This window comes from Aythya ferina (genome assembly GCF_964211825.1).
Source record: "Aythya ferina genome assembly, chromosome: 15".
In the NCBI taxonomy this organism is placed as follows: Eukaryota; Metazoa; Chordata; class Aves; order Anseriformes; family Anatidae; genus Aythya; species Aythya ferina.
The window spans coordinates 9,541,597-10,673,971 of NC_140314.1; the positions used below are offsets into that span (position 1 = coordinate 9,541,597).

General features: G+C 38.4%; 21 protein-coding genes and 7 long non-coding RNA genes across 81 annotated transcripts; 13 read left to right on the forward strand and 15 right to left on the reverse strand.

Annotated features, from left to right (window-relative positions):
• Positions 1 to 706: 706 nt before the first annotated feature.
• Positions 707 to 28,725, reverse strand: LOC311445068 (BOS complex subunit NOMO1). The gene is made up of 31 exons (XM_084536758.1): positions 27,944 to 28,725; positions 27,504 to 27,593; positions 26,239 to 26,284; positions 25,706 to 25,806; positions 25,476 to 25,582; positions 25,202 to 25,274; positions 24,509 to 24,661; positions 23,560 to 23,697; positions 22,695 to 22,784; positions 21,975 to 22,080; positions 21,388 to 21,538; positions 20,660 to 20,837; positions 19,753 to 19,894; positions 18,752 to 18,883; positions 17,799 to 17,935; positions 17,433 to 17,520; positions 16,477 to 16,540; positions 15,275 to 15,370; positions 12,586 to 12,795; positions 12,208 to 12,290; positions 11,097 to 11,256; positions 10,849 to 10,975; positions 10,129 to 10,242; positions 9,360 to 9,487; positions 8,617 to 8,758; positions 7,749 to 7,832; positions 6,189 to 6,299; positions 4,332 to 4,433; positions 3,991 to 4,110; positions 2,975 to 3,067; positions 707 to 2,559 (listed from the first exon to the last, which is right to left on the reverse strand). The coding sequence occupies exons 1-31, from the start codon at positions 28,376 to 28,378 to the stop codon at positions 2,428 to 2,430; spliced, it is 3,933 nt and encodes a 1,310-aa protein (XP_084392884.1). The 5' UTR covers positions 28,379 to 28,725; the 3' UTR covers positions 707 to 2,427.
• A 1,422-nt stretch (positions 28,726 to 30,147) lies between these two features.
• On the forward strand, positions 30,148 to 56,894 carry ABCC6 (ATP binding cassette subfamily C member 6). Its single transcript, XM_084536757.1, has 30 exons — positions 30,148 to 30,614; positions 31,241 to 31,378; positions 31,602 to 31,727; positions 32,305 to 32,366; positions 33,143 to 33,274; positions 33,836 to 34,048; positions 34,434 to 34,611; positions 35,036 to 35,197; positions 36,290 to 36,382; positions 36,964 to 37,167; positions 37,760 to 37,906; positions 38,749 to 38,836; positions 39,123 to 39,192; positions 39,608 to 39,734; positions 40,209 to 40,385; positions 40,837 to 41,004; positions 41,667 to 41,684; positions 42,048 to 42,231; positions 42,699 to 42,762; positions 43,431 to 43,548; positions 44,271 to 44,478; positions 45,516 to 45,826; positions 46,564 to 46,763; positions 47,441 to 47,567; positions 48,146 to 48,247; positions 48,973 to 49,119; positions 49,683 to 49,841; positions 50,079 to 50,245; positions 50,724 to 50,918; positions 51,339 to 56,894. The coding sequence occupies exons 1-30, from the start codon at positions 30,333 to 30,335 to the stop codon at positions 51,445 to 51,447; spliced, it is 4,476 nt and encodes a 1,491-aa protein (XP_084392883.1). The 5' UTR covers positions 30,148 to 30,332; the 3' UTR covers positions 51,448 to 56,894.
• On the reverse strand, positions 55,372 to 113,079 carry LOC311445065 (multidrug resistance-associated protein 1). 4 transcript variants are annotated; one of them, XM_084536756.1, is made up of 32 exons: positions 112,930 to 113,079; positions 111,718 to 111,885; positions 96,774 to 96,950; positions 95,847 to 95,972; positions 94,545 to 94,682; positions 93,254 to 93,379; positions 90,138 to 90,199; positions 89,167 to 89,298; positions 87,671 to 87,895; positions 86,937 to 87,114; positions 86,070 to 86,231; positions 85,272 to 85,364; positions 83,729 to 83,932; positions 81,059 to 81,205; positions 80,601 to 80,688; positions 79,058 to 79,127; positions 78,024 to 78,150; positions 76,821 to 76,997; positions 75,532 to 75,699; positions 74,966 to 75,143; positions 68,930 to 69,014; positions 67,000 to 67,138; positions 65,836 to 66,043; positions 64,893 to 65,203; positions 64,013 to 64,212; positions 63,399 to 63,525; positions 62,917 to 63,018; positions 61,696 to 61,842; positions 60,308 to 60,466; positions 59,214 to 59,380; positions 58,214 to 58,408; positions 55,789 to 56,921 (listed from the first exon to the last, which is right to left on the reverse strand). In XM_084536756.1, the coding sequence occupies exons 3-32, from the start codon at positions 96,798 to 96,800 to the stop codon at positions 56,813 to 56,815; spliced, it is 4,377 nt and encodes a 1,458-aa protein (XP_084392882.1). In that variant the 5' UTR covers positions 96,801 to 96,950; positions 111,718 to 111,885; positions 112,930 to 113,079; the 3' UTR covers positions 55,789 to 56,812. The 4 variants fall into 4 exon arrangements, with proteins under 4 accessions (XP_084392880.1, XP_084392879.1, XP_084392882.1 ...); XM_084536754.1 differs by lacking the exons at positions 111,718 to 111,885; positions 112,930 to 113,079 and adding an exon at positions 97,854 to 98,665 and having other exon boundaries at positions 55,372 to 56,921; positions 79,058 to 79,124; XM_084536753.1 differs by lacking the exons at positions 111,718 to 111,885; positions 112,930 to 113,079 and adding an exon at positions 97,854 to 98,664 and having other exon boundaries at positions 55,372 to 56,921.
• LOC311445190 lies at positions 98,785 to 103,310 on the forward strand. The gene is made up of 2 exons (XR_014698269.1): positions 98,785 to 100,083; positions 102,861 to 103,310. It is a non-coding gene; the product is annotated as an uncharacterized lncRNA (long non-coding RNA).
• A 203-nt stretch (positions 113,080 to 113,282) lies between the features above and the next one.
• Positions 113,283 to 119,002, forward strand: CEP20 (centrosomal protein 20). Its single transcript, XM_084536763.1, has 5 exons — positions 113,283 to 113,461; positions 113,704 to 113,901; positions 115,077 to 115,161; positions 116,008 to 116,144; positions 118,434 to 119,002. The coding sequence occupies exons 1-5, from the start codon at positions 113,434 to 113,436 to the stop codon at positions 118,508 to 118,510; spliced, it is 525 nt and encodes a 174-aa protein (XP_084392889.1). The 5' UTR covers positions 113,283 to 113,433; the 3' UTR covers positions 118,511 to 119,002.
• A 5,551-nt stretch (positions 119,003 to 124,553) lies between these two features.
• MYH11 (myosin heavy chain 11) lies at positions 124,554 to 184,586 on the forward strand. Of its 4 annotated transcripts, none has more exons than XM_084536747.1 (43): positions 124,554 to 124,666; positions 130,743 to 131,101; positions 135,772 to 135,928; positions 143,624 to 143,651; positions 150,711 to 150,813; positions 152,535 to 152,555; positions 154,619 to 154,711; positions 155,633 to 155,696; positions 157,653 to 157,751; positions 158,726 to 158,869; positions 161,080 to 161,175; positions 161,550 to 161,668; positions 161,846 to 161,998; positions 162,454 to 162,627; positions 162,823 to 162,996; positions 163,476 to 163,590; positions 164,441 to 164,634; positions 164,802 to 164,923; positions 165,039 to 165,108; positions 165,242 to 165,402; positions 166,256 to 166,364; positions 167,272 to 167,403; positions 167,695 to 167,901; positions 168,283 to 168,420; positions 169,072 to 169,195; positions 169,422 to 169,593; positions 170,408 to 170,620; positions 171,328 to 171,472; positions 171,558 to 171,764; positions 172,931 to 173,035; positions 173,136 to 173,288; positions 173,684 to 173,932; positions 174,205 to 174,417; positions 175,091 to 175,303; positions 176,038 to 176,199; positions 176,954 to 177,082; positions 177,614 to 177,702; positions 177,930 to 178,053; positions 178,207 to 178,415; positions 178,953 to 179,061; positions 179,657 to 179,829; positions 180,975 to 181,006; positions 183,897 to 184,586. In XM_084536747.1, the coding sequence occupies exons 2-42, from the start codon at positions 130,760 to 130,762 to the stop codon at positions 181,000 to 181,002; spliced, it is 5,832 nt and encodes a 1,943-aa protein (XP_084392873.1). In that variant the 5' UTR covers positions 124,554 to 124,666; positions 130,743 to 130,759; the 3' UTR covers positions 181,003 to 181,006; positions 183,897 to 184,586. The 4 variants fall into 4 exon arrangements, with proteins under 4 accessions (XP_084392873.1, XP_084392874.1, XP_084392871.1 ...); XM_084536748.1 differs by having other exon boundaries at positions 180,975 to 181,002; positions 183,897 to 183,988; XM_084536745.1 differs by lacking the exon at positions 180,975 to 181,006.
• Positions 132,058 to 155,722, reverse strand: LOC311445071. Of its 2 annotated transcripts, XR_014698184.1 has the most exons (9): positions 155,592 to 155,722; positions 153,807 to 153,869; positions 151,454 to 151,533; positions 145,697 to 145,766; positions 143,747 to 143,786; positions 139,385 to 139,724; positions 134,944 to 135,025; positions 134,293 to 134,396; positions 132,058 to 133,037 (listed from the first exon to the last, which is right to left on the reverse strand). It is a non-coding gene; the product is annotated as an uncharacterized lncRNA (long non-coding RNA). The 2 variants fall into 2 exon arrangements; XR_014698185.1 differs by lacking the exons at positions 139,385 to 139,724; positions 143,747 to 143,786; positions 145,697 to 145,766; ... (1 more) ...; positions 153,807 to 153,869; positions 155,592 to 155,722 and adding an exon at positions 137,604 to 138,034.
• A 2,640-nt stretch (positions 184,587 to 187,226) lies between the features above and the next one.
• On the reverse strand, positions 187,227 to 206,202 carry NDE1 (nudE neurodevelopment protein 1). 4 transcript variants are annotated; one of them, XM_084536761.1, is made up of 10 exons: positions 202,595 to 202,693; positions 202,277 to 202,315; positions 198,250 to 198,380; positions 197,084 to 197,237; positions 193,364 to 193,512; positions 192,909 to 193,045; positions 191,664 to 191,843; positions 190,620 to 190,711; positions 189,661 to 189,797; positions 187,227 to 188,548 (listed from the first exon to the last, which is right to left on the reverse strand). In XM_084536761.1, exons 3-10 carry the CDS (start codon positions 198,333 to 198,335, stop codon positions 188,455 to 188,457), a joined length of 1,029 nt encoding a protein of 342 aa, XP_084392887.1. In that variant the 5' UTR covers positions 198,336 to 198,380; positions 202,277 to 202,315; positions 202,595 to 202,693; the 3' UTR covers positions 187,227 to 188,454. The 4 variants fall into 4 exon arrangements, with proteins under 4 accessions (XP_084392887.1, XP_084392888.1, XP_084392885.1 ...); XM_084536762.1 differs by lacking the exons at positions 202,277 to 202,315; positions 202,595 to 202,693 and adding an exon at positions 205,992 to 206,202 and having other exon boundaries at positions 198,250 to 198,409; XM_084536759.1 differs by lacking the exon at positions 202,277 to 202,315 and having other exon boundaries at positions 202,595 to 202,745.
• A 1,433-nt stretch (positions 206,203 to 207,635) lies between these two features.
• MARF1 (meiosis regulator and mRNA stability factor 1) lies at positions 207,636 to 231,995 on the forward strand. Of its 4 annotated transcripts, none has more exons than XM_084536749.1 (26): positions 207,638 to 208,818; positions 210,323 to 210,988; positions 211,965 to 212,139; positions 212,772 to 212,998; positions 213,908 to 214,025; positions 214,736 to 214,908; positions 215,671 to 216,105; positions 216,568 to 216,734; positions 216,832 to 216,993; positions 217,666 to 217,855; positions 218,566 to 218,744; positions 219,695 to 219,775; positions 220,077 to 220,313; positions 220,807 to 220,926; positions 221,261 to 221,436; positions 221,628 to 221,848; positions 222,590 to 222,732; positions 224,109 to 224,242; positions 224,758 to 224,960; positions 225,400 to 225,627; positions 226,321 to 226,551; positions 226,653 to 226,865; positions 227,620 to 227,680; positions 227,776 to 227,916; positions 228,871 to 229,041; positions 229,565 to 231,995. In XM_084536749.1, the coding sequence occupies exons 1-26, from the start codon at positions 208,672 to 208,674 to the stop codon at positions 229,795 to 229,797; spliced, it is 5,232 nt and encodes a 1,743-aa protein (XP_084392875.1). In that variant the 5' UTR covers positions 207,638 to 208,671; the 3' UTR covers positions 229,798 to 231,995. The 4 variants fall into 4 exon arrangements, with proteins under 4 accessions (XP_084392876.1, XP_084392875.1, XP_084392878.1 ...); XM_084536752.1 differs by having other exon boundaries at positions 210,323 to 210,469; XM_084536751.1 differs by having other exon boundaries at positions 208,681 to 208,818; positions 210,309 to 210,988.
• Positions 231,996 to 234,195: 2,200 nt separating this feature from the next.
• LOC311445198 lies at positions 234,196 to 240,166 on the forward strand. Its single transcript, XR_014698271.1, has 2 exons — positions 234,196 to 234,710; positions 236,445 to 240,166. It is a non-coding gene; the product is annotated as an uncharacterized lncRNA (long non-coding RNA).
• On the reverse strand, positions 237,750 to 288,773 carry BMERB1 (bMERB domain containing 1). Its single transcript, XM_084537032.1, has 6 exons — positions 288,572 to 288,773; positions 263,589 to 263,712; positions 245,893 to 245,966; positions 242,902 to 243,016; positions 241,729 to 241,811; positions 237,750 to 241,115 (listed from the first exon to the last, which is right to left on the reverse strand). The coding sequence occupies exons 1-6, from the start codon at positions 288,693 to 288,695 to the stop codon at positions 241,003 to 241,005; spliced, it is 633 nt and encodes a 210-aa protein (XP_084393158.1). The 5' UTR covers positions 288,696 to 288,773; the 3' UTR covers positions 237,750 to 241,002.
• Positions 258,593 to 334,969, forward strand: PDXDC1 (pyridoxal dependent decarboxylase domain containing 1). 5 transcript variants are annotated; one of them, XM_084537025.1, is made up of 24 exons: positions 258,593 to 258,770; positions 258,851 to 258,904; positions 312,001 to 312,074; positions 312,433 to 312,498; positions 313,201 to 313,284; positions 314,186 to 314,332; positions 316,396 to 316,585; positions 319,055 to 319,123; positions 319,622 to 319,700; positions 320,492 to 320,576; positions 321,444 to 321,492; positions 321,600 to 321,701; positions 321,940 to 322,065; positions 323,332 to 323,382; positions 324,539 to 324,602; positions 325,969 to 326,057; positions 326,760 to 326,865; positions 327,898 to 328,069; positions 328,742 to 328,860; positions 329,716 to 329,837; positions 331,286 to 331,378; positions 331,476 to 331,572; positions 332,779 to 332,883; positions 333,131 to 334,969. In XM_084537025.1, the coding sequence occupies exons 1-24, from the start codon at positions 258,759 to 258,761 to the stop codon at positions 333,379 to 333,381; spliced, it is 2,406 nt and encodes an 801-aa protein (XP_084393151.1). In that variant the 5' UTR covers positions 258,593 to 258,758; the 3' UTR covers positions 333,382 to 334,969. The 5 variants fall into 5 exon arrangements, with proteins under 5 accessions (XP_084393151.1, XP_084393155.1, XP_084393152.1 ...); XM_084537029.1 differs by lacking the exons at positions 258,593 to 258,770; positions 258,851 to 258,904 and adding an exon at positions 303,614 to 303,633; XM_084537026.1 differs by lacking the exons at positions 258,593 to 258,770; positions 258,851 to 258,904 and adding an exon at positions 303,793 to 303,952.
• On the reverse strand, positions 296,625 to 303,924 carry MPV17L (MPV17 mitochondrial inner membrane protein like). The gene is made up of 4 exons (XM_084537033.1): positions 303,494 to 303,924; positions 301,903 to 301,973; positions 300,627 to 300,656; positions 296,625 to 300,465 (listed from the first exon to the last, which is right to left on the reverse strand). Exons 1-4 carry the CDS (start codon positions 303,765 to 303,767, stop codon positions 300,286 to 300,288), a joined length of 555 nt encoding a protein of 184 aa, XP_084393159.1. The 5' UTR covers positions 303,768 to 303,924; the 3' UTR covers positions 296,625 to 300,285.
• Positions 329,898 to 333,203, reverse strand: LOC311445199. Its single transcript, XR_014698272.1, has 3 exons — positions 333,066 to 333,203; positions 331,447 to 331,632; positions 329,898 to 330,964 (listed from the first exon to the last, which is right to left on the reverse strand). It is a non-coding gene; the product is annotated as an uncharacterized lncRNA (long non-coding RNA).
• Positions 334,970 to 335,235: 266 nt separating the features above from the next.
• NTAN1 (N-terminal asparagine amidase) lies at positions 335,236 to 342,523 on the reverse strand. Its single transcript, XM_084537031.1, has 10 exons — positions 342,173 to 342,523; positions 341,085 to 341,187; positions 340,938 to 341,003; positions 340,187 to 340,295; positions 339,027 to 339,100; positions 337,680 to 337,733; positions 336,842 to 336,895; positions 336,422 to 336,519; positions 335,721 to 335,834; positions 335,236 to 335,526 (listed from the first exon to the last, which is right to left on the reverse strand). The coding sequence occupies exons 1-10, from the start codon at positions 342,506 to 342,508 to the stop codon at positions 335,347 to 335,349; spliced, it is 1,188 nt and encodes a 395-aa protein (XP_084393157.1). The 5' UTR covers positions 342,509 to 342,523; the 3' UTR covers positions 335,236 to 335,346.
• A 947-nt stretch (positions 342,524 to 343,470) lies between these two features.
• Positions 343,471 to 357,953, reverse strand: RRN3 (RRN3 homolog, RNA polymerase I transcription factor). The gene is made up of 17 exons (XM_084537030.1): positions 357,733 to 357,953; positions 357,427 to 357,483; positions 356,282 to 356,371; positions 356,069 to 356,198; positions 355,554 to 355,613; positions 354,561 to 354,624; positions 354,003 to 354,072; positions 352,307 to 352,405; positions 351,689 to 351,784; positions 351,140 to 351,275; positions 350,294 to 350,424; positions 349,013 to 349,143; positions 347,980 to 348,164; positions 347,324 to 347,432; positions 346,720 to 346,872; positions 345,202 to 345,289; positions 343,471 to 344,700 (listed from the first exon to the last, which is right to left on the reverse strand). The coding sequence occupies exons 1-17, from the start codon at positions 357,823 to 357,825 to the stop codon at positions 344,542 to 344,544; spliced, it is 1,851 nt and encodes a 616-aa protein (XP_084393156.1). The 5' UTR covers positions 357,826 to 357,953; the 3' UTR covers positions 343,471 to 344,541.
• Positions 357,954 to 360,131: 2,178 nt separating this feature from the next.
• Positions 360,132 to 364,231, reverse strand: LOC311444939 (transmembrane protein 238-like). Of its 2 annotated transcripts, none has more exons than XM_084536432.1 (2): positions 363,708 to 364,231; positions 360,132 to 361,013 (listed from the first exon to the last, which is right to left on the reverse strand). In XM_084536432.1, exons 1-2 carry the CDS (start codon positions 364,100 to 364,102, stop codon positions 361,004 to 361,006), a joined length of 405 nt encoding a protein of 134 aa, XP_084392558.1. In that variant the 5' UTR covers positions 364,103 to 364,231; the 3' UTR covers positions 360,132 to 361,003. The 2 variants fall into 2 exon arrangements, with proteins under 2 accessions (XP_084392558.1, XP_084392557.1); XM_084536431.1 differs by having other exon boundaries at positions 363,657 to 364,225.
• Positions 364,101 to 372,487, forward strand: LOC311445171 (uncharacterized protein; the record flags this gene model as incomplete). The annotated part of the gene is made up of 5 exons (XM_084537000.1): positions 364,101 to 364,116; positions 364,149 to 364,439; positions 368,347 to 368,448; positions 371,027 to 371,105; positions 371,668 to 372,487. 4 exons carry the CDS (start codon positions 364,101 to 364,103, stop codon positions 371,083 to 371,085), a joined length of 468 nt encoding a protein of 155 aa, XP_084393126.1. The 3' UTR covers positions 371,086 to 371,105; positions 371,668 to 372,487.
• RSL1D1 (ribosomal L1 domain containing 1) lies at positions 370,999 to 377,058 on the reverse strand. Its single transcript, XM_084536430.1, has 9 exons — positions 376,912 to 377,058; positions 376,694 to 376,833; positions 376,247 to 376,385; positions 375,497 to 375,645; positions 375,253 to 375,354; positions 374,560 to 374,653; positions 374,341 to 374,469; positions 373,338 to 373,556; positions 370,999 to 371,517 (listed from the first exon to the last, which is right to left on the reverse strand). The coding sequence occupies exons 1-9, from the start codon at positions 376,945 to 376,947 to the stop codon at positions 371,185 to 371,187; spliced, it is 1,341 nt and encodes a 446-aa protein (XP_084392556.1). The 5' UTR covers positions 376,948 to 377,058; the 3' UTR covers positions 370,999 to 371,184.
• A 6,220-nt stretch (positions 377,059 to 383,278) lies between these two features.
• GSPT1 (G1 to S phase transition 1) lies at positions 383,279 to 407,609 on the reverse strand. The gene is made up of 15 exons (XM_084536433.1): positions 407,182 to 407,609; positions 396,029 to 396,076; positions 395,589 to 395,630; positions 394,629 to 394,856; positions 393,580 to 393,613; positions 392,065 to 392,142; positions 390,697 to 390,877; positions 390,201 to 390,355; positions 388,802 to 388,942; positions 387,936 to 388,029; positions 387,515 to 387,595; positions 386,535 to 386,708; positions 386,021 to 386,110; positions 385,579 to 385,747; positions 383,279 to 385,001 (listed from the first exon to the last, which is right to left on the reverse strand). The coding sequence occupies exons 1-15, from the start codon at positions 407,471 to 407,473 to the stop codon at positions 384,949 to 384,951; spliced, it is 1,860 nt and encodes a 619-aa protein (XP_084392559.1). The 5' UTR covers positions 407,474 to 407,609; the 3' UTR covers positions 383,279 to 384,948.
• A 423-nt stretch (positions 407,610 to 408,032) lies between these two features.
• TNFRSF17 (TNF receptor superfamily member 17) lies at positions 408,033 to 423,452 on the forward strand. 2 transcript variants are annotated; one of them, XM_084536438.1, is made up of 5 exons: positions 408,033 to 408,476; positions 412,128 to 412,245; positions 421,127 to 421,261; positions 421,632 to 421,763; positions 422,881 to 423,452. In XM_084536438.1, exons 3-5 carry the CDS (start codon positions 421,147 to 421,149, stop codon positions 423,141 to 423,143), a joined length of 510 nt encoding a protein of 169 aa, XP_084392564.1. In that variant the 5' UTR covers positions 408,033 to 408,476; positions 412,128 to 412,245; positions 421,127 to 421,146; the 3' UTR covers positions 423,144 to 423,452. The 2 variants fall into 2 exon arrangements, with proteins under 2 accessions (XP_084392564.1, XP_084392563.1); XM_084536437.1 differs by lacking the exons at positions 408,033 to 408,476; positions 412,128 to 412,245 and having other exon boundaries at positions 420,921 to 421,261.
• A 1,376-nt stretch (positions 423,453 to 424,828) lies between these two features.
• On the forward strand, positions 424,829 to 564,025 carry SNX29 (sorting nexin 29). 3 transcript variants are annotated; one of them, XM_084536436.1, is made up of 22 exons: positions 424,829 to 425,027; positions 430,034 to 430,098; positions 430,862 to 430,914; positions 434,842 to 434,966; positions 440,817 to 440,997; positions 442,484 to 442,554; positions 443,424 to 443,672; positions 445,521 to 445,890; positions 446,830 to 446,948; positions 449,224 to 449,305; positions 449,838 to 449,920; positions 457,243 to 457,306; positions 458,626 to 458,754; positions 467,986 to 468,068; positions 476,895 to 477,001; positions 487,011 to 487,127; positions 495,574 to 495,629; positions 496,570 to 496,651; positions 514,277 to 514,417; positions 530,366 to 530,505; positions 543,922 to 543,976; positions 558,811 to 558,940. In XM_084536436.1, the coding sequence occupies exons 1-21, from the start codon at positions 425,021 to 425,023 to the stop codon at positions 543,932 to 543,934; spliced, it is 2,337 nt and encodes a 778-aa protein (XP_084392562.1). In that variant the 5' UTR covers positions 424,829 to 425,020; the 3' UTR covers positions 543,935 to 543,976; positions 558,811 to 558,940. The 3 variants fall into 3 exon arrangements, with proteins under 3 accessions (XP_084392562.1, XP_084392560.1, XP_084392561.1); XM_084536434.1 differs by lacking the exon at positions 543,922 to 543,976 and having other exon boundaries at positions 558,811 to 564,025; XM_084536435.1 differs by lacking the exon at positions 558,811 to 558,940 and having other exon boundaries at positions 543,922 to 544,780.
• A 16,169-nt stretch (positions 564,026 to 580,194) lies between these two features.
• LOC311445205 lies at positions 580,195 to 609,606 on the forward strand. The gene is made up of 2 exons (XR_014698301.1): positions 580,195 to 580,262; positions 605,381 to 609,606. It is a non-coding gene; the product is annotated as an uncharacterized lncRNA (long non-coding RNA).
• Positions 609,047 to 660,083, reverse strand: CPPED1 (calcineurin like phosphoesterase domain containing 1). 5 transcript variants are annotated; one of them, XM_084537042.1, is made up of 5 exons: positions 659,920 to 660,083; positions 658,137 to 658,191; positions 649,367 to 649,585; positions 629,593 to 630,015; positions 609,047 to 611,561 (listed from the first exon to the last, which is right to left on the reverse strand). In XM_084537042.1, the coding sequence occupies exons 2-5, from the start codon at positions 658,189 to 658,191 to the stop codon at positions 611,329 to 611,331; spliced, it is 930 nt and encodes a 309-aa protein (XP_084393168.1). In that variant the 5' UTR covers positions 659,920 to 660,083; the 3' UTR covers positions 609,047 to 611,328. The 5 variants fall into 5 exon arrangements, with proteins under 5 accessions (XP_084393168.1, XP_084393165.1, XP_084393164.1 ...); XM_084537039.1 differs by lacking the exon at positions 659,920 to 660,083 and adding an exon at positions 659,314 to 659,407; XM_084537038.1 differs by lacking the exon at positions 658,137 to 658,191 and having other exon boundaries at positions 659,920 to 660,066.
• Positions 660,084 to 660,242: 159 nt separating this feature from the next.
• LOC311445207 lies at positions 660,243 to 662,048 on the forward strand. The gene is made up of 3 exons (XR_014698303.1): positions 660,243 to 660,353; positions 661,764 to 661,817; positions 661,962 to 662,048. It is a non-coding gene; the product is annotated as an uncharacterized lncRNA (long non-coding RNA).
• On the reverse strand, positions 660,339 to 920,306 carry LOC311445203 (uncharacterized protein). Of its 25 annotated transcripts, XR_014698275.1 has the most exons (11): positions 919,960 to 920,292; positions 917,084 to 917,190; positions 911,103 to 911,200; positions 826,510 to 826,599; positions 742,831 to 742,997; positions 738,767 to 739,168; positions 734,474 to 734,524; positions 732,546 to 732,617; positions 723,534 to 723,618; positions 677,857 to 677,948; positions 660,339 to 660,887 (listed from the first exon to the last, which is right to left on the reverse strand). XR_014698275.1 is itself a non-coding variant. In XM_084537043.1 (7 exons), exons 4-7 carry the CDS (start codon positions 869,705 to 869,707, stop codon positions 741,372 to 741,374), a joined length of 282 nt encoding a protein of 93 aa, XP_084393169.1. In that variant the 5' UTR covers positions 869,708 to 869,770; positions 911,103 to 911,200; positions 917,084 to 917,190; positions 919,960 to 920,269; the 3' UTR covers positions 741,296 to 741,371. The 25 variants fall into 25 exon arrangements, 1 of the variants encoding a protein (XP_084393169.1); XR_014698273.1 differs by lacking the exon at positions 826,510 to 826,599 and having other exon boundaries at positions 917,080 to 917,190; positions 919,960 to 920,306; XR_014698274.1 differs by lacking the exon at positions 826,510 to 826,599 and having other exon boundaries at positions 919,960 to 920,294.
• On the forward strand, positions 680,459 to 860,750 carry SHISA9 (shisa family member 9). Of its 2 annotated transcripts, none has more exons than XM_084537036.1 (4): positions 680,459 to 681,151; positions 688,328 to 688,455; positions 840,252 to 840,407; positions 858,036 to 860,750. In XM_084537036.1, the coding sequence occupies exons 1-4, from the start codon at positions 680,529 to 680,531 to the stop codon at positions 858,404 to 858,406; spliced, it is 1,278 nt and encodes a 425-aa protein (XP_084393162.1). In that variant the 5' UTR covers positions 680,459 to 680,528; the 3' UTR covers positions 858,407 to 860,750. The 2 variants fall into 2 exon arrangements, with proteins under 2 accessions (XP_084393162.1, XP_084393163.1); XM_084537037.1 differs by having other exon boundaries at positions 858,039 to 860,750.
• Positions 920,307 to 930,531: 10,225 nt separating the features above from the next.
• Positions 930,532 to 1,091,954, reverse strand: LOC311445204. Of its 4 annotated transcripts, XR_014698298.1 has the most exons (12): positions 1,091,857 to 1,091,937; positions 1,008,479 to 1,008,567; positions 975,565 to 975,692; positions 946,235 to 946,353; positions 945,726 to 945,848; positions 945,549 to 945,644; positions 944,448 to 944,552; positions 939,845 to 939,893; positions 938,841 to 938,924; positions 935,077 to 935,196; positions 933,798 to 933,924; positions 930,532 to 930,686 (listed from the first exon to the last, which is right to left on the reverse strand). It is a non-coding gene; the product is annotated as an uncharacterized lncRNA (long non-coding RNA). The 4 variants fall into 4 exon arrangements; XR_014698297.1 differs by lacking the exon at positions 1,008,479 to 1,008,567 and having other exon boundaries at positions 1,091,857 to 1,091,954; XR_014698299.1 differs by lacking the exons at positions 975,565 to 975,692; positions 1,008,479 to 1,008,567; positions 1,091,857 to 1,091,937 and adding an exon at positions 948,001 to 948,128 and having other exon boundaries at positions 930,538 to 930,686.
• Between the last annotated feature and the right edge of the window lie 40,421 nt (positions 1,091,955 to 1,132,375).

Here is a 1,132,375-nt window from a genome sequence, read left to right on the forward strand (position 1 = left end):
TTTCTCCTTGGCTCTGTATATCTGACTATTGGTTTCTAAATATAATTGGAGATATTGATTTCTTGACATTTAGTACACAAGTTCTGCTTTAGAAAATTACCCCATGCATCAGTTTTCACTGTGTTCTCAAATAGCACCCTAACTTCTCTGCCAAGTGAGAAAGAACAAGCTATAGTTTTTGCGAGGAACAAACATTTCAACAAACATGGGGCTGGAAGCAAGCAGGCCACCCTTGTGTTGCAGAAGTGAAAGAACAAAATTTGAGCAAGGCACCAGGCAAATCCTAAAGGCAAAGCTGTCCACACAGGAGAGGCGTGGGCTCATGGTGACTATTCCCCTTTTAGGCTGCTCTCTGCCTCAGCCCCACCACTGCAAGCCCATCTCTGCTCTGCCACCTCAAGTCCCAGAGGCTGTTCTGTGCACCAACACAGCACAGCCCCAGCTGTCCTTACCCTTTCAGGCTCACACATCTCATCAGCATATACAATTTTTCTGGACAAATCAGTATTGGGATAAAATTACTACAAAATGCTTGCAAAAGTCTGGCACAAACCCATTTTCTGTACTCACACACTCAGACATTTTGTCTCTCCCAACTCACTACTGCTGTCAGAGGCTGCAAGAACTATTTACAAAAGCTGATCCTGAGATCTTCAGTTAGCAAGGGAAAATGGATGTCACAAACCAAATTGATTCTGTCAACAAATTAGCAAGCATTAATGCCTTTTTATTAACAGCATTCCCAGTGTTTAATGTCAATCATCAGCAAGTCCCACAGTTCAGAGGTCAGAATATCCCGTAGTCCCTCAAGTCATATGAAATCTTCATTTCCTCCTCATGCATTTCCCCCAAATAGCAATTCCTTTATCAACATTCACCAACCTAAAATAAAAGTGTATTAAAAGGGTACAATTTATTACAAGTCCTCCAGCAGTTTTTCCCCATGTGTTTCATCACAGCAAATTATAAATTTCTAGGTCATTAAGTTGAGAGCATGATAGTTTATTAGCTTCATCTCAAACTGTATATATACATGCTTTTTTGACATCCTTCATTTTTATTATGATCTTGGTAAAAGTTCCCTCAGATTGTGTTGTACAGATATGAGTTCAAGAAGAATGATTACCAATTGAAGTTTTAATTATTTAGGTCCAAACTAGTGCAAAATACCAACAAAAATATCAAAAAGCATTTTGCATCCCGTTGTCTAAGGTAGGGTTTATAAGCTTTAATATTTAAATGTAAAGGGACTTTATGTCAAGTACAATAGAAGAGAAACATTGCCACTTACTGGCAGTACCAATGTCTTCACAATAGTTGTAGGCATTTATATGCATCTTTCAAAAGCTCTATTAACCTTTATATTATTTGTCAATAAAAAGCCCCATTAACATTTAAACTGTGTATGTCTGTCTGTTTCAAACAAGAATCAAAAGATAACCTGTTAAGAAACAGGCTATTATTTATTACAGTCTACATTATCGGAACTGCACATGTTGGAGATTTCCAAAAGCTAACATTTCTTCAAGTAGTTTAAAAAAACTCCGTCAGCAGTTGGCAAAAAGGCTCATGGCCTGAGCAGGAGATTAGACAGATACACAGATAAATGGGTATCACAGACAGCATGGTACAACTTTGGAAAGAACAGTACAACCAGCTTGAGCTACTTCAGAAATGCTGGAGGTCTAAAGAGATCGCACTGCACATGAACTTGAAATTTAAACACTGCTTTTGCAGTAGGATCAACAGAACTTACCTGACATTAACAACTAATCTTACCTGACATTAACAATTTGTCTTTATTGATTAAAATCATGTATTTGTCCAAAGAAAACATATTCACTGGGTAAGAACTGAAATCACAGCTATGCAAGTAACGGACTCTTCAAGCTGATGAACTGGAAGTGCCAAGGACGTAACTTATCAGTTCATGCATGTTCCCTAGAACTTTGTTGTTTCAAGTACCACTGATTTAGTAAAATACCTGTGTGCTGCTTCTCTAGAGCAAAGTGGGTATTTTGAAAGGTAAGGGAAAATGTTCCCAAAATACAGAGACCGAAAGAGAATTCAAGCAGTTTTGTTGTTTGTTTTTTTTTTTTGTAAAAAGTGTAAAGCCACTGCTTTTACAAATCATTAATGGAAACAGCATGACTCATTCCACTGAAGAGAAAAAGAATTCACTGATCGTCTTCAAGTATGGGAGATATACTCACAGTAACAACAGAGGCATTCCTTACTTTATAAAGAAACTTATAGACTCCATAGAAAATTTACAACCAAAATGGAGCTAGTGTGACAAATAGTGCTCAGGTAGCAACAAAAAAAAATACAAAGTTCACAAATTTATCAAAAAATGCATTTCAGTGGCTTCGCTTCCCCAGGATCCAATTTGATGGAGCGTCACTTCATGTAATCATCCCTTTCACCTCACGTCCGTCTTGTCTTCTGTTTTTTCGTTTGTCTTTTTGCTTCCTCTTGGCCACCTGTGTCAGAACCCGTCTGTCCAAGCGCACGTACTCCTTGCAGCCGGGTCGTCAGTTGCAGCAATAAGGGAATAAGCTAGGACAAAAAAAAAATAAAAGGGAATTAGCTTGTGATTTCAGTGACGTGTAAGGTCTGAATTTTAATGTTATTCAGTCACATGCATCCCCAAATAAATAGAGCCTATTGCATAAATAGCATGTCTATGTGTTTTGTTTTGGTTTTGTTTTGTTTGTTTTTTCCAAGAAACATCAAATGAGAAATTCAAAAATGCGAAGGAACTCAAACTTTACACTATGGTTTTCTAAAGGAAGGTAATTCCTCAAAAACTTGGCTACACTCTGTCTTTTCTTGAAATGTGTCACAAAAGGTGATCACTAACTCCATCTCTGAATATCCATCACAACCAACCTTCCCTTAACACAGTACACGAAGAATTCATGGATATTCCTCAAAAATATTATTTGAGTAAAGACAGAAACATGTGACCTACCTTATCATGATTGTACCCAGCCAACAACAGAAGCAGGGTCAGTGGCAATGCAATATAAGATCCTTGGGCAATATCTTGCTCTGGGAGCTTTCTCTGAAAACAGTGGAGACCACGGATTTTTTTTATTTATTTTTTAAACAGTAATCTGTGACACATTCAGCCCTTCCCATCTGACTTCCTTCCAAGCACCCCTAAGATTTACTTTACTTTTAATTTCAAAGCAGATCATTCATCTGTTATCTTGATTAGACCCGTTCATCTGCTACCTTCTTGGGGTCTGTTGTTTTTTAAAGCTAATTCACCAACAGTCAGTCTCCACAGTTAACCTGTGGTTCTTTGATTTACCTGTCACATGCCACCCAAATCTCACCAACCTCAATGATAACACTACAGCAGCCACACTAGCACAAAATCTTCCAGGCGCATCTGCATCCTTCATTCGTAACTGCCATTTCATGTTCATGCCCCCACATTTCACTGAACATGCAGTGATGTAGAAAAGAAATAGGTAAATATTACTGAATGAATACTTCCCTAAACTGACCACACTGCTCAACTCTGGAATGCACAAAGACATTTCTCTCTCTTACAGGAGATTTCCCCTGACATTAGTTTGAAGACCCTTCTGCTTCACCTGCAAAAACTGAAAACTCTCTTTTGGGCCTGGTGACACTTGCTTCCTTTACAGAGAAGTCTTTCAAGGAATTCCTACAACGATCCTGTCTTTCTCCTTCAGACCCCAGTTACTACATCCTTTTAGTTACTGTAATGTCTACAACTCCTTTGCAAACTCCCTACGTGCTTCCCACAATACATCATGCTATTACATCACTGCCTGATGCCTTAAATGTGGCCAAAACCAAATTTACTGTCCCTTTAATGTCTCTCATAAACTGCTTATATTTACATTAACAGCAAGTTAAACCAAGACCACAAGATACATGCAAGCTAAACTACTCAGTCAATTGCTCTCAAGGTGAGCACTCAAAATAAATGTTTATCTATTTTGTACTTACAGTGGGACTAAAGACCAACGTAATGTGCTTATGATATCCAATGGCAGTGAACGAAACTTGAGGCAGGGTGTAGTCATACTGTGATTTAGTTAATGTAGAATCCAGGAGCACCACATAATTCTGTGGGTATAAAATTAATTCAGTCTACAGCACCTGCAGCAGTCTGAGGCAAAATTAGATTCAAAGGCAAAACTCAGTGTAATAAGCTTCAAATCTTCTGAGACACTGGTTACTCCAGCATGAATACACTACTGCAGGCATACCAAAAATAACACTTCAGCATGCTCACGGAAGAAAAATAAATAAAACAAGCTAAGCTAACTGTTCAGCAATATTCTTACCTCTCCATCTCGGAGCAGTGGTGGGAAATGGAAGAAGAGTGATTGGCCTAAGTTGACTGTATGAATTGGGTTGTCAAGGTTTTCACTTTTGTAGAGCTTCACCTGTGAAGGAAAGAAGAAATCACAAAACAGATATTTCTGAGTCTGCACCAGAATAGCTATTTTAGATAGCCTGTATCTTTCAGGATAAAAGCATTTAAAAATTTATCATGGGTTTTATAAACAGAAAGGTGTCAAGTAAGAACACCTGGATTTGTTCTAACCTACGATGTGAGAAATAACAGAAACATGCTAAAATAACTGCAGGGACAACCGGTATCTGCTATTTTCACATATCTAGATGTATTAGAAATAGTCCATGCTTTGCATCAAACAGAATTAAGTAATTATTTTAAATAATCCAAACAGTTTCATAAGAATTTGCAGTTGGGGATTGTTTTTATTACTCTATTAGGCTCATTTTGCTTGGTTTCAATTCCCCTGAACTTATTTAACAAACTAGACACCCTCAAGCTACAGAATAGGCCCGAAATACTGAGCAAATAGTTTGCTTAGAAATGAGCATAATTAAAAGAGGATTGCATCATACTCAGTAAGGCTGGTGGGGGGCAGCAGTAACTCCTTTTATGAGATTGCATACTGGGTCTGGCTGGGATGGAGTTAATTCTCTTTATAGCAGCTTGTATGGTGCTATGTTTTGGATTTGTGGCCAAGTGTTGATAACACAGCCATGTTTTAGCTATAAAACATGTGTCCTCCAGAGGACACATTAAGCAAACTTTGGGGTTTTGTGGACTACTCTGCAGCAGCCTTCTGGCATCCAAATTTGAGCACATCTTTCAAAGACAAAAATCTCTGCACTGGAAGCAAGAGCTATGATATGCACACTTGCATTACATCCAGTGCAATGCCCAACCTAACATGAAACAGGTACAGGCTTGAATAACTTCCATATATTTATATCCTGATGTCAATTTCCTATATGCTTAGGCAGAATTGAAAGGGCCTAAATTTCCTGAGAAAGATGGAAAGCACGCTCAGGTGCTCCCCACTGAAGTAAGTTGTTTTCCTTTCACACCTGCTCTGAGTGTTGGATGCTTTGGACAGCTCCCAAAATAACCAACAGCTTAGCAATGAGATCTTGTCAGGTAAGATGCATAATGGACTAATATAAAAGAAATCCAGGCATTGTGTTTGTATTTGTAGACAACATTTCCAAAGAAAAAGCTTTTAAACTTGAAAAATTGTATGGTAACTCCTATCACAATAAGAACTCTTGCAGATACTTCCAGCAGTTACACCATAAGCCAAAGGATCACACGCATGTAGCAATTTTTTTTCAGATTACAGTACAGTTTTTTGAATTTTGAAAATTTCAGCTTTACTATGTTTGTACTTTCTTCTATAACTGTACTTTTATATTAATGTACCCTATGGTATAGCTGCATTCACATGGCATCTTCTTGCTAGCTGACGTGCACGTCAAAAATTCCAAGTATTTCAGGAATTAATGCAAGTTCTCTGATGCAAAACACTCATTTCACCTCTGGTGTCTTCCTCTCCCTATGGACAGGCCATCTCAAAGCAGGGGAACAGACCAAGAAATGGGCAGGCCAACCTGACAAAATACTTCTTGCACATATTCCAATAAAATATTTGAGACACTAAAACAAAGCAGTGAGGAACACTGGAATCTGAATTCTATATGAAATTCAGATTCATCTTCATTAAACAATTAGTTGTAACTCGAATTAAATGTGTGCTTCTGGCTACTGAATGATTTCCAGTGATCCGACAAAAGAACATTGGGAAACCAAAAGCAAATACACTTGACAAAGATCGAAGGTTTGAACTTACACATAATGTGGACAGATATTCAGAAGATGTGATTACATTTCCACTTAAATCAAATTGATTAATTTGCCGAAATGCTATAATATTAATATCACCAATGTCGCTGTTCCCAACCTGCAACAGACAACAGAGTCATATTTACAGACAGACAAAGAACAGAACACAAATACTGCTCAATTAAAAAAAAAAATACGGATTTTGTTCTCTAACAGCCACATGGAAACTTAAGGTCTTTCCAATTGCAGTTTTCCTCCAAAGAGTATAGCTCACAATTACAGACTTGTACAGCACAGGACTAATGGCATTAATTTATTTAAACTAAAAATGGAGGAAGTATCAAAAGCATGCATCAATGTGAAAGGCTGAGTTGCATCCACGCAACAGCTTGAAGTCTGAACACTGGTTGCAGTATTTTATTTCTGTGCTGAGATGCATATTACTATGCTAGGATGTGTACGCAGTTGATAGATGATACATATATCACAATATAACCTGCTGCAAAAATATGTAACTTCATTGCCTTCAAAATTGTTTAAAATATGTAACACTTGTGTTTGTAAATCTCAGCTCTGATCAGAGTATGAAAAAACATTTGTCTAATAATAAGTACAGTAAGAGGTAGGTTGCAGTCAGGCCAGGTATCATATAAACAGTCTGGCACCACTGGGGCAGTGTATTTTTTCCTGCTGGTGTCCTTCAAATGCTTTTCCATCCTGAAGAAAATGGCACCCAGTTAGGATACAACCTGCTGCACACAGCTCTCACTTGCAGTATGTAAGCTTCATGTGATTTGCTGGAATTTGGGTTGCCATTCCCTTCCCTTTCCCAAGCAGCAAACAGTCTTAGCAAGACGCTAAGGACTTGAAAGAATTCAGCCTGTTTTGCTGCAAAGGAGGGTATCCTGGTCAGGCATGCATCTGAGCTCAAATAATGACTATCTCCCACTGAAAAGTTCTAGACAATAATGAAGGCTAATTAACCTTTGCTGAATGTCAAGAGATAAGTGAGAAGCAGCTAATTTGAATCTGCAAGGATGGAGGAGTATTTAACAAGATTTCATCAGTTTTGAATTTGAAGTTATTATTATATTTTATAAAGATTTACCAGTCTGAATGACAATTTCATCTACATCAAGACTGAAGGATTTGTACCAACTAAAGTACAATAAGGTATATTTATCAATCAATAAGTGAATATGAGGATAGGATAATATGACAAATTATGACAATCTCAAATCACTAATACTCTGTTCCACATCATAAAGAATGCTAGAAGATAATGCTGCATATTTATTCCCTCATTTCTTGACGTATACTTTTTATGACTGTAAAAGAATCCTTTTCACTTGTTTACTGTTTGGGCTTTATTTTATTTAAATTTTAAGTTATGATGCTGACACACAATAGGAGACCTGCATTTATGGAGCTAACTTGCTGAAAGCCACTTGTCGAAACAGAATGCATTCAAATATATTACTGCTGATAGAAGAGATGTAATGCCTAGACAGATGCATTTCATATTTAAGTGATACCACACAAAAAAAAAGAAAAAAAAAGTAATTACCTCAATTGCCCGGTGCTGTGGTAAAGCTCTTTCAATATGATCATTGCCTTCAGCTTTGAGTTGGACATGATACACACAACCAGGCTAAAAGCAACATTCAGACAGTAAGTCTCAATGCTGAATAACATGCACTTTAATTTTAGAAGATATTAATTGAATTTTCTAACATTCCATTAGTTTTCCTTATCCTAAATAGATAATTTAGCCCACTAAAACCATTAAGGATGTTTACTTCCAGTAAATACAACAGGACTATCAGAGCTTTCTCTAGTTTATTACATTATTAAAAGAAGTCACCTGCTGTGAAGTTTTAGCTAGAAAGAAAACACATTAATCAGGATTAAAACCAGATGAAATACTCCTTTCTACCTCAGCATAATTGCTTACTCTACACAGCAGTCCCAGAAATACAGGGTTTCCTGAAGAACAGCCTACTTCACATCCATGCTGCAAAACCCAGCAGACCACTAGAATACACTGTCACAGTACTTCCACTAGAAAAACTTGAGAACAAAAGAGAATTCCCTGTTATACCACCTATATTTTTACTTGAACACCTGTGAGACACATTCTTGTGTCACAATGTGGGAACTGTTCAGTGTTTATGTGAAGGCTGTCAGCATATGCTGGCAGAAAGATGGACAGACACTACAGGAAAAACATTCTGTTTTACTAGAATGAACGATCACTACATGACAGTGCCTCCTAACAAAGACAGACTCAAGGGAATTTGAGCTAGCAAGTGTGATGGGAAAACAGAAATCTGTAGCTAATTCATAATTATTATTTTTTTTCATAAAAAAAATCATATTGTTCCATTATCACACTAACATAAAAGTAAATGTTTGAGGAGCATTCTAATCCTTACCAGAAGGCCACGTAGCCTGAATTTGCCTTCTTCATCAGTTATTGTGTCTTCTCCATAGATGCTACACTTTTCCTGCCCCACAGCTTCTACTGAAACTCCCTGCTCAGGCTCTCCATTTAATGAAGAAACTGTGCCATAACAGCTAGAGGGAGAAAGAGAAACAATTGCTACAGATGTGCAAATGCTGGTTTACTGCTTGTTTTTAAGACGTGCTATTGTTATAACTCATGGGAAAAGTACTTGATATAATTAGCATAGCATGCAGAAGGGGATTTTGTAATGTATATATAAAAAACTGCTTTAAAACATTTAAATCAGCTGCAGTTCAGAGTACAGCTTTAGGGATCCAAGTTCCAAGAACCCTCCAAAACAGCATCACTTACCCCTGAGGGCAGGGAAAAGGAGGAAGTCAGGTGCCTGAACTAGCATACAGTCCCTAAAATACACCTCACCTCTCCCACTGGGCAAAGCACAAGACATTTCCAGTGCCACTGACACAGTACTTTCATAGCAGTGTTTTTGCTTACAGCCACGTCATCTGGGCCTAGCTATATATTCAAATGCATGAGAAGATGTTTAAAAAAAAAAAAAAGTACTTATAAACAACATAATGAATTTATATTGTGCCTTCAAAAGTACCCTCCAAACCTTCAAAACAGTGTTTTTTCAGGAGAAAAAATATTTTCCATAATGCATCCTTACACAACATGCAGCATTTCGCACAGATTTTCAGCTCTACTGACCTGTACGCTGTTCTGTAACCAGTTATCCGAATTTTAAGATTCTGTCCTTCTTGCACTTCAATCATTTGTGATGATGGTTCAAAGCGAAACTCTTTCATCATGGGTTTAAAATAATACTGCCCTGGGCTCTGCAAAGATAAATGAAGCAAATTTACTGATACTGACACAAAAATTCACCAGCTCCAAACAATTGTTTCTGCAAGAGCTCCCTAAAGTTCTCTCTCCCAGCCATCAGCTAAACTGGTTGGAATATATGAGCACTGCAAAACAGGGAACACGTTGGCAAATGAACCAATGGAGCTCTACGAGAAAAAGCCTGAAAAAGGAAAAGAAACCATGACGCTAATACTTCATCACAAGACCACAAGGACAGGAAAGTGACCAGGAGAGAAGGATGTTTGCAAGGAAACTATTCATGCATGTCTACACAGATGTACAGATCAATAATCTAATTACATTTCTTTCCTCTAAAGACTACAATGATCACCAACCAACTGGCCTGTTTCACGTTTATAGACTGCAAGCTTGTAACCGAGATCAATCAACATCATCTGTTGCCCATGGGGGAGATTTTCCAGGTGAGATTTCACATCTTCCACTCTAAGATTTTAAGTGCTGTCCACTCTGAGGGACCTACACCTCTCACAGTGAGTTATGATTTCACCGGAGACCATACATCCCCCGCCACTGCTAACGTCCCTATTTTAGAGGGTAAAGTTACACGGCATCACATATACAACCACTGTGAGATGAACCAATTTCAACTTACCAGATTGGAGAAAGTCAACATGCCATTATCCTGTGTAAGGAGGTTGGATCGGAACATCCCTCCACTAAGAGACAAGAGAACTCCAGCAAGAGCCTGATCATCCTCAGATTTGATCTGTTTTTGAAAATGCAGCAGTTATAAGGAAAGATAGGATTGCCTCATGAAGAGGGGTTCAATTTGAAAGCCCCGTGGAAAAAGCCTAGTCATGCTGGTTCTGAGCACTCAGTTTTGAATAGAACTATCAGCATCTGTAGTGTGACACTGCAGGGCTAGTCTTGTGCTCTCAACATCTGGGCAGTCAGAGACACACACATCATGTGCCACCAGAAAAGTCATTCTCAGTCACCTCACAGGACACGGTGGGGGCCAGAACAAAGTATTCATGAAACTAAAGCCAGGCACTAGTTTCACCAGACTGTCTATACCTGAGAAATAGAAGCAATTAAGAGAAGGTGGTCAAACTCTGCCAAAGCAAGTAAATCCAGTCTTTTGAATTGCAGACCCTTATTTTCACTCTATAAACCACGCAAAATATCATCTGTATGGCAAGTCACAATTATATCATTTTGCTGAGGTTTGTTTCCACTATGATGAAATTACCCGATCCCGACATCCCACACCCATTTGCATTTGCCTGGAACACACAGTTTAATTTTTTTGCCTGTCTACCTCTAACTGCACACACTATTCATTCAGAACCCAAAGTGTTTAGAGCATTACCTCAAACGTCACCCCAGCAAGGGCAAAAGCTTTGAAGTCTCCAACTGTTCCTTCTACTGCAGTCAAAACAAAGCCTTCTTTCTGAGCAGTAACTGTATATTCCATGTCACTGTGGAGTGGCCCAACACTTCAAATATAAGGAAATAAGAGCTCATTTTAAAAGAAGCATTTGGATATTACATGTGTTGTCAAGTCACCATGGCACTTAAGCCAAGAATCCAAAAGATCAAAATAAATCTGCTCATTACCTGTAAGCACCTTTGTCGTCAGTGAAAACTGTGATGAGAGGGGACGTTGCTCCCTTTTCACCAATGACAATCTCAACGCCTTCCAACTCAGGATGAATCCGCCCTTCCATAAATAAGCCTGCTTTTCCATGAATCTCTATCAGCTTTCCAGGACAACTCTCTTGGTCATTGCAATGGGGATTTAAAACAAACAAGAAAGTCAAGGATACACTCATCATTGCATCTTACAGCAAGACTTTAACTACTTCCAAAGAGATGAGTTCTTTTGCCTTGGACTACAACATCAATCCACATAATTGTATGGGCTCTTAACATATGTTAAAAAGTCTGAACGCTCAGTAATTTCAGTAACTGAGTACCAAAGCTATAAGCATGTGGCCAGCACAACCATTTTGGATTTGCTAAGTACTTCACAGATTCATAAAGTTCCATATACTGCAGCCACGTGGCAAGTATTCTAACAGTAACAAAATTTTGTGAGATCAAGTTGAAGTCAGTGTATGCTATGTTTAATGACATACGTTAATTTAGTTTTGTTTACTTGATGTATTTAGAACGTGCACAACAGAAAGGCACGTAAAGAGAGGTACCTAATTTTCTAGCCATTTCAAACCAAGCATGTTCATTTAGAAACCTTAGAGCAAGATGGACACTGACTCAACAGGTAGCATAGGTGACTGCTGATAGTTTTCACATTTTTTTTGTGATTGTTTATATTATTGTAACTTAATACAGAAGAAAACTTGACAGAAACTTCAACTGGCTATCATATTTTAAATATAAACAATGCTTTTGCACAACCATTTTTCTAGATCAGTGTAATATGAGTAGTTCTGAGAATCTGCTGTTATATACAGAAATCTAGTCCTTCCTCCTGTGCCAGGTGGTCTGTCAGCACTTGAAAGCATATTTTACTGATGAAAACTGTATTTGCACCCTCTGCCAAAACCCCATGATTCCAAATACCATAGAGTGAAACTGTCTTACAAAGAAACTGTGCAATTGAAACTGCTTTCCTAGTATTTCCTTTGAAGAGCTATTCATATGTTGATCTGTAGGGATGCATTTCTGTCTTAAAAATCTATTTCTTTCAAACTAGATTTAGATTTACCTCCACTAACAACTGTTTCCACATAAGGTGGGTAGAAAAGCAACTCTTTTGAAGACGGCGTCACAGTAATTTTCTCTCCAGACCTACAGAGCACACATAAGACAGTATTAGGAGAAAACAGAATCAGCATCTCTCATGTAGTACTGCGTATTGACTTCAGAACCCATCTGAATACCCCAAGGGAAAAATACCAACAATAACCTATGCAATATTCATATTATGTGGTATTAGCTTCTATTTAGCTAGCAGTCAACCAGAACAGACACAAGCATCCACAGAGCAGCTCTTCCCTATGTGGAATATATCAGTATTCTTTTTTGTGGAAAGGCCAGGCAACAGAGCAAAGAAAATACCCTGTCCATTGGAGCTTGGTAGTACCTTGCCCAGTAAGAAAATTCATATAAGAATGGTCCTTGGAGTTCCTCCACCATTTCTTGCACTGGTGGCTTTGTTCCTTCCTCTTCTTGACCCTTCTTTTCTCTCTCTTGTCGGCGGGCCTCAATTTCTGCCAGCTGCTGCTCCCTGCGTAACTCCTGTACAGATTTCAAGGGCCCTAAAACTAAGTCAGGTTCACTGTCAATAGAAGATCTGAAAACAAGGAAGAGAAAACAAAATAAGCTCCTTTCATACAAAGGGAAGAGAGCTTGTTGTATCAATTACAACCTTTATACCACAGCAAATCCCAGAATTTTTCTTTTAAATCTATTCCTTTTTAATTTTTCTGTTTATTCCAAGCATAGGTAAAACTTCTATGCCCATAACACCATCCATCAGTTACTACTTGAAAGGCTTGTTCACAGGGACCACTGGTAACCCACTAGGTCTTGCAGGAAAGGACCTATTCACAACACTCACAAATTCTGCCTCATCATGCTATAACCATTCAAGAAGTTAGGGTCCTACTGTCTTCAAACATCCAAATACAGAGCAAACATTTCAAAAAAAAAAAAAAAAAAGCCACAATTGTCTCAACCACTTTGCATCTTAGCTGAGGGTTCCTTTTTGATTGGTTAGTTTTATTTTTTTTTTTTACGTACAGTCTTGTTTTTGCACCAAGTAGCACATGGCAGCTCTGTTGCAGGGACAATAACCCCCCTGGAAGCAGTGATAAGACCACATGGGTGGTAAATTCTTAAGCCAAAGCAACAGTTTACAAGAGTACCTTTAACAAAGCCATAATCTAAAAGAGAAAGGCCTAAATTTCAAAACAGCGAACACGCTTGATACAGAAAGAACGTTATACAAAATAAACAAGAAGACTTGTATCTCCTTTTTTTTCAGTACTATAAACTTTCCCTCAGAACCCACCTCTCAGGTTTAGAGTATACAAGAAGAAAATAATCTGTCACAAACAGATGCTTCCAATAGCTGGCAATTCCCAGGAAAAGTGCCAAGTTGTGACCTATTGGCCCTACACCTTTGAACCATCCAGCTGTCCTGTCACCATCTACTGAACAGATTGCTAGGTAAGTTTAGCTACCTTCCCTAAATCAGCTCAGAACAATAGATCTCGTTTCACCTTCCCTGATCTTACATCCTCTCTTTCCTACCAATTTCTTCTAGTCTCCAACCATCCTTTGTATCTTATCTCCTGTCCTGTCTACAACAGACTGAAAAAATGACGCAGAACACTGCAAAATCCTCTAAAAAGGAATGAACTGAAATGATCACCATTATTTTTCCTACAACCACTTTAGATTATCAGGATAGTTCTGTCTCCTGCTTCAGTCCTCATCTATCTCTATATAGACAGAGTTGTTTTTTTGTGTGTGTTTTTTTTTTTTTAAAGATAAACATACTATTGCTCTTTCATACTATGTTTCATCAAGCCTTTAAACTTTCTCTGCAGTCCAGAGACAATCCAGAAACTTACTAAAAAATTTTTGCCTTAAAACCTATTAAAAATCTGTACAGACACAGTCTCATGATATTGCTTATACACTACTCCAGTCTCATTTTTGAAACATAACAATTCATGTTCAAAAACTGCTAAGAATTAGCTTTGATTTTTGGATAACTTAAAGTTAACATGTCTCTGTTCTGAATCTTGTACACAAGCACAGACTTTAAAAAACAAGCATTTTGCTTTTAAATCCAGAGCTGTTTCCCTTATGTTGACAGTCAACAAATTGGATTTTGTCTGAAAAGCTTCACGCAGGCTTGAACAGAGACAGTCTGTGGCAACTGAGCTGCCTCCAGAGCACTTGCCAATAGTCTCAAAAATCAACAACAACGAAAAACTCAGCCTGGAATGCTGGTACAGTATTTGCTTCTATGCTAAATTGGTTTTGAAATCCTAATGTCTCTCTACTGTCTCGCTGCTTCTTTTCCGGCTGCTGTTGTTGCCCAGTAGTTGCAGTTGTAGATTCATTAAACTCAGGGACTCAAGGAAGAGCTCTGCAGGAAATTTGTTTCTCCACAAAGATGCTTCATACACTCAAAGTCTGAGAGCCCCTAGTCTAGAACAAGTGGACATCAGGAAAGCATTAAAGCACTCATCATTATCAGCCACTTTCAGGCAGAGCTGGCACCTCATACTATTAAAGCTGTTCACAAATCAGCGCTCCCCAGTGAGCTGTCTGTTCAGCTAAACATAAACTGGCACATTAGTGTGTAATCACTCTGCACGGTTTTCCTCTTATAGCCCTCTTCACACCAGTAACAATGCTCAAAAGAAGCAGATTCTCCTTCTGAGGTAACAAAAAAAACAATCCCAGTGCTAAAGAGCTCAGAGCAAGCTACAACAGTATTCTCTGAATTCTGAAATTTCAGATCATTAAAATATGTAATCACTCAGAAAATCATTCCTTTTTATCATGACACACAAGTAGAAAAGAGTTATATTGAAATCAAGTAACAGCATTCAAAATGAGGGCTCAGAATTATTTATCCATCTACAAAGAAGTCAAAGCACAGCTTAGCATAAAAACCTCCTGCAGTCTAGAGTAGGATGCCATTCCCTTAGAAAGCAGCCACTGTGGTATTAAAATCAGAATAAAACTTCATGAGAGAAACGTCTTTCTTCCCTTTTTTTTTTTTTACAGCCCCAAGATTTCTTTGTTCTTACTTAATGGTAATAGTCACATCCATCAGTTTATCTGTTACAATCGAGCCAAGGACATGGTGTCGAACAGCAGTGAGCGTCAGTATACTAGGAGAGGACCTGTAAATCAAATTAACAAAGAGATGAACTCAAGGTCTCCCTCCTAAAGAAAATAACCAAATCTTATTTAGCTGAGTTCGTGTTCCCATTCCCAAGTTTATAGTGCTTTATAAACCATGACATACAAATTAGATAGCAAAGTTGTAGTGCTAACATGATAGCATATTGAAAAGAGCACATTTTCCAGCTGCGAAACCCAAACTACTACATGACATTGGCCAAATAACTCCCTTGCTTTGTGCCTTGCACTTCCTCTCAAGCTGATGTTGATTTGATTGATTTCATATGTATGATCTCTTTACACACAGCAGAGGGACACTCACGAGTTACCAATATTGGACATGGCTCACCATGATACCCAAGTCTAATGGTACTTTGCTGCCAAAAGGGGTTCCTGTTCCAATTCATCTACTCAGTTTTTCCTGTCTCTAATGTTTAGTACGTCTCTTTCTGAAGTACTTTTAATTCACCAAGCAGAAATGAATCAGATTTTAATGCTGAATTTGTTTTCTGCCATGTTAATGAATAAGTAGTAGTCAGGTAGCAGAAACCCTCTTTTTGCAAGCAAACAACTGTCAAGCACTTTGCCAAACCTTAACTAGAAAAAAAATAATCAAACATAGCTGACTTTGAAAGTTCAGCACTGCCCACTCGTGATTAGAATGAGTACTCACTCAGCCTGCAAAACTGGGGTGAGCAGAATCAAATCACCACAGGCAGTTATGGCAGGGACACACAAGTAGTGTGCACCTCCTAGTAAACTTAATACCCTATCTTGCATTTCAACCCTCACAAATCATCAACAGTTTCCACTGAAATTTCTCTGCTTTGTTACAAAGCAAAAAAGCATTAAACACAGACACAGAGCAGACAGAAACATCAATTTGAAGTAGCAAAAGCATCTTTAAAGCCTATCCTTGGTCACATTTTTCTTTTTTAAAGGGCAAGAGGACACATCTCATACACTTTGCTAAAGCTTCCCTCTATTGGTTAGAACCAGCTATAGCAACAGATCCTGAATTAATCAAAGAAAGCAGCTGCAGCAGAAGGAAGCTTTGTGAAAGGATACTGATAGGTGTAAGTTTAAAAACAGATTTTGCTCTTACGTGTCGTAAGTGTAATACTCATGTTCAAATTGGTGGCAGGAACGCGGGGTTACTTCATAGACACCTGTAAACATTAAATAAAGGAATAATCCACTGGCAAAAAAAAAAAAAAAAATCAAGCTTGCTGTGTTGGCTGAATTCTCAAGAGCACATGAGACCTGAGGTATAGAAACAATTACTAAATTTGATTGTAAATTAATTCACCTCTCTTCAGTCACAGATCACTACTGGTAGCTGCACAGAGTTTCTCGTATACACTGATACAAAACACAATTAGTATCACAGCAGAGTGGCACATAAAAACATAATTACAAGTAGAACACACTAAACAAGGTCAGAAGTAATCTATTATAGCTGGTCTCAAAGCTGATTTCCTTTGATTACAGAACTACAGTTGAAACTGTGTTACTGTATTGTGAATGAGGCCACTGACTCTAAGGATGAACCATGCAAAGATGAAAACTGAATCAAAACCAAATTCATTTCTTAACTGTTTCGTTAATGGACATTAACAAGGAATTAGCTCTGAGACATTAAAAGTGAAAAAAAGAACTAATTTTAAAACATTCTCTTTTTTTTTTTTATTGTTTTTATAGATAAACTTCTGGTACCTTTAACAGCTAACCTTCAAGAATCCTGTATTGAAATGAACCATCTATTTATCAGTCACATTCCAGTCACAGAATCCATATGAACAAGATTATTTTAACATGCTCTTGATTAGTCCAAGGTTAACACCCTTCACCTAGTCAAAAAAATATTTTGCTCCTGAAACTGAACTTAGGTAAGTGACTAAACAGTAAGAAAATGTTAAAATATTAGAACAGAGAATTTATATTCAGATGTAATAATGCCTCTCAGAAACCTCAGAATCCACAACAGATTATTTTTAATTCCCAGTAGTATTAGTTGACTGGTTCTTTTTCTTTTTTCAACTAACATTTTAGAGCTGTTACCTGGCTTTGAAAGACAGAATCTATTAACTCCTTTAGACAGGTTATAAACACCAACATTCTCCGGTCCATTTCCGTCCTGGTAAAATTCCTGTGAAGCCGCAACACAATTCACTATTAGTAACTACCAAGCATCAAAATGAGAATAGTGTTTGCCTAAACGTACATTAATTCTTCTGTTTTATAGCAATTAACAACAACAGAAAGCCATTTTACTAAATCTAAGGGACAAACTTAAAAGTGTTTTAAGCATCAGTGCTCCTGTGCTGCAAGACACCCTAAAGAGAGAGCCTTGATTTCAAGAATAACACAAGCTACCTACACAAGTTCATTAAAAAGAGAATTGAGGATGTTTGTTTACCTACGTACCAGTGTAATCGCATGAGAAAGGGAACATCTCAGCATATATCCAGTCTGTCTGAATTCTACACCTGAAACATCCTCCTCCATAACTTCCAGCTCCAAAGATTTATTCTTCCAGCACCAGTCTTCATGTACAATGCTTACTAGAACACACATCACAAAAAGGTTTTAGTAATGTAAAACTGTGTGAATAAAGACAGATTTTGTGGCGTTAAAAGCCTGTACCACACTAACTTCCCCTGACAATAATCTTCAAAGCCAGGTATACATGTACAATAAACGTAAGCACAGAAAAGAACTGTAGCAACACACCTGGCTCACAGCACTGCTGTATCACCAGGAATCCAGCATATCTCATTAATGTAAAAGCTATTCTAATAAGGAATAATGAAGTCTGGTAACCCTACAAAATTCTGCATTCTGCGCTACCACTGTGGTAGTCAAAGATATCTAGAGGACAGCAGAACCTAACTCCAATTTCACATGCTGAAATGATGTTCTGACTCATATAAAAAGAGCAATATATATGTAGCCCTTCTACACCTTTCCTAGGAAAAGAATTTCTTTTCATAGTAGGCCAAGACAGGCTGGCAAAAACACTTTTTGCTCTTTGGAGAGGCTAGTTACTGTGGAAACAGAAGACCTGTGATGTTCTTCTGCTCTCAGGTTTGGGACAAATCAGTTCACGACAAAGGCCTTTAACTTGACACCATGCAAGTGTATCCTAAAACATATGGAATCAGTTACCTGGACACTGAAAAAGTGGTTAAGCAGACAAGATGAAGAAAGCCCGATACACTGGTGTATAGCATTTTCCCAGATCTTAAATTTGAGAACTAGTTCCACATTGGGCATGTCACATAGAACATGAACAGTATCCATGATAAAAGAATTAATACAGACTAAGTCACTAATTTAGCTAATAAGTTAACACTTCCAGCAAATCCCCATATTCCTACTTTTGTATTTGCCAGGTGGCACGTTTTCAAATGTGAAGGCCACTGAGTCCGTATTTCCAGAGAGCTGAAGGTTACGTTTTTCACCCTGGCGGCTCACAGACTGTAACGTCACCATCAAATCACCGCAAGCATCTGTGCAGAAAAGAAAGAAGAAAATGAGGCTGCATACTGTCTTGTCAGCTTTCTCCCAAAACCCCAACTCCAAGGAAACTTCTCGTGTACTAAGATTAAACCAACTGCTCTTTTCTAGTAGAGAATATTTCCAATTAAAACAATTAATCTGATTTCCTAAGCATCTGTTTACTAACGTTTTGTTGCACTTGTAAGTTTAAGCTTAATCATATTCTTGTATCTAAGGACAAGAAACTTCCAGAGGTCAACACTGAATTCCTGGGGTCCACCTTATACTGCAGAGACTACAGGGGTCCAGAAAACACATGAGATGAATCAGAGAGAAAATGTAAGGAGCAAAAATGACAAAACTCAAACTCTAATAATCACCTGCTAAAATTAGTGGGTACTCAAGGACAGCAGAAGATAGAAACCTTTGACTAAAATTAAGTGAAAACACTGAGAAAGAGAATAGACTGCACGCTTCTGGCAACAGCCTGAGCTTCTATCCTACAGGTTTATACATGCACTGTATTTTATTTTTTTTAACGTTTTTTTCAGTATTTCTGACATTGTTGTAAAATGTCCCAACCATCAGGCAGGATTGTTTGCTCCCACAACTTAAGTGTCTTTGAAAATAAACAGGTCAGAACTTATTCCTAGCAAGTATTAAAAATAGGTAGGTAACTTCACTCCAAACTTCATTAAGGTGCTAACTAGGCTGTAAGGTCTCTTGAAAAAAATAACTGTTTCATTTATGCGCTGGAAATTAATTTACTTAACTGTTGATGGGGCTGACCACAGCAAGTGGCTTGATCAAAACTGTGTTCATACACACAGTGCTGAAGTTCTCCATTCTCTTTTCCACTTGACTTTCCAAACTGGCTTACCTAAACAAGAGATCTTCCCAGAGACTGATGCCAAAAACTGAGAGAAAGTCACATCCATGACTGGTCTGTCTGTAACAGTAACAGGGAACACTTTGGGTTTCAAAGCCAATCCTGCTCTGGTCTCAGCTTCTGGAATAATTACCTGTGGAGTACAGGACATCAACATATCTCCTGCTTTTAAATACCAGTCCAAATTCACCCACTCTCCTGACTTTAACTCACCAGAAATTAGAAAATGGATATTTACTGTAAGTCTCAGGCAAAGCAAAACCAGCCTCTCAAATATAATGTTCAAAATTCTTCACTAAAAATCCTCCAAACAACTGCAAAAGGCCTGAGCTAAAAATTCTCCAAATATCATGGTTTCAAAAGTCTGAGTGAGTTTCCACTTTGAGATCTATCTACTCCTGCTTCCACATTGGGCTGTTTCATTACCTGTAAGGACAGCCAGAGGCCTTATAACCCTGCACTTCCTTATCTCCCAGCCTGCAATTTTCCCCCACAAGGGGGGGATTCAACACAATTTTTAGTGTTTGTGCTACAGGTTCTGCTATGACCTGTTAGCTCCAGAACCACTGAGACACCTGAAAAAGCTACACATTACATGTGTCATTCACAGGAAAATATATGAAGATAGTAAGTGAACTAAGGGACATTACAAATAGAGGAGAGAGAGATAAAACCCTTCAATCTCAATGGCCTGAACACCTTTTAACAAGTGTGAAGGAGCATGAGAATTTCAGCTTATAAAGAAAAAAAAGTAACCATCATTGTTTATATAGTACAAACAGGAGAAGAGGGTCATGAAAATCTACATTCAACTTCTCAATTTTTAAAAATCAAATGTTTTAAATTTTCTAAAATCTCTTGGCAGTCCTACAAGGAAGAAATGGAAGTTAACTCTTACCTGAATGTTGTATATACCCGATTTTGCCTTAAAACAAAATGCTCCATGAGGGTCTGTTTCTGTTGTAACCAATGATCCTTTGTCCTTGTCTAGAGGCATCATGGTTACCTTATATTTATTCATCTGTTTGACTGTGTCAGGTAAACGAGTTACTGAGATCCGGCCACACACACTGAATCTGTAAAAATATTCCAGTCAGAGATATACTGGTTTGACAAAACTCAGAAAATACTTGTTTTAAAGTTTCCTCAAGATTTTAACTGGTTTGATACGTTTTGTGTCAAATATTGCAAATCTGATATATAATGCACTGGAACAAAACCCTACCACACTATACCTGTGAAAATATAAGAAAAGTTTACAGATTACAAGCTGTTAAGTTTCACTTCTCACCTTAAATAATGCACTATATTTAGTCACTGATAAAAACTGTAATTGATCATTTAGCACAATTTTTTTTAAATTGGCTAACAGATTCTGCACAAGCTAGTTGTGATTTGTCTCAGGAAATTCCTAGTTATCACTTCTCTTGAAGGTTGCCATTACTTCCTCCTCAAGAGAAGCTCTTGGGCACAGAAACTATGCCCTTTTTGCCTTTCTCAGCTCACACTGTATCTCCCAACACTGCACGGCCTTACAGCGCACTGTATTTAGTCACTGATAAAAACTGTAAGTGATCATTTAACACATTTTTTTTTTTCTAATTGGCTAACAACACTGGTACTTACCCTGTTGCAATGATGTTTGCCAGCTGAGGGGTATTTGGTGCGATCTTCACTGTAATAGTATCAAAGAAGAGATGCTCTTTCCTGGCATGAATTGTGTATGTACCTGTTGTTATGTTCTCAAGGCGGAAAGATCCATCGGCTTTTGTTTTTACTGGAATAAATAAAGTGAAGAGTTAAAAAGCAGAACATTTTTTCCAGTGTCTATCTTCATGTATCTAAAGAGCCAGACGGTATGTATTGCTTTAGGCTATTTTAATTTAGATTGCACAACAAAGAAACAGTATTATGTTCCTTATTAGATCAACCTTCAATTCTGTATTATAAAGCAACATTTCTAGTTTGGCATATGTTTGAAGGGAATTATAATAATTTTTCTACTGCAAAACAAATGAGCAGCTAATACTCTCATCTAAGCCAGAAAATGAAGAATTACTCAACTGTATGCAAATCAGTGTAATATTGCAAATAAATTACAAAAAAATAGTAGTGTATTATCCTGAAGGTCCAATTCCATCGCATACCCTGCTCCTGTATTTGAGATTATCAAAGATTTACCTGTAGCAATACAGACCAAGACCATTGCATACCTTTAATCTGATTGTTTAGGGTCACAGTGGCATCAGCAACTCCTTCCCCTTCGGGACCATTCAATACCCTGCCCGTGACAGAGAAACCCATCACATGGAAAATAGGCTGAAATGGAAAAATAAAGTTATCATTAATCTTCTCCCAGTAAAAGCATTCACACATCTACAGCAATCAATACGTATTGGTTTTTGTCCCATACACATGCAGTAAATTTACTTCCAGATTTAGGAAGAAAATTCAACAGGATAATCACAATAAAGTATGCATCAAGCTCAAGGCATATTGTCCTGCTAAGAAGTACAGGAACCAATTCTTAAGTTACCTGCATTAGCACACTTGAGAAGACTCTCACCGTACATCATAAGACCATTACTCAAGAAACTCTGCAAATTAGAGTTTTATTTACAGGCCCTTCTCAAGAGATTTGACACTGCGAATGAGTAAACTTAATCAACCCAAAGGATTACTGCCTGTTTGCCACACAGACATGAAAGTGAAAGGGACAGCTTCTCCTTATTTTGTTTCTTACTAGTAAAACGGACTGAAGTATAGAAATACAGAATAGATATTGTCATCTACCTGCTAGGCAAGAAGGTACATGTAACAAATCTCTAAGCTTCTTACAAAGACAAGTTTCCACAGCACAACTGCCTTCTGCAAGATCAGTTATACTTCCACAGGAATTGGTACAAACAAGATGATTTCTCTACATGCCTTACCTCAATTTGTAAACTGTCATGTTCTACAAAGAAGTCCAACCTTGATGGTGCAACATCAAAGGTAATTCTCTCTCCCCTGTAGAACGGTATCTGAAAGGAGAACACATCACTTTGATTCCTAAGAAGCTGTGACATCAGAAGTATTTTCCTTTACCATTTTTCAGGTCTTTTTCACTAAGACACCTCCACAAATGGCCAAATGGGCAGCAAACTTGCTGGAAGAATAACTCAGATTGATGGCGACACAAATAAAAGCAGGATTTTCAAGAACGTTTGATAGAAACCATATGAGATAATATGAAGAAACAGAAAAGTAACCTTCTAATGAGAATAGAGCAATGGTATTCAATACAGAGAGTTTACATAAGAGAATATATGATCACTAAAGGATTAAGGGAATAAGAGAAGTTTGGATCCCACTTCTAGATCATGCAGTCTGAGACTGCAAGACCGTCATTATAGGCCGTGCAAAGACATCCATGCTCCAACACTGCCTGGGCATAACAAAGAGAATGGTATTAAAAGAAAAAATGGTATAAAGAGAACTTCAGGGGTTTGAGGTGGCTGTAGCCCATTGAAACTTTCAGCTTCCCATCAGCCTCTAGAAGTGGTTCTGTGACTGGCCAATGTATTCAGGAGATCTGTAAACAAATACTTCCTCAGAAATCACACCAGAGTCCTACTACAGCAACTCACTTCACTGTCAAATGCTTTATGTTGGAGTCTCCTCCATTTTTTTCACCCATCTCAAAATATTTCAACTGGCTTTGTCTTTAACAGCTGCAAAATTATGCACAACCTTGCTTAGAGAGCAAAAGTTAGTATCTCAATGGATAAACAAGAAACAAACTTGCTAGCTACTTACCACAGTGTATTTCCCACTTGGTAGGGAAAGAAAGCTGAAAGATCCATCTTCTTTTGATACAACATTGCACAAATAGGTTAGAGACTCATCTCTTGACTGGAATCCATCCACAGGAGAAATATTGCAGCCCACAACATCCTGTGTCAATAAATGCATTAATTATTTTTTTTCTCGTGGATGAACATGGAAAACAATTTGGGGGGATGCTGGATGATTCAAAATACTATACCATGATGAATGAGAAGTACAAAAAACAATTTAGATGCAAAGTTTGATAGCATAGTTTACAATTCTTATACAGGTAAAAAAAAAATAAAATAACCAATAACAGACTTTATGTTAACAAGGACAGAAAACTGAAAAATTAAACATCCTTTAGATGACAGACAGAACTGCATTGCATATCTTAACATAAACTGTCTCTAGCTCTGAGGATGAAGTTAACATTACAGAACAGAGCTCTACTCTACATACCAAATTACAGTACACAAATGGAAGTTCCATGCTCGTTTTATAAATAACACATTTTTAAGGTGGCAACAGAAGCTGCTGAACTTTGATTTCATGTAAAAAGGGCACAAAGCAATTAAGGCTTTATGTTAAAGACAAATTACAGCTACTATCTAGTGAAACTTAGGGTTTGTCTGGCACTGTCTTGAGATTTTTTTGCACTATTTTTACAGAAGCTGATATTACACAATGGAGGACTGTCATACTAAAAAGGGAACATTGTTACTAACCAACATTTAACATGCAAAAAGGTGTAAATGGAAAAATATTGTCTTAAAACTGTAATCCTTAAACCTGCTGACTCACAAGGAACGTAAAGAGCAAAAACATGCAGTGAACCATTTTACATTTTGCACTTGTTGCCTGCTTCACCTCAAGTTTTAGTTTTCTATGCCCCTGAACAACTTGAGTGTTGGGAAAAGTTCTGAGACACCATTACCTCTTTGGTGACTGAAGAAGAGAATAGAAGAAACATGACTCCTTTCATTGGTTCTCCATCACTCCTTACTGACCCAGAAACGTTGTAGCCAGCAACAATCAGAGGGCTAGCAGCATAAGCATTAGAACTCGTTACCCGTACCACCGTGTTTGCCTGAACACGGAAACACATACATTTGCATCACAAGTAGACATTAAATCTCATTTACAGCACTAAATTACAATCAGAGGCTGAATAATCAACATCAGAAACAGAAGCCAGAGCAGCAGTTCTCAAAGACAGCCCAAATGCTCTTCAGAACAGAAAGATGCTAAGGCAAAGATACTACTGTAAAATAGTGTTTTTACTGTTTCACTGGTTTAGGAATTGGTCAGGATTTCAAAGCTCGTTAGAAAGTAAGCAGTCTGAGAGGAAAGGTTTAAAGCATCTGTTATGTTCTCCAGGTTCCTGCAAAATGCATAGCATTAGAAGTCCTAAAACAAGAGCTCATCTGACAGTCTTTCCCCAGCTGGCTCCATTATCTCCAAACTAGGCCTGCACAAGACAGTTTCTTGCCTGCCTCATTAAACTTAAGGAAAACCGCATTAACCTCATCCACTCACACAAACCCTTGTTCATACTAGCTGATCAAGGTAAGGTCTAGCCAATGCACTCTCCCTAAGCATGCAGAACAGAACTTTTGTAGGCTCTAACCTCTTTCAACATCCAGGTGGGATGAGATGCAAAGATTTCATATTCACCAGGAAGCACTTTAAAGAAAGCAAACCTGTAAAGCAAGAAAAGGATTGCTTAATGACTATTGCTTAAGAAACAGTCATTAACATTTGCTTACAAAAAGCAATTCATAGTCTCCACGCATTACAAAATGTATTTCAGAACTTCTATAATCCCAACCAATATGGCAGAATTGAAAGAGTTTCATGTAAATGAACACATGAGGTATGCCCATGCCTATTCCCACACTCACTTTCCTCCAGGCTGGGTAACAGTTGCTTGTATGTTTACATCACTGCCAGCATTTCTCAGTACAACCTGGACTCCAGCAGGACCTAAAGCCTGACCTTTGCTGAGGACCTGTCAAAATGAAGAGAAACCAGTGTACAAGTGGATAAAAGTAACATGCAGAGGTGAATTAGGACATTTTTATGAAGGTACAATTAACATGGGATGGAATAAATAAATATAAAAAATTCTAACCTTTCCATTCACAGAAAATCCCGTAAATACAAAGTTAATATCGCCTCCCTTTGTGCAAATGTCATTAATGCCATCTACATGGATATCTACACTGGTTGGTTCTAGAGGGGAAGAACAAGAAAACATGGTAGTTAGTGACAGAGGAATAACAGCACAACTCTACTTTAGCTTTACAAAACTCTCACAGAAATGCACTAGCTCAAGTGCACTATTTATGCCCTAGAAGCCTTGTCTTATCCAAGTTAACCACCCACAAATCCTAATGTTGAAAATCCTTCCCCCTCCTATTACATACATTTTTATAAAAAATACACATTCATTTGTATCAATTCATGGGCTGCTTTGTCAGCGTCTACCTTACAGCTTTACTTTTCTCCTGTACAGTAAGTACATTTTAGTTATTAAAACCATGCAGTAGGGCTTATGTCTTTTGAACAGCAGTGGATTTTCCCTGCCAAATGCAAGCTAGTGATAATTGAAGTCCCACATTGCAAATACACTGTCCTATCAGAAGAAGAGATATGAGCACTTACCAAAACTCCACCCTAGGGGAGGCTCAATTTTAAGAATGAAATCCCCCTAAAAGTAAAATAAAAAATAAAAATATTTAAAAAAAAGAAAACAATAACAGTCTTCAATGATCTGAATTCAGTTTAGCTGAAGAATGGAAAAAAAAAAGTCAGAATACAAGCAGCATGCTGCAGAGAGTAACACAAGACTCAAGCGTCCCATTCCCTTCTTATTCTACCTAGTGTTCAAAGCAGCAGCAGTATCTACCCAGACAAACCAGGATTCTGGGCTTGTGTCCAGACAGCTAAGAGTAAGAATTAAGCAGCATCACGTTTATACCACTTCCACACCAACCTGGCTCATGGACAAGCAGCTCAGTGTTAGAAGGTGTTCAAATCTCTCACCTGACCCAACAGATTTGCTCTAAATCTGCCTCTAGTGTTTCTACTAGGTGATCCTACTCAATTGTTCTGCCCAAACATGAGATAACAAAATTCCAAACCTATTAATATTTCTGCACCAAAAGGCCATTAGACAGATATCCTCTTTAAATCTGAAGGCACCACATATGTGCTGAAGTTCATCCATTAAAAGGCTCAAAGACCAAAGAACAAACCCACCAAGGTTAAAAAAAAAAAAAAAAGTCTTAAGTCCTCAGATTTGGAAATTAATTTATTTCTGAACCATAAGTTAACTGGTTCTTTAAGAGCAAAACACTTTGACCACCTGAGAAGAGCTTGTAAAAATTTGAATGTCAACATTTTTCCAGCCAAAAAAGACATCAAACTTCTGCTACATTCTGAGCTTATACCATTTTTCATATTTAAGAAAACTCTAATATCTGCAATTACTTATTCAAGATATTTTCAACTCAGACATATCAACACACATTTTTATACAGATTATTTATTTTCATTTCCATCGATAGATGACTTAAAGCTTTATCTCTATTCAGATTGCAAGAACCTGTACTTTTTACTCATTCTTTGTACAACTGCTAGCACATCACAGTTGTCGTCAGTAACTATGGCTCCTAATGCTGCAGTGACACAAATAAAATAGCACAAACACAATGCTGCAGCTAAAGTTAACTGGCTTTTCTCTTGATAACACTTACCACAGACAAACAGAATAGCTGCATTGCAAAAAGAAACTGTGGAAAGCTTTATTGTTATTTTATTTGTTATGTGTACTGTTCAGACATTTCATCTGCCTGCAGATGTGAACGTGGAAGCAGCTTGTGCCCCCAGTGCAGGGGAGAAGCAGCAGCACTGTGTCAGTTCCTTACCTTATCATAGAGGGGAATCATGAAATACCCATTGTTTGGAGCACAATCTGTTTGGTATTTCAGAGTACCATGCTTTGTATACAACTTAATCTATAAGAAACAAACAAAAAAAGGAGAAAAGTGTGAACGGGGGTGGAATCAGGTGCTCTCTACTCAAGTGTTTGTACACGTTAGGGGCTGCACGATCCCCTCGGGTAACAGAGGTGGCAGGGGAGAGGTTTACTGCAAGAAGGCTACGCTCTGCCAAGGGAAAACCAGCAGAGACCTGGCCTCAGGAGAGCCCGAGGAACACTCCAGGAACCCCACTTCACACAGCAACCCCCCAGAGCACCTGCCAGCTCGGGGCGCACTCAGGGCACGGGGGCAAAGCCTCGCCCAGCCGCTAACCCCGCAGGCCGGCCTGCCAAGGGGCCGGGGGGAAGAGGGCCGGCGGCGCCCACCTCGATGAGGGAGTAGTTGATCTCCACGTCGGACTTGACGAAGCCTCCGCAGCCCACCACGATGTCCTCGGAGCCCCGCACCAGGGCGCAGCACAGGGCGCAGCCCAGCGCCGCCACCCAGCCCCGCATGGCGCTGCCGCCACCCTGCCTCAGCGCCGCCGGAAAGGCCGGCACCGGCAGCGGGGCCAAGCCGCGGTCGGTGCCGCCCTCTGCCGGCCCGGCGGGCCCGCAGCCCTCCGGACTTTGCTCGGCGTCCCCAGCCGGGACGGGTCGGGGCCCCTCGGGTGCGGGACGGGGGCCCGGCTGTGTGAGGAAAGGCTCTGCCCGCCCCGGGCGCCATGGCGGCGGGCGGCTGGCTCTGCGGCTCCCCGGAGGGCTCCGGAGGGCTCGGGGTGAGTGAGCTTGGCTCTGGGCTGAGGCGCTGCAGATGTACATGGGCGACGTGTGGGTAACGGCGGGCTCTCAGTGAGGAAGCTGTCACTGTGGGTGAAGGCAGCTGGCGTTATGAAATCTTCCTCTCCGAGGGATATCTGCACCCACATGCAGAATGATCTGGTGATCTGGTTCTCTGTGCGGTTGGAGTAAGTTTGGTGAGAGGTGTGCGGGCGTGAGGTCCGACTACGCTGCTGGAAGGGTGTACAAGTAGCCTGTGGTCCGTGTATTGTCCTCAGGAAGTGTCTGCTGAGCAAACCAGTACAGCGACAGCTTTAAAAGGGCACCGATGAGTTGATCAGTCCAGGATCACACAGATTTCCATTGTCAGGATTAATAAACTCCTATAATAACTCGTGAGCCGTTATCTTCCTAATTTCATCTAGTGATTCCTTTCACCAAGCCTTGCTTGGCATCACATTCTTTACATAAAGGATTTGGGCCACCTCTGCAAGCTGCTGCAGAAAAAATACACTATTTTACTCAAAGCTGGAACAATCATGTCCCAACCAGCCCCACCTTCTTCTCCAGCAAAAATTGAGGGTCAAGGTTTTCCCACTTGGCTGCTTAAACTTTGGCTTCAGATTGCTTTAGGAGCACCTAGTAAAATACACTTCTCGGACACAGAGTAGCTGCAGGTTCCTTGGGAATCAGGGTGAGCTGTAGATGTGTTGAGTACCTCTGAAAAAACAGGTCATTGTTCCTTCTGTGCTAATAGGTCATGTAGGAATGCTCCTTTTGCCACACAGTTTTGGAACATGTTACTCAGTGGCTCTTTTGTCTCTTATGTGCACAAGTACCAGAATCTCTGAGGCTTACTTGGCAAGTAAACCAAAGCCTGCTTAAAATACCTGAGTGACCCTGACTCATCTGAACCATGTTCTTGTACAGGTCCCTGATGTTCCTGGCAATTACCTGGTCCCCTAGATCTGTCTGGATGGAGTCTTTGCTGTAAATTTAAACCAAGTGCTTTGAGTCTTCCTTCTCACATGTCCATCTGCAGTTGCTGCATTGTTAGTTTTATTATGTTAACAGATGAGATTCAACTATTTATTCAGTCAGAAAAAATATTAATGGATTATAAATACAGCTGGGGAAATGCAATTGTGATGCAGTTAATGCTCTGGGACACTTCTTTCCTCCTTATCTCTACTTCACCAGGCATTCTATACTGACCACTCTTATGGTTCCCAAATGCTGATAATCTTTTTGATTCCAAAATTATTTTTTCTCATTTCACATTCAGTAACTTAAATTTCCTCCTTTTTTTTTTCCTTCTTCAGTTCTGACGCATGATGTCTTTTCTTTGGCATCTTTCACTTTTCAAACCTTTTTTTTTCCTTTTTCCACCTTCACTCCCTCCAAAATGCTACTGCTGATCTCTCCCTCCTTCTTTCACCTGTGGCACCTTACGGTTCTCCCGCAGCTCCTCGCTTGCCAAATGTTTTTTACATTTGAAACCCAACGTTAAGTTCCTCTAACATTAGGCTGAGTTGGAGCATTAGCAACTTGCATTAGCTGGTGAAATTCTGCATACATTAGCATTACTGTTTCAATTCTGTGTTGCTTTTGTGACAGGACTGGAACCAGACATGGCACGCAAAGACCCCAAGATTTACCTGGTGCTTTGAGAAGACAGTCATTGCTTGGATCCCCTGTGCCTATCTTTGGATCAGTTTTCCCTTCTACTACATGTATCTTCGATACAAAAACAAAGGCTATATCAGGATGTCCCACATCTTCAAAACTAAAATGGTAAAGGAGGAGGATGGGGTTTGATCCTAGCATTATTACAACTTCGATGCAGAACTTAATTTTTCTAAATCATTAACTCTTTTCTGATGACCCACCTCTGTGTTTTCTTTGACATTTACCCAGTCAGGTAAAGTCATATCAGCACAAATCAAGTAAATCTTTAGGAGTAACTGTCACACGATCTTTCCTTTTATACCCTCATATGTTTTCTTACTGCTTCCCATCATGTTCTCTATCCCATATCTGCTCTTTCACCTCTCCAGTCTTACAGCCCAGGGTGCTTGGAACAGTCAGTTCAGTGGATCATCCCATCATCATTTCACTCTATTTCAACATGTGTTTGCTGTCTCTGCCTCAGGTCCTTGGATTCCTCCTGGTAATGCTGTGTTTTTCTAATGTCTTCTTTGTACTATGGGAAATAAGCCAAGGAATTCCACGGACTCCAGCATTCTTCATTAGCCCTGCAGTGCTGGGGATCACAATGGTAATTCTTCTTCTGTCTGTGTGTGGCCCGGCTTAGCCCTCCTGGGGCAGATCTCTTATTTCCCATATTTCTCAGTGTCTTTGAGCACAAAGATAGCTGATGGGGAATAGAAGGCTGGAGCCATGCTTTATGAACTTGGGCTGTATGAAGCAGCAGGGGACTGGAGCTAGAGCAGTGGATCTACAGCTACATTACATAGTCCTGTGGGTTGAATATGCCTCAGAAGAGCTGAAGCAGCAGTAATGCCTAGATAGCGGTCTCAGAGCAAGATCCAGTTTCCGACAACCACAGTATGTGATTTAGTATGGCTGGTATCATGATGGGATTTCTATTCAACTAAATGCCTGCCTTCCCTTCTGTCATTGCATCTTCATAGTCTAGAGTCTTCTAGCTTGTTGGCCCAGTTGTGGTTTTACTACTTGCTCTTTCAATAGTGACATTCCGCAGTGCAAAATTGTGCATAATTCCTTCACAGTTTTAGCCGTTTAGGAACAATACTTCAGCTCTGAGCATCTTGAAATATTTGGACTAGAAACTAGTTGATTTTGCTTTATTGTGTTCATTAATTTGATAATAATGTTTGGCATTCCACTACCAGCTATTTATATATTTCTACTTCCTCACAGATCCTTGCCATGTTCCTTACCCAGGCGGAAAGAATGATGGGCATCCAGTCCTCAGGCATCTTGTTGATATACTGGCTGCTCTCATTCTTGTCTGCAGTTGTGATGTTTAGTTCCAAAATCCAACATGGCCTGGAAAGAGTAAGTGAAATCATGTGGCTTTAATACGCAAGGGTATGAAGTCTCTCAAAAATACAGCTCTTTTTGCCTCATTGATTGTGAGGCAAAGAACCAAATTCCTTTCTTAAGATCTGTGCTGAGAAAACTGATGGATGACTCTTTGTCATCTCTGCTTATGTTTTCCCTTTCGATGTAGTGTGGTGAAGAGTTTTTATGTCATTCTCAAGAGCATTCTGTTTCTTAGGGCTTCTTGGAAGACCCTTTCCACCATGTTGCAACTTACCTTTATGTTAGCCTGGTGTTTGGTGAACTTGTGTTATTCTGCTTAGTTGATCACCCTCCCTTCTTCTCAAAAGCTGTCAACAATCCAGTAAGTATAATGTAGCTTTTCATAATGCTTTGTATCATTGCTCAAATAGGAATTTAGACTTTGGGGGATATGCAGAAACATGATTATCTGGAAGATGCAAAATGCATCATTCCATATAAAGGCCAATGGTTTTAAAAGGTAACCAGCTGAATTTGGGATAACCACTTTGCCTCTCTATGTATCTTTTGAAAAAATAACGACCTTTTCGATCCACACTCATGTTTGTTTTCACTTAAACTAGTATAGGGCTCATTTTGCTTCTCCATGGTCTTCTGTGCAGCAGTACATTCCTCTGCCTGACATATGAGTATGGCAGAGCTCTGTGCTTCAGAAAGTAAGTGTCTGAGTAAGAAAAATAATATTCTTCCTTCCTCCATCTGAGAAGTTATTCAAAGCCTATTTCTCCAAAGTCTCCTGATCCCATTGATCCTCCTCAATACATTTACACTGTCAGAGGCAGTGAATGGGGGCTGGGTAACTTTTTAATAGTTTTTTCCTTGGGGAGTACAGAAGAGACATCATTGGAAGCACACTCTCTTCTCTATATAAATATCATCCATGTTTTTCTTTCCGTCAGAATCAGTGTCCAGAAGCCAACAGCTCTTTTCTGTCCAAAATCACATACTGGTGGTTGTCTGGGTAAGAAAACATAGAAGACATGGTTTTGCTAGAACATGAGTTAAAACAGCAGCATAAGAGGGTGTACATGAGAACCAGTCAGAAGCATCTCAGCCCCCAAGTTAACTTATGTAGTGAGGATTTAACTTCCTTCTCTGGGGACTTGAGCTATTCTCATGAAATAAAATTATAAAAATTTAGCTTACTATTTTAAAGCACCATTTGAGATTCTGGATAATACTCTCCCTGCTTACAGCAGGCTTCCAGTGCCTTCTTAATCTTTAAATAGGCTTCAGCAATCTCAAAAAATCACTGTACACCAACCACGCTCCTATCTGCCTGCCAGACCTTCTGTAACAAATGCTGGTCAGAGAGAAAATACTGGATGAGGATATTGGTCTAACCTGCTGCTTAGTTTTCAGAAGTAAAATGATGACATACCTTCACCTAATGTCAACTCTGGTAATGCTTCCTCTGTTTCACTGAGCCACAGAGTAAGTTAAGCTGAACTTTGTCCCCACTGTCCAAGACCCAACTGTCAGTATTGACTAAAATAGAATTAGGGCTTACTTGGAAATCACAATTCTGTTGACAGAAGATAGCATAGGGATTTAAAGCAAAACTGCTGCTCCTAAATGCTCATATTTATTCAGGGAAAGGATATTCCTAAGTAGCGTTTATGGAAGTCCGTATGTACTCACTGTGGAGCACTAACTTAAAGCCCACCTGTTTTGAAAACATTACACCTGCAACAAATCCTTCTGCACTTACCTTACAGCTGTCTGTGTGTTCTCCAGGCTTGTCTGGAAAGGCTATCAGCGGTCCTTGGGGGTGGATGACCTGTGGTCAGTGAGGAAAGAGGACTCCTCTGAAGAAATTGTTACCTGGGCTGAAAAAGAGTGGAAGAAGTATCATAGCAGAACCAAGCAGTGAGTACTTGATCTAGAGTGTGTGTCATGGATTCAGCTGAGCAGTTTCTTTCTCCTCTAAATGATGTAAACAAATACGCTCACAGAGGCTGACATGTCATCTCAGAAGAAGCTTAAAGCCCTCCCGTTTCCCACAATGTGCTAGACAGACTGCTTCAGTACATTCTCAGGTTCTGAATGTAAGCTTTGTTGGTGTTTCTGATCTGAACAAGGTAGAAATCCCACTGAGTTATTTTTCTGTTAAATTCAAAGGGTATTCTACATAAAATCTGAGTAACTCTCTGCTATGAAAACTTAGTTCACTTCTTCACTCTTTGATGAGTGAGCACTTAGTGAGTTCCTTTGTGCAAAATCACATTTTAAATGTTGAAATCTACTGGAGAACACCTTTAGTTCCTGGAAGCTTGGAGCTATAAGATTCTTTTGAGAGGGGACGTTTTTCAATGTGCATTTATACTGGACATGGCATGAGATGCACTTTAGGATATTTAATGATTTTTTGAAAACACAAGATCCTTAATCTTGTTCCAGTTACAGCTAGCTTTTCCATTGTTTCTTTAGAAACAAGGAGTCTGCTACTTTTAAAAAGGGTCAGAAGAGTGAAACTGGTACAACAGAAGCTGAAGAAACAGAGCTTCTACTGCAGTCAGAGCACAATCAGAGCAGGCCCTTACTGAAAGCATTTTGGAGCATGTTTGGAATCTATTTCCTTCTCGGCACCCTCTGCTTAGTTATCTGTGATGTCTTCTTGTTTTCCATCCCAAAGATACTGAGGTATGTGAGTATTTAGAATTTATTTCCCAAAGGAGACAACATATGTACAAGATTGCTGCATACATGAGCACACAGAGATGTATATGCCAGCACTCACAGAGCTGGATACACAGACACTTTTGAAGTCTCTGATTACTGTTGAAAGGAGCTGGATTATCATTGGTGCTAAACTCACAGTCAATTCAGTGAAAAAGACATCACTGTCTAAAGCAGTGCACACCCTCTCCATTGCTGTAGAAGATACTTAGCCCTCTGTGCATCTATTCTACTATTTTACTGACAAAGATCAGCTATAGAGAATACAGAAAAATCCCTGGTACTTCTGCATTTCTGATATTTCATCAGTTAGACATGGATTCATCAACATTTTGCTCCTGTCTTGCAGCCTTTTCCTGAAGTTCATTGAAGATCAAGAAGCCCCTAGCTGGCATGGTTATTTCTATGCCTTCATTATGGTCCTGCTAGCTTGCCTCCAGACTCTGTTTGAACAACGATATATGTACATGTGTCTTGTTCTGGGACTGAAACTGAAAACTGTAGTAACAGGGCTTGTGTACAGGAAGGTGAGTCTGTAGGTTCATTTTCAAATCTTTTTTCCTAGCCCTACATTAGTAATTATGACATTGTTCTTAATATCAAGGAAGATATTACTAGAGAACTACTTCTAGCATGTAGTTCTGTGCTATATTCATCTCTGAACAGTGTGTGGGAGGTATTTTACTATTTGTTTTTCAATCTTACCTCTAAAGGGAAAGCCAAGAAAAGGAAGCAACATAAGATTTCTTACATTGTAGATTATGGTTGGGGAAGGGAGTAAATTTTTCACCCTGAAGTGAAGTCACATATCCCAGGCAACAGTACATTTTCATTATGTAGGATTTGACCTTTTTCTTTTTTTCCTTTCTTTATAAGGGAAAGAAAGTTGTTTGATTTTTAGATCAAAGCTGTTGTTGACTCTGCCTTTCCTTTATTCTCTACCCTATCTAGATCCTAATAATGTCAAACGCATCAAGGAAAGCAGTAACAGTAGGTGAAATCGTTAACCTGATATCTGTTGATGTCCAAAAGCTAATGGATCTTATTATCTATTTTAACGGGACCTGGCTTGCTCCAATTCGGATTATCATCTGCTTTGTCTTCTTGTGGCAGGTAAAATATGATGACGGTACCTATCGAACCCCTTCTGTTTTAGGTGTCAGAGGAAAAAGGAGCTTTCAAAATTCTTATTAGAGCTTTTCTGGCCTGAACAACCTGAAATTGCCACATTTTTCTTAGCTGCTTAGCATGGGGCATTCACTTGCATTGTTAGAAGTTATTTTTATTGGAATAGAATCCTTACCTGATTCTTCAATTCATCTTCTTACCTGTGTATTCAGCATTCAGTCTCTTTCAGGGAAAACACTGGGAGTGTGACTGTTCTGAGCTGCCTGTTAATATTCTGCCTGAGATTCTCCTTTATCAGTGCTCTTTTCAACCAAAATATAGTTGCCCACTGCAGGCTCCAGTTGCAGCTCCTCTGCATGGTTACTAGTTACAAATAGCAAACTATTTGCTATTTATATAATGCTATATAAAATATAAAAAGTATATAAAATGCTATAAAGCATTTTATGTACAGAGTACATACCAACACTCACCTTTCTAGTAAACGTAAGCCTTCTGCAGACAGATGCAACTAAACCATGATAAATAAGCTCTCTGTTTTGGCACGCAAGTTATTACAAACCCAGATATCCAAGAGCTGTCCAAGAATATGTGGCATAATATAGTGCTGCCATTTCATTTCTCTAGTTGATGTAAATTCACACGATGAATTCAAAAGATTGGTTATTTATGTCACAATAATATTTTGCTTTCTAAACAAAAACTGGTTTGGTTTTGTGTCACTTATGCCAGCCACAAGATGTCCTCCTTAACACATCCAAGAGCAGCCAGGAAGCAATAGATATTATTTAAATTGCAAAGCATGCTTCTGGATCTCTTTCAACACTAATCTAGTTCCTAAAAGGGAAGCAAATAAATTCAGCAGAGCATGATGACAGGAGTTACTCTGCTTGGAGAGTTAACAATCCACAGTGCTTAGGCAGCCCAACTACCAAGAAAGGCAAAAGCTGGACTAGAGGAAAGCCTTAGACTTGGGGGATGTTAGGCACCAATTTCAAATCAGAAGGAAGGTAAGCAAGGAGGAGTGGAAGACTTGTTTCTGTAATACCATAAGTTCTTCCTCTTCTCTCCTGACAGCTTCTTGGGCCATCTGCCTTGACTTCAATTGCTGTATTCCTTTTTCTCTTGCCTCTGAATTTTATGATCACCAAGAAGAGGAGTCATTTTCAGGTACATTTTGCTTCATAAAAATGAAGTATTTTATTGACACGAATTATGCTAGGATTCAACTTTTAAATCTCAGTTAAAGGCTGCCATGCTCTCCCAAGGAAGGATGACATGAAACCCACAGCTACAGAACAAATCAAAGGCTGAGGATTACAGTAGGCATGTTGTTTAAAAAACAACAAAAATCATTGCATTGATTAGAGTCACTAACATGTGACTCTAAGAGATGGCTTAGTATGTTATGATGACCATGACTCTCTGAAGGACCACAGGAGGATTTAAAGCCTACAAAGTTTCTTCAAGATTAAACTCTTCTGCATGTTCAGTCTTTTACTCTGTGTCTCCCCACCTTTTCTGTTCTTGTTCGTACTGTCAATAAAAACAAAGCTCTGAAGAGAAAATGCAAGATATTTCCCATCCTAAAAGATGTATAAGCTAAAGAGTAAACACAGCTCAACTGCAGGGAAATTTCTTCAGAATTCATTGGCAGTGTTAAGGTGTGTTAGTTGTGTTTTATTTTCCAGAATAATTGTGCAGTTAAATATGCAACCTGCTAAGTGATAAAACTCAAACATTTATTACAGGAGGCCCAGATGAAACATAAAGATGAGCGGGCCAAACTTACCAATGCCATTCTTAGCGACATTAAAGTAATCAAGCTGTATGGCTGGGAGAAAACCTTCATGGAGAAGGTGCTTGGTATCCGGAAGCAAGAACTTAAGGCCCTAAAAAGATCTCAGATTCTCTTTTCAGCATCTCTAGCTTCTTTCAATTCATCAACTTTCCTGGTGAGTGACTCACCTTCCTACATAAAATGTGCTATTACTTCCATTTCTCTTTGTGGTCCTGTCTGGACAGATTTTTCCTGTTGGAAAGCTAGAGATAATGTCTGCCTGGAGGAGTTGGTGGTCTCACAGGAGGAGTTGAGCCCCAGTGGGATCGGCTGCAGACATTTACACTGTCCTAGCAGTTCCATGGACAAGTTACGTGGTCTGATGACATGTTCCAAGCAGATGGAGCCTGCTTTGTAGGAATCACCTGGAAATCTTCAGCTACACAGAGTTCACAGCACAGTCAGTATCTGCATGAGCCACTTCTGTATATGCTGTTGCAGGTCAGCCATATGTGTTTTAAATGGAGAATGGCTGTGTTTTCACCTTACTGCGACTGCAGCACAAAAACTTCCTTAAAGGAGAACAAACATCAAATGGTCAGAATTGGTTTTGTCACCTTCACCTATGATATTTGCAGGCCAGTGGTATCATGTATATGGATGATAGCCTGGGTTCCAGGGTATGTAGGAAGGGACCTGCCACCTTTGAATCATTCTCTTTTCCCTGTCTGAAGTAAATGGTTTGCTTTTTCTTTGCTCCTTTCCAGATTGCATTTGTCATGTTTGCTGTCTACACCCTGGTGGATAACACACACATCCTGGATGCTCAGAAGGCCTTTGTATCTTTAACACTGATCAACATCCTCAACACTGCACACTCCTTCCTGCCATTCTCCATAAATGCTGTTGTCCAGGTTAATTGCAGGATACGTTTTCTTTTTTTTTTTTTTTTGGCCACAACTGTTTTTTAGATACCACCATTGAAAGGTAAAGGGAGGGATTTCTTATGGCTTTGAATTTCAGGCCAGCTATTTAATTGCTATTGTAAAAAAGCAAAGTGCAAGGAGTTTCAGCTAAAGGTACTTTAGAAGTACTGTTTTTCAGAAAGATTGATATATTGACAAAATAGTCACCAAGAATAATTCTTAAGTCTTTTAGGGCCATATAAACGTCATATGGTATAAGGCAGAGACTAATACTTTTTTGGTGGGCAGTATCTGGGATTAAGCTCTCTTTTAGAAGCATTAATTACCTGTTAGTCCTGTATCACAAGCACCATTAAATCTCAGACATGTTTCCAGTTCTATTTTTAATCACAGAGATCAGAACAGATGGGGCAAAATCTCCATGGGAGATCAGAGGAACCTTGCTAGCCCAGGCCAGAGAGAAAAGCAAGTCGTTGTTAGTGAGAAATTGGAAAATTTTGCTTCTCTCGCACCACAAGAAGACTGTCATGATTCTTCATATACAGGAGCAATCACTGGGAAAATTGCAGGATGAATTTGGGAAAAAAAGCAGCAATTTCAAGCATTTGAACAGAAAATACATGGAAGAACATGGCTTTTTTTTTGTTTAAGTGGAAATAAATACAATTAACTTAGGGAAGAGCTGCATTTGTCCATCTAAGCCTACATAGCATCTGCAACATAGCACCTAATTAACAGTCTTCAGTGGGTTTTCAGGTTGAGTCTTACCTTCTAGTTGTCCTCCCTTTCTATTCTAAATCTTACCGTTTTATGTGCTTCTTCATTTTCAGGCCAAAGTTTCTTTAAACCGCTTAGCAGCTTTTCTGAATCTGGAAGAACTGAATCCCGAGAGTTCAAACAGAAACACTTCTGACTGTGGTGAGCTTCTGTCTTAGTGTTGTCTTACAAGAGGAGTAGCTTCCATTGTTTAGCTTCCACAATGGTGCCTACCACAGTCAAGAGAGAAAAATGTTTGCCTTTTACCATCACTTTCTCTCTCAGGCCTATTCATTTCTAACAGTGAAATCTAGTCTGGTAATTAACCCTTCTTTTGATAATTGAAGTTCATTTTATATAAATAAAAGCACATACTGAAACATAAACAGGGATGTTTCTATACTTACTTTTGAATTTCACAAGTGTTCTTTTTCTCCTTATATCTTAGTACAGGCAAGTATCACCATAAGAAACGGAACATTCTGCTGGAGCAAAGAAACGTCTCCTTGTCTTAGAAGGTACAGCCGTAACCTTAGTCATCTCAGTTCTGTAGGTTAGGGTGGGTGCTAAATGAAAGAATTCTTCACAGCCCAAAGTGAAGTCAGTGTGGAATATGTACAAGTGTCTGAGTTTGCTTCATATTTAACATTGAATTCTGAAAACTAAAAAGTCAGACAAAATGTATTATTGCTTTTACACCTGTCTTAATGTGAACACAGAAATAGGAAGGTCTCTGTATCTGAATGTTGCCTTCATATGCAGAGACTGTTTTCCTTACACAATTTGTTGAAACATGGAATTACACTAATGTAAGTGTAAAAAAAAAAAAAAGTCAGCATAACTACAGCAAGAACGTTGCTTGTTTTCTTTTCAGAAAATGTATCTAAAAGGTGGTCAAAGACTGATTGAGGTGGGGTGCTCTTTTCTCTATAGGATAGATCTTACTGTGCCCCAAGGCTCCTTGATTGCTATAGTTGGCCAGGTGGGTGCTGGAAAATCTTCCTTGCTGTCAGCATTACTTGGTGAGCTGGAACAGATGGATGGCTGCGTGACTATGAAGGTAAATTTTTCCCTTAGCATTTGCTTCTAATTAGGCTATCTTCAGGAACAGTAAGGTATCAATGAAGTCATCAGATATATGATGAAAACCTACTTAGTGCTGAACTTTTAACAAAATTTATAGTGTAGCAGCCTGCATTTAGTCATCAAGAGGTGCTTAAGACCTGCCAGATGAGCTTGACCTGTGGGAATGGGAATCGGAACAGGATTTTGGAGAGCCGGTTCCATTTCCCACTCTAGCAGCGAGCTGAAGTGACATTATAGTAAGTAACATCACTTGAAATTCTGTTTCCTCCTCTGTAAGACAGTGAGGGTGCGATCCTTTTATTTTGAAAAGGGCTCAGACCATTAAATGGTGATGATCATTCCATATTTTTATAAAGCTAATTGGGGAGGGGTTTTCTTCAAAGACCGGTTCCCACCTGTCCACGTTGTGCTTATGATTGGTAATATTCTTCCATTTCCATTTTAATAGGGCACAGCAGCTTATGTTCCTCAGCAAGCCTGGATACAGAATGCTTCAGTGGAAGATAATATTCTCTTTGGCAATGAGATGGATAAAGCATGGTTTAATAGCGTGGTTGATGCTTGTGCATTGCAGCCTGATTTGGAGAGCTTCCCAGCAGGGCAGAAGAGTGAAATAGGCGAGAAGGTACTGGCCCAGTTCTATGAAAAAGTTTGTCAAAATATGAGTAATGACAACTTCGGATGTCCCACTTAAAACAATGAGAAATGGATTAAACTTGCAAGAGGCAGGTGCTCAGGAATTTCTGAAAAATTGGGCTACAGCTTACTGGGGTCTGAAGCCCACCTCCTGACAGTTAAGTTAAAGAGAGATATAAGAGACGCTTAACAAGAGTAAACAAATCCAGGTCATTCTTGGGTCCCTGTTTGCAGGAGAGCAGAGTTGCTCAGGAGAAGATACCTCTGTCTCAGCATCTCAAGAGCCTCATTTCTTGGGGGGTGGGGGGCTAGGAGGGAAGACGGGAAAGACAAAGGCACTGACTTAAAAGTAAGTCATAAACCATCAGTGTAAAATGGAGTTATGAGCTTATAAATATGCTGTAGCTTAGGAATAAACAGTGTCAATGCATTTTTTACAGGGAATAAATATATCTGGAGGCCAGAAACAAAGAGTGAACCTTGCTCGTGCCGTGTACCAGAAGGCTTCAATTTACTTACTAGATGACCCCCTCTCGGCTGTTGATGCCCATGTTAGACAGCACATTTTTGAACACGTTCTTGGACCTAATGGCTTACTGAAGAACAAGGTGTGTTATAAATCCTGAACTTTAAGAGACATCAAAATCTATATAGTCATAAGGGCACCCCAGATGTTTCCAGTAAGGTAGGTTACTTTATCAAAGGCTCCCAAATTCTTTTTTGCTAGTCCCAGGTAGGTACTGCTGTTAGCAGCAATGGAAGGGGAGTGGGTAACCTCTGCAGCCCACACAGCACACTTAAGTCCTCCAGTGAATCTCACCTAGGTTGAATTCTCCTGAAAGACTACCTCCATCCTCACTCAGCATGCCTAGTTCCAGCCTTACTTCTACAGCAAGTCTGTAGTTCTTTTGGTCTTCTGTCAGCATTATGCTGGTGCCTCTTTGGATTTATTTCTAGTATAGTTTGGAAGAACTGTATTTCACTTCCAGTTCATCACATTTTACCACAATTTCTCATTCCATCACTTTTGAATACTTCAGTACCAACTTTACAGTTCTCATCACCCAACTGTTCATCGCTTCAGTCTCAGGATTCACCTTAACCTCTTCTCTTCCTTTCTTCTTTGCATTGGATGCATTTTGGTATTCCTTGTTTTTTCTCTGTTGTCAGGCAATAGAGATGATAAATGCGGGTGCATGAGAAGGTCTGGTGGGGCACCTCTATTTGTTTAATGATATAAATTAACTACAATTATTTTATTTGAGTTCAGGTTGTAGAAGAAAAAGAGGTATTTATTTTCATCAGAAAGTCCAACTAAAACAGACGCGTCTGTGATTACAAATACCTTTTTTCATGAGTAGATTGGTTGCAGGTATCAGAATATAATTATTATGCTCAAACATAGAAAGACTGGCAAAGAAAGCAGGTATCAGATTTAAAATATACTCAAAGGGCTTGATTGTATATTAGAAACGTAGAACACACCAATTTCTTATTTAGGGAAAAAGTGACAGGAATAAACAACAAAAATATCCCCATGTTAGCAAAAATTACAGGTTCACACTGAGCACGTCTTCTTACAAGATAGCTAACTGCACCAGCCCAAGTGAGCAGGGGAACACTGGAACAATTTAACTCTTTCTTCAAGCAGACTCGTGTTCTGGTGACTCACACGATCAGCATTTTGCACCAAGTGGACAACATTGTTGTGCTGGTGGATGGAATGATCTCAGAAATTGGTTCCTACCAAGAACTTTTACAGAGAAACGGGGCTTTTGCAGAATTTCTTCATTCGCACAGTACTGCAGAAGAAAAGGCATGCTCTGGCTTTCCAGGTAACCTAGACAAATTGGAATTGTTTTTCCCAGACCTATCAGTCACTTGTTTCCTTAATGTTATATTTAACTAACTGGGGGTCTGCTGCTGTTAACAGCTGGGAAGAGGGAAAAGAGAATAAAACAGGAAAAGCCAGCTGTAGATTTTTCTTTGAAGGACACTTAGAGCAGGGATCTCATCACAGGAATCTGTCGCTTTATGTGGGAAAATATGCCAGTTAAATGAGCTGTGTCATCACCTCAAAACTGGTTCTTGAATTAAGTTTCATCTTAGTAGGCAACAGTCATGCATTTAACATAATTACCCACTATATGTGCTGTTCTTCAACCTTGACTTTGATATTTCTACCCTTAGAAAGAATTCTTTGTAATGGATCTTTCCTCTATGTTACAAGTGTCTCAAAGGCTATACAAGACAAAATGGTATTTGTAAAGCACTTGGAGAAAACAGTGCATTTATTTCACAGCTATAGGAGACACCAGCAGCACTGTCACCTCTAGAAACTGTCCATCACAGGAGAAGTTCTTTAGGTAAGCTTCAAGCTGTCTCACACACCAAAGAACTTGCTCTAAGAGTCCATTAAGAGCCGACACAGAGTCTCTTAATGAATACAATGCAGGCTTGGGTTTGATCTTTAATAATGACGAACGAGCAAAACTCAAGACCGGCTAAAGAACTGCTTTTGAATATGGATGTTGTTCATATTAACATATTTCCCAAGGAGACAGAACTTGTCCTAGAGGTCAGTATGAGGCATATGGATACACTTACCTGCTGTTCAATTCCTAGGGGGGCTGTAAGGTCTGACTCGTTTCACACCAGCCACAGCTAGTGTATGCTCAAAGCCTCTGTTAATGGCTTCACCTGACAGAGCCCAGTGCCTGTGATATGTATGGACACCTCTTGGGGTCACTCTGGAGGATCACAAAAACTGCAGCCTTTGAAATAAGCATGAACAATGGGGAGATGGGTGAGGACAAGTAAGCTTCCTGAATTCCCATACCTTATTTGACTCCGGGAAAATGGCATTGCCATTGTAGGAATCATTTTAATGTGATCTAGGGAAGAAGGAAGGGCAGTTCAGGTTTACACTCCACCATAAACATACACGATGGTGGGATTCCCTGGATCTAAATAGGCTTTAAAATACTAATTGCCCTAGCTAAAATTTGAAAGAATTTTTGTTTTCCTTATGAAGCGACAATTCAGTCAAATCTGCTACGGGAAGGGAGACCACTCATGCAAGTCAAGACACTACTGCTGCTGCAGCCACTGAAGGAGTATTAACCACAGGAGAGAAAGCTCGGCATGGCAGGGTAAGCTCCACACTTTCCTTTCAAGACAAAGATAAGTACCGTGGGTTTATTACTGACCCGCTAACCCCCATCATAGGTGGGTCAGCTCACTGCCTAAATTAAGCTAGTGCAGCTTCAGAACAGTCAGCAGAGTTGTCCAAATTTGCCTTGTAATGGAGACAAAGTTACTTCCAAACTATTTTATGTAACACCGCCTATGTAAACTGTATCTCCCAACACGTGCCCTGATCTAAGCAGTGGTTTGAAAATAGGAATAACGTTGCAGAAAATACGTGATGGGAATGAGAGAGGAAAGAGTAATTTATGACCACTTGAGAAGAGAGAGCCTGATTCAAGAATTATTAGAACGGAGAGGGCATCCTGAGGCAGTCAGGGTGAGGCGGTAACAAAAAAACATAAGAGTACACATTACAAGGCACTTGTAATCTTGGATCTGGCTATAGGTTCTTGAGGCTGATGGGAAGGGGTGAAGAGGCACATCACTCTTCTCGTCTTTCCCAAGAGGTACACTTCAAAAGGCCAAGGCAAGGAATAATGGCTTCATTATTCATCCACCAGGAAAATAAGGAAAGAATTAACGTTTGCTGTAGCCCGTGACATACTCAGCAGATATGCCCTCATAAATCATTGTGTTTCAGAGCTGTTTTTCATTGCTAACATACTTAATCCTTCCAACCTCTCCTTCCATCTCCTTTTCTTTTTTCCTAATTGTTTCACTCTAGGTTAATACTTCGATTTATGCAGCCTACCTGAAGGCGACAGGCATACCGCTGTGTGTGTACATCGTTCTGTTGTTCATGTGTCAGCAAGCGTTATCATTTTTTCGCGGTTACTGGCTCAGCATGTGGACAAATGACCCTGTATACAATGGTACACAACAACACACAGAGCTACGAGTTGGAGTCTTTGGTGCACTAGGAATCATTCAAGGTTCGTTTAACTTGCTCACCTAATTCTTCTCTGTGTTTCCCATATCCAGGATGTTTTCTAATATAAACAAGTGTATGCCCACGGGCTCTTCACCTCCCAGGCTCTTGGCACCAGCCCTAAAAGTTTGGTATGGGACCTAAGGCTACAGGCTCTGACGCACAGAGAGGATTTCTAAGGGATCTGAACATTTTGAATGTTACTACTTGAAATTCCACCTCATGATGTACTAGAAGTGTTCTGTGCCTTTCAGCAGACCACAACCAATAGTTTTCCTCTGTAGTTCCTGCTGGAACTGTGTTTATCTGGACCAAAAACAAAACAAAAGAAAAAATCATCAACAAAAGAACTACGCTATCCTTATTTTTCCATCCCACCCCCTTATATCCAACATTTTCTACATTTTTCTTCCTCTCATCTCTTTCCATTCCTCCACTATAAGTGAATTATAACCAAGTGCCATGGTGGATCTTTTTTCATGTTGAATTAAGTCTTGGTTTAGGCTTTTTAACTGTAAAGAAAGAAAAAAAGAGAAACTTGGAAGACTTTATATTCCTTTAAACCATAAAAAAAATTGCCACAACTATTTTGATCACTCTTAAAACTTGCCTGTTTTAGAGCAGAAATCAAATCTGAAAAGACAGCAAGCTAAGTAGCAGAAATTTGAGAGAGCTTTTTAGAAGTTCAAAAGAGCAGGAAGGGTTGGGAACCTTTCTGTGCCAACAGCAAATCTGTAGTCCAAAAGCCTAAAACTTCCGTGTAATTCAAAGTAGTTCCAGTCCAGCTCATTTTGTGAAGAACAGTTTCTGTGCGTTTATGTTGCTGAACTCCTCCGCAATCCCAACTACCCTAGAGAAAGGCTAGTTTACCTTGCAGCTCTGAGGCTTGGCTTAATTGCTACCAAAGATAAAGGCAGCTCCTTTCACCACTATTGCATTCACGCTACGAAGTGAAAGTCATGATCTTGCAAAGGGAAACTCCAAGGTGATTGTTCAGACCCAGTAACACTGATTTATTTTTAATTTTTTTTAATATTGCAGCCATTTGCAGATTTGTCTCCACAGCAGCAGTCCTTCTAGGTGGTGTGATAGCTTCACATAAGCTGTTTCTGCAGTTGCTGAGGAACGTTGGTAGATCCCCGATGGTCTTCTTTGAGCAGACACCCATTGGAAACTTACTGAACCGCTTCTCCAAAGAGATGGATGCCATCGATTCCATTATCCCTGACAAACTGAAATCCTTGCTGGGATTTTTGTTCAGCTTGGTGGAGATCTACCTTGTGATCATTGTGGCTACACCAAAGGCAGCGATGGCCATAGTGCCTTTGACTGTTTTTTATGCTGTGTTCCAGGTAGGATCTCATAGAAATGTATAGACAGAAGAGTAGCATCTCCATGACCTTGCAGAAAGCCTGCTCCCATTTCTTAGGAGCAGAGCCATGCAGAAACTATTTTCATCATCTCCAGTTGCATTTGAGTAACAATAACATCAGCAACATTTCCCATGTCACCTCAACCTTCCAAAGCACCTCTGAGATGCTTTTATTTTTCTATTGTCCAAATCAAATCCCACCTAGAGCTATATTCCTAGTCTCCATTAGTGTAAATAAAATCATATTAAAACCAAAGGCACTTTTCCTTTTCTCCAGCATTGCTATGCTTTTTTTTTTTTTTAAATACAACCATGTATATGAGGCCACTGCCCCATTGGACTCAAATGCTTAGCAAGGTAAGGCTAAACAGAAGAAAAAAGGAAGTAAGCGTGTATGCATGGCTCCATTCTCCATCAAGCAAATGGCAGGTCTACAGGAGAAAGTAAACATGAGTTTTGAGGCTTTGTGAGTTCAGAGTACCTCAGCTTCTTTACATTAACCAGCTATGGGGTTACTCTCCGTGGCAACAGAAGATAACACAGGCAAAAATGCTACTGCACCTTTTAAGGGCATCGCCTGCCTGCACATTAGATTTTATAACGGTAGGATAGTACGTACTGTTGCACTCACTGAGCCATTTCTCAATTTTCTGTGGAGCATCTCTACAAAGGCATTAACCTTCTGGTCACTTCTCTTTCCATTTCCTTTTGTACCAGCACTTCTACGTCATCACCTCCTGCCAGCTGCGACGCATGGAGGCTGCCAGCAGGTCACCCATCTACTCCCACATTTCAGAAACTTTTCACGGGAGTAGTGTGATCCGTGCTTACAAAGACCAGGAGAGGTTTATTTTGAAGAGCAATTTCCTAGTGGATGAGAGTCAGAGAGTATGCTTCGCTGGAGCAGTTGCTGACAGGTACAGATCTGGAGTGGAGAAGAAATGACAGTTTACTCCCATGGCCCTTGTGAGTAGAGGTAGCTGCTCTTGGGGTGTGGGTGGAGGTACTCAAAAGATGAGGTGCACAGTTGTTGAGGAGTTAAGGTAGTTTTTCACTTCATCACTCATATTACACCTCTCTGGCAACATTACTCCTCATCCAACTGATATACTCCATCTCTGTTGTACGGTGAGGCAGACGTACTGACACACAGCTAGAGGTATAATCTGATGTCCAAAATGCACAGCTCTAGCACGTGCCTGATGCAGCCCATCATTATGTGGCAGAATGCTTGAGGCCTGTGGGATATGCAGAACCCATCATACAACAGATCCATCAGCCATGAACAGGTGAGGAGCAGCAGTGAGAAAGGTTAGACCAATTAACCCGACAAGCTATGTGCTAGCTGTGCTCACCCAACAGCCTTTGGATAGAAAATCCTAGCAGAGGTGATAGGTCAACCAGTTTGGACAGCCTGGAGTCATTCATGAGCTACAAAGGGGCTGGTTAGGAGCATCACAGCCACAACAAGAGCTTTGTTGTGCACCCTGTACCCTCAGCAGTCCCACAGCTGTTTTGCAAAGTAATCACAGGTGCTATGGGGAGAAAGTAGGAGGGTGCTCAGCAACAGTTCTGTACTGTCCTTCTCTTGCAGGTGGCTTGCCACAAACCTGGAGTTTCTAGGCAATAGCATTGTATTGTTTGCAGCACTATTTGCAACAGTTGGCAGAAATCACCTTAGTCCAGGAACTGCTGGCTTCTCCATTTCATATGCTCTTCAGGTAACTTAGCGGTGAAGTAATACCATGCTTGCCTTGCAAAATCAGTTGACATTTTAATTTCTGTTACCATTTCAATTTTCAGTCATGAATTCTTTCTGTAGCTTTCTAGACACCTTCTCTTACCAAACCCTGCTGTTAATGCTGCAGCCTAGAGCGTCCAGGGCACATGGCCCCTTAGAGATAATGAACCCATTAAACATATGCAGCAGCCATCTTTTTCCTTCTGCATCTGAATTCGTATTTAATTCACAGCATGTTTCAAGCAACTGAGGCATGTTCTTCAGTGTCTGTTTTATTTGCTTTTAGACTAGCTACAGAACAGCCTAAGAAAGTCACACTACCTTTAACGCCCAATCAGTACCATTTCAGAGGAAGCAGGCCAGGCTCTTTAACACAGTTTTATAACCATGGGGGCCTTATGAAAGTTTGGTTTTTAGTCTTTTAAGGGATGATTTCTCAAGTAACTAGCTGATGAGGATGTCCTTGTAAATAAACACTATAAGAAAGTTAACAGGTACCTTGTGAGCACAGGTCCAAGGTCTTTTATCTACCCTAACATTTGTGCTTCTTCCTGCTAGATAACTGGTGTTCTAAACTGGATGGTGCGCTCCTGGACAGAAATTGAAAACAACATTGTTTCTGTGGAGAGAGTGAAAGAATACTCAAGGACTCCTAAAGAGGTAGATAGCCAACTACTGACTCGACTAGCACAGGAAAAATCTCTGCAAATCAGATTTGTAACTTTTCTGTTCCATATGGAGAACCCCTCCTGTTTTTGCCCCTTTGAAAGACCAGTTATATTTCCTTTAAAAATCTGTAGCATTTTGATCCAAGTGACAGGTTGTTTTGTAACCTCTGATTATCGTATTTCCATGAGACTGTTAAGAATTAGATTGTCGTTAAAATAGCTTCACTTGGTAACACTCATGGAATGAGGCATATTTTCTGCCCATATTTGGAGCATGTATTTATTGTGCGTGTTCAGATCTAACTGTGTGATAACTGATGGCTGCTAAATAGCCTTTGAGCAATTAAGAATCTCCAGTGCAATCATTTCTGTTCTGTAATAGTTATTTCTCCATATGCTGACCTGAGATCCTACTAAAGGAGACTTTCTGTACATTCCATGCACATGAATCTTTTTATTGAAACACTCAGTATCAGAACTCTGACATGCAAATAAATGCTTATCCCTATTTTCAGTTACGATGACTGGGATCTTTGCATGAAGTAAAAAGCCAACGTGCCATATAAAAGTCAGCAGCCTTTTTCTCTTTTGTAAACAGTAAACAGATCAGTGCAAATTTAGCACAGATGCCTTCATAAGCTTCCTGTTTCAGTATGGCCAGCTCATTTGGTAATTTAAATCAACTTTATACACTGTTGATTGTGGTCATCTGTCTAGGCACCCTGGACTCTAAATGGCAAACTTCAAGGTCAAGTCTGGCTTACTGAAGGAAGAATTGAATTCAGAAACTATAGTTTGAGATACCGACCAAACTTGGAGTTAGCTCTGAAGTGTATCAATCTAACCATCAACGGGAAAGAGAAGGTAAGCCTGAGCTTCCAGAAGAGCTACAAGTGTGAGCAGTGCTTTGCAGTGATGAGATCTGGGCAGATATAGTCCCTGTGTTACACCAAGGTATAACAGCATGTAAACAAGAATGCTGTGGTAAGGTATGAGCCCTTTTCCATCAATCACATAGCACACTTCTAGTGAAAAATAGTGCTTCAAGAATTGCTGCATGAACTAGACATTCTTCTGAGTGAAATTCCATTTCACAGAGTATTAGCAGAGTTACAGCTAAGGAATTTTACTTTGTAAATCTGGTGCCATATCAAGGCCCTGATCCAGCTTGTGAGTCTTGTAGCTATTCTTCCCATTAAAGGCTTTCAAGATTCACTTTCATACAAAACAAGTACAAATTCTAAATAATTCCTTTAAGAATGTAACCCTAGACTATGTGGGTCTTGAATAGCCCTAAAAATTTGATCTGTGTAGGGCTGTCTCTTTTCAAAGGCTATACACCAGCCAAGAAGAACGACATGACAGGTCTTTCCAACTATGGGAAATGATCAACATAAAAACCAAAAGGTTTCCACTGCACTTTACAGATCGGCATAACTGGAAGAACAGGAGCTGGGAAATCTACTCTTGCTCTGGGATTGCTGCGATTAGTAGAAGCTGCAGAAGGAGCAATCCTAATTGATGGACAAGATATTGCTCAACTAGGTCTCCATGACCTTAGAACCAAGATAACTGTAATTCCCCAGGTATGAAATTAATTTCTAGAATGCTTCAGCAGAGCTGAAAGTCGTAACACATAGTAAAGGTTCAGAGAAATTCTACGAGGGAGGGACATTGAAAGATTTCAAAGTTGGAACTAACCTCTATGCCAAGCTAGTCTCCCATCCAATATAACATTAGCAACAGATTTGCACCCAGCAGAGAAAACCAGAGAGCTCGTTTTTATAATTAATTTCAGGAGTTGTTTGTGTCTCTGTGCTCAGGATCCCGTTTTGTTTTCTGGCACTCTAAGAATGAATCTTGACCCATTAAACCAATACACTGATGCAGACATCTGGACAGCTTTGGAATTGACTCAGCTCAAGAACTTTGTTGCAGATTTGCCAGATCAGTTGGAATATAAGTGCACTGACAGAGGGGAAAACCTAAGGTACCTTATCTTCAAAAAGACAGTGGTAGGGTAGTGCCAGCTGGTGGGCTAAGAGGATGTCCTAGACAAGGAGTCTAATTTGCAATGAATAAATTAAATGGGAAGGGGGTGAGAGGAAACAATGGTCAGACAGCAAATTGCCTCATAATTGGCCTAATCAATAGCGTGAAATCAAATTATTAAGATGCCGAGTAGAAAACTTTTGAGACTTAATCACTGTGTTGGCTTATGTTTGTGCAGTGCTTCGTGCACTGAAATCCTACTCCAAGTAGGGATCTTGTGGGTGCTGCAGTAATACACACCTTTCATTTCCTTAGCTTGTTTCATGCTGTTATCAGCAGTGCCACCAGCCTCAATCAGCCTTTCAGGGAAAGGGAACAATGACCCTTTCATTACTGTTTTCAAATTAATCATGTAGTCTGACCCCAAGGAAAAGTGACTGCTGCTCTTCATTTACCATCTTCCTTCTTACTTGCAGTGCTGGTCAGAAGCAGCTGGTTTGTCTGGCCAGAGCACTTCTTCAGAAAGCCAAAATCCTCATTCTAGATGAGGCCACAGCCGCAGTAGACTTAGAAACTGATCTTCAGATTCAGTCTGCCCTGAGGACTCAGTTCAAGGAGAGCACAGTGTTAACAATAGCTCACCGGATAAACACCATCATGGACTGTGACAGGTAATACCTTCAGCCACTTTCCTAACGAGGAAGGAAAACTCGGGCAACCTGTATGAACTAGACAAATAACTCAGTATTAGTGAACAACAATTCCATGTCTGTCCTTTTCTTGCTTAACGCTCAAAGCTTTGCTTTTGATCTTAGGTGTTTTTACATCAACTAGGCACCAGCAGTAGGTTAATCAAAGATTTCATGCCATATCATAACTTGTGTTTTTTTTAATGCACCGACAGCTAAACAATGGCTATAGCTCTTGGTTTCCTCTTAAAATCATACAGGTAAAATACACGTTCACCTGTAAAACTTGGTTGAATACCAAGCTAGTGCTGAAATTTATTTTAGAAATAAGTAGAAATCACTTAAGTTTATTGCTGTTGTTGGTGTTCCCCCAGGCTTACATGTCTGTTTTAATGTTCACAGGATTTTAGTCTTGGATAATGGCCAGATATCTGAATTCGATACTCCGGAACAATTAATAGCTCAGAAGGGACTGTTTTACAGACTAATGGAAGGATCTGGTCTTGCCTGACTGACTCATGGAATACACCGTAATGCCATCACCATCAGGAATAATTGATCTCTTAATTGAGTTATTACCTTGGTTTCATTCTAAAATGACAGGCGTGCCACCACATCTTGTTTGAACTATAACTGCAATGGGTAGATGAAAAAGGATGACTTGGGATACACGTTGTTTCCTTAGGAAACTTAGCAATTCCATTTTCATTATGTTTCCAGATACCCAAACCTCACTCTTCTGTTGAGGGTGAGAGCCAGAAAGCAAACAACTTATTGCTGTTACGGTATAAAACCAAACAAACTAAAAGAAAAAGACCACAGCATTTCCCATTTGTGCTATAAATGGAGCCCAAATACACTGCCATATTTCAGGATTGCACAGGTTATTTTTAAAAGCAACTACATTTCATAAAGAACAAGAATTTAACTGGTAGCAAGCAAACAACATTTACAACTTGTCCTAAGTTTCAGACAGGACAAATTCAACCTTTTGCAAATGTTTTAGGACTGCTCACACAAGCACTGTTCTCACAGGTGTGGTGGCCTCCAAGGCAGCAGCTGGATCTAGTTATCCAAAGTGCAGAAACACTGGGGGAGTAGGGGAGAGAACGTGGGATGCCACTAAGTACAAGAGCATATGGCTGCCTCTTGTCACAGCTGGTGATTAGATTTGCTCTATCTCCTTCCACGTCCGCTTTGGATGGTACCTGCATTAATCGTGCTGGGTGGAAGGCTGACAGCTTAGACACAAGCTTGCTGACACAGGAAAGAGCAACTGAGCTGGTGGGTGGGCAGCAGAATATCATTCATTGCATTTGGAGGCTTGGAGCAGCCCTGTAGTGTCCCTGCTGACAAAACTGTGGTTGGTCACAGTGGAGTGTGTCTGAGCTCTTGGTACCTCTATTTCCTAATTGAATTTGGTCATGAGGAACTTATGTGGCAGCCTCCTTCTCCAACCCATGGTTCATTCCTAGCTATTTCTGTAAGTTTACCTGCTGCGCATGTCACCCTGACACTGCAGAACCTCTGGCACGGTGAATCTTTCAGATGTTACTTTAACAAACCAGAACAGCATCCAGAAGGAAAACCTTTCCAAGCTTCTCACAGTGCTGGGGGCTGCTGTCAGAGCTGCTCCCAAGTCTCTCCTCTGGGATTGCAACAAGAAAATGTGACGAACAAATCACACAGCAAGTTACTGCTGTTTACCATGACTTCTGCAAGCATTTCATTTTCTAGAAAGCTGAAATAAAAATTGAATCGAGTATTAAAGTGGCTCAAATGAGGAGTAATGGTGGAGGGGGTGGGAGAACTCAAACCAGCAAGGGTTAACCCAGACCAGCAAAACCCAGAAGTTTCTTTTCCAACAGCTGTTCAGTAGCCACTTCACCCACATTAGGAGCAGCTAACAATTTCTAGTGGACAAGTACTTAAGATAAGCCTAATGCCCGCTGCCATATAGGTGTTAAAATACTAGGAAAGAAGCGTTTTGTTTTTTTTTTTGTACTTTCTCCAAACCAGTATCTGTGGTTAAACAGAGTACCTTACTCAAGGGCAGAGCCAGAAAGATTCAAACAGGTAAGTCACGAGTACCCTAAAGGCTGATCACAGGATCTAAAACCAGAAGTATTTAAAACTAGTGAGATGCAAGTTACATGGTTTAACTGTGGTCAAAAAGAAATAGAAGTGCTGGTGTTGCTGGGCAGTTCTGAAACAGACATCTTTTAACATACTGTAATCTCTGGTGTAAACATCTTTTAAATACTCACTTTCCGTTCCTAAGTTGGTAATGAAGGAAAAAGTCAACAGGAGAAAATAATCAAAACATACTTTCACACTGGTAACCTTTGAACAGGCACTGTTTAGCTGTTGGCTTGCACAACCGAACAGCAAGCAAAAATACCAGCAGCTTTCACACATAAAGCTGTGCGGTAAGGGCAAAAGAAAAAGGATTGCCAAGATCACATGGCACCAGAGAAAGACCAACCTGTTTCAGACGAGTAGGAGTCCCCCAACTTTATATCCAAGCATTACTGTAAGTGACAAATAAGCAACTCAAATCTCACAAAAAAAAAAGTGTTGTTTTTTTTTTTCTTTTGAATGGAATGAGCTCTTCTAGGATGTAGGGCACATTCCACATTGCAGCAAACAATGTCAGCCAGGATGTATCAACATGCATCAAAATCTGATGCAGTAAATTCAGATGAGATGTTTTTACACTTCTATATTAACATATTTATTGCAAACATATATGTTAATAACAGCAACAGTAGCTTCACAGGCACTGCAGTGGCACACACATTAAAGCTGTAAACTGGAAGATAGACCACTGCAGGAGCTAGATGATTTCAAGTGAAGGTACTGAGCTGTAATATCAGCAGTCCCTGCTGGATGGCGCCAAACTCTTGTATTCGATGTCATGTGCGATCATGCCAGATATCACTTACCAAGTCTTGAAAGTGCCCCAAGTACTCAATGAACATTAGGTATGCGCACAGCAATGAAGTGGTGTGCAAGCACAATGGTATGCAAGCACAATGAAAACAGATTAAATAAGGAAAACGTTCTGACTTCATTGCCAGTTTCTAAGACCTTACCTTGCAGCAAGTTACATCATTTTCTGCAATTGTTCCCAATAGCAACGCCTGCAGGGCTCAGCACATGGGCCTCTCCTAGCTGAAACTCCATCTCTCACTGCTGTGCTGTTCCTACCTCAAGGCACCCCAAAGACTACACAACACTGCTTGCACACACAGGTTCTGGGGGAAGAAAGCTGTATTCATTATCTTTGTGTGCAGTAAAGGTCAATTTACACTGATCTTCATAATGTATAATGCAATTTTGCTCAAGTCACATTCAGACAACATAGTCACGTGTAATCAGGATCATGAATCAATGCAGCAATAGCACAAAGCACTGGTGGGCGTTTAGGGCGAACAGAAAGGTGTGTCTGCTCCAGAGCTGGGGCAGAACAATTTGTGCCAGCAAGCGTATGAATATATAAAACTGGGAGAACAATGACACATATTAATAACTACAGCATTGAAAAAGAACAAGACAAACATACAACAAGCAGTCTTCTGGCCCCTTGTTGCACTATTTATATGGTTATCTGCAAAATACAGACAGCCTTTTGGACACACGGTGCCCTGAATGTCGCATGCAGCCCATGAATAGGACTGAGAATACACAGTGACATCTTCGTGTACCCAGCTGGATACAGCAAGTGCAGTTTAAGTCATTTTTACTTGCACAACTTCACTGCAAACACTTAACGCAGCAGAAGCTTAGCTCTACAAGTTCTGTATTTCAAACAGATCTTGCTCCCAAGCACTTTCATTGCTTTCACAGGACTTACTTGTACAAATAGGTTAAGGTTTTTAAACCTCAGTTAATCAGCATACATTTAGACACCTTTAGGAACCACTTGCTGTGCATTAGGAATTCCATTTGCTCTGGTCTTTTCACCCTTTCATCCATCACAAGGCTGCAAAAACCTTAGGTGATTTGAAAAGCCAAAACCTACCACTCCTCCCCAAACTCCCAAACTACTCCTTCCACATTCCACTCCCATGAAGGAAGTTAACAGCAAGCCACCACTCAGGACATGTGGCAGACAAAGGACATGGACAGCACGGACAAAGGATCTTCTCCACAGCATCAATAAATCCTCCTGCACTGATCTATTGTTATTACTTGTCTGCTCAGCAAACTGCAGCGTTCAAATTACAAAACAAAGTATGAGATGTGATCCACCCTACCACATCAGTTATTCGCACTCAAGGTTTCTTAGGCACTTCAACAATCCCCAAGCATCAGTCCTTGCAAGCCTTACTTACCAGTATTCACGTCCCAGTAATTTCTGTTGTCAAGGAAAAGAGAAAAAAAACTGCCAGAGTTGACCCTGTCAACTACAATGCAAGAAATGACATGCCACTTTATCTTTCAAACTTTTTTTTACTGCAAGTTCTTTGCAAATATTTGTATAGTCATTACAAAAAAATACCAAAGAAAATTTCAGTCTACTCAATTTCAGAATCATAATTTACAAAAAAATAAATAGCTTTACTCTAAAGAAGACAACTGTCTAGCATTAATATCAGCAACATCAAGTCCACATTCCCAGAGTACTGAACAGTTGGGTCCATCTGGCTTAGTTTGCCTTCTTCCAGCATTTTCCTTTAATATAAGACTAATTATAACATAAGAAACGCAACTTTTTTCCTTTCCACAAAAAACTGAACATTCAAGCAAAGATCTTGCAAATCAGACTCCACTGCTGATTGAATTCTTAGACCCCTCTAACACACAACGTAAAAACAGTAACACAGTTCTTTGCTTTTTGTTTTGGGGGTTTTTGTGTGTGTTTTTTTTTTTTTTTTTTTTTTTAAATCTACTGTAACAGAACAGTTTCTCAGAAAATTTAAGAGTCAACAGCAGCAGCATGAAGGGCATGTATCTTTGATATAAGGCTAATGGTCCTTGATGTGGTAGAGCTTTTATTAAAGCACAGAACTCCTAAAGCCAAGGGTATTACAATCAGTATAATGCTGAGCCTGCAACCTCTGCTCAAACAAATCCTGACTTCTCAGTCTAGTGCCCCCAGGCGTAACCAGGACTTTCCACCCAAGTCAGAATTCCTGAGTGAACCAGGTGTAAAACCAGGTACTGCACACTGCAACATACTAACTGCTGCAAGAGTTTGGTTTTGGAGTGATTGTCATTCCAAACATGCTTAAATACTGTTTTGAAGCTGACTGTGCTTCTTCACATCAGCACTACTGACAGAGTCTGGTGAACTTGCTGCTGTACACTGTAAACACATGTGAAACCTTTAGGAGAATGCATAAAAGCATTAACCATGTACAGTAAATGCCATAATGAGAAAATCTGGCACACATTATTTCACAAGAAAAAATCTTTGGACTATAGGACTATATGCCACAAAATGTTCCGAGTGCATCCCACAATAGATGGCTCATCAAATGAGGAATCAGCAAACAAGCAAATAGCTAGCGTTTGCAGAAATACTTTAAACAAAAAAGGGGCTTCAGAACATAAGGGCAGATGAAAAGAAAAAGCTTCTCTGAACTTCTCTGGTGAATCACTCCACCTTATATTTGAGCATATAATGACAGATGTCAGGCAAGAAGAACTAAAAGTCTTTGAAGTGCTTTTGCACAATGTATGCACTTATAAAGCTGGCTAAAATCAATAGAAAGGAGAAGAAAAAAATATTGCATTTTTACGTTACTTCCATTGCTGTGCTCTGGCTGACTTCATTAGGTCTGAAACTGAACTGTGCAATTCATAACAGCCCAGGGGAAGTCATAGTTCTTTGAATGTATCATCTCCTTTTTCCCCATCATTTTCAAATCCTACACCAATCCCGAATCTTTGGCCATGCTATAGAAAATGCCTTTTTCCTGAAGGAGGCTGTCTGGGCTACCACACTCCACCACTTCGCCTCTGTCCAGGACTAAAACTCTGTAAAACAAGGATAAAACAAAAGAAATGGTCACAAGCAGGTCAGTCCAGAATACCAAAGAGAACAGATGTATGTGTACACACAGAAATTGACTGTAGCACAGCCTCTACATGCAAGGAAAGACAGTCCAGACTGTATGAGTGAATGGAGGCTTTCACCTCTGTCCTTCCAGATGGCTTTCCTGGTCTACTTCTTACATAGCATACACTTACCTGGTCATTTGCCAGCCGACATAGACTTTTGAGTATGCTTTGAGCCAACCAGAAACTAGGTGGCAGCACTTTCTCTCAAAATAAGAGAGCCCCTGAGACCTTCCAAATCTGGAACACTATTGCCCTAACACTGTACCACATCCGCTGCTGTTAGATTCTGCTGATAAATTACCAACATAGACATAGCTTGTGCAAAGCAAAGGTACAGCTTTAATTTGGAAATTCACTATGCAAGTCACTGTAGTCAAAGTTAGTTTTCAGTACAAGTGCTGCCCTTCGGCTACCTCCACCAACTGGCTCGGAACTGCACAGATGCTGCCCAGGCCCTTAAGCAGGTGCTGCTGCCTGGGGTTTCTGGCTGCAGTGACTGAATTGGGTGTTAATCTGGTGGCAGTGCTGCTGGTGCTGTGCCTGGCGCAGGCAAAGCTCTTGTCTCTTATCTTTCACTATTGACAGTGCAAAGAAAGGTCTACGAAAGTACACAATCTTATCAGTGGTCACTTCGCTCTCTGCCACAATGTGATAAAAAGGACAAGAGAGCTTAAGACTGAAGTTATAAGACAAAAACTCTGCCCTCAATCACACCGCTGCAAGGCTGCCGAGGATGAGGGAGGTCACATGAACTAAAACCAAAACTGAAGGAAAGAGAAATGTCAAATAAACTTTGGACAAAGGCAGGATCTGCCCCTCTGACTCCTTACACTGGCTGTGCCTAGTTTAGGGTATGTGCTCCTGAAAGCTCTGCTGCCTCTTTCAACTGTGCCTAAATTAGGGCAAGACCCAGGAATAGACTCCTGTTGTCCTCCTTGCCTCCCTTCCCTTCCTGGTTTGCCTGGGCAGGCATAGCATGATAGCAGTGCAGCACAGGGATCTGAGCAGCTCCCCAGGCCAAGCACAACCTCTGTAAGCCAGAACAAATACACACAACCCATCCAAACCGCAATTTGAGCAGCTCTGGGGAGAAACAGCTAAAAACAATACACTGGGCAGCATTTATCTAGCACAATGATCCTCTTCTAAGTAGAGCACAACACCGGTCACACATGCCATTCTTCAAGACAGAAACACTATTACTTTACCTTGTGTAGTCCATGATTGTGTTCAGACGATGTGCTATAGTTAAAACAGTACACTCCTCAAATTGAGACTTGATCGTTGACTGTATGAGGTTATCTGTCTCGAGATCAACAGCAGCTGTGGCTTCATCCAGAACAAGGATTTTGGACTTCCTGAGCAGAGCTCTTGCCAGGCACACCAGCTGGCGCTGTCCCACACTACATAGATGGGATGGGAGGGTGGAGGAAAAGAAGTCAGAACAAGTTTGCAATATTCGTGTCGAAGCCCAGCAATTCCTGTAAGAACTCCTCTGTACTATATGTGCCAAGAATGCAGCAAAATAGACAAGGTTCTTACTGCTTCACTACAAGGCATGTAACAGCATCTTAACTACAACAGCTCCCTCATAATGAAGTCTAGAGAATGTAATAAAAGAGTACGTTACAAATGGTTTCAGCATAACTGCATTCCTGAATCAATGCAATGTTGAGGACTGGACTTCAAATGGTTTCTGCAGATTGATCACATAATCCTGTTACAGTGCAAAAAGCAAGCTAACAACTCCCACGGAAAAGTTGCATCTATTGGGCACGAGCCATCCTAAGTTCAGAGCATCTGCTATAAATAGCAGGCTGCTGCTACTAAAATCCATTCCATGACTGTCCAAGCTGGGAAGTCCAACATCACAGCATTTTCTGAGTATTTCTTAAATTAAATTCTCAAACTTGAGAGCTTAAAGCCTGTTCAATAAAGCCTAATTGTTTGGTTGCCTGGTCACACATTAAGAATTTCCCAGCTCCTCCCCAAATTCTCATACACGGAAAAAATAAACAATAACCAAACACCACCAAAAAAATAAATAAAAAGACTGTTATTGGTAGCATCTAGCTACATATTGATAAAGCAAACTGTAAGCTTTCTAGAAGTAGAAAGTCTAACTGCAGAAGGGAGGGCGCACACACACCTCTCAACTCCTGTTTAGCTCATAAGGCAATTTTCACAAGCACTGTTTCTTTGACGTACCTGAGGTTCTCTCCACCTTCAGCACATTCATGATTAAGTTTATCAGGCAGGGCTGATACAAAATTTTTCAGGTGAGCCAATTCCAAAGACCTCCAAATGTCTTCGTCAGAGTGTTGGTCAAAAGGATCAAGGTTCATACGCAGTGAGCCAGAAAATAATATTGGATCCTGGTCATAAAAAGAGGTAATCGACAATCCACACAGATCATGGCAAGTGCTCCAAAAATACTTCTTAGATAGTGAAAGGAAAACAACATGTACAGCTGCAGTTGCACATAAGCCCATCTACTGAATTTAGAAGACAGACCTCATTTTTTCCAGAAACAGCAATATATTCATCCTCATCCTTATTCCTTGTGTCTGTTAGGGGTCTGACCTGTGCATCCTGCAGATTCTGGCAAACTAAGTTAGTAATTCACAAATCCAGAAGAAAAAAAAAAAATCAGCCAATTTTTTTTTCTTTAAACTGGTCTGCTGATTTAAAGCCTGAGCACTCCCTGTCCAGTCTTCTGTCAGCAGGGACAGTTACATCAACTTTACACCTCCTACGGAATTACACCATCTGTAAATATTTCAAGAAGTCTTTAGCTGCAGTATTAACAAAACGAATTCATTTCTTTCTTGGATATGGACAAGTACTACTTCAGAAACACTTTTGGTCTAGTAGTGCCTGACTAATGCAGAGTAATCAAATGGAGCTTTGCAAAAACACAAAGTTCCCCCACAGATTTCCAAAAGCAGCAGTATGAGAAGTCTTTTGCAGTGCGTTCACTTGTTTTTGTTGGAATGCTGCAAATGTGATTTATATAACCACATTATGGTCCTGTTTTGAATCTGAACAGGAATGTAATAAATGCTATACAGTAATAATAAGAAGACTGGAGTCTGAATGCCCAGTTCTTGTAAAGCCACATGCCCAGATGTTTTGGACTATCAAACCCACAGTTGCTGGACTAGACAGGGATGGTTACATGCACATTTCTGTGAGTGAAAAGTACTGCATACCTCACAAGGTAAATATATTCCCCCCTAGTACACTGCAGAAAGTGAACTTTTACAAAATGAGCTCTGGCAATGGCAGGATTTCACACCTACCTGAGGAATGATGGTGATCTTGAACCGCAAGTCATGGAGTCCTATCTTTGCAATGTTAATTCCATCAATAATAATTTCTCCTTCAGCTGCTTCATTGATCCGAAACAAGCCTAAAGTAAGAGAGGATTTTCCAGCTCCTGTTCTTCCTACTATTCCTATCTGTTGGAAAGAAATAGGAGAACAACTTACTCTAAGGCAGGGTTAAAGCACTTGCAAGAATCTATTTGAAAGAGACATTGTCAAAAGGTTGTTATATAAGTTGGGCTATCAATACCCCAGAATAGTGCAATTAACAGGGGTTGATGAAATGGGAGGGAAAAAAATATCAGTGGATATGCAAAAAAAAAAAAAAAAAAAAAAAAAAAAAAGGCAATCTCAAAATAGCAATCTACTTGCAGAAGTTTTCGATTTTTGCAGAAAGGCAGATGGAACCAGGTAGAGCGGGCCAAAGATTTCCTAACCTTTTTCTTTTTTCATTCGTGTTTCACAGCTATAATTTCTGATATGACCTTTATTTTCTCTTCTTTGGATTTATAGAAAATATACAGCAAAAGCACTCAATTATTTAAATTTTGCTTCCCAAGTAGTCTAAAGTCTTCATCAATTGTTTTCTTTTTTTTATTAAAAAAAATTTTTAAATTGGTACTTTGGTTGGTTCTTTCTTGTCGTCTACATTTTCTATCCGGTCTTGGGGTAGCATGCTGCCCATATTTGTATGTAGAAAACATGCACTCAGAAAAACAAATATCAAGTTGGATACCACAACTAAGCTAGCCTGCTAAGTATAAGTGTCTCTCGACTACTTTTTATACTGTCATGCAAGTTCACACTAGTAGTGTAAGTCAGAGAGTGCACTCAGGACTGAGGTGCGTGCGGGCACACACACACATCTACCACAATCAGTCTGGCCAAATCCATAGGATCTACTCAAGTTCCATTTTTTTCTTGCAGTCTCACCTTACAGCTTCTCCCTCACCAGAGCAGAGCTCCCCATTTTTACTTAGTAGTTTGTTTCCTTGAGGCTAGTAGAAACTTAACCACTCTGCAAGGCGTCAACCTCTTTGCCTATGGCAAACAGATTAGCAAAGCAGTTCAGAAGTTTCTGGGATGGGAACAACAGGTAGCACAGCCTCCTTTCCTTATGAAATGAGACCAAAAGACACTTCATGAACCCACAAAATAAGTATGTTTATCACACGATGTAGGATGTCCCTTAAAAAGAGTAAGAGCCTGCTGCAGCCACCAGTTACAGTGATACTGATTTTAGAGAAACTCTTCTTGCTCTCAAGGACCTAAGAGTGTCCTACAGGAGAGGGTTGGACCCCCCTTTGGCTTATGCATACATACTTCTCAACAGCAGTCATCTGCTACTAATTGAGATTCATTACCTTCTCACCCCCATTTATGGTGACATTTATGTTTTTCAGAACCAAATCCAAGTCTTCCCGGTAGCGTAAACCATAGCCTCGAAACTCAACCTTGCCCTCTTCAGGCCAGGTGCTTGCTGGGGCAGTTTGTTCAATGCTCCACTCAGCCTGAAAAAACAACACAAGCATACCTGATCATTTCCTCCCTCAGCAGGGCATAGGCTCAGAGGACGTAAGGAAAGCAATTAAGAAAAATCCTTTTAGTGTATAACTTGCAAGAGGAACTGTGATAATGATGGGACAAAAAAGGAGAAGGGCTGCCCCAAGGCAGATGAAATGGTGAATGTAGCCACAGGCTTTGCTATCACAAGTGCCACTTGCTAGATAAAGCTGCTTCTTACAAACAGCAGAATCACAGAGGCAGCATGTATTGAGATAACCTGCTTATGCAATACCACCACCACAATAAGGAAAGCATCGGGAAGCCAGGCATGCAACTAGAAGCATTTCAACTGAGACAAAAGGTTTACAGGGTGGTAAAATAAACAGCTGCTGCCTCAGCCTCCCACAAGGGTGGGAGAGAAGAGAGCACACTCCACCGTATTTACTGCCAGTACCAAACAAAGAGGCTTTTAATGACACAAACTACAGTCTACTACCAGACCCTGTTCTAAGAAGGGTCCTCTTAAGGTCTGGCTACAAAAACAGCGATGTAAGTCAGATTCTCTGGAGGCAAGCATGTCAAAGAAGACCAATAGGGAATTGTGTTCTGTAGCCAAAAGGTGCACAACTGCAGATGTAATGACTTGTTAGGTGATTTGAATTAAAACAGAAAATTAAATCCTCTTTACTCCTCCCATTGAGAGCAAAAAGAGAAACACAGAAAAAATTGGTTAATCACTGAAGAAAACAAAACCAGATTTGCACAACTCCACTGCTCAACACGGGGCAGAACAGCAGATTCACTTCCTAAATAACAAGCTGTAAATATCTGGAGTATAAGAGCACCCCCAGTACACCCTTAAGACACAGCCTATCTCTAGAGATCAATGAGAGCACGAAGTTCTATCAAACCCCTCAGCTCAGAGGACAAGCTTTTACAAGCATTAAGGCAACCATTGCTTTCTTACAGACTTGGTCGTAACACCCAGGTAGGCTGCATGCAACCTCATGTCGAATGATACAGCCACATGTCCTAGAAACATCCACCAAGTGCCAGCTGTGGTGGACAACCCACCGTACCTCCTTCTCCATTTCAGCATATTCTTTGACTCTTTCTACAGCAACAATGTTGGTTTCCAGTTCTGATGACATACGAACTAGCCAGTTTAAGTATGCTGTAATCTGCAAGAGAAGAAGTTTAAAAGCAGTTTACACTGAGCATGTTACCTGCAATTAAAAAAAGAATCAAACAAAAAACTCGCACAACCAAAGGACTGCAAGTTCATGGAATGTACAAACACAGATATGATTTTGGTTAATTAGTGCTGGAGAGAAGTCCAAATGCCTTTAACATGCATAGGATGAGTTGTCTTAGTCACACCTCCTCACACATGCAGGGCACAGAAGGAACCTCCCCCATTTTTCCAGATGTTTTTTATTTGTAGGGTTTATTCTCTTTCTGTATTCCTTACGTTAGTTTTCCCTCCGAAGCTTGACCAAGAACTTGGCTTTCTGATGCAGTCTGACAATTCAGAGCTTTTTTTGTTTAACAGTAAAATTACCTGCAGCGAATAGGACACTGAAAGGCCAACCAATCCTGGACTGAGCTTGTTGCGTGCAATCACTGCAAACAATGCTGCAAAGAGAACAATACAGTTCCCCACGTACTCCAGTCGGACAGCCAACCACCTGCAAGACAGAGAAGACATCATGCATCTTACCAGTAACTCATCCACAGAGAATTAGGAATGCAGTCAACCAATGTTGTCACACATCTTGCTTTTTAGTAATATGGCATCTGAGTACTGCCAGTGACATCGCAACTGTAAGGTATTTGGGGTCCTACTCCAGCAGCATGCAAACCTAGAGGCATCCAAAATGAATAAATTCTTTAGGGACATTAATTCCTGTTTTAGTTCAGAAAGCAGATGTGGTTACGTTGGGATCAGTGAGTAAGAGTTTTTATAAATCCTACCCAGAAGGCAGGAACTCTTAGAAAGAACAGAAATTCAGAATCACCCTTAATTCTATCACACAAGTTTAAGCAAAAAGAAACATCCACAACGGCTTCCCTACCCTGGACAAATACACTGACAGCTGATTGGTAAGGCAGACAGGCAATAGCACCATACCCTCGCTTTGTAACTTCCTTTCAATATTTCAACTCCACTATTACCTGTTTGCCACGATGCTTGGATAATAAGCTTTCTGATTTTCATCCACTTTCATGTCATTCTGCTTTATGAAACGTTTCTGCTCCTCAAAGGCTCGAATTACACTGACTCCCAGGAGGGTCTCATTGAAGTGAGAATACACAGGAGAACGACTGACAGACTCAAGGCGTTTGAGCTGGCGAGAAGTAGCCACATAAAATCTCTGCAAGTCAGAATACGAAAATCACGGTTATAGCCACTTTCTTTTTGGAAACTTAAACAGTACAAAACTGAGTCTCTGAATTGTGCCTCATTGCCTTTATGACTTACTAGTGGAGCTTTACAGATTCGCTAATTCAAGAATCAAAGCCATAAATCAGCTCCTTCTCTCACATTTGTACTCCCTCTGCCAGATTCCTAGCAGTAAAGCAGAGTGAAGCAAGCACATCCTGCCTGCATAAGACAGGAGTGAAAAGCTGCCTTTGCTTCTCTTGATTAGTAAACAAGTTTCTGACAAAACAGGCATGAGCAGGAAAGTATATATCATTTTCTGAAGGTCTTCCCAACCCTTTCATTTGGGAGAAAGCTTTAGAAAAGTTCACAGATTTTTCATAAATGGGCTCAAAGCAACAAGATATATGCAGTTTGCCTCAAAATCTAATGGCATTTTATAAAGCCTGCTTAGGTATTAAAGTATTACCTCTTGCACACAGAAGTCATTCTACACTTGACAACAAAAGGAAATGCTCTGCTGCAGTTAATCAGTAAGCCATGCAAAACACCGTCAGTCAAGCATGACAAGTCAAACATACTGAAACCAGACCTATTCCAGAGTGAGAACACAACTGTCTTAAGTAGAGGACATGTAACTGCTGGTCCAGATGACCTTGGCCAAGCCCCTACCTGCACAAACAAGTAGACAAGTCCCAGAGGTGGAATAATGACAGCAGCTATAGGTGTGGCCAGCAAAATGATGATGCAAGCCCCAATGACATTAAACGTTGAGCCCATGAACATCTTGATGATTGGTGGAATAGTGGAGTCAATGGTATCTATCTCCTTAGAGAAACGGTTCACCAGATTTCCACTGGGTGTACGTTCAAAGAAACTCATTGGAGACCTGAGGACATTGTGCAGCAGGTTAAGGTGCAGATGTCGTGAAGCAAATATTCCCCCTATTGACACAACCATCGAGTAGCCAAATACAGCAATACCTGGAACAGAAGACTTGTTTTTAACTGCTCTCATCTATCACACAAAACATTTTCCTTCATTTTGTCATCACGCAGAATTAGCACATATCTAGTACAATAATCCCGAGAATTGGAGTTCACTACCATTAGACTTGGCAATTACTTAAAGTAATTTAAAAACTTTTTCAGTGAAAACAGCACATTTCTCTCATGGAAGTATTTTTCTCCATAAAAAAAAAAAAAGTGGTGTGTAATACAATCAGAGAAAATGCCGGCCTATGCAGCTCAGCAAGACCACAGCAGCATAGCTAAGGCCTCCTGTGATATACTGTCCCTGCAAGCCAGGCAAGCACACTTTTTTGACAGGCCAAAGGGCCATTTCTCAGATCAGATGTTTTGTCGCGTGGCTTATCAGTCTACTTGCAACCACTTTTGTTCTTGTTTTGTATGAATGAAAGAAGAACAAATTCAATAACTAAACAGACTGAATAGTTTTATATGTCAGTTTACCTGTTGTTGGTTTTAACAAGTTATCTGTCTTTCTATGAAATAAAAACTCAGGACTTAGAAAACTGCTGCTGCAGTTCTGGGGATACAAGAGCATTAGAAACGTTCTGAACCAGCTAATAGTACAATAGGTAAACCAGGCAAACCTTGAGAAATTCCCAGTGCTCCATACACTCCCAGTCTGACATTTGTATACTGCTGTGTTCCATTGATAACAGGATCATCTGTCCATAAACTCAGCCAGTAGTTGGAAGCCAGGGAGGCTACATGGTTACACATGAAGAGGAAAATGCTCAAAAAAGAGATAAAGAGTCCAATAGCTTTCATGTAGTCCCAATATACTGTTGCCTTTACCTGAAGACAGAAGGGAGGAAAAATGTGTTTATATATTTATTTATTTACATATTCATTTTGCAGATTAAGTTTCAAAGCCAGCAAGTTCCCTTTTCTTCAACAACTATTTAAAGTTAGCATTCCTGCATCAAGCCAGACAAACATGACAATTACATGCTAGAAAGCCACTGACCTGGAACACAAGTTGCAAGATGTTCTGTGGATATGTGCCAAACCCAGTATCCCTCCAGGGCAGGCACACATCATCTTTCCCTTGTCTTCCAAGGGAAGGAAAGGGAGAGCGCTGCTTGAAGTAACACAGAGCATCTGTGGCAGAGCCAAGAACTTCACTGGGGAGGTTCCAGATTTTGTCTCTCTCTTTTTACCACAAGATTATATATCCTTTAATTAAACCCTTGCTTCATATAGCTTGTATTCTATGATCTATTGTAAAACAGGACTCCAGCAACATTGCTAGGAGGTATAACTACCATTTTCCCAGGAACCACACTCTCCAGTTTCTCAGAAAGCCCTGGGTTACCCTTGGATTAGATACTTGTGTCTACAGTGGAAAATTGGCTTAAATTCAGCTGAGTCAATTCCAGCTCCTTACACTGAAGGATAAATTTCACCAGGTCACCTAATTTGTTACAACTTTGCAACCTCTTTCTAAAAAAGAGCAAACTGCAAGTTTGCCATTTCTTTCAAGCTTTGATGTGGTTAGACTCATCATCTTAAGCTGAGGTTTTGATGTCAACATTCTTTCTGCAAGCAAACCTGGGGCTCTGCTCTGGGACCAGAGACCATAGCAACACTTTCATGAAGTGCTGCACAACAAGCAGAGAGCCCCACAATCCTCTCAGCTCTTTCTCACCCCAACTACATGCTCTTCAGAAGCTTTTTTTTTTTTTTTTCTCCTCACGTGGAGTTTTCTGAAACTGAAAGAGAATGCAGGAAGTGGGAACAGGAGACCTTACCCTCCCGGTCTTTGCTGTGTCAGCCTCCGTCAATTTCCAGGAATTCTTTTCTGCAAGTGGCTTCTGCAGCTCTGCTGTGCTGCTCTGGTGCTGTGACTTCCCAGTCTCTCTGCTATATGTTGAAGAGTTGCTGAGCTGCCTGTTAAAAATACTTATTTTTAGTCTTGGAAAATACAGGCCAAGCGTCTGCTTCACAAATAGACCTCGATAGCCTATGGCTACAAGTCACTAGCTTGCATTAGTCTGGTGATAATCTATCTCCTAATAGCCATCATCTGGAAAGTGATGACCACTGCTTCTGTCCTCCCCCCCCCTCACTGCACGCTCCTAATCCTCCTGGCACTCACTTCTCAAGTACTCATTTCCAGATACAAGCTAACTGGCTAGGCACACAAATAGATCTTGGTTGAACGATCAAACTCCAGAAAGAAAAATGCCATGGTGAACATCAACATCATCATAAACAGTACTGCTGTTAAAATGCTAAAATTTTACCACCACAGGCAACAAAAAAGGCAATTTTACTCCCGGGCACTCATTACCTTCCAGAAATACAGTATTCCTAGAGTGCCAGAAGAATAAGGCATTGGCTGTAAAATGATTTTGGGAAGGTACTGTCCGTGATTGCCTTGGGACTCTCTCAAGCGTAACAGCAGCTGTATTATGTCAGGGTAAAGGCCCACATAGCACTGCTTGCTACCTGTCAGTGGTCAAACCCTTGCAAAGACTACTAAAAGCAGTGTAGACAATACAGTACTCGCCACTTTATGTGAGCCAAATCCATGGTATCTCATAACAATGCAATGGTTTCTGTGCATGGAAAGCTGAGAAGCCTGAGAGTAAGTCACCATGATAAGAGAAAGGAGTGTATTTGTCTTTAGATTAGCTTTATATACCTGGTAAAACCATGCCAAGGTGTTCCGCTCCAGGCTGCGTTAACTGAGTTGCCTTCCACACCAAACCGTGCAAATTCCATGCATATCTAACAAATGCGCTTACAGTGCTCTGAGGTCAGAACACCCAAGACTGGAAGACTTCTTCAACAGCAATTGTCAGTGCCACACTGTGCAGGGGCTGGCATACGAAGCTGCACACAGCAATTGGCTGAGACTAGAAACTTCAAGGTCAGCCAAGAATCACAAGTGTAAACTCTGAAGTACTAAAATGGAGCACGTGTATATTGCAGCTGTAGGTAAATATTTCTTCCAATAAATTAATACTGCTAGGTCATATGGTAGGTGCTCCTCTGCACACCCACAAAGGAGCTCAGGAAGACAATGGCAGGAAAGCAACCTTCTGAATGACTCCCAGGGCCACCACAGGAACCATTGGCCCATCAAAGGCCCATTTACACAAGCTCAGAGGAGCAAAAACGGGTCAGCTATGGGACCATGGACATCCTAGCCATCCCTGTATGCACATATGCAAGACAGCCTGTACCAGCAGCAGGAGCAGGGCTGCAGCCTCAGGGGCTTAGCAAATGGATGGATGGCTGGGATCCAGCAGCAGCTGCTAAGCAAACTGTTTGAGCTCAGCTACTGGAGGGATCCACCTTGTACATATATGTAATACAGTCTGACTTGTGAACCTGCATCCTGCTCAGCCAGAGAGGGGAACTGGATGAGGTCACTGGTGCACTTTCCTTTGTGTGGTTGCTCTAAATGTTTGAGCCGCGTGGCCTGTCATGCATATCCATGCTATGTGTGTGCGTATGCTTGCTAGGAAGGCATCTTCAGCCACACTACTGGCTGCACCTTGAGCCATGGATCAGCACCAACCTCACCCTTTTCAGGCTGCTGTGCGTGGCGTGATAGATTTTCCTCCCACAAATAATATAAATACCAAGTTACTGTTTGTCCATGTCTGAGTAAAAGGACAGAAAATTAAAACAAAACACACACAAAAAAAAAAAAAAAAAGAGAGTGCACACCTATGCATCAACTTTCCAGGGGCTTCATTCACAATCACTCCATTTTCTACAGGCTTTCCTTCCTTTCCAGATGGACTATTTGCATCTAGGGGGGGAAACAAAACAGAAAGTAAATTAAATATGAAAATGGTAGGAAGAGACATAAAGGTTTAATTACAATTGAAAATGGCAGGTGCAGCCCCAGTGTGCAAACAAAGGGGAGAACACAACTGAGTATTTACATATGCTAACAGATAATTGATTAGATGAGCAAATCAGCATAGTTCCACCCCCAACAGGATTAGTTGACAAGACAAGGAATATTTATTTTTCTATTTTGCTACCAAATGTAGGTCAGCAATAACAACTTAACATAATTATGAGAACATACTTGATGTTAAAGCACACAATACCAAGTCACGCTATGACTCATGGTGAAAAAAACACTCCAACCATCTTCTGTTTTGCAAACCACATTGTTAATACTGTTAATTATTTTCATTTCACAAAACAGTAAGACGACACTCTAGCAAATGGAGTGCAGCTATATGAACAGATGGCAGGTGACATTAACTTCGAGCCTTCCTGCAAAACAAGGCAGGAAGCAAGGTACAGAAGTCCCCTGTTTTTAAGCAACCATAGGAATCAGATTCATTTAGGCAGAGATGTTTCTATGAATGTCACTGAAGAAAAACAAGTTTTTTTACCCCATTTGTAACAAGATGTAGAACACACATCAAATTGCTTAACACTTCACAAAACCTGTCACCCTGAATTATTAAGCTTTCTCTTACAAATTCAGTTCAGTGTAATACATTGTCACGAACAAAATTCCTAGGTTTGAGTTATGTCATCACTTCCTAACACTAACAATGACAAAAAGGGAAAGCTTCAATGACTTAGTTCTTATTTTTAATTATATGAATAAGACCAAACAAATACGAGACTGTTATTTGAAGCACTTGATACATTTTCTTCTGAAGGGCTCTCATATGGGAACAGCAAGGATTCCAGCGTCACTGAAGCTCTAAACCCACATGAACAAAAGCAAAACCACAAGTAAACTTTCCTCCTTTAACAGTTCTTACATTTGATTCCTTCTTGCAGGCTACAAAGGTTTCACGCTTATACTGCATTTACCTCTTTTGAGAGAAAGGTACTAAAGATTGCCATAGTAAATCTGGTGCATGCACCTAAGGTGTAACAGGTGCATAGGGAACAGTGATAGTGTGTGAATACCCATACAAGAACAAAAGGAACCTCCAGGGATCGATCCTGAGTGCTCCCTCTCGGGGTACACTCACTACACTCCTAAATCCAGAGGGGGAGATGCACCTTTAAAGGTTATTCAAAGCTTGCTCGTGAAAGTAACATAAAGATACACTGCTAGCATCAGTTATCGACAAATTGACGCTCCAGTTATTGTAGTAGCATAGAAATGAGCAACATGCAACCCAAGCCAATGCCTTATGTTATGTAGCTCAAGTTCTAATGACGACTCAATCTCTTCTGTAAAGTTCAGCTACTTGCATTGCTCCACTACAAGCACTAGTAAAAACCCAAGGCAAAAAAGTAGTTACCTGTCTCCAGAGGTTGAATCGTTCCTTCTAACGAAGGATCTGAGTCTAAAAGCATAATAATTAACTTTTTCCAGAACACACACAACCAGTTTTCAACCTTTACAAGCACAAATGCATAAAAGTAGCATGGCCTAAACCACAAAGACATACAGAAGCACAAGGCAGGATCAAATTTACTGAAATGGATCTCCTTTTAATCCCACCTCTTGCATTAAACCATAAAAAGGCAACTTTGAGGAAAAAAAATCACCATGTGGCTGCAAGTGACAGATCACAAAACTTCCTTCAAGACACGCATTAATGGGGGGTTAGAAAGTGTTCTGCTACTGTCTTGCTTTAGGTACAGAACTGCTGTGAGAGGAGACCTGTGGCAGCAAAGACTTCCTTAGTCCCACCTACTGTGTAGTTACCAATCGCCACCCCACAAGGGCAGATTAGTAAGGACCAGGGGGATACTCCCCTCTTCCAAGCTTCTACTAGCACTCATCTTCAATCAGCATTTTCTTCTGCCATCTGGAGACTGCAAAGCTTTTACCTTATGAAAGAGAAGAGCTGCATTTTGCTAGCAGATGAATTAAGAGGAAGGGAGGTTATTTCCTGAGCCAGGCAGGTGCTTCCCAAATGACCACTGGGGTCGACTCCCCAGCATTTGGAACTTCTCACTATTTAACTCTTGCCTTGCATGGAGTTAAAATGTAGAGAAGCGGTCAAAAAGGAGAGAAGCACCTAGCCCTACCTAAGGGCACTGGAAGAAGCTATCCTAACTACCAATTGTAGTGCTGTTGAGCCCAACTCAGCTTTACGCTGTTATAAAGAGGCTCAGCCCCAAAATACAGGTGTGCTGGGCTTTACTGGGAGACAGTACTGATCACGAAGGTGTAACGCTTTCCTTTGCTGATGCGAAACCCCAGCCCATAATGCAAAAGTGGCCATGTTTATTATGAAACACACACTACTACCTCGTTTATAATACAAAAATAATGAACAAGGAAGCTATCTTCTTTTCAAACTTAGCACTTTTTACATTATTTCTCAATTGCAGCTGTAAGGGGGAAAACAGACAATTTTACAGAAGCCAAACAAGGCTCTGTCAATCAGATTCATGTTTTCCACTGCTCAGATTTCAACTTTGCGCTAGGCAACAGCTGGAACTCGGGGAATCAAGTCCACAAAATGTAAGGGGAAAAAAAAAAAAAAAAAAAAGACTTTCAAATTGAATGCCTACAAGTGACAGATCAAAAAAGTTCCTTTCGAAATATACAAGACCTAAGCCCTACAGGCCAGACCCTTAACAGTTCTCAGAGTACTTTTACTCCCCTTTCTCTCCACACTGAAGCCAAGTCAGCCTGTTGTACTGACAATCCTAATATAAAAACTGAGCTGAGAGTCACAGAGCCAAATGCTGGGGAGACAGCCTAAACCCACATTGCTCTCTATCAAGTACAACCTACAGATTGCAATGCAGATTTAGATTTAATTGTGCTGTACACTTCATCTTTCAGGCACTGTAGTTAAGACCAAAGGTAAACCACAGTTCAAATATTTCAACCATAGTTCAAATACATAGTTTCAAATATTTCAACCTTGTGGGCTGGTTCTGCTAAGTTTTATCACTTTTACTCCCCACAAACATGTTAAAAATAACTCCAGGCTTTGCAAGAACAAACTGAAGTTTATGGTGAAGCCATCTGGAAAAAACAGCAAAATCCCTATCCCTGTGCTCCTTAAAACAAAAGGCTGCATCCAGTACTTCAGTTCCTATGGGAGCTGAGGGATGGATGGTCATAAGACAGGTAGTCCTAAAGCACCCATTTGCTTTTCCTGTTTTGCAGGAAGAGCTGTCAGCCTGGAAGGGGCAGGCGTGCTCACAGCAGGCAGGGGCAGGCTACAACTCCACACAACCCACACTGCCAAGAATAGCACTGGCATCACCAAGTCAGCCACACTAAATCCAGAGAATGGAACAACTGCTAAAAGCAAGATGAATTTACGTGCTTTTTTGTGCAAATACACTTACAGATAGTTCCAGTTGCTTTGGAGAAGATTACACTCTGTAGACACAGCAAGGCATCTATTTCTTTTATTCACAGGTGAATGCAGCAGTGCTCCACGCTGCATCCCCTGTTGCTGCCATTGCCTTCTGCATCAAGGGGGAAGAAGGGGCAGCTCACCTCCCCAATCATCCTGCAGACTCGGGTGGGGCAACTTTCCAGAATGAGCGTTCTCCCATGCACAGAAAAAACACTGAGTCTGAGGATGGGAGAGAAGCAGGTAATCCTCAGGAATCCCCAAGGGAGAAAAGAGCTGGGAGGTAACAGGGAGAGGGCTCACAGCCCGAACTCAGAGGCCTGGGAGAACAAAAGGTTTTCCCCAGCCTTGCAGAAAGCAGGATGTATTCCTGCCAGAAAGCACCAACCCATAGTTTTCTGTTTAGCTCCAGCAGTGTTTGTAGGCTGCCAAGATGTAGCGTCAGAGACAGCCTCCTGTGTTCTTGTGGTCCCCCCCTCTTTAAAACGGGCATGCAGCTCCTCTCCAGCTAGCTCTGACTGGCTCCCATCACAGCTTGTTCTGCATTTATCCAACAAACTGTGTTTTTAAATAATATTTAGCAGTCTTTTATATATCTGATAAATATTATGCCTGTGAGCCAGACAAATAACACCCTATTTTTCACTTTTTACCATTGGCAGAAGATCACTCAACCAAAACTGAGAAATAAGTTTGCTGTGATATGACAATTCTTTCTGAATCACCAGGGTCATATTGAAGTGCCTTGTGTTAGACAACTGCAGACAAGTGTAGCAGAAGATAAAGCGCTGGCTCGCTTTCCAAGAGAAGATTTGGTAAAGCAATGGGAAAGGAAAATAACTTCATTGAATGCGAAGACTTCAACAAGTAGCATGTACTTGGAAAGAGGAGTAAAAGAGGCTACAAGAACAAGGCTATTAAAGGAGGGAAATGGTTGTGGCTTAACCGGCAGGCAGCTAAGCACCACAGGTTGCTCACTCCACACCTCTGCAGTGGGATGGAAGAGAGAATTGGCAAAAAGAGAAGGAAAAAAAAAAAAAAAAGTAAAATTACAAGAACTCGGGGGTTGAGATAAAAACAATTTAGTAAGAAAGAAATGAAGTGGACAAAACAAGTGATGCACAATGCAATTGCTCACCACCAGCAAACTGATGCCGAGCCAGTCCCTGAGCAGCAGCAGCCGGATTTTGCTTCCAAAATCTCTTCCCATAATACTCCTCACAGTGGGAGACCTCAGCCATAGAGCAATAATTGCTGCTCACAGACAATGCCCACCCAAACCAGCATCCCAACTTGTGAAGTGACATCTGACACATACCAAGTGACCTTTCCGAGATGAAGGCTAGCCTACAGCAGGGCATCCTGACCTTGAGCTCAACACCACCCTCACATCAAACCCCCTGTTGGGGAGCAGCATGTGTGCAAGGAAGCCCTGCACATCCAGGAGAGACTGCTCATTCACGGCCTCCAAGTGCAGTCTCTGTTGCCAGCCTGGATAGAAGAGGACAGCCTCAGAGAATAAAGCAGACCATCACAGCCCTCACACCGTGCACTTTTACACCACGATCTAGAGCAGCTCCTTGCCGAAGGCAGCCATCCATCACCTCTTTAGTGCTTCACAGCTCAATTTGGCACTACTTCTGTTGTCTCCTGTGGCAAGCATTTGAGGAGTACAATTAAAAATTGCCACTGCTTTCCCCTCTAGAGAATGGGTAGGAACCAAGGGTTTTCCAAAAGGAAGGAGAAGGTGAAAAGTGGGTTCAGTCTCTTTCTGGAAAGCCTGCTCTTCAGCATCCAGCAACAGGTATTTGCTAGCAAACTGGCCTCAAGCACATACCAACAACTACACCCCAGCCAGCACTATACAAACACCCTTGCAAACACCCTTCACACTTCCGCATTCACATGTGGAAGATATCAGAAAACCACAACAGGCAAGCCACTGAAGAGAACAAGCTGAAGGCAGCTAAGTTCCTCTATTAAAATCCACATCTATCCGCAGGAGGAAAAAAAAAATCCTACCCCAGTACAGCCTTACAGCTGTTTGAAAAGCAGAAGCAAGAGTCAGGGGTGTCAGCAAAAAAAAAAAAAAAAAAAAAAAGAGCTGCTTCATCCTCTTCCCCATCCCCAAAGCAATTATCTGTATAAAAAATCAGAGGGAAATGTGTATAAACCCCTGCTTGACCTCACAACCACTTAATTTTGCTACAACATGAATTTCACTACAGAACTGCTCCACATTTAAGAAAGAATGTGCATTCACCTCGCAACCTTCAATGCCCTCTAAAAACACCTAAATCTATAGGTTTCTAGAGGTTTATCACAAGAAATAGCAGCTTCCTTTAACCTTCCTTCCATGACCAGTACAATCAGTGTTTTCCCTTTACCATGACTCCCTTAACATGCCACTTATCAGCTTATCCAAAAGAGGATCTATTTGCAAGCTTACCGCTGTTCTCCATGCTTTGTTCAGCATTAGCGTACGTACGAAGAAACTCCGCAAAAGCTCCATCTTGCTTCAGCAGCTCCTGGTAAGAACCCATCTCAGAGATTTCTCCATCACTCATTACCAGAATTGTATCCATTTGGGGCAGATAGTTGACTGCATGGGTTACCAAAACCCGTGTCTAAATAGTAAAAGAAAAAAAAAAAAAAAGTTATTCTAGTATCTCAAACTGGTAAATAAAATGGTTAAACTTCTGTCCTCGCAGCTTGAATGCTGGGCACAATACAGTAATAACTATGGACTCACTTGGAGCATTTTTAAGAAAAATGACTGCTCTTGTCTTTTGACTTATCTTTCATTCAGTTTTGATTAAAGAAACCAAATTATATTATACAATAACACTGTTTTCATAATAAAAGTCCTTAAAAAAAAAGTCAGGAGAATCTTTTAATTTTTCTGATTTTTAATACCGAAGTCTGAAGATTGAACTTGACAAAGTTGGAATCATTTCAATTCAGCAAAGAAAAACAAATCATTCCCCAGAGACTAGGTGTTATATTATTACGTACTTTATTTTTCAGGATTCCTTTTGGTCCAATAACTTTTTCAAAAATATGTTTCCCAACATGCGCATCAACAGCTGATAGAGGATCATCAAATAAATAGACATCTGCGTTACAGTAAACTGCCCGAGCAAGACTGACTCTCTGTTTCTGTCCTCCAGACAAATTGACACCCTGGGGAAACAAGACAATAAGATCCTTTATTTACAGCTAAAAAGAGATGCCTTACTGTAGTTTGTGAAAGAAAAAAAGTCATGGGAGATTTATGCAAATCAGAAAAATTTCACCATTGTCTGAAACAGATCTGTATCACAAACTATTTACTAATGTAGCATGAACAATCACAGTTAAAATTCCCTCTTACAAAGGAGCACATCTCTAAGTTATTGCTGTCAATGAGGGTGTAGAAAAAAAAAAAAAAAAAGTATTGTTTACTAGTCTTGCAAGGAATTAACCCAGACCAGACACCTAATTCTGTACATTCTGAGGCTACTTTTCTTCTTGGTCATATTTCTGCAGGGCTGCCTCTGATCTTACGAAAAAAAAAAAAAAAAAAAAAAAAAAAAAAACTATAAAACACCACACTCTAAGAGCAGCCTACAATTTGGTTGGCCTGCTGACCGCCCAAGTTTCCTGTAAGGAAAATAAAAGCTGCTCTCTTGCCTCACTCTGGACCTGGGGCTGTCGGTAGGCAGCTATACCCCATGGAGAACCAGTCAGCAGGCACAGCACATGTCCCTGCATATCCCTTCCTATCCTCTGCAGAGCATCAGCTTAGCAGAATGCCAAGCAGGTTACATACACATACAGGCTGCTGGCCACGTGTTTAGGGGACACCAGGTCCTGCTTGCACACCAGAGCACTGAATCATTTAGCAAGTTTCTAAATCCCACACTGCGCATTTGTGCAACCAAGGGCCACCTTGGGTATTGCTTCATTTAAAACGATGACACAAAACAAACAAAAACAAACAAAAAGCCACCCCACTCGAAGTGTTAAGAAGATTCTTCTCTTCCTGCTTACGTATATTTTTATGCTCTATGACCATGACAACTCAGAGCTTTTTAAAAACAAGCATTGTAAGATGCTTTTACTTTTCTAATTAAGAAAAAGTTTCCTCCCCTTGGAGTATTAAAGACAAAAAAAACAGACTGTTCAAGTTTTCCTGTTACTCTAGAGGATTTCTATTCTGTATGCTTTCAATTCAACACAACTTTAAGAGAAAGTAGGACAGAAGTCACAAGGCCTTATCTACAGGCAATAACACTGTTGTGGTAGAGCAGGTACTTAAATACCTTTTCTCCGATTTCTGTTCTGTCTCCTGTAGGAAGAATCTCTATATCAGGCAGGAGTGCACAAGCCTCAATCACACGCTTGTACCGGCTCTCATTCATCTCTCTCCCAAAAATAATATTATCTTTCAGAGTCGCATTTTGGACCCAGGCTTGCTGAGGAACATAGGCTACTGAGCCCTGCAAGGAAAAAAAAAAAAATCCTTATTCAGTACTTCAGACTAAAAGCCTGCATGAAGTCAAAGCACAGCAGGGCTTTGTGAGGCTGGCAGTCCTCATTAATTCACAAATTGCCTGTGGTCATTATGGAGCCACACAGGCAAAGTGTGTGCTCTTGGGGTGGTGCCTCCTCCAACATATTTTTGTAATCCCCTCTACATGTGAACGTAACAAAGTGCATTGGTGGAAAATAAAAGACTTCAAATAAAACATGATTCTCTAACAGACTTAGAGGAAATGTTTGTTTAGACAATATTCACACAATTATTGAATGTCAGAAATTATTATGGCTTTGTTCTTTCATACAGTTATAAATTCTGTTCACTGTGAAACAATTTAATCTGGAATGCAGAAGAGATTAACAATGGCGTCCCTGCCAAGAGATTTCTACTGAAAGCAGGGAAAGATGTTCTTATACAAAAAGTCACTTCAAAGGAAGAGACTCAGCTGCTGCGAAGTATTTTGCTTTGAAGAATGGTTTGGCCTTCTGTCTGTACTGATAAACAGTGATTCATTTCTCGCTTTAGTTTTTCCAGAGCAATTTTGGAGATGACCAAATGTGCATTTTTTTTTTAATGTAACATTTATTTGTTTTGCTCTCAAAAAACATCTCTACCCATGTTTGTAACCTTATCCAACAACTCTCTGATGTCTAAGAAGGTATGAATTAATACTGCTCCTCCTCATGCTGGAGTATGTGTAATAGTCTCCCTCCCATACCTGGCTGCCAGCAAGACTCAACAGAATAATCATCTTTGAGACTTCTATCACTGTACATATTTGGCTAAATCTGAAACTGCCAGATTTAGAGGCTGTTGGATCAACTCTTAACAGAGAGAATGTAGGGTAAGGCATAAACATAGTGGCTAGGAAATCAGGCTATAAGTGCATTCCTTTGAAAGGCTCTCTTCCCCTCTTCACATCATTTGCAAGTCTAGAATCCTTTTGGCAATACCCACAAGTAGCAGAATTATTCAGACATCACACCTTAACAACCACATGGCCTTCCTTTTTGTCCATCTCCCCCAGTAATGCAGACAGCAATGAAGACTTTCCACAGCCAACTTGGCCAACAACAGCTATCAGGGAGCCTTCAGGAACAGTGAAGTTGATGCTGAAATTAAAGTGTACATAATTCAGCCTTGCTTGCTGGCACACCCCAGTAGTTAAACAATCATTGAACAGCCCATATAAAGCCAGATGCAATGCAAAAACCCACTGCAAATGCTGACACAGCACATGAACTTAAACTACTTGAAAATGCAAACCTTTCTTTCAGAACGCACATAGCTCTTCTTATACTTAGGACATAGCATCTTGATATGTGATAGTCAACAAGAAAAAAAAATAGTCACTTCAAATATTTCTCTTAAATTTTCCGTAAGCAGAAATGTAAATACAAATGGATGTTCCCCAAATAGCACCCTTGCCTGAAAGGACATGCAATTTAAAACCCAAGATCAGCCAAAATGAAGGAAGTGGGTGGAACACTGGGAAGACAGGGCTGGTAGCTCTATCACTCCTGTTACTTTGGTGGTCACACTACGTACAATGTTCTTCACTGGTTTTCTCCAGCAAAGGAATCAAGGATTGCTACAGTTCAGAGAGGACAGGATTTTTAAAGGTAGGCTCTGAGGACATAGTGCAGATGTAAGGGAGTAGGGATAATTAAGAGGGGACAATCTAATTGCATCCTCTAGATGGAGCTCATCCCATCTGCAGCCTCTAGCAAGAGCTTGAAATCTCTAAAGCTTTCTCTCCTCCCATTATACCTCTTGCTAGCCCCCTTTGCATTTCAAACTCAACATTGCCAACTCCTCTAGTTCATGAAGTCCCTGCTTAAAATACAGTATATTACATATATATAAAAACACACATATATAACATTAAATATAGATGTTATTTGTTTTCCTGTTCCTTTAAGGAAAAAAACTCTTCTGCATATAGACTTTCTAATTTAAATACAGATAGCCTATGATTCAGCACAAATACAGAGTAAAACAAAGAGTACCAATTCTTACCTATTCAGTGAAGGAGGATCATTTCTGGACCAGCTAAATGTTGCATTCTTTACAATAATACTTCCTTCTGCTGATGAACAGAAAAAGTGTATTTACACAAGTGTCAAAGCAAGCAACTAAACTGTACACTCTGAATCATGCCACAGAAGTAAATCTAAGTACACAGAAGCAGAGGTATAAAGCTACCTTTGTAGCAGAAAAATAACCTGCTGCTTACCAGAAGCTTGTGTTCTATCAGTCAAAGCAGAAAAGTAAGCATGGTAAGAATGGTAAGTCTAACCTCAGCAGAGAGTCTGAAGTTACACATCTTTAGTAACCAGGAAGTACATGAATGCCAGCTGTAAGATCCTGATTAATTCAGCCATCTCCTTTACCTAGCAACTCTGCTGCAGTACTTCAAAGTCAGTTCAAGAAAACAAAGCAGCCTCAACCTGACTTGTGCTTCAAGGGGAAGATCAGCTCAACTGATGCTTCTATGCAGAAAGCAGAATTACCACGATATAGGGGAAAAGAAGTCAAACTACCAAATAAAATAACTTTGACCAAAACCACTGTTGAGGGAGTTAGAACAATTTAGGTTCGAATAGACTTTTTAAGATCATCTAGTTCCAGCCACCCTGCCAACGGACAGGGATACATTCTGCTAGATCAGGTTGTTCAAAGTCCCATCCAGCCTGGCCTTGAACACTTCCAGGGAGTGTTCATCCACTACCTCTCTGGGCAATTTTTTTTTCCCCACTTAGAGCAAGTCCAGAGGGTCCAGAAGGCAAGAAATACTTACGCTAGACATAAGTTTGAGTCAATACAAATACAACCCATCATGGATAGAATTTATTTTAAAAATCCATTAAACCCTATCTAAAGATTTGTGAGTGAGGTATAGTACTGGTTATCACCTGAGAAAGGGGAGGAGATATTCCCAGAAGGAAGATGAGAAAAAAAATACATCAGATGACTGCTTACAGGAAAACCAAGCGTCTGAAGTCATAGGTCAGCTAACCACGAGAGGAAGGACTGGGGATTTCACTATCTTTGTAATAAGGAAGGAAAAAAAAACGTTTAGAAGTGACTGACATCGTTAAATCAAGGTTTGTCTTGCAAGACAAAAGAGTGTTGGCTTTTCAGTAGGCCTGCCTTTACACTCATCTCTGTCCAACAGCCCTACATAACCACAGCAGCAGTACTAGATGTAGTACAGCTCGGAGTAATGCTCTCTGCACAAAATAAAGTGGAGGCATTTGCCAGAACTGGAACTTATCCTTTCTCTTTCAAAGGTGCTGAAGTGGCATACAATTGCTTTATCTCAAGAATGGTGGGTTTGGGGACAGTGTTAATTCTCATCCTCTTAACTTTCAAATGGGTATATTTGAAACTGTCCAACAAGTCATTTATTCAATTTTACAGCCCCCCCCTCCCGTTTTGCTTTCTGGCTGAAATCAGTGAAATCCAGCAAGATACAGTACATTTGTTACAGAAAAGCAGAAGAAATACTGCAGAGCCACCCAAAATCTGCACAAATTTTTCCAACAGTACTGAAACTCACCGTCTGTGGTGGGACGCCTGATTATGCTGTCTGGATCTAACTCTTCATGTGACAGAAACACCCTAAGGCGCTTCAAGGACACACTGGCCTACATGGAAAAGAGATGCAAAACTCTCTTATATTCTGTTCATTATAGTTAAGAGTGGTGTTTTACACCATGTATACATTTCATCATTTTTACACATCCCTCCTTAAAACCACTGTATTTTTTCTTGGTCAGGCAATAAGCTTGCATTTCCCAGACCACAAGAAATATGACTGATATCAGGAACACTCGCTACTACTGTACCTCAGATTGAGGATTTTGCTTTTATAGCATTCACTACACAAGAAATGCAAAGCTCCTTTACTGTGGTTACTGAATTTCACCAGAGGACTTTCTCTAAGCACAGAAACGTAATCTTTCCAACCAATGACTATTTCTGCACAGAAAAACTTGTTAATAACTGAAATCTTACTTCTACTATGCTGCTGATAACCATAGGAAGCATGTTCAGTGGAAACCTGAGGATGTTGAATAAAGCTAGGGATACAAATGCCTTCTGAGCATCCAAGACGTTGTTCTTGTCTATTTTGACATACACAGCAAACGTGGACAAGGCAACCTGAAACACAAAGTGTAATGGTTACAGCAAGGGTTACTTTTTTTTAAGCCACTAACTCAAGAAACATACAGTGACAACCAGAATCAGAGATCTGCAAATCAAGGAAAGAGCAATGCTTTGATAAATTTCTTGTTCCTGGTAACGCTTTTTGCTAAACAAACATTTGATTTCAATGTATTGTTGTAAAAGAAGTTGATGGTGCCTCTTGGAAAACTTCTGAGAAGGTGCCAAGCGTTCACTTTCTTCACACAGCAAAGGTGAAGCCACAAATGACCTAGTGCTTGTGGTCACCCTGCAGAAGGGAAGGAAAGGAACTATTGCTAGCCTTTGTTTCATTTCATTCAGAAAGAAGTCACTCCCCTTTGTACCAGACACTAGGACCGATCACACCTGTATACTGAAAAATAACCCAATGCTAGCTCATTTTATATTTTGTAGGGACTACCACAACCCTAGATTGCAAAGTACAGCCCTCTTTATCCTGGATATTCTAAGAAACTTTAAATATTACTGCATTATAAAGGGTAAGCCTTACAGTACCCAGACAGTTCACAACAGAAAAGTTTAAGATCCCTGCTGAACAAAAAAATGACATTGAACCCCTGCTATCATCAATCATAAGGTATAAAAATAATTTTATACAGTTATTTACATTCTTTAAAAGTATGTTGATTAAGTTGCAATAAAACTAAAGTAAACTAAGTTAAGCCAAATAAAAACAACACAACAACTCCCTATCTCACGGAATTTTCACTTGCAGATCAATTCCCTTCACAGCCGTTTCTTCCATGGTAAGAACACTCATGCTTCAGTAGATAATAACTCTTTCACACACATTGACAGAAGAAGAAAACAAGGCAAGAAAAAAAATGGTTGTCTAACTACTGGTGACCCTCTCCATCAAGACTTGAGGCCATTAGCTCAAATGCCTCCAGAGGAGTCTCCTCTAAGCACAGCATCCACTTAAGACATTTGTATTTATGTTTAAAATCTAACTGCTGTGAAGCCATGTATTGTTCTTACGGCGGCTGACTCAGCTGTGTCTGGTACAGTAGCTTGTTTGTACAATCCTCAGTTCGGACACACATATCCCAGGGAGAAAGCCCTCCCAGAGAGATCGAAAACAAGACAGGCTCCAAAGAATAACTTCAGAAGCAGCATGCCTGCACTCTTGTGTTATCAACAATTAGTCTGAAATACACCCTTATCAGCACAGACAGCAGCACCGGAGGTACTGCACAGCGAATAGCTCCCTGACACCATTACTAAACAATGCGTTCTGCCATTGAAACAGGAGAAGGAGTAGAAAAAAGTATTATGCACATCAAAAGTGCTTTCTAATAGACACCTGCATAATTCTTTAATCAGAAGCTTAGAGGAATATTTACTGAAGAATAAAAATCTGGAAAACTGCGTGTTAAACAGCAGTCTTATACTTTGGGCTGTACTGATTCTATCCCAGTGGCAAACCCTCTAAGGTTCAGGACCTTCGCAACATACACAATGTGCACTGAAACAGAGCTACTCATTAAGGGAACTCATCTCAGACTCTGAATAACAGCATTAAGGAGTCCACATGCATGGTTTTATTTAGAAACTTCATTTAATAATGTATTTATATTAAAATCATCTCAGACTTCTTTTAGAAAAGCATTCGCTTAAGAATGCTGCTGATATTTCCTATCCAGGGCACTGCTTCTTCTGCCTTTCATCATGCCCAGAACATAATGTAAACACTACATAATATTTGCAGGGAAGGAATCTGAGACTGGAAAGTACACTTAAACACCTTCAACTGGAACAGCACATATTTTATCCTAATGTAGTCATGGCCTCTATTTGCTTCTGCGTACAAGAGCCCTGGCCCATTGTTCTAATAGGGTCTGAAGCAACTTTGATGTGATCTCACCCTTCTCTCTCTTTTATTAGTTTGAATGTAAGCTAGCCACAAACACAGTGGAGATGTTTCACATATCAAGAATATTTTTTTTAAATAGGAATTTAAAGCAATCGCAGGCTATGCAATGGCTTTACTTCTCCATATTGTTCTTAAATAGATGTGGGGAGAACCCAGGCCAGAGGCACATTTGGCATGCAATGTTCCATTAGATCTAGAACTCTTATCCAAGGATCTGCTGCTTTCAGAAACATACTGAAACAAGGGAACTTTTTCTTTGTTGTTGAGCACAACTACCACCAGTATGGCAATGCGCACTTCAGTAATTTCTTCTTCATCTGACAGTGCTTTTAATCTTAGGTCCCTCGAGAATACCAGAGAAAATAGAAGGAGCAGGGAAAAAATAGTTTTTATTTTTAAATAATTCAGTCATTAACTCTTAAGATACATTCAACATGGATCTCACTAATATCCAAAGAAAACAGAAGAGCCTTTTCATAGAGGGCTGTGGAAGTTTTCCTACTTTTCCATTCATTACAAAACAAAACAAGAACAAGTTATCAAGTACTGCTTTGGAAAGCATGATCCCAAACAGGAGAACAGACCTGCAGATTTGTTTCACTTACCAAAAAAGGAGCACAAACCCAAGTGAAGGTAGCCATCGCAGCAAGGTAAGCAGATTTTTTTAGGACTTTGAGCTCTTTCTGCCTGATCTCCAATACCTTCTCTCTGAAGGCTAATTCCCAAGCATAAAGTTTCAGAACTTTAATCCCGTTGAGAATTTCATTCATCAGCTTAATTCTGTTGTCTTTGCTCTTCATCTGCGCCTTCTAAAAACAACATTGCAATAAATAATTAGCAGAGCACAATACTTGGCAGATCCACAGAGTTCTCAGCTTTTATTTTGCAACGGCAAAATTTACCTCATAAGCATCAAAAGCTTACTAGATTCCCAAGCAGGAAATCTGAAACACTGTCTGAACAAACAAATACACAGAATTAACACAACATTTTAAACCAATTAAAAGAATGCTTCATACAACTAAAAACCTGAACCAAGATCAAAACAATTGTGGTACTGGTTTAAGTGTGATTAATTCTGCACCAGAGAACCTCAGGGCTCAGGTTCCTCTAAGTACAACACACAGTTAAAAATATGCCACTCTAACCAAGCTTTGGTGATACGCAGCTCACATCTGACCTTACACAAAACCTGGTTTTGCTTCATTTTCAATGCTATCAATCACTTCCTGATGGTGTACTAAGGCAAAAAGCTTTCTATTCAGCAGAAGGAATACAGACCATTAGGAAGAGGGAAACCTTTGAAGAAAGTATTTTAATGAGGGCTGAGCAAAGCTGAAACGATGTTCTGACTCAGCACCCAGCAGAGTTAGCAGACTGCACCAGGACAGCAATCTCAGACAGCTGTTACCAGGGGCAGCGTGGCTGTGACAGACTACCTATTCCTGCTCCACCTCATGTAGGAAACAAATGCTGTGGTACATTCTGATGAACATCTGGAGATAAAATGTTTCATTCAAATAAATTAGCAAATGTCAGGGGAAATGTGTTGAACTTAGCTAGTAGTGAAGTTTTTACCAGAAAGCACAGAGCTGTTGGAGGTTGTTTTTGCAATAGAACAAACAAGAGTTTGAGCCTAGATTTGCCCACGTGCACCCTCTGCAACAAACTGACCCTCTCTAATTGAAATCTACTATGACCAAAGAAGAGCCAACCACTGACACTCCTTCCTCCTCATCCCACCTGGAAGAAGTAAGAAACAGCAAGAAACGATACACCAACACTGCAACCACCATCCTGGAAATGTAAATATTTCACTCATTTTAACGTTCATTAGGCAAACAGTAGCACAAGTTTCCTCTTAGGCAGCAAGTTAAAAACTAATTTCAATCTAAACATCTGGCATTTCTTGAAGCTGGCTAATCTTCAAACCTTGCTGTTAACTTCTGAAAATTTTTTTGACGATTACGTATAGATGTAAGGCTGAAAAATACATTAATTTGCATTTATTTTGCATACACATCGTTTCTGACTCTTCCATCCTTTCTCTTTTTTAAGCTGTAAATAGGTAGGGGGCACAACTCCGAAACAAGTCACAGAACAGTACACATTTCTTAAAAGCCCTGTCACATACATAGAGCTTCTTACCTGATAGGTTTTGGTCTTCATTGCCATCACAGCATTTATGGGAACCAGAAGGATCATAACAGCCACACCTGCCAGTACAGAAGGACCTAAATTCTGAAGAGAAAAATACACAACTGTAAACATTTATTCAAAACCATTTTTTAAGATCCAGGGTCAAACCACTGCATGTGGTGCAGAAAAGCATTCTGAAATACCTTTTCAGCATCTTCTTCCCTTTTCAAGAGCAGCTAAGGGGAAGAAGATGATGATCCAATATGGACTTAAACTTATGTTTACATGCTTTCATGTTTGAATCTTAGACATACACCAGTAGCTTGAATACAGAAGTATATTTCACTCAAGGGAGATTTTAACATTTGTCTTTTGTTCTGACGAAGAGAACCATGCAGAGAATGACCAACTTCTTGATCAATTTCATTACCCTTCAGACTGACAGTAAGAACTGGCAAGAGACAGCCTGGCGACTGGACTAGAAACATGCTTCTCATACGGTGACTCTGAGTGTAGAACCAGGACCACTTTTCTTTAAATCACATGATAAATGAGATACTGTAGGTGTTGCAGTCCCTCCAAAATTAATAGCTCCGATCTACATCCTACCCATATACACTAGGTTATACAAATCCAAAGCCTTCCTTCTTGGTAACTGAAAAGAAGTAGCTCTGAAAGAATTCTGAACAGCGTTTGTTGCATGCTGCTGTAAACACTCCAGTGGTCTGAACAGCTCTCTGCAGTCATGACGATAAGAAACAGCACATTACCAAATTCAAAACAGCATACAACACATACAATACTCACCTGCCACAGTAAGTACAGTGCTAGTATCACCTGGAGGGGTGCAGACCAAATCATGTTTATATAGGTAGCCAAGTCCATGAATCTCTGAGCATCCACAGACATTAGATTTACAATTTCACCCACAGTAGAAGTCTTTCTGGCAGAATTTGTGATAACGAGTGCCTAGGTGGATTTAAAAAAAAAAAAAAAAAAAAAGAAAACAACATGAAAAGACTTACTCATTTCCTTTTTCTCCACGGAATTGAAATTGCTTTACCAAACTTCATCTTTAAGCATCTTTTTCATGCTTCATGTTCTGTTTACCCTGCACATCTTAAAAAAAATGTAAGGTGTGTTGATGGAAGAAGCACTCGGGTTAAATTAAAAATAGCAACAGGTATTTGCAAATAGGGTTGGTTGGTGTTTTTATTGCTTGTGGGGGCATAGGGTTGCTTTTCTCTTTTAAGTGTAAAAAGTAGAATCTTCGCTTCTTGTCACATATTTTTCTCACATACAGCAAATAATCCTAAGCTTTCTAAAATGTTCCAGATTACTCCAGGAAAAGGTGGTACTGCCCATTAAGTCACTAAGTAAGCTGTAAATGTAGATACATCTTAATTTTTGCACAAATTTAAGTAGTTTTACCTGCTGTCTAAATGAGAAAAGGTTTCTTGTTTACCCGTGGGAAGGAAGAGTTGTCAGAAACCAGTAATTCTGAAAATGTTTTCATCTCAAAGCTTTTTATTTATAAATCAGATACTCTCTTATTTCTATTAAGAGTTAAGAGACTGCTGGGCTGATTCCTAACAACTTTAATTATTCAGATCTAAGCAGCGTGTTCTCACAGCCACTGAGTGGCATCATCATATATTTAGAAGAATCACTTACCTTTCGATAAATTACACCAACAATAGCTGTTTTGAGTCTCATTCCAGTTACAAAGCAGATATGAAAATACTGGTGAAGAATCAGTGTCTGAAGACAGGCACAGACAAACAGCAACCCGGTATAAAAGTAGCCCTGCCAGTCTGGGGCATGTTTGTCATTTACAAAGTTGATTAGCAATCTGTGGAGAGAGGAATCAGCAATCCTGCTATATAATGAAATCAAAAGGAAATTTCGCAGTTACAGACTTTGATTATTCTAAACATTTCATGGGTCATGCAAGCACCCAAAATGCCAGACTCAAATGCAGCTACTTCTAGTTGTTTTACTACTTCTCACCTTAAAGCATACAATCTCTCTTACTGCCTTAGCTCGGTGCTGCTTTACATACTGTGACTTGTGGTTATATTAACCTTTAGATTTCTGAGTAGTCCCACGATCATCACAGGTTACAAGTATACATTAATTGTCCTGATATTGCTGAGTATGCTCTTGCGTGGCCTTCCTAGTGTCGGAAAGGAAGCTATGATGTCAAAAATTTAGCGTATGATGTTATAATTTTAAAACCAATGGGCCAAAGTCATCTGCACACATGAAAACTTGCATGATAGCTATACTCCATTGATCTAGCTAGAAGCAAAGCACATGGTGACTGGTATACTTAAAAGCATGACTTAAGCATACTTAAAAATCTGTCCACATATTTTTAATTTAATAATAAAGTAAATAGATCTTACTTCAAAATTTCTGGGCCTGTAAACATCAAGAGATCGTGTGCTGCTTTAAACAGGAAACTCATGAGAAAATACGGTCCAAAAGTTTTATATAACACCTTGAATAAAGATGCCTCGTAGTTCTTCTGAGATGGTTTTATAATCAAAGCTTCAGCCTCTTCTGTCACATCACCATTTGAGTCACTTTTTTGCTGCTTTTTGGATGAGTATAAGATGTTTAATGGTTGCCTGAAATAAGAGTTAAAATATATTGAAGGCATACAAGGTAGCCTTTACTCAAGCATAAAACCAAATGGAAAAATGTGCAGTATACCATCAGACGTTTACTTCAACTAGGCTGATAACAATTTCTGATATCAGTCAACTCAATGGCCTGTCTTACATCATTCTTTTAGAAACAGCAAGTGTCCCAGGAACAGGGATAGCTGTTCACTGCAATTCTTTATAGATTAACTGAGTTTTACTGTGAATCTCTCCTATAGCAGTCCAGGGGAATGAGGGTTGTAATCTGTGTTAAACTCAAATAAAAAAGGATGTTATTATTCTAAAATTCAGTATGCTGAACCTTCATCAAAATGGAAGCCTCACTGTATTACAGGAGTTAAAAGTTTGCAGTCAGATTTATGCCCAGTCATCCCCAATGAGCTGAACACATCTATTTCACGCAGCTGGCTTCCATCAAGCTACGTACTTCCGAACTTCTGAGGACAAGCTGTACGTAAAAATACACTGCAAGAAAGCAAGCACTCCTCCTTCAATGAAAAGATACTTCTATTTAGGTGCAGTAAAAGATGATGAAAGGAGAACAGAAACTGCAGGCATGCAGTCTTTCTAATTTTAGCCATCTTGCTTAGGTGTTCAGGCTCCCTATATAGGGAAAGGAAAGAAATAAGCTTCTCACTTCTACATCCTGAACCACCCTCCTGAGAACTCCACTAACTATAGAGGGAGCCCAAGCTCCTAAATTGCATGGCTAAAGTTTGATTGTGTGAAAATATTCCCTCCTAAGGAGCAGGGTATGTATGGAGGAGAATTCCTACACAAGGAAAATTACAGTAATTGCCTTTAGATCATGAAAGACTAAGCAAAACTTGATGCAACTCATCAAACAAAAAAACACCATTTTGTTCCTTTTCTATATGCGGTTAAGGACAAATCCAGAGCTAGCACTTGAATAACTTGAGCTTTTGAACTTCTGCATCTCAGAGGAGCCACTAGCCAAGTGAGACCACCACACCCCTTACAACATTGCCCTGTCCCAAGCTCCCAAAGGTGCCTCCATCAGAGCAATACAGAGAAACCATGCTGGTGGGATCAAAGCGCATTCAGCTGCATCTTCCCCAGTATTCTCCAGCATGTACTTCCACACAGTTATTTCCTCCTTCTCAGCATTTTAGAAACACACACAAAATCCATAAATATTTCAACAAAATGGTTCTTGACTAATCAATTTTCATTTGTTAGTGAAAATTTTATCACTGATAGGATAGCTAACTTACCTCTTGGTCTTTGCCCACTCTTTTGCCCAGTTTCTAGCCAAACCTGGCACTATCTCTTCTGATGTGTCCTCTTTATTTAATGACCACAAATCCTTAGCTTCCAAAGGTCTCCGATAACCCTGAATCATCAACCTGTATTAGAAAGAATTAACATAATGTATTTGAGAATACTAGAGATATACATGCTATAAGACAGTGAGTGACATCCAGCCCCAAAACAAAACCAGCTCTTCATGAAAATTCATGCAAGAATTAGTACCTGTAGCAACACAAGTTCAGACACTAAAATGGTGTTTAGCAATGGATATCCTCCTGTCGTTTACTGTGAGAATTAGAAACCAAAAGATCTAAGGATCCAAGATATGCCACTGAATTCAAATTTCAGGAGAATAAAAGAAAGGATAAAGTGATCTCATTTGAAAATCAGCCAGGTGACTAACATTCCCATGCCTACTAAGTTGCAAAATCTTTATTAGCCTTTAATTTTATAAAGCCATTCCTTTCATCTAGCTTTCTATTTAAACTCTAGCCAAGCACCAACCACAAATATACACTAATAATATATTTCCATGTTTCTATGTTTAAACACATAAGAACATGTGTTGCAATCAAGTCATACAGCTAACAAAAAAAGAATGGATTGGATAAAGAACTATCAATTCTGAATGCCCTAATTTCTAAACACAGCAGATAATTTCTACCTTTTTATATTTCCCAAATTAAAAAATCTGATCAAATTGTTTTGACAAACAATAAAAACATTTATTAAGCAACATTCAAATCAAAGACCCTTGATTAGGAAGTAAAAAAAGACCAATTGTTTTGTTTTCATTATCAATTTAATCTGTTTACAAAACTACCAACCAAAACAAAGTTAGTATTGCATGATTATTGCTAATTGATCTCAGAATGCAGGATCCTGAAATGCCGTCTAACTTTAACTGGTGCTTTATGTATCATGCGGGTCTTACCCAGTGATCCACCAGAACGTGATTCTGGACAGGAAAGAAGCACTGAACTCTGGACATGGTTTCTAAAGGAGAGAAAAAAGAAATCAATCCACGTAACAGAATGGCTGACACAAGGACATAAGAAACAAACCAAACAGAAAAAATGCCTTTGAATTATTGTTTTCCTTCCCTAACTATTCAATTTTCATTTATGCTTTTGAGAAATTCTTTAGAAAACACAGGCAAAAATCCAGCTTCACAGCTGCCAGCAGACCAGCCTACTGGGACAGAGAAAGCAGTGCTCTGTATCTACAAGGCAACAAACAGTTGATGGAATTTTATAAGACAGCACAGGCCAGACTATTCACAATCAATGCCTAACTGTATCAATGTAAGGAATGCTATCATGAGAGCATAAGTATGTTATTTGGGTAGAGTTAGAGTCACTAATGAAGTTCAGGGGTACTGTTATGGTAGCTAAGTGCTACGATTCCATCAAAAATGACACACAAATAATAGTGAAAAAAAATCAAGCTCAGTCAAAGCATCCCAAAAAGATCCTGAAAAGCCCTGTATCTCATTCATCAACAAGCATGGGAAATTTAAGCATCCTACAATTGCACACAGCTAGCTCATATTCTACATCCAGAACAACATATCTTTTTTTAATCTTTTCTTTTGGTTAATATCCTCTCCTAATCTGGTTGGATTAAAATAATACAAAAGGAGGCTGGAAGAATTTCAAAAGGTGCCAAAGGTGATTTACTTGCAAAATTCCAGTGGAGATTTCTCTTCCCTCTTTCAGTGCTCTGAACAACATTTAAAGAATGCTAAAACAAGCCACTCCTTTAGCACACAAACCACTATGGTTTTTATCAACTATAATTGGAGCTACACAGGTATTTCCATCTACAAAACTCAAACATCATTACAGTACTGCAATTAAAACAGTCAGAGCCATGTTTTTCCCAAGATTTACATTTTTCAACTCATGTTTGTACAATGTGGCTTCTCCATTAAGCTATGGTTTGAAGTGTGTTGCAGTCAAGCTACACAAAACAGACTTGTGTATTTCCTCTCCTCCCCACAGAAGATTTTTTTTTCTTTTTAAACTTTGTATGGAAAAACGATAGTATGAGACAGCTAATTGTTGTTGAACAGGGAAAAAGGGATAAGAATTCAACATTTCTATCATACTTAAATACTTGCAACAGAATGATTGCAAGCAAATCCAACAGCCTGACTTAACAAATAAATTTAAAAAATTTAACTCAAAGAAAGCTCAAAAAAAGAAGAGGGAGGTACTTACAGCCTTTAGCTACCTCAACATTCTTGCCAGATAAACTTCTACTTCAGCAAACATTTCCTATTTCATAAAAATTTCAAAATATTCTGAACTTTACAGAAAATACTGTATTGTATTTTTCCTTTGTAGTTTTTAAATATATTTTTGAATGGAAACTGGAATTTAAAGAGCCAACTAGATATTGTAACTACCTAGATAGGACTTCTAAAGGCAAGTGTTTAAAATATTAAAATGTTTGTATTACATTGGATTGTAACCATTTCATTTTATTAAAAATAGCATTATGTTAAGACCCTGAAATACTGCTAATCCTACTGACATTCACGCCAGAAAAGAATAATGATGAGCTGTAAGAAGTCTGGACCTACATAACATAAACAAAGCAAAAACAAGATGCAAAATGTATTGTTTCATTTCTATAGACATCACATCTACATCTCTGAAATTTCACCATAACCTTTTGGTTTAACTAAACTTGTAGTAAAATTTTACTGAAGACTAACAAACATTTCTCTTGTGGAAAAGCTTGGCAAAGGGAAATAAAACATTTTAAGAATGAGTGACATGATTTGTTTTGTTTTTCCTCCTATCATAATATTTAACAAACAACACTCATCAAAAAGTTAAAATGGAATGTCTGCCTTATTTCCTAGAGACACTCCTAGAAGCACTTAGGACACAAGAACAAATGACTGTTTTCAGAGCACCCTGCAATTATTGTAATCAAAGCAAAAAAAAAAGATTTTCATAAATCCACGGTATACTGTCAAATACTTTTCATCCTTGAATAAGATGAAAAGAACCCAAGAATGAAGAGAATCCAAAGACTCAGCAATACACTGTTCTCCAGGCACACACATGCAGACCGTCTGGCAGTGGCAACGCAGCGCATCACAGACAGGCATACTGGATACTGAAGAAGGTAGAAACTGCAATTCATTGACTGCTACAACCAGTTGTCCTTTTCCATAGTTAAAAAGGCAACATTCATCACACACACATGCATTTCAAACTTTCCTTCATCAGTCAGTGCCAGCTAACATCCATCAACCCAGAATGAGCCTTTATAAAAGAAATAAAGAACTGGGGTTTCTGAACTTGGCACATCCACCAAGCCCAGGCAGCGACAGCCATCATTCCACTGGGATTCAGAAGATAAAGCTCAGGGCTGAGCAAGCAGAATAATAATCCAGCATCCTGTGGGTCATTTAGATGTGTGCCATATAACTGGCACATACAACTATGAATATGTGTGAAAAAAGATAATGTCTACAGAAAATGAAAGTTCTACATGCAGACCACCCTCTAACCTTAACTGCCATTTCTGCGGTTGACAGAGTTCTTGCAATCAAACTAGTTCAACTGTTGCTTGACACAACAGGTTCCTACAAAATTGAATACAGCTATTCAAAGTCTCAAGTTTTACAGGTGTAAATTGTTTCCTCACCTTCAATTGAAAGGGAATGCACGCTCTTATGAGTTCAATGATTACTGAACGGTATCAGATGAACAGGAAGACAGCATTTCAAATCAAACTTTCCCACTCACTGCCAGAAGCACTAATGAATGTAAGTAACATTGACTTTACCTTTAAGAACACTATTCAGAAATGACCGAGACTGGTTTTGCTCTCTTTCTTAACTACAGCCCACCCTGTTTTACATGTTACAGGCTTCATCTTCTGCTCTACCAACTAAGGAGCATAAAGAACATTCTACTGCAAATTCAAGTCAAGAAAGTTTCAATGATTTAGCATTTACGAGAATATGTCCCTATAACTCATTGAATAAAACATACCAGTTATAATACTCAGTGTAGACTGAACACTTACAGGATCATTTACTGTTTCAGAAAACAAAGGTGGTTGCTCTGGAAAACAACACAGTATGAGTTGTACAAGTAACAGGATGAAGTATGTGCAGAAGGTGACATAACGAAATGCATCCACTTCAGCACCCTACAAAGGAAGGTAATATTGCAATTAAAAGGCTTGAGAAATTTCTTTAAAACAGCATGTTACTATTTACAAAAAACAGATCCTTACTGTAAATTCTGCAAACTACATCGATACTACACTACACATACCACCACCACCCACCAACCACCCTGGAAATTAAAGTCAATGACTATTTTGGTGAAGGGAAGGTAAAGACAGCAGGGAGGAGATGGAGGATATCACATATGGAATCTCCCTTCTTTGTTTTCATTCTATCAGTGCCATAAATACACAAGTATAAACTTCTTCTGTAGAGATGTGCTCCTTAAGACATGCTCTGTACCAACACAGCCTGCCCCAATTAAGAATCAAAGTACAAAGCATTTGTGCTCTGGATAGAAAGGATTTTCCAAAGCAAATTTACTGGCATGTACAGAAAAAAGACAAGAATCAGAGAAGCAGAATTTTGATTACAATTTGTTGTGCTCAAACTCCAGAGGTTCTTCCATTTTTTCTATTGGGACTGACACATAACACACAGTTCACAGAAATTAAAGCACAAGGATGAACGTAGTTAAAGACAAAAATATTACATATTAGCACATAGTTAAAGACAAAAACCACCCTCAAAAGCTAAAAACAAACGGCTGAAAGCTCTCAAATGTCACAAAATGTCTTTTCTTTAAAGAAAGGAAAGTGATATGTCATTTCCAGGCACATTAAGCTGTTACTTGAGGTGTTACTATAAAGCAAACTGACATAAAAAATGTTTTACTTCTGTACTTTCATTTTGTCTCATCAGATATGAGACCACATCACCATCAAACCAAGTGTTTCAGGAAGTCTGCTGTGTAATCAACAGGAAGATGTAAACTCCCAAAAGAGTTTCATATCAAACACTACAGACATTTATTTTATTCAAGCAGGCGAATCCCCTTTCTCAAACAGCCAGAGGAACTTTCTTGGCAACTGTTGCTACAGTACGATCACTATGAATTTCACTAGCATTTCAAAACCTGAAAAACAAGAGCCATTAAGTCACACTCATTTTGCTTTTGTAACATAGGGAATGAAGGTACACTGAATGGATCATTAACTAACCTGACCAACATAATCAGCAAGCAAGTACTTTATTATAGCAGTATTGGGGATTACTTTCAGCTGAATGAGGCTAGCAATCACTTACCGTATTTAAGGCAAATATTATTTTGGATCTAAAAATTACTGTGGCACATAGCAATGAGATGAGCCAGAAAATCGTCATTACACCTGAAGACTGGACTCCTTTCATTCTTTCATATTGTATTAAAAACGTGGCAAGCAACTGTGGATAAACAAGATGGAAATATATTCACAAGCTAGGTTTTACAACAACAGATTATATACATATACAATGTACCATGTTAAATTGTGACTATTAAACATTTCAAATCCCCTATCTCCCAAGTATTCTAATAGCTAGAGATTTCAAATGTAATGCAAAAATATGTTTAAGTTAAAAAAAAAAAATAGAATTAATCTCTGGAGCAGTAAAGACAGGTAGTGGACAATGGGAAAGGGATATGTACGACAGAAGCAAACTACCACATACACAAACACACTGTCAAAAGCTGCCAGTCTTTATTTTTTCACTTTTCTAGTTTTACATTGCAAATCAACATGTAATTATAGTGACTCTATGTACTTTTCAAGTATTTCCTGACTAGTTCTTTTCAAAACAAAGATTTCTTTCCACACAAGAAGTCTGACAAAAGTTTGGTATCTACCCAATAAACCATCACAAACTATTTAACAGGTCTTGCATCTGTCAGTTTGCTTCAGGGCTGCTGGGGTTTTTGCTTTGTTTTTTGTTTGCTTTTGTTCTTCCCCCCCAACCATCATGTTTAACACCTCTATTCCAAGTCGGTGATAAATGTAAGACAACTGTTTAATCAATAACAGGACATTTTACTTGAAAAAATTGCAGAGATACTGCTGTGAAAAACAACAATACTTATGCACCAGGGTAGAAAGCAGCTCGATGGGGACCCCTAGGTGCATTGTGGGGCTCCAAACATAAAGAAAACATGCTCTGAAGAATGGTACATGTAAGAAAGTTTGTAACACCTTCATTGAACTTCATAAAAAACTGTTGAAATTTTTATCATCTAATTTCATCAGTCCTCCCAGCTTGATTCTTTCTCCCTATGCTTGAATCAAGTTATTAAATGTAAGCTAGCTCAAGCCTACCAAAAAAAAAAAGCAAGATAACGAGCACTGGCTTGCGTGCTGACATGCAACAGACACACTGAGCAAAGCTGAGCTTTTTTTTTTTTCCTTTATCAAAAGAAAGCAGACACTCCAGAGTCACCATTTCACAGTTCAGCTACAAATAGAGTCTCTAACGTAAGGACTGTAGCTTAAGGAATGAAAACACTGTGCCTAAGAATAAGGTGTATACTATTGCTTAAGGCCTTGGAACACCACAGGCCATAACAGAAGAACTTACCATTGTTATACCCAATACTGTAGGGCTAATGAGAAAAAATGGAGCTCGAAAAATATTTTGACTTCTTTCCCAGAAAGAGTAGAAAAGGTCTGCCCAGCAGACTATCCACAGTATTAAGCCCAAAGCCTGCAATACAAAAGTGTATTTTATACATCAGTTCACACAGATCACACAGTGCAATACTTCCATGAACACTACATACAGTGGGTTAATGTAAGAGTCACAATCAGATCACTTATTTTAGACAATCCTACTTAACAACTTGCATGGAAGAAATGTAATTTGGTTTTATCTACCAAATCCCACAAACAAGAACAAAGTTTAACTTTTAGTACTATATAATTCAGTGTCTTATGAAACAGAAAGCTGGGGAATCCCATGTGTGAATAACAGACTGCAGAGACAAGAAACTACCCTTGTTATTATAGCCCTTTTTAAAATTTTTCATTTGTTCTACAGAAAAATATTAAGAAAATACTAAGAACTAATTTCACAATAAAAGTAGAGCAGAACTTCTAGAAACATATGTTGTATACCTTAAAAAGCTGATGGGATTATTAAGGTTTCAAGATTGAGTTGCCTCAAAATAGACTTCTCCAAGTGGTCTTACAAATGATTTGCATGCTTTTTTGATATGACAGTTTCAGAAAGCCTACTGATAACAGGGCAAAAGAAAAACACTAGACTTGGAAATCAAACAAATGTAGAACAAGTAGATTACAGCTAGATATTGTGTGCATGGACAGAGACTGATGTTCAACAAAAATAGTTGTGCTGAAACATAGCTGAAAACAAAATCGGGATAAACTTAGAATCACAGAATGGTTACGGCTAGAAGGGACCTCCAAAAGTCATCAGGTCCAACCCCCTAGCTCAGGTAGGCAAACAGATAAGCTTACTAAGTTATGATTTTAAGAAGTCACGTACCGTTTTGGCTTTGTTGAGGTTTGACATTTGGATGTACCCCCTGTCATGGCAGCGAAGGTATAGGAAGTACACTGGGAAGCAGGCCCACAGGTAAATGCAAGGAATCCAGACCAGAATTGTGTTCTGAAAGCACTGGGTGAAGTCTGGATTTTCTGTGTGCCATGTCAGATTCCAATCCTGGGGAGAAAAAGTAGGTTGTGTTAAAGAAAGCACAGAACTTTGTTATATAAAAAGCAAACAAAACAAGCAAACAAAAAAACCAGCAGCTGCTATCTGCCTTATTCTGTAACTTATTGTATATTGTGCATCTAATACTGTAAATGATGCATCTAATTTTATTGTACGTTTCACAGCTAAGAAATTTTTAGCCTTCACGAGAAGCCATTAGAGTCACTTTTGTTGGCTACCCACAGCTCCCATAACAGGTAACTCATTCAAATATAAAAATTGAGATCTTTAACAGCCTTCATCAGCACTTTCATATTATCATTGCAGAAAAATAAGGTGCCAATGCTAGCCATCTCCCACTACCCATGTACACATAAACAGCCAGATATACTCCATTCCAATATTTAAGCGTGGAAGTGTTATCTGGCACACAGTAAGAGTGAATACCATGAGATAACATCACTATTCGTAGAAGTCTGATGACTCTGAAGCTGTCTGCAGCAAACCCAGTTGAGACTTAGTGGTAATTCACACAAACAGCAGTAAGTAGAACAGGCTCACCCTATTTCCCACTGAACAAAAGGAAAATATACATCAATATAACTGCTTCCCTATTTTTTTCAACGTAATTGTTTAAAATGAGAAAAAACACCGTATGCTCAAACCAGAACTGACACAGTAATGAAAATGTGATCATCATTTCCATTCCTGGTACAAGGGCTAATTATGAACATAGAACCATTCAGGTTGGAAAAGACCTCCAAGATCTGCTGGTCCAACCGTCCCTCAGTATTACCCACTAAACCACATCCCAATCCAACCTTTCCTTCTCCAGAATCTGTAGTAACATTAACTTTCATACCCTATTTATCATTGGCTGGCATTAGAGAAATCCCTTCCAGTAAATTTTACCTTAGCATTACTGTCTTCGCTGTAAAATTTATTACAAGGGACATTTCCTCTGAAGTGCTGTGCAGTTCTGACTCGCCACCAAAATGATGCAATACAAACATACTGCTCCTGCACACAGACTGCAGCATTCATCAGCCAAAGCAGAACTTACAGGTTTCGGTTTAAAAGCCGCACAGCCAAGACAAGCAGTCACATGCCCAAAGGCTTGTCAACCACAGTGCCATTTCAGCTGCAAAGCATTTTTTTGGACTGTTGTATAGCCTGCAACTGCACCCAACACCAGTACCACAACTGGGACATAGTGGCAGTAAACTTTCTCAGCTATAAAACCGCACAGGAACACGACATCTGTATCCTTAATTGCTCTCAGCTTCCACTGGTTAAACAAAGTATCATACACAATTATAGAGATAAACAGACCTCAAAAGAAAGGAAAGATACAACTTGCAAAAACTGCTGACCAGATACTATTATAATCACAGAGCAGGAGGTTTCCCCTTAAATTTGACCATTTTGCATAAAGATGGTAATTTTGACCTTTTCTCTCCAAAAGGTTATTTTGAAGAAAAAATATATATAAACAAATATACTTTCATGCCCCACTCTGCTCCCATTTTCTGTCCGAATCTAGGACTTGACTTGTTGAGATACAACAGAATATGCACAGCTGTTATTTCTCCCCTGTAACTCCACAGCATTCTAAAATTTCTTTTCACTTTTTTTTCCAGTTAAAAAATAAAAGAACCATCTCAAAACCTAACGCAGCTGAATCAAATAAATTAATAGTGGTAGAACACAAAAATGCCTAAATGTGTTTTAGCCTGTCCACATGGGGATCACATAAGTTTTTCGTGACAAGGCAGCAGCTCTGCAAGGCTGTGGGTGAGCCACATGCTTTTAAGTTCCCCAGCTGCATAACATCATCAGAAATTTCAGCTGAGTCATCCTTACTTTTAGCCACCACGCAAGTGTTTTTCAGCCTTCTAAATCCCAGCTGCTCTGCTCCAGCACAACAGCCAAGAAAAAAAGTCTCATGACTCTGCAAGAACAGTTTACAATTGACAAATTAAGATGGTTAATATGATTACACAAGTGAACGGACAAGATTTAAGCCGCTTTACCAAAAAGAAAAAGAAATAAACATGAGATTTGATGCTTTATTTATTTTAGACACTGCTTAAGGAAGTTAACTACCTTCTTTTCTGGTGTTGTTTTAAACTGCTTGCAATAAAATATATCAGGCGCCTACCTGAAAGGGCAGGACAGCTATTGCAGGTGTCACTGCCACGTGGCAAAGTGGAAGGAAGCAGTGCTGCATGCATGACTGCTGGGCACATTGGCCAGAGGATATTCTAAAAAAAACATGTGCAATCTGTAGTTCATTGGACCTTCATATTTGCAATTGATGTGTTTCTGTGCAAAAGACAAGAGGGTGCGACGCAACAGTACTTCAGGGTTAAGAGCAGAAAGTCAGGACAAGCGGGCAGGCTGGGGTAAGATTACTGCTAGAATTTAACAGCTACAGCAACATCGGTGTATCTTCTTTCACGCTCTTCCAGGATTTGATCCAGAGGCTGTCCAGAAGCCAAGCAAGCTATTTGTAAAACACACTGTACTTTGTGCAAAGGAAATGGCTGCACGCAGGTGAGGTACAGAACCCCTTCATCTTCACATCCATTTCAGGTGACAATAGGTAAGGAAACCATGCACAAAGAGACACACGTGGCAGCATTTTCCCTGCTGATTTCCTAGGTGCAATTAATTCTCTTTAGCTACGTCTACACAAGGCAGCAGCACAAATAGGAAACGAGCTACATGCTGCTGAGGACCTAATGTCCATACCAAGTGTTTTTCACACAGGTACACCCAAGGGGAGCTGCAGGCCCCCCTGCAGACTGACTGCAGTGCCCAGCAGCCCCTGGAGCACGTTCCGCAGTCAGTGCCTGTCTGAGGGGTGCTCAGCCCGCTCCAGCGTGAACCACAGTGCAGGGCTGGGGATTGTCAGGAGACTGCCTCTGAAGCAGGATCCCAGACTGAACCTCAGTTCTGACATTAAGCAGGCAAAGTCAAGGGGGACTCACATCTGAGGATCCACGTGGCAAGGTTTTGGCAGCAGGGGGGGCTGCAGGGGTGGCCCCTGTGAGCAGAGCCCAGCAGCTGCTCCATGTCAGATCAGAGACAGCTCCAAAGGGAGCTGCCACTGGCCGGACCAGAGCCATGTGCAATACAGGTGGGGCCTCTGTGGGAGCATAATTAAAGGAAAAAATCTGCTGTGCTACAGCAGCTGGGAGAGAGGGGAGAGAGAGTGAGAAAACTTGAGAGAAGCAGCCCTGCAGCCCCCAAGGTCAGGGCAGGAGTTGCTCCAGGCAGGCAGCAGCAGTTCCCCTGCGGCCTGCGGAGAGGCCCCTGGTGGAGCAGGCTGTCCCCCTGCAGCCCACATGTCCCACATGGAGCAGATCTCCACGCTGCAGCCCGCGGAGGAGCCCCCGGTGGAGCAGGTGGATGTGGCCTGGAGGAGGCTGCGGCCCATGGAGAGCCCCCACAGGAGCAGCCCGTGGAGAGGAACCCATGCAGGAACAGGGGTATGGGGGGAGCTGCCGCCCACCCATGGGGAACCCGTGCTGGAGCAGTTTGCTCCTGGGGGATGGATCCCGTGGGACGGAGCTGTGGGGGAGCAGTTCCTGGAGAGCTGCTGCCTGTGGGCAGCCCCCACAGGATCAGTTTGGGAAGGACCCCACACGGAACAGGGGCAGAGTGACCGCAAAGGAGCAGTGGAGAGGAGATGAAGTGTTAGGGACTGACCGCAGCCCCCATTCCTCCCAGTTGAGGGAGAAAGACGTAGAAGGTGGATGGGGGGAAGGTGGTTTTAGTTTGCTTTTAGCTCTCTCTACTCTAGTGTGTTAGCAATAGGCAATAAATTATATTAATCTCCTTTATGCTAAGTCTGTTTTGCCCACGACAGTGATTAGTGAGTGATCTCCCTGTCCTCATCTCAACCCAAGAGGGTTTTTTTTTTTCCCCCCATTGTATTTTTTCCTCTTGTTCCCTTGAGGACAGGAAGTGAGAGAGCAGTGTGGTGGAACTTAGATACCTCCCCATGTTAAATCACACCATCCCAAGGAAGGCATACCCAGAAGTCTGCACGGAAGATACCACAGTTTTATGATGTTCAACCCCAGCTGGAAGACGCATCAATCTCATCATGAAACCAACATGTATTCATACTCAAATTACAGTGTTCAGTTACAGAAGTCTAGACTAGTCCTGCCACTTTCAGGTAGATGTTTCTCCTTTGGTTTACATAAACCCAGTTTCAGATTTGTTTTGTATCAGCAGAAGCAAAAGTCCGTAAAGATCAGTGCAGAAGCATTCACTAAAGCAGACCTTTGTATTTAATAGACCTTAATTAGCAAAACGAATTATTTTCTCCCCTGAATAAAGCATTAGAATGATTTTTGCAAGTTCTGTTAAAGCAGTATGTTGTCCCATTTTCACATCTCAAAACTTAGTAACAATATTCACTCTGGTGGATCACCTAACACTTCTATTTTGAAGAGCACATCAAATGACAGAGATCCAAGTACTCATTAAAAGGTTACACAAGCTAGCAGCCTCCTGCAATGCAGGAGGAGGAAGAGACAAAGTGGGTTAGTTTTACAATTAGCATAATTTGGTAGCAGCCTTTAGATTGAACCATGACTGCAGGTACCCACAGGAAAAGATTTGCAGAGTGATTGATCTCTGTTCCTTTCTTGGTGGATGTTTGGATGATCTGCTTACTTTTAATCTAGTCCAGGAAATGCACGTATCCCAGGTTTTAGGTTTTTTTCCCCTTGCTTTTTAATTCCCTTGGCAACTTTAAAGTTTCCCAGAATAGCAAATGGGTATTTTTAAAATTGTCTGACCCGTTTCTCAGTTTTCATTCTAAAAAAATGAAATTTTCATTTCTATCTCCAGCACAGTAGTTGAAAAAATACCACAGGTTTTGCGCCAAATAGCTTGTTGGCACAAGTAGTCTTCATATCATATTTGAAGCAAAACCCTCTAAGATAAACACAAAAAATGCTTGGTGTTCCCTGGAATCACATGGATCTATTCAGAGGTAAACTGCGTATTTAACAGCACCTGAACCCTAGGAAAAAAAGTAAGGACAAGTTATGTTAATTCCTGTCTAAAATTTCAGGAACAGGCGAGATAAAAACATTGGCAGTGGTCCTGTAAGACAAAATGGCAACACAAAGGATTGGTTATTCTGCTGCTGTTGAGGGAAGGAAGACTACAGGCAAGCTGCATACCTCCAGTGTGTCTACTCTAAGGAGTAACAGTATTTGACACTTGCCAGGACCTTGTGCCTGGCTGCCTCTCTCCTGGCAGCCGGGAGAGGCTGCTAAGTGAACAGCCACTGGCCGCCTGTTCTCACATCAATAATCCTACTTGACCCACAGCACATTTCAAAATTCTCACTGGCAGAAACAGAGAGACCAAAATCGCTCAGTTTCATGCCTGCTGTGCGCAAGTGTGCTAGAGATGTGGGCTGACAGCCACACTGTTAAACCCACCTGTACGAACCAGCTGTGACTGAAAAGTGACTTAAACATTACTATGCACCTACATAAAAAAAATGATATTAAGATTCCAGGGTAGTTTTGTAATTTCAAGGTCAACATTCCTTCAAAGGGAGCTGATACTGATATCAGTGTGTACTCCCTTCTTAAATATCACCCACAGAAGAACCACCTTTGAGAAACCATAGGTTGGTATTACAAGCTTATTTTCTTAGCAGCAATATTTTTTTTTGTTTAATTCAATGCTTACATTTAGTAGAACGCACGTAATTAGGTCTCTCTGGCACCAACACTGTTATTTCTACTGACAACTTTCATTATAACAGTATCACCACTTTCTTATCCAAATAGGAAGTCTCACAATCTAACAGATATCACACAAAAAAATTCCCCAGTATAACACTCAAACAATCCACGAGCTGACTCAATCTTTTTCCTTCAGCCTGCCGCAAGGACATCAGCCTTAACCCTACGTTATTTACAACAGAAAATTTCCCATCTGCCTCTCCCCAGATTGAAGATTTTCCTGACCTGGCCAAGCATAAAACCTCAGAAGAACTAGCATCAGTGTACAACATGGGGTGGAGAAAAGGACCTCTCCGTTTAAGGCTGCTTTGAAGAACTCTGAACTTGCTTTGGAGGTATCTGATACCACCATTCTCCATCAAAACCAGTAAGAATGGTTACACTGTTGTCTGCATTAAAAACGAAGAAAAATAGAGAACTCCAAAGTGATCCAGATTTTGTAATGGGTTGGAAAAAGTTTTCAAGTCCTGTCTGTTTTCAAGTCATGAACTTGAAAGAACTCTTCAAAGCTATTCAGCTTAGCAAGCAAACTTTATTAAATTCATCCCTAGAAGTTTTGAATAAAGACCAAAATCATGTTCTCAAAGTACTGCAAATACATCATCTTTATTCCCTCATTCACATTCCACTGTCAGATAATGAAGCACGGACTGAGGCTCAGCATTTCTCTAAGACAGCATATTGAGACTAGAGCCTACAAGCATAAACACACACCTTCACCAGCGTAACATTTGCCATATTGTGTTAACTATTCAGACTGAACCACAAGGGGTGACAAGTTGATAAAAAAACAGGCAACAGATACACACAAAAAAAAATTTACTCCAGAACTCCCACAAAAAAGCAGTAGAAATACCCACACCTGCCAACGAAATTACAGCCACAGCTCTCCTGTATCCTCAGTTATATTCACAGGAATTAGAAGCAGACAATCACTATAGCCCTAAGTGCAGCTAACGAAACACTAAGTTAGATATATGACACTACAAGCAACCACCATAAGCTTCCTTCTATTTACATGTTTATAAATCCTTTGAAAACACTACATGCATTACAGCAGAAGTATTTGAAAAAAGCACTGCTTACATTAGAGGATCCAATGGCTCTAAAACCAATTCCAGATGAAGTTGTGTAACATACAAAGACATGTATTTTTTCACCTTCATTGGTATTTATTTCCTCTGGTGTTGTTTTTTTTTTTTTTTTTTTTTTCTTAATAAGCATAAAATTAACCAAAATGCATTGATCTCTGCTGAGAAGTAAAATTCTACTTTGCTGCAATGCATGAAAAGTAAGTTTATGTTGTATTTAATGAAAGCTTTCAATATGCTGCCTATTCCTATGAAGACATCCACTAACTGTAAGAAATAAATGGCTTACTGCTTTATTGCATAATCTAAGGGTATAGTCTGCAAGTAGGGAGTAGCAGAAAAAAATATTTTTTTGTACAGATTTTATGATAATGTCTGTCCAGCAGCTACTTCCTACATTCAGTGAAAGCCCCATGGTTTTTTGTTAAAAAGAAAAAAAAAGAAAGGATTCTACTAAAAAGTAAAGTCCATACAACCAGATACTTGATCTCATTCCCAGACCTCCAGAGACTGAAAACACCACTTCTTCAAGGAGAAACAGAACAATTATGTCCCTACACAGAACTACACCATTTATCTTAAGCAGTAGAATAAATGAACATGCCGTGTGGTTAATCACTGATTTGAGAAGAGAACTCAAGACTTGCCTTTGTGGTCACACGTGAGGATAGGTGCTAACACCCTCACAATACAGACCAGTAACAGCCTGGTTAGATCAACACTTTTCTGCCGTTTTGTTCTTCTGCTGCCACAAAGCTCAAGTGAGAAAAATCAAAGGTAATTACTAAATTGGGATGTAGGAATTAATATTTGGATCACAAACTCTCATGGGGATCACATCTTCACCCACAGAAATATGCTTTTACTAATACCACAGGAGAATTAAACTTACCGGGCAACTGAGCATCTTCTCTTACTTGATACCAGGTTGTTGGTTTGTGTTTTTTTGTTTGTTTGTTTTTTCCTTGACCAAACAGTAAGAACCAAATATTTCTCCTTGTAGAATCATTAATGAAACAACACCAAAAAGCTATAAAGCTAACAGTTTGTTGGTTAATGCCAAAGAGTAGTTATGAGAGCAAGAAACAAATAATACAGCTTAATAAGAAGAAAGTAACAGGTCTCCCATTTAAGATTTTGCCATGTAAGAAGTTCCGTCTAAATAAAAGGCTTTGAATCATTCACAAACAAACCTTCCAGCTCAACCTCCCACAATATTATACTCAGATCCAGACTTCAGATGTAGAAAGAGACCCTTCTTCCTCCTTCATTTCACAATAATTCCGAAATCTAAGCATTATTCTTACAGTCTCTTAATGTTGTTACAGGACCAGACTGCCAGTGCAAAAGAAGAAATAAATAAATCATGTAACAACATAAACAAGGATCCTAAAAAAAAAAATCTATATCATTTATATAAAGAAGATGGAATTTTCTCATTGCATTGTCTATTAGAAATATCTTAGCAAGTCTAAGTTCTCAACAGTAATAACTTCCATAAGGCAGATTTGATTTATTAACACACCCTAGAAAAAGCCTCTACCTTTCAGCCCTAGTCCTAAAGTTAAGTCAGGTGTCTGCACCTCCTTGTCCAAATGCAAAACATTGGTATTTCCTATGTTAGCAAAGAGTTGAAATCCTTTGTAATAGCTTCAGCTGTGCAGTGCTGTCTGTGTGCAGAATGGCAAGAAGCAGCATGTTTTGATTGTGTTTCCCTTTAGCCTAAAAGAACCAGCTAGTGCCAAAACTTTGCCAGAAAAGGAGCACCTGCAGCTGTGGAGTTTAACAGAGCTGATCTTTGTAATCCAAAGAAGCCAAAAAAAACTCTGAAATACGGCATTATTTCTTTTTGCCGGGTAAACATATGGCAGATAGCATCAGCACATTTCAAGCGTTTCTGACTCTGTAATATTTCTGTACCCTGCCCTGCCTGCAAGTACCATGAGACAACATTTGGCCCCATGACAACAAATATTGTTTACCATTAACAGTTTCATAATTAAGGGTACAACATTTATCCTTCTGTAAAGTTCTGAACTAAAAACATTATTTAAAATGACACAGGAAAAATATTCCTTTTCTCATCTCCTTTTTGCACTAAAAATGGTATTTTCGTTTAATAACTCAACAGCCTGTATATCAAACTCAAGTCACCATGAGAAGTTTGAACACACCTGTACACAAAGCTTACAAAAGGACTAAGATAACAGCTCAAGTTGTAATAAGCTGTGTCTGAACCTATCACAGATGCAAACAGTGAGAAAAAAGTAATGCAAGGAATTCTGACTCTATTAAAAGTAAGTAAAAGGTCAGTACCCTGCAATAGGCTTTTTAGAGATGTGACCCAGAATGACTTCAGTGCAACCCCGCTTAACCTCCACGTAGGCTGAGTATAGCAGTGTTTCAATGTAAACTGCATTGCAGCTGCAGGAAGGGCACAGCTTATTGGGGTGCTCAATTCTTCTGAGCAACCTTGGAACATTTATCTTGCACCGACAGCTGTAAAATGACAGATCAGCTGTTAAGAAAATCCTCATCAACTCACAGTAATCAGGCTTCATTTTCCTGTATTTTCCCTGAACTAACCTATCCTGAACCAACAGAGACCATTTTAATGTTTATGAAAAAGGACCACAGACAAAACTCTTTTACAGGTTTAAATGAGAAGGAGATGACAAATTGCTCTGGCTTTCCTCCTCAGATGAAAACTCAACCAAGCAGTGACAGTAAAGCAATTAGCTGCTAATTATAATAAATGCACCATCTTGTGTAAAGGTTTTCCTGTTTAACTCTCTGCTCCTCCTCTGTTCTAATTCCTGTCCACGTGTGACCTTCCTAGGTCAGTAAATACAAGCAATTTTATTATCTGCATATTCATTGGAATTCTTAATACCAGGGTTGTAACAAATACACTCATAAACTCTGTACCTTTATAACTAAAGAACCTAAACTCACAGATTTACCACCACTCTCACAGAACCTGAGGCTATCTACCTTGCTCTGCCACAAACACACTGACAAAGTACTATCAAACTACAGGGAAAAGCAGGCAATAATTACTAAAAGATGCAATCTGTCTTCAAACATCGCTAAGAAAACCCATATTGAAATTGCCACTGTGAAGATAAAGGTGTAAAACACAACAGTCTTATTACTACCTAAACTAGGCAAAACTTTGAAACACCATTTTGCAGGAGCTGCCTCCAGTTAAATTAAACACCACCTTGTCTTCTAGTTTTCTGTAAATTAAGACTACAGAACATTACTTCCCCCTTCCCTCCCCCCCCCTTTTTTTTCTTCCTAATTTATGCAGTCACTGATCTCCTTTGTGAAGGACTTTTAGACTTGTGTGTGTAATAAGTATCTGTTATACTGGTTTATTTTAAATATTCTTTGTATTAAACTTCTTTATCCTTCTGTAAGTGTCTTTTGTTTGCCACTACGACATTACTGACCTCCCAGTCATACCTGAGCCTTTGAAAGGAGGAAATACACACAAAAATTAAAAGCAAATGGAACTCACTAGGTACAAACCACACACTGCATTTAAGCTTCCAAGACTGTCTGCCTGCTTGCCCAAGCTGCATCCACATGATAGCTTGAATCCAGAGATCTCACATTTGATAGTGTCACATCAGTAACTGTGTTATGGGCTATCAGTGCTTATAAAAGTATATTATTGATACGTTAAAAAAAATCTTAATTGCCACAAGTTATTTTGTAAGTCATTTTATGACTAAGTAAATGCACTAAAGACATTTCACAGTGCAAAAAGCTCCAAGATTCCAAGATATGTACTAATTTACTACTTATCTAATACATGACAGCACGAGCCACAGAACTTGAGAACATGAAATTACTCCTTCCATAAAAAAAATGTGGTTTTCCTTCAGAACTCTCTTTCAGGAAGATTATCAGCAAGCATAAGCAAGAACCTCAAAGTTTCAGGTTGTACTTGACTTATAAACACCTAATGAATAACTAAGACACCGTGTAAAACCTGGCAGAACAGCTGGGGACAGACTGTAAAGAACTGCTTAGTTTGAATCGGCGTTTTTGTACCTCCTACTTCTTTTTCATATAAGCCCTGCTGCACCTTAGCTATGAGAACTCATCAGCATCACAAAGTTACCAACTTCTTCCTTCAGGAACTGCAGACATAAACAGACTTTAGACGTGATACCACATAGCTTACAAGCTGTGAAAAACTGAAGCTACCTCAAAACTGTATTCAGAGGAAAACCAGCAGACTATTTCAGAATGTAACTGCACTGAGACCATAGATCATGCAAGTGTGCATAAATATATACACACACTGCTAGGTCAGCGAGCAAAAATATACATTAAGTTCAAGGCCTCCCTTAACTACCATCCTGGATCTAAAATGATAGCTTTCTTCAACCCTTCATTTTTTTTTATTTTTTTTTTGCACATTAGTACTGAAGCAAGGCAGACTGCACTCATATATACTTTTGATACTCTAGATGAAGCTATCCCAGCACTTCAGGACACAAGTTTTCCAGTTTAAACAGGCCCTTAAAGTCACTGAACTGAAACGCAAGTACTGCAAAATGTTACCCCTAACTCACAGGTTCTTCGGTGGTTTGTTTTTTTGTGTTGTTTTTTGTTTTGTTTTTTAAAGCTTTTGGTATCCTCAACATCTTACACAGCAGTAATTTTGTATTACAAATGAAATCCTTGCAGTGAGATATTCAACAACACTAGGGGAGACAGCAAGGATGAAACAGCATGCTTCCAAAAAGGGAGCCTGGTTCAAAGAATAGCAAGGAACAGCGAAGTTCTGTACACAAATCTGGTTGCGGTAAAAGTTAAGATGCTGGGTACCAAAGATGGGTTAAACAGCAAGAGGAAAACAAGGGCTGAAGAAGACAGCAGACTGGGCTGTGGACCTTTCAGAGTGAGTATTAAATAAAAAGTCTGTTTAATTCAGACAAGAATTTCCAACAGTAACATTCCTTAGGTGTGCAAACAAGAAAAATCCTGGGCAGCGAGGCTTAAGAAGATTAGCGTAACGGTTTTTAAAGGCGCGTTAGGTCCTTTCTACCTGTGAAGTGTCCCCCACAATTTGGAACTGAGCTGTTCCAAACTCAACACCACAATTAAGAGAAGCTGCATCTCCTTCACTGAAACAAACTGGGTTTGCCAGTGCTAGGAAATCCCGCTCCTCCAAGTAGCGGGGCCTCAGCCCAGCTGATGTGACCATAGCTCACCACAAGAATGCAAATATCTGTGTCACCAGCTATTATAAATGTGGCCCAGCCCTGAAAAGCGGAAGCGTGCAGCACCCCTCAAGACAGGAAAGACAGTAGCACAGGCATAGGTGGTACCTGGAAGTCCCATAAAACACAGCGTACGCACAGGCATTTTCTGGAAATCCACTACAACTTCAACATCAACAAATCATAGCAACAATGGAAATACCATAAACTGTAGTCAGAGTACCCATAAATACCACTACTAGCATTTCCACCCTTCCCACCACTTGGAACAATGCATCTGCTTTGTTGCTGCATCGAGATGTTAACAGGCAAAGTTCAGCAAAGGAGAATACTTTTCCAGACACATCTTGCACCAACTGGAATCCACAATCACTTTTTTGCAGGATTAGAAGAATCCATAAATCAAACAACCACACCCACAGGATCTTTTGCTCAAGAAATGAAAGGCAGACTCCACGTGGTTTGGAGAAGGATGACAAATCACAAAGACATCTATATTCTTGGAAACCAAAGCAGCTAGTAAAAAAGCTCTGCAGAAATTACAACATACCAAAACCATCAAAAATGGCTGTATTACATACAAGTATTTTAATTGTTTTTATAACAATCAGTAAATCAGAAGTCCTAGGCAAACTAGACATTTCGAACACAGTAAGTCTAGTTGTTGCTCCTACCTGATGCTTCAATTCCACAATTCAATGCAGCTAACTCTTTTTCACAATACTACTCTCAACTAAATTTATCCATAAAGAGAATTCTGAAACCTGTACTGTCTTAGACACTTCAAATAAAAAGGTCTTGTTCTATGAGTGAGAGGAAGGAAAATCTGATAGCAGCTCATAATTTAGACAGTTTTGAGAAACCTGGAAACTAGCTGAGATAACATAAGCAACATAGAAGTTGGTTAACAAGGTGACTTCTGGTGGGCTGGAAAAGCTAAACACCTTGAGGTGCAAACGATCTTCCTAATATTTGCTGAGTAATATTTTAACGGTTCTTGAGATAAATAATGCAATGCTATCTTCTGAGATATCTTATCTTTTTCTGAACCAGTAAAGTATCCCATTAGCCCAATACACTTGGCAAATACCCGATAAAAACATTAAAAGTTTTTTTTGAACAGTCTACAAAAGACCACGTGTTTTTCTCTTACCCCACATCACCTTCTGCAGCTCCCCCCCCCCCAAGTTTTGTGCGTGTATTTTGCTTTCTACATTCTGAGGGGTGTCGTTTAAGAAATAAGTCTATGTTTTTCCCCTCCTCTGCACAACCTGTTTGTCCACACACCTTGTTTCCTCCAGAGCAGGGTTTCCAGCACCCCTCTGCCCTCTCAGGGGCCGCACTGCTGCCAGCACTGGGTGCCTCGGCAGGAGCAAGACCTGCACTGCAACATCCGCACACCGCTCACCGCTGTTTCTTAAGAAAAACTGAAAACATCGCTCTGCAAGCGGGCTACAACTGCACCTCCACGGAAAGCGTATGTTTGGCCTCCTTCACAACCCCGCATGCCGCTCCAGCCGGCTGTGAGCGTCCATGCGGGCGGTTATTGCCACTGCACGTCCAGCCGGGGGTGGCCGGAGCCAGGGGCTGCTCCCCTGCGAGCCCCGGGCACCACCGGAGTCCCCCCGAGCTCCCCGAGCCCCACAGTCGGCCCCACACCGGCGGCCCCCGGCCCTGCCGCCTTCCCCCGGCCCGCGGCTCCCGGCGGCTCCGCCCGGTACCGGGCAGCCCAGCGGAGCCGAGCCGAGCCGGTCCCATCCCATCCCCGCGGCTCACCCAGAAGGGCTCGGAGGCATCGGCGCTGCACAAGCTCTCGATCCCCATGGAGCCCGCAGCGCTGCGCTTTCCTCCTCCACACCTCGCCGTGCCCGGCCGGCGGCACCCCAGCAGCACGGCCCGGCACGGCTCGGCTCAGCACGGCTCAGCTCGGCCCGGCACCACCACGATTGGGCTCCGCGGTCACGGGGATGCCGAGCCCCGGCGGCGCCGCCCGGCCGCGCTGCGCAGCCCCGCCTCGGCCGAGGGCGGGCGGCGGGAAGGGAGGGAAGGGGAGGGGAAGGGCGGGGAAGGCAGAGAAACCTTTTCAGTAAATAAATTTCCCCTAAAATCCAACCCAAAGCTCGCCTGGCGCAACTTGAGGCGTCTCATCACTTGATGCTTGGGAGAAAAGCCTGCCCCGACCTACAACCTCCTTTAAGGTCACTGTAAAGTGTAACGTGGTCTCCCTTGAGCCTTCTTTTCTCCAGGTTAAACATCCCCAGCTCCCTCAAACAGTCCTCATGGGAGCTGGTTCCCTCCACACTCCTTATATCTGATTTAAAACCCATCGGTTAAACATGTATTCGCGGCATCAATGCTCAGCTGACAGGCTAGTGTACCAGAACAGACCTGCTGGAGCATGGATGGCCCATGCGTAGGAATGGCATCATACACTGATGTATGAAAAAAAGGGGCACCAACATTTGAAGTTTCCTTATGCAAGTTACATAAAGAACCTCAATTTAAAATGCTCTTTTGTGTCCACAGCAACTGCGGTAGTGGAGAAGTTATTCACACAGAGACAGGTCTCACTGGGCTAGTGTAAAAATCAGGCATCACACACACACACCCCAAAACAAACAAACAAACAAAAAAAACTATCACAGGTTGATTCTGTACTCACCTGCACACTTTCATGGAACAAAGCTGTGCTCACTCATCATCAGCCCTGGCCAGACTGCCCGTCCACCTGCAGCATTTCTGGTCTGTCTCTTCAGCTCTCTCACTCCCAGGATGCCAGGCCAAGAAGCAGAAGCAGCAGCGTTCAACTCACACCGAGGTCACATATCCCCTTATGAAGAGAATTACCACAGAAAGATCAAAACCAAGAAATGGTTTTCAGAAAGAAAAACCAATAAATGGGTGTCAGAAGCTATACTCAATGCGCCAGTTTAACCCATGCCTTAGTTCATACCATGTTCAAATCTTTACAGTACTGCAAGAGAACAGATAAATGTTCATTCCCCTAATTTTAATTAAGAATTTCTGTCCTGTTTTGTACATTCTCTAAATTCATCTCAAAATCCTATTAACTACATTGGTGGGTTGTTGTTTTGATGCATTGATGCTCACTACATCTTCCGTTCAAAAAGTTAAGTCATAGTTCCCCCTGTGTGTTATCCTCTTGCCCCTGGGCTGTAAGGAACAGTTTTTCTCTGGTGTGATCGCAGCACATATAAACATTAATAGCTCTGACAGTCAATACAGGGTAGGAGCTCCAGTGGTTAAGCTGGAAGAACCTTTTTAATAGCACTATTAATAGCACACTAAGCTAGAAAAAAAAAAATCTAAATGGATAACACAGCCTGTAAGAGCTTACACTTTTACACATACTCTGTGTACGATAACAGAATATAAGCTTATAGCTGAAGTGGTACAGCAGAAAATTATCTGTCCTTGAAGGGGCCGCATAGCAGCCCTGTTGTGGAGGCACTCCTGCAGGTGGCTGCTGTGTGAAAAGAGCAGGTTAACTTCAGCATTAACTCAGAAATCTTTTTTCTCTGAGTTGTATTTCGTGCTTCCTTTCAGATATTCCTTGGAAACTCTGAATATAAATGTTTGCTTTAAGAGGAAACATTGGTAAAAGAAAAAAAAAAAAAAAAAAAGCTGGCACTCCTTAAAGGCCGTAGGGGCTTGCTGCTTGAGACGACTCATATTTTCCCCCAAGCCCGGCAGGCTCTGCTCCATCTAGACCATGACAAACCCAGGGAGCTCGCCCACACTGACAGCATTTCCCTGGGGAATATTTCATTCGCTTGCAAAATAAACAGCCACCTCCTCACAGCAACACGAGGCACGCATGCACGCCTCCGCACAAAGCAGGCACACGAGAGACCTTGTGCGTGCAAAACCCACAGCGTCCAGCGGCGTTTTGGCAAAAGCCTTCAGTTAAAAGCTCGGCCTTGATGAGCCCTTTAACGAAAGATTCATCTCTGAGACACGCAGCGTAAAACTTATCAGGGAGAAACTTTCTCCATTTATTTTTTTTTCTCCCTGTTAATAAAGGGAGAAAGCATTGACAACCTTCGAAATTAAAAGATTCTTTTCAATAAAAGGATTATTTAAAAAAAAAAAAAACAGCCCCCACACAGGACACCTGCCAGTACCCCCGCTCCCTCAGAGGCGGGCAGCACCCATGCCCCCCTCAGCCGCCACGTTCCCACCCTTCTCCGCCAGCGCCTCAGGCAGCATCGCCCCGCCGCCATTCGCCACCCTAAGGCCCCGCCCCGCCCACCGCGCAGCCCAATTGGCTGACGGGCGCCATGAGGCAGGACCACCAGGCTGCTGTCCCCTGCTGCCGCGCTGCGCATGCGCACTGGGGGGTGTTACGGTGGGGGCCATGGCGACGGTGGTGGAGCTGAAACAAGGTGGGGGCGGGGCGGGTACCGTGAGGGCTGTGAGGGCGCCCTGAGGGCTTTAGCGGGGGCTGTGGTGTGTTTGGGGGCTCTGCTTTTATCTGTAACGATCCCCGTGTTGGTAGGAGCGGTATAGCCGCGGGTACGGGTATCTTCTGTTAATTTCCTTGCGTGCTGGAACTGTGGTGGTGGGGTGGGAGTGGGTGTCCCGGGACGCGCCTGGCTTTATGTCCGCTGTTTTTTTGTGGTAACAGCCCTAAAGGAGGCGCTGGAAAAAAGAGGTGTCCTCGGGCAAATAAGAGCAAACATCAGAGCTGAAGTTTTTCACGCGCTGGATGACCAAAGCGAGCCCCGGCCGCCGCTGTCCCGTGAAAATCTCCTCATCAACGAGCTGGTCCGGGAGTACCTGGAGTACAACAAGTACAAGTACACGGCGTCGGTGCTCACCGCAGGTAGGGGGCCGGGCGTCGGCTTTGTCACCGCTGTGCTGGGGTGTCACTGTGATGTACTGAGTAATTGCACTATGGAATTAAGAGGTGGGAACGAAGTGCACAATCTCTTCTTTCCCTGGAAGTAAGTAACCCGTGAACGCTTTCTCCACCACCTTATTTGCAGCAGTAAGCCAAGTCATCCCATTAGTTTTCAAGAAAACATGTTCTTTGCAGCTTATCCTTGAGGTAAATAGTATTTACATTGACCAAACAGTTGATGCAAGAGCAAGAAAGTTTGCTAGCAGCCTCCAAAACCAAAATAGCTTGCTTTTGTACTGGAGAATGGCTAACTATTTTTAAAGTGGGTATCACAATTTTCTCATTGGCATTTGGATGAAATAAAAATATCAAATCCTGCAATTAAAAAATAATCTTTAAAGAATAATTTAAACTAATCTATTAAAGTAGTTGATAGTCTGGATTACAGCAGTTCCTGTGTATAAACTGTGAGAAATGTGATTAGATGTCCTTACATCTAATCGTCATTGTCTTTACAATCTAATCCTTACATACAAAAAAAGATATGAAGAAGGACCCTATTTTTGAACAACAGCAGTTAGTTGTTACTGGCTGTGCTAAAATACTAATAATTGAGAGCTACAATGTTTAAATGGTAGCTATAATTTAGGTGGTACAGCATGTAGTTATGCTTGTACCTATTGCTAATTTGTATTTGAAATTTGCAGTTTTGTAATTGGGCTTAGATGTGGTAATTGCATTTGCTATATAAGAATTTGACGTTTTCATACTATGAAAATTACAGACACAAAGGTTCATCTCAGTGAGAAGAGGGAATGGAGACAGTATGTGTTAATGGATGGAATCAGTTTAACAACAGTACTTCTTTAGAGGAAGTTGTTTGCCTGATTAATTCATCTTTATACTGTAAACTTTAATACTTTTCAGATCTACCTTTAGAGTGAAGACTAAACCGGTAGTATGCCACTTTAAATTATATTAGTATGAAACAGTAATACTTGTGTTCCCTGAAATTACTGTATAGGGTCTAAAAACTGAGGTGAGTGGTCTGATGTAAGTCTCATGAGTAGTGTCGAAAAGTTAACTGGTGATGCTTTTTTTTTTTTTTTTTTTTTTTTTTACCAGTCTTAAGAATTGTGGGGAAATTTCTTTTCCAGAAGCTGGCCAGCCTGAAGTGCCCTTGGATAGACAGTTTCTTGTCAAAGAGCTGAACATCGTTGAAGACGCAAATGCAAAATCAGTGTAAGGATTGATTTTGGAATGCACAGTGTATTTTTTCTGCGTATATTTCCCCTTAGTGTTTGTGTGAATCGCATATAAATGTTCTCACCAACTGAAATGTGACTATATCACGTGCCTATATGCAGCTAATATGCTGGGTTCAAACTCACAGTGTCAAACAGAGGGCCATTTTCAAACATACTCCAAACTACGACTAATTCTACAAGTGCTATAGAATGCATTCTACAGCTAGTGTACTTGCATACCAAACAACAAGTCTCTTAGCGCTATAGTCTTTCCTTCAGTCAGAAGCAGAAAACATGTTCTGTGCATATCAGCAAGTTGATTTGTAGAGCAATAAAAAGATAGCACACGCTGAGATCAGATATAAATTCACAGTGTTCTGATACAACTATTTCATGAGATAGTGTGTTAAGCAGGTATAAACATGTCCAGTGGGTCTCTTTAGTTTGGTCTCAAAGAATCTGCCTCAGGCTTTTAGTAAAAGTCAAGTTTGGGGTATGCAGTGGTGTTGTGGGCTCCGGTGCAATCCTCTGTATTGCATCAGTGAGAATGTGGCTCTGCGTTCATGTGCTAAGCGTGCTCTGGTTCACCCTACAGGAGCAATCTGGAGTTTAGTTGAGAGTGTCTCTTAATGCAAACTTTTTGGGAGAGCGGTGGTCTTCAGAGGGAGCTTAGATCTGTGCTTCTTTATATAATTACACCTGGCATAATGTATTTAAATAATTAGAGGCATCTGAACATACATTAAGAGTGAACATTAAGGTCTAAGAACTTAGGAGGAAAGGGTGGTTTTATTAGTGCTCGGTATTTCATTGGCTGCTTTTACTTTTCTGTCTTGAGCAGACCTCTCTTGTATGGAATTATATCTCATTTCTTACGTGGTGGTAAAGAAGAAAGTACCCAGAGTATCCTGAAAGGGTCTTCGCTGAGTTATCCAAGGCAGAACCTCGGCAAACCACCTACTGAGCAAAATCAAAAAGGTAGGTGTGGGAATGCAGTCATTTTTGCAGAAGTTTGGTTTGCGACTAGATTTTGTATGAGATACTTGTGCTTATAACTACATAATCATGCAGATGGACGCAGGGTACATCCTTCTCCGTGCAAGGAATGTTTTGAACTGACACCTTTTTTATAAAAATAAAAAATAAAAATCTTCAGTAGAACAGTGTTTACACCTCAAAATACCATTGAACTCTGTGACCTGACCTTAAATGTTGCTCATATATTTGTTTAAGAAAAGTCCTACTATATCCAATTAATTGATTTCTAAAACTAGCTCTGTATGTTCCTTTGAATAAGCATCCAACTTAAACAAGCTTTTAGGCCTGCTTCTCTTCTGCTGGTAAGCTAATGAGACAGCTTGTACAGAATACAAATCTGATTGCCCTCAGAAATGCTCGACTGGCATTCAAATGTGTCAGCAGTTGAACTTTCATTCTAATATGGAAAGATACGTTACTTAAAAAGGCATTTTTAAAAATTGGAGATGGCAAAACCTGTATAAATTTTCAGCAGTGCAAGATACTGTGAAGCTCCTGTTACCTTGCAGTAGCTGTAGCTATTTGTTAGCTACTAAAGGGAAGGGGAATTATTTAGCTTTATTCTGTTAAGTCTTTTGGACTCTTAAAGACTGAAAACTCCTTTAAATTGAACAGTTGTGCTAACTAATACATGGTAGAATATCTGATATGCCATTTATGCTTTTAGAAACTGAGATTTACTGCTGCAGTTGCTGGTAAAGTCCAGAATATATCGATAACCTGATTCTCAGTATCACAAAACTCATCTACCAATTTGTTTTCCCATTTTCTTAAAAGTTAAACTGGCAAGATTGTACTTCTTACACTGTTGCAAATTTGGAAAGGGTAAGGTAGAGATAGTCTTATCACGTTGGGAATTTAATATAGGAATTTAACCCAAATTCTCAGTAAAATATATTAAATAGTGGGCATATCTCTTTGTTTCCCATCTGTTCTAACTTGATTTCTATAGAACATTCTTAATTCTTTAGCTGTCAATTCTGCATTTGGGCATGAATGTTTTCTACGCATGTAATTCACTTTGACTTCACTTCTCAACAGTAGAACACTGATAGATTTTTTTCCCTTTCTGGTCTGCTCTTTGCTGGTTTAGTATTAATACTGCCTATGTTATAGAATGAAAGGGATCAGTAGTTAATTTTTATTCCTTAAAAGAATCTGCTTGGCATATTACTTCACTTTCTACTCTGTGAGAATTTGGGCCATTGAGTACTATCATGTTACTAGTAATAGTAATATCATCTATTACTTTTGTGTTTAAAAAAAAACAAAAACTGAGGTCTGAGATATTATTACAACATCTAAGAAGCATGAGAAAAGTACGAAATAAGCACCTTTTCTTAATTCATGGATACAATATTGTTACCCTTCTGCCAGAAGGGGGGGCTGAAGAAGTAAAATTTCAATGTCAAAACTGCTGTAACTGTAATTTTCTTGTTAGAAAATTCTTATTCCTATTTTTTTTAAATAAATTCAGTACTATAGAGAAGTCTTAGACAAGATTTTTGAATAAAACTTTGTGCCTCAGTTTCAAAATTGAACTTGTGCATAGTCATCTTGTCCTGTTGACTCCAATACAATTTCACATAGGGATAAATTGCTTAGAGTTGGTTACAAGACAGGATTAATCATAAGGCATGACAGCACATTGCACTTTGAACTAAACAAACATATAAAAGTAGACTTGTAATATTTTTAACCTTTAAGTTACTATAGTCTGAAATCACTTTTTGCATGTGTTTATGGAATGTTAGTAGAGACACAAAAGCTGAAGTGGGTTTAATATACTCCCTGAAATGTGTTTAAAATACTAACTACCTAGCTGTTTTAACTAGGGTGCATACTAAGGTATTCAAGTCCGTTCATCTGCACAACGTTCACAATCTTGTATCTAACATCTATCTTGCTTTTTATATTAAAAATTGTCTTGCTTATGTTGCTGAATAATTATTCCAATAAACTGGTGCAAAGACTGGGGGATCCTGATACAGATTGTGCAATTTCATGTTTCTGTTCATTGATTTACTAAAGCAGATTTGAAGCTGTCTACAATCTAATCTTTTGTCATGCAAAGCTCTTATCTCATACAGTTGTATGGAAAAAATATATTTATAAAGTTGCTTGGGCTTCCTATGATGATATTCTATATCAAAGTTCATAATTTAGAAAGTAACATATATGTTTGGTTCTCCAGATGTGTGAAAACATTTTTGTCTGTTTCATTTTTAGATAGAATTCCAGAACCAGGAAGGATGGCCGGCACCAGCATTGAAGAGCCCCTTGTTTTACAAAATATAAATAGATGATATCTTTCATATATTAATTTCTCGTGTAAAGCTCTTTGAGAGTTAATTTAAGAAATTCTTCTTTAAATTTCTCCATTATTTCCAGTGGGACCATTTCATTTTGTTAGAGCTACCCATAAGACATAAAGATGGGGTCTTTCTTGCTGCCAATGAAAAAATATTAACCAAGGCCCTTTTCCTCCAGTGCTAATAGAAGGAAAACTGTATATGAAGTCAGATTAATTGAGCCTGTGTCTAGAATTGGGCCTAAAAATATTCATTTTATAAAAATAAAAACTTACTAGATATTGTATAATTTTCACACTTTTATTACTATTTTATGTCTTAATGTGTCTTTCCTGGTTTTCTTAGTTTTATTGTGTTTGGTATTTTGAAAGAATTCAAACTAAGTATTTTAATGATTCCTCATCATTAAGAAGCAGAAGAAGCTGCTACTTTCAGACAAGTATGGGAAAATGAATTTGAAAATAAAATTAAAGTGTTTTGGAGGAATAGTTGTTTTTATTTCTCCGGAAATGGGGACTATATTTATCTTTATGCCAGCAAACAAGTGAGGGTAAGCCTTTTCCATCTGGAGTTGCTATAAATTGTATGGTGTAACACTAAATATACAGGAGGGAGGGGAACTTTGTTTGTTTATTTCCCCAAATGACATGAAAGTCAAAGCCAGGCAAAGTTAAAAATAAAAATAAAGTTGATAATAGATTACTGATTCCCATAACTTTTTTAGCTGAGGTATTTTTATGTTTTGAGATGGCAGAAGCAGACTTTATACATCAAAAAGATCAGGTTATCTATTTTTCTTTTTTTTTAAATAAAATGTATAGATGTTAATTTTTCAGTGATACTAAGAGGAGTTTTGTGTAAATAAAATTTTAGGGTTGAGTTCTCCAAAATCCTTAAATTGTTAAATAAACAGTACAGTAAGTGTTTGGGGAAAAAGAGAGGAAGAGAACACACAGTTTGCAAATGTTAGTGAAAGGACCCTGAGTTTTACAGACTCTACAAAGTTTTGCCTTAGTCATCATTTGAACCAATTAGCATTATAGGTGTTGTGGTTTTGTTATTTTTTTTGATTTTTTTATAAGCAGCCAAGGCACTAGTCTAATGTGAAAGTGCAGAGAACCATTATGGCTTTAAAGGAAGCTACATTTATCCATTTCAAGCCTTAGGAGTGAGCTCATCACCTTTGACTGGCAATGCTGCCAGCTCCCCATTTGCTTATTTATAAGTACCTCAGGACTGTTTCCAAAAGGAGAGGACTTATGTTTGCAAATTTATCTTAATCAAATCCATCTTTAAGTCTTTTGTTGCTTTGCATCAATTATTATTGACTACTGGGTCAAGCAAGCAAATTTATCTCTGTGTGCCCTCAATGTTTGCTGTGTTAACACCACTATCACTTCAACTACTTAGCTGAAGAGCCGTCTCTGTAAAAGCCCAACCGTCATGGGAATCTGCCTCAATACAAAGACTCTTTCCTGACAATCTAGTGCAAATTACCATTCTATCTCTTAATTTCTCTATCTAAAAATACAGTAAAAAAAAATAGTCTGTAAGCTATTATTTACAAATCACCTTCATTTTGGAATGAGCTGAAAGTGCATCTGCGAAATTGCAAAAATTAACCTTTACAGAATGCTGGTAGGGTTGTTCAGGCCACAGAAATCCCTGAATTTTTAACTTTGGTTTTCCAGAGGTTAAATGATTCTCCATAACCTAGTGGGTCAAATTATTATCCATGTTTGGAATGCGAATTGTCTTTTCAAGGGCAAGGAAAATGCTCTACTGGAAAACACAGAAGCTACAACCTTCTATGCTATGCAAATCTTCCAGTGTAACCAAAGCCATTGCGTCTGCTTTCTATCTTCCTACCATAGATCATACAAAAGCTGCTTAGGTGTCATGGAGCTCCTTGGGAAAAGGACTTGTAATAGCTGAAATTAAAAATAGTTTTTGTTATGGTGGGAGAGGACAAAGGGAAGCTTGGTACCTGACCTTCCCAAGAACACAGCTCAGTATGCTCATGGTCTCCACAGCCATGAAAGCAGAGGTGTGCTTCATTGAGCTTTGAGGCAAAGGTGTGTATTTGGTGTGTCTGAAATCAGAGCAAAAATTTGTTTAAGAGAGAAATCTCAGAACTAGTTTCTTTGGGAAGTACAGCTTCTGTCCACTTCTCAAGATTCTGTGCTAGTATGGGAGCAGGAGTTGGTGTGTCTGCTCTCTTATGCAACATGTGTTTCACCTAATTTTGTGATACCTTCACAGTAGAAATTTAGAGTTTTGGAACAATCTCTTGTTCTAAAGTCCAGTCATTGTATGAGCAAATTAAATTGAAGTGTATTTCCCGTGGTATTTATTTGTACAATGAAGCTTTGAAACATGCCTGAAAATATGCTAGTCTAATCACATTATTAATGGTCTAGCATTTATCCTGACTACACAAAATATGAGAGCATCTTTCAAGATGTGGACATGTAGTGAGTCCTATGAATGCCAGACTGCCTTTACTTGCTTGAGTAAGAAGAGGATGTGCAAATCCTGTACATTATGGATGCACTTGCAAAAAATCATTCCTTAGAAGTTTAGGCCAGGTCAGCCAGTATTTAGATTAAAGTAATTCAAAAACCTTGAGAGGCATGTTCAGATTTTAGATGAAACTTCCACCTAGATGAACACATGCAAAAATATTTTCTCAAATAATTTAAATTCTGTATAGCTTAATTACAGTCTGTAATGTATTAACTGCCTTTATTCTTTCTACTGATATCAGAACATGAGAAAAAGATGTAAGGATTTAGAAGTTCAGCATTTTTAGTGAGTTAGAGCACTGTGAGTGTTCTTTTTTGGAGTTCGAACACTGTAAGACTGTTAGGCAGGGGAATTATGTTAAGAGAGGCTGTTCTTCGTCTGAGTGTGATATCAAAAGTGAAGGTGGCAAGGAGCCAGGGCAGTTTGGTGTGGATATCAGATCTGGAAAGCAGTTTGGAAGAACTTGACCCACAAGTTTATTAAAAAAAAAAAAAAACAAAAAAAAAACTTTAAAACCAAATTTTTGCTTTCCCCTAAAATCAGAGGAAAGTCTGTGTGTATGCTCGACAGCATCAGTGTTGTTGCAGAGGTATTAGTTTCTGTCACGCACGGGGAAATTTTTTTCTAGGTTTTATCAACATGCCCCATGGAGTCAGTTACACTTTCCTTCCTGAGCACCCTTTCAAATCAAGCTGAATCTTGGTGTCAGTTGATCTGCTTTCCGGAGGAGTGATTACCATTTGGTGATTATGTTTAGGAAGAGAAAACCAAAAATACTTGTTCACGCTCTTAGAGACACCCTTTCAGTAGCAGCTGGAGTCCAAACTGATCTAGAATCGACCTCTCTGCCTCACGTACTTCACTTAACCTGGATCCAGCATCAAGCACAAAGCTTAGCGTTAAGCAGTTCCTGACTACTCTGCCTGGTCAGACTACTCCTGTGGTTAACTGTTCTAGTTTGGGTGCAGGCTGTCCCTCCTATTGCAAAAGTACATCTTCACATACCGCTATTACATTTCCTAGTTCTAATTATGTCAACTTAGAGAAATATGGTTGATAAATTTGATAAAATAATTTTTAAACAAAAATGCTTACCTGACTCATTATTTAAGAAACTAACGCATCATCACATGGGCTTTTCTTTTTTTCCTCCGTTGTACTCAGTTTACACAGTGTTGACGTAGCTGAAAAACTCATTTCCTCTTGAGTCCCCTTTTTTTCTGAGTATAATACTGTGCGAATTCAGCACAGAGATATTTAAGAGCTTTATTAAGGCTTTATTTTTTTTTCTAGAAAAGCAATTAAAATAAATAAATTAGGAGGAGGAGTTAAATAAAGCTTATTTTGCTGTCACAAAAGCATCATCCACTGGAACTGCACAGCTTTCATTCTGATGCAATTTTTAAAAGGTTTAAAAACTACTGCAGCACTTGGGAAACTCCAAGCAGGCTATTTCATTACTATATTCTTATGCTGACTTTTAAATGAAGGATGGAGGCCAGGCCTATGCTTATCAGTTCCTACCCCACCTGGCTTGAAACTGCAACTGTTTCAGTCCCAGCAGTAATATTTTTTTAGTTTGCAGCTCAGTTTAATGTCACATCATATATCATCCTCCACCACTGCCTCTGCTAAACATACTACTCAGGCAGCGAGCCTGCGTGTGCACATGCAGTGGTTTGCACAGCAGCAGGAATAATTTCCACTCCTTTTTAAGCTACTATTAAAATGCATCTGGTTTTGTGAAACAGCTGCGTGGGTTTAGAAGGAGCTTCTTAGGATAACTTTGACGAATGCTGAAATGATCATACTTTTCAGGGGATCCCCTTGCATTTCAGTATTTTCTATTCATTATACTCCTGTTTAAAAGCTAAGCTTGCAACACAGAAACTGCAAATAGAACAGGGCCAACTCTGCAGTGAGGAGCTTTCTGCTAACAAGGGTGAGTTTCTTGGATTGACATCCTGGATATCATTTCCCCTGGCTTCCTTCCAACACAGTCACATATGCCTCAGTCTGATAGGACCCTGCTGCCTTTCCAAACCTGTCAGGGCTTTGCCAGGCTGTGGGGCAGCCCCACGCCTCACAAGGCAGTGGACGCTGCCCCTCCACTTGAGCACAACTGCTGGAAACACAACTGGGTTAGCAAACTGAGTCTTCTCCAGCTGAGGCTTCTCATGATGTCCATAGCTGGTACTTCTGCAACGTAGTGGGGAAGGAGCACCGATGCACTTCCCCTCTCTCCTGTTTAATCAGTTTTGTTCACCACTGGCCAGTGCTAGAAGCAGGGTCTGTTGTTCCGTCACACCTGCAAGCACTGGGACTTCCACGAGTGACACCCGAGGTTTTCAGCTCAGCCTCCCCTCAGAGGTATTTTCCTAGGATGCCAAGGCCAATATGATTCTCATCCATCTTCCTCAGGAGGGCTTATTTTTCAGAGAAGACTGGATTGTTGATGTCAAGAGAAATTATTTCACCCAGGACTGTGCTCTGATCCTTTGGGTATACACCATATTTAGCCTGGTGCTGAGAGGGGGTTGTTTCGGTATTTTGTGTTTGGCACGTTGATGGGAATTCCTAGAGGATCCTAGCTTTCCCTTTTTGGGATGTCTCCATCCACAGGTCTTACTGCACAAGGCTGTTGGCTACTCGCAGCGGGAGGAGGGGGGACAGCTGGCGACTGAAGGTTTCGGGGGTGTGAGGGAGATTTGATGAGGACCAGATCCCTCCCTAGCCCTGGCAGGTCTGGCTCCATGCACCCTGTCCTCCTCTCCCCCCCGGCACGCAGTGCCTGCTGCCTGCTCTTTCCACTGCATCCCAGCGACTGCTCCCCCTCAGCTATTTATCACTTCTCTTCTTCCTTTTATGGACAGAGGGAGGTATTTCTTATATATGAAAAAGTATTTACAGTGCTTTCTCGGGAACTGAGCTGAGCACAGGCTGGCAAGACAAACTTTGGCAAATGTGCTGGGGAGCTGGGAAACATCCCTCTTTTTCCCTAGGGGCAAAGGAGGCTGACACCAGCCCCAAGCTCTGAATGTCACACAAACACCCAGAGACCCTGCTGTGTTAGGAATAACTCCCCTCCGCCAAGCAGCTCCTCAACTCAGGAACACATCTTAGTTCCAAGAAAAGGCACTGACGGTGGGTGGGAAACCTCCTGTGCCCCATGGAACCGGGATCTGCCCTTTGCACGTGGGAGGGGGGCACAAGGGGCAAGGATGCTGCCTAGGCAGGAAGGAATTAAAAGGTCTGTCTGGCCAAAGAGTTGCACCCCCAGAAACAAGCAGAAGCTCCAAACTTGAGGGTTAGGGGTACCCCCAATGCCTTCTGGAAAGCCAGGGATGCCAGACCCAGCTTTGCTGAAGGGCAGCTGGGGACAGGGTCAGCAGCCCTGGGGTAGGCCCCGCTGGGAATGAGCTCCTTGGCTGAGGCTGGGTTTTTTAACCCAGGTACTGGGAGGATTTTCCAGCAGGACGTGGTTTACAGGGCCCCTCCCCACTGACAAGATTCTCCTCCTCTATATAGGGAGGTTGAGAAGGCGGCGAGGACTTGGACTGTCCCGGCTGGTGGCTGTACAGGTTCCTGACTCTCCAGTTCCCTCCCTGCCTTAATCGGACACCTGTGAGTACTGGGGGGGGGCCAGCACATCCCTGCTGGGAATGGGGCTGGGGGCTCACCATGCTGGGATGGAGTAGGGCAGCAAGGATGGTGCTACTCTGCAAAGCCCTTCAGTGAGTGAACCTGCAGAGAGCATACAAATCAGAAATAGATCTACCAGACATGCTCAAATGGTTTATCCTGTATATTACTAATGGGGTTCTATTTAAAATGTGCAAGAGGCAGTGCATGTTGATGATCCAGCTTGGTCCTTAGTCACTTCTAAGACTGCTGTGGCTGAATTGAGCCTTGAAGGTGCTGGCTGGGGAGCAGTGGTCACGCTCTGAGCCAGCAGCGAGGCAGCCCGCAAGGTGCCACGTGCTGCCGGGCTGCAGCAGGTACGTGCTGCAAGGATGCATCATAGGGAGCATTCGGTATGGAAAAAACCTGCTAGCCTGAGCAGCTGATCTTCTTTAAGCATTTCTGCTTTTACAGTGCATTTCCTGAGCAGCTTAATGAAAGTAAACCAAATAATGTAATTAGCCTTCCAGTTTTCTGGTCTTTAAACAGGAAAAACACTTAAAAACTAGGAGAAGAAATGGAAACATTTTTACAAAAATACCTATTATATTTGTGCATTTTAATATGCTGGAAATAATTTTTAAGCGAATTAATCTGATTAATTCACTGACCTAGACTAATTTAAGTGATTTCAAATGCAACTTATGCCCTTTTTAAAGGGAAAATACAGAAGCGAACTTCTAACTTGAACAAAATGTTGTGAGTAAAGTAAGACGACAGTAGATGGCAGTATAGAAAACAGCTTCAGTGTCATCCCAGAAGTTCACTGGCTACTCTCAGGTACATATTTATATATGTGTATGCACACACACGTGGATATGTACGTGAGAGGTGTACATATATGCTTATAATGAAGACAAAAATTGAGATATTTTAAATACAAGGGAAATCAGAAGTTTCATCATTATTATATAACATATACATCTCAATGAAATATTTTCTGAAATACACTTGTTTAAAAGCAAGCCCACCTTCTCTTTCTATTAAAGTTTTGTCCTGGCAGGCAGCTTGCAAGAAGATGCTGTGCCCGGTCCCACTTTCCAAACCCCCAAGGCTCTCCGTTCCCATAAACCACTAACAGAGGCTAACAGGATGAAACCCCGGAGGGCAAAGCACTTAACTAAGAAGTCCCTTCAATTACTGCATGATACTCCTCTGACTGCATTCGCTTAGATGTAAACAATGATTTTTATTATCTCATTTGCAATTGACACACTAGTCCCTAAAAGGTATTTGTTTTGAATTTGTTATCATTACATTTTTGCGGAACAGCGAGTATTGAGGAGAACATGGCCATATATGGAAGCATGCATAGATGTACGCAGGGCATCCAGGCTCTTTATAACTCACTGAGAATTACTAGTTGCAAATCTCTTGGCTTTTCTTTCAAGTATGTTAATTTTAGAAGAAGCAAAGAGCAAAAGGTAGCTTTCCAACTTGTGCGTAGTCCAGCTAAAATATAGATTATTTATGAATTCTAATTGCAGAATCTGATTTACTTCATAGAATGACATTTGAGGCTATTCAAAATAGCTAGTATCTTCCAGAGGGAGGAATCTATCCCCACAGAATGCAGTTCAAGTCTTTTTTTTTTTTTTTTTTTTTTTTCATTTTTTTCTTTCATTTTATAACATAATAATATGGACCAATTTCTCTGGATGTATCAAGTGTCTTATCATAGTTCTGTATTGATTTGCATTAACAGAGATGAGCACACCTGATAGGAGGCCAAGTCACTTGCAGACAAGTTGATTAAAGTGCATAGAGAATGTATTAAAAACCAGCCCTGTGAAATTACTAAAAATGTTCTCTCTTAAAATACAGACTTTCCCTCTTCCCTGGCTGAACAGCATTAATAAAATAGTACTGACAACAACTTCATGTTCAGATCAAATTGTCTGTGATGACAGAAAGAATTTGAGGGGTGGTCCCAGTAGCCAGCAAGAAGAAGCAAGAGGCTATAAGGGATTTCTAACAGTGCTCGTAACAAAACTAACTGTGCTGGGGAGCCAGGTCCCAAAGAAAGGTCAAAAGATCAGGATTCATGCCTAGAATTTATTTATTTATTTATTCCCTTTCCCCACAATAATTCCTGAAAATAATTCACATGCTTGGTTATATGTTCCTCTGTTCTAATAACCCTTCCCTGCACAGCTGTGATAAGCTTTTATACTGACATTCACATCCTGCAGAGGAAGGGAGAAGTGTCCTTTATATTCTCATTAGGGCAAAAGCATTCCCTTTGAGCTCTGACCCAGGAGGCAATTCTGCTTGGCCAATAACCTTTTAATTAAAGTGCACTTCCTGGAGATATTTATACTTTGTCCTTGGAATAATATACTCAGGAAAAACTAATTGTAAAGACGGCATTCAACTTCTGTTACTGACATTATAGGGGAAAGGACAGTGAAAATCAGCAGGATATATCTGCAGCAGGGCAGTAGAAAGTGGAATAGAAAATAACCTATGGAAGTATGCATGGCCCTGCATATGTGCACGTTTGGAATTTAGGCAAGTATAGCAAATGCATCCAGCACTTGGCGTAATGTGTCATATTTCTGAGGCAAGAAACTTCATGTCAGTATTATTTTTGCCATTGCTTTTCTTCCTCCCTTCTTCAGGACAGCTCAGCTTTGAGTACAGAACAGGCTTTGCTCTTACTCAGATGATTTGGGCTAAGATTTACCTGAAGTAATGGATGAGAACCTCTAATCACAGCTTTCCACTGGTATTAGCCTCCATTTCTCTTAGCCAGCCCTATGGATGAAACCCAGGGTCTGGCTAAGGGCTCAGTTTTGCCACCTCAGGGAATATTCCCAATGGACAGTCATGAGTCTTTCCCCTTGGACCACGTCTCCAGCATCAGCCATGTGCTGGAGTGCAGTGCAGCCTAGATCAGAGATGGTCCAGCAGGTTTACTTCTGATTTTGATTCAGAAACTTCAGCAGCCCATTAGCTAAATGCCCAGCACCTCTCTAGGACAAATCCAGTCAAGTCTTTGGGGCCCATCTTCTACCCCTTCTATCTAGAAACCCTTTATAACTGAATTTCCTTTGTTACTACAGCTGTACTCAGCTACTACTCAAATGCCATCCTCAGATTCCAGGTGATCATTCATGAAAACTTTTTAGAAAAATCCATGTTTTCTCCTCATTATGTTTCAGAGGAGTTACGTGGCTCAGACTAGATAGATATTCCTTGTTTCTTGTAGAAGGTCTGTTCTTACCATGTTTAAACTGGTATCCACAGGATCGTATTGTACTATGAAAAAATATAGTGCTTAGATCTAGGAATAAAGACTCTTTTCCAAGCTTCTCAGTTTGTTCCACCTCTTAGGCACTACAACCTCACCTCATTTTCAAAAAGACCAAATTTAACCACAACAAGATGCAAAAATTTCTACTCACAGGAAGAAGTAGAACCTAACAGAATACAGGCAGACCAGCTCTCGGTATCATGCTGGGACCTGCAGAGGATGATTGTAAAGCTTTGTGTTGGATATAGGATGTAACAAGAAACAGAACTCTCTTTTGGTCCCTGGGCAACAAAACAGCAAAGAACTGTTGGGTTGTCCCACTGGTGATGTGCTTTGTAGCAGGTTTCATCTTCAGTTGGGTTTTTAAGGTAAGCATTCAGAATGATTTCCACCACCATCATTTTTGGGCAGCCTCAAAGTAGCAAGATTAGGCTCCGTGAAACCCAGCTCTGCAGTTCGGTCTAGGTTTTGGTGGCAGCAATACCAAATTCCAATCAGTTTGGATGCGCTGCCACTTGGCACTTAGCCAAAGGCAGCAGGCTCCAGCCTTTCAGGATGACTACATAGCTCTCTCTTCTGGCCCTACGGCAACCCAAAATCCTCCCACCCCTTCGCAGCAGTTCCTTATGTGCTGCTGTGGCATGGGGCAGAGAACATGCCTTGCCCACTGCTACTGCAGCAGGAGCAGAGAGGCCATGGCAGGCTCCTGCTGCTCCCCAAAGCCTGCTCTTGGAGCTGCAGCTATGTCCAGCCAGCTTCACCCTGCAGCCGCCAGCTGGAAAGCTCTGTAGAAGAGAATACCATCTCCATTATTGGAACTGTGCGACTCTACCAGCCCTCTTGGCAAGGAGGGAACATTTTCTGCCTTAATCCACACAGAGGTCAAATAGTTTCCTCTTGGAGCTCTCTTCCAAGAATCCCCTGGGAGCCTGCAAAGGGCCACATCTTGCAGAGCTCCCTCACAGGGACTTGACAGCAGAGAACGCCGTGCATGGGCAAGTGGTGATGCACAGAACCAAGCTGTTAGGATCTGCCTTCCATTTACCCACCTCACCACCTACATCATGTGCCCATCAATGACCTGAGTAAAATTTCCTCTTGGAGTTTTTCTGACTAGATGGCTCTAGAGAAATCATATTTAAAGGAAAGATGGATTTTTTTACATGAGAGCATTGTCAAGGGAGTTTAAAGAGTCAGGGCTTCTGATTTCCACGGGGATATCAGCTAACCCTCTCAGGCGCCTCTAAAATCCTAGTTTTGTTTTTAAGCTTCAGGTCACCTTCTGCATGATCCATGATTCTCTCTCAGACCTCCTCACACAGCCTGGCCTTGCAAAAAATATGAATCTGTGGAAAGGCTCTGGGGACAAATACTTGGAAATCACTCTCTGATACTCCCAGAGTACAGGGTGTCCATTTGTCCACATACACATACTTTACAAATATCATTCTGCTTATGGGTTGATTGCAGACATCTTTAGCATTTTCTCCAAAGTCCCTCAAGATTTGTGTTTGTCTGAATACTGTAAATATTAAATTCACTCTCAATAAGGAAATGAAACAGCCTCTGTCTCCTGGTGATGTTTTTCTCAGCCATACTCTTCCCCACTTTCCACAGCTGCCCTCTGCTCTGCTGCACAGCAGGTTTCCTGACTAGCACCATGCTTTTCCTGCCCTGTAGCAAACCACAAGACCTCTGTTTTCCCCTTTTCTCATTGAGGGCTGTGTGTCCCACATGTAGGAACACTCCAGTGTTATCAGCCCAGCTGCTGCAGCTGCATCATGACTTCCAATGGCCAGTGCAGGAAAGAAGCTGTCTCCTCCCTCCCAACACAGCACAAAGCAGCCAAAACCCTCCTGTTACTCTCACCTGCAGAGTGGATACATCCAGCAATTTTATCCAAGTCCATACATCTAATAACTTGTATTTCTTTTCCCCGTCTCTCACATGGTGGACATTACTCCTTCAAAAATGATCAGCTCTCATCGTCTTGCGCTACAGAAAGAAAATAATTCTAAATTACTTCTTCTTCATGAGCACTACTGATAGCAATGGTTGGTTTTATTTTGGTTGGGTTTTGTTTTGTTTCCTCTGAGTTTGCTTTCAAACATTAAGTTTTTTACTTTGATTTTCTCTTAATCTTTTTCTTCTCCAAGTGAAATGATATTAGAGAGACTAGAAATAGTCCTTCACAGGAAAAGTTCATTTCTGTTCTTTCTGGAACACAGCCTGGGAACTATTCTTCTACTAATTATTTCATTATACTGATATTGTGGTACACACCCAACAGTATTTGGGCAATTATAAATTTTGAATATATCTGAATTCAATTAACTTAGTGAATATATATGAATTCAATTAGCTTAGTGATGGGCAAGAGATGAGGCTGCAGGGAACTGTTCAGATGGTAGCCTTGGTGCAATCCTGACAGTCTAATTACATAGATGCTAATTATGCCTTACTTTTCTCTCTGATCTTCAGTACCATACAAACAAAACAAAGATAATAAGCTCAGGAGTCCTCATTTGTTTTAGTGCTCTGAAGGTTTTGATTTCAGACATGGTAACAAAAGAGTGGGACTCATGTATCTAAGCACAGATTCTCTAAGGTATCTAATCTGGCACCCCAAAGTATCTGCATGGAAATGTAGGATATGACACAGGACCTACAGGGCTTTGGCACAGATTTGACAAATACCAAATTGCCTGGACCACCTCCATATTTACCTCCCTTTTAAAGCAGAATATTTTGCTTCCTCAACAGGTGACTACTGAGTCAAAATGGCTCAAAAACCTCTCAGCGATGATGAGAAATTCCTCTTTGTGGACAAAAACTTCATTAATAACCCACTTGCCCAGGCTGACTGGTCAGCGAAGAGATTGGTTTGGGTTCCATCAGAGAAACATGGATTTGAAGCAGCAAGTATCAAGGAAGAGAAAGGGGATGAGGTGACAGTTGAACTGACGGAAAATGGAAAGAAAGTGACACTGAGCAAAGATGACATCCAGAAGATGAACCCGCCAAAGTTCTCCAAAGTGGAGGACATGGCAGAGCTGACCTGCCTCAATGAAGCTTCAGTGCTGCACAATCTAAGGGAGAGATACTTCTCAGGTTTAATTTATGTAAGTAGAGACAAATGCACATATTTCTTATTGCATGCTACCACGTCCTGTCACAAACAAGGTAGATCCCAGCTGCTGTCAGGGATACAGTACTGGTGTAACATGGCCATGCAAGTACACCTGCCTCAGCAACAGGACCCCAAACCAAAAATGTATCTCATTGACTTTATTCCCCATTACTATTCTGCCTCTTTAATAATTGCTTCTTTATTCAACTAAATTAAAACACATGAAGGTTTCTTCCCCAGAGCTTGCTAGTTGTGAAATTATGATGTCAGCTTGGAGAGTACCTACTGATAGTTAAACACCACCTCAGTCCTCGTGCTCTGAAGATCAGTAGGGGCTTTTCAATGACTTGAATGGAAACCTCAGAAGTTTCCAGTTCATATGCTCCAGCAGTAACTTACAATTAGAACATGCAGAAAAGCCATGCCACATACTCTTTTCTCAGCCAAAACTCCCACTAAAAGATAGCTGAAAAGTTCTGGTTTGGTGAGTTCTTGAGTAAAACCTCATGTTCGAGTGAGTAATCCCACCAGAATCCAGTTGGGTACTCCTATCCTTCAATGCAATACTGAATGAAAGACACATCTGCTACAACAAAAATTTTTTTTTCTCCTTGTTGGTCAACTTACAGATCAGACAAGCCTGGTCAAATTGCAATCTCCTCTCCTTAATGGGATTTAGGGCCAAGATTCTTCTGTCTTCCAATCCAGACAAGCGTGTTAACACCAGCGTATTTTACTATTAACAACCCTGTAGCCCAGCTGTGCCAATAGTTACAAACTGCACAGTAAGAGAGCCCAGAAGTTTCCATGGAACTTAGCTGTTACCTTTGACTTTTGAATCCCTGTGCTACGTTGTAGAGAAAGTAATCAATAGTTTCAAATCTATGGAAATTTTACTTGCATGACAGACCACTGGTGAATGAAAGAAAACACAGAGCTTAAGTAATGTGGTTTTGGAGGCAGGAGTAGAGCTCTCTTTAATATGAGGAATGCTAACTTGGAAGGTAGGAAATGAAGCAGAAAATAAGATAGTTATATATAGTACAACAATGAAACCATTTGTAATGCACAACTTAAAAGACCTAGAGCTCAAAATCTTTCCTGCAGGAATGTACTAAAATGCACATCATCAAGATGCCTGAAAGAAGCTAGACTTTCCACACTTTCAGATCTGAGTTTATTGGATTCTATGTTTGCAGGTGAACAGAGGGAGCTCTATATTATTATTATATTAGAGCACAAGGCATTAATTACTAAAATGGAATTTGTCTGTAAATACTTTGTGCTGTTTCAAGATTTAAAAATAATTACTAGCTGTTTAGAGTGATAAAAGGTGGGGGATGGTATTTGTTTGTATTAAACAACACTGACTAGATATTTCCAGACTTGCAGTCAGTTCACTTTGTAGGGTTTTGTGGAGCTTCCACTTTCTGCATGAAGAGGGAGTTAATTTAATTGCACCATCCACTGTTTTAAAATTTGTTTTCATTGAGTCCAAACTTGAAGTGTACCTGAAATTAGTCTCTCTCTCCAGAGACCACATTTTAAGATGGTGGTTAATTAACAGTTATAAAGAAATTACTTTCACTCTATTACAAATTCTTAGTATTTTCAGGAAACCTAAAGCTGCTTTAAAAATGTTCAGCCTTACACAGAACTGCGCTGCTAGACACTGTTATATGTCATATCTTTTGAGTTTTTTTTTTTTTTTTAAAAAAAGCCCTAAAACCAAATAGAAGTTTTGGCTCTGTTATCCATTTGCAAAACTAACTGTAAACCACCATTTCCTCCCTTTGCCAAGCACTGCCAATCTTGCTTGCCTTGGAGTCCCACACATACAAGGAAAACATGACCTTAATATTCTTCCCTTCAGAGCATCACTGATGCAAGCAAGGATTCCCCATTACACTACAGGAAAAAAAGCCAACCTAGATGGAAAAAATAAATAAATAAATTATATACTTGGAAAAAAAAAATAAATTATATACTCTTGCATTTAAACATTACTAAATAGAAAAGACTGAGTACAGTACTTCAGAGTGACCATAGACTGGAAGAACACTGGCCTTTTTCTTCATCAGAGTTGCTTAAAGAAAGGCAAACTCATGTTTCACATTGTTTAAAACAAACACAATCTGCCTTGTCCATGCAGAAATTAGACTAAAAATGATGGTATAAACATAAATAAAATAGAATCTTAGCTTCAATGGATTTGCATGAAGAATCAAGTTTCTTGTACCTGCATTCATAGGCACTACTCATTCAGTCTTTGCTCAACAGTGCAGAATAGTTTCTTGCCTACAGAAAATTATATACGTATGTTGGAGCCAGTGGCAGGATTCTTCTGCCCAAATTTAGACATTTACAACATAGATGTGTATTTGCATCAATCTCCCTTAAATACCAATCAGTGGTGGCTGTCCAAGAGACAGCACTCCTGTGCAGACACTATCCCTAAAATACTTCAAACCAGGTCCTGCCTTCAGATCCTCCAGGAGGGACATGATGGCATGCCCCCCTCCCAGGAAGGACCGTACCCCAGAAGAATAATCCAAAGCACAGAAACTTCAAATTCACCACTTTAAAGCCCATGCTTAGCCAACCGGTTTCCTTGCCTTCAAAATACTGCATACATTAATCTGTTTCCCCAAATCTTTCCAAAGTAGATACCTAGAACTATGAGTAGTGAAACCACAAAGTCTTGGTTAACTTCCCTCAGGTGAGGTATCAGTCACAGGCCAGTCAGAAACGGGGATTCCTGAACTTTGTCAGCTCAGGCTATTTCCCTTTAGTAATCTGATTCTTGTGCCTCCAAATTAGCTCTTACAAGTGCAAATAAATAGCTATGCAGGGGCATTTGGACTCTGCATGATGAAAGTCAGGAAAATGTCTATAAATATCAGGGAAGTGAGGCCTAAGTGATTTTCTGAATCAGAAATTTACTCTCATTATTTTACTTACTTTGGAATTATTAGCTGAGCATATACAGTAAATCTATTACTACTGAATAAAAAAGGCATTATTATCCTTCCCTTTAGGGCCTTTTGGTTATTCTGATAGAAAGAGTATAGCCCTTTTCAACCATGTCATTCCTGCAGCAATGAAGTTAATTTCAACATGATTAGCACAGAGTTTCATCCTAAGCTCTGGTGTTAATGAAAAGCCAGCACAGTAATGATTTACCTTCCGTAGCAAAGTTTTTAGCTTGGGGATATCAAGAGCTGAAGGAGATCTTGAACTCCATTTTCTAGTTATCTCACTTGAGCAGATGGATATGAAATCACAACCTGTAAAAGGCATGAGAAGCCCTCATCAACAGCCAGAGCACACCAGACTTTCTCCTGCTCAGCAAGGAGCACCCAACCTGCTCCTCACTGCTAGGAGCTGATGGATGCTCTCGCCCTGTTTGCTGAATACCATATAAAGTGCTCAGGCTGTGCCGAGACTGTGTTGTGCCATTTCCTAATATGGTCAGGAAAGGGAAATCCCTGTGCCCGGATCCAAGCCTCCGAGATGGCATTTTACAGTCCTGCACTGCCCTGGTTCCTAATGGGGGAGCCAAGGTGGCTTGATCCATCCTTTGACACAGCCCCAAGGTTAGGGCAAGGCAGCAGCTGGGCACCACGAAGCACTCACTCATGCAGCGGGGGAATACCAACAACTTATGTCTAAGTTATAAAGAACACTTTTTTCACTATTTTTTTTTTTCTTTTCCCAGGCTGGCATGGTTTTAAAATTAATAGCTGGCTTAAAGGCTGCAGCTATAATATCACTTTTTATTTTTATTATTAATATTTTTTGTGTTTATTTATTAAACCCTTGAAAATGACTTACTTTTGGTAACTGTTTGTGATGTGGGTCGTCATCTATTATCAGGCGCTATTACTTCTGTTCCCAGTTCAATAGCTGGAGCTTCCTGAAATAAAGGAAAATTTTAAAAAATTAACAGGATGAACAGCTGGATGAACAGCTATCAACTGGTAGCTATTGTTCTTGCTTGTTTACATACATATTTTTATATGAATACCTTCAGTAAACCTTAAATATAAAACATTTTTCCTTGAATCTCTTACAGAAATAGTTACATAGTGAAAGCATAGGACAATTCTAATAAAACGTCTATTAGGAACTTGAGTAATTTTTTTCAAGGACTCACTTCAATCATCACTGCTATATGGTGGTCACATCATCTTTTTAAAAATGACTCCGTAACATCAAACCAAGTTTATTATTTAAGACTTAGAAAAGTTGACACCTGCCTGAGTAAAGAATAAATTCCAGTATGCAATGCACATATAAAAATATTATGAAACATTAGAGTTATGTCATCACAAATAAGGGTGATTCGCTATGTACTGGAAGTAACTAAAGTAAAAAGAAACCTGCAACATGAAATTAAAGCACGGTGTTTCTACAGGCAGCTAAATTCACATGCTTTCTGACCATTTGCTTATTAGAAATAATTATTTGTGCACTTGGAAATTACATCCATACACATACATCCAAAAATTACTGCCTCATTTGTCACACTAAAAGTGATATACAAAAGAAAGTGTTATTTGCTAAAATGCTGTTATAGCTCAATTCAGCTGATGCCTGTGTTTCCCAAGATAGAGGTGGTATGCAATATTGATTTCCATTTTTATTTGATTTTTCTTACAGACTTATTCAGGTCTCTTCTGTGTCGTGATAAATCCATACAAACAGCTGCCCATTTATTCAGAGAAGATTATTGACATGTACAAGGGAAAGAAGAGGCACGAAATGCCACCCCACATCTATGCTATTGCGGACACAGCCTACAGGAGCATGCTGCAAGGTAGGCGATTTTAATGCTGCTGTTCTTAGAAATCACTATACCATAATGTGGGAGAAAACAGCTGAGAGTTCCACATGTGCTCCTGCAAGAAGCACAGACAGAAAAGGTCTGCTTCAGAGGGAGACACAGCCTTTCGAGAAGCTTCGGAGAAATTCTTTGGCAGGAATGGCAGTCCACAAACACTGTGACTCAAAAAGGAAAAACAATCCTTTTACCCATCTGTGTCGAGGCATGTGGGAAGGTTTCAAAGTCGAGCAAATAGTTTTGGCAAATACGGGCATGGAAAAAGCTCCCTTTCCACCAGTGGAGACTATTCCAAAGTTAGCTGCTAACGCTGCTGCATCTGTCGGCGTTGCTTCTCTCTCTCCTAGCAATCAAATTCAAATAACATTTCGGGGCTACTTTCATTACTGCCTGATGCTTTGGAGTCCTAAGTTTTCATGTGCTCTGTTTCCTAACAGAGAAGGAAAGGAGACTACAAAGTGTACAAATGAAACCTTAGAAATTCACAGGGAATTTCCACAGTCAGTGTTGACAGGCCAAGGGGATTTTGTTCTAGGGAAAGATCACATAGGGACGAAAAAGCTACAGAGGTGAGCATACAGGCTACAACACCTACAGGCTTCAGGGACTTGACTGGTTGCCATCCTGCTGCAACCTTGGGTTCTCCAGAGAACCAGGAGGATGCAGAATTCTTTCAGATTTAAATGTCCTCATTAGGGGCCTGATCCTGCAGGTGACTATGGCTTGGCAAGCTCAGCCCCAAGGTTTAGGGCTGCCTGATCTGGAGCTTAATGCTTTAAGGTTTATCAGTTTCAGGTCTGACTGGGGAAAAACAATAAACAGCACCTTTTCTCCTCCCAGCAGTCTTGAGTACTTATTTGTACTAACAGTAATGCTATCAAAATAGTCCAGATAACAAAAAACTTAACATTCCTGAAGATCATTTACTTAAATTTAATTTGAGCAGCTAAGTGTAACTTTGGTTCCTAACTTCAGGATCTTACATTTTCAGACATAAAAGTGCTCGAATTAATTCAACTCTGAATGCAGAGAACTAGGTATCCGCCTTACAATAGCAACCGTTTTCTTCCTATTGTTTATGTAACATTTCTTTTCTGGAACTATGTCAGCTTATTTTATGAAGGCATCCCAGAAGGCAGAATTACAGTGCAGCAAAAGAGGATCAATAACATGCCAATACCAGACACACTGAAAACAGACTTCCTTCCTTTCTTAATGTAACAGCAGTTATTCATGAAGACAAGCACATGAAATGTTTAGGGCTAAGTGGGCAGGTGCAAGCTTTTAGAATAACGTGATGCAGTAAATCTCATTTCTGGTGGAGCCACAGCTAAAAGAAACTTACTTGGCATAAGCAGATCCCTGTAAGTTACAGTCACTTATTTGTCTTTTAGGTCATCTCTCAAGCTCAGTGCTCTGCATACAGCATTGCACAGGGCTCTGAACAGCCCCTGAAGTCAGAACAGTCTACTTTCCCCAAATCCTTTAAGCAGCAAGCCTCATGTGGAAGCTCTGCAAGAAGCTTAGCAGTATTCTCCCCATTCAGCAGTGCAGAACTCTGCTGTTTGTCCCCTAAAAATGTGACGGGAGAAAAAAACACCTAGGGAGGGCCTCAAACTACCTGCAGAAAAGAACATAATGCTATACCTACACCAAAAAATAAGAATTGTTTCACCATAGCAGTATGCACAATTTTTCTGCTTAAGATGAAAGCAGTATCAGTTCTCTGCCTGATCCCAGCAGCAAAAGGACCTCTTTCACTCTTCTTCTCTCCTGTTCTTCCTAACATGCCCTGGTGAAGCCACCTGAGCTTCATTGTCCTTCACTGTGGCCATTATCTGCACCTAGAACAGCAGGGATTCAGCTGTGCCTGTCAGGCTGGCTGCTGGGAGGAGGAGGCAGCACAAGTGTATGCTTTTCCTTCATTCTCTTCACTTTTTTGGTGCTTGGAATAATGTCCCAGCCCCACCGACTCTTGGGGAAGCTTCACGCCTCAGGATTTATGTGTCCTTTTTGCAAGGAAAACTTCCTGACAGCAAAGAAGAGGGGGAGAACAAATAGGAAGGAAGGGAAAAAAAAAAAAAAAAAAAAAAAAAAAAAAAAAAAAGGAGGCGGGAACAGATCATAAGTTGAACATTTAAGAGGGAGCTCTTCTGCTGTCTCCCATCCCAACCAGGCACAGCTGGCACGGCAGCTGGGGAGCCTTCCCACAACAGCTTGCATCCCAAGCCCAGGACACCTACGCTTTTCTTGCTTATTTACTTGCACATGCCATTTTGGAGTCTCTCCAGCTCTGAGGAGGGCCCCAGCTGCTTTTAAAGCTGTGCTTTTGTTTGGAAAAACAGACTCATGTTTTGAGCATAAAACTAAACCAAACCTCAGAATAACTCTAGTTATTCAGCCAAATTGTATTCACACTGGAATGGTGAAAGTAGGCATCAATGTGATTGTGTGCGTGTGTGCACACAATACATATAGGCACAGAATGCTCTGTAGGTCTCTGTAAGCATGTTTACAAACAGAGTATAAACAGAAATTCATACTCATAAACATGGATCAGGGCACTGAATGTTTTCCTTGTGAAATTTCAGTATTGCTCCTTATCTGGGAAACTTGCATAGTTTCTTCTTGACAAAGCAAAATATATCTTAGGTTCATGAGGCTGAAGAACTACGTTCTAGTACTCCTTGATCAGGGCTGCTTGGCCAAGAGCAGTCAGCTTGTTCAGATGCCCTAAGGAACTTCTGTCTCTCAGTGAACCAAGTCATAGCGTTTGCAGATTGTCCTGTTGCAGGTTCATCAGCTGAAAATTACAACCCTTCATATTCCCAGCCTCTCTATTGGCACAAATATCCAGCAAAAGGCATAAGCCAGGCACTCTGTGCCCCTCCTCTGCTTTTGAGACTTACTTGGTTAACGTGTTCTTTAGGGATGATGCTTAAGCCCTATCAAAGTTGTTCTGGTAATAACAGTCATGGTTAACAGGAATCAAATAATTGGACTTCCAAATATGCAGAAAAGCTGACTTCTCACAGGACATGGAAATTAATGGAGATGTTGGCTGGACAGAGATAAAATGGCCACATGCAGCAGGTTGTTATGAGCACTTTTCCAAATCACAGCCATGCTCTTCCATGCTCAAACTGGGGTGCTAAATGTCTTGTTGAATCTGCAGGTTACCACATGTCACTAATGCAGTACAATTAGGGCCCAAGCACAGTCATTCTTTCATGCTCATTTCAAGGCAGAATAAGAATTTTTCTTTAATCTAAATATCCAGGAGAATATAATATTCCAGGAGAACATTTTGTGTGTGAATCTGGCCCCAGGAGCTACCTCACTGAACTAACTGCCTTTACAGACCAGCTAGCTTACTACTACTACACTTAGAGACTGTGATCATAAAAAAACACCCTATGCTTCTATACTCACCTCTCTCTCCTGTGTTATGGAGGCAGTAGCTTTCCAGGAGCGCAGCTGCTATACAACCCCCTCATTCCAACACTGTCAGCATTATTCTTCATGCAGTCATCACACAGAACTGTTCCAGGTTACCACCACCCCTTGCTTTTTGCTGGGATAGTTTTAAAGTGCATGCTAGCCTTGCTGCTGCATCATGCCTTCATGCAAGAGAGAGCAGTGCAGGGCAGGGAAGAGGAGCCAGAGGTGGGTGGATGAATGGCTTCCTGCACCACTGCCAGCGTCAGTGGTGGCTGAGTTCAGACACTGGTCCAGTAAGGATGAGTAACTCTGCTGCCTTCTGCCATCTCCCCTGCAGGTGGCAAACAGCAAATGAGCAGTAAACAGCAAAAATGCAAAAGGTCAGGTTATGTAGCAGTAATAATAGATATAAAATGTTAATGTGGAAGATTAGGTTTTTATTAAGTGCTCTGGCAGTAAATGATATAGAGAAGACATACTGAGGCTTCCTGCAACTCAAAGAAACTTATCTATTTTCTGCAAAGCCATTTTTATGCAATGACTTTGTAAGCAAGCTAGAGTAAAAGATGGAAAAACAAACAACCTGGTAGTTACTGGGAGGTATGGGAGGGGAGCACAGTTCCCAAGGTCCTAGAAAAGGAGGCTGCTGTGAAAAGCCAGCTGTTTACTGTGTCCTTAGCAGGACTGTACAGAAATGTCCCCTTTAGGCAGTGTGGTTATTAACAAATGTAAAGAAGCAGTAAGCGAGTGTTGGAGCATGGCTTCAGTCTGTTTTTCCCTTTTATGGTAAAGCTGCCAACTTGCTGCTTCATTGTGATAAACCATCTGATTTTGTTTGTGATTAAGCAGAACTAGCTGGTCTATTGAGAACAGAGGGGCATATGATTCTTACAAGCAGACTGGAGGTGTTTGCTGAAAAAGTGAAGCAGAATCCAGAAAAAAAAAATTCAGTTGCAGGGTTAGGAAAGCTGGTGGCTTTTAGACTGTGAAGTATGTCTGTATACTGTTAGAGTTGAGGAGAAAACACAAAAATATCCAAAATGTCTAATATGGACATAGAGGGAGTATAGAAATACAGGATAGGATAGTCTTCCAGGTAGTATCAATCTTTCAAAAAAGAATTAACCAAAGAGATTTTGGAAGATAGCAAATATATTTTGATAGTTCGTAAACCCCAGAAATTATGCTTAAGCACCTTTATTTTGTGAGTCATTTTCTCCTGATAAATCTACCCACATAAAGTTGCAGGCTCCCAAAACCAGCTACAATCCTTCCTACATAGAATAAAATATCCCAGAACAGAAATAGAAGCAATCAATCTGGAGAGTCCTGGAAAGTAAATGAGGCAGGTATTTGCAGATCATGACATAACAAATTAGGATCAGGTTTCCTGATATGTTCCATCCTTACCTTTGCAATTCGTTAAAACTTCTGAAGGCAATATAGCAATTTTGGGCATTCTCCCTCCATGAATGTGCATAGGTCAGTTGATTGGTGTGAGGTTTGATGCACAGCTCAGCAACATAGGGCTTAAAACTTCAGAATTTCGTATGGCTGCCAAGTATACAAGATGTTTAAAAGGGCCAGTAACCAAGAAAGGAGCCTTTTCTCACTGCTCCCCCACAGAATTCTGCAAGAATGCCATGGGGCTGCTCACCTACAGGGAATGATCAAATCACACAGGTATGATCCCGGAAGCCATTTGGGATTACAAGAGGAAGCTGAAAACAAGCAAATAGTTTTCCTTTTCCCTCCAAGAATCCCAGTAGCCCTCAGGTTGCATATCTGATTTACACAGTGCTGCTTCACCAGAGGCATCCTTTCCTTCTTGGGCAGCAAGTAGACCTTGCCTCTGGCAGCACACCAAAGACTCACCCTTCTCTCCTTTTTCTTCTTATTCTGATTTGTTTCCACTACCTGAAAAAGGGCTGGGCTGTCTGAGTTTGAAGAAATTCAGTAACTCCTGCTTGGCTTGTATGGTCTGTTCACTGGCCCAGAGGGCACTTGGTGCAACTCCTGACCTTCCCATTCCTTTTTTCTTATATTTCAGCCAAGCTGCCCACATACACGCACTTGTGTGAGCTCCTGTGGTGGGCCAGTTTATGAGACACCTTCAAGAGGGGTCTGTCACTTCCTAGGGATGAAAAGAGGGGCAGCAATGGGCAGTGAAGAGAAGTGAGAAAACACTTGGCTTGGAGGAAACTGATTTTTTCAAATGTTCCCTGAGCTCAGAATTTCCACTGGCAACTCTGTATCAAGGAGTCAATTTTGTTTTCTCTATGGTATTTATGAGTTTGTGATGTAATATCAATATATGCCCATGGTTTCTATTTACACAACAGTGTATTTTTAGCAAAATTCAACTGTGTTCTCACTTTTTTTTAACCTAAGAGAAAGCCTAGCTCGGTATCTTGCAGCAAAAGGTAAACATGGATCACAGTTCTTCTTCTCCAAAATGTGTACGTGGAAGAGTCCTGCAATGTTGACTGCTGCCAAATACCTCCAACAGCAATGAAATGATTCATTTTCCACCAATTTACTGACTAAAGTGGTAAAGTGGTACCATTTGCTGTGGGAGCGATCAATAAAGCAGTTAATGTTATAGCATCTGCTCAAACGTTACTGAAGAACTGGGACTAAATACAGTTGTTTAATACCAATCCAAACCAGAGCAGAAACCACTACTGCTTTTTCTAGGCTGGCTCTGGTCCAGGCAGCAATTACAACTTGAAAGCTTAATAGGTTGAATTTATCTCCATTATCTTTACACAATACAGAAAGCTTGTTTATCTTATGGCATTAATTACATACAGGGTCAGTGACAGGGGCAAGCAACCAGATAGGTAGCCATGCAGGTCATCCAACATGCTGAATAAAAAGAGGAAGGGGTTTGGGTCTTAACCTTTGCCCAGAGGCTTCCCTGGTCAAATGTGTGCTCTCCATCTGGTAAATATTACCCTCTGTACATGGCAGATTGAGGCAGCCTCACTCAAAGAAGGGCCAGCTTTCATGCCAGGACAGGTTGCTCAGAGCCTTGATCAAGTCTATCTGTAGCTATGTCCAAGGGTGGAGTTACCACACCTCTCTGGGCAACCTGTACCAGAGTTTGACCATTCCCATGCTGAAAAAAAAGAGTTCTGCTTCAGAAGTGATCACAGTAGATGTGCTAGACACGCATCTTTCCGCAGAGGCAAACTGTAAAGCCTCCCCTTAACACAGACTTTTCAGTAGAGCTTTGGGAAATACTTTAGTGTTGTGGAGCACATTATGAAACTTCAGTGTGTTTTCACTGTCTATTACAGCCTAAGTTTAGCCTGATATCAGCCTTTTGGTAGAAAATTATGTGTAAAAGTTCTGAAGGTAAAAAGAAACTCTGACTCCAAATGCATGAACAGGGAGGTACATGGCAAGATTATGGAGCTATGATGTAATGCTAAAATGTGCTGCAGCATTGCAGCATATTGGTCTCTGCCACACAGAAACCTCTTAAATGTAATACACAGGAGAAATGGAAATTCTGGTTCACCTTTTTATAATTTTCTATCCAATATGTGTTTGATAATCCTCTTCATGGTAAAATATGAAGAATACTTATGTTCTTGCTGATAGGCTTTTGTAAAATATGTGAAGTATCTCATTTTGTCTCAGTCTTTGGAGGATACCTTACAGAAATTATCTGTCCTCTTGATAAAAAATTATCTCTAAATATGAAATAAAATACGTTGAGTACATCATTCAGTTATTTGGACTGGTCTGCCTTCAAAATCTAAAGTTTTCCATAGCCACCTTCAAATATTTTAGTTTTTGATGCCTTATCTATCCAGACTTTGTCTGAAGTGGGCTGCTAGCCATACTTCATAAGCATAGTAAAAACTTGAGTTTCAGGCTTGAAATCATCAATTATAATCTTCTTATAGAGAGCCTGATCCTCTTGCTGTGCTCATTATAGATCATCTCTAATGGAATTTGCAAAAAATATTTTTGAACTATTAACCTTTTGTTCTTTTTTTTTTTTTTTTTTTTATTTTGTACAAAATATTTCCATTAGAGATGCTGATTTAAATATGAGGGCAAATTATGTAAGATCTGAACCCTGTACTTTTGACTAATCATGAATTGCCAGATTTTGGAAGGTCTAGACTGCTCAATGTAAGTCCTTATAAATATAACAGCTTCTGTCAGGACTTAGCCATTTTCCCTAGTTAATGGATTTTTTTTCTTTATTCACAGATCGAGAAGACCAGTCTATCCTGTGCACGTAAGTAAACTCAGCCATTTTAGTATACCTCAGTATTATCATGTCTTTCTATATTCAAAATCAATTCCTATTTTGATAGAACTATATATTCTCACCTTCAATGAGCTTGAACTCCAGTCTCAGTATAAAATTTACCTGTTGATGAAATAAGAAGCAGGTATCAATGTCATAGGAAGTTTCAGAGATTTAGAGCTTACAGCAACCAGTTGGAGACTGTAGTTGTAAAACTGTCTAGGGAGAACAGATCTTTAAGAGTTCCCTAAAGGAAACTGAGAAAACTGAGGAACACGGAGCATCCTGGGTATTTACTGAGCAGTTTTTAATTTTTAAGTGTTGGTAGCTTACCAACATATCCTAAATCAGTTGTTATAAAAAATGTGATCCTTAAGTTCATGTCGTTTTGTACTGTTTGCATGTAGTGCAACTAGAACAACCATGACCTGGCATCTCCCTGCTGGCACAGCCCATCTGTGTGCAAGGCCATGGCGCACTGGCTAAGTGCACACAGCATGGGTTCAACCTTTCTGCAGTCTTGATACAATCACTTTAGGCAATAGTGAAATAGCAGCTAAGCCAGCCCTGTTCTGAAAGCCCTTATTTTTCTGAGTCCTGGATTGCCGAAGGCCTCCTCTTTGAGTTCTGGCCTGCCAGCACTCAGACGGTGCCACATTGTGGGAGCAGCTGTTGTACCATGGGTCAGGCAAAGATTTTAATGTAATAAGGCTTGCTGTGCACAACTTACTGCTCCTCAAAATCCCCTCCTAGGTTTATCATTCATAGCCACTTCTACAAAACACTCAGGCTGTTTAATTGGATGGGGATCTTCTATCTGACCTGCAATTTTGACCATGTCTGCATTTCTCTATGGCTAGTCAGTTGGCTTTGTTACTTAAATGCCATCGAGAATGCTTTTGACTTAATTTTGTGTTTGTTGTATTAGGCATCTTCCAGTTCTGCCAATCAAAGGTAGGAGTTGATTCATGTGAAAACAAATTCTTGTTTGCAGAAGATGGCATGCACATTGTTTATAGCAGGATCATGCTGTGATGCTGTAGTCTGCCCTATATTTCAAATACACATCATAACCCCAAACTGAATTTGTTTTGGGAGGTCATCCCTAAAAGTGTGGCTACTGACTGACTGAATATTTATACTACAGTTTTTAAAAAGTAGTGCTACTGATCACCAGCCATACAGGTATTTGTGAGTGCCACTGATAACTTGAACAAATTAATCATTTAGGAAGTAGAAATCACATACTGTACAGAGTACATAAAGGCTAGCATAGCTCTGACCTCACTTGTGACCAGATTTCATTACATGACAGTATATCAGTCAAGAATCTGCCCAAAAATACATGAAAACCAATACCAAATCTAAAATTGATGCAAAGATAAAATAAAAATTCCCATCACACTTTTCCCAGGATGAAACATGTCATGGTAATGAAGACTAATTTGCGATATGCATTTCCTCCTTCTATTTCTGTACTTTAGTTTATTTTTCCATTAGTAACTCTTCAGATCTTCTTTTAACCTCGGAATATAATTTTTTTTAAGAAACAACTTTCTTCGGCAAACCCATGTCTTTTTGTTAATGAAAATCCTTTAAAGATTCTAATTCTGACAGCTACCATATGTAGTGAATACAAGAATACCTTTTATTTCCTTCTAGAAGCTGGAAACATTACGTGTTTCACCCCACTAAGGCATAGAGAGAGTGAAATGTCTTTCCCATTTTGAAAACAGCCACATTTGGAATAACTGCTGTATATTGGATGGGCACCATGACCCATAGATTGAAACATTGCTGTCACTGGTCTTTTAGATCAAGATTAGTCAAGCTAAAATCATCGTATATAGCTTTAACGACTACTTGTTTATCATCCTTTTTGGCCTTATTTGGCTGTACAGAAACAAGAAAGTTCACTTGGATTTCAGCTGGGCAGTGTTCAAGCACAAACAATTCACATTACTTTATAATTGCTAAAAATTCTAAGAAATTATCTTTTCCCCTAAAAAATAAAACAACAGCTGAAGACCTACCTCATGGCACTGATCAGCTGGGATCTTTTCTTTAAATAGCTGTAGACTCAAGCTTTCCAAAGCCTGCTACCTAAATTGTTAAAAATGTAGCTATAAGGATTATCATATAATTATCATAACATAACGTAGCGTATGCTTCTGCACTAAGGGTATGAAATCTCATTATTCTGTATGTCTGGAAATCCAGGTAGTTAATGCTTGTCCATCTTTGTGTTTCAGTCCCCACACTGCTTTGGGCAGCCTCCCCTCCTCTGCCTGCCTCTTGGGATTCCGTGAAATCCCCTGCTGTAGTCTCTCCTCTTTGATATCTGACTTGGCCATGAAGTATTCTGAACTTACTCTTGCAAAGACCATGCTGAGGGCCTGGATGCTGTGGACCAGAACATTAGGTGTTGCTGAAGGGAAAAAAAAAAATAGGAATAACTATCCAGTCACTCGGGGACCTGAGCAGCCTTAGTGCATCAGCAACTAAACAATGGCCAGTGAAGAGGCTTGTGACTTTTCAAATTTCTTCCAACTTAAGGCACCAGCTCTCAAAGGAGAGCTCTGGCCTTTATGTTTTGATTTCTAAAGATACAAGTGGATGCTGATGGAACTTTTAGAAGTTTTTTTTTTTTTTTTTTCTCTAAAAATGCCACAGGTGCTCATTTGCATAGCTAAGCACATAAATGCTTTAAAGATCTGCTCTTACACCTGTCTGATCTTGGAGTTACCATATTTTAACTACTTCCTGAAAAGAGAGGGTAGAATATTGTTTTCTGGAAAGCAGATGTGGCTAAAAGTATCAGGGTATGAGCCTTAATTAAACAAAAATTGGCCTTGAATGAATGAGGAAAAAAATCTGATCAAAACTTTAAGCGTAGGGGATATGTGAAGACTAAGAAAACAAATGTTTGTTAAACACTAGATTTGTACATGTAATCAAATAGTTTTTCATTAGCTTTTACTTTTTTTTTTTTTATGCACTCACTTTATTTGATTAGCCTGTATCAAAACATATGGTAGCAAGGTACTGATTCCACTTAATTTGGCATAGTAACATCCAAAATACTGAGTAAGGCAGAGACCATCCTGCCATTTCGTCCTTCCTCTTTCTTTATGGGCAAACTGTCCAGAGCCTTGCCTGGCCCTGTGACCCCCACCTGCTTTCTCCCCTGGCACGTGCCAGGAAGCAGAGCCACCCAGGACATCCTCCAGACTGCAAAGTCCTGTAAGGCAAAGCCTCCTCCACAAAAGAGTTAAACGCTTCTTTCCCAGCCCACTAAATCTCAAAGGCTGGAGCTGGCACGCATTGCTGCCTGGCCCTTCTCCCACATGGTTATCTTGTGTAGCTTTAGACCCGAGGTGGAGCTCAGTGCCAAAACAGCTTGGCCTCCTTTGGGAATTTTTTTATAAGCAAACTAGGAGGATCAGTGGGTTGGCTTCTGAGCGAGGTCTCTGGGGGGATTCAGCTGGTTTAGGACAAAGATTTTCGTTATCTTTGCACATCTCATACCACAGCCTGCCAAGCCCTAATGTGATTTGGAGCACCTCATTGACTGCTCTGTGCACAGAGGCTTCCTGCAGTGCCAGGGTAGCCAGATTAAGGGATGTGTGAATGGTCAATTTTGTGGTTCATTGCTTGATGAAACAAATGCTGAAAATAAATCCTGCTGTAACTTTTTAGATGTTTCCAAAAGCAGAATTAAACTAAGTCTTATATCATAATATTAATATAGAAAGCTCTCAAGTTTTCAACAAAATATCCACTTCTGAAAATATTTTTTCCCTGTTATGCCCAAACATTCAGTAGTCCTAGCTACACACCAGGCTCACCCCACACCAGTGGGGCCAGCTTCCCACTCTCAGCTTGTACTAATTTGGAAACCTATTTGAACTATGATAATTTTCATGTAAGGCGAAGGCAATGGAGTCATGGAGGATTTAGTAGCTTGTATAGCACAAAAAACTGTTATGGCTGAGCACTATATGGGGGATTATGTACTTTAAATCCTTTACAGAGTTCCGAAAACAATGCCTGGCAAGAAACAAAGGGGGAATAAATTTAAGCTATGCCACACAATTGGAGTTTTTTTGTTTGTTTGTTTGTTTTTTATCTGAGCAAGCCTGTAAGCCTAGTGAACTTTTTTACTCTGGGGAAGGAAGGCAGTTTCTTGGAAGGAAAATAGGCATTGGAAGCAGATTAAATACTGCTATTGAACTGATCACAACTGAGCAATAGGAACTGCTTTTGCTGTTACTTTTTGTTTATTTGTTAGATTGCATTGCCCACCTGAGCTGGTTGCAAAGAACTGCTCTGGCAATAAATGTGCTGCCTCTGTATGGCAGGCAACAAGAATGACTTTAGATATTTCCGTTAAACAAATGATAGGTCTGCTTCCAAAAGATGATGATTAGGACAGTGGTTAACAGAGATTGCATGGTGAACTTCCCATTCGGAATATGATTCGGGATAAAAGACTGAGGAAAATACGCACTCAGAAGATGCCTCCTGGGAGGAACCCCACTGTTTATGGTTCATGCCAAAATCACTGCTTGCAAGAAAAAGGCCAGTCTTTAACAATTGAATCACTGAGAATGAAGAGAGCATGCCAATTTTTAAACAGGTGGGATTCTGCATGCCATTTCACAATAAAAGTTGCTTCTGCCATCCCAGAAATTATGGTACTGCAAGAAAGATGCAGAGGAAAAAACAGCATGACTGATTCTGCTACAGCTCAATAGTTCTAGGAAGTTTCATTCGCCTATGAAGGGAGCTGAGAGTCACATGCTCTCCTTCTCCTGGGTCTTTTCCCTTGTAAGCTTCTTGATTTGAATCATTGAACCTGATTTAGCTATTCCTCCTCATTACTTAGTTTTCAAACACATGGTATTTTATCACTGAGATGAAGTCTAGACCTTGTCATACAGCTCTGATGCATCCTTCAGAGTAATGTTGTTTAATTAATACTTGCTTATCAAACCTGTGTGTTGCCAAGGACATTTAAAAATGATCTGATGTGCTGAAAAATTAGAAGTGTTCATCAACTATGGCCGTGATTCTTCATTACTTAATGACCTTAGAGATTTTTTTCTTCCTTGCAGCTGTTGAGATCCTGTCTGTTTTCCATTTTGTTTTGAAGCATTTCCATTTCACGTTGAAGAATTGTTTACTGTCCACCTCAAAAGGAAGTTAAAGCCTCAAAGAGTAGTTGCAGAAAATAGGAAAACCCTCAGCTCATGCAGGAGCAGAGAGTTAAGGAAAGCAAGCACAGAACAAAATGTTAAGCAACTTTAACATTGCAGTATGGTAGGATAATTACAAGTGAAATGATGCCTTATATGGTAATACTCACAGGGATTCAGGGAAAGCCAAATGATGGGCACTGTTGCCCTGGGAATGCAAAGGAAATGCAATGCATGTAGTGATGAACTACAAATAACCTTTAATAAAATAGAATAGTTCAAAGTCTAGGGTTTGTTTGAAGAAAGTTTTTACTTTTATTCCAGAGTACCAAAGTTGCAAGGTAAATTTATTTGAAAACTTAGTATGCCTGTGTTTTCAAATTGGTGTGCTTAGTTTGGAATAGTTCCCAGGACACTTAATTTTTATCAATAAAACATGGAAATGTTTTAGCACTGAAGTCCAGGCAGGGATGAATCCAACCTCTAAACTGCACAAATTACCCCAGGTCTGGTGATAAGGAACATATTTGTCTCAATTAGTTCTGGTTAAAACTATAAAAGCCAGAAGAAACACTTCTCATCATGTGTACCTTGGGCAGGAATTGTTTCTGGTTTCCTAATGTTTACATCAATGTCATCCTGTCTTTAAAGTCCTGCCTTGCACTTACTCATATTTTTTACGTCCATTTTTCACTGGTCCCTTGGTAGGGAAAATTAACTCCTCTATTTCCTAATTAGGAAAAGAAGCAGAACTGCAATGGATCTGGCTAAATAGTTTCAGCTTCAAAAGAGTTGACAAATATCCATAGGACTTTTATATGTATTGTTCCTTTTATTTTTTAAATCCACTTAGATTCAAACCCAAAGAAAGAGATGTCCAACTTACATGTAGACTCACAGCACTAGCTTGATAGAGCTGAAAGAACTTACTACATCCACACCCACTGTAACGCCCTTTCTGACTGCTGAGGCAGAACAAGATAAAAACATTTTAGTCCATATAATTATCAAAGCCAAAGATATCTAGAAGAAGTGCAAAGATGAAATGTGAACGAGAGAGACAAGTAGGCTGGAAATGGTTTTACTTCTGAGAAAATACTGTAAATTTGGTCCTTGTACTTAGAAAACTAGCATTTTACTGTAAGAGAGGGCTTAAGAGTTGTAAATAAACTTAACTCCAGAAATCCTCTGGGAGGTAGAAAGTTAATACCACCTTCCTGCTTCCCAAGAGATACTGCACAGAGCACAGCCACGATGACGCTTCTGCTGGTCAGAAATGTCCCCACATTAAGTTCCCTGCTACCTGGTTAGTTGGGAGAACTCCAGCAGTGTCAACTCTGGTATTACAGAGGTCAAGGAAAGTCTGAAGATCATGGAGATCAGATAAGGCAGTATAATTCCCTTATTCTACAGCATTGATGTAACTGTTTGCTTTAATGCCTGTGTTTCTGATGAGAAAACTGTTGGATTACTGTTGATGGTTTTTCTTATTCTTGTACCACATTATACTTAATGTTGCATTTTTTTGGGGTCTTAAAATATGAACAGACTCCCTGCCAGCCCCAGTTCTCATAAATGTTTAGATACTGCCAAAGCAAAATGAAGCGCTGTAAAGAAGTGCTTTAGAATTGCCTTACGTGGCCCAATGTCCAGTCAAAATACTAATGGGACAGAGATAGAGCTCTGATACCATGTTCAGTGCATGCTGAAATCAAGTGGGTTTGGAGAGACCATGTTCAGGGATAAATACTGAGCCACGCAGTTTCCAGTCTTGTTTTTATACAACAAACTCATCAAATGGCGGGAGTCCACCAGTTACCTTCTTTTGTTTTATTTTCTTTTCCCTCAGAGGTGAATCTGGTGCCGGCAAGACAGAAAATACCAAAAAGGTCATTCAGTACCTGGCTGTTGTTGCTTCATCACATAAGGGCAAAAAGGACACCAGCATCACTGTAAGTGAGCTTTTCTGTATTCAACTCTCCTTTGAGCCTGTTAGGACTGTACCAAGCTGATTGCTAACAGCAAGTCAACGTCTGTGGCTTGCCAAGTAGTTGACATATTAAGAGTACACAATTATGTCACAGCTCTATGTTTATGGAAAAAAAAAACTTTTGTTTGACACCCTGTTAGGCATCAAATCAGAATGTACTTTCCTAGAAGAGAAATATTCATAGCTTTCTATATGCATAGTACTTATTTATATCCTAACATGAAGGCCTTGAAGTCTGCAAGGTCCTTATTTTACCCTTGGCCACTGGCAAATAAGAACTTTAGGAAAACCTTTAACTAAAACATCATCCATCTGCATTACAAAAATGTATATAAACTTTTAGACTTCTGAAGTGTTGATTGGATTTGTTAGCACACAATTTTTTTATGAACTAGCAAAAAGTTTCAATATAAAAACTATCGTTTCTTTTTAGGGTGTTGACACAGAACAATTTTGAAAGGCACATTTTCTATAAAGTACTTTGTTGCTTCAAAATTTGTAATAATTTTGCCTTAGTGATTAAAGTTCAACGTTTGCTCTGAACCATAAGAGCTTATGTCTACCCAGTTCCCTGAAATCATTGGTGTGGCTGAGGCTCTCACCTTTACTGCAACATTAATGCAACTCGAGGTCCTATGTCATTTCAGTCATTTCCAGCCCTTTTTATGTTACTCAAAAATTTCTGGGGAAAAAACAAAAAAAAAAGGTATCAATCAATTTTTATGACAAAACAGGCTTAATTCAGGAAGACATTCCAGTGCATCCCAAAGGCAAGACTGGATCCAAAATAAGGAATTAATAGAGTAGTGAAAAACAAAGTAAAAATCTTATGACCACACCTGTGCTGGGACTTGCCTATCCTGTATGCCTGAGGATAGAGGACTCCAGAGCACACAGCCTGGCCTTTTCTACCATGAGTAATTGTTGTTTACATACAGCGTATTCTGTTTCAGGGCAAGGGAGGGAATAGATGTCCCTTAGGGCAGTATTTTCTAGAAATCTGTGATTCAAGTTGGTGGAAACAGTCCAAGACCAAGGGCATAGTTTTCCTTTGTTGAATGTTTATGAAAAAAAACTTATTTCATCCTGCCGAGTCCTTCTCAGTGGCTGGGGGAAATGAACTTGTGGTTTCAGGGCCATTCCTAATGGGCATGTAACTGTAGTTGCTGCTGACTCCCCTGGGGAACTACATGAGTCTCAGGATCAAACTGGCTCTGAGAGAGACCTGAAGGCAAATATCCACCAGATGGGGGCTGAGAGAAAGTCTAAATTATTCTATAACATGTTGACAAATAGTAATTCAGTGACTGGGACTACTAACATGGTAATTTCAGTCATTAAAAAAATAATGAAGAGCAAGATGCCTCCATTGCACCAGAAAAGAACTGGGGATTTACCCTAAAAATAACTGTCCTTATCTGGTCCTGGGAGACTGACCTGGGACTGGATCCATATCCCATCCCTTCGCTTCAGGTTGTTTTTTTTCTTCAGTTAAAATACTCTATACATGTTACTTGCATTTGTACTCTTGGTATGTCTGCAATAGATTTTTGTTTGTTTGTTTTTCTGGTTTATTTGCATGGAAACTGTGTATTGGTTATTTTAATACAGGAAAAACAATAAAAATGTCTGTGTAATGGAAATGATACTGACACTTGTTTTATACCACATTATTCAATACAGCAAGGTCCATCTTTTTCTTACGTGAGTAACTTAGACTGTTTGATGTGTGTTTAAGGCACTGAGTGTAGATCTGCATGCTATTGTTGCACCTCAAAAATTCAAGAGAGATTTTGTTGAAATATGTTGTATGATAAGATGAAAGCAACAATAGCGCCAAATGCTCTCACAAATCAACCCTAACTGTGTCAGGCTCCATGGTAAAGAATGAGGTCTGACACAGGCAGGGTCATCTCTCAAATATCACTCTCTCCTATACGTGTGTGTTCAAATTACCGTAGTTCGAATGAAATTTCCCACGTTCCTGAAAGAGCCACTCAGCCTGAAATTGAGCAATCTGATTTCTGAATGAAAATACCTAAATGCTTTCCATGCTTCAGGTTGAACTTTCTAGGACTGTTGTGAAATAATTCCTAAACCTCACCATGTTTGATTGATTTGTTTGGCTGCATGCTTTCCATTTGATATTGCTTTCAATGACATTTTCATGTAACTGTAAAGAATTGTTCACATCTGCAAAAGTTAGCATGCTCCTAGCTTGCTGCTATGATGTATAACAGAGCAATTCCCACTGCAGTGTGTAACTGCAGGTATGTTATGCAGTTTCTTACAGGCCCCTGGGGCCTCCTATGTTGTGGTGTGACATAGAGCATACCAGTGCTTTAGGAATACAGGCAGGTTTGCTGGCTTCTTTTTGTTTGTATGCCAGGTATATGGATTTTTTTTTTATTACCCCTTTTTCCCCTTATTCTGACTGCTGTTTCAAATTTTTACTACAACAAAGTTTTGCCCCTTAGTTAATTTATTACTTCATTTGACAAGCTCTCTGTAAAAGTAAAAAAATAAGACTTAATTGCTGGCCCAGGCAACTCTGTGTAGTTCAGTGGACTTGCTTTATGCCTTAGTTCTTAAAAGAACTATGCTTGGGAGGGTGCTCATTCTCCCATTCTCCCATCTCCCATCTCCCATGACCATGCAGGTAACCTTAGCCATTTGTTAACAAACTATTGTTTTCTTTTTTTTTTACTACATTTTTGAGGTAGTCCCATCATTCCCACGTAAGTTATAAGCATTCGGAAATGGCATTTAGAAGGTTACCAGTTTTGCGCACTGACTGGGAAAGAGCTGTCATTTTCCAAATTATTGCCTCTATATTCAACCTAAACATTGATTATTTTTTTTTCATTAGAATGATTTAAATGCTATCATATTATCTATCAAGGAGTTTTTCTGGATGTTATTTAGCTTGAGTTATTTAAAATGAGATAATCTTACTGCAGAGTAGTACTCAAACAGGATGACAAGAAGCAAACGTGTAAGTAACTTCATAGTCCAGACCTGAATGAAAAATTAAAAAAATAAAGTCATAAGCAAAGTATTTTTTCAACTTCACTGGTTTGTTTAGAAATAGGAGTATTAAATGCATGCTCATTTCATTGCATGTTTTGTTTCATTAGCAATTACCAAGCACAATTAACAACATAATACAAGTTTTGTGTGTTTGCATGAGAATTCATTATCCTAGTTTGAAATAAATCAGTGCATTTCCATATTTAACCTAAATAGCCTTGCATGGATCATTATTAATAGACTTGGTGAAATCTGCTTTGTAGCTTTGTGCCGCATTACATTAAAATGATTCTCGGCAAGTTATTCTAATTATGTTGTCATTTGCTAGCAAAGGATCTCAATAAACTAACTTGAAGAAGATGTGCTAGAGGTTCCTTTAAGAATATCCCTTTAAAAAACGACATTGAACTGAAAAAAAATATATACATATATTTGACACCGAATGACCCTTTTTTTAAAGAAAGGCCTGTCATGATGCTAAACAGATTAATAGACTTTGATCTGTCAGAGGCAACAGGACTGGAAATGGGTCATGTATACAGGACAGCAATCAACTGCACAAATATATAAACACAAAGATTAACAGAGAATGAAAACAAATCCACATGAAGTGGAGTATTCAGCAAAAATTTAGAGACTTAAATTATCTTTCTCCACATTTTTCTCCAGTGTACATGTGCTGTTTTTAATTAAGTAATTATGAAGTTTAGGGTTAACTGAGTCTGAATGAATTTTAGGGTGAGCTGGAAAAACAGCTTCTACAGGCAAACCCTATTCTTGAAGCTTTTGGAAATGCCAAAACCGTGAAGAATGACAACTCCTCCAGATTCGTAAGTAGGAGAAATCCAGTTGGGTCTACGTTGTGGGGAGCTACAGCATCTTTTAAAACAGAATGGACAAACAGTGGCCCTCTTGTCATCAATGTTTCTGTCTAAAGAGCTTCTCCAAACTAATCCCTAACAAACACTGTTTAGAATTCCTCTCTGAAATGGGAATTTGGCCTTATACAAGACTAAAAATCAAGCTCAGACTTGACGGTGCCATTGTACTTTCACAATTTAGTGGTCTATAAGTGGGTCATGCAGAGTCAACTCCTGCTCCAGGACATATCCTCCTCCAGAAATCTGTAAATGAAACCTGTACTTTGTTTTCCTTTGCACCACTGTTGAGCATGCATCTTTTTGGAAGGTGTGACTGTCATTGAACAAGAGCTAATGTGTTAAATGAAAGACTACAAGGGAAAACAAGAAAGCAGTCATACAGATTGAAGTTGGAATAATAGTAGCTGGGGACTGCCACTATTTGATGCCCCTTTTAGCTGGGAGTGTTGGCAGATGCCTGTTTTCCCTTCAGGTATTCTGCTCCTACTGCTGCTGATTCCCTGCAGAGTCTGGGGATCCCTCAGCAGAGGGAGTTAGACAGACCTAATGCTATTCCCTAATTGCCCTAATGGAAATCAAAGTATAAAATAGACACTGGCATAGTCAGCTTCCACAGCCTGTTCCACTAGGGAGAATTTCATTCCCTCTAAGTACATGAACAAAACATGGGAGCAAATCTCCACAGTGAGAATGTCTGAGAAGGTCACTTCATTTCAGTCTTTTCCATAGGTTGTCCTAGTAGGTGGGAATTGAGCATGTTATTCTTAAGAAGATAACATATATGTACCACTAAACAGGCTAAATGCTACTGTTGTAAAATCCAACATACCTGAAAAAACAGCCCAACCTAGGTCTTCTTTTCCTTCACAGGGCAAATTCATCCGCATCAACTTTGATGTGACAGGCTACATTGTCGGAGCAAACATAGAGACTTGTATCCTTTTCCATGAGCTGCACTGAAAGCTAACTAGGGTTAGCAGAAGGAAGAAAGATAAACAAGCTCCATTGCATGTCTAAGAAAGGCAAATATCACCGAGGCTGTTATAAACAAAGATGGAGGGAAGTGGCTCCATTTACGCTGCTACTAGCTTCTCAGTTTGTCTTACTCTCATGTTTACATTTTCAGGTCTGTTTTCTCAGCTATAGGAAAGTATGCTATTCCCCATATACAGCTTCAGAAAATTGAGGCAACATACCTGCGTAAAGCAATGGGAGGGGACTTAAGAGCAGATTTTCAGTAACACAACAGGGCAAGAAGATTGATTTGTGGTTGAGGTTGTATGTGATTTTGAGAGCTATGCAGTCTTTTTGTTTCACATTGGTGTGATCCTACATGGGTCTCTCTGGTTCCCTGTCATCTGGGCTTCCAGCTGTATAAAAAGATTTGAAACTTTCCTGTTTCTCAGCAGTGCTGTTACACTTTGAAAAAACACTGAATGCTTGGCATTATCACTACAGCATACCCAGGATGTCCTGGAATGTATCCCAGTTCTCAAGTTCAGGTTTAGCACTCCGGCAAAGGAAAGGTTATGTATGTTGTGCTGGGATAGATGGATTCCAAGAAAAAGCATTGAGAATAACCTGCTAAGGGAGAATTCCATGTGATACCTGGTAAAACAGCTTTACAGTCTACATGTATGTCTGGAGGATTGAAAGATCACCTTAATAAAAGTAATATACCTTTATCTTCCATCCCTCTAGGGCCTTCATAATAATAAAGACAAAAGAAACAGAAAAAGCCAAAGAACCTTTGGATGCCCTACAGTTCTTCTTCCTTTGTCAAGCTAAGGGAGAGTTTACCCTGAATCTGCTTCAATCTTTACAGATTTTGTTAAATCACCATAGTAATAAATTACTTTTCTGGGAACTCGCACTACTTTAGTGAAACTAATAATTTGCTGGTGCTGATGCCCCAGATAGCATCAAGAACTTGATATTTTCAGAGCACTTGTCTTCTCTGGGTACTAAATACTGTCCTGCTGTTTCAAGTGATGCACTCAGAGCAGTGTTCTACATGTAAATAACTTCGGTGATTTTATTTTTTCAGGACCATAGTAAAAACATTTCAGATAATTTCAACTGAGCCTGACTTTGCTTGCCAAGAACTGTTGCCTCTTTCCTTGGTTATGTTTATGAGATGGCATGTTTTAATGAATGGGTATGTAGCTAGATTCCTCAGTGCTGCATTGCTCATATTTGCATAGAGGAGCTGCTTGCTGCAAAAAATGAAGATAAAGAAAATTGCAGTTATAAGGAAGTACCCTATCTCTTAGGTGGCACAGCAAACAGTTTATCTTTCTGCTCTTATTTTGACAACTGATCTTCAGAAAAAAAGGGGTTTTAATTTTTCCAGTCTTAACTGAAGTTTTATCTATAGCAATATAGCATTTAAAGAATGAATCATTGATTGATGTCAAAATACTTACGCTATCGTCAACTTAATTTTTAATATTTTAGATAGTCATAAAAATGGACAATAAATAAAGTTTACTTTCTTTGCTTTGATACCTACAACAATGGCCCCAAGAACTTTTTTCTAGCAGCCCTACCTTATGGTGATTCATATTTGTACTTCATTCTAAAAGTCATGTGAACGGTACTATCAATACCATTTTTATATGTTTAATTTCAGAATGCATTTATGACAATTGTAGTGCTTACAATCATGATTATCAGCATTTACTGTACAACAAGAGGTGGGAAATTGATTTACTCCTTGTGGTGTGAATTATACCAGTATTAGTGCCACAGAATTAGGCTCAAATTCATGTTAGACAAGCTCGTGGCAAATATTTCAACAATGCTATTGATGGTTCTAAGGCTGATGACACAATTAAGGAAGGACTGGAATATGTTATTGATTTTTTTTTTTAACATACTTGACAAACAGATTTGCTTGAAAAATCCCGTGCTATTCGTCAGGCTAAAGATGAGCGAACATTTCATATCTTTTACTATTTGATTGCTGGAGCTTCTGAACAAATGAGAAGTAAGTTACCTGATAACAATTCTTACATCTCATTAAACCACCTAAAAAAAAGGCTTACTTAAGTAATCTATCTTAATTTCTTTAATCGAATGTCATTCAGTACTTTTGATAAACAGCCATAGAAATAATTCTCTCAAGTAAACTGTAAAAAAGCTTCAGTTGGTGTATATCTGTTTGAGTCAGGTGGTTTGCAGTTTATAAGATGTTTCAACTTACAGGAAATGAAAACTCATTGAAAGCCAATCTTGAACGTTATCAAAATGAACAAGGAAGAGCTGTTCACTATTTTTTTTACACAAAAGAAATTGGGGTTCCCAGTAAAATTATTGGCTAGCAGTTTTACAGTCGATTAAGAGAATGTCTTTCTCACAGCACATGATTTTAAAAAAGGGGATTCAATGTAATGTGTTGGAACACCATGGTTTAAATACAGCATCTTTCCCTCCATTACTGGTTGCCAAATTATGCATAAAGCAATGCATAATTTTGTATTTTCCCTGGTATTTACGCTCCTTACCTAAGAATCTGTTGCTGGCCACGGTACGGGCTGAAAACATTTTTGATTTGCACCCCTGTGGTTGTAACCTGGTTCCATTCTTGTTATTAGCTAGTATGAATCTCCAGGTCTAGAATACAAAGTGAGGTGTAATTCTGACTAGGTTACACACAGAATTAAATTAAAAATTTATGGGAAGAATTGCTCTGATTTTTTGCATGGGGTGCAAAATTCCACTGAGGGACAGAGACATTCCCTCATTACTAATAAAAATTTGAAACTTAAAGCAATCAAACTTGCTAAATGATGTGTTATTTTGAAAATATTTGTCCGCCATAAAATCCTAAGATGCTCATACAAGCAGAATCTTCCTTTGGTGAAAACATCATTTTTTTTGTTGTTGTTCTTTGGGAGAACCCATGAACTAACAGCATTAGGCTGACATACTTAACTCATGCTTTTCTTCTTTGTCTTTTAGATGATCTGTTGCTGGAAGGCTTCAACAACTATACCTTTCTCTCTAATGGTCACGTGCCTATTCCTGCTCAACAAGATGATGAAATGTTCCAGGAGACCTTGGAAGCCATGAAAATTATGGGCTTTACTGAGGAGGAACAGACAGGTGAGAACTGTTAGCAAGATTGCATTGAAGGTATACATCTGTAAGTGACACAATATACAGATGCAAATTCACACCAGTTAATTTTGTCTAGAGTAACCACCTTGCAAAATATGCACATAAAGTAAGGTTTGTGATCTTGCACGAAACACAAAGTGGAGGATTCTGAATCTACTCATGTTGTTTAACCTCTTTGCCTCTTATTTCCCCTGAGTAAAACTAGTACCAATCAACTGTTAACCTAGCTACTGTTTCTAGGAAGTCCGCTGTGAATTAGAGCACCAAGATTTTCCTCTTTCTCCCCTTCCCAGGATGTATTAGATGCATTAAACCATAGATGTCTCATGGAAAGGAAAGCCATCTCAACCATGGATCTGTTTCTTCCTCACATGAAGCTTTAGATTGGAACTCAGTTCTGTGTGTTCAGGAGTTTGTAAACCTTTGTTTAAACAGGGTGATGCTTTGAGAAGTCTTGTATGAGGAGATATTCACAAGGAGACCTTGCAAGGAGATCTAATTATGATCTCACTGCTTTTAGGTTGTTGTTAGAAAAGATCTCTTAAAAAATATCACAACAGTGCCATACCTTTTCCCATTGCTGCAGTAGGTACTGTTAAGAACCAAAGAAACCAATAGTGAAAACCCTTTGCATACTGCCTCCTTCAGACATTTATACTGGCAGCACTTGCTCTGAACAAAGTTAAAAAAATATTGAAGTTACCATCTATATTGGAAAATAAAGAGTATACATCATCAAAAAGTAGTTATCTCTGTGATGCACAGAACAACTGGTGATGTGCAGGGCGACTATATGTAGTAATGTAGTGGGGAATTAAAATAATTATCACAATATTTTGCTTATTCTTTTTGTTTGTTTGTTTGTTTGTTTTTCTTATTCTTTTAAGTCTTATAAATTCAGCAGACCTACTTGTAGAAGGAACATGACATGCACTAACCATTCTAATGACTGTTTTTTTCAGAACTTTTCAATGAGTTAAATGAAAAAGTTACAAAATATTACAAATTTTTTTTGAAATACGTGGATCAGGCTCAAATAGCTCATATTCACTGTTTGGGAGAAAAGGGACATAAAAACAGACAGCAAGAACAAACAACTAAACTACCTTGACAATGTGGGCTTGCCAGAGACATCAAATATTTACCCCTCACAGTTACTAGGAGTCTGCAGGATTTTGTATCATGCTCATCAGCCTGAATGACCCATGGTTGCAGTTGCCATGCCCCAAGTGACACCTGGTGGCAGAAACATTGTCATCCTATCTCTTGAGCCTTGGACCAGCTGCTGCAGCAGGAGCTAATCATCATCTCTCAGCCCTGCATCAGTGACTAAGGGTACCAAGAAAAAAATGTCTTTCCTTTCCGGACAGCCATGATAATCCCACTCCTTGTAAATTCTGATCATAGTACTGATGAAGACTGGTTCATTCTCCAGCCAGGGCATGTGCATTGGCATTGACAGCAGCATTTTCCAAAATATCAAAACGAGTATTACTGATTGAACCCCTTTCATTTCATGCTTTAAAATATAAGCCCATTAGGGCAGTATTATTCTCCCGTGTAAGTCTATCAAATGAACAAATTGATTAGATTAATATGGTCTCATCTATAACATAGCAGTAGATTTTACTACCTGAAGTAAGGCATCATCACACTTATACACATTTTAGTAAGCAAACATCAATTAGTTTTTTGTACTCCAGCGCTAATCCTGCAAAGACTTGTATGCATTTAGCTGTAGTTACATGAGTGAAAAACCACGTGTTCCTGCATAACTTGAGCTTCACAAGTGCCACACATTTTTGAAGCTGTTGGCAATTCATAGATATGTTTCATTTTAAAGACAGAGATACAGATTCTCCAGTGACCAAGTGGGAAAGATGTTACAGGCCACTCTAAGTAGAAGATGAATTCCTGAGACCTGGGGGTCTGCCTGGAGAACCAGCACAGCTTAACTTGGAGGGGCTGGTGTTCCCAGACTGTCCTGTTTACTCCACTGCATGAATTATCTGAGTGGCTCCTCAGTCAGCTCTCAAACTCTTGAAGTTTATAGAAGTCTTTTAAAGCAAACCTACATCTTTCCATAGAGATATAGACTACCACAGGAAATACAATGAACTTTTGTTATTGCAGAGAATAGAGCTTTCAAAATGCGTCATTCCATTCCTCATTTATTTTATCTGCTTATCTTACAGCTATATTGAGAGTTGTTTCATCTGTCCTACAGCTGGGTAATATTGTCTTCAAGAAGGAGAGAAACACTGATCAAGCTTCTATGCCTGACAATACTGGTATGATTTGTCATTTTAAAAATTGAGTAAAAAATAATAATAAAAAAAAAAAAACCAGCAGCTGAGTAAGCACTCTATCTGTATCTTTAATTTAATTGTAATTGCCTATATGCTTCACAGGTCTTTAAAGATATATTATGCCTGCGATTCATTCAATTATCACTAACTTTTCTGGTAACCCTGAATCCATAAACTGACAAACAGTGAATTTCTTGCTTGTATCATGAATAATATTTTTACTCTTGTGTGTACAACAGAGGAGCTTTTAAGGAAGATAAATTGCTTTGTATACTTGTTGGACTGCTTGTATTCACACTTACTGACCCACTAAGAGAAAATTTAATCTAAAATATAGTATCACTCTTTTATTCTAGCTGCGCAAAAAGTGTGTCACCTGATGGGAATTAATGTGACAGATTTCACAAGATCTATTCTAACCCCAAGAATCAAAGTAGGACGAGATGTTGTTCAGAAAGCTCAGACCAAAGAGCAGGTATCTACTTGCAGTCTTCTCAGCAATCTTTAAGATATTTTTCCTTTCTTCTTTTCTTTCTTACATCTTGTCTAAAGGGAAATGTCTGCTTCTTGTCTCCCTATTCATTATTCTTACTTAAATTAGCTGTTAATTGCATTTCATCTTTTATTTACACTTTGTTCTTCTTTTTTTCAGGCTGACTTTGCCATAGAGGCTTTGGCCAAGGCAAAATTCGAACGTCTTTTCCGTTGGATTCTAACGCGTGTAAACAAAGCTCTTGATAAAACAAAAAGACAAGGTGCTTCTTTCTTGGGCATTCTTGATATTGCTGGATTTGAGATTTTTGAGGTATGTGCTGTGAGATACAAGTTGGTTCAACTCCTTATCATCACACTGTAGTTTGGAATGCAAGATGACAAAAAAAATAAATTCAGAGCCACAAAAACAATATGTTTCTTTCAAGCTGGCTAGCTGCCCATGGCCAAGACAATCCTCACAACTACTCCACCTGGAAAGGTGCAGGGCTGGCAGCATTATCCTGCTGGGTGACTGTGGGACTCTCTGTTTAGAACCAAAGTCTGGTCTTTGTGGTTTATTAAACAGGTTCAATGCTGAGATTGACCACTTGTGAACTTACTGTAAATTTTTGAGACCTTAAATTAGAAAAATACAGATTCCTTGGTTTTAATTTCAGTAATCTTTAAAAAGAAATAGAAGGTAGAAAATTTCATCTTGTCATGTAAGTTCCCTCTTGCAGGTGTCTCTCTAACACTAGGAATTCAATTATTTTGTCTTCCTCACAGATCAATTCCTTTGAGCAGCTGTGCATCAATTACACTAATGAAAAACTTCAGCAGCTTTTCAACCACACTATGTTTATATTGGAGCAAGAGGAATATCAGCGTGAGGGCATCGAATGGAATTTCATTGACTTTGGCCTTGACCTGCAACCTTGCATTGAGCTAATTGAAAGACCGGTAAGATTATATCTCTATAGATGGGACACTTTGTAGGTTTCTTTGGGGTATTATCTGTCAGTACAATATGACGGCCATTTAAGATATTTCAGATTCTTGATGTCTGGCAGGATTAGTTACAAAGTAAAAAGAAGGTGGTGTTCTTTCTTTGTCTGTAGCTATGATGATATTGATTTGGTGTTGCTCACTTTGCAGACCAATCCTCCAGGTGTCCTGGCTCTGCTGGATGAAGAGTGCTGGTTCCCCAAAGCTACTGACACATCCTTTGTGGAAAAACTCATTACAGAGCAAGGCAACCATCCCAAATTCCAGAAGCCCAAGCAACTCAAGGATAAAACAGAATTCTGTATAATGCACTATGCAGGAAAGGTACTGGAGAGATTGAGCTATTTTGAATTATAGAACTTTGATACAGTGATGCTCAAACAGTAAAAACAGTCCAGTTCCCCTGTTGATAAGGCAGAGCTTTAGTAATATAATGTATGCATTAAGAGCTTTAATTACAACACATGTGGAGTAGAATTTGCAAAACATTCATGTTTCTTCTAAGATCACATGGAAACAAAAATAACCAGTACTGGGGTTTTTGAAAATCGTAATACTTTGGATTCCTTTCTAGCAAGCAGATTTTTAAAGGCAGGGTAGGTCCCCTGCCATGGGTATGTCTGCAAAAAAAAGCCCTTTAGATCTAAGTACATGCAAGAATAAATATTCAACTCAGCTCTTAACTATAAGCGTGCTTTTCACATTTTATTGTTTTGTGTCAGTCATTTTATTATTTTGTGTTCTTGGCCACTCCAGATTTCTGTATCAAAAACAGATTTTTGACCTGGTGTTGTTTCCTGCAGGTTACCTACAATGCAACTGCCTGGCTAACAAAGAACATGGATCCACTAAATGACAACGTGACTTCTCTGCTAAACCAGTCTTCAGACAAATTTGTGGCAGACCTTTGGAAAGATGGTATGAATTGCAACTCTAAATCAGTAATGTGGTTTAAAGGGAGAAAATTCTACCAGAACTATTCTGACAGCTATCCCTTACAAGCAGGAAACGAGTTTGAAACTAAGAATAGAAGAGATTGAACTAAGAAGCAAGAATAGCCTTTTTTTAAAGAAATATTTATGGAAAACATCACTAGATAGATTTAAGCACAACTAAAATAATTTCCTTACCTGACTTAATACAGCTGACTTAATACAGGTTATTGCTGTTTATGCTGTTTATTATTAATGACTGTGAGCAGTCCTTACCTTTGACACTCCTTTCCCAAAAGTCCCGCAGCAGTTCTCTTCAGCAACGTATAATCTCAGATTCCACCAGAAAAATGTCTGTGTACATATGAAAAATTTCTTTTTTAAAAAATTTCTATGGATCTGTAAGACATATATACTACACTATACATACGTAACATCTGCAAATAAGCATGCATGCAAACTCCAGGAAGGTGGTTTGAAACCTTCAAGCTAGGCTCACTGATGTTTTTTTCTGGTTGGTAGGACACAAACCTACCAATGGGGATATTTTGCAGAACTGTCCTTTGTAGAGCAAACATAAAACAAAACATAAAATCTGTGTATTCCATTTTCCCATTCTATCACTAGTTTACAAAGCTCCTCATTTCAAGTTTGACAGAAGCGGACTATTTACCTAGAAGGATCTTCTAGTGCTTTTGTTAGGATGCTTCTGTTGCATCAAAAATAATTTGGTCCTCTTTTGCAAGTTGCACTTTAGCAATGGCAGTGACAGCTGTAATGCATGGTGAGGATAGTTTATATAAGCAATCCCGTTCACACTTCCTTTTATATTGCAGTGGACCGTATAGTTGGGCTGGACCAGATGGCCAAGATGACTGAAAGTTCACTGCCTAGTGCTTCAAAAACCAAGAAAGGCATGTTCCGTACTGTAGGCCAACTCTATAAGGAGCAGCTGACCAAACTGATGACCACCTTAAGGAATACCAATCCCAACTTTGTTCGCTGTATCATTCCAAATCATGAAAAAAGGGTAAATTTCAAATGCTCAGTTTTCAGAACCCTGGCACATTATGCATGCTGAGGTGCTCACTTTGTCAGCACATTACAGAAATTAATGATATCTTAAAACGTAGATGTTTGAAGTAACATCTTTGTATATTTCAACTGTGCTAAGAATACTTCTCATTCCCTTTTCAGGCTGGCAAACTTGATGCCCATTTAGTGCTGGAGCAGTTGCGCTGTAATGGTGTCTTGGAAGGTATTCGTATCTGCCGACAGGGATTCCCCAACAGGATCGTCTTCCAGGAGTTCCGTCAGCGGTAGGAATCCCTTGTTCAGTCCTAACTCAGTGTTTAAAAGTGCTGTAATACACGTTTGTCTATACAAAATAATCTGATGTTTTTCCACCTCCTTAACATCTGTGTCTTTTGGCAGATACGAAATTCTTGCTGCAAATGCTATTCCTAAAGGATTCATGGACGGAAAGCAGGCGTGCATACTGATGGTGAGGAAAGCATCTTTAATCCTATTGATAATCAGGTCTATACCTCTTATATAAAAGCTGCTGCAAATGAACAGAAATAAGTAATTTTAAGTACTCAGCACCGGAATTAACAAATATCTCTGTTTTCCTCCAGATCAAAGCACTGGAACTTGATCCCAACTTGTACAGAATTGGGCAGAGTAAGATCTTCTTCAGAACTGGTGTTCTGGCTCACCTGGAAGAAGAGAGAGACCTGAAGATCACAGATGTCATTATTGCCTTCCAGGCTCAGTGCCGAGGCTACCTGGCAAGAAAGTAAGAATACGTACTAACAGAAAGAATATCTTTGGCAGTGGGGTATCTACAGTAGCCTTTTGTTCTTTGTATAAAAAGCTGAAGATACCAAGATACTTCATTGTTACATATTAGTTGTATTGCATTAGAATTCAACTTGTGTCTAATACTGACCTAAAAGGACTCACTTCCTGCCCAGAAGCAGCTCACTAGTATAATTACTATGGGAGCAATTATATTGTGAGGCTTCTTAAGCCTTCTGTACAGCAAACCCTCTGAAGCAAAGACCCATTTTTTAAACACGTTTGTACTAACAGGACAAGGTACATCCTCACCCATACCTGGAGTCACACACGCTATTACAGTACAAATAGCAGCACCACTGGCATTTCTAAAACATTAAATAATTTCTTACACAGTGTGGGAATGAAACACTGGAGTCATCTAGCACGATCTCAGTTAATGTACATCACTAAACTATTAACAGCAATGCCCTTTTCCCTGCATACTCCCAAGGGTTTCAAATTGATGAGCAAACAAATTTAAACATAATAGGTTTCAATAATAATAATCAATGTCTGTTCTGAGTGCCCACGTACTCTGAATATATCCAGAATTATACAATTACTTTCTGTTTCATTCCTATCTACTGAGCACAAACAGTCAAAAAAAAGACTAAATAAAACACTGGTAGTCTAAACAGAGGTATTACCTTATCTCAAGAAAGCACAGGCACTGTTTAAGTGATAGAAGAATTATTGCAGAATCCTCAAATCAGCAGACCCTCATGTTACAGTTTCTACACTCAACGTTTGTATCTTACAGACACTGCTTTCTCAGACTGAACCAATTTGTTTTGTGTTTTTAATCACAGAGCCTTTGCCAAGAGACAGCAACAGCTGACTGCAATGAAAGTTATCCAAAGAAACTGTGCTGCTTATCTAAAGCTGAGGAACTGGCAATGGTGGAGACTGTTCACTAAAGTAAGTGACTACTCTCAGTGAATCTCTCCCTCAGCTTTCCAAAAGAAACAGACTGCACAAGACACCAACTCCAACTTGTGTCATGTCAGGCACCCTTCCTGCTCCAGTTCAACACAGCTGACTGCAAGAGCTTCATTAGCTTTGCAAAATTTTGGATTAAGAGATACACTGGATTCATATAATGCCATTAACATTAAAGTTAGTTTTAGCTTGGGATGAAAACAAACTAATTAAGCAGAGATTCATATAAGATTTTTCATGTGTTCTTTTTTAATTGCCAAAAAGGAAATATTTTCACATTGGTGGTTAATGAGAAGAGAGCCTAAAACAGAATCTCATGAACATGCAGTTATGCATCTAGTGATAGAGTAGCTTAGGAACTCCCTAATTGGGATATTAAACATCTTTTTGCTAGGCAGTCAAGCAAATTAAGTCTATTTTCCTACTAAAGAGGCTTTTTTTGTGTGTTGTTTTGTTTTGCTTTTCCAAAAATTGCCTTCAGTTTGGATTCAGAAAATTGTTGCTACCTGCATTGATAGCAAGTCACTAACACACACATGCGTGTGCATGTGTGCCTTTCTGTGCAGCAGTTGTGGTCCATGGGCATTCTCAACACATGAAACCAGGCTTGGAATCCTTCAAGAAGCAATACTGTTCAAGGTAGAGGTGCTCACAAGGCTTCAAGAATTAACACAAAGCCAGTTAATAACACTGCAGGGGTTTGCTGCTTTAAAGATGTTTACGCTGAGTTTGGTTAGACAGTATTTCTGTCTCAAGTAGTTTCACTACTTGAGGAACAACAGATAGTGCTGCCTTCAGTACCCATCAGCCTGGCACCATTAAGTGCTGCATTTAGTAACATAAGCACTGGTAGGAAACATTCTTTAAAATACCTTTTTATTTCCAGGTGAAACCACTGCTACAAGTCACCCGCCAAGAGGAAGAAATGCAGGCCAAGGATGAAGAACTGCAAAGAACTAAGGAAAGACAGCAGAAAGCAGAGGCTGAATTGAAGGAGCTAGAACAGAAACACACCCAGGTGATTTACAGCTCTGAATCTCTCTGAAATGCTAGCTACTCTCACCATTTCTAGAAGCTGTTGTAGTAAAGGTCTCTTCTTCCTTTGGAGTTACAATTGTATTCATAGCAGTCAATGGTCCAGAACAAAAGCTCAGTGCAAACTCCCAGTTCCTTCAGTGGAGGCCTAGTGCCTGCACAAAAAGTGTGTGGTGCAGCTGCCTACCTGTATACTAGGCCTATCTAGTATAAAGACACCGGGGGGGCAATTTGCAATCTAAAATTTACCTGCCTATCCATTTTATCTGTGTAGCTTTGTGAAGAGAAGAACCTCCTTCAGGAACAGCTTCAGGCAGAAACTGAACTCTATGCTGAAGCTGAAGAGATGAGAGTCCGTTTAGCTGCTAAGAAACAAGAGCTGGAAGAGATTCTGCATGAGATGGAGGCCAGAATTGAGGAAGAGGAGGAGCGCAGCCAACAGTTGCAAGCAGAAAAGAAAAAGATGCAGCAACAAATGCTGGTAAGAAGGTGTAAGCAACAACTAGAGACAATAACATGCATCTCAGAGAAAAAAAAGGACATAGGATCTGAGGTTTGCTGATCAAAGAGCTTGCTATACAGCCCTCAACAGTATGTGCCTACTCTACTGAAGTAAGAACAATCAATATTTGTTCTTTCCTCCAGAATTCTTTATACATCTTCTTTCCATACCCCAATTTTAAATTTTCTCTAAAGAATTAACAAATCTTTTCTTTCAAATCACCAAGCGTTACAGATTATCTATTTCTTAGTAAAACTGAAGTCTAGAACATACCCACATAGACTGACAAGCATTAGGCATTTCCTGTTATCTAAGTGGTATTTTATTTCCAGAATTCATTATTTCTTTTTCCCTACAAAGGACCTGGAAGAACAGCTTGAAGAAGAAGAAGCTGCAAGACAGAAACTGCAGCTTGAAAAAGTAACAGCAGATGGCAAGATAAAGAAAATGGAAGATGATATTCTCATAATGGAAGATCAGAATAACAAGCTAACAAAGGTAAGTGTTGTGGGTCCATTTTTTACTTTGTGCAAGATAAGAGAAAATCTCTTCAGCTAGAAGAACAATAGGAATGCTTTAGGAAAACTACAGAGTTTCATGGGTGTACATATGTACCAGATGATCAGTTCAGCCTGTAGTCAGCAAATTTCTGATGAATTTCCTGTGCTTATTTAAATAATTCAAAATTATGTAAAAATACCAGTTTTGAGGTCCGTTGTGGTGACAGTATCTTCAAGCAAAATCACCACAGAAGCCAAGCACAATCAGTGGAACAGATTTTCTTGGCCTCAAGAGGAGTAAATAAGTCTCTTGGTTTTCAACCAATTTAAACCAATCTTCATGATTAGAATGAGAAGTAAACATGTATTCCAGTATATGGAGAGGGGATGCTCCTCTCAACTAGGCCCTATACTTACCAGCCACTAGAGTGAGTATAAGATTCTAATAACAGCAGATTAGAGAGGATGGAAACTTTAGGTACCACTTTTTAGCCCCTCTATAATAGAGGAATAGTAATATATCACTACAATCTCAGGAAAAACAGCATTGAAAGACAGTATCTTGGACATTTTTCATTTGGTGTGGAGATGCTTCATAATCACCAATGGAAGACACTTCTGTTAACAAAATTATTTTATTCTTCTTAAGGAAAGAAAACTTCTTGAAGAAAGAATAAGCGATCTAACAACAAATCTTGCAGAAGAGGAAGAAAAAGCCAAAAATCTTACAAAGCTAAAAAACAAACATGAATCTATGATTTCAGAACTGGAAGGTAACATGAACAATGTTTTATGTCAGATTTTTGTCATAGTTCATGTCAAACAAACAAACAGAATCTGAAGCAAACTAAAAATTCTGCATGGTGTTTTCCAACTTTCGTATGCTGAAGCCATTTGTATGGCCTCACTGATGGCCAAAATAGTTTTGTCTGAATTTAAGATTAGGTTAAGAATTCCTTGTACTAACCAGTCCCATGAACAAAATCCTTACTTTTTCAGTGCGGCTGAAGAAAGAGGAGAAGAGCAGACAAGAACTGGAGAAAACAAAGAGGAAGTTGGAAGGGGAGTCAAGTGATCTACATGAGCAAATTGCAGAGCTTCAGGCACAAATTGCTGAGCTGAAGGCACAACTAGCCAAGAAAGAGGAAGAGCTGCAGGCTGCTCTAGCCAGGTATTCACTCTTGAATCTGCACACAGGTTGAAAATGCCAGGCTGTAACATGTCCCTTCCCTCCCTAGACACCCAGATGCTGCAGCTCTGAATCTCATCTCAGAACATTCTGTCAGCATGCTTTCCCAACTTCCAAATTCCTTTGCAACTAAAAAAAAATAAATGACAGTATGCTCATAAACAACCTAACATTATGTCCAGATAGCAATGAAAACTCCTCTTCCCAAAGACCTTGGCAGTGCTGCCAAGTAAAGAATGAAAAGTAACAACATAGTTTATAGGCAAAAGGCAAAAATGTAAGTCTAACTTCAATCCATTCTAGTCTGTGGATTTTCTGTATAAATTTAAGAGGGAGAACACTCAACCAAAACTGAATCAGTTGATTCAGCATCTCCAGTTATCATGTCCTGATAAAACAGAGCTGTCAGATCCCCTTTACATCAGTTCCCTCTCTTTCTCTGGTACTTTCTTGCACAGTTTTCAGGTAGGTTCATATAAATATAAAGCAGGGCTTTCAAAACTTACTGGCATGACTTACTGCTCACAATTACATTGTTAAATACCACTCTAGAACTCTAGAACACCAGAACACCAAATAAAAGTATAAATATATGGTATCACATGTTATCTTAAATACAAGTAGATATAACTTCATATAGACAAACCATGCTTCCTTCTGAAGTGATAATGGTAAAACTAAATATTTCCAGTTTGTTAAAATTACACCCTGGTGATAAACTTTTAATCTCTGTATACCAATTTCCTGAAAGTGAAATCATATTTTTAATACAGAAAATGAAATGTGTTCTTTTCAGGCTTGAGGATGAAACTAGTCAGAAGAACAATGCCCTCAAGAAGATCCGTGAATTGGAATCTCTCATCTCTGATCTCCAGGAAGACTTGGAGTCTGAGAAAGCTGCAAGAAACAAAGCAGAAAAACAGAAGAGAGACCTAGGTGAAGAGCTGGAGGCTCTTAAAACAGAGCTTGAAGATACTTTGGATACTACAGCCACCCAGCAAGAACTCAGGTAGGGAGACTTCGCACGTGGACCAAATAAAAGCTGTCACCAAGCTCAGTACAACACTGTCTGGTGTTTCATATGGCCCTGTGGTGGGTTAACCCAGATGACATAATTGTAAATGGCACATTTGGAAGAGAGCAGTCAGTGGAAAGATTAGTCTCTCACAGTGATGGTCTCCAAGATCTAGACAATCTAATTCAGATTATCTAAATTATTTTTTTCTGGAGCTAGGTATCTCATTTTCTGTCTTAGGCACCTAAATAATTCAGTCTTGTACTTAATTACATAAAAATCTAAACCTTTTATTTTTCCCCTGATGTTTCATGCTTCAGGGACCACAGTTCTTTGGACCATAATTCTTTTAACTGATCTCAATGCAACTTCCTCTGATCCTGTCTGTTATATCCTGTGATAGTCACCTCATGGCATTTCTGTAAATTCATTTTTGCATTATCTCTCAACATGAACTATAACTAGACTGACTTTCAGTTTGCTTTCATTCTGCCTTGCCATAACTTAGTACTGCAACTCCTATGGCTTTCATTGTGTTGGAGCCTTCCAACTCCTAAAGATCCAAAAACCATACACTAGAATTGAATGTGAGTTTTGGTAGCTGCAGCACCTTCTACACCTGTGCAGGACGTTCAGTCATTTTCCCAGCGACTGAAACACTCTTATCTACTGTTGCTTCATTTACATGTGTTACCTTGCAGAGCAAAGCGTGAACAGGAAGTCACAGTGCTGAAGAGAGCTCTGGAGGAGGAGACTCGAACTCATGAAGCCCAAGTCCAGGAGATGAGGCAAAAACACACTCAAGCTGTAGAAGAGCTAACAGAGCAGCTGGAACAATTTAAAAGGGTAAGCAGAAGTTCATCTTATTGAAAACTATCCACTAAATACGACTTCATTTTATAAAAATTCTTTCTTCGCTTCACGCTTTTAGGCTAAAGCAAACTTGGATAAGACCAAACAGACACTGGAGAAAGAAAATTCTGAGCTGGCTAATGAAGTCAGGAGCCTGAATCAGGCCAAACAAGATGTGGAGCACAAAAAGAAGAAGCTGGAAGTACAACTGCAAGAGTTACAGTCCAAGTACACAGATGGAGAGCGTGTTCGGACAGAACTCAATGAAAGAGTTCATAAACTACAGGTAAGGGGGAGTCTGACCTTTCACTGTGACACCTTGGACTTGAGTAGACCAGTTAAGCCAAGTTCATTTAGAGTACACCTGGAGGAATCCTGGCTCTCTTGACTTCAGCTGGAATGCTCCTTGTCATCTGTAGGGCTCCTACCTCAGCTATCATGCTGTTAAACAGTTAGAACGCTGTTTCATGGAAGTGACAGCTCTTAGTCTCACGGTCTCCCTGTACACGTCTGTAATGCCACCACTGTTCCAGAGACAGCACTGCACGTTTTTAAAAGATTCTTTCTGTTCATTTGTTGTAGGGTGGTGGGGAACACCAATAGGAATGTGGCTTCTGGAAATGGATCAAACAACTATTAATCTTATAAGATGTACTCAGAGAAATGACAGGGAAAGGAGAATGCTTACTTATTTACAATTTAGTTCCTAATAACAAATTAACTAAAGATAATTTAAGATGACTCTTTGGTAGATTTGCAGTGCCTAGCAATACTGACCAAGCATGTTCTTACAACTTTTTTCAGAGTAGCAGTAAGCTTTTCTTTTTTATTTTAAGTTAATGGATAATGAAGAAAATATAATCAAAATGCATCAGCTTCTCTCAAACTTAAGAGAAAGGAAAATACAGGAAAATCCCCATTCATCTTTGCAAGTCACTGGAAAGTGAATGAAAAACGGGAGCTGTATTTTCAGCATCTGTGTCGTTCATGTAAACAACGATATTTCTCACAACTGAATTCCTGAAAATACTGCCTGTTGTTGTGGTATATACAATATATTAGTATTGTCTTATGATTAGGAACAGGCTATGATATTTGATAGTAATATGATACTAAGGTATACTCTAGACAAAACCAGCATTACAACTTGGGGTCTTAATGTACAGGTCACAAAGATGACGTTCAGACACTGCAGATTTTGTATGTAGGATTTAGTTCTATGGGACTTAAATCCCATATACTGTCCAGAAAAATTGTGGCAAAGTTTATGGCTCTCCTATGAATTCCAGTTGAGCTAGAAACACCTTTAGTGCTTGAGGTGACCCAAGAAGCATAGAAGCAGATTCAGAATCCAATCAAACATTAAGACTTCAACGTATTCCTTTAACTTTAGTTTGCTCTAGATTGAAGTTGTGCAAAAAAACTGAGCGTTGTCACTTTGGTCTCCCATAGATTGAGGTTGAAAATGTTACTGGTTTGCTCAACGAAGCAGAAAGCAAGACAATCAAATTGACCAAAGATGTTGCAACCTTAGGATCTCAGCTACAAGACACACAGGTAAAACTATATCCAGTAAAAGCTCACCTACAGTAATTATAAATACACTATAAATGACCTAAACTAATGACCAACTTGTTGGTTGATGTGGTAACTACAGGAGCTGCTTCAGGAAGAAACACGGCAGAAGCTAAATGTGTCTACCAAGCTTCGTCAGTTGGAAGATGAAAAGAACAGCTTGCAGGAGCAATTGGATGAAGAAGTAGAAGCAAAACAAAATCTGGAGAGACATATTTCAACGCTTACGATACAGGTATCAGTGCTATATAAATCACTAGCTCCATCACTGAGTTTTGTAATTCCACAGGTTTCAGGTTTGTAGAACTATCCTGATAAAGCATATGGACCTTCAGTGAGTAGTGCTGATAGCCCAGATGGCATCAGTGAGGCTCTACAATGGAGCCAGCACTCTTCCTCTAGGTATATATGCAACACAGGTCCCAAGAGAGTCTTGCACAGTAGGCCTGAATGTGCATACTAGGCCTGTAGTCTGCCTCATTTTATAAAGGATGAGTAATGGGTAACTGTAAGTAGCCTCACATGGGTCAAATGATAGATTTCTTGATCTTGGTTGTCTCTTAGTCACCTTCTCTGCCAAGCTTTTTTGTCGCTTGCTATAAAGATTTGTTCTCTAAATTCAAATTTCAGCTCTCCGACTCTAAGAAGAAGCTACAGGAATTTTCTGCCACAGTAGAAACTATGGAAGAAGGTAAAAAGAAACTTCAGCGAGAAATCGAAAGTCTCACGCAACAGTTTGAAGAAAAGGCTGCTTCTTATGACAAACTGGAAAAAACCAAGAACAGACTCCAGCAGGAGCTGGATGACCTGGTGGTGGACTTAGATAACCAACGTCAGCTGGTCTCCAACCTTGAGAAGAAGCAGAAGAAGTTTGATCAGGTGTGAATTTAAAATTCTCCCTTGCTATGTTATCACCTAACTTTTCTGGGACTCAGAAGGAATCCACTGGCACAAAGAAAGATCAAAAATCTTTTGACCCTCATCTAAAAGATCAGGGTCAAAAAATAAAGTAGGATTGAACTAAACATACCATATAGTGGTTAATTAGCATTTATATACATTGATCAAAATGCGGGTTTCTCTCTGTCATTAACAACTGATAAGACCGTTTCAATAGAAAATACATTCTACTAATGAATTCCTTTTTATAGATGCTGGCTGAAGAGAAAAACATCTCTTCAAAATATGCAGACGAAAGGGACAGGGCAGAAGCTGAAGCAAGAGAAAAGGAAACAAAGGCTCTGTCATTGGCGCGGGCGCTTGAAGAGGCTTTGGAAGCCAAAGAAGAACTGGAGAGAACAAACAAAATGTTGAAAGCTGAAATGGAAGATCTTGTTAGCTCCAAAGATGATGTCGGCAAGAATGTAAGTTTTGGGCTCAGAACAATATCCACGGTAACTTAAAATAGCAGCTAACAAACAGATAGTTGTTTTCAGTGTGGGGAGTTCTCTGTAGCACACAAAACCTTTCAACAAGATCAGATATTTTGTGCAAAATTCAAATTTTATTCTATTTGTACCCAAACCTTCAAGAGACTTGGCAAAGTAACTGTAAGTGACTTTTATTCTTAATATGGCTTCAAGTTTGAAGATTCTTCTAAGATTGGAAAAAGGGATTCTAAATCATTTATTTATTAAGCAACTTTAAAGTTGTAAACTCTGCAATCTCATAATCACATTTGAGTTTGCCACCAGCCTAACATGTACTTGTACAGCTGCAGCAAATTTCCACTGATACATTGCCAATCGTTTATTTTATTACAGTGAGATGACAGTATCACTTTTAATACTGACTAAACTCAGTGATGATACTTGACTGATTAAAAATGAAAGTTTGAGATTCAAGGTCTCCCAGTTTATTTTAAGACAGATTTTCAAGTGTACAGAAAACGCTGGTTTACTACTTACACTGCAATTTACCTCATTCATTGTCCATAGCTGATGTTTTCAAATGGCCTATAATGCAAATAAGCTGTGTTTAAGTGAAATTATTTTTATTTCTTATAACAAATCTATGAATTTCTCATTGCTTAAAAAGGTCCACGAATTGGAGAAGTCTAAACGGACCCTTGAACAGCAAGTAGAAGAGATGAAGACACAATTAGAAGAGCTAGAGGATGAGCTACAGGCTGCTGAAGATGCCAAACTCAGGTTGGAAGTTAACATGCAAGCCATGAAAAGCCAGTTTGAAAGAGATCTACAGGCCAGAGATGAACAGAATGAGGAGAAGAGAAGACAACTCCTTAAACAGGTATCATTCTTTGTTATTGCATTTGTAAATATCTCAACAAAACAGATGAAAGTCCCCAGCCTTGTGCCTATACTAAAGCACTTTACTGTAATAATAAGGAAACATTATATTTCCTTGTGCTTGGCAAATAAAAACTACATGTTGGCTATTGCACTAAAAAAAGCACAAAATTGCATAGCAGTATTACATTTTTCCTGTTTCAGTAGCAGATGCACAATGTCCAACAGAAAACAGATGTAGCAATTCAACCCTACAATCAATATAGTATAAAACATGAATTATTTCTAGCACAGTAAGGAGAATTTTCCCTGTGTTCTCAGTGCAAGTGAAAAAAGACACCAACTAATATATCCATTTGCCTTCTCAATGTATCTATTCTTCTGTACATTTATTTGCCTTCTCAAGGTATGCTGAGTGGATACAAAAGCACTGGAAATGAACACAGACAGGACAGAACCTATTATGTAGATATGTAGAATATAGATATATACTAGTATGTATAGTAGTGTGACAGCAAGGACAAATACTGTAGCTGTCAGATTTTCACAAGTACAGAACCTATATTGCTGACTCCTTTGAACAGCCTTCAATTTTTGAACAAAATGTAAATATTTTAATGGCTAGTGATACCACAATTAACAGTGATATAGAGGACTGTATAGATTACCCAGAATTATACAGAGTGTTTAAAAGCTCTTGAGGACTTTTCTAATCTTGTCTTCTTTAATGATCAGCTCCATGAATATGAAACGGAACTGGAAGACGAGCGAAAGCAACGTGCCCTGGCAGCTGCAGCCAAAAAGAAGTTGGAGATTGATGTCAAAGATCTAGAAAGCCAAGCTGATTCTGCTAACAAAGCTCGGGAAGAAGCCATCAAGCAACTTCGCAAATTACAAGTATGTACAACGCACAAATACAGTTGTCTTTTCTGCTGCTGTCTTTTGTACTGACACAACATGAAAGTTTGGTGACATCTGTGAACATGATACTTGTTACAGGTGATAGGTTAGACAGGGACTTTTAACTAACCTACCAGAACCAAGTATCTGTACTGTAATGTTCAATATGAATGAAAAAGAAAACTTTACAAGGCAAACCATGAAAACCTTAAATGTCATCATTACAGAGAGCTTCCAACATTCTCTAACCAACACCCATCTGCTATTAACTTACTGATTTGAAGAAAAACATATTCCAATGTAGAGAAAGGGCCACGGGATAAAGCCTACTATAAGAATTCAATCCTGGTTCTAAGAGTCAGTACAAAAGATTCTTCAGAAATCATGCAATTTCTGAATATCTTCATATTTATACTGTGCATCTCCATATCTACTGTTCTGTCATATGCTGACAACTAAACAATGAAAGCAGACGTATTTGCAAAGATTAAAATCACACACATACTCAAACATTCCAGGGAAATGAGGACAACAGGCATTACAAAAGTCACAGTGTGCAAGAGGAAGCATCACTCTTCTTGGAATAGCATTTCAGACCCTTCCAACACGTGCTAGCTGATCTCTCCAAAAAACATCATTTAATCAGGCATTATGACTACGTAAATGTGTGTCTTCTAGTCTGTGTAAATTTCTTTCTACTGAAATTGTAATAAAGCCAGACAAAAATAAATCTGTTTTTCTTTTCAAAAAGGCTCAGATGAAAGACTACCAACGAGAGCTGGATGATGCACGGGCTGCCAGAGAAGAAATATTTGCTACAGCCAGAGAGAATGAGAAGAAAGCAAAGAGCCTGGAAGCAGAACTCATCCAGCTTCAAGAGGTAAAGTAAAAAACTTCTAAAGCAATATAAAGCAGAGTACACAGGATGTTCAGTAGCAAAACAGAACTGTAGTGAAACAATGTAAGTGCTACAATAGTTACAGATGGAAAGCTATAAGCAGAACTTGCTACAAGTTACGTGTGTTCCATGCACTCCAACAGTTGTCAAATATACATCTGAACATAACCAGACTAAACTGAAAAAAACACCTTGGAAAAAAGCACAGTTCATCAGATCTAAAGGAAAATTATCTGTATGATTCAACACAAATTGTTCTCAGTATCTATAAGTTCCTGAATGAATTAATTATTCCTGTATATATTAAATGGAAATCTTTTTGTCTAAAATTAATAGAAAGCAGGCTGACAGTCTGGGGAAAGTGTATTTTGTCATACTTCCCTAGGATTTATGATATAATAATTTATTCCATTAACTGGACAACCCAGCATACACTAGTTTCAGAAAATTCATGGTTGTCTAACTGAACACTTGCTCATTTCTTTATTATGCTTCCTTTTCCTTTACTCCTAGGACCTGGCTGCTGCAGAAAGAGCTCGCAAACAAGCAGATCTGGAGAAAGAAGAGATGGCAGAGGAACTTGCAAGTGCTTCTTCTGGAAGGTAGGAATAGTCTGGATGACTCACAAAGCTATAAACATGCTGCTGAACATTGCCCGGCTGCCAGGTAGGCCTGTCCCAACAGCCAACCAGGCTTGACAACACAACATGCATGTCTGACCAGTTTCATGATCTGCTTTTCTTTTCTTTGTGAATTATAGGCAGTTCCTAATAGTTTCAAACACATTCAACTCATCAGAGCCATAACAACATACTTCTTAAACTTACAGGACAAGCCTTCAGGATGAGAAACGGCGCCTAGAGGCAAGAATTGCCCAACTGGAGGAAGAGCTAGAAGAGGAGCACAGCAACATAGAGGCAATGGGTGATCGCATGAGGAAAGCAGTACAGCAGGTAGAGTTCATTTCAGCATGTGTGTCCCTGTTTGCATTTGTGAAAGCTATTTGTGGTTCTGAATAAATATTTGGAGAACTGCCACCATGAATCACCACCTGTCATTTCCCTGAAAGTACACATTTTTGACAGCATCCATTTTCACCCTTTCAGGCTGAGCAGCTGAACAACGAGCTGGCAACAGAGCGTTCAACTGCACAGAAGAATGAAAATGCCAGGCAGCAACTGGAGAGGCAGAACAAAGAGCTAAAGAGTAAACTGCAAGAGATGGAGGGAGCTGTGAAGTCCAAATTCAAGAGCACAATTGCTGCTCTGGAGGCCAAAATTGCATCTCTTGAAGAGCAGTTGGAACAGGAAGCCAGGTACATGGAATTCCAGATGGTACAGCTATCCATTTATTGTTCCAGTTAATCAGTCAAATTAAACAAAAGCATATAGGATTTATATCATTGGGCTCTCAGTGCCATTAATATTTGGTGAAGTCTCTCATCCACTTAACATTTCTTAGAGACACAGCCATTAATTGGAGTTATTCCAGATTCTGAGTAGAACCATTTTATTGCTGAAAAGTTCTACTGGTATCAAAGGCAAGGATCTGTTCCCCTGCCTTGCCGTATGCCCCTGCCAGATTCTCTGTTATATACTGTGCCATTTGTAGGACTGTTTCTTGAGGAAATCAACTCATGCTTGAGCACATCTCCATATCCCTGGAGCACCTTAGCATATAGCAAAGATGCATACTTGATTTGAACAGAAGAACACAACCTTTAAGTTTTGCTTAGAATTCATCTATGAAATTCAGTAAGGCCTTTAACACACTGTTCCTTGGTGCCACATTCCCGAGGCAGGTGAGAACTACAGAACTTCTACATCATCAAATGTTGCATTGTCATTTGCAGAGAGAAGCAGGCTGCAGCCAAGACATTGCGCCAGAAGGACAAGAAGCTCAAGGATGCATTGCTGCAGGTGGAGGACGAGAGAAAGCAAGCAGAGCAGTACAAAGATCAGGTATCAGAATATGGCATAAGGGTCTTAGCCTGGGGCACAGGGATTTTCAGGTTTTACCCCAAGAAAAGAATATTCCACGTTCCACCTTGAAGAATATTCTGTGCTGGGAGAGCTATACAGCACTCTGCTAAAGGACTTGACAATCTGATTCTTCTTTCATGCTGAGACAAGTGTTAAAGTCCTTGCCCATCAACCAGCTGCAACAGTCTGACTTCACACAGTGATACATAGGACTCTGCACAACATCCCTTTTGGTACACAAATGGAGACCATGATCAAATTTTGTCCCACACTGAAAAGTTTAACTTCACATAAAACACACCAACTTGAAAATCAGAAATGCAGAGGTAGGACTGTGCAGTAAAAGGAACAAGTAGTTTCCAAATACAGTGTCCATTAGCAAAATGAACTCCCATAAAGTAACATTATTTTTACATTTTTAGATTTTAAGCTTTCACCTTTGATTCAGGTCAGGTCATGTTTCTGTAAAACTGAATTCAGGTCATTATTTCTGTAAAATATGAAATTAAAATGAGGAATCTAAAGCTATCAGACCTGTTTTGACTTAAAGAATTATTCTAAATTTTTCACGTAGGCCGAGAAGGGCAACCTACGACTCAAGCAACTGAAAAGGCAGCTGGAGGAGGCTGAGGAAGAGTCTCAGCGTATCAACGCAAACCGCAGGAAGCTGCAGAGAGAGCTGGATGAAGCTACTGAGAGTAACGAAGCCCTGGGCCGGGAGGTTGCAGCACTGAAGAGCAAGCTAAGGTAGAGTGCCTTTGTTTGGAATAGCTGTTCCCACTCAGTGACAACCTTGAAATTTAGAACTAAATTAGAAATGTAGAAAAAAGATCTACTTGAGTAACAAACAGACACTGATTATACTGCAAAATTACTCCTTGTATTAGCTTGGCAGATGCAACAAAAGGCCAAAATCAGAAGGTGAAATGCATTTCATAAACTGAAGCAGTCTCAGGATTTCAGCTGTGAGATGAACAACTGTGATAACATGGCACAGACTTACCTCTTTTTCTAACTGAAACTCCTATTGGCTTAAATAGGAACAGAATTAGACTTGGTTGCTTTAGAAAATACCCTTATTGCTGTATATATTTATTCTTACAGTTACAAATACAGTTAGAAATGCTCGTGCTTTTCACACTCTCATACCTGCACAACTCACGCACAATGACTGTAATCAGTCTTGCACAACTCCACGGGCAGCAAAAGGCAAAGCACATTATGTGACTCTTATCCAAAAGTCTCTTTGGACTTCACCCTTCCTTATTCAGTGTCATTAGACCAAGGAAAGATCAAAATGTCCCTCCGTATTTTCTTATTAAGCTAAACTAAGTTAGTTAAAACTAACTGGGAATAAGATAAAGCTGTGATCAGCCCGCTACATACCTGAGTTTTCCTGCACTTGTTGGGTCTGAAAGCTCCAAGTCACTGAAATACAGGATGACTTAAATTATAGGAAGGTGCTGAATCTGCATCATCATGCTGTGAAATTTTGTTTTCTACCGAAAACCAAAGGTATTTCAGATGAAACTAACGCACCTGCCTAGTTGTGTTCTTGAAGCTGTTGTTCAGGTTTGCCAGTAACATGCGTGAACCTCCAGATATGAATACTTCCTTCAAAGTGAAGGATTAGGGATGTGGTGGCCTTTTCCATTAGCACCATCTTGGGTGGTGCATGCTCCTGGCTGCTTAACAAAGGAGCAGCTGCATCCAGTCCCTTTTACACAGAAAAGCGTTTTTACATAGAATAGCACAGTTGATCTTTGTCTGATCCAAATGTAATGTCATTGGCTGTAATGTACTTTGTTTAATTATTTAAAAGTAATCTACCTACCTCTGATCATGACCATGTGCTTAGTATAACTGCCCGGGACTCTTTATCTCTGTTTCAGAGGGACACAGGAACCTTCGCATGACTAAGCAGGTACCATGCCTTCAACTTTGCAGCTAGCTTGTGTTGCACAAATTTCCATTTTCTTTGGCCCAAGTAAAAATTATGTGAGGTTTCTGCAAACTGTGAAGGCTTGGATATCTTGGCATTAATAATTTTTTTTCAAAAGAGACAAATATTACAATAAGCTAGCTACCGTCAGCTGTTCATCAGTGATACATCTTTCTTACAAGTAGGTTATGTACTGTTGTAGACTTACCAATGTTGCATTCTCACCTCTTATAAACTCTACCAACAGAGTACCTAATAAAGTACTCTGACATTTTCTGCATGAAAATTGTCTTTTTTGCACCTATTTACAGCCAAAAAAAGAAAATCTGCAAATCAAATACACCATTAATTAGTAAAATTGATTAAAAGCACTAATGAATATGAATCATCACAGCATGTTAAGTGTTTCACAGTATTTCTTATGCATACTGTAATGTTGATTTTAAGGTAAGACCCTATCTAATTCACATGAGATTTGCAAAGGTCTTATTTGCATGTGATTTATTACACATTGGTGGCATCCAATCACAGAGAGAAGAGGAAATCTTGCCATTCGTTATGTAGCATTCTGTGCCTGTGTCGCTTACAAATAGCTATTACTAAGGCTTTTAGAGCTGTTTTGCAGCCATTACTTGCTTGTCTACTGTATGTTGCTTGTCTACTATTACTGAAATGTAAAGCACAGACATCAGAATTAATATGAACACTGTAACGTAGCACAGCATTATGTTATACTTCATCACATTCTCTAGAGATAGGAATAACACCTGCTGTTGCAAAAATTGAAGAGCTACTGCCTTGTAATATTTGTATATCTCTTATTTTAAATATGCTGGATTTCGCTGTGAATACACAAATATTTAAAGAAGATGTCTTGTCCTTGCATGTGCCTTTTAGTCAGGCTGATCTTCCCAATCAGGCTGTTATTCAAGCACCACTCCATTAGCACTTGTTCAAAGATAGACAAAATAGATGCTAAGCAAAACACTAATGCTTAGGGCTTGCCTCAGCTGTACACATTACTCTAAAGGCATTGATGCAAATGACCACAAGAACATTATCAAAGACATGAACCTGTTTTAGATTAACAGATTTAAACAAAAAGTATCTATAAACAGGTCCAATACTAGTTTGAAGGGTGTTCACTTTTCTGTAGCCAAGACTTACTACAAGAAGTGGGTAGACTTCCTATTACTCTCTACCAGTCCCATGTTCTTTTATAGCACTTCAGTGAACTACCACAGCATAAAAACGTCATTTGACAAATGATTCATAATTAAGTTCAGATAGCAAGAGTCCAAGAGGGGTAAAGAGCTCTTCCTCGTGAAGACTGAGACCTTCAGTGATAAGAACTAACAAATTTACTGACCTAAACTACTGAACTAAAACGTAGGGACAAATACTTGGCATCATAAAGTAGTAGACTCTGCTGTTTTACTCTGTCAGCCATGGCAGGGTAGAAATTAATTACCCTTCTGTTCAATACATGCCATTGGCACCAGAAGTAGTTCTAAGAGCAGAACTTCAATGAAGCATTATTTACAGCTAGTTGCTTGTTCACATCACAATTAGTCTACCTTAAATGGTAGAACTGATTAAACACACACACACAAAAAAAAAGGCAACAGACTACACGTCTCAAGGAGTTCCACCTTGGAAATACAGGTTTGTACCTCTGAAATAACTTAGTCCAGCCAATGCTCTTACCTACTTCCCTAGTATGCAACAGTGAATTTGGGGCTTGAATAGCTGCTTCAGAAAGGATGACAGTGGCTTAGTCTTTTGCAAGGACAAGACAAGCCTTTAAATATTTCTGCATGATTGCTGTACCCAAAAGCGCAGAGTTGGATGTATTTTAACACCAAATTAGTAATTTTGGCCAAACATTCAGTGATCATGAAAATATTTTGTCGCTTATGTCTGTGGTCTCAAGCCTTGACAAAGGTTTGCTTAATGAGGAGCAAGTGAGAGGCCATGTTACAAAACTCCACTGTTTTGTAACACACTAGCAATGGAGGCCAAGAAGAGACAAACATCTTCTGGCTCACTTGCTCACACCTCCCAGAAAATTAACCTTGAGGACCAAAGTGCTCCTAGCTTGGGCTGTGTCTATGGAATACATGGGAAGGGGAGGGAAGGGAAAGGAAGAGGGGATAGGAGGAAAAAAAGCATTTTCTCCAAGCTCTTCTGTAAAACACTCTGCTGAGTGTCAGCATGTGAGTTAAGACAGTTTGAAAGCACACTGATGGCTTCCTCTCCCCATTGTGGAAAAGGTTGGAGCTACTCCCAGCCTAGGATGCCATACATGTCACAGCACCTGTGGTGCTCTAAGCAACACAGCCTTTGCAGAGAGGGACTGTGGGCTCAAAAATGCCTCCTGTCATCCACAGCACTACAGTCCCTGGCTTTCAGTACCTGTTGAGTTTATTCAGACTGCAGGTCAGAAATTCGGTATGAGATTTCTGTATCTCCTTGATCTTCTAAAAGCATTGGCAATGCTCCCCTGATGATGCAGGGACAAGCAACCCACTTTCCAATCCCTTCTAAGCACAATCAGTTGCAGTCCCTACAGGGGAAAACAGTAAAATGAAAGGAAGAGTAGGAGATCTGTGGCAGATAAGACAATTCAGAGTGGAGCTTTAAGCACAAGAACAGGAATCCCAGCACAGTTCAAAGGAACTGGGAGTCTGAACCTGTCTATAAACTAGCCTTAGATGGTACAGAACAGAAAGCTTTATTAGGTGCCCACAGCTCTTGGCTGTTTTGCATTTAAAAACTCAGGCCCACAGGTACTGTTACAAAACTCTACACTTATTTGTGAGAACTGCAAATGACCTAACATCTAATTTTATTTTTTATTTACTTACTACAGGAGGGGAAATGAGCCAACATCTTTTGCCCCACCCCGCCGATCTGGAGGCAGAAGAGTAATTGAGAATGCAACAGATGGAGGTGAAGAAGAAATTGATGGAAGAGATGGAGATTTCAATGGAAAAGCCAGTGAATAAACACGCTTAAAAATTGCACTGCAGTAAGGGGAAGGAGGATGATATTTAGCACTGTTTAAGTCTACTCTTAGTGTCAAGGTCACACACACCCACTCCTCTGATGATGATAAAAAGCACAACTGCCTTGTCTCTAATGTATAGATTGATGTTGAAAGTACTCCAAAACTTTTACCATGAAGTGTGTTTGAAAAGTTTTGTTTTAAATTCAGAGTATTTCACCAAGAATCGTCCAGAAAGAAAGTTCCAATAGCTCAGACAATTTAAGTCCCAGTGAACTAAAGTTTACAAAGGATTTGTAAGACTGTTGCAGGGGAAAAAAAGGCATTGGTCAGTTAATCTTTCCTTAAACTTTCATTTTGTCTTAAGTATTCAATATAACTTTTTTTTTCCTGGTTACTACACCCCTGATGCACCATTCACAAGGTGAAAGTGCCTTTTTAATCACTTACTGAAAAATAAAATATCATTTGTTCAAATTAAGTCAAATGTTACAGTTTTATATGCACCATGGATGTGCTTACACACTAATAAAAGTCTATAAAAAAACACTCCAATATTCTTGTGTGCAGGTGTCACTTGGGTGCAACACAACATGCTGGAAGGGAATGGGATACAATGGAACATGTTTACTACTCATACTTTTTAGGAAAGGTCAACTATTATCAGTTTTTCATTCTGGTTATTTTCTAAGTAACTGCTTTTGAAGGAATAAAATAATATGTACACATCTAGCTGAACGAAAAATGACATGAAGCACTTGGGACAGGTTTGGCTACCACATGGAGACATGGTGCTAAGAAACCCTAGGATGGATCTAAGGACATACAGGATCTTCAAGAGACTTGCACTGTTCTGGCACAGGAGCTAGAAAGCAAACAAGGCCCTAAATACCTACATTTAGGTAACTGCATCCACACTCCAAGTCTGTATGCAGAGGGACAGTCATAACCTCTAAAGCAGGCTGGAAACAATTAGACACAGCAGCCCTCATTGAATGCAGTGATCCAAGCCAAGCTACTCTGTATAAAGGGATCAGCACACAGTTACTTTTATTTTTGGAGTACTCCAACAGGACTGCAGCCCACTTTTGGAAACTACCAGAACCTACCACAGCTCTATGCAGCTCTAATACTTCCAGATAGCAGCTGGCTTTGTGGTCATAGTGGGACAGCAGAGAACCATGTACAGCAAAGCCAGGTATAGTATTGCTCTGAACTGAGAACAGAGAGCTTCCTCCATGTCTTAGGTTGTAATGCAGGTGAAGCTTAAACAGTATGACTACAGGGAGAAGATCATGGAAAAGTATCCATCTTAACTGCTAATGTGATCACCTACCAAAACTGAATTTTGTACCAGAAGGCACAGAGACTATGAACTCAAGAACTTCAGACCAGGCACCATTTAGCCAGCAGAAGTAGATCCCATAGACTTCTCTTAGCTCATAAAAGAGTAAAGGAAGAGTTCAAATAAGAATCTATTTAGAGTGACTAAGATGATAAACTGGTGATGGGCAGTTAGTAGGTGTCAGCTGAAAGCTTTTCATTGCATCGTCAGGCAAGCAGCTCAGCTCTGTAACTGTGTCCAATAGCCAGCTATTATGCTGGTGAGCCTACACATATGCAAACACGGAGACCAAGGAAGTCAGACTTCAAACAGAACGGTCTTAAGCACCAATACTCAGATCAGAGCTGGGCGATTGAACATTGTGACCTTCTAAAAGGATTTCTTCTGAAAAATGCATATGTGTAACAGTAAGTGTTGGCCCAATGGTTAGAGTACTGCCATAGCACTTCAGAAACTTGGGTTCTAGTCCCTATTCCACAAACTTTATTTCAAAATAAGAAGCCTAAGAGTGTTTATTTAGTAACACTACAAGAAGAAGCCACCTGCAACAGTGGCCAAATAACAGTGGTTTTGGCTGGATACACTATGCTTTGGATTTGTAATGAATAGTATTGACGAAATACTGTTGTTTTAGCTTTTAATGAATAGTGCTTACAGCCAGTCAAGGCCTCATGTTTTTCCTGTTGCCCTCTCAGCAAGATGGCTGAGGGTGGACAAAAGGCTGGGGAGGAACACTAAGCTGACCAAAGGGATATTCTATACCGTATTTCACGTCACACCCAGCAATAAAAGCTAGGGGCAAAGAGGAGCAATGTGGCATGAGGAGCAGGGGCATGTGTTCAGAGTTATAATGTGTCTTCCCAAGTAATTGTTAAGCATGATTAATCTTTGCTTTCTTAGAAGTGGCTGAGCATATGCCTGCCAAGGAGAAACACTGAATGAATTTCTTATTTTACTTTGCTTACACACACAGCTTTTCCTTTAGCCATTAAACTATCTTTATTTCAACCCATGAGTTCTTTGCATTTTTACGTTTCTAGTTCTTTCCCTGACCCCGCTGAGCAGGGCAAACAAGCATGTGACTGTGTGGTGCTTACCTGGTTGCCAGGGTTAATCCCCAATACCACACTAGTTTCACTCCCAGCAGATACAATATTACAGAGGTGACTGTTCTGCACTAAAGTATTCTGACAATTCTCAACAGCATACCCATACCCCCCAATGATCTGACGACAGTCATAGTTGCATAAAAATATGCATCTGTATAACATACCATCTTAAAATACCTGCAGTCACTTTAACTTCAAATCCGTGTCTCTAGCACATCCCTGACTTTATCTCTACCTTATTTCAGCGCTGACTTTCAACTTGAATGCAAGCCAACCTGCTCACCAAGCAGGCAAATTCTGGCAAGATCATACAGAAAATGCAACTTGTCTTGAGTGATCCCTCCAGGCTACATAGTTCAGTGATCCAGAGTCCATGTGACAGCAAAACTAACAGAGTAGCCCACATGCTTCAGCTCTTCATGGGTAAGAAAAAGTGTGAACTCCCTGTGTGAGAGGACAAAAATCACATTAAAATGGATTAAAACCAGAGTTCAAAGTTTTTAGAGAGCAATGCCAACTGTAGCCATTGCATAAATCCCAAAGGCATCGTTAATTATGGCAACAATTACATTCCTTAGGGTAGGAAAGCATGAGAACAAGAAAAATGTAGGAAAAAATCTTTGCATACGATTCAGCAAACAATGTCTCTTCAGGCTCCATTGGTAAGCTGAGAAGATGGTAGCAAGCATTCCTGCAAGAGCTACAATGACAATTCACAGAGACAAAATCAAAACGAATACCTAACATTCGAAATAAGCTTTATTCTGCTTCCAAGTTGAGCCAACTTTGTAGATGGCTTCAATAATTTGAATGATCTGTAGTTATTTCCTAATCCAGAGAAACAGATGTATCAGTTGTTGCTTTCACATCATTGAAAGAAAAAACACAATTTATGCATTTTGTCATGTAAGCTCCCTCCAATAATACAGAAATATTTAGCCATAATTATTTTGCAAGTACAAGCTTCTGTAATGTATATTAATACTGTGAATATATATTAATACTGTGAATGAACCTGTTACATTTTAAAAAGATGCAGTGTTATTCTGTAGGGGAAAAACTCCAATTTCAAGAATAATTCAGTATTCTGACATACTTGGACATTTCAAGTTAAAAACATTGCTAAATTAGTAACAGCTGAAGGCATATTCTCAAAAACAAAAAAACTCATAAAAACCCAAGGCACATTAATAAAGACAGGTTTGCAAAGTAGTAAACCCCAGCTAGTAAGATGTTAGAACCAGGAACTTAATCAGGTCTCTTGCTTCCTACAACAGCTAGGCTTTATGAGCCCCATATGGTAAAACAATATCTATAGGCTAGAAGTCCCCTACCTTGCAGATAGTTCTGTGATCTCCCGAGTATTCTAAGCATTAGGCATTCCTCACCTTTAACCAACAACTGTTCTTAGTGGCAAAGAACTGCTTATAAAACCTTACCATTCTAGAGACAGGGTTTCGTGTAGCATGATTCTGACCAAACATCTCACAAAGAACTGAGCAGCTTCCCCATAGAAATACACCTCTCATTACCTAAAACCACTCCCCTAACTCAGGTGACTGCAGCACACAACACCCATGATGAAAACTTGACACAATCAGAATTCAGTATCAAAAGCCGAAGCCTGAGGAGCTGCATAGGAAATACTGCCTGTTGGAGGCAAAAGGACAATAGCTTTGACTGACTGTGCCAAAGAAACAATTCTCAAGGAGTTGTTTTTGGTTTTTTATTCCCACAGCTGATATAAGAAGCAATTTGAAGTCATGTGCTGCTAGGCAGCATTGCTTCATCACACTGCCCACCAAACTCAGAGAAGCCAGATGGGTAAGGCCATGAGAGGCCCTTGTCAATTGCAGCTTCTTACTCAGTCCTCACCTACCCTTATGCTGCTAACTGATTGCTCATTGATCTCTCTTTAAAACTAAAGTTTTATACATTTTTTTCCCTTTTCCAAAACCACGCAGTCTTTTCATAGCAGCATCTTGACAACACTTTGTGAAGGATGGCTTATTGGTCCTGGAATATTTGAAGGTCGCGTCCCAAAATCCAGACGTTTCACTAACCTACAAATACAAAACACAAGTTAGTACATTTCTTGCTCAGTTTTACTGATTTTATCAGAACAACTGGTTGCTACAAGAGTACACCACTCAGCCTGAGAAGCCAGCAGATTAAAAACCACTTTGCACACTAAGTGAGCCCTTTACTTAACCAGGCTGAATTTCCACCGTAAAACAGGGTTCTATTTCCCTCTGAATAGTGAAAAGTTATCTTTTACAGGTGCTGGAATTTCAGTTCTAGCATTACAGCAGTAGAGGTATAGTCAGCATGTATGTAATAACGCAAATGTATGGCCCTTGAGGCTTTCTTGTAGGAGCTTTAATGAGGTTTCTCTAGCAATAGCAGGTACAATACAGAATATTCCTTTCATCTGCAAACTTTGGGCATTGGGTAGCAGAACCACCCACTACTCCCAGAGCAAGGGTCCAGTTGAATAGTTCCAACTAGAACCGTATTATAAACACTTAGTTTACAGATAATCTAAAGAATACGCAGTACAAGACTGGCAGGGCTTAAGCAGGCACTGAACTTGTTACGTCCTTGCTGATTTTTCTTCATGCATTTAAAACAAAAAGACAACCAGTTCAAGTGCTTGGAAAAATTTGCAAGTTGCCTCAGATAACTACTTTTGTCAGCTGCTCCCTGGAAACACATTTTAGCAAGCATAAAGCATTCTGATTGAGGTGATTCATTATTTGCTTTTCCCCTCCCCAGTTCTTCCATGAATGAGAATCTCAACTTTGACAAGGGAAGTCCCCACATGCCACAACATTCCTGAGGAATCACCACACAAGAACATGAAACATAAACAAAACTGAGACAATAAGCAGGAGCTCCCTCTGTTGTACTTTCCTACACTTAAAACTGGATTTATAATAGGTGTATTAAGTTTGCTTGGAATTTGTTTTTCAAAACTTGCTCACAGTTTTCAGATTTTAACAGCTGTTGATTACAAATTTTAAACTGATCCAAAACATTCAAATCAATCTTAAATAAATAAATTTCCTACCTTTTGGAAACAAAACTGATTCCACAAAACCAAAGATTCAGTAAGAAATACAACAGTACCTGTCAGAGTTCTCACTACGACACAACAGTGGAGAACAGCACTAACCCTGTATCACACAGAGGCTGGTGAGGACTCAGGCGCGTTTCAAGGACATCTCTGTTCATGTACATGGACACTGTGGTTCTGTTTGGAGACTGGTCATACACAAAGTTTCGGCAAGAGGCAAGTTTGGACTCCAAAGCCTGATGCAAACACAGGTAATGTGTCAGATATCTTTCAGCAGATCGACTGTGTTGGTTTTGTTTTTAAAAGTTTGCTTTAAAAATGAGTTGGGGTAAAAAAAAAAATTTTTTTTTAACTAGACAAAGCCATGAGTTCTGAATTCTTGAGGAGGTAAAGCCAGTCATCTCAAATATCCCAGGAAAACTGTATCTTTTTGTAGGGGAGGTCAAGGATTATAAAGGATTATAAAGTAACTCGTGCTGGGTTATTTTTCAGCTATATCATTTCTGCAGGTCAGACCATCAAAAGGCATATGAATGCTTGTGCCAACACAGCACTAGGGCACAAGGGAAAAGACAAATGGAAGTCATGGGATAACTTTCCCAGCATCAGTACTACCTGACATGTCAAACTACAACTCAACATGGCATTAGGCCCTGCTCAAAACACTACTGGAGCCCTAATGAAAACTTTACCGGAAGCCCTCTGGACAGCAGGCACCAGCCTGCTTTCTTCTCTGCCCTTCATGGGAGTAGATGATCTCTTAATTTACTCACGTCAGATTGTTCTTTCTGCACATACTCTTCCAGAAGTTTGGAGAGGAAGAAAGGTCAGGACTCCACATGGGCGCAAGATCTCAGAAAAGCAGGGATGGGCCCTATTTTTGTATGGGGTTACTCAGAAATATACAGAGTCCAGACAACTTCAAGGCCTTTCTCAGCTGTCAGGTTAGCTAAGCTAGTCTTTCCAGTCTCTTCTGAGCAGTGCAGATACTTGCTGCTGGCTGCAGTTTCCAACAACTCTGTTCTTCCAAGAATATTTGCTAACAACTAATCACTCACCCCTACTTTCCTCAGCAAGTCTCCCACGATGTTAAGTGCAGATATTCTGGCAGCAGGTGTGAGAGGGGTTGCACTGTAACTGTCCTCAAAACCTGCAGGGCAGGATAAAGAACAATACATTACCTGATATTAAAAAAAAAAAAAGTTCTGGCATAGTCATACATAGGAAATGAAACATCAGTATCTTCCTTTCACCTTTTCATATCTGACCTCCAGATACTTCATGTGCATTAGAAATACGAAGCACTGCCTCCCTGAGACAGCTCCAGTTACACAGGCCTAAGCTGAAGTCTCCACATATGTCATGGCTTAGATTTCTAGAGACCTGTTCTACATCTTTATTGCTGCTGTAGGACCGGAGGATGCGTTCTCAGAGAGAACCATAATCTCATTTCACTGAAAACTTCTGAATCCTCTTTTACACAAATGCTATTTCTCTTGCACAAAAGACAGTTTCAGGTTAAGAGTACCAACAGCTACAATCAAACTTGATTAACACTCAGAGCTGTAATATCAGGACACCAGCACATGACCCTGCAACTCCTTGCATTTACGCACACAAACACAATTACATCAATTTATCACTTTTTAAGTAAGCAGAATGAAAGCTAATGTTGGAGGATTAGGATATTAATATAATCAGCACTCATAAAAGATAAGTAACTGATTCTATTGGCACAAAAGCAGAGATGATCATCTAGTACAGCCATCTAGGATGACTTTCCAGTGTCCTACTGTTCCAGAGGAGGAAGAAAACCCGTCCCAAAGAAAACCTACGCTCATGGAGAAGCCAGTTCAAGAAACAGGAGCGTGGCATTAAAGATCATGATGAAGTTTTTAAAATCCTTTCCCTAAATTAGCCCTGAATACAAATAAACCCCCAGAACTGGGGTCAGTGAATGCTGAAATCACAGTAACTAGATTTAGGTGGATTTCACTGAGACACTCAACTGTAATTCTGTTCTCTCACTTCCTCCTGCAGCCAGAAGCTATAGTGAAAACAAGGGTATCACATGACATGTCTGTACCGGTTTCATCACGCACCTCTCCTAAATGTCGCAGGGGTGGCCATGTTGATGCCAGGTGCCCGGTGCACGGAGGGAGTTGAAGGCACAGATAAGGATGCTTGAACTGCAGTGTCTGTTCGTTCTGTTTCCAGTGCAGTTCGCATTGGTGTTTTGGGTTTCTCCTGTTTCTGCTGCACTGCAAGCTCTTGTCGTAGATCTATGACGCAAGCAACACAAACAAAATCTTGGGAATTAGTATTCACCAAGATAAAAAGCAGATAAGAGCTGTACTTCACACCTTCACCAGGGGAACAAAATCCTTTATCCTTGTAATGATTACTACAGGCACATACTCAAACTCTGGATGAACGCTAAGGCTTATCTAGCATTACAGCTCAAGTTGTTTTTGTTGTGTTAGTTCAAGTTGCTATTTGGCTTTAAGTTCTATACCATTTCACAATGAAATTCCCTTAGGCAGGGAATTAACATGCATCCAAACGTTACAGACCAGTACATGAAGGCACATCAAGACTGAGGCTCTGCAACTTGGAATATCCTGGCTATATCCCAGCTCCCTACTGGGATGAGATCCAGGTATTCCTACCTAGTGCACTGTCTTCCCTCCCACTTGGGTTTCCACATCAAGAAATCCCGAGCCGAGGTAGAGTGGAAACCACACCATTATCTAACCCAGGGACAGAGCACTCCTGTCTGACAGCCTGGCTGTAGCTTATAGAAACCACCCAAGGGCACAGAATCTGAGCAGAGCTGGAAGTGTTTTTTCTAGCTCCACAGCTACATGGTCTCTCTTATCTTCCTACCCAGTCACACTGACAAACCAAGAAGCTAGTTCCTGAGACTATTCAAAGGTAACTGGAAGCCAGCCACAGCCCTCCTGTTTTCCAGTCCCATTAGTGTTTCATTAACTCCACTTTTCACAGGCCAGGGAATAACAGACACTACTGGTTACTAAAAGCTGACCTTCACAGGTTACAGGAAGTTGAACAGCACACCTCATCACAGACCCATCACCACAGATTAGGAGAAGGTTGAGAAAGTTAAAACAGACTTGTGCTCCTACAAGCTACTCAGGAACAAGATCAACAGTTCAACAAGGGGGGTAGACAGTCTTGAAGCTTCATCACTTCATATTGCAGATTTAGAAGATACCATTTTCTTTATTTTCTTTAGTAGAAGCCAAACTCTAAGGCACATGAAGAGACTGAACAGGTAGAAGTCAGGAGGGGAGAAACGCAGAGGTACAAGTGAACTGCTGTCTAACCTCTAGCTTCATCTTTCAGGCGTTGCACAGACTCCAGAAGGTTTTCTTTCTCATCCAGCTCGCTCTCCAGAAAAGCGTTTCTTTCGATAGCCTGGTTTAAACGCTGTTCAAAGTCTTCCAGAGACATTATAGTTGCTCTGAAAGAGAGTACACATGTCAGACCCTTCAAGCACATATAGTAACTCCCTCTCCCAGGAGGAAAGAAAGAATCTTTTGGGTTAGGATTATTTTTGTTTGTTTTAATTTTAGCTTGTAAGATATGAAATAGCATAGCTATGGGATTGGACAGTGAAAAAAATAATCCTATTTCCCATCTGCAACAAACATCTTCATCACAACTATCACCGAATGGTTAGTTCAGAATGGCAATGCTAACAAGCTCAACATAAATTACTCAGGGCCACCATAATCACAGGACAGAACTGAGGTGGAAGAAAACACAGAAGACTGCTCACCTTTTTGCTCTTTCCAAGTCGTCATTCGCTTGCTCAAGTTCTCGAATGTATTTCTGAAGTTGATCTTTAATAGCTTTTGTTTGTGCCAGGTCATCTTCCAGTGCAGAGATTTGCCTGTACCCTTCTGAATGCTGTATTTCAATCTTTTCCTGTACAAGGACAAATCAAACAGTGCATCAGAGACTTAGCATTGTCTTAAAGCCTTTAAAGACAGACATAAATCCTGTGAAATTTTCTGAGAAACATCAGCTTACATACAGTAAAATGCCAACAAAGCCAATTGCTTACATACTTCTGGGCTGCCAGCAGACAAGAGCTCTTCCTGTAACTCCTTATCAAGTTACTGTGCTGGAGAGCAAGCAGCTCCACCGCCCAGAGCTGTTCCCTGCTCTACCAGACAGTTCTCACACGTGCTCCTGACCTGCCCCCATTCACAAAGATGAAAGAAAGAAACATATACTCCTACACACAGACAGCTTTTACCCTTTTTCTGAGAAAAAGGGCTTCAACAGCAGCTGGTTTGTTCACATGTGCAGTGCCCCGCTCAAAGACAAGACAAAGCAGTGTTCCTGGGTTCTGCCCAATGCAGGTGGGTGGCTCAACAGGCAACGGCACAGAGCTCCTGAGCTCCCCTACCACAAGGCAGCAGCTGGAAAAGCAAGTCTTAGCCTCACTGTTTTAAGGTGCAGGTGACAACCACAAAGCAGAGGCCCAAGAGACAGCATCCACTTTAACAACAGCACCCAGTAATGCCACAGAGAGACAGTGCACTTGCTTGCCAGGCAAATGCACTGGCTAGAGTGAGACTGTCTGCAGAAAGACTATAAGCCTGCCACCCCCTCTACGATCTGCTTTGGTAGAATGGGAAGAATATGTATGACATCCTGGAGCCAAGTGGATCTGTGTGCAACTCTGAACAAGACAGCAATTTCTGAGCCCCCAAGAGCTTTAGCAATGCACAAAGGAAGATGCAAAAGGAGCTGAAAGAAGCCACTTATTTTTAAGCCTAAGCTAGAGTCAAGCAGTACTTATGACCCTAAATGGCAATGAAAAAAGTGTTAGTACATTTATATACTAACATAAATGGAACCAGCAGGATTCTCCACCACCTCTGTGGTTTTATTAGCCCAAAACACGTTCAGAGCTCTTGTTTATAAACATTACAGGTACAGTTATGCAACACACTTCAGACATGACCCTAAAACAAACTCTGTCCTTTACAGCAGGTACACAAGGATACATTTAAAAAGAGGCACCAGTGGGGAGGAAGGCTCAGCTTTGCCAGCATACATCTCTCTCCTGCTATCGCCTCCATATGCAGTAAACATCATGTGACAGCAAAAGCTTCACAGCCACCATCTACTGCAACACTTCACACTCCACCACCTTGCTATCAGATCACTTTGACATGCCAGAGAGTTTTTTTCTGTGAAGCTACAATATTACTGTATAAGTAGCATTCCTGAAGTGCTTCTGTCTAAAATTTAACACACTTGAAGTCACTGAAAACAAATTCACATGAGGCAATTTGAAAACCATGGCAAGTAGCCTAACGCAGCTGACAACGTAAATAGAGCTGTTTTAGCGCATGTAATGCACAGACAAGGAGGAAGGGAAGAGATACCCATGCTGAATTAATAAATTCCTGTTTGATTACAGTGTAATGACACATTGCCATAATTCCTGATCTCTGAAGCATACATGCATGCTGACTTTAAGAGCCTTCAAGCTCTAAGAGGCAGAGTACTTTCAGTTAGCTTTTCAAGCCTCTCCAAACAAGTCCTCCAAAGCATTATTTCAATTTATGTTTAGGTAACATGAACGCTGGCTTCTGAGGGGATAGCAAGCATGCTCATTACACTGGCAAACTCAAAGCGACAGGCTGTGTGGGCCTCACAAAGTTCACTCCTGTTAGGCAGGATGCAGATAGCAAGCCTTGATGGGCTTGGTTAACACTACTATTCAATAGCTTCCCAAGTTTAATGCTTTGCTCTTCAATTGATGCAGATAAAAGACCAGGATTGCAAGGTTTGAGGCTTTGTTTCCAGCCAATTGTAATAAAATATCAGCTGATCTGACCATCAATGGAGCCTCTGTTCCTTCAGTGCAAGCTGTTACTGCAGTCTTCAAGGCTGCATGAATAGCCAATTGTTAAAAGGGTTTGTTTGAAACAGAATGTTTATCTACTATCTAACAGAGTAAGTTATCTACTATGAAGATTAGTTTTCCAAGATACATATACTCTCCACTTTGAAGTTCTATGTCAGTTTCTGCTATTTTCATTCTCAACTGCTTCAGCTCGTTTTTTGTTCCCTTCTCTCAGTTCTTGCAGCAAAAGAAAAGTCCATGATCTTCTTAGTCAAATGCACTGCCTTTTTTTTTTTTTTGAACTGCTATGGCTTCTCCCCAGACTCATCAGCTCCCATGAGTTTATGTAGCTACACGGAACAGAGTAGACCAACACTCCATACTACAAGCAGCATCTAATACTGCTAAGGTACTAATAAACAACAAAGATCACTGTAAAAGAGCAAATGCAATGAACCACAGCATGGAATTTCTGCTGCCCAAAAGAGTGATTTTTTCCTCCCTAAGTTGAGGCTGGGAGACCAGACATTTATCTGGAGCTAAAGAATATTTACTTAAGACAGTAATTTACACAACAGCTGAGACACAAAGCTCTATACACCCAGATTACTTACTTACACAAATATCTTCACTCCCATTAGCTCATTATTGCATACAATTGAGAAGTATAATTAAATAAATCTTTGCTTCCACAGATACTGACCTAGACCTAAAAAGAGTGGAATGTTTCCTAGGTGACTATACCATCTTTAAAGTAAAATGCTAACAAGATTAAGCTTTAGAAATGCACACCAATTTCAACAACAATTTTTCTTCAAGTTTAGTTTAGTAGTATTTCCTAAACCTGTCAGTGAGGACAGGGAACTAGCAGCATCTTTGAAGAGATGTGTCTGCCTCCTTTCAGTCTCCTACTTCAGGTAACTGTATCTCTTACCTTTCTCTGTCAGGAGGTTCCATCTCAGTAAGTTTGTATCCCTTATGTTTGATATTTATGGAAATTAATGTTTGCCAGCTATTTCACCCACACACCCCCCAGACTAACCAAGTGTAAGGAGGATAAGCTGTGTTCCTGTCCTCCCCTGATTATAGGAAGAATCAGCAACAAAAATCAAGAGTGCAACTTTCATTCCTCTCAGTTCTGCGTTACTTATTAGCTGCTACTTCCAAGTTTATCTGGAACACTGGATAATAACTACACACAACTACATCAAAAGGCTTTAAAACAACTAAGTTTTATGTAACAGAACACCAAAGATGAAATGTTTGTGTTTTCATTCTTCTGCAGTATCATGTTTGCACAACGCAGACAGCATTACTCTTCACTCCATTGTAAACACTTCTCCTGTCTCAAATCTATCCCTGAAACATAAACACAACCTGCAAACAGGGACTCAGGAACATCATGGAGGTATCCAGTAAGGTATCCAGTACTCTCAAAGCAGACAACAGATTGATGTTTCTTCATTTTCCAAGATTTTTTTTTTTTTTTTTTTTTTTTTTTACTATTTCCCATTCAATCACTTTATAACGCCAAACACCTCTGCCCACAAGGCAAGTGGAATCAGCATACACCTGTCTTGTTCATCTTCATGCCTCAGACGCATGTCTACTGGAAGCATCAACCACTCTTACCTTAACTGACTCCAGCTCCATTCGCAGGCGATTGTTTTCTGACAGAAGGTCTCTGTTTCTGGACTCTGTTTGCTGCAGCTGAGTCTCCAGTTCAGCTTCATACTCTCGACTCCCTTCCTGGAATTCACGCAGCTCCTCCTGTGTGTTCTCAGCACTAAAAGGCAATTCCAGCAGCAGAACTCATAATGAAACAGAACAAACTCTTGTACACTTGAGGATGAAAAGATACTGCCATCTAACACAGAAAGCTCTATGTCCCTCTCCAACACACACTCAACAGGAAAACCCAGCCATTTGCAAACACGCCTCCCCAAACTTGGAAAACCACCCCATAGCAAACCAGTAAATGGACAAACAGGAAAAGAAATCCTATCTGTCTTTACACTAGCAGCAAACAGGACACATGTAGTCTCTTTAAGATGTCCAATGTCCACTCCATCTTCATATTTAACCTATTATTCAGTCCCAATTTCCAAATAAGAAATTGAACAGTGCCATTTTTGATCATCAATAAAAGGGGAGAAAACATAAGAGACAGAAAAGAAAGCCTGTTCTTACATTCAAGAAAATTCTATTGAAATAATTCTACAAAAAGCCAAATCAGCAGTACTGAAAGGTCTAGACGTCTGGTCTGAGAAAGGATCCACCAATACCAGCATCAAAAAGGCTGAATTATTCCACCCTTTACTGTGTTTACAGCAACACAGTGAGCTAAAGGAATGAGCAAAGCATGCCCGTTCTCAGACATGGATCTTCTCCCATCCACATGCTGCCAAACTAGTTTTGATCCACATATAAAAGTTAAACAGCAGAATCTTTCTGCAGTGGCCTGGATCATCCCAACAAGGTCTTGCAGTGACTTAAATTCACCTGTGCTTCCCACAGGCTGCAGTCAGAAACCGTGCAGCACACACATTCCCATTCAAACCAGAGCAGGGGACACAAGCAGTGGTCCCTCAGCAGCACAAATTCACTGCTCAAATAAGCACAAAACACTCTGGGCTGGTGTAGCTCATGCAGAAGCACGTGTCACTGCTTTGCTCCTGCTGCCACTTGAGACAACTGAGCTACCTTGAGTTCACCTCCCTGTGTGGAGCTATTTCTATCTTTGCATGCAGTGCTTTTGCATCATATCAAACAACTGAGGAACAAAGCCATTGCCTTACCACTCCTTGTATTTCATAGCCAGCTCTTTCCAGTATCTGGTTTCCTCTTCTGCTGAGCTGAAGTGATGGCCTTCTGAGTCTTCCATGGTGAATGAGCCCTCAAAGTTAAGACTCCTGTTTCATTTTGTGCCCTGGAAAATTAAAGGATCAAGCATAAGAGCTAATGCAGTGAGCTAACTTGGTACGCTGCTCCTCACAGGAACTCAGCGCGTGCCTGAAGATGAGCCTTGACAGTGGTCTGTTGGATGTAACAAAAAAAAAAAAAAAAGCGAAAATCTCTACTGAATAATGAAGTTCTTCTCCCCAGTTCTCCCAAGGTTGCTGCATGCCACAATCCCAGCAGCAAGCATCTTCCCCCACCCTCTGACTACACAGAACAGAACCTCAAACTTGAGCTACAGCTGTGCAGATGCATACACAACACAGAAGAAAGACATCTTAGACACCTTCAACTCCAAAGACAGTGCAATTAAGTTGGAGTTAACAGCCCTAAAGACACCCCGAAATTAAAGAGACTTCAAAGAGACACAGAGAAAGTACTCAAGGTTGAGGTTTCCTGTGTTAACACTTCCAGGAGTGCCTAAGCTTCTTATGGACATAACCACTGGATACAAAAAAACTTCTCCCTAAATTGAGATAGACAAAACTACCCCATTTTAAACCTGAAATATCAGAACCCAGATACAGCTGAGGGTCACAATGTATCTGCATGCCTCAGAGAGCCATGGGAGAAGGGAACTCCAGAAAATCCCAGGGAAGAGGCAGTAAGAGCTCCACAAAGGCTCTAATGGGAAAGCACATGGTTGGACTAAGCGTGCAGACAAATTGCAGCAAACCCAGCCAGCAATCCAGACTGTCCAGCAGTCCCTATGCCACAGTACCAAACAGGAATGGCACATGAGAAAGCCACATGGAAATCAAGAACCTTAAGTTGGTGACTCCAGCTTGAAGACTTAAGCAGATGCTACAATTAAATAAATGCCCTCTGAGCTGCATGATGCACACTAATAGGCAGGTTGCTAGCAAATATCACTTTATAGGAGTTAGTATTGACACTGGAGAAACGTCAGTCCCAAAGCCCCAGATAACCGGCCACACGCTGCCCTGGGCAAGGCAAGGATTCCACACAGCCATTATCAAGTTAATAAAACCCCTCAATAGAGCAAGGGCAGTAAATAAAGGTGGAGTCAAACAGCCCACGGCAACAGTGTTGTCAAAACTTCTTAAATTCTTGGGGCTGAGGAAACACAGCCCTTCTATCAAGCCTCAGCTCTACATGTATTAAGAACACTTTTTTGAGGTAATTCTGATAGCATCAAGGGGGAATGGGGGAAAATAGCCAAATACTTCAGAGATCATTTAGATATCAATCCTGTTGTCTGCTCTTATTTATGACACTCAGGAAATGCTGGAGCAGACCTTCTGAGCAGCATGTCATAGCTGAAGAAAATGTACATCCACTCCACATCTACAGAACTGAAAAAAGTTATTATCATAAATCATCACACTCTGCTGTGCAAAACCACCTGGTTTAACCAGGATTAACAACCAAACTTCAGTTCTTACCTCTACTATGGGGGACAGTGGCAAATACTCAAAGTTTAGGGATCTAAAATCCAATTCCTACAAATCCAAGCAGTGCTGGAAAGCACAAGTCATTTTCACAGATCAGATGATTTTCAGAAGGTTATTGAGCAAAAACCAAGCAGCTGTCACAGCTAAGTGGCCTGTGCACAAACACAGTAACACACAGTATCAGCACCACACTCATGGAATTTACATTGTTATTTAGAATGGGAGTTAGAAGGTGCAGGAAAGTTACTAACTCGAGTTTTACAACTCAGTTTCTTGACACAAAATATTGATTAGACAAAGCTAAAATCTCTTCTAAGAAAGAAAACTTTCCAACACAAATTCTCAAGGCTGCTGCTATCTGTGCTGTAGATGTTTTTAGAAGTACGCCATGGAGGTGGGGATGATTAAGGAGTGATTTTCTAAATAGTAGCCTTGCCTTTTAAAAAGAAAAGCGAGACCAAGCACAATTAACATTCTTTACCTAGGATAGTTCACTACACATTTATATCATTTTTAAGTGAACTGAAAGTGCCTTTGAAGTTAATGAGCACGTCTTATGTTCAAGGCACTGCAGACGCTCACCAACCCTTGCAGAACACTTGCAAAGAAGAAAATTGTGTTTTTCACAGACAAGGGACAGGACAGAAACTCAGACAAAGAAGCAATACAGATGCAAGAAGAAACCCAGAAGAACCAGCAACCATTACTGCGGCCGAACCACCATCTAGAAGAGAACACCAGAGATCCTTCTGAGTGGTTAATTCTCACCACTCATACAACAGGAAACTTCTGTATTTCTTTAAAAACAGAAATACCACCTAGGATATGCCTGACTTTGTTACACAAATCAAGACATACTTCAGAAGTCTCCAAAGAGGATTTCTTCTGACCAGTGCATGCATACTAATGAATACCATACCTGCGTTCAGACTGTCAACAGAAAGAAATCCAACATGAAGAACTGCAAGATTTGTACCTGAAAGCTCTCAAATAATCCCTTGGAACCAAAAGCTTTGTAACCAACAGACAGCTTCTGTTGGCCTGAAAGGCTTGGATATGCTTATACCTGGCCCTCACTTACCTTTTTACATTTCACCTTAGAAGAACTAAAAGAATGTGCTACTTCACATTTTGTAAGATTGCATGGGTCACAGACAAAAGGACTTCCACTGAGTCATAAATTTTATAAAAGGTCCACAGAACCTTGATAACTTTCAGAGAAACAAAGATGCTGCCCACAACAGCTGCTAACCCTGTCTGTACAATCAAGGGATTAGGGACCCTCAGGATGTCAGCCATTAAGAACACACTGCTTCACAGTTACTATCACTAAAGAGCACTTAGTGGTTAAAGTTGACTGCTGAACTGTGAATGCCTGGAAGACTGGGGGACCTGTATTTATTCCAGAGACAACCTAGCATAGCAGAGATCCTTTCACTACCATCCCATGCCACAGGCATATGTTTTTTTGTCTTCAACATCCAAGGAAGACATATTAGGCTCCCTGTACACCTGCACTGTATTTTACCTCACGGGGATTTTCAAACCTATCAAAGATACAAAATACAAATTGAAACTAGAAAGTCAAAGTTTCAGACAGAGTTAAAGACCATTAAAAAAAATTAAATCATAAAACCAAAACACAAATTTTTCCGAAGTGACAGTAGAAAGAGTAAGGTTTGATTTCCCTCCACACACAACTACTTTCTCTACTTGATTTTTAACAACTTGGAGCCAGCATGCAAAATACCTTGAAAATAATTAATAAAACCAGTTAGAAACTTTTCATTATTTAGGCTCACTGTAATATGGGAAGGGTGCGTGTCTGTGCAGAAGAGATTTTAGCAATATTTTGTTAAACACAGGCAAACGTGGAAAAAACAAGTGGAAGTCACAGGCTACAGAATGCACACACTGGCTGTCTCTTACTCATTTTCACACACAAAGCCAGAAAAAAACATCTGGCCAGACTTCCTGCTTACAAGCACCACAAGAGCTGGTCACAGACATTACAAAATCTCTACAGCATGCAGGAAGTGAAGCATTCATGGGTGGGGAAGGGACTTCTGCAAGGAGATAAACACCTCTGCATAATTGTTGCAGGAAATTATTTCATACAAGTGACAGCAAAATTGCAAGTTTCCTCAGTGAAAATAAAAGGGAAAAAAAAAAGAAAGGAAAGTCATACAAGTAACACTACTGAAGGAACTTCAGCTTGGGAATCAGAGTCCCAGTTCATCAAGTTCACAAAGACCCCAACTTAGAAGCTGGTTTAGTCCTAGAATAAAGGATGCAGAACAACCTCTGCATACCAAATGCATTTGCTACAAAGGAGCACTTGAATAGCACTGACCCATCTTTAAAGCTGTGGCTGGAGCCTGAGCACGTCCTACCTGAACAAAAAATAGAAAAGAGAAGATAGGAAAGAGACTAGGTAAAGGTGAAAGACTACCATGGCAGGGACGAAGCTCTTCTTTGCCACTTCTGCCAACTGTAAGAACAAACAAAAAAGCTCGTTGCTCCCAAGAAGCAGCTTTCCCATCGCACGAAAAACCAAATCTTAAAACACCCCCGGCAAGGCTCTCCCCACAGCGCGCCGCCCTCCCTCTGCTGAAGCAGCACAAAAGCAAACCGAGGGCAGAGGCCCCCAGAGCCCAGCTCACCGCAGGCACTGGCTCGGCGGGGGGCCCTCCCCCTCAGCCCTGCTGCGGGATTTCTGAGAGCAGTTGTAGGGCTCCCCGTTCCCCCGGACACCCCGAGCGGTACGAACCCAGCCGTGGAGCCCTGGGCGTGAGAGGCGGCCGAGAGCAGGCAGCGCCCCGCCTCAGGAGCCCCTCACCGCCGCCTCACAGAGCTCCCCCAGGGACGCCACTCGCTCCTCAGCGCGGCCCCCCCTCGCTCCCGGGCTCCCATTGGCTGAAGATCACGTGCCCCGCAGGGCTCCGCCAATCGGCGGCGCCAGAGCGCGGCCCGCGGAGCGTTCGGGAACTTTTCGTTACTTTCAAACAGGGACGGGGCGGGGCCGTGGCCCTTCAGGGGCGGCCCCTCAGCCCCAGCCCCTCAGCCAGGGGTGACGGGGTGGTAGCAGCGCGTAGCTGTTTTCCCTTGAAATGCTCTAAAAAAGGGAAAGTTGTACTTTTAAAAATTATTTATTGTTATTGTTATTGTTGTTGTTGTTGTTATTATTATTATTATTATTATTATTATTATTATTATTATTATTATTATTATTATTATTTCAAAGACTCCCCTGAACGAGCCAGCAGCGAGGTGGTTATATAAACATCTAACACAAGCTCAAGGTTTTTACATCGAACCCCTTTGTACGGCTGACTAACAAAGCCAACTGTCGTTGCAGCCAGCACGACTTTTATGACTGATGAGCAGTCACCACGATGAGGACAAAGTGTGCTACCGAACAGTAGCTGCCTGCACTCACCTGTCACCTTGCTGTGGCGTCACCATCCCAGAAAGCACCCTCACAAACCTCGCACCCACAGTGGGAACTGGGCACCCACAAACAATGAGGCCGCGTTAAACCTCAGGCCACCCACAAACAATAGGGCCGAGTTAAACCTTGGTGCAGCTGATAAATGGTTTGTCATGCCCTTGCTGCCCAGGGTCACTGTGAAGGGGCCTGAGGTATGCCCCAGGTGCGTTCCTACCCAACAGCATGCACAAACACTTGGTCATGAGGCGTGCCTGGTATTTGCTTCCTGAGTCAAAACAAAAGCACAAATTATCGCGTGCACCTAGATACACCAGCCCACATACATCTGCCCACATGTCACTGAGTATCGCTTGACACACATGCAGCACGTTTTACAAACTGCTGGATGACAGGCACCCACGCACTGTGGCCCTGAGCCCATCCCGCTTACCTCAGAGATGCACCACCCAGCCTGGAGCAGAGCCCAACCCCACAAAGACTTAATTGGGTGGGCTGCAAGCAGGTAAGCCTTTCCCAGCAACTCTGCAGAAAAAGGCTGGGACTGTAACAGAGTATTTGTGCTTTTCTATCAGAATATTCTTATAAGAGAAATCCAGCCATAGCTATGATGACTTCAGTTGAATAGGGTGAGCGAAATAATCATGCTCTCATGTCAGATATTCAGCAAAATAACTGCATTTTGAGATCATTTGTTCAGAAGTAAATACTGACAAACTATTATAGACTTATTAATAGAAAAATAAATTATGTGCTTAAAATTGGTTAATAGCAATTTGCAGTTCTTTTGTTGCTCAATAAAGTTTTAAGTGGGCAAGTTACAGAAAATAAACCACGTCATCACAGTACATCCCTAGTAATTTGAAAATTCAGTGTACCTGAACATTTGTAATAGTTCTCATCTCATACACTTGTAAAGTACAGCAAAATCTCTGATATGTTAGAGGAAGCTGTTTAGCCTCTCATCCAATTCCAAAACAGTGTAACAGCAGCCTGACAGGTGCCAAAGGCTCAGAGGCACTGCTGTACGGGTGCAATAAATATTAATAAAAATGTTTCTCTAATTACTATCCACTGTCTTGTTTGCAAGAAGCATGAGAACATTTGCCTGTTTCAAAATTAGCAGAGAAGAAAAAAAAAATGATTTTATGCATTTATTTTTATTCTGCTGATGAATAATTAATAACAGGCAGTTTTTGCAGTGCTAGATTTGTTGCTGGTTATTTTGATGAGAATGCTACACTGAGACTTCCATGAGAGCAAACTGAGCAAAAATGTACACGTTGTAAGTTCTGGCAACATTGCATAATGTTATCTTTTGGCAATAGGCTTCTTATGGAAAAACTAGTATTTCAGAGCAGTTTGGTGTGAGCGATCTGGAGCAAGGAAGTCAGAGTAACATGATGTTTTCTTATTTTGGCAAATACATTTGAAAAAATATCCTTTTTAAAAGTGATTTGACATAAAAATAATGAAATACTGTCCATATTTGTTTCACCTTTATTTCAACCTTTCAATATTGCTTTATGTTCTGTTAATTAAAACAATACAAAATTAATTATGCAAGTCATTCTCAGGATATATCCTGCTCATCTTACAGCTAAAGACAAAGACACCTATCTGACCCTATAGCCTAGCAACTGAAGCTTATCAGTGATCTTTAATATTTCCAAAATTTAACCCTCTTATACACAATTTTAACTGATAAAATTCAGTGATGTTAAATCCAACATCTACAACATAAAAATAACGTTAGACATCCATAGCTACCAAAGTAGAACACAAGCATTAAAAAGGCAACCTAAATAGTTAAACCACAACAGACTGACAAAGGATATCGTGGTGATGTTGGCAGCTGTTCTGCAGCTGCTGCTTAAAAAAATGGTTAATTATGATAAATATGAATCCTGGTTGTTAAAAGGAAAAGAGGGGCTAAGGAAATCAAATGGATAATGAACATAGGAGACCACAGATCTAATTACAGCACCTTCAGCTAATAGTGTAGCTTATCACTATGTACAGTTCACAATATATACAAAAAGAAGTAGCTTATTGGCTGGAACATTCATTAGTAAAAGTCAGAGGAAAGAGCTTGGCTTTGCAGTAAAAATTAAGTCATTGACCACAGAACGATGTGCTCTATGGATGGCGCAGGAACTAACCCCCAGCTGTCATTACAAATTAATTATGTTTTTGAGGATTACTGATACTCATAACAAGATATGACAAACATAGGTACTAGAACGCCATATACAAATTCAAATAGTTCTGTCACAGCAGAGTAAGCATTTAACACCAGTGAAACTTATTTCCCTGCATTTAAAGATGTTACATAATTTTCTGCAGTCTGTAGAATTGGATTTGCGTATCACTGCTTTAAAACCCTTTAGATACCTTGAAGCTATCAAATGCTCATTAATAGCACTGCCTTGCTCAGCAAAGCAAAATATAACGCCACTCAAGACCTTGATACCAGCATTCACTCAGCATTACATCCTGAATGAATGATGGTAGCAGGGACAAGATGGGATTTGGATACAAGCGTTGTCCCTAAGACTCTTAACCCTGGTGGTGACTGCAGCCCATTAGGCAAAGGTGAAGATAAAATGATGACCTAGCCAAATACGATGATGTCACTTATGATTAAAAGATACTGGGCCATCAGAGAGAGGCCCCTCACCCTGCTCTTTACCTACCCCACCTTGAGAAGCTCAGCTACCTGCATGCCAAGAAGCAAGGCCCAGCCTGGATGGTACGGATCTGCAGCATGACTTTGTCCTGGCCTTCTGAGGGAATGCTAAGTTGTGAGGGAACTGCTACACTGTGAGATAGGGCTGTGTCTGTGGAGAGAAAATAAAAGTAAAATTACAAATAAAGTAGGATTGTTGAGACAAAGACTGCTGGTAGCTCAAGGAGTGGCCAGCAGACTTCAGGTGTTTTAGCAGGGGGAGGGGAACACACAAATGCCTATCTAGTGGCTTGTTAGCAGCTTGCTGTAGTTTTTGTTAGCTGGTACTTGCTTTACATTTTAAAAACATATATATTCTGCTTGGGAAGTTTCTTTAGATGCAGCTAAAGATGCCCAAAGTGACCCCAAGAAGGACAGTACAGAAGGTTCAGATACTTGGGTTACAATAAACAAATTGACACCTAACTGCTGTCCGCAGGGTTTGGACTATACTTTCTAATCGACTAAAACTATCTGTCCTTTGCAGCCTACCGATATTTTTTTGCATCTGCATGAAAAAGATGTAAGTGAATGCCAAAATTTGGCACAAAGTGTTAAAAAATGGTTATCTCTAAGCATGCAGCTTGACTCTTGTACTTCCTCACGTGCTGCCAGCAGGGCGAGGCTCTCCCAGGGCTGCGGGCACCTCGGTACAAGAACATCGAGGCCCTGGAACAAGTCCAGAGCAGGGCTACGAAGCTGGTGAAGGGCCTGGAGCACAAGTCCTGTGAGGAGCGGCTGAGGGAGCTGGGGGGGGTTGGTCTGGAGAAGAGGCGGCTCAGGGCAGACCTCATTGCTCTCTGCAACTGCTTGGAAGGAAGGTGTGGGGATCTGGGGGTCGGCCTCTTCTCACGGGTAACCAGTGATAGGACCAGAGGGAATGGCCTCAAGTTGCGCCAGGGGAGGTTCAGGCTGGAAATGAGGAGACATTGCTGCTCAGAAGAGCAGTCAGGCGTTGGGACGGGCTGCCCGGGGATGTGGTGGAGTCACTGTCCCTGGGGGTGTTCAAGGAAAGGTTGGACGTGGTGCTTGGGGCCATGGTTTAGTGGGTGACGTCGGTGGTAGGGTGATGGTTGCACCAGACGATCTCGCAGCTCTTTTCCGACTCTAACGACTCTCGGATTCTGTCAGGGGCAGCCCCTGGGGCCCGCCCCGCCCCGTTTAAAGCCCGCCCCGGCCTAGCGCGGCCCGGCGGGAGGGGAGGGGGGAGCGGTGCGTCACGACACGACAGTGGCGCTGTGCGGCAGGGCGCTGCTTTCCGGCGCTCGGCGGCGGCGGGGTGGGGGGCGGCCAACAAAGGGGCGGGCGGCGGCGCCATGTGAGGGCCGGGCGGCGGCGCCATGTGAGGGCCGGGGGCGGCTCAGGTGAGGCCGGGCGGGGGAAAAGGGGACGGGGAGGAACGGCCCCGCCGCTCCCGTGCGCTGGGGGCTGCCCGCGGCGGTGGGGAGGCCTCGGCGGAACGGCGCGGCCCGGTGGGGACGGGAACGGGGCCCTGGCGGGCGGCAGCCGCCCCCGCTCCGTGTGGGGCCGCCCAACGGCCTGGGGGTGCTGAGGGGACGGCGGCCGTTTGCCCGCGGGGCGTTCGGGCCGGGGGCGGGCATGGCAAGCTGACATAAAGCCTGGGTTTTGGGGTGTTTTTGTTTCCTTGTTGTCGCTTTATTTTGTAAACAGAACGGCTCGGCTGCGTGTCACAAGGCGTTTTTGGAAGTAGCCTCCTCTAGGCTCGTGGAGTCTTTTGACTTAATATTTTATACAACATAATGTACAAAATAACTTGAAGCATAACTTACACTTCGTGTGAATAAACACGTCTACTTTATAAAAACGTCAAACTTGTTTTTCTGCTTAAAAACAACGTTAGAGGCAAACTTGGTCTTAGAGATGACTTTAATGTTATGGAATGTATTCCCCGGCTGTTGTGTTCAACAGTAAATGCAAAGAACTGCATGAATGTAGTTTAATCAATGCAGCACATAGCTGGAGGGCGAGAAGGCTTCATTGCTAATCCTGATTTTTATGGTGGAGTGTGGCTGGGCCTTGAACAAATGGTTTTGGTTGTTTGTGGTTCCATAAAGGGAAATTGATGTGGTGTGCCATGGAACAGGTTGAGGATTAGAAGAAGTGTTTGTAAATAATTCTAATGATTTTAAAACTGTGTAAATACTAAATGCTATGTGCTTAATATAGGTGTAGGTAGTTTTGTAAGCCTATTGAAAAACAATAAATATACACACCAGTTTCTATAGCTGGGTTCAGTTATGCCTATTTTATATTCACTGATAAGCTGTTCTTGAAAACTCACCCTAGCTCCTCTTTCTAGGAGAGTGCAATGAAGGTTTCTAGGAATGATTTCCGGGACTTGGTAGATAATGCCATGGGCACAAACAGCAGTCGTTTCAGACAGCTTTACCTGTATTGCAGAGCACAAGGAGTATTTCTGCAGTAAACAGGAAGGCTGATGTAGCCAGTCACAGCTGTGTCTGTTACATAATTAAATTTGACATAAATAATGTAGGATTAGTGATCTAGTAGCAGTGGAATTTGTAAGACCACCATGGTTTTGTCTTTCTTACCTTAAAATTATTTTAAAGCGTACATTTTTTTCTTTAGCAGGTGGAAAGAATGAAAGGAAGGGGGGATGAAAGAATGTTGAACTATTTAGTGTGGCTGTATGATGGAAGGAAACAGGACGGAGAACCTCTGCAATAAATCTTTTGGATGGCTTCAGCGACAAGAGAATGATGTTAAACCATGGCTCTGGAAACTTTCTAATTGTTTTTCTGCTGCCGAGAAGACTTTGCCTTGCAGTGAGAAAACGGTAGGTAATTGTTTGCTTTGCCAAAAGTCTAGCTGGTACCTGGTTACAGAGCAGTATACCTAATGGCAATGCTATTGTTGGCTGAGGGGAGAGGGAGGAGACAGCACTTACTGTGCAAAGTACAAAGTCTGCCTGGGAATTTAAGGTCTCTAGTTGTGTTGAGAGTGCTCTCATCAATATCAGTGACAGTATGAATGCTGTTTTGCTTGCCAGGCTCTGCTCTGCACCTGTGTGTTTGGAGTAATTCAACTGATTGCTTTAGAAAGTGTATAGGACAGCTTTTTGAAAGTGCTCTGAAGCTGTTGCTGAAGAGTAGAGTAGGAAGCTACTCTCCATGCTTCCAGGTTTTCTCAATAGTTGGGAGATAACTTGTTTTCTGAATTGAGTATGTATTAGTTACAGTAATGGTAGATATGCCCTTAATAAAGGTCCAATTATTCCTTGTTTGTTTTCTTCTAATGTTTCAGTTCTGTAGCTATGTATGACTGTGTACGTTTAAGATGTAGAGTGCTAAGGAATAGAAGAAATGGTGAACACAGTGACTTGCTTGAGCAAGCAAGCTCCAACAGTTAATTAGTTTTCATTCATCTGCGTTCAATCTTCTGGTTAAAAGATACAGGGGAAGCTGTGAACATATACCTTGGGTTGGTCTTTTTGTGCCTAGGGAGTTAGGAGGGGAGCTGCTGTAAGTTCTGGAGCTCAGTGTGTAAGGCAGTTCCAGATGGGTTTTTGGCTGTGTCTTGTTGCATAAGATAAAGCATCAGGTAAAGAGTAATGGTTTTGAACTTGGGTAATCAATTATTCATTGCTGTGTAGTAGGCAATGCATTAAGTTCAATTTGGAAAGCGAAGTAGTGGTCTGAAGCTTTGGAACAGAGCTGTGTGCAGGTTTGCTATACTGACCTCGGTGTTCTGGTGCTTCTCATAACCTTGCTGCTTGGTTGTCACTGCTGCTTTTCTGTCTGTACCTCTTGATATCTTGAGGTAGGCAAAAGAACTTAAATAGCCATTGTGATAATTCAGTCTTCTGTCTTCTTAGCTTACCTTTCTCAAATAACTTCTAATTTTCTGAAATCTTAATCTTTTAAAGCATAACTTTCAAATCTTTAATACTGTTCTCTAGTCTTTATTCAAAGGAAAAGATGTTTACTTACATATCTCCGCATGGCTTTTTCTTGCTTTATATTTCACCCATTTGGGTTTGCTTTATTTGCTTTGCAGTTGAAGGGAATCTCTTAGACTTAGCCTAACACTTTCTTCCTTTTCAAATTCTGTTTTTACAGATTTTAATTGGTTTGTTGTTTCTGAAACCCATTAGTACCAGTATATCTCAGGCTGGCATGTATTAAAGGAAACATGCCAATTGTTCATGCTTAGCCAGTGAGGCAGAGATAACACTTTTCAAAATGGTATTGTCGAATTGCATGTTTAAAAATATACATATGATAGTGTAAAATTGTTAGCTTATTAATGTTTCTGAATGTAACGTAGCCTTCATTTTCCAGAAAGATTACATGGAGAACAAGAAAGCTGCTGTAGAATTGAAGGATGCTTCATCTCATAATGCTGGCTCTAAGCTGTTTCCAGCAGTACCGCTTCCTGATGTCCATCCTCTTCAGCAACAGCAAATACAGCTTTCACCTGGCCCGAAAGTAAGCTGCTGTGCTCATGGCTCTGACTCTCCTTGTACTCCACAGATGCATTGTGGTGGTGGTGGTGGTAATGTCATTCACCCTGGCACGATATTAGACTCAAAAAGCACTGGGACGATTACCTGTCAAGTAGGGTCAGGATTTGCTTTCCAGCCTGCATCTTCACTGAAGAACCCTCCAGCTAGAAGCAATTTGGCAGGCATTGCCAGCGAGTTCCCTGGCATGTGCATAGAAAACAATGTATCCTCCTGTCAACATCTGCCCTGTTGTGGAAAACTTCATTTCCAGTCCTGTCATGGTAACATGCACAAACTCCATCAGTTCCCAGCCCTTCAGAGCTGCACATCTTCAGGCTACTTTCCTTGTTCTGAATTCACAAGTGGGGCTACAGGCCACTTGGACGAGCATATTGCACAGTCGGAGCTAACATCACGTGTGTGTGCCAACCCTTTGCACCTAAATGTGGCACCTTCAGTTTGTTTAAAGGGCTCTCACTACTGCAGTGACTGCTTGAACCAGGTTTGTATGCATCGCGTTTCTTGCTCATTAAGTGTGCTATATGGTAAATGTTGAAGGAGTAAGTGTTAACTTGAGCAAAACACCAGCTTCTGTTGGTTTGTCTGCATTCACCTAGTTCGTGACGCGTAGGCCAAACGTAGCAGATTGCTCAGAGGTGCTTTCTTCTGAGGCAATGTTCAGCTTAACAGCAAGACAAGACTACCAGTGGTTAGCTTACAGTGGATCTTTAATGTACTCAAACAGGATTTTGACGGGATTTTAAAGACAATTCTCTCCTTGACAGCTCAGAATAAAATGTTCTGTAGCAGTGAATCAAAAAAGGCTAGGTAATGTTTAACATGTACATTTGTGTACTGATCAGTAAATGATCAGTAAAGGTCCATTTGAAACTCAGGTGAAATGTCTGAAGCTACAATGGTATTCTTGTTTTGGTTGAATCTTAGTTCTATCTTCCTAACTTGTTATTTGTACTCCAGTACTGTCTTGGTACACCTTAGAACTTGAATTTTAATAGGAAATTGAAGTGAAATAATACACTGGGCTTTGGAAGATTCATTACTTCCAAGCATGAGTTTCCAATACAGAAATGTTTTCAGTAAACTAAGTGGTGAAGTCAGTATGTTTTGAAGCATAAATGCTGTTTTTGGTGGGAGGGTGAGAATTCAGCCTTGTACTCTTAAATGTGCTGATGTCACGTGGTAGGTGTTCTTAATATATGTCAGGACTTTCTGAAGATGGCATATCTTCATGTGCAGAGTTAAATAAGGGTCCTTCTTTCTATTTGGGACTATAGAGCTAAGTATACTAGAAAGGACTTAAATCTAGGAGAATATTTTGTACAGCTGTTAATTAACTTTCTAGAGTACATTTGAACTTGCGTTCATTGCAGATGGGAAATTGAGTGTTTCAAGCCTGGTATAGTATGTGTTCATATTGTATACTAAATGAACATGTATTTTAAAAATTGTCCCGACAGCCAAACAGAAACAGCCTAGTTGATGCTGCTAAAATCTGGCCAAATATTCCTCCTCCAAGTACACAGACAGCACCTGTTTCTATCCCAATATGTAATGGCTGTGGAACCAAAGGAACAGGAACTGAGAGGAGTTTGCTACTGGCAAGCAGCCTTGGCACATCACCACAGAAATATGGTAAAACACATTTGTTAGAAACTTGCACTTAGTGAATGTCCTCCTTAAGTACTGTTGCATATCAAGTTCTCTTAAACTGCACTGTTCTCTGGAAACTTCTATAAAGTCGCAGAAGACTAAACAGTTTAACCTCTGTGTCCATTTCTATAGGACACCTCTGTTACATACTACCTTAATTTTTCTGTACTCACTGACACTACTAGTCATCTCAGCTGGTTTTGTTTAGATTCTTTTTCTAATGCACACTGTACACTTGAACAGCTTTAATGTTTCATTTTTTTATTGATATAGCCCTCAGTCTTCATTGCACATGCCACCTCAGTATATGATACCTTTTCTAAACATGTTACTTAGTTACTTCAGAGTTAAAAGTAAAGTTGCGGTTGCCTTGCATCTTTATTCTAACTTAACACTGATTAAATTCATGTTTAATATGGATTTGAGCTATAAGGTCTCTCCTTTGAAGTGAAACTGGAAAGATGCACAACTATATAAGAAGAATGAATTTGCATTCCTAGGCATGCTGTTCTCTAAAACATGGAGCTTCTAATTTTTATTATAAGTTCATAGTATGCAAACTAGAATACTTCTGGTATTTGGGGATTAAAATGAGCTGTGTTACACCTGTACAGGGTCTCCAGAAGTTGCAGTAACAGGACAAGTTCTGGAAAACTTGCCCCCTATTGGAGTCTTCTGGGATATTGAAAACTGTTCAGTTCCCACTGGCCGTTCGGCTGTAGCGGTTGTACAGAGAATTCGGGAAAAGTTTTTTAAAGGTCACAGAGAGGCAGAATTCATTTGTGTGTGTGACATAAGCAAAGAAAATAAAGAAGTTATTCAGGAGCTGAACAACTGCCAGGTATGAAAACAGCATTTACCTAGCGTGCTTGCTTGAGGATAAGTACTCTACAGATTGTGACTTCTGTTTACTAAAAGCTTTTATTTTGACTTTTTGTAAATGCATAGTCTTATAATTACCTTGTAGGTGCTGTTTAATGCTAAACTTTCTTGGTATGCTACTTAAAATTGAAACTGCATTCTGTTATATGTAGATTACCCTTTTAGCTTAGCTCTCAGATAATTTTGATTTCATTCAGTAATAAGCAGATGCTTCTAGTAGTATCCTTGAAATAAGTGATTACAGCATTAACTTAGAGAACATGATGCTTTACCTCTTGTTTGTGAATGTTTTGCTCACTAGTGTTTTTGCAAAGTAGTGGTATTGTGACACCTTCAACAACTTGTTTTTTCCATCAATACTATTTCTTGGTATCTTTGACTTTTTTGTGTGCAGGTTCTCACACAATTTCCCTTCCTGCTCCTGAACTTGTAGATATGCTAGCAAATTATTTGTTATTGGATAGTTAGTCTGAAGCTATAAGAAACTGCCAGCCCGTTGTTTGTAATTACCTGCTTACATGAAGCTTAAAATGAAGTAATGACAGTTCTTGCTATGTTTGTCACATCTGTATTTCAAATGATGGCTTGTAGAATGTTTTCACAGTAGTGGCTTATACTCTTAAAGAATGCAAAACTTGGAAATTGTGATCTCTACACAGAATGCTGTCATCCATAAGACACTGAGCAATTAGCTGTCCAGTTCATTGCTCTTTAGAGTGGTTTGGTATCCACATGCTGTACTTCATGCATGTGTGCATTGTATTGTCTGAATAGAAACTGCAAGGGATAGCTTGTATCTGTTATTCTTGAACAACATTTAAGCTAGGATGTTTGAACAATTGTGTAGAATCTCTCTACATTTCTGTAGGTGACTGTTGCGCACATCAATGCTACAGCAAAGAATGCTGCTGATGACAAACTCAGACAGAGTCTTAGGAGGTTTGCTGATACACACACAGCACCTGCCACTGTGGTTCTTGTGTCAAGTAAGTGGTCCTTCTGTGGTACAGAACACTTCTTCTCTTCAGTAGTACTTCTGCATGTAAATACTTCCATATTTTGCTTTTTAAGAATTATGTTTAGAATCAGCTTTAACTGACCTGTTTAATTAAGAAATCATAATTTTGTTGACAGCTAGAGAAAAGTAGGCACAGAAAGATGAGACTTTTTAGTTAAATCATTGCAATCTGTTGGCCTGTTAAGTGTTACTAGCTATGCTTATTATGCTGTCTGTTAGACAGCTTCAACAGGAACCTTAATAAAGTAACTGAGTCTTCCTTATGGATATCTTTCAGGAATGAGTTTTGAGACAAATATTAAATATTTGTCTTCTTGTAGCAGCATACTACACAGGTAAACATGTAAAGCACTCAACTACTAAATTGCTGTGTGCAGTTGCCTTGGGTTTCTCGCTAAAGCTGTAATCCCTGTTAAGCTAAATGTTTTCTTGTTACAAAAGTATACAGTAGCAGTCAAATGCCTTGCAGGCTGCTCCAAGTTGCTATTAAAAGGAAGTACCTTTCTGAGACCAAGTGGTAACTACTGATTTAAATCTGTTGAAGTCTTGTTGCTGTTAGTGCTATTTCATTGAAAACTTTCAGTAATAAATAAAATCTGACAAGTGAGCTCTGGAGCATTGCATGTTTAATCCATGGTTTTTACTTTTTCCCCATGTGTTCATTCTGCCTTACTGCAGCGGATGTAAATTTTGCTTTGGAACTCAGTGACCTGAGACATCGACATGGTTTTCGGATAATTTTGGTACATAAAAACCAAGCCTCAGAAGCACTCTTACATCATGCTCATGAACTTATTTGTTTTGAAGAATTTATTTCAGATTTGCCCCCAAGGTTACCACTGAAAATGCCGGTAAGGTTTCAAATTCTTAATTCAGTGAACGTTTCCAAGTGTCAAAGCCCTCTTTTTCTGATTTTTGGGGAAAGCAGTGCTATTTTTATGGTGGGACATAAAGTCCGCTACAGATTTGGCCATGGTCTGTATTCTAGTTACTGCTGTGTGAATATGTGCTTTTTGCATGAAGACAAAGAATGAAATAAAGAACCAAGTAGTTTACTAAAAAAAGTACAACAGCAAAGTCACATTCACTAAATATTTGATGAGGTAATGTATATTACATGAGTTTCTTTCACTGGCAGAAAGTAGGATAAGAACTTAGCTGTGCATTAAGACAGCTTTGTCATGCTCTCCTAACAAAGAAGCTGGTTTTAAGTAACAGCCTACCATGTTTTAACTCTGGATGGTGCTCTCTGGATTTGCTGTGCTGTCTCTGCACAGCACTGAGCCTTTTCTTCAGAAGAACTTCCTTAACTATGTGTTCACATGCATCTGCGTGATACATAGAATTCTTGGGCTGCAAACTGTGAGGCTTTCTAATCTGGAGAAGTAGTCGGGTATTGATCCATTGATCAGAGTGTTTGTAGTCTTTTCTGTCTTTATTTTGGAGATGGAAGTTTCAGAGCCAACCTTGGCATTAGTTTTCCCAACAAATTGAACATTGTAAAGAGAAGACTTTTGCAGGGGAGAGCTTGTTACCAGAATCAACATAAGTATTTTTCTTGAACAGCACACGGGTGTTCTGACATAAAACTAAAATCTTATTCCCTTTAACAGGCATGCCATACATTGTTGTATGTTTACAATCTGCCTACAAACAGAGACAGTAAAAGTGTCAGTAATAGACTCCGGCGCTTGTCAGACAACTGTGGAGGGAAGGTGCTGAGCATTTCTGGAAGCAGTGCAATTCTCCGTTTTTTAAATCAAGATAGTGCTGAACGTGCTCGGAAACGAATGGAAAATGAAGATGTTTTTGGCAACAGGATCATAGTGTCTTTTACTCCCAAAAACAAAGAACTTAATGAAACAAAAACCTCCAGCTTTGTTGGAACTGAAAAGGTGAAGTCTCCCAAAAAAGTTAACAAGAACACAAAGCTGTGTCTCTTCAACAAAGATGCAAGTGATCAGGCTTCTGGTACCAAAGGCGCTGCTGGGAGAGGGGTACAGATACACGGATCAATTATCAAGCCCACAAATGTTAAGAGTTTACAGGTATTGTTGTGTTCTGCCTTGTTTTGTAGTTTTGCTGTTAGTCATGTTCTGAAGATGGCTTGCTAGAGCTGTAGTTTTAACTGGTCAGTCCTAGTTAATGTATAACTGTAATGTGTAGTGTGTTCATGAGTGAGTTGTATGCTCATCTGCTTGGAAAGCATGTGTTGAGTTTGAAAGTGTTTTTGCTTTCACCACCCTTCTTACTCAGTTTGGAAATATTGTTGGTGCTTACAGAGTCTTGGATCCTAGGTCAGTTGTAGTTTTTAAATTGGTGTTGAATTAGATTTACACAGTATAGCAAAAATACTAATAAAAATCATTGACCATTTACTGCTTTGTCACAAAAAATCAAGTATTCCTGGTTTTGAAGTGCCAATGAAAATCTAACTAAAGAAAACTTTGACTTTCTGTCATAAGGAATGTCTAGTGCTCTTTTGCTGACCTTTTTGCTGTTTTGTATAGGAGCTATGTCGGCTTGAATCAAAGACTATCAGTAGAAATACTGAAAACCAGCAAGAACACTTAAGAGAACAAATTCCATCTCAGAATAACTCTAATGCAGTGATTCCTGTGTCTCTGGCAACCAAAAAAACTGGAACAGGAGAATCGTCTTGTAAAAGTAGTCATAAGTATGTTTAAGAATTTAGATGCTAATGTTAACTGCACTTCTTTATATGAATTCTGCAACGTAACGTGTTTTTTTCTTTTTTGTGTACTTCTAAATAGAAAAGAGACCGCTGCTTCCAGGAGTATTACCAATTCCCCTGTAGATAAAAAAGATAAAGATGAAACTGTATTTCAGGTCAGCTATCCATCTGCTTTCAGTAAGTTGACAGCCTCAAGACAACTCAGTCCTTTGCTCATGTCTCAGAGTTGCTGGTCATCTCGGTAAGTGTCTGGGTCTTGTTTGGGAGGTGGAGCAGGACTGGCCAGTGTTAGGCCTTTATCTATTTTGATTCCTGATATTTTCATGTGGAGTTGCATACAGTAGACATAGTAGACATTACCAATTCATGTGCATGTGAAAAGAAGTTGTGATGGTGTTACATAATAGCTGACAGGGTGGATAGAAACGTAAGTTGAACTTTTATCAGAAACTTACTGTGTGGCAGTTGTTTCATGTAGACTTTGACTCTAATACTTCTGAAAAATCAGAGGTATTAGACATCTTACTCCTCTTAATTTCTGTCTTTGTTCCTTGTAGCAATTCTTCCAAGCCCTTCAAATTCTCTTAGAGGCTTAAATATCTGGCACCTGTCAACTATTAAAATAAATTGAATGAGTTTAACTTGTGTTATTAGGATGGTAGAGGAAGACCTGGGGTCACATATGTTAAGTTGGATGACTTAGAAGGTTATTCATATTATTCATCAGCCTTCTCAAAGGACGTGCTTGTCTTGCTTTGGTGTTTTGCACGTGTGAAACTTGTTTTACATGCATATATATAGCAGGAAAATGCTTTCAAAGTTCTGTATTTGTGTACTTGATCTGTGTCTTTTAATGGATTTCAACATATCAGAACTGTGCAATAACTACTTCATAAATGTTTGTTTTACCCAGGAGTATGTCTCCAAACCTTTCAAATAGATCATCTCCGCTCACGTTTAATGTAGTAAATCATACCAGCAGTACAGAATGCCCTGATCCTTTTGCAAATGGTGCAGACATTCAGATCAGCAATATAGATTACAGATTGTCCAGAAAAGAGCTGCAGCAAACTTTACAAGAAACTTTCTCAAGGCATGGCAAGGTAAAGGGTAAAACCCCTTCACTAAATCTGTCTCTTTAAATACTTCTTGTCTATGTCTTTATGGGTGCGTTTGTGGTCTAGCTTCGAGTAGGAATAGAAAGCTATCCAAATGCAACTCTTACATAATACTGCCTTGTAGAAAAGTTTTTTCCTTGGGGGGGAAAAACTCAGAAGGTCACTTGCGCTAGCTTTGTAATTTGCTTGTGGTCTCTGTAGATCTGTCAATTTGAAGCTTGTTATACATCTCATTTTTAAGTGCTTCCCTCTGCATGAAGGGAAGAGAGATGCTCTTTGGCTACATAATCATTTTAAGCTGTAAGGCTGAATTCTTACTGTCAGATTAAAAAAGTAAAAACTGAGTTTGTTTTGAGTCTTAAGTGATCAAAACCAGGGAGAGTGACAATTGTTCTAAATAATTATACTGGGGGAGATCATTCTTATAGTGATACTATGTGTGATCTGTAGATAACATTCTTTTGGCATCTTCTGCATGGGAAGGAGATAACTGAGTACTGTGGCCTTGCCTTGTCTACAGCTCATTACACTGGATCATTGTTTGCATTGTCCTCTTGGCTGTAGCTCATCATACTCAGTTCCCTTTTGCCTCATGTTTGTCTGCAGGCCACAGACTAATATTCTTCTGTCAGCTTGATTTGGGTTAACATTTTGTGGTAAATGCATAAGGTGGTGTGGCTCTGTTTGACTTTCAGGTAAAAAGTGTCGAGCTTAGCCCTCATACAGACTACCAATTGAAGGCTACAGTTCAGATGGAAAATCTGCAAGAAGCAATCAGTGCTGTCAACAGTCTTCACAGATACAAAATTGGCAGTAAAAGGATCCAGGTCTCACTAGCAACGGGAGCTACTAATAAATCGCTCTCTCTCCTAAGGTGATAAATTTTGTCTCAACTGCTATAGCATGTATTTAGTAGTTGAGAGATAATTTAAAATACTGAGTAAATGAATGATAGGAAGGTAAAGTAAAAATCCATCTAATCTGATAACTGTGTTAAATGCAATTAGGCTGACAATTTTCAGTTCAGCATTTTTACATTGCTTACATTAAAGTTACCTTTAAAGAGGTTAGATCTGCTTAATGGTGTCCTTGTGTTGGACTTCCATCACCGCTTTTGTAATACTGATGATCTTCAATAACGTACTTGTAGCAGTTGAGTTGAGATTATACTTTGCATCTTTTATTTCTTCAAGAAAATGCCAACAAATGATCTCCTTAAAGAGGACGCACAGTTCAAATGCTTTTGCTCTCTTTATCTCAGTTTTCTGAAAGGAAAGTGGTAGAAGAACTAGAGTGCTAATGCTAGTGGGAATACAAATGTTTTGTTTTTCATCCCTCCTGAAAGAAAGCATTAGAAAAAAATCATCTTGTCTCAAAGCTCCCTTTGAAAATAGTGTTTGTATATATTGTATTCATCAATTCTCTTGCTACTACATGACTTGCAACTTCATTTCCTTCTTGTGTTTCAGTTTATAGCAGTTCAAATTTCTTTTTAATGTAATGACTAGGTAACTGGTAACATTAAAACTGTAGCGCTAAAGTTAGAACTTATAGATGCTGAAAAACTTACGACCTACAAAAGATGGAACTTCTCTAAAGATGTTACTTATGTGAGTTAGCAGGAATATATTACTAACTGCACTCCACTGATCTGAAGCATCAACTTCCATAGTGCTAGGACAAAAGGGAATAGTTAGTCATGTTGTCATATTTAGGTGCATTTTATGAACTATAAACATGTCCCAAAGTAGTCCGGAGAATACATAGCTATTTCTAATACTAACAGATTAATCTTGTGCTAACATTATAAAGCTTCTCTTCTAGCTCAGAAGCAATCTCCATTCTGCAGGATGCACCTGCTTGTTGTCTGCCTGTATTCAAGTTCACAGAAATCTATGAGAAGAAGTAAGTTCTGAGTTCTTGTTCAGTGCCTCTAAGAAGAATTCAGTTTTGTGATTACTTACAGTATGTTATATAAACTAACAGGTGCTGTGCTTTGCTGTTAGATGTTGCAGTATCTTTATCCAGAACAGTGACTGTAATACTGGCCTTTGGTTAAGGGAATATGCTATTTTACTGACTTTTTTTCTTCTGTTTAGGTGAACAGATTTGTGGTTGCCTGAACAATTTGCATAGCATAGTTTCTCCAATATTCCTCTGTTATAAATATAAAATTAAGATTTATATATTTTACTTTTTCTTTTAGATTTGGGCACAAGTTAATTGTATCAGACTTGTACAAACTAACGGATACTGTGGCAATCCGTGACCAAGGAAGTGGGCGGCTGGTGTGTCTTTTGCCCAGCAGTCAAGCCCGTCAAAGCCCATTGGGATCTTCACAGTCACATGATGGTTCATCAGCAAACTGTAGTCCTATAATATTTGAAGAGTTGGAATATCACGAGCCTGTTTGTAAGCAGCATTGCCTGAATAAAGACTTTATGTAAGCTGTGCATAAAATATTACAAAATATTATAAAGTATTTGAACAGCAGTTAACACTAATAAGTGGATTGAAGCTAGAAAAAGTTCATAGCATGTTTAGTAAATTGTTCTTACTGGGTTGAAGATTTCCTGAAGCCACATACTACATTTTTTCATCTTGTTCAACAACAGCCAGGGTATGCTAGTACTGTTGTTACTAGGTGTTCACTGGTAACTGGCTAGTATGTGTTGCTGTACTGCTACCCATTTGCTACACATCATAAGCTAATGGTAATAAAAGCATGGCCTTCTGACTTATCTTCTGAAAACTTGCTTTAGACCCCTTTTTTGAAGAATAAAAGATGGAAAATGCTTGTGACTGTATGTAGTGGCCTGGTCAGATAGGGTCTGTGAATCATAGTATGTTTATTATGGGTGTGTAGGTGAGCACACGTGTCATGTTAAAACTGAGTGTAGGAGGAGTGTATTGATTTTAACCTGTTGTTATTACAGTGAGCATGAATTTGATCCAGATTCTTACAGAATTCCCTTTGTGATTTTGTCTCTGAAGACGTTTGCTCCTCAAGTTCACAGTCTTTTACAGACCCATGAGGGTACTGTGCCTTTACTAAGGTAAAGTAGTTTAAGTTAGTCTTTTAGTATAAAGGCTGAAATCTCAAGTTTTAAAACTTTATGACTGTTGTAACAATCTGAAACTACCTGCTATATTAAAAATTCCACTCCTCATACATGCTTATCAAATAACTTTATCAAATTATTGCTTTTACATCTTGCTGAGCACAAAATGATGTTTTTATTTAAAATGCACACTTTATTAAGACTTCTGTAGTCTGTTAGTAAGCTATTAAAGCCTTTTGCTCAGGAACTGGCTCAAAATAATTGTTTTAGGATCATTGTTGTAGTAGTACTTTAGTGTATAATAGAAACTCTTTTCTTTCTTCCAAAGTTTTCCTGATTGTTATATGTCAGAGTTCAATGATCTTCAAGTGGTGCCAGAAGGCCAGGGTGGTGTGCCTTTAGAACACCTGATTACCTGTGTTCCTGGAGTTAATATTGCTACTGCCCAAAATGGCATTAAAGTTATTAAGTGGATACATAACAAACCACCACCTCCTACCACAGGTAAATATTTCATCTTTTTTTCTGAACTAATATGTTTCTGTGGAAATGTTTCAAAAAATACCAGAGAACGTCTTGTATAATTGATAAACTTAATAAAGGAAACTGTTTAACCTTTGTCACAAATAATATGCAGTGATTAGTGGAAGAATACTAGTGCAAGGTTCAGTAACACCATCTATTTTTTTCTGTAGATCCTTGGCTTCTGCGTTCTAAGAGCCCTGTAGGTAATCCACAGCTTATTCAGTTCAGTAGAGAAGTTATAGATCTACTTAAAAGCCAACCGTCCTGCATCATACCTGTCAGTAAATTCATCCCGACATACCATCATCACTTCGCAAAACAATGCCGTGTGTCTGACTACGGGTATTCCAAGTTAATGGAGCTGCTAGAAGCAGTACCTCATGTACTGCAGGTGAGTTACCTGGCACTTCTCCTTTTACTTTGGAGAACTGTATTTGTATCTTGAACTATCTGAATTATGAGCCTGTTGCTGGTTGGTATTATATAGTAGATGCCATGGAATTACCTTGTTGACCTCGAAAGAGATATTACAATCCAAGGTTCAATTAAGTTACTTCCTGCTTTGGTTTAATGAAGTGAATTCCTCCTTGTCTTGAGTTGTTACTTCTCTGCTGTTTATTTACCCCACCTTCCTAAAATAACTTCTTTGGAAGTTAACACTTTATTTAATCTATGCCTCCAGTGGCAAGTTTGAAGGATTTTTTAGCCTATCGTCAATGCTTGGATAAATGATTTTAGGTAAAAGAAACACAGTAAACATCTGAATGCCAGTAAGTTATTCTGTGTAGCTTGTTACTTGAAGGATTGTTCTGTGAAATAACAAATAGCATGGCCTTATCTTACAAAAAAAGATAGTGTGGTCACATTAGCTTACTGCTTTGAATGCTAGTTGTTGTAGAGGTTTAAAACAACCAATACAAACATATGCAACAATTGCAGTACTCCTGGAGGAAATATTTCTTGATGGCATATGCCTTATTACTGAAAGTATATGGCTTTACAAGGCTGTCTGTGAACAGTTGTCTGTATCCTTTATCTATAGTGTACCGATACTAGAACTAGCTTATAACCACCTTGTAAATATAATTAGCTGAGGATGCTAAGGATGAGTGACCAAATAACTTTCTTTCAGATTCTTGGCATGGGTTCCAAACGCTTATTAACTCTAACGCACAGAGCTCAAGTGAAACGCTTTACTCAGGACTTATTGAAGCTTCTGAAATCCCAGGCCAGCAAGCAAGTTATTGTAAGGGAATTCTTACAGGCTTATCATTGGTAAGTTAACTTCGAATGAAACAGGAAGAGCTGTCTATCCAGCTGTGGCTTTTAAACCTAGTGCAAGAGGGGTCAGCGCTTTCAATTTTAGTACAAAACTTGTAGCAACTGTATTTCATGACTTGCGATTTCCAGCTTCTAATGAAAATTAAGAATTCTGTCAGGCTGTACTGCTTTACTTCAGTACTAGGCTCATGTAAATTTCCTGAAGTGGAAAAGAGGTTGTTTTATTTCATTAGCCTATTTGAAGCTGGCTAACGAAGCTGACTACTTGTGAAGATGGCTAATATATCTAAGCAGCTTGTAGCATGTTTATAATATGAACTGTTATGGGAGAAGTGTTACTTTTTTTTTTTTTTAGAAGGAAACACAAAATAGACTGAATGTCAGTAAATGTTCCTAATTTCAATCAAATTTAAGTGACATAATAATGGGGAAAACAATAATACTGAGGATGAATAATAGCTGTTTTGCTATTACTAGGAGTTATTCTGTTCTGGTTTTAAAAAGAAGTAATTCATTGTTTCTTTTTTAAAATATGTTTTCCTTTACCGTGAAGATAGGAAGTAGTACCTCAGCTGCTTTGAGGAAACTATTGTATGTTAGTGCTACATATGCTCTACTTCAAAAAATGATTTTGCTACATGTGCCAATGCATTCTTTGTGGAAATGCACACTTATTTCTGCTATTGGCAAAAATACATTACTGGTTGTTTCTTAATCTACTAAATGTGTATCTCCCTTAAAATTGGTTACTTTTGGCAATTCCTTGAATAAAAATGTGAAACGTTCCTGCATCTGGGAAGTGCTCATCAGTCTGGAGGGAAAGGAATAAGGGGAGCAAAATACCTTTTACTACTCTGCATAATATTGTGAACCTTAATATCCTGTCTTCCAGGATATGCCTATAAGGTCTATAATAGGTCTATATCTTCTATCAAGTCCTTACTTTGTTTAAGAACAGTACACATCTTTATTATGCAAATAGAAACGGTTGAAAGCGTGGCAGCATGTGGGGCATACGTGTTTTTTAGTCTCTTGCTAAAATAACACTATTCAAGTTCAGGTTTTCTATCGTTACTTGCCACTACTACTGAGTGTAGGGCTGGTGAGGCTTTCTTCCAGTGGCGTGTGAGTCATTAGTATAACCCTTATTTTTCTGGTTAGAACAGATAATTCGATTTAAGTACTTTTTCCTTTGTTTCATATGCTAACATTGGTCATATGAAAATTATGCTTACCTGGTTAGAATCTGAGGCTTATTCTAATAGCATTCTATGTTAACTCAAAACTTTGACATATGTATTGAATTATCTTATAAAGTAAGGTTATTATGTTATAATCTTATAAAACATGCAATTTTATAAAACGTGCAGGTGTTTCTCCAAGGATTGGGATGTTACTGAGTACGGAGTTTGTGAACTGGCAGATATAATATCAGAAATTCCAGATACAACCATCTGTTTGTCACAGCAAGATAATGAAATGGTGATCTGTATTCCCAAAAGAGGTAAGTACCTTATCTTTTACTGTTAAAGAAATTGTTCTTTGAATATGTTAAAAACCAGGCTACATAAAAAATGCAGAAGTAATGTGGGTTATATGTTGTTGATGATAGCTCTTTCTACCTCTATAACCACCTTTAACTGTAAAGTAGTTAGGAAGTTGTAACAAACCCTGTATTTGTTATATTAGGAATAATTTTGTAATGGAACAGACGGGAAAGCAGGTGGCAAAACACAACATCATGCTGCTACTACTGCATATAGCAAGCTTTCTGTGATATGGTTAGAGAACAGGTTATTTCTACGCAACACATACTTAAATATTTGACTATTAAAGATGTTGTAAAGTACTGATCACATGCTTATTTTGGACTATGCCTGTCTTATTTTAAGATGGGTCTTCAATATTAGAAGAAAGTGGTGTAATGTGACAAACCTGAAAATCACTATTCTCATGTTCTGCTGTATGTCAAAATAGTTCTGTTGGTACACAGCTATAGCTTTCTTTTTTTAATTTTAGAACGCACGCAAGAAGAAATTGAAAGAACCAAACAATTTTCTAAAGAGGTGGTAGACTTACTACGCCACCAACCCCACTTTCGAATGCCCTTTAATAAATTTATTCCATCTTACCACCACCATTTTGGTCGTCAGTGCAAACTTGCTTACTACGGTTTTACAAAACTACTTGAACTCTTTGAAGCCATACCAGATGTGTTACAAGTAAGTCCTAAAATCTGTTTGTTTCAGCATGAGTTCAAAAGTAAAATGTTTAGAACTCATGCTAAAGTTATGTATGCATTTAAAACTTCGATATAGCCATGTTAGTAAATTGTTGAAGGTTTATAGTATGTTCAGGGTAGTTAAACATATTCAAATTGGATTACATTTACAAAATGAAGTGCATCAAAATCAGGGCTAAATTTCATTTAAGTTATGTTAAACTTGGTTAAAGAAAGCGAGCTATTTTTATTGCCTACTTTGTCACTTCATAAACTGTTTTTTGCTTGCCATGTAAATATCTTGCTATGTAAATATCTTGTGAGATAGCCCTGCTGTATACCTAATGATTGCTTGCAAGCACTCAATTTTAGTTGCAGATTAATTTTCTTCACTCAAACTAGGTAACTTGCATTAACGAAGTGTAATTTTGGTTTTGTAGGTATTGGAATGTGGAGAAGAGAAAATTCTCACACTCACGGAGGTGGAGCAAGTTAAAGCAGTTGCTGCCCAGTTTGTTAAACTGCTGCGGTCTCAGAAAGACAACTGCCTAATGATGACTGATTTACTGACAGAGTACAGCAAAACATTTGGATATACACTGCGTCTTCACGACTATGATGTTAGCTCAGTTTCAGCTTTAATGCAAAAACTTTGTCATGTTGTAAAGGTAATGCTCTTTGTAATTTATCCACCGAAAAGGTATGTAATGTGTTGAGGTTTTCCTATCTCAAATTACTGTTCTGTGTGTTTAATAATGTAAAACTTTTGATTTTTATCTTTTTCTAGGAAAATTCATGCACACTTACTTGTTTTTTAAAGTATTGTATTAGAATGCTTTTTATTTTTTTAACAGTAATGCGGTTTTCTTCCCAACTGACTATAGTCATTTCCTTTTAGCTCTAGTAGGTCTCACTCTCTCATGATGTTTTATATTCTTGACTTTATTTTAATCTGATTTGAGGCTTTGACTCGGATTGGAAATATCTAATGATCTTGTATGCCAGTAGAAAAGAAGGCATACATACTCCGATGTAGATACAGATGTAGTCTTTTAGTTTCTCCCATGCTGTTACTTCAGCAGCTGGTGTTCAGGCTGGAGCTTAGTCGCATCCAATTGTCTTGGAACAAAGAATAAAATTGTCTACTGCATAGACAAACTGCTACACAGATCTTGTATTTAAAGTAAATATTTTATGTTGTAATTTGTTGTAAGCTTCATCTTTTAGGCTTTTGACTGGGGTAGTACCAGATGCTGATACGTAACACAAGATACAGCTGTGCTGAAACCCCAGCTACACACTTCATTTATAGATCAATTTCCTTCCTTGTCCCTAACTACTTTCGAAATTCATTTTTGTAGGTTGTTGATACAGAGGCTGGCAAGCAGATTCAGCTGATAAACAGAAAATCTCTGCGGACTCTGACTGCCCAATTACTAGTGTTGTTGATGTCTTGGGATGGAGCATCCTTTCTCTCAGTTGAACAGCTTAAACAACATTATGAAACAATCCATAGTACTTCTCTTAATCCGTGTGAATATGGTTTTATGACCTTAACTGAGCTCTTGAAGAGTCTGCCTTATTTGGTTGAGGTATGGAGTTCTCTTCTGGTCTTTCATACTTTGAAAGAGACATCATAACTAGAGGATACATAAGCTTGCACTCTAATTCTTTTTTTTTTTTTTCCTAATAGGTTTTTACCAATGGTGCCACAGAAGAATATGTGAAACTTACAAATCTGTATATGTTTGCAAAGAATGTGAGGTCCTTACTTCACACCTACCATTACCAGCAGATTTTTCTTCATGAGTTCCCACTAGCATATAGCAAATATACAGGAGAAGTGCTGCAACCTAAAGCATATGGATGCAATAATTTAGAAGAGCTCTTGGGAGCAATTCCACAGGTGTGAAAAATTGTTTTGCACAATCACATTGAGACTTCTGAATGAACTAAAAAACAGTTACACAATTGAAGCTCCTGACGTTTGGTTTGAGTTATTTGTATGACTACATTTTTTGAGGAGGCTTGTACCGGTTGTATTTAGCTTTTGGGAAGTCGGGGCTTTGTAATGAGAATTTCTTTTTTCAAATGAACTTTGCTTAAGAACTGTTCCTGGTGAGGCCACAAAGTTGCTTGCTTTCTTGGCATCTTCATCAAGTGAGAATTCTTTTTTCTTTTCACTGTAAAGTACTACAGTATTCAAGTTCAGTTTTGCTTACGGTAGGCTTCCTGGAGTAAAGAGCTGTGTCACCTTGTCAGAAGCATCATAGTGGCGTTTTGCTGTGCCATCTTGTCATCCACATGCATTTAAGTGCTCTAGGATAACTTTGTGACCTGGTTTATGGCTGTTATCTTCTGAGTAGACTAATTTTTGTGGAGAGTAACAAAATAGAATTTCATGCTTAAATGTAATTTAGTTAGTATTTAATATACTTTCTAGCCCTATTGATTCCCTTTGTCTTGAAATTGATGCCAAACACTGCTTTTACTTAGGCAAAGTAGAGCAAATTAGCAGTATGATTCAGTTGACTTAAAAATAACTTCAGTGTAAGACGTGAAGGCACTGAAGTAAACGAGTCAGTGAAGGCACTGAGTAAACTGCTTTAGGCTTTGAGGCTGGCATGTACTGCTGTTTAATTCCGCATTTTTCTCTATAGGTGGTCTGGATCAAAGGGCATGGCCATAAGAGAATTGTGGTACTGAAAAATGACATGAAAAGTAAGCATTTTCAATTTTGAACCATACTTTCCATCTTTCTTTCTTTCTAAGAGGTCACTTTAGCAAATGAACCAAATGAACTTGCCTTTTTGTAGCTCGTTTTAGCTCACCTAGTTTTCCCCCTGCTGATCATGTGGATGATCATGGAAATCAACTTGCTGACCATAATGGACATATTATGGAGACCACAGGATCCACTTCATCAATGGAATTAAGTCTAGGAACACCTAGCAATGGTAATGCTAAGTTGATTTGTATAAGAAATTTGTTATCTCTGGGGAAATAAGCCAAGTAAGCAAAGCAGCATGGGGAAAGCTGTGTGAGTTAGATCTAACTTCTGTAAAAATGCTTTGGGGTTTGAACGCTGATTCTGTGATCTTCTCGGTGTGTAGTCAAGCATGTGTCCTTTCAACAAGGGCGTCTGTTCTCAGCTCTGTGCGTATAATCACTGCAATACTTTCTCCTGTTTTTTAGTGGAAACTTAAGTCTGCATGGATAAGGCTAATGAGAAAGGATGGTCAGTAATAGCTTCTGGTAGGGCTGTCTCCTACCTTCTGATAGGGCGTAGTACTCCTTTTTGGGTTATCTTTGTGTTTTTGTATTGGCAAATAATGACAGTCCTACTTGCATAAGTCTGTCTGCGAATAAAAATAACTGGGAAATGTTGAGCTTACAGGTCATGTCTTGCTGTGGTCTCCAATTCTTCTATTGCTTCTAGTTGGGAGAACTTGAGAAATGATTTTTGAGCTATTACCTAAGAAGTCTAGGCTTACTCCATTTAGTAAGGGCATGTTACTTTATTTTGAAACTTAATTTTCACATCTAAGTGTTAGTTGTTGCGTAAATAACTGATATGATGTCAGTATATCTGCAGGGAAGTTGTCTGGGAAGTGGCCCTTCTCTGTTAAAAGACTGTTCCTCATCTCTCTGTTTATTAGTTAAGTTTGGCAAATAAGATTTTACTCTAGGGGTATACCTGCTTGGGCAAGCACCAGATTCAACAGTTTTTGCTTGTCTGCTGTGTTGTAATTTGATTAGATGCTTTTTGTCCCACCATGGTAACTGAGGCTGGTATATGGCATAGCTTGTAAATCCTCAGAATCACATCTGAAGGCTTTGCATTTAACAGTGCTGAAATAATACCTTTGTAGCGTACAGATGCTTTGAAAGATGTTGTCTTATCTTTGTAGCTTCTAATCAAACTGAGCAAGAACTTCTTTGCCTCACAAATACGTCTCCTGTTGACCTCTTGTGTGAGCCAGTTCCTTCCTGCTTACCATCCCCGCAACTGAGACCTGATCCAGTGGTTCTTGAGTCTGCTGACCTAATTCAGTTTGAGGAACGTCCTGTACCTCTCTCGGGTAAGAGTTTGGTTGCCTGTTGTGTCTAATGTAGTGATGACGACTCATGATCTCAAACAGAACATCAAACAAACAGTTGTTTACCAAGTTTTTACCATGTAAAAAGAAAAAAACTATACATTGCCCAATAGGATGTGTTGGAAATGCAGGTGGCTTCTATCAGATGTCTGAGTGCTGACAATAAGTACCCTACAGTGGCTCTCAGGGGGGTGAATTTTATAGGTACCTTATCTCCCCACCATTAAAATTGCATTTTGTCAACCTGTAGCAGTATTTTCACCAGAGTAATTTCATTGTGCTTTTTGAGCACTGACAGACTTGATTTATGAGAACTAATTTAAACAGTCTAAATATTATAAAACAAAAAGAGCCAAAACATCATGTCAGCTGCAGAGGTGAATGTGACATATCTCTTGGCTTCAAATCAGGCTGACAAGCTTTTTAAGCGATTTATTTTCTATTACTAGAGAAGTATTATTTTTTGAAGAACACAGCATTAATAGAGTTGTCTTGCTTACTTTAGAGATGATGATTTTAACAGAAGAAGAAAAACAAAGAATTGTTACTACAGCTCATGAAGAATTGACCTCTGCTTCGGTGGTATCTAACGCCACAGAGAATACTTCAGTGCCTCCCTGTCAGTCCTCTGAAACCCAACTAAACAAGGAAGCAATGGACAGCCCAGCCAAAAAGCAACACAAAAACAAGGTGAAATTGGCAGCAAACTTTTCACTTGCACCTGTAACCAAGCTTTAACTGTTTCTTTTAGTGTGAAAGACAAATACCTATGGACTCTGCACAAAATGAAGCTATTTGCTAGCCCTTATGTATTTTAATGAAAGGCCTAGAATTAATTTGTATTTAAATGTGTTCTGTGAATATTTTGTTCCTTTTACACTGAACACAGCTATTAGCAGAGCAGAATTTTTTCTGTTATTTTGAAAAAATCCAGCGTTCATTAAATTATTCTTAAATTTTACAGTTTTTCATAAATGTGTTCAGTAAAAGCAAATTATAAATTCAACTAAAATGGAACAGATTTTATTTTCCTTAAGCCTCGTTGGTGGTGTAATCATACATGTAGCATATTATACTCTATAGGCTGTTGCTTACTGGTATTGTTTCAGACAGTATTAATAAAATGCATGATCTGTCTTTCAAAAGCCTGTTAAGAAGTTTTAACGTGCTGACCTAAAGTGACAAGAGTGAGGGAGTTGATTGTACTCCAGAGGAGAAACTTGTTCTCTGCCCTTTCAGATGACTTGTAGCTGCATTGTAAATTTTCTGTGTAAAGATGTCTGTAGAAGATTATGTGGATTTCTGTAGAACTTGTTTTAAATGTTTTCTGTACTTTTCAGTTCCATTTAGGAGCTTTATAGGACATCGATGTTTTAAGCTTCCCTTTTATGTTTAGTTCCAGTCTGGCATGGATTTGGTTAAGGAAAAGACTGTCCTGGTGTTATGAGTTTGAGATAGAGACACACGCGTTTTATTGTGTCTAGAAATGAAGTTAGGAAGATTCTGATATTTCTAAAATATGCATGTAATGCATAAATGACAGATAATGGAGCAGGTCTTATTAAAATGTTTTGTGATGGGAGAAGTCGATGCTATTTCCACCTGTAAGGCAAGTTCCAACTACATGTGGAAATGCTAAGGTTGTTCTGCTTAACCTTGTTTTCTATTTTTAAGCATCTTTGGTAAATGGGAAGCTTATTCTTTGATGTGCTGTCTTTTAGCTGTGTCTGTTTTTATTCTAAAACTTACTCCTAGTGTTGGAAGCTGTTTGTTTTCAAATTGTGGTGTCTTGTGTTGGCTTTTGAAAGGGCCAGCTTTGGAAGAGAAGATAAGTCAGTGGATGACCTCAACTCTAGTTAGCAGAAGCGTCCAGTGTATGAGACTTTATACCCATTCTGGGTAACCATGGCATTTACAATGGGTTGTATTTGCCAGGCAGCAAATAAATTGCTTGTTGTACTGAAAGAACCTATACCAGAGGTTTTCCACTGTCCAACTGGATTTTTTAGGTGGATTCTATTGTAATATGCAAGAGATGGAACATGGGCTCTAATTTCTCAGCCAGCAACAGGAAATGCCACTGAATAATGGCTATAGACAGAATTTTACTAGTCAGATTTTGTTATAAAATCTTTTAAATTTAGACTTTACCTGTAGTAAACATATAGCCATTGTGAATGCAAAGAAACACTTGGAAGTTTTTCTGAGCATTATGGCACAGTATCTGAGTCCTTAGTAAGCCTCTACAGACATCCTGCGATTTAGAATAAGCTTTCTTGGAATGCTTTTAATAAGTTAAATGCAAGAACATCTGCTTTCACCTTACCTTTGAGAAGTTAACACTGATCACTTAGATCTTTGTTTCAGAAGAGCATGCATTAGAGGAAAGGCAAATCTGGAGTTCTATTTTCATAAGGTGCAGCTGCAAGTCATCTAGAGTACTGAAGAAAGCCAGTTTTTGATGCTTTAGAGGAAAGTATGGTATTTGTCAAAGTGAATGTGGTTATACCATTTCTGGAGGTCAGCATACCTTTTCTGGATTCATGTGTGATTCTGATGAAATTGCTGTTTGAAAGTAATAGAATAATACTTTTGAGAAGTTGTGTTTATAGTGTAACAAAATAGCTATTTGAATTGCAATATATTTTTTTATCCAAAGGGTTAAATGAATGATGTGGCTTACAGATTTAAAAGCATTACAACCATGAAATTCTTTAATTTAACAATTAATGTACTATTTCAGATTCATGTCTGTTTAAAAAAAAAATGTCACTGAAGCCCTCAGTTTATGCACTATCTTTTTCTTGGAGTGGGAGGGAGGAGCAATTCTTTTATTAGCTGTCTACTTTGTTTGGACACTTTCTTTTGTGGCTCAAGTGCTGTTTTGTGTGTTGGGACCAAACAGTTGTGTCAATAAAATTTTCAAGCAAGCATAACTCTTGTCTTTTTCTGAAGAAATGTAGGTTAAAAAAAAAATGTTCCAGAATCCTTAACTTGCTGTGTCACTCACACTAAGCTGAATTATCCAGACAGAGCAGATAGCTAAATATTGGGGCTTAATGAAAATTCCATGAATCCATAACCTGCTACTCTGGAGAATGTGGGTTTTTTCAACTTTTGCAATTCTACTATTAACAGAGATGCACTCAGCAGTTTCCTTCTAAAAACAAGTCATAAAGCTGTTGTACAAAGAGCAGTAAGAATTATTAACTACTCTAAAGAGAAAAATGGAGAAAAGTATAAATGGAACAGGTAGAAATAAGGTTCTCTTGAGTTTTAATCTCAATTACAGAAGTTAAAATGTGAGATTATTGCACAGCATGACTCCATATGACATTAAAGTTAACCAGTCACTCGTGGTAAGGTAAAATAGCCTTGTTTTTTAAGTTCAAAGATGGTAAATATTCAGGTGCTACAAGTTTGGCACAGAAGCTACTTTGCAACTTCACTAGAGAGCTTTGAACTTTACTTCAGAATCTTAATTAAAATACTGCAAGTAAATTGTTCTGTTATGTCATCTCAGGTTTGTGTGCAAAAGTAAAGAGCTGGATGAGCTTACTCCTGACTTTTTTCATTCAGTTGTCTTATTGCATTCTCTTTAACGGAACTATCAAGGGGAGCAGGCTGCAAGAGCAAATCTCAGGGCAACCACACATAAATGGTTGCTTGACCCTGTAGAATACTTGGTCAGTCCAAAGTGTTTAATTAGTTACAAAAACTAAATCAGCATTGCATATTAGTGCAATAGATACTCCTTCCGAAAAGGAGGGGCAGGCAATTGGTAAAAGCTTTCTAAAGCATAAGAAAAATGTGAAATCAGTACTCCAACTTTACTCTTTTGGTAGTTGTGAATGCTTTTAAGTATGTGAGTACAATGCCTCATGCTACCTGGTATGCAATTTAACTGCAAAAGGTGAGTTTGATTTTAATTGTTTTATTGTTATCTTGCTGTGGACATTCTCATTTTTTTCATTCTTATGTTAAGTAATTTGTTTAAGTCAATTAAAGTTATGATTAAAGTATTTTTTTTCAGGATATGATTCATTTTGTCTGTTTTAATGTAACAGGATGGTGTAGTTGCATGGTAAACTGTGGTTTAACTTATATTTCTATTAAAAAAAAACAACAAACAAAACAAGACAGGCATAATGGCAGAGTTGCAAGTAGAGGGGGGTATAAGACATAGCTGATGTTTCAGGTAAAATGTGCAATAACGCTGGTAGGAAGTATGACAACATCATGCTGCTCCTTAGGCTTTCAAGTTTCTGAGTGGAGAAGCTGACAAAAGGGTTTGTGTTTGGACAAAGCAAAACTTCTGGGTGTGAAAGACAGAAAGCAATTTTTATGTACAACACACTGAGGTTCTAGCCACAGACAAATTACATTGTCTAGACAGTTCCAGGGCTTTGGTGAGGGGTGAGCCCATGGGAACTGAGTTATGTGGCCTTGCTTTGATAGCCGTTTACAGAAAGGTGAATGAGTGAAGACTGAGTAGCATCAGTGAAACCTGCTTATATCTGCTTATCAGTCTGGGGGAATAATGCTGTGGGTTTCCTTTTAATCTTGTCCCTTCATTTTTTATTCTTCCACTTGAAATACATTGTCTTTGTAGCTTACCTTTCTGCAGTTTGAATACTTCATTCCACTTCATTCCTTTTACCTTTTTTTCCAAAGAGTTCAGCCTTTATTTTAAGTGACTTGTTCAAAGCTTAACCTAGATACCTGTTCAGTCTTTTTGCCTCCAGGAAGGTGCTGATATCCTTTAAAGTTGATATTTTTGAAGATAAAATGTATTATGTGGTATCCTATAGTGGATGTGCACTATGGAACAATTGAGATTTGTAGAGATTCTACTGATACTCTTCCACAGTTTAGCTGGTGTTTGTTCAGAGGACAACGTGATAAAATGTCTCGACCCTTCCGATGTCTCTACCCTTCCAGTGTGCATTACTTCTAAAGTAGTGTTCCTCCCTGTATGGACTGGTTTTATGTTTAACATTATATAGATGGAGGAAATTTGAAAAAGAAAATAAAATCTGACTAACAAATAACTATTAAAAAGCTTTGTAGCTGTGTATGTTACAGGGAGCAGATGCTGGTACTGTGGTATAAATATAGTAAATAGAGAATGCCAATTAATAAATGCCACTTAATAAACTTCAAGGGAAGTTGCCACTTCATTGGTAAGACGCCACTTCAAGATATTATTTCTGAGCCCTCTTTTGTAGGGTAAGAAATGATTCTGTAACAAAACACTTAAAGCCTTTTTTAGATGTTCTACTAGTCCTGCTATATTCTTAGCTCCCTGCTTTCTAGAATACTCATCTAAGGAAAAGATTGTTTTTCTGTTGGTTAATTGCCGCTAACAATGTTGCATTTATTTTCCCCAAGCATTTGTGCAGTTTGTCTTCAAGCAGTCACAAGCCTGACAGAAGCAGCCTGACAATGACAAGGCAATGACAATGCTGGTTGTACTTAGAGGGACAGTTGGTTGAAGTACAGATTGCATCAGATTGTGTATTTGAAGATCCCCTAAATTTAAGCTCAAGCATTAGGATAGGAATCTCAGTGGAGGACAGAAGGTTGTTGCCAACACACTTGGGATAAAGAGATGATTATGCAGTGAGACCTAGTGCCTTACTGGATTGCAGGTAAGTAACTTACCTGAAGAGTAGGATAAACATCTAATGTGTGAAGGAAATTCAGGAAAAAAACAAAAACAAACAAAAAAAAAAAAAAAAAAAAAAAAAAAAAAACAATTAAGTTACACAGAAACAATTCACATGGAATTTCTTATATATTCTGTTACTTTTTAAAGTGCAGAGATGAGAATGCAAGAGTGGGATAGGACAACTGTGCAAATTTCCAGGATGCTCTCACCAAGTTACTATGAAATAATCAGAAATGGATTGGGAGAGGGACATAAATTTTTCAGGAAGTTTTCCTAAGCTTATTGCCATTATATTGAAGGATCCATGTACTGCAGGACTTGCAGGATATCCAGGACTTTGTTCAAAGCATTGGTAACGTCTCTAAAAAAGAATAGCAAGATAGCAAATACAGAAGATCCTTACCCTCATTAAGGTAGTTTGCTTCCTGAAAAGTTGAGTGAGATCTTCTTGTACCACAGGACTTTTTACTCTTACGGGTTGTGTAGTATGGACCAAGTATAAAAGCAGCTGTTTTGTGCTTCTGGTCCTTATATTTTGTGTTATTAGGGACTGCTTAGTCCTTAGACAAATGATAGCAATTCTAGGGCGCTAGTCTTGCTCATTAGGACCCAGGTGTTGAAATGAGGTCCTTTTGGAAATGAACTCTAATGCTTTGAGCTGGACAGTCCACAGGCAACAAGCCTTCAAAAAAGCTTCCTTTAAAATGTATTTGTACCAGGCAGGGTTTTTGGAGTGACTCTAACCTAACCTTGCATGCTTCTTCGGGAGGCTGTAGAACTGCCTTTGCTAACTCAAAAGCAATGCAATTTGTGAACTGTGATCTTGTGCTAGAAATAAGTTCATAGTAATTCAGGAAGAAAGAAGGTGACACGTAGGAGCTGTTGCAGACACTTTGAGCTGATGCTTGTTCGTTTCACCTTACTTCAGCTTGAACTTTGTAACATGTATTAACTGCTGTATACTACCCCACCTACCCCGGTTAGTTTATGGCACATCCAGTAATGCTGTGCTGATTTCCTCCATCCTTGCTCAGTGACACTGGGGTATAGGAGATGTTAAAGCCGCAGGTGTTAGAGTATTTCAGAACAGTGTTTTGGGAGCCATGCACTCATAAGCTAAGCTGTGGGTCCAAAAGTGTCAAGTTAGCCTCTTAGTTATTGGATTCAAAAGCTATGGAAAGGGAATTTTGCCAGAATACCTATTTTGCACGATGAAATCTGCTGGTAAAAAAATATATATATATCTCTCTCTATATATATTAGTGTGGATGGGATGAGGTAATTGCCTCATGAGAGCTTTAGGATTAGCTGCAGTCATCTCTACTGGTTTTGAGCATTCTTAAACTGCTCTACAATTTACCTGAAGAAGAACTTTTGGTAGAAGCCCACAGAACAATTTGATACTCTTTAGGTTGTTGACTGGCATTTAGAAATGAGTCTGTGGTTGTGTTGTTACTGGAGGAGGCTCCTTAGATATGCTTATTGAAAAATCTGAACTCAGTTTCATCAAATTCTTCTCTAATAAAATATGTGTGACAAAAAATATTTTCTGATAACTGCTTGCTGGTGAGTTTAAATTTCAGTCTCTGTTCATTCTCAGCTGAAATTGTGATTCTTACCCACTGTGAAGTCTGAAATCGTCTGCTTTTTGCAGCAGTTGAACTCTGGCTATTCATTAACTGCCTCTGAAGCAATGTTGTCACTTGCATTTCAGATCCAGCAAGCAGGTCTCCAGGGTTATGATTCTACATCTTGTATAGAATGAGCTCAAACTCCTTATTTTCCATCACACTGAAATCTATTACCTCACTGTTTTAGTTCGAAGTGGCATGATTTGAGATCAAGCTGAACAGAGTATTGGGAAAACCGCTCTCCTTAACCATCTGCTTAGTTGCAAGTGAAACTCTTATGCCTGTGTAGGAGGATGAAGTGTGACAAAGACTGACTCACGCAGGAACTTATGATCACCAGCTGCAAAGACGAAGGCATGCCCAAGTACCTTTTGCAGCCCTGCATTTCAGCCTGCAGTCAAATGGCACTTGATACTGGTATTTGAACTGTCTCTGGGGAAAAAAAAACAGTAAAATATTTTAGGGGGATATATTCCTGAAAGCACTTGTTAACTCATTAAGTGTCTTGGACAACAAGACAGTAACCTGTTGTCACCAGGGTACAATCAGGCAGAGTCCGGATGATGCAGTCACTTTCCTGTGTGTTGCTGATTTTTGAACTGTCATTTCTTGGTTGGGCTGCAGGGTTATGTTAGAGCTTTCTGTTGAGTTTAATTATTTGAGACAGAGGTGGGGAGGAAAACTCGTCTTCCACATACCTTGTTCAGGCAATGTAAAACTGCTGCTGTTAGGTATTAGTTGCCCAAAAACTTCTTCAGGACAAACACTGATAATACAAACTTTGATTTCACTGCATGCTGGCCTCCTGCAGCAGGATGCTTGGGGTAGTATGAGCAAAGATGAACTCAATTGCATCTCATCCCCTCTATCTGGTCACGTAGACTCTGCTCCCTGAGACTGCTCAGAGCCCTGCAGCATGAGGAACATCTGTAAAACTCCACTCCAGGGAAACCAGGCAGTACTGAATTTCCTTACTGTTGCTAAACCACTCTGGCTTGGCCGTATTTTTATCCAGAACCTGAAGATGGTCAGCAGTGCCAGGATTTTTCTGTCAGGCGGAATTAGAATGGTCCTGATATTAACTCAAAAAAAAAAAGTCTTTCTGGAATGATATTTGGGTATGCCAAGACCTTTATCTTCCCTATGCAGGGCTAGGAACGGTCTTCTGCTCTGGGCTGTAGTGAGGTTTCAATGTCAGGAGAGTCACAAGATTGACTATTGCTTTTTTTTTCCACTATGGGGGTCCCCCTGGAGAATTTTTTTGCCGAGAGGAAATACTAATTTTTTTAGTAGCATCATTAACTTAAAAAATCCTTTCCTCCAGAATACTAATCCTCATTTGGTAAAGTATAGCTGCACCACTTCAATAATAAGGAAGAAACACATGCTTAATGTAACACAGCAGCTTAGTTTATTTAGAAATACGTTTAACTTTGCTGAAGAGAGTCAGTAGGCCTAGGGGAAGGTGCAAGAGCCATTTGCTGGTAGAATTGGTCATCAGTACAAAGAGCACTGCTTACTACAGAGAAGTGTCACATCCACCTCAAACTTTCTTCTGTCTCTGCTGCCTTGCCTTTTTTGTCTGGATGAACAGCCAGGACTTCCTTGAGAAGAGAGTCCAGGTGCTTCAGTCAACCACCCTCCCTCTTTGCAGACAGTAACAGACATCTGAGAGTTGGCTCTGAAATGATGGCAGATGGTCCGTGTAGCCCCCTAAACATCCTTGTCAAAGATTTTCTGCTGATTTAAAATATGAGGGGGTGCACACTGTACTGTGTTCATAGGGTCATGGAAGCTACAGAGACAGTCTTTGCAAATACTGTTTCAGTCTGAATTTTCTTTTTAACCCAAGGACTGAGAAGTTCATGCACTTAACGTGGTTCAAAATACAGAGCTTAATTTGTTGAGTTACAGCCATTAAAGTAAACTATTAAGGCTTTGCTGTGTTCTGGGTGGACAATGCTGTAAGCCAGTGTTGACCATGGTTGACAATCAGACCTCAGTCTTTTAAAAAATAAATAAAACAAACACTTTATTGCTAAGCAGCATCACTAACTCCACTTCCAAAGGAACCACTGGTGCACTGCAGACAAGTGAAAACAGAACTAAGGCATTTGCTAATTAAAAACAAAATAAATGCACATAAAGAAAACCTTTCAGCCAAGCCTCTGGAAATAAAGTTCGCTCTCATTAATACTGCTGTAGATCAAGTCCCTCTGGGGCACTGGCTAGCAATGCTAACTGCCTATGAATGTTTCTTCTATATTTGCTGTGCTTTCTATTCATTGTAATTAGAGGGGGGGCTCTGTAGCCTAGTCATGCGTCCTGAATCCTAGAGACGTTTAGCTCAATTTTTAATGCAAACCTCCGTTCTTTTGATCTTATTTTCCTTCCCAAGGGACTGTAGGCAGCTGTGGCACACAGGAATTAGCCCAGCTATCAGCACATTTAATGCTATAATGTGCCTAAGTCACCTCTGCTCTTCCAACAACTAAGTCCTTCACGCTCCTTCACTTACTGGCATTTGTAGTGCTTGGTTGTTACAGCTGACCCTCCAAAGGCTTTAAGCTGGCTGCTTCACTACAGATTGCTTTTCCTAACTTCCCTTTGCATTTTGTTAGAAATATCAAACACCTGTACCTTAAAGACATCAGGAATTATCAGTGTCTTATTTGGGCACCAGCAAATGAAAGAGGCTGTTGAATTCTCCAGAAGTCAGTGGGAATTCGTTTCCCTCCCATGTATTTTCTCTTAAAGGCTAGGCAGTCCCCCCTCACAGTTCTCCCAATGTGTGCAGGTGCTACACAGAGTCCAACCCATACCAGAGTAGATGTGAACAACTACAGAGCTTAATATGATGTGTATCCATAAGGATGTCTAACTATATATGACTATTCAGCCTTGAATACGTTTTCTTTCTGCATCTTTGTTCAAAGTATTTCAGGTGCTTCATGTCTTAGTGGAAACCTTGGTATTTTTTCCTCCTTGATTCTTAAACCTTAAGGAAATGGTGGTGACAAATCACTTGTCTAATGTGAGTCTGCAGTACTGAAACTTTCTGGAAATGCAAACTTTCTTCAATAAACCAGTCCAATACTAGGGATGTGGTTTTTTTTTTATACAAGAATAGTCTGATTTACTTTATAGTGTCTATTTCCTTGAGTCTTGGTAAGATACTTTCTAAGAATATCAGTGCCTGTCCTTTTTGGGTAGCTCTGCTGTTAATTTTAATCTCCTTTCCTATAACTGTGGTTCCTTTGTATACAAGTGCACATTTCACTTAGCTGGCTTTGCAAAATAGAAGTTCCTCTTAAAAACCTTTTTATTTTAGGAACTTTTTGCTATTTGTTTGTTACTTCTAAGCCTGAGATTGTTTTCACTTTTCACATTAGATAGATCATGTACATTTATTTTACTATTGATACCTATCACAATACATTTATATGGAATACTGTCACACATACCAGCTACTGACAGCTAATATAAAGATTAGATTCCACAAAATTTAATCTGCATAGAGACCAGAAATGCATTAAATGCTGTAACGCAGGTAAGTCTGATTTCCCTTAATTTTAAATCCATTTTGTGTAGAATGTGGTATACTTGCCACAGATACCTACTTCTCTATTTTTGTTTGTCTTGTAGTCAATTTGTCTTGAGTAGCTCATGTCTTCCAATGCTCAATAGCTTACATTTCTCATGTTCATTAGAGATGTGGTTAATAGTTGTTTATAAGCACTATTAGTTAATTTTTGTTTGTGCCCATGTCTTTAACTCTTCTCCCAGTAACCTACCACTGGTAGGTGATCTCATACTGCGTGTAACTTTTAATAGTGAACAGAACGTGGAGTGATCACCCCTCTGACTCCATGTGAGGTGGAGATCTGTGAGATAAATGATAGAGCTTTGGACTAATCATTCGTTTGCAGATTAGTGTATCTGTGCCTGCCAGAACTTTACCAGATATTTATTTTTTCTGGTGCAAGCAATGTTTGACTTGAGTAATTCAGAAATCATATGGTATTAAAACCTGTATCTACTTGTAGTGTCCTTGTCACTGATATTCAGTGTTTAGGAAGTGAAGTGATACTCAACAGCAAAGTATTTAAACATCCCACTAGCTTGATAAATATTTTGTATGCAACGTCAGTTATCCTATAATTGCTTCAGCTATCAGTTGCACTATATAGAGCATTACTATTTATGGCTTTCATTTTGAAAAGTAGCCAAAATAGAATATTCCAGCAAATGGTTGAGTGCCATTTGTTGGGGGGGAGCGTACAAAAAATTCTTGAAGTGATGACCTCTTAAAATTGTTTTTTTTCTTTTTTTTTTTTTAACACATTACTTGATGAAATATATCCTCTTTCACTTTTATGACTTGGATATTTTTGTTAACTCTATTACAGATCTTTTCTGGTCACTGGACAGCCACTATATGGATTTCTTTTGTTTTTTTAGGCATGCGTGTTGAGTGATCCATGCAACAGTGAAGAACCTGCCATTGTACATTCCATGTATTACTGTTGTACCATAGTTGCTCTTGATTCAGTTTAGCAGGATGCTGTTAATCCCTTCACCCTACAGTTTCTTTCAATGAAAACACTTGAAAAGACGAGAAACATGGTAGAGAGCCCAGAGCTACATGATGCTGCACTGTGTGGCTCCACAGCAATCTTTAATAATAGCCAATCCTGCCTTGGCGATGGTGGGCTTGCTTGGAGGAGGTTCTGCCTTCTTTTCTGCTGGGCTGCCTGCAGTGTTCAAAAAGAGGATACCATTAAAACCAAGAGTTGGTTAAGCTATTTCTTTGTACTTATGGCTTAAAGGACATAAACCCCTCCTCCCCCTGCCCCCTTCCTGAACCTTTTTAACTTTTATTTCAATGATACATATATCAGTTTGGTAGAAACCAAGCTGCTCTGTGGATTCAAACTGCTCAAGATGGCTTATCCCTTTAGGGTTTAAAGAATCCAGACATCTAAGGGTAAGCTTGTTCAATTCGGGTGCCCCTCTTCACAGCCACAGAGTCAGATAACAGATCCCTCTGTAGAAAGGCACTTACTGTGTGGAACCCCACCAACTACAGAGCTGAAGAACAAGAATATTGCTAAAGCTTGTTCTTTGGACTTGGATGTCCAAACCAGGACAGCAAGAAAAAGGCAGACATATATTTAAAATAAAAAAGCAATTTTTTACAAAGATGATTTGGATTCAGTGTTAAGGGGTAATTGGGCATCTAAGTGGCTGTAGCCTATCTTTTGGCAGTGGTTGGCCCAGCACAGCCTTTGAAAATGCCCTTCTTTCATCCTGCTGTCTGGAGTTTTTCCTGTTGTTGTTTTTCTTAATTATTGTTTGGAAACTCACTGGTAGGAGACTGTGTTGCTTTGTCTAAGGGTTTTAACTTGGTCCGTAGGAATTCAGCCATCTCCTTGTCTTCCTCTTTTTCTCTGGTGGGGGAAAAAAGAATCTGTTACAGAAATAATGTTTTCTCAGCAAATTGGGACAGTAAAAGGATACTGATTTAACACTTCAGTGAAAAAGACTTTGTCAAGAGTTTTAAAGAAAAGCATCAGGCTTTACTACACAAGTAAATTGACACTAATGTATTCACATCTGTATAGTGCACAGCTATACATTTTCAGTAGCCTATGATTAGGCTTCCGTATTGTCTGGCTGCCACTGAAGCTGTTGCAATTTGCACATTGAACTAGCAGATGAGAGCTCTGGATTACATTAGTAGCTCAGGCTTTTGTCAGCTGCTACCTTTGGCCAGCCTCTCTTTGATCAACTGCTAGACTCTGGCAAACATTCTTCTCTCTCCTGTCCTTTGCCTGTTTAGAATTTAAACATCTTGGAACAGATACTGTCATTTAGGATAAATGGTCTGTTGGAGCCTTGAAACATTACTGTTGAAAAAAGATGGGAAGTAATAGACAAAACCCTATTTCCACAGCATTGGATTTCAGTGCAACAGCTGGAAATCAGCTGTCTAGGAAACCACAGGTTTTTTGTTATGCAAATCTGAGCTAAAATATTGAGATTCTGAACTTATACGTCAGGTTAGGTAGACCTGTAGCAATTCCATTCTCATCTTTCCAGACAATGGCATAGACAGAATAGTGATAATAAATGACTAAAGTATTCATTTTTATTTAAAAAAAAAAAAAAGATTCTATATGTCTACAAATATGCCCCTTGTAGAATTCTATTTCACATCTTCTACGTGTGCCAAGAAGATTCTCTGGCAGCACCAGAAATCCTTCCCTTTGTAATAGTAAATGCCCAGTCACCCTCTGGGAAAGAAAGAAACCAAATCCCTCTGCCATCATTAGATGATGACCGAGCTATTTACGGGGTAAAGAGCAACAGGAGTGCAATAATGTAGTTTTATATATTTCTGTGGAACCAGATAGAGACTTGTAACTTGTCTTTAAAGAATCAATTCTCTCCCATTAATGTAAATGTTGGCAGTTGCTCCAGCATAGAATTAAGACTCATGAAATGTTGGGCATAAATTTCGTTGCTTTTAGTTCTTACCGTAATCTCTCTACCTCTGCATCATCTACAAGAAAATCTCTTTTTTGTACCAGTCTATGGATCTTCTGAATCAGTTCATCTTCTCTTTGTTTCTCCATCTTTGTTTTTTCTTTTTCTGGTCAAAAACAGGGGAGGGAAAATAAAAGAAAAAAAAAAAAAAGACTTCAGATTCCAGGGAGCTGGACAGGAGAAACTGCAGATGTCTAAGAATGATTTGCTGATGGAAGTCAGTGGTTTTGCAGACCTGAGTCACCAAAATCCAGCAAATTCTGGCTGCTTTTTCTTTTCTCTTCTACTTGTTTTCTCCTGTCTAATCTGAGGGGTTTGTCAAGATTATTTTTAATATTAAATTACTATACAAGACAATACTTTGCTTTCCTAACTTTTTGAAAGCATTTTGGTATTTAAAGAAGTTCAATCATTAAAAAAAATCCACAGTACAAAATCCCCTTGGCTGTGCAGAAAATGAGACCATGCCAAAAGAAACTCTTTCTTTCTATTTTATAACAGCTCTGGCTGTTGGCTGCAACAGTTTTTCAAGCCTGTTAAGGCAGGCGAGCTGCAAATCCTGAAGTAATAGCATCAATGAATTGTATAATGTGGAAAAATAAACAAAGGTGTTTTTGTGCTTCAAAAGTCTGAGTAATTAATATGAACTTGTTAATTAGACAGTCTCGTGACTAGGTTGTCTATAAACAATGATTTTTGTGACACGAATCATGGGACTGTCACAAGCTAAAATCATCATAAATACTAGGGATTACACAACTGTAGTTCAATGTTATAAAGCCACATGTAGTTAAGACAGACATCTTCAAACCTAGTAAGAAGGGCAGAGATGAGAAAGCCAGAGGCAAATCCCAGCCCACGTTTCCTCAGTAAGTTTAAAATTTTGATTAGTTGAGTAGATACTTTGCATTAAATCAAAGATTTTGGTTCTGAGGATTAGAACTGCATTTAGGGAACCATAAAACTAATATAAGAATTTTGAGAAGGGCAAACTCCTGCAGTCTGATGCATCTGAGCAGCATTTGTTGTGTCTGCTGGTTGACCTTATACGTTCAATAATTTGAAACAGCTAAATAAATCGGACATTTGAAAATGATTGCTTATTACAGATTAATTCTGAATCATGGGTTTCGTACTTCCTACTGGGAATTTCTGCAGTAAATCCACTCCTTAGTAATTGAGACAAAAGCACCTTAAGTGTAATATTTGAGACATTGTCATTCTGTAAGTCTCAGTCTAGAAGTTGTATTCCTTGAGAATTTCAGATTATGGTTTGTTAGTTGCAGAGTAAATGATTTATAATATCAGGCTGCTTTGCTTTGTCAGAAGTATTTTCTGTGTTTTATAAACAATGCAGGAATGTGGTTGAATTCTACAAAGATATTAAGACCTGTATTTTTACCTATGGAAAGTGTTCATGGTTGTGAGTAATGCTGAATCTGCAGCGGGGAATACTTAAAAACATTTAGATTTGCTTTGCCTCTTAAGCTTATGGAATGTGGGATTTTCTCTGCCTGCTACTGATAGTAGGAGCTAACTTTTGCTTTTTTTTTTTTTTATCCTCTTCCTGAATCTCCCATCCCATTCTTCAGGAAACTGACTGCCAAATTATAAATGTATGCACATTAAATTGTGGTGTACTCTAGATGCTGTGTTCTAAAAGCCTGATCCCATGATGACTGCAATCCATGTCCACTGAAACCAAAGAGTAGGGATCTGCTCATCAGCTGGTGAATACTGATCTGGATGTTATGAATGAACCCATTTCTGTGAAGTGTTTTTCTATGTTAGGCACATAAGCACTCAGTTGTGTGTGAGTGCCAGTGATGCCTTTGTTAAGGTAAAAGTAGTCTTACTGTGTCTGCCAAAAGGTGGTGCTGCTGGAACTGTGTATACTCAAATTCTGAAGTTTTGCTGAGATTTGTGGAGTGCTAAGGAGAAAGCTGTCTGATTCAGACAGAAGGCTGTCTGATCTCTGCTTAAGAAATGGACTAGAAAATAATTTTGAAAAGGTTAGAAAACAAAAACAAAAAACTGATTAACCCTATCTGTGAGACAAATGTAAACTTCTCTATTTCATGAATGACCTGCTCTGTTCTTTCTGGGGAGAAAGGTTTTCAAAGTTGCACAACAAAATATGGGAGGAAAAATAAGGATAACAGAAGGAGCATCAAAACCTGTCCTGAGTAGCTGGGCTGTAGCAACTTATCTGTGAAAGGTGCTAGAGTCAAATAATAATATCTAATGTAGGTAGCCTACTGAGGTACTGAGTGTTTTGCAGGATCTGTTTCTAATTTTTCTTGAATAGAGTAGGGCTGTTATGAATGATCTAAAACAGCAAAGCTGTAGTGAAGCAAAATTCCTCATTGATTTCAGCTAGAGTTTAGATTTAAGAATTGCAAACACACACACAACTGTCTCTCCTTAGAGCAGTGAATTTGCAGCAAATTAAAGGCAAAACGCAAAGCACACCTTTTATCTCTCGCTTTTTGCGGAAGGCTTTCTTCTGAAAGGTAGCTATAACTGCAGCTGTGACAATGAATTGGTGTATCTAGGAAATAACAATCTTATTCACCATGATGGTTTTAAATCCTTCTCCATTCTCCCTTTATCTCAGGTATCTCAGCATTCTGTCTTTACTTGACAATCTCTGTGCCAGTTGGCTCCCTTGATATTTCCAAGGGGGTGTAAGAGGGAGTGAATATGCACCTTGTCTGAGTGATAGTTGCAGGTTTGCTGTCAAGGGAGCAGTGAAGCATAGCATGAAAAGAAATTCAGAGACTGGGAGATTAAAGAGGGGAAGGAAGTAAAATGGGAATAAAAAATAAGGACTGGAGGGAATATATGAAGACAGGAGACATGAAACTCAACCTTGTGGGGACATTTCTGATTGTGTTAGGAGCAGAGGCGTGCTTCTGACACCAGCCCCACCCCTGCATCACCCAAGCATTATCCTAAAATTGAGCTGGAAACAGCCCGTACCTGGGATTGCTACCAAACTCTGCAGCTCTTTCTTAAGGTTCATAATGTCTTTGCACAGCTGGATGTCATCCATCCTGCAGAAACAGAAAAAATAACGTCAGAGGCATGCAAACTCCATCCTGCATTGCTGGAATCACAGATCTCATCTGAGTATGTGGTGCTGTCCCTTGCCTGAGACCTATGCATCAGCTTGAAATGCAGGGTTTTAACCTTGGGCTTCTGATGCTACTCATTCACTAATCCTGACAGTTGGCAAAAGCTGTACCATTCTGTATGTGTACCATTCTGTATGCACTGAATAGCTGCAGAAAAGACAGGTGCACCACACTGCCCATACTGCAGCAACAGCTTTCACTGGGAAAAGAGCAACGGTGAGAATAGCAGGGAGCCCGGGAAGGGTGGCAGAAGCTGATCCATTATTTGGCACAGACAAGACAAGTTTACCTTGCACTACCAACTTCCTTTGTGACATTACTAATGATTTAGCCTTGGCACAAAATCTGGAAGCTGTCATTAACTAGGCATGTAACTATTCTGAGGTCTTGAGCCTTAGGTGAATGTCTTCCATGGCTGATGTAAGTATTTCAAACCTTTGGTGGGTGCAGAAAACCCATTAATGCTGAGACACAGAAGATAATTAAAGATAAATAAGTCTGTAACATTAGCAGAAGCTGATGCACACCTTCAATTCTTATTGAAACTGCTACCTATCCTGGGAGCTGCAGTACTCAAATATTCCCCTGTAAGTTTGCAAATTTCAGTGTTAGCTTTCTGGCAAATGTATTTTAGTGCCTCTGTCATACTGACAGCCACACCTCAGGTGTTTCTCTGAAGGCTCCAACACAGGCTTCCATTCTGAAACCACCCCATAAAGAGCACAAAACCCAGCCCAACTGGTTAGTTTTACATTCTTCACCTCAGATGTCACCAGTGCTGTCCTTGTCCATGGATCTGTTAGTCTTTGTTGCATGATGCTGTGCCTGAACTGCTTGTTTAAGCACCTGAAGGTAACTAGTGCTGTCAGAGCCTGGGCTGTCACAGTGATGTTTCAGGATAGGAAAGCTGAGAGATTAAGCATGTGTGTGAGAGTGAGCAAGCGTACAAAGAATAATGCAGTCAAATTATAGAATTAAGTGAAGAGTGGAAAAAGTAGGTGTTTCTGGCACAAATAAGACTTTAATCACAATCCAAGAGCTTTTACTCTCCCTGCCGCCTCTGCATGCAACGCGGGTCCCTGCGGGGAGCTGTCCCTCAGCTGCCTTGCTCATGTTATTAAAGCATGTTGATCCTTTCATTATTTGCTGCTTTGGTTAACTCCATCTTGCCTGTTCTCCTACATCCGCTGTGCTATGACAGCCCTTCCTGCTATCTTTGTACTTCTTTCTTCCCCAGCTGTGACAGTGAAATACCTTTCATAATATTCTTCACTGCTAACCTCTTCTCCTTGTTTAGGAACTGCTGTCCCCCCAGCTGGGGGCCTGCTCCCCTGCTGTACAGCTGGCTTTCGAGGGGACGGTCAGCAGGCCAGCCGCAGGGCTCCCCCAGGCTGGCTGCTGAGCGCACCTGCAGGCAGAGACCGTCACACGGTGACTTTTCTGACGTGGCCTCCCCATGTTACTCACGCTTATCACAAGCAAAGCTCTTTTTACTCTTGAGACCCATCATGTTAAATGGTACTGAAGTTACTTTTATCAATTAACGATCTTAAGCACCATTCCTGCAGGAGAATCAATATTCAAAATGGGCTGGGATGTGAGCAAGCGCCAAAGCTCTTTATCCATTCAACGTTCAGGCAGTTTGGGTGTCATCTTAATAGAAGGAGCATTAATGTGCTCGAGGAAAATCACCATGGTTAACAGAAAGAAGACAGTTTCTTGGCAGAACTGTTCACTATCGTACTACTGTATACAAATGATATCTAGGGGGCAGACCCTCAACTAGTGAAGAGAGCAGGGAGTTTCTACAGCAGGAGATCTCCATGACGTGTGAAGAGAGGGCAGTCTTTTTCCTGTGTGAGGTAGATTGGGCTTCATCCTGGGGTGATCTGAAAGATACTAACTAAAATAGTTCACTTTGAATTTTCAGGAGTTTAAATTATCATTGGCAGTATGTTCCAAGTGAGCAAGATCACTTATATCTGGTAATCCCTACAGCCCCTATGCTCAATATTACCTACTGGGGGGAAAGTACTGTGCTTTTACCCCAGCTGCAGATGCAATTGCCCCTATTTTTTTTGTTTGTTTTTACCTGACTGCAGAGCATATAGCTTGCACTCTCCTTATTTATTCTATACATTTCTTTTTCCTGACACCCAAACTTTGCTCCTGCTTCTAACCCCCAGAAGAGAAGTGAAGATGTGGCCAAGCACTTAAAGGCTCTAACAGCTCTGTGACACCCTGACTTCCAAACGTCACGCTCCAGGTGCTCGCTCTATAGAGTCCGAGCTCTGTAGGCCAGTGTGTTACGATGATGAACAAAGATTAAACTGACCATCTGTACCAATCCCTTAGGCACATGGAACATCTTTCCTCCCATCTGTGTCAAATCGCCTTTGCTTCTCATCCAATCCACGGTGCTGACTGGGGGCAGGGGGGGAGATGTGGTTAAATGAGTAAAGGAGGGCTCTGGGATATATTCATAGAAACCCCATGAAAGCAGGAGGTATAGTTGCTTATAACTATTAAAAAAAAAAAAAAATCACATGTGCTAGCAATTAATACTGAACATAGGGCAACATTTGCTGTCCTGGGCAAGGGTCACCTCATTGCTTTCAAGGAAAAGAGGAAGAACTGGATAAGAAAGCCCTTGGAAGGCCATTTAATCTAAACCATTACAATGGACCTCCCTATCTCCCTCTCTTTTCTTCCATGTTCTCTGGTTCTTGGATGTGAGCAGTTAAAGCTTAAGAGAAGTTACTGCTACTTCTGGGGGGAAAAAGAGGCAAATTCCAGTGGATTTTTCATTTGAAAAATGGATAGTCAGCAAGACTGAGAGCATATTTGTAGCACTGTCAGACCTCTTAAGGAAGTAAAAAAGAGGTTTGGGGAATAAGAGTACAGGAAGATGCATAATAGAGAAAAATAAAACTCCTTTGGGTCTCAACCTTCTACAGAGAAGCTGGAGAAATATGGTGAGACTAATTCTGTAGCACTTTCAGTTGCATGTTCTAGGTGAAATCTGTCAGATTATAAGAGGAAAAGCTACACAGACTGTTGTCCAGCATATTTAAGAGCACTGTTATGCTTCCTGTGCACCTGCAGCACAATCAGGTTGTTGTTCTGTGCTGAATGCAATAGGATCCCTATAGATACAGCATGGCATGGGGTACTGAAATAATATCCTCCAGGCCTGTTTCAGCAATCTGCTGCTCAACATATATGTATAAAATTTGCAATATAAACACAACCTTTGCTGAACTCTCAGTCCTCCGGAATAGACAACACATCCTTTCCAGTCCCTGCAAAACCATTTTTGATGTAGAAAAACCACCAGTAAACCAAACAGCAGTTATAATATTTCAGTTCCCCCCAAAGCTAAGCTTTAAATGTCTGCTCAGCAACCCTAAACACATGAGTTACAAGGATGATAAAACATTTCACAAAGGGTACAAAAACATTTCTATTTCTTATTAAGAGCCCAAATCCATTCCTGGAGTCGTTGCAATAGTATTGGAGTAGAGCTGAATTCTTAGTGTGTTTCCATGTATTCTTGATGAACTGTTTGATTTTCTCCTTTTCTCATTCTTGATGGCTTACTGCAAGGAACCTTCTGTAGGCTTGGCGATATCACAGAAGGATGCATTATTCTTTTTTCCTCTTGTTTTTTCTAGCTGTATTATCAAAACCTAAAAGCAGACTCTCGGTTTGCCCAAAAAAAAAAAAGATAAAATACTCATAACGAATAAACAGCGCGAGCAGAAGATTTTCTAAACATGTCACAAAATGACAGGAAAATAAGTGGGTCGGAAGAGCCTGCAATAATCGGGCACGGTGACTCAGCCCTGATGCATGTTTCTTTGGTCCACTTCCCAGGAGCAGAGCGCTCCGAGCGCTGTCATTGCCACAGGAGCCCCAGGTGAGGTGCCAGCGTGAGTCACCTCTGCCCGGCACCATCTGGGCCGAGGGGAGCAGGGCAAGGAAACAGAAAGAGGAGACCTCTCACTCAGCTGCACCCTGGCAGGTCTCAAAGGCCGGGGAAGATTAACAGCAGGCAGGGAGGGATTAAAAAAGAAACGTTCTGTGCTGGACGTGGCAGGAGTGTTTTGTTTTGTTTCAACTGAAATTATTCCAGGACAGCTAAATTCTTCATTCTTTATTTCCACCTGGGGACGAAAACCTGACTCCAATAGTATAAAACTCAGGTACCATCTATAGCCATGCTTTCTTCAAGAAGAAAAGCAAAAATGATAGTAAAAAGCAATAGGAAAACCACTAAATGCTCACCATAATGGTCAGCCAGAAAGAAAAAGAGGTGGCCAACCAGTCTGTCAAATGCTTAAAATTGTAAGAGCTATTAATAACAGCTGCAAAACCACCAAATATATTTTCCATTTATTTTAGGAGAAGCAGAGCAGTTCAGCTTGTCTAGACAGCTGCTACCTTTGCTGAATGAATTTTGAAGATAGAAAAAGGTCTGTGCTCCCTCTGACATGTCTTGGGGAGTGGGGGGTGAGATTATGTTTTCTGTTGATTTTGTTGATTTCTTTCCCTCTCTTTCAAGAGGCTTTGCAAGCACTTAGATTATTTTTAGTTCTGTTTTAATGTACCCCCATCCCAGAAGGAAAATACTCAGAGAAATGTTAGAGTTCTTGAAGACTTTGATAGTGCATGCCCAAGAGATGGCACAAGAATCAGCTGTCATGCTGAATCACACGTTTACATGAGTACATGTATCTGGAGAAGGTCTTATAGGGATAAGACGCTCATCTCCTTGGTGGTGTCACCAATGAACGTGTTGAACACCAGCCAAGCACAGCCAGAAGTGATGGAGGGATCTGGCTGAAGTAAAGAGCTGTGCAGAAATAGAAGCAACTTGCTACAGACAGAGATGGCAAAGTGTAGTCAAGCTGCAGATTTGTTAAAGTGAGGACTGAGGTGTCAGGGAGGATGCCTTTGGAGACTTCAGGTATTTAAGGCCTTCATGAAGCTGCGGGGAAACAGAAATGGTGAAAGTATTCTGTGAATAGACGGAAAGGAGAAGTTTAAGTATGCCCGCTCTTCTATGTTTGACTTCATTTTGTCCCTGTCAACTTATCTTAGTTTCTTAAAGCTCCTAATTATAAAGCTGTGAAATCACAGGCGACATTTAATGAATATACCACACGTTTTCTGAGTCATTATGGTATGTGTTTATCACCTTGTTATTTAGCTCAGCACCTGGTGCTGCTCATGCTGGAAGACAGAGCTGACAATTAAGATAACAGATTGCTGACCATCCTGCTTGGCAGGTCAGGTTACAAATCAAAACCCTATGATTAACTTTAACTATTAAAATAAGGGACTCCACCTTTTCTAGTTAAAAACACTCTCCAATGGATAGAAGCCCTGGACTGCCACATCGTAAAGTTACGTTGTAATTCAGCTGTCTTTTCATTCAACTGAAGATGGCACGACTTGAAAATCCTAGTCCCTGGAGGTCACATTTAAGGCATATTTCAGAGAAATTCAGAACAGTGTCTAAAGAAGCTGTCTGTATTTCATTCTTACTGACATTGTTAAATTCTCTTGAGCTTGGCCATCGCTGCCAGTTATGAAGTTTTACAGCCAGCTTCAGTAGTAATAAGAGAAGGAGCTTTCCTCGAAATGCTGCACTATAGAAGGAAATATTTCTCTCTGTGACAAAAATTGTCTAATCTAATTTATCTAAAAACATAAAATACAGTCGTTGGATTTAAATTCAGAAGTATCTAAGCGCCATCACAGTAGCATACAGAAGATTGAATGTTAAAAGCACAGGGCCAACTTATGTATGCAGTTCATTTAAACTGGTCTGGTAATTTTATTTTTTGTTATTAGGCAGTAGAAGTAGGAACCTCTAGTTTTGGCCATGTATCATTTTTAGCAGAATCAGCGATAACTTTTCTTCTTAATTTGCCTCCATATTTGACTTTTCTTATTTTTAAAACCAGAAGAGCAACTATTTTCTACCAAAGCTGAAAAGAATATGAAAGTATCTGGCATAAAATTAAACACTGGCAGCCAGTCTATCTCAGGAGTTTCCAATTCACTGCCGAATCACAGCTGATCTGTACTCTTCTATTTATAGCTGAAGACAAGTGAGAGAGACCACAGTGAGATCACACAGCAAGAGTTGTATGTTATTACAGAGCATCTTCAACAAGTGGAAGATCAACTGTGCAAAAGGGGGGGGCCACAATATTGCTGTGAGTACTGTATATGCACGATGTGTTAAGCATACATTATCTTATAACACATTATCTATTAACAGAGGTCACTCCATTCTCTAATCATGCAAACCAGACCATGGGTAGCTGAGAACTGAAGTCAAAAACAGTTTGCTATGAACAGTTACATTTGGAAATGCAGTGTTAAATTACTGACCTAAGAATGACTAATTCAAAAGATTAAAGATGGACAGAGCTGCTTCCTCTTCTGTTAACAGCAATTTGTGACAACCACAGCATCTACTCAGTGTAGAAAATGTTATTTAAAGAAAAGTTGCTATGACATAATTATTTTCCTAGCTGCCCAATAGAGATAGTAATGAGAATTTCCCCCTTTTGCATTTTTTTCTAAGATGCAAATATCTTAACTAACAGGTACCAAGCCTACAATTCATTAAATACTTTTCTAATTATGTTTATCATTATACAACAATATAAAAATATATTTATTTTCTGAGTCTTTTAGCATAGTACTTTCACTGCCACATGGTTGAAATTGTAATGCCAAATTTTCCTCCGCAATTGATTCCAATCAAACAGGGCAAAGGAGATGGGTCTGCAGAGAGATCAATGTGAACAAAGGGATTTTTCTTGCCTCTCTGAGAGCTAACTTGTATTTACACTTCCATCTTAACGTGCACGATATCGAGCTTTGCAATTCTATCCTGAAGTTGCGTTCCTGAGGCTTCCAGGCTCCCATCTGTAGAGCTGGGGATTCTCACTAGAGCTGAACTTTTCAGGAGTTCCCAGTCCTACAATGGACACACCGACCTCCCTGGGGCTTCCAAGTCCATGGCTGTCCCCTAGAAATGCTTTCCCTAATCTCAGAAGCCTTAGGCTTGGCGCCTGGCAACTTCCCTTACAGGTACTAGTTTGGGCCACTTCCCAGCTTACAGTTTCCTTGTTATTCCCTCAAAGAGGCTGGGTATTTACAGATGAAACACCACTGGAATGTGCTTGGGATGGGAAAGGTGAATGGAAAATAGAGTCACAGCCACAAATTAACCCTATCTTGCAGAACAGCGTGTACCACACCAGGCTATGCCAATGGGACATCCCTCATAAAGCTGGGCTTGGTATTTTCCTTTATGGGATTTGCCCACATCCTGACACGTATATTTATTGAAATATATGCATCATCATACAACTGCCTCATTCTCTCTAGGATCCCAGAGTGCACTGTATGTTCCTAGAGCAAGACATAATCTGAAAAGAGAAAAAAAAACAAACAAAAAAAAAAAACACCACAGGAAGGAATTCATAGCAAGTTATATTGCATAGCTAAGATTATAGTACTGTGAAGGACAGATGTATTACTCCTTTCCATTAAAAGAGATTTTATCAGAAACACAGACAACAGCTACAACTCTATTCATAACAACAACAACAACAAAAAAAGTTGGTGGTGTTTCTTTGCACTATAGTAACAGCTAGATGCCAAAATCAGAGAAAAGTACTGGGTGTTATACATAGAAGTAGTCTTAAGAGAATTCCATGCTTAACAGAGGAGAGAAAACAGAAAATACACAGAGCAAAGAAAAAGTAGCAGGGAAAGAATCAAAACTAGCCAAAAAAGCAAAAGCTGGAACATCTGCTCAGCAATACATAGCCAGCAAGTGATTACCACTACCCACACCTTTGACATTTGGTGCATGTTTTTACACCTCTCCCTCCTTCTTACACTCACCCAGTGTGATGCTCATTGTGTGTCACTCTTGCCACATGTGCCATTAAGCCACTGAAAATTAACAGCTGATGCTACATTCACGAGTCACTAGAAACAAAGCATTTGGTCGAAGATTTAACTAAAATTTAAAATGATCTTCATTCATACAAAGGCAACAATCACTGCAGCATTTTCTCACTTCAGAATAGAAATATTCTGCTTACGCAGGCTCCTTTGCACAGCAGTACTTTTCAAATTTAGCCAGTAAGGAGAGAAAGACTGTTTAATTTTCCCACTTTGTGTGAGTCTAGGATATTTACTGTACCCATTCTAAATTTGAACACAGGCTTTCTAATTCATTTTATTGAAGGTAATCATAACCAAATGAATTAACCTCTCATTTCTGCAGTTCTTGTATAGCTTCACTTTACAGTGACCGCATAAAGCCAGGCAATCAGCAGACATACCTTCAGAGAATCACAGAATGGTTTGGGTTGGAAGGGCCTTAAATCCCATTCAGTTCCAATCCCCCTGCCATGGGCAGGGACACCTCCCACTACATCAGGGTGCCCAGGGCTTGTCCAACCTGGCCTTGAACACCTCCAGGGATGGGGCATCCACAGCTTCTCTGGGCAGCCTTTTCCATTGCCTCACTACCCTCTGAACGAAGAATTTCCTCCTAACATCTAATCTAAACCTCCCCTGTTTTAGTTTAAAACCATTTCCCCTAGTACTATCAGTATCTGCCCATGTAAAAAGTCATTCTCCATCTTCAAGTATCTTTAAGCTCCCTTTAAGTACTGAAAGGCTACAATGATGTCCACACGGAATCTTCTCTACTTCAGGCTGAACATCCCCAGCTCTCTCATAGAAGAGATGCTCCAGCCCTCTAATCAATTTCATGGCCTCCTCTGGACCTGCTCTAAGAGCTCCACATCCTTCTTGTGCTGGGGGCCCCACACCTGGATGCGGGACTCCAGGTGAGGCCTCATGAGGGCAGAGCAGAGGGGGCCCCTCCTGGCCCTCCCTGCTGGTCACACCTCTGTTGATGCAGCCGGCCTTCTGGGTTGCAGGCACACACTGCTGGCTCACATTGAGCTTTGCAGCCCCCAGAACCCCCAAGGCCTTCTCCACAGTACAACAAACCTTGCTGTACTTCAAAATACCGATAAGCTGTAATAATCCAAAAGACATAAAGGTAAGAATCCTATCTGACCTTTGTTGTGTGTTACTATCCTTAAAAAGAACTTTCGCTGTTATTTTTTCTCCATGATGAATTTACCCTAAGTTTAAAAATCCACCTTAATGTCCAATAAATATGATATAGACTAACAACCATTAGTTACTATCCCACCTGTACTACTACTGGCAATAGGTACATCAATGTCATAGCAGCAAAAGAGAGATTTCTTGTTGGTTTTGTTTGTTTGTTTTTGTGAAGTGGGAAAAGGATAAAGATTAAAAAGGCAAAGTAAGCCTAATTGGAAGAAAAAAACAAAAACAAAAACAACAACAACAACAAAAAAACTCCAAGGATTAATTATTTATGCTGGCCTGCTAATGAAGCTGTGGGGCTGCTATCAGGAGTTTATTACCAGGGCAATGTTTAGTTGCAGCATATGTATAAATGTATCTATGTAAAAGGTAATTGTTCCTGAGATTATAAGTAAGCAAACGTAATAGTGTAAAATGGTCTGAAAAACAGAATGGATCTACGGAGAATTTGGATGATGTAGATGTTATGAGCACTCTGGAGATGAGGGAGTGATCTAAAGTGTGTATGGAGAGCGTACAAAGACAATGACCGATTTTAATTCTAAGTCATTGTGGAGGTAAATCTGGGTTTTTCAGTGTTAGTTTAGCACTGTAACAACCACACAGACATTAAGCAAATATTGTGTGTATTATATTGGTAATATTTTTACCAATAAAACAAGGTTAATGAGGTAAGTAAAGCTATTTTCAATAATCACCTAGAGCAAACTAACAGGGCTTACTATTTAATATCCTATATGCTCTGTACATTAAAAAATTGCCATTCAATATTGCCCACGTGGCAGAAATAACCACTCCCAAGATAGCTATCACAGGCAGAAGCAGCTTCCACAGTTTTAGTTCAAGGTCATCCAATATAGCTGGCTTCAAGTTTTGCTCTCCATCTGGAAGGCCAGCAGTATCAGGCACTGGCAGATTTCCCAAGGAGCATGTTTCATGATGACAGGGAATGCTATTTTATAAGAACTCAGTGCCTTTTCTGTTCACAGCCATAGGCAGTAACTGTGGATGATAAAATCTCACCTATGCTATTAATATTTACTGGGTCAGAATATGCTAATATATTTTTAAATGCACAGATTCTGCACAACAAATGCTCCTGAACTTCAGTTTTTTATCTGTTCCTGTCTCACAGAGTAGTCTGAGGTTTTGCTGCCTGACCATCCATCAGCTGAATGGAGCCAACACGTGCATTATCCATTTTTACAATCATGTTTTTCAGGGTGGTAGATTTCCATGCTCTGCAGTGATATGAATCCTAACTGCTTCTGAAGCCAAACACAAGTATCCATAGCAGTAACACATTAAATGCACAAGGTGGAGGACGCTGCATGAGCAGCTCCCTTGGCTTCTGGGTCTGTTATCTCACCAGAAAAGAAAAGGGGGAAAAAAAAAAAAAAGTGGAACAGGAGAATTTCAAAGGCAGACAGCGTGTGCAATTTCTGAAGTGGTATGTTTGCTTTCCTTAGCAGCAAAGACAGATTGGAAATTTACAGTTTGACCCAAAACTCATATTACAGAGAACATTTTAGGAAATGAGCTGAGAGAAGCATGAGAAGAGAATGAGAGGGAATGCCATCTAACTATAAATGGATGCTTTTATGTACATACTGTCTACTTCGTATCAATATGGCCTGAGTCCTCAGCTTTTCTGAAAATAAACTCAGAAGAGCTGGAGATAGTAGATGATGGTTTTAAGCTGTGTTTTCATCTCATGGGCAGGTCAGAGGTGGTCACAACAATTCCTAGCATAATTGTGAAAGTTCTTTAAATATCAGCAGATATTGTGCATAGATATTTGTCTCAGCTAAAATATGATTGTATAATGTAAATTGGGGCATTATCTAATCGAGGAAAGCTTGCTTTTATAATCTGAAAATTTGTGCCACTTCGGGTAATTATCCATAGCAAGAAGGTACTCAGCTGGAAATAATGTGGAAAACCTGTATATGAAGAGTACAGCTGTCTTCAGCTGCCCTTCTTTTACTTAAAGTATGAAACAATAGAAGGGACTAAGCAAAGGACAGGTTGACAAAGGCTAATATCTTACTTGCAGTTTGCACCAAGCTCTGAGAAACATCATGACCCATTAAGTGATTGTTTCAGCTGATTTTGCTTCCTGTATTTCTTTGTATTGTTAAAAAAGAAAAATACAAATAATCAGAAAGCTGGCCTCTTTTGTACATGCTACCAATATGAAATATTCCTGTGGTATAAAGTGTGTAATCTGTTTAATTGATAGAAGAGTTCAGCTACTTCAATTGCCTTTCAAGTCACAACTTATTAGGGTTCAGGTTTCAGGCTAAGAATATAATCATTCTGCCATCATACTTTGAATTTTATTGAACTTCACTAAGCAAATTAAAACCCCACATTTTACAATATTTTTGTCAATAAAAAAGCATCACAAATTTCAAAGTTTGACAAAGTCACACTGTTTACATGTATTTTGTTTTTCAATTATTTTATTTTTTTATTACTGAGACTTGTCTCACATTATGTTTAGCACACTAGCAAGATTTTTCTACTTCTGTCTGGAAGGCAGACACATAAGAGTAGAAAGAAGTTTAAAAGCAGTACAAAAGAGAGAACAACCACGTGTATCGAAACTGTATTTGTGGTCTTCACTTAAAAATCGCTGCTATTTCATTTTAAGACAGGAGAAATCATCTCTTTCCACTGTTTTCAATGAGTTCCATGTATTTTGGGAAGTTTTTCTTTAGCACAGTGATAGGCAGACCACGTAAGTATCTATATTTGTCTTTGAGAAAACAGCAAATTTTTGGCCTGGCACTGTAAACTCATAAATATTGCTCTGTGGAGCTGTGGCCTTTACATGATTTGTGGGCCTGGTACAGGTAAAACTGCAACACCTTAAGGATGTCTCCTGAATTTTAAGGTAATGTTGACAGATATAAGTCTATACCTGAATTATCCACTGGTCAGGGAAGATGCAATTTCTGGAACCTGTCAGTAGTAGTTGTAGTCATCAGAGGCGGTCACTGGAAAAACATAGTTTTTTGAGAGCCTTAGCTGGCAGCCCACAGCCCTCTGTGCCCCACAGCCCAAGACACAGTAAAAGGTGTGCAGGTAGCTTGTGAGGAAGGAAAAAAAATCCTCAGAACTATTGGAAGAGGAAGGTGGGTACCAGGAGATCAGTCTGCGCAATCCCTACAGGCTAGGCAGCCATTTTGTGTTGTGTGGCTGAGTGCCCACCAACTGGGCAGCCATTTTGTGTTGTGTTGTTGAGCACCCACCAACTGGGCAGCCATTTTGTGTTGTGTGGTTGAGCACCCACCAACTGGCAGCCATTTTGTGCTGTGTGGTTGAGTTCCCACAGACTGGGCAGCCATTTTGTCTCATAGAAAGACACGGTGTTTATTTGGCCTGTGAGATCCAGTAGGCAGGTAGTATTGCCTCCTGTGGCTTCACAGTGGAAGGATTCCTTCTAAACTTGAAAAATAAAAGTGTGTCTCTCATTAAAGGAAGTTTTGATGCCCTTTCCCTTCTTTAACCCAAATCATGAACCTGCAGGTAGGTGAAGTCTTTTGTGATTGATTTCAGTATCATGTGAGTGACTGCTGCTGACTGGGTACCCAAATCTCTTTCAAAAGGTGGAAACCTTCTTCCTGAAGAGACAAATCTTTCAGTGGCCCAGAGCAGAAACTGTAAGTAATTTTAATTTCCAATAGAGCATAAAGTAACTTGCTTATTTAGTGCCACCACTGCAAAGAAGTGGAGCAAAAAGGGGGGAAATTCGTTAAAAATAAATAAATAAATAAAGTTTTGATATTTTAACTCAATACTTGGTTACAGAAATCCATATGATTTTTTTTTTTTTTTTTTTTGTCCAAATATAATTGTAAGTTTCTTCACTTTAATTTGAGAAAACTGAAAATCTGGGTCTGTTGAATTACTGATATGTTTGATAGACATAGGCTAACAGATCAGGTACTGAATAGAACCTGCTTAGATTTATATTAGAAAAAAGATAAATATATAGTATTAGATGACTTTGGAACACTACTGAGTATCACCGTTAAAGTCTGATATTATCAAGTCCATTTATTTTTAAACTAAATCCCACTGCCTGATTCTCTTCCTCTGATACTTTAGGTCTTGCTTTGACTTAATAATGATGATTAAGTATCTGTCTTTTCTTTCTTCACCATCCCACTCTTTCTTTCACCCCTACTGAGTGACCCTTTTAAAGCTTTTAAGAGGAACTATCTAGTAAAGATTTCTAGCTACTGAAGTGATACCAACCGTGAGTACCGTGATGTAACATTTGTGTAGTGATGGAAGAACAACATATTTTATCCTTTTTGTTGTCCTACAGACTCCATTAGTCATTGGTGTTATTTTCTTCTGTGGGGGAAGGTAATATGTGCCTCAAAATATTAACACCAACTAAAATAAGGTCTCCCTGCCTTAACTTTAAAAGCGAGCAAAGTTATCTGTATGTCTTGCTAAATATTCCCTCACTGGAGTTCACGTTGCTTTGAACAGAAAAAGATCTTCGAAAATTTGAGAGATACAATATGTAGATCACAGCTGAGAAACGGCCTTGAAGAATATTACATTATATTAATGATCTTGCATAGCAGCAGGAAAATTTAGCTGGTTCATGCACAGAAGACTGAGAAAATGCAAACTGACACCAGGCCTGCTGAGCATCCACACACTGCTAGGTTTTGTTTGTTTGTTTTTGTACTGTCTGTTATGCTAACCTGGAGCATTTCTCTGCCAAATGCCCTTATTTTATGGCTACTGCATTTGTTTGGGCAAAATGTTGACATAACTGTTAGAACATAACAAGTCTTGTTGCAAAGCTGTTTCATACATCAGTGAAGGTGAGTTTTATTATTGCACCTTGGTCTGCTTTGTGCATCTTCTTCAAGGTAAACAGTAATTTCAGTTAGCTGCCAGAGCAAGGTACTTCCATAGATTAAACCTCCATGGCTCTGACAGGGGAAAGGCTTGCTCTAATTTCTGTCAACAACGGGTCTGGCTTGGGGTGTTTTGTTTCCTTATTCTTAAGTGTAAACATTGTTAAAATACAGAATCTGTGTAGTGAAAAAAGAACTGTGGTAGTTGCTGGTGTGTGTAAGTAAAGCTGACAGGCTGCAATGCCTCCAACAGGGGAGAGCCACAGCCACCATTTGGGCTTGTGATACACTCAGAGCATAAACCCTCTAGCTTATTCCTTTTTTTTTTTTTTTTCCTCTCCTTTAAATAACAGCTACAATATACTTTGTCCTAGCTTTAGGATCTGGCTACATGTGAATGCAAAAAATAAGTAATACAGAGAAACAGTGAGAAGAATGAACCATTATTTTTTAAAAAGCAGATACAGATGTAATCCGTGGCTGGATGTGTAACTGATACGGAATTAGTGCATCATATTGTTCATGCTTTTGTAAGAACTAAATAACACCCAGTTTAAATGAAGAGAATTTCTATTCTGTTGCTAACAGCATGAGAGAAAGAACAGCAGGAATACAAACATACCACACATTGTCTCTGTTACTATATGTATGTCTTATCCTTTGTTATAATAGAACAAAAGGCTAAAGTGGGCATACAAACTAAAGCGATCTTGTTCTCATTAATGCTATCTTCAATTCTATGGTCTGGGCACAGGTGTAGCAGTACTAGTTGGCAGCCACATGTTCAAAGCCAAGTGAGTTTTAAACCTTTCTGACACAGTGCAGTTTCATGTAGTTGGTTTTATAGGTCATTCATTGGAGAATCTAGTCCTGTCAAGAGAAACTAATTACTAAAATTCATGACCTACATACAGACTTCTTGTCTTGGTATACTGGCAATCCACTACTTCAGGAAATAACTGAAAAGCAGTAAATATGGCCACATATAAAGTCTTCCACAGTATGTCTGTGAATGAGAGTTTATGTAATTTGCCTAAACAGGTACAAAACTTGGACCACTGAGGTAACTGTGATTTGTGCTGTTAATCTCAGCAGGAGGTTAATGTATTCAGGTTAATATATGTTGTTAAAAGACAAATACAGCCGGGCCCCTGTCATTGTAAACTACTCAGAATGAAAGGCAGTAAAGAACAGCTGCTGACACACTAGTTGGGCACCACTAGCAACATCCTTACCATTCACTGTTTTTGTCAGGAATAAAATGTAAAAAACATTTTTACAAATTAGACAAAAGTCAAATAGATAATTTGCTGGACTCCAAAAGGGTATTAAGGGAAGCATGTTCTAATTCTGGAGGTCTTTGTGTGAGAGGGACTGCTTTTTGTTTCACATATAGTGCAGCCAATATAAAGAATTTGCTTGTTATAAATGGGCTTAGAAAGATAGGAAACCTACAGGGGGCTTTAAAAATCATGATCAGTGCAGTCTTGGGTTGCAAGCAGAGTGCCAGTACAGACAGAGATGTATCTCACCGTTTTACCCTGTGGTGTTAACAAACTGAATTTTACTTCCTGAACAATTAATGAGCAGAGCCAGGACATTGTGCTACAGAGAAGGGAGGAGTCAGGCTAGAAACATGGGTGAACATCCCTGGAACAGTTGGTGTGCTGCTGCTGAAGGAATGAGAGGGGCTGTGGCACAGACCTCAGTCTGAAGGCAGTGGCAGCAGCAACCAGCTTAGCTTTCCAGGACTTAGGAAATACAAAGTAGTAGAGCCATCTCTGACAGTTGCTGCCTCTGTCACCTGCCTGCTTTGCTAATACCTAGGACCAGCTTTAGTGGAGACTTTGATACAGCTGCTCAGAAAAGCTTTGCTCACTGAGACAGTGGACAGCTGGGGAGTCCTCCTGGGTAGCTCTAGGCAGGGCATGTTTGGATATCTAAGGCAGGAAAAGCACTGTGCACAGAACGAATGTCAGTTATATTCCCTTTTCAATAACCAAGCTCCTCTGTGTTCAGTTCATTACTGCAATACCTGCCAAGCAATACAGAGGGGTGAGTGTGATGAGTGTGAGCACAGGGGAAATGAAAAGAACAGACTGGATACAAGAACAAATAGAACAAGGGGAGAACATGCAGAAATATGACAAGCTGGTGTCTACCATGGCTTTCATTCACTGGGACAGTTTATTTCTGTCCCAGTGAATGAACATGGGACAGAAATAAACTGTCCCAGTGAATGAAAGCCATGGTAGTTTATTTCTGTCCCAGTGCTTTGTTTGATATAGAAAACGTTAAGAGAACTGTAGGGTTCAATTATGTGGCTTTTTTCAGATTAAATTTATGTACAAGCCAATTATCAAGTACTAACTTGATTACCAGGAGCAAATATGACAAAACTGGGTTTGTTTACTGTATTTGTAGCACTACAGCACTGTTAAAGGTCAGAGTAACTGTAACGAGTCATTATTTCCAAAAATCTCTAAGCAGTGACTGTATATATGCTCTGTGCTGTTTGCAGGTAAAGCTTCCTACGTCTGGCAGCACAAGTAAGTCAGGGCCCTGAAATTAACCTCCAGTAATAATAGTTAAAGTGCCAGTCTTATCTTTTTACCTTACAAGCAGAAGAGATGATCTCTGGAGGTCCCTTCCAACTGAAACCATTCTGTGATTCTGCGAGATTTTTTTTCCTGGTAATGTAGCTTCATTATTGCCAAGAAATGGTGTTCAGCAGGTTTTTAGACCTACTGGAGTCGGCCTGTCAGCAAAGGCGCTAGTTTCTGATCTCCAATAGTCAAAGAGAGATGGGACTTCAAAATAATATACTCCCTATTAATAAGTCCTTATCTTCTAAATTTAGTGATAAAGGAATATAAACCGTACTGACTTCATCATCAGAATGGGATTAATATTCATTAACCTTTAGTGGGGCTCCTATGCCTGACCCTTTTGGCAGTTTTGAAAATCTCTCATGGAATCTTACTATTTAATTTGATGCATCAAAATGTGTTTTGTGTTCAAAACTTAATAGCTTCCATTTAACAAATGTCAAACCTTGGCTGCTTTTAGTCCAGAACACAGTGTGCTCTCTTGTGACATGAACTAAGACCACTAATGAAGTGAGGAGCAAAGCCTGAATTAGCTTCAGACAAATATCATTCCCACAACGGACTGAAGTCAGGTATAAAAATATGCTCTGTAGACACACACTTCACTAAAGTTTCCTTTTGTAAGTAATAGATCCATTTTATACAGTCTGCAAATCATGCTGAATAGAAAAGGTAATTTCCTCTGCAACTACAAAAATCATTTCCCAGCGGCATTTTGCAAGCATTCACCTAGCTGGAATGCTCTTTATCTTTCTTCCTTTTAAAATGTCAAGCAGATTAAAGTCTTCTAAATAGCATCCTTTCCTATTTTGATTAATTTTGCATAGTATTTTCCCAGAAGAATTGATACTTACATAAACCTGAGTTCTGATTCTCTTCTGACTAAGACTTCCCGAAGTCTCTGGATCTTTGCCATCTCTAGCTCAATTTCCTCAGGCATCATTGTTGTTTCAGCCATTGAAATTATGTCAAGTTGATCTGTGTGTGAAAGAAGAGAGAAAATGAATGAAGCTAGTCCAATTGTCTTAACAGGGCTTTTTAGGAATGTGGATTTAATCACGGAGCTGTCTGGCTGTGGAGTAATTAATGCAAGTAGTGGAGAATAGCTGAGTGCTACATTGACTGCTTTCTCTATTGTTTTGCTTATTACTTTTGATGTAATCATTTTGCAGTCAAAGAATCCCTAAGCCAAAATGACTTAATTTCTAGTCAGAATCCATCACACCTCTGGGGAATCCTAACCCAGTGCATAACCAGCTACTCTTCCTTAACTGGTATCACTACAAACTCTGCAAGTATAGCCATAGCTACAAAACTCATTCAAAGCAATTACTTTCAACTCTGGAGTCTTGTCTTGGCCCAAGTACAGGCCATGTAAAAAGATGCAGGTTTCTTGTTTTTAATTATTGGAACTCTCTGTGTCATTCCACTATCTCAGTGTGAGCAACAGCCCAGACCCACTATAGAAGAGCCAAAGATAGGGATAGAAATGACACAAGGCCTAATTCTTCATAGAGCTGAGTGTTCCCACTGAGGGCACTGATTTGTTTCAAACAAAATTTAATCAGGATTTGAGACACTAACATGTTGAGTGCCTGCATATTTTGGTACCCAAATGCAGACATACCCCTGAAAGCAGGCCTGTTTCAGCCCTATTGGTTTGAAAAATAAAAAATGGAGAGGTCAAAATGTATCATCCATGACTAAGCAGAAAACAGGAGACAAAAAGCTGCTTGATTATTATGAGACAAAATCCAAAGTTTCTCATGACAGACTAAGCTGAGAGGAATTTCTGACAGAAACTTGGAGTAGGAACAGAACTACAAAGTCTCAGCAAATACAAGCTCTGCATCAGCGTAGTTCACAAACAGCTGTTCTCTCAAAATGGAAGCAAATTAAAGAAATTCTGGAGGATATAAGGAAAATAAATTTGACCCTAATGTTTTTGTTTGCTTGTTTGTTGTTGGTTGTTTTTTTTGTTTTTTTTTTTTTAAATTATATTGTCTACTTTTTTTGGCTTCTGTTCATAATGAAGAAAGTGGATAAATAAATATTAAGAAGCGACACAATCTCTCTCATGAGAGAACAGCCATTTCTCCGCAGTTGTTTTTAAAACTCAGATTGCAAAATTGTTGGTAAAGTAAGGCTATCTTGTGTGTCTGAACACACAACTACTGCCTGTAGAAGATGGAATTTCCTATCAGAAATCACTGTTTGTTGGAGCATATTTACTGTAGGTATAGCCTAGATGTCCTAAGAAGCCTTGTTCCAGCTCTGTCATTGATGGCTAGCTCCACAGCGTAAAGCTCATGTGTCTTTTGAAATCCCAGCCATTAACTTAGGTGGTGAAATAGAAGCTTAAAAACGTGGAGCCTCTAGACATGTTTCAGGAAGGGTGAGCCCCAGGGACAACACCCTCAGGGACTGTATCCAGACTCCTCCCTTCACACCCTCAACCACGTTTGGGAATGAGGAGCTATAGCAAAGTCTGGAACTTAACAGCACTTAAGTGCTGTCCTACCACTAACAGGTGGTCACAATTATAATACAATACTTGAGATGTTTTATCAGACAGCATTTAAAAGAAACTAGGACAAAGATTCTGTAAGTGTAGTACTGCCCCTTGTTGCTTTTCAGTGTTGTGGAGTTATTTTAACTGCCTGCAGCAAAGTTAGCTTTGATGCAAATAATTTTTCCAAAAATATTAAGCAGGATATAGAAAGTTATTCTGATGCTACCATGAAATAAAGCCAATAATACCAGTTATTAGAAGGATAAGCCATGAGTATCACACACACACAGATAAACGCATATACATTTTAAAATTAGTTCTCAAGAACTCAGGAAATAGGGAAAAAGAAGAAAAAAGGAACTAATTTATTTCCACTCTGCAACTGTAGCTTAAGTGCCACAGTATTACCCCTTGGATCAGATCAGGTATCATAATGTGATTTCAGTAGTTCAGGAGGGAAATCATGGACAAACCTTATGCCGTATGTGTTTAGAGACAAGGCAAGAATTATTGTGACAGCAGTAGCTTAGTCTGACCTCTTGCAGAACAGTCACAGATTCTCCTTCACATCCCACTCAACGTGTGTTTGAACCAGATAAAATAGTCTTGAAAGCTATCCAAAATTATGCAATGATTTCAAAATAATCCAAAATATAAGCAAGGCACCACAGGTTTGAAAGTAGAGGGAAATAAATATAGAAACCATAAGATCTTAGTTCACAACCTGTCTCTGAACTTAGAGATGCAGCTAGAACAATACAGACATAGAAGGAGTAGTGGAGTTTATCTCCATAGCAGCATGTGTGCTGTGAGCATTACTGTAAAGAACTTAATTCTCACAGAGATTTCAGACTGGAAGGAGTATTAGGAAGAAGATGGATGAAGGCAACTTTGAGACAAAAAACCAGGGCAGTTGACATAGGAAAGTATATGAAGGTGAGAATGCAGAGAACTAAGCATGGTATTCTGTGGTGCTAGAAGAGATTAACAGACAATTCTAGATGGGTATGCATGGTCTTCCAAGGAGATGGGACTGAAGGATATTGGCCCTGCTTTATGCATGTTCACTTGTACGCTGATAAGGAACGAAGTCATTTTGCATCTCCAGCTTTATGTAGACCTCCATTCCTAACACATAAAGAGTAAGTAAGCTCCTTTGGCAGCTGCTAATTTACTTTATATAGGTGAGTCCCTAGGTCTGATAAACCCAACAATGCTGCAGTATGCCACCCGCTTTGGCCCTCTCTATAGAGTACACATTAAGGCAGGCAGTATTTCCTGAAAATCCTGAAACAGTGCAGCACAAGTGTGCAGATACTCTGGAAATACAAGCCTCTGAAGAAATCAGGATTCCCACCTCACACCTTTACCTGTTTGCATATGAATTTCTCTTCTAACTTTGTGGATAACTGGCCTACCTGGCAGCAGCAATCCTAATGGATAATTATTGTTCAGAAAATGATTTGTGCTCCTGTGATGAAAGCTCTTGGGAAAGAATATGTTAACATTGTTAAGGCTTCGAGTAAAGTTCTAGCTCTGCCGACACCTTTAGTGCTCTGAGACATGATTCGGAACAGCTTCACACAGAAGCCTCTTGCCTTTTCATAACAGAAAGGAGAAACCTTTCATTTTGTTTAGAGTTGGCATGCATTAGTCAACTATTTTTTCACATATATTGTTATTACAGAAATCAAAGCTCTGTCTCCGATAATGAGACAAAATTCATAACGTGAAAGTGGGGGCAACACAGATTAGTCACAGCTAGTGACAGGACTGAACTATTCTCTGAGCTCTACAATCTCCAGGATAATTTTCAGTGACAAAGAAACAAGTAAAATATTATTACTGTATGCACAAAAGGATATTAACATGAAAATAATTGCTACATAGAAATGAAATTATCAAGCTATTACATATAATGAGCAGGACTGAAGAGGAAGCTACTTATGCATATTTTTGCTTCAATTTAAATGTAGACTGGTATAGTTAAACTGGGCATTAACTTAATGATCACACTGCATCCTCAGTGTGCCAGTGAGAAATGGAACATTAGCCACCTGTGATGAGAAGCAACAAAAAATAAAATGCTTATTGAGTTGATAAGTACAAAGAAAACTTTAAAAGAAGCCTGAAACAACAGAAGGAGAAATGGGAGAACACATTGTACCTGGTGTCAATAGTTTCAGACAAATTGGTAAGAAATGCTGTATGGAAAAATTAACCATCAGCAGAAATCCTACTGCTGTCACTTGATGCAAGCACCCTGTTGTCTACTGAGCAGCTCCCTGTGCTCTAGAACCATTAGCTGGTTTAATTATAATTTCAGGGTTTTGTTATCATCATCTTTGTCAAAGTCAGGAACGTGGAGAATGTGAGGTGTATCAGTAATGCAAATGGTCCTGAACCCAAAACTATGTCATTGTTATTCTGATAGCATCATAGATTGTTGGTCATATTGACCAACAATCAGAACTCTGCCTGTAACAGTGCCCACTTCGCAGTACAGGCAGTAAGAGCTGAGTTGCTTATGGATACACGGCAAGTCTGTGTCAGAGCCAAGGTCTGCTGAATCTCAGCATCTCTTCAGGACATCGCTTATCCTTTCCCTTGCTCATGAGTTTGCTGCACTTGGAAGCCATCAATCACTCACTCAGTCTTGAAGAATCATCCCAGTCATTTAGCAGCAGAGGAGCTCCAGCAAAGGTAAGGGTAATGACCCAGCTTCCCTGCCACTCTTCTTCATCTTTGATATGAAGGAAGTATCTTCAGTGAGATTGTGTTTAGTCAATCCATGACTTCTGAGAGCTCTTGAAAGGATTGAAGTGCAAACCAGTTGCATGGCTTCTCAAACATAAACACCACTGAGCAACAAACCTGCTCCTCAGCCCACCCAGCTACCGTGCTTCAGCTGACAATGATTTTAAGTCACTGCCAGTCCAGACTGGACTTAAACTGAGCAATTTGAGGCCTATTTCCACTCCCATAAATTGTCCAATAATAAAATAATCTTTGTTAAAATACCATTAATGGCTAAATTCTGTTCCAAATTTGGGTCAGCACTGCTCTTTCTCAAGAACTGAATGAAATTCTTAAACTGATCTGTTTTCACTGAAGTATATTAAATGCTAATTGAGCAACTCCCAGTGCTGTGTCAGGTATCAAAATCAAGACTTTCAAGACCGCTATTAGTTGAAGAGCCAGAGCAGAAGTAAGCAGGAGGCGCAGGTTAGAGACAGATGAAAAGAGAACCAGATGGTACAACTTAAAAAAAAAGAATGCTAGGTGGAAACAAATAGTTGCATAATGCAGAAAAATAAACTGGTATAGTACAAAATATTCCAGATAAAAAACGTTCATGTGAAAAGAATCAGATTATCAGATTGTTCATGCAGCTTGTCACTAGCTTGTCACCTGGAGGCATGATTGAGTAGTCTTGTAGCCAGGCCTTTTACTATACCATTTACTTTTGTCTCAAGTGTATTCAGAGGCTCACATACCATGGTGTTTGTTGTTTTCTTTTGTTTGTTTGTTTTTTTTCCCCCTTCTTTTTAATTTAACTCATCTAGGGCAGGATGCAGTGGCAAATAACTAACACATGCAGAAAAAGCTACATCTAATTACTCATTCCTAATCTAGCCTGCTGCAGCATTCTATTACTGTGAATCCTATCAATGATTAAATTTGGCATGTCTGTGGAATGGTGTTTTTCAGTGTTTTATGCTGGAATTACCATATAAATATAGCCAATAGCTAAACACGGCACAAGCAGCTGCAATGTATTTTGTTCCTGGCTTCCCTGACAGGCAGGCATTTTAAAATGGGGAGACTGAGGGAAGGGTGAAGGTAGTACAGGACAGTTCCAGTGTGGAAGTGACCTAACTGTCACGACTCTGAGCACATCCCGCCGCTCTGGGCTCATGGCTGGTTTGGACATGGGGCAGGCGTCTGACCTTGAGAGGCCTCAGCAAAGGTTCCCCGTCCTTCTCCCCTCCTTCTGCTCAGCAGCAGATTTCAAGCTGAGACTTCCCTGCCCACTCCCTCCCTCCAAGACCTGGACTTGACTTCCCACTTGGAGCTGCCTTGTCACTGGAGGTTTTGTCTGGAGATCTGGACTGTGGCTGGCCCTGGGCATTGTCACCAGACCTGCTCTGTCCCCTTGCTCAGACACCACTGGAGTGCACCCTTGCCAGTGAGGATGCTGCCCCTGCCTGCCTTGTCATGACTCTCAGCACAAGGCTCACCTCGTCTTTAGAGCTGCCAGCCTTTGTTGTACCCAGTGCTGATCCTCCCCCTACAGTTAGAAATGGAAGTAGTTCTCTCACTGCAGCAAACCTTGGAAAAAGGCTCATTTCATCAGGGTTTCTCTTTCTTTTGACGATTGCTGGAAACATTCCAATGGAATCTACATATATAACTATAGAATATAGTAACCTGTGCCAGATCACTGCACATCTGTTTCAAACAGCAGTGCAGCCATATTGACTGCTACTATATGCATTACATAAACTCGGTGCTTCACGTTTTCTCCTTCCATGAACAGTGTTATGAAAAGTTCTGTACTGTCTGAGTCCCAATGCCTCTGAGATGAAGGCCCCCCTACACACATCCCAGGAGCCAGTCCTCCTCCTGCAGAGTACAGAATACAGACCAGTTCAGTGGGTTAGCCTAGGAAATGCTGCAGGCTTCTCCCTCAGGGCAGTCTCTTCCCTCTACTTGTCACCTGGCCCTCCTGTTTCAGCTCTTGCACTGGAGACAGACTGGTGATGACAGCCAATTTAGTAAACATTGGAATCACGCTGCTGGTTGTATCAGGCCTCAGTAACCAGCTAATAGGCTACATCAAGGCAACAGGAGTGCACGTACCCTATGAGTTTTAACACTGGGAAATATTTATCTCTGAAGAGGGCAGTTAGTGTGCAGAGACCGTTACTGGAAGAACAAAAATGGAATGTTCTACTGCCCTTATACATGCTAAAGTTCTCAGAATCACTTTGCCTCCATCGATAGCACAGAATACTGGAGATGACAGAGTTGAATTTTACTTCTAGCAGGAAGCTGAAGTCTTTTCTTTCTCAATGTGGCTGTTACAGCTTTGGAATCCATTTTAAATACTTCTTCATGGGCTGAGCAACACCGTTACTCATTTTGGAATCAGTGGCACATAGGCGCCATGACATGCACTTGGAGTTTACACAGTCTGAGCAGATATCCTTCTCAGGTGGCTGGATGTGCTTTGTTCTTGCAAGTAATGGTGGCCAGAAACGTTCTGACAAAACTGAGTGTGCCAGTGAAGTGGAGTTCAGAGTATTCGGGGGATATATTTTGGATTCAGTACGTTTACTATCAACTCAAAGGGAATTAACTATCTGTGCAAAGAGCCTGTTTTTCTGTCAGAGAATGGGGAATCAGAGCAGCCTTGCCATTCTGGAGCTGTTGAATTCTCTGCTGCAGAGCCAGAAAGCCCTGGAAGCAAAAGTTGTGACTGCAGTCCAGCTCCTAGGTGCACAGGAGGTAATCCTGGAGCCCTGAAATACTGGCTTGGACCAAGCATGAAAGCTTCCAACATCTTTGCCAGACAGCAGGGCACCTGGAAATTCCAAGGCTGTTTTTTCTCGTGCTCCATGTCTCAGGGCAGACTTCTGGGCTGGTTGATTGGCCTTACAGCCTGGCTTTACAACAGGCAGCTGTGAAATCTGGCAGCCCTAAGGAACCCCTTTGGCAGGAAGGTGCCAGAGATGCATACTGAAGGCTGATTAAATGCCAGGATGTTAGGGAATGTCACGGTCACCAAATATCCCTGTTCCTGAACAGTCATTTGGGGAAGGAGAAAAAGAAAATGGGTGATACTCATGGGGAACAGTGGTGTGGCTGTTTTCAGTAAACCTGATGTCAGAGTACTGGCCAACTCAGCTCTCTGGTGCTCTGCCTCAAGATCATTTATGTTCTGAGATAAAGAGCTAGACCAGAGCAGTCTTTTCATGTCTGTAGTCCATTCAGCAATTCCACAACCAAGAGATAACAAATTCCTGTCTGTAGAGAGACTCTGCTACAACCTGCAGAGAAGCATGACACCTCTCTGAGATGAGGCAAATGAATTATCACACATTTAAATTTGCCATTTGTGGGACGAAAGGAAAACTTGCTTTTATAGTAATGCTTAGACTCAGTGGGAAAAGCACTATTGCAGCATTAGCTGCGGTGAAAATATTTTTATTTTGCAACCAGAGAGAATAAAAAACACTTGTCGTCCCTTAGGATAATAGCTGCTTTTGCACAGATTTCTTATGGAAATAGCTATTTTTTATAATTAAAATGACAATATGTGATTGTAGGACATATTAGCAGCATTAGTAAAGACTAGGAAAGGCACAAGAAACCTAAAAAGACATTTACCGTATGCCCAATATGGGCACTGTGGAAGGTTTGTTTTGTTTTTTTCTGAATTAAATATCAGAACCATTGGAAGAAGTCATGAGTTGATAATAAGATTATTATTTTTGCTCTATTAATCTCTCTTCTCATTCAATATTTGACCACCTCTCAGTCTTATTTAATATTCAACGCTGAATATCAAAGATGATCTGTTGTCATAATATATGAATTACTACCTCCTGTTTTCTACTAATCGGCTACCATGACTTAGTATGTGCAGTTTTATGCAAAGCTTGAATATGTTGCAATTTATATGTATTTTCTGCCATCTTTGACTACTCTGCTCCGCATTCACTAAGCATATGTAAATAACTTCAAAATGATAAACAAAACAAAACCGTAGTTTCCTTCTATGCAGAAATAAGAGCGGTAAGCCCTACACCATATATGCTCTGTAGGGAAAAAAGAGCTGGGTCAAGGGGACAGGAAAGCATGAATTTGTCTTGTGGAGATGATCAGCCCTGCAGGTCCCTTCTCCTAAGACAACACTCACCGAAGTCAACAAGAGTCTTTCACTTCAGCTTCTTTTTTTTCCTTCCTTTTGCATGTGTCATATTTAAATTGCCTTTCTAGGCATGCAACTATTTTGCCTTTGAAGAAGAGTAAGCATGAAAAAGTGCTGGAAGTTCAGGCTCAACTTTTCAGAAATCTGTAGAAATCGGTTGGTATTTTGCGCCTAAAACTAACAACCTGATGAATTTTGTAGAACTGGGATGTGATGTGCTAACCTTTGGTGAAAGCAGAGGGAAGGAAGAACGTCAGAAAAAAAGCAAAATCCCAGGACAGAACTGACATTCACCATCTTGTTGAATTCAACAGAATTTGAGTCAGTCTTTAAATTACCATGTGGTGACCAGAAAACAAACCAACTAATGGTAGAGAACACCAGAGATCATGCTGTTTGCCATATTAATTCCTTCCAAGGCATATTAAATTCATCTGATGTGACTGGAAATGGATCTGTTCAAACAGTAATCTGTGGTCTGAGTGCAACAGCACAACTAAAATGTTGGGATTTATTTTGTCCAGGCCATTAATTTTATTTTTTTTTAAATCATTACAGTTAGATCTACAGTCTAGACATACTACAACCTGACTTTCCACTTCAAAAGTCTCATTCTCTATTGTATGACCCAATTTTAAAATTAGATAAGCAGAGAATATAAAAAGCACTGTGTGTGATTGCCCACTGCACTTCCAGAATCACTGCCCTCTGTTCCATATCAAAGAGCCTCTTGTTATCAGAAGATTCTCTTTGAGTAGCATATCCTGTACTTTCTTGTTCTTATCTTTAAGCTTTGACCTTTTATTTTTCATTATTTACCTTTGCAAAAAGCATGTCGGCAGCAGTCTATTCTTTCCTATTTCAGGCTTTTGTGCACTGTGGTCTCACTGAGACTTCTCTTGAAATGTGAACTCCAGATTCACAGTGTTGAATATTAACTCCTTCCTTTAACTCTCAAAGTCTTTTCGGTTTCTATGGTATCATACTTGGAAATACTGCACACAGTGACTCCCTTCATGTCTGATGTGTAAGAAAGTGCCTGTACCTGCCCAATGCCCGAATGAAATTCTTTGTTGCTCTGCATCTTTTATGCTGTATTTCTACATTACAACATATTATTCTATATTACAGTAGTGTTGCAGTGAAGAAAGGCTGTTTTAAAAACTGAACCTGAAATAAATTCTGCTTTGAGTTTTCTAATCCAACATATTTCCAAACAGAAGTAGACATTCAGGCAGTAAAAGTGATGATTAATTAAGCATGGTCTACAGTACTTTACTAACTCTGAGTTTTATAGTTAAACGATGGTCCCAACTTTCTACTTTAGGGACCATTTTCTGACCATGTTCCCTATTTAAAGATGCCAGCACAAGTCCATAATGGTAAATCTATAAAGATCTTGCCTCTAAAAAAAACATCAATTAAATTGTCTTGTTTGTTATCGTGAGAAATTTACAAGCCGTAATTATTCTTGGCTTTGTCTTTTGTCAATTTATGACAGTTCCAATTTCCTAAGTGGGTTCCTAATTATACAACCCTTTAATCTTACACTTCCCCCAGGAAAAAGCTCTCTGTAGTCTAAGAAGCTACTCTATGCATAGAAGACATCATTTTGGTAGTAAAGGTATCTGGAGAAAACAGCTCCTCTCTCAGTAGTTGTTCATCCTTTTTTGACAGTGAAGATCCTGTAAATCTGTATCAGTCTTGAGGGCTTGTAGGAAATTTGATGTGATGCTTAGGACTTAATGTGATATTCAGGTTCACCCTTAATATAACTTAAAATCTCTACTGCCGTCCTGTATTTGGATGATAAATTCTATTTGTTCTATCTTGTACTTAAGCTTTCAATTTTCAGCATTCTCGTGACTTCTGATGCTGTCAAAATTGTGGAACTTGTCTGCTTGTGATGATGGATGTTTTGTTGGCTAAGAAGAGAGGATCAGGGCAGTGGAAAGCATTACTTATGTTAAATGATAATGGCTGCTGTAAGCCATTACGTAAAGAATATATTTAGAATGAAGACTAGTAACTATCCAAAGCAATGACACTCTGAAGCAGTCTTTGGATGAATGGACCAAAGGTATTTTAAAATAAGATCAGAGCATTTGGGTCTTTTAAGGGACTGTCCTCCTTTCATGGCAACAAAGCAAACAGCAGAAGTCCTGCGAATAAGCTCAGGTATTGTGTGATTGCCTGCAGTTGCAGGAGGGTGGACTCAGGAAGCAGAAAAAAATAATTTGACCATTATCTGGGGCTTTACTCTTTCAGCATTAAGGTAGAATTTAGCTTTTTGAGGTCCAGTGTTTCTGCAGTCAGACACTGTCCACACAGACTCCAGACTCTTTCTCCATTTAAGAAGTTGTAAGTGTGCATCTTGTCAAATCAAACTATCGCATTGAGACAGCACCATCCCTGCTTTCACATTCTTCTACCTGGATCTAAGGGTGTTCGATTATGCAAGGAACTGATTCAGTATGATGGGACAGTTTGCTACCTAATAATCTGTAACTAGAATAATTTCTTTCTAGTTGTAAATCTGTGTATGATCTGATGCTATTTTATAGTGTTATCATTACTATCTACATGTAATTTTTTTCTACCACTGAGACTTCTACTAGCTTTCTGTATTTTTATATCATGTCTTTGATCTGTGACTCACAATGCTGTGGACAGTCCCCTAAACAGACAGTTTTAGGGGGACAGAGAGGATTTTTCCTCAGTAGCACACCCTCTGGCAGCAGCTTAAAGCCGATACAAAACATATTTACAGATCAGAAACCAGCATTTCAGCGTTTACCACAACAAATGCCTAAGGAATCCAAGATTAATATTGAATTGTTTCCTTGAAAATATACGATAAATCTAACTTCCTATGAAAGTCTTCCCATAAACAAAGAAATGAAAGCCCCAGGCGTGATTTGATAGTGTCTTACTATTAAGACAGAAATAAAGAATTTTTTAACGTGATTGAAGTTTGCAGGGAGTGCTTCTGATATAAATAAATTCAGGGTATGCAGAATTAATGCCCACTACCATAAATTACCATAATGAGACTTACAGATTGGGTCTTGAAAACCCATAGGGCCTTTGACATTGCAATTACAGGGCTCAACCTTGCTACTTTGAAGCTGATTCCAAGACTGTCTAGGCAATTTGCATGCCTCAGCCAATTGCCATTACAGTCAATGATAACAAAGCTGCACACATCTCTTCAGCCTCTTAGAGGGCAGATGCATATAAATTAGGAAAACAGAATCATGAAAACAGCAAAGGCAGTTTGGAATTAATGTCTTCTTCTAAAATCCTTTTTAAACTCAAGTCCCACTGAATTAAGAAACCCTAGAGACATTATTTGTGGATTCAGATGTGATTCTCCACTCAGCTGAAACTGAATCCTCTGTTTTAATATAAATTGCATTTCTGAGTTGAGGCAGTTGTCAAGATCCAGATTCTAAATGCGGCAGGTCTCATTTTTCCCCTTATGGTGACTGGGATGAGGTCATTACAGATGACCTGCACGCCTTCACACTTGCTGGTCTGCAAGTGACTGCTCAATATCCTGCTTAATATTATTGCAGTACAGTTCCTACCACACATCAGACTTAAAAATCTAGCACCACAGAGCTTTGTTAGTGCCTCAGATATACTGTCAGAGAGGAAACAGGACTTGCTCAGAGACAGAATGTTTTCGGAGCAGTTACAGCACCCTGGAGGGGCATCTGCAGTATCAGTGCGAGCATTTCAGACTGATTTCCAACATCCACAGGGCGTGAACTGAGCTACAAACTCTCTTCAAGACTACTGCAGTCCATTTGTGAAACAGCCTGTGGTGTATCAGCTGGCCGTTCTTGTTGTGCGTAAAGAAGGATCAAGTGCTTTGGAGTGGGATTTGAAGAAGAGCTGTCCATATAATGAGGTCTGCAGAGAATTATGACAGACTTAACAGAGTACTGTAATTGAATTGTGCAAGAATGTTTTCCAGACTTCCTACTGTTATTTCCAATTCTAAATGAACTCTAGTTTGGGTATCAGTGCTGCAGTCAAGCCAGATGCTCTGCCAACAGGATTTTTCACGTTTGGCTACTGGCTTTAGATGAGGTGTGAAAGGCATCTCCCCCAGACCACGTTACACGTCAGCTTGAAACTAAGCAACCTAATTTGTTTTGTTATAACTGAAGTAAGTGGCATTTTTCCTCCTCTTTCTGTGCTGTACCACAGAGTATTTCAGATCAGTGCTTCCTTTATTGACCCAACCTGACAGAAGGGTGCCTTCAATATCCCAGCAAGCTTCTAATATTCTGTTCCGGTTTCTCTCTTGTCTCTCCCCATACCCACAGATAAATAAATAAGTCTCTGCAGATGAAGCAAATTAGCTGATGTTGCATGAAGTTGTCTCGGCACTTAACTGCTGCATGCAGAGCCCTGCAGCAATTGAGCTCAGGAAGGGCAGGATGCTTTGGTGCAGGGGCTGGTTTTTCCTGACATGGGAAGAAGGGCACCAGCCAAAGGGCTCTGCGTCCAGCTGTGCTCTCTGTTTCCTCCTGGCTCAGGAGGAAGTGCAGAGGAAATTCCCATACTTCTTTCCATTTCAATGTGCACTTGACAAATCTTTCCAGCAGTCAAGAAGAGTGACAAAGCAATGTCCATGCCCATTCCCCACCTGCCTGTTTTGGGGAAGATAGAGGCCCCTGACTTGCTGTACATAAGCAGCTTAGAGCCAAGATTTGAACAGTTTTGGTATGGAAAGGGAGTTGCTGACTTTCTTGAACAGTTGTTTCTTCTCAGAACAACAGCTACCTCATGTATCACAGCATTGGAAAAGATTTTCTTAATTATATATCCAACCCAGGAGTATGTCCCATTTAAAATACTTCCTGGAGAAATTCTCAGTACCAAAGTAATAGGTGACCTCACCCCCTCACAAAAGAAAATGAAAAATTTCTCCTTGCTTTGCAAAAGTCATGACTGTGTGTGTGTTAGAAGTACTCAGTACAAAGTCAGGGATCTCTTATGTAGGAAGCCAACTTATGAGGGAGGTCTTGGAAAAACAATTAGCTTTTTCAGTTGCATCCAGAATCTGATCTCAGTACATCTCCAGATTACAAAGACTGAGGTTTAGGTCTTTGACATATGCCGGACATACACATCTCTGGGAATCTGCCACCACAAAAATGACAGACCAGACTCCTCCTCTGTTTCCTAGGGGTAGAAATTCCCTGTGTGAATTAAACATAAGCTCAAGAAGAGTTGTAAACAGATCTGTCATTCAGTAAAATATTGGGATGCCACCAGGATGAAGTCTGTCGTTTTTTAAAAATGAATTAAGCTGAATTGCTTCCTTCACTTTTTTCCTCTTTCCCCCTCGGGTAATCTTTCCTATTCAATTCTTTGGCCTTACAATCAGATTTTCCTATTTCATTAGGTGTTTATATCTCCCCTGGTTTTGTATGAAAACTTCGCACAACCAGCAGAGAACAAAAAAAAACTCTTATCAGATAGATAAAAGCCACTGTAACCTGTTTCAGCCTACTGCCCATATATGTTGCTATCAGCAGGTTAATAATGGATCATACAGAAGTTTAAGAAAAACATATAGCATTAAATAATGAATTTACCTCTTGTTCTCATTTTTAAATTGCTTACATAATATTTTTTCATAGAAATGTATTCGTAAAGAAAGGATACCTTTCTTTTAACCGTTTCCTCAGAAATCACTATGCAAAGTTGATCACCTCCTAGATTAAGTAGGGCTTTGTGGTGAGTGCCATTTTTTCTGACCTTTCTCCCAATCGATTATCTCTGACCTAATTTGTGTTGATGCAGAGCAAGATATAAAGTAATACTTGAGTATTGCTGTAAACATTTCACGCTGTTTTATTTGAATCTGGTTTCAGCTCATTTGCAGTATGGATTTGGTTAGAAAGATAAACAGCTCAGAGTGACCGTCTCCCATGCTGCCTGGTTCTTGGGCTCACCAGCGAACACCAGCCAACGCCTGATTTTGCCCACAGACGTGTTGTTGCTCTCCAGTCTCCTTGAAACTCTCCCTGCTGTTTGTAGAGGAGTACCCAGAAACTGAGAACTCTGATCATCTGTTCTAGTAGATCTAAAATGGCTTCTAGCTGGGACTTTTTTCCTTCCTACAGAATAAGGAGGCCTGGGGAAATTACTAAGGGGATATTCTGTGAGGAGGAGCTCTGTTTCCTGCTTCTTGTCTTACTCCCATGGAAGGCAGTGGGGTGGCCTTCTCATTTAAACATAGAATGGGAAAAACATGACCGGACATCTGAAAGACATCTCTTCTGCCTTGTGCAGAGCGAACAAAAACATGCTACGAGGACAGGGTTCTTTGTGTAGAGGCCCATATGTGTGGAGAACTTAAAGGAGACAGATTTTTTTTGCTTGCAACATGAGGGTGAAACAGCTTTCCAGAGGGAAATAGTCACCTTAGATTAACTCTGTTGTGAGCTAGACACAATTTTTAAAAAATGAAATTAAGTGCTGTGATTTTCTTCACTGTAAGAGATTATCACCAAGGTACTTTATATCCAGAGTGTTCTACATAAAACGTAAACACAATAGAATTTGTTACCAGTTACTGAGAAAATAACTTACATCAGCAGTTATGAGATCAGTGTAACAAAACGAACTAGGAAGATGCTTGAAAAATTGCTTTGCCTGTCTTCCTGTAGCAACAGCTCTCATACATTCCTTTCACGTTCGATAGGGAATTAACCTGAAGTTTATGCACTGTTGCATTATGCTTCTGCTGCAGAGACTCAACTTGGACTATACAAGCTCAGAGTGCTTTATATTCACTGGGTGTAGCCTGTCCAGCCCTCAAATCACTGTAGTTTTGCCTATACAAACCCTAGGGTACTCAGAACCCTGGAGTCAGGTACTCACTGCGAAATAAAATCTAGGAATGTGTACAAACAATATTGTGTAAGTCAGAGTGTGACTCCTCTGTGTGTAAGCTTCCTGCCTAACTTAACGTATTATTAGGAGTTGGACCTGATGATCCTTCGGGTCCGTTCCAACTTGGGATGTTCCATGATTCTAGGGTAGGAGTGCTGTATTTTGAGTTATAGGGTTTTTTGTAGTTGATGGGTTTTTTTTGTTTGTTTGTTTTGTTTTGTTTTCCTTTGAAAGAACGTACTTAGAGGATTAGGCAAAGGGAGACAAAGTAAAGAGAGAAGGAATTAAGGAGAACAGATGAATAAAGCCCAGTCATTCACCGTAGCACACACCATGTCTGTGAATCAAGGGCAAGACTTGAATGTAGTGGGAATCGCAGCTGAAGCCAGTACAAGAGCTCTGGCACTCGCCTTGATCAGAACCCCATCGTAGTATATGGAAATAATTCCATATACTGTAGCCAAGCTTTGAAATAGGTCTTAATATTCCCCTCCTCCCCAATTATAGTCCTGTATCACTGTTACACCTCTGTTCTTCAATCACCTTAGGAATAAAAAAAAAAAAAAAGGACCATGCTAGTCACAGCCTCCAGATGCCTCCGTGCTTCACCTTCCACCACAACCACCAGTCAGTCCCTCTCTAGTGGCCTCCAGTGCCTCAAAAATGCAGAAATAAAAAAAAGTCCAGAAATCAAACTGCATTAGTTACCTGTTTTTAGAGGCCAGATGTGTGAGAACAAGGGACTATCTTTTTAGCATTTCTTCAATTATCTTAAAGGCAGTGCATTACTTAAAGCTCCTGGTAGCTGTTCTTTAGTGCAGGGCACTTCATGCAGGGTAGGGGCATGCTGACTACTTAAAATAGTATTTTCCTTCTCAAAATAAATCTGTGAGATGAAAACTCACTTTACATTCAAATAAATCATGATACTGATGATGTAGTTGTCATTGCTTTTTGCATATTCCTTTCCTCTTTTCCCATCATGTTATGAATTGAAAATGCTGCCTTGTGCACTTCACACAGCAGCGTGTCCCTCAGAGAATGGGGAGAATATTCAGCTGTGTGCAGCCTGGTGGGAAAGTTTGCAAAGTGTATATGATCTGACAGCCGTTTCTATGAGAAAATGGATTGAAAATGAGACACAAAAAATGAGGGAAAATTGCCTTTGAAGGTCTGACCTGAAAGCCCTCATTGTCAGTTTTTTTCAGTGGCACTGGGTTGGACCTTCATCTGCAAGGAGCTATTTTAGTCTGGCTCAGGAAGAGAGCCAGGAATCAGGAAGGCTCAGGAAGAGGTTTCCGTGCCCAACCCTGCCACAGCCCTGCGTGAGATTCGGTGCTATCAGAGAGCTGTAAATAGCAACCGGTACAGTAAGTTACTGTGGTAGGTACCTTCCCTGGTGCAGAGCTCCCAAAGAAACCAAGGCACATTCCCATCTGGGATAATGTGTGTTCAGGAGCAAGACTGTATTTAAGGCGCATTCCAATGAAACAACTCATGCTCTACTCTTATGTAACAGAGAATTAAAAGGGAGCATTAAACAAAAATGACTCGTTCATTTCCTACTGTCATTTTTGTCAGTGGTCAAAGGAAACAGCCCTGACTTTCCATTTTATTCCTTGCTGGAGTCATTTTCTGATCCTGTAATCCTAACACAAAGCTTCAGTGTTTTGATGCTGTGATAGTGGCAGCTTCAGCTTATGTTCAGTTTTTTAAAGCTTACTGAGTTTCATATTTAAAAAAAATACTTATTTATCTACGTTATTTTTTTTTCATTTCATAAAAAAAGAAAAATCACCAAAATGTTCAATTTTAAGTCTTGCAAAACCTCTTCAGGAATATATGGCTTTATGCAAGATATCCCATAAGCATTAATTGATAAACAGCTGCATATGTTGCAAGTGAATTTGGAGCAAAATGGCCAGTGACATTTCTAAATTTCACATCTTTACAATATTCTCCTTTGAAATTATACAATTATGTACTAGAAAGTGTGTTTCTCTCTTTCTCTGTTCTCTGTGATGTGATTCTCTAATAACACAGTTGTCTAACAGTGCTCTAAACATCTTCCCAGTAGCTGGTAGATAATTTTAGGCACCCTTAAAACCATTCGATAAATATTATAAACATCTGAGTCTAATCCAGTAAAGGCCAAAGTGATACTGGTATGGAGAATTGCTTTAGACACTAAATAAATTGCTTCACATAACAGATTCCCACTCCAGCAAGTAATTAAATATTGAGAAGATGCTCCTCAGAAGCCCAGAGAGGAGTTTCACATTTCATAGGAGAAAAGGCTGGTAATTTCTCAGGGGGCTGGATGTTGATATTGCCAAGCCCCCTGGCGTACAAGGTGCACAGTCCGGTAGCAAAGCAGAAGGCCAGGCTGAGGAGAATCATACCAGGGCCTTGCTCTCTAACATACAGGGCAGAGCACTTCCAGGGAGCCAGGTAAAAGCTGGGCCCTTTAAAGGTGGGAACCACCAGAGCCCATGGAGCCAGCAGATCCCAAACCAGCTGGTTCTTCCTCAGCATGTGCTCCTGTAGAGCAGCGCAGGCCCCATCTCTTCACCTCACAAAAAACAATGACGACAGTTGGCACACAAATCTGTTTTGCATTTGCCTTTCATCTGCAGAAGTGGAGTCATTCTCTAGGCACCTCTGTTTTCACCAAGTTAACTGCTTTGGCATCCTTCATTTTCATTTAGTTTTCTTTAAATATACTAATACATTCTTCCTCACAGCTCGCACTGGGCTGACGTGAGGCTGAGCTGACTGCCTCCCTGGAGGTCTCTGAGGTGAGGACCCAAAGGCCACGCAGCAGTCTTTATCTCTGCCACTGACACAAATGGACAGCTGGCTGTCACCTTCTCTTTGTGTAGGAAATCACTGCTAGAAATGTTGTAATTGCAACAAATTTCAGCAACTTACCAAAAGACAGAGGCAAATGGATCTTGATTTTCTTGGCTGTGTCCTTTGCTATAATATTCCACATACTTTGTCTGTGCTACAGACAAGTACCAGCCTGAAGGAAAATGTCTCTGCCTTGTTTCTTAGAGTCTGCCAAACTGCAATAATTTCAGTCCCCTCCCAGACACAATGCCCAGAGGAAACACTCATAGTAGAAGATGAGAGAAGGCAGAAACTAGAGTTTGGATGAGGGGAGAGAGGGCACAAATGCGTAACTGAATTAATTTCTTTGGCTTCCTCTTCTGTGAAACACAGTTTGAGGGCCAGCCTTTCACCACAGGGACTCCAATCTATTAGCTAATCACTCACTGCTCAGAGACAAGATTGAAATGGCATTGCCCCTGCTGGTGCAAATGCTCACCACTGCCTGCCGAGACTGCAGGAGTTGCCCAGCCAGAGGTGAGGGCTGGGCGGCTCAACTCAGAGCAGCCGGACACCAGTCCCCAGGGGAATCCTTGTGGAACTGATGCAGCCCCCAGACTCCCCCTCAGAGCTTTCTAAAGAGAATCAAGGTGAACAGGACTCCAGGAGACAAACACACAGAGCCCAGTTTTTCTTTCACTGAAATCACTGGGGAAATTTCCACTGATGTCAATGAAGTCACGACTGCATTTTGTTTGTATTTAAGAAAACGTTAGTCAAACTTCTCTGTCATTTTGCAGGGAGGCCAGGTCACTGTCTTGCTCATTTGGCTTCAGTAACATTACTCTAAAATTTACTTTGGCTTTGTGTACTGAAAGGACTTAAATGGTAGAATGAGCTGTTAATGCCTCTTCTGGTTTTGGAAGTTTTTTTCTTCAAAAAATAACAAAACCATTAAATCACTTTATAATGAGAATCTTTTATGCCAGTTTTATCAGTATATAAAAACCAAATGTGCCTGTAGAAAAACTCTTAAATCCCTAATCAGTAAAGGCTTCTTGGGTAGGGGGGAAGGTTCAGGGCAGCAAAAAGATCCTTAAACCACTGCTGTTCTTACAGTAACAAATTACCTCTTACATTTTGGTAGTTTGCAATCATTAGACTTTAGCAATGAGCCACCTGTCTCATTGAAAATCATTCATCCTCATTTAATGATGAATTCTCTTGAGATTATTTTCTCAAACATTTTGCCCTTTATGAGCTGACAAAATGTTGATAATTAATGTTTCAATGCTGATCCTGAAGGGCAACTAATAATTATCCAACAGTGCTCCTGGTGATTTCATATAGTTTGCCCTCCAAGCATGCATTTTTCATCTTTGGATTGTGAATGCATTTGTACTGTATCATTTATGTAGTTAGATAACAGAATGCGTTTCATGGAAACGAATTGGCATTATTTACTCGTTGAGTCTCTGGGACTATTGTATTAAGGAAGGCTTTTATGAAAAAGGAACGTATTCAGATACAGAGGAGAAGCACTTTGGGATTCAGGATTGCTGAGTTCCAACCTTTACAGTGCTCAATAACTACAAGAAAATTCCGAAAACTTCATGCACGATACACAGTACTTTGCAGCGCATGCCCAATCCCAAATGCAAATTTTAATCCTATTTTATAAAGCACCCTTGAGACACACACATACGTTCTAAAAAGTGGTTACTCTGATGAAAACATGCTATGCAACTAAGGGATCAATTACTGAACATAATCAGAAAAATTACAGAGACTGAATCCATAATCCCACAGGCTACCAGCAGCATAGATGATGTGTGCGGTTCAAAGTGTCCTACTTTCCAGGTCTAATGCATTTTCTCTGTAAAATATCTTTAAAGGAAATACAAAAAATCATGAGCAACAGTGCCAAATATGGCACTTGAGCCTCATCATTTCCAGAAATTATTGATGGGCACTGGTTTGGATATAAACACTGCATTACACACTTAAGTGTTCATTTCCTACTTGGTACACACAGTTGGGCACAGAGACTTTGGGAGTCATTAACCCTCTGATTTACGAGCATCACAGCAGAGAGAAATGCCTTTGCTGATGTGCAACTAGATGGCAGAGCAGTAAGATCCTGACTATTTTGCATTAGCAACCAACATCTCTTTTTTGCCGGGTTGCCCCTGATAGCATCCAGAATTAGCCAGATTTCTGCTACAACTAGCCCCTTTGACTTCGATGAGATTGGAGTAGTTGTTTGTTTGTGTTTTGTAGGTCAGGCTGGACTGTGTAGGATACAAAGGTATCATCAGGATACAATTATGTTCGGAACCATGGAGCAAGTTAGGGAGTAAATTTGTTGCCCTTTTTGTTGAGAAGCCTTGGAAATGCATAGCCCATAGCTAGGTAGAAAAGCAAAGGAAGCACAAAACTCATGTGATAGGGAGACTCACCAGATAGGAAAGTGCATCTCCAAGGGGATCTGCTCTGGAGACCAACATGAAGTAGCACATGGAAGAAGCTGCTCTAAGAGTCACGGTTCATCCTGTTACTAACCAATATTTCATCAGTAATGCACCCAGAGGTACTGAAATACACAGTTTGTGTGGTCTGCGGGGCATCACAGGAGAAGGTGTAGAGGTATGTGTTTGAATACTTAACTGCAAGATGGCAGAAACAGCTGTGACTGATACAGGTTTGGATTTAACTGGGAGGGTGGGTAGTAACTTCAGCCCCTTCGTCCCTCATGCTAACACTCTTGAATGCCCAGCATTGTTCTGCAGTTTCTGTCTTGACAGCCCAGAGCACCACTGCATCTTTCTAACCACATTTCTCAGGGCCTTCTCTGTGTAATGGGACAATGCATGTCACCCCTCACTCTCATGAGGCAGGACAGAAAGAATGAGGACATCCAGTTGTCACCCCACCAAGTATCAAGACTGCGGCCACCTTTGTTAAGAGTCAAACAAATTTGCTTTTCTACAGTCACGTGGGACAGATACAGCATGAAGGTGCAGGAGTCCGTTTGAAGTCACAAGAACCAACACGCTATCCAATATGTCCACACTAGATATACAGAGCTATTAAATCTCCAAATGCCGTCAAGCTGACACAAAAATTCAAGAACAAATTGACATTTACCTGCTTTCTGACAAATACCTACAGGCACTTGATTAATACAAATCCATCCTAATTACTCTTTGGTGATTAGAATGACAAGTAGATGTCACAGGACTCTATCTGTGCAATCTTTGCTGTGCAAGACAAATGTATTTCTCTGTTGCCACTTGATTATTTGTAATGTTGCAACAGACATTCTTCAAATGATTATAAAGTGTTAAGAAGCAACATTGAAACATCACAAGCTAGATCCTGTCTTAGGAGGTAGTCATCCTGTTCTGATAAGAAAATCAGGCCTTAATGATGACACAAGTAGTTCCCAGTAGATAAAGCAAGTGCCAGAACCCAGGGCATTCACAGATGCCTTTTCTTCACCCTTTCCTCACCAAAGAGAAAAGACCTGGCTACAAGACCACTGTCTGTGCTACTGCAATCTTCAGTGCTGGTCTGAGGCCCCCTTCCCCCTAATTGCCACTTCATACTCAAAAACAATTGAAAAGGGGGATCTTTGCAATAGGGGTGGCAGCTCATAGCCAGTTACCATTCAAATGAAAATAATTTCATGGTGTACTAAATTGCATCAAAAATAATCTTTTGCATTTTTCTGGTTTTTCTGCTTCTTTATACTGACTGAAGCTGAGACATTCACCTTGCATTTTGAATTTATTTCTATACCTCATACTAACTGAAAGAGGAAGAAAAGCTAAGCAGAAATGCAATGTTTAAAAGGCTGGTGGATAAACTGCTTCATTTCTTTGTGGCAATTTTCCTGGCACGGCATGCAGTTATTTAATCAGGGCATTTACGAGTCCCTGCCGACGGCAAGACAGATGATTCTAAATGAAGCTGTGCACTTGATAATAAGGACTGACCAAAATGCTTGAGTGCTCTGCTTCACAGCAGACTCCCTGAGACTATATCGTAAAGATCACTTACTGAGAAGGCTCAGCCACGTTATCACAGTCATTCAATGTATGAGCCTGACTGTATTGAACATGTATGCACTAGAAAACATATGAGTTGCTCAGTACATGGTAAGCAGTATGTAAAGAAGGCGGCTCCAGTGTCTTGTTAAAGAACAAACTTCAAACAACCTACTTTGTATTTGTGCATGCAAACCCAATGGAGATCCCTCTTGGGATGTAAGGGCATCAGATCTTCATTTATGGTAGAACAGAAGCAGCACTGATAATCTGGCTGAAAGAGAGCACTGTACAATAGAAATGTGCCTGATACTATGCTTCACAGCTGTGAAGTAACTCGTCTATGTTAAAGCCAATAACCAGCAATGCTTTCTATGCCACAGTTAGAGATGTTAAAACAGAGCTCCCCTCTCCATTTAACAGGTGAAGTAGAAACTAACAACTACCAAAACTTGATGTAATCAAGATGTGCATTTCCTTGTGAGACAACAACACTTGCATGCAAAGGCACCAACCAGGAAACAGCATTGTATTGTGCAGACTGTTGTACAGGTACCTAACAAGTTCTGCCTCCACAGAGATTCTGGTTTAAGACAACACAAATCGTCAGAGTAAAGAGGGCAAACCTTTGTGCACTAATGGACTCCTGCTTTCATTAATAATACCACTTAGCATTTCATATTTAGACTGATATGCAAATACCAAAGGCTAACTGATGACATTACTGAAAATCGGATGATGTTTTTTCAGCTTCTTTCCAGACCTTCCGGAGATTACTGTCGTGGTGCCATGCAATTTAGGACCTATGCTGTAAGGAAGCAATAAAGCAAATAGTAAGATCTCTTTATTTTTAATCAATGAAGACGTTTGACCAGAAGTCAGTTTTAGCATTAAAATAGGAAAGAGACATGAGATCATATAAAACAGCTACCATAAAAAGCATTTCTACAGTATTTGGTTGAAGCCTACAAACAAACAAAGCAATTACTCCTGTAGCAAACTCTAAATATAATAATTTTCTACTTCTCAAAGAGCAGACAGCCTCTAGATTACTTCTTATTCTACATCTACATTGTTATACACGTACAGAAATATTCTCACTAAACCCAATCTAGTGTGTAGAAGGGCAGCTCAGCAGCAGAGCCAGGGTGCGGACACCTGGACACTTGGTTCCAGTCCTGCCAACAGCCCACTCTGGTACCAGGTCAAGCTGTGAGTTGGGTGGAAGCTCAATGCTGAGCACACATTTTTGAGCAGATCAGTCCTCCCCCTCAGCCTCCGCACTCCCCTCTGCCAAACAGATGATCCAAAGCTTGCAAGATGTAACCTTCCTGTCACTTCCAGGTACCAGTTATTATTATTACAGGCACTGCACTGCACTCAGTTTGTGAGCTGACTCTGCAACAAAACCAGACTTATTTATGAGAATAAGACAAGCACAAGTCTGTATCATGTCAGAGGACCTCCAAAACTGTTGCACGCAGCTGAGTCAACCAGCTCAGGCAACAGCAATTTCAGTCTTTGATTCCATTTTAGCAAGTGGGGAGTTATTCAGTGCTGAATGTATGCCAGGCACTGCAACAAAACCAACACTGCAACTGAAGCACTGGAGTGGGAAAGTTACACCTCTGTCATCAGCATATGGCAGACAGCAACATATTCTTGAAAAACCAAACCCAAAGGTAAAATACGATTCCAGAACAGAGCCTGACAAACACAGCAGTAGCTGAGAAGCCTGAACATAGCAGAAGTGCTGGCGAAAATTTGCTACTGGGATGCTGCAAAGCTCCAGGATGTTAAAAGGCATCCAGGTGAGTCTTCATGATGCACATCAGATAGATCGTGAAACAAGAGTATCGGCAAGCCCGGTATCAGCAAAGATTACGATATCCCAGCACGTGCACAGAAAGCTTTTCTTCCCGTGACCTAACCAAACACTTGCTGTAACTTAGAAAATATTTTTCGTTATAGTAGCACAGAGCTTTTTGTGATCGTTAGTAAGATTTCTTGCCTCAGTGGTTACCTTGCCAATGAGAGGGGTTTACTGGGTTGTACAGAAGATAGTCCTGCCAACAGAATAACCCCCGTGCCTCAGGGAAGACAAGGTCCTGAGGATAACTCAGATTGGCAACTGTTTATCTTTTAACTTAATCTTTCCACCAGCACTTTGGACAGGTTATGTCACTTGTTGTTTGCTGGAAAATTACGATTTCAGCAAAGCTGCTCCACCAAAGAGCATGAGTGGAGCTCCTAAATACATCGCGCCGCATCGCTGTACCCTCCGTAGCGCTGTACCCTCTGCCGGAGATAACGAGGGCGAATAACGCGGTTGCCATCCGCGCCTTTCAGAGCTGGTGTATTACAGGCTACCCATTTATGAAAAGCCAGGTATGAAACCCCACCTAGCAAGCAGCGAGGGAGACCTAACGTGCGGCCACCCTTCCCTTTCACCAGGGAACACCACAGCACCGCGGCCCCGGCCGGGGGCAGCCCCCCACACCCCGCCGCCTGCCCCTGCTCTCGGAGCCCGGGGGTGCACTCGGAGCCGGGCAGGACCCCCCGCAGCGCCCCCGGGCAGGCCCCACTCACTTCTCCCCAGCGCCTCCGCCTTCCACTCCGTCTCCTCCAGCGCCCCGTAGCGCCTCACGGCTCTCTCGGCTTCCGTGCCGGCCGAGATGGCCCTCCGCAGCTCCACGGCCCTCCGCAGCTCCATGGTCCCCGCCGCTCTCCCGAGCCCCGCCACCCCCCGGAGCCCCCCGCAGGCGCAGGGCCGGGCGGCGATGCGATGCTGCCGAGCCCTCCGATCCTTCCAACCCCTCCCCGGGGGCCGGCGGGGGCAGGCAGCGGCGCCGTGCACATGCTCAGTGCGGGGCTGGGCCGGGGGAGGCGGGCGGGCAAAGGTAGAGGCACCCCCTGCATCCTCCCCGCCTGCATCCTCCCCGCCTGCATCCTCCTCCCCTGCTCCCACAGCCCCTGCATCCTCCCCCCCTGCATCCTCCCCCTCTGCATCCTCACCCCCTGCTCCCACCCCACGCCTTGCCCCACGGACCTGCCCCCAGAGGCATGTCCCTCATCCCACCCTCACCCAAGCAAAAGCCCCAGGACAGCAGCCCAGCAAGCGGTGAGGTTTTGTGTTTCTCCTAAACACGGAGCTTTGCTGCTTATGCAGCGTCCTGCATAGAAGAGAAGGAAAGGACTGTGCAGGAAGCACTAATGCAGTGATAATTATTGTTGTTGTTGTTGTTGTTATTTGTTTTATTGGAGGGGAGATCTTATGGATCAAATCCCTCAACAGCATTTTGCAGTTACAGAGTACTTTTCCTGGTGAAATCCCATTGCATTTTATCATGTGTGGTATCGTTATGTCTTATGCAGAGATGATGAAGCAGGAGTTGAGACAGGTTGCCCAGTGCCCCTCAGTAAATCAGGGTTTGTAGCACTCCGTGCCTGGTTTATGAGTGGTGGTGTACTGGTAATGCTGAATACATACTGGGTGCATGAAAGTTCGTCTGTCACATACCTTTGCCTACAAACTTTGCCTTGCCCTTCAACCCTCAGTGCTACAAAAGCACTACTGCTATACTCAGTGACGTACTTACTAGTTGGACCGATGCATGTTGTTGCTATACTCATGAACAGTTGTGTTTAGGGGTCATGCTTTACATGTTAGAGGAGAGAGAACCTCCGCATGTTTTAAAACTGTAACAATGAAATTGTATTTAATTTTGTTCTCCTGAGAGCTGTTAACAAATTGCTACCAAATTAAAATGAGCTAGACAATATTTTGGAAGATGTGCAGGGCACAGTGATTTTTCCTTGTCAGCTGTGCTCCGCAGGGATTTGCCACGGTTTGTGCACCAGACCTGCTTGGAGAGCTCTTGTTGACTGTGCAGTGCTCCATCCGCGATGGTTTTGGCCTTTGGAGATGAAGCCCAAACAAAGCTGTGAGTCAAGCAGGAAAGCTGGTGGCAGCACTCTGCACAGCTGATTTTGGGTGACAGTGCAGCTGCCTGCTGGGGTGGGCTGGACTGACTCAGTAGTAGAAGTGAGGAACACAAGTGTGGGAGGAAGACAAGAGCCCATCTGGGATCTGGATGAGACTTGGACTAAGGGAAACAGGCTGATTAGGGAGAAAGGGCCAATTTTTTTGGTGGATCTGAGAACTGTTTAGCTTAAATTCATCCCTTCAAGGTTTTAGATTATTGTAATCTAAGTGCTTTGTTTAAGAGATGGAGGAATTATCCTAGAAATAAGCAAGTATTTAAAGCTCTGAATTTGATAGCATGGGAGAAAAACACCCACTAATTAGTAAATGGGATGCACCAAGTTTAATTACGTAAAACAAAGAATGTATAAGGTGATTTATTGTAACTAGAAAGTTTTCACCTGCCCCCTTTGAAAAAGTCACAAAATCCAGTAAGAGCATAGTCTTTTAGGCTGTTAGACTTCAGAGCAGGCATGTGGAAGCTCACATGGGTCCATTTGACCCAAAATGTTTGCAAGTCTGGGGCCTAAATGCACTGCAGTTATTTTGCTGATGCTCTAAAGTCAGCATTTTTGCTGTTGCAACTTTAGAGCATTTTCACTGCTGCATTCACAAGTGGAATTAAATTTCTCCCCTACTGATGGGGACGATCCCCTACTGATGATGCCTTTCAGTTCACTCAGCAGTACATATGCATTCCTCCACTTGGAAAGGTTGGTTTTCTTCTGCTGAAAGACTGCTAAGAAAGAAAACGTAAAAACTGAGATCTCTTCTCGCTACTCAGTAGATAATGCGTGGCAGAAAAACAGAGGCGCACTTTGCTCTTGCTGTCATTTCCTCTGATTGCTTTCATTCCCTTCCCATTTCTCATCTGAGTCCTGCCATCAGGAGCTGTAGCTGGTCAGCAGCAGCTGGCAAAGCCACGCTCCTATCTAGTGCTCTTTTGGCCTCCCCTGTACATCACTGACGCCCCACAGAGACACAATGCTATATAAAACAGGCACACTTTACTCAGGCAAAATTCTTAACAGCGGTACGACTTCTAAATCATATGGGGGAAAATGCTTTCTTTGCTTTCCAGGAGCCTTTCAAGCACCTAAGATTGCTCAGCCTGAAGTTCTCAGAGCTCTCCTGCCTTTATGGGCACACCTTGTAAACCAAGTGGGTTCTGAAGAGCTGCTTTGAGAGTCTGAGGCTACAGCAAAGGCAGAAGTCAGGGGTGTTGTTCTTTGTCAGATCGGACAGTCATTCTAACACAGAAATAACAGAAGTGTTACATTTCTGCCCAGGGTTTTCATTTATTTATCATTATAATAAAAAGCTGCAGCTCAGCTGATGAAACGAAATTAAGTGGATTATGCATATTTATTCCATTTTTGTAGGCATAAATACCCAGATCCATAATAACCATGACAGAACAGGCACTGTGCCCATGTGATTTGATTACTTGCATAGTGCAGGTTGTGGGACTCCTATGAATCTGTCCTATAACTTTTTTTTTTAAACACCAAGACTTGTTTAAGAACATCTCTGTGTTGGAGGAGTTATCAAAATTCTTTGATATCTGATGTCATGGTTAATCCTGTTTCCCTGTGAAAATACCTCCTCTTCAATCTTCATCCCTCAGCTCTTAGGATTCTCTGTAGTTCCACATCTTTAGCATTTCCCCAGTTATTCCTGGTACCCTGCACAGCCCTGACCCCACATCCCACAGACTGTTCCAGCAACGTGTAGGAGCCCTGGGGGGCTGTAAGCCTGCACACATTCACACTGCCATGCTACAGCCTCTCTGCCACCTCCAGATCTTGCTTGCCAGGCATATGCATAGCACAAAAATGTCCTGGCACAGGTGAAAGGCTGTGAGCATTACAGGAAAATGCTTACCTGTTGGAAAACCTGATAATCAAACAGATTTAGGAAGGCACTCACTTACCTTCCCTGATGCTTCCTCCCTTGCGTGATCCTATGCAGCAGACAGGCTGTGGGATGAAGACAAAGAGGGCCACAACTGCACTAAAGAACCTATACAAGCCCATAACACAATAGGGTTGTTGTAGGGCACTATCCCTATAAAAGTAAGAATGAATATTATCTGCTTGAAATTCAGCCAAATCAGGGCTCTTTCAAGGACCCAGTTGTGTCCTATGGCATGCAACTGTGGCTATGTCATGAGATGTAGTGTGTTGGAGTGCGCTGTCCTGGGAGCTGTAGCGGTAAATCTGTCCTTTACATAACACCTTTTCCCAAGTCATTACGGCCAGTCTACACAGACAGCTTTACAGAGTGGGGAAAAAGGGTTTGTTTGTGAGCGTCCCCAGCCTGTGTCACAGCACAGTGTGGGCTCATCTGAGTCAGTGGGACCCTGTTGTATCACAGACTCGTTATCACAGGGCAACAATCAGGTCTGTGTCATTCTTAGTCTATGTCTTAGACATTTGTATTACCAGTCTCCTTAAGAGATCTGTATTAGGCCAAAGTAGACCTCATTTGCTTTTCAAAGAGTTATAATTAAATACCATCCTAATTAAAAAGAGAGAGGAATGGGATAGCTAAAAATCACAGCAGTGTCCTTGATACAGAAAATACATTCTTAGTGTAGTTTCCACCTTTGATTTCATGGGAGCATGAAGGACTTCTTGGAAGCCCTGGCCATGCCATTCTGTACTTGAAAGAGGATCTGCTGCAGTACAGCTTTGGCTGAATGAGGGCCTGGCCTCAAAATCCAGTGCAAGTTCTTATTATGTCATTCCCTTTTTTCTGAATCCTAGCTCGTGTTTAGTTAGCACCGTTTGTATGCTTATTTATTTATTTGGAATTACAGCCTTTCCATACATGAACCATTCCTTTAAAAATAATTTTTAGGCTAAAGTAACTTCATAAATAATTCACCATAGCTGCAGCTAAGTAACCAGGATTCTGATCTCTTTCCATAGCTATCCTACATCTCTGTCAGGATAGAAAGGTGCATCTCTAGCCTAAAAGTGCTGTGTATTGCAGACAAGCAAAGCATTCTAATGAGCTTGTTAGAAGGCAACCAAGGTGTTTTGAATTAATTTTGTGAGTCTGGGGCAAGGTGGTGATCCAAATATTTGTTTGTAAGTATTTCTACCTAAACACTATTAAATGTCATCCATTTTAATTAATGTATCCCTGTGAAATATTGTATGAATGTAATACTCTTTTTTGTGTGTCTCTAACTGTTTTATCAAACATGCACACCGAAAAAATGGACTATATATTTAATGTCTTACTGTCTCTCCATAGCTGAATTTCTAGCAGAGCTATGGAAGCAAAGGACAAGCAATTAATGGCAAATTTTAGTGAACAGTGTGGCACTAATTCTGGGTTAGATGTGACAGGCTTCCCAATGTCTGGGTCAAACTAAATGAAAGTACTTTGTGTCCTAGACACTGTTTTTCTAGGAAAAAAAATGCTATCTTTTTAAATCTCTGTATGCTGATGCTTATGATTTGACTTGTGTGCAGTAGATGTTGGCTGGTGGCACTGGAGCTACAGCATCTGACTGCCTATCTTTTATGCAGATTTGGAGATCTATCCTCTAAAGCTGGGTCTGACCAAGGAAGTATTTAGGTTACTTTAGGTAGGAGTGGTACGTACTCGTTTTTCTATCTGAAAACAGGCTAATGCTTAAAAAGCAGTCTATAAACTCATAGCACATGTTAAATGTCTGCAAAGTCCTCTCAGTTCTCTCGTTATGCTGCCAGGATCCACAGTGATGTGCAGAAGAGTGGGAGCTTTACCCTCAGGCTGTTAGTGCTCATGATCAGTACTTGGTATCATGGGCTTGAGGCTGCACTGAATATTGAGACAGACCTTGCAGGATTGAGCTCCCAAAACACAGTCCAGGTTGGTTACCTCCTGTTAAATATTTGGCTCGTTTAAGGTATATTTCAGGTGAGGCTGTGGTAAGTTTTTAGGTCTGTTTAACAATTGTATCTGTACATGTGCAGAGTCTATTTGCAACAGTTCCTGGGAGGTGAATAATGGAGACTATTAAAGCTGCCACAGAGCTTTCCACTTCTGTAGATTTATCTCGGCTATTTTTGGTATACAAGGTGAGAAAACACAGCACAAATTCAGGAGATGCACTGGCAGATGAGACAGGGCAAATATTTCTTGCAGAAAAAATGGACACGATCTGCACAGACCAATGGCTGTAGTTGCGACCATAACACAGACTTCAGGAACTTACTTCTCTAAACTCTTTTCCTTCACGCTTTATTTTTGTCTTAGTGGATTCTTTCTACATTCACTCTCCTTTTAAGGTACAAATTTTACAGCAAAAGCTGTTACAGCATCTGTCAGATGTTACTAATACCATGGGTGGTGAAGTCTTCCATGTAACAGTCTTATTTTTGGTGTTTGGAATCAGTCCATATGACTGGACTGACTGTTGTGCAGGTGAGTCATTACTGTGCAGGTGGCTTTTGTATCTGTGATGAGTGGCCATAGCTACATAGAAAAACAGATGTTTGACCAGCAAATTTAGATGGTGAGATAAATTAGTGTGGGACATTTTAGGAGACTTGCAAACACTGTGGAATTCAGTAATACTGAAGTGGATTTGTGGGCAGGACCATTTTAAAGTAGTAACTATACTGTGTAAAATTTGCAAACGCTGCACATGCTCCCCCAAACAGGGTTCTTGTAGGTTCTGAGCCTCTCATTTCTCTTAGTCCAAAGTTTAAAGGTGACTTTCTGTAAGCCTCTTGTTTTACCCACACAAATCTGGGTCTTACACACACAGCTCAGAACTGCTTGCAAGCTGCAGTGCACACACAGACTGTGTCAGTGCCTTGCTGATTCATGTTCCCATGAAGCGTATATGCTGCACTACACTTGTGTCATAACAGGCATGTCCATTTCTTCTTTGGAACATTTTGCTACCACCTTCACTGGAACTGGAAGCTCAGCCCTGAATTCTGAAAGGGTTTCCTTGTGGCTTGAACTTCTCTCCAAACGTGGCCTTCAGTGATGGAGGGCCTGTATTGCATTGATATTTCAACTTCTGCTCAAAAACAGTAAGCAAAACACCACATAGGTAATTGCCATATCCTATCGTGCAGTTACTAGGAGCACATAATAATTCAGTACTGTATGATGGCCACTCTGAGCTAAGCATAGAACTAATGTAAAATCCTTCAATGTCATTGGTGTATCATGGGAAATCAGGTACAGCTAACAATCTTGTTATATTTTGGATGTAAAATATGTGATGCATGAGATGGAAGTAGCTGAACACCCTTAGCGATTAAATAAAGGTGGTATTGACCTCAGAGAGGTATGAGCAATGGTAAGGTAAGGATACCACAGGCAGCAGGTTTACAGAGTTGGATGTCTCAAGGTCAGCATAGAGCAAGAGGAAGTAAAAGACTAGAGATGGAGAACTTCAGTTCCTAGCTTTATTTTCTTTTCTAAATCTTGTTGCAATGAGAGGAAGGCTGCTTTCCTGACAAATGAAAGCAGTAATAGTGTGGGGGTTTATTCCTGTGTATACACACCCTAAGCATACATCTTACTTATAGTAAGATACGTATATACTGATTCCAGGCAAGAATCTTGTACCTTATTTTACCCAGCTGCCAAATTATACCCTATAAAAGGAGACACAACTCAGAACAAAGCTGACACTTCCTCCACAGATAAAGGATCCCATGTGGCACAGAACTCGGTGTGCATGCTTTGTGAGTCCATATGGGCCAGGCACTGAATTTATCACAGCCATCTGAGTGCTTATGCATTTCATTTCTGTTGTAACTGGATGAAGTAGAGTAACAGAGCTGGGAACTGCATATCTTCTCTCTATATATCGCTGGTGACTGAACTACCTACTAGGTTATATATTCATAATCCCTCTTGTTTTTTCTTTGATTTAATCTGTTGTAGTCTAAAATGGAGAAGAGTGACTGCATCAAGATCCTGTATTTAAGGTCTTCTTCTCCTGGCAGAGGGAAGCATTTGCATGGGTGTACCACATCACATTGGATTACAAAGAACATGAATGTAAACAGACTCCAACTTGCTGTCCTTTTCCCCTTGTTGCTTTACAGCACCACTTCCCAACTGTCTTTCCCTGAACTCGCAGGGGAAATGATGCATTTTACCATTCTCTTTGGATGTCTGTTTTTCTATCTGGATATATGGTGCAAGCATTTTGGGTACTGCCACATTACATTAATAAACTAAATTAACTAATAAATTAATAATAAAAAAAAGGAAGGTGGGGTTTGTTAGGTCAAATGCTGTTGAAGAGCGTATGCAATGACCATACAGATATGCAATCTGCATTCTTTGTTCTTGTTTATACTGGATTACAGTAACTTTGATCATAGTGGAATGGCAATTGAATGTGAGTTCACAATGCAACTTTGAAATTAAGGCAGCGCACAGTCTTTGGGTGCTTGAGATTTTATAGATGGAAATTCTGTTCTGAATTTGTTCAAAAGTGGCAGATGACTTGGAGCATATAACTAACCTTTAAGTGAGGTGAATAATCCTTGCTTTCCTTTCACCCTGCTTGTGTTAACGTCTATGACATCAAATTGAGCTTTTCACTGCATGTGGTCCGTGAAGATCCCACAGAACTTTGCACAAGACCTGGCTTTTGTACACACACTAGTTAAAGACAGACAGAGCCAAAGAACAACATTCAAAGTTTATTAAACCTTTTCAAAAACACTGACATTTTTCAGTCAACTTGAAATTCATTATTTTAGACAGATTCAAGTATTTCTTGCACATCTCACTGGACTGGCACTAGTAGTAGCAGAAAGCACTAGCGGCACAACAGATGGCAAAAGCTGTATAGATCTCAGAGCCTGTGCTATACAGAGAAGTTACCTATCAGATACAGTACCAAACTACAGGCTGTTTCACCTTCACTACAGTATAAAACTGGTTATTTTATGCTGTGTCACTGGATGGTTGTTTCTGGTGTGAAGAAGACAGGAGCCTTCTGGTGAATTTCACATACCAGTAAGCACAGGAGGTTCATTTGCATGAAAGATTTGCAACAGAAAAATACATTTTCAAATTTTAATTTTGTCAAATTCAGATTTTAAGTCTCCACAGCTATCCAGAATAACATGAAGCTAGAACTGCACCTGATCTAAATTTGTATTCTCAACACATTTGCTCTTAGACAGAATCCATGAAATGGAAATGTCATCTGAATGCATGGCTAGTAGCTGTTGGCAGCATGTTCCCTCTTTCCTGAGCACCTATGTGACGTCTAATTCTATTCCTATCTTTCTGGTTACTGAAATCTGCATGTTCAGCTGGCATTAAGAGCAGTATAATCCCTTGAAATAGTCATAAAACCTAACTCTCTTATGACAGTTTTTGAAAGGGTGGTGGAACAAAAAGAGGACAATTCTCACACAGCTCATTTTATTATTTTTTTTTTTTTAAGAAATAACTTGTGTTTGATTCTCCTAGTAATTCAGTAATGTATGTGTCAAATGGAGTTGCACTAGATGACCTGGTCTGGACCTCCAGAAGTCCCTTCTAACTTCAACCATTCTGTGAAATTAATCTTCTAAGTCAAAATTTTATCAAGAAATAATAGTCTTTAATAACTAATAGGGTTGGTCCTCCAACAGACTGAGTTGACAGAGGTGGGAAATCTTTAGGAAGTGCATCAATTTATGCACACTGAGAAATTGACCCTCCCCCCCCCCCGACACACACACACTTCATTTTATTGTATTATGTGGGTCTGGAATGTGTATTAGTACAAACAGTGCTGGTATTTACAAAAATATAAAAACATATGTGAAATGAGATTTGTAGTCTCATCAAGTAGTTTATCAAGAAAAAGAGAGAAAGTGAAAGAGAAATATGCACAATCTTAAGTTTACTAAAATATAAGAGCTGCAGGCTCTCATTACATGAAAGAACCATGCTTCACGTAATAAAAATACAGAAGAAAACCCTGAAGCCCACAGTCAGATAAATTTGAAGACAAAGCAGGATTTAGCTCAAATTCCCAAGAAAAAGCTGGCATCACAAAAGCCTAGAGCAATAAAGCACAGCTTATGTAAGCTTTGAAGCTATTTAAAATAAAAGATGGATGTTCCCATTCATTAAATGCTCTTGCTGAAGAAAAGCATCAGCATTACAAAGATCATGAGACGAGTTTCAAGTTCTTGGTTCACCTAGGGATTAAGCTTTACTAACTATACACATGCAGAAATAATTCTCTGCACCACAGAGTTGCAGCTGACTATGGCATACTGCTACAGCATGCAGCAGAACACCACCATACCCCTACTTCATGCTCCTTGTAATGTCATTATTTTCCAGTTCCATTCTCCAAATGAATTCTATTAATCCTTAACACTTAAGGCACAAGCAAAAATAAAAAGTATCTGTAAAAATAAAGTCAAATACTCAATTATCATACATCATCTGAAAATTTTAAGTCTCATTGACAGAACAGACTAAAATACTGTTCTGATCCTAAAAATATATTAACAGCAAAACACTACTAGAATTGCTTCTTTATTTTGAGGACTTTAAATATATACACACAATAACAATTTAACAGCTATAGCAGCCTGAAATGTCTATTCTTTCAAACTTCCTTTTTTAAGTAGACAGATAAAATGCAGTTAGTTCCTCTGTGGATTTCTATTCCTACTGGGATGTCCTACTTCAGGACTGCCCAATATACGCTGCGGAATCTGTGCAACACCCACTGAACTATTCCCATAGAGACATGTAAGACAGACATTAAGAAGAGGAATTCATCCCACCACATATGAACACATACAATGAAATTATCTACATAGGAGCAAGTCACCTTGGACTGTTAGTGATGGTAAGAAACAGACACAGTGCACAATTCATCCTACCCTAAGACAGATATCCCAAACTACCTGTTTCCCCCCAATGACTATAAGTTGAGCTTAAAGTATTTAGCCAAGTTGCAGATGTCCATGCTACAGATGTCTAAAGTTGATTAAAATTAATTATTTATGGCAGGTGCAGGTGCCCTCTTCCAGGTCTGCCTGTGCCAGGTGATGATGGAATTGCACTGACTTCTCTGTTGAGAAGGAAGCTACCTCCTTCACCTGTCTGCCACCAAAACGGACTGTATAAAGAGCACCCCCCCCCCCACCTCCTCCAATATACTGTAGTTCTGTAAAGGCCACACAGGTACTTTGCACCACTCTTGACTAACGGGTCCTGCTAAACTTGGTTTTACCTGGAATAGATTGGGCAGCGCTTGTGTGATCCCTTTCCCTGTCTGACCTAAGTAGCACTGGGCTCCTGCAGTGACAAACCATTGTAACCAACACATTAAGTAGTACAGCTGCTGGCCAAAGGAGTGTACATTTATAGCCTAAGCAGGCATTGGTTTACTGTTTAGATAAGACTGAGGAACTTAGATGTTCCTCAGAGTGGTTATTATCATCACAACAAAGAGGGCTAAGTCTTGTCCTTGCAATCATCATAAAGATAGGTTAAATCAGATACTGTTTCAAGCTTAAATTTTAAGGCGTAAAATGTTGTTCTAATAAACTAAGAGCTCCCTTATTATCCCTACCTACATCCAGACCTGGTCCTCAGTTGACAAAATAAGTCTATAATTGATTTTCACCATTTCCTAGCTTCCTATGTATAGTTACTATATGACAGTGTCTCCTATGAACAGAATCATAGAATATCCTGAGTTGAAGGGACCCACAAGGATCATTGAGTCCAACTTCTGAGTCTGCACCAGGTCACCAAAAAATCAGACGATGTGGCTGAGAGCATTGTCCAAACACAATTGTTCTCCCGGTTAAGAGAAAAGGAACACAAATATATTTCTACAAATAGAGTCTTTTTTTTTTCCCTCTAAATAAAATAGAGTTGGTGCCACTGTTAAGATAAGAAATTATTAAATTTTGTTCTGCAAAAGCAATCTTGCACTGATAACAATTGTCAAATACAACAATTGAGGATTTAATGTTCTATTCCCCTTTTTCTAGAGACTACAAGTTGCTTGAAAATTAAATTACAGTTAATATTTCTCCCCAGCGAGACAGTCTGACATGATGTGCAAATGCTTATGCTGCCCTGTAAGTCAGTTGTTCCCAGAAGAGATGGGCTGGCAGCATGAAAATAATTAAGTGCCAATATACAATAGGCCTATTTTATAAAAAAATAAACAGGCAAAAAGACACACAGTTCCTACTAACCAAAAAATGTTGAGATAATTATTCTAAACACAGCAATGAGGCTGCAGTGCGGTTTACTGACTTTCATAAGCTCACTTTAACAATTTAGCATGGTTTCAGAACTGAAGTTCTTATTTCTCTGATGGTTCTTCATCTGCATTGACCTTCCCTCTTTGGAGCCACATAAATGCTGACTTTACTGTGCCATCTCCACTCTCTTGGGAAAAACAAATGAAGGCAGCCCAGACAAAGCCACAAAGCCCAGTGTAAGCTGTGCGCAGGTAAACGGGAACAAAAACGAAGTTTGACAGCTGTGTTGGAAGGAGAGAGAGCTCAGTTAGTGCTCCAGTCAGTGTTAGGTCTTGTACTTAAACACCCCAAAACTCCACTGACTTCTCATTAGGTTAGATATCCTCTAAATGCATAGCATAAGGTTTTACAGAAAGGCTCACTGAGTTACCCTGAAACTCACCTGCACAAAAGGCCAGTACATCAGTCCTGTCTGAAATGAAAATGAATCATGTTAATCTTGTAGACTTCAACCACAAAGATTCAGTTTTTCCTACCACATTTAGCAAAGACTAAAATATATTTTATTAAAGTTAATAGAAGATGGTCAAATATAAATTAAGCTGGTTAACTTTGAGGTTGCAATATTAAACTACTAATCATCTTTATGAGCTGCCATGCAAGGAATTTCTCCAAGAGATTATTCTGACTCATTTTAAATACAAAACTCTAATTACAGTGAAGTCTTCAAAGTCACCTGACACCAAATACATAAGCACATTTACCAGATGGGTGAACAAATGTTTAAATATGTGAACATTTGTTTCAGCCATGAATGAAAAATACCACTGAACACTATTTATTTCACATGTTCAATGCTCCCTCTAGTTACTCATACACGTAAGACTTTCTTGCAAAAATCAACGGAGAATTTACTCATAGAACATCAGGTCAATAGAAACCTTATGTTTTGATAGCATAGAGTGGGCACTGTTTTTAGAGTCATCTTCTCCAGCAGTAAAAATAATCCTTTTCTATCCTACCTACATCCTACCAGTGTAAAGAGAAATGCACGTTGTACATCACAGTTTCTCCTTCTATTATACTTTTATTGTAATCTATCTTTCTTCCCGTGCCTGAGAAATCTTTAAAATTCTTAAGTTGCTCAGCTCTGAAATAGCACACATTTTTTTCCTCTGTATAGAGAAATGCTAACCAAAACCAGCTATTTATATCCAAGCCTTCTTAGAACAAGGGATTGCATTTCTGAAAGTGAGAAGACTGTCAGTGAAAAGTACAGGCTCAAAATGATTCCTAAAAAAGATGTCTCTATAACTAATGTTTTTAACAGGTGTTCACGTACGTATTGTCAACAGTATTGCTAACTAGACACTGGAGCATGCGTACTTCTTAAGAGGAAAAGTAGTACAATCTTAGCGTATAACATTCGGTGTTGTACTGTAGGGCTCTCACTCAAACAGAGCTGGGTGCAAGTGTTTTATATATATATATAAATATTGTGCAATTTTGGAATGGGAATATTTCATCCATCTGGCAGTCCTGCCTTCCCCAAATTACCTGGACTTCAGATGACTGCTGGTACTTAAAAGTTTCCTACACATAATCAAATAATGAAGTAAGATGGAGGCTGTTAGAGGCAGACATAATATTTAAAGTATTTTATGCAATAATGTTATTTTTGTTGTGTAGCTGGGTGATGAGTTAATCGCTTGTCTTACCTTATACGTATTCCAAAATTTATTTTTACAGTCTGAAAAGATGTCCTCTTTCCTCTGAAGGATGCTCATACCTGGTGGTAAAATATTTAAGACAATCAGAAAAAAATAATAAAACGTTCACTTTTTTTCAATAATATCCCAAACTGTTCTCAAAATACATTTTGAAAGAAAAGCTGATAAATATTACAAAGAAAAAATACCATTCCTACAACCTAAAATTGCTACATCGTATATCCTCATCTATTGACTTGGCTCTCCAGGTTATGTGGCTCTCAGTTATGTGGTCTCTGCCCACGTAACTCTGCAGTGGCAGTAGAAGCAGATACAACACAAGCACATCTTACACCCAGGAGACAGAATGAGGCACCGTGCATATTGTTGAATTGCCAGAAGTGGCCCAGGTCCTCAACAGAGTTTAGGTGCCCCAGCCCACTGAAGTCAGTGGAAAAGGGCACCTTTTTTTTTTTTTTTTAATTTATTTTGGCCGTAATCAGCCTGCTATTTTTATCTTCATAAATATCTACCTTATATCCTAATCCTAGAATAGACAAGTAGAACAATTTCAAAACCTACTTGTTGAACTCTCCACAGGCAGCATTTCAAAATTGTAAATAAATTCTAGTTGGTCCAAGCTCCTCTCAATTCTAGGCAAACACAACCTTGCAGCAGGCTCCCAACATTAAACCCAAGAGAAGAGAAAAGCAGCATGATTTGAAATTATGGATTCGACCATACAAACTGGAGATAAAATGCAAAATAGTCAAAATAACGAACCCTTTAAACTACTCCCTGTGATGGGAACCTTCACATGTCAAACCAGGGGTCTTTCTAAAAGCTGTAGCAGCCCTTCAGAGATCACCCACCGTGACTGGAAGATGTAACCTACATTAAGTGAAGTTGGTGGGTGTTGAAGGAAAGGTTGGACGTGGTGCTTAGGGACATGGTGTAGCAGGTGACATTGGCAGTAGGGTGATGGACCAAATAAAGGTCTTTTCCAACCCTGATGATTCTATGAACTTCTATGTCAACATGCTTGTAGCAAATTGATCTAAAATCTAAAGCTACACGTTTGCACATAGCAGAGACCCGAAGTCACTTAGCCCACCGCAGGTATCTTTCTAGATACTTGCATGCCACGAGGTTGTCAGTATCTCTCAGCTGACACGTTACAGGCTCCTGCTGCCACCTGATTTAGGTATTTTTACCCTCCCTTCCTTCTTCGGTCCTTCACATCCTCCTGGTCCTTGGGCAAGCCTCTGCTCGCATTCTGACATGAGCAGAAAGTAAAAATGTCACGTTTGACTTCTTCCTTGGCTTCCTTTCTCTCCAGTCATAAACTGAGCGAATTCCTGGCAGGGTCATAAAGCGCAGACCTCCCGCTACCATGCAGACAGTCTCTTCAGAGTCTAAAGTTTCTTCTTATTTCTTGGCTGTCACGGTTATCCCTTACCACTGACGGCAGCGCGCTGTGCTTCTACACACCCGTGAGGCAGAGCCGGGCACAGCCCGCTGAGCCGCCCCGCTTCCCTCACAGCCGCGCTCGGCTGCCTTTCGGCAACGGGACGGCCGGGGGCGCAGCAGAGCCACTCACCCGTGTAGAAGGCACCAACGGCGACCGGGGCGGCGAGCAGCTGGTCGCACAGCACCTTGCCCAGCACGGCGGCCGGCCGGCGGCCGGGCAGCGCCCTCTCCAGCGCCCGCAGCCACACGTAGTTGAGGTTGCCGTGGAAGGTGAGGGCCAGCAGCGCCACCCGCCGCGTCTGCGCCCAGTCCGGGGGCTGCCCGCGGCCCCGCCGCTGCGCCGCGTCCCCGGCCGCCGTGAGCCCGGCGTAGAGCAGCACGCTGCCCGCCCACCCCGCCGCCATCGCGGCCGGGCCGCCCTCACAGCCCCCGCCCTCCGCAGCGCGGGGAGCCGCCGCCGTGCCCTCAGTGAGCGCTGCCGGCTCCGCCCGCCGCCGCCTCGTCAGCGCTGCCAGCGTGGAGCCGCCCGGGCCTGGCGGAAGCGGCGAGCCGCGGGGCGGCCCCGGCCATGGACGCCTCTCTGGAGAAGGTGTGCGGGGGGACGGGAGGGCCCTGAGGGGCGAGGGGGCCGCCGGGGGGAGGGGGCCGCCGACCGGGGCCGAACGCGCACGGCCCCGGGGCTCCCGGGCCGCCCCGCCGGGCCTGAGGCACGGGGCCGGCGCCTGGCTGAGGTGTGAGCACGGCTCCTCCTGCACAGCCCGGCTCCTGACCGTTCCTGGGGGCTCCCTGACGGTTCCTGGGGGCTCCCTGGCGGTTTCGTTTCCTGGGCAGCAGCAGGGCACTGGGGAAATAGCGCTGTTTGCTCTTTTCTGTTCCGTGCCCTGTACAAAGCAAACAGCAATTGTGTAATGATGTCAGTCACTAAGAAACTTGATTTTGCCGTTGTCACTGAGGGTCAGAATCTGGAGGAGTTTTCTGGGACCCGTCACGCTTCTGGCTCTCATTGCACCTGCGGTGTTTCGGGAGACCTGTCCTGAAAGCGAGGAGGGGCCGGCTGCTCGGATGTGGTTTATCACCCTTGTTCGTATATGGCTTATCACCATTACTTGTATATGGCTTATCTCCGTTGTTGTATGCCTTTCAGAACAGTATGCATTTGCAGCAGCATATGCTCTGTGTGCTGAAGAGATGTTACTGCTTCCTTCCACTTTGCATCATTTCCTGTACTCAGCATGTTCGTTTTTTTGTAGTCTTTGGAATCAGCTAGACAAGTGTGAATGGGATATGCTGCAGTAAAATGAATGAGAAGGAAATTCAGAAGGACTCTTTCTGACGTGGTTAGTAAGTAGACAGCAAAACAATTAGCTGTATTAGAATCCAAATGAAGAATGCAATGTTCAGGAGTATTTTGTTGGCTTTAAATGCTTCAGGTCTTTACTAGCACTATCAGAAGTCATGGTGACTGCTCATTGTTCTGAAAAGTTTTCATAAGCAAAACGTAACTGACTACTAGTTTGGAATATGGTCTTTAGTGTGCTTGAGTCCAGCAGACTTTAAAGAAGGCACGCTAATACAGGGAAACTTACTGCTCAATATTGTTGACAGACTGCTTATAAACTGTGTGCAACTAGGTCATCACAAGCAAGGAAAACACCCTGCAAGAATTAATGCTTAAATTTTGTGATGGAGTAGAAGTCTGTGTTTTGGTTATTTGAATTCTTGATGTCAGTAGTAGTCTGTCAGGGCGAGGGCCCTGTGAAAACTTGTGTGTCTCATTTTCAGTGTACACAAATAGATATGTGTAAAGAGTTACCATTTGTTTTACTTTCTCTCTCTTTTTTTTTAAATCATGGCTCTTTTCGCCTTGGATGATAAAAAGCTGTAGCACCCTGTGTCATGTCATAACCCAATTACCGTCTTCCATGCACTTAGCAGTTAGTGCCCTCTTGAAGTAGCCAAGATTGCTGTGAATCAGTAAAATCTGCACTTTATTTGGTCTTGTGTGTGATATAAAAGAACTGTTCTTCATGAATCAAATTGAAATTCATCCAAGCTGGGATATTTTTATCCTCTGAGAATGTGCATCCACTTACCTTGTGCTTATTAAGCATTATCATAATGCATCTGAATGTCTTATTTGTACCATGTCTCCTTTTTATGTATTTATGCATACAGCTTATTGGGATATAAGTGATAAGTGCTTGTATAAAAGTTCGTCAAAACTTTTTATTTTTCATAATGAAGAAGGCCTTTTATTGGAATCACCTCACTGTGGGGTGACAGTGAATGACTACACTCATTAGTTGCATGCAAATGAAATGATTGAAGTGTGTGAGAAACTTATTGAGAGTTGAAAACATTGCATGATAGGCTTGCGAGGAGAACTTGTAGAATCTGATACGCGGTTATGCACACCAACAATCTCATGGCTTAGTTTTGCAAGTGATCTTTGTCTTATCAGATACAGCTTTCTGTTTTTTAATTTATGAACATTGTGTGTCTTCAGTGGTATAATTAGAATGCTTTTTTTTTTTTTTCCTCCAGAAAATTTGGTGTGAATTTTAGATTTAATTTCTTCTGGAAGCCTATGTTCAACTCGAGAAGTTTGGGTAGCAGATCTATGATTTTTTTTTTTTTTGCTTTCTTTATATTGTGGTATGTGACCACTCTTGAAGGATTTTAACATTTTAAGTTTCAAGTCAGGTGATTGTCACTGGTAAAATAGGACAGATTCTTTCTTTGCATCTCCATGCTGTCTCCGCAGCACTGTTTCCCCTAAACATTGAATAAACTGGGCATTTCTCTCAGCCTGTGACTTTTTTTCCTTTGTTCCTGCATTAATTACCACAACATCCTGGTAACTTCAAGGAGTGCTTGTGACAGCAGATGTGCGTGCCAGTCCTGCTGCATGACAAGGAAGTGATAAAGTTTAAAAGAGCAAATGCCTGTAAGCAGAAGCCTTGTGGTAATATTAGCCTTTTGCATTCAAGACTAACAGTCAGGAAAGTGCTGCTTTTTTATTTGTCATCTAAGGCATTTCTTAGCCTGCAGAATAAACACAGTATTATTTTGGCTTGAAGAATACTGATCATTGTTTGAGATTAATTTATTGTTGAGAACAGTTTTTTTTTCTTGGCTGGTAAAACTTTTTTTTTTTTCTAGGCAAATATAATAACATAGGGGGGAAATAAGGCATACTTTTGGTTAAGTGCTGTGCTGCGCCTGTGAGTCTCTTTGCACGCAGAATAGTTTATGCAGACTGTTTGAACTCATCCCTTTCTGGCATTAGGAGTACAGCCAGCAGAAGTGCAAAGTAAAGATTGTAAAACGTTGATATGAAGCAGCATTCTCACTTTTGAATTTGTAATTGGTGTTCGGTCTTATCAAAACCGGAGATGACCCCTTATCTTTCCCCTGTTGCCAGGTGACCCCGAGGTGTGACATGCTGCCTGCATTTTACAGTTCAAAGTGCTTAAAGAATAATAGATTAGTTACAAAATGCAAAAGTAAACACAAATTGTGCCTCTTAAAACATTAACCTTACTGAATTTAATTAGTGCATCTCGAAGGCAACAACAGCTAAGAATGAGATAAGTGAGTGAGTGTCAGGGTTCTGGATGAACCGGAGGGGGCAGGAGGTGTTGGGATGCAGAATGAAGGACTAAGTGGTGGCTGGTGCCTCCTTGGAGCTTGAAAGGACGTGGCATGTTGTGGAAGCTACCTGGGTAAAGGATCAGCTAACTGTGGCCAGTCATCCAGTGATCCCAGGGAAGGGCTGAGGGCAGAAACTGAGGCTATTATGAGCAGTTTCAGTTTCTGCATCTGCAAGTAACGAATGTCCCGGTTTTTAGAGTTGTTTCCTTGTTTGCATTTTTCCCTAAGTGCCTTTTCAGCAAAGGAAAAGCATACTGAAAAGAAAATCTATAGAGGATGTTGATAGTGAGCCTGGATCCACTTGCTAATATTAGAGGTGGGAGCTACTGCAGGTACGGGGAGGCTGACAAGCATCAGAGCCAACAGAGCTGGCTTGTGCTGCAGGAGACTTAGTCCCCTGCTTCACTGGTTTGCTGCTGGACACAATCTAAAAGAAGCAACCACACCACTCCCCTGTCCTTCAGTTCTGCAGGAAGTGTAGGCCTGAGCAACCTCATGAATCATCTCAGGCTTAAACAGGGAAAAAAAAGGTAAAAATAATTAAAGCGTGTTTAATGCAAGTGAGCTCACAAGATAGAGAAGAATTTAGAAGCATGAACGTTCCATTGTGCTGGATGGAGGACAGAAGTGCCTGCAGCTTTCCCACAAGCTCTCCTAGTACTTGGCAGAAAGAACTGCAGAGCTGAAAACAAATTTATTGGGATAGTGTGCGTAAAGGATGCAAACCCTGGAGGAGGTCAAACAAATTGGTTTGGAGGAACTCGAGGATGAAGCCTGTTGGTGAAAGTGAGCTCAGGTGGGGTGTCAGTGCACCCTGCTTTAATGTTGTATTTGCTTTGTCCTGTGAAGGTTTTACTTCTCATTTACTTCTTCTTCAAGATGGGTTGTAAATATACTCATATGGAGATTGTAGGCACTCAATGACCAGACAAGCAGCTTGTTTTGAAGGCAAATTTCTAACAGTTGTAATCAAGAAGCAAGGAAGAAGAAATCCACCTTTGCTGGCCTACCCACTCATAAACAAGCAAGCAAAGAAGAGTCCCTGAAACTTAGTCTTTTTATCAGGCCAGTAAATAGCTAGAAGTCCTACATAAACTAAAGCACTGAAATGAAATGTGAGATTTTAAGCACAGTGCATTGAAGATTGACAAGCAGTGCAATGAAAGACATTCAGGCTTCTGAAAATACATTCGCATGAAAGTGAATTACGCAGCAAACATTTCAAAATGCTTTTGAGAGTTGAAACAGTCTGCAGTTTTGCTATGTGAAGGTTCTCAGGTAGGAAGACAAAAGGCTCTTTCAGGTGCCCACGGAGGAAGGCTCTGAATGAGTTTGATGGCCTGGCAGTGATGACCATGCAAACCAAGTGTAGAATTTCAGGTTGCATAGATGGGTACTTAAATTCAGATTAACACCTTCCAAGTTCTGTCTCCCATGTTTGTTTTTGTGGGTTGCTTTTATAGGATCTTGAAATTATGGTTCCACAGTTTGCTGGGAAGGGCCGGGCAGTTTGTGCAGCAGGGCCACCTCAGGTTGCACCAGGCCAGTAATGTTTCTGGCATGCAGGTTTCTCTTACCTTCATGAGAAGGATGGGCCTTTGATGCACTTCCCTTACACATATGTAAGTTCATCTTATGCTGTTCTCTAAGTGTTATGGCTAGTGGTTCTACAGTTGTGTTTGTAGATCTTACTATGTTGGAAAAGTCTTTTTCTGGTGCAGGCAGGATGCCTTTTACATCTGTGCAGCTGTTTAGCACCCTCATCACCTCCCCCAAATGGATGTGGACCTGTGGTCAAAATGTAGTATTCCGCTTGTCTGCTAGTCTTAGTTCAAGAGCAGGAAAAAACCCTCTGTTATTGCTGCTTGGGGTCTATCCACACATGACCTTGTTTACAGACTGAACTGAACAACGTACCACATGATCATGGCATGTCATTAAAGTGTGTCCAGAATTTCCCTAACTGAGTGGCTTGCTGTTGCAACTTCACCACACCTGTTTTTCTTGCTGTTTAAATTCTGCAGATAGTCTGCTGCTTCCCACCTCCATGACGTGAGCAGAGGAGGGAGCATGTATAAAATTCAGTGCGCAGCAACAAAAGGATTCTTTTGCATCCTGTAGTTCAAAGGAGAAAATGAGTTGCTGTGCATCCACCTAGCAGTTGGAAAAATGCAGAAGGGGTTCATCTTCCATTTAAATCCATATCAGAGCTGGAGGACTTGCTGGATGTCATAGCATTTTATGTTGCTTGGCGTAACTTCTCGTGAGTTTGTCTCATGACAGAAAACTGTATTTTATGTCTTTGTTCTGCTAGCTTATTGACACAAGGGTTTTATACATGGGTAATTGCCACTGAGACTCAGTGAGTCACAAGGTAAGCATATGCAGGCTTTAACATCTGCTGTCATTCCAGCAGGTGAATTAATTGTGTTAGTAACAACCAAAAGCAACACAGAGGCTTTTTTGTAATGGTTCTACATCTTGTGTCAGCATCTCCAACAGATCTGTTAGAATATTTGCATCTAACTCTAAGCAAAGTTCAAGCAAATAACTGCCTTAGCATTGCTTGTGTTTTATGGCAACTTGTAGCAAAGTATATGAGATTGACTGGTCATGTCAGGAAATTATGTCTATTACTCCCTTAAAAATCAGTTGTGCTCCAGGGAGTCTCTAAGCCCTTTTTCTCTGGACGCTTTGAAAATGTATGGAAATACTGCCAATGATTGTATTTAGGATTTTTGCCTAGCTGTGTATGTTGTGTTCTGAGTACCAAATGCTTGCAGCATACATGTAGGTATTTTTTATCTCTGCGGTGAGGTCACAAATTTTGCAAGCTTGTACTGCTGTAACACGGCATGTGAAGAAGTCCTGGGCCTCACCACCACTGGATGTTATAGAAGCCAGAAGTGTAAAAAGCAAACAAACAAACATTTGTTGTTAGCTGCTGGGGGTTACTGTGGGAAAACATTATGGGATGCACTGTTCTTTATTCTGCCCCAAAGCATTAGTTGCTGGCCACTCCTAAAAGGACAGAGTGCGGAGAGCTGTCAGCCTTGGTTTGAGCCAGTGAGACCGTGCCTGGCTACTGATTCTTCCAGCCACCTACCACTTGCTATGATATGAGTTAAATCTCTAAATATTTTGGTAAAAATAGTCTTTGAACATATGGTAACTCTCATTTTTTTTCCTCCTTGATCAATCCTCCGGATGAAAGTAGTGTAAAATCCTCATGCAAATTAATCCCACTTCCTTCTGCGGTTAAATTTGCTTGTGTCTGCCTCTGCGTGAGCAAACATACTGGCCTGTGTCACACCACGGATGCAGCACAATTACATGCTTTTCCATCAGTGGTAATGGAAAGCATGTGCAGGCCTTGAGGACTACTGGTGCTCAAACACTGTGCAGACAAGGAATTATGGCCCTGCCCTATGGGTAGGGTAAGCTTAAATATTAAACTTGGTTAAGATATTTTTTAAAAGCAACAACCACCAATTCCACACACATACAAAGAAAAAGAAAGAAAAAAGCAACAAAAACACTGAAGTAGCAGTTGAAGTGGTTTACTACTGGAGGCTTTGGAATAAGGATGAGTCTCTTGAAAAATGGTTGTTACTGAATTTGCAGACGCTATGCTTACAGTGCGTTTGGGAGCAGGGGAAGGGAGAAGAGAGACCGATGAAAGGGTCACCTGAGTATCTTAGAGTATTTTGCTGTCAGATCTGACGAGTCGTATCAGTGGTTTTACCTTCTACCTTCATAATGGGCTACATTTAATACTCAAATATTGTTTAATATCAACCACTCTAGGTAAACCAAGCCCTGAGATGATACCTTTCACATCCTCTGGAAGCTTCTAGGTCCTCCAATCAGATATCCAAACAGATAAATATTCCTGGTCAGATCTCTTGTGTCAGTGTAGCCAGGCATCTTGGGTTCAACTTCTTAAAGAGACTTCTTCAAAGTCAAAGTAGTTCTTTAGAAAATAATACTTGCTTGTCTTTGAACTTGTTACCTAGTTTGTTGCAGGAAGCACGGCTGAAAGCACGACAGACACCAGTAGAGTCAGATTATGCTCCATTTTATTGCCCGAATAGCCTAACTTTTATAGTGAACTTAAGAGGGGCGGACAGTGTTTCACACAAGATTATTGGTCAAAAGCACTCAGACAAACAACTACAAGAAAACAACCCCACCTGCAAGAAAACCAACCCCCTTGTGATTAGCAGTCACATAGACCTTGTCCTTGAAGCCAGCTACTGGTAACAATATTTTTCTGAATTCCTCAATTGGGTGATGTGGGAACACTGTTACGGGAACTTCTCATAGTTGCCCTGGTAGCTTGGTTTGCTTAGCTACAGCAAGCCATGGGATTTTTGCTGTTTCAAAAAATCCCTCAACACTGGTTCATGGGAAATAGGTTCAACTTTTTTTTTTTTTTAAAGTTCTTCCACCCCGACAGTCTCTTTAACAGGGATCTGTTGCTACCTGGTCTCAGGAGTGAATTTATTTTTAACCTGTTTTGTGCAGCTAGAGGATGCAACTCAGTGACCTAAAACCTGCCTTGGTCACACTAGTCAGTTTTCAGCTTTCCAAACAGCTTCTTTTTCTAGAAGGTAACTTTCTTGTAAGAAATAATAGTGTTGGGTTTATCCACTGATCGTGGTCTGTTTGTTTTGTTTTTCATGGCTTTTTCCTGTTACTGTTATGGCAGAGGGGCTAGAGGATTTTTTTTAATGAGAATCTTGGATCTATCAATAGTAAAATCCACATCATAACTGTGTTCTGTTTTGGGTTAGTTATTTTAGGTTAATAATATGTTTTCATTTTTGTCTATTTCGGATTCAGGTTATACAGCATATTATTTTAAATTGAGTACACGTGCATGTCTGATGCATGAATTTGTACTAAGTGTCTTGTGGGGACAGTAGTAAGATAAATGATGTTCTGGTCTTTCATAGAAGTTATCTTTTATTTTCCTGACAGATGGTTGACCCTACTCTAGCTGAAATGGGAAAGAATCTGAATGAAGCAATGAAGATGCTAGAAGACAATCAAAGGTATATACAAAGAATAACAACCATAAAACAATACCTATTTGTGCTCAGGGTATGATTATTAATGCCATTGTCATTAAGTGGGATAGAACACATTTTCCTGGTAGCTGAAGGTCATACTGTCCTTCTGAAGCTTATACCTAAACGAACTGCTGTTTCTCAAGTAATAGGATTTTTAAAATATCTACACACGTTTTTATGCATGTTCTCTAATATATTCAGAGCAAGTCCATTTTTTTCAGAGTTGTTAGATCTTTTCCTATTGCTGTGCAAGTAGCTTTTAATATTTTTGTAAGACAGCTACATTGATGCTGTAAAACACAAACTAAATACATAATTTGTTCTTGTGTCTTTAACATAGAAAAGCAGAGGAGGAAAATGAAAAGAAGTATGCACGGAAGGATATTCCTGGACCACTGCAAGGCAGGTGGGCAACAACAGTTTTTGGATAATGCTCTATACTGTTTAGAATATGTAAAATACAAGTAACACTTCTGTGTTAAGGCAAACAGGAGCATTTACCAGGTCTGGCATTGTAACAACTTCTGTGACTTTTTCCATATTCATGCAGGGAAAAAGAGATTACTTGTCCTTATTGACTGAAATTTTGAACTATTGGAAACAATTGGTGCATTGGTACATATTGTTGTCATTAAGACTTACAATAAATATAGATACACCTGTGCTATAGAATTGAAATTCATTAAAACACCAAGACAATAAATTAATAACTGACACTGGCAAGGCAGAAAACCTTAAAAAAAAAATAAATGAAAATAAGAACTTAAAAATCCAGTTTTATCTAAAAGTTTTATGGAGCTTTTGTGCATATGGCAGATAAAATCATTGCATCTGAAAACTAAGACTTAAAATTTGTTGTAACTTCTGCTCTGGAAGAGGAAATCTTTTCTTCAGAAAACATGGCAAAATCTATTTAAGTCTTCTATGTACATAAATTATCCTTGTTTTGGAGTGGAGACACTGAATTAGCTTTTTCTAAGAATAAAAAGCATTTCCAAATGTCATTATGTCCTAAATGGCCTCTTGGCTAGGCAGTGGTGCTTAATTTGTTGTTTGTTTGTTTTTTTGATGTGTTTTTTTTTGTTGTTTCCTCTCACTGGTAACACAGTGGCCAGGACATGGTGAGCATACTTCAGTTAGTTCAGAACCTAATGCATGGTGAGGAGGAGGAGGAGTCTTCACAGGCCTACCGGTAAAGTCAATATGAATTGTTGCATGTGAAAGATACCTGATTTATTCTACCCTGTGATATTAAAGAGCTTACACTTCAAAAATGCTTAAATGTAAAAAGATATTATGCAACTATGTGACTTTTAAAGGTTACTTAATTACATTATATAGCAAAGCAGAGTAATGCATTAGGCTTGGCTTTCTTAAAATTATCAAGCTTTCATCAAGTTAGGGCTATTAGTAAATGGAGTTGTACAAAGGAATTCTCTCTGATATGACAACTCATTTCGTTTTTTACTTTCTTAAAGTTGGTTCAAGTCTGAAAGTCTTACGTCTTTGAATACCAACAAAAAATATTTATTACCTCACCCTGTAAAGTTTAAAGGACATTTCCATTTTCCTACGAAATGGAAATAATACTAACTTATCTGTAGAAGTGTAGTGAAAACTAATATTTGAAAAAAAGTTTGGAGATGGGGAAGAAAAACAAACAGGAAAAAAAATCAACTAATGAATGCTATGCTGTAATAACGGTCCCCTGAGTTTTGTCAGCATGAAGAGGAGAAGGTATATGTTTAATGTACATTAAAGTCACAATGCAGATAAGGAGCCTAGTTCCAACTCATGCTTGCTGATTACAGTAAACCTTTCGTTATCAGTAGGATTTACCTTGGATGGCTAAAAAGAAGCTGAGATGTTGCTGTAAGCAGCTAGGCCAAGTGAAGTGCAATGTCTACACTGGCATTTTAGTATGGTAACATACAACAGCAAGATGGTGACTGGTATACTGTATTTTCCTCTGATAAATATTTAAAATTACATGTCAACAAATTCTACTGCTGTAGTAAAAACACGCAAACCTAAATTTACTGAAATGTTTGTGACTTGTATTTAGTTGGCAGTTTCTCTGTTCTGGCCTGCAGACTTCAAAATGTTGGTGAACAGGGTCACATGGCTCTACTGGGGCATAGTTTGGCTGCTTATATATCAGTGCTGGACAGGGAAAGACTGAGAAAGCTTACAACAAGGATCCTTTCTGACACTACCCTCTGGCTCTGCAGGCTTTTCAGGTGAGTCGCTCCGAATAACATAAGTAAAACTGGGCAGTAATAATCGTTTCAAAATACGTGTGATATCAACAAAAGAAACTGCTATCATGAAATTACAGGTATTCTTTGAAAGATCTTTAACACATCACATTATTTTTCTTTTTTTTTTAAAGACATTGAATGGCAGAACTTGTTAGGAATATGGTTGCCATAAAAATAGTACTATAATGGCCATATGGTGGAGCTAAGGACCAAAGTGCAGTTCCAACTTATAGCTGGTTGATCATTTAACTTTTTGTTTTTGAGGTATATGTTGTGTTGCTGTGGTTTGAGGTGCTTCATATTTTTGAAAGTAGTATTCAGTTAATTTGTCCTTTGCGCTTCCTGGGTCTAGCTCACTTTTCTAGGTAGGGAGGGATTCACTGATTAGAAATTCCTTTTCCCTTCCTGAAACAACAAAAAAAAACATTTTATCACTCTCATGATACTGCGTCTTTCGGAAGATGTTCCCAGTGCTACTGAGAAGTGTTGGCTTTATTTGTGTGTAGTACAAGATTAAATAGTTAATATAACTAAATATGTAAAGCTAACACAAATTTGTTTGAATTGTAGATCGTAAAGGATTTTATTGTTAGGCTTATCTTCATCAGGATTATTTTATAAATTCAATGATAATGACTATCTGTCTGACTTAAATATGTTGAAACTTTGTGTGATGATGAAATGTGAGAAGTTGCAGGTAACCCAGGTATTTTGCCAAATGTTTATTTATATGTAGGAGAGATGTGATTTTGTAATTAATGAGGACTATCTTTTGGAATGTGGTCCCCAAAGTTTTGTGACTCATAGGCAACAGCATTTAACAAATACCATCCTGTAAACTGTTTCATATCTTTTGACATTTTCTGTGGCTATGAGCAACACTAGAGGGATTTTCTTGTGCCCACGTTAGGTTACAGAAATGTTGCATAAAGGTGAAGTAAATGTTTACATGTGGGTCATTTTGGAATTAAACCATGGAATATTCGGCAGGATTTGTGCATCAGATGATCTACAGCAATATGTTTCAGTGCTTTTACATATACTTGCGGATAAATGCTGTTCTGAAATGTCACAAGACTGTTGATTTACTTGTTGCACAAAAAATGCTAAAAGAAGTATCTACCATGCAAGTTGCTTTATAAATTGACGTATCTGCTATTTCTGCTGTTGCTGTTTTCTGTAGTTACAACAGTTAATGGATTGCCCTCAATGCAGAACACTTACCCCTTATCTATTCATTTTGCTCCTATTTCTTGACTGTAAGTTTTAATGTACTAATTTGAGTTCAATGCTTAGAAGGGGAGGAGCAGGAACACACTCCCACACTCATAAGCCCCAAAGAAATGTTCTTAATAAATCAGCTTGAAGGCAAAATAGCTATAAAATCATTAAAATATTTGCAGGGAAGAAAAATATTTTATTTATGTACCCCATCTAAAACATCCGGAAAATTGCTTTGCAGTGTACTGAATAAATTGTGGTATTACTCTCAAACTTTGTAAATTACAAATGGCATCAGTAACTTTTGGCTATTATGAAATATTTATTTGTGACTTCATAATAAAGTTTGCCCATTTCTGCCCATTTATCCTATTTCATGTATCTTATTCCTATTTTTACTAACATAACTTGAAGGATGTCATGTTGCATTCTCTTTAAAATTAGTAGTCTAGAATTTACATATAATAAACTCAGATGAACCCACCCCAGCTCTTACTAAGTAAGGCTTTGAACTCTGTAAAGGAATTTTTTTAGGACTGCAGATGGTTTTTTTTCTTTTTTACTTTGTCTCCGAGTTTAAATCAATATATATATACAAGGCTTCTCTCATCATCTCAGCCTGTTTGAGTAAAGCTTCCTTCTGCTGAATTTTTCCTGTTAAGGTAGTTTTTTGCTCTTTCTTTGTCCTCCTATAACACTAACCAGTGCAGGAGCTCATTTTAGTTGCTAAACTAGCTGTTGGTTTGGGTGTTGTTTTTTTTTTTGTTGTTGTTTTGGTTTGTTTTGGTTTTTTGATCATATTTACTCAGATTTTCTTACAGGTATGAAAATGGGTCAGCTTATTATCATGAAGATGATCGTGAAGGTCTCCTAAAAATCTGTCGACTTGTTATTCACACACGCTATGAAGATTATACAGTGGAAGGATTTAACGTGCTATATACTAAGCAGCCCATTATATACATTAGTTCTGCAGCTAGAACAGGCTTGGGCCAAGCTCTCTGCAATCAGGTAAAGTGAATCAGTTGGGGTTTCAGCTGTCAGTAGAACCTGGCTGGCTTCATATTGCCTATTAGAAATTTACATTTTAAAAATATATTCAGACTTTTCCTGCAAGACACTGATACTTCCTATTGGCAGCACTCTTGTAAATCAGTTGGGACCAGTTGAGAAGTTTCCTCTAAAACTAATTGTCTGCCTTCAACTTATGCTTTTAAAAATTCTTCCAAAGTTTTCTCAGTGCTACTGTGTTGACTGAATACATGTACTGTCAGGCAAGCTGGGCAGTCTCTCTGCAGCTCTCCTGTTCCTTCCACATGTTTGCTTGTCATTGTCAGATTAGTGTTCCTTACAAGCAGATTCTTCTCAACCTCTTCTCTACTTTGCCTTTCTATGGACATAACAGATTTTTGTACCTTATAAAATTATGTTTCTGAGACTTAGGATGATTCCTATGCCTGTTAAATGAAAGCATGAAAAGGGCTATTTTGAACAAGGAAGCTTGGGCCTCAAAAAAGTTCAGTTCTGATTTTAGGAATAGGTTATCTTTGGTGATTTTGAGAACTTGGTTTTCCCTGGTGGTAAAAAAAAAAAAAAAAAAAAAAAAAGCAACGTGACAAAAAAAAAAAAAAGCAACACATTACAGGGGAGAGGGAAAGAGAATCTTAGGTGAAACCATACTTTGATGCTTTGATGCCAATGCAATATCTATAAGTTAGAAATACAAAAATACTATGTAGTATGTTGGTATTGTTTATTAACCGCACTTTCCAAAATTATAAAACATAGGCAAAGGAAGTGAAGTTCATACTGGGAGTAACCTTGGTAGCTGTAGTGGACTGTATATTTAAATTAAAAACACGTGACTGGGAAAAAGTAGTTGCAGGTTGCATATTTGGTCTGTGTTTTGCAGCAACGATACAGTGGGAGGGAGAGAAATTTTCTGAATATTTTCAGTGAAACAACCCACATGCTAACTCCTTGTTTATTTATTAAAAAAGACGAGCAATTGTTTCTAGATTGCTTTGCACTTTTCATAAGCCACTGGTCAGGGTGAAAAAGACCCAAACACACTGGATTCTGACCTCTTCTTCTCAACAAATGTTACCATTTTTGAAATGAATACAATTCAGGGAGAAGCGTGGTTCCATTTCAGAAAGTTTTGTTTGGAATTGGAAACAAATTACCCCAAAAAGCAGTGTTTTAATGAAATCCAGTTTTTCTTAATTATGTTCAGAACCTGTTTTGCCAAGCATTTATTTGTATGAATTTTCATATACCTATATGAGCTGATTGAGACCATACGCAGATTTTCTTGTTGCATACCTAATGTTCAGTGATATTTTTAAACTTAACATATACTAAAATGAAGGGTCAAGTTCTTGGGACTTATATTTTCTCAAGTCTTTGGAGAAGGTGAGTAGGGGTACAACTAAGAAATTAAAAACGTAGACAGCAAAGAAATAAAATTGTTAGCGTAGAAGGAACTGGTCTGGGCCAAAATGACTTAGGTAATAAGTGGTAAAAGTTCATTGCAGTAAGTTGGTGTCTTTTGCAGGCAAAATGTTGCATGTAGTTATTGATTGAACCTTTTTGATTAAAAAAAAAAAAAATGCTGCTAATAATTGGTGTTTTGGGAGCCTTTTGCTTCTGAGTACAAACAAAAGATAAGACACTACTGTTAACTTGTCCTTATCAGGTAATCAATGAATTTAAGTGATGCTGTTTTAGATTAGATTTTGAGAAATAGTGTATGTTGTAGAGCACAAATCGTAACTGAGTAACTGGACAATCAGTCATTAATTCAACTTCTGTCAAATAAAAGTATACACACAAACTGGTCTATAACTAGTTCTCTTAATTTGATGAACTTCCTGTTCAAAGTGATGAGCATGATCAACTATATTTCAATTGCCTAGTGATCTTCCAGGTTAAAGATTAAAATGGGTAAGAGACCTTCATCCAATCCCCATGCTAATTATGCAGAACTGTCTGAAATTTACCTCTATAGCAAAGGAAGAACGTGAACATAGTGATGTGAATTAAGCAGTATGCTCAAAGTTGACAGATTGCTCTCTACTCGGTAGTAAAGTGACTGTGAACTTCCAGTGGAGTAGGGTCCATGCAAAAAGCACATTTGCTTATAGGCTACATGTATATTCATTCAAAGGGCAGCCAAGAAAGAAAGGCTTGAGTTTAGGCTGTTGTACATTGCATAGATATTTCAGTAGAAATGCTGTATGAAGTTAATGTACTAATCAAACCTATTTTTTTTTCTGAGTTTCTCCTCTGCTTTCTTTTCTCTGCTAATAATTTGATTATAAGTTTTGGCAAGAAACTTACTTCATAATGTACTAGCCAGCTTTTTATTGACATGTTTACTACTTTTTGTGCCACTTAATATGTGTGTTTCTGTGAATGCTTGAAGTGACTATTCTGAACCATGTCTCAGTTGTTCAAATTCCATCATTTTTATTGCAGCTAGGGTTACCCCTCTCTTGCATGTGCCGTGTGCCTTGTAACACCATGTTTGGATCTCAACATCAAATGGTAAGTTTGTCTTCCTTAAGAGCTCTTTTTTTGTTCCGTTAATAAACTTTTTCCTAACAACATTATTGACATTTACTTGCTGTACTTAATTTTTCAGCCGTTAAGTCTGCCATATTATAGCTGTAATAATCAGACTGAAATCTTCTGGAATGTCAGCAGCTTGTGTCTTGTCTTGTTATTTGCAAGGTACTTCTAATGTCATATGGTAATGTGCTTTTTAGTCCAAGATTTCTAGAATATGTGTAGTAGAAGGTATGTTTATAAACTCCACTATGTATTTCCATTGTATTTTTCACAAAGGTTTTTTTTGACCTTTGGCTTATTTTACCTTTTTGAGAAGAAGAAACTGCAAGCCACAAAGACATTAAGAATATCTTTCAGAACTCTAACATGCTGTTCCCTTTCACTCTTAATGCACTTTTCCAGTTCAACAGAAACAAATCTCTATTGTTTGATACACATATTTATAAACACATATCTTTTTCTTATTGATAACAGGATGTTGCTTTGTTGGACAGATTGATTAAAGATGATGTTGAGTCTGGAAAACTGCCTTTGTTGCTTGTGGCTAATGCTGGTAAGTGCTATGGACAAATAATTAAAAAAAAAGGCACTATTTCATGAATATATATATATAAAAAATAAAATAATATTTTTTCTTAAACAGCTTAGTGTTTGCATGCCAAAAAATGTCATAACATATCTTAATGACCAGACAATTGTCTGTCTAGAGGGGTTTTTATTTAATTGATTCAGAGGTGGATTGTACTATTAGAGTTCTGCTTGTGTCAAATGGTGCATTAATGTAACTAAAGTTTTTTTTTAGTGAACACATCTCTTATTGAAAGTCAGTTTCATGTTAATGCTTCAGAATGTTTGATGGATGTGCCATCAACTTTAGCTCTAAAAATTGCGTTTTTCTTTTAGTTAATTGAACAAAATTGTTCATTAACAAAGTTAAGTTTGAATAAAGGAGGTGGCTTACCTGCTTTGGACTTAAATATATACGTCTGAGATGTTAATCTTGGTTTCCATTCTTTTAGCTGAAGTAATACTTTGAAAATATTAAAAACCTTTTCATTTCTTTTTTTGAGGCTGCTGAGCCCTTGAGTGCCTAGGACATCTAATTTTCTGAGTATTTTTAACGTACATTGGCAAGCAAAACAAGCATCTTTAATTTTATCTAGAATACCAATTGTCCATATGTCACAATGAACCAGGTATGAATATTGTGTAGCTGACTCTTTACATATCCTCCTTCCAACTCTTGCTTGTGACTTTTTTGACAACAGGATAAGAGGTCCTCTTTCATAGAGTCCTGGTTTGCAGGACCTTTGTGATAGCTTTGTTTTTCCTGTTTCAACAAAGGTACACCAGGTGCTGGGCACACAGATAAACTCGGGCGGCTGAAGGAACTTTGTGAGCAGTATAATATGTGGCTCCATGTAGAAGGGTATGGAACTTAAGATTTCTTTCTGTATAAACCGTATTTATTAAGAAGTCTGAATAATAGACAGCACGTAGCTTTACAGCTAACCAGCTAGGGGAGGACAGTAGGACAATCTTGATTTTTGCCACATTAAGCAATTTGTATGGCTATAATTCTTTCCATGTATGAGACACAGATTGTTTTACATATACAGGAATAATTGGAGTAATTATTTCAGCATAGGATACTGGTTACTTTTACTCAGAATGTAATCTTATCTGTCCATTCTTTGAAGAGCTGGAATACAAAGAAAAGAGGGCTTTATAGTTCAATTCAGGGGAGACATGGGACAATTCAGGGGAGACATTATACGGTGATTATTGAGAATGAGAAAGGAGGATGAAGCGTGACAACTTCAATGAAAGTTGTCAAGAAGGCTGCCATAAGAGCAGAATGCAGTGTAACTGGGAGGAAGATTAAACCAAAAGGAAAATAAATTGGAAGAACTTAGACAATGTTATTGAAGACTCCGGTGCTCTTAGATTTTTTTTGAACCTGGAGTAGAGACTCTTTCTTTTGATGTTTCATTGTATGGTGTTATATTTGTATGCTATTTATTTCTGATACTAGATTGTTGCTGAATTATGGGTAGGAGTTCAGGGGGATGATTTCCCTAAAGGTTGGTCATGTTTTTAGATTGAAATGGATTTTTAGTTTTGGTCTTAGCATCTTGGAATTCCATGTAGCGACATCTACTGCATAGTTCATTTAAAAAAAAATGCATGAACAAAAATGACCTCCCTTTGCACGTCAACAAGCAATATTAAACTGAAGATTAAAATGCTATCTTAATACACACTTAATATTTGCTGATATCATTTATTTTTATAGAGTGAATTTGGCAACTTTGGCTTTGGGTTATGTCTCCTCTTCTGTACTGGTATGTTATACTATATCTAGAAATCTTATAATGTGCTTTAGGCTTTAAGGTCATGATCTAATCAAAATACATATGGTTTATGTTCTGCTTATTGTAATAAACTTCAGGCTGCTACAAAATGTGACAGCATGACTCTTACTCTGGGTTCCTGGCTGGGTCTCCCAGCTGTACCTGCAGTGACACTCTACAGACATGAGGATCCTTCTTTGGTACGTTCAGCTTTTCAGTCTTTATTCTCAAGACATTGAAACTTTAATTATGATTGTAGTCTTCTTCTCTAATAAGCATCATTATTAAACTTACTAGCTTAATAAGCATCATAAGCATCTAAATTATAATTTGCACAAGACCCCCTATTTAAACTGTGGTGCATTCTGTAATCTGGCAAAAATGAAATAATGGAAAAATGTTAATAGAAGATTTTTGTTTGTTTGTTTTCCTCTTTAGTCCTTAGCAGCGGGGCTAACATCAAGTCAGCCTGTAGAGAAACTTCGTGCCCTGCCCCTGTGGCTCTCCTTGCAGTACTTGGGCCATGATGGAATTGTGGAAAGGATAAAGCATGCTTCACAACTAGTAAGCCGCACTTGGTTGGTTGGTTGGTTGGTTGAACAACATAGCCTTGATAATGGCTACATTGCTTCTCTGAGTATGGGCTGGGGGCTGTACTTGAGAATCATTATCAGAATTAACAGTCTGAATCTCCAAGCAGAGAAGAAGTTCAGTTAGCAGCACAGTACAAGTGATACCCAGATGGCTGTCACAGAACACTGTTACACTTAGGATTGTTTTTATAATAACTGTTAATACATCTTTTTGATCATGATGTGTTGTAGAGGAATCAGCTAGAAATATAGTAGTTATTGACAACATAGCATTAGTTCATACTGTTATGAACAAATAATGAAAGAAGAATAGTAATATCAGGGGGAACAATGTTTCCAGAATGTATATTTTATTAGCTTTAATGTGAAATACTTCATTTTTGTTCATTCTAACTATAAAAATCCACAATCTTTTTTTTTTTCAATCACTTCTATATTAACTGTTTTGCTTGAAAACTGCTAAAAGACTTATTTTTGTACTCTTCTTGGCATTACACTGATTCAAGCAATAGTAAATTACAAAGCTTGACAAAAAGGATTTCAACACATTTCTTCAAATGCAGTAGCAAGTGTACTATTTTTGAATTAAGATCCTTCAGTAAAACTTACCGTCCGATATAACATGTATGTTAGAAAATGCCTTGTTTATGTACAAAGCATTTGTATTAAAAGTATAGCGCTTTCTCAAAATTCAGAGAAGAGCAAAGGGAAATGGAAGGCTTCTGTAAAGGTTAATGAAGAAACTATTGGCACGAAAGACCTAAAAGAGTGACAAAATAATGTTAGTCATTAAGATTTTTGTGGCGTTGAAGAGTGATCTTAGCTTTTATAATAGTCTATTAATAGTCTTTAACCACACAAGAATGTCTTCTCTAATGAAAATAATTTAAAAAGCTATCATAACCAGTTGCTATGGTAGCTTTGGGAAAATTAACTGTTCTGCTACACACTGTGCTTTAGTTAGTCAACGGAGCTGTATTATCTCTGCTACTTTGTCAACAAATACACTTAAGACTTGAAGAAAAACACTGTACACAGTGTTTTACGAGTAATGGAAAAATAATTTGTTTTGTATTACATTTATAAACAAGAACTAAATGGATCTCCAGCACCTCGTAGGGGTTTGTTAACAAATGGAGATTATGGTGGTGAGTGTTTAAAGTTTATCAGAATAAGTTTCAGCTTCTAAAACTGTTTTTGTCCTGTTCTTCTTTTCCTTTCTGCTGTGGTCTTCTAGAGTCAAAGGTTGCTGGAAAACTTGAAAAACCTGGATTTCATTAAAACTTCGGTACGATCTGTATTTAATACTTCGGTTGTATAGCTTAGTCTTTACTATATTAAATGATAAAACTAATTTTTGTTCAAAGGAAATTATCTAAAAATATTTAAAACACAGTAATTAAAAATGTTTGGTATCCTTTTTAGTTAAGTTCAGGTATTCAGTGAAATTGTGTGGCTTGGTTGTGTATGGCCTCTAGATTGTACTTGTTCCATTGCTATGAACTCCTGCACTCATTGGAGCTGACAATAACATGCAGAAATTGTCTCCAGAGCTTGATTTAAGTCCCATTTAAAATGTCCATTTGTTCAGTAATACATTTATGAAACAGATAATACATTTATGACAGCAATTTCCATAAGCCTCTCAAATACATTCTGCCTCCATCTTGCCCTTGAGATGGTGCTGTGAACCCTATGAAATTCTATGCAAAAATATCCACGCTGAGGGTTTTACTCCAGAATCTGTTTCAGAAATTGTACCTGATGTGCTCATTTAAAGTTCTATTTCAGTGAAATGCCCTGTTCAACTGTTTTGTTTGTTTTGTTTGTTTTTTAGTGCTATTCTGAAAGACAGTTTTTTTTAAATTGTTTTTTCAAGAGTATTAGTAGCTTTGGGAGTTGGAATTACTGTAGCACTTGCCCCTTCTACCTAAATAAACCTTGCATTTTTAGGATTCTTAGGACTCAGATTGCCTCCAGAGATTGCCCAGTCCATTTCTCCTATCCCCAAGGCAGAATCAATTATCTTACGGCTGGAACTTTCTTGACATCCCCCAGTGATTCTTGGCAGATCTTGAAGAATGTTTTCTTTAATCATTAATGCCTGAAAATATATAAAGCTAAATTGAGTTCTGTCAGTACAGTCTATTTGCTAGTGAATGTGCTTAGGTTTCTCGTTTTATGGTGTTCAAAGTTCAGTTATGCATACCTTAAATCAATACAGTTCTGCTTTAACTGAATAATGATTTATTTTCCACTGTTTACAGATACGCTTACTCAGACTCCTACAGAGTTAACATCTAATACTGAGATAGTGTGAACATTGTTACTGCCATCAAAATGAAATGATCTGCTTTACTCAGCAGTCTAAAAAAATTTGTATAGTGTTAAATCTTTAAAAAGTATGAAAATATGTTTATAAAATTATTTCACTTCTTGTTAAGGTTGAAGATGAACTGAGTTCACCAGTGGTGGTTTTTAAGTTCTACCAGAAGTATTTAAATAGAGGTATGTGACTTATTTAAAAACAAACAAACAAACCACAACAAACCAACTCTCTGTATCTTCATTTTAAAAAACAAACAAACAAAAAACACCTGCAAATTCTAAAATTAATTTGATTTAAGTAAATTATTATTAGGTACGTTATATGTGGTACACTTCTCTTGTGTAACGTGCCTTTGAAAAGGTTGTGAACACTGGTCGTAATGTAGTGATAGCTTTTTTTAGATAGACTGCAGCGTTCTAAATATGCACAGCAAGTCATTTCTCCTGTCTTGACTGGAGGAAATTTGCATATGATTTTGATCGAGAGAGCAGATGATGATAATCCCCCATAAGCTGCAAACTGCATTTGAGGGTACTGTTGAGGGAAAATCTTCCATTGCTTTTGTTCAGACTTTGTTTCTTTCAAACATTTAGTGGCTAGTTGTCAGAACCATGTTTCTCTGCTTTATTGCCGTTCTCTGTTGCAATAGTTTTGGAAATAGCAGAGCATGTGATGACCAGCTCTGTAAATCGTGTCAATAGGTATGGTAGCCACACCAAACGTGGCTCAGGGCAGAACATCCCTACTTGGACGTCCTCTCACAGGAAGAGGAATCCTGTCCTTTTGATTACAGCAGAGGACTTTCTTTATGCTGCTCAAATGCGCACATTATGAATGTGGGGACCATGTCCACCTGGGTGAAGCAAATTATTGATAGAAAATTTTGTAGTTTTATTATGAGTGTTGATTTTAATTTTCTGTGGATTTTTTTTTTTTGTTTGTTTGGCATGGAGGAAGGTTCTTAATCTAATTAGTGGTCACATTTATGAAGTAAGCCTCTTCATCATGGTCCAGTGAAATGACTTATTGGATAGCTTTATCCATTAATGCATTTGTCTGAACAGCTTTACTAGGGAGAAGTCACCCACCTGAATTCTAAGGATATAAAATCTTTGGCCCACTTCTGCATAACCTGTGCATAGAGTGGGCTTTTAAGTCCTTACTATTATTTGTGTGCAGTAAAAAGTTATCATTCAATCTCAATTTAAAAATGTAGCCAAATGCATCAAAGTAAATACTGCAGCCTGCTGTGACAGGATCCTGTTTTGCAAAAGCCCTGTTTTTATTTAGGGGGGACTTGAACCTCAGCAATGTGAGAAATATTTTATGGATTGTTTTTAAAGCTAGTACATTCAACTCTTTGACTCCTAATATTTTTCTTGTTCAACATAGCTTAAAAAATTCCTTGTTAGTCTGCTTGACATAGCGTAGATGTGTCACATTACCTAAGAAATGTACTTATCTTTTATCTGAACTTTAGGTTGCCGTTTGTTTAATTAAGTAAATACAAATCTCTGTCTGTGATTCTTGTATTTTTGAATTCAGATCAAACCCCAAGTGCTGCACAGGCTTCAACTATTCCGCACCCCATAATAAGCAATGAAGGACACATTTATGACACTTTCAATCAGTGGGTAAGAATGGATGTTTTCCTCTTTAGGAGAAAAGGAAATGAGGGTTGAGTGCTTCCAGGAGTTCCTTGGTAACTATAAAGGTTTTAGTAGACAAGCTTGGTAATTACTCCTGATCTGGTATCCTTTGCAAAATCTACTGGGCATTTGGGATTACAAAGATGAACTTGAAGTACAGTTGATTTCTCACTCCTGATTGTTTTGCTTGTTACTAACATTATTACTTCATCTTAAACTTTTGGTAGTTCTGTGTTTTTTTCCCTTGGGCTTGTGGCAATATGCAAAATCTTTCAGAACTCTTTTTAATTGGCTGGATACTTCATTGATGATGCTTGTTTAATCACGAGAAGACAGACTTTCTTTTCCAGCTCTTAACAGAATTCTGGAAACTTGTGCTCACAGAGAGCTGAGCACATCACTCTTTTGTATTAATTGCATAGTAATCATAGCATACTTAACAACAATTTTATAGAAACTTCAGATTAAAATACTTGCAGCTTATTCTGAATTTTCATGATTTAACTATGTGTCCAGCTTTTGTCCTGTCACCATCAAGCTAAGGTACTTTGTTACCAGAGGCGATTTTGAGAAATACAGGGAACTGTGCTGAGCAAGTGCTTCTCCTTAGCTGTGGGAGGAGTCTGACCTGAGCCAGTGGCTGCAAGACCAAGTTTGAATTTCTTTAACTGGACGTTGTCTCTTCAGTTAGGAGAGCAGTTGGCGCAGCTGGTTCCTGCCAGTGGGGTTGATGTGGTAGAACTGGAAGATGAAGGCACGTGTGTGCGATTCAGCCCCTTAATGACTTCTGCAGGTAACATTCACTTTACTCAACCACTTGTAAAAACTGAAATTTGCCATAAAAGTGTACATCAATCTCCTGGTGTAAAAGCAGATATACTCAAGAAAGTCTTTACTGTGGTGAGGGTTTTCTTCCCCAATAAATCTATATTGACTTTATCGTTCCTTTGTGCCTTGGTAGCAGGTGCATTAGAGGTAGCTCAGTTACTGTATGTGACATTACCTCGTTACATCTGCAGAGATAGATGCTTATTGATTATTTTTTAAAATTCATTAGCAACAGGAGAAGCTCTTGGCTTCTGAGAGTTATAAAAGAAGTATGAAGGATAAGTCATCCCCCTCTTTCCTTCTCTCAGATGCTTAACGCAAGGAGAAGATGCTTGACCTTTCTACACAGGTGTTTCAACACTGAAACACTGCTTATGTTCAAACTACAATTAATTAACCAGAAGAATTATTTACTAAACCCAAGGTTTTTCTGTAATTACTGATGTAGGAGGAAAAAAAGTCTGTATTTTGGAAAACATTGTAAATTTGATGTTTAAGCTAGCACCATATGCATACTTTGTTTAGACCCAGCAGATGCATAGAACAACTTTCAGAGGCTCAGGCGATGAATGGTGGCTCCTTTTAGCTTGCGTGGGTTGAGTGGTTTAGGCTGGCAAAACATGTGATGCTGATGTGAGAGGATCCTAGTGTATATGGGAAGGTGCACTTCAGAATAAAATTACTTGGTGATGCTGTTATTTTGATTTTTTTAAACGGTGTAGAAGCAAATTCACTGTATTTAACTATGGGAAGAGAGTTCTGATGCTAGCTACTGATGCAATGAAAAGGGTATTGTCCTTGTCAGTTTATAAACCCACCATTTTTCACTGCAGATGAAGAAAATGGCTGGTATATAGATCAAGATACACTGATGCTATCTTGAATTATATTTACAGTTAACTTGCAAGGTGGTTTCTTTACAGATTACTTGTTTAATTCAGACATCTATGTGTATGTCCATTCACTTCCTTTACATGCTAATACATCAGCTCTTCAGTTTTAGGGACAGAAATACAAGATGTTGATCAGTTGGTAGACTGCTTAAAGATGAAGATACCAGTATTGACAAGTACACTGCAACTGAGAGAGGAGTTTGAGCAAGAAGTGAGAAGAACAGTAGGCCTCTTGTATATTGAAGATCTCAACTGGCCAGGATTAGGTGTCGTAAGGTACATTTTTCAGTATTTTCTTCTTTATGTTTGGATAGACAGTGCAGTAGCACAAATGAATACAGAGTCTCTTTATTAGCAATTTGGATGCGTTGCTTGAAGATTAGTCTCAGTCTTTGCCCTCACTTGACATTGTGGAGTGGTTTTATTTTAAATAAAACAACTTCTTAATTTTTTTTATTATTTAGAAAAGCTGATTTGCTGTTTCTGGAAAATTAGAGTAGTGGTCTAATATTGGAGGCAGTATGTTGATCTGTTAAACAGAAATGTAATATGCAGTGTTGCTTTATTTAACTAAGCATAGCGTACATTTTTGTCTAGTATGATATTCACCTTATATACTGAATAAAACCCTTTAAATGTGTATTCTGATCATCTGACACAGTCTGCTGGGTGGGATTCTGTACAATCAAAGCAATTGAAGTATGATCAGTGGTATTACCTAGAAATCTGTTGTGTTCAGTTAAGTTTGCATTGGCCAGTCTTCACCTCATGTTCAGCCAAAAAGCTTATTACAAATGCCATTAAACTGGTTGATTTAGAATGTCACTTGAAGCTTTTGGTTTGTAAAATATAGGGATTTGTAGAAACATGCTAGATGTGCAGATCTGTGTTTTGTTTTGTTTTTAAATGTACTGTAAAGTGAACTGACTCTTCTGGTTTGGTTTGAAGGTACAGCTATCACAGTGATGGGAAGAATGATGACAAGCAAGAAAAAGAATTAGAAAAAATTAACACAGAACTTCTGAAAAAATTAAATGAACTGGAGTCGGATCTCACTTTCTCTTTGGGTAACTGCATTATTTAAAACAAACAAACAAACAAACAACCTTCCATTCAAGCTAACAGTTACTTTACTGTTGTGCTATAACCTTTCAAGAGGTCAGTTATACATAGGTCATTATAATGGAAAATTACACTGCTGTGTATGTAGTTCCTTTAGAAACAACATCTGTAACTCTGTCCTCCTCATCACTTATTTGAGTTGGTAAATGTTCAGCAGGGTGAGCTGCTTGCACTGTTTGCAGAAATACTTGTGAAAACTGACCTATGAGCACCCAGACCTGAAAGGGTTTCCTTGTCAGAGGGAATGAAAGCCGCAAGTGTTCCTCTTTGTAAACTGAGCCTTCTCGGGAAGTTTGGTATCTAGTGAAAAGCAGGTCTCTTTAAAAAAAAAAAAAATATTGACCAATTCACTGCTTTCTCTGGCTAGATTAAAGCTTCAAATGACTTGTGGTAATTAGCAGCACTTTCGAGCATATACAGTGCTACATTACAGATGTAATAATACTAATTTGTTTACTTGACACTCTAAGTCCGCCTTTAAAAACTAAGTACCCTGGAACTGTGGAACCAAGCAGTTGGTAGATGGCAAAAAGTAGCAAGTCTGAAGCATATTCAACACTGCTATTTATTATATGATTATATGGCTGTATGAAATATCCACTGTTCATCTTGTTTAGATGTTTTGTAGTCTGCATAATTTATACCTATGCAGATATTGTACTTAATTAATGAAGTGTGTGTGTGTTTGTCTTTATACGTGTGTGTATTAGGATTTCCAGATTAATAAGCAAGGGCATGGTATGTATTCTGAGAATACGTTTTTATATATCACAAACACTCGATTCTCCCTATGTTCACAGGCCCAGAATTTGGAGGACAGAAGAACTGTGTTTATATTGGCATGGTAACTGAGGATCTTGATGTGTCGGAATTGGTTGAAACTATTGCAGCAACAGGCAGAGAAATTGAAGAAAATTCAAGAGTATGTGTTAATGAATCAAAGGGCATCTCAGCATCTCTTATTTTTCCATATTAACTTCAGGACAGTTTTGTTCTTTGTGAAAATACTTCGTACTTGCCTGCAACAAACTGTATTAATTACTATGGAAGTTGTCCACATAATCCATACTCATATTACAGGATTATAATATTCTGAGGATGTCTTTATTTATGTTCACAGTCCTGTCTTTGATGGTTCTATAAAAAAACTAGTATTGAAATAGGCTCATTTTATCACTAAAATTTAAGCTGTCAAAAAAAAAAAAAAAGAGGGAGCTTATGGTGAGCTGGTTGCTTTGAGGAGCTAAATGTAGGGAGATTTAAAGCTGGTATAAAAAGTCTCAGATAACTGCCCTAATACGTGTGGAAAACTTTTAAATCAGTGGCATAATAACTAAAGTTACAAATTATCTATTAAATTACTAATGCTAATGTAAGTCCTTTTTGTAAAAGCATTTACATGACTAGAGTTCTCCCTTGCTATTAGGATCAAGCATAGCAGAATACCCAAATGACCTTCATCACAAATGAATGTCTGTCCTTTCACTCCTAAAGCACTAGGCATTTAACTTTGTCAACATTTAAAAAAAAAAAAAAAAAAAAAAAAAATTAAGACATCCCACAGGCCTATTTCTGCCCCTGGGAATATTGGTTTTGCAATTACATTTTTCTGGCAGTATTTTCTGGAGCCTCTTTACCCATTCTTGACATGCTGTGCTGTTTTGAAGGTGAGGTTATAGAAGATTGGCTGTAGAGTTCCTTCATTTTTTTCTTCTTTTGCAGCTGAGAGATTAGGAACTGAATTTTGGAATATTTTGATTTTTATCCTCCCAGAAAGCTGCTTGTGCTTTGCAATACAACACATCACTGACGCTGGCATAGGCTGCCACAAGGGTCATAGTGGCAGTCATACACTGAATTTGCAAGCCGTAGTTGAGCCTTATCTGGGCTGCCACACACCTGCTTAGGCTTGCTGTGAGTCTTAGTTTGGGGCACTTCTGGAAACCAAACCACACTTCATAAGCTTAAAAATTCTCTGTCAGATTTAGCTTCTGAGGAACACTTCTGTGCTAAGCAGACGTTTGATGAATTTGGGTCACAAGCTGATCTCTAAGTAAAAGAGAAGTAATGTACCATTTTTGCTTAAAATGATGTTCTGCCCTCTGGGCATATATATATTTTAAGTCCTATACATTCTTTAATTTACAGTAGCAATGAAATAGGGCTTGTCAAATGCAAATTTAAATTAGAAAAAGATATCTGACTACTCGATTTACATTCTCAAAGCCTGAATTAAAAAATACAATTTCAATAAATACTGTATGTAATAATACAGTAAATATAGTAAATATAATACAATATAGTATAGTAAATCCTACTAAATACATATAATAATTTCATATAGTATATAATAATTTCTCTTTTTATTAGCTGTTAGAAAACATGACTGAAGTTGTTAGAAAAGGGATACAGGAAGCACAACTTCAGCTTCAGAAAGCAAATGAAGAACGACTTCTGGAAGAGGTAAGACTAAAAAACAGCTATCTTAGGTAACTTGTAATAACTTGTCACAACGCAGGTAGCGTGCTCACCAGCCAGTGTTTGCTTGTGTCCTTCACAGGGGCTGCTACGACAAATACCTGTAGTAGGCTCTGTGCTGAACTGGTTTTCTCCATTCCAAGCTTCACCAAAGGGAAGAACATTCAATTTAACAGCAGGTAGGACTCAGTGCATATGCAGCCATGTTAAGCTGTGTTCTAGATGTTTCCGGTTTTATACTGAAATTGCAACGCACTTTCTTGTGATGATTTGATTGTGAACGACATAATCCACCCTCAAGATGTAAAGGAACATGCTCTTTACTTCTGTAATACTCAGTAAGAAAATCTCCTACCTTCTTGTTTAGTTTGCATTTGGTTCTTGCATGCTGAGTCATTCTAAAAAAGCTGTATTAGACGTTGGCATTTGTTAATGCAGGAATAATTGTTGGCCACATGCTCTGCAAAAGTTTGTAGCATTTAAGTTTATTCTGAATGTCAAAATACGTAAGGTAGTGGGGTCTTCTACTATTGCTCCCATGTATGTGCATGGGTGTATTTTCCTTCTGTTGTGATACTTGACCTTGATTTCTGTCTGAAATCCTGGTTTCAGATGTCATGTAGCTATGGCGCAGTGATGAAGTACTAGTTTCCAGGCAGTGGTGTAATGTCTGAGAAAAGGGACAGGCTAAAACTAGCTGAGGACAAGCATGAACACAGCATTGCAGGAGACAGTAATGAATGGAATATTACAGAATATAGGGCTATTATTTTACTCATCTATCTGTAATTCATGACTGGTGATGTGAAAAGATCTATCTATAGCATGTGCATCATTCTTGGTGATGTAGTAGCATAATACTCTCAAATTATAAACTTTCCTTGTAAAAATTGCAGCAGTCTTAAGAGTATTTCTGAACTCAGCAAAGTGTCAGTTGGACCTAGAAAAATGGCCCAGCTGTGTATGTCTCTGTAATTAGCCAGGAAGGCTTTCTGCTCTGACGAGAAGGGTTGTACAGCAAGGAACTACAAGGTTTCCTTGGGAATGTTGTTCCACTGACAGCTAGACATCCTTCCAGAGCGCAGTGCTCAATAGCTTGCACCTCGGGATGTGTCAAGCTCAGTGGAAAAGGACAAGTGGAATACTGGAGGTAGCAGTGTTGGGAAGCAGGAGTGAGGGGAAACTTCATTCATCTTCGTAAGACTCAGCACGCCTGTCCCCAGGTGCTCAAAAACCAACTACACTTGAGTGGCTGTTTCAGGTCAGCCTAGGCCATACAGTTTCAGAAACACGTATTACAGATAGACTGCTGCATATTTTTATAAATACAGATGAAAAGTTGTCTATATTCAACTTCTACTTGCCCTTTTTTTTTTAACCTGCAGGTTCTCTAGAATCCACAGAATCTACGTATGTATCAAAAGCCCAAGGAACAGGTACTACTCCACCACCAACTCCTACTTCCAGCCTTACGAAGCAAAGACTTCCTGGTAAGTTTCTACTCACTAGTTTTATTTCTAAAACTTGCTGAAGTATCCTGGCCTCAGCACACATATGAGTAAATGCACCTGTAACTAGAAGCAAGGATTTATATGGTTAGGGTGCAGGTTAGCACCCAAATAAAAGCTATTTCTTTGCAGTTGTCAAATTAAGATACTTCCTTTGTGCATACCTTGCGCATACCGCATCTCACATTTGATGCCTTCATTGGTACTGTATTCTTCCAACACTTTACAGGTCAAAAAATTTTTAAAAGGTCTCTAAGAAATTCCGATGCCTTTAGTGAGACCAGTTCAGTCAGCCACTGTGAGGACCTGGAGAAGACGGATCAGAGACCCCCGGCTCTATCCCCTGGCCAAGAGCAGAGGTCGCCAGAGACAGAAAAACCAGAGCAGCAGCAGCAGGAAGGGACACAGACACCACCTAAAGGCACCGAGGACATTCCAAGGGACTGCACAAAGGTAGAGGAACAAGAAAGTCAAAGATAAAATCTGTACTGTGGATTTAAGACTTTGCAGATGAATCACATGCCCTGGAAAGCAGGGCATTGGTGATGCATTTAAAATGTGAACAGTGCCACACACTAGTACAGTAATAACTACTGTATCTTATTAACTGGGATTTTGCACAAATATAAATTCCCCCCATGGGACAGAGATTTGTCTTACTGTACACTTATTACAGTTGCTTTAATCCTGTACATGTCAGTGTCACCAAAGTAGTAGTGAGATTTATTAACTGCTCGTAAATATTTGTAAAAAATAAAAATAAAAATTGGCAGTTACAGTTTCTGTAAGATTTTAAGCATGATAGTAGTTGCTAACTGGTCAGCCCTGCACAAGATTAAGACTACAGTTGCACCGAATAATTGTAAATTGACTTTATTTTATGTGAATATATTTAAGAAACTGCCAATTTTTCACCTTTTTTATATTTAAAATTCAGTTTAGCCTCTCCTGGAAACCATCCTAGTCACACTAGCTCTATTTTGCCTTTTTTTAACCCTTACAAAGAGCATTGCCAAGCGGTTGTGCAGTGAGTGTTAGGGATGGATGCCCATGTGTCTAGGAGTTCCTAAACTTTGCCATCAGCCGTTTTTCCCCGCTGTTGTATGACTTGACCCTGAGTACAGCGGGACTTTGAAAAAGGAATTGTGTCTGCATGCCTAAATGGCTTCTTGCTTCTACCACTGAAAAGGATGACCAATCCCTTGTTACTTTCCTTTGCACGCCAGTTAAAAACCAAATACTATTGAATACATCTATGTAGTGTAACTGGAATTCTTTTCTGTTGTGTATTTTTAAAGCTAGTTATAGTAAAGCTTGAAAAAAAAATTGTGCTGGTTTCAACACTTACTTTTGAATAACAGTAACTTGCCTATAGTAGAAATTGTACAGATTCAGTGAAATTACATAGTTTATTTACACTACAGCACAAATTCCTAGTGCCCAGGACTATTTAATGCACAGGTTATGCTTTGGATACATCTAAAGCTAGGGTATAGAAGTGTTTGTCCCCAAAAAATATTGTAGTTACTTTGCTGCAAATTTTCAGCCCCTTGTGGAAAGATCTTTGGAGAAGGTTGCTTTCCCCAAGGGAATCCCACCCCATCCCTACAGAGCTGGATACACCAGTACTGTAGTTTGCTTTGTTTTTCCAAAAGATGTTAATTAACACTAACACAATGGCTGTAGTGGTAGCATAATTAACTTGGATAATCTGAAAAATTATTATTTTTTTTTGAATTGAACTGTCACCTGATTTGACTTTCACCCTCTAGATCCAGTGGGGCTGGGATGCCACAACAAGGTTAATTTCACTGCTGGGGTAATTTATGTAAATCAGAGTGCAATTTTTCTAAAGTGCAAAAACAATTAAGTTGACTAGTCTTCCTTATTGGTTTCTTTGGTGCAATGAAGTATGTTAATAAGAGTAATTTGTTGGGGATCAAGGTATCACCACAATGATTAATTTTTAATGTTTTTATATTTGGAATTGTTAAATCAGTTTTGTTGGAATGAGCTTCATTCTTTAGATACTATCTGAATGTTTCAATAAAGATCCTTCAAATTATTAGCCTTGACTTATGGGAACTTCCTTCAAAAATATCACTTAAAGTCAGCTCAAGCTTAAGTGTAGGCAATTTTCTTTCACCTTTTCTTAGGAGAAAATCATTTTCTAAAGTACAAATTCATGCAATAATGGCTTTTACCCACTGCCTCAGCACTGCTACCTCTGTCTATCCGCACTGATCAAATTACTCTGTTAAAGCAATAAACCAGAAAGAAATAATAATACTTAATTACTTAATAATATTACTTAAGTAATGCAGAACAAGTTACTTCTGTCAAAATATTTATTTTGGAAAGCACAAGAACAGCAGTGCCTATAACCAGCAATAGGCATTTTTGCACCAACTTACTCTTCCTTGGGCAAGGCTATGCGTCCCTTGGTTAGATCTTGTCAGAACAAACCTGTTCCCATAACCCGTCTTGATTTTTTCTGTAGATGCGAGGTTTCCTATCAGGAAACAGGGAGCGCGATGGAAAGGGATGTTCTTTTAAAAATGTTAATGTAGATCTAATGTGGGAAACAAAGTGGGGTGGCTCAGCCAAGGGTGACGTGGAAAGATTCTGAAAAACAAGATGAGAGCAAAAGCTGCCTGAGATTCAGAATAGAAAGTTGCCAATTACTCTGCCTTTTAATAGGAGTATTTTCCACCCTCCCCAGCAGTACACTGAGGGAAGCTTTGACAGCCCATACCCATCGCTGTGCTCAGCTAGGAGGGAGAAGGAAAAATAAAAGCCAGTGTCCCAGTGCCAGGTACCTGTAAGATCTGTTGATCATCTTGTTCCAACCAGAAATCTACGTGTGGGAAAGGCCTCCAGAAATAAGGCCCAATGTGGAGCTGTTCCTTCTTGGCATCATAAATGTTGGTCAGCTGTAAGGACACAGAACAACTTATAGGGAGCCTTAAAAGTGTTTAAACTGATGAAAGAAACAGAATTAATGCAGACAATTAATTAATAATAATAATAATAATAATAAGTTAATTCCAGACAATGTGGAAGGCATTAAGCAGCAGCTTTTGCCTTAAGACACGTGGGTGCCACCTTCATGCCCATTCCATTACAATTAACAAATTGTTCTGACAAAGACAATCCTAAACTGTAAGAACAAGCCCAGAACTGAATGATACTGCTGGTATTATTTATGGCCATGACCTGAATCTCATTTTACATAAATTATGCTGCCAAAACCTGTAGGGCTACAGGCGTAACAGCACATGGAAGTGCTCTACTTCCAAGAAAAGGGTTACCCTTGCAGCAGAAAGTTCAGAAGAGTTTGATGTCCACTGCTATCCTTTGCCTCCACTCTTCCATATTTCCCGTATGTTTTGCTGCTGCCCAAACACTACCACTGTATTTTTCCCCCTTGAACTACTGCCAGTTCATTGCCCCTCAGTGGTCTTCCCTTCCAGCAAAAATATCCAGGTTGGAGCTTTTTTCCCCTCTGGTTTTTACTCACTCTTGCTCCTGTTAAAATATGGGCTGAACGCAAATCCTCATCGGGCCCTTTTTCTGGGAAGGTTGCAGGGAAAATCTCTGCTGTTTTAACGTTCACAGCTGGTAGGAAACAGTTTAAACACAGACAATTAATTCTCACAAAACACTGCTTTGAAATGACCACATCCACAACACTACTATATAGTAGGAATTTTAGAACGTGTCAACTGCAATTCTTGCATTTCTCAGTACCCCAGACCCATCAGCTCTATGTTAGCACTTTTCTACTTGTTCTAACAAGAAAACTTCTCTTTCTGCCTACACCTCCAACAGCAGCAATTCACAGGACAGGCTTACGTAGTCATTAAAGGCAGCTCATTAACTATCAGAAACTGAATAAGTAACCAGTTAAAAAAAATAACCAAATTCTAATTTAACTCACCTATTCCATAAATGATTGGGAAGTGAATATCCTTCTCTTCTCTGTCATTTAGTTCTGTAACAAAAAAGGTCAAACATGTAGAGCTTTGTTTTTTCTCTGAGCAGCATTCACTTAGTTATGTGTTACCAGAGAAGAGCAGATCTGATGTTGCAAAAAAAAGACAGGAAAACAAACAAAAAACCAACACACACAACCAGGAAGCCAAAAAGAAATATGGGAAGGTCAAGGTCAAGATCAATATGCCTGGGGCCTGGAGTTAGAACTCCATCTCTTAACAGCATGGCCAGCTCTGGTCAGCGGTCATTCCACTTTCTCTTCGGGCATTTTACAGAAAACAAAGAAACAAAACTACCATGTTGCTAAGTTCAATGGTGCAAGTCACCAGGGATATTTAAATGCAAAGACAGTGGAAATACGACCTGAATACAATACAAAGGAGAGGAAATTACTTCTGCCTTTCTGCAACATCACACAGTGTGACCTAACTGAATGAGTTTGTAAAGGCTCTAACAACACCAAAGGTGGGTAAGTTCCTTTCTCAGTTGCCTCTCAAGATATTCACAGCTGTACAGTCTCCTTCCACAGGACAAAGGTGGGGAAATGACCTGGTAATGATTCCAGGTGGCACTACTACCAGTTGAATTTCAGCAGCAAGTAAGGAGAGAATCCTCCCTGCACTGGCTATGGGACAGCAACAAAATCAAACCTTACAAACCAACGTGGAGGACTCGTGCTGTTCTTCCAGAACAGATTTTAAAAAGCGATATGAGAAAAGACCCCTGCACTCTGACTTCAGTGGCTAAACATACTTAAAAAATAAAAGTAGACATTTTCTTACCTGTTACGCAGAAAGTCACCAAATGAACGTCATCTGGTTGGAGATCAAATGCTCCTACAGCAACAACGATAGCAGCAATGTATAAGAGTGACTGGTGGCAAAGCAGGCGCTGTATATAGACGAGGGGGCATTATCAGTGCTGCGCACTGCGGAATGGGTGGGCAGAAAGTACCTAATGCACTGTTCCTGGATAAGGCAACAGAGCAAAGAGCAGTTTTCAGATTTGCTTCAAACCAAGTTTTACAAAATTAAAGCCACAGCTACTAAACGTAATTGACAGAAAGTAGCCATTTTTAATGGCAAGAACATGCTAAAAATGTGCCAGTTGCTCTTGTTACTAGCTTAAAGTAGCTCTGGTATCATCACATCATCTCTGCTTTAGTTCACTATACATTTAATAACTCATATTTAAATGTACTTTCCTAAAATGTTACATGTATAGTGAGCCAACCCAGCCTTTTATTAGATTTATTTTAATTCTGCTTTTCACCATCCCACACACAGGGAATTTTTAATTTTTTTTTCTCAGTTCTATTGGAAATACAAAGTTACTGTTTTAAATTGTAACCTTGTGCATGAAAATCAAAAGGTTTTAAACTGACCAAAACATTCTGTACACAACTCTCACACAATAGATAACACACAGAATAGGAATCACATCACAGCACGTGAGGGGGTAACAGGGGCACATTCCAGGACCTTTGCCAGTTCCAGTTCCCTTTGCCACCTCCCTCCAAACCTGCTGTGCATCCCTGCCCGTTCCCAGTCCCAGTGAGGTTGAGGCCTCTCCACACTTGGGAAGTGCTCAGCACGAGCCAGAGAACTCCAAACATCCCAGCTGGTCCCTTCCGTTCCCTGTTTGTTTGTAAAGCACCACTGACACTCCTCCAGGCTACAGATTTCACAGACAGACATCCATCTTTCATGAGACACTTCCCAAGTGTAATTAATTTCACCCCCCACATTAAGGTACAGAAGGAATAGTAATTAATGAAGTCCCCGCAGGTACAGATGTAGACAGTGGCAACGCCTGCCCAAGATCCCATAGCATGTCAGCAGCGGAGCCAGGAATTGAGCCCAGCTGAACTAAGCCCCAGTTCCACACGCTACAGTGTAAACCAGGAATAAGTCCCAAGTCCCTGCCCTCGATCCCACACATCGGCCACAGCAAGCCGCAAATCCAACCCTCCTCTGTGCCAAGCTCTCAGGTGGAGAAAGCACCCTGCTAAAGGAGTCCAGATGTTTTTCTATTAGATGACAGGGGGCTCAGGTTACAAACAAACTTCACCCAAATCCAGTCAGAACTATTTGGTTTGGACATGAGAGTGGAAAAAAAGGTGAACTTACTAAGAAGCTGATTAGTAAGTTTTTGTGATAACTGCCTATCATCATTGAAACCTCCAACTAGGTGCAATTCCAGCCTAACAGAGATGGAATAACAGGAAACAGCAGTTAAAAAGACATCCCAAAATGAATACCTTTACAAAATAATCCCCAGCCCAAACTACAAAGCAATTATTAGAGAAGCCTCACTTGTTAATGGCCACATGGGTAGCAAATTACAGTTGAACAGTTCTGAACATTTCAGGGATCATCCAGGAAACATCACAATTTAAAAAAATTCAAGAGGCATTGCACATGTGCAATTATGACTAACCCCGGGGCATCTGTGACGCTCAGCACCAAAGGTTTAGGCTTAATTCTATAACCACCTTTCGATGCCCATGAAAAGGGTAACTTAGATGTGAAGATGTTTGCTCCTGTGATCTCCAGAACTATTCTGGACCACACAGCAGGGTTCTTCTCTGAGAGGTGTCTATGTAAAGAGAAGTCTTGTTTGCAAACCTTCTGACCAAACGTCTAGAAAAATGACTAGAAAATAACTAGGGACAATATCAGTTTGGGGTGGAAAGTCTCAGAAGCAACAGAAAAGTGAGAGTGAGCATAAATCACCTAACAAGGCCATAGCTCAGTCTTTCAAAACCAGGCAAGCCAATTAATAAGACCATCTCTTCTAAGTTAACTGAGCTTTTGTTCTTATCAAACTACAGAGGCAAAAAATCTCCAAATTCAGGATAAACCTTGTTAGCTAAATTCTGGTTTGGAACCCCCTCCCCCCCCCTTTTTTTTTTAAATGTGATTTAAAAAAAAAAAAATCCCAGATGGATTCCCAAATCCCAAAAGGAATTCACAAGATCAAAACCAGCTATTTGGAAAATTCAGCACATTTGAAACAGAAGTTACTGGGAAACAGTAAATACCAAACCGCACAATGGCATTTTTACAGAGACACCAGTCAGAATAGAACCATGCTTTAAATCACTGATAGAAAATACCTTGAAATCATCAGCAAGAAAATAGTTTTCATTTTCCATATGGCCCCGATCAAGAGGCATTTCCTGCGCAATTACCTTGTCTGAACCCCACAAAATCACATGAAAATTCCCCAATTTACAAACTGCAGTTACCTTTGCAAAAACACAAAGAAATAAAAAAACTGAGCTGACCTTCCATAGTCTGCAGAGTTAGAGAAAGATTTTACTGAACTCATGATGAGCGACACCTCAGCTTCTGTGTCCGATCCATCGCAGTGTGTCAAGCAGGTGGCTCCGCTACCTAAGGCGTGAAAAGACAGTTAATGACACCAGCGGAGGCTCTTAAACTGCTGTCAATTCAGCATCAGTTTACACTGCTATAACAGTGCAAGAACTATATCTCCCACCTTCTCACTTCCCAAAAGGACAGCGGCCTCCAGCAGAAGAGATGAGCTGGCTGAATGAGACCATAAGCTCTTTCCATGCCCCATTAGAAAATCAGCAGAACTGATGCAAAGGGTACAAACACTACCAAGGACGAAGCAATAGCTCAAATGACAAAACTCCAGGAAGGTAGCGGGGCGTAGCGAGGCTCTTTGCATAAATTCTACCTCTGTTATTACCAAACCCTTCAGACCCAAACAGTTAAACGCTGCCTCCGGCATCTGCGCACAGCCTGGGACGCAGCAGCCAAGGGGCTGCCACTGCCCACTGCAGCAGATCAAGTTTAGGATCGGCTCATTCTGCAACCAGAACACAGAACCTCAGGTACTGAACTAACTCTCTGAACAAGTCATTCAATTTATGCATCATGTGACATTTTGAGATTCAAGTTTATATAATGTAATTGCAGTTTACTTCATTAACGCAGCATAAATCTACGCTGATCCTACATGCATTACTTTAGAGAGGCAGGTTTTGGTTTGAATGCTCTTTAAGATACCTGTGTGTCGGAGCACAACTAAGTGGCAGGTAGTTGCATCATCTGATCCAAGAATAGAAACAGAACCTATTTTAGAGGAGAGAAAGACTGTAAGAACTTTGCAGTCATAATCATTGCTTCAGGAGAAGTGTTTACATTCCTACATACCATCCTTAGGGGTAGTCACTGCAAATTCTCTCTGCTGGACGTAAAGAAGACCTTTAGGTTCCACAATTTGAGTAGGCCGACTTCTCAGAAGTTTTGCCTTTTCCTAAAGATAAATGATAATAGAGACTACAGTGGCTGAATTCTCAGGTGTATCCATTACTTGACAGAAACATCACCTCTGAAAAGCAAAGGGATCCAGGTCAGAGATACACAAGGCACATTTTGGAGTATTCTGAATTTGTTCAGAGTGTTCATTTTCCTGCCAGTGACCTAGTCAATTGTTAAATTCCATTGCTCCCCACACACACAGAACCCTCTGGGCCTGCTTTATAGGTGATAAAACAGAGGCACAAGAAAAAGCAGCAGGGTGTGGCTAAGCTGACACTAGATGATCTTGAAGAGCTGATCTTTAAAGAGGACAAAGTTTAAAGAGAACAGGAAACAGGTCTGCTCCTTCTCTGAAACTTCGGAAATGTAAGTTTCACTCTCCTACTGCCACAATCCAACATTTTATTTAATACTTATCAAAACACTGCTATTTATTTGCACATTCAGTAGACAGAAAACCCAGATTCCTGGGCTCTGACTGCCACAGTGCTGTCACAGAACTGCTGGGTAGGCAGGGAATTTCTATCCTGGGGCTAAAGAAAACACTTTAAACAGTTTTATCAAATTCGCACTTTTTTTTTTTCCCTTCAAAAACATAATTTCTACAAAGAAGTATTTTCTGACGAAAACCACGTTCCCAACAGCTCTGCCCAGCAGCCCCTGGCTGCCAGCCTGCCGTCAGGACCATCACACAGCCCTGGAAGGCAGCAAACACCTCCCACAAGTTACAACCTTCACCTTTTCCTCCAGCTTTTCGGCCCAGCCCGCCGCCCCGACCCCTACCTCTCCGTCTCCTCAGGACATTCACGGCCAGGCCACCCCCGGGGGACGCGGATTTTAGTTAATTTTGGGCCAACCCCTGGCTTTTGGGCGCCCCGGCGCCGCCCCAGCCCGCGGCTCCCTCAGCGCTGGGTCCCCTCAGCGGGCGCCCCCTCAGGGCCTCCTCCCGGCCCCGGGGTCCCGGCGCTGCCGCCCCTCACCTCGAGGTGCGGGTAGGCGCGGATCATGGCCGCCGGGGGCCGGCCCGGGTCGATCCGCTCCCCGTTGACCAGCAGCGGCATCGCGGGCAGCGCCCGGGCCCGGGGCGGCTCCGCGCTTCCAGCCGAGGGCCGGGCCGCGCAGGGCGCTGGGAAACGGCGGCGGCCCCGGGGAGGGGAGGAGAGGGGAAGGGAAGGGAGGAGAAGCGAAGGGAGGCGGAGCGGCGCCGCCCGCCGGAGCTGCCGGGAGGCCGGAGCCCGGCCGTGCCGCGGGGAGGCCGCCAGGGCCCGTCCCTCGCAGCGCTGACAGGCCCGAGGCGGGCACGGCCCCCCCGCCATGCCGCTGCCCGGGCTCGGCCCCTCACGGAACCCCGGGCTCGGCGCCTCACGGGGCGCCGGTCTTGCGCCCACTTAATTGCGGCCGCCACAAACAAACCAACAATATGCTCTAGCTCTACCTTTCAAAACCCATTTTCACAAAGTAAACACTTACAGCAAATACTTTCTTCAAATGATGCACTGTATTTCACAGGAGACCTAACCCAGTAAAGCAAAATTTCCATCTCCGAACCAGCAACCCTCTCAGTATCATTAGCAGCTACAGAAATCTTCAGCAAAACACCAGCACTCCTGGCTGCAGTTACGTGAAGCAAGCCAAAAATGTCATAAGAACTCCCTGGTGTTTCTATGATCTCTTCTAACTCAATTTATGTTTTAAACAAGTCCCTTTAGTATACTGAAGTTGACTATGCAACTTGAATAGTATGCAATGTAACGTTACAAACCTGCAGACATTTCATGTCACAGATGTCTTTCCTTATTCTGTTTTAGCTCTTAAATGCGACATAGAAACTCATATCACATACCTGATACCACAGCTTGCGAAGTTTTACACAGCCTCATTTCCTAATTGACTGTCTACATTGGAGTTAGATGAGCTTTAAGGTCCATTCCAACCCAAGCCATCATATGATTACTGAAGACATAAAAGTGAATAGAAAAAGGCAGAATTCAGAGGACATTTTCCTTGTTCATGCTGTGAGAAGGGTTCTTCTATGCCAGGAGAGATACAATTATTTCAGATGGAAATTGTTTATTGCTCAGGAAAGACAGTAAAGAAGGCTAAAATTAAAAACAAAAGCTAAGCCCCAACTTATCCAGTGATGAACAGATCCCACCAACAAATTTTACAGTATCATCCCTGAAACTCATTTTCAGTCTGTCAGAACAAACATCCCAACTTTTGAGAAGCTAGAGTGCACAGAGATCTCTAGTTACATAAAAAGATGTTTTCAAAGGTGTGGAATTGGCACCGTTTACATCAGTCTTTATTGTCTCTGAATAAATACATTGCCTAGAAAGCCTGCAAGTTCAGACTCTAAAGGGTTGATGAATGAAGTTCATCAAGAACTACAGAAGCTATAAAGAATTTAGTCCAATGGGCATGAAATTTTCAACTAAATGTTACACAAATAACATTTTTTTTCTGTTTATATTCTCGCATCTAGAAGTCAGCAATCATGGAAAATGTAAGAAATCTGTACAGAGAAACTCTTCACTGACACACAGACAATACAATAACACCACTGACACAATTCCTTTCTATTAGGGATATGGATGATCGTGTTTGTTTTTTTTTTTTTTTCTTCTCAAGCACCTCAAAGGAAACTATCTACAAATCATACATTCAGGTACTCTCATTTTCAACACTTCCAATAATCACCACTCTACATGCCTGACCATTCTACATGCCTTAACAGCTGAAAAAAACGTGTCAGCTACGTTTTTAAGCAGCAATAATGCTTACCATCTGAACACATGTACCACTATCAAGGGGCTTTACAAAATACTGTTCTACAGATAGGAAAAGCTTAGAGATGTGTGCAAAAGAATCACTGTTAAGAGTCAGTTCATAGCTTTCCTATCACAGGACCATACCATTAATTGAAACCAACTTAAAAAAAAAAAGTCATCAGAGTTCAAATACTGACAGTGTACTTCTGGTCCCACAGAAATCAATAGGAATAAAGACCAGAATTTCACCCCTGATATATAAAACCTCATAGAGAAACATTAGTAAACGAACGTTTTTAAAAAGTCAAGAAAACCTATAAAAAACCCTTGGTAAGTCATAAAAAACATTTCAACATGAAATTTGTAAAATATCACCCTATTTATTCTCTAGGCTTTTCTAACAATATATGAATTTATCATAACACATCTGTAGAAATCTGATGATGAAGAAATAACATTTTTTCTTAAATGTAGTTACTTAAACATTTGCCAGTTTGGAAAGTTGAGCTCAAGTCTCTTTACGAGCAAAAAAATTGCACACAATTTTCAACCTTTTCACTTCTGGTTGGTTATCCAGGTCACTGTGGATATTGCACATAACAGTCTGGAGGAGAGCCAATGCTGCTCAATGGGCTCCGGGTATTTGACTCATAAGAATTTGGAGCAATTTCAACCACACCATCATTTTGAGGAGTTTCTCCTTTCAAGAAGTCATCATCTTCATCTTCAGAAGTACCCTGCATAAATGTAAAATGAACAGTGAGAGCAGAAAGATACTACACGTCTCTATTAAGATTTGACAGAATTTATGAGTGCTAAGACCAAAAAGGGTATTTTAAAATAAAATTTGAACAAAAAACTGACAAATAATAGACAAGAAGGTAAGTAATAAACAAGCTACGTAGGAGCAGTGGAAGGACGTAATAAGACTTGGGTTGTATTACAATTGTCGTAACTAGTTGGAATGACAAGAAAATCAGACATACTCTCACTAGCAAATACTAAACCATACCTACAAAGTATTTTCCAGTGCCACCAGACAAATTTCTTCTGCAGAGGGGAAAACTATTCTCAAAGCAAGGCTGGATCAATCCCTAAAGCTTCCTTTATCTAAGTCACTTTTCCATAAATGTTTATTATGCTTATACTCTCTCTCAAAAAAAATAAAAATCCTGCAATAGAAGCAGCTGACAGAGATTTCGCAAAAGTTGAACTAGATTTTGATCAGGAAAGATTACCCTTTTAATGGGTTTCTTCAGATTCTCAAGATCTTCAGCACTCAATTCTTCCCAGAACTGATAAAAAGGATCAATAATCTTCTTTGACCTGAAAGCAGAATTAAAACACAGTACAAGTTAATTTATTCAGTAAAAATAGCATTTTTTTAAATTTTAATAATACAATGCAAAATGCTTGGAATTTTGATAGCCTTCTTTAGTATTTTACAAGCTATTAAATCTCTATACATGTATAATCCCCAACTAATCCCATGAATAACTTCATTTTGCTGATGAATACAAATTTAAAATATTTGCTTGAGGAGTCTGGCTACAATCAAGTCTCCTATGTGAGTATTTTTAACAGCTACACTATCCTCTCAATTAAGCAAAATTTTCTTCCATTTTTTTAACTGATAGTTCTGTATGGCTTCTTTTAAGCACATGTATTTCTAAGAAAGGTCTTCCTTCTATGGAAACAACTTTCTTTCAAAAGGCAACAAAAAGAACGTTGCTATCATAACATTAAAGTAATTAAAGCATCTGTCCTAGTTTCAACTAGGATAGGGTTAATTTTCCTCCTGGTAGCTGGTAGGGTGCTATGTTTTGGATTAGGATGAGAAGAGTGCTGATAATATGCTGATGTTTTAATTGTTGCAGAGCGGTGCTTACACTAAGCCAAGGACTTTTCTTGCTCTGTCCTGCCAGTGGGCAGGCTGAGGGTGCAGCAGGAGGCTGCAGGAGGGGACAGACCCAGGACAGCTGACCCCAACTGGCCAAAGGGGTATTCCATACCATCTGGCATCACGCTTAACAATTAATATGGGGGGACCAGCCAAGGTGGGGGGAGCGGCTGCTCGGGGATAGGCTGGCATCAGTCAGCAGGTGGTAAGCAATTGCATTTTGCATCACTTGTTTATACATATTATTAGTAGTAGTATATTATTATTATCATTATCCTGTCTTAATAAACTGTCTCTATCTCAACCCACATTTTCCCGTTTCTCTTCCCCATCCCAGAGAGGGAGGGGGGAGGGTGTATGAACGGCTGTGTGGTGCTCTACTGCCGACCAAGTTAAACCAGAACAGCATCCCAGTATTAGACATTCGGAGAACCAGAAATAATCCACTATTCTTTAAAAAAAATCAAGCTACTTAAATAAGATAAAGTCTCCAATCAAGAATCCCTATGCTCAAGTTTAAAAAAAAAAAAAGAATACACACAAAAAACACAAAGCAAAGCAAAGCAAAACAAAAGAAAGACACACTACTACAACTGCTCCGACAAAATATGTATCAGGCTAACATTATGGTATTTACATCCTGGAAAATGGGTTCTGTTTCTTCTTCATTGCTTTACACCCAAGTAGGGGTAAATTTCTATTAAAATCTCTTGACAGGCTCTGGTTGAAATACGCTACAAGAGAAGTACTAAAGCTCAGGGAAAAAAGTGATCTGTGGGAACCTAAAAGTTTCTTACAGCTTTTAGTTTGTGTTTTTTTACAAGACAGAAACGAATTGTGTATTTTCAAACTATACCTTTTGAGCACATAGGGATCAAAGGGGAAGAAACTGTCAAGTGGGTTAGTGCATGTCTGCACAAGGTCACCCCCAGTTCCACTCCGAACAACTGGTATGAACTGCCTGTTGTTCCTCTCAATAATTGTGTAGCAGAACACCAACTGGTATTTCCTTTAAAAAAGCAATAAAGGAAAGATAAGCATTTTTAGCGCATTGAAAGCAAGTATTTCAGATGGCATTGAAATACAAAAGTTATTTTTAACAAACATAAACATCACTATCTATTTTGCAACTGGTATTAGGGGTTTTCAAGGCAGTCACCAGAAGAACACATGTAGGAGTCTATTTTTTTCCTCAACACTCCTGAAGGCTTCACTCCAAATAGAACCATACTGGCACCAATACAAAACAATAAAGCAGTTCTATAGTACTGTAGGATTTCATTGAAACAGAACCAGAACTAAATTTATCCCACCCTGAATATGGGGAATCTTACACAAGTTCTCTTGGATAACACTCAGTACTATCCTAACAAAACCCACATTCTAAAATAACTGTGCTGTTATTATACACATACACTCAAATCTGTATCTGCCTGAAACTGAAGTAAATGTATAGATACCTTGTAATAGCAGCAAATAAGTTCACAACAGAGGGTATACATATCTTCAGAGGGTTTAGTTGACACATGACAATGCGCTCGAAATTTAAACTCTGCAGATATGACAGACCTTCAGAATAAGAACAATTGACAAACATATTATATAAAGGTTATTTATCATCTAAGCTTAGCATTATTTCTAAGAATTTCCAGTCTTACTAGCCTGCACTCTGCACAAGACCACAGAAGCAGATACTAAGGCTCACTCTTACAGTAGAGGTCTACCCCACGGCCTTCTGATCAGAAAAGCTGCCACAGCTGAGGGACCCTTCCAACAAAGACGCTACACTTACATAGGGACTGACAGAGATAGCACCATTATGGACTACAACAGATTACTAACTGAAGCTCACACTAGTTTTATACAGCTGAAATTCAAGCATGCTCAGTAAATGGGGTCAGAAATCTATGCTGAGGAGTAATTTGCACTGTTTTCAACAGCAAAGAAAAAAAAAAAAGATCATTTAGCTTTGTAGCACAGGTGTATTAACCATCTTGCTTCATTTAGAGTATAATGTAAATTTGCCATCAGATACTTGATTGAATTGACTGTTAAAAAAAATAAATAGTTAAACTTACAAATTAATGCCAATGCCCTTCAAACCTAATACACTCACCTTTCCTTAAATTTCCATCCAAAAGCTGCTTGTGACGGAAAATAAGCGTATAGAATGCTGCCTGACATGTAGAATAAAATGGCCCATGGAGAGCTACATCACAGTAAGCATTAGCCCCTGTATCCTGATTATCAATGTATTTATGCATCCAATTAACCAGCAGATCCAGGCATGCTTTTACTGTACTATAATGGAGAAAAACAATGTGTAAAAATAGCATCTGCAAGACATTAAACAAGTATTCAAAGATCTCAGTGGTTATAAAAACATCAGTAAGAAAAATCTCACTGGAAAAAGTAGCTTCTGTTATGAACTTTCTCCTTTACCTCAGCAGGCAATGAAACAATATATTAACACTGAAAATCTCAAACAGTGAAAGCACAAGATGCCAGAAGAGATGAATCGGTGAATGCACGCTGCATTTGACATGCACAGTAAACAATAAAAATCTTGGGCCATGAGCCGTACAGACAGAGATGCCTCCAGTGTCCGACAATTGCAATACCAAGTTAACATTAAAGTCACCAAGCTCACATTTCGAACAGCATAAAAATACACAATGTGTACATAGGAGAGACAACATTTTCACTCATTTGCTGAAGTACTTGAATCCTATATGTATCCAGATACTTGGACACAACTTCCCTGTCTCAGAGTCTACATAACATGCTTAACGGAGGCCATTAAAAAATCTGCTTCTGAATATCAGATATACTGAACATCCATGACTCTGCCTGAAGACAACATAAGCTACCCATGCTCACTATTTCTTGGTAAGTGAAGCCTTAAACAGCAAGAAACGAATCCTAGCAAACATTAGCCTGCATCCCAGAAATATAACACCTTCCTGGAAAATTCAAGACAATACTGAAATACTATTGTGGACAAGAAAAACACGACTATCAATATTGGCTTACTGGCAAACCTGTGTGAACAGAAAGCTAACACTGGATGCACATTCCATGAATTCTGTACTTAACCTCAGCGTTTATCATAAATTGTTTGGTTCTACTCATATATCAAAACAACTTACACAACTGGAATAAATTTAGCTCTTGCCAAAAAGCTGCCAATATAGCTGCCAGCAGTTTGCCTGATCACTGAAGGATTGTTTGGATCATGCAGTTTTTTCCAAAGATGGTCTAAAAATGCCTCAGCGAAACCCTAGAAACAAGATACATAGAAATCATGAGTTGTTATGCTGATAACACTGAGTAATAGATTCCTAACATTCAATTCCCACAATTTCCATAAGCAAACCATAAAAAGAATCCCTCCATCACTGTAAGTACGTACTCTCACTGGTGGAAGAACGCTGGAAGAACGCTATTTTCTGTGTCTTTTTCTGTATTTAGTTGTAAAAAAGTGAATGGAACCTGAAATTTAGGACAGAGTGTGGAATAGATACGTGAGAAAAGTCTATAAAAACAAGAGCATTAAGGTGTTAAACAGGAAGCAACTGTTCACCATCTCTTGTAGCAGAAGGGCATCCAATGAAAATAACAGGAAGCTGATTTTAGGAAACAAAATACATGATTCTTCACTTTAAACAGTTATATTCTGGAACTTTTTGCCACAGGAAGTTCATGATGCCAAAAGTTCCCATCACTACAAAAAGCAATGAGGTAGTTTCCCCCCTTGAATTTGTCCATCACCTGCCATTACCACAAAGGAACATCACTTAGGCTCAGGAAGTTACTGAGCTATTGCCAGAGGCTGAGAGGGCATTCTTGCAAAGCACCATAATATGCTAGCCCCATTCCAGTACTCTTTCCAATACATACACTATTCACCACTGCCAAAGGCCAGGCATTAACTTAATTAGATCCTTAGCTATTCTTGTGCAAGAAGCATGGATGTTCTTATTTTAAAATGGTAATAGAACAAGCAGTATTTTGCTTAAGAGATGGGAAAGTGGAGGAAGGAAATTACCAAATTGAAGAAATAACAGTCAGTATCTTTAAGATAATTTTGGGATGCTGAAAAAATTTACTAGAGCACTGTGCCTCAGGTTCAAGAGTCCAGTTGATTCTTGTAAAAGATGTCTATTAACCAAGTTCCTTCACCGTGGATTAGATATGAGCTATTTGCTGTTTACAAAGAGCATGGCAAGACCAGAGATATAATGGAAAGCTTGAAAATGCAAGTAACAGAGAAGGGAAGGAAAAGTAAAGATACTAATGAATCCTGATGTATCTTCAGCCAAAATGTAAGGTAATGGTAGAATTACCACAGAAAACAACTGATTTTTGTAGAAAAGGCAAAATAAGGATGCAGAAATAATAAGACAATTTTTAAAACAGTTTCTACTCACCAATTTAAAGCTACAGATGTAAAACATGAAATACTGCACGTGACATGAAGCATGAGTTGGTAAAATGAGCTTGTCAAAAACAGAAACCAGGTCCCGATACAAATCCTTTGTCTTGTTGATATCAAGCTTGCCTACACAACAACAAAAAAAAGCCATTTCAGGATTTTTCTTCATGTTGTGAAATTGACATTTGTATCTTTCTGAACCAACAAGAGACATGTTAAAAAAAAAAAAAAGAGAGAGACAGAAAAAAGAAAACTCACTACCAAACTAACTTCTATGCTTATCTGGCATCTGAAACAAAAATGTTTTTACTAAGACCTTCCAGGACGCCAGTTCTACTAGTATTTACATTGGTATATATCATGAATATCTGCATGATTTCACATATATAAAACTGGCAGACATGCAAACATTGCAATAATGTGCTAATTCAGAAAAGCCAGAAGAAAACACTAAAAAATAAACATGATTAATGTGAAAACAATAAAGCAACATTTTGCTAAATATTATTCTAAATAAGTAAATCTAACACATTCAACCCCTTAGTAAATGCCTATTTAACTAAAAAGCTATTTATCCTTCCAGTCTTTGTAATGCTACAGCTTGAATTCATTGTCCTATTTATATAATTAAAATGTCTCTAACTGAAGACTAATGTCATAAATGAACCTTTGCATCTTCAGCCAGTAAAACTGTGGTCAAAGACAGGAATGTGCCAACAGCAGAATTTTACTAATGAAGAATTTAGGGCTCTATCTTGTGGCAGCAGCAGAAAGCAAGAATTCCTCTTAAAGTTTTTCTCATATTAGCAAAACAACAAATTCAGTGCTCATGTGTTCTTACCATCCACATGGCAAACATCTTTAATATAGGAAAACAGGATGGTCATCAAAATATCAAGCCGCTCCGCAAGTGGATGGGCCATTCTCTCACTACTGGAAGAGACAACTTTGTTTCCTTTTCTTTCTTCATCTTCCTCCTGTTTGATAAAATGGCACTCATGCATCTTTTACACATACAGTATCACAAAGACAGCAATAAAAAACAGGAAAAGTTGAACTAAATTTCTATGTTTGTGCTGAAGGGTTTTTTTTTTGTTTGTATAGTTTGCTTAGCATAAGCAAATTTTTGCAAACTAAGTCAATTAGCACAAACTCTTTAATAAGATTTATATATAGCAGCTTGTGTTTTTACATAAAGAAATTGATCCACTGTGTATATGCTGGATATTTACATAAATAAATCCAATGCCTGGAGAATGCTGTTAATGTTTGAAGATGTTTCACTTTTTCCTGTTTGTACTGCAGCAACAATAAAGTAATAATGTACTCCTATCCTCAGTACAGAGACATCTCAAAACTGAAAAATTTGGAGTAGCACAAGATAACCAACCATGTCAAAAAGTCCCTCCTCTGCAGATTTTTCCACACTATCAGAGTTATTAGCAGCTTCTTCAGCATCCTCAATATCTTGCTGTGGAGTACTAACCTACAGTTGCAAACAAAAAATTGAATTTTATAAGACTATAACAGCAACAGGAAACCTTCTTGTATTATCTATATAAAAGAAAAGGCAACACTAATAACTTCTAGGCTAGATCTTGACCTTGACTAAATAAACATTTTTAAAGGGAATGATACACATGCAATGCACACACACTCCAAATCACCTCCAGAATATAAGCCTTCCCCATAAATCAGACATATGCTGAGGTTCAGACATATGCTCAGAATATGCTGAGGTTCTCCAAAATTAAAAGCCTTAATCATTTACAATGTTATCCCTTCTGTCTCTTTTTAGGACTATAAATCCCTTTGTTTAAAAAACTCTCAGGTGTAGTAACATCATAAGACTGGGAATGAAGTACTTATCTGGTTGGTTTTATACTGATGACCACAAGCAGTATTAGAACATAACTTTTTGTTGAACTTAATGCTGAAGAGTATCTGTTTTCTACTCCATTAATTTTAACCCCAAGCTTTCTTAAAAGGTGATGCAGAACAAACTTACATCCAACTTTAACAGTTTTTCAACAATAAGCTCCAGAATCTGAAGCCTCAGTGTTGGAAGGTACACTGTTACTCGTAGCAGGTTATGTACGTAACATTCCTATAACACAAAATTAAGGGATAGCTGTAACAATGTTAACTGAAAGTCTCATTTCTGCCAAGGATTTTTAAATACATTTCTCACTTTGTCACTTAAAGAGCCAGATATAGGTTAAGACAGACTGTATTCAGTCTAGAATAAATTAACATATAAACCAGACACCAACTTACAATTGTTAAACTGTGTTATTATTAACTTCTTCATCTACTATTTCCATGCTAATTTTTCCAAGTATCTCCAGACAGACTGAGTATAAATATTCTGTAGGAGTTATTCATTTCCACATTCGTTTGTCCCTAAACTTTCCCCAGGAAAATGAAAACAAGCACATTCCTCCCTATTTGTAGAATCAGATCTAGTAGCACTGTTTGAAGTAAGACTAAAAAAACTTTGGTTTAGATTATCAGAATAAAAAGACACTTTTAAATTCTACAGGTAAGTGTTCTCAGAGTCATTCTGATTATAATTCACACAAATTAATAAACAAGTTCTGTAAGTGTGCACATGCCCACGCAGACACATGTACAAATGACAACACTGCAACTTTCATATAGCAAAACTGTCAAGCTAACACATTTAAGTGCACCATAGTCTCTTTGTGAATATGCATTATAACACAACCTTTAATTATACAAGGACATATGATTTTTCCACAGGCCATCTGGCTTAGTGCATAAAACGGACAGAGCTGGTTTACTGAAAAACTATAAACTGAAGAGATTTAACAACAATGCATGGACCATACTTTCATTATACTCCACTCAAACCCTGCCCTGAAATCACAGTTTTTAATTTCTTCACAACATGTTCCTCACTGAACTGCTTAAATAAGTTATTCCCATATCACCTTTTGAGAACAACTATCCACCTCATTTTACAGATAGGGATTCAATATCCAGAGTTATTATTGAAAAAAAAAAAAAAAGTCTAGCAAGGTATACAACTTCTTTTCTTTCTTTTTCCCCAGTGCTTGTAAGGTTCAAAACACAGCTCCAGCTGACCTTAGCTGGTAGAGCAGGGCTCTGCCCTTCTGTAAAAGAAAACACCAACATATCAAGTTGGTAAGAATAAATATAAATACCATACAAGAGCAGTAACCTGTTAAGAGATTCCAGCTTGTTTTCTATGACATAGGAGCATCATACTAGAGATGTAATAAAACATTTTAATACCCTACTCTACTGGCAAATTGGATTTCACCTACATCGCCCTTTGCTTTCTGTATGCTTATCAAATCCGCTGTTCTGATGAATGCTTTCCATTTTTACAATAAATGAGACAGGTAGCCTACCGTCTCCTTACTATACAACCCTGAGATTCATCGCCAAACAGGTCCATCTTGTGCATTGATTAAGAATGCAATCCTGTGGAAAAAGATATGCAGTTATCTCATTAAAGACTGGCATAATGCCTATGCACAAGGAACTTAAGTATGTTTGGACAACCTTTTACTAAACCCACGCGTGGACATAAACATATAAAAAAATAACAAGATTTTAAAGCAATACACTAAAAAATTTATATTAAATACCTCCAAATCAATTGTCATACTTTAAAAAGCAAATGAACAAACAAAAATAACGTTCATGGCTCTTACCAGAGTTCTTTCTGATTTATTAATGAAAGGAAAGCTTTCTACAAGTATTGGCATAAGAAATTGCAGTGTTCTGCACAGAAGAAAAAGAAAAAAAAAGAAAGAAAGAAAGGTACAGGTTGTTATCACGACAGCAAATACTAAAGCTCCAGCACTCTGAAAACAATAATACTTGGAATATCTTATTATCTGGAATAAGCTTATTCGCTTACTTCACAGTAACCTTATTTTAAGGTAACTAATTGTATCAAATCCCAAGAATCCCAGAATAGACAATAAGCAGTGAACTTTCACCGTGGGCTTGTTAAAAGCTACTTCAATTACGTTGCTATAAGCATGACTTTCCCTACTTCCTATTCCCATTCAAATTAAAAGGATTCACAACTAGCTGCTGATGCCTATGGAAATTTCATAATGATTGGACAGAACGTTCTACCATTTAGTGAATATTAAAAGAAAGTTACACAATTATTTATTGTACTACCAATTAGGAGAAAAAAAAATCTTCAGTTTTGTAGCTGTAAGGAAAGGGCACATGAAACCTAGGAATTAAATACTTACGAAGGAACATATCTGACAACAGTTTGCAATGCTCTATGGCATGTATTAAAGTTTTCAGAAAGGTCTAGAGAAAGAAAAAAAAAAGTATTGTTATCCATTGGGTTGCAGAAAACCAACTCAGGAACCAATGAAAGCAGTTCATATCAATTAAATATTTTAGAAAAGCCAAATAAAATTGCATTTGCTTTTTTTTTTTTTTTTAATAAAGTTGAATTGCCTTACTACTAAAATAATTACAAATATTAACTTCAAATAACATTCATGGTATCAGAATAAACTCTGAATTCGCTTCCACCAAGCCAGATATTGTTGCTATGCTGTCTCATATGGAAGCTCAACTTTGAAATACAAAATGTATCCCACGTTACAGAAATATTTACAAAATGTCAAATCCAAGTCTAAAATTAGATAAAATCTATCTAAAGATTATGCTTCATTTTTGCACAAGTCAAACAACTAATTAGGCTTCTATAAAGGTAACGTTACAGGTGAACACCAGAATAGTAGTTGGCTCCTCACAAGCAGAACTTAAATTTATTTCAGCTTTCAAGACTCATTAAACTCTTGAAAGACATTTAGCTATATGTTTGCCTAATCAATAAATGCACTAATTACATGGCATTTTTGTTACTTTTATCAATTGAATTAGCACAGACACACAACAACACTCAAGAATCCCCCAAACTACCTAATTTTATTGAGATAAATAATATTAAAACAAAGTAACTCCTAAATTTTCTTTGGCTTTGAAACAACATAGGACTAGGAATGTTTTCTTACACATCCAGCCATATTCCTACAAATGTTCTACAAGGAACAGTATTTTGGAAGTACCAAGGAGTGGGTCACCACACCACTAACTCAAGTACAAGGAATTTAAGGATGTCCTGTTTCCTTCATGCTTTATATTAACTCCAGTAAATTAATTTTGTAAAAATGAAGCAACATGCATTGTATACCTCTTTAGTAAATGTTTTACAATAGCATACTCACTTTCATCATCATCATCAGAATCTGAAATATCCACATCTTCTTCCCTGATGGTTATTCGAGCTACCGAAAATGAGATCATTATTGGAAAACTGTGCAAGTCTTACAGGTAGCAGTTTCAATGCCAAATCAAAGCATGCTGGACAACAAAAGCAGCAAAATTATCCACAAGAGTTTTAAAAATAACAGTCAAAAAGACTGATTCAGAGAACCAGGAGGTTCTTAAGAACATCCGACATGACCATCATCTCAGCTTTCCCTTTTCAGTAGAAACAACATTACACAGTTCATTCCTCATCTAAACATCTTCACAAACAGGGTTTGTTATAGATCTAATTGCCCCTCAGAACATGACTTCTGAAATGCAGGTACAGAAAAGGGTCTGTCACAATTCGGCCATTCAAATTAATCAATGGAAAAAAAAAACAATAGATTGTGATACATGCTATACAGAATTTAGCTAAGAAAGAGACATTTTAATAAAGCGAGCAAAGAAGATGAAAAGAAAAATAACTCACGGGGAACAAACTGGGATACAATCATGCGGAGGCATGGCCTAAGATGGACAGTTTGTGCTGACACCAGATTGCCAAGAAAACCCAGATATTCTTCCACTACTTCTCGGCTTCTTCGCAACCATGGCAGCTTCTGAAAGCAAGTAAAAACAGATGTCAAACAGATGTTTTGAGCACCAAGCTCTTAAACTTCCCATAGAACAAACAGATACTTACTAGCAAAAGGCTGACCAGTTGGTCGAAGTCCTTGGTCAAGTATGTAACAGAAGCTCGGAATTCATGCAGCCAATTAATGATCTGGGCATCCTAAAAATAAGCAGAAAAAAAAAAGCAACTATTTCAATAAACAATATGATCAAACTATTTTTAATAGCAACAACTATAAAACCACAAGTCAAAGATTAAGACTGTAAATAGAAAATATTTAGAATAAATATAAAAGGGATTTCTTGAACTAAATTAGTGCACTCACTAATGGTATTCTTGAATGAAAGAATAAATGCCTATCAACTCCTAAACCAACAGTTTGCCTGGAAGGCTTAAGTTACAAGCTCAGCAAGGCATGCAAAACTCACTTGGACAGACTCAGAATCAATTTTTTTTTGTTCTTAGTTTGCAAAGAGCCATTCGAGTTTTGAAGTAAGACATATATTGAAACTGTAGCAAATCTACACAAAAAACTGTACATTGAATTTGCTTGTACTCCCCAAAAGGCCTGCTAAAGACAATACAACTTTACTAAATGTCCTCCTTAAAAAGAAAAGGAACTTAATATAACATAATGCTTCCTGCAGCACTCTTTGTATTGCTGGGCTCTGTGGTTTGATTGAAAGAGAAAACAAAATGGAAAAAGGGCAGCAAACATGGCAGGTATTCACAGCTACAATGAACATTCCTGAAACTATTATTTTAACTGCTAAATACATATGCACCTTAATGCTTAATTAACCATACTTTCAGTGAGAACAGGAGGTAATGATTGACACAACTTAAAGCCACTGCAAGTCAGTAGCCATGGTTTGACGTAACCATGGTTAGTGATCTGCAGACAAACATCACTGACCTAGAAGGATATCTTGAAGAAGAAGACCCCATCCATCATAAAACAAAGTTTCTCACTCTAAAGTCAATAAGCATGAGGCATCGTTTATAAGATTCTGCATACATGATATATGTATAAACCAACAGTTGGTGGTTTTCATTCAGAGATAATTCTGATAGATTCCACAAAGCAAAAAGCTGTTAAATGCTGCTAAATGTTTAAAGCAAAGGATTTGGTGACACCAGCGCGACCTGTCTGACAGGTGACATTCAGACAGCTGAGCATTAAATCATCAGAGCTCCACGCTGACACGACTTACCTTTATGTCTGGGTCTGACAGCTGGTGTTTTAACAACTCATAGTCAGTCGTGTCACCCTAGCAGGGGGAAAAAAAATAAAGAATATTTACTACCCTTCTGACAAAACCCATATGTGCCGCTAACGTACCTAAGCGGCCTAACGCTGCTTAACAGCGACACAAAGAAGGCGAACACGAGGGGAAGCCCACGAAGGGCGGCGGCAGCAGCACGAGAGGGAGCTGGAGCTGACGGGCCGTTTGTGCCACCCTCTCTGCAGACAGCGCCGGGGTCGCCGCCCCTCCGCAGGGCCGCTCCCGGAGGCTCACCTGGCCGTACTTGAGCAGGATGTCGGGCAGGGTGCCCCCGAAGCGCACCGCCTTCCTGGGCGGCGAGCTCAGGAACTCGTCCCCCCGCAGCATGGCCGCGGCGCCGCGCACGGGGGGCCGGTCCCGAGCGCTGCGCGGCCCCGAGCGGCCGGCAGGGGCGGCCCCGCCGCTGCCCGCTCCTGTCCCGGCCCGGCCCCGGCAGCGGCCCCGCCGCCCGCCGCCGCCACACGCCGCCGGAAAGGGCCCCGCGTCCCGCCGGAAGCGGGCACCGCTCCTCCCCTCGCACCATAGAGATGAGCGGCTGGAAGGGCAGCGGCCGCTCTGCCTCCGCGTCGCTGGGGCGGGAGGAGCAGAGGGGGCGGGCTGGGAACGAGCAGACCTTGCTGCTCAGGAACACGCTGCTGGTCAGGAACAGCAGGCGGCACTGGGACGGGTTCCCCAGCGGTGGAGTCACCGTCCCTGGGGGTGTTCAAGGAAAGGTTGGACCTGGTGCTTGGGGACATGGGGTAGCAGGTGCCAGTGGCAGTGTGGGGATGGTTGGACCAGAGGAGCTGGGAGGGTTTTTCTGACCTCAGCGATTCAGTGGTTCTGTCTGCAGCAGCACCGGAGAGCATCTGGCATTAGTCCCCTTCACTAGCTCTGCACACCCTGCCCTGTAGTTAATACTTCCCTCCCACCTGCTTGCCTCCCCAGAAGTCCCATGGGAGCTTTGCTAGAATTTATGAGTAACTTCCATTTATATATATATATATGTATATATATATATATATGTATATATATATATATATATATATATATATATATACACACCCATACACGCACAGCATTAAAACTTTCTTCAGGTCCAGTCCACATCTGAAGAGCCCCAGGTCAAGCATGTAGCCTTCCATGTGGCTATGAATTAAGGGTGATGCAATGCCTTAGCGGTCGGTCAATGCAGGAAGTGGCACAGAGGGTGCCACGCTGAGCTAGTTTCAGGTAACCAGCTACAAAAGGCTCCTGTATAACCACATAACAAAGATCCAAGCTGTGGTTACTGGAGACCTTGGCTACATTTTAATAAAACAGTCCTATGCGTTCTGCAAGGCTGAATAAATCCAGCTTCAGATGTGCGACTATGTTCACACACCAACAGCACTCCCAAGCATGTACAGCTGCTTTACCATCCACAGCATGAAAGTTCTTTGAATGGACTTTGTGCTGCATTGAGCTACAACTGATAAGGATACCAGGAGACTAAAATAGTGCTAAATATTTGTTAATGTTTAACTGCTGACAATTGTTGGAGCTGCCAGTTCCTATTTAGTGTTAGCCTTCATTATTTAGAACACAAAGAACGAACTGCATGAAATGGTACCTACTTCACATTTAAAAAAAAGTAAATGTGAAAACAAAACAAAACCACAATATAGCTTACAGTAGTTAGCACTGCTCCACAACAAGTACTTTTTACATCACTGTTTAGACACATCACACTAGTAACACTATAGTGCTTCTCTGTGAAGACCATAATCTTTCTTTTCTGATGTTCCAACTCCTATATTTAATTATTAATTCCACATACTATTCAAAACTGTAAGCATTTAAATCCTATATACTCTGGGTGACGTGCCAACATTCTATCTACCATCCTACCCAGCAATCACTAAGTATGTGACATTGCATACAAGATTCATATCTCATAATCCACAGTGAATTCATAGCCCTGCTCAATTTACTCAGATAATTATGATCACAACACTAAAGCAGAGAGAACTGTCACTAGACTAGTATACGAACAGCTGCACGTGCAAGTTTAGGGTTAATTTATCACTCCTACCGACCAACTAGACATTACATCTCATAGTGCAGTTTAACAGTTGGAGCTACAGGGAATTCAGGAAAAGCAAGTGGCTTTTCAGAACAGAGAAAAAAAAAAAGGGAATGACGTTGAAATGATCAGTAGGTTTTAGGGAGGAGGGTTTTGTTTGTTTTTAAACCAACCATTGTAATAAAACAGTGGTATCACATTGCAGTTCCTCTAATAGGAGGAAACAGCTCTATAAAACTCCTAAAACCTGCAGTCAGTAAAGAAGAAATTATAGACCGTCAAATCTAGGGTCTACCTGAACTTGCTGAAAGATTGAGAGAATTTGGAAAACATTTTAAAAACACTGGATACCTGTCAATGTTACTCCAGTAATTTTCAAGAGAACATTTGAGAGTTCACAAGGAAATACAGCCACAGTATTCCCAGTGAGCCCTTTTCTTAAACCCACTTCCGCTATTCAATAAAGCTGCAGTATAAAACCAATTGCGCATTAAAAATGTAAGACCTACCTGTATTTGCTGATGGTGGGCTCAAACTCTTTGTATTAGTGCAGAAACAGAGGGACTCAGGAATTCCTCACATACAAAAATTTTACATATCATTAACTTTAATATAAATTTTCCCACACACAACCCAACCCTAATTTCAATCACATCTAGACATAAATTTGGCAAGATTCTGTAAAATATCATTGTGCTTATTAGTCTTTTTTTTTTTTTTTTTTTTTTTTTTGACTTTGTAGGGTTTTTTTAGTGCTTCAGCATTAGAAAAATAATTCTTGTATCATCACTGGATTAAAAAAGCTCTTCTAAAAGTCATCATATTACATGATACACAACTATAAAGAAACGATTGGCGTACCAACATAACTATTATTATTTTTTACCTATAAAATTTCAAATTCTAAATTATTCCAAAATAATGATGAAAATTCACAAGAGACACTGTAAATTATGTATGTACACTATAAACAACTACTACATTTGTACCCTTGCATCAACAGTTTTACATTTACATTTAAAAGCACCCTTACAAATAGAAGTATTGCACTGGCATCATAAAAATTCACAGTAAGTTCAACTTCTAAACCTTCGTAAAACAGTGCAAGAGTTTTTCATTGTGCAAGAGCTTTTTATCCAAACATTCCCGGGTTATTACAAAAGATACTTCTACATTACATGCTGCAGTTATTTTCCTGTGAATTTGTTTTGTTTCCTTTTTAGTTCTCACTTCTTAGAAGATAGATTTTAAATTCTGAAATGGTTAAGAAGAAGTGATCCAGTCCAACACTGAGAGAGGTGCATTTGGTAGGGATATAGCTCCACTTTATACAGAGTCCACAGTGGTTGCAGAAATTATTCCAGAATGAGAGAATCCTATTGCATTGAGTAGGGAATTCTCTTTCCATAATTTGTAGCACTTTCCCCACTTTTAAAGGCAGTAACTTCAACAGTCGTGTCTTCAGCAGACCCTGAAGATAACACATTAAGAAAAGGTTACTCCAAAGTAGTCTTAAAACAAATCAGTACATAAAACTCTAAGCCATTATTTGAAATAAGTCTTAAAAAAATACTTTTCTACATGCTTAGCAGCCAGTTGGGGCCCAAATAATAACAAAAATTACATTACTAGCCCACCTCCAATGGTAACCACGTGTGGATGTTAGATAAAGACATAAGATCACAGTTCTCTCTTTAAGATATTATCTCAACTTCCACTTACTGCCCCACATCTTCCCCAGCCAAATATATTATCATTTTATCACTTCTGTTTTTTCCTCCAGCTTTTTGAGTCTGTAAATTTTTAAGCACCACATTACCTTATGCCAAATATCACACGGCCCAGTTGCATAACATGCAACAACTTGTGGATGCCCACTTTGTCTTGGAAGAGGTAATAAATAATCATTCCTTCTGCACTTTTCCATACCATTTATGACTGTACAGACCTCTAGCATATGTTATATTCTGCCTCTCCTTGCAGGCTCGAGGATCTTACCATACTTATTCCTCCTTTAATATAACTTATTCCATATCTCAAGAGCTCACTTATTTGCTCTTGAAAATGGTGTAGTTTTCAAGAAACAAAATCAGAACAGCATGCGGTATTTCATTAATAGCATTAAAAATTAGTAATCACAAGAACCAGAAAGTTACATAAGTGCCAAAAAAAAAATGCTTAAGTAGTTTCTGGAAAGAGCAGACTTCCTTATTAAGGCAACAGTTCATTTCCAGACGTTTGCACTTCTCCTTACCATTGAGGCTTTTATACTGGGAGAAATCTCAAGGTAATGTCTCAGGAAGCAACTTCTAATGGCCAGTATGTTTTGGTGGTTTGGGTTTTTTGTGCATGTTTTCCTTTGGGGAAGGTGGGGTTGGAGGATTGTAATGTGTTTTTTTTTTTTTTTCCCTCTCCTTGCTCTCGACATTACCTGCCCAAACACGTTTTACCTGCCTGGTGAAGTTCATAAATATCTCCAGATATGCAGAAGATTTGGTCTATCAATAAAGGGTGATCTAATTCAGACAGTTGCTTATGAGAAGGTACAAAGTATTTCAGATGCACCTACTTCAAAGAGATCCCTAAATTATCTTGGAGGTGCAACTATTTGTTATTTTGTATTTTGCCTTGAAAGTTAAAATTGGAGTTCATATTACAATCTGTACCACAACTCATACACTCATTGTTTTGGTTTCTTCTGAATTATAATTACTAAGGCACCTGCACTGAAGTCTGCTTACTGTAGCATTAGAAGTTGCTATTCAAGGGGGAGAACTCACAATGAAGTCCTCTAAATATTTGCCTCCATGGGAAATAACAAACCATAGATTTGAAATTAGCGACATGCAAGATTTGAAATATTTAAAAATACTGGATAACTTTCACTACTAGTAGTTTATTACAGCAAAGCACATATCTATGTATGCATATTGAAAGCAGGACCATCTACAGAGATAGCAGCTTATCTATTCAACTCAATAACCGTATACTTTAGATGAAAAGTGTTAGGCATATTCATTTACAAATGTCATTTCTTTCCTGCAAATGTAGATCTTGATCAGTCATTTCTAAACCCATTTCAGCAAAATCTAAAAAGAGTATGGAAGGAGAATGACTTATTTTCAACAGCCCATTTCTTGTTGCAGATAGTTAATAATTAACTACACAGCAGCAGTAACAAACCTTCCAAGTTGTATTGCTGTTCTTATCCCCCCCTTCTACAAGTTTTCTGTTAAGCAATGTTGTATCTCCCTACTGTTAGAACTTCCTCTCAAGAAATTCTGTGGCTTTTACAGAAGGCAATTTTCACATGAACTTTTCTGTAAGCCAGAAGTTGCTTCAAGATTTACTTTCAAGGAGCAGCAGAAAAAGCTAACCTCATAGACAATGCATCAGAGCCATAAGATGTTTGGCATCCCAAGTAATTCAGGCAGTTAGTGCAAAGTAGGTCTCACAGTTCTTTCAGAGTAGGATTTTACACAGTGAAGTGAAAAATTTACTTTTTTTGGACACTGTCAAGTCATTACTCATATTTTTCTTCCTAAATAAATATGTTGTATTAATGAACATACTAGGGATATTTTGAAAGCCTTGATGATCATTGGTGTTTGCCAAGAAAGAAGTATTTCACATTGCTAGAGAAGGATCTTTCTCACAAGAGTTCATGTGGGCAGTGGCTCATGGCTACGTTACCTCACACTTATTGCTCGCAGACACTGTGAGCTGTATGAGGACCAGTCCCAAACCGCACGGCTTGGTTCTTGCCCCTGACAGACCTCGCAGCGAGTGACCCTATGCCAACTGCCTCATGCTCACGTGTGCTTTGTTCACGGTGGCCCTTTCCATCCTTCAGTGTCTTCAGGAAGTGTCACACCTGCCTAACCAAACTCGGGACACTTCCCTCACTTGATTTCTATTACTACCAGGATCGAGTAAGATTCCATGAGATTTCTATTACTTCCCAGAAGCGGGTAAGATTCCACAAGATAATTATTTTTAAAATTTGTTCTGCTGTGGGCAGGTGCTTTCACTTAACAAGCTTTAACAACAAGGTAGGAGGGTTTTCTGGGGCAAGTCTCAGGTAGGATGACTTTGAGGGGTTCCAGACACACACCTGCGATTGTCCCCCCGCGGCTCCCGGGGCCGAGGCCCTCCCGCCCCTCACCTGCCGGGCTCGGCGGGGCGGCCCCGCGGGCCCTTCAGCTCCAGGTCGGCGGCGGCGGCGGCTCGGGTCCTCGGCGCGGAGCCGAAGGCCGAGGACAGGCGGCGGCTGAGGCCGTGCACCAGCCCCCGCAGCACGCTGTCCCCGCGGCCCTTGGGCGGCGCCAGCCCCACGTCGTCGCGCAGCTCCTCCAGAGGCACCTCCAGGTTGCCCGCGTACCAGAACACCCACCAGATGAGGCTGAGGAAGATGCCGATGCCGCCCGCGTAGATGAGCAGGTCGGCGAAGAACACGTCGGCGAACACCCCGGCCAGTAGCACCGCCAAGCCCAGCGCGTCGAAGGCCAGCGCCAGCCAGAAGGCGGCCACGCAGCGGCCCAGCCCGCCGGGGGCCGCCATGGCGGGGGAGCGGCGCCGCCCGGGGCCGCCCGCACCTGAGGCGGAGGCGGCGCCACACCTGAGGGGGACGCCGTAGGCCGCGCCTCCTCCAGCCGCACCTGCCGGCCCGCCGAGGCGAAGGGCGGGAGGGAGGCGGCCACCCTCAGGCTCTCTGTAACCGCCCGGAGCCCCGTCCCTGCAGCTGGGCTTCTCCCTCGGGTGTTGGGCGCCGCCGGCAGGCTGCTGCCTCCTGCCCCTGACGCGTCGAGGCTGCTGCTGTCCGGTAGTCAAGTCGTGGCGGCGCTGCCCCGCTTCGTGAGGGAGGAGCGGGGCTTGGAGGCTGCGGGTGTTCCCGCAGGTAAGCTGGGCCCTGAGGTGAGGTTTTTGCCTCAGCTGGCTGATGTGCAGCCAGCTCTTCCCCAGAAGGGAGGAACGCCAGAAGGAGTCTTGAAGTAAAGGTACTTGTCCCACACAGCTACGTGTGTGAGATGAGGCAGTTCCTACTGGGCAAGGCAAATATAACGTACACCTGTAGGGTCATATAAAGTGCTTTAACTATGTGCTTGAGGAGATTGCCTTAAAAAGAGCAGTCAGAATACAGCTTCACGTTAACAAGCAGGAAGCTAGTTGTGAATGCAGGTATAGAGGGGAAAAACCCAGCAGGTAAAACTGTTACGTAAAAGGCAAGCTGCATATCTCAGTTCAGTCTTGTGAGAGTTAATGACCTGGCACACAATGTCCCCAGGTCCCCAGGCCCAAGAACTATATACAGCTGTAGGCTTTCATGCATGTACCCTCAGGAGGCTTTTCTAACAAATTGCTTAATGATGGGTAGCCACGCTATTCCAGTAAGAAAAAATATCAAACCAATGAAAAGATGCAAAGGCCTGACAGTATGTGCAACTGCCACATATTTCCCACAGTGTGCCAAGAACAGTCCACTGAGGACAACGGTGACAAGGAGTGTGATTGGTTTACTGCACTAAGACCATGGACTCTCGATTTCAGTCAGAGCACTTAGTTCACATATCACTGCTCCTGCTGGAGATGGAGAATCAAAACTAGATGAAGCCACTTCTTTAGGGATTGCCTGCCTCCCTGATGTTATTCCATAAAAGATATCCTTAGGAAGACACAAGCTGAAATTATCTGAGAAAAAATAATAATAAAGTTAAAAATACACAGAGTACTTCAACAATAAAATATCTTTCACTTTGTTACTATAACTGTTAAGATAGAAGTGGTCTAAGGTCTCAAAAAGCCTGTTCTGCTATTCTCCCTGATTAATTTCAAATATCTTTTGCATTTTAAAGTTTAAACCTAGTTTCAGTAAAAACCCACTTTTTGTTTGTTTGTTTGTTTTTTGATTCCTCTTCTGTCTTGTGTTAAGTAATGTTCTAACTTTTGTCCTTCTCAAAAGCGTAAGAGAAGGAATTTACCAGTTATCCAAATCTGAGTGAGGTTCAAATACCTACTTAGTTTTATTATTATTCTATTAATTCAGGACAGTTTTAGGAAGTCAAACTAATTTTAGGGCTATACATATATATAGGGTTATATATATATATTATATATATATATTCTGACAACAGGGAATTCCAACAGTCATATATAATTTTGGCATATACATATTTTGGTGGTTGGCTATGATCATTATGCTTTATCTGAAGATCGATAGGGGGAGAGGTCATGTCTTAGTACAATGGAGTAAGAAGCACTGAAGGAAGTTTAAATAGAAGTCAGTATTAATAATCCTGGTCAGATGGTATTTTTCTTCCCTGTTAATCTGCCCATGGAAATCCATTTTTGAGGAAGAGCTCAGAGATCAAGACTTGACACTGCTGAAATTACTAACCTGTTGAATACATCTCCATTTGATTCTTTAAAAAGCAACTAGACATATAAATCAGAGTAGAAGAACAACGTAGCTGTTCCCTCTCTTGGCAAGAGGAAGTAGTACAGCAGACTTTTTTTTGGGCTCCAGTAGAATAGTAATTAGCAAGTTAGCTGCACTAAATTGTTTCAATGTAGTTTTCTTTTTGAAAGATTTAGTTTCTGACTCCGGGTTTTCCTTATAATGGACATGTGTTAGTTCCCACTTTAAGAAAAACATGGAGAACAAATGAGCAACATAAAATGAATTCTGTACAAAACAACCACACTGTGTACTACTAGAGCATATATTTTGGCAATATCTTTATCAAAACTTTCAACTAAAAGACTCCTTACAGAAGCTTTCTTTGACCTAGCAGCAATCAGCTCTTGCTGCAAATAGTAAAAATGAACCAGATTACTTTTTGTTTGTTTGTTTTCTTGTGAGAGTGCTGATGTTTTAAATGTTACTGATTTCCTCTTCCCTTCTATCCTCTGTATAGCCTCTGTGCTTTCAGTTCTTCTAAAGGAAGTTTAAGTTCACATGAACAATCCACACAAAGATGCACCGCAAATGGTTTCTATGTTTCATTCCTCCTTCCCACCTTCAAGAAAATTTAAATTATCTATAAATTGCTTGGTCTATACATGTCTCTAAGCATTTACCCAGGAACATACTTGATTTGTTTTAGCCTCCTGATGCTCATTGCCACAGAGGCTCAGCCTGGACTAGTACCTGCTAGCTGGTCTTGTAAAGCTGAACTGAATTCCTACCAATCTGCGTTGCAGAGCTAAATCAGCTTAGCCTTAGAGGGTGTATTTTTCACCTCAGCTGCTTCTGATTGCATAAACAATTTATTATATTTTATTATTTATTTCATTATATGGGTGCTTATATAAAGGAAGTGAAGAGATGGTTTTGTCTTTTCAGCTTGGTAGTTGTAATTATTTAATTGAAAACAATCATGTTATACACCAGAATTGATTATGTAATACATCAGCAATAGGCACAGTTTCAGTTTATTTGGAATGAATATGAGTTTTTCTTATTTCCTCCTTTTTTTTGTTTGGAAAGTGTTAAGTTTCCCTAGGTCTCTTACGCAAGGAAAACATAACTGAGAGTGAGTTGAGAAATGTAATTCTCTGTTAACTGTGTTAACTTACTGATTCCAAGCAAGGGTGACTACTACAAATGTCTCCAAGTGAGTATCTGTGATGACTATGTTAAATTATTACCCCGATTTTATGAACTCTAAATATACATATATATATTTAAAAAAAAAAAAAAGATTACATTACTTATAGGAAATGTAAAAATTGCATCAGTAGTGGCACATCTTAGTTAACTGGCAGAATCCTGGATACTTTGCAACTTGAAAAGGAACAAATTCTGCTATATAGAGCATAGAAATTATATGTACTTTCTCTCCAGTGGCTTAGTTTGTAGCTTCATCGGGTTCTTTACATCTTACCTTAGCTATGAATTCCAGAGCTGCTATGACCATAAAGGCAAGGCTACTGCAATCCCAACATAAATTGCCTCAAACTGCTGTAGAATTTTCAAGCAGTGCTTGTCAATTTTTCCAGTGCAAAGGATGTGCTTTTCTACCATCTACAAGCTAGTATGATTCACTGTTAATTACACAGACGGAAGTTATGATCTTCATTTCCTAATTTTCTGCGTATCTACAAATTAACAAATGATTTATCATGGATAATTAGATACCAAAACGTGTTTCCAAAAATGGAGGTAAGTTCTGCATCTACTCTCTTAACTTCACTATTATGGAAGTAAAGTGGTACTTTGCAGGTCACACTAGAAAGCAATAGGATTATTTTTGGTCAAGAATTAGATCTTCTGTTAGCATGAATCTAACAGATCATTGAGCCAGACTTACTATTTTGGCTAAGGTTCGTTTATATATTGATTAAAAACAAAAAGTTTGTGGTAGATCAGAACAGGGGGTCACGGGTTAAAGGAAGTTGACACCATGGATCAAACAGAATCTTTTCATATTCTTTAGTGACTCGTTTACCACTTTTTATTTAGTACCCCATCACTTTGTAGGCAGCAAATCTTAATATAGGATGTCCCAAATAGGAGATAGGGTTGGTTTTTGTTTTTTGGAACTCTGCAAATTAGGCTGGTTACAGACTGTTGGTTTATATTCTTTTGTGAATTTGAGTAATATATTGTTAATGAAGATTAGTACCGCTAGGGCTTTCCATCACCAGCCTGCCTTTTATTCTTTCCAAGTATACGAACTAATCATAGAGAAAGAAACTATTTGGTTATTCTGTGCAAATTCAAATATACAACTTTTCAGTTCTTCAGTGTGTTTTTCATGCTTTTGTGGGACTGATTCACTTTGGTGGCACATGTGAATTCATAGACTGCTTGGTGTTTTTCAGATGGAGGGAACAACTGTACTGTGACCAGCATAGAGGGATACTCTCAATTGTTCTTGTAGCAGAAACAGGTCCCAGAACTGGAGGTAAGGAAATTCTGCTTGATGTCACAAAGAATAAATGGTCAACACGTACAAAGATAGAGGTAAAAAGACCAATAAAGTAGCTTAGGAAAGTATCTTTTTCTATCAAATTACAGATTTGGGATTCATTGCCTTCCATAGACAGAAAGCATAGTTTTTGTTTGTTTTAAAAAAAAAAAAGATCAATCTCACTTCTCACATTCATTAAAATATGTATATTCTTGGATCTCAATGAATAAATGCATATGTTATTTCCCCTGAAAAATGCTGGAGTGATATATATTGTAAAGACTGCTTTATGCTGTATCCCAGCCTAGAAACTGGCATCTGCCTTTTATAGACTGCAGGTATTTCTCTAAACTGTAGTTCAATTACGGCCTGAGCGTCTATATGCTGTTACTATTCTATTTAATGGCTAGCAAACAGCTGCAGTATCAACTGCTTACACTGCTAAACTGTAGCTATAAAAATATTAAATGCAAATACCCTTGCAGTATATTTTATATATTATGTTAAAAAAGAAATATATTTGACATTGAAACAACTGAAACAAATCAGTTTATTATTTGTACTCAAATAGTGTCTAGGAACCCTTATCATTGACCAGAGCCCTATTCCCCTAGATATGCAAACAACTCAAAAATAGTCTGTCTCAGTCATATTACAGCTTTGAAAAACGTATCTAGTGAGTGTAAAGAAAGATGAGACTATACTGATAAGCATGACTTTACTCGCAAGATAATCTTTTTCTTTGAGGTGTAGCGAAAAGAACCAGTTCTGTCTCCTGAAATGTTACAAACACCATTGAAGAATCACAGTTAGAGACTTTTGAACAAAATAGGCTCATCATCTGGAAAGCCAATACATTAACGGGGTTTAAGAATTACGAAGAATTTTAAATTGTGACAGGCCTGCTTTATATGGCAGGAGAGCAAAGGGAAGACAAGCCTGAGGGTTTAAAGAAGATATAGTCAAACCTGTAATTTAAGAAATTGATGCCTGTAGTTTAAGTAGTAATTTTGTAGTGTAAGACTAACTAAAATCATAAGAGACAGGTGTCTGCTACATGAAGCACGAGCACATTGAACAGCTAAGTCCTTAGATTTCAGCCATAGCATTAATTACAAAATACAGAGAATTTGGAAGCGAGGTGGCAGGAAAGAGCTCACATAAACTGTGGTCTTGCAATGAGAACATCCATTCTACAACTGAACTAGACAACACAGATAAACATCCTTCAAAGAGAAATAACGTCACCCAAGAGGAAGCAAGCTTTAGAAACCAGAAGATTTGTTTGAAGTAAAAGATATAGCTGTATTTATTATTTTAACCACTGAAGCAAGTTTGTATTTGCAGACAGATTTAGGGGTAAAGTACTGCATGGAACAGCATTCTCTGAAAGATACTGCTGCAGAGCCTGTGTATAGATAGGAAGACGACTTCTTGTAGAAATGTAAGGAAGACAGATTTTGCATTCAATTATCAGACCTGCTGAAGGAAGAAGGCAGGAAAAGGTTTTAGTATCCGTTCTTGAGAATCATTAGATTCCCCTGTATTTCCAATAAAGCACAGGCTGGAATGGAGAACGTCAAACTGAGAAGTACTCCACAAGAGGCTTTAGAGGATTGTATTACTATACTCTGGTTCTAAGGAAGAACAGACTTCTCTAACCTCAGGACGGAGAATTGGAGAAGGGAAAGCTGCATCATTTCCCTTGTAACAGATCCACACAGGGCTATATATAGAATAAGAAAGAACTCAAAAGAAGTTGGATGCAGACAAAACATGCACAGATTTCAAGCTAGAATGGTTATAGCAAGAAAAACCGATTTAAAAAGTCAGAGCAAGACATACAAAACAACTGTTTCCTAGGCAAAACTGCGTGGACATCATGACATGAAAAACACTATAAACAGTTCAGGCAGATGATGAAATGAGACACAGCAGATACAGACCAGGGCTCCAAGTCACAGAGGAACTCTGCATATAGTGAAAATAAACTCACCCAAAAACTATTAGGAAAAAAAAAATTGTATTACTTAATACTGAAAAAGAACCCAAAACATTCCAATAAAGTTTCTGCAGTGTGAGAAAGACAGTAACCAGTATATTTTATCCCCCTCTCATAGTGACAGTTCTGTGAAGTGAAGAATTGCTGGTTTTAAAATTGTCCATAATTTATGCATATACCCTTGATAAAAATAGCTTAAAACAAAAACAAAAACACCACACAACAAAACTTTTGCTTGTAATCAGGCTGCTAACTTAAATATCTGTAATAACATATTTTCATTATATTGAACAATTCAAGAAAAATGGCAGCAGTGATTTCATTTTTTAAATCATGTTAAATACATTGTCTTTCTTGGGATACATGGTTTTTATTTCAGCCCTTTTTCACACCAGTGCCAAGTTATGCTTCTGGAAAACATCACTTTCACAATATTTCTCTACTTTTATCTGTAATAGTCCCTTCCCTGCTCTTTGACACCTAATGAATTTGGGTGCTTTCAGTTTGGACTAGGAGAAAGATAAGGTAATAAACAAAGCCAATTAAAATGAATGTGTTTATTTGTTCCAGCTCATCCATTAGAAGAAAACACAAATGAATCATTACAAGTCAGTGAAAAAAGCTCTTAGGATGAGATTTTCTTAACAAGGTATGTTATTCCATGAATATGCTTGTTTTCTAAAAAGACATAACTGAATTACTATATAAAAAGTTACAATAGACAACAATCATGCTGACTGTGGCCTGCCCACTTTCTTGGGTGTTTGCTTTGGTGTTTTGGAAGGTTTCTTGCCTGACTGTACTAATTTCCCAGCTTTAGGTGTTGCAAAAGACTTTGCTTCAGGCTTTTTGGGAGTCTTTTTCAGCTCTTTTTCTTTTATTGCTTCCTTTGGCATGCTGGGCTGCTTGACTTTTTTCTGTTTTGGTGACATCTGCACATCTGCATGTTTTGGTTTTGGAGCCTCAGCATCTAGAGGTTGTTTCTTTCTCTTACCAAGGGTTGCTTTTGTTTTCTTGCCCAGGTTGTCGCTTTCCACGGGACTCTGATTTGGTTCCGCTTCCTGTAATTAAGACAAAAAAGTATTACTTTTCCAACTAACAAACATCACTGTTTTTTTTCCAAGAGCGATCAATGAAAACCATTCTAAATGACAAATGCTTTCTATTGCTTGTACTATTCCCTAGCCCAAATGATTTTTTCCGCATTTCAGGCTGGAAACAGAGGAACTAAACACAGAACTAAATCATGAAAAATTAACAAAATAATTACTAAGTAGATTGAACAGATATGAGGATGTTCACCTTCCTGGTTAACCAAGTCACTGAACTGTTATGATGGCAGAATTTAAACCACAGTCCCCTTCTCGTCCTGCGTTTGGGTTTAATAGATTCCAGAGATCAACTCTATTCAGAGTCCACCTGTACACACACAAACTGCACTTTTATGTGTGCACTAGGCCCAGTATTCCTGAGAGATCATCATATATTCCCAAATGGCCCTCAGGAAAGAAAGCTGCTGACACCGGAATAGCTCATACCAACTCCAGCTGTACCTATCCCACGTCTCTAGCAATCACATCGTGTGAGCTGACAGAGGCCTGCTGCATGACAGTAGCTTGAAGCAAGCTGTACGTTTGCTTTTTTTTTTTTACTGGGCAGCACATAATCATAGTGGTAGTCTAGATATACCTGAAGAGATGCACAGTTAGAGTGTAAAGATACGCTCTAATCACAAGTGTAGTATAACTGATTTGAATTTAAAAGCATTACTGTTTTTTTCACCCATTTCTATCCACTAGGTATTTGTTAGACATGCGAATACTGTGAGTTTGGTTGTTCTGCAGACATGTGACAAAATCCATGCTACCTTCAATATCCACAACAGTAAATCTATACAGTATTTCATGCAAGCTGCTAGCTCTTAATGTATATTGTGATTGTTAATGTTGTATATTACTGTCCTAGAGAACACATGCATTTGTTTTTCAAGTTCTGCACTTGATAGATGATGCATTAAAATATATAATTTAATAGGAAATTTTGAATTAATTAATTAAGTTACTGATTTTTTAAAACATAAGTGTTTCTCAATCATTTTACCCTTTCTTCTGACTTCAGGCCTAGTTACAAGCTAGACAAAATTGCCACTATTTAGGAAAACAATAAAGAGGACAGTAAACACTGGCTTCCTTTGTACAAGGAATTTACTAAAAATAAGTAAATAAACCCTCAGAGCATCCCCCCATATACACACAGATCTTGCTTTCATCATATTTTAAGAAAATTCAATTCACCTGAAGTCTGTTAAAAGATGTTATCCCATAAGGAACAATGAATTAAGGACATGAAACTGTTGGAAAGTGTCCAGAGGAGGGCTACGAAGATGGTGAAAGGCCTTGAGGGGAAGACGTACGAGGAACGGCTGAGGTCACTGGGCCTGTTCAGCCTGGAGAAGAGGCTGAGGAGAGACCTCATCACAGTCTACAACTTCCTCATAAGGGGGTGTCGAGAGGCAGGAGACCTTTTCTCCATTAACACTAGTGACAGGACCCGCGGGAACGGGGTTAAGCTGAGGCAGGGGAAATTTAGGCTGGACGTCAGGAGGGGGTTCTTCACAGAGAGGGTGGTTGCACACTGGAACAGGCTCCCCAGGGAAGTGGTCACTGCACCGAGCCTGTCTGAATTTAAGAAGAGATTGGACTGTGCACTTAGGCACATGGTCTGAACTTTTGGGTAGACCTGTGCGGTGTCAAGAGTTGGACTTGATGATCCTTAAGGGTCCCTTCCAACTCAGGATATTCTATGATTCTATGAATGATTTACATAGTTCATAGTATTTAGTTTTAACTTAAATGTAAGTTTCTCGGTATCTTAAAATTACCTTTAGCTCAGCTAGGGTGGTTATTTGCATGGGCACCAGTTGTGGAATTTCTTCTTCATCATTATGTTCATCTGGTTCTTGGACTACTTCTACTTTTTCTTTAATCACAAGTTCCTGGGTTGCAGCAACATCCTTATTTTCCGTTTTCACAGCAACTTGACTTGAATTCACTTTTTTAGCTGTCTTTTTCGTTTTCTTCTTCTTCTTCTTCTTTCCTTTCTACAAAGAATTCAAAGTACACCTCAGACAACATAGCATTTCTAAACACAACAATTGTTTTAATATGGTTAAGAATAAGACAGTCTAGCAACATAAATTGAAATGTTCTTCATTAAACCTGGACTGGTCAACCATAAGGAAAATATGAAAATGTGTTACATTCAGCATAGGAGAAGCTCCACATAAACACCTCATAAATAAATTAAAACAATGTAAAAAATAATCTTTAAGTTGTATATATATGCTCCCCATTTGTTTTAGATATTGGGAGAAAAAAGGCAGAACCAAGTACAAAGGAATAATTTTTATTTTTTTAAAATTTAATGTAGATGAAGCCTTCCCCTCCCATCCTGGCAAAATAATATACAAACATCTGAATAATTCACAAGCTCCTATGGCACTGATTAGCAAATATATAAATGGATGCACAGTCTAAATCCATGTATATGTTAATGAATGTAGTTTCAGGAGGCAAATACAAATACACTATTTAAGCAAGAGTTTCAAGAGTGAATCTCAGTTGAATCTATGTTTCAAGACTAGAAACTCTTAGCTTACTTATTTCTAATTTGCTTTATAAGGAAGTTTCAGTGATTTCTTGTTACTGTGTATGAGAAGTGCTCAGTCAGGAGTGCCTAATAACTTTGTGGCCATAGCTGCCTGGAATCCACAGCTCAAGCTTGTAAGCCCAACACATTAGTTGCTATAACACATAAAAAGAAGCCAAAGAGCTAATGGTTCTGATCTGGTTTTATGGCAAGTTTGAAGATTTTTTTTTTTTTACCTCTCCTTCCTTTCTGTCAACAACTGGCTGTCTGTCAAGCTCATTTAAGTTGGAGATACGTGCAGTAAAAATTGGAAGTGCAACTGATTTAAGTGTCTTGAGGTGAAGAACTTTCACATTTTTCCAGTTCTGAAACAACAACAAAAAAAATACATAATTTAAAAATAACAAGGCTAAAGGCAAGTTAGTTCATAATTTGATGCAATCAATCAGCAGTACCTTTGGTAACTTCTTATCAATCACTTCAGCTGCTGCAATGATGTTATCTACTATCTCATCAGCTTTCATTCCAGTGTGACCAATACGTGCTGTACTGAAAACAGAGAAGAGTAACATTTATATATGAGTAAATAAACATACTAAGTTACTTGTTCTTCACTATTCCCTGAAATAAAACAGAAAAGCACTCATCTGCAATTATTTTAGCTTTCATGGAAGATGGCTGACTATCACTGAAGTCTTTTATAATAACAGTCAGAATAGATTTACCTGTATTAACCATTTTAATATTATGAAATGCAATTTCTGTCTTTTATTGCTAAGATAGATTTAGATCGAGATTAGTTTAGATGCACAATAGATTAAAAAGTCTCAAAATAAGACAGTATCTTAGAAGTGGTTGTTATATAATTGAACAGCAATATTTTTCTTTGACCGTACATGCTGATTGACACTGATAGTTGCCTAGAAATTCCTTAGCAACAAGGAAAAAAAACTTCGGAGTGAGACTTCTTAGTATGTAGAATTTCTGATCTCTTTATATGGTTTGCTGGTTTATACCTCTTTTCTAAGGTTCAAAATGACCTGTACCTGGAATGGTGACTCTTAACATCTTACTTGCATCTTAATGGAATAAACAATTCAAAATTCCTACAGTTACTTCCTCTGAAGTATTAAACTCCTCATACTTACTAACAGCACCCTTTGTTGGTAACTGGGAGTGTTGAACCCTGGATATGTTTTTGAAACTCCTTAGCAAGATTTTTGGCTTTTAGGTTAACACATAACGGTGCCCTAAAAAAGAAAAGGTGGAGGGAAAAATAGTAATTAAAAAAAAAATCAATGAAACTACCAAATAACTAAGCAAAACTTTAGTAAGAAGAATTTATTAAAATAGTAACAATGCAAAACCGATATACAGAATTCCAAGACCTACTTTTTCCTTTCATAGAAGTGTTTTCCTATATGTGAGGGCAAAAGCCTTCTAATTCGGTCATCAGACAGGAAGAGATCGAATCTGTTCAGGAGGCGACGCTTTGCTTCAAATGGTTTATACTCTTTTTTGAGAGTTTTGTATGAGATCACCTGCAACGAAAGTAACAGTTTAGTCCTGCCACTGAAAACACAGCATAGAATATTTCTTATAACCACATAAAATTAAGCTGCATAACTGTTAGTTAGTCAATAAGAATTATTTTAGAATGTTGAAGACAAATGATAAAAAAAGGATACAGTAGTTTTTAAGAATTAGATGATATGGATCTCTTGCATAGCAACTGCACATCACCAAACAAAACTAGAGTACATGGTAATACCTAAATCAAGATAAATACAGCAATAGAAAATGTTTTCCAATTTTATTGAGGGAAGCATAAGTGATCCAATCCAGCTGCAAAGGACTTGAATATTCTTTTGTACTGTGAGTAAACAACTAAAAATTTTTAAACCAAATACTGAGTATTTATTTAACCATTACATCTGATTGCTAAAGGCATAGTCTTAAATTTAAATTATTTTGAGTAATTTTTTAAGTTTGGGAAACATACAGTTTGAATAGTCAGAAAAAGCCTTATTTGAGATTGTTAACTGCTGAGATTAAAATATTAAACACTGAATTTTTTTTCCTTTTCCACTGAAGAAGAGAGACACAACAGTACTATGCTATATCATCATCTCTTTTCCTTACCTGGCTAACATTTGTGATCCCATTCTGTGTTAAAAGTTTCTTGTACAGATTTTCAGTCTGTTCTGCAGACAAATTCGGTTCATCCTTTGTGAACAGGCAAACCTCTGCTGTTTCTGTTCGGATGCTATGTGGCAGTGGTCTACAGCGAGGACATAAGATGGATAGGAGACACAACCTTTATCCAGAAGTAGGAAACTACATTGCCTACAAAGATCATTAGAGCAGGTAGCGCATATATCCTGGGAGGAGATGGACCATCCATGCTCCGCACCATGCCTGCACCCGCTGAAGCTGGGTAGTGCTGGCACCCAGACAAAGCGCTGTGAGCTTTCTCAGCACGGCAGGGTACAGCTAAAAGCAGTGCCAGGGCCGTGGCAATGCAATCCCCGAGCCCCCAGCCAACGCCACGCCGCAGGACGGGAGGCTCCCCGCGGGCCGGTGCCTTACATTTTGATGACCTGCTCCACCCGCGGGATCTTCCACACGGTCACCAGCAGGTGCAGGCAGTCGCTCTCGTTGAGGAGCAGCTCGTCTCCCTTCGCCTTGCTCTTGGAGAAAGCCAGCAGGGCCTCCACCGCCTTCCGCACCTGCAACGGCATCGGCCGCACTTGAAGCAAAGCCAGACCAAGCCAAACCCGACCGCCCCGGCCGGCTCCCCGCAGTACCTGCCCACGGTGCAGCTTTGCCGTGCCCCCGGCCATGGCTCCCCCGCCGCCACGTGTGGCCGCCGCCTTCCGGGGCACGGCGGGGCCCGGCCGCCCCTTCCGGCCCTCCCGGCAGCGGGAGCGGGCGCGGCCTGGCGGCGGGAGGCCGGCAGGGCCGAGCCCGGCTGGGCGCCGTGTGCCCGGGGGGCGGCTTTGCCTCAGGGAGGGCGGCCCCGGCCTGCCCGGCTCACGAAGGAGGGGCCGGCCGATCGCGGCTGCCTCCGGTCGGGTCTTCGCGGCCCCCCGCGGGGAGCTCCCGCTCTGTCAGCCCTGGTTCTCCTGCCCGTGTCCCCATGGTACGCAGGATTCCTGTCACAGCCCGGTGCGGCGCTGTACAGCTGCCTGCAGGGAGCACGTTTAGTCGGCCCATGCCCAGCCTGCTGTCTGTCCCCCCCTCCCCGTCCTTCGCAGCAGAGCTGCTCTCCAGTCATTGCCCAGCCTGTGTTGGCACTACTCCTTCCCAAATGCAGGGTTGTGTTTATCTTTGTTGAATATGGACAGATACCTGTGTTGCCTAATCCCTCAGGTTTGTCCAGGTCCCTCTGTACAAAAGGGTTTTGACTGGTCCCTGAGTTTGATACCATCTACAAATTTAGTGAGACTGTGCTCCAGGTGGCTGATAGATGTTAAACAGAATGTGTCCCAGAGTAAAACCCAGTGGTACCCTGCTTGTTAGCGACCTTCAGGTAGAGTACAAGCCATTACCTCTGTCCTCAGAACCCCATTTTCTAGGTAGTCACTAGCCAGTTGGTTGCCACCCACCCGGACCATAGTATTTAAGATACCAGAATACTGAGGGAGACTTGAAAAATATGCTAAAGGTGAGGTAAATGCCATCCGCTCTGTTCTCCTCATCCATAAATTCAGCAATTTTGTCATGGAAAGTAGTCACATGGGGCAGGCATGATTTGCACAGTCAGTCCATGCTGATTGTTCACAAGCAGCTCTTTCATCTATCTTAAGAGGACTTGTCCCATGATTTTTCCAGGGCCCGAGTGAGGACGACTGGTCTGTGGCTCCTGGATTGCCCTCTTGGTGCTTTTTGAGAGTAGGTGGACCTCTTGCTCCTCTCAAGTCATTGGGACCCTTGCCCAGTTTCCTTTCAAAGCATTGGAAGCTATTCTTGTTGCCCCTGGTATTCATGGACAGTTTTAGTTCTAGGTGAGCTTTGATTGTCCTGTGACAATACCTACATGCCTTAGCAATGTTTCTAGATTCCTTCTTTGCAGACTGTCCTTGATTTTACCTCCTGCATTACTGTCTTTTTGCACTGGAGTGCTGCCATAAACTCCCTGTTTAGCCAAGACAAACTCCTGATGCATCTACTTGTTTTCCTGAGTATCAGGAGGTACCTTTGTTAAGATTTGAAAAGATTGTCCTTAAAGACCTGCTGCCAGCTTTTCTGAGCTCCTTTGCCCTTCAGAGCTGCCTCCCATGGAGTGCCACCTCCTGTTTCCCTGAATAAACCATTGTCCCTTTCCTGAAGTCTGCTACTCATCTTCCTTGCAGCCATCAGCACCTTGAATCTACTCATCTTCCTTGCAGCCATCAGCATTTCCTGGTCACTACAGTTGAGGCCACCATTGATTGTCACATGTCAAACCCTTTCTTCCTTATTTGTGAACACTAAGGCATCTACTGCATCTATGTTCCAGTTTAGAAATGCATTGACTGATTCCATGGAACTAGCTTAGCTGTGGGACACATGCCGTCCAATTCCACATGGCCTAAGTGCATGGTATTAACATCAGATCTACCCTGGAGCTATTTTCACCTTGTTACTGTGCTGTGCATCCCCTGGCAGCTTTGGTGCTCTGCATTCATCATGCAAGTAAGCTGCCACCTGGGTAACGTAGCTCTGCATAACCAGGAGTTAAACATACATAAAATAAGGAATCCTGGTCTTGGTCACTCACTCGTCACTTCCAGATTTTTGCTTGTTTTTGCTTTTCTAGTTATGGCTTTATTCCTTCGTATGTCTTCCAACAAAATTTGTTACTCAGTCGGTGTGCCAGTGCAAAGAGAAAGGGATTAAAATACCCTAATCAAGACAAGTTCCTTTATGTAATGATTTATGTTTCCACTCTGCTGGCAGAACTCACAGAGTAATAGCAAAGAGTCAATGGCTTTAAGACTTGTCCAAGGAAGACTTAAGGCAGTAGCTGCAACACTGCATAGTTGTGCCTTCACGATTTGTAACGAGACAGGCATATCAAGTTCAGGAGGTTGTTTGCATACTAATTGACTTGATGTAATTTACTGTAGATAGGTTATTTACTGATTGATACTGGTGGGGAAAAAATGTCCCGGAAAATGGAAATTTTAACCTTCTATTGTGTGATTTTGGACAAACAAGATAAATGAAACTAGCCAGGAAAAATAAAAGCCATCCTTTGTTGCCATGTAGTCATAGCATGAAGTATTGATTAGAGAAATTATTGAAAGGCTAGGACCATCCAGAGTAGCTAAATCAGGCAGACTCATTAGTATCTTTTCAACACTAGTAGGACTTACGCATATGATGCTAGCTGTGGCATTTTATAATCTGATAATTGTATTAGCCTTGCTCCTATCCCTGCATAGGCCTTGCATATTTTACAGCAGATGCCTTAATAAAACATCAACAGATTATTGTGAGATGTTAAAATAAAACAGATAAAGTCAGATGACGGGGAAGGCTCTTTGAAAGTATGCTAGGCTAGTGTTGTAAGAGGTGATTGAACAGTATGTTTGAAGCCTGACTATACTGGGTCAGCATAGCATTAGTAAGATAAATTTAAGGGACTATTATTAATCACTATTACTTTGAATCACTATGACTAATGACTCAAATTCAAATTTCTCACATATCAATCTCATCCAAACACATTTTCCTGCCACTTTTCAAGTTTGATGTGACTAAATTTCAGTAGATGCGGTTTAACTGACTTAGATAATTTTCTCTTGAAAGGTGTTTGACATAGTTAATAGAGCTGTCACGGGAAAATAAGTTAATCTCTGGATAAGAAATATTTCAGCATAGTACGTGAGTTATATGCAATGGGTACAAACTATAAAGAGTAATGTTAACTTTAAATTTTTCAAGTTCACAAATTAATACTCTAATGAAAATTATTTATTTTTGTAAATGTTACCCCATACTAAAAACAGATCGTAAAATACTCTGGCGTAGCTTTGAATTTAGCTTTCTCTGCTGATAAAAGTATTTTTTCCTTAAGTCCAGTCACAACTAAGATTTGAAATGACATACTTGCCAGGCTTTCTACCTTATTACTTACTTAAGATGATGTTTCTATTTAACTCTAATTTTGTACTTTGTCCTGGCAAAGGGGATGTACAAGCAGCAATTGTTTCTGCTGTAAACAGATCTTTGAGGTTTAAAATTATTTTCTTATTGTGCATTCCAGAAGTTCCAGTACCAGGTTTGTGTTCCTCCAGATTATTTGATGGTAGATAAAACTCCAGATCTTGCTTTATAAAGTATATTTCTTTGTGCAACAAAAGTGGCACACGGATCATGGAGAAAGGAAATCAGGAGTAAGAAGTACACTTTATCATAGAGACCTAAGAAAAGAATCCGCATCACTTCTGTTCAAGCACTCGTTTTCTTTGATTGCACTCCTTTGCAATCCTAGTGTAAGCCTCTAGCTATACTAGTTAACTGTCAGCTGGATGGATACTTACATCCCAAGTTATTCAGTTATTCAAAAACTACTGTTTCAGAACCAGAGGCACCTGTCTTTGTGACGCAAGCTGTAAACTTTTCACATTATAATCCTTTGCCTATCACCAGTTCTACAGGTTTAACAGAGGACAGGAACACAGTCTCAAATACAACTTTCATCTGATGGCTAATGTGTCATCTCTCAATTTATTTGGAAGTATGTGGGCTTCTTTAGGTGTATCTGTAATTAACTGAGGGTAGATTCCTTACATTCAAACTTAGATTGGAAGTTGAGACTTTTTGGGAGGGAGAGCTGATGAAAGCGTATTATTAAAACTTATATATACACACAATAGATTTTACGTTTGTTAGCATAGATTTCCATTTTATATTTAGACTAGACTCCTTTATAGCATTTCTTCAGAGGGAAATAAATATTTTGTTATGTTTATACTGCATTAAAATAAACACAAGGAAAGAAACAGGTTCACAATATGAAATCTTCAGTAGTAACTCCAGTTTTGTTGGTGTATTTTTCTTTACCAAATCCTCTGTAGTGTATACAAAAACAGCAGAATAAGGAAGAGCCTTGTATCAGTTCAGGAAGAAAACAGTCTTATCTGGAGTACATTTCATCTGCTTTAACATCATCATTTAAACACTCTGCATTAAGAACCAAAAAGCCAGAGTAATACAGAATTAAATACTTGGGACAATTGAAACAATCTTTTTTTTCTTTTTCTTTCTTAAGTAATACTCATGAATAAACACTTATAAAAACACATTTCTCATAATTAACAGTTTTTATGGACTGGTGCCATAAATAGTCTAAAACAGAGGTTCTTCACTGAGCAATCTTTGCTGGGCCTTTATGTCAGAGAAAAAAGACAAAACATAAAATTCATGACCAGCAAATATCCCCATGGATAAACCTCCTTAGAGCAGCCATTTGTCTTACAACACAATTACAACATCATCAATAGCTCGTTGTTCAATAATACAGTTTACTACCAGAATGAGTGTCTCAGGAAACCAGTGCCATCATACATTTGTATATCAGTTCCCGATTGTCTGCAAAGATAACCAAGGTAGCAGAATTGGGTTTAGATGGATGATGACAGTGTTAAGTCAACTGAATGCTGTACTCATTTCTCCATTTAGTGTGCTTTACTTCTTGGTAAGTTGCAGAAATAAGTAATTATTTTCTTGTTGCAAAATAATTAGTACTGCTGCACACTTTTTTTTTTTTTTTTTTTTTTTTACATTTAATTATTGTTACATATACCAAGGCTTTCATTTAAATGACATACAAGGTCTTAATTTACATAATTATAATTTATAACTTACATCATGGCTATACACTTAAGCCATATCTACGCTACAAACTTTGGCCAAAAATCAGGGAAAAGAGGTGTGATCCTGATTAGTACCACATTGCATACAAAGGCTGCTGTAAATGCAATTATACGGGGGAGAAACACCCCCAAATTGCTCCTTTCTGCAGAAACTCACTCACAGTTTTGCTGGTATAAGCTATATCCAGTCCAGGACCCAGGAATACTCTGCCAGTATCATGTGCTAGCACAGCTATACCAGCCATGCTCCTATGGTTCCTATAGCCTCAATCCAACTTTTATTACTTATTTTTGTTTACTTATTTTTACTATTGTGGTTGCACAGCTTCTTAATTTTCATTAATTCTTTAAAGCAGCATACCACATTTTGACAAAAATAAGTATTCAAAATGGTCCTTTAAAAAAGTTTATTACCCTCAGTGAAATCAGCAAGTAGTATTTATTTCAAGCAAAGACACACTTTTTTTCCCTTTCATCTAGATCTAGCTGTACTCAATAATAGTAAAAATGGGACTATAAAATGTAGAATGGAGATGTAATGAAAAAGTTGAGATGTAATCTGAGGTTTATTCAAATATAATGGACTCTTAGCTCTTCTATCTAAAATGTAGCCAAACTGTGTAGACCTATGCTTTACATTTTCGTATCAAGTATGTTTAAATTTTAGAGAATGCAAATATCTTATACCCCCCCCCCAAAAAAAAAACAAACAAACCTCTTATAGCTTAGCAATATCTAATTGTATTGTAGTCCGTTAATGAACTTGAAATAATTTAAGTTCTCTTTACAAACAAGGTGATGTTAATTAGATTTACGGAAGTGGCAATCAAATGCACTAACTGGGGTGAATTATGGAAATGCCAAAACTTTCTATATACTAGTATTTCAACCCACCAGATGATTTTTCAGTTTAATAATGAATACTCAGTACAGTTCCAATATAACGAAGCTTTAGAATTCCTCATTAGGTTTGTTCTAAAGTGAAAAATTCCACTGGAGCATCATGTAGCCTTGAGATGCATTTCAATAAATGAACAAAATTTAAAAGTTTAACAATTTAGGAATCAAAGTATTAGCCAAATAGTCAGCAAATTTCAAATTCATAAGCTTACTTCAAGAAAGGGTTATGATATGAGATACATGGAAATCCTAAATCAATCCAGAATGAGAACAAGACAGTAACTTTCTTTGGCTTTTAATTTCTTCATTAATTTAAGAGCCAAGGAAATACGGGGTTTGTTCACTTGGTAGGGAAAAAAAAAAAAGGTACTTTAAAACTCTGATTTACCAAAAAATAAAAGCCCAGAGATTTGCAGACATAATAAAATTTATTTCAATTCCATGCATTACGGTAGCTACAAGTGTAGTCATATGAAACTGAAGGACAATAACTTCTTCTGTCCATACAATGTAGCTGTAAGTGAAATGAATGGGAGTTCCACAGTTACAAAGAAACAAACAAAACCAAAAAAAAAATCAACAAAAAAAAATCTGTTTCAGTTTTGAGTTCTGTGAATTCAGATACAGTCACTAGACTGTAAATTTTTGGGGGAGGAGATGGGCTCACCACAATTGTACAACTGAAAATGTTTAGTTTAAGACATTCTGAAGAAGCTCTGAGATACCTTTTAATACTTGCTACTAATATTCTGGAAAATGCAAAGAACAGTTAGCCTTCATCCTAATTGTTAGAATCAGGATAGCAATTGTAGACAGTCCACTTTCAAAGTGCAGCTAAATAAGGTTTTATTATGCAGCTCCTTCAAGTTGTACTGAGAGTAAGCTTTATGTTGAACCAGTTTTTGAAGAACTTCACTGGTCCTTATAAGCTTACATTGCTTTTTGATATGCAAAAATTTACAGACTGTGCTTGATTCTGACCCTCCCATATTTCAGTATGTGCAAACTCTTAGGGATTTAAATAGTCTTTCTCCCTCTCAGTCCAGACTGATCTTTAAAACAGCCAGGATTATCCAGCCCTGTAAATTAAAGACAGGGTGAACTGAGTAACTTATATAAACTGGCACTTTTTCATTGGCCCAGTTCTCCCACAAAATGTAGCTCTTATAAATACTAATAGGCACTATTGCCACAGATTCTTATTTTCGCAATTTCACTGATTTACTGGTTGTTAGCATTTTCTGCAGTTAAGAATTTAACAACGCTGAATTTTTATAAAGACACAATATGTAGTTTTAGCCTTCAAAATTGACTTACTGTGTCTAGTAATGATGTTAAGTCAACCTAAGTTTGCTGAAGATATTAACAAATGTAAAGCTAATGAAGGTGCCACATTTGCATGAATGTTTTTCATTTTAAGAATGCCTTCAACAAAGGGAAGGGGGCAAAACTAATTCTTTTAATACAAACTTGGCTGAGTGCCTAATTGCCTCGTTTAAAACTGTGTGTGTGGGGAGGCTGAGGAGTTTAGAAAAATCCAGATAACCAAATATCGAGGTTACTGGAAAGTTAAAAAGCTAATGCAACTGTGTTACATCTGGATAAAAAACATTATTCAAAAGCAATTCAAATACCGAAAAAGATTTCAAATTGAATAGTTTATTAACATGGTAGTCATCTTTGTAACATGTGCACACACACTCGCACACTCTGAATGATCTGCCTGGAAAAAAAAAAAGGTCTTCATATATATGTTGGGGGAAATTAAACATTAAAAATCCGTTAGATTTTCATAATTATAGGCAATTATGTCCACATCACTTACAAAGCTATTGCCGAATCTTTCCAAGGAAGCAGAATTTGGGAGAAAAAAAATTTGGGGGGGAAATTCAACAGTGGCATAGCAGAGCTCTCAATATGAGAAAGCTGACATAATGTGGACCTTTGCTGTGAAATTTGTCTTTGCAAAATATGGGGAGAAGTTTATCAATGGGCAGAAAATAAGAAGGCGGTGTGAAGTAGGCTTTTGCAGAGTCGATTTTCCTCACAGTATTGTGCGGGGGTCATTGAGAAAAATGCTTAGTCCTTCTCTGGAACCAGTTTCAGAACTTTTCCAATTGCAATGGTCTTACCTAAACCAAGGAGACAAACACTACAGTTACATATATTGCGAAAAAGCATAAATCTCTAAGAACATGAAAGCTTTCCCCATACATACAGGCTCTCCAGAATACTAGAAATAACACAGAATAAATTACTGTATTGTAAGACGAAAGCACAGCAAAAACTTAGAGAAACTGTGATTTTCACAGGAAAGAATATAGTATGAGTTGTGGGAAGTGTACTCTATGTTCATTTAAGGAGTGCAAAGCAGAATCATTCTGCCAGACTTGTTTAATGCTTTTAAAGGTAACAAACTCCCTTATCTTTTCTGCATTTAAGGTTCCAGGGTGCGTTAAGAAAACAGTGCTGCTAATTTTTCAGGTTCAACCATTTGTTTTACAATGCACATTATTCCTCTAAAATAAAACACATTTCTTGTTACCAGCAGGAACTCTGCACAAAAATTTACTTATGTTTGCTTTCCATTGTTATACAGATACACTAAGTTCAACTAGATGCCAGCATTTTAATACTTCATTGCCATGCATGATCTATTTGAAATAACTGTATTTTTGTAGCAGTTAATTGTTGATCAAGCACTCTTACCCTCATCTCTTAAGGTAAAGCGACCCATCTGAGGGAAATCTTTGAATGTCTCAAGGCAGATAGTTCCTGCTGTCCTTAAACGGGCAATGCATACTTGATCTTGTTTCACAAAGCGTGGCCGTGTCTTACTTTTTTCTCCTGTTTTTTTGTCCACCAAGCAGATTAAGGCCTGTAAAAGAAGGGAAAAAAAGATGGAAATGTTGTCTTAGAGAGGAACTTCTGAGACTTACTGCATAAAGATAATCCATCATTACCTACTGCACTTTTCAGAAGGCTTATGCTAACAGTTGCAGACATTTTTGGTTGTGTTACAGTACTGACCAAAGATTCCAATCGAGGCTGGAGCTTTGTTATATTAGTCACTCCAAAGAACTCTTCACCCCAAGTGCATTGTCTGTATTCACATCACAACAGAGCTTACTGATATTTTAAGGACACTTACTGTTATCTCAACTTCTTCAATACAGGTGTGGATGTGCAGCACAGCATTATAACCTGGACAGATAATGGATTTGTGCTCAATTATCACTATCTGTAAAACAATTAAAAATAAGTTCATTTTTCCTCATTTTAGTATAAAAGAGCATAAAATAACTGAATACAGAACTATATTAAAATGCATATTTCAACAATACACAAACAACATATTTGTTAAAGAGATGACCAAATTATTTCTAATATGAAAGAATGAAACATTGTCATACCAAGGTCTTTCTTTTAAGATTAGAGGTGACCAAAACTTAATTGAGAAGTTCCGTTCAAAATGGATGACATTTTCAAAAGTCAGACTGATGATGTTGGAATAGGAATGTAATTGTCAATTTAGAGATTCAATAGCAAATGAGAAATCTCAACTGAAACCTAGAACTACTGAAAATCGGATTTGGTGAAACACAGGCAAAATATTTCAATGCAGTTTCCCCACTTACACGGTAACCAAATGTTAATTATTCTACCTGGGCGTCAAACGTGCGTCCAGAATGACACAAGTTGTTGGAATCACAGAGAATAAATCCTGGAAGAATCTCTTCCTCTTCAATTCCCTTCAGTCTGATCTTTAGATTTTCACCTGGGGCTACTGAATCAGTTTCTACATCATCAGAAAGGATCCCAAGAACTTCCACATTGTGCTGAAAGCAAAAATGCAGTTTTCAATTATTGAATATTTCAGCTGGGTAAAAAAAAAAAAAAAAAAAAAAATCACTGATATGACAGGATTTTAAAGAAACCCAAAGTCTAAATCCATTATATTTAGTTCTCCAAGCTTCAGAAAATGTAAAATATTTGAATGACTAACGTTTTAAACAGCATATTTATTCAAATAGACCTCAATTCATATAACTCAATATGTTCAATGGAAAGCAAATTTCAAAGACATCTGCTATGTCTCAAAGTGAAGTTAGTTTAAAACTTACGAAGTGATGAGAGAGACAGACATATTATTGACTAATTCTATAACAGTTTGGTTAAAAGCATTTAGTTTCTCAATTTCTCCCAAATAATATGTCAAGCAGTGTTATTAAGAGCTATTGTCTGTTACAGTTTACTGTTTGTATCCTTTTAACTTTTTTTCTTATTTCCATCTGGCAAAAACTTAAAAAAAAAAAAAAAAAAAAGAACAAAAAAGAAAGTTTTGAACATTACTAACCCACAGCAAAAGAAGTCTGCATTTGTACAGAAGGCATACAAAGTAATACACAGTTCAAACAAACTATGATGTGTAGCCCAGCAATTCAGTTTACTGAGGATACATAACTTGAGTTCCAAATTCTAAGGAAGTCAATGAGACACAAACACATACTTGGGTACATTGCTCATATGAGATGAGTGCTTACTTCTGCTCAATTAAACAATAGGAAGTTTTCTGATTTAAAGTAATATATTTAAAAACCAAGCTGTTTTCAGAGCAGAATTGTTCTAGATGTCTAATCCATACCTTGTTTGGCATCATCACAAGCTGTTGTCCTTTGCAAATAGAACCTGATTCCAGCTTTCCAAGGACCACAGTGCCCATATCCTTCAATGAAAAGAAATTACATAAAAATTACAAACTTTTTTCTAAAGAGTCTGTCTCTTTAAAATATCATACTTAATTCTAAGTATGATTACCTAACCCTATGAAGTTATATACCACTGCAATATTTAATATTTTGGAAGCTATTTTCATGAAAGATTACCAGTTTTGAGTCTCATATAACATCAAATGAATTACATCCCTTCCCCGCCACTATTCCACTGTTGGAAATGTAGACATATCAAAGAAAACGGATACGCTCTAACAATATGGTAAATAGTGCATTTACTGCTTCCTGAAAATAGTACATTTATATTTTCGATACTATTATTTTAAATCATACCTTATATTTATCCACAATTGGCAGCCTGATTGGTCCATCAGCTGAACGGTTGAAGTTTGGCAAATTATCCAGGTAGGGAATAAATGGTAGTCCACTAAAAGCAGAAGGCATTTGTTTCAGTTACATGAGCACCCATCTATTTAAAAATTGCTCAGAATGGATAAATGCAGTTTCACAAAGATTTTCATTCTGTCATCATTAAGTACCAAGACCTCTTAGACATCTATATCTATCATAAAAGTCCACCATTAACATTACCCTAAATAACATGTTAACACCTAGGAAGCACATATAGTTTTAAAGTTACAGTCCCAGGCATATTTCACATACATTCATTATCCCCTTGAGAATCTTGCTGGATTTACTTAATTTGTTTTGGATATGCAAAACCATTAGCTAGTTCCAAATAAGATTTTTTTGTTAATACATTTTAGCTGTCATGAACAATATTGGAAAATATGAAACCCAGTGGGAGACATGACTTGCCACTAACAATAATCCATTTTCAATCAAACTGTTCATATCAAACAATTACTCATCCTAGCAACAGGTCCAATGCAGCATCACTGGAAAATTCACATGATGGTATTGCATTCCATTTCACAAAGCCAAAAATTAATAAATACTGCTAATATTTTAAAGAGTCTGCTAACTTTAATCTTCTGCAGTTAGCAAATGGTTTTATTTGGTTGATTACATAGCTCTGTGTCCTTGTTGCTGTGATCCCATTTCCTTAAGCACTTCAGCCAGGAATTCCTGAACGCAGCTACAATACGCCATTCTATACTTCTTCCTAACTTCACTGTAGCATTTTGCTTTTATTGAAACATAACTAATACAAAAGTAATTGAATTTACAATACATACATATACCAAGGGCAGAATTCTGACTGTTCTTTAAGGTTTGCTCCAGTCAGTCCTGAGCAGGGCATGAAATGAATATCTTTTTTGGGATTGAAGCCAACTTTCTTCAAAAACGGCACCAGTTTCTCTTTACATTCCTCATATCTATTAAAACGACAAGCACATTAAGATAAACTGAAATTATCCAACACGACATAATATTATGCTTAAAAACAACAACAAAATCAGACTTGTTTAATTTTCGTGAGTTAAGTTATTCTCTAAGTAGCAAAACTAATAGAATTTGGTGGCCTGTTTTCATCTTCTCCCCAATCTTCCAGCACAACTCGGTATTGCTTACTTCCCTCATTCCTCTGCTCCATAAAGTACCACCAGTTCTCTCCCAAATACCCCAATTACTAGGCTGGGTAAGCAACAACACATGCTGCATCTGCTTTTAAGCTAGAGATACAGGCGAAGGTAGCAAGACAGACCAAGCAGACAGCTACTAAGGTCATTCTGTGGGCTTTCACCCTAGCAATAGTTTTCTCTCTTCCAATCTTCTGTATCGTTTTGTAAAAACTTACTGCTATTTATATCTATTACAGTTCTTCCCCTCAGCTTCTGATGAATTTAATAATGTTAAAAATTGAGGAAGGTTGGGGCAGGACCAAGACAGCACAATTGGCCACGCCTTATCCTCTTAGCAAACCAGGCTGATGCTGTAAGTTTGCATAATCCCTCATAGCTTTCCTCAAGAACTTTCATGATTCTTGATAGCACAGCAAGTTCTCTGACAACTCTTCTTATCATACTGTAGAAGGAAAAACTGTATCCCATCACTACACAAGTATCTCTAGGAAAGGACCAAATTATGCTTTTTAGCATCCAGCTTGAAGGGACAAGAAGATGTGACAGAAGCCTTAAAAAGACCTAAGTTCTGACACTTAAGAAAATTAAAGCTCTTTTGTAACATTTGAGCATTAAAGCAGAAAAGAAGAACTCAATCCTTACTATTACAGTTATTTAAGGATTACATATTGTCTTCCTAGTTATTTTTACCTGGCCCATAACACTGCAAGATTCCCTTCCTCCCTCCTTCTCAGACTGCAGTCGTGAAATACTTATTATTTGCTTATTCAGTTCAGCTTATCGTAAAAGAACAACTCCACCTTGTATGCATCTACCCTGTGTTATTTGAACAGGATAATGCTGTTCTCACCAAACCTAAGATACGAGCTTTGCAGAAACGTGGCCAAGCAATCAAGAATCTGGCAAACTGAACTACTGAAAGCAGAGTCACTTCCTTTCAGATTCAGTATAAAGCCTCTAAGTTTCCAGCAAAGTGGGATACAAAATTACTTTGGTTAGGAATCATTTCAGTATCTTTCACTTTTTTTTTTTTTTTTTAAATCAAACTCACCTTTCATTACTCCAGTTTACAGTTGGATCATCCATTTTATTAATAAGAACTATTAAATGTTTTACACCTGCTGTTTTTGCTAGCATGGCATGTTCTCTTGTTTGTCCACCTTTCTCAAATCCAGTTTCAAACTCTCCTTTTCTTGCAGAAATAACCTAATTAAAAACATACATTTTAATAAAAGTTCTACAATTTTCTCAGCAGAAAAACAGACAATGGGTAATATCACCTTAATCAAAAATAACTTTTGGCAGTCAAAATTGGTAAAAGCTTTTAAAATACACTGGTATAACCTCAGTATTATCCATTAGTTTCTGCTGGGACATAAAAAACACATGAAAACCGTGGACAATTTTATGAAGCTGTTTAGTTATCCCAAAAAAGACTCACGATTTTTAATTTTTGGCCACTATGACCAATGAAATGAGTAAACCAACAAAAATCAAAAGCCTAATTCCACAATAAATAAATAAATAAATATCTGATTTGTCCTTACCAGCACTGCAAGATCAGCTTGAGAAGCCCCACCAATCATATTTGGAACAAAGCTCTTATGCCCAGGAGCATCTAGAATAGTGAAGTGTTTCTTCTCAGTTTCAAAATAGGCACGACCCACTTCTACTGTTTTACCTTTGTCTCGTTCTTCTTGGTTTGTGTCTAAAGCCCACGAAAGGTACCTACAAAAAAAATGACGAAATATTGTTTTATATTAATTTTTACTAAAATTAAGTATGAAAATCCGGTTATCGTAACATCTTTTTTCCACTCAACACTTTTAACCACATTAGCACTGCCAAACTAAAGCTTGTCCAACACCAATAGTCACTTTTATTGAATATCTAGTAAGCCATATTGCCTAGTGCTAGCTGTCCTTCACATAGACTTGTGCAATTCTGAACAACAGTTTTCAATTCCTAACTTCTCCAGGTATGATCTCACCTCAAATACTAAAGTATTAACCTTTGCCTCAGTTTGAAAGGCAGTTCTGGATCAAATAAAAAAAAAATCCTTTTTCTCAACACAATTAACGCAAAAATTAGCTCTGATTTGCATATTCTTATTGCCTCAAACATAAACAGAAGTTGATGATGAAATAGACAGTATTCATCCTATATTCATACCCATCCTATATCCTTTATTCATCCTATCTTTGATCATATCAATGCTTGTTCCTTCCTAATTATATTTTATCCCACTGACAGACAACCAAGTTAGACTTAAAGTTAGACAGATGAAATGAAACTAAAAGGTTCCAAAAGCGAAATCAGCTTTCCAGAAACTGAGGGCAAAAGAAGCAGGATGCTATATGGGCTGTATACAAACACACACACACACAAATAAAAGAAAAACACAAACAAAGCCCCCAAATCTATACATGGGAGTAGCATCTTCTTACGCAGAGTAAACTTAACAACTCTGGACCTTGTATCTTCGTTTTTATATGAATAAATACTACTGCCAAAGCCGTTCACTTGCTCTCATCTTGCATCTGCCCTACTGACTTATTTGATCTCTGTCTTCAAAACCTCTCTGCTGTTTACAGGTAAAAGACAGATACAATAATCCCAAAAGCTGCCTGAGAAAAGCTTCTGCCTTGTACTCCTTCTACCAGATAACTAGGCACTTTCTAAAAATAAAAAAAATAAAAGAACAGCAAAACCTGTTGCAATGTGAATTGTGAATCACACTGTTTTCATATAGACCTGGTTAAAGAAGTAGTGGAGGAAAACAAGTGATTCCTCCCCCCACAAACCAAATCAATTCCAGCAATAATAAATTTCCACGGGGACAGAGATTAAAAAACAGTTTGTTTTCATCACAGCACAAAGTAAAAAGCAGACTATTATCTTAGTAAGTTTCATACCATGTTTCTCTGTTTTTTTCTTTAGCTTCTCTTTCGTATTTTTCAAGTGTTCTTTTATCAACCATTCCTGTCAAATACCTAAGAAAAAAAAAGCAATTTTACATAAACAAAAATGTAATTAAGTAGTTACGCAATTCATACAGATTATTTTGGAAAAAAAATAAAAAAATCGAACAGTCTGATGTGAACAGCAGTGGAATTTGTTCTCTGTAGAAATCCGCACAATTATCAGTAAAAAGTATGACACTATTTCTTTAGCTGAGATCTTTTTTTTAGCCTCTGTAAAACGTTCTGCAGTGGCAAGTTTTGAAAAGGAAATATGTCTGCTATGTACATGTCAGAGAAATCCAATCTTTCAAAATTTGAGTAAAAATTGAGATAAGAATTTTTAAAATAAATATAAATGAAATATTTCTAAAATGTAAAGAAAAATATTTTTGTTTTCACTCCTTACATAGAAGAAGTAACCTGATATTTTAAGAGAGATCTTTCAATTATCAAAAGAGGTACGTGAGGAGTATACAGTTTTATAACATTACAACTTTCAGATTTTTCACTCAGGTATTTTTACCTGATCTTCTAATAACAGTAATCTGCATAGTTTACAAGGAAAATTTATAACAGTAAATAAAGGTTTACTGACAACTTGGTTACCCTCTTTCCCCCCTCCTTACAACAAAGGGATCTTCTGCAAAAATTAAAAACAGAAAGATTCCTACAGAGAACTTTAGGAACCTAACACACTGGTAAAAGTGTTAAGAACTGACATCTCCTTGTACACAGAGAACAGACATCAGATAACAAAATGCTAATTTGCTGTAGTATGAGCAACAAGGTTAAATGTAGCATGACAGTTCCGACATTCCAGTTTGGTCAAAAACAAAACAGAATGAAAATGCCAAGACAAAGACCTCCCACTTTTCCTGAGAATATTATTTTAAATCATAGCAATAGTTTGCATCAGCAGGATAGCATTTATTTCTTCATGTACTACATTCCATTTCTTGTTTTTGACAAACTGTAAGATTGAACTGCATTGCTTTTGTCTCATAAGAGTATTGCAACCTCTAGATGCTGTTTGTAAAACAGACTTAAAAGGTTAACTTTTTATTTTCATATTTTAAAATCCAGTCAAGCTTGACGATGTTAACACTAGGGAATAAGCATTTTCTTTGTAAATTCTCACAAAAAGGACAAAGTTTAACAAATGATACAAAGCAATTTCAACTACATTTGAAAGTACAAAGAAAAACAGAGTTATGCTCTAAAAAAGCAAGTTTTAAAATTTAATAATGCATGCTTTTGCAGTTGTTTCCATTAAGTGAAACTTCTAATCTTAAATCTGCTGGAATTTAAAAAAATCCAAAGAGAATAAGCAACTACACTAAATAGACAACGATATTTTATCATAAAAATATTAATCTATGATGATCAAATACAGAAAGAAAATATTTTATGTAATATATATTAACCCACAAAACAGATCAATCTCTTAAATATTTTTAGTTTCCTTACATTATTTGTCCTCCAATGGTTGACTTGCCAGCATCTAAAAAAACCAAGGAAATAGTTAAATCATTCACAATTTAAAATAAAATCCTAAGAAAAAGGAAAGTAATTAAGATCAATGTCATCTGATTTGTTTCCAAAGATGCCTTTCCTAATTCTACTTTTTTGAAGTATCTCTCAGCTTCCCTTGTTTCCACAAGAGTTCACTGTCAATTCAATTACTGAATTTTGAAAATCATGTTTTTGATACATATCAACTTGGCATCATCTGTAATCAAAGAACACCCAACAAGCTGTGATCCAGCAAAAGCATGGGTTAAACATGTGCAAAAGCCCTTTCCCCGCTTCCTTTCTCCCTTGTTACCAACTCCTATAGGCTACTCTTCAATATTGGGATGTATCTCTGCCCACTGCCTCTTTATTTTGTGTGACTCAGTTCTGAGCTTACCCAGCTAAGTTACAATGCTTTTAAAGTAATAAGTCTATACATGTGAAAAATCTAGAGCTCATGATTCAGTCACTCCTAAATACTTTTGACATCACTTAAGATTCTTCTGGAATTTGTTGAAACTACTCAGCTGGGATGCTGTGCTACAAATTCTTACGTATTAGCCCTATATTAAGTTGTTCCATTGTTTAGAGATCTGTAATTTTTAATCTTCTGAACATCATTTTCTGATTTAGTAATTACTAACAATAAGAGCTTTCTGAAATTATTTAAAGCAGAAAAGAAGCATTGTTTTCTGATTCTGTCCTTTGGAACGCTAACACAGATACATAACTTTGGCATTTAAAAGGGCAGGTACTTGAGAAATCATGAACACAGATGCTGTTGTGTCCATGAAAACCCAAGCAGTACCTCGTCACTCTATCCCTGAAAGATCTGCTTTAAATTATTTATTTTTTCCAAAGTAGCTTCATTAAGATGAATGCTCCTACTACCCTCAAGACAGGATGAATATATGCATTACTAGAAAAAGCAGGATTCATTTCTAATCCTTTCACCTCGTACACAATGCAAAGATTCAGTTACCTCCCATTCACTTACAACTTACCTACATGCCCAATGAATACTACATTTACGTGCTCTTTTTTAGGAGCACCTGGTGGCGCTACAACAGATTTAGGTTTTGGTATTTCCTCCTCTTCTTCCATCATTTCCTGAGCGCTTTCTTCAGAAGGCCCTGAATCCACTGATGGACCACCTCCTAGTTCCGCTTCACTTGTTTCTTCTTTGTGGTCCCATGACTCTTCTGGGGACATTTCTGTCTCTCCATTTTCCACTAAAAATTAACCAATTAGATATATTCAAATAGAACAAGAAACTAAAAGCAGTGACTACTGAGAAAAGCTTCCACCCCTCAAAATGAAATGACAAGATTTCAATTATTCAGTCTGTTAATGTATTTTTCTGTTAAGAAAAAAGGCAACTGCTGCTTGTTTCTGAAATGGTTATTTCTTGGAGCTTTCAAACTTTTTTTTGCATGCTGACATCAGAAAACTGATTCACAGAACTGAAGAGACTTCTGTTTTAATAAAGTAAAAACTTAATGGGAAAAACACATCTGAAGATCAACACAGTCTATCATGTTGGTCTGAATCTGTAGACAGCCATGTTTAGAAAGAAAAAGGGAGAAAGAATGGTTTAAGTTCTCCCATAAGCCATACAAAGAGAATGATACAATTTCCATGTTCTGATTATTCATACTACTATTTTATGTTAGTTGCCATTTCACATGTTAGTGAGACTATTTTGCAATATAAAATGACTTTTGAATGAAGAGCTGATGCTTTTTTCACTGTTCAAAGTAATCTAAATGCATCTGTCAATGCATACTAGTGGTCAATTATCTCTTTGCTAATCCAAACATAAAGACACAATGAAAAACAGTAAAGACCAAAATACAATGGCTCAATAAGGTATTCTTCAATTTTGTTTACAATGATTCAGCAAAAGCACAGTAATTGTTATTTTGTAGCCCTATTATAGTGAAATTGAACAACTCTCATCTTACCAACAGATTCTGAAATTTCCATGTTAGCAGCAGCATTTGAACCTAGGGAAAAAAAAAAAAAGGAATCACAAACTACATCTATTTACCAAGACAGCATCAAGAACACAGAGTAATAGAGTAAATTAATAAAAGGATAGTTCAGGTGATTGGACACTTTCCTATGCTATTTAATATAGACATTCAGATTTTTAAATTTTGCTTCATGCAAGCTTTATGGCCTTCAATAAACCAGTTGGTCCTTGTGTGCTTTGCTTGATTTGGTATAACACTGTAAATAACCACTGATAACCACACTGCCTTACAACAGCAGCATGGTGACAAAGAATGAATATTAGAAAAGGATCGCACACATTTTTAAAAAGGAGATGCTTTGCAATAATTTTGTTAAAATTTATTTAATGGAGCTACACTGCATGTTGTCAGAGCATGAGAACAATTACCTTCACAAGAGGCTGTCTGCTCCTCCGGAGAAGCTTCTACGGGTGCACCTGCAAAGAAAAAAGTTCAATTTTTAAAATATACTGTTGTAACCAATTTCTACACTTAGACAGCGAAGACCATTCTTCCAACTTTATTGCCAAGTGTATTTAACAACCAAACCCCAGCAGTACTAAATATAGTTTCCAAGCACAAGTACTTCTAAAGAACACTGCTTAAAAAATTTGAAAGTAAAACATCAATTCTGAACAGTTCCATCCCCAACTCCCCCCAAAAAAAAAAAAAAAAAAAAAAAGGATACACTTATCAAGTTCTAAGGGAAGTAATTTTTCTGCACATAGTATTGTACCACCCCACACTTTGGGGGCACACTTGCTATTTTAAGTGTTAGTATCTAACTGATGTTTAGAAACATGGAAAACCAGTTTCACTGAAACAATGTGTTTGCCGCATCACAGCTGTATGGCAACGTTCTCCTAGCTTCACCTTCTAGGTGTGCCTACAATGCTATTGGGACTCAAATTTCACATTCTTCATAGCTTGTTTCAATGTTTTTAAGTTCTTAAAATCTTCTCTAGTTATTAGGGTCAAGAGATAATTCATTCATATACCTAGTGAGTTTGCCAGTCCTCTTAAACACTGTAATATAGCCATGGTACTCAGAGAGCAATCTCACCAGTTGTGTGTATCAAGGCCACAAGTAGGTTATTTGGATAGATCAACCTCCTTAAGCACTCAACGATGCCATTAAACTATATGCTGACGTATAACTAATTACTAAACCTACTAAGAGTGGTATGTTCCACTTAACAATTATACCACTTCAAGTTTAGGGACGTTGTTCCACATAATCAAGAGGCATTCTAAAATTATCCCTAAAATCTTAACCTTTTTATTTTTACTGTGGTATAAAGTACACTTCAAAGTTCTTTGAAACAAGTTCATCTCCTTATTTTTTTTTTCACCTAACATATTCATACCCTCTATGTAACTGTACTGCCAGCTCTCCTTCAGCCCCACTATAAAAATACAGACCTTAAAGCATTACTTGCTCTATATGCATAATGGGACCTACAGAATAAAAAAAAAAAAAATCCCTCAAAGGAACAAAAACATGTAGAGAAGGACCTGATTCTAAGCCTCTTTGCTTTAGCATTGTTTGTGTATTTGCTGCAGAGTTCTATAAACTGGAGCAGCGCTGGAAAACCTGGAAGAGGTCCAGATGACAAAGCTTGCAGGCAGGGTGAATGTGGGTCAGAGCATAACACCCAGTGACCAGCAGCAGCAGAAAGGGCACAGCAACACAGACAAAACTGTTCAGAACAAGGTTCCCTACACTCCTGTATCATATCATACATGATCCTCATGCCAGGGTCCCAATACCACAGGAATAAAGCTTTAAAAGAATGATTTCATAGAGTAAGGAAAAACATACGGGTAGAATACCTTGAAAGTCCTTGCAAGAAATATTACTCTCATTTGAGAGCTGGAAGAGACCCAAATCATCCCACTTGAGCGTGGTAAGCAGGTGGCACAGAATCTAGGCATGAACCAAAGGCCTGTTTTGCAACGCTTCAGAAGACTGTTGGCTATTTCACACGTACTGTGGTTGGCCTGCAGAGCTTTCATGACAGCGCCATTTCAGCAAGCTCAGGATTTCACTCCTGAAGTCTCTCCATAGTGAAAAACTTCTTACATGACAGTACTTACACGCTTGCCTCAAAACAGAAGATCTACAAGTAGCTGAAGAGTTGCTTTAACTTTTAAAATACAGCAATCAACCAACATTCATAAAAATTTTGGTTCTGATTTTCTGGTATGTAATCCAACAGGCATACAGACTAGAGAAGGAAAGAAAAGTTCCTTCACAAATAACAGATGAAATAACAAATTGTTAACCTAAGAAGTATGGAAACAGAGTTCATTCTCTCAAAGAGCAGCACTCCTGAAAGCATGCCCATCTGTTAAATTTTATACAAATCTAGGCATGCTAGAAAGAAATCAATAATATAGTTTGTGTATGAATGCCAAACAGTACTAATGCCACACAGAAACAAGGGGCAAGAGACATTCAGCTATTTCCACAGTCACTGATTAAATTCTGGTCATTTTGATACACAAAGTGGGAGACACATTTTGCAAGAGGACTTCTGTATATGAAATACACTGAAATATGCACTGTTCCTTCAAAGCAGGAAAGGAATACAAACCACTCTCTTAAAGAGTGCATTGTAGAGAAACCAAGTAAAAGAGAAATACTCTTAATTTCAAGAAGAACAGGCATTAAGTGATAGAAAGAAATCCCTTTTAGGAATTGCTTACTTCTGTTCAATGACTTCAGGTTAAGGCAGGTTATTCTGGGCACTGGTGCATTGCAAACAAATAGACGAGAGAAGTCTGGGCTTTGAAGAGTCAGATTTATCATTTGCTCTGTGTGGAAATGAGCAAATCCCCTGCAGCACGCCTGAAGACAAGCACCCCAAAAGGATGCAGTTCTACTGCTGCTTAAACTGCTGGGTTGCCACGTTGTGCTTTTTTTCTGTCCCTTCTGTTGTCAGCCCTGGTGCACAGACAACCAATGAAGTTCCACAGACAGAGCTGGTCTGACCAAAAACTGAACTAGCATAAAACTCTTTCAACCAAAAAACAGATCAGCTCTCTAAAGCAATTTATTAGCTGGTAGATAAGTGCTCCTGGTACCATGACAGAGGTGACAGAACAGCACTCTCAATAATTCAAGGAAAAACACCTTAAGTTCTGAAGCAGCCTAGGGAATCTGTGGATCACAAAAAGACGATTTTCAATCTAGTTTAGATAGGCTTGCTACCTAGACCTCAGTACTGCATTATGACATGAAAAGAGGTCCAAACTCCATGCTGTCTCTGCAGCAAAACATCTGGACAAACCCAGTGAACTGAAGTAACCTTGCTCATTTTCCCCATGAGGTAAATGTCATTGTAACAAAATGCCTTTAAAGGCAAGGCAAACTGAGATAGGTTCTAAATTGCCCTTGTAATTTATCCTATTCTCTCCACTATACTCAAGCAGACATGCAAAGTTTTAAATTTGGTGTTTTCTGGAAGTCAGCAAAGTAAGCTCAACATTTCAAGTTGAGCTTGACAACTCTAGATCCTCATCTGCAAGCGCTCTTCAGACAGGATTCTTGTCACATGAGTGGGATTCAAAATGCAGCTTGCATGAAATACGGTTTTAAAGTCAGAACATGCCTTAAATGATGTCAAATTGTAGTTAAGTAATGTTTCAAATTCTTGGCTTTACATATGGCTAACAACAATTAGATTTTATATAGCATCCTTCATACTCCATCTCTCCTCAAACTGTAAGTCAGGAACTGCTTTTGCATTTCTGACTCGCTGCATTACAAGAGGCAAGCACTTTATCTTCAGTTCTCTTGAACATCAGAGCCCTAGGACATTTTTGTTTTAAATCAATGCTGAAGGTAAAAGTGGATACATATGTTACATTAATCTACTGCTAGACCATTAAACAAGGACTTGATGTAATTCATAATCTCATCTGAAAAGGTAAAACTTTTTAAAACACAATTCTCTGAAGGAGTATGCATGGTCCCAATGAGTCCAGAAGTGCACTGTTTTTAAAGCAGGATGACTGGTCTCTTAAAACCCAGTTGATGTTCCCCCCAAATAGTGCAGGAACATACTCTGACTATTTAATTCATTCTGTGTTCTACTATAGCTGATGCATTTGTTGTGTATCGCATCCAGTTTTGTACTTGCATGTGTTTTGGTTGTACAATAACCAAGACTGCACAAGTAGAACCAATTAAAAGTTAAAGTATGTTTTTCACTCTGAAAATATTGTTTTAAACTAGTATATAAGCCAGGAACATAACAACATCAGTAGTTTAGCAATTTCAACAGAAAACTGCTTTAGAATTAAATTTATATTAGAATGGAACAAGATTTTCAAGTATGGGCCAGGTATAGCTGGTATGCTGAGGACCAGTATCAGAAGTGTTGTTCCAGAGACAGGGTAAGGCCTGCCAAGACCCCTCCACTTCATCACACAGCACTGCATACTGGAGCAAACACAGGGTCACAGCTGGCCAGCTGTGGAAAGAAAATACAGAAAAAGAAGTAGCTAACTACAAATGGCATGCAATCAGACATTCTGCCTCCCGCTAGCCAGAGTGCACAGTGTTACTTGCTGGTCTGGAAGAATGTGTGGCACAACAGGGTCGCAGTTTAGTGATGGGACTTGATAGGTCAGGCTGATGGTTGGCCTCAATCTTGAAGGTCTTTTCCAACCTAGATGAATCCGCAGCTCAGGTACAGTCTTACAGCCAAATTCAAGTGCCAAGCAGTAACAACAGCTCCAGCTACACCTGAACTGGAGCATTTCCCAGACGCACAAAATAAGCAGATAGCTATCTCCACATAAGCACATCCTATTCAGTGGGAACTCCCCAGAAGCAGCTACCTGAAGCCACAGTGCAAATGCCTTCATAGAGTCAGTTATCATGGCTTGAAGAGAGGCCGCAGTTTGTCTCTCTGCCTAACAGAACTCGGCTCCCAGGCTGCTCTGCTGCAGGAGAGATAAGAACCTCAGCAGTGCTGGTACCTGACAAGTGAGGTTGAAAATGGGGCTAGCAAAATGGTTTGTACAACAGAGCATAAAAGGAAAGGATAAACAACAACAAGAAAAAAAAAGGGGACAAATTCAGTTTGAAACAAGTCTCATCTGCAAAACTTAAGATGGTCTGGACAGCAAGTGTGTTGTTGCTGCTCAAACACAGGCAAAAAGTTCCTTCAGAGGAATTCCTAGAAGGCTAGGGAGTAAAGAAATGCCTTACACCCACCTTAGGATTTCCACCACCTTTTCTTACTTGTGGTTTGAATATCTGAGTTCAGTGTATATTTACAAAATAGTCATTGTCTCAAAAATTTTAATGAATTACGTAACACGCGTTTGTCCCTAACCTTCTCCCTTTTTTCTCTAAAAAGAAAGTATAAAGAAAGTAAAATCACACCGAAGTAGAAAATTAAAGGTCTAAGTCAACCCACAGAGCAGAAGAATCAATAAAAGATTCTCAGTGGACAAAAAACAAAAAAACATTCTAAGCACAAATAAATGCTAGAGCTAAACAAAATATTTCATACTCAATATTTTAAAATACACAGAAAGAAAAGGTTTTCAGGAGTTCACTGTGAGCAGTAAAGGCAGTTGTTTTGAAAGCTAACTTATATCCAAAATTATTTTCTCCTCTTCTCTGCCCTGTTTCATAGCCTAAGACCCAGCTTAACCAGGGGACAAAAAGTATGCCCAGTTTTTACAATGAACTGATATAAAAGCAGTTTTAAGAGTTTTAACAAGACTTCATAATATTAATTAAAAATATTAGCACTTGCTTTGCATTCATATGATTTTACTACATTCTGACTTAGCAAAAGACCCACCTTTTTCCTTCCTCAGTGAGGACACACCTTACGTTTATCTTATCTAAAGACAACATGCTTCTTCATAACTGAGTCTAAAAAGCTTATGGGGATTTTCAGGGAATACAATGAGAAAAACCTTTTCCTTACAGCCAAGTATCTGTGCTTAATTGACAGTTTGATTTTTCAGGCAGATAGTCAAGAAATCAAGCTCTGTATTAAGCCATTTAAGGATTCCACTCTTTCATGACTATATCTCAAAAGCCTGTAGAAACAGAATAAAAAATAAAAAACAAGTATATCCCACAGATTTTTAGAAAGTTAAACCCAGGGTCTTAACATTTACACAGAGAGTTCCGCATCATGTGTAACTTGCCCCAGGCTGTTTTAGAGAATGCATTTTCAATATTCCATCACCTGTCCCGAACGAACTTTTGTACTGAAATTTGATCAGCTTCACTTTCACATAAACCTCTTCAAAGCAGCCAAATTTCACTGATCAAATTTTGACTGGTTTATTCCTTCATAATAGAACAAAAACATCTTTCTATTTTGGCTTCAATCATCTGCGTCTCTTACTTCTGTGTGTCTCATCACAACACTGGAAAAAAAGCCCCAAATTCAGTAAGTGAAATTGTAAAATGAAACTGCTACTAGAATCCAAGAATTACCCCCAAATTATTTGTGTTCATTTCAATAGAGCAGCCAAGTCCCACGGTCAGCAGCCTGCACATAGACTCCAGGACAGTTCATCTAATCCACAGCCTGCTCCTAGTGGTCTGCCTTTTATTGGAGTCAGACAAAGGCCACAAGCCTGATGAATTATTCTAACAGGAACAACACAGCGCTGGCTACCTGCCTGGGGGCAGTTCAGACGTGGACAAACACCATCAGTGCAACGCGCTGGCACCTTGACTGCACTGTATGTATACACTGTGTCTGGTAATCGAGCGAGCCTGTGCCAAGACACAGCCTTTCTCCATGCTGGCCAGGGTACAGGAGGCGATGCAGCCCATCCGTCTGGAGAGGCTGATACACAGACCACTGATCTGCATAGTCAAGTGGTGATGCAAATCAAGACTTGCTTTTGATAATGACAGGAATTTACACCATACATTGGCATTCACAATACCGCATTAATTTGCTTTCATGTAAGCAGTTCAAGTTTACAATTATGATCTATGAACAGTGGCATTATCAGCTCTGTATTTCTGAGTAAATCATCAGCATGTGGCTACTCAAATGCTGGTATGAGTAAACTACATAAACTTGCATTCCTTTATATGCTAGCTTCTTGTACAGGGACCTACCAGTTTTTGGCAAAGACTTTCTTTGCAGGTTCATATGCAAAGTGAAGTCTGGCGAAGAAGAGTCTTAAAACAGAGAACGAGGCAGAGCAAGAGATGACCATTTTGGGGGGAAAACATGATGACACCATCCTACTCTGGAAATTATAGGCTTCAGCACTGAAACAGAAGATACTAGAGGTCCTTTCCTTGCTTCTGGTTGTGAAAAAAAAAAAAAAAAAAAAAAAGAAACAGTGGAAGTTCCAGCTAGCTACAAGGTCAAAATAAAGGCTAGGGAAAACCAAAAAGATAGATGCTATATCCACTTATTGAAAGCAATTGAAGAGTGAGGATGTCCAGCTGCTTGAACATAACTATTTCCAAAGTGCCTGCTGCAGGCCAGTGAGGATATTTAGGGAGTGAAACAATCTAAAAGGCATCGAATCTTAAACAAGATGTCTGCTTTACTCAAGACTGTATGGTCAAGTTGCCCAAACTAGTCATTGCTGAATGCACTCAGAAGTTTGCTTCATGTGGCCAAAACACATACTAAAAGAAACAACAGCGCTAATGCCACCAAAAGGCTAAACATGGTCTTTCCTTACTCCAGCTGCCATGTGTCACGTACATTTTGTTCACGTTACTGTTCTATTACTGACACTTTTTTCTTACCACAAGCACTGCATACTTAAAAACACTGAACAATTCAGGTTGAAAGGGACCCCGGGAAGTCACCTAGTTCACTCTCCTGGTTCAAAGGAAATCAACAGAGAATAGTTAAAAATGACTTCAAAAAAGGAGAAAACCTAACATAAAATAAAGCCCATACAAGGGAGCTGTGATCAATTCTACCAAAAATCCTGTGAGCGTTCAAGAACTATGACAAAAATGTAACCACAAAAATGCAAGTTGATGCTGCGTTTTCAGAGATTTTTCACTTGGATAAGCTTTGTTTGGATCTCAGGTATGAGAAAACAGAAGCCTTATTAATCCTAGTAAGAAAAAAATATATTGTAACTATTCCCTGGTGTCTGGAAGTAGAAACAAACAAAAATGCAATTGTATCTTATACAGACTTACAAAATTAATAAAGCATAATAAGAGTAAGTCATAGGTGCTACAGAACAGTGAAGCTGCAAGATGCAGTTGTGATCAGGAACGTTTAGAGGCACTAAGACAATCTACTGCCATTTTATTGACTATCACACCTTGGCTTAATTTAGTTGAGTTTGCTAGTCCAGCAACTGCTATCTAAAATAAGCTTTCCTAGAAGCACAACTTGTCCATGATGTACTTGACATGACTCACTGGAACGTACTCCGGTACAGGGATGTCTGTTGCAGACAGAAAATCCAGAAGCCTCTATTTCACATTTCTGATGGAACCCAGAGGTTCTAAGCAAATGAGTTAGACTTTGACACAATTTGATAAACACAGGTCCTCACAAAGTACAACACTTGGAATAGATTTTTTTGAGCTGTTCCTTAGGTTCAGAAATTTAAACAACGTGCTCTTTTCGCATGTAATCAAACGGTAATTTAATTCCAAACTAGTTCTGAAACATCTGCAAGCAAAAATTACATTAGGGGTAAACATTGGTCAGGTATTCTCCCTAACACACGATTTGCAATCAAACAAAAAGCACACACAGGACATAACTTTTAAAGTAAACTACTTGGAACACAAATCTCAGGAGTCTCACAGTTTTAGGAAGTTTGCATCTTGTTCTCTGACTGGTTTCTGTGAACATTATTTCAGTGCTCTAGCCATAATTTACAGAATTCTTAGAAGTATCAAGTTATTGCGCCTAAGAAGAAACACTATTACATACTACCACCAGACAACTGAGATCAGAATTTTTCTACATCCATTGCTGCCACTGCACATCTATCTTGACCTCCAGCATCCTTTGAATTACTGAGAAATTATGGCCCAAACAAAATTTCAGCAAGAAAGAAAGTTTTAAGGAGAAAAGCATTACTAAAACTTAAGTTTAGGCCACGTAAGTCCTTTAGCTGACAACTAGATTTTTAGAGTCCTCATAAGAATCAAGATTTATTTCGGCTCTTGCTAATACAAAACAGGTATTCTACAGACCTCAAAACAGATGGTAAATAGAAGTATTTTTTTCTCACAAGGTAATACAGGATGCGTGCCATGGAACACCTAATTGCCTACAGGAGCAATAGCAAACTGGGTTGCTGAAAAGTCACCTATTCAGCACCATTGTCTGGTCACGTGCTGTTCTGACTTATTTCCAGAGCAAGCTCCACCCAGCTCTCCTAGCCAGGAAAGTAGTTGTCACCTTATATGAATATCTGCCAGGACAAGACTGTCAATTATTCTTTAAGCAAGTACATCGGACCTGGAAAAGTGCATAAAAAAGACAGAATTCCAGTGAAGAAAAAATGGATGGGGGGACACCTGCAGATTTGTGTCTGCTTAACCCTATGGACACCCAAATCAATTATAGAAACTTCAACTTATAAAACTTAAAGAAGAATTCTAAACCTTAAAGAAGATACAGAGGCAAGCCAAATTCAAATCAGGTAGATCATAGCAGTATAAAGGAAATATGCTCAGCAACTAAGATGAAGAAGAAAAGCTATTCCTGATCACTCCAGATGACCAACAAGCTTTCAGTAAAGTTGTCTTCAACCTCTGGAAAGGCAGTAGCTTATCATGAACCTGGCAAGTAGCAAAAGAGTGAAGAAAAGGAAAGCCTGAAGAAATAAATACAAGCAGGTGAGGGAAAGTAACTTAACTCTTAAATTAGGAAGCCTTAGAAGAAATCTTACAGAAGTAGCCAGGAAGGATAATCAATTATTCTAACATTCAAAACTCCAAGAAAGTTTTCAGTCACAATATTGATTACAAAGTGAAAAACAAACTTTGATGCATGTTGTAATAATGGCTGAAAAACACACCAGAATTAATTTTAGAAATTATTTAAAAGGTGTATTGTATGTTCAGTGCAGCCTCAAGCTATCTGCTCTACCTTCACACCAGTAAACCTTAGCATACACAGTTATTCTAAGCAGGATCCAGTCGTTGGTCCATGGCTTCTGGAAAACATATTTTCATGCACTTATACATTGCCTACCTACAGAGCACACAGGCTACATTTTCAGATTAGAAAACAGAGTGCTGCAGAGAACACAGAATCCTAACATTTACTCTAACAAATAAAGGGGTTAATATTCTGTTCTGCAAATTTTAAAGCATCACATATGAAAATTACAGATTTCAGTTGTTAACATCAGATGACTAGATCCTAGAGAGTGCAAGACTAATTCATATATTAAATCAGTATGCAATAAATAATAAGCCACAATTAACAGGAAATCATAACAAACACAATGTAACAAGTAGTAGCTTTAGTGAAATTAAATTACTAGAATCAATATCTAAAGTATGAGTTTGTTTTACAATGTACCAATAGAGATAGAGAAAAATATAAATTAAAAAAATAGTAGAGCATTAAACTACCATACTTAACCAGGTCCCAAACTCCTTAGATGTAATGTGACATTAAAACCCTGCCACAACGCTAGCTATCATGTCTGATGTTTGGGAGGAAGTGCAGTCTGGAGCTGGAAATTAGAAAGTAGCTCTCTTTTAATTTCCCATATGCAAAGTAAATGTAGCATTAACACCGTTTGCATACACAAGGATCCTTTGAAATTAAAAGCAGGGCAAATTTCAGGGCCTTCCATTGACTGAGGCCAGCCGGACAAACCTCCCTCCCCTACTAATCTTTTATCAGCATAATATTAGAAAACAAGTTAACTACTCGGTGCAATCTTCAGGAAGGCATTGAAGACAGGTCTGAAGCAGGCAGCAGCTGCCATTTTCCCCACTAACATTTCGTCTATCACCCCCCAAAACCTCCGGGAACTTCCCGAGCTGCTTCAGCAGCAGCTCCGTGCGCCTCCCCCGGCTCGGGAAGGGCCCCCCCGGAGGGCAGGGAGCAGCCGGACCCAGGGGGCCCCTCCCGCTGCGGGGCAGCGCCCCGAGACCCCCCCAAACCCCCGCGATGGCCCCGCTGCGTGGCGCCCCTGCCCCAACCCCCTCAGCTCCCCCCTTAGCGCACCCCCGGCTCCCCTCAGCTCCCCCCCCCTTTGCCCCCCTCAGCACCTCCAGGGGCTCCCGTAGCTCCCCCAGGACCCCCCCTCAGCTCCACCCCCCGATCCCCTTCAGCTCCCCCCTTTACCCCCTAAATCCCCCCCTTACCTCTCTCAGCTCCCTCCCGACCCCCCCTCAGCACCTCCCCTTATCCCCCTCACCCCCCCCAGGACTCCCCCCAGCTCCCCTCCTTACCTCCCTCACCCCCCAGGACTCCCCCCTCAGCCCCCCCCGAACCCCCATCAGCCCCCCCTCACCCCTCCCCGCCTCCCCCCGCCCGTCCCCCCCCCCCGGCCCCCTCCCGCCGCGGCGCCCGGCCCCGCTCACCGTGGGGCGGCGGCGGCAGGCCGGGCGGGGGCGAGGGCGGCGGCAGGCCGGGCGCCGGCCCCCCCCTGAGGGAGGCCGGCACGAACTCGGCGGCGTGGACGTTGGGCACGAAGGGCTTGGCGTTGACGTTCAGCTGCCGGCTGAAGGCCGCCCCCAGCAGCTCCTGCTGGGCCTCGGCCTCCCCGCCCGCCGGGGCGGCCCCCGGGCCGGCTGCGCTGCCCGGCTCGATGTCCGCCTGCTCCCAGCAGTCGGGAGCCGAGTCGCTGCTGCTGCCGCTGCCGTTCGCCTCCATTTTGTGGCTGCCCCACAAGGCTCCGCGGCCCCCAAGCGTCTCCCAGCGGCCGGGGGGAAGGGGGAAGCCGGCGGCGGCACCGACTCAGCACTCGCTCCGCCGATTCCGCGTGTACTCCGCCGCCCCGACGCGCAGCGCGGTGTGGCCTGCCGGAGCTCCCGTACCCCTCCCCGCGGCCTCGCCTGCCGCCATTTTGGTAGTTTTTAGCTCGCCCGGGCCTCGGCCCGCCGCGCGGCGAAGGCGAGGCGCGGGAACTACAACACCCATGGTGACTCGCGCGAGCTGCTCTCGGCCCGCCTCCCCGGAAGAGATGGGAGATGTAGTTGCCTGCGTTTTCTACGCGCTAGGAAACTACGCTTCCCGTCAGCCTTTGTGCCGCCCTTCCGTTTCTCCAGGCTCCGCCTCTGCTTCCGGGGGGCAGACGGGACATGTAGTTGGCGCCAAGACCCCAGGCTGGCCGAGAACTACCCGTCCCAGTCGGCCTCGCGCCAGCGCTCCCTCAGGAGACGCTTGAGGGCCGCCCCGCGGGCCTCTGGGAAATGCAGTGCGCAAAGGGGCAGCGGCGGCGGGTGCCGGCTCCGCGTTCCTTCGTGCCCCGTGAGGGGCCCGGGCGGCAGCCGGGCGGGACGGGCGCGGCCCCGCCGGGCTGCGGCCTAGCGCGTGCCTGACTGGATTCCCCCCTCACACCCGGCCCGGGGGCCAGGTGAAGGCGTGGCGGCCGTTACCCGTGGGAAGCTGCCCCTGCCGCCTCTGGAAAGCCCGGGTTGGCGGTGACAGCGCGGAAACTGTGCTGCTGTCACCTCCGTGTGCCCTCACGTTAAGGTCCCTCACCACGGCTGCTCCCACGCGAGGCGCCTGTGAACGTTGTGCAAAGGTGGCCGTGGGCCGACAGGGCGCGTTGAAGCTTGGGGGTTTGGCATTCCCACAGCACGCCGACTCAGTTGTTGGCTATCGTGAAAAAAAACCCGTTAAACTAGGTGCCAAGTACGGAGACCTTCGACTGGTAAGGCTATGAGAACTTCTATTCAGAAACAAAACAAGAAACAAAACACACAACCTATACGTTACGTATCTTTGGAGGAGAAGGGAAGGAATAACAGGAAATAAGAGATTTGTTTGGCAGGCTGGACATGGCAGCGGCTGTGTTCTGGCTTGGAAGGTTAAATATAGGTGTTCAGAGCTGGTGCCTGGGAACAGGGAGGCTGCTGGAGTGCTCGCGGGCGAGGACTGAGTCACTCACAGCGTTATTTATGTTAGGATGCTTAGGACAAGTCATGGAGTTGTTTTGAAAGTAGACGGCCTTAAAACTAAAATACAAAGATCCCCATTCAGTGCAAAATCCACTGCAGCTTGGGTTGCAGAACTGCAGAAGCTCTCCTGACGTGGCATTTACATGACTTTATGCTGACTGAAGAGCTGGATAGTTCCTAGTTGCACATGAGGAGAAACATATAAGCCCTTGACAAGCAAAAAGTTCTATGTGGTAGGTAACATACATGTTAATGCAGAAATGTACTTCTAACTGATCATATCCAGGGATAACGCCAGTGTGAAGGGCAGCACTTAAAAAAGCTAAAAAGAAAAACTCCCCACCAACACCACAGATAATTAACTTTGAAAGAAAATAAAAGTAAATTAATTCATGATTATAGACTATATACCTGGTTGGTGAAGGTCTTTCCTTCAAGCACCATTAACTTAGTATCACCAGGACCTTAAAAATGAGTTTTAAAGACCTTGTGAAAGGTATTGTCTGGTTATTCCCTGGTCTGGTTATTCTAGCTCCTTTCTAGTTTTCAGGCACACATTGTCAGGGCGTCTATTATTCAAAGTTGACTGTAATTAGGAAGATTCTAAATACTACAGCAGTAACACGGATGAGCAGGCTATAGGAGTAAGGGAAGCTAGAATCCTAATGAACACCTTGAGATAGGACTCTACTTTTAAAATTATTTTTTCTAAATGCGAGTCTTTGCTTGTTAGGTGACATTTGTTGACTAGTAGGTATCTGATTCGTTTCATTTAGTATGGAAACAAGGCTTTTGCAATTTATTTTTTTCTCCCTATCTGTAAGTCTTTTACTAACTTTTGAAAGCATTGTCCAGCTTCACCAAATTTCACAAGAGATAAAAGTTAATTAATTTTTTTTTCAGTTTTTGTGGAAAGAAACAGCTGGATAAAGCAACAAGATTTACATTGGTAATTTCAGTGAAGATCAGACAGAAGTAAAATCCTCTTCCCTAGTGATAACAACATTTGGAACAAAAAAGGAGCTTGGGAGTTACCACTGTTGAATAATAGATAAAAATCCAGTGGAAACCAAGCTTCATGAATTCTGCTGACAGAGTAGCTTGCTATTGTACACTTTTCCTGTCGTTAGAAGCATTTAATAGCTCAGGTTTATAGTGACTACAATGCTGCATTGCAAGCCTTTAAAAAAAAAAAAAAAAAAAAGCCTTGACAAAGCCTGCAAGTCAGGAAAGGCTTAACTGGAGGCAGGTACTACATTTTCAGAGTAATTAAGGCTTATTTTAAGATTACCAGCACACAGAACATGTAGGCAGCAATCCTTACAAGCATTTAGGCATTCCTTAGAAAGACTTCCTAAATATTTTTGAAATAGAGCTTTGATCTGACAGCTCCCAAAGTTGTGCTACTCCTTCTTCTCCTGCCTTCTTAGCTTTTTTTTTTGTTGTTGTTGTTGTTGTTTTGTTTTGGGGCACAATTGCATTTTGGTTAGAGGCATGGAAGTATGTATGACCACTGATTTTGGGGAAAAATGATTACTTGTGGTATCCAAGATTCCCTGCTTCCCTGACAGATGCTTATTTCCTAGGTACTTGCTAGGATATAAGCAATTAGCCCACAGAATTTCAGAAGATGCCAACCGTCCTTCAGAGTGTACAAACCTGTTTTGCAGGCTGTGTCACACACAGGAATTATGTAAACTCAAACACGAAGTTTTTAACAGGGCTAGTAGTTTGTTTTTCCACTTAGGAACAGCTGGTACTCAAAACAAAACCTAAGTGGAATCGTGATAATTTTATTGGCAAAATATCGACTGGAATGTAAATAGCGGTGTTCTGTCGAGGTTTTAAAGCATTATAAAATCTTTCTGGGTTTAAATCTCTCTGCATCACAGTGTTTAGAATAAATACACTATCTCTGCTTTTAATAAATACCAAAAAGCTTTTCTCAGTGAGAACCACCTATATTCATCACCACCTATTCATCATCAAATCATGGCTGATTTGCATTATCAAAGCACTGCTTAGAAAATAAGTGATTGGGTCATGTCAGGGTGAACAAGCTGGGACTGGAGGGCAGAGAAACTGCCTCCCCCCCATCAGTCGCATTTCTACCCATCCCTGCACTGCCTTCTAGGTCTTGTTAGACACTTTGCAGAATGAGTTCATCCTATTAATCTAGTTAAAGAATGGTCTACTTTCATTTTCCTCCTGGGTTACTGAAATGAATCAACTCTTAAGATGTTGCAAATGCCAGAGCTGGTATAAAGTAAGAGTGGGGACCAAGACTTCCTTTTTTTTAGTGATACCTATTCATATATTAAACTATCTTGGGTACGTTCCACAAGTTTACCACTAGTTTCTAGCCTGTGATAAGTCAGTCCTATGGCAGTGAAATGGAAGTCCTCGTTCATATAAAATTGGGACTAGTATTCTGTACTCCAGTAGAACCTTTCGTCCAAGGTTCTTACAAACATTTTGCACCCCAGCAGACATACCTATAAATACCAATGTTTCAGTTATGTGAACTGAAGGCAAAAAGAAAAATATTTTTCCCTAGACAGCTTCACACAAGTTCACAGCTCCAAACAGTCAACAGCTCATTACCAATTTCTTAGCTCATTGAATTCCATAAAGTAACTAAGGGAGGAGAGTAGTTTTAGGGTGCAGGATTACCAGGAAATTGACTCAGTTTGCCTTGAGATCAGGTCAATTCCAGAGCTGTTGTAACATGGGGAAAGAAAGTGTTTGGCTGAGACTGGGAGGAGCAGGAAAGGAGTAAGACCTCCCTTTCTGGTGTAGCAGCAAGCTGAAATTCAGCTGACGCACTGTGACGCTGTGCCCCGAAACTTAAAAGGTATTCAAATATGTACATTAGTTATGCACTTAAATGAGTAGCCTGATATTTAGGATTGCTTTGAAGTCAGATTGAGTCTTTAATGAACAAAGCCAAAAGAACAAGTTATTTACCTGCAAGGAAGAAAAGACAAAAGATGCAAGATAAATTACTAACATTAGAAGAATAACATAGGAAACAGTGCTCAGCTGTGACACCGCCATTATGGAAGCACAGCTCTTCATGTGAAGCACATGTGAAGGAACAAGCCCAAAAGGCATTCTATACATTCAATTTAACATTACATAAAAGAAACAAGAGGAGTTAGATGAGTCCAGACAGTTTTTGTGACAGATATAGATTAAGGATGTACCGAAATTCAAGTGATATACCTCTCTTGAGGGAAAACTGCATTTTTATATATACATATAAATAATTTTTTTTTGGACTAACTTTCATTATATTCACCAGGTCTGACACAGAACTGAAAATAATGAACTAGTTTAAGTTTGGTTAGGTGCCAGGAGACTATAAAACAATACTTCTAAACTCTGGCAATTTCTCTTTCCAGGTAGTCTCTGGAGACGTAGCTGAGAAGTAGAGACACCACCACCACCACGTTATGTTTCGACATGATGGCTTTTTCAAGAGCTGAGGCTATCCTAAGTTCTGCACGTGTTCTCGGAAGTGTAAGTGAATGACAAAGAGGCTTTTATATTTGCACGAGACCATGTATAATCCAGACTAAGATATCTTGACCTGGAAACGTCTTTTCACTGATTTGTTTGTTCTAACCCTGCTATTTAACAAATGCTGTTTCAGAACCTATTACTCTCCCTCTGCTGGACACTCACATGATTGCTGTATTTGTGTTTTACGTTCAGTCTTTATTTTAAGCTCTCTGACAGGAGGAGATATAAATAAAATTCTTCTTTGGCTTTCCTAATGTGGGAAAACATAAGCTGTCTTCCACAGTCCAGTTGTAGAATTACTCCAAGCTAACAAATGGGTATCCTCAAAGGAATTCAGCAACAACTTTTACATTTTCATTGTGGGTTGGTGAAATGTGCTTCCGACCTTGACTCCTCTTTCCAAGGCCTCTAATCTAGAGTTAAAGCTTTTCTTTCAGTGCAGGTAAAGCACGTATTCCAGGCTTCATAAGGGGTATACAATCAATTGTTTGTACTTCAGAAAGCAAAAGAAATACATAGATCTGTATACCAAAATACCACAGTATACTTCTTTGTTTCCATGTTCTCATGTCTCAAACACTCCAGATGCTCAGCTCATTGTCTTCCAAGATGGTCACATGTTTCTCACTGTTGTGTTTCACACAACATTTCATTCTTTTGCTTGTACATCTCTAGAAATAAAGACTGAAAGGTCTTCTTTTAATAAGAGCCATCGCCTTCCTCCACCCTCCCCCCCTTTTTTTTTCAGGTGACTTTAAATAGAGTTCTCAGCTGAGTGATCTGTAGTTTAGCTAGCCTGTTGTTTGGATTTGAAAAATCTTTAAGATGGATGCTAGCTAGTTCCTCATTCAAGGTGCCTCCCTTTGCATGTACAGTCATGGCAGTTTACTCCTTAGGCAGAATTTCTTTTGTGGTTTTGATGCCACAACCCTCCAAACAGATAAATAGTAGGGGGAGATGGTTTGGTTAAATAATTTTGCTATCAAAACTGTTGTTTATGTATGGTTTTTTGTTTTGCAATCAAAGATCAAAATAAACAAAGATTGGGGTGTTTATAAACCTTATGACAACTGAAAATGTAAATAGCAAAAGGATTACTTAATGTGGAAGGAATGTGCTGAGCAAAGAACACATCCAAGGAAGGGAAGAATGAGATCACTTTAATGATGTGTGCAGTGACTGAGTTAGGAATTTAAGTGATGGGAGAATCTGTTTTGAAGAAAGGCAGACTGTGTGGTTTTAGAGCCAGGTGTAGGATCAGTGAGAGGAGGTGTCATGTCAGTGAAGATACTGAAGCAGCTGGAAATAAATCCTGTTAAATACAACCCAGATCCCTGTTCAACTGTTCCTATGCTTTCATCTTGCTACTTTGTTAGCAACATTGTGATTAGGAAATTAACCTTCTGCTTCGTCACAGTAATTTTGCTTTCACCCATAAGTTTGTTGGATGCGGCAAATAAACATTATGAGCACAGTATGTATAAATTCTGTGGAAGTGACAAATTGAAACAGAGTGTATTTCGGCTCCCCTGAGACAAATTTGAGAATCTCGGAGGCTGGGACGCTGACTTGACTGAGCAACAACTGTAACTTTTAAGTTCCAGGTCCTCAGAAGATTTTCTTCCACTGGTTATAAACTAGTATTTTTCTAAAATGGAGTTAAATAGTGGAGAAAATTTACTATTCTGGTTACCATCAAATAGTCAGGCTTTTAGTTTGACGCAAAGATTTAAAAAAATGCAGAAAAAGTGGTTAGCATTTAAAGTGGGGCTTACAGTCTAACATAGATAGATGCATAAGGCAAGTCCCTACTATCAAACTGAGTTCAGCTGTACCTGATACAGTTTTTCCAGGCTATGTTAGCAAAGAATGTTTTTGTGAGATAATGAAAATGTTGATCTTAGCTCTGAAAATATCCATATAGGTTGTTAATGCAGGGTCCATAGAATGCTGTGTAATCACACCTTTTTTTATGGCATCAACTACCTGACATGGAGAAGCTCAGAGTTACCATGTCTATTGTTGGATTCCATAACATTTCTAGGCCAGATCTCCTGCATTAGACACATTATACACATGGTAAGAGTTTTATGGCACTTATGTTTCATACAGAAATTTTATGTGCTGTATCCTGGGAAGTGGGAATAGAAAATTAGTTCCATGTGGGATTTTCATATGCTTCCCCCACCCCCCGCCTCTTAATTCTCCAGAATTTAAGTGGAGGGAACGTTTTGTCCAGTAGAGATCCCATAAGATTTTAGTTTCAGTAGTGACTAAAGCAAAATGGCATTATTGTTAAGAAGAGAGAACAACGTAATTTGATTTTTAATGCTCTTCTATAGCTCTTCATCATGTTGTTGCAGAAAGTAGTTTTGTTATGAAATCTTGAGAACGTAACAGTGAGCTTGTTTCTAGATAGAACTAATCACTCTGGAATTACTACTATATGTGAGTATTTTTATTCCAGAAAATGTCATTTGCAGAGGGAATTATTCTGGAACAGGGATAACTACATCAATTAGAATTTTCCTCCTGTCTCAGGAGGGAGCACATATTGGCAATGTGAGGCCCTACAAGGGAGTTTGAAATAAAGTAATTGTTGTTACCTAAACTTGTCCACAGAGACTGAATGGCTAGAAAGTTTGGCTTAATCTATCAGAAGAAACAATCTTGTCAGACTGTAGCGTCTGCTAAGCTCTTCATGTCATTCATGAGTGTTCATGCACATGTATTTTTCTTGTAACAGCATTAATCCTGTTGGGACTATATCACTGATTAATTTTATTTATTTATTTTTCCCCATCTGCAAAGTCCCTAAAATGGTAGTATGTGGGAGATTATTTTTGCAGTACAAAATGTAAGTGCTTACATTAAGAAACAAAGGAAAAACTATGTTCTGTGGAAACTATTGCACCATCATAAAAATGTCACTGGCATTTTAAGAAGTATTAGCTTAATCCAAACTTCCTTGCACATTTATTGTTTTATGCATTGTCCTTAGTAGTTACATAACTATGTTGGCACATGTGGAATATCAGACGAATGAAAAGATCATCTTCCTTCCCCAGAGGGAAAGCCTATTAACACTGCTTTTCTTTTCTGTGGAGTTCTTCTCTTCTAACTTAGCTTCTAGCTAAGGAAGCTTGGAGCATAGTAAAGAGTGCAGAAGTTCTCTGACATTTAGTTGAAAATGTTTATACTATTGCTATTTTAATTACTGCTTTTAAGGAACATTTCTTCTTTGAGTTGTTGGTTTTTGTTTTTAATCTTTTTTGGAAATACCAGATGTAGCAACAGCAACATCACTCTTTTCAAAGCAGTGGTCTAATTAAAATGTGGTGAACCGAACAGGCAAAATCCACATTTTGCACTGTGCCTGAACAAAATTAAACAATATTGTGCCTAAAAAAGAGCATTGTTCTTTGCTGCATGTAGAAGTTGATGAGCACAACGGATCCTTTAACAACCCCTTTCTTTTGTTTATTAACAGTGTGTACCCTATTCCTAGAACAGTTTATCTCCTCCCAGCCATAACATATACAATTAGCAGAATATGGATTTCTGAAAATAATCGTTTCAGATGATTTTAATGCTTTTTTAAGGAGATAACTGTCTGTAAGACTGCTGTTCCCTGAAGTGCCGAAACTTCTGGGAAGAAAAACTGTTTTTTTTCTTCTTTGTATGTGCATTCATCTCAGAGATTTTTAGGATTGTTGTGATGAGGCCATTTATGAAGGACTCTTTTCTTTGGACTTCCTTGGTAAATAGCTTTAGAGAATTGGAGAGGACCAAGCCTGTACTGCCTATACGAAACTACTTGAAAGTGTAGGTTGGTTAGTTGCTTTAGTGGGGGGAGGAGGCTTACATATGCTACCCAGAAGAGCTGTATCAGCACGAAATGACCGTTGTAGAAGCAGCTCTACAGCCAGAAAAATTCTGCTGTAAGCTAATGTTGTTTGTGAAGGGAATGTAATAGCCCTAGCAGAAAACCCTCTTTTGGTTGTTAAATGCTATGTAATTATGCCAACAGAATTTCTGAAGTACAGCCAGGCAAAGAAGCTGGCAGAAGCATGAAAAGAGAAATCCCAAAGCAGTGTCAAAACAAAGCTTAGTTGTTGAAGTTGTGTGGTACATAGACCTTGAGCCAATGATTTGAGAGATGAATTTCAGTCTTTATGTTGTATTACTGACAAAAGTGTATTATTTTTTTGGGGGTATTCTGTCCAGAATTTTCATTATATTATTTCAGTGTTGAAACTCATAGGTGTTTTTAATTTTTTTTTTTTATAATTATTTTTTTTTCCCAAATTAAATAGTGAAAGATAAAATTCTCCTTACCTATGCTTCAGAATACTGTAGGGTGCAGAGCAGGACTATCCCTTTCACTAACACCAAGACATTTAATCAGTTTAGCTGTATATGATCTACCATGTCTCTGATGACCTGTAGACCTGTCTGACTAATTAGACATAAATCGGCTTTGTGCCAAAATAGCCTGATTCAGAATATAGCTCATTACATTAGAGTAACAAATTATTTTAAGACTCACGATATTAACAGTTCTGTGTTTCATACAGCAGGGGTATTCAAGTAGAGTGTCAGCAATGTCAGTTTTGGAGGGAGAGGTATTTTACAACATCTATACAAAAAAAAAAAAGCCATTGACAGTAAGTAAAGGCAGACCTACTTCTTATGGACTAGGAAAAGAGAGGAAGGAATTTAATAGCAAAAATTAAGTAGTTCAGAAGTCTAATACTAGGAAAGAAAGCTTATTTTAATAGGTTCTGTGAACCAGAAGACTGCTATTGGAGACAGATTATCAACTACAGAAGATTTCATCTTGGAAAGAATCCTCACCTCAATTTGTGATATATGTGATTTGAGCCTTGTGTTTTCCATTTCTTTCCTCCCATGGGTGGGGAGAGTTTAGGTTATTTGTGCACTGGGTTTGTTGGCACTGATAAAATAACCAATTAAGACATACAGCAACCATTCAGCAAAGTACCATTTCTGTGCAGGAGGAAACTACAGGAGCTCTTCAAAGATTGATGTAGGGACTAATTTAATGTTTTGATTAATGGTAACACAAGAAATAGGAATAGATTAATAAAGTTTGTGAACTAATTTTGAAAGAATCATCAACATGAGAACTGCAGACACTATATTAAAAGGAGTATATGTCCTTTAGGATTGAGCAGAAACAGGATGAGTTATTTGCTTAGAATGCAACGTTTTTCACTTAAGGAACGGAAACTTACATCACGAGTTGGGGAACTCATTAGTTAAAATTGGAAATGAGAGAAGAAGTACATGAGGTGCAGTGAATGATCAACATATAACTTTTGGGGCACAAAGGTGACATGATTATGGAAAAAAAGGAAAATGCAGTGTTGTGTATATCAAGAGAGATTTCTGTAAGAAATTGCAGTGTCTGGGTGCCACCATGCAAGGCTCAAATACTGAATATTTCATGCAATTCTGATTATCCATGTTCGTGAGATGCATTCAGACAGGTTCAAAGAAAAGTGAAATACAGATGTAACGAAGTATTGTATGAAAATGGATTAGGTGAGCTTTTTTATGCTGCAAAGGAAACAAAAAGAAATGCTGCTGTTCTTTTTAGGTAGGAGAGAGAGTGAAAAGAGAAGTTACTATAAAGAAATGCAGTGATACAGTAATAAAGGAGAATAAACTGGTCAACAGATAATGGAAATCACTGTTTGTTTGTTTGTTTGTTTGTTTGTTTTTAAATCATGGAAATAATGACATTTGGAATGGTCTTTCTGGTACGTTTATTATCCTCTAATGGGGATGCATACGGGGGAAGTCACAGACACTTCTCAGTAGAATCACTCTTCCATTCAAAAAGATTCTGAAGAAGACAAATAGCATGTAAAGGTATTTTGTTTAGCAGTACCCAGCACTAGCAAGCAAGTTTCAAGGATCCTTTCTCCATGCTCACAACGCTGTATTGTTAAGGAGTTTATCAATTATCATTGTTCAAACATAACAGTACTATTTGTGTTGCCTACTTGGGATTTCTACACGCTATTTAACAACAACATTTTGTCATCTTTCAGCAAAATTCTCCCCACTGTCAATCAGAACATCTTGCTCTTCTTTGAGAAACTTCAAATCAATATGAAAATGCTACAAACCTGTATATTTAGCAAAACTACTTTGTTGAAGAAAGCTAGTATTTTAAATTAACGTACTTATACAATTTATTCAAAGGAATATTTGAAATTAATGTACATATATAATTTAGTTAAAGGTCAAGACAACAACAAAAAAAGCCAATGTTATTACTGTACTTAAAAATGAGACAAGAAAACTGTAAAAAGCAGACAAAACGGAGAGAATCCCCCCATATCCCTAGTACAATTGGGGGAAAAAAAGCATGAAACTGATAAAGGAACTGATTCATTCATCTGTTGTGGTGCACATTGTGATTTCCATAGTCCACTAAAATAATATTACAAGCTTTCAGCAGCTGTGATATAATTTGCAATTTTTGTAATTTGAGAGCTGTAGATTTCATGAGGAATTTTACTGTAGTAAAGACTGTAGGATATAATCCTATAGATACAGTATTGTGTGGCAGCCAGCTGCAGGAAACAATAGAATTAGGCAGCTGATTTCTCTCTAAAATAATAAGAGGTCTCAGTACAAGTTGTATACACGAATATAAAAATACAACAATAGGAAGTTGTTGGAAAATATTGTATAACATTAGAAAGCACTTCACTGAAGTCAATGGGATTATATTGATAGATAAAAGCATTGGAACCAGCTTTCCTGAAATTACAGTCTCTCCTGAAATTCACTCATCACACTTCGGGATACCATGAAGATACCTTCATGAACATCTGCCTTCTTCAGAGCACGGTTGAGCATGCGATTGTCTTCTCCATGACTAAAAAGGTTAAGCAGCACCTTCAAAGCAAAAACTTCAATCACTCTATGGATAAGCTACCAAGTGGTGCTCCATCAGAATTAGAAATGATACACTAGTGCTAACTTAGGCTTCCTCCCCTAGAGCGTGAATGTATGAAGCATGAATTAAATCAGAACCTGTTTACGACTCTAGTGCCAGCACTGACTTCACAGTGACGTTTTCTGCATCACTCACAGTCTGTATCAATGTTTTCTTTCAGCACACCTAAATCAGTTTTTGTCAATTCATGTATAGTTACTATTAATCTTGAATAGACAGAAAAGCTTGTAATAGCCTACAGCTGTGCACCTGGCCTATAGAAAAAAAAAGTGCAGAAGCTACAACAAGCTATTAAATGTGCTAGAGACTAGAATACAGATTGCTTTATTAGACTATTTCACTAAGAACAGTTTTTGCATTCCCACATGGTGAATTTCCTGGGAAAATGTCTCATACATAGTAATGTGGTATGAAATTATGACTCCTTATACAGTATTTTTCTCTTCCCTTTCTGTAGTCAAAAAAGCAATTAACTTAATCATATCAAGGAGAAACTTAACTATAAATAAGCCTGTAATTCTAATCAATCTTCAGCAGTGATACTGGATTGAAGCAGTTATTGCAGCTTGCTAGATGACTAACTTTGTGCTTAAAAGAAATTCTATTAGACAAAATGTCCATGCAGAAGTAGGATGTGTAAATTATTTTAATTGTAGAGGTCTACTGTCAAGGCTTTTAATTCATGGGAGGAGACCAAATATTATTTTCAGAAATGTTACACTCCCTGTGTATATACAGATAAATCTACACATGCTCAGTGTGCCCCATCACCCGGCTGGGAGGGAGGTGTCATGTATGCTCTGCCACAAGAATGAAATCTATGGCTCATCTATTTCACTGTGCTGAGTACCACAGTTTTAGAACAGCATAGGTTCTGCATTACATTTAAAAATAAATAAACAGGTATTATTTTAGATAAAAAAATATGAAATGTTCATTAGGTCTTCTGTACTCATTACTCATACAAGCATGGTTATATGCAAAAAGAAAAACAAAACAAAACAAAGAATCCCCCCAAAAAAACAGCCAGTTGAAAACCCAAAAGTGAACCAAGCAAAACAAGTCATCCAAAACCTAATAGACCAGATAAATGAGGATACTTTGGAATTCAGGAGTAACATGCCAGTAACTGAACCTCTGTATTTTGTCTATCCATTCTAGCTGAAGGTCTTAGATGTATTTGGTACAATACAATGTTGTTGAACTTGTACATTTAGAGTATCTTATTTAGAAAAGCATTTACAAAAAGTAATTCTCTCATCATCTGTGTATTCTAAATATTATTGTACATACAGAGAAACAAGTACGAAGGAAGTAGTCTGAAGTTGCAGAATGACTCAGTGGCACACCTAGAAACTGGATTGTTCATATCTTGCTACTGCTGTGCCTTCTGCCTCTAATTTTTAATCGCATTCCCTTTGGACAGGGACAGAAGAACAAAACATAAACATCTCATAGTTTGCAAATTACAAGAAAACACTTACTGCACCCCATCACCCTGAAAAAAAAAAAAAAAATCTAAAACCAAGAAAAACTATTGTGAGGTTCTGTTTGGAGATCCTTTTGCTTTTCTACATCTTGTAATGTTTAACACCTGCTCAAGAAATGTCTTCTATAAATAACCATTTTCTGTTTCAGACAGAATTTACATTGAAAATTATCTTGGTGCAGCTGTTCTGTTTTTTCTACAATTTTGATTTGCCAAAAAGGAACATAAATTTCTTGGGAGCCTCAGAGTTGAACCCTTTTGACATGATGCTGTGTAGTAGAGCAGTGATCAAAGTCTGTTGCTGCTAACAGTTCTTAGAACTGCTAAAACAGAGAATTGAAAAGCCCTTTGTAGATGGTCCCCACTCTTTTACCATATCTGTGGCTTTTCAGTTCCGTAATTACTGACCGTGATGGCACACTGCCCTGAAAATGAATACTTTGATAATCTGGTGCTCTCTTGTAAGCCTTGTCATCTTCGATGTTCTGGTACACCACCACCTTCATGTGAAAACTACTGTGATAAGAGTAAGTAATTTTTCTGCGGTACTTTATAGCTATGCTGGGTATTTTCATGTTCTATTTTACATAGATTCGTATACATAAAAACTTAAAAAAGGTAATCTAAAACCTGGAAGATATTTATCAGAATAATATATAGGATCAACAGTATTAAAGACATGTACAGTATATCAATATATACATATTTCAGTACTGTATGAGTATGTTTGAGTGTGTTAAGAGTAAACTGTTAAAGCTCTTCAGCTTTACTTATGCTGTCACTTAAAAGAAATAGAAATTGCTCCTTTGATAAAGAAGTTTTATGTATTGGGCATGTGTTTACTGTTCATTGGTTATTGCTTACAATGAATTTAAATGCATCTTTTTATTTCATAAGGTACTGATTCAGGTGGAGTTCTTTGGATTTGTTTGGGCTTCGGAGTAATTTTAATGCTCACTTTATTCACATTAATGGTCTTGTTTAAGTGGAAGCACCTAAGGCAACTAAAAGAAAAACTGAAAAACACAGGTGAATAAGTATGATTCTTTATCAAATAATTAAGTTGTTGTACCTTCTAGCTGCTCTTATAATGTACACACATTACATATTACATATTACGTATTACATATAACATATTCCAGATTCTGATAACTGTCTGTGGATTGTTTCTTATTTCTCAGATAGTCTCAATGAAGTTATTAGAGTTTTTAGGGAGTAAAATATCCAGATGGTGACTTGTAAAATGAACAATCTCTGTTTGTTAGTTCTAGATTATGTCACAACTGTATTTGGTTACTTATTTTTATACCTGGCTTAATTGCTGGTGTTTGAGAAATCACTTAGGAACCTTAAATAGCAGATGATTGTTTTAATGGCTTCATTCTCCTCCTATTGAATGGAAATGTAGAGGATACAGAATCACAGAATCACAGAATTTCTAGGTTGGAAGAGACCTCAAGATCATCGAGTCCAACCTCTGACCTAACACAAACAGTCCCCACTAAACCATATCCCTAAGCTCTACATCTAAACGTCTTTTGAAGACTTCCAGGGATGGTGACTCCACCACTTCCCTGGGCAGCCTGTTCCAATGCCTAACAACCCTTTCAGTAAAGAAGTTCTTCCTAACATCTAACCTAAAATTCCCCTGGCTCAACTTAAGCCCATTCCCCCTCGTCCTGTCACCAGGCACGTGGGAGAACAGACCAACCCCCACCTTGCTACAGCCTCCCTTGAGGTACCTATAGAGAGCGATAAGGTCGCTGGCATTCCATCTTAGAAGAAATTAAATAATGTTACTTAATCTTCTGGCCTGTGAGAAGTGTATGTGGTATATTTTTGGAAGGTGGAAAAAATTTGTAAAATGTAAAAATAACTTCCACTGGTATCTGTGGAATGTTCAGCCAATAAATAATAACTGATTAGAAAATTTGATAACTTGAATGCTTATCCTGAAATACAGGGGGGACATTGTCATACAACGAAAGATTATTGTTTATAACTGCATCTTACAACTTTCACTGCATCTTAAAACTTTCACTAAGGCTAGGAATACAGGTGGAATATAAAGAAACTTGGATCCTTAATAACTGTATGTCTGGTATAGCATGACGTATGTACTAAATTAACTTTTGTATAATTACAGGTGCTTCTGTGGAGCTGAATGATGTTCTCAAGGCTAATACAGAAAGCAGTGTGCAGACAGATGGAATTAGACACTCACTTCAAAGTGAAACATTAATGTATTCAGTGGAGGAATGCACTTGTAGTGACTGTGGCTTGGTAAAACCTCAGACTGGCTGTGAAACTTCATTTCCATTACCAGCTACAGAAGAAGGAGCTACTGTTCTAGTTACAACAAAATCCTTTGATTACTGCAACTATATTCTGGGTGCTGGGTGTCTATGAGAGAAGTAGCTATTTTTTACTGCATAATAATAATTCAGTTATTTCAGTATAGCTATTAATCTTCATACTTATAGTGGGAAAGGCTAGTACATCTTCCTTTTAGACCCTGAATCAAACTTTCATTGATATTGTCATATTATTTTTAATTCTTTGTTCAATTTTTTTTTACATTATTCTCAAATACCAAACTAGTGACTGGAATTTTAAAATTCTGAAAGTCCCTATGTAGAATGGCTCTTTCAGTACTTTGAAATTTTATCTACTTACACCAGATATTTGCAGACTCATCAATAAACAATCTTGCAATTATATGTTTCATGATAAATTCAGATCTTATGCTGAAAATTGCTTGAGGCAGAAATGAAGATCTACATAGCATTCCCAGCATTGCAAAGAATAATTTCAAATAGCCTCTGTGATGCTTGAAATAGGAATGTTCCAATGATGAGTACCTCTGCTGAGTACAGAGTCCCACCCAGCTCAGATAGGATCTCAGGGTCACATAAAAGGGGGTTGTGGTGCTGTGGAGTACCACACATGTAATCCTGATGGTGGACAATTTCCTTTAAATACCAACTTTTTTTTTTTTTTTTTTTTTTTTTTCAGACTGTCTTATAAAGATTTATTTTTACTTAGCTTTTTTTAAAATTTATTTATTATTATTTTTAATTGTTATTTGGACAACTACTGCTGATTAGATACTGTCATGGTAGGCTATCATGTGGCCTGAAATTAGGAATATACTTGTGTCACCTTGCCTCCCAAATGTCATTTTCCTTGTATTAAGCCAGTGTTATTCCTGAACAACTATAACATCAATCCTTTTGTTTGTAGCTAACTTTCCATCTAAGGTTCTTGCATGAAGGATAAAATATAAGCTTGTAAGACTAGCAAGTTGCACAAATGCTATGAACGATCCGTATTGCAGCATCTTTGTGGCTGACCACAGCCAGTTTGGATCAGTTAGGAGTTAGCTGTGCAGGTCTCCCACATGCAGCCAAGAACTCGGAAAAATGCCTACAGGACTATTACAGTTTTTATTATTGCTGTACCTAGGAAATCTTGAGAAAAAAGGTTGTGATCTGCTGCTCTGCATAGTGTGGAGCAACTTAGAACATAGAATCATTAAGGATGGAAAAGAAACTTCAAAATCATCTGGTCCAACCATCCCCCTACTACCAATGTCACCCACTGAACCCTGTCCCTGAGCACCAGGTCCAGCCTTTCCATGAACACCCCCTGGGCAACCCATTCCGATGCCTCACTGCTCTGAAAAGAAATGTCTCCTCATTTCCAACTTAAACCTCCCCTGGTGCAACTTGAGGCCATTCCCTCTAGTCAACTTGTGGTAAATACACACAACGCTGCATACAGATTTTTTATTTTTTTGGGTGGTCCGTTGTGGACCCGGGAGTTGGAGTTCGCGATCCTTGCAGTTCCTCAATTCTGATTTACACAGCGGATGAACAGAAAACAGTGACATAAAGCCTCAAAATGAATCCACGAACGTTCAGAAAAGCCTCAAATTAGCTCTGACAGCTGTTCTGGAAGGAGGTTTCACACTCCCCGGGCCGCTTTTGGAACGCGATCGCGCCCCGAAGCGCTGCGGCCTCGCCTCCCTCAGCGCCCCCTCAGCGCCCCCTCAGCCGCGGGGCCGCCGCCTCACGGCGCTTGGGACCGGGCGGGCCCTGCGGGCGCCGAGGGCCGTGCTCGGCAACCGACAGCCGGTGCAGAGCCCTCGTTTATCCCCGCCGTGTTTATCTTCCGGAGCAGCTAGGGGGTGGCTTTCCGGGGTGGAGCGTGTGGCGGGACCGGCCCGGCTCCGGGCCGTGAGGGAGCGGCTCTGGCTGAGGGAGGTGGCGAGCCCAGCGGGCACCATGAGTGGTGAGTGGGGGGATCTGGCCGGTTCTGGGGGGGCTGCTGGGGCTGCGGTGGCCCTGGGGGTCCCCTGAACGGTCCGGGGGTCCCCTGAACGGCCCCTTCCCGGCCGTGCTCCCCCGCGGCGGGAGCGGGGAGCTTCGGTCCCTGGTAAGGGTCCCCTCACGTCCCCCTCACCGCGCCCCGCTGCTGCCCCGGCCCCCTCACGGATGTTTTATTTCGGCAGGACTCAGGGATATTCTGAGGAAATAAACGGCCAAAAGTAAATTGAAGCAACCCCTCACAAAATAAAGACTTTCTAACGTGCAGTTGGTGAGCCCTGGTGGGGTGACTGGGGTGCAGGCACTGGGCTGACAGTCCATTCTGAAGGGCAGCAGGTTTGTTTGCCGTGACAGCATGACAGCATCAGTGGCACTTAGTATGTCTTGAAGCACATTGATAAGTTTTTTTTTTTTTTTTTTTTTATTTTTTCCACGAAGAAGGGAGGTGCTTTAGAAAATACTTTTCATGGCTCTGTTTCTACAACTTCAGTGATGGATGTCATCTCCAACCCTGAGTGTTGTCTGTGCTGAGAATTGGATCATAGCTTTTTCTTCCATCCTGATTTGAGGCATGGTGAGATTGCTTGCCAAAGATGCTAAGAAAAAAAAAATTGAAGAGCCAACTGAATTACCTAAACATTATGTTTTTTAGGAATAGCAGCCATTTCTGAAAATGAAACCAAAAATGAAAACAGCTGTATTTTTCTCTGTTTTGTTCTCGCCTTTGTAGTAAGCAGAAAATGAAATACTACGAAAGAGATGAAGAAAAAATAGATTGTTGTGGGGAAAATTGTAAATTAGCATTGTGAAAAATGCAAGTACCAGTCAAATCTTTCAAACCATGGAAGAAGAAAGTTTCTTGAATGTTTCAGGTCTTAAAACTGTAGACTAAATCCTAATTCTGAAGTTCTTGAGAGTCATTATTTTCATATGGAAAACCTCAGCCCTTCAATGATGAGTTCAGGCTGGGAGTGGCCTTGTGCAAATCAGCGCTTAAGTCTGGCTAGGTGACTTGGGAGCTTCATTTCAATTCAGTTTTGTGACTCAAAGGCAAGGTGGCACCTCTTGTGGCATAAAGAAAGGCTCATAATGTAGTTATTAAAAAAAAAATACAAAATTAAGGGGACAGAAAATATTAAATTGCTTAAAAATAATAATGCCTGGTGTGACACTAGGGCTAGTAGTCCAAGTGGTTGGCTAACCTATGTGTATGTAGCCCTTGCCAAGACCTATGTGAATTTTCTACCACTTAACACCATGGTCTATACTTATTTCCATGCCCGATTTTAGACCTGAAAATTAAAAGGGTTCCCCCTAAAATATATGTGTAAGACTTCCTTTCTTAATGCCTGTTATCTATTTATAACATACATATTTTTTAACTATGGTGTATTTCTAGTGGATGTGAAGGCAACTTCCTGTTGATTTCAGCATTTCTTAGTAATACCTATTAATTATGTACAACTGTTTTATTGGACAGTGATGAAAAAAATAAACTTTCAATGTAAGTTACACAGGGATAGTAGAGTTATATACTTGTCAAAAATCAGCGATGTTGTCAGTTTTATGACAGCTTTGCACAAGAAACAAGGCTAATTCAGTATGAGGCAGTGGAATCACAATAGTATAGTACTACAAGGTAGTATGTAAATCAGGCCTGGAGTTGCTTTTGACTTGTATCCTTAGAATGTATTAGAGCAAGCAAAAGCAGTTACAGGCTGCAATTTTACATTTAAGACTTCAAGAAGTATGTGAGAGCATTCTGAGTATTTTTTTAAAACAAAACAAAACATTTTTTTTTTTAAAAAAAAAAAACACAAAACAAAACATACGGGGATGAGGACAACCATACTTGTAAAGAATTGGATGGAAATCCTGTTTTCCTGTACTTGCATAGTGAATTTCTTCTGCTATTTGTGTGGATATTTCTGTCACAGCATGGAGAGAAGTTTGTTTTGAAAACAGGAAAACATGACCATCAACAGCGAAGAATGGCAGGGTTACAGAGGCAGGTGCAGGACTTGAGGCTCTTTTTAACTTTCTGACTGAACAGTTGGAGATAGGAGGAGGCTCTTGTTTTTGCTATTTTATACTTATGTTTTCACAATTATTTCTAGACATATGTATGAACTTCCTTTTTTATTGTGGTAGTCTAAATATAGTCTTCTTCTGAGTAATGCTGGCTTTTGCGTTATATGTTTTGTATTTCTATGTGCATTATTGGAGCTTTTACTTCTCAATCGGTAGAAGGGTATTTTGCTCAGTTTGTAGTACACTGTTATTTTTTAAATTAACTAGAGTTGATCACACTCAGCTGGTACTTTTTGTGTGTGAATATATGCATATTTGTTTGAAGACTTTGTTTAGAAAATCATGAAGACTGCAAAAGAGGTAAATCTTTAATAGAGTTGGTAGAGGTTTGCTTTTACGTTCCATCTAATTGAGACAAAAATAACTTCTAAAAATTGTGTACCAGTTACAAGCATTGTTAGAGTACGACATTTTCTAGGTTTATTTCAAAGAAAAAACCCTATCCTTTGCTTGGAGGGAAAAAAGCAATCTTAATGTTTCAATTTCTAAGACAAAAAAACATAGGCTTTGTGAATATTATTTTTCATCTACCAATGAACTTTGTGTTAAACAGAGCAATAGTTGAGTTCTGCAGGCTTGCACTGAGCAGCAGCCTCAGCCAGCCCTCTGTATAGACATTCAGTGGCCTACTAACCCTGTTAACGGTGAAGGTGATCTGAACTAGCTATGGAAATCATTGGTCATAATCATGTGCGGTCATAATTGTTATTAGCCCAAATTTAAGTACAATAAGGACAAAATAGACGTTATACTGCACTCTGCGTAAATTTAAGGCTGTTTGATATCATGTTCTTTAGTCTTTGGGAACATTAATTAGCACAGTGATCATCTTCTGTGGGTTTTCTGTGTTCTATGTTCAGAGTCTGGTATCTAGTTGCAAACCATTTCCATGTTATCAAGTAGATAGAAAGGTGCCAAAGAGATTGAAATTTAAAAACTGGATTGCACTTGGAATACAAACTTAAGCCACATCATTAGTATTTTCATTTGAAAGATGTTTTTCAGATCGGGGTCTTATTAATTACGTGCATTTGTTTAGAAGTAGTCTCAACCTTAATGTAAAGAGCAATGCCGCGTTACGCCTATTCTCCCAGGTGCACGGGTAGCATAAGACTGTAGAAGGAAGGAGTTTGAAACAGTGTGGAATATCTCCAGGTTTGTGTATGTTTGATGTTGCTGTTTATAAAGAGTTGTATTAAAAGTTGGGATTTAATCATTTTCTTTGTTTTACAGTTCTGGGATTTATTATAAGGCAGTGGATGCATAGGGGTGTGCCTCCATTCTTGGCGATGTGCGCATGATAAGAACACTGAGCATGATTTTGTAAGACTGATTTCTGAAGCAGCACACAGTAGAGTAGTAAGGTTTATATGAATTAAGTGTTCTCTTCATAATGACGTAACTGTTTGGAAGTTAGAACCTACTTGGTGTAGGGTTTGTTTCTGGCGTCCCCTGCTAGTGTTGAGCATTGTGTGTGTTTTCAGCTGAGTTTGTGCACATCGGAGTATTTAAGTAACAGAACCAAACCTCAGTCACATGTCTGCACAGTTTGAGTCAGACTTCAGAATTGGAACTGTAATTTCTTGAGAATTCCCTGTAATCAGACAAATAAGCATTGTGAAGCTTAGCACCTAAATCATACATATTTCCTCTTTTCTTTATTCAGGCATCATGTGTATTACAGACTTTTTTTTTTTTACTCCCCCTCCTAGCCCCACACTTAAGTTGCAACAAAGAGTAATTTCAGTAGGACAAATTCTTTGCCCTCCTGCTGGGATAGAAGTGAGCCCCTGTGAATAGGATTATGAAGATAGGAAATCCTGGGGCTGGCACCTGGCAGTGCTGGCCAGCAAGAGGTAGAGTCGCATATGTTTGATAGCCCTCTTTACTAGAGGTCTTACTGTGTGCTGCTTGATTTTTCAGTATCTGGAGAAACTTGCTGAGTTTTGATAATTGGCTTTGTCTGTGCATATATTAGTTGTATGTTCTTTGAGAGAAAAAGGAGAATAGAACGACTTTAACTACAGGCAGGTCAGAGAGATTTTTGAGGGATGTTTTGAGCCCAAGCTCAGAATAAGAAATGGTAGATGCAATGTAGGTTAATTAAACAACAAATTTTGTACTATTCACATGAGTTTATGAAGCATGTTTAGACAAGCAAAGTGGTATTTGTTGTTGAAATGGCTCAGTTGTGTTGTGTGGTTGCTGGTGCAGTAACAAACTATGTTTTATAGGTTTTAATCTGGCAGAAGGCTGTGATGGTAGTTAAATTTTAAGGGTTTTATCGTAATAATTGTTCTACATTCACCTAATTTAAAACTCTTTCTACAGTAAGGTTGCTTGGCAGTAACAGGGTATTCTTACTGTCTCTTTCCCATTTTCTATTCTTTTCTTGTGCTCTGATGATATACCACACTGGTAGTTTGTCCCAGTATGAGAATTTATGGGGTTGCAGGGTGAGCTGCATCATACACCTAATCCAACCAAAAAAATATAAAAATCTTAAACTAGGTCAGTTCCAGCCTTGCAATATGGCCCCACAGGTGGTTGTGCTAAGAAGCTAGGAGCAAGCTGTGCTGCCTGTGCACAATTAGATTATTTTTGATATTGCTGCAATATACCTTGTATCGTGAAACCACTCTTATTTTTAGTAAGACTTTAGATTGTTTTTCAGACAGTATTCCTGCATATTAGAGAGACACTACTTGAAACATCAAAATACAGGCCTATACCACATCATTTTACTTAGAGAAAATACATAAATAAATTTAATGGAATAACTGGCATATGAGGAAAGTTTTTCACAGTGCTGATGTTGACTTCAATCTACTTTTCTCAAAACAGTGTTTATTTAATAATATAACTTTGTTGATTTTTCAGTTTCACAGAACAATGACACTAAAAGACAGTTTCTTCTAGAACGGTTACTAGATGCAGTTAAACAGGTGAGAAATCCAATTAATATTTCTACAGTATACATACTCTGTGTTGTCAGTACTGGCAGGATCTGTCTGTCTGTCTTTCTGTCTTCTTACCAGATAAAGAAGAAATCTTGTTTTGCATACAGTACTACTGAGTTTTTGTGTCTGCTAGCAAATGATTATTATGCATTGCTTGTTTAAAGTTCTTGTGTAGACAAATTATATTTGCAATACTTATTCTATGTCTGAGTTAAATAGTAGTGTCCTGCAAAGCTAAATTGGATAATGTTACAGTAGCAACTTTTTTCCTTCACACTAGGATTTTAATGAATGGGTTAAAATACGGTAAAGATGAGATTGATTTTCATATCAAGGTGAAGTTTAGCAAGTAGAATTTCATAGATTTTACTCAGTTTAAGAGAGCTTGTGAGGTAAAAGAATGCCTCAAAAGTTAGCCAACCAAATGTTTTATAGAGATTGATTCTTCTTTAATTGTAGCACTGAGCCAAGTAGGATTCACTGTTTGTTTTCGTGGGTATATGTTTAAAACTCAAAAGTAATATATTTTTTTTTTCATTGGGAAATGAAGGTGTGTTGTTCTGGCTAGCAAGAATTATGTGAACTGCAGGAGTCTGCTAGTGGAGCATGATGGTAAAAAGCACTTCTTGGTTGCAGGCTGTATTTGCCCATACTCTATTTTGTTTCCTTTTTGATTCTTAAATGGAAGTATTTCGGCATATTGAGTGTCCTAGTGTAACAAAAACTTCTTAAAATCTTTTTATTTCAGTGTCAAATACGATTTGGAGGAAGAAAAGAAATTGCTTCAGATTCTGATAGCAGGTAAAGTAGTCGAAGAAACTGTTAATATGCTCAGATTATGTATCATAATGACCCAAACCATAGGGCATGAAAAACTTGATACAAAAAAAAAAGACCAAAGCACCACAAAACAAACAAACAAAAACACAAAATAAAAAACTGTTCCTATTGTTTGTGTAGACACTAACGCAGGACTCTGAACTTTTCATATTGTTACATGAATTTGACAGTTTAACAAAGAAGATTCTTCAATATGAAGTTACAAATGTTTAAGTGGCTGTAGAGTTAATGACTAAGCATTGAATTCTTGGGCTTGAACATGAGACTAGTAGGGCCTACTATCCCCCAAAACTCTCCTAAAATGAATGTGTCTTTTACCTTGTATGACTCTGTTTTGTGTAGCTTGATGCTTAAGTGTCAAGTGTGTTTAACACATACTCATAAAGAAAATTTTCATTCCTTTTTTTTTGTTATTCCTGACACATTTAAACCTATTTTCCTTTGTTTTCTGTATGACAGGTTGTTTCTTTTTATTACTGCAAGTCAAAAAACTGTCATTTAAAGTTGCATCTGTTGTTGGATATGGCTTATTGGTTTCAAAGGTTTTTAAGAAGAAAACTGGCAGACAGGAATTGCAGTGTTTCTGTATCATGGTTTCTCAGAATTTGACTTATCAAAGAACGTCAAATAAAACTGCAGGATTAAATGCAGTTGTTTATTTTCCCAATTTTAATGTCCTTTAAGTTAGACTCTGCATTTTTGGGAAAGTTAATTATCCACTGACCACTTATGAATTATGTATACAATTGTTTCTTTCCAGTCCCCTCCCAATGCAGTCTTTAAGAACATGTCTAAAGATGTGGTTTCATTGCTTCTGGAAAGCCAGCAAAACAATTATTTGCTGCTAAAGGGAGGGGTGAGGCTTCGTGTATCTGTAGCCTTTCAATATACAAAGGGAGCTTGTAAGAAAGATGCAGAATGACTTCTTACCAGGGCTTGTAGTGTAACAGGACAAGGGGCAATGTTCTTAAACTAAAAGAGAGATTTAGATTGGATATAAGGAAGGAATTTTTTTGCAATGAGGCTGGTGATACACTGTAACAGGTTGCCCAGAGAAACTGTGGATATGCAATCATTGGAAGCATCCAAAGTCAGGTTGGATGGGGTTTGGCAACCTCATCTTGCCAAAGATGTCCCTGCCCACAGCAGGGTGGTTGGGCAGAGTGATCTTTAAGGGTCCCTTCCAACCCAAAGCATTCTGTGATACCCCGTTAAGGTTCCTGGCTTCAGTACTAGGCACTTGCACCACCTTTTTATGTAATTCCTGATCATCCAGTCCCCTCTGAATTAATTTAACAGAAGTAGTAGTAATGCAAAAGGATAACTTGCTGCCATTCAAGTGAGTTGAAATCAGTTCAGTAAAATATCTGGTGAATGTTAGAGTCCCTGCAAGGAAGGGAAGATAATGCAGTGGAAAGCGATGGGAAATAATAAGAAGGAGGAAGAAGCAACAAGAGATGAGAGGAACATCTTTCAGGATGCTTTTTGTTTCATCTTTTTCACCTTTCGGGAGCAGCTTGTAAATGCAACTGTAATGAAACTCCAGAGTAATGCTACTCCATGGCAGCTTAATCCTGCCTGACTTTTGGGTACTACTGTCATTCCGTCCTCTCCCTAGCTGTTTTGGCCTACATTATTTTGGGAAATAATGTAGTGTCCTGTTCAACTGGTGTGGTGGGAACAGTTCAGTGGAGGGTTTGATCAGTTTGGTGGACAGAAGTTGGTGCAAGGGAGGTAGCAGGAAGGTGCATGTGGGATAAAGCGATGGTGGGACTGAAGCACCCAGCAGTTAGTGACTGCACAGCTGTAGCTGTTGGCACAGAAGCATCCACTAGAGATTGTTCTTTAATCTCTGTTGTTTATTTAATGGGAGATGGTATACTGACAATGGTTTGCCTGTCTAGCAGGCTATATAAACTCAGTGAGATGGAAGTACTTCCTTTGTAGAACACATTCTCTGGATATAAAACTTCTGCTTTGTGGCTCACACAAACTGAGGAATTACTTTGCTGCAGTTGTTTAATACTTTGAGGGATGGCCTTTAATACTTAGCTTCTGATAAACAGTGGGAGTTACAATTCAACAGATAAAACGCTGACGAAATTTTACTTATATTTTCCTTAGAATTCAGTGGACATGCAAAATAATGGATTACAGCTACATAGTTTCATTCAGAACATTCAGAAGGAAGTGGAAATTGCATTAATGGATACATAGATCTTTAATTTCATTGCATTTTGGATTGTTACTATGGTATATTGTTACTTGTGAGATAATTCTGAAGATAGGCTCAGAGTTTAGATCAAAATCCAGTGAAGTCCATGGTTCTCCACATTTTGTACTCTGAGCTTTTTTTGTCTTTGAGGTTATAATTGTTCAGAGTGCTACTATGTCTAGTAGTCTAGATTATTACTCTGTTTTTCTACATTTCTTTATTTAACATGCATTCATGATACTATCTAGTAAATTCAGGATGTGTATTGGGCATTGCAGAATACTTTTTTTTGTATCTTGTTTTACTAATGGTTAAAATCTATAAAATGCTGCATGGTTTTCTTGCTTTATTTCTCAATGCATGTAGATTTTTAATAACATGGTTCACAGAAACCAGTTTCTGTTCTGCTTTTTCTGAATTGAAAAGTCAAATAGACTTTTTTTTTTTTGGTCATTTATCTGCTGGAATTTCCGTTTTTAACAGCAGTGGTTATTTTTAGCAACAAGTAATCATAACTGCTCAAAAATCTTCTTGAGAACTGTTAGAATGATATTATACTTCATTAGTGTTGCAGGTTAAGTTTTCCTAACATAGATGTACATGCTTAAAAGCTCTACTGCCCAGGCAGTTATGGTAGACATGCAAATTTTTCTGTCTTCTTTCAGTGCTTCTCCTGATATCCTGTGCTTTTTTTGTGACCCTGAATAGAACTCTGTTCTCCTGGAATGCACAGGCAAAGTCCTCAGCCACTTTATCAGCTGTTCTTATCTAATTGCTTGATTTTTAGTTCAAGTATCTTTCCTTCCTTTAAGTAACCAGTTTTGGCAGCCAGGTGACAGCTCTCTTAAAACTTAAGGTTTAAGTGTTGCTTACTTAGTAACGTTTAGAGAAAACCAATGCAAATTCCTTGTTGGTCGTGTAACTTCCATTATTCTTTAAGCCTTACTATTCTTTGTAGGTTACAATAATATTCCTGGTTTTGGCAAGGGCACAGTTTTAATACTTGTGTAAAAATTGATATGTTAACTGGGTTATGTATTAAAAAAAAAAAAGGGGGGGGGATTTATAAATAGTATCACAGAGAATGACATCAGAAGCTGAAGATTAAATGCATCACTAGAAAATCTTGCTTCTTGTTTTTGGCATAAAGAAGCATAGTTTATGCCTAAAATGTAAGAGGGACATTAAAATGTTTAATTGTTTTCCTAGGCTTGAATTATAATGTACAGGTCATGTACAGTATAGGTCATTTTAGTATATTTTCAGAAAATCATTTGGTGCCTGTGTAGTACATAGTACATTTATGACAATATAATTATGACATTTATGACAATATAATTACGTTTTCACATATGCATTGCATTAAAAGTAGGCAACCCAGAGTTGAAATACCATGGTTAAAGAACACTATAGCTGGTGTGGATGATTTTTCAAAGTGATTGCTAATTCTTCTAAATGTAATTTGTGCCCCAGCTTTGAATAGCCATGATGAGACTATGGCTCTGTTTTACTGTTTGCAAATAATGAGATTAGTGCATACAAAGGATCTTCATTATACATAAAATAAGGGTTCACCTTTACATTCTCTACTCAGAGATTTGGAGTAAATCTGTTATAGAGAAATGTAGTTGATTGTGCTTTTCACAGGATTTCTTGTTAAAATTCTGTTGCAGAGTCACTTGTTTGTGTGCCCAGTTTGAAGCTGTGTTACAGCACGGTCTGAGGAGGAGCCGAGGATTAGCATTAACAGCAGCAGCGATCAAACAGGCAGCAGGTTTCTCCAGTAAAACTGAAACAGGTAATTCATTAATCATAACCATTCAATTTTTTTAAAAATATGTTAAGCGCAAGTGATAAGATTTCTAATGGAAGTTTTGAGCAGTGAACCAAGTTGTCAGCTGTTGGTGGAATACTTGGAATCTTGTTAAGCAGTGAAAATGGTTATTGCTCTTTTAATCCAGTGGTTAACTTTCATACTGAGCTTCTGTAGGAGTTTTGGTACTTGAAAATGTTTATTTCCTACAGTTCCATCATGAATAATATCACTGACAAATATATTTTGACATCTGTTAGGAATGAACATTGTGTAATTGTGTTGTTTATATTCCAGTGGTTTCATTTTTAACCTTATCTTACTCTGTTCTTTAACTGCCATTTTCTGTAGCATCAGATATGCTTAATCCATAAGTATTAATGTCATTTTAAAAGCAAAACTTATATTGTTTTTATTGGGTGGACAGCCAAGACATTTTTTTAATTACTTTTTACGTATTTTGAAAAAGTGATACCTTTATTTTTGTTCTTTCACTTTGAATCTCAGCTTGTGTGCTTTATCAAAAGTATGTGCAGGTGTTCATTAGTTTCGTGGTGAAGTTTAACATACAGCACATCTTTTATCTTCTCCTAACCAGTATGCACATCTTAAAATGAAGCGTTTCTTTTTGGCTTTCAAAACATGTAACACAGTGTGGTGTTTTTTCTTTTTTTAATATTCTATGATATTGGAATTGTTAAAATGCTTTGATCTCCAACCATAACTTCCCATTCCACCACACAATTGCATATAATAATGTTTATGTTAACACTTTATGTGTAGGTTGATATATTGGTGCTCTTAAATTGCCGTAACAAGGGGCTTGTTTCCAGCTGATGATAGGGGGAAATGTTGTTCTTGTGTGCTGACTTTCCTGCTGATCGGTTAGATCCTCCAGACTTTGCTTTCTTGGGGAGTTGAAAAAGCTATGCTTTTAGAGAAGTCTGGAAGTCTCTTTTACTTAGTAATGGGCAGACTAAATGAACAAATAAAAAAAAGAATCATCTGTTTACATAAGCTTTGCAGATTTTCAGCTCTCCTGAATGCTTTTATTCTCCTTGTGAGTGTTTGTAATTGGGGATTAGGTACTCTGTGGTGCCATTCATTCTCCAGGTAGTTTTCATTCTATTTTATCGCTTTAACGGGTAGCGATTTAGTTGTCTGTTCTTTTCTTTTCCTCTGGCTTGTAGGTGATAGTCTTATGCTTTGATGTAGAGAATGCTCACCTGTGTTATGCTTTCTATGATTTATGCAAATGATGCATCTTTTAATTTTATGCATTCTGTATAACCCTGCTGTTTTTCTCATCTGTTTGTAACATAAAGGGTGTATGACATCTTTGGTCTCGTCTTTTGAGATGTTAGTCATCAGATGTACAAAGATGCATCTCTGCTACTTGGGAACTTAACAATTTAGCTACATGGCTGTCCTCTGTCTTATTTGGGAGCTTGTCAGTGATGTGGAGGAAGAGGAGAAAGTCAGGGAAGTTATTTATGGTTGGGGAAAGGAAAAGGAAGGAAACATTCCTTAAGCTTCTTAAGGAGTAAAAAGAATGTATTGAAGTTGAAGAACAAAATCAGGGCTGCTATGTAGCAATCAAACTGAATGCTGTACAGTGACTAAAACGAGGAGCCTTTTACTTCATTACTTTATTTATTACTTTACACAGGGAGATTACTGGGCTCCACTGCATTTATCTTTGCAAGTTAGAGTATTTCTTTTCTGAAATTAGTTGCAAGGTACCTCCGTATTTTTATCGCTTTCGGACAAATTATTTTGGTATGATTTATATTAGTTTCTGTCTAACATAGTCACAGGTGTCATTTTTTTCTTTAACATTGTGGAATACTGCTGTTTAGGCTGTATATTCAGCCTTTGACAGTTGAAAAGCAAAATTATCCGGCAGTGTTTTTTATTTGAAATTTACAGGTAGCTCATAACAAACCTCTCTTCCAAGAGGTTTAAAAACATGGGGTACTCACTTCACATCTAAGATCTTCAGGTTTTTTTACTTATTTGAAAATTAAAGTTTTAATTAGAAACTTCAGTTGTAGTTGATTGAACCTATCACTTAAGTCTTACTTAAAAATTTTTTTTAAATACATATTCAAGTAAACAACAACAAAATTCTTAATAGCAGTCTGATTCGGTATCATTTTATGGCATAGGCAAGAGAGACATATGCAACTTCTCATATATTAAGCAAACTAAACAACAAACAATAAAACTACATTCTCTCTGATTAGTAACAAGATGAGAGTCTCTTCATTTAACTTCAGTAAAGATTATGTGAGAATGAATATTGTAGCTGATTTCATTTAATGATACTCTCACTTAAAAGTGAAAGAGTTAATATTTCCAATTATAGCAAATGTCTCTACCATGAGATACTTATGAGAAATATGTAACAATTGACAGAATAGACATAAAAATGCACAATGGCTGCACAGTTTTCTTTACTTTTTTTTTCCTCTTGTTTTCTTTTCTTTGCATAAGAAGGCAGCAAGCGTGTGTTCTGAACTGATCTCTATGCTGTCTATGCTCTAAACTTGAGACATAACTAGTGGTTCACGATGATTAATGATGCAATATGGGGTATTGTAGTTATTGGAACTGCAATACTGTTAAAATTACATTAACTGTTTTCACAAAATGATTAATATTTGTGTATTGCATAACCAGGGTTTGCCTATGGTACAGTTGTCCAAATTGTATATTACTGAAATTAAAATAAATCTTAACTTCTAAATAATAATATGTATTGAATTATTTGTTATGAAAATTAATATTGACAGTTAGGACTTGGATTTTTCATTTAATTTTACTCTCAAAGAAAGTAACTTATTGTCTGAAAATGTCCCTTAGATCACTATTTTTAGTAAATATATCATGGAGGGGCTTAGGGTACAGAATGCCTCCACTTAATTTCTGTCAGATAGATCTTGATTAAAAAACTGATGATAATCCAAATTTTGAAGCTTGTCAAAATCCTTGATATTTGTAAATAATCAAAAATACCAGGAAACACTGAGTCTCATGCTAAGCACATGGGTAATGTACTTACTTCCTCTATTCCAGTATTATTTTCACTTCCTTCTTCAGTGTTGTTTTGACTTTTAGCAACACAGACAAAAATTTTATTGGTTGTAGGAAACAAATAATTAAATCACTGTTATCTTGATACAAATCTGGCATTTTAAGAACTGTTTTATTTTTTTTTTAGATAAACACACACTTTATCTTTGAGATGCAGATCAAATAAGTTGAAGTCGAAGAGGTAGAACATAGAATATTTGCATGCTCTTGTATATTCTGTGGACTTCCTTATTGTTTGCATGTTAATCTGTCTGTAAGGTCCTACAGTTTGCATCCCATGTCCTGAGCAACCTGCCCAGGGGCAGGGCCAGATGACATCCAGAGGTCCCTTCCAACCTCAGCAATTCTGTGATTGTCAGTTCTGTGGTTCCCTTGCTTCACACATTTTCCTCATTTAAAACAGCTCTGGGTTGTTCTTGCATGGGTGTCAATCCTCACTGGCAAAACTTCAAGTAAATGAGTCTAACCTGTTTGTTTAGGTTTATAAAATTACAGTGTAAATTTTGCTAATCTCATAGCTTTCTGTGGAGACTAATAAACAGAACTGTCCCCCAAATCAGCAGGTTTCTTCAGAAGTCATAACCTGTAGTGAAAACCTCTTCAAAACCTGATTGCATGTTCTTTATTTAGTGTATAGAAAGAGAAACATCATGGAAGGCCTTTTCTTAAAACTGTAACTTCAGTAAAAAGGTTTAGAGAAGGGATAAATGAGTGGAGGTTTTTATGCTGCCTAAATTGAGGTTATGATCAGAGGCCAGCATAATATTTGAGGTGATAGTGCACCATTCGCTCCTACAACAGAATTATTTTCCCTGTTTTATAATTTATTTTATTTTTTTTAGAAAAGAGTGAAGACTTCCATTAAACCGTCAAAAGGAGTGTCTGCATATTTTCCTCAACAGATTGATGTTTTGAACTTTGAGGAATGCTTAGTTTTCTCAGTTTTTTTCTTCTTAAAAACCTGTCTTCCTTAAATTCAGTCTCTTAAAATGTTGCAAACTAGCTTTCAAATCAAAAAATAGCTTTCAAACTCTTCTCGTTATTTGAACAATTCTATTTATAACAAATCAAAGCCACATAAACATACTCGTTAATATTGTTTTTGAGGTACTTGCAAGAAGTATGTATTTGATGCAATATTAATATTAGGCCAAGTGCCGGGTCCTGCACCTGGGGCGCAATAACCCCAAGCAGAGCTACAGGCTGGGAGAGGAATGGTTGGAAAGCTGCCAGGCAGAGAAGGACCTGGGAGTGATGGTGGACAGTCGGCTGAATATGAGCCAGCAGTGTGCTCAGGTGGCCAAGAAGGCCAACGGCATCCTGGCTTGTATTAGGAACAGCGTGACCAGCAGGGCTAGGGAGGTGATCGTCCCCCTGTACTCAGCTCTGGTGAGGCCGCACCTCGAGTACTGTGTTCAGTTTTGGGCCCCTCGCTACAAGAAGGACATCGAGGTGCTTGAGCGGGTGCAGAGAAGGGCGACGAAGCTGGTGAGGGGCCTGGAGAACAAGTCCTACGAGGAGCGGCTGAGGGAGCTGGGCTTGTTCAGCCTGGAGAAGAGGAGGCTCAGGGGTGACCTTATCGCTCTTTTTAGGTACCTCAAGGGAGGCTGTAGCGAGGTGGGGGTTGGCCTGTTCTCCCACGTGCCTGGTGACAGGACGAGGGGGAATGGGCTTAAGTTGAGCCAGGGGAGTTTTAGGTTAGATGTTAGGAAGAACTTCTTTACAGAAAGGGTTGTGAGGCATTGGAACAGGCTACCCAGGGAAGTGGTGGAGTCACCATCCCTGGAAGTCTTCAAAAGACGCTTAGATGTAGAGCTTAGGGATATGGTTTAGTGGAGGGCTGTTAGCGTTAGGTTGGAGGTTGGACTCGATGACCTTGAGGTCTCTTCCAACCTAGAAATTCTGTGATTCTGTGATTCTGTGATTAAGGTCTATTGATTGCAAACCTATACCATGTAATAATGATTCAACTGGTGAATTATCTGATGTTTGGTTCTTCTTTCCCCCCTAAGAAAATGGTAAGAGGTCAATTGGGATAAGTATGTCCTTAAATTGTGTTCTTACTCAGTTAAGAAACAGGAATACCTGAAATACTAGGTGTTCTATTGTGTGTGTACAATTGCTGATGTGGATTTTTGTTACCTGCAATTGAGAAATCGCAAGGAAAGTATCTTAGTGGAAAGGGGTATTGTTGCCTTTTCACTTTAACACTTGACTTTGTCTCTTGCATGTCTACAAATTCTGGAGCTTCCCATTCCTTTGGACCTTGCTTCTATCATTTCATAATAGACAGCAAAATAGCATTTTAGAGCATTTTTTTTTCATTGCATAGTATATTTACAGCTGAACCTGTGAACCTGTTTTATGAATGATATACTAGCTTAAATACACTTGAAAATTTGAATTTGGTTTCAAGATGTAAGATAGAATCCTTTGATGTGTTTGGCTTCTTTAGTGAAGTAAAAAGTTCGAAGTGCTTAAGTAGCCTAAGTTCTGTAGAAATAAATAACCTATTTAACTGAGGAGTTATACAAAGATGGTAAATGATTCACCTTTTGTACAAGTTATATACCATTTTCTTGTTTTATAAAATTACATGACAGGAGATGATTTACTGTGTGTAACAATGTTGGTTCTGAAATTATATGTAATGAAACTCATAAAATAAATTTTGATAGAAGAAAGTAAAATAGGTAAAAGAGCTAAGATGGATTTTTTTTTTTTTTTTTTTCTCCCCAGAGCCAGTGTTTTGGTACTATGTGAAAGAAGTTCTGAATAAACACGAACTGCAACGCTTTTACTCTCTGAAGACAATTACTACAGATATTGGCAGAGGCCGGGCTTGGTTGCGCTGTGCACTGAATGAACATTCCCTGGAAAGATATGTTCATATGCTGCTTGCAGACAAGAATCGACTTAGGTACTGTATTCGATGTCATTGTAATGCTGGAAATGTGCATGTTTTGACAAATGAAATATGGAGATTTAAAAAACAAAAAACAAAAACAACAAAAAGCAGCCAAACAAACAAAACCCCCAAATACAGCTGTCATAATATACCATATTAACTGTTGTGCTAGTGATGCACATGTTTATTGTGTTCATTTTTGAAATTTTGACAGCCGTCGAGATACGGTGTCTTGTGCCTATGTCAACACGTAACCTGAAACTGGCTTCATGCTTACATGTGAGAATATATTTTCCTATTCTCATATTAATTTCCATTCTCCTTCCTGACACTCTTCCCTACTCTTCCAACAGTTTTCCACCCTGAGACCTGAATAGCTTAATGAGAGGGGCTTTGAAATAGCCCCTCCCCCTCTAATAAAATAACGTATTATTGCAGCCTTGATCTTATCAATTCCACAGTAGTTGTTTGTTGCCTGTTTGGAGGTGCTCATCCTGTAATTTTGAAGCTCCACCGGTCGAGCAATATGTAGCTGGTGCTGCAGGTTCCTTGGAAGTGGTTTTGTATGTATTTGCGAGCCTCCTTGTTTACAGAGTTACTGTGAGAATAATTTACTGTGTATTGTGAATTCGGAAGGTATTTTCGATGTGCAAAATGCACTTAGATTCATTCATGCTTCTTTTCTCATACATGTTCAGATCATTTTCTTTTTGGAAATCTGTGATATTTATTCTCAATAATTGTTGAGTTTGAGCTAGCCCAGTAAATTCAGCAGGAAGTCACTCTTTCCATTTGCATCAACTAATGGATATAATAGCAGAGCTGAGTTCTTTAGTGCCTTTCAGTCTGTCCCAATTCTCTGCAGCCTTCTTGCAAGACAGATTTTGGTATGAAATCAAATAAATATATGAACAAAAAAAAAATATCTGAAAACTGTTCTGAGAGATTAGTGATTTGGATTGCTAAGTCACTACTTACTACTCTGATGCTTGTACCAGTATTTGTAATATATCAAGATTGTCAGCACTCTGAGTGTTGTACACGAACTCTTATTTGCTACAAAAGTGTATTCTAGAATATTTAAGGTTTAAATGTTATCAAAATTCAAGTGGGAGTTGCAGAATCACTTTATATCCTGAACTCTTACCTGGTTTGGAAACTTCTAAATGAACCTGTCTTGTTTAATACAGGTTGAGGTCTTTCTTGCTGTCTGTTTCTATGTTTAGTTAACTGAATGCTGATAGCAAAAATACAGCATCATGCTACTAAAAAGAGCTAGATTTAGAACAAGTAACTTGATGCATTCATAGTGAACTTAAGCATTTCTTACGCAATTGTGTAAATGGTCTATATATTTCAGGGCTTCAGGGAGTTATGGTAATATATTTGATCTGTTGGGTGTGCCCATGCTTATTTTTCAGAGTTCCCATGTTTTAGAAGTGGAACATACGTTAATATCAGACTGCATATTCTTTGCTTTTTTCCTTTCAAATTTTAGTGTCTTCTATGAAGACTGGTCTTTTATGATGGATGAAGAACGTTCTAGTATGATCCCTACAATGGCAGCGGGTAAGACCTCTTATATGCCACTATTCTGGGAAAACTATTTCATTTTGAAGTGTTATTTCTGTTCATGGTTGTAAGGTGCTTCTCTCACCTTTATGTGGAGAATGTGCATCAGATGCACGTTCAGGGGTCAAGGTATTATGCTAGTTTGTTATGAACTTTTAAAACACTGAATCTGGCTTTTCTACTGTTCAGAAGTCTTCCAGGCAAATTTTCTGACCCTTCATCTGTAATAATAACTCCCCACCCCCTTCCCACCTCCCAAAACTGTCTCAATTAAAAAAAAAAAAATAAATAAAAGGGGGGGGGGGGTTGTTCCTGAGCTTAAAAGAACAAGGATAGACTTTTCTTAGTAAGGCCCAGATTGTAGGTAAATAAATGGGAGTAGAGTAAGAGTTAAGAACTGGCTACAAATAGCTTACTTCTATGGAGTTAATATATCACAGAAGTGATATATTGTTACTGTGTACATCCACTTCCCAGATACACGATCACGTGCTTCCTTCCGCAAGATACCATTCACAGGAGGTTTTTTATAGAGTATAGGAGCCAACAAATAACAAAGCTGCAGTGAAACTGATTTAAATATGAGCTTATAAATACACCAGCTCAGCTGCACATTAAATATGCAAAAAGTACTGTGAGCAGCCATCAAGATAAATTCAGAAGTGATTGCATGAGCTTGAATAGTATCAAACAAAGAATGAATGGTACAGGGAAGGGTAAGAATTCAGGCTCAGAGGAATGTAGGTAAATTTTTGGGAAAAATATTTTACATGTCAGAGCTTTGTTACGTGCTTAAGTTTTATTTTTGTAACTTTTGCATGAAGTATATAGTGGGGTTTTGATCTTATTTTTTCCTTTATCTAAAGGTCTGAACTCCATTCTTTTTGCCATCAACATTGATAATAAGGATTTAAATGGACAGAGCAAATGTACACCCACAGTGTCTGATCTGTTAAAGGAATCAACGCAAAATGTAACCTCATTATTGAAAGAATCCACTCAGGGTGTTAGCAGCCTTCTCAGAGAGATAACTGCATCCTCTGCTGTCTCCATCCTAATAAAACCTGATCAAGACACTGACCCACTTCCTGTTCTCTCAAAGAATGTAAATGCTGGTAAGCATTTTTGCAGTGTTAGAATCATTCAAAAACTTTCAAAATGTTAATGTGTGTTTAAATATTTTTTTCAATTAAATTTAATATACTAGTGACCTGAATTTTAATTTCTTAATCATAAGATTATGCCTCGCAGTTTCTGATGTAATGATTTTTTTTTTCTTTTTTGATATGATTACATTTGGCACTTTATCAGCCATATATCTGTCGTTATATACTGGATTAAAAATTTAAATTGCTGTCTTCAAACACCACCCATGTTTAGAGTCTGAATTCCTATATGAAACAGATAATTACCACAAATGAAAATCTACTCTTTTTTTTTTTTTTAATTTTTTTAATGTATTTTTTTTTTTTTTAAACAAAACAAGCAAAAACTCAAATGCTTTTGTGTTGCCACCAGCTTGTAGGGTATAGTCAATAACATGAATCCAAAGTCTTAATGTCCTGTAATTTGAAATTAATCAGGTAAAATGTGATATTTATTCTACATTTTCAGTTGCAAAAATAACAAAGGAATATTTTACCATCTTTATTTCCAGAAGTAGAGCTGAGAAGATGCTTTGCTTTGTAAAGTTACAAAACTGCAGAAAGACTCTTGGATTTATGTATTTTTCATTTAAAAAGCAAACTTTGAATTTAGGCTTTAAATAGTTTTGGTTATGATAAAAAGAAAAAATGTGAATGCTATCTGGTAGGAATAGATGTTGAGATAAAATCTATTTTTTTATTGGCATTTAAAATTTTGTCTTTAAAATGGCATTCAAAATAAGCTTGAAGTAAAGCTTTGGTTTAGTGTTTTAAATGAGATTAAAGTAGGTGATATTTAACTTGGGATAACTTTTTAAGTATAGAGTAGGCTTTCAAGATGAAATAACTGACATGCTGCACATGTCTACAACACAATGCATGTTATTTGTCTAGGTCATGCACATACAGTACATGCACTGTAAAACTTGCAATAAATTTTCCATTGAGAAAGTTGGTGTATTCAAATGAAATTATGTGCTGAATATAAAGTTAAATGTTTACATTAAAGTCAATGTTCTTTGCTGGAATTCTGTTTGCATTAAGAATGGATTTTAACTTCTTGCTCTTAAAAGTATGTTAATCACTGTTGTGGATATATAAAAGTGGGACTTTGCTTAAAACAGTTTAGTCACAGTGTTGTGTGGATGAATAAATTTCTGATGTTTCTAGGGGTGCTTCAAACTTGCATGATCATTTATTCTCACTGATTATGATGTGCACATGAGGCTAGCTAATCACTGAAAAATGACCGTCACATCTTAGATATTATGTAGTCAGGATTTCATTGTATTTCAAAAGCAGGAACTAATTAGCTGAGAGAAGGAGCAAGATTTTTTCTTTCTTTCTTTCTGAAAACTAACTGCTCTATTTCTAGAATGTAGACAAAACTGTCTTTACTTGATTACAAGTTTTTTTTTTTATTTTCTTGAAATTGTTGGATGTTTTATCTGTTGTGTAGACATTCCTTGCAATATACACTAGCTATAATCCATGTGAGAAGGTGACGGAAAGGCTAACTTTGTCTCTTAAATTTTATTTTATAAGTTTGAACTTTTTTTCCACTTTCAATTGAATACTGTTATTAATGCACATCTGAACTAACTTTTAAAATCTGAATTATATAAAGCATATAAACCTTTAAGTACCATCTTTATTTTATAAGCTAACATGTATGGAAAGATAATGAATGGCATCAAGGATCTAATTGTCTTTTTTTTTCTTAGCTCATTTAGTTCATGAGTTCTGTTAGGAAAAATTACAAATGTATTACATTATTTTTCTTTTTTTAAAATATCAAAATCTTTATGTTGCTTCTAGATTTGAAATCTAAAAAGGATCGCAAAAAGAAGAAGAGAGTGACAAATATAATCTCATTTGATGAAGAGGAAGATGAACAAAATGTGGGGGATGCCACAAAACCTCTGGTTACAGGAGAAAGTTCAGAGGAGAATTTAGATAAATCTTCAGTTTTTATATTACCCTCATCTGAAACCAGTCTTGGAAAAAGTTTGAACGGGAATGAAAGTAACCATTCATGGAAAAGCAATTCAGTGTTCATGAATGGAGAATATGAATACCAGAAACTAGACGTGAAGAGTATTGATGATGAAGATGCAGACGAAGATGAGCTATATGGAAAAACACTAGGAAATAAAGGCACAGAAAATGAAATTGAACCTTCAGAAAAGTAAGTAATTGAAGGAACAAGTGATAATTTTTTCATGCTTTTTTTTTCCTCTTTATGTCTCTTTTTTTCAGGGGTACTGGCTAATTTGTGTAACTAACAGAAATCCCTGCACTTAGGGTTTTCTTTATTCATTCTTTGTTTGGACCACTTGGACTAGTTTGGGGATATTTTGCATCTAAGTTCCACTTAAAAAAACAATATTGAGATTTCAGATGTTCTCCATGAGGTTCTCAGATGTTTAAATTCTTGCGTGATATAGCCAAGCTATAATTCTTACTTTTTATGCTACTCACTTATTTTTGGTATGATACCAACTTCAGTTTGGCTTAACAGTAAACCCACATATTATTAAATAGAGACTGCCAGTATTCAGTGTAGACATTAACCAAGACAAAAACATAAAACCGATGGTTTGGAATGATCTTATCGTAGAATCATGGAATTGTAGAATGGTTTGTATTGGAAGGGCCCTTAAGGATTATCTAGTCCCTGTCCATGGCAGGAGGTTGGAACATCTCCTACTTCCCAAGCAGACCACCTTGCTAAAAGCCCCATCTAGCCTGGCCTTGAACACTGCCAGGGATGGGGCATCCACTGGGCAGCATGGACCTTGCCACCCTCATAGGGAAAAATTTATTCCTAATGTCTAATCTAAATCTCCCCTTTCTTAGTTTAAAACCATCACCCCTTGTCCTTGTCTTATCGCTACACTCTCTCATAAAGAGTCCTTCCACATCATTCCTGTGGGCCTGCTTTAAGTACTGGAAGGCTACTATTAGGAATTTATGTACATCTTTGTCGATTTATGTACATCCAAACCAAAAAGTTGGCAGGCAGATTGAAATAAAGGTTTTTCTTGCAATGATACTTCCAAAAGAAATGTGAGTGTTGTGAAAATTAATGCTGACTGTTTATATAGGTTTTATTTTCTTAATCTAGGCCTCATGAAATAGTCACATGTGACTCTCAGATATGCAGTTGGAGTCCTCTGCAGGTCCTGAATGATGACTCAGATATTCTATTTCCTGTCAGTGCTGTTGGCTCTTACTCCCAGACTGGTAAGTATTTTAATTCTATCTCATGCCAACAGAATTTGTAAGAAAACTTCTAACATGGGACAGTGACAAATAGTATGGGATTATAAGGATTTAACAAGATACCATACAGCTGGGACAGGATCTTTGAATACATTTTTTTTCTAGATAGGAGACAAAGTTATTTGAGTAGTCTTATATTTAGCTCATATCTAAGCTGTTTAATTGAGGAGGATTTACCCATATCAAAACAGACCAGAGTTTTGTTGTAATTAAGCTGTGGTCTTGTATGTATAGTATTTTACTAATGATTTGGATGGTTGACTAGAAAGTATCCTTATCCAATTTCTAGGGACAACTAAGCTGGAAGAAGCTGAAGTGTTTTTGATAATTTGAATTTAAATTAATCTTGACAGATTGGAGAAACGATTAAATATTGGATGTAGTTCAATAGAAGCTGTTATCTGTGTATATACAGGGTAAGGAATGATTGGCTAGGAAATACTTCTTTGGAAAAGGATATGGGAGATATAGTGGGATACAAGCTGATAGTAAGTTATCAGTTCTGTGCTTCTACAATAAAAGCACATTTCATACTGAGATGCGTAAATGGAAGTATCACTTGTAAGTTTATGCTCATTTGGCTCAGCTGCAATATTATATGTAGTTTGGGGTATCGCACTTGAACGGTGATGAGGACCATTTAGAGATCTTGACGAAAGCAATGAGAATGGTCAAAGGTATAGAAAAGAAGGTCCAATATCTGTATTGGTAACAAAACAAAAGAATTCCCCCTCAAAAATCTTGAAGTTAATATTTTGCTAGCTGTTTATAAAGCATTGCTTTTATAAAACTTGGGGTGTGTGTTCTCCTTTCAGTGACTATTAATAACTTCTCAGTGGCATTCAAATAATCTATTGTAGTGGTAAAATATTTCATGCTTTTTGCATATACATTATTTATGCTGGGAGTTTGAACAGTCTGTTAACTGAGTGGCTGTGAAAAAGAAATTCACTTCTGTAAGTAAGATGATAAGAATAACATGATTCGTACAATAATGCTGTACTGCCCTCTGCTGTATTTTAACATTTGTACCTCTTATGAAATTTGAGTGGCTAATATAAAGTACAACCCATTTTCTTCTAGCTTTCCCAGTAACTGGCAGGCTCATTATTATTATGATAAGATTGCTGCTAAAGCATAGTGAGCTTTTATAAAATACAGAGTTTAACCCAGTGTTTTACTTCAAAGGTCTTACACAGATAACTAACAAGATATGTATCTATTTCAAATATATTACGACATAATGTTGTATGCTTATATGAGTTTTCAATTTTAGTCTGCTGCTGTGCTTCAAGGATGTGTCAGGGCATATCATATCTCCATGTACCTAGAGATGAGAGAGCCTGAATCAAAAGTCAGGTGCCTGGAAGAAAACTGGAATATACAGATCTATATTGAGCTTCAGTAAACTCTACAGCTTAAAAAATGAACTTTCTTCTCCATAGCCATCCTGACATAACTCTAATTCCCATCAACTTCTTTCCTGCTTCTTAAATTCTATGTAATATTTTTTTAGCTCATAATTTCAGGTTTGTTTTAGGGTAACTTTGTAACCCTTACATACTGATACCAGAAAATGTAAATGATTCTTTTTTTTTTTCTTTTCTTAATATGTTCACAGAAGGTAGGTGGTGTTGTTTTTCCTTTTACCTGACCCACTATTACAGTGGGCCCAGTGATGTGTATATTTTGATGCTGACAATTGTGGATGTGTGGACAGATGTATATTATCCATGCTTTTCTGAAAAGTATCTGATTCCTGGTATTTGGTTCACAGCCCTATGTACTAAATGTATACATAGTAAGTCAGAGAAAAGCTATGGTGCTCTGTTGGGAATGTATAAAGGACTGGTGCCTTTGCAAGGTTTTGGATATTGGGGACTAACCACAGATTTATTTCCTGCAAGTCACAAAACAGATTTGTAATGAGTATCAGATGCCATGTTAATTAAACTCCTCGGGCTTGCAAAAATAACTTCAATAAGAAGTCTCTTCATAGATTTACAACATCGCTGTCAATGTTAAATGTCAATGTCTAAACTATAAAAAGAAGTTTTGCAATAATTTTTTGCTAAACTGATGGCTATGTTACAGTCCTGCTGGCATTCAGTGTGAAAGTACAGAAGCCAGCTTTGGAGAAGGCTTTTAAACACTTACAATTCTTTAGTAAAGGTAAGTATTGCTTTATTTAAGTACTGTTAATTGAAGACGCTTATGCATGTGCATTCTACTTTAGATAACCTGGAGAACGGAGAGAGGCATGAAAGTGGTGTTCATGCAGTAGAACTGATTCCAAGAAGATCTGATCATCCTTACAGGTACATGTCAAATATGTTTTAAAATAAAAAAAGCAAAAAAACGCTTTCCACCTATAGCTGCTAGTTTAGTATTGTTGCCTAACAAATAGCTACTCAGTATTGGAAAACAAACCATTATCAGGCTACTCTTGGAAATTTTTGGAAAGACAAATGCAAAAGCCTACACTTCCCTATTTTTATAGTTTTAATATATTGTACTTTTCCTGGTCATTTTCAACAAGTCACGTAGCTATGTCAACTTGAATTGATAAGCAAGCATAGCCTCCAGGTTTTGGAAATAGCTTTTATGTTGTTGTTTATTAACCATACTCTCCATGGTCTGTTGATTTGAACCTTTTTTGTGTGTATTGAAAAATCAGATAAAACGGATACATTAAAGGTTAATTAAACAGAAGTTGGTTGAATATGAGTTGTTTTCTGTGTATGATTACATGCATTAAATAGATGATGAGACTTCTAGTTTCTTTTTGCTTCAGTTTTGAATTCAGGTTTTTGTCTTCATTAATTGATGACATTGTACTTTTATGACTAGACTGGAAGTCAATCCTGCAGCTCAAGTGAATACTTTAAGCAATATGTTGCCTTCAGCCACTGTGCCAGAATCCATGACAATTAGTAAGTACTTCCTTGATGTATCTAGATTAATGGAATTAACTTTTGAAGTCCTTCATTTCTACTCTTATTTCGAGGAGATCTATTTAGAGAGGCATGCAGCACTTCATTTCTGATGTGCTGGTCACATTAGAAATGATTCTGAATTGGCTGATAACAGGTTATGGTTCATTGCAGCTTGTATGACATGAGCCTCTTTTTCCACAGAACTGCTATAAATATTCTTATACTAGTTGTGGCCTCAGTATTTAAATTAATAGTAATGATTTAATTTGTTTAACATCATTCAATTTCTGCACGTTCTAAAAATACTAATGGCTTGTTCTGATGTGATCTTAATTATTTGTCCTGCTTTTTAATGCCAGGAGAGCAAAGAAAAAAAACCCAAGAACTCTACTCAGTCTATGGTTTTAATAGGGAAAATCTGTTCCAAACGTAAATGTGGCCTTTCATGAACAAAAACTTTATTTAAGATTAAGGTGGAAGACTTATTTTCATTAGTGTTAAGGGTTGAACTGGACAGAATAAAATGGCCTTTGCTGTAGGAGAGAGATCAGTAGTACTGTCTGTTTATTTATTCCATCTTCCATCCTTTTCTTTACATAAACTTGCAGAAAGAAAACTTAATACTTATACTGGCTTACTTATTTGCATAGCTGGACAGTTTGGCTTTTTCTCTCTGTACAGAAAGTTCTGTAACTGAGCTGGTCTATGTGGCTTTGTTCCTATAGCTCTAGGGTGTGCGTCTTTTTTTTTTTTTTTTTTTTTTTTAAACATAAATATGTACAAATCTTAAATGATAACATTTGGGAATACAGAAGTGATGAGACAAGATTCATTTGAGAAAGTGATTTATGAAATCATCAAAATGAATGAACACTATGGTATTCTAACCCTGTGTTCTATTTTCATGTTCAAATGGTATCTGGTTGATGTGTTAAAAGTAAGCCATGAATTTTTGCTGGATTCTGGCTCTAATAAATATCTGCTGAGTGAGCCTTACAAAGCTGAAAAATCCTTTCCTACAAAGTGCTTTATAAAGTGAAAATCTAGTTTAAGACTTTGAAGTGACAGTTGAAGATGTAGATGAAGTTACTGTTGAAAGCACTGTGATGCTTTTGGTCACTGGGTGTTTTCTGTTCATGGTGTTACTATAGTCTAATCCTTTTGTACTTACGCTTTAGCTTTGTTTTTCAGTCGTAGAATTTTAATGGCAAATGTCCTATTTTTATTGCACTTCATTTTATTGTTTCATAGGTACCAGCAGGGGCCACAGTTGGTCTCTTTCAGTTGCTCAGTGCACATGTGTAGTTAGGACAGCTATAAAACAAAGTAAACCTTGGGATTTTCAATTGTTGATACTTAGCAGTTTCTAAATGAAATGAACCACAATATCAGAAGAAACATAATCATTAGCTTTCCATTTCAGACAAGGTTTTGAGGAAACACATAAGCTATGAAGCCAGTAGAACCATTGGTAAATAATTACTATAATGAAAATTCAGCTGGCTATACTTTTAAGTTAATATCTTTATAATAGCTGATCCTAGATACATTAAATAAAAATCATTTTTTTCAAGTTTGTTATTACAGATCGTAGATTCTCTATACAGTAAGAATTCAGTGCTATGATGAACCCAGACACTGAAGCTCTTTTTCTATATTGCAATTACCAGAAGAATTATTAAATGGTGAGGCTTATAGCTTGGTTGCATGGCAACTAATTCTAACACATCAGGAAAGAAAAATGTAATGCAATAGCGTAGAGAGAAAAACTTTGAGGTCTCCAGTGGCTGTGGATTTTTGTGCTGTTTAATTCTGAAGACAAAGCTTGAAAAGAGTTTTTTTCTGAATCTGTTCTTCCCCTTCTTCCTTTCCATTTTGTTTGTACAGTGCTAACTTTTTTTTTCTTTTTTTTTTTTTTTAAAGTTAGGACAATTTGTTTTCCACAGTAGAAGGCCCAAAGTATATTGTCTATTTTATTTCCTACTAAAATTTGCCGTATTAATAGTGACATGACAGGCTAATATTTAGAGGATTTTGGAGCAGTAAAGCCTTAATAGCCAATGTTCATGCAAGCGGCTTTGGTAGCATGTCTTGAAAGGTCAGACTTCTTATTTAAGATGTAACTAGTCTGCTGAAGGTTTTATTTTGTCTCAGAAGATACCCGTGTAAATTTGCATCCAGGAAAATAAAAAAAATAATTTCTGTAGACTGCTCCCAGCCCTCCCTGGTATTCTATCTGCAGGATTGCAGAGGAGTGCTGCATGACCTTGTGTACACTGAGAGATGATTTCACTTACAGCTTATTCTTCATAACAGGTGATTGCAACTCATATTTATCCAATCTTTCTTTGGTTAAATAGCTCAAGAGTTGTGAAGCTTAAGAATTTTCTGGAGATTGCTGGGAAATTGACAGGTGCTCCATAAAGCGTGTCACTTTTAAAACCTATTTCATGCTCTGGATGTGAATTTATGAAAGCTGTTTAGAAGTTAGATTATTCAAGTAGTATGCAAGTGAATTAAAAACATTTTAAAACAAATATTTACTTTATTACTAACTAGGCACTACAGATTAATTTCAATAATAGAAGTTAATTATTGGAATTTTAAAATGTGAGATTTAATATGAAAAATCTAATAAGCACATTCTTGGAATTTCATGTTATCTTTTTTACTGCTAAAGAAAGAATTGGTTTAGAGTTTTTGGTTTGTACCTGGGAGTCTTTTTTTTTTTTTTTTTTTTTTTTTGAGGTGGTTTTGTGAAAATAGCTGTTAAGATTACATAATTTGAAAGACTTGCTGAGTTATTTTATATCTGTCTTTATGAAACACTGATTATCACTTGGATTTTAGATATGTTGGTGCTAATGCTGCTTCTTATGAAAGTAGTGTATCTCTTTCTGTTAATATTACTTTACAGGGCGTAAATGACTATATCAAGCTCAAAGCAGTTCAGAAGTAGGACATAAACTCTGACATCAAACAGTTGTCTGAAGCGGTTACACTTGGCTATCTTCCCACTGCTTTATTAAAAGAAAAAAGGGGAGGGTGGGGAAAAGAGGGAGAAAGATTGAGGCTGCAGGTGGAAGTCAGAAATTTGTGGTTGCTGGTACAACCTTCAAGTTGGTGTGTATCATCCTGATTCCCTCTCCACCCCATCCCCAGTTCCTTCTTCTAACCCCCACACTGAGTAAAATATAAGTGCTGGAAAAACATTATAATCATAAACTGATCTGAGGCAAGCATAACACACAAACAAGAGTAATGAACTGTGGATGTTCTGGCAGATTTGAGGTCAACTTGCTGCAGTGCATGATGCTGGATTTACTTTGTTGTGTTCAGCTGACTGCTCTCACATACTGCAAAAAATTTAGAGAAGCACAGGTGAGAGTAGGAAATTGCAATTTTGAAGTTTTGAATGTTAGGCTTGAATTAGGATAGGATATGTCCTTTTAATTCACTTCAGTTATATCAAAATATCATGAATTTGGAAAAAAAACGTTGTGAACAATGTTTCTCTTTTTTTTTTTTTTTTTTTTTTTTTTTTAACTTGGTAATCTATATTTATTTAGCACTAGTAAATACTAAAGTAAGCACAGGCTGTGCAAGCCTTCCTAGAACCTTGGCTGTCCAGCCCAGTCCAGCCGTCTATGCTGATGCTTCCTTCCACACCTCCACTGCTGTTGGAGTTGGACAAAATTAAGGAGAAATACTGAGTATGAGTGTTTGCTTTTGTGGTCCTAAATTAAGGGCTGATTCGCTTAATTCCCATTCCTATACATTATCATGAAATTGGTAGTGTCTGCTTTGTTATATCTTTAACAATACTGCAAAATCTATGATTTTCGGGAAAAAAAAAATTCAAATATAAATAAGAGTATTTTAACTTTTATTTCAAGAGACTTTTTGCTCCTTTTTTTTTTTTTTTTTTTTTTTTACCAAAATACAGTCTTTATGAGAATCTTGCTTACATGATCTGCTCACGTTGTTTGTGTTGCAGAGAGAAGTGAGAGAAGATGCAATAAGGGAAAGAAGATCAAGTTAGTAGGCAAGTTAAGGTTACAGTTTGAATAGGCAGGTAGAATTGGAAAAGTGGAGACAACTTAAAATCTGACAGTTAAATGTTAATAACTCAGTACACATTTAAACAGACAGGATGTATACCACCAATTATTGTAGAGTAGTGACCCCAGTGTTAGTACAGTCAGCCCTACAATAACTTGTTTGAGTGGCAATGGCTTTAATTTATTGAGAAGCAGAGAAATAATAGCAGCTTACTCACTGTTGCATTACCATATTTTAGTGACCCTCTTGAAATATTTAAAGTGTTGGCTTAATGCTTTCTTGAGGAGGATTCTGAATTCAACATAATAGTTAGAGATTGTTACTTTATTGTCGTGTTACTGTAGTGAAAGCTTACTGTGAATGTTTTTTGCTTGTACTATACACTTGTATAAGGCTTGAACAATTCTTGGATTGTTCTGTTTTCCTCATCCTTTAAACAAATTTTTACTCTTCACGTTGACAGAATGTGGTCCATTTTCATAACACTATGTATTAGTGGTGGTTACATATCATAACATTACATATTAGGACTATTAGGATCCACCAATTTTCTACAGGTGCCAAAACAAAAATAAAAACTCCAATTTTTCCAAGCTGCCCATAAAGTGGCAGTGTCTCATCATGACCAAAAGAATACTAATAAAATAATACCTAAGTCTCAGAATACAGTCTTTTTTTCCCTCCAAAATAACTACTAGTAAGTAAGAAGCTATTACAGACTCTTCTGAAAAACAGTAATGAAAATACTGGAGGATAGTCTATTTGGTAGTATCAAATCTTTTCGCTCTAAGATTTTTTTTTTTTTTCTCCCTACAATTGCTCCATAAATTGCAGTGGTTGCCCGGTCAGAACTCTATTCTTGCAAAAAGGATGTTCTGCCCTGTACTCCTCATCCTTAATGGCTAAAAAGGTGTTCTGCTCTGCCCTGCCTGCTTTCTGCTGTGTGCCTTTTGCCAGCAGCAGTACTGAACTTGCCACTAAGATCACTTGGCAACTCTTTGTCTGAAAAGTAGCCCAGCAGAAAAATGTGATTTTGAGCTGGATCAGTTCCTGCAAGGACACACTGGTGCCAGCACAGGGATGGCAGTAGGAGTGATGGGTGAAGAAGCATGCTAGAACATTCTTCATGCTGAGAGCACTGCCTTAGGAAATCTGATTAAGTACTTAATGTAATCGCAGCTTTGGTTTTGAATGCTAGTAATATTATTGACGGAGAAAGCAGAAACCTCAAATTTTTTTTTTAAGTTAGTGTTTAATACCCACAAATTTTACTTTGGCTTCTCTACAAGATTTGGAATCTTTCTTTAGGTTGGCTGTATAGAGAACTCATAAAGATGCTAAGTTACTGTACAAAAATAATTGTTCTTTCTGTGCTGAATTAATGGAGTGCAAAGTCCCTCGACCTACTGAAATGTTTCTTGCTAATGCCAGCTACTTCTCAAGCTGTAATGTGGAATGGGTGGAAAAATAATTGTCTAATTTCTCCATGGCCAAAGAAGCAGAAATGGTTTGAAAAGAATCCACCATGAGCAAATAGGATTGGCAGATTTCAAGTGATAACAGAACCCTGCAGAATCCTGCAAGGGGGAATTAACCAGCAGATTAGCAATGCCAGATTTGAATTGTGGTGTCTGCACTGACTGATACACTCGATTGATGTAGTATAAACTTTTACATTTTGTCCATTACTAGGAGTTGGACAGACTTAATCTGGTCCACAGTACAATGTTAAATCTTCTTTTTTTTTTTTTTTTTTTCTTTTTAATGGGCAAAAACTCCTGTCACTGTAGAAAAATATGAAGGAAGTTATGGGTAAGCCAGTGAATTTAATCTAGGGAGAGAAGAAAGTTGTCCAGTGGCTTTGCTTGCTCGCAGAAATTAAGTAATACCAGTTCCATTAATATGGTTTCAGTAAAAGCTCAGAAAATTCGCTGACATCTGCTTTGAATACTTGCAGAACACAGTCATCTGATTTATTGTATTTATAAACAGGAACAGTTTGTTTAACTGTTAGGGGGATGTTATAATGTATTTTGTCCCTGCAGAAGGTCTCTAAAATTATTGATAAACCTGTGTGAAATTGTTAAACAAACTTTCCAAAAAAAAAAAAAAGATTAGTTTAGGGCACATGTCCATTCAGATGTTTGCAGATAAGCCATTCAAATCTTTGAAGATGTGCTTCATGTATTTCATGGATTTGTGCAATATCTAGGTTGGAGGTTGGACTCGATGACCTTGAGGTCTCTTCCAACCTAGAAAATTCTGTGATTCTGTGATTCTGTGATCTGGAAGTTGAAATCTGTTTTAGATTAGGTGATTAATTCCTAATATTTTTCAGTAAATTTATAGTAAATAGTAACAGTACAGCTGTACAGTTGCATGGTAAAAACTTCATAATAGCTGCAGGACTCCAGGTGCATGGCTTCGAGTTGACACTTCTCTGTACAGCACAGAAAAGCTACTCTAAAAAAAGCTAACCCTAAAGAAGGCAAGGAAGTACTGACTTGTGTACAGGCAGAAGATCCTTAACTTATCCCCTCACTGAAACTGCAAATCTCCCTTGAAATGGTAGTGCTGCTGAAGATGGCATTTCTTACAAGTTCAAAGAAAATGTCAATTATTATTATTATTATTATTTTTTTTTAGTTCTAGATGTAACGATGTGATGAGGTATTTTTGAAGGTATTTGTAAGAAATAAAAAGTTTTTTGTAGGTAATAGCAGAATTCAGAAAACCTGTTGTCTCTAAAACAGTAGACTGAGATTGAGTTGAATCAATCTCTCTTCTCTGGTCTCACAGTAATACTGTCCTGCATGTCCTGCATCAGGTTTTATAGCAAGGAAAACACTAGCAAAGATATATAGCAAGGAAACATTTGAAAATGGTACACAAGTAACAATATATTTCACTAATATATTTCCAGTGAAAAGGTGCATTGTATCCTAAGATGCCCCATGTGGCTGTGATTAAAAATAAATCAGTTGTAGCTGTAGACAGACATTTACAGTGTTTGCATTAAAGCCAAATACAGGCTAGGTTAGTTTGATCAGTACTTCTGGTACGATGTTTAAATAATACAATTTTTGAAAGATTGCTCAAGTTGGTGATGAGATGAAGAGAATTGTTAGGTGCTTTGCTGAGTAGCAAATGACCTTGACATCATGTTAAGTGTGTTGCTTAATTAATGACACTGTGTATGTGACTTAGATCTGAAATGAACAAAAATACAAATGGAAATTAACCTTTTTTGTCTTTAGATGAACTTCGTCAAGCTATTGTGGCCATGATGAACAGAAAGGATGAACTGGAAGAACAGAATAGGTAGTTTTCTTTTTTCTAGTCAAGAGGCACTATATAATTTCAAAAACCTGTTATCATTTGATTTCTTTAATACCAGCTGTCCTTTGTATAAAGGACAAAGGACATAATCTTTTTGTCATCCTCCTGATATATATATATCTATATAAATATATATATAGATATATTTGTAAAAGGTATGCTTAGTAGTTTAATATTCAACTGTGGATACTGACAAGTAGTGTTTACAGGTCTACTTTTTCCTTCGACTTCAAATCACATATAGCCATTTGTCTTTGGGAGGTTTCACAAGTTGTAGTTTTTTCAAAACCAAAACTTACAGCCAAAAGATTCCTACTATCTCTTAAGGCAGCTTTCTGAAAAAGTGAAAGTTTGTCCTGATTTGTTTATGCAAATATTCAGAAAGTTTCGTTTTTCCCCTTTCTCGTGCAGAAATGATGTAGGACCGCCAACAATGTTACACTGAAAGTGGCTGTCATTTGTGAATGTCCTCATGTTTACCTTGGACAAAAAAATGATGTAAATGTAAAAAAAATGTCATTCATTTAAAATGCCATCAAACCTACTTTTTTTTTTTTTTTAGTATATTGGAACACGTGACAAAACAAATGAAAATATATTTGAGATGTACTATTGCTACTCTATAGAAAAACTTTTTTGGTAATTTATGCTTTTAAAAGAAATGAAGTTTTTTTTTTTTTTTTTTTTTTTTTCATGTCGAGACTACCAACTGATCCCATTTTGCTGCCTCTTCTCCACACTGACGTAGTTGGTAGTTATTGTTTCATTCAGCTTCTTTTTTTTTTTTTTTTTTTGGTGGGGTGGCGTGTTTATGTCATTCTGCTGACCTTTGGTATCTCATCAAAGGTGTTACACAAAGATATATCACAGTACTCTCAGTAGAGACAAGAGTCCTACCTGTCCCCTGCTCTGGCTAATAAACATGTTGCTTATAGATTCTTTCTGAGAAGTAGGAGCTTGCACTCCTACTTCTGCATGGAGATGAGATTATAAGCTACTTTCTATGATGGGAAATTCTTTTTGTGTGGTGGTGTAGTAGATACTGTAATAGGTTGTGCTTTGGCCATGCTGACAAGATTAATACAAATTAATAGCAAGCACTTGCAACTGATTTTTGTTGGGTACTTTTTTCTTGCAGCTTTTCATATCCTTGTATAATCAAATCAGGTGTTTTTTACATTGAATAAAGAAATTTTAGGATGACATTAGTGGTATCATTCAGATAACTTACTCTGTAATTCATAGAGGATTCTCTAATTACTGTTAGCGGTGTTCTAACAGATGCTGCTACCTTCTTCCAGGTCCCTGCGAAACCTGCTTGATGGAGAGATGGAGCATTCTGCAGCACTGAGGCAGGAAATGGACAACTGGAGAAGGAAAGTAGCAGAACAGGAAGAGCGGCATGCCACAAAAGTCCAAGCCTTGGCAAGGTGAGAAGCACTAAAATACTCATAATAGCAGCAATTAAAAAGTAATTTTCCAAAAGAAATTAGACTAATAATAAGAAATATAAGCCATGAAAATAGTGGCAGTTAAGTAATGAGACTGATACAAAGGAACACGTCAGGTAAATGTAAGTAGACTTCTTTCTTTATGTACCTTTTCTTTGGTCCAGTTCTAACCCCACACTTTTTTTTTCCCTCTTCTACTTAAAAGTTTGGAAATTCCTGGTAGAGCTATCATAATAATCATGGTCCTAGGATTTTTCCCTCATATGTGATATATTCTATTCTTAATGTTGTTGAAGTGCCTAACATGATCTGGAATTAGTACTCCCCAAACCTTAGTTTTATGACAGAACTTAAATATAATAGGGGGAAAATTGTTTAATTAAAGTTTTTTCTGAATTTTAAACCTTTCAGATATTTTCTTTTAAAAATGCTAGCACCAGATTTTGACAAAATGTATACTAGGAAAAAATCACCAAACAGCTTGCCTTTCAGTGAATATGAAAGAATATTTAGGGGTACACACACATACTTTTTTTCATGGAATCATGTATGTAGTTAAGGTTATGAACCCCCAAATCCCACAAATATTTCATCTTGCTCTGTCAACAAGATGACAATCCTATCATAGGATTTCTCATAGATTTGATATCAGGTATATGTGCTTACATGAACATTAGTTTTCCAATTTTATTATTTTTTTTGTTGTTTTATTACCAGTAATATTTCTAATGTATGTTGTAATGAATGAATTGGAACAAGAATGAACAACTGTTACGTGTCTTTAAGCTTTGACAAGGTCTGGAATACTTTTCCAACTTGCATAACTTTTTTTCTGGCAATGCTGTTAAGGGATCTTGGAAGCCAACAGGCAAAAAAGTATCACGAGTATTTAATTGTTAAGCAAGAAATATGTAAAGACTGCTTAGAATTTTTATATTCCAAATAGTTTCTACACTTTTTTTGTATCATTTAAGGAATGCTGAAGTCTTTGGGGGGGGGGTGGGGAGGAGAGGACAACAAAACTTTGTAAAGACATTTATTATTTAGTCCATTCCATCGTTTTTCAGCATTAACAAAATAAAAAAGCAACAAACAGTCCTCTTTTTAAAAAAAAACAAACAATGTCTTTTTTCATTAATTTTTGTTCTATTAGCAAACTGACAGAAAGTCGGGTTAATCTGTCTTGTTCCTTCCGCAATTTACTGTTTCTCTTAATTCTTAATTTTTAAATCAGGTGTGAAAATGTCTTTATGCTTTATCTCTGTGATGATTTATGGCAAAAAGCATGACTTCAGTTTTCATCATTACAGTACAATATGTTATTTAACATTCTTCAGAAGAAATCTCATAATCAGGCCATATTTAATGTCAATAGATCAGCTGTTGGACACCATATAGCCAGAAATACATAGATGGAAATGATGTGAACAGCGTGGTTCACTTGAGATAAATATGTTTTTCCATTCAAAAATCCGTTTATATCTTTTTAAACAAGAAGACTATGAAGTATTTCACAGCAAAAGTTTTAAGTAGATGTTATGCCCATACCAGTGGGCCATGACTGAAATATTTTCCCTAAAGCACAGAACAGTCATCTTTAAACTATGTCCTTAGGGATATAGTATTGCTTTCTTGAGCTAACTAATTCTGTGGTACAGACTCTATGGATGTGTGAATATGTTGTTAGTTTGGTACTGATCTTGGGAGAAGGTTCAGACATTGCATATTAAATCTGTCGTGGATGTGCTATTGGGTCCTTGAGGTTGAAGTTGAGTTTCAACCATCTGGCTTTTTCTCATGGTTGTAGAATGAGTAAACAGTGAGTTCTCATTCATTTTCTGGTCCTCTTGTCAGGTTTTCATGGCTGACTACTTTCTCAACTGCTGTATCGTAAACAACAGTTGTTGCCAAACATTGTGAATAGTATAAGATTCTGAAGTGGTGATTTTTTTTTTTTTTTTAAAGTAATTGTTTGTTTAAAATTAAGTACTGGAGCACTTTAATAGCGTACAAAGTGTTGTCGTGTCCTCTCTGCATGGTCATCTAACTGCTCTTGACAGTAAAATAATGGATATTTCATTTTAAGTGTTTAAAAATTAATTGAATTTTTACCTAAGATGAGTAATTTAACTGTTAATCACACAGAGAGAGGCTTATGATTGTCTGAAAAATTAGAATAGTAGTGATGCTTTCTGTGGTCCTGTCATGCAGTTGTATTTTTATTACTACATCTCATATTTATATGTAAAAAAAAAAAAATTGTTTTTGGCTTTTATCTACATCTTACATCGGTGATTGTCTTTGCCAAGTCTTATTCTGCAATCTGTTAACTTTGTAGTAAGTCCTTTTGTTAAATTCAATGTAATTATTTTAACTTTTTTATTAAAGTGTATTTCTATATAAGCGATTTTTTCAAACTTTTTTTGTCACTTAATATCTGCTTTCAGAGATATTTTTCAAATTTCTTCAGATGTAAATTATACATATGTATTGCTTTTATAAATCAGTTATTTGCCTTTTCAGAATTACTGTTTAAACAAAACAAAAACTGACTTCTTATTGTCCTAAGTTTATGTTGATTGCTTACTGTAATCTAAAACATACTAATTGTTTTAATGGTTTGTTTTGTATGAGTTTATGAAGCATTCTTATGAGTAAATTTTGACATTTTGCAGCCTTAATTGGCCTTGAAATTAAATCATCTCTTGGTGGAAGACAGGGCGAAGTGAGAACATGATAAAGCGTATATTGACTGAAGCCTGCAGCTCATTGTATGATCTTTAGCCCATTACATGTCTTCAGCCAAATCAAGGGTGTTTTAGTTCCTGAAAGATAAATAAAGGCAGAATAAATAAAGGATGTTGCTATCAGTATTTGTACTCATGTCAGAGAAGTCAGCATGGTTTAAAGCTGTGGAGCAGAAACTGAACAGTGCACATGTGCACTGGGAAATGAGCATGAGACCTCTTTTTTGCCTATACCTAAGAGATTCCTTGTACTGCAATGTCAACCTTCAGAAAATAAGTGACTTCTTGAGTATGTGTCCCCCTTCCCTTCTCTCGGTGTGTCATCAGGAACACTGATGTGTTAGAAAACACGTTTGCCAAGTATCCAAGTCTAATGCAGCTTACTTCTTTGCCAAGACAGATGAGCTGAGGCAGAAGCAGAGTTTTGAGTCATACCCTACCTAAATTGTTTGTGTGACATTGCCACTAACTTTAGATTTTTAATCTTAATTGTTATTTTTTCTAAGTATGTCTTAGGACTAGATGTATTTCCAAGTATTTTCTTGGACTTTCTCCCCATCTGGTGTGTTGGCCGCTCCTCCAGTTTTGTATGGTCTGTGAACTTACCAACGGTGCACTCTCTCTGTATCCAGGTCATTAATAAAGATGCTAAAGAGCATTGGCCCTAGTATTGAACCCCGGGACACACCAGTAGTGGCTTACCTAAAGATTGCTTTTGTGCTACTGTTGTGCACAGCAATGAATTTTAAACTGTCTTTTAAGCTAAATCACTAAAATTTAGATAAGTAAGGCTTTTGAAGGTGAATGCAGCTGTAATGGTGTCTTTGTCTTCTTACAACTCTAAACAAGCTCTGGAGTAACCTATGATGCCTGAAATCTTGGGGATGATTCACATGTATAGTAAACAACAAGCCTATTCCGAATGTTAAATAAGGTTAGTAATCTGTGCCTTGTTACAGAGAGGAGTGTTTGTTTTCTGCATATGCAGGCGCAGTGTTTACTGTCAGTCGTGGTGAACTACCATGACTGAGATTCCTATAAGCTTTTTATTGCATAGCAGAACTAGAGTCTGAAAATGATAAACATAAAGGTAATATAAATATATTTAGAATGCTTCTAATTCTGCTTTTGATGACACATAAGACCTAAATATGCAGTTTGAGGGAGGGAGAGAGATACACAAGTGGGTTTGACATTCATATGATGTAGGGCAATGGAGACAATGCAAATACATCATCATTTAATATTCACGTTTGAGGTTATAGGATTTGTATATTCATATTTCTTTGACTCACTTCCCCCACAGTTTTAGAATTTGCATTGACATGTAGGTGAATCAGGTATTTATCATGCATGTACCCTTTTAAAGAACAGATAAGGAGCTTTTTTAGAAGAATCTAAAGAGATGCTCACTTAGACTAAAACGTTATTTTAAAACAATATTATGTAATTTCTCTAATTATGATGGAGGTTGGGTGCGTTGTAGTGATTGTTCTTCTGAAAGTCATTTTGTCTTATCCCATGATATAAACAATGTTGGGAGCTGCTTAGATGCAACAAATTTTAATGTCACCATTATTTTGGACTTCAAATGCATTTCTTTAATGATTCAGTGCAACTCATTTTCCAGCAAGTAAGAAACTTCGTATAGAGTTATTTTTGGATGTAGATTTTTCTTTTAAGTTGCTTTTGTTGGTTCACTTTCTATGATGTGGGTGCTGCTGCTGCAATATTAGGATTAGTAAAACATTTTTAGTAGCATTTTAAGCCCAGAATTTGGACAATCTGAATAATTCTGATATTAAAGAAGTTGAAATAACAAAAGTTGTGGACATGATTTCTATGTGCCACATAATACATTAAGTGAATAAGAGGAAACAAGTTTTCAGATAATTTGTAGTAATGAAACCTTCACTATTTACCGCAGAAGCAGTTAATCACATGACAAGAGTAGAAAACTTCCCTGAATTATAAAATTATGAACATATTAGGTCAGGAAAGTAATTTAATAACCTGACTATTGTAGTTTGATGAGCAAATATACTTATTTTATGAGCTAATATTTGTGTGTCCCCAGAACTCTTGCTAAGAATTTGATGTAAACACCTTCTTGAATACTTTGAGAACACTAATTTCAGCCTTTCTGGTGACAAAAAAGAAAAGAAAGAGAATGATCTTGAGTTGTTTGCTTAGTGAGGACCAGTAATTCTAACTAATGACTGAGGATCAGTCATTCTAGTTAAAAATTTTGGAATACTGGTTTTCTCACCCCCTTTTTTTCAATATACAATGTGTTCATTTTGTGAAATAAAAGAATGAAACAATTATTTGAGATGTAGTGGAATTATATTTATTAGTAAATAAAGTGACAGTTTAGGATAGATGCTTACAATTTATTCTGATGCTGTTTACTTTCTGTGAAGATGATTTCTTTTGCAAGTAGAAAAAGAAACGGGAATATCTATTTAAAAAAAAATATATATATGTATATATGCACACCTGTTACATCCCTAATATGTTTGTTTATTGACAATACACTCAAAAGTAACTTTAACTCACTCTTTGTTTTTACCCATTGTCGTGTAGCAGAATTAACTGCAGAATTAAGACTCAAGGGAAGAAGTCACTTGAACATACTTTAGGCAAATAAGTATTCTTGTTCCTGTCAGTCATATTTCACAGAAGAAGGCCACAGGTACATTTCAACGCAATGATAGTGTCTTGCAATGCAAAAACTCTTTGATTCTTCATCTTGTTTTACAGAGCTTTTGGATTTTTTTTTTTTTTTTAATTTTAGATCTGGTGTTAAGTATCTGTGGTAAGATGCAGTGCAGTTTGGTAATGTCTCAGTTGAGAATTAATCCAATAACCTCAGCTTTACATGGATAATCATATTAGTTTTAGTAAGACTGCGTGCGTGTTTGCAGGATCTGTGCCACTGGAAAAATATTGCTCTGATTGAGACATCATCAGTCAGTGCTGAAATGATTATGTCTGGACATCTGCAAATTTGACTTATTCAGCTGGTCTTCTGTACAAAATACTAGCTTTTAGTTAGGAAACTCTGAAATATTTCTGTAAGTTTTCTTTTAAAAATGGAGAACTTCTTAGGTCATTTAACTTTCAAGTAGCAGTAATCTCTTTTTTTTTTTTTTTTTCCATGTGAACTATTTCAATAGTTCTTTCATAATAGTTATCTGATTGTTTTAAAGGAAGTAGTTTCAGTGTTTAACCTATTTCCTAGTCTTTTGATAGAATAGAATAAATAAACTCTGGTATTATTTTATAAGCTGTCTTTTTTTTTTTTCCCCTTGTCAATGATCCTTTCTCAAATTGCATGGACATTTTGTGCCAGTGGCTCCTTGGCAATGTTACTGTTTTTTAATTGATTTTTTTTTTTTGTATGGTGTACTATTACATCAGTTTGTGAGGCAGAGAGGTTTATTGAAGTTGAGCGTGAAATTGGCTAATCTCAGATTGCATATTCTTAGATTGTGTTCAGGGATGCTAGAGGAAAGCATCCCTTACAAAGGATGGGGTTTGTAGCAAGAAGAGCAGATTAAATGTACATTACAATGTACTGTGTAGGGAAACGGGGGAGGGGAAACAAACTGCTTTTTTATTGCAGCATTTGGACTTTTATGTACCTTCTGTTTACTGTTCCTTCTGTAACCTAATCTGCCTCCTCATATCTAGCGTCTGTATTATTAAGCCACATTGGTTTTGATTTGGCATTTTGATTAATATATAATCTGTTTTCCAGCAATTCCTTCAGACTTAGCTGCATAGCATTTCAGTGATAGTACAGTGATACGTTGTGCATCTTGAAATGATTGCGCTGCTTACCTTAAGCAACTTCTTAGACAGAGGGGAAAAGTATCTCTTGTCCCTGCTTGTGAAAACTAATCTGAATATTCCTTTATTAACTAACTTTTTTCCACTTAGTTGGTGAAATGCCACAATTTAGGAAAACAATTATAAAAAATGGGATGTTAATTTGTAAGAAAGGTGAGGAAGTTGTTTATCTTAACCGCAAAGCCACTTCTTCGGATTTGGTATCAGTGCTGAGAAAGAGAGACTAACATAACTTAAATTTGAAAATTGAAAAGATTTTCAAAGGTTGGTTTTATACTCTAGTCTCATGTATTATATATAATTCAACTTCTGCTGCCATGAGTAATATTTCTTATGTTTCATATTTCATTTAGGGCTTATATACAACACCCTGTTTTGCTTTGTTTTAAATATAATTACAATTAGCAGTAGTTTTGCACTTCCTAATAGTGTGATCATAGGATAATTCAGGTAGGAAGGCATCTCTGGAGGTCATCTAGCCCCAGCTCTCTATATGAACTGTACATATTCTTTCAGTAAGGTCTTTATTTCATGTTGTTATTGATATTCATGTCTTTTTTTTTTTATTATTATTTGGAGATTTTGTACCTTTATAGTATTTTCTAAAGAACTTTTTTTAACAAGACAAAGCCATCTTGATTTTTTTTTTTTTTTAAGCCTGAATTTAGAAATAAGACATGTTTTAGGAGTAAGTTCCACAGAAAGCATTTGTCAATATCTGATACTTCTTCCAGAAGCTTAATTACAGTATTCAGGCCTCTGTATTTGAGACATATGAGAAATTGCTTTTCTTTTTTTCTTTTTTTTTTTTTTTTCCTGAGGTATGGGAAAACATAGTTTTATCATAAATACGGCAGAGATTATATATGTGTACTTCATCTGTTTATCATGAAATTGAACCATAGGCACAATAGTGGAAGAATTCCTATTTTTTTTCTGTGTTATTGCAGTATGGACAGGTGCTGAATCTCTTCTCAAATGCAGAAACAAGATGGTTTATGATTCTGTCATGAGAGTCCTTAAACCTCAGTAGATTGTAATTGATTATAGTTATTTACATGCAGACATGAACAATTCTGTGGTGATAATTTTTTTTGTTCCAGGTGTCATTTATGTTTTTTTTTTTTTTTTTTCTTTTTTTTCCTGAATGAGTTACTTAGATCTGTTTTTATTTGTCATATAGTTATACTGTATTTATTTATTTATTTACACACATGCTGATCTGAACATCACCTGCCATCTCTTGTGGAAAATCTGACTTGTTCTTTGTAGCATAGGAAATGAAAATATATTAAAATGCATAAAGCCTTCAAAAGCTTCATTTAAAATTTGATTGTTGGGTAATGAATAGTTTCTTCCCAATGACTTAGCAACCTCCTACCTAAATGATTGAATAAAGCTGAGATTATATTGAAAACTGATTTGAGATCCATAGAAATAAAAATATAGCATCAATTTGGATAAAAATATATATTTTAGGAGGTTTGTGGATATGTGGATATATTTGTGGATATGTGGGTATGGGTACATGTGTAAAACGTTAATAAAAAAAAGTCTTCTAACATAGACCCATGTAAAACCCTCCATTACACATGCAGTAGCTGTTTAAATTACTGCAGGTAAAGACTGGTATCTCCTGAATTAAAATAAGTTTTTCCTTTTTTTTTTTTTTTTTCTTTTTTTATAATTTCATTAGATAATATTATAGACTTTTGAAGCTGTACTTTAAAAACCAACCAACCAAAGGAGAAGCAAAACAAACAAACAAAACAACAACAAAACAAAACAACAAAAAAAAAGTCACCCTTTCTTACTCCTCTCCTGATCTTGTTCTAATAAATCACTGACTTCTAACTACTATGATGCATTGGAGTGACTGCACTTCCATTCAGGAATTTGGAATAACTCAACTTCTTTTGAGGCCAAGTAACTGGCGAGAGAAAAAAAAAAAAAAAAAAAAAAAAGTCTTGAATGTAGTACTTGGAGTCTGAATACTTTGCTATTGCTGATGACCAGTTTTGCTTACATTTCATTCACACTTTCCACTGAAGTGGGACTGAAGGTTTCAGTTGAAATATTTTGTTCGTGTATCAGTCAACTCCAAAAGCATAAGAAACACTTTGTGTAAATTTGTGCATTTTCACTGGCCATATGTAATATGGTTGAAATTTTGACACAAACTACTCCTCAAACAATTACTAAAAGCAATTATATATGTATTTATATAATGTATGATAAGGGCCATCAAACATTTGCAAGTGTTTTTGGAGACTTCTCATTCTTAAATAAATTCCCATGAATAAAATGCCTGTCTTGTTAAGTTAATCTGTTTACAGCTTTCTGTAATCTGTGTTATATATCTAGCCTGTCAGCATTACTTACATGCGTACCTGGTCGACTAATTTTCCTAGTACTTTGCAGTTGACATTACTTAATGTCAACTAATAATTACTTAAAGTCAATTTTTTTTTTTTTAATCTTGATGACACAAGCTAGATAAAGCTTATTATCACAGACATGATTGTTTCCACTGAGAAAGTCTTTCCTCTATTTTGAGAAAACAATAATATTTGCTTATTCTTTTTTTTTTTTTTTTTTTAATAAACAGAGAAAATGAGGTGCTAAAAGTGCAACTTAAGAAGTATGTTGGAGCTGTCCAGATGCTCAGAAGAGAAGGTCAAACAGTGGAAGGTAAGGATTAAATGAAGGAAAAAAATCCATGCACAGGATTTGTTTTTCTTTTGTGGAGACAGTTTATTGGGGGCATAGTTGTATTAATCAAATGATGTAAGTGACTCCTAGACCTATATAAAAATCTACAAAGAAAAAATGGACAGTGAACAGCCATGCATCTTGTTTACAAGAATCTGCTTTTTATCCATCTTTTTATCACATTTTATCCAGTATGACACCATACCTCCCCCTGTTGAAGATCCAAGCTGAAAAGAAGTTAATTCTGTTTCTATGGGCACTGTTGTTGATGCATCTCTCACTGGGCTATTTGCTGTTGTGTGAACAGTTTTGTAATGCAGATTGATGTCAAATGAAAATAATCTTATATGATGGCACATGATCAAATTAGTGCTGAATCAGGATGTTCTTGCTCAATCTTCATCGCAGCAAATAAAATAATTTACATGCGAGTGGGATTAGCAAGGTATAATTTTATCTATTTGAACCCTGGTAAAATCCTATCCCCGACAGTAAAAATAACATATTTGATATATTTTGAGGAAAACGTCAATGTAGATTTTTCTAGTTACATTTACAGGGCACTTTTTGATAGATGAGAGTCTTATGAAGGAGGTTGTTTTCTTTTTAGTAAGTAATGCTCCAGAAAAAGCTATCAGACAAAAAATTATTTTAAAAAATAATCTGTGAATTAATCTGTTATTGAAAAGTAAGAATTTAGTAACTCTAGATTATAGTGTTAGTGGTATCTATTTTGGAGATAAGCATTTGTAGACTGTTTGAAATAGACTTTGTATTAAGAACAACCACTTTGCTTTCTGTGCTAAGCCTCTTTGACTATAATTAGCAAATGTTTGATCTGAAAGATAAGTCATCAGCAGTGTTACCTGTATTTCTTTAGTGGGGATAGAAGTTTCTATGACAGTATCTTTTTGGAGTAGTGATTTTGAATTATCTTCTGGTGGGACTGTATTACTACTGACTACAGAAGATTCTTCGAGAGAGTAGGTGGCTCTCAAGAAATTGGTACAGTCTTTTTTTCTTTTTAGATTGTCAATGTTGTGCTCATACAGGTGGTTGTATGAATGAATACTAGATTAATTCTGTCCTTATGGGCTAGTCACTATATTTACCTTGAATTTAAAAAATTTAAAAAGTTCATTCATCTTTAAAGGGTTGTTGTTTGTAAGAACACGTTTTTACTTCTGACGTTGCTGGAGCGTAGTGATTCATCTTAAGAGTTATTCACAAAAAACATCTCTTAAGCTTCTTATAATAGCAGAAATTATCCTTCATTAGATACTGACAGTTTCCATGATGAGCCTAATTATAGGAAAAGGAAAAAAAAAATCCTAGGCTAGCTATATTCTGCCATGATAAAATTATGCAAATTAGTGAGTGATAAGAATAGAAACCAAGTAGGATAGTCAGATTTGCTGGATGAAAAAGGGGGGTGGAACATTACCAACATTCTTAAAACTGAATACATGTATGCTTCACACTTAAAGGATATTTAGTCAATCCACACTATTTGGCTACAGTATTTATCATTAGTGACCAGAATAAATTTCAGCTACGTGAACTATTTGTAATATTTGTAATAATTTATCTTAACATTTTTTTTAACAAAAACAAATAATTTTTTGCTCCCTTCTGTCATTGGTGATTTATGTGAAATTTTTAGTAGTATTGGGGCCTCTGATTCAGAAGAGTACTTAAGCGTGTAAATAATCCCTGAATAGTAATATGTATAGAGAAAGGAATGTGAATATTGATCACTGAAGAGCAATATAGGCATCACAAGCCTACAAGAAGTAGAAAACTGTGCTTTTAACAGTGGAGGAAAGTAGTAAGAAGAACCAAACAAGCTGTCTTTACCTCTTGTGTCTAGGCATCCTGTTTAAAATCAGTCACCTGTACTATCTCCTAGTCATAACAAGACATAAATATAGACCAAAATCCATAGTCTATGCTGTGTTTTATTCAGTGATCTCAGGACTTCTGTATCAGCCCTGTGTCTTTAGAAATTGTTTATATTGTAAAGAACTTGCACATAGGGTTAGCAAATGGGGTCCAGGCTTTAAAACATCTTCTGGGATAGGTAAAACTCATGGTGTAATTTCTGGCAATCATAGTGTAAAGACTTCCAAAAGTTTTCGTTGTTTAGTAGCAAACAAATCATGGTAGAGTGCTTTAAAGGATTCCAGTGTCCCTATGTTCAAACATGGCAGCAGAAAACAGTATTTTTTTTGAAAATATGGAAGCAGTTTTGCAGCATAAAATTAAGAGTTCTGGCCATTCAGTAAAATGGTATCTCTGAATCTTAATGAACTAAGTGTGATATAATTATATACATAATTATGATATAATGTAAAGTGACCATAACACTTGTTTAACTAATTAGGAACTAATTTTGTTCCTAATTAGGTTACATGTTTAAAGGATTAGAGTGTATATTTGCAAGATCTGTTTTATTACTGTGATCTGAGATTGTGACAATCTTGTGACAACAGGATGAAGAAACTACTGTTTTCTCTGCTTTTATCATTTTTAATTGAAATTCTCATTTCTTTCTTGCATATTAATTTACATACTCGTAGATTAAGGTTCTGGACATTTAGACTTATTTGTAGACAGAGAAGCAGAGTTTTGTTGTATTTATACTTGGAAAACACCTGGCCATCATCTTGTGCTGGAATGGTAGGAAATTTTCCTCATCAGAGATGATTAAACTGTTGCATAGAACTAATTTCAATACAGCTCTATGTTATCATAATAGGTAATTTAAATGATGATTAATCTTCTTACAAATAGTATCATAACAAAAGCCTTCTTACATATATTACAGATTTTAGAACGCTATACGTTCAGAATTTCTGTGAAACTATTTTTAAAGATTCAAAATAATTGAACTTCTGCTGTTATTTTTATGACTATAAATAGAGAGTATTCAACATGGTTGCTACAATAAATCAGATCAGATGCTATTGAGTATGGCTCTTAAATGGATTCCTAAAACTATAAATGAAATTCAGCATAATAGTTTGCCTCAAGGTGGGTGACTTGCTGAGTGTTTGGTTTCTAAAGTGTGATTGTAAATAAGTTACCCAAGCTTCAGAAGTGTGTCAAGTTCATAATGCCACACCAGCTTTCAAAGTGAGTGCTAAGTAGTATTGACTGAGCAGTTTGATATTTGTATTTAAACATTTAATGAATGAACATCCTTGTTTCTCAGCTGTCAGCAGGAGTTGGATGTCTACCATTTTTCAAACCTGCTGAGGTGTAGTAATTCTAGACCCTTTGTACTCAACGATTTTTTTTTTCTCAGTTGTCCAAACAGATTCCTGAAGCTAATTGAGTAACCTTCTTTAAAAAAGTTTCACAAAATGTGTGGGGTGGAGAATGCTGAAATGCTTTAATTGTATTTGTACCACCTTTTTTTTTTTTTTTTTTTTTAATTCGAAGGTTCTATTTTTTGGCTATAATTCAGTTGTTGTTACATAGCTGTGCTTTTGATGATGTCTTCAAATCTATAAACTGTCTGATGGCAGCCACTAGAATAGGAAAAGCTTCTCACTTTAATATTAGGCAAATGTTAAAGATAACTGAATATTTTTTCATTATTAAAACAATACATACATGAAGATTAAAAAAGTTAACAGAAAGATGTTAAGGAAATTTTAAAGAATTTAATTTAAGATGCATCTGGGGAACGTTAATTTTACCTTCTTTATGAAAGCATTATTCAATTCATTATGTATTCCTTCAGTAAAAGCTATACAAAAATCGTTTCGAAAATCAAAGGTGATTTCTGAGAATAGAACACTTGCAACCTGTAGGGAGAACCTTCTAATATGTATTAGAACTCTTGGAAGATTATGAAATTAATTAAAAGTAATTAAAATGCTGTGAATATTTTGTCCTTCTTATGGAAGAACAAGGAACCTTGCTTATCTTGATGGAAATTAAAGCCTTTTGGCCTGTAAGGTCCTCCTACCTTGCAGTACAGGTAGCATTGCCTAGAACTGCTTGTGTGGGACTGTTCATTGCTGGTTTACCATTGGGCAGAAGAATCTGCCACACAGAAGTGATGAGTAGGAATGATAAGTGCATAGTCCTCTTTTTCTGTGTTCCTGATTAATTTAAAAGGAGTATTGTCTTTGAACATATCATTTGAGCTATTTAATTGGTATTTCAAAATACAAAGGGCAGGTTTTGGCATTGAGGAGCCCTCAATTTCAACTTTTCCATTTGAAATTCAGTGTAGTGCTTTTGTATGAAAAGCGTACCTTGGCCATGTAAGTTAAGTCATTCTTTATTTTTCCTTTTTTTTTTTGTTTTCAGTGTATGACTACTTTTTTTTTTTTTTTTTAATGCCATGAACAGAATAGCAAATTAAGATTTCACCACACAAAGCTGAGTTTCTGCTACCATAAATAAATGATGGCTAGAAGAATGAGAATCTTTTGTTGCTGGTCGTCTGTTTTTGAAGTTTAAGATGAAGAAAAAACAGGAAGAGATGATTCTTTATCAAGTAATAAACTAATAGAACAAAATCATGTAAAATTTTAGGAACAAAGGAATTGCAAATTAAAAATTATAGTAATCATCTTAATTTCAAAAAGGCTGAGTAAATTGACTATTAATCTGAATTGGGAGCTACAGACAGCAACTTGCAATTAATATTGTGTTTGCAAGAAAACAAGGAATAACATGCTTTTGAAAGCATAAAGTGGAAGCACAAAGTCCAGTGAAAGAACAAAATTAATTTCAAGTTATGCCTTGCCATCTGGAAAAATCCTTTCTTCATCTACCAAAAGCTGTTTCAGCTAGCAGAGTTGTATTTTAATGCAGGACCTTTTAATAAATGTAACAAATTGTTAAAAGCTAAATCAAGAAAGGATTCTTTTCGTCAGCAGTGCTTAACCAAATGAATAATTTTAGGAGCATACCTAAGAACTTCTAGAAGCTGACCATTGTATATTAGAGTGGCAGGAGGAAAATTTAGTTTTATTTGGTAGCCTTTTTGTCAGTTTTTAATAATGTTTTCTATGTGTATTAATAAATTTCTAAAAGTGAAGCCAATTTATAGTTAGTGAAGTCATATGTTTAATAAGGATTAATGTTCCTATATAGAGTATTTTTATTTTCTTTGTGTGAAGAGTCACAATTCTGTCTCACTCCTTGTTCAAAAATTAATGATTTCTCTTACTCAGAGCTCACTGTAGACATTCACTAGTAAACTTTATGAACTAATAAATGCATGTATTGATAGAACCATGATGTTTATCCTCATGGCATAGCTTGGATGATGAGTAGCAAAGCTTTGTGCAGTTCCTGCTATAAGAGGAGTATCTGGCCGCTTGGCATGGCTAGCAGTTAGCCATATTGCAGATTAGCTTTAAGGTCTCTTGACTTGAAATGGTAATTAATCTCCAGTCATCTAGTTTACTTGGATACTGTATTTCTTTTAGCATGCAGGTGATTGGAGTCAGGGCAAGAGAAGTATTTTCATTTATAGAAATTCTTGTGGCTTATAGACCCCCTCCCCCCCAGTATATTTTGTTTTTGTATTGGTATACAAAATAACATAAAACAGTATTTTTATTAATAAAGTAATAAATGTACATCCATATATATATATATATATATGATAAAAAGAGAATTGTCTTAGAAATATCCAAAACACATAAGCTATTGCAAATAAGCTATTGTAAGAGAATAGCAATTGATATGATTTGGGGTGTTTTATTTCTAAGGTTGCTATATATTTTTTTTTCTTTTTTTTTTCTTTTTTTTTTTTTTTTTCAGAATGTTCCATGTAGAAGCAGTATGCTCATGCATGCATTGTACAAAGCATGCAAAGAAAGTGACTTGTGGGGTTTCCTAGCATTCAGTGCCATGTTTAGAGCAGCTGTTGTTATTACATTCCAGTTGTTTGGAAATCCTAGACAGATGGCCCAAGTCCAGTAGAAGTCTCTACAGAATTTCCAAAAGTTTAACGAGGACATGTCTGGGAATAACCTCTCTCCATGACAACCCTGCTTGCTTCATTCACTACAGGTTGTCTAAAGGAGGCAAACACTGAACTTGCAGAAAAATAATTAATATTTTGAGTTGAGATACATTCCTCCAAACAATCATTTGTCAGAGTATAGGAACTGCCAGTATCAAAGCTAACTGTCCATTGAAGGAGGATTTTCTTCTGGTTACATTAAAAACAAAAACTGGCCAACCCTTTTGCATAAGATTTCCTCTGACCTGTGTGCATCTCTGTAGCACTTCTCTAGTTCTGTAGAATGCAGGCATTCCAAGCTTAAAAGCTTGCTATAAGGAGTTTTATTCAGCTTACTCATTTCATTACTCATTTCATAATACATCCGATACTTCAGATTTAAGTCTTTGAATAAATACGAAATTACACTGCTCATTGTATATCTTGTGTAGCACATAATTTACTGGATTAGTTTGGTATGAATTTATTTTTTTCTCCTTGATGTTCCATAAAAGCCTTGCTTTGTTTCCATTAGTTACATTTTCATATGGCAGTTTGAGGTGTTACAATCTGACTTAATTACTCCTTGTTAATTAATTACATTACATTGTTTTCTATAGTTTCTACATTTAGGGTTTAAAAAGGAGAACTGTCAGTACATTATTTTCATAACAGACTACTGTTTCAATGAACCATCTTAAAGTCTGCTCAGTTAACATAACTGCAATTAAAGCTTAAAAAGTTTTATGTGCTTTTTTCATTCCATGAGTTGAGCAGTAATCACCTAAGAATAAATCACAACACAAAGTTTTGATTTACTGGGAAAAAGAGATGTATTAAATTTATGACTATTTTATTTTTATATTGTTAATGGCTTATACCTATGAAGTTTAAAAAATATATATGATCTGAAAATTAAAATAAACAGTAAAACCACTGCCATAAATTTAACCAACATGGAAGGTTTAAAATCAGAGACTTAGAGTTTTTTGATTATCTCTTTCTATTAAAACATGAAAATAAGTGTGCATGGCAGTCCATGTATTAAGTCCATGTATTAAGTAAGTGAAATCCAAAGAATAATCTTCTTAAATTTAACAAATTTATTTAACAAATTGGTCTATGGAGAAAGTATTCTGTAATAAGATAATCCTATGGATTCTCTCTTTGTTGGTAGTTAAGGAATAAGGAAAGCATAGCATATGGTTAACAGTAATTTACAGCATTCCTGAAATGTATGTCAGTCTTCTGTATAGGCACATTATTGCAGTTTATATATACTGGTTTTAGGAGACCATGATAAATGAGAGTGCTGTGTTGTGAACTAATATGAATGTTTTTTGGTAAAATTGATGTTAGTTTCTTACTGTATCTTGCCTTTTCTTCTTTTGTGTCTTTGTCAGTTGTCTTAGCTTTCTTGCTGACCTAGGTTTTTGGTTACTTTGAGTATAGTAAGTCCAAAAATAACTATGATAAATTATATGTCATTCCTGTAGTCTTTTATGGCATTTGCAAGTGAGATGTATAAATGTAAAGGGAATACTGACCATGTGCAGAGACATTTTTCATCACATTGTGAAAGCTGTATGCACAATTGTTTAAACAAAAGTGCTATATGTAGTCAAACTTTATGCTGAAATAAAATGTTGATCTTGAAGGTCTTCAATCAGAAAATTCTAAAGAAGATTTACAAGAAAATTAGATATTAAAATAGCTTTCAAAATTAATTTAAAATACTAATTAGCTTCTGAATTTATATATTCTTATTTGAATCAAAAGTCAGTTTGCAGGCATTTAATCAAATGAATTACGGAGTTTTCTCTCTACCTTAATATGATTGTATGTATAATCTAGATTTTGAAAAACAATCAAAGCATTTATTAAACCACTCTCATGAGGGCTTGCTTACTTTATATGTGCTATCGTGTTTTCTTTTTCCAGAAATTCATGATCTATGAAGAGAAGTTGAATTGGAGTTTGTGTAATTTGGGGGAGACTTACTCAGAATAGGCCTTCAAGTGATCTTCAAATATGGAAGTGGTAGCTGGGAACAGGAATAGGATAAAACAGTTTTCATTCAGTGTGGATAAGGAAATAATGGGCTTAAATGGCAGGTGAAGGAAGTTTGACTAATTATCAAGAAAACCTTTCCGAGAAGAGCACTTGCATTTAAATAGATTGTGCACAGAAGCATGAAATATTCTTTATTGAAGGTTTCTAAGAATAAATTAGACAATTAAGTGTCAGGAATAAAATAAATACAGATGATTCTGCTGTATGGAGAAAAAAAAAAAAAGGAAATATTAAGCATTTCACACTTCATCTAATATCTATTCTTAGCCTTATTGTCTGTAATTTCTATGATGTGCGAGTAGTCCTGTGTAAGTAATATGAAATGAAAAATTTCATAAGTAAATTTAAAGTAAAATGAAATGAAAAAGAATGGAAATAAAAACAAAAATAAAAATAGAAGCATAGGCTTAGTTTACAGTGGCTTTGGGTATGAATTGGAGTCACTACATATTGAGCTGTAGTTACAAAACAGCCAAATACTTTGTTTGCATTTGTTTCCTGTTAAGATGAGAAAATGTGCCTAAACAGTGCTTGCAAGAAAGCTCCCTGCAGCGCTTATTGTAGTACTTGTAATATTGTTTTATAGTATTTTATATGATGTAAAAGTATTTATTTTATAAATTTTTATATTATTCAAATAGTTTATCTTATTTTGATACTTCTGATAACTGTTTCTTTTAGAGCTATTACTTTTAAAATAATTGTCTTAAATGTTTATGTAATTTATCATTGTAATTTGATGTATCTTTTAATTTTAGTTCTGCCAAACATTTGGAGCACTGATGGTGAATTTACTATTCCAGACCAAAAGCAAGCAGAAAACAATGAGGAACTAGCCAGCTCTTATGAAAGAAAATTGATTGAGGTAAAGTCTGCACTGCACAAATTTTATGAGATAATAATGGTAAAATAAGACTTGAAGCTGTGTAAGCATTTTTTCCTTAGCTGTCTTTTTTCCCCATTAGTCTAAAATACAATTCTGATTTTTGTTCTAAGAATTAAAAATGAAAGGTTCCATCTTCTGACTTCTGTGCTTAAAATACAGTTTTGTTCATTTGACTTCAAAGCCCATTTAAAACAATTCAGGTGATTAAAAATATTTAATAACGGTACACATTCATATTTGATATTAAAATTGACTGTTATCAAAATATATTGTAGTTTACAGAAATAATGGACCATACTTGTTTAAACAGTGGTTTCATTTATCAGTTTCATTCTAGAATGTTTTACTGCATTAAGACATACAACTTTCATGAGGGTTTTAATAAATAAACAAGTTCCTTAAAGTTATAATGGATGCTGGTGAAATAATAGGTGTCAGCTATTGCATAAGCTACAGTACATAATTAACAAGCTTTGTTGTACTGTGCGTTGAGCTTTAAAGTTTCCTGAGGACATAAAGAAATCTGTCACTTTTTTCTTTTGCTTTTATACTTTTTTCTGATTGTGCTATTCTGTTTCATGTTTATGTTGTTTTATGTGTAGCTTATGGAGTAATGCAGTATGGAAATGAATACTGGAAGTTACTAATTATTTTGATATGATCATGTTAGAAAAAGTTTCTAACACAGGATTCTCTGTGGTAAAGTAATATCAAATTCATTAGTTTTAAAAAGAAAAAAATAAGAAGAGAGAAAGATTAGGGGTTAATCCTGAATATAAATAAAAATTATTTTTCAGACATAAGTAATGAAATTTAATATCTAATACCCATTTCTGTTATGAAATATTAAATGAACATTTCAATAAAAAGTAAAACAACTTTCTGTGTTGTTCACTTGCCCAAAATACTCTGAAATTGGATACTTACATTAACTGATTAATATGCAGGTGACTGAAAATTCGAGTCACGCATCAAAGAGATTAATAAAGTTCTTCTAAAACATTTGTCCGTGGCTATCCTTTTCTCATAGGACCATGTGAAACTAAATCTTTACGTAATGCATATCTTTGAATGGGTTCTTGACTTCTTTGTTCTGTACCTTTCAAAAGAATATCTGTAAGAGCAAAGGTAAGATCTATTGCAGCTTTAAGAGCACCCTCCTTTGTTCTACTAAGCTTTTCTGCATGTTGAAAGATTTATTGGTAACACTCGGGATTTTTGTGGAAGACAGTGGTAGCAGTAGCACTGATGCCACAGCAATAGATATAATCGCTGGGAAACCTTGGTGCAGATCACACCCAGAAGAGGAACTCTCCATTTGAGTCTCACTTGCCAGTCTGTAACAATATGTTCACGTATTCAAAATAGGATGCAGTCTCTGTTAAAAAACAAACATACTTGCTGAAAATCATTACTACTTTTTCTTTTCACAAGTGAAGGATGACAAGTTAGCCTGTCCTGTGTTCCACTTTGAGGACCAGGCTAGAAACCCTACTAAAAGGTTTCCTGGCAGTTCAATTCAGCTATAAGTGGGTCTGAAACATGTTCAGACTTTAAGCAGTTTTAAGACTGTTAGTTTGTGCCTAGTAGACTATTTCAACTGAAGACAGAGGTCCCCTTGAACCTCTTGGTAGAAATTCTCTTGAGGAAATGATTAGCTGTGAAGAGGATTTAAACAATGGTTTGACTATTAATTAGCAAAATGATTTTGTTCATAATAACATATTTAGTTATTTAACTTAATATATTGTTTCAGTTTCTTACCATATTTTAAATACAGTTAAAAATTTTCAAAGTTATTTGTTTAATAAAATATGATCAGAAATTCTGATATAACCAAGTAGATGTAACAAACAAACAAAACACTGCAGCTTAAAATTCTGAAAGAGTAAAGGAACTTGAATTTTGTTGGGTCTTATGCTTAAAACAACATTACAGAAGTTTTTGTAAAAAACAAAACAAAACAAAAAACAAAACAAACAAACAAACAAACAACTTTCCATGTAAAATATATTGTGTGGAATATTTCCTTTTAGACATAGTAGTGAACTATCTATATAGTTATCATAGTGTTTTCTAAACCCTGACTGAAAGCTTGTGAGATGTTGCTAGGTCTTTGGCTACCATTAGTATTATGCATACGTGCATGCACTCATTTTCTAATGTCAAATGCTTTGGAACTGTAAGGTTATTTTGAACCAGAAGAAAAAGTATATTAGATGGATTTATACAACTTTCAAACCATGAATAATAAGATGCATTTAAAATCATTACGTTTTGGGCCTTCGCCCTGCATTGTTTGCTGTATGTAAGTTATAAATACATTCCATTTGGTTTGTCCTGCTTTTGCAAGGTCTCTCCAAATAACATCAGTGGAATTTTTCCTGTTAACACACCACGGGAGAGACAAATTCTTCAAAGCTTGCATTGCAGCTAAGCTCAAAATAAACAGTTTCTAAAGACTTGCTCATGTCAGACCTGATATTGCTAAGGATTTAAAATGAAGCAAAACAAACAAAAACCTAAAACAGCTGGTGTGTCTGTCTGCACATCCTGACAAGCAGACCTGTGATGGGATTGTTACCTGTAAGAGGCTGTTTCTAATGGTTCTATTACTTCTCTTTGTCTTCTATGTCTGTAATCCAGTAATGAACTAGTGAACAAACCTAAATAGGCTTTAACCTGCATTCCATCAATTTAAGTTTTAGAATATGCTCACGATGTGCTAAATAGTATTATGAGAGAGCTCCGTTAAAGACTCAATAAATGACATTGAATTTTCTGTTTCCTGGAATAGACAATTTCTGTCAGACTAGGGAATGAGGAGACTAGCTCCTCTGTTGGACTAAAAGGTTTCCAATATCCTAAAACTACAACAATATATTAAACCCTCATCTCTGTGAAAAAAATACTTGTTCTATAAGAATGTTGGAGGCTAAGCGAAATATCCTTTTTTTTTTTTTTTTTTTTTTCCCCTCTATATAATAAGCACATTCCTTTCCAGCTTTCCAGGGGTTCCCTTCTAGAAGCCAGTACAATAAACATTTCTGAATCAGAATTTTTCTACATAAATTACCTGGTAGTTTAAAGTCATGTTCACCAGAATTCTGCAGTTTGCCTTTTAACAAACTTGAAAATATTATTTTGAACCTTTTCCTATAGCTTACGGGATTAATTTTTTATGTGTTAGATGTGTCATTCTGCCTGAAGAACTTGTCTCTGAACATTTGGTACATGAGGTTGGGAAACTTTTTCTGATGTGGAAGGTGTGTGTATGCTGTTCATGTGAGCTTGAGGTGCGAATCACTTAATTCAAATAAGTACGCTCAGTAGAAGATTAGAGTTGAGAATTTATTTATATCAGAATATCAAATATTCTGGAATTCTGAAAAAAAGATTAAATTTCTTAAAAAAAAAAAAAAAAAAAAAGATGCAGCTTTTCTGAGTAGTTGAATCATCTCCAACACAGGATCTACAAAGGGTAATTTTGGATATTAAATCAAGGTTTGACCATTTAGCAGAGTTCTGGTCAGTTTTCTAGCCTTTTCTGTTTTGTAGAACAAGTAATTTGGCCAGTTGAATCCTGAGGCCTCAAAAGCATGCTGCTGATTATTTTTGCTCAAACTGCCATCTTGATTGAGTTTTAACTTTAATCTCTTCAATTTCATTTCAAAACGCTCAGAAGACTTTAAGCTATATTAAGGGTTTTTTCTTTTTGATTCAGCAGCTACACAAAAGGGTAAATTATGGATTTTTATCACAGTAGTTGGGTAGCTGAGTCTTTTAAACACTTTTAAATGTCTGACCTTTCATTCTTCTGTGTAATGGAGTACCGAAATAGGATAGTATCTTGTGAAAAGCACCTGTGTGACTTTCTTTAAGGCTCTTTGTGCTGCTCTCACTGTGAGTAAATGGAAGTTCAGAGGTACCCTTTTAGTCTATAAATTTCAGATTTCCATTTATTAAGAACTTTTCAATTGTATGCTGTTGTATAATCCATGTTTTTGAAAATTAGAGGATTTTCAGCCATGGGAATGAGACTGTGTTCATGATGAAATGCAACAGTTTTTTGTTGGTCTGTTTTTGTTACACAGTCCTTTCTCATCTTGTAAGACATATGGTCAGGGAAGATACCTTAAATCACTAAGAACTTTGCCAGAAAGTGTCAACATCTTTGTAGAATCATCTCTCAATTTCACCTAGCAAATAACAGTATATTGTTATGATTTTTTTTACTGTGTCCAGAATTGAAATCCTAAAGTGGGGAATTTTGATACGGCAGTTTTGCTAATGTCTGCACAATGTACTGCTTTAATGCCATATGATTATGTGGAAAGGCTGTGACAGTGATATAGTAATATGTATCTACTAAAAAAAAAAAAAGCAAACACCACAACTCCGACTACAAAGAACTATTTTGCTCTTGCCAATTTTTCTTGTACTCTTCTGTGTAAAATAAATAAATAAATAAAATTGATTTCATAGAATCACAGCATCATAGAATATCCCGAGTTGGAAGGGACCCATAAGGATCATGAAGTCCAACTCCTGGCACCGCACAGGTCTACCCAAAAGTTTAGACCATGTGGCCAAGTGCACACTCCAATCACTTTTAAAATTCAGACAGGCTTGGTAAAGTGACTACTTCACTGGGGAGCCTGTTCCAGTGTGCAACCACGCTCTTGGTGAAGATTTGTTCTTTTACCTCTTTTTTGCAAGCTACCGGTAAACCTAGAACCTTTCACTATATTAATAGAATTTGCTCTTACGTGTTAATGATATTTTAAGAGAAGAATAAAAAAAATATGAAAAAGAAATATTAAAAACTTAGTTTTAAAATTATATGAGCACCATTTTATTTAGCTACATAACCTATTTGAAAGTCTATACGTAAGTAAGCAGATAAGTTTTGTATCTTCGACAACTGTATGAAGACATAGATTGTTCCCCTAGGTATTAGAGCAGAATGCCTATAAATACACTGATTAAATAATAGCACTTGTTTGCTTATAGGAGAGATATAAAAAGTAATACCTTCTCTGAAAAGTTAAAAATCTCTGGCTCTTGTTAGTATTGAATAAATGGTGCAAGTTGGCCAGCTGTATTAGTTACTGGCAGCTACTTTGTTAGTGTACTTGCCTGCAGTGTGAGTTTCCATTCAGCAGGCAAATGAGATAGATCAGTGCATCATGGACAGTGAAACCCTTGGAAATTCGGTTACTTTTTTTTTATTTAAATACCTTAGCATGCCATGCAGCCTTGCTATTAAATGTTAGTTTACTTGTGTTTGAAATGAGTACAGCAAACAGTCTTAAATTAGTAAATTGGTCAGTGCATTTTTATGGCATCAAACCCTTCTGTAGCTTTCATTGGTTAAACCATTATTGGAATATTGTGAGATGGAGTTGCATCTGGCCAGTACATATTGACACAAGGGCAGACTTTATTTGTTAGTTTTTACAAAAATGTTTATTATTTCATAAGAATTGTGAAATCTGCTTATTTATGTTTATATTTATTTTCTCGGTAATAATGCATGTCAAAAAAAAAAAAGATCTGGAAGGATCTGGACAAGCTGTTTGCCCACAAGAGTGCACAGCACACAAGTGAAGTTCCTACATGTGCTAGTGCTAGAAGTGTATTAGCAAGAGCAAATTTTTGTGCAACACTAGAAATACAACGTGTAGTTCTCTGAATAATGTGTACAGCATCTCTCTCATTAGCAGCGTAATCCTGGTGTTCTTTTCTGAGGCAAAGAATGATGTGCCTATGAGTTGCTGTGCACTTTGTGATCCATTTGTTAATGTGAACGCTGACCACTTTTTAAATTTCTTTATAAACTTATTTTTCAGTCTCCCTACTTATTCAGATAACAGTAAATAATTATGGTGTTAAGCTGTCTGTTCTGCGAGGAAAAAATAGTGTGGTATTTACAGTTAACCACGGTTATTTCGTATCTTAGCCCCTGTATTTTAGCAGTTACAGGTTACTGTTTTCAAGGCTGTTATTGAGCTTTTCAGGGAGAGGCAGTACCCTTTATTATACCTAATCACATACTTGGGAAAACATGGACAAAGTTCTTCAGGTTAAACACACGCTGTGGTTTATATGGCATCTTTAGTGGCAATTATCAATTACGCAGCCATCTATTGCTCAAATCCTCCTTCTGTACATGTATCACAGCACCTACCCTGCAGTTGTAATGGCACAATAGTTTCTAGGTCTGTGGTGCAAACTGGCTTAGCTTAAAACATGTTGTTGAGGTGCTTGCATTTGGATCACTTCTCTAACATGACAGTCCTGCACGTAGAGTAGATGGAAATGTATGACTGTGAAGAGCAGCAGCATTGTGCAATTTCTACCAGATTTCTTTGTTGTAAAGTCCTCAGACACAGCTGACATCAAGGTACATCTGAAGTATGGCAGCAGCTGGTGAATGTTACCTAACTGTGGTAATCCATCATGGTTTAAAGGAAAAAGGAAAATGTGTAGCTTAGGAGGAGAGTTGCGAGCAAGGGGATAAATGACAGCAATTTAATAACTGTGGAACATTGAAACCACAGATTGATATGAATTTAAGCATCCCTCTCCTAGGAGGAAATACTGGGGTCCAAAAATTGAGCCTGGGTGGGGGACAGAGAGGAATGGGACACACTGAAGTGTTTCTTTGAATGATGACTTAAATGTTTGTGACTGAATTATTCTTAAGGTTGGACCTGGAAGAAACTTTTTTTTTTTTTTTTTTTTTTTTTGATCCAATGATGATGATACAATTCCTGCCAGGTTATTATGACTTTATGTATTATTGTGTAGTGTGTGATTTCTAATTTGTGTGATGTAAATTTATTTTTCTCAAGTAATTTCTTTTAATCCTAGCAGAGTGGGACAAAGTAGTGGTAAAATTCAATGCCACACGCAAGTAGTATGGAAAACTGCTACAGTCTCAGAAGTGCTACCACACTATTGAACAGGAAATGCTTTTGAGTATGTGCATGTGTGCATTGCCTATTATCTACTAGCAGCTGTTTTGAATTCTACTATTTTTCATTTGTAGAAAAAGTTAATTATTCATATTCACTAAGATACATGCTGTTTTTTTAAGAACTTGGCTTTATTTCTCTTGGGGGGGGGGGGGGGGGGAGGGTGATAGTTCATTTTTGATAAAGGTCATTTTCTCATGGAAAATATAGACCCTGGCTTCTACTGGGAGGAAAGTGAAACCACTTCCCATTTCCTCTCGGGTTTCTTGGGAAATATGTTGTTTTGCAACCGTAATTTAATAAAAGTTTTTTTGTTGTTGTTTTTAGTGATGTATGGGGAAAATTACCAATACTCGACAGAAATCCATTGATTCAAATGTGGTTCTTGCAGAATTTTTAATGAATTTACTTCAAGTTGCATTTAAAAAAAAAAGAATCTGAGTTCTATTAAAAGACTCATAAAAAAGAAATTAATGTTGTTTTGATGCAAGTTCTTAAAAGGCAATTTCTATACTCTAAGAGCTTGTGCTTCTAAGGGTGATTATATTATTCATATGCTTAGTGAAACATACCTAGAGTGTTTTAAGTTAACTGCTCACTCCTTTGCTGTGGAACATTAAAGTGCAATTTACCTCTGTAATTTCTCTGGAGACGGTTCTTAAATCTGGTCATGCTGGACTCTATAGATGCAGTGCTGTTGGAGAGCAGGAGCAGATTTAGATTTTCTTTTGACAACATGTCTTTGGAAATCTGGTAGTATGAAGTCTTCTAAATACTTTGTGCATTAAGCTCACTTCTTTGAGATAAGGATATGGGCTCCTTAAGAGTGCTTTTTGGTATGACCAGGACCAAACCTGAATGATCCTGTGACCAAGGGAAACTTAGCCAGTTTGTACGTTAATTTTCTGCATTAAACATTGTCACAGAGAGAAACAATTGTGAAGATGAATGAAGTCCCAGTAGGGAAAATTATTGATTAGACTTCAGTGTGGAATGAATAAAGGAAGATGTGATGACATAATATGTAAGTGAAATGGTATAACCTTGTTATTACCTTAAATAATATAAATTGTGGTTTAAAGAGCCAGTTGTACAAGAAGTTACTAGATTTGAAGGACTCGCTCTAATATAGAAATAAATTCCAGAAGAATACTTGATGTTCTGGCATAATTCTTAGTAAATTTTTATTACTTGATCAGTGATGTCATCTCATTGCTTGTCAACTTGAAGCTGTGTTTCACTGTTTCTTTATCATGTGAAGGACACAAATTGTCTGGAACAAGGCTGAAGTATTTACTTTACTGAAGTAAAAGGCAAGCAGTAAATTAAAGAAATTGAATTAAACTGCTTTATCTTGGGGAAATTTCCTGGGCAAGAGGGAGAAGGCAGAATAGTAATTCAAGGAAAGGCAAGCCTGAAGCAGAGTCAACTGCCTCCAGAAGGAAAACGATGAACTTTTAAGAGATTTGGCAAAAACCCAAGTCCCCATGCTATTGCTGAAGTAGCAGATTGAGGCTCATCTTATTCAGCTCTGTTCCTAATAATGTTACCCCATTGCCTCTATATTCTCCCAGCTTTGGATGGCTGTAAGAGATGTTTCAAGAGTTGCTGTAACCTGAAAAATAGAATGTTTAACTGTATTGTTACGGTAGTGTGCTATGTCCGCAACTGGGGTCAGCCAGTCACTGATTATGTTTTCGTCTAACCTCTCTTGTTATGTGTAGCTTTTCTTGTTCTGCTGTAAGACTGCTTTTCTGGCACTGCACCTACGATCACGGCCCACATCAGTATTCCCTTTTGTTAGAGAATATAGGGAGACTGCACATGGAAACTTCTAACAACAGGATTTTCTGAATGGAATCTTTCTTTTCCCCTCAAACTAGTTCTACAGACACCTTTGGGCTCAAATTTCATTGCTATAAGGCTACAGGCACCATTATCAGTTCCAGACAATTCCCTTGCTAGGTGTATTAGGTATTGATGGGTCATCTATCAAAACTGAAACTTTCATTCAGCCTCATAGTCTAGATTCTGGAAAGAGTAGCTCAAAACCTTGTTGAACACAGATGTCTTTCCTTGTTCCAGATAGTTTCCTCATCACCCTTTTTTGAAGATAACAGATAACTGCTACAATATAGATCTTTGCTATTCTGGATCCCTTGTCCTTTTGGAGTTCTGCACCCTGTTGGTTTATGCTTGTGTGTAAGAAAAATTCAAGAACTCGGTATTGTCTTTAACCTTGATTTGAGTTTTATTGTTTTTTTTTCAGATCTCTTTGCAAGAAATCAACTTAAACGTAGTTTGCTGTGCAAATTGTACTTTTCTTGCACATCATTCGTCCAGCCCCGTTTGCTTTCATATACATACTACCTCAGTTGGTGCTTCTTTAACCATTTTGATCAAAAATGGAGAGCACAGACACAGCAAGACTATGTATGAATTAGCCATGCTTGAGGCCACCGTGTTTTACTTATGCACAAGGATGTGCGTCACAGCAAAACTGTTTTATTTGTGCTCCTTTGACCCCTCACAGATTTGCCTGGGATGAGTGGACCTCTAACTCTGTGTAAGAGTACAGAATGTTACTCATGAATTATTGACAAAGTTGAATTTAGTTTGTGTATTTTACATTATTCCCAATTCAAAATATTCTGATTAATTTGTACCTGTCAAGCGCTTTGCTCATCAAAAATTAAACTGAGAACAAGTTAATAGGTGTTTCATTAGAATCAGTTACCATGGGATCTCCTCTGATTGGGTAAAATCAGATATAGATCTAAAGTTGTAATGTTTTTGTGTTGAATTTATAATAACAAAACCAATGTTTCAAGGCATGAGTGAAAATTGTTTTGTGTATGTTACTAATGGTCTGTTTAAAATGATGTAGTAGCAGCACTGTGTGCTACTTGGAGAATGCTGTGAAATAAATATAAGTTGGTATGCATGTAAGAAATTATATAGTGTATTTTTTCAATTTAGAACAGTTATCTCTGGGCTATGTTTTTCAGGTGGCTGAAATGCATGGGGAACTGATTGAGTTTAATGAGAGGCTGCACCGTGCTCTGATGGCTAAAGAAGCTCTTGTGTCCCAGATGAGACAAGAACTAATTGATTTGAGAGGGCCGGTAAGTGTTTGTTTATTACATTGAGAAATACTATTCTCAAAACCATTACTCGTGTTGAAATAAAATCTGCACTACCTTATAAGAAATAACAGCTAATAAACCATCTGTCAAGAATACCTTACTTGGTATTTTTGCTATTGTTTCATTCACTTTAGCAGTATTTAATTTATATAGTAGTATTGAATGTATTCAGACAATAAAAATGTCTGCAGTGCTCAGATGCTTTTAAGTTTGTTTGTTTTTGCTGAGCTTTTTACTTTGGAAGGTTGAAATAATAAAAAATAATTGGTAGGTTTCTAAATGAGAAGTTACCCGTATCCATATATCTACAGAGGTCAGCATCACTGTTCTAGAAACACTTTATAATGTGCCTAGAGGCACTGAAATTTTCAGTGTTATTCTCAGTCAGTTTTAAAAGGGCCATGAAGACTTATTTCTGTTGTTCTAATTCTTTTGGTTATTATACCTGTCTTCTTTCTCTGCCTTTAGTTTTATCCCTATTTTTGCAGCCTGAGCTAAATACTAAATAGCAGTTTGTGTTCATGAGCTGGTTATTTGAGAAATTTTTTTTTAAAAAACAAACACAACAACATAACAAAACAACAATCTCCTCCCCTCACCCCCAAGTCCCTAGAAATCAAAGTTTTTGTTTTCTACCAGATACTGCTTCCCTTTGGCTTTTTGTGTTAAAAGATTTGGTTGAAACGTGGAGATGTGCAAAAGTAAAGGAAGTTCCTGATAGTTGTCTGTCTTAGCAGGAAGGCGTACTTTGATGGGTTTTGTTCATATGGTTGCACAGTATTGCACCTTAGTTTTTTGTTCATACTGGAGGCATTCATGCTTATTTTATCATAACATTTGTGTCAAGTGGCTGATAAGAATTCCATGTGCATAAGTGAAGCAGGATTTCACCTGTAATTTTCAGCCTTTTAGATGCAAACAATCTCATTATTGTGTCAAGAAATGACAAATGATAAATCACAAGTGTATTATGACTATACTTTCTTACTCAGATTTTAGACTGTATGTCCCTGTTCAGAGATTATGTTTTTACTTATGTATCCACATATCCTATTAATAGATACAAACTGTGTATAATAACTTTGTTCCTGTATAAATTCCTGCTTTATTTTACTTACGAATGTTGTGCAGTCCCTTCATCTTGAAATAGTAAAACTAGATAGTGTTCAGGAAAGAGCAACAGGGATAATCAAAAGCGGAGTGGTGTTCTGTATGTGGCTGGTTGGGCAGCCTTTCCTCAACTTGAAAAAGAATCTGCTTTGGGAAGAGTATGGTAGAGAACTGCAAAATGGTGTGTGAAAAATGGAGATCAGCTCTGTGTGACATCTCCCAGTTAAAAGCAGGTTCAAAACAAGCAGGAAGTCATTTTCAATGGCAGTCTTCTACAGCAGCAAAGCTGTGGAGCTCTTTACCAAATACTAGACAAATACTTAGAAAAATCCATTAGGACTTACCGAATATGCTAAGCTATGTCTTGGTCAAGAAGTCCCCTGACCTGAAAATTGCTGGAGATATAGAGAGTTTTGGGAAAAGTTTTGTATATGCTTGCTCGCATGAAGTGTTCTTGAGAGGTGGGCATCCACTTGCTTGGTCCACTCTTAAAAACATTTGTAGTAAATAAATTATACTACCTAAATTGATCTGTAGGATCAGCTGGTGCCAAAGGCAGGAATCCCTTGGAATTTTTGCAGCCATGGTATAAGCCACTACTCTCTTTTCCGATTAAGTATTTCTTTTAAAAAGCTATTAGGTGCAGTCAGCTTATAGTGTAGTGTTATAAATATATCAGCAAGCATGTTTCAGGTAATTAATCAGATATTGTTACGAATTTTATTGTATGAGATGAGAATCTAGCCTAATCATTGAAATACTGTTGTAGTAGGTACTGTACTCCTGAAATATGTCTATTTATGAAACCTGAAACGTAAGTAGCTTTAACAAATCATCAGGTTTTATGATTCTGACAACTGTATTTAATTACTGCAGAAGCAATACTGGATTAGTGAAATGCTAGTCTTCATTAGTTGCTGCGATCCAAAATGGAACTGTGGGAACTGTGCATTGAATACAGGCTTTTGAAAAACTTTTTGCATTATCCAAAGAATTTAATATATGTAATTGCATATTATTAAGCATAACTGTGCTGGTAGTCTATCTGTTACTTAAACTTTAATTAGAACTTTAAAAGTTGGTCAAGTGTGCAACTGTCAGAAATTCAGTGGGATATGAATATTTGATCTCCCCTTGACTTGTTTGAAACGATCAGCCAAATTCTTAACATTTTATTATTAAAATAGTATATAATTTACAGATTCTCATAAAAATAGCTTCCATAATTCTTCACTGACTTCTTTCATTTTAATGCTAATAATCAATTTTAATGGCTCTAATTTATATATGAAATATCCACAATGATCTTTCCAAATTTTTAGTTATGGGGTTTCAGAACTTCTGTAGCAGTTGAAAACATGGAGTGTAATATTAATGCAAAAAGTATGTGCTTGCAGGGAATGAGGAAATACATTAATGCAATATGTCTCCGTCACTGTACTTTGTGTTACAATGAACAACACATCAATTACAATCTCAGCATAAGTAACAATCTGCTTCAAAGTAGATGTGCAAGCACTGGAACTTATTAATGTCATTCTTTCTTATTTCCAAAGTCCACACTCTGTTTTTGAGGTCTTCATGCAAAACTCTTACTGAAGTTAATGAAAAGTACTGCATATGTCTGGGGGTAGGACTTCCATTTCAGATATAGGCAAAGATAGGGTACAGGTTATAGGCAAGACAGAAAAATGTCTGCTCTGTATAAAAGCCCTGGAATGCCAACCAGTGTGCTGCTGCACAAGGATGGACTGGAGTGGGAGCACGTAACAGCTGATGCTAGGACTTGAGAGAGGGGAGTTACTGGCTCTTGCCAGCATAATGACTACCCTATTCCACCAGAAGGAGGGCAGCAGACCTGTTTAGGACTTGTGCTTCCATACGTATACTCTGGAGCTGTCTCAACTCTGCACAGCTTTTCTTCTTTTTCTTCTTCGCCATTTGCCGAGGCGATCGGCTCCGGGGCAGACGCGTTCTGCAGCGGAGCGGGGGATCGGGCCAGGCAGGGCTAATTTTGTCCGGCATCGAGCCTACTAGAGGGAGCCGCCAGGACCCGGCAGCCCTCGTGAGGGAGGCTGACGAGGCGAAGGCGGAGCCAGCAGCGCCCCCTCCCCAGCCCTTCAAAAGCAGCCCCTAGGGAGCGCGAGCGACCAGGAGCGCGGCGAACAGGGCGGGCAAACAGGGCGTGGCGCGTCAGAGGGAGTGGCGCGGCAGTTCGCGCAGGCAGGGCAGAGCGCTCCCCCTACACACAAACAACACCTCGTTAACAACAGCCGTAACTAGGCGATAATGGTGGCCACCAGGCACGGCGCGCTCTCCAGAAAGTCGGTGCACACGCAGACCGACTACCCGTTAAAAAATGCCGCAGTTCAGGTCACCGGATGCAAGGAGTGTCTGAGCCTGTTGCTGCCATCGGCGGGAGGCAGAGAAACTGCGTGCGTGAGGTGCGAGCAGGTGGATGACCTGGTCCGCATGGTGGCGGAGCTCAAGGAGGAGGTGGAGAGGTTGAGGGCCATCAGGGAGTGTGAGCGGGAGATAGACTTCTGGAGTAACTCCCTGCAGGGCCTCAAGGGGAGGTGCCGAGGTGAGACTCCCCAAATGGGGGCGGACCCCCTGCCCTGTCCCCGTCGGGCAGAGGGAGGGGATCTGGGAGCTGAGGAGGAATGGAAACAGGTCCCTGCTCGACATCGCAGGCGATGCTCTCCCCTTCCGGCCCCACCTTCCCAGGTGCCCTTACACAACAGGTTTGAGGCCCTAGAGATTGAGAGGCCGGTGTGTGAGGAAGAGGTAGCAAATGTTCCCAGGAGGATGCCTGGAGCGAGGAGGTCGACTCCGCGCCTCAGGACTGCCTCCACCAAAAAAGACAGGAGGGTTATTGTTGTTGGTGACTCGATTCTTAGGGGAACAGAGGGCCCTATTTGTCGGCCGGACCCTACCCGTAGGGAAGTCTGCTGTCTCCCTGGGGCCAGGGTCAGGGACGTTGCCAGGAAGCTTCCTAACCTGGTACGCCCCTCTGACTATTACCCCCTTTTGATAGTCCAGGCGGGCAGTGATAACATCGAAGAGAGAAGCCTCAAGGCTATCAAAAGGGACTTTAGGGGAATGGGTCGGTTAGTGGATGGAGCGGGAGTGCAGGTGGTGTTTTCGTCCATCCCTATGGTGGCAGGGAGGAGTTCAGAGAGGACACGGAAAGCCCACCTGTTAAACACGTGGCTCCGGGGCTGGTGCCAACGCAGAAATCTTGGGTTTTTTGATCATGGGGCACTTTACTCAGCACCTGGCCTGATGGCCGCAGACGGGTCCCTATCTTTTAGGGCAAAAAGGATCCTGGGCCAGGAACTGGCAGGGCTCATTGAGAGGGCTTTAAACTAGGTAGGAAGGGGGATGGGGCTGAGGCTAGGATTGTTGGGGCTGTGCCAGGGGGAACAATGGCAAGGCCGGAGGATAAGGCAATGGCCCAGCTGAAGTGCATCTACACCAATGCACGCAGCATGGGTAACAAACAGGAGGAGCTGGAAGCCATCGTGCGGCAGGCAGGCTACGACTTGGTTGCCATCACGGAGACGTGGTGGGACCAGTCTCATGACTGGAGTGCTGCAATGCCTGGCTATAAGCTCTATAGAAGGGACAGGCAGCATAGAAGGGGTGGTGGTGTGGCTCTCTATATTAGAGAGTCTTTCGAGGCTGTAGAACTCGAGGTTGGGAATGACAAGGTCGAGTCCCTTTGGGTTAGGATCGGCAGGGACAACAAGGCTAGTGTCCTGGTCGGGGTCTGCTATAGACCGCCGAACCAGGATGAGGAGACGGATGAGGAATTCTACAGGCAGCTGACAGAGGTTGCAAAATCATCAGCTCTTGTACTCGTGGGGGACTTCAACTTCCCTGACATATCCTGGAAGCACAACACAGCCCTGAGAAAGCAGTCTAGGAGGTTTCTGGAGAGCGTGGAAGATAGCTTCCTGACGCAGCTGGTTAGTGAGCCTACCAGGGGAGGTGCCCCGCTAGACCTTCTCTTCACAAACAGAGAAGGACTGGTGGAGGACGTGATCGTCGGGAGCTGTCTAGGGCAGAGTGACCACGCAATGGTGGAGTTCACTATTCTTGGCGAGGCCAGGAAGGGGACCAGTAAAACCGCTGTATTGGACTTTCGGAGGGCTGACTTTGAGCTGCTCAGGACACTGGTTGGTGGAGTCCCTTGGGAGGCGGTTCTGAAGGGCAGAGGGGTCCAGGAAGGCTGGGCGCTCTTCAAGAGGGAAGTCTTAATGGCGCAGGAACGGTCTGTTCCCACGTGCCCAAAGACGAGCTGGCGGGGAAGAAGACCGGCCTGGCTCAACAGAGAATTGTGGCTTGATCTTAGGAGGAAAAAGAGGGTTTATAAGCTTTGGAAAAGTGGGCAGGCCACTAAGGAGGACTTTAAAGAAGTAGCGAGGCTGTGCAGGGACAAAATTAGGAAGGCCAAAGCTCATCTGGAGCTCAATCTGGCTACTGCCGTTAAAGATAACAAAAAACGTTTCTATAAATACATCAACACAAAAAGGAGGACTAAGGAGAATCTCCATCCTTTACTGGATGCGGGGGGAAACTTAGTTACAAGAGATGAGGAAAAGGCGGAGGTGCTCAATGCCTTCTTTGCCTCAGTCTTTAGCGGCAATACCGGATGTTCTCTGGATACCCAGTACCCTGAGCTGGTGGAAGGGGATGGGGAGCAGGATGTGGCCCTCATTATCCATGAAGAACTGGTTGGTGACCTACTACGGCACTTAGATGTGCACAAGTCGATGGGGCCGGATGGGATCCACCCAAGGGTACTGAGGGAACTGGCAGAGGAGCTGGCCAAGCCGCTGTCCATCATTTATCAACAGTCCTGGCTATCGGGGGAGGTCCCAATCGACTGGAGGCTAGCAAACGTGACGCCCATCTACAAGAAGGGCCGGAGGGCAGACCCAGGAAACTACAGGCCTGTCAGTTTGACCTCAGTGCCAGGAAAGCTCATGGAGCAGATCCTCCTGAGAGTCATCATGCAGCACTTGAAGGGGAAGCAGGCGATCAGGCCCAGTCAGCATGGCTTTATGAAAGGCAGGTCATGCCTGACGAACCTGATCTCCTTCTATGACAGAGTGACGCGCTGGGTGGATGAGGGAAAGGCTGTGGATGTGGTCTACCTTGACTTCAGCAAGGCTTTTGACACCGTCTCCCACAGCATTCTCCTCAAGAAACTGGCTGCTCTTGGCTTGGACTGGTGCACGCTTCGTTGGGTTAGAAACTGGCTGGATAGCCGGGCCCAAAGAGTCGTGGTGAATGGAGCCAAGTCCAGTTGGAGGCCAGTCACTAGTGGCGTCCCCCAGGGCTCGGTGCTGGGGCCGGTCCTCTTTAATATCTTCATCGATGATCTGGACGAGGGCATCGAGTGCACCCTCAGTAAGTTCGCAGATGACACCAAGTTAGGTGCGTGTGTCGATCTGCTTGAGGGTAGGAAAGCTCTGCAGGAGGATCTGGATAGGCTGGACCGATGGGCTGAGGTCAACTGCATGAAGTTTAACAAGGCCAAGTGCCGGGTCCTGCACCTGGGGCGCAATAACCCCAAGCAGAGCTACAGGCTGGGAGAGGAATGGTTGGAAAGCTGCCAGGCAGAGAAGGACCTGGGAGTGATGGTGGACAGTCGGCTGAATATGAGCCAGCAGTGTGCTCAGGTGGCCAAGAAGGCCAACGGCATCCTGGCTTGTATTAGGAACAGCGTGACCAGCAGGGCTAGGGAGGTGATCGTCCCCCTGTACTCAGCTCTGGTGAGGCCGCACCTCGAGTACTGTGTTCAGTTTTGGGCCCCTCGCTACAAGAAGGACATCGAGGTGCTTGAGCGGGTGCAGAGAAGGGCGACGAAGCTGGTGAGGGGCCTGGAGAACAAGTCCTACGAGGAGCGGCTGAGGGAGCTGGGCTTGTTCAGCCTGGAGAAGAGGAGGCTCAGGGGTGACCTTATCGCTCTTTTTAGGTACCTCAAGGGAGGCTGTAGCGAGGTGGGGGTTGGCCTGTTCTCCCACGTGCCTGGTGACAGGACGAGGGGGAATGGGCTTAAGTTGAGCCAGGGGAGTTTTAGGTTAGATGTTAGGAAGAACTTCTTTACAGAAAGGGTTGTGAGGCATTGGAACAGGCTACCCAGGGAAGTGGTGGAGTCACCATCCCTGGAAGTCTTCAAAAGACGCTTAGATGTAGAGCTTAGGGATATGGTTTAGTGGAGGGCTGTTAGCGTTAGGTTGGAGGTTGGACTCGATGACCTTGAGGTCTCTTCCAACCTAGAAATTCTGTGATTCTGTGATTCTGTGATTCTCCAGTAGGAATGACTCAGTTTTTGCCGAGCCATATCTCTTGAAACTTGGGACAGCAAAATTCAGTTTTGCCTTGAGTATTGGTGGGAGTTGAGCTGGTCTGTCAAAACCTTTGGGAAGGGGATTTTCCTTAGTCCCCTTTGAATTTTGATATGGCTTTACAGTAAGCAATAATGTATATTTATGTTTCTTAGGCAGATATTCTGAAAAACAGGCAACATATATTACGGAGATGTATTGAACTGATAATTAACTAATGTAGATACCTTATCTAGAAGTTGACAACTTTCAGCTGTTCTTCAGCAAAACACGCTAATTTTTCGTAGTTGCGGTTTGTGCATCAGTGTAGTTAATGGCGAGAATATAGCCTTTTATGTTTAACTGGCTTTAAAGTAAAGGCTAAGAAAAAAAAAAAGCTTTTATTGATTTATTTCCAAATGTTCTTTCTATCTTGTTTTCTTACAACTGTTACTTCTTGGAATTCTGTAGGTGTTAGCTCATCATTACGTTTTTTTATGAAGTTTCATAGCAATTTGATGTTTTATGATAACACGGCTAACATAAAATGATCATGTGTCTTCTTAGTAGAATGTGCAGTATAAGACAAAATGTTCACTAGGTTTTATGTGCTTCAGCTTTTCCCATAAATTCTTTATACACACAAGGTACTTTGTTTTAGCATGCTTTGTTTATAAAGCTCTAATATTGATGCTCTGGGATTTCTATACCTTTCAAAATTACATCCTTTTACAATGTTTACAAAGTAAGATTTGTTTCTTCACAAAACTGTAGCAAATTCTAACAAGAAAACCTTGCAAGGGTGATACATTTATATTACTGTTACACAATTGTTTAATTTTTTAATAGTTTCTCAATAATAGTTTTTTTGGCTTTTTATAACTTGAATTTTAAATTTTATTTTTCTTATCATATGCTTTCCATTAAGAAAGCATAATAACTAGTGTGCGGGAATTGTTTCTGTTCTGTAAATATAGGTCCCTGGAGATTTGAGTCAAACATCTGAAGATCAGAGCTTGTCAGACTTCGAAATGTAAGGTTTCTAATATGCATATTTCTGCTTTCATGTTGTATTTATGGGAAAGAAGAAAAAGCAAGTAGAGTGAATAATTTCATTTTCCTATATTATTTCCAATAAATAAATTCTCAGATATGGTGCTCCATTGTTAAAAAGCATGGAGAGCTACATGGTCCATGTTGTATAGTTTTTAATAATGTATGCAAGGCATTCAGATTCATGGACATTTTCTTGAAGTGCTCTTCCAGTGTCCTAGAACCTAGTATTCTAGCACAGCACCAAACAGTTACTGTTTTCTGTTGCTTTGGTTTTGGTAGATTCTAGATGATACTAATAACATGATGGTCCTCATTTTTCTCATCTCAATGCATACAAATAGTACTATTAAAAAAAAATAAAGTAGGTCACCACAGATCACTTTAGAGTGGTGTGATTTAAAGCTTTGCTTTTATTAGTCTGACTAAGGAATCTAGCTTTTTGAGGATGATGGGGTGAAAATATAGCTGGTGTTTTTCTATTGCAGAAATTTGGAAGTAAATCACAAAGAGAGAGGGTGGAAATTGCTTCTCCATAACTGTTCAGTGCTCTTCTGTTATTTGATGAACTCTTTTTTTGTTGTTGTTGTTGAGTTTTGTGGACCTCAATGTTGAACTTGTTGAAATGAATAGTTTTTGTTTTATGTATGTAATCAAATGTTGTCAAATTTACACAAGTAAAAAAAAAAAGCTGATTTGCTTAATCTTTTCCCCAGTTACGTTAATTTTAGGGAACGCTTTTACATATAGTAAGTATAACAGGCTCAGGCAGAACTACAAATTTTCTGGTATTCCATTTGAAATGTTAAGTTGCTTCGTTGATGACCATGATCACTACCTAAATACCTGGAAGTAGCTACTTTGCAATTTTAATACGTAAACATGATTATCTATTTTAAGTTTATCTCTCATCTCCTCAGATCAAATCGTGCTCTTATTAATGTTTGGATTCCCTCTGTCTTTCTGCGTGGAAAAGCTGCTAATGCATTCCATGTTTATCAGGTAAGTAACACGTTCTAACAGAAATTCAATAAACACTTTCTGACTGGAATGGAACATTTTAATATTTTAAGGATCTCAGTATAATTTTATTAGAGATCAGATAAAGGACATCAGCAGTAACTTCATACATGTTCCTACATAGGATGACAGTGATCCTCAAAATAGCGTTATTTTGATTGTTGGCTCTTAATAGTATAAATGCATGTTAATAAAATGGCTGCATTGACCAGAGCACAACAATTCAGTGCTGACTAGTAATACCTTCTTCAATATGCATGTTGTAAATACTCTATTTCAGTTCTGCAATATCAATGACCAGAAATGTTACTTGACAGACAGACAGATATGGATTACTTAGTAGCTTAAAAATATTTTGAATGGTGCAGAAAGCCTTACCTGTGTGTCACTGGGTATGTTCATAGTGGGTTTTGCTTCTGCTGGGTCTAAATTTAGAGTTTGCACTCTAGCCTGCCTTGTAGCTGAAGCATTGAAATTCCATACTGTTTTTTGATTCATGGATTTTCAGCTTTAGACCAATTATAGCCATTCTATAGGCAAAATGGCAGGGCTAGCCTTAAACAGCTCTTTGATGTGCTTTATCAATCTAGTTGTATTTCTCTTTGTGGATTATTTTCATAATTATTATGATAAATTTTTAAACTTTTGAGCATTTTTTATAATTATTAGTATAATTATTATGATGCATGAAAACATTTACTCTTTCCCGTGTTTCAGCAATGTGTACTTAGCTTTAAACAAGATTTCTGGGGATTTTTAACATTCCTCTCACTTTGAACAATGATTTTTATAGAATTCTGAATTATTTATGGACTGTTAGTACAGGAAACCACCTTTTTGGCCAGTAAAGTATAATGAAAAATAAGTCTTCAGCTAATGCAAAGAAAAGCTGGCAATAGTGAAGTTGTTCTGAGTTAGTAATTTATTCAAAAGTGTTGAACAATCAGTTAGTCAGATTTAGGTGTATGAGTGCGTCTGGAAGGCTAACATGTTGACAAGTGTGATTATTTTTGATAATTCCCTATTGCATTTCTGTCTCTCACTTGTTCTTCCATTGTACTGTAACTGCCTACATGTTCCCAAACCCAGATACCAGTCTGGCAAAACAGAAATCCTTAGATATACCAGTATCCCACCACATCTCTGTTACTATAATGCTACTGCAGTTCTGTGATGACTGAAGGAGCTCTCATTTCTCCTGTTTGTTTCTCATTGTGTTGGGTCTGTCTGAGCTGGAGTCACCTTTTCCCTGCAGCAGCCCGCACAGTGCTGTACTCTGCACTCGTAGCTGGAACAGCGCTGATATCACTCCAGTGTTGTGTCTATTGCTGCACAGTGCTGGCACAGCATCAGGACTCCTTCAAAGCCCCCAAGAGCCTGCAGGCTGGGGGTGGGCAAGTGATGGGGAGGGGACATTGCTGGGGCAGCTGACCTAAACCAATCAAAGGGATATTCCATAACACCTGATGTCACACTCAGCAATAAAAGGGGGGGGGCTCTAGTGGGGGAGGGGGCTGTTCCTCCTGAACAACCACTACGCGTTTGAGGCCCTGCTTCCCAGGACGTGGCCGAACACCGCTCGCTGATGGGAAGTAGAGAATAATTTTTTCTCTCTCTGTGCTTCTGCACGGACTGATTGCTTCTTTTGTCTGTTTTTTCCTCCCATTCCCTTTCCCTTTAATTAAACCTTTCTTATCTCAAACCTCGAGTTCTCTGTGTTGTATTTTCTCCCCCTTCCTCTTTGAGGAGACGGGGAGTGAGAGAGCAGTTGTGGTGGATCTCGGCTGCCCACCTGAGTAAAACCACCACACTCATGTTGCCCTGTTTATCAACCTGCTGACATATTGGAAGGTTCTCAATGTCTATATTTACTTTTTCAAGGAAATTAAGTTGAAGTAAATCCTTCTTCATTAGCATACTGTTGCTAACGGGGCAGAACAAAGTAATGAGCAAACCTTGGAAATCATTTGGTTTACTGATGAAAGCATTCTGCCAGCTATTATCTTAAAACATGCACTTCTATTAAGGCTTTCACTTTTACAGTCTCAGTGTGAATGGCTGGGTAGCATTATGTGCTATGTGGTAGTGCAGACACTCAATTTGCGAATGTTTGTGTAAGATACTAAAAATTTGAGAGAAGTTGTGACTATCACTGCCTGGGAAGGTGGAGAACTTGGGTGAATTAGTACATGACATTTATTGTGATTACTTTGACAGAACAATTGTTAAAGGCTTGCTTTGTAGGGCAGAACCAAATATCGAGGCTGTGCCAATGCCTTTGTCTCAAAAAAACAAAACCCCCCAGAAGAACCCTATGCAGCAACTCCAAGTTGGGTACCTTCATCAGCTGAAACATCTTGCATCACCAGTGCTGTTGTGATACTGTTGCACATGATCTTGAAGTCAATTGCATTTATAGCTTGGTTGTGTAAACCTGGATCTGAGATTTTTCCAAATGACTCATCATTTAGAAAATCTTAGTTTATATTTTTCACAATATAGATAACTAAATGTCATTTGATATTCTACTTCATTAAAATATAAGGTCTTTTGCTTAGGTCTTCAAAGAATTCTGTTTACTTTTAATTTAATGGTAACTTGCTGTCAAACTTTGTTACTCAAGAGTTCAGAGTTTTGGACAAAATTTGACTCTACTTGACTATAAAAAAAGGCACCAAGAAAACTGAGAAAGCATGTGGAATTCATGTGTATTATAGACGTTTGGCATGTTTTCTTAATAGGAAGAAATAAACCTAGCTTCCTGGTTTATAGCATGTTCGGAGCTTTATCCAAAACCTGCGTGAGTGAGTGGAGGGTGAGACACTGCTCTCAGTTGGCTTTGGATAAGGGCCTAACTACAGTGACTTGAACTAAATTTCATTCTTTATTGTGCTTCTGCACCTTATCATTTCCATCATTAGCGTGGCATTTTAGAAAATAAGTTGTGCTGTTAACAGAGTGGGTTTTAATAGACTTCATTAATTACTCAGCATTGATGGAAAACAAAGAACATCTGATTAAAGGGTGGGCCTTTTAACAAGAGGACGAAATGAAGCAAAATATCATTGGAAGATTCTAAAAAGATTTGAAATTTTAGATTGTCAGAAGACAGCTTTGAGAATTTACTCATTTCTGCAATATATTGTTATGCATATATGACATGTTGGACATCACTAGTATGCAAAATTTGTTTATGGGTATATTTATTAGAAAAATGCTCGTTACTTTTCTGAATGTTCTATTCATTATCTATTCACACTAGGAAGTTACTGGAGATAGAATCACAGAATCACAGAATTATTTAGGTTGGAAGAGACCTCAAGATTGAGTCCAACCTCTGACCTAACACTAACAAGTCCACCACTAAACCATATCGCTAAGCTAAGATCGCTAAGATATGTGATATGGAAAGATAGAAATTTCTTATTTATTATAGACATAGAACATCCATGGTCAGAGTTGTTTGTCTTTAATTACAGAACAGCACAGAATGTCACAGAATTCCTCTGGTGAGCAGTTGTGTATTTGCTCAACTTTGTCTTTTGAAATTTTAAAAAGAAAAGTGAGCAAAAGCTACCTGTAGAAGTGACCTAAAACTTCTGTCGTTTCTATTAAACTTTGATCTTAGTACTTGTTAAGATCTTTCCTTATGGGAGAATACATCAATGGCATTCCTACTAGTTTTTGATCTCTTGTAGTATGACTGATAAGAGTATCTGTCTAGCAAATAACTATTTTCTGCCACCGTGCACCTGAAAAAAAAAAAAAAAGGAATCTGTCCAAAAATAAACCTATGCTCTCTATATAGCACATTATATCACTATGATTAAACACTTGGAGTTGAAGTGATTGCCACATCTCTGATCAGATACGTAGTCATGTGCTTACTGAATATATATTCTGCGTTTTATAGCTATCAGGAAAGCATTAATTTATAAAACTTCAGAATAGCCTCAATAACAGCACTGTGCATTTATCTTGTTAAATCTCTGCCAAAACATGTGCTCCTGATTACAGGGAATTCGATTCAATGTTGAAATTGTGGAAGAGGATATTTACTAGGCTACCAGTATGTAATGAACAGACAAGGACTAGGAGTGACAATTAGGATAAATGACTGAGCTCATTTCTGAGAGTCCTCTTATTCATAATAAACATTATATTTGATGTTTTATCATTTATTTCTCCACAGCAGAAAATAAAGTGTTTGTAACTCTTTGTATCAGCTGTGTGAGGATTCTGCTTGTAGTATATCAATGTAAAGGAAATTGAGAATTCTTGGTGGAAGTATTGCAGCATTTTAATATGCTGCAATCATTTAATATGCTGAGATCATTTCCAATATATTTTGAAATTCGTATTCCTCTGAATGCTTTGGTAACCATAACTTGGACATAAAAATGGGCTGTTAATTGTGCTGGCAAGTTCTGAGGAAAAAGTTATGAAATAAATGGAGAAAGCAGAAATGTGCCAATTGGTACAGGCAAAATTTCAAACTTGTTTTGGGTAAGCATAATTTTCAGATATGCTAGATACTTACAACTGTACTTGAATTAGAAATATGCTTCGCCTGCCTGAAAATTAGATTGTATGCATAACAGTCTTGAGGTAAGATGTTGCTGCCAAGTGAAGATGTCACAAAAAGGCATGGACCTTGACCACTGCTTTTCCATATCCAGTTCATGTAAATATATTTGAAACAATTAATGTTTTCTTCCTTTTTTTTTTTTTTTTTAAAAGTTATTAAAAAGCTAGAGAGACTGTCTTTTTCCCTTTTCTTCTGTTGTGGGTTGTCTTGTCTACCTCTTTTGGTTAGAAATTGCAGATTTACAGCATTTGTTCAGTTGATGGAGAGCAAAAGACAGTGTACAGAGATTTGCTACGTCAGTTTTATTACCGACGCACTTGAGAACTGTCATGCATCTTCTGTCCCTTTTTATTCATAAACAGATATTTTCAGCAGAAAATAAGCAATGACATACTTATTATGTGGCTTGGAAATGGCCAAAAAAAAAAAAGGTGGATATATTTGCAGAGTGTGTCAAATAATGTTGAAAACTATGAACCCATAAGTATAGTATCTGTCATCCTTTATCCTGGAGTTATAAGTGATTCTTCTTGGAAATATTAAGAATTAGGAAAAATAAACCTGCGTAGCTGTGCCTCTTCAGAATCAATGCCAGTTTTCCATTTGTGCTTCTTGAAACAGGAAGAGAAATGAATAGCATGTTAACTTTAATTTATATCTCGGGGGGCCAGACCTGAGCATTACTAAAAAGATATGAATAGACTCTGATCCCAGCAGGAGTTTTGTTATGGTGTTTTTTGCTATGGTCTTCCTTTTCTTTTGTTTTTTTTTTTGGTTTGTTTTTATAGCAGATTTTAATGCTTTAAATAGTTTCAACCATCAAATAGTTTTTTCTTTTTTAAATTTCTGTGAAGGATTAAGGATTCTGGACTAGCTCAGAAATCAAGTTGTGCACTCTTAAAGCAAGCAGCATTTTATAGAGAATCCTATTAGACGTGGAAACTTTAAGCAGACCTCTATGTTTGCAGAGTTACCCCACACTCCTGTAGTAGTAATTAACTGACAGCATTTACCTATTATGAATCTTATCAATTTAAAAGCAAGGTCTAGAAACACAGCCACATTTTATTCTCAGTTTGAATGACTTGAGTTCAAGAGGGATAGTTGTGATTGATAGAATAATCATCACTCACATCTTAGCACCATCTAGCACTTTCTTTGAAATTACCAAAAGCCACAGACTTATGTCATTCAACTATGGATGGTAAAACAATTAGTGTATACATTTTAGTAAAAAAGCTGGTTAGAATTGGCCGTGCGCTTCTATGTCTTTATTAAGTTTGCTTCAAAAATATTTTTTCTTGTTTTCTGAAATATTACTATTTAACAAAAATAGACCAACATTGAGATGGCTACAATAAATAAGTGGTGACAACAAGAATACAAAAAAAAATATTGCCATTTATAATTTTTGCCAAAATTAAATAGGCATTTAAAGCTTTCTTTCCTCTTGCACTGCAAGTAGTCATCTGAAGAAGGAGATCCCTACTGAGAAGAGGTAGCTATGTGTTGTGAAGTTCAATTTTGTCATTCCCTAGGATAACATAAGGAAACTTACCTGCTAAATTGAGGGAGAGAAGATCTATGTTTATAGATGTGCTACTATGAAATGCTAGGGAAGATATTGGTCCATTTGATATTCACTGATACTGGGTAAAGGAGGGTATGGAAGCATCAGAGGGGTGCAGGTCCAGTTTTTTGCTACGTGAATGAAAATGGGGGGGGGGGAAAAAAGGTTTGAGTCAGGATTCGGGGATGTTATGATTTTGGGTTATCAAGAAGAGGCCAGTTGCTAGAGTCAGTAGAGCAAATACTCAAGCAGTTAAAAAAAGGTTTCAGAACATAAAACAGTAACGTAAAAATGCATATTTTTTTAGTCTTCTGTTCACCACGGAGGTCTTATGGGGTATTCCCATTCTGGATTATTCCTTGTGGAGAATTAGCAGATTGTCTATTTTAAATCGAAGTATCAGTAGAAGATCTTGAATGAGTGGATGAATAAATCTACCCTTACAATTCATCATGAAATAGCTGAAAACTGGTTGTGATAAATGGCTTTTAGCCTGGTTACCAGAAAATTTTAAAAAGGGATTAGGGAAGTCTTAAAAGAGCAAACTGTTAGAAATCATTAGGAAGGTGATAGAAAAGCAGAAAACACTATTATGCCATGTATAAAGCTCTGGTTTATCTGTGTGTAGTTCTAGTCTTCTCTTCTCTAAAAAATAGAACTGGAAAGAATATAGGCATGGATAGAAAATGATAGATTAAAAAAAAAAAAAAAAAGTAAAAATTTGAAGCTTTTTCAATTGAGCATCGTATGAGGAATTCTTAGCCTGCAAGAAAAACAGCTAAGAGGGAGAATACAGTAGCAATCTTTCAAATCCTGAAAGGCATGGAGAGATTTTTAAACTGTTTCAATATGCAGATTAAAGCATCTATTGAAACCACTAGCATGCAGTTTCAAAATAAGTGTGACAGTGGCTTTCTCCACAACAGAATTGGAATTTGAGTCTTCTTGCCTTAAAGCTTGCATATTCACTAAGTTCACATGGGTCTAGAAAATTATTGGGCAAATTAAATTGAAGAAAATCAATCCAAACACAAAAGATGTTGCTTGTTTATCAAGAAATCCCTGGATAGTAATATCTTGGAAGATGGGCAACTTTTCTGGATATATATCACTATTTTGTGTACATTTCTAAGTGTACTGGATAAAATACATTCCAAAATTCACCAAAGAATATTCTGAACTGTAAGTGTTGAAATCGGTATGCCTTGCAGTAACTGTACATTGGAAGAAACTTGAAGGTCATGGTGTAGGATTAACCCAACATGAATTGCTCTTGTAATGCTATGGTAAGAAGGTCTAATGTAGTCCTAAAATGGAAATAACAACTATGATTAGGAAACCTTTCCTTCCACAAGTGTTTATCTTCTATGCATTGCAAGTTTATTCTAATGTATTCAGAAACACAGCCTTTCTCTTTATACTTGCTCTGTTTTGTTTTGCTTCAGGTTTGTATCTTGAATATTGTCTTGCAGTGTATTACTGCTGACATAGTTGTATATCTTGTACCTGGGCAGTGAGGTGAATTTGATGATCCGTTGATGTTGTTATGAATCAATAAATCATAGGGATTATTTAGGCATTATTAGATGAAATTCTTTCTGTCAGGAGCTCAGATTGGATTGTTATAACAATATCTTTTAATAAGAGCATTAGAAAAATTATGTTTATCTACTTTGACTCCAGAATAAGCTTCAGAGGTTTATTCTCTTATGAAGTTTGTGACAGCTATTACTAAGTGGCAAACTAATCAGTTATGAACATTTAAGGACCTGGCCACATATGAAGAAATGAATATTCCGTAAAAAGTAAAAGCTAAGAAAACCTAGTCCTTTAAACAGACAAATCTAAATATTAGGCTTCTTGCTAAAATTTGAGGTCATGCAAACATGCTTCCCTTACAAACATCCTGTATTCTATTTTTTTTTTTTTTTTTTGATCACTGCTGTTCATGATCTGTGCAGTCTGATGCCACTCTTATTTGTGAGCAAGGTGTTGGTCAGTCATCCTACTGTTAGAAAATAATATGTCTACTATATTCACGGGCATGAAGACAGAATCCAGATTAGAATTTAAGAAAAAAAATATTTGCATTTACACTTTACCTCTAGGTGGTGATAGTTAGTTGCAATTTTGTTTAGCGAGTGTAAAGCAAGATGGCAATTGCAATAGTATTTCTTTGTCGTATTTCTCAGCTGTAGAATATTGTGCTATTTGCTGCATACATATGGATTGCACTTTCCTGAGAAGTGTACAGCAAATGCCATAATGCCATTAGTCATGTCTTTTGTTGTTATAATTACCAATGACTGACACTTAAGATAATGAAACAGATTTTGTGATTCTTAAAGAGATACCAATATTTATACCAGGACTTGCAGTCCTCCTTGTCTGCAGGGTAATATACATTTCAGGTTACACAAAACAAAGTTAAAGATAAGCATGCTAATCAGACAAGGCTGCTATTATTTGAATATCAATAGGAGCCCTCCATAGATTATCATCAATAAATGTTCTTTTATTCTAACTTAATTCTTCTGCATCTTGAAAATTTTACTGTTTAATATTGACTGACTCATATTTTTTCCTCATAATATTTCTTCTATTACTTCGAGTGATCTTCTATTTGTCTTGTCCACTTCCTCTCAGAAGGAATAGCAATATACCTTCAAATAGAAGAGGATTCACAGTATCTGAGTGCTTCTGCATAATCAGAGAGAGTAGTTTTCACAAAAACGCTGCATAAAAGAGGAGAAGAACAGTGTCTGAAGCTAGGAGCTTTTGTGGGGAGCAAATTCCCTGGGTGAGAGAGCCAGAAATTTCATAGTGTTAGCAAAGTGCTTCTTTAAAGTCAGAAGTCTTAACAATAGAAGACAATGGATTGACAGCTTATAAACAAAAGAAAACAAACAAACCAAAACAAACAAACAAAAACCCTTAAAGTATGCAAAGAATTGGAAAAAAAAAAAATTAAGTTCAGAGTTTGATTTTCATTTCCCTGATACGTGAGGAATTGGATTACTTTAGCAGCTGTGGCAGTAAGCAGGCAAAAAGGAGAAAGAAGAGTGCAGTCTTCTAATCATATTCTATCTCAGAACAGCTCAGGGCAAAGAGAGAAGAAAATGGCCTAGAATGATTGGGAAAATTTGAGAGAAAGATATGGTTCATAGCATTCTGAAAGAGAGTGGTTTCCTAAGCCAAAAAGGTGAGTGCACTACATCTTCCATAATGGGACCTGAGGATATGTCAGAGAAGCATGACAGTAGTTAGAGAAAGCTTTAAACAGCTGGGATGGAGGGAGTGCACAATGACAAGACAGAACATCTTGGAGAGAGAAGAAAAATGGTTTTATTTATAGCAGGTTTTAATATATATTTTAAAGGAAACCATAATACAACTCAATGTACAAATGTTTCTATAACGATTCTAATCTGGATGCAAAAAATATTAGGAAAATAAAAGTAGAATTTCTGTTTTCAAATTATTTTGTACCTAACAGAGAAACAAAAACATAGTTTGTTGTTTATATATCCAGAATAAGTAGCACATATCTTATTTACATGCTGATTGGTAAGATACCTTCTTTCCCTTGGTCAGAGCACCCAAAATCTTTTACTTGGAGACCAGCCTATCAATTCTGTCATTTCCCTGTATTCCATTCTGCAGAAACTTCTTTCACTGCAGTGGTTACCATGCTTTGCAATGACTATATGGGTGCCTCCCTTTGGAATAGTGCTAATTATTTTGGGGCATTACAAGTAATATTTCACTGTCAGAAAGAGCTAATTATGTTGTTATTTGAGTGAAATCTACTCTGATTTGAAGAGTTAAAGATAAAAATATTGATTCCATCCAGCAAAAGCATCGGTAGGCTTCTTTTGTTCTTTATTGCCCAGTCACTTTAGTGCTGATTTGATGAATAGCAATTGAACCGTGACTACAGAAACACACAGAGCATAATTCTGCATGTATATAAGTGAGTGGAAAATCCTAAAAAATATAACACTTTTCTGTCTAGTATGACAACATTGGCCATTTTTAAAGTTAATGCTTTGTGCATTCTCTCATATACTTGACATTCCTATTGCTCATATTTATGAACTAAATACCAAAAAGTTGGTTTTAACATAGCAAATAAAAAACATTATGGTATCTGTAGTCTCTATGCAAGAAAGTAGGTAGTCTTGTTGAGCTACAAGCTTATTCACTTTAATTGCTATTATGTCTCTGGTAACTGTGCACTAGAACCACAAAATGCTGCTCATATCACAGCTGAGAAGTTTCATTGTTCTGTTAGTTTTTCACTACTGCAGAAATTCTGAAATTGGATCACTTTTGGAAACTTTACCATAAATGCAGTCCTGCAGCTGTGTCAAAATATAACTTGCATTTGTACTCATTTCTTCCACTTCTATGTTAACTTCAGAGAATTTAGCTTGAATTTATATTCCAAACAGAATCCCATTGTCCACAAGTAAAGTTAAGAAATGTAACTGATTCTTTTTTTTTTTTTTTGCTATATTCTTCCTGTTTGAACTTATACCTTTTGTTCTTTCTGTATGTTTTAAGCAGAGAAATAATTTTTATAAAAGCATCCTAACTAGGTTGAGATACATGCATCCTCTCAGAAAAGCACTATGAAGTACGAAGAAAATGTAGTTCCAGTCCTTTGAAAAACATTTCTCTAAATTGTAAATTTTGATAAATTTTTTAAAATTTACTACTCCTGAATAATTATGATGTACATTAAAGTTGAGTGATTAATTTTAAGAATTTATTAACATCATAAAACAGTTTTTGAGAAACAGAACAAGTAGTAATTACAGAAACTCACGTCCTGCTAAAGTGAATGAATTTCCTTCTTTCCACAGAAAAATTACTTTATAATTTTTCTCAGGTTACTGTAGCAATACTCTGCAAAAGAATACCCAGGTTATATCATGTCTATAACTTTCTAAGCCAGTAAATAATTTCTTTATGTGTTAGTGAGAGTTTTGCTTTATGATTCAGAGCAACAAAATTGTTGCTTTTAAGTTTCTTATCTTTTTTTTTTTTTTTTGTCTTAAATAAATTTAACAGACATTCTTAAATAGTTTTTGTTGTTGTTAGTTTTTTGGTTTGTTTTTAGCTTTTGCCTTATACACAATGGGAAGCTACAGTGGAGATGGTAAAAGTGGTAAGCTGGGGTAGGTGGCTGAAGAGAACATCAAATGCAGAAGAGCTCATCTGCATTTGATCTCTTACTACCAGCAGCCTTCCATCTTTAATTCTGAACTGGACTTTTAGAAGTTCCTGACTTGTTCTTGATGTTTTCTCTCCACAGTTTTCACAGAAGAGAATGTATTTTTAGGGAAATTTTCCTGACTGTTAATATTTATGAAAGTTATGAGGATCACAGTAGAATTAAAGTATTTGAGAAGATAATTTTAGTATTTTAGAAGAGAATTTTAGGAAAAGTGTTAATTTTTTGAAGTTTGGAGCTGGCACAAAATTATTTTTGTTTTATGATTTTATTGTATAATAGATAATTTCCTAAATCAATGATTTAAAAGGCAAAAGATTAAAGGAGATGCCAGTTTTGATGCCAGTTTTGTCTATAAGAAGGGGAAAAGCTGAGATGCTTGCAGTTTGAGCTTCTCCTTGCATTTTCTTTTCCTTGTATTTTTTTTTCTCCTCCAAAAAAAGTGATAGAAATGGTATATGGAAAAAAAAGGTAATTGGAGTAATCTGTCGTATATATTTTGTAATTGTTTCAAGCTTTCTTGATCTTATTGTGGGAAGGGGGATGGAAAACTAAGCACATATCTTCCTCCCTGTACAATCTCTTCTCCCATCTCTCAAAATGTTCAAGTTGCCAGTCTTAGAAGACACACAAAATCCATTTAATCATGGTTGTTCAATCATTGGTTTATCCTGCTGAGTGCTAGCAATGTGTTTCTTAAGATATACATGTTCTGTTAGCATTTGTAGGTTTGATTATTCATCTTTTTATCCTTTTTATCTTAATCTTTTCTATCTAAACAGATAGTCCTGTTTCTGAAGCAAATATTCTCCTCTTCCGTCCTCTTCCAGAAACATTTTATAAGTTCTTTACTAAGAATGGAAGTCTAGGATGCAAAAAAAAAAAAAAAAAAAAAGTGGGGGCAAAGCATCTCTAGTAGTTGATGTCTACTTTCTTCTGTTCTGAGTTCTAAAGATAAGACTATGGACCAGTGGTAGGCCAAAATTAGTGTTACTTAAAAGCAAATGTAAACTTTAACTGGTCAAGGGAAATAGCTCAGTTGAGTTAACCTGCAAATTGGCACTTACTTTTTTTAAACGTTACCTATTTGTATTTGTGCTGATTGGCTTGTCTCTACCAAACCAGCTGCGAATTTTTCTTTTTGTTGTCACATGCTTGGGCATTTATAACAAACAGCACAATCTCCAGAAAAACTTTTTTAGTTAGTTAGAAGGACAGTAATACAATAGAAATACAGCAATGCAGCAATACGGTTTGTCTCAGTCACTTTTTTTTTTTTTTTTAAACGATGGTGCTTAGGTGGCAAATGTCACAGCAGCTTCCTTAATGTAAATCAGGCTCTTTTGCATTCCTTGTACTGCCCAGCATTTTTTTTTTTATGCTCGTAAGAAAAACTATGACCTTGTGTTTGCAAACTTTCTCTGTATTCATTATATCCTTTGAAATGTTCCAAGTTCTCTTGCATCTTGTGACATTGAATTCTGCACATTTTATAGTAGAGTTCAACTTCATGCCTTCCTTTTGGTGTCTTCTCCCCTTCAGAAGTTTTTCTTGCCTCCGGAATAGGCTCACAGGGACTTCTACTCTGGCAGGCTTGTATTTGCGGAGCTCCCATCTACAGAGTTCTCTGGCTAGCATCCATTTTTCAGTGTGTTCAAATTGTTCTACCAGGAAATGTGAGCCCTATTTGTAGGAAAGATTTTATGGTCATTCAGTTTACGGAATTTTGTTCCTAATGCTTCATCTGGTATTTTTATAATCCTGAACATCAGTGCAACAGAAGAATCTCTGCAATACCCCGTTCGCTATCTCTTTCTATGAAAGGTGCTTGAAAGAGCACCAAATACTGAATTGTAAATATACCAATTGATACTTATGCATCCAAAAAGAAAAGCACTCTCTTGAGACTACTGCAGCTCTGAAGAAAGAATTTGGATTATAAGAATTTAATCCAGGAAGCTACACGGGGACCTAGGGCAAGCTGGAAATTTGGTCCTTGTCCTTTCTTTTCCTTAGGTTTTTATGCATAAGTGATGGTGTCAGTGGTTACTAATTGAAGGTGTCAATAGTTATTAATCTGTTACCAGGGTCTGTTAAGCAGCTATGAGTCAAAAATGCTGTTAAAGATTCCATAACCAATTAAAGAAACTTTTACCTCAATAAAACAGTATCATGGAATTAGGTTTTACTCATTTCAGTATAGAATCGTTAAATTAGTGCTTTCAAATCGGCATTTCAGCAATACCAATTTATCAGGTAGTTTTCTAAAAAACGAAACGCTATTAAATTACTACTGTTTCAGCTATTTCTCTTCAAATCTTTAACTTCAAATATATTTGTGATGAGAAAATAGCAGACTAATTCATTATATGTGCTTATTAACTATTTTTTTCTTTCAGCTGTTGTAAATCATTGCTATGAGAAGGTTACCAGTCGGTCTTTACACAGGAGACCCAACTGGAAAGTGCTCCTAAATTACAGGCAGAAGCTACTTAATTCATTTCTTGATCAAATCAAAATCTTAAGTCTACAATCAAGTAACCGTTCCAGCAATGATTTTAGTTTGCTCTATGAATGCGTAAAAAGTTTGAATATTACTTAATTAGATTAGGAATTGGATGATTTTCAGGAAAACATTTGGGCATTTGAAATGAAATGTTATTATTTGGAATTGAATTTTAAGTGGACCGAAGAATGAAGCCCTGAGTAGTCCTTTAAACTTTCTAGAACATGATCCTAAAATATTGTTCTGTACTTACATGACATATGCTTAGTTTTTTTCAGTAGCAGAAAGTAGTGACCCTCTGAGGTGCAACGTGATAATTTGGGACAAGAATACACAGAAGTCTAGTAATCCACTTCAATGAAGTGTGTGATAGTATGGTTTAGCTGCATCCATTAGGCTTCCTATCATTACTCACCTCACTCTTGAATATCACCCACAGCTTCTCATATATCTTTTGTTATATCCTGTGACTCAGTCCCTTATGTCTCACACATGTCTTTCTCCAGTCCTCCATATTTTGCTCCCTGTTGTCTGTCTCTTTAATTTTTCCTTTCTGAAATTTCAGGCATCTCCATTTCTCCATTTCCCCTACATGCCCCTTGTTTCAGACTCCTTGCTTCCCTCTGACCCCTTTTTCAAACAAAGTCCCCCTGCCCACAAGAAGTTAATTATAGTTTATCTGCTTTTGTGCTGAGATCACTGGAATTGCTGTTGTGAGCTGCGGATGAGTTGGCTGGACTTGGTTCCTTTGATTCCTTGATTGACCAGAGCAATGTGTTTCTGCATCTGCCCTTTTCTTCCTTCGGCCCTTCCTTGGGAAGGGCTGTTGAGTTTGGAAGCAACACCTGGTTAGAGATTTCTTGGAGGCTTCTTGAACAAGTTGCAGGGAGTATTTTTGACTCAATTTTTCCATCTGTTCAACAGGGATAAAATTATGCTGCATCACCTGAGTAGTTCTGCAGTGTTTAGATATTCCATGAATAAAAGCTACAGTAATTTTTAGATAGTAGAGGCAATTTGGGGTTATTAATATTGCAAGGGAACTATTCCCAGGGTAAAATGTGGTTTAAAAAACCTGGAACCTTTCTCTTGCTCAGAAACTGAAGATCATCATCACCATAGCATCTGTTTAGTGTATTCTGTAATTAGCATCCACAGATTACATTGATTTCCCATTAAAAGATCACAAAAGAAATTCTGAATATGTTGAAAATGATGAGAATAGTTCTAACTACTTTTAAGACATATCAAGGTTCTAGATTTTGATTGTATTTCAATTTTTTGACTACAGAGATTATTATTCCCTGTTTCTCCTGTCCTTAGATTGTATGATCTGTATTTCATTTAAATAAGGATAACTGCCTGTATGCCTTGTAGGACTAATTCAGAATAAATTTATACAAGCAGTTTTATCTTTAGGATTTACTTTGCTTGATTTCCTGATTGAATTTGTGTTGAGTGTTTTGAAATATGTTGGCTTGTGAATAGTATTCCCTTTTGAGATAATAAAACTTTAAATGTGTACTAAATCATGAACTTTAATATGCCTTTCATAGTCTATTATACAGTTGTCAATAAATTGAATATGGCACAGGGTTCCAAATGTTGCATTTTCATGTTTTACTGTCTAAAAGAAATCAATATCTATGTACATAAAAGAACAGGAAGAAATTTTATCTAAGAAATTAATATGTGTTTTTGCAGAACTTAAAAATTGCAATTATAGTGTACTGGATTCCTTAATTAGTTAACTATGGGTTACGGTTTAACAGGTAATATTGAACTGCATGATTCACTGAATCACATGTGCAAAGATAACTGCTTAGCTAAATTATGATTTCTATATTAAACAATTTGGTTAAAGATGCTGTTAACTTTTTTTTTGTAGTCTAGCTGAAAGAAATTTAATTTTGGGACTGTAGACAATTTCAAACAATATACTGGTCATGAGAATAGGCAGAAAGGTTATAGCTGAACAAAGAATAATTAAAATAATTATTATATTAATATAATTTTATTCTACTATTACAGTATGTTTTTCTATAGTAATTTACAAAAATCATGCAAAATACTTGCATTTCATATTTTCCATTTTTTTTTTTTTTTCAGAGGTATACTCAGTTATTATAAGACAGTCTTGTAGGTGTCTAATTATTTTCATCCTGGCTTTATTTTCAAAATTAAAATCTGTATACTTCTTGCAGACTTATTACAGGATCTTTATCATTACGTGATCTGAATTCCTGTTGCCAAAACCAGTTGTATTTTTGTTTGTGTGCATATGTAATTTGCACAATACTGTCAGTGTCTAACATTCTTAGATGTGCCAATTTTGGAATTTATAGTCTTCATTTTTGGTTATAATCATGAAACATGATGAAATGATGCACAGTAATAACAAAAAATATAGTTGTTATCCAATAGAGTCTGATTTTATGAATATTTCTTTCAGTGAAATACTATAATTTGACAGACGTATATCTGTTAGAAAATGTATTTTGTTACAAGAAGACAGAATCCTCCTGTTTTTTGAGAAACCAGGTGTCTGTAGAGATGAGGACCTTAAGACCTCTTAAGAGGACCTTCTTAAAGACCAAACTAAAGGAAGGCTACATCGACCAGACATCAGTCAATCTCCTCTAAAATACCATGAGTCCTTAGTAAAATTTTGTATTTTGTCATAAGGACTCAGTAAATCTAGAAGAGAAAGGCCAGGTGAATGATTCAGCTTAATTTATGATGCAAAATACTGAGATTATTAACATGCATATGACACATAAACATGCCTATATGCATGAGAATGAGCAAGGTACAGATTCTAATGAGGAAGCTAAGGAAAACTTTACAGATTCAGAGACTCTGGACCTTGAGATTTGATGCTTGGCTGATAGTTTCTGACCTGTGCTGTTTCAGCATTTTTTAAAACAGATAATTTCTGTAGAGGTTATTCCCTGGTAATGAATGAAATCTGAGATTTCAGTAAGTACATTTCACTTCTGTATGAATTTTTCCTAGAGAATGTGACTATTTAGCATATAATTGGTAATATGCTCATGAAATAATTGAGTGGAAAAAACCCTACAGAATCACAAAAGCTACAGCTGTGTTAAATTATACTTAATGTCCTATAGAAGCAGAAAGAATGAATTGTGTATATTTTATAAACAATAAGATTTCTGGTTTATTTTTCAATATATTTTTTTTTAGAAAGTAAATTAAGTTTCATACTTTGAACAAAATTATGTTATGCAATTCTGATGCTACAAAGCCAATTTACGACGTTGAAAAACTGTGTTGAATACATAGACATCAATTTTGTAGTGATATTGAATTATTTTTCCCTTTGCTCACTGGCCAGTAGAATACACTGGAAACCATGGTAACAGAAAGCACTACTGTGGTTGCCCCGGAGTCAGCTTAAAATGAGCAGGCTATGTTTTTCTTGATTAATATAACAACAGGACAGAAAGAGAGAAGGAGGGGGAAGAAGGGAGAGAATTAGATTAATGACCTGCAGTAACAGAAGCAGCGAATGTACAATCAGAGATGGACCTGTGGATCCTGGAACTTCTAGTACTATTGCAAAATGAATGTGAAAGTATTATATTGTGAAGCTTTAAAGAGTAAAGGAGGTTCAATATAGGAGGTTCATAAGTTCAATGGTTTGACTTAAAATTATTTTCTTACATGTCTATGTTTTGCAGGTTTATATTAGAATAAAGGATGATGAATGGAATGTGTATCGAAGGTATGCAGAATTCAGAAGCTTACATCATAAGTTACAGAATAAATACCAGCAAGTAAGGACTTTTAATTTTCCACCAAAAAAGGCCATTGGAAACAAGGTAATTAAAATAACTCACAGTATTTGAAAGAAACCTTTCTTACACACACACACACACACAAAGTGGGGTGGTTATGATAAATAATTTTTGCAACTGCTATATGGGCAAAATATGCAATATACTTCTAGAAACCAGTATAGAGTGAGAAGTGATCAAAGTAATTCATCATTACAAGTAGGAATGATCTGAAAATTAAATTTAACTATCATAAGTCAAATATTTGAGATTTAAATCATTCTTGTGACTACAAAAACTTTTTTACAATGAACCACTGAGTTTATAATAAACTGATTATAAAATCAGCATTCCTTACGTTAACCAAATTTTTTTTCCTTTTATATCTGATTTTCTCATTTTACGTATTTTTTGCCTTCATATCACTGTTCTTGTATAAAATATCTAAGTACCTATCATAAAGAACATTTCAATCATCAAAGGAAAGCTGAGATAACAATTAGAATACCCAAAGATTTTTGTGACATATTTGGCTTAAGACCACATTAATTCTTGTATTGTTAGAAGGCCAGAATCATTCTAATTATATCTGTGGCAACTTCGTCTATGGAAGAAAAATCACCATCATTAATTCATACAACATTATTTCATATGAAATAAATTTTCCAAAACAAATAGAAAAAAATGATGTTTGCAGATTTAGTGGCATTCAGACTTGAGTGAGTATGGATTGTGAATGTTTATAGATAGTAACTCTGCTCTGAGTTAAAATGAGTTCCCAAGTGTTCCATAAAAATGAGTAGGTGAGCTTGGCACGCATGACATAAAATGAGTAGTAATGCACATAAACTGGAGTAATAACTGATATATGTTTATATGGAATTCACCAATAAAGTCGTAGATCTGTTTGCTTGGCATAAATATAGTTCAGAGTTAATGCAGTGCGTTGTCTACTAACCTAATAAGTGAAAGTACTTAGAACTTTTCTGCTTTTTCATGTGTTAGAAGATCAAGCGCTTTTCATTTCTAGTGGCATTTTGTAATTAGAAACAACGTATTTTCCTCTTTGTTACATAACTTATTCTCTTTTTTGAAGTGATATCAGCCTCCTCAATAAATTAGGAAAGCCTTCCTTTAAGCTTATTTTATAGTCTTTCATCCTAATTACTTTAAATACTAATTGAATTATAACTTCAGTTACATAATTGATATGTAGAAAACAGTTGAGCAACTTAAAAAAACTTGCGTTGCTTTTTCTTTCAGTGCTTGAGTCAAAGTTCCCCCTTAATCGTGCATAATCCCACAATCACTTTCCTTTATACTGGGTTTTAGAAGAAGTATCTGCTCTTTGGGTGCCATCTATTGTACTCCTAGAAGAGTACAATGCTGAGACATTAGCCAACTGTAAGATTGTCATTGAGGCTGCCCAGGGAAGTGGTTGGAGGTATTAAGAAGGCATGTAGATGTGGTGCATAGGGAAATGCTTTAGTGGTAGATTCGGCAGTGCTAGGTTAAGGGTTGGGCTTGATGATCTTGGAGGTCTTTTTAAACTTAAGTGATTCAATGATTCCTGACTTTCAGTATAGGATGAGAGGTTTGTGCAGGATCTTACACATTAAGGTATTTGGTAATAAACATGGGAAGAGATACTGTCACTACTAATTGCTTTTATTTTAACGCTGCTTCTTATTTTTAATTTTTAGGGGCATTGTTGCCTGTTTGATGTGTTGCTAAATTTCAGAAGAGGTTTTTTTTCCTCTCTAATCTTAGTTACATTTTTAAAATAGAATAGCAGCTCTCTTCACGTTTCTAGATTAATCAGTACAATCTTAACTTAGTACCTAAAGAGCAATTTTGTAGCTAAATTCTGCTAACAAAAGCATCACTGAGTTTAGGTCAGTCTATGGCTTTCATATTTTCTACAAATCCTCAATATTGTTAGGTGCCCAAATAGCATATTGATAAACAGTCCTCCATGTGTAAATTCATAATCATAGCTAGTTCACAAGTTTTGGAAAATGGTGTTGTAAGCTTTTAAATCCACCAGGCCTATATCTGATTGATATTACTCATTGCATCTCTGCAGAACACTTTGCTTGTGAGGCTAGTGAAGGTGATGTGCTTACTTGAAACTGTAGTGGCATTGAAAGAACTTGTGTTGAAATCAACACCTTCCTTGGTACCCACACTAAGTTTTGTGTTTAGGTACATGCCTCAGGTTTAGGGAACCTCCAGGACAAGAGGACCATGTTCTACAGTATGACCTAGAACCATTACTGCATAGTAACAAAACACTATCCACTGTTTTACTATGCAAAAAATTGGAGCGCAGAGGACAGTAATGCAGAAAAGACTATGGAGAACTATTTATTTTCATTCTTATTTTCTTGCCTAGTGCAATAGGAATCAGGGATATCATGTTCAAATACAAAATTGAAGTTTGACAGAGAAAATGCAAAAATCAGTATTTCAGCTCATTTGGAAAGTGAGAAAATGAAATATTTTTTAGTGCTGATATGTTGTCATCAAGTAGTAAAATCGGAAAATATTTAACAATTAACAAATTGTTAAAATATTTAACAATGTTTAACAATTATAAGACAATAGATTAAGAATCTAGTATTCTTATTAATAGTTTATTCTGTTTTTAATGTATTTGTGCCTTCTGCTTGTTAGCATTAAGGTAGGACAAAAGATCTTAGAGTTCATTTTCATGATCTTTCAACAAATTATATAGGATTAGAAACTGGCTTTAACACTTGAGGAAACATATTTAATGTACAGAAAACTGTCATAATAAAGTCACCAATTAGTAGAAAGTGAACAGAGAAGGGGAAAGAATACTGCTGTGGACAAGTAACCTTTTTTCAATTACAAAGAAGTGTGTTTATTTGGCTTAAAGGTTGTTAACCTTACTTTCAGTGTCTCAGTTTAATTTGCATGTAGCAAATTAGAACTAATGTAAAACAATGAAAAGAATAATTCGATTTATAAGTGTTGCTTTAAATCAAATTTGAACAGTTAATTACTAAAGTGGGTAAACTGATAGGAAATCGTAACAGTAATGCTTGTAGAACTTGATGTATTTTCTTATTTACTCTAGTCCCCATACTGTGTATTTTCTACTAATGATCTTTCAGTGCTGCTGCCAAGTAGTTGGCGAGATCTTTATAAGAAGTCCTTGCAAGAATAAATATTCTTCCTTCAGTTTATTGATATTTTGAGCAAAACTGAGAAACACTTGTTCTCGTTACATGTGTAAGAGAAATGTCACAGTGGAGTTACTCATACATGTTTGTACTTTGCTTTTTTAAAAACTGCAAATCTTTTTATTCAAAACTTATGAACTGTATTTTTATCATTTGAACCATTTGTTGCGTAATTTTAAAACATTCTGTCCATGTATCGGCCTGGTTGGTAGTTTCCTAAGTATTTTATATGCAGCTGTATATACCAAGACTTGTAATTTCTAACCATGGTTTTCTTGCAAGAAATAGATCTCTGCATTTCAGTTTGCCTTCAGGTACTTTGGATCTTTTGAATTCATATTTCCATTACTGCAGTTTAAGTTTTTGTTGTGACTGCTGCCTTCCTGCCAGGTTCTTAAAGCCAAGGGACTGGTTTGGTTCCACAAGCATTTCTAGGTCTAGAGAATACTGAGTTTGTGAGTTCATGAAGACAAACTTCATGCAATCATAACACTTGATTGCAAAGGGATCCCTGTATGCGTTTGTATAAAACTATAGCTTTTTTTTTTTTTTTTTTTTTTTCATTTAAGAGGAATTTTAATTTTCTTGCAGTTAGTTTCTGACCTCTGTTGGTGCTGTGTTGGTGCCTTCCTTCTTGAACTGTTGCTTTCAAACTAATGGTTAAGTAATAATACGTGAGTACTTCCTGAGCCATTATTCATTTTTTTTAATGTTGCAATGTCCTTAAAATCTCAGTTGCTACTTCATTAAGTGTTAGAATCTGCCCAATGCAGAATGGGATTTAATAACTGGATAAACATCTAATTATCCTCTTGCAAGAGTATTATTGTCCTAGTAGAGGACATATCAAAATAGAAATGATTCTTTGCTCCAGTGAGAGATGTGAATTCAGTGATTGTCTAAGTGTGTAGAAATTGAATCGGGTAGCTTTCTGCTGAGTGCTGACTTGACTGCATGATATCCTTTGCTTTCCTTTAAAATATTGGATATTCAGTATGGAAAGAATACACAAGAATACACAGCACTTTTCTGAGATTAGAAGAGTGACTTTGCCATGACTCCTCGACTGCATAGGAAGAGCAATACAGAAATTTAAAATAAGTTTTCTGTCTAGGAGAAAATGTTGGGAGCAGCATCATTCATCATTTTAGCCTGTGCAGCTGAAGTCTTTGAGCTCTCAATAGCTTGTTCCATGCCCAAACATCAGTCCAATAAAGTAGATTTGTGTCTCTCTCACCCCAGTGACTAAGCTAAATGGTAGGCTGTTCTGTGTATGTAATTATTTTTAAAGTTTGTCAGTATTATGTGTATGTATCTTAAAAGATCTATTCATATATTCACACTAATACATAAATATAGACATGTATGGCAGCGTTAACGGCAACATTTGGGATATAGGTGAAGGTAGTTTCTAGAATATATTTTAATTCTGCGAATTCTATGCACCAGGGAATTTATCTTTTTCCTGTTTGTCAGTGGACGCCCTGTCTCTGTCTTTACATGAACAGTGCAGACGGCTTCTTTTTTTTTTTTTTTCCCCTGCCAGCACAGGTATTCTTCTTCTTATTTTTTTTTCTGAACAATGTCTGGTCTGTTTGCATGCTGCTGAAGATGCCGAAAAGATATAGAGAGTCTCCAGAATAACTGTGTTTAGGGAAAAAAAATCTTAGGGAAGGATGTAATTTCACTTTAGGCTTGGGTGGCTTTGCACCCTGATTCAGCAGGGTACTTCAAGGCATCCTAAAATTTAAGTACATTTGGTTTTCATTGAAATCAGAAGTACAGATACACGTGCTTTTGTACTTTACGAGGTTTAGTAGGTCAGAGAAACTATTCTTCGTTAAAGTAGTTTGTCAAAGTCAAACTGTTATAGTGACTTGTGACTTAGAAAGCAGTGACAAAAGCAGAACTTCTAGCTAATGCCTTTGGGCCAGTGGGCTAAGTAATATTTCTTAGCGCTAAGCTGTGATAGCCCGTGTCTTCACAGAGAATTAGTAGAAAATTATGACTCTCTATTGCTGTAGAAATAGAATAAATTTATTTAAGGCAGAAAACTTTGGAAATATAAATCCTTAAGTTATATCTTAGTAATTTGAAGTTGAAGATTACTTTCACTAATGCTTACTTAATTTGATTTTTGGATGTTGTAATATATATGCTTAAATTCTATATCATTCTTGATTTTCAAAGTGATTAGATTTTGGTTTTCTTAGTGGAAAGTTTTCTTAGTGGTTTTCTTAGCCTTCTTAGTGGAACTAGTTATTTCAGTTATTTTCATCTACTATCTTGCTTGTGGGTTTTAGAAAAACTATACATAATATAAATTTGGCAGACATGCATTTTCTGTAGCTTGATTAAAAAGGAAAGAAAGAGATCCATTTCTGTTGTGTTCAAATCAGGAAAAACTCAGGTTAATTTTACATATTTAGCCATAAATGTTAATTCCATAACAGTGATTCTGTAGCATTCTGTAGTGATAAAGGAAGTGTTGTCCTTTAGGCTCACTGTGTTACTTCATAACTTGAAAGTTCAGTTAACAAAGATGCATAGCCATGCAGATTAATTTAAATACAGTCGTATTTACAAATAGGTAACTTAATTGAAGTACCATACAGATAGAAATAAAAAGAATTTCACATTTGCCATAATTAAGATTTCTAGACACAGCACATCTCTTTTCTGTCACCATGGCATGCGCGTCAATGAGGACTACAGAGTATTTCAGATTTTAAGTCTTGGGTGAAGTGAAATCCAATTCCATAACTTATATTTCTGTCATGCTTTTCTCTTGAGGTTAGAGTCACCTTTATAAGAATCATCACAAGGAGCACAGTATACAATATGCAGTCTGAATTATATAATGTGGCACATGAAGCCTGTTTGTAGCTACTTCTGTCTGTTAAAGTGAGTTACAATACCAGCCCCAACAAAGCTGGGTAGCTTTTGTTGTTAGTTCACAATTTCTGGCTGCTTGTGTAACTAAATACATTTCCTATGAATTAATAGGGCAAAAATGTAAAAGAAGAAACAACTGTGGTATGACTAAATGTGATGCGAATGTCAGTAAGACTGTGTATTATAACAACATTTTATTATAAGCCAGTTGAATCAGAATAGTCAATTAAATTTGCTATTGTAGTGTAGTACAAGAAGAGATGATACAGTGATGCCAACAAATACTACATTTGTTAGAGATTCAAAATAAACCTTAACGGAGGAGGAGCAATTCCCTTTCCTAGTGTATCGGAGGAGATAAATGGCCATACTGATTCAGGTCTGTGATCCAGCCAGCCATTTTCACTGTTGGTGTCCAAAGTGGGTTCCTGGATTTGTGCAGATCCTCTGGGTTTTTACCTGGAAAACTTGATGGACTCACTTGATGTTTTATGTATACAGCACTTAAAAAAAAAAAAAAAAAAAAAAAAAAAAAGAGAGAGAGAGAGTTCAGGTTTTTTTGGTCATGTCACTGTCTAAGAGAAGAGAGATAAATCAGTAGGAAATGGTTAGCTTTTATATTACAAATACTTTATAGCAAATGCTTCATCTTGAAGTTCTGTGCTATGAAATGTCTGGGTTACCTAAAACTCAGCATGAAGTCTAAAGCTAGCACAGTGCATGGCAGTATATTTTATTTTTGGTGGCTTAATTTAAAAGATAAACAGTATGACAACTCATACTTATGCATCTCTTTCAAAATGTCTCACTGAATTCATATGTGCATGTAGGTGTTCATTTGGTGCTTATGTGTAACATTTCATGGGAATCGTGAATTGAGTCTTTTTATTTTCAAATTACAAAAAAAAAAAAAAAAAAAGATACTAATTGCTGTTGAACTTTAGTTAGAAGGAGCACAAAATATTTGGGATCTATAAAATAAAGTTTTGTCTCTCAAGGGTTTTCTTTTCCCTGTCTTGAAATACTGCAGTTAAGAGAAGTAATTTGTTTGAAGAAATTACTGAAGATGAAGCCTGTAGAAACAGTTCAGATGGTGTTGCTTTACATGATGACACTGGGGGGGCTGGGGGGGAGTAATGTAATTTACATGCTGCTTGGACAACTGCTAGATAAAAATATTGTGGTTTTATAACTCCCCATGCGTCATTTAGGTATTCTAGTAGCCTTCTGGTATAAAATGAAAATACAAAAATAACTTTCTAAATTTATTTCTTATTGTGTTGGTGATGCAAAATTAGCTAGTTACTGGGATTAATACGTTTCTCTTTGGGGAGATGTTATGAGAGACACCCGATGACAAATATAAAACTAAACCCTCCTTTCTCTGAATCTGAAATTTTTACCTTAATTTTTCTGTCTTTTTGTACCTATCGATATGCTTGATTTTGTTTTTTCCTCCGAAATTTGTTGTTTTATAAATATTCATATTTTAATTTCACTACCTTTCAGGGGGACTGCTGATAATAAACATAATAAGTGTTACTTTTTTAATTTGAAGTGGAGAAAACTGAATATCAAATACTTCAGATCATGTTAAATGCTAGAAACATATTCCACATTTATTTCTAGAAACTTGAATTGTGCTATCTAGATAAAATTTCTGTTAAAGGAGAATCCAGTCTTTTGAGTGGGAATGAAGTTGAGGGACCATATTTCATCCCTGTACTATTTGACATTTGGGATGGTCAAATGCTGAATTAATTATTTTTTCTGTTTTCTGGAAAATCATGTGTTTATTGCTCGAGTTAAAAACATTTCAAATAGAAGTATTTGGATAATGTTGGTCTCCAGGTGTAGATGGTAGTCAGAAGCTAGCAGTCTTTAGAAGACCTTCAGATCTCTTTTAAGATGTCTTGATATTGTTGGTTATCAACAAACTGAGCAAGGTTGCTGTGCTCTTAGCTAAATGTGTTGGGAGAGATCAGCCAAGGCAGCAGGGCATTGACTACCTACCTCCCTGTAATGCTGCTCTGACACTTCTGCACCCATCTCTAAGTACCCCCTTGTCCTGCCTTGCTAGATCCATGCAACAAGAACCGGGAGGCATAAGTTCTACTGGAGGGTTTTTGCTGGGAAGGGAATTAATCTATGGAAACATGGTAGGGAAATGATTGTTATGGAGCTCTGTGGAAAATACAGCAACCAATTGCTTTTGCTTGCTGAGGAGGTAGAAGAGAATTTGTAGTTTTGGTTAACCTGTTTGTGGGTTTGGATTATTGATTGTTATGATTTATTTTATTTTGAGGGAAGGCATCACTATAAGCTTGTTTATACGATATTGTACGCTAAGCACTGTTTGTGCCATGTTTCTAATGCTTTTTTTGGGGGGGATTTTGTTTCGGTTTCTCTTAATGTCTTATTTATTGGTCTTTAGGGCATTTTCAAACCTGATAAAAGGAGGAAATGAGGAAAGAAAACTGCAATGGGGAGAAAGCACTGAACTGAGATGTATTTTAAATAATGTTGCTGATAGTTATTACTGCAGTATAGGCTAGCGAAGAAAAGGATCTCAATTTCATGAACTGTTTTGGTAGCTTCCAGAAGCTCCTGAATAAAAATGCAGAGTAGATTGATATGTACTTGGTGTAAGGAGAAAACAAATACAATTTCCCTGTTCAATAGGTGAGCGGAAGATAAGCCCTAGGGGTAATGCTGTAAGCTACAGTTTTCTATTGATGCTTTTTAATGAACAGTTGATTCCATGACAAGTTGACACATGGTGGGCATTTATGCCTTTAAATAATGAAATATTGAGATGAGCCTGGATTTTGTTAGAATAACGTTATCAATTGAGTGCTTCTAGCAGTGAAATTAAGTACAGTGATAAAAAGAGATCAGTTCTGCTTTTGTTCTCAAGCTTTCTTTTTTCATGTTAAACTCTTTTTCTCAAATCTGGTTTTGAGAAAATTTGGCTGGATGATACTGCTTGGTTGAAAATACTGGGTATTTTAAGGTCAAGGTTCTGGGATTGCACTGGGAAGGAATTTAAGAAAACAGGATTGTTTGTTGTTTTGTCAGGACCTGGGGAGTTTTTCCTTCCTTAAAAACAAACATTCAAATTGGGTTTCATTGTGACCTTTGCAAATATATCAGTTAATGTAAAAACTAATCATCGTAATCTAACTATTTTTTAGTCATGATGATGACTCAGCAATTGAATGTTTAGCTCCCATTTCAGCCTCTTATTTCAATCTTCACTTAGAGGTGTGCAATTTGATGTCTTCAAAACAAAAAATGATACAATCATTTAGTTAAGACTGGTTGACCAAAGTGGTGAAAAATATTATACTACACCAGAATAACCTGAGTTTATTTCTGCATTTATGGGCTCATCTTTGAATAGCACTGTTGTTAGCTGTATTTAGGAAGGGATGCATGGTGTGCTCTGGCAGAGGCTGATGCAGCTCTCATTGAAGTCCAAAGCTATATTTCCTCCTATTTTAATGGAGTTGGATTGGGCTGTGCTTTTTCCCCAATGATAACAATAGGTTAGTTAAATGATAACTAGTGTTCAGAACATTGGAAGCAGTGCATTTTATATTGATTGCAGCAGCACCAAACCCACAATATAAATGTGTTTTATCTGTCCCTAAATCATGGCAGGTAACCATGGCAATCATACCATTTTCAACAGCCCATGGAAAATGTTTGAAACATCTTAAGTGAGCTGTCCCATTAATAATGAAGAATATCAATGTTTTGCCATCTGCTACATACTAACAGTGTATTGAAAGACCAGCAGTTGTGTGAAACAATTTAAACTGCAAGCTGGAATGAACTTGGCTTGTAATAAAAAACAAAACAAAATGAAAAAAAAAAACAACAACCAAACCTGCAAAACAGTAATAGAAAATATGATTTGTAAGGCTCTGCTTTTTAGTTTTATAGCTTAACATCATCTTCTAATATTTGATGAGTCTGTAAGATTTCCATTGTATAATCTAATTCTTAGAAATCTGTAATTTGATATTAGTAGTTTGCTAATGTATAGTTCTTGCCAGGGTAGAAGCTTGGAAAATTCTCAGTCAAAACTAATTTCTTAAAATATTTTGGGTGCTACTAATTTAAAAATTGAACAGTAAGAGCAGTGTAGTTTCCCAGATGTGTTTTGATGCTTTTGCAATCTGAAGCCTTTTTGCTTGTTAACTGAAGTTTTGTGGACTGTTAATCAAGGTATGTGCTCTTGAACTGAGGGCGAGGAAGTCATTTTAAGAGTGGTTTGTGGAGAACGTATAGGTAGTTCTATTTTTCTGAAAATATGCTAACAAATTGAAGGTGCATGCTGGTATGTTAGGTCTCATTTAACCATTTGTTAATTTAATTTAATTAGTTTACAGTGTAAGTTTACATAAATGGGTGGTACACGTGGCCAAGATGCCCTATAGACGTATATCAGAATCTGTCCATATTTTTTATATAATTAAGTCCCTGTATTACATATCATCCTGTCTTTTAACACGGTCAGAAAGATTCATAATCAAATAGGAAGGAAAATGGATTATGGTTACAGACAATGCATCCCTGCAAGTGCTGGTTCCTTTCTTACATGCCAAATGCTTTCATGGATTGTTACTCAAGTGGCACTGAATATGTGAGGTTTTCTCTTCAGCCAGATCAGAGCTGCTTCTTAGGTAGAGTATTAAGACAGTTTCAGCATCTTGACTAAGAACAGCGGTAGCTGTCCGTAAATAATTTCTTGCACCAAAGTTATGTGGGTGCAAAGTGTTTATCTCTGATGAAATCTTAAATCTTAAAAGCAGAGCTCCTGTCTGCTTTGTGCACACTTTTGCACCTTCTAGTGCTGTGGGCTCAAGGATTGGGGCTTATCACGAATAGGGTAGGAGCTATTTTATACAAGGAATAGTTAAATTTCTTTCTAAATAAATTAACAAATTAAGCTTGGAGGGCACATTCACTCTATCACCGAATTGAGTTATAAGAACTGAAAGGGCCAGCTAGTCTTACCTCATGGTTTTACAGTTGGTGAGACTGGAGCCTGTTGTTCAGATATCTTCACAGGAAGACTTACTTTAAGCCTAGCTCAGGAAAGTACTTGAAAATGAGTGCTCCCAGAGTGGTTATGGAAGGATCTAGTATGTTCTGTATTGAAATGGAGAAAAGCTTATTATAGAATCGTCTGTTTTTTTTTCTGTAATAATTTCAAATGATGTATAATTTGTGTTCTATAAACAGATACAGTTCTTGAAAGTATAGGAACCAAATTTGTATAAAGCTGTTTTTAGTGCCATTTTGGTATGTGCTTCTGGGAAAAAAAAAAAATCAGTGCAATTATTCAAAAAATTTATTTTTATAGCATTTTTTTGGTTTTCTGTTAGTGCTGTCTCTTAAAATTAAGCAATGCATGTGGTAAAGACAGGTAAAATTCATAAAGCATTCCTACAATTAAAAAGACTTCTTAAGGTACTGATGAGGCAAAGTAAAGATCTTCCTTTCATAACCTAACTGGTTCAATGACTAGGTTGGCAATTCAAGAAATAAATCCTTTTTCCCTGTCGTAAGGCTGTGACCTCCTATTTATTCATCCTACCCTTTCCATTTCTTCTGTATGTTTCTCTTACCTAAATTTCAGAAAATAGTTTTGATCCTTGTAATAGTACCATCCATATTTCTGAGGGCAGGTCTCTCCTTTTTAGCCATGTCACTAAGATCTCTCTTCAGTGAGAAAATGTGTACCTTCATTTAGTACTGTTACTTTGTCTTCCAATACATGCATTTATTTTCCAAAAAATTAACCTTGAATGCTGTGAAAATGTATAAGAATGTCCTGTAGGAGTTGCAGATAACTGGGTCCAATGAAAAGAGGGTTGCAGTTACCTTTTTATAATTTGAGGCTGAAAAAGCTGGCCAGGCTTTGAACCAATTGCGTTTTTCTGCTATCAATTGCTTTATTTACTACTCTGTGACAAGAACTCTTTATCACTGCTGCTACTTGGCAGTAACAATGGCAAAATAATTCCTCTGAGTAGCCAACCTGCTGTTGTGCCACACATGTGGTGACAAAGTACAGACCTACAGCTGCGTTGTTTTGACCCCAGATTACATTGCTTCTGGTGAGAATAGTGGGCAACAGTACACATACCGAATTTCGTGGTAGAGATTGCTCTGTACTGGTTTTGGAGATCATTTTTATATCAGGCTAAAGGAGCATTTTTAAACTGTTTTCAGGCTGAGTTTCACTCCTGAGACTTTCTTTATTTCACTTGAATAAGTGGCAGAAAAACAGCTATATTATAAGCCCTAATAGGATTAGCTGTAAACAGCAAAAATGCATTCCCCAATCATGTTCTGGCAGTTTAATTAGAAAACTGCTTTGTGCAGTTATTATCTTTAGTTAATGAGATTCTTTACATTAGCCATAAGTGATATAAAATACCTATATTCAGCATTTTGCTCCTGTGTTTATTACCAAGTGGTCCTGCCTGAGAAAGAGAATGTGTTGGTTTAAATACATGTGCAGCACACACGGGGGACTAAAAGAGAGCAGCTTCTGCACAAGAGCAAATTTTAACATAATTGCAATGACTTCACTGCAAATACTGTTGCTGAGGATTTGTGACCAAAAAACCTTAAGAACTGAAGAACCGCTAATGATTGCAGTACTGTAAAACGGAGATTTTCTTGTGGGCTTGTAAACAACATTGAGTGACCTGATAAAAGGAGAACCAAGGAAGTGCTGTGGGGGATGAGGCCAGTTCTTTGGAAGGACTCAAGGCTTGAGGCTGTGTCTGTGCTGGGAGCAGGCTCTTGGAGCAAAGTGATGCTCCTTACATGTCCATTATATGCAGTCAGGATCAGGGAAAAGGGATCACACCAAACCTGGAACGGCCTCCCAGGCCAAACATCACTGCTACTCCTGTACTTAAAGCTTTCAGAACTAAGTTGTTCCACAAAGGTTTTCTTCTTTGAGATCTCCTCTGCATGACACCCTATGATGTCTTCTGCCTCATGCAGCTGATAGTAGCAAAGCAGTGTCCCTAGCAACGTGGCAATGTGATTCTTGAAACCTTTGCAGTGAAAAGATATGGAAGGCAAGGCTGCTTCTTGAGCTAGGCAAAGGAATCAATAGGAATGCAAATCTTAGTGAAAAGAGGGGGAAAAAAATCTGTATCAACTATCTATTAAAATATTGCATTAGGGTTGTTTTTATTTATTATTAGCATTTTATTTTATTCTAATATGTGTCACCACATATTACAATTTTTGCTTTAACGTTAACCAACAGCTTGTATAGACTTCTGTTCTGCACTCTTGTCCAGACTTCGTCAGTGTGGTGGGGCGCAAGCAAGCTGTTGCTCTGTTCCTTTGAGCAGTAACTGTACTCGGCTGGGGAGTGACAGTGGAGTGCATTGCATGAAGTCTCAACAGTGCAGATTTTTCTTTTAAGTATTGGTTTCCAAGAGTTCTCAAGCTTCTTCAGTTCTTCATTTTTCAGTGAAACAATTAATACCAGAAGCATTTGTTGCAGGATTTGTGTGGGGGGTGTGCATGTGTGTGTAGTAAACTGTTGCTGAAAAACATTGTGACTGTTAGAAAAGAAATAGCAAACTGTATAACTCATAGTTGTGGGGTTTTGTTTTGTTTTTTACTTCTGTACTGATCTTGATTCTTCCATGCATTAATGTAACATTAGAATGTCAAACAGGATTGGACATCAATGTGAGTTCATATCTAGAAAATAGAAGGAACAAAAGGTATTTTGAAGTTTTGTGAGCTTAACTAAAGAAGATGAGCACTGACTAGCTTTTTGAAACCTGTAAGGATGAATGTCTTCAGTGGTACCTTACAGTAATTACAATTACATGTTGTTAAATATTCATTTGCCAATAAAAGACTAGAAGAAAAGACTTCCTTACATAATCATAACTGGGGTTATTTTTTAATATACAGGATTCGTATAGTATTTCTGTGATACCTTTATGTACATTGTATTTTATAACCATAACTTGGGAAAGGGATGCTAAGATGATGGTATGTGTTTGTTCAGAGATTTTAGTCTGGGGAAACAGGATCTATGGAGTATAAGCACTGCAACTGGAGTCCTCCTGTGTCAGTTTCTGTTAATTTAGCATTTTACCCAAATGATTAAGAAAACAGTTGATATAATGAATTCAGTTGATAATTTGTCCCTGATTTTAATGGAATTAAAAATCTGTTATGTTGTTTTAATCCTACACTCAGATAACGACAATGGTGGAAATGTCAACCACTTGTGAAAGGCTTGTCTAAGCTAAGCCATGGCTAAACTGAGTAGATTGCTTGCTGCACTAATGGAAAATTTTAAAAATTCCAAAATGTTAACATATATGTGGTTATCAGACAGAAAATACACATTGAAGCTTAAAATAAGTTTAAGCCTTTGTAGAATGTGTCTTGGTTGCCAATATTTGCTAACATACCTTAGTTAACATTGTAATTGTTGTAAATCTATGAATATGAAGTACTGCACTAAGAAATGTCATTCAGATTCATTCTCTTCTTTCTTTAAAAATATTGCTGTTCCTGCTAACTTCTAATGAGAGACAAGAAGAAAATGTCAGTAAGGGTTCTAGAAACTCTACAGTGATCATCCTGAATTCTAAGGAGCTTTCCTGTTTTGATGATGTGTTTGTTTAACCTAAGGAAGGAATAACCTTCCGATCTGCATGGCTTGAACCTTTTTAATACACTGAAATTCTTTAGTAGCATATCAAATGCATCTATGGTGTTTTGTTGGTGAGTTGTCACTTCTTTTGCAAGAAAAAAAAATGATTTCAATAGTATTTCTTACACAAATAACACAGGTGGGACAGACAAATTTTATAGAAAATAGTCTTCCTTTGAGAGCTTTAACTGTCTAATAATAATTTTGGCTTTGTGCCTAAAGAACATACTCTGACATTTATACCAGGTGAACAGAGTGCCTGCATTTCTGAGATACAGCTTACTGGCTTCCGCACAAAGCAGGCAGCACCTGGTTTCATTGGAAACCTTTGTAGTCCTCTGTGAGAGTGATATATGGATAGACGTTATATTGTAGTTCACTGTAATTATGAATCCTCACAGGAAGTTAAGTTAGATGTAAATTCCAGAATATGGGGAGCTGTGCTAGCTATTAGGCTTTTAATCTGTAAGTCCCCCAGCAGAATGTGAAGTATATAGAATTATTTTATTTAACAGGGCCAATATCCTATAAAATACTGAGATCTAAAGTACCATAGGAACATCAATAAAACAATTTTATTGGAGTTGTGATATAGTCCTTAAAAACAATCTACTGTATAAAAATTCTGTAAGATAATGATTTATTAATAATAAAAAAATGTAGAGAAATATGAACCCATTTGGGGGTTTGTGTGCCCAGTCTCTGGAAAGTATGAATTATGAATAAATTGTGGGAATGATAAATTGGTATTTCCTTCTGCAAAGACTAGTAGTTCGGGATCTCAAAAGAGATTGCATAAATGGCCACTGACTCTGTTGCACTGTTACGCACTGCCTTGCTAAGACTGTAGTACCTTCTGGAGACCTACTACTACAAAAAGAATTTTAGTCCGTAGGAGAGACCTTCTGCCAAGGAGAGAAGTCAGCATCAGTGGGTGTTTTTATGATAAGGGGTTTTTACTAGGTTGTGTGATTTTCTTTTATCAAGTGCGGAGTCAAGGTGTTGGTTTTCTGATTTGTTTTTACATATTGCTAACATATTTGTATAGGCATGCTATCAGAAGATTGAATTTGATACTTATTAGGACTATTTAGTGACATTATGGAATTGGAAAACAAAACCAAAACATTCTTTGCACTGTTTATATTTTTTCCTTTTTATTTTTAGGATGCAAAATTTGTAGAAGAGCGACGCAAACAGCTACAAAATTACCTAAGGAATGTAATGAACAAAATTATTCAAACTGTGCCAGAATTCACAGCCAATCCCAAAAAAGAGACTCTTATTCAGCTGATGCCCTTTTTTGTGTAAGTATCTGTCAAGTAGTCAAGCAAATATTAAGCCTGTTTCATCATGATTTAAAATATACTGCCAGTATCTACCAAATATTAAAAAAAAAAAAAAAAAAAAGTGCTTTTCTAATAGAAGGCACCTGTTCAGATTATAAATGCTTTTGAGCATTTTTGTAATCTTTAAAGGAATATATGATATATATACTAATTTTTGTTTATTTAAATGGTAGTTTTAGACAAAAATCACTGTGTAAAGCTTTCAAAAGTGTCTGATTCTCTTTTATTTTGGCTTTTTAAGTTTTGTTTTGCTTTTGTTTGTGTGGGTTTTGTGTTTTTGTGTTCAGTTTTATTTTGGGGATTGAGGGTGGATCACTGTTAGTGTACTTACCAAATTAAAAAGTCAAGCTGTTGAACTCTTTCTAGCTGAACTTTGCAATCTGCTGATGTATGTTCTGACTTCATTGATGTTAGCACTGAATACGTCCAGAAATAGTTTAACACAGTCATCTGTTAAGAATCTGAAAGCAAACCGTTTGATACAGAATCATATCAGGATATCATCTGTTAAAATCTTATCACTTGCTATAAACAGTTCCTTATTTGTAAATGATATTTAGAGCTGTTTAAGTAATATTAATGCAAAATTATGAATACCTATTCATACCTAGTAAGCCATATTAAATTTGCTGTTCAAAAGCCTCTACGCAGGCACTGTGCAAGCATGGATGGATCAATTTGCAGAATCAAGACCCATTTAAAATCAGTATGTTTCAGTAGAAGCATACATACTTAGCTGTACTACTTGATGGCCTTATCCAGGGTTTTAGATTTTCAAGTTTAAACTTAACTTCAGGACAGCTGTGTTTATTAGAACTGTAATAGATAAATGGAAGAATGCTAAGATTTTGTGGCACTCATTTTTTCAGTTTTTCCTGGATTTTAAAAAGTCAAAATCAATTTGAGGAGACACCCTGAGGTGGTTGTCATAAATACCAAAACAGTGTTTGTAGAGGCAAATATCTCAAGAGACTTACCTTTTTCTTGTTCTTAAGAATCTATTGTGTAAAATCTTACTAAGGGCTGTAAAGACTGAAATGGTTTTGAGTACTTCCAGTTGAGAGGCCAATAAATGACAATTTGTTAAGTCACTTTAAAGTGACTGTATCATGCTGTATTTTGTTTTTAAACAAGAGGGGGGACAGTACAGAATACATTTGTGACTGAAGTTTCAAATCAAATATTTTTTGCTTTTCCTCTCCAATTATATTTATTTTTAAGATGGTTAATTATAGCTGTGTGAAGTAGTGAACTGATAATTCCATGTCAACTTCATTTCATAATTTGTTGTTTTAGATGTAGAGCAAGAAAAATTCTCAATGGTATCTACATAGAGGTTTAACAATTGTTACTTAAGTTCCCATTGTTTCTTTTGTTCATTATAATTAATAATTTTGAGTTCCACACAGACAAGGAGTAATGCAGAATAACATCTGGAAGTTAGGGCTAGTTAGTTTTTCCTCCTCAACCAGTGAGAAGGAAAAACTTGTGAAGGAAGTTAAATTTTGAGCCATGTGGGGTAGTAAATTATGATTTGTTTCCAAGGATACATTGAGTTGCTGTAGTAGCGATCTTTATCTTAGCATTACAGTGGTTCATAAAGACAGCAACAAAACAAATATTAAAATAGGAGAAAAGTGGACAGTAATTTAAAACAGAAGCTATTAGATTAGGAAATGCAATGGCTACTGTAGTTAGAAATATTAATTTGAAGCTTTTGCCTTAACTGATGAAAAACATGTCCATAGCAGCAGTTCGTTACTTGAACTGTGATGGATTATATACATGCTTTTACCAAAATGATAGTGGTTTATGTGAGATTATAATTCTGTGAGTTCATAAACTGAGACAATATAGGAATGATGTAAAAGCAATTATACTACTTTTCAAAGCAAAATAAAAAAAAATACTGCAATCAAATTATTCTCTAACAATGGTAAGATGATTAAAAGAAACTGAAAAGTGATACTTCAAGAACAGTGTTTTTTCCCTTCGTACTTTTAACGTAAGAGGCTGAGAGACTCTAAATACAATTTCCCTTTGTTTCTCAGTCCTAAACAATGAACTTGCTTTCCGAGAGTTGATCTTTGCCATTTTACAAGTGTGTAAATAGAATTTAGATCTCATGTTTTTGTGTATTAAACAAGGCAGTTATTTTAAAGAAAGAAATTTGTTCAAGGAAATTTGTCAATGCCTTTTGTCAACACTTTGTAAATACCAATGTAATGCATTGCATTGATGCTAAGTATCTTCAGATAATATTGTAACACAAGTTGCAAGAGGACTACTACTTAATTCTTCAATTTTTTTTTTTTTTTTTTGCATTTGGCAATTTCATAATTCTTAACACATTGAAGCAATAGATTATAGAAAGCTAAAGAAAATTCTTTCATATTCAGATATGGCAAAAAGGTTCTGTTTGTATATGTTGGACTAGGTGATTTTGGGGGTCTCTTCCAATCTAAATGGTTGTGTGATTCTGTATTCACTTTGGTGAATTATTTCTCTGGAGCTTTTTCTCAAGTCATAGATCTGTCAGCATTCTCTCTTAACTAGACTGTATAATTTTATTTGGGAATGTTAGTGGAATTTGGGAAAGGAACTTTAGCCATTGAGGAAAATAACTATATCTACAGCAGAAAAGGTGATTTTTTTTTTTTTCCAATCCATATTTCTACTGAGATATCAGGCTCTATACAGCTACAACAAAATTATTTAAATAATACATAGATCTTTCAGACAATGATGGACCATATTTTAGAAAGTATCACAGTATCATCATAGCTAGGCTATCATTTGAATTGTCAATGTCCTTTATTTTTTGAGTTTCACAACCTGGCACAACTGGTAAGTAAGAAAAAGTATTTCTATTCTACTTCGTGTTGCCAACTTCTCCAGTATTGTCTTTCCTTGCTGGATTTTGAGCTTCATCAACAGGAGACCTTGAACATGCTGGATATTGTGAAGTGTTTGTTTAATTATTCAGTTGTAACATTTGTACCTGCATTTATTCTATTAGTTTTAGTAATATTTTAATATAAAACATTGTAAATACAAATGATAATTCTGATCTACTGAATTTATGCTTTGTAACTGTATGGTTCCTGAAGGGTTACATCTTTTTTAATGAAAGAGTTCGCGTTGATATTATTCTTTGAACTCTGCTACAGACAATAGTGGTACCTCAGTCTGGGAGAAAAAAGTTAGTCTTAGTATGCAAAAAAAGCCCTTGTGGCATTAGATCTGTCTATTAGGAAGTAAAGAAATATATAAAATAATAAAAAAGTGGTCTTAAAGAGTTTCTTCTTGTTGTGAAAATGAAAAATCTGATAAAGGTTCTGTCTGATTAGGAATCCTATTGACAGAAATTACAAGCCTAGTTTTAATTAATCACTTTAAGTCTCATCTCCTTCCTAGAATACAATGGTGGTGAACACAAAACAAAATTATCTTTAAAACTGAAACCAGTGATTATTACGCACTGGATGAAATATGCAAAATATTTTTTTGTTGTGAGTTGTTCCTTTGGGGTTTTTCCCCAGCTTGAGTGAAGTAATTTCATACAATTGGGCACAGGTCTGATGAGGCAAAACATTTTGATTGATCTGTATGAAATAGCTTGCCACTGTTACAAAGAAAAAAATTAATTTTATTTTGAAACTCAGATACAGTTAACAGTTTGCAGTAAAATGATTTGAATCAGCTTGCTAGCAGTTCTCTTCGTTGTTGTATGAAATGCTAGTGGTTAATCAAAGTAATGTAATTGGTTTTGATTCCTTATCTGTGAACTGTCATTAATGTACTCTTTCTGATGTCAATTTTATTTGTAATCTTGGTTTGTATATTTTTTTCAGTTTTACTGGTGCATAAGCTCAGTCACAAGTTTGGTCAAATAATTTCCGTTATAGTCCACTTTTATGTCTCAATGTAAATAAGAGATTCTGTCTCTGCTAATTTGTCTGTTTACATGCTGAATGATACATTCTTTTTAATAATAAAATTGACACTGTAACTTAAATTTTTGGAGTCCATGCAGAGCAAAACCTAAATCAAGAATTGGCACTGCTGAATTAGGTTGCTGCATCTGCTAGCTGGTGAAGCCCTGTCTGTTGATACTTAAATTTAACTTTATTTGCGCTCATGTTTGGTATGTTACAGATAAATAAAACTTGTTATAACAAGTACACTTGTGTTTTAATCACATTTTTATCAGTCTCTCTGAAAATATCACACAAGTTAGATCTTTGAAAATGCATGTATTATATAAGAATATAAGTATATATATCTTTGGAATCAAGTGTCACAATTCCTACACATGTAGTTAAGTCTTTAAGGTTAAATTATTATGCATAAAAATTGTAATAGACTATATGATTTCAAGTATGTAAAAAGCTGTAAGAAGTTCTAAAAACAAACTCAACAGAATGTTGTAGTGTTTCATTTTTGAGTGGCTTCTGTATTTCTCAGAAGGTGAAGGTTTTCCTCCTGTTATCCTCATAATAAGCACAAATTGAAATAGAAGAAATGTAAGAAAAAGCTTTTACAGTAAAAAGAAAAAGTGACGTGGTGCTGTAACAGGTTGCCCAGAGAAGTCGTTGACACCCTGGCCTTGGAGATACTCAAGGCCTGATAGAACACAGTGCTGGGCAAGCTGCTCTAGGTGACACTGCTTGTGCAGGGGCATGGGCTAGGAGACCTCCAGAAGTACTTAAATACTCTGTAAGTCTGTGATTCCCAAAATCTCAGGCTGCTATTTTAACTTGATTTGTGTTTTATATAAACACTGCACAAAGAAGAGTTAGTTAAATAAACAGCTGGTCAAACAGATGTTACATATGAACAAACAAAAATCTAAACAGCATGAAACTACTAAAACACATACTAGGCATTTTAGCTGCGCTATGCTATTCAAATAAGAATAGTGCCACTTGGTTGACTCTATTGCTTTAACAATGCATATGTTTGTATTAAAACATATGCACGAATGGTGTAGATACAATTTTGTGAGTATTTTCATAGATCAGCTGTGCCAAGTATTTACATTTTATCTAACTTTCTAGGCTACAGCTACATGTTAAAAGAGTTTCTTGGCTATTATTTCTTTGTTCTTCTGAGATACAGTGTTGGACACTTGTTCTCTCCTGGTAGTTGCTCAAACATATGCTTTAAGGAAAAGAGAACTAACTCACTAAATCATCAGAAAACAAAGACTAGAGTAGGTCCTTACAAACTGCTGACTATGTGATGTGTTTGAACACCAGAGCAGTCATCGGTTCTCAATGATTATTAGAAGATTATAATGTTCAAAAAATATGTTGTCTTCGTTTCACTGGATGACATTATTTATTTAATAGCAAAATCTGTGTTCCTTGCTTGTTTTGTGTTGGTTGTCTTTAAATCACCTGTCTTTTATGCTAAGTTGTCGAAAATTCACAATTTCTGCCCTTCCTTCTCATTTTGTAAATGTTTCCTCCCTTCTGGAAGGTAAAGTTCTGATAATGGTAGAGTGATCATGGGTACGAATTGTCAGGCGAACTTCAGTACCAACCAGTCAGCCACTTAGAGCAAAGAAGTTGCCCTGTAAATATTGCTATAATATTTATTTAGAACTGAACAGTGTGGTAAGTCAAGTATCTGGTTTTGGTCTTGCAGGCTGCGAAATTCAAATGTGGAAGAATAGATGTTTTCTGTGTGGTTTGAGGAATTTGTCTTGTTGGGTTTCTTATCTTTATTTCACTTAGAACTGTCAGTGTTCTCATCACCATTGAGAGCATTTAAATTGGTATATTAAAGGTACGAGAGAGAAAAAGATACCTGCTCTACAATACTGCTAGTGTTAAAATGTTGCTTTCAAGCATAAAAGGTTCCTACAGATAATGAATCTGAGTTGAAATTGAAAATTCACATTTTCAAAGTTACTTTCAAAATATTTTGTCTATCAGTTATATTTCATTCAGTACCTTTGTTTCTCAAGAGATGTTAGTGTATTATACAGCAGATATGGGCACTTTTTAAGTGTTTTAAGTTTAAGGAACTTAATTTGCCTTAAGTTTTAGAGAATTTAAGTATCTTTTCCTTTTGCAGGACTTTAAATCTCGATCTGAAGTGAGGTGAAAAATGTCTTTTGCAATCTTATCTGGTTATGCCATGTTCCAGTGTTCTCTCTCTCACTTTATGATTGATAGGAAATCAGTTTTATAGCTACTGAGAGGTTTCTGAAGTATTGCAATTATTTTCTCCCTTTATGACTTTCTTAGCTGGACTGATAATAATATATTTATAGCAGCAGTAAAGCACTTAATTAACTAGTCTTTCTGGATGAAAAGCTACAAAAGATGTTCCTATGAGAAAACAAAATAATTGTAAGCTGTGTTTCTGTATCATGTAAGTAAAATAGCAGAAATAGTAGTTAACACAGAGTCTATTCATTTAATGATAGGAATCCCTTCTCTTAAGTGAATTCCAGGCTGTCTATATCTAACCTAACTAAATGAAAGCCTGCACACATACATACAAATATGTCAACCCAGCAGTGAAGTTTTTATTTTATGATTTTATTCTGAAGAAAATGTTAGCTTGGATTTCAGGTATTGATATGACTACGGGAGTGATGAGTAGTCACTGAGTTGATGTAGTTAGGAGACATGGCATTGCTGCATCAGTTGTGTGTGTGGGGATAACAGGGGATTACTTCAGTTGCATAAGTGATTTGAGAAATACTATTAGCATGATTCTATTTTGGAATTTTGTTTTGCTCATTCTGTAGCACATGTTCAGTCTGCAGTTGCAGCCAGAAAGTTCTTGGGGCATTTGGTAATAAGACAGCAAAATGTCCTGTCCATGGAATTCATGCTATATGCAGCCCCAGTGTTCTGCTGGTGGTGCAGGTGTTTATCTGATAAACAGTAACATTCAAAAGCAAATAATTAAACCTTGAAATACTGCCAAACAATATCTGTGTGAAGTAAGGAAGTTTTAAAATGCAATTCTGAATAGATTAATTTGTCAAAAAAAAAAAAAAAAAAAGAGTTGGTAATGGCATGACACTTTTATTAAAGCTATTGTACATATATATATGTGGCTTCTAATAGAGTAAATGATAGTATTCATGTAATAGGTTCTAAACTGTTGTGGCCAGTGGCCAGATTTTTACCTGATTACATCCTTTGAAGACCAGCCTATGTTACCAGCTTGGCACTGAAAGAGTTCATTATCTCTTCAGCAAATCTCAGGCATGGTCTGTAATAGTAAGCGAGCACTCTGATAAAGTGGAATATAATTTACGTGAACAGTCTGGGATTAGCATTTGCTTAAATATGTGACTTTAATTAGTAAAGCACCTCATAATACCTGAAACATGGTAATGAAGCTAATTTATTGCCATGTTAATTGATTGATCTACTCATCAAACTATGTAGAGACATTATACAATATTTATCTTTCAATAGAACTGTTGCCAAGCACTGATGATTGTTGAAATAAAAATATCCTAGGTATCTAAAATTTTATTACCATGCTGAGATAATGCAGGAAGTTCTGTTGCAAAAAGGTACTATTCTTATGTGGATGTTTCAGTGACAATTTTCAACTAAAATACTTGGAGTCAATTGTTTTTAGAAAGCTATAGTTGTCTCACTGTGTTCTTGCTTTCTGCATTCCTTAATGGAATGGAATGGAAAGCTTCCATAAAGGAAGCTTTCACTTGCGCTTCCTTACTGTTTCAGTTTTGAGGCAATCCTCAGCAGAAGCCTATCAGTGTTCAGAGTACAATTGAAATAATTTTCTCCCCCAGATTATGGGTAATGTTGAAAGTATTACAGAAACACATCCTTCTAAACTCACCCTACTGAAGTATCTCAGTGTTATATTGTTCCAGGACTAAGACAACTCAAAGTGTTTTTCTTGGTGTAATGCACAATAAAACTGCTATGTCATACTGCAGTTCCATAACACTGAGAGGTTTCATGTATTGTATTTATTGTCTTCATTATTGAGTTTTGCCTTAAAGGGGAAAAAAATCAACTTCACTTTCAAATACCTTGATTTATATTGGTTAACATCTCCATAAGGACAGTGAGACTTTTCTTGCAAGGTTCATTCCTATGAATTGTTCGACAGGCCTCAAAAATAGGTGTTAATGAGCATATTTCCATCAAGTAGATTTTGGTCTTTTTTTGTGTGTGTGTGTTTTTTTTTTTTTTTTTTTTTTTTTTTTCTGCCTTCAGAGTGACCTCTACAGTGCAGTGCCTCTGAAAGGAATAATGTCTTGTGTGCTGGACTAGAAGTGAATGCTTCTCAGTCAGCCCTTGAAGCATTTGAGGGCTTCTGATCTTTTATAGTTGACTCTGAATGAAGTAGGAACTTATGTTTAATGCTGGATGAGAAAACAATGTTAAAGCAGGCAATACTGATGTTTTGTATGGAAAACTGTTGAAACATATGAGGGAGAGGATGTAGTATGTTGTTACCTTCACATGTACAAGACATGTTCTCCATTTCGTGGTTTAAAAGTGTGTGGGGAAGTAATTTAAAGCAAGTAGACTGATAGTAGCAGCCATAAAGGACTTGTGTGTTGCTGTTCAGACCTAGCTGGAATAGATCTGTTTCCTTTATAAACACTCAACGCTCAGAACTGTGTTCTGAAATAAATGCAGATTATGTTGAACAAAGGCATGTTCAATGTTACAGCAAATTTAAGGGCTTTACAAAGAGCTTTTAAATGTGCTGTACATTTTCTGATGGGTCTATTTCCATCCCCCTTTTGCAGATAATAAAAAAGGCTGTAGGAGATGGTCAAAATGCCAGATTGCCTACCGTGAAAATATAAAATCATCGATTCACCTAGTATTTCTTAATTTAACATGGTTATAACATGCAAATACAGTTTAATGTCTCTTCAGTCGCTCTTGATTACTCTTGGCCTCCCAGTTTGTACAAGACAATTATTTTGCAGACCCTTTTTCCTTAGAGTAGGAAACTCAGGTCAAGATGGGAAGTTGCTCAGTTTAACTAAGGAGCTGTGTGGATCAAGATGCTTTTGAATGTTTATATATTTATTTATTTATTTATTTATTTATTTATTTATTTATTTATTTGGCCCCAGGAGTTGTGCCATCACTTTCCATCCTTTTTCTTCCTAGTTAACAATGGGACTGGTAGTGAAGGATCATTCTAAGAGAGGAGCCATCATTGTCAAGAACATTTGTTTCTTCCTTCTCGTCTCACTCTTTTACTGCTTGCAAATAAACTCAGTCAGACCTTGGTAACAGGCAGATTTCCTGATCTATGTAGGTTCTCTCCATAAGTTTTAACTTGTAGCAATACAAGAAAAGGTTGAGATTTTTCGCCAATAAGAACACGCAACCAGTTCAAGTTGTGTCATTAGAGCAGTGAGCCAGTTTCCTTGGTGACAAGTCCCATGCACGGCCCCATTAAAAAGTGAACACTTCATATATTGAGGCATTTGTGTTGCAGCAGGTGTTTCTGAAATTGGTAGCAAAGTATGGGCTCTATAACCAGTAAAGAAAGTTGCAATTTTGAGGCTGGGTGGAAAGGAGGGAATACATTTATTCTCATTTTCACTTTGAAGTCAAGATAAAATTAAACCAGAAAAGAGACCTTCAAAAATACTCATCTCTGCCATCCCTGTTTTTCTATCTTACAGTTCTCAGTTTAAATTCACATTTCTGTCAATAAGGCTGAGTATCAGAAGTGCAGGTTAACTTTCAGCAATAAAATCAGATCTTTAATGTGTTTTACAGAGAAATCAAAATAGCTCATATTGTAAATCATCTTCAGTAAAACATTAGTTGAAAGACTGGTCGATACATTTGAGCACCAGTTCTTGATATCCAACGTTGAGTAATCACAGGTAGGAAGAACATTGTAGAATAGGAAAGGAGTTGTCTCACTTCTGCAAGTGACTGTGACTCATAAGTGTCCATCACCTTCACCGTGTTTGACAATTATTGCTTCTGCAGCATGTGTCTTTTTTTGGGAAAGCAGTTTCTTTCTGCTTCCTCTGGCTGGAAAGTTTAGTCCTTTCTTGAAGGTCAGGGTTTGTTTTTATTTTTACTCAGTTCCAGTGGCAGCAGTGACAAAAGAGCTATTCTCCTTTGAAGTCCATTAAAACAAACAGACAAATCAAACAACAACAACAAGAAAAAAAAAAAAAAAAACACAATGCAATTAGTTGTCCATTTTCTCTGCTGGGATTTTTACAGCAAACATTAGCCCAGTAAATGAGAATAATGCAACACAAGGCTATGAACTGTAAACTGTAAGATAAAACTGTCATTCATTCCCAGATACATCTTACATAGGTATGAAACCAATTTGTAGAGCAAGACAGGTGTTTAAAATACATGCAGAGATCACTTGTTTTGATAGAAAGAGGTAACTAGTAAGATTTTAGACATACAAGCATTATACTGAGGAAAATATATGAAGTCCTTTGGTGAGATCTGTAGTTTCGGCTCTCAATGTGAATCAAACTATATTCTATTGCTCAGCAACAAAAATGAATCATTTGTATGCAAACACTTATTACATATTCCCCAAACTGGCAAGTATCTGCTAAGGCTTTGGTTAGTTAAGTTAATAGCTATTCCTAATTATAAACACAAAACACAACTCCCATACCTCTTTCATAAACAATAGATCCAATCTTCTTTAAAGGTCTTTATCAACTTCATATCCTAGCTACAAAAAGCAGAATTCTAGAAATGCTATCGTAATGGTGTACAGTGTGTCAAAGTACTGGCCTCATTTTTGGTAGCGTGAAAGCATTTTATTATGCAGTAAGGTATTAATTTTTTTTTCTTCCAGAAATGTCAGCAGCCATCTTGAAATATTTTATTTATAAAGTGACACGATATTCCAAAGTGAATAAAAGAATAAAGTTCTTCTTGTCAGGCTATAGTAATATAACTTGCCCGGCCATTCAAGTATAGAGTTAATGGATGTTTCTTGTAAGCATTGTTTTTGTACCAATATACTCACTTTTTACTGTCTATTAGCACTGGTTAATAAAATTAAATAATTACATATAGGAACAGAATTTAACACAAGAAGGTATCATAATATGTTAGGGTACACAGCAGTGTCTAGGCTCTAGATTAAATTAATTTAACAACCGTGCATAAAAGCAGAGAAGTCCAGATTGCAAGTCCCGTGCAAGAGTTGGCAGTTGTTCACAGGAGCAGTTCTGTTAATTGCAGGGAGTTTTCCAGCAAGACCTTTTAGGAGGGTTTTACAGCCTGAAAAAGTATACTAGAAATGCCTTAAACTCGCAGCTTTCACAAAATATATTTTGGATGGTGGAATAAAAATGTATCAAACAGCAGAGTTTCTTCCCAAAACTCTGAGTGAGGTCACTGTGGTTGAAAACCTGAAAGAGTCAACAGGGAGCTGAGGTCTGTATTGCAGTAAAGAAAACATGAAATGAGGGCAGTAATAGGTGAATTGATTTGAAGGAGATAAGTCGATGTGTAGGTTGTTAAATGCAGGAGTGAATTGGTTTAGATGGGGAGCTATAGGACTGACTGACTTCTGGGCAACAGAGGTTTGGCTCAGCTAAGTAGTATCGACTGAGCGTAAGAGTTTGATGAGAGAAGAATTAGGCATAATTAGAAGCAAACAGAATAGATGGGGAAGTGTTGGGCAATAAATTCTGTTTTGGCTGTTGGTGTGAATTAGTATAAAAAAAAACACAACTGGAGAATGTGAGGATTGAAAGAGTGAATTAGCAAAGTAAAAGCAGTGGAGGCATGGGACTGCGCGAGGCAGGTTGGAGTGAATGAAGGGAATATATGCTAAAATGAAGTGAGGAAGATAGTGGGAAAGAATGAAACATGGAGACAATCTCTCCTATGGGATTTGTTTTCTTTTACTGGAGTTTGCACACACACAGAAAAGAAGCTATTTCATTTAAGTCATTGTGATGTTTTCATTTATTGGAAATGGCAGTGGTAGCTGAAGTAACAGATAGAGAAAAGGTTCACCATAGGCACAGAATTTTTACTTCTCCGTTATGAAGAAGGTATTTTATCTTTCCTTTGAAAATAAGCCTTGGTATGGGAAAAATGATATATATATTGTCTATTCTGTTGTTTTGAAATATTGTTTTTGGGTATAAAGATTCAACTCTGTCTAAGATCTTGGTATGCAAAGGTCTGGTGTAATAAATATTCTGCATTCAGTTGTTACGCCTTGTGTAGAGCAAATTAAATAATTGTCAGGAAACAATTCCTCCTCTTCAGAAGTGTCACCTACTCGGTGGTCATTCAGTGTGCCTATTCTCTGTCTGCTAATACAAAACTTTCTTTCTTCCTTTAATCATGTGCTGTCTAAGCTCCAATTTTCTCCTTCTAATACCCTGAAAATATTTTCGAGAAGTTCCTTTACCTAGTAAATAATCTCGTTCCTTTTAAGTAAGGAGTGACAGGTGTGGTATTTTTTTATAAGGTTGCTGCTTTTTTTTTTTTTTTCCCCCCAGAATATTGGCTTATTACAGCCAGACCAAATGATATTCACTGATTGTCGCTAACGTGGCTTAAGCCACATTTAAGTTTTATGTCTATAGTTTGAACTTTTTCAGTCATGTTAAACATATCCTGAATGTGCAAGCAGGGCTGAGTGTTAATGAAGTTATAGCATCACCAAAAACAGGTGACTAAAGCTAAGCTGATGAAGTGAATTTTATTCAGGCAATTTGAAGTTCTTTTTATTTAATATCTGTCTACCTCCAATGAATAAGATACCTTTGTGTTCAAGTAAGAATTAAGATTTCCAAAACGTTACATTGCCATGCATATTTTAGGCTTTTGAGCAGTCTTTCAGCATAAATCAGGATGTCTAGATGTAAAATTACTTTTTTCTTTTAGGTCTAGAAACTTAACAAATGCACAAGTAAATGTTTTGAATTGGAGTTGGATATTTATGCCTTCGTCTAAAGCAGCAAAAGATGATTCAAACTGTTTAAAAATGTTCTGCATTAGTCTAATATAGCCTAGTCTTCTGTCATTCCTAACTACATCGTCTGCATACTTTTGAATCAGTTTTTGCTCATGTAAGCATTCAATAGATTCTGTCTATTTATATCTTGATTTTTTCCCCCATGCAACATCATACATACACTACTCATCCCAAAATCATAGAATCCACATCTGTATTTCATCAGCAAGAAATTATTTTCTTGCACAGATCTGAAACAGTTTACTGCTATCTATATACTGTGAATGAATATAGAAACATAAATGTTCTGGGGCACAGACGCATCCTCACTAAATTAAATCTAGATGATAATTTCATTATGATTTAAAGTACAAATGTTTGTAATATCATCTGTGTCAGGCTACTGTCCTTATTGTCTAGGCTTAATGTATGAATTGTATGGAACTGTGTACAGGAAACTGGAACACTTACCAAGGTAAGCTAATCAGTAACTCTTCCAGATGCAATATTATGCTTGATTCTGACTGTATTTGTGCTTCTAATTCATGCTGGCATTCTGCTAGTCTTTTAGCTGTGTGTGCCACTGAATCTATGCACGCTGTGTAGCTCAGCCAGGCTTGCCCAGAGCTTCAAAGTCTGCCTGTCAACTCAATTTACCAGTCTCTCTTTGTTAAATTAAGTATCATTGAGAGCCTGAGATAGGTATATTCTCATTTCAGCAAGCTCTGCAGTGAGTTAATACGCTATTTATATTGTGTTTGTCTCCAGGTGGAATACCATAGTGTTATACTCAAACCTTGCATAAAATAACTGTATTTTATTTTTCATGCAGAATGATAATTGAGAGTTGTGAAGTATAACCATGAAAATAGTTTTTTTTAAAAAAGTACTTAATAATCCTTTCAGTTACCTTCCTAGATTAATTACTGATTACTAATAGTTGTCAAACTATTTTAACTTTTTACATTTCAAAGAGGTTGAAGTCTCTACAGGATTGATAAAATCCTTTTCTTGTAAGCCCATAGATCTTATTTCTAGTTGAATAGCTAAGAAATCTTACAGCACATTTCCTTTCCTTTAAATAATAATTGGTTCTATCTTTTTTTTTCTTTTGGTGTGCTCACTAACACACACATGATTTGTAAAGGGGGTTAAGTCTAATACTCTTAGCCAGAACTCACACATCCTTTGTTTGAGATTATGTAGTTATGTTTTCATACAATGTAAATCAGTTTCTGGCATGATTACTTGAGTAGGAGTCTTAAAAAAAAAAAAAAAAAAAAAAAGTCTTAAAAAAAAAAAAATATATATATTATATTATTATATATATATAAATGCTCCAAATATTCCTAATACAAAATAAAATCCTCTTTCATTATATGAATTTTCCTAAGTTCTGTAGTAAACAAGATAAGATGCGTGCCTGTGGTAGCTTGACGCTGTATTTCCTGGCTGTCTTCTCTGTCCCTAACAATTTACCCTACTGTTCTACTGGAGCTGACTTTTCCAGAAGAGGGGAGCACAGAGGAATTTGCAACTCAAATAATCAATAGCTGAGAATATGCCAAAACTTTGAGAGTCAAGGAAGTACAGATACATACATGTTTATACCGTCCCTACTGTATAATGGTGTGGGAGTTACTATGTTTTAAACTACCACAGCTGCATCCTTCTGCCCCTTTTCAATCAATCCTAAATATTATTAATGTTTTACAGTAGGCACAGAATTTCCGATATAGAAGGTCCACAAACACATTCTGTTACATCCTAGTACGTATTTTTACATAGCATCCAAGTCATCAAAGAGCAGCAAGCTGGCAAAAAAAAAAAAAAAATCAAATGGAATATTTTTACTTGATATCAAGATAATTTTTTTCTCTATATATATTTTAAATTTCTCAGCAGCCTATAATACACTAAATTGTCTCTATAGTGACAGTTACTAGAATGAATACATAGCGGTAAAAGTGGATGGTGTGTGATTCATTGCATGATAGTTCAGGACTGTTTCAGGTACGTCACTGCTTTGTATGTCGGGTTGTGTGCACCCTATGGGTATCTCTGATCCATTGGAACAATGTGTTTTTTTTTTTTTTGTTTTGTTTTGTTTTGTTTTTTCACAAAATTTCCCCATCCTGAGGCAATTTCGTGCCTACTAAGCTACATTATCCCCTGCTTAGTACCATCTGATATCAGACTTCATGACAATTATAAACGTGATGCATTGATAGCCACTTAATTACCCTTGTTCAGCATGGCAGTTATATTGTCAAAGAATACAAGTTAAACAAGACCTCCCAGGCCCAAATCTGCATAAATCCTCAATTTTGAAATTGTGTCTTTCAAAGAGTTCCTCTACAAAATCCTACTAGTCTGTAAAATTTATTCTACAGATGCACTTGAACTTGCTGATCTATAATTGCTTGTTAAGTTTCTCTTTATGGAGATTATTTTAAGAAAATTGCCAGCTTTAGATATTCACAGTCACATATCAGCATATGTAGCGGAAGATTGCATAACAGCTAGTTCAGGAGATATATTTTGGAGAACTCATAGGTAGGGGAAGGGAACCATCTGCAGGTCTCTTGCAGGAAATAAGTGTGCCACCATGAATTGTTTTGGAAACTAATCGTATAAACATGTTGTTTTGTAAGAAGCCATCTGGTCAGTTACAGCAATTTATGTGCAAGTGCAGCTGGGTATGAGAGCTCTGGGATCCATAACCCTTAGTTACCGTTCATGATCTTCACAACAATGCCTTAGTGCAGACCCCTTTCAACAATGTATTATTCCACTGTGTACAGCAAGAGATAGAATGCTCCAAAATCTGATCTCTTTTTTGGAAAGGCAAAGTACTGGAAAAAAACAAAAAATTTTAAGGAAGAGAAATTTTCCAAGTTACGTTCTCTGTACAGCTGAGAGCAGATTTAGGGTAGGTAGTATAGCACAAGGGCTTTTAGTAGATGGCACCGTGTATTTCTTCATTGAACTTTTCATATTCCAAATCACTTTTGGTGATTTTTTTTTTTTTTTTAAATTAGATTTTGAAATGTGCAACTGGAGAGAGAAGTATTTACTTAAATATATGTTCACAGAATTAATAGAAATTGATTAATGGAACTGAAAAAGAAAAACACCAAATAATCTCTACTTTACTGTATCACTTAAAGTATTAGGAAATTGCATATCATGTAACTGTGGCACTTCAGGAGGTTTTGGAAGCCATGCTGTTCTAACACAGGATGAGGTGGTCTCTAAACCTTCATCTGTGCATTGAAAAGAACTGAAAGGCTTCTGACTGACTTTAACCAATCTGCATGGCAAAACATATCACTTGAAACCATTCTGGTCGGGCCTGGATGACATGACCTAGACAAAACTCCATCTGGAAATCCTTAAGAAGTTGAAATCTCTAACTATAAAAATAATCCCATTAACTATATTAAAGATGTACCTAAAAACTCATGAACCTGATAGAGCTGATCATATAATTGTAGGGAAAAACAACAGGTTTGGCTTAAGTTCAGAGAAACTGTGACGTGCCATTTTCAGCTTGAATTCTATTACAGAGAAGCTTGATGAGATATTTTCCAATAATGCAGACCATACAAAAATTCACTTTTGTTCCAAGGTTTTCTAAACAGTGGAGGAATGGTAGAAATCATAGACCAGTAAGTGTGTAGTTGATATACAAAGAAGCATTCTTTACTGAGAACATGATTTAGTGGATTTGTTGTTTAGGAACCAGAATCTGAGTAACATGACCTAACAAGTTAGCTATATGTCCTTATAGTCAGGGCAATAGGCCTGTGTTCTCTCTTCAGTTCCCAAATACTCATTGTTTTATCTCTAAATTGTCTTTTTGATGCTCTCTGGAATTGAAAATGTTATTTTTTTCAAGATATCTGATGCTGAAAAACAATGAACAAGTCTTGTAAGTCACTGCATGCTTTCGTTTCCTGCTGATGAGAATCACAGTAGGGCACAGCAAGCATCAGTCAAACACTGTTTGTATTCTGTAGCCTGAAGATCAGGCCTTGAGCAGAAGTAATCAATCACTCTAGATTAAGCAAAGGGCCCTTTTCATATTGGGTGGTTCTCTGTGACATTTGCAAACACTTTTTTGGCACAGAATGGCATTTGCAAACAGTTTCGGCATAGTGCATTTATGTAATCTGTTCTCAGAAATATCGCAAGCTAAGCTGTCAAACATGAGTTCATAATGTTTGCTACAGATCTCCTGAAATGTCATTGTCCCAGTTCAATTTTGCTTGAAGAATCTGTTGGGGGTGGTAGGCCAGGGGGAGAATAACTATTGAAAATACACTGTTCCTTTAATCAGAAAGCTTATGTGCAAATATACCCGCATATGTAAATTTTACATTATTACTTGAATGGCAGATTAAAAAAAAAAAAAAAGTAGTGAAACAACACGACCTCTAAATTTTTCCTCTTCCTGTAATTGTTAAATTTTGAGTGTTGCAAGAAAACAAAGAATTATGTAATGGATATTTCGCTGGGAATTCAACCAAATATTAAGTTTAATTATTGTTCCAAAGTAGAAATTTTGAAGATTTTCAAGAGTTAGAAAGAAAGACAAAAGTCTTTCTAAAAGACTTTTCAGAAGTCAAGCTGACAGATGGATATATAAGCTTTATTCCTTTCTCTTAACATAGGAAACTGTAAGGAATACTTGAGAAAATGTGGTCTAGAAAAATTAGTTTATACCTCTTACATTGCAGTCTTCCAGTGCTTATTCATACTCCTTTCTGTGCAATGCTGACAGTAATGGGTAAATGGATGCATCCATTCAAATAAATGAGGCAAATAATCTTCATGAGGGAGGTGTCTTTGTACTTGTGTGTGTACTTGGCTTTAATCCAGACCATAACAAGTTTGTTTATGCCTTACTGCATGGTTTTTCAAAAGGAGGTGGGTTATTTCTTTTCCTCATTTGAACTCATACTGAAAAATATTTCAGCAGCCATCAGTCCCTTATGTGAAAACAGCATGAATTAGCTACAGGCCATCACTGAAATTCAAAACATCATACAGAAGCTTTGTTTCTTGGCTTTGTTAATCTGCCAGCTATAAACAGGGCCCATTGAATTCTGTTGTATTTCAGATGCTATTTTTATGATGTATTTTTAATAGATTTGGCACTTCTGTGGTGACAGTAGAATCCATGAAAAGTTAGCAGAATTTTAGAATAACTTGTTGTAATTATAGGCACTCATCCATTAGTAACAAAAATTAATGGTATGCATGATAGTCTTTACTTCCCTGCCATATCACTTCACCTCATTAACAAATTAGTAATGAAAATAGTTGTTGCGTGTTTTTTAGGAACTTTGTGAGAATGCTTCAGAGGTCTCCAAATACATTCTCTATAGGGACAAATTAGTCCAAATGGCAGTTCAAAATTGCAAAATGACCTCAGCTATTGAGGTCTGTGCAGAAATAATAGAGGTAACTTCATCATGGAGTTCTTCTGCAGCATGCAGAAAATGCATACCTATTATCTCCGTGCTTGATCCACCAGCTGTTTCGGTATGGCCAACATGGTATGGTCCAGGGACAACATGACTGGAGTACTGGGTCTAAGTATGACATCAGACTATTCTTGTCTATGATGATGTACTCAGAGGAGCTGCAGATTGTCAAGTCCTAATGCAGATCTGTTTTATAGTGAAACAGGTTTCTTCAGTTTACTCTTGCTAAAATAACCCCGTTTTAGTCAGAAGTTACAGGAAGGATTTGTACTGGGATGGCTGATGTCCCTGTCTCTGAGAGCAGACCAGAGTCACTTTTTCTTATCTTCACATATGAATTACACAGTGCCCCAGAGGTTGATTATACCAACAGCATTATGAAGGCTTATTTTTAGATTAAGATATTAAGTGTAATGCAATTGCACTTAAGAGTTTAGTGAAATGCCTGATGTATGGGAATGAGAACCGCTAATATGTGGATCTGCAGAGATTGCTGTTCCCTGTAGAAAATGTTAGAAATCTGTGCCTTGTAAACAGCTTGCATAAAATCGTTTAATTTTGCAACTGCAAAATGAGCCAAAAAGCCTGTTTCTTACTAATCTGTGTCTATTTTAACTGATATCTTTTTTTCTGGGATTTTATTCTAAGCTGTAAGAACTCATAAATTAATTCTTTATAAGAGATTTAATTTATTAGTCTTAATACAGTTTCTGGGCAAGTCATAAACATACTGAACAGCTCTGAATGTCTGACTACTTTTAAAGTCTTTCGGTAGAAGACTTCTACAAAATAAGGAGATAAATCCTGAAGCACTGCCTATTGAGAACAGCTAGGTGTGACCAAAGGGAAATTAAATGGGACTGGTTTGTATTGTCAGGCAGACTGAATAATTTATCTTGTTTTTACTGTTAGTGCTATAGCTGAGTCAAATGAATCTAAATCCTGGGGACTCCAATAAACCCCAGCACCCAGCTTTTTCTAAGCACAGGGTAGCTGTATGTGTAAGAGGAAAAAATGTTTCGATATCCAACTGTAGAGCTGTTGTTACGGCAGGTAAGTTGATGTATATCACCTGTGTTAGGGCTAAATAGTCTTCACATTGTGTCAGTGTAGGCCTTTGCTTTTCAGGACCATACAGTAATCTTGCAAGGAGGAACCGTAGGCATGTGCTGTGTATGGTATCTTTTAAGACTTTTCTCTCCTCCTGCTGCTTGCAAAGCTGGAGTATCCCAAAAAAGATAAACTTCTCCATCATCTCACTGCCTCCTGGTACTGTACCATTCATGTATAATATTGATTTTTACATACAGTGTTTCATTGATCCATTTCTAAACCAGAGAAGGTGATATCTCAGCAGCTTTTTCAGTTTCTGTTTAGCTTGACATCTATTCAAAGCCATAAAACGTCCTCTGTCAAGGTTGGCTAGTCTTGCCAATGCCAAAGTCTTCAAGTGGCTGAAAGCCACAAAGCTTAGAGAGACAAGGAGAAGAACAGCTTCCTGGGGAGTTCATAGGCAAAAGTGAAAGTGACTTTCTAGTGATCCCATAACTTCCTAATGGATCAAATGTAGATGGGCAGCAACTATTTCTGCTGCTGCTTTATGTAGCTAAGAACAAGCTTCTTCACGTAGCTGAGAAATGGAACACTGAGCAACCCCCAGGCTGCTCCTGCCCAGTGGCTGTGCAGATGTACTCCAGCACTGCAGTTGCACTTAAACAGCTGCCAGCAACATGAGTCACAGCTGATGACCGTTGTCCTAAATTACAGTTCATTTATTTTTATTTTAAACAGTTTGGCAAAGTTGCACCTGCATTAGAGAGGGACCAAGATGATTTACTTTGTAAAGGTTCTGAATCTGATGATACCTGGAGAACTGCACTGGAGCTTCAGGATCTTATGGCCAGCAAGTTACTGTGTGTTTAAATCCTGCTGGAGATGGCAGCAAATTTTGATTCCGGTTAACTTTGTGGGTTTAAAAAAAACAACAACAAAACATTGGGGGAGTGTGGGTATGTTTATCATTGACATTTTGTTTCTTTCTTACAGAGTAAATAATTGAAATCTGACTAAACAGAAAGTCTGATTTGGTTGCTGACTACTGTGGTCTTCTCCATGCTGGCCTGCCTGCTGTCTGTTTAGTTTGTCTCTAATCCAACAGGAACGTTGCATCCCAAGTTGGCTCCCAGAGTTATTTACCAGGCAGCGTCATACCTTCTTTGATTAGCTTCCTTTTCTGGGTTGGATGAAATATAAACATTAGTCCTTGTCTTCATTACCAAGAACAAAGTCAGCATTTCCCTTGTTATTCTGTTGACAGTACTTAATTCTGTACTTATACATATTTTCCCATCTTGATTACTTTTGTTTATTTGGAGAGCACACATTTAATTTCAGTACGCCAAGTCTCAAATCCCTCTCTGTGATTGTTTCCAGCTGCAGGTGCTCTATTTCTATGTGCTATCCAACTCAATTTGAAATATTTTAGCTTAGGGAAACTAAAAATAAGTCTAAAGTTAAGAACAATCAAAAAGCTACCAAATATTGAGGTGAAAACATCCTATATTTTCAAGCTTTTAGGTCATGAATCTCTATTAGTATCAAGCTTCTGGTTGGGCTGCAGGAACTTGCCCTTAGTATTAAAAAAAAAAAAAAAAAAAAAAAAAAAAAGCAACCGCTATAAAGCACTGTTCTTCACTTTTTATTATTGCTAGCATATCTTCCAGAAACATTATGATATTTCAGGGACACGTCTAGATGTGCCATGAGAATGGTCATGTCAGCTCTCTTCTGCCTCGTTGCCTATATTAATGTCATGGTGTAATCTTCATGAGAAATGAAAAATACTTGAGAAAAGCAGCTGATACCTCTTAACTTGATGGAGCAATTAAAACTCAAGCACTTTCTTGGGAGATCAAAACACAATGTATTGATCACAACTTTTCTTTATAATTCCATTTGCTGTTATGGTAGTTTTAAAAGAAGGGTTTTGTTTTTAAAAATGAAATAAACATGGCAATTTGTGCAGGTGCCTTTTTATGATGGGCAGTTTACTTGCAAAGCTAAGCAAAGACAGCTAAGTTGCGTTATTCCCGTGGAGACTATTTAAACTATCCTGAAGAGTGTAAGTGCTAGTGCTTGTGGGCACATATTCTTGCCTGGCTGAATTTGGAGTCAAGAAGAGTGAAGGAACATGGAAGGCACAAAGCTTCTCTACAGGGAAATGTAGGTGGCAGGATTCCAGGACGGGAAACCAGTCACTGCTGCAGTGCTGCCAGCCCTCAGGTCTCAGAGCATCGTCCCCCAAGACGCTAGGTTACGTGGTGTTGCGGGTTAAAAGTCAGACATGGTGCAGTGCATCAGAAATAGGAACCAGGTTTTCACTGAAATTACTCTAAGTGTACTAGTGAGCTCAGTAGCAATGATAAGCATTGACAGGTGGGAAGAAACTTTCCAAGTTTTCAGATTCTTCCTCTTTATGCTATTGGCACAATTAGGCAAATTAGAAGAGATGGTAAATCTCTCTTTTCACCATTTGTCATGAAAGATGGAAGTGTTTTTTTTTTTTTTTTTTTTTTTTCTCTTCTGGCTAAAGAAGAGGTGTGTAGGTTAGAGTGGTAAATATATAATGCCTTTTACTGGCTTCATATATGCTAATGTCTGAGAACACACTTCCTGTAAGCTTTCTGTTGTTATTGCCAATGCCAAACGTATCGATCATGGGCTGTTTAGAAGCTAATTTGGTAATTAAAGTTGTCTCCATGTCACTTTTCAATGCAAACAACTTGTGAATATGGAGGAGGAGGTGTCTGGCTAGCCTCCCTGTAAAGCACTGCTGTCTCAGCACACTGAAATTGCTACTCGTCAAACAGGAATTTTACTCCATTTATTTTCACGTACATTGTGAATCCTGATGCAGGTCTTCTGTTTTTAGTTACCTCAGTGGTTTTTAATAGAAATGTATCCTAGAGCTTTCTCTGCTTTCCTTAAAGATAATTACAGTACTAACAGGAAAAAAGCAAATCCAGATATTCACCAAACACTGTTCTTCTGAAAGCAAATACTACCTTTTATATGAACAACCTTGGAACACGTCCTGCTTCTAAACCATTTGTTCATTCACTTACCCTTCACTGAGAAGTGGTAGATTATAATGCTTACTCAAATTCAGCTAACCCCCGTAGAGAAGAATGCTGTTTCCTGGGGGAAAATGGATACAGTAGCCAAACTTGCCACCTTTAACTAATCATTGCAATACACAAAATAATTATATCAATATAAATAAATAGTACGTTATAGTGAACTTTCTCTTATATGCATGTTCATTGATTTTTGATTTGTGGCTTTCTAGTTAGTTGTGAAGGGATCATTTGCTTCAGAACTGTATTTAATCATTATTTTCCATTTTTGGTGGTATTCCAGCTAAGATAACCACTCCCAGATGTAATACACTTTAGGTGCTCAGATGTTAACTGGTGAAAGGTGATTCTTGTAGGGTTCTGAGCATTTCCTGAATGAGAGAGTGTGCGTGCCATCCAAAATTACACATGGGTATTCCTCACTTCATAGATTGTGACTAATGCATTCTAAACATTCACTGGACAGTTAGTATCTTGGTATGCCAAATTCAAAGTAAAGTCAGTGGAATAAAAAAGGTCCAATCATCAGAATTCTGTAAAGTGTCATGGTTTATGGAAAAAAATCAAGTATCAATGCAGATGATGTTTATGAAGAAAGTCTTCATGCTGATACGGAAACTCATTTGTAGCATGAGAACATTCAAGTTAGGATCATTTGGATTATAACAAATTTAAGCATGATTACAAGTTGGAAGTTATTTCACAGCAAGAAGAGATTGAATATATTATGAATACTGTATTTTGTTGTAGAAGTGTGTATTTTGAAGTAGAAGGAGTTGCATGTTAATAAAGCAGATGAATAGAATATTAGAATAAATGTTCTTCATTTCTTGGTCAATTCAGTTCTAATCTTGAAGGGAATTGTTTTAATAATTTTAATAATTGTTTTAACTTGACAACTTTGCTCTAATAGAGTGTCTTCAGGAATTTCAATGCCAAATTACACTATAGAGGGATTATCTAACCCATGTTGTTCTATTTCTTCTATAAACAGTTGACTATTTAAACTTCCCAGCCCAGTCATTTGTATTAATAGATGAAGATCACTGCTTCTCATTAATAGTTGTATTTCCTTTCTGCATGATTGGAAATGAAGATAGGAATGTGGGTCCAATTATTTTTACACTTCAGCAACTGGAAACAAATATATTAGCCAGAGTAACAGGAGTTACTAAAGTATACAAAATGATTTGATGAAGTCAGAGTCTTAGTTAATAGTGCCACTAAGCAACTGTTAGAGATGATTGTAGCTGGCAGAAGAAGGTGCTAAAGTGTGTACTGGCAGATCAGAATTACACTTTTTTAATAAGGACCTCATCATATAGTATAAGCCTTGTTTAATATTACCTTTTTGAGGAGGCCTGCTGACTGAATCGAGTTTACCACATTAAGTATTGGGATTTTAACCAGAAATTCGATTATCATGACAAATGAAAATATGAATCACACAAGAAACTGTCAACAAAAAGTCATCAAATTTATCTGTCTGCTGATGTTTGTTTTTTTTTTTTCATGAGCTATGTTTAACACAACTCAGGCAAAGCTAGGATCATGAGTGTCTCCAGAGATGCATTTCCATGCGAGATATGTGAACAACCTGATCCTGAGCTTTTCTACACTCCCCGGATGTGCTTATTGCAATTATATTCTATTGCAATTTCAGACTGTTATTCAGACTGAAAGTATTTCCAATTTCAGGCATGTTACTTTATTTTTACTTCTCTCTCTAATTTTATTCTGAAGAGTAGAAAAGGAGATGAGAAATAAATTTCTTTATGTAAATGTTCGTGATGTCATTTAAAAGAATGCTGCAGTTCCAGGTGTATGTAAAGAGAAGCGCACAAAGCATACTTTACATTTTGATACATGGAGAGCCAATGAATGAAGCGTATGAAGAAACTAGAAGCTGATTAAAAAGGCTGGTTATTTTAAGCTGTTTTCTATAGATGCACCTCAGGCAGAACTTGACACCTAGACAAAATCAATGCATCTGAATTGGTATCCAAACAAACGCTGAGCAGATCAATCATGAATGCTTAAAAGCTAAACAGTGACCTGGTGGGAAAAAGGAATTGATTCTCAGCAGGATGCTTTTCTCTTCAGACTGGGACAAGGTGAGAATGCAGAGAACTGGAGCCTCTAGTGCTTGAGCATTCCAGTGCTCAACAGGTTCATGCCTGGCAAGTGTCCAGATGCCTGCCAGACTCAGTCTGGAAAATTAAACCCTGTTAGGACCTCAGTGGCTAAGAAGGTAATAGAATAAAAAGGAGAATATTATGTTAATACTGAAGTTGTGTAGCTCAGATATCAGATGTAGACTTGAAGAGTAAGTGCTTATCACAGGGACTGGGGGTAGCTGTTCTGGAACAGTTATTCTAAAATAACTACACGCTGGTTTAGATTTACATATTTTAAATTTGTATTTTAGTCTGAATAAAACTGTCAGCTATGGGTGAACCCTAAATCATGCCCAAAAATACTAACTGAAAGACTGCTTTCACTGAATAAGACAAATGAGAAAGTGGATTTGAAGACATTGCATGTAGGTTCTTCCTCAGTCCAAAATGCAAATTGTTAAAAATAGATTGAGAACAAGTGTTCCAATTTCATCTTCACGTGCATTTGCCAGAAGAACTGGTAGGATTGCCTTAAGGTGCTCATACTTCTGCCCAAGAGTTCATAGAATATCTGACCTGCCAAACTGTCCAGCAGTGTCTCTGGACAAAAGTGTCTCATTTAATGCCAGAGACTCTATAAGTATCATTTGACCTCAAGGCCAGAGCTAGAATTGTTAAATCTGGTAACAATAGAAGAGGTGGAAGAATAATCTTCCCCTCGTCCTTTATTACCATTGGTTTTGAGGGGGGTTGTTCATTCTTTTCACAAGTTTAGTTGTTACATTTTCTGGGTGTTCTTTGAAAGTTTGGTTTTAATTGCAGAGCAAAAAGCTAGAGCTGAAATAAGTAAGTTAGATGGCAAATTATTGCATGAGTTTTTGAAGTAGGGAGGAAGGAAAGGTACTTAAGATATATACTTGACTAATGTATGACTTCTCTCTTTAAACCTTTTTGTCATTGTACAACCTCCAATTCCATGCAAATGGATCAGGCCAACAAGCAATAACAGCTGAAATTTCAGCTCTTGTTTGTCTTTTTGTGCTGGATGCATGAAGATCTAATTCCTTGGTTATAAACTGCTTTCTGTAAATCTGTGTAACACAGGGATTTGTCTTAGAGTTTGGATTGTAATGATAAAAATTAGCTTAGACATTTAAGACAAATTAGCTCTAATTTGGTTATTAGATAAATCTAGTTTAGGAGTAGTATCATTTAAATTAGCAGAATTACTTGCGATTTTTATTTATTTATTTACATAAATCAGTGATCATGCAGCCATCCTAAAATGATCTAACTATCTCAGCCATTCTTATGAAGACAGATGGATATTAGTTCATATTTCTTCCTTTTAGGGGAATTCATTTTGCATCTTTTGCACTTTTTTCTTTTAATGGTATTTTTCTTCCACAAGGGAAAAGTGACTTCTGCCTTGGGCTGACCCTAATGTCATTTTGTGGATGTGCCAGCAGGAGGAGCTTAAGTATTAAAATGTAGTTTCAAAAAAGCAATCACCAAATTATAGTAATTGCACACAACACAGTGCTTTCTTTTGCAATGTAAACTACCATATAGCCACAAAGTAGCTGTCTGTCAGCCTGACAGAACTAAAGCACTATCAGCAGTGTCCATCCTGCTGGCAAATTAACATAATTTATTTTGAGAAAAGTCCAACAAGACAAAAAAAAAAAAGTTTTAATTTCATTGTATATTTGATATTTAGAAGGTTTTATGTTTACATGTTCTGAAAGATACACATTTAATACAAAATCACAGCCCTCTGAAACCACTACCCCATGCTGTTCTATAAACACTAGAGAATACATAGAAAACATGAGAGAATAAATAGTATAAAGAGTAATGATATTCACGTTACTGAAAGCAATCCATGATAATTAGCATAGCTGAAATTGGATTCACATGATCGAAATTTTCTACAGCATCTGAGATAGCAATGTTGAGTTTCAAAATAACTTATCATAGGACTGGGTTTGGAAGTCCTGTTATCTTTGGCAACTAAGAATTAATAACATATGGTAAATTAATTGCATAGCTTGGACTTCATTGACAACAAAAATATAGAATTAAAGATCTAGATTATTATTCTTATTATTAAAGAAGATGAAGATGTATCCCACAGGTGTTTTATGCAGTTTTTTCATGTGAAGGAATTCCTAGTTACCTAGGAAGACTCAATATTATGTGTATGGTGAATCTTAATTCAGAAAAATCTAACTTATTATTTTAACTGTTACTTCAGACTGTTCTGCAAGGAAAGCTAGACAAGCAAAATACACTGTCATTAAAAATACTCCAATTGTTTTCTGTTAATGTTTAACATCTAAATTGGACACATTTTTCTCTGTACTGCTTTATTATTATTTAGCAAATAGCAGCAAATGTGGGCGTTGTAGTTTCAAAGCTAATGGCTACCAGTGATACAGTTACTCTGTCTTTCAGGAGTACTCTGCTTCCTGCAAGTGAATTTTCCACTCAGTCCCAGGACTTGTTAAAGGCCTTTGCTTTGCTAAGATCTCTAAGGTGTTCAAAGTGCTTGAGTGGAGCCTGCATGTGCCTACAGCTTTTATAGGGCTGTCTGAGCTGGGGGGAAAGTCACTGCAGGAAAAAGGGAACTACATAGGGTAAATTCAGTGATTTTAAATATATACATATATATATATATATATATATATATATATCATATATGTGTATTTATTTAATATGGCAAGAACTGCAGAAGAACGATTCTTCCACTATTGACTTGTTATTAACTCACTCTGAAGATAGGTATTACATTTTTTTTTTTAATTATAAAAGTACATTTGACTTTGTATGCTGTGTAATTTTATTGCCTAGCTGAGTTGCAATATGCAAAATTTAGTTTTATTTATTGATCTGTATTTAAGAAGCATAATTAAAAACCATGTGGAGTCCTCTAAGAGAATGGCAAAAGTACAATGCTATCCCTTTATACTGTAGTTTTCCGAGGAGTCTATAGCCTCTGAATATCACCTAGGTAAGCTGGAATTTTCTGTTACTGCTTGTTGTTGAACTTAATGTATTTCTTCTCAGAGACTTTTCAAAAAGGCTCATTCATCTAAGACTATAGTCTGTTGTGGGTCAGAAGAGACTGAAGAATTCCCAACAGGGATGTATTGCTAATACACTTCATCACGTGATGATACATCCATCCATAATTAGAGGATTGTTAAGTAGAGCATCATGCAAGCTCTTGTCTATTTTGCTTGTACTTTTATCGCTTCAAAATGCTTATACCACCATTTCTGAACTGCAACCCATAGAGATATGCTTTTATCCTGTAATTTGCAGTCTTCCATAAAGTATTGAAAGTTCTACTAGTTCTCATTTCTGAAAGAGCTCATTTGTAATTCACACTTGAGATACCAGTAGAAAGAATGCAATTCTGTGTAGTTGAAGATGTGTGCTGTACTTTGCAGTCATGTGCCAGGCTCTCATAACATCTGCTTTTTTCATGTTGAGAGTAACGACTTAATAGTTTGCATATAACATAAACTAGTTACTTCTGTCTTTTTCTTTTCTTCCTAGTGACATTCCACCTTCTGGAGAACCAGTAAGCAAAATCAACCGCTCGAGAGTGACTACCCGTTTCCCTAAACTGTCTCGCAGCCATCAAAGAGAGCCCCGAAGCCTGGAACCTCAGAGCGGTGATCTTTGACCCTTTTTCATAATTGTGAATGCTGGAACCATGTACTTTAAGTTGCTCTGTGATTCCTTCCTAGCTTATATTTATAATTTAAGCTCCTGAAGAGACTACAGCTGCATCAACTTAAATCCTGAAAGGAGACATTCATAACTAAGGGTCATATCCTGATTAAATACTTTGGAAGGCAGTAATCACTTTCTCAAAAGGAATACAAGAGCTCTTCACTGGGGCTCAGCAAACAGATAGGCATTTTATTTGTTTTCTGAAGCTGCATTGCACATATTCTCCTTTGTTCTTCTGAAGTTACGTTCTTCTGAATTCCTTGTTTGTATTGTGTTGTCTCACTTTCTACATATACATTTTTCTGGTCCAGACATGGGTATCGTGTCACCACGATTTATTTTCCTTAAAGAACAGTTATGATTATTACTACTTAATATGTCAGAAAGATGTGCTTGAAAGAACCTCACTAATTTATTACCTTTTGTAAATAGAAATACTTTTTTTTTAATTATTATTGTAAACCTCTGATACACACAAAAGTTTTTTTAAAAAAACTTGACAAAGTAGGTGACAAGGGAAAAACAGTACAGGTGTAAAAATAGCTTTTCTATGTTTCTAGTTAGGTGTTCTCAATAGCTTTCATTTGTGGGAAGTAATTCTTTAAAATCAGAGAATGTAATAATTTTTAGTGAAATTTCAGTCTTGCTATAAGGCTGGGTGCAATATTATTAATTTCTACAAACCACCATGAGTATATACAAAATCAGCATGATACAAAAGTGTTTTCAAGTCTTGGGTTATATTTTAGTATTAATTTGTCACTGATGCTACAGAACAGTCCTTCATCATTAACTGGGCAGTTTGGAATTCTTACTCTTTTTTAAAAATCCTTCATATAGTGATAATTAATAATTGCCTGTAATGAAAGTGCCTGTTACCCATCACCTCTCACTGAACAGTAATCTGTGATGGTACTGCTGCAAGAATAACAGAAAAAAAATTGGCAAGAATTATTACAAGTGATGGAAGTCCTGACATGGATTAACTGGAATCCAGTTCAGCATCCATTAGCTGTACTGCCATAGGCAGTTAATTATGTGTCAGCTATCTTCCTTTCTTCATTAAGTTTAAGCAGTGCACACTGAAATTTTCTATCAATTGTATTCTGGTTTTCCGTTGTGTAAGAATATCTTTCTTCTCAGAAGTTTCTCTTTTGGAGAGCATTAACATGGTGTATCTTGTCATTTTATTATCTGTTAATTTTATTCAGTTCTTCTATCAGTAGATCATGAAATCTCATGTTACCCTGGAAGAGAAAAAAAAGCCACCCCAACAACAACTGATGATTAATAAACTCTTTACATCAGTGCTCTATCAAAGTTCTGGCAAACTGGAACTTCTGCTTTTCAGACCTGTGACCATTGTGTATTCTTTAGCCAAGCATGGTCCAGTTGTTTAGCGACACTTCTCAAGTAGGGATTCATTACATACAGCAAGTAGTGTCTGTGGGCTGGTACAAAATTCAGAATCCAAAAGGGCAGCTTGGGAGCTAGCCATTTTTTTTTTATTATTAAAAGGTAAATAATTATTGGTGTTTTGTGTAAACTAAAACAACACATTTATTGAAGAAGGATGGAAAGTGTGTATCTTGTCAGCTAACACCTCTCCAAACTCTTCAGTCTGATACACTGCTGACACATTAAAGTTTGCCTTCGTTGGAAGGAAAAGTAGCTGTAATGATGGTCCCACTTGGAAACAATTTTAAATTAACTTTTCAGAAAATAGAGCCTTGTTTAGTAGAAATATGACACACATCTATTAACACTGAATTGCAAGTAAATCTGAAAGAAATTGTATTGTGGTATGCTTTGTGATTTATCTGTTTGTCATGTGAGGCTGTATTCATTTTCAGGAAATAACTCACAAATTAAAGGATTCCTTATTCAGAAAGTTGCAAATGGTAAGAATTCTCATTTAGCATAGCCTAAATTAATTTTTTTTTTTTTAGTTGCTTAGAAGAAATTTTTCTTGTTACTACATGTGGCTCTTATTTCATTCCTCATTATTTTGTTTCTTGTATTTTCTAATGTATGTATGTAGATCACACGAAAATACTAAGCTTGTTTACTGTGTACAAATTGTTCTTTATTAACTTTACCTGAATTGTGTATCAGCTCCTAAGATTACAGTCTGCAGTGTTCGCCTTGTGATACAAGGTAGGGTAGTGGGTGCATTACTAATCCATTTAAATACCCATCTGTGGTTTCTCTAAAATCTCAGAAGCTAATTAAATTAAGCCTTTCTTCACAAGTCAGCTTTCCCTATTGACCTGGTTACTGCTGAAGTAAGGTGCTTGCATGACTGCAAGGAGATAGGTGTTGATATCTATCAACATATGTGAATGCCCACATTTTTAGCACCTCAGGACATTGTGAAATGCCCTGTCTTTCTGAGAATTGTAATTCTCTGTCACAAGTTCCACTTTTTCATTTATTTACAAAATCAGGGAAGTCTGTTGATGAAGGATGACCAGCTGTTATTAAGAATCCTAGGATAGATATATTGCTTTTATAAAATACCTGTAACTGTAGCAATGATTCTACCAATTGAGTGATCATACCACTTCCTCCTGTGTCACCTAATGCCATGCATGTAGTTACCATTTTTGTACATCTCATTTATTTTTGTACTATCTGAGAGCTCTTAAATCTTTATATCCCCTCTACGGTTTATGCACAGTGAGTTGATGGGTGCAACCAGTTCTTGAACATCTCCATAATCACAGAATAGAGGACTCAGGCCAATCTGATCCCTGTTGTTCCTGCAAGCCTTGGACTACAGCATGGTATGAGGCAGCATGGAGAAACTTGCAGTATCATTTGCATTTCAATTCTGTTTTATATTTAGACATACTGGTCATCTGGATCCTTTAATGACTATTCAAAATAAATTGTGAAAATAAATGGCATTACTTTTTAGTTTTAATGCTGTTCTCTTATCACATGCAAAATGAACAATTTCCTAAGAAATACATGGCAGGCAAGACTTGAATCTTTTGCAGATGTGATTGTCTATCGGTATTAGTATAAATTAAATAATTTTAACTGTGTTTTTTGAGAACCTCATCTATTTAGAGATTTTGTCATTTATTATAGAGAATGCATTGTATTGGCTTTGCTTTTGCATTAAATCAAGTTTCTCAGTAATTATAATAAATTTCCAAGGTTTATATGAGGCAGGATATTGGCATAGTTATAAAGGCTTAAATTGATATGTCCATTAAATCACATCTTAGGAAGATTAATAATTTCAAAGCCAGTCTTTTTTCTGGAATATGTTGTTGATGTGATAGTTGTAATCAGATTATATATACTATTTTACAGAACCTACCACAAGTCATAAACCTTCGTGACTGGATTAATACAAGTATTTAGAGAAAGGACATAACAGTATTAAAGATAATTGGTTCAAAATTGTGACCCATTGCTAAGGTACATTTTTTTTGTATTACAAAATGTTTTATTGTATAGAGCGATATCTGCATGGTAGCTGTCAAATTAATTAATAAGAACCTGCTAATAAATGGGGTCGACTGTCTCAGAGCAGCAAGCTAATAATAAAAGAGACTCAGTAAGCCCCACGTGAACTACTGATACTGTCTGTCAGGACATATTAATGATTTAAAAAATGATATTTTGTTAACAGAATCAGTTATTAGTACTTTCAGACACGGATGTTGTTCTCTTTGATTCAAAACAGGCAGGAATCATAGTTCTGCTATAAATTTCTTGCCATTTCAAATGTTCAACCTACCCCCTTCCACACTTGTGGAGAATTACAAGAATATCTTGTAATTCTGAGGACAGATAATCTATACCTGTGGATAGAAATACAGTTACCTGCTTATAATTCCCAAGAAAAACCTGTGGAACAGCAGTTTAAATGAAAGAGGAAGACTTTTTTTTCTTTTTTTGCAAACACATTTTTCTCCTTGGAAACAACAATACTTCTGTATTGGAGCTTATGTCACTTCTGGAAAAGTGGTTAAACAACTCAAGAGAGTAAAGATTTTTCTCCTTCAATTTCTGTAGGTTAGGATATTTCAGTCAACACCTTGTATCACTACATGGAATATTAATTTGATGAATATGTAGCCATTTCTGTAGTTTCTTAGCATTATGTATTGAAAGACTAACTTCGATGTATGAAATTATATATATGAAATATAGAAATATCAGTTAAGCTGCTTGGTGTTTCACATATTGAATGGCAGATAAAAACTTTCTCTACACAGTGGTCTGATACTGTACATTTCTTTTATTTCCTACTCTGCACTAATTGTACTTTTATTTATTCTGTCCAATTATAGATAACATAGATAATCAGAGCATACTTCTAATTAATGATAGTAGCTTACTTTTTGGTTAATAATGGCATAGAAAACACCATTGAAATGTTTAGAGAGGAATGAATTTCCATATTTACAAATTGCTGCAAATATCAGGACTTAAAAAATACCTTTTTTTTTTCTTTTTCCATCTAAACAAATGTATTGCAATTCCATGTAGGAGGAATCAGTTTGCTTAACAAGGTTTCAGAACTGCTGTCTGTGGTAGTTGGTTTCTTGAGAAAAGTGTTAGCTATTTAGGACACTAAAAATTACAGAAATGCAAATTTGGTTGAATATCTAATTCTGAAAAGCTGCATTTTCTTTCTTCCTGAACACTGAGATAAACAATTAAGTATCTTGTATGTGGGACCAAACCTGCTGGCAAGTAAAGAAGCTGTATTTCCCTTTTGATTTGGGGAATTTTTTTTTTGTTCCTTTTAAACTGTAAGAAAAATTGTATTAATTCTAAAGCATATATATGTACAGTATTCACCTAAGTATTAATAAATGGTTTGTAATATTATTTTATCTTGTTATGCTAATGTTTACATTATAGAATTTTTAAGCAAATGTACATATATAATTTTCTAAATACTTTCTTGTATTTTTTTTTAAATATCCTGTGGTAATTTTGTTGTAATCTGGTTGAAATATACTACTTTACAAGGACAAAAATAAAAAATAACATCTTTTCACATTTGAAATAGAGTATGTTTACACCTTATTTGGTCTTTTCAGCTGTCTCGTAAATGATTCTGTGATTTGTTCATTTTTTCAATGAGTTTCTAGAATGATGTACATAGATGTCAGACTTTAATTTGTTAAATAATCTTATATCATCTTACAAGAAGTCGTATTTATTGACAGAAATCTGGAATATTTCAGTTTATAATCACATATATAGAAAATTCTGTAAAACAGAAAGGAAATCTATGTTACAAGTTTTTTTTCTTGAATGTTTTATTTTTTATTGAGATTTGATGTATTTGGCTATTCAGACTGACACTTTCATATACAGTTAATGACTGGATGCTTCCATATCACGTGAAAATGAGCTGCTGGATTTGGATGCTTCGTTGAAGAGGAAAGTTTTAAATTGAAGCCCTGGTATACATTTAATCAATTTCCACCTAACAAACAAAGCTGTAATTTAAAAAGATGTAGTGTTAGTTGACTCTAGTACTCACAGAACAGTTTGCTGATTAATTCAATTAAAAATTTTCAAGACACAACTGTTATACAGAGATCTAATTAGTTGAACTGCTCATCTTTTAAAAGAAAAAAAAAAAAAAAAGTTGTACAGACACTTACCGTAAAACTCATAATGATGTTTAGGCATCCACATCTTTTAAAACTGTGGTAGTCGAGATATCTTTATAGGAGCTAGATAGCAGAACTTTATTTGAAATTGTCTTTACAATCTGTAGGATTTTCTTGTTTCTAAGCAAATGTGGATGAGACTTCTAGAATACTTCCAGTACTAATAATAGCTACTAATAATTATGGAGTATAAGCTTTTTGTATCTCAATTATTTAAGATCTTAGGCAAAAGACTTATGAAGTTGTAACAAATAGCTTGAAGCCATATTCTTTTTTTTCAGTTTCTGTCTGCTTGAGGTGTACCAGACCACAGACAGCTCCAGGTTATTGACAGGTGCTTGTCTTTGGGCTATAAGAAGTTAAAGCCCTCACTGTGCCAGGATGTACAGAATTTCAGCCCTATGGAACAAGGCTCAGTTCTAAAAGAGTGTTTCTTGGCCACTTGAGCTTTATTTTCTGGTCTAACAACATCTGAGCTTTTTTGCTGCTGTGGGAAGAGTAAAGTCTGATCATCAGGAGAAAGGCAACTAGTGCCATGTTTTAGATTCAGAAACCTGGGCCAGAGAAGCCTGGAAAGAAGAGAGTTTATGTAAAAACCCTTATAGGCCTGTGGCAAAACCAGTGTCTGGCTGAATTTAACTGTTACTGTCCTGATGGTGGGATACTGCTGCTTAATTACTGCTTTCAAAATTCCAGAAAGAGCAAAATAGTTTAAAGGTTCTGCTAATTTTTCCACAAATCCAGGTGAAGATTAGGTTGCATATGGGGACTTGCGCTGCCTTGGTATTTCTATATGGGCCTACAGATTTTAAGGATTTTCTCTTTTCAGGAAAAGACCTGCACAGGATTTTCTGCTTTTCTTCCCCCCAGAAATTTTAAGAAAATGAGGAGAAAGCTTTGCAGACAAGATCTGCCAGAAGAAGAGCAAAGATTATTTTAAGATAATGTTTAAAATAAGATTCTTGCTACTGCTCTTCAGTCTTTCCCAATGACTTTCTAACTAATAAATACTGTAAGTAAACTTGCTCTATTTCAAATATTAAAATAATAGATGACTTACAATATAAAAAAAAATCAGTTATGCTTGATTTTATGATATAAAGTAATTGTGCAAACGATGGCATGTCTGTGTGTATGTGTTTGTCATGCTCATTTTCAGAATTTTTCTTGCAGTTTTTTTGATCTGGACACTAGTAAGAATTTGTTGTGTGTGGTTCCTAAGTAGGATGATTAAAACTTTCTTTTTACTACCAATAGAATACTCCTGCTATTTTCAACGTTTAAAAAAAATTTCCCAGTATTTTAATTTACATTAACTTAGGCCATTAATTAATTGCACCATTAGATTTCATCCCATCTAGCTTTCTTCTGAGCAGCCCATTATGCTCTTCCTCAGCTGTGTGCACACAGTGGTGTCTCTTACAGAGTAGGGTGAGCCTCTGAGCTTTCTGTGTTGTTGTTGTTTGTTTTTTTTTTTTTTTTTTTTTTTTTTCTTCCCAAGTGCCAGGCATGCAGTGGCTTGTGCTTTTTCATTGTCTGTGAAGCTATATGTACTCTTACTTGTGCACTTGGGACTTTTGCTCTTTACACCTTCTTCTGTTGAGCTTGTGATATTTTGGGAGTTTTTGTTGGATCACAAAGACCTGCCCATCCCCAGTTTTCTATAACTCGTATGCCCGGCGAATTTCTCTTTACAGAGTGCTTCATCTGACTGTCACTAGTTCATTTTTTCTTTTAAGAATATTTTCATAGTTCATTTTATTCCTGGTGCTATCTGTTTTTCAGATGCAGGTGAGGTACAGGAAGGCTTTGTTTTCCTCAGTGTCTGAGTCCTAAGTCATCAGCTTTGCATGAGATGAGCCTCTTTATAGCAAATCGAACTCACATCTGCCAGAGTTGTCAAATACAAGGCCTTTCTTTTGGAATTACTGTTACAGTAAAACAGACTTCACATTCATATTATATAGCTTCACTTTATGAAAAATACTGGTTGAGAGAATTTAGCAAGAAAAGAGTTAAATCAATGTAATAGTATATTTTATTATATATTATTACATAATTGTGTATTTTTATAAATTATAATGTGCATTATAAACAATTTATTATAAGTTGTTATATATTTTTTAAAATAACTCTTCTTTACTCCCTTGGTTGCGTACTTTTTCCAAGTGCTAATTCATCCATGAATTAAGTCTTTCGCATGTGTGTGAAGTTCAGTGACAGTTTCAACATCTCAATTTCTAGTAGGAAACTAATTTAAGAATACTAAGGTTCCTAATTTTGTGTGTTAAAAGAAAATGAATTTTTCAGTAGTGGAGATCCCCAGGTTCCTTCCAAAGTGGGAATGTGGGCTTATAGATAGGTAGGAAATTAGATATCACTTAATATAGTTAAGTACCTTTCTGGTGACAAGTTAGAGCAGATAACACTTCAAACTTTTGTCATCAGAAATATGTATCTTGTCTCTACTGATGTACACAAGCAAGTCTATTTCTTAACTGTAAGACTAAACAAAGAATCAGTATGTCCTTTGTACTGTGCTCTTTAAGCTGCTGAACTATTTGAAGGAGCTGCTTTTCAGATCTAAGCATTAGATACACATTAATAATTTGTAGCATACAATTTAGCTATTCACTCAAATTTATCTTGAAGCAGCTCAAATTCTCAGTAGACTTTTATTTAATACAGTGATGGAATACGCAGTTTTTCATGCATCCAAAGTGCTACGTATAGCTTCAAGCAGTTAATAACATGTGAGGCATTTTGCAGTGGTACTTTAATTTCAAACAATATATTAGACATACTTGGCATTTTTTTGAAACCATCTGGTTGGTATTTTTTAAGGGTGAAAGTAAAGTGTGAATTGGCAAATGATACATTAGTACCTCTAAGCAGATTTACTGTATCAGAAAATAGAGGGTAATTGGATACTAGAAAAAAGGAAAACAAAAGAAAGCACACTTTCTGACGCAGCAAGAAGCAAAGGAAAAAGGAGTTCGGACTTCAGTGTAGGAATAGACACAAAGAAGATATCTGTACTCCATCAAACTGCCACCATATGTTCCATGATGAGATACAACAAAGTAAATAATGTATCTGTTCGGCATTCTGTCAAGCCATAGGACCCTTTGGATATGTCAATAATTAACAAATAACATCTGTTGTCAACTGCTGTATCTAATCAGCAGGGGCAAAGTTTTCCTCCCTGCATGATAGAGGTAGACCGTGATACTCTGCTTTCCCTTAGTAATTGAAAATTTCTTTGACCACATCATTTTATGCAAAACCCCTGCTGATGTGTAATTAATGGGAAATCTGGACATGCAGAAACAGCGGAATCCAGCTAGATTGGCAGTACAATGCTGAGTGAGAGTTTAGAGTTATCTTTGACTAGTTTTCAGTCAGATATACTTTTCCTGACTCCCTAATGTCCTCATGTATATACATACTGCACTTTCAGAGTGGGTGAGCAGCCACTTCAGGTATGTGGAGAGAGCAATAACAGCCCACTACCTCACTTAAAGATGCAGACTAGGTACATGCTTGGTTTGTAGACAACAGGAATTGTAGACAACAGGAAAACAAGAACATGTTAAGTCAGACTTATTGTGAAGTGTATGTTAACTTGTTATCTGACTCCTTTGATACAGAGAAACTCAAATGCAATGTGCATTGAGAACCAGTAAAATGTGAACTGAAAAAGAGCAATTTAAAATCCTGAAAATGTTCTTAACAGAACCAAGTCTCAAAGCTTCTCTCAGTTGCAGTTGTGGAAGTCTGCAGGAGCTGATCTACCTATCCGCCTCAATCCTGAATCCATTCTATCCTGAGAGCATCACAACATTCCTCTAGACTAGGAGGAATATTTAATGCTTTGAAGTAGCTCTGTGCCCTTTATGTGCAGCTGGTACAGCAAAATGCGGATTTGTCAGTCCAAGATCTGACCTTTTATTCATATCCATGTGTTCAAGAAAGATTTAACAGATTTCTTAGAAACCTTGTCCCAGAACAACAATTTGAAGTAATGAGATTTTCCTTTAATCTTCATTAGGATTCATTACACACATAATATGTGATTCATTGCATAGATAATGCATAATCTAATTAGTTAAGATAATGCTCTAAACTGTCTAGTAGGTGGTGCTTCAGTTCGTAAATAATTTTCGTAAATTAAGTAAACTTGTTTAATCACAGTTGGTTGTTGCTGCAGGTGAGTCACTGTGTCAGCGTAGTGTGAGTTTCAAGCATTTCTTCTGCTCCTACCAGACTGGTCTTGGTTGCACAGAATATTTCAGTCTCTAAGATGATCTCTTTTTTCTTTTCTTTATGATAACAAAATACAAACTTTAAATAATAATTGCTTTAACTAACACACAGTAATATCAAGGTGCTGGACAGTGTACACACTCCCATTTTGAAGAGCGCTGCTGATTTTGTCCCTGACTGCTCTGCTCAGCCAACACATGGAATTGTGCTGCTCCTCTGTGCCATTCATCCTCACTTTGGTCTTGACCCATGGGCAAGGGTAAGTTAGGGATGAGAAGCCTGTCTTTGCACATAGACTGTTCTGATATCACTTGAAGAGGAGAGACCCCTTCTTGAGTCTCATATAAATACATTGTAAATGTCATTCTTTCTTGTTGCTTGTTAACTCATGAGGGAGTTGCATCTAGACTTCTGCTGTCTTGGCTGTAAGAAGGGTGCTGAAGAGCTGAAATTGTCACTGAAGCCCACAGAGATGCATTTTTGGTTGCTAAAAAGGAGGCACATAAAATATGGAAAACATTGTCTGACCTGACAATGTAATTCTATTTAAGAAACAGAAAATGTGCTGGATAATATATGCAGACACCTCTGTCATGAAGCCTCATGTGGTTTCACGCCCAATTATGTGTGACCACCTTTGGTTACCATAGCAATTCTCTGTTAATTAGAAACTCACCCTCTGCTCATGGCCTGTTTGTGCTAAAGCATGAAATTCTGCTACACACTCAGACTATTTCTTTATTTATATATTGACAGTGACTTACTGTGCCAAATGACTTCTTTACGCAGCAGTACTCTGTTTCTTTGACTCAAACATTGATTTAACTTTTAAAATTCTTCAATGTGTCCTTGGCCCACTTTCAGTCTGTGTATAATGGGCAGGCGACATGAAGAGAGAAGGCAGTGGTGTTGGAGGTGTTAATATATGAAATATCAATATGACCAGTACGGTGGAGGCAGCTGTCTTACACTTGTCTGTGAAACTACTCTGCTTCTCTGTGGTGCTCACAGATGAAGGAGTCTTTGTGAAACCTTCAGTCTGCATTCAGGTGCGAGTTGTTTTTAAAATGATTTCAAATAAAGGAGTCTGCCTGTATAGAAATATTTTATAATGTATGAAGTTGGCTGGATAAAATACACCATAGGGTGTTTTGATGAAAGATGCAAGGGTTTTATTCCTGATCTTATAAAAATAAGTGTACTGGGTCTGGCTGGGATGGAGTTAACTTTCCCCACAGAAGCCCTTGCTGTGCTGTGCTCTGCACTTGCAGAAAGATCAGCACTGATACCACACCAATGTTTTGTCTGTTGCTGAATGTGTTGACACAGCACCAAGACTCATTCCCAAGCCAGTAGGCTGGGGGTGGGCAAGAAGTAGGGAGGGGACATCACCTGGGCAGCTGACCTAAACCGGCCAAAGGGATGATATAACATACTGTATGGTGTTATGCTTGGCCACAAAAGCTGGGGAAGGGGAAAAAGAAGGGGATATCTTGTTATGAAAGTGTCTTTTTTTTCCTCAAACAGGCGCTATGCATGTGGAGGCCCAGCTTCACAAGGCATGGCTGAACAGCATTTGCTGATGGGAAGTAGAGAATAATTGTTTTCTACTTTTGCTGCTGTGTGGCCTTTGCTTGTTTTAGTATTCCTTTAATTAATCTGCTCCTTATCACAATCCATTAGCCTTTTTTCATCATATTTTCTTCCCCTGTTCATTTGAGGGGAGGGAGTGAGAGAGTGGCATGGTGGAGTTTAGCTGTCTATCTGTGAAACAACTACTGGGGGATGACGACAAGATACCTGTAATGTTGAAGACAATTCTGAAAGTTGGGCATCAGATCAGTGCTTGGGGTACAAGCTTGAAAGTAGAGATTATGATGCTAAGCGCTTTCTCCTGTAATTTTGGAGAGAACAGAGACCTACAGTCCTTGCAGTCCTGTCCAAGAACTATGGAATTGCAGATCTCTATGGTTTCTGATCTAATTGTAGAACCTCAAAATACAAACACTTCTTTCTAATGTAAAACAAATTCCTCCCCAGATAAAATACTAGAGCACAGGTGATTTATTTTGAGAGAGTAAGATAAGAACAGAACACAAGTCAGAAATGTACTCAGATAGCACATTGATAAGGCCAGTGCAAGAACTTGCTTAACAGAATAGAGTAGAAAAGTAAAGTAAAGAAGAAAACAGAAGGGATTCTTTTATTACAAGGTCCAGAGAGATTGTTTTTGACCCTTGGATCCACTTCTTTCAATTACTTAAAGCATTCAAGGAGTTCAATCCCTTAATCTGGAGTTCTTGGGCTAAAAGAGGTTTGGGATTGCCCTTTGGAAACTTACTTGGCATGAGATATGAGATAACTGAGAGAAACAAAACCACAAAACATTCAGCTGAAAACAAAAGTTTACCAGAACTGCTATCTTTCACAAAGAACTGTGTTGCAGGTCCTGCAGAGCACACAATGACAGAGGCTAGCTTTAGTATTTATGTAGACTCATCAGCAAGATTCAGGGACAATGCCACGTGGAGCAATGATCTACTGTATGCTATGAAGCACATGCAAATGCTAATATCATGCCTCACTAATACATACAATGCTAATATCACACTGGCATAAGTAGTAGCAAGAGCAATCGTATCTTTTACAAAGTGCATTGCACTTTGTCTCCAGATTCTTGTTTAAGATACATTTTTGGCTACTGCTCACAAAAAAACACTGTTAGATATGAGTAGGATTACACAAACAACAGCAAAAGAAACCCTCACCAACTTCAGCATTGTGGTCACTTCATGGAGGTTAGGAGATGTCAGTCAGCTGATAGCTGAGCTCCCTCACCTTTTCTTTTCTATTTTTTATTTGATGCTTCTCTCAGCAGAGGACTAAATCTGAAACCCACGTACTGGATTCTGAATGGAAAAGCAATTTATACTTTGTTTGAATATGCCTCCCATAGACAGAAATGTTTTTAAACTAATCTGTTTGAAAACATTTCTCAAACAAGTAATAAACAGCTCTTAAGAAGCACAAATGAATTGGGCAATAGGCATGTATCTTTAATTATAATTTTAGACTTAACAATTGTTTTTGAATCAGCTGTACATTATTACCAGAAGAAAACCAGCCTGTTTTAAAACCTAATGTCACACGGTGCAACTGATTAAGGTGCAAAGAGATTATCCAGCAGTCAAAAGCTTAACCGCATACTAAGGAGAGCAGTCAGCTTGTATACACGTAAGTTTGCCAATATTCCCAGTATAAAACAAATGACTCGTTATCTGGTATCTCTGTTGTGCCTAGATTCTGATTTTCCATGAGTCATCTCTTGATTTACTGAAATAGAATAAGATGAGTAAGAGAGTCAAGTTTTAGTGGAAAGAAGTCTGCAAACTGTGTAATGTCCAACAGCCTGTTATGGAGAAGAATGATTATTCTTCAACTTCTTTGCTATTTACTGGATCTGAACTTCACATAAGATTCCTTCTGCCATCAGATTTCTCCTACAGAAAGGAGTTTTATGAAAAAAAACTCATGAATAACCAAGGTCAGTCTTCACTACCCCATAGATCATAGCTCTCTCTCCTTTCTGGTCACGCTTCTCTTTATTGAATTGGTATTGTTTTATAAAAGCAAAATTGCATCACATATAACACTGTACGGTATATAGCATACCTATATTAGGAAGGAGATAAAAGCAGTTTTCTATTACCACCACGTTAATTTGGGACTTGATTTTGGATTATGAATTACAGGTATCGTGTTATTGCACATGTTACTAAACAGGAATGTAGTGTTCCATTTAGATGAACTGAGCTGGAATGTGATTGAATTTTAAACATTTTAATAAGGAAAGAGAAGTATAAAAGACAAAGGGGGCACATTTAATGTTTCTGGGTTTTTACATTGTCTTCACTGTATAGACTCCTACAATTTCATAGAGAAGTTTCTCACTCAGAGAGGTAAAAAGCTGTGCAGTACAATTTACTATAAACGTTGTCAGGGACAGTTTGAAAAATCCTTAATTGTGACATTCAGAAAGAGAGAAATAGCAACAATATCCCACTGAGAAGTGTCTCACAGAAGAATCCTCTGGCTGTGCAAGGGCTGACCGCATACAGATCCAGTTCTAAGGCAATATAAACCATACTACAGACATATATTCTTAACACTGAAGCTTTTCCTTGAGACACGTTCTTTTTAAATTATTCAGAGCATAGGGATCATCAGTATGTTATCAAATAAGTTCTCTTGTCAAGATGAGAAGTAACTAATGTGTAGATAATAGTGCCAAGGTTGTAGTTTCATAGTATTTAGATCAAGATAAGCTAGTGTGAAAAGTATTTTTTTTTAAATAACAGTTAATAATCTACATTTCCCTTGGTTTGTATGGTCTTTGTATATTTGTGTTTTAACAGTTCATTGTTACATAAATGTTCACCATGGTCTATGAAAATCGGGTTCACTCGGAGGTTAAATTGTACCCTGTCAGAGCAGGGATGTGACCCAGTATGAATGCCTCATATGACTCCATTTGTTTTCCTGCTTTGTAAATCCTTTGGCTCTGTGTACTTGTATGCGTAGGAAGAGGAGAGCAGATGTGAGGGAAAGGTCAGGGATGCTGTGAAGTCTGTGAGGCTTTCTTTTTACTTCAGTGGGATTTAGATGACTCCTTAGTGCAGATACATAAACACATTCTGTAGTGAACATTAGTGTTCTGTATTTTAAAGATAGTACAAACTAGAAAAGAAAATAGAAGTATGGCAGCTAACACGACATCCAAACCCAGCATTGACTCATTATCATTATAATATTCAATTGACAAGATGAAGCTTCCTTAATGTACCTTCTGCACAGAGTATCAGAAATGATTTAAACTGAGAAACTTAAAAAAAAATAAATTTGTTTGTATCTGCATGTATATATGTTTGTGTATATATACACATATTCAAGATAACCATCCTTGCCACTAATGAAAAGTCATACATATAAGAACCAAGAGTTTAGACATTACATGTGTTAGATGAAAGAAAATAAATGTTACTGATCCTTTTCGTATTTGGGGAGTTGGGGCATGAATTATCCCAGGTTAAAGAGGAGTCAGTGATATAATCAAGTGTCCCTACATGGCCCAGTGCAATGGCAAGAAATCTAAATGTGATCCCTAGAGCAGTATAGCTCAGGGACATCCTGTCACAGCTATCTTGCCTCTAGTGCTATGGATAACTAGAACATTTTCCCTCTGAATCAAATCTGCCATCGATTCCCTCATGTAGAAATGGAAGGCCTGAATTCTATAGACTCCTTCATTCTTCTATTCCTCTTGAAGAAGAATTGAGTTAGAAGTTCCTTAAAACTGTGTTTATGTGTAACATCTCTCACATGCCTTACCTGTCTTTGCTAAAATAGCTGGGGATGATAAAACTCTTTCAGTTTCCGGTAAATTTGTATGATGGAGATGGAAAGTGAGAGGCGAGTCTTTTTCAATTATTTTTTTTTTCATATCTGTTTGTGTTTTTAAAAAACAAATTTCTCTTCTGTGAATACTGGACTACAGCATAATTTGTTTTAAAACTTTAGGACTCTTCAGCTTCTACTGATTGCTGTTATGATTCTGTCTCTTTGCCTCCATCGGTACAAGTTATTTACAAGGCATCACCTATATGAGAGGCATTGGATTAAATCACAAAGATTTTCCTTGACCCAAGATTTTATTTTCGTTTTATGCTGCAGAAAAGAGACTCTTCCAATGTGGTTTAATATGACCACAAAGATCTCAGCTGGCAATACCATTATCTACTGAGAAATGTTGACTTCTGTTAGTCATTCAGAATTGTACCTCTTGATTTACATCAATAATAATAACAGTGTTTAGCATTTATGGAGGTCTTTCCATTGCACTGGTGGATGTGGTTTTAGTGAACATAAATTATGGAATTTTGCCAAGGTGAGGAGCTTTATAGAGAATAAAGGAAAAAAAATAATGCTTTTTTGTGACCGTACATCTTTTGTTAGATTTTAGTGAAGTAAATGGTGTAGAGTTTGACCTTATAACAAATGGAAAATCTTTTGAACAGTTCAAATTATTAAGTTTTATTAGCTATAAGCAAGGGATAAGAAATAATCATTTTCCCATTAAATGTAGGCTAGTTGAGACTGTGATGAAGTATGTAGTATTCTAATATTAACTTTAAAAAAGCTCTGCAATTCATTACTTCTGTTTTGGATTCAAAAGGTTTCACCGAGTCAAAATGTATTTTCATGTTTTGTTTGCGTGTATTTTTTCAGAGTGGCTTCTCCAAGTCTGGCAAACATACATGCCAGTGGATCATTTTGGAACTGGAGATTGTCTGATGCTTTTCTCATTCTGGTGTCTGTTTTGTGCTTTCCTTGCTCATATTTTTCTCTTTCTCAGACTTGCATAATACACAGCTTGGAAAGCAATTCATTTGGCCTGCTCACTCACTGTGAAGCAGCGCATACTTGCTGTCTGGCTGTTGGCAAGTCATCTCAAGGATACCTGTTCTACAAGGAATCAGAGAGAGGGCTGTTATTATTGTATCCTTTGAAAGGAAGGGTGGTATCAAACTTATGATGGTGTAGTGCTATCTTTTTTTGTTAATGCAAGAATGAAAAATGTGCTTACTCATGGACACTAGGGGAGATACTGCCATATGCCACAGTTGTACACAGGCAGTTAGGATGGCATTGTTTTAGAGGGAACAGGGAAGACATTTTGATGGAGGAGTTATGGAACAGATAACATATAGACCAAAGTTTATAAAAATTGGTCATTCACACCTACGTCTTCAACATTACATACATTATTCTCTTATTCTTAAGGAGACAGCAAATTTTTATGGTTGGAGAGAAGAAACTAGTTTTGACCTACTGAAAACTGAGATACTTAAGAGGAAGCTTTAACATTCCAGGGATACTAAATTGGAAATGGCAAGTGGGGAATCTGTGGAGCCACAGATGTTGCTCACATGATGTTCTTTTGTTTACAGATCAGAGGTCTTATAAGGGGGGATTAGTTGAAGAATAAAATAAAAGCAAACATCTTGAGGAGACATTCGTTCCCTGAAATATTCAAGTCCTGTAAGTCTTCATCAACTGATTTGTAGTTGATGTAGTTATTTCAGATGGTAGTTCAGATTTTTCTTTATTCTTATGAAAGCAAATATATTATAAACTTGTTTTTTGTCTTTCACTATTCTTTGTATCAAAAGAGGCAGTTAGACTTTAAATGAAATCTGTGTAAACATATTTCTTCCTCCAGTAGGCAGTTGGTGAAAAGGATTTCCAAGGTATTATCAAGGATTTTTAGGAACCAAATCATGTTCCAAGTTTAAGCACACCTCACATCTTTAGGTGGTTATACCCTGCACTGCATGGCAGCAGACATGAACAACATAAAAAAGTAATTCAAGGAGAAAAGGTGTTCATTCAGCAGTCACACAGTTTGAGCATAGAGGCCACTGGCATAGATAAATGAAAGCAATTTACATATGTACATAAAGGGCTAGTTTAAGATTCCCATTTGTAAAGTGGTGCAATGTACTACAGAGGCTTTTTAGTGTGAAAGAAAGGCATCAGAAGCAATTCTGAAACATATGAAGCTGACTGATTGTGTATAATGCTCCCCCGAAAAGAGCCACCTGAGAAAACAAAGCAGCAGTAAATGGAATTGTAAAAAAATAATAATAAAAAAAAATATTAAAGCAGCATACAAATGGAAAACCTATTGTGTACTTTGTTCAATATTTAAAAAAGGGCTTATGATCCAGAATTACTTTCAAGCAGTAAAACCATTTTTCATTGTCTCCCATTATTCTTGAAGAAGTGATCTTTTTAATTTAAGAGACACCAAAAAACTTACTCAGGTAGTGATTTCAGGTATTATTCAGATTCTGAGTTATACTTGAAAATTTTCATAAAATGCATGAAGCAAAGTGGGCTTTTCTTCAGCATAAGTAATACGTTCCTTCCCAAGAGGAACAATATTTATTAAAAAAAACAACAGAAAATTCCACTTACCTTTCATGCATTTCCCAGGTTGCCTCATAAAACATTTAACACCGTAGTGGCTACTGAATGAGATTTATAAAAATGAGCTCTCTTGCTTATTTGTTATTGTATTGGTGAAAAGCAGGTGTAATGGTTTCTGCTTCAGATTCTTGTATTTTCATTCACATGAAATGGTATTTTAGCTTTTCATATTAAGCAAAATAGACTACTTAATTTTGAGACAAATTTTCAGCAACCAAAATAACTGCATTCAACATATGCATACATTCTGTAAGATTCAAAATTTCACAAAACATTTCAAAATTGAAGAAATGCTGTAAAAATACTAGAAATAATATGGCTTTTTTTTTTTTAATTTTTTAATGAATTGTGAAATATAAATCAGATATGCATTGTCAAATAAGTAAGATTTTGTAGCTATATTAGGAACTGTAGATTCATGACAATGAAGATTCAGTCTATAATTTTTTCCCTATTTTTTTTTGTAAAACAACATAATTTGCGTATTAATATTTTAACACAGTAAGTGCTTAGAGAGACAATGGAATGTAATTTTCTTGTGCAAAGATATGAAGATACTACATTTTCTGTCCAGATCTTAGCTCCCTTTGGGCTCCTGATTTTGTAGCCCATTGGGCACATTCTTAAGATGTTTTTCTAGGGAGGAAAACACTTAAACTCAACCTGAACTTTAAGTTAATGTTCTCATGTGTGTGTGTTTGTTTTTAGCATGGTTCCTCTTCTATGTTTTTGATTTACTTTGGTTCAGGATTATCTGTCTGCTGAAGTAATAGATCTGTTTTCAGATGGTAAGGGAGAAGCTCACCATGTTCACTTAGAACCATGTTAGTGTGGTTCTACCCCTCCTTCCCTTGTCCCCCAGTTTGCTTTTAAACTTGAGTAGAGTGAAAATTGACCTCAGCTGAAACTTAATCACCTACCCAAAGACCAAGGCAAGGGAAGACAGGATGTAGATGTTATGGCCTTTGGACCGTCAGAAAAACTTGTGGAAAGTACTGGAAGCAGCATTAGTAGCCACAGTGGAAGAGCAACATCTCTGCCATCTATATTTAAGTTAAAATTTGAATCACAAACCCAGAACACACCATTATCAGGAGACTGAAAAAATTGCTCCGGGAGTGCTCAGGACAAGAGGAGCACCTTAGAATTATGGCTGGTCTGCATAAAAATTGAGAAAAGCTGAACCAGTAGAATTCAATCAGTCTGTTGTGTAAATGGAAAATTGTCTTGAGCAGAAAAATTAGAATAACTTCCACATTAGGGAGCTGAAACTACAATTTAGCAAAGTTAAAATTCATGTAATCCTATCATCCTTTATAAAACATTGGAATTAATATTGTTTGAGAAAATAAAAAGATAATCAATATCACACCTATGAAAATTAATACTACTCCTACAAATATGATCAGCCAAAGGCAGCATGTACATCTTAATCAGGGAACACAAAAGCAAGAGCTCTGGGGGGAACCTGGAGTGGTTGTCTAGGAAACAACAACAAAAAAGTATGAATACTGCTGTTAGCAAGCAGTCAAGGTTCACACAGACAGTACAACTTTGCAAGGGGAAAATTCTGAGAAGTAGAATCTCTACTGAGAATTCCCTGCTAACAAACTTTTTGAAACATTACATGATCCATACCAACAGGTGATTCAACAAGCAGAAAAAACAGTAGCATTCTAGATAAACTGAGCTAGTCACCACACCCTGCATAAATATTTTGCATTTTTATGAGAGGCTTATATTTTCACATCATCTTTCACATCCACAGGTAAATAAATACTGATGAGAGTTTCATATTGACATATTTATTGTAGGTGTTAAATCTATGCATGGTACTTGTAAGACAATACTGGGAGCCACTAGGTAGTAGTCTACTTTCCCAGTTGTAACAGGTTGGTGGGATGAGGTACTGGCAAAACATGATCAAAATATGTATATTTGCTTTTATATTAATTTATTGCATATCTTAGCTTTCTGCAGGTCAGTTATGAATGTCAGAAAATAGTGACACGTCATATCTTATATCTCAGATTCCCTTGGGTTTTGTTCCAATCAATTACTGGTTTTATGTGTCAAAGGCAAATTGAAAGTTCATGAACAAAAATTGAATTTGCAAATTATCTTATCATCCTGGTTATCTGCGGTGTCCAGGAGTCAGCATTAAAAGATGAACTTAATAAATTGCCTGGTCAAACTACCAAAGAACATAATGTTTGTTTTTCTCCAAATTGTAGCAGGACAGCATTATAAAAATTTGAGAAACTGAAAGCATTATTGATTACAACATCTTTCCTATCATCTTTGACAGTTAAGTATTTGAGATTAAGGATATCAGTACCTGAAAAGAATCTTTATCTTGTGACTAATCAAGAAACAGGTACTTGTGTAACGTTACAGCCACAGTAAGTTGTCTTCTCTCTAAGCAGAAGGCACGTGTTATCTCAGCAGTGCAGGAGGAAAGGCCATTGTGATAAGAGGTGATCAGTAATGCTGGTCTCTCTGGCACTTTCTCTGCCACCCTTCTGAGTTTCATCTCCTGTTAGATACTTGTCACCCACCCCAGCCTCATGGAGATGGGCATTCAGCAGGGCTGAAATCTGAATACAGCAACAGCAATATATAGACTGCTGGTTAGAAAACAAAGGGATGGTATTTTCAGAGTCCCACCCAGCAGTCATTTCGGCTGAGCCCTGAGGTGTTGCTGCCTGCACACAGGTGGCATTTGGCTTTTGTAAAGCCAGGAGTGTGCACAGATGGGTGAGCTCCTTCTAGCTCTGGGCCCTGCAGGCAGCCAAGTCCTCCATCAGGTGTCTCATTGCCCTTCACCTGCTGTCTTTTCCAGACAAAATCAAAGTTCAGGCTTTGTTGGTAAACTTTCCTTTCTGTACAAAGCAGCTGCCTTCCTCTTTGCAGCAGAGGGATTTTTCTCCTCAGAAAGGTCACCTCAGCTCCCAGCCACCATGCTGGCTGCAGAGCAGGGTTTCTGTGGAAACTTTTTCTTCTTCATCAATCTAAAACCTTTACATACTTTCCTCCCATGGGGTGCCTTTCTCTAGCAACCTTCTCTAAATTAACATTTCAGTGATTCCTTGCCCTTCCCCTCCCCCCCCAGCTGAGTACTTGCTCCAGCCTGCAGCCGTTACTGGTGATTGACAGGATTTTCCACACCTGGCTGCCATCAGTGTGGGGACTTCAACTACAAAATGGCAGTTATGGCACCACATGACTGAGGGAGCTGAGAGGAGCAGGTGGCATCTGAAGAGCCGGGAGACTGTGGCGTCTGCTGCTTGAGCACCTCTGACAAAGGTACTGAAAGCTGAGGCTCCATCTTCACAGTGCCTCACAGATGTTGGTGGGGGGAGGGGTGGGGGACGCCCATGTTTATCTCACAAACAGCCTGGTCTTGCCCTGGGGATGCCTGATTTCCTCTCACAAATGGGTGTTTTCAACGTGGGTGTTGGCCACATGTGGCTGAATCCCTGAGGGGTGTCAGCTGGGAGTTTCTAGAATCATCTTTTATTTTACGATGTTCCTCAGCAGAGCCTTCACCTGGGCATGCTGCAAGTGCCTCCCTCCTTCTGCCTTGCAGGACATTAGCAGGATTTTTTTTAAAAACAAACAAACAAACAACAACAAGCTTTTAGACCTAACTCTTGTGTTGCCCTGTGGTGCTCCCCACATGGGATATAGAGCTATATATCAAAAAGTTGTGTTTTGGGGAGCAGTGAACTGGTGCTGGCTGGCACGTATCGTGTCTCATCCCCAGCATGCTGCTGATGGCCAGGGCAGACAGCTGCTGCCAGCTCTGTTTGGCTGCAGGAAAAGGCACCAGATGTTTAATGCCTGTGTGTTTGATGGGAAACATCCCTTATGCTTGCCTTGCTTCTTCTGTTCTTCGTTTGCAAACTAAATGAGAGAAGAAGTTGTGAGTTAATAGAGGAGGAGGTGTCAAAATTTAAATTACTTTATGCTAGTATTTACTCAATTTGCTGCACTTGTCACAGAAGGGAGTGTTATAAATACTCACAAAAGAGTCCAAAGTATGATAGCACTGCTTTATCTGAGACCTGCACTTAAAATGTAATGATCAGATATCTGAAATCCTGTGACTTTTAAGTTGAGAATTAGCTAGGCGGAAAGTTCTGGATGAAATCCGCAGTTTTCACCACCTCAGGAAGACCAACAAAGCTATCCTTTGTATGTGAGTCATGGAGAGCATGCTGCTTTCACTGTTAATGCCATTAGCTCATTTGCAAAGGCTTTGCTTATTTTTACAAAAGTCCATAGCAAAATACTTGAATGAACTTCATAATTAGTTTTAAAAGCTGACAGTCACTACTCATTTCTAAATATGAATTGATGCTATTGATGGTAACCCTTGGTAAGTTTGGAAACCATCCAAACCTCTTCGCTCAAAATTATGCTAGAAACCTTTGTCTCTTCTCTTTCTATCCAGCACAAGTTGTAGACTGGGTGCTTTTTTGTCTTTGAGTGTATTTGATGCTCTTTTGGTACTGTACTTCAGCAGCACTCACCTGCCAAATTAATGAAAAAATAAAGTTTGTAACCACTTATCTGAAGTTTCCAGGCCTCACACAGCACTTGATTTGTGGTATGGAACGGGATTCAACTCAGTTAACATTTTTAATACAAGTTTAGGTAACAGCCCTTCATAATTCCTCAGCCTGTCTGCTTCCAGACTGTCTATCAGATGGAGTTTCATTTATTGGTATAGCAGCCCATCAAGCAGGTAAATACAATTGTTCTCTACTTTTGATTGAACAGAGAAAGGCAAATACAGATGAATGACTTTCCTGGTATGAAATATGGGAATGCAGTAATTTAACGTCTCAGTTGCAGTAGTATGATATGAATCAGCCTTACCAAATGAACCTGCAGATACTGTGGGTAAAGAGAAAGTGAGTAGTAAGGAAAAGAATTTCTGAATACCATTTCCTAATCCTTCACACTAAACACTAAATCCTGTTATCATTAAGGTTTCAAATAATACGGTGTATTGTTATTCCTAAATTGTGACAGTGTATTTTATTCAAGGTTTACATCACCTATTGTAATGTATTATGGAAGATGTTGACAAAACAGAATTTCTTAATAGAATGACTGCCAACATGCAAAGTCTGCTCTATTTACAATGTCTGTGACTGATGACAATGTCATGTGTTGGAAGTTCCAAGTGGAAAAGGCTGCAAATAAACCAATTCTCTACCTTCGCAATCCTATGTAGGAAAGGTGCTATCTCTTAATAGGAAATTATATAATTATGTAACCATACAACCCTGTAGGCAGTTTTCCTCACTATTGTCATTTTTTGTGTACCTGTTTCTTTATTGCGTCAAATGAGATATGTATCAGACCTAGGCAATTACATGCTTGGTCTGTACATTTCTACAGCAAAAATAGGAAAAAGGAAATTCAAGAGAAATACTTCTGGGAGAAGTATGACCCTGAACTTTCATTGTGAAGGATTTTGGACAGCTTCTGTCTTTGAAAAAGGAACACAGAATTCCTCTGAATGTGAAGTGAATGGAAAATAATCTCTGTTCAGACCAAGAAGAGTTACTTAATTAGTTCCCAAAACATGTCAGAGAACAGAACTCTCCAGTGTCTGCAGTAAAATAGCCTAGAACATCTTTCATAGCTTGTTATTTGCTGGTGATCTGCAGTGTAATTGCTGTGGAACAAGAAAATCCCATGTGGTTCAGGTTCCTGGTTTCTGTTGATAGTTTTTCTGTTAATAGATTTAAAAACAGAACACACCAAAACAAGAAAATAAACAAACAAGGAACCCACCTATTCCTGTGCTAATTGGTGAGTGGTATACTTAAAACCAGTAAGGTAAGTATGGGTGTTTTAGTTAAGACAAAGGTGTGGTGGGCATGCAGAAAAGTCAGATATGGTGATAACCCTCAACAAAAACAAAACACTTGCCTCTAGAAAAGATACAGCGAGTGCAGTACTAGTCTCTGCTTTTAGATGTGGGAGGATAATTCTTTCATTATGAATCAGGGAGCAGAGGCAGTCACAGGCCGTATTTTCTCAGTGAGTATTGATGGGTTGTATTTGTACACATTGGTTGTGAGTGTTTTGGATCATTATAGCTATGTCTCTTGTGAAGTGTAGGTGTTTTCATTCCTGACTTTCACAGAACTGCGAGGGCTTTGAAAAAACAGTGTCTGCACAAACTTGTGTTGAATGTGCGTGTATATGGCTTTCTTTAGCAGAACCAGGGATCCTTGCCAAGCTCTAGGGTAATGAATGAACTTGATAAAAATAGAGGATGTAAAAGTTAAATAGGAGAAGGAAGCTAAAACAGTGCATATTTCTTGAAGGTTAGCTATTGGGAATTTCAGGAATTCAGGCTTTGGCTGTTGGGTTCTGCACATTTGACATGAGTAGCTAATGCGTACGTCACTGCAGCTGTGTCCTTCTCTCCCCTCCTTTACAATAACCCTGGACTGGATGTTTGTTGTCCCCCTAATTTTCCTGTGTTGAAGATAAAATTTTCGTTCTTCCTACAAAGATCGTGAAAATGGTCATTTTCTCCTCCTATTTTCCCTCTGTACCACTAAATCAGAGACATAAGGATGATACCTCTGTAGAAGACACAACTGCACATCTTATCTCCATTCTTTCTATACATAAAAAAAAAAAAAAAAAAAAAAAAAAAAATCCACTTTTCTGTTTCTCTGGAAGCTTAGGGAGGTTTCTTTAGCATCTGAAAATGAAGCATCATTTTCATTCCCTTACAGTCAGGAGAGGACTCAGCTCAATCTTCTGATTCTAGTGGGAAAGAAGGAGAGAAGTTCTGTAGGGCATTCAGGGCAGGCATCCTGGCCTCTGGATGGTTGCTTCGCAAGCTGTTGAGTCAACAGCACTACTCGGGGTCATTGCCAGGACCTCAAGACTGCATGATTTCATACTTTCAGAATTCTCAAATTGGTTCTGAAGTTGCATAGCACAAATTTTTAAAAGAAAAGGCACAAACTGAAGCCAACCTGTTGTTCCTTGTCTCTTACTATCATGAAAAATCTGTAAGTAGACCACGGATATTAGAAATTACAATGAAATCTGTCATCTTTCCATGTTCTTTAGATTTTATGTTTACTGAAGTGATCTTATTGAAGAAGTCTCTAGGCTTTCATCCTCTTGTAGGGTTTATCTTCCGTGTGCTTGGAGTCAGTGTGACTGGGATTTCATGAGTTTGTTTGCTGTTAGTCTTTTGATACCATATTTCTTAGACCTTTCATTCTTGCTGTGGTCAGTTGTAGTGGAGATTTGATCCTCCTTGCTGTTCTGTCTCTTCAGTAGAGCTTTGATGTACTGTTTCTGCAGAGCTTTGTCGCTTTTGTCTTCTCTTATACAAGGAATATTTTCCAAGTACTTCTAGAATAGCTAATACTGATTAATTCTGACACTGTTGTTAATGGACACCTTCTTTAGATAGCCTAGTTCATCACAAAGCTGCAGAACAAAAATGTTCACATATTATTTCTCATAAAAGAAGTTCAGGTCTTTATAGAGTTCTTTTTCTAAAAAGTGAACACGCTTCCATATGTAAGGTTTTCTAAACTATGAACTACACAGGGTAGCAGGCTTGCCATTAGCCTTATTTTCTTGTTTTTCAACAGTAAATAGCAAACAAAAATTGTAAAGGGGGAATATGCAATGCAAGCTCTGGTTTCTGGGGAGGTGGAAGGAAAAGGGTAAGAAAATAAAATACCCAGGTTCCCAACTGGACATTTAATCTCTTCCTTGCCTGTTTGAATGTATTGTAAAATGTAAATCTCTATTACCTCGTATTCCTCCTCCTTTCCAGCTGTCTTGCTTTTTATGACACATGCTGGATTCAAATTAAGAGTAAGCTTTTTGACTCCTCTAATCTTTTATTTCACATTTGCATATAAACAGTAAGTCTACAGCCCCAAAAGGAACGCAAATATTGTATCTGTGTCATAATTAGTATTAAGATAATTAGGAAAAAGGGAAAATGAATTTACGGTTTGCATTAAATGTTTTATTGAAACAGCTATTTATTGGTACAGATATTAACTCAAAGTTATAGTCAACAGAGTGTTATTTTTGAAGATTGCATGCTAGGGATGAAAAGACAAGAAAATGGAAGAGAAGTGATTGTGTGAGTTCAGACATTCAAAGTTGTTTTATAATCATCATAGCTTCCCTTATGCCAAAAATATATGGTCTTGCTTCGTACTCCGGGTTACAAAGATATCAAATCAGATTTGCTTATTTGTCTGTGTAGCAGTTACACTGTAAAATGTTTTCATCCCTTTCACAGAATCATTAGTTAAAACAAAATGTTGATTTGTTTAATACTACAAGGCAGACTGTCTTTCAATCTTTGCTGTTCTTAGAATGGTATAGGGTCAAGAAGACTCCTGATGTATCATTGACATCATATCTATATTTTTAATTGCTTTGCAAGTTTATATAAATCTTACTTGGGATTTCCTCTTTTTTTTTTTTTTTTTTTTAAAAAAAAAAAAAGGAAAGAGAGAATCTCATCCTCAAAAGCTTTGTGAAGTGGCAAAAATTAGGTGTCTCCCTCAAGGAATTTCTTTTCGATTTTAAAGAAATTCTTACAAGAATTATTTTTTTATAGGCATTTCTCTAGGGCTTGTTAGCTGTATAGATATGTGAGTGGGCCTGGCTACCCTAATCCTATGAGGATTGTGTTTCATGTCTTAGACTTTCCAAATCGCTTGCTGCCTCTGATAGACCTTTCCAACTTTGTATCCTGTAACATTTTTTCTTGTGTTGAAGTGTACCGGGAAAATACTCCAAGTTACATTCCTTTTTGAGCTTCAGCACATGCTTATTGGTGAATATGCTAAATTAATTTGGTTGTATAGATCCACCACATGGGGATAATGAAACCCTGCAGTGGAGAGGCAATAAGACTCTGCTGCTTTCCATTTCTCTGTCCATTCCTTGGGGGTTCTGTTGTTGATTGTAACACCAATGTTAGTTGAAATGCAGAGAGCATCTTGTTGGGTAGCTGTGCAGTAGCATCTCTGTAGTCTTTGTTTTTTTATTTGTGCCATTGAGAGATCATTCTCATGACAGTGGCATTAGGATTCGAATGGGAGAATCTTATGCTGCACTGTCCTTGAGTTTTCCTTGCTGTCGCCCTCTGTTATATGAATTCTTAGGGGTAAAATGGCTTCATTGTTCATTGAATCACAAGCTGTTTTATTTTTCCGGAAAGTATCTTTGACAGGTAGTAGGATATGCCTCTAACAGCTGAGCGAGCTCTGCCTCAGCATGAGAGTAAGGAGAGACTTCTTCCATTCTAATCTTTGCGTTACTTGCTGACTTCATATTGAAGTTTTTCTCCTTTGAAGTGGAAATCTGTCTGTATCTGTTAACTTGATGACAAGTTTTGACTGCTGAAGGCAGGGTGAATGGGATTTGGTCAAGGAGCAAATGTATGAAAGGCGATATAGTCTAGTGCTTATTCTTTGGGCAAACTGCTTTACCGTGTGATGAATGTTCAGTGAGCCACTGTTGATAAATGTTGCTGCAAGTGACCTAGAACTTTTTTTTTTTTTTTTTTTTTTTTTTTTTTTTTCCTTTCTGTTTCTGTTCCTTTTTATAATCAAGCAGGCAGAAACATTTGCTTTGATATGTCATCTTTCTATTTTCTTCTTCCTTTACCCCCAGGTACCAACTTTTATCATTTCCCACAGCTCCATGCATACAAACACTATAAACAAGTAGTAAAGTGTCTGAGTCATCAGATATAGTTCCTTGGGGAGCCCTGCAGAAGAGAAGTAGATCCTGATTTTTGCTGCTGTTGCTGTGCTTATGTTGTGAATCCCATGACACTGATCTGGCACTCATTTATAGGAAACAAATTCATAACCAGATGAAGAAGTTCAGGAAAATAAGAATATTTGTAATCTTCTGGTGGGTCTTATGTGCCTACTAAACAACAGATACATATATAGCAGTAACACTTTCCCGTTGGGTTTTAAAGCAAAAGTGGGAAATAACTGCTGTCATTAACAACTGCTAAATTTGCATATTTATTATATTATGCCAATGAAGAGTAGGACTGTGAATAAACTGATGTTATAACTGACAAGGGATGCTTTCTGGCTGGTGCCTTACATAGAATCATACTGCTGTGACAATCAGTGGTTTGATGCCTTCCCAAATGCTGCATTTTCAAATAGCTTCTTCCAGGGAAACATTCTTAAAGAATGCCCTCCAGATTTGATGGCTCCTGCCATAACAGAAATTATTATTTTTTTGCCTGTATATGTACTCAGTGTTTCTTGTATAAGAAAACATTATCCAAAGTGAGGTATTGATGATGTACATAAACATTCAATGAAAGCTCCGTAGAATGTCTATGGACTATCCCTCTTCCAATCTATTATTTGTGAAGATGACCTTGCAAACTTGTGATATGTTTGTATTCCAGATGTCAACGATTTCTGTTGTTGAGAGAGAATTATCTAGGTGTAAAATAAAGTCAGTATAAACCCAAAATAATCTTAAAAGAAAAAAAAAAAGCTCCCTATGTCAAGAAAGCATGAAGGTAGATAAAGCACATTGAAACCATAATAGTGCAGCTAAAACCAGGTGTAATATCAAGATCACATGGTCATCAGGATCTGGTGTACCCTAAAATATTAAACCTAATCCTAACAGTTGTCCCCTGCAGCAGGTGGTCTTTATAAAGCAATAAGAGCCTTTAAACTGACAGAACTCCTTAGCTTGTCATAATTTTGTAATGGCATTGCCTTTGCATTGTGCATGGCAATGGCATTGTCTTGAAAAGAAATCTCATGAAAACTAGGACAGAGAGAAGAGGAAAGGGTAATAAAATGTATCGTAATTGAGATTCTTTCTGATACAAGTTGAAATTTACATATGGCAAATGGAGCAAGGATGGGTTTGCTACAGACTTCAAATATTGCCAATACTGATATTGCCAAATTGGCAAATATTGCCAATACTGATTCATGTTGCTGGGAGAGGACTACCAAAGGCCATGGATGCTTTGATTATGCATGTGCAGGGAAGAAATTTTCAAGGGTCAGCAATAATGTGACATCTACATACCAGTTTGTCATGTCATCCACATCATGTGAGGAGAGAAAAAGCAACTCTTTTCAAGGCTCACATTTTGGTAGAAACTCTGTAGTTATTATTATTTTAATATTCATATCACAGCCTAATAGACACCTGTCTCAGAGCTTAACCTATAATGAAGTCAGTCTCATATAAGAAGAGATCAGTTAAGTCACTGCGCCATGCTGTAGCTGATGTTACTGGTACTTAGTAACACTAGTAGCTCCAAGACGTGTGCATGTACTTGATGTTGCCTTCGTATTTATCTTCAGGACCATCATCCCCACGTGAGGTTCTCAAAAACAATGCTTTTATTCACAAGAACTTTCATGCGCCTTTGTGTGCACTTCCCAGACAGATGAATCTTTGGTCAGTACTTAATATCACCACATAAATTCCCCAGACCAAATGCTCACTTATATCTTGAAAAAAATCTAAATTAATGGAATGGTGAAATACATGATGTTCTAATGGAATTCAGGTATTTTCCCTGTTGTTTGCCTTTTTTTTTTTTTTTTTTTTTAAATTTTATTTTAACTTGGAGAAATACAGTGTTTATCCTATGTAAAATTTAAAAATGCTTTTTAGTGTGTGAAATGTGCAGTATTCAGTGTGACTAACATATGCCAGAAAACAAATGCATCTCTTAGTAGACAGAGATGAACCTTTGCAGGTGTAGAGGGAAAGCCCTGGAGTACTGTGCAGAGGGTCTGGCTTAGTATGGTAAGAGTGTGCAAGCAGGCACTAGGAGGCTGTATGAATATATGGACCATAGCTACTTGTTTACAACCTGAGGCAAAAATATAGCTGGGAGAGCATTAAGGAATATATTACCTTATGATAATAAGTAGCTTATTGATTGTTACAAGAGTTTATTAAGGATAGTGGCAAGAAGATAAGAATGATGTATACTGAGATGACTCTTAAGCTTTCTTACTTATTCTGTGTGAATTCCTGATAGTAAAACCAAATTCATTGCAATTATGTAGACAGCATTGACTTAAGGATAATTGTTTATGAAACAGGATAAAGTGGAAAAGATAGGAAATAACATTCAGGAGGTAACAATCCCACAAATTCTATTAGGCCACATATTTTGTCTTTAATGGGATGGTAAAAATTAAGGCTTTTGAAATGTAGTACTATGAAATGATGTAATTGTATTCTAGCTCAGTTAAAAAAAAATGCTTTAGAACTTTGTGTAGTATTACTTGTACATCAAGTTGGTACTGCTGTCAGTGCTATAGCTTGTATATTTTATAACTCTGCATATTTGCACAGCAACTAGTTTATGTTGAGGTAGTACTCCTATGTTTATTAAACTTTATTTGATTAAATAGCTCAAACTCCTTAAGTTCTGAGTGCGTGCACAGTTTTTAAGAACAGACATAACACAAGCATGATGTTAGAAGTAGGCTGAGCTTGACATACTAAAATAAACACTTTTAATGGATATATAACACTGCATAATCAACTAAGGATGTGTTCCCCTAGTTTAGTGAGATTCAGAGATCTTACTGAAATATTGGATTAAACAGGATGAACTCTTGACCAATATTCAGCTGATACATATCTTCCAAGGGAAAACTGTTGGTATTGTAAGAGGATCTTGAAGGCATATCTGGAGTTAAGACTTGAGTAAAAGAGATATGGAGTATTTATCCATCATGCTGGATTTCAGAAATAAGAAGTGGGAGGAAGTCCATACAATTGGTAGTATCTAAAGAGAGTACATGTATGATATGCCTTGACAGCAAATCCAGCAGGTGAGAAATGTTTATTGAACTAGAAAAATTATTGAGCATGAGAATATCCTTCCTGCTTCCATTAAATTTGACATAGTGTGCCTGAATGTTTGCAAGCAAATTACTTGAGAATGCCAAATCCATAGATGAGTCAGGTCCTCAAAATCATGATACAATCAAGCATTTTAAAGAATATACTTTGCATTTTTTCTTTATTTTTTGAGTTATGAGTTAATGTGCTGCAGACAAAGGATTTTAGGTTATTTTCTACTAATATAAGGTTCAGAAACCTTAAATAAATAAATTTAAGAAGCTGAGATTTATACTGATTATTACAAAGTAACGTATTAGGGAACTCCCCATTCCCCTAGGCCAGAAGAACAGCTTTTGAGATGTGGATATTGGTCAGCAATGGCTGGTGCTCAAACAGTAGGTTTATTTTTTTTCTTTTCATAACCTATACCTTGGTAACCTACTCAAACTAATGTTGTTTCTTCATCTAGATTATGTTAAGTGTGGCAGCATTCATACAAAGACTAGTGTAATCAGAGATTTCAAATCTGTAGCAAGTGATGCCCAGACATTATAATAAGAGAGGAAATACATGTATGTGATACTCAGTAGCAGGACTCAGAGCTGGGGCATCTTTGATTGTGTTTGAAAGTTGGGGGCACAGAACAGAGGCTTTGCTCATACTAAGCATTCTTGACAGGGATGGGAAACCACAGCTGGCAGAGCCTGCACAAATTCTACAACAAATCTATACCAACAGGAATTCAAGCATTTTCCAAAAAAATCTCATTTGTTTTGTTTTGCACTTCTGGGAATGAAAAATACCCTGGTAAGAGCATGTCAAATAGCAAGGTCTTGGAATCACAGATATAAAGTGGGTTGATATTGGTGAATTTTAGAAATATCTTACATGTGGGCAGACAACCTGTAGAGAAGAATGCCATTTTCCTGCAGCTGAGTTTTTCTTTGTTTATGTGAAACAAGCAAACAGAGAAATAAGAATCAAATGAACAAAACAACAACAAAAACAAACAAGCAAATAACACCCCCCCCAAAAACAAAACAAAACAAACAAACAACAACAACAAAAAAACAACAACCAACCAAGAAAATAGCAGGGCTTTTTCATTTCTCTTTTTGCACATGTATATTTTGTTTAAGAAATGATTATTGGAGAAGAAAACGAGTCAGGATTTCTTAAGGTATGTACTTAATGGAAGCTGGTTCTAGCTGTACTGACATACATATAAGTGGCTCTGTGCAAAAAACTCATCTTCACAGTAAGGTTCAGCAGCCACAACTCTGTTTATCTACAATATTAGGCTTCTAGAATGAAGAAATATGGAAACAATTACATCGCTTTTTAATGCTTGAATCATGCATTCTAAAAAATTGAAAAACACAGATATACAAAAGCTATGATCAGTAGATCAGGCTGACATTCTCTTTGAACAAATAAGAAAGACAGGTTTTAATGATATAAAAATAACTTGCTAACAAGTGGATTCTTAAAAAATAACCTTGTCCCCATTTATAATAAAGTACTTAAAACTTTGTTTTAAAGTGGAATGAAATTATCAGGGTAAAATTTCAGGTCATTGTAAATGTTGGGACTTCTGTTATTTTGTTTGGTGTTGTGTTCCCATTGGCCAACAGGGAATAGGCAAAGGGCTGTAAAATAACATGGCTATCCAGAGTGTGAAACTAGTTTGGTGAGCCTTTTAATGTCATTGCATTTTCTTTAATTAAAGTGGAACAGGCAGTGGAAATGTGATCAGAGGGTGCCAAAATAAGATTTTATTTTTCATAAATATTTTATGCTGGGTGTCAGGGGAAGATGAGGTTATGTGCATATTTCATCATAAGTATGTGCTTTGAGCAGGGTTTGGACAGATGACCTCCAGAGGTCCCTTTCAAAATAGAATTTTCTATGTTTTGATGTCTGATGTATCAACAAAGGGCATTTGTATGGATGAAACAATGTAAAATCATGCATCTGATATCTTTGCAGACAATGATATGCATGAAAGCAAAAAAAACACCAAAAACTCCACAGCATTTAGTAATATACATGTACTAGTAAAGTATTTGGACATGTTCTGTTGCCTCCGGAACACTTCTGTACTTATTTATTAACATGTCTCAGCTACATTCATGGGGGTCCAAAAAGCACACATACAGGCCATGCTCTTTGATATAGTTCTGAACAATTGTGTTAGGTTATGTTGACTTTCAATCGCTTGTTAATTCATCCTTTTCAGGGTCTTCCCAATCCACCATCTGTTCAGCAAAGCAATTATTGGCATTCATCTGCTTCGTTATCCCTCACTCTTAGACTGTAGAAAACCATAGTCCTGGGCACTTCTGCTCATCCTGTTGATGCGCTTTGATAAAACCCTCCCTTGGTAGTTGATGTCCTTATAAGCCCTTGCTCACTGAAGGACTTGTCACAGTCTGTCTGGAATCAAAGTTCTGTCATTGTTTATCTTGGACAGCAGCCTGCATCTTAGAGCCTGAAAGTCTTAGTATTTTTATTGTTTCTAATATATGTTATTGTTTGACCTCACCAATGTGTATAAATATCTGAGGGGAGGGTGTCAAGGGGATGGAGCTGGTCTCTCTTCAGTTGTGCCCAGTGACAGGATGGGAGGCAATGGGCACAAACTGAAGCACAGGAAGTTCCAGCTCAATATGAAGGGGTACTGCATTACTGTGAGGGTGACAGAACACTGGGGCAGGTTGTCCAGAGAAGTTGTGGAGTCTCCTTCTCTGGAGATATTCAAAACCCACCTGGGTGCCATCCTGCACAATGTGCTCTAGGTGATCCTGCTTGGCAGGGGGGTGGACTAGATGATCTTCGCAGGTCCCTTCCATTCTGTGGTTCTGTAATGAAATTCAGCAAACTGAGAGCACTGGGAAACCCTTTACTTAACTTGAGACTTGTATGCACGTTAGTGTTTTACTCAGTAGCAAAATAGCAATGTAAAGGATAGTATGTACAGCTAGTCGCCATGTGACAGTTGTCTAGTTGGTATATGACTATGAAATTATGTCAATGAGCTAAGGTTGCTTCTTTTTCTGACACATCAATAAATAGAGCTCTAAGCATAAGTAGTTCTTCTAATGTGATTATGTCTCCACAGGATACCAGGATGTAATGTGTTGGATAGAAATTTTAACATATAATATTATGAAAACTTGAACTGACTCTAAAAATAATGCATATATTTCATTCGTATTTTACAAAATCAAAAAGTATTTATTGAATTAAGATTGTCATGAAGGAGGTTACATAGTCAATGAAAAAGATTGGAGAGGCGTAATTAGTCTGATGGTGATATGTATGTAGAAGGTAGCACTTACTACAGTGTCTGAAACATGTAAATATGACTGTCTCAGTCTATGCTTCATATAATTGTTATGACAAAGAAAGTAATCCAGTTTGATTTTATTGTCCAAGCAGCCAAGGGAAATTGCCATTATTTTAAAATTAAGAATAGCTCAAATCGGTGATGCAATACCCAAACAGGACCTTGCAATATTATTCTAGCATCATTTTTCCAAAATCCAAAGTAGTCAGATTTCCCAGGAACATTTAATTTAATTGTGATCATAAGCAGTCTTCAAATCAGATTAGAAGTGAAGTTCCATGTTAATATGTTCTCTTGCATCCTTAGGCTGGTTCTTTTTTCCATATTTAGTTTGGCTGACAAGCAGCCAATATATATACTGACAGTTCTTGTGTATACAAAGGGGAAAGCTATTTGGAGGCCAGTGATTAGGTTCATCCTAATGCATGGTTGCCAAAAATACTTTTTCCTGAGTTCCTGCACTATAATTCTCAGTGAACTCAGTGATGCTGCAGGTCACCCTCTGTTCAAATGAAAACCAAAATGCCTGAAGACAGACATTTGAAAGCAGAAATGTGCAAATATTTTGGAAACATTTAAATCTTTATGTTAGCATTTGCTTTCAGAAGTGCCACCTTTAAAACATGGATCCATTTTCTTCTCTCTACTAGCAATGTAAAAATAACAGACTTTAAAAGGGCTGAAGACACTATACTGTAGAACTTAGTAAGCTGCTATCTGCAGACAAAATAACCTGCAGTTAATCACTTTAACTCCTGTTCCTTTGCTCTGTAGCACTGCATGGTTATTGTAATTATTGACCATCTTAAAAGGCATTACTTTGATATTGCATAGCTCTTCTGGTATGTAGAGTAGAGCATTAAGCTTGCAACAGCTTTTCAAGAGTGGCAAAGGCTGTCAGCTGTGTTAGGATATGTAGTTCAGTTGCTCAGTTTTTCAGGCTGCATAACATCGTCATTGTTCACTGACACTTCTTGCTGAAGAGTTCTGCTTTGCCTGAAGCACTTCAATATGAGGGAGTCATAGAATATCCAGTAGGGATAGTAGGCACTCAGCTGACTTTGAAAACCTGGTCAGTTATTTATTGGAACAAATTAAAAAGTATCAAATATATTTTCATAAGAATTTTAAAATTTGTTGTAAGAACATTTGGCAAATCTAATTTTTATTTTGCTAAGATAGGAAATCCTCCTTTGCATTGGCTTCCCCAAATCTTCCACGAGGTAGTTGATATAGAGGACTAAAAGTGGGGGTGGTATGTTTCTGTGTTTGAGTAATACTCTGACAGACACAGAACGTGAAAAAAAAAATTGTTCAGACAATTTGAACTGGCCAAATTGCTCCGCCATCCTTTCTGAAACCATATGTGCATGCTATCCTCCAGAGGTGCTGCCTTATATTCTCTCATCAGCCTTCAGCTGGATGGACTTGTGGAAAGACTGAGAGCACATCAGCTATTGGCACAAAAATGAATGTTTCAGGCTACAAATTCTTACATTCGCAATTGCAGTGAAAAACAGGTTTTCTTAAACAGGAGCAAAGCTTGTGCAATTTCTCTGTATGAGCAGGATGTACCCTGCAACAGAGAATTGTTCGTGTTTCCTGTTGCTTTTAAAATCTTTGCCTCATTTTGACTGTGGGCTTCAGTCTTTTGAACAAATGCTTTTGTTCTGCGACTCACTCAATCATCCAGATTTCTTTAGTTGTATTATATCACCTGGAATGGAAAGAAAAGGAAGTGTTTACTGAAAATTGCTATCTGCTGGAGGTGAATTATCAGATCTACTTTTCTTGAGACAAACATGTTGAAAAGAGGTTCAGAAAGATTTTTTACAATGTGTAGCTCATTGACAAGTTTAATCAATACCAGTGTGGAGCTTTCAGCTGGGTCTTTCTGCAAAGATCATATAAAGCCTAATAGCTGATAGGGATGTCTCCGGTATGTTGTGCTAGATGGAAACATTGAAGAGGCTCTCTGTATCTTAAAGCAGATTTAAAAAAAAACAACGTGTTGGACAGAAATAAGAGGATGACTTTTCCTCATGCTTTCTCCCTCCATATGCCTGCTTTTTCAAATAAAATCTCTGTTGCTCATAGGGTGCTCTGTGTTGTGTGGCAGTGGTTGAAAACAGAAGATTTTTTGAGTGTCATCACATGGCACTTACAGGGCAACAAGGTGATCAGGCCCAGTCAGCATGGGTTTATGAAAGTCAGGTCCTGCTTGATGAACCTGATTTCCTTCTGTGACAAAGTGATGCACTTAGTGGATGAGGGAAGGGCTGTGGATGTGGTCTACCTTGACTTCAGTAAGGCTTTTGACACTGGTTCCTGCAGCATTCTCCTCAAGAAACTGGCTGCTCATAGCTTGGACTGGCATACGCTTCGTTGGGTTAGAAACTGGCTGGGTAGCCGGGCCCAAAGAGTCGTGGTGAATGGAGCCAAGTCCAGTTGGAGGCCAGTCACTAGTGGCGTCCCCCAGGGCTTGGTGCTGGGGCCATTCCTCTTTAATATCTTCATCAATGATCTGGACGAGGGCATCGAGTGCACCCTCAGTAAGTTCGCAGATGACACCAAGTTAGGTGCGTGTGTCGATCTGCTCAAGGGTAGGAAGGCTCTGCAGGAGAATTTGGATAGGCTGGACCGATGGGCTGAGGTCAACTGCATGAAGTTCAACAAGGCCAAGTGCCGGGTCCTGCACCTGGGGTGCAATAACCCCAAGCAGAGCTACAGGCTGGGAGATGAGTGGTTGGAAAGCTGCATGGCAGAGAAGGACCTAGGAGTATTGGTGGATAGTCTCTGGATCTCTGGATTACTCTTGAAGGGTAGGGACTTCTTTTTATTTCAGAACAGGTATTGTAAGTCTGTGAACCAAACTGAACATCTGCTTTAGTTCGAGCAAAGCAATCTGTTGTGTATTCGGTGTCTCTCAGCAGTATTTTGCTTTCTAGCTCTAGCTTTCCCTTAAACAGTATCATCTAGCAGAAAGTGAAAAACATGCTGTTGAGAATAAAGTGAATTGCATATGAAGAGAGCAACTCCCAATCTGAAGCGTGCCTCCCTGGGAGTTTCTTTGTTAATATCTAGTGCAATTTACACACAAAGGTGAAGGGGGAGTTCTAATAGTGCATTTACTGAATATGACATGTTATAGGATCATTGACAGCTAACTAGAAGCTTCCAGACTTCTTCAGGATTCAAAGACCCTTTGTAATCAAATACAATTTTAAAATATACCCCTTTGTATATAAGCTTGTGCAGTTTCTGTTTTCAGTGGCCCTTAATAAAGAACACGCCAGAACTTTGAAGGATTTGAACTGCGCACTAGATTTCTCTTGCACTAATTCCTTCGGTGTAAGCACAGGAACTTTTAGAAAATGGTTCAACAACTGAAAAGTAGTATCCAGACGCAATTTCAAACAATATCATAACATACTGAGTAGCTAAGAGAATGACAGTGTTAAATTTACATTTCAGTTGAAAATTTCCAGGAACTCTAGAGAGTTCCTTTGTTTAAATGTGTGTGTGTATACATATATGCATAAATGTATACACACATAAATATAAAATATAATCAAAAATGATCCTTTTATCACTGTTCTACAATTCGCATGGCATTGCTGTCCTACTGTAGTTCTTAGTTTTGAGGTGGTCATTCCTTACTATCTGACCTGTCACTAAATAGGTGAAAACTTCAGAAGAAGTAGGCAAGGACCAAGGAACTAATTCTGCGGTCCTGGAAGCACTACTTTCAGCTTTAGAACTGCAACATTCTTGCTCTTTGGATGACTATTTCTCTTAATAAAAGCTAGCACCTCAGCTGCTTGTCAGCTAAACAAAATGTCTCAGAAGCTTTTGGCTAATGGTGGCACCTAATGACATTAACTATGTGGTAAAGGGAGCAGACACTGGAGACAACTTATTCAACGATTTGTCAAAGACATGTTATGAAATGTATTCAATAAAATATTCATATAGCATTTGATAAGCTTTAGTTCAAAGCAGTGATGTCCTAATTTACAACTAAGGTTAGGAAATAAAATCACTTCCATGTATTTTGGTTGCTACTATATATTAGGTATTAAATTTTAGTAGTACCTTTGCTTCTTTTACACTGTGCTTAGGGAAATTTAATGTTCAGGAGCAGAGATGATGACAAGCCGACACTTCTGAATACAACCCTTCCATACAGTTTGATACCAGGTCAAGTAATCAAATTAGGATATTTTGGAGGATTACTAAGATTTTAATTTCCTTCTCCTTTGATGTTACTTAGAAAGTGGCTAACAATTCCAGCACATCAAAATGTTTTTGAATAGTGTTTCTGAAGGCTTTTAAAGTCTTAATTTGAGTGAAACTCGGTTCTACTTCGCAAAGGCTGTAAGACTATTCAAACTCATATTTTTTTTATTTTTTTTATTTTTTATTTTTTTTACTAAAAAGCTTTCTTTGATAAATGGTTATTTTTATCAAGACTTCTAAGTGCATTAAAATGCATTAGTCACATGCCTTGTTCAGTACTCATCACTGCAATATTAGCTACTCCGGGCTGAGTTGATAAAAAGGTGCAATGCACTTGAGTACTCAGTAATACATTACTTGCTGTCACGGTACCAGTTCTCAAGGAAAGTTCAGTCTGAAAAAAATGTCCAGTCTATCTTTTCTTTCTCCCTTATTAAGCCTCTGAACGTGGAGAGCTGGATGGACAGTTCTTCAGGCTGGTTCTGGATAAAGGCACTAATTTAAAATAATTTTACTGCTTCTAAGTTGACACCATCTGTGTCTGAATTCACAAAGTGAGAACCTCCTGGAAACTCAGTATATCCTGTTCCCTCTGCCATGCTTCAATGTATCATCCCGTAAGAAATCCTACACACAGTTGGAGGCACTTTTAAGTTCCTACAGTGGGAACACTGGCCGTAACTTAGTTTTCTGGTAGCATTAAAGAAATGAGTCAAAGATGAGCATAAACATTGAGGAAAAGGTTGTCTGAGTTCCCCAGCTGAGAAATAAATGGTACTGATGGATGCACTCCGTATTTTCTATTTTTTTTATTGTGTTAAAAAAATGCAGATTTCAAGTGCATTTTTCTCTGTCACCTTGACTGTTTTTGCTGAGAGACTTTAAACCGAAGTGCCCCACCACTACCTGGCAAATGCTGATTTGCATTTTTTTAAAGAGAACAAATGAGTATGATTTATTAAGGTCAACTCTTTCCAGTGGCCTTGTAAAGTATCAGGCTGCTCTGATATTTTCCTACAGAGAACATGTTTATGTATAAGGCCACAGAAGGCTGACTCGTCAGTGCAGAATAATAAAGATGTAATCTTTATTGTTAATCATTTAATTAATCTTAAATTAATAATTAGTAACTTAATATCAATGAAGTCAAAATATTTTTCTAAAAAGGCCATAAGTTCAGAATTCCTTTACTAATAGCATTTGCAATTAGTTTCCCTAAATGTATACAGTAATTTCTACAAATACATGCCTTGCTGTACTAATAATACAGAAACTTCTCGCAATGGCGTATTTTTATAGCTTGCTATTAACACTGATATAGAAAGGAAAAAGAGAAGAAACATCTGAGAAGAAAGGTATAAAACAGTGTATTGAGACACCACAGAAACAGTTACAAGAGATCAAAGTAAATTGCAGCAATTCATCTTCTGCTTGTTAAATGTATATAAAGAACTTTAAAAGAAAATTATCATCTTCACTCTGTCTATAATGCTGTAAGTTGAAAAGGTGAGGAATAGACCTTATCATTAATTGTTACATTAAGGAGTTTATATACTCAATGACTCTTTCAAGGACTGTGTTTTTCCTCACTGAGATACTGTCCTAGATACCTTCGCAATGTCTCATGGTAAGAAGAGATTTAATTCTCCTAAAATACATTAAATTAAAGATTCATTAAAATGAAAATGTGATACTGTTATTTACTAAATAATTCCTTTTAAATAATAAGCAGTAATATTCAACAATTAGTCTGTGGTGTTGGAAGCACATCACAAATGCGTACTGACACTGCTACTGTGAGTGAACTATGACATGCCATTTTTAATATTATGCTGAAAAATTTTGAGTGCTGCCATCAAGCATCAGTTTGATCTCTGTCTCATTAACAGACCTTACTTAAGATGTCATTTATTCAAGGTTAATGGGAGGAATAATTAAATATCCTTTGTGTAGTGATAGTTGAAGTAAGAAACCACTGGTGAGCTGTGTGGGAAGATCAGGTAGAATCTACACTGCACCTGACACATGGAGGCTTGCACTAAACGAGTGCTTCAAACGCTGGTTTTGCTTATGTTTGAGGCAGGAAGTGAAGAGAACCAGTGGGGAGTGGGAGAAGTCATTTGTAGTAATGCATAAGATTAACTCCCCAGGAGAAAAAGGGATCATTGCGTTGTAAAAAGACAGTTTTCCATCAAATAAATACCTGGCTTGAATAATCTATTGCTCCAGCTAAAGGAGCCAACTAATTCCAGTATTGGCTAGCAGGTTTACTTAGAAGAGTGAGCTCAGCCTCTGTCCTCTAGACTCTGGCTGTGGTTAACCAACATTTGGTTGTAGATCTTGACGATATTCTCTGGTTTTCTGCCAACTGCAATTTTTCTGCTAAGGCTCAGTCAGGCTTTGTTCTAGTTCCTGAACAATATCTTCACTATGTTTCAGTCCCCAAGGGGACTGAATCTACACCAGATTTAATTAAAACTGGGAATGCTAATCAGCAGGTCTTTGTGTAACTGTGAAATTTCTAAGACCTTGACTGCAGTCACTGGCCCAAAATGAAGGCTTTTGCCTCCTAATGTTGTGGGAAAGCCTGCAGTAACAACTGGAGCTTCTGAATAGCGGCAAGTTCATTGGGGAGTAGGATGGCTTTGAATATCTTGTTATAGGGGTTGCATAATTGAATTCTATAACAATATCCTTCCTATGTTTGCAAAACGTAAAATAACGGTAAGATTTTACTCTGTATAAAAGGTGGATAAAAATGACCTTGAATAATTTAATGTCCTTCTTTGCAATTAACTTAAACCATATCTATGTGTTAGAGCAGATAGCCGTTTCCCTGAGGTCCTGAGACCTTGATTATCCAGACTGCTCTAACCAGGCCAATCTGTTACCCTTATGGATGTTGCAACTGGGTTTTCTTCCCAGAGTGTGTATTACAGGAAGACAGGGAAATTGAGGCATACCCAAAGGCCAGGAAATAGCTAAATATCCCAAAGCACAGCAGTTATAATTAATATAAGAGGTCAATAAGGGGAAGAATTATTTACTTTGCTGCTTAAAAAAAAAAAAAGAGATAGGGAGAGGAGAAGAGAGAGAAGACTGGAAACAGTAGCAACAGATGTGTCTAAATTTGCATTGCTATAATGTTTAAGTGTATGGAAATTTCATGGGATATATTTTACTTCCACAGGAAGTTGTGTATATATTTAATTTCTAGGAACCCAAAGGCAAGGCAAAGCTAAGCAATTAAAAAGTTGAAGACAAAAATAAGTTTCAGAAGCTTCAAGTAAAATACCTTTAGCTGATTAGTGGTTCAATGCATCTTTAATGAGAAATAAATTAGGATTGCATTATTTCTTAGGAGGATAAGAAGCATTAGATATCTGTATTGATAATAGCAAGCTTAGAAATAATCTAATGCTATGAGCTGCTTTTCAAAAAAAAAAAAAAAAGGCAATTTCTGTATAGCCTAATGCACAGGTAAGAACATCAGTGAAACAAATAGTTTTGTAAAAGTCCTTTAATATAAAGCTTATTGTGAGATGAATTTTGTTGCAATTCCATCACTTCTTTGATGTGTTTAGATTCTTCCCTTTGATATGTATCCATGTTTCTTTATTGATGTCAAATTATTAATCTCTCTTGAGATCTGATTTTAGTGCAAGCTAATCTATAAAAAAAAAAAAATGCAGACTATAAAATTTAGATTTAATTTTGAATGACCCACATTGAAAATACTGCCTCCTGTATTTATCTACAGCAAACAAACAAAATTCTATTAAAAACAGGGCTAAGAAATAGACTTTAGGAAAATGTTCTTCACAGTTATCCTATTGTGGCAGTGTACCAAATGAAAGGAATAATAAAAATCCCTTGATTGGGCAGATTGGTAGCATGTATAGTTTTAAATCAATTGAATTTTGAATGTGCATTTATTGTCTGGGTTAAACTGCTACCCAGTGAAAAGGGCTGCTGTTCTCTAAACAATAACTGATATACTTCAGCTCTCAAATTGGGTCACAGTAACAGGCAGCGTTCTCCGTTTTTTCTCTCATTCTCTTTTACCTCACTTTCTTGAAAAAGTGATTGAAACTAATCATTGCTGCATTGAGGCAGTGTACTCATAAAGATCATCCTTTTCATGAAGGATAGCTCCTCTTCCTTACTGCTGTTTTTGATGATATTGTATTGTAAAACTCCTTGAAGAAGAATGCAGAAATCTGCAGTCTGAACAAACCATGCTGAAATGCACTGAATAAGTACAGCAATCCCAGTTGTTGAAATTTATTTTTGGTAATGAGCACTTCACCTCCTGTATGGGACCATAGTAATATGAAATAAAGTAGAGTGATTAATCTTACACTCTTTTATAGTCATCACATTCCTAAACATGCTTTTTAGTTAAAAAAGAAGTAATGGGAGGGGGAATGAGAGCACCAGCCTACAAAGCTTGTGTGCTACATTTCTCTCCAGCTAAACCTTGAGTTGCTCTGGCAATTAAATAGGCTGGGTAAAGTTTTGTAAAAAATCATAGCTGTTACCTTGTGAGTCAAAGCAGAAATGCCTCAGATCCCTGTGAGGCACACTTAAAAGGGTGTGATGGGATGTGTGGAGGTGTGAGGAGGTACTCTGCCCTGGGTTGAGCCCAGCTAATGTCAGGGCAATAGGGGAACCTACCTACCTGCTATATTAACCAGTACTTAGGTAGCTGTTAATAGTGTAAAGTGTTCAGTGGCACATTGCTGTGAATATCCATGTCTGACAAATGCCACAGATCAGCCACTTGTCAGCAGAGACCTTGTAAATAGCTGGAGTATCCCACGCACCTTGGGAGCATCAGGGGGGCTGGTGCCAACCTCCAGCCAAGGAGGGGAGCCAGGAGCACATTAGAGGCTGTGTCCCTGTTCTGTTCCATCTGCTTGCCATGCCCACATGCTCTTTGCCAGGCCTTCCAGTTCACACCTTGCTGGAAGGATGGTGACACCATGAGGTGAAAGCTCAGGCCCCAGCCCGTTGACTCCTGCCCTAGCCTTGCTGCACTCAGTCTCACACATCCCGGCTTAGATTTAGTGCGTAACTATGAGATAAGCCCATGGGTGTGGGAAGGTTTGAAGAAGGTCAGAGATTGTGGTATAGAAAACAGAAATTTGACAGACTATGAGTACGATGTTTGTATCAGCTTCCGTCCTGCTGCTGCTGTGAGAGAGGGCCTGGATGAGATCCGGTGGGAATGGTGACTCCTTTCTGCTGCCTGGAAAAAGTAGAGGAGAATGGAGCAGATACAGCAGCTGCAGTCTGCCTCTAGTCACTCAGTGCAGAGGGTGTGTGACTTGATTGCTAGTCCAGTGGAGTGCAGAAGAGGTTGGGTAACCTGGGTGAACTGTGCTTCAGGGGAATTTGAGAGCTGCAAGGGCTTCTTGATGGACCCAGATGAGAGAGCGTGCCTAAGAGAGGAATCTGAAGCCATATCGTCCTTTAGTCAGTGTATGGGTTTGCTACCCAGAATGGGTTTAATGCATGGTACTATAAATTTCCTGTGTGTGCTACCCCTGTTGCAGGAAAGAGCTGTTACAAAGCCTCCACATAGCTCATGATATGGGGAAAGGTATGTTTGTGCATAGGTGGAAGGAAGTGTTTTCATCCCAAAGACATTCCAAGCCCAGTAGTTGAAGAGCTGAAATTGTTTAGACTCCAAATATATGAAAGATACTAGCCTCAATAATAAGTGTTTAGATGCTTATTAGATTATCATGTTGAGTATAGCCAGTTTTGCAACAGTTTTTTGTTGTCTTTAATAGTCCTATTTGCACATACCATTTTCTGTCACTATAGAGCAGTGCTGAATGGCTAAGAATAATTTTGTTGTTTCACAATATGATAGATTAGATGTGAAAAAATGTGAAAAAGAATGTTAAGCAATATTTTTTAAAGTTAAATACACATCTAGCATTTCTTTATTAGTCAATTTTTGAGGTGAATTTCTGTTAACAGTAGAAGTCCTGCTGCCTAAGGATGCCTCTGCCTCTTTGGGTGAGCATAGCTGGTCTAGAAGCTCAAATCTAGGACATTCCTTTGCATTTGATAGAACCAGGATAGCCTGGGGGTGTTGGGTGCAAACAAGCCTGACCCCCTAAACCCTGTTATTTTGAACAGTTTAAGATTCCCATGAGTAATGAGTTGTTGTTTTGCCACTGCAAATCATCTAAACAATTTAAACAGCCTCACTGTTTAGAGAGATTATAATTCGTAGTAAATATGAATTTTGTCTTTTATTTTTCCTTTCTAGTATGTTATTTCTTTTTTTAAAATGAATTTATTTGTTGCATTACCAAAAATAGATGTTCCCTGAAAGGTAGCAGGTAGTGAGAATGATACTGCAACCTATGGATAGTATTGGGAGCAATAGCCCAAGGGAAGAAATCAAACTAAATACTGTGGTCACATAAAATATCAAAGGTTTGAACTCCAATGGAAGTTTGCAGTTGCATAAGTAAAAAAAATACAGATTAAAAAAGTCCCACAAACTTTCATAAACCATAAGCTATAAAATCTGCATGCAACCAGCTGTTTGGTTAGGTTTGGCTTATTAAATGTTATCTCGTACACCCAGAGCACAGCTGTGCCCTACCTACAAGGTAGGCAGCCTTCTTGCAAAAAAGGGTTTTGGTGAATCAAAAAACTGAGGAGCAAGCTGTTCCAACACCCAATGACTTCTAGGCCACACCTGGGCCTTCCAGCTTTGTGGAGTAGGAGCTAGTTGAGGATAGGGATAATCATTGTCTCCTCTAGGGTTATCTGAGTCTTAAATGAAGGGTAGGAATCTTGTGTATGTGACTCATCAACATTATCACTGTTGTCACATGAAGCGCCCTCAGGGGCAATGCAGTCCACCTAGTTTGCACAGCTAGTTTGCAGGCTAGGATCAGTCACCTCCTGGAGTTACAGATCTCCATTTATAAGAAGGAATCTGGTTGACAAGACTGGGATACCAGTTTTTACATGTCTAAAGAAAAGTGGGGGTGATCTATCTTATGTTACGCCAGCCCACGACTTGAAATTAATGGAATAGTAAGACTGAGTTAAGCTCAGGCTTTGTGGAAAAGATAGAAGATGGTCTTTATGCCCTGTGCCGTGTCATCCCCCTTTTTGGCTTTGGTGCTTGTAGCATGCTAGAAGAACCATGTTCTTGTGTGGTAATACTATCTTTTTCTCATGAATATCCAAATACAAGTCATTGGTTTCCTCCCTGGTGTGCTGTTGACACATTATTCAAAAAGTTTCTGGGCAGGGAAGTTGTCACATGTAGGACCAGTGATCTTGGTTCATTAGAGCAGTGTGAGATAGCTTGCTACATTTCTGTGCCTTTTTAATATGGAAATGGCAGAGAAAGATTTGAATATACACAGATAATCCCATTACTAATTAATTTAAAAGGCCACATTGTATTTTTTAACAACACTATATCTTTCTAAACAACGTTCAGGAAAGATAGGCATATACTTAGAAGATGAATGTTTCAATTGCTGGCTACCCAAAAGTGACATAACAACACTATAATTTTAAATAGGATGAGGCTTTAATGGCTCTCCTAGAGGAAAAAAAAGCTGGTTATTAGTAGAAATGTACTAAACTACTTGCATTTGACAAAGTGTTAATGAAGGAAATTACTTCTAGAGAAACAAATGAAAATGTCAATTAAAAAAAAGTAATGGCTGAGTTTTTTTTCTTTTTATCTTTTTTTTTGCTTTCTTCTTAAAAGAAGTGCTGGCATGTTTTTCTTGTTGCTTGAAAAGTCTTCTGGTTTGTCTGTCTTAGTTCTGCATTTTTTCTTTCCTTCTGAATCTGCTGCACTGGAGCTAGATTTCATTTAGACAGGAGGCTTATTTAGTATTCTGGTCTAATGCTTTTTTTCTATCATATGTTTTATTTTTCCAAGTTTTTTACAGAGCATCTTCCAATGAAAATGCATCCAAGAGCACCATGGCTTCATTTGTCAGCTTTGAATTTCCTAATCTTTAGGTGACTCAGTAAAAATAAATAAAACTTTACGTTAAGGAGGATAGGATTAGAATGGGCGCAAACTACTAATGAGACATTGCTCTAAAAATGTCTGCAAATCTTTCGTTGTTCAAGCTCTGCTTGTTGTAATTGCTGCCAGTTGCATGAAGCTGACAGCACCTGCTGTCCTTTCAATGTCCCACTGGAAGAAGCGTGAGCATGGAGGATGTGGAAGCTGCCACTCCTGCGGCCTTCTGGGTGAAGAAAACTGTAGCAACAGATTGACATTCTGGGCCTTGGACTTGTTTTCTTGTACCTTTTTTTTTGTTTGTTTGTTTTGTTTTAAATAATGTCTTATCTTTGCCTAAGGAATCTGCTCTTCTGCAGGATGCGATTTTGGCAGTGGTTCATGGCAACCGAGCCTGGCATGCTGGCAGCCTAAACCCCACACTTCCATGGCTTTGCATCCCCATACCTGCCAATGGTGGGACGTCTCATAATTGTATGGAAGAGATGGAGGGTCCTAGTAACTATAAAATAGTATTGAAGTAGAAATTTCCTCTTTACAATTTTCTACTCTAAACTGGTATTGCTACATAGTAAGAATGTTTATCAGAAACAGATTATGTCAGGGTTTATTTGGCAGGAAAGTTTTCTGATAACTAATGTGTAAATGTTTCCCTTGCTTTAGAGAGTATTACTGTGCTCAAATGGTAGTTGCAAAGAAGGCTTAACGAGAGCATTAAGAAAAGAAGCTTATTCACAGCATTAACATTTGCTGAAACAACGTGTTAGCCTTGAATGGCTTGTACAATGACATACATAGGTGGAAGAAGTGTGAATTTTTAAGCAGTGAAATGCTTACTTTTAAATGCTTTGTATGTTTGCTTCTGTTAGATACATCTCTCATTATTTGTTCTCAGAGCAGAACAACAACAGCTACTTGGGACAATGTTTGGAAAAACAGACTAGAAAACAAGTTTCTATGTGGAGGTAATGGAGCAGTCATTGAGGCAGAGACACAGTGAACATAGGATGTTCAGACTGCAAGCAGAGATGGTAGAGGAAGCTTCACTTCTGTCACTGCCCCTCCCGACACAAAACATCATTAATTTTTAATGAGACATCAAGCATTTATTTTCTGTCCGCAGTCTCCAGAAGTTGAATGCTATAATCCCATCAAAATATTGCCTCTACTGAAACTTGCAAGATTAGATACTGGAACCAAATGAACTAACAGCAAGCAGTATGCAAATAGAGTAGAGTCAACGCTTAATGACCTTGAAAGATCTGGAAGAAACATGTTCTTAAGTTTGTTGCAGACATTGAAACTGACAAACGAAGACTGATCTCAAAGACACGTTTTTTGTAACTTGCCTCCTGTTCACAGTTTGTATTTCATTATATTTCAGTGGTTATCTCAGCCTTTTAGCTATCTCCAAGAAACTAGGATGAATTGCGGTTACCTGACTTTTTTCTCTGCCCAACCCCCTGCATGCACAGCAATGAAAGAGGACTTTCTCACTCTTTTGTTCACCAGCAGTTTGAACTTCTAGTGACACTGTACTTTAAAGGCAGTCATATGTCGACAGAGAGTTACAATTAGCAGCCCTGCTGGAGATACAAAAATAACATCCTCAACATCAAAAGATATTTTCTTAAATGATAATTAGTGTCTCCATGGGTGGATTGTTTTATAATTTAACACAATATGAATTATTTTTCTCTCCATAAACAAGATGAGACACTCTGACCACAAGGACCTCTGCCATTTCTAATTAGTTAAGGCATCAGAATTAATTCCAAGTTAGTTGACCATGTTAAGAAAAGCAATCCAACATAATTTGTCATTTATGCTGGTAAAAAAGTATTCTTATTTTTTTTTAACTGTTTGTTTCACACAGTAATGTTCAACAACACACCATGGTTAAAAATCCTTCTCACAATTGTACAATATATATGAGGATGTGTTTTCATCTTAGTTATCCATGCTGACATCCATTTCATAGGAACTAAAAACTGAGTGGAAGTTCTGAGCTGTTATTCAAATAAATACTTCAAAACAGTGTGTCCTGCAAGGGAAATTTTATTTATTTTACACATACCTTAGGTTTTAGGATGCTTAGATGTTTATGTGCAGCAGGTGGGACTGTGCTTGAGAAACTAAGGCAGTGGCAAAATGAACAACAAATGAGATGCTGGGCACCCCATCCTATTTTGGGTTAGTGCAAGGAATTCTTAATTCACTGAACTGAGGAATGGGCTAGAAAAGGTCAAAATACCGCTGAGGCCATTCCATCACTCCAGTGAGCGGTGTGTTCACTAGACTGTCACCCACGCTACGAAGTGATGGTTATGCACACAACTTGCTCCTCTCTGGCACTTTAATTTTCTCCCTTTTGAAAACCTGTGAGGCAAGAACAAAAGTCTTCTATGTTTCAAATCTAAAACTTTGAGACTATTTTTCTTCTTCCTGTGACATTAATCACATTGGTCACAAAGTCTAAGAAAATACCTGAATTCTACTTTACCAGATAAAATGCAGGGGAAAGTAACAGAAACTAAATTACTTAATGTTTACCTGTCCCCACATCATGTATGATGAAAATGTAGGCCACAGCCATAGCCCTGTCACTCCTCTTCTCTTAATTATACAGTAAAATACTGATAAAAACCTTGTATAAAAACAAAACTCATAGCAGCTAGTTTTACATTTAAAATTTTTCCCCCCTTCCCTCCCATGTGACACAGCAAGCCAGATCTAGCAGCCCCACCTTGTGAAAACTCCTGAGCCACATACAGGCAGGGGAAGGCAGGAGGGGTGGCTGGGGTCCCAGCTGGCCTCCGCTAGCCCACAGTTGGTTCCTGTTTGCTTGTGTGTCTACCACCTTCTGAGCCAAGTAACTTGAAAACATCCCTCAGGTGTATGAGAACCTGGAGCTTGGCAGCTGCACCAGCAAGGGAGAGCAGTGATGCTATTATTTTCCTAGAACTTATTAGAAAAATTCCCATTTTTGATTAATAGAAGATTGTCAAAGGTGGATGAGGCTGAGATAGATCATACCTGCACTGTTGTTTTCAAGCAAACCTGTACAAGAGTTGGCTTGCAGTAGCAGGTTTCTAGAGGGAGCTCTGAAGGGCAGACAAGGTGGAATTTCAGTCCAGAAGGCTTTCTGCAAATCTACGTGGTTGCAGCAGTAGAGGTGGAACAATGCTGGCATTACCAGCTCACTGACAACTGGGAACACAGATGCCTGATTTCAGCCTGCTCGGGGTGAATCTAAGCATGAAGAGCCACAATTCTACAACATGCCCACTAAATTGTGAGGATAAAGGCAATAATCTATCTTCTTGCCTTCCACAAATATTACAATCCATATATATAAGGTTAAAAGTTAAGTGGTAGCAGCGGAATGCAGTGGAAGGTACAGTTACACAACGTGTGTCAGCTCCGAAAAGCCTATATGCAAAGAGAATGCATTTAATAAAAAAAAATCAGCAGCCTAACTTTACTATGTTACAAAATTACAAACTAAAGGCAAAGCTGGTAATATTCTTTCACATGAATATAAGAATGTATTGTTAGAAATAACTAAATAAAATATTTGAGATATAAACATTTTTTTTAATTGAACTTCACATTTGTACTTGAGTAATATTTTCATGACAGCATGCACAGTATTTCTTACAGTGAAATGATAGAAGTGAAAAAAAATTTACAACTATGAGTTAAAATTATGCTTATACAAACATTTGCATTGCATATTAATACACTGTAATTCTGTAAATAAAATTGTAGAGCTCTGTAATACCACTACAAACAAATTAACATTTTCATATCTGTTGGAAGACTTTCTCCTGAAGTTATGCTTCTATCTCCCAGGCTTCATATATTCAATTAAAATTATATCCTTTAATAAACAGGCATATGAAAAAACTGCTTAAACACTTCTTCCATTCAGCTTTACAATATTGTGCCAGAGCAATGAGCATACTCCATGCTCCACTTGTCTCAGGTCACTCTGCTGAACTTCATCCTTAAGATGTACCCTGGCATACTTAAAAGATTTAAGTCATAGCAAGACTATTCTTCCCTATGCCAAACATAAACCAGCATCATCTCATTCTTGAAGCCTTTAATGAGCTGTGATTACTAAATAGCTCCCACCTATGTAAGACCAAATTTTAGTCAGTGGTTTCAAAGATATGTAAGTACCCAGATTTTTAGAATAAGTATCTGAACTAATGGGTGTTTAACTCCTAGCGAAACTGCCATTAGGGTGCTTGGGTACCTACCTATTTCAAAGCAATCTACCCTGAGATTTTCATTCTCATTTCCCAGCTGTTCCCTTGAAAATGAGCCTGTGAAAACATTCAGCTAAACAAAAGCAGCCAAACAATAAAAGCAAGATCATTTTCATGGTATTATCGTGGGACAGTAGCCCACATTTGGTCCGGTCAATCTGTAGGTAGAGTTGTTTCACTGGTACAACTAGCCAAAACACCACAGCGGTGGGTTTTTACAATCTCATGAGCCCCACAGATGAAGCTTTACTGAGCCTCCCAAGTAAACTTGTGACAAAAATATAACAAAACTGACACTTCAGCACAGTATTTCACCTCCTGTACTGTATTTAAGTACCCGTATGTTCTAGGAAATGATGTATGCAAGTACACATAAAATGTATCGAGTACATTGCATTTTTAGCCAGTATTGCTTGTGTCCTTCCATCTTCAGGAGGTAAAGCTGTGCTATATCTGTATTTCTAGGTCACCTGTGGCATAGAGTGTATGATGTGTTCAACTAAACATTTAAAAATTGAGGTATGATGTTAATTAGATGAAGACATTTTTAATTTAAAAGAAATCAGACATGCTTGCTATAAATATTAGTTAGATTGCAGCACATATAGAATGCAATTTTCTTCTTACTACATGATTTATTTTTTAAGACTTAGTTCAGTGAAGAAAACATACTTTACAGGGTTTTCAAGATTCAATGGCTATAATATTTTGATAAGGCACGTTTAAATTGCATTTAGAAATGGAAGTTCTCCACTTGTCTAGGAATCAACGAAGTGATGCTATTCCGTACAGAATATTCTCTCTGCAGCTATTCCAACCTTTGAACCATTGCAGTAATATATACTAATTTAATGGTGATTAAATTTCAAAAGGAAAATAATTGTTCCATGCTAAGTTTCTCTCAGTGGCATTTATACTAGCCTCATTTATAGATTTTTCATTATATAAAACCAGGATATAAGGGAAACCCAAAGCTGTGACTCCACTGAACAGAATGTGCTTGCTCTCCCATTGCTGCTGGCTCTGAAGAGCTAAGAAATTGAAATAAGGGGAAATGGGAGAAAACATGACCTCTGGGTAGCAGTGTCTGATTCAAAGGTTGCTAAAAGTCAGTGGGAGTCTGTTGATTTCACTGAGTTTTCGAGATTTATTTCTACAGAGTAAAAAAACATGTCACATTTGTATTGTCCAGAGTGTAACTGAAGTGACTAAATTTATTGATTTTAAAGTGTCTTTTCAAACATCAAATGAAAACAGACTTGAGTTGAAGTACTACTCTTAACTCTTGGTTATACTTTCTATTTATTAAGAAAGTCTTATCCAAGAGGTAAGTAAAAATGCTCAGAACTGAGAAATCTTTTCAATGATACATTAGCATATTAGTTCTGTTATTCCATATTCCTCAGAGGCCTCATTTTCAAAAAGAGAAATATGTCAACACAGAAACAAACTGAGAACAGTTCATGGGCATGGTACATCTGTGACTTCAGCTTGTAGAAACTTTTGAAAACTCTTTCTATTATTCTAATAAATACAGACAAAACTCGCATCAACCATTTGAGTTAAAAGGGATTTGACAGCCTAAATTTGCTTAGCAAGCATATCCAGCAGCTCCTTCTCCATGCCTTGGCTGCTCAATTCATCTAAACTGTAGTATCTATGAACAATCTTTTCATCTGTCACAACAACTACTCGAAGCCCATGTGTATCTTCTCCCAGCTGACATCCTATTGCTGATGTAACCACCATTTCCAGGCCTCTGTAGGACCCTCCAGCATTCCTATGGTAATGTCCAGAAAATACAGCCTTAATGCCTGTTAGAAAAAAGAAAAAAAGAAAAAAAAGAAAAAAAGAAAAAAAGAAAAAAGAACATATATTTAGTTAGCATTTACAGTTCATATATGTGTTCATCCTAAAAGATACTGCTGAGGTTTACACTGCTAGTGGGGTTGTAGAGAAAATTCTATGGTAACTACAGGTGTTCTTCAGTCCTTAATAGTTCATAAAGCATAAAATTAAGAGGAAACCATTTACCTGAACTTGCATTTAAAACAAATAATTAGTAAACAGCAATAAATAACTGTAATTGTAATAAAGAATAAATAATTATTAAAAGGAATGATGTTATGCTCCACCGGCTTTGTTAGGGTTACTGGAGTTAGTTACACTTGCTGCAAGGTGTTTGTCATCTTGCTAATCCTTTGGCTAGAAAGAAGGAACACTCTAGAGGAAGCAGATTAAAAGTAGAAAAAAAAATCAGTAATTAATAACTGCCTAAAGAATGATGCTACTGAAACATGAGCTGAAAGCTAAGGACCGTGTAGCTATATTTGACTATTATCATGCAAAAAAATCACTAAGGAGAATTTAAACCTATTTACCTAAGGCTGGTGACCTTAAAAAAAGTCAAGACAAACAAGAAACGTGGATAAAAAGATAATTTGTAATCTATTCTCGACAATATTTAGGGTTTATAGCAGATGGAATAAATCCAGATACATGAAAGAAACCTAATATGCAGAAGAGGTTGTGAGTTATAATAACACAGGGAAGAAAGATGAGAGCACCCAAAAAAGATAAGGTTGATGATCCGCAAGTGTCAAGAATGGCAATGACATGAATTAACATTTACCTAGTACAGGGTACAAACAAAGCAGGTTTATTGTAATTTCCTCTGTATCTTTGATGATTTAAAGCTTTATTTATTTATTTGTTTTTATAAGCTATTTATATTTTACATTGTACTGGGATAAAAATCATTCTGTTAGGAGCTTGAAAGAAAGAGATACTTTTGATCTGAGGAAGGAGACAACAATATGCTGCACTGAACGTTTCTGGGTAGGTAGCATGCAAATATCATCCAAGATTGGTCAGGGGTAAAGAAAAGCTAAATGACAAGCAGCAGCAGGTACAAGGAACAAGCGTACTTTATTTTTAAGGCCTTATAGTGTACTTTGAAATCCTTGGCTGAATCATTCTAACTGATTTTAAAAAGTCCAACCACCCCTCCTCTTCCCTCAGGACACAATAATTCAACAAAAAAATAATTAGGTTTAGATACATGTATGCTATCTGATTTTGACCATCTTCCAAAGGTGACCCACCCATATGTCAGCTCTGCTTTTCTGCCATGCATCTCATTAGCCATGGAATTTTTGCAGAATTTTTGAAACAATTTCAAATTAGATGGAACTGTCATCCTCATCTCCAAAATGGAACTTTTCTTTCTTCTGTCTTGGAAAAAAATAATCTGGTAGAATCTGTGTTCACTGCTCTGAATGGCCTTTCTGATTGTCTTTTCAGGTTAAAGTCCTGATACCAGATAGATTATTTTTCCCTCTCCATTTCATGATATATAAATTTTAATCAAATCACTTTATTGCTATGCAATAATGAAACCTTGATTAGGCTCATGAGTCACAAAAGTTGGAAAAAAAACCACATATTTTAGTGCTAAGTACTTATTTTTCACATCAAAGTTTGTAAAACCATTAATAACAAAGCTGAGATTCTAGGTTCTTCACAAGAAAGACAGTGATACCACAGACAAACATTTCCCTTCCAGGTTAAGCCAGCATCCTTTAGCATTTAGCTACTGCTGGATACACAGCTGAGCATCATACACCACTTTTTTAAGCAAAAAATCACTGATAAGCTTTCTTGCTAATTTAAGATGGTACATATTTTATTTTGATAGGAACAAAGGTCTGTAAGTAAGCACTGCATCAGCTGCTAACAGGCTTCTGAAAAGATTTCTGAAATTCTTTTAAGAATATTTATATTATTCTATTTTCCAGGATGATGCAAAAGGCAACTAAGTTGCATGCTAATTTAGATATGATATCTGAAAATCCTAGTATTGATACCTGTGACAGATGGGGCAATATGATTTTTTTTTTCTTTACAATCACATTTTTTTTTCTCTGCAATCATGTCATTTAAATGTGAAATGAAAATGTGAGCTAAGTATAAATAGCAAATTTTACAAACAGGTTTTGGGATTATCTTTTGGTATGCTCAGTCTAAGATCCTTGGATTTCAGAATGCACAACTTCCTGAAGCTGTGTTTAATGCTATTTTATACTAGTCTAAAAGAGAAAAATTACTAGACTGGATAGTTGAAAATACTAGGAATTTTGTTGTTTGTCATCAAGTATGAAACATATAAATTAATATTTAAAACTGTTGCAGGAAGCATTTAGATCTGTTGATATATGATACTACTAATGACAACTGAAAAAATTTCAAAAGTGCCTGAATGATTTAGATGTGATTTCCCTATTGAAACACAAGAGGTTGTGTAATCCTTAATCGTAACGACACTTCCATGGTTCTTCATAAAGCACCTGGAAATATATTGTTAATACTGAGTGACTCAAGAAACACACCTAAGTATTCTCTGACAACTCTGATTAAACAGCAAGCACCTTATCAGGATAACCGATTATTTTATGAAATTTAATCTTTCAAAGACTAAATACCAAAGTATTGAAGACTAAAGCAAGGAAAAAAGGAAAAGAGGCTGTGTGTAGCTGGTCTTGCTGCAGAGGACCTTGTCATCACCTGCATTGCACCACCTCCTGCAGTTTCTGAGCATGACATGGGAAATTCCAGCTTTTCAGAAAGCCAGAGTAATACAGTGAATAATTCAGTTATTTCATCCAGTAAGTCCATGCTGAGGTTGACAAGACTACCTCTCCAAGTAAGATCTGGTACTTGTTCCATGTGGCTTTCTGGAAAATACATTCCATAGTCCATGAGACTTCCTTCTGAAATCTGGTTATGCATTGCTTGTTTTCAGTAGTTGGACAGTAAATGTGACCAAAGATTAATCCAGACTCACAATTTTGGCAGTGAGCTGCCTGATGGCAGCCAGCACTGCTCCACCTGCCAGCCTTACACAGAAAAGCCAGAAAGAAGGGTACATCTGAGATCTTTGTTTAAAAACTCTTGTGAGTTTTGAAGATGTAATCAAATGCCCTTATACCCGCATATCAAGCACCAAAAGATCACTGTGTCTAAGAAGGAAAGTATTACCTGAAGATAATAATGAGATATCTTTGTGCTTAAACTGTGTTACAAATGGTAAAACTTTCACTATATAAAAAAGCTGAAAGATGTCAAAGAAGTTGAAAAAAATTGAAATCTCTGCTGCACAGGCAGAGAAATGAATTGTTTAAGCTTATGCTGTTGCATTCTTTGTACCTCTAGCAAGACATAAGGGGCATTTAATCATCCCATGTACTGTACAGGTGAAAGCATTATTTTTGTAATTATAGAACACTGAGCAGAACCTACAGTGATGTGCAGGGATGGACACCAAGATTAATTTGTTATTGTTTCATATATTCCAGCAATCTGCCATTCCATGCTTCCCACAAAAGGTAAGACACACTCAGTGCTATTCAAGCGGTAGGCCAGCAAATGGGTCATTTGTGTTACTATAACCGTGGCATAACAAAAAATGCTAGCAACAACTGATTTTTGCCTTCAGACAGCAGATATTCTGGCAAAGACTCAATGCAATGCAAAGGCAGAGAGCTGTGCCTAGGAACACGACTATAATTTCACAGGAGATCCTCATCTCCCCAGCCAGAACACCCTGCACCCTTTCTCCTGCAGTAATTTAGACCTAATTCACCATGATTAAATGAAGAGGGAAGTAGGTGACCTCTCTTAACAAACTTGGTTGTATCTGTCCTTTTCTTTCATAGGAGATAGTCGATTTGATGACTGATGTAAAATATATAAAGTTAACCTATAATTTAACCTATAGTTAAAAATTAAGCAGCTTGGAAAGCAAAATATAAATTATTCTTCTGTGTGCCTGGTAAAAGCTACATGGGCTTTCATATTTCAAAATCCAAACCTCACCCAGATAGCAAATGACTCAAGATGGAAAACAGAATGAAGTAATTTTTACACTGAACAGTGGTATATGAAGGTTGTTGCCAGCTGGAACTTGTCTGTTCTCCTAGTTTAGTTCATCGGTACTGATTCTTTTCGCTCCATGTAACATACTCACCTAGCTGGTGTGAGAGTTACACTTGTAACTTGGAGAGCTTGCTCTGACTCAACGGCAGGAACCTAGCAGAACAGTTTTGTCTTTTCTTTTTTTCCCCCTTGGGAGAAATCCCATCAGAATACCTCAAAAGGTGATGGCGTGACATAACGGGCTCTTTGAAGATTCTGCGCTTTCTGTATTATTTGGATCTTCAGAATCATCATATGAAGGTGTTTTAAAACCGATGCGATAGTCAGTTTGAGAGTGAGGAGTCATTTCTCAACTCCTCCATGTTGTAGCTTATTACAGTGTAACATAATGTAACATACTTGAGCAATTCAGGCACAGAACACAGCATTTATTTCTCATTACACACACATAGCCCAGCCACAAGGCTACACTTGTTCCCCACTTTCCAGCCCCACCATTCCTTCCTGCAGCGACAGGCAGCACGTGCCCACCTAGAGCTGCTTAGGGCATGGCTGGGGATCTCCTTCCATTGCTTGCCAATAGACAGCAAAACTCAGCCTCGTGGGACTGTAAGTATGACATCCTTCTTGCTAAAGTGGGACCTGTCTTCCTTTGTGGCAATGCCCTTAAAAGAGCAAGCCCTGACCTGGGAGGAGTGGATGCTGAAGTAGATGGGGCTGCTTCCTGCATTGCTGCAGCCTCTGAACAAGGCACTTGTGGGGTGGACAGAGGACACACTAGGCTTAATAAAACCAGCCTGCTTTCATCTGAGAGCTGGCTGTAATGCGTCCATGTGTATAGCACCTTCCTGTCCTTACAGCACTCCACAAATAACCGAAGATCTCCAGCAATGCTCTGGACTCCTCCCTCAGGCACACAACAAGCATGGACCTGGCTGGATCTTGGCCTTTACCCGCAGAGTTAAGCTGTGGCTCAGCCTTTGAGGACTGAACATTTAGGAACCAAGCGTTTGGCCTGCTTTCTTACTGCAGCAGCTAGATCTGTAAAATATCCTTACTCGCTTCTAGTAAGTGACAGTGCTACTATGGAAACAGGAATTTATTTCAATGTTTTCCACTTTTTCTGCAGGTAAGCAAAACTGCTTTAGTCTGTGAAAAAGTTAGGACAAAATAACAATCATAAAACCGTAGTGAGATGTAAGCCCCATGTGACACTCTGTAAGTGAAGCGTAAGTGCTTTTGTAAGGGAAATAAGTGCTCTCTTTTAACTGGAAGGATCGTGTTCAGCTTTCCACCTTTCAGAGAATTTAACCTTTGGAACTGAAGAGGAACAGAAATCAAGACTGTGTTAGCACATATGTAAACCAAACCCCAACCACATGGTTTCAGTGCGATTAAGGATAAGGATATAAAAGCAGTAAAGCAACCTTACTAATAAGGACAACCATAATCTCCCACTATCTGAGAACTCATGGGAAGATTTTTGAGGCACCCATCCTAGACCTTTTAGCCAAAAACAGCAGGCAGACACCAGGTAAGAAGTTTGGCCCATGAATCATGCAGTTTTTTTTCTTCTAAGGCAAATATTGCAACTTCACCCCACTTATGTTTAACATCTGCTACCTGCCTACACACAAGAAGGTATTTTGGTACAGAACTGAAATAAGAGTGATTGATAAACAGTGCAAATATGATACCTCACAACAGAGGATGCAATTTAAAACCTTTTACCTCCTGTTGGCTCTGTGAGGCAGACTGTCTAAACAAGCTGGTGTTTATGGATACAGTTCATTCAAATTCCCCATTTTAGCATACGTCTGTCATTCAGGGCCTAATTTCGCTGGATGGGTGTTCAGTGCTGAAATGTCCTTGTGGAACGAGCTGCTCAAGGATCAGCCTTTGCTAGAATTCATCATCTGCCTTTGATACCTCCTAGTGAAAGTTGTGCCCAGACTTCAGGTATTCTTTATTTCCAGTGCTAGTATTAATTTTTGTTATTGTGGTGTTACAATCTGTTACATCTTGAACAAAGAAACAAACAGGTCACTATTGTGTATTAATAGAAGTCTAACTGATGTTGTTTATTACTTCAGTAGTATCTTTTTGTTCACCCAACTGTCTTCCCTTCACTTTTGTTAGCATAAGAAGGAAATCTGAACCAGTCAATGCAATAAGACTAAGATGACAAGCAGGCAATTTACTTTGCTCTTGCTTTTGATCTTAAACATAAAAAGAATCTTAAGATGTATGCACTCAAATTTAATTTATTCATTTCAGATGTTTTTCTGAAGTAATACGGTCAAGTTGCTCGCGAGTCCCCTCACACACAAAACCCATTTTCTAATCCCTGTGAGGCCTGGCAGGCCTCCCTGTAATAACCTGCTTTAAGGTGTGTGCAGGTCAGTTAATGCAGTTCAGTAGATCCAGCTATGCACAAATGGGTGCAGTCCCCTCCCACTAAAAAGAAAACAAAAAAAAAACAAGAGGTAGGTAGAACAGTAATTTTGTTTTTCATTCTTGACTTCTGAAATAAGCAGATGAGAAAAGCTTTGATATAAAAGCAATATGAAATACTCAAAAGCCACTGTGTAACTGAATTCCAAAGGATGGCACCCTCACAAGCATTCATTATTTCATTTTTAGGAAATACACAGTGATTTGAATTTAAATGTGACTGAAGGTTTTACAAGATCCATTAGCCAAAAGAACAGGATCCCTACAGCAAGACATTATTCACTCCTAATAGATTATTCATTAAAAGAAAAAAAAACACAATAAATTAAGTTCAGAATAAAGTCAAAAACTGTGCAGATAGTTACTACTAAAAGAAAGAAAAAAACCAACAAAACAGCAACAAACACAACAAAACAACAACAAACCAACCACACACTTAACTCTGTGATCATCACAGTCAGATACCACACTGCATGACACTACAGTGGTAACATCTCTACTATGGAAAAAAAGGCCTGAGCTGACACGTTCATTTTTGATCAGTACACGACTGGAAGCCAGCTACTCCAGATGGAAAACTCAGTGCAGGCCATCATGTTGTGCTTCATCTGTTTTAAAACCATGCCTTGGATCACAAAAGCATCTAAAAACAATGAGCTTCAGTCCTGCAAACCAAACATGAGTTTTCAGAGTCATCGATCTGAAAAAAATTAATGTCTTTGTTAAAAGAAAAAAAAGGTTTGAAGTACAGGAATTGATTATGATTTTTGTGAAGCAAAGATATCCTCCTCCTAGCATGCAATTTACTCTCATTTTCTGATCAAGCACAAAAAGTCCTTTTCAGTTCTGATCTGACAAAGCCGAATCTGAAAGACAAAAAGATTTGCTGTTTCCAAAGAACTGATCATAACCTTTCTTCCCCGTAGAATAATGCATTTGTACTGAAGAATGAAATACCTACTATGGCACAATTCTGTGAGTCCAACGCAGCCGATTTTGCATAAAATAATTTATATGACATAACAAACAAGCATGTTAAGGATTGTTCAGAGTCATCTGACTAGAGGGAAGTCTTACATGTGTTGATAAATCCTCATTGTCTTGGACATGACACAAGTTAATAAATACTTTATTTTTACGCTACTGTATTTACACCCTGCATTGTGTCACTTCACCCATTCCCTCAGGTTGTAAAGCTACACAGTGGATAAACTAAGACAAGAGGTGAATGCCAGGGAAAGTAATTAATAGCTTATGTAACTGGGCATGCTGCTTTCGATGCTATCTGTATGGTCATTTGTATGCAGACTTGTGCTTTAAAGGACAAGTCACTTTGTACTTAGTTTTATACTCTGTGGTTTCTACTGCACACATTTCTCAACAGAAAATTCCAAAAGTTCCTCTGAAGATTTTTTTCTTCCCCCATTATTTCCAGTGTCTGCTTTCTAAAGCCAACACACCAAGTAAGGAGTCATTACAAGAGCTTCAGCAAGCTCTTGTTGATCTGTGTTCAAAGCTCTGGTAAGACTGACAAGTATTATTGGCATTTCCCATTTTCTCTTTTTCTCGTAGTTCTCTCTTCAAGCTTTGTGAATTAGAACAGCAGGTTGCATTACAAAGGGCTTTTCCTAGAGGGATGGTGTAATGGATACTGTTAAGCTGACTGATTGGCATGCTGGGGAAACATCCAAATGAGTATCTGAAATTTGCTTCGGTTGCTTCACAGAAAATATTGGTACAGAAAGGGATGACCTGGCCAACCAGGCCCAGGGATGACTTGATGCATACAGCTGTCAGGTCTTCACACAGTGCAGCAGCTCTGATTTGGAACAGGTTATTCTTGATGACCACCATTTGAGTCCCCACATGACCTGAGCAGAATATTGTTCTGAAGGGAGTGGTGTCCTAACTGCTCCACCTAGTGATAGTAAAAAATTTTGGAAAACTTCAAAGAAAACTTTAGCTATGCCGATGTCTTTAGCATGCTGTCAATTTTACTTCTGACAAGAATCAGATGAGAAAACAGTTCATTAAATGAAAAGAAACTGCATGCTGGATATCACACAGAAGGCAGTTGGTTAGCAGGAGAAGCTCAGGTTATTTTAAAGAATTTTAAAAGTACAGCATCTTCTTTCCACAAATTATACTTTAGCACTCTGAGAAACCCTTCCAAACAACAGTTCTGCAGCACCAGGGAAAAGGGGTCAGCAAGATTTTGACATAATAGCACTGTAAGAGAACAAAGGCATTTAGCTGTGTGCCACGTGTAATTCCTATGAGAGTGATTATGTCCCGGTCACAACTTATTGTTAGGTTGCAGCCCCCAGACTTCCCTCCCTTCCTTGTTACTGTACTGCTCTTGTATTCTGCAGTGTAGAATAATGCAGGGACACAGTAGACTGGGCTTATTTCCAACTCCACATGGGGCAAGGAGGAAAGGGGACCATGGCCCACCTCTTCCTAGAGGCCCAACAGACAACTTCATCTTTTTCAATCTCTCCTTTGACCAATCTTTCAGTTCAAGGAATACTTAAATCATAAAATGTCTCTATTTGAAAAGTGAAACGCTCACCATGACCTATTTTTGTTTTATTAAACAGACAGCAGATACATTCCTTAACATTATGCCAACGAACTTCAATGTATTTTTTTTCTCTTTTTCTCAGCATTCTTTTATCATATTTTCTTAGACATACAGTGGTTGGTCTTCTCTCCTTCCCCACAAAGGCAGAAGTAAGGGGAAAGAGCACTACAGGACTACGTGACAATCGTGTTTGAAACCAAGGGTTTCATGTGTGAGTGAGAGGGTGGCCACGTCCCTCTCCCTGCAGGAGAAATCACCCTTAGGCAGCCAGGTACTTGTCGGTGCGGGGCCATTGGGGATAACGTGGCACCAGAGCCCAGCAGAGATGACAGTCAGCATGGACAGGACACACGTGCTTTCAAACATCCCAATTTAAAAATTAAACAAGTAAAATTCAGTGTCTCTTTGGAAGACCTCTCTAAAAGCTTGCACTGTTGAAGTATTGTCACAAGCTTCAATTGTCTTCTCATGGAGCAGTATTTCAATAAAAATCACCTATTTTTACTGGCAAGATTTCCTGTACCAAGTCATGAATGTTGCCAAAAGTCTCTGGCTGCTGGTAGCCTGAGCTCTTACAGTGGTAGAGTTCAACGGCTTATAGGAATAAATGAGGTATAGCAGAACATTGCATGTAACACTGTTGATGAGATTTGATGTGATAGCACAGACTAGCATGACGTATGAAAGCTTGGGTAGGAAAGAGGGAAAAAATCTCAATGCAACACTATGATTTTGTAAGTACATCTGTTTTCCTAACTTCTTGAAAATTGGATGTTCGTTAGTTTGAGTTAATTCCAGAAATACAAATCGAGTCCCAGTCTCACAAGAAATCTAGATGCATTGATTGCAGAGGTCCAAATCAGCTAAAGCAGGATGGAAAATGATGCTCGTATCACACATTTATCTTGAAATACTAAATATAATTTCATGAAGATAGGTGCACCTAGAAAACAAATTTTCTCACACAACCTGGATACTGGGCTGGAGTTCAGACTTGAACTAGTTTAAATTCCAGAGGTGTCTGAATCTAATTTCTATAATTACACATACTTCCATGGCTTGCTTCCAAAAAATCCTGAATTCAGAAGAAGTTGTTTTCCAACTCTAGTTCCTAACATACAAAGACCATTTTGAAGCAGGTTTTCTGTGCCCAAAACGCAACTGGCCTAGTCTCAGTTGGAAATCAAACTGCTCAACCCAGCACTATGGACAGTGTAAAAATATAGGAAGAAAATTACCAATATAAAAATAAACCAAAGAAAAGCAAGCAGATTTTCCAAATTAGGAAGAGAATGCCTGGAATAATCAGCATAGGCAATCAGTAGCATGCTTTATTTAGACTGAGCCTTCAATTAAATAAATGCTTTTCTCAGCAAAAGCAAATGAGACTGTAAGAGAATGAGAAGGCTAAATTAGTGGAATATGAATGACATAATAAATATGTAATGAGTACAGTACAGACCTTTCTTCTCCTCCCCTGATCTCTGTAAAGATTTCAGGAAAAAAAGTAGTTCTGACTGGGCAACAAAATTTATCGCGTGGTCCAGATTACCACCCTTTAAGTGCTGATTAATGAACAATTTTTTAAAATAACTCCAGACACGAACCAATGGTCACTGCATTTCATTTACGGATTTATGGCTCCCAGAACAGACTGCAGGTGAAGTTCAAAGCAAACAAGAGGAGGCATTTCTTCACAGAGCACCAGCTGTGAAATGGGAAACTCCTTTCCACTGTGAAAGCCAAGAGTTTTCAAAAGCCAACTCAACAAATCCACAGAAGAACCCCTAAATAGCACTGTATTGATAAAACTAATATGATTAAGTAAGTCCCTGAAAGAAAAATTGTTGGAGATTGGAAGAATACTTGGAAGAAGTATCATTATGCACTTTGTTGTCCTGTGCTATAGGGTTTGAGAAGGAGCAGCAGAGGAGTGGGCAACAGGGACAATCATTCTGGTCTAGTTACTCTGCTGTTACATTAGCTATTAAGTTTAATGATTGAAACTAAGTTTAAAATAGAATTATGCTTATTGAAAAATCGCAAGCTTCCCAGGCCAAACCTCTTGCTCAAAAACTGAAGAAAGGGTATGTACTGGGAAAAACTGAACCTGTACGTACTTGTCCCTGAAACTGCAGGGGCTAGACAGGAACAGCACTAGAACCAAAATGGAAGCAAGCAGATGGAGAAGCAGTTCTGTAAGGAAACAACTGCACTCAGTGAAAAACCTGAATGTTATCAACACTCCTCGGTACCCTTTCAGAGTTGTCATGGGCAGGAGAACAAAATCAGCTATTATCCAGGCACAGGTAGATGCTACTGTAAGAGACTCAGGGTGTGTATATGTTCCCATGCACATCTATGTGTAGATATCTATCTTTTTTAAAAAGGCAATGTTTCTGGGCAAATACAATGATTTAAGTCACAAGGATAAATTGATCCTGAGCACCTCCCCTAGAGCATCAGGCACAAACTGCCTTTTTTTCCTTCCTTTCACTTGTAGCATACAGCAGCTTTTTACAGTGCTGAACAGTGTGGTCGGTTCAAGAGTAATACCTGTTCTCAGAACAATTTTGCACTCCAAAATGATGTTCTTTCAGCTTCCCTACAAGAGCACACATTAACCATAGGCACTTTTTGCTGTACCTTCTTCCTCTCCCCGGGCAGGTGGTGTATATCATTTTTTCAAGACTTCAGTGCTACAAAGTGAATGATAATATTTAGTAGTCTTCGTAAACAAAATCTCTCTTGTGGAATTAAATTGATTTTTATCTCATTGCAATTTGAGAAGTGTTCACATCACCCCATCTGCCAAGCAGGTGTTACAGAAGCAAACAAAGATGTGAAAGCATCAGTCACAGCAGTGCTCACAGGACTGTTCAGTGCTCAGGCAGTTCTCAGACCCTGCTCTCCAAAAAACACAGTCAGTTCCCTACAGTGGAGCTCCAGTAAAAGGAAGTATTCCCACTGGTAGGTGTCAGGGAACACCTTAAATCAACCATCACCATTTGAATCAACCTTAAATAACCATTGTAGAATTATTCTGTGCAGACCTTATAAGCTATCCTACCTTCTTCATCAGAGGTATTGTGTAATTAGAATTACAACTCAGCAACACGAGCATCTTAATAAAAAAAAAAAAACACACTGTTGCCTGTTGTTAGCAAACATGACCCTAGAAACATGCAGGAAAACTTACTTAAATCTACTTTATAGAATAAAAAAATCCAGAGCTTGAGGCAACTGGTGAAATCTGTGGGTCTATGTAAGTGGGAGACAAGCTATTAGTCTGCAAAGTCTATCTAGGACAAAGCAGTTTTTTATAGGACACCACTGAATGCAGCTATATAGAGAAGGACCTTAGTCACACTTGTTTTTCCTATATAACCAGAGGAGAGGCAGCAGGCACAGCCAGAGGGTGACTTCAGATCACCTAACGAGACTGCAGCTCTAAATAAGCCGTTTAGAGGTGCTCTCTGTAGAAGGTCACTCTGTGCTTCAGGTTTATCTCTGTGAATGCCTCTTGTGACCCTTCGGTGGAATTTATTTCTTGGTTTTGCTACATTTTCTATTTGAAAATGAAGCTTTCTCAAAGATCTGATACAAAGCCCAGATGATCCTGGCTTGCTGTGTGCTCTAAGGAGTGAAAAGAAGGTAACCAAACTACAGCCCAATGGAGAAAACAGATGTCAAAAATTTATGGAAGAACAAACATTACCTAATCTCTCATTATGGATTATGCTAAATAATTGTATTTTGCAGCATCTCACTGCTGAATTTCAGAAAAAAAACTATGTCTCTGTGTATCTACATACTAGATAATATTCTTATACTTGGGGAGCAGTCTTAAAAAACACCATTCTTACACAGATACACAAAAGATATTGAAACTGGTTACCTGTACCATGAGCATATAATTTCAAGGTTGAAAGAGTTTGAGCTAAACACTGAAGCTGAGAGTATTTAAATCTAAATTATCTTAAATACTGACAAAGCAACACATAAGCAAGCACAGATTACTCACTTGGTGTATGGGCTTTGCCAAAATCAAGGTCTCAATGGCAGGAAGAAGAAAATATTACTCCCTTGTCAACTTTGATTACACAACAAAGAAAATAATGAAACATAACATATGTTGTCTGGTAAATTTTAGAAACAACAGCTTTCAGCACTCCATGCTTTAATTTTGTACTCAAATATATCTCAGCTGTAGATGTTCAGAGAGCTGCTTCTCCCTTTAATACCACTCTCCCGTCAAAACATTCTAAGAGGAGCAGGTAGGTATTACACTCTCTTAATGAGTGAAGGTGTTAGAAGTTACAGTATCTCCAGTCACAAATAAAATGACAAAAAGACATTTAATAAAGTTAGGTTGTTATTTTCTCCTGTATGTATGAATTTAAGTGCTTTCTACCACATCTGAAAAATTGCTTTGAAGTCATCTTGAATTTAGAACTCTTTAATTAAAAAAGCCAGATGCTGCAGGGATTTTCCTTCTATTATTTTACATCTATTTATTATCTTGCAATTCTCTCTCAGATTCATAAGTCTCTCACCTAGATACATCACCTGTATTCTTCACAGCACTCTGAACCACAAATTCTTTTATCAACTTTGTTGGTGAAGAAACCAGCTAGTAATTTAGGTTTTATCTGACAGAGGTCTTAAAGCTATTCAGACATCTGCTTAAATATTTCACTTCAGTATGGTCCTTATTGTGTTAAGTTTCCTAAGAAATTTCAGTGTGTTGTTGATGGTTCTCAGGATAAAAAGTCTTTAAAAGATTGTCCATAGCTCATCTTTTTTTGGTCACAGAAAAAGTCTGTAAAGCCTAATAAAATTATAATTGAATGAGATCCGTAAGACAAAGCATGCCTTCTATTGGATAAACTGCTTGTTTAAAAACTAGTTTCTAATGTTTATCAAAGAAACATGTCACACAGGCCAGATTTTGGGCTGGACTACCACCTGGATTCCTTATTTTTTCAATTCAAAGCTACAAGCAAACCTATTTATATCATTGCTATAAAATTCTTAAAAGCTGAATATGTAATTCATGCAGCAGAGCAAACCTCACCACCAAGGATGTTAGCTCAGCTCATCCCCAGTACTCACACAGTGGCTTTTTTTCCTGTACTTAGCTTCTGCAGACAGGAGATGAACCTTACCAACTGGGGCTAAACATTACACAAACATGCTTTCAGAGATATATTCTCACTTAAAGGATAAACTATGTTCTCAACTGAGTTTACTTTCACTATCACTGAAATTGCTTTTTCATGGACAATGGTTGTTATAATGCATTTGAAGAAAAATTGGACTCAGAAGATTTCTTAGACGTGCAGCTTACAAGTATGGTTTAACTTTGCATAGTAGTAATACATATTTACAAGTACCAGATTTTCAATTTATAAATATTTATCATAAGGACATGATTTTATCTTTAATTAGCCCAACTGTTAAGGACACTTTTAATGTGAGAAATGTAATTCAGTACTTCGTACCAGATGTAGCCTCTACAGCTAGTCTTTTATCTCTGCTTGTAATGAGTGGATACTTAAACCAAAAGCATTCTGTAATATGTAAGTGGTCAGAAGGGAGTAACTACACAAGATTTGGGCTCAGGATTTAAAATAATCATTTTCTGAAGTTGCATACCTCACTCTGAAGAACCAGTGCAATACTCCCATCCATCCTTTAAGTATCATTTTATTTCCTATAAAAATCCATATGACTTTCTTGGTCTATGAAAGGACTGAAATCCTTAGATTTTTCTTCCTTTCCTCTCTCTAACCAGATGCATTATGGCTCCATGTTTGACACTATGAACATGAAAAGTATAAGCAAGAGAACTGGGATAGTTCCAGGTCTGATCCTGGGTTATCAACACCAGAAATACAATGCCCATCTACTAACCTTGCATTTCCAAAACCAACAAACCCTAGAACATGCACATTACATTGATTATACTGATTTTTTTTTGCAATTACACAATAATCCTTCAGAGTGGTTGGAAACACTGCAAAACAGCATCATGCCAGGATGCAAAGGGAGAGATGGAGAACGAGAAAGCAAAAGGAAGGATGGGCTGGTGTCAGGCCAGGGTTAGGAGAATAGTGGGAGACTCATTATGAAGGCAGCCTTGCCTTTTCCAGAATAAAAAGCTGTACCATACTTCTCAATTACGTGTTATAAGCGGTTAACCTTCTTAAACAGCAAGTTGTAAAACAAAAGAAACCCCAACAAATGCAAAGTAAGTTGGGGTTTCATTGTCAATATGCTGTGTTTTAATTCTCCATTAATATATGAAGTGAACTGGGAGGAACCAATTTTATGTCTTACCATGCTGACTGCCTCTTTGTAATATAATGATAACATTCTGTGGTCTTACAAAGACCGTTCTTCAAAGGAATAATAAAATGGAAGCCAAATGCACCCGTTACTAAGGAAACTCTGAGCCAACTTTTGATGCAGCTCGTTTTTCCCGGCACTCCAAGTAACACTGAGCTGCTGCTCTCTGTATTCATTTAATTAGCACGTTTAATTATTGGATTGCAAATGTTACTTATTGCCTCAATGTTGTCTAAAACAGCAAGGAAAAGATCAATGTATTAACGTATTCATGAAGGAATCAAACAACAAGCCATTTGGGGAGGATTTTTGAGTGGGAGCAAGGGGCACAGTGGGAAATGATGGAGGGAAGGAACGCATTGGATGTTTGTGCAAAGAAGTTCAGATTTTTTTTTTTGCGGGAGTTGTCTCGTATTCTTGGCTTCCCATTCACTCTTCCCTCTCCCTTGAAGTCTGTGTGAGTTGTCTGAAAAAAGTTTTGACTTTTGATTAACCCCCTGGATACTCATTAGGAGAAATAGTCTGAAATATCCCCGTAAGAAGCATGATAACTTAACAATGGTAAATGTTACAATGATAACATTTTGCATAATTTCTCTTCTCTTCTTCTGATTAATTATATTCCCAGTGCTGAGTGTTGCAAAATGTTAGCAAGCCATCTGGATGTCAGAAAACTCTAGAACAGAACTGCTCTGGTTTCCACTCTAATGCTCCTTTACATACACCTGCATGGTAGCGTCCTTCTGCTAACACACTCTCTAATGGACTAGGATGCGTTTTTACCAACAATACATAAGCATTCAGCTGCCCAAGTTTCCAACAGAAATATTTCCCACTATATTATCACTAGCACAAAAATGAACAGAAAAAAAGACCATAATCAGGTAGGTACATTTTTCTTTTTCATAGGAAAAGTTGGAGAAAGAAAAATGCACAAATATTTTATATTAAATTTTGGGCTCCTACCTGTCAGGCAAATCTTGTCAAAGCAAAAATGTTGTCGTATGCAAACTTGTATGTTTTCTTTTTTCAAACTTTCAATGAAAATACATGAGTTAAATGAGCAACTATCATGGAGTGATTATTTATTTTCTTACTATATGGGTTCCTTCTATTTACCATTTTTATTAACATTATGCAAGATTTGGGAGTAACACCTTAAGAGCCATTGCCCTGAGCACTTTAAAAAACAACAACACAAAACCCTAAAAAAAACCTGTGTGAAGTGAAGCAGGGAAAAAAGGTAGAAGGTACAGATTCATGGTTCAAGATGGAACTAACATACGTGCCTGCTTATACACACACATATTTCAACTTATGTTAACTTCTTACCTCTTTCTTCTTTCTTTTTATCAGTTTCATTCCATGTGTAACCATATAATTCTGCTGTTTTTCTTTAAATAAAGAAAACAAAATCTCCCTTCTTTTGCAATAAAACTAAAAGTCTTAACCAAAATCCTCCTTGTGTCCAAAACCAGTATCTTTATATTTTGTATTAAGATATTATGAGGTATGCTCAGCACGTCTCCTTAGGGAAAAAAAAAATCTTGTAAAACTTGAATCTGCAAATATGTCAGTCCCCTGGAGAGCCCTCAGATAATTGTAAATTTTGGCCCTACTGATTGGAAACAGGAGGAGATTCAGAGCTTGGAAATTAGGCTGGTTTTGGATGAGTCTTGGCTTAACAATTATATGGTAAATTATGAACAATAACATAAGCAATTTCCATTGTTCAGTAATCCAAATAACGTATTCTTTTATAGATACAGAGAAAATGACACTCTGATGCAGCGATGGCAGGCTAGCAGGAAATTTTGAGGGACTAGCACACTCCAGGAACATGAAAGCAATTAACAGGAAACAATGGGAACAGCACAGAGGAATAGCTGCATACTGTATCTGTCTCCACGGCATTCAAATTTCATTAAACAAAGCTAAGGGATTTGGTACAATATTCTCGTTCAAAGCATGTTCCACCTGCCTTTCATCCCAGAAATGGCCCCTATTAGGATGGATAAACAAAGGATGGATCTCAGCAGAGCAAGACTCTTTTTAACACTGAATAAATCTGGAGCACATTACACTCTTGGTTTAAAATTGGCTCAGTGTGGGAGAAAACAACCTCCAAGGTAATTCTGAATTCTGTTTCTCTGTTTTATACAAAATAATTTCTGTATTTTACTCCTATGGCAATACCTGATCTTCTATTCCTTCAGTAGGAAAAATTCAGGTTGTCTTGTTTATACCGGCACTTGCAAAATGGAATCCTTGTTATTTGTCTTAAAGAGTTTTTCACTTTCAGTTCTTTACTTTTCACTCAAAGTTTTAAATTTCTTTTGCTGCATTTGAGAGGTGATTAGATTCAGTTGATAATTCTGCCCTAAGAGTAACAATGAGGCTTATAATCTAAATCTAAAATTCCCTGAAAACAGTACCACGCAAGTTAAATTTATTTTTTTCTGGCAGTGCAATGATTAACAACTGGAAAAAAAAATCAGAGAGAGGAAAATTCAAGAAAATACCTGCTTTATGAAACTTTTCCATTATCTCTTGACGAACCGATTTTTCCAAGTTGAAATAATCATGGTCTTCATCGGGTTCTCTCAGAAACAGAGGGATGTGCTGAAACACTATTATATGCTTGCATTTATGTTTTTCAGCAACAGCCAGCTGCTCATTAAGCCACACATCCTGGGCTTGCTTCAACTCTGGGCATTTGGAAGAATCAAAGTACAACTGAGAATTTAGCACAAGAAAGAAAACACCTCCAACCCAAAAGCTGAAGTAGTCATCTCCCCAGCTCTTGCAATAATTATCAATTGTTTCTCTTGTTGGAGCATTGCCAATATCATGATTTCCACTAACAAATACCAATGGGATATTCTGGTCAGTGTTCTTCAGAATGTTCTTTAAATCTCGCTCTTGGTCCTTTCTCCACTGAGATCCTATAGAACAAACAAACAAAAAAGTTTTATTGTTTATGATAGCTTTTCCTAATTTCATTGTTTGTTTTAGATAATGGAAATACTACATATGGTAAGAAATATTTGACATTAGATTTGTGATCATGGTAATATGCAGGAACATAGACTACATGTATACCTTCTCTTTAATATAGTACGTCCAGAAAATCCCTTCCCTCCTGCTTATCGAGTACTCAGCCTTTTCTGAAATTTTCATTAAGTGAGGCTCTGGATAGGAACCAACAGACAGTGCAACAGTAGTCTAATAGTCAGTGTTTTGCACCAAAAGCTTTGGGGTCCGATTCTTGTCATCTACACACCGACAATCTGGTGAAGAAATGCAGCCATATTGGATGGCACAAGTCAGCTTTTATCAAGGATAAAAAAAAAAAAAATTTAAATCTGGTTTATATTTTATGTTACTGCAAAGGAATTAAGTTTTTTTTTTTTTTTTTCATTACAAGAACTACTTTAACAGCAAAAATGTAATTAGTGTCTTGTGGTGACTTGTTTATATGATGAGTCCGCTTTAATAATAAGCATAGCATTAATTTCAAAGAAAGGTAATTGTTTACTTTGCTAGTTTTTCCCTCATCTCATTTTTACATTAACATGCATACCCAGACAGTTACTTTTCTGGTTTTCTGAAATTTGTCCTTCTCTAGGCAGGCTTAATTAATTTACAATCACTAAACAAATTTAAAAAGCATTTTTTTTTTGAAAAAAAGTTGTTCTAATGATAACAGATTTTTCAATTATCCAAAGAGTAATCTTTAATCACAGAGGTCACTGATATGTCTACTTTTTGTGAATTAAATTGCACATTTATAAAGCGCATTTTGCCCTGCAATACAGTCTAATATGGGCCTGTTTCACAAATAATAACTGAATTTGTTAACCAAGAAATTTTAGCAGGGTTTTCACAAGAACTCTGAAATCAGAATTACAATATAGGTTTGGGTACAAGTCCATGCAAATCAATCATCATGTATTTTTAGACTGCATTCTATTTTTGTAACTACACATATGTATATGTATAGAAATGTATTACTGGGACTCTGGTCACGTAAGTAGGAGACAAAAGATTTTTTTAATCCACATTTCTTGAAAATCCTTGCAATTAATGTTTCCAAACACTGACCCTTGGTAACTAATAAAGTATTTCAATTCCTTTTCTCTACCCTATAGATATACCGTACACCTTATTGCTGTTACTAGAATCTTATGGTTTGAGAAAAGTACTAAAAACCAACATATTCATATATCTAAATGTAAAGACAGGTGTGAGATCTGGTAATTGGTGTGTCAATTCAAAGGGAGGCAATCCACAGCACTGATCTTTAACTGCAGAACATTATTGTAGCAAAATCTCTGAGTAACTTAGAAATACTGGCCATATGGCACTAGAAAGTATCTAGAAAGTAGAGGACGGCGGGTAGGTTTGTAGGGCTTGTACCAGGAGCATGGTCAGTATGGGCCATCCTTCCAGTTCTGGAAAATCCTTATTACTCCTAGAAACGAACAAGGCAAATAACATCTCCTTGTACTTGGAGGAGCTGGATGTAAAACAAACCAAAAAATAAATCTGACGTACTTTGTTGCCCATAGGGCAGGAAGCCCAGTGAGAAAGCTGCTTGCCCTGCCCCTCCCTGCCTTCCCAAGTGAAGAGCTGGAAATTTCAAGCTATAAATACAAAAATGTATTCCATGGGGGAGGGAGGTGGGGAAAAGGCGAGGGGGAAGGCTCTATTAAGAGATAAGTAAACACACTACACCATGCTAATCTACACGCTATCACTTTGGGAAATTTAGCTAACAGTTTCAGAGTATAAAGACATTTATGCATAAGTTACAGAAATCATTTGTAGAATTATGTATATGTCTTCCCAGTGGTGAAATTCAAGCTCCAGAGACTAACACTTAGATTAGATTTGTCGACAGCAGGGCACTGGTTCCCTCATTTAATGCAATATTATTTCTATAGCAACAGGGAGACATATTCAGTGTTTTATTGCAGAAAACAGATTGTTCAAAATGGAAAACAAGGTCTCTGCCCAAAGAGTCTAGGAAACCATACTAAGTAAAGATTATTTCAGGACAATTACATTCTGGCTTGACCTTTTCTTGGTAGAAGGTCAAAACAACTTCAAAAGAAGAGAAAGCTACAGAGACAAAGGTAGAAAAAAGGAGGAGCAATGTCTCTGTAGTCTTTGGGACAGGGCTAGCTATACTAATTAATCATTCCAATGATTATGAAGAACATTTTGATGTGCCAGTATATATTTCTTTAGCTTAGAGAGAGGATTGGTTGGAGGCAAATAGGAAGAAGATATAATGCCAAGAGGCAGTGTAAAAAAGTAATTTGGGAAGTGTCAGGGTGGATGGAAACGAAATTCATTTCTGTTCTCTTTATCCTGGCATCATGTGCGGTGACATTTTTAAATCCCAAGCTACAATATTCTGTCTTTATGTTAGGCTCTGTAAATACAGTCTTGCCCTAAGATAAACAACTTAAATTAATAGCCCATAAAGGACAGTTTGTTTTTTAGGAAAAACACAAAAGCGAGAGCAGTTGCCTATAATTCTCCACAGCTTCCCAGCTTATCATTTCTGAAGGCTGAGCGATGTGAACAGGAGCATGAAGGTGCAATGTCAAAGGCTCTGCTGTGCTGCATCTTCCTGCTGTAGGTTACGTCGCTGTTTGCCTACACTTGCAATGTTCCATCTTGCATCGCTTTAAGGAGTAAAGGCAACCTCCCTTCACTCACTGGAAGAGTAGATTTCAAGAAAGAATGTACTTTTAAAGCATTTTTGCTGAAGCTGGCTTTAGTCAGCACAAGCAGAATTCAGATTATTCTGCCAAAGAAATAATCCTCTTGCTGATAATCCATGCTGCAGTTTACTTTGGTATTCCAGACCGTGCCTCTATAGCAAAGTGTTGGGTTTAAAAAAATTTTTTTTGGATGCTTTAGCTACAAAAACAATTTGAAACAGTTTGTCCCCAGACCACAGTGCTGCAATGTGTGCTATCTGCAGTTCTGTATCTGAGACAAGCATTTACAGACAGCAACCTCCACCAGCATCATCACTTTCCCACCCTGCAAGGTATTCCAAATACCTAACACTTGTTTATCTACTGATATGAGGTAGGAGGAAAAGACCCCCAAGTGCTACCCCACCTCTGCCAGAGGACACAGGTGCATGGAAACTGTGGGTGCATCAGCCTGCGCCTCCAATTTCATGCAATTTTTCAAGAGATGGAAATTCCAGTGAGGTGATTAGACATTTTTTGCTGAACAATCAAAGGTATTGGTCATACATTCACAGAGACCACCACCAGAGAGAGGTCAGTTACTCAACCTGACACGACGACACCTCATTTCTCTTTCCAACAACCTACTGAGAAGTCACTTCCCAGTGATCTGCTTGGCACAGACCAGCCCCGTACCGCAGGGCACAAGTGCTGCAGCTCTACAAGCAATGCTGATGTTTCTGTTGCTTCTAAAGCTCCTTTAGGGGCTGGTTTTCCTCAGGAGCAAGAACAGTCCTATTTGTCTACTTCTTTTGCAAATCTTGGCACAGACATTACTGTGTCATGGTTTGCTACAGGAAAAACAACGTGGGTGAATACAACCAAATGTCTAGTAGTAAGTTTAACCTAACAACTGGCTTTAGAAGTCTGGCAAACAGGAACTGTGACTTCGTACATATTTACATCGCCTGCACTGAGTTAAGTCGTTTCTGAGTCTCTGCAAGGCCTTTGCTTGGCTGAGGACCAGTGCAGGCACTTTTAGGGCGAAGTTACTGAAGATTCAGCCAACTGATCAACCTCTTGACTATGAAACATGAAAATCCTGGGTCCTGTCTAGGAGCCCTCACCCACCAGCCTTGCACCATTCTCATATTTGCTGAATTCCTTTGCAAACCTATCAAGTTCACCAACCTGGCAGAGAATCTTCCCCCCCAAAAGTGGTGCATCGATTGAATCTACTTCTGAAATGGGTGAATCAGAAAAGGCTCCAGTGAGGAAAAAGAACCTACGGGAGGGCAAGAAGGTGTGGGATGAGAACATGCAAAGTAGCAGCATAACTTGCAGGTTTTGTCATTAAGTACATTTATATTTCTCCTGTTGCCTACTTATTATCAGCCACCAGAGAGGCCTCTGTTTTTTTCGATTTTACCTGTTCAGAAGGGGAAAATTACTCTCTAAATTACATTAAAAAAAATGTAAAAATGTAGCATAATTGTTTTCTGGATTTTGGAATTACTCAGTCTCAGTCTTTCATTGTATCATGCAAGTGTCCTAAACCTTTGAGGAGTTGCAAACACATCCTTTTAAAATAAAAATGCAAATTTTCAGGTAGCAAAAGAAGAAATTTAAAAAGAAAATTGTTTAACTATGAGCTTTTATGCAAGCAACACGTTTGAAAAGAGCTGACGTGACAACTGCAATCTGGTTAACATCTAACCCAAGAGACAGAATATCACAGAGCAGGTAAGAGCTAAATTGCAGGTTAAAACACTACACAAAACATCAAATAGAAATAGTAACTATATCTGATAAAAGCAAAATACAAAATGTCAAAACATCACCAATGAAAATTGAATTACCAAAAGCATTGGACCCATTCCCTTTGTAGTTTACAATGAAATCAGGAGAACTACTCTGACACCAGAAGGTAGATAATTCTTGATGGGAACAATCACACGACTGCTATAAACAAACGACAGATTTGTGTTTTCTCCTGGGCCTTACAGTTCATCTTTGTATCATCCTTGCACCACAATCACCTAATCAGAGTCTAATTATTTTGGGCTCTCCTCTTCTTGCAGTGCTTGTCCTTTTGTGGTTTTCATGACTGTCTGCAGTTGCTCGACTCCTTTTACGTGACATTTAGAGGACTTTCCCTAGTACTATTCCCTAACTTTCTAGGGAAGACAAAAGGGGAGTCCAAGGCTATACTCACAGCATGCTCCTTTTGTAAGTACCTTCACAGAGACATATTTAACCACTGCCTCTATCCTGCTTTGTGAGAGCAGTCTCCTCCTGTTCAAAATGGGATTGCTTTTCATCTCCATAGCCGTTTTGGACACCTGGCTGTCAGCTCCAGCTTAGCAGGGCTACAGCTAAGCTCCTACAGCATCCCTCACAGAAGCTTTCTGCTGACCCCAGTGACAGCCCCATTGCTGTGCTTGTTATCTAGGCCCCAAAACACTGGTATCCCAAAATGACACTATATCTTACAGACTTTTCCCTACAATACACAGGACACTGGTATAGAAAGAAAAGAGCTAGCAGGCCATCCAATTCAGTCTTAGCGGCTGTTCCTATTACTCAGCCTGTACTCTTCATTATTTCTTGTTTTAAATTTAAATTGTCTTTTATTTTTCCTCCCCCCTCTAGCATCTGCCATAATGAAGTCATGCAATACCCTGTACCACTGCCAATTATTACATGCAAGAATAAGCTGATCGATTTTAATAAACCCAGCATGGTCATGATCTGAATTAGGTTTTTCTGGCTTAGCCCATGCTGTAATAGCCAGAATGCCTCCTCTCTCTTCTTTAGTCATGTATGTTTCTAATTTCAAATAGCCTAAAAACATTATTATGGCATGCAAAAAATCATGTAATACACACTTAAAAATCATGTAAATATGACTACATACTCACTCCTGGACAAACTGCCTGCTCAATCTAACTTATAAAATACCTCATCTCATTAGTTCCCACTGAAAAGCAGGAACTGAAATACCCATTTGTCTACAGCTGTAAGCAACTGATTTTTTCAGTACATTAGAAACAAGTAATAGTCTGTTCTGAGCCACAAGAAGGGATCACGCTAAAGAATTTCCCTGCATGAAAACACAAATTAAATATATTTTATATCTTTGGGCATTGAAACAGGAAGAAAATTTAACTCTGTTTTTAGCTAATAATTAACAATTATTATATTAAAGCAATGACAACCCCCCAAAAGTGAATGAGGCAGCCTATTAGGGGCTCAACTTCTCCTTGGGTTTAAGTGAACAACATTAAATGTAACGGCTGCAAACGCTGACATTTTTCTGAGTTCCAGCCATGCAGGTGTCCACTTAACAACCTAATTTATGGAGTTTACTGTTCTGCCTTCTGCTGTGAAAATAAGTATTATGCTTCATTTAAGTCCAAATCTGCTCTTCTATCCTTCCTCATCTCTTAGCTGTTCAGAGCTGTCCCATCAGGCACAGGCCACCACTGCCTTTGGGTTTATGCTACTGATGAAATCCTGACAAGCAGGGAAAAAAGCTGCAGTGTTACAGAAGTTGTAAGAGCAAACTTACTAAAAACAAGTACGAAAGGTAGAAAATTATTGTCTTCAGTAAGCGTTCACTTTTAAGAGACAGAGCAAGATTCTAATCTTTCACACTTTCTTCAAATGGTAACTTGTGAAATATTACAATTTTTTGAGACTTTCACAATATTTACAGCTTCATATTCAGTAGTTACCAACATGACTAAATAACTCTTTGAAATACTAGTCCTTTAAGTCCAATGAAGTTGTCCACTCTGTTAAACTGAGAAATGCTTTCAGTAAGTGGGTACAATTACTTAAAAATAGATGTGCTTTTCCTGATGTTTGAGGCATTGTCTAGCCTTACAAATACATCTTTGCTACCAGAGCAAGCGCGTAACAAAAAGGCAGTTAATATAAGCCAGAATCAATGGCTTAAACAAGCCATTTCTTCTTTAGAATATGCTCTTCTAACCTAAATAATCCTTTCCCATTTTTGTCTTTGCACCGCACCCATGTTCACTATGGGGTTACAGCAGAAGCAGGCAATGTGCCACAGGCAGAAGAGCCTCAAACGGGAAGTGGATGCTTTATCCCAATGCCTACCCATTAAAATCATGTTACTTTTCATTGACTATGTATGAGATGGCAGTTTGGACAAGACAGCTTTGTTCAGCTTGATTAATCAAGTCAAAATGATGTGGGCGAGATCTTCTGCCACTGACTTCCAAGGAAGAAGAAGAAAATCCTTTCCAATTCAGAGGGGTGGAAAACCCTAGAAACATGCCTTTGAAAAAGCACTCATGCTTATGCTAGAAAGCATAAGATGTGGTCATCTGATCTGACAATACCTGCACAACCCAAAGCACCAATTCTGTGCAACCCACTCCTTATGTATAGCACATGCAATTCCAAGGAAAAACAAAAAAAGAGGCAACAAAGATTCAGAGAGATATTTACCATACAATAGGCCAAATAAGTAACTCCTTGTGGATGTCCACTCCATGTATGCATTTTCAAAGGTTCCTAAGCTAAATGAAAACTTTTTGGGCTGAGAAAAAAAGAAGGAAAAGGAATTACAGTTGGAGTTTGAGAGATTAAGTTTTACCATAACATAGAGAAAAATCTAACTATGCTTCCATACACATATATAATATGTTATATATCATCTAGTACAATGGAAGAGCATATGATTTAAGACAATTGTGCACATAATCATGTTTCAAAGATTTTCATTCAGAGAGTTACGGTTAACAGGATTCCTCAGATCAGCTGCAGAGCAGACCACAGATTATGGTCCAAAATACAAATAAGTATATACTTGCTCAAGTTAAACACTTTCTTCTGACTATGATATGTTTGCAGTATGAGAGTAAATCATATTGTCGAGCAGATATTCTCCATGCACAGAGAATATCTCATGCTTCCCTGCTCTTGGGCTGATTACAGCAAATTAAATTTCACACTAAGCAGCTTGGAGGCTTTGAATGCTCCATTAGGTTTTACTAGAAACAGATAATTACTATAAAATGTTTATTTATGCAACCATAGTGACATTTCTTGGAATTGGTACTATTAGATGTTTGACAAATACTGTACTACCCACCCAGTTAAGAAACTGGGTTACGTTACTAACTGATGTTTGGATACAGGTTTGGAGAAGAAAACAGCCAAAAATCCTTTTGGTTGGGCTCCATCACCCCCAGCATATCAAAATTGTTGGTAAATTGCAACAGTGAGAGAAATGAATGCAATGAGTTAACTTAGTGTATGCTACCCTACTGTCAGAAAATTAGATCACACTTAAAAACACTGCTTGTCATTTCAGATGACAGTGCAGAAAAAAAAACCAACACACTATAGAGAACAATGACGTATTTTTAAAAAAATTACTGAATATTCAACAAATAAAATTTTAACTTATAACTACTTCAGTATAAACATCAGTATAAACATTTCAACTCCACTGCTTCTACCTCGCACTTGAAAAGTCAATCTGTGCCTTTTCTACTTTGCGCTCTATTATAAATCTCCACTGACAAAGATTCAGGAATTGGGATTTAGCTGACAATTTTGCTGAAGCCGCATGTGGCAGAGCTGAACACAGCTGCCTCCTCCCCAGCTGTGCCAGGCTGATGGGAGTTTTGAAAAATAAATAAATAAATAAATAAAACCACACACAAACTTGCTTTTGTTAGTAAACCAAGCAGCCAGTTCTGAAAAGGGAGGAAAAAAAGGACAAATATAGTAAAGGTAAAATGCCTGCAGTCATTTTTAAAGCTGGAACCTTATTTTAAGCATTATTTCTGTAGACATTTTTTTTTTCTTTTAATTAGCTCTGTTTGTTATATGAACAAATCAAACATCAGCATTTGTGCTCTCGCCTTCTACATGGGGAAGAATTTTAAGAATTACTGTATTTTTAATTAAAATTAAGCTTTATAAAACATCTCCTTATATACATGCTTCCCTCGAGGGCAGGCAGAGCAGCTTAAAGTTATCTGGTGATTTTTTTTTTTTTTTTTTAAGTTATTGTTCCTTTGTTTTAGCAAAATGGGTTATTTAATGGTAGTTTAAAAGCAGTAACAAAAGCAGTTCACAGCCAGATTTACTACAGAAAAATCACTTTTTGAGAAAGATATTAAGCATTATCAGGCATTTCTTCCTTTGTATGATGCCTTGCTAATTCGCTCTATGTAACATTAAGAACTTGTATGGGACCTGACTTTCCCTGTAATTTATTCAGTTCACAAACATATAAATGGCAGTTTGTGCATTTGCATACAGATTTCAGCCTTGCATTCATATCACATCTTGTGTACAAAAGCCACCAGCAGCAAAGAGCTCCAAATCTCCAACAACTCAGTTATTGAAATGTGACCAAGATGGTTTGTATCTGATATAACAAAGGACGAGTGCAGCACTCTGCCTCCTGGAAGGGATGTCAGGAAATCAACAGAAAAAATTACAAGTTTGTACATTAAATGCATGCAAAATGTTTGCTAAAGAGGAGGATGAACATTCACATGCAAATGACTGCAGATTTTATTAAATATAACAAAAGTTATGAAACTCAGTATTACCTCAAAGATCCCTTTTCACTGGCTCCAAACCAAAATCAGGCAGAACTGCCTGTAAGGCACTAAGCTTCAGCTCTTACCAAAGCCAAAAATTCACTAATCTTTCCTGGTCAAGCCCAAGGCTGCTTCTGAAGTAAGAGAAATTGGAGCATTTACAATAGTGAGGTGCCTTTATCTTAGTTTTAAAGAAAATGCTTTGACCAGGACCATTTATGGTATGTACTTTCCTCTTGGTTTAGAAAAATGAACAAGTTGAAGAGTTTTCTTAGAGTTACCCTCTAAGGTGAAGGTGTGCAGCCTATGCTTTAAAATTTATTATCTATAAAAACTAGAGTTTTGGAGGAAGATGCATTCAGGGACTCTAACAGAAACAGAAGATAGGAATATGCTGAACTGCAGCAGTCTCACATCACATCTGGGCCCTGGAAAGAGGCTCAAGTTAGCAATTCTCTCAGGAGGGGGAATGCCTTAAAACGTTACAGTGATTATAACCAGAAATGAAGCCATACCGCTGTCTGGACAACAGAGCCATCAGCTCTGATGCTCCTCAGCTCTGAAGCTGTCTATTCTGAACGTAAATAACTTCACTCTCTCCAGCGTACGTGTCAGAGCTTATAAGAGGTACTGATTGTATAAAAGCCAGTACGCCCAGCTCGTCTTGTGTCCTGATCATCAAATTGTCAAGCAGAAGTCAAATGGAGAAATGCTGATTTGAAAATCATGTCCCTTAATTGCTGCCTAAATTTGAACTCAGAATCCTAACATTTGGCACCTGCTCTTGGAAAACTTAGTGCATATCATTGCCTCTATTATTATATGGAAAAATACACTGTTTGTATGGAAGACAGGATTACAGAATGGAGTACATAATTTTAAGGACACATGTAGCTGGCAGTTTTACTTGCTTTTCACATAAAGCACATAGCGCTGCCCAAAATTGTAATTAGCCAAATTGAGTTGCTAAGCACTAAGGCTTTATTGGGGAGTAAGAGTGACAGAGGAGCAAAAATGTGCAGAATTTGAGGGGAATAAACACGCACACATGCTCACAGCACTGTATGCAGCGGGAGGGCACTGGTTAGCTGTTGAGATGGTCCTAGAAGCGTTTGGGACCCTGGAAGCAGCAGGCAGAGAGTGGGGAGCCAGGCACACCAGTACACAGCCAGTTCCCCCAACGAGCTGGTAACGAACCTGGTAGGCCAGGATTGTGGTCTTGTGAAGCCAGCATAAAGCACACTAGCACAAGGCTGGTGGCCTGTGTGTAGCAATGGCAACTACACCCACCTGTATGCAGCCAGTCTGTAATTGCCTAGGGTAATTAATATCCTCCTTAAAAAAAAAAAAAGGGGAGGTAACAGGGAAATATGAAATGGCATTCCGAAAGGAGTATGGGTTTCACATCGATCCTGGCCATCGTCCGCCTGTACCTGGCTACGGAAAGCTGTTCCTAAAGGTCCCGTCCCTCTGCAGATGATCAGTGCACATCACAAATCTCTTCCTCCATCAAGACCAGTTGTTCCTTCCTTCTGACAGTGCCTGAAGTTCTACTACAAATTTAAGACTAATCTTCTGTGTTGCCTCAGTCCATGGATTGCTAGTGGGTTAAACAGCAGTTGTTGCTACACTGCTATTATTTTTAGCCCATTTAAATTTTACAGCAAGATATGGAAAAAAATGTAGCTGCCTCAAGTAGAATTTAGACATTCATACCCTAAAATTTGATCTCATTTAGCTGCAGCACTACCCCATCAAATTCCATAGGTGTGCTTCTGTTTTCTCCCTGGAAGTTCCTCTAGCACTTTTTTTTTTTTTATTTTTTTTTGGTGCTCACAGCCCCAAATAAACATCAGACCACACAGAAAAAGAAGAAGAAAAACGAAAGTATGTAGCAGACACAATCCTGGAAGATCTTACAAATCTAACTGCAGCTCTAAAGAGAGGAGACACAGACAGTAAAGAAACCAAGGAGCAATAAGAAAATATTATTGAATGACTGTGGCTCTGTACAGCTGATTAAAACAATTAATCAGATGATTTAACTTGTTCCATTTACAAAATAAACTTATATAAAAGTCTACATTTCATCATGCTTTACGGTACCAAATGCTGACCAACTCTGTGCTCTAATCCTATCACAGAGAATTATCTGGCAATTCAGGCTTTGGTTGGCATTGGTGGATTAGACAAAAACCTAACTCGTACAAAAGTTCAGAAACTGGGTCTACCCAGTTTTAGCTGTGTAGACATTTTTAAGTATTATACAGTTGCTTTGCTGAGGAGCAGTCAAACAATACGAAACATCTCCTTGCGTACCTTTCTGTGCCACGTCATGTTTGGTAACAACCCTGTGTTTCTTCTTCCTGCACCATGCAGGCCAGAGCAGCTTTGTTCAAACGTGAAAGCTTCTGTTTAATTCTCCCCAACCCCCTTCTGTTCATTAAGGGGTAACTAGTTTGCATCTGAAAAAAGTATCAGTTTGTGCCATTTTTACTGCAGCTTATCACATTTGTAATACCTGCCCTGTTAAGGATTTGAAATGCATATCCACGTATACGTGAATGGAAGAATACATGCAAATATATATATAGGCACAACAAGGACAACGTTTACTCTATCAGGCAGACAACAATTAAATGCATATGGCAAATTTGTCTGACGTTAAGGAAATATATTTAATAGTAGAATAAAAGAAATTCATGAGACTTTATCTTTAGTCTGGCTATAAAATTTGCATTTCAATTATATAACTTACAAAGCTCCTGTCCTTTCTCACTGACACCTTCTCTACAGTACTGCCACCACGTGCAGTAATACCGGGTATCTTTGAAAGACCACACGTATTCCCTAAACTCTAGGGAAGGAGGAAGAGCCACTGTAATGAAAAAAGCTCCCAGGTAGATGTAAGGATTAAATGAAGTGCTTTCCTTCCTGTGCAACATCTCCCCAGGAACCAGGCATACCAATTTCAGAGCCACTGTTGATGTGCAAAATGGCATGAGGCAGCTCTAACCTCAGCAAACAGAAAACCAGCTCCTTGTACCATCCCTTCCTCCCCACACCCTGCCCTGCGTAGGGCGGGGGTGCGTTGTGGGGATGCAATACAAGTAATTCAAGAGAGCTAAGATAGGTAAATTAAAAAAAAAAAGAAGACTAAAAGCATATGAAACAAGCAACACCACTAAATATTCTGTCTGCTTTATAATGAATAAAAATCTGTGCAAAAAAGCCCCACAACACCAGACACTGGGAATGAGTAAGAAAGCATACACAGGCAAAACTGCTTATCTTGACGTGATCAAACTAGAAAGAAAGATGGACAATTGCGTCTGAAACTAATGAGAGAAATGGAAATATAGGCAGATTAATTAAAAAGGAAGAAGTGCCATCATAATTAATTCACTAGGCATGTCAGAAGAACAGAGACAACAGAATTCTTGTATTGGAATTCAGTCTATTTCAAATACCATGGCTTAGTCTCCTGCCATCATTTACACAGCTGTCTAGATTGATTTTTTTTTTGCAGAGGGATATAAAAAATGGAATAGATGTATTCTTCAGAGAAAAGACCTTTGTAATAGCAGATGCAAGTCTTCCTCCTTCCCACCTCTCAGCAAAACGAAGGAATTCTGAAGCACAGCACAACATGCATGCCTGTTCCTGCCAAATGCTGTGTCCACTCACCTTAGCAAAAGCATAAGGTTGCTCCACCAGAACCAGATTTGTTTCAGAAATGTGTCAGAAAGAACAGTTTGAAAGTCTTTAATTAAATAATTTACTAATATAAAACAAAGGTAGAGGAAAAAAAATGAAACATCTTACTGTGTGGGCTTACTTGACTGAAAAGGCTTGTGGTGGATTGTTAACCATGTAGAGACCTGGGCAGGAAAAATGTCTATTAGAGATTACACCTTCACTTGAAGGAATTAGTACAGGTATTCACAATGTACTTTGAGTGTCATAATACTCAATTCCAGTAATTTTGATTTCTTCTAATTAATATATACATACAAATTAATCTAAAACTGCAAGCATAAACATTTCTTGCTCACTGATCCATTGTAACACTGCTAACAGATCAAGCTTAAGTTCCATCTTTTTTTTGATTGTACACATTATTAGACAAGTCTCGTTTCCTTTAATCTCTAAACAGATATGTTTTACTACACTCAGAGCTAAGTAAAGTTTGCAGGAGACTTGCTGTCTTACTTGTTCTTTCACCCTTGTAAGCAGAACAATTAATGAAAAATAATTAAACACCTGGTCTAAAGCTACATCACATAAAAGACTTTTCTGCATAGAACTGATGTCTATCATGCCACTAATAGCAGTAGTATCATTACAAAAATGCAGTTTAAATAAATTCCTCCAAGGGAATTCAGTCACATAAAAAGAGCTGTCATTCTCGGCTTCACAAGTGAGCGTTTCTCATGGCTGCAGTGGGGTGACCTTGCAAACAGCTGAATTCTCTGCTGCTGTAACGAAAGATGTTAAAATGCAGAAGTTGGTTCCTGAGCACTGCTCCAGACTAAAGGTATGGGATGCTAAAGAAAGCGCAATGCTGCATATTAAACGGAACAGGGAAGAAGGGCAAGAAAGAAGGTGGGAGGGGATTGCCCTCCATGTAAGGAGGGGGGTATTCATGACCAGAGACCGCGTTTGTTGAGCCTGTGGTTCAGGATCAGAGGAGAGGTCAGCCCTTAAGAGTTGGATTTTGCTAGAGACAATCGGGGTGAATAAATGGATTAAGTCTTCTATAAGCAACTTGATGAAATCTCCAGATCACAGACCCTGACTCTCGAGGGAGACAAACCTCCCCGATACCTGCTGACAGCAATCCAGGAGGGAGCCTGGACAACCTCTTAACACAGATGCAGAGCTGTGGGCCAACCAGGGCCCGCTCTTCCGGCCCAGCTGCCCACAAACACAGGAGGTGCTAGGGAGCGTGTTAATCCCTGGCAGCCTTGGCTGCAGCAGCCATCAGAGTGGAGTTCATAATCCTGAGGGGAGTAAAGCAGGCAGACAGCAGATCTGGAGCTTCAGGAGAGAATTCAGGAGAGAAGACTTTGTGTTATTTGGGGAATTGGTAGATGGGATCCTGTGGGAGGTAGCTCTGAAAGGCAAGAGTTTGAGAGAGTTGACAGGTCTTCAAAGAAACCTCCTCCTAACAAGAATTGCCCATCCTTATACTAAGGAGGAAAAAAAAAAAGTAGATTGTCAGGAGAATGACTTGGCTAAATGGGGAACTCTTTGAGCGTTGATGTAAAAAGGACATAAAAAGGAGACTGAAGCAAAGATAAGCTTGAAAAGAAGAACACAGACATACTGCCTGGGCATGCAGGGCTCATGTTGGGAAAACGAAAGCTCCACAAGAGTTGAAACTAGCAAGGGACATGGTGGGCAACCAGAGTTTCTGCTGCTACTTTAGCAATAAAATAACAAAGAAAATGTAGAACCTGAGTGAGCGAACCTGCTGAGTGAGGCAGTTGTTTGTGATAGCTGCTCAATGCCCTTGTTTTCCTCAGTCCTCACTAAAATGTTCTCCCAAGCCATTGGGCCTAGACTTAAAGAAGCAAAGGAACTATCTGTACTGCAAGAGGATTCAATTGTGTATCTCTTGAAAAACTTCAACCCAAGCAAATCTGTGGGACTTGATGGGAAGCATCCCAGAATGCAGAGAGTTGGCTGATGTCACTGCAAGGCACTTTTTTTTCCAAAGGCTGTGGAGTTAGGATGTTGCAGTCTAGGTGGGTGGAGAACCTTGCTGCAATGTGAGGCTCAAAGGGTATTGGCTGATGGAAGGACATGGGAAGCTGTCATAAACCAAAACAGAAAGTGCAAACTTGATACGACAGAAAAAAAAAAAGCACTCTGGCAACATGTCTACAAAAAAGCAATGAAATAAACACATTACCCTATCAATAATATTTTGCAGATTACTATTTTTGCTGTAGTAAGTTATGGTATATTAATTTAATGCACATAAATGTTTTTAGAAGCAAGTCTTTCATTATCATGATGTGTCTAGGTGTAAGTATCAAGTTTACAGAAACCGTTTTTAGTAACAAAGTTGCATTATAAGGTATTGCTTAAAATTCTTGATTATGTACCACAATATTAGCATTACCAGGAATAGATATCCTATTCTTGATTATGTAATCAAGAAAAACTTTTGAAAATAATATTCAGAGTACAAACTACTTTTAATCAGCAGCTAAATACCAAGATACTGGTGCTGATTACTTCATTGCTCTAATGATATCTGTAATGGATTCCAAGTGCGGTGCCTGATTGCTTCCCAGCTGATCAGGATTCTGCTCATCACTTTGAGCTGCTGGAATTCTGAGATTTCTTGGAGTTCCTCTGCAAAAGGCTTCAACCTTGCTTCAGCTAAATAGCTAGAGTGTGTGCTTTAAAACAGTCATGACAAGCCTTAAATTGAGCTCTTCATGATAAAACACATTAAGAGAGGAATGTTTGTGTTTTTTCTTGTCCTTTTTTTTTTTTAATTGTCAGGTACTGATTATAAAGTAATGTTATCCAAAGAACCTGATAGACATCAGCCAGTGGATCATAAAATAAGATGAACCTCCGCTGACTGTAACCATGCTGCAACAGTAACTATGATACACTTTCATTAACCCTGATTTTAATATAGTTTTAATATAGCTGATATACACAAGTGATTTACAAGGTAATTTGAGATATTAAATAAGATAAGCCAAATTCACAACTGTTAAAATTAAATCAAAGTCTTGCCTTATATAATTTTTAATTTCTCCTACTGAAAAAAAGATTTTTTTAATCCTTCCTTCTATTGAACTAACATGATAAGGGAATTAGCACAGCAATTATTCTTTGAGAGACTGCTCTGTGGAGAAGCATGAAATGACTGCAGTACCATACCACTACAAACATGCAGTCAGAATGTTTAAATTCCTCAAGGAAAAGAAATGCAAGTACTGGTCTTCCATTCTGGTCTTGCATGCAAACAATTATGCATTCACGCTACCTCAAAAGCTATTGGTTGTAACAAATCTTAGATTCCCTGTTTTCTCTTACTCATTAATGTACTGCTGCAGAAAGACTTAAAATTTTGATTTTTTTTTAATAACAAATGCTGAAAGTGTTGAAAAAAATCAATATTCTTATTATAATTTTAAAATTGAACTCTGAAATTTTCTTGAAGTTTAAGCAGTTGCTGACTTACTTTATTTGTTTGTGGTTTTAAGTTAGAATTGTTAAAAGAGATGATATATTTGTAAGGTATGAAATCTCAAGCACAGCATTTGTATGATAAGTAGTGGAAAGAGACTTGTGCCATTTGGTAATGGAATATAATGGTTCTATATCCTTATTTTTGTTTTAAAACTGAGCTAGAACTGGTGCAGAAATATACTAGAGTTTCAAACATGTGCCCTCGAAGAGAAGAAATTTAGGAACTCATTCCTCTGTGAGTCACCTTGACCCCCCAGAGCTTAACATGGAATGTGCCAGAAAAACAGAAAAAATGACTGCAGTATTTCCAAGTTTTCCAGAAACTATCACCGCAATGAACCTGAAAAGGTTTCATTTTTAACATCAGGGGATTTCCATTTAATAAAGAATTTGCAGCAAACAAGTTCTTATAAAGCCAACAACTTGGCTTCTTAATGCTGGTGTCTTGCAGTGTCTCATACAGTAGCAGCTATTAACAAGCCCCACCAAAGAAACTGTTAATATGTATCTTGATAAAACACTGTTAAAATTGTGGGTTGTCTCTCTTTAAAATATGTTTTCTTAGAGTTTTTATTTAACCTTTTTTTTTTTTTGTGTGTGTGTGTGTGATTTGAATGAGTTTCTATTCCAGAGACTGAGAGAAAAAGGTATGACAAAATCCTTTGAAAAGCCTATTATTTCACTTCAGAAATGGACATCCATACAGTTTGTTTCAAATTCCTTTAAAAGACACAGATTCTGCGTTACCTTCTATGAAATATTTTTTTCTGACTCAGCATTTCTATCCCCCCCTGCTGTATCACACGTCTCTCTGCCCTTTGGGGCAACTGATCACAGTGTGCTAATCCCCAGGTATCTCTGCAGAGAAGAATGATTCGCTTCTATCTCAGGCTCTCATCAGTTTGGACAAAGACAAATGGCTGGCTGTAAAGTTGTATTTATATGTTTACCAACTCACTACACAGAAAGTCATTTGTATTAATACAAAAGAAGCAATGAAATGAGACAGTAAATTGTTTCAGCTGAGGACTAAAATTCCTTTTAGCAGTATATTTCCTACTATTTCCTTAATGATGTGGTAACACAGGCTTATAAAGTATTAAAGAATATAATTTAAATCAACAAGAACTTATTAGGTGAATTAAATAAAATATAGGAGCTCAAGCAAGTTAATAACTGCTCTTTCTTGCAATTTCTTGGAAATTGCAGTAGGCAGCTTCAAATATTTATACAATGCACAGCACATACATCATACAACACAAGTGATCTCAGCAGTACAATGTATTTGATTTCTTTTACATGTTTGCTAGTAAAATGAATGGATGATGTTTTGCTGCACTCCGACAGGTTTCTATTTAAAATATACAAGTCCAAGACACACACTGGTAGAAGGGATAACAAAAGATCCATTTCTAAGAGAAAACAAACTTGCAGCACACAACACTCATTTGTTTTATCCAGCCATCCAGCACCTAGCAGAAATCAGAAGACTGCTGGCTGTCTATAATGAGCACTCACTCTCTATTAACAGAATAGGCCTTACAATAATGTTGATAAAATCAAAATAGATAAAGGTAGACAAAGGTAACAGACAGAACTCTGCATTGTTTTATGAGATGTTTAGAAATATCAAGGTAAACTGAAATTAGACTAGGTTTCCTGATTCTTTAAATCTGTGTGTGAAATACCCTTCTTGACAGGGTGCAGAACATCTATTGTTTATTATGAGTTTCTTTCTTCCCCTTCCAAGCGATACTGAAAGCAACACATGTGGAACTCTTCCATAAATTGTGTCCTAATCAAAATACTTATTAAACCTCTGCTATGGGAAGGTTAGATGCTTCTTAGGAAGAGATTAGCTTATAATTCTGGGCTAAACCTGTATGCTCCCAAAATTAATGGAAAAAGATAAATCAATAAAACAGTGTAACAGCTGACTTCATATTATGATCAAGCTGCTGAGGTTTTATGCAATAGAACCTAGCAAGCTTAAATCTCCTGTTTTTTTTTATACTTTTTTGCTCTATCACTAAAATTGTATTCTGGTCAAAAGGCAGTTTGTAGCTTATAAATAATAATGTCATTCAATTTGTCTTGTCAAGAAGCTAAGGTTTTAAAATCCACTTTGCGAGACACTGAATGAATTAGTGAAAGTTATCTAATGCACTCAAACCTTGCTAGGCATACAAGGGCCAAGAAGCACCACCTCAGGTAGAGGAAAGTGTGCAGTACTTAATTTGCAAGCTCTCCTGTTGGATTGTTGTGCTGTCAGCTGCACTGCTAAGGCTGTCTGCAGCTCTGTTTGTTATCAGGGCTAAGAAATCAAAGACTCTTTGTTTAGATCTGCTTTTGAGACCACTTGCCAACTGGTAAGATGACTTTTTTTATTCACTTCCAGTAAGAGTATTTATCTTAAAATGGACAATATTATGAGTCTGTTTTAAAGTTATGACTGTCTAATTTTATAACACACCTTTCTAGACACTCTCTTGTTCTTCCTATGGTCATACACACAGACACTGATCACTGCTTTCTACAGCAACAGGACAGAATGCTACAACTTGAATTTGCTGACTTATAGCATTTTAAGAACTTAAATGCTCAATACATCTCAAGAATCATCTAAAAGCATTCTCTTTTTTCCAAACACCAAAACAGTAGGATACCAAATCCTGTGAAAGAATATTGTAGAGTCAAGGGAATTAGCCTTGTTGCCAATCTGAAACATAAAGAAAATGGAGTTATTATACTTTTAATTGCCTTACCTGGCATTCCATGGATAAGGTCTCCGCACAGCACAAAGAACTTGGGTTTAGGGTTTAGTTTGTTAACAGCCTGCACTGCTTGCTCTGTTAACTTGATTTCTTCTTTCCATTCATCATCTCCGTTGTTAGTGTCTCCAACTGCCCAAGCTTTTATCAGTCCAAACTGAGGATCTGCTCCTTGGATGAAGTAGAAAGGTCCCTTCCATTCATACTCATCATCTAAAAATACAGGGAAAAAAAAGTGAAGTACTAGAGAAACTTATAAAGAGAATGAAAAGTTCTATGCCTCATTAAATTGCTTGCTCTTCACTTAAATACGTTGGTTGAGTCCACTTTCATGAAAGTATAGAACTCTGTAGTCATTCATATAGGACAAATATAAAGGCAGAATTGCAAAATTTTCCTGTAAGTCATAGCTGCAATAAATGAAATTACATTAATCTAATTATACCACATGGTAATTGCAGACTGATTAGAGGAAATGTATGTGAAGAATTTTGCAAATAGTGCTGGAAATTGCAAGAGTACAACAGAGCACAAGTGTGTAACGTTACATTTCAGTAGATTCTTTTAAGACTCCAATTATTGCTCCTTTAATTAACAAGTTAAAACATACACAACACATTCCACATTTTATGGCCCCACTAAACTTGTCCTTAAATTATTATTGAGTTAAATGCTATTTGCAATACATTCTCTGGAGTTAGGGCTAATGCCACCAAACAGAACAAAGGTCAGCAAACACAAATCCCAGCAACATCAGAATTGGCAGCAGCAATGGAAAACCTAATTTGGAACTGCCACAATAGCTTCCAAGAACCATGATAAAAAGGTGGGAACTCAAAACAAAACAACAAATTTCCATTGGTAGAGTGAGTGCAGATGGATTATACTTGAATTTGTACTGCTACAATTTTCTTGTATACTTGTTTCTTTGATACTCCAATACCGAGTAGCACAAAAGAAGTATAATACATAAAACTGCCTGTAAGCATGTTACGAAAAAGAAATGTCACACTGAGAAACTAAAGCTATAGCTTGATACTGATTTAAAACAAAAATTGGTATCTTGTCCCTAGACTTATATCTCAATTCTGAATTAAAGCACAAACACAAGTACATTGGGGTTTCTCTAGCTGTTGAAAGACATTCCTGACCCGAAAATTTCAGTTTGGACAGCTGGGTCTGGCTTTCTTACTTTTATGCTTGTTATGAACATGTCTAACCCCTATTTTGTTTAAAACACTTAGTTTTATTGCCTTTTTTTTTTTTTTTTTTTTACAGCATTTCAACCATCAGAAAGTCTGTGACTATATCAATCTACAGTTGAATGTAAAAAATGATACAGCAAATTATTTCAAATTAAATACAATAGATAAGTATGTTCCCAAATTGTGTTTGCCTGATCTGATGTATAGTTTGAAGCAGTTCTAGATTTATCCCTCACTAGCAGCATATAAGCAAGTAGTATGTCTACCACATGGATTCACTTCCTGTTTTCTTTCAAGTGGCCTAATACTGGACCTTCTTACTTTCTAAGAAGAGGGGTATGTTTTTTTCAAGGAAGGTTGGAAAGCAGGGATTATAATTCATCTGCACCATGGATATAGAAGGACTGGGGTGGCTAAAAAGGAATGTGGGCAAGTCCCCAAAGCTGCTTGTAATTGTCATCTGTTGCTATGGCATCAGATCATTTTGCCAAATGCAAACTTCTACATTTTGGTTAACGTAACATTTAATTTCTAAACAAAATTACTTATCCATTAACATTGTTTGTTAATTCATGCTAGCATTGCCTTGTTCTAAATAATAATCATATTTTATAGATAGAACTCTGAGCCATTTATTAACTTTTAATTCTGAAATGAAATGAACTCTTCCAATTACATAACTTATTCAGAGAAGTGAAATGATCCATCTATCCATGAGTTTTCAATAGAAGCCTTATGGAACCAGCTGAATGACATGAAGTAATTTAGGTTTTTATTGTGTGTCTTGCATGGAAAATGAAAAATACGACTGCCATAAAAATCAGCTTACGTGCTGTATCAAAGGCATTGTTTGGGCAGAGAAATCACCTCATAGTTTTTCTAAGTAGAAAGTTATAAGGAAATGAGTTACGGAGGCTTGCATCAGAAATTCTTTATGACCTATACAAAGCAAGGCTGAAAAGAGAAAGTCTGAAATGGGAGCTTGTTATGGCGGAGTGCTACAACCTCACACTCACTAAACTGATGCTCAGGAAAAAAGCTTTAGTCTTTGAGCAATGTGGTGGGATCCTTAACACCTGTCCCTTTTCCTGTAACTTTGGAGCCAGCACTGATCATGGATGCTGAGCAAAATAGACTTATTTTGCACTGATTAACCTGAAGCCAGTTCTACAATAGCTACCTAAGCCAACAAAGAGACATCTATCTATCTTCACAGGAACCGCTTAGAAAAACTAATCTCATCAGTAAAGGACTGGGTTTCACTGGTGGACACACCATGCTTCCCTGCTCAAGCTGTGGGGTGGAGTGTGGTGGCGAAGGTGGCTGTACAGCTGCGTCAGCCAGGCAGCAGGGTTGGACCTGGTCCCACATGCCGAGGAGGTTCACGTACACTGCCTGGGCAGAGGGAAGCCTGGCAAGTGGACAGCGTGCTGTCGGGGAGGCTGCAGAGCTGGAGCTAAACTGGCTGCAAGACCAGAGCAGGGGCTATTCTCATTTCACGGCATTCTCTTCCCCTGCCTTACATCTGTGCCAATACAGTAGCTCTCTAGGTTTTAGGTACCTGAATGTTTCCAAGTCTGTGCACAGATGCTCTGGTTTGAGTGGGTGGGTGACGGTCATGTGAGGCAGAGGGAGAGAGAGACTGATAAGATGAATTTGTAAAGAGAAGTTCAGCACACAGACAGAACCAAGAAGTGGCAGAAGAAAGGAGAAGCAGAAGATGCAGAGGTGGAGGTGAAGAAGAGTGGGGAGAAAAGGAAAGAGATAGGGGGTGAAAAGAGAAAAACTGAAATTGATGCAGAGGTAATATACGCCACAGTCGCCTGTGGGAAAGAAAAAAAGACAAAAAGGAATCAAATTTAGAAAACGAAGCTGGGACAACAGGAGAGATACAGGAATCTAGTCTACATAAATAACATCTACTTAAAATGTTAGTTTAATTAACTGGTCTTAGTCAAATCTAGTTGAAAGTTCTTTTTTTGGTATTTGACAATTTAATAAATAGTTACAAAATAACAGTGAGGTAAACTTTACCTTCTTGCTATTTGATTGCTAGAAACCTAACTTAAAAAAAATCCTAGCGGTATTTAAACCAGGTTGCATTAGCTTATCGGTTATCACGTGGCACTATCAATTTAGTTTAGTCTAATTTAGAGACTTTCATCCCCACATAAAAAACATTGAAGAATGTGTGCAAACAAAAGAATACAGGGACACCCACTTTAGGTTTTTGTTTATCAGGAACATGTTTCAGTTACTATAAAGCACTATGTTCCAGTTACTATCAAGTACTACAATTGAAATATTCTGCTTTTAGAGTTGTACTGGTACAACAGCACTGGTGTAGATTTGCATGTGCACCAAGCCTTAAGCCCCAGCTGGAACTATCTGCTCCAGGAAATAACTCTTAACTGCCCTCACTGCAGCTTGCACAGCAGTTCACACAGTTTTCTCTGCATCAGTACAAGGCAAAACATCAGTCCGGTTAAACTAAGTTGTTGCAACTGGTGCAACTTGGCTGATTTGGCTTAAAACCCCAGGAGCACTCCTGCACAAGTGCTCTTACAACAGACCAACATGGTAAGAGCGTAGCACTGAGGAACAGAATACAAAAGCATCTTCCACTACCGTGGCTGGATCCAGAAGTCTTCTGCCCTCCAATTACATGATTTACTGATAGACTTCAATCTGTGTTCAGACTGTTACTAGCAAATCTTCATGCCCCGCTTCTCCCTCACCAGGCTCGTTTGCACCTCCAGCAGAGCAGGTGTACATAAGCCACGCAAATGACCCTCAGCTGCTCAAGTGGTAAGAGAGGCACCCCAGAAAGCCGCTTGGACCTGTTTGTTGGGCTATGCAGTGGATCACAAGAGTGCTCAGACAAACCACCCTGTTGATATGCCAGGGGAATGCGGAAGTCTGGCAGAAGGTTAGTAACAAACAGCTGTTTTTGCAGTGATCATCCAGTCATGATCCAGGTCCTCGATGTTTCTCCGTAAGGTTCCAATTAAAGAGCATGTGCAGTTGCTATCTTCCCTTCAAATGCAGCAAGCAATGGCTTTTATGTGAATGACATCAAAGGCATCCTTCTGGCTAGGAGGTTCAATTTTCAAATCCACGGGGGGTCCATTTTTCAAGCCTTTAAATAAGCTACAGTTGCATTAGACAAAAGTAAACCATTAAAAGACAGACGCAATTAGTAAATATTTTTTTTTTTTTTGCCTTTTCCTTTGCATCACAAAACTGAACAGAGCTGAGAACACCTGAAAATTGGTTCTTTATCACTACTGGCACAGAGGTCATTTTTGACTTTTTGAAATTACCACAGCAATCAAAAACCACAAATGCCAGACAGAAGTCAGCAGATTTCTCAGACAAGCAATGTACGTAGGGCTTCCATTTCTGAAGGACAAATAAGGTCTGCAGAGCTGCTCCAACAGCGCCCACAAGGCTCCTATTCCAAATCTGTTTTGTTCGCAGGCCTCCTTAAGAGCCGTACAGCCGATTGCCACAGGAGAAGTCCAACTTCCGAACGTGTTGCTATGCCTCAGTTTCGATAACTTCCCACTCTTACTCTGCTCCCATGCACGCCAAAGTACAGAGAGAAGATCAATGCAATGTATTTTAAGTAGCACGGGCTGAAAAATGGTGCCAGCTTCTAATTATATCTAAGGATTAATTCTGTGAAGGGCCAGAGCAGTTGGCAGCATACGCAGGAGAAAACCTGGGTGGTGCAGTGATCGCACACAAGAAGATTTCAGTGACCTAGGTGGGATTTAAGTCAAACCTCACCATTTCTAGGGAACAACAGCTATTACTGTCACGTGCCTTTATTTCTTCCTTTTTTATTCTTATTTCTCCTCGGACTACAAAGGCTGAGGAGACCACTAGAGATGTCATATAGAGCACTGCAAGCAGGCCTGCAACAGCCCTGTAGCACTGGTGACACTTCCAGCATTTCACTGGTGGGGCCATCAACAGAACAAGCTTTGGATTGGAGGTTGCTTTGGTTTTATCTCTACACTCTATAGCATTTCATGGAAACAAAGCAGTTATGAGAAGCTACTCCTGGCTGCAGTCTCTCAGTGGATGCTGAGGTATCAGGAGAAAGGACGTGGACACGCTTGCTCAGTACAACATGGGCAGAAGTAAGTATGAGAAGTACCCATATTCTGATGCTGGGTTTGCCAGGGGACTTGACTTCACTTCTCTGAAAGATCACTGAAACAACTGAAATGTGGATTTTTTCCATGTTTAGAATCAGATTGCTAACCAAAGACAGAAAGCAAAACAAAAACATTTAATAACTTCTAAAGCAATTTTTTTGAAAGATAAAGATGTCTCAAGTCCCTTTTCTGTCTGCTTTTAAATATGAAATAGCAGCAGAATGTACACACTTCCCTGCTTTTAGCTTTCTGCCTATAAAATACCTAGAAAAAAATCATGGACGTAAGATTGGACAAGAAGCATAACATTGGTTTTCTAAATAAGTTTTTTTTTTTTTTTTTTTTTTTTAATTAATGCAGTATTTGTGCATCACAAACAATACACAAGGAAAAATTTCAGTTCACTTTTAAGTCCATTTGTTTTAATTCCTGGAAACAGCTGTTTTTACCCCTGGAGCAGCTTAAAAACCAATAAAGTACATGTACTAAATCTTTAATAATTCTTTGTTTGCTATTAAAACATTATCAGTAATTATGGTTTCAAAAGATACTGGCATTACTTTCTGTATGTTCAAACACCGAATATTTCAATCTAATGAAGCATTCATTCCTTTCAGCTGTGTTTTCCAGGTGTACCTTAGAGACCACCAAAGACATGACAGGGGGTTCTGCTGAATGACCAATGTAACCTATTAAGAGAGACTTGATTTTATGTATCAACAAAAAGAAAAATCTTCAAAATGGCTATCAAAATACATTTTAGGGGAGAAAACAAAACTCCCTAAAGGAGTAATTGCTGTAGAAATTATGTACCGTAAGCTTAAACTACAGAGCTGTCAGTAAGAAATACTGACAGAATAGTTTCTCAAATAATGTAATTGATGCTACTATTTTTTTTAAAAGATAAACTGTCTAAAAACTAAGATAAAATAAACTAAGATATGAAATAACCCCTCCAATACAGTTTATTTGTATGGAGGGCTATGAAATGCTAAACGCTAGTCATGCCTTTATGCCCACTCCCAAATTTAGCATGTAAACCCATTGCAGAAAATAGAGAAACTTCTACAGCCCATGACTGTAGGTGTGAAGGGGGGTGGCTTGCATAATGACAAGGTGAAGTCACTGAAAGTTGCTCAAAGCCCACGTGAAAAAAATTGCCTAATTCTATGAAACTTGGAGGCAGTACTGGGAACGGAATATGCTAGCTGGGAAGCAGTTCTTGAGTTGTTCTGATCAGTGTAAAACCCTGATCAAAAATATTGCTGTTGAGTTCTAGAATGGTAATCATAATGTGCAAAGATCCAACATTCATGTGAAAGCAAGAAAAAATAAGAAATCAACTGCAGTTGTATTTAATTTCAAAGGAAGGGGAATTATATGTAATTATGAAGCTTTTAAAAAGAGCAAAAATCCTTGAGGACAGCATGGAAACTATTCAAAGACAGTATCCCAGAGGCTCAGACCATATGCACAGCATTCACTGAGAAGGACTTGAGAAAAGCCTGAAAGAATCCAGCCCGACTGAACAACATAACAGCCATAAGGAGGGTGCTAAGAACAAGAAAGCACTCTTAAAGCCGAAGCATCCAAAGTAAGGAAATCAGGAAAGATTTTATATACTGAAAGGTTAACTTTTACAGGTTTCCAGGTTTATACTCTGGTAGTCCAAGAAATCAATTTAAAAGAATGAAGAACAACTAGAAAGAGCATAAATCCAAAATCTAATAAAGCCCTTTTTAGAGGCGATACCAGCAGGTAACCTGCAGACATTCACTATGACTAACAGATGCTCCAGACATGCAAGATGCACCCAAGGATAAAGGTGGAACAGAAAGACAATGTAAATTTTCATATCCTTGTTCACTGTGGAAGAACCCATGAAGATCTGAGGTCAGAACCCTTCCTCACAGAAAGGGCATCACACCTGGCTCAAATATCATCAAATGATTCAACAAATAGACGTGAATACCAACAAACCACTTGGATTAGATGGCACCCACAGAATTTGAAAGTAACTGCAGGAAAATAAAATAATAAAAATAAAAATAATAATAATAAAAAAATCACTGCACCACCCAGGTTTTCTCTGTACAAAAGCAGTTTTAAGAAAGCAGCAAGAAGATGGCCAGTATCACTTCTACACTTAACAGAGCACCGAGCAGTCTGGTGCCTACTGATCAGCAAAGCTAATAGAAACTGTAACACAAACGTTTACTACACTTACTGATTCTTCAGAAAGTCAGCTTTTAGGTGGATAAGGGAAATCCACCTGATAGCGTCTACCTGAATCTCCTACAGGTGTCTGACACAGCTCCTTACCCAAGGCACTTACAGGAGCCCAGCTGCCATCAGTGAAGGTTCTCAGACATAAATAATGGGTCAGAAAAAAGGAAGTGGCCAAGATGCATAACTCCCAAGTGAATCTCTACTGGCACCTCTACTGTTCAATATATTCAAAACCATCTGTAGGAGCAACTGAATAGTGAGGAAGTGAGGTTTGCTAGCACCAAGCTACTTGGCAAAATGCAAGCAAGGCCTGGTTGTGAAGAACTGAGGAAAGACTTCATTACTCGGAGTCACTGTTGAAGAAAGCTGATGAACTTCAGTGCAGAAAAGTGCACGGTAGAGCACACAGGAAAACCAACCAAACACAAACTTCATAGAAACAACCAAAGCTCTAGCAAATACCACAAAGGTGTTAGCTCAGCAGTTAATAACAGCTAAACAACATAGTTAGGAAAGGAATAAAGAACAGGACAAAATAAGAAATATGAGCAGCTGAATAAACTTAGTCTGTGAAAGTTGAGTGACAGCAACATGACAGAGGTAGAATCCATCACTTGCAGGACTCAGCACACGAATACACAACTCTGGTTACCTGCCTCTTGCAGGTCAACGTTTTGGAACCATCAGACAGAACTAGGAGAAGTCAGGTCCAGAGATGATTCTCATGATTCTCAAACACATAGTTAGGCTGTGGATTTAGGATTATTCTTTTTTTTTTTTTTTTTTGGAATAAATTGATATTACTTATTTTTTTTATTTTACATTTGTGGTGACTTCATTTTTCTCACCAGATCTGATCCTAGCTCATCTCTGCATGATCTATCCGAGAATTTAGCCACTGAAAGCACCCAGGGCACTAAGGATGCTCTCTCCTGCACCACGCAGTCTCCCTGCTCTCACACATACCAGACACCCTGCAAGAAATACAGAGGACTATATCCTCCACTTGAGGAAAAAATAAATCAACCTGACAACAGCTGATGGTACTGTTGCCTGTATAGTTACTTGAAAAAAGTGCTCTACATACTTTCCCAGAAATTCTTTGCTTGGCATGCTATAGCATTAGTTTTTGGGAGAGGTGGTGGGGAAGACCACAGAACTTACCTAAACATACAGTCCTGTGTGTAGTCACTAAAACACTAACAAAAGTAGTGGACATCTGAAGCATGGGTAAGAAAGACAGATAACGTATTAAAAAAAGCCAAAACAGAGGTCTCTGTCCAATAAAGTCAGGAATTTATGTGGTGTTTGCTACTACGCTCCATCAGTTACATGGGTATTTTAGACACCCCACTTTGAGTTTCTGGTTCACATAACTCACTTATCAAGAGCAGATCAGCACAGGTTAGAGGTATGACCTCCACATCATGTGAAAGCAGACTGAACAATGACTATTAGGGGTAAGGTGTGGAAGCATGATTTTACAGAAAGGCTAGTAATAAAAAAGCAAATTAATTGTGCCAAACCATAACAGTACTGGTAAATATTTTGTGTAGCTACCTGCCTGACAAAAGGAATTATGTCTATAGTATGAACGAACTCTAAAGCCAGAGAAAAAAAAAAAACAAAGACAATTGATTTACATTTTAAACTGCAAGAAACTTTGCCTCAGTTTTGTTAGCCCTTGAGTCCATTTTTTTTTTCTTTTTCCCAATCACTCAGTCATTAAAACACTGCATTGAACTTTATACTCTTGGAAGAGAGCTAAGTAAAACATTAATATAGAAACATTGTACTTAGAGATGGTAGCTGAGCTACACATCCTGAACAACATTAAAAGGCAGCAGTCATTGAGAAAAGCCTTAATTAATACTTATTTGGGAACACCAAACAAGGGCACTTTGGAAGAATGAAACAAACCTGGAAAATTGGTAACCAAATCACATTTTTGTCCATGTTTAGGGCAATTTTCAAGAAACACTTGATACAACTTTTCCAAGAAATTTTTACACTGCCTTGAACACTCCTTTTATTATAATTTCCCTATACAGTTGATGTAACTAGATGGCTTGTCTGCCATCTGTCCCCTCAGCAAATGCTTGGCATTCTGTGCCAAACCAACCAGACCATCTGCAATTAATAGGTTGCCAGAATGACTGTATACGTATACTTCACATGCTCAGAGTTGGTGATTTCTCTTTATTTGGCAACAAGCAAAGCCAAATATTTCCAAATGATACCCAAGAAAATACGGCAGAATCGCTGGGACTGAACAGCCCTGCCCACATCGCCAAACCAATGCAACTTGTAATTTATAAACAGGTACATGGCAAGAGAATACTTTCTGTGTGTGGCAACAGAAAGTGACTGCTAAAGCTCGCCAGGTGCCTGAGAGACCTAGGGAAAGTGCAGGCTCTCCATCCTTGGAGACTTTTACCAGAGGACGCTCGGTGCTGGCGTGCCCCCAGGAGCAGCTGAAGCGTCAAACTTTCTTCACCTGGGAGAAGGCAGGGTGGTCGCTGCCCAGGTGAAGCGGTCTCAGGTGGAAGCAGCAGGTGGAGCCGCTGCTGCCCTCCGCCTTGCGAGGGGCTGCGGCACCCTGAGGCAGCCGGGGCCGGGTGCCACGAGCCGGGTCACCCACACGGCTGCAGGCCCCCGGCAGCACGGCGCCGGCACCAAGCAACAGCCGCACAAGTAGCGGAGCTCAGCCTGAGCGGCGCTGAGGCGCGTTTTAAAATTAACACTCGTTTCACAGCCGCACCTTGCCGGCCCCGGAGCTGGGCTCCGGCGGGGTGAAAGGCCCAGGCCCAGGGAAGGCCCCGGCCCAGCCCCGCTCCCTGCTACAACCGCGGGGACCCCGGCCCGGTGCGGGCTGCCCGTGCCCGTCCCCCCCTTCCCTACCTCCCGCCCGCCGGAGCCCGCCGGCCCGCGCCGAGGTTCGGCGTACCGTGGCGGAAGGCAGACAGGGCCCTGCCCCGGGCCCTCCGGAACGCGTCCCCCGTGACCGCCATGCCGTAAGGAGCAGCCGCCGCCGCCAGCCGCCGGGCCCCGGGCCGCCGAGGGGGCGGCACCGCCTCCGCCGGGGAGGCGCCTGGGCGCGGGGGAGGCCGGCCCGGCTGAGGGGGACGGCTGCGGGGGGCGGCCCCGGGAGGGGGGAGCTAAGGTGAAGCAGCACGGAGCCCGCATACCCGCACCCGGAGGAGCGAAAGTCGGTAACACGCTGCAGGATTTTCTTCAAGTGTTTCCTGAGGTGTAAAGTGAGGAGAGCCAACGTCATCTGGAAGAGCTGGCAGTCTTCCTCTGCACCGTGAAGGGATGTTTTCCAGCTTGCACTGCCTTTGCTTCAATTTTACTCGCAAAGTTGCACAATGAATCGTGTAGGTTGGTAAAGAGCTTTAAGATCATCAGGTCAAACAGCCACTGAACACTACAAGTCTGCTCCTACCCCACGTCCTTCAGTGCCATGTCCCCACACCTCCTAAACACCCCTGGGGATGGAGACAGGGCCCCCCTGGGTCCCCGTTCCAATACCCAACCACCCTCTCTGTCAAGAAATTCTTTCAGACATCCAATCTAAACCTCCCGAGCACAACTTGAGGCCATAGCCTCATGTCCTATCACTTCTCACCAGAGAAGAGACCAACATCACCATCTATGGTTACACAAAAACAGCAGAGGCACAGTGCCTGCTCCCCATCGCATGAGTTGCCATGGCCCACGTAGTCTCCACTGCATGGTCAGGCCATAAGAGTACAAGGGTAATCCTTGTGAGGCAAAGTTCTCTTAATGTGTTCCAGACTGGAGTCCCTTTTCAACCCAGCACTGTAGATGAGTCCTCACAGTGGTGATTTCCATGACAGTCCCATTCTTCTTCACCCCATGACATGCAGGGCTCTGAGTGCCTCTTCATCCATCCTAAAACATGCAGTGAAGCACTGGTTAAGGCTGCTATCATTGCCTAAAACACATTCCTATGGCTGGATTATTTTTCCATCTGTAAAATGGGGGTATTATTATCTCTGAATGAAGACCATTTTAATGCCTGTTTCATTCCTGCTTGTAAACTACTTGATGATCATTAAATGCAAAGCTCCAGAGGAAGTCTTTTTATTAAGTCATTTATGTCAATTCCCCTCTTCATGAGGCAGCATTTGGTACATTAAGCAAGTAAATATTAAAGTGCATTTGTCACTCTCAGGTGTAGCCTATGTAAATATCCTAACGCCATCATAGTTGTAGGTGATCGCAGTATAATGCTGGAACAGCTCCGGCTAATAAGAGCAATTGGTTGAATGATCCAAAGAGATTTTTGACCTTTTCTATTTCTTTTCAATTTTCAACTTGTCTGCTTAATAGGACCATACAGTCACACAGCAGAATACAATCTTCCAAACTGCATGACTTCAGCTAAACTCAGGATGAATTTTGCAAGAGAAATACCATCAAGATCATGCCAAAAAAAGTGTAGAGAGAACATAACTATTTTGGCAAGACAGCCTACCGTAGTTTTACAGCACAAGGACAGGCTTTTGATCAGCACACAGAGCTACCTTTTTCTTAACCTGGATGTGCAGTGAAAGATATCCATTTTTCTTAAACCAAGATATGCACATCCAAAGGAGTGAATCAGACCTGGTGAAGAAGTGGATGGTTATAGCCACATGGACTCCATGATCTAGATTTATCTAAATCTCTGTAATTTCACAGCTTTATTTTTTTTTTCTTTATGTCTGTGTAGGGGGACTCTCTTCTACAATTCTGTTGTCAGTACTGTATTCAATCTCTTTGCAGGATGGGTCATGGATGAGCTTCAGGATGCTTAGCTCTTTCTAGGTGATGAGTATGGTAAGTATGCAGTGTGCCTACACTGCCTCCTCTTCAAGTGGAATCCACTGATATTACATCTGCATGAGTATTGTCTACTGTAATGAGGATGCCACGAGAAATTTCCATTTTGTAATTTAAACACATTTTCTTGTGATTTTGCAGCCAGAGTGCAGAAGTGTTTTCATCTGAGGAAATAAAGGAACATTTGCATATAAACGTGAGACCTGAGGATGGCGAATATATGTGCAGGAGGGGAATTTCTGGTCTCTCCTGCCTCCTTCACTCTGCCAAATTTGGAGTGCACATTTTTGAAGCCAGGATCATAGACCAAGTGCTATATTCATTTTACTATGACTAAGTCATTTAAAGTTACTACATATCTATGTTGTTTTAATTATAGTTTTTTATGGACTTACTCCAGATGAGACCTAGATAAAGCAGCAGAATTTTGTCAGAGGACTTTATTTGTTATATGAAGTGTTCTGAATATAATGGCACTGAATAAATAATTTAAAGTACCGTGTATCTGATCTTTTTTATAGAGTATAAATTGAGTACAGTTTTAATAATTTTAAAAAGTTACTGTGAACATACACAGGAGAATATACCATTCTGTAAAAGCATGCAGTATACTGAATATAAGATAGATCAAAAATGAGAAACGGAAGCAGTGAAAAGGAAATGTTTATATGAGGTTTAGCTTTGTAACAACTGATTAGAATAGGGCAGGTCTGAGGAGTCCAATTCTCCTAAGAATCACTCTAGTATGTATTACATCACACTGCCAATCCAAATAGTTCTTAACTTGGAAGTTCTGAAACAAACAAAAAAACAACCCAACCCAACCAAACCAAACTAAACCAAACAAAAACAAACAACAACAACAACAAAACCCACCCACCCACACAAAAAAACTACACAAAACAAAACAAAAACAAAAAAACGGTTGCAGTCTACTTCATTTCCTACTACAACTAATTAAGTATGATTATATGTACTTTGAGAGACCTAAATAATGTACCAATAAAACAAGTAATTAATTCTGAAATTTACTATCACTGATGACAAATCATATGAGGAATGGTTGAAGCAGGGAATCTTTTCTCTGTTCTTGGCAAATGACAAGAAGATAACAAATTGCAAAAATGGAAGAATCCAAAAGGTCAAAAGGACAGAATGGGATTGGTCTAGACATTGAAATTAAAATTACAAAGCACAAACAGATACGCAGATTTGGAAGTAAACCATTTTAATCTTATACATTTAATAAAATCACTACGTGCCATCTGGAATGCAGGGAATCCAATGAAAATTGGAGGTGTAAACAACACACAAAGAATTATCAACATCTGTTTTCAGTGCTTGCTAATATATATCAGTCCTTGAGGGATAAGTTAGAGAAAGCAAGGGGAATTAATAAAAACTGATGGTATAAAGAGTATCACATCATTGCATTAGTTTAGAGACAATATGGACTTACATAGGCTGAAGAAATAAAGCATGTAATGTAATGTATCAAGTCTGTTTTCTATTTCTTTCTCCTTCCAGCTCACATAAATGCTGTAACAGTAGTACAGCATTCCTAGTAGATGTTATAGTCTAGTACGTTTGGCATATGACACCCTTCCTATTTTTCTCCCCCAAACAACTAATGGATACAAATTTCTAAACTCTGAAACCTTTAAGTAGTAGCTTATACTAGCCTACTCTGTCTTTACCTCCCATTACACTGCTGAGAGTAGAAGACTCCAGACTACAGAAATACAAATAAATTTACCAGTTGGAGCCTGAAAAATTACAAAATAAAATAAAACATAAGGTCTGCCCTTTTAACATTCTATATGAACATAAATGAGTCATTAAACAGTGCTTATTGGTATTTTAAAAGGCCCTCTTAATATTTGGCCTCAATACCAAATATTTATCCATTTTCAAAGGGTCCAAAAAATTAGATAAAAAAAATACTTAAAATGTTTTGCACAAACCAACTTAAAAAGATTGGTTGTCCAGGACCAATATTTTGCTTCTAGGGAGGGAACAATGATGACATTGATTATTTCCAGAGTTAAGAATCCAAAATGTAATTGATTTTTATCTGACTCATTTAGTGTGGGCAGGCTCCATTTGTTCAAGAAACCTGTAATATATTCCTTGAGTCACTGTAACTATGAGAGATATAAAAGTTGATGTAATGAGTTAAACACACTATTTAACTCAATTTGTTTTGCACACTGAATTCCCATTTCTGACACAGATACAGGTTCTATCTAGATCCAGGTAGTTTTTGTAAGATTGTAATAAGTGTCTCGTTCATTTTATGTGCTGCCAAATATTCATGAGTTCTACTTTATTCAGGGTGCCTCTGATTCTGGATTTCCCTATCCTGAGATTTCATTTTCACATACACTAAATACCTCCAGCTTTCACTAAGCAATTGAGACCTGTGGTGCCAGCAAATTCAGCAGCCATGACCAGTTACCATTCTAGTGAACATGAGGACCAGACTAGAGCAATTCTTTGCACTAGTGTATATCTGTGACACATTAGATTTTTGCTCCTGAAGAGCCATAGAACTTTGGGTCATGAGCTTGCACTGAAACTGCTAAAAATGCAGTTTCAGAAAAAATGCACAGGAAGCCTAGAGCTCAGTAACAAAATCAAGGCTGTAAGGGAAGTACCCTTCTCTAAAAATATGTGGAAAGGTCGTAGTTGGCAGCCACCTCATCCTGAACTACCTAAGCACTTCCTGATGTTTAAACGTTTAAATGTTCTCTGTACATGTTGAATTGTATATAGTGTATAATTCCTGGTGATCACCAAGACCTGTCCAGTCACAAATAGGGGGAAATTATGTATATAAATACATGTGAAGATACAATTCAATATATGTTTCTGAGCACTATAGGCTTCAGGTATGTACTACTGGACTTGGTCTGAGAATAAAATCTAGATATAAGAGCTTGTAATTCACATCTAGATCTAAAATTTGGACTTGTTGGACTTCCCTTATTTTTAAACAATCAGATTTTCCATTAATGTACAAGCAAAAGCAGCAATCTGGCAAAAGAAGCAGTATTTAGTTTATGCATCTGTATGCATGACTCTCAGATTCCTTTCTCCTTCTTTGCTGATAAATGACATTTTATTAGAAAAAAATAAAAATCCAGATGATCATTAACCACAGTTGCTATTTCTGCCAAAAAAGCAAAGAAGCAGCAATCCTTCAAGTATTAAAATTCAATAAACAATCAGAGCATTTAGATGTTTTTTCAGCTAGGCTTACAACAAGGATGTTCTTGTTTTACTGTTACACTGGTTAACTCAAAATGCATTGCAAAAGTACAAGGACAATCCTTTTGTTTCCTTGCTCCAACCATAAAATTATTTTTCAAACAGGAAAAAATCATTTTTATGTTACAGGTGACATGCAAACAATTTGGGTTTCTGAGAAAAAAATGTTCCTTTTTCTTCCTTTCTTGTATAAACATAATTCATCCTCTTTCATAAATAGGGATTTTATTATTATTATTATTATTTTTATTTTATTTGTCTCCTAAGTTTTGGTACATAGGTTCTTTCCAGATCACTTGTTAAATCATGTATATTTTTGAGAAGCACATGTGCATCACCATTCTGACTGTGTATAACAAACTGGACATAAAGAAACAACATCAGAATACCTTGAGAAAAAAAAAGTCTTAATGATTTCAAAAAAAAACCAACAAACACCTGTGAAAGTGGAACCACTGTCATGCTACTTTGTGAAGCTGTAGCTTCTCCAAATGCAGAGTGAGGTTTGGCACCTCAGAGGTGTCCTCCTTTGCACAAGTGGCAACTGTAAATTAAACATCAAACAAGCAAATAAACCTTCTTGTAGACTGGCCTTCACAGATCCTCCCCTCAACATACAGCCTTACAAATAGATTGCATCAGCAGCTGAGAGAATCTTTGCTGCCTTGCAGAATGACTCCTGTCCTCTAAAAGCTTCAAAGAGCTCTTCTGCATGTTCCTGCTCATTCATGTTGTGTGCCAGGTTTTTTCAAGTCAAATAGATCTTAAAATTGATGTCACTAATTTAGCAGTCACTGAACTTAGGATGACTAAGAAGTAGGCACCTATTTTGCCATAGATTTCTATCAAACAAAATGTTTTTTCCATAATTAAAGCTGGAGATGAACAAAGAAGGTATGTGGGGAAAACCACAGATTAAGCATAAATGACACATTTAAGTTTTTTTTTCTCTCAAGTAATGACTGAAGAAAATGAGTTCAGAGACTGATGAAGGATGCTGAATAGGTAATTATTGCTATTACAAACCTCTTAGTTTAATTTGTAGAAAATATGATTTCAAAATTAAATAGTACTTGATTTTTTTTATGTTTCAATGTGGACTCTCAGCTACGTCTCAGAATTTCAAGGACCTTTCATTTTCCATTAAGGATAGTATTAAATAAGCAGAAGGATCCATTTTTCAATAGTATTATCTCAGCAATAAATTACATTTTGCATTTCTCTCAGGTTCCTGGTCTAAAGATCTGTAGGTGTTTTATGGGCCTTAGGTAAAAAGAGATAAAGATAAATCTGAACACAGGTGGAGGCATGGAGAGGCTGATCTATGAGTGAAGACATAACATGCACCACAAAACTTTTACTTGCAAAATTAATAATAAATGAGGATAAGATTGCATCCCCTACCAGGCAAAAGTAATCCACCAGGTTTGCACTAACCTGTCACTTCAGCTACTCTCCTCCTTCACTGTACTTGTGATGATTTTTTCAGATTTCTTCCAGCTGTATTTATTTATAACAACTAAGCCAATGACAGCAAACATTCTGTATTCCCATTGTGATGTTCTTTTAAATATTAACCCTCCAACTCTTTTCAGATCCCTTTTACAAATACAATGTAGTCCAATGTCTATGTACAAAAAAGCAGAGCTTATTGCTGATAGAAAAGGGGCTTTCCTGCTCTTTGAACTTCATTTTTTTTTTTTAATAATGGGGAACTGAAATTTTATTGGTGGAAATATTCCTTGGTCTTATTGATACATTTCTGAAGGATGATCATAACAAAGATACTTCACCTATACAGCAGGCAGAAGGATGAAATTAACTTAAGTGCCTCTTTTCCAGATGATATGGAACCCTTAGAGATCATCTTGCTTTTTGCAGGTGTCTAGTAGAAAATGCACAGAAGATATGCATTCCATAGAACAGTAGGCTGAACGAGAAGAATGCGACATTCACTGCTTAGCAAATACATTCCTGTCAAGTTTACCCCATGACCTTGCAAAAGAATTGCTCCACCATTTTGTGCTTCAGACACTCTAGCTCTAATATCAGATAAACTAAGACTCATGGCCATCAAAATTTTGGGGCTAAGTTAGTGTATTATCACTTAGGCATCATGGCAATTATATTAATGGATAATAATTAAATTACAGAACTTGGGGGCACCAGAAAACTCTCTCAATAAGGCAGTATCTTTCTATTAAAATACAACTTCCATTAAATTCTTATAGCCTGTCTACAACTAATCAGAAGCGATTAAGAGACAGATTTGAAGTTATCTGTCATTTACAGATGTGTCTGTCATTTAGGCATTGTGATTACTGTAGGCATATTCTGAGTTAAATCAATATTCTGTGATTGTCCAGAAAAGCAACCAAGAAGTCGAAGTTTAATCTTGATGTATATACTGATAAAACAGAAACTTAAAAATTAAAGATGGGGCTTGGAACTATATAATCTTTAGGGTCCTTTCCAACCCAAACCATTCTATAATTCAGTCACCTTTTATACTCATTCAAAAAGACTGTTTTCTGTGTGCTTTTGGACACAATCTCCTGAAGAAAAGAGCCTCTAATATGAAGCCTAGTCAGGCTGGTAAACAAGCATGGTGGAATCATTGGATGTTGTTGTTGAAGACTGGGTCCGGGAGCGGGAAAATTACAGAACGCCAGTTGAAAGAATTAGAGACTGAAGGCCATTTGTCTACAGGAACATACTCAACAAGCAGAGATGTGACAAACCATGTTTAACCATTGCTGATACCCAACTGACAACAGTCAGTCTGGCTACCAACCTATGGTCATACATTTATAGGATGGTCTTTACAGAGTAAGCTACGGGAATGAATGATAAAACAAGAGCATCCTAAAAATAGTGAAGGACAATTAACATTTTTTAAACACAGTGGGATGGATTCATCAACCATAACAATTTTGTTGAATAATTAATTATTCTGAATTTTGCATAAAAAGCACAACATTCATACAGTGTAATTATTACACTGTGAAACATATTTGAATTAGAACACGATAACTTTTTCATTGGGTAGGTAAATTCATGGTGTCAGGAAATGTTATCCTCCCCAGGTTCTAGGAATTAGGTGCCTAACATTCTCTTGGAGTGCACAGTACAAGCTACTATTAATAATATATCTATAACTGAACATAAGGTATGGAGGGAATATTTTAAATGTTTAATTATTCAAATGAAATAATTAATTGACTTTTTTTGTTTGTTTGTTTGTTTTCTTTTTAATTCTATAATATTTCTAAACATTAGAGCTCAGCATGATAGGAATAATGTAATAAGTGCCTAGGAGGAAATAAAGAAAATAAAGTAAGTGGAAGCTCAAAACTTTCCTAATGACTGAGGCTATGGCATACACAGTGTATATGTTGTCATTTGGAGTTACATATAGAAATCAAAATCACGATACCTTCCTACGTATTAGGGGCTTCTGAATGAAAAAAAAAAAAAATCAGATGAGAAAAATATGAGCATATAATTCCTAGAAGAGTGGTGGTGTTTGCATTTTAATAATCTAGCTAAGGCTCTGACAAAGATGGCAAGATTGCAGATTGGTAGTGACCAATTAACTTTAATATCTAGAAAATACAGTTGACCTTTTGTCTTTTAATTAAATCTGTAGCACATGCAAATTCATAGTAAGATAAGCAGTTATGCATGTGTCTCTTCCCTCTAAATGTTTTTATGCTAATGTCTTCTCATGAATGGAAGAAATCTTTTCAGGCTTTGATCTTTGGTGTTTAGGCTTAGACTCTGAAGGCGTCTCCTTACTCCCATTTCATGATGAGTTCCATAACTCAAAATGTTTTCAATGAATGCAGTGACCTTTTGAGTTGCAGATGCCATAGGAATTATATTGCACTCCAGTGAAAACCTTGAAGAAAGGCCTTGAATATGAACAAGTAATCACTGATTGGAGAGCTAGTGGAGTATATCTAGTGTTGGTGTAGTACTCATACTTGTCCTACCACTTGAATTTTGAAGAGCAAAGTGAAGTCCAAATGATTCACATTTAGGCTTTCCATGACAACTGGAAGAAAGAAGATATTCTGATCTCCAAAGAACCTCTTCTTTCTTTTTCTGTCCTTCCTCATATTAATTTGAAGTAGCTTCTTCATCTCTTATTAATGGTTTTTTGTAAAGTAAACAAAACAAATACAACAGAAAGAAAACAGGGACCAGAGTTCTTATGCTGACAAGATGAATGTGGAATTCAGAGTCCAGATTCTGGAATTGAATAGAAAGAGGCACCTGCTTGCTATCTTCTGCTAGATATTTAACTTCCATAGATGGGCACTGGGTGAGATAGACCTCTGTGATCAGTGCTTAATTATTGGTTGTCATGTTTTCCACTTAGTATTCAGACTTCAAGGTTCATTATTCTGAGGCATCTAACTCTCTATACGTCCTACATAGAGGACCAGGTGTCTGTCTTGATTCCAAAATGACAGTACCTTTTTACCTTCACAAGTTCTCAAGCAATTCTATCTGGTCTAATCTGTTACCACCTTGTTTGACTATTTCTGTGAAAAGTATTAAATAATTCTGAATTGTTTAGAATGTGCCAGCGCTGGAACTTTTGTCAAAGTAACATTCATGATTATACATCTAAGCTTACCTAGATGGAGATCATCACATTCTTTGTGGAAACAAGCTGTTGGGAAAGCAACTACTCTGCTTCTCTGTGACTACTTTGCTCAAGAGCTGGTCAAATTTAACAGGAAGTCAGGTTGATTTACTTATTTATTTTCAGGCAAGCTGCAGTCAAAGTTCAAATATTATTAAATACAAAATGGATAGCCACCTAAACAAGATACCTGCACAAGTTAAGCATATTTCCATTCATCTAGGAAGAAGAAGGAGGAATCGGTGCAGAAAATCAGCATAAAATCTGTGCATAAATTCTGACTGTCCTAAGCCTTCTTTTGAGAATTTATTTGGGACAGGACTGACTATTTTTATAGGGCTAAATTTCGTTTCCGGCACAGGTTCTGTAAGCCACTGTTGCTACACTGTAGGAGGGATCCTCCCACTGTGAAATTTAAGTCATTGACCGTTGTATGTGATCTGTTCATGCACTTGATATGCCACAATACTTGAAGTCCATCTATCATAAATAAGGATGGGAAGTCTGTCTAGGAACAGGCTGGGAAGCACTGACCTGAAGAAGCATCTGTTACCTTGCTGTCAGCCAGAAATAATGATATCATTAACAGACTAGTACTAGAATTTCCAGTCTTTCCTCTTGGCTTCCAAAGCCAGAAGAAAACTGTATTTTGGTGTTGTGCTCTGTTTTTCCTCTTCTGCTCCTCATTGGGCAAACAGGCAACCTTTGTCTTAACATAAAGAGTGATCAATTTTTTTACTAACAACCAGCAGAAAACACTTGCTTTTAAGACTTCTGCCAAGTTGGCTTAATTGGACTCTTTGGTTGAAAAAAGCTAGCATAAGGCTGTGCTAGTAGTCTCAAAGCTCTGATTTTAATGCTTTAGTGCTAATTTATTTCTGGATAAACTTTGGTTAATCAGATTTCTGCAACTCAAGCAAATAAAGAGCCAAATTCACCCTGGCTGAAAGGAGCCCTAGTCCCATTTAGATCCATTAGAATTCCATTTGCTAATATTCTCCCAGTATTTACTTCACACAGTTTCTAAGGTATAATTGTTTTGGAAACATGTAGGTGTTTTGGAAACATCCAGATAAAGTATTTCAGTTGCTAAAATCCATTCAAAATTAATTTCTCAATGAAAAATGTTTTAATCAACTACTAGCATGTTGAATAATAGATTTATAAACCTTGGATACTGACATCTGCTTTTCCCACAGCAGCATAACCTGAGAAAGGTTTTGCGAACAAATGCCGTTGCTATTATTTTTCACACTTTTCCATTCCTGAAGAAAATACATTTTCAATATTGCTATGATCTTACACTAGTCTAGAAGTTATTTATTTTCTGGATTAAAAACCAACCAACCAAGCAACAAACTGTCATCCTTGTATAAATCCTATGTAAACAGACAGAGTGCAATGTAGGTAGAGACAGGACTTTCTCACTGAGTTTCTGAACAACAAATCTCACCTGAACAAACATAATCATATCATTCTGGGTAAAACTTGACTACGACAACTGAGCAGACAGATTTTTTTTTTTTTTTTTTTTTTTTTTTGCCGAGAAGGAGAACTCTGTTTATTAATCCGCAAAAACTTTAGGTGAGTTATTTGCTCCATTGAAAAATCAAGAGAAAAAAATACCACTTGGGTGTCATTTCTGCCCAAATTGCGCACCTCTCTCATACAGTCGAGACTAAATCGAAAGAGAAGAGAGCATTTTGCGGTTTCTGCAATAAATTCATAAAGACCAACAAGACTCAACAGATTTTTAGGACAAAATCATAAACTTGTTGTGGTGAGCACCATGATGTGTGGGGGAGGAGGGAGAAGTGCCAGCTGGATCTATCATCCATCTTGGCAGTTATACTGTGTTCATCACCATGGTACCAGAACACCTTTACAAGCTCCAAGAGTAATCACAGTAAGGATCTCTATCTTTCTGTTCATGTCCGAGGAGGGATGGCTTTGTTTTTCTCATTGTTATGGAACAGGTAGGTGAAAATAACAGATTTTACATTTTATTCTGAAGGAGCTAAGATTTGTAATCATTTCAGTGTCACCAGGGAATGAACTCCACAGCTGTATGCCAGCTGCCAAGAAAATTTTATCTGTTCACAGCATAGAGATGACTTCTCTTGTCCCAGTGAAATGCAACTGTAGTAAAAGGTCACAAAGTCAGAGAGAAGCAGCCTTCATACTCTTACATTGTCAGGGCACAAAAAAGTTGCTTAGGATAGATGTAGGCAGGAAGGTAGAAACAAGGATTGTTGAGTATGCTGCTGATTTTTACTGGCTTCCCTAGTAGTGCAGGCAGCTTCCCTCAGCATATGCACTAGAGAGCTGTCCTTATCACTCTGCCAGCAGACTGTGCCTCCCTTGGGCTTCAATGTGCTGATGGACATAGAAACCAGAGCTGTTTGAATGCATTTTGAGCAGTATAGAGCTATCTGCATTGGCATTTAAAGGTGCACTGTATGTAAAATAATCTTTCCTTAAATATTTCTATATTCTCTCTATGTAATAGGCCTGAGAATATGGCCCTAATCCTTGTTTTTTTTTTTTGTCTAACATTTTCTATGCGCTTTTATTTTGTATCCTTTAATGTTAGATTTTGAGTCTTTTTTTTTTGCTTTTGCTATGAATAACACCAACCTTACAAAGTGACCCCATTGTAACCAAAGGAATTTTATGTCCTATAAAGAACATCTCAATGAGAATAAACTTATCACATTTTGATCCTCACTGTGGGATCTCCTTTCCTGTTAATGGCACTATTCCTCTTAACATTAAAAGGTTGAGATTTTGTCCTCTGTCAATAAGAAATTAATGACAACCAATAGACCTAATACTACCAATGTCTTCTGTGACGCGATGAAAAGATTGAAAACCGGACTCAGGTTCAGTCTTTGCACTGAAGATCTATTTCTGATCTTGCTGTGCAAGTGTTTTTTTTTTTTTTTTTTTTTTTTAACTGGAGCCAAACATTGTGAGAGAAACAAGTGAGATAATTGGGTATTATGAGATATCTGCTCTTTTTCACTTATGGTCATTTTACGTATTGAAATGCTTGCATTGTTCATGTAGGAAAGCAATCCGATTATTCAACCATCTAAATTATCTGTTTCTTCGTCATATTATCAAGGCTCACTTCAACTGTCCTACTTTGCATAGAAATGACATGTGATTTCCTTTTTATTTTTTCTTTTTAAAGAAGAACAATCACAATATTCACAGGGAGAATTTGTTAAACTAGAAAATCATATTTAAGACTTCAAGGTGTATATAAATTACAAAATTCTCTTTAAAGAGGCCAACTTTCTATCAGGTGTGTGGGAGTGAATGACAGACTAATTCCCACACACACACAAGAGAATTTTGAGTTGCCCTTTTATCAAGTATTAAGTTACAACTGGCCCTATATATATATTTATAAATATATATATAATTTCTGTATTATACATATGTATTCCTATTGCATCTTCTTTACATTTTAGTCCAATGTCACTTGATTATACAAATATGCAGAATAAACAAACCGTTCTGAAAGCTGTACTCTCAGGTGCCAGTATTTTGTACTAAAAACATGTTTAACCTTACTGTAATCTCCTATTTATGTGTTGGGGAGCAGATATCCTGAATATGTTATTAAAATTATATTATATTTAGCAGGTTAGAGATAATCTGCTGATTTAAGTAAACATGACAATGAAAAGATACCACTAATATCTGCTCTCAGCATCTTCTTGCACCACTTCAAGACTCCCTAATGTGCATTTCACATAACAGTTAAAATCCTTTTATTTGACCCATTATCTAGTAGCTGTGGGATCACTGTACTTTCACAATAATTAAAAAAAAATAAATACAAAACAACTTTAAGCAAATATACTCAACTAAACCACATGATGAAAAAAATGAACGATTATCAAACCTGTTTCTCTACAGCATACATTATTTAATTTAAGCATTTACTTTTCAGTGTACTATTAACATGATGCAAAAAGCAAGGTTGATGTCTTTTCCTTCATGACAGGTATAACACAATACCTAGACAGATGTTCTAGATAGATACTCCAGGTAGGTATAACAGACTTGTACTGTGCTGAGAATTATCGATGATGATCCCTATTAACATTATCACAGTGCTCTCTAGAAAGAAAACACATGAAACTGCATTTAGCTTCCCGCCTTGAGATCCTCATTTTTTTTTGACCTGTATGTCAGTACACCTGGTTCATAGATCATTTCTTCTCACTGGCTAACACCCTAGAGGACAGAGTAACAAATCCCTTTGGAGCCAGCCTTAGTATTTCTCTTTACATTGTCTGTCAAGTGGAGTCAAGAAGGGACATTTGTTACCATCTGCCTAAAAGCATGGTCTGGAACCTGTATGTGTACTTGTGCATGTCAGCAGTTTTCCAACATATGTGCCTAAATTAGTCACTGAATTCATTATTAGGCTTTCAAATGTGTGACCCGATTTTTAGTACTGACCACTCAGACATCTGGTGATTTCAGTGTAAGCTGTGATTATTCAGCATCTCTGAACAAAATCACCCAGTGCAGTTTCCATTTTAAATCAATGGAAAGACGGTTGTTAAATTTCATAGCTACTGAGTTGGACTGTAGCTATTTAATCTTTGGCAACCACATTTGACATTCTCAGCCAGGCATGGTAATCACATAAGTGAATCTGATAGCCACATGAAAACTGCAGTGTGATATAATCAAAAAAGTATCACAGAACTCAGATGGTTATTACTTTCTCTGTACCCCTTATTTAATCTGTCTTGTTACTTGAAAATCTTGAGCATCTTTTAGCAGTTAACATCCTTTAAAAATGAAACTGTCAGAGAAATTTCCTTTTCCTTCTCCACAAATGTGAGAGTTCCTACATCTATGTATTATTACTACATGTAAGATAAAAAATACTTGGATGGGCAAGTTGTGACAGTGATATGGGGAGTCATTAAAGCTTATTATCAGGGAAGCACACTAGAAAGTAATGTTCAGTAAGAACTTTTGATTCTGGTTGCCTGACTTAGCACATTTTGGAAGACATGAAAATATGCAGTGGCTAAAATCTTATTTCAATTATGTAATACAGAAACTTTACATTTATGTAAAGAGCATGTTCTTCACTTCTGCGCTTTACAGCTCACTTTTAACTCCTGAGAGTTAATAGTGCTAGAACTGACAGGCTATAACTGACTCACTAATTGGACTTCTTCCTGTTTTGACTTCCATCTGTGAAAGTTCCAGGCCTGGAGAAAGACCATTCTAAAGTAAGACATGTCCACTTCCCAGTCCCTGTTATATAAAGTTACTGAGGAGTTTTTACAAGAGGTATTGGTTAGATCAGCTCCCTAGCTGTTCTAATATATGCCAGAGTCAGACAGGAGAGGATTAGAAAATTTTCTCTGCTGTGTCCTCTTCTATGCCTAAGCACAGCTTCTCTATGCTCAGACAGAGTATACAGCCTATTATACTGCCGTTAACCTTGAAAAATTTTAATGCTATTTTAGGTCTGTTTAGAAAGGCTTCCTCTCTGCCTTGAAAAGTTGAACTCATGGGAACAAAAGTAGTTGGGTTTTCAGTTGGAAGGATACAAAAGCAGTTCCAATTTTTTTGATCCTCTGTAGCCCTTTTTTCTTTTTTGGTAACAAGACATAAAGATTTTGCTGGCATGAGTCTGGAATGATCTGCAGAGCTTGCTTTGTCAGTTGCTGTAATCCTCAGACACCTGGCCAATCATTCCAAATCTAAATTCTGTGGCAGTCTAATTTTTAACGAGCAGAAACATACCTTGTTCACAGGTACTTGCAATACTGTTACAATTCAAAAGCAACATCAATCTTGCCAAAGAGAGAAACTGACTGGCAGTTTTCCTTGTTCAGAATTAGAGGAATAGCTGTGCAACAGGCAAACCTGAGGGCACAACTCATTTTTCAGCTATACTGCTGAAAGCCTCTTGTGACATTCTGGCACTTTTCCCCTGCTGTATACTGAAGACCCTTGCAGTACACGTTTCCTCTTCTACATTTAAAAGTACTCCATTTACCTTCTAAATTTATTTATTTATTTATTTATTTTGAATTAAACTATTTCCTCTGCATTTAACTGAAGCTACAAGAACAGTCAGTGTTTCATTAAATCCACTCCAAGCGTGAATGCTGTTACTGCCTCTCCCCACCCTACCCCATGCAGTTACTACTGTTTTGGTTTTACAATAAGATGTCAGAGGAAAATAGTAGGTGATAAAGGTAATTTCTACATTGTAGAATTGCAATAAACTATTTTCCTCCTCAGTGAGCCATGAAAACAAGTCTTGTGATTTTTCATTCATGAATCACCTCCTGGCTCAGTAAGATCTCTTGATGGTGATCCCTTTGCTATGTGCAAGCTGTATTTTGTCAGAGTTGATGACAATTGCTAAAAAGTGCTTAATATGATGTGTAATTTTTATAAGATATTCTAGTCAAAGGTGCTATGAATTCATGAAATTATAAGAAAAAAAACACTCATTCTGTCCTAGTTTGTAGGTGCATCTGTATTAATGAAAAGCAAAAGGTTAGTTTAAAAGTTGTGTGTTTGATAATTACAGCAGCATATTTAGTGTCAACACACTGCAGGCTGGGTTTTCACACAGTGCTGCACTAATATGTTACTAATGATTGTAGTTACTGGGTAAAAAAACCCAAAGGCTTATGAAGTGTTAGCTGTGTAACTAAAGGAAAGGTTTAGCACCAATTGTGTTTTAACCACCCAGTGAGCCTAACACCAATGGCAAAGCATACTCCTCTCCTAACAGTAAGAATGACAAAACTTAATAGCAGCAGATGGGGCTGTATGATGAATGTGAATCAAGATGATTCAAGAATGTAGGAGTGTTTAAAACAAACTTGTGTGTTGTATCACTCAGGACTGTTTACAATATTTGTAAATCACTGGACTGTTTTCAGTATCTACAAACCTCACATCTCTTGCAGCCTCCTTGCTGAACACATGTTGATCCTTCTTCAAGATATGTCTGCTAAGGTATCTTGTATGTCACAAGCTACCCTATCACCCCACAGCAGACATGTTCTAACATTTAAATGTACTTTTAAAGACTAGTGATTGCAAACATGCTTCCACTTGGCCTCATATAGTAGAATCATCTCTTTTGTTTTCCGGCTGCAATACATTTCATATCTATACATCCAAATATCTCATTACGGTATGAAATAGGTATCAAGGAAACAGACACTGTCTGCTTCATTCCAGTTTCCAAACGACATTTCTTATCACAAAATACCCTTTGCATCAATACTGTCTGAGATCAGGCCTGTCTTGTTGCTTTTTTGACAGATTTTCATGGTTCTGGAATGTCTGTTAATAATAATGATTGAGCTGTATGGCATTTCTCAGGAATTAATGATTGGCTAGAAGGCTCCAGTGGCTCAGTGCTCAGCAAAGGACCATTATCCCTAGCAGGTAATCTGTCCCTGGGAAATACTCAGTGTTTACATCAACACTGTTGTTATTAACAAAAAAAGAGATGTAGAATTGGGAACATGATCAATGCAATTGGTCTGTGTTCTGATTGTTCTATATTCTTCAGATTTATCTCCACCTCTATTCAGACCAACACATTATCTTTGTCTTGATTTTGCTTTTTCAAAATCTCTTATTTGCACAAAAAGTCCACAAGAATCAGTTATAATAGTTATATAGCTAAGCACAAAACTGAACATCTATAATACACACACACATATAAAGAGTACAAGTGAGTGTATGTTCACATAACTTCCCCTGAGATGTGGCTATACATTGCTACAGGATTTCCCCCAAACAGCCTATTTTCTAGCTTAAAATTGAACAAAGAGCATTGACATTGATCCACAGGTGAAAGTCTTGGTAAAAACAAGTGAAATAAAACAGAGAAAAGTATAATAGCATTAATGGACTTTGTATAAGGTTTGTGCCTAAAATTAAGCATTTCTCTTAACTGAGTGGGTATGAGCTAGAGCAAAGACCGTTCTATGAGTTCTAGTTGAAATGTTCATTCATCTTCTCCATTGTTTCAGATGCAAAATGCATTAGTTATGGGATAAAACTGTAGAAAAGTAAGCAATTATTTCTTACCCCAATGCAATGTCAAAAGAGAATTCTTGGAAGTGGAAGACCGTGGTGCTAAATTGTGAAATCTTCCGCATTTCTCAACTTCATAAAGATGACTGAAAGAAATTAAAAGTTTATTGACTGACTTCATCAAGAAAAGCTTTATAAAATCACATAATGACCCGACACATGCCCCAGTACTGTGTGAAACACCCATTTCTCTCAACTAATTCTGTTGTTTCCATTATTGTACTTAATGTTACAAAGCTATTAAAACACATTGCAGAAGGCCAAAAAGAGGCTCATGCTCTAGTTGAGAACAACTCTAGCTCATGATTACAATTCTAAGACATGATACAGTGAAAATAACTTTACTGCTAACATAATTTACAGGCACAGAGAGCATAACTAGAGTAATTTATGATTAATTAGGGCAACATGATTTATGGGTTCTGGGTTCTGTGGATCTGCTGGTGACATAGAAAACATTGCTTTTCAGGGAGCTTTGACTAACCCTCCTTTCTTCCCCCTTAGTTCTGAGCTAGCACATGTCACTTAGCACCAGATCCTGATCTCATGGAACTGAATCAAGCAGATGTTTGATTATAGTCTAAACCCTTTGGTCTTGTTGCTCTTGGGGAACTCAAACAAGAAACTTGTACCACAGGCAGTCAGGATTAATAGCCTACAAAATAAATAATTTTATGATGTTATTATTTCCACACATGTACAGCACTAATCATGCAAAATATTTAAGCAGCTTTTTAGCAGTGAGATCAACAGGGAAACTTGCATAATCTTAAGCGCCTGACAGGACTGGACCTTGAATGTCTCTAGATGTGATAATACGTATGGAACAGATTCATTTTTGTGCAGTATTTTCAGCACAAACTGCATCACAAAGTGTTAAATAATAAATAATAGCAGAGAGAAGTATACACAAGGGAGGAATGATATGATTTCAGAGGAGACTTGAAAGGGGATGTTGATGAGGTGGAGGTTTTAAGAATTAAATATTAAAACCCAAAAAGGCTGGTTTTGGCTGAGACTGATTGTTTTTCTCTGCTGAGAAATAAAGGGGCTTTCTAACCTGCCTCCTGGACAAGGATGCAAGGCTTACTGTCAAACTGTGTGGTGGAATAATCACTGTACTTAGAGTCTATTTTTAAGAGAAGGCAAAGGATCACAATTAGCTAACTACAGCCCTCTCCGATTCCAGACGTCTGCTTTGTCCTCTGCCTCACCTTTCTGGTTATTTACCGCTCAACAACTCCACGTGAAGTTGGCCAAAGTTCCTGGAATGCCACGGCGACAGAAACCCCTCGTGTGCAGCAGGGGGACAGGGCTGGTACCCCCGTGGCACGCCAGGGCAGCAGCCCTGTCCTGCAGCCCTCAAGGCCACAGCGAGGCCACCGCAACCGTGTCCCCTGAGGGGAAAAGGGAAGCTGCTTGAAGCACCAGCCCACACTGCTAAGTCACGCCATAACGGGCTTATTTCCTACATTTGGTGGCAGCATAGTATTCAGGATAATATTATCACTACTTGCGCAGGTTGCTGCCAACCCAAAAGGTGGAGATGCGAGAGTTAAATGACAGGGCTGGGGAGTGAATCACCAAAAAGTCTCTTCCAGAGTCAGTTCTCTGTTTGGGGGGGAAGTTATTTTAATTCTGTGCCTCACAAACAACCCGCAGCCTCACCGCGTCCTCTGGAGCCAGCCTGACTGACATTAGAACAAGATTTTTAAACAAACGATGCGCCGGGGCAGCTCATGTTCAGGAGGCACGAAGGCAGCCCCACTCTGAGGCGTGCGGTGCGAGTAAGGCGGCACCTGTGCGCGGCGCGGCGGGCCGGGGGCAGCGCCCATGGCGTAGCGGAGGCACAGCCCCATGGACGCCGCTCTGCCGGCACCTGCCTTCGCCTCGCAGGTGAGTGGGGCTCGGCGGGGAGAAGGAGCGCTCCGCCGGCTGCCCGCTCTCCTCGCCCCCCTCAGGCGCCCGCCTCGGCGGGCAGCCCGCGGGCTGAGGAGGGACGGGGACGCGGCCGCCCTGGCCCCCCTCAGGAGGCGCCCCGGGGCTTTTTGGCTGCGCACCTGTGGGGAGCGCCCGCCTGGGCGGGAAGTCCCTTATGTAAGGGCTGGGGCTGAGGGGTGCGAGCTGGGGCCATGGCCGCGGGGAAGCCGCTCAGCGGGGCGCAGCGGGGGGCGGCTCCGCAGAGGGGTGCAAGGGAAGGGGGCGCCTCGGAGGACGGGCTGCGCTCGCCGGCTCTGCCTCGCCCGCCCAGGCGGCTCTCCCCGGGCTGGATGCCACCGGGCAGCCGCCCCATCCCCATCCTCATCCACCTCCGCCTCCTCCTCCCGGGCGGGGCTGGGCGGCGGGCTGAGGGAGTTGTGCGGGAGCAGCGCTCCGGGCCCCGCAGGGGGGGCAGCGGAAGGTGGCAGCCCCCGGCGGCACCAGGCGGCGCGGGGAAGGCTCGGAGCTCGCCCGCTCCCCTCCACGCCCCTCTCCCCCGCCGCACTCCGCCTCCCGCCGCCCGGCCCCCCCCGGCTCGCCCCGCTCCACAAGTGCCGCCCGGGGCTGCGGGGCTGCGGCACCGCCCGGGGCCCGGCCCGGCCCGGCCCGGCCCGCCCGGGGCTGTCCGCGGTGCTGAAGGGCTGAGTGCGAGCGGCCGGCCGGCCCCTGACGGAGCCAGCCCCTGTATGTTCGTATTTATGTTCAGCTCCTGGCGCAGCGCAGCATCCAGCAGCTCGAGCGGCGGCGGCGGAGGAGGCAGCGCTGAGCCGGGGCTGGGAGGCAGAATGGAAGGTTTTCTTCGGCTGCTCTTCGGCTACTTGGTGGCGGACCTGCTCACGCTGGTGTGTCGGGCTCAGGAGAAAGCCGGCCAGCAGCTGGGGAGCTTCGTGGTGCTCTCAGGGGGGAACCACTCCAGCCTCGGGGAGCAGCTGGACCCCTCCGAGCCACCTCCCACCCCGGACTTCTGCAGGGGTTACTTTGACGTGATGGGGCAGTGGGACCCCCCCTTTAACTGCAGCTCGGGGGAGTTCATCTTCTGCTGCGGCACTTGTGGCTTCAGGTTTTGCTGCAAGTTCAAGAAGACGAGGCTGGATCAAAGCACCTGCACAAACTATGAGACGCCGCTGTGGATGAACACTGGGAAGCCTCCTTCCCGCATCGACGACCCTCTGCACGACCCCACCAGGGATAAAACCAACCTCATTGTCTACATCATCTGCGGGGTTGTGGCAGTCATGGTGCTGGTGGGGATCTTCACCAAACTAGGGCTGGAGAAGGCGCACAGACCCCAGCGGGAGCACATGTCCAGGTAAGGCTGAGTGCCAGGTAGCAGGGTCGTGTCGTGTGCCCCCCCTGCCCTCCTCCTCTAACACACACACAAAAAGAAGAGAGGAGCCCGTGTGTTCCTGCTAAACAAACACCTCCGGCCAGGCAGGCTGCGTTCTCCTGCAAGGCGACCGACGGAGAGACCAACTTCGCAGGACAGGGCTCCTGTGGTTCCCCGAGCCTGGGTTATCAAAGTGCATGTATACTGAGGAAGACTAGAAATAACTGGGGAGTCTGCACAGACAGCAGTCCATTTTTATCTGCAGCGTCTGACCCTCTCCCCAGTAAGATCCAGCAAGTGTTCCCAGATACACTGTGCACGAATAGGAAAACAAAATCCTGAAACCAGCAATACTGAATTACAGAAAGCCTGATGGGTTCCCTCTTCCAACTGTTTCAAAGCTTGGAAAATGTTTTTACTTCTCAACTGAAGCATGTAAACAAATGTCATCTCACCCTCCCTCTCCAGCTGCAAAATGATTTTGGCAGGACCTTCCCTACTCCCCCAACCCTTGCAAGTGTGTGAGCTATTTGTAAAATATCTGAGCTGTAAAAATGAGCCAGGGTAGAAGGGAAAAGGGATAACAAAATGGAAAATCTACTGTAGAATTTCTTAATATTTTCCAGTTACTGTTGAGAGGTAAAAAATGGAATATGAAAATCTTGCATCCATATACGTGTGTGTTATACTCTATATCCACAGTGTAATGGCTGAGTTACATCAAAGAGAACCTCCCCCACCTAGAGTTAGGCATGCTGTGTGCTGTCTACTCCAGATCCTGGCTGCCTAGTGGTGGAGAGGCAGGTGGGCAGCTCGGGACAGAGCCCAGTGGCTTTAACAACATATTTCAAACCAAGATTGTCACAGCAGTTCAAAACCAAGTCATAACACATTTGTCAAGTTTGCAGTCTGTCTGATTTTTTATGCTAATCCCAAGCACATGAAAGTAAAGCAGATGGGGTAAAGGCATTGAAAAAGGCAAATAGCTCCATTAAAGAGTCTAAATTGATTCCAACATCTTGGGCAACTTCAGTGATGAAATGCAATTAAAAGGATGCCTTCTACTGGACATGCAGTGTGGCAGAAAGCTTCCTCTTGCCCTGCTAATGGTGTGGTTCACAATCTTTAAAGCTTAGATGAAGAATCTTCCTCTGAAATACAGCCCAAGAGATCAACTCAACACCTGGAGCCGTATTTTTTTTTTTTTTACTGAAGTTCCTGTATGGATTTTTGTTTAACAGCTTATCCTGAAATGAACAGGAAAAAGCCACCAAAATACTCCTGCAAATGCATCACCAGTTCACTAGCAATTATTTGCTATTTTTAAACTGGCTGATATGGATACTACCGAGAACAAAGCACATCACAGAAATTTTAGTCAACTCAACACTGTGTGTCAGTGGTAATTCTGCAAAGACAGTTTTTGTTGAGCAAGGTATACTAATCCTTTAGACATTTTGAATATTCTGAACTACAAAATTGAGAAAAAGAAGAATACACGGATCCCAATTTCTTCTTAAAATCTTACTCTTAAACTAAGGAGCTGAAGCTTGTTTGGAAAAAGCTCTCCTTTGCTTCTGCTTCTGTCTATTTCTGTAGTGTCTTCATGCAGGCAAAAAGACAGGGCTTGTAACAGTTACAAAAACCAGGACAAAGTGAAGGTGTAGCCTTCCCCTTCCTAGCTTAAATAGATCGCATTTTCTACTAACAGAAATATTCGCTAAAGAAGCTCTGTATATTTGCTATTTAAAGTACAGGTGTGAAGTATCCTGAAAGGATATTCTGTCTTAGTTTTTGGAAAGAGAATTTTAGGGGATTGGAAAATCATTCTGAAATCCTTCAGTGATGTGTGCATAAAGATTAGGTTTCTGAAGTGGTTATTAGAAAGGTCATGTCTTACCCTGATTACTTAACACTGTCTGAGATCTTTCCTCACCATGAAAATGTTCAAGTCAGGATTATAGCAACTTGGAAAGTCATGATCACATGGAAAAACAGTCACCCACTCAGTACACATAATAGCTAGTCATGTTCTGAAAAAGCAGCGCTACTGCTCCCCCCCCCAAAAAAAAAAAAAAAAAAGTTCTCATACTCCTATTACAGCTGCATGGGGTGGGTTTATTGTTAATTGTAAAAGGAATTAATTTGTAAATCTCTTGGGCAATCTAAAAATCTGTTCACTGAGTGAATAATTGAAGTAACCCCTTTGTCCTCGGATGTGTGTTTAACTAAAATATTCCATCCTAGTTCATTTTACACTACTAATGCTGTGCAAATGAGGCTGCAGTGCTTAAGAAACAAATAATTTATCTGTTTAAGCAGTTAACAGTACCAGCAATTAAAGTAATATCTAGCCTGTATTCATATTCACCATTTTTTATCACACATAACTATAATATCAAACAAAAAACAAAACCAGAAAGAACACCCCTTACGTCTTTTATGTACTGAACCTTATTAACAAGCAAAAGTATAATGCACTGAGAGTGTTAGGTAGGCCAAATTAGAAGGACTAAGTGTTACTCCATTTTGGCTGGCAGCAAGAAACACATGGAGGCTGATTTGTTTTCAGTTTCCTTAGCTAAGATTGTCTCCTTTCCCTCCCCTAGCCAAAAGATACATAAAACACTGCAGTCCTCTCCATCCTAGGAAAAGATTCACCTACAGAAGGGCTGACATTGCTTATCAAAAAAGCAATGCATAATATAAACTGATCTTTTTTATGAGGGCTGAGTTTTTTAAAAGTGAACCAAATACAATTGGTATAAATAATGTATTTCCATTTTTTATTTATATTAAAATATATGAACAGCTACCTGACACATGGGAATAAGAATGATGATCTGTAAATAGGAAGTAAGAGTGTGCCACACACATTAATTCCTTATATTATTTCATCTTATAGTCAGTAATCTGCTGCTGAAGTAAGACACGTGTGTGTTAGAGTGGTACAATATGCAAATAGAGGAAACTTCACAGACTCGGTGAGTGTAGTTTCTATAGTCTTTCAATACATTGTGTTTACTGCTATACCAAAACAAACCAAGAATGCTCTATTCATTTCCCTGATTTTTCCTGAAATATTCAACAATGAAAAAGCATTGGGAAAATGTACTTATGCAGTGAAAACAATGCATAGTAAAAAAATCTCTAGTGGGAAAATCTATTTAGAAAAAAAGGTCAAAATTTATTCTTTTTTAGGGAATTTGTTACCTCCTTTTGTTTTAAACAAAAAGACTCCAAGTATGGAACTGCTGACATTTTCTTTCTTGTTAGATCAGTGCTTTTCAGTTAATCACCTTGCTGTTGGTATGGAACTGTAAGTATGGAAGATGCAAATGGAGAGGGAAGGACAGTATCAACTCTACATGGCACATTTGCCTTTAGACATCACATGATAATACATTGTTTATATCATTCTCCCTTTGTTACTTGACATTAAAAGGAGACAAAGGAGATAAATGTTCCCTTGGGTACAGTGTCCAAGAGCTAAGCAGTAAGAGTAGGGTCCAAGCAGCGTAACTTCTTTACCCTCCTGCCTTCTAAGAGAGCAAGGGAGTAAGATGGTGTATGGTACCAGACATGGCAAAGGGAACGCACGTGGCAGCATTGTGTCTGAAAGGAAACAGAGAAGGGATCTGCCTCCTGAAGCAGACCTAGAAGCTCTGCTAGGCATATGAGGGCAGCATGTGCTTGCTGCTTAAGACTACAGCAATGAGACTTTTAGGCTCCCTAGTTAAAGTGGAGAATGCTGTCTCGAAAATTTGTAGAAAAGGAAAATGCTTTACTTTTGTTCCATGGAGGAGATTTTTCTGTAAATAAAGCTACACTTTTGTCTTCTTCCCTAATCCTTGCGGAGAATGTGCAAACAAACCAGGAACTGAAAGAACAATATTTACAATCATACTCGTACTCTATAGATCTTTTTTTTTTTTTTTTTTTTTTTTTTTAAGCAGTGCTTCTGACAGCCTGTTAGCAGCTTACCGAATATTATGAACCATCTGAGCTCTTCTTTTATCCTTCACAATGTGCTGAGCTCACAAGTCAAGCCTTTTGTTGATCATTCAATAGGCATGTACCTGGGGCCAAAAATAGTCTGACTTGCCAAAATACTGAATCCTATGTGTGAAATTATTTCCCTCACGGGTTTTGACCCAGTTCTGGAGGCAAAATATGACAACTGACCTTTCATGAAATAACCTGTGTTTCAGCTTCTTCAGGCTTATAACCATAAGGGAAATGTATGGCTCCACATGTTTTTATAACATCTGTAAGTTATATTATATATCCAAAGAGAAAAATCCTGTGGCAAGAGAAATCCTGAAGTTTTGTGATGCTTGGATAGTTCTGGGGCACGAACTCACACATAGGTAACATTTCTCCACTTCTGTAATGCTACAGTCACTAGCAATATACAGAACATACTGATACGGCTACCTGATTAGAAGGTTATCTTGTAGTTTGCATTTCCTTAAGAAATCATCAAATACAGCAAAGGTGTGGATAAAGATCCTCTGCATATATATAATTTTTCAGTGGGACCTATTTTGTATGATTCAGGTGAGACAAATGTATGGAGGTATTAAAACAGTTTGGTGGCCTATGCAGAAGTTTTTGAAGCACACATCTGTTCAAGCATGTTATGTTCTAGGGTGCAAAACTCCCTTTATCAATTACATTATATGGACAAATCTCTAAAAGAACAAAATACAGGTACAGCATTTCGTTTGTGCTTCAGTAATACAAGCTACCACACATTTTTAACTCTCCCTTACACCAGTGGAAGATAAGGACAAGCTTTGTTATGTGACCTACTCCATCCTGAGAAGATCATAACTTTGGCTAACACAGTACAAACATAGGTGCCACGCTATTAAAAATACAACTTCATTATGAGAAGTTCATTTTTCCTTAATGCAGTTGGAATTGGACAGCTCATTCCTTAAAAACTCTTCAAAAAAAGCCACCTTAAAATGGTAGGAAACTTAGCTGGCATTTTCACAGACCGGCAGCAGTTAATCTGCTATCACATGTGGTGTTATTTAAAGTCTACAGTGAACAATATTTACAATCAGATTAAGGGCAATGAGGAAAGCATTTCTGAAAACCCTCTCTCACAAAGTTGGGAAATACTAATCTATGTATTATGAGGTCACACAGCTTTAACTCGCACATCCAAGTTAGGAACTTTCATTTGCCCTTCTTCCCTTCCCAGACTTTTCTCCACCTGTAATTTCTCTGGAATAAGAATATTGATGTCAATAATTTCCTTTGTATAAAGAAATATTGCATAAATTGACTAGATATTGATGCTTTTGGTGCCCACGTATTCAAAACTATGTTTTGCAATATAATGCTTTCCTTTTGCACCATTTTCTACATACCTTTGTGAGATCTCTCCTAGTGAATTTTTATTTTTCTGCTATCTAGGCCAGCTCTGCTATTTCTGCTGTATAAGCATTGCTTCAAATGGGAACATTGCTCTGATACCATTAATCATTTGGTTGCTATCTCCTGACCTTTTACAGCATCAACAGAGTACTCTGTAACATGTTGATCACAACTGTAACTAATATTTTAATAACACAATGCTAGCTATAAACACAAGGAAACATCAGTATCATTCAGATGTGTACCAAAGCAATGTTCCTGCAATCTGAGAGCAAGCTCCAGCTCAGAATTCCTCTCTGTAGTTTAAATGAAGCTACTATTTAATATTTAAAAGTACAGTACTTCTTGATCAAGAAATCAACATATCACAGAAGTGCAGTGGAAGAGCTAGATGGTACTTGTGGCTTTCACGAGTGAATGTGGTTATTTTTATTTATTTATTAGTTTATAAGCTAGTCTTCCCTGACGCACTATCTGGGACATTGTATATATTTTTTGCAGAAAATTAAACTAAACTAAAAAGGGCACAGTGCCCAGAAGATGCAGCCATTCCCTTAAAAACTAGCTCAAAAGAGCTAAAAATTAGAGGCAAATAGTGGTCAGTGCTGCATTAACGTGAACAGAGAGGCCTTGCACGGAACCCTGAAGACCCTCATTCCACCCACCGTGTCTGTCCTTTGCCCAAGGGAACAGCTTCTGCAGGCAGGCCAGTTATTTTGTACCATTGAGCTTCAGCAGGTAGTTACACAGCATGTACCTAGGGGCTCATCCTGCTCCTAGTGGAGTCAGTGGTAGAAATCCATGGCCCAGCATCACAGAGAGGGGTAGGTAATATCATGCTGAGAGCTTCAGAGCTTAAAAGGTAGCTGATACAGGTGTGCATGCTTACCTATGTGCCTGAGAACACAGTTCTACCAGGCAGGTTGCTTGGCAGTGAAACTAGTCTGGAAAAAATACACAAGCACAGGATGAACCCATCTCAGATACGTCAGATACAGCTTCTGCCTGCAATGCTGCAGAACACCCCTGAACCACTATCTGGTTGGGCCTGGCCTAACTTTTAGGACCCCTTTTGCTTGCTCTCTGTCCTTCCATTAGGTTTCATCCTGTTTCTGAACTAGCTTCAAGGAAGCCAGCAGTGTTGCCATGCAAGCTGTGGTCTGTCTTAATGATCAGGTGGCTGTCACAGAAGTAAGAAAAGACTATTTTTAGCTCCCTTTCTGTATGGGAACAGTTTAAATCCCTGATTATGGCAGGTGCTATACCTACTGGATTGCTACAGTCAGGTGACCTTTCATCTTTGATAATAATTTTCAAGAAAAATGGCCAAGACCTCTGCGTGGTGGGTGCTCTGTGCAGTTAGTTGCATGCATGGGAGCTAACCTCAGCAGACCCTGCTGGGAATCTAGGTGTGAGGATAACTGCAGGGGCCGGTGCTGTGCTGCTCAGCTGCCAGCTGAGTGCAGTGGCAGAGCTGCAGTGGCAGTCACCAAGCACAGGCAATGGCAGAACTCTGCAAGTCTCAACAAGCTAAAATTACATTCCTACAGAGCCAAGACAGCTGAAGAACTTAACGTGTCTATTACTGCTAGCACACTAAGGCAGGCTAAATAGCCTTAGGTGCAAAGTCTCACAATGAATCTAAGTCCTGATTTGTCCTGAGACATTATGATGGGCCGTATCTCAAACTAAATAAACTGTAAAGCATTGCAAATACCTTACAGATTTTGCAACAGGTTTATCTGATTTCGTTTGTTTGTTTTTCAGGGCTCTTGCTGACGTTATGCGACCTCAAGGTCCTTGTACAACAGATCATATGGAAAGAGATCTAAACATTGTAGTACACGTGCAACATTATGAAAACATGGATACAAGACCTCCTCCAAATAATTTACGTAAGTTGCATTAGAACTATATTAATGTTTGGAATGCTGGCACTAAAATGAGTACTATGGAATGAATATTGGTGGATGTTAAATGAGGATAGATGGCACAAGGATTCTTGCAAATTAGGAAGATTCTTTATCACAGAATTAGAAATATCTAGGTTTTCCTGGTGCAAATAGTGCAACACTAATGGCAAGCCATTTTGATTAGAAAAAGAGTTATTGTGCTTATTTTAGTTAGGTGTCTTGGTTGACTAATATTTGCTTTGTACTTTTGTCTCCTAACTGGTGTTTTTCTTCAGCTCATCAATCCATCCCTTATTCTATGTTTTGTTATATCAAAATAGAAATGGCTAAGCTTACAGCAAGATTTAACGAGACGTTTCATACAGCTGTAACACCCAATAGGAAAGTAGTCTCATTAGGCTGTTATATCATCTCTGCTAGTAAAATAGTTAAATACTTTCCTGGAGAGCATAAAGTTGTATGTGGTTTTCACTTTCTCATTCTTTTCTGTAATGGAAATATGAGAGAAAGGCTATTATTTTCTTTTAAATACTATTTTTATTCTGTGCCTGATATTATGTGTTTGCTATTGAAGGCAAGGAAAAAGTACACCTTGGAGTTTCGGAGGAACTATGGTGACATTTCAAGGGGTTCTGAAATCCTAGGCACCTTATTTCTCAGTCTTGTATTAGACCACAGAGCAGATCTTTCTCATGCTCAGATAAATTTTCCTTTCATGAACAGTTTCAGTGTAATTTTACTTTGCACATGTTTATGTATTTTGTATTCATCTATATCATTTATATGCATATATACATAGAAATTTTAGATTATATATTTACAATTTTAAGTTCAATATATTTATAAGTTTGTGTCATTCAGGAAGGTATGGATTATTAGGCAGTGGATGGCTTTATTCTGTGCTGTAGATCAAGGTAGTTGAGCATGTTACTGCAAATATACTTTTCCTGAAGTGGTATTTGTGGTTTGAAACATTTAAACTATATGCACAGGTCTTTTCCTTATCTTTCTGTAACCGCAGAAAGCAGAAAATTTGCTTATAGCTGGGCAAAGAATTAGTTTTATTCAGATTGCACTGTGCAGTTATTGTGAGATTTTGTTGCTCCCTTCTTTTGGGAGAACAGGGTAAGGACAATGAGAGAAAGAGATGACTCGTGCTGCATGCACTCTTGATACTTGTTTTGTGGTAGAGGCTGACTGTGATTTCTTATGCATGTGTTTACAGGATAACAGAGAATTAAAACTGTGACCTCTAATAAAGATACCACATATAGTGAGCTCTGACATCTAATCTGTCTGCACTGCTTGCCAGCAAAGTACTTCCACCTGGGTCTGTGCAGTTGTACAGTGCAGAGGGGGAGGTACCTACATACTGCAGCAGAACAACTCTAATTGTGTAAAAACATGCCACTTCTCGAGGGGAACTTATGCTTCTCTCTCTCAATCAAAGGTGCTCTAACCCCTTTAAGCTCCTGTGGTTTAAGGAGGATATGCACTATCTCTCTCTCTTTGCTCTGTGTATTAGCTCTTGCTTGATCTCTTCTGATCCTCCCTGTGACCATGTTTTCAAGGAGGAAAATGCAAAATGCTAATGAACTCAGGGTACAATCCTTTGTTTCTCTCATACATGAAATGTTTATTAAGAATCCCAGTTAACGAAGAGAGCCAGAAAGTAAATAGATCCTTACTGCATTGATTGTGTCTAGAATTTTGTAATTTCACACTGTTTTACTTAAATCTTTGTATACTTCAATATACAATATACCACAGCAGGTCTTTAAACCCATTAAGTTTCTTGGATTTGAATTCAGATTAACCAATATTCTATACATTTACTCGTTATTTTGTATTTGTTGCCACTATATTCCCTCATAAACTCATCTAAAACATGACTAAATGACCTTGTAAAATTAGCCAATACATCATAAATGATTAAAGCATGTTGAGTGCATGTGCATTTATGGTGCAGGGAAAAAGCTTTAGAAAGAAACATTATTAAGACAAATACTCTATGCCCAGTATCTTAGCGATTTGAAATTTTATAGTGGAGTTCTGAAACACTGCAAGAGTGGGGATATTGCTGAACCATTGTCAGAGCAGCATTACCTACTAGTAGTGCTGAAAAAGTGACAGGCTTTTGGGGATATATTTACAAGGAAATAAACCAGACTGAATTCTATTCCAAATCTTTACTTAGACAGAGAAAATGAAGTGGTAACAAAATTATAGAATCGACACTTTGATATATATATTTTTAAGTTCTCTTTTCTAAGTTACCACTTTCTATCTACTAGCCATCTTGAAATGAAACTTAAAAATGTGATGTACTTTTCACATTGGTCCATAGATAAGAAGAGGGCAGGAGTAATTTCTTAGGCATTATATACCATTTCCATATTGTGTCTTTCAAGATACTGAAGACAAACTTTTGAAGGCCAAACTTTATTAAGAATGTTCTGATTTGAAGGGTCAGTTCCTGTTTCTGCCCTCTTGAAAAAACATCTTGCTGATGCTGCCAGCTCTGAAAAGTGGGCTGGCAAACTTTGCATGGGACAAACTTTGCATGACATCTGACACTGAAAATGAATGTGTCTTTATCCCTGGACTCCTTGTTACCAGAAAACAATGATTTTCTAAGCTGCCTGCAGTAAGCACAGATATTTGCCAAAATCAGCTGTGCAATGGAAGGCCAAAAGTAGACATTTCTTTTCAGTGTCCTGCAGTCTAAGAAGTGCAGTTTACCGACTTTCTTGTCCCTTCTTTTCTCATACTCAGAAAAGAAAAGCCATACTGGAGATTCTAGAAAAACATTTTTTTTTTTTTTTCTGTGCCCATGTGAATCCAGACAACCTAGATGCTCATTAGTGAAAGCCACTTTGCCCTTAGTGGTAGTTAGTTGCCATAATTTTCTTTCTGTAATGTGCTTTCCTTAGGATTGCTTTTTCATTATTTCACCCCATTCATGCACATTAGAATGGAATAGTGCTTTGTAAACAAGCAGCAGTTATCTACCAAGAATCACAGCATTCAAGTTTTCTAGCATGGCATGTTAAATAAAATAAAACAGACATGCATGTTAAAAACAAAACCAAGAGCAAACATTTCTGCAGAATTTGAGATCAGTTCTGTTCATCTCTATTTAACTTTCATGAACCTTAAGAAAGCAGCAGCATTCAGGATTTCTTTTTCTACTTATTGTGTTAGCAGTCAGCAATTTATTTAACTTGTTGGGATTATACTAATAGTGCAGCAGGAGCTAGGAGGCTTTCTAGCTACATCCTCATTTCTGGAAGGTGATTACTACTATTATTTCTAATTCATAATCTATTATGGCACAATGAAACAAATACTTAGTGCTATCCACAGTCACTTTTCCTAATGATCAGTAAAAGCTTGGTTAGTATTTCCTCAATAATAACTGGCCTTGCGCTCATATTTAAAGCATTTATGCAGAGTTCAAACATACAGCTGACTTTAAAGGGTAGACAATTCTAGATTATGATGGTTTTAAGGTGAAAAATGTTAGCTTTTACTTAGCTTGACATGTGTAAGTTGTTTCTTCATTTTTAATTTAACATAACAAAAAAGAAGGGAATTGCAAACACATCACTGAAAGGAGAAAGTGTTGCTGTATCAAAATAGCTGGTTTTAATACTGGCCAAGGATTTGCAGCACACGTGACTAAAATGACTTTTTCTCTTCTTAAATATATGCAAGGGAATAATGTGTTTGCTGCTGCATTTGATTGTCAGTTGTCCTGGATACTTACTGACTACAAATGCTAATGCTGAAAACAAAGCTAAGGCGTTTCTGTAATGGGTGCCTTATGATAAGTTAACTTTTGTTATTTCTTTGTGTTGAGACAGTAAATGTGAAAAGAGGAGGGTATTTTTTGAAGTTCTCACGTATTAGAATAAACACTCTGCATTGTGTATTCCTGTACTTCCCCCATGGCTGTAAGTAGAAGCTCAGTCCCTGTTTTCCAGTGAGAGAAACTGTCACTGGTTTGACACTGTGAAAATACAGTTGGAATGTGCAAGAGTTTTTTTGCAGTCTTTTTCATCCCTCATGAATATGCTTTTTTGTTGTTGAATGCAGAGCTCTTTGGCAAACTAATTATTTTTATGTTTAACTTACAAATATAACATCATCTGATATAAACAAGTGTATGGGTTTGCATTGCATTATATAAGCCCAATTCCTACTGATATAAAACACTAATTTACTTACTTGTGTAATAACAAAGAAGTAGTCACAGAGAACGTGAGGTATTACTCTAATAATATACTTGTGTTGGTAGGGGCCTTGAAGCTCTACTAAAAACATTGTTCTGATGGAGGGATGCACAATGCAAAGGACTGAACAAATAACTATCTTTGGCCTCATTGGTATCAAAGTTGCTTGATTACAGTAAAATGCTTTTTTAACATGGCTCCAGCCATGTTTTATGAGCGAGGAGATGGAGAACACCAATAAGTTTCCAAAAGATGCACAGTGACAGAAGAAGAAGTGAAGAAGTACTGCTGATGGAGTGCACTGAGACAGCGAAGAATGAGGGAGAATAAAAGGGCCCGCTTAATTGGAGGATGTCCTTAGTTCACAAGAAACTATAATGCTGTGACAGAGAGAAGGGAATGTAGTCAGTAAGCGCAGGGAATTTGTTTCCATTTCAAACCTTAGTTTTCATGGCCAGAATGCAAAACCTCATTTTACTGATCCATGGTCTACCCAGGAAGCACCTTAACACTATTACAAAAAATCAGATACTTTAGATAGTTCCTAACCTAAAAGCCGATAGGCTTAAAGTAAACTGAGAGACGGCTACTGAGTACATTTTGGTTGTTATATACAACAAGGAAGAAAGATTCTACTTTTAAATTACGTAAGTCTTGAAACTAATCACCAAAGAAAAAGCCCACATCACCATCACCAGCCATGTCAAAAGAAATACTGTATTTTTTTAACATAGTTTCTTGAGACCACTTTTCAAACCACTTTAAATTAAATTCTAGATACGGATTTCAACTGAAATTACAGTATCTAGTAGAACTTCAAAGAATTAACAAATTGGTGATGGATTTTTTCTTAGCTATAGAGGAAGAGTATTACAGCTCCAAACCTTCCATGCTGGACACGCAATTTCCCATACAAACTTCAAGTCTAAAGATGCTGTTCTCTTGCAATTCAGTCATTCAGTGTCAGACAGTGATGTTTAATCAGTTCTGAATGTGTGTTCAGTCTCACAATCGTTAATATAAAAATGTTAGTAATTTACATTCAGATTCTAATTCAGATTCATGATGCTGATTTATGAGAAGATGCTATGAACCTTCTTGAAACACCAATAAGGATTTTCAAGGAATTTAATTACAACCTGATAATGAGAGCTTGTGAGTTTATTTAGGAAAGATAAAACAGTAAAACAAATGAAATATCTCATTAAGCATTGACTGCAGTACTTTCCCTTAATTCGTTTAAAAAAAAAAAAAAAAAAAGAAAGGATAATTTTGAAAATGTTAATATATACTACACACAGTAGCCTTTTATTAACACCTACACCTATCTTCACCTAGTGTAATATGTCAGAACTCTAACAAAGTTCTTACTAATTGCTTGCCTTTGGAATCAACCTTTCAACTTAATCTAGCAAGCAAAATAATAAACTAAAGCAAATAGAAAAGACAATAGCTTGCACCGCTAACAAGGACTCAGGGATTGTATCCCGTGTCTATAATCAAATACAACTGTGAACTTGAAGTCACTGCATACATTCACTGGGTTTCCTCTTTATTCTAAAGTATTTCTTGGCAGATACGATGTTATTGGAAACCCAGTGAGAATGTCATGTACCCTTTCTGCAATTTTAGCCAGTGGATATGTTTTGAATGATATTGGGTAGATCTTCATAAGCTCTGTTCAATATAACCTTTCCCAATTGGACTCAACAATGAAGATTTTGCTCTGTCTTCATTTATTGTGCAATAAGAATAATTATATTAGATTACTGTCTTGCATTCTATAATTTACTTCTAGAGAGCTTTTAATTCAGATACATTTGACATATCTTCATAAAAATATTCATCAATGTAAAACATATTTGGGAGAAATACAGTTAATCACTGACATTATCCTTTAGTGGCAATAATTAGCTATGGAATAAAAATTATTTGCAATATACTTTTATATTTTATAATGCATTTTAAAAGGCTGAATGATTAATTAACAAAACAAAAAACATTGTCATAACAGAAGAGAGTGTTGCAGTGACAGACTATTACATAGGTAGCTTTGAGTCACACAACTTTAAACTTGAAAAGCACATGTAAGGGATGAGACTCATTTTGCTGTCATCGGAGTACAGATTAAAGTACTTTGAAATGCTGCCCAATAGTACAGGCATGTATTTACCATCTAGCAGACGAAAAGTTCAATATTTAAATATGGTTTGACCTTAGAAAACAGTTATATATTTCCCTTGGGAGTCCACTTTTACTTCTGTATCATCATCATAATTATTTAATAAGGGTTTAGTTCCACAGGTGTTTGTTATTAAGTATTGATACATGCTGTCATCAAACACTCTCCTGAAAACAAAGTTAATCCTTAGAAGAATAAGCATCGTCTACTGCTTTGACACTTTGCAATCTGAGTTTTACTTGTTAAATTTTATTAGTGAGGCATTATTCCCATTATATCAATTCAGTATCTAAAATTGTATTTTGTCTTTGGAGAGCTACACTGAATAATAGGATTCTCAGTGTTCAAGAACTTCCAGTGCAAAATATTCCCACTGTTTACCAGAAGTGTCAGCAAGATCCATCATCGATGCCTCATGCTTATCGCAATCTTTCATGTTGCTGGGATTCTTGCTGTCAAAAATTGGTATGGGAAACAATGCTAAAGTAATAGGAATTGTGTTTGCGGAAAAAAAGCAAACCAAACCAGAAAAAAAAAAAAAAAAGGCAAAAAGGCAATCAAAAAGCACCTTTTCACCTTTTGTTTTCATGGTTGGTTTGCCAATGCCATTGGAAAGACAAACTGCACTCGCTTTTTCTATGCCAAAACAGTATCGTTTTTAACTGTTGACTTACAGCTTAATCATCTTTCTAAATCCACTAACTTCCACCCTCATATTTTGTTTAAAAAATCATAGATTTATAACACAAATGATAAAAACATAAATTCAGTACTATGTTGATTTCTGTCTATGTATTCAGGTGTAAGCACAAACTGTTGTAAACTGATTTATCCACAGCTAAACATACACACTTTTAATGACTATTTATTTGAAACTTTGATGCTATACATTAGATTTTAAAATACCATTCTCAGAAATTTAACATTCCATAAAATTACTTCCCTCTTTGTTTTTGAATGCAGTCATACCAACTTTGCCAACCAGAACCTGTATATTGGTTACAAAATAAAGTAGAAGAGTTTGGCTGAATACATAAAATACATCCCAGTATTACCAAGTGATTGTGACATGCAATTCAGTGAGATGATGTTTTCAAATTTCGAACTACAGTTTCAATCGTAAATGGGTTTCAGAAGCTTTGTTCTCTGCTTTATATCATAATTTTCTTTGAAATGTACACATCAGCTCTGACTTCAGTTTTATTATCATAACATAAAGTCAAGAAGGGACTTGAGTGTTTAATATTTACAAAATGACTTTGTTATTCTTATAACAGAAACAATAGTTGAAAAAATCTCTAGAACCATCACACAAAACTGCATTAATAATCATTCACAGATTATTATGAAATCGACTTTAATGTTTTCTTAGGCATACTTATAAATTTAATTTTTAAGTTATCATATATAAATAGCTTTTAAGAGTCTTTCACTAGCATACTTTTGTTTTTAACTGATATGTCCATGCACCCAGTTTAAGGCTGTAACTATACTTCTGAGTCTGCAGTGAATTTATAACAGTCCAGAATAATCCAATTGGGTTTCACCATCTACTCCTTATCAGAAAAGGAAATGCATGTTTGATATGTAGTTATTTATACACACATGAGCATACACAAAAGAGACAGCACGTGCGTGACAAAATGTTGACAACTTTAGTGGGGTTAGCAACTATTTGTTTATCTGGAAGCATGCATAATAAACCAAGTGTCTCAAACACCTATGTGTTTATACCCTGAAGAGTTTGCTCTTACTACGTTATTTTGGCTTTTACACTCTACAGCATTAGCCAGAAAAACAAAAACAACAACAAAAAGCCTTTCCCATGTAGCCAGTTGCTCTTTCAGCAGTAACCTGATCAATCCTTATCACTTTTGAACTGCTTTATTGTTTTGTCTTAGCATATTCTCCATGCATGCAGAGCTTTGTGCTTCTATCACTGCCTCTTCTGCTGCCTATAACAAGCTGAGCCTTCTGAGTGACAAGTACTATTTGATGGTGCTAATTTCTGCTGTTTTAGAAAGCATGCGCTTGGCCATTCTGGACAGCATATGAAAGAGTACCACAACACACAAAAGTATAGCAAATGTCTAGGAGCATTTCATCTTACTGACAGGGCACTCAAGAGAAGCGACTTTCAGCCATAAATTACAGCATGCAGTTCAGAGATGGGGGAGGCACAGGCTGGGAGATCTTGCAACAACTGTAGGATTTTGATAGTGCTTACAATAATGCATAGTTTAAGCCAATTAGATGAAATTATGATCAGACAAAAGTCATAGCAACGCATTCACCTTCTTTAATGGCTCAAGGATTTCACCCAGGGGCACTACAACTTCTTGGACATCACACCTATCTTATTGACGGGAATTAGTGTTTTGTAATTCATCTTGAATACAGCAGAAATGTAAAGAGAGATGCAGGAAGTTTAGCTTACAGCTTTGTAAAAGAAACTTTATACAGCTTAGAGAATTCAGTGTTGGAGACGGAAAAATGCATGTTCATGATTACTTCTTTTCCATTACTTTAACATTATTTTTCTTTCATTCTTGCTTATTCTCCTTGCTATTTCAAAGCACTTATAGGAAAAGAGGTCTGTGGAAAATAGTAATTTCTCTTGGAAATAAATTAATTGGCCCCAACCAAGATCTTTTCCACAGAAAAGATCCATAGAAGATCAGGAAAAAAAAATTGGCGAATACTCTGTGGTGTAAGACATTTGCAGCAGGCTTTTTCATAGAAGTTTGACTGAAAGACCTCTTCAAGAGCTATACTGAGCAAAATTCACTTAGAAGAGATATCTCCTTGCTCTCTAGCATCTGTCCAAGGTTCATCTTTTGTCTGCAAGTCTGCACATCAAAGCCAGTAAACTAAAATTTTACCTTTGGAGCTCAACATACTATTCCTATACATGCCAAGGTCTGACTGGGATGACAGAGAATCCAGAGGCTGAGCCTGGATAAAAATGTGCATCTAGCAAAACCAGTAACAATTACCAGAAACTTCTGAATCTTGAAGAATATTAAGAGTAAAATTATTTATGCTTCTTTGCAGATGTCCACATTTAAACAGTTATGTTATAGAGGTCATATATAAAATACAAGAAAGCTCTTTCACTAACTTGTTCATTATATTAATAATTTAATGCACCTATCTAAGAGTTACCTAACACTAATTCTTTTTCCAGCTGTGACTCTACACCTCTTGTAGGGAGGTATAAATAACAGTGTGCAAATAGATTAGGCCTACTTCCTGTCAGGGTAAGCAATTTACAATAGCAAAAAAGTCATCAGGATTCTTTCCAAGTGCATACAAGTGACACACTTTATGATATGATGATCTTGCACTGTCATAGTCTAGCATTTTACAGCCATTAACATTTACTTACGAAAATCAGGCTAGAAATATTTATTTGGAAGCTACACATTCTTTCCTATGTGACACTTTATCTCCATTTCTACAACTACAGAGTCATAGATGGAGATTAACCCCAGAATCAGAGACTTGGAGTTAGAGTTGTGCTGGAAAGTGGCAATCACCTATCTATTCCATGCACAGAAAAAGATTTTTAGATTTTGCAATCTCCAGAATCACTCTAACGTTTTTAGAAAAAAAGATAAGAGGTCAATGAAAACATGGTCTCTGTAACTTAGTCTTATGTCTTAGTCCTAGTTCTGCTGAACCTGGAACTGAAATAACACTGGTCTTCCCCTTTCCTCTTTAACACCTCTTGTGTGGTTCACCAGAAACAGCAAGGATTGTGCCTCTGCACTCCATTATCTCAGTAACCCATAAGCAATGCTTCAGGTTCCCCTTGTGTTTCTTGATTTTGCCTGGACAAAAGTAGTATGTTCTGGCTTTTACAGAGTTATCTATTCTGGTATATATGTACTGACTGATCAGCAAACAGAACAAACCAAGAAACTATGGAGTTGGTACTTTTTTGGCCTTTTGCCTCCGTGCAATCAAGGGGCAAATGGCTTAAAAGTTACTATGGGGAGTAACAGAGAGCTAGACAAAAAATTACATTAGCTATGTTCTCTTTTAAGAACAATAAATCTAGAGTTATTTACCAAGTGCAATAAAAGGCTACTGGGCATTGTTAGCATGAAATTTGGCTCCATAAATCAAGTAAGTATTGAGATGTTGCTCTGAGAGTCCGTAATCGTCAAATGGGGAGATCTAGTTATCAAAGGTTGGGCATGCCAGGAAAATAAGAAAAGAAGGATAAAAGAACCCATGGCACACCCCCTTCCCCACTGATCAAAGTTGTCTCCCAGCAGTCAGGATGATTCCTGGTCTGCAGGCTCTAAACTATTTGTATAAGAAAGTCTGAAGGGAGCAGGGATATATCAGAAGATCAGATCTATCACAGAGCAAAATGCAATCTCAGAACTTGGCAGATGATTTATTAATTGCCAATTATTCTTATTTCTACTTTACATGGTGCTAAGACTATGCTAGAACCTTCCAAGTGGAAAATCCACACAATAGTTAATGCAGTTCAAAAGCAGCATTAATCCTCCTTTATGGCTTGCAACACTCTTGGGAAAGAAGATACTGCACAGCTTCAAGGATGGAAAGTCACTGGTGTTAAGTAATCTGAGGCTAACTAGCAGATTACAGACAGAGAAGTCCTAAGTGCACACTGCTCTGTGTGTATGTATGGATTTAGAATTGGATTTACTTTCCCCACAGACCTGTAGAATATATGGAGTTCAAGACCAGAGCACCTTGGAAGTTGGTGAGCATGAGCTAGCAACTTTAAGAATACTCCTTTCATACAGTTGCTGACAGGACTTCTCAACTTTGGAGGAATTAACAGAAGAGGGGGAAATTTATCTTATCACCCAAGCAAATTAAAATTAGAACATACGCATGCCATACTCCAACATCATAGGCATGACTGAATTCTGGCAGCCACTATGTCATGATACTGAGTACTCTTCATCTTATGACTCCCTTTAAAATAGTGTCACAGTAACTTGCAGCCACAGATTTCACTAGATATGGTCTGTGTGAGAAAATTGCAGGTGGTATCCAGACTGCTTGCTCTGTCTTCTGGATTTGACAGCTCCTAACTCTGTCATTCTAACCAGCTTTCCTCTAGTTAAGATATGGAGTGCATTTCTACATAGTACACAGGATTACAACAGGCACACACTTCCTCATGTGTTGAAACAGTACCTGACACCCTACCCATATAAAAGATGGTGAGGTCTTACAGTGGTGCTGTGTCCCTCTGAAGCCACCCTGGGCTTGTTACGGTGTGACTGCATGAGAGCTAAGGGCCTATCTGAGCATCAAATCATCTTTGTGCTTCATATTGGAGAGAGGTGCTGCAGGAGTCAGTGCAGAGCTGGCTCTGGTCCAGCAGTACAACGTTATCATATTTATGGCTAGACACCTGCAATTGGGTAGTAAAGATTGCTGCTGCCACAGCTGTCTGAAGTTGTATCCACTGCTATCACTACCAGTCAGAGCAAACTAGGTCTGGCAAACTACAGTACACAGTATCAGCAAGCCTGGCAGAATCCAATTCACGAATGAGGATCAGCGTAGCCTTAACATAGAGAAATGCTAGATGAAAAGATAACGTGCTCAGAGAGTATGTATTGAACTCATGGGATGAGAGGAGCTGTCAAAGGAATATACAGGCAAAAACTTCATCAAAGACGACAATGAAGGGATGCCTTTCACAAGGAAGATGTCAGAAAGCACGGAGAGAGATTGGGTTCAATTTAAAATGCTCCAGAGATTCTTTTTTGAAAAAGGATTCAAAATTGCAGAACTAGGCAGTGTATAACACCTACATAGCTCACCGAACCTTCAGAGCAGAGAGCTGTGCCAGCAGAACAGCCATTACCCCCGTGGGGAAACATACCTGGACTGGCCATTTGGCACTGTGTCAGTTTAACTCACTTATAAATGTCTGGATGACAACCCTATTGTATTTTTCTTTTTAAGCCACACATAAGTAATATCAGAAAGAGAGTAAGCAAAAACGAGCCTGAAAATCAAATTCATTTTACCACAATGGTAATAATAATTTAATGCTTTACCCAGCTGTGACTCAAAAGCAGTCCAAGCAAAGTGTCTTCCTCCCCACCCTGAGAGTATCTCAGGGATGATACCATTGTTCAGCTCAATTTCCCTCTCTCTCACTTGATCTTTTTCTCTCCCAGCAAAGCTTTTATTGCCTTCATGTTTGTGATTCTGCTTTTCTGTGCCTGACAGTAGTAATGAAGATATGCCACAGTTACTGACAAGGCAAGCATTCTAGAAAAATTCTGCCAGAAGAAATGAAATGAAATACTGAATACTTGACGTTAGTTTCTGGAAGTGATCACTAATATGTAAATTTATGTCATGCTCTGTAACTTAAAGAAAAAAACAGATTTGTTTAAAGGTCATCAGTAATTAAAAGAAAAAAAAAATCAATGAAAAACATTTACAAATGCATGGGAAAAGCAACTTGCTGTTTAAAAGTCCGTGCAGCAAAAGGATCCATAAAGGTGATATCGGGGACAGTATACATTTGTCTCAGTTTCAACAAACACAATAGCTGAAAAAGTGTTACAGGTTTTTAAAAGCTTGAAGTTTTGCTTCTTGGCTGAGAGTAACACGTTTTTTAAAAACAAATAATTGTGTTTTCCTACATCCTTTAACCTTCTTATCACTTCAAGACATAGCGTCTCTTATGTGTTCTGTGAGCAAATACAATGTTCCTCCTCTGTCCCCATTAAATTTCTGAATTTAGGCCCTGCATGTACAGAGTATTATAAGATGCCATATCGCCCCTAGCTACCTATGCTAATATATGTGTCTTGTACTTTGTGACATGTAGTACATAATATTCTCAGTGCTTCACTGGCATGGGATCAAAAGGATAAATGGAGAAGAACATAATGCATTTTTTTCAGCCACTTAAACAATCCTCATTTTCCTATCCCTTCTAAGCATTAGTGGGGAAAGAAGCTGTTCATTTATATTTATGCACCATTGTATGAACTACCAACAAAAGGTGCCTTCCAGGAGATGCATTTTCTTATATCATGCACAGTTACTATCACAAGATCCCCTGAACTAACTTACTACATATTCTGTAACAAACGTGTTTCAGCAGCAGCAGGATCTTTCTGCCCATTATTTACAGCGTTTTATCATTATGGAAGTGATTAGCAATACAGGCACAAAAAGGTCAAGAAATTTATATCTTCTTATCCTAGGAATTAGCACAAAATAGTGTAAAATTTACGATAGTGTACTGATCCTGATACAAAAGCAGCGAAAGTCAGGTATTATCTTCCACTGTCTTTGACAGTCTTTGAATCGCATCCACTATATTTTAAATAAATACACTTGAGATGTGGCAGTATAATTTGTATCAACATAATGCTATAATAATTTCAGAAATATAATACAATAAAAACTATCATTGTTTACATAATCAAGATATTCCCATCTCATAATCCAAGGATGCTTGTAACAATCTGTTATAGCACTTACGGTAACATTATTACCTACCCTGGGTACACTGAGATGTAATTTAAAACAGAAACAACAGAGTATTGGGGATAAGGAAATGCTGATCAAAACCTTAAGGATTTCTGGAGGTCACAACCACCTTGGCAGTCTGCCAGGCACGGAGCAGCTGACTGGGGAACACTTCCCACTTCCCTTGCAACTCCAGGTTATTAAAACAAACACTTCAAAGAAGTTAAGAATTGGCACTAATTAGCAGCTCATTTCTGGGGGGGAATGGAAGAAGTACAAGTTTTCTAGCATCTATCATGCAAGACTAAATGAGTAAAACAACTATTCAGACTAGTGTATTAAATTGTATACAATTCACTAAAGAAATTAGCACAGTTAGCAATGATGGTTCAAAAGTCATGTAAAAGCTGAGTGTAAGAAAAAATTCCTTCTACTGAAATGGACATAGGCACTGAAGAAATCATTCATGGAAACAAAAAAGCCTGAAGGGACTGGATGGTGATTAAATAGAACATGGAGCTTTTCACATCCAGATCCCCTCTTTAAATACAGCCTAGCAAGTTTAACACCAGCCAGTTTGTAAGTTTGCAGCCTAAACTATCCATCACTAGATTTCTAATCCTTTGAGCATTAAATATTCTGGAAAGAAACAAGCCTGCCAGTGTTCTTAATGGTGTCAGTAACCTGCTCTCTTAAGCAGACAGACTTGCTAAAAACAGAGATGAGAGTGTTTATTAGCAAATGTTTAATTTATGAACACATTTGGTCTTAAGGAAAAAAAATAAAGGTCTTTTAAACAGTAGGATGTTAGCCTTATTGATTGCATTTCAGGCGGAATCGTTACTTGGGGGAACAAATTCTGGGACAGGCTGAGGGTAACTGGGCTGAGCGGTGTGGTGCTGAGCCTCTTTCCTCTCCTCCCTCCCCGGTGTTACAACATGCTCAGGGCTAAAGTAACCTCAGTGATATCGAAGGTCACTCAGTGTGGGAGAAGAAAAGGAAAAAGTGAACAGGCAAAAATGTGATCCACCTGCAACATGCTCACATCGGCAGACCTCCATCTCCGAACACCTCTAAGCTATGAAATGCAGCATGTAGGGGAGCTGCACAGGCTTGTGGATTCACAGTTTATAAAGAAGAAATGAGTTTTATAGATCTGTGATCTATACAGACACCCCCTCTCAAATATGTGTCCTACAATTTTATGCAGCAGTTCTTATAACCAGCATGTGAGCTGTGAAGCCAAACTGCTGATAGCCTTCTGTACTAAGTGTTGTATTGTACAGTATTTTACTGACTTTTGATAAATGCTTTTCTTTACTTGCTTTGGTATCATATATTAATACAAAACAGAAGTGTAAAATATGCTTATAATCCTGAGAGTTCTGTTAAACCCTAAGTGATATTAGGAAAGAGGAGAAGAATACTAATGGAAACAGCATATACTGAAGATTTTACTTTCATGTGAATGCAATTAGAGCTATTCCCTTAAGCTAATACGATAAGTAACTATCTGAGGAAACCCAAAGACTCTGCGAATGTGCAGGAGGGAAAGAGTAGTGTTTGCTTGGTGTTCAATGGCCCATGTGTAATAAGTTGGCAGTTCCATCTATTTCCTACCGGACAAAAGTCTACAGCAGAAATTCCTGATTCTCCCCTCCTCCAGCTGCACATTTGCAAGTTCAGCAGTGAGACCAAAGGCTGAATTAGGAGAGACAGGACTATCTTTTCACAGCTATTTTATTTTTTTATATATTTTTTCTATAGATAAAGATATGCACACAAATAAATTCCCATCACATATATGGCAATGTGATTCAGCACATCAGTTAATTTCCTGAGGATCTGTACATGACTGACCAACTCCTATGCTTTTTCCCAAAGTATTCTGAGACCTACTCTGATATTCTGGAATTTTGATCTTTCCCTAACAGCATTTACCAAACTGATACAAACAGATTAAGTTCTTTGAAAGCAAAATAATGTTTTAGAGTTTTTGGTAGTTACCCTGATTTCTAAATGATAGACTAGTAATAAAGAGCATATACATGCAGGAAGGCTCACAGCTCTAGTTATTTATTTATTTTTTTTTAAGAAATGATGTTGAAATGATTGCTAAATACTGGTAGCAAATGTTGCATATATATGGCATAGCGCAAACACACACTGAATATGTGGTAGCTTGGTATGGCACAATTGTTATTAGCATTAACTTGCTGTGTCTGGTATTTTTTTTTTTTTTTTGCCTGCACACATAATGCACTTCAAAAAACCTCTGCACCAAAGCACAGCCACAAGTAGATCCCACAGCACTGTATACAATTGCCAATACGAGGCAGAAAGCTGTCAGCCTTACTTGTTCCTTACATTTTAGCTTGATCTTGGCTGGGATTTAGACTGCTTTTTTGTAATGCACCTTATACTATGGAAAACACTGTGAGCTGTCCAGCTGCCTGGCTTGGGATGAGAAAGGCCAGGGATATGGTGTAGACAGCCAGAAGTTCCCTGAGGTAGCTAAGGCTGCACCACCCTTTTTAGGAACTGAACTGTGCACCAGTGATTACAGCCCTTGGACAAGAAGAGCAGAGCATCACTGAAGTTGTCCTGATAACAGCAGCCCCAGATAGCACTGGAACTCACCAGGAACTAGGATGGCTGGCATCACATTCAGGCTGCTGTAAAGCATGTTGTGACTGAAAAAAATAGGATGTAAATGGTGGAAACACAAAAGATTCTTTTCAGATCTTCCTTTAGTTACGGCCAGTCCCTAACAACGAGCTCTAAATACTACATATAGGGTGCTACTGATTTATGATCAGTAAAGCTAGAAAAAGCTACCAGGAATCTTCAATTTTTCTGATATTAAAAAAACAACGACAACAAAAACAAACACTCGATATTATCATCTAAACCATACAAATAAAAAATTCTTAATGGAAAGGCTCTTTTCATATAAAAAGACTGCAAGCACTATTTGTGTTCTTTCTCATGAGACAGTAGTGCTGACTCTCCAACACGTTGCACCACAACTAAGGATTCCCAGTTCTCTGCTTGGTGCCTAAATCTGTTCATGTCTGTTACATCTTTTTTTTTCTGCCCTCCAATGTTCTTTCTAGTGTCTATATTCCTTTGTGCTGCTGCTTTTACTCATCTAACCCGGGAATTAAATTTTTTGCTCGCAGTACTTTCAAGTTGAAAAGCACGTTTACCATAGCTGGAATGGGGACGTGAGCATCATCCATCCTCCCATTGCTGTAAACTGTAGGAAATGTGTTTTAGTATGTGGGCACTATCTTGCTAACCTAACCAACTCCCACTTTTCTGGATAATTTCATAAAGTCCTCTTTGCACAATCTCTGTAACCATTTAGATGCATAATAACTTGTCATTTGCATTGATGAACCTTTTATAATACCAACTACAATTAAACAATGCCACTTGGTTTCATCCTATTTCCCCCCAAGTATCTTTCCTATCAATGTTTTTCAGAGTGGCAATTCTCCTGAGCTTTCCAAAATTTATAGGTCACAGGTAAAACAGCATGTTCTCTGCAAATGTTAATGAGTTTACAAACTGCTGAGTATTATAATGATAAATTTGATCATATTTCTCTACTGACTTTACACAGTCTTGGCACTGCAATATTTTTATCTTATATCTGTTCTCAAAGGGCCCAACCCAAAGTTCATTGAAGTCAAGGAGAAGATGTATATTAAGATTAACAGCTTTTGATCAATCTAAAGACAGTGCTGTAAAAAAATATCTGTGCACTTCACTTATAGGCAACTGACGTCTCCTTGCACCACAGTGTTACTGAATCTCATCTGCTTTGCAGCTTTCTGCCTGATCAGGGAATCTGTTGAAGTCCAAGCAGTCAAGGCAGCTGTCTCGAGTCAGATAATTTTCAGCTTCCTAAATAAAGGGAACTAATACAATATCTACTTTATGCCCACATTGCTACCTCATGCGGTATTGTGGAGGCCTTTCGGAGAGGAGGTGGTGACTTCTAAAGGTCTGTCCCTGGTCAGTCCCCTTCTTCTGCAATAGGCTCCCTCTTCCACTTGTAGATATTTTTAACCACTTCCTTGGGCACAGTTCATTTTACAAAGTAATTGCTATTGCTCCTGAAAATGTCCTTTAGCACCTGCAGAGTTACGGTGCAGACTCTGGACAGGAGAGAAGGTTGCCTTGCTGTCTAGTGTCTCTGCTGATACCAGTATGAACAGACAGAGACCTGTCAGTAGTCTGACATCCTTCTTGTGCATTCTAATACACGTGCAGATAGAAAGATGACCTTTGTCTAGAGCCTCTTTATATTTCAGGAGCATTCATTTTTTTTTGTTACGTTACATGATGGCTTTGGTACATAGCATTTGAAGCACTAGTAACCAGTCCTAGCATTACTTTAAGAGAGAAACAAAACTTCATGCCTGCGTTGTTGAGCAGTCTTCTGCAACAGCTTATACAGAAGACAAAACTATCATTTTGCAGGAGAGAATCTTCATGAAATGAAGACCATATACTGAAAATACCAGTGCTAAACATATGAACTATCCACATCACTGAAAAACGTGTCTTGATTGTGAAAGGTTAGTCATCTAGCAGAAGGCCAAACTACAAAATCACTAAACCTGTAAAGGCTTGCTGTTGCTTGACACTGTTAGTATACACGTGAGAAAAGCTCACTCAGATAGTCTCGATTATTTTCAAATGCTAAAAGTCCACATGACTGTTTTTGAGACAGAAAGTTACTTAAACTGTACGTTATCTGACATTTATACATGGGGGACTATACCAGTTACTTTTTTATCTAGATAAACAGAGATTGATAGAAGACAAAGTGTAATGGACTATTACAGAAATAAATTAAATTATTAAAAAGGAATGAACAAATAGGACTGCTTTTGGCTTTTTTTTTTTTTTTTTTTTTTTCCCCAAGTTATTGCTTTAGTCATTTCTATGCAAAAATAATCAAAGAGCCCCCTCAGAGGACAATGTTAATCCTTCACTCTTCTGTTCCACACAGCTACAATGAAAAACTAAAACACAAAATGACCCAAATCCTTAACATTAGGCAAAACTAAAAACACATTTTTGGTTCTCAGACTCTTATTTTATTTTCCTGAACAATATATGCTCAGTGTGACATATTACGTAAAAACACTGTGCAGAGGCGACATACTTTTCAAATATCAGGTGAACAGCTTTTTTGACTATTTCAGAGCATATTTTTGACTATTTCAGAGCATGAATGTGCAGTGAATTCAGAGGAAAAAACCTGTATGTGGAATTTCTGAGATCATATTGATAGATGTATTTTTTTTTTTCTTTTTACTTACAGTTACTCTTGCCTTTTTGTTTTCTCTCCTGTTGACTTCAATATCAACTTTGTAATCTTACAGTGGTGCTTCAAGCTTTAAAAAATGGATTACAGCCAATGTCAATTTTGGGCAACTGTCCAAAATAACACACCAGCTACACAGCATAAAGTAACTTTCATTACCTTTTCATCACGTAGCCACAGTTTTATTTTTCCTTTACCCAGTCCCTTGAGCAATGACCTCCTTGTCTGGGTTGCTCCCACCTAGGAAATGTGCTAATTGTTATTACTTCACTTCATAACATGAACCAGGTTTAATCCTGTGCCTGCTAAGTGCCTGCACAGTAGTTTCATTGTACATCATGTACTGTTTGGAAATGTACAGCATAAGCACTGTTCAAGGTAGCATATGGTGCATGATCTTTTCATCTCTGTGTTCTGAAGGTGAACTTCAGGGAAACAGTATTAGTTATTTTCTATTTCTTAATGTATCTGACATTTCTGTCCTAGTTTTCAATATATACTAGAGACTACTGGCCACAATTCCAACACCTTTAAACGCAGCTTCATTAGGGAACGAAACAAGTCAGAAACATGCACAGCAACAACTATTCTGTCTGTTTCTGACCATTATACTGTGTACATCTCAAGTCTCAAACCATTTACACTATACCAGTCCTGATTTTGCAAACACGGATACAACAAAAGCCCTATTATTCTAACATATACTAAAAATTTAATATATTATGAATTGTTTGTGTTAAAATATGTGAATAATTGCATTTCATGAATGATCAGTGGATTTAAAAATATTTCCAAAACAGTAATTTCTGACACCAACTTAAAATGGCAAGATAATTACATAAACGGGAACATAAAATAAGCAGTTAAAGATCACATACCATGTTCTTCTGAACAAATTTATGGCTGTGGTTTACTGTATCAGTGACCTTACCATCAATTTAAGGTTTCTACCTACAGTGGTCATGGCAGTGTTTTCAGTATGAAACATCGCAATAATAACAGTGAAGAGGCTCAAGTATTTCTCAAATAATTAAGAGCCTTTTCACTATCTATAGTAAGTTCATATCAACAAAATCAGTAGTCAAATGAACAGTAGACATACAGCAATAAGATTAGCTAACAGATCCCCTAGTTCACAGCAGATAATACTTCAGTTTAAGAAAACCTCCACTGATTAGAAGCATTTCAGCACAATGTTTTTGTAACTTAACTTTATGAGGTAATGTAACTGGAAATATTTCAGCATGTCCAATTCCGTACAATATATGACAACGGTAAACATAATCCACAGGCTGAATGTTTCCAACCAAAACTTTTACATTTCTGTCCCATAGCCTTCAATAAATAAGCACACAACTTGGCCAACAGTTCCTATGGGAACTGCTGCTGATTCATACGGGGGTGTGCAAGTCCCCGTTCAGTAGGTGCCAGTGGTGCCCACACTAAAAAGCTATTCAGTATGAAGTAGGTCAAATTAGGAAATCAACTGAGCTGGGAGTAGAAAACAAAACCTTTGGAGTAAAACCATGTTTATGTTGGGCATAAGAAAGCCATCCTGCTCACACTGTGAGTACGTCTCCATCAGCTCCTCCTGCAGAGCTAAGAACTTAGCTTTTTGTGGAGACTTTGTTGAGGACGATGAGGGGGCAGCATGCCTTCCATTTATAGTACACCCACAGATTTTGTTATTGCTCTTTTATTAACAGGGTGATAGACAGAATCATTAGCTGTGCAAATTATTTTCTTACATAAGAAGAAGAGGGTGTCATGTTGTGATGGCTCAGGGGTGAACAGCAGTCCAGGTGTCGCCTCTCCCGGTGTGGGTACTGCCTCCACCTGCCAGGCCCTACTTCTGCTGCTGGCTCATCCTGTCCTTACTCTGGATCACAAGGCATTGCAATCACCTTGTTCCCATTGTCCTGCACAGGAATGCGGTGAGTGGTGCCAAACATGGCTAGCAAGTCCCTCAAAAACATCCTCTAGCGAATCCTGCACTTTTGTTGCTTTTTGGACAGACAAAATGAAAGATTTTCCTAACCAATTACAGCTGTCTCAGTGCTGAGCCCCAGGTGGTGCATTCACCATACCCCATGCTCTCTTCTCCCACCCTATGACTACCTTAACCCCCAGTGATGTACTTGGTGACCCGTATGCCTCAGGTACATTGCAGAGAGCCTGTGGTTCAGGTGAGATGCATCTTTCTGTTCTGTGTGACCGTGGTGTCACCAGACATTTCCAGCAGTATCATTGGCTCAGTGCGCTCATCTCAGCCCCTAACCCTTTTCCTTTTCCTGTCTCTTTACTGAAGAGCATCACTGCCCTCCTTCCCACCATTACAACTGCATTGCTGCTTGACGACTGTCTTCTGAGTCAGACTGAAGGGCTGCTGGGGCTTTAAAATAATGGGGAAAAACAAAAACAACATAACAAAACACCTGTAAATGTAGTTAAAGTCAGACCAGTTCTCCTCATCTCCTCATCTAGTCCTCAGAGGGGCCTTATAAAATAGGCCTGGAAGAACACCAGGGAAGCTGGCTACAGCTCGGGGCTATGAGCAAGCTCGTTTGCTGGCATCCCTCCACTTGTAGCTGCAGGCAGCTCATATTTCTTCTCCTGTAGACACAAGGTTTGTTTTCAACAATTTAATGTCCTTCTGAGTTTGAAATACGAGAGAAATAAGCCTGCTAATCAGATTTGAGCCAGGAAGTGGGCACCCCTAAATTAATGGCTATTTTCTTAAGGACTCTTAATTCCTTTAAGGACCTCTGAGTTTCCTTCTTGCTGATTTCCCAATAGCTCTGAATTACACAAAGGAAATCCATTCACATATTTCAATGTACCAACAGAACTTGCATAGTGATAAAGTAATTGTACATTAATCCCATGTTCTTCATATGTGTGTACAGACATAATAGACTAGGAGAGTAATTTGTCCTAGAAGAGCTAATCAAAGGTTTTAATTTAATCAGTTCATTTTATGTTCCTCTTTTCTGTTTTGTCAGCCTAAAACATGTAGTAAATTTTAATCTCTTCATTGTTTTAGTAATGTGACCACTATTTTACAGAGAGTACTTGACTGATGGTTCTAGACAAATGAGACAACGTGTTTGCTTGTCCTCGCAGGCATTTTAAATAACTGGTTTAATTCTATGCCTTGAATAAAATAGTTCAGTTCCTCAATAACATGAGGGACAAATGAGAAATGGGAGGTTTGTATTGATATTTTTCTCAATTTTCCGCTACCGACTTAGAAATCTCTCAATAATTTATGCCTATACTGGAAATTGTCTTCTCTGCCATGGTTTTCTCAGGTCCCTGGGAGCTCTGCAAGGCAGGTACAAGAGAGGAGGGGCTACGCAGCCAGAGACAACCTTGTGGTTTCTAACTGAAAACCATTAACACTCATCCAAATAGCACTCAATAGAAATGAAGTTTCAATCCAAAAAGCATAAAAGAATGAATGGGAAACAAAGTTGTGTTTCTTTCCTGGCCAATGACCTTTCATTTATGGCCAGCAGAGTACCAGTAACGGTAATGCAAGCCCTGGTGGTGACGATGAGGGATGTGGTCTGCAGGGTGCCAATGCTGCACTGTCAGCAGCCTTCACAGAGCACCTTGAAAATGAGTAAAAGGTCACTTTGCCATGGAGCCCATGGCCAAACTTTTTTGCCTTGCTTCCTTTTGGAAGATGCAGTCTTTTAGTTTTTTTGTTTTGTTTTGTTTTTCTTTCAGCATCTGCAGGCAATCAGGCAACCTCGGAATGAACTCAGCAGTCTCAATGACCACACTGTGCAAAGCGGATATTCAGCTCTTCCATAATAATGTTTTCTAAATAAAAACAATAGGCTCCTTTTCTTTTTTTTTTTTTTTTTCCTTTTCCCTGTCAGACAAGCGTTTCTAATGGCATTTTTATAAATATTAGGAACTTTTGAACTTATGTTTATACTACAATTCATAGTATTATCACTGTGGAACCAACTGGTGAGAGAGGACCTTCTTTCCATACAGCTTCTCTAACAGCAAATTTCGGAAGGATATAGATTTTAATTAATTCAGCAGATTTACAGTAGAACATGAAATACAATCATCTGATGGATTAGAAAAAGCCCAATAAGCCATTCATGACTTATGCCAGGATCTAGACTAATTCAAGATCCGGAGAGCTGAAAGCTTCCTTTGTTCTGCTCATAGTCAGGCTACAAGATGCATCACCTTGACAAAAACAAAATTATAAACCTGCTGCATTTGTTCTCTGGAAAGCTGCCTGCAATTAAGATCTTTTGCCACCAACAGTGACAGAAGAGTGGAAACAGGAATACACTCAATGACCTTGAAATATAGTCGGATAGCATTATCCCTCACATTTTATTCATTGGTATGAAAGAATCAAATACCCTTGCCTTGAAAAGTTCTTAAATATTGTATACTATTTTTATATATAGTTAGTTGATTGTATTAGCTGTATAAAATAGTCACTAAATATTGTACTACAATGATGTGTATATATATACACATATACACACAAATCCCACTTTGGATTTAAAGATGAATTTAACTAGACTTAGAGAAGTTACCTACCCATGACCACAATGTGCCACTTTATAAGAGAATTTTCAAACTGTAGGGTAGAGTAAGGGAAGGGTACTTCAAAATTACATTATAATTTCGATGTCAGGACCAGCTGGACATAGGAATGCTCTTAAAGGCTCTGTCTTATCCATGAGAAAATTGTCTCAATGTAGGGCTGCAGAAAGCATGCTTTCTGGAGCATGCTGTGCAAGGGTCACCATACTCAGTACAACAGACTGTTGGGAAAAAAAAAAAAGGCACTGCAGCTATCTAGGCACTACCACTGTACTTCTCCAGTCACTTTCTGACAAGCTGGAAGTCTTCTAGTGCCATGAGCATGGCCTGTGAATACAGGCCTCTATCTTTTGAGGTGTTCCTGCAGTTCTTGTAACTAAAGACAATCCATTTTAAGAGAGCTTTCAAATTCTCTCATTTCCACAGCCTGTGTTGCAGAAAATGTCTATACTACTGGTAAAACACATAGCATCCAGGCACACCAGTTAGCTGAGCAGACTGAGGCCTTTCATTGGTATTTAACAATTTTGTACAGAAGGTGCAGTGTAAAATAAACAAATGACTTAATGATTGAGGGGAAAAGTTAGCAAGCTGCACTTCAATTCCTAAAATTTTTATACCTGATTTCCTGCTTTCTAGTAATGATTAGTTTGTAATCCTGTATGTCGGTTCCCTTTCTCATGGCATAGTAATTTAAACACTTCTATTATTTTTCCTGGAATACGTGGATTCTGTGGGCACAGTTTCACATCCTGTCCCAGTGATCTGTGTGGCTGTGCTCCTGCAGCTGGAGACAGCATTTCCAAGAAAGCAGGTGTGTGGCCTGAACATCCCGCATGACTCTATAACCTCTGGCTGTCAGAACTATTCCAGAGGACGACTTTAGCTGCCAGTTGTAATTAACTCCAATCTATTATCCTTTCAGGTGGAAAAAACAAACAAACAAACAAAAACCAACCAAACAAACAACAAACCAAAACAAAAAACTGTCCCAGGCTGGACATAAGATGCACCTATATAAACAGGTCATGTTTATGTATCATGTGGAATGGAACTACATGTTCATTGCATGAGAATGGTTGCTTAGTATCCATCTAGAATATTCATCAGGGAGTTCTAAAAGCCATTGCAAATGGGGATCCAGTATTACCAGACAGGAGAGACAGGTAGTGGATAATTTGCTACAGGTTACCTGTTCAAGACGACCTTTACTTCTGTATTACAGTGCATAGTAACACATGAACAGCCGTAGTACCAACCCTTCCCATGTCCATGTCCAAATCCATTTCAGGATTTCATTATTTATTTTTTAAAGTAGCATCTCTACATTGCTATAGCCTGTCTTTAATAAGATGGGCCTGTTTTTAAGACTGTGGCCTTTTCTCACATCTTTCAAATAATTGTACAGACATTTAATGTTATGCTGTGTCCTCTAATCTCCTAGAAAGGGCAGAGAAACACATTGATCAGTATTCCAGCGAGAAATTAGAGAAGTTATTAAATATTTGTGTCACTAGTTTGGAGCAGAAGTTAATGAAACAGTTTTTTTCAGAGTAGGAAGAATTTTATAACTCACAGAAAAATAATACGATGACATTGCAGTAGCCATCCAATAGTACTCTGCATAATAATTACCTAAATTAACTTAAATAAATGCTATGTTCTTTAAAGTCTTCACTCATACACAGTGCACTATACAGGAAACAACATATAGTTATAGAATCATAGTTTAGGGGGTAGGGAAACTTCAGAGGATGTCCAGTCCAACCTTGTGCTCAGACAAGGTCAGAATAGACGAGGTTGCTCAGGGCCACGTCTAACCAAGTCTTGAACACCTCAGCGGTTCTGTAACTTTTCTGGGGGCCCCGCCACAATATTTGACACTTTTCTGCAGAGCAACATCCTTACAGCTTCCACTGTGCCATGGGATCCTTTCACATACACAAGATCTCCTACTTGGTCTTGCTGAACTCCATGAAGTCCTGCTCAGCCCATTTCTTCAGCCTGTCCAGGACCCTCTGAAGAGTAGCCCTGCCCTCCAGCATATTGAGCACTCTCCCCAACTTGGTGTTGTGCACACACTTGCAGAGAATATACTTCAACCCATCCCCCCGATCATTACTGGAGACATTAAATAGTATTGGTCCCGCTGCTAGTCCCTGAGGACCCTACTAGCTACTGGCCACCAGGAGACTGTGGCAGACTGGGAAAAAGCCTGTTCTAAAAATCAAGTTATCCAACATCCATTGCCCCCCTCTCTTCTACAGTGCAGTTTCCTCATCTGAGAGAGCAATGAGGTTGGTCAGGCATGATTTGCCCATTCTAAATCCCTACTGGCTGCTCCCAATCACCTTCTTGCCTTTCATGTGTTTAGAAATGGCTTTATAGGGAGTTTGCTCCATAACCTCACCAAGGACCATGGAGAAGCTGATCATGGATTTTATTACAATAAATAGTTACTGCAGCCCTACTTGCATTCAGTGAAAACAAATTTAACACAGAATAAACTACCATGAAAATGCTTTGTAAGTTTTATGTACTTTTATGCTACAAGTCAGTAGTTTCAAATGCAGGAATAAACTCTAAAGCAGGTTGTAGCAAGAAACATCTCACTGACTGAAGAGGGATGTAAGAAGCGCATTACCAAGTATATAAGATGCCCATGAATTAGTTGATTTCACAAACTGCTATGATGCAGGTATTTTGCTACTATTATGTAAAGATTATTGAGATACTTTACTAAAGGCAGATAAATGACATCTCATTTCTTTTCTGGGAATGTACAAATAAGAAACTCGGTTAAAAAAACCCACAACCTAAATCACCATTTGTCTTTGGGACTCATCCAGTAAAATGCTGAGCAAACACTTTCTTTGCCTTACTGAATAAAATTCTAATTAGAGTAATTGAGCTTTGATAACTGCTATGTCATTAAATATAAATTGACTTTAAACTAATTGTGTTTGCATTATATTATGATTTCTATTAATGAATGTATTAATGTTTATACTCCACAAAATCCTTTGAAGTCAAACATTACAATCTAGACTGCTTAATCTGAAGTGAAATGTCCTGTGAACACAAACCAGGCATGGCACTACTGGTGATGGTTCTGCGCAGGAATATGGCCCACTTCCTCACTGTCTGATTAGCAGCAGGGTAAAGGTGCCAGGCAACTTTTTGGACTTCTTCCATTCCAGACAATGGAGCTTTGTATTGGTTTCTGCAATCTAAAGCAGAGCACGATGTGGGTTTCTCTAATTTGGTCCAGCTGCTACCAATCCTGCAAAGCCTACAAAGCAGCATTGCTAAACTGTCCTTCTTGTTCCCATAGCCAAATGTTCAGTGTGACCTAGGAGTTACATATTGTGCAAAGAAATTCTCTGCAAGGTAGAAAAAAATGTACAGCCATGGTCCACCTGAGAAACAGAACTGCCCGTTTGCTCTGGGAATTCAGCTTTACACAGAGATCCTCCTTTTGTACTGCTGGCCTTGCCTCATTTTGTTTCAGTTGTGATCAGCAGACAATAATTAACAAATAATGTTAAGAATGATTTGTGTAGTTGGACTCAGAAACATGAAGCCTGTGTTGTTCTTGTACCTATGCCATGTAACTTGCCTCTGTTCTTCAACCAAATTATTACAATTTCTACTACAAATATACAGTACAATAGAAGATGCAAAAAGAGTACTAATATTCTTCAACGGCATTCCTGACTTTAACCTTATTAGCTGTAATAATTGCAGAAGGCAAAACCAGGGAGAAATGAAGTATTTAAACAAACTTGTTTAAATACTCACATAAACAAACATATGTGAACTGCTATGCATTATTTTCTAGTCATGGAAGCTATTCCATGAGGAAAATGGTGCAAGTTATAAAAATCAAACAAAGTTCAAAAAGTATACAGTAATAAAAGTATTAGAAAAAATCTTTAACTCTTTTTTCTTTTTTTATAAATCAAAATCTGTTTGTCTAAAGTCTATTAGAAGGAGTTTGCATTTACAATGTCAAGTAGACTAAAATAAAGGATTAATTATATGCCAGTTGACCTTTTTTTTTTTTTTTCATAGCCACAATCATCCTATTTTCTGATTTAAATATATTGAATATTCAATGCCATCACATAATTCTGGAATGGAAGGCAAGTGCAAAAAGATGACATTTTATTGAAAATAGTTTTAAACAGCTGGAAATCTGAAACTTCATTTGCCAAATGCGCTAGTACATTTCCGAGAGCTTATGGTATCTTGCATGCTATGGGACAGATCTTATTTCTGTCCTGAATATTTGCTGATGTCCAATTCCTTGACAGTATTCCTGTCAAGTCTTTCAAGATAATCCAAGTTTAAGTCCCTGACAGATACCAGACTAGTACTGATATTTGGACTTCCAGAAATTTGGAGTCTCTGCTGTCTTTTTACCTCTGTATCTTTTTTTCATAACATAGGTAGTTTCACTGTGAACCCAGACCAAAAATTGTTCCCCACGAAAATTAGCTTTATCTCCTGCGTTGGGTCGAAGCTCAATGTGAACTTCTCCAGAGCTCAGTGCTTGCAGGGAGGCTTTGGTTTATACCCAGCTGGTGTTGTTAGCCACATGAAACAGGGTGAGGATGGCTGGTACCATCACAAATGACAAAGCCAAAGCTAAACAAAGGAATTTCTTGACAAAGCAGTGCCTTACATTTTCAACTTGAAAACTGGGGAAAAAAAAAAAAAGTTTATTTATTTTTCATGCACTTCACTTATATAGTTTGACTAGCCCTCAGTATTTTTCGGTTTTGAAATTTGTAGGTTTATAGTGAAGTCTTAATTCATTGAAGTCACTGCATAATGTCACTATCAAATGAGGGACACCCATACCCCAGCTCCCTGTAATGAACACTTTAGGCATGCAGGTAGCTGTCATGGAAATCTCAGGAGGAAAGCAGGGGTAAGACACACTGCATAGCAAGTCTGAGGCCTTTAAGATATGCTGAACTCACAGGGCAATTTACTGCTCTGTGCATGCCCCTGTATTCATTTTAAGATGCATTAGAATTACTGTAAGACATCACTGCTCCTACTTGACTGCCAGAGATCTGGAAATCTTGGATGATACAATATATTACTCTTTCTGCTTAGGTAATATTTTTCAGCATCTCCAGGGAAACTTTGTGGTACAGGAGTTGTAAATCTCCAGATGGATATTAATACATAGATTAAGTTAAAGTGGAGGGAACACCAAGTCTAGCATTTTAAGAATGATGATTCAGATGTGTCCAGTGGTACAAGTGAACTTTACATTCCTAACAAAAAGTCAGGCAGTCTTCACAGCAAGACTCTTCCAGAATTATGCTACACATTCCACTAGAAAGCTTTGCATAACTGCATCTTGTCAGCTATTTTAAATAAATGCAAAGCCCCGTAACCAAAACTAATACTGTAATTTAATGATTTATTTATACTTTTTCTACTTGCAATATCTGTGATTTTTTCTGAAGTGCTATCAGTCTACAACAGTGCCTGGAAGTTATTTTTCAAATGAATACCTGTATTTGCAAGTCAGAGACACAAAGTATGGTTTACTTAGTTTGTTGCAGTGCTGCATGCATGCCTGCTTCAGTGATCCTTCACGTGTTCTTCAAATCTGCAGCCACCACAATCCTTGTTTTTAAAGAAAGTCACACATACTAGTTCAGGATAAAAACGTAATCTAACTAGTCTGATGAAAACCATCAAGCCTGCTTCCATATAGCATTAAATTTTCACCAGAATTCTGGTGACCTAACTGAGTTTAAACTGCAATTAAAGCAGAACAGAAAAAAAACACAACACACAAAACAACTGTGACAAGCATAGCTTCTGCTCCACAGACAACATTTTTTCATCAGGAATGAGGAGCAAACAACATAAACTGAACACTTGGCAACAGAGATGAGTCTAGTTGCAGTTATTTGTGACCTGGCCACGTTAGGGCAAAGGGTTCTTCAAACTTAGAAGGGGGGGACATGCAAGAGAGTGAAGGTAGATTGGGTGGAAAATGTGCTGTAAAAGGAATTTGGGAGAAGAGAGAGTACAGGAGGTAAAGTGCTGTTTTGGTGCTATGTCAGCCATCCCATTTCATAACATATGAAAACATACAAAAATCCATTTTCTGGAGTGTATAGATGTCTGGTAGTTGGATGAACAGAATTCTTCATAAATACAAGCTTGCTATTTTGAATGGTAGTTTTAATAACAAAACGGGAAATGTGAATGTCCCGTACAATGTTCTAGGAAGATTAAAGATGACAAATATATTCAAGTTCAACAGATTGTCTTACGGTGAAAATAACCCTGAACAATAGTTTAAGTGCTGAATAAAATGTTTTGTGACAGAAATTTCCTATGAAGGAAAAATCGGAGGAGGCATGTTTCCAATGCAGGGTGCCTATATTTGACATGCTGTAAAATTCACAGGTATTTAATTGTTGTTTTCATAACATACATGCAGTGAGCTCTCTACAGTTTTCAGTCAGTGTCCCATCTGATTACACTATTTCAAGTTAAATATTTCAAAAGTCACAAGCAGCCTTCACTATATGGTTATCTCCAACCAGCCATAGCTAGGCGATTGTCAGTGACTTCATTGGCTAAAACCCTGCTTGTCTTTGGAGTATTTACCCCTCAGGGCTTTGCTCATTCTGTAACTTTTTGCTCATTTGTAAGGAACGATGAATACACAACTTGTGGGAGCCTCAGCTCGCAGCCACCAGTCAAAATCTGACATCAATCAACATCCTCAGTATAGGGATGACCTTTTCCAGTCAAGTGCTTGCAAAACTCTTCTACCATCTACATTTAGGGACTAAAACTACTTCTATATATACTGCTATCCAGCATTATAAGGTCTGCTAGAATCTCATTCTACATCTGATGGGTACAGCATTATGTTATCACCCTACAGCATGTGGTGGGAGAGGGAAAACTGCAGCTTTGCAAACAAAGCTCATCTGAGCTGGATCACAAGCTGGATCTGCTGGGACTAAACTTTGTCTAACAATAGGGCCCTGCATTTACTTTGTGCATATCTTCAAGAGGAAGCAACAGCATGATAGATTAAAAAAAGACAATAATGTGCCTACCCATAGCTTTTCTGTCTTATATTAAATGTGTGTCATGGCTGGTGGATTCAGATATATTGTTTTGCATGTGTTTTTTTTTTTTTAAATGAAAATTATTTTTTCATATCAGTACTAAAAGGAAAAGTAAACAGGATTCAGTCTAATTTACGAGACACTCTAGAAGATGATTTGAAGCAGACTGATTACAGTGTATCAGCCTTAATTACAGTATATATAAACTAAATAATATGAAATATTAATCTGTTGCTTTCAGACCAAAGAATCAATACGCAATGGAAGTTTATTTCTCCATGTACTTAAATCAAGAAATTAAAATAGCTTTATGTAGTTTTAGGGTAGTTCTTTAAATTGACAATTAAAACATCCAAAATCCTGCTTCTCCAAAATAAAACCAAGAATCTTCAGAATTTAGCACTTCGCTGATTTTAACTGAATATAACGATCTATTTTTAGCTCACTTCTTCAAATACTGAATAGAAATAAAGATATTTTAATTGACAAATGAAATCAAGAATAATCGATATGTGACAGACTTGTAAAAGCATATAATGCTTCTTACACAATACTGAGCAGCTATACTTCTGCCATTTGAAAAAACAGATTTCCTACGTTACCATAATAAACAATTATAGATACAGAACTTATTTTGTTTTACTTCTCTCATAAATAACCTGAAGTGGCAGGTTCTGGGGTTTTCTCTTCTCAACACCTAGAGCTGTAGCCATAAAGCTGAGCCCTGTGCCTTGCTCTGCAACAGAGGACTTAAACATGGAACTTCTCGGTGCACACAGAAGATGCTCTCCGTGCTTTAGCCTTTAGACTTGCAGCCAATTTTTCTGACTCAACATTGAAACTCTTTTCACTTATGGTGCTCCAGGGCACTAAATACAAGTTACAGCCCTTGGTCTCCAGGACTCTGAGACCAAGTTATACCCCAAATATGTCATGATGCTCTTTGTGCTCTCCTCCCTGTGCAAACCCTGGAGCAGCTGGCAGTATAGAGTGACTTGTCTCAGCATATAGCAGAAGTTCTCCCAGAGATGACCAAAGTTTAGGTTCAAGTTTCTAAAAACATTTACCAGTTCTAAAAAACATGAACCAGTAACTGAGACATGGCTTGAAATGGTAGAGCAAGTGAGACAGAACAACACAGGCAAGCCAGACTTCTCAGCACTGACAAGACCCATGAGCTTATGACTACACCAGCAAGCTGGCTTGATGTCAAACAGTACGGCCACAGAGCTAACAGTTGTCATGTCCCACGATGGGTGGCCCCATCCAAACCACTTGCCAGGAACATTTTATTGTCCGTGTTTTCCCGAAGCCATGTCCAGACCCATGGGGCAGTGCTGCTGTATCAGAGACCATACAAACCAGTGCGTAGGCTGGACATCTGTGCTAACGCTGCAGCTGAGACAGAGACCCTATCTTACTTAATATTATAGCTTGAGTTTCTGAAAGATTCCCACTTAAATAAAAAAGGAGTTTCAAGCAGATTTCAGCCAATGGAGTATAAGTACAATAGCCTAAATTTCCTATAAGTTAAGCTTCATCTTCTGAGAATTTTGTGTGCAAGTTTTATGGCTTTCTGGTTTACAGCATTTCAAGGCATGCATGCACATTGGGCCAAATGAATCAGACTCGGAGACAGCACATCCCCCTTCTCCCATTCTGGAGCAGCTGGTGCTACTAGATTACCAACACTGGAGTATTGCGTGGCTTCCACTGCCCTCTGGGGCTGGCAATCACGAGAAATTGCAGAGACGTGACCACAGCATCAAGCACGCCTCCTCCAACCTGCTCCAGTCCCTTCTCTCCTCCTGCCTATTTACTGCAGTGTGGCTTCTCTGAAGGTCAGCCATCCAGTCTGCAGAGCACTAAGATCTTTTGACTAGGATTTGGCATTTAAATAGCTTTTATTTTATTTTCAAGGCAACATTTTTACTTTTGCTTTTTGAGTATAAGTTATTCAAAAATGTCAGAGATGATATCAGGGAAAATAAGTCTTTTCTCTGTCTCTGTATACACACACAGCTATTTTTTCTATATTGTTTTCTTGAGGAGAAACATACAGGTTGGGGTTACTGGTTCATTTGTTCAGCCAATTTTGCAGAACCGTCCTTGGCATTCAGGGACAAATAATACTTTCCAATCAGCAAACAGGAGACAAAAGAGATAATCCAATACTGCATTAGATTTGCAAGCAGGTCAAGGTCTTATCGGCCTTAAAGATCTTTTTTTCAAAGAGATGCAAAAGGTTCTTAAAAAAATACATAGGACATTATAAACTTGAAGTAACGGTTCTAACAGTAGAGACAGCAGAGGCACTATACTGTTTCTTTTCAGATTCTGATGACCTTGACTCTGTAATTATGAGCAAACAGCCCATTATTGTTACGTCTTTAAAAGACAATAATTGCCTCTACTGTTCTTGATTGCCAAGAAAATGGATTTTGATGCTCATTTATCAACTACCTGGAAACATCTAATACCAAGGTTAGTTCCAAATTCTGAGTCCAATCTGCTGAAAGAAGAAAAGCCAATATATTTTCCATCTACTAGCCTTTGGCCAAGATCGGTCTTTAAAAAACAAAACAACTAAAACAAGAAACTCCAAAAACATCAGAAAACCCGTCGTTGCCGTTACCTATCTACCAACAGAAGCAATTTTACATTTTTTTTCTGAATAACAAACAGTTTCTCTCAATTAAGAATGAAATATATCAGTGAGCTAACATGTAAAGCACAAGCGAGTTTCTTAGGAAAATCTATAGAGACCATGCCTGAAAGTGCCAGCCATCCTCTCTTCCTACTGGTTTTAGTGCTCAGCATTTCACAAGATTTGACCGGGGTCAAAGTCATCACTTGCATGTAAACGCTTGCCTCACTTCACCCCAGTTAATAGATGTCACGCCTCAGCACGAGGAGAGCCTGAGGAGAGCCTCACAGTGTAGGGTAAGGGAGCAAAAAGCAGCCTGGAAACCAGTCAGGCCCTGAAATTAAGTTCTCTCTTTCCTGCCTGATAGCCTCTGCAACATTTTCTCTGAACTTCTAAATGTAGAAGAGATAAATTTAAAGACAACATAAACAGAGGTGGCAGTCAGTGCTTGTTCTTAATCTGTCAGACCAGCCTTACCTCACTTGGACAGAAGTCCTAGTAAGCTCAAATTCTGTGTTAAAAAGAAAAGTAGACATTGAGAGAGCTTTTGCCCCTGGCTTGTGCTAACGGCCAGCATAAGGTATGTGCACAGGTAATTTCTAAAAGTGGGTTTAGATGGAGTTGAAACCTTTCACTGCAGGCAATGTGAACTGACCAGACATGAACCAGCTCTAGCCAAGAAGCCATGCACTCCAGGCACCATTGTCTGCTACAGAAAATTCCTGCCACACACACTTCTTCTATTTCTAACATGTTAAAATAAAATTGAGCCTCTTTTACTTTTTTATTTATTAAAGATACTGTATGTAAAATGAAACAAATAAAAGCTTAGCATGAGGTGGGAGATTCTACCTGACCTTGTATGACTTCCTGTAGTTTCCAATCCCTTTGTGAATGGGTCTTGCTCTTTTTCACATATTTTATTGATATAATATAAATCAACAATAACCATGCTCACCAACAGCATTAGCCTGCATACTAAGCAGCTAGAATGGTGTCTCATAAAGCTAGATGCGTCTCCTTCCAGGGAAAGGAGGTAAATCAGCTACATTGGGTTTATAAAGGTTCACTGGCTTTTGTTACACCTTTGTCACAGTTTATAATTCTCATAGACAAACGTGGAGGGGTCTTTCCCCTTCTTCAGGGCTGTATATTTCAAACACTGAAATGTGCATATGAAGTTATGATTCTTTGAATCTGATGTTCAAACTATCTTCAAATTCAATTTCAAAACAGTGAAATATTAGAATAGAATAATTCTTTAGACAGATTTTGTAAAGGAGATGTACATTTGCAGCATTTTTTTCATAGTTACTTTGGTTCCAACAGCCTTATTCAAACACTTCATGCTATGCGTTCAAAGCACTTTGTTCAATGTAGCGCTAAACAAGAAATATTTGGCTAAGAAGGACTTAGCCATTTTCCATCTATGAAATAAAACAGATCCTACCTCTGCCCCTTCTCTTCTGAGACAGACAATTCCTGTTTCTGCACGTAGAGACTGGTGTCAGGGAAGCGGCCAAGGAAATGAGGAGCTGTAACAAACAAAACATTCCTTTTAAGTTGAGGGTCACTGTCAAGGCAACAATACAGTTTTGAGGTTTTCTGTATTAAGTTTTCCAGGTAAAATCATCTAGTACCAAAAATAAGACACTGATCCTGCAAGCAAATAAGGAGATAAGGATGGTTTCATACTGCAGCATTCAATACTACAAGGTTGCTAGACTTTGCAAGAACTTATAGGAATGTGAATAAAGTTTTTAAAGAAAAAAAAAATACACACATCCTTTTAAGGAAATGTTACTTGTTTTAAACTTGATCAATATTATAGATAAGAGTTTGGCTTTACATGAGGAGAAGGTTTAAGTGGATTTAAAAGATAGGAGAATGCTTTTAACTACAGCTTCCAGAGAAAGTCCAAACTCATTGGAGATGCATCTTCAGGCTCTGGATCTGATCTGATTATCAGTTAGATAGCAGAGGCAGTGTTTCTACTGAAAGGAAAGCACTCTTATCTACCTGACTGCAAACAGCTAGAGTTTTAAAAATAAATAATTACAACTCTCATGAAAACAAGACACAAAAGACTTGCAGGTATTTGTTTCAAGACTAGGAGTGGAAATTCACTGCAATTTCTTGTGACTCCCAGGAGAAAACCTTCCAGAAACATTTTTAAGAAGCCTACATATCCCTGTGCTCAAGTTTACATGAACATGCAACTTATGTCAACTTGAAAGGGATTTACATATGCAAGAGTGCATGAGAGCAGTCTGAACTCCATTCTTTTGATTACCCAGAGAGCAATGAGGGCTGGTTAGCCCTCATCTCGAGAGTATTATACATGACATTTTCACAGTGGGATTGCACCGGTAACTGATTGTTACCACACCACAGCACATCACTTCTACAGGGGGAACTTCCTCAGCTTTCAGTGCACAGAGCTGCAGGCAGGTGATCTCCTGCTTGTTCTCCAGTTTCCAGGCTGTGGCATGGTGAGGTACATCCCCACGTGTCTCTGTGCAATAACCATTTGGCAAATACTGTCCCATAACTAGAAGTTCAAGATTCATCTCTCACATGGAGAGAATCTGGTGCCATTTTGATGGTTAACTAGTGAGTGCATGAAAACCTGGGCTTTGCAAAGTGACTATTTTTTTTTTGCAAATACGCAGCGATTTAACCAGATAAACCTATCAGCCTTTTTGTTTAAAGAAAAAATAAATTTGTCCCATTGACACCATTATAGACAGCATGTTGCTATTCGCCCTTCATTTTGTGGAAGATCCTTCTATCTCCTTTCCTCCTGACTGGTAAGCAATGCTTGACTGTAAGAACAAAACCAGCTGTTTGACTGTCACTGAGGAGCATAGGACAGAAATAAAAGGAGGATGTTTTGTGACTAGAACAGAGCAGCATTTTGCCTGTCAAGCTGCCTTGCTGTTGATGAGACCACGCTTACTCACTTATGTAAAGGGTACGCAAAAAATAGAGCATGGTGTAGCAAGAGCCTGTGCTTGCTTTACAAAGGAGTCCAAAGCCCAAACGTAGCTGCCAGGTCAGTACTCCACTTGCTAAGTACAGACTGTAAGGCAGTCATCTACACAGAAAGTGGATAGATTTAGATAACTCTGCTTAGGGCTGCTACATAACGAGACAGCTGTAGAAAGCAATACTTGTGGGCAACAGCTGCTCCCAAGAAGTTCCTAACGTGGAAAATTATGGCACAAAGCTGCCAGTCTGCAGAAAAGGCATTGAGAAGCCACTGTTGTTTGGCTGTTCATGATCTCAGCACAACTTACCTACCCATCCTTTCACAATCTCAAAATCATTCAGCCAGCTCTGTGACACCCTTCTTTAGCTTGTTCTTTCTCAGTTTTAAAAGGGGTCTTCAAACAATCTTCAAATCTGATATCTCTTTCTGAGGGCCTGACCTGCTTGGTACAGACATGTAAATCCAGAGGAGTACTGGAGCTTTAAACTCCTGCTACAACGTTATCCTAATGCGCTGTCACATGCTTTTGAGGTAGAATTGAAGTAATTTATGGGACCTTCCCTCATATTTTTACAAGTGTTTTGAAACTGATTAAGAAAGCCTTCCTCTGGAAAAAAATAAATTCTTTTTTGCAGTCTAGATATACTGAGTACACAGTACAGTTCCCGGTCCAAGCCTGGGAATTTCCGTGTCAGTAACAGGGCATGCAAAAAGAAAAGCCAGGATGTTAAGACAAGTATCTGGGGTACTAAATTCTCACATTGCCACTTTATTTCAAGCTCTCCTGCCATGGAGGTGTGAAGGAAAAGAAGGTGAGTTACTGTGGTGGAAGCATATGAGAGAAAAACAAAAACTGGGCTGTAAGCTAGGAGCACAGAACCCTCAAAATCACTCAGTAGGACTTTAATTCCAAGTAATTTGCATTGACATGCAATCTCCTCATTTGGGGGGACTTGCATGCCAGGATTTGGATGGGCTTGTAACTACCATTTCTGCCATATGAAATCCAGTTTGGGTCCTAAGAAACCCAGGGGTTTAATTAGAAAGTGCGATACTAAATGATATCTTTTACAAGTCAAAGCTGGAATTAAAAAAAACACAACAAAACAAGCAGCTTTTGCACCCATCTGGTGATCTTCAACGCACCTTTGGTCCTCCTAAGTCCATCGAGAATTACGCCTAGGTTTTTAACCTTTTTTTTTTTTTTTAATTATTTTTATTTTTATTATTATTATTATTTTTTATTTCTTCTGCTAATCCTGGAGTTGCTATTACCTTCAAAGCATTGTTTGTTTTCACCTAAGTTGAGCAGTTACGCTCTACCACAAAATCCCATTCTGCTTATCACAACACAGATAAGTAACACAAGCTCTGCTGGAAACCTGGTTCTGGCTCTTTTGTTGTCAGCTTGTTGTGATTGTATGCAACTGAGAAAGGCCACGGTCCTCAAGGGCTTCCAAAACTTTTGCCTCCCCTGGGCAGGGAGAGATAGTTTGTCTTAATGGTTCCAGATGGTTACTAGAGATTAGTATTGCTCAGCTATATTGCATTGATGATCGTTCTCAGAGCAGGCAAGCAGTAATTAATTGATTCCATCTGTATCTACATTTGGTCAGAGGGTAATTTATACTGTCCAGTCCTACAAAGCAGAAGAGGGCATCAGATAAGATGTCCCTGGTGGGATGCTGTGATGTTTAGAGACTGATGAAACTGAAAGTCTCTCTATAGAAATGTTAATACAGAAGCTCAAGCTATTGCAATGAAATTACTATAGCTTCAAGTTTGAATACAGAATATATAATCTTGCTGTGCTATAAATGTGAAAGTCTTACTTCATGACAAAATTTACCCAAACTTCAGGGACACTGAAAATAGTGCCCTCTTTCCACTCTTAGTAAGAACACTTGGTCTTCCCAAGTTTGAAATAACATATGCTTTCAATATATGGAGATCTACAGAGAGAATCTCTATGTGGAATGTTTTAAATATAATTTGATCTAAAAAATAATAATAAAATAAACCACATAATACATTATCAGAAGCTGCATTAACACAAGGTAATTATTTCCATTGAAGGCTGGAGACTTCTCTTCCTTATAGCTCCTCAATCTGCCCGAAGACTTGCACTTGCAGGGTTTTCATGCAAGGCCCAGTGTTCACTGCACAGCTGATTAACAGCAGCATTGAAGTCTGGCACCACTTAGGAATGAGATTCCCCTCCCCCTCAAAAACACACACACACACACACACACACAAAAAGCAAGCTTTTGCCTTAAAACCATACGTGCTTCATGCTTTCTGCCTTCCTTTTGAAGATTTGACATGCAAAATTACTATGTATAATTTTTGGTTAGAAGGTCACGTTACCTCAGAAGAGTGAAGCACCTTCTATTAATGTTTACCATTTAGAATTGAACCAGAGATTCTCTGTCAGTGACCTATTTTAGGAAACCCAGAGTGCAAGGTATTACAGTGAGCATATTGAAGTTGTCTTTCATTATTATTTTTGGAATACCTATTACTCTGTTAGAGTATTACAATTATATATTCATAAAAGAACAATATACCTCCCTCCTCCCTGCCACAAAGATTCCTGTATTTACTGTAAGGAAGGATCTTCTAGAGATCCAAAATCAAAGACTGTTCAAGATTAGTCTCATAACTGTCACTACACAAGATCAGAGTTCGGATTGCTACCACGTAACATTTCTATTCTGGCAGAATTTGAATTATTAGGGTGATGTAAGGGTCTTTGTAGGGTTTGCATGAGAGTTCTCCAAATTACTATTTTCAGCAGTTGTCTTCTTGACTGGAGGAAGCCCACCGGAGAGCCCTGGTCTTCCAATTGATCTGTTTAATCCAGAAGACAGGATCTGTGGACAGTTCCTTATTTCTATAAGGCAGGTTCTAAAGTACTGAATTACCCAAATTGGATTTATTTCATTGTTTGTTTCCATAGATGTGACTCGTGGCATCACAAAAGAAGCATCTGAAGGAAGAAAGTAGAGTCGTTTCTTGTTAGTGGGTACAGTTTTTCCCACAAAGAAGAAACCTGCTGGTATTAATACTTGACTACCATCACTGGCCCCAGACTGATGGGCAAATTTCTTCCTGTGAAGGCTGGACCTCAGTTCATCATATTTTAAGTGGGTCTTTGCAGATATTCTGCGCATTTCAAATAGGCGCCTAACCAATTCTGTAAGAGGATTTGCTTGGTCACAAACCTGTTCAAAACAGCCAGGTGGAAACCTAATACTTGAAAACAAGTGACTTATACGAAGGCCAGCACTCTATTTTATCTCATGCTTTTGTTTGCCACTATTATTCAGTCCCTGTACAAAACAGGTAAATATAGTATTTCACTGTAGGCATATCTATAATTGAAATAAACTTGCAAGTAATCTATTCTGGCTATGTTGTAGTAGCAGCTGTCAGATCGAGCAGCACTTCGTAAATCACCTTCTGTTTAACATGCGAGTGCTGGAGTTATTTATAACTATACCATATAAACGTCACAAAGGATGTTTGGTGATTCACAGACAATAACATAGAACATAATGTGGGACAGACGTAGAAGAGAAAGCTTTTTTTTTTTTTTTTTTTTTTTTTTAAAGGCAGAACCATTTGGGGTTTCTCTCACTACTCCAAAGCTGTACCCAGTGGTGTGAGCATTGCCACTGGATTGGACTTCCCGCTTTACCTAAAAACCCAGGTTTTTTTTTTTTATTATCTTTTATTTTTAAGAGCCGGACTTTATATGATGGCTTTTTGGAGCTATTTATGCTATATTTGCATAGAACAACTTAGAGAAAATTTGCATGTAGCAAGCCGGTGTCAAGCTTACCGGGCTCTATCTACCTCTGAACCATCAGTTGTACCACTCATACACGTGTCCCAAGGGACATAGATGTTGTTTTGCTAAATATGTTGAAGGTGACAGCAAGAAACAGACCCAGGGGTTCCACCAGGCTGAGGGAAAGAAGACAGTTTTAGACCTGTTTTGACAAACACTCCTAAAACTGTGCGAAGCTGGCATATTTCTGATGTGACAACAGATCTCATTAACAACAGAATTTCCACAAAGTTAAATAATAATAATAATTATTTAACTTTCGTTAAGTCTGTCAAAATATCCTCAAAAACAAAGCCCAGCTATCAGACAGACAGACTTCTCCTTTCAGATTTTTGAGCAGAGAAAGCACTTGCTCTGAGGACCCTGACACCACTACACAGAGAGTTAACCTGGAGTTGCAACCACTGCTAAATGCAGGATAATTCAGAAGAACTTACAGGTTTTTCCTCTGATTTTCAAAATCTGTATGTCACTGACTCCATGGTTACATGTTTTTTATTGTTAAGGAAAGGGATTTACAATTTTATTTATTTTTTAATCTGAAGGCCTTAAGTTACTCTCTTTGCCATTATTATTGTGCACCATGACCTGTGGTAATTTCTGGTTGATGATCAAGATATGCAGCTCAAAGTTCTAAAGACAGTGATAAATACAAAACAATTTTAGCTATATTGAATTGACTGCTGGAGCTTTAAGCACTGGCAAATGCAAAAAAACCTTTCCTCCTGGTTACAGCTGGCTTTCCCCTTCTGCTTTTTACTCTACTCAATCAACCGCATCACTCCAGTAGAGTGAATCTGCCAGAACTGGCAGAGGTTAGATTTGCCCAGATGTTTATTCTGTACCTTCGGGAAAGTGCTGGATTAAACGGATCTGCAGGCCAAAGCTCATTGATGCAGCTCTTAAGGAAACGTTTGGAATTGTTTTCCCATACTGCAATAACAGATACACACCAATGTGCAAACCACAGCCTCCAACTTAGGTTGAATGATTAAGTCACAGAGGATGCAATCCTACCAAAACTGCAATGAAAAGTAATACCCAGCACCAAGTATGGACGTGCTTCCCCCCTCCCAAACACTACCACTTGCCTGAATATCAGCCACTGATTGTTAGTCTTCAATGCAAGTAGAACAATGAAGATTACAGAAATAAGCAATGTTTTGCTTATCGGTCAATTTTATATCATGGATCGTAAAAACAAGCACCTTCAATTTCAATCTCAAGGCTCATAGTCACACTTCAGTCTCTTATAGCTTAAATACTTCATCATGTAAGGTAGGTCTAATTAGAGAGATTAAGGTATTACAGTGAAAATGAAAACAACAGAAGAGTTTCGTTTTTTAAAGAAAAAATGTTAATTAGGGATTCTACAATGAATTCTTATTAGTTTCTTTTAATTAATAGTGTATTAGTATTTGCATGCACTACTTCAAAATCAGGAGGGATATAACATTCTGTCACCTGAAGCATTAGAAACAATTGTTAGAATTGTTTCCTAGCCACTGAATTTAATTCTCTGTGGTTGACAAAGGTTTGACAGTAATTACTGGAGATAGCACTAAAGACAACTTCAAGGGCAAACTCCATCCCAACAACAACAAAAAATAAGCCGAAGTTTACGAATTGAAAATAAACTTGGAAATTTATCAAACCCACTATTTGTTGACAACCATTAAGTTTTTCTTTGTAACATAAGAGACCTTGATGCAGCTACAACTTTTTCTGTTCTATTTTCAATTTTTTAAAAAACTTTTTTTTTTCCTTTTCTGATTTACTCATGTTTTATAGCAACTCAGAGAAATCAGATTTAAAGGCATCTATAAAACTTTATACCATTATCTAGTAGCTGATGCAGATGTAGTCAGCTCATCCAGCACAAGTTCTCATTGCTTGTTGAAATACTAGCTAGTGGCTGCTCTTTGCAAACACAGCTAGTGTCTAAAAGCTGGAAGCTCCAAAACCACCTATAAACCAACCAACCAAAACCAGCCAGGCTTTATAGGGGCAGACACAGTCAATCAGATCCTGACAAAACAGGCCATCTAAATGCTACGTGTATTTAAATTCTTCACACTCTTACTTTGAAATGAAGAGACAGCGTCCACATATCCTTCACAGTTCGTTAATCTTACCGGGATGCAATGGCACATTAATCAGAACTAGTGAAAGTAATGCTGTCCACAGCTGACTAACACTCAAAAGATGCCTCATTACATTTCTTTGGAGAAACACGTTTATCCAGCACAGTATCCTTAAAGGATTTAATTCCAAACATATGCATCTTCACCATTTACATAAATAAAAATGCAGAGGATCTTTTCTCAAGTATTTCTTTTACTTCAGTAACTTCTTTGTTTAAAAAAAAAAGTCTGGAAAATTCCCTATTACACCTCCTTACATTTCACTTGAGAGTTAATTTATAACTTTAGTGAGATAAAGCCTATGATAGGTGAGAGGGAGACATCTGCTTATTAAATGTCTTGCAATTTAAGAAAAAAAATGAAGATGAGTATTAGAAAACAGAGCATTAGTACAGCTTGACAATTAAAGACCATACATTAGGAGACATAACTTCAGAGCAAACACTGGAGCTGGCAGATTAACTACTATACAGAAGTTCGAGAAGACTGCAACAGATTCTTTGACTAGTCTTTCACCATTTTGACTGACTAGAAATCAATACCACAGGTGCCACAGAAAGTAATTCCATTGGCTGTGTCCTTATTGCCTTCCCCCCACCCCCAAATAAAATCTTTAGGAATTAGATTTTTAAAGTTAAACAAGATCAATCATTACTTTAATCACTGTTTTACTGCTTTGTTTTATTAAGCAATAGATATTGCTCTTTGAGGTTTTGAATTTTTAATGCAGTTTTAATTCATAATACTCCTCTGTACTCCACTGATCTGTATTTCTCCCACACTATTATAATTGCAAACAGATATTGTCCATACAGCAAATCCAGAATGTTTCCATGGAGCAGCAAGCAACATATGGAGCTCTGAAACGCTTGCTTAGAACACATACATTTTAAATATTAAGAGGGTTTAAGTAACATCATAATAACAATAACTTAGACCTAGACTTTAAAGAAACTGTAAGCACACTTAATTCTTGCAATAGTGTACTCCATACTAGGCCTAATTTACTGTATTTAATTGGTTTGAAAACTCCCCCTTTCTCCTCTCCTCCCCTCCGCTCCACTCCCCCTTTGTAACATATATCCACTTGGCTGCATCTTTCCTAGGAGACCTGACTGGTCTTGAACAAGTACTGATAATGGTCCCTCACCAAACTGTGATTTTCTGTATATTAATAGCACATTTACAGCGTCTTCAAGATAAATAAATAACTCCCCTTAATTTTCAGAAGAGCTAAATGTAAGCACAAACTTCAGAAGCCACTTGGAGCCAAAAACTGTGCCCCAGCATAGGTACTGCAGCTCTACAGCACAAAGACAGGAACAACCACAAGAACACACCCTAACAGAGATGTATTTTGATAGCTGCTTCTGACTCTGCATTCAAAAACTACTAGGGGCTGAGGAAACCCTTCCAGCCATCTACCCAGATCCCCCAGGAAGGGCTCACCACCACCCTTCCACCGTTACTCACCCAGCACACAGGTGGGGCCATGATCTTAAAGTAGACTCAGCCAATCCTCCTTCCATGGGACAGCAATGAAATCTGTAGGAATTAAATAAAAATTCCATTAGGCTCACTCTCATTTTACTGAAATTTCAAAGATCCTGGGAATTAATAGATATGCAAAAAGTTTTGCTACTATGCTTCTTTGCCTTTTTACCATAATAAGAGATGTATATGTCTTATCCCGTATGGCTTTTTTAAGTACTAGGGAGTGCTATAATGCAAATACAGTGGAAGAATGTAAAGCAGGAGCACAAGAAAAGTGAATAAAATCAACTCATTTTAATAATATGAATCACAGTTTTCTTATCATCAAACTATCGATCTACAGGTTGGTGTTAATCTACACTTTGGTAAAGAAATGTATTTGATTTATCAGCAGGGCATAGGAAGGGCTGGGGTTGGGTAACACCTCCCACCTTTCCTAGCGTGGTGCTCTGGGTAGGAACCAGGAGCACCTGCAGCCTTGGCAGAGCTCTGCAGCTCCTCAGCACCATGTCAGAACATCGTTCTACCTCCATTATTCTGCAAGATAAAGCAGATAGGAAAGCTGTTTAGGCATTGAGGAAGCACACGTTGTACCCTTTCTAAGTGGATGCAAGGAAGTATCTGTACAAGTAGTGTCCCCTCAGCTGCCCTTGTAGCAATGGGGTTGGCATCCCCAGCTCAACACTACACTTGTGGGCCCTCGTCTGTGGCCTGTTACAGGCAATGGGAGCCACTGCAGTGACTGCAGGGGGCTTTGAATCCAGCCCTTCACTCTTGAGCATTCAGAAAGACAGAAAAACCTGTCAAGCAAAACAATTGCTTTGAACTATTTCTTCACCGACTTCTCATAGAAGGGACTCTGGCTATTGAAACCGGTACAGTATTGGGAAAGAATAAAGCTCTGTTTTCCGGCTCACCAATCAGTTGATGAGTGTTAGCCTTCCAGCTGCTGGGAAATAATCAGCTGATCCCCCGGTCAATAAAAAATTGCTAAGTAGCAAATACTATGTAGAAATCACAAGTATGTGAAGTTGTATGTCAAGCACGTTGTATGAAGAACTCTGTATGCTTTTGTGTTGCCTTAAGTATTTTGTGTTCTTACACTGTTGTATTTCTTTACCTTATGTTTTTCTTAGTGACAATATGTTTGTAAAACAGCACTTTAGCCAACTATTATATATACATTACATTAATTTATGGTGATTTTTTTTAAATTACGTTTCAGCAAGATGAATTTTTAATATGGCTAACAGTGAATTCTCTCATATACCATTAGGATAATTGTTCACCACCTCTACAATTTTCTGCCTTTCAGCCCTGCAGTTTATTTGTAGTTACTAATTCTAGCTGCTAGTAACACTTGCCCTTAGGTCATTTGTACAACTAATGTCTTGGGGTCATAATAAAAAATAGTCTGATTCCCTCATCAGAAATGTAAAATGTTGATGCTGCTCTACTGTTGCTCACAAGAAATGGAAGAAAATATAAAGATAGTTTCTCTCAGTCAGTCACTTAATGGAAACAAATATTCAAAAGAGAGAAGTGCTACATTATGCTGAGGATTTGATTCTTGTCAAGCTACATTTGCTAAATGAAAGCCTGTTAAAGTGAAATGACTGAGGATCTTCCTAACATTTAAGGAATGGTTTGATTTTTTTTCCTGTTCACAGTCCAAGAAAATAGTTTCTCTCCTTTAAGTTACTCCCTCGGCTTTCAAGCATCAGACAAATCAAATGCAGCCACATAAATCCCCATGCTTATTCTGAAACAAACATCATCACAGAGGGCTGGAGATAATAAATGCAAAACATCCATATTTAGGAATTAGGACACCAGGAACTACTTGCCAGAGGTAAAATGGTCTGCCACAGACAAGAGAGATTTTAACATGAGTTTAAATTACTCACAGAGGCATCCTCAGGCTCCGTCTGATTCTCTGGGCTGTCCAAAGATGTATTCTAGAATGCAAATGAGAATTGTCTCAGCTCATCTTTTTGCTACCAGATTTTTTTTTATTTTTTATTATTCTTCCTGGCATTTTAAAACTTTTTTTCCCTTCCATTTATTTAAGAAAAAAGTTTGAAAAACTTAAGCAAGAAATCTCTTAATTCATAAGTTCGAACTATAACATTTTTCTTTCCTTCCACAAAGAATCTCCACCAAATCTTTTGACCAAGGTATCTTTTCAGTTAGTACAAAGAATATCAGCAGAAGAAGGAACAAGGGGAACAAAAAAGCTAACAAGTAGCTGCTATTCTCCACAAACAGGCTAACAAGTTTCAGAATGGGAAAGTTGTTAGAGAGAACACGCAAGTCAGATGTTTCAGGTCTTAGGCAGTATTGATCTTCTTGGGCTTTTTTATTTGAGGTGAAAAATGTTTTAGAAGATAAAACAAATATAAAATAGCCCGAATTCAGGGAACTTTTTCATCAGTGCTCGCTTTTAGGTGGCTCTCACAGGGAACAGCCAATGGAGGCAGTTGCCCAAGGCAGCGAAGTGTTGGGGACTGTAAAACAGACGTTGCTTTCCTGCTTACTTTGCCTCTACCAGAGCTCTGAAAAACAAACAGGGGCTGCTACTACCACAAACTGGAAATATTTCAGGATGTTAAAAATGTCTTCTTTGGTTGCTCTTGACACCCTCTAACCCTCAGCTATGGAGGGATCAGCCTGACCTGAGCACAAAGGCCTTCCCTGGTCTGTGTGCCTGGGCTTTCTCCTTTTCGCCCATTCCTTACCGGGACACACACATTACCCTTTACTCCTCCTCATTGAGGTGACCACCTTTCCATATGTCTAAGATGATTTGGGTTGGGACTGGTCACACTTCAGGGTTTTCTATTTAAGTGCTAGGGACTAGAAGGTGTAGAGTTCTGTGAAGCACTTACTTACATGGGTTCTCTCTCTTGCACAGGAAGTCATTTTAAAAAATGTACTGATGCCATCTGATCAGTGGAAAAATACTGTTTATTTCGGTTTATCTTCAAAATGCCTAAAAGTTTCTGTCCTCTTAGAAGTCCTGCATGAAGCAGAACTGTAAATTTTGATTACCAGGATCTCCTCTAAAAGTCACTGCCTGGAAAGCCACTGAGTGCAGAAGCCTTTAGATCAGACTGGCAGTGCCAATAAACTTGAGGTTTTAGCAACAGACACCCTGTTTTACAACCTGATGACAGAAGTCCACTGCACAGACTGCCTTTCCCTTCCAAAGGGAGAGGATTAAGGCCATTAGATGGAGGTAGGTAAGGCAGGGTTTGCAAGAGAACTTCCTGCTGCTGGTACTGGAGTTTGCATGCAGAAGGCCCGTCCCACACCCCTTGTGGTGCTCAGCAGTGGGCACCTCAGTTAAATCTGCACCATGCGACGAGGAACATGCTACTGAAGGAATGAGTATCTGCCGGTTCTGGCAGCGTAGACCAGGATCATGGAGAGAGACCAGGAAGCTCACGGGGCCAGGGCTTACATGTGTGTCTCTCCAGAGCCAGGACTTCGTGACCCAATTCAGTGCAGAGGTCAAAGGAGGAGACATTTACAGCAGCCCAGTGCAGCTCCCGGGGGTGATGGCAGCAGTGGGGTGGGAGGCTGTTAAGGGTATTTATTACCAGTTGGTGCTATTAAATCAGCCATCCAGCACAGCCATTCTAGCTCCCTGTATGGCACTGACAGCCTGGAGCAGGAGCAGACGGATTCCTCCTTATGTTTTTTCCAGCACTCATTTCACAGAGCTGGGAAGTGGGACTGTGTCAGAGGATGGCTCCTTCTGGGTTCCACCACCCCAGAGCATGGCTTGGCAGATCATCCCCTGGGGGCTTGGGAAGGAAAGAGGAACATGCTGGAGATGTGCAACATTTGCTTTTGTGTTTTTATTTTCCTTTCCATGTCATGACTCTGTATGTCTCATGGGAGCACCAAGTGATCAGCCACAAACTCTGGTTGATGATCCCTTTAAAAACAGTTTGTTGTGCTCCTGTGGAAAGCAGACTGTCCTTCAAGTAAAGGCAGCACACAAAATACGATGTATTTGCTGAAAATGTGCCTTTCGCTCTTTGAAGCTGCCTGTAATTACATATCTAGGGAATAGTTTGATGTTTACATTTTCAAGTATATGGCGGGTTGCATTTAGCATAATATTTTTCATCTTTTCCCTTTCTTGTTGCACTTCTTGTGGTCATAAATTAAATTATGTCATGAAAACACTGAGGACTGAGAGCAAATCATGGCAGCCCTGAAACAAGAGGCCAACCACCAGAAAGGCACCTCTAGGTGGTAGCCATCTCCCGTGAGCCTTCAGAAGGAGGTGCCAGCTGGCCGTCCCTAACAGTTACCATTCAGAAGACACTGGCTATTTCCCATGATGTTGGATGCCCAAAGGGATCTGCTGATGAGCCTGACATCGCTTCTTGGGGAGAAAGGCTTGCCAGCTGCCACAGCCTCTCCCCCCTGCAGCCAGACCAAATGTCTCCTGCTCAGTAAAGCTGGCTTTGGGGCCCTGGGTTAAATTCTGCTCTTGGATACATTCTGAAAACCCTAGATGGTTTCAAAGAAGGTATTCCAGATTTACACCAGCTTTCCTGTGATTAAAAGCCAAACTGAGGTCCAGAGAATAAAATAAATTAATGCTTTTGGTCTAAATTTATAAGGTTCCTTCATAAAGCCTTCAAACAGGATTTATCCTCTGGTTAAAAATACATTTCAGTTGACTTCATCCTTGTCAGCTATTGAACAACATCCTAAAAATCATCTTTTGCTACCAACACAGGATTTATTACTTATATATGTGTATATATGTGAATAGTACCATGGAAATAATTTAAACTATAAATTTACTTTCTTCTTTTCACAAAATTATTGTGGTTTTACAATTTTTCTTGAACTCGTTTATTGATTTCACAAACATTCTTTAAAAATGTCAATAGAGTAATTTATATTCTTTAGGTTGGTAGATAATTTTCTTCACACCAACAGACTGATAATGCAACTCCACAGCTGCAGACATGAGCTCCAAATAGTGGCCTCCAGAAACTATGCACTGAATCAGTGGGGGCTGTGCTTGTTTCTGCAGGCTAAGTGTCACTCTATGTTAATAACTTTTGGGCAGTACTTGTTTGCATATTTTGGTTTTCAATAGTTTGGTTATTAAAATTGCAGAAGAGTAATCATAAATATAGTTTAAGTCTTCAAATACTTGAAATATTCATTATGCATTTTCAAGGTTTCTGAAAAAAAAAAAACACCTTTTTATCAGATGTTTTTATAGATGGTTAGTATGCAAGCTGTTTTGTGCTATAATGGACATCAGCTGTGATTCTGTTTGGGACAGTATTTAGGAATCCTGGACACTTAAAAAAAGATAATGTTATTGCATGTTAGTAGGTCTGTCTCTTATTAAGGTTGCTTAACATTTTGCTTTGTAAGATTGTATTTTCAGTTTCTTAAAGCACTGAGCAACTTCAACCATGCAAGTTGCATTTTCTGTGCTGTCTGCTTCAGGCTACTTTTTTTTAGCTAAAGAAAGTTTCAGAAGGAGCAGTTCAGCGATTTAGAAACATTTAGTCTGTCTCAGCAAATAGGTAGCACAAGGGCACAGGAACAGGCAACAGGGATGGGGAAAAGTGAGAACCAAAGGGAAGGAAACTGATTTGGAAGACAGCTACTTGCAAGGGGAAAGACAGCTTAAAGAAGGAGGATGGAGAAGAAATTACATTGACTAGTAAGGTCTGCAGATAGGGGAATGACAGAGATGGATGAACACAGGTCTTGAAAAGTGAACTGATGGAGACAGAACAGAACTGGGTAAGGAAGCAGAAACTCGGGAAGAAAATTTCTGGAGGAACAGACCAAACCTTGGAAGTGGTTTCCAGGGCAACTTTCTTCATTACCTTCTCATGGATTGTGATGAGGCCTGTAGTTCCCTTGATCTTCTTTATCAAAGAGAAAAATAATGTTTGCTTTCTTCCACTCTTCAGGAAACTGATCACCCCAGCCTTTCAATGATAAAGGACAGTGGCTTTGCGATGATACCAGCCAGCTCCCTTGGCACTTGTGGGCGCAGCCTGTCAGGTCGCATGGGCTTGTGTATGTCCAGTTTGTTTAAATGCTCCCTAACCTGATACTCTTCCACCAAGGGTTCCTCTTCCCTGCTTCATACTTTCCCAGGAAATGTGTCTCAGGAATATGGGATTCCCAAAGGCTGATCTTACCTGTAAGGACTGACGCAAAGAGGGCATTGAGTACAGCAGGTTTTTCCTGTATCCTTTGCCACTGGGATCCTGGCCATATTCAGCAGTCAGCTCACATTTTCCCTGGTCCTCCTTTTCCTGCTGAGGTACTTGTGGAAGCATTTCTCATTGCCCTTCATGAACCTCCTCAGATTCAATTCTTGGTGGGCTTTGGCATTCCAAGGCCTGCAAGCTTGTCCAGTGCCTCTGTTTTCCTCCTGGGCCACCTGTCTCCGCTCCTGTGTCTTGTATGCATTCCCTTTATTGCTGAGCTTAGTCAGGAGCTCCTTGGTCATCCATGCAGGCTTCCTGCTGCCTTTCCTTGATTTCCTGCTCATCAAGGCGGACCATTGGAGGAGGTGATCTTTGACAATGAGACAGGAGCTGCAGGAAAAGAAAACATGTCCTGAATGTTAAATGCTGCTTCACATTATAGCTCTGCATCTGTCAAAGGTTTCCTGTCCTCCTGTCATTAACTGAGGCACTTAAAGCAAATTTTTCATAACTCCTCATTTCTTATTTTATAGGTGTCTGTCCTGAGCTTACATCCTGATTGACAGAAATGCTGAGCACTATTTATTGCAACTGAGACGAATAATGATTTGTAATTTGAACACAAAAAGCTTTATTGTTCTAAACACCATGCTCAGAACACCTCAGAACTGCACCTCCAAGTGAGGAGATACTTTTGACCTTCATCTCTCTGTGCCTCAATTAAATGCCATCCCTTATCTCGCAAGAGTTTGTGAAGTTAAATTAATTAGTCATTGTGAAGCCCTTAGAGACAGTAGTGATAAATGAGACAGAAAAGTCTGTGAGGGAACTATTTCTCTTCTGAGATGGTTTGAACAGTGAGAAACAAATAAGGCCAGTACCACACACTGCATAAGAAGTGTATCGGGAGGTGCTGGGCAGCTTTTGGGAGAGCTGTCCGCCCTTGGCACGGTAAGAGGCAAGGCTCCTGCAGAAAAGGACGCTGCCTAGAGATCAGGAACATGGGTACAACTGAAAAATACAAGTGCTGCTACATGGACAATTTTAAATGTTGGCATTTACAAATTTTAAACTCGTGATTTTGGTAATTTTGAAGTGTTTCTACATGTAGTTGTAACAGTATATTTGATACTTTACCACAGCAAATAGGCAGTGACATCAAAAGGTTTCAGTGTTTGTCATGGTATTTCGATCTGCCTTTAGTTGGGGATATTTTTACTACTATGCCTACGTTATTAACACTCAAAAGTTTTTTGATGAGTGAAACTACAAGAGTTTCTCTCTCTGGTAGCACTAGAAATAGACACATTAGAAATAGCACATTTCTCAGACACAATACTGAAGGGGCTATATACCTAATTATCAGTGTTTGACCGTTCTATTTCTGAAGTTAAATACATATCTTAAAGGGTCTCTAATCGCACATTTCATCCAGAGCTTACACTGTGTGCATATCTTGATGACTGAGAAAAAACAAGTAGTGAAAGATGTCCATAATACAAGTAAAAATAAGCTTTGTTAATAATAGTAGAAAATATTTCCTATAGAATTATGGTACTGTAACCACCGCAGCTTTCCCAGATATTTTCTTACATCCCTCTTCACAGGTTTAAAATCTAAGCTAGAAATTTAAAACATGAACATGTTCCACTGATATCTTTCAAAAAATCAGATTCTTTAGTGCCAATTTTTAAGTTCTGACCACGTCAAGTTCTCTTCAGTCTAAAAGACAGGACATTCACTTCTAATCCAACACCCACCATTCAGAGAGCAAAGTAAGAAACTTCTTTCTAATTGCCTCAATTTTAGAATAAATACATTTCAAATCCAAGTGTACAAGCCATTCAATGAAAATTTTGCTGTGGTCAAAACCCTGCTGTAACCATGGAGTTGACATGCTTTTACAGCAAGGTGAGACTGAAACAAAGAGGTTGAGTTGGTGACTGCATGCTGCATGGAATTTTGTACTTCAGAAGTCCACCAAAACCCTTTCATCTCTGATGCTCTCCTAGGTTGTTCCACAACCTAACCTCTCTGCAAGTTAGAAACCTGCTTCTACTTTAGCTGTGGCCAGTTTACAAACAGCCGTTTTTCTGTTCTGTCTCTCTTCCTCTCTGCTATTTACTGTGCAGATACTTTTTCCAAGAGCAATCACATCTCCTCTCAGCCTTCTTTTGTTGAGCTAAATGAGCTAAACTGTTAAACTGCCTAACACAAAATGGACTTTTTGTGCCTGTTCTCTTGGGAATGCCCTCTCTGCATTTCCTGCGTTTTGAACTCAACATTTCAATAAGGCTGGCCAGAACAGCAGTCTAGAGAAAGCCTGTCAAATACTTCCCCTGGTGGCACTACTATTTCCCTGTGTCCAGCTGAAAACCACTTCATTGGCACTTGAAACCCTGTCCTAACTAGCAGAAGGCATGTTTCCCACAGGTGTGGCACACGAAGTTTTACAGATATCTTAAATCTAATATGTCTGCATCTTTTTCCTCTTCTGCTATTGCAGCACAGAATAAACTGGGAGCAAAATTGTTGGGAGCACAAACAATATACACTGGATCTCAGAACCGGACCTAAGCTCTTCCCTTCAGAGTCACAGCAACTCATTCTTTACTGCAAAAAAAGAGAAAAAAAAAAAAAAAAGAGTACTCAAACATATAAACTACAGGACTAGTAGGAGTAAGAGGAATTATGTAATCTTTAAAATTCCCCTTACAATTTGTGATTACTGCCTAGTTACACTGAGAACAAAACTGTAGCAATGAGCTTCCAAAAAACTGATCCTATTTCTGCTGAGTGCATTGGCGTGGTGAGGCTGGGATGGCTGGTCTAGCCTAGCCTGGTCCCCCCAGACATTGCCACTTGGCTCTCTGACAGCAGCCCTGGGGACAGACTTGTGTGAGAGGCTGTGTGAGGCTGTAAGAAGCTCTCTGTATGAGGCTGCATGAGTAACTACATCCTTTCCGTGCTGCCCTGCAATCACTATCACAGGAAGTTTACGCTTTTCTTTCACGACATTTATCCACTGAAAACGATTTCTCACAATTGTGAGAACTGTCAATTTTCACACAATTAAAGAGGACTTGATCTAGTGGAAAAAATGAACGTTTGCACTTGTGCTCGCTCCCATCCACCTCCTCCCGAGAAACAAATATTTAATTGGACTGGATTCCTTATGATGGCACAAAGGGAAGGAAAATGAGGTACTCAGAGACATCTGGAGCCTGCACTTTCAACTTTTAATGTGACAGGATCAAAAATATTTTCTTTTAATACAATAAGCATCTGGTTGACATGTCAGTATTTTGCAGTCTGTGAGATATTGCTAAAAATGTAACCAGCCATGGAGGTCTCAAGAGGAGTCTGTATATATGGCATGTTCCGGTTGATGACAGAAATAAATCTTTTACATACAATGGCAAAGGCAGAATTGTTCAGCCTACACAGACACAATGAAAAGCAGGATGATCCTAGGTGAAAAGATATTTTTAAGCCTGTACTACTGTTCAGGATTACGCAATCACCTACTTGGCTTAGGAAACCTGGAGGTACAGAGAAGACCAAAGAAAGGGATAAGGTCTTCAAAGCTTTCTAGTTTATTAAAGGTAGTGAAATATTGTCTGAAAAGCCCCTACAAGAGGACTAGAGAACAGTGACTTTACTGAAACATGAAAAATATGACTGTTTCTTGGAGAGAGAAAGACTTTCTTTTAGAGTGACCCAGAGGAAAAACATTTCTTTTGTGGGGGCTTTAAGCATTTTTTTTTAATATTCACGATTACTTTTTTTCTTGATAAAAACTACATGTTCTGTGGACACAGTTAGGTCCCAGTGCAGTCTGTGGGAAAGACATCTAAACGTTCATATGTCTTCTATGTAACCTCCCTCCCCTTGCAAAAGCATTTTGCCTCTGCCAATGGGTTTCATACAACTGAAATCTCAACTGTACGTACAACCTGTACAACAACATATTTCATTTCTGCTCTCTTTCCAAATCTTCCTTTCCTACTTTTTAACACCCAGTGCATTCTTTCCATCAGGTACGGACTTACCAGAGCGGCATGTACCCCGCTGTGTCATGTCACAGGGAAGCAGCCAGGAGCTGGTCCAGCCACTTGTTCCACTGGGGCTGCATCCTGCTCTGTCATTAATTATCCAGGGCTTCAAGAACATCCCCCCTTTAACTGCAGTGTTAAATGTCGTCATATTCTGAAAAAAACTGTTAAAAAAAAGCAAAACTAAAATTAACATGCTTCTCTCTTAAATGTGCTTGAAATTTCACTACCATGAACTTTTTATAACTTGCAATCTCTTATTACTAACACATACTTACACTGGGCTGAGGGATAAACATGGAAGTGAAAAAAAGACAAAAATGTACCACAGCATCTTATCTTCGGGTTGTGTGCTACAGTGATACCAACCCAAACTTGCCTGTGATCCTCCCAGCCTGCACAAGAGAAGGCAGCTGGCACAGCAAAGGAAATCTGAACAGGGTGGGTTCAACGTGACCACGTTCCATCGCACCTGAGACTTTGCAGCTTCACGGCAGCACAGCTTTCACACACCTTTTGTGGGGGCAACGACGGTTCCATAAGGCAGATGGATGGTTGTAGCTTTGCATAAAGCAAGCCTGTTTCTTCTCTGAAGTCAGCTAAAAGCTAGATCAGGGAACTCCCCCAAATGGTTCACTGGTGGGCGGGAAAACTGACATTAGCATTGAGTTAGGGGCCTTGGATGAAACAAGCTGCCACCAGAGGTTAGGGAGGCCTGGAAGCTTTGATGTAGCTGGAGCCCAGCTCCTTTGTTTTCTGTTTGTAAAAAGCTCCCCTGTGGAGTTTTTGTTTGGGTTGTTAAAATCTGTTTAACTCAAAGAGCTGACAATAAGCACTTGGGAGCAAAACCCTCTCTTTGAAAGTCTTTTTGCTGTTCAACTGCATTGGCCAGCCCTGCCAATTTATAGCTCTGTTAGCTCTCGCTGCTCCAAAGGCTGCTTAAGCAAACAATTAGGCTTTGCTGATCACTCTGGGCACCGGAGTGGCAAAATATGCACTTTCTCTATAGCTTAGAACACACTCGGAACAAAAACATTTTCTCCCTTACTGTTCCCTGTGTCATGGTATTAGGCAGCTCATGGTTTCAGCTTTTAGTAGTCAAGGGCAAGCCACCCTCAGCAAGGGCTTCATTTCGGATGTACCAGGGCCCTGCACGAAGAGCAGAGTGAGCATTAAAGGAGTGTCATTTTTCACTTGCTGTTCCTTGGTAAGGCCATCTCTGTCCAACGCCTGACACAGTCAGTTTGGATCCCTGATCAAGGTCAATACACGCTGCCCCCATACGAACAAATTTGATAAGTATTACTCAGTATTTCCAAAATAAACTACTGTGGCTTCTGTCTCCTGCTCACTGCATTGCCTGCCTCTTTCTTTTGCCAGGACCTAAATGAGGGGAAAAGCACTTTGTGCATTCAATCCTGAAGCAGGAGAAAGGTCTAAATGCAGATAAAGCTGGTCCTCGCGCCCAGGTGACCTGTGTGGTGTCATGCCTGCTTGTCATCCAACCTGGTTTTGTATGGGAAAATATCTGTAGAAGAAAGGGAGCCAAACTTGGACAAGTTTTTTGACCAGTTCTAAATGCAACGTTTAGCAAATTCCACCTCTGCTAGATTTCAGACTGTTTTTTCTTCCAGCCTGAGAGATGCAGAGCACCATCTCTCCCAGCAGGTCTGTCAGCCTCTCCTCCAAACCCTTCCCTGCTCCAACTCACTCAGGTTACAGTGGCTAGAATATTGATGGACACAGCATAAGGACAGAGCATCTCCTCCTTGTTTTGGTACCAGAATTACAGTTTTTCCTTTAAAAACAAGAACATATAGAATAGAATGAACTTCTGTTCTGTAATTCTCTGTGTAAATGAGCAAAAAGGCCTCTTAAGTTTGTCCCTGTGCTCAAGCTCCCTTATGGGTCTGTAAGCACAGCTAACAGCTTTCACTCTCTTGACAGTTAAAGAAGTTATTCGTACTGCAGAAGACATGAGGTGAAAAATCACTATATAGCAGTTGTTTGAGAAAAAAGGAAGGAATTTTGTTTAATACAATTATTTTATCCTGCTTTTATCTACCAAAAATGGCAGCACTTTTTAGAACATTTGGAGAAGGCAGGAGGTGTTTTGTGGGAAGTAGTAATGAAAAATTCATGAAGGATTAAAAATAGTTGGATTTTTTGGGTTTAATTCAGAATCTTTTTATTTCCCCTTAGCTTCCTTCCCTATTTATATTGAATATAAACAAAGAACTTGTTCTAAAATAGTTAGATGAATGGGAATGAACTAGAGTGAAAGAAGTCCAATAATTTCTGAAGTAGGTGGTTAAATTCTAGACCCGGTACCAATACTTCAGTAACGAAGTGGTACGATTTGTTTAGATATTCAGGCCACCCACAGACATCCACAGTTGCAAGGAATTTGTATGAGCTACCTAAGAATCTGCCCATTTTCCTTTTTGGTGGCCTGAGACACTCTGGTTGCCTTGAGCTTTAGCTGAGCCTTTTGCTGAGCCTGCACTCCTCTTTCACACTGCTTGAAGAATGTGTTCCTTTAACACGGGGCTGTGGAGACCATGAGGAGATGCACAGAGAGAATGCAAGAACGGATATAACTGCTGGGATCCAGAATTATTTTGCAGCATGCTATCTGGAAGGTTCTTCAGCTGTAGCCCAGGAGGTGATGCTAAGAGGAGCACTTAATGTGCAGTTCTCTAGCAGGGCACCCTGTCACGCTTCTACGTGATTCCTTCCAGTTGACCCGGGCATTCCAGGCTTTCAAAAGACCTTGCAGAAATGCGGTAGCAGGAGAACAGAGAAAACACTGCCACTCCTTCAAGCCTTGACAAGAAGGACGCCAGTCAGTTCAGAGTCAGGTTCACACGATGCCAGAGTCCAGGGGAGAGGAGGATGTCTGAGGGGGAGCTTCCCAAGTGCTGCTCCTCCGGCCTTCTGTGACTGCTCCTTTGTCATGCCCGGCATGATTTGGTCCCCCAGGAGCTGAGCAAACGTGCCATTTTTTCCAACTTTCTTCTATTGCAAGCAAGTTGTATCTGGTCACAGTGACTCAAACAAAAACTAGGTATTTGGTATTTTTATATAAAGTGAAATCAGAAGAAAACATTCTGCTCCTACCTTTGGTTACTATTTCGCTGGTAATGTGTTCAAGGCTCTTTACACATTGCTAAAAAGAAGAACCCTGACTTCGGATACTCATTCAACCTCTAGATTTCAGAAAGGTTTCAGGGTTAATATTATTTTTGCTTGTTTTCTTTTTCTCACTATAAATACGATGAGCAGAAGGATGTTGCCATGGTGACACTTTATAATGTACTTAAAGGCACTTGTTACAGTTATGTACCACAGTCATCTTCGTTTATGTCTGAATTACAAAGATATGTGAAAAATCACCACGGAAAGGTACATAGTGTATTACCTTTCCCAGATGTTTACAATTCTTATTTAGTGTACAGGTGACAAATGTTTTGGCAGCCACTATATTATCTGGAAACCTATACTTTTACTACCAGGAGGGGGGAAAGTAGTTTACCAAAATCAATACCCCGTCCACCATTACCTGAAGTGTTATCACTACCTGAAGCCCAGCTTTGTAGTACGATGAATTAAAGATTACAAATGAAAATATCACAGAGCTCTGGCAGTCCAAGTTAGCCGTTGCTATACTATGTGCTTGAGGACATTTTGGGGTAGAGCAGTGTGAAATTCAGCAGTTTTGCTTTGTGAGCTCTTTGCCTCTGCAAAAAGCAGAGTTTTTCATGAATTTTGGAAGTACAGAGCCCTAGAACCTTCTCTCAGGATGGCTACAGCCTGGAGGCCAGTGCCACATGTTAGCTAAGTCTGTGCTGCTCTGAAAACAGCAGGTCTGGAGCTGCTGAGGTGTTACCATGCTCTGCCTCCTGCCCATCTGACTTTCTTCCTGACATCTGGAAGCTTCCCTGCAGGCTGTGTGCCCAGGCACTGCTGGTGGTTTTCCTGTCCTCCTGGCACACGCAAGCAAGCAAATACCCAGCATGCTCTGATTTGCCTTGAGTCTGAGCTTGGAGGCTCGCTGGGCGCAGAGTCTGCAAGTCTGACAAATTCTGTGGCTCATCCTGAGCAGACAGCATGGGCCGGGGTGGGGAATTTCTCCAAGAACTTTTAGGTATGTAAGCCTCTGGCACACCTGTAGGATGTCCATACTGCTGGTTTGTCTGGGATGGAGCTGAAGAGCTTCCACTAGAGAGGCTAAACTTTAATTAACATCTAATGTTTTAAGTGGATTCAGTAAGGCTTCCTCACCAGCCCCAAAAGGAAATATAAACCATCCTGAGCTTATCACTAGCTAAAGTAAAGCTCTGTACCATTCTCAATCCAGATGGGAAAGAGGAACCAAAGGCCAAAATAGAATTTCAGGGCTGGATGCAGTTATAGTCTGGAGAGGGCTGTGCAAATTGCTTTCTTGTTAGGTGATTGGTAGTGTGCAACAACCACAGTGAATTAATTCCCTGAAATAAGTGCTTGTCTTGAGGTTACGGACTCTGTTACACATCCACATCAGCCAGTGCAACTGTAGAACTGTAGACACTCCTTGAAGGGGCTACTAAGCTCTAGCAGACCCGTGGGGATTTATATAGAATTTATGCAGATGATGTAGGGTGGCCTTCTGTATCAAATGAACACCAGGTGGTGTTCATATACACAGCCACACAGACATGTATATATATAGTCGCAATATATTGGTATCTACTTTATGACGTATCATATTGTACATGTATTTCTGGAATTTACTCAGGTTTCAGGAGGTTATGTAGACTTTTGAAACCAGCATGTGCAAAAGTAAATGCTTCACTACTGCTTTAAAAAAGTGAAAAGGGTACTAAACTGACTTTCAATACCAAGCTAAAACCCTATCTCTTTTCTGATAACGTTCCTACAGTTGCCTGGTCTGTATGCTGTATTTTGGAGTTCTGAAATAGTTCGATTAAAAAAAAAATCACTGGTTACAAACATTTTCAGCACTTCTGAATCATTTAGTTGAAAAGCAGGTACTCAGTTAATGACTGTATGGGATATACCTCCTGTGAAGGTAAAACCTAAACACTAATTAATGTTAATAAGTGGTGTTTAATAGTAAGGTTAAATACCCTCCACAGGATTACAAGCGGGTGTAAATATTCCTGAATGCCTGTGATCAAATGTGGCACTGTCCCGAAAGCAACAGGGATTCCACTGTTACTGCAACCCACTGACATGAACCAAAAATGTGCTCCAAGTTAACAGCTGATAAGAACAAAACTCTGATTTTAGGAGTAGGGATTGTTTTACTTGTATATGGTGACTTGGTACAGAGTGAAGTCATCAAATGTGAGTGTAGCCACCCATACGACAGCTACTCCTAGAGCTACATCTGCAAGGGGACAGAGCTCTGCTGGGACCATTCACTGGTACTCTCACACAAGTCCTTTGGTTTTGATAAAGCTGAGGCTTCTGCTTAGTATTTAGCATTTGTAACCAGGACAATTATAAAATATTTCTACAACCATGCACTATACTCTTTGATCTTTCTTCTGATGGAATCAATGAGGAAACATCTGTGGACCAAGTCATAAGAGCTAAAGGCATAGGATCAAGTCCTAAAAGATGAGTTCAGCTGCTACTACCAAATAATAATCATGCTACAGACTGAGCATTTAGCAACAATCTTCATCTGACATAGCTGAGAAAGCCACATGTACCCAAAAAAGAGACACAAATCCTATTCCTTTTCCGAATATATGCATACACCATTAAGAAACCCCAAATATATTTTGAAATTTTGACAGAACATCTACAGCTTCAGACAGAGCTTTTATCATCTTTCTTTTTAGTGACAATAGCAGAGTGGCAATCACTTGCATGTAGCATGGGAAAGAAGTTTCATCTATAGCAGACGTGTATAATAATAATTATTTGTTAAAAAAGCTTGTGCATGATCCCAATAAACTATTTTGAACATTTAGTATCAAAGTTAGCACTGTGAACTTTGAGAAACAGAGGAGTTTCATGTTAAACCTTGACTAAGGTCACGAGTACTATCTGGTGACATGCAGAGAGAACACAATAGAAAGAATAGCAATAGCCCTTCCCCAAAGACCCCAATTCACCCCAATCCATTTTGATCCACCACAAAAAAATAAAATAAAAAAATTAAGGAAACATCATGACTTATAGCTGTGTATGGGACTTGTTGAGTAATATTTTCAAGTCCAAACACCCTTTAACCCTTTCTGATTATTCACAGCCTATGTTTGGACTGAATAGATGCATTTAGCTACACAGTGGTATAGCTATAACGATGGAAAACTGGATCCTGAGTTTTGAAAGCAACAGGGAAATACTTCTAAAATGCCACCTGAACACATGAATGCTGATTAACAAGGAGAAGCAAAAATAAATAAACAAATTAAAAAAAAAAGGAAAGAGGAAAAGACAAAGTGACAGCAATGGTCATGCAGAGGAAAACCATGCTCAGTAGGGTAGGAAGTCTTCAAACATTCAGAAGTTTGTATTTCCTTAGGAAACATCTATAACAGTTCATTCCTAGCTACTCTAAGCTGCATTTTAAGTATTAAACCAAGGCCACTTCGGAGTTCGAATTGGAACAGTCAAAGGTGTGAGCTGACGTATTTTATGACCATGAGTCTCATGAATGGTTGCACTCATTTTTCTCAGTGTTTTAAGTCACTGATGAAAAGGACCTCTCTGTACAGCACCAGAGCTGGGCAGGCTGAGCAGCCTGAGGGAGGCTCGGTCCCACCGCCATTGGAGCACACGTGGTGCTGTGGCAGTGCTGAGCTCGATGGGTGCGTGGTTCCGTTGACAGAACACACACCGCTCGCCAGCGCTTGCAGGCAGCCCGCAGCTCTGCGCGGCGTGGCGGTGCCAAGCAGCCTTTTACTCTCATTTACAAACCACCTTCAAATTACGCCCTCCAAGCTCTGACTGCTGAAACCACTGAGGTACAGTCAAATTGAATTACGGGTTAGAATTTAAACAGGCTGTAATTTCAGTCTTCCGTTTCCAAGTTCCTACATAATCCCCCTAACACGTCCTTGACAGCACGCCTTTGTCAAACCGAGCGCGGGGCCAGCCCCCGGGAAGGAGCTGTGTCTGCCCCAGGCCCTGCCCTCGGCCAGGGCTGTGAAACCCTGCCCTGCCCCACGGGAAGGTCTCCATTTCCCCCGTCTGGAACAACAGCACCTATACAAGAACATGATGACCAGGAATAGTCTAGTAGAAATCACAAGAGCAAAATGAAATATAAATGTGTTCTGCACTGCAAAATACAAACAGTGTTTTAAGGTCACTCTCCCGTTGTTTAAAAGCAAATAACCCCTTAAAGCAGGCAGTGGAAATAAGTGTGTACATACACGCACTCAAACACAGGTAGGAACAGACACAAAAGAGAAACAGACTATAAATAAAGAAATAAACCACTCTAACTCATGCTAACTTTTTTCAACTGCTTGTACTAAATCGAAAGCAGAAGACACAGCATATTCCACGCAAGAATTCAGGGTACGCTATCTACTCCCGCTGTGACGCACACACTATTTTTGCGCTCCTAAATTGTACACATATGCACCACACACGTGCCCTATTTTTATAAGTCGTACAAGTAAAGGAAAAGATCATCACAAAGCTGTTTCCCTCACATAGCAAAGACAAAACCATTATGTCTGCGGCTATCCATCTTGTACAGAAAAAGCGATGCTTTTCAGCGCTGCCTTTTCTTGTCTTTTTTTTTTTTTTTTTTTTTTTTTTTTTTACGCCATGTTTTAGCAATTTTCAAGTGTTTTTGCAAGTGGAAAAACTGCACGGGTTTTTTGGCTGGGGCTCCATCCATCCAGCGCGTTGCAGCGCGTTGCCAGGGCTACGCCATGTGTGGTTGCCTTGGGGACGGCAGCACTGCACTGGCTCCCGCTCCGGCTGCTGGTGCCGCTGAGGGCAGGCAATGCTCCTGGTATTCCAGTGCCCGGCTGCAGGAGGGTGCGAGAAGTTAAGCTGCAATGGAAACGGGCTCTCCCAGAGCCAGCCATGTGCCTGCGGAGTCATTTTGCAGGAGCAGAGGAGTTGGGGCTGCGGGGAGACAGGAGGCATGAGGAGGCAAACTGACTGACAGGGCTGTGAGGGCTCAGGACCTGTGCAGGTTTCTGCATCGTGAGCCCTTCCCGTTTCTGTTGTGTCAATTGAAATAAGGAGTACAACGGGATGCTGCTACCCGAACTGGGGAAGTGAGCAAAAACCATCTTGAAAAGCATATTGAAAAGCAGTAGTACGAGCGCGTAGGCTGCATCGTAGCAACCCTTTGAAACAAAAAGGCTGTGGCACATCGTCTGCCACTTGTCATGCAGGAATTAATCTGCAAGGCAGCAGGGCTCTCTCTCAGATTACCTCCCAGAAGTACACCAGGCAGTTCTGCTCAGTGCACTAAATATTTGGTAGCTTCAAGAAACTTGATCTTGCCAAACAGCTGCGCAGAGAGTCACAAGATTTTCGCCTTGCCCTGAGGTTTCTCTTCTCTGTGAGCAGTTCCTTTCCTTTCACTAACTTTTAGTGGATACTAAACTGTAGCTGGATGGCAAACTCTTGCGGAAGACATTACAAAACTAACTGCAATGAGCCTTCGAAATGGCTCGGGACTCCTAATTGCTCTGACAATACTTCTTCTGGTATTAGGATAAGTAATAACAACAGATTGGAAATGCTTCTGAGCAGAGCAAGGAAAGAAACAACTGCTCCAAAAGAAACAGATAATGAATGCTGCACTAATAGCGAGTGTCTCAGCTGCCTCTTCTGGTGAAAAAAATTGTTATTATACAATTTCTCCTTCTTACTCAAATAGACTGATTCCAATAAGAATTTGCATTGGCTGACAGTAATCAATATTTATGTCTCCAGCCTCCTTTACAGATGCCCCAGAGTACGCTGGGTAGATAATTTAACTCTTCCTGAGAGCTAAAAAATATTCCATAAAATCACTGGAAGTCATTATCAAATCCGCATTTTGCCAGCCTTCCAGCAAGCCCCACTAAGCCCAGCCTGAGTACTGGCATAGCTGCACGCTGTTGGAGAGGCATTAAAGTATTTATTGATTTTTTAATCCTTGCAAACACCTTCCCCAGTGGAATTTCTGGAATCTTCATCCTAATTTTATCATTTCCTCTTTGAATACAAACTGTTCACTAGATGGTTTCCAAAAGACACAGAAAAGACTGTCCCTGTTTGAGGAGCTGCTAACTGAAGGACAGATCGTTTCATCTCTGTTAGGGAAATCAACACTAGACAGTTTATAAACAAATTGAGTTTAATGTAATCCAATATAAAATAAGAGTCAAATTAATTTCCTATCATTAGAAAGCTCAGCACTACCATTGTATCTGTGTTTCTAAAGTTGGAGCTTTGTCCTTTTTATATCTGGTATTTTGGCTCTGACAAGACCGTATCGTTCTCAGAGCAATACTGCAGATGTCCTTTGTGCAACGTGACCCAGTCTCAAACTCTTGCATTGCCTTTGGCAATCAACAGTGAAATAAATATATACACATGACTCAGTATTGTAACTGTGACTAGTGTGCTAACCTCACTCATTCTTTCTGTCTGTCTATCGTAGTTATTTCTAGGGCACCACACTATCTGAATGCTAAAAATTGTCCTTGCCAGGAGCCGAACCCACACATGCTCAGTTTCTGAACAAGTAGTGTAATTTCTGGCACAAGAAAACCACTTCCGATTAGGAAGGAGTGCATTTCTCTAACCGAAGGGCTGACCTGCATGGTAGCCCCCAACGTGAAGTGGGCTCAACCCAAAATTTGGTTGTAGTCTTAAAATTCTTATAGCTGATCTGGATTTTTCATTTTTTTCTCCCACCCCCACAACTCATTTTTCCATTTTAGTATCAGAGATGGCAGCCAAAATACCATGAAGTACGTATTTCTGGTAGGGCTAAAACCAAGCAATACAGGAAATCTGAGGAATAGTGGGCTGCAACCCATATCCTCTAAATTATATAACTCTCCACATAACTGGGTCCTTTTCTTGACCTGTTTGAGATCCCCAGTTGAGTATCTCTTAGCCAATTTAATATTTAAAATACGCTCACAATGCCAAGCTGCGTTCTCCTTGAGTATAGCAGATACAGGAAAATAAAACAAATACCATGCCTAGTAATAAAAATGATCGGTACTTTATACAAAATATTCCCTTAACTTCAGATATGTTCCTATTTTGCAGATAATGGAAACAAGAATGGAAATTGGGCAGAGACTTGCACTCTTATAATTTTAGTATGCTCTAAAAACAGTTATGTATATGTCGTTACAGAGCAAAATGACTTGGCTTCACAGACCTTGTCTTCACTCAAAAATGACTTTTTTACTGCAGGATTAATATATTAAAGTTTTTATGTGTTAAAACATTACTGCAGAAGGGGCACTTGTAGCAGGGGAGCAGCTATTTGTTTTACAGCAGAAATGATGTGCGCTTTGGGCATTTTCCTGATGGGTTCACTCGTTATCCGTTCTGTAGCAAACGCACACCTTTTCCAGTGTATGCAAAAGTAAATGCTGGCCTAATTTGCACATCTAGCAATCATTAAGGAGGAAATTTTGTGCAAATAAACTGGCATTTTATATATCCATTGTGGTAATTAATGTCACCGCTACATATGCAGCGTGATTATTTTAAAAATAAAGAAACACATTCGAAGTCATATCAAAGGAAAGCTACTGGTTTTGTTTACGATTTATAACCACCAAACAACTTTAAATAGGCTGTAGGTATGGGCTCTTGCTCTAGACAAAAGAGAGAGATGGAGTCCTTGAAGCTTAGATTTAGAACTAGACTGTTTTTTGGAACAATACGCTACATGTCTAATATGATGGCTTTGAAACCACGCCAAATTTTCACCTACATGTTGCATGCATGTCTCATTTTTTTTAACCCTCCTCATAAAGTTTAGATGGCCTTGCTACCGTGAAATGATGGGGAAAAAAAAAAAGCCTCATGGAACTACTGCAAATATGTTGTGATATCTTTTTGAGAATGATTAGGAATATTTTTAGTTAATAATGCATAGAAGTATTGTCTATGGAAACAAAATCCAATTTTAGGGCTAATAAGCAGGCAGATGTGAATACAAGAGGAAACAAAGAGCTCTTCTATGTGCATCACAATATATTGCCTGATGATGATCTGAACTTTGGTACAAACTGACTTTCCTGGATAATGAGGGATGCAATCTTAGCATCAAATCCCCACCCTACTGCACCCATTCACTGATGTGGTACCTGTGTGCAGTACACAGCTCCAGGAGCCTGTCCAGAGCGCAAGTTCATCAGCTTACTGGTTGCTAAACCTGGCATATGATTGAAGCCAATGGTGTTACTTGAGTGGGCTCTTCTGTAGGTCCAGAATTAGCACAAATGCAATTTAACTAGTTGTTTGTTTTTTTTTTTTTTTTTTTTTCCTACCTCTTTAAGTTGCCTTCTTTCTTTTTTTTTTTTTTTTAAATATACAATCAAACCCATAAACAAAATATTTTCCAATAATGTTGAAAAAAAATGAAATTAAAGTAACTGAAATTAAAATTGAGGTTGTCTGTCAGAAATTAATGGGGTGAGCCTTCAGAAGGCTCTTGTGGGCCTGAGCTCAAGCTGGGCCACCCTCGAGGCACTGACCCCAGCTGGCAGGACGGAAGGGACTGAGAGGGACAACGGCACTACATGCCAGTGTCACTCATTCTGACAGTCAAATTCATCAGACGTGCTCATAAAGATTTGAATGCTTATCAAGGAAATAAAATAAATGTCATCATTATATCGAATACCACGTTAAACAACTCTAAGCCCTCTGATCACAAGAAGGGAACTAACTCCTATGTACTCTTAAAATAGTGTAAAATACTATGCTGAATTTTACTTTGCTGTGTTTAATAATGGAAAATATACAGATTTTAAAATACGTAGCATTTTTGATACATGCATACACCAAGATTACCAGGACACTACAGGAGCAGCAGCTAAGGTACATCAGTTAGGATGATCCCACATGGGTCTTTAGGCAAAGCTACTGCTCAGATGTGGTTGTTCATGAAAATACTCATTAGAAATATTCCATTTCTAATGAGGCTGTGTAGACAGTAAAATGAAAATCAACATGAAACAATTACAGCATTAAAAAATATATACATTATGCAACAGGTCCTATTCTCTTAACCATGGTTATAAAGCAATCTGTAAAATAATGAGTAGCAAAGTAGCCAATATTTTTTTCAGCAGGGAAGCAATTGCTCCATGTGGTTCTGAGTGCCTTTCAGCACTTCTCTATATATTTAAAAATTCTTTTTTTAAAAACTGTGCAGCTTCCTCTGTTCTTCAGCAATGGAGACTGCATGATGAGTACAATCATTGCTGATGGAACAATCTCAGCTATTACTTTAGCTATTACTTCAGAAATAGAAATTTGCCAATATTATTCCCTACTTGCATGCCCATTACAGGAATGCAAAGACGAAAGTCATTTGACTTTCTAGAATTATGTTGTCAATTTGCTTAAATCCAGTATAAATGTTGCAGACGTTTTAATTTTAAATTCTTTAGTTACTGACAACCTTAAATTTGAAACAACATGAGGTGGAGTCAAGGAAAGAGAAAAGGGCGAGATGGTCTGAGAGTGGTAGAAAGGAAGATAACTCGACACAAGTATTATTGGAAGAGAAAACAGAAATCAAAATTGCTAAGATGCTTTCAGAGTTGAACACATACAGAGAACAATTAGCAACAACCACCTTAATCTGTTACTACATTACTTCAGATAACATTTTTATGCCAATTATGTTACTCTAAAAGCAACAGATTTTCTTCAGAGGACCCACAGTCTCCGTCAATAGTTATTTCAGTTGACGTTAGGCTGATTTATTTACAATGAATTACATACTAAAGGGAAAAAAAAACAAACACCACAACCAAACCCGAAGAAATCCAAACTAAACCAACCTCCCACTGCCCAAAGACCAGCTCTGGCAATGGACAGGCTCTTGCACAAGGCAAGCAGAAGTGGATGGAGCCAAGCAGGGCTGCTGCAAGAGCACATTGGGGCAGGACTTCAGAATGCAGTGGAGGTCTGCAGCCCATAAGACAGATGCAGCAGGCTGCTGTGACATGGGGGGAAAACTGAGCCCTGCTTTGTATCACCTGCATGACTGGCAGCCCCCTCCAGCAGACAGATTGGGTAGCAAGAGAGCATGCTGGCTTTTCACCTCTGCAGCCTCCCAAACTGAAACGAGGGTGAGTGTTGTGCTGTTCCTTGCCTGTTGGAGAGGAGAAACCCAACAGAGAGCTCTGCCCCAGTGCCTCACAAATAGGCAGAGCTCAATGCTCTGCAGTGTTTGAATGGGAAGACAAAGTGTCCTGGTGAAATGATACGATTGCCATGACACGTTTTGAAACAACAGCAACAAGTGCATAAGAATGAGGGACTTAACAGAAAAAGTGTTTGGAGGTTCTGATGCCAGCAGACATTTGACTGAACACATCCCCAAATTTCCCAATGCCATGAGCCCAGAATTGGCAGCCCCAGCACTTCTGAACAGCATCCCTTGTAACTTTTGCACTCTAACACTGAAATCTTCAGTTGGGACAGGAGAAGGGAAGAAGTTATTTGTTCTTCTATTAACAACCACTGCCTGTGGCTTCCACAACCCTTGTAGTTCATTCTTCCACACAGACGACAGAGCAGAGGGCTACTAGCATCAGCAACTTCTTACCTCCCCTTTGAATCATTAGAGTGTATTTAATGAAAATAAATACAGAAAAGCAACACTTTTTAGGAATGGAAAAGGAAGGGGAAAGAAAAAAAGTGTTCTTTTCAAAAGAAACTGTTTCTAAAAGCAGCAAAAATTTCTTACAATTGGCCACACATCCAGCACTCACACACTGGGTTACACAACCCCGTTACAAGGAGCTGGCTGCAGTTGGTAGGCACAGTACCTGAGGGTTGCCACAAAGGAAGAAAGCAGCTGCTGGAGCTCTCTCGAGGTCAGCAGCGGGCTATACAGGGGGAATGTGGGCAGCAGTCGGATTGCTGGAAGCTTGAGAGCAGCTCCACTGCGATCACCCGGCAAGGCAAAGACTCAAAGACTGGGAGATAAACCTTTAGAGGGGTCAGGAGAGTACGGGCTGGGTACTGTGGGAGGAAAATGTGTGTGGTGAATGGAAGGAAAAAGAATTTACAGTAAGAAACATCAACGGTCAGATTCCTTGGCTGCAATCCTAGTGAAAACAGCATGGGAGGATTTGCCTGTGGTGAGGCTCAGGCCCCGTCCTGCTGCCAGCCCATGCATGGCATCCTCTCATGTGTGGACATTTTCAGGTTGTTTTCCTCCCAACAGCAGTGTCGCAGTTCTTCCCTCAAATGTACACTCTCCAAAAATAATCACGAACCCGATGGTTTCGAATTGATTACGATTCCATTAGGAAACAGCACTATCTGCAAGTCTTTCATAATTTAAAGGCAAATCAATTCTAAGTATATTAATACTTTTAACACTTCCAAATTCTGAGTTAAATGCCGTACAAATTAGAAAATCCTCATTTAATTATTTTAATAAATCTTGTTTACAGATGACTGTGAAAATCAGTGAAAACTAATTCACTTTGACTGTTCTGTCTGCAGTGCTGACAAAAATAGAACAAATTTCTTTTTACTATGGCCTGGAAAATGGAGAAAAAAGCTTTAATTGAATATCATCACAATATGCTAGCAGCACATGTTATTTTCCCACTATTATAACTTGATATTTTTAAGTTTGAGGAAGGAATTACTTTTATGGAAAAGATTTTTTTTTTGTTCCATTTGTTATGGAAAACAAATACTGAATATAATCTTGGTAACATATTTTATTTTAGCTTTAAAGATTTGTGTTTTAAACACTGTTATCTGTCTTACAGTATCAATATCCAAGACACTTATTGCACTAGTTCATCTGTTATAATCATTTGTTAATGGTTAGTGATCAAAATACAGATCTAGCCCAACATGATTAAAACATACAGGCATCCCTCTGGGCCATATAAACCAGTTACATTTTTTGAACCTGCCTCTCTGGTCCCAATTAGCAAAAAGATTGATACACCAAAGTGCATAAGAAATGCAGCACCTGATCACGAGTTAACAGCACTCAGAAATCAACAAGTTCCCTAATTTGCCATTTTTATGTCGTCCTTATTCCTAATTGTCAACACACTCCTGGAAGAACAATTCATTGCTACACTCTCAGTAAAAAAGCATGCCAGAGAGGACACTTATTCTTATGGTCTTTGTTACTGAGTCTGAACCTTTGGGCGAGGTTTTCTGCCCTTGTAGGGTCTGGGCTGGAGCTACTATGTTCTCAAGGAGGCTTCCACTGACTGCAGGAACACAGAGCACCCATTAATCCTGAGAGCAATGCAGCATCACGCTAGGTGTTTATCATAAAATCTAAGGACTACTTTCCACTTGGGCTCATTACTATTTCTCCCTCTGGAACCCAGTTTAGCTGAAACACGCTGCATAATACAGAGACATAATAAGAAAAATGCTTGACTGTATGTACCTTTCTCAATTGTGAGAACTGAAACGAGCAACAAATTATGTTAATATTCTTTTCAACTTTTTGCCTGTCATCTGAATTACCAACCAACCTAGGAACTCAAAGGATACACAAGTTTAAAAAAAAAAAAAAAAAAAAAAAGGTAGAAAATAGGCCTATCCAGTCAAAATTAATAAGCATTACCTCTCTGTTAAAAACCACTAAAAATCTCAAGGTGCCTAAGGTACGTGTAGTGGTAGGAAAGTCAGCTGTTTATACTGACATTCATTAAGGAAATCCCTTCCAAATCTCTGTCTCTTTTTTGGAAGACACACTTTCTGATCTCATATCTTTCAGGAAGGAGGATCTCCATTGTAATAGCCTTTGTTGTTTCAGAGTCACGTAGATACTCTCACAGTACACAGATTCAGAAGATTGAATCTTTCAATTATTATCCTCTGGTTTCAACTATTCAATTATTTCAACTATTGACTTAGCAATTTCTTACTGACCTACTTCCACCTGGAGCAGATCTGTTGCCAGCACTGTGTCTTTATCAGAAGTGCTCCTTTTGAGGACTAAGTAAGATAGTTATGTTATGAATATAGCTGGTTTCTTTCAAAGTATTTGGAGATTATTTCAGCATACAGGACAGATGCTTTTTTCAATAAATACAAACAGTTATCAAATTAATAGCTGACATTATTTTATGTGGTAGGCCACAGCATACACAAGTGTCCTAATTACGGCCCAATACTATTAACTTTATATTGCATGTGAAGTATTACAATTCAAAAGCATTTCAAGCACTCTAATTTTCTCCAGGCTTGGCACAGCTCTTTTCTTTTGATTCCTGAAATCTGAACCCTGATCTGAGGAAGTGAGGGCTGTGGACATTTCCATTGTTCCACAGTGAGGAACAGGATTTGCATTCAAATGAACCAAAAAAAGAAGAGAAATAGTCTATAATTAAGACAGTGCACAGAGATTCGTTGATAAAAAAAATCTAAAAGCTGATGATATCTTAAAGGAATATGTAGCCAAAGAGGGAGTTCAAGCATGCTGGAGCTTTTCCAGTTAAACATTTGACAGGACACTTGCCTCTAAGTTACCCAGCTGGAACCACTATATCTAACCAGGCTAACAGAGGGCACAAGTTGGATTTAGTTCACGTAACACTAAAAATACCTTAGTTGACCTGATAGCAGACCCTGCTAGAGCTGCCCCTAGTGCTGTTACTAAACTGAAAAAAAAAACAGACTCCGTGAATCTGAACAATATGCTGGACTTTAAAACACCTGGTAATGATAGATGTCTGCTGAGAGAAAGGGAAGTTGGAGCTCTCAGAAATAAAAACTGTACCAACACTTCTGAAACTTAGTGTAGAAGGTGTTTCTGTTGAAAACACTACACATATGAGATGAAAACTCCACAAGGGGTCTAAAAGTGGGAGGAACCATTACCATAAGCCTGAGTGATCAAAGCAGTCCAGAACACTGTATTTCTTGACTACAGAGTACAATAAAACATAATTAATAGGGCCCAATAGTTTATTCCACCAAATCCCTTCCCACTCACTGAAGCTCAGAGTAAGAGATCATTACTTAGAAAATTAAAATTATCCAGAGGATCTGTAAGTAAGTTAAGAAAAGGTGGTGTCACTGCTGGTCTGCAGCCACACAGACCCCACTCCATCACCGGAGTGCTGGGTGCTGGGAGAGCACTGCATCGGTCAAAGCCTGCCATGCTTAAGGAACTAATAAGAATTTGAAGCAGTAACAATAGTGCTTGTATTTAAGGGCTGAATTTTGATAATCTTTTTCTCCTTTTTTTTTTTTTTCTTTTCTTTTTTTTTTTTTTTTTTTCTAGGAAGATACTGCTCTCTGCACTAGGCAGGATGGTGTCTGTGTGTGTGTCTGCTGTAAGGCTGTGCGAGTGCTTTCTACCGCATCAGTTAGAGGCTATTAAGCTGTCATAGTAGAAAGTCAGAGCATTATCTTTTAAAGGAGCAATTTTTTAACCGTTGCTCAGGTATTTTTCTTCTTGCCACCACCAGAAATACAGGATCCTGACACTTAATCACTGATTTCTTTCAAAATGGACCTAGGTAACTAAGAATGTCCCAATTAATTTTAATGGTAGGTTATAACACTTTTCGCAATAATATTTTTCTTCTATTCATGGATTTTATAGGCTTGTTTGACCTTCTTATAGAGACAGAGTTGAAAAGCTTTAGAGGTTATGAATAGCCAATATCTGTAATATCTGTAATTTCAGAGTGTGCAATACACACAATACTGACCAAATTTCTTAATGATTTTCCAACCTCTGCATTGGGCCAGTGGTCTCTGGGAGATTGTTCTGCCCAAGTCTAGTAGACAAGAATTTGGTGTTTTCTCCCCCAGATTTTACCCTTCAGACATGCATGATATCCACGTGTTGTTAGTTGGAAGTTCATTGAGTAGAACTCAGTTCCTGTTAAGGCTTTGGAAATACTAAAAAAGATGTATCAGAAGAATTTGTCAAGGCATGTGGGATGTAGGGACATTGGCAATCAGGATTTGCTCTGCTACACCGTGCCATCTGCACATGGGAAGTCTGTGCCTCACCAACTGAAGTGAGCAGGACTGTAGCCCACAGACTGCAGTCCCACTTTTGTCTGGCTATGGGATAAGTACCTTGTAAATAAACAGAGATAGAGCTAATAAATAAAAAAATATCTGAAGAAACTTATTAAGCACATTCTTTGCCAGTTGTGAAACTTCTCAGTCCTCAAGCACCCACACTTGGAACAATGCTTGCAGAAAACCTCCCGTGTTTCAGTCAGACCAGATTGTCCCATTCCCAGCCTGTAATTTCCCAAAACAATACTACACATTTGTGCTTTTTTCCACTGCAAGACTCTGCATGAAAATATTGTGGTTTCATAAATTACATGTTTTCAGCTAGAGAAAAGCATCTCTTGCACCCCTTGTATAATCCAAAGGATGACTCCATCCAAGTCAATCTGAACTATTGGTGTTTCCTGAAAAACAGAGTTATGGAGCTCTCTATGAATCATTTTTTGGATTCTTCTATGAAATTCAGTTATGAGCTGGTTTTCTGTCTTCCCGTGCTGTAAATCCAGACTATGATATGGCTGTTAGTGTTTTTTTCTCGATCCAAACTTTAAAAGCAAAAAGCTGCTTTAAATATAACACAATGTTTCTACTGAGGATGCATTGGCCAAAATAGCATTTACTTCTTTCTTATGTAGACATGTTATTTTGGTAGGTCTAAAATGAATAAAATGTGGAAACAAGTCTGTTTTAAAAGTTCCCAGCTTTCCTTGGCTATTCAGCTATCCTTGATTGTATTTTAAATTGCCTTATTTTTATTTTATATACAAACTACGGAAAACATGGATTCAGGCAAACATGGGGAAGTTGACACAGGAAACCTCATGCTTTCTCCAGCACATACAAGAACAGGTCTCAGTCTTGTCCTGGTCATCACCCATTAGGGAAAACAATGACCACGAGAGCGCTTTCCACTGGGTGATGTGTTTGCATTGTGCAGGAAAGGCAAAGGCAATCTGTGATGGATGCAATGCTCCTGCTGCTACGGGTGAACAGTCCCCTGTCAGAATTCAGGCAGCAGCTCTGGCTGCTCCACATTGCACTCCGAACAGCGGAGGTTGCTCTCTAACCCTCTAACCTGACACCAGCTAATTACCCTGACAACCAGACTGCTATTTGTCATGCCCATCTACAGCAGTTACTTTTGTCATGTTTGAGCGTGTTAAATACATGCAAATTAAACAAGGCTGTAAGAATTTCCTTCTTCAAAAGAAAGCATTCTCAACCAAATACTATTTTCAACTTACTGTTGGGCAATTTGGATACAGGAGAATTAAGTGAACAAATAGTCTGTTCACATTTATTAAGCGTATAGCAAAGACAGCAGAGAAATTTGTCTCATGTTTTGATTACAAAACCATCCATTCTCATTGAAGACCTTTACTTATTAATCTAGATTTCGCTACCCTTGCTAAGAAAGAGCATCTCCAAATGCTTCTTACTGAACAAAAAGCTACCCCCTATCAAAGAGCAGTAGAAAACACTGAGACAGTTTGTTCCTTTAAATCCTTTCCTAATGCATGCTTATATTTGAGTTATCCCACTTCTCAATTCATTCAGCAGCTACCTGTTGGTGGATTTATGGTAATCCCCTGCATTATTAACAACTCAAGTATTATTCAGCAAACGAGATGTTAAGTATCATGACATTTGGAATAACATAGCACAGCATCTTTAAACACCCCTGTTTTAGGAACTGCTGATCTTCCACAAGACATTGTTTCTCCCATTAATATTGGAGATACTATACAAAGACACGATCTGCATTTAGTTTATATGAGAATATTGTATATTGCAATAGCACAATGACAATCGATCTGGGTAAGGTACACACAGAGGATTAGCAGCAGTCCTGTTTATCCTGCGCTATGTTACTCAACTTGTCATAAGCAAGTGCACAGAAAGTACACCCTACAGATACCTTAAAAGTTGAGCAGACCTTCACCTTTATCTCTGTCATTCGCTCTTGCTTAGTGCCCTGTAGGCGATTAATATCATTAAGTTCCTTTGTGCATATGTTCCCTCATTGTGGAGTATTTCCTAAATGGATATGAGACACTACTCAGCAAATAATTGCAGTTCTGCTTTTAAAGGGGAAGAGAATTATTTTACTCACTTAAAATCATGGTGTTGAAGGTAAGTTATCAGCTCATGTAAATCAGCCAAGCTCCATTAACCTCAGAGGAACTGCATCAAATTAGCGAAGCTGAGAAGCAGACCCTTAATTATTCTCTCACTAATGGACTTCTTTGACCTTCTGCCTTAAGACTATGGCCACCAGACAGTTGTTAAACCTCATCCTTTCATAAGCAACTGGGATTTCACTCACAGGAGCTCAGATATTAAATGCAAATTAAAATGTATACTGGGGATTTTCGCTGTACACTTTAAACTTCTAATGCAACATTTAGACTTTCCATTCTTGCTTAGTTGAAAAGAATTTCTTTCCATACCTGTGTAATTTAATTGAGGTTGCTTCTTCAATCTTATTATTTCTAATTGAAAGCAACAGTTAAATAATTCTGGTGTGCATAGATTTAAAATACTCATTTGCAAAGAAAAAAAGTGCTTTTGCCTAAATTTAAAGTAAGTTATCATGGTCCTGTTGGCTTTTCAGAAGTAAATGTCTCCTTTTATTCCTCAAAGGAAATAGCCAATGCGAAAACCTTAGCTAGCAGCAGGCAAATGAATAAATGGTTCCCAAAAGATTATGTGTTAGATACTTTGCTCAAGATCTAGAAACCATAATGGCATCAGATAACTTTCAAATTATTAAGTTGGCCAGGTTTCCCTGAATCACAGATTACAGGGTGTTCAGGTGATCCAGGCATCATCTGAGCTGGGACAGCACATGCCAGGGAGCATGTGCAAGCACAGCCACCTCTACAGTGCCAGGTCCCAGACTGCCCACACCACACTGCTGCCAATTCACTCCCAGGTGACTTACCAAAGTTTTCTGGGAGAGGACACCCTGGTACAGTGGCTACAGTATTTTTCTCTAAAATCTACTGAACAGGTAATGCAGATGCTGGTCATGCCAGGTTTTGTCCCCTCCTGCAAGGGCCGTTTCCCAGGAGCAGTCCTCATGCCTTCGTGCCATGCTGAGGAGCACATCACACACACCTGGCATTGCACAGTCTTCAGGGCATTTCAGGAACCGGTCAGCTCAGGAACAGACAAGTCTTGGAGAAAATGAGCTGGAAGGATCTCTATATTCGGCAGTAAGCTGATTGCTAGGAAATGGAGCAATCATGTGCAGGTGCTCAAACCTGTGCCTGAACCTAAGCATCATTTATGTCACAGGAGAGTACTGGGCAGCTGTTTCTTTTGCAGACTATAAAAGTTTGTCTCTCCTCCTCTTGACAAGGCAAAGAAAAAGACTATAAAATACTTTTTAAAACTAATGGAATAGTTTCAAGTTTTACATGCTAAATTTAAGTATTATATTTCTTGGAAAGGATAATTCATGATTAATAGGAAAAAAAAAAAAAGGTATTCAGCAAGGCAAAGCAAAGTTTATGACATGATGCCACATATGCCACTTCTATTTATGATGGAGAAGATGGGACCGAAATGTAAAGTGGATGAGGACTGATTGTGCTGGAGGTCATCCTGAAGGCAACTATCAGGCTGGAAGGATTTTTCTTGGAGAATTCCTTGAGGACCAGTGCAAGGGTTGAGCTTATTTGATCTTCTCATCAATGAAAATAGAAGAAAATAGCAGTGTGCTAACTGAATTTGCAGATGACTAAAGGTGAGATGCAGATCCCATATGGAAGACAGCAGTATCATACAAGAAGAAGAATGATTTGAGGACTGAAATAACAAAAATCAGGTAGATTCTGCCAGTGCAAAACAGAATACTAGCACCCAGGATTAATAATAAGTTCTGCTAATGGGCTAATTGATGCCTTACGTTGTATTTATCCCATGATCCAAGGCACTAAAAAGAATTCCTAGTTACTATTGGACACAAATCTGGTCATCTGGCTATACACAAACAAGAGATACTAATTCAAAGTGAAGAAAGTGTAGAGCAGGACTATGAGAGAGATCAAGGAGAAAAAAAAAATCTGTTTTGCAGAATAAGATTAAAAAGAGCTGGTGTGGTAACCCAAGCAAAATGACAGGTGGGCAGGAGCCAAGATCACTTTTGCCATAAAAAGGGAAAAATTGCTTTTGGAGGGAAACACAACGTAGGAGGTAGTGCTGTATGGCTAATAAATGAAGTCGGTACAGGTACGAACTGGTGTAGACTGGCTAGAAATGTACAGAGGTTGCAAATAATAGATTTCTAATCATGAAAGGAGTGAGCTCCTGAACCAACATCTCTATCAGAGCAAGGAAAACAACCAGCCTCAAAGCACATGTGAGGCATTTATACCATAGTTGCCTGAGAAAGAACACAAGTGAACGTGACAATCCAGAAAGTCCTTTCCAATCTTATTTTCCTGTTCCTGCCATGGTCCAGTGATGAGAGAGATGGTTTCCTTTAAATGCCACAGAGTATTTGGAAGATGTAAATGTCTAAAATCTTAGTCATAGGGGAGAAAATGTGAAACATTCCTACTTAGAAGCTGAAACTCTCTTATGTATACACTTGGATCAATACAAGGTTATTTCACTCCTAAACTAAACTGAACAGCAGCAACTTCTTGTCAGGACAAATTAAGTAGCATCTACCAGTTTGTGCATCAGCTGTTCCTGTGTTTGGTACTGATGCTATACTTACTAACGGCTAAAATTGCACAATATAAAATGAAAGCTGTCAGGTGGTTTATGCCCAAAATTCAAATCAACCTTGAAATTTGTCCAGAATGTCCTCCACATTTAAACTACATGTGTCCTAAATTTGTAGCCTTTTTGCTGAGGGACAAAATCAACTGGCAATAATCACTGCCGTTATTTTTCTTTCTGCTACCACAGCAGTTGTGGAAGGTACCTTGATTAACTTTAAAAAAAAACACAAAACAAAACAAAGCAAAACAAAAAAACCCAAAACCCTACCCTAACATCATCAGTGCAAACAGAAAAGCAAAGAGAAATTGCCTGCATTCCTAAACAGCATCTGACACGGAGAGTTCTCTGTACAGGAAGAAACCTCCAGGGATGTCTGTGCCACTGAGCAAAGAGCCTGGATCAGTGGTGACAACACCGACCCTGGAAGCAGAAGGAGCTGTATCAGACTATCATTGCGAGCCAATAAGCCATGACAAGAGGCAGAGTTTTTATACGTTCCCCCAGTGCCACACTAATATATAGACACTTTTAGGATAGGAGCTAATACTTACTGGTACGTGTCAGTATGGGTACCTCCAAAGATGATTTTGAAACTGAGCTCCACTCTGAGGGACACATGCCTAGTAAATTCAAGTGATGGAAATGTTGCACTAGGTTTCACATTTGGTTCTTCATTTGAAACGTGTAGCCCACATGTATCAACGGTTCTTCATGCATGGGACCTACTTCTCTGTTCAGGAAAAGCCCTTTCTGGAGACTTGCTAGATCACTGTCTACAGGAGGGCAAGGTGAGCCATCAGCCAGGCCAGCCCAGCAACCATTCCCCTTTTTGTACTATGAAGATTTCTTAGTTGGAAGGCTGGTATTTTTAATTTCCCTTTGACTTATCTCCTTTATGCTGAGAAAGCAGTCCCGTGCAGCTTCCTTGGGAAGGGGTAGCTAATGAAGACCCAGGAAGGTAGGGCTTCAGCTGAGCTCTGCTGGTGAGAAGCAGAGGCAAAGTCCTGCTGTCCCTACAGCAAAATGTCCTAGTTAAAAGCAAAGGTAGACTGCGATGGAATCGCCTAGCACAGTATTTCTTACATTGTGTATCAAAAAGCAGTATCATTTTCTCTCTTCCTCCAAATTTGCCAAGGAAACAGCAAGAAAGAGAGAGAGAAAAAACCAGACACAGTATATTAGAAGGTTTGAACAAGGGCAATCAATGTTTGCAGATGAACTTAGGGATAAACTAAAGAAGAACAGAGGTACCTAGAAGGTCCTTAGGAGAAACCTCAGCAATTAAAACTAAGGGCAAGAGCAGATAATAACAACAGAAGAAAATACCATTTTTTAGATGGAAATTATCCCCATATTCTGAGACAACAGACACTTGGTTTCCACTTCACTGCAATGCAACGTCAATCAAATGCACTTTAGCCACCTTGTGCAGTTCAGACCACACAGGCTGGGATAGGGCCACTCCTCCTGCCTCCTCCTGAAGATGTGCGCTGTGTAATTAGGAAGATTCACGGGGAAATCACAAGAGTGATTAAATGTGCAATTTATAAATGTTGCAGTTCAAAACTGTCAATGTAAATGGTGCTGGGAGCAACACACATTGCCTCTACAACAGGCTCCGTGCAGATGTCTGTACGTGAGGACAGAAGAGAACAGATTGTGCTCTGCCAGTTCACGTGCAGGATCAGATACATAAACCGGCCTGTGAACAATCGCATTCTTTACACTGTTCAGATGGATAATAAAAAAAAGCACTAATATTCCTAAGACTCTAATTTACAATTATTTTAAGGCTATTTTATGCTGATAGAGCAGTCCAAGGGGGCTTTAATGTAAACGAGGCCTTGTGTCTCAGACTCCTTCAGCTCATGCATCTGTACAATAATAAATACTTAATTACCTCCTGGGTTGTTTTGGGGCCTAATTAATAATGTGTATAAAGTGCTCTGAGATCCCTTGCATGAAAGACATCACAGAAGAAGAGAGTACATAATGTATTTTGTGAAACACAATGTTTTATAAACCAAAATAAAGCAGAGAACAAGGATACCAAGCCGATCAGCATGTCTTGCTTGCTAGCTCTTATATTCCCTTGTCTTCTCCACCGTGTGCTCTCTGGTTACTTAACTCTGACTTAAATGGTTGAACAACTATTTCTATTACAATTGGACATTATCAGCTTAGAGGAAAGCAAAGCACAGGTGCATTCAAGCCTGCAAGTGTTGCATGTAGAAGTAAGTATCGCGAAGTACACAGGCATAGCAAGGTAGAACGTGAAGGCTTTTGCTTCGTTGCTATGCATAGTCCTTGCATACTCACATGTACAGGCTGTGAGATGAAAAGCCCAATTCCCTGGGCTGCCACCTGCCTTGGCACTCCAGCTGCACTGGGAGGGAGCTCCTTCGCTGCACTTCTGGGGCAGAGTAAGAGCCTTCTCTAACCTCGAGCGAGGTCAGCGAAAAGCTCTGTTTAGTATGGTTTGGCTTTTCTGGTGCTGCTGTCATAATTTGAATTAGTTACTAGTTTTATGACCCAGAAGGGTTGCAAATGAAGCAACCTGAAGACACTTGACAAACATGCTTAAAACATAAAGATGATATAATTTCGAGAAGCTAACTATATGACAGGAACACAGGAAGAAAGACAGTTCCTGGGTCACTAAGGCCAAGATGTCTATCTAGCCAGCCAGCCATTCATTGAAAGAAATACAGCTCCATAAAAGTGTGAATTAAGAGAAAAAAAAATTAAAAAGCCACCTGTTTTCTGAGTTTTAATAAATGTACCTATCATGCTGTCTCTGTTCTAATGTGTATAAAAACAGTCCCAGTTATAAATGATCCATATCAGCTCCTGTTACAGAGTACATCATTGTGATTCAGCCGAGGTGAAAGGAACAGGCAGTACCAGGCACTAGACAACACAGAAAGACTTTACATCACGTTGTCAAGGTCAGCCCCTTTGGGTTCTGTTCTATCAGCTGTGATGCCATGTCTACACAGGGAAAGATAAGAAGGAAAGCAAAGACAGAATTATTGGAATGGAGATACAAATTTAAACTACCTCTAACACAGTCTTCAGTTCATGTGGCTACTGTAACTCAAAAGTAAAGAAGCTTGAATTGACCAAAGGAAAATGAATTTACTTCAAGAGAACTTGTATCTGATGACAATATCACAGAAAGGCATATTGAAATAAATGTACCAATACTATAGGAAATCAATTGGGTTTAATTTGGCTCTGTGTCCCTGTCTAGACTTCTTTGTAACTTACACCCCCCAGTAAACCTGTAGAACAAAAGATCTTTCTAAATCTTTCTGTGCATTTCTTAGCCTTTGAATAAGAGCAGGAAGGGCTGGAAGTACAGCTGTGATCAGTGATCATTGACGGAGTTTTGGTTGGGGAAGTACTGATTTTTAACAAAGACCTGTAATTTTGTAGGTGAAGCTCTGTGTTGCCAACTGCATTACCCTAAGTCATCATTTTGCCTCTGCAACTAAACGTGGATTTAACTAATAGCACAAAAACAAAGCCCTCAGACCAGACAGTAAAAGCTGAGATGCTGAAAAAATGCAGCTTGTGATTCCTGTCTGTACTTGAGAATAGGTGAGCCCTGCTGCTGAAACACGTGCTCCCTGGGAGGACAGCCACAAATCACTAGCCTGACTGCCCAAGGAGGACCGCGCTAAACATTTCACTCTGTACTCTGGCCGCTGCTTAAATTCTGTTGGCTTGGTCACTTAGTGGCCTTCTGACACCTTTTATAAGGCAAATCCACGCTGTTTTCTTGCTAGTGAGTATTATTTGTGTTGGTATTGAGTGGCTCAACCACGAGAAGAGAAAGAGCAGGAGAGGACCTTGCAGGAGGCAGAAAGGCCACCCCTATCCACCCCGTGGCGAGGCCCCCCCCAGGCAGTAGGCAACACCCATCGATGCTGGGACACACCAAGAAACCTCTTGGAGTTATTGTGTAGTTTTAAAGGAACCATGTTTCACAATGCAGACTATGTGCAGGATGCTTTAAGATGTGACGATGAAGCACTGAGCTTCGTTAACCTCAGAAGATGAAGTATCCTGTAAGTTTTTTGTGTGGGTTGAGTAGTCTGTAGACTGATTCCGTGCTTAGTGTGGTTCACCATGCTGTTTATATACTCATAGAGAAAACCCCTTTATAAAGAAACCCCCTCGACCTGCCTGCGTTCTCATTTACACTGCTTTCAGTGAGGAATAATGCTATTATGATGTTAATGCAGAATTCAGGGCAAGTGTGTGGAATATCATTTTCCTTCTTTCATTACAACAAAAATGTTTAAGGCACATCTGGTGATAGGGGACTGAATCTTAATGTGGTATGCTATATATTGTCAAGGCGAACCAAAGAGAAAATAGAAGGAAAGGAATAAAGAGAATGATCCTTGTGGAAGCAAGGTCATTATGGAGGATCAATGCCCATTTGGACAGCTCACAAATGCTGCGATGCTCATATGTAATTCATTTGAGTGGTTTAAAAGACGCTCTAAAATCGATACGTGAACATTCTGTTAAGTGCTTAAATGGATAGAAGGAGTGTGTGCGCTGCTCTCAAGCATTTGACATGGCAAACAGGCAAAAACTTGCTTCCCTAATGTCACCAGGTAGGGGTGGACAGTGTTTATACACATGGTCTCTCTTGATTATTCACTGGAAATGATTAAACCTGTAAAAACCGAGTTCAAGAGAAGGCACAAGACTACCTCACCTGCTATAGAAGGGTATTAAGTTACTGAGTGATGGAGTTCTTGGGGTGGTTTTGTGTTAACTGCAAGGGAGCCATGCTATTTTGTGAGAACTCAGGAGAAAGAATAAAATTGCTCTGTTTATTTATTTACCTTCGGCTATTTCTGTCACTTACAACAACCGCAGTGACATGGATTTTCTTTTCATCAGGAAAAAAAAAAAAGAAGAAAACTCTCAACATGCCAATTTTTGGCAAGCCTAACTAAGTACAAGGAAAGCTTTTCTTGTCACTTTTCCAGGTCTTTCCATAGTGTTATCTGTACGCTAGATGATAACAGCATGTGCCATATACAGCTGCATCATACAAACAAAAATACATATAATAGCAATTGTATGCTGGAAACATTCAATGGAAAGCCTTTTCTATCCAATTAGTCTGTGACAAAGAGGCTCCCTGCATTTTCAGCTTCACAGAAGGATAACTACAATACTTGTAGATACTTGGAATTAATTTATAGTGAGGATCACTATAGGTAACATAACACCTTAGGTATGGTTGACTCTGGTTCCTGCAAGCCCTGCAATTCTATTTAATTCATTGTAAATATTAAAGGGTTTGAAATAGGATAATAAAAATGTTCCCTTCTCCTTTTAGTTTTTTGTTTCTTTGTTTTTAACAGAAAAAAAATGTTTATGTCAGTCAGTGCAGAGACTCAGACTGAATTCAGCTTCTTTGTACCTGTATTAATTCATAAAGAAGCCTCAGTCAAATTCTAAAGATTTTTTTTTTTTTTTTTTTCTGGAGTTGCAATTCACACATTGCATGGGGTCCTTGCAATTAGACTGGGAAAGGGAAACTAAAGAAACATCAGTTTTGATTAAAACAAAGGCAGTTATTTTTACCTTCTGTGGTTAGTTCTGTGCTTAATTACCTATCACGTTAGAAGAACATTATACACTATGTGTTTTACTGTAAAGGGAAATGCTGTTTTAGGCAACTATGTGGAAAAAAACAACAACCAAACATATAAAGAAATCAAAAAGTTTCACCCGATGTCTGAAGACAGACACTGTATGATAGCAACAGCTGCCCTGGATGAGAAATGTTATTCGTGTGCGTACACTTATTTCTCTCTGCAAGCGTTTGCACCAGTGAGGGCTTAGAAATCGATAACGGGGAGCCTTTCGTTGCACTTCAAAAACCCCTGCACACAAACTTTGCTGCTGAAGGTGTCCTGAATGCAGGTTTTAACAGTTATTGTGTTCACTGCTGGCAAGATACAGACACTTGACAGTGATTTTTGGCCCAAATTTTAAATGCAAATGTGTAAATATACCACTTCCTTCAAGAAGCGCATCTTTTGTAGGTCTTGATGGGCTGTATTTTAAGATCATTTCATTCACTTTCAAAAAGCTTGGTTCCTTCAGAGAAAGACAATGTAAACATTGTTTAGTCTACTAAAATAGCTGTTAAATACAGTAGGGCTGATTCACTGCTACCATCACTTCTGGCAGTCATTTACATCTCAAAGTGTGTACAATAATACTATTACTCTGATCTCCACCATCCACTGTATTACATGCTAAGGACTGATCAGAGAACCATACTCTTGTCTTAGGATCTCCTATTTCACTTCAGCTGCAATCTTCTACCATAACATCATTTTTAAACTTTATGAAAAATCTACTAATTCGAAGAAACCATCAAAGAAAATAACGGCTTTTATCCTGAACACAGACCCCATAAGATTTATTTTTTAATCAAGAAGATCTTTTGTATTCTCAAATAACACGATTTTTTAACTATGATTGTCTACCACACAAGGTTTCATGCTTAATAGAATGGAAACCAAATATGCCATATTTTCTATCCTAGACCAATTTTTTTATATTCTTAGAAGTTAATCTTAAAAGGTTAATAAATATTAATGAAAAGTGTAACAACAAACAACAGGGAAAAACCTAAAAACACTAAACCCTTTAACCCCAGAAAATCCCTAGATGAAATATCACAAGCACTTCTAAAAAAGAAATCAATGTCTTCTTAGAATAACCATTTAGTTGCACATGGACAAGAACATAAACACAAATAGAAGTCCTATCTGCCACACAGTTGAGACACCGAGAGGACTCGAATCCACGCAAAGCTAACTGCTGAGCCTTATTGACCCCAGTGGAAATAAGCACATGAAAATGAAACTGCAGAAGTGTTCACAGCACAAAAATTAACTGCCAAACTAATGCAAATAATTAAACACTTTTGTTATGAAAGATTCTCAAGGGCACAGAATGGCTGCCAGCAGTGGGGGATATATCAGGAGTGCTTTCATATTTCTGTGCAAAGTGTCATCGTATTTCACTCCTCCTTTTGTAGGCCACTGTTGGTAGTCCCTGGAGGTGTCAAATCCAGCCCCGCTCCACAGCCAGCTTGCATGTGTGCCACTTCTGCCACATGATTAACGTTCACATTCTTAATAGTAAATGCATTTCTCTAGTTTGAATTCTATACAAGGAGACAATATTTTAAAGTATGGCAGCTCTAGTTATTTGCAGTTACTAAATGCATTCATCTTTATTTTAGGGAAGGATTGAAATTAAATAATGGTGCATGGTGGGGACAGGGAGATTTATTTACTTTGTTAGGAATGATTTATGACAGCTTTGTTATGGGAGAGAAAATGACTGCAACTGAAGGTGAATTATTGTGCGCCGTTTAACCGCATAACATCTTAAGCACCTGTAAAAATACGAATGACAGCTTTAAGGTTTGATGGAAGGAAACGTGGTTGGGAGAGCCAATCGGCTGGGAACATGCAGGTAATGCAAGTCTCTCCCAAAGCTCAGACTAAAGCTAAACCTTTTCTTAGCTTTAAGTGAATTCAAGGAATGTTCTTCCTCTTTACCCATCTCCAGTAACATGGAAAGCTTCCCTTCCAAATTCCTAACCAGGACTTTAGGAAAGACAATTTTTAGAAAAAATATTTCAAAAGCATCCCTGGTCCCTGATCACAGGAGCAAGCCAGCATGTGGGGAGTGCTAAAAGAGAGATCTGTGAAGATAATTCCTGAGGCTACCTACTATACACATCAATGATTAAAGACAGTCTGTTACCACTTGTTATTGAAAGACTGAAAAATGAGAAGCTCTCAGAACTGTAATGTGGGGACGGAGTGCTGTGCACAAGGCAATGTGTAGCTAAGACCCGTCCCAAGCAGCAGCACTTCTCAAGAGCGGTAACTGTACCTCTGGGGAGCGAGGAACGGGGTTTTCAGCAAGGTGAGGTGACAAAGAGAAATCTCCACCAGCCGGAGCACATCACAGCGGGACGCCGGTGGACTGTTATGCAACAGGAGAGGAGAGGAGTGGTGCAATGCAGGCACTGCCTGAATGAGGCATTCATCTGGGAAGCTAACAGTCACAGGGATTTCATAGGGTTCTTAGCACCTGCTGACGAAACTTCACCTTGCTTGCTGATTAATTGGGGCATTAATTAATTAATGAACTTCTCTTAAAATTATTACCTTGTCATAGTATCTCAACTGCACTTTGAGTGAGAGCAGGTACCGCAGAAAGGCCAGGAATCTTCATTCTTCCCACTTACAATATGCAGTCGCAATGCCTGTCCTCCTAACGAGCAGACAGCAATCACAGATGTCAAGAACAGCTTGATGCAATGTATTGGCACACTCCTAGGGAATGATACCACCTGCCTTTTCTTTCCTTCCAATGGGATTTTTATAACTTTGTTTTATTGTAACATAGTACTTTCCTAGCAATCTGCCATGTAAAGAAAATACCACAGCAAACCAGTGAGTTCTGCTCTTTTACTTAAAGAGGGTGTTTTCAACTGCTGAAAGCGACCAGGAAGGCAGAAAGATGAGCAAAACCGTTGTTGATGCCATTATTGTTCAATGACTTGGAAAGGACAGCAGAGGGAGTTTTATCATCTTAAAGTGTATTCATGCTGTCTCTGTCCTTCTCCCCGATATGTGCTTTAGATTAGCTTTTTGTAAGGGTGAAGAAGTTCTGAAGAGATTTTTTTGAAGAAAATAAATATTATGAGATGTAGGTGCTGGAATAGGGAAGAAAAAGAAAGAAAACAATGAACAGACGAGCTTCTGTAATGTATGGGAAGTCTGCAAGTCAAGAGCACAGATTGCGTTTTGAATAATGCATTTTGTATAGAAAGCACTCTAAATAACTCAGCAGAGAACACAGTGTGTAAGTAAGACAATTAAGCAGTTTTACCAATTAAGCTCTGGTCTACCTCAAAATGAGAGTCATTATTTACAGCTAAGATTGAACACTGGTAATATTTATGAAACAACGTATTTAAATTGGACTGGAAGAAACCTGTTTCCTTGTAATACATTTAGAAAGGAGAGCAGCCTTGGGTATGAAGCAAACAATGGGCCAATATATCCTAACCTAGATAAATAAAATGTGTTCACATTTTTGGATCCTACACTGTAAGTGGCCTAATTACATTTTATGAATCCCAGGGAAATAAAATGGGAGCTGCACTCAGCATATTTGGAAGGTGTCTCATTTTTATTTTGGATGCCTAAAATGGTATTTCTGATGTATGAAGGCAGCTTCAGAAGTTGCATTTTGAGGAAACATGGCTACTTTGGTCAGGCAGCAACTGAGCTTTGGTACTTCTTTAGCAAGAAACTACTTCTGGCCTCTCTGAAACACAAATCCTTTGTGAGTGCAGAGCTGTGATCTGGTGGTCAAAGACATCTTATAGCCATATTGCTAAACCTATTCCTAGCAGAAAAGTAAACATACAAACATGAGGTCTCAGATATTTACTAACTTAAATGACAATCAGATAGGTTAACCTAAAGGTCTCTTCCAGAGTCTAGCCAAAACATGAGGGGAATAGGAAACCAAAACAGCAAGGCAAACCCACTCAATTCTTAAAGAGCAACAAACAGTATCTTCATCTTACAAATTGTTTGGATGATGAAAAATTGTTGTGAACATATAGACATGTGGGGAGATGATCAAGATCTGAGCCAGACATGGGATTTCCATTTAAGTGGTAAATCAGTATTTCGACATTTATTTTTAGCTTGTTTGGCACTGATACAACAGTTCTGATGATTTCACTGGAACAATGCTGAAGACAAGTTAGGAAAAAGCATAAGATGCTTTATCAGTCAGTACTGAGTATCTGCTTATCTTAGTTATTTAAGAAACGTAACTTGATATTTAACTGTTGCATTATATGATTGGGTGCACATTAATACGCCACTTCTATTGACATGTCTTTAAATACAGAAGATGTAGCACTGAACAATTCCTCCAGAATGTGAACTAATGAAATAAAACTATGAATTCTCCCTCTTCAAACTGTTATTTTGATGATTTGCTGGACATTTAGCATTTCACATTTTACTCGTTAAAGGTTACTCACTTTTGGAGATCTTTTGATTTTGTTGAAAAAATCATTTTTTCCACCAAAAATCTTTTTCGAGAAAAATTTCCAATTGAGTCTGCAATCAGGATACCACAAAGAAGTATGAAATTCACAGAATACTGAGCTTTATACAGAGAACACTACATTTTCAGAAAATGTAAACTAACAGATGCCATACTTACATTTTCAACCTTTTCATGATTTCACACTGTAGCAAAGACTAGAAATAAACTGGTACAAACAAACTATCCTGAAATGCTTGAGAACACCTGCCTCAGGACTTCCTGAGCTATAAATGTGGTTCTGAGATGAATTAACTTGGAAGTTCAGTCCCAGATACAGGAGCCCTTTTTGTCCTATCCAAAATAGCCAGTCCATATGGCTGGAATGAGGAAGATCATTTCAGCTGAGAAATTATTGCTGCTTTCTTCTCCTGGTTGGTGGAGGAGTGCAGTGGAAAGAGAAAAAGCATCTCCACAGTGTCTCTGTGGCCTGGGGATTACAGACTACCTCTGAAAGGATGTTGACAGAACCTTCCAGTTTTAATTACCACACAGAAAAACGCTGATGGGCTTTGCTGACCCATCTGTTTGTGCTATTATAAATTTAACTGGAATTAAGGAAATCATATTCTCAGTATCAAAAAGGGGCTAATTCCCTCTTCCTTCTCCATGCAGTAGTTTAGTAGGTATCTAAAAGTCATATGTTAATAGCCGTCTTATTGAAATATGTTATCATGACTCTTTATCAAGTACCAGTACAGGAGTTTTCAGTACAGCAAGACATTTTTGGGGGGAACACTCACAAAATAAAATAAAAACAAATTGTTCCAGTGGAAGCATTTACTTAAATACCCCTTGAATGGAGGAGGTATGGAGGAGGTAAATCCTTTTAGCTGGCTCACAATTTAGGAGACTTCAAAAGGTAGTCTTTGAAGTTTAGAAAAGACCTTTGAAGTGGCTGAATATGCAAAAAAGAAATTAGAGTGTTTAGCACAAAGTACTGAACTTCATTAAGTGTTTTTTTGTCAATTAGAAAATGCTGCAATTTTTGCATAGCCAAAGAAGAAAATTAGGCCTATCCCGTTAACAAAGACTTCGGATAACTCCTGAGAGAGCCTCTGAAGTTACCTAAGGGCTACAGACCAACACGCTGCTCCACTAGGAATACACAGGGTGGACACAGGCTTCCCTCTCGAGATGTGCCTGGCCATCAGATAACAACAACTGGCGTTCTTATCAGCTGCCCCTGTATGTGCTGTGCCCCTGGGTCAGAGCACCAGCTCTGCAGTGCCCTGTGTTCCCTCACCTGTGCCTGTTTGGACCAGGGCAGCTTCTGCCCTCACCACAGACAGCGAGCTACGAGCTGCACCTACGGTTGTGCTCTGATCGCTCGGAAAGCCTGCAAGGACTTCACTTTGGTTAACTTCCTGTTTAGGCAGGAGATGTACTCAGAGGTGTGGGGTTTTTTTTGCATTTGATTAAACACGCCTTTTCTGTTTTGTAAGTAGACAGAATTAACCTTAAAGACCCCTATACATTGGGCTTCAATTAATGGTCCTAGTGAAGGAGTGCTGACAGCGTCTGAGATGGGAGCAGTCTACTCCCAGGGTATGGATACCAAGAAAACAGGAGTTAACTTCTCTGAGAGTAACCATGGGGACAGCTACTGGGAGGAAGTCTGAGCACAAAAATGCACCATCTGCACTCGCACGGTTGGCAAAAGCATTGTAAGCTCTCGGGACGTGAGGGACTTCACCTTGCCTGCGAGAGGCCAGGCTAAATGTTGAACGGTTTCAAGCTCAAGCACTAATAAATCAGTCTGCAGTAAACAGTACAACCCTTGCAGAGGGCAGGTAGCATGACAGTCCTTTCTCTCCTTGCTTATTCAGTCATGCTAATGTACTAAGGGGGAAGAGGCAGAACAATCTTCCTACAAGAAGCCTTTAAAACAGAACATAATTTACATTGACGGTGTCTGTCTCTAACTCGCTGGTAGCTATGAATACACGAGTAGCTGGTGAATATTGTTATTTTGATCTGCACAACTTTCCCAACCTGGTGGTTCTGTCTGCTTGAGCAACGCACTGAAGCTACGGGCTTGGGCTGCTTTGGGCTGCTGTTTCCAGCTCCTAATTCTTCCCCCTTAAGTACGACAGGGTAACGAAAGGAGAGGCTTTCTGATGGAACCGCTCCTCTTAACGAGAATGCTTTTGTTGTTGCTCTGTACCTCGTATTGCCGTAGCACCTACACAATCGTGGACTGGAGCTGTCACACACGGCTCACCATCTAGGCATATGAAAGAGGCACCAGATGGATTCACGGAGCCCAGTATAACAGTAAGCCAATATTTGGTGAAAGAAAAGGAGAGGTCAAAGCAGACCAACTGCATAATCACTCAAAATTTTCTGTCAGCATATGGAAAATAAAGGCTTTCGGAAAGGATGTGAAGGCAGTCAACAACATAGCTCTGCGAGTGCTGTTAGGAAGCTCGTGCTAAGTGGGAAGATCTCTATTCGAAAATGTAACAGGTGAGTTATCAAGCTGATGTTAGTGGTACAGGGGAGCTTGGGAGCTGAGGTATTAAGAACATCAGCACTAAGTGAGACAAGGATACGGCATGAAGATTAGGTGATACATATTGCAACTTTTTAAGGTTTTCCCAGGTGGGATCCCATGGTAAATAAAGACAAAAGTATCATGAATCAGTTCTAAAAAGAGGAAAATAACAGCACAGACAAGAAGAATCATTTGATCAAGCATGGAAATAGGGAAAATACCCTGATAAAACAAATTCTGATCTCTCATTTCAATTTCCTGCACATATAAGAATATCTTCTAGTGGGTAGCCAGCATCTACATAACAGGTTTTTCTTTTTGGTCTGTTGACTGTCATAATACTTTAGGCTACAGCTAAAATAGAATTGGCACTGCTGAAAGTCAACAATAAAACAAATGGTGTATTTTTTGTGGTATTTGAGCCCAGACAAGAGCAGAAGCTACTAAATGCTCACACAATAAAAAGACCCCAAAGTGAAGATTATTCTGATAGGCCAGAATTTCAGCTGGTGTAAACTGTTTTAGCCCCAGTGACTTGACACATCATACGCTAACGGAGCAAAGATGATTTCCACCCGTTGAAGATCTTACCTGGGGTGTTCTAAACTTTTTGGAGGAGCCAGAAGTGGAAATGCTCAGCATTTGAATTTGCCCAGTGGCAACAACTGGGTATTTAGATCTTTCCAGGCACTTGGATCACAGAGAACACTATTTGAAGGACATGGATGATATGTTTTCAGTAATTGCCATCTAATTTCAATCTGCCTTTCTCCATTTAGTTCTTTTTTATTGCCTCCCCCTCCTCCCATCATTCCCACCCTCAGCCTCAGGGATTTTTATATTTCTCTCCTTGGCTGGCCCCCTTTAAAAAGGCCATGCCTTGTTATTTTATTACTCCTTAAGCGGTTCCCTGTGTTTGGGAGCATCTACTCTCCAAATCCGACTGAATCCTGGTGCCAAACTATGAAAGTATCTTGACAGGATCTGTTATGAAGATGAAAACACATGGTTTGGCTGATGATCAGTTGACTGCCTAAAAGTAGCCATTTCCAATGTCATCTGATGAACCAAACTAGATTTTCTGTGGAAAAACTAGCCTATTCAGCCTATTTATCTTGTTGCTTTTTAAAACCTTTTGCTTGCAGATGTCTTGGTTCTTAAGAAGTATCAGACATTTCTGTTCATATTAGTATTCGGAATATTACAGAAAGTTAGAGTCAAGTCCTACTTGGATTTAAATTACTAGCACTTTTGTTATTGACTTTAATAACTGCAATATCAGACCCTGGTATATTTCTTGGGGTCAACCTATATGTACTTTTGTGTATATGTACACAATACATAACAGTTTCACTGAAACTGCATTACTTTTTATACAGCCAAATTATACAGCTCTGACTGCTCAGTCTCTCCAATTTTCCAGTCAGCTATATCTACTTTTTGATTTTCTAAGCTTGCTGAATCATTGCAATGTATGAGTCATGCTCAGCATTATTGTATTATATTGTCAGATGTGAGAAAAGAAAAAACCACCATTTATCATAAACAAAGATTTAAAAATTTATCATACACAAGCGATGATTCTTACTAATACTGCTTTATATCTGAAACCAGCACAAAAAGATTTTAGTGATTAGAATAAAAAAAAATTGATACTCTAACCAAATAATTCATACATTTGTAAGCATTAATCCACTGATTATCTTTGATACATCTTAGACAGGAGCATATATGAAGATTATGAGAGTGAGGTTTCCACTTGGTATCTCAGGGCACATCTTTTCCACCTCTTGCACTGCCCTATGTGCTTAAGGTCACCTTTCATCCCAAAGGCACTAACTGAATGTTAAGAGGCAAGAGAGCATTACTCGTCTACAAGACTAAAAAGTTCGTAAGAATATTTTAAACAATTGCCAAGTCTAAACTATGCCATTTCCTTGAGACAGGACAGAAAAAAAAAAATAGTCCTTAAAGGAGAAAAGGGAAACTTAAAAAATTTATTACGCATTGAATGGTTTCTGTGCATCTAATTCTTTTCTGTTTGACTTCAGTTTCAATTGCTTATTACTTTTTGAAATTTTAACTATTCAGACCAATATAAATCAAGTTAGTTCTCTAGTTCATATTAGAGTCATATTGACTCTTTTTCCACGTGATAATTCCACTGAAGAAACATTCATGCAATTTAAGAAAAAGGCGAAGGAAAAACACACTGCTTGTCTAGGTTAAGGCTGTCTCATTAAGAAGGTCTGGTATTTCATCAACCAGACAGTTTGTATTTTAGGAGGGACACCGGCTTATGTCAGACCTACCAGCCCCATCTGCATTACTCAGCACAAGCCCCAGCCAGCAGCACCACTACCGCCTGCGACCTCTGCGAGGTCTCTCAGCATGGGCCCAGGGCCTGTCACTGCGCGGCCCCTTCCTCTCAGGTGAAGGCCCAGCCAGGCCCCAGGACTCATCCTTCCGACACAAGCTCTCAGGCCTCTCCGTTGTGGCTTCACTTTCTGTCCTTTAACAGTCTGCCACATTTCTCACATATGTGTAACACGTGAGGGATGTAAAGGACCCTACTTAATGAGATCCTGCAGGAACATGAAAAAAGGTGTCAGACGGCCCAAACTCCTGGGTCGTCAGGCTTACTGAGAAGCAGCACAGAGCGGCTTAACTCTTTCCTTCCTCCACTGGTGGACTCTCTGCTACCTAACTAGTTGATCTATTTTACTCAGCCTTCCCCTGAAAAGCTGAATGAATTTGCAGTGCTAGGAAAACAGAAAATGCAACATGGGACTGCTTGATTAAATACTATCTTGCAATGCATCCATACTAACTAGATAAAAGGCATTGCTTCATTTCTGCATGCTTGGTTTTGCTACCTCAATAATCTTTTAACATTGCCTGTAGCCTATTCTAACACAAAAATGTCTCACTGAGTGATAATTATGAAAGAGAAGTTGGTATTAAAAACATAGAATCACAGAATCAGAGAATGGTTTGCGTTGGAAGGGCCCTTAAAGCCCACCCAGTTGTTCCCCCCTGCCATGGGCAGGGACACTTCCCACAGCCCAGGCTGCCCAAAGCCCCATCCAGCCTGGCCTTGAACGTTCAAGGGATGGGGCATCCACAGCTTTTCTGGGCAGCCTGGTCCAGGGCCTAAATGTATAAAGGAAGACATCCTGTACTTGTTGGTCACGATCTGTACATCCCTGTTATATATGTAATATTTATCATATTACTCCATTGTTCTTGCTTTTTCACCAACAGACTTCCAAGCTCATTCTGAACTAGAAGAGCACTTTACGCCTTACACTTCTAAGAAGCATTTCCAAGAAAGACATTTAGTCATAGCCTTGTGTGCAGCCCAAAGTACCGGTTGTAGCAGAAATACTAATATGAGCAAGCTTCTCAGACTTTGACTAATTGCTGACTGCTGACTGCTCAGTTTGTGAAGTCTGAGCGGAGCTACAAACATACAGAAAGCTCTGCAGATATATGAATCAGAGCAAGAGCAATTACTTTGTAAAAAATCAGAAGCTGTTAAAAATAAACCAGGTGATATTTTTTGAAGTTAATTGTCCAAAATTATGCATCTTCGGTCTTTGCCCTATATTTAGTCACTCATACAACCAAACACGCATCAATTTTCTTCATGAAAATAGGCATTTGTGTCTAGCATCTTGATTTGCACGTGCCAGTTAAAGGTTTGCATGAAGAAAATAGAAAATGGCACGTAAATGCTTCTGGGTACAGGCTGTCAATTTAACCACTATTAATAATCACAAATGAACAAAGTTGCACATAAGACATGATAAACAGCACAGAACTAAATACCAAAATATTCATGAAAAATATGGTACTGAGTGAGAAAAAAGAGAGAAGATAAACAAGAAATCCACACAACACTGAAGTACAGAATCACAATGAAACTGGGACACCTCTTTGGCCAAAACAAAATTAAAGATGATTTAAAAAGCCACAAGTGCAGCTGCCAGACATTTCTGAAAAGTTTTCTCTTTAGGTTACAGAAACTGTTTGAGGAGTGTAGACTAACATAAGGCGAAGTCAGTGTGCTTGAAGGCACGGCTGCGATTTGGACAGACTTAGACCAGCTGGAGGATGGGGCCCGAAAGAGGCTCAGGAAATTCAGCAAGGACACAAGCAAGGTCTTGCACCTCCAGACAAGCCTCTAAACCTCTGCTGGAAGGGCTGGGGGAGTGCAGGAGGCTGAGTGTGCACCCACAGTACATCCTTACTTGAGAAGGCCAACAGCACCTCAGCCTGTATGAACATCCACCAGCGGACAGTGAGGATTTTTCTCTTTTAAGTCAGCACTCATCAGACCACAGCTAGAACAGAGACTGCTGCACGCACAGAACACTCTGTATTATGGGAAACAAATCTGTTATTCTGAGAACAAAAAAATAAAACAAACCCAAAAGCTTGAGAGCTGCAAAATATGAAAGTGTTATTTGAGACATGAACATCAGTCCCTCAAGGTATTTTCCCACTTCTGCCTCCTTTCCCTTACTTTTCCTTAGACTTTCAGATGCTTTATGAAAAGGATGAAAAAACCTTAGAAGTTCCATTTCAGACTGAAAACTCCTTTCTTTCTCATTGCCCCAGGATATATTTGATTCCAATAAGCTACATGAAAAATCTATTTGGGATTTTCTGATATTCTCTCTGTCCTGACCTATTACTGCATCCTCTTTCAACGCTTTGTGAGAACAGCACTGTAGTAAGGGGATATTTGGAGGCTCCCTGCATATGTGGAGCTGCTAACCAGAAAAAATCAGATTATTGCTCACATTAAGAATATTTTTTTGTTTAGTTTTCCAAGGAGTATTCATACAAGGGTAATAAAATGCCCAGAAAATTTTAATAAAACCTTCAAGACTTCAAGCTTCATGGATACCTTGTCTGACAGAGAGGGAAAGAACTCAGCTCATCAGGAATTCTCAGCTTTTTAAGCTGAAACGTGGCAAAACATCACAACTGTTTCAACTCAACTTCCAATTAATATTTTTAAAAGTTTAACCTGAAGCTGCATTTCTTTGAGTTAAAAAGAAAACAGGTCAAAACAGGTGATCTCTACTCAGCACTGCTGAGGCCACACCTGGCGTGCTGTGTCCAACTCTGCCAGTACAAGAGACATACTGGAGTAAGTGCAGTTAAGTGTCATGAAGTTGATTAAGAGGTTAGAACATCTGTTATACAAGAGATTGAGAGCGCCAGGATTGCTTAGCTTGGAGACAAGAAGGCTTAAACAATGTACAAAAAAAAAAAAAATGTACAAAAACCTAATGAAAAAAAAAAAAAGGAAGAAGACAAAGTCAGACTCTTCTCTGTGGCACCCTGCGATAGGATGAGAAGCAATGGGCAAAATTTGAAATACAAGAAATTCCATTTAGATATAACAAAACAAAAGCAACCCTTTTTTAACTGTAAAGGTGATTGAATACTGCAACAGGCTGCCCATAGAATTAATGGAGCCTCCATCCTTGGAGACAATCAAAACCAAAGTGGGCACAGTCCTAAGTAACCTGGTCTACTTGATCCTGCTTTGAGCAGGGATGTCAGACCAGATTTCCAGTGTCCCTCCCAGTCTCAACTGTTCTGTGATTCTGAGAGTTTTTTAAAGAAAAAAAAAAAAAAAAGTTTGGTTCAAATGATGTCTCAATGTCTTGTTTGTTTCTGATTAAAAGGGTTGGACAGAATATTATAGCTCTACAAAACGGTTCAAGGTCAAAGAACAAGTAATAGCAGAGCTAAAGCTAAACACAGGTCCATCTACCATGGCACAAGTTTCAACATTCATATGCATTAAAACTGCAGTCCATGATTGGATGTAAAGAACGTTTTTATTTTTGTAATGCAGCCTTTTCTTAACTGTACTGTAGCGTTTCTAAGACTTAGAACTGCTGCTGAGCAGGGAATATATCCATGACTAGCAGCTCTTACAGCTCCCTGTATTCTCAGCCCAATGCTTGCACTAGCTCTTGGGGGGGGGGGGGGGGGAGGGGGGGGAAGGAGGGGATCTAGAAGTTAAATCTTTTGGGGTTTTCCCTCACAGTATTATCTCTACAGTGATCCCACCTAAATGAAGGTCAGGAGTTAGTCTAATTGTCTTGCAAAAGCATTTGTCTGCAAACTACTCTTTGCTACCATCCCTACTTACCTTGAATACAAATAAGGAAAGTTGGCATGAGAGTATAAGGAAAGCGAAAAGTAATAAATACTAGAGCAGAAAATAAATATATCTAAGCATTGCAGCATGCAAGAGGTCTGAGAGACTTTATTGCATTTTCTCAAAAATGCAGCTTTCTGGAAAAAAAAAGAAAAAAAATAATAATAAAAAAAAGCTGCTGTGTGGCTACCACTGTGATATTTCTGTGCATTTCCAAATTAAGAAATAGAAGTTTTGTGTCACTTGATACAAGAAACGTAAAGCTCAATTTAAAAATGCCTATATGTTTACTGAAAGCAATTCTTCTATTTCATTCTGTTCTCTAGAATCTTGAAAAAATGTGAAAAAAGGTGTTGTATTGTTAAGGATCAACATTTGGAAGGAAATTGTTTCATATATGGATAAACCTGTTCGGCTGTATTTAATTCTCCCAGCTAAATGCTGGTCTCTGATGTTGGTCCATGAATCCTGCATGCCAAGTCTCCTTCTTGGAGGCAATGTTCTGGGAGAGGTGCCTTCAAATATCCCTATAAGGAACTCCCTTATCACACCAGAGCACCACTGGAATTCTGTGCATAACTCCTTTAAAATCCATATTTTGGATGCTTTTTTTGCAAGGATTTTTTACATCTATTTTAAGAATTTGTAAGGCTAACTACTAAGAAATCTTCATTAGCATCTTGCTTAAAGTAAATCAGCTCAGTCATTGTCATATACATTAAAATATATTTACATACCTATGTATATACACACGCATTCTCACAAATCCTTTCTAGATGTGCTTTTGGAGAAACAATACATCAGATCAAGTTTTAACCCCTATAAATTTCTTTGCATTTTCATAGGCATTTCAAATGTTCTGTTTTTTAAAAAATATCTCCGAACTCATGCAAGTGGATTAGCTTTTTAAACTGAAATCACGCAGTTCAGGTGCATGTGAATAAATTAGCAATGGAGTGCCTTTCAAAGAGAACCCACTTCTTCTGTGACAGAAATCAAATACCTCCTTTACAACAGGTATTTTTGCTTTTTCATATTATCTTTCCCTTTTGGGCTCGTGCAACAACTCAGATGCAATGTTTCCTACTTCTCGCACCCCACAAGGGCAGAAAAGTGATTTGCAAGGAGACTAGACAATTTATTATACTGCACCAGTACAAGTTGCTGCTTACAGAGACGCAGCATATCTCCTTGAAAGAATCACAATTTTGAACTTAGGGTTAAAAAAAAAAAAAAAAAAAAGAGAGAGCTTAAATTGGATATTCAAGAAACAGTCTAAACTAAACATTTAGATCATTATTATTTTGCAAAAATATGGCTATCTATACAGATTTCAGGCTATATTTTGAAGGAAACATTGTGGTTCAATGGAGTTAGCAATCCTCCTTACCCTTTGAATTTGGAATAAAGACAGATTTTTTATGATTGCAATTAAAACACAGTTATTTCACTATCAAGTTTACAGTCCTCAGCATACTTCACTGTCCTGGTGAAAGTATTTCAGGTAAAGGTAGTCACAGAATGTGCAGGCACCAACTACTAAGAATTTAATTATTAACAAGCTAACCTGTAACATGCACCATTCTCCATTCAAAACCATTATTTCCTTTCACTCAAAATATCACATTATTCTTCCATCTAGAACAGTATCTTAGGTGTATGTGCTACTTCATCTCTTTTCCTTAATGGCCCATTAAGCTTCACTGACCATTGTGCAGGGGTTTTTGCCTTCCTTGTTCCTTCTAATCCTTTCCATACCTTTCCCAATTTCACTCTGGAGACCTTCAAGAAAGTAGGCTATCTCGACATTAAAATACGCACGTGTTTTTTGAATGATTTTTGACTAATTTTTCATGTCCACAAATATTCTTAATTTTTATAATTTATTTAGGTGGAAAATATTAATAGACATTTATTCACAAGGTGGCTTTACTCTGAGCACTTGTTCTCAGGTAAGGGCTGACTGTGGAAAAAAGATTAGTTCTAATTTATTAAGTCTGAGGGGTTTTGTAAGTTAAAACAAGTACTTTTAAACTCTACACTGACTGAGGCTTTGGGATTTAAGATCACCACTAAGCTATAAGCCCAGTAAAAGACTGACTTCCAGTGTTTCCATGTTGCTCCTTGTTTAAATCCACTATTGATTCCCTGTTCTTGCCTGACTTGGATGTTGGCAAACTCACCCTAATTCCAACTAAATACAGGCTGAGACAGTGAGCTATCTTTCCAGTGCTGGATAAGCAGGAGAGCTAAATCTTCACTAGAGAGGGCAAAAGGTGGCCACATGGGCATGTTTTTCCAGCTGGGCTAATTCAGCTTTCTCAGCAGGGAGCAAAACACTATATAAGGCAGGTCTATTGCTACTAGAGCCCCAGGTAGCTCCTTGAGTGTAGGATCCAGAAATGATAATGTATCAGGCAGGGCAGACACTAGAGCATGTCAAAAAGATGTGAATCCTTCCTAGAAAATCCTGCAGGAGGGATGAAATCTTGCACCTTTCACAAAGCTCTTTTTGATAATATTTCAAAAAATCCCTAAAGGCAAGACTTACATTCAAAGTGTTGGTAAATAACAGAAAGGGAATTGTGTGGTGAGTTCAATACCCAAACAGAATTGTAAGTAAAAGGATATAGCATTATTACCAAAGATATAATTCAAGTTGGAGCATAAGTAAAAATAACCTGACCTTTCTTGTAGCCCTGTTCTTGCAAGTCCACTTAGCATGAAGGGGGTTCCTGGTATGAGAGAAATCCCTATTCTAACATTTTATCCTAGACTAATGTTACTCTGCCAGTGGGTCATATTGTTTCTGAGACATTCTATGATAATACATGTTGGGAAGACATGATTTTTTAAAACAGAAGTAGAAAATTTCCAAGACTAGTCCCCTGCACATTCTGAGGAATCCTGAATGCCAAGCAACTTGACTTCTCCTGAGAGGTATGACTTATGCCAAGGTTGTTGATATGGGGTTTAGAAGACTCATGTTTGATTCATGGCATAGGTGCAGATCCCTGATACAGCTCAGTAGAAGTTATTTAATGTACTCTGTCTCAGGGCCCTATCTGATGGAGGGAAACAATCACACTAGCAAGTCCAGAAACTCCACTGTATACAGTGCAGCACTAAGATAAACGATGATGAGAATCAAATAGCTCCCTGGATAGTTTTGCATTGATTTGGTAGCATTCCTTTAGAGCTAAGTATACAAATATTTCAAAATCTGATCTTGTACAGGTGAGGAGGCTCTAAGCTGCTTTGGTAATGGTCTTTTGTGAGAGCATGTCTAACCTTAACAATCTTGTCTCAGTGTATCAGAGGCAGACTCTGCTCTGCAGACTCTGCTCCCTACTGTAACAGGGTACTGTATAAGAGATGTAGACTTCTTCTTAAGTGAAAGCAGCTGCCAACCTCCCAGATGAGGTGAAAGACCCATGAACCCACCAGAAATTAGATTTAAAATAGAGAGGTGACATGTATTTTTCCTTGAACGGGCAAGGGTTGAGTGAAAATACAACAATTTATTAGCTAAATGTATACTGTGAAGAGTAAACAGAGTAAACACTTTTGCACAGTGGGAAGAACTTCATAGACAACTGAAGCCTCTCTTTAAGGGAAAGCAGTGGCAAGAACAACACTACTCTCAGTGGGTCAATTCCACACTGATTTAAAATCCAAATAAAAATGTGGAACAGGAGACAGCTGGACTGAAAAGTCATAGCATTTAGAACAAAAATGGAGACATTCAGGAAGAGTTGGTGTGCTGCTTAATTCTGGGACAAGGAATTAACTCATGCTTATAGCAAAAGAAGATGTTTAAAGTACTAGATAAAATAGGACTATACACACAAAGGGATAAAAGTAAAAGCAGAATTAAGAAACAATGATGATAGACCCAGTGACCTTTGCTGTTCCAGTAATTACAGTTATTATGTCCCTAAGTTATGCAATTCTCTCATGTTTGTGGCTTCTATTCTATGAATAGGACCGTTAGTGTTAAAGTAAATCAGGACTTGCACTATTTTTGGTTCTAAGCTAATAATTAAACAAAACAAACAAAAAAAAAAACAACAAACCAACACTACATTCAACTCCTTCCCCCATGTTTGAGTAATAGATTGAGATACAGGCTGCCAAAAATGGAGATGTTCCAACATGAAGCTGCTACTTTGTGCTAAATCTTCCCATTGTCTGTACATACTTCAGCAGGAGGGTAAATGAGTCAGTTGGTGTATTTATTTCACAACATAATGCTGCAAAGGCAAGGTTTCAAAAATTAGGTCTCAAAAACCCGGAGAAGTCCACAAGACCAATCCGAAGTATGAATAGTTTAAAAAGCATACACTTGAAGGTCTTTTTCTTTTTTAGATTTGTAACTGTTAGGACACATTTTTGTAAAACTTTTGGTTTTATTTGTATAACTTTTGGTTTTATTTGTTCTACTAAGGCCTGAATATAAGTGCTGTTGTTCCCCTCTCTCCCAAGCTCGTTTAGATGAGTTTCTTCAGGACAAGAGCCAGGGTTCTGATACTAGTACGGTGTCAGAAATTGAAGCTTTAGACTTGAGACTTCAGATTTTTAAAGGTACTTGGGCACCTAAATATGAAGGGAAAATTCTAGTGTTATTTTCTACCACTTTAGGCACTTAGATTCTTTTAGAAATCTGTCTCCTGATGACTTTCTACTTGTATCAGGGATGCTGTGGCTACAGCATAAAAGCCAAGGGCACAAGAGGTCAAATAAACTAATTCCCAACACAAAAGCATGAACAGAACCAGGCAGTACCTGCGTTCAGCAGAAGGTTAAAATACTAGGAGAGCTATTTGTTTTCCTCTTAGTTTTAGTCCAGTCAGTTGTTGGAAGACATCTTTCTAGAAAGCTGGCTATGAGGAGGTTGCCAGCCTATATGTTTTCTAACTTTTGCTAGAGGGTAGCAGGTGGAGAGCAGGACCTACGGCACGCTGAGGTGGGAAGAAATTCAGAGATTTTAGCCAAAGACAAGTCCCACTGGGGGATGCCTGTCCTGCACAGCCTGCTGCCTCTCTGCCCCAGAAAGTAGAGAGAAAACATTTTAGTACCTCCATTTTACTTCTGAGTGGGCCACTTATTATTCTTTCTTGACGTTGGCTAACTCCTGCAGTTAGGATCCTGGGATTATTTTAGATGATGTGTTATAAAATTAATTTTTAATAACACTAAAGTTAATTAGTGATTTTAAGATAGTAATTAATCTGTACCACAGGGCTGCAACTCCTGCTCTGTTTCAGCATCTGAAGCAAGCTGTAGGTTTCCCATTGGACTATTCCCACCCCAAACATATGGCAAGATGCCTGAGGCCAAGACTTTACCAGGAGCAGGAGCAACTGCCATACAAGCACTTTATGTGACTAGTTACAAAATCTGGGCTTTGCTGAGTCATGTGTAACACAAACAACCTATTTTTCTTACTACAAAATGTCTTTTTACTATTATTACATATTTTTCCTGCTACATGAAGTGGTTTTGAAATCAATGGTTCAGCAGCTCTGTTCATTTCAATGGGAATGAGTAAAAAATTGAAACTAGTACGTAGAGTGTTATCTACTCAAAACCACTGAAAGATTATCCCACGAGATGAATTAGTATCTCCATTATGTTTTCAGACCAAGCTCTTATTATACATTTCCATGTAGTAACTGGAACACAAATTCTCACTGAGTAGATCCAAAGGCTCTTGAACACAACGAGCTGTTGCTTTATATTTACATTTACTAGTTATTTGCAAATGGATCTCTAATTCCTACAAAGGTTCACAACTATGATCCCCACACTGATATCTTCCTCCCTTCCTATCAGCAAATACTGCACTTAGTAAAAGCACAGCAGATGCTTTGTCTGTAGAAATTGGATTACTTAAGGGAACTGACAGTACAGAGAATTTCTGTGTTGACGGAGCTTTTTAGTTTCCTATTAATGACAGGTCTGTGGAATGGGGGCCTGTGCTTTTAGGTGGGTTGAGAAGTAGAGATAATCAGAATGAATACTCTGTATCCTGTTTCCATGCAGTTTAAAAGCATTTTGAGTATTTCCAGACCCTGCATCACCCATACTGGATTTTTTTTAGCCAGCAAGTTTAAAATGCAAACAATATGCTGTGTTATTATTACTATTATGCAAAATCCTACTGAAAGGCAAAAAACTTCCATTAATTTCAATTAGAGCTTTCCATTCACTACCAACCATTTTGGAAGTCTGTATGCCACGGCTGATTGCACAGAAAGTAGTCTTGTGCAGTCAGAGAGGCTGGTAATTATATAATGTTACACATCAAACCAATTTCATCAAATACTCATCAGAGGCTTTTAGGCATATAAAGACGTGAAGATAGTCTTTGAGGTATTCTGAAGTTCTACAGTACATCTTATTGCAATACGGGTACGTGTTTCAAAACCCAGGACAAATTCACCTATGTTGGTGAATCTGTCACAACATAATTTACCATTGGTTTGGTTCTGGTGTATCTATAGGGCACAAAGCATTGCACTTTTCAGAATTCTGTTTTGAAATCAGTCGGTATATCAAAAAAGACTGGAGAACATTTAACATTTTTTGTAAAAGTTGAATGCAAATTGCATCACAACAGACAATCTGTAGAAATTTCAAGCCAAAATGACTTAAATCAGCTATATTATTCCACTTCTGTTGTCACAGGAGCTATCATATATTATAATGCCATACTGACTGACTCCTTAGTGCAGCAGCATTTACAATGGGTGGCACTGCAAAAGAAAAAGGTTGTAAACTTTATACCCTGGCATTTTCAAATTGACAGAAGTGATGATTTAGAAGAACTGCTACAAATATTACAGCTGTCCAAAGACATTCCAGGCAGTGAAACATTAACATTGGGAGATCGTTTATCCAGATAATGCTTGACATTAACTTCTTCTGGCTGAAAAAATAAAAACTCTTGAGATGTTTTTCTGAAAAATGAGATCCAGATTTTCCAACCGCTCAGCTTCTATCTATGCTTTTGAATAAACTAGCCAGATACCAAGCACATTGAGGAAAATGTAGGCTGATAACAGGACAAAAACCCTACCTGCAAAAGACGTTTTAGCATGCATTAGAAAATGTTAGGAACCAGGTGGAGAAGTAGAGATTTTTCCTTGTATGGAAAAAATATTTATATTGACATTGATACCTTTCCAAGTATTGACTGTTTTCCAGCTTATACTATTTCTCAGATTCAGATTTTGATATGCCAGATGAACTGATTTGTGGTGCTTCTAAACACTAGGATGAAGATTAGGCTCTGATCTGTATTTCACAAACACATACACACATACAAAATCAAAAAAAAAAAAAAAAAAAACCAACTCACAAAACTAAAAAAAACAACAACAACAAAATAACACCAAACCAACAAAAACATTAAATGTCAGCAAAAGCATCATTTGCCATCTTTTTTTTTTTTTTTTTCCTTATTTCATTTTTAGCAAGCCCTGACTGTGGAAGAGCATGAGAGATAAGAGAAAGGAGAGGAAACAGTTAAAACAAAGGTAGCAGTTCTGCTGAGAACTAAAAGCATGGCCATGTTTGAGAAAACTGGGGTACCATTCAGATTACACTCACATGTTTTCCAGCTGACTGTTACACTGAGCATGAAGAGGTTTAAGTCGTGTGCACACAGCAGGTATAATCTAGTTCCCAAACACACAAATTACAAGACATACCCATGAACCCATAATTTCTATTTGCAATACATTATTCCCCATCTTCTCCTTACTTCTATGGGATGCCTCTGGAATTCCTATCACAGAGGTAGATAAAATAAACAGCTAAAGCTTTTGTCTTTAATAACGTATTCTGCTGTTCTGTAAGAGGGTATTGGCAGTCGGAGGAAAACAGCTGGGAATGCTCAAAGATTCCTGTGAAAGTGCATTTCATCAAGATTTCAGAATTGTTTTCCAGATTTCCCATTGCTCTGTTCTGCCAGAGATTTTCAGGATAGAGCAGAGGCCTCAGAATGTCGATGTACTAAAGGGGTTGAGAAGCACAAACCAAAACATTACAGTAACTGTAGCACAGTGGTTCCTGTTCAACAAACAGATAATCAAGATGTATAAACCTGCACTTAACAAACCACAAGGTCTGATCAGCTCCTTCACTCTTCCTGGAGCTGCAAGAGGTCAGAATCACAGGATGGCTGAGCTTGGAAGGGCCCTCTGAAGGCCATCTGGTCCAACACCTGCTCAAGCATGGCCACCTTGAGCCTCTTGTCCAGGCCCGTGTCCAAGTAGCTTTTGCAGATCTCCAAGGAGGAGACTCCATAACCCCTGTTGTGGTCTGGCTCTGATATCTGCGCACCCTGCCTTCAGGGATTTGTAGACATTGGTGAGACCCCCCTGAGCCTCTTCTTCTCCAGGCTGAGCAGGCCCAACTCGCTCAGCCTCTCCACACAAGACTCCAAAACGTCTAACTAGACAATTAAAAAAGGTAAATAAAAGTGTTGCTTGAAATGGGCAATTAATTTTAAATGGAAAATCCAGGAAACATCAATAGCAGGCATAGTCTACTCTAGGAAATTAGTGATACATTTTTGTAGCTATTTTATTTTCATCACTTACTATATATTTTATATAGCATTTATACTATACTATATAATATATATACACACTATAGTATATATATATATATATATATAAAACATTTGTTTTATAGACTTAACATGCCATTTAATATTATAGCTTGCTAATCTAGAGCCAGTGTTGGCACAAGATTTATTTTAAAATACTACTATACCATATAAAGAATTTTAATAGTGTCCAGTAATATACAGAAGGTGATCTGATTTGGCTATGCTATTGAAACTCATAAATGGAAGACATAGCCAGAGCTTGTTCTGAATTGCTTAGGGACAACTGAAGTTTAACTAAAAGTGACTGAGTTAGTTCTGTTTTCTTTTTTTTTTTTTTTTTTTTTTTAAAAAAAAAAAGAAGCTCGCCAACCAACAAGACACACACATATATGCTCTTTGAAGACTAGTTGGCGTTGCCATCTTGAATGTCTCCTACCCCCCAAAAAGAAGCTTTTTGCCATGCAATGGTGAAACATTGAAAGGATTGATTTTTTCCTGGAAACTGGGATTATTCAAGTGTTTGTCCAAACAAAGGACAAATAAATTATTTGTAAAATCTCTGTGAAAAACTCAATCTGATCAGAAATCTCACAATTCTGTTTTTCCTTGGTAAGTGACACATTTTAAAATGAGAAGCAAAGCTGTATTTGTCAAAATCTGAATGACTGACTGCACTTAAAATGTTTAAAAAATGTGAAAATGTGGAGGCAATACAGTTAATGAACCATGCAAAAGCATTTGACGGATCTCAGTTACTTACTGCTGTTTCTTTTGAAGAAAAAAAGAGGTGTTGTCAGGACTCATATTCTTGAATAATAGTGGTATTTGTACAGATTTTCCTTTGCATTTCTCAAGCTGTGTTTTATTTTTAAACTTAATTTTATAGAGAAAAGATTTTTATTATCAAATTTCTAGATTTTATATCAAATTAGGTAACGTGGAGGAAGTCACTGAGTGGACATCGCTTCATATGACTAATGTGGCCAACCCATCCAATACACTACAGTATTATGCACTTTATACTATCTTATGTGACTTGGATAAATATCTACAGAATTCCAAGTTAAAAATTAGAGTATTTAAAAGGTTGTGTCAGTTATCTTTAAACTTAAATACTAGGAAAAGCACTCAAAAATGTTTCTGAATAAGAAAAAGGGGGCAAAATTAAAATGGTGCCCAATTTAGTTCAGAGCAATGGTATGAGACAAATAGGAATGCTCCTTAATAACATTCACTGAGGAAACAAAAAGTGAATCCCACTTTTATAAAATTACTTGATACTATACTTAATGTGTAACACTTGGGACAGTGTTTTCATTGTACACTGTTCCTATAATGGAAAAATGTTGCAGTTCAACTATCATACAGAACATTTTTCTATTGGTTCTTTAGGACTTTTAACTGGAACAGAAATGTTTTTGTTGAACTATCATGAACAAGACAGCACTAAACTGCATGAAATGAAAACGTTCATTAAAACTTCATGGAAACATTGCAAAAAGCATAGCAAACAGCCATGGAAATGTAACAGCCATAGTAAAACTGTGAAGTCCACTAAACGCAAGTCCTGAGGGTTGTATAACTGATTCACCCAAAAACTTTCAGTAGAAGCATCACACATGAGGATACTACTTGATAGAATTGCCCTCTGAGAGTCTCTGAAGGTATTACAATAGATTTACTGGACCAATACACATGTCACAGTTACATTTATTTAATTTCCCAAGTGAGCTCTAGCAAAGCATTCTTGTTTGAATAACAGTGACAACTTGGAGCTCTAAAAGCTTAAGAGTCATGCAGCGATTTACCTGGGAAAGTTAGTTAAAAAGAGTGACTGGAATTTATTGTCAAAACAGTACTGCAACAGCTAAACCATTTTGATTGATAGATCATGAAAGCGTATTGTATTGTGCTTTGGGTTCAGATTTGGTAAAGCAAATATGGAAGCGTGTGCATGGACCCATTCTTACGCAGATCAGTAGGCAGAGTCACAGAAATTCAGGCTGGAATAACCTCCAGAGGTCCAACCACCTGCTCAAAGCAGGGTGAATTTAAATCTGTCTACTCAGGTTCTTGTCTGGTCATGTTGTGACTGATCTCCAAGGACTGAGATTCCAGATCCTCCCTGGACATCCTGTTAGAGTAAACCCCTTATGGTGAAAGTTTTTTTTTTTTTCATAAACAGAATAGCTCATGTTCCGCCTTGTGCCCATTACCTCTTGCTTTATCATTGTTGTCTTCTGAAAAAGGACTGGTTCCAACTCCTCTCCACCCTCCTGTCAGGGAGATGAAGATCCCCTTTGTCTTTTCTTCTTAAGGGTGTACAAACTCATTCCCTCAGGCTCTTCTCACAGTATGTGTGCTGCAGGCCCTGTCACAGATTTGCATGGAAGGCTCATGTAGCCAGGCCTAGTGGCACCGACTGAACAGGTGAATTGGTGAAATAGCCACAGTAGTTTGTGTCTGTCAGCGACAGAACCAGGAGACTCCACAAGAGAGGGAATAAAGGCACAAGGCCTTATTTCTGAACCAGAGTCCCTCACAGGAAGACTGGAAGGTCAGAGCTACAACTGCCTCTCAGCTCCAATGCCTCACAGGCCGGAAATCCTCACAGACAAAAATGGCGTCTAAAATGGCCGCCTGCGGCTGGAGGCAGGACCACCACACACAACCCACTGAGGAGGACTGTGACTTGTACCGTGTTGAACTGCAGCTCTTCTGGGGCATGTTTATCTTCTGCATTTTCACAGTGTGAACAGGACCCGGTGTTGAACACAGACAGGGTGCTATACTAAATCCAGGCACAAATATGGAAGAACCTTGTCATCTGTGTAAATGGTGTAAAACGCATAAACTCCCAAGTCCCTGGTTACAGCAATCATCACAACCTTACAGCACACAACCTCAGTCTTACAGAAGATAAAAAAGGAGGGTGATTTTGTAGCTATTGACTTCTTCTTTACTGCACTGAAAGGGCTGGTGTGCCAATGTCAGCCTGGGACTTCAGTTATCTCAGCTGATTCCACCACAACTCAGATCTGTGTGCCCTGCGCACTTTGCAATTGCTTCAGAATCACGTCACAAAGACAGTAGCTTGTGAATGCCTTTGACATTTGCCTTTCATAGTAATGCACATACTCTATTTGAGCTGCTATTTTATATGCTGCTTTAAAAGACATTAGTATCAGAACTGTGCTCTGAATACATCAATTTACAAAGAGAACGTTACTTCAGTAAAATGAAGCCTTCAGAAGAGCTTACAAAAATCTAAAAATAATTATTTGTTCTATATATTTATTCTGCATAACTTATTGTTTATATTCAGTTTAATAAACAGTTTACAAAGGATGACTAATACCAAATAGTTCAGACAATATGATGTCTCACAAACTACACATTCCTGAATAAAGCTCCACCTGTTAAAAAGCTGAGCAATGAGTCTAAACTCAGAGACAAAAAACAAACAATAAAAAAAAACACCTTTCCTCTGCCTTCAACCATGTAGTAACATCTGAGTAACTAATCAATAACCTGAGAATGGAATACAAAAATCACAAAGATGGTATACTTAGATACGAAAAGTAAAAGCATATTTCATATTTATCTGATTACCACATGAGTAACATTTTCACAAGTATATCTCAAGGGAAGCATATGCATTTTTAAAGTCTTAATCCCTTTTGTGCAATACCTACAATGATCATTATTCAGTTTCAAAAAAAAAAAAAAAAAAAAGAAAAAAAGAAAAAAAAAGTGAGTATTTTAAATTTCAAAGCTTCATTCATATTAAAAAAGAATTTCAATTACATTAAGTCATTTCCTGAAAATATTTTTCGGACAGTAAAAACTAACAGAAAGATGTATCACAATGCAGAAGACAGAAATGGGATTGTTACAACTTTCCACAATTAACAATGCAGCCTGTAATGGGTTTTATGTGACTATAGTGCTCCATCGCTCCTGGAAAGATACACATACTGAATTTTAAAGGCATTTAATCCTGGAAGATTATCTATAAATGCTGAAGTCTGGTAGACTCGATGGTTATTTCTGAATTCAGCAAACATTCCTGCAGCGACATTCTCTCACCAGTCAATGCATTCATCCATTGGTTAGTAAATAGTGATCATCAGTAATCTAGAAACACTTGTTAAATTTAACTATCTGCTTAGGTGAACTTGCAGACATCTTGGTTTCTCTATCAGCATCATATTCAGACTCAGCATCTTTTTAAAACAAAACATTCCTGAGGGCCATGAGACCATTAGAAAAAAGGCAAGGATCAATGAAACTCCTGAGAGGGCCTCACTTCACTTGCAAAGTTAATGGGTTTATTAAAAACTCTTCCATCTGAACAGTTGTCTCTCTAAGGTTTCCAGTAATTACCGAGTCACATCATAATAGAGTTTACAAAATGCTTAGGAAGGGATTTTAAAACTTCATTAATCTCCTGGTCCCATCTTTGGCGTATTACAGAAACGTTTAGGGGCTAGCAGTCTCTAGTAAAGTAGCAAACTCTGAAACTGCAGCAAGTTACACTTGCTGATCTCTTGACCCTCACATTTTGTAACATGCTGGAGCACAATAATAAAAAAAGCACTTAGATAAATTGCATTTAATCTAATAAGTGTGCACTCCATTCTAATCCTTAAGGAAATTCAGTATGATACACTGATAGAGCTCCTTTCCAGGACAGCTGAACACCAGTTGAAGAGAAAAATGAGTTCTTGAGCTCAGACTCAGAGCTGGGACCAAGCTGCTATCAGAACAGTAGTGAAAAACCAAGACGCATTACTCCTGGCTTTTCTTCTTCCTGTCTCAGTTATTTGTTCCTGTTGTCACCACACTGAGTCCAACGTATTTAAGTGGAGCATACAGAGAAGCACATGAGTACAAAATGAGTAAAGAAACTCTTCTCCTTCTCCCTGCCCATTACAGGAGAACTAATACCAGCAGTATCTTTGTCTGCTCTACATCTGAACGACTGGGCAATGATGCATTTTTTTTTTCTTTTCCTTCCAATTGTATCTTGAGATTCTCACAAGCCCTATTGCAAATGCATACTGCATAAAATCTCAGCAGCAGAGTTAGCAACAAAATACACAAGCTTTTCTATTCCTAGCTCGATGTCTTATTCCAAAACCTAATATTTTTTCCTTTCTTTCCTCCACATAAAATGGACATAGTCAACTTCTAGCTGTGAATGAGTTATAACCATCATCAATGGGACAGATTAGGCTATTCTCTAAACAGATGCACTTACAAACTCTACTGACCTTTGACAGGGAAATTGATTTCTCTAAGCCACCATTTACTATGCCTCTTGTGCTTATCGACACAATAAAGCTGCAATTTGCCTCCTAGAGTCTTGTCAGTAACTGCAGCAGAATGTCAAGCTGCAGGGCCATGGTCAATGAGCTCGAGCCCATCCTCCCCTTCCTTTGTTACAGTAGCTGTAAATCTTGCTGTACAGAGCTTGGGGAAACACATTTTGTTGAACCTAAATAGTGGAAGTTAGTCGAGCACATAATGCTTCCCAAACGGCACGGTCACTGTCACAGCAGTAGTGCTATAGGAAATGCAAAGTGATTTCAGGCAAGGAAAGTGAAACAAATATTTTGAAACACTGCTCAAACCACAGAAAGTTAGAATGACTGCTGGCAGTAATTGCATTTATATGGAAAATGTACATAGATTTATTTTTTTTTTCTGCTTAAAGAACCTTTCATTTTCTCAGCAACGTAGAGTGTTTTTCACTTCCTTGCAAGCTGGACAGACCCTATCATTCCCCTTCCCCAATTCCCCCCACGCTTTTTTTTTTTTTTTTTTTTTTAAAAAACATTTATGATACTTGTTCAGTCAAATACTGGCAAAAAGAGCAGTGAGCCAAGAGAAGATCAAATATTCAATAGACTTGCTATGAGGCTGCTTAGCCTCTCCTCATGTATGGCTCCATCTTTTTTCCTTGATGCTATCCCACACCTCTCTTATACCATCTGGTGTCCTCCATGAATTTCCAGTGATCCCTCCAATATTCCCACTAACATTTGACAATACTGACCTCAAACTCAGACCCTTTCCAGTGACTGTTCAGCTAGCTGCCAACTTCTCCATTGTTTCCTTAAGCCTGCACAATTATCTTTAAGATGAAAGAAATAAATGAACATGGAAAGGAACATTGCTTCCTTAGGTACGCAAGTACCAGCTGAGATCCTTTGTTAGTTATATCTGCCTCACTTTTTTTCTGCAGTGTTCCTCATCCTATTCTTTAAACATTACACAGACAAATTAGATCTGCACAGTGAACTTGGGGCTCTTGGCTTCCTGCACTCTTTTGTTCTCCAATTCATCTGTCTCAGAGATCTGTACCAGCGCCCGTCACCATAGTAACTGAGCACGTTTCAGTGATTACGTTTTGGTGTATTATATAAAACTTCAGATACAGTGAGAAAGCTTTACCGAAGATCTGTAGGTGGGCCTCAAAGATGATCAGCATCCCAAAGTCTGTTGTGCAGTGAGCTCAGTCCCCGTGTGCCATGTCACCTCGGGTTTATCAGCTACTGGGACTTACACGAGCCCAGCTGGTGGGGTAAGGTGCACTTTGGAGCTACAACTGCTGCAGCAGCCTTACCTGCTGGTCACTTGGGAGATCAGGATCCCAGGTGAGAAGTGGGCTAGCAGCCAGTAGCTGCATCACAGCAGAGTGAGCTGCAGATGGAAAACTGTCCTGAGAAGACCTGCTCTTGAAGACTCTGTGGCATCCCGGCATGAAGGGGGCTGCAACTGCTGAAACGAGTTCTGCTGTGACTGCCAGCAGCATGCCTGAAATCCTACAGAAGGGGACTGGGGAAAGCACATTGCCCTGAAAGTACTGCCACTCTTAGTGCAGCCACCATTGTGTTCAGCACAGAAGAGGATCTTAGCCACTACAGCACAGCACAATCTCTTAGCTATCTTAGCAAGGTATTTAGGCACATGCTTGACTAAATGTTTGGCTCATACCACCAACTTCTGGCACTTCAGTGAAAAAAAGCCATGGGAGACCCAGCTCTGCTACCCTTACCAACTTGACAGAAGCATTTGCTTGCTGCAAATCACAGTGTAACAATAAAACAAATACTAACGTGAATATTAATGTGCAATCAGGCCCCAGGTATGCAAAAGAACTGTGTGGATGGGCAATTACATCTGTTCTCACAGGACCCTGGTGCTGCTCATAGGTGCTGCTTTCCTGCAACTTGCCAAAAGCTGCAGGAGTAACACAGCTGCTCATATATTTCAGCTTAACAAAACAGATACTCTCAAGACTATTATTAAAAATTTGAAGTGGATGTAAAAGTGATCCTTAATTAATGGGAATGATTCAGTGTGTACTTCTGTGGAATACCAGTCTATACTTATTTTTGATCCATAAGAAGAAAAATGTCAGGGTTGAGAAGTAGGTTGCTTAATTCATCTTGTATGGAATATATTACTTAGAACAATAGGAAGATAGGTACAGAAAAGTATATTTAAACAGGAATGTATGTCAGTGTTTTCTGGTCAGGCACATGAAACTCCCCCTGGTATGGCACAATAGGCGTAGGAGCACCAAGTTGATGTGCTCCAAGTTTTCCATTAGAAGAAGGCGATTCCTCACAGGACATTTTAACCTTTTCTGGTAGTATTTTGTATTGCTCTAACTGCTTTGATATTTTTAATATCTTTCCTACGCAGCCATTTTTCCTGAGGCCAGCGTTGTGTGAGCCAAGTAAATGCTTCAAAAGCTTTAAGAAAAATGAGAGGGAATAAAAAAAAAGATTTTTTGCTCATCTACTAATTCCCAACTAGCTACACAGAAGTTCCATTTCACAGGAAACGGTACTCACACAGTCAGAGTTTATATAATTCTCTGGGACAGAATCTGGCCCCACCTGAGTTCCCTGTTTGCCATTGTGTAAATGAGAGCTGTCCATCTCTGGCTGAAAGAAAACAGGAAATATAATTCTAAGAGCAGTATTGAAAGAGTTAAGCAAAGACAGAAAAGATTGTAATTTAGTGCGGAATCCCAATTATACTAAAGCAAACAAACCCTGTTTGTGACCACTAAATGTAAACATGAAATTTGATAGGAAATTAGTCACTATAGCATACTCTAACTATTTTACAAAACAAAATATCTCGAGTAGTTACACATTTTGATCTTTCATATTAGTGAAAGAAGTTGATGTTCTAAGCAGCTGATTTTAAGTATCTGTCTCTTGGGAAGAAAGTACTTTAACTAGAAGTTGATAAATTACCCTACCATACAATAAAACAACAAGCCCTGGGTGCAAAATGCAGCTAGATCAGCATCTGACATCCATTTTGTACTGGCATGAAGACTTCACAAGATTTAGAAAAATGAAAAACGATCCCCAGAATGTGTACTTAGCACACTCTGCTCAACAGAACCCACCACAGTATGTACCACAGCAAAGGCAGTGCTGGAATAGTGAAGGCTAAGGATGTCTTTTCTGGTGGCAGTAGTAAAAAGGGCTGAAGAGCTCCCACCAACATCGAGGGGGGCCTTTCTTCGGCTCCCTTGGGAGGGGGAATTGAGCCCAAGCTAAGAGCGAAGCCACTCCTTCTCCACAGTTTGCAGAGGCACTGTAGGCTGCATAGGGAAAGGCAAGGCGCAAGCAGCAGCAAGGTAATGCCAGCCCCAGTGTAAGGAGGAAGGACCACACTGAAAAAAGCTCGCGAGAACTCAGTGGTAACTGTTACTATCTCACTTCTGGTGGGTGAAGCTCCCAGGGTGTCGCACACAGCCCCAGCTATTGCCTTTCCATGTACAACCAACTATAAACTATTTTCAGCAATTCAGTAAATTTTCCTTTTTTCTTTTTCCTTTACATGCACTTAGAAGTTAACTGCTTTGGTGGTATCATTACAAGTAAACCAGAGACTTCTTGTATCTGCTTTATAGACACAAGATCTGTTGCAGTGAAATTAATCAGAATGAATCAGGCATCAGAAACTATTTGGGGAACAGGCAAATGATGTGCAGCAGCCTTCAGCAAAGAGACTAACTTTTCGCTGTTACAGATGGCTGATTACAGGGCCTAAAAAGAGGGCTGGAGAAAGAAAAAAAAAAAATAGAAGCATGGTGAAGAATACATTCTTCGTAGAGAGCCTCAATCCCTTTCCCTTTTTCTAAGGAAAGATGGTTTAGAGGCTGCACAAGGCTCTGGTAGAAAATGAGCCCCCCAGCTTCTGAAAAATAGATAGGAATGAAAAAAAATGGATTTGCAAGGTACCAAGACTGGGTGCTGGCAATGCAAGTCACCTGGGTATTAAACAAGTCTGGATTTCCTGTAGCAAAATGGAGGACTTCTGCATAATGCATCAAAAGACAGAGGGAAGCACAGGACACAATTCAATTGTACAGTCCAAAGCAGAATAAAGCAACTAGAGACAGCTTATTGATCTGAAGAGAAAGATAAAGCAATACATGTAGATAGGAACATTTCTCTTTGTTAGTGTCACAATTCCACCGCATTTACTGACCATCCAACTCAGAGACCATCTTCATTACTGCCATTATTGCTACCCTACTTACAGTCATTCCTCACTTTGACACAATGCACTCTAGATGCACAAAACGAGAAGAAAAATAAATATCACTTCCATGCAGTTTAACAGCCTTTTCATTTGGCTGCTTAATGGGAGGGACTGATCCTCCATTCGTGCTGATGGAGAAAAGGAACAGTAAATCTGGATTGCTGAGCAGCAGTAAATTTGGCACTTTACTTTAGAAGCTGTGATGTAATAGCGGTATTGATGAGTCTCTCTGGATTCAGAAATCTTTTAGAAACCTTTCTTTTTTGGTGTGTAACACCTTAAAACACAATTCAGTCACTCACCCAGACATTTTATCAGCGTTTGCTGAGTGTAAGTGCAAGTCCACCTGTGACAGCATTTTGTCTGCCAAGGGTACCTCTGTCATATGATTCACCACCAAGAAGACAAAAAAATAGTTACCAAAGGCAACGTCAGTGTTTCCTGAGCAATAAAACTCAGTCCCATCAATAACCTGCACCCAGAGCTCCAAAAACTCTCCCAAGAAGCAAATCAAAATCACTGGCTGTTGAATCAAGGCTTGATAGGATTGCCAGAGAGAGCACTGCAAAGCACAGAAGCTAAACAAAATTCAGTGTTCACAATTATATGGGTATGAAAAAAGTTCACTAGGGTTAGGCTGATTTCCTGTTACCTTCCTTATCACAGAATCACAGAATTTCTAGGTTGGAAGAGAACTCAAGATCATCGAGTCCTTATCATACCAGGATTCTGCAAAAAACAAACAAACAAAACATATAAAGGGAAAAAAGAAAAAAAGAAAAAAAAAAAAAAAAAAAAGAATGATCCCACAAAGGAAGCAAAATGCTATTTATTTTTAAAAATGAAAAAAAATCAACAAAACAAATTAAACCAAAGACAGCACGACTAACTCAGTCCTGCAGGTATTTTGTATGTGAGCTTCTGACACTATGCAGTACATAAAACACCTGTGGGAACACATGCAGCATTTGCATGTGCTGGGAAATGATAAAAGAAATGACAAAATAACAGAAGCTAAAGGCAGAAAGCAGTGCTGGAAGGTGGAAGCCTTGTGGATGCCTTCTGACTGGATGTTTTCCTGAGGCCAAAACCAGGTCCTTAGTTAGTACATCATCTACAGCCTCATTTATTTCCTACCTGCTGTACACTGCAGTGGTCTGTCACTCTGATAAAGGCACAGGTTCGGTTTCTTATGCTAAAAGGTAACTCATTTGCACAGAGACAAAACCTGATAGAGGGCTGCCCCTCACCTAACCCGTCAATCTTTAGCATTTGAGTATGCACCAAACAAGGAGCTCCTGGCTGGGATCTATCTGGAAAGAAATGACTCTTTACCATCAATATGCAGGAGCTTGGGTCTTCCATTACCGTACCAGGCTGTATTAGTTAGTATAGTATCGACTGCATTATGAAGCACAACAGATAAATTAGAGCTGATTTGGATGGAATTCCATACATAATTTCCACCTCAGAAGCAGAGTTGTCCTGCCCTTGTCCTCATCACTTCACTCTTGTTGCTCTTTCACTTATTCTAAACAAAAACAACAACAAAAATTTATTTTTAAACCTGATAATTTCATGACCCATTTTACTGTGCAGACCCACAAAGAGCGGCATGTCTGCAGCTGTGGGAGTGTCAAACTGCATCATGACAGAGCAAATAAAAGACTGGAGAAGAGTGGGAACATCAGAAGTGAGCTTTAGTGGCAAAAAAAAGTTGCAAGAATATACACCAAAGCTATGAGCAGAATTTTACTTGATCTGTTTTCTTTTTACTGAGATGAATTATAATAGAAGTGAAAAGATGAACAGGTGAGAACCTCCAAATGCCAAAATCAAAGCATTTGAAAAATCAACCAGGGAAACAGGTAATTACACTCCTTGTGCATTAGCTGTGACAGCACGTTAATCTTAACACACAGCTATGGGTGAATAAACAAGTGCAAAGAACCTAGATATGAATATAGTTAAAGACATGCATAAGAAAATTGCCATATATCAATTAACTCTGTATTTGCTCAGAACAGACTTTTTTCCCACCAAGCCCTTCCAAAGCCTAGGCTGGTTCTCAGAAGAGGTATAAGCAGGCACTTGCTTTCCCAGAAATTGATGTGAAACTGGAACACTTTGTTTCAGAAGTTCTGTGTAGGCTGAGCAAAGTTTTCTGAGTAAGACTGTGGCCCAGTATTAGCATTATTACCAGCTCTGAAGCTTCTGGTTGCTAAGATGCATTGATTTCTCTCAGGAAGCACACTGATTAGATGACATATCTTTCAAAAAATAAGAATGTGAAACACAGTCATTTGGAAATTAATAGAGTCCTACCAGTGGAGGAATTGCACATTTAAGTGGCTATAGCTACTATTTGCCACTAGGCAAATGTCATCCTCGAATTGGCATCCAAACCAAGTTTGAGGAAATTTCCTATTAATTTCTAGGTTCTACAAAAATAAAAGGGACTGATAATTCACATTGATCATAAGTCTTCTGCTATCACTTATAACAATGATACTTGGCAACTAATAGCATTTGGGAGCAGTTTGTGCATATTCTATCAATGTTAGGAAATTTGTAAAGCAGATGGAGTCCCTCTGATACTGCAACTTAAACTTCCCTGTGGCTCTTATTTGTCATATACACATATTGCACAAACACCCTGATTGCCTCTGTCATCAAAGATAACAATATCCTGAGTCCTCAGTACAAGCCTTTCTCAATCTTTCACAGCATGTGGTATTTCTGGGACTGAGGCATAGGAGCAGAAGATGCTCATACAGCCACCGGCCAGGCTATCCAGCACCCTACAGATTAAGAGAAGATTTGTCAAGTGAGGAACATTTTCAAAATTACCATCACATAAACAGACAAAACTTTGTAGGTCCTTTATCATTGTAAATTTGGGTAGCTGAGCAAATGAGACAAAGGTCCAGTGGGTGAGCGTATCACCATTTTGCATGCCACAGCTGTGTGGCTTCCTAATAGCTCTTGCTCTCCACAGCAGAAGTTAAGATTTCCCAGTTGACCTTACTGCTATATTTAACCAACTAAATATAGAGAATACTTGACTCAAATTTGGAGAGTGCCAGTGCACTATTTCTCACATGACAGCTATACTAACAAATACAATCAATGCCTGGGAATAATGCAGCATGATGTGCCTGGGGATGGAACCCCTGAACCCCCCCCAGGGTTGTCCCCTGGCGACAAGCAGTGTGTCACAGGACATGGGGTCACGAGCATTGCTCTGCCTGCCCTGACACCCCATGGCTAGGGAGACTCTTACCCTATTAAGTGAAATTCCCATAGCCTAATTCTGGTAGCAACATTGCCAACATTTCTAATTCTATAATTACTAGTGACAGGGGAGGAGTATTTTTATTGGATGGTAGTGGTTGGTGGATTATTTTTTTCAAAACTGGTTAATATTTCTTAATACAGTAAATACAGTTTACCGAAGGAGTTGGTTTTTCCTTCCTTTCAGAGATGAGCGTTCAGCCTCACTACTTCCCTGTCCTAGCAAGCCCAAGTGGATCTTTTGTACTTGTCCTTTCCAGGGGGGACAGCAGGCAAGCTGCTCCACTTTGCACATCACCTCTGGGACACAGACAGACAGACAGACTGGCTGGGGAGGTAGCTGCTGCTCCTTTCCAACCTCGAGGAAAGAGTTTGCTCCTTTGCCTTGCTCAGGTCAGAACGGCACAGAAAGTGGGAGCACTACAATGACATCTTTTGGTACACATTCACGAGAAGAAACCCTTATTGTGGTAAAGTAATATGCATAGGAGTTACTCTGATAAAAATATTTGCAGGATTAAATGTTTGCTTTCAGTATCACAGCCTTGAATTCAGGTCTGCATCACATCTTCAGACCAGTAAAACTACTCTATCCTCTATAAGTATCAGACCGAAATTTTCTTCTGAGGTCATTTTTGACTTTTTTAAAAAAAGGAATTCTTAAAAGCACTAAGTTTAGTCACAGTTTTGCCTTAATTATAAATTCAGTTTTCCTTTTCTTTTTTTTTTTTTTTTCCTTTTCTGAGGAACTTACAATGAAACAAGCACTACAGCTGAGATTTTTGCTCTTCAACTGCAGTACTATCAAAACCCCACTAAAATATCAATATGTTCTGAAACATGTGGCACCTTGCTGTTCTGGATTTTCTTGTAAAATGAGAAAAGAAAGAAAATATTAATGTCTTACTTGAAGCATATTTTACACATTAGAAATACCACGATTCAGAAGGACTCCTTTATTACCAAATCCTTAGGGAATGCACGTGGTTAACAGGGTAACTAATGTGCAGTAGATGTTTCAGAGGCAGGCTCTGCTGGAGCAGAAGGTGTGCTGAGTCTGTGTTAGCTGGAAAAAGGCTACAGAGCAAATGCAAGAAAGCTATGAGACATTTCCACATCTCTGCATCTGGATCTAACAGTGGAAGGTTTTCAAATATTTTTCACGTATATTATCATTGCTGTGTGCTGTCTTTTACATAAGGGGATTTAAGTACATCATCAGAACAAGGATCAGCACAATTTACCAACTGAACTGAACTTTGCATTTGAGATTGTTTTTTTTTTTTTTTTTTTTTTTGTGCGTGTCCTAGTTTCAGTTTAAGTTTTAAACGTTTAAAATTTTAGCCTTTAATTAAAATTATTAACATTTAAGTGTTGATGTGACACATCCTGGTTAAACACAGTTCCATAAGAAGAATTTCCATTCCATAGAGCAGAAGGCAGACTTTACCTTTCACATGAGTTTCTATCATCCTTATGTCACAGAGCAGTGGCCATTGTGTATCTGTTCTACAAAGCATTTGCTTTGAGTGAAGCCTGGGACTTGACTTAGTTAAGAATTCAGTATCAGACATTATGACAAGAATGACAACAGAACACAAGAAATACCCTTAAACATGATATTAACATTCGTGACATTTCTGTACTCTCCTTATTCAGCTGATATAAAGACAGGCAGGCATAACAAACCACAGCCATTAATTCAAGAATGTAAGCATAAAACATCCAGTAAAAAAACCTTCAGCTCTCACAGTACTATTCCTCCTGTCCAATAAAGATGGAAAATGGCTTTAAAACTAGAAAAAGGCTGTCATACTGTAGGTTGTTACATTAATTATTTTTTCTTCATAGAAGTCCAGCCACTGAATAGGATTTGTAGAGCTGTTATATATCAAACCGTAACCTAAACATAACCAAAAAAATAAGTTTTGCTAGAAATTGAAAAGAAAAGTAATATCCAGTCACACAACAAAACAGTAGTGCTTGATTAAGGGTGGGATATTTATCCTTAGGGCTCAGAGCTGGAGGATTTCCAGGACACTTGGAGGGAGTGGTGACACAGCGGTGCTGCAGTTGAAGGAGAGACCAGGAGTGCAAACACATGCAGATAAATCCCTCTCGCCCAGAATCATTGCCTTCTCAAAACTGTGCATCAACCTCTGACTATTGGCACTGCCTAAGTACCTATTTTTTTATAGTGTTCCCAGTTTCTACGTATTCATCTCAGTGAAACTGATAACATTTCTTCTTACCTATGAGACAAGGTCATTTTTCTTAAAATAACATAAAAACTGCTAAAATCTGTTCTTCACTCCACTCGTGTACCTCTGGGAGCTAGCACTCAAGACACTACACTAGCTACCTTGATACTGAGATACATCTCTCTGATATACAGTATATGTTTCTCCATAACAGATTTCCAAAGAGCATCAGAGCTCTCCCCTCCTTGCAGCCTGTACTAATGTGTTAACTTGTAGGTAGCCACGGAATAGGAAACGATAGCTAGTTTCCTGATCTGGTCAAGTACTTCCTTAAAAAGCACTTATAAGTTATTTAGCAGTGCTTTAAAAATTAAAATGGCTCTGTTTTTTTAGAATAGCAGATATCTGACTTCAGTGTGCCACTTACAATAAGCAGATGAAGCACATGCAGATGAAGTAGATGCACTTGTGGAGGAGATCACAACTGTCACCGCGGTGGCTGCCAAGCAGGGCAAGTGGTGCCAGTGGATTGCTCACTGCTGGGAAGACCAGGGCCATAACCTGCCCATTAGCCCATTAACACTTCTGAAGGCAGCACTCTGTGTCTCATGTATTTTCACCTTTGCAGCTTCACCCATCCCTCTATAGAAATCATCCATAAACAAGTGGGAAGGCAGAAGGTTTGCAGAACTCATCTGATACTTAAGAAGTGGGCTTTTCTCCTCTTCTGACAGTAGACAATATTCAGAGCGCTAAGGTCAGACAGCTCGGGCACTCCTTGCTTTTAAGCAGCAAGCATTTTCACATCCTTTCACCCAAGGACATGAAGCAGCAGACAGATTTAAGTAATTAAGTTTCACTTCAATAGTAGTTAGGCGGTTCAGAAGGAAAGGGGTTTTCTGGAGGAGTGCAGGTGTACCTGCCTTAAGAACATGTGCACGGAGTATCACAGAAAGGTGACACAATTCATGCATTTTTAACACAGGACCTTCATTTTGATATGTGGTAAAGATAAATTATATAAACAGAGGTCTGTTATTTTTCATCACAAAGTAAGCAAATGCCAAAGAACTCAATGAAAGAACAAAGAGGAGGGATACCCTTGCAGGTTTATAAACTTCCTGCTCCAAAACAGAATCAAAGTGTTGTACACTTTACATCTGCTTGGTTGAAGCATGTTGCCACATCCTACCCCTCTGTGATCTGTGAATAAGCACATAAAAACTTATACTTCATTCTGGCTTGTTGTTCTGTTTTGAGAAAAGGGCAGCATATTATCTAATGATGAATCTTAATAAATACTTTATCAGAAAAAAAAAAGAAAAAAAAAAAAGAAAAAAAAAAAAGAAAGGAACTGAATTTGAACCTAAAACAATAGTTTCTTTTTCAGGACTCTTTTATAAATTCTCTGTCTTCTCATAGTCCATCCTATCCCTAAAGGATAATGTATCATACAAAAGGATAAGGAAACCAGAGAGAGTTATACTAATGGAGACAGATGCTCAGTTATTCAAACAGAATGGCTGTCTGTCTCTGTTGAGATACCTGCTTTAAGAAATTCTAAGAAATGGCTAATAAAGAGATTTTATGAAATTCAATACTTAGTGTTGCCAAAAAATATCAAACACTGACATAAAAGAGCAGGTATTTCTGGACTGTATCTTTCACATACAATTGTTTTGTATTTATTCGTACTTTGAGATGGCTGTCCTACTTACTTATATACATGCCAAGCTCCATGAAATGCTTTTTTGCTGTTCGTCAATTTATATGCTGATGTGAAGTTAATCTCAGTTCACCATGTCCCTTCACAGCAGCTGTAATTCTTCTTTATGATGTTTTTCTCAGCTTGCTGCACCCTGCATACCTTTATCTATCAGCCTTTATAGGAGTGTAAGGGCTATGCACCTCCACTAGGGAAAAGGTGTACATAAATAACCTTTCTTTTTCCAGAAAATACAGATTAATGATTTAAATACATATACATATTTATAAACATAACCCACTCTTTTCAGTATGTTATATTTAAGTACCGGTATTTCAAAACTACAAGCAATATTAGAAAACAGGGTTGTCTCCCTAAGACAACCTAAACTTCCTAAAGAACTCCACTTTTTTTTCCCAAGGCACAGGACGCTGCATATAGCTCTCTTATCTTTGAGATTACAAGCACTCCACATAAAGCTTCTCCTTAGATGGATTATTCTGAGATCAATTATTAATAAAGTCAAATTCTAGAAAGAGGGTAGGTTTTACACAATATATATCAATCTGCAGGGAGAGGTTGGTCACACATTGACATATCAATCTACATAACCAAGATTACCTCTGATTTAGATGAAGGAAAGCTGCAACACAACAGCAGAATTCCCAAGAATGCATTTTCAGCTTGGCTAGGAACAAGTGATGTATACAGGCAAGTGTAATGATAAGAGCTTAAGAGACTTTCCTTGTGCAAAGACTCACAGACCACCTCATCCACAGTCACTCAGCCCATCAAAAAAAAAAATAATCGTATCTTTTTGCTCATTTTGTAATATTTCCGTATATAGTATCAGAATCAAAGATGCTGCTTTTTCCTTTACAACAACACCAGCTTAGAAAATCATTTCAGCTCAAGATAACACTCTAAAGCAATATGCATAAGTGATTTCTCTCGGGTGATACAACAGCCACAAGAATTGCCAAAGAACCTGTTCAAGCTGTTACATGGGAATTGATACCTAGCTGTACTGAAATGAGAGAAGCGTGGTCCAGAATAAATGCGAGAACAGAATTTAAAATTCCTTGGGCTGCTACCCAGGAGGGGAGACCTCACTCAGCGTGAGCACCAGGCAATTCGTGTGGGAGTCTGTGCCTCAATGGTCAGCAGTCGTGGGTGCAAAATGGAAACTTCATTTCATCAATTATAAATGCAGCAAACCAAATCTTGTTCTCTAGCATCCTGGTTAATATGAAGTAACCATAGTAGTCAACAGAACTGTTCCTGGTATTGGAGATGTGAGCATTTGGCCCTGTTAGCTTCAGAAGAACCCCAATGACAGTAAGAGCTCAGACACAAAAAAGCTCCCTTTTGAGGGGGAGCACTAATCAATGAGCCTTTGTAATATTTCTTTCCCTGTACCATTTCTCAGGGTTTTTATTTGTTTCCTTGTTTTTGAATGTATGCAGTAGCAAGAGCTCTTTCTCCTCCAAGCCTCAACCTTTCATTAATTAGCTGCAGTGGGACATGCAGTACAATAAAAGTGGACAAAGCCTTTTTGCAGGGCTTTAGGTGCAGCTGAATATAGGATGCACAAAATGCACTTTTCTTTTACCTAAATATACCTTCCTTCCTGTAAGAGAAGGGATACACACCATTTACATCTCCAAGAGACCTGGACAAGCATCAGTACTAGAGGAGACAGAGTATTTACCTGGGATTAAAGCTGACTCAGAACATCCACATTCACACATATGCTTTCACTGACAATTGATGCACTCTAACATAGTTTGCCCTCTTTTAACTTTAGCAAATTATAGGCTTTGTAGAGGTACATTTTCAAAGCAGCCAATGATTTGTGCCCATGAATCTCAATTATTTGCTAATGAGATGTATGACTCCCTTTCAAAGAACCCCTTTGAAAATGCACCTCATAATGTTTGAATGTATCCTTGTGTTCTCTAAGGGTGAGACAATTCCCTAAACCTTGAAATGGGCTGGTAGAAGGAATCAGTACTTCATGCTTTCAGGGAGAAAAACTAAATCACATGGAGCTATATCAAAGTAGCGACTGGTGTGGGCAGGGAATGATTATAATGGTGTGAGGCTGAAAACTTTTTTAGATTCCTGCATAATTGCAACAAGAAGAGAATATCACTGACATGAGGCTGAGAAGAGGCAAAAGTGAATGTGCTGCCATTTATTTATTTTTAAATGGAACAGACAGTTCAGAAATTGAATGGCTGTGCACAGCTGGCAAAGTATGGCCAGAAAAATAATCAAAGGAAAAAAGGGAACGGAAGGGGAGAGGAGGAGCAGGGGACATGGAGAGAGAAAGACAGAGACAAAGAAGAGAGGAAGATTAAAAGTAAGATCACTACAATGGAAATGCAGCCCTGCAACACAGGAGTACTAACGTGAGAGATGTATGGTCCCATAACAGGGAACCAAAGGAACTAGAAATAGAATCAAACAATAATAAAGTCACATTATTAAGCAATCTGATGGTAATTATTACTTTGCTTATTAAGTGGGTTTGCATAGTAAATACAGTTTTATACATAAAATTCTTGAAACATTTTGGCTTGGGAATATAGAAGAAGACAGGAACATCTGAAAGGTGAATGTGGCTGCTGTGCACCTCATTCAAAGTGTCTTCTGTTTTGATGCGTCACTGTTGTTAAAGCAGCATGCCCAAAAAAGGCAGCAATCACAGGAAAAAGTCTCATAATTAATAGCAGTGATGTAATTACACGATGAGTCTGTTTCTTTAGCGAGAACTAAAATGTCACTGGGAACAAAGGCTTTGCAATAGATGGTTTAAACAAGTTAAGTAAGTTGAAATAAGGGTGCTTAGCCTGAAACTTCTGCAGATAAGCATTAATGGTAACTCACTATCTTCACTTTCTGCAATACGTATTTCTGAACCCAAGCAATTCATATTTCTGAACTTAGCCTCTCCCCTGGAGATCTCCTCCAGTTTTCCTTGGAGGTTACCCTGGATCAGTTTTACAGGATGATCAAAAGATATTTTGAGAAGTGAAGACCAAATATCAGCAGATTTCAAGATATTTTGGGGATGAGACCATGGTATCTAAAGGATTCTCTCTCTCTCAAATCAAAGCTTCCTTTGAGACTTTGGTACTGTCATCATCACAAGTCAGTCTCATGTGTCCCCACTAACCAGTGGTCTAGGGCACTGTAACTCTTGCAGCAAAACAAAACTGCTGGGAATATCGTCTCCTCTAATACATATGACTCCAAGTCTGCCCACACAGTAAAATTAAGTAATGATACATTTTTTAAAATGCATGAAAGGAAAAAAAATAAAAAATAAAAAAATAAAAATAAAAATTAAAGTTGTACTTGTTGTGAATTTGGAGGTGATAAATGCAGTAGACTAAAGTGAAAATGTATTTATGCTCTTGTTTTCCGTTTGCTAACTGTTCTCACACATGTAACTTACCCCACATAAATCTGCAAAAACAAATCCATGTGTGTTTTCTCACATTACGCTTTTTATAAACAAATAACTGTCTGTAGGGCTAGCATTTTCCCTTGGGCTAATTAAGAGTTAAACTCTCTGAGAAGTTATCTTAGTAAATTGTAGCTATTGTATGCTATTAAATGTCAATTACTGGGGTAAGCTGATTCCTACTGCATATTTATTAAGATTAATTTACAAGGTGTATTGAAGGAATTATTGAACATTTTAAAAATGTTAATAGATACAATTACTAATAAATCATCCTGACAACAAAAAATCTCTCCCATTCTTCAGCAAGACCATGAAGCTCATTAAATCTCTCAAATGAAACTATGACTGTTCTGTCAGACACACAATTAGTGTTTTGCAGCTACTGCACTGAAACAGAATGGTCTCATCTAGGGATGCTGGGTAGTGTCAGAGCGGTAATTCTCAATATAGGTAATGTACTCAACAGTCCTTTCCCCCTGGCTGGCTGCCATTTCTGCCTGCATGATATCTTGCTGCCTTCAAAATTCACAGTTCATCTTTATGTAACAGAGGAGACCGGCCTGAAGGGGTGCAGAAGGAAGTGCCTCTAGTAATTAACTGACAAGTAATGACTTAGGAAATTCCAGCATCAAAGACGAAAGTCTGTTGTCAGGGCAGATTCTCAGTATTCATTCAGTTTACGCATGGTGATTTGAGGACACAGATTACCGTCCATTTTGTCATTTACAAGCAACCCTCCAACACCTACAATAGCGGTTCACAAGAAAACACAGTGTCAGGGAGCTATTTTTTCTTTTTTTCATTTTATTCCTCTTGCATTGCTATGACCTTTAAAAATTATTATGTGTATGGTTTTGATTTGATCTTTCATGAGTTACCCCTCATCTGCTCTTCTTTCCTTCCTATTTCCTTCAAGCTCTATACACAATATTATCAGTGGGTGCGGTGCATTCCTCTGATTTTTCTGTTGGCGTTCCCTTGAAACATATTTTCCTAACATTTGCTTCTCTATTAGCCCATGTCCCTGAAAACACAAGCAACATGATTAATCAGCTACTGATCTTTTTCTCCTGCTCCCTGTATTAAAACATTTGGAAGACGATTCTCTGCTGCCCTGGTGACTTCTCTGCTGCTGGGAGCAGGCAGCTCTGGTTGTTTTTCCAAGGGTAATTCATCTTCTTGCTTTCTATGCAGAGCTACTAACAAATCAATCAAACTCTTATATTTGAATTTAGTAGAGGCCTTGGACGGCAGGCAACATTATTTCAGCTTGTATTGAAAAGGGACACCTTAAAAAGAGACAGAATTGTTCTCTTGTTTTGTTTGAATGGAAGCAGCTATTTATTTAAATCCACAACTGCCTGTAAATCAGGAGAGTGCAAAATAGAAGTAGCACAATATCATCAGTATAGTAAAACTTAAATTTACTTTTTTTTTTTTTTTTTTTGGGGGGGGGGGGAGGGGGGGGCGGGGAGGAGTGCAGGGGGTGCAGATATGAAGATGAATCCCTGGAATAAAAGCATGATGATGATAAACGTGTTCAGGATTAATTGGTTGTAAACACTGGTACAACGAGTGGATATGCAAATTTTCTGCATATTATGTAAATATGTAAAATAATGCCATTTCAGGTGGGATGATTACTAGAGGTGGCAGAATATGTTTCCTTCCTTTTCATCAGTCAAGATAAATTAGTGGGGACGTTAACATATTTCACTAGAACACATTAAGAAACCACTAAATAAAAATATTTCTCTAAGGCATTAATTAGAGACAGTTTCGTTTATACTCATAAACCTTTTTACATTCTTTTTCTTAGAAAGGTCATTTCATGAAGAGCTGAATGTTGGCAATCCTGGGTGCAAAACCTGCAGCTAATGGGAGAAAGAGGCTAAATGAGAAAATACTGAAGGAAAACAGCATTTTTCATCTGATCTTATATGATACTTCTTTAACTATAAAGCACCTAGGAGAAATAAACTCAATTCTCCCCTGCCCCATATCAGCTATTTGTAAGGACCACAAAGGCGTTCCCAGCCAAACATGTGAGCTTTTTGCTCCTTACAGGTGTTCCCAAAGCCCCTGGCAGAGGTGGAGAAATTTTACTTTCCTCCCTGCCTGCTGCAGCCGTGGAGCTGCTCCGTGTGTGTGCCATGAACCTGAAAGGGACTGGGCAGTCTTTCCTCTGGGACTTGCAAAAGACCGACTGGGGCTCTTTTGCACCAATGCCTCATTATTCCGAACTGCACCGCACGGCTTTTTCTGCCATTCTCCTCTTTTTATTCCTTCTAAATAGAAGCAGAAGAAGGAAATCGGGCAAAATGTAGATTCACACCACTGCAACAGGCATAATACTTGTTACTGTTATTCTGACCCCATCAAAATAACTCTCACACTCCTGTTCTTGTGTATGTTAGTTGAAGAAAAAGCCCAGCTGGCTTCCTTCCCACTCAGACACCCAGCCTTTGCACAACGGAAACAACTCTCTCTCGCAGACTGAATCACCATGCCCGTGCGCTGCCTGTGCCACAGGCACTTCCTCGCCTTGGCAGCCTCCAACAGGCACCTCTGCCACTGGTGGGCTTGTGGTGGGACACAAGGGTTTGAGCAGCTCTAGACTCACATAGTGCAGGGCTCAGATGGACCTGGCAATCCCCTGCACCTCTTCCAGCTTCAGGGAGCTGCATTCAGTGAAATGCAGCCCACCTGCGCTCTGAGCTCTGCCAGCTGCACAAGAGCCCGTGGATGAGCTGAAAATCAGTCCCATAGGCCTGCGATGGAAAAGCCACTCCAGTTTGACTGATACCAGTCAAAAGATGCTAAGAACATTTATATAGCATATGAATAAAACTCATCTGCCATAGGGGCCACGTGCTCGCTCCATTCACAACAGAGAACCTTGCCCGTGGCGCAGTCTTTGGTGCATTTCTGCAGTAAGGAACTGCAGCACGAAGCTGACCTCTGACTCCGCTACCTACAGAGCAAAGCCTCAGTGATTCAGCGATACTGCTCTGTCTTACAATTACTTGTCTACAAGCTTAATAGCACATTTCCTAACAGCTTCCTGCACAGTGCATAAGTTGAGCTGCAAACAAGCCCTGTTACACCATTGCGCTCTGTCCACAAAAGAGGAGTGGTACATCAGCTCTAAAAAAATAATTAAATTTAATGACTCAATTATGTCTTTATCAAAATATAGAAACTCTTTTCATAAGGGAAGAGCATTTCTCTCAGCTATATATGTATTATCAGTTCTTTTCCAAATAATAAGTAAACTGAGGAAAACAGATTTAGAAAGACAGTTTCTAGTTTACAATATTCTCCAGGCATTTTTTTTTTTTTGCTGATTAGTTACTATTTGTTGTTAATAACAATGGGGGCCCTGAGATGTCCTCTTGCACGTTTTCAAGAAGTAAAGATTGATGTGCAGCAAGTATCTTCTGCCCTATTTGCCTTTTTCACCCCGTGCTTGCAGCAGGCCTGGCAGCTCTGAGGTCTCAGCACCAGCCACCAGCTGCCACCACTCATGTGTCCTCCCCTGCCACAAAGCAAGGTGCTCCGTCCTGCTCACTGCTATGTGTAGGGAGACAAATTTAATAGGAAAGGAGTCTAAAACAGTGAGTGAGTGGCATTACGTAGTGACCAGCTGCAGCTGGAGTCTGGACTGCTCTTGTTAGTGAGCTCCATAGGTAATAAATGTTTTTATTATGTCTCCTATCCTTGTCTGTACAGCAAGTGGTCTACGCTGTTGCTCCTTTTATAAACACATAGATAAAAGACATCCTTCTCCCTCGTGTATATAGATGTATGTTTGTGTGCATATATTTAAGTATATATGTATATATATGTGTGTGTGTGTGTGTGCGTATAAGCAGTAAGTCCGCATCCTTCCTCCTTCCTCAGCAGCTTGGCACAGCATGGCTCCTGGGATGGAAACCGTGTCTGGTTTTGAATGTGTAAGCAGCAATAATTGCCAAGATTACCTTTTTATTATCCTCATTATCTTAGCCACGTGCATAGCTTTTTTTCAAACAGCCTTTTGTTTGCGAGGAAGCAGAATTGATCCGGCACCTGAGAACTATGGGAGATGGGGTACAAGATCAAGCTTGATGCTTTATAAAAAAAAGAAAAAGAAAAAAGAAGGCTCTGCTCATGAAACAGATCAGCCGCAAATCTGATGTCTGTTTGTGACAACTAAATTAGAAACATTTTTCAAACAATTCATTCCTACATAAAGGCTAAAGTTGTAAAGGTCAGCAGAATGCTGAATTATTTCCTATTAAAACTGGCTGCTGAAGGATGCTTTTCTAGTGCAACCAGACCATCAAAAGATTGTGCTACTTTGCTTACACAGTTTTCTTTTTTTTTTTTTTTTTTCCTTCTTATGCATTTGCCAGGAGAATACCTTTATGTTTTGTGCTTTGGGGTTGTTTAGGAGACAGTAGCTCCAAAACAGAGAAATCCTGGATAGATATTACTGCTCAGTGATGTCTGAATATGCATTTCCTTGTTGTTGTTTACTACCATGGAAAAAAAAACAAACAGTTACAAATGAAAGTAACAACAAAAAGAGAGCAGATTATGTTTTGCACTTGGGAGGGTTATGAAATTTCAGAATTTGGTTTACTTCTTGGAAAACTCCACATTTTGGCATTCTCTGCAGACGGCCAGTCCAGCGCCAAGCTCTGGCGGTCCTGCAGCTCACTGGTGGGGGCACAGCTGCCGGGCAGCCGACAGCCGAGGAGCTGCAGGCTTGGAAGCCAAAGCCCTGGTGCCTCATCGACACACCAGGGGAGCTGCACAGCTGCACAGCAGCCGGGAGCTGGAGCCGCCTGCCCGGCAGCTGTGCCACAGACGAGGCCGAGGCGGGCAGCCAGCTCCCAGCTCCCGGAGACCCATCAGCGCGCTGGGCAGGCAGCTGAGGGCCTGGCAGATAGCTGACAGAGACTGATGCAACTTTCAAAACCTGTTCATTTTTCATTAGCCTTTGGTTAAAACCAAACTGCCCCTGGGTAATGCTTTGATCTTCACAAATCAGCGTTCTCCAGTCAAAGTATTTGTGCCCAGCTTTAGCTGAGGCTCCAAATCGCAAATTCCACAAGAGCTGGATGCCTGTCTCCACCAGATTCCTTTGAAAATGCACTCTTTTGAGAGCAGCACATTCTTGGGACCTGGGCCTGATGCCATGGTCTTTAATGTGCTCAGGATTAGAGCCCAATGGATTTCACGCTACCAACAATCAAGAGATAAACAATGGCTTTCCTGAAGATTCTTGTCAAATGGTCTCTTTCTGAAGACCCAGAACAAGAGGAAAACATCATATTTACATGAATTTGAAATATTTACATTTTTAGTCCTCATTTTATCCTTTCTGGAGAAAGAAAAAATTACTAATGATTTATGCTATTTAAGACTTGGAAAAAATCATGAATAATAAGTGTCATTAATGCCACCAGCAATTAGACTTGAATTGTCCACAGACATTCATTTCTGCTTATTTTTCCCCTCACTGTTACTACTACAGGAAAACGTGAATTCACAACTGAATTTGATATAATTTTACATAGCTGGAATTAAGACTCAGTACGTTACTTAAATGAGGGTCATGCTACTTATATTTAGTAGATACTCAATAGGCTGTTTTAATTGCACTTTGTCTGGAAATCAAAACAATCCATTGGACACCCATCAAGGTTGAGCTCTGGGCTTCGGCTCTTTGCACAGGACTCCTTTAGTTTCAGGTGTTGTTTTGAAAAATGAAAGTAAATTCAGAATTTAAGAAAACATATATATATATATATATGTATGTATAATTTGTGTGTGTAAAATAAAAAGACCATATTCTGAGTCTAAGATTCAGCTGGCTTGCTCCTGAGAGGGTGGCTGACCTCCCCAAGCAATCAGTTATTTTACCTTACTCTTTCCAGGGTATATATTTTTATTTCTTTCCATAGATGTTTTTAATTCTATAACAATTATATAGTATTTATAGTTGTATTCCATCAAAACTGAAATTTAATTGCCTATACATAAGCCTATACCTCAGCCTCATATTCCAGCACAGTATGCAAACTGCTTGTACAGGCAGCGTGAATATGCCTACTTTATGGATGAACCAAGGGGCAAAGCTAGTTTTATGTGGCCAAAACTCCCATGAGTTGTCCTTAGAAAAGTTTACTCTTTCTCTAGAGTAAATATATCAGGTTTTGGTCCTAAACATAAAGCATCCAGCTCATTCCAAAGCACTTTTATAAAGTATTTTTCTCCTCATGTTACCGTTAAGGATAAGTAACCACAGCAGCCAAAGGAAGAACTGACCTCGGCATCCACAGCCCTCAACCCTACCTTCTGCTGATAGTTCTGTGCTCATGTAAAACTGTTACATGGCCAAAAGAGAGATTTTTGATGAACCAAGCATGTACACAGCGATTGGCTAAAACATATCAATAAATTTAACCGTGTTTAGTATTACACAGCTCCAAATGTACGAGTGGGTGGCTGTCTGGTTCACATCTAACTGCCACTAATGTACGGTAATTGCTGAAACTTTAGAGGTTTAGCACATCTCTCTCAAATCTGTTTTTGGAAACGATCACAACAACAACATACAGAAGCAATGGAACGACTCAGATGGTTAACTTGTCCTGGCACTGTCAGCTACCTACATCTGTATCATCATATACTGCTGGTACTGGCTCTGATACTGCTTAATCAAACCCTACCTGGATATAGATGTGAACTAAGCTATGCAGAGGAGGAGATACAAAAATCTTACAACATATTTCATTTTTCCAGCGGCTCATGCAAATCTGGGCTATTTCCCTGCATAATTGGTTCATGCGGTTGAAAGCTGAACTACAAGGCACTGAATCCCGAAAGCAGAGATACCTGTGAGCAGTACTGCTGAATCCCTGTATTTTGTCTAAACCCCACTGATGATATGGAAAAGTATCCACCATCAGAGGTTTGACTAAAGATATGTGGCCTTCATCCAGGAGAACACTTGGGTGCCTGCACAGCACTGTTGCATGGATAACTTTAGATGTTTAATATGTTGCGCTCAACCGCTTTTTATCAAAGTCTCAAATGGAAAACAAAATATTATGTGTGAAAGCTGCGTCCCTCCCTGCCTGCAGCAGGGCTAGTGCTTCACAAGAGGAATGGGTCTGCATGCACGACACGGTTGCATGTGGTACCTGATCCACCTGGGGCCAGGCTGGCCTGCCTGTAGAAGCGGTGGTGCCGGGCTCTTCCAGCAGCAGCTGGCCCTGCTCAGAAACCCGTGTGCAGGTGTTCTGACTCAGCAGTACTCCTACCAGGAGCCAGGATTGTACTGGTTCAGATTAAAATGCAGAAATCCTGCTTTCCCCCCACCCCACCAATGGTGTTACCTGTTACACCCCAGATGACATCAGTGACTGAGCACAAGCAGACTGATGTAAAAGGAACAAAATGTTCAGCAACTTCACTACTAGTAGAATAAATCCCTTGTTAAAAAAACGTAGCACTTGGTTTCACCTGTGCTCCATATAAAAGCCTCATCTTTTAAAACCCCAAACCATTGCACATATAGTCTACTTGCAAAAAAAACCAAACCAAAACAAAATAAACAAACAAAAAAAAAAATCTGAAAAACAAGTGTGTATTTCATCGTCTTTTTCCCAACTTCTGGCATAAGTGGCACTGTCTTTACATAAACAAAATCCTTCCTGCCTTTGTTTTAAACCTAGGTAGTAAGTGTAAGGATGAATAGAAGCAAGCACCATTCTCTAAGGAAACATAGCCAAGAAAGTGACAATAGTCAATATTCGAAAACAAATACATATTCACACACATCCATAAAACAGAATGCCTACATAAAAATTGTCCTCCACTTATAGCCCCTTTCTCATAATAAAGGTCAGTTTCTTTCACCAATCTTTACTCGAGTGGACAGATGCATGTATAATAAATCACAGAAATGCCCTTTGTGCCTCTATTATTTTGTGAAAAGGAATAGCTAAGCACAGGGTGCTCATCCACCCATGAGGGGAAAAAATAAAAAACTACAACAAAAAATCTTTCTTCTCTTCTTACTGAATTTGAAAGAGAAGAGGTAGAAAAGTCCTATTACGTTTTTTAGTCCTGCTAAGGCCAAAGAGATTCATAATTGGCAGTTAAGCACACATTTATCTGCCTTCGAGGTCTGTCTCCAATCTGAAGAGTGAAAGATCTTACCATTTATTTCAATAAATACAATAACTTGACATGCCATTCTTATGGCATTTATTCATGGGACAGAAGTCTCAGAGTTGTACAGCTCTCACTATCTTATCCTGATAGCAGGCAAATCACAGAATTTTGCTGTGGTTTGCAAACACCCAAGTTTATTCCATTATGAATATTTAATTAAAAATACAGAGAGAATCTGGACTTCTAGTTTCCAAGTTCTGCGAGGCTATTACAGCATTAATATCCATAACATTCAAGGAACTGCATACAGTGTATAAGTGTATCAACTTCTTTTTTTCTCCTGAGATTTTTTATGCAAGATTCAGGATTAATGAGCATTTAGCAATCCCAACATAGGAGAAAAGCTGTTCTGATGTCTTATCCTGTGTCTGTGAATGTACATTCTTTCTTTTATATTCAGTTGCTGTTGCTAAATTTAAGAACAAATGGTACTTAACAAAAGGCAAGTTTTTTTTTCCTTTTTTTTTTTTTTTTTTTTTTTTCCTGACATGAATCTACCTAGGCACTAGAAACTATAACAAATCATTAGAGCAGCTTTGTGGATACTAAGTTCTCTCATGATAATACCTAGTTTTCTAATCAAAGGTGACTTCATTCTGCCAGGCCAGTGCATTAGCAAATGCTAGCTGCCATGAAGTCTGTACAGACCAATTACTCAAAATGAAAAAAAAGAAAATGTTGTATTGTAACATTTTTCCATCTGCAAATGTAGAAATCAGTAGCAGAAGGATATGAGTATTAGGTTGCCAAACAGCATAACGGCGGAGATTAGATGCACTGTTTATATTTTCAGTTTTGATGACTTCACCAAGAGTACACAAAACCACCTTGGTGTAGTCAGGGACTGAGGTCCTGGACTGTGAACCCACCACCACCGTTTAGCTAAAAGTATCCTTGTCTTCCCCTCAGAAGGGGAGAGAGGCAGGTTACTCTACCAGTTGAACAAAGAGATCATCACCGCAGCTATCAGTAAGAATCACCCTTGGGTGAAACATAACAGTTGTTTAATAGGTCACTGAAATACTACATAGAAGATGAGAACATGATCCAAAATCCATAATTAAGACACAGAAGGGAGGGTTAAATTGCTGTGTGATTTATCTTTAATTATACTAGAAAGGAACCGTTAGCCACAGTATTTCTGGCTGTAAATATGTAATGGAATTTTCCTGAAGTAGTATTGATTAAAGTTGGAGGTAAAACATAATAAAGACAAAGGGAAACACACTCAGAGCATATTGAGTTTCTGTGGGAAGTTTGAGTAATGATCCATTGCTGTAAACAGAGATTATTTACAGCAACACCCCGTGAGATGCAATAGTTTTGACAGAATTAACACACGGACATAGCCTCTGGTCACACAGCAAGTTCACAGGCGGCCAAACATCAGAGCTTCCAGCAGGCTCCCCTTGGGCAGGCACTGGGCCTTTTTCTGCTGGGCAAATTCTTACCACATCAGGAATAAATAGATAATAATAAGATTGTATGGGAAAGTTTTTGTAATAACTGTGTAGCACTCCAAGAGCTCATTGCCTCAGCCAGCCATGCAGGGAGCTTCTTGCTCAGGAGCGAAGCCTTCCAGGCAAGTGAGAGTCCTGGGGATGAGCACCCGATGCCGTGCACAGCTCCGATCAATTGTGCTGTACCTGGGATTTCACACAGTTCTTCCAGGGGCTCTTCATTTAAGCTCTTATAAATGAAAGCCCAAGAAAATTGAGCCCTTCAGTACCTGGCTGGATTTGACACTAAGGCAGAGAAGGTTAAGACTTTGGCTTCTCCAAGTTTTAGAGGAAGACACACTTGAAGAAAGTGTAGGAAGGCTCTTGCCAGAACAGTTTTGTTACCAATGAGAAAAGAAAAGGCCAGCATACAAATCATATGTGTGTGTGCCTGGCAGGAGTCCATAAAGCCTTGTTCTTGGAAGACATTCTGAGAAAGCTAAAGAGGCATTCCACAATTCATTAAAAATAATGTATGCAGAGTAATAGGCTATAACTACAAACATCTGAGAACAGAAGCATCAATTTTCCTTCCTCTTTTGGGCCTGTACCTTATTTTAAGGAGAACTGTACCATGAAAGACAGTCCAGCTAATAAGGAGACAGACATGACAAGAAAGATCATATTGTAAAGGGACATAAATTGTGTCCCCTGCTGAGCCTGCCTTCTGACATGTTTTACTTTAGGCAGGTAGCATTGGGCAGGCATTCAAAATCTGTTCTGGATGTTGTTCCCATGCCAAAAGGCACTTAAGCTCAACAGCACTGTTAATTAGCATCATTGCTAAATAAACTGTCCCAGTCCCCTCTTCATCACTTTGTATCACTAATCACAGTTCTTAAAGGAACTTACATTTGATCTAGTGGCACTGTGACAAGGCGGTGAAACCCAGCAATCCTGTTTGCCTATCAACTTAGCAAGAGGGAAAGGGTCCAGTTTTGAGAAGTTTCTTACGTTCAGTAAACTCATCCAGCTTTCCTACAGAAAGGTAAAGGACTGTAAGATAAGAACCTCTTATTTGGGTTGTAACTAAATAAACAAAGTAAAATCCGTAAGCCAGAAATGTCAGTCATTAGTACCTTGCCTCTTTATGAAAGATAATACTGCATGAATACAGATGCCAGAGAGAGCAATTACATACCAGATTCAAAATAATGTTCCTGTGATTTAATGAAAGACAGAACCAGAGCTCAGGAAACTGTCATGGGATAACAGTGACCCCACTCCAAGGCATCAGCACAAACATAACCCACCTTTGGCTGCAAAGGACTGAGAATTAATTTAACAACTCATTTTTATTCAGTGGCTTTTGTGAAAAGGGTTGTTGCTCTCAGTCACTTTCCAGTGACCACATTATAAAAAGCTCTGAAAGAGAAACTAATAAGAGGCTCATCTCATCAGGAAGGTCAAAAAAGATGAATGGGATGAGATATTTCAGTGAGGTACAGCGCTTCTGCCTGAGGTTAGGGCACACTGGCAACGAGGAATGCAAATAAACACAGTGACATGTGCACTGGGTTTGGGGATATAAAAGGTACCATGAACCTAATTCATCAGCTCTGCATTTGTAAATTAACCATAGATGAGGTATCACTATAGAAGACATACTGAATTACTGCTATTCAGCTTCTAAACATTGGCCTAACTCCATTAAAGTAGGTGTTCATAAAATCCGTTATACAGAGCTTCAGAAATGTTCTAAATTTGTCTGGTTCTGCTATTCTTGAAAATTCCTAGTTTCACTGGGAACAAAGTAAAGGCTAGCCTCAGCACCGAACAAAAACATACCCTAAATAAGTTAGTTTTCAAAATCTCACATCTCCATGTTCATACTTTTGCCTCAACTTACAAATTATGCAGCCTCTTTAATGAGTAAGAGAGTAATGAACAGAACAGTAAGCAAATAGGGGCCATGAAAGGAATTGTCTAGGAGCTGAGAGACTTAATTACTTTTTTTTTTTTTTTTAATTCTGAAGAAAAACAAAGAAACTGTTCAACAAGGAGTTTACTGAGGCCAGTTTCTTTGCTGTTGATTCACACTGTGTCCATTTACATAATAATCATAAGAGCTGGACACCTTTTATTCTAAATTGATTTAGCAGCAATTAGATGGGAATAATCATCTTCTTCACTTTTTCTTACTGTGCCATGGAAGAATGGCATGTGCCTACAACTCTGCTTTCTCAAACCAGAAACCTGGACATGAGCACAGAGGAGAAAACAAAGTGGTTTGTAAGTGTGTCTGGTGTGACCAATCTGGACCAGCTACAGCAATGGATGTATTCCAATTCCTGCAGCTCCAGGGTAGCTCAGCATTACCATTCTTCCTCGGAACAAAAAAAGTGCTGGTATATTACTTGCTTTCCTTTTCAAAGGAGGGGCAACCACCTGTGTGGTACACAGAAACAGCAGCATACCTTCCTCCTGCTGTAACCATCTCCTTAAATGCAGTCATGAGAAGGAACAAGGTAAAAGGTCTGGCACAGAATGAGACACCCCGAAGACTTCCCCAGTCATCTTCCAGCATGGGCAGCGTTAGCAGCCAGGACTTTTTTGTATGCCTGCAGTGATGGAGAGTGCTGGGTTGGGGTGAGCTGGGGCTTGTAACCTGTACGTAGGCATGCTGAGCAATACCCCTGGGTATGGCAGCAGGGGACTGCTGCCACCCTTCCCTCTCTAGTCCTGCCTTTTTGGCTACTGCCACGTTTCGGAAGAGACTGCAGAGCTACCTCCAGCTGAGCTGGCTGCCCATGAGCCTGGGGCCTGCCCCAGCACGTTGTTCTGGAGCCAGGCTCCTCTGCCCGCCTGCGGGGCCTGGCAGAGCCCTCGCCCCGCACCAGAGACAAGTCTGGGCACCGAGACAGAGCAGGGGATGAGACTGGCTCCAGAGCCAGCTATCTTGGCTCTCCAGATATACGGTAGAGACCAAAGAGTTAGGCCGGATAATTTTTCACAGCCATATCTGATTCCTGCCTCTCTGAGATTGTACAGACATCTGCAGTGAGGATGTTTTCCAGGGCAGGCAGCACAGACAGCTAGAGACCTGAAGAGAAGACATGGCTGAAGGTGCCCCACAGCCTAATGGCCATTCCCTGCACAGATTATAGGGAAAAGAAAGACAAAAAGAGGTTTAGCCTAAGGTAATGCAGGTCAGAAATAACCAATAAAGAAGGACAGGCTCTGAGAGAAAGCTGGCAGCAGCATGACTGCGGCAGGAGGAGCTGCAGGACTCACATTTTCCTCTGGCATGGCAGGATGAAACAGGACAGTGCATGAGACATGAGCACACGCCCTCGGGACACTGATCCGACAAAACGGTCCCAGCTGTAGTGATAACAACAGTGAGAACAACAGCGTTAATGTAGGTACCCACACAAAGGAGATGTTTAGTACGTCTATGGCTCACAGCACAAGGGTTCACACTAGCTCATGTGCTCAGCCTTACGTGACTTATCCATTCTGATTTCCATCACTGGCCAGGTGGAGGCTTTTCCCAGCTTTCCCTTCATGTCAGCTACATAACTCAAAGTATTCTTTATGAAGCAACTTGCCTGTGATAAAGTAGCCCACTATGTTTTCTCCTCAGAGGGGCAGAGTGCCCTGTGCCTAGCCTACTGCAGTTATCTTGATGGCTGCTTTCAGTAGACAGTTTGGAAGAAAATATTTGCATTTGGGAAAAGGGCTGTAATGTAATAGATAATCTCAATCCGCATTCAGGTGGCAGAAGTCTTTTAAAAGCCATGGAAATTTACTTCTCGAGAGCACTAGATTTTCTCATTTATTGAAACATATGTTCATCATTGGCCCTGTAGCAGTGGAGTTACCACTCCACAAAAGGCTGTTAAAATGCAGAAACAGAAGTAGGTCAGCTTTATGCTGCACGTCAGTGGACATTATCGATCACAGAAATTACACAAGAGGAGGTTCTTAAAATAACGTGGGGGTTGAGGCAGTAGCTATCACAGTTGCCTTTTAAGTTGAAAGGTTCAGAATAGAAAAGGAGCGTTACTGAAATGGTGAAAGGGAAAATCATGTTCCTGTTGATACAGGATTACCCATGTCCTAATTATGGAAAGATTTTCTTTTTCCTCACTTTCCTCCACTCTTATACCTACTTCACACTTCCTTCAATAGGTCTGAATGTTCGTCATCAGAAGACAGGAACAACGAGTGGGAGGACCAAGGAAGTAATTTAGAATACTTTATGTGTCCACTAAAAACATGGACAGTTATTCCTTCCCTGTTTCTCTTGACAGGATCTGAAATTCATAATTTTAAGTGCAAAATGAAGTATTTTATAAAACTTATTTCCCCATCTTTGTGCCGCTAGTGCCTAAGCAGGTAGTGGGGTTATTTCACTTCTGGCTGAAATGTCAATAGCTACACTAAGACATACTGGTGAGTAATGAGGAAGTTACAAACAGAAGTAGCCGGTTTGTGACAAGTACACAGCAAGTTAGAACCTAAACATCCACCACCATAAGGGTTTTTAAGGATGTTTTCTTTCTGGTGAGAATTTGGAGCTCTGTTAACAGGATGCAACCTTCAGACCATCTAACTGCTAGGTACAACAATAACAGATTTCCTAGGCAGCATGGTTAGAAGTGATTTACTTGGAAGAAAATGAGTTGGACACTTACTAGCCTTCCATTTACCCTTGTAAAATACTTAGTCTACCTTGCTTGCATTATATTTAAAGTTTCACCTCACAGGCCTAAAGCAAACGAGATGGGCTAGAAATGAGAGAAGGAAAAAATATGTCATTTTTTCCCCCAAAGATAAGATTTGATTTTTCAAAAGAAGCTACTTGTCTGATTTTCTCATTCACCTAATGTTTCTCCTGAAACTCTTGTGCATATATTTGGATAAAACAACATTATCTAAACAGGAAATAATTTGAATCTAGCAGTTATTGAAATAGCAACACAGAATGCTATAACTAAGCAGCTGAACGTTTAACTATTATTCTACAGAAAAGGGCCAGTCCAAATTGCTGTGGCTCAAATAAATGCTTGCTTTATAATGCTCCATGTTGATTAAAAGGAACCATGTATTGGACTCCAAAGTGTTTCATTTTTGTTTATTTTTTACCAGAACACACACCTAAAAATTCAAAGACTCAAACTGTCCCTTTTAGAGGACAGAGCCTCAGCATTCACTAAAAAGGCAATAGTTTAAAGAAACTAACCAAAATTAGCATCAGAAAAGGGAGAGGTCACACCTGACAAGAGGAAGGGCAGGTTTCAAGGGCACTTAGAAAAATTATAACTGTGCTACTACTTGATGTTACAGAAGGATTCATCCTGCATACTCATAGAAAGGGCTCAAGTCCTCTAAGTGCCATTATCTTTAAGAACTCACCCAGTGGATGAAGTTCTGTAAAACTGACAAAAAAAAAAAAAAAAAAAAAAAAAAAAGTGCTGTAAAGCCTTAAAAAGGAAGAACAGAACTATAGATCACTTAAATTTAATTCATGAGTTAAAGGACAGGGGAAACGAAGGCAAGGAGGAGTAGAAATCAACAGTTCATCAAACTTTTTATAACACCTGGTCAAAACACAATCATGAATAACAACTAATAAAGATTTGTCAAGAACAAATGGAGCTAAGCCTAAGCAATTTCCTTCCATGACAATATAACAGGACCTTTGGATAGGGGGAAAGCTGTAGATGTAATAAATCCTGATTTTTAATAAGACTTCAGAAGCTGTTTATAGAAGGTAGGTGCAAAATTGCCTAGAAAACTGCATGCAGAGAATAGTCCCCAGTGGTTCATATTTTTCAGAATGGAAGGACATACTGAGCAGAGTTCTGCAGTGATTTGTTCTGTCTCTAACACTGTGCAATATTGTCATTAATGAGGAGGAAGACAGAACAGAGCATATACTCATTACATTCGTGGACAACACCAAGCTGGAAGGAGGTTCAGGTGCTTTGAAGAACTGAATTAGAATTCAAACAATCTTAAAAAGCTGGAAAAAATGGTGTGAAAAAATAAGGTGCATTTCACCAAAGCAAGATTCTATACATAAGAATAATCATCGGAATGAATGCAGAATAGGAACGGCAAGGTAAGGAACAGTCTGACATAAAAGAATTTCTGGGCTTTAGGGGATCAGAAGCAGAAATGGATCAACAATATCATGCTGAAGCCAGAAAAGAAAAGGTATGCTGGGACGCATTAATAAGTAGAGATCCTACAAGATATGAGAAAAATGATTGTTCCAAAAGGCTGGACTTCTGAGACATCTCATCATTCTGTGAGAGAAGACAGAAAGAATTTCTATTATGTAGTCCCAAGAAGACTGAAGGAAGACCACAGTAACAACCTTAAAATACATAAAAAGCAGCGGCAGAAGAGATGGTAATCATCTCTCTCCATGTCCTTGGAGGATAACAGAAGTAATGGACTGCCTCAAAGGAGATGTAAAACAGATAATAGGACAAGTTTGCTCATGGTGAGGATGCCACCAGAATAGCATGAGAATTGGACCAGACTGTGCAGATGGGTTGTGGAGCCCCTCATTGGAGGCTTTTAAATGCATGGCTAATATCTACAGAGTATACTTAATCCTCCCTGAGAGGAATACGGGATAAAAGAGAGAATTTTCTGAAGAGCCAGTCATTTGTATTTTCTATAATTTTATGCAACATGATCATATGTATCCCACTCAGTAATAAGTAAATTGTGTTCCCCGCCATTCTAAAAGGTAACAAATTACAGCTATTTCTCTAAAGACAGGACTGCAATTCTTCACTGGCCTTCAAAGTTCTCTCTCCAAGCTTTTGTTTGCTTAACACAGACTAACAAAATAAAAATGGCACAAACATTAATAAGACTTGCACGCATGGATCAGGGAAGAAGAGACATATAACTGGATTTTGCAGCTTCACTGTAGCATTCTGATGTATTTTCATTTCTAGAAAGACACTAGAAAAAATAAACTACATTATTCCATAAGGGAAAAAGCACACTCTTCTCCATTGCTGGGTCTGGCATATCAGGACAGCATAGGCCACTGGGATAAATCACAGGTGAGATGAATATTTCAGTAAAGTGTTTCTTAAACCCCACATTAGCCAGCTGATTAGCTACTGAAATTGTCCCCAGTCTTTTGCTGACTGAAGGGCAACAATGCTGAGCAGCTTCCTCAAATATTAACTTCAACGCTGCCTTAAACTGTAACTCTTCAATTGCTTTTGCTCAAGAAGAGTGTGAAAATCCCACAGGCAATTTGCTACCCACAAGCTGTAGGACCACTATGCTACTGCTTAAGCATAAGAGCAAATAACAAATACATAAAGTCGGTTACATCTTTGTTTTTATAGTTTTTATATTGTCCAATCTTTCCCTTCTAAACTGTTCATATCTCAGGACAAGCTAGCGGAATGCCTCAAGTAAGGGAATTTTTGATATATTTAGCTGCATAAAAACTGGCACTTATTGGTGGCCAACAGTCATTACGGTATGAGAAAACAACAAGCAAAGAAGGCAAACATTTAGAAGACATACCAAATACTATGATGACAGGCACATCCCCATTCTTAAGTAAAAGTATATTTATTGTTGGAAGAAAAGTGATTTCACAGGAAGAGATAAAACAGCAAAATACAGGATCTGAGTTGGTTGGTACATCTTAGCAGCATTTATTTCTATGAGAAGGTGCAGAACTGTTTCATTTGTAAAACAACTGATACCTTATGGGAAAGTGTAAAGAACATTCTTCTAGGCAAAAAAATCTGTCATGTAAGTCAAATTTGCTGAATTTATCTTTTCTTAATTTGCATAGCTAAGGATATTTGCAGTGCTCAGTGTGTGTGTAACTGGTGGGTTTAATTAATTTCTCAACTCTGCTACTTGAGGCAAAAGAAGATGAAGAAAACCAGAAACGTGGGTGGGAGTGAGAACACAGCACTGCTCCCTGCCCTCCTACAACTCAAGCACTGGAAATTGATATGAAAGCAGGGTCTTGATATCTGGGGAGTTCATCTGCTTATTGCCTTCTTAAAGGTTATAATCCCCTGTTTGTGAAGGCACAATGGGTTGCTCTAGAGAAGATTACAGTGTCACAAATCCTATCAGAGGATTATAAGTCTGTCAGGTTGTGAGTAATTATGAAGGAAAAGCAAACCTTCAGAGGACACAAAAATAACCTTCATAAAAGAAGACAGGGTGTCACATAATAAAAGCCTGTGTGGGAAACCAACCTCAGACTGTAGTGCTTTTGCAATACGAGAGCCCAGAAAATATTATAACGATGTGAGTGAGATGGTATAACACCAAGCACAAGGGAAAGGAAAAAGAGGAGAAAGGCTTCCAGTCGGTTTAGTCACAAGGCCAGCTATGTCCCACTCCCACCCTCCTTGGATGGCAGTAAAACTGCCAACTGATTTCGCAGAACTCTGCTCCCACACACTTGGAGTCCAACCAGAAACAAAGAGCCCAAACCTGAAACATGACAAAGTCCCCATCTCCCAGATCACTGTGACCACAGAGAATGCAGCCCCTCACAGCGTCAGAGGCTTCACTGAACAGGCAGTGGGATGCTTTATGGTCAGCTCTTGAATTTAACCGATACACAGCGATGCAGTTTTCTCTTTTCCCATTTGTAACCTGTCACAGGCATAACATTCATATAGATATAATTCCCACAGATTTAAACATTAAGTGGCAGCAGCACATTCAGTAGAAAAAAGGCCCTTTTACGAAGATGTTGTGTGCTCTTCCTTTGCTCAACTCAGATTGCAGGGGAGCCCCCCGCCTCTTCAGCCACATCACTGCAAAATTTCTTTTGTTTATGTTTCAACTACCCAGAAATCATTATTCAAAGAAGTACCATCTCTGACAGTAACGGGTAAATCCCTGAAGGATGCAGATAGAAAATAAAAGGGAGGGGGATTTGTATTGTAAAATCAACCCTGTCCTCATTTGCACTTAAGATAAAAGAATTGAGAAATCAGAGTCCATCTGTTTCCAAGTGTGTGCTGATAGCATTGCCTCCATCTGACAGCAGCACTGAATTCGACTGCACTGGAAGGAAATGGGAATTTTGCCACTGACAAACCAGGCATGGGCACTGTCAAGCACCAGCAGCACTCTGCCTGCAGGGCTCACTGATACGGCTCTGCAGCTCACCTCTCCTGCCAGGGGAAAGTCAGTTCCTCCTAAGATATAGACCAAAGGCAGAGCACCGTGGATCCTGTGACCTGGCTCCTTGACCTTCTTTCCCATGTCCAAACGAGTGACATTGTCTCTCAACACCAGCTCATGAATCCCTCCTAGAATAATGCTTTAACATAAAGACCGTGCCCACAAAGACCTTGTCCAAGAGCATCTGAAATGAGATCAATAAAATGCTAAGAGAGATCACGCCATCCAATTTCCAATTTCCAACGTGCCCCAATGGGTCTTTTTTGGGGTCAGCCAGCACTACCAACCCTGCTGACTCATGAACGCTTGCAGCAGGGGATACCCTTCACTTGCCTATGCTACTCGCTCTCTGCACAGCCTGCAAAATGATTCCCATAAGGAGTTTAATACCTTGTTGAATCTGACAGTAACTGAAGATGTTGTTCGGTCCAGCATTTTTCAATTTTGGAGGAGAAAAAAAAGCTTCTCCTCAGAAATCTATTGAAGATACTCATATGTGAAATAGCAGGCAACCTCTACCACGGGACCCAGTAACAGACCAAGAGGCTAATCATGTAGGAAATGAAGAGGAAGCATTCATCACTACACATCAGGAAGCTGAGAGACGCTCGGTGGCACCAGGCAGAAGCAAGAGCATAGCAGGTAGCACAGGACTACTCCTACAATTGTTAGACAGGACAGAGGAAGGCACAAGACAGTATGTTTGATGACAGGCATTTACAGTGTAGACTGTCACTTCCATTAAACAGAAACATTTTTTTTTGCTGGATGAAATGCCATCCCACTCATCTCAGATCCTTTTTGTGATGGTGATTAGACGGGGAAGTTGTCTGTGTTACAAGAATGTTTTTGCGATACGGTGCAGAGACAGAACAGATAACTGGTTAACATAAATTGCCATGAGAAGTATTTATTGTCTCAGAGCTATCACCTTTAGGGAAAATATGACTACTCACATGGCTTGTGCATCACTGATAAGAAAAAGAAAAGTCTGCATACCATAAGGGGGAGAGACTTATAGGGGTGACCTGCTGATACCATTATATACAGAATAACACAACTCCATGTGAAAAACTGAGGGTAGAATCTCACCTTAAAAGCTGCCACAAGGTGGCAAGTAGTTGAGAAATGGCAGCTGTAATAAGCAAAACTTGCAAAGACTGTCAGATAAAGAAAGACTGAAAGAAGCAAAATTATTTACTTTAGAAAAGAGACAAATATTTGAAAATTGGAAAAAAAAAAAAAAGCATATAAAATAATGAATGGTACATAAACTGATTTGGGAGCATCTGCTCTTGCTAAAACAAAATCAGTTAAATTGCAAGGCTGAGAAATTAAAATTTGATAATAGGAATACTTTTCATCTCAGGACTTCTTGACTGTGAAAAATGTTGCTGTGGATTGCCACTAATTTGCCAAGAGCTGAAAAAACATGTCTACGTGGAGAACAAGATCATAAAAAAGATGGACACCAACTTTTTACACAGGCAGATAGTGGGCTTTAAGGTCCCTTCCAACCCGAGCTGTTCTGTAATTCTACGATCATGAAGATTTATAAGAGTTAATGGCAAGATGATAACCTGCAATGCTGTATTTGGGCATAGCTTGCATTGCTGCTTTTGGAAGGGGTTGACTCACACCTTTCGTACATGATTTCACTTACAAATACCACCAGGGCTCTTGCACCCTCCTGTAAGGCATGTACTGGACAGAGTGGCTACTGAACCAAATAGATCCCATATATTATGTACATGTCTATATATGCACAAACTGTGCATTAACTAACGGTATGCAGCCAGACTTCGAGGTATCAGCTGTTGCAGAAGATACCCTTTAGTGTAAGCATTGGTGCTCTGGATGCAGGTAAGAACATTGTTTGAAAACATATTTAATGTAAATCTGAAGGAAGAGGCAAAGAATCTAAATAAAGGCAATGATAATGCATGAACTACAAAGAGAAAAAACACGTAAGGTATATTTATGTGAAGAAAATTCACATAATATGCACAAAAAAACAGACAGGATCCGTTCACCTACATTGGGATGAGCTACAGAGGCTCAGACCCATGAACAAAACAACAGTCCCAGAAAGGAGCTGGTCTGACAGGAACCACTGCACACTCATGGTCAAGATTTTAAAATCTCACAGATCTGATATCTGGGATTCTGCAGGTTTTGTTGGTGAGGTTTGCAGGACTGTGAGCATGGATTTATGGTGCTGGATGAGCTGGCATTAGAATTAAGTGCAGTACACTCAAGACCAAAGAGACAAATATGCATGTTGGTGCAGTGCAGTTATGGAGGAGAGGGGAGCAGGTTTGTGCTGGTATTCCCTAATTGCTCGGGTCTATCCTGTTTTCAGAGCTGCTGTTTTCAATTTTAGTTAGTTCAGGGCATATCTTTTCCTCTTGAGTATCTGAAAATGCTCAGCTATTATTATGTTTTGCTCTGAATTTTCCCTTTTTTCCCCTTTGACTTCCCAGTCTTCTTTTGTCTGTCTTGTTCTCATTTCTTTTATATGTGTGTCTGCAGGTGGCTTTTATAGCCAAATCTCATTCTGCTTTCCTGCCCTTCCCCCTTCCTCTCCTGTTTTGTTGCTGCATCGTCTGTCTCATTTGTTCTTTTCCTTATGTTTGTAACTGCTCATTTACTAATAGATCCCACTCTGTGCCTATGGAGTTTTTTTATTTTCCATGTCTCCAAGCACTGAATCATTGACTTCATCGCTACAGAAAGGAACAAATCTCCAGGCCACTCTGCAGAGGAGGCTTCACTCCCTCATGGCAGAAGAGCAGGAGACCAGTGGCTGAGCTTCTGGGAGGCTCGTGGTCGGCCCTTGGCTCTCAAACAGCAAACGTGCTTGTTATTAAGAGCACCCCTTTGTCTAACCCTGAATAATTCCATTAACTCTGGCAGCTTCTTGACAAGAATAATAAAACCAGGTGAACAGCGTACCATCTGCTATAAACAGCAAAGAGAAAATAACAAACAAACCAACCTTGGGGGGCTTTGGCCTTTTTCTCCTACATTCATACCTGTGACCATGGCATGTCAGGTCAACGCTGGGTTCCTATTCAGATTTAATAATTTAATAATTGCTGAGCTGCCCATTCCCTAATTTCCAAATAAAATGCATAAATTAGACGTGACACTATCTTAATTGGATACAGTGCAGCTGTAACCACAACTGATTATATTATTGTTGTCACCATGATGCGCACTGCAGCCACTCCAAAACTGACAATTAGAGGGGGGTGCAAACATTCAAAAAAAGCATTTTCACTTGAACAACGCGGTAAGCTGTTAGCTGTGACAAGTTTCAATTGCACGGGCTGAGATATAATTCAAGATAACAGGTAATATAATGATGAAAGCTCTCATCAGCCACCAGCACTGTGGCTGGAAGCAGATCCTTTGCCATCTCCAAAGGCTACTTGTTGGTAGCTAAGATGTACAACTCATTTTCTCTAGCTAAAACTGGTTTTGGTGCAGCTTCCCACCAATGCTTATTTTCTGTTTCATTTGCCTCCCAGAAGTTTTTTCTGTACCTAGACTTCTTACAGGAATAACAGTCAAAAGCACTTCAGTATCTGAAGGTTTTTTTTTTCTTGTTTCCTGTCTGTTTCATTTTCTGCCTAGCAGTTGTCTAGTTTTTGAACAGTGAACTTGAGCATGCTTCTTCTAAATCCTTCTCTTGGGATGGTTGTAGGCAGACATAGAGCAAACCACTAATGCCATGCCCAGAATGGCTCCTCAAAGCCTTGGGAGGTTAGGGAGCAGCCTGGCATCATATTTCCTTGTTTCCGCAGAATATAAGATAGGTTTTTAATATTGCTGCTATTTTACAACATCACCACCACTAATCAGGTCTGATTATTCACACCAGAAGCTGCGACAAGTGTTTTTTTGACTGTGACATTTGTGTTGTCTGTCTTATAAAAATAAATACGTAAGCTGGCAGTAGCACAGTGCAGCTGGGTGTATGGAATACCCTCCTGGACCAGGTACCAGTGTCAGGATGCCAAAAGCAATCTATCAGCATAGCCTCAGCTTTCAGGTTAAAGATGTCCCTAATCAGCAAAGCCAGCTATTGCAAATACCCATCACGAGATATCTGGTTTATAAATACAAAGGATTTGTATATCTGGCTCTAGATGTCAGTGATAAAACTGGGTGGGATTTTTCTGGTTAAACTTTTTTCCAGTTGAGACTAATCCTTTGGATTCAGAAGTATCACAAAATACTTTGAATAATCCAGTGGGTTATTATTTGCTCCAGAAAACTTAACACTTTTATCCAATTTCAGAAAAGAGTCAACATCTAAAATTGAAAAATCGCTAACTTCCGAGAGATTCCTTAAGATCTTCAAGGAAATGTAGACAAATTTCTGTATTCCCTGAAAGAATCCCTATCCAGTACTGCTGAGACTGAAGTGGTATTTACAAGTATACCACTGTTGGGGACAATATATTCTTTAGTTATGAGTTGCTCAAGTGTAGACAAGGTAAATCCTGTTTGAAACCTGCTAGTTGGGGTCATGGTTAAACCTGGGCTCCCTCGGGAGGCCAGACTGACAGTCCCTGGTGCAGGGGGTATATACCTGCTGCACAATTTGCATTACACCATTGTTACTTCAATTAGAAACATTTCCTGGGTAGCATCCAGAGACAGGTGAATTCACCCTTCATTACTACATTAATTATGTGTGGAGAAAACATAAATGCTCCATTTGCTAACATTTCTAGAAACACACAGAAAAGGATTCACATCACAAACAGTTTAGTGAGCTTGTAAAGAAATTGGACATTCCCCAGTTATGACCAGTGAAGGCTAAAAACCAGATTTTCAGATTTAAAGAGGTGAATATATCAAATTGAGATTTTCCTTTAGGCCCTGGGACTCTAGTCCGTTGGGAGTCTCTTTATAAATAGGAACCTTTCTTCACTGTGCTACAGTTTGGCCTTTTGCTTAATTTACTTTGCAAATGGCCAACTGAATGAGTAATTTGAACTGTATTTTCTACGTGATGACTTAGTCTTGTGTAAGCAGCTGGGTGTGAATGAGCGGCTCTGTGCAGTCAGTGTAGCAGTGAAACATGACTGTCATTAATTTGCTTGAAATTCGTAATTTAGAAGAGGGCCTTTAAGAAGACAAAACAGAAGTCAAAGATGATCTGGAAATGGAAAATATATTTCCTTACATTCTCATAAAAACTCAAAAGCACCAAAACAGCAAAATTAATCCCAGTAACAACTTAGTCTGCCTCAGAACAGCTGGAAGGAAAACAAGTACACCCAAGTCAGTTTCCCGAGTACATTCCGGGGGTAAATTTCTTCATTACTTTTAAAGAGGTGACTGAATAAAATGGATAGGTCTAAGTAAGAAGATAGAAAACTGGTTAACTACACCTTATTTACACTGCTTTTGCAAGTCCTCCACAGCTGCAAGTCACTTTGGCAGTGAGCACAGAAATACTGGAGCTCACGATACTTTTATCATAGTGAAGTGAAGATGTTTTGACAGACTGAATAGTAAGTACTGCCACAAGGGAACTTCATGGTAGTGGTATCTGCAAAGTGCTGATTTAGACCTGCTCAGAACAAAATGAGGGAATGTAGTGGTAAAAGGCTGACACCTTCCTTACATTAAAGGTCCCAACATGCTGGCATCTTTTGAGTTGCCCTGTTACTGAAATACAGCCATGCTAGCATTCTTCCTCAAAAGCGTACTTGTAGAAACAGCCGTAAAAGAGAGACGCTTGGAAGCTGCAGGTGGTTTGCAAAGAATGGTCAGCTTGGTGCGAGCCACTGGAGCTAGAGGCTTTCCTCAGCTGTACTCTAGAGATAGGATGGAAAAGGAACAGGACTTTGTAAATTCTTGCTCTCAGTAAAAGAAGAGTCACTCCCCTTAGTCACATTGGACACACCAGTGCTAAAGCTGAAGAGAAACTACCGGGGAGCTTTTATTCATTAGAAAACGGCAAGCCATCAAAAGACTGTTTCTGTGAAAGATATGACTTAAAAAACCTTACGCTTTCAAAGTGAACCTATCAAAATAGATCCAGAAAGTATTCCAATACATTTTGGGGGAATTCTGGAACAGAAAAGTTTGTTTTTCAATCCAAAATAACAAATATCTTTAAAAAATTGAACCTCTCTTTTAAAAGCCAACTTATTTCATATATATGCACACACATATCCGCAATTTTGAAATCATAACAAAATGTTTCTCTCAATATGACAACATATTTGCAAAAAGAACTCTTCTATTATGTGAAAATCATTCCTCTTTCAGCTCTGCTTGGTACCCAATACCAGTTTGTTCCCAGTTAACAACCAGCAAGGAGACACAGGCTGCTGCTAGATCCTAGCACTTCTACCATTCTTCTCCCATGGCATGTGGCAGGATGATCACATTGCTCTGCAGAGGCAGGTGCAGCCTCAGCCTGACCAGCAGAGACTGTACCAGGCAGCAGCAATGGTGAAGAAAAAGGAAGTTGAAAAACACCCTAGCTTTCCTTTCCTTTCGCAGCAGTCAATCTGTTAACTGGCTTCAGAACTCCTGCTCATGCACTCGGCTTCATTAGTGAGCTGTAGACTGCCAAGTGGCTCAATTCCCTTAAAGCCCTGGCAAACTGCAGTGGTATCTGGCGCCTGCCAGATCCTGTGGGCACTTGGGGGGTGGTCCACTCGCTCCGTCATTATAAGCCTTCTTTCCCCTAACAGCCCAGCTTTCTTTCTACACGATCATAAAGCCTGTGCTTGATGCTGTGGGAGTTACTGCTACCAGTTCAGCACCACGGGTTCACTGCAGAAGAACTCTGTAGTGCTCTGTGATTTCAGAAGCCCTGAGAAGGTTCTCAGATCAACAGTTGGCTCCAAATAGCTCAAAATACCCACACTGGAGAAAGACTCATCAAAAAAAGATATGCCAAACACGTTGAAATCTGTTGAAATGTAGGTTTGCAAATTAAGTGCAGCATACAATTCTGATCAAACTTTTTAGAGGCTGGAATCAAACACTACCAAAACTAATAAACAATGGTGTATCTTAGAAAGAAAAAGTATCCAAGCTGCATTCTCTACTATAAAGGAACAAATCTACCACAGAATGAATACGGGGTGAGTGCTGGTATAAAACTGTACATTACTAGTAATTAGCTTCTGTTTTTAGGTATGTCTGCTAGAGAAAAAGTTATCCTGGTATAAAACTATGTTACCTACTGCCAGGGAAAAGGAGAAAACATAAGGGCAAAGCATGAGCTTGGAAGAAATTACCTAATGGTAGTCATGAGCCAAAACTGCACGTTGTGCACTGTGGGGCATGTCTACAACACATGACATAACACTGTGCAAATAACCAAGCTCGTTCTGGTACTAAAAGCAGTATAACCGTGTATACACAGCAGCCTGCTGGAGCTTGGCTATTTAACTGCACAGAGTGATTCTATTGCCCTGTATTCAAGCTACCTTGGATAAACTTTATGCTTTGGTTTCTATCTTGACACTGCAACAAATTCAGTCTTGTGTTAGCGGTCAATTGTTTTGGAAGCCTACTTTTTAGTGCAAAAATCTTCTTTCCACAAAAGTTAGCGCATGCTGCTACAATCATTCATCAGCCTTTAATCACGCTGTAACTGTTTGAACTACAGGTTTGCCGTATTCTAACTCACACTTCATAGTAAATAGTGCTTTGTTACATTAAATCTCATGACATACCTTGTCTAATCTGTACAGGATAATGATGTTAGAATCCTAAGACTGATTTATCTTTTTTTTTTTTTTTTTTTTTTTTTTTTTTAATATTGTCGATTTTCTTTAATACAGATCCACCACAGATGAATAACGTCTTGCCAACATCTCCCCTCCTTCCTCAGATGGCACATCAACATTCGTATCCCAGCCTGGGACAGATCACAAACCCATACGAGCAACAGCCCCCAGGCAAAGAGCTTAACAAGTACGCCTCTCTGAAGGCAGTCGGTAAGTAAGCAACACGATGCACGACTTCTCCTTCAGATCAGCACGTTGCATTTGCTGTTGTCAGCTGACGTTCTGCTTCAAAGTTAAAACAAACTCTTGCTCTTCTAGATTGCTTCATTACAGAATTTGTCTATTTTCATATTATGTTAGATGGAAATGTATAAAAAATTTATGGGAACTACAGTTAGTGATAAGAAAATAACATCTAAGAATTGGTGAACATACACTCATGTCTACATATACCTACAAAACCACACCGTACCTACTGTACACCATTTTCCATCAAGTTTCAACTGTGTTGTATGCACTGTGATCAGCCCTAGTTCTTTATGCCCTGAATATGCCTACATACACACTTCAGTATGTGCTTTCTGTCCCTGTCTGCACAAAGAGAGAGAAAATCATCAGGTATATTGCTAATTCAAAGCATATATTTAAGACACCTGCCAAATACTTCTGAGAAGGGAAGATACTTGCTCACTTCAGAAGTAACCGCTCTCACATTTCCAGCAGGATGTGCACTAGTAGGTCGTCAAAGGAATATTCCGAGGCCTTACAATTTCCAACAACTGGTGCATCACAAAGCTCCTAATAAAGATCCTGGTGGTAGCTGGTATTGATTAATGTCACACACGATTATTTTAAGAAAATGGGGGAACATCCTCAAAGAAACAGTTGTGGAAAAAGAAAGAGGACAATGGTGGCTAAACATAGCAGTGTAACTTTCACACTGGAATCAGAAGTTCCTAGTGCTTTTCAGGAGCTGCAAATACCTGCTGCACATTGTGGGACACCAGAAGGCCTTTCTTACCTTACATTTTAGGCCCCTGTTGGACAACACTAAATGAATAACTTCTGGCGGGAGGTCTATTCACAAACAGCTGTTCACTAACCCTTGCTCAGCCTACACATACGTACGTTAAAATCATTTCCCCATGAATTTAGAGCAGCATCACACTGCCTATTTCCAGACAGAGCTATTTGGCTCAGAAAAACAGAACAGCTGAGAGGATTCTGACTTCATAATTTCAGATTTTTAATCACAAACTGACATCCCGTTCTCCAAACTTCAGGGCACCAGACCTCTAACAAAATGCAGATCAAAGTCCCATCTCAAGTAGTTTAGTGTTGCTTTAGCTTACCTTTTTGTTTTCTGACAAGTAGCATTTTTAATATTTTTTTATATAAGACATATCTTTCTGCTTGATTTTGAATACAGGCAAGGTAGCTTTATATTCCTTCTTCAAAAGGTGATACTGTGCAATGATGTAGTGATTATCACAAATTAGGCACTAATACCAGCTTTCGTTTTTAGATGTCAGTTTAGGTCAAGCCAATCACCAAAGCTAAAAGGCGCTTAAGCATAATAAAATGAGAGCTTAAACACTCAAAAGAAACTGCTCTTATCTGCCCAAGAGTCAGTGAATGTACTTGTTTTTTAAAATTATTAAATTAGAACTTGGATAATTCTTAGGTGTCTGAGTACAAGTTTTCAAAGCAGCTAGAATATAACCATACTGTTAAATCAAGCTCAAAAGATTGTGCACTGCAGCTCCAGAAGCCATGTATGCCTCTCAGAATCTTCATCTAAATTAAATATAACTTTCAGGGACATTTTCTACAGGAGGATTTCACCATCTCCCCATGCTTTTCACATACCATTCCTATCCCATATCTCATTTTCCTTCCTGCAGATCTACCTGTCTCAGAACACATTAGCCAAGTTCTAGATTCAGGTAAATTTTCACAGGAAATGGACAAAATTACTGCAATGTTATCCATACTTTTCAACAGAAAACACTGGAGATTTTAAACATGCATTTACAGCTTTTGTCTGGCCACACGGAACCAGTTAACACACTCAGTTTTTCACCACTTCCATACTCTCAAGGCCAGGACCCCTCTCAGGTTCACCTTTTAGGTACATCCCAAGATCACAACGCACTTTTTCCAAGATCCCAGCCACGCTTGGGTTCTGACTGTGCAGACATCAAGCTGGCGTACCTTGCAGAGTTGATATCGGCTTTACGAGAGCTCTGAGAGAAAACAGTAACTGGCCCACATCAGGCTCAACGATATAAATTTAACCTGACAACAACTTTTCAATAAATAGACACAGACTGAGTTCACCCCAGCCAGGTATTCACGTCACAGGGCCATGACATTTGTCATACAGTAACATTCAGTCAGATTTACTGAACCATGTAGCAGACTAATGACTCTGTGTAGCCCATCTCCCTTTATATACACAGATAGTGGTTTGAGGGTGGATTCATTTGCCACAACAGAAATTGAATAAGGGATGCATTCTGTATCTCTCCATGCATTTGATGCAAACCATCTTCATTTAATGCCTCTCACTCTACCCGATCCCATTGTTTGGATACAGTCTGGTGTTCTTAACTGCCTTTTTTAATGGGGGTGGGTGGAGGAGGCAGCATTCCTATTGGCTTCTAGTGACTGGAGTTGTAATGTATTAATACCACCCATCATAATGTGGCCACAAGTGGTAAGAAGTTTAGATAACTGAAAAAGTGATGCTTTACCAGAGGCGGTATTAAATTAATTTCCACACAGCTGCTTTCTTCTGAACTACAGATGTCCTAAAAATTTGGCTGTCTAATTTTAGAAGTGAGCCACTCATCTCTCAGTGACTGGCTGCTGTGAAAATTCAGTTCCTGAAGAAGTAACCAGTCACAGCAACCTTGGTTCTGGATCCTGCTTGGGATCTGCGTTAAAATCAGTATTAAATGTTTCTGAAAACAAGCGACAAAAACGCCATTGCATTAAATTGCATTGTGCTCCTCATGGAGAATTATCAACACCTTGCTAGTGAGGCCAAGCCGATCCCTAGGAAACGATTTAAATCTACATCCCAGACCCCAAATGTCATACACATAGCTTAGCAGAGTGCAACTTGAAGTGGGGCTGTTCGTGCATGCATACAACGCACTGCGTGCAGTACAGAGTGGCTAATTCAGCACAACGGGGGAGAAGAGAGTTGAAAAAGCCAACGTGGATGTATTTTATTCAAAAACTAAAATATTTTTATGTGACCCAGTTCAAACTGTGTAGCCAAACCCTCACATTCTTAAGAGAAGAGGATATTTTCCTCATTTCCTTTTAGGAATTTCTTTAGCTGTTGCAGCTTCCAGAACTCCTTAGGTACTGACCAGCAGCCACTGACCAAATTCACCTTTTTCTCCTACTGTCTGGTGGCATTTACATCTCTGAGTAGCATGAGGACATTCTGTGCCCATTTTATACTCTCAGATGAGTGCTTCAAGCACAACAAGGTAATGGTGAGTTGAGATTTATTTGCTGTTTTCCTCACTGCCGCAGAACTGTACTCCCCTTTTACCTGGACACATACACCAGCAGGGAATAGTCAGGAGAAGGTGGAGGGACCTTTGGAAATGAGACAGAGCAACATGCATTTCCTGAAAGAATGGAGCAGAGACCTACCTCCTTGCTTTTCTAGCTTACCTGACTGATTGATTGTTGCACTCTGTAAATCCATTATTTGTCCATTTTTCAGCCAGAGATTTTTATTTATTTATTTATTTTAACAGGGCTAAATTTCTCCCAGAAAGGAATGTTAGGAAACTGTATGTGAGGAACAGCTCAGATACAAGCTCCTACTTAATACCGTTCTACCAGAAGTGGTCACTGAATGCCGTGTGGCAATAAAACACTCAGTGTTTGGATATTTCAGTTTTTTGGTCACCTGAGATGACATCATCTTGGTTTCCTTTGGTGCTTTCGCAGTATTTGATTATTTATGTTAAAAGTGCCGAAAGTGGTTTTTCTGCATAAATTATTGTTATTTCCAGTTCATCAACCATGTTTTTACTCTATGCTTAAATGGTTATTGCTCACTTAAGCAATCCTGACATGCCCAATGCTGCTACAAGTGGATGGAGATCCTGTATCTGAACACTTTGTGAAATTCGAGTCCCAAGACATACCAAGGTAGCTCATCACATTTTTTGATAGATTTCATTTGTACATTCATTCAGGAAGCATGAACAGTCCAACTTCAAATTCTGCTCTGCTAAGCTGTAAGAACTGGAATCCATCCTGTAGCTTAATAAGAGCTTCCTAGAACTCTAATTGGCCTCAATATCCTGTGGTATTAGTTACATTTATTCACTCACATTAGTCTGTGAGCCAGGCTCAGAAACAGTTAATTTTTTTTCCTGAGTTTCAGGTAGTGCAGAGTGACCAATTTTCTTTCTCACAACTTCCTGCAAAAAATTAAAAACAAACAAACAAAAAAAAATCCAACTCTTTTAAGACCCACATGACAGGGAGAAGAGACCATTTGGCTGCTGGAGAGTTGCACATGAAAAATGAGAAAATAAGCATTTCTGTAATTTAACATGACTTTATATTTCTTTCATGAACTTTCTTCTTCCCCTCTCTTACCCACACATGCATACACAAACATTTGAGGAACTGCCTGGGTACAACTTGACAAGAAATAACCAAGTCAGCTCATATTTTTGCTGCAGAAAGCACAACGGACAGAATTCTTCCCTGAAATAGACTCTGAGAAGGCCTTCAGTGATACTGGGAGTGGTAGAATAGGATGAAATCAGATGTAATTGATTGGATATAGTGAAACTAGAAGGAGAATATAATTAAGAGCAGACTCACTGTCACATCTCAAAGCCTACAGCTCCCAGCATTTTTTGAAGCTTCACATTTCTGTGATTGGAAAGGAAAGCATCAGACAGTGCTCTGGCTCTGCTTGCAGCTGAAAAACACTGAGGTGAGATTCTGTAAGGACAGCACACAAAGAAGCATCTTCTGTTTAGGTTACTGTTACCACGTAAATAATATTGTGGCTACAAGTGTGCCAATGCACAAACCAACAACTCCCTTAAAAAGGTGAAGAAGGTGAGAACTGGCCAGTTTGTTTGTTCTTGACATCTACACACACACAAGGATCCAAAGGAGATCACCATCAGAATAACTGTAAGGTGTTGTCTTTGAACCATCCTGCCCAGTGTGAAATTTGGTGATGCCTTCTCTTAAGCTTTTGACCTTCAATTTCTAACACAATGATTTTAAGTCTGTGCTGATACAAGATGTCTTTTGAGACTAGAAGTGACTTCCCTGCTGCCCCCAACAATCTTATACCTATCTCACCAGAGAAAGAGATTCTATGCTGTTCCCTATAGTCCCGTGCTCTGCTTCAGGGACAAAGACAGGGAGGGCTGGAAAGAAATACTGTAATTGGAAAAATGAAAACACACAAGAGGGAAAAAGGCTTGCGCATACATTGACAGGAGCTGATACAGGTGACTTTTAGAAAAAGCAGAGTTACAGAGTACTTGGACACAATACCCTCGTGTTACTTTACTTTCTTATACCAATCACTGAGAGGTAGATACTCACGTTTCTTTGGAAGGCTTAAAAAGCAATTGCATTTTCATTTGAGAAAGTAGACATATTCTGCTAGTACTAATGCACAAAAATGGCTTAAAAAATCTGAGATACAGGAGCAGCTCTCTGGATTTAACACCACAAAAACAGACAGGAAAGTACAGATTAATGCAGCATTTGCTGTATGCAGAGGGATTCAGTTAATGATTTCGTGTATCCAGAGGTAGGTTCAGCGTCACACAGAATGCTACACTAAGCAATCTGCCTGATTCCGTACTGGAGCTATGGATCTGTCTCAAGGAAGTATGACATAAAAGCTTGATATCTATTCACTATTATTATTTACTTAACCAATGCAGTGAGAAAGCGTGAAGCTTTTTGGTGTTAATTTCTTAAGGAAGTCTTTCCTGCTTTTAATCCTTGCTTCTCCTTCAGGGAGAGGAGGACAGCAAAGCAGCCGCCAGTAGTAAGCCTCACTAGCACTGTTCCCTCTCCTTTCCCATCTCCCAGCTAGATGAAGTGCCAGGGTCACTTGTTCCACCTGAGGCTTCTGTTGACACTCCCACAAACTTCACACCCTGCCCACTGTGTGCAGGCTTTCAAGATCTTTTCTTGCTTCTATTAAATCAATTATTTTCTCTTACTTACCAAATTGGCTTCAAATACCCATGCACACACTGTCATAGGTTAAAAAACAAATAGCAACAACAACAAAAACAAACTAACATTAAAACATACTTGGGGATTCTTGGTCAAAACATTTCCCTGTTCGGTATTTCCCTGATTGTTTTCCTTGAAGACTGCAGTCTTCTGAGGCAACAACCTAAGAAGAACCAGCTTTTATTTCCATTTATTGAGATCAGCAATGGCCACAGGCAGGAAACTAGTAAAACCTAAATCAAGCATGGCTTATTCAGATCTATTTCCATTAAACGTTAATAAATTATGCACAAGATTTTTTACACATTAAGTGATATGAGGGCATGAGTGAAGTGAAGCCTTACACTTAAGCTACACCACTAAATAAAAGAGCCAATAAACAGCAAAGACAAAGTCTATCCATGTTAAGCAATTTCAAGTGCAACTCTTCTTAAACATTCTTCCCAGTAACTGTTTTACTTTGCAGTATAAATATATATCTGCACATAAACATTTTTGTCATTCTGCAACACAAACGTATTCACACTGATTATTTAAGAATAGAGGTTGATCACAAAAAAAAAAAAAAACCACAAAATCAATCGTGAACACTTGCAGATAAACAGCAATATTGTGGGATCCCAGCTGAAGTCCAGATTTAATTAGAAGAGTGACTTTTGCGCTTTCAGTTGTGGAGTCTACACACTGATTGTTTTGGTTGCTCTCAACATAATCCACTCTTTTGTCCCATACTATTAGCTGTGCAAAACCCATGTCATTTAAGACAATACTTCTGCAAAAAGAATTTGGAACAGTTGCTCAAATTGGGATATATCAAGTGATTGATTTTCAGAGGTGCCACATGATCAAATCTTCTAATTTTACAGGTGATCCAAATCTACGCATACATGTACATATATTTTAAATCAACAGATTATGAACACCTGTCACAAGTTCATCACTACTTTTAAGTACTTGCAGTATGCAGACAGTGTTCTAAGCTCAGCAAATGTAAGCTAAATCTAAATGATTTTAAAGAGTCAACTTTGAATGAATTCTGGGAAAATAAATCTCAAAGAGAATTTTCTTGAATTAAATTAAAAGTTTGTCTACCTAGAGGCTTTCAAGGACCACTTTTATTCACTGAATAGTCTTTCATGCTGACAATATTCAAATATAAATCTGGCTATAATCTTCATAAAATTTGATTGCTACCTTCATGTTTGTGATGTGAACATTCATACAGGTTTGGCTTGGTAATTTTAAGTACATGTAGTTATGAGGATTACTCGGTTGCAAACTAAGTTGAAGTACATAATAACTTATTTTTTTTTTTGTTGCAACCAAATTCAAGAACTCAAACCAGAGAAGCCTGAACACTCTTCTGCTTTGTACAGGGATATATGTCAACAGCAGTAGTGGGAAGTTCTTCAGCATTACCCATGAATACCAATGAAAACTAGTAAGATAGCTGATAGGAATGAAACCCTTATTAAAAATATAATATAAATAGCAGCAGTTATCTGCCTGCTATTTTTGTTCTGCATAGGATGTTCTAAAGGCAGTAAATGTGTTTAAGAAAGAAATCACACAGATAAAAGCCACAGAGATCATTGCTTTACTCCTACACGTTCACACTATAATAACAAAGGGCTGGAGGCATAAGAGGAGGAAGAGAAATAACAAGATTTGTAATGTGCACAGTTCATTTTTCCACAAGTCCTTCCCTTGCCACCTTATTTGAAGAAGAATGAGGAGGAAAAGAAAAGCTGAAAACAAAAATAATGTCTCTGATACATTAGCTATGCTACCACAGCATCAATAAATATCACATGCTAATGACAACATTAAATACAATTGGTACTTTTGGTAGTGGGAAAGCTTGCAGAGCTATTTAGACGATGTAAGATGCTCCTGGGGAAAGTTCACCTTCCGTTGCAAGGGACCTCCCACAGTGGGGAAGGCAGATCTGCAGCTCAGCACTGCTGGGTCTCATTTACACAAGTGAAATTATGATTGCAGTTCCTGGCAAAGAAGGTCCAGGTGGGAGCTGAACACTCTGCTATGGCAGGAGCCTTGTGTGTATGCACACTATTAAATATTCAGCAAAGAGAGCTTCATTACTGCTTCTTTCTTGACTGGCTGTCAGTCACAAATGTTTTTGCTTATCTGAAGGCGACTCAAGGGTTCTGCTCAGACCAGGCTTTAGTTGCACTTTGCCTTTGGGTTTGCCCGACCTGTGTGAGAAGTTTATGAAACTGATCTCCTCCTGAAAGTGCAATTTTGGAAATTGCCAGTGAACCCTATTTCTTTTCAGTTTGACAGACATCTCTGCTTTGACAAAAGGTTTTGGGAACCACAGACAATTATGCATAAGACTTTCGGAATAAACACAGTCCAATGGGAAGGAGAGAAAAAAGGGAGGAGGAAAACCAGAACTGACTGTATGATATGGAATTACTCCCTAGTTTTCTGCTATTGCTTAATAACCCACTCTTGAAAAGAATTCCTTCAGGCAGAAAGAATAAAAAAGATAACTTTTTCTATTAGAAACAACTTACGCTACAGTTATTTTTTTTAATTGACCTCAATACTGAATGATAGTTTAAAACTCTTTAAAATTATAGCAGTTAAAGAACAGAGCAAGATAAAATAACTCCTGAAGAAGTTATTACATCACTGGGACTTTTTTTTTTTCCATTTAACTAGTACAATTCTGAAAGCCTGCAGGCCTCACCTTGCGTGCACAAATAGTGGTGTAAATCTGGTATGATGTCAGCTGAAAGACAGAAAAATGCAGATTTACTTCAGCACCAAACCCTCATACTAACTGAGTGTTCAGAGACCTGAACTGGGTCTTCTGGGTCTTCATGCAGCTTTCTACAACATTTTAACTAGGAATATCTGTAGCTGATTCAGACACGTTAAAGAGTTATAACCAACAGTACACTAAAAGAACAAAAATTAAATTTAGTACACGGAAGAATGTCAACAATGATGTGGGAAAAAAAAAAAGATGCATGCTAAGAACAGCTATTACAAATAAATGTGGTCAGGAATATAGCAGCTAAATAATAATATGCTAAATGATGATAAAATAACACCTTCAGGAAAAACAAGCATGCATTCTTAGACACTGAATCACAGCACAGAGCACTGCATTTTTTTTCCAATGTGACCCCCGTAATACTCAGCCTACAGTCTCCAGGAATGCCCACATGCTTTGTGGTCTGCTCCCAGGAGCAAGGCTGGGTGTGAACTGCCTGAGTGACTCCGACTGCAATAGCACAGCCTGTTATTGCATGACTGCACAGTTTTTCTGCAAACAGACAATAAAGCAGTGCTCCCGGAATAGTTAGGATGCCTTGCCCTTAAACAAACTGCAGATTCTCACCGACCAAAAGGGTTACAAACCATTTCGTATTATTGTTGCCGTAAGAAGGCATTGCTGCAAACGTTTGACACCATCACATTTGTCCTAATTGATTTGCTTGTGAAGCATTAAAACTTACCCAGTAAAAAAGCAAGCAAGATGATTGAAGGAAGAAGTGGCAGAAGCCTTTTAAACAAATCTCCTAAGTGTTAACATCTTTGGCTTTGGACAGCATTTTTAGAAAGCAACCCAAACCCTCCTCTCCTCTAATCAGGTTATGCTGCAGTCATGCTTTATTCAGAAGTTAAGCATGACAGCATGACTCCTTAGATAGTTCCTATTTCAAAAGGCAAGTTTTCTTACCATATATAAGGTTTCCAGTAAAACTCAGACTGACAAATATGCCTGAGATAAAATGAAACAAATATTTCACAGTAGAACTTTTCATATGTATTTGTCATTGTAGATGCCATGAAAGGACATGAGCTTAGTGGCCTCTAGGAAAAAAATAATGAAAAAACAGATTTACAGTTACAGGACAGCCACTGGCTTGCATTTTCAAAGAAAGCTCAGAGATTTAAATACATAATTCTCTTAGACTTCTTTTACAATTTCATCCATTGGTTCAAGCATAGAACTGGCAGTCTTACTTCCTTCTCAAGTTTATCATTCACTGCATGATACTGAACCAGCAACTTAACATCTTGATGCTTGAATTTCAAATGCTAAATCGCTTGAGGATATGTGTAGTGTGATCTTTGTCTATCTGCGTGCAACAGATTTCTGGTCTCCTGAAAACATTTACAATTTTAGCATAAATTTAACATGATGTAGCCACCATTTGTTTCCAGGTTGACAGGATCTATTGATTCTGGTAAATGAGGAATGCTCTGTTTTCCTTTCACTGGTTAGACCCAAGTATTCTGCATTTCATAGGTTTCTACAGTAGATACAACGTGTGTGCAAGTGCCTGGAATACTTTGATCAAAAACAAAGCATGATATCATTGCAGCACTTTGTAAAATTGAATTATAAATACTGCAATTTAGTACTATGTAAATTGATGCAGTCAAATATACAAAGTCCAGCTGGCCGAGCCGGTTTACATGTCCAGAGAGAAACCTGCTTAATCTTACAGAGCAAATAAATATTTGTAAAAAGAAAAAAAAAAAAAAAACACAGACTGTGCAGTGCTGTGCTTTTTGGCACGCTGTCAGAAGAGAGGGGCTTGTGCTCACGCAGATGTGGCTATTTTATGTTGCAGGGAGTGGTAACCCTGAGCAAGAGGTACCACACAGGATGCCAGGTGCCTGAGGAGTTAATCGAATTCTGTCACAGCATCCCCAGCCAAGCAGCAGCCTTCGCTGCCTATAGTGGATAAAGAGAACATTGCTGAGACTGGAGGCTCTACTTACCAAGTCTAATTACATTCCTATTCTAAACCATTCCTAATGCATTTCAAAACCCAGAAATATTCTGGCCTCTTCAGCCTTTCAGAAACTGTCATAAAAGTAATTGATAGAAGAGAAGAAATGTTTGGGCCTACATATTTATGTTTCATCATGTCTCATATCATGAAAGTAGAATTTTATTTCACTGGGAAAACAAAATGCAGCCCTGTGTCTGGAGGTGGACAAGCTCCTTTCAAACAATATCTGCAGAAGAAAAGGTTGATATAAGATGCCTTTTCATGCTTGGCCTCTCTCCAGATCTCTGTGAGTAAAAAGTAAATAGATAAAGTGGCAAGGAGGGCTAAGAGAAGACTAATACATAGCCATAAAATGTAGATTCTACCAAAATTAGAACTAATTTAATGGTGGCTCCAAGCATTATGTATTTTTCCTTACCCCTACTAGTGGCAGGGACTAAAAATCATGAGACAGAATCCACAGATAAAAAAATACTATCTTCATTTTCAAGACTTCTTAAATAAGGCCAAACTGGTATTAGATTTTTGGGGGGGAAGAAAGGCAAATATTTAGAACAGAAATCAATGCATTGCTGTCTACAGGCTGAATTCTGTGTTCTCAGAGCTCCATACAAGAATGGAGAGGGAGAGATGCAAAAATGATTTTAAATCATTTAAATTTAACGGCCTTTGCCCTTTCTTAGAATTCAGCGAGGTTTCCAACTGCTCCACCTTGAACACAGCCACTCAGTGCCCACAAGAAGAGAGCAGCTTGGGACCAAGCATTATGTAGCCCCGCTCCTTCCTCTTGGCCACGCTAAAACACACAGATCGATCAGATCATCCTACCCACCACTGGCACGGTACGAACATGATTATGTCTACCTGCAACATCTAGCTGCCTTACACTTTCCAATAGACTTCAGGTCTGGCAAAGCAAATCCCTCGATGCTGTATTATGTCGGCTGAACCCCCTCATTCAAAAGGGCAGGCCATTAGTTGTTTCACTTGATGGAACACGCTTTTCAGTGAATATACTGGATCAAACTCATATCCAGGGACAGCTCATTTGAACTCGATTCATGTTCGTCTCTTCCCTCACCCAAGAAACACACCGATGCTAGCGCAGAAATGATAGTTCTTTGATTTTGACATGAACTTCTGCTAAAACTCTCACATAGAGTTGGCTCATAGCTTGGAAGCCTTTGAACATATTGTTTGAGACGCCAGCTTAGAAAAGCAAACGAAGAAGCAATCACACATTCAGACAGGATCAACAACAGCACCACCAAAGGCAGCACGCTAGTGTTTCCCTGGGCAAAATTCTCATGTTGTCTTTCAGGATTCGCTACCCTTTCGTCTCTCCTTCAGCTTTCAGTTTCACTGCTTAGAGAGAGAAATGTAAGGTTCCAATAGCTCTGGGTCACTACACTGAAGACTAAGCAAAGCCATGGCTGTAGAAGCAAAGCCTTGTTATGAGCTGTTAAATATTACATACAGAGAGCTGTACTGTTCCACAGAAACCATCTACAAATAGGCAGATAATGTATTTTAGCTGTTAACTGCTATGAAACCATAGTCATTTCATTGCTGTCCTGTCCTTTAGCTCTTCTCATCTTCTTGCTTGATTTACCTCTAGCCCTAGATTTGAAATACAGTCTCTTTGTGGCAGGAGTAAAGCTCGGTGTTTCACAAAGTAGTTCTTAAAATATGGTCAGATAAACAATTCTGTGAAACCTGTTCTGAGAAAATAGAGTTCCCTACGTTTGTATTTTCTGGCCGACTCCAAGCTTTCACTGAGGTTATTGAAGCTTTTTTTTTTTTCTTCTTTTTTTTCTTTAGGGCTTCTCCCAAGCCTCATTCCTTTGCAGATTCTCCTCTCTTACTCCAGAGCTTTCTCCCCACTCCTAGGTGCCTGCTTTCAGAACAGCCATAGGACTTGACTATCTTTCAGGATTCTACACCTCGACATAAAAAGTCCAAGGGTTTAGAGCCATAAGGACCAACAAAGATGATAGTATTGTCAATGAGGAAAAGAATTAAAAAAAAAAAAAAAAAAAGAAAGAAAAAAAAAGGCAAGAAACTGCTTCAGAATTACCTAAGATCTCCTCGTTTTTCTTCACTGTCCACAGAGAAATGCTTGCAAGTGCAGTATTTTACAAGAAAGAGAAAGCACCACACACTGATAATGCATGTGTGTAATTTTTCCAGGCCTTTCCAAGACTTCCCCATCCCAAGGAGCTTGGTAGCCATCTCCTTTCAAAACCAAAACGGAAAGCTAGGAATAAGGCAGAGGTCTGCATCTGAAGGGTCCCAACCAGATGCAATGAACTCTGCTACTGGCACAGTCAAGATGATAAGATGAAAAACACACAGCTGTAGTCACTTCCTTTAAGACATCGCTGCATTCAGATCAGAGTGAGGCGCGGTGGGATCCACCGTGTAGATGATGGTCTCCTGGCTGTATGACTGTTACAGCTGAGAGATTTCAGACTCCATTTCCTATCCAGCAAGGATCAGCCCAGCTTCTGCTAGGACAGTCCCCACCCAGATTCACTTCCCAATGAACTTGTGCCATAAAGCAGAAGAAAATTCAAGATTCGTTAGTCTAGAAAGACAAAGGAAGAGAAAGCATCTCTTCAGTTTAACAGTTAGGGCACTCAACTGGGAGGGAGGAGTCCTGCTTCTGATCTTTATGCTGTTTCTATATTTTATTAGTTATCCATTTCAGGCACAGCAGAAACAAAAGTCCAAGTTCTCCCCCCTCCCAGGCATATGCTTTAAATCACATTTTGGGTTGGAAAACCTTCACATTTCAACATTTTTTTTGGATGAACAGCTACAACAGTAACTAAATTTGTGGGTGCATTACCTTGCAGAAGTAAAAACCTTAAAAAAATATTGAAATTGAGATCATTTGTATAATTAGCTGCTAAGACTGGAGGGAGGGAACACAAAGGATAACATTCAGAATTAAAGCCCTTATTTTACCATTGTTCATTTGGCAGTTTTGCAATTCTAATTCTTTACTGCTTTTGCAAACGTGACAGTGATATCTTTAAATCCTATTTTACTGATTTACATACAGCACTCAATGCAAGACGCCTTCCTATAGCACCTTTCGTCTGAAAACTCAGTATACTCTGCAAATAGCAATTAATCTGCATAGCACTGAACTACCTCCTCTAATGTGTTAACTCATTTTACAGTTGGTGAAACCAAGGCAGAGGAATGTTGAGTCATGTACTCAAGGTCACGTAACAAATCCATCCTGTAACTCCAAAACATCTCTTTGCGTGTTTGAAATCCACAAAATATTTATAGGAGATGGTTAAGAGGAAAAAAAAAAAAAAAAAGAGAGAGAGAGAGAAAAAAAAAAAAGAACTTCCTGAGATTCACAGCTGATTTTTAAAGTAGTTGGTGTCAGGATAGTATAAATGTTTTTCTTGATAAAATATTTGTTACAAAACAATGCTCAATGTCACACTTCTGAATTTTCCCTGCTTTGAAAATTAGAAATTATAAGAATGTGTCTATACTATACTAGCATCAGGTTACTTACAACGGTATCGAAAAACCTATAATCTAGTCATTGTGCAAAAATGAGGACTCCTTCAAGTCTTGCCAAAGTCCTTTTGAACAATTAACGATTTGGTGTTAGCAGTGCTCCTTTTGTGCCACCTATTTGCCAAAACAGTATTTTCTACACTGGTATTTCCCCCCAACACACCTAATTTTAATACATGTGCCTACCTGTAGGTGTGAAAAGCATGCTGAAAGAAGCCGATTTTAAAGAAGTTAAAACATGAGATAGAAGGGTTGGCTTTCACTACTAGCATTTAACTCCCAGACATACAAAAGAAATTTTCAGGCACAAGCCTGGAAAGCATTATTTGACCAGGACAGACATAAACAGCAGCTCCACCATACTATCACTGCCATAAATGCATGCTCTCAGCCATATGTCCTGTGTTTGCCAGCTTTCTACTTTATTTTCCTGGCAAGGATTTACAGACCAAAGCCTGGTTTGTTCCCCTCAATCTCTCTTTTTCTAGACGAGAGCCCTATAAAGCACCTATGGGCTAAATTAGTTAGAATAACTTTAATACAAGCACATTCACAGAATTAAACATTTCACTTTCTGTACGGCCTTCCATAAGAAACAGAGTTGAAAATCTTACACAGAAAGTGGCATAAACAAGAGCAAAAGTAAACTCACAGCTGACTGGCAGGCACAGTCCTTGTGAGGCTGTTCTCTTCCTTGCTTGGTTTTTACAGAAACTAAGGAAGTAGCTTGAGCTTGTTGGGGACTTTTGCACTTAACCTTGCAATAGATAAAAATGGTACAAAAAACGGGCAATGCAACTATCTGCAGTGTTTTAGATCATTATCTAACTGCATCATAATTGTTATTTCTCTAAACAGAAAATGTTATTTACCTTGCAATTTATCATCAAAGACCTTGGTTTTGCCAGACAAATTGCTGCAGCTTAACTAAGATCAAATTAAAAGTACAAATGTAAAATTTTACTCTCCACTTACATTATATTAGATTAATTTTTAATTTTTCTATGCAAATTAAACCAATTTAAACATGAAACAGGCAGACGAATGTATCTATATTAAGAGTTGGACATAATTAACTGGGCTGAATTTAAATTACATAAGCTAGTGTGACTTTTCATATATTGACAAGGATATAGAAGCTTGCACCTCTAACCTGCTAACTTGCAGTGTCTTTGATGTAAAAATTTACACAAATAAATATTTGTGTATACTCATAATGTATTTTTTGCAACTATTTTTTTGGTAGCAGAAACATTCATGAGAAATTAGCAATACAGATTGCATTTCCTTCCTAGTTTTATTCAGTTTGTATATAAAACTTTTGTGTGTGTGTGTGTGGCATTCAATGACTTTTAACAAATGAAACCAAACAATCTACAGTCAGAATTAGCAAAGGTTCTTTGCAATTTCCCATCCTGTACTGAAATTAGACTGGGCCATTATCTATCTTCTGTGATTTGTTTAAAACTGAAGACACCTGTATCCTATAGAAAAGCATTCACTCACCAATTTAAAAAGAGACAGATGGAGATGGGTAAAGCATGTAAAACCTAACTATACAGCACAGAGAAGCAATTTCAGTTCATCTAAGAGGAAACACCTCTTTAACGACAAAATTAAAGATTTAAGATCAAAGCCCAGTCATACAGTCATTACACAAAAAATGTCATCAGATGATAAACTGCAACTGCTGTTGGTAATATTCCTTCCCCTTGAGGTGCCAAAACAAGGGGGATGCAGAACTGAAGCCTGATCTTGAAGATTAATGTGGTGCTCATGGAAATTTCACTACCTTGCATAAGGATCCAGTCCAGAACTAGAGAGAAGGAGACAATTTAAAGTGCCACAAAAGCCTCCTAGCAATACTGGAAAGAGAGAAAAAGAGGGACAATAAACAAAACGGTGCAGGGAATTAAAATCCTACTTGTCCTGAAGGCAAGTGGTACTGAGCTATACAGAGAGATGTACAAAACTTCAGCAGAGAAGCCTTATCTTTTGTAGCTTCACGGAAAATAGATGGATCTAGCTGGGATGCAGCAAAAGTCAAATCCCAACTGACACTGTCACATACTAAAGGCACACCACAGATGACTGATGTACCACTGTGTTAGTTAATTTATATACTTGGCCCTATCTGAAATCCACATCTGGATTTTTGAAGGGGGTAAATAAACCCTCTTTACATACAAGTAAGCTCCTAAAAAATGAAATTCAGTTAAGCTTCTCCTAAGCCCCTGATGCTCAGTCTCAAAATGTAAATGAATTCCTGGGCTGCTGCAGAATGCCTTCAGCTTCATGAGTAAGGTTCATATTTTTAAGCAAGGCCAAATAAATGCCATCCATGACAACAATCAAAGTTGAGCAAAAGCATACACTTGTCCAGAAAATCGCAGAGGGCAAAATCCTAATTTGAGAACTGCAATGCTATATTTGTTGGCTGGGCTGTTGCTGTATATCGTAGCAGCACTGGCCCTGGAAAATGATGTCAGGACCGGGAATTTAAGATTTTCATTGTCTGTAAAATCATAGTGTAAATACCTAACCTTCAGCAGCCCAAAGTATTTGCAGCCCCATAAAGCAGAAGTGAACTTCCAACCGCTCAGAAGTGTTCCCATTCTTTATTTTGCCCTGAGGCATTACTCAGCATAAGGTGGGCCTCCTCACACAGCTGGACCTTACAACTGGCTCGGTTAAATATCCAACCACCCCTTGCACTTAAAAGATGTCTTCTGATGCAACAGGGCATCCCAAGATGTCTCTGCATTTCAGAGAAAGCCTATACAATTCTGAACTGTTCCTAAACTTCCTATGCTATGTAAGAGAAGCAGTAGTATGATCAGCAGAATGGCAGAACTGCCTTTATCCCTTGGTTATCCAAAACGAATTATAGAAGACCTTCTAAAAGTACCTTTCATGCTAAAGCAGTGCAAATGAAGTAAGATCCACAGGACATGTCCCCATAGTAATAAATATCAGCGTAACCCGAGTGATTTGGCCAGGGACAGTCTTTTGCTAAAGGACAGCATGTTTTTGCCTGCATATACATCCATATAATGCCTAGCATAATGCCATCCACAGACATACTACAGAGAGAAAATCAGGCTGAGGGGGTGGTATGGATTTCTTCTGCTGACATACCTGTAATCGTATTGGCTCCACAGATGATTTGTGCATGACCTATTACAAACTGCACAACAGTTTCTTGTGTCCAACTAACTTTTTGTTCCTTCCCCCTTTTTAATCCGAACAGCAGACAAAGTCAATGATGACTTCTATACCAAACGCCGCCACCTTGCAGAGCTGGCTGCAAAGGGGAGCCTGCCGCTCCACCCAGTGCGCATAGAAGATGACAGAGCATACACAATTGACAGTGGCCTAACCAAACAGAATGGGCAGAAGTCCAAAATGGCAAAGATCCACACGCACCCATTAGGCTACAATTCCCACTACAAGACCTGGGATCCCAACGACCAGTCTCTTAGACGGCAAGCGTACGCGAACAAGGGAAAGCACGGCATGGGCGACCCCACGTTAAGCGACCCACTGACAACCCGGAGCCAGCATTATTTGGGCCCACAGCCATACTTCATAACCAACAGCAAGACAGAAGTAACTGTTTGAGTTTTTCTTTCCTTTTTTTTTTTAATTTTAAAGAAATCCTTTAAAAAACACACACACATACACACACAACACAAACACTCAACTGAAAGGCAAAAAATAAATTTAAATATAAAAAAATGAAAAAACAAAAATATGGGAGTGGAAAGAAGGAAGGAAGGAAAGAAGGAAGGAAGGAACTTCCACCTGGACACGCTTGGTAGCCAGCTAACTGCAGACTGAAGAGTGGGTTAATACCATTCAGCAATACACACTGAAGGTTGAATTATAAACTCCATTTGTATTTCACAATGGAACACAAACCCTTGTGACTAAATTTTTTTACTTGAAACTAAAATCCATGATGAGAAGTAGCACAATCTAGAGAAACTTTATGTCTGCTTAAACATTTACTCGATGCTCCTGCCTTGAGACAGAGGAAGAAAGAGAGAACAATACACTGTAATATATTATTATTTCAGTGAGGAATTTTGTATAAAACCTATTAACAATCACTAGACCTGTGAAAAGCCAAGAGCAAGCATCTTGGTACAACCCCTAACATCTATTATTGTATACCATCCTATAGAAAGCGCAAAAAATATATATACAATAAGGGACAAAAACTCCTTTCACCTGGAATTCAAGAAGACTGTTATGATTAAGAGCACGTGGGACACTTCTGGCTGGTAGAGAGTTTTGAGGGATGATAAAAAAAAAACATCAGAAGATTTTATTTCAGTTTACTTTGTTTGATTTGAAATTTTTGGGAACCTCCAAAACAAGAAGAGAGAGATTATGTGACACAGAAAGCTGCTGGAGGAATAAGGGCATCAAAAATTTCCTCTCAGTCCTCCTGTTTTCAGGCAGATGGTGACAATTCTCACTTTGCAGACTGTCAGGACTTTTACTTCACCTAAATGTTTTGCCTATCTTCAACTGCTTCAGACTGAAAATAAGCGTGGGTGGTGCCTTTACTGTATTACTATTGTTCAATGACAGTCTTGTTTCTCAAAGTGGCCCCTCTGTTCCTTTACACTATTTCCTCATGTTTTGGTAAGGATGACAAGGGTTCTGTCCTGCTCAGCCTCCTCTGTTTGTCCTGAAGGGGAACTGGACTACATCTCCATGCGGTGGTTGCACAGTCAAGACTATTGAGTTAGCCCCTCAATTTTCCCAACTTAACCTTTTTCCCCTCTGGTCTCTCATTTTGTATTTGCTTTTAGCCATAGTAGTTCTTCTTTGTAGTTCAATTAAATGTTATATGGTATATTGTCTCTATTGTTTGGCTTTGTATGGTGGCATTCCCTCTTGGCAGACTATTTGATGGAAGAGTCTACTGGACTAGCCTCAGACGTCAAAGAAGTCTGGGTTTAAACTAAACAAACAACTGGACTCGTGGTTTTGGCTGCGGCTCTGATGAGCTGGATGCCTTGTTTGTATGAGTAAAACCACTCTTGAATTGGGCCCTGGTAGCAGCCTTGTGGTCTTGGGCCTGTAATGTCTCCGCACATCCACAGTGAGGTAAACACAATTGGGATGGGCAGGCAGTGCTGCACCAGCCCGAAGGCAGGCAACGCACTCAGTCTTGCACTTAAATTCCTGCCCTTCCCCCAGAACAAGTCGTTTGGCTGAATCCTAACTAGCTATCTTACTACAGCTGAATTCTCACCAGCTGTCAGTTCTTCTTGAGATTAGTTTTGGAAGAGTATGCAGGGAGGAGTGAGAGCTGTTATGTTGTAACAAGAATTGGAAGTGGCATTTCTTACTGTACTCAACTGACTGGCAGTGTTTCTTCTTAGTCTGAAGGATGCAAGGGCTAAGAATTTCAAATATGGTTAAGTGGAAAGACCATTTTTTTTAAGCTATCTCGAGATTGATTTGCATCCTGAGAGCACCGGCACCCCTCCATAAGTGTGCTGCTAAATTGTATGATCATATGTTTTAAGACTATCAGACGTGGACAAAGCCCACGGGACAAATACTTTGCACACAACCCAGACTCTCCATTATCTTACTTTTATTCCTTTAATTTTTATTGCCTTCACAACTGGCTGACTTAATTTGACCTTTTATGGAATGTTGCTGTTAATCCATATGCTTTAGATACACATTACAGCTGCACTCTAATTCACACAGGTTTCGTGTAACTTGAGCATATTTTATGTGGAAATATTTTAGTAACTGTATGTTCTGTAAGTAAAACTGTGTTAATACTTGTTAACTACAGAGTTTATGATACCAATAATACTTCCTACAATAAAAAATGTTTGTTTGTTTTTTAAGAATGTTTATTTGTAAACATATGTATTCACTATATTAATATGAATTTCTTACCTGGCAATAAAAACTGATTCTATGTGAATCCAACTTGCTGGCTCATTCCTAAGCTTTTATTATTGAGTCAAGCTTTGAGAATTAACTGAGCTTCTGGAACCTTTCACTGAAGCCAACAGTGTTCATCTCAGCACGTATGATGGCTCGATTCTGCTGGTAGTCTTGTGAACAGGCGGTTCTTTGAAAAGCAGACACGTCATATATATTACATATGTTCAATGTATGTTACGTACAACGTAACAATACATACCAGGTATGCATGCCTTGCAAAGTTCCACGTGACACAGCTTGTGTCACTTGATCAGTTAAATTATGGTTTTGAGGACAGAAAAATAAGGTAAGAATGCATAGGTCCAGATCCTGTTCCTCATGACTACACAGGAGTTTTGCAGTAAGCTTCAACTGCTTCCTGGGACTGGAGCTACCCAGCAAGCACAGATGAAACACTGGTATACATTGCTTCAGGTTTTTTATACTTTCACTACAGAAAAACCTGTACACAACATCTGTTCACCAAGCCAGCTGGAACAGAAATGTCCTTTATAGGTTCTCATTACTGCTAATGGCTCGTAAACCTGATCGTGAACAGAACCCTCTGAAGAGGGGAGTGTTTAGGTAGCTTCTTCTCTTTGCTTTGCTGCAGTGATATTGGGCAAATTTCTGAAGAAACAAGGAATCAGGATACCTAGCTAGCTTCAGAATCAGCTCGGTGCATGGTTTACTGCAAATCCTTTAAACAATTCATTTGTCATTTCTAAGAAGCCATAACACTCATCAAAGTGTCAAACAAATGCCAAAAATAAAAAAGCCCAGTTCCTGCCTTTACAACCTAACATCAAAATACCAGAAAAGACATAAAGCAGACGCTAGTCCTTACACAGGTCCCATGAGTTATCTCACATCCATCAACCTCTTTCCAGATCCCTAAATAACTCAGAATCAGGAAGGCACAAAATCACCACATACCTCAGCCCCATCCCATCTGCGAGTTGTGGGATGCATACCTTAACTTCTGCTACACTGACTGATTGCATTCACCTTTCAGTTTCCCTCCTCATGACCTCTGGAATTTTCAAACATGCTCCTTCTCAGATATAACTGTCTACTTCTTTGCTCTGTTTGTCACACTCACCCAGCTGCACTGAGTTTCTCCCCTACGCACCATTTTCTTTCAAGTGCCCTTCCCACTAAACCATTAGTAGTCTCACCCTGGACAAAACAAAAAGCATCTTCTCTGGATCTGCCCTCTGAAAGGTTGCTCCTAGCTCCGCTCCACTGACTTGTGTTACATCCTTTTCTTTTCTCCATGTTCATTTGTGGGCATTTATTTGATTTAATTTAATAATTAAATCTTATTTTCTCTACCATTTTCTCACCTATTTTCCAGGACATGTTCTTACTGTTGCAAATTTAAAGCTGATCCGATTCATGTTGTAAGTTTCCTTGGGCAGCCTGCACCTATTAATTGTTATACCGACCGTATAACAATTTTTGGTGGGAAAGCCATATGACTAAGTCTATCGTTTATATATGGCTTCAGATAACTTTTGTCAGTTATATTGGTATTAATACAATGCATATTAGTAGTAGTGCAGATGCCATGCTAGCTTGGGTATGAAAGCTACTTTCAGCCACAAAGGATGAGTGAAAGCCCTGTTCATGTAAAGTTACACAACAACTTGCTCTATGGATTGTTTCTAAAATACTATTATGCAGTCAGTAAGACATAGTTTCCAGAATACATTTAAATCCTAAGTAAAAATAAATAAATCCATTATTAGTTCAATAATGAAGTCCCAAAGGAGTAAAACTATTATTAACAGTGTTGGCTATATTAAATATCAGGAACTACTCAGAAAAATCCTGGTAAATAATCCTCTAGAAACAAGAGTGGTTTGGGAGAACAAAATCTGAGGTTTACTAATCATAGAAAAAATTATGGATTTACCAGTAGTTTTGCAGCAAATGCAGCACATAATGGCACTACTCTACAAGTCACCTGGAGGACCAGTCATGACACCGTTCTAGTTTACAAGGTGTGATTTACACTTGCCTTACATTCCCATTGGGTTCTGACCACTCCGTCCAGCTGCCACCCACATGGAAGTGCGATGCACAAGACAATCTCTCACGTCATACTCTGCAGTTCCCACTATGAGCAGCCCACAGAAGAGCATGCAAGTCTTACCTGATGGCTTAGGACTCAAACTCAAGCTCATTGCTAGTGTTTGCCCAATAAATAAGCAGTGCTTTCAGTTAGGAGCAGGCTTAATGTCAAGGTGTGGATAACTCAAATGAAGAAAGAGGCTGGGCAGTATCAGTTTACCACTGGACCTTGGATTATTACTCTCCAAGCGCAGCTCTTGCAGCACTCGCACGCTGCTCTAGCAAACTGCACAATCAGCCCAGCTGGCTCTCCTGCTATACATTGTCTAGGACCATGTTTCGGAGGGTAATGGCAGATGAGTGTGACTAATGAGGAAAGATAAACTTCAATGTTTTATGCTAAAACACTAAATCAATTCATTTGAAAAATGTGACATAATAGCACATTAATCTCAGCCTACAGATGGGAAAAAAAGAAAAGAGCCAGCAAATGCTATTACAGCTAAAACCCCAGGGGAAAACTTTCAATGTAAACACCAACATACAGCTCTAATTTGAAAAGCGGCTGTAAAAAACAATTCTTGGAATTCACACTTTGTGCTTTAGAAATTCCCAGACTTGAATTTGCTCAGTCTGCAAGTAAGCTGTGTCCTCCTCCCCACCAACCTGATCTGGAACGTTAGCATTAAACCAGGACTTTCCTCCCCATCCAGCTGCACTAATGAAAGTTGGGGCCAAATTAGGATTTTGTTTGTATTCTGCATATCTGCAAAAGCTGCAGGCAGACCAATGCAGCTGACTGGACATAGTAAATGCTTCTGCAGAATGTGCACCAAGAAGAATTTGACACACCTCACGCAGCTCTGCCGGCTCTACCAGGTTACCAACATATGAGATGGACATATTTATCACCAGTGCCAACAAATTACACTTCTTGGCATTGGAAGGACATCAATCCCTAGTTCTCAGGCTTCTTTCTACATCATTATCTGCCAAATAAAAAATGCCTGAACAGTCCAGGGCTCCCTGGATAGGTGTTCTCCATTCTAGGACCCCACTCTTCTGTCAAGATAAGAGTATTACTTCAAGAGCAACATTCCCCCTTCATTTTCACTTAATCTTCCACCCTCAGAGTTTAGGCTCCCTTTCTGGGAAGCAGAAGCAATGAATGCCTGCTTACTTGAAGCTGAGACAGCTCTAGAATCCTAATCTGTCACTGCTGCTCTCCTTCACATACATGAAAAGAGTGAGCCACTACCTGTACCCAGGTTCACGAGGCAATGTTACGGAGATCTGGACCTTCACTGGTGCATGAAGAGGGTCTTTGTGTCTATCCTTCTCTGCAAATAACTTGAGGACATTTTTGCATCCCAAAACTTAAAATTTTACATTTTTTTTTTCCCTTACTAAAGGTAGAGGATTTTTTTTTTGGTCTATTCAGGGCTTCAGCTTTCTGCTGTTACACACAGAGCTACACCTTGTCTGTTAAGTCAACACTACCTTGCTTTGCTTAGCAGCTTCTCCTGCATTTAAATTACAAGGCATCACTGCCTGTTAATAGGGGCTGATGTTTCGCTGGCAGAGTTCACCATCTGAACTTGTCCATCGAGTGTTGTGTGCATCCCTAGCAATAAATAAGGCTGGAAGCACAACAGGCTATCAGCAGTGATGATTTCCAGTCAAGAGAATATGTCAGGCAGTGCAGCTGCTCAGCCTGAGGTTCAGCTACTAACCAGCACTGAAAAATGGGAATAATCACCAGGCTTTTGAGCGGTCATTGGCAGGATTATTTTGTCAAGGAAACGAGTCTTACCAAGCAGCAGGTGTGTCAGTGAAGTCACTAATGCCACTCAAGCAGCAGCACATTCTTATCTTTACAGCATGCAGTTGTTGGCCTCATTTTCACTCTCCAGTATTTGGGCTCACACCAACATTTTGATCACAGCAGTTATTATTTGAGAGACCTTTGCCAATGTGAATGCATATAATTCCCCAAAGTAATTGGTCCCCAAGGGAAAGAGCATTTTACCTGTTACTTACTATTTCGTTAAGCAACAAAATCATAAAATACCGTAATTGTGCTCTTTTTCTCCACCACAGGTGAAGAGAAACTGGGTTTTGCTTTGTCCTTAACAGTTCCTTACAGGGGTGAGGAGAAAGCTGAAGGATGACTACTCTTCTGTCAAGAATCTCAAATTTTCAAGGCACTGTTATACTTCAGTAGGGATTTTTGGTAGGCGCTCTGCAGGGGATAGCACTGACTGCTGAGCGCAGAGACTTCCTGTTGACTCCCTCACACACTGTGAATGAAAACAATCGTGCAATTGAAAGACACAGACTGGACTGCTGTTGCATTAGTACTGCTGTTACCATATGCCACATGTATTTCACAGGAATGTACTATGCTTGTTGGTAGTGGTTACAAAATTAAATGCAACTCAGGAAAATAAGAAGGCTTCAAACACATCCACTATGCCCCCAAAATGAAACAGTTCCCTCCAAAGCTGTCCACTCAGCCCTCTCAGAGCTCTCACCAAGCTGGCCCACATGGCTGGGGTCACTGATGATGTGTCTTATAAAGTGATTTCAGTGGCTACTTCCCACTGCTCACGTCAGAAGAACAGTGCAGTATTTTCAAAACTGATGCTCTCTGGAGAACTCCTACAGTCTTCTTCAACATCCCACGACACTTTGCACCTCTCTTAGGCTCCCAACTTCCGTAACTACGTAGTAGTCTCAGAAAAAAATAAAATCCCTCTCCATGTACACCTGTATGTGCCTGCACACACACATATATTACAACCTTTTCCAAACCAGTTTTGTGAATTTTGGAGCCTGCCTCCCTAAAGCATTTGTGTTTGCAACCATCAAAGATTAACACTGCTTTGGCAAATCCACCTAACTGCCTGGCTACGTTTCAGGGGCCTTAAATCACTTTGAAGATAGGATCTATATACCTGATTTACTTCCATGCTTTTGAAAATGAAATACTAAAGGATGTGACATTCTAAAGAAGACATAGTCTAAACTTCAGGGATGAAAAGTGTCCGTCAATGCTGTAATGTATTTTACCATTACTGCTTGGGGAATGATAATACTAAGAGTGATAGCGAGCAACTTGACAGGATCCATTAAGGCAGACACAGCTTGTGTATGCTGTTATGTGCAAGGCTCTGTACAAGCCTGCCTATGCAGAGCAAACTGTTCTGGTTTCTACTAACAGTGATTTGTAAGGTTGTTTCTTTCTGTTCTAAGAGATGCGTCTAAAAGGTATAACGCTAAGAGTACTCATAACAGAGGCGCCCTGTTAAACAGAGCAGGAGGTACAACAGTTTACGGCATGGCTATAACAGCAAAGGCCCTGACCCTGCACTGCTGAATTAGTAGCAGGCTTGCCAGTGTGCAGATGTTAAATCCAAAACCCACAGAAACATAAATTCACTCACCTCTTCAACATGCAAAACTTTTTAAGCTCCATTATAAGTGACTTTTTTTTTAATCAGCCAACTAAATGGTATATGAAAGGGGATGCGACAGGTACATGACAGGAACGTGCACATCTCCTGGACTCAGTCACTGCTGAGACTGCATTTCAACAGAATAATAGCTGCAATATTGCCTGGTAGCAAAATGCAATTATCCTGCCAGGATCTCATCTGCCTGGTTGTCTTGTAACTTTGACACAGCACATAATGAGCAGGGGAGACTACATCCTCAGGATGCTGCTTGGCTCCAACGTGAGTGTCCAAAACCCCATGTGAATGACAGCCACTGTGGCCATTAGGAAAATAAGGTCTGCATAAAATAATCAAAGCGCAGGTACAAAACTTAACACTTTCTACAAATAGCATCGCAATATATATTGAAGCTTGAGGCTCAGTTCAAAATTAATTTCCATTTGCTACATGGCTCCTTAGAAACTCCCGCCTTAAAAGCTTCTTTGACTTTTAATTAATATTTGTCTGCTTACCTGTTACAATACTTTTCAAGCTTCTACACAAAATTAGAATGCCACACTAAATGCAAGTATCCCACATGCTGTTACTTTACTGCATACAATTTATTTTATTTTTACTAGTTGAGATTGCATTGTCCACAGACAACAGTGTTAGATTAAATATTCATCAGGAAACCCCTTTTACGACCCCTAGCTTTACTCATAAGCACAGTTCTGTTATTTTGGGGGTTGCACTTCCTTGACAGGTTGGTAACAGAAAAATTACTGTGTTAAAAATTCCTAAAATACACTACAAAATCTATTCTGTCATTTTAAAGATTTTTTTTTCATAATAGGAAAATTTGCAAGAAGATCATGTCTGTGTGGAGTGAGAGTGAAGAGGTGGAAGAGAGGAGATGCTACTCTTAAGTAAAGGGATATTGTCAAGTCTTTAGGAGCCCAAGTCCCATTCCCCATATCTGTATTACAGCCACAAGCATTGTATAACAATACTTTCTCATACTAAAGGACTACAGAGACTGAAGTGAAACGTTTAATCAGCTCCAGGGAAAGATGAAGCTGACTTTCTATTAACGGCTTTTCAGCAAGTTCTATTATATCTGTTCACTTTCAATGATGACCTTTTAGGATGGGTCACAGTTTCAGAAAAATACAAGAGACAAAACTGCACGGCTATTCTTTGTAAAACACTACAGTAATCGTTAACCTTGAATACTCTTTTCTATTATCTTATCTGAAAATGGGAGGAATGGTTGTTGCACCTCTTACACATACATACATATATATATGTGAAAAGAAGCAGCAAAAAAAGAGACACAGAGCAGATAGTAAGGTGCACTACACCTTCCACGTATGCTGTCAATGTTACATAACATTAGCCAAAGGGTGTATTACCAACATTAACTGCATCCAGCTTGCATTAATACAGAAAAAGAACATTTTAGGTTGGAAAAAAAAGCCCTTAAGATCATCAGGTCCAACCATCACCTAACACATGTCCACTGCTAAACCATGTCCCTTAGCACCAGGTCTCTTAAATACCTCTGGGGATGGGGGCTCCACCACCTCCCCACCACCTCCCAGGGCAGCCTTTCCAATGCCCAACCACTCTCTCAATAAAGAAATTCTTTACGGTATCCTACCTAAACCTCCCCTGGTGCAACTTGAGGTTGTTGCCCCACATCCTATCACCGGTCACCTGAGAAAAGACAATGACACCCACCTTGTCAGAACCTTAGGCAAAGGGCATTAACTTTATAAAGAGGTTATGTAATTTTTCCCTCTCTTCTCTGCATTGGCTTTGGTTTTGATTGGTTGTTTCCATTTGGATGGTAGGCTTTGTTAATATCAGAATGGCCACATTCCCATCAACAAACAGAAAAATACAGAAAAGATAGATTATCAAAATACTAGATAAAGAGAAAGGTTACAAAAATGAAGAGGTGACTACGACTGCAGCAAGAAAAGCTATACAGAATTGATAGTGCTGCCTGTTAATAACTACAGAGGTTTTACACCATCTGCTAATTTCCCCTTTGTCAGCTGCAAAAGGGAACCACATGAGATATACCATAATAAACAGAGATATTTTTTTCCCCTCTTGGAGATCATAAGTCTCCAGAACCTGTGGCATATATGTTCACTTACACTCAAGCTGTTAATACATACGAGTGAGAAGAGAACCAGTATTTTTATCAATGTGGAATAGCAGCTGAGACAGACAACACAACCTCCGCAGAGGGACACATCCATATGTTGCACAATAATGAATGCCAGAAAAATAATAGAGTGTAGGGGCTTCTCCTCAATAATTCTATTCAAAGGGATTTTAACTAGAGGTCAAAAAACATTGTCCATGAAGGTTCTTCAAAAACTGACATAGCATTAGAAAAAAACATTTGGAAAGTTCACACTCTACGTTAATCCCCAGACCTGCTTTTATTATCCAGTTGGGATGTACGCTACCTCCTGCCAAAGCTATATCCCAGGCCTTGCCATGCATATACTATATTTTTGATCTTTTCTGTTGCCTAGTAAAGGTTTTTGAATTTGCTGCCAATTCAACCCCTGAAGCACAGATGGGAATAAAAAGCATCTTATCTCAAGCATACTATTCCATATCATGTTTTCTACTATTTTCAAGCTGTACCATCTCTCAAGCTGTATGACATGCCTGTTTCCCTTGGGAGACTATTTTGCATACACACAGAATCCTAATACCCCCTGTGCATACTCCTGCATATAAAGCTTGAAGATGTGGTAGAGTAAGGAGCCCTCTGCTCTCATCTGTTTTCATCTCCTGCTCTCAGCAAGAGAAGGAGATATGCCAGAAAGCTGTTTTATAGGTTTCCCATCCAAAACTTCAGACTGATGGAGGTGCTAGCAGGAAAAGCACTTTTGGCTCTCTGTTGGTGAGCAGAGAAAATATCTCCTGGAGCATCCCAATCAGAGGTGCAGATTTCTGTCCTGCGTTCAACCAATGACATCTCAAAAGTCAGCTGTTTGTTCCTAATGGCAACATGTCCAACCAAGAAGATGGCAAGTAGCAGTAGATACCATGCAGTTTACCAAGACTTCTGATTCTGTCTTATCTCACATTTTCATAAGAAATTTGGGAAATGGGGGTTAAATTAGCCTGCTGGAAAGTATGGCCATAATGGAACAACATTGTTACCAGCAATCCTCTAAAATGAACCAGAAAGAGGAATCAAGAAGCTTTCTTCTAAAGTTTACTTCTAACTATCAAACTATATTTGTATTTCATTGTCTAACTCAGTAAGGAAAAGTATTACTCCCACCAAATTAAAATGGAAAGGCAAAATAAGAATCAAAAAGTGTTTACCAATTAAGAGCAGTGGAGTAAAATGAACAGGATGCAGCACCAAGGATTACTGCATACCACTATATATGCATACTTACCACATATTCTAAGCAGGAATTAAGAGCACAGACATACAAGTTTGGGAAGAACAACTCAGGCAGCAGATCTGCAAAACAGGGGTCTGGGAATTACAGCATGATACAAACTGAATATGAGTCAAGAAAATCAGACAGGACAAATAGAAAAATCACATCGAGTAATCTTCCCACTCTGCTCAGCTGTAAGAAAGCCTCAGCTGAATACTGTGCCAAGCTTTAGCCATCAAGCTTCCAGAAATATACAGGTCAGCTGGAAAGTACCAGAAAGGGAAAAACCAGTAATATTACTGTAATCGGTTATCACTTAAATAGTCAGTATGAATAAGCAGAGGTGCAGAAAACATAGGAAAACCATGAAAAAGTATTTTTTATACTACAGAAAAGACAACTGAAGAGAGTTATTATGTACAGACCATATAATTTATAACAAAGAGCCACTGAAAAGAGGGTAAAACTCTTCATGTATAGTGGAGTCAAAACAAGATTCTCCAAGTACAGTATATATGATGAACCTTAAATCTTCAGAAAATCTTCCTAGAGATAAGATTCAGTGGTGGACAGACTACTTCAAGTTGTGTAAGCTCCACCACTGGACATTTCAACCCACTAACAAATTTCAGTCAAGCTCTTGTGTTGCATAAATGGGGTGGAGAGCCTCAAGGTTTATGTCAGATTTATGAAACAGCAAAATGCCATAGATAAGCATTAACGTATATGAACTTGAACTTTTCATGGTATGACTTCATCTGACAGGAGTGTGTCAAATGCAAAGAGCAGTGCAGCCATAACTTACTGTGAAACCATTTGAGTCTTTAGCTTCTTTGCTTATAGCACCAGTAATGCAAGTAACAGGTGGCATACACAGACGTCAATGTTGACGTTGGTCCATTGCTATTTAACAAATGCAAAGGGTTTTATTTTTTTTTTTTAAAGACATCATATAGTCATTAACTAACAATAAATCACACCATTTAGATGGCATCATGAAGTTCCTTGCATGTATCCTTTAGAAACACAGTCCCCTTCTCCAAAGATCTTACATTGGAAACAGAATTACCTAACAGGAAGGAACTAACGCTGAATGAGATTTAAGGACTTACTTCATTTTATACTACAGCAATGTCAGCAATTGCACCCTGGACACTAGTGGTGTTCAGCTAGGCCTCTCCTCCCCTGGCATTGCAATGTTTTAAAAGGCTGACCTCCTCCTGCCTGACACTCCTTACAGAATTGGGTTTTGACCATTTCTCTCATTGGACTTCAGCAGTATCCTAGCAGAAGGCAGGGGCCCTAACAGCAATACAGTAGTTCTGCTGCTTGGACCACACCACTTGTGAGAACAGTGCACGTGTGAAGCCAGGGGTGTCAAAACATGAGCAAGAAAACTGCTCTCAGAAGTACAGAGAGGGAGCTAATTGCTATATTGTTTACAGCTCATTTCACAGGGTACATAAATAATGCTAGGAAAGGAAAAAAAAAAATCAAACATTTTTGAATCAAAAAAAATTTTTTGAATCAAAAAAAAATCAAACATTCCCCTTACAGAAGTAAGGGGAAAAGAGCAGGAAAGACTGAGTAGGAACAGAAGCAGTCTTCATCACGTAACAGGGAGATCCTGTGTTTAACTCTCAGGTACCTCTGTAGTCCTTCCCAAAGCACTTTTTCCATCTCAACTTGTCTAGATGGAACTACTGCAAAGTGGGCACCAACACCAATATACTCCAACTCAAGTAACAGGGATCAGGAAAGGCAAATGCACTGAGTAAGATTTTCTAGAGGTTCAGTACCAATGAGTATTTTCACTCATGACTTAGAGGACAGGCAACAGTGTACACTTGCAGAACAGAACAATTCGGGACTGGAAGTGCTTATACGCCATGACTGGAATTCAAATGGTCTCGTTGAACCAAACTATTTCACACCACTGCAGATCAGTAACAGCACTGGCAAAGTGCTACTAGTACGAGGACATGAAAAACAGACAAGGTAGGATATGATGAGCTAAGAAGCTTTTCTGTAAAAAGATTTTGGGGTTAGCATGTCACAGAGAAGGTAAACAATGTAATCCTTTTGGCTCCTGTGGGTAATGCTTTAGCTGAAGTCGCATCCATAAATTTATAAATGAACTCCAGAAATGAGAAAAAGTAATGGTCAGAAGATTAGAAATTATGAAGATAAACACAGGAAAAACTGAGATAAAATAAAACTTTGTTAGTTTAGAGAGTATTTCTTATGTTTATTCTAGGGAAATGACAGCTACAGAGAGATATGATTACATCTGTGTAAAGAGATGCTAAAAAGAGGAAAATAATATGCCCCACTGGAGACAGGAAAAAATCTAGTTGGCATAAGGATGATTTAGTTAAGTATTAGAAGAAAAAACTTCTGAATGGCATGGAATGACAAGCAGTGAAATGGATTATATACAGAGGCTGTGGAGTTTCCAGTGCTGAATGATTTTAAAGAAACATTAAACTGATTCTGTCAAGAATGATTTAGATATCATTGAACCCTTCTTGAAGAAGAAAGATGGACTAGATGATCTTTGAAAGTCCATTACGACTCTTGTATTATCTTTCCTACAATGCCCACAGCAAAGGTGAGACAAAGTCTGTTCCTCTAGGAATGCGTCTTCTCTCATGTTTCTGTTGTCAGTGAGCAGCAAATGAAAGCTGTAATTAGTAATATATGGGTATCACAGGTTTCCCCCAAATTTAGAGTTGTTACACTGCCATTGCACACTGTTGCATAATGTCCCCATGACAGACTGATTCAGTATCTACAAGTGCGTGTGTTCTGACACACTACAATGTCTGCAAAGAGAGACTCCTGAGGCACAGACTGTTTTAACTGTGTTGTTACATATTACTGATATAAACATTTGACAGTAGTTCCTTTGTTTCATGTCCCTACCTGACAGTCACAGTCTCTAAAAATCCAAAATCCCCAGCTCCAATGCCATGACCCTTTACAGATTACGTGGTCTCAGAGACAAGTCAGCTCCCAGCTACAGAATGAATAAATAATACTGCTGGCTTCCCAGAAAGCATCTGAAAGGGTAGAAGAGCACTGAAGGAGGTAGAAAGATTTTGAATGAGGATGCAAGACTAGGTTTTCAAAAGCATCATTTCTTTCCCGCATCCATAATGGCCTTTCTACATCACTTAGGATGAATTAATTCCTTTTTGTGGTATTAGTTGATTATTTGCAATATTATTTCAAAGTGGGGATAAAAATCATTTGTCTATGATTTGCCTATAAAGTTCCCTGGGACAAGCAGTCTAGCCTGTCCTATTTTAAGAGAGAAGGGAAGAGAATGTATTTCCCATTGCTCCCAGCAGAGTTCATATACAAACTCTGGTCAGCCCTGGAAGCATGCACAGGGTTAAAGCTACAGGCAGACAAATTCACTGAGGATTTAGACGATGATGTCACTATGACCAAAAGCTGGCCTTATGATAAGCAAATGGGCTTTCATATTCCCTGCAGTCATTCGCTGTCCCTTGGCACCAAGATGAAATCATAATGCTTTGTAATTACAGATAAAAGGGATTTGACATAAGAGCTCTCCAAACAAGCCAAACATCCTGGAAAGTAAAAAAAGACCCAATAACTTGCCTGTATGCTCATTCTCCAGACTCGAGAATAACCATCAAGACAATTTTCTTATTATTAGCAGCTGTTCAGAAATCAGTACTAGATTCATTAGTTAAATCAGGGGGATTTCCCAGAAAAAAAAAGAAATTATGGAAAGAGGAGTACTTGAGAATAAATTAGCCAAACTGTAACAATGTCCAAAACACAAAACCCTACTGCTCTGGCATGTAGAAATTACATAAAACCAAGTGCTACAAACAAAAGATATATTTCAAACATAACCAAAAATCTTAAAGGGTAAGCCCCATTCCTTTCAGAGCATGAGGATGGACTCATCTAGAGCGTCAGACTCCTCTAAGAGGAATTACAGGGGATCAAGAGAACAAATAAGGAAACCTTATGCACTGCCACACTGTAATTTAAAAACTAAATTACGTTAGAGGATATGTTGCCACCTCTCTATAATGGGCGGGATGAAGAAACATGTGGCCTAGAGTTCCTTCCCTGTTCTAACTTCCTAATTGTGTCCTCGATCACAATGCATATGGGCACAATCTTAATAACTACTGCAAAAAACACTGTTACATCACCTGCCTGTAATGTGTTTAAAACAACTACCTTGGGTTTTGTTAGATGTCCACATGCAATCACGCAGTCTGCAATGAGGATTAATCCTGCATGCATTTACCTGCTTTCCTGGGCTGCTTTTGCAGCTGGTGCTGAGCTGCTGGCCGCTGCCTTGGCTGCAGCATAAGTTTGTAAAAGCCAGTGGGAGACTGGCAGGGGAGACCTCCTTACCCTTTTGAGAAACACCATCAATCCAGGCTACTGCTATTACCCACTACAGAGAAAAGCCGTATAAAATAAATGTAAGTTGAATTTATATCAACAGTGCAGATGTGCATGTAAAAAGTATAGCCCACAGTCACACTTACATTGCATGTCTGTGTACTTTTTTATTGATAAAGTAGAAAAATTGCTTACATTTAATTAAAAAAAAAATTAATTGCAAGTATGTCACATTTGCAATAGAGAAAAAAAAACAAACCTGTTAATTCTTTTTGGTCAGTTCTCCATTAAGAAATGAGGACAACATTAAGAAACTCAAATTAGCAGTAGCTGTGATTATTTTTGTTTGATCCCTCAAAGCCTTTTCTAAAAAGTTACAACAAAAGATACCAAATCCTCTAGGATGAACTGTTCCCTCCCAGGCATTTTATCTTTTAAATGCAAAACACTTTGGCTTAAATAATAGAAACTACAGATGTGACTGAAAACATGCATCTGAAGAAAAGTAATCATTACTTAGTCTAGAACTTCACATGAGCTTTGGCCATTAACTTTCTATCTGCTGTGATTCTTTGATGTTGTTTTGCTTTACAGTTGCTGTTGGTAGGAAAATCATTGTCTTTGGTTTAGTAAAATGGTATCAGTCTCTACTAGCAAGTGTGTCATAACGGGTGTTGCAAGAGCATCATTAAACAGGACTTCTATTCTCAGTTGTACTGGTGAGAACCCATCTCCAGGACAGACTGTGAGAGAAACTCCTATATATGCCAAAGAAATGTATGCGTATTTCTTTTTTTTTTGTATATTTATTATGATCCACAGATGATCATACTCTACCCACATTCTAGAGCTGGATGAATACAATTATACATAAAATGTTTAAAATACCTACAAGTTACTCTGCAACTTAGAGATAGCTCCTTGTACTCATTACATTACAGAATTGGTCACTTAATATTTATAAATGTAAATGTAAAACAATCATTCAGCTATTTCACAGTGAAATTGGCGATATTTGCTGAATAACACTGGCAATCATAATTTACAGTTTATATGCATGAGCTTGACTTTTGAAGAGAAACAGAGATTGATAAAAGTATAAATTGGATTAAAATTTTAAAAACCATTGTAAGTTGTAAACAAAATTAGCAAAATGCTGCACTGTTGATGCCAGCAAAATCAGTTTAGAGGTATTTATTTCAAGAAGAGGCAGCATCATGCCCAAGCCTAATCCTTATAGATACTTTCCTACTGACCGCCACAAGAATTAGCTCACACCTCACAATGTTTACTCAGCAAGGTATTTAAGCACACACCTTATATCTGACAGTTATCTGAGAGTTAAGGGCAGAGGCTCTGGACTTAAAGCTAAACGTGTTCTTATGCATCTTACAGCACTGAGCTTCAGCTGAGAAACTACTTTTTTGAAATATATGGAGTTATTTAAATCAAAAGGATACCTTCTGCATATGTGGGATTACTTAACCCAGTACAGCAATCTGCTGTCTGCATGCTGAGCTCAGTTTCTGGTAAAATTGATTTGCCCAATATAGACTTTTGTAACGCAGTGCTTGTGTTGGAGCAACTGATCTAACCTCATCAAAAATAACAATTACCTAAGATCCTTTACTCTGTAGTTTACCATACTGATGTATCATTAATTTATTATTTACATAAAATATGAAAGTAATGTATAGTAGCAAATTTCTTGCCTATTTAGTTATTTCCATTTCTACATTTATAATTTCCCTTTAGTGGGCACTCTCTTCCAAGCAAATGAAACAACAGTGGTAAGAGAATTGTGGATATCAATATTACTAGATTCTTTTTTTCTCTCTCTCTGAATAAAGATGCCATTCAATTAACATTCTGGAAAAAAAAAAAAAAAAAAAAGGGGGGAGACCAAGAATCTGGCTACGAAAAAGAAAAGGGGAGTACAGTAAAGAGCCTTTTTTCAAGCTCTCTACATTTTTATAGCTGTATGCAATCCTAGTTTTCTGAATAAAACTCGTCACTGGTAACAAGGAGCACTATATAGTAAGGTCTGAAAGGCCTGTGCAAATTAAGGTGATGTCCTGGGATCACTTAGAAGACCTTAAGGAGACCTTTTTACCTTGGGGAAATTATTACTATAGCATTCATCAGAAGAAGGAACTGCACTGTACATAAATACATTCAAAATGATCAGTCTCTTCATTCTCTGCAAAACTGCTGCAAGCTAAGGAGTATATTGCTTAAAAAAAAAATTAAAAAAAAGTGTAAGGAACAGGGATTCATGAAATTATGTTCAGATAAAGCTTCAAATATATGTATTTTTTGTTCATCTTCCATAAGTAATAAAAATATAAGCAAGCAGCCTGTTCTAACAGTCCCCTAAGAATGTCTCATAGCCATCTAACCTGCCTGTAAGCTTTTATACATGAGATTCCTCTTGATTTCACTATTTGTTCTGTTCTAAAGGATAAAAGGCTGCCTTTAATGAAATGTTTTCACCTCCACACGTTATCCCTTGCTGAAGTCTTCACGATTTTCTCTCACTGTACTTTATCTTTCTGTAAGTGACTTTGTGCAGCTTGCATGCACTCCACAGCTTTGTAAGCACTAGCAGAATATACATCATTGGATACAACATCATCTCCAGTTTTAATGGAAGGTTTCTACAAAGACAGATATTTCATAAATGTCTAGAAAGATGGATAGCAAGTCAGACAGAATTTTTTAAAAATATAGATGGTATCAATCTACATAACATCATCCCCTGTCAAGAAATGGACTGTCTTAAGCATGTGTAAACAGCAATATTATTCATGGTTACACCACAACGTAATTGCTCACTGGATTTGAATGAGGCTCCCCTGAATACAAATGAAGAGACATACGACTAAGATAAAAAAGTAGCTGAAGAGAGAAACCAGAAAACTTAAACAAATATTAAGTCAGATACACCTCCTTTTACAATGTCAATGACTGTTAAACCAACAGATTTATAACAATAGCTAGAATGTACAGGGCAGCAATATAAATAAGTAAAACAGGTACGAGGCAGAAACTATGCAAGATTTCCAATTATGTTCTGCCAATGCACCTCAGCCTTGACACATAGCATTACTGCCAATGTAACCCTAAGCCTCTTTTAAATACAGTCTTGAAATTGCTTCAAACTGTATCAGAAGAACTGGTGATTTTTTTAGGAAGATAGACGATTGCAGAATCCTCACACATCCATACCCCTTTCTGATAAGGGAAAGCTAAAACCTGGGTCACTTGTGCTAAAAGGAAGCAACCAGGCCTGTCACATCTTCAGTGTGTTGATTACTGAAACTTGTAACAAGGAATAAAAAGGAATTTAATCTGCCATTGTCAGTTGCTGTGTTTTGGAGCAAACCCAAGCGAGTAGCAATGTTCAACGTGTAATTCCCTCATTCTGAAACCAGAGCAATGGGATAATGCCTAAACCTTCTCATAAACTAGCTCTTAAAACACAAGCAGAAATGATACACCTGAACTGTATTCCCTTATCATAGGAGGACCTGATCCACTACACTCTTAAGACAGGCAGAAACCAACAAAGAAACTATCATGAAGCCCCAGCCACAGAAAATCTGCCCAGAGGTGGCTTGAATGGAGAAAGCAACCTCCTCTCTGGTAGCCAGGAGAGAGATGGTGTGGCAAAACAAAAGAGCATCCCAGGAGAGATGCAGTAAGCTACCAGCAATGAAAACAAACAGGAAAAAGACTGTCTGTCTTCTCCCACAAGGAGCTTTTCTGTATGGAGCAAGCAACTGGAGTCTGGATTCATCTACACAAGTCAAGGATGCCTTCCTGAAATACGAACATAAAGACTACGCTAACAATAAAAGATGCCTGCTAAAACTAAGCTGAAGGAGCAGGAAAGAAATTTTATCCCACCCCAGGTAAACCATACTGGAGATTACAGTGGCAGACACAGACCGTGTATACATGTACACAAATATATAACCTACCTTGTCAATCCACACCTCAGCTATTCTTCTACAAAGGTTAGTCGGGCTGGGCACAGTTTTCCCACTACTCTCCCACCTCCTCCTCCAGAGAAAGTGCTGAATCCAAATTTAAAATCTTGAACGTTTGCTTTTATAATATAATCTCTTCTGATTCAGCTAGAGTTCTTAAAATCCTTTTGAAACATTTCTGCTGCAAGTATTTACAATTGTAAAGGTATTTTTATTTTTCTAAATGTAAAGATTTAAAATTACTTTCAACTGGAAAATTTAAATGTTCATTTCTTTTTCTGAGATCAATTAATCTGAAAATTTCCAAAAATGTGAACTGAAAAAGTGATTCTTAAATGGCATTTCTTTTTGATGTTCTTGTTTTGACATCTAGGTTACACCTGGCTGTAGCTTTTTTTCTTGATAAATGCACGTCTGACAAAACAGTGCTAAAACCTGAAACTATCTCCATGTGCACAATTAGTAGCTAACCAAGGTATGCATTTCATAAAAGAGTGAAACAGCCCATACACACCTAGTCCTCATTCAACCTTTTTGAAATAAAAGCAAACTATTGGAAAGAATCTAAGGATTCTAAAAGTTTTCATTTACAGTAGAATACGTATTAGGCTATACTTCGGAATTTTATTTTTCTACTTTTTTAATTCCAGTCGTACTTGTTTCCCTGTTTATTTGTATGAAACTGTGCACAAACATTCACTGTACAATGTTAGCTGTCAACTGAAATGACATTTCATATTACTCATACGTAGACATCACCTTCTGTAATGACAATGCACACTTATTTAGAAGTTTGAGATGCTGTTACACAACTTGTTCAAATATAGTGGTCTAGAAAAAAGGAAGCCAAATACACTTTTATATCAATACTTGCAGGAATTATTCAGCATACCTCAGACTCGACATGCTATAATTTTGATCATAGCAAAGTGTCATATTCCAAAAATATAAAAGCTACTTACAAGTATTACTATAATAGGAGGTTAAAACTATCTAAGATGGTCAAAAGAAAACAACAAAAAAAAGTAACCGAAGCCAATCTTACTGAGCAAAGTCATAATTTGGGGATTTCAATGCTTTCAAAACTTGTTGTGTTTAAAACACAAGATTTTATTGCAGATTGGGAATCCCAAACTTAGTCTTCAAATGCTGAGGTTCCTTCTAATTGTATTAATTCAAATGTTATATCCTGGACAAAACGTTGTTAAAAAGATTAAATCAAATCAGGCATAACAATTGCAACAGAGACACCTGTTTCTACTCTGTTTCTATAGAGTAGAAATGTTTGCATGAATAGTATCTATTATTAAAGCATTAAAGATGGCAAAAGTTTAACCAAGGAGATAATCCTGAAACAGTCCCACAAAGACATGGCCAAGGGGGAAAAACACCTTAATAATAAAATAAGAACAGTATAGCATGACGCTGAATTGTATCTCTCACAGTGAACAGAGAAGCTCAGAAGTAGGAGTGGTTTTGGAAATAGTGCCAGAACAGGTGAAGCATACTTACCCTGTACTCCCTTGGCTTCCAGCAGTTTGAAGATCAGAATCTCCAGAGGTAGAGATGGCAGCTTTCTATTTAATAATTCTCAATGTATTCTTTTTCTGTCACTATGATTCCTAGTCAGATCTTACATGTTTCCCTTACAAATCTTACACTTAAAACTTTTAGGATCCTCAACAACCCACAGAAAAGCATTCCATAACTATTTGTATGGCACAAAGAATAAGACATTTTTGTTTGTTTTCCATCTACCTCCTGCTAGTTTAATTTGATGCCCTCTGAGCGTTTTGAAAGATCATCTGGACGTAGGCTGGGATGGAATTGTGAACACAGGATTAACTATTCTATTTGGAATTTTATATCCATTTATTTCATTTGTTATCCTTTTATATTTGGTGCTTAGTAAATGAAAACCTGTGCATTTTAAAAGTTAATTTAATTAAAGTCCAAGGTCACAGGAAGATAAGAAAAAAGTACAGAAATGCTGGTATTGAAATACTGAAGAAATCTATACAGAAACACCCAGGGACATACTGACCCCTAAATCAAACCTACCATTTCCTGTATATCCCAGTCATAACCCACAGACATCTAAGGTCCTATGGACTGCCTTGACAGCCTCAGTAAACGTTAATTCAGAGAAGTAAAAGTCTCTTATCAATAGTTTTAAACCTATTATGCACAGGTGCATTTAGAAAATCTAGCCTACAATTAGGAAAAAAAAAAAAACAAAAAAAAACAACACCCAAGAAACATTTAGTCAAAATACAGTGGACAACTGCACAGAGGAAATAGTCATTAAAATTGATGAGTTACAGAGAGGCTAATGAGAGCTACTGTACATCATTGCTTTAACACAATACAAAAGAACTAAAGAATTTTTAGTAGGGAAGTGACATAATGCTTTCTCTCTCACAGATGAGGCTGTACAACAGATCTCCCTCAATGGCAGGAAGCTCAGAGAGATGGCCATGATTTCCTCTGATTTGATGCTGTTGCACTAAGTCCCCTTTTACGTACAGTCATCCCCTGAACAGGATGCTATTTGAGAGCAGATATGAGCATGAATTTCAGAGCTAAGTGGCCAGAGCAAGGGAAACAAGCTTGAAACTAAAGATATTACAGTAACACTGGTTACCTCCCTCAACTTCACCCTTAAAGGCATAGTCAAGTGGCTCTCAGAAGAATCTATTTTCTAAAGCAGAACTGACATCAGTGAAAGGAGAAATAATAATATCCAAGTCAATACAATGTAAGTTAATTGGCTTCTGAAGAGCTTCAGGATGTCAGACTTGAAAACTATTAAGATAAATTTTACCTCTTTTCATTACAAAAAAATCTTTAACGTATTTGTTTCTAAGGATCTCTGATGGGAATGGGAGTTTGGCAGTCATTCTATAGCTGTCAGCCAAGTCATCGGGCATAGAATGTTACTTTAATAATGGATAAATGACAACAGATTTAAAGTCAGCAGGTATGTAACCTAGGGACATAGAAGCATTAATTAAATCAGTAAAGGCAGGCAGAAGCTCAAGAGGAAAAACCTGAACGAGAATTTGGGAAGCACTGATAAGGCTTGATTTTCTCTCTCCACAGCTTGTGCCTCCAGCAATTCAGCCCCTAAGATGCAAGAAAGCTGTGAAACAAGCTATCAGAACACTTGTCAATCACCGGACAAGTTGTATCATGGTCAAAAGGTACTTCTAAGGCCTGCAGGACAATAATGGAATGAATATATGATGTAGGATTATCAGTGACTAAGCAACTGCAGTTTTGATTATTGCAGCAAAGAGGCTTAAACAGAAGGAGAGAGCGATAATGGATAAATTAAGGATTATAATTCTTACTCTCTTTTCATTTGGAAGTCTTTTTTTGTTTCAATTGCATTTACTAATTTTCATGTTATGGGAGACTGCATTATGGGGAGTAGGAAGACAAATCATTAATTGAAGCTAGATCAGGTGGTATTCTGTTTAATTCTTAATCCATGGTTTTGCATGTTACATAGCCAGTCAGGGGTATGTACTTAGCACTGGAGATGCTGGATTCTCTGAGTAAGAAGTGGTACAGGAAGAGGAATAAACTAGATTAACAAGAGATCTGGTAGTTGTCTCATTTATTGTCAGTAAAAACAAATCCAAGTTAAATCTTAAATCTAGAAAGTATACACAGTGTGTGTGTACATATATATATTAAGTACACATGTACTTTGTGTGGAAACTACTTATTTTACCTATGCAAACAAAAAATTACCATATTATTGATTTTAGCATCTTTTCTAATAGTCTGAGCAAGAATGACTACTAAATAAGAATTAACTTTCAAGTTTGGTCTAAATAATCTGTACCTTATCAGTTCAATTTGCAAGCAAATTAAGCACATCAATACCTGTTCTCTAGATATAAATCTGTCACCTTACTATCATCTGTAGAAGTGTTTTCTAGCTGATTAATCAATATGGTAGACTAACGCTGTCAGCTCCTTAAGTGAAATTAAAGTGAAGGTTAAATTAAAAAGATACCCGGTCATTCATGTTCAGGTGTGTCCTGCAGAGCCAAAAATATTAGCTTGGAACAGGAGTTTGTGTTTCTCTTTCTGTGTACTTTAATTATATGAATGTAACATTCTTCAAAGGATAGGGCTTCCTATCAACTTTCAGCAGAGCAAGTGCAACACAAAGATTGCTCCATTCTTTAGGAATGACATGGAACAAAGAGCACAGGGGATGGAGTACTTCAGTAGTGAAATATTTGTCCTGTAAAATAGAAAATCCTTCAGATTTTGCATGTTCAGAACCTGACTGATCAGTACAATTTCTCTAAAACCTTTGCATTACACTCATTACCTCTGCTGTTCTTAATTTACACATGCATATAAATGAGAAGGATATTTAACATTAGAGGAAAAGTAAATAGACCATTATAACACAGCAGCTGAGAATGCAATTGGGTTTTCAAAGCATTATTACCTCAGATGTATTACAGGTAATGCGCTAAATATGCATCCAGTTTTCAAAGGAACAGGCTACATCCGTTGTGGTAGCAGGACAGCCTCTCATGACTACTATGTGGACTACATCCTAATCTGAAGTCTTAGTGAAACTGAAGCTAACCTAGCAGCTGGAAAGTGTTCTCATTTCCTTACTTTTTGAAGAGGTAGAATAAGGCATAACGTGCCAGCTGGTGATGTACTGGCAGAACTGAAATACCCTGTTCAGCTCCTGGTAAACTGCTGGCTTCTCCTGTCTACTCCTAACAGCCAGCTGAGTACAGGAGGCACCAATACTACAGCATCTCCTGGTCTGCTGCTCCTGGAAGGCCAGCACATGTATCGCACTCCACTTTTAAAACCGGGGGTTTACAAGGGTACAAGTCACTTTAAAACATGTTCTGAATGCTCGTCTTTCTCATGGATCTCATTCAAGCTGACCACCAAGACCTAATGAAAAGAGCTACTGTAGAATGACTAATTTAATCGCCTCAAAACACCACAGGCAGATAATCAATTGCCATAAGAAACCTTTCCTCAGGTGCTTACAGCAGTTCTAATGACAAGATATTTTCCATTCCCTTCTCCATATCTTAATGTGCAGCCAGGAGAGGATTTTTTTTCTTTTCTAGAGTGTTACTTTTCCATGCAGACCTCAGACTGAAGAAGTTCTATGCACCAGTTATTTAACTTAATTTTTAACTATTTACACTTCATGCTACCCCACCACACACACCCCAACAAATAACCCAAGGCAAAATTAGCATAAAGAGAGGTGTTAGAGAAAGAGACTTCAATTTGTATTGCACTGAAAACCTATCTGAATCAAGAAATTCATGTAGTTTGGCTTTGATGCAGAGAGTTTAAAAGAGAAGTTTTCTCATCAGTACAAATATTCTATTAGTGAAGAGTTTACCTAGAGAAAACTAGATCAAAACAATTCCAAGTGCTAATTATGTTCTGCATATGAAGTTGCTCCACCTTCATAAGCACAAATAATGAACGGATGGATTTTTTAATAAACAACTTCTCCAACAGGAAATTAGAAATGTACATCTCTGTTGAAAAGAAAATAACAACGTGGCTCATTTTTAACTCACTGAAAACAATTTGTCAGTTTATGCAGAATGGAGGAAGGACACATCAGGTACAGGAAACTTGTGCATTAACAGCAGAACTCATCTGCACAGGAGTGCCGTACAGATCCCTCTAGAGTCTGAGTTAGAGGAAACAGTATGTGGCAAAATGGAAGAGCTGCAGATAGAGAAACTGAAAATATTTGTGAAAAGATTTAGTAGTTTTACTGCACACTAATCAATCACTTGCTAAGTATGTGATGAACACACCTGGGAATTCCCTGAGTGTAATAACAGGTAGATAAATAAGGTGATACAATTTTGCTTGTTCTGCTGCTACAACTGCAAAGCGGCCATTCATTCTGGTGCTGACAGTTATACCCTCTGGCTGTCACCGCTAATTAAATCCCTATCTTTCCTATTCCATTTTTTTCCCCCAGATATAGATGTGATCAAAGACATAACAAAATAAGTAAAGAACTGGAAGCTAGATTTAGGTAATAATTTTAAAAGTGAAGTGAGGTAGCCTGAGATATTAATGTAATCCCTTGCAAAATAAAGCCTGCTTCTGCCAAAAAGAGAGGTGCAACTGTGTATGAGGTGATGTGTCTATGACCACAATGTTGTGATTAAGACTTCATGCCTTTAATAACTCCTAAAATTGCTAGGAAATTGCAGACTGCGCATACAAATTGGAACAGTTGATGGACAGTGCCTTTATCAGTAATGTATATCCGCAGGTTCTTACAGGTTGCAGTACAGCTTGTTTAAAAAATAAGATTAATGGATTTTGTTAAAATTTTATTGCCTAAGCAATGGGTATAAGGCACATTCAAATTGCAAATGCCTGTTGCTGTGATGGGTGTCTGAAAGCAAGGTTTGAAAGATATGAAAAAGTTTTCCATGCACAACAGTCCTCTAATCTGCAGCTCTTTTTTCACTTACACGTTTCCCTGTGTTCTGGCTTTGGCTGGGCTAGAGTTAATTTCCCCCCTAGCAGCTGGTGAGGTGCTGTGCTTTGGATTTAGGATGAGACCAATGCCAAGAGCATCCTTATAGTTTTTAGCTGTTGCTGAGCAGTGCTTACACAGAGCCAAGGATTTCTCTGCTTCTCGTGCTGCCTGCCAGCGAGGAGGCTGGGGGTGCACCAGGAGCTGGCAGGGGACCCAGCTGGGATGGGTGACCAAAACTGGCCAAGGGATGTCCCACACCGTGTGGCCTCATGCTCAGCAGTAACAGGGGGAGTTGGCCAGGGCGCTGCTGCTGCTCGCAGAGGGGCTGGCTGGTGGTGAGCAATTACATTGTGCATCACTTGTTTTGTGTATTCTCGTATTATTTTCCTTTTCTTTTCTGTCCTATTAAACTGTCTTTATCGCAGCCCACCAGTTTTACTTTTCTAATTCTCTCCCCCATCCCACTGGGGCTGGTGGGGGAGAGGGAGTGGCTGTGTGGTACTTAGCTGCCTGCTGGGTTAAGCCTCAACACCCTGGTAGCTCTCCAAAGACTGACATATCCTCAGGAATTTTGCAGCTTAAGACATTACTGCCCCAAGCTGTCAACCTCAGCCTTTCCATAGAGGTCACTCTCAACAGCAGCTTAAGAGAAGATGCCAACCTGTCAGTTGAGAGAGGTGAGATGCGCACACACATCCTGCCCTGTCGACTCTTGTGGGCATGTTAACCTATGGCACGAAGGATCGTGATGTGACACCATGAACTGCTGCAGCAACATTGATCAGAAGGTTTCTGCATCCTAAACGTGAACCTTATCACAAGAGGGATTTATGCGTTTTAGTTTCGGTACAGCAAAATACTAGACCTATGAGCACAATGATTAAACTACTGTGACTGTACATACACTAAAATAGTACTTGCTTAAGCACCTTGCTGGATTAGGTTTTAATCCCTTATATTTCTGTATTTTTAAAGTAATTCATGGAAAAAAATGTTAGAATATACCAGCACAAAGCCCCTCTGGGAGACCGCATTAACTGAAACAATCATGTAGTTGAGCTGGGCTCTGTTTCTAACAAGGCATATTAACTAAATAGAAAATAAAGGGGTGTGAGCCCCCATAATTCCAGATACACCATAATTAGTCTCAGAACAGAAAGCACTGTTCTCCCGAGAGCTGACTATCCAGTGGCTCACAGCAGGTTTCTAGCACTTTCCAGTGGCTATGGCCACAATGGGCAGCGAGACAGACAACAGGTCTGACCTCCTGTGAAGCTCCTGCAGTATGTTTCTTTAAGAAACGCCTTTAATACAAGTCCATGAGTCTTCTCTTTTGGATTCATAACTCATATTAAAGTGATTAATGCTTGGGGGGTTTCAGATGGCTGGAAGACAGAAGGTTTGCCTGCATGCAAATATTAATATCACCCTTCATTAACTTAGTACACTTCTCCCTGGGACAGAAATGTATACAAAAACAGAGCTAAGGAGCGGAAGAAAGATGCTCCTGCAATATCAGCAAAAATTGAGCAGGTTACTGTGGCACTGGCACATGGAGCTATCCCATACTCCATTCCCTTCTGCAAGGGAATACGCTCCCGTAGTGGCTACAGTACCAAGAGTTCCTAAGACATTCATTTAATGTTTTTTATTACCTACAGCAATAATTAACTCTGAAGGAAATAGCGCCTGAGGATCTGTAAAACTAAACTGAGGTTTCACTAATCTTCAGAATGCATGTTATGATATATATCTACATATGTACAGATATATGCATATATTCTAAATATATAAATCTGCAATGTAAACTTTAGAAGATGCAGAAAGATAAGTTAAAATGTGTTTTAATTTACTCCCAACCCTAGAGAAGTAAAATGTAAACATATTATTAAAGGGCAGATTAGCATGTCTAATTCCATGAAAATTAGAATATTTACTAAAATGTAAAACTGTATTTAAAAGAATTAAGGGGGAATATTAATATGACGAACCATACACTCTAATGCAGAATGGTATGTAAAACTGTGGGCCTGTTTTCAAAATTACTAAATGAGAAAAAAATATATACAGTCTGTTCCTGGGAAAAGATTGGTAATAAGCAGTTATAGTTATCATACAAAAACTGTTGATAGTTTCTAAAACCTGTTAGGTACCTTTCATTATTGGCAAGTACATAGAAGAAGGTTTTTCCTTCCACACATTACAAAAAGAGGGAAAGGAAATAGAATTCTTTGTTGCAAATACTGCCAAATAGATTAGCTGTGATGGTTTTCTTATTCCTCTGGCTACAGATTAAAACTGTAGCCTCATACTACCCATTTTTCCCTTTCTAATTAAAGCATCTCAACAATTTCCATTTCTATTAGAGAAAACAGTTTTCAGTTTCAACGCTGAAGTACAGATATTCTCCCATTTCTTCACACAGTATTTTTTTTGGCTGAATTTTCATTTCAGTTTACAGGATATTAAAATATTTTCATGTTACAGAATAGATCAGTCAAGAGCTGTCTAAATCAATCAGAGATGAAATAAAAAAAATACCAGTGTTAATATTTTGTCCCTGACACTAATGGAGAAGATGCACCTCCTGTAGAAGAATCATCAGCTATAGTCCTGAAATAATAAAACCTTTTTATTTTGAGAAGTGATGTATACACTCACTTCCATGGTAACTTTGCTTTTCATTTCACAAAGTTCTAGCCCCATATTTCCCACCTATAAAACATCACCTTGCCTCTGAAGTCATTATCTATACAATGAGTTGCAAGAGCATCTGTTGTATTTAGTGTATTTACACGTGCCAGAGATATCAGAAGGGTGTTTTTTTTGTTTTTGTTTTTTTGTTTTTTTTTTTTTGTTTTTTATATACCTCTTCTCCACTTTGCAATCCTCTGTTTACTTCAGTTTTGTTTCTTTGCCAATTGCTTTTAATCAAGATTAACTAAAACACAGACATGTAGTCAGTAATTCCCATAGCAGTTGACCTCTCTGCAGTACCAAATTTCCCTTTTTATAATGTCAGTCTTTTGACAGAGAAAACAGATTCAGAGCATTATCTAGTTAACTCCAGTTAATTCCATTTAACTAAAAAGGCATACTGCCAGTATAGAAAAATATAGTCACACCTATGTTAACAACCTCAATTTCATAATCTCTTTTAAAAAATACTAGCAAATATAAAAACACCAAAGGTGTATGCTTACACACCCATGCACAATCCACATTAATAGTATGTAACAAGCTAAGATTTCAACCATGCCAGCCAGACTGTTGTTCATTTGCCATGATCACAGAGGATTATCCATGTTATGTTTGGAAAACTATTGACTTTAGAGAGAAAAATGAGTACTTTGCTGTACATACACAGTGTTTGTTTCCTTTTTAACCCACTGAAGAAGTAACTCCCGGAGACACTAATTGTTATAATTTTCTAATTTGTTCCTAGTAGATTTTTCTAGCAATAAAATAGTACATCAGACTCATAAAGATGTGTTAAAGATACAAAACAACTAGACCTCATAATTTAAATCAACTACAACTAGGTTTCTTTTATATTATATGCTCTGTTCTCCAAAAGGAGCCTATTTAAACACTGTTTGCATCAGCAGAACTTCTTCCACCAGCGTGTGGACATCGTTGGATTTAGAGGCCGAGAAACTGAGTAATTGTAGGCCTAAGACTGCTTTGGGGCAGGTGTCTTAACAACATGCTAACAGTTAATTCCTCGAGAACTGGCTTAAGGTCAGAGAGATGCTGTAAGCGGAATGAGCGTGTCAGCTCAGAGTTTAATGCCTAGCTTGCCGTAGGTGCAGAGGGGTGCCGAGTCACATTTGGCGAACATCTACAGATGAGTACCTCACTACAGAAGCCTGCAGGATCAAAGCTGTGCCTTCAGGCTAAGACCAATGAACTCATTTCATGGATGACTTGAATCCAACTTTGATCCAGAAGTGAATCATTAACTCATTGTCTACCAGCGGCACTAGGATTTGGGAGCCACCTCAAATCGCGCAGAGGGTAACTGAGGCTGGAAGGGGCCTCAGGCGGTGATCCAGGCCAGCTTCCCGCTCAAACCTGCCATCTGGCTCCTCTTTCTTAACTTTTTTTTTTTTTTTTTTTTACATATATAACAAACACACAAAACTGTTTAATTAATATATATTGTAAGCAAATCCAATTTAAGGAGATTACATTCAGGCACATCCTGCCTTGAGTTAAGGAAAAAGCAGTGCTGCTTTCTTGAAAGCAAGAAAAAACATGTAATTCAGCATGCAAAAATAACATGGAAGGTGAAACATTAGCTTTAAGGCTATATTGGCTTTTCTGTTAGCAGCAAAAGTGCACATAAGAGTTAACATAAAAATTAAAATGAAATAAATATGCTCTCTAATGAACTAATATACGTGGGTAAGGTAACATCTGCTACTTTGTTTATAACAAATGTGTCAAACATTAGATATGCCAGCATTCATGCACATGTTCTGATGGAAGTTGGAGAATGTGCTTTATTCACCCAGCAGGAAGTGGAAGATTTTAAGTATGGCATGGCAGGGTAATAGCAGGCCTGAGAGTGGCAGAAGAAAAGGAGAAAGGCGGAATTTTCTTCTAGCAGAGCGACAGCCCTTCTGAGAATGGTTGTTGGTTGGGTACTACAGAAAAGCACTTAATTGAAGTGAACTGGGAACAAAGAAAGGACATTTTTGAAGAAGTTCTGACCTACTTTCTATTTCTACACAAAATTCTAAGTATGGAGTGATTAGTAAACTGCACTATGGCAGGATTAACCCTGGGAGATAATGTGACTCAGCTGCTTTCTTTGTGGTTCTCTCCCCTTGCCAGATAATCCTAACAGAAAAATCCCAGCTTTTTCCCAGCCAGTTCAGATCTGCTCATACAGAGATGGGGAACGTTCCTTACTTTTCGACAAACATCACCTGTTCCTTTATCCAAAGTCTTGGGATTGATGATTTTTGATGGATTTAGTAGAGCCCACCTTAGTAAGCAGAGAGATCCCATGCCAAAGCCTGTTTTTACAGCAAAAAAATGTGAAGCCCATAACCTGAAAGCTCCCTGGAAAGGAGCTGCAAATGGATCTAATGCCCTCTTCCTTCTGTAACTCTGTAAACTGTTCGCAGATAATTATTTGCTGTAATGGATAGCGAATGTTGAAAGCTTATTACAGCTAGATTAAACATTTAACAAGAAACTAGACCAAATCTTTCTTTTTGTTTGTAAAGTTCAATGGTTCTTATTAAGCAAAATGTACTTTTAATTCCCATTCAGTCCACAAAACACAAAGTTGCTAAATAATGGAAACACAAAACCTAAAAGCCAATAAAAAGATGATTTCCATCCCACTTGTTTGCATTCTTTCAAGATAAATCATGTCTCATAAGACTGCTAATGTGGAGTAATTTGTTTTGGTTTAAGATGTTTTCATATTAAGTATCTGAGCTGCTTTAGCCTGTGAGACTTTTTAAAAAAAAAAAAAAAAAAACAAAAAACAAAACATTTTCATCTGACTTTGGATATGCAGGAAAACATAACTCATGGGAATAATCTACCATAATATTACATTTACTTATTACTGCAGCACTGCTTTATGGGTATTAAAAATTGCTATGCATGTTATTGCCTCTGAACAAATATCTAAGATCAATCTGTGGTAACAACATACGGTAAATAATCCACGATATATAGTTTTTATAAGCAACAAAATCAGTGAAAATCACATTTAAATAAACACCCCTATTGTGCAGGAAAATAGGGAACTTTATAAACACAGGATTTTACTTGAGAATTGGAATATAAAGTTGTTTGGAGACTAAAGCACTGAGAATAATAAGGACAGATGGATGGATGCTGTTGTGAAAAACAAACTTACTTTATAGGATCTCATAGGCAACCCCCAGCTCTTCTTGAAGCTCTCTCTGCAGAATGTCCTACTGGTGGAGGAAGATGTTCCTGAAAATACTCAATGATCTATTGCACCTTCATTTTGTGGTACAAAAGGAACACTTTTGCATTCCGGAAGAGGTGAATGATGATAATTTCCAGTAAAAGGAAATGTTACTCCCAGTGTTACCCAGTTTGGGGGCACTGGCATTTCCTTTTCCTCAAAAGTCATCCTGATGGCCTTTCTACAGGGCAATAGTATGTTGTGCTTACTGCCTGAGTGCTGAATGCAAAAAAGGACCAAAACTCTCAACTCTGTACTGAATATCCCATGGGCAGAATCTCACTTTCACATTGAGGTGTCTCAGCATCAATGTAGAATGTTTTTTGCTTGCTAGGGAAAGTCAAGAACTGAACTGTAACTGTCAAGACCATAGCATAAGCAACAAACAGCTCTTTGGTGGCAAGGGGACAGGGAGGTCATGGGTATTAAAATTACTATTTATGAAGTTTCTCACACCAGCTCTCAATATTATCTGGGATAGGCGATTGCCACTTTTCAACCACATTCTCACTTCTTGGGAGCTTCAACCTCCACTGCTTCCCTTACAAGTCATTTCAAATCAATACTAAAAATGCCTGCAAGTTCCCAGTCACTGCTATTATGGTATACTTCAGCTCAGTTCCTTCAGGGGATTTAGTAATCAATTACGTTTTCTGTAACATGGAATAGAATTTTTTTGAATAAAAGCATACCTATAAAAAAAACACCCAAATTATTTCAAATATGCTGACATTGCTAAATTACATGCTTTCCTTTACATCTTCTAATTTGCACATATACCTTCAGGTGTGGAAACTCCTTTAATCTGAAAAGGTGCTTTCTTCTTAATGCTTATAATTACTAAATACTTCTGATGTGCCACTAGAATGTATTAATAATAATTCACAGAGAATTTTTTTTTTAATTTTACATATTGTGAGCCCAATCCTACAACTTCTTGAATGGTCTCATTAAAGGATGTGTAAGAGCCTAATCTGTAATCAGTACAGATTAGAGATGCATTTTGTGATAAGAATCAGTACATTTGGGAATGCTGAGGATGGGGAAAAGGCAGAATTGTAATACAGAGAACAGTAAATCCTTAGACCAAGAATGGCACGGAGTATTTATGCATATCTTTTCAGACATCCTGGGGAATACTCTTCTCGAGTCCAACTTGACTGCAGAAAAGAAGTCATGACATCCAAGCTCATGACATCCCCAGAACAGGATCAACTGGGAACATCAGAGAAGAAGATAGGTCTATTATCTCTGCCTTCAAGCTTCTTTCTAAGAGCTTTGGATGCAACATGTTGCAGATCACACCGACCAAATGCAAAGCTCTGTATAAGAAACAGATGTTTGACAAGATCTTGCAGTGGCTGAGGAGTGAAGAACACTGCATTAAGTGCATAAGACTAATGAAGGCCAACAGGCATCAGGTAATTCTCTTTCAACAGTCCATTCACAAAACTGCTTGAGCTATATGCTTCAATAACTTGTAAAAGAACGAACAAATAACAGTTTTCTTTCAACAGCATGACAGGTAATGGAAAAATGCACCAGCCAGTGACATCCCAGAGATGGACGGAATCCATTAATTCCAGAGGAAAGGTCCTTCACCATGTACTTTATCTCACTGCATTATTTTTTCTTATTTATTACCATATAAAATGGTTAAAAAATTTTATTTGACTAATTTTCTCCTCATACTTCCCTTAGATCTCGCTCATAGTAATTAAGTCCAACACCCTTTCCTCTCTTTTACTTCAAGCTGGCTTGACAGTCCAGTAGCATGTAAAATACACAAATAGAACACCACCTTTGTTCCTCCTATCAGTCACATTAATGTGTCATGAAATACCCTATGAGTTGTTTATACTCTTACATACAACTACATTCCCAATTCTACTAGACAAACAATTTCTAAATGCTTTCACATATTCTTTATACTCTAGCTTTTCTGTCTCCCCCATTCTTCATGACAATCCAATTTGCAGGTAATACAAGATATATATTTCTAGTTAAAATATTTGTCCCTTATCTGTAACATATCAAGTCCTGATCCCACTGGTATAGACAGTAAAGCACTCGCTCATTTATTTTGTGTAAACTTCTATAATCCACACATAATTTACCCAATCTTAGTTATTAATATCCAAATCTCTTTGATAATTCAAATAGTTCTGCAAACACCATAGTTCTTCTAATCTCTAAACATCTAATGAAAATGCAAACAGTATGAATTAAAAAAAAAAAAAAAAAAAAAAACATATGTTGGCTGTAAGATAAAAGCTGTACTAGTAATTATTTAACAAATTATCTCCAGGAATCTTAGTAAGTTATTTATGTTTTTTGCCCATAGTCATTTAGCATCTAACTGTACCCAAAATCCAGAAAATTCCTTACAACATAAGGAATTCTAAGCAGTGCTTCCCCTGGACAAAAAGCAAATTGAAATCCATATTGCATTGGTTCATGTTTGCCATATTAAAATAATCCAGATTAACAGGAAGAAAAAGGCCACATGATTACAAGTATAGTCACCCTTTCTTTTCCAGTTTGCCTCTAGGCAGAGGCTCCAAAACACTCAGGTCTTTGTCACTGAAGTAAATCAGAACTATGATCACTACCTTCTAAAACCAGTGCACAGGAGTTAAGGAATGATGCTGAATTTCCTCAGTATCAGTAATTCGATGAGCCTTCTGAGATGCGGGTGGAATTGCAGTCCAGATGTTGCTTTCTCTCTACTTCTGCACAACAAAATGGAAATTAATTTCTAAAATCTTTTTCAGCAGTGAAGATCTTGGACGCAATAGGGAACCTGGTTCACAAACTCATTTCAAATCATAGACTTAGCAAATGTGTCTCACGCATCCTACATGCAAACATACATTAACACTGAGGGAAGCTATCAGCAAGTTACTCATGAGGAAATTGTTTAAAATGAGATATTCAAAACTGAAAATGAAATTGTGATGCTGTAGATGAACTATAAAATGCATTTTGGAAGTTCTAGATCAGAAAAAATTAAGAGAGAATTAGATACGTAACTGTGAGTCAAGAAACATTTTTTTTCATTATATAACACAGCTTTAGAAATCATCCACTAATTCTCCCCCCATACCTGAAAAGCAGCATAAAACAGTGGGAAAATTGTAGCATAGGTAGAGTACAGCTTCGAAACAATTGTCTAACTATAGATGTCAGCAGAGACTTTCACGATTCATATAAAACCATGCAGACAGGCATTCTAAGCTCTGATCCAGGAAAACGCTCAGGTATTCAGGATATCATTTCACAGATACTGAATATTTAATGAGCATGCCTTCCTCAATGCTCTGGCATTTTCACTTAAAGATCTGAGAATAAGACGACTAACATATCTTAGGTGGATTTCTTCATCAACATCCAATTGACTTTAGTGATCCACAGCTGGTCAGCCAAGCACATATTTTGATTGCCATATTGCAGAAATAGGAATTTGTTGTCTCATGTTAGGGCTGCTGTGCAAAAATAATTATTAGACCCTCTTCACTAATCATTTAAAAGGATGAAAAATACCACCTCTCCCTGGTGAGCATCCAAGTTCATCTCTAGTGAATTATTTTATGAAGTCTTGGTGGGGAAGAATAGAAGGGCAGGGATCAGTCAGGCTGATACAGCAAACAATGATCCTTGAACAGTTCTCAGGAAACTTGCAAATAATTCAATGCAGATTGGACTGCTGTGAGAAGCGTTTTTGTTTAAAAGGTACTGCCTTAGAGATCACATATGTAACCTGGCATCATAGCTATACATTCAACATTTACTCCGTCAACAGAACACTTAGGAAATTTTAGGTGAAAACACAGGAAATATGCATACAAACACATTGCAGACCCAAGCGGTAGTCAAGGCTGGCAGAAGTCTATCACCTAGGGACAGTTTCCTCTTCTCTCAGTTGTTCAAAATGATATAAAGAGAAGTGAGTGAGACAAGTCCTGGGCTTCACTACTGTAGGAAGAAAATGGTTCCCAAGAGAAAACCTAGGAGTAAGTTTAAATATTTTGATGTTATGACTGAAGGAGTCATAAACATTTTAAAATGATTTCAGATTGGTCAAGTCAACTATATTTAATGATATTTGATGGATAAAAGGCTAAACTTGCTGATAGAGACAGAAAACAGTAATAAGAAAATAGAATATTTAAAAAAAAAGTATCAAGGAAAGGAGTGAAATAAAAATTTTAACTCCTATCTCTAAATCACCCACTGCCTGGTTAGAGGGAGAGCTGTCTGGTGTGTAAGAACTGTAATTGCAACCTCCTCTTTTGAGTTTGGTGTTTGTTTCCCTAAAACACAACTATCATGTGCCTGGGACATCTTAGTCACTGTGTGCTTGTGAACGCTGCATATGTCAAAAGAAAATATCACCAGTAGGAATACCATAGCCATCATATGAACGTCAGTACTTCGAGGTAACGTATGCAGTGGGAAATCTTAACTAAACTAATGGGGATCAGAAGTATGTAAAAAGCTAGGAATTAATCATTCTTTTTCTACGATTTCCACTGTGTAGTCAAACCTCTTTCTTCTTTCTAGCTTAATTTCTCTTCTATGTCCTTCCACTTACTGAAAAGTTGTAGCAACAATGGTGTAATGAAAGGTGAGTATGTGTTCATGGAAGGGATGAGGCAGATGGAAAAGCTACATAAAACACTGGTTTAACACCATCACTATAAATGGTTTGCTAAGGTAAGAAAACTGTAAGCAAAAATCTGAACAGTTAGGAAGTAATGTAAGGACATCTCTTAACATAAGATGAGATCTAGTGACTTTTATAAAATAGGCATACAGCAGTACAGCACAGGACCCGTTAAGGCTCTGGTGATGTTTAGATAAGCTTCGATATGGAGCTCTCAAGACAGCTTTGAATTTATTTCCAACATAAGAAGGGTGAAACAAGCCAACAACAGGAAGAGATAATACAGATCATAGTGGCTTTGCTGTTTAATTCATGAAGTAGCTCCATCTAATCAAAAAACACATCACCGTTGAAGAATTCTCCATCCTGTACTTGTAAAATGACTGTACCTACTGAACTCTAGTATAAACACCTGTGAAAGAGAAATCTAATCTTTCTGCAGAGGTAAAAAGCTGCAAGATATTTCCTTGTAATGCTTATACTAACAGTTAGTTATTACAAACAATTCACAAAGAGTTTTAGAAAATATGTTCTCATAAGGACTTTCTCACTTAGGAAAAAGACAAATGTTTTTGCAAAATAAAAGTTACTGGGATCATTGTTAGAACTGAGTTTTTGAAGACTTATTAACCACTGGCTTGAACAAATCCTTGCTCAAGACCAATGCCCTTGTACATTCCTTTATTCTCAGGAACATCACGAGGACACTGAGTATATAAAATGTCCCAAGGTTTTTACATAACAGTGCAGCATCAAGTACCATTCACACTGTTTTCATTTATTGACACTGAACAGAATTTTCTTGCCAGACACCAGTACTTCTTACAGCAAAATGATCAACTGAAAAGCTTAATTGCAAAAAAATTCTTAATTCTTTACAATTATACCCATACCTTACAAAAGAAATGTTTGGTTTAATTTCATTTCAGTGCCAGTATATTTACTGCCATACACAGATGGACAGAGCAGTCCAAAATGATACGCAAATACAAGCCAGACCAACATCTTCCAGAAGACTTCGGCTCTTACCAGCTCTGATGACACTGCACACGACCCTATGTGAAAAAGCACAAGCAATTGCTTTTTCCTTTCCTTTCCTTCCTCTTCCTTCAAAAGGATCAAGGATCAGCTGGCAGACAACCGAGTTACATGTAACTTCCTGTTCATGCGCGTCTGACCCCAAGTCAGAGTGAAGAACAGCTTTGTAAGAATGGACAGACGCTCACTGACATATTGGCAATTTACAGCTCATTCTAAGTGAGAATTCAGTTCCATACAAAGAATTTCAGTGCTAATTCTTCATACCCGCATTAACCCCAACATGGAACAAGATGTCATACATGAAGAATTCAGTAATAACTTGTTTTTCGAGTACCTTAAAATAACACTTGTCAAAGCATTAAAGTTATTTTTACAATAATTTGTCATGTTTCTCACTTATTTTTCTCTTAGTGTTTTCTAATGAAGATAGACATTGTAGTTACATCGGCTAGACCTTACCAAAGTTCCCTCCAGCAAGAGGGACATGAGCAGAGAAATCAGTTTAGCGCATAGACAAATTCCTAGAGTCCCTCTGGAAGCTTGCATCATAGACCTAATTCCATTTTTCCCCTTCACCTTGTTAAATAAATGCCCTATAATGCCAGAACACATTGGTGGAGAAAGGGTGAAAGAATAAAAAAGAAAAAATGACTACAGTGATGACAATAGGGAGACATTTAGTCTCTGACTACCATACAAAACAGGTAAGAGGCAGCAGTGGGGTCTTGAATGCATTGCTCAAAACAATTAAAAATTTACTATGTGATATAAAAATTGAAAGCCTATTTGATGAAAACAAAGCCCTATATCAAAGAGAAATCCATACATTATAAACCCACAATAAATATTTTATCATAATAATCCTCATACCTCTTAAAACTATATTCTAAAGAAATGCCACAAACTCTAATTCACTTTTTATTTATTCATTTTTTATGTTTTTTTTTTTTTTTTTTTTTTTTTTTTTTTTGTCTAAAACAAGTGTAAATTCAGTTCCAGTGAAGGAACCAAAAAGTATTTTTTTTTGTTTGTGTGTGTGCGTGTGTGTGTTTTTTTCATTAACTTCATCTTTTAGCTTTGGTCTGAAAAGTTGCCAAAAATTATTGGACTTTCAGAACAGAATTCTATGGTGCCTTTAAGCGGTGATAAAGTTTGTTAGCGAACTCTGCATTTAGGAAAACACAACCTTCTACTGGTCATTCTCTCCAGCTGGGTAAGAATGCTTTTAGTCATTTCAGAGGAAGTTCGTTTACACTTTGTTCAATTTGACCTCTGTCTGTAACGATAAAACATGAACTATCTAAATTAACCTGATGGGGTTTTAGAAAGGTTTTAGAAAGTACAGAGGCACTTTAGAAAGTGCCTCTGTACTTTCCCAAATATTGCACCTCACAGGAGTTTTCAGACTCTAATTGCCATCACTGCATTTGAGGATCTTAGAAAAGCTAAGTACTTTAACTAAGTCTACAGATTTGAAGGACATTGGTTAAATTGCATAAAACTATGCAGATGGTTTCATTCAGAATTTAAATGGCTTTTATTTCATCTGTCTTAATTCACCTTCACTGTAATTTAGATCAAACTAAATTAAGATCAATTTAATTTTGAATAACATTGCCTATACAGAGATTTAGCATTGCTTAAATTGCTAAAAATAATTCAGTCCCCACACAGACACCCTTGCAGGACGTAATTACACATTACATTATCTTAAGCAGCAAAACCATTAAGAAATGGCCATGTCCCTCTGACATCGTCTGCCCATACCAGCTGCACTTGTTCCCCACACCACGGTTTGTCACCCACAGCTCTGAAATGATCCAAAGGGAAAACAAACTTCCCAAGTAAAGTTGCTGCCAACAGCAGTGTGTGGCACCATCCCACACTTGGCAGTTACACAGTATGGAGCAGAAAAGCTGGGCTGACCAGTCGTTACCTCTCTGTGTCTGCACTGACCGAGTTTGGTTACATTTGATTTCTCCCACCCCTTCTGTGCACCCTGCCACTTGCTTTAATTACTGCAGAGCACTTTTCTTAATACTTGTGCAAGTTAAATTATTTAAAACAGTAAAAACAAGCAAAGTTTTAAACAACTTTCTTGGACTTGTGACTTGATCTTAACACCTCTTTCTCACTTCACACAATCCATTACCTATGCAATATGCCTGGGAGCAGCATAAACGCTAAACCCATGCGGCTCACCCATGTTTAACCACAACTGTATGGCACTCCACTGTGCTGTTTATGCCAGTTTTAGTGCATCAGGAAAGAAAATCCAGATTATGATGCTCTTGAAAGATATTAGTGTCCAGATGAAATCACCTGTGGCTGCTGTTAGCATTACAATTTCTTGGTGCTTTCAAATCCATACAGCCAACGACCATTTTACATACAAAGTAGTCACTATGTTATAGCACAAAACTACCAAAAGATGTTTCAAAGGTCTGTTACAGACCATTTTTCTTTGAACTGCAGTGCCTGCTAAAGTAGATGCAAATTTCATTGAAATTGTATTTGATTTTGGCTCACAGCTTCTCACAGAGAGAACAAAATATGTAAAAGACATCATGCTTGCCAGATTAAGGGTTCCTGACTAGCTGACTCAAATACAGATGGGAAACACAAAAGCTAAGCTTTGATTTCTGTTGAAATAAGTACACGAACATATCTACATTCACAGTAACCTCTTCGGTATCACCTCTCAGTAGAGTCTAACAAGCAGGACTCTCTGGTCTGCCTAGCAGTGTTTTCAGTATATGAAAGCTGATTCACAGCGCTGAGATGATGCAGGTAATGTTACAAGCTCATAGGTCTGGTCTGTGTAGGATAAACTTCAGGCATTAATGCAAGTATATATTGCTATAGATGCCTTCGTATCCAGGCTGAAATGATGTATTTCATTAAAAAAAAAAAAAAAAAAAAAAAAAACAAACAAAAAACAACAACAACAAAAACAACAGCAACAACAACTTGCAGGCACAGGCAACTCTAGCAACATACAAAACTCCATAATGCTTGAAGTTTATTCCACACAATTTTAGAATATGAGAGACAATGTAAGAATCCACAAGTTCTCATCAACACCAAGTGGTTTATTTAGGTTTGAATAAATATCAAGGCTGTGCATCAAACCATGCCCTCGTTATGCAGAGGCATATGAATTGTTTACAGACTGAATCTGAGAGGTCCTGCTTTAAACAGGGAGTTGAAATGACCTCCAGAGGCCCTTTGCACCCTACACCCCTCTGCAATTCTACAAATAACCACAAGTGATGGCAGTATGTAATTACAAATCAGAAGCAACTTCCTTCAGATAGGAACTATTCTAACACGGTGACCGCTCTATTAACATTAGTTCCAAACTTCGGGTAAAACACCACCACCATGTCCCTGCCTGCTCCCCTCCACCCCCATCAATTCTGCCACATTCAGCTAAGACCCCAGGGATTGTCTAGCGACTCGAGAGGGCTGCTGGCTTTCCTGTGCAAAGGAAACCTTGCAACTTGGCACAGTTAAAACTGCCAGATACAAGGGCCACAGTTACAAGCGTTTACTCATGGAAAAGAAAAGGCATTATTATTTTAAGTTCCTTCTTGTGCATACTTAACATCAAAGGAAACTGCATGCACAGAACACCAGCACAACAGAAAATTATCTTGGTGTTTTCTGTATCAAAATCACCTCAATGCTGCACGTCTATTCTTTTACTTGTAGCTTTTACAACAAAGTGGTTATTAAATTAACCACCACACTTGCTGGTAAGACAGAAGGAATTCTTAATCGAGCGCCCCTAGGTAAGGGGATTTAGTCCCTAGGAAAGATGTAGAGATAGAAGTCCTATATTAAAAGCTATACTCAGAGTAATGCAAAAAACAAACATGTGTAGTCTGAGTTTAGATGTAGACGGATATGTTGAAGGATTGTGGTTTTTTTTTGTTGTTTTTTGCTTTTGCAGGCATTGCCATATATGCATATAAAGTTTCCATTTTTCAGATGTTTCAGTTGTCAGCAAAATTTTAATTTTATGGGAAAACACATGAGGAATAACAGACAAAGGAAATTTCCAGGTCTGGACACCTCTGTCAATACTAGTGCTTTATAAAATACTGTACTCAGCAACGCTCAAGTTACAAGTCCAGCTGCCACTGATTTTAACTAAGCTAGATTTTCCAGAGGCTTCTAATATCTCTCATTCCTTCCTATGGTCTAGTCTGAAGCAATTTCAGGTAGAGGATTCCCTCGCTGCTGGAGAATCATGATTTGAAGCCTACTATGAGACACCTTCCTTTTCGTGTGAAAATAGCTGTGAAGTTTACAGTGGTTCTGTTCAAAACAGGGTCTTAAGCTGACAGGTAACTATAATCTTACATGACATTAATGGAGTCTTCCTCCATTGAAAAAACATGACTAATTCGAACACATTTGTTTTACAGAAAAAAAAATCAATGCCATTAATACTTTTGTAAACGAGTGGGGTCAGATTCAAACAGTCTGCACAACTCATAATAGGGTGCAATAATCAAAGTCTATCATTTACTATATCACCATCATGACATTTTTACAAGAATCAATATCCTAGATAATGTCATCCTTTTAATAATAGCTGCCCTTCTAAAACAAGTCACATTCCCCTCCAAGCCCCACATCCCCACCTTTGTTTGTGGTAAGTGGATCTGATCCTATTGTTATTTTCAGAGAAATAACTTCATTAAAATTAATACTACTTGAATCCATTGAAATAATTCTCTGCCTACTCACTCAAGGGCATTTGGAATCTGAAGCATTAGGTTGAATTAGTGGCTCACTTTTCCTATTGCTCCACCTGAGACAGTCTTTGATATTGCTGGAAGCAATAAGCATTACTAATCAAACATTTTATTACTATACAACTAAATTCACTAATGGTTCTAAGTATTTTGTATGAAATACACAGTATAGGAAACATGAGGTGGCTCAAGTTTTCTAGGATTTCAATTATTTATTATGTACTTCAGTTAAGTTTCATTTGACAATGTCTCCTAATCAGAAATCCAACAATCCCTATGACAAAATAAAAAAGCAAGGAGCGTACAAGCTAATTTAATTTGAAGAGCAAGTCAGTTCAGTTGAACACTGAAATCTATTTTATGTATTTTCAAATGAGCTCATTTGCAAGCAGTAATGTGTCAGTTTCTCCTGCTTGTCCCTCATTTCTCTGTCACCCATCATAGCAAAAGTCATTAAAAGATCAAAATTTAATCACATGGAAATTAAGGTCACTAAGAGGCATACAATGGATGCCACTCCCTTATGCCAATTTGGAAGCTTTTATTTCTTAGGTTATCAAGCCGTTTGAAAAAGCTTATCACCTGCTCACAGAAAAAGTCATAATTTGCATGAAAGAAGGATCTCAGCGTGCAGTTTTGATAGCAGGGCTCCACAGCCGATCTCTGCTGCAAAGCCTGCCATTGGAGACCAGGATAAAATTTTATTTTGGCTGAGAGCTGGCTAACTGCAAACCTGAACACCATCTTATTTTCTAAGAGCACCCATTTCATTAACATCAAGGTTCAGCAAATAACAGGAAATTTTGCTGCCTTCCTTGGACTGTAACCCCTCAAGGGCAATGGGTTTTCCTCATAAAAAATGTTGCATTCTAAAAGCATGAGATTTCCTGTGCAGCTGCAATATATTTCAGGTTGCTGTTCTCCAATTACTACTACTGTGCATCTAGAATAATTTCAGTGCAGTACAAAGTGGGTAAAAAATACTATGAAGGTATTTGGGCTGTTGTGTGTCCTCTGTGCTTTTGCATATGGCTATATAAGAGGCCGGGGACAGAAAGGTGCGACAGTTTGTCTCCCACCGTTCACTGTTGAGGTTAAAATATAAATATTCAATTAAAAAAACAACTTGTTGGAAAGCAGAAGTGGCAAATATCACGTGCCACACAGTGAAAGTTTCTCATTTAGATATGCTGACCTCTCTGTCCTGTGCACAGCAAGTCACAAGTTCGGGGGGAATATACAGATTCATGTGAACTATAGTTTCAGTTGGTCACTTCAGGTTATGTCCCAAAACAAAATTCCTTACTTTTTAAGTGGACCAGAAGATAAAACCAGACAAAATAATTGCATATGATATGAAAGAGCTACTGAAACAGCAAGTTACTGTTTGAACTTCATTGTAAAAATAGGTCCCTTTCAGTCTTAAGTTTTTGCTTCCATCCCAAACAATCAGATTCAGAGATCAAGACAGCTAGAAAAGGCAGCTTCAATACACAGTGTTCAAAAATCAAACCTCAAGAGACGCTGCCCTCTCCACCTGCAGAAGTGACTATAGCACAGCTCCGGGTGTTTGCCAGTGTAGGCCATCATGAAGTTGGCAAAGAAGTGGCAGATCCTGACATTTTAATTGAGATGAAAACAGAGAATGAGACTAATGAAGAGGTGGAATGTGGGCAATAAAAATGTACCCACATCACATATGCCAAGTAAACAGAAGAATGCCTGGTACCTCAAGCTTGGGTCTTTTGAATAAGGAAAATTGCACAAAATTAGCTGGTGTGTACATTGTAATAGACAGCCTTAAGCAACAAGATAATTTGCTGGGTTACAAAGGTTATAGACCACAAAACCCAATTAAAACAAAACTACCTGGAACAGAACTAGCTAAACGTGTGCACAAAGGAAATAGTGTACATGCAGGTAAAAAAAAAAAAAAAATGCAAAATACTTGATACTATTTTGTGTCTTTTTGGGGGGGGTTGGGGGGGGGGGGCTTTCTCAAGAGCCAATAACAACAGTGATTAACCATAAGCCCTCCTTGTATCACAGAACTATTTACAGAATTTTTATAAAATGCACTGAAAACAAAAAAAGCTTTGTTTGGGTTTTTGTTTTTAAACAATTTCTTCATCTTTTTACCTTCAGAAATGCACTAAAACATCATAGCATAAGACTTCTGGCAAAACAACAACAAAAACACAGAAAACCAAAAACCACCACAAAAAAAAAAAAAAAAAAACATACCAAAAAAACATGGAGCTTGCATGCACATACAAGATCCCAGCAAAGTCACCTTACAGCTATTACGAATTACTTCTCTGTATCCTAAAAGGAATTAGGGAATGGCTTTCACATAGGGAGCTCATAGAATACAATATTGTTTTTCTCTGTTGACCTGATTACATAAAATATTAATAGTAGTAGTGAAGGTTATTAATTCACAGCAACATGAAGAGTTACATCCAAAGTTACATAGTTCCTGTTGATGACTTTTAGCACTTCATATTAATTTCACCCATTTCTCTGCAATGCATGAAATGTATTAATTCAGATGATCTAAAGTGTCTTCCATATAGAAGTCTTCAAGTGAAAATTATTTATGAGGTGTCAAGTGAACAGTATTACTGCTGTAGCAGACCAGTAGAGACATGAGACATTAAATTTTAAGAAACTGACACACCTTTTTAATTAGAAATGCCAACGTTTGACATTTTTATTCCCAAGAAAATTGATTTATTATAGATCCATTTAATTTTGGGAAAAAGCCGATGCTAGGAATTCTGATTCATAGTCCACAGCGGTAGATTTTCCTAACATGGTGCAGTACAGTTTCTGATCACTCACGTAGAGCAAGTCGATATAAACGAACCGCACAAACCCCTGTATATCTGAGTAAGCAGCAGTTATGTAGAACAACTGATCTCCATCCCCATTCTGATTCCTCATTTCCCACCTGGGACTGTGCAAAGCACTTTTTAAGCAGTCCTTTTAGGAGTTAGAAGAAAACTAATGATTTTATCACTGAGAACGATGCCAGTGACCAGCAGCTGAACATTTCATCGAAATAGGAGAGACAAGTTAAGAATATTAACAGAATACACACTCCTGACTTCCAAAACTTTTATACCTGGCAGCATTATCTAAGAAGGGCTATTCATACACAGCAAGGAGAGCTCCTTCTCCAGCTGTGTAATACTGTCCTTAAGCACTGATCAGACAGACTTAAGCATTTGTGTTCCTGTGATTTTTTTTTCCCTGTCAAATATCTAAGTATTTCCCTACATTAGGGTACTTAAAACACTGGATTGAACTGCTCTAATCATAACTGTAAAAACTGTAAAAAATTAGCCTACTGATTTCAACCATGCTACAGATTTATTTTCTTCCTTAACCAAACTCTTAACAGTGAGATATGTGACCAAATTGTAGCCTCCCAATAAATTAACTGCAGTGGCTGATAAATCCACATGACTACAGTAAAAGAGAATTCCGTATTGGTAAGTGAATCACTGTTAAAGTAAGGAAGAGAGGATGAAGTACACATACAACCCACTGGGACTAACAGGGTACTGCTCGACTGTTCACGGCAGTCTGGGGAGTGATTCAGGCCAAAGCCCACCAGCAGTGATCCCTTCAGTCTGAGTAAAACAAGAGCTGGCTTATTCATATGACTGTGTGACAGTTTATATGAAACTTTGTTTTATTTTTCGACATGTAACAGCAAGTTTGTGCACAAGCTTCTTTGCAGATAGTCAGTGCTCTCATTTTTGGAAAATATGAATGCTTCTGCAAAACAAACACAGCAAAACCTGCTCATAATGGGCACCAAAGGGACTTCTGCTTTTCAACTCTTTGTAGCAGCTGCTTGAATAAAGCAGTATAATTAGATTCCAGCACTCAGAAGGCTGAGATTAACTTACTGTGAGACATAGCTATGCCCCAAGTGAAGAAAGCAACATAAATAGCACTGGCCTAAGGGTACCTCAGACATACTGACATAGCCTTCATGAAGTATTAGTATGGCAATTTCCACCTATGTGGGATGAACAGGTGAATCTGCTGCTGCAGTGGGGTTGGGATGTACACAGGAAGTAGTGGAGGAGTGATTTGAAGCATCTGAAACATATCTCAGCTTGAATATAATATACAGGAAGAGAAGGGAAATATACAGGCGAAGATACAGCAAGAAAGTGATAGCAAAAAAAAAAAAGGAGACAAAAAAAAGACAGAATAATGAAATAGAAGACTCTTCCAGAATTAGCAGCAAATCAATACTCTAGAGGTTCCTTTCGCACCTTCTTTAAATCCAAGTTATTGCTGAATATTCCATTAAGACCTGTTGCACTACAGCTATGACTACACCACAAGTTTCCCCATGTCATTGCAAGTGTTTTTGCCCAAATTATATACGATGCACATATTTATTCTTCTGGTGCTTGCTTGCTGTCGTTTAAGTTGCAGTTGTTGCTAAATGTCTTTCTGTATTTAGAAGGAACATTCTCCCACAGTTTCCTGTGTTGGAAAATAATCCTTGGACATTTGGTACACAGAAAGTTGCAATATATCTGCACAGTTAAAGAACACAGGTGAAAATAGAGAGAGTAACGGTACAGCAACACAGGATGGAATCTGTTCAGACCACACGCCAATCATATGGCCTAATTGTGCAGCTGACTTACCTGTAGCTGCATCACTATGGTTATTTCCAAACTGTTCATTTTGGAAGAACTGCAGGAAAATGTAACACAAAATGATATTTACTAGGCACCACTAGTAAATATCAAAATCTGCTAACTGTAAGTGGAAGATGAAGGCAATAGGAAAAAACAAAACAAAACAAAAAAAAAACACACACAAGAGTTTGTGCCTTTTCTCCTATTGATATTCTGAAATGCCATTTCAAAAGGCTTTATCTCAAAGCATACAGACACGTGCTAGAGGCTGGGCATAATTATTTAGGCTCACTGAGTCACAGATGTTACCTTTAAGTGGTTTGTCAGTTGTCATGCACAATCTGACAATCATGCTGGAGATGAAGTACAAGCAAGAACTGCACATGTACTTTCTAACTATAGTGTTGTATATTGCACTATTTGAATACAAATCCAAAGAGCAGCTCTTCAGATTTTTATGCTAGTCAGTCATGAAACTCCAGGAGTACCACATATTGGGAAGGTCTATGCTACACCGGGCCTGATGGCACCGGATGGGATGCGCCTCTCTCGGAGAGGGGTAAGGATCTTAGGTCAGGAGTTGGCAGGGCTGATAGATAGGGCTTTAAACTAGAGTCGAAGGGGGAAGGGGCTAAAACCAGGCGAGCCAGTGAAGACCTAAGGGATGGTATGCTAGAATCAGAGGGGCTGTGTGCCAGTGGGGTCCTTTGGTCAGATCCACAAGGTGCTGAGTGTAAGGAGACGCACCTGAAGTGCTTTTACACAAACGCACGCAGTATGAGGAATAAAATAGATGAGCTAGAAGTCCTGGCCCAGTCCCGCAACTATGACATCATCGGCATAAGCGAAACCTGGTGGGATGAGTCCTGTGACTGGGGTGTTGCGATAGATGGTTACAGGCTCTTCAGGAGGGACAGGCAGGGTAGGCGAGGTGGTGGGGTGGCGATGTATGTGAAGCAGGGGCTGGACTGTGTGGAACTTCAGGTCGGCGATGGCAAAGTTGAGAGCCTCTGGGTAAGGATCAAGGGACGAACGAATAAAGGGGATGTCGTTGTGGGAGTCTATTACAGACCGCCTGGCCAGGACGATAGCGCCGATAAATTATTCTTTACAGAACTAAGAGAGGCCTCGAGATTAACTCCCCTTGTCCTTATGGGGGACTTCAACTTGCCGGACGTTAACTGGGAGTGCCACACGGCTGACACGAGCAAGTCCAGGAGGTTCATGAAGCACCTAGATGATAACTTCTTGGTACAGGTGCTAACGGAGCCAACTAGGAAAGGTGCCCTCCTAGACCTGTTGCTAGAAAACAGAGAGGGTCTGGTGGGAGATGTGGTGATTGGTGGCCGCCTCGGTCATAGCGACCATGAAGTGGTTGAGTTCAAAATTTATGGTGACAGAAGGAAAAGTGCCACCAAAACCTCATCCCTAGATATGGGGAAAGCGGACTTCAGGCTGCTCAGGGAACTAGTCAGTAAGGTCCCCTGGGAAACTGCTCTTGAAGGCCTCGATGTCCACCAGTGCTGGTCACTCTTTAAGCGATGCCTCCTAGAAGCACAAGATAAGGCAATTCCAAAATATCGCAAGTCAGGCAGGCGGGGCAGGAGGCCGGCGTGGCTGACCAGGAACATTCTAATGGAGATTAGGCGGAAACAGAGAGTGTTTCGCTACTGGAAGGAGGGCCAGGCGTCATGGAAAGAATACAGGGATGCTGTTCGTGTTTGTAGGGAGAAAGTTCGAGTGGCCAAAGCACAGCTAGAGTTGAAGCTGGCTGTGTCTGTGAGAGAAAATAAAAAGGGTTTTTTTAGATATGTAAATGGAAAAAGGAGAACTAAAGAAAACATAGGGCCGCTCCTTGATAGGGAAGGTCTCCTCACAGACGATGACGTAGGCAAAGCAGAGACGCTTAACGCCTTCTTTGCCTCTGTCTTCAATGCCGATGATGGGCGTCGGGACCCAGGGTGCCCTGAGCTGGAGGACCGGGACGGTGGGGATGACAAACTCCCAACTGACCCTGAACGTGTGCGGGATTTGCTACTCCACCTGGATCCCTACAAGTCCATGGGTCCGGATGGGATTCATCCCCGGGTGCTGAAAGAGCTGGCGGATGTCATTGCGGAACCTCTATCAATTATTTTTCAACGATCCTGGGAATTTGGAGAGGTCCCGGTAGACTGGAAGCTGGCAAATGTTGTGCCAATTTTCAAGAAGGGTCAGAAAGAAGACCCTAGCAATTACAGGCCTGTCAGTCTCACGTCAGTGCCTGGTAAAATCATGGAGAAGTTGGTTCTTGGACTCATTGAGGCGCACCTGGGGGACAAAGCAGTTATTGGTCCCAGCCAGCATGGGTTTGTGAAGGGTAGGTCCTGCCTAACTAACCTGATTTCCTTTTATGATAAGATCACCCGTATGGTGGACCAAGGGAAACCAGCTGATGTGATTTTTTTGGACTTCAGCAAGGCTTTTGACACGGTTTCCCATAGGATCCTACTGGACAAAATGTCCACCATAGAGCTAAATAAAAACATCATACGATGGGTGAGCAATTGGCTAACGGGCAGGGCCCAAAGGGTTATGGTAAATGGAGCTGCGTCAGGCTGGCGGGCGGTCACCAGTGGGGTCCCTCAAGGCTCCATTTTAGGGCCGGTACTTTTCAATATTTTTATAAATGATCTGGATGTAGGAATAGAGGGTATTTTGAGCAAGTTTGCTGATGACACCAAACTTGGAGGAGTTGTGGACTCAAGTGAGGGCGTAAAGGCCTTGCAGAGGGATCTGGACAGGTTGGAGAGCTGGGCGATCACCAACCGCATGAAGTTCAATAAGAGCAAGTGCCGGGTCCTGCACCTGGGACGGGGAAACCCTGGCTGCACGTACAGACTGGGCGATGAGACGCTGGAGAGCAGCCTAGAAGAGAGGGATCTGGGGGTCGTGATAGACAGCAAGTTGAATATGAGCCAGCAGTGTGCCCTGGCAGCCAGGAGGGCCAATCGTGTCCTGGGGTGCATCAAGCACGGCATCGCTAGTAGGTCAAGGGAGGTGATTGTCCCGCTCTACTCTGCGCTGGTGCGGCCTCACCTCGAGTACTGTGTGCAGTTCTGGGCACCACAGTATAAAAAGGACATGAAACTGTTGGAAAGTGTCCAGAGGAGGGCTACGAAGATGGTGAAAGGCCTTGAGGGGAAGACGTACGAGGAACGGCTGAGGTCACTGGGCCTGTTCAGCCTGGAGAAGAGGAGGCTGAGGGGAGACCTCATCGCAGTCTACAACTTCCTCGTAAGGGGGTGTCAAGAGGCAGGAGACCTTTTCTCCATTAACACTAGTGACAGGACCCGCGGGAACGGGGTTAAGCTGAGGCAGGGGAAATTTAGGCTGGACGTCAGGAGGGGGTTCTTCACAGAGAGGGTGGTTGCACACTGGAACAGGCTCCCCAGGGAAGTGGTCACTGCACCGAGCCTGTCTGAATTTAAGAAGAGATTGGACTGTGAACTTAGGCACATGGTCTGAACTTTTGGGTAGACCTGTGCGGTGTCGAGAGTTGGACTTGATGATCCTTAAGGGTCCCTTCCAACTCAGGATATTCTATGATTCTATGATTCTATATTCATCTGTGAAACACTGGCGTTTTGGCTTACCCACCAGGATTTAACATATGAGACCTGCAAACCTACCATGCTTCAGCTGCAAAGCCAAGGATACAAAACATTCAGAATTGTTACCAATATTTTGCTGTCAGACTATGATGTCATTTCAAAGAAGTTTTTGCACAAGTCTGTCCTTAACAGACAGTTAATCTAATGTTAACAGTCTGGATATTTCTAGTCATAATGAATTTATAAAACTGTAGATAATTAATATCAATAATCTAAAAGAGTTCACAGACACTCTGGAGGACAGAATCAAAATTGTTTTGGTATTGGTTCATTGGCAAACTCTATCATTTCATGGGACCTGTGATGACAAAAAGAGTCAAGGCTGACAAATAGGAAAATCTCTACCTTTGCTGCAAAAATATTGATGCCCTAGCACATGCTAAATTAAGCCCACTTCTGCAGGTATTTGTTCTGCCCCACCAGCAGGAGGTATGGCAGGGAGTCAGCACGAAGTGTTCTGTGTAGCACTGTGCTGTACCTCAGGATGCCTGGGACTAGTAAACACAGAATAATTCACTAATTTTTCTTCAATAACAAATTTAACCAAGGTAGAGTTGATGTAAATTCATACAGTGACAAACATTAGGCTACTTATGAATTTTAATTTGATGATATTTCCAAGGGCACAGCAATGAAGCATCACTGCTTGCAAACGAGGAGAGTAATACTGTGGTATTCCTAGTTAAATGTAGTCACCTCAGCTACTTTAAAATAGCACACTATGGTCAGTTCTATAGCTGTGTCCAATGATGTCTTCTAAACTTCTTTAAAGAAACCCATAACAAATACTTTGGATAGAATAACGATGGTAAATCCTACAGAAATAAATAACATTTACAATCAAGACCCATACTACTACTTTCATTGTTTAGACGCGAAGTAACAAGGATTAGAATTTCAGTGAAGCTTTAAAGAACACATACGCAATCCTAATGCAGTTTGTCATTTCCATATATTTTCAAAGAGGTCCTTGCAATGTTCTTAACTTTTTTTTTTTTTTTTTAAATACTGCAGCTATGCCTGATCACTAGGATTAAGGTAGATAAACATATTCAGAATAATTCACCTCAACTAATTCCTATACAGAAAATAAAGCGGGGAAAAAAAAAAAAAAAGTGTTTTAAGCATACTTGCCCCTAACACATGCCAGAAACTATGTACTAATAACAGTTGCTTTGAATACCTTAATAGTCTGAACACCTGAAAACATTTTTAAATTCTTCAAGACTCTGAATCACTGAAGCCAAACACTTCACTCAGAAAATATTTTAAGTTTCTTAAATAAACAAGTTTATCATATCTTAATATAAGTGCACAACTTTAAGAGATATTTAATACATTTAGTCTCCTGACATGAGAGGACAGGAAAGCTTGCTCAAGCTTTCAGTGAAGACTGACTAAAAACATGTATCAGCCAGCTAGCTTGAAACATGAGATTTGGCCATTTCCTGTGCTGAGATATTGAATATTCAGTACAAAACAAACAGACAAAACAAAAAACACCTTAGTAGCTCCAATCTACAGATATTATTAACAGTTGAATCATCACAAGGTACCTTTGGATGGTTATAAAAAACAGACTGCATAAAAATTCACAAGCTGTTTTCAAATGTAAAACAAATAAAGTCCCTGCAAAATAACAAGTTAAACATGCAGATTCTTCTAGTTACAGGCTTTAAAGATAAATAAATAAATAAATCATCCTCTGAACTCAGTTTAAAAGAAATTAAAATTCATTTACCTGAGAATTCATTTGGGGTTATTATTCATTGTTTCCAATGCCACTGCTTCCTATGGGCTTCTTTTTGTAAGAACCTTACAGTCAGGAAGTACAAAGTCCTAGTGATAACAGAAGAGTAAATAGATTGAACAGGTTATATTATGGTAACATAATTTACAAAAATCAATAGAAAAGTATCCCAGAGGATACTCAACATGTCATATCAAACTAAATGGAAATGCAAAGAACTACCCTTCTGCTTTCTAAGTGCAGAATGAGTCCATGCCAGACGTGTACATTCCTTCAAAGGACACACCTGACACAAGAGTCCTAAGTTACTAATGGATAGAGAGAATAGTGAATTAAAGACTTACATATTAGGCAAGATTGGGAAATGTAATTTAGATGATGGAGTATCTTTGGGGTTTTCACTGAAAAGGAACATACGGAACATATAGACAATCAGTGTCAGATTAACATCTAGATATGACAGGATCACTGAATACACTCCTGCATCCTTCAATACTGTTTCATCACACTGTGCCCATGAGGTACCTTCCAAATAATTCTTATCAGAGAATGAGCTAATTAACTGAGCAGAAAGACATTCAGGAACTCCTGTCAGGATAAGTCAATGATTGAATCTGGCACATCGCTTTTAAATTTTTTTATTATTATTTTTTTTTAATAGGGAAGATTTTCAATCAGTGCAGAGATTTACAGATTTCAAAGGCTAACAGTTTATACTACCTAGGATCTGGACAACTGTTTCAAGTCTTCAGTTAAACATTACTTGTTAACAGATGTTAGTCTCCTCTCTCAAAATCCAAAGGCAAGGAAAAATACCTTCCAAAACAGTCCTGTTTACAATTTTGTCTCAAGGGTGGAAAAAAAAAAAAAAAGTACTTCACTAAAAAGCAATCAAGAAAAACAGTTTCCTATTCACAGGAGCTAATTACGTTTACAAAAAAAAAAAAAAAAAGGAAAAAATCAGAAATGACTTTCAGTAAAATGCAAATAGTAGCAGAGGGAGATAAATAAAACCCAATAGAATTGCTTGGTGCGATTTTGCAATCACAGCTTTCAGGAGCTGGAAGAGAATAAAAAGAAAGCTGCTTTCCAATAACACAGAAATAGTGTAACAACTAGCCAGTCAACAGAGGCAGAAAATAGGTAACCAGAGGAGAGTGACAAAATCAGCTTTTACTGACATAGTAATAAAAAGAAGATAAAAAGGCAGCAGAAGACACTGATGCAAAGATGTATTTGTAAACACCAGATAAAGAACAGCTGAAGGCAATAACTCAGGCTATAACATAGCTGATAAAGCAGCCCTGCAACATTCTAATCACCTGCAGTCCCAGGACTCCCTTTTTTGAGAGGAGCAAATAACTCATCATTTTCATAGAGCAGTAAATTCTGTGCATAACTTTGAAGTGCTCAAATAAGATGTTTCCCTTAGGAATGCAGATGGTTTTCAAGTAACTGAGAAATGGACACTGGAAATAGAATCACAACACAGTTTGGATAGAAAAATTCCCATATGGAGAGACTGCAACAACATGGGACATCATCATTATTAGAGTCCTCCTGGTGCCCAGAAGCAGCATCACTTCTATTGTTTGATCCCTCACTGGTAATTTCTTATCATTCCACCTCACCTAAATGTGAAGAGGGGATGTAACATAACAGAAGAACAACCAGAGACACATTATAAGAAATAAGTCTCTCACAGCTACCTAAGGATACACAAAATTCAGCAAAGGATTTTTCAGAGGTATTTGAGCATTTTAACTTGCAACCTTCCTAAAGAGCAGGCAAGTCTCAAACAGATTTACATATAACTAGTCTCCCACCTATATGTTTGGTCAAATAAGGGCTCCAGAACCCACCTAAAGGGACATGAATCTAGCTAAAACAGTATGGCCAAGGCCCAGAAGGAAATGTTACTTCAATACTATTAAAACTTGTCTCTAAGCATTTGCCTTCATTGTGTTTAAGTGATTCTGAAGCACAGAGAAACACGTGGATGGACACTGGGCCAATAATAAATTCAGTAACGACATAGCCTCAGAACGCAGATGGGTGACAAATGTGTTAGAAACATATTAGGCACAATAAAATAATTGAACTTTAGTCTTTGAATAATTACTTTGTTACTAACTGACATTAATTGCACCTTTCCTCTCAAATTTCTGAAGTTATTCTCAATCACATAGTTTCTAATTTGCTCAAAGCCTTGTGAAGCAGCAGCCTGTGCAGTACCACAGGGCAATGCTTCCCATAGCTCCCTTCTGTTCCATTCTAAACAACTCTTCTTTGCACAGATTTCATCCGTCTTTTCCATACATGTATATGAGAAGTAGAGACTTTATACCTACTAAAGATTTGGTATTTACATAGCATATCATATGATCGTATGTTAAAGCTAGTGTCACGGAAGGATAAGAATTCAAAGGTTGGAGAAGGCATTCTAGTTGTTGCTATACATTAGATTACCCATGCATACTCCCATTAACAGTAGCAAAAAAGAATAGAAGGTTCAGTCTCCTCTCTGATCATACAGTTCTAAAATTTTCACAGAACTGACAAACAGCACGCAATTAAGTGAACTAGGTCAGAACAGGAACAGAATAGGGATCAGATCCCTAAACCTCTCTAGAAAGTGCCATACCTGCACACATGCTGATAGGACAGTTCCTTTTACTACGGTGATTATATTGCAAACTGTTTACAACTCTTTCCTAGACTAATAAAAAAACAAACACACTGGAATAGAGCTTCATTCACTGAGAGCCTACCAGTTGTTTTTGCACAAACTCTTCCGTTCATAAGAGATTCCTAACTATTTCCATTGGTCTGTTTGGTCCTTTGCTTAAAATTAATCACAGTAATTTATTTTTTTTAAACATCTGGCAAAATTGCACCAAACACATTACACATGGCAGAAGACTAGGTTTTACCAGTTAGCAATACGTCGTATTTTATTGTGGGTAACAACAAAATTCAGCTGTGGTTGTCCCAAAACTCTCTGTAGACTGACAATCATTCCCACTGTTACAACTCCTGCCTTTTGCTTCTTCAATTGTATTTACGTTCCAAGAGAAGTCAAGATAAATATAATTAGGTGACAATAAGTAATTTTTAAGGACTAAATCATTCAACGTGAATAAAACCAACAATATAAAACACAATCCACGTGTGTATGCAGATTGTGTGTGTGTGGTTTTTTTTTGTTTGTTTTTTTTTAATAGTTTTTTCTGCTAGACTTCTGATCTGGAAACTGTGTGTTAGGAGCCTTAGATCAAGATGCTAAGCAGTTATATTTAATGAAAAGAACATGGGGTGATGGGTGGTTTAATACCCTTATTGAGCATTGATCAGTTACGAGGAGAACTTTGAAGTATAACAGCAGAATGTCCTTGTTTTGAACCATTTTGACCAACAGAAAGATTTGGACATGGTCTGTATGGTTGTTCTACAAGGAGGAAAATATTGTTTTACAGCACACCATGTGTGATTTGGTGTTCTTTGTTACCTTGTGTATTTTTTTTGCAAGATGCCTGCCAATTTAGTGTGGTAGCAAGTCTCCAGCAGAAACTGCAAATGGAAAGAGAGCTGTAACCTAGGAAACTTTTCTATGTTGGCACTTCTTAGGCTCTGAGTGAAGAAGAGTCAGTTGAAAGAACCCACAACTCTCAAATTCAAGTCAAACATGAAAATTTTGCAGTTACCAAGTCTTAACTTGCCGAGATTCACTTTGCCTGTTTTAAGTTAAAAATGTCCCCCTGTACAAGGGCAGAAATCTGCCTGCCCCACTTGCATATCTTTTTAGAGCCTGCCTAAATCCAATATTTTTATTGTGCACCCATCATTTGAGTAATTATCGTTCCCTCCAATTAACCACAATTTTCTATTTAGTTGAATTTACAGTGTTTCCCATAGTCTTCTGAGAATTCAAGATTTGAACAGTGCTGTTGCCACGCAGTCAACCTTAGTTACAGTGGCTTGGTTTACTGATGAAGTATCAGGGTACCATTAGGATGAGAGGTACACAACAAATATTCCTATAGCCATCAGAGCTTGTTTCTGCCACAATATTTAAATCTTCAATGCATACCCGAAGCATATATACAGTATTTTATTAAACTTACATACTTAGTCAAGCATTTAAAGGTAAAATTCAATCTTAGAATTACCAAAGAGTAAGTGCTAGGTGATTATTAAGTCTCATATCTGTAAAACGTGCAGCTTGTTTTTGATAACTAATATTGACAGCTTTAAAGTGACACGCAGCAAAATAAGCAAGCTACTTAATCATGTGATGCACACATTTTCCATCTTCCTTTAGAACAAGCCAGTAAATCACAGCAGTGGTGCCTTCCTACTGTTTTCTTACTGCTCTAACCCACGTGTGCTTATTTCCAAGGACGTTCTCTGAACCTTCTATCTTTTTTTGTACAGCAATGTTGTTAAAAGAACATCTAAAGTAAAAGAAAAAAACAACTTTGTCAGTTTAAATCCCAGAGAAAGTTTTAAGAATTAGATCAATAGAGGAATAGAACCTCTTCTTTTGGTATCTGCTACAGCTGCGGGTGTGTGTGTGTGTGGGGAGGGGGACTTGACACCAAGATATGAAGTATTAAGTTCCTTCTGAAGTCATAATACAGCCACATAGGCAACTGTATTCTCCAACTCCATGCAAGTGTCCACATAGGGTCTCTCCTCACTGTGGATTGCAGTCCTCCCCAGCCTTCGTCATGGCAAAGTCAATATTCAATATTACCTCTTCATTTGCTTGCAAACTTTACAGTTATGCTAAAATTCCCCTACTATGAAGCCAGCAATGCTAAAACCTTGATTTCTTCCAATAAGTCAACCTAAAGAAGTAAACTTATAAAATTTATTCTCCTCAGGTGTTTCATAGTTGTTAAAGAAAAAAAGTCAAATTTAATCACAAGGAGAGTGATGAAAGATCACTGCGTTGATAAAAAAAAAAAAAATGCTTGAGGGTTTTCCAAGACATAGGCCTACATCACTTAGGCATTTAATTCCTATTGATCTTAATAGAATTCAGGCACCTCTGCTCCTTCATGAATCTGAAACTTGCATTCTTAAGGCTATTCAATCATGGTGAAAAAGTGTACCCTATGACTTGCTAAATAAGTTCACTCTAGGTTGTATTTATGTCAGTTTTCATATGGGCAATGCTAGCGAAAAGAACAGCAATCATTTTCATGTAGCTTGGGGCTTGAAACAAGCTCCCACTTATACAGGAGTAAATTCAGGGTAATTCCATTTACTTCTTTTGATTGGATCTGGCCTCTTGCCTCTGACACTGCCTGTGGTAACAACTGTAGTGTATCATTTTTTTTTCCCCTCCAAAATAAGATTGCATTTTAAGAAGAATGTTTACGAAGAGGAATGTCAAGTTTTTGTACCATTTAGAGATTGCTAGCCTATGTGGATATTTAAGCAGAAGCAACCAAAATTATTTTTCACGAAGGAGAGAGGGAAAGTTACACAGAGTCATAATGCCCACTAGAGAATACCTGCCCTGTATACACACAATAACTCCCATCACCACATACAACAACAGCAAAAAAGGAAGCCTAACCACATAAGACGCCTGTAGTCATGTCATCACAAAAACTATATTGACAAGGGCAGAAAGAACTGTGCTAAAGCTTAATACTCTAGTAGTTAAGATCAAAAAAAGTCCAATACCAAAACATCTTTCCTGGCATGGTGAATCATTTTTACTTTTTGTTTGCTCCACGTAACTATTCCCCGTGGCAGCCTGCCAGGCAGGAGCAGGTGTACAGCTGTTCCTGTGCCAGGTAGTACACTGCCAGAGAGGGGAGCCAAGCCTGAGCACTTACGAAACACTTTCTACCACCCCTTTAGCAGAGATTCAAATTTGGCATATTCTTGTGTCGCCACTCTTGAAAATTTTGGTTTTGCTAATTAAAAATACAAATAGTCCATAATAACTTACTTACAGTTCCCTGTGATAATTATTCTTTCCACTGAAAATTATGGCAACTGGAATCCTCTGCACCACAGCACATACTGCAAACGCCAAGAAAGAAATCAAAGTGTGTCATCACTGTTGATAGAAGGATAAATATAGTTGAAGTCAGATTAATATTTCCAAGATTACTCATTTCTACTTCAAAAGAGAAGCAAAGATCATGTGCAAAATGACAGCTACCCATCTGGGACTAGAAAAGTCACCATATGGATGTCTTTTTTCTAATTATAGATAAATTTCTGAACTAAGGGATTTAAAAGTAGAGATTTGTTAGTTCAAAAATATACTTCCTCTCCTCCCTCATTCAGGCAGTCCTTTGGTGCTGGCTAATCAATCAAGCAAAGCATTAGGAGCTTTGCTTCACCTTTAAGAAGGGAGAATTTTCCTACTTTGTGTAATACATATTTTTGTAGCCCTAGGAGGAAATTTGTTGCTTTTTTTTAAATAAGCCAGAAGAACCTTTATAATCCTTTAGCCTAATGTCCCTCATATCAGAGGCAATGAGATCTCCTTATGTAAATTCCTTACCTATGTATAATATCATTACTTGAAATACAGAATACACTCCTGAAAAACATCCCAAGTAGATTGAAAGATATTTCAATTACATAATTATCACCCAAGGTAAGTTGCTCCAAGAGCAATTAATTTACATAAACGATTAAGTATGTATTCTTAACTTTGGGCAAGTTGGTTCTTCTTCCACTACAAGATTAATGTTTGTTGTATTTTGTCTGCTGGATTGACTGATTAATCCTCTATCAAATTACTGAATGGTATGCATGTATTTATAAACCAATCATATTCTTCTTCAGAGCTTTGGTTTGATATGCTAATAAAGCAGGCTTCTTGACCTTGGGAGATGTTTTCTATACTTTACATTAAGGGTGGGGAAAAATAAGCTCCTCTGAACCCTGCAGCTTTTGGCCTCCCTCTAGAACTGCAAACACTACATAATATTCCAATAGCAATTATAGCTGTGCCAACTGCAGAGGCTGAACTGTCTTTTCATGCCTGCTTAGCATTTCATAGCATTTATACATGGATTACATTAGCCTTTTTGTCATCAAGGTAGAAATTAACTTCAGCACATAAAGGTAGCTGATACGAAGGAAACTGCAGGAGTAGCCAACTGAGACAAACAGGCTTTTTCTTGAAGCCCAGAGCACACATGCCATGCTCATGACCTCCAGGGTAGCCTCTTTTTTCCCCCTCTACTGACTATGCTAAGTTAGGCAGAACAAGTACGCTGAATATCATCCCATATCCAGGGGGAGTTTAAAACACATAACAGCATCTTTGGCTGCTCTTAACGCACATGAACCAGCAAATTTCTGGTTACCATACAAGTCAGCATGCATAAAAACTTCTTTATAGCTTTTTTCCTTCGGTCCTGGTAAAGTCTCACATTCTGTCCATAGTTAAACTGAGCACTTATCACTGTTACACACACGATTAGTCCCTGTACCTGCCCTAGACATACCTGAATATCCACCTCACAGATTGAGAACAGTTGTATTGTGAACAGTTGTCTGACATCTATACAAGCAGTGAGATAAAGGTTGAAATAGCGACGAAAATGGCAAATGCACCTGATCCATTTAGTTTATATAAGATAGCAACTTCACTTTGCTGTTGTCTCAGGAGCTAGTGCTTCCAAGAAAGGAGGCTGCCTGGAGGATCAGGGAAGGTGCTTTCAGCAGCTCATGAGCAAGAGGCTATTCTCTAGCTGCTCCCATTACTTTCATTACTACTACAGCCCAAGTGCGGGAGGAAAAACAAACAAACAAAACAAAAAAAAAAAACATGAAACTGAAAGAAAACTATTTTTTTTTTTTTACTTATGCGACTTCAAGTATGTGTGACTATGATCTAGCACTATGACTGTCCACTGAGTAACATAGTTCTCAATCTGAGCATGATCGAAATAGATTCACATATTTTATCTGGGCTATGATCCTTATTCCATTAAGAAGCTGGTCTAATACAGCATTTTTTCCTCTAGCTGTAATACTGCACCACTTAACTGTGAGATTTAGCACAGTCCTCATAACTGGAGCCTTATTTCCACTCATGTTGTTACAAACATCTTAGTGTCTCATACTTTATCCACACCATGAGATCTGGAAGTTTAACCATGCATAAAAACCTTTTGGCTGTTGCAATAACACTCTGAAATGAAGCATGCTCGTCTCCACACAGGCCGCAGCACACAAGGCCATCTTATTCACTTCACTCCTGTTAACTTCAGGTTTTCCTCTACATACCATGGAGTTTTCCACCCTTGCTTTCAGTAAGTCAAATTACAACACACAAATAATACAGTCCTTCAGGGAGAGAAGAAAAAAAAAAAAAAGAAAAAAAAAAGAAAAAAAAAAAAAGAAAAAAGCTTCTGCTTTCCTAGAGGAAAGAGCAGAAGGCTACTCAGAAAAAGCTACTGGAGCCTTATGAAGAATGATATAAAATTCAGCTTCACACACAATCTAACATCCAACCCATGACCAGGAGTAGTAGTTCTCCTTTGCAAAATAGTGTTAAATGCCCTAAAATACTAGGATCCTAGGTCTATGTTCTAAGTTATGTACTTTTGAACACAAAACTAACCTCCATTTGCCCTAGTCCCCCCCCCTCACACGGCCTCAGCCATCTTAGTTCACAAGACCCTACTGTGTTCAAACTCCACCCATTTTCCTGAGGAATGTTTTTTTCCCTCCCCTCAGGCCCAGAAAAAAGAAACAAATAACAATTACATTATCATTCTGTTATAGCTCCCTACTAATTTTAGTCTCACTGTGGCTCTCTATTAAATCCTCAGCCCTTTCAAATGCTTCTAGAATCACTTACAGATAAAGCTCCCACTGCTCAATACGTGTGCATTGCAGCTCCCATAGCTCAGCAGTAGACCAACCCCTCCAAAACCACAGCAAGTTAGGCAGCAGGGTACAGGCACCTTCTTTTACATCTTTTCCATGGCTGCTGAAAAACAAGCTTCAGCTTCTCTGGGCTGACTATTTCTGTGCCCTCAAGCCCAGCCTCCTGCAGAGCTTCTTCACCTGAACTGCCCACAGCTGCCCCCAGAGCCCCCTGACAGGGCCCAGGTCCGGCCTCCCCCACCTGCAGCCCTCTGTGTCTCATCCCCTTCAGCTGGGGCTTCTAGCATTTTCTTTGGAAGACTCAAATTCGATTGAGGCCTTGTCGTTTTCACAAAAAGCTTGATGGGGAGAGGAGGGAGAGGGATGTGGGTGTAGTAACACAGTTTTTGAATATATTGCTTTGAAAATCATAGTGAGATGCACAGAAAGGCATAAGAGGTCCCAGGCTTCACAATAAGACCCCCAACCATTAATACAATGACCAAAGAGCTGCCTAACGATGACATTTACAGAAACATTTAGGATAAACTCCTGAAAACCTCACCTTTCATGGGAATCAGTAGTTTGTGTGCTCCTGAGAGGCTCTATCTGCTCCCACCTGAAGTTACAAGGCAGAACTTCAGGCACAGCACAAACTTCTGTATCCCTTCATTTTGGCTTTGTTCTCTACCAGGCCAGAATCTAAGCCAGATGATAATGCACCAGATAATGCTTTAGAGCAAGTACCTCCAAGTATTTTAATAAAAATATCTAGTACTTTATGCTGATACATATGGCAAACTAACTTGTAGGAAGCTAATGTCCCATTTGCAGATTTCCCAGAGATGTCACTGAGTTGCAACAGAAATTGGGTTAGTTCTTTGCTACTTTTCAGAAACTTTATTTTGCTGATGGTTTCTTTTCTACTCAACTGCAGGGCTATTTGAACTGGCTAAGAAATTTAACACAAATTTAACATTTTCTCCTGAAGAAAATAGCTTGCCTAATCCTCTGATGTTTTCCTCTATCTTAACATGAGGGGAAAGGAAGGAGGAAATCCTTTAGAAGAAGAGACTAAAAGGGAATTTTTGCCTGTTCGGCCTTATAAACATTGGCATTGAATGAGTTAAGGGACTGGCATTACCAAGCTGTTTATTGGTGGTGGGGAAAGCACAATGTGAATCATTACAACTCCAAAGAAAAGAAGATATATTTGAAAATGAACAACAGCATATGCTTATGCTTCCTTAAAATTAGCTTTGGGCCAGTTGTTTCTATCCCACAGTAATACCAAGCATGCAACAAAAGAAAGTTTCAATACCATACATTTCCTTTAGGAGGGAGTCCAAAAGTCAAGTGGGTATGAAATAAGACTTGTCTGGGAGAAAATATATGTATTTTTTTTGTTCTACCTGACCTGCTAGTAATTCAGCCACTTACATACACTTAACAGGAAGTTTACTGTTTTAAATAAAGAATTTCCCGCTGTAGTGAACAGAGAAGGAGAATTTAGGCCCTTTAGATGCAATGCTAACTTTCTGAATATTTCATAGAATCATAGATTGGTGTGAGTTGGAAGGAACTTTAAAGATCATCTCGTCCAACCTGCTGCCATGGGCAGGGATACCTTCCACTATACCAGGTTGCCAAAAGCCCCATCCAACTAGGCCTTGAATGCTGCCAAGGAAGGGGCACCCACAGCTTCTCTGGGTAGCCTGTTCTAGTGCCTCACCACCCTCATAGTAAATAATTTCTTCCTAATGTCTCATCTAAATCTACTCTCATTTAGCCTAAAGGCATTTACCCTTGTCCTATTGCTACACACTCTGAAAGTCTTTCCCCATCTTTCCTGTATCCCCCTTTAGGTACTGGAAGGCAGCTATAAGGTCTCCCCAGATCCTTCTCCAGGCTTAACAGCCCCAAGTCTCTCAGCCTGTCTTTATAGGAGAGGTGCTCCAGCACCCTGAATATGCAGATATATTTAGGAGGATGGGGTTTAAGGTCATAACCTGTAAGCTCATCCAAAAGTGTTAGTTAAAAGGTACTTAAGGACAAATGGGATGGCATGATGGGGAGTGTTTGGGAGTGTAAATGTATGGGTATAAAATCTTAATCACTGACAAAGCATTCATTCTGATGTATAGACCCAAATTAAAGTAATTAACAGATACACACCTATTAGGCAAAGCTATTATGATACAGACTTTATATCAGAATTCTAGTCCGGATGAAAAACAATATACTTTATCTGAAAAAAATTCAACAAAGCCCCTCATGAATTCATAAAGTGTTTCTTTGACTTAGCACAGACTAACAAATATCAAAGTTATTGGAATAACAAAACCTGAACAACAAGTATATAAAACTTTAATTGGTAAGAGTGGCCTATATTCAACTTGCCACTCTAATCTATTATCGATATCTTAACAGGATCTTATGTATCACACCATGCAATGTGCTATGTATCATCTGTTCTAAGTACCACCTTAACCTATCTTATAGCAATGATTTTGGTAATAGGTTTCTCTGATGACTTTTTTATTATTATTATTATTTATTTCAGTTTTAGATAATATAAAGAACAAGGAACAGCCTTGCCTGTGTGGAAGAAGTATTTGTTTCTCTGTTTGCTACAAACAAGATTTTGGTAAGCTTTACAAGATGAAAGGTTTTCTCTTTTTCTTTCCCTTAGCAGGACATTTATTCTCTAGGCAGTATTCTCATGTTTTATGTCTGTACTAAATAAAATAATTTTTATGCAATGACATACATATCCAATGCGTTTTGCAGACTTGTGAAGTCACAGATTGGAAAATAATGCACCTGTCTAACAGACTGACTGAACAACAGGAATTACCTTCAGGCATTCTGGTCGCATGCACAGAAAAAATAAAAATAAAAAAATCATCGCAAGCTGGCAGCTCAGCAGCCTTATTTGTACCATGTGGGGACTGGGCTAGCACTGACCACCAAGGGGTGGCCTATGACCTGTCCCTTGTGTAGAGCCAACACAAGCGGACCTTGCTGATGAGGTGATAAAGGCTCCAATGTGGCACTGCCTTGGAAATGTGTTAACTCCTGCTACTACTGGAAATATCAGATGTCAGCAAACATAAGGTGCTCGTAGGAGGGCTGGCAAATGAAGGCCTCTCATTAATCTCTTACAGATGAATGATGCCTTTGCTGCAGTCTTACACAGGTGTTTAAGGAGCCAACTTGTCTTCTGTTTATTACCCATAGTACAAGAACCTGCACTGAGATCAGAGAAACTGCCACTGGAGATGCACTCCCTCACTTCTCAGTGGTGTATGTATTGATCTTATCTAGCATAGCTAGAGGAGAGGAGGAAACTTCACAGGGGGAACCTATTTCTTCTATACAGTAACCTAGAATTTTATAGTTCAAATAAGTATTCAGCCCAGCTTCTAAAAAGAATATAAATGCTAGTCTTGGTAAGTACTGATTAAGCTTTTCTTTTAAGAACTGTAAGAGCTTTAATTGTGTATTTTATTTTTTCATGTGCAAATGTATTATTACAACAATTAACAACAGATTTCTAACTTCAAGCCACGACTGTGCATGGCAATTTCTCCAAGGTCTTGATTCCAATAAAACAATCTACAAATGTCCATTGAATGAAAGTAAAACTCCCAGAGTAAGCTATTGTCAACCCCTTCTGACTCTTGTACAAATGAAAACAATGTTTGGGAATATAATGCATATTCATTTATGATATTTGCTTTCATCTGAACTTCATGATACTGTGTAGACTACTCAACAGTAACAATAGCATTATAAAATGGAACAGATTTTGAAAAATTTACTTGTGCTGCATAGTATTGTACCAAGGAACTGAAAAATACTGGCCACAAGGGTGCTGGAATTTGACATCTTCAGTTTTTCTTCATTGTCATTACCTGTCAGTGCCACTAATTTACATAAATGGAAATGCAACTGCATCAGCAAGCCACTATTACCAAACAGTTAGAAGTAGTGATCTTTATATATTTAATGATATATTTAAATTTAAACAAAAAATTTGGAAAATAAAATTTTTGAAAATCCACACAAAAATGTACATGTTACAAAGTATTAACAATGTAATCAAAATAAATTCTATTGTTCATTCTGATATACTGTCCAGCATATACACTCTGAACAAAATGCTATGAGATCCTACACATTTGCATCTGTTAAGTTTAGAACATTTGATTGCTGCTGAATTCAAGCTAATATTGGAATTGGTGTGTGCTCATATAATAGAAAGTTCTCATAATGCTTCTGTGGAAGGACTGTGGAAGAAGTTTTATGCAAACTTGGCACTATTATACTACAAGATGTTATTACACAGTAAAACAGTCTGACCTAGAAAATCCTAGTGATGTTTGACATGGCATTCTGTCACAGCTGTGTACACCATTAAGAACTGCTGGCCTTGCCTCGTATTTAGGAATATAACCCAAGTGTGGATCTCTACAAAATGTACAAAGGGTAGGTTCAGTATAGCTTTAAAGGTTACTGGAGCAAAATTCATTGGTCAGAAGGCACACTTTTTGACCATGTATTCAAAATACACTCCTAAACCCTTAGTTTCATGAAGGTTTGTGAGAAGTTAAGGCTGCCATACAAGTAGAAATTTCTATGCCTTGTAGAAATTATTAATTGTTTTGACATCCAAACAATAGCAAATATTAGTGGGTTAAACCACAACATTGTTTTTATATAGTATCATTTTAATGAAGCATTATTCTACATTGGTATGTGTTTTTGGCATGGTCTTAGGAATAGAAGTCAAGGGCTGTCAATAAAATGGTGAAGCACACAAGCTTCCCATGAAAATTTAGTAATTTTTGATGCTTCAAAGAAAAATCTGATTTAATAAGTGTTAAGTGCTTGTGCCATTACTCACATGTATTTAAGCGTCTTACATTGTTGTAATTTTGTCTTCCATTTCCATCCTCTTAAGAACTAAAACAGGAAAGCACAAAGAATTCCCTAAAATGTCTTGTAGTCTGTACAGAGTAAGGGCAAAACCAAGATAATATAAACTTTAGGGCATGAAGTCATTTAAGAAAGCTACAGTTTAAACTTTCTTCTATCCCTTGCTCCTACAGTTGCTACACAACAGACAGAGATCAGAAACACAGCAAACAGGAGAAAGATCCTGCTCAATACATACATGTGGCTTAACAAAAGTGGGTTTGAATTCCAAAAATAGGTAAACTGCTCAGATTTAAGCAATGTACAAAAAAGTCTCAACAACTCAGAAAATGATCAGGGATCCAAGAAGTAGGTAATGAGATTGTACTGTACATTCTGTCAGTAGCCTTTTCTCACAGGATATTAAAAAAAAATAAATAAATCTTTTCTAGCAGATGGAGAGAAAGGAGGGCCACAGTAGAAAAGTATTTTGACAGGTAGGTATAAGTTAACATAATTCATACATTCCTATAGCTTTGGTAAGTGTAGCCTATTAGTGTGGGATGATGTAACCTACATGACAAGAGGTTTGAAACTGAGGAAAGATGAAAGAAGATGCAAGATGAAAGAGCTGCAGTATGTGATGTGCAACTTACACCATTATTCCTATCACCTCTGTCCCCCCCCAGCTTTCATAGATTAGGAGTGAAACAAAATCTGCATAAAAATATGAATATATTGAAGAAGCCATAGGCAGCAACAGGGGGAGCAATAAAATTGGACAAGTATTTGAAGGATACTTCAAAGAGTTTTACTCTAGAGAAGAAAATTTGATACATTTTTTATCTGATTCTTTTTTTCCTCCTATGGTGCGTTTGCTTATAACATTCCTTGAGAAAACTATTTCACCTTCTTTCTGTGCATTGAGAAACAAAGACAGAAAATTCAGATCACCTATTTACATCTTACTTTTTATAATTCACCATACAAAAAAGTAAATTTCAATATTTAATTCCAAATTCCAATACAAGTCATTACTACAGACTATTTCATTTTTTAACTCTCTTAGAATTGATAAATCATTCTAGTGGTTTGACTAGCTTTTTTATTTGCTACCTTTAATATAAGACTAGTTGGAAGTCCTTCTTTCGATATTTATACTTGAAATGCATACTCACCAGATATAAAACAAAAACAACATAACATTTTCATCCTTACATTTAAATTATATTTATCACATAAAGCTATGTAACCTGGCAGTTTCACGTTACAGAACTTCAGTAAAAACTTGGACAAAAAAGCCTTCCAAATGCACATCATCCGCAGTATTTACATAAGTCTCCAACAAGTGAACACAAGGCAGATGAAAATGTTTTTGTTTTTGTTTTCCTGAAAAAGTTTTGGAGCCTTCTATTGCTATAAGCAGGAACAATTTTATGGGCAGAATATTGCAAAACATACATATTCAGGATATGCACTTACCATGTAAATAGCATGTTAAAAGTAGGGATATACTGAGTAATTAGGCTTCTGTTATCTGGATTACATTAACTTCTGGGTGTGTAACCTGAGATAGCAGGAATAAGGTGGGCAAAGGAGGTTCAACATCATGTTGGTGCATTACATCTAGCTAGATGACATATGGTTATAAATCTTTCAATTTCTACAACTGTTTGTGAACAGCTTACTCAAAAATAAGAGCATTAAAAAACCTGTAACTACATAATTTCAATGTTCGTGTCCCAATACACTGGTACATGAGGAAGCCATGAAACAAATTCATAAAAATACCAATGTCTAGAAGTGCTTTTCCCTCCAGCCTATAAACCATTCTCTGATACCTGCTGTTATATTCTGCACTCCCCGCTCCTCATGGTGCCTTAGATCTCCTGTGTCTTCGGGGAGTTCTTGCATCCTCTTCTTGTCATAAATAGCCCTAGCAACCTGTGTAGCTGTACAATACCCTCCCTATTTTAAATGTTTTCACGAATCTGCAGGATTTCTTCATGAAACAGCTTATGCAGTTACAAAAACAGCTAGAGACAAAATTTTTGCCAACATCTTGTCATTATCCATGCCTCTATAGGAATCACTACTGTAAGGCATTTGAAAATGTTAACTTGTTTTGAGAAACACAAGGGGTTTTTGTTTGTTAGCTTGTTTTTTTTTCTTTTTTTTCCATGCTGTAATATTTAAGAAACATTACAACTTTCAGAACAGTTGGTATCTCATATCGAAGCAAAATTAATATACTTTCAGCTGTCCTGCTTTGTATGAAGCTATTAAAGAACATTTATTATCTGAAAACAATAACTCACAACTCAAGACAGAATTAGTGTGTGATTTTTTTTCTGAAGGGTACACAGATTTCTTTCTTTTGTTTTGGCATTCTTTTTTCTCTTAGTATATTTTGTCCTTTTCACTTGGGTAGCCTCCAAAGCTCTGTCTTACATCCCCTATCTATGTACTAAGAAACCCACAAATGAAACCAATAAAATAATTTAGACTGGAAGGAATCTCTGGACTTTATCCTGTCCAACCCCTGCTCACAGCAAGGTCAACTTTAGAGTTGGATCGAATTGTTCACGATCTGGTTTGATTATCTCAATAGATGGACATTTCACAATATCTTGGAGCAACCTGTGCCAGTGTTCAACTGTCCTCACCATGAAAAATCTTTTTCAGTATATCCAGTTGGAATTGTTCTTCCTTTTGTCTTTTGCATCTTGTGTCTTTTGGCCCTAATCCTTTTGCTGGACATCTCTGAGAAGATTGGCTCTGCCTACTCTATACCCTCCCATTAGGTAACTGAAGTCAGCAATTAGATCCTCCCAGCACTGGACTTCTGAGACTGGAGAAATGTAGGTCTCCGTCTCTCCTGCTCCACAGTGCTCCAGCTTCTTTGCTATCTTCACGGTTCTCAGCCAAACAGGCTCTAGTAAGTTCCTATATTTCTGAGGGGTCAAAAAGGACACAGTAATCCAGAGGAGAGTGAAAGTTACATGTTGTTCTTAGTTTCTTATTATTTGGATGTATTTAGAGGAAGCCAGGTATTTAACTTCTACATTTTTTTTTAAGTATCTGCAGGCCACAAGGAATTCTTGCCAATTCTGCAGCTAGTTGGTCTTTTCGGGAAAGGCCTCAAACAAGAGGAGTTTCTATCGGTTTAGAGTAACAGTAACAGTAGCATTCCACAACTATCTCAAAAATCAAATAATCATGTTTTCCCTTCTAGGATGCATATATATCCCATGCATCCTGCTTTAACTTCTAAAAGTAATCAGTCTAAATCTAACAAATGTAATACATTTGAAGCACTATATATTTTTAGGCAAAATGTAGTTAATAGAAGAAATAACTCTCTCTCTAAGATGGGGTGTGTTAGCTATCTATCCTCTCCATTTGTCTGACTTATTCTAAAGGAATCTATCAGCAAGGTATCTGATCTGTTTTCAAAGAAGGCATTCTATAAAGCTTCTATGTTGCACATGAAAGTGTTTGTGAGGCTCACCAAATACAATTCTGGTTCAGAGCTGATAGGACATCCCTACTTTGTATTCAGTTTATAAACTGTTCTTTGAGTACAGATTGATTGTAAAGAAATGAGAAAAAGACTAAATGAACAGTTGCAACAATTTCAAGTCTGATCAATTGAAGGTAAAGATTGAGAATTCCTTTTACCAGTCTGTTCACATATTTGTTCTCTGAAACAGCTCTCAAAGGAAAGGGCTAGATAAATAACATTTAATTATAGATTCAGGGTTCCTAGTATGAGAACTAGAAAGAGAGACAGAAACACTGGTCATAGTGGCACAAGTATATTCCTGTTATAATTCTACCACAACCTATAATCTTGAATTAGATCCACATAATACAAACTTGAACAGAATTTCTGTACTAATTAAGCAGAAAAAGTAAAGATTTTATGAAAGAATAATTATTCAATAAAAATCACACACAAATGATAACAACAAGGTTCAAACTGCCTCAAAGGATCTTTTCCAAAATAAATAAGACCTGATCAGAACTATACTCCCATATCTAGCTCTGGGAAATGAAAATCTAACCTCTCATTAGCTTACTAAATAGCTTTTCTCACTTGCAAAGTCTCAGGAGTCTTTGTAGCTTGGAATCATCTGTACCTTTAGAAAGCAACACACAAAACAATTACATGAATGTAGCCTGATCAGTTAATCTGGAATTTTGTAGTGCCTTCAGCTTCAAACACTAATTGTTCAATGTTCTGTTCTCCAGCATACATTCACAAGCAATTCCCATGAGCCTGAAAGTCCTTGCTGGTTACCCTAATGATATCCATCACTGCCTGACTCACATCATCTAGCTCTGTGATTGCACCTCTGTTACTCCCATATGGCCAGTCTTTGCTGAAGACCACTATCATTTTGGTCTTATCCAGACACTCCTCTAGCCTTCCCCAAGAGAGAGTCCAAACCACCATAGTCTTCACTTCAGAAAACAGTAATTCTGATGGAGGAGGAAAAGCAGCTTCCAGAATTGCAGGCTACAAAAGTTCTCCTGACAGAACATATATCCTTTTCCAAAAGACACAGGTATAAGGGCAAGGTGACCCGCTTACTCCAGGGCATATTTTACCCAGCTGCTGGGGCTTTCGCAGTGCAATCACGGCGTCAACCATTTATATAATCAAAACATAACCCTTCAACTCAAATAATATGTTATCTTGTGGAACACTAACAGGCGAGTATCATCTGTCCTAAGGGTGAAATAAAGCAAGTGTAAAGTTCATACCACATATTCTAGCTGATTTGTACATCTGATCTGGACCATTATTCTTCATCTAGGTGAATGTACAGCACTGAGAAAAGGTGTTAGCTATCATCTGATAAAGCTGTAGCCTAGCTATGAAGAAAGATGTATTGACAATTTTGATGCCCTTGCAATAGGTAAGTTAACAATATGCTCTCTAACTCCAGTGGGCTCTTACAGCACAGTGCCTTCTAGAAACGTAGTGCTGATGTCTGGGATGGTATATTTAAAAACAAGATTGACTGCAGGCTATTTATAAGTACTTCTGCTTGTGCCCTGTAAAAACTGAAACAGATTAAACTGAGAAAATGCACTGACTTGATGTCATTAGTTTCTCCTTCAACAGAAAATTGACCAACTCCCCCCTGAACAATAGGTAGGCAGAAGGGAAAGAAAAGCAAAAACAGTGATGTGAAAAATTAGCTAAAAGAAAATCACAGTATTTCAAAATTGCTTTGTATCTTGGAGAAATTTTAGTATGAGCAAATGTGCTTTCTGATTAACAGATTCGTTATATTACACTTAGATCTCTTGCCTGGTCTTCAAATATGCAAGTGTTAAAAGTGAAACGGAAAAACACATATATCCTTTTAATATAAGAGACAGCTGAAATCGTGTGGTAATACTTCCTTTTTATCCTTACTCAAGGCTTTACTTATTGCGGAAGCAGTACAGTGACAGTTATCTTAAAAATCTCTACTTCATGAGAAAAAATAAAAGTACAAAACTTTTTTCACACAATGAACAATGAAGTCAACAAAATGAGTGATGGCAAATGCAAAAAAAAAAAAAATTTAAACCACAACATATGAGACATCTTTGAGAAACGAATATATATATGAAGGGTGATACTTACATGTTTTTCTGACATCTGGAGCTTTCTTGATTCAACTGTAATTCAACTTCAGTGAGTTCATGTTGCACTATTCCATCTCCCTGGCCATTCTGTAGAGCTTTTCTACTTTCCCGGCCTTTATACACTCTCGTGTTACTCGGATGACCTGAGCTAAGCTATAAAATATACTATTTTAGTTAACAGCTTAATGATATGCTGATATATGCTTCTGTTATTGTGCCTGTGAAAAAAAAGTCTTGAACGTTTTTTAGAAGATAGCAAAAAATACATCACTCAGATAATATCAACACAATTAAATCAATAAAATTACCTTAAATTCTTGAAAAAGTATCACCACATGAACATGCAAACTCATCTTCAGTTTGCTTTCTGGTGTAAGAATATGAGGTGGATGACCTGACCTTTTGATAGAACAAGTGGGAATGGTTTAAAACTAAACAAGATGAAATTTAAATATATGTTAGGAAAAAATTCTTCACACAGAGCTTGGTGAGGCACTGGAACGGGCTGTCCAGACAGATTGTGGATTCCCTATCCCTGGAAGTGTTTAAGGCCAGGTTGGATGTGGCCCTGGGCACCCTGATCTAATAAGTGGTATCCCTGTACATGGCAGGGGGATTGAAACTGGATGGCCTTTAAGGTTCCTTCTAACCTAAGCTGTTCTATGATTCCATCATTCTATCTGGAGGCAGGCAGAAGGAGGCAGGTTACGAGAAACAAAAGAACGCTTGGAAATCTTAGTGCAGTTGGAGCAATAATTACAAATCAGCCTCTCACTAAACTAACCATTTTCCAATACATACTTTTTGTATGCATCACAACAAACAGTCCCAGATTAATTCAGGATATGTCCTTCCTTAAACTGAGTAAAAGCATCATTATCTACATCAAATTATATATATATACAAAATATTTTTTCGGCTTTTACTACACTTGTTGATTGTCATACTTTTTATTTTTTATAGCGGCAAAACAGTTTTGTGAATTAGATCATCAGTCTGTGCTTCTTAAAGGATGGTACTGTAGCCCAGGCTTGTTTACTAAATTGTTAATATCACTGATATGAATTTTAAGTCCTTACTAGATTTGGAATGTTATTTTTATCATTTGCAGTATTCTAAAATTAAAATAGGCACTGTTCAACAGACAGCCTGTCAATAGAGTCTGTGACATTCAAATAATAAGAAGTTCCTATCTTAAACGTGCTACTAAACTATTGGATAAGGTCTTAATTCCAGTGTTACCAGGCAACATATTTACAACATCAAATGTAATTTTTATTCTCTGTGAATGTTTTGAATATTCTGATCACCAGTTTCTGGTCTCCTCCATCATTTGCTCACTGTCATTACACTGGATATTTGTGCAGAACAGAGTTTAGTAAACTGTCCAAGTTTCCTTTAGGCCAAAGTTAAGTCTATGATGGAAATTAAAGTTTCTGAACAAACACCCACCTGGAAAAGATGTGGGTGAGGAATTAATCCAAAGGATTAGCTAGTAAACAACAAAATGAGTTTATACAATTTTCCCCCAGCCATATAAAGGACTGGTGAAAAAGCCAGAGGGTAAATGTAGAAGATACCCTCTATTGCTTCAGTCTGAATTTTCTTTTTTTACTGAAAGGACCAGAGCTTGGCTGACCCAAATTTGTTTCAATTTGTTTCAAAATATTTCATAACTGGAATTTAGAGTTATTTTCTTGCCTCTATTATTCTCTATCCTGAAGATAAACTGAAAAATGAGCATTTATCTTTTTTTTTTTTTTTTTTTTCTCAGTTCTAGTCTGTTGCATTAGTCACAAGACAGGTCTTGATGTCTTGTTCAATAAGAACTCACATTTTTGACTTTACTTATACTGGGTATACTAGCATACCTGATTTGGCTTATTTTTAAGACAAATTTTCCCATTAACTGCGACTATAAACCAAAATCAATCAACCTTGTATGTATGTAATGGTTCACAGCTTTTCTACTTGTGTTTGAAAATGTATCAGATTGAAATGCTCAATGTAGTATTCAACTCTGTTCACATTGTTCCTTTCAAACATGACAAACAAATGAGAATAGTTTATTATTGATGTTGGCCCGTTAAGAAATCTGTTTTATGCTTGCAGTGTGTTTTATCAAGGCCATGGAAAAGTTGACAAAAGAGACCCATTTTCCTGTATTTGCGTCTGTAGACAGTATCCATTTTCTAAGCATCAGACAACACATATCGGTCCTCTGAGCTTTGCTTTTCATATCCCAAACTTCTAATCAATGTATGAAAAAGAAAAAGAGATGCTTAGTTAATAGTGAAACTATTCCAAAGAAGATCAAATGACTTGTAAATATAATAAATCGGTAATGGGCTGGGGAGGTTCCCCAAAATTCATGCATCTGTTCTTTTCTATAGAAATGCCATAGCATTCTTGTGCCTGAGTTTCATTTTTACAGCCAAATCCACCTCTATTTTAATTACTAAATTTTATTGCATATGATGGAAGTATAGTTAATACAAGTTGACACATTATTTTATTTCCTTCTGTTTTAGTCATTGCTACATGTTTTAAACCTTTACGCCAAAATATGGGACCTCCATTTACTGTAAAAGGGCATGAGCCTCTCCCATACCAAGAACTAAATTATGAAATTCAAACAAAATCAAGTGGAATTCCACTCAGCTACACTAAATCCAGACTTTTTTTCACAAAATCAACTGTCGGTATTCCTTTTTTCTGCTGCTAGCATTTTAATGTAACCACACAATCTATTTCCTTAAAAAACAAACAATCAGCCCAGCCTCTTGGTTCTTTAAAAAAAAAAAAAAAATCTAACAGACTATTTTCAAAAGTTAGAAATCACAGCAAAAATTATTTCTCATTTGTTTTATGCTTAACTAAAAATTAAAAATAATGTAGCAATTATGAGTTTTTTTTTAATCAAAACAAAAATCTCTGAAACAAAAATCACTAGGCTTTAAAAAAAAATAAAATACCTGAGTTATTAGTGTCTGTGAATTGCCTACTGTGCCCAGGCAGTAATGTTTTCTAATGTGTATGTCTGTATCAGTATAATGACAGCACCATGCTTCAGATCAACTGGATACTAATTACAGATTTACCTGATAGACTGGAATGGCTCCCAAGGAGCTGTTGCACTCTATTTAGCAAATAAGTGATTCTCCTAAAAGCTGCATAAGGACTTGTAATGCTAAATAATCTCATCTAGATACCATTTTGTGACACACTTTTTTAAAAAAAGTTTTGATGAACTTGCGATAATACCTTGCTAATATGCAGCAGGACTGCTGCAGATGCCTGGAGCTCCAGACTGGGGATTTGCTTGAACTCAAGAAGCCTGTTTGAAGCCCTTGAAGCTCCTCAAATGTCTGATCTAATGCCTCTTCTAACACTGTGAAAAGCAAGGATTTTCCATGTCATGAAATATGAGACATTCATTGAAGTTAAGAAGCAAAATATTACCTTCCCCCCCAACCCCCCCCCCCCAAAAAAAAAAAAAAAAAAAATATATATATATATATATATAGTAATTCTTCAAAAAAACCATAATCTCATGACAGCAATAAATTTAAAAAGCAAAAAGTAAGTTCAAAAAATGTCGGCAGAAAAGCATGGGGTATAGCGCCAGCACACCTTCAACATACACGTCTGGACACAACTTTACAGTCACAAGTGATCTAAAGTATTCATTTTCTAGAAGTATGAGGATGGGTTGATAGAATAATTACTTTAAAGACTGTAAGTACTTTTTGCTGATTTTTCACATCATTGAAGCATTTCAGGCTCATATGGAGCCCATAGTGTACATTCTAACTCCCACTATATAACATAAGCAATCCCACTGCATCACTGTGGGAAGGTGTTACTCAATGTGTGCAGAGTATCAGGTTGTGAGCTGTAATCATTATTTACACAAACTTGGAAAGCTGTAGAGAGAGTAACGAAGACCATTTTTAATGAACACTCTCTAAAGAAGTCATTAATTTGGTCATGACCTGTTACTGAAAATGTAATCAGTGAAATGTAAAAAACGGTTTTATACTCACTGTAACTGCCTCCCTATAAAGTAATAGTAATAACAAAAACACCTACAGTAAAGGCTTGACAACTCTGTGTGCGATATATGATCTCTTTTTCAGTTTAAAGTAGAGAAATTATTCTGAGCCAACATCAAGAAGAATTAGACACTTGCTTATCCTCATTACATCTTTTTGTTTCAAAAGCACAGTAGCATAATCAATTGTTCCCATCTGATTTGGAAAATCAACACTTAGAGTTCCTGTTATGAATCATCGTTCCTCTGGTCTATCACTTGAAACAAATATGTTTTTCTGTTCTTTGATTGTTCTTGTCTTTCAGGTTTTCACTTCTGATTAATAAAACGTACATCGCTAGCTACACTAAATAATTTGGTGAAATCTGAAATATGTACCATGGGCAAGTAAAAGGAAATTAACCTGAAACAAATTAAAACACTACAAAATATACTTCAATTTATAAATGTTGTTTTCAGATTACATTTTGACAGATTTTTGTCATTTACCTAAACTGTGTCTCATCTTAATCTACAGGAGAATTCAAGATTTGTCTCTAAATAATTTACACTGCATCCAAGGTGCCAGTAGCAAAATCCATCATGCTCTGCTGAATCCAAATTAAATCACTGGATATGGGGAAGAAAAAGGGAGAATAGTTGATGAATTTGAAAGTTATGACAGAATTTTCATAGACATATGATATTTCTTACTTTTCACGCTTTATTTTTTTTTCCTGATGTGTTAGTCATGAAAAAAAAAAAAAAAAAGCAAATAGTTACTAGTCTATAATTTATCATTACAGATCAGATCCTGACTTCAGAACGCTTAGTATCTTTTCCCTTCCTGTTGAGATTTATTCAACAGAACTAATCTGAAAACGAGGTAACATTCAACATCAGTAATTTAAGCACGCTCTCTCATTTTCCTCAGATACTTCTGGGGTTTGCTGCAGTGATTTTTGGCTCTTATATAAAAAATACTAGTAAAACGTACAAATAAGCATACAATAGTGAACTGAGTCTATACAGCAGACTAAAAACAAGGCATCCCTGAAAAAAATAAGTCAAGGCCAGAAATATTCATTGCTGCAAGAATTCCTTGATCCCAGGAAGTACAGAGTAAGTATAAAAGATCTAGTATGAATTAAGCTTTATCACATTATAATTAGTTACCCTGTGGCAAGAATGATAGATCTGCATAATAATTTTCTTAGAATTATAAGTTTTGTATTTATCTATTGTTTTATTTACTTTTTATAGTACATAGGTCTGTGTTTTTCAAAGTTTTAAAGATTCAAATCTTTTCAATTTCCTCACAAGTGATTGCCAAAACACCAAAAGCCTTGGAGATAGCTCAAGAAATGATTAGTAAAAAGCTCCATTTTTTTATTATTGTTGACTTTATCTAATTACTGCATGTTGTTTTACACTAAGATATACATGCATGTATACAAAAGACTTACACCTTCCCTCACGGAGGACAAAATTACAGTAACTCCTGCAATCTGATTGAATATAATAGGATTATCTGCTCAATCTATTCACCCTGTGCCTCCACAGATGCTTCTTAAAGTCAATAGTTATACTTAATAAAGAACTGCACAATGCATGACTGTTAAGAACAAGATAAAAATGTAAAACACCACGATCTTTTGAAGTTTATTTTCAGTAAACAAAGCCTTCTCTTTTTCTGGAAAAAAAAAAAAAAAAAAAAAAAAAAAAAAAAAAAAAAGGAGAACATATTTTAATGCTATAAAAGCTTTCAGATAGGATTTTCTAAGGAATCCAAGGAGATCAGGCACCTATTCCCTTAAGCTCCTTTGAAAATTGTAGCATTTATCTTCAGAAGTGCTTACAGCTAGCTGGAGAGATTCTGGCTGAAAGGATCCCATCAGGGTTTTGCAACCCCGAAGTCATGTAAATTGTACCACCCTCTTGATTTGCTGGAGCTTTGAAGTCATGTGGGCAACATTTTTGCTGCAAAAACGTCAAGTGTCCCCTAGCATGTCCTAAAAGGCATCAAATCAAAAATCCAATGAAAAGGGTTGTTCTCAATTCTGTTGAGCTGAGAAGATTCACAGTGAGGGTTAACCATGTACTTCTGTGACCAGAAGCCAGATACTACCAATGATGGACTTGCCTCTCAAGCTACTCCAGCCTGGGCACCCCTGGGCACTCTCAGACCCTCTGGGAAATGTGTAAGTGGCAACTATGAAAAGCCGATGGCACTGGGAGGAACTGCAGCAGGCCTGAGGGAACTGGAGGATAAGACAGCTTTAATGTGTACCTTTCAATGTTGATGTTATATTCATCGAAAATAGAGTTGAGGCTACTATACCCATGGTTTTGTATTGCTGGGAAAAACTGTCCCAAAAATCAGTTAGTCCACATCAATTGAAAGCTGGAAAACTGACATAAAAAAAAGTGGACACAAGCAAGATGAAAATCATATATGGTGGTTTGTGAGGGACTCTTCTATCTAAATCTTATTTCTGGTGATATGGTTAGCGTAGATCTTTCCTGACAGCATTCCCACTGTGTCAGAACTTGGAAGAAAATGGTCTGGTTTCTTTCCCTGAAAATTACAACCAAATATATTAAACACAACTTCTTACTATGACAGTATCATTGTTAGCGAATGGACACAGAGTAAGCCTTTCAAAAACTGTAGCTTGGAATAGGCACACTCAATACTACTCATACAGTTTTGTTGAACAAATGGAGATGTGTGACAGCTCTGAGCAATTCAAATTGATTCTTGTGCTGACAATGCTATGTGTTTGTAAAGGTTTATGAACATTGATTGAATTTGTTGGTAGCTTGGAAGCTACCAACTGTTGCTCTCGAAGTCTGGGTATCTTTGTTTTGTGTGTGTATGCATGGAAAGATGAATTTTCCAATATATGTTTTGTATTTTAGCCTCAGAAAAAATACCTAAGAGGTATACAATACAGGAACCATACAGACTTTAAAAATTGCAAAAGTGCATTAAGCATATGTCTTAGAGTAAGAAAAGTAATTGCTCGTACATTAAAATTTTGATTCTTCTGCAAAGCACTTGATCCCTAAAGAAACAATTTCAATAAACAAATATATCCCATGGCATGCTTAGAACAAGGAAGTCAAGCACAGAGAGCCTCCTTTCATGCATTATTTTTGATTGTCCTACTTTGCTGTGTCAGGAACAGCAGTGACAGCTTAAGCGTTAAAGCTTTTTGACATTGCAACAAACCAAACAAAGCCTAGTTTCACATTTTGGAATTTATTTTATACCACATCTATATGATAAATGAAACTGGGAGTTTTCAGCATTCTCAAACAATAGCAGTCACTGGGAACTGTTTTCAGAGATGATGTTTCCTTCGTGTAAGGATTCTCACTAGCTGAGTAGAAAAAACACACTTGATAGCCAGCTCCAGCAGCCAGGCTGGCCAACACAATTACTGCACATTCTGTCAGCACATTTCCTCCCTTCAGCTTTACTCCTCCAATCTTTTTCAATATTGTTAAAATGAGCAATCATTTGTGATTCAGAATCCCAAAAAAGGCAGAAACCAACAATTCCCAATGGCTATAAATTATTAATGCAATTGTGCCAATCACACAGAGCTTAGTGCTTTTAAAAATGGAATGAGATTATCTGCACAGTTATTTTCAATCAGATTCATCTCTTATTAGGGGGCATTATGCATATGGCTTACTTTCAGCGAGCTATCTTCTTTAAAAAAAGATTATTGCACAGTCATTTCTTGTGAAATACTATGCAAGCTCTAAACTTACATACTAAATCAATTTTTTGTTTCTGGAAATAATTATATGTAATGGATATTTTCTTTTGTAGATTCTTTTGAATATAAAAACCTGTTCTCAATTATTATTCCTATTGAAATAATAGGAATTTAGGTCCTTGCTTTGAGTTGGTCCAAATTTACACCGGACTAACAAATATATAGCCAGACGTGATGGCTGTGGCATACTTTTTTTTTTTCCTGCAATAGATTTAACAGCCTATAATAGAAAAGTTAGTAAGAGTAACTGTACAATATAAAGTTATATACAAAACTACTGTATGGTGTTAAAATGCAGCTGGGGTACATAACTGTCACTAAAACTAAAAACCAGGAAATTTTTCTAGTATACAGAAGTCTAAAAAACAAACCAACAAACAAACAAACAAACAAAAAAACACAGTTGAGGGTAGCAGAAATGATGATTCTGAGGAATCCAGAAGCTGCTCAAGGGTGTGATTTTCTTTGCAGGTTCTCACTTACAAATGCTGTTCAGATGGTTCTCAGAATCTGGACTCTGTCCTGCCATGGCCTGCACTGGAGGTGGTATGGAAGAGACTACATCACCTAGAGACAGAAGATGACTTTAGATTTACTGTTACATCTTGTAAGACGGCTGTGAAACTGCCCATATACTTGCAACTCCATACGACATATTCAGATTATCCCAATATCACACCACAGTGTCAATATGCTGAAGGCAAAGAAACTACAACCAGACTGAGTGCTGCCTCAAGTTGCATCTCTATTCCCTCATGTGTGTCAGGGTAGCGAGGTGGAATCAGACCTGCATTACATTCATATAGTTTGAGAGCTGAAATACTGAAATCATGAGGATAAAGACACTAATTCAGAACACATAAGCATGTTTCATGTAATGGAACTCAAATATTTTCTTAGTCAGCAAAAATGTTAGTAGAAAACTCTACAAGCTTAACCGCCTTACTTTATCTGGGCCAAAAAACAGTGCTTTCTTTCCAAGACCCTTGCTTTTTGCATTAAGCATCAGATTATTTTATCTCTTGCGTTGATGGAAAAAGTGATCTTTAAAGCACTGAGCTGTCAAAATACTGCATCGGGATTTTGCTATATTCTTTTCCATACTTCAGCTCCGTATTTCAAGTACTGGCAATCATCATATTGAACACATCTTCTACAATATGGAGAACTGACTGATTGTTGCGGTCATATGCCATGGTGCCATTTAACAACATGTATTCCCATCTGTGAATTCTCTTTCTGGCATTTGGCTTGTACTTTATTTTTCCCATCTAAAAGTCTGGTAGTAGTTTCTCACTATTATTCTGATAACAGTGTGGGTCAAACTCGTTCCACTGTGAATGTGCATTTATACTTGCAGAGAGTGAGTGATTGATTGGTATCAGGCAGAAGTGACTTCTCTTGTTACATTTCTGGCATGTTATTCTGTGGTTAATCAGCTCTACTGAATGTCAGTCAAACCTACCAGATGTGACTCTAATGGATACCTGCTAGTTGCCTGATGTCTGTTTTGTCACTGATGTGGCCGGAGTGCTCCTAAAAGTTACAAAGAAATAAAAAAGAAAAAGAGCATATAGCTTAGCAAATAACAGGAAGCTGTATTTATAAAGTAAAAAGTAGCTGTATTCCTACATATCTCTGTGATCTCTGCTTTTAAATATACAGTCAGCTGATTTGTTCAATATGAATTAATCACAGGACTATCTGCCCTTGTTTAATCAGGAAAGATTAATGCAAAATAGTACTTGGGATTTTTTGGCATGTCCTGTAGGGGGTAAAAGACTGTTATTAATTATTTAGTTATTTAAATGCTTAAGAGTTCTGGAACACATGCGTTATGAATAATCTTCAAAAAGATCACAGAAATTTTTATCATGACTGTACCTTTTAGGCTGAAGAAAAGTATCTCTGAAGTGAACGCTGCTATGAAGAGAAAAAGGAAAATAATTCTGTCCCAAAGCAAGCTTAAAATTCAGTCCTGGTGGTCTGAAAGGACTGAAATTACTTTCATTTAAGTAAAAAACATAAACCCGTTCAGTTTTAGATCCAGTATGAATCTAAGATGCAACTTGAAATATCCCAAGATTACTTTTCCATTCTGGTTTATAGACAAGATTGGCCCTGGAATTACCAGATATTTGACAATCATCAGACTGAAAATTCCAGCTTTTATTAATGAAACATGTGGTTAGATTAACCAAATTGCGTACATCTAATATAAGGATATTTATTCAAATATAATTTTTAGCAATTTTGCATCCAATTCCACTGGAGCAAAACTTTGTTTTACATATCCAAACAAACCAGATACAATTTTTTTTAAAAGGTCAATTATTTCACTGTTGTTTAAGACTGTATTATGCTGATGTTTTACTTACTATATAAACAAACTTCTATTATGTATTTGCCAGTAGCAGTTAAATCTGCTGCCTGCACAGTTCACTTATTCTCCTCATTCATTAGCTGCAGTGATATTATTGGTTTCTGAAGGATTTGGCTTCAGAAAGCCTGCCTGGAATTTGAAAAGTAAAATGTGTAACACGCTCAGCCAAATGCTGTTCATCGCATTCAGTTTTATTAAAACCATCAAGACCACCTGAATTAGTTCAGTGTCAGTCCTGCTTGTTATAGAGCTTCTAAGCAAGCAGACTTTGAAACTACCTCCACATTTTCCTAATTTTCCTTTTCTAAAGGATTAGAAATATGTTGGGAACAAATACATCTCAAAGATCAGGATTAACTTGGTAGGTGAGCTAGTTTCAGGAACTGCTACAAATGGCTACTTTTGTTTTCTGATTATTTTTTTTTTTTTCCTTCTTCTGATCAGCCTGAATTTTAAGATGGTAGAATGGATTAATTCTAGTTTCTAAAATGGAAATTGAATCCAAAATTGAACTCTGACTGGGAAATTTCAGGGTATGTTCTTGTCCTAGCACAAGCCTGTAACTGCTGACAATATTATCTTCAAATCCATTCCCAGTTTGGAGATTAAAATGATGCATACAATGTCTAACGGGGAAAATCAGACAGGCAGTTTTTTTAAGTGACATCTTAAAGGATATAACAAAATAAGATTTTTAAAATCTGTTTTAAAGCAAACTGCAGTTTAAATTGAACATGAATTGTAAACCTAGCAATGAGAATGGAGATGGTAATTGTGGTTCATATCTGATCACTCAGTGAATATGAACCTTTCCCTTTTGACACCTTAAAAAATATATAGATATACACCCAATGCAAAGCACAGATTAACCTTAATTCACTGGCCTAAAACATGTATATGCTTTTAATTTTCAGTGAAAATGACACAGTATTTTTAGCACACCCAAACAATGTGGGAGTATTTTTGCATTTTATTAATAGGTCAAGAATAGATCAAGATCACAGACATTAATCCTAAAACTACTGTTCTACTGAAGCCTGTTTCATAAAATAGAAGTAAACTTTTTTTTTGTCAGTTTTCTGTTTGGTATAAATGTTTTGTTTTTCACATTGCTGAGGTATCATTTTAAATTAATACCTTAAAGAAGAATTCTGAGGAAAAAAGTCAGTGTATCCTTACCTTCATTGTATTTTCCTTCAGCTAAATTCATGATACTGAGAAATGATGCATTATTCTAAGGACTCATAAGTCAGCAATTTTTTTTAAGTCATCTTACACATTGAATATTTGTAAATGTACGATTTCATCTGTATGCATGCAATACCCTCCATATTTTCACATGGAACTTTTGCACCACAAACAGACAAACGATGATGAGCTTTAGCTTTAATCATTCCTTATAAGCAACTGTAGCGCTGAAATTTTGTAAGGAGGATCTGAGATATGGGTCACGTTGATAATGCCAAAAAACAGATCTAGATGTGCTTTAGAAAAACAGAGCAGTTTGTCAGTAAGGATATTTATAGCACTGGAAGAATAGGGGAAATATGAAGCTAAACTTAGAAAGTCAAAGGGACCGATTAAAGGTAAGTAATGAAAATATTGTGGTTATTACTAGGTCTCTCACAAAGGCAATGATCAACCTTTACAATGGGCATAGCAATGCTGTCTTACATGTGCTAGAAAAATGGAGCACTGAACAAGAGAGTTTTACATTGCATAAACCTCTATAAAGGGGCTAAACAAAACATCGCAGCACTGTTTTAGTTTATATTAGGCACAGTGATTCTGCACTTCATCCTATTATGAATTTAGGGAAATCATGCTTCCCCTCTATTTATCATTTTACCCATCCTTGTCTATGCTGTAACAGCAATTCCACAGAACTTAATTAACTGGTACCTCTAAAGTACTGCAAAGTTAGTATCAAAAGAGCTAAGCAAGCGCAAACTTTTACTTTTTTTTTTTAATATAGAGACTTGCTCCTTGGAAAGAGATCAAGTTTTTTACTGCGTATATAGGACTGGGTTAGGCCTCTAAAAAGAAAAAAAAAAAAAAGTAAAGAAAAAACAATCTCAAAACCTGTAGGCTTAATTGGGGTCTCTCTTAATTTGAAATCTGCAAGGAAGAAAAAAACAGCTGAAAAGATGAACCATAAAATTCTAGAAATAAAATATAAACGACTGCAAGTGTTTGTGCTATCAAACTAATACCTTCCATACGAGTGTCAGGAAACCTTTTTTTATGATCTCAGGTATGGTCATTACCAGTAAACAAGTTGGCACAAAGGACGCAAGCTTGCCATGGGGCATGAAGTCAGACCCAGTCCTGGGTAATGTGAAGAATGTAAGAGGCAGGGGCCAGGTCCTTCACTGAAAGGGGTCTACTCTGAACTTCAGCAGGCTCTGGTCCTTATGGGGAAGGGGACCATTACAGGAGTATATCTAGTAAACATGTAAGAGGATATTAACAGCACATTTCTACAGGAAAACAAGATACTCTCTCAGCAATATTGCTGCAGCCAATGACAAGTATGTATGTAGGCTCCTAGACAAAGATGATGTTAGACAGCTACACTCTATAGTGCAGAATCACTGTGCCAGGTTCAGACGCAGCCCTTAATGGCTTTCTGACAGAACTTTGGTTGTAGCTTCAGCAGAAAGCAGATGCGCCCTTTCAAATTGCCACTTTATTTTTAACATCTTCGTCTCAAGCTACTAGTGGTATATGCTGCTCTTACACATTTTTCCTATGTGTACATTCCCATCCCACAAACAACAATTTGTTCTAATAACTACCACTGAGCACTTTCGACCTACTTGTCCATCACATCTTTTTTCCTTCCTTGTAGAATTCATCATGTGCAAGAGCAGAAGCTCTTTTTGCTGACCCACAATATTAATAATGAGTTTTCAGAACATATATAAGGATAGTACTGAGGAAACGTATTACTGAGGTTGACTTATGATTTCATAAGCCTGACAAGTGGCTTGGTCCGTGCATTTATATCAACATCTCCAGAAAGCTGGTGGACTCTTAGGTCAGAGATGATACAGATGCTTTTATAGCTCCAGGAATGTTTGTTCCTTAGGTTTCTCTGAGTTTATCACAAGGCCAGAAAGACAGGACAAAAACTTCTTACCATGAAATAAAGCTCTTAGGTGGTGTAGTAATGCTGCCAACGCAGTGTCACTTTGGCAGTGCCTTTTAAAGAATTTTTTAATCTTTGTTATGTACTGTGTGTTTGCCAGTCTACACTCTGGGCAATCGCACCTGCTATAATTGGTATATTCCCTTTCTTATAATCTCCAAAATTATACATGAAGAATTAGGTGCTGGGAGAGTGTGTACACTAAACTGCTGCCCTTGAACATTACACAAAAGACACTGCTGTGTAACTTGCAGAACACAGAGTGTGAATGCTAAAAATATATATTGCAAGTATGAAAGAATAAACAAGGAATTTCTAAACCTAACATATAGAATCTCTTTAGCCCTATCATCTCTATGGCTAAAACTTCTTTCAGGTCTAACAGTCTAAACCAAGAATCAGACAGAAAGCTTGGTATTGAGTAATCCCCGTTACTTGCAGGAGCATACTACAAATCTGTCTCAGGACGAGTCTTGCAATAAAAAGCAATTAAGTTTTAATGAACACACTCTTTATGTTCTTAATACAGTTAAGGACACTGAATAATAGCATTTACCTTAGAGGTGATGGTGTTTTTCATGTATTATCTTGTGGATGAAGTAAAGTGGCTTATAAGCCTTGTGGCCTGGCTGTTTCCCACTAATCTTAATAACATTTGCTCCTATAAAACACACAACGAGGAAGCTCTTTTAGTTACAATTATAAATATCAATGTAGCTACACACAAGACCCTTCAAATTATTCAGATCAGCTCTTCTACATGCCATATTTATTGTACACGGGAATCAGTAGCATTTCTAAATGGCATTATCATGGGTTACCATGGAGGCCTACAAGTAAGAAGATAATGCTGGACCTTGAAAAAAAAAAAAAAACAACACACATATACTTCATGATACTTTACCCACACCTGAAAAGGAAAGGTCCAGTAAAAGATGAAAAAAGAAACACAGCAGTAGAAGAATTTTCATAATCACTATCACAGAGCAAAAACTCTAAGTCTGAGGTGCCCTCACTCCTGGGACCAGCGCTTTTTAGATATGTTTATTTTCATATTAGAGACAAAATAGAAATGAAAGCCAACACAAGAAATACACATCAGCCCCATCTTTTGGCGTGTCCAGGCACACAAATAAGCATCCAGATGCTCTGTTCACTGCTTAATTAGTGATAATTTGTTAGTAATCTGAAATATTAGAAGTATCACATATGACAACAAAAGATTATTTACAATTTGTGACAGATCTCTAACTGCTCACTTAGATTGATCAAAAAATAAAAATAAAAAATCTTGCAGCTGTCTAGGTAACACATTTTTAATGTTCATTGCTAAATTTTTAGGTAAGATTTCTCAAGAGGTCTCATGTAACCAAAGAGATTTTAATTGCTAGGATGTAGAGAAGGAAGGCCATTAACGATGTGCCAGAGTGTGCTCAGTACTAGCTAGAATGCAAAGGAAGCTACGGATCTTCCTTGGGCGTGTTCCACACAAACAAACTACCTCACAAAGCAATGCAGACAGCTCTGGATGAACTGCAGAGGTAATATCACAGTTTGCAATTTCTCCTATTTCAATAAATAAATGACCTAATGATAGATCAGATCTGCTGTCTGTTCAGCTAGCATCTGACATCACTAAGCACCTGGTCGTCCTTACCACAGCATCAGGCATCTTCTCAGTCATTCATGGATTTCTCTCTGTCACGGTTCCTCCCATTTAGCAAAATACTACTCCCTATTTCCTGTTGGAGAGCTGCAGTGACAAAAAGTGATTAAGTTGGATACACAGCTCCTGACGCCCAATTTTGGTCCATAGTGCAAGGTCCTTACCCACCTGCTTCCTTCTGCTGCTGTAGGGAGAGGACACCATGTAGGAGTGCTGCATTTCTGATATGAACTGGAGGGGGCTGCTCTCAAAACAACCCGCAGCAAGGTTTCTCCACAGTTCTGCAATCTCCTATATCATATATATGCATAGAATATTTTGTGAGCCTTCTGTACCAGGAAGAACTTGCTATCACCCGCAGTGCACTACCACAGAAATAACATTTATTTCATCTGCTAGGAACAGTAGTAATATCTTAATCCCACATCTGGATGCCACAATTCAAAGCAGCAATTAATCATAAGTGGAGACTATACAGCTGAATTCCACCACATGCACCCGCAACCACACACACATAATCAGGATGAAAGGTGACAAATGAAAACACCACATAACTCTACTGTAGCTAAGTTCTAGATGGAGGTAGAGCATAGTATAACACCTCTACACTTTGGTATGGATAAATCCCACTGCAAACAGGGGTGTACTCTATACTCAGCATGTAATATATAACCTACCTGAAAACAAATTGACAGCATATTCAATAAAGTTTAGAAGAAAAATAAAGTGGCTGCTGCTGAATTCCCAAGTCAGAGACCTCATCCAATACAAAACTGGAAGGAATCCAGATGTGGTGCTAGAATGAGAGCAGAGAGCAATTTATCCAGGATCCAAACCTCTTCTCAGTGAGCTTAATTGAAAAATTCCCATCAGCTTAAGCAGATTGTAGCAAGATGGATTCCTAGTTTGTGGTTTTATTATATTTTCTTATGTTTCATATCTATTACTTACATTATAAATTATTTTTACACCCTTTGTTATGCTGAAAGCACTGCATTCGTTATGTTTGCAAGAGGCAACCTAGCCTGCTTTAATACGTGTATTACAAATAAGATATTATTATTGAATCAAGAGGTTCATTATCTTTTCTAGGACAAAAACCTGTAAGTTATAAAACATGAAATAAACGCAAGAAGTTTATTAACTTTTGCAGTAGTCAGGCAGTGGTATAAATACATCTCTCTTTTATTCTGGAAAATCTTTCACCTCTATTTCAGTCTTTGGCCTTTGCACTTCAGATAGGTGTGTTCTGCTACCCACACAAGTTTCTAACCAAAGTCTGATTTCAGTATGTGTATATAATATTTCTGAGTCCCAAAAGATGCTGCAACATTTGGTACAGCCAAACATCTTGCTTAATTCATTATTCACTATTTAAAATTTTGTCAGAATTCCAGGCATGAAGTGAAAGAATAAAAAAAAGTAAGATAAAGAAGTTAACCAATCACACACCATCATCAACATAAATAAATCAGAAAGCCCATATGCTTAAATTTGTGAATCCAAATTACATGACGAAAAACTTGCACATAACAGAAATAGTACAAAACCCAGTTTTAGTCTATCAAAATTGTAATAGGGCCACATTTCCAATGAGTAATTGACACAACTACCAATGCCTGTAACCACGTTTTTATATGAATACGTAGCTTTATCAATTGTGACATTAAACATCCCTTCCTGATGCTCCTGTCCATTTTAACATCCTCCTTGAAACACAGTGGTGGCCAGGGATACACAAAACACCTTGCTGTCAAACAATTCAGACCCTGATCAAACCCTACAATTTATATAGCAAACCACATTTTATTTACTTTCCAACACTTTACGAAATCAAGGGAAAATTCAGTATTTTCCATAGGCCCTTGAATTTCAGGAGTTCCAGAAGAGGCCTGGCAGCCTGGTGATGAGGACTGCATTCTCCATCAGTCAAAACATCTTTGACAAGTCTCTTTCAGTCTGCACAAAGAATGAAGCAAGCTTCGTGGCTTTGGCAACCCTGCTTTAGCCTTTTCTCTTTTTTATTACACTAGCAATAAAATGAAAAAGCACCACTTGCTTTTTCTTTTAACTGATTTGATTGACTTAGTTACAAACCTGATTTTAGTTGCATAAAGATATTTAGCAGGTATTGCAGGGGTCTAAGATGAAGCCTGAGCTGCAGAAGCAGACCAAAAACATCCACTTCAGGCAGTGGGAAGACACAGAAGGTTATGGGACATGTCATCTACCTACAGGTTACAGCAGAAATTCCCCCATATAAAGGGATTGTGGTAATAAAGCAAAAAAGACATTTCTGCCAGGTCTCAGAAAATGAAATTAAAGACTTTCTCAGCAGAGATGTATGTGTACAATTGATTAGATCAAAATTCAAAGAATTCAAAACTTTTTGCCTCAAATTCAAGTCATAAAAGTGTGCTTTGCTGTAAGAGCTCATACAAACCTTCAAATCTTCTCTGAAAATACAGAACTTGAATTTCCGTGGCTCTTGGCTTTGATACACTTATTTAAAATTTTGCAAGGAAAGCCCCAAATATTAATTGCCCTCTGTTGTCACTGGATAAGTTTTTAGCATACCAACCCTGGGGAAATAAGATTTTAATAATCAATTGGTTATACAACATGGAGGTTTCATACATTGAAAACATGATCCATCACAAAAGTTTGGTTTTGTTGCTATCCGAAGAGACCAGCTAAAATTATTGACAGAGAGTTAATAGCATCACAAAGTTGGAAACTGTGGGCTGAAAAAACACAAGAGAAAATAGGATGTTACCAGAAACCTGCAGGCTAGAAACCTGCCTTTGAATTCCTAAATGTGTGATGAGTTACATAATGCAGTTAGAACTCAATAAACAAAGCCTGTCTGCTTAGGAAGCCAGAATTAGACCATTTATCTCCTACAATGAGGAATGTTTAAAGTTATTTCTCTGTCAGTGGTAAAATTATGAATAAACCTAATGAAAAATATAGACTCTGTGGGAGTACAGAATATGCCTGGCTATAACTTCACTTTTGTTTAACTACAGGAATATTGCTAGTTAAACGTTCTTCTATCTTAAAATATCACATCTGGTAAGATACAACCCACAGAGTAGGAAAAAAGGTAGTGGGGCCTGAAAACAAACACCTTCCTGGGAGTTTAACCACCACCCGCCTTTAATGAAAACTTGTAGTAAAGAAAGTCAGCTGTAGGCAACTTAACAGTATCCTAGTTAGCTGTTAATCACCTGTTGTAAAAGTACCTGCATGATGGGAAAAGTATAAAGGTTTGTTTGTTTGTTTGTTTGTTTTAATTACTAGATATCATAAAATAGCTTTATAGCATAGTGGAAATAAGGATGATGGATAGCTCACACAAGCAGTTTCAATCTTTTAAACACTTTCCTAATCACAATAAGTGGTCACTTCTGTTTATACATCATTTGAGTGTGCAAATTCAGAAGCATTGTGTGCACTGGATGAAAGGCACTATTTTATTTCTACCTTTTTCTTCTCTTCTGTATATAATATATAGTCAGATTTCTCTCTCTGGGAATGAGTTCTGCAGAAACGACAGCCATCCTGACAATGGACAGACCCATTATAAGAAGCATAATGAGTCTGGTCACTCTTAGGTTATTCTTCCTTACAAAGGAAGAGGGAGCGAGCAGCAGATGAACATGAATCCGCAGTGCACCCTTGGGGCAAGGACAGCTCACTGCACATTTAGCAGGAGCACAGGCAGCAGGTCAAAGGAACTGAGAATTCCCTTTTATTAAGCACTTGTGAGACCTCAGCTGGAGTACTGCCTCCAGTTTTGTATCCCCCAGTACCAAAAAAAAAAAAAAGACTGACATACTGGGGTGAGTAGCTGGGAAGCTGGAGCACATAATGTACCTGGAGACAGGGAAGGCAGAACCAGGGTCTTCTCAGAGACTAGCAAAGGGACTAAGATCAATAGTGACAAGACACAGCAATGACAACTACAACCAGATACATTGAAAAATAATTTTCACAGTGAGGGGCTGTCAACCATTGGCACATACCTTGAAGGTATTTAAAGCTTGTCAGAACTAGACCCCAAAGCAACCTGATCAAGCTTTGAAGTAAGCCCTGCTTTAAGTAGATAACCTTCAGAAGTCCCTGCCAATCTAAATTATTCTATATTTCTAGTTTAGACATAAACATAGTGTTTCAACAAAACCATATATAAGACAGTATTCCCTTACCTGCTTATAAAACAAAACAAACACGGTAGCAAGAATGTACTCTCATCATTGTCCAATTTACGTCCGTGACTTTCCTGTACAATAATAAAATTTATCTCCACTATGCTGTGTGGTAGTAGTTCTTCAACAACTCCTTAATACTAGGCACTATGAAGGTAGAAAGAGCTGCTTTCTAAAGTCACCATTTTGCAGTGATCCCAAAAGATCTATCTGAAGGAGTTATCTCAGAGTTTAATGTGTATGCAAATAGCAATTTGAACCGAGCTACAGGAGAACAGTCAAGTTCTGGTTTACTCAGCTTGATTGCTCCTTGACATCCTTGCTGTAGTACATCTGCTTTCAGTCAGCATGTCTTAAGATCATGGCAAGAAGAGATGGGAATCCATGAGATTCCTTTTTGTAGTAAAGGGGCAGGTGAGAAGCAATGAGGAGCTCACAACTAGAAAGCCCATAAATAATCCAGCTCCCTGAGAAACCAGTGGAAACTGGATGAGGGTTCCGGAGCTCCCTTCTGCTTGTTATGTTTTTGCTTTATTTCTGTTTTGTAAACTAAAGGATTCAACACATCAGCAACCTTAAGTCTGAGTCATTACAATGGGCAGAATTACTTTTCTTGGAGAAAATATACCAAACATAATTTAACTTTTTAAAAATATTCTCACAGCTTGGAAACGCAGAGGTGTGCCAGTTCAGCTGCTGAATGTGTGAGCACAAAAGCTTCTTAGAGTGAAAATCCTGCTGAGATAGCACTATCACCCAGTGCGCTGTCATGTCCTCAGGACAGGAAAAGCTCCTTGAGTGAATATTACTGTTCACTCCCAGAAAGTAAATAAGCAGATGAAATAATTTAGCAAGGAAACGAGCAGCAGGCTGAAACGTTAGCACACTCTCTGCTAAGCAAAAGCAGCACAGACTTAAGTTCTTCTGAATGCCTGGAAGTCTCCTTGCACTGAACAGTCTCGATCTGCGTGACCTTGTACCTAGGAATCAACAACAAGAATGTTAGGCATACATGTAGCTTGAGAATGCGTTGGAAACGTAGCACAATGTGTCTGAACCATGGATTTTTAGAAGTCAAGAGTGCACCTAACAGAACCTGGAATACTTTCTTTGCTGTGAGGAGTTGTTTGCTTATTCATGAATAAAATAATTTACAATGAAATCACATAGGAGACTTCATAAATACTGTATACAAGTAAGCAAGTCAGAAGTAGGCAAACCTGCATTTTGCTCTGACCACATTCCAGCAGGACTCACCTTTTGACTTTGCAGGGATCAGCAAACACTAATCAGATCTATACGACTGACAACTTTTATATTATTTTCCTACCACTGCTATTACAGCTGGAGGTGAGAGGAATTTAGCTAAATCTAAGTAATCAAGGTTACCTTGTTAGCCTAAACCAATGCTCATTCAGATCAAGAGAAGGCCGTCTACTACCTCCATTGGATTTGAGAAGTCTGCAAGAAAGCAGAGCAGACATCTGGGACTACATTAGGTTGTGCCAAGGCCCTGAGTGTGTCCTCACCTGGGCTTTAGCTCTCACCACATCATGCCCATGCCTGGCAGGGACCCACAGCTCAAGGCCCACAGACAGACATCCCTGAGACCTCCCTGACCCTGACTGCCCTCAGTGGACCCTGGCTGCCAGCTGTGGGACCTGGGTCATGGCCACAAACGCGCTGGGTGGCCTCAACTCCTGGTGAAGCCGCCATGTCAGCAGAAGGGAGTTGTATCTTCTCAGGCTCCAGCTCTCCATTTATCACAGCAGTAACTGGAGAAATACAGAGAAGCTTGGCAAATAAAATATTTATGAGGATATTATCCTTCCATGACACCTTTTTGTCTGGTTTTAACATGGAATTACAGCAGAGGAGGGGTCAGCTGCCTGCACTGAAGATCCCAGCAGAGCAGAGTTAATAAGGGGGTTACTCTTTCTGACAAATCAATAACCTGTGGTTTGGGGGCAGCTGTTGAGCCTTAAGATATAATTCCATTAAATAAAATTCAGCTCTGTGTAAGAGATACACGGCGCTTCAGTTTTAACTTATGCTTACTCTTTAAAAAAAAATAATTTTAATTAATTGCTTCAAATTCCTTAGAGAATAAGAATTTAATTTTAAGTAAAGGAGCAAAAAATAAGTTTGATTCTGATACTGATATTTGTGATACTGATAGAAATGCAACAGGGATATGTATACATGTGCTGATCATGAATTCAGGCAAAGATTGTTCTATCTACAATAATTTATTTCAGAATTTATTTAAATGTTTTACCCCTATCCGCACTGGCAACTGGATAATAAATAGGATGATGATACATTACCTTCCTGCCAGTAGTTTAGAGAGCATTATTAACACAACTATTCATAATGATCTGCTAAGAGATGGTTTATGCCTGAAGGTAACTTTTGTGTATTTCAAATATGATGACGATTTTATCACTTGGGCATTTAGAAATCTCTTAATTGAGTTTATAAAAAAAAAAAAAAAAAAAAGTCGTGCACAATGTTTTCTTGTTCCATTTGGGACTACTTCTAAAAATGATTTTTTTTTTTTAAGCAATATATGTTACCACCTGGAACTTACATGGTATTTGAGAAGTTTATAAGGATCTCGGTGGAGTTCTGCATAGAACGAAGATCCATTCCATAACACTCTCCTACCTGCCTGTGTGCTCTCACACCAAACAAAATCCTGTGCAGAATGTGATGCATAACAGTAAGTTCACTGTAAAATTTTCATTTGTCCTAACATTATTTTTGAATCAATACTAACCTGAGTAGCTTTAGCTTGAAAAGTATTTTGGAGAGAGGTATTCTCAGCCTTGTGAGAGGAGCAATCTTCTCTCCAACAGCTGTGCAGGTGAGCTGAGCTCAGATGTTTCTACTACCTGTGGGGACTTAACCTACTTTTGTAAGGGGGTTTCTTCCGATCACAAGCCCACCAGTTATGCTGAGTCATAATGAGTTCTCAGTCCTTCTTACCAACATTGCTCCTCTTTGAATTAATGGTGAAGTGATCACTGAAACCAGAAATGGAGCTCAGGTGTCGCGTGTCAGTGTCCACATCCCCTTGTCTTCATCCTTTCTAAATGCCCAGTCAGGCAAGGCAGAACACACCTTTTCCAACGGCAGATCCCACTCTGCTGCACAAAGGCAATGACCCCATTCTTGGCTGCTCTGGGGCTGTTGTTCAGCCCTGCCCTATTTTTCATGCAGATGCTAGTTTCACTTGAACAAATGGCACAAACAACCACATCCTCTCTAAGGGAAAGCCAGCTCCTCTTGCCCTGAAGCTATTCCTTTATTTTGAGCCTCTCTCCCCACCACCTCATTTAATCTCTTCTGCTCTTGGCCTCATACAAAGCTAGAGCTGTGCTAAACAACCAATACATCAATTGGCAGCAACCATTCAGCTGTGATACCATGCCAAAGTTAGAAAGAGCTGCTTAATGTTGGGGACCAGGCTACCCCTCAGCCAGTTACACAGGTGCCGCACCTTACCCTGCCCTCTGCACACCTCCTACTGCTGCCCAGAACAAAATCCTGCTGGTGCTTCCCACAGCCCACTCGGTGCACACAACTAAATACTGAGACTTCAGCCTGTCAGGAAATATTAGATCAAAAGAAGAACGTAAGGAATAAACTGACATTTTCCACACAATAAATAGCTTATCACGAGTATTATATAAAGTGCTATGACAAATTTAATTTTGGAACTATTGACAAGAGCCTAGAAGTTAGTCTTTAATCATGAACTCCTTAAAACTTCCTGTGAAAAGAAAAGTCTCCACTCTTGCTCTGTCACATCTGTTTTCAGTTTTCAATTTATTAGCACAGAAGTTAACAAAAATCACAAAGCTGATCTACAGTCTTCACCCTAGGGCTTTTCATATCCACTTTGGGCTGCTCAGACTTTAGAGTTACTTTGATTCATATCGTGGAAAACCATTACTCAAATCCTTCCACAAACAGACCTCAGTCCAGAAGACACTTTTCATTGGATCCCAAGTTAGGCAAAGCTATGAGATGAATCTGCTTGTGCTTTAAAGCAAACACACTATATTGTAAACTACAGTATTTAATTTTATTTGAAAGTAAGCTAGAATTCTTGAGTAGAAAATTTTTGAGTTAGTGAGCAAAACAGATTACAATAAAAGGATTTGTTATCAAATCTACTCTGCTCCAATTACATCCTCACTAGCTGAAACCTTTCCTTTCTAGTCCAGCACATCTCCATGGCCTCTCAATTTCCAATAAACTCTTATCAGTCCTTCTCAATTAATATACAAGGAAAACGCTATCTGTCGTCACCGATCTGCTGTGTAAGGCTTGCCTATGGCCTGCACTCAGTTTTTCTAAAGGGTATTCCTAATCTTCCACACTCTTTCTAGTTCTCTCCTATACTTTCTGCTCCAGGGTACTGCAGGGAGCTTTTTGAGCTGAGAACATGCAGCTGCTCTGCAGGAAGGTCCATTTCCCACTGCTGGCCAGTTCCCCCGAGCCAGGCAGGACAAGTCAGTCTTTCTCTGATCCCTCCAGAAACTCTATTACATGTATACACTATAGCTGTAAACACACAAAACAGATATAACATTTTTCTATGATATATAAATGCAATCAAACATTATATGAAGACAAACGTGTAAAAAGTGCTTAAACATCTTCTTGAATAGAGCCAGCCCTGATCAGATCATAAGTCTACAGTAACTTCTTTGCCTTTTCCAGTAGGACCGATATCTGCTAGCTGGAGGAGATGCTACAAGCCAAAATTGCCAGTCTCTTGTACAGCAAGCAATGTCTGCTGCCACTGTAAATGAGAACTACTTAGGCTTCATCTTGATAGAAATTATATTCAGCTCTCATTTAATTACAGTGATTTGAATACTTACTTTTACATGAAGATGTGATCAAGCATTTACCATGATGGGACTGCTCTCCAGTCTAAGATTATGTCTTCCTTTCTAACTAGGTTTATCTGTGTTCTGACTTTAAAACAACCCCTAAGATCTGCAGGCCATAGCAATATGACTTAAAATAGTAAGACAATTGTACCCAAGACCTCTGAACTTCAGATGTGTTCAATGAATGCATAAAATTCAGCACAAAGTATCCTTAATGATGATGGATTTTATACAGTAATTAAGCTACTCAATACAGATTTTGTACTTGACACTCCCCCCCATTTTAAACTCCTGCATAAGAACTAGCTAATAATTATCATAAATTCTTAGGGTATGAAAACACTGTCTACCTCATTACCCTGCAGAAACGGGGTCTGTAAAACAGCTCATCTGATCAATAACAGCAAATCATTGTCAGAGTCAGAATCAAAACCCAGGAACTCTTAGCTATAAAAGCATGAAGAAATGTGGTTTGTTGGACAATTCTTAAAGCCAAGTAGGAGGAAAGCTCAATTTGGAGATTGCCAACTCATCATTTAAGTAAAGCTAAAACCAAATCTGAACATTAAATAAACATTTCCAGAGCCACCTGAGATGAAGATATTGTTTAAATATAATGCAGCAATGCAGAACCTGTTTTCTGAGCACTTTTGAAAATGATTGGTAAAATCAAATCAGTATTTCTCATACTTCTGAAACCAGCATCCATATATAACACTTTTTAAAATTCAGAAGAGACATGTAGTAAAAGGTTAGAATCTTGAATGTATTATTTTCTGGTTTTCTAAAATAGACCACAACTAACAAGCATTCACTCATCATAGAATATAAACCTGTACTCACTTGCCTCTGAAACTAAGCTTAGTGCACCTACTTGATATAAAATTCACAATTTACAAGGTTTTACAGAATCAAAAATCGTTTTTTTATATTCATGTTCTGAACTGGAGGGGGGAGGGGAGGAGTGCTTCTGACTTCTAAAATCTTCACACTTTCAGCCTAATAACCAAGACAAATATCTGCTGGTATTTTGAAAATATCAACACACTCATACTAGTATATTATTCTTTCCTCCTCTTCACAAATGCTTTTGGGATACTTTAGTCAAGATAACTGTAGTTTTATATAACCTATTATCCAAGGAAAGAAACTAAACATAAAGAGCATGGGTACTCTATTGTTTTGCTTAATTTACAGATGATGCTTAGATACTGCGAAGGTCTAATTTCATTCCACTTTGAGGAAGTGAAAGAAGCCCCTAAATTAAACCTTACCTCATCATCAAGTTCTCAAGGAATGAAAAGACACTCTGAATTACTGCAAAATAATTCAATACAAACCAAATAGAATCATTTAGCAACCAGAATTGAATCATTTGGCAAATGTAGACATCTTAGAAGTTTATAGCACTACAACCTGCTTGACCAAGATACATCTACATGCCTGTTGTATAGGACGGTACGAAACCAGAGCTCCAGCCACAACTTCCCATGCTCTTAACGTATTCTCATGTGTGAAGGCCATTGATATTTGGCCAGCAGCTGCCACTTCATCAGTCTTTGCAAAAAGGGTGCCATAGAAGACATTTAGTTGATTCTAGCCATACTCTCATTCTTACTTTTCTGATCATTAGAAATGTGCCTGTCCATACGATGCTGTTAACACATCTGAATTAGTTTAAACTAGATAGGTTGCTAAAATCTTAGCTATGCTTCTTATGTTATAATATATGTAGAAGGCACAGGCAACGGCAAAGGAACAGGAATAGCAAGCTGTGTTTTGATTTCAGTGCTCACCAGCAGAGAAAGAGAATACCATTAATAAAATTTTTACAAATATAGTTGCACAACTAAATCTCAAGTGCCATTAATATCTCTAACTATATATTTAGGACCAAGTAATTTATTCTTGTTCTTAAAGATAATGAGTCCTGTAATCATTTATCTTTTCTATTCCTAACAAACAGTAGAAATCCTTCATTCAGCAGAAAATTGCTTATAATTTGGCCAAATTACTGAATGTAAAATTTCCCTTGGACAGAAGTAGGCTCCTTCATCACCTCCCTCTTTCAAAAGGAAACAGAAAAGTAATTGAAAACATTTTCTAGTAAATGGCACCACTTCAGCACTTCAGTGTGGAGCCGATCAGCTTTTTTAAATTCCACTACACTGTGGCTGGCCTCCTCCCTGCAAAACATGTCAATGTTGAATCTGTTATGACAAAGGGTATCTAGTTAAGGGAAAGAAAATGCATCACTCACATGCTGAATTGCTTCAAATTCCCACTCCTTAATAGTGTTTTTTTCTTTAATACTATGAAATCCCTTTCCAACCAGCTCAGTGCACATGAAGCCAATGATTTTAAAAGGCTTGTAACAGAACATAGACACTGTTTTAAATCCACAATACTCTTATCTGAGTTTTTTAAAGCTTACAGGTTTTTCAAAACTTTACTGCTGGCTCCTCCAAACCTACTAATGGTGTCTGAAAAGGCACATAAGACCACCAAGTATGGAGAAGATGCTGTGACAGATACAGTGATGAAATCAGGGTCGTGTCATAACTGTCAGCTCTCTGAATGTTACCATGGCCTTCGACCGTAGGAAGGTATCTTTGCGTGTGGAGAAGACAACGCTGGAACATAAAATAAGTCTTGTTCTGAATGCTAGACATTCTTGTACTTTCAATTGAGTCACCTTCCTATCATGTTGACTTAACCATTTCTCACAGGTATGCTATTAGAGTTGACTAAAGCAAAGGAACTACAATGAACTACGATAAAAAGGACAAAAATAGTGCTATTTAAATAAAACAGCTTTGTAAAACCTGCTTAATCATAAGAAATCAAATCAAAGTGAAAAAAATCAGCAAAGCAACATCTTTGCTGCTTGCTAACTGAAGGTTTCATTATAGGCAACAGATGAAAAAGAAAGCTTAATGGTCTTTCATTCTCTAGAAGAACAGAATCTTCCTTCCTTAATCTCTAAGTTGCCAAGGCTCACTGGAACAGAAGAAATAAGTATAGCAAAATATGGATGTTTCAGCAGTTTTCCTTCCACATCAAGGAAAAAAAAAAGAAACTTTAATATTTTCAGCCAGAGCATAGGAGACTCAGCCTCCTCAAATATCACATCAAACTGTTCACCTCTTAATGTGTCTTGTTTGACTTTTCACTTACTGCAAATATTTAACATTATTTACCCTAAAGCCATCGTTGTATGTGGTGATTCAATGTAAATAACCAAATATTCATTCCTTCTGCCATAAGTAATCTGAAATTTGTCTCTGGTTATATCTCACATTTTCTCCCTTGATTCAGAAGAAATTATATTAATAAACAATTGAATAGATTGCTCCTTTGCATCAGCCCTTAAAAAAAACATCCAGAGCTTTGTGCAACAGCAATTAAAGAAAAGATGAGTTCTGACACTAGTCTTATTTTTAATAATTGCAAGAGAAAATGTGAAACTCAGACGGGTCTTGTTAGTGCTAAGTGCACTCCTACTGACTCCAATTTGTTTTGTTCTATTAATTTATCATCTCACATTTGGAATGATTTTATAGTCTGCTAGGGAAAGGCCTTAGAAGTATAAAGCAGTGAGATATCAGAATGAAGATGCAGCTAACTGTGATGTTTCAGAGCAATTTGAGTACTATTTGTGAATACACTATTATTCTAAATCAACCCTGCAGCTTTTTATGTCTGCAGAATATAAAACATTGTTTAGTATTACCAAATTGGACAGTCTTAGTGGCAAAAATTAGTGAACCTCAACCACATGAGCTTGCAACCCTTACTACAAGTCTGGCTAGAGAAGATCCTGTAATTTGTTCACCTGTAACTGACATACCTTTGCATTGATCAGGACAGCTTTCTCAAGTCTTTCCAAGTCAAACTTTGAATAGTCCATGCAGCAAAATCAAAATAAATAAATAAATAAATAAATAAATAAATAAATAAATAAATAAATATGCATCAGAACTGTACACAACTGTGAAGGTACTTGCTGATGTTGTAATTTAGATTTAATTCATAGTCTGCTTGCTTATGAAAATAAGAATATATTTTGTGGTAATTCAGAACGGGGCCTGAAGGACACCAAGATGCTTTGTTATTTAGACTGAGAGCCACACTAAACCTTTAGAGACCTTTAGTCTGCTTAGCTGATTTCAGGAATCTCAGGATTCATGCCCTTCCTTTCAATCCAAAGACGAATAAGGTGTTGCTTCATACTTTTCTTATTTTACCTGCCAAGGATTCCTGCCAGCTACCAGTAAACAAAGACTAGGTGAGAGATGCTGTGAAGCATGCATACTTCTACTTTGCAAGATGACAAACAAGCATTAGATAGTACTATGATGAACATGAATCTACCAGTAGTCAGTAAGAGGCACAAAATTTGTAATTTCCTTCATGAATTTCTGCAGCACCCAGAAAAGCAGCAAGAACTACAAACTCTGTTACATCTTACTATTCAAAGGTGTAAAAGACAGCCATGAACCCATAAAGCAAACAGAACTCATTTTCCAGGTTTTTGTTTCCCCTTAATTATCATCAGTGGTCAACAAAGGCAACTGGATGTCACAACCCCCTCTGAAAATGTACCACCACCATCCACACAACACTTGAAGGCTCTGTGATGCTGCGGATACCGCACTGGAATGAAAAACAACTGTATTTGTTAGTTAGATTCCAGGTACTATTAGAAAGTCTGTTATTCTCAGGTATCTTTCTTATGTTTCAGCTTTAACTGCCATGCTCTTTTAAATCCCTACTTTATTCAGCTATAATTTTGGGGGTCTATTTCCCAGCACTGTTATTAACACACTGGATGTAAAATAGGCTGTATGCCTGCACATAGAGATAGACTAAAATGAATCATGTATATAGTAGTTTGCCTTCAGTTTTGCAGAAAACGTTATCAGTCTCCAAATGAAAATATTGGGACTTGGTAGGTCACATTGCTGGTTGGACTCCATGTTACTGCATGTCTTTTCCAACCTAAATGATTCTATGACAAAGCAATGCTTTTTCCTTTCCTGTCACATAGATCTTCACTGGCAATCCCCTCATCGTATGTAATGGATGAGTTCCCTTCAAATCCTAGCTGAGCGTTACAATTGTTTTTTGTCCTCCTCTGAGTGAAGTAAAACGAAGCCCATCTTTGCCAAGCCATTGCTGGGATCATAAATTGATTTGCTTGAGTCACGTTGATTCACCCTGGCTGAGGTACATTCTCCAGGACTCGGTACATTCCCAAGGATCTTTCCTATAAGTCTTGTGGAATCACCATGGTAATGTTCTCCTCTTGCAGTAATTATGCTTATATATATCCTCTTTAAATACCTAAGGTAGTTATAATCTATAGAAATATAAGTAATTATATACCAGTCACTATAATACAGCTGTGGGCAGCTGTAAATAAAGTGTTTACGTGGGGATGGGGCATTGCAGAGCTTTAGAAAAATGTGTTGAAAGACAAGAAAATAAGCCTGTTCCTGTTTGTCAGAATATGTAATTTAGTCCAGGCAGAAGTCTTGTTAATCAGAAATTACAGAAGGAGATAAGAGTCTTTCTCAATTAAGATCAGGTGGAAAATGCTTTCATTTAACGTGTCCTGAGAAGTATCACATCAAAAATAATTAAACAGAGATGTAAAAACTTTCCAATGTTTAAATATATTACCTCCTTTGAAATTTAGAAAAGCTTCAAAGAAATGTCAGGTTCTGGCATGCTGTGGAAAGAGCACTTGTGTTTAAAAACAAAAAGGCCTTTTCGCTTAGTTTTATACATATTTGATTGAGCCACTCAAAAAATAATAACTGAAAAACTAATTTAAATTCAGACATGATCCTTTGGATAACACTTTTAGCTCAACAGTAAGAATTATTAGGAGTGAGCTTGTGACAAACTCTAGATTTGGAACATGACACAAAGGAGTTTCTGTCAGGCTTTTTCAATTATTAGTCTTCTCTTCCTGGTTATTTATATTTCCTTTCAACTCCCATGTATAAGTCATACAGCAGTAATACAGTAACATCATCTCTGAGGAACAGTCTAGCAACTGTGCCCCTCTGCTAGCAAGCTTGTTTTCATTTTTAAGGTTTTAAAATTTTCTATGGCAGATGAGTGTATTTTTCAGATTTTGCGTTATTGTTACATTTTTTCAATCTCTAACCTTTTCTCATGACTTTGTACACAATCTTCAGGGCCCACTCTCACTCATTAACTAATCAATTACACACTTTCTAATCTGTTCTATCCAAAGATAAAGTAGAAGGAAAAGGCAGACATTGATTTCTCTTTACTGCTTCAAAAATATCTTCTTGAAACTTAGCTATGCAAACCTGTTCTAAGCCACAGCCCCCAGTCTTCCATATGGATTTTCCAAGAGTTTGTGTGAATTCATTTTGAAAGGAGACCCTTATTGTACTCACTTGGTGGGCTACTTCATATGATATGGATTGGCAGGCACGGTTGTCAACTCATTTGAAATCAATCCATTTATTGTTCACACTGGGTACAACATTTTGGACTGAGATAGAGCACAATGAAACAAGAAGAAAGGCTTACTGGAAGGCAAATAATAGCACAGAATACAAATGGAAAAATGTAATAGTCATGGACTGGAGAGAAAAGAATAGAAGAGACAGACGCAGAGATTAAAGACAAACATTGATCAAAGATAGAAAAGAAACTGCAGCCAAATGAGAATCTGTGATCAAAACCTGATGGAAAGGAGTGTGGTGAGAGATGAAAAAAAGAAAAAAAAAAGAAAGAAAAAAAAAAAAGAAGAAAAAAAAGGGGGGGGGGGGGGGGGGGGGGGGAAGAGAATAAAAAATCCCAGCCTTAGTGCTTTTGGATACCCTATCTGCTTCTGATTTTCTCTACCAATCTCTAATGCAGCCATGTTTAAAGATGTATATGAATTTCTCTACATCTCCTCCAAATAAGAGAAGAGGGAATTGGACCTTCAGCCCATATGCTAGACGTAGGCATGACTTGTGGTCTGTCATTCTCCTGCAGGTTTTGGATAGAAATAGGGTCAAATCACAGGTTCAGGTCCCTGGGGTAATGGGCACTCTCAGAACCTCTATGCTAGTGTAAATATTTGCTTTTGATTTTTGCTGAGTTTGTGAGAGCCAAACCCTGGGCAGGTTATTGCTGACAGCTCTCAGGACTGCTCTTGCTGTGAAACTCCCAAATGTTACTCTCACATTTGGTTTCTGAAGCAACTTCACATTGTAATATTCTACAGCAGACCGTTTCAATGCAGGGATAACCAGTTTTCTTACCATGTCTTAATATTGCTGGGCAACAGGAAAGCTACAGCTGGATGTAACAGTGATTGAGCAAGTCCATTTTGCTGTGAAAGAGGAAATATTCCACTTTGTTTCAATAACTATTATCCAAACAAAGATAAAACTATCTTCTTTTATGGTGTTCATATGGTTTGCCAGCTAACCTTTACTCATTATTGGTCAAATAATCCTAATACTCAAATAGCTTCAGAGCATTATTCATGGAACAGGTCAGTTAAAACAGCCACATGACATTTCAAATATTTTAGGAAATCTGAAGTACTTCCACAAGACTAATTTTAGTTGTCCCAAACTGCTGGATGCCTAAAAAGAAGATCTGACTTTGCTTGGGTTCAAAAAGGAATTGCCTATATTTAAAGAGTTGGCAACAAACCTTTTTCTTGTGAGGACATCTTGTGGCTAATATTTCACATTATTGGCAATAAGCCATCACATAGAACTTGGCTGCAGACAAGTAACTGGAACATCAGGAGTCTTAAAATCACCTTTCGTGCCAAATGCACGTCTTCTTTTCAGGTTTAGTCCTAGTTTGTAATGATAGGAGCAGAATCAGGAGCTATATTTGTAAATGAAAACTATATTTGAATGCCCAGAGGTATTTTTGTGAGATGATTTTTCCTATGGTAGCATTCAAAATTTTCTGTGTTTTGCTGGAGATATTTTTAAACCTTCATTATTGCAATTAATGGCTTGTGTGTTAAGTGTGACATTGACTTCTACTGGATAACTAAAGACTTAATACCGCACCACTGATGAGCCCTATAAATTGCTGAATGGTTGGGAGATGCTACTGTAGCATCTGTTCCAGGGACATGTGCGTCTAAGAGGGAGAGAGCAGGTGTCTTTCCAAGATACCCAAATAGCCATTCTATATCACCCTGTGAAGATTATGAGAGTTTTATAATATACCCAAAATACTGCCATAAGACATTGCTAAGTAAATAAAATTTGCAAAAACAACATTGCTTTCTGCCAGCTTTACACCACTTCACAAGGTAAGTTAGCTGCTTTTCATTTGAGTACTATAAGGTAAAGTTGCTGGGACAATTAAGAAATTAGGTGGACCTAATAGATAAAACATTTAAAACTTCAGATTTCAGCAACTAGGGTAGAAGAACAACAAAAAATCTATATAGCCATTTCTAGTGAGGCTGACTCTGCACTGTCACCATCTTGACAGCAGCTATAGGAAAGCAAGGCTACTTCCTATTTTGTTGCAGTAAATCTCCGGTCTCTACACTTGACATCTCAAAGAAGCTCTCAGAGTTTAATATACTTCAAAAGAATTAAAAATCCTGTTCTTCCCTTTATCCCAAATAGCCTTATGATGAGTTTTCTAGGACTGGCAGACATGAGGATGTGATTATGTTAGACAAATTTGTTTGTATCATTTCTTGATCACAAATGATATAAGAATAGAAAATATTTGCTTTCATAAATCAAAACTTTTATAGCTATCCTAGCAATGGGTTACAGTACATTAGGATCTCAATCTACAATCCACTAATGAAAGATGAACTATACAGTTAATGATTTAATCAGTACACTCTGTTAATTACAAATGAAACAGAAATCAAGAGGAAAATGAAATATAGAAATAGCACATACAGGACCAATCCTGCTTCCTTTATTCACTCTAGCATTCCTGTTTAGATTCAATGGGACTAGCTGTATGAATGAAGCAAGCAGGATTTGATCCCACATATATTATCTCTAATCAAAAATACTTAGATACTCCTGCCTGTAGCACATTTTCCAATATTCTCATTATAGAGAAGATTAACTCAATATCAAAGGAATAACGTTAGAAGTTTCTAATGGAATCCAGAAGAGTTGCAAAAATCACTTTTTGGAAATGTTCTCATTTGGGCTGCCTCATTAATCCCTTTAACCATGGAACCTGCATTTCAATTTCAGATAGTACCCAGGCTTCCAGATATCCAAAAGCACAACAGTAACTCCACTGCAAGTAGACTGCAGAGACCCAAATTCTGTGGTCCCAGCCCTGGAAAGGATGCCATGCAGAAGATTATAGGAAGGAAGGACAGATCAACTGATCAAGCCATTGGCTGAGCACCTGGCCAGATCAAGTCCCCAGATGCTGCTGGTGAGCAAGCTGTACAGGCTTCCAGGCTTAAATTCCTGGAAAATAAACTCAAATAAATAATGTAATAATTTAAGAATTTAAAATAATTTGAGCTTAAATAAAGTGCTTTAAATAGCACTTCCCCACACATAGTTATATTAGCAGATTAACCAATAACAAGGGAATTAAATTCACCTATAATTGTGATTCTCTTAATGATGGCTTCATGCAACCTTTTTGTATTTAAACTTCTACTTAAGCCTACTCCCCTTTCCTTCTTACACTTTGTTGAGAGAAGCAGTACTCAAAAGGAAAGCAACACTTGGGCTTTCTTCAGCTGATGCAGTAGAGACTGCTCCAGGTGAAGTAATTTAAATAAACCTTCAGATTGTCTGCATGGTGCCAGTATTTATTTCATTTTTCACGTGGCTTCAGGATCTGGAGAGAAGTATTTCAACTTCACTTTATCTCTCTTGCCTCAGTCCTCTAGCAAGTAATGCTTTGGCATACCTTGCAGCTGGCTCCCAGCTTCAACATTAACAACTGTGATCCTGAATGTTTCGCTAAATAGATCTGGCACTGTTTTGAAGAAGTAATCAAGTAATATGAAGGAGAGAATGGCAAATGTCTTCAGATAAAGCACATCCCGGGGCTAACCAGCATTTAATTGAGCCTCAGGGGCCTTTTGCTTCCCTTATATGCAGGGCATGCAAGAAGGCATCTCTTGCTGGTGGTCCTCTCATATGCCTCTTAAATCCACGACACCAGCTCCCTTTTAAAGAGTAATAACCCTCCACCACTTATACAATAAATAGCAATACAAAATTGTAATGAATAGACAAGGTTAAACAAGAACCCCAAAACCTTCATCTTAAACTCCTGCTATTATCAGACAACTCTCTTCAATATGCAAATAAATAAATAATATCCTGCACATACACATTTGCTTAACCTTCTTTAATTCTTGTCTTAACTAGATCCAGAAATGTGTGAACACATTTGGTGAATCTAGATTTAAGTATTTTTAACAGAACCTGTGCATTTTTAATTTTGTGAAGCATAACATGAACCGAGCCTTTTCCATCCCTAACATAAGTGGCATATATTTCTACATATGTACAAATTAGGTATATGTGTGTGTATCTTGCCACAAGGATGTATTACAAGCAATTAAATCTTGATAATAAATGATTCATCAGCCCACAGGTGATGTACTGTAAGTGATTGCTCCTGTAGGTAGTAATCATGTGGTGCAATTGCCAGAATTATAAATTCCCTCTGGGCTGATTGGATTTTATCAACAAGAAGCAGTGAAGTAAAAGAGGGTTCGAGGGTGAGGAGGTTTTTTTGTTTGTTTTGTCTTGTTTTCTGTGTTGTTGTTGTGTACTTTTGTTGTTGTTGTTTTGTTTTTTGTTTGTTTATTGTTTTTTTTGTTTGTTCTAATAGGCTAAAAGCTTTAATTAGTAATATGCTAATTGGAAATGAATGCCTTTCCCTTGAAGCCATACCCTCATGACTACTGAGCAACTGTCAGAAAAATGTAACTGTTGCCAGAACAGCCTCTGAGACCACAGCATATTATTCTAAGTAAAGGCAAAGACAAGTTTTTTTTCTACCTCCACAGAAATATATGCAACTCTTGCACATACCAAAACTGTTTGCCCACGGGCAGAGTACCATTCCATGAATCTATACAGGGATTGGAATAACATTCTCATCTTTAAATAAATGCACAAGAGCTAGTTGCTGCTATTACTTGGGCAATTTCTTGGTACAATTTATGGATTCTATTTGAAATTTTAAGCTATGTATTTGTAAGGCCTTCATTTCCCCGATAGCAAATTGAGTAACCATGCACATTGAATTTAGACAACAGAAAATGGATGAAAATGGAACAGTATGCTTAAGTTTTAATAAGAGACCTACGTGATAAGAATAACATCCTGATTTCTATTTTTTTCTTTTATCACAGAATTAGTTTTCTTTAATTAAATATCAAAGCAGTAAATACCAGTGTGACAAATACTATTCACCAAAACCAAATGCAATCCACAAAATAAAACTCTCTAAAGTAGTCTAACATTTATTACCGTCACGTGTTCTTTTCAAGTTTAAAAAAAAACAAAACAACACCTATTTCTTTTTATCCTCCAACTTTTTATTATTAATATTATTACTTTCCAAAATATCTTAATGGAAAAGGCCATACAAAAAATATAAGCATGCAGAAATAATTTCATTTAATAGTGGCACTCTTCTTTTTTTGTTGTTGTTCTTATTTTTCAGAAAAGTGACACTTTTATTTTTCTCAAGAAAATTAAGTTAAGCACAAGGCCTTATTCAGCCATTTCAGTTCTATTTGTGCAACAGGACTACATCCCAAATTTAAAAATTATAGCAGAAGACTGATTGTTTATTTTGTCTTTTATGACTGTATGGCAATTTAATGTCATTCATTTCAAGAGTTATACCAAGCCCCAGTGTAGCCCAATTGCTTACAGCAGCTATTCCAGACAGAAAAAATATGAATATTAGGTCGAGGCACTGTAGTATCTAGTCCACGTTTGTAGGAGGTTTTTGGAAGGGAAAAGAAAGTAAGTTTCCAACTGAAAACTTTTTTGAGGAGATGTAACAGTAATATGGTGAAGATAAAGCTAAGTAACTTAAATTATCCCAAATTCAGCAGTTTCAGTGCTTCTTACCTACACTTACTCATTTATAAATGATAAAAAAAAAAAAAAAAAAAAATCAAGTACCTAGCTATACTAACACAGTCCAGGCTAAACACTGTAAGCACAGCTATTTCTGCATCTTTGTCCCTCTGGTCATAGACTTTTCTTCTTTTCTTTAAACCAAATAGATGTTCTTCATTTTTCCCAGAAAGCATTATCCATAACTTATTCCCTGTTCAATCCTACTGCCAGGAACCACCACCACCTATCACACTAGCTAATAAACTAGGAATGATTTTGCACTTACTCTGCTTAGTGTCACATCAGCTGTGACTTGTACCAGGCTCCAGATCACCCCTACTCATAAAGTCTTTACATGTACACTTTACTACTGTATTGTATAAGGCGGCTGAGTGTCTGTGCACAAGGCAAGCAGGTGACTAAATCTTGCTGTATATTCCTGCTGCCCTCCCAGGCACTGGTACTTGCTTCCCTTGCAAGCTTCAAAAACTATACCATAAGCCTTACTCACCTGCTGGATCTCCTTCTGCATAGTCACTACTACCCTCACACAAAAGATTAGACAATAATTATTTATACAGTGAAAAAAAGGTTTCCCCAGAATGTAGATCTGTTGTTATAAAATGATTCACATTCTTCTATTACAGCACTTCCTTTCCATTTTTTCCCCATTATTATTGCCTAAATGAAACTTTGAGATGTTTGGGATGCAGTTTTCTATAACTCACTCAATACACACCCAGACGTTTTGGCCTAACAAACAGCAACAACAACAATTTGACATATATAAGCTAAATTATAAATGAGGCCTTGGAAAACACAGTAGAAGCTTTAATGAAAGGATGAAGGCTCATCCCTGTAAATTTTATCTGCTTATTCTGACACTGAAAATCTACTTGCAGTGCAAAGTAGCAATTACAGTGTACTCAAATTAGACGAGAGCAAATTTATAGCAATACACCAATAATATAAGAGTCAGCTTAACCAAAATCCAAAACACTGACCTGGCTGCTTTGGGAAACTGTTTGAAAGCTGTTTCAATGCATACAGAAAACTTACTGTAGGAGACAACTATGCAGCTGTCTCAAAATCTTTTCATTTGGAGGTACAACATTATTCTGCTTCCAGAACTGCAGAGATCCAGGGAAAAAGGAGAAAAAAAAAAAAAAAAAAAAAAGAGAGAGAGAGATTGGCTATTAAAAACAGAAAACACACTATTTCAGAAGGAATTTTGCAGTGCTATTCATCCTCTTGAGAAAATGCATTTATTAGTATCATGAGCCAGGTACTGTAGCCAAATTAAGGCACTGAGGGTAGAAAAAAAAGTTTTCTTTGGGAAAGGATTCTCTAAGGCCTGCAGTGTTAGCAACCTGAAGCATGCACCACAAATAGCTATCCTGGGTTTCTCTGGAAATAACTAGACCTTCCATAGAACATTTCCAACACTGCAGGGACACTACAGTTCTTTGAAAATATAGCATGTAGGTTCCGAATCACTTGGGTGCATTTGAAACGTGTAAGGCATGATAATAAAGACTGAGGGAAAAACAAGAAACAAATCAGAATGCAGCCAGAGGCTGCCACTGGATTCCTTCTATAAGAACAAACTGAATACAAGCTGGTTTTAGTGAATTTTTACTAGATGTCTAATTTTCCCAACTAAAATTCAATAAAATGTATAGAGTCCAGTAGATAAAACAAGGCATGGATATAAAAGTGGAAAAAGAAGAAAGTATCCATATATTCATTGCCTGTCCAATTCAGGATAGGGAAAAGGTACTTGGCATTTTCTTGCTTTAGCATTTAGCAAAAACATTGTTCCTGGAACAGAACCTTTCTTTGTCTGTATTGATATTCACTCCAAACTTGAAGACTGGATTAAAGGAGATTCACACAGGTTTGTTACTCTGAAGTTCTGCTGCAAATCCCCATCTGGTAAGCACTGGGATGTTTCAGACCCATCTGGGTTTCTGCGGGACAGAGACTATCTTCAACCCGATGCCAGACCAGCTGAATGCAAGCATACAGCAATTCTTCCCCAGATTACAGCAGCTCCTGTCAGCTCAGTGACTTAGGCTGTTTTTCCACTAAGTACAATTACTTCACATTGAATCATAAAATCACTTAAGTTGAAAGGTACCTTAGGAGGTCATCTAGGTCAACTTCTTGCTACAAGATGGGACAACTTGAAATTCAGACCAGATTGTTCAAGACTTTGTCCAGCTAAGCCTTGAAAATCTCTATGGATGGAGACTGAAAACATTTATGTTTCAACATTTACCTGTGCTCAGGGGTTTGTTTGTTTGTTTTTATATTCAATTGTACTTTCCCTGTTACAATTTATGACCACTGTCTCTCATTCTCTCTCTGTGCGTGTCAATAAAGAGCCTGGCTGTCTTCTCAGTAACCTCTGTTGGTAACTAGAAGGCTGCTTCTAGGTCCCCCAAAGCCTTTTCTTTGTCAAGTTAAACAAGCCCAGATCCCTTCGGCATATCCTCTTAGTGAACTCCTTTATCAACGCCTTCTTTGTTCTGAGGGCCCAAACCAGGATGCATCATTCTGCTGTTGAAGGTGAACAATCATTTCCCTCAGCCCTGTGGCTACATTCCTGTTGAGCTGTGTTAGCTCCCATCACTGCCAAGGCACACTGCTGGCTCACGCTCGGCAGCCTGCTCTCCATGATTCCCCAGATCCTTTCCAGTAGAGCTGCACCACAGCCGCTCTCCAGCTGGTACCTCTGCAGGGTGTTTGTCTGACCCAGCTGTGGGACTTTGCTCTTGTCCTTGTTGAATTTCTCTGTGTTTATACAAAGCCAGGCCATAGCAGAACACACACCCCTGATTCTTGGTTTCCTGCTTTAATCACAGCACAGCCTGATTGCCATTAAGTCAAAGAGGAACTAGTCTCCATGCAGGATCCAAATATTCCACCTAGGATACCCACTGACAAGGTGATTAGGGTATCCATGCAACATAGCCGTGTCTCTATCTCTATCTGAACTCTGCACAAATTCAATGATCTAAAGAGCACCTTCATTTCTTCCTTTGTAAAACACTTAAGAATCTACAAGTGAGAACTGAAATGCAAGAGTTAACTGTCACTAGCCGTTTTAACTTATTTTCTCTTCTCATTCTTGCCAGAGTTTTGTGGCACATACTAGCAAGTGTAATTACAGCTATGGAGCACAGCAGTAAATTATTTTAAGCGTTATGAACAACTGTATGGTTGTTCAACTGCTCAGTTATGAACAATGGCTGTATTTTCTAGAACTTACTTTACCTTCTTTCACAGGATATTGGGATCTGCCTCTTGCATTTGTCATGATCTTTCATGTTCACTGTGGTTTGTAGCATACTGAAAAGTGTGGTGGTGTCTATTTTCACCTTTCAATAAATAAATGTAAGTTTTAGGAAAGCTCTAATTTTCAATGAAAATGAGAATTCTGTTTCAATGAAATTCAATGAATTTCAGTCGTGACCTGATAAATGCACTTCAAGGTCAAAAACCAGAAAGAAATAAAAGGGACACCTCCATACATTCTCTGACAATTCCAAGAGAGTGATTTCTCATTTAAGGTTCCATATCTATGACCATTTGCAGCTGTAAAAAATGAGGCAGGCAGAAATATCATTCAAAGACAGACAGAAGGATACAATCGTTCTGTAAACTGAGTTACTTACCATGAATATTTACAGATTACTTTTGAAATATGAGGTCATTTAGGACTGCTTTTGGCTGCTCTTTAAAAAGATGATTCATTTTTCTTTTGCATGTTTTGTGCATGAACTTTGGATTGCAAAATCTGCACAAGAACTTTAGAAGTAAAATACAGATTCTAAATAAAAATTCAGGATATCACTAGAGATATAATGGTGGATTTTCTTGAGGAATACTTAATACTGTAATAGATTTTCATTAACATTTTCAGATATTTGGCTAATTGTGTTCATGTTCAGCTAATCACATTTAATTACTGTCTCTAAAATCTCCTAGCTTTTAAAGCTACAGTGTTACAGCGCTCAAAAGATATTCCTAAAATTCATCCCATCTTTATATTCACTCCCATGAAGTAATATCCCAAGGAAGTAATGACGGTTGCAAGGATCTGGGAGACAGTGACATTAATTTTCTTTAATCTGTTACTGTCATAAAAAACAAGTTTCAATTCGACACAACAATATGTGTGTTTAGACACACAGCATACATGCTGGAAGAGAGTGTATTCTTTCATATTCCTCCAGTTTCACATATTTTCCACTTTTCACTCCTGGCTATTTTGTTCAGGGCTCTCAGAACAGGATACATTAACTTTGCTGTGTATGAGCAGAAACTGGGACAGCCTTTGGAAGAGGCCTTTGTCCACAGAGTAGATTATAACTGTTAAATCCAGATACCTTAAAACTCCCTGTGCTTAAATTTATGTAACAAGCTACCACAAAGACCAACACCCAGCAGATCAAGTCACAGACATCATTTGCTAAAAAACAGAGAATTTTGAAATTTTAGTTCATCAAACACAAGCCTATCATGCTGGACTACAACCAGAGTTTTAATGCACTGCCATTTGCTGCCCAGGAAGATAGAGATGTAGTAGATCATGAGAGCATCTAGCAAAAAATAAAATAAAATGAAATGGGCAACAGAAATTTCTTCCAGTTTTAATATGCACTGCTTATTATAATATGCCAGCATACAAATGATTAATCTAACTAATTAGCATACACAAGTCTCTTTCACTGAAAAGCTTCGTTAGTGATCATTTTACATGTGACATTCTTGTACCATCAAGGAGATGAGCTGGAATCTCTTTTATTCTACTGCTTTAATGAAAGCTAGGAGTCCAGCAATCATTTGACACCTTACATCAATCTTGTCACTGCACATTATTCATATCTGGAATATTTCTCTCTGAAATATGAATGTACTTTTCTTGGTTTGATTATTATTTGGTAATCATAGAATCAAAGAACAGTTTGGATTGGAAAGGGCCTTTAAAGAGCATCCAATTCCACCCCCCCGCCACAGGCAGGGACACCTCCCACTACAGCAGGCTGCCCAAAGCCCCATCCTACTTGGCCCTGAACACCTCCAGGGATGGGGCATCCACAGCTTCTCTGGGCTGCCTGGGCCAGTACCTCACCATCCTCGTAGCAAATAATTTCCTCCTAATATGTAATCTAAATCTACTTTTTTTTTTTTTTAGTTTAAAATCTTCAGACTGTTTACCTAGATTTCATTTTTTTTCCTTGCTTTTTAATTGTCATAACTGCCAAGTGGTTTAGAGTGCTTTCAGGGCTCCAAAAGGGACACAGATTTCTGAAGCTACCATTTCTAAATTTCTACATAATTGATTTCACCTACAGCTGAAAGTTTGCCACTTTGAACCCCCAGCAACCTTCCTATTTGGAAATCAGCTGTGGAACCACCACTCTCCTTCCATTTAAGATCTCAAAGCATGCTGTAAAATACATTCACCATTGTTGTAAGGGAAACTGCATAGCTTGTTCTATACCTAAATGCAGTAGACACACCTGTACAGGACAGAACGCTAACTTCTGTTTTATCTCTTAAGGCAGTATTAGCCTATTCTGCTGAATACCAGGATTTAGGTAATCTGTATTAAACACACACCTATTTCTGTGGAATTGACCTTTGAACAACATGCACAGCTGTGTCCTGCAGGATGTTAATTAATACAGCCAGGTACCATGAGGGAAAAAGGTGCTGAGTTATTTTGAATTCAGGATATTTACTTTCTTAAGCGCCATAAGCCATATCCAGCAAAACCAGGGAACTGTTGTTTGAAGTGGTATCATTTTTAAAACCACTCCAGCAGCATAGCAGATTCAGGACATTTTTAAGGGAGTGGGAGGAGGAGAGATCCTATATGAAAGAGAAAATATTCTCACTCTCTCCAAACCTCAAACATGAGTGAAATGAAAGAAGACAAATATTTAAATTAACTTTTTGAAATTTATAATGTATTTGGAACAGCAGACTTAAAAGCTAGCACTAAGTGATGAAGGGGGTAAGCTGACATTACCTTTTTAGATGTATAATTGCTTTTGAAAATTCAAGCTTGGAGGGATCAGAAAGGAAAAACAAAGTGCATCAAGAAGATGGGTCAATTAAAAAAACACAAGAGCTTTATCGAATTAGTGATGGCAGCCACACACTGTTCCCTTTTTGTAAGCACTCCAATTTTTTAAATCAGATTAGGGTCATTCCTGATTGTTTCAAGCATAAAGATGCCTGGTATTTATTTGCTAGGTGTCTTCTTTTCTGACTGATTAGCTTTATGAAGATTAGCTGCCAGTAATTTCTGAAATGGCTAATGTAAGGTAATTAGCTCACAGCATGCTGCAGTTTGCACTGCCCAGAAGAGTTTACTAGTCTCAACTGAGAGAAGGTTTACAAAAGATATTACAGAAAAAAAAGCAGAAAGTTAGCAGAAAGACTCCAAAAAGGTTCCTCCAAAAATTGATTCAGCTTTTTTTCAAAAAATACTTTATAATTAGAATATGAAGAAGATTGGGATGACCTGTTCTACACTAGAAAATACTTTAAAAGGAAGCACAAAGGGATTCCAGGAGGATTTACATAAAAATAGTTTGGCATTTCTCACAATTTTCAGTCTCTGTGTTATAACGTTTCATCTTTTTATGATGCTCACAGAGAAAGAACAGTGATGTATCCAATAAGGAAACTGCACTTTGAGGAGATCTTACAATATGATTTATAAAAGTTTCTTCAGAAAGCAGTCACAAGAAAAAACAGCCTGGAGCCAGAAATATGCTAACAAGGGCATTCAACAGAAATTCTAATCATAAAGCATAATAAAGACAAGTGGAAGGGATTATGATTTTCCACAGAACTATGTGATATCCTAGTTCCTAGTTTCAGAATATAAGGGACAAGTAAACAGGAGCCAAAAGGAATGGCAAGACTTATCATCTGAGGCTAAATAAAGGGCAGATTTCAAGTATCAGCTCCTTTAAATGGCTCCAACCACCACTTAAAATAATAGGAGCAGTGAAAATCGCCTATAAATTCTTCAAGGTAGATGACTACAGAAGAAGTTAAAAAACTGAGCACCCATCATAAAGATCAGCTAACTATCCTCAAGCCAGTTATGGTAAACATGTTGTTAACAGTGTGATTTCCATTTTATTTTTTATTATTTCAAACAAAACATTTTCAATAAATCTCCCAAGTAAGGTGTCGTTTTTTTTTGTCCTTAAAACTTGGATTCTTATGATGTTGTAAGTGTTATGAAAACCCAAGGTACCCAAACGCTTTTAGGGTACTCATTGAATAGGAATGGTTAATGCAGGTTTGCAAAGAAGTGTTTTCCATTAAGTAAGTTCACCCTGTTATTCATCCAGATGATGAACGATATACATGGATACAAGCAAGTGCACAAGAGGCTGTGCCAAGCGTTTTGCATTGCTGTGCTTTCCAGTTAACTAGTGTTCAGTTGCAGAAAGACGGAATCTCTGACTTTAAGGGATTTATGAATTACTGGCTTTAATTCAACTACAGTTAAGTAATTCCCATCTTCAGCCAGTTCATATACTTTTTCCCTAGAGCTACTACTTGCAGTCAGTGTTCAGCAAATATTTACAACTACAGCTTACAAAAGAGGTCAATTTATATACAAAAAATTAAACATATTCAGTTCTGTTAAGAGGATGAAGTTTTAGCAATGGATGTCTTGTTATACCATGTTGGCGTCATCACATTCAACTAGTGTGGAAACCTGGTGACACGTTTTTAGAGAAAACTTTTTTTTTTCCCCACAAATTTAATCTCAATCCCTATTTTATTATGCACAAAACTTTTGGTTCTTCTTACATAAAAACCATCACACAATACATGTCAACATACAGTGACTCAGTTAACGGGTAGGTGGGAATATGTGACAGGTAAAATTTGTTAATGGAAAACTTAATGAGAGTACGAAACAAAATACCTATTAGCATTAGGAAGGACTGAAATATTTTTTAAATGATTACTAAAAAACCAAGAAACATATTTAAATGTGAGATGAAGACTGAAAAAGAGAACACTAAAATTTACCACAGAAACATATGATGTAACTGATGTCTCATTTACAGAGGTTTTACACAAGAATATTGTGGTAGCCTTAAGCTATACCCAGCTACAAGTCTTCAGGCTGCTATAAATAAGCTTTGTTAAAGTTCTTGGATTGGAAGATAAAATGAACAGAGTTTAATCTCAGGAGAAACCATGGTTAAACATTATAATTACTGAGACCAGCTATTTTAATATTGTGTTAATTTTAATGACCTTATTCATCAAAAGACTTATGAAAAGGATGACTAAACCCTAAATGGAGAGAGTTAAATGTATTCTGCTTTAACAACAAAGGATTTCAGGGATTCATGGCTCATGTTTAAAACTCAACACACAAAGTAATCTGACTCATAACTCTGCTCTGTAATGTTAGAAATCTAGGGAGATACTAAAAATTGTTAAGCAATGTTGGGAGAGCAAAGGATTTAATTAAACTAGAGTGTAATCCTTTTAAGGAATTTCAAAGCTAGATCAGTGGCACTATATAGAGAAATTTGATTGGTTTTCCTTACTACCTCTTTTCCCTATTTCAAGTCGTAATACCACTACATTAAACTTTAATCACTTTAAATATCCACATGCCAGATTCTTGTCAAGAATCTCATTATCTCATGTCTCAAATATTGCAATAGCTCATTCTCTAGCCTGCTTATAGCCATTCAGATCACTGCTGCAAAAACAGGTCACTTACCAGTAACAGGACGAGAAGATCCATAATGGCTCAGGAATGGAAGAAATGGCATTTCTAGTTGGAGCAAGTAAAACTGTACTCTTGGAAGATTAGTCTGATGATGTCATCCCATATCTGCCTCAGCTAATCTGGGAGAAAAAAAAAAAAAAAAAAAAAAAAAGTGAGCTAATCCTTTATCATCCTTCGGATACAAGGAGACAGATGACAGGCGGATATACAAAAAGTTGAACATCAATTTCAGAGCTTCCTAACAAAGAAGATGATGGCAGATACTATCATCAAATGGCTGCAGAATGTCATAGAAGAAAGGATTTAGTGTTCAGATTTCTTCTTCTTCACTACAGACCAAACCACAGCAGGTTGAAAGTATGATACAGGACCACGTAAGGCTCAGGTCCTCATGAGGCCAGAATATCGCTAGAGAGACACTGGTGGAAGAGAAAGCAAGGCTGAGTACCCTGGGACAGCCTGCTGATTCTGTGTTTCACCTGTTTCCTGTAGTCCCACTGATGTTTTCAGTAGACTGTAGGATGCAGAGGTATTAACTTAGAGCAGAAAATAATTCTGAATTAGACTTTTTTTACAGGTTTAGATAGCAAGGTAATCATCAGTCGCTCCAAAAGTGAATGCAGAGATTTTTATGTCTGCAGAGGAAATTGTGATTTTCCCAGGCAGAAAAAATGTGAGCACTATTCACAGGGATGAGCTCAGACTAAGGTAGGCATAACTTAAAATGTATAGCTTTCAGAGAAGTCACTCTCCTCTTCTGAAACTATGGCTTTTAAGACAAGTGATAGAAAGTGAAAAAAAAAAAAAAAATACTATCAAAGAGAAAATAAAGAAGAGAGACTAAGCACCTGCAGCCTCAGTGCTGACCTGTAATACAACAGTAAGAAAAGAAACTAAAATGACGGACTGCAGGAAAACTAACAAACAAACAACATTCTTTCTCCATCTTTCCTGTAGATTTCTTTTTTTATTTCCTGCACTGTTAAAGGTCATTCACAGCCTCTTATCAGTTTCATTCTGTAGTGACAGATCAAGCAGCCATGATGCTCACCTCCAAATCTCACTGACTATATTTTCAAATTTTCAAATAAGTGTCTTTTGTTTTCTCTTAAGTTGTCTTCACACTTACTGAAATCTCTTCACAAACACCTCTAGTCATGATATTCCCTCAAACTTCTCAAAACTTCTTCCTTCCCCATGGCACTTGGAAATAACTTGGAAACAGTTAAGCTTCTTATGTCTATAATATACCAGCTCCTCTCATTCAAATGCTTGGCAAAAGATTCTTTCCTGATTCATTCTAATCTTCTAGATTTCTTATTAATAATGTAGATGTCACAGGTCTGCACATCTACACAGAATGTTTGTGTTAGTATCAATGGTACTTATATTCGTGGTCAAGAGAAAAATATAACTTGGAACTACACTTATCAAAGTTTCCTCGATATAAGGAACAATTTCTTAGAAATATGGTTTCTCATATGACTGCACAGAAATTTTGACAGAAAAGTATTATAATTTTTACAGAAGAATATCTAATATCAGGCATTACTAATTACTTTATAATCTCACAAAAGATTGGTTAAATAATATTTGGTACACTATTTCTTCTAGATAATTTAAGTTTTTAATTTATATCACTAAAATACATTAAAATATTCTTAATTATGTTAATAATTAAAAAGCTAATATTCCTATGGTAATTTATATTCCTATGGAAACAATTCTGCTTATTAAAACTAACAACAACATTAGAGAAATCCTCATTTAATACAATCATTATTAAAAATGAATAAAATAATTCTAAATTCACTGAGTTTTTTTTTGTTTTTTTTTTTTTTTAAACACAATTAAGCAGAAATTCTACTTTCACAATTCCAATATTAAGAAGCTATACAGTTGCCTGGATAGGGAAAAGATACAGGTAACAGATAAGCAAACTGTTTCAGGTACAGGGTAGGATAACAAGCAATGCTCACTACAGGAAAGCGATATAGCTACTTGGTTATCTATCTTCACAAAAAAAATTACATCCACTTCAACAATTCAATGCAGCTCAGCTAATTTGTAATATTTTCACTCAAAACATCAAAAATCTACCAAGATGAGTGTGTATTTGTCTTGTCTCTTGAAGAGCCGCTGTTCAGCACACAGCAGCAGAATAGCATTTGTGCTCAGGATTCTGCCATGCTGGAGAACATTACGAGTGCTAATAATTCTCTGTGCAACCTTGTAATTCAGTTTAGGAATGGCATTTTCAGTTTAAAGATACAGAAACTGAGGTAGTGGCCCAATTCAAAGAGAGGATTAATCTGGTATCTCCAAGTTGGACAATGTCATACCAAAATTTTGGGCAGCTGCTCCCAAAGTATCTCTAGAAACAGAGACTAAAGCTGCACACAAGAAGAGTTCATAACCACAGATCCATAAATGCACACATTGGGAGCAGCTTGAGGCTGTCAGAAAATGACTGAACTGCAGGGACAGCTGAGTCTGACTCTTCTTCACAGGTCTGTGCTTCTAGCTCTGGCAGGGGGTTGGTGCTTCAGTGGAAAGTTGGAAACCAGAGAATGTAATGGATCTACTTCTTTAGATACATCTAAATCCCAGTTTGGAAATCAAAGTCCAAAATTAAGTCAGGTACCCCAACTTTAGTGAGTCCACAGAATTGGACAGCCAACAAACTTTGTAAGTCCTGGTGAAAACCAACTGAAGTCAGCAGCCAACTCCATTAACTCAACCAAGCTAATATCATTTCAAGACTTCTTGGCCCTCTATTCCTGTTTAACATTAAATCTTTATAATCTTTACCACAGTGTTGTTAAACAATAGATGGATTAACTTGTCTCTTTTATAATTTAGTTGCAGATATATTTTTTCTACAATGTGAATGAAAACAACGCCACTCTCTACGTGTGCTCATCCTGGCATTTCAAACCTAACTTGTAAACCACGCCACCTAATCTGATTTTTAACTTTACCCAATGTGAAATGAAATGGATAGATCTTTTTTCTTTTTTGTTTTGAAGGTGCTAAGAGACACCATTACATTAAATACAAATATATATAGCTGTTTAAAAACAGCCACAGAAATATTTCTTCGCATTCTCATAGTGCAGCAAGTTAGAATTTAATTCCCTCTAAAAGCTCTATCAAGTTATATCTACACTGCCACACACAGATCCATCACTCCAATAGCCAGATATGCAGGAGAGCTTCTTGGCACCCTCGTGTGTTGAGTCTAACGGAAATGTACTTTGGTTAAATGTTCAGTATCTGTGTATAAACGCATCTTCCAAGTTGGGAGATAAGAGAAAACAAAAAATCCTGCAGATCAGCAAATGCTAAGGCAGCCTGATGAAAGATGCTTCTGCACTCAGAATCTGGGGGGAGTTCTTATGAAAATTAGCTCAAATGTGAAACTGTAGAGATGAAACACAAATGGAGGGCACTCTCTTTTTCCATAATTATTGCACTGGATCATGAAATTAAAGTCATCAAGTAGGAAAGATCCTGTACAGATTTCCAGAGATACTGCATGTTCTGTCTAATTGTGTCAGCCTGGAGTAGCTGATTAGCATAATTAATCTAAACTTCTGATTACCCAAAGGAAGGAGATGTTCCTGGATGCACAGGTGAGATAAAATGATTGAGACTTCAAGAGGCTAATATACAATAGCAAATAAGTAAGAGTATTTCAGAGTCTTGTTTGCTTGTCTCTTGCCTTCTTGAAAAAGGACAGAGGGGAATCAGGACAGCACACTGTGATATGCCCAGTTCTGTGCTGAGAGTACAATACTATAAGGTATTGAAGTTTGACTAGTTAATGACAAAAGAGCTGTGCCAGTAATTTGTTATTCAGTATAGTGACGATGTCCCAGTTGTTCTGTCAAGTCAATGACAAAGTATTTTAAAAACTCCAGATAAGGAGTTAATGGATGCATTTAGAAATTGTTATTGGCAGAGTCACGTCTTAGGTTATCCTCAATGATATGTCAGGAAAGCTTCGGGAACTACAACATCTGAGACTCCAACTTAGTCCTTTTACTGTTTTCACTGAATATCCCGAGTTGGAAGGAACCCACAAGGATCATCAAGCACAACCCCTGGCTCCACACAGGACCACCCCAAAATCAGCCTAGGTGTCTGAGAGCACTGTCCAAACATTCCTTGATCTCCGGCTGGCTTGGTGCCACAACCACTGTCCTGAAGAGCTGTGCCAGTGCCTGACAACTTCTCATTGAAGAACTTTTTCCGATCACCCAGCCTGACCCTCCCCTGTCCCAGCTCCATACCATTCCCTCAGGTCCTGTCGCTGTCCCCAGAGAGCAGAGCTCAGCGCCTGCCCCTCCGCTCCCCTCGGGAGGGAGCTGCAGGCCGCCATGAGGCCTCACCTCGGCCTGCTCTGCTCCGGGCTGAACAAACCCAGGGACCTCAGCCCCTCCTCAGACACCTTCCCCTCCAGGCCCTTCAACAGCTTTGCCTTTGGGCACTCTCCAATACTTTTATGTCCTTCCCATATTGTGTGCCCAACCCCGCACACAGTGCTCAGGGTGAGGCCTCACCAGGCAGAGCAGAGCGGGACAATCCCTTCCCCTCAGCAGCTGGCAGTGCTGGGCCCGAGGCACCCCGGGGTACAGCTGGCCCTCCTGGCTGCCAGACACGCTGCGGGTTCATAGGCACATTGCTGGTGACCAGAACCCCCAGATCCCATTCTGTGGAGCTGCTCTCCATCCTCTCATCCCACATACATACAAGTATCTGCCCCATTCCAGGAACTCACTTTTGTTAAATTTCATACAGTTGGTGACTGCCCAGCCCTCTAATTTGTCAAGATCTGTCTGAAAGGACTCTCTGCAATTAAGGGACTCAACAGCTCCTCCTACTTTAGTGTTGTCTGCAGACTTAGTATGCTTTCAACTCCTGCATCCAGGTCATTTATAATAAATAAATAAATAAATAGAACTGGCCCTAAAATGGAGCCCCACTAGTGACTGGCCACCAGCCTGACTTAGCTCCTCCTACACACCACTGAGCCTGACCCACATCCAATTGTGGGTCATGGTACTTTGTACTTGTATACTGAACATTTTGTCCAGAAGGATACTGTGAGAGACAGTATTGAAAGCTTTGCTAAAATAAAATATTTTTTTTTTAAATCGCATCTACTGCCTTCCCTTGGTCATCTAGGTGGGTAATCTTGTCATAAAAAGAAATTAAGTTAGTTAGGCAGGACTTTCCCTTCATGAACCTATGCTGGCTGCAATCTCAGGAAGAAAAGAACATTTATGTATGTCATGACGACAATGCAAGATGTTTTTTTAATGATTACATATAAAATATTTTCAAGAAAATGTTTTAATGAATTTCAATCAGGTGAAAGCTGCACTACTAGAAACCCAAGTGGAATATTTTGTTTGTTCTCAGCGTGGGCAGTGATGATAGCCTATTCCTTACACTGTTCTTTATCTCTTATCTGCAAAGAATAACTATGGGATTTTCACTTAAAACTCTCTAATTAAGTCCTTTGTTCTCTGTTGACAGTGCTAGCAAACAGGATGCTCATCAACTACAAACTGGATTGAAGATGCAATTGTGTTTCCACAGAAGCTGTCTGCAGTCATAGCTAAGAAACCCCAACTTGCCTTACTCCATTAAGTGTCCAGATCACAGAGGAAAAGATAGATTTCAGGTGCTTTCAAGTCCACTAGCTAACTTTATAAGGTCTTTATATTCATACTGCTGCAGTCCTTTTCATCACAGGGTTATTAGTCAAAGAGAGTTTCGCCTTTTTCGCCATCTTCAAAAGTGCTTTCAATTTATTGGGCATGAACTTTTACATAATGAAAATTAGGTTCCATGCCACTGGAATAAACAACAAAGGAAAAAGTTAAATGAGACACCAGGACTGGATTTACTACTGGAGAGTACAGAAACTGTTGCTCAATAGAACTAGCTGACATAACACTTTCAGCCCTACCAGGCAAAATAATCCTGTTCATATGCTTGCTGATGCCTTGTCCTGTTCCCAGGCCAGGCCATTGTCCTGTCCTGGAGACAAGTAGCAAAGACATTTGGTCAAAAACTCAAATACAAATATTTTGTCAAGAAGCACACAACAGCTGCAGAGCCTTCAGGTGAAAGAAAATCAAATGACTGCAGTGATGTGACGCTGACTGCCAGATAGCAGATGGACTGTGAGGACCTTCCTCAAACTGAAAACCCAGCTGTTCTGAGTGGGGAGAAGGTATCAGCAGCACAAAATACATCACTGTAATAAGAAAATGATGAAACATTTCAGAAGTTTATCAAAATGTGGAAGTGTTCTCCTTAAACCTGGTTTCCTAACCTTTGCAACATCCTGAGTAAATAAACAAACAGCTTGATCTAAATTTATCAGAATCATAAAGAAACTTAAAAATACAATGTCCCTTACACTCTAATGTCCAGGGGCTCAACAGGCAACAGCCGTTGCATTAATACTAGATTCATCACCAGCCCTCACTGTAATGTAACTACTCAGAATGCTATTAACCTTTCTCTAAATCTAAATTCTATGGATAAATAAATAGTACCTTTATAACAACATTCAGATATACTCTTGTCCAGGAAAGATGCTGTTGTTTGTTTTTTTTTTTTTTCAGGTGCACAGCTAAAGTTTCCAAAAGTGCCTCCCCTGCCTTGGGGAGTGAAGGCTTTCTGTTACATGACTTGCAGAAGTATTCTAAGGGCTGTCTGTCCTGGTGCTGGGAGGTTTGCATGCTTTCAAACACCTGCTTAGCTCCTTGCATATAGTTTATTTAGTTATTCTGTGCTGGAAGTCTCTGTTTGACTTCCTGAGTATTATGCTAAATGAAAGGGTGATAAGTGTGGGGTGGGGGAGGCTTCTCTTGTCGTGTATTGCCATGAGCTCGTTCTGTTTTGATCAGCTCTCAACACTGCAGCATTTTTCATGTTAAATGGAGCTGCATTACTTTAGACCCTCAGAAAAGCTTAAATCAGAAGAAGACATTTCTCTAGGCTAATGTACTAACCTTCAGAGTATTAGAACCTTCAGAGTATTAGCTTTCTGAAGTCAAGCACTAGCTACTTTCCTAAGGCTGAGATGTGTATGCCTTCAGGTTCATCCAGAGCTAGATGTCCAACTAATTCACTGCTGTCAGTCAAGCATGAGCCACACACAGCCCTTGGCTTCCACTGGAAAGACTCTCCTACAATTCCCAAGAAAACACAAGAGGTCAGATACGGAGTTCTCACAACTACTCCCATTAACTACAAAGGTGGCAACCTTTGTGGGCTTCCTGTTCCACAGTCCAAGAGCTGCTTTCTTGGCCCCAACTTGTCCCACAGTGAGTTTTGGTGCAGAAGAGAGACAATCAGCACTATTTTCAAAATATATAATTATTTTTCTCAAAGCTTCTTTAAAATGAACACAACTATTTATGCTTTGTACATGCTGCTACTTTAGCTGGTCCACAAAAAGAGTTTTAGGTTGAAAATGTGATCTGCTAAGATTAGGCAGTGTCGTGGTAATAGCAGAATTGTGCTGTTCATATGAATTTTACTTTAATTTCTCAGTGAACAGTTCACCTTTCTGTTTTGCTCTGCTGATTAGGCACCAGAGTATTAGAGGAAATATCACATTGCAGCTAGAAAAGCAGTTCCATTTTCAAAAGCTAGAACACTTGGGCTAATTAGAGTGGCTCAGATACTTTGATCAAAGATAAATTAATGCTTTATATTATATCCTGGCTCTTAGTTAACTTCTCTCACTAAATTCCCTCAGTATTGCTTTCTAATTTCATATAGGGGGGGGAAAGATGAAACTTTTTTTTTTTTTTTCCTAAACAGCTTGCTGTAAATTTAAGAATAGCTTGCTGAATGTTTGGCTTTATAAGAATATATTATGATTTTGTCTCATTAACTTTTTTTTTTTATATATAATGTTTTATTGAACCATTGCATGGTATATAGAGCAGGGTATTGAATTGGGTATTTTATGCCCCATTCATTTCTCATTGCAGTGGTGATGGTAGCACACAGCTCTAGTGCTAGCATGATAAACAGTACTAGTAATCATTTACAGCAGTCAATACTCACAATCCAGCTGAATTTCACATGTAATTCTATTAAATTTAGTGGCACATTTTTGTACCTACAGAAGCCTTTTTGCTGTATAAGTTCTGGGGCATCTTCAGCATTCATACATTTTGCATTTCAATGTCATATTTCCAAGCCTTTTCCTTTTTCTCTATTTGTACAGTCCAGTCATAAAGGCCAGTGTTTACAGCAGTGATGATCTAACAACCACTGAGGAATTTCATGGTAGAAAAAGGAAGTAAACAAATTAAACTATACTCCAAAACTGCCCTGGATTATATTTATATAGTAGCATCTTTTCCGGTGCTGGGAAAAAAAATAATAAAAGAAATACATGTAATTCACTATAAATTTTGCACAAAGCTTAAGAAGTGGATGTTTGATAAACATTCCTTCTTCCCATTTGCACAGTTAACCAACTATGAGTCTATCAGAGCACTTTATATTCATATAAGGTTCATATTTCTGCCATTCCCTGTTTCCATCAATCAATCCTCATTAAATACTGAAAGAAACACCATTTTAAATGCAATAACATAGTAGTAACACTATTTTCAAAATTAGAATTTGGTTTCTACTTAAAGCAGAAAAGGTTTGTGTAAACACATAAAGACTAAAAGAATTCCTCATGAAAGCTTCAGACAGTAGCCCTGCTCTCTGGAGATCCCAGATTGGGCTCTTTTCCATTATTCACCCCCTACTGGCAGAAGACTAAGCTCCAGTATTTGTGAACAGTATGTTCCCTTCACAGCCCTGTGCTTCATAGCAGTCTGGATCCTTCAGTCCTGTTAATGATAGTGGGGTTGATGGGACACAATTTCCCTAGTTAACAACAGAGGCAGACCCCCATAAGAAATCTTGCCACTCTCAGGACAGATGTAACAATCCCACTGACGAACTTCAGGCCCCTGAACAATCATAGGGAGAACAAAATTGCATTCATAATAATTTAATCAATTCTAAAAATATACAAATCTCATGTGCATTTGTTCAGAAAGAGGAGTTTTTCCATCTGGAATTTTAGGCTCTGATACTTCTTGTGGACATCTACAATGGCAGAAGTAGCTACATAGATCTAATGCTAATATAATGGGTACCAGTTAAACAGATATTTGGAGAAGACCACCAGTATGTAAAGAGAAAACTTACTTGAAACATATACGTAGAATTGTGATTTAACAATCACAGACAGCTCATGAGCAGCAATTGTCTCAGGCAATTGCAAATAGGCTGGAGGAATATGAGATGGGAAGGAGGCCTAGCAGAGACCCAACTCCCACCCCTCAACAGATGGTTAAGAATTGTTAGTAATTCTGATCCACTTCCATCACTGTGTCTAGCAGGCTTCAGTTATTCATATGCTATAAAATTTGTACTGTGTTCTTCCTCACACTTCCTATTTCTCCACTTTGATGTCAGAGCCATGAAGTGTGTTTTTTGTTGTTTTGTTATTGTTTCCTTCTCTCTGCTGGTTAGCACTTAGAATCCTGTATTTTCTTTACCTGGCACGCTAACTTGCAGAATGATTCCCTAGCTTTTTCCACCAGAGACAAAGGCTTGCTTTCACTGGAACAAACAATATATGTTTCTGTACAGCTGAGCAGGGAGGCTACGCAGCAGGGATGCAACAATTCAGAAAAATTCACTGCTTTATAAGTAAATCAGTCACCAACACACCCAGCTATTATTGTCACTGGATTTAATAAAGCAGCTTGCTGTAATTTGCATTGTCATGCCTTTAGCACCAAGTAGTTTAGTTTGTCTAAACCAGGCATAAATGTGTTTTCTGTGGTAAAGAACTACAGAATCTCGGGATGGCTGAGGTTGGAAGGGACCTCATGAGGCCGTCTGGTTCAGCCTCTAGCAGGGCTGCCCAGAGTTGCTTGCCCAGGCCCATGTTCAGGCAACTTTTGAAGATATCTGTGGGCAACCTGTGCCAGGGCTCCAGCACCCGCACAGCACAGAAGTGCTTCCAGGTGCTCAGAGGGAGCCTCCTGTGCTCCAGTTTGTGGCCACTGCCTCTGGGCCAGGCCCAGAATATCAGAAAAGTGTGCAAATATTGACTGATGCTTGTCACTCACGGCTGGTATTCTAAAGAACTACAGAAGTACTGAGTGTCTACTAGTTCCATCACAGCATATTTGGGTTCATATTTCAGCTTGCCACATTCAGAGTTGTCCAGTAGTAGCACTACAGGATCTTATCCACACAAACACTCTCTTTTCCACTTTCTCAGACCTGCTTTCTTACAACTTTCTGCATGACAGCTCCTCACTGAGAGCCACACTGCCCATTAGCCTGCATTCACATGGACTTTGAGGAGCAGCCATACAATTAAAATTCGCAGTGTTCAGTATGACTTATAACAGCACATATTTCACATCCAGGGCACTTGCTATTTAGTTGTGGTTAAACACACTTGACAGGCTGTAGAACAGCCTTAGTCACTGGCAGTGCACAGCAATGCAAGAAGCTGATGCAAAAGTCATTTTCTTCCATTCTGTCAGCCACAGTAATCGTCTCCTTCCAGTTGTGCCGCAGTGCCACGGGCTGCCTTTCAAAGCCTACTCTGACACCACAGTAACAAGGCACCTCATACAGAGCTGCCTGGAGCAGAGCTGCTCCTCTTTCCTCTGACTGTAGAAAAGCCACGAGAGGGCCAAGCAGGGCTCTCTGCATCAACTAAGATGATGCAAGCTCAGGTCATGCCCAGAATACAGGAATGTTTTTACACTGAAATTGCTTTTTTTTCCTGTTAGAAGTAAAAGATGAGCACAAAGTAGCACTAAGTCCTTCAGGTTACCTATATAGTTGTGGTATATAATATCCACATACTAAGGAAATACAATAATAATATCCACATATAAAGGAAAATTTATATGCATACAGAGGTATTTTTAATGAATAATACAAGATTCAGCAAAGTCTATTCTGCATAGTGTCTGTCACTGGGATTTGTCTGTAATTCATGACAGAATAGAAATCCAAGCTCAAAATCTGAATGAACGTTGTCAGCTGCATGCATATGGGAGTTCCTTACATCATGTTTATCTCCCTGGTGTATTAACATGGGGATGATATGAGAAATCTTTCAGATATAAGAGAAATCATTTCAAACTTTTAAGTAGTATCATGAATAAAATTCTTGCTACATTAGGACATATGTATTACTATCATCCACATAAAATTCACAACCTCATCCATAGGGTACTCCTATTTGCAAAGATGCAAATGCATGTACTTGAAACAAGCAGAAAATCCCTTTGAATTACAATTTTTGAAACATTCGTTGTTTTTTATGCACTTGCTTGTACCACGCAAAATCATATGATCCAATAAATTTTATACACGGTAAAGATGTATTCTTCACCATTTAATTATGCTAGAACTGATGGCAAATGCTTTTTCCTTTTTTTTTTTTTCTTCCTCCTTTCCTCCTTTTTTCACAACAAGGTATCCTTCAGTTTGCCAATAGCAACAATAAGCAAATACCTGGCAAGATCATTAAGAAAAGACAAAACCAAAAAAAAAAAAAAAAAAAAAAAAAAAGCTGCATTGTAGTGTTAATCCAATTTAAAACTCAGTAGCTGTCCTTCATTTAATTAAATGCAAGATGAGCACAACTTACACCAACAATACAAGTGTCAGTGTTTGCCTCTATGTACTTACTATTGGGGATGAATGTGAAATGAAAGAAAAAGTGCCTTCATTTCATTCTGTAGATTTTGCTTTTCTTTCATCCATATTCTACATCTCCTCACACATATTTTAAATGACAAGCAAGAAAATATGAATTAAAATAAAAATAAAAATTAAAGTGCACCGTTCAGATTTGGATTGAGATTTAGGTTCAACCAAACAAATCCATTCAGCATTTCACTTTCAACCTCCTTAAAGATTATATGGTTTGCTTCTCAGTACGACAAGTTGTAGATTCACTTTTTCCTTTCAACAGTAAGTCAAATTAGTAAATTATCACATTGAACAGAGAAGACAGGGAAGAATTGATTGCCAATGCAACATATCGTCTCAACTTGAAAAAACATGTGCCATGTTAATGAATAAAGTTCTTGGTCTCTCATGTTTTCATGAAGGCATTTTGTGAAGGGGTGGCTAAATCCAATTATCAGTTTCAGCAAACATACTACTTTCTAGCTGAGGTCACATTATTTTCCTAAATGCTACCATTAACAAATGTAATGAGAGGCTTCTTGTACACAACACTCACATGCAAACATGTTCATTTCCTTCCTGCACCATTTTTCAGACTGCTAACTCCAATGAGAGGGAAAGCAAGAACCCACACTGAATTCAGGGACACCAATCACTTAGAAGACTACATTCATCATCTTTCTGTGTCTCACTGCACTTATTCCCCTAATATAAAACCAAAGGCAGGGAGATCTAAGGTTGAACTCCAGAGTTCTGAAGTTAAAATGAGTGCAAGAGTCAATTCTCAAGAACAAAAAAAGAAATGGATATTGATCTGCTTACTCTATAAGATTTTTAGTCTTTCTCTGGAGATAGGACTGGAAAAGACCTCCTTCTTTATTTAGCCCTGTTCCCCTTTTATTGCCACCAACAGTGCTATGTACTCTCCTGCGTAAACAAATGTGAGCAACCTTAGCATTCATTAAATTTTGTTTTCCATTTTCCTGTCTGTCTATTCCAAAGCAACACTACAGCTAGAAATTAGATGATAATTTCTACATAAAGCTTATTCATAACCATTTTATTGCAAGTTGGATTTGTTAGCACAAATCCACCTTTTTTCACTGATATTTAATTTATTGATCTATTTAGAGAGAGAAATGCACCACAACCACAAGCCATAATTGTGTAGTTTCTTATAAAATTGGTTTTTCATTCACAATTATCCTAGTAGGTGATGGGGTGTTTTTTGTTTGTTTGTTTGTTTGTTTTGCAACTGCTTACCAGAATGATTTAAAGTGTCCTGGATTTGGTCCACTAATGACTTTTTAAAAGCCTTTAGCTTCTGTTGTAAACACCTATGCAAGGACTTCTCCAATTGCATGTGCAATTTTAACTTTTATATCACACAGCAGCTAATAGTTCCCTTCTGATCATCAAGAAAACTTTGCACAGTGGTGGGTTTTTGACTCTTGATTATAATTGCTGAGTCTCCAACTTTAGCAGATTTTCCTCATCTTGCATGCTGTATTCTTCCACTTTCATCCTATTTCTATCACTATAACACTCAATATCATCCATTTTTTTCTTAATATTCTATTCTCCAAATTGATGTCAGCTTCAAATCTGAGTTACAGGCAAATTAATTAGCACATCTGTACTTGCTATGCCAAGATCACAAGAAAAGTTTCTTGGGAATTCTAAATGCATTAGCTTGGTACTTTCTGCTTTCACTGCAAACCATCAGTACTGACCTTAAAATTTTTGCATATAGATGTGCACAGATGTGCACATTAGTTCTGCACCTGAGTTAATTTACTATTTGGCATTATGCTTTTGAAATCCAGATTGATTAAATTCTTTCTCAGTTATCTTTTCAAAAATAATAATGAAGGACTTATCAGTGGTAAAAAACAAAAAAACAAACAAACAAAAAAAACCAGGATCTCATATTCCACTTTCTATTAACATTTTTATTTATTTATTATTTTGTTCAATAAAACAAATTCTAAAGGCTTATATCTTATTGAGAGTAGAGTCAAGAGCTAGCAATGCCTGGCTTGCTTTCCTACACTCTTAAATTTTTCAGAGCTTCGTCTTTTATAATCTATGAAATCTACGCTTTTAATATTTCAATTTAATATAAGCAGATTTTAACTAGTGATTTCCTGCTCTATTGTATTTTCTACAATATATTCATTAATAACCAAAAGCACATTTTAAAAAAGAAAGATTCTCACAGATTCCGTGATTGTTTTGTGTAGAAATGTGTCACCTATCCCACTCCAGAGAATCTAGATACTGCTATTGTTAGCAAAATGTGTTCTTCAGTTGAATTCAGCCTGCATTTCAGAAATTAGAGCTTTCCATAAAGGACACAAATCCCAGTAGTATATATCATTTTTTTCTCTTTCGCCCTACCACATTATAACGTAATAAAATACAAAAGAATTAATGCTATTAAAACATCACATCTCTGAAAATAAAATGATCAAATTCAGGAAGAAACATCCTAGAATACTTTTACAGAAACGATAGTTTGATCATGGCTTATTCTTACCATGAGTGAACAAACTAATCTCCTTCACTAGCTCTTTTAGGCTGTGTAATATGATGGGAACTTCTTAGTAGCACTATAAATCATGATTTCAAGAGCAGAAGATCCTGGTTATGAATATAGGTGTTTTGTTTTTTATTCCTAGTTTTCAAAGTGCTTGTGTACATTTTACCATATCCAACTACCCAAGAATGGAAGAGAGAGACTCAAGAAATACATGATTTTTTTTCCAGCCATGCGATGATAAATATATTGCTTGCCTGGCATTGTTTAAGTACTTGGCATCGTTTCTCAACACACTGAACATGTTTCCCCCTCCTTTCCTGCATGACTTCCCTTTGAATCCTTGATGGGCACAGCACAGTAGTGCTGGTAGTTCAGAAAACACTCTAATACAGCTGTGCAAAGCTGCAGTGAATTCTAGAAAGCTGTAGCTATTTCTTGTCATTATTAAATGGGGGCTGGTTGCTTATATGGCTGCAGAGAACAAATCTGATAAACACATGACAATAAAGAGTGAGTGCTGCTTGCAAATAAAACTGCCCCTGAAATCCACTTTTTTTTTTTTTTCCTTAAAGAACTTAAATGATTTTTAGGAATTTACAAAGAATGACACAAATAAATAATGAGGTTGAATGCTATGTTCCTTTTTGTCTGTTCCTGCCTCCCCCATAAACCAGCTGTATAATTCACGTTACTTCATGCAACATCATCTGTGGAATTCATTTAATTAACCAGAGTAGGCTTTTAACTATTTAGAACAATTTATTTATCTTTAGGAAGCCATCCTATTTCGACTAAGTAAATACAATTGATCCAAGATCACAGTTACTACAGATGCTGTATAATTCCTGTCAGAATGCCCCTAAATCAGCCTAGTTTCCCAGATTTTACAAATTAAAAATGAAATCAAATTTTAAATAACAGAGGAACTGCACAAACCACATGCTATTCTAACAACTGTCCAGCAGTTACTTTTTCCCCATATACTGCAGGCCTGGAGTGCTAAGAAGGCTAGAAATTATTTAACTAATTGGACCTACGTATTTAAGTAGTGCTCTGTGGCCTTTTTTGCTCTTCCTTGCTGTATTTCAAAGAAACTATACTTCTTTGGAAACTCAGTACATTATGTTTTGCTTCCAGGAGTATCTGGAGATTCTGATATCCAATGATGAAGCTAATTGAAACATATTCTGATTTTAGAATTTGACATTAAAATAGCAAAGCATTATAACAGCAAACAAACAGCAGAGTGACCTGTCCCTTAACTATAACATATTCATTAACACATAGGTGCTCAAATGCAGCAGCATGTGAAGCAAACTGTTTGCAAATCTCCTAAAATGCATAAATAAGCCCAAAGCATTCATTGCATCATTACTCTGTGGCATTGTTTCTTTTCCTTTTTTTTTTTTCAATTAAGGACAAAATTGTAGTGACTTATGACTGTAGTCATATTCATTCTTACCTTTGAGCTATGAATGTAGAAGGATTTGTTTTTTCTGTTGTGAGAAAAATATTTTTTTTTCATAAACAGAAATTCATTTTCAGAAACCTGAATCTTTAAGCAACTAGATCTCACTAAGTATTAATCTATCATTTAAATTGAAAAGAAAAAATGGTGTTTCTAAGTGAGACCTGCAAGTTAAACACTTATTCTCCCTACCACAGGAGAATATACTGAATGTATTCAGGTGTTTCCTTTCCAGAAATTTTCTTCAAACCATTTTTGGATTTTTTGTAAACTGCAAATTATTAAACTTTTCTTTACAACTAAAATATATTTCTAATATGTTTTAAATCAAATTTAAGTACTTAAATTTGTTGAACTGTCTTGAAACATTTCGTGAGTCGATGCAGTGATAAACTGAACCTCCTCAGCTGTGGTTCACTGGTTTATGGGAATACTGATATTAAAAACTAGCAATTTCAAATGTAAATATTGATTTCCCAAGATAAATATCAAGATTTGTAAATGTTGTAGAGACTGCTGAAAACATATCAGTCTTTAGAAAACACTCTTACTGGTAGGCATTTTGCTAAACATATTCTAATTTCTTATAGGTTTTAACAGACCCAGCCAGACTCTTTCCTTCAAGTTCTTCAAAATAAACTACTCCAGAAAGATTTATGTGAAAAAGACTGGACAGGAATTCGGGCATTATTTTAGAATAAGCTCACCTTGAGATCTGTTTCAGACTGAAGAAGAGAAGGCTCCAGGGAGACCTGAATGCAGCTTTTCAATACCTAAAGGGGGCTTAAAAGAAAGACAGAGAGCAACTTTTTGTTTAGTCAGCAAGGTAGCATGGTTTTAAAATAAAAGACGGGAGAGTTAGATTAAATAGTAGAAAGAAATTCTTTACTCAGAGGGTGGTGAGGCACTGGCACAGGTTGTCCAGAGAGGTTGTGGATGCCCCCTCCCTGGAGGCATTCAAGGCCAGGCTGGATGGGGCTTTGTGCACCCTGAAGTAGTGGGAGGTGTCCCTGCCCATGGCAAGGGTTGGAACTGGCTGGGCTTTAAGGTCCCTTCCAACCCAAACTATCCTGTGATTCTATGAACTCAGCAGTGGCCCTTGAAACATGATCAGTCTTCCTCAAGTTTTGCTGGCAGTACACAGCTGCTGCATGCAGAAAGCTGTGAATCCATTCTCAATTGCTGCTATTTTTGATAGCACTAAACACAACCTATTTCAAAAAAACAAGTCCTAACTGCTTGAATTTAACTGAGAATTATGGTTGAAGTTAATCTTTATCAACCTACCCTACATTGTTCTTAGATGAATGCATCAGTTTGTTTCAGCTTTTGGGGTTTATTTTCCTTCTACCTCTCAGGTAATCTCAAGGCACAGTGAGAACTTTTGGCTATATACAAGAAAATATCATCTTTTTTTTTTTTTTCTATTGATGAGTTTAAGAGCAATAATAGATTCCTCACTGGAAAACTTCATCAGAAGGATTTACAGCACCACTTGTCTCACTCTCCTATGTCCTTTAAACTCTGCTCTATGTCAGAAAATGCATATTAGGTCCTGAATAGGACACAAAGTAACAGAAGACAGACAATAAATCAAAGCAATCAAAAGAATTTATGGCATTAGAGCAAGAGCACACAGGCCACATTGTTTTGAACAGGAGAGTCTCCTATACTGCAAAGCAACTGCACTCACACAAGTGAGTGTTTTCCTTTAAAGCAAGAGAAATCTTTTCCTCAGCTCTTTCAGCTGAAGTTTTGATCAAAGTACAAAGTATATGACCTGTAACATTTGATGGGAAAGCAAATTCTTCTTGTCCCAGGGGAATTATGGAGAGCTGACTATCTTTATTATTCCAAATGCAACTCTGCATACAGTTCTCCCTCTGGAGAGATTAAGAGATGTAAGCATATATGACAAATGGCAATGTTTAATGTGCTACCAGAAGATGCTAAGATACGACGATAATGAGGATTTAAGGGACATGGATAGGGACATTTGTTCCTGCAAATTACTGACTTGCTATCATGTAGCACTTGAGAAACTGGAAAGGAGCTAAAGCAGGAAGAACTAAATAGGGCAACAACATGTAGTTTTCAGGCTTGATCCCTTACGTTCCCTTTAGGCTGTACCAGTATTCAGACCAGGCCTTTAGAATAAAACTGAATCTTGTAAAAGGATAGGTAAATGGCACATGAATATCACAAGGTCTATCAACCTCCAGCATTTAAATGAATGTCACATAATTCACAGACTTGGTATTTCCTGTTGGGCAAGGGTTAATTCTGCTCTCAGCAACACAGTCCAACACATACCCTTCCAGTTGTAACTGCAAAAACACAAAAATAAAAGCAATAGAATGATACATTGACAGAAAGATTGGAATGTTTAACTGCTGTAAGGCAGGTATATATCTTTTTTCAATAACACTACTAAATATAGTCCACCCTGCCTTCTGAACTGTAATAAGAAAATGGCATTTGTAGTTTCAGACACCCATAAAACTATTGGGTTTAAAACATGTCTCCTGCAATAACACTGCCAAAATGTACTGCAAAGCTTTCAACATTTTATCTTTTCACATCAGAGAACTTCTAGCCATGTCTTTTCGAGTGAAGGGCTAGGAACCTGTTTATAATCTGCAACAGATCATCTTAATGATTTGCTACATTATGCTATAAGCTGCTGTCATTAAAATCAACTTCTGCAATGAAAAACACTATCAGTGTCAAATGTCTGGGCATCATGAAGGTATCTCCTATGATTAGAATGCACATAAAGTTTTATTTATGTTTTACTGGTCCACATCATACAGTGAGCATACTTGTCTAGTACCAAAAAGGAGAACAGGGAAGAGAGAATGCCAGTGTACAGAAATCCGTTCTTGCCAGAAAGGATGAAGCAAAGTGGTGTCCAAGCCTCACCAGGCACCTAATGGAGTCCGTCTCCAAATTTTGCAGTCCTGGCTTCCAGCCCTGCACCTCCTTCATATCTCAGCTAAAAATTGTTTTAAGATCTTGCAACGCAACATCTCTTCATGGTTCCTGGTTTTCCTTGGAAGAAAATTGAGTACACAGATTTAGATGGTGTCACCGTGTGCTCCAAAATACACCTTGCTGAGATAACCAGGGATGAGGAGGTGCATTTCATAACACAGTCAATGCCTCTGGAACTGGGGATGTACCCATTGCCCTGTAACATAGCACCTGGCAGGACCTGCCACAGTGTTCTGGGGATGTGTGACCTGCTTCTCAGCCTGAGTTATCTTTTCTGTATCCAGCTAATGAACAAGACGTCCACTGGCAATCGAGGATGCACTGCTACTCAACTTAGGGCAGGACTGAGAGCATTTCAGAAAACTTGTTCTTTGTGTGGCATTTAGACCACAAAGCAGATCCGCTCCCGATGTTTTATAGCGATCAACTACTGGGTAGTGACTGCAATAGTTGTATTATTTATTTAATTTCATTATCAAGTACACCATCTTACAGAGTTACCATTTATTCAACTTAGAAGTTGAATAAAAAGCTATTGCTTAAAAAAGCAATGTTAATATATTTAATACCTATTTATTCTGGATGGAACTTTACTCAAGCAACAGTATTTTTATTTCATATTAATCTAAAAACAATAAATTATACTGATAAATGTTTGCAAGCCTTTGTTTGAACTGAAGTTTAAAATTCTCCTCTGGGGCTTTGCAATCCAGATGAAACAAATAAGTGACAATAACTAAACTTCAAGGGTGTATATGCAATAGAAAAAACAGCACGTGCACCTGGAGTATTTCCAGGTGCAGTATTTTCTACACCTGGAAGCAATGCTGAAAACTCTTCAGTTTAGAAAACATACAGTTTGACTTGGGAAATTCATTGCACAATACTAATGGGGTGAATTTTTTCCTTACTATCAATGACCATACTGAAATCATCAAAATAGAAAGTGGATTTACACAGTGCAGATGTTCTTATTCTAGTCTTGAGTCCAGAAATGATTTTTTTCACTAGTGAATTAAAATAGTAGATACTAAGTGAAGAAGCAATGATCGATTCTTAGTCTAACATAGATCTTAACCAACAATTTCTTGGGCAATTTTGAGCAAAGAAATAAATTATTAAAAAAAAAAAAAAAAAAAAAAAAAAAGCAGCACCCTGAATTCCATTAAAGGAGAATTCACAGGCAGGAAGAAAGAAAGATTCAAATTGCCAACAACAGGACTTGGAAGTCTGCAGCCCTGTGCTGTTTCTTTTTGTATAACTATGGGCTGATCTGGTAGATCTGCAGATCTGCTTTTCACATTTCATCTGGTTTGAAAAAAAACTACAAAATGAAGATACTAAAATGAAAGGGCAAAACTGGTAGAGAGGATAAGCTCCTAAAGGAAATGACTAACGCTTTGCATCATCCCTTCCCAAGGAGCTAATTTTTTTTTTTTAGTTTTCTCTAAGGAAAATGGTGTGATATTGTGAATTTCAAGAATGTGAATGACGAGTTCCTGTAGAAGCATCTATAGTTAGACAAGATTTATTGTTCAAAATGGCTTTAACAAAAGTTTGCTATTTTCAGTACCAACCTTTCACCAAAACAGCTATTTCTTTAGAGGAAGAGAGGAAGGGATATTATTCCTCATTTTTCCTTTTTATATTTTTATTTATTTATTTATTTATTTTAATTTTTTAACTCTTTTTTAAGTCCTCTTGAAGTTTGTATAAGTTTAAGAACTGTTAAGTTAAAAAAAAAAAAAAAAAAGCCAGTGCTCCTTCTTTGTAAATCCCTGGTACAGTAAAACTGTCAGAGAACTGTGAAAAAAACAAACAAACAAACAAAAAAAAAACAACCAGTAAATTCCATTACATTGAACATACCTCCAAAGAGGGCTGAAACAATATAGGAAGAAGGCTGAAAACCACTAGATTCAGTGTAAAGATCCTCAGTGTTTTTTACAGTGATCATTATAAATATTACAGTTTTGCTTTTAAATCCATAGCCTGCTCTTTCTACAAAAGCTTCTCAAATGATCCTTGGCCCAGCTGTATAAAGTACCTATAAAATATTGACCAACTGAAAGCTTTTAGAAGTTCTCAGGTACAACACAAAGTGGAGAACATTCCTCGGTTCTCCAACTGAGCAAATACTTAAAAATTCATACGTTCTCTTGAATCCTTTACCTTGAAGATTATCTTGAAACTATCACATTTTTAATGTTGCAGATTTTTTTGTTTTTCTTGATTTTAAGTTATTTTTCCATCTCCCTTTTCTGTCTTTTTTCAGGAAATGAAAAACATGAGCATCATCTCTTTCATCTGTTTCCATGCATGCAATGGCATTTGTCCCCCAAATATACATAAAGTTTAATCTGATGGTGCCAAACCTGCAAAAAGGGATCTTAAATTGCATACAAAATCCCATGAAATCTACAGTTCCGTTGTGTCTATGAGTTTATATTTTTGCCCTCTCAGAAGGGTTCAAACCCCTCCACTTTTCTTGTAACATGGAATAATGTACCTTGTCATTATTACTGGAACTGTATCGCATGTGTTGTCAATTCTTTGACAAACATCTAATGACTAATTATAAACCTCATATCAAGTTGAAGGAATGTTATGTATCCAACCATTTACCAGCAGTAACAATCCATCTGTTGTGCATTATTATTTCTGTGAATCATACACTTAATTTTAAATTAGGTGATTAAATAGGGGCATAATTCACTTAGATGTTAAAGGGATGATATTTTGTTTGTGGTTCCAACTGCTTACCTGGAATTACATTAGCTGGAGCTTAGGGCATTACTGTGTGGAAGTCAGTTATCGATTGAAAACAAACACAACGTTTTGTGTTTACAAGTCAGGAGACTAACAACATTTTGGAGATGATAATCTTGATGAAACAAAAATTGGTATCGACATCCTACCTGATGTTGATATCCCTTATGAATGACAAAGTAAGATAAGATAATGATTGTTTTCCCCCTTGTACTTCATCTAGTGAAACACATTGGCCTCTCCTTTATAGCCTAATATTGGGTACAGGTATTGAAGATCAGAATGATGGAATAGTAACATCACCTTACCAAAAGGAGGCTGAACCTATTTAATTTCCTTTTTTGTTTTGTTTTGTTTTTGTGTTTTGTTTTGTTTTGTTTTTGTTTTCCAAAGGGTTTCACCAGATGATATTAAATCATCCTTTTCACCTTTTCTTACTTTGCTGATTAAGCCACAGGTAGATTCTCTATTCATTTAACTCAAGCAGAGAAAAATATATGCTATTTCAAATAAAAGCAGAGAAAAATGATTATAAATCATTCCTAGAGATTCAATCATTTTTCAAATATTGAACTACTGTATAGTTGGCAGGGATGTGCCATGAAGTACGATGAACTACAAATGCTAATGACTTTCTGGCTTGCATTTGTATGTGAAATATGTGTGTGGAGCCGACTGTCCCTGTCCACCTGCAAATCCTAGCACCCACATTAATTTATATGAGCTTTAGACATCACTGTTACTGCTAATAAGCATACTGCCAGCACTGCAACAGGACCCACACCTGCCTGGAAATCCCATGAAGCACAGGGCTGATCATGATTCAGGCTTTCAATTCAGATCACCTGCAGTGCCTTTGGATCTAGTGACAGCTTATCCATAGCACATCAAAAGCTCTTGGGTTTGACGGAATATCTGATGGAAAAGTCCCATAGGATGCAATAGGAATATAACCAAGCATAGGCCATATGTTTTAAATATCAATTGGCTTACAAAAATAATAATACAAGATCTTTAGTATTGTAAAACTTACTACTAGTAGTTGTACAGGATTCTTTTATGTGGCTCTAAACCCACAAAAATCTATTTTTGTCCTAGGCTGTTACTATCTAATTGTATAGAGTCACCCTGTAGAAGCAGAAAGTACAGAGAAGAGAAGGGACCAATGCTGGGTTCCCGGGAGATCAACAGAACAGACAGAATATAAGTGCTTCCTTCTCTTACTCTTGGGTTCTTCAGTGGAAAAAGAAAATCTATTTTTTTTTTTTAATTGCTTTGAAACCAATTCATGGTATGCCTGCACAGGGGGCAGGCATACTGCAGGCAGGCTCTGCCTGTCGTCCCAAGCAGCGAGCAAAACAGCTCTGTTGCAGCGTTCATACAGTTGCTCCAAGAGAAGCTTGGGCACAGCCCTGTGCCAAATGTGTACACGTACTACAGATCACTACCCTTGCCTGCTTTCAGGCTCTGTTACTGTTCATTCCCTCTTCTCCTTCCATTTTTCTAACTTTTCCCTGTTCGTATTATAGGCTGAAGTATTAAATAATAAATACTAATAATTAACTGCAAACTCTCTAAAAGTATCAGCAAGCAAATCAGTGTTTGTATTAACAGTTATCTTAGCTGACCTAGTGCACGGTGCTTCTTCCTAACTGTAAATATCATTAAAAATATGTGTGGTCAAAGTCCCATTCAAAAGCCAAGAAGTGAAAAGGGATCTTCTCACTGCCTTCAGCAGGCTTCAGGATACTTACACAACTTGTAGCCCCACCAGAGGGGGGTATGAATTCAGCAGTACTTTGTTCTAAAAAAAGGCTTTAAAAACAAAGAAAAAAGAATATAAACATCTAACATTTGGTTGCAGTGATCAAGTAACTGCAGACTCTGGGGTGTTTACTCACAGTGCAGAAAACCTTTGCTTTCATAAGTACCAGGAGATCAGAAAAAAAAAAGAAAGAATAAACCATAATTCATGTCCTCCCTTTGCTCAATTGCAGAGAGCTGGAAGGGTGTCTGTTCCTTAGTGTTTGGTGTGGTTTTGTGCCTGTTACATATTCTGGTGCTTAATAAATTTACCCTGACAAAGAAGGTATAATCTTTCTTGAGACAGCATAGTTATTATCTTCCCTAGATGATGAATCTGCTTTCTTCTTGTGAAGAAGTGGCAAGAACAGAGAGAAAACCTTAGCTAACCCATGGCTGGTGCTAGGTTTTCAACCACTTTGAAGCAAGCATTATAATTTTTCTAGTATAAGGAATTCACAATGTTGTCTTTGAGCTTCATTACTTTTGGTTCTGTGAATTTTATTTGCTACAGGGAAACAATGGTTCTCATTACATTTTCTATAAGCAATGTCGGAATGTCCCCCCCCAAATGGCTCATTGGCCTTGTATAACGCTGTCAGTCATACCACACGCAGATCACTAAGGCAAGACACCCTGAAATGTTCATAGAGCTATGGAACTGCTCTAATAATGACACGCGGCTGCCTGTAGTGAGTGCCTGCAATAGCTGATAAATTCATAGACTACTTGCTGTCCAGTTTTCACTGTGCTGTAATAAAAAAGCTATTGGCAGGTGTAGATATAAGGGGTGAACAAGGTTCTGCTTCAAGGTTCTGCCCTTTGAATTGCTTGTCTTTTAATAACTATTTTGGGATTGCAAAAGTAACCAGTAGAGCACAACACTACCAAGAGCACCCGAGCTCTAACACATCCTGTAGCATAAGATAATCAGCGCATGGAAATCACTGCACAGTATATGCTTGGTGACTATGGATGACAGCAGACCTACCAGCTGGTGCTAAAGACAACAGTGTCACACTGCCAGCACGGAGCAGACACTGAGGAGCCTGTGATGACTTTGCCAGGCAATACTTTGTGTGAATAAAATGTATTGTCCAGCCTCATTAATTGCATATTTTAACTCTATGTGACAGTAATAGTTTGCCACGGAAATAAGGCTTATGAAGCTGGCATATATACAAGCACAACAGAAAAAGAGAGAGGAAACCTGAAACTGATGGGTGCCCTTATTTTTGAAATGTAAACATCATGAAAAAGTAGATTTTCAGTCTTAAGCTCAGGCCAATAGATAATCATTTAGAGAGAAATGTATGTAACATCTTGAATGCCAAAACAGAAAATTGTACATTAGATGGATAGTGGGAAGAATCAGCAAGCCCTAATGCCAGGAAAGTCTGTTTTCAAGGACATGGCCTTAGGATCAGAATACAGAGAAATAGCACAAAGAGTACCAGAAGTACAGTGCTTCTCTGTATAAATGATGTTATTATCTCACAAAATCTCAGAAAAGCTCCAATCCTATAGCAGTGAATCAAGACTGGGGGTACTTTTTATTATTTGGTCAAATTAGTTTTTCTATCAGCTTATCTGAGTATGCTGTATTATGTTGCTCAAAAAAAGACTATACTGGATCCAGTTCTGAATTCTTTGTTCAGGCAAATCTCCCAATATGTTTTCTGACTGATACGGTGTCATTAGCAGTTATCTTTAATGGCCAAAAAACATACTAAAGAATAAAGAGAATATCTGTGCAAAAATATTTTGAGTAAGTTGATAGGAAAAATCCTAAATAGGAATTTGAAGAATAATGTAAATTCCCCAGTTGAAGGTCACAGCAGGAAACCTTCTTTCCTGCATAGGACTCTTCTGAAAATTGAGGGTAATAAACAGGAGACAGAAGATAAAATTTATAGTAGATCTTGAGCTTTAGCTGAGCTGTAAAAATGAATAATACCAAGTTATTATATTTGCTTCTATTTCAAAAAGATGCATCTTCAACCCTCCAAATCATATTTACATAATATAGATGACTAGTAACAAATATGGCATGAATCATTTCTTTTCCAGAATGTCAGTTCAAATTTAAGCACTAATGTTTGTAGAAAAACACACCAATCCAGTCCTAACCATGAAGATGCGTGGAACCTTTAGTGCCTGCTTTTGGCAATTTTAGTAAGGATTCCTGTCAACAGATATCTAGCTTTCCCCTACTATTTTAACATGGCATTCCAGCTGCAGAACCTTTCTTGATTTCTAATACTAATAACATACAGATAAATTTCTGCTATGACAATAAGCAGAGAGAACCAGATTCTTGACACAAGGCCAACGAAAGTATGCTCCAGAGTGTTTGGCTCTAAACCTTGCCCAGTCTTGCCACAATCTGCCAAGTACATAATTCAAAGAGATGCACCTCATTGTTTTCCTCCCAGTTAAAGCTTTTGGCTCTAAGTAGCTTTTTTATTTCATTGTAGATTAAGATAATAGCTAATTCTAGTTTAGTAAGGGAATGTCTCTCTCCTTTTACTAAGTTCATAATTTATTTTTGAGACAATATGGAAAAGATCAAGGAAAAACTCCTGCAAGCAAGTTTCCTACTTACAAGTTGTGTTCTTATGATAAATAAGGGAAACAGACATCTCTTTTCCACAATTCTACACAAAATAACTACATGCACAAATCTAACAAAAAAATAAATAAATGCAGTGGGCAGGGATAGGCTCCCTCAGGGTAACAGATCTATAGTTTGAAGTTTTCACATTAGCTTTCCATTTGCTTTTACTATGGAAGCAGTAAAGCGGTACCCAGTTTTGGCTGCTTTATTTCATTATATCACACATTCACTTTAGCAAAAAGCCCCTGAAACAAGGCCATCTTCTAACAGATGTGGGCTTGCTTGCTTCTTTGTTTTCCTCCCTGACCTGGCAGTGAGAGGACCCTCATTTATTAGTGTAGCATTCGAGGCAGGTGCATGCATTGGCTACTTCATGTATTCAGTACAGGCTATGAGAATACCCTCTATGAAAGTATTTTACCTTCACCCTTACCAACTAGGTCTGCTCCACATAAACCTGTCATATTACTAAAGTTCAGGGAAGTGTATTCCTTTTGTCACAAGGGTTACAAAAATCGGGTCCTAAAAGAAATCCCGTGTTTGCTATGGAAAGCAATTCATTGAAGAGCTGCAAAGATTCTTTACTTCTTGGTACCAGCAGGAACCTGCCTCATCCTTCTGTCACCACTTGTTTAACACAGCGTGCTGGATCATGCTGGATGGTGGCAGAGAAAAGGCTACAAGCCAGCTGGGTACTTTAAAATGACAAATCACTTTAATTGATGAATGCCGGTAGCAGTTTCATCAGCTGTTAATGCAGATGACACTGGGTCTCCAAATGTGGGAAACAAAGGGCTAATCTATCTTAGAGGTGCTGTTGTTAATAGCCATATCAGTAGAGGACCTCCTCTACAGGTTTTTATCAGAATTACTTTGCCAGTATTTTTAAACTGCTGTTTCCAACAATGTAAGCTAGTACAACAAAAAATGTATACTTCTCTGTTGTCCAAAGGTCCAGTGAGTTGTCTCAATAGCCAACACAGCATAGGCTAAATGAACCAAGGTGATCACAGTAATTATACCCCATTAATTACAGCGAACAAGTAGCAAATGTTAACTTGTTCATACTAACACACAGGTCTGACTTAGAAAGTGATATTAATTATAAACTCTGCAGACTCTTTGATGTTAATATTGGTGCATCTTAAATAATAAACTGCCCAAGTGTTGCAGCTCCTTTTAGGAATATACTTTTCCTCTTTATGAAGTTTTGAGACAGCTATGCCTCTTCTTCAGCCATTGTATGATTCAGAAACCACATCTGAACACACCTTCAGTGGCATTGCTAAGGTTTATAAAAGAGAATAGCAGCAGCTTTTTCAGTTTGGTCAAATTTTGTGACAAAAGCTCTAACAAACAAATATCAAACTGATAACTGATAACTATTCCCCAGCCCTCAACTATCACAGCTACCTGCAGCTCGATTCAACCATCTTCTGTAATAAAGTGCAGGGTCACATTGTCTTCTGCCTCTACAACTCCAAATTTTATTCTGTACTTGCTTCTATCCGGCAAAGTGACTTTCATCATTCTAAGAAGTGTAGCAACCATGAATTATTCCAATTCTACATCATCTGTCTGTCACTACACAGATAGTGGTCCCACTGAATAATGGCATTTTAGTGATTTCTTAGTTTTGTTCATAAGCCATAAGCACATCACAGAAAGAGGTACTTTATCTACCTGACTGGGTGATTCCAAAATCATGGTCTCATTCTGTTCATACTTAAATTATCTCATCTTCTGCACTTGGTCTTTCATCTTACTCTTCATCTCAAAATTAGCTTGGTAAAATTAATGAATACCTGGGATGGAATCACAGGAGTATTTTAGTTTGACTTCTAGTCTTTGAAATCACTCTGAAGAATCCCATATCCTACCATAAAAAATATATGTATATATTTTACAGCAGTGATAAACATTTTTAACATAGAATGCAGAGTACTGAATTGCTCGTTTGAACAACAGATGTGTGAGTGCATGGTAATTCAGTCTACAGAAAAAAAGTGCAGTTGTACATCATTTAAAGACAGTCTATTGCCCTCCCTCCATCCCCCCCCCCCCAAAAAAAAAAAAAAAAAAAGAAAGCATAAACTAGATTTTACAAAAGTGCACATTTTTCTTATTTATACAGATGACAACTAGGACACCCTATTTAATAGGCCTTTTTTAAAGAAGTATATAAAAATCAGGCCCAAGACGTTTGATGGATAAGCATCATTTCTTACCCTCGTGAGGGAGCTGCAGGCTGCCATGAGGCCTCCCCTCGGCCTGCTCTGCTCCGGGCTGAACAAACCCAGGGACCTCAGCCCCTCCTCAGACACCTTCCCCTCCAGGCCCTTCAACAGCTTTGCCTTTGGGCACTCTCCAATACTTTTATGTCCTTCCCATATTGTGTGCCCAACCCTGCACACAGTGCTCAGGGTGAGGCCTCACCAGGCAGAGCAGAGCGGGACAATCCCTTCCCCTCAGCAGCTGGCAGTGCTGGGCCCGAGGCACCCCGGGGTACAGCTGGCCCTCCTGGCTGCCAGACACGCTGCGGGTTCATAGGCACATTGCTGGTGACCAGAACCCCCAGATCCCTTTCCACAGGGATGTCCTGAACCTTCTGAATTTATGTATACGTGTATGCCTACTGTACATTAAGTGCATAAATCTACCACAGCCATGTGCTATAGTTCACACTCAAATGTAGAATATCCATCTTTATTCATTCAGCCTCACAACTTTAGGTGATTTGTTCTGAGCTCTGAAAGTAACACAGTACTTATTGCCTGCTTCTCAGCCATCACAGATTAATTAAATTCCTTTTTTTAGGCGACAGAACAACTTCATTTTGGGCATGAAATAGTAAATAGCTTTGATCCTTTTCCAAAGTCATCTACATAATGTGCTAATATACAAAGATATTTATTTCAATTTCCTGAATCAATGATAATGATGAAAGCTATTGCTTCTGAAAAGAGTTATGGTGCTTTCATAATGGGTGTTGTTACCAAATAATTTGTTTGACAAACCATCCCATACAATTTATTGAAGAATAAATTCAGTTCTGGGAATAAATACAGATTACTTCCCATTCTTACATTAAGGTTGTTCATTTTCCTTTCCCTTTATATCACATAGTCCTTTTAAGACTACTCATTTTTTCTGTTTAATACTGTTCTCCTTTCCTTTTTCCTCTAGCCAGTGGGCTCTACACTGCAGCTTCTCACCATAATCTCATTCAATAAATTTTTGATGTATTTCAACTGAAATTTTAAGTTCATGAGAAGCAGGCATTCCACATTAGAAATAATCATCTTCCTTGGGGAAAGCCTAGCATGCAGAACATGGGTCTAATTGCACTTATTTATTTTTAAATGTTAGTTCCTTTAACTTCAATTAGATCATTTGCTTTGATCAACAAATGTTATCTCCTGTAATAAATTACCTGAACAAAACTGTAACACAGCTCAGTATCTACAGGTCACTGCAAGATCACCTTAAACTCAGAAAATACAGTTTGATGGTTGTGATATATCACACCCTGGCACCACTTGACATCTGCTTCCTCACGGCCCTTGGTAGGATTGGCAGTCCAACTTGAGCATTATCCCAGCAGAAGCTCCCTGGGTTTGCTGGGAATTCAGCTAGCAATTCTTATGGTCTTCCACAGGATTTTTGAATGTAAAGAATGGGTTTAATCCTTGTAATTTATATGAAGGACTCCAAGTTTTTACAGATTAGATATATCAGCAGCAGTTTAGCATCTGTTTACAATAGCTCTCACCTTGCTCAGGTATTTAACTGAAACAGAAAGTTAGAAAACATCCACATGTGATGTTCAACCTGTTTTTGTCATACCTAGTCCTGCAGTTCTAGGCTGTCACACACAGGTCTCATTTCAACTTCCACCTCCTCAGTACAGCCCATCCTTTAAGGCCATTCCCACCCTGAAGCAGCAGTAGGTTCTCTGATGGCATCGGGGCCACACATCTAACAACGGTTTTGTCGGGGTCTGATTTCTTTGATAATGGATATTGCTCTAACTTCCTACTTCTACCTCTCAATTTTCTACCTTTGAGCCCCTTCATCTGAGGTTACATATGTATTTGCATATATTGAAAATCTGAGACGTTTTACTTCAAAAATGTCTTAGTTAAATTAGCATGAGTTGTTTAGCACACCTTTACCCTAAAGGAAAACTGCAGATCTAGGCATAAGGAGAAAACGTGAGAAAATTGGGAATAACCAACCTCAGATTTGGTTAGATAGTTCATAATGCCTACAGCTGGGATGTTATTTGAATAGCCTTTTACACCATTCCTCAGTAATTATAACCACTTAGGGGGTTTGAATATAATTTTCTTTAAGGGACTTATTTCATAATAGACCCAATTTGATTCTTTATCTCCCCATCAGCATCAGGAGACTTGAAATCAGCCATCGTTATCTTCCATTTTAGAAATCAAGTAAAAAAAAAAAAGTCAGCAATGAGGTTCTTTATGAATTGTCATACCATGGACTTCATTAGAGCCCACTTGCTGCTCCCACAAAGGCATTCGAGCCCATAGCAAAAAGCCCTTGCTGTGCCTGATGATCAAAAACTTCATCTTCAGCGAGCTCTGATTTTATTTTAACCCTTATTTTTCTTCCCCCACAACAACCAATTGGATTTTCAAGCAAATCTTTACAGACCTTGTGACTTTCCACAATGGGAAATATTATTACACATACACGCAAATAGGAAAACCTACAAATAAGGATATTATATTGTGACTAGCTGGGTTTGTTCTGCTGGACTCAAGAGTTTAATAATCCTACATGTACACCAATGTTTCTGTCCCATAACACAATGGGAGTGTTGATATTAGGGGGAAAAACAGCTGTAACCAAAGAACACTTTTTACCTTGAAAATTAACAGGGAAAACAAACAATCAAAAAAACAAAACAAAACAAAAAACCCACACATTTAAAATCCTTTTAAAAATGTATCCATTAACATTATGTGCATTTTGATCCCATGTAGTACTTCAAGGTAGCAAGTACCTTTCTTCAATTAACAAAGAACAATTGCAAGCTTCCAATTACATGGTTCTATTCTTTTTTTTTTTTTTTTTTTTTACCTGTTTCTTCTATTACTCTTGATTATTTAGAGAAAAAACAGAAATATATCATTGTGTGCTTCACTCTAACAAGATTGAATCACTTTTTAAAAAATGTTAACGAAATCAGATCATCTGGATTTCAAAATGAGAGAAACTGTGTTTAATGATCAGTTGGATTGGCAAAAATAAAAATCCCACTGACACGTCAAGCAGCACTTGGTTAGTGACGGAGGAACTAGGTCTTTAGTTCTCAATTCCTTTTCATGTTAGTAAAAATGTGATGCCATCAGTAACCTACAGATGTTCAGTATCTTGTAGGACATAAGCAGAGCATGAAGCAGTCAGAGAGATATAAATTCCTAAACTACCGAGTAGATATTAATAAACACAGAGGGCTTTTCAGAGCGTGCAGACTGAATAGAAAGCAAAAGCTTATTTAAGATTAAACCAGAAGCGTCATCCAAAGTTTACAGGCCTGTAAACACACAGCCTCTTCCTCTCCAGGCTCATTTCCCTGGATTCTTCCCTCTTACAAAATGCTCTCAAAGTATTATATTTTTCTATGAATTTCCTTTACTTTTTCCCACTCACTGTACTCTGTACTCTCCAAAAGAGGAATTGAACTGCAGGACACCTCCCTTTCTAGCAGTCTCTTACAAATCATGTTATGTACATATTCCTACTAACTTAAATGACTTTAATTTTGTAAAGTATTGCTGTTATGGTTGAGTCATACTGGCACAACTCTCAGAGCTAGAAGGAAGAATCCATAAGCTAGCAACCCTAATCAAGTATAACAGTTGTCCTAAGATACTGGTATGCTGCTGCAAATTCAGCACAGCAAACTCTCAGATACCACTGGAATGAAATTCAAGGGGCAGTAGAGATATGCAACTAAAGAGAGAATTTTTTCTTCTTCCAGGTCCCATTGTTATTTACCTGTCTGTTTGCCTCCCATGTCCTTCAGCACTCTGCAGCCTTTGGCATTCTGACATTGGACTTTTACAGATACAGGAAAAAAAATCTGAAACTGTTTACAAGCCTTCCATGTACTTTTAAAAGCAAAGCAAAACAATAAACAAACAAACAAACAAAAAAACTTTAAAAGGATGCCTGATACACGAAACCAACTGAACTGGATGCCCAAGACCTGGTATTTCATAGGAATTTTATATGCTTCAACTGTTCCAGTTCTCCTCCTCCCCACTTAGCCAGCCCCTGCCAGCTCCCAGTTGTACACTGCAGATGGAGCCAGAGCATTCGGGGGTCAGGCTACTGTCACAAAACAGAAGGACTGGGAAGGCATTAACTCCTTGGTATAGCTTTTCAAGCAGCCTGGCAGGCTGCTTGAAGGCATTTGGAGCAAGCCAGACCTTCTCAATGACAATGCTTCGCTTTGATGGAATAAACCAAAGCACATATTTATTCAAAATGGTTCAACCTCTGCCATAGAGATTAAGATTTGGAATTAGTTTTGCTCCATAAAGCTCAGATCAATTTTAGTAGCTGGTGCCAATTTGAAGTTGGAGCAATCAAATGTGGAAGGGCCAAAATCATAAAAGGAATCACTGTTCTCAAAATCCAATGCTTTAAATGAGAGAGTACGTCAGCAAACACGTGCTTGGTTTTCAATTATTAATATTACATTTCAGTTTTCTGCTGTAAAAATGTGCCATTTAGAAAAACAGTTTTCTTTGAGATTTTCTTTTTATCTTCAATTTTTTTTTCTTAGAACTGAAAGGCGTCATCAACAGTTTGTTGGCTTGTTCTATTAATACAGGCTTCAACATGCTTGCTACCACCTCTATGGCCCAAGATAGCTTAACAGAAACTAAACTGTGCAACCTACCAGCATGCATGGCAAGAATCACCCTCGGTTCTCTAATTGATGCATACTTCTGGAAGTTGGAAACTCTGCCAAGAAGAGTGTTTTCCTTTCTGCAAATAAAATAGATGCAGTTCTCTCTTATTTTCCTCAATGTTTAAACCCCTCAAAACAAGGAAAAGTGGACTTGAAATTATCCATTTCAACCTATGGTTACAAAACAGTAACTAAGGCTATGTCTGCATGACACTGTAACTGGTGTAACTGATTACAGAAAAATATTCCATATTCTAGACGATGCTGGAAAGGATTGGAGAAGGAAAAACAAGCATGAACAACCTTTGCAGGATCTACCGTCAGCCAGTTAATATTTAAATCAGGAATAAATAAATAATGGTACCTCCTGGTACCATTAATACCACTGGTACCTCCTATCCCATTAATATCAATTTGAATGAGCATAATGACTGCAGAACTTATCCAAATACTTTTTGAGATTATTCCCATTTGTCCAAAACAGGCAACATATGAGTCTTTCTGTACACAAGGTAGATGATGGATTTGATAGATTGATAGATGCTGATACTTAAAAAAAAAAAAAAAAAAAAAAAGTTTGTGGTCAAAGCAGGTATGGGAGAATTTCCTTCCTGAATGTCTTGATTCACTGGTGGTAAAAGTAAAGTATGCTCATCAACAATGCATTTGTATATTAGTATTTGGTAGGGCTCCAGGTCTTTAGTAGATCTTGTGAGAGCAGAAGAGAATTCCCTCCCTTGCCCTGCTGGCCATGCTGCTGTTGGTGCAGCCCAGTGTATGGGTGGCTTTTTGGGCCGCCAGCACACATTGCTGGGTCACATTCAAGTCGTCTTTCTCCACCTGTACCCTCGAGTCCTTCACTGCAGGGCTGGATGTCATTAATGAGAAGTTCCCTAACGTACATAACACAGAAAGATGACATGTAGAGAACATGATAGAGGCATTCTGTGTTCCCTTGAAACATATCATTCAGGTCCTGACATTTTAAATCTTCTTATATAAGAACTAGAGACTTGGGTTTGTTTTTCTACATTCAGTTCAATACAAAAATCAAAATGTTCTCAGAAAGTGTAGAAACAGTGTATTTTGATACAATTTCTCAATATTTTCTAAACAAATGTTGACAGTCTTAATGGACGTGGAATTTAATAAAAACCATCTGCACTGAAAACTGTTTTCCTTAAAAATTTCAACCTAATCATGCTAACAGACTGAGGATTCAGATTTGTGTGGAAGTTTGTGTCTAATAAACTGGGGGGTTAATTTATTGTTTTAGAAATAGAGTTGTCTCTTATAAGTAATTAAGACCGTGTACAGCCTGGTCTTGCTGCGCTGACAGAAAATGTCACTGGGCACAGCTCCCAGCAGCTCCCCTCCTGTGGGTGGAGTGGTTGCTGCCATTGCACACACAACAAGCGTGGTCACCACCTACCAATTTAAACTGTCTAAGCTAATGGTGGGGACTTTGCTCTGAATAGTCTGATGATAATTCCCAGAGTAAACTACTGCTGGATGTGGTCACTTTGGAAAGCAGCAGTTTCAAGCAGCTGGATCTGGTAGCCTCTTTGGGCTGAATCCGCAACAGGCAATCAGGCAACAACTGTCGAGTATTCTCATTAAATATTGCTAGGAGAGTCACTTTAAAAGGATATGATGCAAATACACACCTGCTTTACTTCATGTTACGTATCTATGCAAATCCAAGTGTGCCCACATGGAGTTAGTGCAAAATAGCTGATGCAGATTATAACAGAATTTACGGTGGTGCACTAACTTCTCCATGCAGAAAAACTCACAATATTAGCAATTGTTTTGCAAATTTGTGCAAGTGATGCCAAGCTGTCAGTGTTTGCCAATTTCTTGGTCTCTATTCCCTCTCTAAGCATGTCTCTGAGACAATTTGTGCAGAACATATAACAAACAGTGGTTTGGAATGGCAGATTGGTGCCCTTCCTTAAAATTGTGGTCTTATAACAGAATTATATGCAAGATCTACAAACTTGATCCCAGTTTGTCTGGCCTTTTAAAATGTTTAAACGTCTTGTGTTATCTGTTAGTGGATTTTAAATTAGCACCTTATGATATTATTATGGAAAAATAATAACATCAAACAAAATACCTAAGTAACTGTGATTTAAGAAGCAAAATATTTGTGCAACGTTCATGTTCAAACATTTCATGAATTCTGAAATTACTTTAGGAAAAGTCAGTCAGACCGTAACAGAACAATCTTTGTTCCTCTAACATTTATTCTGAAGTAATATACTAAATATCTTATAGATATTTTTACTCATACCACATGTATTATTTCAGGAATAGAAGCTGATGAATGTTTACATCATTACCAAGAGTAAATAAAAGGGAAATTAAGCAAAAAAAAAAAAAAAAAAAAAAATTCTCATTTCCTCCAGTAAAGGTTAATCAAAAACCTATAGCAATACCAGGAAGGAATAGGAATAAACTGTATTCCCATAGTAAAATTCAAAGAATTCTAATACTGTAACATGAATGCTCAGTATGCTCAGCTGACACACTGGTGTCCTTAGCATGAAAATATAACCAGGTTCTAGAATATTCTTGTACTAACAATACAAGGGGAATATGCTAAAGAAGCACAAAGTGTTAACAGGGCAGGGGGAGGAGGGAAATATGACCTTAATAGAAAACCTAGAGGAAACAAATCAACAAGATGCCTTGTTTTGATAGCAGTTAGAAATATATCAATACTTCTAAACTCAGTCCACAGAAATATCAGTGCAGACACAGCTGTCTAATAGCACAATAGAAGGAAAGGCCATCTATTGGGGTACAAACAAAATACTTTTTAGAACAGACTTGTGAAGACAATCAATTTTTTAAAAAAAGTTCATCAAACAGACTTTATCACCTAAGATGTAAACAAACACATAAGAATCAATAGACTTGTCTCAGATCTGAACTGAAACAGGATGCAGGTCTACACGTCACCTCAAGAAAAGGTTATGCTAAGTGAATGAGAGTACTTTTCTAGCTTTCTTTTGCTTACTTTGTGCATGTAATATTACTTAGCTTATACTGCATATTTTTCCCATGTAGTCTGGTAATTTTCACTGTAATAATTGCTGGGTTGTGGGTTGTTGGGCTTTTTTGGTTGTTTTACAGCTCTTTTCTCTAGCAAACCACGATCAGACAAGCAGGGCTTCAATATACAAACACTCTACAGGACAGAAAGTCTTGAAATCCCTTATCTGAAAAAAAAATGTATATAAATATATCATGGTCTAAACAGAAAACACAAAAGCTAGAAGAAAAACCATAGCAAGAAGGCTAGGAACTGAGAAATATTTAGCCTACATCTGCTACTACCCGGCTTCACGTCTGTTTTGTTTTGAACTTACTAAATTGATGTCCCTTTGAATAATTGTTGCTGTTGTCCTATGAGTCAAGCATTTCTAATTTGACTCAGAGATTACACAGAAACAGAAATAACTCATTTGCTCAAATTCATAAACAAAAGTCATTGGCAGCATGTGAAATTTTGAATTCCTGTCAAAGAAGTAAATAATGATTCTTGCCTCCAAACAGGAAAGTCTGGTAGTGTCACATCTGTGAGAAAAAGGCACGTGTCTACACACTTCTTGATACTCACATGCACATGTACTGCTCAATCTCAGCAGTATTTGGAGGGGTGGCCTGTTGCTGTGCTTTGATGACCAGCATAGTGAAAACAAGAATCATCTCTTCTATTTTTAGGGTTCATTGAATTCAGAGTGTTCCTGTGGCCAGGTCTACACAAACATCACTTTGGCACCCAGCTAATGTGGCTGTAAAGGCCAACAGTTCTCATTCCCTCCAAATCAGGGACATTTCATGGGCTGGAACTGTCATTTCACCTGCAGTTAACAGTACAGCAACGTGCCTCATTTTGGCTACTTTTTGCCGGAATAGGCTGGCACTTGGGAGTCAGTACACTAGGTAACCCCACAGGCGTCCCGCACGTCGGACTGAACAGCAAACACCTACTCTGAGTGTTCACGAGCAGGGATAACAGTTCGTTCCACATCACAATAAATAAACTTTTTATTTCATGGGAACCAATTCCAACTGCAAATCCTAAAATTCACATTACTCTTAAACTGGTTTGTAAAGGTTGCTGCTTTCCTTTTAGCTAGTGTCATTCACTGCCTTTGTGCACATGAAGCAACAACCTTTTATTAGTCCTTCCACATTCCCCATCTAGCAGTAAGCTCTAATCCTAAAAAGATTGTGTTATTAGAGCTTGGCGTTTGCTGTGATTGCTCTCCACACAACGGAAGATGCAATCAGAGGAAGAATTTATGTCCTGTAATTCAATGAATGGATGTGCTTCTCCAGTAATTTCTTTAGCAATTACTTGTGTAAAGTATGTGTTTCTGTAATTGAAATTCTACAGTGTACAGTCATTTATTAAAATACATTATTTATTATGGCATTTTTCCATCTTCATTGCATTACTTTCCTTCAGTACAATGTTTTCATGGTCACATTTTAAATTCATTTTATTGGTCTGGAGATACTGAAAGTTGCAATGCAACTTGTATGCATTCAAACAGACAAGCACGGTATAAAGTAGGGGTAAAACAAGAGGAGAGGATGTTGCAAGGCACTGACAAGTAGGTGCTTTACTTTTTACCTCTCCAAAAATTCCATCACCCACTTCCAGTAAAGCAGCCCATAACTAAACATAATTTTCTCTAACATCCCTCTTCTTTATGTAGTCATTCAGCTGTTAAGAACATGTTAGTGACCTTAGTGAGCACTCCTACCCTCCAACAAGTATTCCTAGAGGGACAGTAAAAAGACACAAAATATCTTCAGGGAAAAGCTGTAAAGGAAATCCTGAAGGAGCCATTCATTCAGGTTTTTTCCTAGACAGAAAGCCCACAGAAGACATCACCTCTGTTAGTCATACAAACACTTTTCCTGAGCAAATAATTTAGATAGGTATCAAAGATCTTATAATGTAGTTTCTCCAAACAGGGATGGAGAGGAAGACTAGAGATTAGGCTGCTAATCAGACTCCTGGTAGAAAAACTCAAATTTAGAAGTAAATTTATTAAGGTATAAACCTGAAATCACACACAGAAATTGATGCAAGTTCTCAACAAGCAGAATGTGATCAAATTTTTAAGGACCACTTGCAGCGACGACTGCCTGAGTGCACAAAGCATTGCACTCCTCCTGCCAGAGCACCTACAGCAAGCTGGGAAAGCACAACCCCAGCAAACAGCACGATGTGGAGCAAAGGGTGGGGGCTACTGGGATGGAACAGCAGTGGCATATGCAAAAGGAAGAAACGAGAAAATAGGAGACTAGTCTCTTACTTCTGTAAGGGGGGAAAAAAAAAAAGCCACCACTGTTTCCAAGGGGAGAAGTGATACCTCCAAGGGGCCCTGTGAAAAAAGCTGCTAGGTGCAATGGGTTGAGCCTCGCCAGCAGCAAAGCAGCCACCCAGTCATTTGCTCACCCCTCCTGCAGTGGGACTGGGGAGAGAATCAAAAGTGTTAAAGCAAGAAAACTTGTGGGTTGAGATAAAGCCAGCTGAATAAGAGAAGGAAAAAAAAAAAAAAAAAAAAGGCAATCACCACCTCCCACCAGCAGACTGATGCCAGACCAGTCTCTAAGCAATAACTACCTTAGAAAGTCCAAACCCTCCACACTTACTGCTGAGTTACACAGCACTGACTATCCTTTTGGCCAATTCAGATCAGCTGTCCTACGTGTGTTCCCTCCCCACCTCTTGCCACCTCCTCATTTACTCTGCATGGGCAGGATGAGAAACACTGTTTGGCAATAGCTAAAACCAGCGTGTTACCAATACTGTTTCAGTCACAAATCCAGAGCATAGCACCATACAGGTAGCTATGAAGGACTTTACTTGCCCCTGGCCAGACCCAGCACAGTAGCATCCCTCAGTGCTTCAGCCCCACCAGCCTCACAGGGCCCTGCGCTCCCACTGCCTTCCAGCATGAGAAAGGCTGAAGCGGAGTGCTCTGTCTGGGGATGGAGAGCTTTACTGAGAGCAGACAACTGAGTTCTGGAATGAGTGATGTTGTGCTTGTAAAAAGAAAAGAGTACCTTCAAGGTTATGTTTTCTGCTGTTTCAGCAGTTGTAGGTCAGCTGAAAAGATTGCTAAGAGCAGCTGAAACCAGAGAGCCTTGCTAGGTTTTTGTGCAAAGTCCTGGTGACTTAGGGCTGTAACTTTGAGACATTAAGTATTTAACAGACTTCATTCATCATTCCTGCAAAACAGATTGAAGACATCTTTTAAGTAGCACTTTATCACAAATATTTCCGACTTAGGAAAATAAAGGCATATATATTTTTATGGACGTTCTTATTTTTCAGTTTTATATCCCTTTGTATCAAATCCTGGCAACTGTGGAAAAGGCTTAGCTAAAGAATACTATTTGCTGCACAGAAAGAAAACCTTCCTCACTTTCAATTGTAAATGACTTTCATAATTGCAACCGAGTCTCTCATTTTTCCTCTACTACGTCCTGCTCTGTGAAAATCAATATCTCATTATCCAAGTCATAAGGTGAAGCAATTCTAGATGGGAATGCACTGTGCGTCTCTCCTCCTGGCTCATCTGGAATGATACAAATGCAGTGAACCTCGAGTCAGTGGGAGTTTTGCCCATTGACTTAATCTACGGTTATTTAATAGCACTGTGTTTCATTCAGAGGAGGCATAAATTTAAATAACCCAAACTCTCTATAATGAAGGTATCCTATTCTGCTAGCTTATGCTAAAATTATGGGGACTTTCTGCTTGTTTCCAGTAACTGCTGAAATAAGTTATTGCACAGATGATTTCAAAGCAAATATTGCCCTAAGCTGTAACTTCATCATCTGAAACAAGGCTTTACTGGGGAGGTGTTTTAAGAACATGAACTCATGGTAAATCAGCAAATATCCTATGTATTTTGCTTCCTTGCTTCCTTCCAAGGCATTTTAAACTTGCTATTATCTCCTTAGGCATAAACAGAATATCTGGCAATGAAAGCCAGAACTTTTTAGTCAGTTTACTTAATGTTTTACCTTGTGAACACAGAACAAATAGAAACAGATGCAGGAAAGAAACCTGAAGGTACCCCTGTTTTCTGTTTGCATGGACTTCAATACCTTTCCCTTCGTCTCTCCATCCACAAGATAATTGCATTTAGTGCCACGATGAATTTTGTTTAGAAACAGACCTACGTTCCCTCATCTTATGTCACTAAACTTGAAAAGTTAATTTCAACTTGTTGAATCTTTTTTGGTTTTAGATGCTTGGCATGAGTTTTGCCCTGTGCCTGGATACCTTCAGGAAAGCTCGTCATCTTGATTCCTTTTGAAGCCCATGAAGAGAAACGCAGTGTTCAGTGTTCAAGTTGGTTTAGATATCAGCCTTCAGATGAGATGAAAGAAAGTCTGTCCATTAATTATGAGGGGAATTGAGATGCCTGGCTTACATATACATACCTACACCTAAGGATAGCTGAGTCTCACCCAAATCTCTTTTTTTTCCTCCCTCTAAAAGATGAAAAATCCATAGCAAATGCTCACCCTCCCACGCCATTAGAGCATGAACTTCCCCAGTACACATTTGTGCTCAAGTTCCGAGGCTTGGAGCTGGCTGCAGGCTGCTGCCACCAGGCCAGCCAAACTCATATGTTCAGCTTTTATGTCTCAGAGCTCAACTAGCAAATTGTTTCATTTTACCAAATGTTTGTTCTGGGCTTTTATCAAATCTATTTTCTTCAAAATATTTTCTGGTTTTGATCTACCACCAGTTCACAACAGGCACCTGAAGTGATGGCAAAAGCTTCTACGCTGAGACCATAGGTAAATATCAATAAAATTAATTTCCTTCAGCAGAGCATATTATCCAAATACTGCAATATGCACCTGATCACAGTTAAGATTTGATCCACTTAATTGTATCTATTTACCCCCTTGTCTGTGTGGTCCTTATGAATATTTTTAGAACAGCAATAATGAGAAGAAACAAGCTCAGAGATGACACATAGGGAATACACAATTTCTCTTCACAATGAAATTTCTAGGACCCTTTTAACAGACATTGGATCTTCATTCTGCGTGCAATATAGGACCAAATACAATTTAGGGTAACGTCTGAAAACAACTCAGCATAACCGATATTTTTTCTACAGAATGAGGCACCCAGAAGGAGTTAGGCTTCTGAATAGAAGTTAGGCACTACTGAAAATCTTTTTTTTTTTTTTTTTTTTTTTTTTTTTGTCAAGACACCTCCATTTTCTGCCTTTCAGTCATTTTGCTGAGGCAATACACACAAAAAACAAGAGTATGAACCACAGCTGGATTACTGTGTACATATATACAGAAAAAAAACTTATGATTCCTGCCTCACTGAAGCCTGCACTCCAAATGTAGGACAATAAAGGGAAGAACTAAATTCAACAGACAACGGGCAACACAGAAAACTAGTGCTGAAAAACTGCACCAGGAAAACAAAGCGAGAATACCATCTTCATCTAGGAAGGAAGCAGAAGCAGGAAATAAAAGTATTAATGAATAATTTCAGTTCTTTTGTTATTGAGATGATTATAAAGTTTCAAATAACCATCAAAATTCAATGGCCTATTATGACCGTTTTCAGTAAGAAGAAAAAATCAGCACTAAGTGGGAAGAGAACAGGTGAATCAGCACGTTGCACCAAGCCTTTTCACCACTAAAACATCAGTGCAGCTCGACTGTATCTGTGATATATGTCACTGAAATTTGAGGGCTCCCATGAAATTAATTTGAACTCGATAGCCCTGCAATAGTAGTCGTCATCTTTGTGTCAGCAGATTCTTGGCCTATTGGATACTTCCTTGTAGTGTTAAAGATGATTGACAGAGGTTAGGCATGAAACAAATACTGTGCCAAAAAAAAAAGAGCTCTCTTATTTCCGCATTGTCAAACTGACATCTTTCTCGAATTTAGAATTATTTTAAAAGATAGTCTTAAACAACTCATTTTTGAAAGGGCAAGGTGAAGTACTAGGACTACATTTGCTCTGCCTCTCCCACACATCTTTGTTGTTCACTTAGAACTCTTCCACGTCCATGCTTCTCAGTGCTGTCTTCCTCTCCATAGTGAATCGGAGAATTAGTATTTTCAGCATGCCCATTTCAGCTTGGGAAGTAACGATGCATAATTAATACAGGAAACTGAGTTATCACAGGATATGTACTCTAAATAGCTTTAGAAGATTAAACTGGTATCTGAAGAGAAAACCTCATGAAAATATTTTCTACTTCAACAACATCCAACATCCTTAGCACTGTTTTTGCAAGTCAAAAGATGTCATACACTAAAGCTGAAAGACAATATTAGACGTGGGTGTTCTGAACTCTCCTGTTTGGATCACAACTATATAAAAGGCCCTGTGTATGTCCATTATATGCTAGTCTTCTTATCACAATAAACAAAGGGCATTAAAGCACCAATGTGACTAGTTAATATGATTAAGCAAGTACAAATAGTACAAAGCAGTTTATGCATATTGCTACCCTTAGCAGTTAGGTTCAACCAATCATTAAATAAACCAACAACTTTCTTTTGATAGTTCATTTGCTTATTCCTCAAATTCATAACAGAATGAAAAAATAGTATCTACCATTTATTGAGAATCCCTGAGAATATCTAACCATACTTGGGTCATTTTTATGCTTACAGGAGTTTCAAATTTCAAATGCTTGTTTTCCTAAACCTCAAATTATTGTATGTGGAAACACAAGGGGATTTTAATTAAAAACACAGCAGCTTCAGCTTTTCTGAAAACCATTCTAATTTTCTTTATATAAGGCTTTTGTGCTGCTAAATTGCTTCCCCTTGGATGGAACAGGAAGAAAGTTTAGACCAAGCAGATGGCTGGTTTGACAGTTGGTTTGAGAGTTAATCTACAAACAAAAATCAGCATCATGATGGACTACATAACTGCTGCTTGCCTACAAGCACAGTTGGTCTCGATTATCTTAAGGGTCTTTTCCAACCCAAATGATTCTGTGATTCTATGATCTAATTTGAAGACTTGTTTTGAATTTTTTCATTAATTTGGTCTTCAAAAAGACTTCAGGAACAGAAGAGCAACTGAAATGGAAGGGATGAGTAAATCCACTAGTTATCCAAAGAGAAGAGAAATGAAAAATCAATCCAAAGGGAGAAAGGCAGATTTCCTAAAAAGGGTAAATATCCTGCAACTTACTCTTTCAGTCTCAGACTGATACCTATTGAAATTCCAGATGTGGTCCAAATTCTCTCACACCCTACTTTTCCTTCCTAGCACATGGGACATATTCTACCCTGTGTAGCATTATGTGATACTCTGTGGTCTCCTCCATAGTCCATTTGAATCCAGTAGCCTTTTACAGCATAAAAAGAACTCAAAGAAGATGACCCTCTCCATAAATAGTGACAGTGAAATGCTCCTTTTAATGACAAAAAAAATCTAAGCCTTTCCAAATTTAAACTCTCTTCATTTCAGCACAGAGCTTCTGCCTCTAATACAAAGTTCCTTTCTGTTTTCTCTAGTTGGATAACCAAGTATCAGGATCACAGGATGCATGTGGTTGAATTCTTCTCAATGAGAAGAGACACCACTGTCATCAATGCAATCAGGATAACCCAGTAGTTCTAATATCAGAGGCAAAGAATGATACTGCATTTATTCTAAACAGAATATTTGCAAAAGGTTGAGACTTCTGTTTCACTGGTGGTTGTGAGCTCTCAGCTATTGGATAACTGACACTGGACCATTTCAGAAGGGAAAAAAAAATCTTTCACTGCAAGTGCTTTGTTCTTTCATAATATGAGGTGTGTAAACTAACATGCACGTCACATCTCTTGCACCCCACTGTTCTCTGATTTGTGATATCCATCGTATAAAATCTTTCTGACTGAAAACATGGACTGTAAGGAAATTATCTGTGTCTACATCAAATGATAGCATCCATACTTTGAATTAAAAGTAAGGTTCCAGAGACAATTAATAATGCAATAACACTTCCCTTTAAGAGTCTTTTTCCCCTCTCTGCTGCAATAAAAATAATACAGAAACATACCAATATTTGCAGCTTATTGTTAAAGAGACAGTGTTTCTGCTAGCCAAAGTGTAAATTGCCAGTTATCAGGAACATGTTTATCTCCAGTGAAAGCATTCAAAATGAAGTCTATGTCCTGCACTATAACAGCACGAGGACAGGCAATCAGTTGTGACAGCCCAGAAGGCCTTACAATTTAATATAATTTCAATCACCTTCATATTTTTATGAGAGATGAGAAATGAACTGGTGCGGCACCATATTATTAAACAAAACAACCACTTAAATCTGTCCATTTCAAGGTCCTCAAACAGGCTCAGACTATAAGCTACGGAATTGAGAAGGATTCACAATGTCTGTTATAGGGAGAAGAAAAAAGCACAAACATTTCCAGCTCTGCTTTAGTCTTTGTAGCCTATTTCTGTTTCAATAGCTATTTTAGTTATGAAAACCTCTATAGCACATAGCTGGATACCCACAGATGCTGGCAATCGAAGGGGAAGGAGAAAGAGGTCAAAACATTTTCCTTTGTAACTGAAGGAATCCTTTTCAGGTAGATATTCATGTCAAAAAATTGAGAAGGGATGATTTCATCTGACTTTCAAGCAAAGCTGTAGCTTATGCTGCTTGTGAATTTAGGAATGAATGCCCAAGTATGTGGGGATAGATTAGAATGAAAATTAGGAGTTTCCAGTGGCCTGTTTCCAGTGTCATGTTAAAAATTAAATCCAGATTTCTGTTCCAACCATTACGGAATATTAATTACTATCTGGCATTACCTACCGTATAGTAAACTAAGAAACTCTTCTAGTAACATTTTAGAACTTATTATCAAGAGCAACCGCAAAAATAAACAAAATATGGTTGTCATTGCTGCCCTGTTTTATTTCTTTTGCAACCTAAACCATAATTTCAGGTCTGAATCCATTTCAGATTTAGATCTTAAATGCACAGCTTCATTTCCTCTAATAATGAATGGAAGTTACAAAGTTTTATTGCTTTCTCCTGCACATTTCTAGGTCTCAATGAGAACCAAGTTGTTTATGCCTCAACCCTTTTTATCAAGGTATTTTTGTAGTAGACCTAACGTATGTTTCAATTTGCCCAATCATCTATTGCTGAGTAAATCCCAGCACTGCATGTAAATCTGAAATACAATGCTTCCATTATCATCAGTTCTTATCCTTTCTCTATTTATTGCTTTATTATTTGTAAAAAACAAATAAACAAAAATACACAAACAAATAAACAAAAAAAACATTCACACAAAGTAAAATTCAGGGCAAAACTCTGATTCATTCAAGTCACTGAACACTCCTCTGCTAAGATGACCAAGTAAGTGAATTTAATCAACGGGTAAAGGGTTTCCACCCAAAACATGAGCTGAGCGATCAGCTCCCAGCACTGCTTACATGTTTCTGGTATCAAACCCCAGGACAATAAATATTCCATGCATTTGTAAGAGCGCAAGTTTTCAGACAATCCACAGCCTAATATCTTTTCTTCAGAAAATGACAGTTTCGAATTTTAAATCATGATCAAAGTTGTCCAAACTGTGGTCAATGGACCTGTACTCAGCAGTGAGGGCTGCACTTGCTATGAGCATTGATTGCTATAAGCTGTTTACCTTCATCTTCCACTGCTTCCAGGGGAGGATGTGAGGATTTAACTCTATGCAATGCTTAGAAGGAAAATGTGTGTGTGTTGGAGAGGAGCAATATATTATTTTCAGCTCACTCCCAGCAAATCCACACCTTTATTTGGGGCCACTGAAACACCCTAAGTGTGCCCAGTGTGTCACAGTGCCCTCTGTAGGATTCATTCTCACTGCTGCAAGAACTTGAAAGGTAACAGAGCGTCAGGTAACATATTGCAGATTGCATAACGAGTGATTCATTTGCCTTCATATATGCAGAGCTATAGACTTACATGTCTGTTCTGAAGAGGAAAAATAAGTGTTCAATTAACGTCAATATAGGAAAAAAAAATCTGCCCTACTCACCTGCATCCAGAACATATCTGCTGGCAGCTATTATAAGCAGGATTTCCTATTTCTTGTATCTCAACAATTTTAAAATCAAATCTCAAATGCCATATTATTGCAATGCCAAAAGTATTTGATAATTACTTTACAAAATATTACAGTTTAACAATTTTACAACATTACAATTAACAAAGGAAACTTTTGTCAAGTGGAATTTTCCTCCTTTTGTTTCATTGAAACTGATGGGGAATAAAGCCCTACAACAGACACAGTGAGGAGCAGCATGCATTCTCAGCTAACTTCTAGCAGAATTAATGCCAATTCTTCATTCTGTGTGCCATCGCCATGAATAAATTAATAGGCTTCATAACTATGCAAATCTTTTACAGCTCATTAGCTTATTTTGAGAACACTATTAATAATAAAAAAGTATCATAAAAAATAAATAGAAATAAAATCCATTAGATACTGGTTAAAAATTTGGATACAGAGTCCAGTGGGATGTATTTTCTGCTTGGTATCTAAATTCCCATTGATGTTAACTATACTTAATAGTTCTGTGCAAGTACAGAAAAGAAACCAGGTAAACTTGAGTAGATTTAAGTACTGCTTAAAACTCTGGAAAAAATAAAAGTAAAAATCAGCAGTTGACCACATCCAGTTGGTATCTCTTTGACATTTAGATAGCAATTTTGCAGCCCTGTCTTTCCACATTAAATTCCTGGTGAAATATTGTTTCACCAGAATGCAGTGTTTCTTTACATAATTGGAGGTTAAAACCTGAAAAAAACAAAGTGAGAGAAGAATTAGGCATTCCCATAACAAATCTTACCTTTCTTTAGTTTAGAATGACAAAAGTTGTCTCTGATAGTCATAATGGGAATGTTTTGACCAAGGGATTCAAAAAAATCTCTACATCGATCATCTAATGCCAATGTCAGAAGCAATAAAAAGCACTAAGATTTATTGTCAGTCAACTACCAAGGAGGGAATGTCAAATTAACTGGAATTTGCATAGCAAACATTTTTACATAGCAAACATTTACTAACAACTTAACAATATATTCTAAGATTTCTCTTTCTGAGGTCACGTTGCAGCAGCACTTACAGAGGTAGCATGAAACTCTCCTGCTAGACCTGTGCCCAGAAAAGCACCTAATCATTTTTTTTTCATCTATGTATTTGGCAGAAGAATGTAGGTGGCTGTAGATGTTTAATGTGAAACAATGCCCATACAGAATGTGACATCTGCCTTTCAAATAGACTTTTTCTATTTCATAAAGACTAGTTTCTAAACTGAAAGATTAGACTTTTGACAGTAGCTCAAATCTGCTACCCTTGCCATGACACTACCTAAAACAATCCTAATGATTGACCCCACATAGGGGGTGGGATGTTATCATCTCACATCTCTTTATAAGCACAGTCTGAAAAAGCTGCTAAGTGAAAAAGCAGAATCGCCCTTCTTGTGATACACACCACTCTCACAGCACGCCTCAACGGAACGCCTAGGGACACTTCAGTATCAGACACATGCCGAGATCTGTTTGGTTTGACTCGCAAAGAATCACAGAATATCCCGAGTTGGAAGGGACCCACAAGGGTCATCGAGCACAACCCCTGGCTCCACACAGGACCACCCCAAAATCAGACCCTATGTCTGAGGGCAGTGTCCAAACGTTCCTTGACCTCTGACAGGCTCAGTGCCATGCCCACGGCCCTGGGGAGCTGTGCCAGAGCCTGACCACCCTCTGGGTACGGAACCTTTCCCTAATCCCCAGCCTGACCCTCCCCTGTCCCAGCTCCATGCCGTTCCCTCAGGTCCTGTCACTGTCCCCAGAGAGCAGAGCTCAGCTCTTGCCCCTCCGCTCCCCTCGTGAGGGAGCAGCAGGCCGCCATGAGGCCTCCCCTCAGCCTGCTCTGCTCTGGGCTGAACAAACCGAAAGACCTCAGCCGCTCATACATCAGGAGAAAGCTTCCCTTGACCAGCTAGCAGTGCCATGCCTGAAGCACCCCAAGACACAGTTGGCCCTTTTGGCTGCCAGGGCATGCTGTTGGCTCAGATTCAACTTGCCACTGACCAGAACCCCCAGATCCCTTTCTATGGGGCTGCTCCCCAGCGTCTCATCCCCTGTACATATGTCTGCCACACCCCAGGTGCAGAATCCAGTACTTGCTAAATTTCATTACATAAATTTCACCTTCATGATGTTATCATTTTTAGACCCTACGCCTGAAGCACAGCTACATCATGCACCTCTTTTATAGGCACAGGAATTACATTTTTATGATGAGCTAAGTGATAAGAAACATTTGGAGTGATGCAGGGACACATTTCTACTTATGTACATAAACCTACGTACAACTGTTATTCCATCTAGGTATTCCAGACAAATGATGGATGGGAAAACAGGACAAGAATATAAGCACATTTTATTTGAAATGGCAAAGCCTTGGCAGGAGTTTGGGTTCTTTTAAATGAAGAAAACATTTTACTGTAATATTATTGTTTTATACAATCTCTTCTGCTCATAGAAGTGACAGTATTTCCATAGAGTAAACTATATTGGTGATCAGTGGAAAACTTAAAACCGTATCAGAGTGAAACACTTTGTGTACCAGTCCAACTCAGAAATTCCAGGACTACAGCTTTCTATTAATCATCCAGCACATTTCAGACACACATAAGAAATCAGAAGGCTCCTCAGAAACTACATCTTGGCTAAGCATAATTTATATTTTACAGAAAAATTAAAGAGACTTTCTTCCTCTTATGCTAGTGTCAAGAAACCTCTCAAATATAAAATATTAACGATTTCAAAATGAAAAAGCAACCCACACCAAATGCATGTTGGTGTGACAGCTGCCAGAATGGATAAAAGAGCTGATTTTCTCCTAAATGCCGTAAGGAGCTTCAGGTACAGTTCATGCATGACAGGTTTGGGTTTTGTTGCACAATTCCATGCTTAGTTAGAGATTATCTGATCTTCAGTGGACCAGTTGTGACCCTGCTAAATTTCAGCAAGGAAACGCTCTACTTCTCGTGATCTGCAGAGGTTGCTCTCTTTCTAACTGCTGGTTAGCAGTGGTAATTTGTTGTTCTGCATGTCATGATGTGACAAGGTGGCAACAGTTACCTAGGGCACCAGTCACATTCAGAGAGACTTTTTATTGATTTTAGCATGTCTTTGACAAAATCTTACAAGGAACCATACCCTTATATAACAACCCCATCAGACAAATCAAAATACATTTTTTTCCTCATTCTCTACTGAATTCTACAACAACAGAAATTACTTCTTGGATGATTTTTTAATTAAAAACGATCCTTTGGACCATTTTCATTTCAGTCTTCTTTCTAACAAATTCATCTTGTAACCCGCAAAAAATGTATATTTGCTTACTATAAAGGGAACAAGACAGGCTCGGTTGACTGTTTTTTCATTGCAAAGACTCAGCTAAGAAAACTTTCATGAGTGACTCAGTGAAATTTAAGACTATCAGACCAACACTCCAACTAAACACATTTATATTTGTTCTGCAGTCAACAATGTCACTTTTGTCACAACTACATTCACCATAGGCTCTAGATAAAAGAATATCTTATGTGGTATATTTTAGCAAGTATTTGCGAAGAGCTATGTTCAAAGGCCACATGACTCAGAAAATTTGCATGGATGATTATATTCAGATGGTCACTCAGGAAGTATTTGTCCCAAAAAATAGTGCCACTAGATTGTCCTACTTTCAGATTCTTCTGTGAATGGCAGGCAATATCATATATTTAACAGCTAGTGCTTATATGTTTCTACGAGGAAAAGTAATCTATTAGAAAGCAATTGCTTCACATTTCTGTCTAGGTCTGGAGTGAAAGGCCAGTGAAAGGTTCATTCAGTTTCACCTCAGCTCCTCCAAACATCACACTGAATCTGAATACATTCAGATTAACACTCCATTTACGGATAATTATTATTCACATATATTTATATAAATATATATTTATTATATATTATTATTATATAATTATTATATATTATTATAAATATATATTATATATTATATTATTATATATTTATATAAATATATATTTATTATATATTATTATTATATTTATATATTATTCACACATATTTATATAAATATATTCACATATATTTACGGATAAGTATTATTCACATACCAAGAATGTTGCGGTGTTTAATTCAACCTATAAAATGCCTGGATCCTCTCAGAGTGAAGAACGCAGCAGGTTTTGGTCCCAGGCTTTTCTAATGCACTGTTGTCTGATTCCAGAATTTCTGTAAGCACAATTATTCTCACTGGATTTATATTTGGGCAACCAGTAAAAGGAGATCAGGGAAACCCCAGTGGAAAGACTTCGCATTTAATTCTATAAATAAACACAGCAATCCTTACCAATCACCATTTACTCATTGTTTCACTATGGCTCTAACATATTTGATGGCATTAATTGTTAGTGCTTTTTTTTTTTTTTTTTGCCTTTTTTTTTTTTCCCCCAATGCTTTTAAAACAAATACTTCGCTAGCTCTGCATTACAGCCAGCAATATAAAAATCACATTAAGTTATATTAAATTACACTAAAGCAATAAAATATATTTTGCTGTCAGCCACCCATCTGGAGGCCCCTTTTTACTTTTGCTATTTTCTATAGAAAAATTTTTCACTGAGGAATATTGCTGAAAATTCTCTGGCTTCTTCCCAGCTCAGTTTTCACTGCCTTTGACTCAATCCACTGATTTTCCCCAGTGCTCTCTTTCTTCCATGCCTGATTTTAAAGGACAGTGTGACAGAGCAGCTCAGAAACTTGCCTTGTGACTAGATTAGAAAAAAAGGTAGAGCTATAAGGATTTCTTGTCTTGCTTTCTGTTTGTAAACTGTCCAGCATGGACTGAATCAGCAAGACTGGATGGATCTCATAATTGTTTCCTATTACAGAGTACTGTTCTAAAGAAGTCTTCAGCACACTAAGCAAGACACAAGGCTTGCCTGACCTCACAACTAGGAAGTCCAGTGTTCAGATGGACACCTCATCTTCAACTCCATCCTGCAATGTACAGTTTCCAAACAGCACATCAATTAATCACAGCATGAGACTACTGCTGTCTCCATATGTAAGCACCCAGCTGTTACCTTACATTAACAACAACTGCAGACATCTCACACTCCTTTACCCCAACATTTTGAACTAACTCATCAGGTTAGTTGAATGATATTAAAAGGCCACTTTCCTTAACTTTCTGTTGCCTGGAACTAAAACTTCATCAACATCACATAGCTTTGAGTAGGTGTGCATTTTGTGTTGCATTCCTCCATACTACAGGCATGCACTTATCAGGTCAATCCATGAGCCAAGTACGACTCCTAGAATCAACAAGAATACATACCTTCTAATCAATCTGGCTATCAGATCAGCAATCCCAACTGTATTCTCTTTCGGCTCCTGACTTTATAGTCAGAATCACAGAGCAGTCTCATTCCTTCATCATTACTTGGCATTTTGTTGAAATCCCTAAGGCAATTAAAGGATGCCCTCAAACTTCTCAACTTTAGTTTCTTGCCCTCAACCAAGAATACCACTGGAATGATGTCACACCAAGACACAGAATTAAATCAAAATTATCTGCCTTTTTCTGCCCTTATTATACCTTTCATATTTGCTAGTCAGTAACTTCTTTTACATTCCTCTTAGTGAATATAAAGTCACGTCCAGAAGCTCTAGTTCCATCTCTTTAGCTAGATCTTCCTCATGGCCTTTCTTTCTAACACCAGTTTCTAACACCTCACCAATACGTGAACCCATATCCCTTTGAAATTAGTATTTAAAGTATTCCACAGTTTCAGATGATCCATTTATCTTTTGTGACACCACACATTGCTATAAAACAGACTGTCTTCAAATGATGGCCAAGTTTCCTTCTCATTAGCATGACCTAGAAAGAGAGAAACTGACTCATACCTGGGGCTCTGGGAACACCCACTCCCCAGGGATATGGGGAAACCCAGCCTCAGAGGAGGTGGGTTGCTTGGGAATTGCGCACGTGAAGCTGATTTATCTGTCACAAGAGAGATTATTACTGCAGCAAGCTTAACATCAGAGTCATTAAAATCTCATACCACAGGGACAAGGCAGCACAAATATTAAGATGGGTATCTGTTGTACTTCTAAGACAAATAGAGGGAAATTAGCTTTCCATGACAAACTGTGGAAAAAGGAAGAAATTACTATGAAAGGAAGCTGAAAGCACACTGTACATGAGGAACTACTGTTTTACCAACTAAGACATCCTAATTAGATCTCTCACCAGAGAACAGCAGTAAACCTTTTATGTTGGAGTACCTGGCTTAATTTATTGTTGACATTTTAAACCTTAATGCATTTCTACATATAAGCACAGATGGTGCACAGTGCTGCTTGATAAACCTTCTCCCTGTGGCCCTGACTAAGAACCATTAATACTCCATTCATCCCACAGATCCAGAATAAAGAAAGTTCAAGAGGTTCCCGTGTGCACTGGTATGCCAGGAAGGAGATAACTACCGGGAAGTTAACAGGAATAATTTGCCAGAAGAGAGCAAGCCATTGCTGAGTTTACAGGAATAGTCTTGAATGTCCAACACTGTTAGAAAGACTGTTAAAAAAAGCTGTTAATGTTATCCCAAGAACTGCAGGCTGCAGTTCTGGGACAGAGAGTGACTGGATGTTTTTCCATTGTTGCTGAGGGCACTGGACAGCGTAAGGTTAACAGCTACAGCAGAACAGCCCTGGCTGCTGAAGGCAGAAGAAAAGCAGCTCAAGCTCCTTTTACACGAGAAAGTGCTGTTTTTCTTCACACCAGTGCTTAATATTACATGAAATACTAGAGAAAATATTTTTTTCTTTGACTTAAACTTGCTAAGATACTTTTATTATGGCATAACCTTGTGCAGCACCTTAATTTCCAAGGAACCTCTGCTAAAGCATGCAGACATACAGACCTTCACGTCCAAGTGCTTGGTAGCAACACAACCAAGCATATCAATCGTGTTATTCAAACCTGCCTCATTCCTGTTTCTCTGCCTACCAACTAATTTATACACTTTATGCAGTTATCTTACATGATGAAACAGAATTTGTTGCTAGAGGCCCTTACAAATGCAAGGTGTTAGGAAATTTCTCTGTCACTTGGCTCCAACTCTACTTCAGCCAGTCCTGCTAGGAGATTTCATATCAAAGCATTTTCCCGAGAAAACAGAAAGCAAAATCTGACAAAACCATATTCATATACACTACTGGGGATCATTTAATGTTTGTATATATACTTTTTAGTGTTTTAGATTTATACATCTCTAATCAAATAAGTATGCTTTTATCTCTTATGTTGTTTTGTTTCCAAGAGCCAAACATAATATACCTTCTTACAACTGCAAATTCTCTTTGCAATTCAGAGAACAAATACGGGTAGATACCCAGAAGCGTTAAGATACTCAGATCCATGGAGCCGGTTTGGCAGTAGTAAAAATGTACACATGAACCAAGAAACCACCAAAATCAGAAAGTTGCCATCTGCTTAAACTACAGAGAAATATTCTTTCTTAATTCACTATTATCAAGACAAAAAGCTTCAGAGAAGAAAAAGGAGGCTCTAAAAGATTTTTCTTTTTTAAAAAAAGTAAAACATGAGAATAGAAACTTGACAACCCTAATCAAGTATTGTCATCTCATTTGCATATTTTCACAAGAGGACATGAATATGCAACTGCAGAAGCTTCTGAAAAAAAAAGTCTAAATAATAAACCACATTTATTTTGTGCTTACTACCTTTTGTCTTGTTTTATTTGTTAAGAAAACATGCTCATTATTCCAGGTCACAGTAAATACCTCCAACATTATCCATCAGAATGGGATCACAGGAATAAACATGCTTTAAGGACAACTTGCTCTGATGCACAATTCAGTTGCTTATGTTTTTAAAAACACACATTCAAACTACTTTAGATTCTAATTAATTTTATACAGTGGTATCTTTTTCCTTACATGTTCAAATATCAGATCCTGTGTGAGACTGGGGTAAGAGCAAAGCAAACTGTCATCAAACAGGATACCAGATGTTTAGGAAAATAGAAATCATGGAGAGGCAGGAGGAGGAACAAAAGAGGCAACAGTTGGCAACGATCTTCCTTCTTTCTCATTATCCTCCATTTGCTTTCCATTTAACATATCAATTATTCAGCATAATTGGCTGTCCTTTACCTTACTGCTTCTTCAAAGATGGTGCATATCACAATACTGTTGCACTGATTTGCATCAACTGAGAGTTATCTTTCAGCCAGCCATCAAAAGAAAAAGCTATTTCTGTCTAGAGAGCTGTTCATACGGCAGCAGCAAGAGTGAAATGAGTCACTGCCTCTAACAGGCAACATCACAGTAAACATCTACTTGCAGAGACAGAATCCAACCAAAATCAACCGATACTGATGTTCAAGTCTGTATTTTTTCTCTTCTGTTATTTTTCACAGGAACGTTTATCTTGTAAAATCACATGGCCTGGAAGCACCAGTTAAAAATTTGTGGGTGAATATTCTCTGCTTTGCACTGACAGTTTCAGAAAAACTAGAGTAATTTTATACTGAATGAGGATGAATTCAATTTTTTCCAAACTGCCATAACCCTTTAACCAAGGCCATCTATGCTCTGCTTCCCTCCTTGAGGAATATTTTTCCAGTGCATTCCAAGTTGCCATTCAGAATGCACTGGGTCAACAGATAGTTAAACTTCAGCATCACTCTCAGTGAATTCATCTCAGTCCTTTTTTATCTTCATTATCCAAAGACGTCCACAGTCAATTCCAACAACTGTGCTGTAGAGCACTGCCCTACCCGTTTGGGACCACTGCAGTCCATCACAGCTCATTTCCAGCAGCTCTTTCCCTGGCATTTCAGCTAGAAGGATGAGGCTTTTTTTGGCCAAGGCAGCTTACATTAACCCTCCATCTCTATAGAAGAACTTGTTTTTCACCACAAGCCTCCATCAAGCCCAAAGAAGCCATGAAATCTCCACCATTCGAAGACTTTCAGTTTCTTCACGTGGGCAAGGCCTTGAATGCGTGGATCTAGTTTCGAAGTTACTGCTGCTTTGCTTTAAGCATGGCATGGCCTTGATGACCTCCAGAGATCCTTTCCAGCCCATGTTATTCTATATAACAAAACCACATCTTCTTTGTATGGTAGAGGAGGAGAGAACAATCCACTTGAAAAGATGAGAGCTAACATTGTGCTGTTGAGAGAGAGGAATGACCGCACTGCAGTTTACATCCCATGGGATGGTCGAGGACCACCCCTTCCAAGAAGGGAGACAGGAGCTGTTGCTGCAGGAGGAACTGCATGTCCTCCCCAGCCAGACAGGCCAGCCATCACACCTGTGAAGATTTCTATGGAACTCCTAAGATAAAGTATTGAAAGCATACTGGTTTTTAGTGTGTTTTTTGTTTGTTTGTTTGTTTGTTTATTTTCCTGATTCGGTCAAGAAACTTAAAAAATTGTAAATACAAGCATCGCTAGAGAAAGTAACTACCTTAATTATTCAACTTTTTTGTTTGTTTGTTTTATTTTAATGGATGTCTTCATGAATTCAGACAGCCTTCAAGGCTAGATAGGAAGAGATATTAGCCAGCTGTGGTTGCTGATGGTCCAGAAAATCCCTAAGAAACCTTGTTTAAAACCTTTGGTCAATTCTTTTTACTTGATAGCAGCACAGAGACTCATCAGGTTGCATTTTCTAGTAAGAGAATTTGACTTTAAAGAGTAAAATTGAAGATATTCAAAGTTTGCTACCTTTCTCATTCCTCCATTGGCAATTAACGGCTAGTGGTTATATACTATTTAGTTTGGTGCCAACGTTTTCAGAGTCTAATGTTTTCTAGTAAAGAGGAACAAGGTCAGAAAACTAGTTCAGATACATTACTTTCCAGTCTCTTTTTCTTGATCCTTAAACTTACTGATGCCAATTAGCAAAGTACTAATGAACCTCTACCTATATTAAATGGCTGCTGCAGTTCCTGAAACAAGCCAATTACAAGCCTAACTCTCTAAGAAAAAAGTGAATTGGATCATGATATGCATTCTAGTTAATGAGGAGTATTTAATGTACTTCTTCTTGCAGGGTGCTCAAGTGGGTCACAACCAGGTAATTGCATTGACACTTCACTGCAACCGATCTTCGGAATACTGATACGCTGGTTTATAACCAACCTGATTATTGTACACGCAGCTCAATGCTGCAAGCACTCCACTCCTTATTTCACACGATAATTCTGCGTACTGGTGATTGACAACTAATAGCTTTGTGTGACTGTACTGGTACCAGGGAACCCAAAATCAAACTGCATGGAAGCTTTTCAGCAGTATTAGCATTTACTCTCACAGAATCACAGCGCCATTTGTGCTGAAGAACTCCAGAAATCACCTAACCTAACCCCTCGATCACAGCCAAGCTAACTGCAAAGTTCAGTCTGGTTGCTCATTCCTGCTCTGAGAACCTGCAGGACTTCCATAATCGACCTGGGCAGCCTGACTGCAGCATTTAGCTGCTCATACACTTCTCTCATGACTACTTAACTAGGTAAAGGCTATAGGATTTGCTCTTTTTTTTCTGATCTTTCTGTAGTACTTTTCCAGTATTTATTTCTTTTGCGTTAAATGAAGCGTTAGAATTAGTTCCCTGAAATCTTCAGTTTTTCCACCAGCATTTTAAAATGTTCTTATGTTAAATAGCAATTAAACAGAATCGTCATATACATTTTCTAGTACCTCTTCAGTGAAGAAATAGGAAGAGATACAATGCAGCTGTGAGCAGGCAGTGCCTACAGACATCCATAAATGAGTAGAGGTTTCAGGCATTCTCTAATGTAAACCACTATCCAAATCTGTTTAGGAAGCTTAGTAAACAGTCCAAAATATTGCATTTTTCTGAGTCCGATGAACAGGACCAGCCAGGTGCGTCCCTGTATAATTTCCTGGCAATGCTAGCTCAGATAATATAAGGAAACTTTTTTTAAAAGTATATTATCTACTCATGTAAAATTTTATTGTCTCAAAATGTATGACACCGTGAACTAACTTACATTTTTAAACTCTCCATGAACAAAGGAAAATCTGTATTCCCATTTGGAAAACCTTTTATCACAATTAGTAATGAACTTAAGAGTTGCTTTGCTACTTTTCAGGATTGTAGTTCAGAAAGATTCATCACTCACAATAGGAGAGATGTTCTAAACCCTAGCTTTAGTTCTAAAATGGGAGAGACAATTTGCTAAATAAGCAACATCTGAACGTCTTTAAATGCCCAGAGACTGAACAGGAATTTTGATGCAGAACTATGAAAATTTTCTCCCCTTCCCCAATCTGCCACAGACTGTAACTTTACTAAGTTGTAAATATTTTGAAAACAGGTTCTAATAAAGAGGATGGAACAATACACCTCAAAAATATACATCTCCTTTGAGGATATGCAAGATAACATTCCTGACGTTCAGATTTTTTATAAATCTGGGTTTGTATTTATAACAAAACTACAGAAGAAGGCATTATTGATAAGAGAGATTCTGAAAAATTGAAATAATGAAAAGACGTTTCCATATAGGTATTTAATCATCATATCCATCTTACATTGCCCTAATGCTCTGAAACAAAAGCCAATGTTTCCTTTTCATCCTAAGGAAATGAGCTTTGTTCATCCATTATTGAAATGTACTTATCTACCTGGTACACACAGGGATGACCCTGGTAACACTGAGGAGCTGTGCTCCTATTTCAACCTGCTCATAATTTAATTAGCACTATTTAAAATATATCACGTTTGATGCAGAACTAAGAATGCTGCCCCTTTGTTGGTGTCACAGAAAAGTGGCCGTTTTCCCTCCCACTTTCTCCCCTTGATATGGCAGCTTATTAATTGCTGTAAAAAGCAAGAAGCAATTAACATGAAACTCAAGAAGGTTTGGCTGGCATTGACAGTAAAAGGTTATAGAAGATGTGTATAGTGTTTGCTTTTGCAGTATTTCACAGATTTATTAGGTAAATGCAAGTACCTTAGTGCTGGTTTTAGACATCCCAACAATGCTTCAAGCTGAAGAATTTCCCTATAAGATTAATGAAGGTCAAAAGTAGAAATTTATTAAATAACAGAAAAAACATACCAAGAATAGAAAAGAACAAGCACTGTAGAGCTAGGACTTTCATTGTTAATCTTTATACTTCAAGACTTTAAAAGTCTTGTAAGAGAGTTCCTTAACAGAAGTTTGTAGCAAGAATGCAGAACCACACTAGACAAAAAAAAAAAAACAAAAACAAAAAAACAAAACAAAACAAAACAAAACAAAAAAAAACACTGATTAATGCATCAGTCTCATTCAACTACACATGAGCTGTAAAAATATTTAAAGGATGATACTTGACCATTCTGACTGAAGTCTGAAAGCACTTTCCTAATTAAATATTTCCCCTTTCCTCTGATACATAATCAAAGTCTCAAACATACAAATTCTGGACACCTTCAAACATTTTTCAAAAATCAGCTGAATCCCATTTCAACACTGACTTTCTCAGGGTGCAAAACTCTGCTCAAATAATAGTTTTAACAGGTGATTGAGGCATACAATGAATATATTTGGCTTATATTTTCTTATACATAAGACTAACTTTCCTTAAGCTATGGACAAGAAAGACACAAAAATCTTTCTTTCATTATAAGTATTCTCCACAGGACGATCTCCAGTGGAGGGCCTCTGCAAAAGAAATACAAATATGGATTTATCTTTGCACTTGAAAGACCAAAGAGCTCGTTTCCACAAGCACACTGAGGTTATAAATAAAATCTGTTAAGGAAAGTTCTGATGTAAGCATCAAGATGATATTTCTTTTTTTTATGCTTTTCACTAAAAAGAGAAATTCTCTGACATAGTGGTATAATGGCAAGAAAATCTCGGGGGGAAAAAAGTTACCCCTTTAGCTCAAACTTCAAGAATTAAGAAAGAGCAATGTATGCTGAAAAGTCATGGTAGGCAATTGCTTCCCTCTTTCCTTTATTATTCAACTTAATTATTCCTCAGATATTAGTGATTAAAAAAACCTCACATCACTCTTATGTGATCTGTGATAGATTTATTGCAGCAAAGCTTAGATCAGCAATAGGCAGTCCTTTCCTAATGGCATAACCTCAATTGCTTGCTAGATTCCCTTCCTCTTCCTTTGATGATGATCAAAATATTGACAGTAGGGCATCTAAGACTCAACTAGGAGTTTCTCTTTGTGTTTCAGAATTTCTAATCTTATAATTTTTCAGTTTGTTTTTTTTTTTTGAAACCTTAATACATAATGTACCTCCACCTAAATTTTCCTGGATCTAAAGAGCTTACCTCTGACCAGGATGTGTTGGTCTCAAAGCTCTCATGCAGTACTTCATAAAACCATACAGTGGATCCTGATCAGCATTCAAGAACTTTCTTTGGGATCAGTTATAGGACCACGGTGAGAACTTCTGGATATCCCCACAACATACCACTAACAGAGCAATTAACCAGGGATGGAGTCCAAGATTATAACAAGATCAGATTTCAAGAAACTCCATGATATGTCCAGCTGTTCAGTAATTCACAAGAAGACATCCCATATATGATAGCAAATTACAGCACTGTCTGCTCACCTTGTTAAGTGTATGTCAGGTGTGACAGGGTAACAGAAGCTGCAGAAGGGAGAGAACTCTCATCAGAGGTAACCGAGCACTTCTGGGGAAAGAGAAAGCTGAAATGACCTGGTTCCAATGAACAAGAAATAACGTAGTACTCAAGCTTCATTATATGGATGAAGATCAAAACTGACTTTGAGTTTCTAAGGATCATATGCTGTGTAAAAGAGTTAGAGATGCTAAAAATATATATTTTAATATAAATCTCTCGCAGATGCTTTCAGTAGAAAAATACATAGGTGTCTGGATTTTTATAGTCTGTTTTTCCTTTCTGATTTGATAAAATGTTTTAAAATAGTGCTTTCACAGCCCAGTCCACTGACTTCAGCTGACTTTAATTCAATGTGTTGGCTTACCCTGAGAACTGGATGCTTATATGAAATCAAATTAATAAAACTTTACAGCCATTTCTATGCATTTCAATGGAGCTTTACAATGCTAATGAACAAATGAGTTCCTAAATTTCCCACTGGTGTTTTCTGCTGTTTTCCTGTTTCTTACTTGGTTGGCCACAGCAACCACAAGGCTAAGACACTACTTCGAACTAAGAACACAGAGTTGCAGTTAATCCAGAGCAAGTGGCTGTAATAACTTCCCTAGACAATGAAATCAATTGTTAAGGTCATTCTGTTGGACAAATGTGAGACTCACTCCTTTAAAAGTACTTTGTAGTATACTCACTGGTAGATGAGGCATGAAACACTTCTTGACAGCACGCCTCATTCAGCCCATAAAACATCAGCAGAGTACCAAACAATTCTTTCCTGACCACTCTGGGATCTGGTTTAGCCTAACGAAGCAGTGATTACTCCAACAGCAGAGTTAAACACATTGTGATGTCTTCCCACTGCTTCCGCAAGACACTGTAGGCACGTGCCAGGGGTTTGTACACTGAGAATTTCTCAATTGTTTTCCGGACCACTATACCACACCCAGAAGAATTTATCTTGCAGAGGACTGCAGACAAGTACAGAGATAATGCCTCCTTTTTTTTTTTTTTTTCCTCCTTTATCTGATATGAAAAAACATATAAGATAAGGAGATGTTTCAGAACAGGACTAAACACTAAAGACAAGGCTTCAGGCTGATTGATTATACGGAGAGGGGCAGCAGACATAACTCATGGTCACCAGAAGATCTCTCTTTTCTCTCTTTTCTTTGTGTTAGCCTCAAGCCCAGAAGGCACGGTAAGCAGCAGTGGTGAGGCTTCCTGCAGGCTCTCCCGCTTTCTGCATTCCCTGACACTTCTTGAAGTGCTGCTGCTCTACTCTGCTCCCTCCCTTCTCCATGTAGCTCCTAGCTGGTCTCCTGCTCTGCAAGTCCCACAATCAATTCTGTTCTCCAGTTCAAGATTTTTTTTTTATTATTTTTTATTTTTTTTTTTAAGAAAAAATCTGAAAAAGTCTCATCCTGGACAGAAGGATAGTGGGAAAAGATGAGAATGAGGTGTTAAATAGATTAAGAGCATCTCCTCTAGGGTCCACTTTGCCTGGGTTTAATTTAGGAACCTTTCAGTAAAGGAAAGCATGTGGGTGTGCACACATGCAAATGTATGCATATATGTACAAGGGGTTGGAAACCTGGCAAGAAGCCCAAATCAGCTGCTCAGCAAAGACAGATCTTTAGGCTTAATAATTTCACTTAATAATATGCTTTGATGGCAATTCTCTTGCTATAAAACCACACTGTTATTCTCAGTCTAGTACCATTTTTATGATATAGTTTATGTTTTGCCTTGTATTTATAGATAAATCAAACGTTATTTCAATGACGTGGGTCTGTTTATTAATAATACCCATTTGTGTTCAAAAGAGTTCATTTCTATTTTTATTTTACAGAGAAAAATGAATAAAGGAAGACTATCTGACAAGGTGGAAACATCTTATAGTCATCCCTCAGGTAGTGTAATTGATATCAGAGAAGACAACACAGACACACTACATAAGTATTTAGGACAGGTTTTGTTGTTTTTTCCTTTGTCATGTATTTTTCATGAGGTTCTTCATCTTTTTGCAAAACAAAACCTCATATAAACTCATACATATTTCCTATTTTAATCATGGTGTTGTTGTTTTTTTTTGGTTTTGTTGTGTGGTGGTGTTTTCTTTTTTTTTTTTCCTGATAATAATTATTTTCATATAGGTAGTATAGAAGAGGTACTCAATAAAATATGAAAGAATAAGGATAGCCTGATTCAGTCAAGAAGTTGCCTGCAGAAGAACTACCAAAAACGTTCTCTTACTTCTGTAAAAAGGGGCTTAAAAAGAAATTATCATGGGCTTGTACTGAAAACACAAAACAAGTTTTTCCCATTCCCAGATGAAAATCTGTACTCTTAGTAAGTTCTTCTGAGAATAACTACCAGAAGTTTCTTGCCTGTAGCATGGATGCTGATTTCAACAGGAGGAAGCAGACAGCCTGTATGTATATGGCTATAGCCATTATCATTTTTACCAAATGCAAAATTATTCAGAAGCCAATAAAAGAAGCACTTCTACAAACCTGTGCTGTCGGAGATGAAAATATTATGATATTCCCTTCTGATTATTTTAGTAGCATTAATTTTCTACTGCTACATTTCTACATCTTTCAGTCCAGAGCATATTTCCTTGTTCTGCTCCTTTATCATCCAGCTCAAAAAACAAATCTTCTTACAGGACAAAATGCATTCCAGCTGTCAGCCTTTCCTAGAGCAGGTTCCACAGCGCTGCCAGAGAAATACACTTTATAACCATAAAGCTTTGTGTAACTAAGACACACATGTAAAGAATACTCGAAGTAGAGAACTGGAATAATTATGCTAATAAACAAAAGGCTTTTGTACTGTTGATATAGTTATCTATAAAATAACTCCATTAGACTTGGAACCACATGAAATATAGCGTAATTGTTCAGCTTAAAGCTTTATCATACTTGAACTACACAAATCAATAAGTATTACAACATTAAATAGACTTCTTATATTCATGTTTTCTTGGCTGAAACTTATGCTTTGGATGAAAAATATTTTATTGAGATTAAACAGAAATGGTTCCTTTTTAATGGGTATTACTTCTCTGCTCACATAAAAAAAAATCTATTTCTTATGATTCAATTTTTCAACTCAACGATCTGCTTTCCTCACTACTTACATATGCCAATAGAATAGGTGAAGCTGATGGATTACAATTCTCAGATTGTGACCACTACCTACCATATAACAGAATAAAGGTCTTTCAATATTTGCTTTTTTTTTTTTTCCTCACCAAAAAGTGAACAGGGACATGCAGCTTCAGACTAGTGCACAGTCCTTTCATATGACATGCTCGATTAATAGAAAACACAAAAAAATAAACACAGCAACATGGACAATCTTCACTGTATTTGTATAGATTAACAGGATTTGAATATAAAGAGTACGTATGATAATATATATGAATAAAAATACCATAATAAGAACCGCTACTTTTGGAATCTAGCCTAAGAAGCACTATGCTTATTTTTAAAGGTGACTGTAGAGGAGAAGCCAACAAATAAATGTCTTTTCTCTATACGAGTTTTGTGAAATCTGTTTTAATACTTCTCAGACAAAAGATGATGGCACATCTCCTTGTCTTATGATAACATAAAACCTATAGCCCAAGGTAGAATATTGAAGGATCTCATTAATATTGTTTCCATGCATTTTAACATCTTTTGTGTTTGTTTCTGCAGAACATCTCTATACATAGTGCAATACTGCTATCCTCAGTCTAGAAAGGCACAAGAGAGAAAGAAAAGTCCATGGAAGGTGATGTATGGCAACATTATATTCTAATACCCTGAGTACATGAGCATACCCATTGTCAAAGAACTAACTTGAGACTCAGCATGCATCCAAACAGCAGGTCAAAGCTCTAACTGCAGTTCGTGCTGGGAAAGATGCCGGCAGCGATGTGGCACTGTGCCCCCAGGGCAGCCTGAGCTGCAGGGCATCCTGAGAGGCTGGAGGGATATTCTGCAGGGAAACCCAGGCTGATGGAGAACCATGACTGTTAAACTACAGCTATACAGATAGCTCACATTAACTGACATGGGTGCAAAAGATTTATAAGTATGCTCAGGAAAAACAGTTAGGCATAATAAATCTACACTGATCTGGGCATAAGGTCTTAGTTTTAAATATCAGTCTTCCAGGAACAGAACAAAAATAAATCATAGTTCAAAGAAATTCCCTCACCTTCATTTGACCTATCAGTTGTATTAAAAAACAAGACTTTTTCATTTTATTTTTGAATATTTTCCTCTCTTCTGCACTACTATGGACATCAGGAAATAAGGAAAGTACCAGAACACTGCAGAACAGCATTCCATACAGGCTATTTTACCCTGCTGATAAGAACATTTCCAAACTCCAACATGGTTTTTACAAAAACGGCATAGAAGCAGCTTATGCTGAAGGTGTTATGATGTACGGAGGCCTTCCTGCATATTCACCAGAAGACTTTCCCCCATCACACCCCCCTCACTTCCCTCTTTAGGGAAATGAGATTTTGGGAAGATTGCTTCCTATGAAAGCTATGAAAAGAAACTATGTTTCTTTTCTTCTCATTAACTCTCATCATGAGACAAATATTAGTTTATTCTACTCTACTTCTGCAAAACATCACATTTATGAAGGCATCATAAATGGATGCATACAGTGATGGAATAACTTGTATTTAATGTCACTTTTCAAAGAGGAAAGTATTATCACCCCAGTTTCAATTCTGATTTCAGAGAATAATAGCTACTAACTGGTTTTGAACACCTGCTTTTTATTAAAAAACATTTAAATTTATGCTGGAAAATAGATGTATGGATTGATTAATCCTACAATCTAAGTGCTGTGTCTACAATTCAACAAGTATACTAAATGCATACCCTGTTGTGATGCAAGCTTTTGCAAACTGCCTTGTCTAATAGAACTCCTAAGCTAGTGGAGCCATTCGTAATGGTGACAGAATAATTTGCTCTTTGCACCTACCTGATCTCAGTCTGGGTTCTTCACCTGCCAGCCAAGACGTTAGCTGGTATGTGCTACCATCTGCCAGCTCTGCATTGGCACATGATATTATGTATAAAAGTGGTTCATTTGCAAGTACCCTTTTTAAAAAAAGAGAGAGGACAAAGACACAACATAAGATGTGGTAATAGGAGTAAGACATCCAACATGTTCTCATTTCTAAGGAAAAAAAGCCCCTAAATATTAAGCCTCAGAGATCTCTGGACAAAAAGAAGGAAAAAAAATTATCCACTGAAATTCTTGTTCCTGCACAAGTTTTCAGAGAACACTGCCTCTTAGAAGCCCTGCTTCTTCCAGGACACACACAACAAAACTACATAAGCACTTTGTCCTCCATGTGGTTTACAAAAACCACAAAGGAATTTGATTTTGTTTCTATTTAAGATGCTTAGAATTACATCCAGCCCTTGCTAAGTAATAGATGCGTATTACAGTAACCAGCAAAAAAGAACGGTTATTAAGAAAAAAACTTGAGAGGAACAGCTACTCAGAGAGGAGAGGCCTGAGTGTTCCATTCAAATACATTCTCTCCTTAACAAAGCATCAGGAGCAAAGCAAGTGGAAACCTGGTAAATGACTTTATGTCGTACATAATTAAGCAGTGATACGCTGCCTCCATATAAAAGTGCAGACGAAAGTCTGGTAGAAAACATAAAGCTCCTTGGGTGCATTAAAAGGAAATGAGAACTTCAAACGAAGCAAAGTGTATAGCTTTGTGCTCAGGGCATAACTCATTCAATAGCTAAGCTGAAATATTTTTTCCTACTTATTCCATAAGTATGTATGATGGTATTTTTCTGTTTGCATCTTCTATCATATTTTCACAAGGCTGGAACACCTGTGGAATACATAGACAAACTTTAAATCAACTTTAGTCTGTCTTTAATAGTGTAGGCACTATAATTTTGATAGCCTAAAGCTTAGTAAAAATGCAAAACATCTCAATAGAGGTGGGCAGAGATCTGACTGGTCAGCCTCCAGCATGAAGTTGGGTCAGTGTTCTCACTACTTCTCCCTGCAGCTAGCCCAGATATATGTACATAACCAGCAATATAAATGTATCAGAAGACGCAATATATATCAAGAGGTGCAATATAAAAGTATCGAGAGAAAATTGCTGGCTAAAAATGTTAGACGTTGCCCTGGTTTCAGCTAGGATAGAGTTAATTTTCCTCCTGGTAGTAGTAGCATTATTGGTATTTTCCTTTCTTTTCTGTCCTAATGAACTGTCTTTATCTCATCCCACAGGTTTTCATTTCTTTCTAATGCTCTCCCAAGTCCCAGAGAGGGAGGTGGGAGGGCGAGTGAATGTCTGTGTGGTACTGAGCTGCCAGCCGGATTAAACCATAATAGATTTGAGGACAGAAAGGTCTATCTGGTCTATCTAATCTCTCTTATACCTTTGTTACGTTCACACTTAAAGGCTTCCCTGATAAAAACAATGCAGACGCTAAATGCTGCCACTAGGTAACACCCAGTACAACTAGAAGAGAAGTGAGGAATCAATGTGAGAAGCAGCACATCCTTCTCCCAGAGAAATTGGGAGAAAATGTGCATATAAGAAAACAGAGACCCCATATTTTGTTTTGCCTTTTTTCTTCTTTTTTAATGAGAGAAATTCTCTTGTCTATCAAGATGATGTCTGAGATGTTCTGGTTTGCATTTAAGTTGCTGCTGTTCGGGCATACGGCACTCTTAAGAATCCTTCATTTTCTACATCTTCTCCCTACATTTATTTTCTCTCCCATCTGTAACATTCAGTAAATGCAGCAGCTGTCTGCAATCCATCTAATCTGAAACACAGACATTTCACTCCAAAACATTCAGTGCATGTGTTTTGAAAAATAAGTCATGTAATATTCTACATTATTTAAAAGCTTTCATCATTCTTTGAAGGCTACTGTAAACAGTAGCTGCAGGGGAGTTCATTTAAATATATTCACTTTGAACTGCAAATTGTGTATGGTAGAAAACAGAATGACACATACAATTTTACCTTTTTTCCTGCTAACTGTTGTTTACAAATGTTATAAAATCTGTTTTAGAATTCAAGGGTATTTCAAGTTTCAGGCAGTTAATTATCAGTGTTCGAATGAGGCTCATAACACTTGATGGGCCTTGGGGGGGAATTGAGTGGCATTCAGAACAGGCAAACACAGCCACTTCTGATTGAAACACACCAACTCACTAGCAAGTAGCCCCTGAGACCTGGATCTGTGCCCAGTAATAAGCACAGCCATGCAGAAAGCATGGAATATCCCTGGCAGCTCAACACTCCCGATTTCCTTCTATACCATCAGTATTGGCTTCAGAAAAAGACAGCAACAATTGAGCCAGCCACGACAGTGAGCCCATCTTTGTGCTCCCAAACATATCACAGTCATTTTGTGCCTTGCTGTATGTGAGTGTTTTGGGAAGCATGATGTGGCATGAGTTTGGTTCAACGCGACGTTGGCAGGGCACCCCAACTGGAGTTCCCTGGTACAACACTAGGCAGCAAAAAACGCAGCACTCCTGTAGCAGGTGCTCCAAGCACAACCCCCAGGACTACCCAGAAAACAAAATAAGATTTGCTCGATATAAATTTCCTACTAATAATAAAGTCCAAAGGGGAAAGCAATAATGCTTTATGTATTTTACCAACTTCCCAGACTCAGATCTTCTTGTTAATAGCATCAGCACAGCAATGAAGCAAGGTCACTGCTCTGAAAGTGCACGCCTAAAGTGATTTAGTAAGATTAATTCCACTCACTACTGGCAAAAACCACTTTTTGATGTTTAATATGTAAATTCCATTAACCACCACACAGCAATTGCACATTAATTCAAACACTACTCCCCAGTTCTCAGTACACAACATACATTCATACACTTATTATTAATGCATCACCCTAAAATGGAAGAGCTACTACACTACAGCTAAATAAATGTTTTACTGGTGGTAGAAGGATGAGTGGAGAAAAAAACTTCTTTTGTGCATACAGCATAACACCAACACAAGCAACCCTTGCCTGAGACAGGTCATGAGCACTGTTAATCGTTTCCATCGCAGCAAATGGTGCATTGCAAGCAATGCTCGCCATCAGACCCTGCCAGAAGCCCCTTCATCCACACTGAGGTCATGCAACTCCGGGCTGTAAACTTGATTAACCCTTGTTTGAGACTGACTGGCCAACCTTGCTGCAAAGAGAAGCGCAATTCATGCACTGTGGGCTGGAAAGCATGGACAGGTATCAGCTAGGGACAGAAGGATAAGAGGAATCAGGAGAGTAAGAGAACAGGGGTGAGGCATCCATCGGGACCTGACAGGCTTGTGCAGGTCACGCTGCCTGACTTCTTCTTTGGAACGCTCTCTGGAGGACGCAGCACTGCCTTTCTAGATTACTTGTCTGTTACTTGGAAAAGCAATATTGTTAAATACAACGGTAGCATAGAGCTGCCTGCTTTCACAGCTAAGTCTTGTTTAAATTCAGACCTCTCCTTCCCCATATGAAAGACAGCACAACCCCTCAAGTTTCATTAACAGCCCTACTGTGCTAAGGCTGATTGGAATGGGAGAGGCACAAAAATCAGCTGCAGAGGCACCTCAAGCAGGAGGCAGCACCATGCCCCAGGCTGACCCCACCTGCCCACACGCAGGGCTGCAGCACTCTAAATATGTATTTTCTTTTAATGCAGAGGAAGAAATCAAAGGTGAAAGTCTAAGTTATGGCAATGTGAACTGAAGAGTAAAATGTTTGGTGTTGGATTTGTGGCCTGGTATTTCTCTGAGAAGCTCCTCAGTTGAAAGAGCTGCACCTGGAAATTCGACAAACCGCTCTTCCATACGGCTCCCTTTACCATACAGCTATTTTTATTCTGAAACAGGAACTTCTTTTTCCAACTTAACATTGTCCACCTCAAAATCTGTTTTGGGCATGGAATATCAATTGCCTTTGCTTAGGCCTGAAGATGATTTCAGCACACCTTATTGCCCAACGGCTGCTCTCTTGATTTTGGTCTCCTCTTTTCCTTGCTTTGCGGTGCTGCACTCAGCACAGTATGGCAAGTTCAAAGCACCATGGAGTTACAGAATGAGTTGTTTGTTTTTTAAATCCACACCTAAGAAAACAAACTTCCTCACTCAAAAAGCTGCAAAAGAAACCCAGCACTGTGCCACCCCTTAAACAAAAGTTCTCCTGTGATGAGGTTCCTTTGCAAACCTCAGCTAAACCTTTAAAAAAGAGTGCGCAGGACCACCAGCAGCTGAGGGTTTGTTAGGCACGCACACTGCATCGCATCGTGTGTGAGGGGAAGCACAGTACTGAAACTGTGAACGCTTGAACAGAATTGCATCAATACTGATTTTAACAAACATTTTGGCAACAAGCACTGCAGTAGTGTCCTTGGATCAAAACTCCGCACAGATAATTAGTTTGGATGCATCAATAATTACACCATTGTGCCAGTTTGAGGTTTTTTTGCCAAATAGAAAGTGTTTCAACAGTAGTGGTTAGACAAATTAAAAACCATTAGTGCAATAAGTGACTTTCACTCTAGATTCAAACCATGGATTCACATGAAGCTTAGGGGAGGAAGGTTTGTTTTTTGTACCTCAGTCCTTAACTTACACATGGATCACAGGTATCGACCCTGAACTGAAGATTTGAGAGTTTTATTCGTTACTTGGCCATATCTGTACCTCCAATACACTACAAACTGGCCAGGATCTGGCCCATCAGTACCCTCAGCACAACAACAAAGCCCAGCTTTCTCAAACCACCCTCTCCAGCCCCTTTCTGCTGGCAGCTCCACAAATGACAGGAACTCCCAAGCCAGCCCAAAACTACAGATCCCTGACTAAAAGCACGTTGTACTTACTTCTGTCCAATAAAACAAATGCCACATATCCTGCATTTTCAGCTTCTCTCCTCTGGAGAGATTTTTACATGCTGCATCTCCATCATTCGGGCAGCCTCCAGAATGTGTCTGGTAGTAATGGGAAGAGGAAAGAATGCTATCACCTTATAACATCTGGCATTTTATTCCCATCAAAATACAGCATACCTGCATACATATCTGCCTTTTATTTCAAAATACCATTTTCACCCTCACAGCAGTAAAGAAAGCTCATAAATATGATAGGAGGATCCCAACGGGGCCAAATGCAACAGAGAACTCATGAGCTGAGTATGGACCAAGAGAAAGCTATTTAAACATAAAACCTAATTTTTCTCCCCCACAGAAATTGACAGCAGGAAGGATTTCATTCGCTTGGGTAGCAGCATGGGGGATGGAAAGCATATTATCCCTTCACGTGATCAGTATGAGGATGAGCAGGTCCTGAAGCTGAAGCAGTTGCATGCAGCCCACTTTGCCCCCAGGACTGCTTGGAAAAGCCCTGCCCAAGCAGCTGTGGCACAGTTACCCCAACAGCAGATGTGCTGGTACTGAGCTCTGCTTTATGCAAAGAGCATCAGGAAAGTAAGACAGATCTGAGCAGATTCCTACCCAAATTTGTGTGTCCTACAACCTAAGGAAATTAGAAAGCACAGTTACGCTACTAATAACCATAAGTCAGATTTTGCCCTTGTTCAATTACTTGATGTGAGTGTTTAATTTTCCAGACTGTGCTATCTGAACACAGAATCTAAACTGAATACTTAGCAGAGCACTACGGAGGATTGATTTCCCACTGAATACCATTAAGTACAGCTTTATGACTAGAACTTTTTTTCCCCTTCAAATCACTTGGGTGCAAAGAAATGATACCTTTTCCTCTCTCATTTTATAAAGTTGCCTAGGTTCAGAAATATCTGTTCTTCTAGTCTTCCATGCAGCCCATTTACCTGTTGAGGCTAAGTGCCTAAATTATTATACAATAGCACACATGTTGAGCAATCTATTCTCCTGATGGAAAGCAAGCTTGAATGAACCCTTAGGTCAGCCACTAATCAAATTAGAGCTGCGAAGCCTGTTCCTTGCTTGCAGCCCAAGCTTCTGCTCGGTGATGGAAATCAGGATGCTGCTGCTATCGGTACCTCTAAATCAATGCAGACTTGCACAGGTGAACAACGGAGCTAGATCAGGGTTGGTTTAACAGTATTTTTATTTCACTAACAAATTACTGCTACAGACCCTGAAATGTTTACAACAAATCATTCGTCTGCAAACTAGCTGGCAAGAACATCACTTTACACTATTCACAGATCAGAACACACTTACACCTGCACTTCACAGGGACAAGTATCTGCCTGAAGTGCCAGCAGCACAGATACACACACCTAAATCACTCCTCCCTTCCTTCCTGACTGGGGGGCAAAATACATACTAATACATACTAATTAAAGTCATGTGGTTACTCCTGGTCCAGCTTTCAGAACAATGATGTTTCAACAGAGCAGCCCTTCATTCTGGAACCTCCATTTTGCAACATCAGCCTCCCTCCAAAGTAGCATTTTCTCTGCAATATATTATGCTGTCTAAATAAAGGCATAGTTAGAAGACTATCTCAATGTATTCACTACATTTATTTAATTTATTTTGAAGTTTTTTATCTGTTTTATTTTTTAAATGGAAGAAACAAGAAAATTATTTAATGGCCCGCCAGCCAGCCTTCCTCTGCCAGCTGGATGGTGCTCCATGCCGGGGTGAGGGAAGGGCAGCTTTGGGAACCCCTCTCCGGAGGCTCACCCAGAAGCCCCATAAACGCTCATTTTGCTTGAAAGAAGCTTGTAACTCTGGTTGCATGTTTCCCTTCTGAGAACCTGAACATTTTGGGTCAAATCAATGTTTGATATTAAAAGAAAAGCATTTTAGCGAGAGCAACAGCAGGTTTAAATTTTGCTGATCTAAGCAGGTACATGCTTTTTCCACTCAGTTGCCAACCCTAAAAAGTTCCCTTACATTCCATGTAAAGCGCTATGCTTGCAATGGGATTCTGCAGTAGTAAATAACCCTGGCCTCACACTTCAGCTCAGTGGTGCAGGATAAATATCCCACCTGCTGGGTAAGTAGTTTCTGAATTCTTCCCCAGCAATGTTAAAGAACTTGGGATTCTCTCTCCAGAATAATCACTATTACTAATTACTTTTAGGAAAAATATTTTTTTTTTTTGGAACAAATACCTTTTAGAGTATTTCAAGTCATTGGATGATTCGAGATGCATCCCCAACAACACCAAGCTCTATTTCACAACATCTCCATGATTTTACAGCCAAACTGGAAATAACATCAGAGCCATGGCAAGATGTAAAAACGACCTTCACTACTCGTGGCAGAATACCCAAACTGCTCAAGAACGTGACAGAATCTTTGACTTCTGCTTTTCAAGATGGTTCCAGTAAATTCAACAAAAAGCTCATTTCTCATTCACTCTACAGAGATAATACACTGAAAGATAAATAAATTGTTGTATACAAACATGCAAGTGTTTTACTATTTCTAACCAGGAATTGTTTTCTTTGACAAAAACTTAAATGAAGTATTTCTTAAATGAAATATTTTACTAGAATTTTATAAAATATCTTGTCTGAATAATGCATAAGGTACCCTAATACATATGCACCAAACATTTACAAGGACTTGGATCATTTATATCCTAGTTCAAAATGATAATTTTTTTTTTTTTTTAAAAAAAAAAAAACAAAACAAAAAACAAAAAAAAAAAAAAAAAAAAAAAAAAACCAAAAAAACAAAAAAAAAAACACACACACACCACACAGATGGTTACATCGGCCAGTTGGCACACAGGACTGCTAGCAGAACAGAAGCTATGGCAGACCGAGCTGTTTTAACTATGCTGCTGAAGTGTTTGATAAAAGAGAAACACTCTGCTATGTTTTCATACAGCTTCCATGCCCAGAGAGAGGATCCAAACAGGTCTCTCTCAGGGTATATTTCGTCTCATTAAGACTTCTTACAGAGATTGAGAGATTTATCTTACAATTTCTACCTCTAACTTTAAAAATAGAAACACTGAAAACTTGATTCCTAATCTAATTTTAGAGCAATAGTATATCAAAGCTATTAAATTTAACATTAAATATTCCGAGCATGCACTCCCTAATTCTTTCCATTGCACGGCCAAATAATAAATCCAGGAGTGCCTAAGCATACATGCAATTACCCATTTGACCACTGAGATCCAGAGTCATGGGTCTGATTTAAAAAAAATAATAATAATTAAATGAATGCAAGGCTTATATGAAAAGTCATGGATTTCTACTGCCCCAGAAACTCAGCAGACCCTAATACAACAGAAGGTAGTAGAAAATAAGTCTATGAGCAGTGATGTAATACAGGCTGATGTCCAGTGCCTTATTTCCTATATACTCTCTCATGTCTGATAAAACAATTTTCCTTTATGTTTGTTATACAAACGAGAACAAACTTGCCTGTTCAGAGTGCATAATATGTAAACTAAATATTGGATACTACTACAGAAGAAAGTCAGGGTGGGAGCAGGACACATTGCTTGGTTGTCAGGCACCCTTTCCCGTTTCCTTTTTATTTTCAAGGTTTTCATTGTAGTGTGCAGTAAGGCTGGTAACAGCCCTTTCAGTTGATCCTGGGAACCCATCTGTCTTAGCAGATTTCGGTACAAGTGTTTGCCTGCTGTAGTTACTGAGATAACCTTGAAACGTGAATGGAGTGTAAGTGATCTGAGTATCATGACAGCTGCCTATATCTGTTGGACCTTGTACAATAAGAAATGTAACCTACAGTAATACTTTAAATATCAAAATTGCTGTGTCCCCATGCTACAAAACACAAACAAGGAGATTAAATAATAATAATGAGAAAAATCTGGGGAAAAGGGAAATCCCATTCTTACCTTAATCAAAATGTTGTAAAGCCTGCATAGCTTAGCAGGGCATTTGGGCACCCCCTGAAATAGCTGCTGAATTTAGGACAGGACACAAAGAAATAGAGTCTACAAGACAGTGCAAGAATATTTGCATTTCTCTAGCATGGATTTGCATCAAAGGAGTCCACAGTGAGTGCATGGTGTTATCACTTCACTCTCCCACTATGTGCAGGACATGGTATTTGAGGTGATTTGGGGCAGAGGCTAGAAGAGTATCCACTGTCCTCTCCATCAACCTTTTCCTTATCGCTCTTCACTCATATCAGACACAAGATATGAATTATAATCCGTAGCAGTGGAAGAACTGGTATCTGCAGGACTGCTGATTTTCATGTAGCTAAGGCAATGCTATTGTGTGTTCAAATGGAGTCCAAGTCGTACTCCAGAAAAACAGTGCACCTTAGTTACAAGCTACGGCTCATGAGAGATTTTCAAGGTGTTTACGCAGAACCTGCTAGAACTCTCCTTTTCTGAGAAAAGCAGAATGGAAACATTAAACTGCCAGACTTTGGATTTTCTGCTGACATGACGAACCTTGAAAAACGACGGATATGATTGTAATCCTTCCTTTGTCTCATTTTTTCCCTGGTTTGTCTATTACCCTACAATTGTATTTTTACTTATTGTCTTGTTTTTCTCGTAACTCTGAGAACCATTACCATGAACAAAAATGAGTGCCTCAGAGCACAAGCCAATAATCCAGAAACCATTTTAAATCCTCAAACCAGTTATTATTTACATTTTAAAGCAATATAAGGAATATAAGCAATATAAGGAATTTATACAGTAGCAAATCATGAACCTTCAACATCTGTAACTGGTATGATCTCACCTACAAATTTTCAGCATACTTTTCCTTTCTTGTGAATGCTGAATTTCAATTCCTGACCAAAGTAATTGGAAGAACTATTCTTACCTTCTCTCTTCTTTTTGTTAAGAAGTAATAAAGAATTATTAACAAGTGAAAACTAAAGAAATTCAGCTCAGATTATTAAATTCTCCAGCTGACTTTGTTTGTGTTGCTCAGATAGCATTCCCTTCCATAGGAAAGAGAATTTCTTGGGGCAAAATTTGTGTATTACTCCAGAAAATTACATTACTTACGGATGAATACATAAAGGCACATTCATGGCTTTGATCGTCTACTAACAGTTGCTTGCATTCTTCCCTTACAATATGCCTTTCCCTCATGAAGGTTCCCCAAAGATTCATAATTACCACACACACATAAATATTCATCTAAAATGACAAAGGTTGGGAAAATCCATGATGTAGATAGGAAGTGTACAATACATTGGCTGGATGGACTATTAGATATAGAAAAACTGTGGGCAGCATCCCTGGAAAGAGCCATTCAGAGCTGATCTCAAAAGCAGAAGAAACAAGAAGTGTTTGCAAGCTGAGCCCCATAAGATTAAGGCGGAAGTTCCAAAGCCTCTGCTGAAATATGCAATAGAATAGAAAAACGTTTGCCAAGGAAGCCTAACACTTATCAGCTTGATGAATATTCAGTAGCAGAAAACTCATATCGAGACAAACTTGCACTTAACCAGTCTTCTGGTGATGTATTGTATTTGTTACATTACTCAATCCATCCTTCGCAGTTCCAGCTACCTTCTAATCCCTATGTTAACTCTCTGTCCTATGTTAACTCACTGTCCTCTGGCAATCACGCCCAAACTAATTCTAGCTAGCCTAGGCTTACTTTTCTTACACTTGCATTATATAGCAGATGTGTATCATCATACCTCCTATCCGTTTGGCCTTCATTCTTGGTGTATGCTTGCTTTATCAAATGTCTCCCCCCCCCTCCCCCCCTGTGATTTCTGTGAGTTTTCTGAGAGCCTATTTCTGGGCGGTAGAGAAAAGCCATTGCTCTCAGCTTGCATCTGAGACAGACTGCCAGCTCACTTTCACATTCTTGAGAGAGGCACAGTTCACACCGTAACACAAGCACAAGCCACACGTGTTCGGGTTTGTATTTCGCACTATCGCAACAGTCCTACAAACAGTGAAAAGCAATGAGTTTGTGAGACAGGCGTGATGTAGAGGCATGATGTGTTGCAGATTGATGCCACAGACACCAGGCAAACATACAGGGGTATCTGGTGCCTTAGTAAGCAACTGGGTTAATGAATACTTGTGAAACTAGTGGAGCATTTTGAAGTGGCACAATAAAAGTAGTCCAGTGCTCACTTCCTTCTAGCAATATTAGCATGCGTTTACTCATAGGAATGATTTTGTCAGCCAAGACTGTAATTCACTTCCTGTAATGTGATTCCCAAACCCACTGACACATCAAAGCCTGCCTCATTGTTCGCTAATATGTTCACGGCTCTCCTACTGCAAAGAAAGTCAGTGCAGGGAACACTCACTGAACCCAATTAACTACCTAAACAGCAGGAAAACAATGAAAAAAAATCTATTCAAGTTGAAACTGTAAGTGGTATTAAAATGTTATTAACCCATTTAGATAAACGTAAACCAGATGAACATAAAATTTCTAGGAAGCCAAGTCCCACATGACCACAGTAAAAATCAATGAAATCACAGCTAACAGTTTGGAATTTCTTGTTCCAGGAAAGGAAGGGTAAACAAGTTCTCTCCTGGGTGTTTGCAATGGGTAATGTTTACTAAATTTGTGAAGACTGACGTCTCGTGAACAGGAGATCAAACCAGGATTTTCAGGTAAAGCTGCAGAAGCTGTATTAACGCTTAGGGATAAATAACCAGAACCTGATAAAGGACTCTGCAGGGCTGGTGGCAAGAGTAGCTCTAAAATAGGAGCTGGCTGGAGGGTCTGCAAAAGCCTTCTGCAGAGCTCCTCTGCTCATTGCCCTGTCTGCTGGTCTCAAACATTAATTCTTTGCTGGCTCTGATTACACAGTTCCTCATCAGCATCCTTCAGCTGTTCTCTCCAGCACCAGTCCTCTTACTGAGCTCTCCCTAGACAGTTCTGTTTTGCCTTTTCCATTTCTACTACCTCCTCTGAAGTAGCTTTTCAGTTATGTCACTGTTTTTCCCCCCACTCCAAAAAGTCTGTTCCAATCCAGTCCCCTTTAGCTCCTGTCCTCGTTTGTCAGCCTCTGTCTCCTAGCGCCCTTGGCTGTTTTCATTCTTCTTTCAACTCCCACAAGCTTCCTGAATTTCCCCTTACCTGCTCTGTTATCCTGCTTTATTCATGGATTTCCTCTTTATTACACCTACTTCTTTCTGCAGCATTTCACTCTACTGCAATAAGAGCATTCCCTTTGGATTCTGCACACACGCTATTGTAATTAGACTATTATTTCTCCTTCCTGTCTCCAATCTTCCTTTTACCTCTCTACTGCTTAGTACTTTTCTCTTTTAAATATTCGTTGCATTTATTTTGTTGAGACAAATAGATGTGATCAGAAAACTAATCATACAAGATAAAAAAAATAATCAAGTGAAATAAAAGCTGATGGAAGAATAAAAAAAACTTTAGTCTGAAAAAAAAAAGGTAGTACTTTGTATATTTTTCATAGCATCAGTGAAGTAGAGGTCTGGAACAGATAAGGAGTATGAAACACAAATGTTGCATTAAGGATTACAGAATATTGACATAATCTTGGACAGCTATTTATCAAGCCTCTTCTTAACAAAGCATATTCTATAAAGTCTGTAGATAGCCTGCTATAGTGCTTTCCTACTCATGATCATTAAACTTTCCTAAAGATATACAGGGTAACATACTCACCTGAATCTAGAGTAACCTTGACTCTATAAATTAATCACATGCAGTCCCATAGAGAAGTTTGCTAGTTTTGTTAGTGGTTTTGTTTGGTTGTGGTTTCTTAGTTTTTTTTAATTGGTTTCACTTTTCTAAATAGTATTAAGTTTTTGAAGATGTATTTCTAACCCACTGGGGATAAACTAATTCAGATTACTTTCTGTAGGACAAGCATATTTGCACAAGCACTGGAGTGACACAGCACTGCCTGCCTATTGTAAACACCTGTTGGTGGGCGCTGCTCTCATTGAGAGAAATTGTCAGCTCCATTTTCTCTGGCTCAGACCCAGGGGGTTTCATGCTGGCTCCTCACACTCCAACAGGTAACCTTTGGTACTTGTAGCTTTAGGTTAACATTGCGATGGCTGCAGACAATGTAAAACTGGGTAAAATTCACCACTCACATTAGACACAGGCATTCCGGCATAATCCCCAACCCAGCAGCTACGTTGCAGCGCTCCTGTGATTTATTTCTTCATTTCAGCAGTGGCAGCAACAACAGCAGCCCCCTTTCTTCTGCATCCTGACCAAGGCATCAAGCAATGGAGAGTCATGTTGTCTTGCCTTCCCCTCTCCTCTAGACTAAATAAACCTTCATTGAATCTTTCTTTGCAGGCCACGATTTCCAAAATGCTTCCATTCTTTCTGCTCCCCTTTGAGATTTGTCAGCATCTTTGAGACCATCATGTCGGACATCAGCATGACATACAGAGCTGAATATTATTTCTGCCTCGTTAGCACCAAATAGCACTGATTAATGACCTCCGTTTCTCACATAGGAGACATTCTCACACATCCCCATGCAAGCTGCAGCTTTCTGAAGTAAGCAGCCACAGTCCCGACAAACTGGCACACAGCCTGCTCCTGATCCACTGCGTTTCAGGGCCAATGCCGCAGCGTGCTGTGAAGCCAACAAATGCCCTAATCCGTTTGTGCTGAGGATTTTTGCTTCCTTCACACACTATACTGCGCCTGTCTTTATGAAATTCTGCCTTTTTAATAGGGGATCATGCTTCCAATTCATCTTGAAGACACTGGAATTGCAATCATTTACTTCAGAGTTTGTATAAGAACTCACTTTCAACTCCACTATTTTAAGTCTACTGCTGCTAACAAATATATCCTTCACACCAGGGCCCTGAACAAACCCAGGACAAACTATTTCAAGATCTGCTTGAAGTGTCCTGTCTGAGAGAGGACATGGCTCATTTGGATACATTTGGATTGGGCTGGTTCTCCCCTTCTTCCCCACCCTTTTTTTCCTTACTGAGACCAATTTCTGCTTTCCCTTCACTGAGGTTATTTCCCTTACTGCTTTATTATTAATTTCTTATATATTTATGGAAACTCTTCATTTAATTTCATAGGCTTTACTAGTCCTAGATTGGCTGTGATCTCTCATATTTCTGATTTCAACTCTGAATGAGGAAAACAGATACTCTACTTCAGGACAAAATTGGATTCTAACCCAGATTAAAATGCACGGATTCCGTTTCTATCAAGGCAGCCACTAGATCCAAACTTTTCTCTACTGACAGGCAAATATCCTGAAACCTTTGTGCAGGCCCAGAAATGATTCAGTTTGACAAGTATCCTCTGACACTATTCAGTGCATGAACTCTAAGAAGTGAGAAATTCTCCTAAAGGAAGAAGCACTACCTAAATGCTTAGAAGTCAACTATTCATTACATGTTTTTTGCAGTACCTCTGCCACTTGGATACAAACCTATAACTTGACCAGACACAGACTGAAGCATGAACAAAGCAAATGAGTAAACTAGCTAGCATGGGAACTGAGATTAAGTTTAGGAAAAAAACATTTTTCTTCTCACCATCATCGATTTTCTTTCAGTTTCCAAAAATCTTCCTAAGGAAAAGCTGGAAGCATTGTGCCTGGAAGATATTCATTACATTGTAAAGGTCGACATATAACATTTACACCATGAAACCTGCCTCCAGAAATGTTTGCAGTAACTTTGGGTTTGTGCATTTTTCTTGGTATACATAAGCTCCTTATAGTTTTGAGTAGTCTCAAAATGATGAGTTACACCAAAAATGCCTTCTCACTTTAGATCAAGTGCTAAACTCCATGCTGAAGATTTTATTAAGGAAAAAGTCCTTTCTGTCTGATAGGCAGCAGCATATAGAGATAAACATGACAAAATGATTGTCATGTTGCACTTGAGCTGTACCCAGAGCATGATTAAAGGAAATCTATGAAAGAATTAGTGAGTGGATAAAATCAACTTATTTATGGATCTCACACTGGCTGCAGTTATACCACATTCTATACGTTTATAGTGTACTTCTGTGAAGTTCTTAAACTGGTGCAGCTTATAAATAGTAATTCAGAAAACTCTTCTGAAAAGTCTTCTAAAAATAGCTTATAACTTTGGGCACTCAACCTCAAGCACTTGCAGCAACTACGTTCCAGCAGCTTTCAGATCTGGGCCTAAAAGATGGAAAATTCATCATCTAGACTTAGTATTTTCCTCTATCAATAGGGAAAAAAATTAACAGAGTAGGCAGTTCATCTAAAACATTTATTTTTATTTCAATCGAGGACAGTTTTTATTTCAATTAAGCACAATGTAGCTACAAACACATTTTCATTCTTTACTATTCTCCTAGAACCTCTTTCACCACTAATAAGAGACGTTTTAGCTGCAATGTAACCAAAACTAGTTCAGAGATAATAAACTAAATGTATATACGCAATCTGACTGTCAAAGGTAGAATAGAGCCTAGCTGAAATAACACAGCTCTCATTTGCATTGAGCTGCTGAAAGATTGTTTAGAGACTGAATATAATTTGTAGGATGCCAGCATAGCTTAAGAACCAATTTTTTTTTTTTTTTTTTTTTTTTTTTATAGTAAGTCTATGCCACATCTGGGTGCTTTGCTCTGTCTGGTAGCTGTCAAGCACATGTACGTCTATGAAAGCTGATGTCAGAACTACAAAGGCTCTCATCCATAAAATGCTTTGGTTTTATCCTACCATGGATTTCAACTTTCATCATCATTACTGATGATCCAATACCATTACTGACCAAAAAAAGGCAGTACCTCCTGTATTCACCTAAAATTGTGACATTAATAATCAGTAATTAACAGTTACTAGGCCTGTCTGATGGACTTCCATCAATATCGTCAGGACTTGTTGCAGAGTTTTGATCTAGGTAACTAGGAGACACCAGGACAGAGAAGGAGGAAGCAAATCCCACTTGTTAAGTGCTCCAAAAGTAAAGTGATGTACAAGCCTGAAGTGTCAGAAAGCCACCCCATATCTCTACTCAAAAAGCTGAGATTCACAATTAAGCAATACTAAATCAAACTAGCACAAACCAAGAGGCATCAACTATCCACTCCAAGTACAAGATGATTCAACCACATGCTAAGCCACACCAAAACACATTTGTGTCATCATCCCTCATATTTCTTCCTGTGGGAAGATTTTTCTCCCTTTTCTGCTGTATTTTTCTAAAATAAACAGATCAGAGGATTCGGCTTGGCACCAGAAGAGATGTCACAACCTCCCTCTGGTGTAACTGAAAAATTTCATTGCCCCAGTGTGAATGCTGGACTTTTGACTGTTTCACAGGATCTTGATGAAGCCTCTTTATACTGCATTTTTAAGCAGGTTGTCTTTACTCTTTTCATCATATTTTCCCAGCTACCACCAAAAATCATAAGGATAAGAAATCTGAAGCTTTTTTTTTTTTTTGACTAGGAAAAAATACTGATACTGATCCTGGAAAAGCCTTCTAGTTTCTATAATCTGAGAAAATATCCATACCATGGCTCGTATTTTATATATATAATGTGTGTGTATTTTTGTATCTTAAAGCAAGCAAATAAATAACAGGCGTAGAGTACATCTGTACAAATTCTGAGTCTGTTTCCAGTACAGGCAGAGAAGGAAGGACAGTAGGAGAAGACACCGGCCGCACAGACAGGCCAGTGGAAGTTTTTCACTCCAGCAAGTACAATAATATTGTAGTTAAATTATCAGTTTTCTGTTGATAGATAACTGATAGTTATCACATTACTGATTCCCCAAATTATTTTAGAGTAAGTGTATATTCATGAAAATATGAACAATAAAGGCAAATAAAAAATGTCAACTTTATCAGAGTGATCCGTTTGAGGATTTAGCATGCATTTTGTCTTCTCAGAATTCTTCATAACTTCCTTTTCAAGGACAATCCAAATTCTTCAGTTCTATTTGAGAATATAAGACATTTCAAGTTTTTTGACTTTCTGAAATGAACTCTACAGAAAAATGAAAAAGTTCGTAGATGCTTGTGATGCTGGTAATGTTCAGCTAAGGAAAGGGCTTTTTTCTGGCCAGGAAAAGAATACACAATGAATAGATAAAATATTCTCACATATACTTCAGAGATTAGCAGAGATTCAGTAACATAAAGGAAGTAGCAATAAAAGATTTAATTTGTCAGATGAAATAAAAATAGCTGTGTCAAGACTTAAAGAAGTGCTATAAAAAATCTGAGTAGTTTTGACACACAACTTAATTACACTCAGATTTTTTTTTTTGTATATCTAAATGTGGTAACAGATCTATTTTTAAAGATCAATTCTGACATCTTCCTGACAGCCCCGAGTTGCTACTCCCAAAATCATGCTACTTTGTCATCTTTCTCAAGATACACGAAGAACCTGATTAAAGATCTTGCAAGTTTTCCTTTACTTCAGTACCTACCCTCAAAAAGATACAACCATCTTTGATCCATATCAGAGGCAACATGGTCAGACTGCTTTAATGCTTTTTATTTTTCTACAACATTGATATCAGGTATTTTTAAGGCATCTTTCTTCTGAAAAGTGACACCTATAAGTGACAGTATATATACATACACAAATAAAATGTGTGTGTTTACACAAAGTAATGTGCAATGAAAATATTTCTTTTCAAACAGAAGTACAATTTAAGTTCTACTGGTCATCAGTGGGCTAGGGTTTCACTTCTGTCATTTTGTCAAAGACATTGCTGAAAAAGTAATTGCATGAACAAAGAAAAATGATCATAGAATCACCTAGATTGGAAAAGTCCCTCAAGAACATCAAAATTAAAACCCTGAGACTGTGTTCACCAGTAGCGTTTCTCATTACACTGACAGCTCTTTTAAGGTATCTGTTCACTGAAGGCAGCTTGAAGTCTTAGATACATGCTGCCACTGTCAAGTGAAAAACATCAAAACTGGATGAGAAGCATGAATGTAGCTTTAAGACTGCAACTTGTTACAGAAATGATTTGCATGCATAAACACCTTGGAAGAAATTCTAAAGTCAATACGAAATATTCCTTCTAAAAAAAATATGCTATACTCAGATGGTTCCAGAAGAGTCTTCTGAAAAAAAGAAAAAAAAAAAAAAAAAATCAATAACAATTTGTGGTCCAGGCCAAGACCTACATCTCTTGAAAACAGTTCCCTAAGCTCTGTGAACTCTCTGTACTATAAGTAATGCAAGAATTGAACAAATAAAACATGTATGTTATGCTTTACATATAAATGACCTTCCTTACAATAATCAATAGAGTATTATCTCGCTGAGCCAGCCAGAGCAGCATGGCAGAAGGGTATACATTGCTCAGCCCAACATAAAAACTGAACAACCAGCAAAATGAACTTTGGGGTACAGCAAGGGGCTAGGGTGGGGTCCAGCCCATGTGTTCTGTTGTGTTGTCATTTCAGTGTGCTGCCATATCATTCTGCTACAGCAGAATCCCACATAATGGCAAATAGCAGCAAGTAAGTAAATCAAAGCCTCCTCATGCGGAATACCTAAAAGAACCTGATCAGAGAGTATTACACTGAGCCTGACTTCGAAGTAACCAAAAAATGTGATGGCAGTTCTCAGTGCAAAACAGCTCCTTGTACAATAATCGGGTGTTCTGCTGACATCTCAGGGAAAAAATACGCTATAGTGAATTTCAGTACTTTAAGTTCTGTGCTAACTTCTATTAACTCTAAGGCAGGAGAAAGTTGTCAGTAAAGTGTCAGTAACAACATTAAGTTTTTGTGTGGATGCTACTCAAGTTGTGCATTTCTCTTTATAACGGTTCACATTTCTAAGGTGGCTTTGCACAAGCATATGAAGCTCATGTTGAATAAAAAAAATCCACAATCAGATCAGCACTAATGACTGCAACAACTACTGTTGCCAGTGCTGTTTCTCACACCCAATTTTCACTCAGTATGCATTAAATACTCACTGTCACCTCTGAGCAAGTGTAATGAATCATCATCAGGATTTAGAGTGAATTTCACAATTTGGCAATCAAAAGACATTTGAATATTCTACCAAGCATTTCGGAGACCGCAGAAGCATAACCTTTTATCAGTTCTGGGAAAGCAGTATCCATAATGGACGGGGCACCGATGACATTACAGAGTGGAGCACATGTCATTGCTAAGGAACACACGCTTTAAAAAGGGCAAAAAAAAAGCCCTATTAGTTTAAATTTGAATTCTGAGACTTAGCATTTCTCAGACTGAAATTTTTATTTTCTCATGTAAGAATCAAAACAGACTATGTTTTAACAGCAGTGCTGGAAGTTTAGAATAGGCCCTACCTGTAAATACAACTCAGCATGCAGTTCCTTCATTGCACAGCTCAAAACATACAAAATGTGTTTGGAAATATTCAATGAACATGAAAGGACTGGTTTTGATTCAATCTACTTGCTTATCTGTAAAAAGTTTTATTAATAGTATTTTGGTACTTTATCACTGTTTAGTTTACCAGTGTATCATATTTACTTGATGATAATCTTGTCAACACAGGGACCCTTCTATTGTACAGATGTACTAAATAAATCTTACAGCAAGGTCTAGCCCTGACTGTGGTGATACAGTAACACGTGCAATGCTTACAATCAGCCAAAAATCCCATTAATGTCCTTGGTGAAACGTGAAGCGAACAACCATGGACTAGAAAATTAAGTTTCCTGTTGAAGATATTCCCTAAGCATGGCTTATCTTTATTTTTTCCAAGTCAACATCAGTGAACAAATTCCAGAATATTGACAGTTGTGTGCAAATTTTCACTTTTCTATGAATGCTTTAACAATTTTGTCATCACTGAAATCAACTTATATGAATACTGCCTGGATGCATCAAATTTAATTCATCACAAAACTTGCTTTTGTCATGAAATTGTTTCACTGCACTCACGATGTGATGTTCCCTCCTGTAGTGACAGAGGGGCTGTGACTCTGCCCACTTGAATATGCTCTAAACTTTGGGAAAGACAAATCCCAACGAGAACAGCAGCTTTCCACTCAGCCCAAGCCTATCACCTGCAGAATGTTGAGAGATTCAGTCTCGTGATTGCATGGGCCTGTCAGTACCATCTTTGTACCAGAAAACAACACTTGAAAGACTTAGGAAATAAGTGAATTTCATTAGCTCACTACTACTCACTGGTGCAGAACGTGTCACTCTCACTCCCTGCAGAAGGAACAAATATTTATAAGCAAATTGCTGCAAAAGAGGAACATCAATAGATTTATTTAGGAATTGTTTCTGTGTGCTGGAACAGAGATTAATTTTCCTGCCTGGAACCTGTAACTGTAGCTTTCACCATGACAAATATCATTACACAAGAAATGTTTGGGAGACTTCCAAAGACTATTCATTCCCTAGCCTTCATAGCTGCTTAATACCTTAAGGAAATGCGTTGCTTTAGCTGCAGGAGACATCTGAACCAAGAACTATATCGTACTGTTAGTCCAGACGATTAATTAAAGAACCAAAAGTAATGCACAAACAGCAGGAAATAAACTTTTCTAAAGGGAATGAATGTATGTTTTCAAAGCATATTCAGTAAATTACAGCTATAACCGAAAAGGAATATAATTAAAAGAAAGGTTTAGCATTGAAAAAATTACATGCCTCATGCTCCCTGTTGGCAGTGAACAGCACAAAATTCTGGGCCTCCGCGTCATTAAAAACAAGACAGATTCCAGCATTTGGAGTCCTTCCCTCTATTAAACGTGTGCAGCTTCTCTTTGCTTAACCATTATTGGCTTTGGTGGAACCATCATGCGTGTGTACTCAAGCAGAGACTTTGGCTCTCAGCTTTATGTATCCATCTTGGTTTGTAGATTCAGACAGATGCTAAGCATCACCTGAATATCTTTTGCAAATGCGCTACTAAGTATACGAGGATTTACCAGTTGCATGTCAGGGACTTCAAAGTCTCTACATTTAATCCCATATAAATGAAGTCATTAAGTTCCAGTGCTGTACACAAGTATTAGATACACTGTGAGGATTCAGTAACCAAATTAGAAATAAAGGCAATTATAACAACTAAGAAAAAGAGGAGGAAGCATAAGTAAGAAGCTACAGTCATTATAGACGCTTATTTCAAAGGGACTGAATTATTGTATTAAGGTTTACTAGAGCCATATTTTATAATAACTTCATACCTAGTGTAGATACATCATACATTATGTAACCATATAAATGTACACACATATACATGCCATGCATAATGGTATAAAATGAGTCAGGGAAACATCTAATGACATGGCCACATGCAGGGTGGAACACTGGAACATCTCCCTGTCTCCAGCTCTGACCACAGATAGGCTCTGTCCCACGCCACCCCCAAGCTCCTCTGCTCCACTGCCTCTCCTCCAACATGGAAGTAGCAGTCACTCCGCACAGCAAAAGGAGAAGCTACAGTAAATGAAGTCAGAGACAAATGTCTGCTCTTGGTCTCCTGGTTCAGGCAAGCTGATACACAAGTTATGCTTCCAGCCAAGTTCTTGATTTAATGCAAGTAATTCTATGTTGCTTTATAAACAATAGCTGTCAGTGGCACAGCTGTCGAAAATTAAATTAATCCCATCTCTTAGTGAGCAGTACACATGATTTATGTTGTAATATAAAGATTTAGTCCCTTTCTTATTTAATCAGGATTTGTCTTGTAAAGTGATTGATAAACTTGTCAACTTACCGCTGTTGATTATACACTTGAAGGACTGGTTGTATAACTTTAATGTAATGCAATTAATTATATTTTGGAGAATTTTTAGTGATTCAGTCTAAAATTATGCTAGAGACTTTTAGCAAAACATTGGCCTTTTCCTACCCTAACAGTAGGTAAAAGGAAGGTACTGTACTTTTTTTTTTTTAATTAAAAAAAAAAAAACGAACAAACACCTCCTAGCCGAAAGCCCTTCAGGCCACAACATAGCCCTTTCCAACTGGAACACCTCTACGGCATCCCTAGCAAGCCCCTGCCTTACAGAAGTGATTCATTAAATTTAAGTGGCATGTTTTCTTATTTTGAGCATTCATTTCAAAACTTTAAAAATGCCTTGTCAGATCAGTCCTAGACACTACCTATTAAAACGTTAAGTTACATTTGATAAAATATAATTATAGTACTTTTGACATCTTTATGTAGCACACATTTAAGTCATATTTTCCTGTATTTATTTTTCTTTAATATAAGAATAAGTTTAAGTTTAAAGCTTTAAAGAAACAATAACATGTCAAACATAAATCTAATTTGAAAGTTGCCTGTAAAAAAAATCAACACTTAAATCTTTGAGGATCTCAGCCTAAATACGCTTTCAAATGGCCTCTGACCCCAAGATTAGACTAATGACATTGTTTCAAAGCAAAACACGAAATACCACTGGTCTGGCTGGCAACTGCTTATGTAAACTGTCCAACTGTGGCAATATCCACTGTGCTCCAGTAATCAAGTTCAATGAGAAACATCATTCTGGGAAAATATGCCATACAGATTGATGGATAGATACCCTGCTAACCTCTTGCCATTTCAAGAATCTGAAGAATTCTTGACAAATTTAAAGTGCACCAGTCAAATAAAGACACCAGTCTCTCCATCTCTATTCCACAAAACCCAAAGCTCCTCTTGAAGATGCAAGTATTTTACACCAACATAAGCGGACTTTCCAGCAACACTTGAAGAGGATGTAGTGAAACTTTGCTGAAGGGACATTCATTGGTACTTCTCTTCATATCTGTGTGACTTCTTAGCAAAGGTTAGTAATCACCGCATCGCAACAGACCACTGCAACTGAATAAAATTGTGTCTAAATATGTGTCTCTTCACAAACATCCTGCCACAAAACCTAACACATGAAAGTTGTACTAATCTCCGCATATACATGCGGAATCTACTACTAATGCTTTATTCCATCCTGCTTATTAATACAAGACTTATAATTACATCCATTTGTGGACCTAAGTACCAATGCAACTATCTCCTTTCTCATTGTCTGATGTAGTTCGGCGGTGCTTCCCAAAAGGAAGTGCAGGCAAACCCAAACTTCTCCTTTAAGATGCTGAGGTATGTGCACTGGGGTTTTGAGACTGAAAACAATCCAATCAGATTTCAGTAACTTAAGATATCTTCAAGACACACATCTCAGGGTTCCCCTGTACCTTTCATCTACATGTATGTCATCCACTCTTACCTGGACTCACTTCACAACACAACTAATCCATGATTTTAATGCTTAAATATAATGACCATTTCCATATCAGTGATAAAACACGTGGACTCAGTATTAACATTCCAGTTCCTTTCTTACATCTGTGGCCAAGTACCACTGCGCAACCTTCCTACATGATTGAACAGCCCTATTTCTTATTATAAAAAGCTAATTAATTGTCCCAGTCTTCATATAAAACCCTTCTTTACACACACTGCTCTCTGCAATTTTGCCTTCTTTCAGATGAGCCTTCAGGTTTTTTCTCCTCATTAATTACATGAGATACATCCAGGCTCATCTTTTCTTTGCTCAGATTAGGATATCCTTTACAATGGAGCTCTCTGTTGCCAGCCAGGAAGTGGATTAGGTTTGTAATTTGCAGGAGTTTCAGCATATCTTTCTTTTATTGCACAACTTCCTAGCCACATATTGCAGTTAATGCTCCATGTAAATCTATTCCTTGAGATTTCAGCTTGGCAGGCTTAGAAAAACATATAATCTTGTGCTATATTGAGGGAAGAGAAGAGCAAAGGAAATTGGCATTTCATGTCTGAAGTTCAATTACAGCTTTCTGGATTGGATACTGTCAGCTTCTGCTGAGAAACAAAACATTTATTTCAAAAAGTACTTCCAAATCTTGATCAAAGTTACCATGCTGTCATTAAATAAAATATTACACTTCTATTTACACTACATTTGTGTTTGTAATCATTTACACTAAAGCATTTGTGCCATTTTCTACACTATTTTGGATAACCAGATGTAATTAAAGAGTATTTTGATGACATCATTGCTAGAAGTACAAAAGTACACAAGCCCAGAGCAAGGGATATTGCAGAAGCAGAATTTATATCTCTGCATAAATTAGAGGGAGGGAGGGAAATGGATAGGTAGGTGTCACTGCAGTTTGCAAATTATTATAAACCTTGAATTTCCCATCCACGTGCACTAAACTTCTGGCCCTACAGGAAGGAGAAGTGCCAAGAGCTGCTGCTCTTCTTGCTTGCTGAAACACTTGACCAGCAGTACAACCAACCCCAGCTGAGCTCCCCTGGATATTTCAGAAGCAAAAAGATGTTTCACACAAACAGCACCAGAACCTCGTCTCTCCACTTGTGCTTTTAAAAAGAAACTTTGACCAACATATGCCATTATTCAGCTTCATTGCTATAAGCATCTTACTTTTCTGCTCTCATCACCCACAGTTTCCCATAAGCACTCTCATACCTAAGATCTTCTTTCAAAAAGCAAAACAAAAAAAAATAGGAAAAAAAAATCTAACAAAAAGCACAGAAGCTTATACCTTGCTTCAATACAGAATGCAGGAGGGTAGTGGTGCCAGAAACCAGCAAGAACGCAAAATCAAAATGCATCAAATGCAAAAACATTAATTAGACTGAAAACTAGAAAATACAAACTGTGGATTTATAGGAACAGAAGTCCTGGGGTGTGAGAAAACTAAAAACCTTCAGGCAAAAAATGAAGGAGTTGAACTGAGAGTCCTAGTGCTAGGGAGAACTGGAAGAGAAGGAGACCAGGGAACCTGGAAAAGAGAATCTGGTGGGGGACCCTGAACTGGTGACCTCTGTTGTTTGGGATGGGCTGTTGGCAGACTGGGAGATGGTGTGCCCAAGGCTCCTGAGCAGGCTGGAAGAGTCCAAGAGCTCTGAAGCAGTCAATAAGGCAAATACAGGGGCAAAGCATTTGCAAAATACAAGATGGTCTGGGCAGCAGGAAGGACTGAGCCTCAGGACCTTCACTGCCAAGCCCTCCCCTCCATGGAGGGCCCCCAGCTCGTGGTCATCTCTTTTTACTCAGGCCGAAACTGCCATTCCATTTCCATCTTATTTAGCTGTTAAATATACATTGGCAAACAGGCCAAGATCTGTGGCCTTTACAGCCCTGGACCCTCTGACATCAGATTATATGGGTTGTCCATGGGCTAGGCTCCAGTCCTGCTTCCTTATACTGCTTTAGCAGAGGCAAACCCACAAACCTGTAAATGCCACAGTGTTAATCATGCAAGAGCAGCTGCCACGGCTCATTTAGAGCTGCTATTCCCAATGTCAATGCTCAACAAATTATTCCCATAAACATATAGGGAATTGGGGAACCTCTTGGTAAGCATTTGGTATTAGTCTACAAAGACTGTATTATGGCTACAGTCTGGGTAAACAAACATTTACCTGTTTTGATGTTCTTTTTCTTTCAGCTCCCAACACAGGGCATTTTTGGTCGACTTGGCCTGGATTTGCAGCACATAATATGAGCCTTGGTAGTTTTGTCAGCATCCCTGTGCATTTGGGACCTATATAAAGCATCCAAGTTCTTCAAAAAGTTTTTCCAAGCGCTGAATGACCAGCGCACCTTCCAGTGATTTTTCTTCAGTGACCACTTAGCTAAGAGTGGCAATGTAGGTCACTTCTCACTTGAGGCCAAGGTGTTTTCAATTCTTTATTTAAAAAAAAAATAATAATAAAGTTATGCTACAGAGGCCAACTGTGGGCCTTACTTAAATGTACTTTTCTCAAATGGTCTGGACACTGACTACAAGATAAGTCTCTCCAAAGTTTGTGCTCAGTGTACAAAACATATAACTGCAACTGAAGCATCATCTTTATTCTCAAACCATTTACCGATTCTTTTTTGGCCTTTATAAGGGGTGTTTTATGATCTATCCCTTTAACAGCGTTGTCAAACAGATAGGGTAATTTTGAGACTTGTTCTACTTGAGCTTGGTGATGTTTGACCTACAGCTCAAGTTGCGCACACAGTTACAGAAGCCTGTGACAACCAGAAAAAGCAAAAGATAAGAAGTGCCTGGAAAAAAAAAAAAAAAAGGAAATCCAGAAGCAGGGCTAACATTTCACAGAATTTCCATAGACATTTTGCACACACAAATTTAAAGACATTAGACTAGATTTCCAGAGATTGCCCAGCCACGTTATAGCCAAAACCAAAATGACTCGCTGGTTACACTGCGACACCAGAGGTCAGATAAGGATGCCATACCTCCTTTTTTCCTCCCCAGTAACTGCTTCCTGAAATAATTTCTGAACAGAAATTTTAAGCTTCCACATATGGTGAATTTTTATTAATACAGACAATGCACACCAAGACAGACAATTTAAAATGAACTCTTCTTAAGTGGATTCCTCATTCAAACATCAGTGGGAGATTGTCTGCTCGTTTTTTTTTGTTTGTTTGTTTTTTGTTTTGTTTTTGTTTTTTTTTTTTTTTTTTTTACCTCCCCCCCAAAATACATAATTATTGGTTCTTTCCATTGCTGTTAACAGCATAATGCAGAGCATAGAAAGTTGGAGGGTTTAATTATTACTGTAGATCTGCAGCTTTAATACAAGTTTTTCTTCATGTTCTCCCCACTGACACATCCCCTCCAGCTTCTGCCTCTCCAGGTTTGGAATCATTATTGTGATAGTCCTGGAGCCAAGTCAGGTAAATTGCAATTCAAATCTGCTTATTGAGTTTCCTCGTTCCCATGTAGGAAAGCTGCACAGACCAGAAGGCTCCAGCTGGCTGAATTTACTGTAAATCACAAACCTGCTGCAAAAAGCAAGCAAGGCTCCCAGCAGCCACCAACCTCCTCTGCTCCTCAAAGCTCCACAGCTCCATCCCTGCCCCACCTACCCCTTCCATAACACATCCTACATTTCCCCTCCAATATTTCTCTTCACACAAAGCTATCCTGGGACCTTGTTCTCAACTGCTAAAGTTGTACATGAAGTTTATTTTAAGTCAATTATATCCAGTTGAGAGTTCACAGAACTCTAAACTTAATTTACTCTGGAATGTTCTAGATTTCAGTGTGACAAGACTACCTGAACTTGAGCTAACCTTTTGTTTAGGAAATTAACGCTCCTTCTGCCATTTCTCTGCAGCTAGCACAGAATAAATAAATAAATTATGGATGCTTACCCTGGCTGCTCTACAGTGAGAATAACAGGCATTTCTAGCATCACGTACAAAGAATGGGGCACCAAAGACAAATGTTCTCTATGAAACTTCCTGTAGCTGTGGCCATTTAAACAGAAATTTGTACAACTACATATGTGACAAAATTTTCCAGAGTTCTACTTTTCAAAATGAAAGGAAGATATACAAGATGTCCACTCAATACATTCTCCCTCCCACCTGGAAAGAGGTTATGTAAAAAAATATTGTTTAAGTGTTTTTCCCTGTGTTACCTACACCTGATAAGTCTGACATCAGTTGATACCGAGGGACTGTACTTCTCTTCAGCAGGAACAGTGCTTGTGCTTGCTTGGTTTTGATTTCTTTCTGTGGCAGATTACTCTGAGCAGTTGCATTAGAATTTAAAAGCCAAATTCGCAAGGTCTGGAGCTGCAGAGTGAGCCACTGCACCCCAGTGCCTGCCTCCCGCCATGCAGGAGTGCTGTACAGGCACCGGTTCTGCCACCACCACAAGCAAGCTATGCACGTTGTCCCCCCACTTTCTAAACTGACACAGAACATTTAGTACAAAAGCTGAAAAGCATCCCCCCCTCATTGCTGTCAGTAATTCCAAGTAAATCAAATTCATCAATTGTGATAGTTGCATTAGAGTCACTGATGAATAAAGAAAGCTATTTAACATTTTGATGTTTGGCATGTTATTATCAATAGAAAGATTTTATTCTTAAAGTCAGTGGTTGCTAATGCACAGATGATAATGTGAAATATGAAGATTAGATAAAGTCTCAAATCCATGCTCAAAACAAAGAGAGGATTTAAGGACCCTGATCTCACAGTTATTACTCATCTTGCACATAATTAAGACTACTAGAGATTTGCATAACCTTTAATGGCAACCTGTTCTCATTCTTTATTTGCCTTTGATTTTCAATGTTGATCACCAAGTATCATCCTTTAATCTGAATAATGAAGTCACTTTTCTCTTTATAATCCCCAAAGTTTTACTGAACAAGCATCTGAACAGAAGAGGGTCAGAAAAGTGGATGTAACTCCTAACGTTATTCAAAAAATTAAAAGAAAAAAAGGAAATTGATCACAGGAAAATGCAGCAAATTATTCAGTCCTTGTTTGAACACACAAAACACAGCCTTGCCCACCTTCAATTAGCTGTGAAATGCTTACTGTTAACCTGAGAGCAGGTATGACAGAAGGTGAGAGCAGCAGCCTACAAGTACACAAGAAGAAAAATTACTGCCTTGTCTAGTTGTAAACTATCCCTTTCCCTTCCCAGTCCCAAATCTGTTTCATTCTAACCAACAAATGCAAGTGATTGTATGCTTCTGGAACAAAAACTTCAAGCTATTGCTATTGGACAGATATTCTGGATGTTAAGTAATCAGTTCAATTTTTTGTAGGTGATTAGCATGAGAATTAGGTAGTATATGAACATAAAACTATGGTAGATGGACTGCAGAGAATTAATGATGAGTAGAGCTGCTTAATGATGAACTCATGCTAACTTATATTCAGGACAGCAATTGATTCCTTTTTGGTTCTTCCCTGAAGGCTCTATCTATCAAATGCAGCCTCTCCAAGCTACTTGACAAAACTGCTTGTGGCATAAAGATTTTCCTTCATGTTTATCACTGAGAAACCAATCAATTGCTTGACAAATACCAGTGGCTGTTATTCCACCTTCAAATTTTTAATGAATCTAAAGTTGCCTATGTTGACCAGTATGACCTTTACACTGTACGCACACAATCAGTGCTGAAACAGGTTTTTAAAATATCAGCACTTAATCCTGCTTAAAAACAAAAGAGATCAAATTACTCTAGAAATTATGTTTCTAATGAAACACACCCTTATGCCTAATACAATGAGGCTATTACTGTAGAATGACAGCTATAGAGTATTCAAGTTGTGACTGAAGTTAAAAAAAATATGTATCAAGAAATACATATTACAGCAGGTAACCAAATTTATATTCTGTATACAAACGTGCAAAACACTATAACTTCCTCCCTGTCAGCACAACTCTGCTTATTCCCTTTGCAAGCGAATCTTTACTGTAAATAGTTATTTTCTTGTATTTATCAGAAAAATAAACAATGCCTACAAACTGTTCCCATAACTAAATGATAAGAACATTTCCTCTGTGTGGAAACAACCAGGCAGTACATCAAGCTCAGAGTAATTCCTCAGTGCTTTTAGCTTCAGGTATTGCAGTATTTTCTAAATGTATTGCTTGAAACTAAGTCAATAGACTGCAACTTGAGGACTACAGTTGGCTTTCTTGTGTGACCCTAGGCAAGTCACTCAGCGACAGGGTGACTGACCTGAGCACAGGAACATGCTGATGTTGCTGGATGGCTTCGGGAAACAGAGCTGGGGTGCCTGCATGAGCTGTCTGGTGTCTGGCAGACAGAGCAGACTGCTCAGAGCAGAGAGGGATTTTGCAACGCACTTTCCAACTTCCATTGCAATGCAGCAGCAAGACAACATGGAAGCGCTCTGAATCTGGGTGTGCTTTAGGAGGCAACATTAACTCCACACTCTTTCTTCTCTTTGGCATGGTTACAAAGAGAAGACCACTCTTGATTTGAATCTACGCATACAAACTTCACCTCACTTTAAAAAGAAGCAACACATTTAGCAAAACCAGCTAAGTCTTATAATTAAGGTCAGGAGAAGATGTTTTTCCTAGGTTTATATTTTCCCCTAACTCATTTTTCTCTAGGCAAAGAACAGTTGTTTCGAACAGTGAAATCTGGCAGACAGCTAACCTTTATTTCAGGGAGACAAATTACTTTTTCATCACAGTTTATCAAATCAGCAATTCAGCTCCATAGATCACAGTGGGAAAATTTTATCAGGACATAAGGAGGATTTTAGTGAAAACAGATCAGCACACATTATGCTACACCTGCTTCTGCACAGAAGAACACCAGAGTTTTTCAGGGTGCTCCCAAATGAACCTTGGTGTGTTTGTAAGAGAGCTATACAAGCAAATTTTTTAAAACTCAGAATTTGTGTGTATTGGGACACTAAGATGCAGATATATCATTAGTCCCAATTGCTAACACTTTCTGCCATAGCAACCCTTAATCTGGATCCTCCAATGCAAAATCAGTTTGGTAAACCTGCACAGCCTGCTGCTCCATCCTTGGACTACTGCTTCATCCTCACCTCTCTCGGCGTTCTCCTAACATAACAAACAAGCAAACACAGGCTTGGCCGAGTCCTTTCCCAAAGAACATTTGTTTCTTAGGCTCACAAGTTTCCAGCTCTCCCGACACACACTCACTCACTTAAACAACAGTAACTGAAGCTGTACAGTTACAATGAGAACAGTAAAAACATAAACCTAGGCAAACTGCAGCAAGCTTTCTCCTGAATAAATGACATGCAGTTTTCCTCCTGGTTACAAGTCCCTGCCTTCCAAAGCACAGCCCCAAAGCTTCTCATGCTTTCCAAACCACAGTCTGACCTTTTACACACAGCTGCCACTACACAGCTGGCTCCACGTATGACTGAACCTTCACCTCTCCATTCACCTGATCAAAACATTATACATCTGCTTACCTTCACACTTAAGTAATCTCATGAAGATTCACTAGAAAAGGGCAGCCATGTTATGCTGCGAGGGCTTTGGCATTGGTTTTCATCACATCTATGTTATATCTTGGAGGGGGAAAAAAGTTCATCTGCCTAGGTTTGTTCTTTAAAGATTTTTTTCTAGGTTGTTACAGGCAAGTTACAATGCTAGTCCTGCAAGGGCTAGCAAAATACTGTCCTGGTGGGCAATGTGACACTAATGCCTGAGCACTGTAGCATTGGCCATCTCCATAGAAAATGCATACTTAAGTTTCACAGTATTATTTTCTCCCCAGGTAATCTATGAAATTAAAAAGGTATCACATTATATTTTGTCCTGGAATACAGAAATAGTTCATTTTGATTACATACTATCTAACTTTTACTTCTTTTACTAAAGTAAACTGGAATTCTCAAGAGTATTAAAGTTCATAGAATAATATAGTTTTCTCCCTATTAAAAATCAACTCCTGATGTTGTAGAAATGTAAATTAAAAATTATATATATATATTCTGGAACAAGTTGTGCTTTATTACTTCCTGGCTTCCAGTGTAGTTAGTGCTCTTGAATACCATCCTTAATACACCTTAAGGCAGAAGTGGAGTCGGCTGATTCCCCTGAGTTCTCAAGACAAACACCAGTTGGGGAATGAGAATAAATAGCTCTGAGAATCTTGAATTATTGAAAGAAAGTTGCATCTGAAACAGATTTCTTCCCAGTTTCTGTTTTTCTTCTGAGTTTTCTGCTTGGAAAAGACCCTATTCACTCGTACTCCACAAAAACAGGTAAATGCCTTTTCTTTTGCCCAACCCACCATGGAGACAGGAGCTGCTACACAAAGACAAGGAGTTGCACTGGACACATCACATCCCCCCCACAGACTGTGTCCTGGCAGAGCCAGAACAGGCTGTCACCAGCAGAATTCTCTAGGAAAGTGATTCTCAAAACTGCACTGGGACGTGGTGCCCAGTGGAGTACATTAGATGTAAATCAGGACTTGAAAAAATGTTCAGAACTCTGCATTTGCAAAAACTATTGCAGAATTATGGAAATGCTGAAGCTTGTAAGGTGACATTTATTTTATAAACACCACTGCTTTGAGGAAAAAGAGACAGCAAGAAGTTGGTTAGGGATATCATAGCTATCAACGAAGGTGGAAGGTGAGGGCAACTAGTTACGTGAGGAAAAGCATCCCTGATGCTACTGATTTTCTCTGTGCTGAAAGGGAGGATGAGGCCTTGCCTAAAGTAATAATACTGTAGATAAGTATGAAAAGAAAACTGGTTATAGGTCAGATTCTGAAGAAGATGATGAGAACATGAACAAAAGCACAATGACGTACTGTTACCATGAAAACCACAGATATTATTTTGCTCATTAATTGCTCATTACATCCCATTAAAGTAGCTACTGCTTCAAATTGTGCCAGTGATCCTGGAGAAAGGAGCATAAAGCAGAATTGTGATTCACTAAGTGTAACAATGAACAGCATTTTAACAATTTAAGAAGTATTGCTCTGCATTAGGCTTGGCTTAGTCCTTGGTAGGAGGGCACTTGTCAGAACTAATTTCTCAAAAACTTTGCTCTTACCAAATAGAACAGTATAATTCTGTCAAAGGAGAATCAAAAAGCACTTCACCAACATCAGTGATTTAGGCCTCAGAACACCCTTGGAAATAAAGAAACAGTATCATCTCTCTGATGAGAAGACATGTTTTCTGAGTCATAAATCAGTTTAACACTCCTTTTGCTGCTCATCACAAAAGGTGCTGTTATTCAGCTGACAACAAAGATTGGTCTCACCTTATCTCGCTGGTTTCCAAGCAAACCTGAGCAATGTGCAAAGCCTGTGACCTAACTCTAACAGGGAAGCACGGGCCAGGGAGTACAGCAGCAGCCAGACTGGGTGTCACTGAGGAAGGGGGAGGACATGGGGAATGAATCAGTGACAGTAAGTAACCAGCCTTCCATCTGACTAAGACAATAACGCTGTGAAAAAGAGACAGTAAAGCCAGGAAAGAGAGACAAAAAAGCAATGAAAGAAGAAATTAATTGTAAATTATAACCCAGAATTGTTTTATTGTATTATTTTACTGTCTTGGTTAATGATTTCCAGTAATGCTATCAAATATTTAAGAAAAACTTACTCATCTATCCTTGAATCTTGTGCATCAGAAAAGTGATCCCAGAGCAATATGATTTATCTATTTTATGTGCAATCCTGCTTTTCTTTAGGAATATTAAATCATTAATAAGCTGATCTAGTAATGTCTCAGATTGCTTTCATCTACAGTGAGTTTAAGCCTTACCCAAACCAAACCCAAACCAAATTTCAAATAACTTTCTATCTTAAGGGTCTTAAAAACATAGAACAATAATTCCCCAAATTATGTGGGACCACATATACATTTGTCACACGTCAGGAATCAGAACAATCTCAGACGACACAGACTAATCATGCAAGCATGACTAATTGCCACAGAAAAAGTAAGTCACCAAATGCATGAATGGCAATTAGAAGTCTGAAGTACACATCATAAAAAGTTGGGGGGGAAATAACCAAGTAATTCCTAACATATAAGAACACCAACAATGTGTTTCATTTCATCTGTTTCCTCTTCAGTTCCCCTTCTTACTTTCACACTTTTTCTGTAAGTTTGAAAGACAAGATTTATTTTTTTTTTTTTTAAATCATACACAGTCCTTCTAACATTCAGTGAGAGACCTGGATCGATAAAGACGTCACAGAAGAACAGCACTGAATTGTGCACAGACAAGTCGAGTCTAGAACCAGACTTCAAGCCTGTGTACTACAACATAATGCTTCCACTTGAGAGGAAAACTAAAATGATATTAAAAAGGGGGGGGGGGGGGGGGAGGAAAAAAAAAAATCTAATTCAGAAGATAATAATGATGGGGATAGAATAACTTTTAGATCTTAACCATATACAGCATATTTCGATGTAATGATTTTCTGGAGAGAAGCAAGGCAAGACCTTAAGCTATGCTTGACGACTACTTTCCAAATGCATAGTGATGCCAGACTTGGCCTCTGAATACACAATAAGGCTCACATGGAGTCCTGGGCACAACACAGACTCATTTTCCAGTCTTCCACAGAGAGGCAAACTACAAAACTGCATTCCCTGTGCTCAGGCTTGGGGATAAAAAGAACATTTACCACTAGCTGGTAGCAACAGCGAAGAACAATAATTCTGCAAGAGTACGTCTCACTGCTCAGTGCCACCAGGGCAGGGACATTTCCATTCTTCTGTTGCTCATTGTACAGTGAGCACAGGAACCACAGAATATCTCAAGTTGGTTGGAACCCACAAGGATCATTGCGCACAACCTCTGCCTCCACACAGGACCACCCCAAAAATCAGACCACCTGTCTGAAAGCGGTGTCCAAACACTCCTTGACCTCCAGGAGGCTCAGTGCCATGCCCACTGCCCTGGCCAGCCCGTCCAAGTGCCCAACAACCCTCTGGGTGCAGAACCTTTCCCTAATGGCCAGCCTGACCCTCCCCGTCCCAGCTCCATGCCGTTCCCTCCTGGTCCTGTCGCTGTCCCCTCGCTCCCCTTGCGAGGGAGCAGCAGGCTGCCATGAGGCCTCCCCTCGGCCTGCTCTGCTCTAGGTTGAACAAACCCAGGGACCTCAGCCCCTCCTCACACACCTTGCCCTCCAGGCCCTTCAACAGCTTTGCTGCCATCCTTTGGGCACTCTCTAATATTTTCTATACCCTTACATTGTAGCACCTATATTCAACTTCACGTGTTCCTGGACCTAATACTAAATACAGAGATGAGGAGCTAAAGTGCCATCTGCTTCAGTCCATAACACATTGCAGCCCTCCAATTGCTAGAGCTTAATGTTAGAAAAGAGGTGACAAAGTGAAACCAAAAAGATTACGTTAGTGCAGCCTAAGAAAATCTGTATCAAGTGGATCATATTTTTTTTAAGTCATCCATTTGTGGACTACAGTTCAACTATGCATATACCATGAAAGAAAGAATGAATGCATCAGCAGGTAAGAACCCAAACAAGCAGTGTTCAGTGCAGAAGGGCACTGTACGAAACCCATGGGCACAAGCAAACAGCAAGCAGTGTATATCACATCTATTCTGGCCCCTCTGCTCTGCTGTGTACTTTATATAAAGCAGACAGATTTGCCTTTAAGCAGTTGTGTGCATCCACACGGTATTTACTAAGTTCAGAAGCTCCCTGAAAACAGTAAACACAGCAATGATGAGCTCAGCATGAAGGGCTAAGCCAAGTCAGCAAGCTTTGAAGGTAAGCCAGTAATCCTGCATTTTGTTCCTTACGTGATCACCAAGGCATGTTCATAAAGGGAGGAGCCAGTTACTTCCCCAGTAGTTCCCAGAGCAATCCATTAAGTAATGAGTTAATGAACTGATGAAGCAGAGAGCCAGTGGGAAGGAGAGGGAGCCTCACCTCCTACAGGTGTCTGCAGGACGCCTTCCCACACCTCACCAGACCCACAGGTCTACCGTGGCAGATCTGAATTCAAATTTCATTATTCTAAAGAAGAAATGTGTCAGTGTTCAGGTGACCTTTAGGAGGCTGCTTTCTGGTTTTGGTTTTTGAATATATCTTCCCCCATCTGTGGCAGATCTGCTGAGGGGCTCCTGCTGCCCATTAACAGTCACAACTCTGCAATTTAAGTGGGAAGGGTCTGGACAAGCCTGAAAGCCCCAATCCTTCAGTTAGTGCTGGCAGAAGCCACTCCATAGCTGTGGCTGGGAGTCAACTTTAATAGCATCCCAACTGTAATTGAAGCCACAATTACATTTTTGATATAGAAAATACATTTTCAAGTACCATATACATGATACAACTACTGTTGTTTATAATTGATATCTTCATATTACCTTAGATTTTTCCTATTAAATCTAATGAAATTAGGAGCTATGAAATTATACAGCAAAATCTGATCTGAATTTAGATCTCTGACTTGAAAAAGTGGCACTTAGAGTCACATATAACGTTACACACATGCTAAACTCAACATTTTTATTTTAAATTATAAAGCTTACAGCAACTGAATTGAAATGCTGCTGCAAAAGGTGAATAAATTTGTACATGACATAAGAGTGAGACCAGCTCAGAGAGGCAGGTGGCCCTCTAACAACGTGGAATTATATATAACATCCACTACTGCCACAGAGAGAAGTACAAGTGAATCACCAACCACCAGAAAAATTTATAGCAGGGAACCACCTGCCTTCCCACCTGTTTCTTTGAGTTCCTTTGTGCAATTAAAATGCAAGCTTTGTTTTAAATAGCTATATGTTAAAATCCTTCGATTAGAACTAATGGTTTGTTAAATAGAACGAGAAGTAGGAAAATAACTGAAAACTGAAGCAGCCCATCAAGTTAGCTCCAAAACACATTTTTCTTGTCCAAACAATTTTAAATGCTGAAGTCCCCAAGTTATTTTGTGGTTCCATGTGGTTAATCAAATGCAAGAGAACTCTGGGTGACCTTCACCAGGATTTCTGATGAACCACTGTATTTTTTTCTTAAAGTCATAACATTCTGTTATCAATTGTGAAAAGCACAAAAAATAGTCAGTAGGTGTAGAATTGTTTAATAATGGGGAAAATTATGCTATTCTAGAATATTATCTTCAGCAAGTCAGTGCATCCTTTCTAGGGCAAAAGAGACAAAAATCAACAGAAATCTGAATAAACTCTTAAAACATTAATGATCTTAAAATCTACATAAAATGCATTCCGTTATTTTAAAGTAAGTATTTGAAATTAGATTATTTTTTTTCTTCATCAGCCTGTAATTTCAGGCTATTGGACATAGCTGTTGCTAAAAGCACTCAGGAATTTGTGCAAGGTGATTATATTAATTAATAAGTAACTATTTTTCTGGAATGAGAAATGACTGGTAACTTTGCCACCTGCTTCATAAGCAACAAAAGGAGAAGGTGCATGCACAGAGTCACTGCTTTTACTTCCTAATTAATCTAATGCCTTTACTTATAACCTGTTTAACAATATAATACTAGCATTTTTTAAACCAGGGTACATAGAAAATTAGGCACAGGTGACTCCAAAATATGAAAGGAATCTCCATGTAATTTTTATAAAACTTCAAGTAAACACTACAAATTAGTTTAGGAATGCTAGATTTGCAGAATAGCAGAAAATAGTAAAAAATATTACATACATGAAATAAATCTTCCTGGACGTGTATGGCCACTACTATCTTGCAAACACTGAGCAGCAAATAAATTCCAAACTGCATATTTGGCATATGTAACTTATGTAATTTGCAATTAGAGGTGAGCTCTTCATGCTTTTTCTGGAGTTTTTGTTGTGGTGGTGGTTTTTTGTTTAAGTAATCAAATGAATTATCTCCTCCACATGCAGAAAGCAGAGAAGGGAAAATGAAGAAAAAAGCAATCACCCCCTAAGTGCTGCAGTTGGTCAAAAAACACTCTACAGTTCATCTAACTAAGATGCGAAGTAGAGATAACATTTACTAACCTTTTTAAAATTTTTCTATAAAGACTGCTACTAACCAGAGATCATTTCACACAGCACAGACAAACAGCTCTCTAGGGTAAAACAGAGCAGCTGTTTAATGAAGCACAGCAATACAACATAACACAATTTTACTTCAGGAGCAAGCCTGGGGGAGGGGAAAAAAAGCAGCAATTTTAAAATTTTTCTTTTTTGAGAACAATGTAAATGGTCAAGGAATTATTGGAGGTTTGGTCAAGACACTTGCCCTAATAGTTGCATTACTACAGAAAAACCTAGACGTTATATGGATGGTTCCCCCCACACACATTTTTTTACCTGGAAAACAGCAATTTCAGCAAGCATTTCCCCACACATTTGTACTCTGCTAGGCCATAACTTCTCAACAACATTAAAGAAAAAATTTCCCCAAATCGATGACTTCTAGTGCAATTTAGCTATTTCCACTCTATTGAACTGGATTGTTCTGGCTTGCTTAACTGAAAATCTTACAGCAATGTAGCTCAAGGTAACATACCTCCTTGTACTACGTTAGTTTCAAATTCACTACCAACTTGGAGAACGACATCAAATAAGAGAGATGGCAAGGAAATTCTTTCCAAATGAAGTCCTATAAAGTAACACTATGAACAGCATTATTTGTGCCACAATATGTTGATAAAATCCTTAGAAGATCTCCCTGAAAAACTTCTTCCCTGAACAGACTCCAGTCAAGGACACTTACCCTAGAGCTGATCTTATCCAAAGACAGCTGGTCTCAGGTAAGTTAGTTGTCTTTTAATACTGATACATTTGTTTGTCTTTCTATTTGAATACCTATTCCAGTTCAAATTTCCAGTTCCCTCAGCACTTCTATTTAATGTTGCCATATTATATAGCAGTTTACCATCACTGAAGTATTACAAACTATCTTTTAGGAAGCATACAAAGCAAAGCACTGAAGGATGCTTCTTCACATATGAAGTGAGCATTCACATGACTGAGTTCCTTCAAGCTGTGCATCATACATCCACACAGAATCCAGATTCTACCAAGTTTGGATGCCAATAGTTATAATAATTTTAGCATTATTGTAATACCCCAGGCTCCTAATAAGTCTCTGAAAATCACATATAGATAAGTCATATAAGACCTTTCTTCAGGCACAGATCAACCTCTCTCTCAAACTGTTTCAGGATCCTTTACTTGAGTGAGTTAAAGTGTACTAGTATATAAACTAAGGTTTACATACAGAGTGGTTTTATTTAAATGAACTAGAGCTTTTTTCTTCCTGTTTGGTATTAATGCTTACAGTAATATTTTAGAATAAAGATTTCCACTCTCAGCAGTCAGCAGCACAGAGAGATGAAGGAACAAAGAAGGGAGACTCAACATCATCTATTTTGTATAAGGATGTAAGTAGAATAGGCATTAATTCTCTCTTCCTTCTTCACATCCCAAAATCTATATGGAAAGGGATATAGAGGTATTTACAGAAACAGCAAAATTGTAACTCTTAGTGTCTTTTTTGTCATTGTCCACAAAGGGCATCGCCAATTTACCAAAAATTTAAAAGATTATTCATCAGTATACACAAGGAGTACAGCAAACAAGATATTGGCATTTTCTTAATTTACACTTGCAGACCTTTAAAGACTCAGCTACACATCCAGCAGCTGAAGACTATGGAAGTCAGAATACAACTGGAGCCAGGCAGTGGCTGAGGAGTGGCCCCCCGTTATTAATAGGACTGGTAAAATACAAATATTTTTACTCTTGTTATGCCTGGGAAATGTGAACTGCACAGAAAACTAAGATGAAAGAACAGGACAGCAAAACCAGAAACTTCCAAAGGGAAGTTAGGAGTCAGATCCATGCCTGATGTTTTCAATGTTGTGGGTTAAAAAAAAAAAAAAAAAAAAAAAAAAAAAAAGGGCTCTAAACCAGCTGACGGCTCAGAGCAGAAGTAGCAGCTACTACTACTTCTGCCAGTTACTCTTTCATTAGACAGACAACACAGAACAGGTTTGTGACCTCTGCTTTAAGATGCAGAGCATCTTTTCAATCTGTGTACCACTTATGACATGTTTTCAACTTGCATTATTTAACTTCTATTTCACTAAGTTCTAGCCAAATATCAAAGCAGTACAGCTCAGAGGCTGTCAGGTCACCAGCCCAAGTTTTTGCATAGGAACTGTCAGGTCACCAGCCCACCACTTTTGCACAGAAACCCAGAGCTCTTCTGATTTTGCCTACAGTCTTGCAAGCAGAACAAGCAGGTCTTCAAAGACAAGAAGAAAACAGTGGCAAAGCAAACTGATTTTTTCCATATAGAAAAGAGTAGGCTCCAGCCAGAAAACACGAGCATATAGTGAAGATTTTAAAGCAAACATCAATAGCAAGAGGTGATATGGTACATTATAACCAAAACACTGCAGCAGTTTCACAGGGCACATGGCATGCCATATAGACCAATTTTATTCTTAGTATTTTAAATGAGAAACACAACCATATGACCCTTCTCAGTTACAGCTTTGACAAACCCAAGGTTTCCTTTTCATCTTCTTCTATCTCCTCCTCTCTATTTCACCCACAATGCCTTCTTTCCAAGAAACATTAAAAAGGGGAAAATCTACATTTGTTTTCCTTTGTTAAGACAATCCTCTTTTCACGTGCTTTGACATGCCACACTAGAGTTTGGCAGGAAGCCCTCATAGTCATACCTGCTGCATTTAGTAAGTTATCCACAGTCATCTAGTGTATTCATCATTTTAAAGTAAAATCAAATTATTACTTCATCCACTTAACACAAGTTTGCAGAAATCCCTCGGGATGCCTCCACCAAAAGTCAGCTATAAGGATCAGCCTAGTACTGAGCATGACTCTCACTCAGTCTGGGCTGCAGGAAACAAGCTACCGAGCTGAGAGCAGGAAGACACTTCTGTTTCAGAAGCCTCTTCTACTGCTGCTCTGTTCAGAACACCAGAAAAAGTTGTTCATTTTATGGAGAGACAGAGGGGCAGAGAGGAGATGTAAAGTAACGGAGGGAGGTCTAGGATTCTCCATAAGTTGGGCACAACCCAAGCTACCAAAAGCAGATGTCAAAGGCAGACCGGCTATCAGCCAGAGGTATAAAGAAAAAGATTCTTTCTAATATATATGAGTATCACTGATGCTAAACAAATATTCCTGAGTTTGCAGTGTATTTTGTTCAGTGGAGTAACATTTCAAATTAACTTGACTGCAGAGAGTGAGGTATATTCAAAGGGAAGAAAACATGGTGCTTCTTTGTTGTTTTTACATCTTTGTATGTTGGTATTAGTAATCCTGCTGTGAGATTTATATTTGCGATCTGATGAAGCATGTTTTAGCCTACAATTATAACTGAAAACAACATAGCAGCCCAGCAGTAAATGCATTTTCCAACAGCAAAGAAAATCTTATTTGTGTCAAACACCTACCACTCAAAAAGCATTCAGTGGGACTCTGCTTCTGGGTACAGGACACTTGGGAAGATCAAGTAGGGCTTTGAGGGTTTTGTTTTGTTTTTTTAAGGAAAATCTTTTCCCACTAGTAGTAGGATTCTATTCTGTAGTGACTGCACATCCAAGTTAACACTGTCTCTGTGAAACTGGTTTGTGGTAATCTCCCTAACGGCACTGGATACAATGGACGCAGTGCACTGCACTGTGAGGTACACACATGCTGGTTTCTGACAGTCCTGTTGGGGGTCACAGATTATCACTTGGGGGAAGCACATTGCCAGTTTTCTCATTCACTGCTCTAGACCCCACATTTCTCTTTGCACCAACAAATGCTAATCCTAAACAAAACTGCAACTGCAATAATCTGCATTCAGGCCAGGCTACAGACAAGTGGGAATAGATGAACTCCCATAGTAGGAACTCAGATTAAACTTTCAGCAACAATTTATGAAGTGAACTCTTATGTCGATTGCTGGCTACATTTCCATTCCAACAAAACCATATTTTGGATGGTCTCACAAAATAAGATCTGCTTTATAAATACATACATATATAAGCAAGTAAGCTACTCTTAAGTGATCAAACTAAGGAACAGAGTCCAGGCACCCAGTCAAAACTCCTAAGAAAATACATTGCTAATAACAAACAATCTCAAGTTAGATTCACATGACTGTTTAGGCTAGTCTCAAATTCCCAGGGGTATTGTATGCATATGCAAAATTCTCAGAATGAGAGTCCAGTACTATGGCTCTGTCTCTCCAGGAAGCCTGAACCATGAGACCAGAATTTCTGACACCCCACGTAAGATCACAAAGATGCAGATGGAGGGGGGGATGGGACAAGGAAACGGAAAGTCATAAAATACAAGTACACACATTTTCTGATTTCACTTTATTTTTAACAAAAGTCTAGCAGGCAAACCACAGCTGCCACTCTGACAATCCTCAGAGGCAGCAAGTTGTAGTGTTTGCAAGCAACATTCTCCTTCCTTTCCACCACAGTCAAGCATTGGAACAGCCAGTGAGTACAAACACTTGCAAATAATTTGATTTCACCTGCACTGAATACATGTTCTGCAGTGCTACTGCTGAGTTCAGTCTTATTACATTAAAATGGTTTGTAATTACTCAATCTCTCTTTCTTTAATAGAAGATCATCAGGCAGGGTTGTAATGTGGAAGGGAAAGGAACTGGAAGTGAAAAGGAACCGTCAGCTCAGAAGTGCCCCCTTATGGGGGCAGACAAATATACAAGTTGGGATGCAAATGCATCATGCCCAGTACCATACATCTAGTGCAATTACTCAGAAGACTTTCTCTGCAGACACAATCATAGTTTTCTCTCCCTACTGCCCAACAAGGCAGCATGACTGAATATAAAAGCAAAAGAATAATTTTAAAAAGACACGTTCTGAATTCAAACTCACCTTGTGTCTCTTACAGCATACTGATGAAGTAGTGATGGTTTCAAAGATCAAGCAGTATGTCAGCCATCCAAAACCACGTTTTCATCTAGGTCATTTCATTCACATACACACCATCCTTCTTAACACTTTCAAATGAGCTAGCAGGGCTAGGTAGGGGACCCTACATCACAACAGAAACAAAGCAGCTAGTCAAGAATTCCATGTATCTATTTAGATTTATGTGTTTAGATTTAGATTACTTCAAACTCAGTTTAATCTCATCCCTTGGACTGAATCATATTTGTGATGGGGACATTCAAAGCTGTTCCAGCAGCTAGTCCTTGGTTTGGACTCTTACGTCTCCATCAGATGTCAAAGCAGAGCTGCTGTGCACCTGGAACAGTATTTATTTTTGAAATAAATGAAACATGAATCTAGTACAAGCACACCAGAACTGCTCTGCAGATGAAGCCAACATTCAGTACGCACTGGAGAAATTCCAGAAAAGATGATAGTGCACTATAAGGAGAAAATGTTATTATCCAGCTCACATATGGAGTGGTTTTTACTACTAGCTAATCAAGATCTGTTATTTTATGCTGTATACAAAAATTTCGCATACACAAGGAGTTGACTGCTCAATATCTGCCTTATATTGAGAACACTCTGAAGTATGTCACTGATTAAGAAATCGCTAATTTAAATATTAAGACTTCACACTGACTTTCTCATTTGAGACAAGAGTCTTGGGCCATGATATGTCAAATATCAATCAGAAAGTTATCACAATCACATATGTAGTTTCTTTTTCAGCAACAAACTCTACACCTTCATTTGCTCTCTGTATTTCTGATTGTGATCTTGTGCCAACCAATATAAATATTCCAGTCTAATTCTTAAAAAAGTGAAGGCTATTCAGCTATTCTCAGCATCAGTTGAAATTAAATGGCCTAAAGTAGTTCACAAAAAAAAAAAAAAAAAAAAAAAAAAAAAAAAAGCAAGGCAGACTCACTGGTTGGGAATAATTTTAAACACTTCAACATCAAAAAGTGAGCAAAGAAGAATGCGAGTAATAAAACTGTATGTGCAGTCCAAAGCCAGACTGGAACTGTGGTCATATCTATGTACACATAATGGTGGAATATTGGCCTCAGGGGGTGCACTGCAAGCAGCCTGTCCCCCACATTAATGACAGCAAATGGCTGTAGGCTCTCACCCACTCCGTTACTGTTAGAAGTTGCATTAGGAATAGATACAGGATTTGGAACTTCATTGCCACCTCAAATTCAAGTAATTCAAGATTTAAAGCTTTAAGATGTGTTGCACGCAGCGGGTGAATGCCTTTTAAAATGCCTGATTTACTTTCCTGTGCAGCTCAAGCTGTGTCAGGTATCCCAGGCTGTCTTAGGATATCTTTGGAGGGAGCACAAGAGCCATCCAAGCACCCTATGGAAGATCCAGAAACTGCTGACAGACAGCCATCTACAAGAACTGTTGTTTTTTTTGTTCCCCTCTGCCCCCCACTTAAGTGGTTATTCCTGTAGCCAATCTTTTATGCACTGCCATTCTGCTGCGTATTTTTCTTCACTTGGGTGTTTTCTCAGCCTCTTTCAGACACTCCTCAGCTCTTAGCCTTTCTGTGGAGCCTGCATAAAGTCAGCATGGTTACTGTGTTTCTTATAAAATATACAAGCCTGTGATTTTTCACCTAATTCCTCAATAGTATTTATCAGTCACTGAAGAAGCCTGATATCTGCACTTAACACAAGAATATATAAATAAATAATAACAATACAGCAGTTTGAGGCTTTCCCATGGTATTTCAGACAAACTAAACTGAGAAACAGCAACAGTCCTCAATCTGAAGAACCTCATAAATCTCTGCTTTTGGTAAAAGTCGATTTTTTAAGAGTGTAGGGAAGCATTGAGGTTTTCAAGCCCCACCAGGGAATTTAGCCACCTAACAGCCACTGAAGCTAAAGATAATTGCCTGCCCAAATACCTTAGCCTTTTTTTTTTTTCCTTCCAAACAACCATCCCTAAACCCTGAGCTCAACCCTGCTGCTTTACTCAGCAAAACAGAACAATTGATCTCGAAGGACTCATACCCAAAGCCCTCAGCAATCATTCACCGCTCAGCTGCATAATAAAGGTCTTCACTTCTCTGTTGCAGACGAGCTACCTGCCGCAGCAGCAGGCTGGGCTTAACTTCTGGGCTTTCAGACTTCCAGCACACTCAGCCTGCCTGCAAACAATTTACCAGCAATATAAATAAGTGATGGTGGACAGGCCAAGCCTGACAGAGGCTCCTGGCAAGTGACTGATGAATCGTGCCCCCAGGTGAGGAGAGGCAGCTATTACAAATGATGCTTTTGAACAATTTGTTTGCTGCTGCACTACTTTGTGTGCTACAGATTAGTTGAGGAGGACCTGTCGCACAGTGGACTCAGTAGTGGTGACACACTGTATGAAGAGCAAGCTCTTTGCACACGGGGTAACATGACTTTCTGTCTCTACAGCACTGGGTCGGAAGGAAGAAAGCAAAGCACAGACAGTACAGTTCAACAGCAAGAAAGTGTGAGGCAATTCCCATTCAGTAAGGCCGTGACAGCTCCCAGCTCCTCTGCAGTTATAAGGCCCCTGTACTGACTGCACAAACATCCCATAGCCTGAAACACACACCAGAACTGCCCCCTACATTTGGCATCAGATAAGCCACTGCCACTTTTCCATTTGTGGAGTAAAACTTCCTCATTTGCAACAGGAAGATTAAAGATGCTTCTTTCAGCACGTGCCGCTGATGGATTTACCAGTGACCCCCTCCTCTCGGAGTCCTTCTGTAGGAACAGCTGGGGACAGCTGCCCATCCATCTTCCTGTTAATTTAAAGGCTGAGAAGAGTGACCACATAATAGTGTCAGCAAACGCTTCATTTCATAAACTCATCTATTCCGTATGCAAGCCCTGAGAACTTGTGCTGTGTTTATAGCTGGTGGCTGCTGAAGCCGGGGCTTTGCTGCGTAGCTGTGACACTGGTGCCCAGTGCGTACCTCTGCAGAAGTCACACACAAACTCTCTGATTCATGCAGAGATGCACAGCAAGTTGATTCTCTGCCTCATTTCACATGAGCAGTAATTTACATAAAGAGGATACAGTCAGAATTGTCCACTTGTAAACCAATCTAAATAACAGCAATGACATGCTGGGGAGGGGGGCAGTAGCACGCTTGAGGTGTTTGTAAGACACACATTCTAGCCTATTACACTAAAACAGCCTGAGCTTTTTATCTTTCACCAAAATACTCCAGTTTATGACTCAGTTTTTCCCTCCATATGGGCTGCAAGAATGGGGGCAGTTTACAGAAAATGTAAGTGAAGGAACCTCACAAGAGAAATGCATCATAATCGAGGAAAAAACATTATTTGAGCTTGGATTCTCGCCCCCATATAAACATAGTTCATTCTCAACAAGCACAGATTCAGTTGTGGAAACTGCTCTTTTGTTCCTGCCAAACACTCAAACAAAAACTCACTGGGGAAAGTTTTAACTAGCACTCTCCACGCATGCACATTCGGCAAAGTATCCGTCCCCATTCTCTGAGCACAAAAAGTGCTTTTTGGAAACAGCTGTAAGTGCCGCTGCCTCATCTGGTACTACTGGAGCCATTTATCTGTGCTCTCGCAGGAAGGAGAGAGCTCGCTCGCAGAATATTAAGACCATTAGCCTGCAACAAAGGAACCAAAGAGACTCTCAGATCCCTTGTGATGAAGTTGTTCAATGGCTACATCCTTACTGACTTTTTCCCAGCTTAACTTGAAACTGAAGATGGGACAGAGCAAAACTGAAACACATTAGGGTGAAAACAATAGGACATCCTGTGAGGAACAGTGTTCTGTACAACCACTGTGTATCATCAGGAACTATGGGCAGGTGGCAAGGCAACTGACCCCATATGGAAAGCTCAGATAGAGAATAAACTCTTAAAGCATACCACCACCACCTGAGGGCTGCAAAGATAGGAAGAGAAATCCAGCAGTACGTGCTCTGTGTAAGGAAGCATTTGTATGGGAGCATGAGAAACATGAACACTCCTAGGGCAGAGCCAGGATACACCCTGCACCTTTACAGGAGATCCCAGCATCCATTGAACTAGCCACTGCTAGAGCATGCCTTGGATAAAAAGGAATGCCTCAAATTGCCTAAAAAATGCCTAAAAAATGCCTAGAAAAATGTTGCTCCAGCGAGCACCTTTATAAAAGCCCACTGCCATTGACATCAGTGTGAAGATTCCTGCTAATACTTATCACTTGGCTTAAATTCCTTTACACGTAGGGTGGTGAACAGACCATTAACTAGGCAGACAAGAGACAGTCTGCATATTTGAGGTGTGCATCTGTTTCTAGTTCCCTCAGGTTGACAATGGCATAAAACTCCAAAATTTTAGGGAGGAAAAAACACTCCTTATGTCAGATATTCTAGAAGGTGCTCCTGGGCACTAACCTTACACGAGAACTAAGGTCACTGCTAGAATTCAAGTTTCCATCTTTTAAGTGACAACCTGTCACAAATCCTTTGTCCCAGCAGGGACAGAAACAGTCCTGGTCTAAACCAAAAGAAAGAGACCCACCACTGCAAAGCTGTGATCGTCACTGCCATGTACACACCACAGCTAGGAGGGTTTCACCACTGGGAGTGACAATGAAAACGCAAACTTCTCAGTGCTCATTTGTCCTCAGTAAGCTATTTAGCTTGCTTCCAGTGTTTTGAGTAGCACCTGACTTCTTCATAAAAACTTTAACTAAGCAAAGCACCAATTCATTTCTTTACCTCTTCTCTCCAGGGAAGAGAACTATTTCCTAGATTTTTAATCCTGGATTTTGTCCAAGAAATTTTGCAGAGATAGGAGGCAGAAATGCTGTTTCCACTTCTCTTCTTGGAACAGGATTCAATTTTCTACAGCAAATATATACACATACACACACACAGAAAATTCTTCCTTTTCCTCATCAAAGATTTTTTTCTGCTGCCACTACTAAGCCCGTGTAAGAAATATCCCTTTCAATTAAGTTCAATCTTGGTATGTTGCTCTGTTGAGAAAACACTGCCTCTGCAAGCCTTTAAGAAATACAGCTCTCACTGTCTCAAGATATATTAAAAGGTAACATCTGAGAGTGAAGAAGCGAAGGAATCATATATGCACTTAGTGGGTTTTTGGTTCTCTGCCTCCCACTTTTCCAGTGCAAAGATTTTAGTATTCCCTTTTGGCATTTCGTTATGGTGGTGACAAATAGCTTACAGAATCATACCACAATTACGGGCATTCTTCTGTCTGTTCTTAGTGTGGGTCAGGAAGACAAGTTAGTTATTGTTGCCCACTTAATAGTTCATGTTTTTGTAACAAGGATACAAGAGGACTTAGGGTGGTCAACATGTTTGTCTTAAACTCAGAACTGTTTTCTCATAACAGAAAAGTTAGAAAAAAAACCTACAGAACCCTGAGCACAGTACTGCTATCACCTTTAAGATGCATTTATTCTGTCCTTTGTCTTTGGCTAACTCCTTCTCTACTCAGTATTTCTTTACTGAAGTAATTAAAAAGCTGGATGCAATTTTGATATTAAAAAGCTTGATTGAAGAGGACATAATCATATGTAAAGAGTTATAATCCAGGGACCGAATGATACAAAGGACAGATGGAATTTGTTTGACATGACAATTTTCTCTGTTATTGTTCTGGGATTACAACAAACCTGCAGCTAAACTAATTGTGCTATGATGGTTAAGGTTGTGTCAGCACTTTTCTTGTAAACCTCTTTTCCAGTGGATTTATTACTAAATAAAAAGTTTTTCAAGGGCTGAAACCTGGCATTGAAGACTGCATTTATCTTTAGAGACTCTGAAGAAGAGATTCAACTTGGCTTAATGGAAGGAAAGAAAAAAAGATGGTTAGTTTGGGATCCATAACTTTCTGCTGCTAATTTTACCAGCACCATGTATATTCTGAATTTAAAACATGTAGAGAAACATACGTTGCTGATGTACCTTTATTTCAATTTAGGAGGAAAGAAAAAAACCCCTATGCAAATGACCTTCCCAGAGTATGAATTTTTATATGGCATATGTAATGATTTTTTTACTGGATATCCAAGACTAGTGCTATAAACAGGTCCAAAACATACCTGTGGTTACACAAAAGACCAAATTGCCTATGAATTACTTAATACATTTTTATTCTTTTTAATAAAAAACAACTCTTGTGGTATGCATTTATTTCTCAATTGTTCTAATTATACTCAGAGATCTACACTAATTAGAAGCTTATTAAAAATTGTTGTGAGGCAGCAAGCAAAAGCACAAAGTCAGGAAAGAGCTGCCAAAATAGTGGGAAGTATGGAGAGGCACTAACGCTAACTGCAGCATCCTACGGGATCTGGGATGGCCTAAAGCAGTGGCCTGCCTCCTGATGGCAAGCTCCCAGCTGCAACCATGTAGGCAAAACTGCACACCACTAAAGGGCTGGTCAACAATCCCTAAAAGGCTGGTCAACAATCCCAAGTATAGAGCAAGCACTAAAACATTTATTCAGGGATAAGACTGCTGTCTCATCACACAGACTCCTCCTCTAATACATAAAGCAAACTAAATTTAATATAAGGGTGAAGAACCTCAGTCAAAGACCAGACAATGAAACACCTAATAATACATCACCAAGTTATCTGAAGGTTGTTTTTTTCTGTATTTCATGGAAACGTTGCACTTGGAACTTCAGAAGATGGTCAGAAGAGCAGTATTTATTATTTAAATAATTTGTCAAATCTTCGGGTATTTGACCAATGTTCAAACAGTACTATTGAATCACATCCCATACAAGCCTCTCATCAACATTTTGTCTGAAGCAGGATTCAAAGCATCATTCAAACTCTCTATTAATGATCTCAGATTTGGCTGGATTTTCTTTTTTCTTTAGTATCACAGCCCTACATGCTCATAGTTGATTTAACAGCCAAGTTGGCTTCTCTGTCACAGGCCCTATCACCAACAAAGGTTGGAGGCTCATCAAGGTCCTTATGGACGCCTGTGCAGTTCAAACATTCCAAGCAGTTCAGAGATAGAAAGCAGGTATATCACTGCACTGAAACACAGGATGAAAGATTCTGGCACAGAATACCAATACTTTGGTAGTTAACAAACAAAAAACCCAGCCCACTACCTTTAGTTAGCTCTTCTGCAGCTGCATGCCTTGTGCGTGCCAAGAGGAGTAAAACAAAACAAAAACCATGGGTCAGTAAGTCAACACGAATAGATGAATGAACAACAGATTGGAAACACAGGGGTTCTATTTTAATAAAGGCAGGGCTTTTTAAAGAACTTCAAGTCCAGATCACCAAAGCTGTTGTCTCTACTAAATGTTGCTTCAGGATCAGTTTGCATAATGATTTCCAAAACCTGATGCTACTCAGAAGTCAAGAGTCCATGGCCCTGAAAAACACTAGTTTTTAAACAGATAAGACAGAACTGAAAGTAGTCAGCAGGGCTAGAGCAGATCCAGGCACTCCTAAACGTCAGTGTCAGGACCCATCTATTGGAGCAGAGACTTCTGTGGTTACAGCCCTAAGAATGGTTTTGGTAAAGGCTTTGTACATCCCTTTCTCCTTGAAAAAAAAATCCTCCCTGAAAGGTTTCCTTGTATAATTAGGTAAAGCACTGGCCTTTCAACTTTTTTCTTCTCTACCTCTTTATTTCCTTGCTGTAAGAACACATTTGAGAAATAAGAATAAATGTTATAGAGGGACTACTGAGCAGCAATCCCTACCTGAGTAATGCTTCATGTGGAAGTGATTTTACAGAGGCAGACAGTGCCCGTGCTCCCAAGCAAACAACTGGAGCCATGCCACACCACATAGGAGATTAATGCTCTTTATGAAGTGGAAAAAAACTCAGACGAAGCAGACTGTGCTATCGAAAGAAGCGCATTATTTTTGCTTCAGGATGGCATGTCAGAATCCGTAAACCCCTTCCACCTCAAAAGGCATTCAACCTTTACAGTTAGGACATGCGTGCAAGGGTTTGTTCGAATGAAACATCTCACACTGTCTCTCCTCATCCTTGTTTGCCTGCCTGGTAGGTCTCCTTCCCATTTCAGATCCTTTTGTTATACAGCATCTGCTCCCTATGCTGAATTAAGTTTAGTCCAGCGAGAGTCTGCTCAGTCAAGCTTGGCTCAGCTTCTCAGAAACAGCTTGTTGTACTGTAGTCTTGCACATTTAAAAAGGTGTGTGTCTTCATTATTTACAGCTTAAAATTAAAATCTATATATATTAAAAATCACCTATTCAAGTAAAGTACTGGAATGCACAACAATTCTCACCTGGCTGTCAGAAAGTTTTTTCCTCCATTTAACCGACAAGCACTACCAAATTAAATTTGCATAGGAAAAATAAACACTTCTTACTGGAGAGAATAAAATGACAAATGATTCTAATTTGAGATTTTCTTTTAATCTTCAGTAACTATAGTGATTCAATCCCACATTAAACAAGCATTTCTTCTGCAGCATACTCCACTGCAACAGCAAATCATATAATCAGAAGGACATCGTTCGTAATATGCAGATGAGTTTTCAAATTGTCATCGCACTGGGCTATGACACAACATCCAGACACTACTGGTAGACGTTGGAATCTGAGTCCTTGTTCCTCACACAGGAACCCTACTTAGAGCCACCAGCCTTTGGAACTCATTGCACTGGTAGTATTTAGAAATACAGTAACAATTTATGTACCCTAAGTTCTCATTACCAAACCGTAGGGAAAAAACAAAACAAAACAAAATCAAAACTGATGTTTGACGTACATGCTGTATATACAACAAAGTAGTGGGAAACTAGCAGAACCTACACATGCAGGTATGTTGTAAGGCTAGTTTGCACGTACAAGGCCACACTGGATAGTGTTCCCCAGTGACTTACTCCACAGTCTTATTTTTTTTTTTTAAATCATCCACGTCTCCAAGCTTCTCCAAATAGATGCCATTTTGTTTTCAAAATCTCGCCATAAGAGAGAGTTTCTACGTTGAAGAGCAAACCATTTTTATATAACAAAGAGAGGAAGGAAAAAAAAAAGTGGGCCTTTACATGGCTTATTGGATTTTTACAAGGAAGATTATAAACACAGAGGTGTTCCAAAAGCTGAGGGATATGAAATAAATATTATAAAACTCATTCCTGGGAAACGTAAAATGGCTCATCTCCAAATCATTTTTAAGATCACAAATAAAAATGAAATAAATACTTGTTAATCTGCATCACAGAACTGCCCCCAGGGCTGCCACAACTGCAAACTGTTTAAAGACAGCGTCAGGGAGCAGCAGGACAGGCAGACAGCCCGGAGCTGAGCGTGACAAGGTAGGCACAGGCAGCTCCTCACTGCCACAGGGCACAACCCCACAGTACCTGAGCAAAAAGAGCAGAGCTGGTCAGAAACAGCAGCCAAGGTGAAGCACGCTCCAGTGACTGCCACCCATACCTGTAGCGATGCCGCAGGTCTGCATTCAAGTTTCAAAATAGAGTCAGAGGGGTCAAAATCAGGACCAGCAAGATAAGTAGGCCAACACAGGCAACAAAACTCAAGCAAGTACACCAAGATGGAGCTTAAAAGCAGCTTCCAAGGAAAAGGGGGAGGTCCCCAAAGGCTTCAGCGTGCTCTTCTCACAGCACTCTGAACCAATGTTACACAGCTGCAACCCATGAAAGCTGGCTTGGAGTACAGGCAGCCAAACCCTTAGGATAGGGGAGGGGGCTGCACCTAGGGCCTGACACCTACCAATGGAAAGTAAATGTATAACAAAATCCACCTGAAGTCGGCAGCACCAGGTCACAGCCAAAGCGCTGACCAGTACATCCACATATGTCTGGTTTCAGCTGGCCTAGAGTTAAGTTTCCCCCTAGCAGCTGGTGAGGTGCTGTGCTTTGGATTTAGGATGAGACCAATGCTGAGAGCACGGTGATGGTTTAGCTGCTGCTGAGCAGTGCTTATACAGAGCCAAGGATTTCTCTGCTTCTCATGCTGCCTGCTAGCGAGGAGGCTGGGGGTGCACCAGGAGCTGGCAAGGAACTCAGCCAGGATGGGTGGCCCAAACTGGCCAGGGGATGACCCACACCGTGTGGCCTCATGCTCAGCAGTAACAGGGAGAGTTGGCCAGGGCGCTGCTGCTGCTTGCAGATGGGCTGGGCATTGCTTGGCTGGTGGTGAGCAGTTGCATTGTGCATTACTGGTTTTGTGTATTTTTTTCTATTATTATTTTCCCTTTATTTTCTGTCCTATTAAACAGCCTTTATCTCAACTCATGAGTTTGTTTTTTTTTTTTTCCTCCCCTGATTCTCTCCCCTTTCCCACTGGGGGCAGGGGAACGAGTGAGCAGCTGTGTGGTGCTTGGCTGCCTGCTGGGTTAAACAACAACAGTAATTAATTATTAATTACCTTGAGCTTCTGGACACTGACAAACTTTGAAATGCTTTTACAGCACTCAGAACACCAGAGTGACTTATAGGATTCTGCAAGAGCCATGAAGCTACATGCTCTAGAGATGATGAAACTGATTTCAGCTATACAAATGAAGATGTCAGAATTTCCTGACTTCCATCTGGGCTGACATGGTGCATCTAGGACATGCATTCATAATGGAGGAAGATACATACATATACACACACACTACGTATATAGGTTGTATAGCACATATTTTTCACTTTTTGCTCTAGCTTTAAATTTTTAATATTGACATTATTTTTGTCTTGTAGCTTGTATTACTCAGCTATGGATGCAGCAAAACATTTTGCTGACACAGGACGTCAATTTGGTATCCTTTTTGCTATCTTGAATATTAAACATTAGCCTCCCATAGAAAAGGTGTGAGGAATATAGACAACACTGACTGACACATTTGTTCTGCCACTAGTGCTCCAATACATACCAAAGCACCATCCTGAATTACAGAGGATATTTATTACTGAGCTAAAGCCTTAGTATCCAATGTGCAAAGTTATTGCCAAGGAGTACTAAATCTGCTCTGGCCCAGTGAAGAACTGAAGTTGCAGTTACAATTATTCCCCTCCCCTCTCCTCTCCTTACCCTGCAAAACAAACAACTCACCCAAGTATTTTAAGTGTGAGCAAGAGGATGTTGAAATGATATTTCACGCATTTTGAAGATGTGAGGTACGGATGTCTCCTCACAGCAGCTGCATTTGGAATAATGGCAGAGAGGGAACACTGGGCCATATTCTTTGGAGTTCTGCTCTGAGGAAAACACATCTCATTTTTATGTACCACAGTCTCACACGACATCACTTCACACTGGAAGAATTAGTACTTTGCTAGCTACATTGAAAAGTCACCAGCTCAGTGTTATTAAGTGCTCATTTGGAGCAACATATGTGATCTGCCCAAACTACTTAACACGCAGCAAGAAGTTTTAAGCCATTAACAAGCTTGCAGTTACATATAAAAGGAGGATGGGTTTAAATAAAAATTACTTTTGAGTAGGGGAATGATTAATCATTGCTGTTCTCCCCTTCATTTGTGTTCTTAGCAAAAGTTATCAACCTTTGCACCCATATTAATGGTGACTTTTATGTGACTGTACCTGGAATTCTTAAAATTGATTAATTAGCAAGGCCACATTTTATTTGAAAGGGCAGAAGGGAGTCACATTTTCATTCAGTTCCCTAGGGAACTAATTATAAGGTCTCCTCAACATACATCACAACAAGATCTCATATATGGCACAAGTAATTATTTAGATACTGTAAATATCCTCCCCAATACTTAAAACTGCGTCAGCTGTTTGAAAGTTCCAGTAGAAACTGGTGCCTGCCTCTGCTGGGAAGTTACAAATATTCCCTGCTCAGGAAAGCCAGCAGGTACTTAGCACCACAAAATGTAAAGCCTGTCGTGTAAATTTATTGCATTCAGCGCTGCACCAGCACAAAGAAAAATGGAGAGAAAAGGAGTGAGTGGTAAAGATTACACAACTCTTCAAAAACCCATAGGTGTTTAACAACCCAGTGATGTTGTTTTCTCTCCCTTAGCTCCAATGCAGCAATCAATTCTTTCTTTTCTCTGCCCCAGAGTACGCTGGAACCCAGCAGTTTTACTGCATCAAAAATAAGAGTAGAATACAGAAAACCACATCTTGTCTAAAGGAGGAACTCTTCCCTGTCTCGCACTAGCCTTGGGGCAGGGGAGAGGATCTAGGGAGGAGCAATGGCTCCAGCTCAGCCTTTGCTGTTTGTATTCCAGCAGCTTTGAGAACAGAGTCCCAGCACACTAGTTGTACAAAGACTTTTATAAAAGTTTTGCTTAGCAGCACTTACAACCTAGAAAAATTAGACAAAGAGTGGGAGAAATAAACCATTTATTTATACCTGGGAAGGCAACACACAGAAATTACCCTTGGTAGTACAAGGCTTCGCCTTAAGTCTGTACCAGAACTAGAAACTCGACTGCCAGAAAACTGCAGTTTTCCCCCCAGAATACAGGCACACAGCAAACACTAACACAGCCTCAGAAAGTCACACAGCTGCAAAACATCTGAGTAGCTACACCAGGGCTTACATTACTTCTTTTTTGCTCCTAGGGTTCTCAGCTTACCTAGGCTATGTTCTGATTTGCAGGATTTGCCCCCAAAGGCAAATTTTATTTGAAAAAAAAAAAAAAAAAAAAAAAAAAAAAAAAAGAGGAAGGGGGAGGAGGAGAAAAAAGGGGAAAGAAAAAAAAAAAAAAAAAGGAAAAGTAAGCTATTTGACTGGCTCCAAAGTTCTTCTAAATTGGATGACACAGTGTGCATAAAGCAGTAAAATAGCTTCCATAGCAACACACACTCTCTCTGCTTAGTTATTTCTAGGGCATCTGTCACTGACTCTGTTCCCTGAAAACAGTTGCAGGGAGTGAAGGTTGCTTGCAGACTTGTAAACAGCCACCTACGTTATTTTAGAAGTGCATCTGTATTATTGTCAGAATGTACCTTGCGAAGGCAGGCAGCAGAGAACTGCTGTTCCAAATTGATTATAATACAGATTTATATTTCCCAGTATCTCCCAAACAAAGACTTCAATACAGCCTACAAATAGACTACAAGAAGCCCTGCAAGAGCCCAATATTATGGATTAAACTTCCTGATGCCAGGAAGATTAATTATACAGGATGACGCTGGCTAGCACTACGTCTTGTATTTCTGTGTCTAAGCAGAAGACAAGGCTTTCCACCGAGGGAAACAGACTTAAATATTTCTCAAGTCTTCCCATTATCCACTTTTTCTGAATGTATGTCAAATGCTTTTAAATATTAAGTTGCCTTCACGTTATAACACAACAAACTAACAGCAGAAACTGAAGTCCAACATGTGCACCAAATCACAAAAATTTGTGCCCTTATAATGCTTTAGTTAATGCGTAATATTTGTCTTCAAAGATTTTCTTGTATTAGTCCACAAGTTACACAGTATCAGTAGCTCTCTTCATTTCTATCACCTTGGAAACACCACTATGTGCAAGAAAACAAGTCCCAGGAATATAAATATGGATTTACTACTTGTAATACAATAAATTTTTAACTCAGAATATTCTATTTCATGTTCTTTAGGAATCTTTCAGTAACTGGGAAAACTAATTCTCATTTTCTTTTAATTCTCTATCTGAGCAATAGCAATAGACAGTGATTTTTGTAGATTATAAGCACAGAGAGAAACATGCAGTCTGATGAGCACATAACATTTCCCTCAACAACAAAACTCAGGACTTCTGAAAAATTATAAAAAAAAAAACAGTCCACATTTGTGTGAAATGTGATTTTGATGTTAAATACTACATTTAATAGGAAAAGTTGTTTATTTTTTAATACGACTGAAACATACACATAGGAGAAAATGCCAGTTAACAGTGCTATAAAGAGCTCCAGGACATATTGGCAGCTACTGAAATCAATACGTAACACTCCTTACTTCACACAAAAAAACTATCTGCTGTTCTCTGCCATTTCATATTTTGCTACAAAAGGCAGACTGAGAAGCTATAGTATAAATTGTTGGTTTGTTTTTTAGTAAATAACACTGAAATAGTCATCAAGTATACACATCAAGTGCACAGTTAGTAGTTTTAATGTTTTTGTCTTCTGGTTATTTTGTAGTCCACTATTGTATTCATTGAGCAATGAGTCACCGGAGAAGAAATGCACCTGAGATAACAAACGTATTAACAAAAAAGAAAAAGGAAAGGAAGAAATCTGAGAAAGAAGAAAACTTAATTTGTTATTACTTAGTCTTTGTCCAAAGCAGCCAGTGAGTTGACCTTCAGGGCATGCAGAAACCCCATCTAGTTGTAATGACATTTGGAAAGAGGCAGAATTTGATGAGAGCTGCAGACAGCACAACTTAGGGCATTCTACTAATGTTTACTCTTGCAATGAGTTTAATTACTTTGCTCTCACTTATGCCAATGTTGCTTACAGTCTTGGAAAGAGCTTTGAGGGTTCAGCAAAAGGGAGAATGTACAGAATCACAGAAAGTGGGGGAAACTGGCATGAGGACCAAAGGGAAATGTCAAGGAGAGACACACTTACAAGTATGTCAGAAAAGTCTCATTGTGGGTACATGCTAGGAGTCTTTGGTAAAGTACAGAGTCCCCCATTTAACATTCTTTTAGTATCAACAGTAGCAAATGAAACCAGCAACAAAATGCAAGTCTCATCGCATTCTGGTTGCAAACTAAACCATCACCTCCACTGCTTTGTTAGCTCCTGAAGCAGAGCAACTTTGCAATGGTTCTGTCCTCACAGGTGGGGTAACTGCAAATACCTGCTCAACAGAATTTGATTCTGAAGCCCCATTGTCTATGCTGTAACTGCCTGTGATCGTTGCATTTCTAATACTTTTTCAGCTGCAGTTGTATAGACAACAGATAGTGAAATATTTCTACATGGCATGAAAGCAGACAGAACCTTCCAACAATTTACAGAAAAACTCATACAACACCTAAAAATCTGCACATAATCGATGTGTCAGAACTTCATTTTACAGAAGGAAATATTTAAACAGTAGGGAAGGAAGAAAACTAAAAGGAATCTTATCCTTGTGATCTCACATTGCAGGGCATGGGATGTGAATTCTTTTCATTTTTGAATATCCACAGCAAAGAAACTCCTGAGACTAAATTGCAGAAGATTAAAAAGTCAATCTGAAATGAGCATAAGTCTTTAGCGCTGATCTCAACCTAAAGAAAAACTGTAGCTCCTTATGATGCTCTCTGATTCAATATTTCTCTTCTGCAATGTTCTGCTTCAGTGCTATTGAATGATCAAACAGGAAATTACAAAAGGACTCTTTGGCATCCATGTCCCATTTTTTATATATTGTAAGAAGAAATGACAGAGCTGATCATTAGAAATGTTCTAATTAAGTCCTGCAGTCACCAGATGTGCAGCTGAAAAAGAGAAGTGATATCAATTCTGAAAACTACGTCATTGGTAAAAAGACAAAACCATGCAAAATCAGAAGAAACCAACAGAAACATATCAGCTCTTCTACCAGACTTGGGGGAAGACGGGGAGGAAAGGAAAAATGGCAAGATCATGTTATTTCAAAAATCTAATTCTCTGTTATGCCTTTTTTATGAACATGCAATTGGAACTTTAATGCAGGTTTTGATGCAAAACATTGTAAGGACTCAATTTTCTCTTTTTCCCTCTCTTCATTAAAAAACATAATAGTTGGAAATGTGTAGAATCAAAATAATTTATCCTGGCTGGTGACACTCTTAAGCTTTACAATAGCCCCCTAATGTAAGCAAGCATGGTATGTTCTTGCTGCTCAGTGATACATAAGAGCTCCCAATGAAACAATGAGATGAGACAACATCAAGTATTTAATGATTTGGATTTGTCTTTTTTTTTTTTTTTTTTTTTTTTTTTTTAACTGAGCAATAAATAAAATCTACAGTGTTCTCCATTAGGCAATTATAATGCAGTTATTCAAGTGGCTGATGCATGTTCAAGTAAAGAGCATCAGCATTTCCCAGCTCAAGTGTAAATTTAAACGAACTTCCCCAGCCTGCCACCTCTTTATTTCATCTGTCTGTGTGCGTTCAATTTGGTTTGAATTCTGGACCCTTAAAAACCATAGTCAACAACAAAAAAAACTCAGATTTTATTTTATACCAAAGTACCAACTACTTTTGTTATGAGCCTGTCCTCACACAGTTAGGACCACAGGAATTGCCCCATTTCCTAACTGTTGTCAGCAACGTCATCATTTCCCATATGTCAAAAATCCACTACTTATTGTCAGGATGCTTCTCTCTTACTGCTGCTCCCACTAAGAGCCTATAAGCAAGGGCTGCTGTGTTCTACTGATGGAGGTGCCACAGGCTGTTGACTGGCTGAAAGTATTCTTTCTTTGCAAGCTGCAAAATCCCTCCCAGTTTTCCCAGTGAAAACAATATCTCAAATGGCCCTCCCATCTGAACTGCACAACCTTCTCCTTGTGGGTTGTGCCAGAATTCAAGGATAAGAATTTGAAGTCTACCAAAAACACTACGGAGGAAAGAGGTAGAAATACAGCTTCTACCAACTGAACAGGAAAAAAAAACAAACAAACAAAAAAAAAACTTTGGAATAAGAGCAGTTTCAGAAGAGCAGTCAGAAGGGGATACACATGAAAGTTACCTGAAAAGATTTTTCATATAAGTTTTTTTTTTCCCTCCTGACAGCATCATTTCCAATGCGCATAAAGACATTAATAATTCGAAGGAGAACTTGTTTGAATATGATTAAAGAAAAGGACTTCAGCATGAGGCCAACAGATAAAGTTTGATTCAAATTTGGTCATGAAAATCCCTCAGGCTCAAGGCAAGGAGAGGAGAAGCACTGCTCTGTAACAAGCACAGGAAATTTATCTGCTCAGCCCTGGCCTGCAAGCCCGCTCACCGTGCTCCACAGCAGCCGTGAAGCACTGCTGTTTCAAGCCTCTCTCCAATTACGCTCCCATCTCGCTGTCAGTGCTGGCTCTGCCTCTGCTCCCTTACCCCTAACAGCAAGCTCCAGCCTAGCCCGACCATTCTCCCTGCTCCTCTCACAGCTGCTCACCAACTTCAGTGAACCCTCTGCATACTCTAAGAGATAACCAGGTACATAAATTAAGCCAAATAAATTTTCCTCTGCTACAGCATGGTAGTTAGACAAATTTTCATATGGCAAACCTTTAATAGCCACAGCCTTGAGAAAGGGTTTTTTGTTGGGGAAGGAGGGTTTTTACCATTACAGTTTAAAAGCAAAAGCTGTGGTAAGGATCCAAACTAAAATCCAAATCCTCAGTGGTTTAATTCATTTCTGTAAAGGCTTGGAATGTTGAACCAAAAAGAAAAAAAAAAAAAAAAAAAAAAAAAGAAAAACACTTAACTGCTTCAAACATTTTTTAAAAATCTACTTGGTCTAATGATCACGATTTACAATACCATCTCGTGCCATTATGCAAATGCCTACTGATTCCCTTTGCACTATATATAATTTGGGACACAACATAAAAGACTGATTCATCAAAATGCATATCTCAGATCAGAAGCAGAGTTCCCGTGTTAAGGTGCCATGAGTTGTCTGGAGCAGAAGAGAAAGTCCTTTTTTTGTAGACAGTGAGCTCTGAAGTGTTCTCCACATGCCATCATTGCCTACCGCACACCATTCAGTTAATCACACTTACTGCTGAAAACCAGGGAGGAGCTCCGAAGGGTAGGAGCACTCCATGCAAATCTGAAAAGCCATGAAAGCACTCGGCGTTGACTAGAGTAGGACAAAGGACTGGGTCAGAGCAGGCCTAATTGATACTCACGGTATTTCAGAACCTCTCCTTAAAATAGCAGCTAAAAAGCAAAGCAGATGCAGACACAATGCAGGATCATTCTAGCAAGGGGAACCAAACTGCACCCATTTTTCCAGCAATAAAGTGTTACCAGGAAGATGTTGTTCTGACTAAATGTAGATCCTGAAAATTTAACAAGAGAAGCAATAAGCAAAACAAGCTCAACGATTTCTTCAAAGACAGCTAAAGGAAAGGCTCCAATCTTCAGCCAAGTATTCAGTTGTAATTTATCTTGTCCTGAATGTACTGGAGAAGCGTAGAGGCTGCTGTGAACTACAGCCAACCAGATCAGAGTCACAAAAGAGCAAAGGAAAATCTGCTAGCTGTCTAACAGATGGAGTGATTAACTGCACTAGGGGAATCCAGTAAAAGCAAGTGAGAATAACTAGCAGGGAGCACGGCTTGCAAGGACGTTTACCAGGAAACCTGGCTTTTTTGGCCTTTTCTATATTTCTAAACTGGTATTTTACTGTAGTTCCTTTCTCTTGCTTGTTATGGCAAAAAGTGCTTATTTCTGAGCTGCAAGAAAAAGGAAAATCCCCTAGGTTTCTGGGCAAGGGTTCAAAATGCTATTAAATATTTTATAAATATCAAATATTTTAATAATAAGTAAGAAGAATTGAACTGAGTCCCATGTTACTGTCAGTCAAGACCTTCTTGATTTGTCTGGCCACCTGCTTATTTTCCTGGTCTCACTGTCATACATCTGTCAAACAAAAATCTGTTCTTTTGAGGCACTGCCTACCTGCAACTCCTCCTAATTTCAGCCTAGACTTATGGAAATTAAATGTCAGGACATCAGATAAAATCGTGTCTTAAAATTGGTAACTGAGAAAACATGATGTGAAGATTCACAGAGAAATAGTTTTAGGATGATTAATTTATCCCCCCTGCCCAAAAAAAAAAAAAAAAAAAAAAAAAAAAAAAAAAAAAAGCCTGTAGTACGATCGATAATGTAACAATGTAACTCAACATTTCTTAGCTAAGCAGAACAATATTCAAAGATGTAAATACTTCCCAGATACAAACATTCAGATTCTTGAACTTTAATGAAAAGTTTTGCCTCATTTCAAAAACACCAGAGATTTCTGCAGGGGAGTATTTCACAAAAATCCTTAAACTGCAGTTTTTCAGTAGACTATTTGAACACAATTTTGAGGTCATGCAGCAGTCCATCAAATGACCCACTGCACTGGGAATCAGAATGCCTGGATTCCACTGAAATACAGTGAGACCTCAGGTAAGTCGCTACTCCATTTCCTTTCACAGACTGTTTTGTCTACCAAAATTGTAGTCATCACAAGTTTCCATAATGACAGTGGACCTCCCAAACTGGTCAGAGTCCTTATTTTTCAGTTGGACATTAACTGTAGCAGTAAAACAAGTATTGTGGGATGTAAATGTAAAATCATCACATAAAAGGGATAGTGAACTTTGTTTAAAAATAATAAATAAATAAATAAATAGATAAACTCTCCAAGAAACGGTATATGTAATATGGTAGTAAATATTATAAGGGTCTTTCTGTAAAACATATAAGATTTGCCACTCTCCTGCCCAGGAAGAACTCATCAAGACAATTCATATGGACTTTTATGAACTTTCGGTTCTTGCCATAAACTTTTCTGGGGTATCTCTATCCCAAGTACCTGTTTTCCATTAAGTGGGTGCTTGAACTATGCCACATAGTGTAGTGTCTTTTTGCAGTTACTGGGTTACATAGTGATGAACATACTTTGCATCACATGAGGGCAAGTGAGCACAGTGACTCCATGAGATAAGCATATACACTCACATGGTAATGGGGAACAGACCTTAGGTGGCCGTAACAATTGAGGACAAGAGTTGGATACCATTGATGTACCCACAGCACATTAGTAGAAAGGTAAAAACATGTGCAATGTTAGATCACACCAGATGACAGAATTGAGTTTTCTGTGAAACTGTATTGAGGAAAGCATACTACAATAAAAGGCAAAGTTAAAGAAAGTTATAAAGAATAGCAACTAGCTACAGTCTGCCTTTTTGAATATGCATCCCTCCTACTACAAGCTGGCAACTGAACTTTTCTCCCAGTATGGTGTACCACGTCCGTGCTTTTCACTGCTGAGATTTTCTGGAGTAGCTCAGTATACAGTAAGATATGGGGCGCTGTCAAAGGAAGAGAGGAAAGAGTTCACATTCAATTATGTTAAAAATACTGTTGGTTTAGATTCCTGGAACTGGTCCTGCTAATGAGAGGGAAAAAAATAAAAAAAGTAGTATACAAACCATTTCTTATTTCTTAAAAAAAAAAAATCTTTACCATGGCATAAAGTGTTCTCCTTTATCACAGAATACAGTACAAGAATTTACTCCTTTCAAACAATATTAGCAGTGGAACAAAGGAGTTGATCTTAAGCTTCTGATGTATTGTTTCTCATTGCTTAGCCAGTTTACTACTGAAACCTAATTTCCCAGTATACACTGTTAAGTTGTTGCAAAACACTTAATCACACATGACATGGGTAATGCATATTTGCAATAACTTCCTCTTTCCTTTTTTTTTTTGTTATGAAAATGTTGTTGTGTGTTTTTTTTTTTCTCCAAAGAGAATAAAGAGGCATTATTATGACTGAAGAAATAATGACATCTGAGCATCTGAACAATTTAGAGCTAAATACACAATACTTAATACACAGGGCTATTTACAACTCAGGCATCATAATAACCCAAACTTCTGTCTTTCAGATCATCATCATTTCTGCATGGGAAACTGCAGAGAGAAGGTGTTTCCCTGGAGTATTTCCTTTTTTCTTTTTTAAACAAAAAGCTTAATATCTGTCTTTGAGGGTAATAAGAACAACACAAAAAGTTTGTTGGAAATTTTGAAATTAAATTGACATGAGTATCTGGGAAAGTTAGGTTATCTGCTGTGAATAATGTACAAAGGAATTTCAATTAGTGTAAAACGCCAATCAAACTCATCTCAAAACTGTTTTTTATTTCAAGCCTATATTCTTGTTACATGTATTCTACAATTTCTGGTTAAAATTATGTGCTGAAATGTGCTGAAGGTTCACAGTATGTAGCAAATCTGTTGCAAAACAGTAAAACTGACAATGGCTGCCTTTACTGCTAAGTTGAAACTGATTTTGGTTGTGTGGATAAATGTACTTTAAACAAGCTTGTATAAGGAGCTAGAACCTGACAACAAATGAAGCAGGTGTTTCCATTATCTAGCTCAGACTGGTTTAATCAGGAACATATCAGGACAATTAGTTGGCTAAAACTGAAAGCATTTCAAATTCCTCCAACTTCTCTGCAGAGGGAGTAGAAGAGCACAGTCACCAAATTGGACAAAGGAGCAAAACTGACAAAGGAGAGGTTTAACAGAACATCGCAGGAGAAGAAATCTCAGTGCTTTTGAATGAACTGCAAGGAAGTTGGGAAAATCAGAGAAGGGCTGTTTAACTGTCTGTAGACCAACCATGCCCAAAAGCTCTGGTGGATGCTGATCAGACTGCTCCAGATAAGAGCTATTTACAACAGCTCTTAATAGATGCATTACTTTAAACCTTCTCTTCCTGTATATATGTCATAGCACTAGAGCTATTAATGTATTTCCATTCGAATGTTCAAAAGGCATTCATACTGTTCTTAAAAAAAAAAGAAAATCAATAGGCAGTTTTTTAAAAAAGTTAGCTTGTCCTAAAATCAGTTGTCAAGGATACATACAGAATGTAGATACTAGAAGAAGCTAAAAATCATTGGGGTAATGGATTACTTTGCAGTGAGTAAGACACCTTAGGTGAATTATGTAAAAAGTAGAGTAACTGATATGCAAGCACACACAAATACACGCCTTAGACTATATCAACTAAAAGTATATATAACCAGCAAAGAAAACAACAGATGATGTTACCTCTTGTTTTAGTTTTTCCCAACAGCAGGATAACATGATGGTGGTGACAGTCTACAAGAGGGACTTCTAGCAAGTGCAACAGAAAGAATATGTCCAAACAGAAAAAAAAAATCCCTATACAGTAATTTTTAAAGAATGCTTTTTAACATTACTTACAGAGCTATCTTCTGCATGTACTTACATTAATTTTCTCTGAATAGTTAATGCAACTCTATAGGTAAGAAGCTTTGAGACACTTAATATAGCAACACATATAAGAAAGAATGGTTGAAGCCATTTTATATAACTGGAGTTGAGGTATGTTTAGTAGCGGTTTAATTCAATACAGCTCCAGGCTAAGACAAAAGGAAGTGGTGATACCTGAACTGCAACAACCAATAATGGATTATATGACAATAGCTTATTTGATTAAACCAGAGGAGACTCCTTCCTGATATATTGTCCTGCCTTTCCCTCTTCTTCAATATACTGAACAACATCAGCATGTTGCAGTAACCCACAATTTTATTTTAAAACCTGTAACAACTATAAGCATTTTCTGAATTTCCAAGTAACCATCACCAGAATACTGAATACAAAAGGTATTTCCACACCAAACCACACCACAGTTGACCCCAAAGTTCAAACACATTCATATATATTTCAGTTCTTGAGCAAATTCATCTTTTGTTCTGAACGTTACATATCTTAAATCAGCTACTACCACACAATACAACAAGGTATTATAACACTCAAGGGTTGAAAATCCTGCTTATTAGGTTTGCCTCTTCCATTAGTTGCCATTTTGATAATCTGCAGAGACCTGAGTGAGAAGTTCTAAATCATAGTAAGGAAAGGGTAAGCTGGGAAACAGCTAACTGCAAACTTCTGTTAACAGAGAAGAACCTATAACCAATCTAGGTGCTTGAGAGAAGGACTTTCCAAACCAGAGGGCACACGGATATGAAAGAAGATAGCTTGACATTCATTCAGCTGAAAAATTAAAAGATAAACTCTGCCAATAGAACTTTTGAAGAAAAATTACACTAAAGGAAATTTAGGAGACCTGCAATACTGACAGCAGGAACAAAATACAAAGCCTGTGTTGAAAGAGCTAAGGGGTTAGCATCATCAGTTGCTGCTATGTATTACAATTCTATTGATATTCACTAAGCATACATACCACTGCCACTGTAGAAAAATTGTTTTATAGAACTCTGGTCAAACCCTGTTAATGTGCAGCAGGACTCTAGCACTATAGAGAAAGGTATAATGCTGCCGAAGTTTGAAAAAAATCATTCATGAATACTAAAGCTAAACCTCTTCTGTGATATTTTAATATTAATATTGACCATCATTGAAGCTTGTCTATATCTACCAAGAAAATGTTATTTTTCAACACAAATATAAAATGCCTCTACCACCTGAAACCTTAGGAGATCAAGGAAACCATGAAGTTTCACCACAGTTATGGAATTGATGATAAAATCACAGCAAAACATGCATGATGGAATCATAAATATACATATTTATGATATATCATAATCATGTTCAGGGGTAGTTGCAAACATTTTTAGCAACAATATTTGCAAAGCCGACAAAAGCAGAACTTCCAGAACCGTCATTATAAAAAAAATAAAAATAAAAGCTTCCTACTTTCAGAAAAGAAGAAACAATTAATTATTCCATTTTCTGAAATACTGAAGATATCAAATCAGTCTAGTAGCTGTTGATTTTATTCTACATGTCAGAATTTTGAACCACATAGAAAAGCTTTTGGTGTTTGTTGACTTTGAATAATTGCAATTTCTTTCTTTTGGAATTTGGGAAATAGACTTTATTTTTATATGTTTTATAAAAGCTTTTCTGTTTTGTTTCTGTTCCATATTTTGGGCTGGCAAAGTTTAAATAGTGCATCTCTCACTGACAAGTTCCTTCACGCTGACAAGGAAGAAAGTTGCAGTTTTCCTTTTTATTTTTCAGGTCTACTTATGCTTATTTAATGAAGCATAAATATGGATGGCACCTTCCTCCTTACATCAGTTGAAGACATCAGAAAATGCACTCAACTGCAAAAGCACCTTCTTTTTAACCAGTCTTTAAATAGTTTCTTTGTGTGATTTTTTTTTCATTATTATTATAGATACTTGTGCTTGATTCACACACACAAGCCACTCAGTCTCTGAAACAGTCTGTCCACATAAATTCATTGTACTCATTTCAGAAAAAAAAAAAAAAAAAAATAAGGAAAAAACTTATGCAGCACTAATAACAAGAAAATCCTTTCATGCAATAAAAACATGGAGATTCATATTATTATTCTTTTACTTCATTTCTACTTATTACATACCCGCTCAGATTTAATGTTTATATGTAGTTCTTTTTTTTTTTTTTTTTTTTTTTTTTTAACTATACCACTACAAAGAGTCCATCCCCCAGTCCTGCATGGCACCAGCCACACCTACAAGATAACACTACGTAAACCCATCCTGAGAGATTTCTAGTCCTGTTCCCAGAGGATATGGAATGAGTTCATTGCCTTCTTCTTCACATGAATTTTGTATGTACATTTTACCAAAGGACGTTCCTGCTTATCCATTTCAGAATCTCTGGATGCTGCAAACTGGCTTGTAACATTCCTCAGCTCCTATTCCATCTCCTACCTGGTGTGTCATGCTTTTGCAGTTTCTATTAACTTAGGGTTGTTGGTTCTTTTTAAGCTCATTTAGTCCAGTGGACTAGGGGTGGACAAGATGAGGTATATATTCAAGAAAAGAAAGGTTGCCTGTGAGAGGCAGATGTTGACATGCAGGTCCAAACACACAACCTGATTACAAAAGATGTTTGAGTCAGGTTGGATGACAGGACAGATTTTTCTTAAATTGACCAGGGAAACCCACTGCTGTACCGGTACTCGGAACAACTTTTTTAATTTACATAGACCTAATTGTTTATACACTCTAAGAGTATTATTAATCAGCTACTTATTATCTGCTTTTCCCACAGTTTCCATCGTAAAAGTATTTAACACTCACAAATCCCTGCATATGTTCAGATCCAAGAAAAAAACCTGCATAGAAATGGCATGCTTATGTATCTCCAGATGCAGTCTGCCAGGCACCAACTCCATCAGTCCAAGTGCCGTTCAAATCAGAAGCTGTTGTGACTGCAGTGCAAGGGAGCAGCAAGAGCAAGACGGTCCACCCGGAGGCAAGCCAGCAGCTAAAAGGGACCACAGCAGCCCCACAAGCTCCCAGAAGAGCAGGACGGGCCAGTAACCCAGGCCTGCTTTTTGGCTGCAGCAGACTTGTATCTGGCCAAGTCTGAGCGTAGATGCATAACTCCATACCAGTTTGTAGTAAACTGTAGATGGAAGATGTAGGCATCATATTCTCTGAACTTGTTTTGGGTTCGGGCTTATGAAATACTGAAAAAAAAATCAAAACAAATATTTCTGTAATATACTGTGATCTCTCTTCTTTCTAAGGGCATCACAAAGTTATTAACAAAAGTGACTGATGTGCAGGCATTACAGTTTGTCACAGAAAATGTGCTGGAATTTAAATTTAAATTTACTCACTGCAGAACTTCCTTATACACCGGAGACCATTGTTCACCACTTACCAATACAGCTAAGAAAAGGTTGGTATCTAAGCTTGTAAAACTGACATAAAGACTTTAAAAAAGGAAAAAGGAGGAAAAAAACCATCAGATCCTACAAGCTAGAAGCTAATCACCCTTTGCAGAAAATTTCTGCTTCTACAGAAGTGGAAGTAATCTTGAAACACATACATACATATTTCTTTTGCACATACCTGTTCTCATTAGTGTCTATATATGTGCACATGTAACATTTCAGCTGGTTTACATGTGCAGACACATTGACAAAAGATCTTTGTTAGAAAACTAGGTAGTGAAAAATATGGAAATCATTCCACTCATCCTATTTCAAGTTTTCTTTAAGTGCATCAGTTACACGTTTATACACCAAGACCACTGACAACACCAGTGTTAAGCCATACAAGGAGAGCCATACCATATTCACACAGCATAAAGCCCGTTCCTTAGTACAAACTGTTTGGTTTTTGGTTCACGCATTGATACAACAAAGGACTCCTATAAAAACTGTGTTACATTATCAAATTAAAGAAGTCAGCAACTTTAATTAAGCTTGTTAGATTACAGTTGAAATACATCATTGGCTATTGTATCTGCCTGAGAAAAACATCAGGAAGAACACCAGCATGTCATCACCATTTAACGGAGAAGGAGAACAATACTTAAGTGCATATTCATCATTTCTATATGGAAGGACAAGAACATGGAAAAATTTAAAACATGTATATGTATCATGCATGCAAGCACACAAACAGGAATTGTAGATGCATGCCTTTTGGATTCCTTTATTTGTCTTCTTCATTTTCTTCCTTTGAAAGGATTAGAAAAGGAGACAACACAAACTGCAGAACTTTTAAGTCATTTTTATCTCTTCAAGTTATACCAGAATAACAGAACATACAATGAAACCCTTTTTTTCATTCTAAACACAACTTTTTTTGTACCTAGTTCTTAAAACTGTTTCATTTATAGCACTACATGCTTTTTCTAGAGTTTATCACAGACCAAACTTTTATTTTATGTGTAGCAGAATTAGAAACTGCTGCTATAATTATATTTTCTCATATCACCAGCAGCTTAAATAAAGGTTTTTTAAAAAGAGACCCACTATTTTCAGAAATACAGGCCTTACAATGGTTTGCACATATACAAAAGAAATGTTAAACTGAAAAAGCAAGTCTTATGCTGTAAACAAAACAAAAAAAGGGTGAAATTTAATGAAAAAACACAAAACTACATTCATCTCATTTGTGACTCAAGCAATAACCCCTATCTGAAGGCACATAATATCTGTAATCTAGCAAACTTTTGCTGTACTAAGTAGAACCATGAAGCTTCCAGTCTCAAGAAGCTGTGGAAGTCTCCAGTGAAATATTTTACATTTAGTAGTGAAACATACAGTGCATTTATTCTGCAAATTTCATAAAGAGAAGTTTGTTGGTGTCCTTGAAAGATTAATCTAATGCAGAACAGGAAGGTGTGTATATGCCTGAAGGAAAAAGGGAGGTCCCCCATCTATAGCTGATATCTGTGATATATCCAGAACATGAGTGTAACAGAAATCTCTCAATAATGTACAAGAAAGGGGAGTTCTCCTAGACTAGTTTTTCTTATTATTGGCTCAAAAGTCATTATTACTCCAAGTAAGTGGATATTACACCTGAGTTAGATTGTTCAGAGCAGCTGCCCAAAAATTTTTGTATAAAGAGCTGTACAGTTACAGCAGTCAAAACAGCAAATGAACTGGAAAGTAAACTTGACTATGGCAAAAAGAAATGTATGTGGGAATGCCAAACCCACAAACTTACCAACTTGGTTTTGCTTAATATTTTCACTTAATCCCAATATTTTATGCTCAAAGGATTATCTCTATTCAGGGAAGGAATGAGACAACTAACCTTACCAGGGATATCCGGGCTGTCTGTATTTTTCTCCTTCTACGTCTCTATCATTTCTCCTTTAAACTATACATTGGAAATACCCAAATGTTATTTAATTATGCTACAATTACTTCCAACATTATTTAGTGTAATGTCTTTTATGTCCTTCCCCCAAAGGCTTCTCTTTTATCTATAATACCCATAAATTTTTCTTTACAGTCCGTGGCATCATTAATTTTAATGTTATCCCTCTAAGATTTTTTTTTTTTAATGTGCTGCACACTAGTTGTTAAACTCTTTGGTTCTACTGCTCACATCTCAGGTGTTTGTGTTATTCCTTACTTGCCATACAAGATTACTTAGCAGGTGAGGAGGCAGTCATTCTGCTCATGTATTTGAATACTGACCAGCATAGTGTTAATGTTTATTTTGTCTTTGTACATATTTCTGCTGACCATCTGCCATATACTTGTTTACCTGTACTTTCTTCCTTCTGTGTACTAAACTCAAACTCAGAGGTTATATTAGTTTCCTAATATTTTCCCTCAAGTCTGTATTTAAGACATCTATGATTTCATATGTAAAAATTGAGAATGGCTTGGAAATATTTTCTGAAAGAAAAAAAGAAAAAAAAAAAGAGCTCTGTTATTCAACTAATGTTCTTATCAAGAAACATGGAAACAATGAAATGTTGATCTTGTGACTGTGCAGCATCACTTCAATACCACTGGTACACTACACAGGTATTTTTACATCCCAGGGGATTCTCTAACTTGAGTAAAAAGGCACTACTTTAATGTATTTTTTCATCTACACTAAACTTCATAAACACAGGAAGACCATCCACTTATCAGGGTGCCATCATTCTTCAATGGAATATACTCAGATCTCCCAAATTACTATTTCATTAACTGTCTTATTTTCCCCCGTCTCATAAAAGCAGTTTCAGCATGTTCAGAGAGCTCAGGATTCCACTTTTTCCTAATAAACCCTCTCCTAGCTCTGCTATCACCTTCTTGTTCTTCTTTCCTGAAAAGCTAGTATCCCTGCATTGCTATGGCCTGGAGGCAAGGAGAATCTCCTTAAACTGGTGATTTCATTCCCTTTTGCCCATGAGCTAAGCCTAAACTTCATACGGGTGGCAGCTAGTCTGCTACCTAGTAATGTAAACAATTATTTAATCAAACACGATGGGTTTGAAGTAATTTGGATCCAGAAATAGTAATAATCTGGATTGAAATAATGTTTCTTGTCCAAAACATCATCATATGTTTCTTGTGCTATTGTCACTATTAAAAAAAAAAAAAAAAAAAAAAAAAAAAAACTAATAGGTCACAAAAGAGTTTATGAAAATATACAAGATACAGCCTGCAAATGTCCTTTTTCCTTTTTTTTTTTTTTTTCTTTACTTTTCTACACCTGTTCTGTTATTCGGTAAAAATGTATCTGAGTAAAGTACTTTTTATCTTAGATTTCCCTTATACTGGCCCTCCCATTCTACACCATACCACTCTCATTTTTCTACATGAAGGGAGAGTTTTCAGATGGATTTCTGAGGCTGAGCTTTTGCCTTTCCACAGAAAGGAAGGCAAAATACAGAAAGGAAGGAGAGAAGATAAAGATCCAATTAATTCATGCTGAGTGAACAGGCAAACAGGTACTGTTGAGCAGGAATCACCCCTCAAAAAAAGGCATATATTCTTTTGATGACAATTAATTATACTTTTCAAAATATAAGTTCCAGCACTCGAAACAACAGGCAAGAACATTTCATTTCAAAGAAAGGAGAACACAGCAACATTTCCTGTATAAGAGAATACACTTGAGAGAAAGCACATCTATGAATCATAGTAGAAAGCTAACTAACCCTGCAGCAGATTCTTCTAGCCAGCCGGATACATAAAAGACAGAGTTTGAAGGATTTTTGCATTTACTCAAGCTAAAACATTCATGAGCCTGCAATATTAACAGAATGCCACACTGATTCCCAGAGACAGGGCCCTGGTGCTCAGCCAGGACGCTCCATTTCCAGCTGACATCTCATTACACCTTCATTGTATTTGCACGTCATTTGGGGCACATCACGGCTCAACTACTGAGTTGATCGAGTATCCATTGTATGGTAATATGTATTTTACAGCTATGTTTTGGGGAAGAAGATGGATTTTGTACACTACATGGCTTCTAAACAGTTCCTATTAAGTGTGTAAGTAGAGTAAATTCTAGAAAATAAAAGAATATGCCAGGGGGACAAGGCTAGCTTCTAAACCCCAGCAGCAGAAGAGGAACTCTGAGTTCACATTGGTAAACATAAAATAATAATAATAATAATAATAATAATAATAATAATAATAATAATACAATAATAAAATTAAATTTAATAAGAGAGAGAGAGAGAGAGAAAGGAGAGATCCTAAAAATTCTTCTCATCCATTAGCCTGGAAAGTCCATTCCTGTGGGGTCAGTATAAGTAAAAAAGTATTTCTTAGCAGAATTCCTCCTGCTGAAGGACAACAGAAAAGTCAAGGGCTTCAACATATATTTAACAATTAAAATTGTGCTGTTTTATCCTTTCTCTATTCTTCATTCTCCCTTTAGTATTTAAACCAGCCCAGAAGTTCTAATTACAAGTCATACAAGTAGTTATTAGACCTCAATACCCACTGGGCAGGATGTTATCAATCAAGTGTGTTCTTCTCCAAATCAAAAAAGGCATTGAATAAAATAAGTAGATGCATACTTCAGACAAAAGCTTTCTAAAAGTTCTGCTAGAGGTGACTTTAAAAATCACCACTTTCTTTGTGTTACAGTATTTATTCTAAAGTAACACTACTTTTGGAATAGAAGTGTTTGAGGCACCTTTCTTCATACAGAGTGTGTTACCCAATGACCATAGGCATACATGGGCAGCCTACAAAGAGCACAGCAGGAACTACTCAGTTACCTTTTTATTTTAAGTGGAGGCTATATGCACAAATTTGCTCCAATACTTATCAGGCTTGTCTTAAATTGATTGGGTGTACTTTTCATCTTGGCTTGTCTTTATATAGAAAAATTGCATTTTAACTGCATTCACAAGAAGAGTTCTTTACTTGTTTTTATTCCAATGTTTTTCAAGAATAATCAATATGTGAACAAGTTGAAATAGGCCAGGGAAATTGAAATTTAATCCCATATAAGTACATATAGTGAGCTTGCTGGATGGCTAACAGCAGATTGAAATTCTGTTGCTGCTGAAACAAGTTGAAAAATGATTTCATTATGGGAAAAAGCAGTTGGTATTTTCTTAATTATTAAATTTATCAGAAAGTACTCCATTTTCCAGATAACAAACCCCGGAAGTATAGACATTCCGTATCTGAGTGCCGAGATAAAATGGACTTCAAATTGTATCTACAAGTGAACAAGATAGCTATATCATTCTAGTTAAATAAACTGTTATGTTCCAATACACACAGTTTCACAGTGTTAAAATTACACAAGTATTTCATCATCTTTTAATTATACAGCCTGCTAATTGGCAGGATGCCTGTAAAGCAGTTACATGTATGTTTTTCAAGCCTGATTATCATTTTTGACCTTTCCTACCATATGAACTTTAAACTCATCAGATCAAAACTGCAAACTCAGCTTCAGTTAAGCCCATGGATACTTACTTACTCTGCTGTTTGGGTGCCACAGTGCAAGGCAACATGGAACAGCTATTTTGGTGTCTGTTTACTGGATACATAATTACATGCAATAAGTACATGCATCTTTCCATGCTTCTCAGAAAACCACCTTTCACACTTTATTATCACTTATTAAAGCCTACTGCTGGCTTGATTGAAGTGTGTAGGCTGCACTATACTTACCTGCAAAGAAAGCACCTTCATTTGGCTCTTTAAGTTACTTCAGAAACTCTCCCTGTTATTACGTGCCTCCTTTTCATATTATGAATTTCACACACTTAACTGCTTTTGTGTTTCACTTAAAATGTTGTTTATTGGTGGTGCAAAAGTAAAGCTTGACTAGTAATGCCTGCCTTTTTCTTTTCATGCTTTCCCTCATGGGATGCAATTCAAGTGACATTATGGATGTGGATTATTCATTTCTGAAAATCTTTTAAGTATGTCTCAACCAAGCAGATTCCTACATTTCCTACCTGTAGAGGGAGGGGGAGAATCATATTATAGAGTTCCCATTCTTTCATAAATATGATTTAGTAACAGAATATACATAATCATATCTTTCTCAACAGATAGTGTGAAGGTAAAAAAATCTATCTAGCTGGAATATTGTGCAGAGTCAAAATCTCTTTTTTGTACCACAGCATCATTTCTCTTGCCTCTTTCAAATGTAAGAATATTCTTACAAACTGAAGACTGGCACAGCTCAAAAGTCTTACGGCAAATGTATAAAAAAGTAAAGTAGAGGAAACAAAACACCTGTGTGGTTCATTTTATCTCACATAAAATAAAAAATGCATGGATTTGGGATACATTGTTTCACTATTACTTACATGTACATAGTGCTGGCAATATTTTAAATTCTTCAATAGTCATTTACCTTCCCTGCCTTCAGAAACACATAATCAAAGAAGAGAAACTCTGCAAGAAAATTATAATCCATGGGCTGCCAATTCAGTAACTATGTGATCTCCTTTGTCCACCTAATGTTCATAAAAGCAGCATCTTTCTTTAATTATGTTTTAAAAGTATGAAGCGGATCAATTCACTACAACAAAAAGCCTATTAGAGCTTAAGAAGATGTGGCAACATAGTTCTCATCTACTATCAACTATTTCCTTCAGATTTTCTCTTTGGCTAAAATATTTTTCACCACAAAAGAGTAGGTGGACAATCAACACTCCACTGTTGTTATTGGCATTATGATCACTGGAATTGTGTTTGTGTTGTTTTTTTTTTTTTCCCCAAAGTGACCTGTGTTAGATAAACAGCCTGAAAGGGAGACCGTTAGACAATCTACTTTTTATCCTCTGGTAGGTTCTCTGTAGTGAATGTGATCAGGTGACAGGACATAAATATCCATAAACTCAAAGATATGTACATAAACCCAAAACGATGACACTCAACATGGTGACTTACCACATAGTACTTTGTGCTCATAAATTATCCAAATTTCTAGAAGCTTCAGTTGTATGCATGCTACTGAATTCTGATTGCCTGTTTTGAAAATTAGAATACTTTGATTTCCGTGCCAGTTTTGTAAGGAAATAAGTTACACAGATGTACCGCCAACCTGTCATTTTTCATCCCCTCCCTCCTAACTTTTGAATGAATTGGCTAATTTTGATCAAATCTGACAAAAGGACCTGGTCTCAAAGATATCAAGTTCCAACAAGTTTCCATGAGAACTGACAGCTGAGTAGGAGACAAAGACTGACATGAGTCTTCCCAGTGAGGAAAATATTGCTGTGTAAGCTCAGCAATTATCTATTATGCTTGACATACCAGCAAGCCAATCACTGTGTATGTATCAGCCACACAATCCACTTACATGTAATTCAGAAGCAGTCACAGGTCTTCTGCCTCTAACCCAGCCACAAGCAAGGGATCAGAGGAGTAGTTTGGATGTGCATTTGGGAATCAGTGGAGAAGCTAGATTTTAGCAATGAAAGGTGAATGAAAAAGGGAGCTGTAGCTTGAGTGCACATATTGGAAACCAGGCTTACATTTATCAGCTGTAATAGGATCATTTTATAAAGTTTGTAAAGAGTCTGTAATCATTAACCCACTATAATCCAAAACAATAAAAGCCAGGAAAACTCAACAAATGTCAGACTTTCTGTGATTTAACAATGTTGCAAACAAAACAGCAGTGCCAGTGTTAATTCAAGTGGGCCAGTATCCCTGAGTGCTCTTGAATCTCTCTGCACAACCACCTCTTGACCCAGGAGGCCTGGTCTAATCATGCCCTTTTTAGCTGGGTCTATACCTGCTGGATCAGTAATTACACAGTTGGCATAGCCCAGGTTATTAACACCTCAATAACTGAACTTTTAAAGAAGAGATTCTTGGTATGCTGTGGAAGCGCTCTTACCTTCAGGCCATTGTCTGCATGATCTTTGGTCCACATTGAGCTGAGAGAATCCTAGTGTTCCCTGCTCTTTGCTTCTGTTCTGTTCTACTGATGTCAAACCCTGGCTCTGAAAGTTTTCAATTCACCATTTCTTTCTATTCTCCTCAGACAGGCTGTCCAATGCCATGTAAAGAAGAAAAACAAAACAAATAAAATAAAACAATCCCTTCTCCTTACTTCTGTTGCTTTCCTTGCTTATTCAGGAAAACATCGTATTACTTTCTTATGCAAAGGCATTGATTGCACCAAGCACTCAGGTTCTATTATTTTTCTATTAAGACTCCTTGATCTTTTCTAGTTACTGCTTTCAAAGTCAGTATTCCATTCTGCTGATGAATTACCATACTTACATCTGCTCAGATCTAACGAACACTCCAGAACTGGAGGTCCATCACTGCTACTGAGAATACTTGTTTGAATTATCATTTAAGCAATCATATCCCTCCCTCATCCAGATGTTACAGAGCATAAAGGATAAGAAATCATTCCAAAGAAATCTGCACTGCAGTCATCATCAAAGTGAGTAGATAAAGGAGAGCTGATAGGACACCACACACTAGGCAAATCACTGTGATCTTCAAAGAGAAAGGTAATGGATTTCTTTTTCTAAACATAGTTTTTCTTTGAGATTCAGAGGCCTTCATGTTAAATTCTGTATTTTTAGCTCCCAAATGACCATCTTGAGTTAAATTGCAGAAGTTTATTAGCAAAAGAGTAAGAAAACAATGATAGATAACTGTGATTCTTCTGTCCTTGTATAGTAATCAAAGAATTGTTTACTAATAGACTGACTTGCTCCCAAAAGCAGAAATCACACAGCTCCATCTTGTGGAAGATACGGTTCCCTGTGTTCACATCCTACAGATGACTTTGTTATTGCTTTAGCTTTAGATATTTTTACCTACAAGTTTTTGCCTAATATGGATATTTTTCTTTAACGTGTAAATTAAACATCATCATCAAGAGCAGGAGCAATCTGTCTAATATTTTTATTTACATTCTTTTGTTTGTTTTTATTTGTTGGTAAGATTCTCCTAAACAGGTTCATACTTTAACAACTCACGTTTGTACCAAGTGTTACCAACAGAATCAGGTGTCAGGTGCATATTCTGCACAAACAGGTGAAGAATTGGCTACTTTTTCTTTCTGTGCTCTTTCTTTGTCCCATAAAATGTCAAATTCCTTACAGAAGTGTCTTCTGCAAACTTGAATTACCACTAAAGATATTTGATTTTCAGTCTAGTTGTACTTTTTAGCAGGGAGCATTAGCAACTCATTTTAGGTGGCAAGAAAGCACAGGACAGCAGAGTTTGTCTCACTCCATGTAAATGTGTAATGTTTTTATAATCTAATATTATTAAAGTGAACCAACTCACAACAACTTTAACCTCAAATGAACGAGGTAACTTTTCACAAGATCAAGAAAAATGCCTTCCTGGACATGACTAAAGATTCTGGAGACAACTGTGGCAGTGATCCTTATTCCTTTGTTGCAGTCTCATTGTCCCACTGAGAACTTGGGAAAGGACTGTACATCAGAAATAAGCACGTTATCATGTGCACTCCACAGATGCTGATTCTATTACTGTTGTATTCCCAAGCGTAGCCTGTATCTTCCTACTTCCTCCACCCTCCTGTGATAAGATTAGCATTGCAGGGAGAGAGAGCTTTAAGTCTTCAGCAAACACAAGTTCATAGTTATCCCTGTCTTTACAGTGGTGATTCTCTTGCCTGATGTGTTATAATACTTACCAATCTACTCTTTTGTCATTGAGGGAGTGTTTTATGAGAAATTAGAGAAAAGTAAGCATCAAACAAAAATTCCCACATTCAAACAAACACTTACTCTGCCCCATATATTCACTATTTCCTCCAGAGTCCACATTCAGGACAACTATTCACCAAGTTTTTCTTTTAAGTTTGTTCACCATACAGTATGTGCAGTGACCAGCTCACAACCATCACATTTTCAAGTAACAGCAAAAAAGCAATTTTAACAGGCATAATCCAAATGTTGTGAAACTCTCTACTTAATATCAGCAAGTCAATATCAAGATGAACTACAAATTTACTACTAACTTGCTAAATAGAGGTTGACCAAATTGGAAATGAAAAATCTTAAATCATTCACCTATATAGTCTTCTGTGCCACTTCTGTCAACTTCTGTGCCATGCTATCAGGAAAAAAATCTTTTTTTGTTTTTTTACTTCTGGCTTTATAATATCCATAGGGAAAGTTTGCTAACGTCTTTGTGAACAGAGGTCTACACACCAAGATTCATGATGAAGAAGTGCCTTGGTCTTTAGCACATAAATCAGTGTAATGACTGCTACATGTTTTGATGTTCGAAGCAATATTTGGTGTTTGGAGAGGAATGTATTTTCCATAAAAATTGCAGTCTAATGTAATATTTGTCTATCAGATTAACACAGCCCCTATTCACTGAAGTTTTCTGAAAAAGCAGTGAGTAACATGACTCACAGGACTAGTTGCAAATGAGTCTGGGAACATTTTTCCCATTAATTTACAATTGAAATGCGTGAGTGGTCAGGAATGACCACAAACATTCCCTCAAGTCTTCTAATTTAATTAAAAGGATAAATGATCACAAGTATTTTCATCTTTTTTAATTAGTTTTAAATTAATGTTCAGTGTGAGAGCCAGAATTCCTAAGAGTAAAAGTAAGGAATTGTGTACAGGAGCTTCTGCCAATGTGCCAGATCTGCAAGATGAACATCCATGAGCAGATTCATAAGATTGTAACATGCTCCATTTGAACAAAAGTGACTATTTTTCATTCACATTTTGTTATTCCCACAACAAAGCAAACAATGTATAACACACACACAAACGCACACACTGCTTCAAATACAAATACAATAACCAAAACCAGCTGCTTATTAAAATATAGTTTTGGACTACAATAGCCTGAGGCTGTCTGAATCTACACATACAGGCAAAGAAATGCAATAGCCAAAAATCTTCTAAAAATCAGGCAGTGTCTATTTTTAGAGAACATGTCAAGACACGAGAAAAAGAAAAGCAGAATGGCATCTTGTTTTTTCCCCTGCAAAGCATATTCCATGCCCCTTGTAAGACGATTCGTGACCACCAAATTCGCCTTCCCTGCTGAGAAACATTTGGGCAGTCCTCTCTTGTGGTAGAAGTCAAAATAGCAACTCTCTAGATATGACTGAGAAAAAAATGCCTTATCTCTTCCACTAACACTTTTATTGTGTGAAATTTCAGGAACAGTATCAACTAGATTTCTCTTTATTCAATTTTGAAGTAGTTTTTGTTTCCCTGAGAAGTATCACTCTGAAACTCTAGAAACCAAAAACTATAGAAAGGATGAAGGAAAAGAATCAAAGGAAAGGATTTGCCAAGGTTCATACCCCACCCCAATCTGTCAATGCTGACAAGAACCAGCTACCTCTGAACATGGGTGGATGCACTAGTTCATCCTCTCTATCCAATCAGTCCTTGGAACGTATTCCAGAATCTGCCAACAAGGCTGCCAATTAGTGCCAGTCACGATAGGCTTTTCTGTGATGTGGACATCTATTCAAGAGCAATCGGACCGATACTATCAAGCTGCTTTATATCTGCCTCTAAGGAACTTTTACAGGACTTTGTAGCTTGCACTTACTACCTAGATTAGCCAGGTTGAAATATAAATCCATAGATAGGGATAATACCCTCTTCCACCCTAAAACAAGCTATGTGGTGGAGTTTATAGCTGGAAGCACTCTTAGGCTTTGCAAGAAAGTGCCAAGAGAAAAGTCCCCTAGAAAGAGAAAGGAATTGTTCAATAGGGCTACAATTATTTAATTCCCCAAAAGCAGGTGATTAAATATTATGTTAATTTGGATAAATATTAAGAAAGTATTAAAGCAGTATTACCAGACAAATCAAACAACAAAAGAGGTGATAAATATTACAGCTGCTGCAAATAATACTTTTTAATGATACTCTGTGTTGTGTATGGTGTTTAGAAGGTAATTATGCACCGAATGCAGTTTCAGTCTGGCACATTTAATCAGCTGTAACCCTATGTATTTTGTTTTTTCATTATTTTACTGCATACCATTAAAATTCAAACGTTATCAAAACATGACATCAGAAACAATTTACTATTTCCTATTTTAGACTGAAAAAGATATGACTAAATGTTAACAATAAGGCAGGTCATTCTAGTTTAAAAAAAAAAAAAAAAAAAAAAAAAAGAAAGAAAGAAAGAAAGGGACAAAATATAGAAAAAACATACCTGAATCTGCTGTGTTTCCTATTCATCCATTTATCTATTTCTTTTCCAATACATGTGTATTTGGCATTGAAAGTGTAATCCTGAACTCCCTGGTAATCTAGCTGGGAGATTTGGCTGCAAAAGGAATCAAACATCAGATTTAAGACTGAGAGAATTAAAAAGCAAAATGCCCAGAAGCCATGGCAGGTTACCAGTTTTAATATAAAGGCTCTTGTTTTATTATGCATGAATATGAATACGATTTTTTGGATCCTAAAGTACTTTAATCAATGTTCAAGGGTTTTTAAGAACCTCATTATATATCTCTTTTATAGGATTATGAACATTTGCAAATGGGGTCACAAAGTAACGCTTCAAAGGCTAAGAAGTTAGATCAAGAATATTTTCCAAACCTCTTTCAAAACATTTTAAATCACAGGCTCTGCCCAATGTACATTGCCACATTTAAAGTGTTAGCATTCCCTGTGAATTTTAGCTGTATCTTTTCTTTCTTACAGATCTTACTCTTCCCCCTCTCTTCCTGGGGTGGCTACATCTCCACAACTTTATCCAAAAACTTTATCCAGCAACAAGAAGTAAGACTTTCAATTAAATTAAACTAAAATAAAGCTAAAGAAACAAAAGTAAAACAACAAAACAACAAAGCCTCTACATATGTTAAAGACTGAACTGGTTAGTCTGATTTGACTTAGCAAGCAACAGAGGAACAAGGATAAAAAATCATAGCTTGAGACTGGGCCTTTCTCTGGCAGTTTTGTAATTACCCATTCTGAGAAGCTTTCCTTTCATTAGGGGAACAAAAAATAGAAGCTGAATCAACTCGGGTTTTGTAGATTTGTAAAAGTATCTTGCAGATCCACCCTCCTTTTTTTAGATGTGTGTATACAGAGGCAATAAATATTTTACACAGGTAAACTTATTTAGTGCTGAGGTATATATACTTGGAACCTAAATGATAACCTGAGCTCTCAAATGAAGGAGTAGGTTGATATTATTGCATTTAATACAGACATTGCTACCAATACTGAGTTTTATATCAGATAAATAAATTCAGAAATTAGTAACACATGGACACAACTCCTAAATCCAGAAATAAAATGTTTGCATGATTTAAAATGAAACTGTCCTGTTGAACAAAGAGTATTTATGCAACCTATTAAATACTGAAAAAAAGGAAAAGACTTTTTAGAAGTCAGAATCATCAAGACCAGACTCCCTCTTCTACATTCTGGAACTCTTTGTGGGAAAGACTGAAGGAAGTTGGGTTCTCTTAACATTAGCCCAGGTAACCTTCAATATAATCCACATTTCAGCCATTATACTATTGTTCAGCAACATTAAAAATAATTAAAAATATATTTGCTTAACTATGAAGAGAATAAGTGTGTATAAACTTCAAGGTGTTCTAGTGTCATAAACAACCTTGAGTTCATGATACTATAGAAAGAGGATTGCGAGAACTATCACTTCAAAAAATGATGCAAGAACAAAAAAGATTGTATGCGAAGCTTCTTTACAGTAAACAATGCTTTTACAATATTTATATATGTTCTTGGCTTCATATGCCCCAGGGTCACTATTAAAATTTACAGCAATATGCATTTCCTTGTATTATGTATCACAATAAAAGTCTCTGTGACAATATATGTGTTATCATAGATGTTTTTTATTTACATCAAATAAATCCTAGTCAACTACTGTTAAAAAAAAAAAAAAAAAAAAAAGGAAAAAAAAGCAAACTGCTATACCTAAACAAATAAAAATAAAATCTATAAAGCAATTTTAAAGATACAATTTTCAGTATTCTCTAAGAGAAAGGATAGGAGTAGGTGGCAACACAATATTGCAGCAATGTCCCAGATCTTGGTCTCTAAACACTGATATAAGCCTTCTCTTCGGAGGCTGATATGAAGAAAAGTTTCCAAATGTAATTTTTCAGTCCTTTAACTGCACGCATTCCAACAGATAAACTCCCTCTCATTGTTTATCACTTTCCAGTAAGAAAATACACAGAAATCTACGTACAACTGGAGGGTTCCAACATCTTTCTTTAAGCTAACGTGGCTGCTAAGCTATAAAGAACAGGCTGCCACTATGCGTATCTGGTAGCAGAATCTAGAATTCATCTCTTAGTTCTTGTCTAAAACGTCTGCTGAAAGCAGGTGCTCACATCCAACAGAGCTGACAACCTGCAGCAGGGATTCTACAGAGATCTAAGACAATATTAGCTTCTCAAACTTCCAGGAAGAAAACTTTAAGAAAATCCACAGAAAGTTTAGTATACCTGTCCCAGAAATGTTTGAAAAAGTGTTCTTTTGAGTTCATTTCTTAATAAACGAATGGGGCAAGATTCTGCAGCAGTAGATCTGCCAGGAGGCAGGAAGCAATACAACAACTGATCCACTGAACTAAATTTGACGAAGTGTGAAAAATGTCAAGAGAGACATTTATTTGTGATGAAGAACTCAAATAGCTTCCATGCATGAAACATGCTCTTCTGTTCTTGTTTCCGTAACTTCCCAGTGAACCACAGTGCTGAATTAATTGAACTGCCAACTTACGTGTGCTTTTCTTCTTAGTAAAATTCACTGCCCACAACAATTCACTGTTACTATATCACTACAGTATCATGTAGAAGATGATGCTTATATATCATGTATACATATACAACAGACATAAAGGAGAATTTTTTGTCACAACCCAGAAATCCTGTCAGTAGATCATTCAAAGGCAAAACGCAGCAGAGAATTGGATCAAATCTACTTATCAGTACTTGCTTTTTAATTTCTATATTACTATACACTATTTTATAATGCAGTAGAGTTCGAAGATCAGACTGCCCTTGATCCTGTGCTGTAAGTCAGTGCACAAATACAGAGCCAAGCTTTACAGCTGCCACCTGCAAGCTACGGCACTTCTCACTCCATTGGGCTTGCTCTGAAGAACAGCAAAATGAAGCATGTCCACACATTTCAACCACCCACAACCTAATTTGTGATAGGTTTGCATGCAGGCAACACCTTTTGAACTGAAACGGCTGCGGCACACCTACATGCTGCATTGGGGTACACAGGTGGGGGAAATAACAATAGTATTTTTAAAATTGCCAAATTATTCACTATGTTTTGGGCAAACATAGCAAAGCCATGATTAAAACAGCCACTCTTGTTTAAAAAAAATAATAATCCCAGCAAATTCCCCTTGGAGCTCCTTAATAAAGTTTTAACATCCACCATCTATCTGGTAAACAACAGTCCTTGGAAGAACTGAGACAATGAGCAAGCAGTGCCATGAATATTCAAAGTTGTAATTGCTATGGAAACCATCTCCAGGAATTCAACCTTTAAGTATCAGAGGCACATCATGATACAATGACAGGAAAAGAAAATATAATACTGCCTAAGACTTCAAAGTTCAAAATGCAAGAGAAAATCAAAGCACTGTGTAGGAAAAGCCTTTGCCTTCTCCCACCTTCCCGGCTTTTTAGGGTGGATATTAAGGTGGGTGAGCCATGCAGTATCCCTTTCTGCCTGGGCTTGCCAAACGGCCCCTACCAGTACTGCCAAAAAGGATGCTCTTTCCTTAGTCAAATCATAATTGTAACCCACCTTTCCCAGTAGAACTGAAAAACCTGGTGTAACTCTATTCAAGCCCTGCCATTCATGTTCAAGCTTCCAGCAGGCTGATAACAGGGTCAGGTAGCAAGGACAAGGTGTCAGAGATCATCAGTGATGGCCTTGATTTCATTTATTTTATATGAAATTTCTCAGCTTATTCTACTGTATTTGTACCACATGAAGGTATTAATGAGTAGCCCACAATGTTTTGATCATTTCATCTTGCTTCCTTGCAGTATCCTGCCTGCTGACAAACTGGAGGTGATCCCACAACAGTTACGGTCTGCCTCAGCCCCTATTTCTGAGCATCACTGCAACTCTTTTGATATTGATTCATTGAATAAAACTAGCAAATGCAATATGCATATAAGTATTACTCTGAACAATGGTGAAAAGATGTTATTTCTGATGAACTAGCATTTATTCTTTTTAGGTATAGAAATTATGTACCTAAAATTTATGTAAAGAAAGAATATCATCCCAAGTGTTATTGCAGAAGTCTGCTGCATTTCAAACACTAACCACTCACTTTTCTTTATTAAGGTGTGTCTTATTACAGCCTTATAAAGCTGAACAATCCCACAAACACTGGAATTTATTGAAGGTTTACAGTAATATGCTGTTCGCATTCTTGTTGATGCACAAACTTATGCTTTTAAAGAAGGGACTTTAGTAGTAAATTCTGCACACCCATATTTGTGCAATTATGATTTTTTTAATGATGTACATCCTTACTTATTTAAGGCCCACAGCTCTAGTTTAGATCCATGGCAGTATAAGTTAATTTGCCTACCAGATGTTTTTTCAGGTTGGGATAGAAGGTCACTCTAGGAGGAGCAAAGTTACATCTTCGGTTAACTTGTATCTGATGCCATGTCACATTCACTTTTTCAGCAAACTTCAGCTTTGCCTTTCCTACCTTCATTTAGTTGGAGTGTTCTAAGTGCTAGCAACCAAAGAACCCCTAGGAAATGCCTGATTTCCACACCGCTGTCAGTCACACATCCAGCAAGAGGTGAGCAAACAAGCACAGTTTGTCAAGCAAAGCACAATGCAAATTTTATGCTGGTGTTATTCTGGTAATCAGAAGACAAACAATAATTATTCTCACATAATGTCACTTGGTTTAGTATTAATCCACCAATTTTTTTCATGAATGTGAAGTGGCAGAACGTTACAGATGATCATGTCACATCATCTCAGCATTTTGGATAGTGATTGTCCAATGTAAAGCCAGATTTCTCATACTGTCAAACCACATCCTGGGCTTTCAGAATAAAAACTGACCAAAATATAAAGCAAGTTATAATTAATCACACTTCTGTACAAACCAAAATAATGGTTACTTCTTAAAATTACTTTGGAAAAAAATATATTTGTTTATAAAGCACAAAAATTGTAACACCAGTATAGCAAGGATATTGATTTTGCTTTTCTAAAACCCTTCCCTGGGATATCATCATCAAAGTTTGTTGACTAATCTGAACAAATATCAGTATTGCTCAAAATATCCAAAATAAAAGAAATACGTAGTGTTTATTCTTGATAGAATAATAGAATAAAAAAGAAAAGTAAACTTTTGGCTCTACCACAGAGCCAATTAGATTACTAAATATACCTTTACTGTCCAAACAAATAAATACATTTAAGCAAGGCTCCTACATAATGGAAAAGTAAAAAAAAGAAGTGTAGTGGGTTTACGTGGCAAGGTTTTGGTAGCATGGAGCCATAGGGGTGGTTTCTGTGAGAAAGATCTAGAAGCTGCCCCATGTTTGGGAAGGGCCCCATTGTTTTCCAGATCCGAGCCAATAAGCGATGTTGTTTTGCGCCTCTGTGAGAGCATATTTAAGACAGGGAAAAAACGCTGCGCCACACAGCAGCCGGGAGAGTCAAGGGAGTGGGAGAACAGCCTTGCACCAAGGTCAGTGTAGAAGGAGGGGGAGAGGTGCTCCAGGCGCCGGAGCAGAAGTCCCCTGCGGCCTGTGGTGAGGACCATGGTGAAGCAGGATGTCCCCCTGCAGCCCATGGAGTACCACGGTGGAGCAGGGTTCCACGCTGCAGCCCGTGGAGGAGACCACGGTGGAGCAGGTGGCCCTGCACTGATGGAGGCTGCCGCCTGTGGAAGACCCCTGCCGGAGCAGATTCCGGGCCGGACCTGTAGCCCGTGGAGAGGAGCCCACGCAGGAGCAGGTGATCTGGCAGGAGCTGCTGCCCGTAGGGGAGCCAGGTTGGAGCAGTTTTCTCCTGAGGGATGGACCCCGTGGTACGGACCCATATCTGGAGCAGTTCTGGAAGAGCTGCTGCCTGTGGGAAGCCCACGCCGGATCAGTTCATCAAGGACTGCATCCCGTGGGTGGGACCCCACAGCACAGGGGACGAGAGTGACCGAGAAGGAGCGGCAGAGAAGAAGTGCTGTAGACTGACCATAACCCCCATTCCCCGTTCCCCTGCGCCGCTCGGGGGGAGGAGGTGGAAGAGGGTGGATGGGGGGGAAGGTGCTTTTGGTTTTTTTTTTTTCCTTTGTTTTCTCACTTCTCTCGCTTGTTAGTTGTAGGCAATAAATCTTACTATCTCCTTATGCCGAGTCTGTTTTGCCCGTTACAATAATTATTGCGTGATTTTCTCGTCCTTATCTCAATCCTTGAGCCCTTTTCACATATTTTCTCCCCATTCCTCTTTGAGGAGGGGGAGTGAGAGAGCGGCTGTGGTGGAGCTCGGCTGCCCACTCGAGCGGAACCACGACAAGAAGAAAAAATAAAAAGGTCAGGGCAAAGCAATCATAGGAAATGCATAGGAAAGACAGACTGGGATTACAGCACGCAGTTGTGGGATGCCAGAGGGGAATACCCCTGGCACCCCCAAAAAGCCTGAAAGTTGGAAAGTGAAAGGCAGTCATGGAAAATCTGAAAGAATTAATTAAAATATCATGAGATTTCTAGAAGCACATATCTGTTCAAACCCAGGATTCAAGAACTCTTTCTACTGCTTTCTACACTGAAGCCTTCCTTGGGGGGGGGGGGGGGAAGAAAGAAAAGAAAGAAAAAAGCAAGAAATGTGTACCTCCATCAAATACATCAAAGAAAAAAATGCAGTTGTTAGGCTGATCTTGTACCAGTATTAGGGGTAGCTTCCTACTTTATCTGCTATTTTGTCTGGGTCTGAAAATTTTCATTTTTTTTTTCTTTCTCAGGAGGCTGCCTCAGATCTCTGAGATCTCTGCAGACTTCTTTAACGAAGTCCTGTGTAACTCTAGTTCTGTCTTTTATGTTATGTTTATGTTGCTGGTTTAAACTGCAGTTTTATCAAGAATCAATTAATCCATACCTCTTTAACAGTATCTTTACTTACGTGGACTTAAGTATTTAGAAATCTGTTCACTTTCCTGAAGCATGGTTTGAATCTCGCATACCACAAAGTTTGTTATTGCATAATTCCTCATTAGCATACAAAGATTGTAGCTCTAAAGCAACGTACTTGTTTTCTTAGCAAAAGAATGAAATGATGGGGACAGGTCTTACACTTTCAAAGAAGTTGGAAAATGTTCAAAAGTCAGATGAGATTTTTGAGCATTGTATTTGTAAAATACTTTATGAGACTAACATGAAGTTTAAAAGTGATTCAGAGAACTCTTGGAGCTCAGGAGAGAAAATTAACTATTCAGGTCTAAACAAAGTACCCAGCTTCAGTCTTAACTATGAACTGATTATTGCTGCTTCATAATTAAAGGTTTCCTACAGGCTCCAAAGAACGTAAGCCAACAGTTTCCTCTCTACTTGAATTCAAAATTGAATTCAAACTGTCATTAAAAATAGAACAGATCACACATTCATAATACGATCTTACTACGAATTCTGAGAGGTATAATAATTTGGTACATATCTAACTTTTTGCACAGAGTTACTGAAAGCAAAGAGTGAAAAAGACTTATTGATCTGAAATGCAAGTAAAGATGTAGCTCCCAATTTTGACTTTTGTACTGCATGATGAATCCCAGGAAATTCATTCAAGCTCATAAATGCTCAGGAGATGTTCCAGGTACTTTTTACTAATGAGAAGGTTCCTTTACTTGATGTGTTTCTCGGAAGTACAATTCATTCAGACTAGGATATAAAAGCCAACAATCACTGAAATAAAGGGAAGAGGCAGTAATGCAGTCCCTGAACTACTACCTTTTCAATATAACACTGACAGGAGTTAGCATTTTTTCTCACTTTCAACTGCCCCAAATAAAATCATTCTAAGAAAACAGTGATGCTGTACTGTTAAGCATCTATACCCCATGTTTTGAATTGGACATTTAGTTTTTCTTTCCTTAAGCTGTTAACCACCCTCCTTATTTCACTGGCATAGGTCAGCTGGGCAGATGGCCATTCAATTTATTTACAAGACCTGTTTTACGTGGCACAGTTGATGCAGGGATGAGCCTTTTTCTCTGTTCAGAAATGTAAATCTCTCTTCCTAGAAAACAGTAATCTAAATTAAGGTGACTTAGTACTTCTGCTGTACTAAAGAACCCTGAAAAGAGATATGCACCCTTGGATAGTAAATTCAGTTTTTATCTCGCAGATAGCAATAGAACAGCCACAACTACCAGAGTTTATCTGTTTTAAAATGAAACCTCTCCTATAGTTTCAACCTATACAACAACATACTCCAAACTCCTACCTTCTAATCCTAATGCTGGTATGTCTTGCACCTTGGGCAAGAGAGATCCATAAAAGAACTGACAGCTTCACCACCAGAGCTCTGCAGCTGGCTGCGCTCTGAACACAAACAGCTCCACAATACAACCATCACTGCCTCATTGAAACACATCTTCCACTAGACTCTGACAGCAATAAGGGCCCCAAATCAGACAGAAATGTTTGCAAAAAGTCTATATGAGCAGCAGCTCAGCAGTAAAATGGTAAGAAGCCCTCTCTGCAACAGTGAAATTCACTCTATTTGATTTTGAGACATCAGGAAAGGCTGTTGGTGATTCTGACTTCTCCTCAGTTTTGGTGCTTGATAAGGCTTTTATAAAGGAGGTGAAAAAGCATGCTCTGTTGTCTATTTAGACCAGTCTATAATTTAAAAAGGTTTAATACAATTAATACAGAGTTTAGTTCATAGTTCCAAGAGGAAAAAAATATGCTTTCCCTTTGTCCTAGAACAACCCCTAACAAATCTCCCCAAAATGAAATCATATGGGAAGGCTTCAGGCTAGAGCTGCCTATGTTTGTACGACACTGTAAAAGCTGCAATTGCTGCCTTTGCCATGTGTCTTCTATAACCAAATGCTCAGAGAAATGGAAAATTCCATATATCAGGAAAGTTTTCATCACATTAACTTTAGGTTCTCTTTAAAAGACAAGAAGTTATGGAGGTGTGAATCTGCCCCACGGAGAGAATCAGAATGTTTCTTCAGGGAAGAGCATGCAGTTGTATGCAGCTACTCAAGGGTTAAGGAAATTATTACAGATGGGATCCTACATCAGCAGCAATATCCCATTTCAGCAACAGGATACAAGCATTCTAATTAGAAATGTAAAACAACATTAATTCCACATTTACAATATTCAAATTAATATGAAAAGGTTTCTAATTGCCATGTTAGTATGTTTCCTTGCTCAACTACTTCTGTATGGGAGAAACAGTTAATCTGATAATAGGCCTCAGGAAAAAGGTCTGTATAAAACTGATAACTTCATATTAACTTCTAAGGTAATGATATTTTAACAGAAAAACTTAGGTGCAGTTATAATTTTGTCTTTTCTTGTGCTTTGCCTGCAGGATGCTACCACAGCAATAGTGCTGGTCTATGCAAAGGTATCTTTAGTTACATAGTTTGGGGAATGCAGCTTTTAAAGCAGTTACTCAACCTGCTCTACCCACAAAGCGACTGTGCTTAGGAAGGAACGCACGCGACTCCTTTCCCCATGGGGAACGATGGCAGTGATGGGCTGAGGCACTGTGTGGCTCAGGAGCTGCTTCCTGGTGCTGAAACACATGCCTGTCAGGGCTCTGCGTCAGCAGGACCTTACCTTTGTTCCTCTGTAAGGTATTTTGACAGCTCTTTAGCGAAATAGCAATCTAATAAGATATTTGGTTTGTGAGTGAGAGCAATTTTTATGTTCTAATCCCTGCATTATATAGCTATTCCATTGGAATCAGAAGGATGAATAGTCATTGAACTGCACGTTCCAACTATTTGATACATATCTGCAATTCAGACAAACATTTTTTAAGTAAAAACATTACAAGATCATTTCTTTTCACAAATAACAACTTCTTGTAGCACTCAGATAATGTTTTTCCAACATTTTTTCTCAGGAAACATAAAATCTTCAACTAAAATGGCAAATCCAGATTCTTATTGCCACTGCTGTACCACAAATCTACACTGGCCACAGCTGTGCAAACAATTCTGCACCTGTGATACCATCTACATCCAGCCACAATGAAATGCTCCCCATTGAATCACCAACTGTTTCTTTTGCTAGTATCAAAGTAGTTAATCAGTGAAAGTACTTCTATGAGATGAACAGCTAAACACTTCTGAGTGAATATGATCACCTCCCTTAGAAACATATGACAAACATGCATATAACACATTAATACACTAGATCTGTCACTGATATATATTGCTACAATAAGGAAACTTCAATATATTTCATGACTTTTATATACAGAAACTATTTAAGTGGAATATTCTACATGGTCACTATTTATCTAAGATGCACATGTGGAGAAAAAAATCAAAATTAAGACAGTTCAGGGTGCTTGTTATAAACTGCATATATCTTTAAAGCTTTTAATTTAGCTTTGCAATCATGGATTAAAAAAAAAACAACACTGGAAATCATTAACAACTGCTTAAGTTTAATTCTGAGTTTACTTAAGACAAAGTAAACTGAACACAGTTGCTGTTCTTGTATGGCAATTATATTTAAGAGGGGAATTAAGGGAAAGGAGTTGGTAATTCCAGGGTCTTGGTCAGTGCAAATCCAATCTGCGATTACAACCTAACTTTCCTTACTAATGTTGCCTAACCATCGGACCATACACAGATCAATTCTTTAACTGCTGGTCATTTTTAAGCCAGCAAAAGCAGCATGTCACATTTAGTTTTTACAATAGCTTCATTTAATATATATATATATTTTTTCTTTTATGGGGTAAAGTTTTTTTTGTTGTTGTTGTTGTTGTTTTTTTTTGTTTTTTTGTTTTTAATCTCTAAAGAATGTTCTGCATGTAGACTGATGGAGAAAATTCTATTTCAGTCCATCACAAACTATAGGAAGTGCCCACCTTAGAAGTAAATATTGTAAGAACATGAAGAGATGTGGCTATAAGATGGCTTATAATAAATCTCCAAAATACTGGTGTTTTTTTTTCAATTTTGAATGTAATTTTATATGTACAGATAAACATCAGTATCTTTATTTTTATGCTTTTCCTCAGAAAATAAATTTGTTCATATTTTTAAATAACTAAATATATTTCTTTGGTAACCTGGATAATAAAACCATGCATTGATTTAGAGAATTTTGCTTCACAGTCTTATCTTTATCATTATAAACTCCAGCAGATCATTGTTTTTACTAAAACATTAAGAAGAACAAAGATATATTCCATGAGGTAATGATGCAAGGTAACAAACACCAGGACTAGGGCTGTTAATCTCTTAAAATTCATCAGCTAGTGAGTTTAGGGGATAGTTGATAAACCTAAGCAGAGATAATGCATCAAACTCTATGTAGGATTTTAGATAAATAAATATAGTAGATTTTACTTATGATGAAGTTGGTTCTGGGAAATTGTGAAATGCAAGAATTTTCAGGCCATTTCAAATAAATTGGCTATAGTCTTGTTAGTTGGATAGCACAACTAAGGCTTAAAACACCCCCTAAACCAGTTAAAGATTTTTCTCAGTAGATAAAGGGGTCAATAAGGCTGAAATCCAAACTACAGACCAGGTCAAATATACACTAAAAAATCCACAAAATGGGAAATCTCACCATGTTTTCATGGCTGAAAATACTGAACTTTTCTTAAATACGACAACAGGATGGAAGACAAAATGTCAATGTTTTAAAAAGAACATAAAGTAAGCTTTGCAGAAGTTATCTAAATTCTGGTTTTCTTCTCATAGGGAGTTCTCAGCTTTTTACATTACAAGTAATAAAGGTTTGTTAACATAATGCACAAGAACTGTCAGTAGTTTTCAGACAAGGCTGTTGCCATTACACAGATGAATAGATTAATGACTTAGTCATGGCTTCTTGCATCGTTTTCTTCTCTAGTAATGATTAATAATAACTTGTCAAAATTAAAATTTTTAAAACAATTGGTTGTCAAAAGCATATCATACAAAGAAGATTCATATTAATATTTTTGATTATATTAATAACTGAAACAAGTAATAAGCCTACGTCCAATGATTTGTTCTATTGCTCTACCATACAATTAATCTGCCTCTCATATAGCATTAATATTATGAAGTAAATAGGTCATTTGATGCATTGTTAAAATGTGCAAGTACATTTCATTCTTATGAGGCTGGTAACAGGCTGTACCAACCATTTATAAGCTTGAAAGTAACCTATAGTTTGTTTTTATTTGTATAAATAAAATACAAACCATTTTATATGGCATGGACCTCCTACAGTTATTCATAATGTTTACTGCATATATATAAGTTTAGTTTAAAATTAAAAATAAGCTGTCATTGTGGAATACAGAAATGCATTATAATATAAGAGAAATATATATGTTCTCCTAACCTGTTATTGCTAACTTAAAAGTTATACATCA

Excerpts from the sequence above, each read along its gene's own strand:
- LOC311445068 (XM_084536758.1), bottom strand. The coding sequence starts at position 28,378 with ATGTACATCTGCAGCGCCTCAGCCCAGAGCCAAGCTCACTCACCCCGA. Across the intron at positions 12,291-12,585 it reads GAATTTTCTTACTGGGCAAG|GTCTGGAGAGAAAATTACTG; the intron begins GTACTACCAAGC and ends TGTGCTCTGTAG. Across the intron at positions 11,257-12,207 it reads GGAAACAGTTGTTAGTGGAG|AGAGTTGTCCTGGAAAGCTG; the intron begins GTAAATCTAAAT and ends GCAATGACCAAG.
- ABCC6 (XM_084536757.1), top strand. The coding sequence starts at position 30,333 with ATGTTTTCTTACTGCTTCCCATCATGTTCTCTATCCCATATCTGCTCT. Across the intron at positions 39,193-39,607 it reads ACGTCTCCTTGTCTTAGAAG|GATAGATCTTACTGTGCCCC; the intron begins GTACAGCCGTAA and ends TTTTCTCTATAG. Across the intron at positions 42,232-42,698 it reads GGCATGCTCTGGCTTTCCAG|CTATAGGAGACACCAGCAGC; the intron begins GTAACCTAGACA and ends TTTATTTCACAG.
- LOC311445065 (XM_084536753.1), bottom strand. The coding sequence starts at position 97,985 with ATGAATGCTGCAGTCTGTGTGCAGGAGCAGTATGTTTGTATTGCATCA. Across the intron at positions 76,998-78,023 it reads AAGGCCATGTGGTTGTTAAG|GGCTCAGTAGCCTATGTTCC; the intron begins GTGTGATGTCTG and ends TTTTCCTTGCAG. Across the intron at positions 59,381-60,307 it reads AGATCACCATCATTCCTCAG|GATCCAATATTATTTTCTGG; the intron begins GTAGGTGTGAAA and ends TTTTATGACCAG.
- CEP20 (XM_084536763.1), top strand. The coding sequence starts at position 113,434 with ATGGCGACGGTGGTGGAGCTGAAACAAG. Across the intron at positions 113,902-115,076 it reads GGCGTCGGTGCTCACCGCAG|AAGCTGGCCAGCCTGAAGTG; the intron begins GTAGGGGGCCGG and ends TTTCTTTTCCAG. Across the intron at positions 116,145-118,433 it reads TACTGAGCAAAATCAAAAAG|ATAGAATTCCAGAACCAGGA; the intron begins GTAGGTGTGGGA and ends TTTCATTTTTAG.
- MYH11 (XM_084536745.1), top strand. The coding sequence starts at position 130,760 with ATGGCTCAAAAACCTCTCAGCGATGATGAGAAATTCCTCTTTGTGGAC. Across the intron at positions 164,924-165,038 it reads TTCCAGGAGTTCCGTCAGCG|ATACGAAATTCTTGCTGCAA; the intron begins GTAGGAATCCCT and ends GTCTTTTGGCAG. Across the intron at positions 171,473-171,557 it reads AGCTGGAACAATTTAAAAGG|GCTAAAGCAAACTTGGATAA; the intron begins GTAAGCAGAAGT and ends TCACGCTTTTAG.
- NDE1 (XM_084536762.1), bottom strand. The coding sequence starts at position 198,335 with ATGGAAGACTCAGAAGGCCATCACTTCAGCTCAGCAGAAGAGGAAACC. Across the intron at positions 193,513-197,083 it reads TGGAGCTGGAGTCAGTTAAG|GAAAAGATTGAAATACAGCA; the intron begins GTAAGAGTGGTT and ends GTCCTTGTACAG. Across the intron at positions 191,844-192,908 it reads CCTGAAAGATGAAGCTAGAG|ATCTACGACAAGAGCTTGCA; the intron begins GTTAGACAGCAG and ends CTTGCGTCATAG.
- MARF1 (XM_084536749.1), top strand. The coding sequence starts at position 208,672 with ATGATGGAAGGAAACAGGACGGAGAACCTCTGCAATAAATCTTTTGGA. Across the intron at positions 216,106-216,567 it reads CAAATGTTAAGAGTTTACAG|GAGCTATGTCGGCTTGAATC; the intron begins GTATTGTTGTGT and ends TGTTTTGTATAG. Across the intron at positions 229,042-229,564 it reads ACGTCCTGTACCTCTCTCGG|AGATGATGATTTTAACAGAA; the intron begins GTAAGAGTTTGG and ends TGCTTACTTTAG.
- PDXDC1 (XM_084537025.1), top strand. Across the intron at positions 328,070-328,741 it reads CCAGGATTAGGTGTCGTAAG|GTACAGCTATCACAGTGATG; the intron begins GTACATTTTTCA and ends TTTGGTTTGAAG. Across the intron at positions 331,379-331,475 it reads AAGAACGACTTCTGGAAGAG|GGGCTGCTACGACAAATACC; the intron begins GTAAGACTAAAA and ends TGTCCTTCACAG.
- BMERB1 (XM_084537032.1), bottom strand. The coding sequence starts at position 288,695 with ATGGAGCTGCGGAGGGCCGTGGAGCTGCGGAGGGCCATCTCGGCCGGC. Across the intron at positions 263,713-288,571 it reads GGCGGAGGCGCTGGGGAGAA|ATCAACTTGACATAATTTCA; the intron begins GTGAGTGGGGCC and ends TTTCACACACAG. Across the intron at positions 243,017-245,892 it reads GAGTTTGGTAGCAATCCCAG|AAAAAGAAAAAACAAAGATG; the intron begins GTACGGGCTGTT and ends GTTTTTGACCAG.
- MPV17L (XM_084537033.1), bottom strand. The coding sequence starts at position 303,767 with ATGGCGGCGGGGTGGGCGGGCAGCGTGCTGCTCTACGCCGGGCTCACG. Across the intron at positions 301,974-303,493 it reads CGTTGGTGCCTTCTACACGG|GTATGAGCATCCTTCAGAGG; the intron begins GTGAGTGGCTCT and ends TTTTACCACCAG. Across the intron at positions 300,657-301,902 it reads AATTTTGGAATACGTATAAG|ACAGGACTGATGTACTGGCC; the intron begins GTAAGACAAGCG and ends TTTTCATTTCAG.
- NTAN1 (XM_084537031.1), bottom strand. The coding sequence starts at position 342,508 with ATGGCGGGGGGGCCGTGCCCGCCTCGGGCCTGTCAGCGCTGCGAGGGA. Across the intron at positions 340,296-340,937 it reads AGTTGTGCTCCGACACACAG|GTAGCGGAGCCACCTGCTTG; the intron begins GTATCTTAAAGA and ends TTCACGCCTTAG. Across the intron at positions 337,734-339,026 it reads ACTTACTAATCAGCTTCTTA|GAGCATTTGATCTCCAACCA; the intron begins GTAAGTTCACCT and ends TTGTTGCTGTAG.
- RRN3 (XM_084537030.1), bottom strand. The coding sequence starts at position 357,825 with ATGCTGCGGGGGGACGAGTTCCTGAGCTCGCCGCCCAGGAAGGCGGTG. Across the intron at positions 351,276-351,688 it reads AGGAGGGACTTTTTGACATG|GAGGAAGATGAAGAAAGAAA; the intron begins GTTGGTTATCTT and ends TTTATCAAACAG. Across the intron at positions 350,425-351,139 it reads AGATGTTTGCCATGTGGATG|GCAAGCTTGATATCAACAAG; the intron begins GTAAGAACACAT and ends GTTGTTGTGTAG.
- LOC311444939 (XM_084536432.1), bottom strand. The coding sequence starts at position 364,102 with ATGGCGGCCCCCGGCGGGCTGGGCCGCTGCGTGGCCGCCTTCTGGCTG.
- RSL1D1 (XM_084536430.1), bottom strand. The coding sequence starts at position 376,947 with ATGGCCGGGGGCACGGCAAAGCTGCACCGTGGGCAG. Across the intron at positions 374,470-374,559 it reads TTGATAAGAAGTTACCAAAG|AACTGGAAAAATGTGAAAGT; the intron begins GTACTGCTGATT and ends TTGTTGTTTCAG. Across the intron at positions 373,557-374,340 it reads TTGACAGAAAGGAAGGAGAG|AAAGGAAAGAAGAAGAAGAA; the intron begins GTAAAAAAAAAA and ends AATTCTTTGTAG.
- GSPT1 (XM_084536433.1), bottom strand. The coding sequence starts at position 407,473 with ATGGAGGCGAACGGCAGCGGCAGCAGCAGCGACTCGGCTCCCGACTGC. Across the intron at positions 390,356-390,696 it reads AAGCTGATCTTGCAGTGCTG|GTTATTTCTGCAAGAAAAGG; the intron begins GTAAGGACAAAT and ends GTTTTTAATTAG. Across the intron at positions 387,596-387,935 it reads CAATTGTGGATAAATATAAG|GATATGGGCACTGTGGTCCT; the intron begins GTATGATTTAAA and ends TTTTCATTGAAG.
- TNFRSF17 (XM_084536438.1), top strand. The coding sequence starts at position 421,147 with ATGGCACACTGCCCTGAAAATGAATACTTTGATAATCTGGTGCTCTCT. Across the intron at positions 421,262-421,631 it reads TGAAAACTACTGTGATAAGA|GTACTGATTCAGGTGGAGTT; the intron begins GTAAGTAATTTT and ends TTATTTCATAAG. Across the intron at positions 421,764-422,880 it reads AGAAAAACTGAAAAACACAG|GTGCTTCTGTGGAGCTGAAT; the intron begins GTGAATAAGTAT and ends GTATAATTACAG.
- SNX29 (XM_084536434.1), top strand. Across the intron at positions 449,306-449,837 it reads AGATCTGATCATCCTTACAG|ACTGGAAGTCAATCCTGCAG; the intron begins GTACATGTCAAA and ends TTTTATGACTAG. Across the intron at positions 477,002-487,010 it reads ATGAAAGAAAATTGATTGAG|GTGGCTGAAATGCATGGGGA; the intron begins GTAAAGTCTGCA and ends TATGTTTTTCAG.
- CPPED1 (XM_084537038.1), bottom strand. The coding sequence starts at position 659,983 with ATGGCGGTCACGGGGGACGCGTTCCGGAGGGCCCGGGGCAGGGCCCTG. Across the intron at positions 649,586-659,919 it reads CCTGTCTGCCTTCCGCCACG|ATGATGAGTATGAATGGAAG; the intron begins GTACGCCGAACC and ends CTGTATTTTTAG. Across the intron at positions 611,562-629,592 it reads GGAAAAGTTTCATAAAGCAG|GCATTAAGGCTGTATTTTCT; the intron begins GTATTTTCTTGA and ends TTTTTCTAACAG.
- SHISA9 (XM_084537036.1), top strand. The coding sequence starts at position 680,529 with ATGTTCGTATTTATGTTCAGCTCCTGGCGCAGCGCAGCATCCAGCAGC. Across the intron at positions 681,152-688,327 it reads CAGCGGGAGCACATGTCCAG|GGCTCTTGCTGACGTTATGC; the intron begins GTAAGGCTGAGT and ends TTTGTTTTTCAG. Across the intron at positions 688,456-840,251 it reads ACCTCCTCCAAATAATTTAC|ATCCACCACAGATGAATAAC; the intron begins GTAAGTTGCATT and ends TCTTTAATACAG.
- LOC311445203 (XM_084537043.1), bottom strand. Across the intron at positions 742,998-826,509 it reads CTGCCATGCCAGAGGAAAAT|TTTTTTTCAGAATATGACGA; the intron begins GTGAGTCCTGCA and ends TTTTTTTAACAG. Across the intron at positions 741,392-742,830 it reads GCGGGGTACATGCCGCTCTG|TAAAGAATGAGTTGCTGTGA; the intron begins GTAAGTCCGTAC and ends CTTTTTTTGCAG.